The sequence below is a fragment of the Tenrec ecaudatus genome, chromosome 2, assembly GCF_050624435.1.
Source record: "Tenrec ecaudatus isolate mTenEca1 chromosome 2, mTenEca1.hap1, whole genome shotgun sequence".
Taxonomy (NCBI): domain Eukaryota; kingdom Metazoa; phylum Chordata; class Mammalia; order Afrosoricida; family Tenrecidae; genus Tenrec; species Tenrec ecaudatus.
This window is the reverse complement of record NC_134531.1, coordinates 224,006,352-225,159,784: the sequence shown is the minus strand read 5'-3', so window position 1 is coordinate 225,159,784 and position 1,153,433 is coordinate 224,006,352. Positions and strand designations below refer to the sequence as shown.

General features: G+C 45.1%; 5 protein-coding genes, 2 non-coding genes and 6 pseudogenes across 9 annotated transcripts; 5 read left to right on the top strand and 8 right to left on the bottom strand.

Moving 5' to 3' along the window:
• Positions 1–73,940: 73,940 nt before the first annotated feature.
• KRTAP11-1 (keratin associated protein 11-1) lies at positions 73,941–74,486 on the bottom strand. Its single transcript, XM_075542925.1, has one exon. The coding sequence runs from the start codon at positions 74,484–74,486 to the stop codon at positions 73,941–73,943; it is 546 nt and encodes a 181-aa protein (XP_075399040.1).
• Positions 74,487–234,344: 159,858 nt separating this feature from the next.
• Positions 234,345–242,581, bottom strand: LOC142440526 (creatine kinase U-type, mitochondrial pseudogene; annotated as a pseudogene).
• A 4,156-nt stretch (positions 242,582–246,737) lies between these two features.
• On the bottom strand, positions 246,738–246,983 carry LOC142441357 (keratin-associated protein 19-7-like). Of its 2 annotated transcripts, XM_075543383.1 has the most exons (2): positions 246,863–246,983; positions 246,738–246,802 (listed from the first exon to the last, which is right to left on the bottom strand). In XM_075543383.1, exons 1-2 carry the CDS (start codon positions 246,981–246,983, stop codon positions 246,738–246,740), a joined length of 186 nt encoding a protein of 61 aa, XP_075399498.1. The 2 variants fall into 2 exon arrangements, with proteins under 2 accessions (XP_075399498.1, XP_075399497.1); XM_075543382.1 differs by having other exon boundaries at positions 246,738–246,983.
• A 21,803-nt stretch (positions 246,984–268,786) lies between these two features.
• LOC142440525 (peroxiredoxin-like 2A pseudogene) lies at positions 268,787–269,443 on the bottom strand (annotated as a pseudogene).
• A 50,811-nt stretch (positions 269,444–320,254) lies between these two features.
• On the bottom strand, positions 320,255–784,888 carry TIAM1 (TIAM Rac1 associated GEF 1). The gene is made up of 30 exons (XM_075542381.1): positions 784,752–784,888; positions 682,515–682,566; positions 623,974–624,050; positions 555,852–555,987; positions 481,593–481,754; positions 468,685–469,658; positions 452,231–452,678; positions 447,230–447,402; positions 434,208–434,432; positions 431,954–432,139; positions 424,141–424,287; positions 421,108–421,182; positions 417,264–417,434; positions 410,604–410,708; positions 403,128–403,209; positions 394,697–394,783; positions 388,025–388,249; positions 371,382–371,485; positions 353,452–353,631; positions 351,715–351,783; positions 351,313–351,438; positions 344,655–344,763; positions 341,437–341,616; positions 341,231–341,349; positions 334,806–334,914; positions 330,786–330,844; positions 329,696–329,798; positions 327,402–327,489; positions 325,357–325,529; positions 320,255–321,712 (listed from the first exon to the last, which is right to left on the bottom strand). The coding sequence occupies exons 6-30, from the start codon at positions 469,645–469,647 to the stop codon at positions 321,243–321,245; spliced, it is 4,776 nt and encodes a 1,591-aa protein (XP_075398496.1). The 5' UTR covers positions 469,648–469,658; positions 481,593–481,754; positions 555,852–555,987; positions 623,974–624,050; positions 682,515–682,566; positions 784,752–784,888; the 3' UTR covers positions 320,255–321,242.
• Positions 342,291–342,411, top strand: LOC142441568 (small nucleolar RNA SNORA61). Its single transcript, XR_012782937.1, has one exon. It is a non-coding gene; the product is annotated as a small nucleolar RNA SNORA61 (small nucleolar RNA).
• Positions 692,609–692,898, top strand: LOC142440524 (cyclin-dependent kinase 2-associated protein 1 pseudogene; annotated as a pseudogene).
• Positions 784,889–855,002: 70,114 nt separating the features above from the next.
• LOC142440523 (bifunctional methylenetetrahydrofolate dehydrogenase/cyclohydrolase, mitochondrial pseudogene) lies at positions 855,003–864,245 on the top strand (annotated as a pseudogene).
• Positions 864,246–933,547: 69,302 nt separating this feature from the next.
• SOD1 (superoxide dismutase 1) lies at positions 933,548–940,813 on the top strand. Its single transcript, XM_075542380.1, has 5 exons — positions 933,548–933,705; positions 936,631–936,724; positions 938,668–938,737; positions 939,551–939,668; positions 940,619–940,813. Exons 1-5 carry the CDS (start codon positions 933,634–933,636, stop codon positions 940,724–940,726), a joined length of 462 nt encoding a protein of 153 aa, XP_075398495.1. The 5' UTR covers positions 933,548–933,633; the 3' UTR covers positions 940,727–940,813.
• A 1,952-nt stretch (positions 940,814–942,765) lies between these two features.
• On the bottom strand, positions 942,766–1,010,597 carry SCAF4 (SR-related CTD associated factor 4). Of its 2 annotated transcripts, none has more exons than XM_075542377.1 (20): positions 1,010,142–1,010,597; positions 988,844–988,927; positions 988,569–988,613; positions 983,191–983,352; positions 982,200–982,335; positions 981,670–981,809; positions 980,859–981,035; positions 976,080–976,300; positions 975,685–975,790; positions 974,241–974,408; positions 973,727–973,812; positions 972,655–972,845; positions 970,554–970,654; positions 970,046–970,159; positions 968,040–968,196; positions 964,385–964,542; positions 961,674–961,839; positions 961,507–961,593; positions 961,159–961,284; positions 942,766–944,049 (listed from the first exon to the last, which is right to left on the bottom strand). In XM_075542377.1, the coding sequence occupies exons 1-20, from the start codon at positions 1,010,169–1,010,171 to the stop codon at positions 943,118–943,120; spliced, it is 3,387 nt and encodes a 1,128-aa protein (XP_075398492.1). In that variant the 5' UTR covers positions 1,010,172–1,010,597; the 3' UTR covers positions 942,766–943,117. The 2 variants fall into 2 exon arrangements, with proteins under 2 accessions (XP_075398492.1, XP_075398494.1); XM_075542379.1 differs by having other exon boundaries at positions 973,739–973,812.
• A 55,267-nt stretch (positions 1,010,598–1,065,864) lies between these two features.
• LOC142440522 (ubiquitin carboxyl-terminal hydrolase isozyme L5 pseudogene) lies at positions 1,065,865–1,066,707 on the bottom strand (annotated as a pseudogene).
• Positions 1,066,708–1,077,492: 10,785 nt separating this feature from the next.
• LOC142441356 (small ribosomal subunit protein eS8 pseudogene) lies at positions 1,077,493–1,078,113 on the top strand (annotated as a pseudogene).
• Positions 1,078,114–1,109,584: 31,471 nt separating this feature from the next.
• LOC142441759 (U1 spliceosomal RNA) lies at positions 1,109,585–1,109,748 on the bottom strand. The gene has a single exon (XR_012783106.1). It is a non-coding gene; the product is annotated as a U1 spliceosomal RNA (small nuclear RNA).
• Between the last annotated feature and the right edge of the window lie 43,685 nt (positions 1,109,749–1,153,433).

The following is a 1,153,433-nucleotide window of genomic DNA, read 5'->3' as shown; positions in this document are numbered from 1 at the left end:
TTTTTTGGAAACTACACATATTACAGACATTAAGACAAAGGGATCCCAAATTTATTGTCTGGATACAACTTTTAAAAGTTTATTTTTTTAAATTACCTTTAAACATTTAACTCAGTTAACAAAGAATGTTTGCCTAGATCGTTGCTCCCTTTAAAATAACTAACTATATGAGATTCAGCATAACAATTATAACTCTAAAGTACAGTTGAGAACTTTTATGAGCTATGAGTCTCATTCAACAGTGAAAAAAAACACAGCAAAATCATGAGAATGGTGATGAGATGTGAAGTATACAATCATTGTCAACAAACTGTACATAAAATATTATCCAAAGGATATATGCTTTGTTATGTATATTTTCACTCCCCAAAATAAATTTTAAAACATCCACGGAGTGCAGTTCTCTTCTGAAGCACTCGTGAGGTCATCGTGAGTCAGAATATCGAACAGATTCAATGTCAACCGGTAGAAAAAACTTAACTATGAGGATGGACTCTTCCAAGGATTTTGCAAGTTTTAATTTACTTAATTTTCAAAACCATCTTCAGATGTGGGTATCATGATTTTTATAAGATTACAGAAGTTAGCCATTTTAATTAATTAAATTGCCCAAGACCATACGGTTAATAATCAACAGAGTCAAGATCAAACCCATGCTATCCAACGCGAAAGCCCATGACTTTAACTCTTTGGCTCTACTGCCTTGTCTATGTCATTAATACTTTAAAGGACGTCAACTTATAAAGAGTGTCTCAGCTACATAATTCATTATGTCATTGTCTTGAAGAACATATCATTCAGGAAAGGCTAGTTTTTGGTGTTATAACAAACAGTCCCAGAAGTTCAATGCTTTGAAAGATCAAAAGTATATTGAATGCTTGCACTACACACCCCTCGCAGATGGGTGGGCTCCTTGGAAATACGTCATTCTCTTTCAAAGACTTGGTTCACAGAGCTTTCTTTATTTGAAATATCCCTGACGGGGGAGACACTGTGGTGAGCTACATGCTAGCTCCTCCACCACATACCATGCATCATTTTCTTGAACTCTTACCTAAAGCAAAGTTGCACAGCCAACTCCGTATTGAAAGAAGTGCAACACCACCATGGACCTTGAAGGAAGGAATCCCCAATGTGACAGAACAGCCTCTACAAACTCCATCAAAATTGAATAATTCTTACATGGGCTAAAGAGATTCCAACAAATTTTATTTTGATAACACAATGCTTAGATAAAATGAAACCAGAAATGAAAAGGATCTTTAGAACTCTTTGTCATACAATTTAGTACAATTTTGATAATAAATGGTTTTACATATATAGGCTTCTATGGAATATTTATGAAGTTCATTCAGCATTAATCTGTACGTTTTTATAGTTTACTCAACAGTTATATCTTTCCTTCTTCTTCTTTCCCCCTAATTACACACACACACACACACCACGCACAAAGCTAATTGTCATCAAGTCAATCCCAACTCATGGATACCCTCTGTGTATGAGAATTCAACTCTGCTCCATAGGTCTTTCAGTAACTGATTTTCAGAAGTAGACCCCCTGGCTTTTCTTCCAACTCTGGATGGACTTGAACTAGCCTTGGACTTGACAACTGGTAGTATTAACCATTTTCACCCTCCAGAAATTCTCTAAGTCTCCCTAGCCACTTCGCAATTTAATTAAGAAAAATATTGTCATAAGCAGTGTTTTTAAAAACCTCCCTCAATGCAAATTGATTTTAGAGGAAAAGAAAAAAAAGAATAACGCCAAAGTTTATTTGATTTATTTGAAAATGTATATTCTCTTTAAAGGAATGAGAAAATGACCCACCCAGGAAGAAAATTCCCAATTGGCACATTACGTGGATATTTATTGAGCATTTTTATCAATAAGAGTCTCTTCTTGTTGTTGGGTGCTGTCAAGTGGGTTCCAACCCATAGCAACCCTTTGTGCAACAGAACCAATCACTGCCACTCAGGACGTACCATCTTCACAATTGTCATGCTGGGGTCATGGTTTCACCCGTGTGCCGAGCCCGCTCCTGGACAATCGACCTCTTTTTCACTGGTCCGCTTTACTAAGCATGGTGTTCTGTTCAGGGAAGAGTCTCACACAGTATGTCCAAAGCATGTGAGGGGAAGTCTTTCCACTATCATCTCTAAGGAGACTTCTAGCTATATTTCTTCTATGACAGATGTTTCTTCTCATGACTGGCAATAGATTTTTCCTTACTTTCCCCAACACCATAATTCAAATGCATCACTTTTCTTCAGTCTTCGTATTGTAAATATATTCAGTTTTCATGAGCATATCGGATTATTGACAAGACCCTGGCTTTGGTTAGGCACATTTTAGTCCTCAAAGTGACAGAGCAGTCTTAAGAGCTCTTCAACATTGTAAAGAGGACTTGAGAGGGAGATCCTCCTGAATCAATATGTCCTCTGATTTCCTGACTGCTCCTTCCATTAGCATTGATTGTGAATCCAAGTGAAATTAAATATTTGACAGCTTCAGGTTTTTCAACATTTACCATGATGTTGTCTAGTGGTTTAAGTGTAAGAAATTTGCGCTTTCTTTACATTGAGTTAGGAGGCCTAGAGGTAGAGTTGGGTTATTTATTGAATTACTCACCATAAGGTCAGCTGTTGGCACCCACCATGGGAGAACGATGAGTCTTTCTATTCCGGTAAAGAATTACATCTTGGAAACCCACAGGGGTAATTGTACTATAGCCTATAAGGTGGCTAGGAATTGGAATTGACAGATGGCAGTAAGCTTGGCAGTTTTGTTTTTGTTTTACACAGAGTGACGGCTGCATTGACCTTTGCCAGTAGTAAGTGCTTCAAATCCTCCTTGACTTTGTCAAGCAAGATTTTGTTATCTGCATATCACACATTGTTAATAAACCTTCCCCTACTATTCATGAGGTTCTTAGTGACTAATCCCTCAGAATTGAGCAATCTATGCCTCCTTCGTAGCATAGTCTTACTCTAGTGCATTTGAAATACTGGTGGCATAGCTTCCTGCATCACAGCAACATGTCAGCCACCACAGTACAGCACACTGACAGACGGCGGTGCTAGAGTCTTGGATGACCCAAATAGATACACGATTAACTATTTAACAAGAGATGGACGGCTCAAACCAGTCAGAGGTATCTCAGGAGAAAGCTCTAGTGATTGCTCCCAAAATGTCACAGCTTTGAAAACCAGGTGGAAGGCAGTTATACACTGTAACACATGAGGTCAACAGAGTCAAAACCAACTCTGACAGAAACTTCTGTATTTGTCAACATGGCTTACACATTTTTTTAGTCCCTTAGCTTTACCTACAGTTAGAAAACCAAAAGAGAACAACACCCACAGTACATCTGAAACAACTCGGGAACTCTTTCAAGCCTGCAGCTGCATTATTGAAAGATTCTAAGGGCAAAATACTGACTGATACAGGAAGCATCAAACGAAGATGCAAAGACTACACAGAGTCACTGCACCAAAGAACTGATTAACATCCTACCATTTCAGGGGGTAGCAAATGAACAACAGACAGTGGTGCTAAAGGAAGACATTAAAGCTGCATTGAAAGCATTAGACAAAAACAAAGCTCCAGGAATTGATGGAATACACATTGAAATATTTCAATAGACGGATAAGTACTGGAATCACTTCCTTGTCTATAACAGGAAATTTGAAAGACATCTACTTGGCCAACTGACAGGACGCAATCCAAATCTGTACCCCTTTCAAAGGAAGGTGACCTAACAGAATGTTTATACAGAACAATAGCATCATTCTCAACTGCAAGTAAAATCTTGCTGAAGATCATCCAACCACAGTAGCAACTGTACTTTGTCAGGAAGTTGCTAGGGGTTCAGGCTGGATTCAGGCTGGATTCTTTATTCATTGAACAAGGAATATCATTGCTGATGTCAGATAGACCTTGGCTCAAAGCAGAGAATATCAGAAAGATGTTTTCTTGTGTTTTGTTGACTATACTAAGTCATTAGATTGGGTGGACCAAAAAATCGATTAACAGCCTTGAGAAAAACGAAATCCAAAAACACTACATTGTACCCCTAAGGAATTTGTACACGGATCAAGAGGCAGTTGTTGGACTAGAAAAGGGGAGCGTTGCATGGTTGAACATCAGGGAATGTGTGTGTCATGGTTGCGTCTTCTCATCATATTTACTTCATCTGTATGCTGAGCCAATAATTACGGAAAACAGATTATATGAAGAAGACTGTGGCATCAAGATTAGAGGAGGGGTTTGTGATAGTTAAGGTTTATTGTGCCAACCTGGCCAATGAACACATGTGGATTTAATTGAAGGGCGGACAGATAAATGGCTTGGTGAGCCTAGCCTTTCTTCTCCTTTGCACTCTGATGATCAGACCAGTGTATGGTTGCCTTAGCTGGTTCTCTGTCTCAACTTGCAAGCTGCACTACCTGTGGGACACCTAACTTGTGGACTGTGTCATTGTAGTTTGAGGTTCCTTCAAGACCTGCTGCACCAGGCTACTGAAGTATGCATCGCTTGAGTGGGGACTGTCAGACCCTGTCATCTGGTGACTGTTGGTGACCTGCCTTAGTGTTTGTGGCCTGTGGCCAGATTGCCTGAATTGCTCTACAGAAGATTCAGCTGTCTGCCCTCAAGACTTGAAGGGCAGCCAGTGTATTAGCTGTCTCACAGAAGTGAGTTGCACTGAGCCATTTGTACTGCTCTATAGACTAATTAGCTGTGTATTTTGTATGTTGTATATATATTATCTATATAGATAAAATCATCAGTTTCCTGGTTTTTTTTCTCCAAAGAGCCATGTCTAACATAGGGTTATTAGCAAGCTTTGATAAGAAGATGACACAGGCTTGCTTGCTGAAAGTGAGAATGTATTTAACACTTGCTGATGAAGCTCTAAGATTGCAACCTCTGGTAGTTACATAATCTGTTGTTGATTTGAGACTTAAGAGTGAAGGGGTGGAGTTTAGCCTGTCAATCAGGTCACAGCTTGATGACCTCATTTGGAGGCACTAAGGAGATCACTGGAGGTGGAACACAGGCTCACTCTCTGAGACTCTGCCTGAGAAGACACATAGTGCTATGCTGGAGCCCTGGAGCTGAAGGAGCCACGTGGAGACCCCTGACAGTGCTGAGGCTTCCACTGCCACTGGATCCACAAGACTTTCCACCCACTGGTCTGTGATCTTCCTGCATTCGGCACCATTGTCTGTGTTTCCTGAGTCTGAAGAGGAATTTATAGACTGGTATCAGACATATGGGCTAATATCGGACTTATGGACTTGATCTGAACTCGGCTGGGATATTTTCTCAATATTCTATTGCTCTTGTATATAAAGCTCTTTCTTAGACACATATGAGTGTCTATGAATTTGTTTATTTAGCCTACCCAGAATAACAAACAGCCTTCAGCATGGATTACAAATCAATATAAAGAATACTTAAACCTTCACAACTTGACCAATAAGTAATATCATGAGAAACTGAGAAAAGACTGAAGTCAAGGATTTTTTTTTCTTGCTTGGATCCACAACCAATTCTCCTGGGAGAAGCTTTCAAGAGATAAGAAGATGCCTTGCATTGGGTGAATCCACTGTACCGAACCTCCTTAGTATGTTGAAAAAGTAAAACTATTTCCATGAGATCTAAGATGCTCCTGACTCAAGCCATGGTATTTTCAATTGCCTCATAGGCATGTGAAAGTTGGAGAGTGAATAAGGAAGACTGAAAAGTCAAAATCAATGTGTTTGAATTGTGGGGCTGGTGAAGAATATTGAAAGTGCCTTGGCTTTCAAAAGGACAAAGAAGTTTGTCTTGGAAGAACAGAGTGTTCCTTAGTGTTAAGGATGGTAAGGATGTTCCTAAGGACAGTGTTCCTTAGAGCTAAGGATGGCAAGACTTTGTCTTACATCCTTTGGACATATTGGCAGGAGAGGCCAGTCCCTAGAGAAGACATCATGCTTGGTAAAGTGAAGGGGCGGAGAAAAAGAGGAAGGCCCTTGGCAAGATGAATTGACACAGTGGCTGCAATAATGGGCTCAAGAATAGGAACAATTATGAAGATTGTACTGGACCAGGCGGTGTTTTGTTCTGGTGTGAAAAGTGCCACTATGGGTCAGAACCAAGTTGATGAGATCAAACAACAACATTGTCATCAGCCTAGAAAGATCATTATCTCAGTACTTTCCACGTGTGCTGATTCAAATGATCAAATTGCTCAGCTGAGCCTGCCTCTAGTAGCTACCTGTCCTCAGCATTGGCCCCACGTGCTCCCAAATATTTCAACAGTGTCCACATACTTAAAATCCTGTGATTTCTGCCCTTATGGGAGTCTATATTCCTGCCCTTGTACTAGGTACATTTTTCATTTTCCTGTTTGTTATAATTTATTATTTTTAAAGAAATAATGTTTTTCTATCAAAGGAATTTAGAGCGGGAGTAGGAGTTACGTGTCTGTGTTCAGTCTGTCATTTTGATACAATACCCCTTTCAGGGTAATTTTCACTGTATTATGCTACCTCCCCCAAAATCCATTTATAAGCATGTTTCCTGAAATTAAATGCTGACAGGAATTCTTTATAACTGTTCTTGTGAGTACTATGGAGTCACTACAAATTACACTTATGAAAATATTTAATGTGAGCAAAATGCTAACACTGTAATAACTAATTGACAATATAAAAATTCTATGTGGGGATTTTTTTAAACATAATAATGAATGATATCCTCCAAGTAATAGGAAATATAAATGAGGCCAAAACTTGATATATCCCCTCCGCAGGAGATTAAGAGAAAAAGAGACAGACAGATAAACTCATGGGACTGTGGAAGTCATGGCAGGCTTCATAGAGGGAACTGACTGCGACCTACATGAACTGATTTTTAAATAGAAGGAAGACAGGGTCTTTTGGTGGTGCAAGCAGTGAAGGGCTCTACCACTAGCCAAAAGGTTGCTGGTTCAAATCCACCCCAAGAGGTGGATTTGTTTGGAGAGACATAGCTGGTCATCTGTTTCTGAGAAGTCACACTATTGGAAAGCCGGTAAAACTCCAGCGGTATTCTTCATGGGAGGGGTCCTAGAACCAACTCAACAGCAGCTAAAAGCAGTAGCAAGGAGGGGCCCAAGAGAAATCAGCAAAAGAATTCCAGACGAAGGAGTCGATGTTGGAAAGGAAGAAGAGAAGTGTGCCCAGTATACAATTTGAGCTTTGAGACTGTTATCACAGTGCCTCGCACACACAAGGGGGCACCATGGTGATTGGTGGATCAATGATGACTGATTTGAACCCAGCAGCTGCCTGTGGGAGTAGGACAGGTCAGTCGGCTTCTGTAAAGATCACCACCTTGGAAACCCTATGGGGCAGTTCTGCTCTGTCTTAGAGATTTGCTATGTTGGAATTGACTCAGTGCCTATAAATTTGGTTTCAGTTTGGCACTTAGAAGGGCTCAGTGGACAGTTTTTGATACATAATGAATTGATGCTAATTGACCAATTTACAAAGTCATAATTTTTTCAGAACACAATTAATATTGTAGCATTTGTGTTGCAGGAACACATGCAAAGCCAATCCTGCCTGAGCAAGATGGAGGAGTCATGCCAAAGTCCATGTCAATCTCTGTTGCCTTATTCAGACAGATTCACTGTCACAGGCACTGCTCAGGGGGCCAGGCCACTGGGCAGCCTCCATTTTGAAAGTCCATTACATGAGCCGTCTAAGTTTGAAGGCACTCCCTCCTCTCTGCCTCATTATCATCACAGGACTAACACAGAGGGAGGACAACAGAGGATACTAAGAACTGGTGACCCTCAAAGAGCAACTTATAAAATTTTATTAAATAATGAAAACTTAGGGTTAACAGTAGCCTGAGCCACAGTTGATCATGGACATTGGGCCAGCCAGAATTTCATTTGAGGGCTAAGAGTGGGGGCCTGACTCTCCAGCAGCTAGCTAAACAACAAAATAATACTAAATATCTGTAATTTAACTCAGAGACATTTGGGAAGGAGTCTCTGGGTGGCCCAAACAGTTAAATGCTTGGCTTCCAACTGTAAAGTTGATGGCTCAACCTCAAGAAAAATGCCTCTGTGTTAGGCAGGCTTCTCTAGAGCAGTGGTTTTCAACCTGTGGGCTACAACCCCTTTGGGAGTAGAACAATCCTTTCACGGGGGTCACCCAATTCATAACAGTAGCATAATTACAGTTATAAAAGGCAATAAAAATAATTTTATGATTGGGGAGTCACCACAACACGAGGAACTGTATAAAGGGTCATGGCATTAGGAAGGTTGGAGACCACTGCTCTAGGAAAATGAAACCAGAACACATGATTTTATAGAGAGAGAGCAGATATAGATGTAGATAGATAGGTTTATAAAGCGAGGAGTATAACAGCTAATTAAGTCCACACAGCAGTACAGAGAGTTAAGTTCAACTCACTTCTGTGGAATAGTTAATATACTGGAAGTCCTTCAACTCAAATGGGCTGCTGGGTCCAAAGTCAAGGAAGCATTCAGCAGAGTCCTCCCTGGGGCAAAGCAAACAGCATCTGCCAACAGGCATCAAGCAGCAGGGTGGGTCTCCAACAGTCAGTAACTCAAAGCTTAACAAAGCAGGTCCGAATGGAATACCAAATGCAAGCAATTCAAGGCAACAGGAGCCACCAGCCTCAATCTCAAATGATAAAAGCACCAGCAGCATGCTTATATCAAAGCAGCCTTCAGAGCCTCAAGCGCTAGCAACAAAATCCATGGGCTGGGCTGGCACACAGGTAGTGTAGCTCACAGGTCGAGGCAAAGAACTAGCTACAGCAGCAGCACTAATGCTCCAGCATGCTACGCACCAGAGAGTAAGAGAGAGGGAGGCGGGCCTTGCAGAGCCATTTATCTCTTTGCCCTCCAATCAAACTGTGACTTGATTCATCCCACACATTCCTATTGGCCAGGTTGGCACAATAAACCTATCACATTTGGTAGTTGGTTTCTGAAAGATCACAGCCACTTGAAAAGTCCTACACAGCTCATTTCTACTCTGAAATGCACGGGGTCAGCATGAATCAGCAGCAAGTGTTTTTTCTTTTATGCTTTAAAGACTTTATTCCATCTGTCAGAGAAGAGATAATTCTAGAACAAGTATCCTTTTCCTCTTTCCTCGTACTTTACTCGATTCCTCTCTCTGATAAGTGAGGACCGACCATGGCAAGGATTTAAGCGTGCACCGAGAGGTGTCGTGCTGGCTTTGTCTCATCAAGAATCTATGCATGTTTTCATATATGAATCAATAATGTTCTCATTGGTTAATATACAACAGCAATATCGCAATTCTTATCATCCAGAATTTTTCCTATACCAGATTTAATGTGCTCTATAAAATTGAAGTTTAACAGTAAAATATTATTGGAGAAAACATCAAAACCATCAGGGAACAATCAGAGTTTATCTAAGGAATCGATGGAACATAAAAATCCTTCGTCTTATAAAATCATTAAATATTTTCATTTTTTATAGTCCACAAATACTAATTCAGAACACTTTATGTAGAAGACACTTTCCTAGCCACTACTGGCAATATAATGATTGAAAACACATAGTAGCAGCCTTCCAGAAAGTGAAGGGAGATTTAGGAGGAGAAGGAGATGGATAACATTACCCTGATTACCAAATGACATTTTAAAATAAACTCATTGCATTGGATTGAGAATTAGGTGGATAGGAGTTGACTTGGAGATCTGAAATTCATGGAAAGGATTTGAAAAGAAATGCCATCAAATCAACTCCAAGCCACACACCCTCAGTGACCTTGTGTACAACAGAGTGAAACACTGGATGGTGCGTGCCAACCTCAGAATTGTCCCTATGCCTGAGCCCATTGATGCAGACACTGTGTCCGTCCATCTCCTTGAGGGCCTTTCCCCACTTCTCGGCCCCTCCACTTTACTAAGCATGATGTCCTTCTCCAGGGACTCGCCTCTCCTGAAAATATGCCCAAGTCTTACTATCCTTGCCTCCAAGGGGCAGTCTGACCTTCCTTCATCTACCATGATTGGTTTGTTCTTGATGATGATAACCACAATAAAAAATAAGACTTTTTTAAAAGCACTACTTCAATAAGACAGAGAAGAAAGTACAAATGTTGAGTCAGATCATGAACACTGAAAAGCTTTGTTTTTTAAGTAACGTGAATACTTGGGTGTATGAGCCCATAAAGAAACGAAATAGTAATAAGGCAAGAAAACCAAGCTGCCTTCCCAGGACTGAGAATTCTCGACGCCATTAGATAATAACACATCTGAACTAGTCTCAGGCACATTGCCCAGATGTTTTCAAACATGGGATATTTTCAGTTTCTTTCCTGAGCACTCTTATATAGCACATACAGTAAATAGAAATATTCCTACACAAAGAGTCTGACCATTTGGATTAATATTTCAAAGCCCTTTGTGGTATCATCTAAGAGCCCATTAGATCCAGATTGTTCCCCTAAGTAAGGCAGTGAAGACTTCTTAATATCACTGCGTTATTATCTAGGAAGAAAGAGGTACAAGTAAAAAAAGCTAAGATTGTGATTGTGAGTCAAGAAGTACTTACTAATGAAGATCAAGAACAACAGCCTTCAGTGTGAATTGCAGCCCAATAGAAAGAAAACGAAAATCCTATAATAGGCTCAATAAGCAGCATCATGATAAAGGGGGAAAATATTGGAGCTGTCAAAAATTTCATTGGATTCCCAATCAGCACAATCAAGAAATCGAATTGCATATTGCACTGGACAAGTCTCTTAGCACCTCTGTTAAAGTGTTCAAAAGCAAAGATGGCACTTGGAGGACTAAGGGAGCCTGGTTTAAGCCATGGTACTTCTGATAGGCTCACTTGCATGTAAAAGCTGAAGAATAAATAGGCAAGATCAAAAAAGAATGGATGCCTGTGAATTATAGTTTGGGTGAATAATATTGAATATATTTTCCAAAAGCGCAAACAAATCTACCTGGGAAGCAGCACAGCCAGAACGCTCCCCAGAAGCAAAACTAGAGATAGACGCCTTGTCTCACTTATTTTATACATATAATAAGAATGGACCAATCCCTGACAAAGGACATCATGCTCAGTATGTAGAAAAACTAAACTCATTGCCATCAAGTCAGATCAGATTCATAGCAGCCCCACTGAGCAGGACAAACTACGACTGAAGGTTTCTAGGGCTCTAGTCTAAACCTTTATAAAAGCAAACTTCCTTGTCTTTCTTTTGTGGTACTGCAAGTGGATTCGAACCACCTACCTTTGTGTTGCCAGCCCAATGCTTAAACTAGTGCACAACTAGCATCTCAGTGAAACAGAGCATCTATTTAAGAAAAGAACATCAACAGAATAGATTGGCACAGTGGCTGCAACAATGGGCTCAAGCACAATGATGGTGAAGCTGTCAGGGGACCAAGCTGAGTTTTGTTCTCTTACGTGGGATGACCATGAGTTAGAACCAACTAAGTGAAAGCACACAGCATCATAGAAAAAGAGCATGGACTATATTGGGAACTTTCAGAAGAATGATCAATCTTGTTCTGGAAGAAATACAGGTACAATGCCCCTGGAGGGAAAAATCACAAGATTTGTCTCACTTACTTTGGACAAGAAGCCTTACTGGCATAGTGGTTGCACATTCAGTTGTGCTCTGCAGAGGCCATATTCCAAAACCACCGACCACTCTGTAGGAGGAAGACAGAGGCGCCTTTCTACTCCTGGAAACAGTGGAGCCTCAGACTCACAGGGGCAGCTCTACTCTGTCCTATAGGGACCCTATGAGTCACTATTGGCTTGATAGCAGGACAATTTTTGTTTTGTTTTTCACTCTGATATGTTATCAAGAGGGATAAATCCCTGGAATCATGCTTGGTATATGGTCAGCAACAAAGAGGAAGACCTTTAATGAGCTGCATTGACACAGTAACTGCAACCATGGGCTCAAACAGCAGCAATTAATTGTAAAGATGGAGCGAGAAGGGATGATGTTTTAATTCAGTTATACGTAGAGTCACCATGAGTCAGAAGCAACTAGATGGTGCCTAAAATGAACAATAAAAATGACAATTAAAAGTAAGACAACTAATTATTATCTAATCAAGTCAAGTTCACAGCACCCCCTATAGGCTATGTCCTATATGATATCTTAGGCTATAAATCTTTATGGAAATTGATAGATTTCACGTTTGCTCACATAGTGGCTCATGGTTTCAAACTGTCAATCTTGTGGTTAGCAGCCCAACAATTATCCCACAACACCACCAGAGCTCTATATGATTAAGGCCTATAAGATATAATTTCTAATAATTATATGGACTGTTTATTCTGGACCCAAATATCTTCCACCGCACTTAGGACAGGAGTACAGCTTCCACACATATAAGAAAGAACACTCATCCCCTGGAAGACTAGCTTACCAATCTTATAATTAGTACCTATAACAACAACAATAAAATTAATATTTATTGAATATTTAATATGTCTCAGACTCTTCAAAGTATTTTATATGCAGTTTTCCTAATCATTACAAAATTCCCATAGTCATGGACTGTTATCCCCACATTACAGCTGAAGATACTAAGACACAGAGACGTCAAGTAACCTGTCAAAGGTGATGTAGCTCACATGTGTTAGAAGCAGTGATTAAATCCAGATATCTGATGGAAATATAAGACTCGGTGCGAGAATAAACATGGATCCAATAAAATGATGTTTTAGAACAAAATCAAAGCTCATACTGGAATTGGATCGCATGAATGTCTAAGGGCTTGGCTATGGTGGTTCGATTGCCCTTTTTAGAGTAAACAGTGGTTCATGTAGGAAAAGATAATGTGATAGTTATATAATTTGTGTCAACTGGAGGCATAAAAGTGAAGGGGTGGGCTATGATAATTAGGTACTTTGGTGCCAACATGGCTCTGACAGGAATGTGTGGGTGAAGTTTAGCTGGACAATTGGGCCATGGCTTGATTGTAGAGCACCCAAGATAAATGATCCTCAGAGGCTGGCTTCTTTCTCTTTCTCCATGGAAGTGGGCCACATTTTCTCTATGCTGTCCCCTTGCACACAGAGCCGCCCTGAGATCTGTAGGACTCCCAGAGATGCTTCCACCGCCACTGGATCCACAAGACCTTGCCTCCACTGGCCTGTGATCTCCCTGCATTTTGCATCATTGCATGTGGACTAGTATCATACTTAGGGGCTAATATCGGACTAATGGACTTGATCTGGACTGGGCTGGGATGTCTTCTTTTCTTTTCTTTCCTTTAATCCTTTTGTTAGGAGCTCTTACAGATATCATAACATTTCAAAGTTCAATCACATCGAGTCGTGCTGTAAAATAAACAATCCGTTTCCAAACATTTACTTTCCTGGGATGTTTTCTTCATACACAATTTCTCTCTGATCTAAAGTTCTTTCTTATACGTGTGAGTGTCTCTGCATGTTTCTCTACTCAACCCGGCCCAACGCAGATGGTGCTTTGTCGGTTCCCTAAGGTTGGGTTTTAGTGACAAAGCAAGGAGACAGCAGTGGCAAGAGATGCCGAGCTACCCCTCACAGCCTAATTAAAATGATTAGGACTAGGTTTTACATAAAACTTGAATATCTGATTAGCATATGGGAAAGAGGAAGATGGACCTGTTCCATTGTGTAGATTTGGAGTCAAAGCAAACTGCCAAGTCAGCTTCAGAATATAGCAATATCATTCATGGCACAAGAGAACTTTGCTCCACAAAGTTTCCAATGGCACATTTTTTTTTGGAAGTAGATTTCATAGCCTTTCATCACAGTTGTCTCTGGGTGGATTAGAACTTCCAAACTATGATTAGCTGTCAAGTGCACTCAATGTTTACACTGCCCAGGGACTGTTTAATAGTAGAAGTACTCATTCACTAATATGAGCTACTCATAATGTCAGAAAATCATCAGAAAGATAAACACACCACTCTCAAGAGAGCAATTTGACACTATCTAGAAAAATTATATGTGCATTTATTTTAGACTTGGAAATTTCTCTCTAAATATCTATCCTGACAAAGCAGTGACCAAAATTAGAAATGACAGATGCAGAAATCTATCCATTACACCCCTATTTATAAAAGTAAGAAGCTGCAAACAGCTAACGTGTCAATCAAAAAGAATCAGGTTGAAAAAGTATCGCACACTCAAACAATATGGTAGTTGCTGGCTGCCATCAAGTGGGCTTCAGCTCATGGAAATATTTTGTATAAGAGAAAGATATGTGACTGGTCCCTGCAATTATTGTTATGTTTCACTCTTTCAGCACCAGGTTATTTTCTACCATGAATCTGTTGTTGAAACTATGTGTTTTCAATAATAAAAGGCATTTTAATGAAATAAAAAGCTCTTTTGAAATATAAATCTGATGCCAGCGGTGACTGATGTTGCAGTTGGCGGGATGAGTCTGTTTCTTCAGGTCTGCACATCTGGATAGGCCTTACCAGACATCAGCACACACTGAAGGTTGCCTAGCAGCTTTTCACTGACCCCCAGAGGCATAAAAGATAGGGGAGGATGATCTATACTATTGTTGCAGCCATAATGTCGCACCATCTCCTGGAGCATTTCTGTTTCCATTGGCCATCTACTTTACCATTGAGCCCTGCTGGTGTGGTAGGGGGTGTGTTACACTGCTAACCACAACGCCAGCAATTTGAAACCACCAGCTAATCCTCTAGAGCAGTAGTTCTCAACCTTCATCATACCATGACACTTTCATACAGTACCTCATATGGTGGTCACCCACAACCATAAAATTATTTTAGTTGATACTTCATAACTGTCATTTTCCACTATTATGAATGGGGCCACCAATGTGAAAGGGTCGTTTGACCCCCAAAAGGGTTGTGACCCACAGGTTGTGAACCACTGCTCTAGAGAAAGATGAGGCTTTCTACTCCCACAAAGAGCTACAATCTCACAAACCAACAGGGGCAATTCTACTCTGTCCTAACTGGTCATCATGAGTTGGAATCGACTCAACGGTAGTAGTAAGTTTGGCCTATGTTTCTACTTTACCATGATATTTGTTTTTGTTTTTTTTCTACAATGAAGTCTTTTTCTCAAAGAAAGTGACCCAACAGAATGCTCAAACTATAGAACAATATCAATGATTTCACACACAAGTAACATTTTACTTAAGATTATTCAGAATGGTTACAGCAGCACATTGACAGGGGATTCCGAAGCGTATGTGGAATGCGGAATATCATTGCTGACGTCAGATGGACCTTGGCTCAAAGCAGACAATACCAGAAAGATGTTTACTTGTGTTTCATTGACGAAGCAAAGGCATTCAACCGTGTGGATCATAAGATACTAGGAGGGTAGGGAGAAGGTGGGAGGATAAGGGAGAGAAAGGGGGAACCGGTTGCAATGATCAATGTATCACACTCCCCACCCTAGGGAGACGAATATCAGAAACGTGGGTGAAGGGCGATATTAGGTGGTATAAAGTATGAAAATAACAATTTTTAATAATTTATCAGGGGCTCATGGAGGCAGGAGATGGGAGAAGGGAGGGTAAAAAGAGGACCTGATACCAAGGGCTCAAGTAGAAAGAAAATGCTTTGAAAATAATAAAGCACAATATTAATGTAAATATTAATGCAACATGTGCACAAAGGTGATTGATGTGTGGATTCTTATAATAAATGTAAGTCCTCAAAACAATAATTTTTTAATCTGAAAAAATTTAATATGATGTCCTATAAACCTTCACCTAATTTGCAGTTAAGGTTTTTTAAAAAAGAAACTGAATAACTTTGAGAAGAATGGGAATTCCTGAACACATCATTGTGCTCATTCAAACCGAACAAGGGAATAATGTATGGTTTAAAGCCAAGAAAGGTCTGCATCGGGCCTCACCATACTTGTTCAATCTGTGTGCTGAGAAAACCATCAGGGAAGCTGAAGTGTATGAAGAAGCGCGCAGCATCAGGATTGCAGGCAGCTTATTAACAACCTATTGTGTGAGGATGACACAAACCTGCTTGCTAGGGTTCTACATGGTTTGGCAGATAAGACCTATTAATCTTCCATGATGAGATCTACCTTAAGGGTAGGGCCTGCTTCCAATATAAAGTGGGCACTGTGAAAGTGTGCTTGCTTTCTGTTGGGTCTAGATCCTGCATCTGACTTGTTGATGTCTGATTCTCTGTACTTGAACACACAACAGTCTGCTGTATTGCTTGATGCACTTGGAAGGTGTCAGCATCTACCTATCACCCTTAGGCTCACTAGCCTCTGTAGCCATAAGCCTGCGAACTCACCTGACTAATCTTGGAGTTCATAAAGCTCTGAAGCTACACGAATCAGGAGAAGTTAGAGGTTTAGAACTATGTCCAAGACCTGTGAAAAAGACCATCAGTTCCCACTGTTGCCCAAGCAAGGAATGGAGGTTCATGACCAATAGCTAACAGAATGGACATTAAAAAAAAACACCTTGCCCAACTCTGACACTGTGTAAGCCATGTCCTTATTACACACACACACACACACACACACACAAGCTTCACTGGTTTTGTTTTTCCAGATAGTCCAACCTAAGACATGTTTCATAAATTTCAAAACATAATTTGTTGTCATCATCTATTTATAATGAAAGAAAATATTCTTATATTCTTGTAATTTAGTGAGTTCTAAAATCTAATGAGTAAAATTTCACCTTCATTGCACATTCAGGTCCTGAGGATAAAAATATGAAGGTTAAAGTTTCATATCAAAGCTATCATAAAATGAATTATGGCATAACTTAGACAATAATTTTCTGATAATTTTTATCATATTGAATTAGATATAAATTACCCAAAGTCAAACATTGTAAACATTTGAACCCTAAAAGTGAAAGTTCAGCTAATAGGTAATTTTTTATAATAGATTTTATAATTCAAATAGGAAAATAGTAAATTAAATGAAACACTTTATTAGATAGATTTTTAAAATAGTCTTTATAATGTGAAGAGTTAACAAAGAACAAAAATAGACCTTGGAAGATTCCTTACTGTTTTTTCTCTTTAATAATAGAATTACAGTATATACAACTATACTACGCTATCACTGGACAATAACTGTGAATCCTTGCAATGACACCATAAGAATAAAACTGGAAATAATTCATGCCTTTCATAGGACAGAGGATTTGAAAACAAAATTAGGTGCAGAAAGGTTAATGAACTTTTAAACCATTGTATCAGATTTTTAAAAATAAAGAAGAAATAACATTTGCCTTCGAATATTTGAATAGTTATTATAATTACTTCCACACAATAGAATTAGAAATAATTGCAGGCAACTACAGGAAAATGTATAGACTCTGTTATCTGAGAGTAGACAGTATGGGACTAAAGGAGAGCATAGTAACTTCTCATATATTGATAAGATTTACATAATTGTTAAGTGGTGTGAGACAGGGAAGTGACACTTCCTCACAAGCAAGGCCCCTCACAACTCAGATGTTGTGATTCTATAACCTGTGTTTCTTTTACAGCTCAATGTAAAACCAAAGCAATATATACAAGGGAAATCTGGTGGCAATTTTATGCAATCCTCTTTTGTACGGTGTGTATGTAGCCATACAAAATAAAAATGAAATAATTATTTGGAACTAACAGAAAGGGGAGAAGAGAGAAAGAGAAAGAGAGAGAGAGAGAGAGACTGCAAAAAAAAAAGTCTTCTCACTAACTTAAGATAGGAAAAGTTAAATTCTCTCTCTCTCTCTCATACACACACACACACACACACAATACCCTTTCATGAGGCATATGTGGAGAACTTGTGCACTTTCACAGCTTTAAAGCATCAGCTACCGTTCCCATACTGATTTTAAAATATGAGCCACTACAAGTAGATAGAAAATGTCTGGAAATGATGATGGAAATATGTGTACAAATGTGCTTGATACAATTAACGTATGGATTGTTATAAGAGCTGTAAGAGCCCCCAATAAAATGATTTGTTTTTGAAGAAAAGAGAAAAAAAATAAAAGTTGACCTACTGAACTGTAGATGGAGAACAATTGTCTCCTATGACTCTTTTTGTTTTCCTTAAAAGGAAATAAACTTTCGTTTCTTGTGAAGGGCAAGAAAAAAGACAGCTAGCCCTCAATTCACTCTGGTGACTGGGAGAAAAACCTAAGCAAGTGCTATAAAGTGAGTGTAGCAGTCTGGGTCCTTTAGAGAAACAAATCCCCAGAAACTCATGTATAAGAGGGAGTTTTATATAAAGGGTAAGTGCACATCAAGAAAACATCCCAACCCAGTGCTGCCCAACCCCACAAGTCCAACATTAACCTATATGTCCGACACCAATCCACAAAGTCCTCCTCCATCTCACAAAACAGACGCAATGATGCCGACTGCAGGAGGAAAGATGAGTCAGTGAATGGCTAGGGTCTTCACACGGCTGCTCCAGCACCCAGGGCTGCATTGGGGTAGGTTCCTATGGCTTCTACTCATGTCTTTCAGGAAGTGAGCCTTGCCAGCTGAAGCAGGGGACTGGCTAAGGTAGCTACACCCTGGTCCGACCATCACAAAGCAAGTGACCCAAGATTAGAAAGGCGAGGCTCACCGAGCCATTTATGCCTCTGTCCTTCAATTAAGTCCACATGTGTTTATCAGCCAGGTTGGCACAATAAACTATCTCAGTGAACTTTGTTTCCCAAAAAAATACCTCTCTGCCTTTAGTACCTCCGAAGGTGGCCTATTGTGTAATTAAGGTCTTTGAAGATTTTATCACTCAGCAGGAGGTCACCCTGGGGAAGAGTGGGCATTAATCCAGTCTGAGCAGTGTCCATGTAGAAGAAAAGAAATACGAACTGAAGGAGGGAAGGTTATGTGAAGATGGAGTTGTACTGCAGTCGTAGTTCAAAGAAGCCTAGACCTACCAGAAGCCAGGGGAGATAAGAAAGGGTCTCCTCTCTAGAGCCTTTGAAGAGAGCATGTTCTTGTGATTAGGTGGCATCAAGGCAGTGCCAACTCATAATGGCCATATAGACTAAACACTGCCCTGCCCTGTGCCATCCTTGCTACTGTTATTTTCAGTCAATTGTTGCGGTCACTGTGTCAGTCCATCTCATTGTCTTCTTTTTCACTGAACCTTTACTTGACCAAGCATGGCCTTTTCTAAGAGCTGTTTTTCCATAATAACATGTACCAAGTCTCTCCCTCCTCACTTCTAAGGAGCAGTCTAGCTGTATCTTCCAAGAAAAATGTGTTTGCTGTTCCAGCAGTCCAGGGAAAGACTATAGCCCAGCTGGTAAATTGAATGAAAATAGTTAGCTTTTGTGAGAACTGTGAGAAGATAAATATTTGTTGTTACCAAACATCCACTTTGTGATGCTTTGTTATAGCATCTATTAAAAACTAACACAGAAAGTGAAGCTTATTACCATCTATGATGTCTTTTAGAGCACACATATATTCCTCCCTGTGTTAGGGTTTTCTAGAGAAACAAAACCAGGACACTTATAATTTTTATATATATTTAAGAGGATAGATATATACAGCATGAAGTAATATAACAGCTAATTAGTCCACACAGCAGTACAGAGGGCTCATTTCAGCTCACTTCCATGGAGTGGTTAATATACTGGAAGTCCTTCAACTCACAAGGGATACTGGGTCCAAGGTCAAGGAAGCAGACAGCTGAGTCTTCTGTAGAGCAATACAAGGAGTCTGTCCACAGGCAGCAAACAGCAGGGCAGGTCAACAACATTCAGCCAGATAACAGGATCTGACAGTCCCAGGCTCAAGTGATGTATACACCAGCAGTGTGGTGACGCAGGTCTCAAAGGAACCTCAAGCTCTAGCAACACGATCCATGGGCTGGGTTCCCACAAGCAGTGTAGCTCACAAATTGAGGCAGAGAACTAGCAGCCACATGCTGGTCTGATCACCAGAGAGCAGGAGAGACACAGGCAGGGCTTGCTGAAACATTTATCAATTGCCCTCCAATCAAGCTGTGACCTTATTAATCCCACATGTTCCTATTGGCCAGGTTAGCAGCGTGCGGTCTTCGCCTGCCTTTGGTGTTGTGGCTGTGGCACTAGCTTCATTTGGGATTTTTTAGAAAGAAACTATCCAAAATCTCTAGGTGGTGTACATGGTAATGTCCTCTGCTGCTAACCAGGGGTGGTATTCAAACCAGTAAACCACCACTTCAGTGTTCTAGTGACGACTTGAAGCATAAAACAGATATGCTGAATGGTAGTTTATTATTTCATACAGTTAACACTTAAAACCCTAAACACTTACAAATGTGGTGAAAAGAAATATACAAAACCAAATTTGAAGAGTTTTAAAATATTAATGAAAAATTATTCAATACTACCCGAGAAGAAATAACAACACCATTGTTTAAGATATCGACATATTACTTCTTGGTTGGTGTCCTCACTTGCAATGTTCTTCCTTACATTGGGCTGTAATCTGTACTGAAGGTTGCAATCTTTGATCTTCGTTACAGAGTGCTTCAATTCCTCTTCATTTTCAGCAAGCAAGGTCCTGTGGCAGGGGCCAGACCCAATCCAGGGATGCACATGGCAGCCATCACGGGCTGTGACTTAGCCTTGATCATCCCTTCACTGTAGGAGGACAAGTCCGTTCCTGTAGGAAGGCCCATTAGACAATAGTCTAGAACCAGGCTACTTCTCTTCTGTGGGCATATTATGTTCATCTTTGAGAAACGCCTTTCTGCTTCCGTTGAACTTACAGCCATGGTTCTGACAATATTCCTAGGTTTTGAACACTTTCAGAAATTGGGTTATTCACTCGACATGTCTGTGGGAATTCAGGGCATAGCACAAAGCTGAAAGGAATGACAGCCTGTCACCCTCTGTTTGTTTAGAACTTTTTCTCTTTGCTTTATCCGTTTGTTTACTGAAGTAACAAACACAAGGGACTAAAAATGTTCTATTTCATCAGAAATATAACTAGCTTTCTGAAATGAATAAATAAATATTGGAAGCCTAGTTCTGTGTAATTTTTTACATCTATGGACAGAATGGACATTACTAAGGGCTCTTCACACACCTGCTGCTAACCAAAAAGTACCAGAAGTGCTCCGTGAAAAGGCTGGTCGTTTATTTTAGAAAACCCACATTTTGCAGCACAGTGCTACTCCTATATGCAAAGTCCCCTGGAGTCTGCATTGACCAGATAACACCTGGTTTATCCAGAGGCAAGTGAGTAAGCAATATTTGCCAATTACATTTCATATTTGGGATAATATATATTCCTAATTATTTTTGTTTGAGACACCATCTATGTTAAAGCTATATTTTTTTAACTTGGTTCTAAATAATGTGGTGAGCAAAGGAGATATTATCAATTATTTGCAGCCAAAAATTCCACACATTTTACCCAAATGATAGGACTAGGTCGCCTTTGAGGAAATCCTCGCTGAGGATTTCCTTGCACTAAAGGTAGGAGAGAACAAAGAAATTACCTGGAGCCAAACTCCGCCATTTGGTTGTATGGGAATTTTCATACAGGGAAATCCAAGGATGGCTAGGCTGGCGAGGAAGACTGACTCCGAAAAAAATAGAAGGAACTGCAGCCAAGGACTGATGCAACCCTCAGCCCAAGTGCCCACATGCCCTTGCTCCTGCGTGCTCGATGAGTAGGGCCCAGGTCTGGGAGTAGGTTTGAGAGTGCTCAAAGCCTTGGTCACGAGCCTAGCACCTCTGTAAGAAGACACTACTTCAAGGCAGACCCAAGGGTCTCTGCAGCTACTAGCAGGATTGTAGCCATCCCGGGGCATGCAGGACTTACCCTACACATACGCCGAGCTATCCCATGCTGGCATGGATAGTTAGCATGTTTATTTGAAAAGCAACATTCAAAGAAGCATAAAGAGAGGAAATATATGTGCCAATTGAAAAAATTAGGAACACGAACAATGAATTCTTAACCAAAGTATAGTTCATTTCATTCTTCGTATTATAATTTATATTACAGAAAAATACATATAAAGCTGTTGCCTAAACTTCAGGGAGAAATGTTTATTGCAAATTTAACTATAAATAATTAAGTGAGCCATACTAGTCTTCAAGACTCTTGTTGAGATTGTACCACAGAATAAAAATAAAAATGGTTTCAATGCCAAAGATCAGATTTTTTTTTAATTGTTTTATTCGGGGCTCATACAATTCCCATCACAATCCATACATACATCCATTGTGTCAAGCATATGCATATTTGTTGCCATCATCATTCTCAAAACATTTGCCTTCTACTTGAGCCCTTAATATCAGCTGCTCATTTCCCCCCTCTCTCCCCATTCCCTCCTACCTCAGGAACCCTTCATAATTCATAAATTATTATTATTTTGTCATATGTTACACTTTCCGATATCTCCCCCTGCCTTCTTCTCTGATTTTTTTAATGAACAGGAAAACAGTTCACTCAAGAAGATATATCAAAGTATTTTTCAAATAATTTATAGAAGAATAAAAGGAAAATGCATATCTGTGAACTCAATAAAATTAAATGAGAATACTGAGAAGTAAAAGATGAAAATCTGATTTATTAGCAAATTCAGATAGAAAGCTTTAAGAAGATACAAATTTTAGTGAAACATTTCCACATAATATAATAAAAATTGCAAAAGGTGCATTGGTATAATTTATACCTTTATGACATTAAATGAAGAACAAAATTAACAATGTAGAAAATTAAGGATATAGTATTAAAGATAAGCTTGAGAAATCTGTTTCACAATGCTGAGGTTTAAAAAAATTGATGAAAAATACTAAGAAACCTGATGTATATTCATATGTACATATATACATATCAGGTTTCCTACCATTCTTCATCCTTTTTTATATGTGCATATACATATGCATATATATGCATATATAAACTCTTATATAAACATAATATATACAGAAATGTATGTGTGTGTGTATATATATACCTGTGTGTGTGTTTGTGTGTGTGGTGTAGGAACTGGAATGTGAGTACCCAGCATTTCCAAAGGAAAACCCAGAATAAATTTTAAAATGGAAATATTTCTTGAACAAAAAAATATATGTAGGCTAAAGAAAAAATTTTGACTAATGAAAAAGGCCAAATGAAATATCTCAGTGACATTGATTCAAATTCTATTATCAGTATAGGACAAAATACAACTGTCACTATATGTTTCTGAGACCTTAGCTATGTTTCCTGTAGTGTGAGCGGCAGATTTGAACTGGTAACCCCACAGTTAGCAGCCCAACATGTAACCCACTACACTGTAGCTAATCTTAATTCAAAATATATCATCTCCTGTGATAAGCATCACCTAGAGGACAGATCTTGCTTGCTAAAAATGAAGAGGACTTGAAGCTCTTTTTAAGCAAAGTCAAAGACTACAAAGGTTACCTGAACAAAAGATCCTCACAATTAACCTGACAACAATTTCAGAATAAATGGAGAAGAAATCAAAGTTATCAATGATTTCGTTTCACTTGGATCAACTATCAACATTAATGGTAGTAGCAGTGAAGAAATCAAACCATGTAATGCATTGGACAGATATGCTTCAAAGACTTCTTTAAATTTTTTACAAAGCAAAGCTGTCACTTTGATTACTAACGGTACCTGGCTTACATGGCCAATTGCTATGATATCTATTTTTATTCTTCTTAGCCCATTTTGATGACTTCATGCTTTCTTATGTGCAGACTGTGTACATTCCATGCTCATTCTCAATGGATACTTTTAGCTACTGTTCCCCTAATTTTGAAACATGCTAAATTAGCAAATGAAGATAGTAAAAGCTTCCCTTCATCCATGTCCCTAAGATCTGCTCTGTGGAAACTCTTCTTTGGTCGACTTATTAGTGTCTCTCAATCTGAGGGCTCAGCTTCTGGTCCCACATCAGACAGTTCTCTGCTTTGCGTAAGGCTGTCAGTGGTTAACTTTTCAGAAATGGGCCACATTTCCCTTCCTCCCGTCTTAGCCCGAGAGCTCTGCTGCGACCTGTAGCCCATGGGTGCCTCTGGGTTTGACATCCTGGTGGAATTGCTTCCAGCATCACAGCAGCACACAAGCCACCACGTTACAACTCACTGACCGTTGAGTGTTGAATATAAAAAAATGAAGAATAATTGATGTCTTTAAATTATGGTGTAAGCTAAGAACATAGAATATGCCATGGACTGCCAGAAGACTAAACAAATCATCATAGATGATGTACAGGTGTAATGCTCCTGAGAAGCGAGGATAGCAAAACTTCCTTTCACGTTCTTTGAGCATGTCATCCGGCGAAACAGTGACCAGAAAGGCACTTCATGCTTGGTAACGCAGAGGGTCAGCAAAAGAGGAAGATGCCAACGGGATGGATTGACCCAGTAGCCGCAACAATAGATTCACACATAAGAACTATTGTGAGGAGGGGGCAGGATCTGTTGTCTGTTGAATTAGAATGAGTGAGCGCCAACCAGATGGCAATGAGCAACTACAACAGTGGTAGGAACAGGGACAAGTGAGAAATGTGACTGAAAACACAACACATGGAGAGCTATGTATGTAACAATTGAAGGCACTCCCAACCTCGTGAAGTCTCGCAGTCAAGCAGCTGACAACCAGCCATGAACTGAAAAGATTCCAAAGACATTGCAAGGTTCCCATGAAAACGTGTCTGTAACTTAGTGACGGTGATTATCTTCTAACGATTTCAAACCAAGTCTGGGCGTAAATAGGCTTTCACCTTCTGCCTGAGGCTCCCAGTCAGCAATCTGTGCTGCAGCAGTCACGTTAGGGAAAATCAGCAACTTAAAGACAAAACACTAAACTTTTCTTTGGCTTCAAAGGCATCAATGATTTCCACCTGTACTATATCATGAGGTCTTTTAGTTCAATAATTAAAAGTGAGATCATTCAGAAAATATAGAGGTATTTGGGAAAATTATAATTTAAGAGAGAGATTTAAAGATAAGCCAGGAGACGATGATTCCTAAATAAAACAAGTAGAAAAAAAAAGAAAGATCTCTGAGTGGAAAAATAGTTACTGAAAAAGCAAACACTATTGTAAAACTTAGAGTGGGATTTTCCCATGTACTAGAGTGAAAAATTAGGGAGCCTTGGTAGCATTGTTGCTATGCATTGGGCTGTGACCCACAAGGTCAGCAGTTTGAAACCACCCGTTTCTTCCAGTAACACAGACAGGGTTTTCTACTCCCATAAAGGGTTACAGTCTTACACTGTTGGCATGAGAAGTATGAGCATGCCGTCACACCTTGTGCCACAACCCAGGAGTTGTCATCCTACAAAGTTTGATCACACACTCGATCGAGTGGCTTTTGTTTTTTATTCCAGTGTAAATTTTTCTTCCCTGTAATTCTCCATGAGCTGTTGGATTGAATTCTACTGGAAAGACCACAATTCTGGATAAACCGAAGTGAGGAGAGGTCGTCACCACCATTCCTACTATTGGTTTTAATGTGGAAATAGTAGAATACAAGAACATTTGTTTCATAGTATGGGGTGTTTGTGGTCAAGTTAAAATTAGGCTTCTCCAACAAAGCCCACATGGAAGAAGCACACCAGCCTGTGGGATAACAAGGTGTTGAAGGGATCAGGTATCACACTACAAAGAACACAAAATCATATCATTGTGTGCTCACCTTCCCGACACAATTGCTGAAGACAAATGGGTGCATAAGCAAATGTGGTGAAGAAGCTGATGCTGCCTGGCTATCAAGAGATATAGCATCTCGGGACTTAAAGGCTTGAAGGTAAACAAGCGGATATCCAGCTAAGAAGCAACACATCCTACATTGAAGAAGTACACTAGCCTGTGTGATCATGAGGTGTCAAAGGGACCAGGTATCAGGCATCAAAGAACAAAAACTCATATCATTGTGAATGAGGGGGAGTGTGGAGTAGGCAACCAAAGTCCATCTGTAGGCAACTGGACATCCCCTTAAAGAAGGGTCTCAGGGAGGAGACAAACCAGTCAGGGTATAGTGTAGCAATGATGAAACGTATAACTTTCCTCTAGTTCTTAAATGCTACCTAAACACCACCACCACCCCCACCACCCCCACCATCACCACTATCATGATCCCAATTCTACCTTACAAATCTGGCTAGACCAGAGGATGTATACAGGTACAGATAGGAACTGGAAACACAGGGAATCCAAGACAGATGACCCCTTCAGAACCAGTGGTGAGAGTGGCAATACCTGGAGGGTGGTTGGAAGGTTGGGTAGAAAGGGGGAACCGATTACAAGGATCTATATATAACCTCCTCCCTAGGGGGATAGACAACAGAAAAATGAGTGAAGGGAGACATCGGACAGTGTAATATATGATAAAATAATAATAATTTATGAATTATGAAGTGTTCATGAAGGAGGGGGGAGCGTAAACGGAGGGGGAAAATGAGGAGCTGATATCAAGGGCTCGAGTAGAAAGCAAATGTTTTGAGAATGATGATGACAACATATGTACAAATGTGCTTGACAAAATGGATGGATGTATAGATGGTGTGAAGAATTGTATGAGCCCCAAATAAAATGATTTTAAAAAAAAGAAGAACACCTGGCTGTACTTCTGTGAAAGCTGATTTATTCATTCTTCTGGCACACCATGGTATAGTCAATATCACAAACATCATAATTCAAATGCTGCATACATGAAATATTATATAAGCTTATATTCGAAAAATAAAACTAGAATAGCCGTATACTACATTAATTAAAGATATTTCAGTGTGATAGATAGGTTTATTGTGCCAACCTGGCCAATAGGAACATGTGGGATTAATAAGGTCACAGTTTGATTGGAAGGCAACAAGATAAATGGCTCAGCAAGGCCTTCCCCTCTCTTGCTCTCTGGTCTTTAGCTAGTTCTCTGTCTCAACTGATGAGCTACACTACCTGTGGGAAAACCAACCATGAACTGTGTTGCTAGAGATGAGTTTCCTTTGAGACCTGCTTCACCATGCTGCTTGTATGTACATTGCTTGAGCTTGAGGCTGGCAGATCCTGTCATCTTGCATTGCTTGCGTTCAATATCCTATCTGGGCCTGCTTCACTAAGCTCCTGAGCTGCTGACTGTTGGTGACCTGACCTGTTGTTTGCTGCCTGCTACTGGACTGCCTGAATTGCTTTAGGGAAGACTCAGCTGTCTGCTTCCTTGACCTTGGACCCAGCAGCTACCCCTGCCTTCCAGTACATTAATTTTCCATGAAAGTGAGTTTAACTGAGCCCTCTGTACTGCTGCATTAGTTGTTATATTCCTTCGTGCTGTATCTATCTGACAATAGATAGATAGATAGATAGATATTTACATAATCATAAGTGTCCTGGTTTTGTTTCCTTAGAGAAACCTGTCTAGCATAGCCATTAACTTCAAAAGAAATCATCTAAAATACTTAATGATCATTTTTTCTGGGAGAACAGAACCAGGAATGAGAAAGATTAAGAAATAGGATATTTTTTGTTATAGTAGAAGTATTATGCAATTGTTTAGCCTAATGTTTTAACTAGATCTAATGTGTTAATTGTTTCTAGGATGTTTGTTATATATATATAACATATATTTATGTATGCTATATAAATATATACATATAAATATATATGTTTATAAAGTGGCACCTTAGCATCTCTATTTATATTCTGAATAAAGACACTTACCATAATTAATTTAGCGGGCTCACATTTCACTGCCTGTTTATAATCAAGTAGCTTATTTCACATAGAATCCAGTTATTTGTGCAAAGAGAAGACAGATCTTTTCTCATCTCAGAAGTTTTGAGACCATCATAATAGTCTCATTCCTTGTGTCAGTGATTGATTAAGTCATGGCCATATAATTTAATGCGGCCAATGGGACTGATGAAGAAATAAACGGAAGGTTTGGGCAAAGATTTTTCTCAATATTATAAAATGTATGGGAAGAAACACTCCGACTTTTCTCTGAATGTAGTTGGCTTCACGCCCGCAGCCCCCTGGTGACTCTGAGAGAAGGCGCTATTGCTGCCATCCTACGGGAGACAAAGTAGAAGGCTGGAAATGAAGTAAGTCTCTAAAGATGTCCTCGGGCTGCTGAACTTACTGGCTTGAGCTCTGCTCTACCTCCAGGCTACTATTATGTTTAAGCTTCCTCTAGAAGTCTTTTCTATCAAATTTCAGTTAAGTTCTTCTTATAGTGGCCTCTGTAATTATCCCCAATTATTCAGGGCAATTTCTTGCAGGAAGATTGTACATGCTCTTCATTTTGAACGCAAATCTTGCCGGGTAACTAGACGTAGGAAATTCAGGAAACATGATGGATCATTGCAAGACAGAAGCTGCAGACAGCAGTACTTAGAGACGTGAAGTAGAAAAGACTTAAATCCTAGCTGGATATTGTTTCATTGTTGGTAACAGTGGTCAGTGTAAGACATGAAAAATATAATAATTTATAAATTATTAAGGGTTCATGAGGGAGGCATGGAGGTTGAGGGATGAGGGAAATGAGCTGATACCAAGGGCTCAAGTAGAAAGAAAATGTTTCAGAATGATTATGGCAACATAAGTACAAAGGTGCTTGACAAAATGGATCTATGCTTGGATTGTGATAAAAGCTGTAAGAGCTCCCAATGAAATGATTTGGGAAATAAAGAAGAAAAAGAAGGCATATGTTTAGGAACAGAGCTAAATAAAAAATATCATTAAATTACAAATCCAAAAGGAAAAAAAGTTTCAATGAAAAAAATATGTTGTTTCCTCTTTCCCAACTGCTGTGATCATAGAAACATTAAGATAGACTGTCAATCTGGTCTCTCAATGACTTTGATGAGCAGGCCTCTCGTCTCTCCCATAATGCACTTGGCTGTCTCCCTCAAAGGGACAGGTGGTCCTCCTGACAAGAACAAGGGCTTCTCATTCTCTTTGAAACCCAGAACTGCCTAAAGCCAGGCACAGGCGCCTCTTCAGCAAATGTTTACTGAATGGAGTCCATTCCCCTGAATTCCCTTGGTACTGTTTAGGAAGCATTTTCTCAGCTTTAGCACAACCAGTCATGCCACCTGGTTCCACCGGTTGAGCAGCAAGTCCCACTTCCTCAGCAGAGCAAACATCCAGAATGCTCTTAGAAAAACTGAGAATGTTCAGCCTTTGTCTCGTGTACTTTGGACATGTTACCAAGAGAGACCAGTCATAAGAAAAGGACATCAGTTTTGGTAAGTAGAGGATCAGGGACAAAGAGAAAGGCCTTCAAGGAGATAGACTGACCCAGTGGCTACAATGGTCTCAAACATAACAGCAAATGTGAAAAGGGCATAGGACTAAACAGTATTTCTTGTACCTAATTTGCTATGAGCTGGAACTGACTTTAAAGCACCTAACAATAACATAAAAGAAAACACTCCTTGTGCACATTACTTCAGATGGCCTCTTTTAAACATTTAGCAAATATTTTCTTTTTGTATGTATTGTTAAAGGATAAAGATCTAGGTGGTAATATGCAGTAAAGCTAGTACATTTTCACTGCTCTTTATACCAACCAAGGCACCCTAGTGGCACAGTGTTTAAAGCACTCAGCTGCTAACATAAAGCTATTTTCCCACCAGCTGCTCCATGGGAGAAACATGAAGCCATCTGTGCCTTGAATAGTTACAGTCTCAGAAACCCTATGGAGTGCTTCTACCATGTCCTACAGGGTTGCTATGAGTTGGAATTGACTAGAAGGTGGTGGGTTTATATAACAATAACAATGAACAACTTTGCAAACACTGAAATTTTGCTTTAAAAAATTATAACGCTTTACTTCTTTTTCAACTGGAAACTAAGACATAAGCAGGAAAAGAGTTCCCTTTTTCCTCTCCTAGAACATGCACTATCATGTACACTATTGTGGGAAAAAGAAACTTCCAACAGGGTTTAGTCCAGACTGATGAGAACGGTCACCAATAACAATGGACAGAAGTGCCAAGAAATAATGTGCACAGTGTACTCAAAGACATGGATTTCAGAAAATCAGCCGTATTATTATTATCTAAAGCTTGTTCTATTCTTTATGTGAACACATTACACAAGTTACTTTATTAAAAGCTTCCTCTTATAAGTCTTAAAGTGCTTTCTAAAGGAAGCATGTATTTTATAATAATTCAACAGGTTGCTCTTAATTATAAGAGTTGATCATTCTATTTTGCCCTCTAGAGCTGTTTTTTAAGCACTGTCACCATTTGCTAACAGTTTTCACCTATTAACTTCATCTTTCCAGAAAGGACATTTCTAATGATCTTTCTCTGCCCTTTCTTAGAAGTTCGGTGGTTTTTTCTTTCCCTTAACAATTTTGCTGTCAAGTCAATTCTGACATATGTACAGTAGAATTAAATGTTAATGTCCACTGTCATCCTCACAAGTGCCACCAAGCTCAATAATATTTTCATTATGTCTCAGGATCTCCTACTCTCATTGACTCTGCTTCACCCAATATGATGTTCTTCTCTAATTATTGATCTCTCCGATGACATACCCAAAGTAAATAAGTTGGACTATGTGTGGTCAATAAAAGGTTTATTTAGTAATTTTTCAGACCAGAAAATTTTTCTTCACACTTAGTTAGGAAATTCTACTGAAACCTGCCCACCATCAGTTACTTCCTAGTATTTGACATACTAGTTGTTGTTATTGTTGTTGTTAGATGCTCTTTAGTCAGGTCCGACCCAAAGAGACCCTGTGCACAGCAGAAAGACTACCCAGTCCTGCACCATCCTCACAATTGTTCCTATGCAGCCGCTGGGTCAATACATTTTGTTGAGTGCCTTTCTCTTTTATGCCATCCCTCCACTGTACCACCCCTCCACTGTACCACCCCTCCACTGTACCCCCCTCCACTGTACCAGCCCTCCACTGTACCCCCCTCCACTGTACCCCCCTCCACTGTACCAGCCCTCCACTGTACACCTTCCACTGTACCACCCCTCCACTGTACCAGCCCTCCACTGTACCACCCCTCCACTGTACCACCCCTCCACTGTACCACCCCTCCACTGTGCCCCCCTCCACTGTACCACCCCTCCACTGTACCACCCCTCCACTGTGCCACCCCTCCACTGTACCACCCCTCCACTGTGCCACCCCTCCACTGTACCAGCCTCCACTGTACCACCCCTCCACTGTACCAGCCCTCCACTGTACCAGCCCTCCACTGTACCACCCCTCCACTGTACCACCCCTCCACTGTACCCCCCTCCACTGTACCACCCCTCCACTGTACCACCCCTCCACTGTGCCACCCCTCCACTGTACCCCCTCCACTGTACCAGCCATCCACTGTACCACCCCTCCACTGTACCACCCCTCCACTGTGCCACCCCTCCACTGTACCAGCCTCCACTGTACCACCCCTCCACTGTACCAGCCTCCACTGTACCACTCCTCCACTGTACCCCCCTCCACTGTACCACCCCTCCACTGTACCACCCTCCACTGTACCACCCCTCCACTGTACCAGCCCTCCACTGTACCACCCCTCCACTGTACCAGCCCTCCACTGTACCCCCCTCCACTGTACCACCCCTCCACTGTACCACCCCTCCACTGTACCAGCCCTCCACTGTACCCCCCTCCACTGTACCACCCCTCCACTGTACCACCCCTCCACTGTACCACCCCTCCACTGTACCACCCCTCCACTGTACCACCCCTCCACTGTACCCCCCTCCACTGTACCCCCCTCCACTGTACCCCCCTCCACTGTACCCCCCTCCACTGTACCACCCTCCACTGTACCCCCCTCCACTGTGCCCCCCTCCACTGTACCACCCTCCACTGTACCACCCCTCCACTGTACCACCCTCCACTGTACCACCCTCCACTGTGCCCCCCTCCACTGTGCCCCCCTCCACTGTACCACCCTCCACTGTACCAAGCATGATGTCTTTCTCCAGGGACTGTTCTTTTCTGACAACATGTCCAACTACGTAATATGAAGTCTCGCTGTCCTTGCCTATAAGGAGTACTCTAGCCATATTTTTTTCAAGACAGATTTGTTTGTCCTTTTGGCAGTCAGTGCAACTTAAAATATTCTTCACCAGCACCACAATTCAAGCACATCGATTCTTATTCAGTCTTCCTTATTCAGCATCTAGCTTCCACATACATATGAAGCCATTGAAAACACTATCACTTGGGTTAATTACACTTCCGTCCTCCAAGTAACATCCTTGCTTTTCAATATTCTGAAGAGTCCTGCATAGCAGACTTAGTCAATACAGCATGTCTTTTCTCTTGACTGCTGCTTCCATGAGCATTTATCGTGATGTTACCTATTGGTTCAGTTGTGAGGATTTGGGGTTTCTTTACTTGTAACCCATACTGAAGGCTACACTCCTTGCTTTTCATCAGCAAATGCTTCAAGTCCTCACTTTCAGCAAGCAAAGTTCTGTCTAATGTGTAATGCAGGTTGTTCATAAGCCTTCTTCAATCCAGATAGGATGCCCTGTTCTTCTTCATATAATCCATTTCCCTGAGGATTTGCTCAGCATTACAGATTGAATAAGTATGGAAAAGAGTTGCAACCATATCACACACCTTTCTTGAGTTTAACCATGCAATAATATTCTCTTGCTCTGTTCTCACAAATGCCTCTTGGTTGATGTGCAAGTTCCTTATGAGCACAATAAATTCCCAATCTTCTCATGGAGATCCATAGTTTGTTATGAGATGCACAGTGAAATGCCTTGGCATAGTCAGTAAAACACAAGTAAGCATCACTCTGATATTCTCTGTTTTCAACCAGGATCCATGTGGCATCAACAATGACATCCCTTCTTTCTAGACCTCTTCTCAATCCTGCCTGCCTGACCTCTGGTAGCTCCCTTTCAATGTAAGATTGCACGTGTTGTTGTAAATACGTAAATAAGTTGGATTATGTGTGGTCAATAAAAGGTTTATTTAGTAATTATTCAGACCAGAAAATTGTATTTGTGTATCAATTCAGCAAAATTTTATTTCTGTATCAATGATACCCCCTAGTGACAACATTCACCCCACTAGACAATCAAAAATTGATAGAGGCTTGCTGTACCTTTTACTATATGCTGTCAAATCAGTTCCCAGTGATTGAAACCCAAAGTGCAAAATATCAGTCTTGTGCCAACCTCACAACCGTGATGTTTGAGAACATTTTGCCTCCACTCTGTCAAGCCATCTTATTGAGGCTGACCCTCTACTTTAACAAGCATGATGTCCTTTTCCAGGGACTGATATGCTCTGATAACATGCTCAAAATGCATGAGATGAAATCTCACTAACCTCATTTCTGGGGATCATTCTGAATGTATTCTTCTAAGAGAGATTAGTTTGCTCTTAAGGCAGCCCAGTGTACTTTCAATCTTCTTGTCCGACACCATCATTCAAATGCAGCCATTCTTCTCTAGACTTCTTTATTGAGTGCTCAGCTTCCCCATCCTATGAGATCATTGAAAGTACCATGGCTTGCGTCGATTGTCATTGTACCTTAGTCCTCAACATGGCATCCTTGCGCCTTAAACTTTATTTGTTAAACGTTTTATTTTTTAAATATTTTTCTTCCTTTGTACTCTTTTGGGCTCTTAGTTTTCAGGGCATCCACTATTCTTTCGAGATGTTCTTTAGGTTCAAGTAGGATATAATGTAGGTCACTTTTTGCTCTCATGAACTTCTTTTTGTTTCTTCAGCTTTAACCTGAATTTACTTATAAGCAAGTAATGGTCTTTTCTACAATTGGCCCTTAGGTTTGTTTGGGATGATGTTACTGAGCTTCTCGATCATCTCTTGTGTAGCATGTTCGTTAAGATTAACATGCATTCAAACCAAAAGCCAAACTCACTGCCATTGGGTCAATCCCAGCTCCTAGCACCCCACACCAATACAGTTAGACAGATTCTAACTCTGCCTGTGTATTTCCAAAACGTGCCATTATTTATGCTTCCACAAAGTTATTTTCAATGAAGAAATCATTGTTCACACAATTCCAAGAAATTTGGAATACGATTACCTAACCAACTATCTGGGAGAGATCCATATTTGTGCCCTCCCAAAGAAACGTGATCACTTGTTGGGGAGGTAATATGGTCTGAAACCCCCACAGTGAAATGAACCAAGAAGGGAGCATGCCAGAACAGCAGCTGGAGCAAGGCAGAGTTTTGAAGCCCCTGGGGAGCCCCGAAGGCAGCGCTCCAGGCCAGAAGGTGCAGTTCCTGGACAGTCGTGAAGGACAGCAAACACTCAGGAGTTTTGTATTTTCCTTCTATTTTATGTTTTCCTTTCCTTTTTCTTCTTGTTTCTTCTCCTTTTTAAACAATCTTCCTTTCTTTTTCTTTTTTTTTTGTCAGTTTGGGCTATGCCATAGTCGGTGTGCCTACCTATATAGGATAGGCATGGGAGGCATGCCCGAGGAGAGAGCAGTGGGGCACCAATGGTCCTGGGGAGACCTGAGGGGTGAAGGTAGTTGGGGAAGGGGGCGATGAGCAGGCTGCACCATGGACAGGGAACAACTGGGGTGTTGAAGTCAATAACAGCAAGGAGATAGGGATCCAGGAGGGGGGCAAGTCGGAGCAAGAGCAAACTAGCTAAGAGGAAGCACCAGAGGCAGAAATAAGGGGAAAGTGATGGTGGAGCAGGAGGAAGGTAAAAGGAAACAGTGGAAAGACCTAAAAATCAAAGCAATGGATAGAGGTATAAACATAGGGTTGTGGATATGTGAATACATTAATCCACAAAAATAAATGTATTGGCCTATGTACATCTATTTATACAGCAATATACAGAGCAGGGGTTGGACTTCGGGCCTCTGTTCATACCCTCCCTCAATTCAAGAAAACATTGTTTTAACCAATCGGCAGTCTGAGATGTTCACCCTTCCGACACAATTGCTGAAGACAAAACAGCTGCATTAACTAATGGGTGAACATGGCGGATGGTGCCCAGCTATTAAAAATATTGCATCTGGGGTTTTAAAGGCTTGAAGTTACACAAGCCGCCATTCAGCAGAGAAGCAACAAGTCCCCATGGCAGAAGCACACCGCTGGTGTGAGCATGAGGGGTCATAGGGACCAGGTAATAGGCATCAACAGACACATAACAAACAAAAACATTTTTTAGATGAGGATGTGGGAGCAGATATCCAAAGCCCATCTGCAGACAATGGAGCAATCTCCCTACAAAGGGACCACAGGGAAGGGATGAGTCACCAGGGTGCAGTAAAGCATCAATGAAACACACTATATTCCTCTGGTTCCTTGAGTCTTCCTCACCCCTCACTACCATGACCCCAGTGCTGCTTCTCAATTCAGACTAGACTGGAATTTGTACACAGGTATAGATAAGAGATGGGGACTCACAACACAGAGATTCTAGGATCAGGAATGGGAATAGTGATACCAGAAGGGTAGGGGCAAGAGGGAGAGAAGAAGGGAGAAATGGGGATGATCAAGCATTCAATAAAAACTACTATTTGGATGTTAAAAAGAACGTGATCTAACTGAATGCAGAAATTGTTGTATAGTGTGGTAAGTATCACACACGGTATCATTTTACTGGAGATAATTTTAAAATAGTTACAGCAGCCACTGACAAGGAAATACCCCAAATGCAAGCCAGATTCAGAGGAGCATATAGAATAAGGAATTTTACCGTTGATGTCAAATGGGCATCGGACAAAAGCAGGAAAAAACAGAAAAATGTTTGCAAAGACATTCAAACGTGTGGATCATAACAAATCATGAATAATATTGTGAAGAATGGAAAATCCTAAACACCTAATTGTGCTCATGTGAAACCTGTGCATAGCTCAAGAGATAGTCATCATAATAAAGACTACTGATGGGATAAAATGAGGGAAGGTATTATCAACGTTGGCTCCTTTCACCATATTTATTCCTTCTATATGCTGAGGCAATAATCTATGAAACTGGGCTACATGAAAGAGAATGCAGGATCAGAACTGGAAGAAGACTCATGAACTATCTGAATATGCAAAGGTTACAACCTTGCTTGTTGAAAGTTATAAATATTTGAAACACTGATGAAAATTATAAAAACTACAGCCTACGGATTGCTTATACTTCAGACATAATGAAAAACATAGAAAATATTGAAATTGCCAAGGTTTTCATTTTGCTATGATCCATAATCATTGTCCATAGAAGCAGCAGTTAGGCAATCAAAGGATGTATTGGACAAATCTGCTGCCAAAATGCTCCGTAAGGTTTTAAAAAGCAAAGACGTCACTTTGAGGATTACGGTGTACCTGACCCAGCCGAGGGGAATGCTGGAAAATAAATAAGGAAGGCTTTAGAGGAATCAATTCATGCAAAATAGTGTTGATTATGAATATTAAATACAGAACAAACTTCCAGAAGAATATTTATGTTGGAAGAAGCACAGGCAGAATGTTCCTTAGAAGCAATGATGATGAGACTTAAAGTCACGTATTTTGGTCATACAGTAGTAGAAAGCAGTCTTTGGGGAAGGCAATTACGCTTGGTAAAGTAAAAAGTCAGTAGAGAATGGAAGATGCTCAGCAAGAATTGTCACATTGGCTGCACAATGGGCCCAAACATGGTAATCCTTGCAAGAGTGTTGCAGGACTGGGGAAAGTTTAATTCTGCTCTACGCAGGATCCTAATGAGACAGAAGAGACTCGGCAGCACCTAACAATATATGACAACCATTACCCTATGATAACTTCAATGAAGGATAAGGACCTAATGGTATTTGATTATGAAATCACAATCATGCTGAAAGAAAATTAATTTAGACAGGAGTTTATAATTAGGAAGACCTGTGACCCCACTGTTTTAACAAGTGTGAGATAATAAGGATCTAGGGACCAGGAAGAAATATTGATGAGAAAGAAACAATGTATTTTAATCAATGTGTACCAGAACAGCCCAAACTTTATTGTCATATCTTTTTAAATCATTTCCCATTCTGAATTATGTACCCACATTAATTGTACTCATGTATTACTAAAATTACATCTTATGTATTATGTAAAATGTACATAATGTAAAATTATGCAAACTGAATTATGTTTGCTCATGCTTAGCCATTTAGCATTATTTTCTAGGTGACTTGGTTGTTATGCATTACAATATGTTCCCCAAAAGTATTGTTAAAATTCTGATCCATGTACCTATGAATATGACCTCGAATAGAAATAGGAGTTCTTATTTGATATGTTACCTAGGTCAAAGCAGAGTGGAGTGGGCCTTAAACCTAATAATTTCTGAGTTGTAGAAAGAGTGGAAGAGACACAGAGACACACCCAGGTGGAAGATGCCATGAAAAGGCAGACATGCCCGGCAGATGCTTCTAAAAGCGCAGGCGCACCATGGACAGCCAACTGCTGGACGCTGCCATAGATGAAAAGGGCGTTCTTCTGCAGCGGTTCTCAACCTCTGGGTCACAACCCCTTTGGGGGTCGAACGACCCTTTCACAGGGGTCGCCAGCTTCATAACTGTAGCAAAATGACAGTGATGAAGTAGCAACAAAAATAATTGAATGGTTGAGGGGGTCACCAACACATGGGGAATTGTATTAAAGGGTCGCAACATGAGGGAGGTTGAGGACCACTGTATCTAGGGCCACGCCTCTAACTCAGATGTCTAGTCTCCTGAGCTGTGAGGAAATAAATTTCTACTCTTTAAAAATGCCTGTCTGTGACATGCCACCCATGCTTAGCCATGTTTACCCCAAAAAGATAACTAACAACAACTTGTAACTTGATCTTTGCGTCAAGTAGAATTTAGCCTACATGTGACCTATGAAAATTATTCTAGGGTTGAAATTAGTTGAAAATACACACACACACACACACACACACAAACACTATTTGAGTGAATCATCTAAACACATTGGACTCAAAAATTTCGAGACCACATATATTTAGCGATATTATGAGAAAGGGTTATTGGCGTGGTAGAACTGGGGAGAAAATAGGGCTAAGAATGAACCCCTTGTCTCTTGAAAGACAGATTTTTAAGAAATAACTATTTATAATATGGAAATTGAATGCAGGGTTTTAGAACTATCCACGGTGAGGATCGCTTTTGATAGCATAGAAGGTCACATTTTAACAACAACAACAAAAATCCGTATTTAATGTGCAGTTGGACACATGGATTTATAGAGTGTGTTTAGCAGGATATTAGTTCTTCAAGATATGCTAAGGAAAAATAACCTCTGGGATACCTTCCAAATTACATTCCACTCTTAACAGCATCACCGTGTACATTAGCATATTAAAGGTCAAGCTAAATCCTACAGTAAAGACACCAGCTTAACTTTCATTCACCTGGCATTTTTCAAATTAATTTCACTTGGAATTTGGGGCGGTTGTGTAGAGGAAGTAGGAAGAGTTATTTCATTTTGATCCATAGAACCAGTGCTCTTTATTACATTGCTCTAACAAGTTAAACAAGCGCAGCCTCTTGAAAAAAGAAAAATAAATTTGGGGGATATTTGTTTTGCTTTAGAGCAAGTGGCACCCTGAATTCTTTCATTCAACTGTGTGACACGATTTGCCACCATGTCAGCTTAACTGGAATTCTTAATTTTTTTCCAGAAACACAAAAGTATGCAAGGAATCTGATTTTTCTTTTAAAGTCAAACAAACTCCCAGCCATCCAGCCAATGCCGATCCACAGTGACCTGATACGGCAGAGGAGAGCTGCCCCTGTGGACCTGTGAGGGTGTTTCTCTTTACAGGGATGGTGGCAGTTGTAGTCTTTCTCCAGGGGAGCAACTGGTGGGTTCAAACTTCTTACCTTGGGGACCGGACACCAACTCATGACCACTGTGCTGCCAGGGTGCCTCTTTTTATTTATATTTCTTAAAAGGAGCAGGAAAATATGCTAAAATTTCAAATATATAATTGATAAAAATAAGTTTATCTTTCAAATTATCAGACAACTTATGCTCTGGGTAAATAACTATTGGATCCCTGGTACTGAAGCACAACAAGAAATAAGTTAATATCACAGAAAGCTAGATCTCATCGTCTAGGAAAGGAGATTATGAGACCCAGCCTCTGCTGGGTGAGCAGCAGAAAGTGCTGCGGCAAGTAGTTGCCAGAGTAGACGTCTTCCAAAGACAAAGCCCTAGACTCCAAACACGAAGCTTTCAAACATAAACTCATCCAATGAGAGAGAATCCCAAAGATGAGACAGGTATATATTCATCTATACTTAAGCACCTGGAATAGGCTCTATCATGCAAGTAAGTTCTATACTGAGTATAGCACACGAACCTCTGGTTCTTGGACTTTCAGCCAATAGCTACCCTATCATGTAACTGCTAACCTTTGGGTCTCATTAGCAGCCTGCTATCTGACCTGCTGACCTTGGGTTTATTCACCTCCCCAAGCACAAGCCTGAGCTGTTAGCCTTAGATTCAGTTGACTGTAGCTACAAGCCTGTGGCCTTCCTGTCAATCTTGGGCCCATTGACTCCCCAAACTATTCGGGCAGCCTACAGGTTAACACTGACCAATGACCTTGGAACCTACCTGGACCCAGACTCGACCACTTCCACAACTGTATGAGTCATTTCTTTATGTGCTTCTCTATGGGGATATACAAATAAAAGACCACTGGCTTTGATTCTCCAGAGAACCCAGCCTGAGATCATTTGCTTTCATGCATTTATGATTTGCATCATTCTTCTGCCTATGGACAGGGAGAGGGCAGTAGTTGTACTTCAGAGGGGCTCCCACAAACTTTTAAGACAATCATCACTACTCAATGGAGTAAGATATAAAGGAACATTGTTTTTGTGAATTGAGTTATGCCAATTGATACAAAATCTCTTGAAAATGTGGTCCTGAACCCCCAGGCCCAGAAATTTATTCCCTCCAAGTATTTAGTTATGGCTAAGAAGTTTTCCTAACTTTGCACACTGTGTTCTCTAGCTATATTCATGGGTGTATTTGCAGCCTCATAAATGCAAATGTGGAAACGTCGTCGTTGTAGTTGTTAGTTGCCCGGGGGTCTATACCTAATCAAAATGACCATATATAAAACACAACAAAACCCTTCCCTCCTGCATCATCCTCACACTCATTCCTACATGTAACTCCATTGTTGCAGCGATTGTGTCAATCCATCTTGTTGAAACCTTCTTCATTTTCAAAGACCTACTTGACCAAGCATGATGTCCTTCTCCAAGGTCTGGTTCCTCTTGATACGGACATGAAGAAAATGCATGAGAGGAAGTCTCTTCATTCTTACTGTTAAGGAATATTCTGCCTGTATTTCTTCCAACATAGATTGCTTCATTATTCTGGAAATCAATGGCATATTTAGTATTCTTTTTTTTTGAAGTTTTATTTTTATTACTTTATGCATTTAGTTTTTGTGTGTATGTGGTTACATAACTCATTTTATTTTTTTCTGTTATATATTTTATTTATTTTTATTTTTGTTGTTGTTGTTTTAAACGTTTTATTAGGGGCTCATACAACTCTTATCACAGTCCATACATATACATACATCAATTGCATAAAGCACATCTGCACATTCTCTGCCCCAATCATTCTCCCTTCTTTCTTTCTTCTTTTTTTCCTTTTCTTTTTTTACATTTTATTAGGGACTCATACAACTCTTATCACAATCCATACGTATACATACATCAATTGTATAAAGCACATCCATACATTCCCCGCCCCAATCATTCTCAAGGCATTTGCTCTCCGCTTAAGCCCTCTGCATCAGGTCCTCTTTTTTTCCCCCTCCCTCCCAGCTCCCCCTTCCCTCATGTGGGTATATTTAGTATTCTTTGTGAAAACTACAATTCAAAGAAATCAGTTACCGATCTTCTCATGCATTGTTTAGCTTTCACTCGCATTAAGGTGGTTGAAAATACCATGTCATGGAGAAATATCCTCTGTCAAATATATATATATTTGTGGGTATATTGTTGTTAGATGCCATTCAGTTGGTCCCACCCATAGCACCACAGAACGAATCACTGCCCAGTCTCTAGTCATCCTCACCATTGTTCCTATGCTTGAACCCATTGCTGCAGCCACCGTGTCATGCTATCTCATTGAGGGCATTCCTTTTTTTCGCTGCTCCTCTACTTTATCTTTCTCCAGTTGGTTAGCCAACTGATTGGAAAAGATCCATAGTTGTACCCATTCTAAATAAAGGTGACCCAATAGAATGCTCACATTATAGAACAACATCATTGATATCACACGTAAGTAAAATTTTGCTGATGATCATCCAACTAACGTTGCAGCAGTACATTGACAGGGAGCTGCCAGAGGTTCGTGCCTCATTCAGAAGAGAATGTGAAACAAGGGATATCATTGATGATGGCAAATAGAACTTGGGTGAAAGCAGAGAATATCAGAAAGAATGTGTGACTACAATCCCACTCTCATTCCCACACGCATTCATCCTGCATGTCTATCCATGCCTCCACTCATAGATTATTGTTATTTTTTATTGTCTATTTAATACCATTAACTTGTGTGGCTTTCAACTCTTATACTCTTTCATTGTCTTCCTTTGACTTCAAAAAAAATTTCGCTAACATTACTCTTACTGTATATTGCTTTCTCCTTCACCCAAGTTAGTACATGTCTATAGTCTACTTAGAAATTTAATCTTTCTTCCCCTTCTACCCATGGTAAACCATCAAGAAATACTACTTTTTTGCATGAAAACATTTCTTCAACTTTCTTAAATAATGGCCCCATACAATATTTGTCCTTTTGGCAACTCCTGGACAGTCTTGAAGGCCAGCGAACAGACGCAGGGATTTTGTGTATTTCTTCTCTCTTGTTATTTTATTTTATTTTTTATTTTAAAAACTATTTGTCCTTTTGTGATTAATTTGTTATATTCAGCATAATGTACTCTGGGTTCATATATATTATAAGGTGTTTCATAGATTCGTCACTCTTCTTAAACATTGTAGAGGATTCTATTGTGCGTATGTACCGTAGTTTGTTTGTCCATTCTGCCATTAAGGGTGTTTCCATCTTTTCCTACTGTGAACGTGGTAATGCTGCAACGAACATGGGTGTGCATGTATCTATTTGTGTCTGGTCTAGAATACTCACCTAATAAAGGGATTGCTTGATAATATGATACTTATATTTATACTTCCACAGGAAGTATCATACTTTTTTCCACAGTGGTTGTACCATTTTACAATCCTACCAGCAATACATGAGGATTCCAGTCTCTCCAAACCACCACCAGCACTTGCTCACCATGTTGCATGGGTTTCTTTTTAACTCTACTGTTAATACTGGGGTGATGTGATATCTCATTATGATTTTTAAAACAACTCTAAAATGGATAATGCACATGAACATTTTCTATGTGTTTGATGGGTGCTTGAATGGCTTCGTTGGTAAAAATCTGCCATTATTCTCTTCCCATTTTAAAGTTTTCCTTTAGTTATTAAAGTGTTGGAATTTTCTAAAAATTTTAGAAATTAGTCTCTTGTTCAGTATGTCATTGTCCGAACTTTCTAACCCAGTCTATGGGTTCTCCTTTTACTCTTTTGCATGCTATCAGTTATGCATGATAGCGTATTTGTGCCATGTATTATGGACCCTAAATTTGTCTCTATTTTTTTCATGATGATTTTTTATAGTTTTAGGTGGTTCATTTAGGTCTTTTATACAACCTCAGTTTGTTTATGTATATGGTGTGAGATATTGTTCCCGTTTCATTTTCCTGCAATAGATATCCACTTTTGAGAACACCACTTGTAAAAACAGAGTGTCTCTTCTACATTAAATGATTTCTGACATTGGTGGATGGATTTACTGTTAGGTTCTCAGTTCCGTTCTACTTCTGTCATTGTGCCACTACCAAACTGTTTTGACTACTGTGCAAACTGATTGACTTTGATATCAGGAAAGGGGTACAGGCACTTGACTAGTCCCAGAAGTATGTCTGCAGACTTTCCAGGTTGTTCGGGGGGGGGGGGGGGGGCAGAGTGCCAACCTGGCAGTATGCATTTTACTGGTCTGAAGTGGAAGAAGCAAGCACATGCCTACAGTGTGGGGCTATAGTGTCCCTGGAACCGGATCCATATTGTTATTTCTCTGATACCAGGTACAGCAGGGGCTGTTCAGAGTAGGGTGAGGGTGAGGGCTGCCACACTCCTGGTCACTGGGAAGGTATGAAGAAAAAAGGGGCGGATGGCACTTTTCTGCTTGCCAGTCACCACTGAGTGTCCTGGGAAAGTGGACTCACGTAACAGGTCACTTCCCCAACAAACACTACTTGCAAAAGTTCATGATGACCACCCTGTGTTTGGCCATTGGTAGTTCATCCATTCTGCCTGTCTCCTCCCTTACCATTTTTGTTCAGTTTCTCCTCCTAGTTGATCTACTTTTCTATCCTTTCCTCTGAGCACAGGCTTCCAGGTTTTTCATCCAATCTGTTTCATTTGGTCTCTTGTGTCTTGCTGTCAAGGGTATGGGTAGTCTGTCTGCCTAGACAGCCATTTTGTCAAAAGTTATGCTAGTAATCTGTTCTTCAATCCCATGTTCAAATTATATCCCTGTAATTTTTTTTTCATATGTCCCCATCCCTAGTGGTGCTGTGGGTAAGTAGTTGGGCTTGTAACTGCAAGGTTGCTGGTTCAAATCCTCTACCACTCCACAGGAGAAAGGTGAGGCTGCCTACTCCCATAAAGGTACCAGTGTCAGGAACCCTATATAGAGTTACCAACAGTCAGAATCAACTCAATGGCATTTGTTTTATTATTATTAATAATATTACAGTATTTTGTGTTGACTAACTGTGCATTTATTTCTCTACAATATTGGATGCTTCAGAAGAGGGAAGTCTTTTCAAATTATTTTCAGACACCCAATAAATATTATTTGGATGGATGAGCGATTAACTACACAGTCTTTGTAGTTCTCCCTTATTTTAAATGAGTAATGGCATCCCAAAGTTACCGGCAACTCCCTCTGTCAATATGTTTCCAGAGTTCAGCTTATGCCCCTCTGCTGAGGGAGATATGCAAAGTGAAGGAAGAAAATGAAGCCATCAAATAGGATATAAAAGGAGGAGAGGAGTGTAGGAGGAGAATCTAATCATAATTCTAAACCATCCATTTTATCCATGACCTTGAAAAGACCAGTTTCAGCAGCTTTGAAAAATCACTCCCTTGCTAGGTTCTGTTCAGAAATGAGTTCTCAGGAGGGGAAAAAAAAGAATCACAAAACTATTCTCAAATGTCAAAGGTTTTCGAGTGATTTGCAATCAGTTTACTCGGCATTCGAATGTCACATCTCACTTTGAAAGGACCAAACAACTCGTCAGAATCTTACATGGCTCAGTCAGCTCTATTTTTTCGTGAAAGTATTTTGCCTTTTCGATTACCATGGTACCAGAGATACGGGAAGAGTTCCATGGAGAGTCACTCATATACAACACGGTTGAGACATGTTCATTTAGGAGCACATGTGGAACACTGGAACTTGGCAGCTTAATGTTGAATCAGAGAAGACCTTGATCAGCCAGCCTGCCTGACCCTTCAGATTATTGCAGTCAGTAGATAAAATAACTTAATGATCCATCACAATTATGCTGCTTTGGCTCTGCATGAATTGTATGCTTATTTCTATTTTTTTAAGATGCATGTGACTGTCTTAAACCTTTTACTCTTAAATTAAAGAAAGAGTGGAATACATCTTCTGAACTCTCTCTGCCTCACCTGGCATTTCTCCTAACCAGTTTTTATCAAGATGCCTTTCACAGAAATATTGTACCAATGATGCCCCGAGATAAATATCACACACCTACCTACACAGAGAGAGAGAGAACGAATGAGACAGAGAGAGAGAGAGAGAGAAATGCACACACACACACACACACATATATATATATATATATATATATATATATATATATATATACACACTTTTGAAGTTATTTAGTGGTTCCATCATGTAGTATGTTACTTTAGACACCATTCACCCTTTCTCTATATTCTGACCCCCACGATTATATCTTTAACCTCCTCATATGCACATGAAAGCTGGACAATGAATAAAAACAGCAAAGAGAACTAATGTATTTAATTACAAAGGGTTAACTGCCACAAAAACAGAATTTCACTGGGCGGAGCATTCGTAGTATGCATTTTTCCATTTAGGAAAGCATCCAGCAACTCGCTCTGAGTTAGTGCACACAGGACATTGCCTGGAAAGGTTCTCTCTGGTCACAATGAATTTTTTTTGTAAATGCATTTTCACTGGAACCTTATTTTTTGTTTCTCTTATTTGTGATGGCCTGTTGAAGGGAATAGCCTAAAGCTGTGAACTTTGGTTTTCCTGCTCAGAGAACTGCCACAGAATCTGTTGTGATGCTGAACACACCTTGCAAAGACAGTGCTAGGAGAAAAATCCTCAATTGTACAAGTGGTTTTCTCTTTTAAAAATACCGTATATACTCGTGTATAAGCTGAAAAGCTGGGGTTCGGCTTATACACGGGTCAGTGGTACCCCAGCGAGGTATAACATCTCGCTGGGCCCCCCCAGAGATAACAGGATGAGCGCCAGTTATCTCCCAGGTGATTGCCATTTCTCCCCTGTTCATTAAAAGCCCCGCTGACACTGCAGGGCTTTAAATGTTTGTTTACTCACATCTAACCAATCAGAGCTGTCCTATGACATGGACAGCTCCAATTCGCAGAAGCACCCATAGTGATTCACTTACACCAGCAGCTGAACTGGTAAGGATGGGTCTGTGGCTGTGCTCCCTCGCTCCCCTCTGGTCTCTGTGCTAATTCACATCCTGCATCCCCCACCCGTATGGACTCCTCCCCCTCCTCCTGGCTAACACGTCACAGGGGTGGGGGAACATTACCATGAAATTCTTTTTCAAAATCTGGTTTTTTATCCTATTAGAAATGGATACTCTTGAACCGAAACAAAAAATGCCGGTCATATGAGGCTGGTTTCAAAATGAAGGTTGTGTCAAGAGAAGAAGAGAGCAATAATAGTATTGCAAGTAGGGAATTCTTGTTGATGAAAAGCAAGTGAAGTGGCAAAAAAATGAAGGCTGACTTGGAACAGATTCCAAAAGCTAACAAAGCTCGTCGTGGTTTAATGTCTTTTTATGGGGCTCTAGAGAGTGAATTGCATAAATGGGTTATGGAGTGTCGTCAAAATGGTTACTGCGTAACACACATGAGAATCCACATACATACTCTACAAATGGCTAAGGATGACAAATATAAAGCACCAAGCATTGAAAACTGTGCTGTGTCAGCAGGGTGGTGTACCCGCTTCATGAATAGGTTTGGCCTACTATGTTTGAGACAAAGAAGAAAGATTTCCCAGAAATTGCCACAAGACCTTGAAGAAAAAATTATGTCATTCCAGTCATTTGTTATAAAACAAAGAAGGATTTATAATTATGACCTGGCAGATATTGGGAATATGGATGAAACTGCCATGACTTTTGATCTTCCAAGCAACAGAACTGTGGCAAGTTTAGGAGAAAAAAACATTTCTCTCAAAACCACAGGAAATGAAAAAAGAACCACTTTACAGTTGTTCTATATGTTTGGCTAATGGAACTAAGTTGCGTCCTGTCATTATTTTTAAAAGAAAGACCTTGCCTAAAAATATCAATTTCCCACCAAGAATTACTGTGCATGCACATGTTAAAGGCTGGATGGATGAAGACGGAAAAATAGTTGGAAGAAATTTGGAACCGAAGGCCAGGAGCAGCCTTAAAGAAAAAGCCATCGTTACTTGTTTGGGATATGTTCAGAGCCCACCTATTGGATGGCATAAAAAAATTGGCAAAATCTAGTAAAGTTACTTTAGCCATTATTCCAGGTGGGCTTACATCTGTACTGCAGCCTCTGGATGTATCTTTGAATAAGCCTTTTAAAGACTGTGTGCGATGGATGTGGCATGAATGGATGTCATCTGGTCAAGCCCGACTAACAAAAGGAGGAAATCTCATGAAGCCTGACATAGAGTTAATAGCAAAGTGGGTTTGAGATGCATGGGAAGACGTTCCAGAAGACATGGTGTGACGTGCCTTCCAGAAATGTAGTATTAGTAATGCTGTGGATGGCAGTGAAGACTGCACTTTGTATGAAAAATGACAGCAGTGATGGTGATGACGGCGATCTCAGTGAGGACAGCCTCTATGATGACCTCACACCAGCTGAAGCTCTGCATTGGGATACGGATGATAGTGAGGAATCCAATTTTGAAGGATTTTAACTCTTTACATTTTAGCTTGGTTGCTGATTGAGCTCAGGGAATAGTACTCTTAAGGGATCATTGTTGATACCTTATTGTTTTTGTTGAACCTATTTTCCACTTACTGCGCTGGTTTACTAATGTTAAATGACTTGTCCTTTTATTTATGTTTTTATTTTAAATAAATATTTAAATTCATTACCCCACTGATGTCTCATTTTTTAGTAATTTTATTTTCATTTGTTTTGATTACTGAAACTCACCCATAGCTTTTGCGTTTTCCACCCTAGGCTTATACTTGAGTCAATCAGTTTTTCTGGTTTCCCAGGTAATAATTAGGTACCTCGGCTTATACTCGGGATGGCTTATATTCGAGCATATATGGTAGGTGAAATGTCAATTGATGACAATCCTCATTCTGGACCTCCATCAACTTCCTGAACAGATGAAAATGTTGCGTAGTGCATTTGGAGTTCATGCCATCAGGTCAGACTGTTAATCAAGCTTTCTATTTAGAGGTTCTGAAAAGATTGTGTAACAGTGTATGACAAAAAGGCCTGGTTTGTGGCAGATGGGGACTGGTTTTGCCACCACAATAATGTGCCTGCTCATACAACCATCTCAGTGCGCCAGTTTTTTGTGGAAAAAACAGCATGTCTCGCTTGTCCTATGTAACTCACTCACCTGATTTCACTCCATGTGACTCCTATTTGTTTCCACGAATGCAGAGGGACACGAAAAGACAGTAATTTGATGACATAGAAGAGGTGAAGAAGAAAATACAAACAGAGAGATGGTGTCAATTATGCAAACAGATGAGTTTGAAACAATGTTTTCTAGAATGGAATCACTGATTTGACTAATATATTAAGTGTAATGGAGAATACTTTGAAGGTGATAAGGTTACTTTGTAAAAAAATTTAAATAAATTGCTTTGAAAAAATTCTGGTCTTTTTTTAGTGCCCCTTCATATAATGCTGATGTATTGAGTATATCATGAGCAGCCAAAATGAACAAATCTATCTAGGAAGAAAACAGAATGCTACTTGGAAGCAAGGATGGTGATGATGAGACATCATATCATGTATTTTGGTCGTATTATCAGGTGGGACAATTCTCTGGAGAAGTACAATGGATAGTATAAGACACAAATGAACAATAATAATATCTAATTGATCAAGGTCTCACAAGGGTGGGAGGGTGGAGGAGGGAGGGGAAAAACAGAGGAGCTGATACCAAGGGCTGAAGTAGAAAGAAATTGTTTTGGAAATTTTGATAGCAAGATATGTATGAGTGTGCTTGATATCATGGAATGATGGATTGTTATAATAAAATGATTTCTTTTAAAAGGAAGACCCTTTAATGAGATGGATTTACACAGGGGTTACAACAACGGCCTCAAATATAGCAACAATTATAAGAATGGCAGTGTCACAATGAGGTAGAATTCATTCAATAAGTATGAAGATTATGACAACTGTGTGGTAGAGTACAATTAGACTCTATGGAGTTTTCAAAACTGTTCCCTTCCAAAAGCACATCACCAAATCCTTCTTCCTAGATACCCCTAAGTGGATTTAAACTCCCATTAAAAAACAAACAAACAGTCAAATGCTTAGCAATTTGTGCAACTCAAGATGTCATTCATCCAACCCTTTCAGAAAGCAAAATTAATATAAATAACTTTCACAGATGGCTTATACAAACATTCTACAATCAATCCTTCACATCCTACCATTCCACAGTCACATTAGAAACCACACCAAACCATACTTGAAGCTCACAGAAACACAAGATGAAAGGGGTCTATGTCTTTGAATCACATCTTAGAGAAAGGCTTTCTACCAAATTAGGACATCCACTGATATAGTTAGTTTATTGTGCCAGCCTGGCCGATACACACAAGTGGGATTAATTGAAGGGCAGAGAGAAAAATGGCTCGGTGAGCCTCGCCTTTCTTGTCTCTCACTCTTAAGTCATGGGACCAGTGTGCAGCTGCCTTGCTTGTTCTGTGCCTCAATTTACAGGGTATGCTACCTGTGGGACGCCTAACCTGTGGACTGTGTCACTGTAAGTTGAGGTCCCTTTAAGACCACGTAATTGGAATTTACATCTCTAGAGCTGGGGACTGACAGTTGGTGATCTGGCTGACTGTTGGAGACCTGCCTTGTTGTTTGCTGTCTGTGCTGGGATAGCCTAGCTCTCCCTCTCTACAGAGGACTACCTGACGGCCCTCAAGACTTGAAGGACTGCTAGTGTCTCACAACTCTCTCACGGGAGTGAGTTGCACTGAGCCATTTGTACTCCTTTATAATTTAACTGTTCATTTCTTATATTATATACCTATCTGTTTATAATTTAACTGCTCATTTCTTGTATTAAATATCTATCTATATGAATATAATTTAACAGTTCATTTCTTGTGTTATATGTCTATCTTTATAAATATATATATATATATATATATATATATTTATCAGCAATCTGGTTTTATCTCTCTAGAGAACCCTGTGTAATACATCCACTCTCGGGGTGCAACATCAGGAGGAAATAAACTCCCTTTCTTTTAAACTTCTGAGACAACATCGCATACCTTGCATAGTAAAAATCACTACCTAGATTAGTAATTGAAGCAAACATTATTACATCCATTTTAAGCAAGAACAGTCAATAACTCAGGGATGGGGGGGGGGGGGAAATGCCTTAATGTCAAAGTAACAGAACGCAAGTCAACCACAGATCTTTGATTCTTGGTTCTATGGTCTTTCCAAGACACTGCTGACTCTTTTCCTGTACTTCTGGGTCCTGGAAAATCATTGAATATGTTTTTCAGACAAGATACAGGCTTTTCTTTTTTAAAATGAGAGATAGATACAAATCTCACTGCTTTCATCAAGACTGGAATTACCTCCAAGATATTGGCCTTTAATTGTTCTTCAAACCTGGAACTGAACGCATTACCATGGCTCAACTTTCAGCAAATAATCAAGAAACTTAAGTGATCACATACTTTGGACATGTTAACAGGACAGACTAGTCCCTGGAAAAGAAAATCATACTTTAGTAAAGAGGTTGTTGTTTGTTGTTAGGTACTATCAAGTCAATTCCCTCTCATAGTAACTTTATGTGCATTCAACAAAATAAACACTGCCCAGTTCTCACAATTATTCTTATTTTTGAGCACATCAATGCTGCTACTGTGTCAATCCATCTTGTTGAAGGCCTTCTTCTTTTTCTATGCCACACTTCCAAGCATGAGGTCCTTCTCCAGGAAATGGTCCCTACTGACATGTCTAAAATGCATGAAGAGAAGTCTTGCCATCCTTGCCTCTAAGGAGAATTCTGGCTGTACTTCTTCCAAGTCAGATCTGTTTATTCTTTTGGCAGTTCATTGTACTTTCTTTCTTTTTTTTTTATAAGAGAGAGTTTTATGTAAAGGGTAAGTGTACATGAAAAAGCATCCCAACCCAATCCAATCCAAGCCCATAAGTCCAACATTATCCCATATGTCCGACACTGGTATACAAAGTCTTCCTCAATCTCACAGAACACATGCAATGATGCTAAATGCAGGAGGAAAGTCAAATAAGTGAATGTGTAAGCATCTTAGTGCTGGCAGGGGTCTCCACATGGCTGCTCCATCACATAGGGCTGCATCAGGGTAGGTCCATGTGGCTTCTCCTCAGGGGTGTATTATTCTCCAGTACCACATCAAATGGATCGATTTTTCTTCTGTCTGCCTTATTCAATGTCCAACTTTCATGTACATATGAAGAATTGAAAATACCATGGTTTTCTACTCAAGTACTCCCTCAATGTAAGAACACTTTGTTCTAATAACCTGGAATTGCATGATGCTCACCTTCATGACATGATCACTGAAGACAAAATGGGTACGTAAGCAAATGTAATAAAGAAAGCTGATGGTTCCCAGCTATCAAAAGATATAGCATCTGGGGGTCTTAAAGGCTTAAAGATAAAAAAGCTGAGAAGCAACAAAGCCCACATGGAAGAAGCACACCAGCCTCTGTGATCATGAGGTATCAATGGGATCAGGTATCGGGCATCAAAGACCCAGAACAAAAGAATCCTATCATTGTAAATGAGGGGGAGTATGGAGTGGAAACCCAAAGCCCATCTGTAGACAATTGGACATCCCATTGCAGAAGGGTCAGAAAGAGATGAAAAGCCAGTCAGGGTGTAGTATAGCACCGACAAAACATAAATTTTTCTCTAGTTCTTTAATACTTACACACACACACACATACCACTGTCACAATACCAATTCTACCTTACAAATCTGGCTAGACAAATGCATATTCACTGGTACAGATAAGAGTTGGATCACAGGGAATCCAGGACAGATAAACAACTCAGAATGAATAATGAGAGTATAAATACCAGGAGGGGAAGGAGGTGTGGGGAGAAAGGGAAAACTGATCACAATGATCTGCATATAACCCCTGCATGGGGGACAAACAACAGAAAAGTGAGTGAAGGGAAACATCAGTTAATGTAAGACACGAAAAATAATAACAATATATGAAGTATCAAAGGTGAGGGAAAGAGGGAGGGTAGAGGAGGGAGGGAAAAATGAGGAACTGATACCAAGGGCTCAAGTAGAAAGAAACTATTTTGAAAATGATTATGTCAACAAATGTACAAATGTGCTTGACACAATAAATGGATGTATGGATTGTGATAAGAGCTGTATCAAACCCCAATAAAATGTTGTTGTCTTTTTAAAGAAAAGACAATCCCATGCTTGGGTCAGGTGTACCTTAGTCCTCAAACTAATATCCTTTCCCTCCCCCACTCTAAAAAAATCTTGTGCAGTAAATTTACCTGATGCAATATGTTTATTCTTTTGACTGCTGTTTCTTTTAGCATTGATTGTGAAACCAAGCAAGAAAAATCCTTGACGACTTCAACCTTCTCTCCAAGTATCATGATCGTGCCTACTGGTCAAGTTGTAAGGATTTGGGTCTTCTATAAATTGAACTGCAATCCATTCTAAAGGCAGAAAGCCTTGACCCTCATCAGCAAGTGCTTCAAGTCCTCCCCACTTGTAGCAAGCAAGGTTGTATCATCTGCATATGGCAGGTTGTTAAGAAGTCGTCCTCAGCTCATGTTGTCTTTCTTCTTCATATAATCTAGCTTCCCTTGTGATTTTCTCCACCTGCAGACTAAGTATGGTGAGAGTGTGCAGCACTAATGTACACCTTTCCTAACTATAAACCATGCGGCATTCCTTTGTTCTGCTCTACAACAGCCTCTTGATTCACACACAGGTTCTACATGAGTGCAATGTAGTTTTCTAGGATTCCCACTCTTCTCAAAACTATCAGTTGACTGTTCATCAGTAAACAAGTGGCCTAGTTTGAGCTGCTGATATTAAGCTTCTCTGTTGTGTCTTCCCTCAGATATAGTCAATGTGATTTCTATGTATTCTATCTGAGGATGTCCAAGTGTATTTTCACTTCTGAAATCATTCAAAAAAAGATATTGCTATGAAAAATTAGTTTTGCAAATTAAAAAAATATTTTACTGGTGGCTCTTATAGCTCTTATCACAATCCATACATATATCCATTGTGTCAAACACATCTGTACATATGTTGTCATCAACTCTTTCAAAACATTTTCTTTCAACTTGAGGCCTTGGTATTCGCTCCTCATTTTTCCTCTCCCTCCCCCACTCTCCCTCCCCTATGTCCCCTTGATAATTTGCAAATTATTCTTTTTTTTTCATGTCTTATACTGACTGCTCTCTCATTTTACCCACTTTTGGGTTGTCTGTCCCTGGGGAGTGGGAGCCAATCATTGATTATTGTGTTTGATTACCCTTTACTCCTCCTTTTCCCTTCCCCACCTAGTATCTCTGCTCACCTTATTAGTCCTGAGGGATTTGGCTGTTATAGATTTCCTGTGTTGCAAGCTCTTATATGTACCTGTATATATGCTCTGGTCTAGCCAAATTTTTAAGATTGACTTGGGACTTGGGGTCGTGATAATTGGGGGGGGGGGAGGCATTGAAGAACTAAAGGAAGGTTTGTGTGTTTCGTGTCATACTGCATCCTGACTCGCTCATCTCTTCCTTGTGGCCCTTCTGACCGGGGGTGTGCAATTGAGTATTGGTGGGCTTTGGGTCTGTACTCTGCCCTTCCCTTCATTCCCATTGATATGATTTTGTTTTGGGTCTTTGATACCTGATACCATGACCACCACATGATGACACAGACTTGCGTGCTTCTTCAATGCTTCTCAGCTAGATTGTTGCTTGTTTATCTTCAAACCTTTAAGACCCCAAACACTATGTCTTTGATACCCAGTCATCATCAGCTTTCTTAATCACATTTGCTAATGAACCCATTGTGTCTTCAGCGACATGTCAGGGAAGGTGAACATCACAGGGTGTTCTTGAGTAGAATAAAGTGTTATTGCATTGAGGGAGTACTTGAGTGGAGGTCCAATATCCACCTGCTGCTGTAATACTTTACAGATGAATATATACATAGATCTATTCCCCTATCATTACATTTAAATGCATTTACATATATACATTCCTGTATTTATACCTCTATAAATGTCCTTAGCCTCCCAGTTCTTTCCTCTATTTCCTTTTACTTTCCTCCTGTCCCACTATCGTGTTCTGCCTTCATGTGGGTTTTGGAAATTCCTATCGGCTACACTGCCCTTGATCGAACCCACCACCCACCCCTGCCCAAGCATCCTATGCCCTCTTGCCATCAATTTTAGATCACTTATTCTTCCTTTGTCCCTAGATTTGTTGGCACCTCCTCCTTTTCTCCCACTGCCCCCTCTATCATGTCCCCCTGGAACCATCAGTCCCATTGTTCTCTCCTCCAGTTTGTTTATCCCGCCTATCTTGTCCAGATAGACATGCATATAAAATAATATGTGCCCAAAAATAGCAAAGCAAAATATAACAAAAAAGACAAAAATAAATCAACAACAGCTAATATAACAACAAAAATACCAGCAAAAAAAAAAAAAACAACTCTCAAATAGTTCCAGGTCTGTCTGTTAAGCTTGATGAATGTCTTTCAGTCGAGTCTACTGGGGTGCCACTCCCTGGCCCCAAAGTCCACTTTAAATATTCCTCGGGGACGTTGTTGCTTAGCTCCCCTTGTTGCTCTGCTGTATGCCCTTAGTGTTTCGCGCAAGTGTGGTGTGGCCGGATCGGGTACATCCTTCACCTTGTCCCAGTGCTGTTTCCCTTAGTGCTGCAGGAGGGAGTCACGCCATGTCTCGTGCTGGAGCCAGCCGTGTGATCCTCTCTGTGTATTGGTTGCTCTGAGCCAAAATATTGTCCTCAAAGCTTGGTGGTCTGGAGTATGTTCCACTCTCTCTTCTTCCCTCTTTGTTTGCTCCTCTGGAGTGGGGAGGGGGGGTGCCCACGTAGTTGGGATTGGAGGTTGGCCCCATAGACCTCTCTATTGTTTCCCTGTTCCATGCATGTATGTTGCATTCATATCTTGGCACACCAGGTTGAAGTCTGTTCCCTCTCTCTTGCTCCTGTGGAGATATAAAAAATGCCTGTTCCCCTGATACACATGTCGTTTTGTTATTGTTGCTTTCCCCTCCTTTTCATTTGGTTGCCATATGTACCTCTGGGTTGGGTTTAGCACCCCCTTTAGTGCCTGGACCTCACCCCAGGAATATATGTATATAGTACCTTTTCCCATTTGCCCCTTTTAGCTTTTTTTTTTTTTTTGCTTACCTCAGTGGGCTTATGTTGTATTTGTCCTTTTGTGCTTGGCTTACTTGGCTTAGCATAATTTTCTCCAGTTCTTCCCATGTGGTGGTGTATTTTATGTGTTCACTGCTTTTTAGAGATGCATGGAACTCCATTGTATGTACATATCACAATTTTTAATCCATTCATCCGTTGATGGAATTTTGGGTTGTGATTGTGAACTGCACTGTGATGAACATTGGAGCACTGATGTCTGGCTGTGGATTGTCTCTTGTCTCTTCTGGGTATATGCCCAGTAGGGGGATTGCTGAGTCATATGGTAGCTCAATTTCCATCTGTTTTAGATATCACCAAATGGATTTCCATAACGGCTGTACAAACCTACAGGTTCTCCAGCAGTGGATGAGACTTCCTATGTCTCCACAGCCCCTCCAACACTTGTTGGTTTCTGATTTTTTTAATTAGCCTGTCTTTGAGCGTGGCAGGTGGTATCTCATAGTTGTTTTAATTTGCACTTCTCTTATGGCTAAGTATCAGGAACATTTTCTCATGTTTTTATTGGCCATTTGGATTTCTGCCCTTGTGTAACTTCTGTTCACATCCTTTTCCCACCTCTTCAGTGGGCAACTGATTTTTTTCTTGTTGGAAGTTAGCAGAGTATTGTAGAGTTTAGTAATAAGGCCTTTGTCTGATGTGTCATTGCTAAAGATCTTTTCCCAGTCCATGGTCTCTCTTATTACTCTCTTGGCAAATTCTTTGGATGTATGCAAGTGTTTTATCTTCAGTGTATCCTACTTGTCAAATTGTTCCTCCTCTGTGTCTGTGTCCATACCTATTTCCAATACTTATGTATGCCCTGAGTCAAAGTTCTCAGGTTTGTCCCAGTTCCCTCATTGATGGCCCTAATAATTTGGGGTTTTACCTCAAAGTCTGTGATCCACCTTGAGTTTATTCTTGTGCATGGACTGAGGTAAGGGTCTTACTTCATTTTTCTCCAGGTAGATATCCATTTTTTCCAGCACCACTTGTTAAAGAGGACATCCGCTTCCCATTTGCTATTTTGAGGGCCCTTATCAAAAATCAGTTGTCTGTATGCTGATCATGTTATTTCAGAGTTTTTCGTCCTTTTTCCATTGGTCTGAGTATATATCACTATACCAATACCGTGCGGTTCTGACCACTGTGGTTGTATAATATTTGCTAAAGTCAGTGAAAGCAAACCCTCGCACTGTGTCTTTCTTGAGGAGTTCTCTGCTAATTCTGGGCTTCTTCTCTCTTCATATGAAGTTAGTAATCAGTTTTTCCAAGTTTTTGAAGAAAGATGATGGTATTTGTATAGGGACAACATTGAATTTATATCGTGCCTTGGGCAGAACTGACATCTTTACTATATTGAGTCTTCCAATGAAGCATGGGATATCCTTCCATTTGTTTAGATCATCCTTTGTATCTTTTAATAGTGTTCTGCAGTTTTCCTCATATAAATCTTTTGGTTTTTTAGACAGGTATAGCCCTAGATATTTCAATTTCTGCCTGGCTATTGTGAAGGGTACTACCTTTTTCATCCCTTCTTCCATGGTCTTGTCTGATGTATATAGCAGTCCAATAGACTTCTGTCTGTTGATCTTGGATCCTGTCATTCTGCCATATTTCTCTATCACTTCTAGCACTTCCCTTGTGGAGCTTTTGGGATTTTCTGTATATAAAATCATATCATCAGCGAATAATGAGAGTTTCACCTCTTCCTTTCCCAGATGAATACTTTTGAGGTCTTTTCTTTACCTTACACTGTTAGCTAGGACCTCCAGTACAATGTTAAATAGGAGTGGGGACAGGGGTCATCTTGTCTGGTCCCCCTTTTCAGAGGAATTGTTTTTGTCTTTTCTCCATTGACTACCACATTGGCTACTGGTTTTTCAAATATAGCTTATATTATGTTGAGGAATTTTCTGTCCATTCCTATCTTCCTGGGTGTCTTAAACAAGAATTGGTATTAAATATTGTCAAATGCTTATTCCGCATCTATTGATATTATCATGTAGTTCTTATAATTTTTCATTTCAGATCAATAATAATACTGATCTTTCATATGTTGAACCATCCCTGATTCCCTGGTATGAATCCCACTTGATCATGTGATTTATTTATTTTATATACTTCTGTATTCAGTTGGTCAGTATTTTGTTAAGGATTTTTACACCAATGTTCATTAGGAAAATTGGTCTGTAGTTCTCATTTCTTGTGGGATCCTTGCCTGGTTTAGGTATCAGAATTATACTAGATTCGTAGAAAGAGTTTGGGACTTTGCCATCTTTTTCTATGTTCTGGAAGAGTTTGTGTAGGATTGGTGTCGGTTCTTCCCTGAATGCTTGTTAAAATTCTCTTGTGAAACCATTTTGTCTCGGGGATCTTTTTGTTGGTATTCCCCTCATAATTAAAAAGAACTAACATTTAGCAGCATTAATTTTTTCTATTGTGTTCTTATTTCCCTCTCCTGAATCTCATCCCTGATTTTTATTATTTCTTTTTTGTTGTTGCTATTATTATGATTGTCCTGTTGACTCTGCTCTAATTGCTGTAAATGTTGTGCCAGCCTGTCAATCGTAAGTCTATCTTCCTTTTTCATGTGTGCATGTATTGCTATGAAACTTCCTCTGATAACTGCCTTTGCTGTGCCCATAAATTTTGATACATCATGTTCTCACTATCATTGGTTTCTAGAAATTTCCTAATTTCATCTCTGATCTGGGACAGTATACACTCCTTTGGCTATAGAGAGTTATTTATCCTCTAATTGTTTGCCCTTTTTTTTCATCATCCTTTTGTTGATTTCCAGTCTTATGGTGCAGTGGTCAGAGAGATAGGTCTGTGTGATATAAATGTGCTTAAATTCATGCAGATTTGACTTGTGTCCGAGCATGTGGTCTATCTTTGAATATGTGTCATGTAAGCTTGAAAATTATGTGAAATATTTTATATTTGGGTGGAGAGCCCTGGTAGTATCTATCAGGTCAAATCGCCTAATTATAGTGTTTAGATCTGTAGCCTCCTTGTTGAGTTTCTTTCCCTGTGGTGTAATGAAGTCATCCACTCTAACTGTTGAGCCTGTGATTTCTTTTTTCATTTTTTGGAGTGTTTGGTTGATGAATTCCATCGGTATCTTGTTTGGTGAGTATATGTTTAATATGTTCACTAGTTCTTGATCTGCTGTTTCCTTGAGTATTATATAGTTCCACCTTATCTTTTGTTATGGTTTGCACTTTGGGATCAATTTCATCCAAGATTAGGATTATAACCCCTGCTTTTTTTGCATTGCTATTTACTTGGTATGTTTTTTCCCACCCTTTGATTTTCAGCCAATTTTTACCTATAATCCTGAGATGTGTTTGCTGTAGGCAGTTGATCGAGGGGTTGTGTTTTCTAAGCCAGTCTGCTAGCCCCTGCCTTCTAAGGTCTGCATTCATTACACTGAGATTCAGGGTTATTATATCTATCTGTGGACTATGTGGTGTCATTTTATATTGTGTGTTTTCCTACCTCCATTTCTTATCTATGGGGTGTGTGTGTGTGTGTGTGTGTGTGTGTGTGTGTGTGTGTGTGTGTTTTGGAGGGGGGGTTCATTCTTGCCTTCTTTCCATCATTGAGTTAATATTATCTTGAGGGCTGTTTTCCCTTTGTTGGTCTATGGGTGGATTTGTTCTATGTGGTGGTCTCTTTATGCTTGGTAAATGTTGTCCTGCCCATACTGGATCAGCTAGGATCTTTTGTAGTGCTGGATTTCTTTTAACATATTCTTTGAGCTTTTCCTTCTCAGGAAAGGCTCTCATTTCTCCATCAACCTTGATAGATAATTTGTCTGGAATAGTGTATTCTTGGGTTTGTGCTATTTTCCTTCAATTTTCAGAATATGTTGTTCCACTCTCTCTTCTTCTTCAGTGACCACTGATAGGTCTGAGTATATTATTATCTGCTTTTTTAAAATGTGACTGCTTGTTTTTCCCTAGTTGCTCTCATGATTTTCCTCAAAGTTGGATAGTTTAATAATTATATGCATTGGTGACTTCTTGGGATTCAGTCTAGCTGTTGTTCTTTTGACCTCCTGAATGTTTGCCTGGTATTCATTCATTAAGCTGGGGTAGTTTTTGTCCAAGAATTTCCTCACTATTTTTGCCATTGATTTCTTTTGGTGTTTTCCTCTCTAGTAACCCAATTATTTAGATGTTGTTTCTCTTAACAGTGTCAGACACAGCTCTAAATTTTTCTTCAGCTTCACTGATGAACTTATATGACCCCCCCCCCCACACACACACACACACATTTATTAATGTCTGCTTCACTGTCTTTTAGGTCACTGGTGAGGTTCTCTGCCCCCTCCACTCCATTGAGAAGTCTGTGAACTTGCTACTAGTTTTTGTTATCTAGTCCCTTATCACTTGAATTTTCCTTTAGTATGTGGACTTTATGTCCTCTATTATTTCATCCTTTTTCTCTATTGCCTCCTTCATATCCTGTATGACTCTAAGCAGCATTCTGAAGATTTCTTTTGGTGAGAAGTCAATGTCTGCCTTTTCTATGACTGTAGTAAGGTCCAGGCCATTCTCTGACATTGGGATATTATTCTCTTTTCTTGTTGAAGCTGTGGAAACAGCTTACTGATTTTTTGTAGATTTATTAGAACTTGTTGCCATTTTCCTGGGAGTCACAGAGCCCTGCATTCTCTCTCTGGGTGTTTGGTACTGGCGCGCCTGCAGGCTACCAAAGCAAACTGCCTTGAGGTATCGTGTTTCACCTTTGTTCCACTGGGTTTTCCCTTTCACCCTAGCCTATGTGTAATGCTCTAGCTACCCTCAGGCCTCTGCAGGGGTTATGTGCAGCTGTGCGCATTGGGGTCTGAAGGAAAGTGTTGGCTCTAGTGTGGGGACGTGTAGTTGGGGAATGGAGATGGGGTGAAAGTTGAGTGGTCTGTTCCCAGTTAGGGGCACGTCAGGAAGGAGGCGGGTGGGGAGGAGGACCCTTCTGTTCGCCCACAGTCCCACTTTCAGAGCACAGAGGTCAGGAGGGATTGTGCAGGTAAAAGGAAGAAGGGAGAATGGTAGTCTCCCAATGGGCAGTTGGAAATTCCATGCGCTTGCGTCCCCAAATCAAAGCTGCACTAGTCTTGCTGGACACCTGGCAGGCCTAGAACATTGCAAAAGGGGTACAAGCCTGGAGCACCACAAAAGGGGAAGCTGGTGGGCCTGTGTCCTCAAAAATCTGCAGGAAGTCCAGGCAATGGTGTTGAAGTCAGCTTCTGGTTCATAGAAAAGCTCTGGGCTGTTGCAGGAATCGACTGACAGCCTTAAAACCCCTACTCAGCCCCCAAATCTCCCTGCTCAACAATCTCTATGGAGCTCCGGGCTTGAGCTACCAACCTGGTTCAAATCCTAAACTTAATCAGTTTTGCAAAATTTTATCATGTGATCCCCAGCTTCATTTCTATCACCAAGTTCATATTTTCCAACCACTGTGCCTTCCTCTTTGTTTCCAACTTGTGCATTCCAATCACAAATTACTATCATTGCATCTCAATGGCATAGTTGATCGATTTTTATTTAAATTATTGATAGAATTTTTCAATTTCTTCATCACTAGCTTTTATGGTTGGTCCATGAAGTTGAATAATAGTTGTATTGACTGGATTTGAATTCCCTTGAGTGTTGGTAGATATAATCCCACCATATACATCATTGAACTTCAACATAGATCGTAAAATGTCTTTTTGAATGATGAATAAAGCCTCATCCCTCTTAATTATCATCCCCAACAGAGTAAACATATATATATTTATTCAAAATAGCCAATACCTGTTCATTTCAGCTCACTAGTGCCTCGCCTCGAATGTCAGTTTTTATGCATTCCATTTCATTTTTTACAACCTCCAATTTTCCTAGTTTAATACTGTATACTTTTCAAGTTCTAATTATTAAATTGATGTTTGAGCTGTGTTTTGTTTTGTTTTGTTTTTCATTTAAATCATGAAACATCAGCAAGTGAAGGTTCCAAAGGCTGTGCTCTACCCATGTCATTATGGTCAACTCTATTTTGGGAAGGCAGCTCTTCCTTCATCATATTTTCAGTGCATTCATAAGTGAGGAACTCATCTTCTGGCACTTTCTCCAATAATGTTCTGCTTTTTTTCATGAGGTTTTCTGTATCTGACAATGTTTCTATTCTCTCCATAAGATTTTCCCTGGCTAATTTCTCAGAAATGGACAGCTCATTCCTTCTTTCTAATCTGTTCTTAATCTGGAAGCTCTGCCAAAACCTGTTCACTTTCATTAACCTTGCTGGCCTTTGAAATACCAGTGTCATAGCTTCAAATTACAGCAGTAGACAAACCACCACAATAGGACAAACTGACAGACAAGTTGTGATGGTGATGTGGAGGGAGAGCAAAAAGAACTTCAAGGAAATGGATTGACACAGTAGAGATTCAAATATAACCATTTAAATGAGGGTGAAGAAGCAGGCAGTGTTTTGTTCTAAGTAGGGGTTCTATGAGTTGAAACTGACTTAACAACACTAACAACAACAATGAACAATAAAAATAGGGAGGGACACATTCTGTAGCCAAATCAACTATATTAGATGATAGTCATAGCATTTGTCAAAGGATAAGATTGACAAGTCAGAAGGGAAAGAAAAGAAGGCAAAATAGAACACATGGAGGAAGTTGGAGGAGTCTGTTACATTGTGGAGCTTGAATCACTGTCCTGAAACAAAATGTTTATGAATTGTTGGATACACAACCAATTTTCTCTGTAAAATTTCACTCATATCACAATAAAGTATTCAAAAATACATTCCAAACTCTTCCCAGAATCATCTGCAGAAATAGAAGGGCCAGTGAATGAATATCTTGGCAAGAACTGCCAGAGAGGTTGAATTTTTCCCTCATTTTAATCAAATCAATTTGAACATGAACATGATTTTTAATCCTAAGATTTACAACTGTAGCTTCTGTCCAGGGGATAAGATTTAGGGTAAAGTTGCTTGGCTTACTAGGGAATTAAATTTTCATATTTCATCCGTTACTTTGGATAAGGAAGAATGCACAGACTATTGAACACATCATTTCCTAGCTGACGATATCCGTACTGTCAGCAATCTTTTATCTTTTATAAATGTGTAGTCACATGAGCCAGTGAGAAAATACAGGAATATAGATCAAAACTGTAGCTGAGTTTAGTGATGCAGTTGGATGAATATTTCCATTTTTTCCTTTTAAGATGCATGTGAATGTCTTGAGTTTCTTACTGTCTTGAGCTTTCTTCGGGAGAGTTCTGAGAAAATATAATTATAAACACAGTGTTTCTGACATTTAAAATAATTGCTGTTAGCTGATAGCTTCAGGCCCTGACTTGCATTGGACTGGGTTGGGATGCTTTCTTGATATAAATTTCCATCTTATAAATACATCTGCATCACTGTTTATGTTTGTCTAGACAACCCAGCTTAACACACTCAGTGATTGCAAGATGGTGATATCATTAATGAGGAAACAAAATCAGAACTAATAAGAAATCTTAGTGAAAGAATCAAACATTTTAGAGAAATAATATTCCTTCCCATTATACCATTGATATGTCCCTAATTTTATCATTGTTTATAATATGATGTGTGCAAAATAAATCATATGGTATTTAATAGACTCCAATAAAACCAATTTGAGTTGTTTGAATGTTATTCTAAGACATCTTTCTGGAAATATCCACCAAGAAATTAACTATAGGAAGATGAAGTTCATGAAAGGTTTAAGAGACAGAGATGCTAATAAAGTTATCTGACTTGTAAAAGCTAACACGCCGTCCTTCAAATATGAATATGCTGGGGTCTAGCAAGTGAATCTTGTCATTATTAAGTGGTGTCAAGTTGATTCTGACTCATAGAGACCCTATTTACAGTAGAAATAAATCTGCCTAGTCATATGCCATTCTCAAAACTGTCCCATGTTTGAACCCATCAATACAATCACTGTGTCAATCTGTCGTATCAAAGGTCTTTCTCTTTTTTGCTGCCTCACTACTTTACAAGCATGATGTCCTTTTGTAGGGAATGATCTCTCCTGACACGTTTCCAAAGCTGGTGAGTTGAAGTTGCACTATCTTTGCCTCTAATGCAGTATTGTGACTGTACTTCTCCTAAAAGAGATTTGTTTGTTATTTTGATAGTCCATGAAGTTTTCAATAATCTTGGGCGCATTCTAATTCAAATTCATAGGTTCTTGTTACGTCTTCTTTATTCAATAACCGTCTTTCACACACATATAAAGGTGATTGAAAAGTACCAAAGCTTGGATAAGGCCCACCTTATTCCTCAAAGTAATAGCCTTGCTTTTCAACACACACACCCCAAAACAAACTAAAAAAACATGATTCATCCTTTCACAATCTACAAGAAATACACTTTAAACATAAGTACACAAACAAACTAAAAATAAAGGAATAAAAATTCTATGTAACCTATAAATTAAAAAAAATAGTTGTAGCTATACTTAGATAAAATAGACTTCAAATCAAAATCTGTTCAAAGGAGTAAAAATTGTAGGGAACTTCAACACATCACTTTCAATTACAGTCAATGCACCTAAAAAGAATATTACTAAAGACATTGAGACACACCTATATAAAACCATACACCAATTAGACCTAATGGACATACACCATCTAAATACAGATTCTTCCCCAGGGAATATGAATAATCTTTAAGAATAGTTCATATGCTGAGACAGAAAACAACTCTCAAAAAGTTTTAAAATATTGAAATCAAACAAAGCACAGTAAAATTAGAACTCAACATCAGAAAAAGAAGGGGGAAGTGTGGAAACTAAATAAACACTACTACAAAGGAATTTTGACAAAGCTATTGGGTCACAGAATAAATTAAAATTGAAATTTAAAAATTCGTTAGAAATAAAATGAATACCCTATCTATCCAACCATTTGGTACACAATAAAAGCAGTACTCCTCTGAACGGAGTTTGTAGCAATAAGTGCCTACATTTAAAAACAAAAGAGTTCCCTATTCCTCAGTTTAGATTGCCAACTTGAAAAATTAGAAAAGAAGTCAAAGGGTACAGTAAGAAGATGAAATAGTAAAGAAAAGTTAGGATTCAAAGAGGACATGAAATGAGAAATGTCATTGCTGACATCAGACAAATCTTGGCTGAAAGCAGAGAATATCAGAAAGAGGTTTACTTGTGTTTAATGGACTATTTAAGGGTATTCAATTGTGTGGATTATAACAAACTACAGAAAACAATGTGAAGAATGGGAATTTCTTAACACTGTACATGGACTGTGTTCACGCATAGCTGTACATGGACTAAGAAGCCATTGTTCAAAGAGAGTGAAGGGATATGGCCTGGTTTAAAATCAAGAAAAGATAGTTTCTTTGAGATAGTTAAGGTTTATTGTGCCAACCTGGCCAATGAACACATGTGGGGTTAATTGAAGGACAGAGAGATAAATGGATCAGTGAACCTCACCCTTCTTGTTCTCGGTTATCTTGCTCTCTGATGGTTGGACCAGGATGCAGCTGTCTTAGTTCCCTGCTTCCGCTGGCAAGGCTCACTTCCTGCAAGACATCCCTGTGAAGAAGCCACATGGACCTACCCCGGAGCATCCCTGGGTGCTGGAACAGCCGTGTGGAGACCCTGCCAGCGCTGAGATGTTTAGATGCTCACTGATTCAGCTTTCTTTGTGCAGTCATCAGATTAAGGACTTTGTAGATAATGCTGGACTTGTGGGCTTGGACAGCACAGGGTTGGGATGCTTTCTTAATGTACACTTACCCTTAAATAAAAAAATTTAAAAATATATACACACACATAGTTTCTGTGTATTTGCTTCCCTAGTTTACCCAGAATAACACAGGCAGGGTTGTATCTTTTCTTATATTTATTCAATCTGTAAACAGAGCAAGTAGTCTAAGAAAGAACATAATATCAAGATTGGAGGAAGGCTACTTAATAGCCTGCCATGTGCAACAACACATCTTGCTTGCTGTAAGTGAAGATTTGAAGCATTTCTGATGTATATCAAAGACTGCAACCTTCAGTACGGATTGCAACTCAAGGTAAAGAAAACCCAGTTCTTCACAACGGAATCAATAAACCCCATCATGATAAATGGAGAAAAGGTTGAAGTTGTTGAAGCTTTCATCTTGCTTGGATTCACAATCATTGCCCTGGAAGCATCTGTTATGAAATCAAACAGCATATTTTTTTTTGGAAAATGTCCTGACCAAGCCCTCTTTAAAGTGATGAATAATAAGGATGTCACTTTAAGGTCTAAGGTATAACTGACCCAACCATGGTATTTTCTATTACCTCATATGCATGTGAAAATTAAATGCATAAGGGCGATGTTTGGGACGAATATTGAAAGTACCATGGATTATCAGAAGAACAAAGAAATATGTCTAAGAAAGAACTATGCCAGAATGCTCTTTAGAAGTAAGGATGATGACATGGGGAACAACCACCAGAGAGTTCTCACCAAGAGAGAAGTTGGAAGGCAGAAAAACAACTTGACAGCTAAGTACACCAAACTTGCTTAAAATCAGAGATCAGCACCACCACTGATTGTTACTGACTCCCCTTCATCTTTAACCAGTAGCCCGAGCTGCTTCTGCGCACTCCCCCTCCCCTGACAAAGCTGATCCTTCCCTGTCCCTGTTTCAACCCACCCAGCCAAACCTCTTGCCTTGCTGGCCTGTAGTGCTTGATGTGGATAACAGAGCCTGGGGGCAGCTTGGTATAGACATACCCACTGCACAGGCAACACTTTTCCCTATTAATTTTTTTCTTATTTCCTCTTCTCCGGCACGTTTCCCCCAACATGTACCCCTCTGCCCAGTTAAGTGGCTATATGCACATACCCATCCTGTCAACAAGAAACTCCATATGCATTGCAGCCTTATTATTTACTTTTAGGTTTTTGTATTTTTGTTTTATTGTACTTTATTCAATTGTTCTACTTTACTCATTGCCTCTCATTTGCTCTTGCTATGCTACCCCACTCCCCTGCAGATAAATGTGCCTCCCATGCAGATTCAACAAGCCACAGCCAACCAAACCTGGGTTTTGTTTACTTCTTTAAGCCAAGCTTTTTACCCCTTTCCCCTGAAGGCACAGACCTACCGACATTCATGCTTCCATAACAACAGCTCTCAGATACACACACAAGCCACACCCCAATATTTTCTTCCTCCTCTTCTCTGTCATGATGGCTTGCTAGGCTGCCATCCACATGGTCAGCAGTTCTAAACCACCAGCAGCTCCTTAAAAAAGAAGACTGGGCTTTTTGCTCCTGTGAACACTTGAAGTCTCTGAAATCCAGTGCTCACTATCAGTCAGCATTGACTCGATGGCAGGGAGTTTGCTTTGAGTTTATTCTCTGCCCATATAAGTTTTTCCTTCCTTCCTGTCTCTCTTTTCCTTCCCTCTCTCACTTCTTTCTTTTTCTCATTTCTTCTTTAATTCTTCTTCTTTCAGTACATATACATACATTCTCTTCTGGTTTGACTACTTGCTTACAATTTTCACCTGCCCTACCCATGATCCCTTTCTGCTCTCTCTCCTTTTCCTAGTGAAATAGACTTCCATAATAACTATTAAGTTGCATTACCTCACTTAAAATGAATTTTACCATTATTTTTACCAGTTCTATTGACATATATTTCATAAATTATTCAATTCAATTGTTCAAGCATAATGGGCTTTGGGCGTCTACTTAAATCTTATCTCAGTATAAGAATAGTTTGTTCAATGTGGCTCTGTATGATACTCAACTTCCCAATGTGATTGCTGAAGACAAAATGGTTGCATAAGCAAATGTGATGAAAAAAGGTGATGGTGCCCATATATTAAAATATATAACATCTGGGAACTTAAAGGCTTGAAGTTAAAAAGCAGCCATATAGCAGGGAAGCAACCAAGGAAGAAGCACACCAGCCTGTATGATCATGAGGTGTGAATGGGGATAGGTATCAGAAGTTCAAAAACAAGCAATCAAATCAATTCAAAGGAGCATAGACAAAGTGGAAACCCCAAACCCACCTGTAAGATAATTGGACAGTTCCTCACAGAAGGGCCACGTGGAAAGGATTATAAATCTAGGGAGTAGTATAGCACAGGTGAAACACATAACTATCCTCTAGTTCTTTAATATTTCTTCCCTTTATTATTATAGTCTTTGTTTTACCTCATTAATCTCGCTAGATTTGTATATGTTCATTTGCATAATTAAGAGTATATGATGAATGACAGCCAAGATAGATAACCCTTCATAAACAGTAACAGGAATAATGATTCCCTGGGGGTATGGGGAGAGCTGGGGGAAGAGAGGAGGAAGGGGGAGCTGATAACAATAATGACTGTATAACCCAACTCAAGGGTAACAAATAACAAACTTGCAGGTGAATTAATATTTTGTATGGTGTAAGATATGATAGTCAGGGTTCCTGGGGCGTAGAGTGGGGGAAAAAGAGGATAGAGTGGAACTGATATCAAAGAGTTCAAGAAGAAAGAAAATGTTTTGAAACTGATGGTGATAACAATTGTAAAATTATCCTTAATCTGGCTGAACTGTGGATTGTTATAATATCGGTAACAGCCTCCAATAAAGTGATCATTAATAAAAATAAATAAAATAATTTTAAAAACAGTTTTACAATAACCCACACAACAAATTTTAGAATATTTTCTTCTGTCTTGTATTAATTAGGGGTTTTTGCATATTTTTATTTTAAATTCTAGAGCCATAAGGATTATAAATGAGAAAATAAAGGCAAATTTGAAGGACCTACTGCAGAGCATACAGGGACAACTAAATATAATAAACAATGGACATACAGTAGCAGACCAAACAGTAAAACACTTTTGCACATCATAAAACTTCATCAAAAGAATAAAATGAGAACCCATGGACTGGAGAAAAATGTCTTTATCAACAGCACAATGAAAAAGGGGCTAATTACTAAAATCTATAGAATTCTACAACACCTCCATAAGGAAAAAACCAAATAATTCAATTAAAAAGTAGACAAAAGGCATGAACAGAAAGCTCACCAAAAATGACACTCAAATGACTAAGAAACACATAAAATAATGCCCATGAACACTCTGGATTTATATCAAGAAATTCAAAACAAAATAATAATAAGATATCATAATAACTCCCATGGCAATAACCCAATGCAAAAAAAAATAGAAAACACCAAAAGTTGCAAAGGATGCTGAGAGATTGGAACACTGCTGGTGGTTTTGTAAACATCTACAACCAGTGTGGAATGTGATGTGGTGCTTCCTAAAACTACCAAGAATGGCAATCCCATATGGCCCAGCCATACCTCTGCTGGGGACATACTCCAAAGAAGTAAAAGACAAAAAAAGAAAGAGAGATGTACCATCTCCCTTGTCTTCTGCAGCACAGTTTACAATAGCAAGAAGCTGGAAACAGCCTAAATGTCCCTTGGTAGAAGAACAGATATAGAAACTCTACTACCTACACACAGCGCGATACTATGCATCCCTAAAGCAGTTCATGACATTGATGGACCTGAAGCCATTATGCTGAACAAAGTGGTTCAGTTACAAAAGGAAAATTACTGTATGAAACCTCTGTTATAAGGATAAACACCAAGACAAAAGCACGCTTCCGTTCTCTGATAATCTAATTCAGTCTCCCAAGCAAGTCATGAGCTTGCATAGTGCTTAGGAATTATGTGTCATCATCGTGTCAACAGAGGTGGCACCCCAGGTGGGGTCAATTTCACAGGTTTCAGGGAGAGGGAGAAGAGCAAACCATTCTTACTGTTTATAATCATCTTGAATCAACAGACACTCCAATACGGGTGCTGAGTGAATCTTTGGAAATTCAAGTCAAGAGGTGTGAGGGGACATGTTTATTTCAGAGAAGGGCTTTTCATTTCTGTTGGTGGAGAAACCAAGTGGAATAGCCTTCCATTGAGAACAAAGCTTAGCCTTCCTTACGTAGATAGATCCCCAAGGGGAAAATACACCTCTGTTATGTTCTTAGTTGGGCACTATTGATCCAGTTTCTATTCAGTCCCTGGTGACCCAGGCCATGTGCTAGAGAGAACTGGGACTTAACACTGTTCTTTCAAGGTGCACAACACCCTTCAGGCCACACCAGATCTGACTTGGAAATCCCTCAACGGAAACGACTTCACCTTAAACACACCTGCAGCAGATTTTTTTTTTTGACCCAGTAAATTTGTTCTAGTCCTTAATTTATTTTGTTTTATCTTCAATTGAAAATTTTCTGTTTTATTTGTAAGTGTTGTTGGGTGGTTTTGTTTTTCGCTTTTTTGGTATGTTTTTCTGTCTATGAAATCCAGGACAGGTAAATCTATAGAGACTGGAACTGGATGAATCGGCAAGGGAGGATGGGGGGAAATGGGAACCTAATACTAATGAGCACAGCAAAGAAGAATATGTTCTAAAATTGATTGTGGTGGTGGTTGCAAAATTCTTTTTTTTAAATCACTTTATAGGGGCTCATACAACTCTTATCTCAATCCATGTATGCATCAATTGTGTAAAGCACATTTGTACATTCATTACCCTCATCAGTCTCAAAACATTTGCTCTCCACTTAAGCCCCTGGTATCAACTCATTTTCCTCCTCCCTCTCTGCTCCCCTCTCCCTCATGAATCCTTGATAATTTATAAATTATTATTTTGTCATATCTTGCACTGTCTGACGTCAAACTTCACACACGTTTCTGTTGTCCGTCCCCCAGGGAGGAGGTTATATGAGGATCCCTGTAATCAGTTCCCCCTTTCTAGAAATTTTTTTAATATAATTGAACTATTGAATTGTATGACATGTGAATTTACATGTCAATAAATCTATTTTTTTTAATGAGGATGGCAAGACTTGATCTCACACACTTTGGATGTGTTATCGGGAGACTAGTTCCTGGAAAAAGAGGCCCTGAGCATCGATTATGGATTCAAGCAAGATGAAATCCTTAACAACTTCAATCTTCCCCACTGATCATGAAGTTGTCTACTGATCCAGTTTTGAGAATTAGTCTAACAGATTAGTGAAAAATAGGAAGACCCTCACGGAGACACATTGACACCGTGGTTCCAACACTGATCTCAAGCATGCAATTGTGAGAAGGTGCGGGACCAGTCAGTGCTTCTTTCTGTTGCGCACAAGCTCGCTATGATTTGGAATGGACTCAAACTTGAAAACAAGCACACTGTGCTTTGGTGGTTAGCAGGGAGGGGTGTGTGTGGGAAGTACACTTGACACAGTAGAGACCAGTTACATTTGATTGTGGGAGAAGTCACGCTGAGTGTGGATATAGTGGAAACACTACCAAAGTAAAAATGTGTCTGAGTACATACGAATGAGTACAGGTAAATTGGTACGTGGGTAGGTACAGATGTGTACAAAAGTAAGGACAGGTAAAAATATTCATGAACTTGATGATGACAACAAATGCACAAATGTGCTTGACACAATGGATGAACGGATGGATTGTGATGAGTTGTAACGAGCCCCCCAATAAAATGATTTTTATAAGGGAAAAAATATTCATAAACTATTGTCCTATCTGAGTCGATTCCAGATCATAGAGAGCCTACCAGTGAGAGTAGAACTACCCTCGTGGGTTTCTAAGACTGTAAATCGTTATGGAAGTAGAAAGCCTCACCTATCACCCAGGGAGCTCCTGGTGGGTTCAAATAGCTGATCTTGTGGTTAACAGTCCAACACTTAGCCCATTAAGCCACGGAGGATCCTTCAACTGTAGGACAGAATAGAATGGCTCCTTGGGGTTGCTGAGACGGCAGTCCTTATGGAAGTAGACAGACTCTTTTTTCCCTTGGAGCAGCTGGTGGATTTGAATCACCCAGGAACTCTGGCAAATGATATCGTCAAAGCTAATGTCATTTCAAGGAGCTCTAGTGGCTCTTTTGGTGAAGTGCTGTTCTGCTAAACTCTAGGTTAGCAGTTAAAATCTGTTAGTCTCTCCATGGGACAAAGATGAGGCAGTCTGCTTCTGTAGAGATTCAGGAACGCTAATGAACAGTTAATGCCCCTCCCTGTTCGCTCACCATGAGTTGGAATTATCCAACGGCAGTAAAAAGAAGGAATTCCATTTTAAAATGAAATGGCTGGAAGCCTCAGCAGAGACATGAGTTTATTCCTGCAAAGCAAAGACATGGATGTTGCTTCCAATTCATAGATGGATCTAACCAAAGCTAAGTGACAGAATGCATGAGCCAAAGACCTTTAGAGTGAGAGGTTAGGCTGCTTCCCACAGCTATCGGGCATTGGATACAAGCTGCCTTTCTAGAGGTTGGCCAAGAAAGAAAAGAAATCATTGCTACCCTAAGTTTTACGACCGAATGAAAACTTGGAAACTTTACAGAGTAGTGAGGCACGGAATGGGGAGCATTTTCAAAGTTTTGAAACAGGAAAGCTCTGTAAGTAAGAAAGACCAATTTCCCCAAGCAGAGATTCAAGCAAGGAAATAGCTCAGCAGAGCGACTACAATTTCCGTGAGTGTTCTCGCCGCCACAATAAATAGCCCAAGCAAAAGTTTATTCACATCTGCCCAGCTTATACAGGAATCTAAATTCTACATTACTCAACAAATGTTAGAGAAATTCAATACACTAGAGCTGGTTAACATCTTAGCAAATAAATAAAATAAAAAAGAAAAGCGTCTCTCTCCAATTTTGAAATAAGAACTCATATATCTGAATCGTTAAAAACAAAAACATTTTAAAATGTCCACCAAATAACTTTCTTTTTCCCTCATGGAAATTTCTGAAAAATGAATGCTTTTTCAAGTCATATAGGAAGTATTTAAACTAAACAATAAATGAGGCATATGTACAACAGCTTTGAAGGATCCATATATTGTTCCCTGAGTGGTTTTGTTTTGTTTTGTTTTAAAATAATTCAGAGCTTTTCTGAAAACAACGTCTTTGAGTTTTTAAAAGAGAGGGAGATGGTAGAATTAATATATAATAAACTCCATGTATTTGCTTAATAAGATATTAGTGTGAGTGAAATATATTAGCATTCCTTTGGTTAGAGGACACTTTATTCTAAGAATCAAGTCAACAATAGAAAAACTGATCATATTACAATCATATGTAAAACATCTATACATTTTGCCTCTCTGGGGGTAAAAAAAAGTTAAAATACCTGTAAAATAAGAAAACCACTTTGCCTTGATGACAGGGACTGATGACAACATTCTCAGCGAGGCCCTAAGCACCTCCTGATATGAGGAAGACACCCATTTCTCATGTCACTGCACCACAAATGTTTCCATTTTCTGTAAAAACCTCCCACTTCTATTTCTCCCTGAGCAACTCTCAAAGGACATAGCGGTGTGTTCCTAGACAAAACAGAGGATAAGGCAGATGCAAACCAATTTTCAGCCAGTTCTCACTTTATAAAATGGGAAAATGAGCACGTCCCCCAAGGCCCAGAGAGTTTGCTCTCTCAGCTACTCGGTTCCCTGTGGAAGACAAGCACACAGTAAGGCTCTGGGTGCCAAAATAAACCAACATGTGTTTTACATCTGTTTTATGTCCTTTCTGAATGGACTGACTCAAACATGGAAGTTTTACTTTTTCAGAGAGTCCCTGGGCTGGGCAAACAGTTAGCATGTTTGACTGCTAACCCAGACTGGAGATCTGAGTTCAAGCAGAGGCATATCAGAAGAAAGGCCTGGTAATCTACTTTTGAAAGTGACGCCCAGTGGCCCCTAGTGGACAGTCCTGAAAACAGCCTGGAGCACAGTTCTGCTCTCACACACACGAGTTAGGGCTGCCGTGAGTCAGGGTTGACTTGGCCGTCAGTTGCTGGTTACTGATGTTTATTGAGAGCAGTGGTTCCCTATGCGGGCAGGGCTGCACAGAGACAGTGGGGAGATGGGGCACGGGATCAATCCAAGAGGGCTGCAAAGCAGATACCTACATTTGACCCAGACTGTGGGGCATAGCACGAAAGTGCTTCATTGGTGGGATGCTTGAGTGATGTCTTTCTGAAACAGGAGTGGTAGGCCCAATGAGTTTGGGAACCTATGGTTTAGAGGTTGTTTGGGGGTCTACTGATCTACCAGAGGGTGTGAAAGGAGTATAAAAGGACTCTCAAACCATGGATACCCATGTTCCCACTCTTCCTTCTCGCTCTGCACCCAGAATCTTTGTGGGGGAATATTCTGTACAGGTTTCCACCATGGTCATGTGCTGAAGTAACAATGGGTCCCACTGCTCCCTTCAGGGTCCAACTCCCCCAACGTCTTGGTTCCACAAAATAACTTTCTTTCTCCCTCAGTGAAATTGCAGTGTGAACCCATGATAATTGGAAAAATTAGAGGACAAGTCACTCCCACAAACCCCACACTCCAGGCTTCACCAGAGCGCCGAAAACAATCTCTGAAGGGGGAAAGTAATTGATGAACACTTGCTCAGTCATGAGCACACCAAATCTGTTCTCGGTGCTCAGAAAATAAAACTAGACCCTGGCTGGCAAAGACAGATTCTTAGACAGCAAAAACCTGGGCAAATAAAGAACTCTACTGAGACAACCATTTGCAATGCCAACTAGTGCAAGTTTATTGAGACATATACAGTGTGTGTGTGTGTGTGTTTTCGCAGACACCAAAACAGAAGCCAGAAGACACCGCAGCAAGATGAAAACACTTCAAAACCATCAGAGACTTGCGTGGGAATACTCCATGACTGGAAATAGCCAGAGGCACACACAGCACCAGCGAACAACACTTAAAACAGGCTTTGCGCTGGCAGAAAAAGTCTTAGGTTGCCAAAGATAATGGAAGGATTGCTAACAGCCAGAAATCAAGCAGCTGGGAGAGGGGTCAGCAGGCAGCATGCTAGAAGATCCTGGGAACAGAGCCGACCGGTCATGGATTCTTGATTCGCCCATGGCTGCTGCATTCTCAGTAAGTTCTCCGGCAGGTGGACACGAAGGACCTCTGGTATCCCCTGGAGGTCCCACAGGCTGGTTGACATATATTGGAGATTCCTCCCACTGGATGGCACACACTGGAAACTCCTATGACAGGTTGGCACCCAGTGGAGATGCCCACTGATTGGCACCCAGTGGAGACTCCACCCACAGGGTGGCAGACACCAGAGATGCCTCCCAGGGGCTTACAGCCACTGGAGACAAAGGTGAGTGGTCGGTTGCAAGGAGTTGAGCAAGGGCTGGAGACACAGGTTACTGGACGAGAGCAAGTCGCCTGATTAGAGCTAACGATGCAAGGCGTTGCCTGGTAACAAGTCGACTGGCAAGCAGTGGGCTCAAAGGTCTCCTGACAGTGATCCAGGAGCCAGGAGCCAGTCTGGAAGGTACTGGGCAAATAGATGCCACTCAAGCAGTCAGCGTCTTCCATCGCAGCCATGGCAGCTAGGTCCCTCTGGGCCGTGCGTGAGCCTCCAGTTGGTCTAGAAGCCAAGTTCATTGTCGAGCAGTTGTAGGACATGGTGCCAGATAAATGAGTGTCTTGCTGGAATGAGCTCTGAGCTGTGAGTGTCAGTTTAGATTTCATCGCTTTTATACATATCCTAGCTGGTGGGTGGGACTGCCTCTCTGCTCACCTGACTTGTGTGGCTCAGACAGCATGCCTCAGAACCTCTTGTGAATCTACAGTTTAATTGCCTATTGTGAAGCCCTTACCCTCATAAAGGAAGTTTAGTAGTTTGGTAACTAAACTATAAGTCTTCTGTACTGACCTTATTGGCAGGATTAAGAAGGTTAGTTTAGAGCTTCAAAGCTATTGGTCATCCCAGCCAAACTTCACTCCTCATTCATCTTGCTTGGATACACTGAGTGTCCGTCTGAGGGCAACACCAAACACGCCCCCCTACTACCACCACATACTCTCTCCCTTCTCAGGAGGACAATGGATACGCCCTCACTCTACTGAGTTTGTGTTGACATTTAACCCATTTTAAACATAACTTCACCAGTTTTGAAGTCTTTCACAACTAATGGGGCTTCTAATAAGGTAGGGTACGTCTGAGTACGCTTGAAGATGACAGTGACAAAAAATATGTCAGGTAAAAGGACACAGAGACTGTGAATGGGCTCTGAAAATTTAATCAATTAGTGGAAGCAAAGATGTCCACAAAGGGGGTAGAGGGCAGTGAGACCCACTCTTTATACTCAAGCAACAAAGGAAATTAGAAGCTAATTAAGTGAGACTGCATTTGCAGCCATGTGCCTTTCTAAATAATTTGGATGAACATTATTCCTAAAAATTTTTAATCTAATAACAATGGAGAAGAGTGACTCCTGCGTCTCATTAATATTCCAGGAAAAACCATATCTAATTTCTTGAATTATTATGATGTTAATTCAAACAGAGTAGTTTCTCCCAAGATGTTCAATATATTCAAAGGATATTTATGTTCACAGATTTGTATAGATTGCTTGCTGACAAACGAAAGCGTCAATGTCATTGTCTTCATCGGGGATAAAGGTGGGATAGGGTGTGAGAAGCAGGCACTTAATCAATGTTGATCATGAATAAATAGCAGACAAGTGTGCTATAATATTTAATAGTACCTTTATTCTTGGGAATGACATTGTTAGGATATTATTTCCTTTCTATCGTCTCACAACAGTATGGGCGAGTCTGAATGCACAAATTGTCTCCTCTTTTTGGTCTACGTGCACACAAGTTAATCAACCCTTTCAATTTGGGCAAAAATATTCACCACAACATTCCTTAAATGATCAATAACATGTGTACTTAAAAGTGGCTATAAGAGATGACTTGTTTTACAAACTGATCTGTATGGAAAATGAAGGTGGGGGCAATAATGGATTTTTCAGATATTCAAGAGGTACAGGTAGACTGCATTTTCAATATTCACAAAGCAAATTACTTCATAGTACTCATATTAGAACTCATCAAAAGTCCCTTTGCTTCATTCATGGCCATTGTTTCCACTGAAGTCATGTTGGGAGCATCCAGGTCTCTAATTGGAAGCTAATAACACCCCAAAAAGCTGGGCTATGAGCTGGATTGAGTCCCAGAGACCAGGCCTCAATATCCGGTGTCTTTCTCAATAGCTAGAACCATGTTCTCAGGTAGAAGGTAAAATAAAAGAAGTGACTCTTTTCCTCAGAGTTGCTGCTGTGCTCTTCTCACCACAGAGAATGTCCCAGTCAGTACTACACTGTCAGCGTCCCCACCACATGGGCTGGTTGTTTGCTTGAAAGTAATTAGTAGTTTAACGGCTTCTACAGGCTGAAGATTGGTAGGCTTAATCATGTAAGTACCAAAAAAAGAAATGAAGTCAGTAATAAAATTGTACAGGAGAACCTTTTGATACCCTGCATTGAGTTGGAGCCTTTACAACCACCAGCTTGCTGATTCCTTTCAGCAACCATATGGGATGGGATGGGATGGGTAACGTGTGACCTGGAGGAATGGATGTGCAGAGAGGTTCAGTGGCTCATTATGATCACACAGTTTATATCTAGGGGCTTCAAAACCATCACAAGAAAATGGAGTTATAAGATAATGGAATTTTTCCATAAACATTTTGAAGACTTCTTGTATTTAACTACATTGACATTGAGATTATACATATATATACATATACACATGTATATGTGCATATATTCCATGAGATATAAATTCTCTGTGGCAATATATAAAAATGTAAGATGCCTTGAAAGTTCTTGGATAGTACAAACAATTAATGTTCTTGCCATTAACCAAGAGGTTGGAGGCTCACATGCACCCACAGGCGTGTCACAAGAAGGTCCTAGAAACTCATTTCTGAAAAATCAGCCGTTGAACACCCTATGGCGCACTGCTCTAGTATCCTGCTCCAGCACACATGGCATTGCCATGAGTCAAGCCAACTCAACAGCAACTGGTTACGGTGACTTAAAGAAGGACAAAAACTATACCAAAAAGAAAAGGAAAACATGTGAAAGAAGTAACCAATTCCTCACAAGTGGTATATAAAATACATAGTTTTCATCTCTCTTCCAGGTTCAAGTGACTAAAAAAAGAAAAGTATAAATACAACAGTAGCATCGCAACATTTCATTTGTTTTGTTTTAAAATTCTGTATACGGAAAGTTTTTACATCATTAAAATAAAATGCAAGGAAATACCAAGAAAACAGAGACTAGAGCTATCAGTGGTGTGAAACTGCAATTTAAAATCACAATGAATTCTAAGGTAATGCATACCATTAGTCAGTAGAATAGTGAATTGCCTTTTCGGGTGTAGGTAGCCAGCCTAAAAAGCATAATTCACAAACTCTGAAATCATATTATTATGAGATTTCATAAATAGTCTGCTTCTAGTCATAAGTAAATAGCATCTTGTTAGTAATGGAACATAAGGGGTCTATTCAGCAGATTTGGTGTTTAGGTCTTTTAAATAGATCTGACTTACACCTTACTGCCGCACACAACCTCTTTAAAGTATTGAAGAGTGAGGAAGTCATCTTGAGGACCAAGTTACACCTGGCCCAACCCATGGTATTTTCAGTCATTCACATGCTTGTGAAAATTGGTAAGAAATAAGGAAGAACGGATGGATTTGAATGATGGTGTTGGAGAAGAATATTGAAAGTACCATGGATTTCTAAAAGAACTAACAAACCTGTCTTGGAAAAGCTACAACCAAAATGCTCCTTAATAGGAAGAAAGGTGAGATTTTGTCAGCTGAACATTGGAAATGCTGTGGAGGAAGACTCTGGAAAAGAACATCATGCTTGATAAAGTGGAAGGTCAGCAAAAAAGGGCAATGCCATCTTTGAAATGAGTTGACTCACTAGCTGCAAGATTGAGCTCAACCATAAAAGCAATTGTGAGGGTACTGCAGGAGTGAGCAGTGTTTTGTTCTGTTGTAGGTAGCATTGTTATGAGTCAGAACTGACTCAGCAGCACCTAACAGCTACAATACCTTACAAGATTCAACTAAAGCAAAGAAGGCTGCTGAGAAAGTGTGACCTAATTCCAATTCTATGAATTTGTAAGATGATATCAATAAATCACCCTTTCATTATTATGGAAGAAAAAAATCCACCAACCAGAAAGCTACCACTACATAGTAATGCACACATTAAATCCAACTCGGCTGAAAAGGTTTATGAAGATTATCCTCATGACTGCAAGAGTGTGAAGTGAAGGGAGAGTATGATGAGAAGCTGAGAAGATTAAAGAACTACTACCTGTTATCTTCATCACAGGATAATTTGTTCTCATCTGTATAGCACAATCTAACCCTTACACGATAATTATCACAGAATGGAAATGATTCATTATTTCACTCAAACCTGAATCGAAGCCATCACTGAAAAGCCCAAGCATATGAGAGGAAAATGAATTAGGCGTGCGTGAGAAGCTCAAGATTTGATATTTTTCATTGCAATGTCAGCAATGATGTTGACCAATTGCAGTTCAAAGAAAATTACTTACCAAATGGAAAAATTGTGAACTTGATGGAAAATGAATAAATTCAAAATGAGATTATGTTACCTTTGTTTCCAGGATGCTGACACTCTCCAGTCAGAGCTATGAGTTGTCTCTTAAGAAATATAAAGAGAAAATTCAAAAGTTTAAGTGCAGAACATAATGGTTATTTTAAAGATTAAATTTGTTCTTGGTTGAGTTACTCTACTTTTTGCTTTTTAACTTGACATAGACCTCTGGATTGAACCTCCAGAATTCGTGTTAACCAAAGGATGGGTGATTTGCACTGCAAAACTGAACTGAGTTTCATTCTCCAAACTGCTTTTGGAAAGCATCAATCATATTAAGGGCTGAACCCTATGGCGGGAGGGAACAGTAAAGAAAGCAGAGGTGAAAGAAGCAGGCAACGACCGGGGGGGAAAAGCTGCTGCTTTTTGAGCTTGAAAATAGTGATCGCCAGCTACACAACCTGCAAAAATAATAAACCCTTTGAGGATAATAATAATAATATTAACTGAGAAATTCTACCCTAAATCACACCCCTTCCCTCTCGCAACCCTCGCTGATGCCTGTTTTCAAATCTATGTATTTTCTTCATATTGTGAAAGAAATCCTGGTGGTGTAGTGGTTCCACAAAGGGCTGTGATCTGCATGGTCAGCAGTTTGAAACCCACCAGCAGCTCTGAGGGAGAAAGACTGGGCTTTCTACTTCCTAATCAGTTACAGTCTCAGAAACCCACATGGGTCGCTATGTCTCAGCATTGGTGCCATGGCAGTGAGTTTGGCTTTTTGGCCTTTATCATGGCTCAAAATCAAGGGGCTATCAACCAATGTGAGAATCCCTGGTTGGGGCAAATCGTTAAATCATTGGACTGTGAACCAAAAGGCATCTCTGGTTATCTACTTCCAAAAAATAAGCCATCGAAATCACTGCTCTACCCTGACACAGATGGCTGGGAGTGCCTTGAGTCAGAATGTACCCTATGGCACCGGCTACCAACAGTAGTGGGGAGAACCTCAAGGATTTGGGGCCATAACAAACTCAACATGGGGGAAACCCCTATGGAGTTGGGATATGCTCCAATCTCTGCCTCCCAAGCATCAAGCGAATCTAATTGTGATCACACATGAGAATGTGTCTGCACAGGGTCTGCTATGAATTCAAATGTGTCCTTGAACCCAATCTGTGTGTTGGAATTGTAATGTAACCAATCAGATGAGGTCATGCCATGTAAGTTCAGTCCTAAATTTAATCACTTGTGAAAAAGACCAGAGGGTCACAGAGGTAAACAAGCAGATACATAGAAGACAGGTGTCTGATAATGATGGAGGCAGATGAATTTATAAACTGAGAAATTTCAGGAATTGCCTGCTACTAGAAACTGAAATCGATGAAAAAGAAAAGGCTTACCCCAGGAATCACACCCTGAATGTGAACTTCAAGTCTTGTAAATGGAGAGAGAAAATAAATTTCTGGGTTTTTATTTTATTTTATTGGGGGCTCTTACAGCTCTTATCACAATCTATACATTTATCCATTGTGTCAAGCACATGTGTACATATGTTGCTATCATTTTTTCAAAGCATTTTTTTCTACTTGAACCCTAGGTATCGGCTTCTCATATCTTTTCCTCCCTTCCCCACCTCCCTTCTTCCCCCATGAGCCCTATTTCCTTTTACTTGCCTCCTGTCCCACTATCATGTGCTGCCTTTGTTCCGGTTTTGGCAATTCCTCTCAGCTACATTGCCCTTGATCAAGTCCCCCCCCCAAGAATCCTATGCCCTACTCACCAGTGGACTTGACTGGAAAACACTCATAAGGTCAACGGACAGACCTGGAACTGTCTGAGAACTTTTCCTTTTCGCTGTTGGCTTTTTATTTATTTTGTTTGTTTTAGTTGTTGCTGTTTTGCTTTTGTGTTGGGTTTTTTTGCGGTTATATTTTGCTTTGATTTGTTTTTGCGCATATTATTGTCCCTGCATGTCCATCTGGACAAAATGGGTGAGATAAACAATCCATAGAGAAAGATGGGGCTGATGGCTCCTGGTGTCATGGGAAAGGTGGAGGTAGGGGAAGGAAAGGGGTGGTCAATAACCCCGGGGATAAGGGAAGGACAAGTCATCCAGAGTTTTTTCAAGCCACCCATTTGTGGCATTTGTATTCACAGCAGCATTATCAAATTAACATAGGCACCTGACAAAGAAGCTTCCGTGTTATTCATGCCATTCGAGGTGTATCATTCTTCCCCAGTTCAGATTTATCCAGACCTGCTAAATACCCAGCATTGTGCTAGGGCTATGTAGGAAATGGGAAACATATAGGTTTGGTCATCAGCCAACTAAGTCCTTTCAATACCTTTCTTGGTCTTATCAGCCTTCCTGATGGTCACATTAGTCTACCAGCAAGTTAGTGGAGTTCCTGGATGGTGTCACTGATTAAGTACTTGTCTGCTAACTGGAAAATTCACAGTTAAAGTCCACCCAGGAAAAGAATAATGATCTATTTCTGAAAATCTCTATGGAACACAATTCTAGTTTGACACATACCATGAGGCATAATTGACTTTATAGCAGCTGGTATTTCAGATTGGTAATTAGACTGTCACATTGAAAGGGTCTTAAAGTCCTATAGGCAATTTTCCTCATCTAACTGATGAGATTCCAAGTCCAGAGAGAGTCTCCCAAATATATTGGGAATTGCTGTGCACTACTTAAAAACCATCTCATCCTACTTCTTACTGCCACATACTTTCCTGCACAGACAACGCAGGGTTCATGTTGGTGCAACCAGATAGCGCTCCCAGTGCTTTAAGGTCCCTCGCATGTATCTTCATTTTCATCCTGAGTTTTTGATTCTGCCATTGGTTCTTCGTGGCAAGGGGAGCAATTTGAACTTGCTCTGATCGGCACAGCCTAGAAATGGAGCCTTGCCTAAACTACAGGGGATGCAAATTAATGGGTATGATTTTTATTTTTTCACCTTTCATCCTACAGTGGAAAATTCTGACTCATTTCATAAAGTTTTATTGAATCCTACAAGTTGCTTTTAATAATAACTAATGTGCTACCTTGTCCTATAGTGGCTGCTCTTGTGTTTCTGTTTCACCTCTGGGGTTACATTCTCTGGGATAATATTACCAAACAAATCATCTCGGATTGTCTCCACTCAATCTCTCAACTCACAGCAACCCTATAGGACAGAGTAGAATGGCCCTGAGTTTCCAAGACTGTTTATAAGAGTAAAAAGCCCAGTCTTCTGACAAGCTGCTGGTGGTTTTGAACTGTGGACTTTTCAGATTGCAGTCCAACGTATAGCCACGATGCCACCAAGGCTCCTTCAGACTCTGCCTTGGGGAAGAATCTGAAATGGAGACACTAGTTTCCAAATACTCTCCACCAGAAATTATAGGTAGTCCTTTTAATCCTTGTTGCTGGGGGGTACAATTAATGTGCCTGATTGCTAAACCAAAGTTTGGCAGCTCATATCTACCAAAAGAAACCTCAGAAGAAAGGGCTGGCAATTTACTTCCAAAAACATCAATCTTTAAAAATCCTATGGAGTAAGTACTATTCTACACTGACACACATTGAGGTCACCATGAATCAGACTCAAGTTGGCAGCAACTCGTTTGGTTTATTCAGATCCGAGCTTAATCAGTGAGCTTTGGGTTTGTTTCTTTTAATCATACCACATTTTCTTAGTCCCTAAAGATATATGTGTGTCTTTGCTCATGCAATCTAATGCAAAACCTCTATAGACACTGAGCACTAAACAAGAAATAGTTAGACTTTTTATGTCAGTTCTGAAATGACCAGATAAGAAACTACAAAAGCTCTTAAACATACTTGTTGTTGGGCCATTGAGTCGGCTCCAACCCATACTATGCACAACAGACCGAAACACTGCCCAGTCCTGCGCCATCCAAGAAAGTGCTCCTATGCCTGAGTCCATCGATGTATCCACTGTGTCCATACAGCTTGTTGAGGGACTTCCTTTGTTTGCCACCCTACACTTTACCAAACATGGTGTCCTTCTCCAGGGACTGGTCTCTCTTGACAGTGTTCAACGTATGTAAGAAAAAGTCTTGCCATTCTTGCCTCTAAGGAGCACTCTGGCCTTACTTCTTCCAATATAGATCACTTTGTCCTTTTAGCAGTCCATGGTATTTTCAATATTCTTCTCCAGCACCACAATGCAAATTCATTGATACTTCTATGGTCTTCCTTATTTGATGCCCAACTCTCACATGCATGTGATGCAATGGAGACAACTTGGGTCAGGCGCCCCTTAGTCCTCAAAGTAACGTCCTTGCTCTTCAAGACTCTGCAGAAGTCTTGTGCAGCATTAAACATACTTAGATTGTAGACATTTTAAATTTCTTACAAGTAAGAAGGATGGTATCGTGCATTGGATGCCAATCTGTAAAGTCAGCAGTTTGAAATCACTAGCCCTCCTAGAAAGATGAATCTTTCTGCCCCAGTACATATTTATAGCCCTAGAAATTCAAAGGGCAATTCTATTATGTCCAATAAGGGCACTATACGTGGGAACCAAGTTGATAGCTGGGCGTTTCCGGTGGACCCTACTGGGGTGTTTCCCGAACCTGGATGGACCAGTCCTTAAGAGTTTAGACTCCAAACATTAAAGAGTTGGAAGAACTTTATTACTGTCAGCACAAAATCATAGCGTGTTCCAAAATAAAAGTACAGTTTTTTCCTCAAAGGGAGAAGGGCACTGGCTCTGGTGTAGAAGATAATCTTAGGTAGGAACTGACACTTTCTAGTTTTAGTAGTCATATATTTATATTTATATAGAGATTAATAAAATATGAGTATGACATTCAAGCTAAAATATTATGAATATTGTTACACAGAATGAGCCTTGAACAAGTTTAAATATTTTTATTGTATTAAGTAGAAAGGTAAAAAATTGCTTGCTACTTAAAGTTTTTTGTTTAAAAAACGAGCTCATGTAATTAAAAGTATTAATTAAATAATGTTGAAGATGATATGAACATATGGCAAAAGTTGTCAGAATGAAAACCATAGCAATAGTTAATGAATATTTAAATGACTGAATAATTTAATAAGTGACTTAATACATAATTAACTATTTTAAGTGGTCTAATCAATATTTAAATAAGTTAAACTTATTTTCATTCAGGGAATTGTGACTACTTAACAATATTCCCTCAACAGACATACTTAACAATATTCCCTCAACAGACATATATACTTCCAAATATCCTGCTCCCTGTCCCAGTTATCAGGTACTTCACAACAAACTATCTCCAAAGTTTAGTGGCATAAAACATCCATTTATTATCCCCAGGGACTCTGTGACTCATGAATTTGGACAGAACAACAGGATCGGTTTGCCTGGGTCCCAGAGTGTCTAGAGGTGACAGGGCTGCAGGGGGCTGGAATTGCAGTATCTGAAGGTTCGTTCATCTGCATGCCTGGCAATCTCACCTTTCTGCTGAAATACCTACCTGTGAGGCCAGAACGCTCTTCACAACCTTGTGGTCAGTTCCAGGACTGAGAATCCTGAAAGGGACATAGAGAAGCAGAAACTGTACCAGTTACTCTAACCTAAGTTCAAAGGTCACACATTATCACTTTTCTCCCATGCTACGTATCAAGCCAATCACAAAGGTCCACTCCATCCCACAACACCAGTGAAGTCCATTACCAGTTGACTATGACTCATAACTGCCCAAGAGGACAAAGTAAACGCTCCCTTTGGGTCTTTCTAGACTTTAATCTTTATGAGAGCAGCTAGTGGGTTCAAACCACTGGCCTTGTGATTAGCAACTCGATGTGCAACCCATTATACCACCTGGGTAAAATTGACTCCACTTCTTGGTGGGTGAGCAGTAAGGTAAAGGGTAAGAATTCTTATCCTAACCATACAGCGAACATGGTTCAGTACTTGAGTCCCTGTCCACAGTTATCTAGGATCTTAAGTTATGAAGTAAACCTATAGTCAACAATTGTTTGTTTTTGTTTTGTTTTTTTTAACAATTATTTTTACTAAAGAATCAAAAGGGGTTGAACTGACCTTCAGGAAGGAAATAAGATAGAACAGTTAAATAATTTTATCATCCACTTCATTCTTTAACTTTAATATCATTGCTCCTCTATTGACATTAACCCAGGAGCCAACTTTCTGTCCTTACCTAGAAAGCTACAGCTTTTGGACAGGCATTATTCCGAGACATCTACAAAAATATGAGGATAAATCAAAAAGTATTGCTACAAGGGTTCCAGTTCATGGATGTTAATATTTATTCCACAAAACGATGGTTAACCGTGTCTCTGTGATCGGTGGGTGGCTGCAGACAAGCTCTCCTGGGAATATACTTGTCTCAGTCTCATTCGGGAGCTTTCGAAACCAAGGTCCAATCCAAACTAACTTTTGAGGGCATCTTCAAGGCCTGCAAAATTCCAGACAGAGGCCAGCCGAGAACATTTTGGTGACTGCATTATGTCATTCCTAATGAGTGATCTTGATGGCTTTTTCGTGAAGAACACAGAACAATCATGGTGGTTCGTGGGAAGAAGTTTAAAGAAAAGGTAAAACTTCATTGCTAAGAAAAAGTCACAAGATTTATACCAAGGTTTTTTTAGTTTGTTTGTTTGTTGGTTTTTGGTTTTTTTCCATGACAACACTGCAACTGTTCATTCTGTGATGACAGCAATGGCTGTGCTATGAGAGTGTCACTGGGAAATCTTACTCCCTCCACCCTACAGTCCTTCTTGCTCCCAAAACTTAAATAACATTTAGAGGGAACATGATTTAAGACTAGTAAAGATGTCACACTCCCATTTTGTTGTGGTAAAAATTGAAACAGAATTCCTCAGAGGACGTTTATAAAGATGGAAGAACGCCTTGGAAAGTGTATTGACCTAGATAGAAGCTTTGTCCAGAAACAAAAGCTTCACATGTTTCTCTTTTGGTTCAATAAATGTCTTTCTGTTTTAGTAGTAGTAAAAGCACTCAAACATTTGTGTCACCCAGGGACCACCTAAATAGAAAGAGCTGAATGGAGTGACTGATTTGCTATATAAAAGATTCTATGATATATAATTGAAAAATAATGGTTGCTCCATATTTGGCACTAGCACCGAATCTGGGAGCGTATCAGAAGCCTAACACAGTCTTCTTATTAACAGAAATCAATATATAATAAAACAAATGAAATTAAAAGAATATAATATGGTTTACAGCTTCAGAAATAATTGACTTTTGATGAAATGGGTACCAAAATATGTGTTTCTCTGACTAAATTTCCCACCAGATGGGAACTCAAGAATCTCTAGTCCAACTATTGGAAACTAATCAAGGAGGATGTCATTTTTGCACAAAGAGGCCCGCAGGGCATCTGACAAATCAAACAGATGTTTTCATTGTCTACTAGGCAGATATTTTGGTAAGATTTGATGAACAGATCATCCAAACTTTGAACTAAACTCTTCCTATAGAACTGGGATATTCATTTGTTTTTCCAATTTGCTTTGCATTCTAGGGGGAAGGAAGGGGAGGGGGACCGAGTAGGTGTCATAAGAACACCAATTTGATTTCCATGTGAATTTAATTTCCACTCCAGTTTATACATCAGCACCTTTGAAGTTCAACTAAACAGTCTAGCCATCCAGACTCTGCTACACCTGAGTGAAGTAGCAGTCAAAAGCTTCAGCATGCAAAGCAGAGGGCCAGACTCACATCCTGAGTCTGTCCTGAAAGGGCAAGTATTATTCCAACCTGGGCTGTCAATCCACTCCCTAACAGATCAAACCATCTGAACTGTGATTGATATATGAGTGCATGTTTCACAGATAGACCATTACTAACATTATCTAAGGAAGCCCATTTTTCTCAAGATCTTTCAACAAAATTCTTGCTTTAGTCAAATGGTGTAAGTGGTAGAGGCTGGGTTGAGTACATGACCTCTATCAAAAGGAGGCTCTATTTTTTTTAACAATTTATTGGGGCTCATACAATTCTTATCACAGTTCATACATATACATACATCAATTGTATAAAGCACATCTGTACAGTCTTTGCCTTAATCATTTTTTTCTCTTTTCTTTTTTTACATTTTATTAGGGACTCATACAACTCTTATCACCATCCATACATATACATACATCAATTGTATAAAGCACATCCATACATTCCCTGCCCCAATCATTCTCAAGGCATTTGCTCTCCACTTAAGCCCCTTGCATCAGGTCCTCTTTTTTTTTTCCCCTCCCTCCCCTTTCCCCACTCCCTCATGTGCCCTTGGTAATTTATACATGGTTATTTTGTCATATCTTGCCCGATCCGGAGTCTCCCTTCCCCCCTTCTCTGCTGTCCCTCTCCCAGGGAAGAGGTCACATGTGGATCCTTGTAATCAGTTCCCCCTTTCCAACCCACTCACCCTACACTCTCCCAGCATCATCCCTCACACCCTTGGTCCTGAAGGTATCATCCACCCTGGATTCCCTGTACCTCCAGCCCTCATATGTACCAGTGTACAGCCTCTACCCTATCCAGCCCTGCAAGGTAGAATTCGGATCATGGCAGTTGGGAGGAGGAAGCATCCAGGATCTGGGGGAAAGCTGTGTTCTTCATCGGTACTACCTCACACCCTAATTAACCCATCTCCTCTCCTAAACCCCTCTGTGAGGGGATCTCCATTGGCCAACACTTGGGCCTTGGGTCTCCACTCTGCACTTGCCCCGTCATTTAATATGGTATATATATACATATATACACATACATATATACATATACACATGTATACACATACATACACACACTTACAACTTTTTTTTGCATGATGCCTTATACCTGGTCCCTTGGCACCTCATGATCGCACTGGCCGGTGTGCTTCTTCCATGTGGGCTTTTATGCTTCTGAGCTAGATGGCCACTTGTTCACCTTCAAGCCTTTAAGACCCCAGACACTATCTCTTTTGATAGCTGGGCACCATCAGCTTTCTTCACCACATTTGCTTATGCACCCATTTGTCTTCAGCGATCCTATCATGGAGGTGTGCAGTCAATGATATGATTTTTTGTTCTTTGATGCCTGGTAACTGATCCATTTGGGACCACTTGATCACACAGGCTGGTGTGTTCTTCCATGTGGACTTTGTTGCTTCTGAGCTTGATGGCCGCTTGTTTATCTTCAAGCCTTTAAGACCCCAGTCACTATCTCTTTTGATAGCCGGGCACCATCAGCTTTCTTCACCACATTTACTTGTTCACCTACTTTGGCTCCAGCCGTTGTGTTGGGAGAGTGAGCATCAGAGAGTTCCAATTTAATAAAAGAAGGTATTCATGCATTGAGGGAGTGTTTGAGTAGAGGCCCAAGGTCCTTCTGCCACCTTAATAATTAACCTATAAATATAGACACATAGATCTATTTCCCCATCCTCCTATATATATTTGCATGTACATGTCTTTGTCTAGACCTCCATGAATGCCCTTTGACTCCTAGCTCTTTCCTCCATCTCCCTTGACTTTCCTCCTGCCCTACTACCATGCTTCGTCGCCACCTGGGCTAGAGTATACCTCTTCTCTAAGCAACCTTACCCTTGATCATTTTCCACCAGGCCTGCCACTCCCCCTTCTCTACCATTTGGGGTCCCATGTTTTTCCCTTGTCCCTGGGTTTGTTAACACCATTTCCTTACTCCCCCTCCCCCCCAACCCAAGTCCCCCCGGAACTGTCGGTCCCGTTGTTTTTCCTCCAGATAGTTCATCCAGCCTGTCCTATTCAGACAGACCTGTGGAGACACTAACATGCACAAAAACAAGACAAAGGAAAACAAAGCAACAGTATACAACCAGGCAACAAAACAACAAAAACAAACCACTGACAAAGAACAGAACAAAACAGTTCACAAGAGAAAAGCTTGTAGTTAGTTCAGGGATCGTTCGCTGGCCCTTAGGAGCGTTTTCCAGTCCAGTCTGTTGGGGCACCACGCCCTGGCCCCAAAGTCCACTTTCAGCATTCCCTGGGGACCTTGCCACTCCATTCCCTTGCTGTTCTGCTGCACTCCCCCAGTGATTTGCCTCGGTGTGGTGGGATCAGGTCAGGTGCAATTCCCACACTGTGTCTCCGGTGCTGTCCCCTGTATCGCTCTTAGTCACTGATTGGCATCATTTCTCATAGTGGGGCCAGCCATGTTGTTCTCTCTGTGGACTGGCTGCTCTACTCAGGAACATCATCATCACGGCCTGGTGGTCCAGGCTGTGTTCCACTCTCTCCTCCTGCCCCTTCATCTGCTCCCGTGTGCTCTGATCAGATATGGTCATCTCCCAGGGCTGCAGAGTCAATGTGTCCTTTGGAACAAATTCTTTTTTGGGGAGGGGCAGGAATCCACTTAATTTATGGTTCTGGGGCCAGCCTCCCAGACCTCTCCACTGGTTCCCTACTCCACACCGGGATATTGCATTCACACCTTGCCTCTATTTTTTAAATGGTATTTGGGGCTGCCATTAAGTCATCTCCAATGAACTGTTTCCATCTTCCAAATCTGTAGTATGCTCAAATCCAATATTACAGCCACTGTGTATTTAAATGGTTTCCAATTTGGGGGGGTGGGTCATCTGCTAGCACAATATCAGACAGTGTCTATAGTGATCCACAAGGTTTTCAGGGAATAGTTTTCAAAGGTAGATTACCAGGTCTTTCTTTCTGGTCTATCTTTGTCTGGAAAATTCACTAAAATCTGTTATTTAAAATATCTGCTGTATTTTAAGTAAAAGTATTATTGTTTCTAGTGCACAGCCACCCCATTACAACTAACTGACAAATAATGTATATTGGTATATATCTAAATATTATACTGCATTGAATGCAATTATTGTTTGCATCTCCCACTGAGTTTTCTACTGTGACATATGTTCAATGTTTTCCAATTTAGTTATTGATGTCACATGTCAGACATCAGCAAACATTTCCCTAAGAGTAATCTAGTAACCACCCATCTATAGACAAACATAGATGTTAAATACCAAAAATAAATTATCAAATTGTAGCCAGTGGGTATACACACACACACACACATATACTTTAATTTCAGATTTATTTTAACTAAGGCATAATTTAGCTATTTCATCAGAACAGTAATTGCTCATTGCAAAATAGCTCTACAAATAGTTCTCCATTTAGCTTCCTCACTTATTAATTCCTCTCACTTCTTAAGACATCAAATTAAGGGTATGTGTCAAAAGTTCCAGGAGTTCTCTCCCCAGATTTCCCACTGACTCATTGCCTGACCTCCGACAGCTCCTGAAACTCCCTGGACCTGTTTCATGGTCGTCTGTAAAACAAGGATAATGAGACGTGCCCCACCCAGGAGGAGCTGCAAGAATGAGTGATGGTTTTGAAAAGTGCTTTGTGATTCACACATAAAAGGCACTACAAGAAAGGAGCATTATAGGCAGTTTTAATCCCAACTATTTTTAAGTAAGGAAAGATGAATATTCTAAACTTCCAAGAGAGATTAAAGCAGCCTGATGTTCTAGAGAACTTCTAAAACTAAGGTGAGAGATTGCTGATTTAAATGCTTTAGCCCTTTTTCAGGAACCAGAAATGCCTTTTATGGATAGTGCAGTAAGGTCAAAGCTGAGGAAGACATGAACGGTTGACCCTGGACTCTGGCAATAAGACAGTTTGTGCCTTTCAAAGTATCCCCTGGAAACTGGCTCCAGTAATTTCTAGATAAATATTCTCACTAAGTCTCAGCATTCTAATCAAATCCGTGTGTTGACCCTACATTTCTTAAAGATGTAATGTTAATTTGCATGTCTTGGGGGTAAGCTAATTAAAGGCTAATTTTATTAGGCTTGTTCTCACACGGCTCTTACACTGTCAACTCCAGCCCCACGCACAACAGAACAAATGCTCCCCAGTCCTCTGCCACCCCTCTGACAGGTTGCATATCAGTCCATGGTGATTCATAGGGTAATTGTGAGTCATTGGCTACTTTTTTCAGAGATAGATCGCAAGGCTTTCCTCCTAGTCCATCTTACTGTGGAAGCTCCATTGAAACCTGTTGAGAATCTTGGCACTTACATTCACTGGGACTAAAACCCAGGTCCTCCACATAGAAGATGAGAATCCTACCAAGGAACTGCCTCTGTTCTCTTACACAGCTGTTGTTAGGGTGGTTCCGACGCAGGTTGTTACAGTTGTTATGCACCATCGAGTCAGTTCTGTCACAGACCAACCCTTTGGACAACAGAACAAAACACTGCCTGGTCCTGTGACATCCTCACAATTGTTCCTGTGTTTGAGTCCATTGTTGCAGCCACTGTGTTGATCCATCTTGTCCAAGGCAATCCTCTTTGTTTGGTGCCCCATAAGTTCACCAAGAACAATGTCCTTTTCTGGGGACTGCTATCTCCCGACAACATGTACAAAACACATAAGATGAAGTCTTACCATCCTTATCGCTATGTTGATTGTTTGCTCATCCAACTCATAGTGACCCTATGTACAACATAGGGACCCTACATACAAGTATGTACAACCCTATGACATACTGCACAGTCCTGAAACATCCACACAATTGTTGCCATGTTTTAGCCCATTCTGTAGGCACTACATCAATTCATCTCTTCGGGGGTTTTTTGCCTTTTCAATGACCCTCATGATGTTCTTCACTAGAAAGCATTGAAACTGAGAAGCCTAACATTAAATTAGACAGAGAGAGCAATGGTGAGCTATCTGTGGTAGCTATATAATCTGTTGTCAATTTGAGGACTAAGAGTGTAGGGGTGGAGTCTAGCCTGTCAATCATTGTACAGACAATGAGGCCTCTGCGTGGGCATGGCTTTCTCCTGAGGATTTGGGGAACTCCAGTATTCCTCCTTGGAGACAGGAGACAGTCTCTCTCGGTTGACTTCCTGCGAGACATCCCTGAGGAGAAGCCACATGGACCTACCCTGATGCAGCCAGAGCCCTGAGAGCTGGAGAAGCCATGTGGAGACCCCTGCCAGCACTAGATGCTTACAACGCCACTGGATCCACAAGACCTCCCACCCACTGGCCTGTGATCTTCCTGAATTCAGCATCATTGTATTGTGAGTCAGAAAAGGACTTCATACATTGGGATCAGACATATGGACTATATCAGACTTATGGACTTGATCTGAACTGGACTGGGATGTTTTCTCAATATTTAATTGCTCTTATACATAAAGCTATTTCCTATACACAATACATGTGTTTATAAATTTGCTTCTCTAGTCTAACCAGACTAACACACTATCTACATTCTTCTTTGAATTTTCTGTGATCATTTTTGGAAGAAGTGGTAGGTAAATAAAATATGACTTATAAAGTTACAATGTTTGACCAATTAATAATTTATTTTAGATGCATTGTACTTATTTTCACCTTTAAATTGTAACAGCACAGTGAATAAGTACAATTTTTCCTGTTATCATCTTTTGGATTTCCATATTAAAAAACCCTGGGTACCCTTGGCACTGAAAATATCAGAACAATAATTAAAATAACACTCACCCTCTTCCAATTAAGAGAGTAACTTAAGTGCTGTAATGAATGGTGAATGTCAATGGCTTTAATATAAAGAGTGGGTCTACAAATTAGCAAGCAAAACTGGAAAAAAAATTAACACTTAAAAAAATCAATGATTCTAGTGATAAGACTATTTAAACCAACCATGATCAATAGACTCAAGATGAGTTCACAATAACCTTGTCATATTCCATTAGTGAGTTTAAATTAAGTTAGCAAAACCTTTGGCTATCTAAATTATCTAATAGTTTAATATGATCATATAGTTGACTTATGGAAGCTGGACTTTACCCCTTACCTAGCTGTGTGACCTTAGGTAGACATTATTCACTGGGATCCCTTTATCGTCCACAAAAAATGAGAATAATAATAGGAGTTGCTAAACTTAATAAGCCTTAACTAAGAACCTGCACTATACAGATGACTCAGTCTTGCTTGCTGAGCATGAGGAGCACATAAAGCACTTGATGATGAAGGTTAAGGATTACAGCCTTCAGTGCAAATTGGAACTCAATATAAATAAGGAATACCAAATTCCTCACAACTGGACTAATGGACAACATCACAATCAATGGAAAAGAGATTGGAGTTGTCAAGGATTTCATCTTGCTTGGATTCAATGTTCATGGACATTTTAAACATCAAGATACCAATACACATGTTTCTTTTTTTCCCAACAGTATTATGGTAACATAAATTACACATCATACAAGTCAATAGTTCAAGCATTCAATAATATCAAAAGGACTTGTGCAAGCATTACCACATCAGTTTTAGAACAGCTGCCCGCCCCATGGTTAAATTGCCTTTAAAATGAGTAGTACAATCACAATCAATTCTAGTGCTCCCTCCCCCCTCCTGCCTTCATTGCTAACTCCCTAAATCCAGTTTCCCTCCCTATCACCCACCCCCAAACCAACATCCTTAATAAACCCTTGAATTAGTTATTATCACTATGCCTCACTCCTCCTGTGCTTCACAAACTGGGAAACCAAAGAAAAACAATAAAAAACAAAATGAAAATAAGACGGTACTGATAAAATAATATCCTTATTATTAATATAAAGCCAAAAATACAAATAAAGAGTAGGAAATAAAATATCCCATCAACATTCAAAAAACCAGGGAAGAAATTTCTGTCATGGAACAAGTAAGAGATACTTTCACACAGAACAAATTTAGGTTGGATCTATAGAGGAGATCAACTGGCCAAGCATTGAGTCAATGCAGCATAATCAAGATTACCATGATCTCTGCCTGATAGTAAGGCTGTTGGAGACCCTGGCCTGAGACGAGAGGGTCTCTACCAGGGACTCAGTCTGACTAGATACTCTGTAGATGGGTGTGGGGCTCCCATTGTTCTCCATAGCCTTCTACAACATGGGTGTTCATAATTTTAGCTCTAGTACTTTCCTCTTCGCCATACTCGAGTTTTGTAATTGTCGTATTGGGATCACACAAGCTGGCGGGCCTGTTCCATGTGGGCTTAGTTGACTCCTCATTTAGATGGCTGCTTGTTTGGATACAAGCTTCAGGACGCTCCACACTATTTTGATTGATAGTTGGCCACTATCTACTTTCTTCACCATCCTTTGCTGTAACACCCTTATTGTCAGTGCTCACTTCGTGAAGGTGAGTATCAAGCAGGGCCATGTTATCAGAACTAATTGTCCTTGAATTGGGGCCAGAATTAAGTAGGAGCCCAAACTCCATCTGCTTCTCCGTGGGGTTTGCACATCTCAGATTTACTTTGATGGCCGTAATATGACAAAATCATAACCCCGTAAGACCAACTGCATCAATAGCAGCCATAAGCCAACCAGCAAACATACAAACAGAGCACACACAGACAAAGAAAAGAAAAAAGCTACAAGCAGGAAAGCCAAAACCCATATCACAAAAAAAGTAAAGCATTGTCAATCACTCCCCTGGGGTGTAAGTCAATTGCACTATTATCATCCATTTTCCCCAGGACCCAGCCCTCAAGATCCTGTCAGTATGAGGAAACTTTATCAGTACGGTTCCACCTTGAGCTGCAACTCATGAATTTTTGCCCTACACCATTCAGTCTCCCATTCGATTGGTCTCTGTTGACCTGAGGTACGGGGATTGATGTCAAGCGGGATCTTCCAGGATCAATTCTTCAAAGAGCAGATCCTTGCTCAACAGATCAGAACCTGTTGTGCGGCTCAGTGTGGACATCGTGGTACAGCATGTCTGGTGATTCTGGGTCCCTTTCCCTTGACCACCACCAAGCTGGGGGTGCCACCCCCACCCCAAGGTCCAATCACTGCCACTTCCACAGTCCTAGGGCAGCCACTCTCTGCTTCCTCTCCCATCCAAATAACCAGTCCTCAGTCCAAGGGTGCATGCACCCTCGAGGCAAGTTCAGTTCATTCAGTGGGGCCTCTATGTTAAGTCCTTCTCGTGTAGCCCCTGAATTATGACATGCTGCCTGAAAGGTCAGCTTCTATGATCATCATGGTGCTTAGTCCATGGTGTGGTTCACCAAAGGTTGGATAGAAACATATTTGTGTGTCTACCAAGGAACATAAGATCTGGCCCATTGTCCCCTAGGCTCCCTAAACTTAGTATGTAGCCTCCTTTTCCCCTGTGAGGTTAGTTCTCCCCAGTAACCCACCATACTCACCAACAGAAGTAGCAGCACCTCCTCCACAATGTAGATGGTCCCCTCTCCCGGTCTTGCTTGAACTTCTGGAAAGCTTCTCCTTCTATCTCTGTGGGGGCTCATTAATATTCCTCAATCTTGTTTTGATATTGTATAGCCTCAAGTAGATAATCATCTCCCAGGCAATGTGGTGGACTCCTTCTTCACGAAAGGACATATTTCAATGGGTCAATCTGCTGCATAAGAACTCTTTAAAGTGTTCACAAGCAAGGTTGTCATTTCAAGGACTAAGGTGCATCTGACCTAAGGCATGATATTTGATATTTTCAATCGCCTCATATGAAAGCTGAACACTGAAGGAGGACAATAGAAGAAGAGGGTCAGTGGAAAAGAAAAATACCCTCTCTCTCTCTCTCTCTCTCTCTCTCTCTCTCTCTCTCTCTCTCTATATATATATATATATATATATATATATATATATATATATATATATATATATATATATATATATTCTCTCTATATATATATATATATATATATTCTATATATATATATTCTCTCTATATATATATATATTCTATATATATATATTCTCTCTATATATATATATTCTATATATATATATTCTCTCTATATATATACATATATATATTCACACAGAGACTGCAACAATGGGCTCAAGTATAGGAATGATCAAGAGGATGGCACAGGACTGGGTCATTAGTAGTGATGCCGAATTGGGTTGCTGTAGTTTTCCATTGACTTTAGTCACAGGACATGGTAGTATCTAAGACATCTCCTCGATTCCAGACCTATTCTTCTTTACCTCTATTATGTACCCCTTAATCCAATTCCCCTTAGTAATAAGAATCAATCACACCTACCCATACTTTAACCACTTTCTTCACTTGTTGACCAGAAGTATAAGCAGCCAAAAATGGCGAAGGGCTCCTTTTACTTATACTTTAAAGAAATCAGTGCTTTGTTTCCAGTTATGAAATTTTTCCCTTTGGAACAAAGATCTCCAAACAAAAAGAACATAGAGTTGGTGGAATAAGAAGCAAAAAATGTTGGGAGTGGGTGATTCGGAGTAATAGTGAGTGGTGTCTTTCCCTTTTCCCCACTTTGGGGAATGCAGGCTATTTGAGAAACACTGATGTAAAGCATCTACAGCTTTCTGAAGAGCATTCTCCAGCCCTGATCAAAGTTTTATCACCCAGTTGGCAATGTGTGTCTTTAGAAGGCCATCCCATCCTTCTATCAAGCCTGCTCTTTCAGGAAGATAGAGAACATGTGGTAAGACCAGTAAATTTCATGAGCAATGAATTCCATTGCCACACTTAATTTGCTGTGAGTCCTTTCATCTGAGACAATGCTTTATGAAATACCATGACAATGGATGAGGAATTCTATAAATCCATAGATGGTAGTTTTGGCAAATCCACGGTTATAGTAAATGTCAACTACAAGACGAACAGACTGTCCTTTCCATGATAGAAATGGTTTGATGCAATTAACCTGTTCCTGATTGCTAACTGATTTCTCAGAGAAATGGTTCCATATTGGGAACTCAGGTGCTGGCAGACGGGGCACTCAGCAATGGCAATTACCAAGTCAGCCATGGAGAGTGGAAATCCATGTGATTGAACCCATGCATAATCCCCATACATGCCACCGTGGCCGCTTTGTTCAGAGTGCTCATCCTCTCTATTTGATGGTTAAAACCTTCCTCTGCTGATGTCACCCTGGATGAACACCCACACTAGAAACAAGTACTCTTCACTTCTTTGAGCCATTCAGAGAAATTAATCCACATATATCTACTTCACACCTCCTTTTAACTAACTTTCCAATTATGCTCATCCTTGACCATTCAACCAAACCGCTAGCCACAGCCCATGAGTCAGTCAGTATACACTGGCATATCTCACCATTTCTCCAGCCAAGCAAAACGGACAACCAGGTGCACTGTTGAAGGTTCTGACCAAGGGAGGATACCTCTTCACCATATACCGCTCTGTGGAGAACGTTCTAACTTGTAACCAAAAACAAAACAAAAAATCTCACTTCCATCTGTACTTCAATTATTTTTAATGTCAGAAAACATCTATTTTCTCACTTCCAGGTAAATTGAGGATGTTTATACATTCATAAAAGAAGCCCTAGTGGCACCATGATTAATGCTTTTGGCTGCTAAACATAAGGTCAAGAGTTAAACTCACTAGCTGTCTCATGGGAGAACGACATGGCACTTTGCTTTTAGAAAGATTACAGCCTTAAAAACCTTTTGGGACAGTTCTTCTCTGTCATGTCAGTCACTGAGAATCTAAATCAACTTGACAGCTGTGGGGTTGGGTTTGGTTGGTATACTTTCAGGTATACTTTTTCCTCCTATTTTGTTGTTAATATAATTTATTTCTACTATTCTTTGTCAACATCTAGTAGACATTTTTGAACTAAACACAAATGATTTTACTGCTATAATCACCATAACCTCTTAGATGTCATTCTATTTTTCCATGGTACATTCATCATTAGTCATTTTTAATAAACGTACCATTCTAAATTTGGGCTTTTCTTTCACTTTTCCCCTCCTAATCCCTCCTGGTTTAGGAAGCATACGTTATGAGTGGCGTACTTTTCAGCCCATTGTTGTTGTCAGGTGCCATCATGTCAGTGCTACCAGGACCACCTCATAGTGACCTTATGAACAACAGGGGAAAACACTGCCCAGTCCCAGGCCTTACTCACAACTATTCTTATGTTTGAGCCCGTTGTTGCAGCCACTGTTTCACTCCATCTCATCAAGGGCTTTCCTCATTTTCACGGACCCTCTAATTTACTAGGCCGGATGTCTGTCTCCAGGGACTGGTCACTCCTGACAGCATGCCCATGAGAGGCGATCTTGACATTCATAGCTCTAGTGACATTCTGATGCACTTCTTCCAAGACAGATTTGCTGATCCTTTTGGCAGTCCAGGGCACTTTCGATATTTTTTGCCAGCACCATCATGCAAATGTGCTGATTCTTTTCCGGCTTCCTTATTCAATGTCCAACTTTCATGTGCATATGAAGCCATTGAGACTACCTTGGCTTGGGTCAAGCACATCTCAATACTCAAAGCAACTTCCTTGCTTTTCAAGCAGCTAAAGAGGCCTGTGCAGCAGATTTACCCAAGGCAATGTGCTATCTGATCTCTTCACTGCTACTTCCAGTAGCATTGATTATGAATTGAAGGAAGACGAAATCATTAGTTTCTCAGGTGAAAGAAAAGTCAATCAGGTATAAAAATCTAAGGATAAACCATAATTTTACCTCAAAATCCTGTAAGACTTGATTAATTTTTTTCTTGTAATGATTTCAGAGGAACATGCAGTCTTAGTCTTATTCAAAACACAATGGTCCCTTTTCCAATACATTTCCAAGATCTGTGAACCATATCGTCTTGTTTTGTTTTGTTTTTAGGGTGAATTTTATCTCTTTAATATCTTCCTCTGAATTCTAGGAAAACTTCTCAAATTTGTCTGTCATGTGTGATTTATTGCTTTCGGTAACAATTTTTGGCCATTTCAATCTCTTACTGCAGATTTTAGTCCTTCTCCTACAGGTCTTAAATCAGGTATTACATTTTACCAATACTCATCCGTCAGTTTGTCCCGCGGTGATGCTGGAAGCTATGCCACTGGAATAAACACTAGAAGGACAAGGTTTCCTTGGAGCTTCCCAACTAGGACAGACCAGGGGGAAAGACCTGGCAATCTCACTTCCAAGAATTACTCAATGAAAACCCTAGCATTTAAACTAGCATACCGTCCAATATAGTGCTGCAAGAGGAGCTCCACAGGTTAGAAGACAATGTAGTACAATAACAATGGACTAGAGCAAATGGATTATCATAAATGGGACACAAGATTAGCAAACTTCTGTTCTATTGTACACGAGTCTGTCATGATTTGGAGTCCACTCAAGGCAGCCAAGAACAGCAACCTTACATTTTAGTTACTGCTCAACTTTTCCTTACCTCTTTTTCATTGTCAATTAGGTAAGGGTTGACATTTCACATCATCAGCTCTGTATTCAATAGTTTAAACCAATCATCAAACCACCAATAATTTATCCCTCACCCATTCTCTGATTTCTCTTCTACTTGTGGACTGCCATCTTCCGTTCCATCCAAGTTAATACCCACCAGCAATCTAGCCCATTTTGTTATCTTCCCTCATGCCTCCGTTGGCAAATTCCAAGGTCTGTTCCCTCTAGAGTGACAGTCTTTAACTTGGATTTTTTTTTTCCACTTATAGGAGTCTCCTGAAATAGTGGACCTTTTGTAATTAGCTAATTTTACTCATCACAATATTCTCCAAATCTATCCATGCCATGAGGTACTTCATAATTTTGACCTTGTTCTTTATTGATGCTTCCAGTCTTCTACTGATGTGAATTTTGATTGTTTCCACTTCTTGCTATTGTGAACAGTGCTGCACTGAACATGAGTGTGCATTCATCTCTGTCTCTCAGTTACCAAAACCAAACCAAACCTACTGCCAGGGAGTTGATTCTAAAATGTAGCGACCCTGTGTGAGGTTTCCGGAATACAGGAGCAGACACCTTTCTCCCAAGGAGTAGTTAGTGGGTTTGACCCACTGATCTTGTGATTAGCAGTCCGGTGGTTACCCAAGCACGTGGGCTCCATATTTTCTAGAATTGTACTGTAAGCAATAGGAGAGTATTTAACGTTTCCCTTTATTTTTGGAAGGTACTTCTTTTAGAAATGAAACTCAGCTTCAGTGCATTTTCTTTTTTTTAAATCATTTTATTGGGGGCTCATACAACTTACCACAATCCATACTTGCATCAATTATGTAAAGCACATTTGTACATTTGTTGCCCTCAACATTCTCAAAACATTTGCTCGCCACTTAAGCCCCTGGCATCAGCTCCTCATTTTCCCCCTCCCTCCCTGCACACTCCTCCCACATGAACCCTTGATAATAAATTATTATTTTGTCATATCTTACACTGTTTGACGTCTCCCGTCACCCACTTTTCTGTTGGCCATCCCCCAGGGAGGAGGTTATATGTAGATCCTTGTAATTGGTTCCCCCTTTCCAACCTACCCTCCCGCCAGGTATCGCCACTCTTACCACTGGTCCTGAAGGGATCATCCGCCCTGGATTCCCTGTGTTTCCAGTTCCTATCTGTACTGTGTACATCCTCTGGTCTACCCAGATTTGTAAGGTAGAATTGGGATCATGATAGTGAGCGGGGAGCAAGCACTTAGGAACTACAGGAAAGTTGTATGTTTCATCGTTGCTACATCGCACCTTGACTGGCTCGTCTTCTCCCCACGACCCTTCTGTGAGGGGATGTCCAGTTGCCTACAGATGGACTTTGGGCCCCCACTCCATACTCACCCTCATTCACAACGATATGATTTTTGGTTCTTTGATGCCTGATACCTGATCCCATCAACACCTCGTGATCACACAGGCTGGTGTGCTTCTTCCACGTGGGCTTTGTTGCTTCTGAGCTAGATGGCTGCTTGCTTATCTTCAAGCCTTTAAGATCCCAGATGCTATATCTTTTGATAGCCGGGCACCATCAGCTTTCTTCACCACATTTGCTTATCTACCCATTTGTCTTCAGCGATCATGTCGGGAAGGTGAGCACACAATGATATATTTTTTTGTTCTTTGATGCCTGATAACTGATCCCTTCATTGCCTCATAATAACACAGGCTGGTGTATTTTCTTTGATACCATATTGTGGTTTTTGGTTGTGGTTCATCTAAATTTAATGGGGAAAATCGTATTCTCCTAAGATTCATGCCCTGTCTTTTGGACTTTTTTACTTAAAGGAAAACATCCAGATTTGAAGTGGAAAGGTTAGTTGCTATGCATTACATATCCACTTGGATATTTTAGAGGCTGAGAAATGGAGAATGGGAATGCTTGGAAGAGCCAGCCAAAACTCTATTGTTCCCTCTGCTGAGGCCACCCTGCAGCCTTTGCTTGTGTTCAGTTTAACCATAATGCCAGATTCACGGAAAACATTGCCCCATTTCTCCAACCAGTCATTTTTCACAGCATGAAAAAGACTACATGTTTACAAAAATCTCACCTCCCTGGTACCCTGCCTCCCCGAAAATAAGACAGTGTTTTATATTAATTTTTGCTCCCCAAAATGCGCTGGGTCTTATTTCCAGGGGATATCTTATTTTTCCATGAAGAAGAATACGATACACATTTATTGTTTAGTTTTATTAAAAGAGACCTCGCACTTCCTGTCTGCTCTGGCTTTTCTGTGGCCAACAGTGAGCTATGTGGTGGCACCCACCACTACAGTCCAGAGTCCAGAATGATGGTAGCTTTGGGGGCCTTATTTTCGGGGGGGTCTTATTTGGGGGGATGCCTTATATTTCAGAGAGGCAAAACTAAGTAGGTCTTATTTTTAGGGAATGTCTTACTTTTGGGAAAACGAGTAGTTTTTGCTTGGTGTGAGGTCTATATCAACCGCAACACTTTTACAACTCATTAATAAGATACCCGATGAGGTACCTTTTCTATGATCCACAAAGGAGCCATGGTGGTGCAGTGGGTAAAGTTCTTGGGTAAGAACTGAAAGGCTAGTGGTTCAAACCCATCAGCTTCTCTGTGGAAGAAAGATGTGGAATCTTCTCTATAAAGATATATTGCCTTGGAAACTCTGCTTTATTCTGTAAGCTCACTGAGTCGGAATCTACTGAATGGCAGTAAGTTTGGTTTAAGGATTTATGGTCCACAACAAGAGGGCTCAGCTGAATCACTCTGTGGTATCTTGGAAGGTCAGGGAGCTGCTGCTGTAAAGACAGCAGCTATTGAAATGCCTATGGTGCACAGTAGGACTCTGAGACATGAATAGTCAACTTGAGACTGCATGAGCCCAGTAATGACTGGTTTGCTGTTGTTTAATGATTTTGTGTTTTGTGGGGGAAGTGGGACAGATGGTCTGAAGTGACCCACAATGTTCACTACACCCCTCCATTAAACATTACTGAAATATCTCTCAGTGTTTTGGGAAGTCCTTGTTTTGCCTTACTTCATTTTGACAGAATTGGCAAGAAAATATTCACTATATCCAACTTTTCTAATAGTAATTTCAAGTGATGGTGTCTACTTCTTGATATACTTGTACCTCCTCAATTACTTTTATGGGGCTCTAAGGCCAAAGTCAAGTATTATAGAAATTATCTCCATCATTGTTATCTGGAAGACAGGATATAAGTATTTTAAAACTAAGCAATCGTAATGAGATAAAAATTCCTAGTTTTCCCAAATGGCTTAGTCATGATGAGCGAAAAGTACTGTGGGAAAGAGCACCTTGAGCTATTTTATTCTTGCTAAGTCTCAGATGTTAGTTCTGTCATTGTGGTGAGCCATTTCATTCAGTCTGCTTTTAGCCCAATTTTCTGGTGAGAAACCTCAAACTGTAAACTGGCCTCATTACAGCAAAGAGCTATGAAACTTTCCAGTCTCTTGTGAAATTAGATGATTTGTGAGTAGCACAACCCCTACAAGATTTCTCAGTGTTGTTGATGTACTTCTTCCGCGGTAACTTTACTCAATTGAGTGTCTGGTGCATGCTAATGTTACTCTAGGAGAGAGAAAAATAAAAACAACACCATGAGAAGGGTGGTTATTATTATGAAAGAATAATCAATTTATGGGCATGCATGTGCATTGTGTTCCATATGACACTGTAAAAAAAATAAAGATGAAATAAGCATCTTTCTTAAAGTCCAAAATCTTAAAATCTATGCAGTATGAGTTTTCCCATGATATGTGGGATGAAAAGGAATTATTATTATTTAGCACCACATTTCAAATGGTTTTTAAGAGTGAGAAGTATTTCCTGGTAGTTTTCTATCCCTATTAAGTAACCATGTGATCTGATACATCAATGGAGAATAGAGCAAATATAACACCCAAAAAAATAATAATCACTTCTAAATTTCTACAAGTCTGTGAGCTGACAGAGGAGTACATAGCAAAATATAGGAAATTGATGCCACCAAGTTCCAGCTTTGGGAAGGAGAGCCTCACTGTCCTGGCCTATTCTGACTGTCCTGTGCCCAAGAACAATCTGCACAAGAGAATGGTCGACACAATCTCTTTGGCCTTTCACTCTTATGCCTCAAACAGAATAAAGTTCATGTGTCTGAAGGGTCTCTTATAACCAGCTCTGACCATCTGAGAGGCAAGGTGAATGCTATTATGATATTGTACATCACCAGTTTAACCATGGTTAATGATACCACCTTGGAGCAGTTAAAATAACATGATGTAACAAACCACCCCAAAATATAATGACTTAAAATAATGCGCCTTTGCTTCACTTAAGAGGCCAGTTGGTTCGGCTAGATTCAGCAAAGAAGTTTTTCTGGCTTCATCAGTTATGGTACTTACATACTCTGTGGTCAATTTGAGACTTAAGAGTGAAGGGGTGGCGCTCGGCCTGCCAATCAGGTCTCAGCTTGATGATCTCATTTGGACTGGATGCTCTGGAATCAAATTCTGTCCCCCACCTTAGGTTTGGGAGCTTAATTGTTGCCTGGAGCCCTGCTGGTTCTACACTGGTGAGCAGCTTGAAGTCACCAGACACTCCAGTGAGGGAAAGACTAGGCTCGCTGCTCCTGTGAAACGCTGCAGTCCTGGAAACCATCAGGGCAGGTTACAGGCTGTCCTACAGGGTCACTATGAGTCGACATTGTCTCCAGGGCAGTGGCTTTGGTTTTGATTTTGGAGTCGTTGCATAAATTTGGCTGAAATCAAAACTTTGTTCTGAAAATTTTAATCTGAATCACATATTTCAGGTTTTTTGAGTAGTTGAATTATAATTGAAGTCTATTTCCCACTTCCACCAGCTGAAACAGAAAGCCCAAGTTGCTTGGGATAGTATCTATATACACACACATACACACAAACATGTCAAATGATTAGTGTTAATGCTTTTCCAATAAATTCAGAAGTAAATGTTCTTGATCATTGGTGTAAACTATGTGCATTAGTCTGGGTAAACTAGAGAAACAAATTCATAGACACAATCATATGTGTATAAGGTAGAACTTTATATAAAAGAGCAGTTGAATATTGAGAAAACATCCCAGCCCAGTCCAGATCAAGTCCACTAATCTGATATTGACCCATATGTCGAATACCAATCTATAAAGTTCTCTTCAGATTCAGGAAACAAATGCAATGATGCGGAATGCAGGAAGATCGCAGGCCAGTGGGTTCGGTTACGATAGAAGCATCTCAGTGCTGGCAGGGGTCTCCATGTGGCTGTGTCAGGGTAGGTCCATGTGGCTTCTCCTCAGGGATATCTCACAGGAAGTGAGCAGACAGAGTCTCTCTGGACTCCAAGGAGGAAATACAGGAATTCCCAGAATTCTCAGGAGAAAGCCATTCCCACATAGAGGCCTCATTGGCTAGGTCTTGATTGACAGGCCAGGCTCCACCCCTTCACTCGTAATCCTCCCAGATTGATACCAGACTATGTAACTGTGCCACTATGTATATTCTTCTGTAAACTCTTCATGTAACCATTTGACTTGAATTTTGATGAGATGGAATTCTCATCACATTTGGTAGAGCCACACCTGTGGAGCTATTTAAATGACAACTAATTGGACCGTGTGCAGTCCACCCTTTTCCCGAGCCCACGTTCAGAACAGAAAAGTGAGGGGAATGGCAGTCGCTTCTAGCCCAGAGAACTTTGAATAACACAGTTCTATCAAAGCAGCAGAATTACACCCTCTTCAGGCTCAATTAATTTCTGGCTGGTTGTTCATAAAGTTTCTCTCCTCTTCCTTGATACATTTGTCTCTTGGTCTAGCCAGGAGAGGGTGGAACATTTTCTCTAAGAAATCGCTGCAAGACCAATTTTAACTCTCATTTTTCTTTTTGAGACTGAAGTATGGAAGCAGACCATACAACACAAATCCAAGCACAGGGTGATAAGAGCCCTGACAGTAGCAGGCACCCTTTTATCCAATCTCCCTTATCACCTGGGCTGTTTAAGGAGGCTGGTAGGAACTGAGATGCTTTCAGGAACCAGAGAAGATAACACAGTCTCCTCATCCACAGAAAATCCCCCACAGTGTTAGGAACATAGTCTCTTTCAGTGATTCTAAATTCAGTAAAACTCTACATGTATCTGTCCTTTGTACAACGGAGGCGTCCCCTGCCTTCCCTCATTTCTCATTCCTCGCTGTGGCATGGAATGAGAAAGATTATGACAGGCACTCTTTGTAACAGAAGGGTCTATTTCTTTCCAGATCTAATGCCGGTTCCATTTGAAAAAGCATTCACATGAAAGATGAGGAAACATCACCATTAGAAAATTGTGGGAAAGTGTCAAGAAATTTTTATAAGCAATGTTCAGTCTCTCTTCCTACTCTCGAAAAACAACCAATGTTTGTTAACTAATAACAAAAATGTACCACATTAACTAAAATAGCAAATATGATTTTCCATCTTTTCCTCTCACTGTCAAAACACCCCTGAAAGTGATCTATATCTTCTTTCAATACCCTCTCCTGCCTGCTCCTGCATTAAACTTCTCAATTCTGGCTTCTGCCTCAGTGATATTACTGAAATTGTTCTCTTGAAGGTCAACAGCGAGTGTTTTATTTCTTTTTACTTGTTCTATCATAAAATACAATCTCTGGCTGGCACAAGTGATTAAGTACACAACTGCTAACCAAGAAGCTGGCAGCTGGATCCCACCCAAGACACCCACCCCAGAGAAAGGTCCAGTAGCCGGCTTCCAAAAGGTCACAGCCTTGAAAACCTAACGGGATGCAGTTCCACCATGGAACACAGGGGGTCGCCAGGGCAGAACTGACTCCACTACGACTGGTAGTTTTCAGGGGGGGGCTTATTGTAAAGTATAACCGAAATGCGAGTGAAGGGAGGCAATGGACAGTGTAAGATAAGAAAAAAATCATGTACTTGATCAAGGATACACGAAAGGAAGGAGGGGAAAAAAGAGGTACTTATACCAAGGACTTAAGTAAAAAATGCTTTGGAAATGCAGATGGCAACCTGTACACAAATATGCTGGATACAATTGATGTATGGAATGTCATAAGAGCTGTAAGAGCCCCCAATGAAATGATCCCCCCCAAAGTCATAACACGCAGTGATCATAGGGATGGGACAGGGTTGGGTACTTTTTCCTTCCTTTGTTCACTCGAACTGTTTTGGGGGGCAAATTCCACAGCAGCTAATTACAAATACAGAAATGGAGTAAGACAAAAACATTCCGCTCCATTAACGATTGCAAAGAACACTTACGTAACCATCTCCCAGGACAAAAACAAAACAAAATCATTGTCAGTGTCCCGGGGCACTCTTCCACACCTCCTTCCTCTTCCCGAAGACTGCCTATGCTTGAACTGCACTTGGACAGACCTGTGTGTCTGCCTCGTTCTGGGATGGGGGACATGCTGGATTTATGCACTGAGCTGCTGGCCACAAAGTCGGCACTCTGAAACCCCCAGGTGCTCTGTGGGAGAAAGAGGCGGCTGTCTGCTCCAATAAAGTTACAGTCTCAGAAATCCACAGGGGCAGTTCTACCCTGTCCTATTAAAAAAAAAAATCAAACTCGCCATCATCGAGTCAATGCTGACTCATAGCAAGCCCCTGTGGGCTTCTGGGACTGCAACTTTTGGTGAAAGTAGAAAGCCCAGGCTTTCCCCCACATTCTGCCCTAAAGGGTGGCTATAGGTTAGCATTTACTTGATCGCCCTGAGTTGCAGCAGTACATTCATTCAATTGCATTGTTGTATGGATATTTGTATGGTTACATATTCTCTCTCTTTCTTGAGGGACTCAGGGCCTGTTCCTTTTCTTTTTTTTAATGTTAACAGTTTTACCGACGTATAACTCATCTATCATACAACTCAAAGTATTAGTCATATGTTTTTTAATTGTGCAACCATCACTACAACCAAATTTAGAGCTTTTTCTTGTACTCCTTCCTATTGTTCTTCATTTCCCTTCAACCTCCCCTAGCAGAACCCTAAGAAACTATTAATCCAGTTATTGACTCTGTAGATCCACTGCTTCTGCATTCCATATAACGAAAACCATATGAAACAATAAAACAGAAAAACTTCAACCAAAAAGAAAGCAGAAAATATTAAAAACTAGAATAAATTTAAACTGGGTCAAAAGGGAAAGCAAATTATAAGGTATTAAATTTTAACCTGACTACATCAGCATTAATCTACTTCCCAATGCACTGTCTGATAGCTGGGCTGTTCACATATTGGTCTGTGGTCAGAGGGGATTCACCAAAGACCTAATCCAGATGGGATTTTATGTGATTTTATGCATAAATTTAAAAATAACTCTTAAACATTGTAATGCATAGGCTAAACTATAGAACATTATGCTTAGCAAATTCAGTTGATCTTACAAAGGTAAATATTTATTATCAAAATTGTTATAAGGAAAAAGCAAAGAAGAAGGAGCATGTTTATACACCAATAGACAAGACTTTGATGTCTACAAGGTGGCCAAGGATGGGGTCAGGAACAGAGAGTAGGGAAGGATGAGGGGGGCAGTGTTACAAAAAATGGAATGCATAACAGGATATTGTTGTTGATTTCATTTCTTTAACTGCATAATATATATAGTATGCCTCTTTAAAAACAAAACAAAAATCCCTCCAGATTCCTTATCCCTCAGACCAGAGCAGTGATTTGAGTGGCAGAGAGAGAGAAAAAGAGAGAGAGAGAGAAAGTAACATTAAAATGGACTTGAAGTCTTTAGTGATAAACAAGTTCAACTCATAAGTAAATAAATAATCCGCGTAGGGATGCTACAAATAGGTGTGGGACTCTTACTGTCATCTGTAACCTTCTGCCAACTGGGTACTCAGAATTTAAACTCTACTCCTATTTCCTCCACTGGTCTTGCATTTTATTATTTGCAATCCTTGAATAACACAGGCTGGTGTACTTCTTCTGTGTGGACTGAGCTATCACCTCAGTATATGGTGCTATTTTAAGACAAGCCTTTAAGACCCTCGAGCCGATTCTTTCTGATAACTGGGCACCATCTGATTTCTTCACTACACTTTTCCAAAGCACCCATATCTTCAGTGAGGCCAAGTAGCAAATAGGACCACATCATAATAACTAATTATTCATATATTTGAGCTATGATCAGGGCTACGTGATCCATAAATATATGTATGTCTGCTAGATAACTAGGAAAAAATATCAAAATTGTCGATTATAATATATTAATGCTGCAAGTGGTAACAAGAAGAAGAAGAAGACGGCCATCAAAGAGATGGATTGACACCGTGGCTGCAGCAAAGACTCAAAGATAACAATGGTGAGGAAGGCACGGGACCAGGCAGTGCTTTGTTCTGCTGTCCATCGGGTTTCTATGGGTCAGAACCGAACTGACAGCACCTAATAAGAACAGCACAGCAACAGTAGGCTCAAAAATAGTGAGGATTTTGAGGATGGCGCTGCAGGGTTTCATTCCGTTGTACACAGAAGTCACTGTGGTTCAGAACTGACTTGATGGTGCCTAACAACAACGAAACCAAGTTCACTGCCATTGAGTCAATGCCAACGACAGGGCAGGGCAGAACTGCCCCTGTGGGTTTCTGAGACTATAACTATTTAGGGGAGTCGAAAGTCTTTCTCCCTCGGTGTGGCTGGTGGTTTTGAACAGCTAACCTTGTGACTTGTAGCCCAAAGTGTAACCATTTTGGCACCAGGGCTCTGATCCAAAACGTAAAGGCAAACTTAAAGCAAGCTAGATAATAAAAGACGTTCTCTTCAAGGAGAAGTATGATAGAAATAACCACTAACATCTCAGTCAGAAAAACAAAACAGAAGGCAGTGTTTAAAGATATAAGATCATCTATAACCAGCCAAAATATTCTTCAAAATCACTGACACAACACCATTTTTAGAGTAATGAAACTAAGAAAATTCATCCATTGAGGATTTTTTTAATGTTTCATTTTCAAGGAAGGAATGGAAATGACGGGAAGTGGTCAACAGCACCCCCAGAGAATAATAGCATCCCTGGCTTTGGTTTTGACCCCAATTCCTCATCAAGACGGGGTCACTGTGGAGTGGGGATCAGGAGGCGTGCATACTCTAAAGGAGCAGCATAGGCTGCCGAAGGTAGAAAAGAGGAACAACAGCCAAGGATTGCCGTGGATCAGTGGGACGAAATGGACTCCAGAAACAAAGACCCGGCTATGCTGGTGGTGAGGTAGGGAATTATTCTAGAAGCAGTTCAAATCGTAGGAAATGGAAGGACTATTCCATACAAGATGGTGTTGGCATAACGGACAAGACACTTGGAAGAGGAAGATTGTTTTCTTATCTCCCATTTTCATAACACCTAAATAAATCCAGATGGCTTAAAATTTAAATGGTTATAAAAATGGCAAGGCATTTGCAATATTGGTGTATAGTTTAGCATTCAATCCCAGAAGTACCTGAGCAATGGGAGGCCAATTTTAGGAGTTATGTTCCATGCTTGTAAATGCTGGAAAATGTGAGCTTGATAAGGAAATAGCAAATTTATGTCCTAGTTTGAACAATTTGGTTTAAGGGCGATGCTATACATTTCTTGTTTGCCCTACCTAATACTGTCCTCAGGTCTACCATAAGACTTCTGTAAATATTATATTGATCAATTCAACATAAATGCTATATTTCTTCCTAGAAGACAAGGAAAAGTACTTACATGAAGTGCCCATTCAGAAAAAGTATGCTATTTGTCAAACTTTTCACCTTCCATCTGTTCTCAATATTATTTCATTGCAAATGAGGATTAGCTTAGCAACGTATCTGCATTTTACATTAGATAGCATAAGAAGAATATAAAAAGTTTGTTTTCAATATTCTGTATTAGACACCTATTCTGTAGACCTTAATGTGCATAGACCTTAATGTGCATATGTTAGAAGCTGTTATCACTTAAACTATTTCCTATAAATGGCAGGATCAATTAGAGTTACGGTATCACATACTTGAGCAGCATGTGTTTTTATAAATATTTCTAATAGAATTCTCACTCAAAAAAGGAAAAGTCCCAAAGCAAATACATTATTAGCTCACAATTTGCTGTTACTGGCTTCAGAAGTCCTGAGCCGTGGGTACACACACAGGACTCCCCATTTTGCCTTCTGCTTGGGTTTAGGTTTACAATCCAGAAGACTAGAAGGCAGGTGACTAAATCTAATCATTGTATTTTTAGACTCTAAAATACCATCATAACCAGAGTCTTTCACCTTTTGGAAGTGTTGTTATTTTTATTAGTAGTCCAGAACTCATGGCAACCACATACACAAACAAAAACCCAAAGCACTGCCTGGGCCATCTCCATGTCGACTGAGGATTAGAACCGGGTGCTCCGTGGAGATCACATTCGCTGTGTTTCTGGCGCGGATTGTCGGGCCTTTCCTCCATCTTGTCTCGAAGCTCACTGACAAAGGATTGGTGACTGTGCATGAGATGTCAGGAACTGAACCTAGGTCTCCCTCACAGGAAGTAAGAATTCTACCAGTTTCCTTTAGATTCCACGTGCAGTTTTCAATAGCTGATTTTTTTGGAGATAGATCTCTAGCAGAGTTTTCACTGGGTGAACTCAACCTCCTACCTTCAGGCCACAGGAGCTAGTATTCCCCGTTTGCACCACTCGTGGTTCCTGCCTAGAGCTGGGAGACCATTACTCTGCCTCACTGAAGTGAAAGCAGACTGGCCCAGAATCGCCAAACATATCTGAAAGGACCACTCACTTAAAATAGCACCCCACACCTTTGCCACTTTGCCAACATTTTCTGAATTTTGCTATGATTGCTGGGGTGAGAGGAAATATCGTTGTTGTTTGGATTTGTCTCTCTGGTCGCTCATCAAATGCTCACTGCCATTGAGTGGATTCTGACTCGTACAGATCCTATGGGCCAGAGGCGGAGTCGAACTGGACCTGACGGTTTCCAAGACAGTAAATCTGAACTGGAGGAGAAAGCCTCATCTTTCTCCCCACTAATGGTTCGGATTAATAGCATATCTCCTTGTGTTTGGGGCCATCTGAATGTGTCTATCCATAGCCTCTGCCCATTCTTAATTGTATTGTTTTCTTTGTGCTATTGAAGTGCTGAAGCTTTTTACCACTTTTAGAGATGATCTGTCATTGCAAAATACTCTTTTCATGCAGATGCTCGTTTGACTCTTTAGGAGAAGTTTTTGATGTGCTTACGTTTTAATTTGTAAAAGTTCCCCTTTGCCTAACTTATCTTCTGTTACCTGTGCATCAAACTATGTTTGGTAGTCTAATTATTCCACAAATTAGGGTCTCTACCTTGCCCCTAGAGTGGGGGAAACCCCATAGACTATGACCTTTAGTAACCCTTCAATCCTGGAGTTGAATTCACCCCCTGGCTGAACTTTCAGCCAAACAATAAATAGACCTAAAACGTGAGTAATAATACAAGGCAAGTAGGAATTCCTTTAACAGTGGTTCTCAACCTTCTTAATGCCGTGACCCTTTAATACCATTCCTCATGTTGTGGTGAGTCCCCCCACCATAAAATTATTTTCATTGGTACTTCATAACTGTAATTTTGCTACTGTTAGGAATCAGGCAACCAGAGTGAAAGGGTCATTAAGCCCCCAAAGGGGTCGCGACCCACAGGTTGAGAACCGCTGCCTCCGCACCATCAGCTGTGAGAGAGCTAAAGGATAGGCTTTGCCCTGAGAGAGAGCTCAGAAGACAGGAATGAAGAGCAAAGAGGAGGAACGGCGAGAGCAAACACGGGGCGGGGGGGGGGGGTGCCTTTACACTGCCATCCATGTCATGAAATAAAACATGCATGAACGTAAAATCAAGTTGCTCTGTAAGCTCAACTCTCTCTCCAGTCACAATACAAAGTAAAACAATCAAACAGCTATCCCCCTGTACATGGCAATAAGTAGAGATTCATTCAAGTTGACATGCCTTTCTTATAAAATCCAACTGGGAGATAAACATGTTTGCAAGGAGGATGGCAAATCGGGCGTGTGTTCAATTTCTGCCCAGGTCGCCTTCCTTTCCGAGCACTGGTGGCAGAGTGGCTGAGTCAGCTGCCAACTCCAGGTCAGCAACTTAAAGCCGCACACTGCCCCTGCGGGAGGAGGACGAGGCGTGCTACTCCTGTAAAGAGTTGGGCTTGGAAACCCACGGGGGCAGTTCTCCCGAGATCTACACGGTCACTATGAGTCAGAATTGATTTGTTGACAGGGAGGTATTTTACTGGTGTTGTTACTTCTTCATTTCTAATAACACTCGAGATGTGAAAAAGTCAATACATACAATTTGGATGTTTTCCTTCTATCAGATATGAGAAGGCATCAAAAGCTCATTAAAAATAAAGTGAAAAGATAATGGAATTTTCCCATGAAATTTCTGAAGCTCTCTCATATGAATGTATGAAATGTCAGAAGAATATATTCATTACACAAATGGTCTCAGGAAATTAGACAACATTGAAAAACTAATATATTTGCTGCCCAAATTCAAGAGCTATTTTGACTATGCCAAAAAGCAAGGAGCCCTGGTGATGGAATGAGTTCTGTTGGGCTGTTAACTGCAAGGTTCATGGTTTGAAACCACCAGCAGCTACACGGGAGTTGTGCTCTCAGAAACTCACGGGCATTCTTCTCAGAGCGCTGTGCGTCAGAATGGGCCCCATGGCAGCAAGCATTACGCTGAAAGTAGAGTCTTCATGGAGCGACAGTTAAGAACTCGTCTGTTTGATTGCAGATCACACCCACTGAGCAGCTCCCAGGAAGAAAGACCTGTCCACCAACTCCCACAAAGATGACAGCCCGGGAAACCCTGTGAGGATCTTCCACTCTGTTATGTGGGGCCGCTGGGAGTCCAACATCGATTCAACGGAATCAGACAGAAACAGCACACATGCCTAAAGGAAAGAGGATAAGAAAGAGAGCATATATATATATAAAACAAACTACTAACAGAACACTAGGTGCATTTTAGAAGGAGCCAAGCCTGTGAAGCCATTTACAATCAGTGGCGGATGCGGAGGTTGGTGATTGCAACGTGCACAGCAGGTCATGGCAGACAAGGCCTGGTGAGCAGAATCCGTAATGATTAGAGTCACGGACACGCGACATAGCAGGCAGTTCTGCTCTTTAACAGAGGGTCTGCGTGAATCAGAGCCTGACGAGGCGAGAGCTAGTGGCAAGAACAAGGCTCAATTTATAGGCCTTGAAATGAAACTAAGTCTATTACATAACTTAATTAATAAAAAAGACACATAATTAATATTTAGTTTCAAAACACCAGATACTCCTATTTTGTCTTCATGCTCTTAGTCTTTTACTTTCTCGCCTGATAGTGGAGATGTAATGCCCTGAAATCAGCTTCTGACTTTACTAGAGAATATCAGTTGTATAAAGTTGGAGACGTTTTGACATTTTGGGGGCAGTTGGTCTTATTTGAAGTGCTCCAGCACTCTGTACACCAGCAGCATGAGCCCCATACCTGAACAAAGGTAGGGAAAGCAGATTAAATTTTCTGACCTCTGAAGGTTTCCAAAGGGCAAATTCCATGAGCTGAATCTCCAGCTGGTCTGGGGTTGAGGGGATCCTCCCAGGGAGCTGGGGGAGGAGGGGCTGTGGGGAGTGGAGCCAATGAAGGTCTGTGGAGGAGTAAGGAGGCAGCACTGTCATGTTGGCTGCCCACGGGCACTATGCTGGCCAAGGACAGGAGAGCACCTGTCCCAACAAGAGTGTGTTGGTTGCCATAACACTATCAGGCTTTGAGGCAAAACACTTCCTCCATCTCAGGAACAAGAATGTAATTTTACCTGCTGGCCTGCCTCTCTCAGAAGAGGCCAGGTTATTAAACCAAAGCAATGCACTTGACTGATGTGATAGACCTCCACTAACACGCCTTGCTACACAGATGAAGAACTTTAAATGCACCACAGAGAGCCTCTTTCCTGAAGCATAAGGTGGCATGACATAACTTTTAAAAAACAAACTCAAGGAGGAAATGCTAACGGCATCCCTCAACTTAAAAGATTATGTGTAGCTATTGGCCACTCCCCCAGGAACACTGCATGTACGGCACCGTCCCTCGTAGTTCAATAGCTAGGCTTAGTTTGTTCACTAGGTGCCAGGTACAGTTTTAACTAATTTAAGTCTTACAGCAACCAAATGAGGTGAGTCCTACTATCAAGGACATGTAAGTCTTCCATAATTGCCTCAGTGAGGAGTGGCAGAGTTGGGATAAAGTCTACACAATCTGTCTGGTGTCCACACCTGTTGTTAGCTACCATTGAGTCGGCCCTCAACTCATGGCAGCCACACATGCAACTGATTTCGACACAGGTGGACCTTACAGTGTTTCTGAGACGGGAAATCTTTATGGGAACAGACAACCTCATCTGTATCCTGAGGAGGAGTTGATAGGTTTGGTTGTCTGACCCACAACACCACTGGGGCTTCATAACACCTGGAAAGAAAACAAGGCTTTAATGGTTCAGAAGAATATCAGATGCTCCTCCAAAGCGAAGATCGCTGAGCCTACCAAGGAAGTATTGGGTATGTCTTCTGAACCATCCCTTAGCATTTAAAGAAGGGAACTAGGCCCCATAAGAAAACACCTCACCGGTCCAGGTAGTAAGCAGGGGCCAGACCAAATCCAGGGGTACATATGGTAGCCAACTAAAAAGGAGGGAGGGGAAGAAAGGGGGGGAGAGATGTGTGGTGGGGAATAGGGCACTAACACACCAAATGGTAGGGTATCGTTTTTGTCTCCATAGGGAAAGAGGAACTACACTTAATCCAGTGTTCTGGGATGCAAATGCAGTGTGGGGGCAAGGAGTGGGGAGTCAGTGGAGGGGCCTGAGGGCTCGGCCCCATACCAGCTACGTGGACAACAGCCCCTTCTCCCAGAAGAATTTACTTTAGAGGACAGCACTGAAGCTGCAGCTAGGGGAGAGGGACAAGTAATGAAGGGAGTAAATGAATAGGGAGGAAGAGAGAATGGAGTACAGTCTGGCCCACCAGGCCAGGAGGATGATATCCCCTCTCTGAATAGCCAATGCACAGAGTGGACCATATGGCTGATCCCACTATGAGACACGCTGTCCCTCACTGGCCCATTGCACTACAGAGGACAACACTGGAGACTCAGTGTCGGGACTGGCCTGGACTGACCCTGCGACACAGAGGCAAAACACTAAAGGCCTGCAGCAGAGCAACGGGGGGGGGGGGGGGGGGCGGGGGAGCAGAGCAGGGAGCTCCAGAGGGACTGCAAAGGACAGACTCTGGGGCCAGAACATGGTACCCCCATCGGACTTGACTGGAGGACATGCCTAGAGTTCAAAAATCAGACCTTGATCCATTAACAGGTTTTTCTTTCTTTTTAAATTTTTTTTCTTTTTCTGTTTTTTGCGTTTTCTTTTAATTAATGTATTCATTTACGGGTCATTGGTTTTCTTTTTTGTTGTCATTGCTGTGTTTGCATTCATTACCTGTCATGCTCTGCCTTGTTTTTGGTGCATAGCAATATCTCTACAGATATATGTAGATAAGATACAACAAAACAACAACAACTATCCACTGACAAAGAACAAAGCAAAACACAACAAGAAAGAAAAGCTTGTAGTTAGTTCAAGGATCGTTTGTTGGCCTTTAGGAGTGTTTTCAGGTCCAGTCTGTTGGGGCACCACGCCCTGGCCCCAAAGTCCACCGTCAGCATCCCCTGGGGACCTTGCCACTCCATTCCCTTGCTGTTCCGCTGCACTCCCCCAGTGCTTTGCCTCAGTGTGGTGGGATCAGGTCTGGTGCAATTGCCACACTCTATCTCTGGTGCTGTCCTCCGCAGGGCCATGGATCAGTGAGGGACATCATGTCTCATAGTGGGGCTGGCCATGTGGTCCTCTCTGTGGACTGGTTGCTCTAATTGGAGTCATCGTCCTCAAGGCCTGGTGGGCCAGGATGTGCTCCACTCTCTCCAACTCCCCTTCATCTGTTCCTGTGTGCTCCGATCACATATGTCCCTCTCCCAGAGCTGCAGATTCAATGCCTCTTTTAAAATAAATTCTTCTGGGGGTAGGGGTAGGCATCCACTTAGCATTTGGTACTGGGGCCAGCCACCTAGTCCTCTCCACTGGTTGCCTACTCTGCACCAGAATGTTGCATTCACACCTGGGGGCACTAGGTTGAAGTCTGGTCCCTCTTTCCCTGTGGATATATAAACAATGCCCGCCCCTTGAGTGGGTTAGTGCCCTGTGCCCCCGCTAGCCATTTCTTCCTTATTTTCATCCTTTTAATTTCCTTTCCACACCTCCTTTCCAGTTTTCTACCATGTGCATCCCTGCATTTGATCTGGTCCCTGCCATTCTACACGGTCCTCACCCCCAAGAATGTTTGTATACAGTAGCGTTTTCCCTGTGCCCCTTTTTGCATTTTTTTAATGCGTACCTCAGCAGGCTGATGTTGCACTTGTCCTTTTGTGCCTGAATTACTTCACTTAGCATGATTTCCTCCAGTTCTTCCCATGCAGCGATATGCTTCATATGTTCATCACTGCTGTTTAGTGATGCATAGTACTCCATTGTATGTATATACCACAGCTTTTTAATCCAATCGTCAGTTGATGGAAATGTGGGATGCTTCCAGCTTCTTGCAATTGTGAACTGTGCCACAATGAACATTGGAGCACAGATGTCTGGTATTGGTTTGTTCCTTGCCTCTTTTGGGTATATACCTAGAAGGGGGATTGCAGGGTCATATGGTAACTCAATTTCCATCTGTTTTAGATACCACCAGATAGATTTCCATAGTGGTCGTACATACTTACAAGTCCACCAGCAGTTGAGAGTTCCTGTCTCTCCAGAGCTCCTCCAACACTTGTTGCTTTCTGATTTTTTGAATTGGGCTACCTTTGAGGGTGTTAGGTGGTACCTCATTGTTGTCTTAATTTGTATTTCTCTTATGGCTAAAGATCGGGAACATTTTCTCATATGTTTGTTGGCCATTCAGATTTCTGCCCCTGTGAAACTTCTGTTCAGGTCCTTTGCCCACTTCTGAAGTGGGCAATTAGTTTTTCGCTTTTTGAAAGCTAGCAGAGTATTATAGATCTTCATAATAAGGCCTTTGTCTGATGTGTCATTGCTAAAGATGTTTTTCCAGTCCGTGAACTCTCTTATTGCTCTCTTGGTGAATTGTTTCGATGTACACAGGTGTTTTATCTTCAGTATATCCCATTTGTCGATTTGTGCCTCCTCTGTGTTTGTGTCCTTCCCTATTTCTGATAGCCTGTGTATTCCCTGCGCCAAAGTTCTCAAGTTGGTCCCAATTCCCTCACTGATGGCCCTAATAGTTTGGGGTTTAACTTCAAGGTCTGTGATCCACCTAGAATTTATTCTTGTGCATGGAGTGAGTTAAGGGTCTTGCTACATTTTTCTGCAGGAAAATATCCATTTTTTCCAGCTTGTTAAAGAGGGCATCTGCTTCCCATTTGATATTTTTGGGGCCCTTATCAAAGATCACTTGTCTGTTTGCTGATGATTTTATTTCTGGGTTTTCAGTTCTTTTCCATTGGTCTGAGTATCTGTCACTGTACCAATACCAGGTGGTTTTGAGTACTGTGGCTGTATAGTATGTGCCAAAGTCAGGTAAAGCAAGCCCTCCCACAGTGTCCTTCTTCTTGAGGAGTTCTCTGCTAATTCTCAGCTTCTTCCCTCTCCATATGAAGTTGGTAATCAGTTTTTCCATTTCTTTGAAGAAAGATGAGGGTAATTGTATCGGGTTGATTAAACTTATATAGTGCCTTTGGCAGAACTGACATCTTGACTATATTGAGTCTTCCAATCTACGAGCATGGGATATTCTTCCATTTGTTGAGGTCGCTCTTGGTTTCTTGTAATAGTGTTCTGTAGTTTTCCCTATATAGATCTTTTGTTTTTTTAGTCAGGTGCATCCGTAGATATTTCAATTTGTGTTTGGCTATTGTGAAGGGTACCACCTTTTTAATCTCTTCTTCTGTGGTCTTATTTGATGTGTATAGCAGTCCGATGGACTTCTGTCTGTTGATCTTGTATCCTGCCACTCTGCCAAACTCCTCTATTGGTTCCAGTACTCCCCTTGTGGAACTTTTGGGATTTTTCCATATATAAAATCATATCATCTCCAAATAACGATAGTTTCACCTCTTCCTTCCCCAGACGAATACCTTTGACTCTCTTCTTTGCCTTATGCTGTTAGCTAAAACCTCCAGCACGATATTAAATAAGATTGGGGACAAGGGGCATCCTTGTTTGGTCCCCTTTTTCAGTGGGATTGTGTTAGTCTTTTCTCCATTGACTACCACGTTGGCTGTTGGTTTTTCATATATGGCTTGTATTGTCTTGAGGAACTTTCCTTCCATTGCTATCTTCTCAATAGTCTTATACAGGAATTGGTGTTCGATGTTGTCAAATGCTTTTTCTGCATCTATTGATATTATCATGCGGTTCTTATAGTTTTTCATGTCAATGTGACAAATAATACTAATGGTCTTTCGTATGTTGAACCATCCCTGTATCCATGGTATGAATGCCACTTGGTCATGGTGAATTATTTGTTTTATATACTTTTGTATTCTGTTGGCTAATATTTGTTAAGGATTTTTGCATCAATGTTCATTATGGGTATTGGTCTGTAGTTCTTGATTCTTGTGGGATCCTTTCCCTGTTATGGTATCAGAGTTATACTAGCTTCATAGAAGGAATTCGGGAGTTTGCCATCTTTTTTTTTTTTTTTTTTGGTTGTTCTGAAAGAGTTTGTGTTAGTTCTTCCCTTAATGCTTGGTAGAATTCTCCAGGGAAGCCATCTGGTCCAGGGTTTTTGTTGTTGTTGTTGTTGGTAATCCCTTGACAACCTTTTCTATTTCTTCTATTGCTATGTGTCTGTTGAGATTCTTGATGTCCACGGAGGATAGTCTGGGGAGGGATTGTTTTTCCGAGAATTTGTCCATGTCTTCCAAATTGTTGAATTCCTTGGAGTACAATCCTTTGTAGTACTGTGTAACTATCCTTTTGATTTAATTAGGGTCTGTTGTAATGTTCCCTCTTTCATCCCTTATTCTTGCTATTCAAATTTGTTCCCTCCGTTCTTTGGTTAGGTTTGCCAGTGGTCTATCATTTCTGTTTATTCTTACAAAGAACCAACTTTTAGCAGTATTAATTTTTTCATAGTTTTCTTATTTTCCTTGTCCTAATCTCAAAGAACACATAGGGGTGCTCAGCTTCTAGGGACAAAGAGTTCCTGTCACCTTCTCAGACTCAATCAGATGTATTCAGGTTTGTGTTCCTTGTCTGCAAAAATAGACAATCAGCAGTCCCCTTTAAGGAAATGTGCTAGCTCACACCATCGTACCAGGGTGAGGATGAGACCCACAAGGTGACAAGGGCACACAGTTAAGGAGGCAAGCCCATGAAAGTCCTGCAAGGGATGTAAGCAGTGCCTCCTTAAGGGTTGTGCCCCAGGTGCCTAGCTTTCATGAGTCATACAAGTACAAGCTCAGTCCTTGCACCTGACTCCTCAGATGTACATCCTAGACATATGACTCATCTTGGCCCAGGCCTGATATTAGTGGTGTGAGCTAGTATATTCCTACCTGTACTTATATATTATTTAAAGATAAGGAAGGCAATTTTGAAGGCATCTGATTAAGTCTAGATGGGTGGCAAGAAATCTTTACCCCTAGAAACTGAGCACCTTCACATGTTGTGCCAAACTGCCATGGGTTTAATTGTTGCATCTTTATACTGACGGCCAAAGAAGGCTCTCCCTCCTTGGGCAACCCTGCGCAGGTCCTGGGCTGCACTTGCTCAGTATGAATGTGTGGTCTTGAACTTCCTCATTCCTCTGGGCTCTTTCCTTTCTCCTGATGATCATTTTAATCAGCTTCTCAGGCAAATTACACAAATAATGAGACCCAATTCAAATTATATCTCCAAACCCTAAATTGATGATCCTTTTATTTTAGAGTGCATATGATTCATCAAAAGAGTCTCTTAAAAACAGCTAGTTCAACTCCTCTTATCGTGTTCTAGTAAATGTAAGGTTGAGCCAAAGGTCCATTGTGCTGACACCCTTGTTTTCTATGTTGCCTCTTTGTTTGTTTTTTAACAAAGACAATATGATTCTGCTTCTTTAGCCTATACTTAAAAGTAGCGCTGCTTCAGGACTGGGTTTTTACTGGATTCCTTTAGTGAGCTCTCCCAGATTCCCTCCCTTGCTTCTCTGCTCCTGAACTCCTTTCTGCAAGTCACTCCCATTTAATTTCTCCACTGGTCTTTACATTTGAGGAATTCTTTTTTATTTTTTCTCTTCACTCAGGTTCCAATCTATAGCCAATGATCATTTTTTCCAAATCTATATGTAATCACTTCCAATATATGTCCATGAATCACTTTCCAGAATACTTAAAAAAAAAACTGCCACCGAGTCAATGCTGACTCATACTGACCCTCTGTGGGTTTCCAAGGCTGAAACTGTTGATATAATGCCCAGGCTTTCTCTGAAGTGGTTTTGAACTGCCAACCATGTGGGTCACAGCCCAACATGGAACCTCTAAACCACCCAAATACTTGGTAGCCATTAATTCCTGACAACTGGACCCTAAGTGCAATCATCACCCATCTGTCAGTGGAGGTTTAGATGTGGCTAGGATGCTGAACAAGATTCAGTGGTGCTTTCAGACTAAGGCAAACTACAGGGAAAGACCTGGCTCTCTGCTTGTAAAAAAATGAGCAATGAAAATCATAGACACCCTAATAGTCCAATCTACATTGGAGCATAAGGATATCATGGGACTGGCCTGTGTTTTATTCCTTTGTGAATGTGGCTGCCGTGAGTCTGGGCAACCAGACAATAGCTCACAACAATAACAACCATAAAATTGAACCATAGCAGAAGGTACAAAACACAGCTGACCTTTGAAACAGAATCAGAGTAAGAAAAATGATGAGAAATGAAAAGCAAATTCTGCAACTATTTTCAGATGACTCTCTCTCTTTAAATATAAGAGGCACTGTTATTTCTTTAGGAGCTATGGTAGCCTAGTGGTTACGAGTTGGGCTGCTAGCCAGAAGGTCAGCAGTTCGAAATCACCAGCAGCTCTACAGGAGAAAGAAGAGGCTTTCTAGTCCCATAAGGAGTTGCAGTCTTAGAAACCCACAGGAGGCAGTTCTACCCTATCTTATATGGTCACTATGAGTCAGCATTGAATCGAAGGCAGTGAGTTTGGTCATTTCTTTAAAAAGAAAATTGGCCAGTGACGTCCCTCACTGACCCATAGCCCTACAGAGGATAACACTGGAGACACAGTGTGGGAATTGCTCCCGATCTGGCCCCACTACACCAAGGGAAAACACTAAGGGGGTGCAACAGAACAGCAAGAGGAGCAGTGCAAGGGGAAGTCCCGAGGGAATACCAAAAATAGACTTTGGGGCCAAGGCTTGGCGTCCCAACAGACTCCACAGGAAAATACTCCTAAAGGTCAACAAGCAGACCTTGAACTATTTAAAGGATTTTCTTTTTCTTTTTTTGTCTTTTATTTTTTTGGTGGTGGTGGTGGTAATGTTTTGTTTTGTTTTGTTGTTTGTTCTGGGCTGTCTTGTTTTGTTCATATTATTATCTCTGCAGGTCTATCTAAATAAGATATCATTGTGTGCACCTCCCCGAAACGATCGCTGAAGACAAATGGGTGCATAAGCAAATGTGGTGAAGAAAGCTGATGGTGCCCGGTTATCAAAAGATATAGCATCTGAGATCTCAAAGGCTTGAAGGTAAACAAGTGGCCATTTAGCTGAGAAGCAACAAAGCCCACATGGAAGAAGCACACCAGCCTGTGTGATAACAAGGTATTGAAGGGATCAGGTATCAGGCATCAAAGAACAAAAAATCATATCATTGTGAATGAGGGGGCGTGTGGTGTGGGGAAGCAAAGCCCATCTGTAGACAACTATACATCCCCTTACAGAAGGGTTTTGGGGAGGAGAAAAGCCAGTCAAGGTGCAGTGTAGCAACGATGAGACATATTACATGATCCCAATTCTACCTTACAAATCTGGCTAGACAGAGGATGTACACTGGTACAGATAGGAATAGGAAACATAGGGAATCCAGGGCTTATGATCCCCTCAGGACCAGTGGCGAACATGGTGATACCGGGAGGGTGGAGGGAGTGGAAGGGGTAACCAATCACAAGGATCTACATACAACCCCCTCCCTGGGGGACGGTAAACAGAAAAGTGTGTGAAGGGAGAGGTTGGAGAGTGTAAGACATGATAAAATAATAATAATTTATAAATAACAAAGGCTCACGAGGAAGGGGGTTGGGGAGGGAGGGGGAAAATGAGGAGCCGTTACCAAGGGCTCAAATAGAAAGCAAATGTTTTGAAAATGATGATGGCAATAACTGTACAAATGTGCTTGACACAATGGATGGATGGATGGTGATAAGAGTTGTGCGAGCCCCCGATAAAACAATTTTTTTTAATCAGTCAGGTTGCTGAGATCATAGAAATCTCAGAGGGATTAAGCATACCTGTGCCTCGGGATGAGTCCAATCAACTCAGATGCCTCAGGGGCTCCCCAGGGCAACCTAAAAGAGCTAGACGTCCTTGGCTTCAAGACCATCGACCACCATGTAAAACAATAGCCATTGCCAACAATGACGAACACACCAAGCTCCACCCCACCCAGAAGTACAGGCTCCTCTCTCGCCATCAGTGTGCACTGACTACGGTGCTTCCAAGAGAACATTTTCCCCCAGAGAGTTCTCGAAGCGTGTGCTTCCAGTTTGACCACAAACTATTGGTGTTTTGTCCAGCAGGCTTTAAATCAAACATCCAGCCCAAATGTACATATCCTGCTTGAAATTCCTGAATTAACAATTATCTTAATTGCACAGTTCAGTTTGTCTTTTAATAAAATGATAGTCTACAGACTTCATATTCCCTGTCCTGTTGAGCAGTCTTATCACCTTGGCCCACGGCATCCTGTGTACAATACTTTTTCTTCAAATGAAACCATTCTATACAAAAATTTAAATATATAAAAGCAAGAATCATTATTTTAGGCGATTGTGTTTTATCAGATTGAGGAAGAGTATTTACAGTGCTCTGATAAGGAAAATCAGAAGCAAATGCCAAAAGAAGCAAAAAACATTTCTGATTAAAAAGCATAAGTTATTAAGATGTAGCTTGCGATAAAATTGAGTATATGTATCAAGAGGTTTTCTCACAGCGGTTATATTTTCCCAATTCAATCAATGTTCATTCCAGATAAGGACAGAGATCGTATTTCAAAGATATTTTAAGGACTACATTGAAAAATACCTGAAGACTCCAACTGCAGCTCAATTTAACAAGTAATTTTCAAGGATATCAATATTTTATAGATCCGAGATAGTAACAGGGGACAAAAACCTCGGTTCGATAGACACAGCGTGACCATAGACCAACTCATAACCCAGGGTTACGTTTTCTACCAGCACTTGTGTCCAATGTGCGATATGATTTGCCACCCTAAATGGTCTCATCCATCATCTTTCATTCCACATGTATCCAGGGAGCTAGTCTGAAGGAAAACTAAAAATTATGGCATTTCCTCTTTTCTCGTTCTTTGTCAGAGATCCTTAAAGGGCCCTGTTAGCTCACGGAATACGCACAGCGTTGCTGCTAACTGAAAGATTGGGATGCACCAGCCGTCCCACAGAAGAACAATGCAGCTGTTTGCTTCCATAAGAACTGCAGTCTCAGAAACCCTCAGGAGCAGTTCTCTGTCCTACAGGGTGGCTGTGAGTCCATGTCGGTGGGAAGGTGGTGAGTTTGGGATGGAAATGTCTTAGTGAGCTGAATGTAACCGCTTGGCTACTGGAAATGAGGATTGTTACAACAGGGAGGCAAAGAAGGAGGACTGGGTTAAGATCAGGCTTTTGAGAGCCAAAGCAGGGTTTTCCAGCCAGTTCTCAAAAGCCATGTTCTATGTAGATGAAAAGCGTTCCTGAATTTGTTTAGCACATTAAGGGTACTCCTGTCATAAGACTTTGCTCCTATCTGCCCAGAAACGCTTCTCTCACCTGAGAGACAGCCTGCTCCAGCCTCTGCTGCTGTCGGATAGGAATGAGTACAGGCTAAGGAAGTGAACTGCCTGGTCCTTTCCTTCTGGCCCTGGTGGAATATGAGGAGATGAGAAGAGATACCTGCAAGACATACTTGCCCTCTAGGGAAGGGTTTCTTAGCATGATTTCAGTTGATGTTGACATTCTTGTTGGCAAGGGTAGGGTGGGGTGGCTATTTTGTGCCTTTGTATTGATATTTTTGCAGAAAATTGTCTCAATTTAAACAGAACTCCCAGATCCTAATCTTTCATTTTAAACCCACTGTCTTCCATGTCTACCCCATGTGTTTCTTCCTGTACAAGACCCAAGTCTTCACACTTTCTTCTGAATAGTGTCCTCTCAGGTCTCCCATGACCAGCAATACACTTGATAGCTCAATTCGGAGAGAAAAGACCAATGCCCCTGAGAGCCCCGTCACTCAGGATTGCATAGCTTTAAGAATACTTAATATTGTGTGACTGAAAATGCCGTAGTTAATTAGTCTGTCATCATAGAAACATAAGGAGGGTGGCTTTAGCAAACAGAAATCCATTTTTTTCTCAGTTTAAAAGGCTATAAAGCTGAATATAGGGGCATTGGCTCAAGGGAAAGGTTGTTTCTCAGCCTGCTCTGAGCACAAAGTTTTGTTTCATCTTCTCTAAACCAGTGTTCCTCGGTCCTGCTCCAATCTCAGTGGGGGATCTATCTGTCCCCTTGTCTGTGCTTGTCTATGTACCTAGTCTGCTCTCTGAATTTGACTCATTGAACACTAATGAAAGAAGACCTGGTGAGCTGTGAAATGACATTACAAATATCATACATGAAGAACATAAAGGGTCTTTAAAAAGACAGGAAAGAAATTATCAAAGTAGATGTCAGAAGAGACTAAAATTTGCCCTCCATCATAGAATCACTAAGGCAAATGGAAGAAATGGTAAAAGAAAATAACTGAACATAAAATTTCAAAGGGCAACTTGAAACGACAATGTAAAGTATAAAAATGACATGTGTAAAAACCTAGAGTTAAAAAAAGCCAACTGAAAGGAAGAACACACTGAGCATATCTTAAACTGAAAGAACTGAAGAAAAAGTCCAACCTCATCTTTCAATACTGAAAGATTCTATGGAGTAAATATTGAATGCTGCAGGAAGAATCAGAAAGAAAAAAACAACAGACGGGGTCACTGGTATATAAATATATAAAGAACTAGTCAACATTCAACTATTCAAGAGATGGCGTATAATCAAGAACCAATGCTTTGGGACTCTACTTAAATATCCCCTCAAAACAAGAACACTTTGTTCTAATCATGTGACACTGAGCAATGCCCACTACCCCGATACAATCGCTCAAGACAAACTGGGCGCATAAGCAAAGGTGGTGAAGAAAGCAGATGATGCCCGGCTATTAAAAGTGTGAAGCCAATCAAACAGCCATGTAGCAGAGAAAAAACAAAGTGCACAAGAAAGAAGCACACCAGCCTGTGTGATCATGAGGTGTTCACAGGAATAGGCATCAGAAGTTCAAAACCAAACAATCTCATCAAGGTGAAGGAGAGGGCTAAAAGTAGAAACCCAGAGTCCATCCGGGAAAAACTGGACATTCCTAAACAGAGGCGCTTGCATGGAAGAGAAGATACTACCAGGGGGCAGATTAGCACCAGTGAAACATGCAACACTCCTCTAGTTCTGTAATCCTTCCACCCCCCACTGTTATGCTCTCATTCAAATCCTGTTAGACCGGTATGCACACACCTGTACAGATAACAGCTTTCAATATACAGAGTTCAGGATAGACAACTCCCTTAGAAACAGTAATGGGAGTAACAATTCCACAAGGACATGGGAAGAGAAGTGGGAAGAAGGGGGTGGGGGTAGATAGAAATGATGATGGAATAGCTCCCCCTCAAGAGGGACAAATACAAGGATAGTAGATGAAGGGATAGTGTGGGCAGTGTAAGATATGTATAAATAATAATAATACATAGTGCATAAAGGGTTCCCAGGGGTGATAGGTAAGAGAGGTGATATCAAAGGGCTCAAGAAGAAAGATAATGTTTTGGAATTGCTGATGCCAACACTTGTACATGTCTGCTTGATATAATGAATGAATGGATTAAATGTTATATATGAGACCTCAATGAAATGAATTGTTAACTTCAAAAAAAAAAGAACCGAGGTTTCAGAGGGAGGAGTTCAAGGTACATTGAAAGCATTCACCAAAAACAAGGCTCCAGAATGGATATAAATCCTGAATATAAATTGGAATGTTTCAACAATCCGATGAAACACTGGAAACACTTACTGATCTATGCCAGAAAATTTGGAAGACAGCTACTTGGCTAACTGAATGGAAGAGACTGATATTTGTTCCCATTCCAATAATATCATCACGTATAATTTCTAACCAAATGAACTTAGGGCGATCTGCTTGCAAAAAAATATTCACTGACAAACATAGGGCCTACTGAGGACGGAAGACAACCTCCATTTAAACTCTGGTCATCCCAGACTTCTTCCAGCTCCCTTCTCAAAGGTGGGTCCTGGTTCCTCATTGAAAGCTTACTGTGTGCCATTAGTTATTTGAGAACCCCAGGCATTCTATCTTCAAGTTTACATTTCAAAATTATGTGCCCTGCATTCATCCAGTTCAACTTCAAAAATATCACCCTGGGGTTTTTGTAAGCAAGTTCAAAGCTATGCATAATGATTTGTACATTTGTACTTTCCCTTGTGAAATGCTGAGATAATCACCTAGGAAGCTGAGGCGAGCTCATAAGCTTCGATATTCAGTAGTTAGCATTAGCAGTCATGACTGGTCATATATTACATTCCAAATGAATCCAGTAGAGGCTTAGGTGTCAGGGAGCCAATGTCCTGGCGTGCCAGATAAAATGACTATTCCACAACTTGATCAATCAGGCAGTGTCCGTATGTCTGGGGAGTGAGCTGTGCTGAAAGGAACCCAAGCAGATCATTCCATTTCCTCACATTCATAACTTCTAATGCTTCCCTTCTCCCCAACGCTCTGGACCTCACACCCCTGCACGCAGTCCTAAAGACAAGATACCTTTTCTCACCCACGGACCTAGTGCCTTTGTTTACCAACTTGGGCACATGTCAACTGGGCTATATCTTATTATTTTTAGAATTAATTCTAAATTTAGTACAGTAACAATAACTTGACATTTAGATTTAAGAGAAATTATCTAAACTGGGCAGCAGATTCTTTCTAATATCCTAGATAAATACGGTACTAAATAATCTTAATGATTTAATTAAAAAAACAAGCATCTTTTCTCATATGATTGATCCTATTTCTAAATGAGTTGTTAAATAATTTTAATAAATGATTTAATAAAAGAGTAAATGCTTTTCTGATATGAGGTCCTTACTCTGTACCTACTGTTTCTACTTATGCAAATAAGCAAAGCTCCGTTCCTTGGTTTCCTATTTCACAGTTGGCTAGAAGCCTTAGGAAATGGAGAGAAAGGGATAAAAACTGAAAGAAGCAGGCATACTTGGAATAACAGAGTCTGGCATCAAGGGAGAAGAGAAAACTAAAATAAGAAACTGTGAGAATCAAAAGCTACTCAGTATGTCTTTTGGGGTAAAAACAAATAATATTCTTCAAGAGCTGTGATGGCACAACATATTATATAATGCCAAATGATTTCTGTTTCCAATGAGAGCCTATATAAAACATCTATTCAAAACGGGAACAGCGGAAAAAGCCTACTGTCCAACAGTGGAAACATCATCATATAAAGTATAAATTTTCCCTTGAAGTAATATACTAGGGTCTTTTAAAGGTATGATCAAATAATGTTGTCATACCATGATGAAAGTATTCTAAAGAAAAGGTAAAATTATGTCTTCTACGTGCTGTTCAGCTGGCTAGCAAATTTACTAGATTTAGAAGGATTTCTATCAAGATGGTTAAAATTAAAATGTACATTGCTTGTGATAGTTAGGTTTTGTGCCAAATTGGCTGCATCTGTAAGAAGACATAGGAGGAGTGCAACCTGTCACTCAGGTACAGCCCGATGCTGTCTCTCTGGGGTGTGACTTATTTGATAGCCAAAAAGAGATGCGTTGAAGAACTTGCTCTCTTTCTTGCTGGTATAGATCCTGAATTCTTGTGTCCACCTCTGATGTGTTGAACTTGGGTCTGGGGAGGTTTCAGCTGTCTGATATTACATCAGATCTGCCAATCCACCTTCGCATCCATTAGTTGTTACTTCCTGCTTCCTGGTTCCTCAGCCAACTTCTGTGTGAGTCAGGAAGGGCCTCCAACTGAGCATGTGGCCCACACGCGTGCCTGATCCCACCTTCTTTCTCGATGTCAATTACTTGTTTATACATCTATAAGTATTACAGGTTTTGCTTCTCTAGAGAAACCAGCCAAGAATAATCCTTAGAGGAATATACTTCAATTTTGTAGAAAACGCAATATGTGAAATGGTTGTTTTTCAAGATGCAAGATAAATAATACTGTCCCAGGAAACTGACCAACCACAAAGTGCTTTGGGATCATTTTCTTAGCTTTATTGTTAAATAATCAATGTTTTAATCATAAGTAGAGTGATTAGGTACAGCTTTGAAAGTCACAGCAAATATGGCCTACCCGTTCTAAAGACTTTAGGAAAACTTGAGAATAAAGCCAATAATAAACCTTTCAACCAAAGATGTGAATCAGAAACACAATGGTTCACGCAATGTGGAGAAGTTGAAAGCTGATGCCAGCATTTATACTCACAATTGTATGATGTTTGTGCATAAAATTTATCCCCTCGAGTGTCCTTTTGAGCTCTATGATGCCAGACACCACACAGACAACCCCATGTGAGGAGAAAAACATCCCACTGCCATCAAATCAACTCAGACTCATAGCGACCCTTTACGGAGTTTCTGAAGCTGCAGATCTTCACAGGAGCAGGTAACTGCACTTTCTTCTTCAGAGCACTTTGAAAGGCTATCTTGTGGCTAGCCATCCAATGCTTAGCCTAGTGCCCCGAGAGCTCCTCCACTTGGGGAAGCTCATCAAAATATAGAACGTGGATGGGTCCTCCCACCTCTGTTACTTCTTTTGTGGTCAGTTGCCATCCATGCATCTCTGAATCATTGCTACCTCATGTAAAACAGAAGGAAACACTGCATGGCCCTGTACTGGCTTCATGACCACTGGAAGGTTTGGGTCAGTATTTGTGACTATTGTGTCAGTTCATCTCCTTGAAGGCTTCCCTCAGCTTCACTCATCCTCTCCTTTGCCAAACATGAAATCCCTTCTGTGCAACTGGTCTTCGCTGATAAAATGCCCAAAGAAAGAGAGACAAAGGCTCATCGCCCTCCCTTCTAAAGCACACTCTAATTGCATTTTAAGTCTGATTTGTTCTTTCTTCTGCCAGTCAGCAAAATAGTCCACATCCCTCACTAATACCACATTTCAAGCGCATCAATTAATTGTCTACGTTTCTGTCTGCTCTCTGCATTCTAATGTGGGAACTGAAAGGGCAATACTGCTGTGTCAAGTGCACCTTGGTGATACAGGTGATATACTTGCCTTTTAAAAAGAGCTCTAGAGGTCGTTTTCAGCATTTGTCCGTGTAAGATATCACTGGACCTCTTAGGTACTGTTTTCATGGACATTGATTGTCTGATATGCTCTTTGGTAATTGGAAGTACCATGGGCTGCCAGAAGAACAAACACATCTGTCTTGGAGGAAGGGCAGTCAGAAGACTTCTTAGAAGTAAGTATGTCCAGACTTTATCTTACCTACTGTGGACATGTTGTCAGGAGAGACCAGTCACAGTGAGAAGCGAAAGACCTTCGACCAGATGAACTGGCACATTGACTGCTGCAATGAGTGTGAGCATAACAGTGATCGTGAGGATGGCAGTGTTTCCTTCCATTGTGCAAGGGATTGCTTGCACTTGAGCTAATTCAAAGGAAATATCAACAACGTTAATTTACTACCTTTTTCAATAATATCACTGATAATGTATCACATATTTAGTATCACATATTTAGTATCACATATTAGTATCACATATTTTAACAGAAAATATCTGCTGCCCTTGTATTTAATATTGCTTCAAATTTATAGATTAATTTGAAGATCATCACCAGCCTTATGATAATAATAATACCAATTATCCATGAACAAGGGCCTTGAGTGTTACAAATACTTTGTGCACAACTTCTCGCCTAATGGTTGGTGGTTCTGAATCACCCAACACTTCCTGAAAGAAGTGGCAATAATTATAGCTAAAATACACCCTGTGGAGGGACAGTATCCCATAGCGCACAGCGAGTCAGTAGCAGCTCCAAGCCAACAGGTTTGGTTTTGGGTTTTGTTTGTTTGATTGATATTCATGAGTATGGATTTTTATTCCAGTTATTTTTATCTTCCTTTTTGCCTTTCTATATATTTTTGTCATATGTCTGTATAGTTTTAATAATTATTACGTAAGGATTGTCACGAATTATAAGCAACATTGCAAAGAATGGCAAGCACAGAGCACTTCGTGTGCTCATGCAAAGCCCATACATAGACCAGGAAGCAGACTGTTGAGCAGACCTTTGGTTGAAATTAAGGGAAGATGGTGTTACCTCTTACATTGGGTCTGTGCCACGAGGTGAGGAGCCTAATTAATACCCACTCCACGTGTAGCACAAAAAGGAACAGCTGCTTTAATTTGAGATTGGCCAACAGAACATACTTCCACAAGTAAGGTTGTTTGGTGAGTGCTCAAATTAATCCAATTTCCAAGTGATTTTATACTAATTTCTTTATCTTTTACTAATTTCTTCTAACAATATTAATCTTATGTTATATAGAGGTATACTAATAATTATTAAGATAAATGACAGGCTACAAAAATCCATAAGGCATTTTAAGTACATTAAATAATAGCGAGTACATAAAAGAATTCAATATTTCATAATCTTTGCATCTGATCGCTTTGCATCTAACCACTCCTAATCAATCTTATACAATGACCAACAGAGCTGGAAGAGTTCAATCCAATGCTCAGCAGGACTCAAATAATAATATTCTAAACTCTTTGAACCCTGGAAAATAGTCAAAACATACTGTCATAAATTTATAATAAAATTGATTATACTTAAGCATGGTTGATTAAAATTAAAATTACTCACAAGATTTACTCATGAGTAAACCTTACTCGCACATCTTGCTGAGAATTCATTCTCTGTCAGACTTGTGTCCCTTTCCCATACTTACTCAGTCTGGAGGAAGACTCATTAAAGGCCTGCAATATGCAGACGGCACAACCTTACTTGCTGAAAACAAAGAGCACTTGCAGGACTTAATAAGGAAGATCAAAGATTACGGTCTTCAACATAGATTACCACTCAAAGTAAAGAAAGGAAAATTCATCACCTTTGTGACAATAAACAGCATCATGATCAACAGAGAAAAAAATTAAAATTGTCAAATATTTCATTTTTCTTGTATCCACAAACAAAGTCCATGGAAACACAGTCAAGAAATCAAGCAATGCACTGCACCGGGAAAATCTGCTGCACAGACCTCTTTAAAGTGTTAAACAAGTGAGCGTGTCGCTTTGACAACCAAGGTGCACTGACCTATGCCATGATATTTTCAATTGTCTCATATGAAAGCAAACACTGGATAATGAATAAAGAAGAGCAGAGAATTGGTGCATTTTGATTATGGTGTTGGGGATAAAGGGTAAATGGACTGCCAAACCTCTCTAGGAAATCGTACAGCCAGAATGCCCCACAGAATCAAGAAGGTTGAGATTTTGTCTCATGTACTTTGGATACAATCACGAAGAACCCATCTACGGAAAAGGACCTCATTTTTGGCAAAGTCAAGGATCAATGAAAAAGAGGAATACCCTGAACAATGTAGATTGGCTGGAACACTGGTCTCAAGCACAACAACCATTGTGAAGCTAGTATGGGCCTGGTAGTGTTTCATTCTGTTTTCCATACGAGAGTCGCTATAGCTTACCTGAATATAACACATGCTTAATATTGTTAGGAGAAATTAGTATAAAAATCACTTGGAAATTGGATTAATTTGGGCACCCACCAAACAGCCTTCATCGCTGAAGTATGTTGTTGGTCAATCTACTATTAAAACCGTTTTTTCTCTTTTTCTATTCCTCTTGGAGTGGCTATTAATTAGGCTCATTTCCCCATGGGACAATGACACAATAGTCTCACTAAAAGCACTGGAAACACTCACTCATCTATGGTGGGAAATTTACAAGACCACTACATGGCCAATTGACTGGAAGAGATCCATATTTATGCCCATTCCAAATAAAGGTGACCCAACAGAATGTTCAAACTATAGAACAATATCATTGATATCACATACAAGTAAAATTTTGCTGAAGATCACCCAACAAGTTGCAGCAACCCTTTGACAGAAAGTTGGCAGAAGTTCAGGCCAGATTCAGAAGAGGACATAACCACTGTATGGAGTGTATCCAAGTGCAAATCCTTCTGAGTGCAAATAGCGTCATCTTTCTCCCACAGAGCAGCTGCGGCAGTGAGTTTAACCTCTGACCATATAGTTAGCAGTGAGCACTGACCTAACAATGACACCCGGGCTCCAGCTACCGCAAGGCAGCCTCAAAAGCTTCCTCTACTGCACCCTGTTAGCCATAGTTGCTGTTGATGTTTTGTAGTGAAATTTCTCCAGACCATATTTTTTTACAAGTCCTTTTTTTATAGTCCCTATATGACACAAATGGCTCTAACCCATAAGGTTGGAAGTTCAAACCCACACAGGGACACCCTGGAAGAATGGCCTGGTGACCTGCTTCTGGAAATATTAAAGGCAAGGAAATTATCTAGAGCTCTGCTCTGTGACACCCGGGTCACCTTGAGTTGGAATCAACCCAAGAGCATCTGCTTTAGTGTGGGTATGCTTTGTCCCTTGAACTTGACACAGTACTTGGCATATAGCAAACCTCCAAACCCAGTGCTACTGAATCAACCCTGCCTCGAAGCAACCCCATAGAGGTTATACATCTTTCTCCCACAGAACGATTGCTGGGTTTGAACCTCTGACCTTAACAGTTAGTAGCCCGACGCTTACCCAATAGTGCTAACAGGGCTCATTAGCATATAATAGGCTCCCAATATTTGCTCAATATATTAATAAATAAATGAAGATATATAAATTGGCTGCATCGTTGTCCTGAGACTGAAATTACAATTTTATCATTTGTATGGACAGATATTTTTAACTTTTCCTAATACCAGACTCTCCATCCTGACCAATCTGATACTCTCATCACCTTGCCACTCGTATGGAATGATTCTGTCATTCCGTCACCGTTATTGGAAAAGGGCACTGCTTCTGGAGACTGCTGGTGGCATCAAGTCAGAGATTAGATGACAACTATTTTCTTGGCTTTAGGAACATCCATTATCCCAGGCTTGCTATGGCTGTCTAAACATTTACACTCAATTGGTGGTGTGTGCTCACCCATTTCGTGTTGAATTCGTGAGTGTAGAAGAAAAAGAACATCGCTTTTAAAAATCTTCATCCTTCCTGGAGGTGAGAAGTTTGTCTCTGTCACAGATGTGAGATGGTGTGAAATCAAAATGAGACCTTTAAGATTTCTATTCTATGAGTCAAATAGCATTTCCACAGTATTTTACCTCAGAGAACACAATCTCAAACTTTTTATAAGTAAGTTTCTTGGAATTTTTTGTTTTGTTTTGTTTCTTCCAAAATGCAATTTGGTTCACTCTGATGCCTGAACCAAATGAGGTCCTGGTGTAGGGAAGGTGTGTTTTATTTGTTTGTAGTTTCTAATGGAGGTGTGGTCTGTTGACCACACACTGACCAATCTCCCCAAGTCACTTGGTCCTATTGGGTGGTTTCACATGACACTATTTGCATACTGAACAAAACAACCCTTGCAAAGTGCATAAAATTGACGAATCCCGGGGCAGATTGCAGACCAACCAATTATTTTTGGCAGAATACAAACGCAAGGCCAGAAAGGCCATGTGCAAAGAGAGAGAAGCCCATCACACCACCCGGCCCTAATTGGTGAGTATCCATTATCTTCATGTAGAGGGCTAGGTCAAAAATGCATTGCCACTAATTTCCCAATTCATTCATGCACAGGTTTATTCCAAATGAAATGTGTATAAAACTGTCTTCGCCATCGATAGATGACGGCAGACAAGTTGCCTCAGTAGCACACATGTTTTGATCTTCCATTCATACCACACATCCAATGAAACCAGGGTTTCTAAGAACATATGATGGGTCAGTTAAATTTGAGGCAGACCCTTCAGCTCAGAAGGTGTGCTGACAGCACTTGGGGCCGCCAGAGGTTTGGTAGCTTTTCTTAAAGGACCCAGGACAATCATGGGAACTGTGAGGAAGCTCTCAGAAGCTGAGAAACTGTACTGATGAGGAAAATGACGCACAAATTGGATGTGGGTGATTTTTCCATCGATGTACTTGCTTGTTCTTTGAGGGGAGCAGAGGCTGTCCTCATCTACACCTCTGGCCTTGTCCTTTGGGCTCCTTTGTCTCCATAACTCAAAGAACATTTAAAATGAACACAGAATGAGTCCTCTGGGGCAGTGGTTCTCAGCCTTCCTCATGCCTCGACCCTGTTCTTCATGTTGTGGTGAGCCCCAACCATAAACTTATTTTCGTTGCAATACTTCATAACTGTAATTTTGCAACTGTCATGAATTGGACAACTCCTGTGAAAGGGTGGTTCAACTACCAAAGGGGTCATGACCCACAGGTTAAGAACCCTGCTCTAAGGTGTCCAAATTACCCTTTTGATGTTGGATAAGTCAAAAGTCCAGAAATCCTCAGGGAGTGGTGAGAGAGGTGGAAACACCAATGTCAGGTGTGTATGGACCTAGCATCACATTTTGATATCTTTGTTTAATCAGGATTCTATTCTGTAGCAATATTATTTTTATTCACCCTCAAATGAATATATGATCAGTATTCGTTTTCTTCGTAGATGAATATTTGCCCTGTTACTTGTTATGGAGACAATCGGTCAGAATTATTTTCATGTTATGGAATGTATCCATTAGGATACATGTGGCTTCTGGAGTAAAACTGAAAAAATTTAAGGATATTATTCAGATAATGGTGATTTCATTTGTTTGTGAAAATATACATGTATGGCTCTGAAATCATTTCTAAATTGTTGTGAGGTACAGGATTGTCTCTTCCATCTCAAAAGCCTGCCGATCCCTGGGCTCGATGGTTGATGTGTGGTGACTTGAGTGAAGTAGAAGGTGGGAGTCCACAAGAGGGAGAGGAGACATGGAAGAGCCAGTGAGGGGTAAATCATTGGAGGTTTTGATGAGTAGTTTACGCTGTTGAGTAAAAGTTGGTGATATGAAATTTACAGTAAGAAAATTATTCAAAACCACACACACACAAAAAAGGACAAAGGTTCAATGCTATTTTCTTTTATTTAATTGCAAGTGCAACATTTCTCTCGGCTCTAAAGAAATTTCCAGTTGATTCCATTTAGCACCTCTTTGGCCAAGAGGAGGCTCTCCTCTCAAAAACTGCTTCCTCGCCCAGTCAGAACAAGTCTTTCATCCACTATTCTCAGAGATGTAGAGTGGGTCGATGGGAAGTCCATGTTCTGGTGTTACATCACATCCAAGCCTACTTCTGATAGATGACCAACATTTCTCCATCCTTTTCTCACTGTGAAGAATCCATTCTTTCTACTCGATTGGATATTTTCTTCCATCCTTACACAGAATGTGCCATAATGGAGAGTGGAGGAACAAAGATTATGTCTTACACTAAGGTCAATATCATTTTTGTTGCCTGGATTTTTAATTAATTTTTTATTATATAAGGGTATGTCTAAAATTTTTCTGCTAAGGTTCCATGCACAGTTGTATTACATAAAGCATGTTTACGCTTGTCTCTGTGGTTGGCAGCAGACCCTTGTTTTGGTCTCCTTAGGTCTCCTTCAAGAAGAAGGTCTGATCAAACAAAGAAATAGCTTCCAAGGAGATCTGCTGGGCATTTCAATGCAAGGAACAGAGGTCAGCTCCTCAGAACTTAAGGCTACTGCTTTTTTGAGATTCTGAGAGGATCAATTTTGAGGGCACAGGGAAACCTTGGGATCTTCTTCTGAAGCATTTTTAAGAACTTTGAAAGCTTTATTGGTGAGAACAAAAGGTTAGAAAAGTTTCATCAAGGGTTGCCTTTTCCATCATGACAATGCAAGGTTCACTTTTCAAGGGTAGCAAGAACTAGCCTACAAAAATTTGGGAATCTGGGAAACAGTATCGCATGACCCTAAAACCCCTGATTGTATCCCTCCAAGCTTCTTTATATTCCTCAAACTCAAAGACCATTTACATGAAATTCAAGTTGGGTCCCTTTAGAATGCCTAAACTGCCCATTTTGATGTCATGTGAATCACAAGCATGCAGAATTCTTTAGGAAATATTTAGAGAGATGGAAACACCACTGGAGAAGTTTATAGACCCAGATGAAAGATATATCAAGAAACAATCCCTTCACATTTTGATTTTTTTGCTTAATTAAAACAAACAACAATGAAAATGTAGTGCCAACAAGTCAATGTCCACTCATCATGAACCTGTAGGACAAGGTAGAACTGCCCCTGTGAGATTCTGAAACTGTAACTCTTTATAAAATTAGAAGGTCCAAAAAAACAAATAGAAGGTCCCGTCTTTCTCCTGCTTAATAAAGGTTTCTATGAATTCGTAGCAATCAGTTTTAACATGTCATATAAACAAACTAGGCATATTATAAGGAATTTAAAATAAAAATTATTTTTTTCTTTTTGATCTCTTCCAAACTCTTGTTCCTCTCTTCAGAACTTTTAAATCCTTCCAAATATATTATGCAGGTTAACATAGTTATATGTCTATGTGCTTTAAATGTTTCTTCTTGGCATATTTTTTTCATAAATACAGCATGCATTTTAACAACAAAAACCACTGCTGTCGAGCTGACTATAATTCATGCGAGTCAGAGTAGAATTGCATCTCCACAGGTGTTTCAACGACTGGTTTTTCAAAAATAGATGACTAGTTTCTTCAAGTTGCCTCTGCATGAACTTCAACCATCAACCTTGCAGTTAGCAGTCTCTAGTTCATTAACTGTCTGCACCACCCAGCATACACATAAGGAGCATGAAAAAATACAAATGTAGACTCTAAAGAAGACTCAAACCTGTAAACTTACCAACAAGAACCAGAAACAGCCTTGACATACTTCAGAAACCCGAGTCTCCTCCTAAATGACAGTCCTCTTCCAGCCCCTCAAACGTACTCTGAGTTCTTTGTAAATCATCTCTATGGTGATTAGATTCATTCATAAGTATTTTGGCCATCTGGGAGAATGGCATTTTTCATGAACTTGAAGTCAGGTTTGGCCAGGTGACATTTTCTGGCAAGTGGAATATATCAAAACTTCTGGATGGAAGTTTGCAATGCCACTCTGTGTGTGTGGCCACATTCTCTTTAGCTGCCTGCCCCTGGATCCTTAGATAAAAACAACAGGAATGTGGAGGAAAATGAAACAGTTATTTCACAACCCTAGAATGTTGGGATTGTTGGTCTCAGCAACACCACAGACCTGCCTTGACTATGACTACACTACCAGGGCTCTTAATCACTTAATATAATTGAATAAACAAAACACTCATCCAAAAGAGTCCCTGTCTTGTATAAATATTTAACATGTAGTTGACTGCTTATCAAAAGGTTGAAGGTTCGAATCCACCCTAAAATGTCTTGGAAAAGAGACCTAGAGACCAACCTTTGAAAAAATCAGCAGTTGGTAACCCTGTGGGACACAGTTCTACTCTGACACACATAGCAGCATCCCCATGAGTCAGAATCAACTCAACCACAACTGGTTCAACCTGAAGAAAGTGCAAACTCTGCTCTGCTCCGTCTTCTTCCCCATAGAACAGCACTGGATAAGGACCACATGAATCAGTGCAGACATGGCGATTCATCTCACCACTGATGAGGGTCATTCTGCCCCCCACCAAAAAACCCTGACAGTTTCATAGGCCCCAGTGGAGTATAAAGGAGAAAGTGCGATGGCTAAGCAGTGGGAAGGTACTTGGGAGTCAGTATGGGAGTGTTTTAAGTTCTTCCTCAAGTAGAGGGCTCTAGGGAAAGTCCATGTGACCCAATAGGCATGAACTGGAGACCTCAGGCCATGGAAAGCAGACATGTGAAAGAGCATGGAGGCCAGGGCAACTTAAAAGTCGCCTGCAATATCCTTCAGAGACTGCAGTGGTCTGGGTGGTCCTAGTCTGCTGTGAGGAGAGTAGCGTTCCCTCCTGAGACCTCCAGTAAAGTCACTGTAATGGCCCACGACCCAAACTGAAAGATCACTTACAGGATCTTCACCAGGAGCCACGCCCCCTATTGTCTTTACCGAAATACACACACACACACACACACACACACACACGGTGAATAGACTGCTGTGGCCTTTCAGGACTGCAATTTAAAAGCTAATCATGATGTCACTGTTTCGTTGTTGTTGTCATTTTCAAGGCTATATCACATTCACTACATGAATATACCATTTCATCACTGATGGAAACTCACCTGGGCAGTTCTACCCTGTCCTACAGTTGGAACTGATTGGATGGTAATGAGTTTTTTGAGCAGAGATAATCTTTATGGGTGCAGGTATAAGTCCCTTTAACCATTCAAAACTGCATGAAAAAGCAGTTCACCAATTCAAAATCCAGACACCTGACAACTCTGTCCATTTAGGGCTTAGCCACAAAGCAAATCCATGTAAAAAAAAAGATACCACAGCTCATTAATACTTTTCTGCATCCCAATTCTATTCATCTTTTGTTGATGAGCCCACTACAAATCAGGACTCACGCATGAAAGCAGTGAGCAAGGTGGGAAAGATAAGTGACAACTGCAAAGAAGATCAAAGACCATACAAGCAGATAAGCACAGGGACACCTTGACTGATGTCTGCAAGGACAAATTGCCTTTACGAATCAATAGGTCCTGAGGCATTCCTGTGTTTCATCAGAGCCTGGGAACAGCTGCACCTTTTAATGTCCTTGCAACCTCAGGAAAAGATAGAGCAGGCTCCATCTGGTCTATGTCAGGAGGAAAGTGAGCATACAATAAATTTTTAAGGACTTCTTGATAGGAAATTTGGGAAGATTATGGGTAATGCAAACCACGATTAATATAATTGATATCATTAAACTGTGTGCCAAAAAAGTGTTGAATTGGAAAGTGTTGTTTTATATATATATTACAACAAAAAAATATTTTATGATTTCTATTCAAGGGGTTATACTTTATTAAATCCTTCATGGTTTAACCAGTAACATCTTTCTAAGTCTGAAAACCAGGCACTTTGTAACTTGCATCTCTTAATCTGTTACATGCCACGCGCTACATGCATATTCTTCTGCCTCAAAGAGAAATTGTTGTTACTATTAAACCAAAAAACCCACTGTTGGCCAGTTGAGTCCAACTCATGACAGCCCTCTATAGGGCTTCCAAGGGCTTATAAATCTTTACAGGAGTTGACAGTCTCATCTTTCTCCTTCAGAGGAGCTGGGAGTTTGAACCACTGATTTTGTGCAACACTTGACTGAAAGTGCAGTTGTTTTTAAGTCAACTTCAACAGATGGTGACCTTTGAATGCCAGAGGATGAAAGATTGGCAGTTCCGCGTAATTCTCATAGTCACCGGTGAGTTCAAACCCATTATGATGCTCATGGTGCCCATCTCTCTCACCAAGAATCTCCCTCCCCCTTGCTGGCTCTAAATAGCCAAATGTGATTCTTTCTACCTTTGACAGATTACCTCCTCGTGACATATGCAAAGCAAGCAAGTAGGACAATGTTCTACTGAGATCCATAACATTTCCCTGGGCCCCTTTCTAAAGTAGACAAGCAGCCCTTTCCACCTAGTCTGTCTTTATGGGGAGGCGCCACTGAAATCTGTCCACGTAAATACTGATGGCATAACTGCCCGCGTTATAGCAACACAAAGCCACCACTGTGTGACACAGTGACAGATGGGTGATAGCAAAAAGAAGTGTCATTATCCTGGCTTATTTCACAGCTGTGAAATGGAGACTTAAGCAACTTTCTCCAAGACCAACATCTGGTACCTGCTTGATCATGATGCAAACTCTTTTCTCTCTGACTCCATAATCATTGTCCATTATAATCTATAATCTATGTCCATTATACTTCATGGCTTTATTTACCTGAGTCCCCTTTCTAGGGCTTACTAAAATGACAACATTTTCTTCCCCTATATTTTCTAAAATGAATAGTCAAGAGTTATTATGTGCTAGCCATGTGCTACATTTATATATTTGCATTAAGGAATAATTAGATGCCTAGGTCGCAGCAGTGTTTACTTGGCACTTACCATACGCCCTGGTGCTCTGTGGAGGGGCCCAGGGAGAAGTCTTTTAGCTAGCTGTGCTTCCCTCTCCAGGTTCCTGAGTTCAGAGACTACAGGGAGAGAGGGGTGGCGTGCTCCACACTAGAACTCCTGTGGGTCAACCTGGCCTAAGAATGAGAAAGGGGTTCCTGTCCAATTTCAACACAGAAATGGAGCTGTATCCCACTGGAATAATTTCTCCCCAAATGAAAAGACTTCTCAGTTCTATCCTAGAAAAGTAATTTGGGGGCAGGGGGGGAGGAAAAAGTGGTGAAAAGGAGAGCTTTGGGGTATAATCCACAGTCCCTTTTGGGAGGAGCAAACCAGGCCAGACTTCTAGAAGCACAGAAAGACCCACACAGACTTTCATCATGACAGGACCAGACTAGTACAGAACCAAAGCACCCATCAGCTCTACTCTGTCCCACCGAGTTGCTATGACACAGAATCCACTCAATGGCACTGGGAGAGTAATGGGGTGGATCAGGCCATCGGTAAAATATAAGAGCTCCCCAACCATCTTGACCACCGGTGGTGATGAATTCCAACTCATGGTGACCCCAAGGTTGTCAGAACACAACTATATCCCTCACAGGACAATTGTGCCCCATCGCGTTTTCAGTGGCTGGTTTTTCCAGGATGCCTCTGGGTAGACGTAATCCTCCAACCACCAGGTGATCAGCTGAGCATGCTAACCATTCACACCACACAGAGACAAAAGCTGCCCAGGGGCTTCTAAAAGGGCAGCCATAGTTAAGAGCATTGATGCAGTCAATGATGAAATAACACATTATCAGCATGAAGAAATATATATGCAACCACATTTGATCTGGCTATTCAACCCCTTTCCCTTATTAAAATGGCTTAATGGTAGACAGATTTGGGTGGCAATTAAATAGTGTTCACAATGACCATGAGGCGAGATTACTAATACACCTGGTTAATTGTATATCAAGCCAACTTGTCAAAATAGAATTATGTGCTATGGAAAATCATACTGGGGGCATGAGGGGGCTTCCAAAAGTTCCCGGGAAAGTCCAATACCATTTAAACCCATTGAAAGTTATTTATTTGAAGTGCTGGAGAAAAGTATCTGGGCCAGATCTCATTAGATATAAGCAAAAAATGTGATCGATAAGGCAAATTCAAAATTCAATCAATTATTTTTTTTTCTAAATTGGTTACACTAGCTCTCTATTCTCGACGATTATACCAAGAATCAACCCATTAACAGGAATTAAGAACTGTCATTCTGGATAGTAGCTAAATCCTTTTTATGGAAAAATATTTTCTCCGAAGTTATGTTGGGCTTTTTGATAGCTGATCTGAAGTTTGAAGGGTGTCTGTGAACCCCATAACCCTGCAGGGAAGAAACCTGGGCCCCCTGTAAGAAAAGCAGCTGTGGCATCAGAGGGCCTCTGCTGACCTTCCAAACCTACCACCTACTTGTGAAGAGCCATCCAGACTTTGATTCAGCTCTCTGAGTCTCAGTCAGGTTGTGTTTCAAAAGGAGAAAATGACAGCATTGTAAACAGATTAAACAAGACAAGCGGACTTCCAGCAAGATGGTGACAGAGTAATACATACCAGAGGGACTCTGCAGAAATCAGCCCAGCAGACCAACTACGAGGGAAATTCCATCCTGCCGGGTCCCAGGGGAAGCATCACAAAGATAAGTAGCACAGATCCAGGAGGAGCTGTGGGCTTTTGGCTTACCACTGTGGACATTAGTTAAAGCTTAACCTGAGTCCCACTACAGTCTCGGCCAGAGCTGGGTTTCTTTGGCCAGCCCAAGGCCTTACTTCAACACAACCAAGCTTTCCACTCCTTCTGGGCAGGGTTTAAACCCCTCCAGCCCCATGATCAGGCAATGGGGGTTCAACTGTATCATTACTTTAGTTTCTCTCATTTTTCTCTTTCTCCCCCACAGTGTCGACGGGCTCATTTTTTTTGTTTGTGTTTTTCTCTTCCCTTTCCTATCACACCCCTGCCGACCTCCAGGCCATTCCCCTTAGCCTCGGGCAACTATGACTACCTTCTACCCAGCTGGGGGAGCTCCACCCTCTACAGCTTAACACAAGGCTGGGGAAAGCCCATCCACCTTCCGCTGGGGCAAATCCTGCCTGCCTGCTCTCTGCAGCTTAACACATGGCGGGGGAAATCTCGACCACCTCCCACCACAAGGAAACTCCCACTTACCCTCCAAGGGTGCTGGGGTAATTCCTGTATGCCATTAGAGCGATTTCATTTGGCTGGGGAAACCTCAGTCCACCTTCAACAGAGATCCGTGTGGCTGGGGGAGCTCCAGCCCTTTGTTTTGGGTTCCACATGGCTGAGGGAACCTCCTCCTGCCTGTCATAGTGCCGCACATGGCCTAAGGCAGCTCCGCCAACACTCTCCAGACACTCCACGCTGCTGCAGGGACCTCTGCCCAACCTCCACAGAGATCTAGCTAACTACAGAAAGTCCACCCACCATCTGCAGTGCTGTCCACCAAAGCAGTCGCACCCACCTAGCTTCTGCAGCACTCCTATTGAGGTAGACACCCCAGCACAGCCTCTGTGGGGCGCCAACCTGCTGTGGGCCACACCACCACGGTTTCCTGTGAGATCATCCACTGCAGTGCTATCCTGGCAGGTCCACAACCACTGAACCAACATCCCCGAAGAGAAACATCCAATTCACCCTCCAAATAATAGAATCTTGGTTGACTGGGAAGACAGTGAAGCCACAGGAGGACAAAAAGACAACCTAATCCCATAGTAAAATGTGCTGCGGGCAGTTTGAAGAACAGATATGTAGGAATGTGGTGCTGGTGAAGAATATTGAAAGCAAGTGGACTGCCAAAAGCACAAGTAAGTTTGTCTTGAAAAAAGTACCACCATAGTGCTCCTTAAAGACATGACTATCAGAACACCATGCTACAAACTTTGGACATGGCAGGAGAGACCAGTCAGTCCCTGGAGAAGGAAATTGTGTTCGGTAAAGAAGATGGATGACCAAATAAAGAGGAGGTCCCTAAAGGAGATGGAATGACACGGTGGCTGCAGCAATGGGCTCAAGCACAGGAACAGTTTTGAGGATGGTGCAGAACCGGGAAGTGTTTCGTGTTTTTGTGTATAGGGTCACTATGAGTGGGAACCCACTGGATGGCACCTAAGAACAATTAAATGTCTAAAGGACATAGTACTCCAATGTACCTCTCAACCTCTGGCATTCAGCTAAGATTGGTGGGTCAGTAAATCCAGATCCTTAAATTAAGTGACCAGAAGCACCCTTCTCAGAGAGCCAGACTCCTGAATGAGATCATTCAGCTTTACTTGTTCCATGGGTTGGGAATTCCATCACTCTATTCCATGCTTTGGATCCTGGTTCTACTGTGATTCTTCTCCAATGTCGTAGCTGTCATCTGGATCCAGGAGGTTCACTCCATGGCGATCTCAGGTCCAGCAGATATGCTCCACTCCTCGCTCTTGCTGGTGATGAGATTTCTTCTCCTGCTTCTCAGAGGGTTCATTTTATACACAGCAGGATGGCACTCAGGGAATCCTGTTCACAACTACTCACAAGTGGATCCTATCAATATCTTCCCCTACTTTCTTCTCAGACCCAAGCAGGGAAAGATCATTTGTTGGGAGTTAGAGACTTTGGTTAGAAAAGCCACTATAAATAATTCACTGCCCCAGCAGAGAAGTTTACTCAACCCAAATGAAAAATGAAGTTCTGATACATGTTAGTACATAGATGAATCTTAAAAACATGATGCTAAGAGGTATAAGTCAATCACCAAAGGACAAACATTGCCTTATCTCATCTAAATGAAATATTTAGAAAAAGTAAAGGTGTAGTGTGTTAGTACAGGTAGACTAGAGAAACAAATTCATAGAGATACATATGTGTATAAGAAAGAAGTTTATATAAAAGAGCAATTGAATATTGAGAATACATCCCATCCCAGTCCAGATCAAGTCCATAAGCCCAATATTAACCCATATGTCCAATACAAATCTATAATTTCCTCTTCAGATTCACAAAATACATACAATGATGCAGAAGGATCACAGGCCAGTGGATTGGAAGTCTTGTGGGTCCAGTGGTGTTGTAAGCATATCAGTGCTAGCAGGGATTTGTACATGGCTTCTCCAGTACCAGAGGTTTGGTTGTATCAGGGTAGGTCCATGTAGTGCCACATGTCTTGTCAGAAGAGCGTCTCTCAGGGAGTGAGTCTCACCAGTAGTGAGAGTACGTCTCCCGCCACCAAGTAGGAAAATACAGGAGTTCTGAGACTTCTCAGGAGAAGGCCATGTCCACACAGAGGCCTCATTGACTATGACTCGATTGATAGACTAGACTCCACCCTTTCACTCAATCCTCTCACGTTCCAAATTGACACCAGATTATGTAACTACCACATGCAGATACCAGTTTTATTGATCAACACGGAAAGGGAAAAGAGTAAGAGGGAATTATTGTTTGAGAAGCAGTGGGTTTGTTGCATACTATGATTTATGTAATTGATAGCACTACATTGTATACATGAAATATCTTGGCTTGACAAATGTTGTGTTGTATATATCTTTACCAAAAAAATTTAATATTGCAATCGCTCTGGATACCACTCAACTGAAAGCCAGGGTCTGGGAGATAGCTGTTGTTTTGTGTCATTGGTCTAAGACAGTGGTTCTCAAGCTTCCTAATGCCATGACCCTTTAAAACAGTTCCTCATGTTGTGGTGACCCCCTCCCCCAACCATAAAGTTATTTACGTTCTTACTTCATAACTGTAATTTTCCTCCTGTTATGAATCAGGTGACTCCAAAAAGTAGTGGCCCACACGTTGATAACCGCTGGCCTAAGATGTAAGCCATAGCCTTCAGAAAAAAGACAAGGGCCGTTATTCAAGAAATAGTGTTGACCCCTCCAATCAAGTCAGCTCTAAGGCAAAAATATTGGAGCAATGATTGGCATATTCTTGGATCTTGTAAACTCAATTGCTTGAATTTATATGAAATTAGATGAACGGGTCTTTTCCTATAGAACTAGGTAACTGAGCATAAAAAACACTTGCTCTTTCACAAATTTTCTTCCTAACCATGACCAAATGACTCAAAAAGACTACACAAAAGAAAGACAAGCAATTCCATTGAGGACCAGTCTCATAAAAAGATGAGACCAAAGCAAAATAACACCAGCTCAGACGTTCATCTTCTTGCACGGAGGTCAGCAAATAAATGCAAATAAAATCCCATGATCATAAATAGCATTTTAATTTAGAGTTCTGTTTAGCAAACCTCTTTCATGTCTTTGGGGATAACTTATAATAATAGTGTTTCGCTGAGGCGCTTTCACAAAATTATATGAAATGAAAAATCCTGTAGAACAGATGTGTTCACAAGTCCCTGTCCACACAGCACTCGACCTGCTTAATGAGAACACTGGTGTGCTTCAGAATTGGTACTTTCTACTGTTACCGCATTATTACATTGCAGTCTCCGGAGGAAAGGAAGTTGCATAGGAGGAGAGTGAGACAATTGGCACAAGTAGGGGTCAGGGATAGAACATTTCCAATGCAGACACCTCAGCACGGTGCAGAGCAAGAGAAAGGAAGACACGTGTTACCAGGGAAGTGCAGGCAGCAAACCCAGGACACAGAAACAGAGCTCTTAGTTTATTTTGATCTAAATCAAGCAACTAAACACCACCTCTGTGCTCTGTTTAACAGGTTCCATTTAAATATAATTAGAATGGAGCAAAAACTATTTGCATCTCCCCCAAATTCATTGAAATTAGATGTTACCAGCATTCAGAAGCTGTCCCTTCACCCAACTCAAGCCTTGTCTCAGGGGAACCCTAAGACCGCTTAGCTTGTCCTCAAAAGTGGTGGAGGAAATGATATTTGACTCCCACAGGTAGGTTTCAATAGCAAGGATTGTTTGACTATCTTTGGAAAAACTGAGTATTGTTCTTCACACATTAAGTTCAATTAGAACTTCACTTTCTATTTTAAAAGAGTGCAAATTCCACAGAACTCTTTTCACCTTAAAACCACAAAGCAAGCAAGGTCATCACGTGAAAAATATGGTTCTTTTAAAGACCACCCCGTTCTGTCATTCATCACATTGTGGTGGTTTTCTCTGACGCTGGAAGCTATGCCACCGGTATCTCAAATACCAGTAGAGTCATCCCTGGGGCACAGGTTTCAGCAGAACTTTCAGACCAAGGCAAACAAGCAAGAAATTCTGGATATTTATTTCCAAAAGTTAGACAATGAAAAGCCTGTGGGTCACAACAGAATGTTATTCAATATGGTCCAGGAAGATTAGCTTCCTCATCTTGCAGGTTGGAAGGCAATATAATAACAGTACCAATGAATTAAAACATGTCAAATACTAGGAAGATGGGTCAGGACTGGATGTGGTAGTTACATAATCTGGTGTCTGGGACTTGACAGGATTAAGAGTAAAGGGGTGGAATCTAGTCTGCGAATTGGGTCATAGCCAATGAGACCTCTGTGTGGGCATGCCCTTCTCCTGAGGATTCTGGGAACTCCTGTATTTTCCTCCTTGGAGGCAGGAAATGTACTCTCACTACTGACAAGGCTCACTCCTTAAGAGATGCTCTTCTGACAAGACACATGGCACAATGTCCTGGGAGCTGGAGAAGCCACATGGACCTACCCTGATGCAAGCAGACCTCTGGGACTGGAGAAGCCACGTACAGACCCCTACCAGCGCTGAGAAGCTTACAAGCTTTTACAATGCTTGCAATTCTTTCTTATTCACATATGAGTCTCTATGAATTTTTTTCTCTGGTCTACCCAGACTAACACACTGGGCAATGTTTCATCTGATGTTCACAAAGTTGCTGTGAGCTGGAGCTGACTGGACAGCAATGAAAAACAATTTTAAGGAAACAAAGTACTTAATTAAAAAGAGTAGCATGGGGGGATAGTAAAAATAAACATTAACTTGAACAATATTAGTAGTTTAAAAGAGATCATTGAAAGGATGAAATTCCAATTTATTCTTCAATATTAACTACAGTTAAGAGATGATGTATACATAGGATGTGTTCTCAGGAGCAACCAGTTCCTGCTGAAGGACATCACGCTTGGTAAAGTAGTGGGGCAGTGAAAGAGAGGAAGGCCCTCGGTGAGCTGGATTGACACAGAGACTGCAGCCATGGGTTCAACCACAGGAATGGCTGTGAGGATGGCACACTATCGGCTAGTGTTCGTTGTGCAAAGGGACACTATGGGGTACAACCTACCCAATGGCACCTAACAGCAACAAGAATTAACAAGAATGTCAAAATGTGTAGGAAATAATATGCATCCTTCTAAAGAAGCTATCACAAACATTCTTAGAAATAATTTTATTTGGGGCTCTTACAGCTTTTATAACAATACATACATGCATACATTGTATCAAGCACATCCGTACATATGCTGCCATCATCATTTTAAAACCATTTTCTTTCTACTTGAACCCTTGGTATCAGCTCATTTCCCCTTCCCCCATCCTACCTCCCTCATGAACCCTTGATAATTTGTAAATTATTCTTTTTTTCATGTCTTACATTTGTGTGGGGAGGTCAGATGCTTAGACATCCTCCCTGAAGACAGTCAGTCACCAGGGAGTGGGCCCCGCTCCCTGCTGTTAAGGACCATGGACAGGCCTGCAGTCATCTATTTGGTTCCTGTAGGTGGGGTTTACACCCTCCTGATGATGGTTCCTATGGAGATCCAGAGAACAGGTCAAAGCTAAGCTGTCATCCTAAAGCTAGGCTCCGCCCATCTTGTCGCATGTATATCCCCAAACCCTCCTCTTCCTATTGTGTGTATGGGCCTATACCACTCCCTCTCATTGCTGTGTAACATAGTGCAACCCCTTCCTGTGACATATGTCTTTGCCTGTAATTAGTGGGTTTGCATGCCCCCAAAGGTATATAGGCCTGGGTGAGCATTAGAGGTCTCTCTCACTCTGACTCTCTCAGCTCCCCCTCTCCTCTCCCATCCGCTGTTCCCTTTCCATTTGCCCTCCTTCCCTTCCCCCTCTCCACGTGGACCATCAAGTGGGGCTGAGGTGAGCAATGCTACCATGAAATGTGTCTGACTCCATTATTGTAATATCTCTTTTATCTCTCATTCTCTCAATGATTTTAATATAATATTTATATATCTCAACCGTACAATTGTGCTTACTGAACCCGTGATTAGTGGTGGGGGGCTGCCACCCCCAACTCACACCACATACATTGACTGCTGTCTCCCTTCACCACCTTTTAACAAACACTTTTAACTTGAGCAGTTAATTTTGGGGGAAGGGTTAAGTTGTGCATCAAAACTAGTAATAAAAAAACATACTTCTCATTAGAAAAATTGCAAAACAAATATTTTCATGAACTCTATCCCCTAAGACAGTTCTGAGGTGATGCTGACTCTACATATTTTAGTTTAAATTAAAATGAATGTACACATTTTCACATAATTCAAAAACCTTCTGTTACACAAGTAGTAATCTTCCAGCTCTTATTGGACATAAAATAAAGAGAAAATTTTTTATCTTAATTTGCTGATGCAGCCATAGGAGTACAGGTTTAATTTGTCTTTTCCACTCACTTTATTAAAAGAGATTAACAACCATATTGTACTTTTGCAGTTTATAATGCATACATATTACCTCATTTAATCTGTCCCACAAGTTTCTGAGGCTATTAATGCTACCCCTACTTTGCAGTAAAGTAATGGAATTCCAGAGCGATTAAAGAATTTTTAAAATGTTAATCAACTCAAAACTAGTGTGGTCGTTTAGGGAATAATCATAGAGAAAAAAATAAAACAGAATAAAAGACATATTGGGGGACCAGGGTATGGAGAATTGGCAACTGGAAAATGAAACAAAAACAAGCACAAACAATATCTTAAAAGATTTACTGGCCGTGTTAGACCAGATTGACTAGAGAAACAAATCCTTTGACATTCATATGTGTATAACAAAGCGTTTTCTATCAGGAAATAATTATATATCAAGAAACCACCCCAGCCAAGTCCAACTCAAGTCCTTTTGTCCCATACTAGTCCATAAATCCTCTTCAGACTCACACAGTGTGGTACTTAAAACTGTTGGCAATTTGAGACTTAAGAATTTAGCTTGTCAATCAGGTGGCACTTTGATGATCTCATTTGGAGGTGCTAAGGAGATAAACAGCTCATTAGAGGTGGGACACATGTTCACTTCCTGTAAGACATTGCTGTTGACAAGATGCCTGGAGCTATGCTAGAGCTCTGGAGCCGGAGGAGCCACGTGGAAACCCCTGCCAGTGCTGAGATGCTTACAACACCACTGGATCCATAAGACCTTCCACCTACTGGCCTGTGATCTTACTGTATGTGGCATCAATGCATGTGTCCCATGAGTCTGAAAAGGACGTTAGAGATTGGTATTAGATATATGGGCTAATATTGAACTCATGGACTTGATCTAGTCTGGGCTGGGATGTTTTCTCAATATTCAACTGCTCTTGTACATAAAGCACTTTCTTATACACATGAGTATGTCTATGAATCTGTTTCTCTAGTCTACCCAGACTACCACACACAGCCACATGCAATGATGCAGAATGCAGGAAGATCACTCATGTAGATCCAAGGTTGGTGGGAACATGGCAAGGCTCCAGAAGCTCTCAGGATGCCCAGCAAACAGGAAAGTGAAGTGAGAGAGTGAGGAGGAGGTTTGCAGAATCCTCCTTTTAACAAGGTCATGCCCCCTTGGAGATAGCATCAATCAAGCTGTGACGTGATTGACAGGTCTGACTAGCCAGGAGTATCTAGTTGACATAAAATCATTTAACTAAAAAATACTTCCCTAATTTCACTAAAGACAAGAAGATGTTCATCTAAGCTGTTCAACAAACCCAATAGCAGACAGATCCCAAAAAGAAAATCACCAAGGTGTTTCATAATCAAACTTTCCAAAAGCAAAGACAGAGAAAGAATCCTGAGAGAAACTCATGAAAAACAAAATGTTACTTACAAAGGAGAATCAATGGGACTCAGAGCACTGAGATCTCAGCAAAAAAAACCATGCAGGCAAAAAAGCAATGGGATGACATCTATAAAACCATGAAATTAAAATTTTTCAGCCAAGAATTATATTTCCAACAAAATTATCTCCCCCAAACAATAACAAAAATAGAATATTTCCATATGTAATAAGCAGAATGTAATAAACAAAAGTAAGGGAATTTCTAAAAACCATATCAACATGATAAGAAATAAAAGGAGTCCCTCAGAGAGAAAACCAACATCAGACATTAACCTGAGATGAAGTCATATGACAGCATCCGTCCCAGCTCAATAAAGAATTCTCAAAAACAAAAATTTTTTAACACCATGTGGTAGTTAAATGTTGTTACATCGACTTGAAGATGCATGGAAGTGCGGAGGTGGACTCCAGCCTGTCAGCCAGGTCACAATCCGAGGGTGCTTCCTGGAGGGTGTGGCCTTCTCATGAGGAGGGCCCGGGGAGCCTCCTCTCACTCTGGCACTCTGGTTTCCTGCTTTCTGGGACTCTATCACTGACCTTGAGTGTTTCCACCGACCTTGACTCCACAAGACTCTACACCCATAGGTCTGTGGTCTTCCTGTATTCTGCATCATTAGCTGGGGCTGCATGAATCTGAAGAGGGACTTGTGGACTAATATTGGACACATAGACTTGAGTTGGACTGGGCTAGATATAAAGCTCTTTTTTATACATATATGAGCACCATTGGATTTTTGTCGCTAGGCAATCTGGCTGAACGCAATACATGACTGAAAACAGGGAAGGAGAAATGTTCTCTAGTGCTGCTTTAACAAAAATACTCCAAGTTGAATGTTTTTACAAGCATACATTTATTTTTTTTCACCCTGTAAGAGGAAAAAAACTCCATTTTATCTCTCTGTGGCCTCACAGTTTAGGAGGAAGGGTTGTGTCTCCTTTGAGTAGTCTCATCATTCCTGGACGATCTCCATTGATCTTGTCATCAATTTTCCATTGTTCCTAAGAGGTTCTCAGCACAGGAGCCTGGCCCTCAGAGTCACACTCTTCTCAAGGATTTTCTTTCTGGGTAGTAATAAGGCTCTCTGCTCTCTTATCTCCCCTTTTATATCATCATCAAGAGAAGTTTTTGCTGGCCAGATGTTTGACTTATCAGAGCACATCATGGGGAGGGGGGAGAGGGGTGAACTGCCAAATTATAGCACTGCATAACTGCCAAATCACTGAGACTTGTGGCCTAGTCAAGTTGGCATGGATTTGGAGGTGACAGAATTCAATTCTTGATAGATATCAATCTAAAATGATAACTTTAAAACAAAAAAGGGATTCAATAGTGTAGTTATAGAACTTCCGTATGAAGAGCAAGTCAAGGTAATATCAAGAAATCAAAGACTGCTTCAAACTTAGATAAAGGTAACCACAAAAAAATTAACAACCCTATGCATCAAAATAAAAACAAGAAAATCAAAAAGACTCAGTAAATACAAAATAAACAACAAAAGAAATGAATGAAATCCAGAAACAAAAAGAACCAAGAGAAAATTAAAAGGAACAACAACAAGTTGGAAGAAATTGAAAGATTCAGCAACATAGCAGGACATAAGATTAATATGCAAAAATCAACCAGGTTGCTATATACTAAGAAGAGTGCTCTGAAAAGAAATCAAGAAAACAATACTACTTATACCATTTACAATAGCCAGACAAAAGATGAAGTACTTAGCAATAAGTCTAACCAGAGAAAAAAGACATACAGAGAAAACTACATAATATTACTAGAAATGAACAAACCCACATACATGGAAGAATAATCCGTTCATGGATAAGGTTTAATATTGTGAAAATATCAATACCAATCAATGCAATCCATAAATGCATTGCAATTCTGGTCCAGAAGCCAAGTTCATTTTTTAAAGAAATGGAAAAATTAATTACTGACATTATATGAAGAGGGAAGAGACCCAGCATAAGCAAAGAACTTTTTGAGAAGAAGAACAAATTAGCATGTCTTGTAATTCCTAACTTCAAAAACCTATTACTCAGCCATCATAGATGAAGCATCCTAGTACTGGTCCAATGATAGACACATAGGCTAATGGAACAGAATAGAGAATCCAGGAAAAATTCATCCACCTTCAGAAAAACTGATCTTCAACAAAGGGTCAAAAAGATTAAATGAGAAAGAGATAGCCTCTTTAACAAATGAAACCAATTGTCCTGGCAAAGTTGAATCTCCATCAGCAGAAGAATGAAACAGGGCCCATACCTCACCTCATGCACAAAAACAAACTCCAGAAAGATCCAAGACCTAAAGGTAAGCCTCAGAGCTATAAATATTGTTATGAGAAAATAAGGCATTCACAGACTACCAGGCATAGCCAAGGAAACACATAGTGGAAGATAAATTGGGTGACTGAGACCTAAAAATAACACACTTACACACATCAGTAGATTTCACACACAAAAAAAATAGAGAACCCACACACTGAGAAAAAATTGTTAGCAGTGACACAGTGGAGAAGGGACTAACCTCTAAAATCTATAGAAAATAGCAAGATCTCAATAATAAAAAGACAAATAAATTTTTAAATGATTAAATAACATGAACAGACATTTCACCAAGGATGACATTCAAATGATGAACAAACATGAGGAAATGCTTGTGATTGCCAGCCATTTGGGAAAAGCAAACCAAAGCAAAGGTGAGATGCCACCATACTTCAACAATGACAGCCAAGTCTTAAAAATCAGAAAACAACAAATACTGGAGAAATTGTGGAGAGATTGGAAACTTCATACCCTGTTGATTCGACTGTGAATATGTACAAGCACTGTGGAATACAATATGGTAACAATATGGAATCACATCAAATAACTGGTAATATAAATGCCATATGATCCAGCAATCACTCTGCAAACAATTTATATATATTTATACACATATGTGTATATATACATATATGAATGATGGGGGCTGGAGCAGAGACCCAAACCTCATCTGTAGACAATAGGGCATCCTCTCACGGAAGGGTCACACGGAAGGGTTGAATCAACCAGGGCGCTGTGCATCTTGCCATCGTTCCTGACTCCTTTCAAGGTTTTCAGTAGGATGTTGTGTGGATGACATGAAGATGGCCGTAGAAAGACCTATACAATGAATTCAGCACTGTCAGAAATGTCCCAATTTTCCTGCCTCCCTGCATTTTGCCTGCCTCCTTTGTAAATCCTGATTAGAAAGCCTACCTTCTTCCTTTTGCGTATGAGTAGAGACTGGATGTGCCAACCAAAATGAGGACAAGAAAGAGTCTTATTTTAACATATTGATAATCAAAGTCTGAGGATTTTTGTTTAACAAAGTTGAATAAGGAAGACTGAAGGAGAACTGATGCGTTTGAACTGTGGAGCTGGAGAAGAATATTGAAAGTTCCACGGACTGCTCAAAGGACAGACAGATCTGTATTGGAGGAAGGATGGCCAGAGTGCTCCTAAGAGGCAAGGATGACCAGACTTTGTCTTACATACTTTGAACATGTTGTCAGTGAAGGCCAGTCCCTGGAGAAGAACGTCATGTTTGGTAAAAGTAGGAGCAGCGAAAACGAGAAAGGCCCTCAAAAAGATAGGTTGGTACAGAGGCAGCAACAAGGGCCTCAGGCACAGCAACGATGGAGAGGACAGTTCAGGACCTGGTAGCAGTTTGCTTTGTTGTGAGTAAGGTCACTATCAGTCAGAACTGACTTGATGGCCCCTTGATGAACTTTTGTGGCCCCAGTCACTACTCACCTAAGTAAGATGTACGAAAGTGTCGTTGTAAACTATGTTATGCCAATTGACCTTGATGTTCCCTGAGACTATGGTCCTGCACCTCCAGTTCCCATGACTCATTCTTCAAAGTGTTTGATTATGTCTAGGAATTTTTCATAACTTTGCATTGTCTATATTCCATCACATGGAACCTGAGAAATTTTTAGTCTTTATAGGAACAGATCACCAGACCTTTCTCCTGTGGTGGTGTTAGCTGAGTTTGAACCACCAGACTTTCAGCTGCTAGTCAAGAACTTAGCCTTTCGCAGGAAGAGGAATCGAATTTTTTTAAATGCTCATAGCCAATGATATTGTTAGGTAGCTTATCCTAGGGAATTGGGAAGTCCATTTATGCATGCCCAGGAGAGCCAGCAAAAGACAAAAGCTGGATTTTCCCGCCGGTGGGCTCGGATGGGCGTTACACCTGGAGCAGCCCACCTGGGCCGGGTGATTGCAATTCAGCCAATGGGATCACCACACCTCCCCCGGGAACCCTTGAAAAGGCAGGGACCTGAAGGGAGAGGGGCTCTTGGTCTCTTGGTCTTGTCTTGCTTGGGTGGTCCTGGTCCTCTTCGTGGGAGGGGAGAGATCCTTGCGTGACCTGGAGCAGTCTCTGCCAGGCCGCATGATCAAAGGAATCCTATGGGTGCCGTGTAAAACCTGATGCTTCTTTGAACTTTCATTAAATTCACTTGGATCATGAGCCCGGCTTCGGCGTGAAATCTTTCTCGCGTGGAGCCAAGAACCGAGGCTGAGATTTAGGCTGGAGAGAGAAACCTAACTATATGACCATTCAATGTTTTGCTTTACTTTAATAGAGTAAAACAATATTAACAGAACTTATTATTTGTTTTAATTTATGCTTTAATTTCTGAAATAAACTATTTGATTCTGGTGTTTTATTCATGTTAATCAAAGCCGTGTTGAGCTGCTAACTACAAGGTCACCAGTTCAAAACCACCAGCCACTCTGCAGGAGAAAGATTAGACTTTCAAATCTTGTAAAGACCTAGAGTCTCAGAAACCCACAGGGGCAAGTCTAGCCTGCCCTATAGAGTCACTATACGCCAGAATTGATTTGATGGCAATGAGCTTGGGTTGATCAAGTAAGGATTAGACTCTTAAGCACAAAGTCAGTGGTTCAAAGCCACCAGACACTTGGAACCAAAAAGATGAGGCTATTTGTTCTCATAAAAATACATAGTCTTAAAAGCCCTATACAGGGTCACTATGAGTCGGAATCGACTTAAGAGTTGTAGGTTTGGTTGGGAGGCTTAATTTGCAACTATCTTGATTAGAATTTTTGAATCTATATTCTTCAACGTAGTTTGGCCTGTAGTTTCTTTTTCCTGATGTAGGAATTGTTCAGTTTTGAGCTGAGGGTTAAAATCGCCAAAGATTAACCACGCTGGCCAGTACGTCCCGTAAACGTGCAGAGGACTCGGTGGTGAGCTTGTGTGCCTCTAGGAGTCTGTTAGCTCAACTCAGAGCAGAAACTAGGAACCAGAGAGGTGCCGACTCCTATAATAAGCTGTTGCAAATTGTAACTGGGAGATTGACTAAGAGAGCATTCAGCAAATAGCTTTACTATTTTCTCCAGTGCTATTCAAACCCATTTTGTGCAGCTCAGTCTCTCTTTGTCACAATAAATCGTTCCTGACTCCTGACAAAAGCTTGCATAGGCCCACGGGAAGTCTATGGTAATTAAGTGCTCTCCATTCACTTTCACTCTAAAGTGTAGTTCCCTTTCAGTCCCGAGAATGCAACATCTGTGACAAGGCCAAACTCCAAATGTCACATAGAGGTGCAGGAGGAAAGAGCTTCTCCCTGACTTCCCAGCTCTAAGTTCTAAGGGCCCCTGCTTGGAACAGAGGAAGGAAGCAGTGGTGAGGAGATAGGAAAGCAGCCACTTGCCAGGCACCCATGTGATCTGGCCTTGATTTGGGGAGAAATCACACACCCTAGCAGATCCTTCAAGAGACGCTTTGTGGCTTCTTTGGATACCATTTCTGAGTTGCCCATCCCTTGCTTGCCATTCCCTTAGCGAGGGAAACTTTCTCATTTTCTGGATTCCTCCTTCAGCCCGGGATCTCTCCTGGCACAGCTCCAAGCCTTCTTGCTGATGTCTTCTTACTCCTCCTGAAACCCCTCTGGGCAGGATACAAAACACCCTACCCTATTCCTCTACATGTGGTATAGTCTGGCACCAAATGACAGGAATGTCTGACCCACCATCATAGGGAGAATATCAGACCCCATAAACAGCCGTGTCCCCCACAGCCACTAACTCCCACCCCCCGCAGAGTTTTTAATAAGAATATGTCATACACTTCAGCAATAATGGCTCAGGCTTGGCAACAATCTCCTTAATGTCCTCTCTCTCACCCTAAGAAAGACGTACCCCTTTATGCTGTGAGGTAAGGGAAGAAGCAAAAAATAAAACCGTCTTCAGTCTCCCCGTTTGCTCAGGCTCTCTGACCTCTCTCACTCAGGGGAGTAGGTAGTCAGCCAAGGGTCACGAAAAAGCATTTTGCCTGCTTCCTTTGCAAGTCCAGATGAGAAGGACCAACTTCTCACTTTGGAAGATGAGTGTAGATAAGACTTCATATCTGTCTCAACCAAAACAAGAAAGAGTCTGACATACCAAGTGTGTGCACTTTTGTTTAACAAAATTGTCTTCAAGGTTGAAAAGTTGGTGTGAGAATTATCTTTTTTTTAAGATCATTTTATTGGGGGGCTCTTACAGCTCTTATCAATTGTATGAAGCATATTTGTACATATGTTGCCATAATTATTTTCTATACATTTACTTTCCATTTGAGCCCGTGGTATCAGCTCCTCTTTTTACCCTCACTCCCCCTCTCCCATTCTCATGGCCCCTTGATAAATTATAAATTATTATTAATTTCATATTTTATACCGACTGCTGTCTCCATTCCCCCGTGGTTCTTCCCCACTCCTCTCCCACCTTCCCCCTACCACCTGGCATCGCTGCCCTCATTTCTGTCCCAGAAGGGTTTATCCAACTTAAATTTTGTGTGTCCTGAGCTCTTATCTGTACCTGTGTACATGCTCTGGCCTAGTCTGTAGAGAAAGACAGGATTGGGGTCCTAATAGTGTGGCTTGAGGACGCCTCAAGAAATCAGAGGAATATTGTGTTTCATCAGTGTTATACTTCCCCCTGATTGACTCATCCCTTACTGGTGACCCTTCTATGTCTACAGATGGGTTTGGGGTCTCTTCTTTGACCCCACTCATTCTCAACAGTATGTTTTTTGTTTATTTGGACTATTTGTTTTGGGTCTTCCAATGCCTGATACCTGATCCCAGCGACACTTCATGATCACACAGGCTGGTGTGCTTCTTTCTTGTGGACTTGTTCCTTTTTTTTTTTTTTCTAGTTGGCTGCTTGCTTAATTTCAAGCCTTTAAGATCCCAGGCACTATATCTTTGGATAGCAGGGCACCATCAGCTTTCTTCACCACATTTACTTGTGCACCCATTTTGCCTTTAGTGTGCTGGGAAAGTGAGCAACACAGAATACCAGGTTATTAGAACAAAGATTCTTGTGTTGAGGAAGAGTTTTAGCAGAGGCCCAAAGTCTGTTAATATATTGTCACATAAATATATGTACCTATGCCAATACCTCAATTTTTCTAAAGTAATATATTTACATAAGTGCATGCCTATGTTTATACCTCTATTCAGAGCTTCCTAGATCTTCTATTCTAGCTTCCTAGATCTTTCCTCTGTTTGCTTTTACCTTTCCCACCATCACACTTGCCCTTCTGCCTCTCAGTAATGCCTCTCAGCCAGATTGCTGTATCTTTAACCCAAACCATTTATCTACAGTAATAGTCTTTCAAATAAATATTTCCAGATTTCTAATAAGGCTTTCAAGTTAGACATAATGAATAATTCCATAAAATATCTTTGACCATAAGTGTACTAATACACAGATATCCATCTTTCCCATAAAAAGAACTTAAAACTTTTATTGAACTTCATTCCTAAAAATATATACCCTGCACAATGGTTTAAATATAAAACACCTACTCTGTGCAAGCTGTGCAAGTTTTGAAACACACCATAGTTCTACCAGACATGAGATTGAGGCACACACAAACACCAATAACACTCAGACGGGAAAGTAGAGAAAACTGAGTTTGCACTGACACAGCAAAGGGGCTTACTCTGATAAGCAAAATGAGATCAGCTCCAAAAGGTGTCCAATGGGGACAATGGACTCAGACTTGGATTGGAGGCTTCCGGTGTCCAAGGCGGCACCTCACAGCAGAAGTGCAAGTTGCGCCACTAGCAGATGTGCAATGGTCATCACTGTCATGAAAGCCTCATCTGTGGAAGAGTATGGGGACAAGTACATAGCCCACTGGATGGAGGAAGGAGGGAGAGGTTGGATGCAAAAGCCTCTAGTGTTGTTGTCATTGGGCGCTATTGGTTAGTTCTGACTCATAGAAACCCTGTTCACAACAAAATGAAACACTGTCCAGTCTTGGGCCATTTGGGAGTTGAAAATTCAACATCTTGCTGGACTTGCTCCAGTTGGTTTTTCAAAGCTCAATTCAGACTTTTACAGGCAGCATGAGGTGGCCTTCCCCATTCTCCAAGAGGACTCTGCAAACTTCATTACGGAAAGTGCTTCCTTGCCTACCTCTGCTACTCAAATAGAAGCTCCCTGAAGGAGGGCACTCTGCCTTAGAAACTGCTGGGGCCCTGCTAGCTAGTTCAGGACCTAGAAAAGAAGAGACAATCAATAAATGTTAGAGGCCTGACTGAATCCTACCTCGTCTGGCTGGCTTGTAAATGACAGGGATTCAATCTGAGCCAACAGGAATACAGGATTAGTGGCAACAAACTAATTTTGGCTCCTAGTCACTGGGGACATTAACACTTAATGAATAGCTTGTTCTGAGCCGGATTTCTTGCAAGGTCAGTGCGTCTCACCTCCTATGACTGGTATTCTGGACTCCTGCTGACAAGCTTCAGGTTAAGTGAAGCACACAAAGAAAAGAATCCGAGGAATTTACAATGCAGAGTTTACAAAGAGAAACACAGAACTCACAATAATATGGGTGGTTGGGAAAAGCGCCATCATAGAAGCAGCATATGCTTTGGAGGAGGTGGACCTGGGATCCTATCTTGATTCGATCATTTAGTAGCTAATTGGCCTTGAGTACATTATTTAACTAATTTTCTCATCTTTACATTTGGGATATTAATAGCTGTTGCCTCACATGGTTATTATAAAAATAAGAAATTTGATTAGAGTAAAGTACTTAGGAATAGGCCTGATATATACAAGTCCCTGGTAAGTAGTTGGTGTGATAGAAATTATCATGAAGCATAAACAAAATCAGCCAAATGAAGGTCGGACATGATGGTGGGGCAAGAGGAAAGTAAAGGGAAACAGAGGAAAAAACTAGGAGGCAAAAGACACTTATAGAGGTCTAAATACAGGCATGTACATATGTAAATATATTTATATATAATGATAGGGACATAGATTTGTGATACCTTCCCGACACGAACGCTGAAGACAAAATGAGTGCATAGCAAATGTGGTAAGAAAGCTGATGGTGCCCGGCTATTAGAAGATATAGAATCTGGGGTCTTAAAGGCTTGATGTTGAACAAGCAGCCATCTACCTGGGAAGCAACAAAGCCCACATGGAAGAAGCATACCAGCTTGTGTGATCATGTTGTGTCGATGGGGTCAGGTATCAGGTATCAGAGGACCCAAAACAAACAGTCATATAGATGCAAACTAGGGGGGACAAAGTGGAAACCCAAAGCCCATTTGTAAATGATTTGACATTCCCTCACAGAAGTGTCACAAGGAAAGGACGAGCTAGCCAGGGTGCAGTATAGCACTGACAGAACGTACAACATTCCTCTAGTTCTTTAATTCTTCTCCCCCCCACTATCATGATACCAGTCCTACCTTACAAATCCAGCTAGACCAGAGCGTGTACACTGGAACAGATAAGAGCGCTCAACACAGAATCCAGGACAGACAAACCCCTCAGGAACAATAATGGGAGTAGCAATACCATCAGGACAGGGGAAGATGGGGAGAGAAAAGGGGAATGATCGCCCCCCCCCACTCCCCATGCACACACCCAGGTTGACAAACAACAAAAAAAATGAGTAGGAAGAAAGCAGATGGTGTAAAATATGAAAATAATAATAATTTATTAAGGGTTCATGAGCATGGGAGGGTGGAAGAGGGAGGGGGAAAACGAGGAGCTGATACCAAGGGCTCAAGTAGAAAGAAAATGTTTTGAAAAGGATGATGGCAATGTATGTACAAATATGCTTGACACAAGGGATCTATGGATTGTTATAAGAGCTGTAAGAGCCCCAAATAAACTTATTTTTTAAAGCTTGCAGAAGAATATAAACAAAATCACATGTGAACATACAACATATAGTTGTCATTAGCTCTCATCCTGGCTCTATGGCAACCACATACCCAATGGAAGAAAATACTCCTGCTCCGGCACCATCAGGACCACTGTAGACTGGACCAATGCGATCGATCTGGTTTTCATTAACTTGTTTTTAGAAGTAAATCATCAGATCTTTCTTCCTAGACCATCTTTGTCTGGAAGCTCTCCTGAAGCTTGCAGCACAGCAACAAACCTCTGCTTAACGACAAGTGGTGGCGGACAAGGTGAGAGGTATGGACCAGGAATTACAGCCAGGTCTTCCACACGGAAATGGGGAAACATTTACCACTGAGTCGCAATGCTTCCACAGAGAAGGCATCTGTCCATTCAGGGAAGATGTGGAGCAGTTTGAACAGGAATTCTTTCTCTGTCTGCCTGATCCTATTTCTCTCCTAGCTGAATTAAACTCATTTTCACCAATTGTTTTCTGATCTTGGACACCGCGATTCAAGGTAAGGTAGTTCAACACTCTTTCGTGTTCTTCTATATCAGAGCTGCATGGATTTCTAAGCTATACCCATGGTTTTTATTTATAGAATACCCGGAAGAGGCCACGAAGAGACATTATTCGCATTTTCATTATTGTTATTTTTTTACAAGTCCACCATCATTTAATAAATACAGGCAGAATTTGTCTGAGTTTCTGCCAGCCTCTTTTGAGTTACTTTTATGGGTAATTGCATTCACAGAGTGAAAGATAAACTATTCAACCAACACATTTAAATTTAACCTTGAATTATTTACCTCAGGATAGAGTGTTAAAAAAATAATAATTAATTTTCTAAAAGGAAATTCTTTGTAAAAGTTTGTGTAGGGAGGAAATTGGTTTTTCTCACTCGCCTCATCTCATATTTATCAGCATTTAAAATGGTCATTCTGGAAACTAAATGATCACTTCAGCATGTTTTTCAAACAAGCCTAGAGAACCCAGTGCTTTGATGTTTGCCTAAAAGCTGAGGTCATGGTGAAACCTTAATCTCATTTTTCTCTTCTTTTCTAGGCTTCTGTCCTTGCCTTTGATCCACCCTGCATAAAGCTATTGGCAAATGTATCACCGATTTTGATCTTATAAACTGTACATGAATTCACACACCCTCATATTTGTCTCATAATAGAGAGGACAACCTGTAAACGATGACACAGCCATGACTCAGGAGTTTGAAGTTCTCCCAACAACTACCTCACCTTTTTATCTAGGGCTTCAGCCAAAGTTCCCCTGGGAAGGCTTTCAAAAACTGGGGGTCACTAGGAAAACAAGGATCTGTCCCCAGCCCCACCAAGTGTTGGCAGACTATACCCATGGATAATCCCAACTATGGGCCAAGGGGGAAATCAAGGGATGAAGTTGTTTACCACTGTACATATAGGATAGTCCAGCAGCCTGGGGTAGCAGAAAGAGCACAGGACAGGGAGGTTATCAAGTGATGTGAGAAACCGGGTAACACTGGGCTATTTGATTCTTTGAGGCCACTGTTTTGCTACTGTTGTTGCTGCTGTCATTTTGACCCCCAACTCATAAGAACCTCAGGCACAATAGGAGGAGACTTTTGTCATCCAAAACGTTTTCACTGACTGCGTTTCAGAAGTAGATCACAGGCCTTTATTCCTAGTCTGGAAATTACACTGAAACTTGCTCAACATCACTGGGACGCAAAACACACAAGGCTCCGGGAACAGACAGGGGAACCTGCACATGAGGTGCATTGGCCAGGTATGAAGCCCATGTCTCCCACATGGAAGGGAGGAATTTGACCACAGGACCACAGCTGCCTTCAGGCCTCCACCTAAAAAAAAACCAAGAAAACACTACCATCAAGGTAATTCCAACTCATAATGACCCTATAGGACTGGACAGAACCACCCCTGAGTTTCTGAGATTGAACCTCTTTAAGGGAGTAGAAAGTTCTGTCTTTCTCCCGCAGAGTGGCTGGCTGGTGGTTTTGAACTGCTGACCTCTCAGTTAGCAACTCAACTCATAACCATTTTGCCACCAGGCCTCATCCACCTATTCATCTCTACTTGCAAAGGTATGAGAAAATAAGTCTTAAATGTCTAGGATTCAGTTGATTTCCATCCTTGAGCTCTGACTCTATCTAGAATAATCAAGGTCCACATGAAGCCCCTCCATGAAGACTCCCAACAATGAGGACAGGCAGTCTGGACCCGGCCACCTGTCTCTGTACCACACTCCAGCTGGACATGCTTTCATATTTTTAAAAGTGTGAAAGAACTTTAGAGAATAATAAAATTTCACGGCACCTGAAGATTATGTGCAATTCAATTGCCAGTCTATAAATACGGATTATTTAAATGCAGCCACATTGGCTTATTCCACATTGTCTATGAGTACTTTTGCCTGCAACAGCGGAGTTGAGTTGGTTCACCTACAAGGCCTCAGATGTTTACTCCAGGCCCTTGACTGTCATGGAGATGACAGTGCCTAGGAAAGAAGAGAATGTCTGTGTCCCCGTGCACTCCCAAAAACCATAGTAAAATAAATAAACAAGCAAGAATTCCCACCCAGTCAATTCCAATTCTTCATGAGCTGGTTTTGCATGGGCTATTTCCAAATTAGCATAGATACTTCTGCCACCTACTACAAATTAAAATAGTCCAAGACCCTCAGGGACAGAAGGGGGTCTCTTTGGGCCCTCCAAAAGACTGAAGTTAGGTGCAGAGTGGACATGGACGAAAGGAAAATAAGACTAGGAAAGCTCCCTCTTCGAATCTCTTTAAATTTCTGGTAAACCAGAGAGATTAAGCCAGCTCATCTAAATCTGAGATGTTCTCTATTTCCTCTCTACTGGTATTCCTTTTCGGGCCTCATTGTTTGCCGATTGAGAGTCATGATGAAAGTAAATGAGAAGTCAACTTTGGGAAATCCATTTAGAGGTAGCAGAGATTTCTGCATCAGGGAACTTAAACGTTTAGTGGCTATTGCCTTTCCACCTCCAGATGCCTCATTCCAAAAATGTGTCTTTGGAACATGTAAGCCAAGAAGACACTCATACTTGTGAATTAAATTACAACCCATAATAACCATTAGAGTGTAAGCTTCCTGATGAAACTGTAATTAAATAGATAATCCCTCAAGGAAGAGATGTAGGCCAGCCTCGGCACTCCTCCAAGAGCCTGGTGCAGAGTAAGATGCCGTAAGCATTTATTGCATAAACGTTTTATTTGTTTGGAGGGTTTGCTGTGGGGTTTCATATTAAAATTGTGTTCTAATCCATACAGAATTCTGGGTATTCAGTGCATTTTAATATTTTTACAGTAAGTTAAACAAGAATTTGCATGCACCTATCACTATGCAAAACCCAAGAAATTCTACATGCACAGATGAACCATAACAGATACACTGTCTGTCCCTAAAGACTGATCCAGAGAGTTGTAGCACGTTGTCCCAAACAATATTTACTCACTCGGTGAGAGATTGCAATGAAAAGTGAACACTGTGAAAGCCATTCCCCAAAATGACAAGTAAGTATCACCCATTTGTAAATATGCATCAAGCAAACAGAAAATCCCTAGAGAAGCAACCCAGAGAGCTTTTAACTGTTGAATTTGGGTGAACAAATAGGTGTCAGAGAAGCCCAAGAATATGTCTCTAAAGTAATGGAAAAGGTATTTTTTTGGCTACCCTCTATCATAAGTTATACTTTCCTTCTAAGGCCAGGAATATTGATAAGAATTCAGAGACAGCTGCAGCAGAAATGTCTGCAGGTGGCATTAGCAGAGCCGATCACAAGATGACTCATAAGCATGTGAACGGGAGCTATTAAATAGAGAAGACGAATGAAGAGTCGATGCCAGTGAACTATGGCGCTGTGGGTTTATGAAGTATGGTGCTGGAGAAGGAAGTGTCATGGATTGCCCAATGAACAAGCAGATCTGTCTTAGAAGAAGCACCTCCAGAAAGAATGATGAGACTTTGGACGCATCATCAGGCGAAGCCAGTCCCTGAAGAAGGATGCCATGCTTCATAAAGTAGAAGGGCAGCAAAAACGAAGGCCCTCGACAACATGGAGGGACACAATGGCTGACAACATGGACTCAGACATAAGGATCTGAGGATGGTGCAGGACCACGGCACTTCATTCTGTCGTACGGAGGCACTGTGAGTCGGAACCACCTGGACAACATCCAAAACAACAATGTCACAATGAGAAACTGGAGAAAGGCTGCACCATTATCATGTGTGTAGGGTATGCATTCACCACTAAAAGCATAAAGCAACAGAATGGAAGCATGGTGGCCAAAGACCTCTGGACCTCAGAGATTGAACTGTGGTAGCTGACACAAAGTCTCATTCCTAAGATAAATTATTAAAAAGAAACACTAGGCCAAATGGGTTTTATTAACCTTTGTAGTCAAGGCTCCAGGCTCTGTGCTGTTCCACGGATCTTGATTTGATGCAATGGAAACCAACTCGTTACTTTCAGGTGCGAGACCATTCGACAGAAGGATTTATGTTAGCTTATAGGATACATGCAAAGACCTGGCACAGAAACTGAGCTGGAGGAGAAGAAGGAAAGGATAGAATTACAGCCAAAATCATAACCGAGGTGGACTCTCAGTAGCAGCCCACTGTGGCCCATTATGTACGCCCGGAGGACAGGGACCACTGCCACTGGATACTGGAAGCCCTGTCCCCCACGAGGTGAGTCCTCTTTCCAGGTCAGAGTCCAAGGCGCGGGTACACTGAGCCTTGGACAAGTGCCCATTGCACTGCTGTGGCGCTGGGAAGGGAACACCCGGAAATGTTTGCCATTTGCTATACAGTCACTGACTCATGGCGACCCCCTGTGTGTGTCACAGTGCAACTGTGTTTTATATGGCCCTTCAACGTCTGGGCTCTTCAAATTAGATCCTCAGAACTTTCTTCCAAGGCACCTATAAGTGAACTTGAACTTCCAACTTTTTCTTTAGCAGTCAACCGTATTTAAATTTGCACACTCTTGGGGACTCTTTTGGAAATATTTTTACTGGGAATCTGAGTCCTGATTCCTAAAATCTTGAATTTTCCACTAATTAAGGATGATATTCAGAAGCTGGATACATATTTGGATGCTGTTCCCTTTTCTTTAAAAATTTCGCAGAATTAACACAGCTTTCATAATTATACAGAGAGGAAATAAATGATATTCAATGAGATAATTTGAGATACTCTCTACCATGACTGCCCTAGAACCAAATGCACCCACCGTACAAGCATATAGCACATGGCCTCATTTTCAGAACTTCCAGAATGTAGACTGATGCTGGGGAAAGAGGAAGTTGATGTCAACTCCTGCTGTTCACTTTCTTTCCATGGTCACTATGATTTAGGCGGTCTAGTCCCGTTGACTCGTGGCATTCGGGTAACTTAGGAGGGCAGTGGAGGACAGAGCATGAGGGTCTGCTTGCCCTCAGGCCTGCGGAAAGGGCTAAGTGTCTCTGCCAACCCCAAGAGCAAAGCCAAGGTGAGAGATGTGGGGAGCTGTAGTAGTTAGAGGATTTTATGTCAACTTGAAGCTGTATGAAAGTGAAGGGGTGAAATCCCTGTCAATCAGAGCACAGCCTAATGGCACTTCCTTGGGGTGTGGTCATCTCATGAAGTAGACCCTGGGGACCTCCTTCTCTCTCTCTCCTTGTCCCACCTTCCCGCTTGCTGGGACACTGATGTTGACACTGAAAGTTACTGGTGCCCTGCCGTGTTTCCCCCAACCTGGGATCCACATAACTCTGCACCCAGTGGCCTGTTATCTCCCTGCATTATGCATCATTGTATGTGGCTGTGTGAATGTAAAGAGAGACTTATGTACTGGTCTGGGACTTATGAATGAGTTGTACTGGACTGGGACACTTTCTTGATATATAATTACTTCTTAATATAAAGCTCTTCTGGTACATCTATGGGTGACACTGGATTTGTTTCTCTGGTCAACCCGGCCTACATCATTGCATGTGACTGGGTGGGTCTGAACAGGGAAATAGGAACTAGTATTGGACTGATGGACTTGAGTCAGACTGAGATGGGATGCTTTCTTGATATAATTCTTTCCTCTTCTTTTTTACACTATACTCATAGCTATGTGGTTTATTAGGGCAAACGGGGTTAAAATTCAGTATCAGGATCAACTTGGAAATACCAAGGACAACTCAGGACTTGGTTCTTGAATCAGGACAGCCTCTTCTCAGTCATGTAACCTATAGATAGGCAGACCTCTTTCTCAGACTTTGGCCCTTGCTCTTGGTCCTCACTCTTAGCCTGGCCCTTGCCCAGGCAAGAGTTACAAAGCTCTTGTTGTTCTTAACAAATCATTTTATTAGGGGCTCTTTTAGCTCTTATAACAATCCATACATCAGTGTTATCAAGTGAAATGCGTTTATACATATGTTTCCATCATCATTTTCAAAAGGTCTTTCTTATACATATATGAGTATCACTGGATTTGTTTCCGTCATCAACCCAGCCTAACACAGAAATTTTCAGTTTCAACTCCACAGCAACAGGGACAAGTCCTTAACTAAGAATGAGGCCATCAGAGACCTCCATAGCAGCAGTATTTTCTGGTCCACTGCTACCTGGACCATGTGGGGAAGGCTAATCCGTAGCACCCTAGTCGGCAGTACAACAATGGCTTACCGCTGGCATAAGGCTCCAGACTCAGGCTACCCTTTCACAGAGGAGCACTGGTGGCCCCAGGAGACATCCAAATCTACAGCCATTAGTTCCTAATTGCTTATCTTTGATAGCACAAAAGAAACTCAGACTGCATTCCTACCTGGCTTTAGAGGAGGAAAACTTTATTTATTCAACTGCTTAGCTGGGTTATAAAGTCCTCACAATAAATGTTATAGGTAAGTTTCTGCCGTAATTATTTTTTTTCACTTGTCTGAAAAAAGTTAGGAGGCGGTGCCAGCTTTAGGAAAGACATAAGCTCATCTAAACAGTACACATTGCAGAATAGTAAGTACCTCTACTGTATTAATTCTAAAAATCATCTAAAACTATGTATAAATCTTTGGTAAGAGAATTATTCCCTAGTGATTATAATCATAAACATTTGTCAGATCTAAGGAAAGGAGGTAGTCCCTGTCACCAAAGGGAAAATAAAAGTTGTAAATTCCCAATCCATTTAAATATATGTATATTTAAATCGATTCTAACTCACAGTGAGTTCCTGTGTGACAGAGTAGAATTCTGTCCCCTATGGTTTTCAGTGGTTGATTGTTCAAAAGTAGATTCCCAAGCTTTTCTCCAAAGTGCTCCTCCAGATAGATTTTAACCTCCCACTTGGCTTGCAGGCACGTGCATTGACTGTGTGCACTATCCAGGGACTCCAGTCCTCCTAGCAGAGACATGTCACCAAAAGGCTGGATAGAATCTTACACTGGGCCAAGTCTTAACTGACACTCTTGGCAGCCTCAAACCAACAGGGCACAGACACACGGGAGCTAGTGAGGCAGTTGATGTGCTGAATCCAGAGGAGACCGTATCCGCTCAGCCCAGTCATGAGGAACAGTCTGGGCACCCTGCCCGAGAAGCCAAGCACGCCCAATCAACATTTCTCAAGCTTGGCAGAGGCGTCCTCTGTCATTAGGCATTACCATCTAATAAATAATAAAGGAGTCCCATTGTAAAGCACTTTGCAAATGGTGGGTACGTATCATCAATTATAATGGGACTCTCAGTTTTCCCAACATTTCAGCAGCAGGTTACGGATAGGTAACTTCAGCATAAGAAACCACCAATGTGTGAAGAGCTGAGCATAAAATGTTTCCAATACCTGCCCGGGCTGGAAAGCATCCCAGGAGAGATGACAAGATGACAGAGCTATGGAAATGATTCCTGGGAGTTCCCTGGAAGAGCCAAACATTGCCAGGTAAAGACATTCCATTTCCTTACAGATTATTTAGAACAGAAACCCCATTTAGAGATCTACGAAGGGATTCACCAGTGTCTTCAGAGCCCCTAGAAGAAATTGAGAAGTATTTAAATTGACAAACGAACAGCTCCTATTGCTACCTGCCTTCATACTCACAGTTAACATTAAAAAGAAGACTTCAATGAGGATGTCGCCTTCCGGTTGGGATGCCCTGACAATTGCATAAGACATCGCAATGCCTCCCTGTGTTCCTTTTCTTCCTTCCTTTCCTCTGTTGTGTAAACCATTGTCCTTGAAGTAATTGTGACGTGTTGCAGAAACTTCTACTTGATTTTATGTAAAATTTGCATTAACTGAATCAGCCAGTTTTCATTGATCACTCCATTTTTTTAATATCTATGAGAAAAGAGTACATGGCACAGATAGCTTATAGTTTCCTCCTGTTCTTGACATTGTAGGTGTGTTTAGACTGAGTCCTCTTCTCCATGATGAACGCCAGGAGTCCTCAATGTCTGCAAGTTCTGTTGGATTACCTATGGAACAAACCTGGTCATGGTAGCAAGTAGCTTTATTGCAGTGTGAAACAGCTCCAATCTGGGGTCCTGTACATGGACAATATAACCTTGATAGTTACAATTTTCTCAACAATTGATTAGAAATAATGCAAGCAGCGGTTAAAGCAAACTTTTCCTTTGGTGCTTGAGAGTCCCAACTTCCGACATTGTATGAGCACCGTGGAAAGTGGTATAGTGCTTGCTAAAAAAATTGGGGGGGGGGGGGAATCCATATGACTCAGTAATCCCTCTACTTATGTCTCCTCAAGAAAGAAGAAACACAGCATGAATAGATATATGCACATCCATGTTCACCCCAGCACTAGTCACAGTAGCAGGATGGGAGCAACCTAAATGCCCATGGGTGGATAAATGGAGACACTAACTTGATACAAACGCACAATAGAATACTGTGAAGTGTCAAAGAGTAACAATGAGCCTTTGAAACACCTCATGACATGGACCAACCTGAAGGATATTATGCTGAGTGAGAGTCATCAATCACAAAAAGGCTATTATTGCATGATGTCACTATTATTTTTTTTATTAAGAAAAGATGTTGACGCTAAAAGAAACAGACTTTGAGGATAAGTAGGGCTGAGAGGGGAGGGAGGGAGGGGAAGCCACATACTGGACAGGAGACAGGTGTCAACTTGAGTGAAGGAGAAGACAGTAGTCAACAAGGGGAATATGGGCAAACAGTCACGGAAACTGTTGAAGTTTACGGGGATAAGCAGGGAGATTTAATGAGTTGTTGAATGCAAAATTGATGCCTGCTCTGTAAACTGCCACCTAATTCACAGTACAAAATATACATATTAATCGCTACTTTAGATGAAGGCTAATAATTTAAATACTATTTCAAAGAAGAACTTTTTAAATCCTTGAAGCTATACCAAGTATACTCAAGAACTTTCAAGGTCCCCGTTGACATTAGAGTCAACAGCTTTACCCAATAGTCACTGAAAGAAGAGGGGAAAAAACACATCACATTTTTCACACACACACACAAATATATGCATATATATACATATATATATCAATATATTTAGAACACTTGAGAGTGTCCTCTTTTGAATATAAGGCCGTTTTTATTTTGTTTCAGTATTTTAAGTAATGATTTGAATTTCATACATTGCCTAAAACACAAATAAATGATGCAGAGATACTTAAAGAAATGTGATGCCGTTTTCCAGAGTCTGGCTTCACCTGGTAACACATCCAAGTACATGAGATCAAATCTCTCCAGCATCACATCTAAGTAGCATTCTGCTGTATTTCTTCCAAGACAGAAGTGTTTGTTCTTCTAGCAATTTCAGCATTGCTAAGAAACACCATAATTCAAAAGGATCTATTCTTTTTCTTCAGCCTTCCTTATTCATTGTCCAGTTTTCATGTGCATTTGAGGCAATTGAAAATACCACGGCTTCAACAAAGCTCACACGGAAGAAGGACACCAGTCTGTGTGATCACAAGGTGTCAAAGGGATCAGGGATCAGGCATCAAAGAACAAAGCATCATATTGTTGTGAATGAGAGGCAGTGCAGATTGGGATCCAAAACTCATCTGTAGGCAAATGGACATTCCCTTACAGAAGGGTCACGGGGAGGAGATAAGCCAGTCAGAGTGCAGTGTAGCACTGATGAAACATACAGCTTTCCTCTAATTCTTAAATACTTCCTCTGCCCCTACCCCTACCACACATCCACTATCATGATCCCAATTCTACCTTACAAATCTGGCTAGACCAGAGGATGTACACTGTACACATAGGAACTGGAAACACAGGGAATCCCGGACAGATGATCCATTCAGAACCAGTGGCAAGAGTGGCAATACCAGGAGGGTGGAGGGAGGGTGAGGTAGAAAGGGGGAACTGATTACAAGAATATACAGATAACCTCCTTCCTGGGGGACAGACAACAGAAAGGTGGGTGAAGGGAGCCATCAGACAGTGTAAGATATTTCAAAATAATAATGTATAAATTATCAAGGGTTCATGAGGAAGGGGGAATCAGGGAGGGAGGGGAAAAATGAGGAGCTGATACAAAGGGCTCAAGTAGAAAGCAAATGTTTTGAGAATGATGATGGCAACATATGTACAAATGTGCTTGACACCCCATGGATGCATGTCTGGATTGTGATAAGAGTTGTACAAGCCTCCAATAAAATGATTTTTAAAAAGAAAGAAAATACCACAGCTTCAGTCAGGCACACCTTAGTCTTCAAAGTAGAACCTTGTTCTTCAACACATGAAGAGGTCTTATACAACAGACTTACCCAAAGCAGTGCGTTGTTTGAACTCTCGGTGATGCTTCCATGAGCACCGATTGTGGTTCCAAGCAGAACGAAATCCTCAACAACTTCTGTCTTGGCATTGTTTCTCAAGAGGTGTGTGTTGGTCCACTCGTGAAGAGCCTGATCTTCTTTACGTTGAGTTCTAATCCATACTTAAGGTTGGAACCCTTGATGTTCATCAGCAAGTGCTTCAGCAAGCAAGGTTGTGTCAGCTGCATCTCCCAGTTTTTAATAAGCCTTCCTCCAATACTGATGCCAAGTTCTTCGTGGAGTCCAGTTTCTCGAATTATTCGCTCAGCACACAGATTAAGCATATTTGGTGAAAGGAGACAGCCCTTACACAGAGCTGTCCTGAGATTGAGCCAGGCAGTGTTCCCTTGTTCTGTTCATGTGACAACTTGTTGGTCCATGGACAAGCTCTGCATGAGCACAATGAAGTATTCTGGAGTTCCCATTCTTCTCAACTTACCCATTGTTTGTTCTGATCCACACACTCAGTGCCTACAGGACAAACAACACCGGGGACATACATATGCATGGTAAAAAGCAATGATATGACATCAAAAGGGCAACATGTGGCCAGGGATAAAGCTCAGAAGGTAGGAATGTGTGGACGAGAAATACACATGGAGAAAGTAAACACAAGAAGGCAGGAGGAAACTGCTATTGCATTGTGAGGGCTACAGTCAATATCCAGGCACGTGTAGAAATTATTGAATGGAAACCGGTTTACTTTGTAAGCTTTCATTCACATCACAATTTTTTCTTTTTAATTTAAATCATTTTAGTGGAGGCTCTTACAGATATTATAACATCACAATTTTAAAGTTTTTTAAATACTTTCACCATAGTCTATAACATATGTGTACTATCATGTTTTCAAATTTTCCTAGTATTAAAGACTAATTTTTTCCACTCAGCATACTTTTTTTGTTGTCTTCCAATTCTTTATGAAAACTTTAAAATAAAATGAAATAACTCATTTGGATTTGGACTGTAAAAATTTTTTATATTCCCAAGGAACATCAGTGTGCCCTAGAGTTATCATTTTATACGTAGGAATGCTCACAATTCCAAAATAATTAAAAAGAGATATTAATTAATCATTAAATGAGACAGTTCTATGAGTACTGTAACACAGAAATTCAACCATCAGTCTGAGTATTAACACATACATTTTCTAGCTGGTACTCTGGGAAACATTACCCAGGGAAGCGTTCTCACTGCCATCAAGTCAGATCCAAGTCACTGCCGCCTTACTGGGCAGTGGAACGGCTCCCGTAGGTTTCTGAGCCGGTAACGCTTTGTGGGAAGAGAAGCCTCGTCTTTGTCCTTCAGTGTGGCCAGTGGTTTCTAACTGCTGATCGTAGGGTTACCAGCCAAATGTGTAAACCACTGCGCTACCAGGAAGCTACCAACGGAATATGATCAGCTTTTAAATACACTTGGGAAAATACTTTCTGAATTAAGTATTCCTTTTTATTTATTCTAATTGTTTTCCGCTCAGCTTCTCCTTTACTCAGTGGAGACAGGCCTATGGTCTCGACAGTTCAACGTGAAGAAGATCTCACACTGTAAGCCGTGAGCACGCTGGTCAAGCCAACCCCCAGAGAAAGCGCACAGAGCCAGCCAGGCAAAGGCAGCGCACCTCCACCGTTCCTGCTCTCCCTTCTTCTGCTCTTTGTCCTGCACAGACTTTCCCTTGCAGAAACCTGGAGCAATCAGTTAGGAGAGAAGTAACAATCATCCCCCTCTCTTATTCTGTGGCCTCAATCTCTTTTTATTCTTAAAGCTGAAATAGAAGTGCCATTTGGAGTCCCTTTTTTTAAAGTGTGTCATCCATAAGAACCTACCGGAAAATGCTGGGGAAACGGCCTCCCTGTAATATAGCAATCAGAATGCTCCTTAAACACAGGAATGTGGGTGTTCAATACTCAACTCAAGCAATAGAGAAAAATGAGGCTGGGCCACATCATGTAAAGTGGAAGTGCAATCTAGGATTTCAAAAGGAACTGAGCTTCATTTACATGGCTGAGCCCAAACCCTCCACCACATCTAGTTCTTACTTTCGCCCTATAACAGACAGGATTTTTTTCCCTAACAACATGAAATCCAAAAATGATGGTTTTGCATATCTATCCCATGGGAAGAATTATCCTAGAAGATAAAAAATACTTCTCGCAAGAGACTTAAAACTGTAATTGGAACAATGGGTCAAATGCCCAAAGTTAAGCACCCCAGGCTGCTAAGGGCCCAAAGGAAAGGCGATCACTGCTGTCTGCAGATGAGAACCCGTGTCACCCTAGAGCAGGACTCCTCCTGGGGAACGGCAAAGTGTGCGTGCGAATCCCCTCGGCTTAATGAGATGGCACGGCCCATCCAGCTCAGACTGCCAAGCACAGAGGCAGCGGCTCTGGAAGCCACACGTTCAACTTTGATGCCAACTAAAAACATGTGTTTGCCTCTGCTTCCTCTCATTAATACTTAAAAAAAATTTTTTTAATCTGCCATTAAGTGGATTCTGACTCATTGCGACCCTGTAGGACAGAGTATTGCTCCTTGGGGTTCCAAGAGTGGATTGCTTACAGCAGAAAACTGCCTTGTCTTTGTCCTTGGGAGAGGCTGGTGAGTCCTTTCTGCTTGTCACCAAATGCTTCGCCACTGTGCCACCAGGGTTCCTCAGTAAAACTCTGAAAGTGTAATGCTAAGCATGTAGAAAGTTTCAGGAGGAGGAAGGCCTGAAGGCTGCCAATATCCTGCCCAATTTTTCCCTCTGTTGGCAAGTCTTCTGAAAAGAAGCCCTTAAGCGCTTGGGTGCACTGATGGGTGGCAGAATGATAAAAGAGTAATAAAGTAGGGAGGTTACTTTCTGCTTTAGGATTTAGATGACTTGGCTCCAGGCAGCTCTGACACAGATCTGAGTAGAAACAAGCCAGACCCTTCGAGGTGGTGCACATGGAGGAGGGTGAAGGGTGCACCGCAAAGCAGAATACCTCGAATATCTATTTGGATGGGAGAAAAGATTCATACTATGAACTATTACTGCTCCATGAAGAGAAATGAGGCCCAGATGCTGCTACAACATGGATGAACCTTGAGAACATTATGCTGAGAAGCAAGTTAATCACAGAAGGATGAAAATTGTATGAGCTCATTAAATCCCAGCAGGCAGTTCTACTCTGACCTAGAGAGTTCACTATGAGTCAGAATTGACTGTGGGAGAAAGGAGGGTCAGTCTGCTCCTGTCAAGATTACAGCCTTGGGAACCCTTGAGGGCAGTTCTGCTCTGCCCCATGTTGCTATGAATTGCTGTGAGTCATAAAAGACTCAGCAGCAGAGTTTGGATTTTTGGTTTACCAGGGTGAGGAGATGAAGAAAGATGAAATTATTCACTCAGGTAAGGACTTAAATCCTCAGCAACCCCAACAGGCAACACTGCTTTGTCTTAGAGTATCACCATATGTCAGAAATGACCCGATAGTAGGGAGATGGCAGGAGAGAAAGAAACGGGGGAGTCATTGCTCAGGAAACATTGAGTTTCTAATTGTGGTAACAGGGAAACTGGCAATGGGGCAAATAATTTGACACTTATTGCGCAGCATAATTGATAGGACTGGTGTACATGTAAAAATCGTTCAATTGGCAAAGGTTGTGTCATCTCTATATTTACAAAACAAAAAAAAACTATTGCTGCCAAAGGAGAGAAATCCCAGGGGTCAAAGCTGCAATGATCCAAGCAACAAAATAAATAAAAAATGTTAGATTGTAATCCAAAGTCATAAATCAATACTTATGAGTTCACACATGTAAATTTGAATAAACAAGTAAAAAGACTGGGAGAATAGACAAATCGCCCATGCAAAGTCATTCTGAATGATGCATATGCACACCCTCTCGAGAAGGGAAGCATAGCTCCCTCTCTGTGAGGATGGGCTGTGTGGACTGACTTCCTTGCAAAGAAGCAAGTGTGGGAAAGAGAACAAAGTACCTTTACAGAAAAACCTGGCATCCACACTTCAGCCAGGTGACCCAGGTCAACACCAACAATGATAAGCCTTGTTGATAGCTTGTACCCTCGATACAAGGTGATGACAATGATATTCTGTCGCTTTCCCCCCAAAACCTATTGCCCCAGTGGAACCATGAGGAAAATATCACAGAAAACCACATTGAAAGACATTCTACAACCCACCTGTCCACTGCTTCTCAAAACTGTCACAGCCCAGAGGAGCCTACGGAGTAGTGTGGTGTCCTGGAGGGATCCTGGAGAAGAACAAAGACATTAGAGAAACACCAAGGTAATTTACATAAAATATGGGCTTTGGGTAATAATATCTCAATAGTGGGTCATTCCTTTTGACAAGTGGGCGGCACTAATATAAGATGTGAGCAGTAAGGGAACTGGATATGGTATGTGAAAAATAACCAATTTTTCTGTAAATCTAGAACTACTCTAATTTTTTTAATTTAAGAAATGATTCAAAATCAGGAGAGAGGGGAAAAGGAGGATGCTCTTTATGGGACACTGGCTTGCAAAGGGCGATGGTAAAATGTGGGAGTTAGTAAGGGTGATGGGTGAACATAATACTGCTGAGCTGTTCGGGTGGAGATTGTTGATATGTCAAATGACTTGTCATATACGCATATGTTGATGCTGCTGGGAGTGGTGGTGGTGGTGGCCATTCCATCAATTCCAAATCTTGGCACTCTTGTATGTGCAGAGAACTGTGATCCAGGGGGGTTTCGAGGGTGAGATCTTTTGGAAGTCAAATGTTTAATCATTTGTGCTACATATCTATATTAACCTAAATAAAAATTCTTACTTTAAAAAACAACTATTATTATATCCTTGTGGTAGGGATGAGGTAGTAGTGCAAAATTTCTCCATCTCAGGACTATTGACATTTTCTTAGAGGGGAAGGGCTGCCCTATGTGTTATAAGATGTTTAACAACATCCCTGGCCCCTACCCACAAGACCCTAGTAGAACCACACCCTCCAAGTTCTGGACAACTCAATATGTCTCCTGGCTTTGTGAGCTGACCATGGTCAGAGGGGGGAAAGGGTCCAAATCGCCTCTATGCAGACCACTGACCTCATCTAAGAGAGAGAGGCCATACAACCATAGGCTTATCTCTGCCACTTACAAGCAGTGTGCCCTCAGGCGATGACTTCCCCTTATTAAAATGAGGATAACTGTCTCAACTTCGTAGTTAGCTGTGAAGATCAAAACACAAAGTTTTAAGGACAGTATCAGCACATAAAAAATTAAATACAGAATATTTTTGTTATTGTTATAATCTTTCATCAATTCTGCACACTGAGAAAAATTCATAATATCCTACCAGCCAACATGTGGAACCCTGGAGTTAAAGTCCAGACCTTCAAATACTTATTGGTGGGGTCAGCTCAGGAAAGCATGTGATGTGTGTTCACAGCTTGTCCCACATATCTCCATATGATCCCGAAGCTTTGTGACCAACTTATTGGACAGCTCCCTTTAATGGAGTTCAGGCTTTGATTTTCTCCAATCACTTGCTGTTCTAGAGCCCACCCCCATTTCATGATGGCAACTCCGATAGATAATGGGGTCTTGGGGTCGGTTTCAATAGTAAGATGAGCCTTCTTGTAAAATGATTCCAACAGACGTTGACTCACCAGCCCGGTATAAGCACTACCCACAAGTCCATTTCCCAGCACAAGCTTGGTCTTTGCTGTGGGAAATGGAGAAGGAGCCCACTCCCGCTCTCCCCTCGCTGGCTCCCAGTTTCTCTGATCCTTCAGTGAAAGAGGCAAATTCTCACATCTGCGATGCTAGTGACTTCTGATGGACACATACATGTGCACATGGTGGGTCTTTCTTTGGAGACCCTGGTGCTCCTTGGGAGCAAGATGAGGCTTTCTACTCCCCACCAAAGCTACAGTCTTAGAAACCCATAAAGGAAGTTCTACCCTGTCCTATAGCGTGCCCATGAATTGGGATCAGCTCAGTGGCAGCAAATGACTATAAGAAACCAAGGAGCTCTGTTGGCACCGTGATGAAGCCCCAAATCCTAACCAAAAGCTTGGTAGTTTGAATCTATTGTTGGCGCCAAGCAAGAAAGATGTGACAGTATGCTCTGCAAGGAGTACAGCTTTGAGAACACAGCAAGGCAGTGTTACGCTGCCCTATAGGGTTCCTATGAGTCAAATAGGGCCATAAAGGACAATTTGTGTCTTACTGTGAACAAGGTATTAGGGAACAATCCAGGGTTTCCCAATTTCAGCACTAGTGACATTTTCCTGAAAAGGGGAAAGGGAATGTGTGGCATTTAATAAATCATTTGTCAATTTGAGGATTAAAAGTGTAGGGGTGGAGTCTAGCCTGTCACTCAGATCATAGCCAATGAGGCCTCTGTGTGGGCATGGCCTTCTCCTGAGAATTCCAGGAGATCCTCCTTTTCTCCTGAGAATTCTAGGAAATCTTGGTTTTCCTCCTTTGAGGCTGAAGACTTCTTTCTCTCAGCTCACTCCCCTGGAGACTCACTACTGACAAGGCTGACTTCCTGTGAGACATCCCTGAGATAGCCACATGGACCTATCTTGATGCAGCCCTGGGGGCTGAAGAAGCCACGTGGAGACCCCTGCCAGTGCTGAGATGCTTACAATGCTACTGGATTCACAAGACTTCCCACCCACTGGCCTGTGATCTTCCTGTCATTGTATGTGTTTCAGAAGTCTGAAGAGTGCTTTATAGATTGGTATCGGACATATGGGCTAATACTGGACTTATGGATTTAATCTGGACTGGGCTGGAACGTTTTCTCAATATTCCATAACTCTTGTATGTAAACCTTTTTCCTATACACATTTGAGTTTCTATGGATTTGTTTCTCTAGTCTACCCGGACTAACACAGAAGGTTAATCTCTGCATTGCTGGACACTTAGCAGCATCGCTTATGTGGATGAGGTGCTCCCCTCATAGCCTTTAATCAACCTGCCTCCGGCCTTTTGATTAACAGTCAAGCAATTGTTCACCTAAGGCAGTGGTTCTCAACCTTCCTAATGGCACAACCCTTTAACACAGTTCCTCGTGTTGTGGTGACCCTCAACCATAAAATGATTTTCATTGCTACTTCATAACTGTAATTTTGCTACTGTTACAAATCAGATGACCAGTGTGAAAGGGTTGTTCGACCCCCAAATGGATTGTAACCCACAGGTGGAAAACCACTGAACTAAAGGGACTTGCAAGAAAGGCCTGACGATCTACTTATGAAGCAACAGGCATTGAAAACCCTCTGGACCTCTGTGGTCATGAGGTATCGATGGGATCAAGTATCAGGCATCAAAGACCCAGAACAAAAAAATCACATCAATGCTAATGAGGGGGGAGTGCAGAGTGGAGATCCAAAGCCCATCTGTAGTCAATTGGACATTCCCTCACAGAAGGGTCACAAGGAAGAGACAGACCAGTCAGGGTGCAGTATAGCACTGATGAAACATACAATGTTTTTCTAGTTCTTTAATGCTTCCTTCTTTCCACCACCCCCACCCCTGCCCCCACTATCATGACCTCAAATCAATCTTACAAATCTGGCTTGACCAGAGCAATTACATGGTACAGATAAGAGCTGGAAACACACTGAATCCAGGACAGATAAGCTCCGCAGAACCAATATTGAGAGTGGCAATATCAGGACGGTTGGGGGGAGGTGGAGAGAAAGGGGGAACTGATCACAATGATCTACATATAACCCCCTCCCAGAGGGATGGACAACAGAAAAGTGAGCCAAGGGAGACATCAACTGGTGTAAGACATGAAAAAAATAATGTGTTAGACAGGATTCATTAGAGAGACAAAATCAGATGACTAATAATTATATATATACATAATTATATATATGCAGATAGATGGATAATACAAGAAATTAAATTAACAGTTAAATTATATACAGATAGATAGATATGTAATACAAGAAATGAACAGTTAAATTATGTACAGATAGATAGACATATATAATACAAGAAGTAAGCAGTTAAATTACAAAGCAGTACAAATGGCTCAGTGCAACTCACTCCCATGAGAGAGTTGTGAGACACTGGCAGTCCTTCAAGCCTTGAGGGCTGCCAGATAGTCCTCTGTAGAGAGATTCTGGCTATCCCAGCATAGGCAGCAAACAGCAAGGCAGGTCACCAACAGTCAGCCAGGTCACCAGCAGTTAATCCCCAGCTCAAGAAATGTAAATTCCAATTGTGTGGCGAAGCAGGCCTTGAAGGAACCTCAAATTACAGTGACATGGTCCACAGGTTAGGTGTCCCACAGGTAGTGTAGCTTGCAAATTGAGGCACAGAACAAGCAATGCAGCGCACACTGGTCCGATGATCAAAGAGCGAGAGACAAGAAAGGCAAGGCTCGCAGAGCCATTTTTCCCACCGCCCTTTAATTAATCCCACATGTGTTTATCGGCCAGGCTGGCAAAATAAACTAATTGCCTCAAATAATAATTTATAAATTATTAAGAGCTCATGATGGAGGGGGAAAATGAGTACCTGATACTAAGGGCTCAAGTAGAAAGAAAATGTTTTGAAAATGATCATGACAATAAATGTACAAATGTGCTTGACACAATGACTGGCTGGATGACTTGTGATAAGAGGTCTATATGCTCCCAATAAAACAATTTTTAAATGATTTTTTTAAATGTAAGAGCCTGAATAAAATAAATAATTTTTCAAAGAATACCCTCTGGAGAACAGTTCTACTCTGACACACATGGGCTCACCATGCGTCAGAGTTGTTGGAAGATAACTTGCTATGTTATAAATGGTATCGTTCTTGACAGTGTGAGGTGTTTGACCAGATAGAGGGCACGTGCCAGGAGACATGGTAAAAGATAAGCAGAACTAGTCTTAGAGAAATAAGGCAAGATTATTAGGAAGAGAACCCTTAGTGGAAATATTCTGCCACACACAAGCATCAAGGAGATGTTCTAGCTGTGAGGTCTTACAGAGACAAGAGACAGCGCGTGAGACCTTTAATTAACAGAGTTAATGAGGGAGGTAAAGTTTGTAGGGAACAAGAAATCAAAGGAAATGAGGTGAAAGGGATTTGGGATAGCCAAATAAAGAAAGGTTAGAGGTGGCCCCTTGCCTAAAGCCAGAGAATTAGCTAACTTAAAAGGTATAGAGACCATGAGAGCTTCTATTAAAGAAAGGAAGAGAAAATTAGGTTTAATACAGACCCATTAAAAAACTACAACTGAGTTTTGGCGAGGAAAGGGTTAAACCTCTCTGGTGCCACAGCCTCTGCTTCTGCTGCTGGAACAGGCAGAGAAAGGAACAGCAGAAAGAGTCCCTCAGGGAGAGAGAGAGTTCATATTTCAGGTAGAACAACGGAAAGAGAACAAAGGGTGTTCTCGGTTATTTAAGTCCTCTGGGCATCTACAATTTTTTTTTAGACATAATGAATAGGGCACATCTTTCTGGTTGGTGTGGGTAACTCCAGTAGGCTGGGACACCAGCTTTGGGTGGGAAGAGGCAGAGTAAGCCTTGTAAACAGAGGAAATGCCTGCCACTGGCCTTAGTAACCTTGCCACCAGACCCCGGAGTTGCCAGGACCCAGTGGTGCTTAGTGTCCTGGAATAACACAAGGAAGAAAAGATCAGGGTGACTCACAGGAATGAGAGGCGTGTGGCTGTCACAAGGACACTGTACGTGAGCTTGGGACTGACCAAAGTAAGTGGCTCTGAAATGGGCAACCCAGAGTCAGGTTCACATCCGAAAAGGAGAGAAAGAAACCCTTGCCTCCTAGTTTAGCTTTCCCGTCACCAGGACCAATAAGGGCAGTCCTCTTAGCCCTCATTTATAGATGCTTGCCCTCCAGGTCTCCTCTCTCCTCTTTAAAGGGCTCCAGCATCTTGGGTGGCTCACCTTTACATCTTGACATTTGAATCCTTCTCCACTCTCAGCATCAGGAGATCGGAACACATTCCAAAATGCCGAGATCTAACCTAGTAAAAGAAGGGAGGGTATTCTAAGACACACACACGCACACACACACAACAAAAGAGATCTGGTGGCTTGGCGACTAAGCAGTCCGCTGCTCACAGAAAGGTTGGTGGGTGAAACCCATCCAGCGGCTCCTCAGGAGGAAGTCTTAGCAGCCGACTCCCATACAGATTAACATAGGGTTGCCATTCCTTGGGAATGGCCTCAACAGCAGCCAACAACAATAAAGGAACAGTCATTTTATTATTATCATTTAATTATTGAATAGACAGGGGAGTAAACGAATGGCAGAGGATTGTGACATTACCTATGCGGGAGAAAAATTAGAAAGGAATCTGAACCAGAGAGAGTTGGCTTCAGTCCTCTTGTCTTTCAATGAAAAGGGAATCAAGTCCTGAACTTCCCAAGAGAGTCCAACAAAACCCCCTGAACTTCCATGTAGAGACCACTACTAAACCCCAAACCAAATTCATTGCTATCAAGTGGAGTCCAGCTCCAAGTGAGCCTACAGGACCGTGTAGCACTGCTTCATAGGGTTACGTAGGCTGTCGATGTCATAGGGACAGGTAACCACAGACCATATTTGCTCCCTCCAGTGGTGGGTTTGAACCACTGCCTGTAACCAAACACTGGACCACTACTCCATCAAGGCTCAATTCTACCTTACCATCAGTTATGAGATATAATGAAAATGTTAGGGGGAATCAAGAAATACCCACACTTAAACATCAGCATCAATTGTAGGGGTTTTCAGTACTTTAGAAATGGGAAAATGTGCACAGATTAAAAAGAATCAGGAAACATTCTTATACATTGGCTCCTAAGACTAGGGGGGAAAAATAAACCTTGAAAAATCCTTCTGCTGATCCCAAGCCTTCAAAGCAGGCCCCCACATTCCCAGCCAGATCCCCGAAAGCTGGGCTCTTTTTTAAAGTTAGCTTCCTTTTGTTTTCAGCGACATTCCCTTATGGAAGCAAGTGATAACTTACAACAGGTCTAAAAAGTGAGAATGGACACACAATTTGCATAAAAAATGGAACTTTAATGAAGACAAATGAATCTCCTCAGTGAAATGAACTGCTACTAATCCCACCCCCACCCCCCCCCACCTTACTCTGCTTTTAGCTGGGGTTTTTTGGGGGGTGAAATAATCAAAATAAAAAACAGGGAAGAAGCATGAGTGCACTTAGAAAGCACCCTACCCTTGTGCATTTTATCCCTAGATTGCAGTAAGCGCATCCATCTCGTTAAATACCTTAGGCAAATATACTAAGTTTCTTATGTGCAGAACCAGCTCTTATAAGAATTACGTAGTAGGGTGTTCCCAACTACAGAATAGCGTCTAATTGGGTTTTGTAAAGCTACATAGTGACAACTCTCCATGAGGACACAGGTTGGGATTCGTGTGAGCTCAGGCTTTAGAGTCAGCTAGAAGAAGGTCTTGAACTATAGCTCCAACTCTCATGATTGACAAGTATGAAGACAGTGAATTCCTGTTGCCCAGAACTCCCATTGCAGACTCCGCCCTTATTCATCACACGGGGATAAAGAGTTCCTATATATTAGATTCCGGATTGAAGGCCGTAATGTGTGCAGCACACTGCACGGCTCCAGGTACTTAGTAGACTTTCAATTGACACAAACCTTGGGGGGCGGGGGGTGGGATATGATAGAGAGTCAAAATCAGTGATCATTCTAAAGTGAACTTCAATTGTAGGTAAACTGTTTCAGGTTGGGACTTTCATGGGTAATGAGAAAAAAGCACTGCTTTTATTTAACAAACAAGCGGTGCCCTTGACGGGTACAGATGAGCAAGGAAGAGTTCTGTTTCCTGGAGGCTGTACCATTGTGTGGTGGAGCGCGGAGCAGGAAAAAGCGCAAAGCCCCCAGCGTGGCCCAGGCTCTAACAGAGGCAGTATGCAAGGTAGGGACAGTGGAAAATAGATGAGTCCCAGGGAACATTGATGAATGCTCCATAGAGAAGGAGAGCCTGGAGTAGGTGTTACCAGTGAGTCTGGGGGGAGTCTGGAATTCAAGTCAGTTGCCATATTGTGCAAAAAGGAAGCAAAAAAGATCTGCCTGTCAACCAGGGGATTCAGAGTGAGAAAAGTAATTGCCACCAATCATTTCCAACCCAGTGCAGCATCACCACTGCCTACAACGTTCTCAGTGGCCGGATTTTAGAAGGAGATCACCAGGTCTTTCTTCCAAGGTGTCGCTGTTGTTCGTTATTAGGTGCCAGTGTGTTGTGACCCTGTGTACCGCAGAATGAAACACTGCCTGGTCCTGTGCCACCCTTACAATTGTTCTTACTCTTGAGCCAAAATTGTTGCAGCCACTGCGTCAGTCCATCCTTCCTCTCCTTCTCTGCCTCTCCTTTTTACCAAGCATTATGTTCTTCTCCAGAGACATCACTCCTGACATGTCCAAGGCATGTGAGACAAAGTCACTCTTTCTGCCTCTGCCCTCTGGTTACACTTCTTGCAAGAGAGATTTGTATGTCATGTTAGCAGTCCATGGAGCTTTCAATCTTCTTCACCAGCACAATAATTCAAATGTATCCATTCATCTTAGGTCTTCCTTGTTCAATATCCAACTTTCACATGCTGTGTTAGGCCAGGTTGACTAGAGAAACAAATCCAATGACACTCATATGTGTGTAAGAGAGAATTTTATATCAAAGAGCAATTGTACATTGAGAAAACATCCCAGCCCAGTCAAGATCAAATCTGTAAGTCCAATATTAGCCCATACAGCTGATACTAGTCCATGAATTCCTCTTTAGACTCATGGAGCACATGCAATGATGCGGACTTCAGGAAGATCACAGGCCAGTGGTGGATCCAGTGGTGGTGAGAGGTATCTCAGCCCTGGTGCAGGGCTCCACAGGGCTCCTCCTCTGGCTGCGATCAGCTTGGCTCCATGTGACTTGTCAACAGGAATGTGTAGCAGAGAAGAGAGTGTGTCCCGTCTCCAGGGAGGAAGACAGTAGTTCCCAGAATCCTCATGAGGGGGCCATGCCCACAGGGAGGCATCAATCAGCCTGTACTCCACCTGATTGACAGCCTGTACTCCACCCCTATAACCCATTTAACAAGTTGACATGAAATTATGTAACTATCATACATGCATACTAGGCAATTGAAAATACCATGACTTGAGGTTCTCAAACAGCTTTACTATCAGATAGAGATCATTAAAATCATGATTATACTGGTTCAAACTGGATAGTTGGGTCAGTTGACCTCACTCTTGACCCACCCTGAAATTGAACTATGTGCAAATATTTCTTGCTTGCTCCATGACAAAAATCTCCTCCTTGGCCATTCACTGTGGTCTTTTCTCTATTACAGACTATTTGCATTTTATCTCTGTATTATTATTATTATTTTATCCTTACCACTGTATTTTGTTTTTTATTGTTTCTATTGAGTTTTCTAGTTTGTGAAGCTCTCAAGAAGTAGATACATAAGATAAAAATTGTTGCAAGAAGGAGAAACAGCCCAAATATCCATCAACAGACAAGCGGATTAAAAAACTCTGGTACATACATACAGTGGAGGACGACACATCCCAGAAAAGCAGTGATGAACACATGAAGCACATTGTAGCATGGGAAGAATTGGAGGAAATTATGCTAAGTGAAGTAAGCCAAGCACAAACGGACAAGTACTACATGACTCGCTGAGGTAAGCTTAAAAAATTCAAAAGGGGCATAGGGAAGAAGCTACAGTATGCATACATCCCTGGGTGAGGTCCAGGTAATATGATAGGGGCCAGACTAAACTCAGGGATACATATGGTAGCCTATTAAAAAGTAGGGGAGAAAAAAGGTAAGTGTAGCCAGGGAAAGAGGGCACTAACCCACACAGGGGGAGGGTGCTGGTTGTATCTCCACAGGGAAAGAGGGACCAGACGTGAACACAGAGGCCGAAGACAAGAATGCAACACACTGACATGAAGGAGGGAAGCAATAGAGAGGCCTGAGGGGCCAACCCCATTACCAACTAAGTGGACAGCACCACCCTCCCCGCCAAGAAGAATTCACTTCGGAGGACAGCACTGAAGCTACAGCTCTAGGAGAGGGACTGGTCTAATCAGAGTACACAGGAGCCAATGACAGGGCAAAGGGGGAAAATAAAGAAAGAAGCACATCCTGGCTCACCAAGCCCTAAGGACAATGTTCCTGCTCAGAACAGCAATGCACAGAGACAAGCCCAGGGCTGGCTTCACCATGGCACAGTGTTCCTCATTGACCCATAGCACCATTGGGGACAACACTAGAGACACACGGCGGGAATTGTGCCTGCCATGAGCTCACTACGCCAAAGCCAGCCTCTGGAGGCATGCAGCAAAGTAGCGGGGTGTGCAGAGCAGTGAAGTCCCTAGGAATAGATGTGGTGCCAGGGCATGGCAACCATCCGACTCAACTGGAAAGCACTCATGAAGGACAACAAATAGACCCTGTGTGTGTATGTGTTGTTGGTGATGTAGCTGGTGTCTTACTTTCTATTGTTGCTTCATTGTACTCAGTTTTGTGATATACCTAGCATGTATGCCTGGAAGGGATAGACAGGATAAAGAAGCCAGACGAGAGAGCAACAGGATGACAGTTCCAGGAAGACATGGGAGTGTGTGTGTGGGGGGGGGGGGGTAGGGGGGGAGGAAGTGGGTGTTAACAAACCCAGGGACAAGGAAATAACCAGTGATCCAAAATCAGTGTCAAGGGTGGTGTAAGAAGTCTGGCAGGGCTGGATCAAGGGCAATGTAACCTAGAGGAATTCCTAAAACCCAAATGAAGACTGAACATGATAGTGGGACAAGAGGAAAGTACAAAGAAATAGAGGAAAGAACTAGGAGGCAAATATAAATATATTTATATACAGATGTAAATATATTTATATACAACGAGGGGGAAATAGATCTATGTACATATATTTATAGGTTTAGTATTAAGAAAACAGATGGACAATGGGCCCCTGCTCAAGTACTCCCTCAACACAAGAACACTTTGTTCTAACAATTCGGCAGTTTGAGATGCTCACCTTCCTGGCATGATCGCTGAAGACAATAGGTGCACAAGCAAATGTGGTGAAGAAAGCCGATGGTGCCTGGCTACCAAAAGATATAGCATCTGAAGTCTTAAAGGCCTGAAGATAAACAAACAGCCATCTAGCTGAGAAACAACAAAACCAACATGGAAGAAGTGCACCTGCCTGTCCCGACTTGACCACTGAGGACAAAGTGGGTGCATAAGCAAAAGTGGTGAAGAAAGCTGATGGGGCCTGGCTGTCAAAAGATAGCGCATCTGGGGTCTTAAAGGCTTGAAGATAAACAAGCGGCCATCTAGCTAAGAAACAACAAAGCCCACATGGAAGAAGAACACAAGCCTACCGCGACACCATTGCTGAAGACAAAGCAGGTGCATAAGCAAATGCAGTGAAGAAAGCTGATGGTGCCTGGCTGTCAAAAGATATAGAATCTGGGGTCCTATAGTCTGGAAGATAAACAAGGGGCCATCTAACTGAGAAACAACAAAGCCCACATGGAAGAAGTACACCAGCCTGTGAGATCACAAGGAGTCAAAGGGATCAGGGATCAGACATCAAAGACAAAAAAAAAATTATAGCATTGTGAATGAGGGGGAGAGCGGAGTGGGTACCCAGGGCCCATCTGTGGGAAATTGGACATCCCCTTGCAGAAGGGCTGCGGGGAGGAGACGAGTCAGTCAGGGCTCAGTGTAGCTATGATGAAATATACAATTTTCCTCTAGTTCTTGTATGCTTCCTCCCCCAACTATCATGTTCCCAATTATAATTTACATATCTGGCTGGACCGGAGGATGTACACTGGTACAAATAGTAACTGGGAATCCAGGGAATCCAGGAAAGATGAACCCCTCAGGACCAGTGGTGAGGGTGGTGATACCAGGAGGATTGAGGGAAGGTGAGGGAGAAAAGGGGAACAGATTACAAGGTCTACATATAACCTCCTTCCTGTGGGATGGACAGTGGAGAAGTGGGTGAGGGGAGACATCAGATGGTGTAAGATATGACAAAATAATAATAATTTATAAATTATCAAAGGTTCACGGGGGAGGGGGTGGGGAAAATGAGGAGTAGATACCAAGGGCTCAAGTAGAAAGCAGGTGTTTTGAGAATGATGATGGCAACATATGTACAAATGTGCTTGACACAATTGATGTATGTGTGGATTGTGATAAGAGTTGTATGAGCCCCTAATAAAACGATTTAAAAAACTGTTGCAAGGGTTTATGGGGGTGAGAGGGAGGGTAGGAGAAAGGAAGAGTGAGGGTTTGGGGGGACTAACAATATATGTGGGAGGGGGAGAGAGCGTTGTAACTGATGATGATTATACAACTCATTTTAAAAGAGATTTAACCATGGTGGTGTGAGGGGGTATTCTAAAATTGATTGTAGTGATGATTGTACAACCCTTATTGATATGATGGAAACATTGAATTCCGCGATATATGGATTAAGTGCCAATAAAACTGTTTGAACTAAAAAAAAATTAAAGAAAGACAAAATAAAAAGAAAATACCATTACTTGGGTCAGGCATACCTTAGTCCTCAAAATAACATCCTTGTTTTTCAAAAATTGATAGCAGTCTTCTACAGCAGATTTATCCCATACCTCTTTTGATCTCTTGATTGCTGCTTTCACAAGCATTGATCGTGGTCTAAGCAAGGCAATAGCCTTCTTTTTTCCCCACAATTATCATGTTACCTATTGCTCCAATTGTGAGGATTTTTATCTTCTTTACATTGAGTTGTAATTCGTACTGAAGGCTGCAATCCTGGATCTTCATCAGCAAGTGCTTCAAGTTCTCCTCCTTGACAGCAAACAAGGTTGTATCAGGTTGTTAATAAGCCTTCATCCAATCTTCATACCCCATTCGTCTTCATATAATCCAGCTTCTCTGATTATTTTCTCAGCGTGCAGATTGAATAAATACTGTGAGAAGGTAGAAATTAGTTTGTCCTCAGGAACTACCAAAAGTCATCATATGGAAGACCCTCAGAGTCACAGAAACTTGACCTCTTTTGTGAAATGAATTAAAAAATGAGTCATGTGCATTTGAAAAGGATGTGAATTTTTTTTTCCATTTGGATGGGAAAACACTATAAATATCTATCGGGTCCAGTCACCTAATTGTAGTGTTAGTTCTGTGGCCTCCTTTTTGAGCTTCTTTCCCAGTGATCTATCTTTCTCTTATACAGTGTATTAAAGGTACCTATTATGATTGTTGAGTCTGTGATTTCTTTTTGCGTCTTTTGAATAGTTTGTTTGGCAAATTTTGCAGGTCTCTCATTAGGCACGTGTAAATTTATTATGCTCACTGGTTTCTGGTCTACTGATCCTTTGAGCATTATATAATGCCCATCTTTATCTTTTGTTATGGTTTGCACTTCGAGGTCAATTTTGTCAGAGATTACGGCTGCAACCACTGCTTTTATTAAGTTGCTGTTTGCCTGGTATATTTTACACCATTCTTTTATTCCTAGTATATTTTTTGTCTGCAATAATGTGATGGGTTGTTGCCTATGCCAGTCTGCTAACCTTTGTCTCTTAGTGGGTGAGTTCAGGCCGTTTACATTCAGAGTTATTACCACCATCTGTGGATTCATTGCTGTTATCTCATAACTTTTGTGCTGGATGACTTCCTATCTCCCTTCATATCAGTGCAAAGTGTTTATGTAGGGGCTTCATTGTCTTCTTTTCTCTCTGAGGCAATGTTATCTTGGTGGTTGTTTTCAGCATGTTGACTTCTGGATGGAGTTGCATTATGTGGCAGTCTCCTGCTTGTGCTTAGTGGATATTGGACTCCTGGCCCCAGTGATTCGGCAAGGATTCCCCACAGGGTTGGGTGTCTTATGGCATATTCTTTGAGTGTTTCCTTTACTAGGCAGACTCTTACCACACAGTGAATCTTAATGGATAGTGGAGGATTCTTCGGTTGAATTTTTTTTTTCTTTCAGCTTTCAGAGCATACCGCAACAGAGAACAATATTGGGGACAACCCCCCACATTGTGGCGAACCAAGAAAGGAACATAACGGATTAGCAAAGGGAGCAAAGCAAAGCCACAAGTCCCCTCAGGAGCCCTCAAAATAGATTTCAGGGTAGGAGGGGCAGTTTCAGGTACTCCCCCGACCCGACTGGTGGGGGATAGTCATAAAAGTCAGCAAAGGGACCTTGAATTATGTATGCTTGTTTGGGGTTTTTGCTAGTTCCTCCCCCCCTTTTTGTTCAATCTTTGTTTTCTTTTCTTTCTTTTTTTGTTTCTGTTATTGTTGTTTTGCTTACCTATATAAATAGGCATGAGAAGCAAGCTCAAGGAAAAAGCAATGGGACTGACAGTTTGGGAGGGATTGTGGGGAGGAGGAAGCGGGGGAAGGGAGCAGTGAGCCAACTAGGCTGCTAGACAGGGGAACAAGAAGGTTTTTAAAATCAACAAGGAGGAGGACATAGAGATCCTGGGGGTGTTGGAGCAAGAGCAATCTAGCTCAGAAGAATTAGTAAGAGGCGGAAGAAGAGCAAGCATGATGGTGGGACAAGAGGAAGGTAAAAGGAAACAGAGAAAAGATCTAAGAAGCAAAGCTATGGATAAAGGTATGAACATAGGTGTGTACATATATAAATATATTAATTAATAAAAATAAAGATATTAGACTATGTACATATACAGTATATACTCGAGTATCAGCCAACCAGAATATAAGCTGAGGCACCTCATTTTACCACAAAAACCTGGGAAAACGTATGGACTCAAGTATAAGCCTAGGGTGGGAAATGCAGGAGCTACTGGTAAATTTCAAGATAAAAATATATACCAATAAAATTACATTAATTGAGGCATCAGTAGGTTAAATGTTTTTGAATATTTATTTCAAAGAAAAACAGAGAACTAATTCTGTAAGTGGAAAAAGGGTCAACAAAAACAATATGGTATCAACAACAACTATACACAATGTGTTACTGCATGTGCTGCATTACTACACACGCCGCCTTCCCTCGTGTAGACAACACAGCTTGTATAGTTTGAGGCCTAATGCAGGCTGATGATATCCCAGAATGTGATGACATAGACCAACCTGTGTTAGGGCTCATCACATACAAGCTGCATTATGTATGCCCTGTGTTACTGCGTGCGCTCCATTACTGCGTATGCAGCGCTGCCACATGTGTAGGGGAAGTGCTAATGCAGCGCATGCAGTAGCGCAGTGCGTACACAAGTGCAGCGTGTATATTATGAGCCCTAACACAGGCTGCTCTATGCACGCATTGTCAGCACTGGGTCCAGATAGGGGTTAATGAGAAAGTAAAAATATAAAATATATCAGACTAAGTACTGTAAATAATCATACTGTATATCCAAGGCCAGGGACATACCTGTACTTGTATACAGCAATGCTTGGGCGGAGCAAGGGGGCGTGACCAAGCATGGGTAAGACTGTAAAGGTTATGTCATTGGTCACAGGCCTGGAGAAGAGCAGGAGAAGAAGAGTGGCCACATCTGCCATTCATTTGACAAGGATGCTGTGCGTCCCAGGTACCAGCACACAGAAGCAGGCAGGTTCATGGCCAATACGGCACGGAAGCACAGAAGCTGTTGGCATGCAGGAGAAACGAAGAGTGGTGATATCAGCAGTCATCAGAGAACCACACAAGCTTCAGGCACCCACGGATGGGCAGGAGAGACCGGAGAACACGCACACTGTACTGGAAAACAGGTAAGTGGGAACCCTCGCTCTAGTATATGCCGAGGGGGACTTTTCAGCATAAAAAAATGTGGTGCTGGAAAACTTGGCTTATACACAAGTATATATATGGTAGTTATATGGTAAAACATTGAGGTGATGGGTGAACTTTGGGCCTCTTCTCAAACCCTCCCTTGATGCAAGAACACTTTGTGCTAACAACCTGGCATTCTGTGATGCTCTCCCTCCTGGCATGATTGCTGATGACAAAATAGGTACACAAGCAAATGTGGTGAAGAAAGCTGATGGTGCCAGCTATGAAAAGCTATAGCATCTGGGTCTTAAAGGTTTGAAGTTAAACAGGGGACCATGTAGCAGAGAAGCAAGAAGCGCCCATGGTAGAAGCACATCAGCCTGTGCAATCATGAGGTGTCAACGGGATCAGATAACAGGCATCATAAGATTCAATATACTGGTGAGAAGGAGGAGGGTTGGAACAGAGACCCTAAACCCATCGATAGTCAATGGGACATGCCCTCACAGAAGGCTCACAAGGAAAGGATGAGTCAACCAAGGCTCTGCAGAGCACTGATCAAACACACAATATTCTTCTAGTTCCTTGAGGCTTCCTCACACCCCACTATCATGACCCCGCTATCATGACTGCCTTTCAGTTCTGGCTAGGGTGGAGCATGTACACTGGTACAGATAACTCACAACACATGGAATCCAGGTCAGATCAACCCCTCAAGAACAGAAATGGGAGTAGCAATACTAGGTGGATCAGGGGGAGGTGGGGAGTAGGGGAGGAATGGGGAACCGATCACAATGATAGACACAGAACCACACCACACCACACACACACACACGAGGAGGATAAACCATAGAAACCATGGGGGAAGGGAGACAACGGCTGGTGTAAAATATGAAAACAATTTATAATTTATCAATGAGTCATGAGGGAAGGCAGGGGGGAAGGGAGGAATAAAAGAGGAGCTGGTACCAAGGGCTCAAATAGAAAGTAAATATTTAGAAAATAATGATGGCAACATAGGTAAAAATATGCTTGATACAATTGATATATGGCTTGTTATAAGAGCTGTAAGAGCCCCCAATAAAATGATCATTTAATTTAAAAATTATCTCCTGCCCCCCAATCCATCAACTATTTAGAAAATATATATTTTTCAATGTCTATAGCCCTTTCGTTTTTGAAAATCAGTTGCCATTGAGTCAACTCCAACTTATAGTATAAGAATAAGATATTTAGTGGCTTATTTGGGGGGAAGTAGATTGATCATCAAACATTCTTCAGAAGCAATTCTATGTAAACTTTAACCTCCAGACTTCTGGTTTACTGCTGAGCATATTTCAACTCCGTACACCATGCAGAGACTCCCTATCCTATCTGTATACCTTCCATAGAATCAGGAGAGAGCAACATGCCTGGGCTTCTTCCCAGAGTCTCTTGCAAATTTCAAATCAACTTTTCGACTACTCAGCTTCCTGTTCTACTGTCTCCGGATTCCACTTCCTGTAGCCTCTCTGTTTTTTATTATGTTTGTTGGCTCTCCTTGTATTGAGATCTAATTCTAGATGGTTCTTCCCCTACCCACCCACACCAAAAAACAAAAAACCATCCATCCCAGAAAGGCTTTGGAAACTCTCATAGCAATTAAATTTAGGAAAACTCACTGCCATTGAGTCAATTCTGACTCATGGTGACCCAATAGGACAGGGTACAACTGGACCTGAGAGTTTCTGAGACTTTTAACTCTTTATGGGAACAGAAAGCCTCATCTTTCTGCAGCAGAGTGGCTGGTGATTTTAAATTGCTGACTGTGAGGATAGTAAGTAGTCTGAGACATAACTAAGTTTAGTAAAAGGACCTTTTACTGCAGGAGGTCATCAGTGGGTTGCAATAGACAGGTGTCTTACCTGTTGGGAAACGGTAATTTCTGTCTACAGAGCCATGATGACCTTCTAATGTCATTGTAAATGACAGTCTAGGATCAAATTCATGCTCCAGGATAGAATGAATGAGACCAGTATAGGAGAAAGATGCCTGGAATTGCCATCATTACATTGCTATTGGAGACCCATGGGTGGCTCAAATAGTTCATGTGCTCAGCTGCTAACTGAAGGGTTGGGGGTTCAAGTCCCCCCAGCAATGCCTTGGTAGAAAGGCCTGGAAATCCACCTCTGAAGAATCAGCCTTTGAAAACCATATGACACACAGCTCTCCTCTGACACACGTGGAGGTACCATGAGTGAAAATCCATGCCAGGGCAACTAATAGACTGGTTCAAGTCACCACAGGAAGGACAGAGAGAAGACCCCTAGATAGACTGTGGGGATGAAACAAAGCCATGCACCTATGAGGGAAGGAGAGGGGTTGTCGAAGTTAACCCTCTACAGGAAATGTTAGAAAGACCCGCTCAGAAGATTTGGGAAGCACTGACTTCCTCAGGCCAGTCCCTGGGTGATACAAATGGTTAAGTGTTAAACTAGTAGCTCAGAGCTTAACAGTTTGAATCCACCCAGAGGCATCTTAGAAAGACTGCCTTGCAAGCTACATCAAGGTCACAGCCTTGAAAGCAGTTCTACTCAGCACCTGTGGGGTCACCACGTTGATGGCACCGGTCGGAAATGACTTGACAGCAACTAACACCACCCATGACCACCGCACTTCTTGCTCGAATATTTCTCTGCCTGCGTTGGTTGTTCTTTTCAAACTACAGATCATCCCTTGGCACAGGAATGAGCAAGCTCAGCGGCATGCCCGTTTTTCCACTTGATAGTCGCCCCTAGTGAGACTGATTCATGTAAAAGTTGTCTGCTCATTACAGGTGACACCTTGTGACTTGGCTGTCCTTTCTTGTCAACAGGGGCCCCTAGGAAGCCCAAGAATATTCCTTTCCTGCCTGACTAAAATTTGCTGGCAGAGGCTAAGGTTGCTGATGGTTTGTGCTCACCTTCCCACAGCTTCACCCCAGAGTTCTGGTCTCCAAGTTGCAGAGGGAGGAAGGGAAGGCACAGCACCTGCGTCATCTCCTCCGACACAAGCAGTCACCAGGTGTTGCATCAGGCAGTGCCCTCCCTGGAGGACTTCTGTTCCAGAACGATCCTCAAGCTGTTCACCTTTGGATCTCACTTGGCAAATGTCCTAAAACCAAATGACTTTGGGATAATATTTTGCTCAAGGTTTAGGTCAGGCCTTCCAACCAGTTCATTCTAGTTAAACTCCCTCCTGGGAAGTTGTATTTCTCCCTGCTGAGAATTTTCAATCTACATTTTAACAAGATCCTTTATATATACATAAAAATCACATAGGCCCTGAATAAGTACCACCTGGGACTCTGTAAGAATCACCTGGGAATCTTCTAAAAATGTTATTCAGATTCAGTATATCTGGGGTGAAAGTGAAATTCTCCAACAGGAAGTTGAACCATGAAGGACCAGTTCACAGATTTGGTTTAGTCAGTAACTCAGGCTTGTTGTTCTCTCCTCAAATAATTGTGAGGGGGAAGAGCAATTTTCAATTTAAGAGCCCCAGGCAAATAATTTGAGGCTAATTAAAAGTAATTTCACTTAAATAGAGGTGATATTCCTATAGTAAAATGCATCTCTTCTGACTGTAAAATCTTATAAAAATTACATGCAAGAGACTGATACTATCAAGCAACAGTGGACAAGCATTTGGTTTTTATCTTGGTTACCTAGTGTTGACATAAAAGAAATAGCACAAATTGATGACTTTAACAAACAGAAATTCTCTCACAATTAGGAAGCCAGAAGTCCCAATCCACAGTGCCAGCTCCAGAGGAAGGCCTTCTGTCTCTGTTGGCTCAGAGGAAAGGTCCCTATCTCCTTTCTACAACTACAGGCCTAGTATTACAGAGCTCCACATGCGTTAGCATCAATTTTCCCCTGGGTCCAGGGGATTCTCAGCACAGAGAGCCAGAATCCAAAGGACATGCTCTGCTCTCTTTGTTGGTGGTCCTGCGGTGCTCCTTCTCTGCTCCTTTTTCTCACCTTCGACATCTTGTAATATAACAGTTGGTACAGACCACGTGGAAGGGAAACTTCTTGTGCAAATTAGATCACATCATGGGGAATGATTACATCATTCCATTGCCACCAAGTCACATCATTACATAATGCTAAACCACTGAGAATCATGGCCCAATCAAGTTGATACTTTGGTGGCATATAATTGAATCCGTGACAGCTTCACCCTAGATTTTTCAAGGAAGATAAATTGCCTGCAATACATTCCAATGAGTTTTGCCCGAAAGCACAAGCCAAAGCGCTTACAGAGCAAAAACTTGATGTTCTTGGCCCATCCTCATTAACCAATATGCTCTTGGAATGTAAATAATTTATGTCAAGTGCAAGATTAGAATTTTCTTTTCAAGTATCTGAAATAATAGTGTGATAGCTTCTAATAAATAAACTCAGTTGTGTTTTAGCTCTTAAACATAAAAGAAAGGGATATTACGGTAGAAAGAAAAATCTATCTATTCCAAAGCTAATTATTTTAATTCATAACGTGTTACCTACTAACTGTATGTGTCTGAAATAGGGAGAGATTATAACTTTTATAGACTGCTGGTGGGCTTCCAAATATGTGCAACCACTGAGGAAAGTGATGTGGTGCTACTAAACAAATGGGACTGAAATATCATACAACTCAGCAATTCCTCTGCCAGGAATATACTTCAGAGAAGTAAGAGACAAAGGTGTGCTCTCACACATTCACTGCAGGACAAATCACAACATCAAGAGGCTAAAAACAGCTTTAGAAGGATAGTTAAAGAAATTATGGTACACACACACAATGAAATATGATACATCCCTACAAAACAGCCATGAAAACATGAAACTCCTCATAAGATGGATGGACCTGGAAACAGTTATCCTGAGTGATGTCCATCAATCACAAAAGGACAAATATTGTATGAGTCCACTACTATAAAGACCAAGGCCAGTTTCTGCTCGCAGATTGTGTAATCTTATAATCCAATAACCTCTCAAGCATGGAGGTAGAGAGCCTGCCTAGTGGCCATGAATCATATATGTACATATTAAAAGCCACTTTGACAAGGAGACCTCACCTCATCCGGGGTCAGTTTCTTGAGATGTGGGGGGAGGGAGAAGACTATTTACTTGCTGCCATACAATATTGTGCAACATTTGATCCCCCGAAATCAACAGATATTCCTACAGGAATGATCAGTGAACCTTACTAGAAATTCAAGACAATATGTGGAGTGGTGGGTGACAGGGATGGGAATATATGACTCAGCAGATAGCTGCACTTCTGTTGGCAGGTAAACTGAATGGAGCAACCTCCTGTTTGAGGGGGAGGGAGACGCTTAACAATCGTGATACAGCACTCCAGGGGAGAATATCCTCAGTGCTATGTTCCTAATTGGACACTTTTAACCCAGTTTCTATATGGCCTTTGGTGACCCAGATGATGTGCTATAGACAACTGGGACTTCAGACTGTCCTTTGGAGGCACAAAACATCCTTTATAGGCTATACCAAAAGGATTCGATGTGAGAACCTTACTAAGCACGCTGGGTTTTACTTCAAACTCACCGGTAACAGATAGAAGGAATTGACATACTCCCTTGGACTGAAGGTTGACATGCCCTAATGTGAGAGGAAGCGGGAGATGGCTATCGCAAGTTTATGGAATTCATGATCACTGGACTTTCGTTTGGACCTCTTGCTTTGAAGGTTGTCCAATTAACTACCAGAACTACCACATACTTACTATTTTATTGTTCCCCTTGCTTTCTTATGATACATATATATTAGTCTAGTAGGTATGATTCTGCCTTTATGAGTGAGTGTTACTTAAAATTTTGCTTAATCACCAACTCCCATTGTTTGTGTAATGCCCACTTAAGAGTTTAATCTATACAAATCAACAATTCATGTATTGTGGCATGTACAATGTAAATGTATGCTTTCCTTTTTTCAACAGTGTTTTAAATTCTATACCATTCGTTAAAGTAATGACACTATCAATTGAGTTGCCTTACACCCCAGGGGGATGATTTATTATGTTCTCTATCATAAAATGATGTGGATACATTTAAAGAGAACCTGACACATATATAATCATAATCTATGAATAGATTTCAGGCTCACATTTAATCTAGCCCCAATCTAAGAACAATTGGTTCTATGTAATGAGCCTACATCACCCTTATGAAAAGATCACTGAAGATATGGGTGCTATAGGAAAATGTGGTGAAGAAACTAGATGGCCATCAAAAAGAATAAATAGAATCTGGAATTTAAAAACTTGTCTTAAAACAAGCAGTTTCAAGTAAGGTGTCAACTAAGTCCACATGGATGAAGCTCACAAACCTGGGTGATCCAAGAATTGTGAGTAATAAGATTCCAAATCGGAAAGAGAGAATGGTATCAGAGCTTAAATTCTGAACGCATTGTTTGCAGAAGACTAAAGATGACAGTGGACACCCAAAAATCCATTCTTGGGCTCTAAATGTGGATTATGCGTCCAGTGACTCCCTCTGGACATAGCCCAGGCGTGCAACTCGCCCTGCTATCGACAGATAGCGTGGACATTCAATTACGGCAGACATAGTTACCGTATGTACTCAAGTAGAAGCCGACCAGAATATCAGCTGAGGCACCTAATTTTACCACAAAAACTGCATTAAAATGACTGAAAAACTCAGCTTATACACGAGTATATACGGTAGGTTAAACGAATGCATTATCACTTGATCTCCCTTTTGATTCATTTTAAAGTTGTTTCAATTTTTAATAATTTCTTCTTGATTGAGATTTTGCTGTTTTGTCCAGTTATTGCTGTTGGGTTCTGTTTGCTTGCTTCCCATTCATAGTTTGCATGATTTTCTTGATATGAAATCCAGGATAAGAAGATCTAGAGACAGTAACTGGATTCATAATTATGTAGTGGCTTGGAAGGGAAGGTTAGGAGAGAATGGGGGGAAGGCAAAGCCAACAACGAATATGAGAAGAAAATGTTCTGAAATTGATTGTGCTGATGATTTCACAACTCTTCTTAATATGATTGAACTGTATTTAATATATTCAATTATATTGTATGATATGTGAAGTATACGCCAATACTCAAAACTATTTTTTAAACAGTTGTATACTACTACTAAGATGATAGCCTCTGTTTTAAGTGATTTTATGAGCTCACTGAATCTACAAATTTACTTTAACATATTTAGTATAGGCATTATGATTGCCATGCCCCCTCAAGGAGCCCTGGTGGTGCTGTGAGTTAGGTGTTGGATGACTGCCTGCAAAGTCAGCATTTCAAACTCACCAGTTATACTGTGGAAGAAAGATAGCCTATTTAATCTCTTTACATCCTTTAAGCAACCTATACAATCAGAATCAACATAGTATCAGTGATTTAAGTTTTGTTTTCCAATGACAATGAGCCCTGGTGGTACAGTGATTAAAGTGCTCAACTGCTAACTAAATGTTTGGTGGTTCCAACCAACCAGTCTCACTGTGGAAGAAAGATGTGGCAGCTTACTTCCTTAAAGACTCACAGCCTAGGAAGCTCTATGGGGCATTTCTACTCTACCCTGTGTAATTGGTATGAGTCACAATCGACATGGCATATGGGATTTTTTGTTTGTTTATTTGTTTCAAAGATACTGAAACAAGAACACAAAGAAATGACATGTCTTGTCCAAGACCACACAACTCATTTAGTGGGTAGCAGAATCTGGCTTCTCTTCTTTCCAATTTTAACATCAATGTTCTTACTCACTACGCTGTTGTGTTGTTATTGTTGTTGGGTACCATCAAGCCAGTTTCGATTCATAATGTGCCCTTTGAACAGCAGAATATAACCCTATCCCATCTTCACATTGCTGTGTTTGAGTGCATGGTTGCAGCCACTGTGTCAATCCATCTCATTGAGAATCTCTTTCTCATTTACCATCTACTATCTCATCTACCATGCACAATGTCCTTCTCTAGTGAATGGTCTGAAAATATGTCCAAAGTACGTGAGATGCACTCTCCATCCTAAGGCAAATCCTGGCTATACTTTTTCTAAGATAGATTTGTTTATACTTCTGGCAATCCATAGTTTAGTCAGGTCTTTTCCAACATCATAATTCAAATGCATCAATTCTTCTTTGGCCTTCCTTATTCATGGTCCAGGTTTAATATGTATTTGAGGTGATTGAAAACACCCTGAGTTGGGTCAACTGCACTTTAGTTCTCAAGATGATTTATAACAAAGAGGTTTTGTGCAGCAGATCTGTCCGATGCACTGTTATGCAACTCCAAAAATGTCACATAGGTTTAAAAAATGTAAATGTCTCAGCATGCTTGGATAAATACTTTTGTTTTATTTGATTTTGATAGCTTGAGGGATGTAGTATGCTTGCTATTTTCTTGGTAGATAATTGATTTCTAGAGCCCTGGTGGTGTAATTATTAGGCTTTGGGCTGTGATCTGAGTGGTCAGCACTCCAAACCACCAACAGCTCTGCAGGAGAAAGACTAGGCTTTCTACTCCTGGGAACAGTTACAGTCTCAGAAGCCCACAGGGGGAGTTGCCATGAGTCAGAATTGACTTTATGGCAGTGAGTTTGGTTTTTCTGGTTTAGGTGCTTTAAAAGATTTCAAAACAACCAACAACACCAACAAAAAAACACCTCTTGATATCAAGTCAATTCCAACTCAGGGCAACTCCACAAGGTACAGAGTAGAACTCTCCATGGGTTGTAAAATTTATCAAATAAGATCTTCAGGTCTTTTTCAGTGCTGTCACTCGGAGGGTTCCAACTATAAATGACCGACAAAGAGCTTTATTTATTTATTTAGGTTTGAAGGAAAGTTTGCACAGCAAATTAGTGTTCCCTCCAACAATTTATACATATTTTGTCTCCTGAATTAGTTGCAAAACCCTCAGCATGACAGCACTCTTTCCATTTCTTCTGTGGGTTCCCTGTTTCAGTTTGTCTCTATTGTCTGCGTCTTCCAGCTTCCTGGGCTTTGTTTTGGGCAATTGTTAATCTTTTGGCCTTGTGTGATTAATTGTTTGAGGACTACTTTCCTCATGAGTGTTATTGTTTACTTTATAGATTCATTATTTGGCTGAAAGGTCATTCCCAGGCTTGAAAGTTATTTAAGAACCAAGCTCTCTCCCAGTCTCTACCAAACCAATAAATCTTCTCTAAACGCCTGGTAGCATCTAATGCAGCTCCAATGCATCTAATGTAACTCTTTCCTATCCATATTTTTAGAAGGAGACTGAAATTCAGTTAATAAAGAGAAATCATGTGGAACTCCCCCCACACCAACACCATGTGTGGTAAGAGCACGGGCACACAGGTACCTGAATTCAGGTCCTAAATACCACTAATTAACCTTGGGTTAATCTAAGTAGTTATATTGCTTCTAAAAAGAGAAGCTTAAAACAGATGATTGGGAGGTTCCTTAAGCTTTTTCTCTGATTCTAAATTGAGTTACTTGCCAAGGGTCAAATGGTTTTTATAAACAATTAAACAGAAAAAGCGGGAGATAAGGGTAGTCAAGTGTAACTCCTAGAAAGCTGTCGAATAGGAGAACTACATCATCCTTTGAATGGCAGCAAAATTCTGCTAATTCCTTCTATCTCTTCCAAGGACTTGGAAGGAAGCAATCAGAAAGTCAAACCTTTGCTTGCTCTTCATGTGAATTAAAGAACCTTCAGGGGATGTGGAGTGAAGCTTCATGTGAATTAAAGAACCTTCGGGGTACATTGCACATTGTGCAAAAGGAAGTTTGGGGGCATCTGAAGTTGGATCACTTCATTCCTGTGCACAGAAAAGTACATGATAAATGAATTCTATGCAGAACCAGTGAAAAGTTGAGGGTCTATAAAACTACAAAAACATAGTTGTGTAAAAATGAAAAGAGAACTAACTAGCATATTGGGATAAGTAAAGATTCTTTAAGCCTACTGTCTGCGCTTTTGTGATAGTGAAAAATCAATATTCTTCCCCTCCCCCAAGACATCATCTCCTCCCTCCGCTCACCCCCCCCAACAACAAGATATTATACCCTTGCCTGTGCTACACCAGATGAAACTAAAAGCTAATTGCCACTGGGCTCCTATTCTATGAACACATTAGGAAGTAGGAATAGATGGTCCATTTATGAGGAGTTCAACGCTGTAAACCTTGTGAATAGTAGTGGAAGATTGTTTAATATAATGTTCCTCATGTTGAAAACTAGTGAGAATATGACGAGGAAAGAACTGCTTCCTCGAAGTGGAGCTTACCTTAAGAATGTGGACAGAGCAAAGCTCTGAGGACCTTCATTTGCTGAAGGGCACGACTCAAAATGAGAAGAAACACCTGGAAACATTCACTGGGCATGAATATAGGAAGTATGAACCTAGGATTGTCAAAACTATGGAGTACATAAAGATCAATATGTTGGGCATTAGTGAGTTGAAGTGAACTGGTTTGGGCTAATGTGAGTTGGACAATCATATGGTTTCCTATGCTGAGAATGGCAAATTCAAGAGCATTATATTCATCATCAAGAAGTATGTTGTAAGATCTATCCTTAAGCACAAGGCTATGAGTGATAGGATAGGATATATATGCCTGCAGGAAATACAAATTAATACAACTGCTATGACAATTTAAACACCAATCACTAAATATAGTGATGAAGAAACTGAAGAATTCTACCAGCATCTTCATTCTGAAATTGATCAAATATGTAATAAAGATGCATTAATAATTACTGGTGATTAGAATGGTAGAGTTGAGAACTTCCAGGGAAGATGGCGATGGAGTGACACATACCAGAGGGACTCCGCAGAATTCAGCCCAGGAGAGATCCTTAGAGGGAAATTCAATGCTGCTGGAATGCAGGAGGAGCATCATAAAGATTAGTAGGTACAGACCACAGGGTTTTGAGGGACTGGGGGCTTTTGACTTACCTCAGTGGAGGCCGGCTAGGGCATGACCTTGGCCCCACCATTGTCTCTGTCAGAGCCAGAACCATTTGGAGGCCTAGGGGGGCTTGGTCTCAACACAGCTACAGCCTGCTGCCACCTGCCTCAGGGCAAGGACTGGACCCTTGCAGGTCTACAGGCAGGGATGGGGTTAAGCTATATTGTTGCTTTGTTTCCATCTCTTCTCTGTAACCCCCTACACACAGTCTTGGAGAGCTGGGCAGGGGCTTTTTCTCAACACAGTCACACTTTTCCCCTGCCACATCAGGGAAAGGACTAAACACTTGCAGCTCCGTGGGCAGGAATTGGGACTCAACTACATTGTTGCTTTTGTTGTGCTCTCTTCACTATATCCCCACACAGTCCCAGTGTGCTCACTTTTTTCCCTCATCTTTGTCTCTTTCCTCTTCACTCACACTCCACTGCTGACCTCCAGACCACTCCCCTTAGCCTAGGGCATTTACCCTTGTGCCAGACCCAGTTAGGTGAGCTCTACCCTATGTAGCTAGCTTGAGATGGGGAAAGCCCTGCTGACCTCCACCAGGAGATACTCTGCCCAACTTTTCCTGGGAATTCCTGCCTGTGTGCCAGGGGGCCTAAGGCAGCTCCGCCTACATTTGTCAACATTCCAAGCTGCTTCAGGAACTTCTGCCCAAGCTCCACAATACCAAAGCAGGCAACCCACCAGCCTTCTGGGGCACTCCCCTGAGAGGGAAGCCAGAGGAGGATAAAGTAATAGGTTAATATCATAGTGAAATAAGCTGTAGGCAGTTCGAAGAAGCAGTCCTACAAGTATCCCAGAGAGAGCCAGTGCTCTTCAACTCCCTGGAAAATGGCATCTGGCTCCTCTAAAAGAACACAATGCAAACAGCTATCAACCCCAATGACCTCAATGAAAAAACAGGAGAAACAAAAGGCAATGGCAGATGATGTCCCTAACATAACGACAAGCATAAAAGAAGCAGACATTGAACTGCCACAGAAAGAAATTTTCAGAATGCTGCCTGGAGTCATACAGGATATGAGGGAAACAATACAGAAAAAGGATGAAATGATAGAAGAGATGAAGGCCTAACAGCAAAGGGAAATACAGTGATTTAGGGAGGAGATAACAAAAACCAGTAGCAGAAACACGGATGTCAAGAATCAACTGGAGGAAGCAGTGAACGACAGCAGTGACTTAGAGGACAACCAGGCATACTTGAAGAAACGTGAACAAAAATCTAATAAGATCATCAGAGAAGCTGAAGAAAATCTAAGATCTATGTTTGATGCTATGAAGCAGAACAACATTCGAATTATTGGCTTACCAAAGGAAGACACAACAAAGAAGTCATCTGCAACAATAGTGAGAGAATTCTTGGAGGAAAATTTCCCCAGCTTAATGAATGAAAACCAGGCAACCATTCAGGAGGCTGAAAGAACACCAGCTAGACTGAATCCCAAGAAATCACCAAGACATATAATAGATAAATTATACAACTTTGAAGAAAAGGAGAAAATAATCAGAGCAGCTAGGGGAAAACAAGCAATTACATATAAAGGTTCCCAAATAAGAATATGCTCAGGCGTGTCAGGAGAAACTATGAAGAAAAGGAGAGAGTGGAGTAATATATTCTAAAAATTTATGGAAAACAATGCAAACCGAAGAATATTCTACCCAACCAAATTATGAATCAAGATATATGGAGAAGGAAGAGTCTTCCCAGACAAAGAAAAATTCATAGAATACGTTAGAACAAACCCAGACATACAAAAGACCCTTGCCGACCCTGTATGGGCAGAAGATAAAACTCACCAAGCATAAAAAAGAGACCGCCACATAGAACAATCTCACCCAGAGGACAACAAAGAGAAAAAAGCCCCAAGATAGCATTGGCTTAAGGATGGAAAGAAATCAAGAATGATACACACACACATGCACAACAGACTAATGAGAAAGGAAAGTAGGAAAACACCCAACACAAAAGGTATAATATGACATCAGAGAGTCTGGGTATGGAGATAATAACCCTGAATATCAATGGCCTGAACTCAGGTATTAAAACCTGAGACTAGCAGACTGGCTTAAAAAACATAATCCATCAATATGCTGCTACAGGAGACATATTGGAAGGCTACCAAAAAAATAGGCTGAGAATCAAAGGCTGGAGAAAGGCATACCAAGCAAATAACAATTCAGAAAAAGCAGGGTTTGCAATCCTAATCTCGGGTAAATTGACCACAAAGTGCAAACCATAAAGAGATAAGGAGGAAAACTATATAATGTTCAAGGGAATAATAGACAAAGAAACACTAAGCATTGTAAACATATATTCACAGAATGAGAGACCTACTGAATACATCAATCAAACACTCCAAAAGATGAAAAAAGAAATCACAGCCGCAAAAATTATAGTGGGTGACTTCAACACAACTCTCTCTGAGAAAGATAGATCACAGGAGAAGAAACTCAACAAGGAGGCTAGAGATCTAAATAGTACAATTAGGCAATTTGACCTGATAGATATTTACAGAGCTTATCATCCAAATTAAAAAAAATTCACATTCTTTTCAAGACCACAGGGCACATATTCGAAGAGAGACCACATGCTGGGGCATAAGGCAAATGTACATAAATTTAAAAACATTGATATCATACAGACCTCTCTCTATGACCACCGTGCATTAAGGTTGGAAATCAACAAAAGGAAGACGAAGAAAACAAGAGCAAACAATTGAAGGATGAATAACTCTCTACTGGAAAAGGAGTGTGTACTGGCACAGATCAGAGACGAAATTAGGAAATTTCTAGAAACCTATGAGAATGAGCACACGATGTACCAAAACTTATGGGACTCAGCAAAGGCAGTCATCAGAGGAAGTTTCATAGCAATACATGCACACCTGAGAACGGAAGAGAGACTTATGATTGATGCACTAACAAAATTGACAACAACAAGAGCAGAGTCAGTAGGACAATCCCACTTATAGCAAAAGAAAAGAAATTATAAAAATCATGCCTGAGATTCAGGAGACGGAAAATAAGAAAACTAAGGAAAAATTTAATGCTGTTAAAAGGTGGTTCTTTGAAAGGATAAACAGAATCAACAGACCACTGAGAAACCTAACCAGAGAACGGAGGGAACAAATCTCAATAGAAAGAATAAGGGGTGAAAGAGAGGACATTACAACAGACCTTAATGAAATCAAATGGATAATTACACAGTACTACGAAGGATTGTACTCCAATGAATTCAAAAATTTGGAAGACATGGACAAATTCTTGGAAAAACAAAGCCTCCCTAGATTATCCTTGATGGGCATCAAGAATCTCAGCAGACCCATAGCAATAGAAGAAATAGACAAGGTTATCAAGGGATTACCAACAAAAAAATGCCCAGGACAAGATGTCTTCACTGGAGAACTCTACCAAACATTTAGGGAAGAACTAACACCAATGCTACACAAACTCTTCCAGACATAGAAAAAGATGTCAAACTCCAAAATTCCTTCTATGAAGCTAGTATAATTCTGATACCAAAACCAGACAAGGATCCCACAAGAATTGAGAACTACAAACCAATATCTCTAATGAACATTGATGCAAAAATCCTTAACAAAATAATATCCAAGAGAACATAAAAGTATATAAAACAAATAATTATAATTCACCATGACCAAGTGGAATTCATACCAGGGATGCAGGGATGGTTCAACATACGAAAGACCATTAGTATTATTTGTCACATTGACATGAAAAACTTTAAGAAGCACATGATAATATAGATAGATGCATAAAACACATTCAACAACATCCAACACCAATGCCTATTTAATACACTTGAGAAGATAGGAATGAAAGGAAGATTCCTCAAGACAATACAAGCTCTATATGAAAAGCCAACAGACAATGTGGTAGTCAATGGAGAAAAGATTAACACAATCCCACTGAAAAGGGGGACCAGACAAGGATGCCGCTTGTCCCCACTCTTATTTAATATTGTGCTGGAGCTTTTAGCTAACAGCATAAGGCAAAGAACAGACATCAAAGGTATTCATCAGGGAAAGGAAGAGGTGAAACGATCGTTATTTGCAGATGACATGATTTTATATATGGAAAATCCCAAAAGTTCTACAAGGGGAGTACTGGAAGCAATAGAGGCATTTGACAGAGTGGCAGGACATAAGATCGACAAACAGAAGTCCATCAGACTGTTATACACATCAGATAAGACCACAGAAGAGATTAAAAAGGTGGTACCCTTCACAATAACCAAGTACAAAATGAAATATCTAGGGATATACCTGACTAAATGAACAAAGGATCTATACGGGGAAAACTACAGAACACTATTACAAGAAACCAAGAGCGACCTCAACAAATGGAAGAATTTCTCATTCTCGTGGATTGGCAGACTCAATATAGTCAAGATGTCAGTTCTGCCAAAGGCAATATATAAATTTAATGCAATCCTGATACAATTACCCTCATCTTTCTTCAAAGAAATGGAAAAACTGATTACCAACATCATATGGAGAGGGAAGAAGGCAAGAATTAGCAGAGAACTCAAGAAGAAGGGCACAGTGGGAGGACTTGCTTTACCTGACTTTAGCACATACTATAAAACCACAGTTGTCGAAACCACATAGTAATAGTAAAATGACAGATACTCAGACCAATGGAAAAGAACTGGAAACCCAGAAATAAAATCATCATCATACAGACAACTAATCTGATAACAGCCCAAAAAATATCCAATGGGAAGCAGATGCCCTCTTTAACAAGTGGTGCTAGAAAAATGGATATTTACCTGCAGAAAAATGAAACAAGACCCTTTCTCACTCCATGCACAAGAATAAACTCAAGGTGGATCACAGACCTTGAAGGTAAACCCCAAACTATTAAGGTCATCAGTGAGGGAATTGGGAACAACTTGAGAACTTTGGTGCAGGGAATACACAGGCTATCAGAAATAGGGAAGGACACAAACACAGAGGGGGCACAAATTGACAAATGAGATATACTGAAGATAAAACACCTGTGTACATCGAAACAATTCACCAAGAGAATAATAAGAGAGTTCACGGACTGGGAAAACACCTTTCACAATGACACATCAGACAAAGTCCTTATTACTAAAATCTACAATACTCTGCTAGCTTCCAAAAAGAAAAAAAACTAAATGCCCATTTGAGAGAGGTGAGCAAAGGACCTGAACAGAAGTTTCACAAGGGCAGAAATCCGAATGTCCACAACATATGAGAAAATGTTCCTGATCTTTAGCTATAAGAGAAATGCAAATTAAAACAACAATGAGGTACCACCTAACACGCTCAAAGGTAGCCTGATTCATAAAATCAGAAAGCAACAAGTGTTGGAGGGGCTGTGGGGAGACAGGAACTCTCATCCACTGCTGGTGGACCTGTAAGTATGTACAGCTACTGTGGAAACCAATCTGGTGATATCTAAAACAGATAGAAATTGAGCTACCATACTACCCAGCAATCCCCCTACAGGGCATATACCCAGAAGAGGCAAGAAACAAACCAAGGCCAGACATCTGTGCTCCAATGTTCATTGCAGCACAGATCACTATTGCAAGGAGTTGGAAACAACCCAAATTTCCATCAGCTGATGAGTGTATCAAAAAGCTGTTGTGAACACATACAATTGAGTACTATGCATCGCTAAAAAGCAGTGATCAACGCATGAAGCACATCGCTGCATAGGAAGAACTGGAGAAAATCATGTTAAGCCAAGTAAGTCAAGCACAGAAGGACAAGTACAACATGAGTCCCCTGAGTTAAGCTTTTTTTAAAAAATGCAAAAGGGGCATAGGGAAAAAGCTACTGTATACAAACATTCCTGGGATGAGAATCAGGTAATATGGCAGAGACCAGACCAAATACAGGGATACACATGGTAGACAACTAAAAAGGAGGTGGAGAAAGGATAAATAAAAATAATAATTAAAAAGAAATGGGTAGCGGGACACAGAGCACTAACCCACCCAAGGGAAGAATATTATTTATCTCTCCACAGGGAAAGAGAGACCAGACTTCAACCCAGTGCTCCAAGATGTGAATACAACATGCCGGCATGGAGTAGGGAACCAGTGGAGAGGTCTGGGTGGCTGGCCCCAATCCCAAATACTAAGTGGACACCTGCCCCTGCCCTAAGAAGAATTTATTTCAAAAGACAGCATTGAATCTGCAGCTCTGGGAGAGGGTCATATATGATCAGAGCACACAGGAGCAGATGAAGGGGGAAGAGGAGAGAGTGGAGCACATCCTCACCCACCAGGCCTTGAGAACAATGTTCCCTATTAGAGCAGCCAGTCCACAGACAGGAACACATAGACAGCCCCACTATGATACATGATACCTGTCACACACCCATAACCCCAAAGGGGACAATACCGGAGACAGTGTGGGAAATGTACCAAATCTGATTCTGCCACACCGAGGCAAAACATTAAGGAGGTGCAACAGAACAGCAAGGGAATGGAGCGGCGTGGTCCCCAGGGAATGCTGAAGGTGGACTTTGGGGCCAGGGCATGGTGCCCCAACAGACTGGACTGGAAAACACTCCTAAAGGCCAACAAACCATCTTTGAACTAACTACAAGCTTTTCTTTCTTGTGTTTTATTTTGGTGTTTTTTTTGTCATTGTTTTGTTGCTGTTGTTGTTTTGTTGTATATTGTTGCTTGGATTTGACTGTCTTGGTTTTGTGCATGTTATTATCTCCGCAGGTCTGTCTAAATAAGATAGACTGGATGAGCAATCTGGCGGAGAAAACAACGGGACCGACAGTTCCGGGGGGCCATGGGATAGGGGGATGTGGGAGGAAAGGTAGTGGTGTTAACAAACCCAGGGACAAGGTAACAAGTTATCCAAATTGGTTATGAGGAGGGTGTGGAAGCCCTCGTAGGGCATGATCAAGGGTAATGTAACCAAGAGGAATTGCTGAAACCCTGGTGGGGACTGAGCATGATAGTGGGACAGGCGGAAAATCAAGGGAAATAGAGGAAAGAGCTGGGAGGCAAAGGACATTTATAGAGGTCTAGATAAAGACATGTACATATGCAAATATATTTATACATGAGGATGGGGAAATAGATCTATGTGCCTATATTTATAGGTTTAGCATTAGGTAGCAGAAGGACATTGGGCCTCCACTCAAGTACTCCCTCAATGCAAGAATACTTTCTTCTATTAAATTGGCAGTCTATGATGCTCACCTTCCCGACACAACCGCTAATGACAAAGCAGGTGAACAACTAAATGTGGTGAAGAAAGCTCATGGTGCCTGACTATCAACAGATATAGTGTCTGGGGTCTTAAAGGCTTGAAGGTGAACAAGCGGCCATCTAGCTCAGAAGCAACAAAGCCCACATGGAAGAAGCACACCAGCCTGTGCAATCACGTGGTGTTGAAGGGATCAAGTATCAGGCATCATCAAAACAAAAAAATCTTATGGACTAGAGTCAGACTTATGGACTTGAGTGATGCCTTCTTGATATATAATTAGTTGTTGATATAAAGCTCTTTCTTAGACACAGATGAGGGTCACTGCATTTGTTTATCTAGATAACCTAGCCTAACATACTTGGAGCATTTTTCTTCCTTTTTAAATGTGGATCCTTTCAGACGATTTTGTCCACAATAAGCCGGTCTGTCTATATTAAATATTTGATTTGACAATTAACCACCTCCTCAATAATGTTTTTCAGCATTTCAGGAAAATCACTTACAGCGCATATATCAGCACACATTTCGCTTTGCACTTTAATATTATGTAAATTTTCTCTCACTTTTAGATGATTGAACCAGCCACTACTTGCAACTAATGCATCATCACAATCACCTTAACTTGCTGTTTTTCAATAATTGAAAGGGCTTCAAATCTTTTCTTCCACTGAAGTAAGAGTAATAGGCATAATATGTCGATTTTGATCACCCGACCAAATTACCAATAGCCTTTCTATCTCCACAATTACATCCTGTTATTGCTTAGTAAGAATTGCAACTTTCACTGGGAAAGTTCACATACTCCATTATTCTCAGTTGAGCCATTAATGTTTTCTAACCATTGACAGCCTGCCGCCTAATGTCCCTCCGGGGACCCAACAGCTTTTCACCTCTTTCCAATTGCTTTACTTCCACTTCATTTTCAGTTGTGATGGTGTTTCCTTTGATGCATCACCAACACGTGCATCATATATACACTTCAGAGGCATAGTTATAATAGCAAATAAAAGAAAAATTAAGGCAAATACTAATTTACTCACTCAACACTTTGGTAACGGCAACGTGTTCCAGCTTACAAGGCAAGCAGTGTCCTCCTTCCTCCATCAACAAACCCACGAAGACACCCAATGTGTCCATGAGCATCACAAAGCCATGCCTGCTTTCATTTATACAAACCGTTGCGGGTTTTCTTTTATTAATCGCTTGTTTGTTTGTTTCTTGAAAAGTTTATTTACAGAGCCCACACTGAAGATGCTGCAGCTACCTAGGGCATGGTCTTTTCTTTTTTTTAAATTTTTATTTTATTTTGTTGGGGGCTCTTACAACTCTGATCACAATCCATACATATATCCATTTTGTCAACACATCTGTACATAGATTGTCATCCTCTTTTTCAAAACATTTTCTTTCTATTTTCTTAATTGTTTTATTAGGGGCTTATACAACTCTTATCACAATCCATACATACATCAACTGTGTAAAGCACATCTTTACATTCATTGCCCTCATCATTCTCAAAACATTTGCTCTCCACTTAAGCCCCTGGCCTCAGGTCTTCATTTTTTCCCCTCTCTCCTCACTCCCACCTCCCTCATGAACACTTAAAAATTTATAAATTATTATTTTGTCATATCTTGGCCTGTCCGAACTATCCCTTCACCCACTTTTCTGCTGTCTGTCCCCCAGGGAGGAGGTCACATGTAGATCCTTGTAATCGGTTCCTCCTTTCCAACCCACTCTCCCTCTACCCAGTATCACCACTCACACCACTGGTCCTGAAGGGTTCATCTGCCCTGGATTCCCTGTGTTTCCAGTTCCTATCTGTACCAGTGTACACCCTCTGGTCTAGCCAGACTTGCAAGGTAGAATTTGGATCATGGTAGTGGGGGGGGATGGGGGGGCAGAGGAAGCATTTAGGAACTAGAGGAAAGTTGTATTTTTCATCGTTGCTACATCGCACCCTGACTCGCTCGTCTCCTCCCCGAGACCCCTCTGCAAGGGGATCTCCAGTGGCCTACAAACGGGCTTTGTGTCTCCACTCCTCACTCCCCCCTCATTCGCTATGGTAAGATATTTTGTTCTGATGATGCCTGATATCTTCGGCACCTTGGGCTTTGCGGTAGTTCATTCCTAAGTATCAGTTACCCATAAGTCGGACTTCTTAGCTTAGAGATTTGTTGTATAAGAAGATGGGAGGTATATGTGACCTCCTCCCTGGGGGAGGGACGGCAGAGAAGGGGGGGAAGTGAGACTCTGGAGAGGGCAAGATATGACAAAATAACAATGTATAAATTACCAAGGGCACATGAGGGATTGGGGAGCGGAGAGGGAGGGGGAAAAAAAAGAGGACCTGATGCAAAGGGCTTAAGTGGAGAGCAAATGCTTTGAGAATGATTGGGGTGGGGAATGTATGGATGTGCTTTATACAATTGATGTATGTATATGTATGGATTGTGATAAGAGTTGTATGAGTCCCTAATAAAATGTAAAAAAAGAAAAGGGAAAAGAAAGAAAATGATTAGGGCAAAGAATGTACAGATGTGCTTTATACAATTGATGTATGTATATGTATGGACTGTGATAAGAGTTGTATGAGCCCCTAATAAATTGTTTTAAAAAAAAAGAAGATGGGAGTCAAGTTCCGTCTAGGCTGAAGGTGAGAAGAGAGTAACGCTCAGAGGAAAGCTGGAACGGACACTTGTGGTTTACTAGAAACAGGAGCCCAGATCCTGAGTAATCTTAAAAGCAGGAATCCTGAGCAGTGTCAAATTCTTGAAGCTGACAATGGACTTCCCTTAGAATATTGGATTGATTTGAGCATATTCCTTTTTCAACCTCATCGTAACTTAACTAATATTCCAAGCACAAAATGACCTGGATGGCTTCTAGGTTACAGTTAGAAAGGAGAAGAACCAGGAATCCCCAGTCTAGAGCTGTAGTGGGGGGGTCCAGGTTGCTCAGCCTTAGCACTATTAACCTTGCGTTGGATTCGTCATTGCTCCCGGAGGCTGCCCTGTGCATTGGAGGACATTTACCAGCATCCCTAACCTCCACTATGCCAGAACACCCACAACTTGTGATGATCAAAAATGGCCCCAGGTAGTGCCAACTCTCTCCTGGAAGGCAAAGTCACTCCCAGGTGAGAACCATTGGAGAAGATTGAAGAGAGTAACAATGGCTAGCGGTGGTTCTCAACCTTCCTAATGCTGCGACCCTTTAAAACAGTTCCTCGTGTTGTGGTGACCCCTCAAACATCAAATTATTTTGGTTGCTACTTCATAACTGTAATTTCGCTACTGTTATGGATCGGGCAACCCTTGTGAAAGGGTCGCTCAACTCCCAAAGGGGTCGGGACCCCAGGTTGAGAACCGCTATACTAAAGAAACTGTACTAATCTCAAGGAAACTGAAACTGAAAAGAGAAATAAAGAAAGCCAATAGAACATGTGTCTCCTTAGACACGTTAGTCATGTTAATCAAGCTGAAAGAATCTGGAGATGATTGAGATTCAAAGCATTATCATTAATTGTTCGAATAAGTATTTTGTCAAGTACTCTCCAGATGCCCATTGTTTCTTTGAATTTTATTCTTTAAATACTCATCATGTCTCCCTCCTGCACTGTCAGTTCTCTTCTTCAGTTAAGAATTGGAATAGGAATTTCATATATATATCTGTCAAAGTTTAATCAGCTGATTACTGGATTGAAGATGAATGACTGTTAGTTTCTAAAGACAGCAGATCAATCAACACAATTGTGCACACCTGATAAAGGGTCCAGAAGCCATTCCTCATTCCAGGAAGCTGTGGTCTTCCAGAGCTTCACCACATCAATAGATGAGCTCTCCTATTATCGAGTCCATTAACTGATGCCTTACACCCCGAGTGAATCGTACCAGCTAATTGAAGTGAGGCACTCACTGCATCACCAATGCCTCACTCTGTGTGGCGCATTCACATCATGAGCAGAGTACCTAGGAATCTGAAACTTCCAAATAAGCACGTATATCATGCGTGCACACACATCCGTATTCTACAAAGGGTGGTGGTGGTGCGATGATAACACACTCAGTTACTGATGAAAGGGCCAGAGGTTCCTAACTACTGTATAAGAGAATGGACCTGACCTTCTGCGCCCTCCAAGATGACCAAAAACCCACAGCCATGAAGCCAATTCTAGGCTGGGCATCATGAAAGCACCACACTGCACCTCTTTCTTCCATGGACCTGCTGCTGGGTTCAATCTGCTGACCCCTGGGCACCAGGGCTGCTGCTTGCAAATATCACGGCCTGGGAAACATTTCTACTCTAGCCTATAGGGTAGTTGTGAGTTGGAATTTACCCGAATGCACACAACAACAATCCCTGCTCTAAACTTTCCCTGTCCTGCTATATTCAGGATATGTGAAAAAATTAGGGCTACAATAATATCTCCATTCAACACCTTGCTTCTCAAAGATGCTTACAATGCCAAATTCCCATGTTCCCCTATACAGGCAGTCACATCAGAACCCAGAAGCCTCGGGAATTCTGACAAGACCCAGAGGAATTTCAGGTGTAAACCAAGATCATGTTGATAGGTTAGCTCTGACAGCTCTGAAACTACCTTTTCTTTCCTCCCACCAGAACATAGTTTCTGCTTCTTCTTGTAGACTCCAGAAGCTGGTATAAAATATGCTTTTAAAATGTACTTTCTCTCTTTATATCATTTAAATGTCCATGGCATTGGGAATATGCTTTATTTGAGAGAGTAGGAGAAAAATAACTTAGGGAGATGTACAATTTTCTCCCGGGGGTCCAGTTCCACTTTCCAAATCCTCAAGTTCCTGAATTAGCATATTTAACAAAGATGAGCCACACCTTCCACGTGGATTATTTTCCAGAGATGCATGTATAGGTTTATAAATATATTATGAAGAATCTTCCCAGAGTAATGATGAATAAAATAGAACTGAAAATGGGATCGCAGATAGTCTAAAAGAGGAGAAACTAATCGATAGCATCAGTGAAGTGTTGTTGGTGGCTGTCAGATTGATCCAACGCCTTGTGGCCTCATATCTGCAGAACTGCTCCATAGGATTTGCAAGGGCACCTAACAAAAATAGTTCACACAAATGCGTGGAACATACCATCAACGCCAAAAAGATGAACAAAGGGTGTTAGAAGAAATACAACGAGAATGTTCTTAGAAGCCATGATGGTGAAACAAAAACTCACTCACTTTGGAACATCAACAAGGAAAGCCAATCACCTGAAGGGGGCATCGTGTTTGGTAGAGGGTCAGTGGAAAAAGAGAAACCTTCAATAGGATGGATGGCAATGGTAGTAAAGACGGGACAGGACTGGGCAATGCTCTAACACAAAGCTTCCATGAACCAGAGCCAAATCAATAGCAACTGACAACAATTCATCCCTCTTCAGAAAATATCTGTTAGCAGCCAGCCCAGGGGATTTGTAAAGGGTCTACATTTTTTAAAATGCTTGTTCCATAGTACAATTGGACAGTGTAACAGCTTTTAAACAAAACCACCCAATATTCCCTCATCATGAATGCCAAATCACGCTTTTCCAGGTTTATTTTTTTCTCTATTTACATTTTATTTAAATGTTCTTGATATTTCCTTTTGATGTGTGAGCTCCGCTGTGTGTTTCCCCAGCTCAGTCCGTGACAGGGCGGGAGCTAATGGAAAGCAGATGGTTGTTATAACACATTTGTAAGAGTGAGCTAGAATATTCCTGTGCTAGAGTCCGTCTATCCCTTGCCAGCTGCGCCCTGTCTTCTGTGTGCCCAAGCAGATCAAACATTTTGTCAGGAACCGCATGATTCACAACAGTATTGACTTTATCTTGGGGTAGAAGATTTTCTTTCTCCTGTCCCTGTGACAGCATAAATGTGTACTGTCAAATTATATATTTTGTTTCTAAAGAGATGTTCTTTCTTTTTTATTTTTTCTATTTTCATAGCAATGGGCCAATTTAACTCAGCAGTGTCTAAGGAATGACTATTCAAGAAATCTAGGACTAACAAAACAGATTCTGATGCTTATGGGGGTGTGCAGAGCAGGGGCTGGAGAGCAGGGAGAGGATGTGATGCCATTGGCTGGGGGTAAACAGGGGCTAAATGTGGGTGGGAATGAAATAGTTTCTACAAGAGGGAGAAGAGAAACCAAAGGGGCAGGGTGGGGGAAATAATTTGGTAGTTTCATAAGTAGTTTAAATTGTTGAATACTGTGTTAGTCTGGGTACATTAGAGAAACAAATCGACAGATAAGGAGTATTATATAAAGGGTAAGTATACATTATAAAAGCATCCCAACCCAGTGCTGTCCAAACCCATAAGTCCAACATTAGCCAATTAGTCCAACACTGATTTACAAAGTCCTCCTCAATCTCACAAAACACACGCAATGACGCCGACTACAAGAGGAAAGCTGAGTCAGTGAGTGTGTAAACATCTCAGCCCTGGCAGGGGTCTCCACACAGCTGCTCCAGCACCCAGGGCTGCATCAGGGTAGGTCCATGCAGCTTCTCCTCAGGGATGTCTCACAGGAAGTGAGCCCTGCCATCCGAAGCAGGGAACTGGCTAAGGCAGCTGCACCCTGCTCTGATCATCAGAAAGCAAGAAACCCAAGAACCAGAAAAGCGAGATGCCCTGAGCCATTTATCTCTCCACCCTTCCATTAATCCCACATGTGTTTATCAGCCAGGTTGGCACAATAAACCTTAACTATCTCAAATACAAAATGATCTTCTGAAATATATACCCCCACTGATACCACAATAAAAAATAATAATACTTTTTTTAAAAGAAGAAGAAATTTGGAACTGAGGAAATGGCATGGCTGCCTTTTCTGACCTCCTCTGTTTACGCAAAGGGGAAAGAACAGCAGGCATGCCTCTCCCCTCCAGTCTTCCTTACCCTGCCTGATGCCAACCCTCCCTCCCATGCACTGTACTTCTCTGCTGGGTTCAATGAGTCATCGCAGAGGCCACACACAATTCACAGACAGTATTCGCAATGATAGGATTTATTAGGAAAGTCAGCAAGTTACCAAACATTAAGGATACAGTTGTTCCACAAAGCCTCTTCTCTCAAGCACATTGTCAAGTATGGCCCTTTCTGGTCTAGCACATCAGCTCTAGACCAGGTTGTCCCTTGGCTTCTGCCTTGTTTCACTCTGCCGCACAGTCCCGGTGCTGCTCCTCTGCTCTGACTCACGGTCTTGGGCATGTGGCCTCTGCTGCCTCTGCCACTTCAGGAACTGTGTTAATTCTGGTAGACTAGAGAAACAAATTCATAGACACTCATGTGTATAAGAAATAACTTTATCCAAAGAGTAATTGTGCATTAAGAAAACATCCCAGCCCAGATCAAGTCCATAAGTCCCATATTATTCCATATGTCTAATATCAATCTATGAAGTCCTCTTCAGATTCATGAAACACATGCAATGACACCAGATGCAGGAAGATTACAGGCCAGTGGGTGGAAAGTCTTGTGGATCCAGTGCGGTTGTAAGCATCTCAGCCCTGGCAGGGGTCTCCAAGTGGCTTCTCAGGCTCCAGAGCTCTAGTGTAGCTCCATGTGTCTGGTCAGGTGCAATATTTCCCAGGGAGTGAGCCTGTGTCCCGCCTCCAGCGAGCTATTTATCTCCTTAGCGCCTCCAAATGAGGTCATCAAGCTGCAACCTGATTGGCAGGCTAACCTCCAGGCCTTCACCCTTAAGTCTCTCTCAAACTGACAACAGATTATGTAACTACCACAGGGACCTCACAGACACACTCCACTGGTGGCTCTCTTTCTTGCTGTTCACAGGATGCTCTCTCTTTCTGCTCATTTATATACTCAGTGAAATGGCAAAGCAGACCAATATCCTCTAGTGTTTCACACACCCCATCTGCCCAGCTCCACCCCATTGTCTGATGGAAATTACAAAGACATGAAAAGAAGAGCCATACAAAATAATTACACTATACCACAGGCACATGGAACTCAATGTTCTTAATCAGTTTGATTTGGAGACCAATGTCTGATTCTTTTTTGTTACTGTGTCTCCTCTTTTTTGATACTGTGTCATAAAATTTGGTGACTATCAGATGACTTAAAATCATATTTGTAATCAGCAAGCAAAATGTTGGAAAGCCTCACTGCATATCATGCATTTTCAGAAGGCCTTTTAAGAATATATCTTGTTATTGTTAGCTGCTGTCAAGCCAGCTCCAGCTCCTATGTATGACAGAAAGAAATGCTGCCAAGGCGTGGGTTCTCTACAAAGATCTGTCATATGTTTGACCCTTTTGCTGTGGCTCTGTCCATCCATCCCACTGAATGTTTCATTGATTGGCCTCTGTTTGGCAAAACATATCTTTTCCTAACAATTGGCCTTTCCTGAGGATGTGTCCAAAGTAAAAAAATATATAGAGACAAGCAGAAGCTTTCTTAAATATTAACTAACAGTGCTTAATAAGATCATTTAAAATTCTAAGTAGAACAAATGAAATACATTTTTTTAATCTTTCACACAATCATTGTTATATGTTATCATGCAAACTTGCGGCTTTTATGAAACCCACAGATAACCATCAGAAAATGTTCCCTGTGGTACCCGCACCACCTATAACTGTGAATGTTCAAATCACACTTAACATCTGGTCATATGTTAGCTTGCATTTCAAAATTTTGTTTCCATGGCAACATTTTACACTATTAAGACTTACTTAAAATAGCCCCTCTGAGTCTTTGTTTCTTGATCTGCAGTAATCAAAGAGTTGGACTGTCTGGAGTCCATTTAATTCCTTTATTATTCTTATTAACCTGTGATGTTTATTATCCTATAATCTCATTGTTGTTCTTCTTTATTTAAAAGTTCACTTATATCTCTTCAGCAAGAATGAATGTAGGCTGCTAGGGTCATGAATCATACCTTATCTGCTTTGTGTCTCCTAAGTCTGGTGTTATAGTGGGTTATGTGTTAGACTGATAACCACAAGGTCAGCCATTCAAACTCATCAGCCACACCATGGGAAAAAGATGAAGCATTCTATTCCTGCAAAACTTTACAGCCTCAGAAACTCAAATGGTCAGTTCTACTCTGCGGTTTGTGAGGTTGGTCAGGACTTTACAGTGTTTCATTGTGTTGTCGCTATGGGTCGGAACCAAGTTGATGGTACCTAGCAACATTCTGTCCTATAGGGTCCCTATGAACCCGAGTTGACTCAATGGCAATGAGTTTGGTTTGGTGCTGTCCTCCTTGTCTCTGCTAAGGTCAGCGCTAGCTTCTGGGAAATGTAATTCAACCATACAGTGAACATGCTTCATCACGAAGCACACAAGTTAATTCAACAGAACTCGTTTTTTGTGGTAGAACTTTCTCGATGAAGGAAGCTATGTGCTAATTTACATTCTGATACCAGCTCCTTATGACACTGTCACAAGTCCATCTGGGAAGAGCAGGGAGTTCTTTGAACAGCATTTTCCTGTGAAGACGTACAAAGAAATAGTAGCTGGTTTTTGGCAAACTGTCATCTATAGCTATTTATCCACTAGTTATTTTTCTTGGTAGTTGCTTACAAGTTGGGCCCCTTCATGAAGAATTCATGTATTGCCAAATATAATATTATCCAGTTTAATGGTATCCTCATTATTAGTAGTATGTTAGAGTTCATTGTTAGGCGATTGTGCAGTGTCTTCCAATCCAAAGGGTCATCTTCCAGTGTTACATTGGACAATAAGCTGTGTGATCTCTTGGGCTTTCATTGACTAATTGTCAATTGGAGATCACCAGGCCTTTTGTTTTTTATCTTCCTTTGTCTTGAAGCTAACCTAAAATCCATCCTCCATTGGAGAACTTGCTAGTATCTGAAATACTGGTGGCATAGCTTTCAGCATCATAAGAACAAAAAAGCCACCACATTTTGACAATCTAACAGATGGATGATGACCCATTCAGTTGTTGTTGTTGTTGCTGTTAGGTGCAGTTGAGTTGGTTCCAACCCATAGTGATCCGACGTACAACAGAGTAAAATAGCACCTGGTCTAGTGTCATCCCACAATTGTTCTTATATTTGAGCCCACGGTTGCAGCCACTGTGTCCATCCTTCTTGTCAAGGGTCTGCATCTTTGTTATTGACCCTGTCCTTTACCAAGAATGGTGTCCTTCTTCAGTGACTGCCCTCTCCTGATAACATGGCCAAAGTACATGAGAAGAAGTCTTCCCATCCTTGCCTCTGAGGAGCTTTCTGAAGATATTTCTTTCAAGACAGACTTGTTTGTTCTTTTAGCAGTCTGTGGCACTTTCAATATTCTTCACATGCACTATAATTTAAATGCATCAATTCTTCTTAGCTCTTCCTTATTCCGTGTCCAACTTTCACATGCATATGAGGTGTTTTAAAATACCATGGCTTGAGTCAGGTACTCATTCACTTAATAACCATCAATTTAACACTGTACAATGAAATGTGTAAGAGCTGGAATTCGACAGGACTGCACAAGTTTCCCTCTAATAGGTTGCAGTCTTAACCACATCTTTATCCTTTTTTTTAGTAGAAAATACTTGACTTTTCATTCTTTGATAGGTTTTCACCTTACACAGAATCCACGTATCACAGGTTTTACTGTATTCATTTCCCAGGGCTGCCACACAAAGAACCATAAACTGGGTTCTTAAAAAGACAAATGTATTGTTTCAGTGCTGGAGGCTACAGTCTAAATTTAAGGTGTGCACAGGGACATACTTCTTCCAAAGTCTCTGATGAAATATTCTTCCTGTATCTTTGAGTTTTGGGAAGCCACAGGTTTTCTTTGGTTTGTGGCTCTATGGCTCTAATCTCTGTCTCTGCTGTCACACCAAATTGTTCCCTATGTGCTTCACTGTCTTTGCTCTTTTTACAAGAATATCAGTTGTGTAAGATTAGGGTCCACCCTACTCTAGTATGACTTCTTGTAAACTAGTAACATCTGTAAAAAAATATTGACAGTTCCATGAACTACCAAAAGAACACATAAATATGTCATGAGAGAAGTATAGCCAGAATTCTCCTTCCAAGGCAAGGATGGTGAAACGTCATCTCACCAACTTTGAACATGTTACCAGGAGAGACTAATCCCTGAAGAAGGACATTATTTGGTGATGTGGAGGGGCAGTGAAAACGAGGAAGGCTCTCGACCAGAAGGATCCATAGTGTGGCTGCAACAATGGACTTATGTAAATATAAGAACAATTTTGAGCATGGTGTTCTAACAGGCAGTGTTTGCTTCTATTGTATAGTCACCATGAGTTGTAACTGACTCAATGTCACCTAACAAGAACAACAACAATTAAATCTTCAATGTCCCTATAGCCAAATAAATTCTCAATTCCAAGGACCGAACTCAAACATATCTTTCTGGTGGGCACAATCAAACCATCACAAGCATCCACAATGATACAAATAACTGAGAGTTACTTTAGGAGGAATGAAGACACAGACTTACATGTGTGCAGTCTATTAAGCAACATTACATATTTGGAAGTGACTGAGCTCAGTTACATATTTTTAAGAAATTTTCAAATAAAACTTCATGGAAACCTGAAGGAAGATAAGAATCCATCTAACAAGGAAAGGAATTCTTTGGAAATTCCTACCTTGAGGTGGTGATAGAATTTTGAATAATGAAGTTGAGTTTATACTGTATAAAAGCATAAATTCTAAAGTGCTCACTTTGTAGAAAGGTATTGATTCCAGTGGGATCCCTAACTCCAGATTGAGTCATTTTGAGTTCGGCTTCCATCCATGTTCTTTCTGACCATTAACCAGCAATGTTCTTAGGCATACTCTATTTGAGAATAGAGTAAAACTCCAGAACCAGCCCACAGAAGGGTGGCCTTGCCCTCAGGAACTTATCTGACTTGCCCTTAGTAATTTTCAGAAGTGTCACCTGGAAGTCGGGGTGCCTATGAATATGGCTTAGGGCTGAATGGTCATGAATCATACCCTGACCACCAAGGACCAGGTGTGGTGGAGTGAAATTTCTTAAGACAGTTCTTCTATGTCTTTTTAAATCCCACCAAATGAATGGGTGGGACTATGCAAATAAGGGATATGTAACACTAATAGAGGGCACTAGTCAGCTTTAATTGCCACTACCCAAGCTGTTTTAGACAGAAGAGAGACAGACAAATAAGGAGGAAGAGCCACCAGCAGAACATGTTTGGAATCCCTGTCTGAAACAGTGGAGGCGATACCATGGCGAGACCAGAGGCAGAGCAAGAAGACCAAAGGACAGAGCAGAGGAGCAGCACCGGGCCGAGGAGGCTGTAAGGCAGAGCAGCGAGCTGTGTTCCTGGCCCATGGAGGTGAAGGACAAGTGTCCCAGTGGCTGAGGACCAAAGAAAGACTTGATCTGTGGCTGAGGAGGTGTTGCTGTGGACCAGTAATTGTACTTTTAGTGTTTTCTGATCCTGTCTTGTGGAATCTGTGAACTTCCCTAAAATAAACTCCTTTACTTGTGAGTGGTTTCTGTGAGTTCGGTGTGGCATTGCATCAGATGATCAAATCCAGCAAGATGTAGAGTGCTGTGGGAAGAAGGGTTAGTGTCAGAATAGGGTAAACCTCTGCCTCGTGGTAATAGTCCTTTGGCTAATTAGGAATTGGTTCTCTTTCTCCCTTGTATACCCAGACAAGGGGACCCAAGACCAATCCTGTAAACTTTTCCTCTCTGCGTATCCCAATCTTGGTCCTTTCTCTGCTTCTGTAGGCCTGCCTATGACCATTACTCTTCACTCATCATCTATCAGGTTTTTGTGATGGTTTTTTCTGTTTTTCTATCATCTCTGTAAGGACAGATCAGGAATGGGCAACATTTCTTTCTGTTGTTTGTAGGGTCATATGAGTCTAGTCAGATGGAACCTAACAGCAACAACACAACAGAATTAGTCCCATGGCTATGAATCCTTGGCACACCAATTCAGCCTCACACTGATGGTTTCCCTAATCCACATGATTTATTTTTGTCTTGTTGTGTCTTGGGTAAGACGTAATAAAGGAGCTTATATGAAATATGTGTGAATTTGGGCTCTCTTTTCCTCTAAAACTGGGTCAAAGAAAAGGAGAAAACCCGAGAAATCAAGGAAGTTTTAGCATGTTTAGGCAAGCCTTCTTCATTGTTTGGCATTGGCTAGTCACTTGACCACTGTATAATTCCATTTCCTCAACTGTTAAATAAATAATAATGTTTTTGAGTATGAATCTCATTGGGTGAGAATCAAATAGCTTGCTTCAAGTTAACTCTTACTGTTATTGGATTTGTCACATTATTTGCCACATTATTATTATGGAAGGTTAAATTTGCATTAGGTTTTTGAGGGTCTAACCCTTTTGATTTTATTCAGTAGAAAATAAAGAACGACTATAGATTTCAAAGCACTAAAGGGGAGAGGGGAGAGAAAAATGGACTGGAGTCAGAAATGCGATGGCTGCTAGAGTTAAAGACAAAAGGAGAGCGGACAGCCAGTGAAGGCAACAGAAGGCTCTAGCTGAGAGACAGGAAGAGAACCACCTGAAAACAGGACATGGAGTCGAAGCTGGGGACAAAGAAGGTTTCAGGAAAAGAGGCCATCAACTGGGGCAACTGTAGTCAGACGAAGGATGGTTCCTTGAAAAAGAAGTACTTGAATTTGAGAATCATGAGGTCATTCACAATGACTTTTGAGAGGAATTCTTTAGAGTGATCAAAACAGAAGTTATATTGACTGCAAGCAATAGATAAGGGGATAAATGATGAGGAAGCAGACGTACTGAGTATAAGGCAGTCTCATTTCTTCAGGTGAGGCACCAGAGTTCGATTTCCAGCCAACACACCTCCCACACAGCCATCTCTAGCCTGTCAGTGGAAGCTTGCATGTTGCTACAATGCTAAACTGGAAGAAAGACCTGGTGATCTTCTCTTAATAGTCAACCAATGTCAACCTTGTGGACCACGTAATTCAGTTCCAGTGTGCAAGTGTTACCATGGGTGGAGAACCAACTTGCCAGTAACTACCAATAAAAACAACTCATTTTTGAGTATTTACTTTCTGTGAGTGTGTGTCTCTGGTTCAATGGGCCATTTAATTAACAGACAACACCTTAGCAGAATACAGGTCCTTCTGAGGCACCTTAGAAAGAACACCTTAGAAATGAGAATAGCTTGACTTAATCTTAATTGCTTAGAGCACATCATCATGAAAGACCAATTTCTAGAAAATGATACAATTTTTGGAAAAATTGAGCAAAAATGAGGGGAAACCCTCCACAGAACTTATTGACAAGGTAGCTGCAATAGTGATCTCAAGCTTGCCAACAATTGTGAGGATGCTTCAGGGCCAGGTGATCTTTCCTTCTGTTATACAAAAAGTCACTATACGCTAGAATTAACTTGGCTATGACTACTAACAATGTCACCTACTAACAGGAGCTTACTTCCTTAAAGATGGATCATTAAAAAAATTAGTCTGAAGGACTAATTAGGCCAAAGAACTACACAAACCTCACAAGCCACAAACCTAAAACCAGAAGAATTAGATAGTGCCCAGCTACCAAACGTAACCCTCAGAAAGGGATCACATTAGAAGGTCCTGAATAGATGGAAAGAAAAATGTGGAACAAAACTCAAAATCCTAAAAAAGATAGAGCTTATTGGCTGACTAGAGATTGGTAAAACCCCTGAGAATATTGCCTTTAGCCACGCTTCAGGTCTGGAAGTGAACTCACCCCACGGTTCAATTTCCAGCAAAACAATAGACAGATCTATAAGGTGAAAGCTAACACTAGGGAGGTACACAGTCTTGAGCAACCAACCATATAAGATCAAAAGGACAGCACTTGCCCAAGGACAAGTTCAGAAGGCAGGAAGAGCTAGGAAAGAAGAGGAACAGAGATAGGAAACTCGGGGAAGAAGTGGGATGAGGGTATGTTACATTGCAGGGATTGTAATCTATAACATGAAACAAAATTTATACTCTGTTGAACCGAGTGAGCCAGTCTACAGAGAAACATTATGATACCAGTTTTCAGGAAGAAGCTGATCTAAGAAATGGAGCAAAGTTGATTAGGGTAATTAGATTCTAGTCCCAATGTCTGAGGAGCAACTGTATTACTCACGTGCTGACACTTTGACCTTTTCAACATTTCCTTGTATTCCATGAGCCAACACACTCACAGTCTGCTCTAAAATAATCTGACTTAGGTGTCTTGTTCAAAATAGCCTAAAATAGGAATATACACTGTAGTGAGGCTTATGTTGTATGTTGATGTATGTTGATGAACACTGGAACAATGATTGGTGATGAGAATATGGTTGGTATTCTTGAAATGAAAATGAAATGATAGGAAATGCTTTTTCCTGTGAATCTACAAGAAAGATGATGGCTGCAGACATGGATGCAGTGGTATGAATTTCACTCTACAGCTCAAGTGTGCAATAAATATAAATTGTCTTCTGTAATTCAATCTAATTTCTGCTACATACCCTCATTCTGCTATGCTAAGTGGAATCAATTGGCTCCCATTTGATTCCTGTTCTTATTGCCAACCTTTCCTCGATAACCTTTGAGTTATTTCGGAGTACTGAAACATCACCGGAATCCCTGGGTGGTGCATAGGTCACACTCTAATATAAACCAAAAGATTAGCAGTTCAAATGTACCCAGAGGTGCTTCCAAAGAAAAACGTGGTGATCTCCCTAGGAAAAATCAGCCATTGGAAACCCTGTAGAGCACAGTGCCACGCTGACACACACAGTGTGTGTGTGTATCACTCAGGTGTGACACACATAAATCAGAATGGGCTCCATGGCAACTGGTTTATAAAAACAAGTGACCGTAGTGGTACGGTAGTTACATAACCATTTGTCACTTTGAGGATTAAGAATGTAGGCATGGGGTCTAGCCTGTCAATCAAACCATAGTCAATGAAACCTCTGTACGGGCCTGGCCTTCTTCTGAGAATTTTGGGAAATCTGGTATTTCCTCCTTGGAGGCAGGAGAGACTCTCACTCACTACTTCACTCCCTGGGACACATTGCAGCTGACAAATCACATGGAAAGACCCTAGTGCCCTGAGCTGGACTAGCCACATGGACACAACCAGACCTCTGAAGCTGGAGAAGCCACAGAGAGACCCCTGCCAGCACTGAGATGCTTACTACACCACTGAACCCAAATACGTTCTACCCACTGACTTGTGATAGTCCTGCATTTGACTTCATTGCATGTGTTTTGTAAGGCTGAAGAGGACGTTATAGATTGGTATTGGACACATGGGCTAATATCAGCCTTATGGCCTTGTACTGAACTGGGTTGGGGTGTTTTCTTAATGTACAGTTGCTCTTGTATATAGCCCTCTTCCTTATACATATACGTGTGTCCATGGATTTGTTTCTCTACTCTACCCAGACTAACACGGGTAGTGAGACGCACACCTGGACTTTGGTCCATTAAGGTTTCACTAAGATATGTGCGTTCCTGCACTCACGTTGCCATCAAGTCTGGTGGCTCTCTCTGCTATTTCCATATCATACCAGTGATATTCATTCTGTTGGCACTGTGCCATGACAGGGGGTATAGTGATCTCTGCCAGGCCAAGGACCCATTTGCTCATGACCCTGCAGTTCTACTGATACACAAGAGTCTATGCTCTCACCACCAGCCCCAAAAGCTTCTGGTTTGGAGAAAAGTTTGAGTGGGATGAGGATGGAATCCTTCTCTTTTCATGTTTCTCCTAAACACTGTGCCTATTCTCAACTCCCTTCTGTCCTCAAAGAGCTCAGACTCTTCTTAACCAAAGCCAGCAAGGCCCACTCTGTCCCTTCCTCCCACTGAGTCCATGAGTATGGGCTAAGGGATGGCTTTGGAAGGGAATTGAAAGGGGAAAGGATTGGGTGATGGGGTGACTTATGTTCATCTCTCCAAAATATTACAAGACTCATACAATTTTAGAAACGAGAAAAGAGAGAAACTGTGAGTGGGTCTGTATTTCTTCTCAGCAAAATAAGAACTAAGCTTCTGGGGAAGGAAAAGAAACGCTGAGGGTTGAGAGCTGACTCTGAGGAATAGGAAGCAGCAGGGACATCCAAGAGGTTCCGACACTTTGAACTGATCCTCAACACTTCTGCCCTCTTCCTCAAATGCCTCTGCAATTTCTTGGCAGCACCTTGGAATGAAATGAGAAAGAGTTCGTAGAGAAGGATCCAGAGATGGAGGTGAAGGTAGAAATGGCCAAAGGTTAAGGGGCCAGGACTTGCTAAGATGTTGCTGGGAAACTTGTACCAACTGAGCCTAAGAAGAGGAGAAAAGGAGTCAAAAAGGGCTAAGAACGTGGATAATGAGGAGCAATTCTTGGACCAGATGTTCCAATAAGGAAGAAGAGCCGGTCCATCAGAATGTGGATTTAAGGAGTTTGGGGGAAAGGGGGAGGGAGGTGTCTGAAATTCCAGAACTTTTTCATTTATGAATCATTTTTCAGGGGTATTATGTTACAGCTCTTATAGCAATCCATGCATCTATTGTATCGAGAACATTTGTACAAATGTCGCCATCATTCTCAAAACATTTTCTTTCTACTTGAGCCCTTGGTATCAGCTCCTCTCCCACACACCCCACTTGTGAACCCTTGATAAATTATATATTGTTGTTGTTTTCATATTTTACACCATCCACTATCTCCCTTCACCCTGGAATTCCAGATTTAACCAACCTCTAGCTATACTGAGATCCAGATCTGATCTAAAACCATCCTAAGCCAAACTCCCTCTTCCCCAAGGATCTGACCTTCCTATTGGTCAGAAACTCTCTGAAAAGAGGTAGGGCCCAGAATCCTTCAAGGGACATGGCCAAGGATGTACCTAATTCAAAGTTTCCAAAATGCTAGAAAGACCAAGACTAAGAACTTTCACAGCGCTATGAGACAAACACAGTTAAAGTGGCAATTTAAAAGTCATGTTGTAAATCAATCTGTAGGCTTTAAAGATCTGCTGCGTGGGGCGGGTCGACAGTTCCAGATTAGGCTTTTCATGTGCATGTCCAGGATGGCTTTCTATTCCCTCTCCTCTGTAGGCAGGATAAATCTCATCACTGGTTTTTATGTTTAAAGTGTTTCTATTTACCGAGAATAACACCTTCCCCTGAGAGACGTTGTTCCGAGGATTAAAATCCGTAATGTATTTTTAAAGCTTGTGAATGGCAATCATCATTATTTTCCCATCTCTGTGAAAGAGTATTGTTGTGCATTTCTAGAGAAAGTTGTTGTTTCCAAGGGCTTTCCTGTCATTAGCTGGCCAGTGTACTTGACCTTCCTATAGGATAAGACTGTGAATTGTACTTTTCAAGTGACAAATGCAAACAGCAGGCAGGTCCCCCACAGAGCTGCTATTTGAGACACAAGAGATCACAGCTTCCTTTATTCAGGCAAATCAGTTTCTAATCCTGCTTTATAAAATCTTATCTCCCCCTTTCCATGCTGTTGTTACTCTCTTCAATTGTGTCTCCCTATTAAGGTCCTCAAAACACAAAGTCAATCACCATCACTGTGACTGAGTTATATTTGCTTCTTGGGAATTGTGCTAATCTTCCAGAGTCTCTCGGTCTTCTTTCCTAAAATCTAAGGCCCTGGGTGGCTACTGGCTGATTATGCACCAAGCATGTGAGCAAATAAAAAAGGATTACAAGTGTGATCCCCAGCCAGGAGAGAGAAAACTTTTTTTGAACTAGATTGGTGAGCAGTATAATAAGCGTCTCCCTAGGACTTTTGTTTCCTACGTAAAGGAAACATTTCTGTTGGAAGAGAAAACCTGAAATCCCCTAGGGCACTAGGGGAAATCTGGCTTCAAAAGAAATGGACAAGAATAAGCAGATACTGTGCTGCGATAACTCAATTAAGGATTTCAACAGAAGTTGCCCAATATCTCAACAATGAGTGATTTCGCTGAATTAACTCAACTCTGAGCCAAAGCCCTGACACTGGAGTGCCAAATATGACCCAGGTTTACTCTGTACATTTTAAGTCAGAAACTGAAAAATAACTCGATTTCATTTCATTGTTGGCAGTTGTTTCCATCTTAGAGTCTGCTTCCTTTGAAGTGGCTGCTGCTTTGTCCCATTAAGTAATCATAAACCATGCTCATAAAGGACAGTAATGGTGCTCTAAATTTGTCTTCATGTTCATTTTAAAATCTGAGACTTAGGAAGGTTAAGTGATGTCTGAAGCAGAGCTCATGGCAGGACCCACAATCCTAGGCTACAGCGTTAGTCGGGTAGAATGGGAAAGCAAATCCAGGGAGACACATATATGTATTAGAAAGAGCTTTATACAAAAGAGCAATTGTATATTCAGAAAACATCTCAGTCCAGTCCAGATCAAGTCCATAAGTCTGATGCTAGCCCATATATCTGATACCAGTCTATACATTCCTCTTCAAACTAGCGCAGCACATGCAACAATGCCGAATGCAGGAAGATCACAGGCCAGTGGGTGGAAAATCTTTTGGATCCAGTGACAGTGGAAGCATCTTAGGGCTGGCATGGGTCTCCATGTGGCTCCTCCAGCTCCAGGGCTCTTGTTCCATCACCATAGCTTCAGGTGGTTTGTCAAAAGGAATATCTCACAGGGAGAGTGTATGTTCCACCTCGAGGGAGGAAGACGGGAGAGTTCCAAGAATCCTCAGGAGAAGGTCATGCCCACACTGAGGCACCACTGGCTATGACCTGATTGACAGGCTAGATTCCACCCCTCAGCTCAAATTGACAGGAGATAATGTAACTGCCACACCATAGTATTTTCAATCACCCCTTATACATGTAGGAGCTGTGCTGGCACAGTGGTTGCACTTAGAGCTGTTAACTGCAAGGTCAGTAATTCAAACCCACCAACCCACTTCTCAGGAGAAAGATGAGGCTCTCCACAGTCTCAGTTCTACTCTGTCCTCATACAATCACTATGAGTCAGGATCGTGAGTTTGTTTCATGCACATGTGAAAACTGGACATTGAGTAAGGAGGACCACAGAAATACTGATGCACTAGAATTATGATGATTAAAAGCATCACGAACTGCCAAAAGAACAAACAAATCTGTCTTAGAAGAAGTACAGTCAGAATGTTCCTGAGAAGCAAGGAAGGCGAGATTCCATCACATGTACTTTGTATGTATTATCAAGAGAGACCAGTCCCTGGAAAAGGACACTAACCTTGGTAAAGTAGAGGGCCAGAAAAAAAAAATACAAAGAACCTGGACAATGGGTTGACACAGTGGCTACACCAAGGGGCTTAAATACAACAACAGTGAGTTTAAACAATAGTGGGCGTAAATATAAGAATAGCCCAGGACCAGGCAGTGTTTCGTGTTGCTGTACATAGGGTCACTGTGAGTCAGAATCAACTCTCAACATCACCTAACAGCAACAGAGATGGGAAGGTGCCTCCTCATCTCTGACCCGATGCTTCCTCAGCCTCTTGTCCAGACCACAGGACAAGCTAGGGTCCGTCTCCCTGCGACAATTGTGTGAAGCCTTGAATAGCAACACAGAAGCTGCTATGGGCTGCTGTCCACTCGGTCCTCTGGTCTCGTGGTGCATCTGTGCACAGTGGAACAGACTGCTGCCCAGGCCTGTGCCATCCCTGTGCTCCACTGTAGATCCGGCTGTTATGATCCACGGGGTTTTATTGGCTGTTTTTCAGAAGCAGATCGCCAGATCTTTCTTCTTTGTCTGTCTTAGTCTATAAACTCAGTTGAAACCTTTCCAGCAACATACAAGTCCCTACTGACAGAAAGGTGGAGTCTATGCCTGAGGTGCATGGCCAGTAATTGAACCTGGGCTTTCCACATGGTGAGCAAGAATTCTACCATGAAAATACTAATGCCCATGTCTCCCCAGGTGCTACAAATGGTTACCATGTGCTTGGCTTCTAATTGAAAGATTAGTGGCTCAAGGCCATCCGGAGGCACTACAGAGCAGCCATTGAAAACCCGCTAAAGCCGAAGCTAGTCCCCGAAAGCCCTACAGGTACAGATCTCCTCTGACACACATGAGGTCACCATGCGTCAGAACAGGAGAGCTAGTCACTGATCCCAGGGTGAGAGACACTTGTTTAACAAAGCACCTCTGTGGTCCAGTGTTCGTTGTGCCTGCTGGGGCTAAGCAGATGACGGACGGGGTAAGAATAGTCGTGCTGCCTCCTCTTATGAGAAGACCTTTTACTGCAATGAAATGAGCCGACTCCCCTTGGCTCAAGCAATGACCATGACCCCACAGCCTGCACTAACCCTCCCCCGGGCCTTCAGAAGAGGCCATCACATTTGCAATCAACATGATTTCTGGATGAGCAGCCTGTCTGCTCGACTTGAATCATCCCTCCAAGTGGAAAGAGAAGCAACGAGCAGAGAAAAAAGGCCCAGCTGATGACGAGAGTCTAAATCAAGCAATCACCATAATCTTCCTCTAACATCCTCATCCTAAGGAGCTTCCATCAGTTTGGGGCTCCCTCAGGGAAGGAACTGCCGACAAGGTGGCCCAGCTTCACTACAATGCATTTTCATTTAAATAGGAGTGCAGGCACCTACTTTCTTTCTTCTAGGCCCACACTAGAGATATTTTTGAAACTAGAAAAAGCCTCTAAGATTTATTCTGAGGCTGGTAGTGGGGACGGGGGTTGGAGGAACTAGGTCTAGTACTTTATAATTTCTACTACAGGTGTTCTGTACAAAAGTGCAAAAGAGAAGCAAAAAGTGCCCATGTATTTGATGCGCAATCTGCCTGTTATCGATTGGATTTAAGTTATTCTATTGCTCATTTTCTTTCAAAGAGCAGTCGTGTGAAAATGGGAAATTGTCAGCTATTCTAAGAATCATGTAATCATAATTATCAATTTTAATTCCTCTTGCAAATGCTTGCAACCACAGTGAAGTGATTTATTATCAAGCCCATCTGGTGGGGGGAGAGCACTTAATTGTGTGCACTTGAATGTATTTGCATATTCTCAGAGAGCTTTATAATTTTCCTTCCTGATAAGGCACTTCGAAAGAAACCAGACACTGTCAATCTAAAAATGTATTGTTCTTACATGTCTCCCGATATGACGGTTAATTGCTATCGTATTCTAAGGTGGCTCAGGATTAAAGGTAACCTGGGTTTTTATAAAATAAACGTGGCACAAAGGTAAGATTTCAAAAATGTTGGTCTCAGTGTCCAAAATTTGATGATATTCACATCCCCACTCTGTAGGATATTGTTCTGTGATTGCTGGTGTGGCTATTGAATCGAAGGCACTTGTTTGCTCCGTATTTTATTCCCTTTAAAATAGAACATTCTGAAAGCTCATCTCCTTTCTGCTTCTTTAAGGAGCCAAGACGCTACAAAGGAGAAAGCAGGTGCTGTTTTAGGGTACAAAAGAGGGCCCAAACTCAAATATAATTTAAAGAGAACGTTTATTAAGTCTTAAATAAGAAAAGACAGAACTAAGATACAGACACATCATCCAGATGAGAAAGACCATTAGCCCCAGGTCATAATGGACCTGGGGGTCTGCAGAGACCTGGAGACTTGAAAAGGGCATGGGAGGGCAAAGGAAACAGTCACAAAAGCATGATCGGGGGCAGATCAATACATCACAAATATAGGGAGCACTACTGAAGTTAGAATGGGACCATGATTGAGACACATCCATTAAGTTAGACAGAAGAGCTTACGTGATTGGCCCAGGACCTTCCAATCAAGGTAGTCAGGATGACTCATTACCATGGGACCCTACCACCTGAATTCTATTAAAAGTACATCCAAGCAAGTCCCTGATGGTTATACTGCTTCTCCCAGGCCAGCAAGGGGAGTGACAGTGATCAGACTCTAATGCACTCTGCCTAAGGGCAATGGCTGCTGGAAAGAGGTCAGGAGGAACTCAATAGAGGCTAAATGTATGTGGACCCTCAGGAAAGGATTTTGGGTTTCCACTGTGAACTATGGACTTCTTCAAATGCAGTGCACAGAAATCTAACCTATAAAACAATGCTCAGAGCACTCTCTCATCTGATTAGATATTAAATAATTGGATCATTTGATGTAATAGATTAAAATCACATTTGTTTAAAATGTGGGGCATTACCCTGGTTATGGCTTTCTGAATATGTCTCACACTTATCCTCTGCTACTTCCATGAACATAGATTGTGGATCCAGTCAGTTTCCTGATTTTAAACCACACAGTAAGCCCTCGTTCTATTGGCACAGTGGCCTCTTGGTCCATGTACGGATTCCACATGAGCACAATGTAGTGCTCAGGAATTCACATTCTTCTCAAGACCATTCATAGTTTGCTATGATCCACACAGTCAAGTGCCTTGGCCTAGTCAATAAAACACAAGTAAGCATCTTTCTGGTATTCTCTGCTGTCCGCCAAGATCCACCTGACATCAGCAATGATATCCTTTGTTCCACATCCTCTTCTGAATCTGGCCTGAACCTCTGGCAGTTCTGTCAGTGTACTGTTGCAACCATGGTATGTGAGGCTAAGTCTTGCCCTACTTGCTTCCAAGAAGTGTTCTAGTTATACTTCTTCCAAGGGAGATTTGTTTGTTCTTCTGGCAATTAGCTCATCAAATTATTCTTTGTCTTTGGTCCAAAATTGATCCAACATGCAATCAAGATGCATTTATAATTACTGGCAATTAGAATGCAAAAGTTGGAAACAAAGAAGAACCATAGTTGGTGAGAGACATGAAGCTGGAGATTGCATGATTGAATTCTGCAAGATCAATGACTACTTCATTGCAAATACCTTTTTTAACCACACAAAAGGTGACTATACACATAGACTTCTCCAGATGCAATACACAGAAATCAAATGGACTATATTAGTGAAAGGAGATGATGGAGAAGCTCAACATCAGTTGAAGTTGGGCCAGGGATTTACTGTGGACAGCTCAAATATAAGTCCAGGTTGAAGCTGAAGAAAATTAAAATAAGCTCATAAGAGCCAAAATATGACCTTCAGTCTATCTCACCTGAATTTCAAGAACATCTCCAGAACAGATTTGCTGCATTGAATACTAAGGACAGACGGCCTGCTGAACTGTGGGAAAACATCAAGAACATCATTCATGAAGAACTCAAAGGGCCATTCAAAAGACAGCGGGGGAGAAACTACCCAAGTGGCTGCTGGAAGGGATTCTGAAACTTTCTCTTCATCCTAGAGTAGCTAAGGCAAATGGAAGAAATGATGATGTCAAAGAGCTAAATAGAAAATTTCAAAGGGCAGCTTGAGAAGACAAGGGAACATATTTTAATGAAATGTGCAAAGACCTAGAGTTAGAAAACCAAAAAAGGAAGAGCACCCTTTGCATATCTTAAACTGAAAGAACTCAAGAAAAATTTCAATATTGAAAGATCCTATGGACAAAACATTGAATGATGGAGCAAGTCCCAAGAGAGGATGGAAAGAACACACAGAGTACGTGTACCAAAAATAACCAGTCGACATTCAACAACTTGAGGAAGTAGCATATAATGGGGTACTCAACCCCACCCCCGCTCAAAAAACTTGCGCTGGGTGGAGCAGAGCTTTTGTAATAGCATGCATTTTTCCTGCTAGGTGAGCACTGAGCAATTCTTTCTGAGTTAGTGCACCCAGTGGTGTCGCCTGGGAAGGTTCTTTCTGGTCACAGTGAATTTTCTTGTAAAAACAGTTTTGCTTGAACCTTGTATTTGTGATGGCTGATTTAAGAGAACACCATGCAGCTGTGAAAGTTTGTATCCTGCTGGGGAAAAATGACACACACAGAAACTGTTCTGATGTGGAGCACAACTTACAAGGACAGCATTATAGGGCGGGGGGGGGGGAACCCAATTGTACTCAAGTTTTCTCGTTTCAAACAGGTGAAATATAGATTGATGACAAACCTCATTCTGGACATCCAATCAACTTCCCAAATGGATGAAAATGTTGACTCACAGTACACTTGGAGTTCATTCCACCAGGTCAGACTGTTAATCAAGCTATTTAGAGGTTCTAAAAAGCCTGTGTAACAATGTGTGACAAAAACTCCTGATTTGTGGCAGATGGGGAACTGGTTTTGCCACCACGACAACACACCGGCTCACGCAGCCATCTCAGTGCGCCACTTTTTGTATCCCAAACGCTCGTTCCACACGAACTCCCGGCCACGATCCTGGATCAGCTGCTCCACGGCTTTGAGGCCTCAGCAGAATCTTTCAAACACGCTCTTCATGTTGCTCCTTTCTCCATGGAGACGACCCGTGTGTGATCCTCTTCATTCCCCCAGATCACACGGCTCTGCTCATTGTTGTGCCCGCATCCGCGAGCATCTGGCCAGCCTCGAGCCATTCCTGCTGCAGTCAGCAAAGGGACATGGCCTTATCAGACAGAAAGTGGTCATCAGGGCGCTGCTGCTGCTGCTCAGCCTCGGTCACCTCCCTGAGCCCATAGTAACATCCAGGCAGATCACCCTGGTGGCCACTCAGTGCGTCACTGTCCACTTCTCACCGAGTGCAGGCTGGAGGCTAAGTTCTAGGATCCTTTGACTGGTTCTGACTCTCAAGGACAAGATGTACCTCTCATCAAAGTAGCCAGAACGATTCTTGCTGGCATCCAGGTCTGTAGGGTGCTTCATCATTCCGGGGGTCATATCCATTGTATCATTCTTGAATTACAGGGTCAAACAGCTCAGCAAATATCTCATAGACCTCCTCATCTCCAGCCACCATGCCCACAGTCTTGATGAAGAGGTGGCCAGAGTTGTCCACTCCAGTCTGGATACACTGAGCCGGCGTCCAAACAGCGGGGGTAGTCTTGTCGCAGAGCCGGGTATAGACAGACCGCTGGGGTCAAGTGACCGGCCATGCGGTCATTGTGTTTTCCCAGGTCTGGGTACTCGGCTCTCAGAGGCTAGAACCTCCATCATTCATTGGCAGCTTGCACAAGTTCAGGGCAAAGAAGAAACCCAGCGGCTACAGATACAGCTCCGGCCAAAGCCATGAACTTGAGGCCTGGGCAGGCAGACAGCAGACAGAAGGGACTAACCATGACCGGAAGCTCAGACAACTGGGGTTCCTGGAGCAGCTGCAGGCGCAGGGCAGGGACAGGGAGGAAGGGTGCAGCCTGGTCCGAGGCTGAACCCGAAACAGGGACTGGAGTGAAAGCTGTAGCCGCTGTAGTGGGAGCGGTACCAAGTGGACTTTGATCTTTTACTTCTCTTTGACGTCTTTCCCAGGCTCAGACCTGATTGCTGCTCCACTCGACATAAACATACTGTCCTTTGATATACCTGTGCTACCAAGTTGAACTGTTGCATAGGGTTTTCTTAACTGTAATCCTTACTGAAACATATTGTCAGACCTTTTTAAATAGGTGTTGGGCCTGGGCCAGACCATGCAGCCGCTTCCCCCAGCTCTCCTGAAAGACAGCCTGCTGGACTGTGTGGCCCCTTCCCCCAGCCTCTTAAGGCCAGAGCTGGACTGTGCAGTCCCTGCCTCCAGCATTCCAGGGAGCTTATCTCTCAGCTGGGTCTGTCAGCCCCTTCCCTGAGTGGTCCAGGAGGATTTACTCACAGACCACATCCTAACTCAGACCCTGCAACTGCAGCACCAGAAGACCTTCCCCCTTGTCAGCACATGTGTCCTTGGCTCAAGCCCTATATATGTCCCACTGCCTCCCTGCCAGGTGCGACTTCCCTGACCTAACTAGTTGGGTCTCAGAACTGCCTGGGGGCTCAAGAAGGCACCTTCCCTTTCTCTACTTTCCCTTCCCTCCCGGGAGTTCTTTCCCCGCCTCAATAAAATCTTTCTCAACTTCACATTCCGGACTAAATTCTATCTCTGTTCCAAGCCTTTGTCTCCAACTTCTCAATAGGGCCACTGAGTAGATCCAAGTCTCTAATGGTTAGCTTGAGCATCAAGTGCAAACTACTTGTACCAAACAGGGACCTTTTACTATATCTCTAAGGTCTCTTTAAAAGTCTAAGTTCAAAAAATAAGAAGAAGGCATCATTTAAGCTTTTGGAAATATAAACAACTCTCTATGTTTATAAGATAAAAACAATTTTAAATTTAATGCTTGTTTCAAGCCTGTATAGATACAGACACATTTTTTAACAGGGATATCCATTTGATTCTTGAAATGCCAAGAAGACAGTTTATACCATCCTAACCTGGCATCGAAAAATATTTGTAGCCATAAAGCTTTACATACGTTATGTAAAGTGGAAAAAGTTCTTTCTTATTCTTTCTGGTTTGACATTGTATTCAGACCTTGGACCGAACTCTTAAATTTTAAAAGAAGGATTTCTTTTCATTTGTCTCCAGACCTCTGAGATATGGAAAAACAGTCTTTCTGGTTGAGGAAAAAACTGTGGGAAAGAGCACCAGGGCCCTCCGTTCTGCGCACACAGAGCCATCTGGCTGAGCGTTCACTGAGGGCGAAAGAGAACAAGCCCATGCATCCGTTGCCATTCAGAGCAACCACGAAGACGGAAGCAGCGCAGGTCTTTGAACTACTCTATTAGAGAGAGCTGTCTGATTTGAATAAGCCTGACACATGAGTGACAAAAAGTCTTTCACTAGATTAAGCCACTGACATTCGAGCATGTGAGGCTTTGTGCTGCTATAACATCGTTCAGCCTCAGAAAACCTACGTAGGGTGAGTCTGAGTTGACATCAACTTGACGACGGTGAATCTGGGGTTTTGCTGCTGCTGCTGTTACAATAGCATAATCTAGTTATCCTGTCTATGGTAGTTACATAATCTGGTGTCAATTTGGGACTGGAGAGGATTAAGAGTGAAAGGGTGGAGTCTAGTCTGTCCATTGGTTCCTAGCCAATGAAGCTTCTGTGTGGGCATGCCTTCTCCTGAGAATTCTGGGGATTCCTGGATTTCCTCCTTGGGGACAGGAGAGACTTTCTTTTGGCTCACTTCTTTGGAGACTCTCTACTGACAAGGCTGACTTCCTGCAACACATCCCTGAGGAGAAGCCACATGGACCTACCCTGATGCATCCAGACCTACAGAAGCCCATGGAGATTCCTGACAGTGCTGAGATGCTTACAATGCCCCTGAATCTACAAGACTTTCCACCCACTAGCCTGTGATCTTCCTGCGTTTGGCACCATTGCATGTGTTTCTTGAGTCTGAAGAGGAGTTTATAGATTGGTATTGGACATATGGGCTAATATTGGACTTATGGACTCGATCTGGACTGGGCTGGGATGTTTTCTCAATATTCAGCTCCTCTTGTATATAAACCTCTTTCTTATACACATATGAGGCTCCCTGGATTTGTTTCTCTAGAGATAAATAATTTCTTCTGTTAAAATTTAAGAGTTCAGACTAACACACTGACTAATGCAAAAGCACTATTCTAAATCATAAACGCAATTGTTACTTGATCTAAAATCAAACAAGATTCAACTGTTTCTCCACATATTTTCTAAAACATAAGTGAGACATAATAGAGCAGTTAGGAAAAAGCTACCTTTACATAATGTGATAGTTAAGACTTTGTGTCAACTTGGAGAGGCCACAATTCTCATTGGGTTGGTAGTTAAGACAAAGTAACCCCCTAAGAGGTGCTCTAACACAATGTAATAACTTCCATAAGGGTCTTGCAAAGCACGGCCAATCAATTGTAGGAGGATTAGGGAGGGGTGCTGCATCCCCAGATCTCAACCTTGATCCAATCAGTGGAATGGAAGTTTCCTTGGGCCTGCTTCCAATATGTGGATGCTGTCGACAAACTTACTTGTGTTTTTACTAGGTCTGGTATTTTAATTTATTACAGACATTTCTCAGCTTTCATCTGCTGGTTCTTTGGACTTGAGCCAAGAGTTTACTGTATTGCCTGGCTACTCTGAAGTCATCAGCAACTTGCCATGTACCTGACAATTTTGAAGACATTAGTCTCTACTGACAAAATCTTGTCATCTTCGTCCAAATCTTGGGTTCACCAGCCCCAGCATCTATTAAAGTCAGCAAAAGCCTCCAGTCTAACACCTGACTTGGAACTAGAACACTTTTACAACTATGTGAGCCATTTTCTTGATATTAGCCTCCCATTATAAATATATATATATGTATATCTATTATATACACACAAATATAAGCTTCACTGGTTTTATCCTCTAGATAATCCAGCCTGTGACACATAGATTCATCATTGATGCTGTGTATACTGGTTGCTCAGAGTTTATTGTGACTCATAGTGATTCCATGTGTATCACATTACAGCTGTCCTTCACAGGTTTTTCATCAGTGGATTAAAAAAAAGAAGAAGATCACCAGGCCTTTCTTCCAAAGTGCATCTGAGTAGATTCAAACTATCAATCTGTTGATTAGCAGCTGAGGACTTAACCATTTTCATTTTCATGATCCAAGGACTTCATTTTATAAATAAACAATAATAAATAAGTAAACAACAAATAAATCAGGGGCATATGCAAAATGCATAGTGTTTTTTCGACTGCTTCTAAACACTCGCAAGTAGGTTATTACCCACGTTTTAATGAAAAACTATTAATCTGCAAGCAATCCTGACAAAAAGGTCCTAAGTGGTCAGAACTTGATCATAACCCAGCTTGTTGGCTGTACAGCATCAGTACTAATTTGGGTTCCAGCAACTAAACCAGGTGCCATCTAGTCCATGCCAACTTAAAGCAACCCCATGTGCTGAAGCGTAAGACAGTGCATGCATGGTTGCATGGCTATGATCCTCCAAAGTAGATTCCCAGAAGCATCGCTCGGTGGGTTTGATTCTGATACCCTTTCAGTTCATAGTTAAACACTTTGCTATTTGCACCAGTCCATGACTCCATCAGCAAGAACAGATATTTTTAAAGGTCACTGACCCAGAGCTCTGCAGGGGACAGCACTGGAGATGCAGTGTGCGAACTGTGTCTGGTCTGACCCACCACACCCACGCTGGGGTGAAACGAAGAGAATGCAACAGAGCGGCATGGGGAGCAAAGAAAGGAAGTCCCCGAAGAATCCCCCAAACACAGGAGGAAAGTCAAGGGAAATAGAGGAAAGAGCTGGGAGGCAAAGGGCATTTATAGAGGTCTAGATAAAGACATGTACATATGCAAATACATATATGAGGTTGGGGAAATAGATGTATGTGCTATATTTATAGGTTTAGTAATTAAGGTGGCAGAAGGACATTGGGCCTCCACTCAAGTGCTCCCTCAATGGAAGAATACTTTCTTCTACTAAATTGGCGTTCTATGATGCTCACCGTCCCAACACAACCGCTGAAGACAAAGCGGGTGAACAAGAAAATGTGGAGAAGAAAGCTGAATATGCCCAGCTACCAAAAGATATAGCATCTGGGGTCTTAAAGGCTTGAAGATAAACAAGCAACCATCTAACTCAGAAGCAGCAAAGCCCACATGGAAGAACATACCAGCCTGTGTGATCACATTGTTCTGAAGGGATCAGTTATCATGCATCAAAGAACAAAAAAATCATATCATTGGGTGCACACCTCCAGGATATGATCACTGAAGACAATTGGGTGTATACGCAAATGTGGTGAAAAAAGCTGATGGTGCCCAGCTATCAAAAGAGATAGCACCTGGGATCTTAAAGGCTTGAAGGTAAACAAGCGGCCATCTGGCTCAGAAGCAATAAAGCCCACATGGAAGAAGCACACCAGCCTGTGCGATCATGAGGTGTCGAAGGGATCAGGTATAAGGCATCATCAGAACGACAACAACAAAAAATCTTACCATAGTGAATGAAGGGACAAGTGCAGAGTGGAGACCCAAAGCCCATTTGTCCACCACTGGTGATCCCCTTGCAGAGGGATCTAGGGGAGGAGATGAGTCAGTCAGGGTGTGATGTAGTACCGATGAAGAATACAGCTGTCCTCCAGTTCCTAAATGCTTCCTCCCCCCCCCCCCAACTCCCATGATCCGAATTCTACCTTGCAAGTCTGGATAGAGCAGAGGATGTACACTGGTGCAGCTAGGAGCTGGAGGCACAGGGAATCCAGGGCGGATGATACCTTCAGGACCAGGGGTGTGAGGGGCAATACTGGGAGGGTAGAGGGTGAGTGGGTTGGAAAGAGGGAACCGATTACAAGGATCTACGAGTGACCTCTCCCTGGGGGACGGACAACAGAAAAGGAGGTGAAGGGAGACATTGGACAGGGCAAGATATGACAAAATGATGATTTATAAATTATCAAGAGTTCATGAGGGAGGGGGAGTGGGGAGGGAGGGGAAAAAAGAGGACCTGGTGCAAAGGGCTTAAATGGAGAGCAAATGCTTTGAAAATGATGAGGGCAAAGAAAGAATGTACAGATGTGCTTTACAAAATTGATGTATGTATGGATTGTGATAAGAGTTGTATGAGTCCCTAATAAAATGATTTAAAAAGAATCCCCAAAACAAAGGGCAGGGTTTGGCACTTCATCAGACTCAATCATAAAACATACATAAGGGTCAGCAAACAGACCTGGGACTATTTGTAGGCCCTGGTGGTTCTTCTTCTTCTTCTTCCATGTCTATCTATATAAGATAGGCCAAATAAACAAGGAGAAAACAATGAGACCAATGGTTGGGGGGACGGGGAGGACGGAGTAAGGAGTGGAGAGCTAACAAACAAGAGACCTAAAATTGATGGCGAGGAGGATGTAGCATGCCTGGTGGGGTTTGATCAAGTGCAATATAGCCAAGGTGAAATACTGAGACCCGAATAAAGGTTGAACATGATAATGGGACAGAAGGAAAGAAAAAGGAAATAGAGGAAAGAATTAGGAGGTAAAAGGCATTTATAGAGGTATAAATACAGGTGTGTACGTAGGTAAATATATTAATATATAGCAGAGGGGATAGAGATCTATGTACATATATTTATAGGCTGAGTATTAAGGTAGCATACAGATATTGGGTCTCTACTCAAATCTTCCTTCAATGCAAGAATGATTTATTCTAATAACCTGACATTCTATGATGCTCACCTTCCCGACACAATCACTGAAGTCAAAATCGGAGCATAAGCAAATGTGATGAAGAAAACTGATGGTGCCTGGGTATTACAAGATGTAGCATCTGGGATCTAAAAGGTTTGAAGTTAAACAAGCAGCCACCTAACAGGGAAGCATCATATGGAAGATGCACACCAGCCTGTGTGCTCAAGAGATGTCAATGGGATCAGATATCAGGGATCAGAAGAGCCAAAACAAACAATTATATTGATGTGGACAAGGGGAGTCAGAGTGGAGGCCCAAAGCTCATCTATAGACAATTGGACAGCCCCTCACAGAAGGGTCACAAGGAAGGGATGAGCCAGCTAGGGATCAGTATAGCACAGATGAAACACACATTTCTCTAGTTATTTAATGCTGCCTCTCTGCACCCACCCTCCTCCCCCCACTATCAGAAGCCAATTCTACCTTGCAAATTTTGCTATACCAGAGCTTGAACACTGGTACAGATAAGAGCTCTCAACACACGGAATCCAGGACAGATAACCCCTCAGGAACAATAATGGGAGTAGCAATACCATGAGGGTAAGGAGAAGGTGGGGAGAGAAGGGGGAGAAAGGGGGAAGTGATCAACACATAACCCCACCCCCAGAGGGGGATGAACAACAGAAACGTGGGTGAAATGAGACAGCAGACAGTGTAAAATATGAAAATAATAATTTATCATTTATCTAGGGGTTACAAAGGTGGGAGGGTGGGAAAAAAGAGGGGCTGATACCATAGACTCAAATAGAAAGAGAATGTTTTGAAAATTATATGGCAACATATATACAAATGTGTTTGATACAATTGATGTGTGAAGTGTTAAAAACTGTTCAATGATTTATTTTTTAAAATAATGAATGAATAAACAACAAAATAATAATAAAACTTTAGACCTCAAATCTTGGGTTATGATGTGGAGTCTCATCCTTTGCTGGGGCATCTGAGTGGCTCTTGAGGTCTTCCTTCCAGTGTGAAGTGAGCTTGTCATTCTATTTAACTGGCGAGATAGGAATAGAAGTACATTTTTTTGCTAGCCTTGAAAGTATAGCTTATCTTAGGTAAGATAAATCTCAGCAAACATTCCCGGGGCATTGGATTTAGAGAGAGGTTCATGGGTGGTATATTTCTTCTGTCAAATAGAAGATCATAGTCTGTAGTGGCATCATAAAAGCAACTACTGGGCCAAGATTTGCTCTTATTGCCATGTTTATAGCCCTCGTGAGTAGCTTCCTATTACTAAGTCATGGTTTTTCCATGTGCATTGTCAGACCTACTCCAGACGATGAGAAATGCTTGATATCAACATAGATTTTCTTAAATCCCTGATCAGCTATCCAAAACTCATTGGGCATGCTATTGCAACACTGAAGGCTCTCTTTGAAAATCATTAATTTTGCCTAACTAAAAAATATTTTTTAGAAACACAAAGGACATTAACCTTATGTCTTCACTTACCTAACGGAAAGCCTCTTTAACAGAACAGAAAAATGAATTGAAGGAAAGGTGAATTTCTTTCAAATAGGTATATTTTTCACACTCACAGAATAATTTTTTACCTGATCTACCAAAAAATAATTTAGCCTACTATATAATTTTCAAAAACTATCCTCAAGCAATCTTAGACATGAAATCACATATTAAGATCTATCTATATTTACCTAGTTTTCTTTTCTCTGCTAGTAATACCCATCTCTACTAATATCGTCAACAGAATGTGATGACTCTTTTCATAGCAAGCACATTCAGTGCTCACTGAGCAGACACACATGCTATTCGGGCTAAAGAGAAGGTAGATAATCAAGGTAAGCTAGTTTCCTAGCTAAGCTTCTTCACTTGATTTGCTTTGAGATTACAGTTTAATACTCTTTAGATCTTGTTCCTTCTGGTACGGTTACTTCTGTGATTTAAGACAACAATAAAGTATGGGTACCTCCCCCAAATTGGGGCATATGTACATTAGGAATGACTTCCTGCTCTGGTTATCTAGTGCTGCTATAACAGAAAGACAAGTGGGCGGCTTGAACAAACGGAAGTGCATTTTCTCATAATTCAGGAGTCTAAAACTCAAAATCTCTTTCTCTCTTGCTGTCCCCTCTGGGGAAGGCGTTGTCTTTCCAGCTTCTGTTCCTAGGTTCCTTGGACCTCATGTGGTGCATCTGTTGACGCATGTTTGCTTGCTCAATCTGCTCTCATATTGCAAAGGAGATTGATTGGAAATGCCCACAGACACACTAATACTGCCATGCTAACATAACCAAGGAACCCCATTCTGTATTGGGACGGTAACTTCAGGTACAAATCTCAACTATTTAACTCATGGAAACCCAATAGGACAGAGTAGAATTGCCCAAAGCCGATTTCCAAGGCTGTCATCTTTATGGAAGCAGAAGAGCTGGTGGGTTCAAACCACCAGCATGTCAGTCACTGAGCAGCACTATACCTCCAGTGCTCCTTAAGCACAGGTATGGAGATTGAGATCTGCAATGCATGTGTGGGGGGGCACACAATTAAATCCCTAAGACTCCACTAATTCTCTCCTACATTTTGAACAGGAGTTCACCATCTGCTTCTCAATGTGCACTCCTATTATAGAGTGCCAGATTTTCAGTTGCTTCACACTAGAAGCTATGTATTAGACATTTGAAACCCACATATGTCCTAGAAAGTTTTTTTATGTGTAGGAGAAAGTTTTATATCAAAGAGCAATTGTATATTGAGAAAGCATCCAAGCCAAGTCCATAAGTATGATATTAGCCCATATGTCTGATACTAGTCCATAAATTCCTCTTCATACTCACATAGCACATGCAATGATGCCAAATGCAGGATGATCACAGGCTGGTGAATGTAAAGTCTTGTGGATCCAATGCTGTGGAAGTATCTCAGCGCTGGCTCTTCTGGCTCTCTGATTGGCTCCTCAACAGGAAGGTGTAGCAAAGAGAGCTTAGGTTCTGCCTCCAATAGGTTATTTATCTCCTTTGCGCCTCCAAAGAGGTCATCAAGCTGTGACCTGATTGGCAGGCTAACCTCTAGCACTTTGCTCTTAATACCTTCAAGTTGACAGGAGATAGTGTAACCACTACACTGTCCAAAGTATGTGAAATGAAGTCTCACCATCCTTGCCTCTAAGGCCTGAAATTAGGTTGTCAGTAGTGTTGATGTGGATTCCAAAGGGTAATCTGTCCTATGCCTCGGTCCCAAATGATAGTGACAGCTGGCCATCCTGGAGGTCAATTGGCTTATGCATCACTCCAAATCTCTCCCTTGGTCTTTACCTGGATCTCTGAAAGTGGTTTGCTTTTTTTAAAGACACATGGTAGGTACTAAAAAAATGTTTAGTAAACAATCTGAATTGTCTGTTCCTAGCTGACTCTTCAAATCTCTGAGAATGCATCAACTCAATTCATCAATTAAGTTGAAATGTAGCACGTACATAGAAAAATAAACAAAATATAAATTAACAGTCTAGTGTCTTATAACACAGAAAACACCATTAACCACCCCAAGGTCTAGGAATGGGAAATTACCAGCATTTCAGAAACCCCCTCAGATTCCCTCCCAAATATTAGCTTCCTCAAGATAGCCACTGCTCTGGCTTATACCCCTATAATCTAGTTTTCCCATTCTAGAAGCCTCAGTAAATGGGATCTGTGTTTAATGGTTCTTTCACTCAATACGAGTTTATCCAGGCTGTTGCATGTAACTCTAATTTGGTCATTGTCTTGGCCATGTAGTATTCTCCTGTAAGAATGCACTGTGATTTATACATTTAGTCCATGTTTTGATAGACATTGGGTTATCTCTAACCTTAGCTATTACTAAGTACGCTGCTTATTCTTACGTGCATGTATCGGGGTCCATGTGCACACGCCTCGGTTTTACATGGTGCACAGATCTTTTCCCATCCAGTGGCTTGCCTAAAGAGCAAGGGGAAAAAATGTCAACCTATGTGTCTTGACAAATGGCAAGACATTCTGTCCTAACCTGCACACAGGAAAATGTAGAGAATGGCTCGATTTGAACAAACATGCCTGGCTCTGCTTCAGCGTGCTCCCAACATCCTGTCCTGCTCCACATTTGTTAGAATGGCAGATAAATTCTTGGGAGTGAAAACTTTAGTTTTACATTACATACTTTCACTAGAGATGGAAGGTTGTGACTTATTTATAACTGTGCATTCAGGAGATTTTAATATTACTGGCCCTGCCCAATAAGATTCAAATATAGCACTGTTAAGGGGTTTTATGTTGTTGTTGCTTTTTCAGATCAACAAACAAACAAAAATTATACCCAAAGGAAAAGATGTTCAATTAGACTGGGCAAGCGTGTGTGTGTGTGTGTGTGTGTGTGTGTACGAAGTGGAGCAAGCAGAGATGGAGAGGTGTGGAAGAGAACCATGATCCCCAAATTAGGAAGAGGTTTGTGGTAGTCACCTAATCTGGCATCAATTTAAGGATTAAGAGTGTAGGGGTGGAGTCTAGGCTGTCCATCTGGAGATAGCCAATGAGATTTCTCTGTGGGCATGGCCTTCTCCTGAGAATTCTGGGAAATCTTGTACTTCCTTCTTAGAGGCGGAAGACCTCTCTCTCTCTCTCTCTCTCTCTCTCTCTCTCTCTCTCTCTCTCTCTCTCTCTCTCTCTCTCTCTCTCTGCTACTTCATGGGAGACATTGGAGACAACAAGCCACATGGATGCAATTAGACCTCTGAAGCCAGAGAAGCCACAGAGCCCTGCCAGCGCTGAGATGCTTACAATGCTTCCAAAGACTTTCTACTCACTGGCTTGTCATTGTCCTGCATTTGGCTTCATTGCATGTGTTTTGTGAGTCTGAAGAGGAATTTATAGATTGACATGGACATGTGGACTAATATGGGACTATGGCCTTGATCTGGACAGGGCTGGGATGTTTTATCCATGTTCAATTGCTCTTATATATAGACCCCTCCCTTATACACATAGGTGTGTCCATGGATTTGTTTCTCTAGTGTACCAAGACTAACACAAGTAATTATTGGACAGACTAAACTGATTCTATCTTATAAATCCCATGCACGACTAACTTTATAATCCTTAAGTCTTCTTTGCCTCACGTGGGCCAGGAATTGACATGGGCACAAAATCATACATCAATGAAAGGACAATCACAACCCCTGCCCTGTGGGTCTTGGATCCAAGAAATGAATCAGTGGAAAGAAAACCAAGTTTACTATACCATTAAAATATGTTTATTAAAATATAAGAGTTGGTAACAAAATGGTAAATTTGGAAGGAAGAAAGGGATGAGCAGCTTGATTTGTGAGCTAGCTTCCAGATCATCTTCTGAGAAAGGCTCCCCTTGCTTCTGGTATGTGGCTACAGCTGGGTCTTGATGTAGATTGTAGAACTCCTGTAGCAATTTCTGTAGGTCTATTGGACTTGCCAAACTAGGTAAAGAGGATAAAGCGTTTTGACAGTAGAACGAAATCAGGATGATACAAGGAGTTTCATGACTCAAAGAATGAACTCATGCTTAGTAGAAGCCAGAGAATCCATATCCTCCGCAGTAAGATGGGCGGCAGGAGCCATATCCGTAGCCTCCATAGGCAGAGCCAGAGCCAAATCCATAACCTCCAAAGAAGGGTCCATAGCCATAGCCTCTGTAGCCACAGCCATAGCCCAGCCTGTTGAAGAGGCCGTAGCCACAGCCATGGCCCAGACCACCGAAGCCTCCAAGGCCGTAGCCCAGGCCTCCGTAGTAGCTGCCGTAGTAGCTCATGGTGTCAGGTTCTACAGATTTGTTGCCAATATCAAGGCAAGTTTCCAGTGGATGACTGTCACCAACTCCCTTGGGCTTCTATATACCCTCAGCGATGGGTGGGGCAAACCACACAGACTTACACAATTCTGATTGCACATATTAAATTACCTGGAAAAATCTCATGCATCCTATTAGGCAAAACTTCAGGACAATTCTTGACACTCATTAAAGTGGTTTTTCTTTTGATTTCTGCACAGCTTTGATTCCACAGGGTGATTATCCTGGCTTCAAAGCCCTCTTACTTTGGCCCTCATAGTTGAAGCTCTATAATCACGCATCATAGTGTCAATCACCTCCAATTTCCTCAGTTGAAATTGTTCTTTCTGTACAGCCTCTCCGCAGCATCTTTGATTCTTGATTTTAGCCATTTAACAAATATTTATTACCTACCTACTGTATCCCAAGGAGCCCTGGTGACACAATGATTAAGCACTTGGCTGCTAATTTAAGGGCAGTGGTTTGAACCCACCAGTACCTTTGGGGGAGAAAGATCTGTCAATCCTCTCCTGTAAAGATGACAGCCTTGGAAATCCTATGGATCCGTTGACTCTTCTCATATAGAGTTGCTCTTGGAATTTACTTGAGGGTCCATGATAACAAGGATCCCCAGACAGCATGCCTGATGTCAGAGATACAATTATAAATAGGAACTATGCTTCCCTACTGTTGGGGGGACAGGGGAGGGTGGGGGAAACTGAGTGCAGCCATGCCAGCTGGATAAAATTTTCTGCTCTTATAAGAGTGTCTAAATAAAATTCCCTTGCAATGCCCAAGGTCTTTCAATGCCCAAGGTCTTTCAAAAATAGATCTTTCCCTTAGTAAGGCAAAAATCTAATTCCAATAACACTCTTTTGATATTTACGATTTCAGCATGCATGTGAGTTTTATCATTTTCTATGATATATCGTGCCAAATCCTTTGTCAGGGTAGTTATTTGCTGATGTTTTGGGACGCATAAAGGAGGTGTTAAGTCATAGAATCAACTTCAGACAGTAGGTGTCACCTTTCTTAACGTCCCCATAGTCTACTGCCTCATTGCAGCATTTAAGCTCTTGCTGCTCCTTAGTCCAGACCCCGCATCTTGTAGAATTGAATATAGCAATAGCATTTGTTATTGTATTAACAGAATAGGGTCTGTTGTGATGTAATATCAAACAATTCCCATGATTTTTGTGCTTCTACACAAATAAAATTACTTTTCCCTTAAAAAAAACTTTGCTTCCCATAACCCCTTCCATTTTTGTTGTTCAAGGTAATAAATGAACTTACATGTACTTCATAAATTAAACAAAATGGAGTCAACAAGACCAAGTTTTGTTTGTAAGAAGAAAGGAAATAAAACCAATAATAAAGGATTGTTTCCTTACTACATCTCGCTCTACTCCACTAGTTCTAACTACATTTGTTTCCCTTTATTAAATGCTTATATAGGAAATATCACTGGAAGAATAGGTTGCAAGAGATTGCCTTGCACAGTAACATTCTGTTATTCACCATCTTTCTTGAGCTTTTAAGTGGAAGCGTCCTTCAAAGAGATTAACATTTGGGTATCCACCCCCACCCACCTGGCCACACAGCCTGATAGTGAGACAGGAAATCTGTCTTACTGCATTTCTAACATGATCAACAAGTGAAGTAGGGGTTGTTGAACAAAGTCTGGGGTTCCATCCTTCTATTCTCTAAGCTAACTAACTGTGCTGTGCTAGTATTATGTTCATGAAAAGTTGAAGTATCAAACTAAAATGAAATGCGACATTTGCTTTTAAAGCAATAAAGTCGGCTAAAGTAGTCATGATTAGAGATTGAAATCGTTGCTACTTGGCCTTCTTCATCAAGGCCAATTTCCAAAAGAGAAATGATAGAAATATTTTATAGACTATTAAAAATAACTTCAGGTAGTTGTTGCTATTAGTTTCTGCCAGATTGGCTCCGACCCAAAATGATGTATGTTTAACAGGACAAAACGGGCCTGGTCCTGCAACATTTTCATGATTGCTGGCATATTTGAATCCACTATTACAGGTGTCATCTCGACCTATCTCACTGAAGGTTGTCTTTGTTTTAGCGGACCCTTTATTTGACAAAATATGATGTCTTTTTTTTATGATTGGTATTTCCTGCTCATGTAACCATAGGAGGCAAAGCCAAGTCTTGCTATCTTCTTTTCTATGGAAATTCTGGTCTTATTTCCTCTAAGACTGATATTTCCACTACTTATCTGTCATTTTGTCATCCTGTGGTGGGTTGTGTGTTGCTGTGTTGCTGGAAGCTATGTCATTAGTATTTCAAATTCCAGTATGGTCACCCAAAATGAACAGGTTTCAGCAGAGCTTCCAGACTAAGAACAGCCTATGAAGAAGGCCTAGGCTGCCCACTTCAGAGAAATGAGCTGCTGGAAATCTCATAATGGTAGGGGAACATTCACAGATACAAAAAGCCTAATAAATAAAAGCAGCTTATCCCACCTGAATGTTGAAAACATATCAAAAGCAAATTAGAGATATTGAGCGCTGATGAGCTACAAGGTGACATCAAGAGCATTCCACATGGGTTCAGTACTGCGGTGGGAACTGACACCTGGCCGGTGATGTGTTCTTGCCTTAGAGAGTAATCCCACCCTGCATCTGTGGAACCCTACATGAAGCTGATCAAGCCTCAGTTATCTCCTTACTTATCACTCTATTTCTTCTTTCTTTATTCGCTCACCCTTTTAACTTTCCCACAGCAGTCAGTCTCAAGGAGCTCAGGTTTGTGTTGGGTTTTTTCTCTCTCTCTTTCTTCTTCCCCCCCCCCTTTTTTTCTTTTTCCCTCTTTATCCTCTTCTCTCCCTCTCTTTCCTATCAGACAAAACTACTGGCTTCCAGGTCACTACCCTGCACCTAGGGCAAATCAGCCCAATTAGCAGGGGGAACTCCAAACTGGCCTCTGTGAAAGTGCGGTTCACCACACGAGGCAGCTGTGACAGCCATCTATAGTGTGCTTCGCTACTAAGGAAACCTCCGTCGAACCTCTAAGGTGATCTCATCAACTGGAGGAATTCCACCCAGCACCACAGGTCCCTGCATTAAAAAGGCACACCAACCTGCCATTGTAGGCCAGGGTCTAAACCACTCTGGCCCCACATTCAAGCATCAGGAATCAGCTATCTCTTTATTCTTTATTTCCTCATTCTCTCTCTCTTCCCTCTTTACCATCACAGCCAATCTTAGTGAATGTGCTTGAGTTTTCCCCCCTCCTTTCTATTTCCTTCTCTGTTCTCTTCGCTTCTCTCTCTGCTTGTATGATTCTCTCTTCTCCCTGTCTTTCCTTTCACATGCCACTGCTGGTTCCCAGAACACTACTCTCTGCCTAGGGAAGCTCTGCCCACCCAGTGGGGAGAGCTACAGGTTGCCCCCTAAGACAGTGCTGCACACAGCACGACACAGGCTCAGCTATCTCTTTACCTATTTTCTTTACTTTTCTCTCTTTTGCTTTCTTTTTTCTTCTTTTTATTTCTTTCTTTCTGTTCTTCTTTCACATTTTCTTCTTTTCTCCTGTTCTAGCTCTTCTCTCTTTCCTGCCACAGTCTCAGCAGATTCCGTTCTCCTTGGTCTTTTCTCTTTTTTTCTTTTCTTTTTAATTTTTTTACTGTTTTCACTTTTGTTTATTTTGTGTATTGTAGTTGTTTGTGTGAGAGTGGGTGTTTGTTTGCTTGACAATGTTGCTCCAGTCTTTGTTTTCTTCTTTCTCTCTCTTTCCTCTCCTTTCTCTTTTTCCTGTCACAAGCCACTAGTGGCCTCCAGGCCACTCCCCTCAACCTAGGGCAATTCTGAAGGCTCAACTGGGGGAGCTCCCACCAACATTTATTGGCTTTGCAAGCAGTTTTGAAAATCACGCCGGTCCTCTTCCATACACCAAGCAGCAGGGAGTGATCCCCTAAATCCCAAGTCTCTACAAGTGACTTGGGGAGATGTCTGGCCACCACTGCTGGGGCTCCATGCTACTATGAGAACATCCACCCAACCTCCAAGGCGAGCTCTCTGTCTATAGCAATTCCCCCTGCCCGCTACAGAGCTCTACACGAAGGAGGGTGCACCCACACAACCTGCGTGGCACTCCAGTTCAGAGGGAAACACCACAGGCCACCCGAGGTTTTCCAAGCACCGTAAGGCATACTTAGAGATCAGCCAGTGAAGCGATGCCATCGTGGACCCACAGCAACCCGACCAGTGTCACATGAGAAGAATATCCAACTCACATTCCAAATAACGGAATACTGGACAACTAAGATGAGAATGAAACCACAGGAATATATAGCAATAGCCTGACCCATCAGTACAGCTACCAGCAGATAGTTCATAGAAGCACTCATACAAGTCCCCCAAGAGAGAGCCCAGTGCTCTTTGACTCTAGAAGATGGCTCAGGGCTCCTCTAAAACAACACGTAAACAGCAACCAGTACTAACAGGTTCAACAAAAATTCAGGAGAAACAGAAGACAATGCAGGACGAAGTCGTGAACCTAAAGATGGGCATAGAAGAAGCAGACATTGGCCTGCCACAAAAAGAACTTTTCAGAATGCTGGTTGTAGTCATAAAGGATATGAGGGAAGCGATGCAGAAAAAAAGATGAAATGTTAAAGGAGATAAAGGCAACACACCAAAGAGAAATACAAAGTTGAGGGATGAAATAATAAAATCCAGTGGCAAATTGACAGACCTTGCCAACAGACTTGAGGAGGCAGAGAATCACACCAGTGACCTAGAGGATAACCAATCAGACTTCAGCACACAAGAAAGCAGTCAAATAATACAATCAAAGAAGCTGAAGAAAACTTGAGAGCCATATCTGATGCTATGAAGAGGCACAATATTCGAATAATTGGACTACCTGGAAAAGACACAACAAAGAAGTCAACAGTGAAAATAGCAAGGGAATTCTTAGAGGAAAACTTCCCCAGCTTAATAAATAAAAATCAGGCAACCATACAAGAGGCTGAAAGAACCGGCCAGACTGAAACCCAAGAAGTCACCAAGACACATAATTGTCAAATTATCCAACTATGAGGAAAGTAGAAGATCATAAAAGCAGTTAGGAAAAAGCAAACAATCACGTATAAAGGTACCCCAACAAGAGTATGTTCAGATTTCTCAGCGGAAACGGTGAAGAAGAGGAGGGAATGGAGTAACATAAAATTTAAGGAAAAAAAAAAAAACACAAACCCAAGAATACTTTACCCAGCCAAATTATCTATCAAAATAGATGGAGAAGTAAGAGTCTTCCCAGACAAGGACAACCTCCAAGAATACAAAAAAAGAAACCCAGACCTACAAAAGATCCTTACTGATCCAGTATGGGCAGAAGATCAACACTCACCAAGGACAAATATGAGACCATCACATAGAAAAACTCCACCCATAGGGCAACAAAGATAAAACAGCCCCCAGGATAGCACTGGCTCAATAGTGGGAAGAAGGCAAACATAAACCACACACACAACACAAGAGGATAAGATAGGTTGATAGGAAAATATCCAACACAAAAGGTACAAGATGACATCACAGAGTCCACAGATGAATGTAATAACATGAAATATCATTGGCCTGCACTCAGGCATTAAAAGGCAGAGGCTAACAGACTGGCTCAGAAAACATTACCCATCGATCTGCTGCCTCCAGGAGACACATCTCAAGCTTGAAGACAAAAAGAAGGATGATAATTAAAGGCTGGAGAAAAAAAATACCAAGCAAATGGCAATGCAAAAAGAGCAGGGGTAGTGATCTTAATATCAGAACAAATTGACCTCAACATACAGGCCATTACAAGAGACAAGGAGGGGCACTATATAATGCTCAAGGAAACAGTAGAACAATAACCAGTGAGCGTAATAAACATATATGTGCCTAACAAGAGACCTGCGAAATTTGTAAATCAAACACTTCAAAAGATGAAAAAACAAATGAGAGACTCAACAATTAAAGTTAGTGACTTCAATATACCACTCTCTAAAAAGACAGATCACTGAGAAAGAAACCCAACAAGGAGGCAATTGGACAACTTGACTTGATAGATATTATCAGAGATTTCCACCCACATGCAAAGAATCCACATTCTTTTAAAGCCCACGTGGCATATATTTCAAAATAGACCACATACTGGGACACAAGTTGAACTTGAGTAAATTCAAGCACATGGAGATCATACAGACATTTCTCTCTGATCACTGTGCCATACGTCTGGAAAATAACAGAACAGTGAAGAAAACAACAATTTTTAATTGAAAAACGAGTGCATATTGACCTAGATAAGAGATGGAATCAGGAAATTTCTAGAAACCAATGAGAATGAAAATATGATGTACCAAAACCTATGGAATACAGCAAAGGAATTTATCAAAGGAAGGCTAATAGCAATAAATGCACACATTTAAAAAGAAGAGAGACTCGTGGATGATATGCTGGCACAAAACGTACACCAATTAGAGCAGAGTCAGCAGAACAACCCTATAAATAGCAAGAGGATAGATAAATAAAAATCAGATCTGAGATACAGAAGAGGGAAAACAAGAAATCTATGGGGGGAAAATGAATGCCGCTAAAAGTTCGTTCTTTGGAAGAATTAACAGAATTGATAGACCACAGGCAAACCTAACCAAAGAAAGGAAGGAACAAACGACATTTGCAAGGATGAGGGGTGAAACTGTGGACATTACAAGGGACCCTAATAAAAGAGTTGTATGAGTCCCTAATAAAATGTAAAAAAAAGAAAAGAGGAGAAAAAAATGATTAGGGCAAAGACTGTACAGATGTGCTTTATACAATTGATGTATGTATATGTATGAACTGTGATAAGAATTGTATGAGCCCCTAATAAATTGTTAAAATTTAAAAAAATCAAAATAATTACATAGTACTATGAAGGTCCATACTTTAACGAATTCAAAATGTTGGAAGGCATGGACAAATATTTGGAAACACAATCCCTCCATAGACTATCCCAGATGGATGTCAAGAACCTCAATAGACCCATAGCAATGGAAGAAATAGACAATGTAATCAAGGGATTACCAACAAAAAATTCCCCCGAGCCAGATGGCTTCACAGGAGAAGTCTACCAAGCATTCAGGGAAAAACTGACACCAATCCTACACAAACTTGTCCAGAACATAGAAAAAGACAGAAAACTCCCAAACTCTTTCTATGAAGCTAGTATAACTCTGATAACTAAAGCAGGCAAAGATCCCACAAGAATCGAGAAGTACAGAACAATATCACTAAAAACATTGATGTAAAAGTCCTTAACAAAATACTGGCCAATAGAATACAAAAGCATATTTTTTAAAATTTCACTGTGACCAAGTGGGATTCATACAGGGATGCAGGGATGACTCAACATACAAAAGACCATCTAGCATTATTCGCTCCATTGGCAGGAAAATGATAAGAACCACATAATATCAATAGATGAGGAAAAGCATTCGACAATATCCAACACTGATTCCTGTTTAAGACACCCAAGAAGCTGGGAATAAAAGGAAAATTCCTCAATATTATACAAACCATATATGAAAACCAACAGCCAACGTGGTAGTTAATGGAGAAAAGACAAAAACAATTCCACTGAAAAAGGGGACCAGACAAGGATGTCCCTTGTCCCCACTCCTATTTAACATCGTACGGGAGGTCCTAGCTAACAACATAAGACAATGAAAATATATTAAAGATATTCATCTGGGGAAGGAAGAGGCAAAATTATCATTATCCTCAGACAATATGATTCTATACAGTGAAGATCCCCTAAACTCCACAAATGGAGTGTTGGAAGCAATAGAGGAATATGGCATAGTGGCAAGACACAAAATCAACAAACAGAAGTCTATTCGACTGCTCTACATATCAGACAAGAACACAGAAGAGACGATTAAAAAGGTAGTACCCTTTACAATAGCCAAGCACAAATTGATATACCTAGATATTTACCTGACTTAAAAATTGGAAGATTTGTATGAGGAAAATTATAAAACACTACTACAAGGAAACAAGAGTGACCTCAACAAATGGAAGAATATCCCAAACGTGTGGATTGGAAGACTCAATATAGTAAAGATATCAGTTCTGCCCAAGGCACTATATAAGTTCACTGCTATCCCGATAAGAATACTACCATCCTTCTTCAAAGAATTGGAAAAACTGATGACCAACCGTATACGGAGGGGGAAGAAGCCCAGAATTTTAGCAGAGAACTCCTTAAGAAGGACACAGTGAGAGGGCTTGCTCTACCTGACTTTAGCACGTACTATACAGCCACAGTAGTCAAAACATTGTTGTACTGGTATAACGACAGATATTTAGACCAATGGAAAAGAGCTGAAGACCCAGAAATAAAAACATCAGCATACAGGCAATTGATCTTTGATAAGGGCCCCAAAAATATCAAATGAGAAGGAGATGTCATCTTCAATAAATGGTGCTTGAAAAAATGGATAGCTACCTGCAGAAAAATGAAGTAAGACCCTTACCTCACTCCATGCACAAGAATAAACTCAAGGTGGATCACAGACCTTGAGCTAAAACCCCAAACAATTAGAGTCATTAATGAGGGAATTGGGACAAACCTGAGAACCTTGGCAAAGGGAATATATAGGCTACAAAATAGGGAAGGATACAAATACAGGGGAGTCTCAAATAGATAAGTGGGATATACTGAAGATAAGATACCTGTGTACATCAAAAGAATGTACATCCTCTGGTCTAGCTATATTTGTAAGGTAGAATTGGGATCGTGATAGTGGGGGAGGGGGGAAACATTTAAGAACTAGAGGAAATTTATGTTTCATCATCGCTACCCTGCATCCTGACTGGTTCATCTCCTCCCCACAACTCTCCAGTAAGAGGTGTCTGGTTGGCTACCAATGGGCTTTGAGTCTCCACTTTGCACTCACCCACATTTTCAATTATATGATTTTTTGTTCCTTGATGCTTGGTACCTGATCCCTTCGACACCTCGTGGTCACACAGGCTGGTGTGTTTTGTCCATGTGGGCTTTGTTGCTTCTGAGCTAGATGGCCACTTGTTTATCTTTGAGCCTTTAAGACCCCAGATGATATATCTTTTCATAGCTAGGCAACATCAGCTTTCTTCACCACATTTGCTTATGCATACATTTGCCTTCAGTGATCATATCGGGAAGGTGGGCACCCACTGATAAATGATTTTTAGTTCTTTGATGTCTAATAACTGGTCCCTTCTCCACCTAATGGTCAGCCAAGCTGGTGTGCTTCTTCCATGTTGGCTTTGATGCTTCTCAACTAGATGGCCACTTGTTTATCTTCAAGCCTTTAAGACCCCAGACGCTATATCTTTTGATAGCCAGGCATCATCAGCTTTCTTCACCACATTTGCTATGCACACATTTTTCTTCAGCAATCGTGTCTAGAAGGTGTGCGTCTTTCTGGTTTTTAATGGATAGTTGTTTTTTTTTAGTATACTGTCAACCAGTCCTGTCTTTCACAGTGTTTCTCAGTAGACTAGAACTTCCAATCTTTTAGTTAGCAGCCAGACTGTCAATCATTTGCACAAACTAGAGGCTCCTGGGAAGTTCAGATCTGTGTGAATTGTGCCGAGAAATTATTATCCATTTTTGTTTGACAACATCATCCTCTCAAGCAGAGCGGACCTATATGGTCACCAGCACTTTGAAAGGAAGATACTTGTAAATGAGTCTACTTGGGAATTTTATGTCTACATAAAGACTGAGATGTACTCTTCTTTTCTTGTTCTCACACTGCAAGTCATGCTATGTGTGCTATTCTGGGTTGACTATAGAAACACTCATATGTGTGTAAGAGAGAGCTTTATATCATAGAGCAATTGCATATTGAGAAAACACCCCAACTTCAGTCCATAAGTCCGATATTATCCCATAGGTATGATACTAGTCCTCTTTAGATTCATGCAGCACATGCAATGATGCCGAATGCAGGAAGATGACAGGCCAGTGGGTGGAAAGTCTTATGGATCCAAAGAAGGTAGAAGCATCTCAATGCTGGCATGGGTCTCATTGTGGCTCCTCCATCTCCAGGGCTTTGACTGCCATCAGTGTGGCCCCATGTGGCTTATCAATAGGAATGTGAAGCAAAGAGAGAGTGAGCCATGCCTCCTGGGAGGAAGAGAGGAAGTTCTCAGAATCCTCATGAGAAGGCCACACCCACATGGAGGCATCAATCAGTCTGTGACCTGATAAACAGGCTAGACTTCACCCCTACACTTATTTATCAAGTTGACATGAAATTGTGTAACTACCACACTATGTTTTAGCACATAAAAGCATAACCTGAATACTGGTTATATGGAATTCCATGGTTACACCCCTACACTACACGGTCAGAGGATAGTTTCATGGGTTCTCACAAAATACAACTTTCATGTGTGTGTCTTCAACCTGGTCACCAAAGAGGAAGCTGCTCTTCTAATTAAAGGGAGTTCAAGCACTTCTCCTATTGCCTCAGCAACCAGGACTCCAATTATTGCAGGAAAAGAAATGCTGAAGATAAAATATGACCGCAGATTCTGTGGCCACAGATTCTGGGTTAGCAAGACCCAGAGCTTCAGTCTTTGATGACAGACAGCCTTTCCTTTGAAATCAGTTGACAAAGACATAGCCACTGATTAGAATGGCATTTAAGCACAGAAATAGTCTTTGAAGTAATGAAAGATGTCTCAATGCCAGAGCCAGCTGGTATAAAGGAAAAGACCCAACCAAGAAAACAGTGGAGACAAATGGTGAGAATCATTATTAACATTGATTATGGCCCTTTGGAGGATTCTACCACTGCAGCTGAGAAGAGATGTGCAGATGGAGTTTCTGTGTGTGTGTGTGTGTGTGTGTGTGTGTGTGTGTGTGTGTGAAGGGTAATAATCTTAGGATATGTAGTCAGTGTATTTTCAGTGTGTGTGTGTGTGTGTGTGTGTGAAGGGTAATAATCTTAGGATATCTAGTCAGTGTATTTTCTGTGTGTGTGTGTGTGTGTGTGTGTGTGTGTGTGTGAAGGGTAATAATCTTAGGATATCTAGTCAGTGTGTTTTCATTCTTGGGAATCCCTGCCTGAAAGCAGGCTGGGTTCTCTGAGAAGCAGACTTGGGAAAGGGGTTTGGAATGCAGGGTGCTTATTAGGGAATGCTCTTCCGACTGGCACTGAGGGAAGGGCTGGAAGGACGCAGAGTTGAGCAGCAAAAGAAGCAGGACCGTGATACCATCAGTGGTCCTTCAGAAGGTTGCCAGCAGGTACTGAAGTAGGGAACCCCTTCCCTTTGTGCTCCCATAGAGCTGCTGCCTCCTGGGAGGTGCAAAGGGGTCACACATTTGGCCACTAACTGAAGGGTAGAGGTTTGAGTGCAACCAGGGGTGTCTTGAAAGAAAGGCTTGGCAATCCACTTTAACCCCTTCTGGAACACAGTCCTACTCTGACACGGTCCTGCTTTGCCATGAGTCAGATGGACTCCAGGACAACCGGTTAGGCTCCCATACGGGTCAGCCATTGTGTGTGGCCACCTGAGAAGCAGCAGGACTGGGGGGAGGCAGCTTGTAACTTAAGGAGCTGACCCTAAAGGCTGTGTGCTGACCCTGGAGACAATGCGCACCATGTCATGCTTTGTCACCCAGGACCTTCTAGAGATGCTGCCCTGACCAGATTCTAAGACCTCCAATGTGCCCTGGGATGTCTTTACACTGACTGAATCTATACCTGTGGGGTTTTGCTGGACCACTGAAGGCAGCTATGACCACGAACGAGATCCACTGGAAATGTCTAGGCAGTCATGTCCCTCTCCCTTCTACCACCAAGGAAGATCCCTAATGGAGTGTAGTTACAGCACTCGGCCACTCCCTAGGAGAAAGATGTGGCAGTCTGCTTTGGGGAACAGTCATGCCCTTGGAAACCCTATGAGACAATTCTACTCTGCCCTAAACAGTCACTGTGAGATGGAAGTGATTTAACTGCAGTGGGTTTTCTGTGAGTTCTCTCTGAGAATCAAAAAATAAATAAAGCCTGTCTCAGGACTTGGACTTGGGGTATAAATGTGTGGGATAATGTCACATGCATTCTACACTGCCATCTGAGATGAAGCTCAGTTTGCAATGATCGTCATCATAGTTCATCCTTCATTGGCCATCCAGACACCCACAGAAGATGAGACCATGCAACAGGGGTGCAGTGAAGCAGTGACTGAGTGAAGTTCAGCCCTGCTGACACCAAGATTTTGGTCTTGATACAGATTTTGGAGGTTTTGTCTCCAGAATATGAGAGAATAAAGTCATGTTGTCTTGAATTACCAAGTTTGTGCTCATTTGTTATGAGTCTCTTAGCAAAAAATTCATATCTATATGAATTCAGATCCTAAATTTCCTTCCACTGAAGCTGATCTGTGGATACTCAGCATGAAAGCCCTCACAAAGCATATAAAAGACATGTCCATGTAGTAGTCACAAAAATAAATACAATTTTATTGAATGAATTCTCTATGAAGACATTGTTCTAAGGGATTGTGCCCACTTATGTCCCTTGTAGGAAATAAAACAGTGCATTGCATTGAATAAATCTTCTGTGTAAAATTCATTTACAGGATTAAAAAGCAAGGATATTACATTGAGAAGGTGCTCCTGACCCAAACCAGGGTATTTTCAATTGCCTCATATGCATGTGAGAGTTAGACACTGAATAAGGAAGACGAAGAATAATCAATGCATTTCAATTATGGTGCTGGAGAAGATCATTTAAATTACCATGGACTTCCAAAAGAATAAACAAATCTGTCTTGGAAGAAGTACAGCCATGTGGTAGTTACATAATCTGTTGTCAACTTGAGACTTAAGAGTGAAGGGGAGGAGTTTAACCTGTCAATCAGGTCACAGCTTGATGACATCATTTGGAGGCACTAAGGAAATAAATAGCTCACTGGAGGCTGGACAGACACACTCTCTGCTTGGTATTCCTGATGGCAAGACACATGGGGTTATGCTAAAGCCCTGGCACTGGAGAAGTACGTGGAGACCCCTCCCAGCGCTGAGATACTTTCACTGCCACTGGACCACAAGACTTCCCACCCACTGGCCTGCAATCTTCCTGCACTTGGCGTCATTGCTTGTGTTGCATAAATCTGAAGAGGAACTTACAGACTAGTATTGAACATATGAGCTAATCCTGAACTTATGGGCTTGATCTGGACTGGGCTGGGATGTTTTCTTAATATACAATTGCTCTTTCATATAAAGATCTTTCTTAAACACATATGAGTGTCTATGAGTTTTTTTCTCTAATCAACTTGGGCTAACACAAGGCAGAATGTTGTACTTAAAAGCAAGGATGGCGAGACTTCATCTCATGTGCTTTGGAAATGTTCTCAGAAGAGATCAGTCCCTGGAGAAGGACACCATGCTTGGTAGCGTAGAGTTTCAGTGACAAAGAGGAAAGCCCTCAGTACGATGCATTGACAGAGTGGCTGCAATAATGGGCTTAAACAGAGTAATTGTGAGGATGGCATGGGATCCAGCAGTGTTTCGTTCTGTTGACCTCGGGTCACGATGAGTCGGCACCTAACAACAGCTGCATACTCCTTCTATAATCCGAGTAAAAATTATCACCTCATTCTTTGGAAGGGAAAACAGAGAAGTAATTAGGTGAAGGGGGAAGTTGTCAATGAGGAGACCAGGAAGTGTAAGAATGGCTGTACATATTAAATAAATCACTGTTTAAAATGCGTGTAAACCAGCATCTGGCAGGGGAAAAGCACCAGTAGAAGAAAGAATTACTTTCACCATTGTCATCAGAATCACCATGGTTACTGTTCTGTTCCCTCATCACAAAGACTTCCTCAAATTTCTCTGAGTTTTATAAAGCCAAGATGCTACGGAGGCCACTTTCTGGATATTCTCCAAATTAAATGCCACCTGGAAATGTCTTTCTTCAAAAGCTTTCTGCTGTGAGGTAGGAGGGATGTGATGTTCTTCTTAGCTTAAGAAAGAAACAAAGATGACCCTCCAGTCTGAGACGTGCTCTTAAACCTCTCCTGAATTGTCCCTGCTCTCCATAGCTTATTCCCAGCTCCCAGTCCAAACGCTTCCAGTCGGCATCAACTCAACTCAAGGGACTCTTTTACCACTCTCGATAGGTTTTACCTTTCTCTCTTTATGTGCTGTAACCTAGGTTTATTCAACACACACTGTTGTTGTTGTTGTTTGTTGTTGTTGGCCAATGTCAACTCAGCCCCTAACTCATGACAACACCATGCACAGTGGAACAGAGTGGCCCCATCCTGTGCCATCCCCCGAATGTGCTGCAGATCAGACCACTGTGATCCAAAGGGTTTGGGCTGAGTTGGGGAAGTAGAGAGTGGGGCCTTTTTTCTGAGTCCCTTTAATCTGGAAGCTTCGCTGCAACTTGTTCAGCATCAGAGCCACACTGTTGCCTTGACTGACAGATGGCTGGAAGCTGCACCAGTGGTCCACAGGACAGGAAATCAAGCCAGGAACGCCCACAGAACAAAACCAACAATGCCTCCTACTCAAAAAACACCAAACTGAAACCCCCACTCACTGCCAGCGGCCACTGGCCCCTGAGGGAGATACTAGAGGGCAGTGTGGAACCGCTCCCTGCAGTTTAAAGGCCCTACATCTTTACAGACACAGAAAGCTTCGTCTTTCTTCCAGAGAAATTGGGGCTTCAAACTGCTGACCTTGTGGTGAGTAGCCCAACCCGTACACCAATACTCCAGCAGGGCTCCTTTGAAAGCACACAGTAGGCACCAAGTAGTGTCTCGATTGAAAGTCGCGGTCAAGCTTTCTCTTCAATCTACTCACTCCTTGCCGAAAACAGAGTAGTTCTCAAAAGATGTCCACGTTCTTTTCATTGTTTTTTGTCTTTGACATCCACCCAGAAGAAATGGAGGCATGGTCTTGAAATTAACTTTTCTGGACTGTGTTTTAGATGACACCAGAATCATTTTCTAGCTGATGCTATTAATTATTTTTTCTTTCTGGGGACTGCCACGGCCCTGTTGCTAGTCTTCCTATCCCGGCAGGAGCTGCCCAGAAATACATGCATTAGTGATCGCACATATGTCCTGAAGACTGCCTAATCTCGTTAGCTGCTTCAGCCCTGATTAAATTCAATGTGAACTTTGGTCTTGGACGAGGGGAGAGCACTCTGTGAGTGTGTGGGGCTGCAACTTGACTGGCTGTGATCAGAGATGGGACGTTGCTGTGGTGAGCTAGGCTGCCACATCAAAGAGGCCCTGGTGATCTTCTCCTCTGACATTGGCAACCGCGAAGGAGTCACAGCCAGGGATGGGCCTGGCTTGCTGTAAAGAGGCAGTGGGCACGTCCATTTGGACCTACATTATATACTAACAGAGCATCTGTACTCTGAGAATTGGGGAGTGAATAGCCTGTGTTTCCTGAACATCTGTTATCTGTCTGGTCACAACACTGCACACGGCGTAATCTGTCTCATCCAAGTTATAAGAACACAGTGAATACATTCTAGTTGTGGTTTTAATTCAAGGAAAATAAGGCTCGGGAGTGAATAATGGCCAAGACCCCACACAGAAGCAGAGTGGGGAGCTGATGGCAGGAACGTAACTGACAAATTAAGCCACGGTGAGCACGATTGCTCAGCGCATCTGGCCAAGCAGCCAGTGAGGATAAATGTGCTAAACAACGAACCAGCGTTGGCACCGCAGTTTAGTCTTCTGGGAGCATTGAGGCTTCAGTGGTCCAATTCTCACCTCTTCATGGCAGGAAAGCTGGCTTTGATGCCCAGTCAACGCATTTCGTGTGCAGCCATCAGCCCTGTGACTGGGCGCTGGTGACGCTGAACAGGTTTCAGCAAGAGCTCCCAGGCTGGCCTGGTCTAGGGACAAAAGCCTGGTACCTCCTGCTCCTGACAGTCTGTTAATCAAAGGGCGATGACGACAAGCTGCGTGTCGTCATGGAGATAGTACAGGACCCAGCAACATGTTGTTCCTTAGTCCATGGACAGGAGTTCTGGGCTGAATTGACAGCTAACAAGAAGCAAATTTGGAAATGCCCAGTGGTCCAGCTGACATGGATGTGTTATCCGTGGGAGAATCTGATAACCATCAGCAAGAGGATTAGAATGTCCTCCCATGTCAGTAATCACCGAGTCCTTAGGACAAAGGAAGCCAATAGTATGGCAGCCTAGAATTCTTCGGGGTCTGAGACATGGGTATGGTCAAAATGTTGGTGGTCAGGAAACATAGGGCAGCGAAGAGGGCATGATGGAGTCCTGGCTGGACCAGAAGGGAGTGGGGACACACTGAGACCCTATGGTCTAAGGAAAGAGGTTAAAGATGGCATGAGGAGACAGAAAAGAATATCAGAAGTACTGAAGATACAGCTGAGGGGCTACAGAGACCCATTTCAGAGCTAACAGTAGTGCAGGCAGAGCCGGGCATGTGCATTCTCTAACAAGCTCTCTCTCGCCAGAAGCTGTCGCAGTGGGATGAGCTGATAAACCAATTCATGTTAAGGAGTTAACTGCTGATAGGCTTGCTGGGATATACTGCCAGGGTTATCTGTACACAAACAGGGGACTCTTCTCAGACAACGCGAAGGCGCTTGAAAGATCAAGGACTCTTCAGTGATAGAATGGCAGTCACTATTAGCCAGCTACTTTGGGTGGCGAGAGCCAGCATTTCCGGGTGCGGAGGTCCTTCATGCTTCCCTCAGCCCTTGCTGCACGGATATCTGTCTATTCTGCCTTAGAAGACATTCACTCTACCTGAAGCTTGTCTCTTGGATTTTTTTTTTTTCAAGAAAATAGCACTGGGGTCTCTCATTGGAGGTCCTCCGCCAAAGTGCAATCGTTTCTGGGAACTTTCCCTACTTTCCTCCACCGCCTCACCTGCCCTCCCTCTTTCTCCCTCTGCTCCAGACACCTTGGTCTCTTTGCAGGTTCTAGAACATGCCGCGTCCTTGTGCATGTTCATCCCACTTCCCGCAGCCTTTCATGAGACCAGCTTGCTCAGTTCTCTGCTTAGACGTCACCAGCCGTAAGGTCTTCATTAATGTTCCTCATTTTACCCTTCAGGTGGTGTAGTAGATAGGCGTTTGGCTGCAAGCTGCAAGGTTAGCTGTTCCAAACCACCAGCTTGTCCGAAGGAGAAAGACTGGGCTTTCTACTCCTGTAAACAGTTACATTCTCAGAAACTCACAGGTAGAGTTCTACTCTGTCCAAGAGGGTAACTATGAGTCAGCGTCAACTCAAAGGCAGAAAGTTTGGTTTTCTTGGTGTTTTGTTTGTCCATTGCAATGTCTACACAGAAATCACAAAGTCGTGATTAAAGGGTTTATTAAGGAATGTAACAAATTTTAATGCCAGTGAGAATGCTCAGGGTTGAATTGGTTATCAGGATTTGGGTTAGGATTAGCACTTTAGTGGTTACCAGAGGTTGAAGGTAGGAGGAAGGGGCATACTTGTTGAGAGAGCACTGAGTCCTGTTAGGAGCCCTGGTGGTGTAGTGATTACGCATTGGGCTATGATCTGCATGGTTGGCAGTTAGAAACCAGCAGCAGCTCCTCAGGAGAAAGACTGGGCTTACTTCTCCCATCAACAGTGACAGTCTCAGTCTCAGAAACCCATGGTGGGGACACGCAGCATCAGCATTATCTCGATGGCAGTGTGTTTGGGTTAAGGATTTGTTAATAGTGAGGTAACAATGTAGAAGTGGATAGTGCTGTGGATAGTTATAACATGAATAATTTAATTTTAGATGGAATAAGTTTTAAATTAATGAATGTTTTATTATCTATATTCTAGACACACAAAAAAGGAGGATTTTCTCTTTTTAAAGCTTGTGTGTGAGGAGGCAGGAGGGAATTTGTGGTTTCCTCTGGGTTTTACTCTACTGCTAAGATGATACTGGGTTCTAGACCCTCAGGGCCTCCGTCAAGCATCACAAGCCAAGGAAGGCCAAGAATTTCAGGCAAGCAGCACAAGGTAGAAGTGAGGCATGGAACAGATTCTCCCTCAGAACCGTCCAGAAGAAATGAGCCTGGCCCAAACCTTGATTTCAGACTTCCAGCCTCAAAACGGGGAGAGAATAATGCCTGTTGTTGTAAGTCACCTCGTCTGTGATCATCTGTGAGAGAAATCCTGCCAAGCAAAGACAATAATCGTATTTATACCGTCTCTTCTTTTTCCATCTCAATGTGTCCTTCCTCTTTAACACCTGTGCCTCTAAAACTAAAATTGCCCTGCACTGTTGGAGTTGAGCCAGCGGAGACACAAAGCTTAAACCTCTGAATATTTTGAGCCAACCCAATCAGGCTAAAAATCTTCTTTCTTCAAAAGAACAATAAACCATTCTAAAAATCCTCACAGCTTTTCTTGTTATTATTAGAGGTTGTCTAGTCAGTTCTAACTCACAGAGACCCAACAGAAAGAAACACTGCTCACCCTGAACCAGGCAATAGCCTTGCTGAGTGTGAGCCCATTGTTACAGTCACTTTATCAATCCATCTCAGTCCCCTTTTTAATTGAACTTCACCTTTACCAAGCATTATGTCCTTCCCCAGGGACTGGTCCCTCCTGATAATGTGTCTGAAGGATATGTGATAATGTTTTGCCACTCTTGCTTATGATAAATTGGTGGGAAGTCACTTCTACACCCCACTGTGAGATTAGAATTTTTTCTTACTCTACTTTCCCCAAAGAATATCTGGTAATGTAATGGTTCAAGTGCTCAGGTGGTAATCAAAAGATCAGAAGTGGGAAGTCACCAGTTGCCCCATGGAATAAACATGTAGCAGTCTGCTGCCATAGTGATCAGCAACCTTAGGAACCTTATGGGGAAAGTTCTACACTGTCTTTAGAGCATTGCTGAGTCAGAATTCGCTACATGGCAGTGGTATTTGGTTTGGTTTGGGCCCTTCATTGAGGTAGTGAGTTTATTGTGTCAACCTGGCCGATAAACACATGTGGGGTTAATTGAAGTGCGGAGAGATAAATGGCTCAGTGAGCCTAACCTTTCTAGTTCTTGGATTTCTTACTTTGTGATGGTCAGACCAAGGTGCAGCTGCCTTAGTCAGTTCCCTGCTTCAGCTGGCAAGGCTCGCCTCCTGAGACATCTCCAAGGAGAAGCCGCATGGATCTACTCCAATGCAGCCCTGGGTGCTGGAGCAACCATGTGGAGACCCCTGCCAGTGCTGAGATGCTTACACATTCACTGATTCAGCTTTCCACCTGCAGTCAGTGTCACAGTGAGATGGAGGAGGACTTTGTGGATTGGTGTCAGACACATGGGTTAATGTTGGACTTGTGGGCTTGGGCAGCACTGGATTGGGATGTTTTCTTGATGTGCACTTAACCTTTATATAAAACTCTCTTATACATGAGTTTCTGTGGATTTGTTTGTACCCAGACTAACACATTCATCAAGGATGCAAACCTTGCTGAAAGTAAAATGGCCACAAAGAATAGGTAGAGACGTTATATATCTCAACAAACCCTCCCTGCCTTCACAGCACACTCAATGAAGACTATGTAGCTATCACTATTTCCTCAAAGTAACATCTTGGTGAATCTGGAAACTCCCAAGGCACTGGTCTTTTCTACAGGGGGCTTACCTCTTCATTCCAGAAGTACATGTGTAAAAATATCTGTGTGTTTTTGTTGAATGAAGGTTTACAAACTTCGGGTTCTTCTGGTCCTTGAACCCCACTCAACATCCTGCATGGTTTCATCTCCCCTTAGGTGTGAGGGCAGAGGCAGTGCTTAAGAGCCCCTCAGCAACAGACAGAGCTTGTCCACTTTACAGAAAAGTCGTGTTCTTAGTTAAAATGATATGATTTGTTGCATTTTGCCCGGAAGCAGATTCAAACATTCTTAAGAAGCTATAAGAGGAAAACTTGTTCCATTTAAACAAATAACAAGGACTTCAGTAAGAATGAATTGGGCTCCCAGTTTTCAGAAGGTTATGGGTGGCAGCAAAAGCCCAAAATATATTTGCAGGGTCCCCACATGGCTTCACCCTCCAGTGAATCCCCTCTGGCCATTGTCCAGGGATGCGAATTGGCTTGCCATCAGACAGCGCGCACTGGAAAATGGGTTGTTGCAGTAGTTCGGTTAAATTTAACACTTTGTCATTTGATCTCCCTCTTGACTCATTTTAAAGTTGTTCTGGATTTTAATATTTTCGGAGTGATTTTTTTCTTCTTGGTTGAGGTTTTCCTTGGCTTTATTTTGATATTGTTTTGGAGGGGGTTATTTTGTTGTGTAAGTTTTTGTGTGTATGAATCCAGGACAGGTAGCTCTATAAAGCTTGTAACTGGCTAGGTTACTCAGGGGCATGGCGGAAATGAGGAATAAATAACAATGAGTACAAAAAGAAGAGAATGTTCAAAATTATGGTAAGGATTGCATAACTCTTTTTAATATGAATGACTGTGGGGGGAGGTCAGATGCTTACAGACATCCTCCCTGAAGGCAATTGCTGCCAGACTGCTGTCTCGCCCCACCACAGGGGTGGGCCTGCTCCCTGCTACTGGGGACAATGGACTGTTTCTTCCTGACGCTTGCAACCATTAGCTCAGTTCCTGTACATGGGGCTTACACCCTACTGCTAATGGTTCTTATGGTGATCCAGCTGCCATCTTGACTCTAGGATCCACCCATCTTGCCACATGTGTACCCCCAATCTCCCTCCTCTTCCTGTTGCATGGATCCCCCTAGGTCACCCCCTTCCACTACTGTATTACCTATAGCACAACCCCTTCCTGTGATGTATGTCTTCACCTATAATTAGGGGTCTTGCATGTCCCCAGAGAATATAAAAGCCTTGGTTACCATTAAAGATCCTCTTGCTCACTCTCCACGTGGACCACCAAGATGGGGCTGAGGTGAGCATGCTACCATGAATTGTGTCTGACTCCATTTCTTTCAATATTTCTCTTCTATTTCTCATGCTCTCTATAACTTTATTATAATCTTTACTTAGTATCGCTGTACAATTGCGCCTACTAGACGCGTAATGATGTGTTAGGGGCTGGCTTCCCCTGGCAAGTGACCTATTGAATTATATATGTGAATAATATATCAATAAAACTTTTAAAAATCATTTTATTGGGGGTTCATACAGTTCTTATCACAATCCATACATACATTCATTATGTCAAACACATATGTACATCTGTTGCCATCATCACTTTCTTTCTTTCTTTCTTACCATTGTAAGTGGTTTTATTGTTTTATCAGAAAAACTTGTGATCCTAAAAGGCATGATTCTGGTGTGTGATTTTATTAAACACAGATGGAGATCATTTCTTCTACAACTATAACCTCTGAAGTTAAAAATGGAAACAGTGAAAAAATTAATTTTACTTTATAATCTGTCTTTATCAAACTATATTGAAGCACATTAATTTTATTATGAGTGTGTTATATATTAAGTCAGTAATATAAAACACAAGCCAAAAACTATATTCTGATTTCGAATTAACTGCACCCAGACACAATGTGCTCTGTAATGCACAGTCAGCTTTTTAAGCCTCATATTTTTCAGGTTGTCGCTGAAGTAATCCTCACCCGTTTCTTAGAGTTTTATCAGTCTTATGTTGGGAGCCATTTTTGCCTTTGGGGGCCTAAACAGAGTAGACCTGTAAAATACATTGAGAGTCCACCCTGGGAATAAGGTACAGATACTTTTCTAGCTCCTCAGGAACATGAGCTCCTACGAACACAGCAAGGGCCCCAATTATCCCTGAGCTGATCAGTTTTCCTGTGGGGCTAAGGTCTGTGGTTTGACTTTCCTAGCAGCTTCCAGAACAGAAAGTGGGTTTACTTGGTCTCCAAACTCCTTCTCTCGGTGCTCAAGAAGAATGCCCTGTTTTCCCGATCCCACCACAAAAACTCCTCCGAGGACAGAGCCTTCACCTTCCAGGTTTTCAGAGAAGCCTCCGTTCCGAGCCCGGAAGAAGTTGTACCAGACACCCAAATGGACAATTCCCATAAACATCATCTTCTGCCTTTCGGACCGTAATTTTTTTTGTTTTCATCCAGAAAGAATTCTCCTTTGAAATACGGCTGGAAGTCCTTCACTTCAGTCCTGACGTGCTCCTTCACCACTGCGTAGAGGGGGACACCCAGCTCATCCAACCTGGGCTTCAGAGAGGGCGGGTCTGCGGCCTCCTCTCGACAGAGGAAACAGCCCATCCGGCACACAGCCATGGTCACAGCTCAGTTCTTTTCCCAGAGCTCCTTTGCTTTGAAAGTCCTAGGTTCCTTCCCCAGCGTTTTCAGCTTTATGGCCCCAAAGCACTCCAGCGATGACTCTTGCGGCTGGGACAGAAAGAGGTCTGTGTTGACCAGGAGCAGGGCCACGGCTGCAGCCCCGCAGAGCCCCACCACCAATGGACCACACTCCCATGCTGAAGAAACCTGGATCCTGTAGGCAGCAGCCCACCACGCCGTAGCGCACACCACGTGCCTCGCCAGGTACCCGGAGCCGCAGTCACTACAGGTACGGCCGACCCGCCTGCTGGAGCCTGGACCTGGGCTGAGGACAAAAGAGTCCCACGCCAGGGGCACAATGGATGGACCCCACGCCTTTGCAGCCTCATCATTTTCTTTCTTTATTTCCTGTTTTGTTTTTATTCCTTTTACTGGGGCTCATGCAACTCTTTTTTTAAATCATTTTATTAGTGGTTCATACAACTCTATCACAATCCATATATACATCAATTGTGTAAAGCACATTTGAACATTCATTGCCCTCATCATTCTCAAAACATTTGCTCTCCACTTAAGCCCCTGGCATCAGCTCCTCATTTTTCCCTTCCCTCCATGCTCCCCCCTCCCTCATGAACCCTTGATAATTTATAAATTATTATTTTGTCATATCTTGCCCTGTCCGATGTCTCCCATTCACCCACTTTTCTGTTGTCCATCCCCCTGGAAGGAGGTCACATGTAGATCCTTGTAATCGGTTCCCCCTTCCCAATCCACCTTCCCTCTACCCTCCCAGTATTGCCACTCACACCATTGGTCCTGAAGGGATCATCTGTCCTGGATTCCCTGTGTTTCCAGTTCCTATCTGTACCAGTGTACATCCTCTGGTGTAGCCAGACTTGCAAGGAAGAATTGGGATCATGATAGTGTGTGTGTGTGTGGGAGGGGGAGGAAGCATTTAGGAACTAGAGGAAAGTTGTATTTTTCTTTTTTTTTTTTAATTTTAACAATTTATTAGGGGCTCATACAATTCTTATCACAGTTCATACATATACATACATCAATTGTATAAAGCACATCTGTACAGTCTTTGCCCTAATCATTTTTTTCTCCTCTTTTCTTTTTTTACATTTTATTAGGGACTCATACAACTCTTATCACCATCCATACATATACATACATCAATTGTATAAAGCACATCCATACATTCCCTGCCCCAATCATTCTCAAGGCATTTGCTCTCCACTTAAGCCCCTTGCATCAGGTCCTCTTTTTTTCCCCCTCCCTCCCCTTTCCCCCCTCCCTCATATGCCCTTGGTAATTTATACCTCGTTATTTTGTCATATCTTGCGCTATCCGGAGTCTCCCTTCCCCCCTTCTCTGCTGTCCCTCTCCCAGGGAAGAGGTCACATGTGGATCCTTGTAATCAGTTCCCCCTTTCCAACCCACTCACCCTACACTCTCCCAGCATCGTCCCTCACACCCTTGGTCCTGAAGGTATCATCCACCCTGGATTCCCTGTACCTCCAGCCCTCATATGTACCAGTGTACAGCCTCTGTCCTATCCAGGCCTGCAAGGTAGAATTCGGATCATGGTAGTTAGGGGGAGGAAGCATCCAGGATCTGGGGGAAAGCTGTGTTCTTCATTGGTACTACCTCGCACCCTAATTAACCCATCTCCTCTCCTAAACGCCTCTATGAGGGGATCTCCATTGGCCGACACTTGGGCCTTGGGTCTCCACTCTGCACTTCCCCCTTCATTTAATATGGTATATATATACATATATATACACATACGTACACACACTTATATCGTTGTTTTTTTTTTTGCATGATGCCTTATACCTGGTCCCTTGGCACCATTGTTGCTACATCACACCCTGTTGGGCACATCTCCTCTCTGAGACTCTTCTGCAAGGGGATCTCGTGGCCTACAAATGGGCTTTGGGTCTCTACTCTATATCCCCCCGCCCCCCCCTCTCACTCACTATGATAAGATTTTTCTCTTCTGATGATTCTTGATACCTGATCCCTTCAACACCTTGTGATTGCACAGGCTGATGTGCTTCTTCCATGTGGGCTTTGTTGCTTCTGAGCTAGATGGCCATTTGTTTACCTTCAAGCCTTTAAGATGCCAGACGCTATATCTTTTGATAACCAGGCACCATCAGCTTTCTTGGCCACATTTTCTATGCACCCATTTGTCTTCAGCGATAGTATCAGGGAAGTGAGCACACAATGATATGATCTTTTGTTCTTTGATGCCTGATAATTGATCCCTTTGACACCTCATGATCACCCAGGCTGGTGTGCTTCTTCCATGTGGGCTTTGTTGATTCTCAGCTAGATGGCCGCTTGTTTACCTTCAAGCATTTAAAACCCCAGATACTATATCTTTTGATAGTTGGGAACCATCAGCTTTCTTCACCACATTTGCTTATTCACCTGCTTTGTCTTCAGTGGTTGTGTCAGGAAGGTGAGAATCATAGAATGCCAATTTAATAGAAGAAAGTATTCTTGCATTAAGGGAGTGCTTGAGTGGAGGCCCAATGTCCTTCTGCTACCTTAATACTAAACCTATAAATGTATGCACATAGATGTATTTCCCCATCCTCATATATAAATATATTTGCATATGTACATGTCTTTATCTAGACCTCTATAAAAGCCCTTTGCCTCCCAGCTCTTTCCTCTGTTTCCCTTTACTTTCCTCCTGTCCCACTATCATGTTCAGTCCCTATCAGGGTTTCAGCAATTCCTCTTTGTTACCTTACCTTTGATCATGCCCTACCAGGCCTCCCACCCCCTCCTCACCACCAATTTGGATAACATCTTGTTCCCTTGTCCCTGAGTTTCTTAACACCACTACCTTTTCCCCTACCTCCCTTGCTCCCAAGACCCCCAGAACTGTCGGTCGCGTTGTTTTCTCCTCCAGATTGTTCATCCAGTCTATCTTACTTAGACCTGCAGAGATAATAACATGCATAAAAACAAAACAAAGCAAAATGAAGCAACAATATACAACAAAACAACAATGACAAAAAAATAAAACAACACAAGAAAGAAAAGCTTGTAGTTAGTTCAAGGATCCTTTGTTGGCCTTTAGGAGTGTTTTCCAGTCCAGTCTGTTGGGGCACCATGCCCTGGTCCTAAAGTCTACCTTAAGCATTCCCTGGGGATGTAGCCGCTCCATTCCCTTGCTGTTCTGTTGAACCCTGTTAGTGTTTTGTCTCAGTGTGGCGGAATCATATTGGGTGCATTTCCCACACTGTGTCTCCAGTATTGTCCTCTGGAGAGCTATGGGACAGTGAGGGGCGTCATGTCTCATAGTGGGGCTAACCATGTGGTTCTCTCTGTGGACTGGCTACTCTAATTGGGATCATCGTCCTCAAGGCCTGGTGGGCCAGGATGTGTTCGACACTCTCCTCCTCCCCCTTCATCAGCACCTGTGTACTCTCATCAGATCTGTCCCGCTACTGGAGCTGCAGATTCAATGCCGTCTTTTGAAATAAATTCTTCTGGGGGAAGGGTCAGGTGTCCACTTAGTATTTGGGATTGGGGCCAGCCCCCCAGTCCTCTCCACTGGTTCCCTACTCCACGCCGGCACGTTGCATTCACATCTTGGAGCACTGGGTTGAAGCCTGGTCCCTCTTTCCATGTGGAGATATAAGCAATACCCTCCCTTGGGTGGGCCAGTGCCGTGTGCCCCCGCTACCCATTTCTTTTTTATTATATGTTTTTTCCTTTCCCCACCTCCTTTTTAGTTGTCTACCATATGTTTCCCTGTATTTGGTCTGGTCAATGCCATACGACATGGTCCTCACCCCAAGAATGTTTGTATACAATAGTTTTTTCCCTATGCCCCGTTTGCATTTCTTTAAAGCTTACCTCAGCCGACTCATATTGTACTTTTCCTCTTCTCCTTGGCTTACCTCGCTTAGCATGATTTCCTCCAGTTCTTCCCATGCAGCAATATGCTTCATACGTTCATCACTGCTTTTTAGAGATGCATAGTCCTCCATTGTATGTATGTACCACAGTTTTTTAATCCAATCGTCAGTTGAGGGAAATTTGGGTTGCTTCCAACTCCTTGCAATCGTGAACTGTACATTGGAATGAACATTGGAGCACAGATGTCTGGCCTTGGTTTGTTTCTTGCCTCTTCTGGGTATATGTGCAGTAGGGGGATTGCTGGGTCATATGGTAACTCAATTTCCATCTGTTTCAGATATCACCAGATCAATTTCCATAGTGGTCATACATACTTACAGGTCCACCAGCAGTGGATGAGAGTTCCTGTCTCCCCACAGCCCCTCCAACATTTGTTGCTTTCTGATTTTTTGAATTGGGCTACCTTTCAGGGTGCAAGATGGTACCTCATTGTTGTTTTAATTTGCATTTCTCTTATGACTAAAGATCGGGAACATTCTCTCATGTTTTTGTTGGCCATTCAGATTTCTGCCCCTGTGAAACTTCTGTTCAGGTCCTTTGCTTACTTCCTCGGTGGGCAATTAGTTTTTTTTCTTTTTGAAAGCTAGCAGAGTATTGTAGATTTTAGTAGTAAGGCCTTTGTCAGATGTGTCATTGAAAAAGGTGTTTTCTCAGTCTGTGGCCTCTCTTATTACTTTCTTGGTGAAGTCTTTTGATGTACACAAGTGTTTTATCTTCAGTAGATCCCATTTGTCAATTTGTGCCTCCTCTGTGTTTGTGTCCTTCCCTATTTCTGATAGCCTGTGTATTCCCTGTGCCAAAGTTCTCAAGTTGGTCCCAATTCCCTCATTGATGGCCCTAGTAGTTTGGGGTTTAACTTCAAGTCTGTGATGCACCTTGAGTTTATTCTTGTGCATACAGTGAGAAAGGGTCTTACTTCATTTTTCTGCAGGTAAATATCCATTTTTTTCCCAGCACCACTTGTTAAAGAGTGCATCTGCTTCCCATTTGATATTTTGGGGGGCCTTATCAAAGATCAGTTGTCTGTATGCTGATAATTTTATTTCTGGGTTTTCAGTTCTTTTCCATTGGTCTGAGTATCTGTCATTGTACCAATACCAGGTGGTTTTGAGAACTGTGGCTGTATAGTATGTGCTAAAGTCAGGTAAAGCAAGCCCTCCCACGGTGTCCTTCTTCTTGAGGAGTCCTCTGCTAATTCTGGGCTTCTTCCCTCTCCATATGAAGTTGGTAATCAGTTTTTCCATTTCTTTGAAGAAAGATGATGGTAATTGTATCAGGATTGCATTAAGGTTATGTAGTGCCTTTGGCAGAACTGACATCTTGACTATATTGAGTCGTCCAGTCCACAAGCATGAGATATCCTTCCATTTGTTGAGGTTGCTCTTGGTTTCTTGTAATAGTGTTCTGTAGTTTTCCCCGTATCGATCTTTTGTTCTTTTAGTCAGGTGTGTCTCTAGATATTTCAATTTGTGTTTGGCTATTGTGAAGGGTACCACCTTTTTGATCTCTTCTTCTGTGGTCTTATGTGATGTGCATAACAGTCCGATGGATTTTTGTTTATTCGTCTTGTAGCCTGCCACTCTGCCAAACTCCTCTATTGCTTCCAGTACTCCCCTTGTGGAACTGATGGTGGTTTCAAACTGCCAACTTTGTGAGAGTAACCACTATACCACCAGCACTCCTGGAGCAAGAGAACACAATAAAAATAGATGGAACCCCTAGATCGTGGTGATGACTGAACAACAAAAGAAACATAATGAATGTCACTGAATTATATGTATAGCAAATATTGAGATGCCAAATGCTATAACATTTACATATATATGTTTGCCCCCCACAAATTGTCAGTTTGTCATGCTGCGGTGGCTTGTGTGGTGCTGTGATGTTGGAAGCTGTGTCACTGGTATTTCAAATGCTAGCAGGGCCACCAAGTGTTAACCAGTTTCAGTAGTTTCCAGACTAAAAATAGACTATAAAAATGAATATTAAAAATCAAATTAATAGAAAGAGAGCATTGTCAGAGAGACCAGGGCTGAAGAGGAGTCATCAGGTCAGCAGGTGCTCAAAATATGACTGAGGAAGAGGTGCCTTCTCAAAGTAGAGTTGACCACAATAACACAGATGAAATAAAGGCTGTGGACATTATTTGCAGGCCATACAAAGTGATCAGTTCAAAAACTGACTGCTGGATTTGGTCAAACGCTTAATTGACTCACCCAAGATGTGATAGCTAGAACTGCTCTTTGGTGAGGTGTGTGAGGTTAGTTGACATCAATGATTTTTGTGGGTCTTATCCAGTCCAAAGGCCGATGTTCCGCACCATGATCTAAACCATATACCTTCTCTCTCTGATAGTTATATTTGTGTTAACTAAGCTGGGTCAAAACCTAGTGGTTTGGCTGTCAAGGTCTAATAATCTCCTATGATATTACAGAACACAGTGTAATCAACTCCATAATAGGATCTGCTAGGAGCAATCAATCAGTTATAAGATTAGGGTGAAGTGCAACACCTTATTCAAACCACAGCACTGTCATGATGGGAAGGAAGTTTCCTTGAGGGTGTGGTGTGATTCCTCGATGAGCAGACCCTGTGTGGAAGCTCACTTGCTTTGGGGGTTAAGTCTGGCTCCTGCATCTGGCTCATTGATCTTCGGTTCTTTGGACTTGAGCCAATGGCTTGCCATAATGCCTGTGACCCCAGGAGGTATTGGTGGGCTGCCCTCTGACCTGGTATCCTTGGATTCGTTCAGCATGGTAGGAACAACTTCCTCGATCTCTGCAGGCCATGGTGCTCCTGCCAGTACTGGGTTCATCCAGTCCCTAAGCTGTGGCAGTCAGGAGAAGCCTCCAGTATAATATCTGACCTACTGGACTGGACTTATCCACATCTACAACTATGTGGTTTTATATATATACTAGTATTGCTCCTCTAAAGAACCCAGCCTAACAGACTCTCCAAATATCCTTATACAGCTTGGTTGACTTTTCATCTTCTTGCTTCATCAGTGCATAATTCACATATAGTACAAAGTACACAGTACACAAGAGTATAGTACATTCGTTTTAACAAATGAACACACCTACGTATATTATAATACCCTTATCAAGATAGAGAATATTTTCATCAGTCCAGACATTTTTCGTATGTCCCTTCTCAGCCAGTCTCCACCCCTAAACAACCATTATCCTGATTTCAATAATGATAGATTACTTTGATGTGACTTAGGCTCCCATATAAATGGAATTAAGTAGTGTGTATTCTTTGGATTCTGGTTTCAATCACTCATTTTCATGTTTTCACCTACATTATGACATGTAACAATTATTTGTTGTATTTTATTGAATTTTATAAATATGCCACTTTTTATTTATCCAGTCACCTAGTGGGTACTTGAATTATTTTCTCTTTTTCACTTTTGCTATTATGAATAAAGCTTCTATGAACTCTCACACACAAATCTTTTTTTAACATATATTTTGTCAAATTATTGGATACTGTGTTAGATTTGACTCGCATTATTAGAAACTGGCAAACCATTTCCCAGAGTGGTGCTACTGATCCTTTTAAGCGGAAATACCCTTCTTGGTCATCTCACATCTTCCCGCGAGGACTGGTTTTAATACCAAGTCTAGGTTCTAAGTCCTTCAGGCAAAGGCTGCTTTACAACCACACGGCCCTTTCTCTATTAAGACATCCAGACTTCAGAAATTAAAGTGCTGTGGTTTTCAGACTGTAGATTCTAATACGAATCTCAAAAGTCTATTTTAGAGCTCAAATTTCGGTTCAGGGTTCACACTATTTTGTTTGTTTGTTTGTTTGTTTGTTTGGGCCGTCCCTTCACCAACAATCCAAAGCTTACAGCTTAGTAAAAGCAACATGAAAGGAATGAAAAGAAAAAGAAATGCAACAGCTGCAAAGTCAAAAGAGTAAAGAGAAGGAGAAATACAAAAGGTAATGTCTGAAGGGGAGTGGACCTAGTTTTACCTAAGTCTTTGTCCATTGGAATTATCAACTTGGGTCTTTGTCCATTGGAATAATCAAGATGTTTGGTCTGGGACTCGAGGCCTCACTGAGGATTTATGCGGGATAGTGGGGGCTAGCCAGACTAGAAGAGACTCCTCTGGAGGGTCAACATGAAGTCGTCTTAGGAAGCCTGATTTAGACCATCATGTAACCCTGAAGAAGGAGAATCCGAGAGCATACTGCTTAATGAGAACGTCTGTTCTCGAGAAATCCTCACGTGCCTTAGGGCATGAGAGCTTTGCCTTGGGTGCTCTCCTGGACCTGGCCAGTAATAACTCAGTGGTTGTAAGTGGACCAGCATCTTCATGAGTGCTGTGAGTGGCTTCCGTGAATTACCATACCCAAAGTAGGAGCCACAGGGCCAGAAAGGGGAGGGCAGCCTGAGAGTTAGTGGGAAACTAGCCCTCAACTGTCACAAGCAGATCAGATAACTAAATATTGTGTGGCCTCTACAACCTTGTTGCTGGTGTCTGCCTCCCTGGCAGTCTGAAGGAGAGTTGTCCTGTGTGCTCTGTGCTCATTTATGACGGTGAACTAGAATCAGAGAGTGCTACAGGGGTGGCTGACAATAAGGATGGAGAAATGGGAATGTGAGAATTGGCTCAATCTCCACATTGGGGCTTACGTTCATAACGATCCTTACTAGGCAATATTTTTAAAATACTATCCTTCCATTTCAGGTGTGGTAGTGGTTCCCCGTTGTGTTGCTAACCACAAGGTCTACAGCTTGAAACCACCAGCAGCTCCATGGGAGAATTTTCTACTCCTGTAAAGAGTTACGATCTCAGAAACCCACGGGGGGTGGGGGGGTTGCCTACTTTGTCCTGTACAGTTGCTCTGATTTGACATTGATTCAATGGCAGTGAGTCTGGTTTGGTTATTCAAGTTTAAGGAGCCATTGTGGTGCAGTCAAGTAAGCATTGGACTAAGAGCTGAAAGGTTGATGGTTCAAACCCACGAGCTCTTCCAGTGTGCTCTTCCATCTCAAACCCCTGAGGAGCAGTCCTCCTGGTCCTAAAAGGTCAATGTGAGTCAGAGTGGACTCAATGGCTGGGGTCCTGTTCAAGTTTATTCTACAGATCTGATGAAAAGCAATGGCCACCGCATGTTATAAGCTGACTGGAATTGGGGATATTTTATTTGCCACAGCAAAAGAAGGAGAGACTCAATCGATCTTTTACTCTGTGTTGTTTTTGTCAGGTGCCATCAAGTGGAGTCCGACCCATAGAAGGAAACACTTCATGGTCCTGCGCCATCCTCACGATTGGCCCTATGCCTGAGCCCATTGCTGCAGCCACAGTGTCAATGGTCACATCAAGGGCCTTCCTCTTTTGGCCACCCCTCCGCTTTGCCAATCATGATGTCCTTCCCCAGGGACTAGTCTCTCCTGACAATATGTCCAAATTTTGTTAGATGAAGTCTTGCCATCCTTGCTTCTAAGGAGCACTCTGACCTTACTTCTTCCCAGACCGATCTGCTTGTCCTTTAAGCAGTTCATGGTACTCTCAATGTTCTTCTATTCAAATACATCCATTTTTCTATGGTCTTCCTTATTCAAAACTCAAATAAATGCCTTATTACTCCATGACTCCCACTCTTTGTGCGTTTCCATAACCTGATGTTAGGAGAAGCCCTGAATATCGCTGTGTGTATATGTATGTGTATGTTGTGCCTTGTCTATAGATTACATCTTTCAGGTTGCAAAGCTAGTAAGCTAAAAATTTTATATAAATGACAAACTTTTCCTTTAAGAAAAAAAGCCTAAAAATATATATATAGTCATGTGTTACAGAAGTTCACAAGGAACCAGGCCTCCCAATGCCCACACCCTTCTGTATTCCCCACAACTGCTGTCTGTGCAGGCTGTGGCTTGCTTTGTAAACTCTAGAAGACAGCAGAGGTGTACAATGACTGCTGATGCCAACCTTCAGAGTTAGGGCAAACTTCTCGGGTTAAAGCTACAGTCGTCTACAAAACTGCACTCACACCAGCCACAAGCTCAAGGCTCCCAAGCCACACTCACTGATGAGCACCTGGTTACAAATTTAAAGGATTCCATTCCCTCCACAGATGTAATACTTCATTCAGAGTCCCACCAAACCCTAGGGCAATGCTAGACCTACAGTTATAGTGTGATATAGGATACAAAAAGAAGGAAGGTGGCGGTGGGGGGGGGGGGGGAGCAGACAGGAGATCTGAGATAGTCCCAGAGGCAAAGATCCTGAAGGACACATCAGGTTCCCAGCATGCAGATGAGTGACAACATGCAAAATATTGCCAAACAGGAAAGCTCACGTAAGCTGTGGCATCCAGAGTTTTTATTGTGGTGTAAATGACATAGGCATGACTGGTTGAACTATGAGCCACATAATTGAACATCATCTTCACCGCACCACCCTACTCCCTGGAGCTAAGGTTGATATCACATGACCCAAATCTCCAACCCTCGAATCACATGATCGCTTTCTGGCAGGGACAGTGCTTATCCAGAGTCATCTCATGAGCTTGAGTCACCTTGTTAGTCCAAACTATCAGGTGGGTCTAAGAGAGCCACTGTGACTACCAAAGCCATGGCAATCTGTAGAGACTGTTTCTAAATGTAGCCAGCCAACTGTGTGACTGACCCTTTATAAACACTGCAGTGCAGAAGCACTGACCCTATTCTGAGTCCATGCTCTTTTTTTTTTTTTTCCTTTTGAGCTTAGACCCAGCCACTCTGCTTCCTTGCTCTCCAGAGCCCTAAGCAGCTATGGAAGACATGTAGCTATCCTGCTAGTAACCTAAGGGGGAGATGCTAACTGGAGAAAAAGTAGGGCACTGAGCAGAACAAAGACGCCCACTCAGTAGTGAGAACCAAATCTCCAGACGTACAGTCGAACTCAAGCCATTCTAACAGGGCACCAGGCACGAGTGTGAGAACACGATCGGGAATGTCCATTCCCAGTGGACGTCACATACAAAAGAGGCAAGCTGTCCCTGCAGTGCCCTTTCTGGCCCACAGAAGAGTAAGCAAATAAAAACTGCTGTTATTTTGAGGCACCAAATTACAGGAGTGTTTGCTATATGCCAACAGATGTCATCCCATGGGGAATGCCTCTTGATCTGTTGGCAAAGGAAGCGAAGTTTTCCACCAGGTATGTAGGTGGTTCTGGAAGATATGGCAGCATCAAACATACATGGACAACTGTAACTCCAAAGGCCCATACTCTGAAGGATGATGGCGATGTGAAATCCCCTCAGTGGGCAGAAATCCAAGGAGGAACAGATGGTCAAAGAGAAAGCTATCCATTGATTTATGGGTTGGACTGGAGGGGCAAGGACTTAACAGGAGCATGATTAGGGAAAATGATGACAAAATCCATCTGGAGAAAAGGTGTATAGATGAACCTATCTCAATGGGCACAGTATGACATTGTGTGGATTCCAGGAGAATATGTGCTAAGCAGCAATCCCAGGAGAGTGAGGTCCTAATAATCAGGTGTGCAACATGACCTTGTCTAGTGATGCCCATTTGGCGCTTCTCCCAATCGGCCCAGCCCTTGACCCAGAGCCGTATTCACTAGTCATGATGATTGATCCCCATAATTAAGGGAATTAAAGTTTTCTACTACCTAATGGGACAAGAAGTTTGTCTGGAACAAAGCATATCTTTGGAGCTCCTCTGACCCTGTGATAAAATAAAATGTAAACAACCTCATCCTGGTAGGACTTCTAAAGGCAGAGACCCTTTGAGGATAAGGGCTAGGTCATCTTGTTTGGTAAAAGCCACACCCAGAATGAGTAGAAGTCAAGGAAATGTGAACATGAGTTGTACTCATCTGCCGGGTTAGAGAGAAAAAGGACTGCAGGAATGGTAGTTTCTTACTTTAATATATATCATGTATACTCGAGTATAAGCTGAGTTTTTCCAGCACATTTTTTTAAATTAAATACTTTTATTGGGGGCTCTTACATCTCTTATCACAATCCATACATTCATCCAGTGTGTCAAGCACATTTGCACATATGCTGCCACCATCATTTTCAAAGCATCTTCTTCCCATGTGAGGTCCTGATATCAGCTCCCCATGTCTTCCCCCTCCCTCGCCTGCCCGTCCTCCCTCGCGAACCCTTGATAAGCTACAGATTATTATTTTCATATCTTACATCATCCTCCATCACCCCTTACCCACTTTTCCATTGTTCGTCCCCCTGCGAGGGGGTTATAGGTTGATCCTTGTGAACGATTCCCCCTTTCTTGCCCACCTCTGAGCAATTCATTAGAAACTTTCCGTGAGGGCCCCAATCAATGATAGTTACAGTGTCATTTCTTAACCCCTTTCCATGCAGCCCCTGACATTCGAGCCATTTGAGCCTGTCAGTAATGACATGCCGGTAACTCACTACTTTATACGTTTCCATATCTCCTCTCCCCTCCACAGAAGTGGAGTTTTCATATTATGCAAATGCTTCACCCATTATCATACAAAAGCCATCGTTGGTTTCGTTATTCCATGCATGAGAGCTAACCGCTAATCAGCTAGGGCAGGCGCCCACACAAAAAGGCACGGGTTCAAAACCCCGAGTGAAATTAAACTCTCTGCCTTCCTCATCAGGATGTCTGGCTGTTTCCTCAACTCTCAGAGCACAGCATGAGCTTCCCTCCTTTCTTCTGGGCGTACTGGCTGAAAAGAAACCCACCTATCTCCTTTGCCAGTGGAAACTTAAACAAACAGCCCCCGCCTTCCAGGTGTCATCAATCTGGGAAAAGAAATATGATTAAGATTGGATGGATTCTTCATTTCTTTCTTGTCCATCTTTCTCCAAACATGATTGCATCCTTTTAAAGGGAATCCATCAGCTTTACTATGCAAAAACATAAATGCACAGCCCTTTCTCCAGGTGACAAATGCACCTGCATCCCAAACACGATTCCCATCTTCTTGGGACTCCTTGGGACCAGCTTTCTCTGCAGTGAAAATGTGTTTATCTGCCCTAATTTTGTTATAAACTTTTAGTAAGGAGAAAATTTTTTTAGTTAGAATGACCAAATGAAATTTGTCACACATGAGATTCCTCTTCTCCCCCTTCTGTTTTCAACAGTGAAGATTCTAAAACACTGCTAGCAATCTCAGTTAACTTGTTTGGTTTTGAACCAGTAAAACTACTAGCTAGATAGCCTTCATTGTTAGGTAAATGTTGGCTCTCAGCTCTCAGGGAATCTAGAGAGCTAACATGTAAATTTTGGTGCCCAGCACTCAGAGAATTGAGAGAGCTAACTAATTGTGAGAACTGCTTACCACACTCGGGATGATTTGAAAGACTGAAAAAAAATCTTAATAAATGTGTTCAGCTGTTCTTGAAGTAACTTACCAGACATTTTTCATCTAAGTCTACCAAAAAGGTTACAGGCTCAATTAAGCCATATTGCCCTTCAGGCTTTATACACTACAGGATTTTACAATCTTGCAGTATTCTGATCTGGTTAACTTCTCTCATCCCCTGCATGCTGGCTTTAGGGGAAGTTAATGGGTGGGTCACAGGCCCTCCTGGATGCCCTAAAGAAATAGCCCCATATCCAGAGTTGAAAAACCTTTCCCCTCCAATTTCTAATTCCATGTGGGGGCGCTGTTGTTTTCCCACAACAGCACACCAAAAGACCCCTTAATTTAAAGGGTGGTCAGACTTCTCAAGTGCTCTTTCCTGACAGGTATTCATTTTAACTTTAGAAATGCAAGGAAGCAAAAGTTGGCTTAAGCAATCTGCCTTCTTTATAAACCATGGTATATCAGACTTTATCACTGCCTTCACTGGTTCATAATCCTGATCAATAATTCCAGCAACAATCTGAACACTTTGAGAATTTAGGTCGGACTTTCCTAATAAACATCCCATAGTTCTTTTAGGTAGTGGATCCCAATTACCGCTCTTAATTTCTGATTTAATCACAGCTTTGGGCTTTTCCTCACAACTCCCAACAACTCCAGTATCCATTTGAATGCCTTGAGTACTTAGGTTAAATCTTCCTGATGAAAACTGTATTGCTCTTTCAATAAGAGGCTCCTGCTTTTTAGAATCAAACAGTTGTGAGGGCTTCTGAGCCTTTACTTGGTTAGTCAAACTTACAGCAGCGAGAACAGAGGCTGGGCTTTCCCAAGTTTGGTTAGGTCTGGTCTCCTGCGGTGAGGCTGGGTGATACCTGCAATTTCTCTCTAAGGTTTTCCTTGCTCTGGTAAGCAGACACCTTGCCTTCCATGCTCTGCTGAGTGGGGTCTGTATCAAGCTCCATTCTCTATTTCCCTGCCGGGATGCATTTACTAATGACAATCTCTTACTGTTGAATCTTGAGTGACATCAATTTATCCAATGCATTCCCTTTCTACAGCAGGTGCAAAGTCTGGATAGTTTCGAATCCAAACTCGGTGGCCCTGGCCCATGCTCTGGCGCAGGCCACAGCTTGCTCTACGCAGCCAGGCTGATTTGCCTGGGCTGTCTCCACACACTTTGAAGATGACATGTCATCCACAACTACTTTCTCCTTGGTTTGGTGTAATTTGTCAAGGGAGCTGTCATGAGGTTGGCCTTGTACTCCTCTGTCTCTACATTCCTGCATATTCTAAAATAATCTAACAGCATGTCCTGTTCCCTATAGGGAACACTGTGAATTCCTTGTGGGTGTTTCCCATAATGCTGCCTGTCTATAACTCTAATGGGATAAGCCACTCGAAATTCTAAACCTGCTTCCTGGGCTAAGTTCTGCTCCACCCGTGAAAGCAAAGGTGCCTTCCTACTCCCTGCCTCTTTGCTTCTCGATTCCCAAACCTCACCTTCTATGTTAAATCTCTCCACTTGCTTTTCTTTGGATCTAATCTCATCTTTCCCTCCAGCACTGATTTGCTTGATTGGATTGTAATTCCCTAGCTACACTCTGATGGTGGCACAGATGCTTCTAGTCTGATTCAGACTAGTGTGATTCAGACTTCGTTTTCTCAGCTGTTTAAAATGTTCTCATCTCCCTGACACTCATTCTGCCTGCTTCTCACCTGGTTTTAAGTCTGCCTAGCTTAGAGGCTTCTCACTGCTCTGCTGGTCTTGTTCCTCTGCTCTCAGCCTGCAGAGGCTCCAACACTGCTTTCATCTGCACCCATAGGACCCAGGTCTCCATGGATATGCTCTGTCCTTCCCTGTGGGCCTTTCTTTAGTTCATGGCTACCATATCCCAGATCTCCATATCAAAGGTTCCTGACTCCAGAGAAGAAGGATTAAATTTCTTTACCAATTGAAGAAACTCATTCATTCTCTTATTCGTTACCCCTACATTTTGTTTCTTCAAGAGGTGGCAAAGCATGGTACCATACTGTGTATGCTCACTCTTTGCTGATCCATAGCTCACTCAGACTCAAAAACACACTTAAAAAATAAGCTCAAAAATGTTTTTCCCAATTCACCCTCTCTGTCTGATGAGGGCACACAATTGTTACACGGGTTATAACTCAAAAGAGTTCTTATCCTACGAGGCCACATGTGATGGGTGTTATTTACAGAGGGTGGGGGGGGGCGGGAAGAGGGCCCCCAACAAATCATCGCTAGTCTGGTAGATGCAATTGTATGGCGATAATAAGTAAAGGTTATAGTGAAATCATAAAGAGCATGAGGGCTAGAAAAGAGATTGAAGTAATGGAGCCAGACACAATTCATAGTAGTATGCTCAACTCAGCCCTGCTTGGAGAGCCTGAGTGAGAACAGGAGAGAGCCAGCCAACCAGAGTTCCCATTTATTGCTCACCAAGTGTTACCTCTACTGAGAGGGGTGTGATTACATCACAGGAAGGGGCAGTAGAATTGGCATACAAGCAATAGGAGAGGGACATACAATGGGCATTGGTGTGACAGGAAGAGGATGAGCTAGGGGTGTACACATGATAGGAAGGAGAGGGAGTAGGGGTATACATGTGAAAAGAATGGGCGAACCCTAGATTCATGATGGCCGCCGAACCCTGGTCACCCTTGGGTGGGCTTGACCTCTCTGGGGTTTCTTAGAAGGAAACAGTTCACTACTATCCTTACCAGAAGGTAGTGGGTCCTACTTGTGGGATAAACAGTGGTGACTGCTTACTCTAGATGACTGATAACCCTTAGGGAGAATAACCCCTGACCTACTTCTGTTGACCTCCAAGTGTAGAGTCATTTGCCACATGTAGCAAGCAGCTAAGTTTGGCATATATTTGGGGGAGACAACTTGGGAGAAATCTTTCTGTTTCCCACGCTCCTGGTATCTCTACACTCGTTGTTGGCCCTGGGGCAGTTATCTATCCTGGATTCCCTGTGTTTCGGGCTCTTATCTGTAGCAGTCTGCATGTTCTGATCTAATCTGATTTGTGAGGTAGAATCGTGGTCATGATAGTGGGGGGAAGGAAGCACCAAAAATCTAGGGTTGTATGTTTCATCAGTGCTATACTGTACCCTGACTGGCTCATTTCTTCCCTGTGACCTCTCTATGGGGGGATGTCCAATTGTCTACAGATGGGCATTGGGTCTCCACTCAATGTCCCCCGACCTTCCCCCCCATTCACCTTGGGTATGATTTTGTTCTGGATCTTAGATGCCTGGTACCTGATCTCATCAACACCTCATGACGACACAGGCTGTTGTCAGCATATTTTGTGTGTATATGTGTGTGTGTGTGTGTTAGCACATTTTTGTGTTGAAAAAGCCCCCCAGTTTTTTGTAGTAAAATTAAGTGCCTTGGCTTATACGCAAGTATATACAGTAAATATATTTACACATATACAGCTATTAACTTTTTTTTCCTTTTATTCCTACTTCTCCTATTTCCCTAGTATCTAACCTAAAAAGTGTCCATTGTGGTTAGGCGGGTATTAGTGCGTTTCAGTTCCGAAAAGCATGACACACAATAAAGGTGAAATAACATCCCCCAGAGATGGATTAAGTGACGAATAGGACTTCCTATCTTTTGTGAGGTGAGTCACTGTATGTTGCTTCAGGGATGGTTCCATCATGAAACCAGGGACTATGGGGAGACAGAGGCATTGTGGGTGAGTGAGATTGTACAGGAGTTGTAGAGAGATTAAGGAAAGCTGATGTGTCTGTATTTGGCTGTAGTCTTGTAATGGGGGTTACCATGGATGATGGTCAAGACTACTATCCCTCTGAGATGGATTAAGTGACAAATAGGACTTCATATCCTCTTTTTGAGGTGAGTCATCGTGTTTATGCTGTTAACTTGTTAAACAACAAGTGAAACAAGAATTAAGGAGGGGTTTGCAAATATCAGGAGCCCCCCTGTCATAACGAATTACACATCAGACCATGAACCACAAGGTCAACAATTCAAACTCACCAGCTGCTCCACAGGAGAAAGGTTAAACTTTCTCCTCCCATAAAGAGTTACAGCCTCGGAGCCCCAAAGGGCCAGTTCTAACCTGTCCTATAGGGTCACTATGAATCAGGATCAACTCAATGGTAGTGAGTTTGGTTTAGTTTGTGAGTGTGAATTTCAAGCTGACAGGTGGCAGACTGTGTTGGCTTTAAATGTGTGTGTGAACTTGTTTGAACTGGGATTCTGATTCCCTTTCAAGGGAAACTTGACCGCACTGTAGAAGGCAAACATGAAGAACAGCCTTCATTCTCTGAGGCCTTCCTGGTTCGATGAAATGAGATAGGTGCAAAAGGCTGGCAGCTCTCAGTTCATCCTTGCTCTCCCTCCACTGCATTGACTCTTCTTCTTGACCATCTGCCTGCTAACCCCCATTACAAGACTACAGTCAAATGCAGATACATCCGTTTTCCTTAAACAATCTACATCTCCCGCAATGCCTCTGTCTCCCCATGTTCCCTGTAAGCACGACTTGTCCATTTGCACTAGTGCTTCAGAAGGTCTGGCTTGTGACATGCTTCTGGTTCTCCAATTCCTCCTTTCAGACCTTTGTCTTCCGAGGTTTTCCCATCATTTTACAAGACCTTTTGCCTACAATGAGTCTCTTATTCCATAACACTCTTAATGGTTCTTCTTCCTCTACTGTGGCCCAACTTATAGGGGATAGTACAGTTTAACACATAAAAAACATGCTAACATTCTCAGCATAGACCATACGGCATTAATATGTTCAACGGTTCTCACTTCTGGTCTCCCCCTTTTTTTTAACTCATTTGTTCATTTAGAAAATATTTGCTTAATGTTCATGCTGTTTTAAGAGACCAGCCTTAAGATAGAAGTCGTGGAGTAAAGATCATCAGGCTCGAGAGCTCTGACCACAGAGTGAACATGTCCAGGAGAAGTTCCCGTTCAATGTGAAGAGCTTTCTGACCACTGACCTAGAAACAGAATGGAGTCTTCGGGCGGTGCCAACTGTGAATGAGCTTGGCTGACGCCTGAAAGACTGGCGTTCAAGTGTGTTGAGGTGTTTCAAAGGGAAGGCCTAGCAGTCTACTTCTGAAAAGTCAACCACTGAAGTCCACATGGGCATCGTTCTACTCTGACACACCTGAGGTGCCCACGCTTCGGAAGCTGCTCGGTGGTATGTTATCAGGAGGGATCAGTCCCTGGAGAGGAGCGTTATGCTTGGCAAAGGGTCAGTGGGGGGAAAAAGGAGATTCCCCGCCTCCCACCTCAACAGGATGAATGGACACAATGGCTGCACCAATGAGCTCAAAGAAGAACGGTGGAGATGGCGCAGGACAGGGCTCTGTTTCCTTCTGGTGTGCATAGATAGGGTCCTTGGCGTGAGAACAGACATGACAGCACCTTCACGTTGACCACATACTCACTCGCTGCCATCGAGTCTAGGCTGACTCTTAGCAACCCACGGTGGGTTTCCAAGAATCTAACCATTGACGGGAGGAGAAACCCAGTCTTTCTCCAGAGAAACCGCTGGTGGATTCGAACTGCCAACCATGCAGATCGCAGCCCAGCAAGTAACCACTCCATCACCAGAGCACCAGGCGATTTTCACAGGGTATCTTATCATACTCCCAAAAGTCTGAGTGTGTAAATTGTATTCACCCCACCCATTGTGCAAATAAAGGCACTTAGATTCAGCCAAGTTGTGAGCTGTCGGAATCTCTCAGCAGAAGAGACTGAAATCTGTCAGACGCCAAAGCCCATGTTTTCCCTTCTTGTGCCACAGCGCATCAAGTTTCAGGGCTATTGTAGCAGAATTAACAAGATGCCTGCCAAGATCCACAGAAGGCACAGTTTGCAATTTCTCAGCTATAATCTTTTTTAAAAAGCATATTTTCATTTTTTCTTATGTTAGCTCTTTATTCTAAAACTCACTACCATAAATTCTGACACACAGCAACCTGTATAGGTCTGAGACTAAAAATCTTTACCGGAGCAGATAGCCTCAACTTCCTCCCACAGAGCAGCGGGTGATTTTGAACTGTCAAACTCTTGGCTAGAAGTTCAACGCTTACCCAAAAGCACCACCAGGGCTCCTTAGGTTTCTTAGTAACTATATGAAAATGGAAACCTTATATCACTTACTGGATGTTTTGAGTGTTCCAATCATTGCAATGTACTTTGCAAACATTCTCCTTTGAGATTCACAATAACCTTACAAACAGGGATCTCATTTAATGGGGAATATGTGGTTGTTAGGTGCCATCGATTGATTCTGACTCATAGTGACCCTATGCACAATGGAAGGAAACACTGCCGAGTTTGTAGATGAGGACAATGACAATCAGAGAAGTTCAGGCATTTTCCTGAGTCAATCAGCACGAGTAAGAGGCAAAGCTGGTGTGGTAGTTACATAATTTCATGTCAACTTGATAAATAAGTATAGGGGTGGAGTCTAGCCTGTCAATCAGGTGACAGCCTGATGATGCCTCCCTGTAGGCATGGCCTTCTCATGAGGAGTCTGGGAGCTTCCCTCTCTCTTGACTCTGCCATCAGCAGAGGCAGGCCTCTCTCTCTCTCTCTCTCTCTCTCTCTCTCTCTCTCTCTCTCTCTCTCTCTCTCTCTCTCTCGGCTTCACTTTCCTGCTGTTGAGACACTTGGAGAGCCAGAGGGGCCATGTGAAGACTCGCACCAGCACTGGATGCTTCCTCCCATCACTGGGTCCACACGACTCCCGCTCCCCATCCCCGCCAGCCTGTGATCTTCCTGCATTTGGCATCATTGCAAGTGGCTATGTGAGTCTGAAGAGGAATTTATGGGCTAGTATTAGACAGATGGGCTAATATTGGGCTTATGGACTTGATCTGGACTGGGCTGAGATGTTTTCTCAGCATACAATTGTTCTTTGGTATAAAGCGCTCTCTCTGATACACACATGCGTGTCCTTGAATTTGGTTCTCTCATCAACCTGGCCTAACACAGCTAGAGTTCAAATTCCATCCGAGAATGTAATGTGGGCATCTCTTCTCCATGCTCTGGGCATATTCTCATTTGGGCTGGGCTGGTGGATCTTACTGGTCATGTTTTCAAGATTACCTGTGCTTCTTCTAAGCCATCCCAAGATTGCTTTGTTCTCTTTTATCCCCTGGATGTCTCCCTAAAAGCACTGCGAGTTTATTTCTTTGCCAGTTTCTACTTATGCCCATTTTTAAATTAGAAAGCCTTGCTCCATCAAGTCATTTTGATATGAGGCATTGGTTGAACAAATGAAAAGAAATATTTCAGAATACTTGAATCGCAACAAATGACACACTGTTGCCGCGCATTGGATTTAGGTGTAGGGAGGCATTCCTTTGCCTTTGCCCAATCAAGCACTCATAAGCAGAACGCTGTGCTGACAGCTCTTGACTCACACCCAGAGAGCGTTCCGTTCTGCCTGGAAACTACAGCGGGCTGCTGCCGCAGACGACGTGTAAGACAACCAGGTATATAAATTGCCTCGTCTACAATCAAGGGAGAGATGATTGTATCCTTGTAATGTGAGTCTCAGGAGACCCATGGGCTTGCTGTTATTTGTACAAGTTACCAACATCAGATCAGTGTGAACACAGAAAAAAAATAAAATAAAATGGATGGGAAGAAATTGTTTTCATCTCATTACAGGGAAAGGCAGAGTACCTATGAGTCATACACAAAGAGAAACTCAGAGTGAGAGAGAAGGGTTTAATAGGTGCCAGCAACTTTACATATCTACCCAAACCCCACGATATTGTTATTTGCATATCATAAGGGAAAGAACTTGGGGCAGAGAATTACCCATGTGCCCAAATCCCTCCAACTAAAACCTGAACTTCTTCCCTCCATATTGCATTGACTCTGTGTACATGATGCAAATTTTGCTGAAAAACTGGGGAAAAAATTCCCAAATCCCAAAATGTCTATGCTATCATTTGCCTTCTTAAGCTTCAGAATAAAGTCATGAATCGCGAGAGGCGCCGGAGCCATCTGCTCATTGCCCCTCTCCTCCTGCATTTCGGCCCCACTTTACGTGCACCCTGGTTTTAAGCTTTGACAAAATGTATTCAGGTTTGAAATGTTTCAGGAAAGAGAATCGGAAAAGAAATTTTCCCCTCTCTCTTTCCAAACACTAGAGAGATTATAGCTGCCTGCAGATGATTCTGGCTGTCCAAAATTCATCTTTCTTTGGGCAACAACCCTTTCACTTGCCTTGGAAGAATCAGCCTCCCTCTGACTGATGGCTTGGAAAGAAGTGTCATTACTAATGTTCTCTGAGCTACTCCCCTTCCTCCTACAGGTACTCCGCAGAGCAGTGGTTCTCAACTTTCCTAATGCCACATTCCTCATGTTGTGGTGACCCCCAACCATAACATTTTTGTTGCTACTTCATAACTGTAATTTTGCTACTGTTATGAATCATCATGTAAATATCCGATATGCAGGATATATTTTCATTGTTATAAATTGAACATAATTAAAGCATTAGGATTAATCACAAAAACACTATGCAATTATATATTGTGAGATATTTGTTTCTGATTACAAATAAATGAAATTTTGTGTTCAAGCATGGTGTAGCTTGGGTAACTATTCACATCAACCACGGCAGAATATAAAAAGACCAATCAGCATCCAGATTAAGTTCCCATGGAACAGATTTTTTTTTTGGCAGTTGTTGATGATTTCACAGTACATGATTTTACATTTACCCAGTAATTATAATTCAAGAAGTGTCATTTTACCTCTAATACTGCGCTTTCAACACAGTATCTGCTTTTAACAGAATAGCTGCTTTCCATACAGCAGCTGCTTCCTACACAGGAGCTGCTCTCACGCATGTACATTATGGCACCCTGTCACATATACCTGTATTTGTATGGGATGTATGTGATGGGATGTATGTGATGATATCTGCATGTGGGTGGATCCACCTGGAGATGGATAAAGGAGCAGTTTCTCAGTTCCTAAGACCATCATAAACATGTGTTTTCCAATGGTCTTAGGCAACCACTGTGAAGGGTTGTTCGACCCCCAAAGGGGTCGCAACCCACAGGTTGAGAACCACTGCCATAGAGTTCCCTAACGAAGTGGGTGGAGGACCACCGACATGTATGATTCCACAGTTATGGATGTTAGGTGTCTGAAATCAGTGTGTTCACCTTGTTCATTTCCTCTGAGATGCTCAGAGAGGATCAGCCCCCCTGCTTCTCTCCCAGGTAGGTTCCGGTAGCTCCAGACATCCCCTGGTTTATATCTGAGTCACATTTCTCCTCTTTTATATGAATGAGATTAGCGCCAACCCTACTCCAGTATGACCTCATATTAACTGATCACATCTTCAGATTATTTCCCCCCAAAAAATCACCTTTCACAGATGTGAGGGTTAGGGCTCAAACATACCTTTTTGGAAAGACACATTTCAACACATAACACCTTCTTTGGCCTTATTAGCTCGGGTCAGTTTCTGCTGCCAACAAAACACGAGTAGCTGAACTGATCCGCCATCCCAGCCATAACCGCATGCGCAAAGCCCCACTCACATTCTCCGGCCACTGCTCTTAGCAAACTTGTGACGTTGTGTTTCAGAGGTCCCTTTTCCTGTGACTCCTGTGACTCCTTCCACATGTGCTTGCTTGCTATGGGATGTGCACCTCTGTGCCCAATTTTCCATTATCGGCTACCACCTCTAAGAGGGCAATGACTGCCAGAGCAGCAACGGAGTCAAGTCCAAATCATGGAGGTGCGACACCCGCGGGGGGAGGGGGGGACCATACAGATTTCACAGGCTGGTTTTTCAGAAGGCGGGGCTTTAGTCCCATCCTCTGCAAGGCTGTGACTCCAGATACAATCCGCCTAACCATCCTCATTAACATAGAAAAGGGAGGATTTACAATTAAAGCAACAGCTCACTGCTGCAGCCTCCATTCCAATTCCTAGCAGCACCATAGGACAAATATCCTAAAACGGAGGATAATTATGTTAGATCACAAAATGGAGAGCAACTGAATAAAGGACTGAGACTCGAGACCTAACCAAGCTTACACCTATCTGGGGGAGATTCGATTCAATCTATGACGGGTTCCCACACCTGCCATTTAACATAGCAACAGCAGGTGTTTCTATATCCCCTGAGCAGTGTCCTACAGAGCCTTTTGCCCCAATAGAGCGCTTTCACAATGTATGGCATCTCACACTGAGAGAGAATCTCTGCATCCATTCCTAATAACCTCCTGTTGAATACTCTAGCCAAGGACCTGACCGTTCCAGCTCTGTCATGCCATCTACTTCCGAACTGTGCATAGAAGGGTTCATGGGGTTTCTTTCAAAATATTAGAAAGAAAGTCTATTAAATCAACAAACAAAAGCTATTCTTTGCCCTTTCGTGGCTACTAGGAGCAGGCTCAACTGAAGATCCTGGAGATGATAAATCCCTGAGACTGGAAAAAATAAAAATAAATCAAAGCCCCTGGGCTTGGCAGCCACTGGCATGTTCTTGTGTGTTGGTTTCATCTTGGCCCCTCGCGGCTCAGTGGGAGCACACTGCTGCCATCCCCGCCAGCCTGATGGGTCCTTGTGTGCTCTATCAGAGACTTGTTAACCAGGGACAAAGGAGAAATTGTCTATTATTATCTGTCTCATTGAATCTGCAGGTGAATAAAGGACTAGAGACAGTTGTGTGTCCTCAGGGGCTTCCAATTAAAAGGGATTTTGACTGTAACCATGTCTTTTTTGGGGGTGGGGGGGTAACCATGTCTTAAGCTCCCAGCTTTCTCAGCAAAATCCCTTTGGCTCTATCTCAGAAGGAGAGCCACCGCAGTAGTCTATAAATACCAGTCACATTTTGAGAAAGACTCCAATCAGGCAGCCAAAATTGCAGTTGCAGAATCAGTTCACCGTACAGGCAAACCTCAGAGATCTTGCGGGTCGCTCCCCAGCTCACCACAGTGATGTTAGCCTCACAATGAAGTGAGTCCCACAAAGTACTTTGTTTCCCCTTGCATATAAAAGTCATGTTTCCACTATGCTATCAGTCTATTCAGCCTGCAATAGCTGTAGGAGGCAGTTTGAAAGACTGTGAGAATGACCAAACTGGACCACAGAGACTCGAAGGGAGCCCAGGCTGTTGGGAAAACGGCGCTTGCAGACCTGCTTCACCCAGCGTGACAGCAAAGCTTCTGGGAAGTGCAATGCTCACTGCCATCAACTCGATGCCAACCCAAAACAGTCCCATAGGGCAGGGCAGGGCAGAACTGTCCTTGTGGGTTTCCGAGACTGTAACTTTGCAAGATGAGCAAGCCCCATCTTTCTCCCGGGGTGCAATACAGCAAAGTGCACTAAGACAAGGTATGCCTGAAGTTCAGGGCCTGGCCTGGGACACCCCAGAAGCCCACTGCTCTCCGGTGTTCACAGGGTCCTCCTGGAAAACTCTTCGAACCCTCCCTTCTGCTCAGATAAGTCCTCTTTGTCTTTTGAGGTGCAACTCATTCCACTCCTCCCCGGGAGGTTGTATGCTCCATCAGTTTCTGAGACCATCCCTCTCCTGAGAGCTGCTTTTCTGCTGAAGCCCCAAGTCTCCAGATGCCCTTAGCCCTGGCCAGAGCCATGCTGACCTCTTGGGGGAGCCCAAGTCTACATGCCTCCCCTCTCAGCGCACTGCCATCAAGTCCATTCCGTCCCATAGGGACCCATTAAGACAGATAGAACTGTCCCTTTGGGGGTTCCAGGACTGTAACTCTTTTTTTATTATTTAATTTTATTTTTTAAACTATTTTATTAGGGGCTCATACAATTCATCACAATCCATACATCCATCCATTGTGTCAAGCACATTTGGACATTTGTTGCCATCATCATTCTCAAAATATTTTTCTTTCTACTTAAGCCCTTGGTATCAGCTCCTCACTTTTTCTCCTGTCTCCCTGCCCCCTTGCCATGAACCCTTGATAATTTATTTAAAATTTTTTTCATGTCTTACACTGTCCGATGTCTCCCTTCACCCACCAGGGCTGTAACACTTTACAGGAGTAGAAAGCCTCATCTTTCTTCCACAAAGCATTTGGTAATTTCAAACTGGTGACCTTGATGTTAGCAGCCCAACACACACAGCCTACACCACCAGGGCTCCCCCTTGCCCCTGGTTAAGGCTCAAAGCAAGTCACCAGTTACCATGGAATCAACTCAACTCCTAACAACTACAAGTGTGTCAGAGTAGGAGGGTGTTCGATGGTCTTTTCACTGGGTGGCTTCGTGGAAGAGGACTCGCAGCCTCTTTCATGAGACAATTCTGGGTAGACTCAAACCTCCAACCTTTCCGTTAGCTGCTGAGCATGTTAACCTTTTGTATCGCCGGGAACTTGGTAAGGTCCTGGGAGATCATAAAGCACAAGAGTACAATGAGGGCAGTAGTGAGTGGTTCACTGGTAGGATTCCTGATTTCCATGGGGGAGACTTAGGTTCAAGTCCCAGCCAGTGCATTTCATGCATAACCAGCACCCCGCTATCCGTGGAGGAGGGATGTTGCTGAACATATTTCAGTATAGCTTCCAGAGCAAGACAGACTAGGAAGAAATGATTGGCCATCTGCTTTCAGGTGCCAGCCACTGGAAGCCCTGTGGATTACAGTGGTCTCATCCACAGACAGTTATAATCAAAGGCTAAGCAGTACTTCGTTCCATTGTCCACAGGGCTGTCTCCATAGCAGCTAGCAGCAATAACAAGTCACAACTGGACCATGAAGCTGCCAGGGCAATTTTTAGGGAGAGGAATAAGGATACATAAATCAGGACTGCCATGAGATCAGCTTGTACACAGTGATCTACACACACACACATGTGCATACACACGCATGCACATACCTATGTACACAGTAACAGCCCAACCACCAATAACAGCTCTATCTTCTGGAAGCTTTAATTATCTATTTCCTTCTCTTGATTGGGGAGAAAGATGGGACTTTCGACTCCCATTCAGCGTTACAGCCTCAGAAACCCCCAGGGGCAGTTCCACCCTGTCTTACAGGGCAGCGATGAGTCAGCATTGACACTACGACAATGGGTTTGGATCGGTTCCTGTTGTTCTCCTGGTGAACGACTCCTTCTTTGGTCTCCAGTGTCAATGGAAGACTGGGTGAGAGCATGCTTGTTGACACTGTTGGGCACAGGACCGTCGGGGCCGCCAGAAGCCATCACAGAACAGCAGCAAACATGAGACTGGGACCCGTGCAAAGGGAGCTGAGCTGAGAGTGCTGGGAATGGGGCCACCCCCTGAGTCTGCGATGCCCTGAGCCTGTCAGTTAAAAGACATAAATGGGCCTTATTATGTCATTACTATTGTTATTAATTCAAGGAGACATCCTTGCACGTACAGCTGAAAAAAATTCTGGACTCAATGCAACACAGACCCACCCCCTCCCACCAAGAACCACAACACCAAGACCTTCTGTGAGAATAACCTTAAAGTCAGTATTCCTGTGGGTAATAATGCCTAGCATTTGGTGGTCTCAAAAAGCAAGACTGGAAAAAGGGGGTGAGAGAACAGATCAAAACACACTCATTTCATCTGGGGGGGGCCAGCTTTCTGTCTTCCCCACCCCACTGGTTGCTAGCGAATTGCAGATCTTTCCGTTGAAAGTTGATTATTCAACCTCATTCCTATCCACAGCTCTATTGATGCCTCCAGACTGCGGGGGAATGATGTGCAAAATGATAGCTAGGTTGACATGACAAAGAGAAGCAGAAGGGACTGAACATCACATTAACTAGGTAAGGTTGTTGCTTCCTGTACCTTCTAGAAGCCATAGTCAATCCACAAGCCTCTTCCCCTGAGGAAGACCCTCTCCTGGCTGAAAGGAAAGATCTAAATGCTGCTTACAGCTTGTACACGTATGTACTTTGTAGTTGGCAGGATGCTTTCCTTCCAAGCCCAGCTCACGTGCAGGCCATGCCACCCTTAGGGCTTGGCTGCTCACTGATAGGCTTGAGCCCACCAGCCTTTCTGCAGGAGAAAGATGTCACAAAGAGCAGATAGACTCTATCCTATAAGGCAGGGCCGGGGTGTGTGAGGCCCAAGAAGTCAATACCAACTAACAGCAAATGAAAATGATGATGGCAACATATGTACAAATGTGTGGATGGATGGATTGTGATGAAAGCTACAAGAGTCCTCAATAAAAAAGAATATTTTTTAAAAAAGAGGTTTTGATTCTTCGGAGTTTGGAGAGACAGATGCCAGACATACCAAACAGAATCTCTGATGTGGTGGAACAATATGAAATTGTTCACTACAGATTAGTAAGCAGAAGGAAGCCTGTGCTTACCTTGTGTATTTGGCAACTTTGCACTGTTGACCAGGCATCTGAAATGGAGTTCTACTACTGACCCCCTCTGCCCCCAGGCCAAGCACAGTGCCTAAATACAGCATCTGAACTGGGTTCGCTCAGCCTCCCAACCTCCCCCTGCTCCAACCTGCTGCATGCCTGAAGCTGAAGTGAGAGCGTTTCCTTTCATAATTAGAGGCATATTTGTAAAACATTAAGGAGCCCTGGTGGTGTAGGGATTACTCATTGGGCTGCAGTCAGCATGGTCAGCAGTTCAAAGCTACCAGTAGCTCCTCAGCAGAAAGACTGGGTTTTCTGCTCCCATCAACAGTTCCAGTCTCAGAAACCCACACGGATCACGATGAATCAGTCAGTATTGACTCTATGGCCATGAGGTTTGTTTGGTTAGGGTTTGTGTTTTTCAAAACATTCTTAGAACCTAGTGAGATACCCCAAACCAAAATTAAACCCACCGCCATCAAGTCCATTCCAGGTTCATAGCAGGGTTTCCGACAGCCTCATCTCCCTCCTGAAGAGACACTAGTGAGTTTGGATTGTGCTTTGCAGTTATCAGCCCAAGGCCTAACCCACAGCACCATCGGGGCTCCTGAGGAAGAAGACCCTCATGCAGTGACTTCCTCCTGTGAAGGAAGTCAGCCGTCTACATTTGCACCCACAGCCCACTCGTTTCCCACCAGCCTCCGTTTCATGCCTCCCACTTGCCCAACATTACACCCTTCCAAAAGAGCATATTTCAATGCAAGAGATGAGTCAAATAATGAATTACATTACCAACTACATCAGCCATAATCCACCTGACAATGCTCTCGGCTGACAGCAAGTTTGTTCATAACCCTTGTCTACGTTCAAAGGGATTCACCAAAGGGTTAATCCACGTAGAGACCCTGTGCATGGATGTGGGGCTTTCACTGTTATCCACGGTCTTCTGGTGACCTGGGGCTCACAGATTAAGCTCCGACCATTCCCACGGGCTTTTCAGAAGACGATCACCAGGCCCTTTTTCCTCTTACACAGCAAGCATTGAGGGGAACATCCGAGTACGCTAACTTCATTCTGATGGGAGAATGTGTGCATTCTGATTAGTAGATGCCTTGCCCTGTGGATTCTTAAATATGTTGAACATTATCCCTGCCTACAAAGAGAATTACTAGGTTGAAGAGTACAAGAATATTCAACTTTGCTGGACAGTACCAAATATCTTCCTAATAACCATCCAGCCATGAATTATAACTCCTATTTTCCCCTAGCCTTATCAACTCTTGGTATTATACAACGTTATTGTTAAAATTATTTTGTTAAACTGATGGTATAAATTATTATCTCACTGGGGTTTTAATTTGCATGCCCTAATTACTAGCTGAAGTCCCTGGGCGGTGTAAACAGTTGACACTCAGCTGCTCCCTCAAAGGTCGGAGCTGGGGTGCATTCAAAAGCACCTTGCAATGAAAGTCCTGGTGATTTTGTTCTGAAAAAATTTTTTAAAGCCACTGAAAATTCTACAGAGAAAAATCCTACTCTAACATACATGAAGTTGCCATGAATCTGGATTGACTCCGGGGCAATTGGGCAATCTTTCTCAGAATTTGTTGTTGCATATCTTCAAATTGATTCCGACCCATAGTGACTCTAGATGGCATAGAATTGTCTGCCCCAGAGAGTTCCCTAGATGGAAATCTTTACAGTAGTAGTCAAGTTTCTTCCTTGTGAAAGGGAGCATTAAACCACTGCACCACCAAGGCTCCTTTGTCAGATGCATGCAGTGTAAATAGTTATTCCTGGACACACTATCTTTTCATTATGCTCATGATGTTTTCCATTTAACAGCATTTTCAAACCTTAATGCGGCCCTCATGATGGAATACACAAAAATCAAACTGACTATGTCTGTGGGAAGAGATGACAAAGAATCTCAATATCATCAAGCAAAACAGGGCCAGACACCAACTGTGGAACAAACCATCAATTGCTAATATGCAAGTTCAAGTTGAACCTGAAGAAAATTAAAGCAAGTTGATGAGAGCCAAAATACCACTTTGCGTCTATACCAGTTGAATTCAGAAACCATTTCATAAAGAGGTTTGAAGCATGAACTCTAATGACTGAAGATCAGAAGAGCTGTGGGCCAGCATCAAGGACATCACACAGGGAGGAAGTGAAATCATCAAAAAGACCAGAAAGAAACATAAAACTCGAATGGAGGCCAGAAGAAACTCCTAAGCTTCATCTTGAACTTGGAGAAGTTAGGAAATGATGAAGTAAAAGAACTGGACAAAGAATTTCAAAGGACAGTTCAAGAAGACAAAATAAAATATTATAATGAAATGTGCAGAACCTGGAGGTAGTCTAAAAGAGAAGAACGCTCAATATTTCTCAAGCTAAAAGCACTGAAGAAAACCACTCATGCCTTAATTCACAATATTGAAGTATTCTATAAACAAAATAGTAAACAATGGCAACATAATCAAAAGAAGATAGGAGGAATACACAGTCACTGTGACAAAAAGAATTGGTGGACGTTCAACCGTTTCAAAAGTTAGCATAGGACCAAGAGCTGATAGTACTAGAGGAAGAAGTCCAAGCTGCATGGAAAGCATTAGCCAAAAACAAGGCTCCAGGAATTGATGGAATACCAATTGAAATGTTTCAACAAGCTGATGAAGCACTGGAAACATTCATTGATATTAAGAAATTTGGAAGACAGCTCCTTGGCCGTCTGACAGGAAGAGTCCTATATTTGTACTCATTCAAAAAAAGCTGACCTCACAGACTACACAAAATATAGAACAGTATTATTGATATCGCAAGCAAGTAAAATTTTGCTGAAGATCATCCAACAACAGTTGCAGCAGGACATTGAACCAAAGGTTCCGGTCAGATTCAGAAGAGGAGGTGGAACAAAAGATATCACTGCTTATGTCAGATGATCCTTGGCTGAAAACAGAGTACCAAAAAGATAATGTCTGTTTATGTTTTATGGACGATTCAAGTATATTTGACTGTGTGAATCACAAAAACTATGAATAGTTTTTAATGAATGGAATCTTCGCACTCATGTGAAACCTGTATGCAAATTAGTAGGCAGTCCTTTGAACAGAACCTTGGTATACAAGCAGCAAAGGTGTGTGCCAGATGGTATTCTTCCACCCTTGTCATTCAATCTGTATACCTGGGCAAGTAATCTGAGAAACTGTGCTATCTGAGGAAGGATGTCATCACAATTGGAAAGAAGTCTCATTAACAGCCCTCCATATGCAGATGTTACAACCTTGCTTCCTGAAAGCAAAGAGGACTTGGAGCAGTGACTGATGATGATAAAAACTATCCATTTCGGTGTGGATTACAACCCAATACAAAGAAAACCGAAATCCTTACAACTGCACCAAGAGACACTGCAATCAATGCAATCAATAAAGAAAGGGTTGGAATTAACAAGAGCATCGTTTTCCTTGGATCCCCAATCAATCAATGCTCATTGGAGTAGAGGTATAGAAATAATACTACGTAACATTGCATTGAATAAATAGCCTGGTTGCTCCTTAGAAGCAAGAATGACAAGACTTTGGGCATGCTATCAGGAGGGACCGGTCCCTGGAAAAGGGCATTGTGCTTAGCAAGCTGGAGGATTGGAGAAAAAGAGGAAGGCCCTCAATGGGATGGATTGGCACAGTGAAGAATCGACTCAAATGTGGAAACAGCTGTGAGCATGGCGCAGATGCTCTTAGGGAAGAAAGAGAATATGACTCCAAGGTCACGAACATGCATTTTGTAGACGGCAGTCCTCAAAGTGTGGCCCCCAGAAGGAGCAGGACACTGCTGGAACTTGCTGGAAATGCGATCCGTGGGTCCCAGGCCCAAACCACCTGCTTGGGCTTCTTGGAGCTGCTATAAGAGAAATAGGCCGCGTGGGCGGCTTAAAGAACAGAAATATATTTGCTCACAGATTTGGGCCCTGAAATTTTGTCTCAGGACCTCAACCTTGTTGGTGATTCCTTCCTTGTAGGTAGTCCCAGGTGTCCCTTGTTCCTGACTTGTGTATAGAAGATTCCTCGTACAGCATCCGTCTCCCCTCTGTGCATGTGTGTGTGTAACACTGTGTCTGTGGTGTTCTTTCCATCACACAAAAGTGATCAGATTTAGAACCCATGTCCTCCTGTTAAGCAGCCCTGAGAGAGCTGTCAGGTAAGCAGTGAACTGCTAACCTCAAGGCCGGCACTCCAAACCTGCTCCTGGCAAGACGTGTCATCTCAGAAACCCCATACAGGGTCCAGGTCCTTAACCGTGAGTTCGGGGTGGTGTTCAGCGAGAACTTCATTAACAAAGAAATCTGAGTTAGGAGTTAAGATCCCAATCCATATTGTGAGGGAACACAAAATAACCCATAACCATTTCCAAACCCAAAATTCTGGAGAGGTGGCCAGGAAGCCATTTGAACCAGCCCTGCAAGTAATTCTGAGATCTGTTGCCACGTGAGAGCCCATGATGCCCACACTCCACGGGATGATGGGGAAAGGCCGTTCAAAAGGCAGCGTTCATCTGGGATACTGTTGTAGAGAAAAACATCCTAAGAATTGATGAGAAATACAGTCATGACGGTAAAAGGCAATCAACTTGAGATATTTACCACAAAAATATATTAGTTCGAAAATTTCATTTAAAAATATATTAAAAATAAGTTTCCCTTTTTGCATTTCCCCTGGAAGAACAAGGGGAGACGCGTTTTCCCTTCCGGTGGAAGTAGAGACAGAATGGAAGGTAAGGTCTGCTCCCTGGGCCTCATGTAAATCAGATTGAGTTCTTCTGTGAAGGCAGACTGCAGTGCAGAGAACCGGAGTGACAGCTAACTGTGATTGTGGTCACTGTGCTGGCAATGAAGACTCCAGGTAGCTTTCGTCAATCGCTAGAGTTACTTCCACGTCTGGTACAGGTCTTGTTACTGTGGTGCATCAGATCTTCACACTTCCTCCCTCATTCCGGTGATAATTAAGTTCCGGTGATAGTTGGCTGGGTCAGGACTCCCAGTTGCTTGGCAGTTGAGGCCTCCTCCATGATGGGACCCAACATACTGTCATGACCCAACGAGGGGTCTGCTGAGAGAAGGCAGGCGGTTGTGGGGACGATAAAGTGGCGTGCAGCTCCTTACCTGGGTCCCAGCCCGGATGGGGTTCCCTGGGGGTGTGGCCTACTTAATATAGAAGTAGATGCCCTAGAGAACTTCTTTATTCTTGCTGGCCTGGACTCTGCACCTGGCTTAAAGGCTTCTGATTCTTTGGGTTTGAGCCAATGTCACCATATTGCCTGCCAACCATGGGCGCCCTCAGAGCCAACCTTGGCTTCATCTAACTCTGCATCCACACGCCATGATCATCCTGCTGCATCTCTTGCCTCCTGGTTCATCGACCCCAGCAGCTACACAAGTCAGGAAAAGACTCCAGCTTAACGTCTGACCCACAGATTTGAACCGGACTGGGTTTACTTGTTTCTACAACTGTGTGGGCCACTTTCTTGGTAAAAATTTCTTTCTTTCTATATAAGGGGGCACCAAGGGGGTGGGGGGGAGACAAGCTCTGCCAGGCAGAGCTTCAGTAGTACGTGTTTTTTACAGAAGGTGAGCACTGAGCGGCTTGCTCTGAGTTAGTGTACCCAACGGCATCGTCTGGGATCTGATCACCATGATTTTTTTCATAAAAGCAGTTTCTCTCAAAAGTCACTTTTGTCATGACCGATTTAAGAGAACAGCGTGAGGCTATGAACTTTGGTTTCCTGCTCGGGAGAAATGCCTCGGAAACCGTTGTGATGTTGAACACAGGTTACAAGGACATTGCTGTGGGAAAACTCAAGTGGCCGAGTGGTTTCCTCGTTTCCAAAGGTGAAATGTTGATTGATGACAAAACTGGTTCTGGACGTCCATCAACTTCCCAAACAGAGGAAAGTGTCAACTTGTCATGCATTTGAAATTATTTCCACCAGGTCAGACTGTTAATCAAGCTTTAAATTTAGAGGTTCTGAAAGACAGTCTAACAGTGTGAGACCAAAAAGGCCTGATTTATGGCAGCCAAGGGACTGGTTTTGCCACCATGGCAATGCACCTGCTCACACAGCCCTCTCAATGCAACAGTTTTTGGCAAAAAATAGCATGCCTCTCTTACCCCGTGCACCTTACTCACCTGACCTCACTCCAAGCAACTTCTTCTTGTTCCTGGGGATGAAGATTGACATGAAAGGGCAGTGATTTGGTGAAGCAAAAGAGGTGAAGAAAAAAATGAGGGAGGTGCTGCCAGCCATCCAAATAGATGAGTTTGAAAAATGTTTCCAAGAATGGAATCTCAGATTTGACAAATATATGAAGTGCAATGGAAACTACGTTGAAGGTGATAGGTTGTTTTGTAAAAAATAATAATAAATTAAATACATAGCTTTGGGAAAAAGTTCTGTTTTGAGAGGTGGGTACCCCCACATATAAACATTGCAAAGTTTGGTACTCTAAAGAACCCAGCTTAACACAACATCCAAACTGCAAACTGTTGCCTAGGGAACAAATTCACAACCAGCATGAAGATGTCTCAGAATCACCTCATTAGCATTTATAACAATCTGATCAGTGAGTAACGAAAACCCAAGCTAAACCCACTCTCCTTAAGTTGATTGAATTCTCAGTGGCCCGATACAACAGACTGGAGCTTCTCCTGTGGGTTTCTGAGACTGTCTCTCTTTACGGGAACAGAACCCTCCCTCTTTCTAAGGAGCAGCTGGTGGATATGAACCACGGACCTTGTGGTTAGCAACCCAGTGTTTGACCCAAGTGCCACCAGGGTCCTAAAAGTGAATGACTTAAGAATAATAGCCTGGCTGCACGTCTCCATGGGAACCGGCACACACATCCCCTGGGATCTCATTCCAAGGCAGGCTCGGTCAGCAGATTCCAGCTCTTAGGCCCCATTCTGCATTGCGAATACGCTGCAAGATGATGCTGGAAGCACTGCTGTTCAGCCATAGCACTTTGGCTAGAGTCCCCATGAGGGCTGAGAGGTGTGGGTTCCAGCAGGCCATTAGCGGGTGTGTTGGTTTATCCCTCCTCTTCCCCACACCAGCCATGACTGTTGCCGATGGTCTGTCTATAGTCCAGCCATCAGAGGTGACTCAAAAGTGTGGCCTGCAAAATACTACCCCAAAGGTCCTCATCCCAAACTATATGAGCTTCCTGGAGCAGCTGTAACAACATACCACAAACTGGGTAGCTTACAAGAAGAGAATGTAATTGTCTCACAGTTCTGGAACCTGAGACTGAATTGGGCACACAGGCAGGACCATGCCCTCCGTGTCTGCTCTACAGGGAGACCCTCTCTTGTCTCTCCCAGCTTCTGGCAGTCTCTGGCATTCCTTGGCTTGTAGCTGCATCTTAACCTGGTCATCCTTCCTCTGTCTGTCTCCGGGGTTTCTTCTCTTTTCTAAAAACAGCACTCAGAGTAGGTGAAACCCACTGCCATCACATCAATCCTGGTTCCTACCAACCCAGCAGAGGGTTGCTGAGATGATGCAGCTGGTGGGTTGAAATCCTGACCTCGGGATGGGCAGCCTACCCTCTAACCCACTGCACCACCAAGTCTCCTTCAGGCTAGAATAGGTCCCAGCCTGGCCTCATGCGAACTTCAGGGATGACCTCTGCAAAGAATCTATTTCTGTGTCTTAGTGACCCAGGGCCTTCAGCAAATCCCTCTAGAGGACCAATTCAATCCTTAACATAGAATCAGCCTAAACGCTACTTGTATGTGGTGTTGGCCTTTCCACCTGGTGGAAAATACTGCACGTGTCAGACCCCAGGCCAGCACCTTTCACAAAGGTGGCACCTCCTCTTGCTCACGGGTCCTGCTAGAGCAGGGAGGCAGCTGCGGTCTAAAATGCAGAGCTACAAGCCAAGCCAAGGGGGTGAGGATTGCTTGGGGTATAGCTGTGCCAAACCTGACCGGGAAATGTTGACTAATCCGCTCTTCCACACAATGTCATCGTGTGAGGGCTCGGTTTACCCCATTTTTGAGACGAGAACCCGGGGCATAAGGAATGTTAAAGGCTTGCCCCTGGTCCCGGGGAGTAAGCGGCAGAATGGGGAGCTGAACCAGAGACTGGGCTTCCTCCACTTTATGAACGCGCGTTCCTTTAGTCCCATTCTTGTCCAAATAAAGGCTGACAACCCCCGGTCAGATCAACACACCGGCAGCAGTTCTAAACCACCAGCCACTTGTGGGGCGAATGATGAGGCTCTCCGCTCCCAAACCTATTTACAGCTTCGGAACCCCACCGGGCAGCTCTATGCTGCCGTGCGGAGGCACTGTGCGTTGGAACCGACTGAATGGCAGGGAGTGTCGTTTGGCTTTATTGTTTTTATTGTTGGAGTGCCGTGTCCTTCCGCTGGACGCTATGACTCGGAACCAAGTCAGTGGCAACTAACAACATCTCTGGGTCAATGGTGGTTCCATGGCAGAATCTGCGCCTTGTGCGCAGGAGACTGGATTCCATCGCCGGCCTGTGACCCTCCTGTGCCGGCACTACCTGTCAGTGGGAGTCCTGCACAGGTTTCAGCAATTTCCAGAAGCAGACGCACTAGGAAGAAAGGCCTGGCAATCTGCCTGTGAACATGAAATCCCTGTGGAAACAGGCACCCTGTTGGCACTGTGGGAAGGGCCAGATGGCCTGATCGGTGATTCAAACCCCCCAGCTGTTCAGTGGGAGAGAAGAGGCTACCAACTCCTACGAGAGCTACAGCCTCAGAAACCCTGTCACAGGGTCGCCACGTCAGAAATGACCAAAGGGCAGTGGGTTTGGTTTGGGTTGGTGTCAGGATCGCTGCGTGAGCAAGCCAAAGGAATGAGTGGGATTTCATTCTGTGTGTTTAGGGGTCACCCAGAGCCAAGTGGCAGCTAACAACAACAACAACATAGTTTCTATTGACTGTTCTCACTCACCACCACCCACGGTGACCCTCCAGCACAGGGCAGCTGCCCGGGGAGTTTTGGAGAGCAGAAGGCTTCACAGGACAGGAAAGCCCATCTCCTCCTGCAAAAACGCTGGCTTGGGGTTTCCAGCTGTTGACCTTGCCGATCGCAGCCCACCACGCACCGGGGGTTCATTATGATTAAGTAATTTGAGACATCTGGACTTGCAGCACATTTGTCTCACTCCAACACGGACACAGGGACATGCGGGCCTTGTCTCTTGAGCTTCAGAATTCCTCTGAATTAAAAATTATATATATTCAGACTTTTTTTTTTTTTTTGCCTAACCAATTAAATTTGCTTTTGAGCATGAATGTCCCAGTGACCAGCCATGGCTGGGCGCTGCCCCCTCGGAGCACAGTCAGAACACGGGAAAGGGAACAAGAGGTGAAACCTGGGTGGAAGCTAAGGATATATATTTTTTTTCCTTTTCTTCCAATGATTCATTGGTGATTAGCTAAAAGGGAGGCGGGTGGGGGTCAGGGAAGAAACAGTAAAGATGAAATTTCCTTTAGTTACCTGACAAAATAATTTCTTCTTGGAAACCTTCCTGTAGAAAATGGCTGTCTAAAGTCTCCCGTGTCGAACATCTAAACATTCACCAGGCTTGGAGTTTTTCTGAACAATGTGCAGCTCGCTCTGAAAGGGGGTGACTGTGGGGACAGGGGCAGAGAAGGTGGGCGACTGGTCAGCTGCTTGTCTAGAGATGCGGGGAAAATCCATGTTCATCCTGAAGAGCTGTGAGGGGAAGGTGAACTCCCTTAGCCGCTTTGTCCATGTACTGGGGGAGTTTGCGATGAGGGCAAATAGTATTGAACATACTATTAAAAAAAAAAAACTCATGGAAATAGAAAGCCCCATCTTTCCACAAGGAGCTGTTGGTAGTTTTAAACTGCTGACCTGAAGGTTGAAATCCAAACACATAATGCCTACGCCCCCAGGGCTCCCCTTGAGCCGGCAGGGGACGGAAAATGGGCCAAACAGATCCATGCTGCTTCCTTTCCCAGGTCTGACGCCAGCTGATTGAAATAATGGGGAGCAGGGATTTGAAAAGGGAGCGAGGAGGGCCAGGGAGGAAGAAAGAATAAGAGTTGACTGTTTTTTTTTTTTGGTCAGATAAATGTTTCTTGAGTCTGCAAGAAAAACAAACAAACTGCACAGCCACCGAGTTGATTCCGACTCTCAGCGACCCTATAAGGGCAGAAGAGAACTATCCCTGAGGGATTCTGAGACCCGGGCCCCGTCTTTCTCCAGTGGAGCTGCTGGTTGTCCCTGAGCTTGGACATGAACCCAAGGCTGCATGGAAATGTGTGGTAGCCGCATGAGCCATTCCTTGTGAACGAGCGCCCTCGTGCGGTCATATGAAGGAAATGCAAGGACCGTCTCGTCGTAGTCCGATTTAAACCTCAAGTGATGGGTGCGTAGCGAACTGGGAAAATCATTGCACGCAAAAGTTTAGTTAAAAGGCCATCTTGCACTCGAAAACTCGATACAAAGTCGGTTTTCTTCTGGGTGATGAGAGCTGGCAAAATCCAGCGAGAACCTCGTGGTCCTCCTCCAAGGACATTCACTCTCACTGCCATCTGCTGCCGCCCCGAAATTACCAAACTGCGGATTAAAGTGTGGGGAGGCGACGTTGGCAAGAACATGACTTCGGGTCAGAGACCACTGCTACTACTCCAAAGCGTCAGGAGAGGTGGCTGAGGCCAACAGGACTTCATTCGGACCCAGGTACACCAGGATTTATGCGGAGATCTTGGCGACTGGACCCAGAGTTCCCATCTATACAATGAATGCAGTCACCCCTCCCTCCCCCGGGCCGTGTGTGAGATTTGGAAAGAGCTCTTGCAGCACCATGATGAGGTTCTCTCTCTCTCCCTCCCTCCCTCCCTCGTAGTTCACACCCGTGTGGTCTGGACAGACCCGTCACCTTCCCCGGGCTATATCTTCAGTGCTGTGCTCTGTATTCAATTCTTCTGGGGAGGGAGGTTGACACAGCTTGCTTTGGGCCCGGCCCTGTCATCCTCTCTGTTAGTTCACTGCTTCATGCCAGTATGCTGCCCTCAAAGCTGGGATAGGGTCTGGACCCTCCCTCCTTTCCTGTGGAGACATAAACAATACCCTCCCCATGACACTGATAATTTTTTTAACAACTAAACTGAAAGCAATCTTCAAAGCAGGGTTGAAATCTGGTTTGAACCAGTTCGGCCCCCCTGCTGAGCATCTACGTTTCCACTCCAGGTGTACACAACCAGAATCTACATGTTCACAAGACCCCCATTTGATGAATCACCTGGGATCTTGTGAACCTGCGGGTTCTGATTTATGGTCATAGGAGTCCTCAAACTATGGCCCATGAGCCACATGAGGCCCACCGAGGACATTTATCTGGACCGTCGGGTGTTTTTGCCCCGTTTGTTTTTACTTTAAAATAAGGTATGTGTAGTGTGCATAGGAATTGGTTCATAGTTTTGTTTTGTTTTTAACTACAGTCCCTCCAATGGGTCTGAGGGACGGTGAACTGGCCCCCTGTTTAAAAAGTTTGAGGACCCCTGGTCTAGGATCTGGAGTGGAAATGCGAATGCTCCACCGGGAGTTGAACTGGAATGAACTAATTCTGCTTAAAAGAACCCAGTGTGAACTACTTTGGACATGTGTGCTGTTTTCTGGAGTATCCAGTGGCTGCATACTGTGAAAGGAGCCCTGCCATTGCCCTGCTAACCTCAAGGTCACGAGTTGGAAACCACCAGCCATTAGGAGGGAGAAAGAGGGGACTTTGTGCTCCTGTAAAGAAGTACAGTCTCGGGGACCCACAGGGGCAGTTCTGCCCTGTCCTGTTGGGTCATGACGATCAAAATTGACTCGGCGGCAGTGAGTTTGTTTTGGTTTGAGTTTGATATTCTGTGGGAGGAGCGCCGGTGGCATAGTGGGTTAGGCTCAGACTGCTAAACACAAGGTCAGTGGTTTGAAACCACCAGCCCATCAACAGGCCAAAGCTGAGACTATTTGTTACAAAGATTTACAGCTAGTCAGAGCAAGATGGTGACATACGGGAGGAACTCTGCTGAGACCAGTGCAGAGGGGCCCTGGAGGGGGCTATCCTACACTTCCAGACTGTAGGGTTCATAAAGACTGCATAAAGAGGGAGCATGGCTCCCCCCAAGGGCCACACCAAAAGGGCTGGCCATGGAAGCCCGCCTGAACGCACTGGGCCCAACCTCAAAACTACCTGTACTTTTGGACTTAGCACTGAAATTCCCTGATGGGAGTGGATTCAAAGGATGTCCCAGCTCAAGACTGTGGAAATGGCCGTTTCTGACCTTGGGTGGGGCCCTTGGCTTAGTGGATGGCCAATGAAAAGAGACCCAGAACCACCGTATAAATTTAGTACCTTGTGGCAGTTACATAATCTTCTACCAACTTGAGCGAATGGGGTGGAGTCTAGCCTGTCAATCAGGTCATAGCCAACAGTGCTTTTGTTTAGGCACGGTCTTCTCCTGAGGATTCTGGGAACTTCTGCTGTTCCCACTGGAGGCGGGACACACACGCTCTCTGCTTCGCATTCTGTGGACAAGCACATGGAGCTATGCTGATGGCAGCCAGAGCCCTGGAGCTGGAGGAGCCACATCAGCCGCACCAGCACTGAGATGCTTTCATCAGACTTTTCACCTACTGGCCGGCCTGTGATCTTCCTGCTTTGGGAGTCAATGCTGCATGAGTCTGAAAAAGAATTTATGGTCTAGTATTAGGCTTATGGGCTGATATTGAACTTATGGACTTGATCTGGACTGGGTCAGTATGTTTTCTCAATATACACTTACTTTTGGATGTAAAGCTCTCTTACACACATATGAGCATCTCTGGATTTGTTTCTTTGGTCAACCCAGACTAACACATACCTCAGTGCTCCCCTTGCATGAATATAACAGGTTTAATCTCATAGGCAAGGATATGCCTTTGAAAGAAATGGTACAGGGAATTTTCCCCTTGCTCCACTGCGCATGCTCAATGTGAACAGAGCTCAATCAATTAAGAAATCAAACTGTACAAAGCAACAACTCATGGATTTCAGGTAGAACTTGGATTATACTCCATAAACTCCTCAGTAACAGTACCTCACCTGTAGGAGGTATCGGCTGATCAAGGTGTTTACTGATGGGTGACCGATTAGTCCCCTGTGCCTCTGTGTCTTTGCAGACCAAAACATTGCAAAATGACTGTTATTTGTGACCTTGCTGCTGAAAACATTGAGAGATAACTCAGTTATTTACGATCTCTTTAAGATTCTATTGAATCTTGCATATCCGTGATTGTCTTAGAACATAGTGCTTTTATTATTCAAATGCTAAGAAAGTGTGACTAGTTAAGTAACATTTGCATAGATAAGAGTTTAAGACTGTTTTTTAAGTTCCTTGATGTTTGTTTTGTACTGTAACCAATCCCTTGTAAGAAGAGTATAAAAACCAAGCTTTGAATATACTCAGGACTTCAGTCCATCAGACTGTTGTCCTCCTGATCCCATGCTTTGTGCATGTCTCTTTCTTTTCCTTGCATCCGCACGCCTCATTTCAGATGCAGCTTGATGTGGCACAGCTGGTCTAATCACCTGCACTCACCCTCCATACTACTGGATAAACCTGAGAAATGTGCTACACCCCGGGTGGTGGTCCCCAAAAGAAGCCCCCACAATCATGAAGGGGTTTCCAAAGAGCGACCTGTCTAAATGCATGGAGGGTGCTAGAAGCCGGGCTAGAAGCCTCCTTGACAGACAGTGTGCAGCCCAGCGGTGCCTGCAGTCTGGAGAGCAGGGGAAGCTCGAGCAACGGGATGGAGCGAGGTAAACGGATTCCCGTTGCATTTTAGAGAGAGATGGCGCAGTGGGTGATGGGTTGGGTGCAGATTAGAAAGAGACCTGAGCAAGCCACGAGGATGCGGTGCCATTTCCAAGAAGAAGCCCACGGAGGAAGGGAAAGAAGACAAGGTGAGGGTGGTGAGTTCAATTTGGGAAAGATTGAGTTTGAAGATCTGGTAAGTGTGCAGTTGAAGAAAGTTTTCAGATTGGCAGGCCTGGTAAGAGTGTTGCCCCTTAGTGACTTGGTAGCCTGTGTGTTGCACCTAGGGGGTGGGGGTTGGGGCAGGGGAATCCCTTGTCATTGGGTTGGTTCTGACTGTTACAGAGTCAAACGTCTCCCTTGGGTTTTCCGGACTGCGATCCTTAGAGACGCCCATCTCCAGGCCTTTCCATCATGGTACCGCTGACAGGGTTCAAACCCCAAACCTTTAGGATAGTCGTCAAGCGCAAACCATGGGCGTGGGCTACCCCGGGGCCTGGTGTATCCAGCGACTGCTTCTCACGCTGCCCGCCCCACCACCTGCCTCCCAGCTGGCTCAGGCTGTGACCCTGGGGCCCTGAGTGGCCAGTTCCTCCCCGCCCCTCAGTCACCCCATGTGTGTGAGTCTGGCACCAGCCACTTCCTGCCTTGCGCCTCGGTTCTTCACCTGTCAAGGGGAAACCTGTTGGCCACCATCCACTTGGACTCCCTGCACCCTCACGTTAGAGCAGGCGGCTGGTTTTTCCGCAGGTCATGGCCAGGCCTTTTCAACCAAGGCATCTCTGAATGGACGAGAACCAGAAACCCCTAGGTGGGCAGGCGGGCATGTTGGCCGTTGGCACCACCCTCTGTACAACTTGTGTCAATTCTTACTCCCGGTGGCCTTCTAGGACAGAGCAGAACTGCTCCGCGGGGTTTCCCAGGCTGTAATCTATACAGGAACCGACTGCGACACCTTCCTCCCACGGAGCGGCTAGCGTTCAAACGGCAAACTTCCCCCGTGGCCGCAAAGGGCTTAGCAAGGTTAGGAAAGAGGGCCTGTAAGCGTCCTCCCTGCCACGCTTCTCTGGTGGAGACATTTCGCTCGCCCATCACAAGGGAGCAGCAGAGAGGCGTCCCCGGAAGGACCAGTCAATGGAAGCTGCCCTCTGCCAGCCGGGTACCTCAGGGATGCTGAGACCAGGAGGCAAACGCCGCCTCCTCCTCGCTCGGAAAAATCGTTCCATCAACAGCACCGGCAGCCAACTCGGCATCTGAGAGTTTGTGAAGGCCCTCCACATTCCCAGAAGCTAAACCATGAATGTGGGACTGGGTCCTGCTGAGCGCTCACTCCCTCTCAGCCCGCCCAGCAAACTCAAGGTCAATTAGGGTCAACTCCCGCCCAGGTGGACCCTGCCCAAGAACACCCTGGGACGATGCCGCTGCTGTCCAGCAGGGGGAAGCGGTGTGCACTGGCGCTTCTGCAACTTTGTTCTGTTATTGCCCTCATTTTAACTGGGATAAACCCACACCAGAAGAAACAAAAAACCGCCGGGAACATTTAGAGACTAGAACATGCAGTTTGTTCCTCTACAAAGAAGCGGAACAGCGTCTTGAGCTGGTAATTTTAGCATCCAGGTGCTGTTATTTCAGCCACTACATGTTTGGGTTTTTTTTTTTGGGGGGGGGGGTTGTTTTGTTTTTTTCTGGCTTGGAGATATTTGAGCTTGTCAATCTGTCGCACCGGGTGGTCTCTGGTACCTGGTCATTAGCACTTAAGAAAACTCGCACCGTGGTGCACGTCACTTTCTCTGAGGCCTTTTCTCTCACCTCTAAGGTAAGAATGCACCCTGTGACTGGACTGCTATCAAACCCACCAGCTGCTCTACGGGAGAAAGATGACTTGGGGCCTCGGAAGCTGCCACATCCTATTGGGTCGCTATGAACCGACTGACTCCCATGACAGCCAGTGTGCTTTTGGTTTGGTTTGGGGATAAAGCCATCCGTCCTAGTCATCTCCCAGAAATTTTTGAGAGTTGAAACAAATATACCAAGTGTTCTGAAAATTATAAAACAAATGCAAGAATCAGGTGTCCTATGTTGGAAGGACTGAAAGTTCCCCTTTGTACATCCCCCACACGGTGGGGTGAACATAGGGCTGCTAACCCTGAAGTCCACCGTTCAAACCCACCAGCAGCTCTATTAGAGAAAGACGAGGCTGTCTGCTCCATTAAAGACATACAGCCTCTACTCTGACCACAGGGTGCCTATTGAGTCGGAATTGACTCGATGGCAGGGAGGGTTTTTATTGGTGGTATTGGTCATTTACTTATAATTATTTTCAGGGTGCTATATTGTAAATATACAGTTGTAGTTATAAAAGCCAAAAGCATACCTGACCCCAAAGTCTAAAATCACAGAAGTTGAGTCTCTTGATTTGTCAGAACCCGTGATATGGCCGCTCAAAGACCTTACTCGTAAGCATTGGAAAGCCTTCACATTCATTATATTGGACACCAGTGTGCACGGGCAAACTTCATTTCATTGTGCTTCGCTTAATTGCACCACAGATCATAGTTTTTGTTTCGGTTTGGTCTGGTTTTCACCGTTTGATGTTTTCTGGTGACTCCGCCAGGAGCATGCCTGTGGTGCTACTGTTCCAACAGTCACGTGCGCCCACTTTGTGTGTGGAGGTCAACTTTGGTAGCTCTCAAAGTATTTCAAATGTCTTCACAATGCACACGTAGACATTCAGAAGAGAATGGAAACTTAACCTGTACATGCACTGAGCTAGACAATGCCTAATTCTGCACTCTCAGTGGGCCCCTAAGGCAGGGCTGGACACACAGTGAGGCTCCGCATGGGCCCTCTGTCCACTCACTGTCTTGGAAGTTCCCGGGGCTAAGGGAGGACTGTGATTTCCTGAGCGAACAGAGTAGCTTCAGGAGCAGGGTGGGTGCTCCACCTCTGCCTGCTGGACAAAGACGATTGACCTAGACCAGCATCTAACTAGTCACTTTGACAACTGGATATGAGGATAAAACATCAACCTCACTGCCATCGAGTCGATTCCAATTCACAGGGACCATCCAGCGCACAGTGGAACTTCCAAAACGGGGACTCTGTGGAAGCAGAAAGCCTCGTCTGTCTTGCATGGAGCAGCTGGTAATTTTGAACGGCTGATTTTGTGATTAGCTGCTCAACCCCTAACCATTGGGCCACCAGGGCTTCTGAGGATACCAGTGTGGAATCTTTCCTCCCTTCTATAGCCCACGGGTAGCCACCAGCCCTGTCAGTTGATGTTTGCATGTTGCTAGCATGCTGAATAGGTTTCAGTTCCAGACTTCTGAAAACTAGCCTTTGAAAACCATGTGGGTCAAAAAGATCCAATCGTCCAACGGATCCTGGGGTGGTACAAGACCGTCATGACCCACTACCATCAAGTCGATGCTGACTCAGAGACTCTAGACTCTAGGTTCTCAACCTGTGAGTCAAGACCCCTTCGAGGATCGATCGACCCTTTCACAGAGGTTGCCTAAGACCATCAGAAAACACAGATTTCCGATGGCCTTAGGAATCCAGACACTGCTCCTCTATCTGTCTCCAGGTGGGTCCACCCACATACGAGTACCTGGCATGATGACATCATTGCACCAACCCCATCACATACATCCCATACAAACACAGGTGTAGGTGACAGGTGATAGGGTTGGCGCCATAATGTACTTATGCAGACCAGTCACACATGTGTAGAGAGCAACTACTGGGTAGAAAGCAGCTACTCTGAGATAAGCAGATACTGTGTTGAAAGCAGCAGTTTTGGAAGTAAAATGACACTCATGAATTCTGATTACTGGGAAAATGTAAAATCATGTACTGTCAAATCATCAACTACTGCAGAAAAAAACATCTGTACCATGGGAACTTAATCTGGATGCTTTCATTATGTTCAATTTGTAACAATAAAAATACATCCTGCATGTCAGATATTTACATGACAATTCATGACAGTAGCAAAATGACAGTGATGGAGTAGCAATGAAAACAAGTCTATGGCTGAGGGTCACCACAACACGAGGAACTGTACTAAAGGGTCGCTGCCTTAGGAAGGTTGAGAACCACTGCCCTAAAGGAACCCTATAGGTCAAAGTAGAACTGCCTCTGTGGTTAATAGAAAGCCGCGTCTTTCTCCAGAGGAGCAGCTTGTGGTTTTGAACTGCCGATGTGCCGTTAGCAGCCCAATGTGCAACCACTACGCCACCAGGGACTCTCCGGGTCACTGCGCAGCCACAACTAATAGCAACCGCCTGGAGAAGAGGGGTGGAGGGAGCACCTGGTCTCCCAGGAGCACACTATGTTAGTGGCTGAGGATTCTGAGAGGGGTGAGGCCTCCCTGAATTCTGAAGTCCCCCATCTTCCTATGAAGGTGCCTGCCACAGGGAGTCATGCCCCAGGACAGGTTTTCGGCACGAGGAAAAGCAGAGCTGGGCTGCAAATCCAGGTGGAGCTTGGGCATCAACAAGGCGAGAAGGGCTGTTCTCTACTGCTCGCCAAGCCGCCTCCTCAAACCCACCAACCCAGGGCAGGGAATAAGGGAAGGAGAGGGAAGGATGTGGGGCAGGGGCTCGGACTATTCCAGCAACCCACAGGACCCAGGGTGGCAGTGGGGATGGGGGCTGAGCCTGCAGAGGTGCCCCAGGTGGGCAAACCTCAGAGCACTGGAGCAAAGTGAAACACTAGCAAGCCTGCCACACAACCTCAAAGAGACTTCTGGCTGAGACAATGGTCCTCTCTGCAGGAACTTCTAAGGATGAATGAACCTCAAAAACCCACCCCAATCCCTTCACGGAGTCACATGGGGTCCCCAAAATGTGCATGCTGTGTATGCCTTCTAACATTTGAGCTGGGACCAGATAGACAAGAGAACCAAATCCAGAGGCTCTCATAGGTGTGTAAGAGGAACTTTACATCAAAGAGCAATTGTACATTAAGAAAACATCCCAGTCCAAGTTCATAAATCTGCTATTAGCCCATATATCCATTACCAGTCTATAAAGTCTTTTTCAGACTCATGCAACACATGCAATGATGCTGAATGCAGGAAGAACACAGGCAAGAGGGTAGAAAGTCATGGGATCCAGTGGGGGTAGAAGCATCTTAGTGCTGGTGTGAGTCTCCACATGGCTCCTCCAGCTCCAAGGCTCTGACTCCATCAGCGTAGCTCCATGTAGCTTGTCAGCAGCAATGTCTCACAGGGAGTGTGTAACCGGTGTGGGTGGTGGTGACAAGGATGAAGTGAGAATATGGACTGAACTCTGGAGGCTGGACTTATGCTCATGGTGTGTGTGTGAGGGGGAGGGGGAGAACAGTGTGTGATGATGGTTTCTGTACATTTGATTTTACACTCAAGACTTCTGTAACAGAATAGCAATTAGACCAGAAGCAAGCAGCTTAATTCTCACTTACACTGGAGTGTAAATTATTTGAATACTTTCATCAAGGAAGTGTCAGCTGATTTCCCAAGAGAGGTGCATGGAGCAGAGAAAGCAGCATTTTTGTGGTGCAAAATTGGTGGCACAATGCCTACACGTTTTTATATATATTTACAATGTATTTATGTATTATATGTTTATGTATGATTAAATGTATATAAAAGATACACAAAGCATATAGTTACATATTACATATATTAGATATAATGCATTATATATTGATTATATATAATTATTATACATTATATCATTGCATAATATATGTATAAATATATAGGATTGTATAATATATAATACACACACAAAGTATATATGTGTAATTTGCCATCGAGTCAATTCCAACTCATAGCTCTATACATGGTCTCTGAGGCCGTGAACCTTTACAGGTGCAGATAGCTCTGTCTTTCTTCTGAGGACCAGCTGGTGGGTTTGAACCACTGCCCTCGCGGTGACTTATAACACACATAAGCTGTTTCCAAAACACAAAGACTGTTTCCAAAGGTTGATACTTCACAAACTTTAAGCTTTCTCGTGTGCATGTGTGTACATGTGTGCACATACCTTTTGAAAGATACGCACTTGAGATTTCCCACGTCGGAGGCACTGAGTTTCTGCTCAGGTTGGTGGAGGATTTGGGAATGGGTTAAGGGCGACGGCTCAATAACATGAGCATAATTATTGGCGCTATACAGGTGAAGACTGTTGCTATGTCAAGTTTTTGTTGTGGAAAATGGAAATTAAAAAATGGAATTTCCCCACAAATGTTTTGACGCCTCGTTGAACTGAAAATCAGTACGTATGTATGCATACACAAAGAGATCAAGAAAGAAGGATGTTCAACATCGAGGTGTGGAGACTGCCAAATCAATGCACCTCACACTTGAACATGCATGTGAATCCCCCTGGAGTCGCGTTAAATGATGGGTTTGGGCTAAGTGCTTTGAGGGGGTGGGGCCCAAGATTCTAGCCCTCAGTGATGCTGCAGGTCCATTCAAACTGTGAGCGAAAAGGCACTGTTATGTGTTGGGTTACTAACCTCAAGGTCACCCATTTGAAACCAGCCACTCTGCAGGAGAAAGACAAGTCTACTCCTGTTGAGAGTGAGTCTCAGAAACCAACAGGGGCCGTTCTACCCGGTCCTACAGGGTCGCTATCAGTCGCATTGACTCGATGGCAGCGAGTTTGGGTTTTTAAACCTCAACCGAAGTACCGGGATAGTGCCAACAGTAGACCCACTCAGCTCCAAAGAACACCAGTTCAAGTCCCCCTCAAAACAAAGGCCAGGTTTCTGCTTGTGAAAGCAGCCACTGAAAACCCGCGGGGTGCAGTTCCAGCCCAAACCCGAGGGCGCCATGAGCTGTAGCCCATCACCACCACCTGTTGGCTGGGGCGCACGGACCGCCCCACCTCTTCTGGCCAGAAGCGGAGCAGCAGCTTTTCAGCGGCGGGTCTTGAGTGGTTGCGGTCAACTTCACCGAGTGAGCTTTAAAGATCAGGAACTCAGGCAGGAAAAGGGCGACCAGCCAGGAACCCGTTTACCTTCTTTTATGAGTCTGTGGAGACTCCGGCAGCGTGTTCCAGGACAAAGTGTGGAAACACATCGTGGACTCCGGGTTCACCATGCTCTCCTCACCCCAGTATCTTCCTAGGCCATCTTCAGTGTGCTCCCACGGGCAGGTGCCAGAAAACTCAGCAAGACACTGAGCCCTGTATCACAGACTCCTCATTCTGGCATTTGTTCTTCACGTCCACTGCCCGTCTGTCGGCTGGTTGCCTCGTGTTGCCGTGATGCTGTCATCTCTGCCACCAGTATCTCAAGCACCCGCAGGGTTGCCATGGTGGACAGGTTTCCATGGAGCTTCCAGGCTCAGGCAGGCTAGCAAGAAGGCCTGGCCATCTGCTTCCCCAAATCAGCCAATGAAAACCCTCTGGGACACAACACTGTCCAACTCCCTTGCTTTAGACCCATCACCAGGAAGGGCCACTTGCTGGAGGACATGTTTGGGCCAGTGAGGGCACCCCTCCATGAAGGGGACTGGCTCCCGCCCTGCAGGAAGTATGGACAGACCACTCCGGCAACCACGAAGATGGTGCAAGGCCAACGCGGTGGTCTAGTCTCCCATGATCACGGTGATGCTCTGTGTTAGGGAACTCACCCAGAGGGTTTCCTGGTGGTATTCATTATGCACACAGTTTGCCAGGCTGTTTTTCCTGGAGTCTCTGGGTAGCTTTGATCTACCAACCTTGATATTTGCATCTAATAGCAAACCACTGGCATCCACCAGATGGCAACTAACTCGGCTTGTTTTACCTAAGGCCTGGAGTAGTAGGATCGTGAGTACTATGGGTTACGTATTGGGCTGCTAACCACAAGGTCGGTGGTTCAAACCCACCAGTTGCTCCGTGGGAAGAAGATGAGGCTGTCAGCTCCCATAGCCTCAGAGACTCTTTATAGCAGTGGTTCTCGACCTTCCTAATGCCACAACCTTTTAATACAGTTCCTCGTGTTGTGGTGACCACCTCAACCAAAAGATTATTTTCATTGCACTTCATAACTGTCATTTTGCTATTGTTATGAATCGGTGACCCCTGTGAAATGGTTGTTTGACCCCCCCCCCAAAAGGGGTTGCAACCCACAGGTTGAGAACTGCTGCTTTATACGGTCATGGTGAGTGAGAATCAACTCCATGGCCAAGGTTTGGGTTTAGGGTGCGTGTCTGCCTATCGGTCCATCCATCCATCTCCAGATTGGCAGACTGGCGTTGGGAACAGCAGGACTATCTTTGTGTTAGATCTCAAGATTCATCAAGACTTCTCCCACGATGGCTGGGTCCTTGTCAAAAACAGGATCCCCGCCCTTCCCCACCATGTGCTCTTTCCTACCAACCCCCCAGATGGATTCTCCCACCATTTAAAAAGGCACAGGACCATCCACACACGTCTCAATAGTTTTATTGTTTGTTTGACAGGCATTTACAACGTTCCATTCATAGACCTAAAAACATAAAAATAGACCTTCTTTCAGCTTATAAAAGAAATATATAAGAACTTTGGACATAGACACATCATGACCTTATGTACAAGAGACAAAATGGCACCCTCTCCAAGCACCAGACTTTCCAGTATTTTCAAACCAGCCCACTGCGCTGGGACCTGTAAGATGCGATGTTAGAAGCCTTAGTTTCCGTTCTCCATCCAGGACACAATCGAACCGGGATGATATGGAACAATGCAGTGATAACAAAGGGTATAGAAACCATTCTAAAGCTTTTAGGAAAACCAGAAGATATAGCAAAAATTTAATAGAATAAAACTTTCAAAAGATCAAGCTCTAAAGCCCCAGAGACCCGACGGGGGAGGGAGAAGGGGTAGAGGGAAGCAGGTGGAAGCAAGCGGGAGCACAAGAGCATGATGTTCTGAACTCTCTCGTCTGGAAATATAAAGTCCTTAACTGATTGTTATCAAATATAATTCCTAAAACTACTATAAAATCCAGGTCTTTAAAGTTCCTACTGATGTGTCAAACACCAAATAGATTTTTTTCCCCAAAAAGAAAAGTTTTCATAGGAGTTAAACCCTTCTTAGGAAGTGGACATGTGGAATGGGGGAGAAAGGGAAAAAAGAAAAAACGCTACAAGCCATTTTAAGAAAAAAAATGTTTAAGTAATTTTTTTTAAAAAAAGAATGAAAAGTGCTAGAATTTGCTTTTGTTCTGCCCTAATTGGAAATCAGTTTTGAGTGTTAAGTGTTTTGGGATGTTTACCCTGTTCGGTTGGCATGAAGAAAAGTGTTAAACACAAGTGATGTCTCTCAAGGGGCTGTTTTACAAAAAGGTTTGGTTTGGGCTCAGGGGAGGTGGTGGGTCAGCTATGGATGAAGATGCAGCTTTAATGGAAAGGAAACAAAATAAAAAAAAACCCCAATGATCGTCATGACAACCCCACAAGGAGGCTCCCTCCCCTTGCCATGGGCAACAGACACACACCACCCCACCCACTGGGTGTCCTGTTCCGTTCAACCAAATTCCCATCTCAACTATAGAGTCAGATGCTTAACAAAAAAATTTCTTCTTGGGAAAAAAAAAAAGTACACCCTAAACATGAGTTTCTTGTTGGCCTTTCATATATAAATATAAAATCACCATGCCTCACTCTCTCTGTAAAAGATTAAATCTTCATCTTCCCCGCCCCCACCCGCCTAACGCAGGAGCTACAGGAACACTAAAATGCTCACCTGTTTGTGCCCTGTATATCAGGTAAAATACAAAAAAATAGGAGGTTTTATTTCCCTTTCTATTTTTCAAGTCACAAATTTGGATCTCTTTGCAGAGTTTGGCATCTTTATAATTCTATGCAAAACTAGAGCTTCCGACACTGACACGGAATACGACCAGCCATAGACCAAAACAGAAAGAAAAACAAACCAAAAACAAGCCTCATGAAAACATAAGTCCCCACCCTCTCTTCACACATCCCTAAGATACACAGACATTTTAAGAGGGGAAGGAGTGGGACACTGCCTGCCGGGCAGTGGTTTCGTTTAGTTGCGCGAGTGAAAGGGGTGTGTGTGTGGAGGTGGGGGGTGTCGTCCCCCGACTGGGAGATGATTCGGGTTGGTTGAGGATATAGCGATCAGGTTGTATGCTCTGTACTGCCCCTTGAACTCATCCGCCGCGCCGACTCCAAGGGCTAGGGGAGTTAAGGGCGATTTGCTTTTCAGTGCTAGCAAATCTTTCTCTGCGCCCCCCCCCCACACCCCCTTTTCTTTTGAATTCTTCGGGCCCTGACCCATCGAGAATAAATATACGCCCTTAGCAATGTACACAGGGTAAGGCTCGGGCTTATTTCGCATTTGCAACTATTCTCTCTGATGCCGCTGTTGGAAAGGACCCAGTCGGGGGCTCCATGGCTTCAGAACACGGTGGGCGCGGACGCGTGTGCAGGAGCGCGCGCTGGGGGAGCCTCCGGGCGGCGCAGGAGCGGGCGCTGGACTATCTACAGGCCTCCCCGGGGGCGGGGGCCGGGGCCGGGGCGGGCAGTCATATCTCGGTGTTCAGTTTCCTGGAGGGCGCAAAGTCTTCCCGCCGGACCCAGATGACCTCCTCGCTCGTGCTCTCGAGGCCCCCGTTTATGCCCGACAGCGCGGCTTGCTTCTTGAGCTGGGTCATGCGGGACGCGTGCGAGTCCAGGGCTTTGCGGCCTCGCTCCCGCTGCCCGAGGGAGGCGGCCTGCAGCCGCTGCTGCAGGTCGGTGTCCACGGAGGCCCCCTGGGCCGACTCGCAGAACTCGTCCTCGTCACTCAGGATGTCCGTCTCCTTGACATCCTCCTGCTCCTCGTACTGAGCGAGGTCAAACTGTTCCTCGACCCAGCGGTCAGTGTCCCCGCCACCGGGCGGCTGCTGGGACTCCCGCTCGGGGCTGCTGGCGAGGACGGCATCAGAATCAATGGTAAACCTGTTTCGGGCCAGGCGCCGCCTCCTCCTCCCAAGAGACTTGCTTGGGGCGGACACTGCACACACACACAAAAATATAAAAATAAACCCCCACATGCTTTACGTGAGATGGAAATCCAGCAAATCAACTTGCAAGAGGACACTAAAGGCTAAAGGGGATGTTTCACGCCTCGATCACATTCCTGGGGGTGGGGCGGGGGTGGGGTTCCCGATTTCGAAGTCTGTGGGGCGACAGTCTTTGCTCTGCACAGATGCCTGGGCTTAGTGGATGCTATGCCAATGGGCTGGATGGGGAGGAGGCAAGGGGGTACGGGGGGGGGGGGGGGCGCATGAGAAGTTGGTGATTGAGAGAAAATGAGGACCCAACTCCTCTGAAAGAACCTTCCAGTGCTGTCCCTTGGACATCTAGGGTCAGGTCACAGACTCCTGGTCCTCCTGGCAGACCCGTCTCCCGGGGGGCAGTTAGTAAGTTGGCATGCTCAACTCTGACTTAGGGGTTTCTTTAGCTGTGAGAGGCATTTTAAAAGAGGTGGGTGGGCTTCTCCGATTTCACTCGCTTTGCCAAAATCCACCATGATGTATCTAACAGGCAAAGGCACGAGTTCAAGTTCAGTCACTCTCTGGGAAATGCAATGCAACAGTTCTTAAGGATTTGCAGTTAAATTATGGCAGGACGGCCCCTCGGAGAGGAAGGCTGGGGACAGGGCCCCTCAGAGGTGTCACACCTGTGCAAGGTGCCCTGCCACCTCCCTGACTGTGTCCCACATGAACAGCATGGCTAAGCCAACGTGAGCCTGGTGCCCTCCTTCCCTTGGCTGTGCTCCGGGTGCCTCTGCCGCCTCTTCAGCACAGCAGGACCAGTGAGTGACTCACAGGAGGAATAAAAAGCCAGACTCTTGGTCAGCCAAGTGCTGTGCAAAGTGACTAAGAGTGAAGAAGAATCAATACGGCAGTGAGCTCATTCCTTCCTTCTATTGCCCTCTAGGACGCCAAAACTGTTCAAAGTAAATGAAAAATACAAGTGGGCCAAGCAAACAAACACATCCAACACACACAGACGATCCTACAGTGCAGCTGCGGCTTCACCTACATGGGTGACTGGAGGTGACATGAGAGACAAGGAAGGAAAGAGTCCAAACGAACAACCCAGTCTGAAACTGCTTTCCTACAGCCTAGCCCAAGGACCGGGAAATAGCTTCAGAGAAGCTAGAAGTAATATAAAGGTTCTTGCTTGCTGTCGCACAACCCTGGACTTCAAATGCAAGGGGCACACGCGCTCTAACCTGGCCTTCGTTAAAGTTTCCTCTGCCTGAGAGACCGCTGTGCTCCTATCAGCAATCCAGAACATTCTGCCACCTCAGCGTGTAAAACAAATGGGTGCCACTCTGCTTTGAGGAAAGCAATGAAAGCCACGTCAAAGAAAAGAATGGAGCAATGATGGGGAGGAGGGTACCCCCTACTCCGTTGGGAAGAAAGCAAGCCTTCCTGTCTAGATCACAGGGGAGCTGACGTCCTCTCTCCAGCCTCTACTTAGAATGAGCTCACGTCCACGCTGGGCTGTTGAAAATGCACATGAATGGTGAAGTATTGGGGATGAAGTGTGCTGATGCCTGCTGCTTTGAAACATGTGGGAAAGAAGGATGGGTGGATGGATGGTGGATAGTCATGTGGCCATGAAAACAGAGGAAAAAATATTGAAGAATCAAGGTGAGGGGGGTGGATGTTTACCGTATAATTCCTCCAGTTGTTCTGTGTGCCTGAAATGTTTTGTATAAAAACACTGGGACAGAAATAGATGCAAACTATGTTGCATCCTTGGTAGATGCTCAGTCCTTTGAGACAAGAAGTGAGCCACGTGAGCCGGCATTACTAACCGATCCAAACAGATCCACATGGTGTCCATAACCATGCCAAGTGACCCAGGCTAGCTCTCAGTATTCTAAAGGACGGGGCAGAACCCAGCCAGTCTGAAGGGGTTCTCCTATTCTCCTGCGGAGACAAGCACTGGTTTGACTTTTCCCAGTGGTCCTTGTTCCGACACACTGGCTAGGGCTCACCCAATGCACTTGAATACCATTTTTAACATCATCTAACAAGAAACCCTGGTGACATTGAGGGATTTTTTTTACAAATGCTTTTCGAGAAAAAGAATAAACATGATCATCAGCCAGAGATGAGCCATCAGGCAGAAAATCCTTCCACCAGCCAAACCTCTCAAACCATTCTCATGCTATCCTGGAGGGTGTACGTTATGGGTTGGTTCGGTTCTCCTTCGTCTGAGCGTCCAAAGGAGTCTTGGCAGGAAAACCTTACCCAACAGAGCAACATGCCTCATTCCAGAGAAAATGCAGCTCTGAATTTGAGTTCGGTGATTGGTGACTGAGCACTAGTCACTGACAGGCTGGGTTCCTGGAAACTGGGGCAGACACATATATTCCCAGTCCCGGGGAAAAACGCGCCCGCTAGCAGAGGGAGCAGGGGAATGAATCCCGAGGGGAAATCCTCTAGTGGGAGCTACAAGAGGGTCCAAAAACACCGTTCCTGTCTGTGGACTCCGAGAGGAAGCGTGGGCCAGGAGGCATGGGAGTCTCTGCCTGTCCCCAGAGAACCGGTCCAGCAGAACAGCCTGCCTTTACCTTGCTCAGTTCCCGTAAATGCTGAGCGATGGAGTGGAGAGCAGGTTGAAGATCCCCAGCGCCCCCATCTTTAATGAAATCCATGGAGCTTAAAAGAATGCAAGAATCCCTTGCCAATGCTACTGTTAGATTACAGCTAGAGGGGGAAAACCCCACTTTTCACATTCCATCTACATCCCCTCCAGCACTGTGAAGAATGTGCAGGAAAAATGATTGGGACAAAACCTTTTTTTTTTTTTTTGGTGAATGCAAAGTAAGCTTCATTTGTTGCCCCCCCTTCTGCAAACCCCCAGGGTGCCTCTTTGAGAAAGGCGCTACAGAGATGCTGGCACCTCGTGGTGTATGAGTGCTTGAGTAATATGAAAACAGCCTTCTTGCTCGAAATATTTCCCATTTCCTCGTTGCTTGCAGGGTGACCTTCTAGCCCCACCTATCCTGAGCGATGCGTCCGACAAGAGTGTGCACTGTGTGCGGGGTCACCCTGACTCCTTTGCCAGTATCGACCCCAGGCTGGCTCGAATTAGCAGAGAGACACACAGCGGCGCTGTGGGTGCCGGATGGACGGGCCCCTTGACGGACGCCCCAACCCCTAGGTCCTTACTGAGAAGGGCCCTGCTGTGCTTCTGGGGAAGGAAGCCACCTTGTCCTTGGAGCATCAGGCTGTGACCTCCATGAAACACGACATACTGCTTCTTGCTACACAAAGCTGGCCGTCATGCAAAGCGGCAACTCATGGCACAGGCAGGCTGGGGTGCCCCTCTGGAAAGAGGGTGCCCCTGCTTCCTGGCGTGGCGCATGAGAGAGGAGCTTACCAGCCACAGGGATGAGGGCAGCACAGGGCAGGCTTGAAGGGAGGGCAGGAGGAGTCACCACAGGACAGATCCCCAGGGAGTCAACAGGACCAGAGACAAAGGCAAGGACCCTCGCACCAAGAGAAACCCCTATCTCAACGTGAGCCCCCACAAGGCCACACCTACGCCTTGCTCAGCGAGGCCAGACTCACTGAGCGCCCTACAGCGGAGTGGGGGTGACGGGAATCTTGAACGTCTGAATCCCCACAGTACCTGCCCTGCTCATGGCTGGCCTGGCCCCCTTCAGCGCACACAATCGCTTCCCTCCAAAAGGGACGTATTGCTGGGACGAGGGAAGGCTTTCGGTTTTCAGCAGCTGTCTCCGATGCTTATCACGCAGGATAGAATGCACGGCCTTGAGGAAATCCTTCCGGCTCTCGGGGGAGCTGTGAAAAGAAGGCCCATATGTGTGAGCCCCTCCTACTGTTCTCAGATGCAGGAACACACACACACACACACACACACACACACACACAACCCCTCCTAGGTGGTCAGCCTTCAGAACTCCCAATTCTACATTGACAGATGGGTGTTTTCCCAGTAGGGAATGGAGTACACATACCCCCCCCCCCTTGGTGATGCTCAACTAGTAGGAAGGAGTTGGTAACTTGAACCCACCTAGAGGGACCTTGGAAGATAGGCCTGGCCATCTGCACCCAACAGGTCCACCCTGGGGACCCTATGAAGGGGCAGTTCTACTCTGGACACCCGGGGCCTCAACCGTCAGGACCAACTGAATGGTAACTCATGGCCACCACTGTCCACAAATGAACAGTCAGTGGACTTGGAGGCGGCCAGTGGCAGAGGCTTTCATTCGGAAACGGCGATGAGGACAATGGACCACAAGAACTGCAGGTGGTTCTGCCGAGCTCCCCGGGACTGGTGCTCCCACCTCCTCAGCTTCCTCTCGAGATGGACTCCTATTAAAAACGAGCTCCGCCCCAGAGACACATTCCACTGCACAGCTGTTAAAACTACATGGACAAGATCTGAGAGATCTCCCCATGTGCTCATTTCTCTGGCAAAAAAGGGCCTTCCAGGCGAGGGCTCACAGGGGCATCGGCAGCTCCATGGGAGAATGACCATCTCCGTGTCAGAGCCCAGTTTGATTCCTGACCAACAATCCTCATGCCCAACCACCACCCACGGGCTTGTGTTTCTAACCCTGCCAAACGGGTTTCAGCAGAGCTTCTGCCTAAGACTAGGAAGAAAGACCTGGTGATCTGCCAGGGAAGGAAACCCTGTGGATCACCACAACCCTCTTGTGCAGGGCTTGGTTTGGATGTCCCATATTTGATAGCAACTAACGGCAACAAAAGTAAGAGTTCCTTTTTCTGTTTCGTCCTCAGTATTTCTACCCAGGTGGGTTTCAGCGCTCTCGGGTTGCTTTAGGCTGCTGTAACAAAAATAACCTAAGTGGGTGGCTTTTGACAAACAGAAAATGTTCTTCTCACAGTTCAGGCCGAAAGCCTGAATCCGGGGCACTAGCTCAAGGGCAAGGACCTCTCTGGGCTGTCACTGGGAGGAGCGCGCTCTCAATGCCTGCAGCTCAGCTCCTTGGTGATCTCCGCAGGCCATCCATCTTCCCCCACTTGTGCTGCCCATCTCTCTGCCCCTGCTGCTGTCTCTGTAACTCAAGTGAGGAGGCCTCACCCATGGAATGAAGAAACCCTATTCCCGACGGGGACTGCATCCAAAGAGAGGGGTTCAGACTCTTAACACAAGCCGGTACAGACTGGGGTGCATGGTGTCACATCCTCACAGAGCCACAAGGAGAAAGCAGTATGAGTCCGGCTTCCGCCATGGGACCCTGAGTGACCCTGTGCAACTGAAGCCAACCCCCATGCCGCTGTCCCCAGGGAGTGGCCTCTCTGATGAGAGGGATTCCTGTAAGACCTGCGCACACACTCTCTCGCCTCCGCCCACCTGACTCTGTTCTGGACCCGGCTGGGAAGCACACATCCAAACAAGCACGTGCTGGGCACAGCCTTCTGCACTTAGCAAGTGGGAAGACAGTTCACTTATGTCTGTTCCCCGCGTGTGAGCATTCACATGTTCTTTCAGGAGAGGTAGTTCATTGCCCAAGTTACGGTCCCTATCTGACTCCAACTATCCTGACTTCTCCAGGGTCTGTTGCTTCATGAAGACACAGCCAGATCGCCATGGTAGCCAGGAAGGCAGAAGCTGGCTACATCAGACCAGAAGGGTGAGGAAGGCCCTAGCTGGGCGTCCTTCTTCCCTCAGCCCTGCAGACTCACCTGCAGCACAGGTGGAAGACCCGCTCCGGCCTCCCTTCCGACTCGGACTTGACATGGACGATCTCGCACACGGCATGTGCTTCTGCATCTGGGAGCAGGGAAACAAGCGGGTGGTTAAGTGCACGTGAGTCTGTGTTTGCACAGAAACATTCCCCACCCCCTGCTCAGGAGCAGACCCTGCATGCAGCAAGAGACCAGCCACGGGTCTCACTACCACCACACGCTGAAGGGGCAGTGGAAGCAAAGAACACCCGGAGCACTTCAAACTGCTGAAAATCGCCAAGATGGTCTCAGCGGGGAGCCGGTGTCATCCCATTGCTTGTAGAAATGACCCTCTGGGCAGCTAAACTGGCTGGAGTCTTTCCCTCGTGTGGTTAGTAGGTTGGGCACCCCGTGGTGGACAGACTTGGGACCATGGTGTCCATGCCAAATCCAGCAGGCCAGTGAGGCCAAGAGGCAGGTCCAAGCTGGTCTGTGGGGAGCCTCGCGCCCAAGCTCTGAGGCCAAGTGCCCTCCCTGTGCCTGGCCACGTCCTGAACCTCCCCTTCTCCTGTCCTCTCAAGCTGTGGCCAAATGAGCAGGCCAAGAAGGCAAGCAAGTTACTAAGCAATTTCTAGGCCCCTCAGAGCCTGGGAACCCATTTCTTTTCCAGTCATGAATTCGGTGCCTGTAAAAGGAGCAATTCACCGCCCACCAGGAGGTCTCACTCGGACACAACAGTTCAGAGCTCTGGTCACAATCCCTCCCTGTTCTCTCCCTGGGCCCACATGACTCCACCCACGGGGACCCATTTATAGAAAGATTCCTCGGATTTCCCCCAGAAAGATAAGAATCCCCAAATCCCACTTTCCCATTCTTAAATCTGCTGCGATTGTATTTCAGAAGAAGTGGGGAATGACTACCCATCAAGATAAGCTGTTATTCTTGAAGGTTTTAAAACTTGATTTAAATGGAAACATACACAGGGTGGGGGTAGAGGGTGGGACTGAACATCACAACACAGAGAGAGCTCTGCTTTCTAGCTGGGGAGTCTTTTTATATGTTTAGCCCTCAAAGAAGGCAAAGTCCTGGCTTAGAAGTCAATGGTTTGGTTACAGGATTTGGGTTTTCTTGCTGATGAGCCAGGCACCAGGAAACATGAGCACTAGCTAAGAAGTCAAAAAGAGGCAATGCTAGTAGTTCAGTTAAAATGTAGTTAAAGGCTTGCATACCCATCTCTAGTCGTGCAACTTACACTCACCGCTATCTACTCAATGCTGACTTATAGGACCTTGTAACACAGAGTGGAACCCATGCTGGGAGCTTCAGAGACTGTGACGCTTAGTAGGAGTTGAGAGCCGCAGCTTCTCTCCCAAGGAGCAGCTGGTAGTTTTGAACTACTGGCTGCGTGGATGGCAATCCAACGCATAACCACCCTGCCACCAAATGGGTTCCTGGCGGGAGCCTCAAAAAAAGCCCTTGTCTGCGTCTGTCCCTACTGCTGGGTCTACCTGGTGTGAAGGAAAATGCACTGAGCTACACTTTAATGGGCAGCCCTGGAGGTGGAGTGTTTATCCTGTCTGCTGCTAAGTGCAAGGTCAACAGTTTGAAACCGCCAGCTGGTCCTTGGGAGAAAGAGGAAGCTTTCTACTCCTGTAAAGAATTACAGCCTCAGACACTCACAGGGGCAGTTCCACCCCGTCCTGTAAGGCCACTAAGAGTCGGCATCAACTTGATGGCAGCGAGTTTGGTTTGGTTTTCTTGAGGACAAATGCTTATTCGATTTAAAAAATTTTCTTTTTGGTGTGCCTGCTAGTCTTACTGGGTCTCCCACTTAAAGGGTCAGAAAGTGGCTTAAAGGGTCAGAAAGTGGCTTACAGGAGCTTTGTTTCCTTATGGCCTCGGGGATTCTTTCCAGAATTAGAAGATGCAGTACTATTAAAATGTACCGTATATACTCAAGTATAAGCCAACCCGAAGATCAGCTGAGCCACTTCATTTTACCACAAAAACTGCATTAAAAGTGTGCTGAAAAACTCGGCTTAAATACGAGTATATACAGTAAATTACTGGAAGATAATCCATACCAATAGCACACCTCTCCCACAGAGCAGTGACCATTACAACCATCTGTCTGGTTCGTGACTGTCCAACCACTGACACCGGTACAGAATGGCTAGGCAAATACACCGGAATGGGAAGGTCCAGGGAAAGAAAGCTGTGAGCGTAGAAAGGATGGGAGACGGAAGCACCTGGGTGTAGACAGACAGTTCCCACATTCGTCAGCGATGTGTATAGCACCGGCCAGAGTTTACCTGCACTCGCCAAAGCTCGGACCTGCAGAGCCTCAGTGGGGATCATGTGCCGAAATCGGAAGGGGTCCCAGTCCTCATAAATGGAAAGCCTGTGAGATCCTACCTGCAGGAGAGAAGGAACCGGTTGCCTAAGAACACACTGCTCTACCCAAGGCCAGGCCCCCTTGGCTGACCCGCACCCTGCATTCCCAGTGCCAGCCTAAGGAACCTCCACCCTACAAGCTCCTTGACTGTGGGGGGAGGTCAGATGCTCACAGGCATCCTCCCAGTTGCCAGACTGCAGTGGGCACACTCCCTGCTATTAAGGACAATGGATGCCAGCAGTCATCTATTTGGTTCCCTACTGATAATGGTTCCTATGGAGACCCAGGGAATAGGTCAAAGTTAAGCTGCCATCCTAAACCTAGGATCCGCCCATCTTGTTACATATATGCCTCCAATCCCTCCTCTTCCTATTGCATGTATGTCCCTAGGTCACCCCCTCTCATTACTGTATTACCTATAAGACAACCCCTTCCTACCTGTAATGAGGGGCTTGCATGTTCCCAAAGAATATAAAAGCCTTGGTCAACATTAAAGATTCTCTCTCTCCCTCCACGTGGACCACCAAGTGAGGCTGAGGTGAGCATGCTACCATGAATTGTGTCTGACTCCATTTATTTCAATACTTCTCTTCTATCTCTCATGCTCTCCATAACTTTACTATGATCTTTACTTATTATCGCTGTACAATTGCGCCTACCGGACCCATAATGATGTGTTAGGGGCTGGCTTCCCCTGACACTTGACTGGCAGAAGGTGGGAGGTCACTAGGTGACTTTTAGGTGAGGGTGGGTTGGTAAGTGTGCTGCCCAAACACAGGGGAGATAGAAGAAAATGGATCCCATCTCCAGAACAGGGCCGAGGGTTCCAGGCTTTGGTAGGCCCCAGAGCCATCCATTCCCACTCAAACAGGGGCTGGCCGGAAGGCCGCAGGGTAGGAGTCTTCAGAGGGACCAAGATTATAGAAATGAGTGTGTCCGACTAAGGCGGATGCTAAAGGCGGAATGAGCGGTATTTTCGGACCATGGGGTGAAATAAGAAGTCTTACAAGTTTCTTCTTCTGCTTGGAGCCATCCTTGTACACAAGGACCACCGCGGTTTTAAAGACTGGGGAAGCAAAAAGAAGAACAGTTAGACACCTAGGGTTCCCCCCTCACATCAGTAGCTCACAGTCATAATTAAGACAGTTACTAAGTGGGCATCGAGATCCCGTACACTCACTGCACCAGCGAAAACCTAGTCTCCCGAGGCAAAATATTCCAGGTGCAATATCAAAACTAGCTTTCTACCAAAAGTGGAAGAATCTCCTTGGCCCTGGAATTCTAGTTTGAATTGCATGTCGCCTCCCCCCACCCAAATATTATGGACATGTACATGTGTATCTATGTTATGATCCTAACCCCTGCCCCCAGGGATGTGCTCCTGCCTGGAGACAGAGTTTCCACTGTTATGTTGTGAGGTGGGTCCTAAACCCAATCACCTATTTGTTATAAACAGAGCAGGTGAGATGCGCTCACATACTAAGGAAAATGGATGTCATGTAAGGAGTGTCTACAACCCAGAGACCCGAGGAGCATCCAGGCTTCTGACAAAAAGGGAATCAAAACAGTCAAGACCACGAGGTGGACTTTTCAGTCTCCTGAACTGACAGAAAATGAGCTCTTGTTCTCTGAGGCCACCCACGGGTGGCATGTTCCTCTCAGCGGATCTAGGAGACTAAGGGAGCACCATTTCAAGTTTCAAGCTGGGTGCTAAAACCCAGCCAATAAATAAAAACATAAAATGCCAATTTTATCACTTCTTGGTCTTTTGCCTAAGATCAAGTGGAAAAAAACACTAGAGAAATAATTTCACGGCTTTAAAGTGATTCACGTTGTATAAACTAATTATTTACACACACATAATAATTTGTATAAACTATAGTTTAGGCACACACAACTTGTTCACAATTCTGGAAATATAATTCCAACTTTTTACTTAAACAAAAATCAGCTTTTGACAATAAAATGCAGTATCACTGCCTCATAGACTGAATCACAGTAAGCTCTTCATGAGCAAGGAATAGATCGCTTCATTTGGGGGCAATACAAGGCAAAACCATGTGTGACTCTCAAAGAAAAGCCAGCAAAAGCCTGGAAGTAATAGGAGGGTGACTCCGCCTGTGCTTGGTTCCGTGTCTGTTATCTTCGCACACGGATGCCCTGCCCAGGTGTGGCCCGGCATCTGAACCAGAGGGAGACAGGGACGAGGCACAGCCCAGTGTTCTAGACAGAGGCCCTCAGAGGAAACTGCTTCAGGAACTTCTCAGACCCTCTGGAAAGCAGCCAAAAGCACAGTCAAACCCACGGAAGCCGGAACCTGTGCGTGGTGGACACCTGCCAGGGAAAAATGCCTCAGTTCTCTAGAGCCACTATAACAAACACCACCAGTGGGTAGGTGGCTTTACACAAAGGGAATTGTATCTTCTCAGTGTAGGAGGCCGGAAGCCTGATTTCAAGGGGCTGGCTCTGGGGGAAAGGCTTTCTGTGTGCGCTCTGGGGGAAGGTGCAATCACCCCTCTATGTCACATAAGGGACTCGCTGAGAAGCAAGCATGAAGAAGTTCCCCAAGCTCCTCAGCAAGAAGCTGCAAATCAAGTGCCATGATGGTAACCTCAAAAAGGAAATACTAGCAGCACCCCAATACTCCATCACAGAGCACTGCACTCTCACAAGTTCCCGCCCACTTGCTGTGTGCTGTTTAGTGTATGAAACGGCACCAACCTCCGCACGCAGTGGCTCCTTGGAAATACTAGGAAAACATTTTTGTAATCAGTTTGAAAATAAAAATTAGGTATTAAGAAGGCACAGAGGTCTCTCAGTGAAAGCTGAGCGACCTAATGAAGAAGCCAGTGTACCTCTGCACGACACACTGCGATGGGCACCCCGCCACGTGATATCCCATTTTGCAACGCCGGCCTCAAGAGAAGGACCGGAGCGTGCTGCATTGCTCGACCGCTGACCGAGAAGTCGGCCGCTGAGACCCTCCAGCTGCTCGAGGGGAAACATATGTGGCGGTCACATTCCATAAAGATGACAACCTTGGATCACGTAGGACAGGGACCTTTTCCTTTTCCCCACCAAGGGCCATTTGGGTGTTTATCATTGATGAGCCTGGTAAAATTAGCACCTTAAAAATTATCCTGCTATCGATTTGATCAGCCATGTAATAACTCTCTCCTAATGTGATGGCTGGGACTGCTTCCCTCTGGTGATTGTACGACGTTAGCTGACGGTTTCTCAGACCATGTAAGGCCCCGCCCAGGTGGGCATTCCCCACCCCTGCTCTAGAACACAGGCACCCAACTAATACTTGGCCTACCGCTTCCTTTCGGGGGGGGGGGGGGGGGAATTCAACAGCCCCCTGGCAATTCGAAACATGAGCACTGTATCTTATAATCCAGTGGGTCTCAACCTTCCAAATGCTGTGACCCTCAGTTAATACAGTTCCTCATGCTGTGGTGACCCCCAACTATAAAATTATTTTTGTTGGTACTTCATAACTGTAATTTTGCTACTGTTATGAATCGTAATGTAAATATCTGATATGCAGGATGTATTAGGCAACCCCTGTGAAAGGGTCGCTCAGCCCCGAAAGGGGTCGCGACTCAGAGATTCAGAGTCACTACTATAATCTTATCTTAACACAGGATAAATGTACGCATCTGCTTTTTCAGTCCCCTGGGATTGTTCCAGCGCCCCCTAAGGGCAGACCACCAAAATGGGCAATACTGCTGTACGAGGTAGTTCTACCCTGGCCTTGAGGTCCCTCTGCGTCAGCAGTCACTCAAGGGCATGGGGTTCTTCGCCAGAGTCCAGAAAAATAAGGGACTGGAAAATGCTGCGGATTCCCTTTTTACTCATTCTCCTGAATCATCTAAAGGATTCTGGGTCAGCAATCAACACAGAACCACCGTGTGGCCTGCTGCCGGATGTAGATACAAGCACCCTGCAGTGAGAGCAGTTGGCTCCCTACTTAGGCCCCACGCTCCTCTCTCTCTCAAGAAAGGCTGCAGCACAGCCACGTGCAGTTGCTAATTTCAGCAGCTCCATACATCTGAACTGGCTTATTAAAGACTAAATCATGGGTGACGTCTCTGCTTTCACTAATAATAGTAACAACTGCATGGAGCGGCAAGCACCCACACTTCTCCAAGAATTGGCAAGTCTCAGAACACTGAAAAGAACACAGGTACACACCTCTCCACAGAAACTACTGCCATGCTAAAACGCCCCCAAATCAAAAACCAAACGCACTGCCATCTAGCGGGTTCCAATGCACAGCGACCCCGTAGGACAGGGCAGAACTAGCCTGTGGGTTTCCGAGACTGTGACTCTGTACAGGAATATAAGCCGTGCCTTTCCCCTGCCGCGCCTGGTGGTTCTGCGCTGCTGACACTGCAGCTAGTGGCCCAACCCATAACCCCCTATGCCGCGAGGGCTCAAAATACCCAGCACTCCATTTTATATATGTCTGGCTGTGTATAGATACATACACGAGCACATGTGTATGTATATATGTGCATATATGTATAGATATATATAATTCAAAATACCCCCATAGCCATTATATATATTTCTTATTCTCATGCAATATACGCCCCGACTCAACGGCGGCTCGCTGTGCTTCTTAGATGGCTCAGCTGGGAATCTGTGCTCTGCATCTGGCACACAATAGCAGTACAGACAGAATAAAGGATCGGGCAAATAGCAACAGTGTTGTCCTAATTTTTCCTTGACTAATTATCAACCTATTAATGTGGGAGTATATGCAGAATAGCATCAATTTTTTAAAATCAACCCCCTTCTCTGCCTGTGTGGTTTACACCTGGGAGAGAAGTGGGCCTGGGGCTGGTGGGACCCATTGTAGGTATGAACTGGAAGGTTTCCCATAGTATGAATAGTGAGGTGGTGATGACAAGCGCAGGAAGACCAATTGCGAGAACTCTAATTAACCTGAGAATGTCTGGGGAAAGAAATGCTCTTGCTTGGGAAAACGAGTCCACTTCCCCCGCTCTCCTGCTACATACCAAACGCTGCCAGCTCCGGCTCCTTCTTCCACTTCCCCAGCGAGGCCGGCGGGTTCAGCCAGATCACGGTGGTGTGCAGAAGCAGGTCCCCCATGCTCAGATCTGCGACCTGAAAGGCAGGGATGCACAGCCTTCCTTACTGGGCGGTATTTGAAACACACAGATGTTCATGTTGTTTTGTCCGTGGTGTCCCAGGGAAGCACTGTCCCAGGGCCATTTTGTCCCTCATGTCACTCTACCTGAATCTCAAAAACAAAATGGACAAGAGGGTACAGAGCATGCCTCCAAAGCTCACCCACAGTCAACCTGTGAAAACGGCGCTATAAAACCGGGGACGTTACATGCTGAGAGGCGGTGTCCCCAGGATGCTGATGACAGAGACCCACTCACAGACGCGCAGACCCTGCCAATAACTCTGTCTCCGTGGAGCTGGGTTCTTCTGGGAAGCAGAGGGCTCTGTGATTGCTGCTTTCTTCTACTCGCTCTAAGAGCACTTGGCTTTGCTGTGAGGGAAGATCCAGGCAGATGAGCGGTTTGAAGAATCCTCACCAACGCTGGGCAGTCTGCACACTGGAGCCTCCAGAGACCAAGAGGGCCAAGTCACCTATCCCAGGTGGTCATCACAGGCAAGCCCACAACAGGCACGTCATCTTCTCCTCTCCCTTCAGGGTCTTGGGGATGAGTTGGCCCAGAGATTCCTTGGCAATTCGATGTTTATTCCTCACAATCCCGCCTCCCTCTCGCTGTGCATCCCACTGGCCCACTTGCCAGCTAGCATAGAGCTGACTCCAACTCATGGTCATGCCTCACGTGCGTGAAGAGGCCACCTCTGCTCCACAGCATTTTCCAAGGCTTGGGCTTAGGCATCCAGACCAGGCACCTCTGGGTGGGCTCAAGCCTCCAACCTTCCGGTTAATGGTTAAGCATGCTCACCATGTGAACCCCCAAAGGATTTCTGGACTACTTCTAGCAAAGTTTCAGGCTCCTGCCCACAATGAAGAAACACCCAACCACCTAATCTGGGATGATGTGGCCTTGAACCTGGTCTCTGTGTCAAAGGTGGGGGGACAAGACATCCTCACAATAACCGGAGCCGAGAGTCTATCCCCTTGGTAGGGTGTCCTCTCTCCTGCAGTACCTATCCACGCCTCTCTCTCACGTCTCACTGAGCCCATGGACGCCAAGCCCTGATCCCTTTTGAAGACCTGAAGCTGAACACTCCACAGGCAAATTGTTCCAGTTGGCGGTGCCGTTTATGATCTATCTGCCTGGGCTTCCAGCAGCGACCGCAGCCCTCCAGCAAACACAGTGCCGCTGTCACTGCTGCTCCTGAGCCTCTGGATGGTGGAGGTGTGGTTCCATCACTGCTGACAGACGGTAACTCCACCCGTCCCTTCACTGGGATCTTGATCACAAGAGCACCAGCATTCAGTACTCCCCTGGACTAGTCGAAGGGAAGCCTAATGGCAGGGTGTCAGATGTGCCAGGGGCAGTTTCAGCCCAACCAGCAGCTCTGGGGGTAAAAGACCAGGTAGTCTGCTTCTGGAAAGAATCCAGCCCACCAAACCCTACGCAGCAGTTCCTATGCCGTCACATGGAGTCGCTGTGAGTCAGAAATCTAGGCGACACCACCCAACAATGAAAGGGTAAAATTGTTTTCTTTTAAATTAGTGGTTCTCAACCTTCCTAATGCTGTGACCCTTTAATACAGTTCCTCATATTGTGGTGACACCGCCCCCCAACCATAAAATTATTTTTGTTGCTATTTCATAACTGTAATTTTGCTACTCTTATGAATCAGGCCACATCTGTGAGAGGGTCGTTCGACTCCCAAGGGGGTCACGACCCACAGGTTGAGAACCACTGTTTTAAACAGTCCTACATATTGACTCAGTGGCACTAAGTTTAGTCCTGGTGGTTTAGTGGTTATTTGTTAATCTGCAAGGTGAGATGTTCGAAACTACCAGCAGCTACTTTGGGGAGGGGGAGAAAGACGGGGAGTTCTACTCCCGTAAACAATTAATCTCGAAAAATCACAGGGGCAGTTCTATAGGGTCACATGAGTCAACATCAACTCGATGGCAGGTGGCAGTGGGCCTGGTATTACTTTGCTAGTGCACTGCTCACCAAAGGTCAGTGGTATGAACCTACCAGACACCCCACAGAAGAAAAGACCTGGCAATCCGCTCCCGTCGAGATGGACACTTAGGGAACGCAACTGGGTCCGTCGTTCTCCTCTGTCCTACAGGGTCATGACGACTCAGCATGAACTCAAAGGCACACACAGTCCACAATGACCCCATGGTAGTATCAGCTGAGAAAATGAAGCTTTGTTTCTATGACTTTCTCGCCTTTCTCTCTCTCTCTCTCTCTCTCTCTCTCTCTCTCTCTCTCTCTCTCTCTCTCACACACACACACACACACACACACACCCAGAAACGGATTCTCTCACAGTCAGGAGGCTAGACATCAAGAAGCTGGCACTGAGCCGTGTGGTCCATGCTCTCTTGTAGTTCCTGGGGGTCAGTAGCACTCTTCGGTGCTCTTGACTCCCAGGTGCACTGTGCTATTACCTACCACCTGCCTTTGCAGGGCCTTCTCCTTTGGGTGTGCTCACAGGATCCCCTTTGTATAGCAACAGTCAATGGACTGAGGGCATACCCTAATACAGCATCTTAACCTCACCTTAACTAATTACACCTGCAAAGACCACGTTTCACGTAAGGCTGCATCTAACAGCTCTGGGTAGACAAGAATTTGAGGTGGGGGTAGCACATGGCTGACACCCTATTGACTTTGGGCTTGGCCAAGTGCCATGGGCCAGGGCTCCGCACACAGCTGCCAGTGTGTGTGGTCTTTCTCACCAGTGTATGAGTTACCATCCAGTCACCTCTCTCATGCGACCCCAGGAGGGTCAGAGTGAGCCCGTGCCCCATCGTGTTTATGAAGGTCGACATGTTTGGATGCAGATTGCCAGACCTTTCTTCCAAGGCACTTCCGGGAGAACCCAAACCTCCACCAAGCCTGGGCACAGGACCCACTTTCTCTGAGGCTTTCATATTTGGAGACTCAAAATCGTGTCATCCTTTCCAGTTGAGAGACCATTCTCATAAGAGAAGAAAGGTATTTCCCCTCCTTTTCATGCAAAATGCATTGCCTTACGCCTCTGGTCCTCATTTGGGGCTAATTTCCTTTTGGGTTCTTCACCTATTTAAACATACACGTGCATGGCTCTCTTTGGATTTTTCCCCAAGCCTTCATTTTTCCAGGCTGCAGGCTTGCCGGTACTGACACAGCACTTCGGTGCTCTCTCTCGGCACTCGGTCATGTACCCCTCCTTCCGCTTTTGTACATTTCCTCTCTCAATCTCCACTGATGAGGGCACCCTGTGGCCAGCACTCTCTCCCTGTGCCCTGCTGGGAAGATTTCTGATGGATTGTCAGAACTGGGCTTCAGGGCGCATTGGTCCCGAGGAACTTGATGAAACCGTGTTGCCTTTTCTAGTCCCTGACTTTTGAATCACAGTCACCCCCCCCACACACCCCCCTAAATTATTTGAAACATTACCCAGAGTACCTTCCCATTTTGTGCAGGATTATTTGCTCCTAACATCATTAAAATCTAGAAATCAATACACCACCTAAATGGCAAGGTGCAGGTTTTGTGATTCCATAAACTCTACTTCTGTAGAAATGAAATAAAAAGTAACTCAGGAAAATAAAAGAAAATCTTGTAAATTAATAAATAGAGCCATAAATGGAACTGAACAATAGGACTAGATTCATTATGGTCCAGCCACACAGTGAAACATTCCACCATAATTAAACGGATTCTTTTTTGAATAATTTAAAATGATTCTTTTTGAATAACGTTTAATTATATAATATATGAAGTCCTTGTGGAATATTAAGTATATATATATATACAATTAGGCATAAGAGTACTATGAAAATATAACTAAGCTTTGTATGCATGTCATTCTATAAGGCAAGATGGACACCCAAATATGAATGGTAATTTATGTGTTGCAATGAGGCAGTGTTTCTTCTCACCTTTCCTGAATTTTTGCCATTTTTGTATAATAAACACAAAAAAATTTAATCATTTTTTTAAATTATAAAAGTTTAAAAGAAAATCAGAACGAAATCCTAGAGGTCGACGATGGTGACAACTGTTTGCTCTCAGGCCTAACCAAGAGTTTGGCAGCTTGACGCTACCTAGCAGCAATGCTTCTGAAAGACATGGAAATTTAGCTTCCATTCAGATCAAAACCAAACCCATCGCCATCAAGTAGATTCCAATGCACAGAGACCACGGAGGCTGGGGTAGAACTGCCCCTTACTGTTTCCTGGGCTGCAGAGCTGTACAGAGCAGGCTGCCCCGCCTCTCTGTGACAGAGCGGCTGTGGGTTTGAACCATCCTTCTTGTTAGCCGTCGAGGACTTTAACTGCCGCATCACCAACAGTTCTGAGAAAGAACATTCTCATGCTCTGATTTCGATGTTCCTATCCATGAAGATTAACCCCCTATGGAGCAGTTCTACTTCTGCAACACACTGGGGACACTGCGAGTCAGAATCCACTTGACGGCCAGTGTTGTCTTTTCTGGAGAGGGTTTCATTGGAGAGATCCCACGAGCTCCCAGGTAGGCTGAGAAAGAGCATTTCCATGCTGAGTTGGGTGTTGGAGAGCAATGGAAAGACTGCGCTCTCAGGGGAGGCCATGCATCTTCCAGCCCACGCATCCTCTTCTGCTTCCTCGCAGCGCTTTCTACAACGCAGGTGCAGGCGTCCCCACCCCCACCCCCTGCTTTTTCTAGGCCACAATAGGCCGTTTCACGTTTACAAAAGACCCACATTTGCTCCTATTTTCTCTAACCAAAGAGGATTTTTGCTGCTTTTACAAAAAAGGGCAAAAAAGCAAAATGAGCACCCACACGTGGAAGCGAGAGAGAGAACCCCCCAGTCCCTCCCCACAGAACGCCACCCAGCACCTCTGCAAGGTGCCACCTCATACTTGAACTGCTTCTGTGAACGCTCTGGGTGGGGGTCATTTTGGCTCACGTGTGTAAACTGGTATGGCTTGGCAGGTTGTTTTTGAAGGGGCCTGCGAATGCCTTTTAAAAAGATTTCCCCCGTATGAATCAATGGCGATGCCTCGTCACTTTGCACGGTTTGGGCTTACAACGGATTTCATGAAAACTTACAGAAAGCAGAGGAGCCCGTACCCGGTGCCCACCGCCACTGAGTCCACATCAGACAAGGGGGAACTTCCCCGCGAGGGTGTCAAGCCTGTAATCTGTCCAGAAGCAGATGGCCACAGCTCTCTCCTTTGAAGAAGCCGGTCATTCTGAACAGCTGACATTTCAATAAGCAGCCTGGCGCTGAACCACGACACCCACCAGGGTTCTTGTCGGTACCCGAAACACGTAAATTTCTGTCCTGTCTGCTAGCAACGTAATCGCCTTCCTGCTCTGCCCTGGGAAGCCCAGTAATGTCTCCTTGGAAACCCTCTCAGCATTCCTGGATCTCCTGTCCGTGCAGCCTGTGCGCTTCCTTGGACCCATTAAAAATATCTCCTGCTCCCCTCCTACCTTCCAAGCGAAGCAAAACCTTGACCAAGAGCTCATTTTCTGTCTACATCGATGTACGAGCCATGATTTTACCTCTTTGAAAACTGGCCTTTAATGCTCAAAAAGCCTGTTTTGCTCCAGGGTGGTCGTAAACACAAACCTGGATAATCGGCCTCTGTGCCTCCTCTCATCTAGACTAAACAATGGCGCCTCGCCCGCCTCCTTGTCTGGAACCCTCCTTCCAAGGGGCAGCAGGGCTGGGGGTTCTCTTCGCTCCCTCTGCGGCCTTCCTCGTGTAAAATGTGGAAAGCAAAAACGAACACAAAAGTCCCAGTGCACCAGAGGACAGAGGCTGCGATGAACATCATTAGGTACAAAGTCCTTCTGACTCATCTCGGCACTTTCGGTTATTTCCATCCTTCGCTCAAGCTCAACTTACGCAGCTCACCTAAATCCTTCCCAGTGTGTCTGTCCTGTCACTGTCTCGAAGTAGTTGGTTTCGGTGGATTAAAAAAAAAAGATTCATAATAACTTGAAATGTCTATGCATTGTACTAAGCACCTACTAAGTGCCAGCCATCGTCCGATGGCTTCAAGTGGTTCTTAGACTGCAGTGGCAGCCACCCAGATGATGATGGCAGACGTTCAGTCCCACAGTTATGGCCGAGGGAAATGGGAGATGCCGCCACCCCCAGGCGACCAGCGAGGCAAGCACCAGGAGCCTGCTTGCTCTAAAACACAGAAGCTCCACCAACAAATACAGAGTTGGTATCACCCTCTTACCATCAGTAGCATGCTAAAAAACAAAACACAGGGTTGCCACCCCGCAACCCCCACCCAAAAGACGGTCCTTACCTCCTTTTTCTGCCCCGTCTGCTCAGCAATCAGCTGGTCGAACACGGCACCTAACTCTTCGTGGATCTTCTGCATCTCGTTGATGTGGCTGGCAACCTTGTTCATGGTCTTGATGGCCACTGGAAGGAAACGGGCGCGAAGGAAGCGGTGACGTTAGGCTCGCAGGCCGGACCAGGATGGGGGCGCTCCCGGCAGCCCGGGCTCACCGTCCAGGTGGTAATGCTCCTCGCTCTCGGCGTCCGTCAGGGCAAACAGCTCCTTGAGCAGCAGTGGGTACTTGAGGATCCTCTGGATGGGCTTGATGAGGTAAGACTCCAGCGTGGACGAGTGCTGCTGCCGCGGGTTCTGGGCATCCAGGAACGCCTTGAAGGCCGTGTCCGTCTTGGCTGGAACCGTTTCAAGGCAGAGCGTCAGCGGGAACACCCAAATCACTCCCTTCACCCAACGGGACCCGTTTCTCCCAAGCGGCTTCTTTACAGGGGCGGGGGAGGAAGGGGCTGGCTCTGGGTTTATTTTGCAGGGGCAGAGGTCACGGGGATGGAAATAACTGTACAGAACCTGTCGATTCTACAACCCTGGCTTTTCTGGGCTGCTGTGGCTTCCCTACTCTTTCGAGCATCGCTCCCGGCCGGTAGAGCCCCCACCCCAAGTCCTCGAGACGGAGGACGTGACGGTGGCCATAGCACGAGCGTGGTTCGCAGCGCCTGGTCTGGATCAGCGAACTCGAACACGTGTCTTCTGGTGTTCTCAAAAGGTTCCCGGCTGCCTCATGCACATCGGGCCATTAGAAGGAAGTGGGTCAGACCTACTGTTTCCAGGGATACTTTTGAAAGCCTTATAATATTTTTCAGGTGCAAAAAAATAACGAGATTGAATTAAGAAAAAATCTACTGGGGCAGGCTTTAATCTAATAAAATGAGTTAAAAATGCAAATGACTCAGGATCATAACGGGTACAGAATGTGACTGTGCCAGAATGTGTTCTGATACTGCTTTAACGATCTCGGAACAATCAGTCACCAAAGCGGTAAAAACCACCACACTCAAGAAAGCCAGGTCTAACCCTCCAGTTCCCTTTCCCATCGGATCAAAACACTGGTCTGGGTGGTCGTAAAAGGAGGAAAAGAAACATTGAAGCCTGCCCCTCAGTGCTCTTGGAGCCTGGGCTAGTTTCAGACAGGGTAAAAAGGAAAAAAAAAAAAAGAAAGCCAGGTCTAAACACACTACAGTCCTCTGGTTCCTCGAGGCTTCCTCAGTCCCCCCTACCATGACCCCAGTGCTGCTCCCAGTTCAGACTAGACCGGAACACGAACATGGGTATAGAGAGGAATGGGAGCTCAGGACACACAATCCAGGAACAGGAGCAGGAGTGGTGACACCAGAAGGGTAGAGGAAGAGGAGGAGAGGAAGGGAACCGATTGCAGTGATTGACACATCACCATACACCCTCTCCAGGGGGAAGACCAACAGAAAACATGGGGGCGGGGAGACAGCGGTCGGTGTGCGAGATGAAAATATTAACAATGTACAGTCTATCAGGGGCTCATGGGGGTGGGTGGGGAGGAAGTGGGGAGGAAAGAGGAGCTGATTCCAAGGGCTCAATAGAAAGCAAATGTCTAGAAAACAATGAAGGCAACATATGTGCAAACATGCCTGATTCAATTGATGTATGGATTATGATAAGAGTTGTACGAGCCCCCAATAAAATGATTGAAAAAAGCAAGCAAGCCAGGTCCGTGTCAGACACGGGGACAAGGAAAACTACGCGCCCTTCTGCACAGCGCTGGGAGGAACAGGAGGCCTGCCCTGCCGCACAGTCCCCACCACGAAGCCCGTCGCTGGCTGTCGGAGGTAGCTCGGCTGTCATGAAGTGGGCTCTGACGCATGGCGGCCCCGTGCGTTTCACAGGAGAATGTGCTCTGCGGGGAGTGCAATGGCTGATTGCTCAAGAACTGATCACCAGGCCTTTCTTCTGAGGCGCCCCGTGGCGAACTCAAAACGACCCACCTTTGCAGTTAGCAACGAGTGCGAACTCACTGAAACGGCCCAGTGACTTCACATTTTCTACTGAAAAAGCATCCACCAAGCCCACTGCCACTGAGTCGATTTCAACTGAGAAGAGACCCTAAGGGCAGAGAAGAGCTGCCTCACAAGGCTGTCAGTCTTCCCAGAGGCAGACTGCTCATCTTTCTCCCGTGCCTGGCTGGTGGGTCAGAGCCACGGGCACTTAGTCCCTGCCGCTGATTTTAAAGAAACGCAAGCAATTCTCTTTGGCGCCAAATGTGAATTGGTACACATGGAATTGGTACATTATGTGGACATGGGGGGGGCACGATTGACAGCTCTTTACATGGGGCGTGTGGGGAGACATCAAGTCACCCTGACTCATGGTGCCACTGTCAGATTCGAACTGGCCCCGTGGGTTTCTGACGCTGTCAATCTTTCCAGGAGCTCGAGGTGACTAGTGGAGGCGAACTGCGGACCGCATGGCTCACAGCCCAGTGTGTAACCACTATGCCACCAAGCCCCCCTTATAAAGCAGCCGCATGTAAAGTGTTGAGAAAAGGCAGGGCGCTTTCCAGAAACCCCCCCAAAATCAAACTTCCTACGGACTCGACTAGTTACCAAGGAAATGTGACTTTAATTCCTTCGCTGAAAAACCTACACAAGCCGCAACACCTGCATAGGGCTATGGCAGAAACCTGCAGCTCCATCGGCGGTGGAACATGTGCTAGACCTGAAGAGACAAGGCCACCCCCACCCAGTCCAGGCTCTCGAAGGGACGACCACACCTGCCCTTGGGAGCACCGCTCCTGCCCGGATGCTCTCAGAGAAGCGCATCGTGTTCTTAGGACACCGAAGAAAAGCAGACCGCACACAGAGAGAGAGTCTACTCCAGCCCGTGGGAGAGAGACATGACTGTCACGGGAGTCACTGCCATGAACAATGCCTGGGAGTGGAGACTGTCATCAGCCCCCTAGGAACAAACTGGGCGAAGCGGGGCGGGCAATGCACAGAAAGGCACCCGCCGCTGCGCTGGGTCGGTTATTACTGAAGGGCAGGCGGAGTAACAGGGCAAGTTCCTCAACTCCTGCGTTTGATGCTAACTGCGAAATAACCTGTCAACTTTGATCAAAAACATTGTAGCTGAGTCATACGTCCATGACAGGAAAACAGCCCGAACCACTCATTCAGAATCCGTGCCCAGAGGCATAACTTGCCAGAATTTGAATCTGGCACAAAATCCCAGACGTGAATGTATTTTGTTTCTCAGTGCCAGGTCCCATCTCGGTGGTTTCTCTGAACCTCTTCTCTGCCGCACCAATGACTCTGTCCCAAAGCCCGCCAACCACGGTGAGCTGCCTAAGTGAGACCCGCCAGTTACCATGTCCCCACCCAGAGGGGCCGGGGCCCTGCGGCCTTACCCTTCACCAGAACCTTGGGGACCTTGGTGTGGCTGGCGCAGAAGGCACTGTAGAGCTTGAAGCGGTCGGCGTAATACAGGAAGGATCCCCCGAGAGAGAACAGCACTTTCTGGATGGGATGAGAAAGAGCAGAGTTAGCTCATTTTTGTGGTTATGGACCAATTGCAGCAAGCTGCAAGCAGGGAGCTTAGCCCGCCCCCGATCCTCCGCACAGGTCAGCCTCATTCTCGCTTGTGGGGGTCCGTCTGTGCCCGCGGATGCTCCTGTGACCCCTCTGAGAAGGCGTGCGGCTGACAGGCCTTTGCAGGGGATGTCCAAGCTGGTCTTCTCGGTGCTTACAGTGGAGGCAGCACGGATGTGCCAAGGCTTGCACCTTTTAATGAGCTATCTGGAGATGCTTCTTATGGGGTTGAGAGAATAACTCTCCAGGGCATTTGGGGAAAGGCGGAAAGCTCTTGAATGCTCTCGATTAGGTTCTGTGGGGAGGTGGAAGAGGCAAATGTAATAACACGGGGAACAGCCAATCAGTTGCTCAGGACAATCAGGGCCTCAGGACAACCTGCCTGTGTCCGCGTACAGTTGTGGCCCTGGGGCTTTCAATGGACGCTTCCTCAGAGGTAGACCCCAGGGCTCTGTGCCATGGTGCCGCCGGGTAGACTAGAACCTCTAACAGCCTGGTAGGATGTTGAGGGATGGTAACTGTTTACAGCCGCCAGACACTCCAGGGAATGCTCCCTGTGCCCAAATGAAAGAAACAGAAGTATGTTTCCCCAACCACTAGACCTCCATCCCCATTTCTCTTCTAACAGGGGTCATATAAGAATATGTGCATTACAAAAAATATATATAAGCATTATTTTAAAGAAAGAGACATGTTCCACTCTGGGCATTAGGTGCTGTCTCACTAACTCTGCTGCCCCATCTGACTGACTAACATGAAATGGAGAGTCTTTCCCTGCTATGCCATTGGTGTGCCTGACGTATTCTATTACACACACACACACACACACACACACACACACACACGAAACAGGCCCCAGGGAAATCTCTTCTGTAGACTTCTTCTGCTCAAGAGAGATACTCCTTTTGCATACCGTATATACTTGTGTATAAGCTGAGTTTTTCAGCACGCTTTTAATGCAGTTTTTGTGGTAAAATTAGGTCCCATGGCTGATATTCAGTTCGGCTTATCCTCGAGCACATACAGAACTTAAAATTAAAAGCAAAGTCCTAAGCACGGAAATAAAATTTAGAATATAAGTGATAGATTGGATTCCCGATTTATATAATGAACAACTGAGTCTGTACTGACGCACAGCCTCACCTCAAAATGTTTTAGACCCTATTTGAGACCATACTGTGAGGGGCAGGACGGTGTCCTCCGAGTGGTATGTGAACACTCATAAGCATTTAGGTATGCCAGGGCATAGCTCTACATATGTGTTCACGTGTACCGCTCGCACATCCATGAAGAGAAGAGCAAACTTCCTGGCCATCATGAACTACTTTGAGGGAAAGAGCCGCTGGGTCTCACGGTGCAGGACCACATTCTTAGCGTCTGTTGGCATGACATCGTCCACAAAGACAATATTCTACCTCCTCGTCAGCGAGTAGCAACTGGGCTCCTAAAAGCTTCTGAGCGACCACCCACGATGGAGCTAGTCTCTCCCTGTCCGGAACACAGGAGAGTGAAGACCCCTGATGGACATGGAACAATTCGTTGAAAGGAATAAAGGGCCCACAATCCCAGCCTCAGCGGCTCTGAGACCAGAAGAACGAGATGGTGCCCAGCTATCACTGCCAACTGCTCAGACGAGGATCACAACAGGCATCCTGGATCACGTGGGAGAAAAATGTGGAACGAAAACCAATCAGAAAGATCAGGCTGCTGGCCTATTTAATTTCACTAAAGAAACTAGAGCAGTGGTTCTCAAGCTTCCTAATGCCGCGGCCCTTTCATACAGTTCCTCCAACAGAAAAGTGGGTGAAGGGAGACGTTGGACAGTGTGAGACATAACAAAATAATAATAATTTATAAATTATCAAGGGTTCATGAGGGAGGGGGGAAATGAGGAGCTGATACCAAGGGCTCAAGCAGAAAGCAAATGTTTTGAGAATGATGACGGCTACAAATGTACAAATGTGCTTGGCACAATGGATGGATGTATGGATTGTGATGAGCTGTATGAGCCCCCAATAAAATGATTAGGAAAAAAAGGAGGTACTTCCCTAACAATTGCCTATTGAGTGTAATGTTAAGTCCTTGCTTTAGATAGTCTTTGTTTTATCATAAATAAATGTAGACTTCTAATGTGAAGTCTCATGTTCCTCACGTGGTGGTGACCCCCTCAAGCATAACATTCTTTTTGTTGTTACTTCATCACTGTCATTTTGCTACTGTTACCATTTGGGCAACCCCTGTGAAAGGGTCATTCGACCCCCAAAGGAGTCATGACCCCCAGATTGGACTAGAGGAACTCTGAGAGATGGCCCTTAGTCAGCTTCAAACACCTCATGCCTCTCTTACGGCTCAACGCTCAGGCCAACCACAGCCCTATAAAGTGCCCAGGGACACAGACCCTAGAACAAGCAGTCCTACTAGCTCCACGGGCAGCACGTGCCCAGGGATGGAGCTCACAGGCAGGAGGGATCGGAATGACGGACGAATGGAAACAGGAAACACAGAAGGAAGTGGGAAGTAACGTGGTGAGGAGAGCAGTCATGTCACCAACCAACCTGTGTCTGCACTGCGGCATAGAAAACCAATGTGCTCCACGTACTTTCACCCAAATCACAAGACGTTCCTCAGGGAGAACAGGACTGCCACGTGACGACGCACGGACAAGCCGAGAATGTCCAGGGCGGCCAGAAGCTGGAAGAGGAAAGAGAGGCTCTTTCCCCAGAACTGAGAGAGCCTAGCCCTGCGGACACTGACTTGGCCCAGCTGGCCTCCAGACCGCGAGGCACTAACTTGTGCCGTTTCAGCTGCCCGGTCCGCAGTGTGTTGTTAAAGCAGCTGTCAGAAGCTCACACATCTTCCCTTATGCCTCTATGTCCCCAAGTCCAACCAGCTTAGAAGGTTCCCCACAGAAGCAGCCCGACCCTCAGAGTCACGCTCGGCAATGAAACGAGGAAGTGGTTGAAGAAGAACCTCTTCTTGTACCCTCACTGTACTCACCCCCAAGTCATTCATTTGTTCGGTTCATCCGTACTGAGCGGCTGCTGCTAGGGTCCTCGAGTCTATCTGACTCAGCATGGGCCTGAACCACCAACCTCCCGTTACAGCAAGTATCTAACTGTGGTGACACCAGGGATCCTTACGCCAGCATCACACACTAACACGACAGCTACACTAGCATCACGAACTAACTCTATGTCTACACTAGCATTACATACGAACACGACTCACTAACAGCTTCACTAACATTATATACTAAAATCTACACTAGCATTACATCTACACTAGCACTACGCACAAACGCACCTACACTAGCCCTGCACCTATAGCAGCACCATACACTAATATCTACACTAGCATTGCACCTATAGCAGCATCATACACTAATACCTACACTAGCACGGCACCTATAGCAGCACCATACACTAATATCTACACTAGCCCCGCACCTATAGCAGCACCATACACTAATATCTACACTAGCCCCGCACCTATAGCAGCATCATACACTAATATCTACACTAGCCCCGCACCTATAGCAGCACCATACACTAATATCTATACTAGCCCTGCACCTATAGCAGCATCATACACTAATATCTACACTAGCCCCGCACCTATAGCAGCATCATACACTAATATCTACACTGGCCCTGCACCTATAGCAGCATCATACACTAATATCTATACTAGCCCTGCACCTACAGTAGCACTATACACTAATATCTACACTAGCCCCGCACCTATAGCAGCATCATACACTAATATCTACACTAGCCCTGCACCTATAGCAGCATCATACACTAATATCTACACTAGCCCTGCACCTACAGTAGCATTACACTAAGTAGCAGTACACACTCACACTACAGCTACACATTACCACACACACTAACAGCTTCACTAACACTACATACTCATACTAACATCTACACTAGCATTGCACACGAGCATGACACCTACACTAATACTACTAACACTAACATTTACACTAGCATTACACCAACATTACCCCTACAGTAAGTAGCAGTACACACTAACACCACATACTCATAAGCATCCACACCAGCATTACACACACTAATACTACACATCAGCACGAGCATCTACACTAACAGTACACACTACCACTGCACACACACACTAACCTCACACGCTAACATTACATCCACCAGCATCAGAAGTGAATCCAACTTCATAAAGCCCAAGGAGAACTGCTTTTCTGCAAAAGAAGTTCAGGGCAGAAAGTACAAAAGGACTCCCTCACTAAACGTTGCTAGAGAAACCGGGGTGGCCGAATGACCCCAAAGGGGGCGTTGCTTTGTTTATCATCCCACATACAAACTCAACTCAAAATAAATCACAGTCTCCATGAAAATCACAAAACTACAAAGCAGCTAGGAGAAAACATAAAATCTGTATGACCCTGACACAGCCAAAGATGTCATAGCTGTCACACCAAACTCCAAATACAGGAAGTAATCACAGAATGTTGCCTTGTGCCTCCTGGAACGTAATCGCTGCCTGCTCTCTGAAGGACACTATTAAAAGAACGAGAAGAGCAGCCACAGAGGGGAGACGTTTTACAAGTCATCCAAGTCAAGAACTGGTATCTAGATTATACAAAGAAATGTAAAAATGCAGTGATAAGGAAGTAAATGGACAAAAATATTGAACAGAGACTTCACCAAGGATGACATACAGAAGACAAAGAAGCACCTAAGAAGGTGTGCGTCATCCCACGACAATAGGTAAGTAAAGCTGAGACCACAACGACACCCTGACATGCCTGGTAGAATGGCCACAAGTGAACAGAGTGGCCATCAACCGTGGGAGGATGAGGAGGACTGCGGGGGAATGTACAATGACACGCCCCTCTGGAAAAGCCTGGCAAGGCTTAAAGTACTAAGCACACACCCGGCTGTGATGCAACCACCCCACCCCAAGGTAGGTGCCCGAGAGAAATGAAAGTGCGCACCAGTGCTCGAGGCGGCTCCACTTGCCAGAGCAAAACCACCAACACAAAAGCCTGGAAACAGCCCAAATGCCCATCAAAGGTGGAGGAATAAACAGAGGGATGCGTCCCTACAGTGGAACCCTATTCCAACCGTTTAGGGAAAAATATGTTTATAGAACTATCAAAGTACACTGCAACATGGATGGGTCTCAGAGTACTTATGGTGAGTTAAATAGATAGATCCTTTTCAAAGGGACCTGCTGTATGATGCCGCTATGCACAGTTCCAGGAAACGCACAATCCTCTAACGTGACATGATGGTGTGGGACTGCAGGTGGGAGGCAGGAGCTGGGAGGACGGGAGAGAGAGTACCCAGAAAGGAACAAGAGAAAACGCATGGGGGTAGATGGTTAGAATCATTTTCTTGACTGTAGTGGTTTCACTGGAGTATTAAACCAGAAACCAAACTCAGTCATTGAGTCGATTACAATGCATAGCACTCTGGTGGTGTAATGGTGAGGCATTGGGCTGCTAATCACAAGGTCAGGAGTTCAAGACCACCAGCCACTCCATGGAAGAAAGATGAGGCTTTCTACTTCCATAAAGAGTCACTGTCTCAGAACCCTGTTCTACCTTGTCCTATAGGCTCACTGAGTTCTAGGAGTATACATAGGTCAAAATTTATTGGACTAAAATTGTACATTGTAGACATGTGCCCGTTGTTTCCACAAATCGATTCTTTCCGTTCCTTTTGTATACGAGAGGCTGTAAGCCCTGGCCGTTGCAACGAATGAGGGAGCTGCGCTGCTGGGGCGTGCAGCACAGGTCACCTCTGCAGTGAAGGAAGCCAGCCCAGGAGGAGGCAGCAAGCTGCACACGGCCCAACGAAGGCATTAGCCATGCACCCTCCCCTACAGTGGAAGGAAGGACACTGTGTTCTGGAAGCTGTCTTCCCCCTGGATAATGACCAGCACTCCCATTAAGCAAGCTTTCCTAGAACAGGAAAAATTAATATGGTTACTGGGAGACGTGGGGTGCTATGCTCATTTGCTAAAAGCAAAGGCACGAACAACTCACAGGACAAGGTTTCTGCACTTTCCGAAGCAAACAAATGCTCCACTTTAAGGCAAGTCGGTGACATTGATTTTAGTTCCAGCCGGACAAACGTGACCCGGTTAGTGCCCTTCTTGGGGGCCCTTTAGGCTCCTACCAGGGCAAGCCTAAGCTCAAGAACTCACCCAGGAGTGCATAGTGCCACCTGGGGAGTGTTAGCAGGGCACTCAACTTGACCCACAGGACAACCTACCCATGACATTAAAAAAAAAAAATCGACTCCAACTCATGGCAACACCATTTTCCATGGTTGGGTTCTTAGACGGTGATCAGCAGGCTGTTATTCTGAGGCTCCTCTGGCTGGACTCGAACCTCCAACCTTCCAGGTCACGGAGGAACACACTACACTTGCTGGCATTCCCAGTAGAGCCTTAGGAGGTGGCTCTGTGCTCTTTGAGGGTGGGACTTACCTTAAACTGATCAACTCTCTCCAGCTTTTCCAAGTCAGGTACCAGCCGCACCCCATCTTCCAGAGTTTTGAGGAATTCCACTTGAAACTCTACCATTTCAGTTAGATTGCCAAAGAGCACATCAAGCTGGAAAGGGAAAAAGAACTTCACCCACCCCGTCTTTCACTGGGGTGTGGAAGAGTTCTCTGTATCTGATGGCCAACTTTCCCCACAACCTTCCAATGATCCCACCACCAGAGGGTGGGGCAGCTCCGCGACCTCCTCATCTGCCAGACAATCGGGTGACCCACCCAATGATCACAGTTGCTGGCCAGGCCAGGCCTCAGCACTGAGGGTGCTCCCCACCCCTCCCTGGCTGATCAGCCACAGGACCCTCCCCAGGTCCAGTCCACTTCACCATACCTCATCCTGGGTGAGAAACGTTTCTTTTTGAAGAGGTTTCAGGTATCTCTCCATCAGACAGTTTAAGTCCTAAAGGTTGAGAGAAAATTGCATGAGCACAACTAAAAAAATAAATCAGACCAAATTCACTGTCGTGGAGTCTGTTTCAACTCAGAGAAGCCCTACAGGACAGGGAAACCTTAACCCTGCGCACTTCTGAGACTGTACGAGGAGTCCTGGAGGCGTACTGGCTACACACTGGGCTGCTAACTGCAAGGTCAGTGGTTCAAAACCAGCAGGTGCTTCTTGGGAGAAAGACAGTACTTTCGACTCCTGTAAAGAGTTACAGTCTCAGAAACCCACAGGGGCAGTTCTACCCTGTCCTGTAGGATCACTAGGAGTTGGCATCGACTCGATGGGACTGAGTTTGGAGGTTTGGGTTTGGTAAATTATTACGGGAGTAGCAAGTTTCATTTTTCTCCAGAAGGAGCAGCTGGTGGTTTCAAACTGCTGACCTTTCAGTTAGCAGCCCAATTCAAGAGCCACTACACTGCCAGAGCTCCCAAAGAGTACAACTAAAAGCCTATCAAGAAAAACCAAGGTTAGGTTAAATGACAACATCAGTCTTGGGAGTCCTTGAAGTCCATTGGAGTGGGGGGAAAAAAACCACCATTTCTATAATCTCAGAGAGTAAAAATTTTAGGCTTTGCAATTTGTATCGTCTCTGGCCGCTACACAACTCTGCTGATGCAATAAAGCAACTGAATGAATGAGTGTGGTTGTGTGCCGATAAAACTTTATTTACAAATACAGGCAGCAGGCCGGGGTTAGGCCAACCGGCATACTTTACTATTCTTTGACATAAAGAGCAAAACAGCTCGTTAAAAACAAATTGCACCCTTTTAACATGTTTTCTTTAATGAAATGCCAGAGGAAGTGATGGTACAAAGAAAGCAGACGTAATGACCCTCTGCCTAGACTCCAAGTAGATTATAAAGACAACGCCCTCATTTGTCCATCCGTTTTTCAGTAAGCCGAATTCACTTTTGGTATCAGCTCAACAGCATAATTAGAAAGATCACAGGGCAAAGTGCCATCCTTTCCTTTGTCAATAATTCCGTTATAGTGACATAATTTCTTAGTGCAGAATGCAGAATCTAAGAGACCCGGTGGCCATCCAGAAGATTCTGTCTCGTGGGGACTCCGCGTGCATCCGAGCGGACCTGTGATCCAGACGATCTTCAAGGGCGGATGTTTTGTAGCAGATCACCAGATCTTTCTTCTGAGGCGCCTTCTGGGAGGATGCCACCTCTCATCTTTTGGGGAGCAGCTTAGTGTGTTCACCACTGGCATCACCCAGAAAACACACTTACTCTTGGCGACCCTCCGGGACAGATTGGAACTGCCCATGTGGGCTTCCGGGGCTATAAATCTTGACGCAAACCGAAAGCCTCATCTTTCTCCCATGGAGTGGCTGAAAAATTCAACCTGCTGACCCTGTGGTGAGCAGCCCCAAGGGTAACCCACTGGACCACCAGGGCTCCATTGGCATCGCCCAGGGAGACGCCTAAACCAGGCATTTGAACATGCGGAATAAAAGCCAAATCCATGGGAAAGACCAAGAAAGTCTCCACTCCATGGCTGACTTCGTGGCTAGCCACGGTTTTAATAAAAACACGTGAACGCACAAACGAGGCCCCTAGAGGAAAGCAGGCCCCACGGGGAGGGAAGAAGGTGGGCAGGCCGAGCAAGCCGTACCTTCACGTAGGTGCGCTCCGTCTCCAGGAGCTCGCAGATGACCTTGCGGAGCTTGTCGGCGTCGGTGAGCTGTCGCATGGCTGCCAGCTGCGGGCCGGTGGGGTCCTGAGGAGATGGGCTCTGGTCCGAGGGGTTCATCTCGTGCAGGCTGCGGCAGAAGGCGGCCACCTGGTCTGGACTCTGCAGAGCACGGGTGAAAAGGCAAAATGGAAACATTTAGTCCTCATTAGGGCCTCATCTCAATCAACACCTGTCTCTCCTGAATGGGCTCTTCCTGCTTCCAGCTTAATGAGCTGCCACATCACACATTTCCCCAAATGCTTCACACACTGGCTGCTCTTTCAATGCTCAAAACAACCATGATACCAATACCAGTACCAAGGGCTGTCAAGTCAACCCCAACCATAGCAACCCCGGGGGTGAGAAAAACTGAGCTCCACAGGGTTGTCAATCACTGAATTTCAAAAGCCGACAGCCAGGTCTTTCTTCCCAGGCACCTCGTGTTGGACTCCAACTTCCAATCTTTCCACAGGTGCTCAACTGCACTGCCCCGGGACTCGTCAGAATAGCGGTTCATGTTTACCCAGCAGAGTGCCAGGTACTGCTCTCATGCATGTAACCCCAAGCCCAGGTGAGTAAAGGCAGTGAACAGGTAAGAAAGCAGGGACCAAGAGAACGTAGGTCATTCTTCCAGGATTACACGGCTCCTCGGGAAGTAGCCGCGCTGGGAATTGGATCGGGCAGAGTGGCTTCAAGGCCCAGATTCTTTACCAGAACAAAACTTTTCTGATAGAGATGGAGACACTGGAAAATGAATGCATTTGACCCAAAGTGCATGGCTTATCCATGAGCGGACCCTCAATTCAGTGCACCGCCAACTGCACTTTGCAGTCTCGGAGACCACTTTACAAGGTGAGGTTCTTCCAGGCGCGGCTAATAATTGCTAACGAGGTATCTTGGTAGACAAAGGTATACCTTCATACACTTCATACCTTCAAGTTTCCTATTGGGTCGGAAACATAGATGAAGTCTTGATGCATGCTACCATACGGACAAGTGTTAAAAACAGTATGCTGAGTGAAATATTTGAGACAAAAAGGGCAATTACATATTGTATTATTCTACATAAGCTATCGAGTCTAGGCAAAAGCAGAAAAACCAACGTTTATTGGCAGTTGCCAGGATCCGTGGGAGGGAAAATGGGGAGGTGAGTGTAACCTCCCAAACCAACCCACCACAACTGAGTCCATTCTGATGCACAGTAATCCTACAGGGCAGAATAGAACACTCCACACAGTTTCTGAGATCAAAATCCTGATGGGAACAGATAGCCTCGTCTTTGTCCTATGGAGCAGCTAGTGGGTTAGAACTGCCGACCTTGTGGTTAGCAGCCCAACACTTAACCATTTGGAAAGGGAGAGTTGTGTTGACCATAACAACTGGGTGACTATATTTAATGCCACTTAATTGTACATAGTAAACATGGCTGAAGTGGCCCATGTCTCTTATAAACACTCTACAATAAAAATGGCATCACCTTAAGAACACAGCTTTCCCCCAGAACCTGGATGCTTCCTCCCCCCAACTACCATGATCCGAATTCTACCTTGCAGGACTGGATAGGGCAGAGATTGTACACTGGTGCAGACAGGAGCTGGAGGCACAGGGAATCCAGGGTGGATGATACCTTCAGGACCAAGGGTGTGAGGAGCGATGCTGGGAGAGTGGAGGGTGAGTGGGTTGGAAAGGGGGAACTGATTACAAGGATCCACATGTGACCTCTTCCCTGGGAGAGGGACAGCAGAGAAGGAGGGAAGGGAGACTCCGGATAGGGCAAGATATGACAAAATAACGATGTATAAATTACCAAGGGCACATGAGGGAGGGGGAGGGGGGAGGGAGGGGAAAAAAAAAGAGGACCTGATGCAAGGGGCTTAAGTGGAGAGCAAATGCCTTGAGAATGATTGGGGCAGGGAATGTATGGATGTGCTTTATACAATTGATGTATGTATATGTATGGATGGTGATAAGAGTTGTATGAGTCCCTAATAAAATGTAAAAAAAGAAAAGAGGAGAAAAAAATGATTAGGGCAAAGACTGTACAGATGTGCTTTATACAATTGATGTATGTATATGTATGAACTGTGATAAGAATTGTATCAGGCCCAATAAATTGTTTTAAAAAAATGGCATCACCAATTAAGAAACTCCAAAAATACAAAAAAGCATCCATCGCTTCATCCTTCCCAAAGGCAGGAGTAAGGGAAGCTGAGCACTGAACTAGGTCTCAATGGTAGTGTTCACTCTACCTGAGCTTTCCCAAGGATGGCTCTGAAGAAGACCAGAACCCAGCCCAGGCCAGCCACTGTCCAGAAGGTCCTGAATCATAGCGACCGTCCACTGGGAAGTGCACTGCTCCTTAGGGGTTCTGAGACCATGACTATGTACAGGAGCAGACGATTCCCCCCCCCCCCACCCCTCACCCCCACCCCTCCACACACACCTCTTTCCACTGCAGAGGAAATGGTGGGTTTGAATCTCTAAGCTTGGCTTAAGCAGCCTGGAGCTGAAGTGACTGAGCCATAGAAAAGCTAGAAACTTTTTTGTTACCATTTTAAAATTTAGGATTCTAGGATCCCAAATTCCAACGTTTCAAGTTAAGCAAGACAGTTCTCCAAATGTCGGCTGCCTAGAAACAACCAACCAAACAGAAAAACACCAGCAGACTTCTCCAGAGTAGCTGCACCTGGGAGCTTCCAACTATCCCAATTCCCGGCGCTCAGCCACGCAAATCCAAAGGACATCCATCTCCGTGGCGATGTGTGGGGGAGGTCAGGGCTTTCTTACACAAGGGGTTGAAGTCAGAATCGACTCCGGAGTGGTGAGTTTGCTTTTTATTTATGTATTTTAAATGAACCAGTCTCTTCCATTTCACCCCTGGCTGAGAATTTGAATTTCTACCACCAGATACATGGGATCAGAATCTACACTTTTACAAGATCCCCCCTATGCAGCTTTGTGTATGCACGAGAGTCACCCGGGGCTCTGTGCGAATCCCTGGGGTTCCTGTGAAGACGTACTCCCTGACTCAGTATATCCGAGGTAGCATGGACGTTCAGCAGGTGGTCAAATGAGAACGGACCTCTTTGAGAACCTGGCTTTTTCAAGCTTGTCATCCAGTTGCTCCCATGGCTTCCTTGGAGCACAAACTCTAGCTTGTTGCCAGGAGGAAGGACTGGCCGCCCTGTACCGCCCCTCAGGCACGGTTCTGTTGTCGCAGCCACTGTGTCCGTCCGTCCGTCCTGTTTCACGGACCCTCCACTTTACCAAGCACGAGGTTTTGTTCCAGGGGCTGGTTTCTCCTGACATGTCCAAAGGACATGAGGAAAAGTCTCAACATGCTTACTTTTAAGGAGCACTGTGGCTGTACTTCCTTCACACCCGGGTTGTGGGTTATTTTTCGGCCGTCTGGCGTACTTTCAAGTTCTTCTGTCACACCGTGGTTCAGAGGCATCCATTCTTTTCCAGGCTTCCTTAGTCACCGTCGCGCGTTCACATGCGCATGAGGCAAAGGACAGCGCTGAGGCTTGGGACAGGTACACGCTAGCCCTCCACACGGCGGCTTTGCCCTTTAAACACTTGAAGCAGGCCTTGTGCGCAGAGAGGCCCGATGCACGATGTCGTTGGGTTTCTTGCCTGAGGCTTCATGAGCGTGGACTACAGTCCAAGCAAAATGCACTCCTTGACCACTGCACCCCGTGCTCGATGTATCGGGATGTCTGTTGATCCAGTGGTGAGGATTTGGGTCATCATTTACCTTGAGCTATAATCCATACTGAAGGCTATAGTCCTTATTTCGATGAGTAAATATTTCAAGTCCTCTTAGTTTTTTGCAAGCGAGTTTTTTGCAAGTTTTTTGTGTGTTCTGCATAGCACAGGTTGTGCGGGAGCCTTCCTCCCGTCCCGAGGTCCCCTGATGTTCGGAGCTGTTTTTTCCGTACTTCTCTCCCCTCCTTTTATTGTCTAGTTCAACTCAAGATGCAACAAGCGTTTCCCATAAGTATGTGTGCAAGCAGACTTCTACCATCCACCTGTCCTGGAGGAAAATGAGGAATACCCTCCCCAAAACTGTGCTTGGTTTACAGGGGATGACTTCAAGAGTTACCGGGTATGACTGCTTTAGAGGGTGGTCTTGGCTGGAATCTTAATGAAAGCAAATTGTCACATATTTCTTCTACGTATGGCTGGGCAAGCTCGTGCTGCCAATCATTCTGTTAGTAGGTGACTGTGCAGCAAAAGCCAAAACCAGGTGCTGTCCACAAATCAACTTTTAAACACAGAGAAAGACCACTGCCTCATATTTCCATGGCTTTTTCTTGCAGGGCTTCAACCCAGTTCTTCTCAATTCAATCACAGTAAATGACGCCAAAACAGAATAAGCCAAATTTGTAAAGTGTAGGTATACTGGAACAATAATTAACAGGGAAAATTGCAGATTGATGCCCTGCTAGAAATTTAATCTCCCTCTTAGAAAACGAGAGCAGTGTGCATATTACATAACACCCTAACCTCTCGTTGGCAACAGCACTGCCCTGATCAGAGATGACAGCCGACCTCGCCAGTTTGTGCTCCGCTCTTCAGAGCCCTGGCGATCATCCAGTCCCCCACACGAGGCGCCTTTCAGGGCTCACTGTCCCTCTCCCAACTCCCCCATTCCAGGGCTTTGACGAATAACACATTTTCCTGTTCTGGTTACTGCTTCACTTCACCTAAATTTAAAAAATTTATTTCTGAATTCATGGCAACAACCATAACTGAACCGGCCTGAAGTCTTGTTTCCTCTTTCCTGCCCCGAAAAGGAAAAACTAAATCAAACAAACAAAAAACAACCCAAGGCCACTGCCACCGAGTCAATTACGACTCACAGTGGCCCTCCATGGGGTGTCGGGGAGGATACATCTGTATGGGAGCAGACAGCCTCATCTTTCTCCCAAGGAGTGACTGGCGGATTTAAACAGCCAACCTCCTGGTAAGCAGCCCAATGTGTAAGCCTCACCACCAGGGGTCCTTTCTGAAATGGAAAGAGTAATCAAATCACAGCACAAAGTTATGGAAATCAACCCGAAAGGGGTAGATTAGCAGTAGTATCGCGACAAAAGAGAATACAACCAGGATCCTAGTCTGCTTAGGCGTTACACTAATTCTCTTATACCGCTTACCTTAGTGCATTCATTGCTACAACCAGGATCCTAGTCTGCTTAGGCGTTACACTAATTCTCTTACACCGCTTACCTTAGTGCATTCATTGCTACAACCAGGATCCTAGTCTGCTTAGGCGTTACACTAATTCTCTTATACCGCTTACCTTAGTGCATTCATTGCTACAACCAGGATCCTAGTCTGCTTAGGCGTTACACTAATTCTCTTATACCGCTTACCTTAGTGCATTCATTGCTACAACCAGGATCCTAGTCTGCTTAGGCGTTACACTAATTCTCTTATACCGCTTACCTTAGTGCATTCATTGCTACAACCAGGATCCTAGTCTGCTTAGGCGTTACACTAATTCTCTTATACCGCTTACCTTAGTGCATTCATTGCTACAACCAGGATCCTAGTCTGCTTAGGCGTTACACTAATTCTCTTATACCGCTTACCTTAGTGCATTCATTGCTACAACCAGGATCCTAGTCTGCTTAGGCGTTACACTAATTCTCTTATACCGCTTACCTTAGTGCATTCATTGCTACAACCAGGATCCTAGTCTGCTTAGGCGTTACACTAATTCTCTTATACCGCTTACCTTAGTGCATTCATTGCTACTGCCAAACCTCGTCTGACAGGCCAGAAAGTAGCAATCACTTACAGGAGCTCTCGCAGGTTCTATTTGGAAGTGTCTCTCTCCGACCCTGAACTCATTCACAAGGAATGTTCCGCCAAGTGACCTCCTGGAGAGGCGAACGGTACGGTGTGTGATTTATAATTCAGTAAACCTATTTATAAAGGAAAAACTCCTTGGATTTTTGTGAAAGGAGTTTCAGTAGAAATAAATGGAATAGTCGCCCCACCCAAAATCATCCTTTGAAACTGTGTGCATGCCCTTTACAGGGTCCAGTGATAACTGTAAATGTCAACTGGACTATAATATAGTCATGCTGGAGGCCGGAATTGGGAATCCTCCCCCAAAGGAAAATTCCACAGACAGAGCATGCGGACACCTGTCAATAACAACTGCCTACTCTGGACCTTCTGCAGTACTCTCCTGTGCTGCTTTGATTAGGCCCCCGGCAAAGATACCTAACACAACGCGTGGATGACTGGTACCTTCATTTACAGAGTTTTTCTAATGTCCCAAATATAACCACAGCCCTTCATGCCAACACCGATCGTATCAGCGTGACTATACATGGTAAATAGACCATCCTCACGGTCCCCTCAGCGGTTCCGAAAACCTCCCTCTATCTGCATTATTCAGATGAGTTGCCCAAACAACAACCAGTGTAATAACCTCAGACACAGAAACAAATCAAACTGCAAAAGACACGTCCCTGCGCATCCACAATGGATAGTCCATCATTCTCAGCTACCTCTGGACATAATAATGGAGGGTGAGTACGGGATAGTTTCGGGGTTTTCGGTCTCTTTTTCCCCACCTTAAATACCTTGAGGTTTCCATTTTTAAGCGTGTCAGTCAGGTTCCTGATTTAGACCGTATAAAGTTCACCAGCTCCAAGGTCTGGCACCCTAGGTTTTAAGCAAGCCCTTGGGAAAACTTAGATCAGCGGGTGTGGGCTAGGGCGACTCAAAATACAGCTGTCCACTGCTCAACCGTCTCCCTCAACAGTCCAGGTTACTTCCCACCTCTCTCCCGTCTCAACCATCACTGCATCCTAGCAAAATCCTGGGTTATTTTAGGAAATGCCATTAACAGCCCAGGAATCATGCAGAATCCCCCTGGGTCATCTCCTGACAGTTCAGAGCTCTAGGCATCCCTTCCTTAGGAGGCACGTTCCTACACAGGTGGATTGATTTAGTCAGGGGGTCTCTCAGGGGGTCTCTGAGGTTTCCACTGCCCTCCTGGACTGATTCAAGGTGTAAGAGCTCAGGCTGTCATAAGGGATCAGTCCAAATGAACCTGTGGTCAAATGAACCAAGTTCAGATGAACACCTTCAATTATGCCATTTAATCTGAATACTTCTAAAGACAGAATTCTGAATTCTGAAGCATGCAAGTACTACTGTCAAAGGCTCTTAACATTTTTGTTCCGGGAGGAGGAGGGAGGGAGAAAAAAAATATATAGGCATCTCCTGACACCATCAAGTTTGAGGATTTTGGCTTTGTTAAACTCTCTCCCCTAAAATACAGTAATAATAATAATTTGAAGGACGTATAGACTACCTCTAGTCCCTGGATGGTACAAATAATTATTATACTTGATGGCTTACTGAAAAGCCAGCGGTTCGAGCCCAGCTGAGGCACCATGAAAGTATTGGGGGTACAAATGAGACCCTAGTGTGTAGTGAAAACTACAAACCAATAGCCTTCTAAAAAGGGGTGCATGGGATTTCAGCTCTAATACAGAAGGTCTAGTGATCTACTTCCGAAACATCAGCCACTGAACCAAACCCCTTGAGGGCAGAGTTCTACTCGGACATACAGGGAGCTCCCAGGAGGCCAAGGGACTTTTGTTGCATTTTGCAAACTGTCCCTAAGGTAGAGATTTTCTTACGGTGGCCAAGCTGTGAAATCCTCTCTCTCCTTAGTGTGAGCAACCTTCACCACGCAGTTCCCTGACTAACTGCTATAGGCCAGGAGGGGCTGCAGCACTCTCCTGCTTCATGGCTGACAGAAGGGGGCCTCTAGCCATTCAGACACCACACCGTGTAGCCGGAAGTGCCCGGAAAGGTGGACTCTCAGCACACTTCCAAAGCCGTGCTCCCTGGGACTGTTGCTGTTGCCACAGTCCAGTTGGTCCCATAAACACGGTGACGTTGACTGAATGGGAGGAAACGCTGCCCGGCCGGTCCGACAGAATGGCATACCGTGAAGGGATGCAGACGGGACCACTGTTAGCTACATGGGTTTCACTGGCTGCTTTGTTGGTAGAAGGGGCTCAGGTCTGTCTTCCTAGTCCACCTTGGTCCTAAAGCTGCAGGAGCAGGTGGTGGTGGCACATGAGATGCGCCAGCAGGGAATCGAACTGCGGTCTCCATGAGAATCCTACGACTGAATCCAGCAGTGGGACAAACAGCTAAGCCTCATGGGAACAAGAGGCCAGCTGAGGAGTCTCCAATGGGGAAGGAGAAAGCTGGCTCCACTTGGGGGCTGCAATCAGTCACCCTGGAAACCGAGAAGCACTGGAGGGCATCTGAGAACTGCCCTCTGGAAACTGTTACAAAGAGCAGCACAAAGCTTTCCCCAGCCAGGACTGAGAATTGGCCAGCCTACGGGGCAGGCGGGTGAGGAGCGGGAGAAATGGGTCGCTTCCATGGAGGTCAGCGGGAAGCTCGGTGTTTAGAGTGTCCCTTTCTTCCTGCACAAGATGAAAAGAAAGTACAAAGGGGGGGGGGGGGGATGGGCGCATCGGCTACTCAAGCGGACCAGCTGCTGAAGCGCTTCCTGTTATGCAAGCACTAAAGGCCTTTTTCATAGTGTGATTTCCAACGCCATCCGTGGAGCCTGCCTGATTGAACACGTCCCACAGGTTTAGAGTGACCTAAATGCACGCCTCTATTTAAGCCTTTTGGGAGTCAACTACCAAAGCCGTGCACGACATCATTTCAGAGGCGGATAGGTGCACCTCCTCAGCACTGACCTTACACCAGGGTGCCAACACCTTTTCAGCAACCTTCCCAGAAGAAATGGCCCAGAAGCACCAAGGCTCATCAGACGTGCTGACGCTCAAGTTGGGTCAAATGACCAAAAATGAACATATGATCCATGCATGCTCATTAATAGCATCAACACTTCAGGGTGTCATTTCATTTTGTCAAACTGTTCTTGCCACAAATTCACTGGGTTTTCGGTTTTGTGTTTTAAACTTTTCACCGTGATTTAGGTTCACAGAGCCGATCACCATTTGCTAGAGGGCCTGAACTGTGCACGATGTCCACTGGCTGATGTTCAGCTGTGAAGACACTCCCCACCAAGCCGATGTATACTTCCCCATGATCTTCTCAACAAAGCATGCATTAAAAAAAAGAGAAAATCAGACTCAGGACTTTATCCCAAGGAGGCCGGCAGAAGCCCCTCCTTCCAGGCTGCGGGTTGAACGTTCAGATTCGACCCAAGCAGAAACAGCCCAGCACACTCAAAAGCTTTGAGCACCGAAAGGAAAAACTGAAACATCACATAGTAAAAGGGCACACATCCTGCACCACGTCACTCTGCCTCTTCCCACCGAAAGGAGAGACCAGTGATGCGATGCAAACTCTTCTCCACACCACGTACTGACCTCTCAAAGCTATCGCCGGCAGATGAAATCAGAGAAAAGACTGAAATAAGGACCAGCCCAATTATGACCTCTTGGTTCAAAAACAAATTCCCTGGAAAGTCGTAACATGCACATGGCTAGCAAAACAGAATTCACATGGCAAACATGCTCACCAGATTCAGGGTCCGATACAGAGAGCCACCGGACCTGTCATCATTTGCGATCCTGGACTTGCGCTTGAATTTCCACAGGGCAGACATCATCGGGAATACGGTCTCATGGTAACTCTCCCACCTGACATGGTCGGCACACACATACACACACACAAGTTTCTTAAAATACTCCCCGAGCAGCCAAAGCCTCCCAGTCGGGAGAGAGCATCCTCCCGCAGACAGCCTGTGCCGGCTCTGCCCTGAAAACCTACGGGCGCGGCTGGGTGGGGAGAAGGCAGTGAGGCGCCGAGACAGCACCGGGGACCAGAGCTCAGGCTTTGGCTGCACCTGGCTGAACTGCAAAAGTCCCAACAGGAAAGAAAGCAGAGAGGAAGCTGCCCCCACCCCGCTCTGGGATGTGAGTGGCTCAGCCCGCAGACCTAGACCAGCTGACTGGCCAGTGCCCGCTCTTCCCAGGACGATTCAACCCAGAACCCAAACCTGCCAGGCTCCCACAACTCTGAAGACCCCAGCTCGCCGCCGACTTGCAGGTTAGTTAGTTTATGTTGGCACGGATTTCTGCTAACGCTTTGTTACAAAAGCAGATTATTTCTTTCAGAGACAATAACAATGTTGAGGGAAAACAAATTCCCCAAGTCTTCCTGCAGAATGGAAATGTTCTGGAAAACAAAATCACAGCTGCTGGGGTGCAGGACACAGACTGTCCGGCGCTAATTAGCATGTATTTCCAGACACAAGAGTTTTTGATGAGAAGCAGAGGAAACCAGTAGCCAGTGGTGACAGGCTCTTTGGAGGTTGTCACCCACAGTCCCCAGAGGAAGGAGGTGGCTCACAAAGAGAAAGGCCGCCAGACTGCCCCTGCAGTGTGTGGGTCCCACCCCCGCCCACCGGGGTGTGACATTCCAGGGGCCCCAGGACTCCAGGACAAGCTGGGAATTATGCACTTGCTCAGCCCTGAAAGGCTGTGTGCAGCCCCAAAATGGCTACTTAACAAAGCCGAAAACTGCCTGTGACTCCGGGATGCATTCTCTTCGGCCTTCCTGATAGCCTCTAAAAAGCTTCATTTAGAACAGCAAAAATGTGAAAGGAAAAAAAAATGAAACAACCTACACATATTCTGCTGGAATTTTTTTAAATTATGCTATCAGCTGTTGATGCTCCCACCCCCGGCCTGGCCATTCCGGACAGGCAGATGAATGCAGCTTTCCATGTGTGCAGGGTCTTGTAGCTGAAAGAATTAACTTTCAGTTTATGCTCGAGAACATTCCATATGGATACAGGAGATATAAAAAACATAACTGGGACCAAGCGGCTAAAAGGGACTTCTTATTCCTACTTTAAACCACAGTAAGAGAAAGATACTCAGAGATTTGAAGTATAGGAAAATAGCTAAGATGCTAATTACTAAGACTCTAATTAACCTAGCGCACCATGAATGAATTAGCTCCTTTTCCTTGTGTGGAAACTGACTGGGAAGCAAATGGCTTAACAATATTTAATAAGCAGTAAAACCACGTGCTTTCCAGTCAGTTTCAATTCATGGCAACCCCACCAATTTCAGAGAGCAGACCTCAGTTCCAGGGGGGATTCCCATGGCTGATGGCCAGGCCTTTCTTCTGAGGTGGCAATGGGCAGATCAGAGAGCAAACTTATGGTTGTAAAATTAACTGTGAGCAACGCCCCAAACGGAAACCGAACCAGTTGTCACTGAGTTGATTCTGACTCATGATGGGTGTGCCAGGGCAGCACCGTGATCCACAGGGCTGTCAATGCCAGTTGTTCAGATGGCCAGACCTTTCTTCAGATGCATCGCTGGGTGGACTTGAACCTCCAACCTCCAGTCAAGAGTATTAACCATTTTCACTGCCCATCCCACTGAAATGCACTGTTGTACAGTTGAATCCCACTCATGGGAACCCAGGGACTCCAATACAAGTCCTTAAACACCTGGTCCAGGGCCATCTGACACAGCAGTTGACAACACAAGGCCTAGTGTGTATTCTGTTTTGCCACCAAAGAGCTGTGTGGTCTTGAACCTGGCCAGTTCCTCATCTACAAAAGAAGGGAAAGGGGCGTGTCTCGCTCCCAGAGAGCATGTCCTAAGGCGATTAGTGAGTGTGAAACAATGGTAAACATAGTAAACTAGGTCAATATTACCCAGCCTCCAACCACTGTTTACTCCATTACAGGTCTGAAAGGCGCGGCCTTCAAATCGCCTACCTGAGAAAGTCCATTAACTGGAGGCCCTTTCAGTGGAGTGATCTGGATTGAACAATAACACATTTCAGATATAGAACATAAAATCTGCATCACGGCCAAATATGGCAGTCATTCCGGGTACAGAATTACACCAACTAACAGCTGCTGTTGCTTCGATTCTGACTCACAGCAACCCCAGGGAGCACAGCGGGGAACTGCTCCCTCCACAGGCTGTCCAGTGGCTGCGAGTTTTCACAAGGAAATTGTCACGCTTCTGTTTTTCTGGAGCGCTTCTCGGTAGATTCGAACTGCTACACTGGGATGGTTAGGGATTATGTCAACAGGATACTCCTGGCTGTGGGGGGAGTCAAACCTGTCCATCAAGTGGTAAACTGATGGCACCTCCTTGGGGGGTGTGACCTTTTTAAAAAATCATTTTATTAGGGGCTCATACAACTCCTATCACAATCCATACATACATCAATTGTGTAAAGCACATTTGTACACACGTTGATCTCATCATTCTCAAAACATTTGCTCTCCACCCAAGCCCCTGGCATCAGATCCTCATTTTTGCCCCTGCCTGGCCACTCCCCGCTCCCTTATGAACACTTGATAATTTATAAATTATTATTTTTTCATATTATTTTGTCATGTCCCATGTCTCCCTTCACCCACTTTTCTGTTGTCTGTCCCCCAGGGAGGAGGTCACATGTAGATCCTTGAAATCGGTTCCCCCTTTCCAACCCACCTTCCCTCTCCCCTCCCAGTATCACCACTCACACCACTGGTCCTGAGGGGATCATCCGCTCTGGATTCCCTGTGTTTCCAGTTCCCACCTGTACCAGTGTACAAGACTTGCAAGGTAGGATTCAGAGCATGACAGGGAGGTGGGGGGCAAGCATTTAGGAACTAGAGGAAAGTTGTATTTTTCATCGTTGCTTCATCACACTGTGTCTGGCTCATCTCCTCCCCAAGACCCTTCTGTAAGGAGATGTCCAGTGGCCTACAAATGAGATTTTTTGTTCTGATGATGCCTGATCCCTGATCCATTTGACACCTTGTGATCGCACAGGCTGGTATACTTCTTCCATGTGGCCTTTGTTGCTTCTGAGCTAGATGGTTCATTTGTTTACCTTGAGACCCCAGACGCTATATCTCTGATAGCCAGGCACCATCAGCTTTCTTCACCACATTTGCTTATGCACCCATTTGTCTTCAGCGGTCGTATCAGGGAGGTGAGCACACAATGACATTATTTTTTTTTGTTCTTTAATGCCTGGTCACTGATCCCTTCAGCACCTTGTGGTCACACAGGCTGGTGTGCTTCCTCCATGTGGGCTTTATTGCTTCTAAGCCAGATGGCCACTTGTTTCCCTTCAAGCCTTTAAGACCCTAGATGCTATATCTTTTGATAGCTGGGCACCATCAGCTTTCTTCACCACATTTGGTTGTTCACCCTCTTTGTCTTCAGTGGTTGTGTCGGGAAGGTGAGCATCATAGAATGCCAATTTAATTTAAGAAATTATTCTTGCATTGAGGGGGTACTTGAGTGGAGACACAATGTCCTTCTGCTACCTTAATACCAAACCTATAAATATATGCACATAGATCTATTTCCCCATCCTCAGGTATAAATATATTTGCATATGAACATGTCTTTATCTAGACCTCTATAAATGCCCCTTGCCTCCCAGCTCTTTCCTCTATTTCCTTTAACTTCCCTCCTGCCCCACTATCGTTCTCAGTCCCCACCAGGGTTTCAGCAATTCCTCTTAGTTACATTACCCTTGATCATGCTCTACCAGGCCTCCCACACCATCCGCACCACCGATTTGGATCGCTTGTTGTTCCCTTGGCCCTGGGTTAACACCACTACCTTTCCCTCCACCTCCCCTTCTCCCATGGCCCAGTGGAACTATCAGTCCATTATGATCCAGTCTATCTTATTTAGACAGACCTGCAGAGATAATAACCAAGATAGAGCACAACCAAGCAACAATATACAACAAAACAACAACAAACCAATGACAGAAAAAAACCCCAAACAAAACAAGAAAGAAAAGCTTGTAGTTAGTTCAAAGGTGTGTGACCTTTTGTGTAAGGGCGAAATCCACAGAGCCATGACCTCTTTGTCCCTTTGCCTCTCTGCTTGCTAGAGCTCTGGGCCTGCCCCCAGAGGTGGTTCCATGCAGCCAGCCGACCCTCAGAGCTGTGGGCATGCTGCAGTGTTTCCCAGGACCTTGGATTCCGGTGACTCTACACTCACCAGCTCGTGACTCCCTGTTTCCCACTGCACCTTTCGGTGTCAGGAGCCTGCAGCTCAGTGAATCTGAAGAGGGCCTGACTTGCATCGGACCTATGGGCTTGAAATGGACTGGACAGGAGTGTCTCCTTGATATGCGGTTACTTCTTACCTATATGTTGCTGGGTTTGCTTCTGTAAACAATCCAGCCTAACACGTAACTTTTAGTTAGTGCTCGGATGCTTACCCATTTATGCCACTCAGGGACTCCACAGAATCATGCCACCTCAAAACCCCATTGCCTTCAGGTGGATTTGTATTCAGTCACCCTATACAGGGTTCCCGAAGCTCTAAATCTATACAGGAACAGACAGCCTCAACTTTCTCCCACGAGACAGCTGGTGGATATGAACTGCCCACCATATGGCTAGCAGTCCAGCACTTAACCAACAGCACCACCAGGGCTCCTTACAGAATTACACAGTGCCTCCTATATCCCATCTATCCCTCACTGCCATCAGATTGATGACGACTCATAGTAATCCTATAGGATTGCCCCTGTGGGTTTCTTGACACGAGCAATTTACAGGTGTAGAAAGACCCATCTTTCCTCCCACAAAGCAGCTAGCAGTTTTGAACTGCTGACCTTGCAGTTAGCAGCCCAACTTGTAACCACTGTGCCACCACAGCTCCTAGACAATCCAGCAGCAATGAACATATACCACTGGGTCAGATGCGGTCCACTGAATGAACTGAAAGTTTACCAGATACCCACGCAATCTAGTCATCATTAATTTGGGAGGAAACCATACCATCGCCTGTCCCTAACCTGGACCTTCCCTACTTCAGGGCTGTCAATGACGTTTCAGGGTTTTCTTCCCAAGGGAAGGGACCATGAAGTCAGAGAGACACACCGGATCAATCAACAAAGCCCCGGGGGCCTGTTCCTTCCTTCGTGATAACCTAGTGTTATAAACGCCATGTAGGACCGCGCGATGATACCATGGAAACGGAAACCATCTCTCTCAAAACCAACAAGGTGACGAGGACACAGCCCTGTCGCAATGAGGTGAAGATGATCTAAGTTAGAAAGTATTCAGAAATAAATGTTTTGGACACGAGAAAAATAGTTTCCTTCAAACCAAATTTGAGATGGAGGAATAACATTTTTTTAACAAATAATCCATATTTTCTACAACAGAATAATTAATGAATTTTCTTAACCCTGTCATGATGCTATTGATTTTTGCCCTGAATTTTTTGGTTCAAAGCATGTCTTTTCATTAATGGAAGACACCTGAATCGTGGAGCATTTCTGAAATTCTGTGAGGATATAGGGACTATGTCTTCTACATGTATGGGACACAAATGTCCTTCTGGACTCAGGGGATAGAATTATGTGGGGCACGTGCATCTCTCTGGACTCGGGTAAAGTTACCTGGGATATACTTATTACGCTGGACTCGGGTTAGATTATATAGGTGATATATATATATATATATACATATATATATATATCCCTCTCCCCTCAGGGGGAGTTGGTAGCATTAACGTGTGTCCCCCTGTGCTCTGCGTCACCCTTCGGCAGGGTCATACAAATTAAGGTACCTGAAATGCTCAATTCAGGAATGTGGAATCATTATAAGCAAAGCATTTTCCAAATAATGCAGAAAAGCCTGGAACCACTTAAAAACCTTACCTTCTAGTAAACAAAGCCAAAAGAGACAAATGTAATTTGTGTAAAATCATGCCTCCCAGGATGCATCACCTCATATACGTAATATGACACAAACCAATTTCTTCCCTCTCTACACCAGGGGGCTTCAAAAGGGTGGCAGGAAAACTCCATTGCCTTTTAATTCCATGTCCCTGTGGGCTTTTTGAAGCCCTTGCTGCCCATATTGTAGATCAGGAAGGCAAGGTCTGTTTCTCGTGAGGGCGACGGAGCCCCTCCTCTACAGTAGTGGGCAAGCAATCATAGAAGAGGGGCGTGAATTAAAAGCAACTACTCGGTGGGTTTGGGTTGGTTTCTTGACTTTAAATGAAACATGTGTTTCCATTCATCTGCTCTGTAATTAAAAATCAACAACATAAAGTCCTTTAATCTAGATATTAAAATTGCTTTCAAATATTAAATGTTGTACCGTGCCCAACTTAAAAAGACATGGAGGGTGACAATCATATGGTGGTGAAAGAGATTCTGAAAGCCATCCAACCCGATATACCCCAGAGAATCCTACAGAAAAGCGCATGCACACCGCCCAGAAAGAAGACACGTGGAAACGCAAGCTTCAGTCATCGCCATTCAGATGGGAAGAGGATGTTGCATGAGCAGTGGGCTTTCCCCATAGTTATAATACTTGAAAAATCAGTTCAAAGACAAAAACGTTCTTCCCTTTTTAAATATGGATAGTGGTCTTTTCTTTCTTTATCTTTAGATTACTATTGCTTTATCTTTACCACTTTAGCTTGTTTTTGTTCGTTATTGCTTCTGTTCGGGCTACCAGTTTGTGAAGCCCAAAGGGGCTGGATGCACAGAGACAATAACTGGGGCAAGGGCTTGCAGGGGATGTTGGGGGCACTGGGGAATGAAGGAGGCTCCTGAGGGGATTGGGGGAGTACACAATGAAGGCAGGAGAGGGAGGTACACTAGCACTGAATGTGATTTTAACTCATTTTAAAGGCAATTTAATCATGGGGGTAAAGAAAGAGAAAATGTTTTCAAATTGATCACGGTAATGATAAGACAGCTCTTCTTGATATGGCCGAATGATTGAATTGTATGATGTGTGGATTACATGCCAATAAAACTGTAAAATAAACAAGCAAAAATCCCCAGTTGTTTTCACATAGGTTCTGACTCATAGTGACCCTGCGAGTTACTGGGTAGAAGTCTATTCCTAACAGCGATTTTAAGGGTGTCAGACCTTTTCTCCAGAGTGCCCCTCAGTGGGTTCAAACTGCCAACCTTCCAGTTAGTCGCCTTACACTTAAGCTGGTACTGCTCACCCATCCAATGACCCAATCGTGTGGAGGAATGTGGAAGTCATCCTGATTTTTGCAGGCAAGAAAAACAATGATATAGCTTAAAGTTATGCACGTGATCCCATCAATAACTAGTAAGTGCCAAAACAACTTTATTACAGCAAGCTAGATGATCAAGATAAATCAGCCAACATTATAAAAAAGATTAAGGGAGGTGTGGTTTTGGACTTTAGTGGAATAATAGTGCGTTTTAAACTGAGGCGTGTTTCTGAAGACTGGTATAAGCCAGGCGCACGGCCGTGGGATTCTTTATGAAGAAGAACCAGAGCATGAGGGATTATGGGAGATGGCTTTAAGGCCTTGCACCAAAGATTCCAAGAAAGAGTATGTTCACAGTGCTCAAATGACGGAGGGACAATCTTCTCAGACAAAGAGAGAGATGGTTTTCTCTCCCTTTAATGTAAAAGATGCTCACGTTTGACAAGTTGAATGCCGAATCATGCAAAAGTATCTCATTACAGAACCTGTAAATAGCAAGACGTTATAGCTGACTCAACCACAAACATTTTGGGTGCTGTCTCATAGGTGCAAATGAATTGCTAAGGAGGAAACAGGATGGAATTACAGCATCCACCGGGAACTCCAGCGGCAGCAGAAATTAAAGGGAAAGGGCTTTGATTCATTACAAGTGATTTCTACCATATACTCTCACATGTGAGCTTGTTACCCGGGCTGGCATTCGGATGTCACATGCTGCTGTTTAGCAGCCTCGCAGACTCAGAAGCACTCCGTCCCTTGGGGAGGCTTCGACCTGCAAAGGCTGCAAAGGCGCCGTGTCAGCTGCGATTCTGCGGTGGTCCGCGCACATGGGATGTGCAAATGAAATCCTCTCACCTTGCTGCTGTGGTCAGTCTCATCGGAGGACTCCAGGTCTGGCCCGTCGGTCTCCTCGGCTGCAGTCTCGGCGCTACTGCCCTGCTCACTGCACAGACTGTGGCCTGCGAAATGGAAGGCCAAGGAAATGTGGGTCAACATGCAAAGCAGTTGCCAAAGCCACACCTGTGCAGGGAAGGAGCGGTGTGGGCTCTGAGCTGATGGCGTGGGGAGGAGGTCGTTCGACTCCAAGCACTCGTGCTTCAGGATCATGGCTCAATCAGTGGCTGCTCGTTTTTGTTGTTGTCGCTGCTACCGCACTATGACTGTTTTATTAGGAATATTGTGCTTCAAAATCCAATATGACAACAACAGAGTGACTGCAAATACTCCCCATCTGCCAAACGCGGTCACATCAATGTTCACCAATCTGGCAAAGCATGAACATCTTATAAAACCCACTCTTGGCACTAGGCTCTAGGCAAAAGCACAGGCAACTCTGACGACCAAAAGTGCACCTCCACATTTCCAAACAACAGACCCAGCCCAGCTTGAGCACCCTGCCCTGGAGGAGCCGTTGGTTGCAGTGGTCAAGCCTTTAGGAGGAGCACTGGCACTGGGAGTCCATCCGTCGGGCAGCTGAAAGGGACGTCCTCAAACTCTCATGCACTACGGGTCGAGTGATGTCCCCAGATTTATAACCATCTGGGGCCTCTGGATATGACCTGATTTGGAAATAGGATCCATGAAGATGTCATTAGTTCAGGAATATCGGATTGAGGGTTGTCTGCATCCAATGACTAGCGTGCCAGGATTACAGAAAGGGGGAGGAGCTGTGGACCCAGGGAGACCCACAGGGACCGTGGCCACTGTAATTGATGCAGCGGCTGAGAGTACAGTTATGCTGCCACGAATCTGAACACATCAGGGGCCACCAGGCAGTCAGCAGGACAGAGGAAAGAGTCGCTCTCCCAGAGCCTTCGAGGGAGCATAACCCTGGCAGCCCCAGATGTCAGACTTCTGGGCTCCAGAGCTGTGAGAAATTAATTTCTGTTGTCGTAAACCACCAAATTTATGGTAATTTGTTACAGCAGCCACAGGATACCAATAAAGCATGATTCTCTCAAAGAGCTACACTCTCCATCAAAAGTGACGTACAACAACTAAAATAAAAAGTACACAGGAAGGGAAGGTTTCCTAATACTGCTTCATGCTGGTCCTGGTCCCCAGACTCCAACCCCAACGGTATTCAGTCACTGTGAAGGCAGTGTAAAGACACCTTCTTTCCTTGCACATACCTTTCCACTATTCCCACTCTCTTCTACTGATGAGGACGTGTGTCCTATGCTCCATTCACCTTCCTTTGTGGCGGGGAGGCAGAGCGGACGTATGCCCCCACCTCTCTTTTGAATTAGAATTAGCAGTATACGGGGATTCCTGCCATTGTTACCCTCTTTTCCTACGCCCCGTTCATTCTGTCTCGCTAACATTTTCTTCGAAGGTTTATCAGCCAAGGTATTTTGGAAGTTGAGGGGCCAGAATTTTTAGAAATGAGAATCATAGCCACCAAAACTAAACACCCCTGGATAAGAAAAAAAAAATGAAGAAACAGAAGACACTGACTTAGTTCAGGCAAAGACATTTCCCAATGTTGAAGCTATCAATATGGAATTACATTTAAACAGAGACATTCAAAAACAAGGAATGGTAAGATTTACCACACAAAGACAGTGACAAATTCCCTAAAAGAATTCCACTTTGATTCCCAATTAGCAATTCACTAAAGGAATTAAACTGCATAAAAAGAAACATAGGCCTACAAGACCTGGCATACAAGATAAAATGGTAATACAGAATTTGATGTACACGTAGGCTGCGTCTTACCAGATAAAACAAGTCCCTGCCTTCAAAAATGGAGTCATTTCAGGGTTAAAAAAATACACATGCAATGAAAACAAAGGAGATAACAAGGATGGAGTGATTATATTTTAAATGTTGTTAGATGATCTCTTTATTTTCTGAAAAGAAAATAGACTAACTGTGGACTCTGTACAGTACAAATATAGATTATGAATTCTGATAAAGGAGAGCAGATTTTTTCACTTCAATTCAGAAAAGGACAGGAGAGGGAAGGGGGAGAAACGTAAGACAATCCCCAAAATTAAAATAAGATCACAGACGCAAGTGAAAGTACATGCTTCTATTAATAAATGGAGCTAGACTAAACATCGTGCTCTATTTTTACACAAACCATGCATGTGCTATATAGCTTTCCTATGTATAGTATGCACGCTTTATATCTGTGCCTTATTTACCTGAGGAAAAGCACGGCACTAAAACTTTACATTTAGATGGAAAAGAAAACAATGTAAGACAGAACTCCAGAAGCAGCCCTAGGCATAAAGTCAAGGGAGTCTAAAGGAATAGAAAAAGTATAGTGGGCAGGCACAAGGAAGGCGAAGCAGCTCCGCAAACGTCTGCCCAGAGAGGGGCACACAGGCACACAGAGCATGGGAAAAGGCCACCCCGTGGGGACGAGATTCAGCTCTCCAGGACAAAACGCCAGCTCTACGGACAAGCACACGATTAGAGAGAGGACTTAAAGATGTATCTCTTATTATCAAGCTAGGTAGGGATACGTGGTGTGTAAATGTCAATAACTAGCAAGCTTGATTGATGAGTATACTTCAAATTCTTTTCAAGACTCAATGAAGAGATGTTCTTCCCTGGGATCAAACCACCTGTGAACACGGGGCCATTAAGGCAACATTATTCAGGTTGGGCAAATATCAAAAGATTTATATTCAGAGAGGCTACACAGGCAGCATTTCTTAGAACTAAATTTGTTCTCAAGAGCCAAAGGCCAATAATACCAATGGCAGTTTTAGAGGAGAAAAACAGACGGGGTACTTTCTGCACCATGTATCAAAACTTACTTAAAGTGTCAGAAATCTAAAGCAGTTCAGTAGTAGAAGAAGACAAGCTAAGAGATCAGAAAACCCAGAAGCACTCGCCCCCCCTAATCCCCCACCCAGTACCAGGAATGGAAGCCCATAGGGCAGGGGTCCTCAAACTACGGCCCGTGGGCCACATGTGGCCCACCGAGGCCGTTTATCCAGCCCTCCTGGTGTTTTTGCCACTGCTGCCTGTCCTGCTTAGCAGCTGACTCATCCAGCATGCATAGGAATGTATTGTTCAGAGTTTTTTAAAACTATAGTGCGGCCCTCCAACGGTCTGAGGGACAGTGAACTAGCCCCCTGTTTAAAAAGTTTGAGGACCCCTGCCGTAGGAGATCCAGAGAAAGGAAAGGGCTATGTGGTAGGTGTAGCTAATGTAATAGATTATCCATTCGAAAACACCTAAAAGTCAGTTCTCACATCATTTCGAAACTCAATACCAAGTAAAGTAGAAAACAGAACGCACATAGTCAAAACCATACTTTCTTAAAGAAGAAGATATAATATTTGTTATCTCCAGGGAGAGAAGTATTTCTTAAACAAGATCCAAAAAGAACAAGCCACAGAAGATTGGAAGTTACATTTGACCAAAACGAACAACTTTTACCCATCCAAAGTCACCATAAAAGCAGAAAGATAGATCAACGAATGAGGAAAAATGTATATCCAACACATATCCCTAGTAAAATATTAACACCAAGAATCTGAAAGAAATCCTACATATGAATAACTCTATGTGCATATTGGAAACTCACACGGGCGATTCTGCTCTAGAATTGACCCAGGGCAGCGAGTGAACTGAGTCTTGGTCTGCTGCTGTGCTCATGGAGCCCTGGTGGAATAGTGGTTAGGAGTTGGACTGCTGGCCAAAAGGTTGGCAGTTCTAAACCACCAGCTGCTCCTCAGGAGGAAGACAAGGTTTTCTACTCCTGTTAAGAATTACAGTCTTGGGGGGGAGGGAAAGGAAAAAGAAGGGCTTATATCAAGGGCTCAAGTAGAAAATGTTCTGGAAATGATGAAGGCAATGTGTATAAATATGTGTGATCCATTTGATGTATGGAATGTTACAAGAGCCCCCCCCCCAAAGTAATTTTTTTTTAAGTACAGTCTTAGGAGCCCGTAGCGGCCATTCTAACCTTTCCTACAGGGCAACTATGAGCTGACGTGGACTGGATGGCAGAGAGTGTATGTGCTTAGGAAGGAGCTAGGCAGCAAAAGACATTTATAGAGGTATAGACATAGGAATGTAAACATTAATATATAACAATAGGGATCTAGGTCTATGTACATATATTTCTAGGTTAAGTATCAAGGTAGCAGATGGACATTGGGCCTCCCTACTTGAGTCCTGACTCAATGCAAGAACACTTTATTCTAATAACCTGGCATTCTGTGATGCTCACCTTTCCAACATGACCACAGAAGACAAAATAGGTGCATAAGATAATGTGGTGAAGACAGCTGATGGTGCCTGGCTATTCCAAAATAGAGCATGTGGGGTCTTAAAGGCTTGAAGTTAAACAAGCAGCCATCTAGCAGGGAAGCAACAAAGCCCACATGGAAGATGCACACCAGCCTGTGTGATCATGAGGTGTCAATGGGATCAGTTATCAAGCATCATCAGAAGACCCATAACAACCATACCTATGCAAATGAGGGTGTTGAGTGGAGACCCAAAGCCCATCTGTAGACAATTGAACATGCCCTCACAGAAGGGTCACAGGGAAGGGACAAGGCAGCCAGGGTGCAGTATAGCATTGACAAAACATACAACATTCCTCTACTATAATGCTTCCTCCCCCCCCCCAATATCATCACCCCAGTTCTACCTTACGAATCTGGATAGACTGGAGCATGTACACTGGTACAGATAAGAGCTTTCAACACACAGAATTCAGGACAGATAACCCCCTCAGGTTCAATAATGGGAGTAGGGACACCATAAGAGTAAGGGGAAAGTGGGGAGAAAGGGAGAACTGATCACAATGATCTACATATAAATCTATCCCTCTGGGGGATCAACAACAGAAATGTGGGTGAAGGGAGACAACAGTACAAGATATGAAAATAATAATTTGTAATTTATCTCGGGGTCACGAGGGTGAGAGGGAGGGAAAACAGAGGAGCTGATACTAAGGGGTCAAGTAGAAAGAAAATGCTTTGAAAATGATGATGGTAGCATGTACAAATGTGCTTGATGCAACTCATGCATGGATTGTTATAAGAACTGTAAGCACCCCCAGTAAAATGATTTATTAAAATGAAAATAAATAATAGTCTGTCTTTTTTTATTCCTACCTCATCTTGCCATGCTTTGCACCCTTGAGCAGAGGTAAAATCAACAAAATGAGGGAAAGAGAAAAGGTAATATAACTGGTGGTAGATGGCTTACAAAGATGATTGAAGGCAGTCCTCCCAGGACACTGGGCTACCCTCAAGACTTGCTTTAACCCTAAGCAGGTGAGAGGGGTGACAGATGCTCTATGGGTTTTGAACCAACGCCTCCAGAGTCCTTGAAGCTCCTCAACTCATCCTCTAGTGTCCCTGAACCAAATACGAGGAAGCCCCAAGCTAGTCTTCTGGAGGATGAGAGAACCTACGGAGCAAAAGGACCGTCCCAACAAACCACAAACATATCAGTGAGGTCATCTTCAGATCATCCAGCCTCAATCAAGCTTCCAGGTGATATGACCACATGGGTGGCCCCATGTAAACAGAAAACCACCCCGCTGAGCCTAGTCCAAATGGTTTTATCCACAGAACAGTCAGCAAAAAAAAAAAAAAAAAATCATGTGTGTGTGTGGAGGGGGGGCCAGCGATAAACCAACCAAACCCACTGCCATTGAGGGGGTTCTGACTCCCAGCAACCCTACAGGGCAGGGAAGAAGTGCCCCTGTGCATTTCTGAGAGCGCAAACCTTTACAGGGGTACAAAGCCTCATCTGCCACCCGCAGAGCAGCTGGGGATTTCAAACTGCTGACCTCATGATAACAGTCCAACAGGAAACCCACCAAACCACCAGGGCTCCACAAGCACAGCAAAACCCAACATGCAGTCCACTCACTGCCATCCAGGCCACTCTGACCCGCAGCAGCCCTGCCACGCGGAGTCAAGCTGCCCTGTGGGTTTCTGAGACGGCGAACCTTTACAAGAGTAGAAAGCGTCTTCTTGTTCCCATGGAGCAGCTGGTGGTTTCAAACCGCTGAACTTATGATCAGGTGCCCAACATGGAACCCACGACACCACCAGGCCTTCCATACCCACACTAGGAGGCTGTCATCATGAAACACATCAAAGAGAGGAGCTGTCAGCAGTGCTTGCCAAGAGCTGAGGGCAGCAACTCCAAGCGGGGCAAGCCTGCTCTGGCTCCCACTCTGCAAGGTGGTCTCAGGACTCCCCGTTTCAGAGGCACATGCAGCAACATTCTCAAGTGGGCTTGTTTGCTCCACACTTTCCCCGGGTTTTTCTTCTCCTGGCTGTCCCTGTCCTCACTTGCACTCTGCTAACGGTCAGAGGAGCAGCACTGGCGGCGCCATGGTAATGTCCTGGGCTGCGCGCTGCACGGTACTCAATTCAAAACCCCCAGCCGCCCCACTGGAGAAAGACGGGGCTTTCTACTCCTGGAAATAGTTGCAGTCTCAGAAACTGACAGGCGCAGTCCAGTTCTGCTCTGCCCTGGGGCGTCACTAAGGTTTGGCATGGACTTGACGGCAGTGAGACAGTGTGGTTTGGGGGCTCATCGTCAGAGCGAAGATGGGCAGCAGGACTGAATCCAAAGAGAGACCGACATGGAAAATACAGACCTGCAGAACAGGACCGGACATCTAGGTGGACTCCAAAGTTGCTATAAATAAAAGTCGCTGAGGTAGAAGCGTGGGGTCACCCCTTTACAAGAGGTCCTTCCCCTGATTTTCACACTAATCGTGTTTCTGGAGACTTCCAAACCTTCTCAACTAGCATCTCCATTAGAGGCCTGGGCAGGGCTGAGCTTATGGGCATTAATGCAACTGTACATTGACCTCAGGGAGGGTAAGCCCAGGCCCTTTGACCTCATTGGCACACCAATTTAAAAGAGAAAGGGGGAGGGGGGGAGTAAAGCAAACTTCCTTGCCTTCACAGTTATATTAAGCCACCACCATCAAGTCGATTCCGACTCATGGCAACCCTGTCGGTCAGAGTGGAACTGGTCCTTTGGGTTTCTGACACTGCAAATATTAACAGGAGCAGACAGCCTGATTTGTCTTCCTTGGAATGGCTGGTAGGTTTGAACTACTGACCTTGTGGTTATAAAAAAACAAAAACACTGAATCATAAAGAACAGAGGCTCTTACTCTGAGAAGCAACATTCTAGTCTTACTTGGGGTTTTCGACTGGGTCCTCTAGTACAGCCAGCAGAACCCAGCGCAGGGCCTCCAGCAGCAGCCTGTGGTATGTGACTGTGAGCATCACACACACAGTTTGGTCTGCACAAACGGCTGCCAATTGAATCAACAAACAGAGTGTGTACTGCCTGGGGTCTGAGAGGCAGCAGGGAGAGCCTGAGGGGCAGGACCATATGTATTTGTGGGAAGATCAATCTGGGTACTTCCTCTTTCTCTGGGGCCCCTCCCTGAGGCCTGATGGGCTGGGCTCTGTCTTCAGAACCTAGCTCCCAGAGGATCACCACTGAAGGTCAGGGAGAATTACAGCCTTCCATTTCTCCCATGGTGGCTTAGTGTGCTAGGCTGCTCACTGCAAGGTCAGCAGTTTCAACCCACCAGCTACTCCTCGGGAGAAAGAGGATTTCTATTCCCATACAGACTTACAGTCTCGGGAACCCACAGGGGCGGTTCTACCGTGTGCTATATCCCTGTGAGTTAGGGCGTTGGGTTTCTGGGTTTTGGTAGACAGCAGGCTCAGTCCAGGCTTGGCGCTCACAACCCCTCCCTCTCTGAACTGAAATGCATTAGATTTCAAACCTAGCTCAGAAGGCTTCCTTTCTGGTTACAAGAAAAGGCTGTTTGATCTACTTCATGAAGCAGGGGCATCTGCTCACCATGGGCTTCGATCTTGCATGCCTTGTCGGGAAGATGTGCTTAAGGTATACCGCAAGGTGCTGAACGCTGAACACTCAACATCGGCCCTAATTGTCCTTCACTGGCCATGGGCCTGGAGTTACCCACCGGCATTCTCCAGCTCACCTGCAGAGAGCATGTTCTGCAAAGTAGACTCGACGCCAGCTCACTGAGCAGTGGCACATTCCGCGTGCTCAGACTGAGAGCTGCACATGGACTTAAACACGCCACCTGCTGTGCCCCAACCACCCACGGGGCGTTCGGGGAAAGACAAGGGGAGCGGGGTGCACCAGGAAGTGACACAGGTCTGAACCCAGAGCCAAAGATGAGTTTGGAAGCCTTGGAAAGACACCAGTAGAATTTTTTTTAAATGAAGTTATCCAAAAGTCATTTCTGACATTGCCATTTGAGTTGGCTTAGAAATGTGCTTCGCGAGTTTTTAGAGTTGATTTTTCAGAGGGAGGTTGTCAGGCCCTGCTCCTGAGAGCCCTCTGGGTAAGCGCCAACCCCCAGTCTTCTGGTGAGCAGCTGCGTGGTGTACTAAACATGTATCTGCAGCAACACCCCTCCCCCTGAAGTCCCAGGATTCTCACAACTGACATAAACCCTGGAGGTGCTGCACAATTACTGGTCAAGATAGCTTTCAGTCAATGGTTGTCATGACAATGAGAATGTTTACTCTCAGTTGGGGAAACAGCATTCAGAATAAGCAATGGCTTGTTTTCCCTTCTTCCAAAAAAAAAAGAAGGGGGGGATGCCCTAAGAGTACTTACATTAAAATTCTCCCATAAATATTCAATAAAATTTCTTTTCTAAAAAATTACGTTAGACATAGATGTCCTTTCCTACTTTGATGTTTACTGCATTTATTTCCCCTGGTCTATTTTCTAATCACTAAGCCAGTGTTTCTCAAAGGGGGTTATCCTGCACCCCAACAGAACCTGGCAATGTCTGCTGTGATTTTTGTTGGCCTACCTTGAGGTGTGGGTTTTACTGCCTGTAATAAAGAGTCATGGTGGTGTAGTGAGTTATGCACTGGTCTGCTAACCACAAAGTCAGCAGTTCAAACTCACCAGCTGAACCACAGGAGAACGATGAGGCTCTCTACTTCTATAAATAGTTACAATCTCTGAAACCCAGACAGTACTATTCTAACCAATTCTCTCCTACAGGGTCGCTGCGAGTCAGAAATGACTCGATGGCAGTGAGCTTGACTTTTTGGAATACATCATGAGCCCTGGTGTCTCAACAGTTAAGCACCGGGCTGCTAAGAGAAAAGCCAGAGGTTCAAACTTACCTAGCAACTCGGGGGTTGAAAGACCTGGCAGTCTGTCTGCCTCACAATGACACCCACACAGACCGTTCCATGCTGTCCCAGAGGGTCACGATGAGTCTAGGACCTCCAACAACAGCAGTGAGTCAAGATCAGAGACACCCCTAACCACCAATGCACAGGAAGGACCCCTCACAGCAGAGAAGTGCCTGGCCGAAAACATAATCAACAGGGTCCCTGCTAAAAGCTCCTGCCCTAGGCTGAGATGGGCATTCAAAAGGAACTGAGCCAGAGGAGAAAAGACGCTTTCTAGCGTCATACACAAGGTTTTGCCACTTCCTGCCCCGCTTCCTCGTTGCTGCAAGAATCCTCCGTCAGTGACGCTGAGAGGCCTATCCTCATTGAGCTGAGCAGCCTGCCTCCATGTTCCCCTCCCGACAGGCACACGACGAGTGTGCGACCCTCAGAGCAGTGCCAGTAAGATTTCTGCAAGGCTGATAGGGGCAGGAGAGGGGGTCACAGAACAGGCTGCGGGGGCACCTCTTTGTCCAGATGTCAACGCACTAGCCCGCTAACCATACTGCCTCTGGTCAGAAACGGAGGACTCGGGATACACGCCAAGCCCACCTAACAGGGTTCATGAGAAAAACCGCAGCAAAGCGGGCCACAAAATGCTACCCACAGCGCAGCTGTGGGAGGTTAGCATGGCAGCACGGCTCTCCAATCATCTTCTCAGTTCTTACCGCCGCCACCCTCAAAGCCACGCTCCCGGCCAAGCAGGCTGACCAGAGCAAACCTACAGGACAGGGCAGAACTGCCCGTCAGTCGGAGACTGCAACTCTTCACAGGAGAGCCCCTCCTTCCTCCTGAGGAGTGGCTGGTGCTTTCAAACTGCTGGCTTTATGGTTAGTGAGTGCCCCAAAGGCATTACCCACGACACCACCAGAGCTCATTTCTAACCCAGACAGAAGAGAAGGTGGCTCAACCTAAAGTCCTAAGGCAGTAGATCCCACCCCCCCCATACTAGTTGCACATTGGAAACAAACCAGGGATGTAAGGAGCCACAACAGATGCACCCTCTGGCCCTACTCCAAACCAGGTGACTGTGACGGATGATCAACCAAAGCCAAAACCCAGAGCTGTCAAGTCGATGCCAACTCACAGCAGACCCTCCGAGACACAGCAGAACTGCTCCTCGCGGTGTCCGAGGCTGCCAATCTCTACAAAGCACACTGTGTCTCATCTCTCTCCCCAGCAGCAGCTGGTGGATTTGAACAGCCAACCTTCCAGCTTGCTGTCCATGTTTAACCCATTGTGCCACCAGGGTCCCCAGACATCTAAAAAGGGCTATTTCAGCATCACAGAAACAGAAAATCGTAGAAAAATGGAATTCGCGTCAGCTTTTCCATTTGGTCCAGGAAAATTCTGCAAGTACAGCGTAATGCACAGATTTCATTCTCAGACAAGTTCACCTGCAGTGGATTAAGTGGAGAGGGCAGAATAAGCAGCCTCGGGTTACAAGGAGAAGATGTTCAGGCCTCCATACGAGGCCCGTTTGGGGTTTTACCATTCATGAGCACTGATGCAGCACTAGTCTAAACTCTCTACCATGTAAACCAACACTGCGCCAGCGGCCTTCAGGTTGGATGACACTCACAGCGACCCTGTGTGTGTCCAACAGAACTGTGCTGCGCAGATCTGTTCCAGTGGCTGGGACCTTTTGAAAGTAGATTGATCGCCAGGCCTTTGTTCAGAGTTTCCTCCAGGTAGATTCGAACTGCTCATCTTTGGGTTTGTAGTGGAGCACTCAGCCTCCCGTGCCACGCAGAGAGTCTGCGGTTTACATTCTGTCGTTAGGCCCCGGGTGACTTTGTGACAGAAGAGCCCTGCCCCACAGGGCTGTCTAGGTTCCAATCTTTCTGACAGGGAGCAGCGCCATGGGTTTGAACTGACAACCTTATGATTAGCAGCCCATCACTAAGCAATTACGCCTTCTCCATTACAGATGCAACTAATCAAGTGTTCGCGAAACCCAAGTAAGACAGGTTTACACACAGAAACAAAAACCTCCGACCATCGAGTCCAGCGTGCGCGGCTGTAGCTGGTAGGGGTCATGCAGGCGGTCCTGACTCAGACCGAAACACTGCCCAGTCTTGGATCATCCTCACCAAAAGTCGTGCTTTGTTCAAGCCCCCTGTCGCAGGCACTGTGTCGATCCATCTCCCTCGCTGTGGCCCTTCCTCTTTTCACCTAGCACGGATGCCCTTTGCCAGGGATTGGTCCCTCCTGATAACGTGCCCAAGGTACGTGATACAACGTCAGGCCATGCTGTCTTCTAAGGAGCACTCTGGCAGTACTCTTAGACTTTAAATCTCTCTGGGAGCAGACAGCCTCGGCTTTCTCCCATGAAGAAGCTGGTGGTTAGGTTAGAACTGCCCACTCTGTGGTTAGCAGTCCAACACCTAACCCACAATTGATAGACGCTTAGAGGTTATGCATTCTGCTCAAGATCACGGTGCTGATGAAATAAAAATAGGGCGCTGTCTCCAGGGAAGGTAAACCTACTCTTAGCAGTGCGATGCTTCCACGGAGAGGAAAATACTGCGCGTGTGGAAATAATCCGGCGTCACATTTCTGGCAAGACCTCACGAGGACCTCCGAGGCAGAGAGGGCTCAGACGGCGCTCAGCTGGGGCTGCTCGCGGCGCAGCCATCAGCCCGGCCGGATCGTGGGAGCCCTGGGGTCCCACACTCCTTCTCTGTCTTCGAGTCAATCCCGAGTAGGCTGACCCTACACGACAGGGCAGAACTGCCCCTGAGGACTCCAGGCTGTCACTCTTGACGGTGGCAGACAGCCTCTTCTTCCACCCCCAAGGCCCCGCGAGGCCCTCAATAAGGCGACCAAACATCCTGAAGGGCCATCCTGAGTCCCTGCCTCCAAGCTCACACCTGCCACGTCAGGGCGTTTCTTATCTTTAGCTACTTCTAAACTGAGACCAAGGCTGTGGTCCAGACGCCTTGTTGTAGTTAAAAAAAAAAAAACTTTACTGTTGTCTATTTTAACAGCAGCTGTCTCTGCCCCGGATTGAGCAAATCGTTCAGGTTATTCTGCGCTGCTTCCTTCCCTCCCCTTTCATCTCACACTTTAGACAGGAGCCGGGAGAGGAAGCCTCCAGAAGGCACAGAGGCTGAGGCCCAGCCCGCCCGCCCGCCGGTGCTGTCGGCGCACAGTGTGGGGGGCTTCCGCTGGAATTTGCTCATTTGGCTGCCAATGTAGAAGCCTGTCAAGAAAACCAACACGAGGGATTTACTTGCATGCTTCCTTCTCACACCAGATCGACTGCCAGGCACGAGGTCAGCTTTGTTCCGAATGACTGTGGCCACTGCGGCGCACTCGTGTCCTCGCAGGGGGCTCCAGGCTGTGATCCACGGGAAGCCGACTGCCGTGCCGGCTGTCTCTGGGTGGGCTCGAACCGCCAACCCTTCAGCCAGTAGCAGAGCACATCTAACCACCCGTGCCCCCGAGGGCTGTGATAAACCAACAAGGACCCACAATGTACGTTTGAGGGCAGAACTGTGACAGCCCCGCCTGCGTCCGCTCAGCACCATGCTCAGCGCCCGCATGCAGCGGAGGTTTCCAAACGCCAGTTCCACGTGAGGACCGCTCCTCTGTCACGGTGCAGGGATGCCCAGAGGACGGTCCCCACACTGCCGTCTCATGAGCTGCACACTATGGCGGGCGCGAACGGGGCAGCTTAGTCTTCAAAGGGGACTCGTCAGAACAGGATGTAAAAGGTCACTGGCTCACTTAAAATGCCATCGCCTGAAGACAGGATGGTAAAGGGCATATACAAAAGACATGTAAATTTTGTAAAACAGAGACACATATGACACATGTACAAAGCTGAAGGGGCTATATAAAAAGTTTGTGGAGAATGGAATTTTCCCACAAACTTTTTGAAATCTTTGTACATTCTTAAATAAGCTGTAAAAAAAACTGTAAGAGAGAATGTGTGTGTATGTGTGCCTGTGTGTACTCATGAAGGGGCTTTGGGCAGTTCATGGGAGAAAAAATTCCATAATCCTTCTATTCTATTTTTTCAATGAACTTTCTGAAACCTACTCTAATGTACAGGTGTGTACACAATGTATTCTAAAAGAAGGAATTGATATACAAAGCATCCACAATAACTGTAAGTTCCAGGGGCGGGGGTGGGGAGGGTTTACATGAATCCTCACCGCCACTCCTGGAAGTTCGCTCCCTCCCTCCTCCCCTCCCTGCCATCGAGCTGACTCCAAACAGGGGACACAGCAGCAGCAGGGAGATCAGGCAGCATACACCGTGGGTAAGTCTGCTAGAGAGCAGAGACGTCGCTTCGAGGACTTGGTGCACCTACCCGAGCTTTGGTCTTTTCAGCTGCCTCACTATGCATGTGAAAGTTGGGTTTTGAATAAGGAAGACCAGAGAAGAATCGATGTATTTGAATGAAGATTTTGGCAAAAATAATATTGGCAGTACCAAGGACCGCCAGAAGAACAAACACTGTCTGGAAGGGAAGTACAGCCAGCTGCTCCTTCGACGCGAGGATGCTGAGACTCCGTGTCACGTTACCAGGAGGGGCCGGTCCCTGGAAAAGGACCCCATGCTCGGTAATGTCTCCACATTACCACATTACCGAGGGTCGGCAAACAAGAGGAAGACCCTCAGGAGGAGGATGGACACGGTGGCTGCAAGCAGGGCCTCCAGCATAACCAGAGTTGTGCAGATAGAGTAGGATCAGGCGGCAGCGTTCGCTCTGGGCACGTGGAGTCCTGAGTAGAACGGACTGGACAGCATGTGCTTGTACAACAACAGCAGCCTCAATTCCAGGGCAGACTTCTCATCATGCACATGGAGAACCAGGTTCAATTCCCAGTCAGTCCCTCACATGTCTCCACCACCTATCTGCCAGCAGAGGATTGCATGTCACTCTGGCATTGAGTAGGTTTGGGCACAGCTTCCAGACTAAGGTACAAAAGTAAAGTCTTGGCAGTCTACTTCCAAAACTGAGTCAATGACAACCCTGTGAATCACACCTGTCTATGCAACAGCTCAGGACCAGGCAGCATGTCAGCCCATTGTGCCTGGGGTCATTGTCGTAGTTACATAATCTGTTGTCAATTTGAGACTTAAGAGTGGAGGGGGTGGAGTTTAGCCTGTCAATCAGGTCGCAGCATGATGACCTCACCTGGACGCGCTAAGGAGATAAATAGGTTGCTGGAGGCAGGACACAGGTTCACTCCCTGCGAGACATTACTGATGATGAGGCAGATGTAGCTACACGGATGCAGCCAGAGCCCTGGGAGCTGGAGGAGCCATGTGGAGTCCCCTGCCACCACCGAGATGCTTCTACCACCACTGGATCCACAAGACTTTGTACCCACTGTCCTGTGATCTTCCTGCATTTGGCATCATTGCATGTCTGCTTGAGTCTAAAGAGGAATTTATGGACCGGTATTGGGTCTATGGGCTAATATTGGACTTATGGACTTGATCTAGGTTGGGATGTTTTTTTGATCTAGGTTGGGACTAGGTTGGGATGTTTTTTTAATGTACAATTACTCTTATATAAAGCTCTTTCCTATACAAACATGAGTTTCTCTAAATTTGTCTCTCTAGTCAACCCAGAAGAACACAGTCACCATACGCTGGGATAACTCAACAGTAGCCAACCACCACCACGATCTTCCAGAGGGTACATTGTAAGCAAGCTCAGTCAGACTTTATCAAAGCGATCAGCAAACTATAAAGGGGCAGGTAGGAAACATGTTCAGCTTTGCCAAGAGAGCTCTGCCAGCTCTGCCACTGTAGGAGAAGCGCAGCACCAGACCATAAACGAGAATGTGGCCATGTGCCAATAAAGCTTTGTTTACAAGAAGAGGCCATGCGATGTGTGTCCAGCTGTGCATCGTAATCAGCCAACGGCTCCCTGCCTTCAGACGATGCACCAAGAACCAAAGCAAAGAAAAGCGAACACATGCTGAAGTTTCTAGTCCGTACATTCAGGTCTGGGAACAAAAGCCCTTAAAATCAACTAACCTGGCACCCAGTGCTTCCCCCTAAGCCACGATGAAACACTGCAATCCCTTGATGGAGTTTTAAGGATCCAGCCTGACCCCTTGTGGTCACATCCAACATCGGTCGTCATGGTGAAAATCCCCTTTTATTTAAGGTACAGAATTCACCCGCCACATCTTTAATGGATTTGGCAAGGGTGCCAGAAGAAAGGTCACCAGCCAAGAGGGTGTTATATAAGTCTACAAACATATTGCACAGCTCAACTTGCTGAATTTTCCCAGGAAACAAGAGCCTAAGAATGAACCATAACAAGTCTCGAAAGCTCCTCAGGAAGTCAAGTTTCAGAGGTGTTTTTGAAAAACCACGACAGAGCAAGAACACCAGAAATACCCGCACTCAAACTCTAAAGCCGGGGACATTTAACTGTTAACTGTGAACCCAAGTCTTACAGAGGGAAACCACTTCCCAAACACCGACTAACATATGATTAAATCAACCCAAACGCTACAACCGAGGCCGTGGAGAAATCTGAGCTGCCAATCAGTGCAGGTGACTAGTACCCACTCTCCCTTGCTGAATGAGATAACGATCACGGACACACAACCCCTGTCCCAGGAAACAAACGCAGAAGACCGACACGCAAGCGGGAAGAATTGTGTCACGCTATTATGGCCCACGTGAAAGCATGCTTGCAGGGCCCTGGGCAGAGTGCAGAGGGCGCCAGGTCTGTGGTGTCCCAGGAAGGTTTCTTAGGGCAGGTAGCATTGAGGGTGCTCCCTTCAGAATGACTTCAAAGAGGTGGGGGTTGGCGGGGGGGGGGGGGCATAAACAGGAAGAGCAACAGATGGGATCAGGCAGGGGGTTCTACTGCTGGGCTCCTGTTCAGACCTGAGGTGGGAGAGGCCAGGAGACAAGTAACGGGCCAAGAGCTCTGGGCATGCGGCCACTCTGGGCATCCTGACCCCGGTCCTCTCCCACATGTAGGGAAAGCAGGCGTGGTGGTTTGGGGAAGGCGACGTGGAAGGCAGGGGTGGGGATCAGAATCCGGGCCTCTGCTATGACTCCCTGTGCTGTGGGCACCGCTTTCCAAAATCAAGATGTCCAATAGCAGCCGCATTCTAACGCGTCTCAGGTGTGGCAGCTCAATTTCTGGAAAAGCAGTCCTTCAGAGACAAGACTGGCTCCCTAGTCCTGTGAGATTCCGGTGGGAGGGGAGGTGCACACTCACCTTAGACCCATCTCACACCACCAGGCACCCCTGCGCCGGCCACCCCAACACAGAAGCGCATTAACCCGCGGCCCCCGCAGCGCGCACGGCCATACCTGGGTTGCTGGTGAGGAAGGCCAGGGGGCTCTCGCTGCGGTCCGAGGAGCCGTCCAGGCGGTGGGGCGGGCTCTCCAGCAGCTCGGTGGCCCCGTCCGGTTCCGGGAAGGTCCTCACCAGGAGGCCCAGGGAGGGCTGCGCCAGGAACTCCTTGAGCACAGATGAAGTGAGGCTGCCAGCAGCTCGGCTATTGATCTCGAGAATCTCATCTCCCGCTCTCAGGCCTGCCAACGCAAGAGCAAGACAAAATCCCACCCTCGAATCAGAGCGCAGCGCCTCGGGTACACATGCACCTCCTCTCTGGCCCGGCCTGCCAGCCCTGCCCCCCCCACCCCCGTGCTGCAGGTGACAAGGTGCCCCCACCCCCGGTTTCAGCAGGCTCCAGACTCGAGTCTTACAGCAGCCTCGCCCGGTCCTGAACACAGCATCCAACGGCGCCTTCCTCCTTTCACGGCTGGGCTTTGAAGCATCTGGTGGTTTCTCACCACACATGCTAAGCCCATCTATCCTCCTACGGTTTTGAGGAGGACAAGAAGGAGCGGCACTCCGACTGCTGCCACCGGCATGTTTCATTCACGCTCATCCACGTACAGTGCCTTCGGCCACATGGCACCGCCTAGCGACTCCCGGTCATGTGTGCAGGAATGACACGAGCTTCCTCCTGCCATGGGCCACAGGAGGACGCTCAGCTGATTCCATGCACAGTTACTGGCCGCAGTTTGCAGCAACAAACGCTCTCATCTCTGGCCCTTTGTTCCACTCCATCCGGGCCCAAGGTCCCCAAAGGCTGGCCTGCCATTTGCAAGGCGGGCTGGGGGAGCTGCCACAGCATGTGAGCTAAGGAAATAACCACACACCAGCCCAGCCTAGCGGGACAAAAGGTTGTCGAGGGTCCTGTGGGGCTGTTCAAATTGGTGTGAGTGGATGTTCCAACAGTCTGAGAAAGGGAGAAGTCAGGGGAAAGCACAAACGGAAATAAATTATCCTTTCACTTAAGAAAGGCGCCTCAACTTTGGTGAGTCACACACCCCAGCCACCCTCTCCTGGCCTTTCTGAACTAATTTAAAATCAATTTTCTTTCACAGTAGATTCCAAGAAACATTATGGGTGGGAAAGGGATGGAAGAAAAATAAGAATGTTTTTCTCTAAAACACGAAAAGGAAATTATCAAGTTCTGGAAAGTTGAGCATTCCATTTTTAGGTCTAGGTTCTGAACAATAGAACATTCTAAAGTGAAAACACAAAATATCCACATTGGAAAAGCAGGCTTGGTTTTGTTCTTAATTCTCCCTCTGGGAGACAATTTTTTGGTTATCTAGTCCACTGCCATTGAGTCCATTTCAATGCAGAGTGACCCAGGAGTAGGGGGAGTAATAGAGGAGCCCTGGTGACAGCGTAGTTACACGTCAGGCTAACCGCAAGGTCAGCAGGTTGAAACCACCAGCAACTCCAAGGAAGCAAAGGGAGGCTTTCTGCGCCTGTGAAGAGCTACAGACTTGGAAACTCACAGGGGCAGTTCGACCCTGTCTGATAGGGTGGCTATGAGTCAGAATCGACTTGATGGTAGTCAGTCTGGAGTTTGCTACAATATAAGGATGGTGTTCTGATGTCATTGAGTGATAAGCACTGGGCTACCAACCAAAAGGTCAGCTGTTCACAACCACCCCAGGAGCTCCATGGGAGAAAGATGAGGCTCCCTGTTCCAGTAAAGATCTAGCCTGAGAAACACCTCGAGAGCCCGCCATGAGTTGGAATCAACTCAGTAACAGAGGGCTTAATATGTGGACAAACAGCAAAGGAAAAAAAAAAAAAAGAATCTTTCAAACTAAAAACAACTCATATCTTTTAAAAAGAATTCCACGGCTTACTATTAACCAGGGAAAGGAGGAGTGAGGGTGGGAGAGGAAGCATGGGTTGAACAGAGGCCCCAAAAGGCATGTCTGTGGCCCAGACTTGGAAATGTGACTGTGTTTGGGAAAAGGGGGCTGGCAGATACCACTAAAGATCAGGTCATCCTTGACTACCTGGGAGGGGTCTACAGCTCGGTGCAGTGTCCTTAGGCGAGAAGCAGAGAGAAGGTCGCCCAGGAGAGGAGAGGGCCAAGTAAAGACGGAGGCAAGGAGGGGATCACGCAGGCTTAAGGCAAGGGACACCTGGACGGGGTAAAGAAGGGCTTCCTCCTCCTGGCGCCTGTGGAAGGGCCTGGTGCCCCCAGCACCTTGGATTTCACTTCGAACCTCCAGGACCGGGAGAGAATCCATGCCTGTTTTCAGCCACCCGGTCTGTGGTCCTTGGTTACAGCAGCGATAGGAAACAGTGCAGAGGAGAGCTCAGTTAGCGACTCTCAGTTTCGATAAGTGGGAGGGAGGCAGCGGCCCAGCGACGGAGAACAAAGTCCCTCTCACAACCAGGGTCTTCCTGTCTCAGCCTCACCACGGTTTCAGGCTGAACCCCGTCTCCCAGAAGTGAGGGGTTGAAGTCCTGGGCCCTGTGTTTGTGAGCGTGCCCCTGTAGGGGCACAGCGTTTGTATACTTGGGTTTCTGTTTTTCTGCTTTAGATCTTATGCGACATTAAACACGTCATACTGGAATAGGGTGGGTCATAATCCTAATGCACTTCACAAAAGAGGAGACACGTGAAAAACAGAAAGCATCACATAAAAGAGGAAGCAATACAACCTGCCACATGATTTTCTAATGAAAAGAAAAGGTTAAGTCTGGAATGTAAAGGAACCAAGCCAAACAAAAATCCCTAACTCGCTGCCATCAAGCCAACGACGACTCACAGTGACCCTATAGGACAGGGTAGAACTGGCCGGGTGAGTTTCTAAGACTCTGTTTACCCAGCAAGGCCCTGGTGGTTTCAAAGTGCTGCCCTGGCACTGAGCCCAAAGTGTTACCACTACACCACCAGAGCTTCCCAATCAGTTAAAAGAAAGCATCAATCACATGGCTTTACCTTTGCAAAAGCCCCCAAACACAGGTAAAGTTAGGTTGTAGAAGGGATGATCAGTTTTCATGCACTCTGTACAGGACACTGTGTTTTCACCTACAATCCACCAATTTCAGTAGTAGGTGTTGTTACACACCAATTTATAAAATTAAGCAACATAGAGAGTGGAAGGCAAGTTGACGGCACAGAGAAATGGATTTGCAGTTACAATCATCCGATCAAGTTTCCACAAAGAACACACTCACCGGGAGGTCAAGGATTTAGCTCTAGCAAATCTAGGGTTGCACATGACTTTCTTGCCTTGGCTGTCCTATGCGGCCAGTGGGCAGAACCCTTAGATGACTGCAGAGAAAATGCCTGATCGCGACTGGACTGCACCGGACTGGACAGTGTTCCCTCTGGAGCCACAGAACGTGACCTTAAGTGGAAAGAGGGTCTTTGCCCAGGTGATCAGTTCAGATGGCATCATTCTGGATAGGTTTAATCCAAAGAGTGGTGTCTTAGTAAGAAAAGAAAGGGATGTTGGACACAACTCCCCAGGCGCACAGCGACAGAAGTCATGGGACAATGGAAGGAGCAAGTGGCGCGCTGCGGCTACAAGCCAAGGACTTCAAGGAAAACCACAAGTGAGGAGGAAGGCATTTAGCAGCTTCTCCCTGGAGCCTTCGGATTGGCCAGCGTCTCCATTTCCACCGCCTAGGCTCCAGAAATGGGAGACCACACACTTCAGTTGCTCTAATCCATCTGGTTTGTGGGCTTTGGTTACGACCGTCCTGGAAACTCACACGCCAGCCTCAGATGTCTCTGAGACCAAGACAGGCAACCCCAAATTAAAGAGAGAACACAGTCAGGTTCGAAACGCTGATTCCACAAGTGTAGCCACGGGAGATTCAATGAGAGGGGGGCCTCCATGTGGACAGGGCCAGGGGAAGGTAGAACCAAGGGGTGGTCCCCCGGCTCATGGCAGGCCAAAAAGCTCCAGGTGGTGAACAAAAACATAAATACATGAACATCAAGCTTGGGCTGGATGAATGCCAATCGATTATTTGGATTCAACGAACAGCTGGAGGTTCAAGTCCACCAGGAGGTGCTTTGGAAAAGAGCCTTGGTGATCGACGTCTGCAAGTCCAGCCATCAGAAAGCCCTGCAGAGCACAGTCTACTCATACGTCATGGGGCTGCCAGGGGCTGGAGCCTACACAACAGCAGCCAGGGTCACTGGGCACTGGTGGCCATGTTAATATGTGGCCACATTCACTGTATGGCTCTCCAAGCCAGTTTTCGTAACTCCCACCAAATGCCTCAGTGGAAGTATGCAAATAAGGTGTAGAGGCTCCTAACTCGGAGCCAAGAAGAGCCATTTCAGAAGAAGGCACTGAGAGCCTGTGATTAGCAGAAGGAAGTACATCTGGCCCTCCGTCCCGCATGGACAGGTGACAAAGGCCACAGCAGTACCTCAGGGGCCATAGCAGAGGCCATGTGACAAAGAGGCAGGCTTCCCAGCCCACAGACCAGATAAGCTGAGAGCTTTGGGCAGGAGGCTGGCTTGCAGTGTGGAGTGCCCTATGGGCATGTATTAATGCTAAAAGAGCTTTTTAGGACTTGCCCAAGCAATGCAGAGCCCACGGGATGGCTGGGCAACTGAAGCCAAGGACCAGACGGAGGTGTGCCTGCCAGAATGGCTGAGCTCAGGTGATCCTATGGACAAAAGAACTGTATCCTTGATCTTGTCACCTGTGGACTTCCAAAATAAATGCCCCATGAGTGTGAGTATTGTCTGAGTTCTGTGTGGCTATCGCAGTGGATTATCAAACCCAGCTGAGAAACAGAGGGTTATGGGAGGGCCAGTTGGTGTCAGGATAAAGAAGAACGTCGGAGGGTGGAGGCATTCCTGACCTCCACCACACAGGAATCAACCCTCGGGAGGATGAGGGGTTGAATTCCCCTTTCCCTTTGTGTAGCCAGAAGAAGCCAGATGTGGACCCCACACCACTTCCCCTACTACTGTTCTAGGGGTCCTCAAACTATGGCCCGCGGGCCACATGAGGCTTGCCAAGGACATTTATCCAGCCTGCTGGGTGTTGTTGCCCAATTGGATTTTTTTACTTCAAAATAAGATATGTGAAGTATGTATAAGAATTTGTTCATAGTTTAAAAAAACAAACAAACTATAGTCCGGCCCTCCAGCGGTCTGAGGGACAGTGAACTGGCCCCTTGTTTAAAAGTTTGAGGACCCCTGGACTAGACAGCTCCTGGTTGTAACACATTCTGGTCATTTTCAGAGGGGCACTGGGACCCTGACCAAGCCCAGAGGGCAATGGTCAGAGGGCTTCTTCTATTAAAGGAGCAAATGCAAACATGCATAGACATGTTGAACCTGAAAAACTGAGCAGAGAAAACACACATGTCAAAGGCAGGCTATACAGAACAGGGCCCGTGGACAGAAGCTGAAGGAGAACAGTGATGCTAGAATCAGAGATGCCCCTACGGCCCACGGTGAGCGCCGGTGCCAGGGACTGCTTTCAACTGGAGCTAAGAAAATATCCCCACACCCTTTCTTGATACTGTCTTCTACATGTCGGGCACTGGAATGGCCTTTGGGACACCAGGGGGACATGGTGGACACCATTCCTGCGCCTGTAGGGGGAAGTTCTATGAGTTAAGTGGGCTCTTTGTGTTCATCTAATTCTAGGGTTCTCAGAGTCTCACAATGAAGGCAGGAAGTGACTGAAACAGTGACAGCGGATTCCCCCACCCCCGTGCACACTCATTTGCTGAGAGAGATCAAGATCCGTCTCTGGGCTTGAAAGGGAATAAACCCTGTCGCCTCTATCCCCTGCACAGAGACAGCTCAGGGAGTGTGCCACACTCTGGCCTCTGGGCTGCCTTTGGCCAAGCAAGCCTGGCGAAGGTCTCCTGACATGACGGCCCACAGGGTGCAATACTGTGGCTTTGCTTCCCCTCTGTTATTGCTAAGCTAACTCTGCTAAGCTAACAGTACTGGGCGACGTAACCGCCGGAACCTCACACTGTGGCCTGATTTGGAAAGAGGGCTTTTGCAGCAGTCATTACATTAAGGGGAAATGACAGTAGGGTTAGGGATGCGCTCTCAGTGCATAGACAGGCTACGTGGGGAGAGGAGTGAAGAGCCAGGCTTCCCCAAGCATCTCAGACTGCATTAGTCTGAGGTCCCTGCAGGGTCGAGGGAGACAGGTCAGGCGTAGCAGAGACCAGCTCTTTAATGGGCACCAGAGGGCTGGATCCTGAACACTGGGGTTCTCAACGTCCACAGAGATTCACTCATGAGTAGACGCGGCAGAGCACGTGTCTGGAAGAAGCTCGGCAGACTCTGGCGATGGCTGTGTCAGCTTTGACCAGAGTGGACAAAGCACAAAGGGGTCTTCCCCAACGCTTACTCCAGGAAGACCTCCAGGATCTCCATATTGTCCTAGAAGGCAGGGAAGGGTCACCACCCATGATGGGAATTCCCCACCAGCTCCACAGAGATGTGCTCTAATCAGATTTAATCGGTGTTAGATCAGCTCCGGGCTGTGGCGTTTCTTGCTCACCTGAATCTGTTGGATAAAATCCACAGAGTTTCCAGTGTCTTTCCACATTTCATCATCTTCACACATCAACCTTTGAGCCCACCTTGCTCATTCACCCAGAGCAGCCCCCACGGGAGAATGTACAAGAAACAGAGTTATTCATCGATTTACCGTTCTTTGAAGCTAGACCAGTTTCCTTCACACTGTTCACGTAGAGCCTGCGAACACCGTCTTCTTCCACGGAAGACAGGGAAAACCCTGGGGAGCACAAGCAGAGGAGACAGGATGAGCGGACGCCTTCTGAGTGTGCCGCGCACAACAGGAAGTACGGCCCGCTGTCTGTGAGCTGGGTACGGTTATGTTTGGGGTTCTCCTTTGAAGCGATTGTTCTCCCTTGTTTGGTTTGTTTAGAAAGCACAAACGTCTATCTTTAGATCACTCCAAAAGAAGCAACTCCTTACGAAAACAAACACGATGGGGGGCAGCTACCTTCATCATCCCTGTGGACGCACATGGAAGAAAATGACTTTGCTTCCTCTGGCCACTTGGTGAATGCTATCATCTTCTCCACAGCCCAGGCAGGAAGATGGGGCCCCTAGCCTTCTTTTCCGTCAACTTACGGCCCACAATCTGTTATAATTGCATGGTGCGTGTGCTGCTCTATGGATGCTGCTTTACTTTGAAAAGAAAACCTGCGGCCAGAAAGAGTAGCTCCTCACTTCCCAAGCCCGTTTCGCTGATAATGAGCCCTCCGCTCTACTCTCAGGTCCTGAGAGTCGCCCACATGTATCCAGGCTACAAGAGTTCAAAGGCTACCCATCTGTCACCCCGGAGGGCAAAGCAAGGAGCAGAAGTACCAAGTGGAGTAGGGAGTGTGGTGCCCCTATCCGTGTGGCTACAAGCCCTGCCCACCTCCATGCCTAGACCCTCCCCTATAAAAGTCTTTCCCAATCAACCAACCAAAAGTTATCACCTAGCCTATTTTCCTGATGCATGAAAGAACCTCAGAAGTTGCCACTCACTGCCATGGAGCCCATTCTGATTCATGGTGACCCTACAGGACAGGGTAGAACTGCCCCTGTGGGTTTCTGACACTGCCACTCTTTACCGGAGTAGAGACAACCATTGATGGGAGTAAAAAGCCCAGTCTGCCTTCCTCTGAGAGGCTGGTGGTTTTGGACTGCTCACATGGCAATTAGCGGCCCAACACGTAACCACCCCACCACCAGGGCTCCTCAGTAGACTACTCCTAACAGGGACTGGGAATGAATGCAATAGTAAAGATCTGACTTCATTTCAGTTCTGGGAGGAAAATAATTCCCTAACACAGTCTGCTTGTTGCTGAGGGCAGAAGAACAGTAGGATTTTGGATGGATGGTTGGATGGATGGATGGATGGATGGCTGGATGGATTGATGGATGGACGGACGGACGGTAAGATCACAGAAGGTAGACAGGAAGGATTCCCATAACAGGGAATCACTGAGCTTCCAGGCCACGTTACAAGGAGCATGATGTGTTTGCTGCTGCTCTTGCTTAGTTCACGGGACCAGGAAACAGACAACCACGCGGAGGCACAACTGCCAGCTGCCACCGCCCACGACACTGCCTTCAGCCCGTGCGGCAGGGAGGTGCACAGGCTCCCTGCAACGCCCCACGACTTCATTCTTTGCTCCTGTTCTGAATGTCAGTGAGGGTGAGCAGTCTTTCCACAAAGGGCACTTTCCAGACCAAGATTCTAGAGGCTCCGCTCACAGGAAAACGTGTTCCCACAAGTAGAGACACGGCCCTCACACAGGTGAATTTACCAGCATTTCAGGGGTGGGGGGCTTTTCTTCTTTCTTTAATCTGTTATAAAACACTTAAGACACGCAGTCAGGGCTGTGTCCATCAGAAAGAATGGCCAGGGGAGGGCAGGAAGGGGGAGAATGAGGAGCAGACAGCAAGGGCTCAAGTAGAAAGAAAATTTTGAGAATGATGATGGCAAAAAATGTACAATGTGCTTGACACAATGTATGGATGGATGGATTGTGATAAGAATTGTACCAGCCCCCAATAAAATGATTTTTTTTAATGGCCAGGAGTTACCAAAACACAGGCATCACCTTTGGGGACTGGTCCCAGTCCATAATGCACTGAGTCCGAGGGCAAAGTGGAGGAGGGGCGATGGGCTGCGGGAGTCGTCCTACGCCAAAGTCAAGGAGGGGGCTCCCTTCCCCTCGTCGTGTTGTTTAGTTTGGGTTTTGTTGATGCTCCTTAATAATCAACGTGCATGAGAAATCAAGTGTTGGGAGGATGCGGAGCCTCCGGAGCCTGCTCCACTGCTGGTGCGAACAGAAAACGGTGCAGCCACCACGGGAAACAAGTTGGCAGAGCTTCAAAAAGTAAACAGTTACCTGAAGACCCAGCAATCCCACTCAAAAGAATATTCCCAAGAAGACTTCAAAGCAGGGATGCAAAGAGATGCTTCCTTACCAATGTTCACTGTAGCTTAATTCCCAAGGCCCAGCAACGGATGCGGGATGAGCACAATGTGATACATACAGAGGGCTTCCAGAAGTTCATGGAACCGTGGAAGCTAATGAAAAGATAATCATATCTTTCCACAAACTTCTAGAAGCCCCTCTTACATACGATGGCTTATTATTTAGCCATGAAGAGAAATGGATTTCTGACACATGGTAGGATCTGTATGAAACCCCTGTGCTCAGCAAAGTCAGAAAAGCTCAAAGGATAAAAAATGTGGTAGAATTCCCCTTACATCAAATATTGAGGTTGGGAAACGCCTGACCAACGTTTATCAGTGGTTAGTTAGCAGGGGAAGAGGGAGGGGGGCAATGGGAAGGTATTGCTGGGTTTTTTGTTACTGTTGCTTTGATTTGCTTTTTTTTATTGTGGGGGCAGGGGGATAGGAGAGGGGGTGGGGTGGTGGTTAGGAAGGGAGAAATGAAGGGAGGGAGAGGCCGCCCTCCAGCCTAACGTCGTCTAACTCAGGGTGTAAGGAAGTGATGCTGAAGCCTGTGCTGGGCTAGTGGGAGCCAAGTCTGATTTCAAGGCTAGAGGGAAAGCAGATCGGAGAAGGGACGGTGGCAACGGGCTCCAGCTTGGAAAATGGAAGCCAAGCATGGACATGAGTTGTGGTCAACACTCACACAGGAGGCCACCCATCCAAAGTTCAAGCAGACACCGGCTGCTATGAGTGTGCAGCCAGCCAGCTCCCGCACCCACACACTGCTGCGCTCAACGATGGGCTCTTAGGGTCTTCAGGGGGCAGCTTCCATTTCAAGCTGTTAATTGGCACATGGGGCGGGGGGAGAAGAAACACACACAGAAAACTATATAAATATATCCAACATCGCCAAATACAAAGAACACACCCTGCAGCTGGGATGTGCACGTGCTCAGTGAAGAACACAATGATTTTAACAGTTCATTTGAAAAGTCAGAATGCTTTGTGGAAAAGGTTCCTTGAAGTAGGAAAAACAATGTTCTAATGCCCAGCAAACAAATCTAATGCAGGACACAATGCCTGCCAATGGGGAACAGTAAATGCTAGACTGTTCTTCCATCACATCTAGCCACTCCTTCCAGGTCCCCACTCCTGGGGGCCAGTCAGGAACCTCTCAGAGCCTAAGCAGGACCTGGGGGCAAGTGTGCCAGAGTCAGATGCCGAAGTCCTCCCTCTCCGTCCTGTCCTCATCCTCTGCCCCGAGTGGCCATTCCATCTCCAGTCACTCACTGGCTTCCAGGTTGGACTTAAGTTTGGCCAAGGAGGTGATTAGACAGTTCGGCTTCTTTTAAAAAAAAAAAGGGGGGGTGTATGTGTATGTTTATTCAGTCTTTTGGTAGTTACATATTCTGATGTCAACTTGAGACTTAAGAGTGACGGGGTAGAGTTTAGCCTGTCAATGAGGTCCCAGCTTGATGACCTCTAAGGGGGATAATTAGCTCACTGGAGGTGGGACATACGCTCACTCCCTGTGAGACATCCCTGTCGAGAAGACACATGGAGCTATGCTAGAGCCCAGGAGCTAAACGAGCCTCGTGGAGGACCCTGCCAGCGTTGAGATGCTTCCACTGCCACTGGATCCACAAGAATTTCACACAATGGTTTATGATCGTCCTGCATTCAGCGTCACTGCATGTGTTTCGTGAATCTGAAGAGGAATTTACACATTGGTATCAGAAATATGGGCTGATATCAGACTTATGGACTTGATCTGGAGTGGGCTGGGATGCTTTCTCTATATTCAATTGCTGTCTATAAATATTTTTCTTATACACATGAGTGTCTCCCTGGATTTGTTTCTCTAGTCTACCTGGGCTAACACAGGTCTGAATCCAACATGTCCACTCCACCAAAAGACTTCCTGTTACAAAGATGGGGAAGTACTGTAAGTACCAATCAGGAAAAAAAGGATCATGAGGATGACGGTGGTGATGAAAACTAACAGGAGAAATCAAGACCCAACTCATACAATCAGAATCGGGCTCAGTCTAACACTCATGGTCAAAAAGAAGCCAGGGAAATAACAGACCCGGGTCCAGAAGACAGAGGAACTCCAGCCAAGGGCAGACAATCCAATGTGACCAAAGACACAAACACATCAGCAGCAGTCAGAGAAGGGGTCGGGGGGATGCTCATTAACATATGGTTGCTGCAACAATGCATTCTTCCACTCTCTTGAGTTGAAGCATGGCAATCTTGAGTTGAAGCATGGCAATCTTGAGTTGAAGCATGGGAATCTTGAGTTGAAGCATGGGAATCTTGAGTTGAAGCATGGCAATCATGCTTCAAACTCAAAAGTCACTGCCATTGAGTTGATTCTGACTCACAGTGACCCTGTAAGACAGGACAGAACTATCCCTTGAGTTTCTGAGACTGTAACTCTTCACGGGAGTAGAACATCTCATCTCACTCCCACAGAGGCAGCTGGAGGTTTCAAACTCCTGACCTTGCTGTAGCAGCCCACCACAGCTGCTGTTCTAACACATTCTTCCCCTCTATGGAGCCAAGCTCAGTGTCCACGTCACTACTTACTACAGTAAGGTCAAAGAACTACTGTGAAGGGGCGGGGGGGACTGGAACCTTAAAATCCTATTCTTTCCCCTAGCGTGTTTACAGAAGACCTTTGGGTTTGCATCACCCTGTGAGTACAAGTGAGTGGGAGTGTGTTTGTGTTGTGTACTAACGACCTGGGCACATACTGAACTCCGTGCACACCAGGGGAGCTACATGTGAGAAATGTGCCAGCGACAGGTTTGTGGTGGTGCAGGGAAGTTCTGTGGAGCTGATTTCGAATCACAGAGGCCCCATCGTGACTGAGTAGAAAGGTCCAGAAGGTTTTCTAGGAGTGGACCCTCAAGCCTGTCTCCCGCTGAGCCACGGGGTGGGCTTGAACCACCAGCCTTTCCGTTAGCAGCTGAAGTTCTTAACCATTGGGCCACCGGGGCTCCTTAGGACTAGATCTAAATAGGCTGCCTTTAGAATATTTGGTGGCTCTTAAAGGCAACCAGGTCTCTCAGGATTAGAGGACTCTTCAGCCTCTTTGATTAACAGGCTGCTGAGTGCCTATGCCAACGTGAAATGCAGCCTGTGCCTGGAGACCTTTCACGGCGAGCTGACCCTGTCGCCATACCCCAGCCTGGAAGGTGGTGCTTTACAAATGCAGTGGTGGCTCACAACAGATGGGAGGTTACAAACCGAAGGAGACCAGCACCTTCTCCTTCACATCACAAAGCTTGTTCTAGGTTGCGGCTTGGCGGCCCATAACACCCCCAGTTTTGCCCTCATAAAAGGCATTTTGTAAAGGTCAGGTGTATTTCATATACCTAAAGTGATTTGCAGTGGTTTCAGTGAGCAAACCCCGCGCTGTTAATGGAGTCCAGCAGTTTTATACCCGCTTGCTATTTCTGAGTCTAAAAAAAATCCACTCACTCTAAGAACCGGATCCCAAGAGCTTCCGAATTCAACCTTCTCCCATAGTCGGTTGGTGTCGGCTCTGGGTCATGGTGCCCCTTGTGTGTCAGAGTGTAACTAGGCTCCAGAGGGTTTTCAATGGCTGATTTTGTGGGAAGCACATTTCCGAATGTGTGTTCTTCCAAGATGCCCCTGGGTGGTCTTGAACTTCTGACCTTTTGGGTAGCTTTCAAGTGAGCTACTCATTTGCTCCTCCAGGAGCTTCTTCCAGGGGAAGATCCAGACTCTTATTTATACCACTGCTACCAATTAGGGCTTTAATGACTGAGGCCATGCTTCTGCCACAGACTAGAGCTGCTCAGAAACATGCAGGCCCTCCATCCAAAGCATCCTTCTGGCTTTAGGACGCCCTTCGTTTCAAGGTCAAGAAGCAGACAGCACGAAGGGGAAATTCAAAACCGGGTTCTCTGTGTTAGACACAGTACTGCAGCAAGCACAGGGAGATGAAGGGGCTTGCCTGTAGGCAGGGCTGCTGAAGGCAGCTGACGGCCCGCTAGACTGAAGAATTACACAGGCCGCAAAGCCCAAAGACTCCACTCAGAGAAATCTAAAGTCGGCACGGGCAGGGTCCTCCGTGCCTGTTTCCCCACTACTTCTAGTTCTTAGTATGACCAGACTTCTCGGCCCCACTGCAGGTCCTGCGGCCATGTGACCTGCTCTGGCCAATGAGAGGGGAGTGAGCTAGCACCTCCGGTGCCACCGGCTCCCTTCTTCTCCGCCAGAGGGCGCGCCACGCTCTAGTGACACACAGAGGGAACCCAAAGGAAGGTCTCTAGGAAGCCCACGATCTCGCTTTCATGGTGCTGCTACCACGGAAGCAGCAAGGACATGGGCTCACACGTGGCATTGGAGAAGTGTCTCCTCTCTCTGTCTCTTGCTCTCTCTGTGTCTCTGTCAGACTGGGGGTGGCATGGGGCAGGACCATTGTCTCAGCTCTGTAGTCCCCCCCAAAACTAAAGGCACTACCATGCAGCCATGTCAACTCATACCGACCCCACAGACAGGGCAGAGCTGTCCCCAGGAGTCTCCAAGGCTGTGACTCTTTATGGGAGTAGAAAGCCTCTCGGTCAGTGGTTTCAAATGGCTGACCTTGCCGTTTGCAGCCCGGGGCGTAATCACAGTGCCACCCGGGCTCCTCTGTAGCCCCGGCATTTCCCAGTTCCTTGGTGATCTCCACATGGCATCTCTCCCACCCTCCTTCGTGCTAGCTCGTCTCAGCCGACTCTGTTCCTTTTATGTCTCCAAACAGGCGAGGCTGAAGACACAGCCTACACTGCAGTGGCCTCCCTAACACAAGCAAGAAAACACTATTTCCAAACAGGGTTATGTCCACAGGTGGCACAGTCGCATTCCAACACAACGGGATCCGTGGCAAGCCCCAATGGATACATTCAAAGGGTGAGGAGCACGTTTCACAATTTGGAGCCATTGCACTGTGGGGCTCTGTTACCTTAGCTCAGCCTCCGCTCACCTGGAGGATACCACAGCGCATGGGCTTCGCCGCTTTCTGTCACTCCGGCACATTCTATTACTGTCTGGGTCCTCCGTGTAACGAGGAGGAGACTAGTTTTGTACACAGGATAAAGATCATAGTTTTGTACACAGGATAAAGAGCATAGGTTTAACTGTGCCAGGATGCAGGCGCCCCGTCCATCACAACGATGGAGTATAACAAGCCTCTGAAACTCTGCTTACAAGACTGCTTCTTGGCTGCTACCTGGGAACTTAAATTTTGAGAGGGTTGCAGTCACCCTAACTGATGAGGTGGCCTCACAGGGCCCAAACAATGGATGCAAACCAAGGGCTTCATGCTGACCACCGGCGACCTTGCTGGGAGCCTGGGATGTGGGCATCTGCTAAGCTGACAGAGGGTGCCTGTCTATATGACCAGCCTCACATAGAAACCTGGGGCACGGAGTCTCCAGGTGCTGCCCCAGCTCACTGTTGGAGGCGCTGCACACGTCCTACGGGACTCCACAGGTTTCCTCCGCCTTTGCTGGCTCAGCTCTGTGTCCCTCTTGTGATGACGCATGATGGCCCTTAGCACTACCCGGTGTGGGGCGGCATCTTCCAAAGCTTCCCAGAGAAGGGATCCACTCTACAGCAATAAGTTTGTTTTGTTTTAATTTACTGATTGGTTTTGATTGATTAGGGGTGGTGGTGAGAGACAATGAGTCCCTCTAATGAATTAGCAATTCTGGGGATGGTTATAGGGACCCCAGACCAAACTCTAAGACCAGTTCCATGGGAATGATTTTGAATTGGGGGTGGGTGAGGCGAGCACACATGCTTGGGGGAGAGGGGTGTTGGAGAATAATTGCTTCGTTACTGTGTTACAAGGTCATGTATAGTGATCTACCCCCGACACATAGACTCTCTTTCTGTGTCAGCAAAACACCCATCTCTAAAGCTATGAAATTAAAGGCCGAACTCCCATGTACCCAGGGCAAGCATCTCCCTGTTCCTAATTTGGCTGCTCAGCAGGGGCGCAGGAGCCAGATGTGTTATCTGTTCTAAAGAGGCCCCAGAGACATTTTATTGAATTGTAAATAAGTGCATGTTTACATAGGAATTGCTTTGACTAGAAACACAAACACCAGAGAGGAGAGAAAAATAAACCTACCATAATTATCAGCCGCCGTGTCTGACTTCTCAATCTGGATGTTCTGTGTGACTTTTGGACAAATTTCAATTTCTTTGTACAGCTGAAAATGACAAAGAGGAGTCTAATTAGGAATTCATTAGCAGTAGCAGAATGGCAATGGCCATGGGCTTGAAAATCTCTGTTTTCACAATTGGCACATTGGTGCAAACCTTCTCGGCAGCCGGTCCCTCGCTATAACTGAACTCAGAAAAACAGAAACTCGGAACCCACAGCCCAAACGGAGCTTCAGTGCCGATGCACGAGTAATTCCTTGACACGACTACCTAGATGTCTTTTCCCTGTTTACCTTGCTTCCTCTCCTGGAAAAAGATACTACAGTACAGCTATCCCCATCGCTGGGCAAAAAGTGAGTGACTAAACTTCGAAAGAGATGATGCCGATCTTGACATGGAGGTCACGGAAACAGGGGACATCTCTGGACATCAATAGTTCCTGTTCACACATCAGAAAAGAAAGATAGTAGCACAGTAGCTAAAAAAATTGGAGGAGGGGGGAATCTCGCTACCACTGAGTCAATTCTAACTCACTATGACCCCGCAGGGCAGAAGAGAGCGACGAATGGTGGGGAACCGAGAGAATAGTGGCTGATGCGTTCCACCTGCTGACCTTGCCAGCAGTCCGGCCCCCTTAGCACAAGTGGAGATACGCGAAGGCACGGGATTAGACAAGTTCTGTACGCGGGGAAAGACAAAGCTTTCTAGGCCCATAACAATTAAGGCCTCAGAAACTCACAGGGGCAGTTCTGCCCAGTCCTATGGGTTCACTATGAGTTGACATGGACCCAATGGCAGTGAGTTTGGTTTGGGGTTCCCTAGAAACCCCAGACAGCCTAGAAAAGCCAAGACAATAGGCTAATTGCAGTTCACATATAAGAACTGATATTGTTTAAACTGGGCTGCTAACTGCCACTTAGCAACAGCCAGCTCTATGAGAGAAAGACAAGGCTTCCTACTCCCATGAAGAGGTAAAGTCTCTTGGCATAATAAAAAAATTAATAACAATGAGGATAAGGACGGAGGAAATGTCCTAGAATTGACTGGGGTGATGACTGTACAATTCTTTTCTATATGACTGAATTATTGAATTGGACGACATGTGGATGAAGTACTCATAAAACTGTTTAAAGAAAGAGAGAGAGAGAGAGAGAATCTCAGAAACCCACAGGGGCAGTTCTACCTTGTCCTATAGGGTGGCTATGAGTCAGCATCAACTCGATAGATAGCAGTGAGCTTGGAGTGGTTGATTATTTAAGTTAATTGAACTGCATTTTTTCCTATGTCTGGACCAGTCAGAGTCCAGACAAAAATTTAAGAAGTGTACCATGTGTCCTTGTCCTTGTCACGCTAATACTAAGAGACCATTGCACTCTTCCCAGAGGAAGAGAATAGACCAGAGGGGGCCTTCTTCCCCAAGGTCGTCAAGTCAGAAGGAACAGAGGTCAGGTCCCAGCGGCCCCAGAGCCACCAGCTGCTTTGATGCAGTCTGCGTCAAAGGCTCACTGGACTTGGGCAGGCGTTTGAGGGCTGTGAGAAGTGGGCCTGACTGCCAAGGATGAGGGAGCCTGGAAGACAGTACCCTGCTATGGGGGGCCGGCAGGGGCAGTGTATCAGGGGCAGGGTTGGGAGTGTCAGCCCCACAGTTAGGGCCCTCAGGGACTCACGACTATAATGGATGTTAAATGCAGTACTCGAAGGGCATTAACTGAATGTCATTCGTGTCCATACTGAGGGAATTTCATGTATACATTCCCAAATGAGAGGAAATCAGCAATACTGATTTTTGACAGAAGTATGGTTCGCCCCCAAAGTAACAAAAATAAGGCAAAAATAAGGTGACCAGATTTTAACATTGGCAAAGCAGGACACCAGCGGGATACCATTGATAAAACTCATATCCAGGCGAAATAGCCACATGGCAGCCCAGAACCGTATACCCCAGCTTGTCGTGCATTCTTTCCAAAAATGGGGGCTTTTTTTAAACGCCGCGGGGCGCGGGACAAATTGTTAAAAATCGGGACTGTCCCACTAAAAGTGGGACGTCTGGTCACCTTAAAATACAACGAAGTATAGGATGGACCACTTGAGGCCACGGAAAGTTCGAAAACGTCCTGGGAGCCTGGCTTGTCTTTCGTCCAAACTGTCCCCTAGGTGGCAGTATATCACTGTTGGTTCTAATGACATCCCCAAAGTTCCAAGTGTCTTTGCAGAGAGCCAGGCCTTGTGAATGATCCTTCCTATTAATAATGCTTCTTACTTGTCCTCAGCATCTGTGTGGCAGTTGTCCTGCCTCTTCAGTGTGAGACCCTAAAGGTCCTGGCCTGGGGCTGGTCAGCCCAACCCCGAGTGTCATAAAAAGCACTACTTAAAATCTATAGAATGCTTCTAAAAACGTCTGTGGCTTAAGACATCATTATGATGTTTCTGGTGACAACATTTTTTATATAGCAAATTGGGTTCCAATTAAACGATTTCTACACAAACTGTTGAGCAACACAGCTGCACTTTTAATAATGCGTCAACCTTCTCTAATTGCATTCTGGTGGCTCTGTTAAGGCAGCTATTTAGTGTAATCGCAATATCCAAAATGAGAAAATTTGAAATTTAATCGTTTTATTTTTTTCCAACTTTTTATTGTGACTTTGGGTCGGGGTTTACATCTTCCCTTACTTTTACATTGCATTTGCACATCCCCCTTGCATGTGTCCTTTAGTTACTTAAGCTGATGACAGTGCACCTTTGTTCCTTTAGGGTCTGACACTTTGAAGAGGCATGAAGGCCATGAAGTAAGCTGCTTACTCAGGCACTTCAGTTCTCACAAAACCCCAACCCCTTCTTACCCAATCTGGTCGGACTGGTTAGTGGGCGTCACAGGCAGCTCTTGCCTCACTGCCTTCGGACCTGCCCTCCCGGTTCTCGCTGTAGGCCATGTGACCATGGCCCACGGAGCAGCTGAGTGAGTCTTACGCAGGAGCCAGGATGTCCTTCCTTTCTTGGGGTTTCCCATCATCATGACTAAACTGCTCATCCCCTTTCTTCTGCACCCCCAAATGGGCCCCCTCCCCCTCCCTCTACACCACACCTTATCCAGCACATGCTGGCAGCCCTGTCTGTCTGCCAGGTTATCATACTGGGCTCCAGTGTTGCTATGAGGAAAGGGGCCGCCAGTATTTCTCGGGACCTAGCAGAGTAGCTCAGACTAAGAAGAACAGCCTGGCGATCGACTTCTGGAAATGAGCCGATGAAAACCGTGCAAATGACACGGCGCACTGTTTACTGAGCAACTGGAAGGTGAGCTCTCGAGGTTGGGAGGCACGCAAAACTCACAACTACAAGGGCTACAGCAATGGGCTCGGCAGAGCGACGGTGCAGGGCCTGGTAACATGTTATTCTGTTGCACATGGGGTCACACACACACACCCGCCCCCATTAAGTCGGGACGTCTCCATGACAACTAACAACAAAACGTAAACCCAAACTCAAAGTCACTGCCATCAGGTGGATCCTTACTCACAGGCAATGCTACAAAGGGTTTCTGAGAGTGATCTTCACCGGAGCAGACAGGCTCATTTGGTGGGTTTGAATGGCTGTCCTTGATGTGACCTGTCCAATGCTGGCCGAATGGTGTCCCCAAGGCTCCTTAAAAACAGCATGGCCACGGAGTCAGTTCCGACTCAGAGCAACCCTACAGGGCAAGGCAGACTGCCCTGTGGGCTTCTGAGACTGTAACTCTTCATGGGAGTAGAAAGCCTCATTTTTCTCCTAAGGAGCAGATGGCAGTTTCCAACAGCTGACCTTGCAGGTAGCAACCCAATATGTAAGTAACCCCTGCGCCATCAGTGCCTCTAACAACAATGACAACAACAACATAGCACCCAGTTGTTGTTCGAACACCAAGGTAGGTGCTGCTCTAAAGGTATTTGGGAGTTATCATCACATCTACAATGAATTGACAATAACTATGTGGGACGCCATCCCACGGCTTCCTCAACAAGGATTCTGCTTCAGTCCTGCAGTATCAACTCCCACCTGAAGCTTCCTCCTGCTGGCCTGCCAAGTGGCTGTGGGACTTGCCAGCCAGGAGCCAATTACTAAAAACAAACCTCCTTACGCAGGGGCTTCAAAAAGTTCCTGGGAAAATGCTAGCGTCCTTTTCTCGTTCCAGTTTGTTTTCATTCTGTTTTCCCACTAAGTGTTTGAAACACGCGCCCATGCCGCTGCTGTCAGCCTGATTTTGATTCATAACAATCCTCGAGGACAGAGTACAACTACCCATCATGGAGTCTCCAACGCCGGAGTTTTTATGGAAAAAAACCCAAAACAGCCAAAACTTGCTCCAACACAGCAGCTAGTAGGTTCGAACCCCCGACTTTGCAGTTAGCATCCAAGTACTTAACTGCTGTGCCACAAGGGACACATCACACAGGGGGAGAGAGGGAGGGTTTAAAAAAAAAAAAAAGAAAAATTCCATTATCTTTTAAATTCTACTTTTTCCATATTGTTTTCAAGTCCCCTCATTATTATAGTTGTGTGTGATTTATTTTTAACCCTCGCCCCTTGGGGGCCCAGACTGATCCAGCCTGGAACACTTTTCTCTTAAGGAGTTCTGTGGCTCACTCCTCACTGGCTCCAGCTCCAGCTCCTGCTCCCTGTTGGGACATCCCAGCTGAGAGGGCAGCTCCCCACTGCACCGCATGCTCTTAGCATCCCGGTACCTCACCCGCTCCTGTGCTTTCACATCTGCCTGCTCAAACTCGAGAGTAAGTGCCACAGGAGCAGAGATCTCTGGATGGACCCCCAGTGTCTCAAATACTTACAGTGATACCAGCGACTGAATAAAATACTTGTTGAATGAATGAATGAGTAAATTCATTGGTGCGTCTGCAAACTCTTTATTTTCCCATCACTTCAAAAGCTAAAAACCAGGTAGCATTTACATCAATACTTAAGCACCTGGATAGGGGACTACTCAACTGACAGTCATAAGTATAAGAACAATGAGCCTCACACTAAAAAATTAGTTCTGCCCTCCCCCTGCCCAGAAATAATTTTTTTAAAATCTAGTGTGCACTTTTGCTAATAACTACTAGTCTCACTACTAAAGAACATTTGACACACACAAGAAAGCAGAGAATAAGCTATTTGGGGACAGTCAGATATGAAAGAGTCATCTATAGAACAACTGCTGAAACGCCTGTGCGTGCCCTTGGTCCTTAAAGACAAGGTGAAGGTGATGGAGGAAAACCTACTAACCACGTTTGGTGTGATGTTGTTCAGTAAGGACAATAAAGGCACAATCGGCAAACTCTCTAAAGCAACCAGGAATGCAGTGCTGAGAAGACCCCCAGGCATGGAATGACACTGCTGTTGGGTTGGTTCCAAACCACACCTATGTCTGCCATAAAAACTAGCCAAACTCACTGCCATGATGAAATCAGTTTCAATTCAGAGACCCTGTGGGTTCCTGAGCCTGTAAATGTTTACGAGAGTAGAAAGCCTCATCTTTCTCCCCCACAGTGACTGATGGTTTTGAACTGGTGACCTTGTGGTTAGCAGCCCATGCATTGTCACCCACTACACCACCAGGTTTCTGCGTTATGTAGAATAGGACAAAACACCGCCAGGTCCTGCAGCACCTTCATAACCACTGGCTTGTTTGAGCCCATCTCTGTTTAGATTCTCTTTAAAAAGCAGTTGTAATATGTATAGAGTGATCGTAGAGACAACAGACAAAGCTTGGCACACCTTAGTCACCTCTGTTGGGTGATGCCACAAGTCTTAATAGTGAGTCAACACAATTTCAAAAGACAATGTTTCAAGCACCGAGTGTGCATAATATATGGGTGTGTGGCAACTGGTGATGAGCCCTGAGCCTGAGTATTTGTAGGATTCATTAACCTGAGATGTAAAACATAGGATCTACTAGTGATTCCACTATCCCCAGTACAGAAGGCTCCTCTCTAATGTGAGGAAAGGACTGGTCCATTGGTTGCCCGCCCCCCACTCTGCACAGGGGGCTGGGTTTTTCCTGTGCCCAGGAGGAAGCGAACGCATCAGCCGCTCTGTATCAAAGACACCCTCTCTACTTCAACCCTGACGAAGTGACAGCTGGAAATGGACCTGCCAACGCGGTCTTCCCTCCGCTGCAGACCATGGTGAGGGTTACAAAGCACCCACACCTTATATTTAATTAAAAACACTTAGAGGGGCTTGGGAGGCGACCTTTTAAGACGATAAAAAATGTCCTAACGCACTGTGCTGGTGGTGTGGATAAGATAAACAAGCTCGTGTATGCAAATGCATCAACACTCAGCATGTCCCTGGGAGTGCCTGTTAGAACTGCGTGTGCAGTCCAGCTCAACAGAGTGCCTGGGACACCACGTCCAACGCCCCCGGGCACCGTGCTTCTTGTGCCTCTGCAAAAAGACGGAATTTGGCTTTGAATGTCCACTTCCGCTTCTTGTGGTAAATTCACAAAGTGAGCTCACACTGTTCTCGTTCACATATTCATGGTTCGCTGCCACTGTCGCCTCCTGAGGGATGGATGAGTCAGTGCAGAGAGCAGTAAGCTCCAGTACAGAAGTGCCTCACACCCAAAATACTCCTGGGCCTGAAAAAGGCACCGCTCGGTTAACGAGAAAGCAATCTTCCACCGTGGTATGATATTGCCACTGCTGTCCGACGCCATCAAGTAAGCCCAACTCCCTGGCCTGTTATAAACATTGGCCAGTCCACTGCCCAGCCCTGGGCCATCTCGATGGTCAGTACCTTATTAAGGTAACAACCCTTACTGAGCATCTACTGCGTCAACCAGGCTCTCTAGTCTCTGTCAAAACCCTACACAATCAGCAGCAGCTCCTGTGTCCCCTCCACGCCACCGGACCACATAATTAGTGGGCTGCAGAGTCTCTCTCAGCTCAGATCTGTAACAGAATCCCTCTCCTATAATGCACAAATGTCCCCGGGAACCTATCTAAGTGCCATCAGACGGAACGGGATGGATAACGAGCTGGCAGCTCTGTCACCCAACAGGATGGGCACCGTCAGTTTCCAGGTACAGGTAGGAGTCACACAGAATTGGAGTTAGTGCCTTTTTTCCACCCCCTGACAACGGCCCGCTGATCTTTGAGTCCCCAGTGTAAAAGAAGAGGCTGTCAAGAGCAGCCATGAAAACGAAGAACGATTCCGAGACTTCCACTCGAGAGTTTAGCTCCGGATTTCAATCTTTCATGAGCTCCAGGCACTGCTTGTTTGGGAGCAGGGTGGCACCTCCTCTCTGCAGAAACGCCATGGTGCCAAGGGAGGGCCTCGCCACAAACCGTAGCGCTAGTTTATTTTCGAGTGTGTTCCACTACACCAGTCACCATTAGCCTGAGTACACACATAATTTAAAAGTCACCTCCCACAGAACATACACGACAACAGTCATAAACGTTACCAGCTCATAAATGTCCTCTTCGGGCTTTGGAACGTACTGGTGCATTCGGTTTCCGATGAGAAATTTCAGACGCAGGTAATGAGCAGCGTGATCCAGCTGATGTGCCTGGGACCAGACAGAAAAGACAAGGCGTGTTCAGTAGGACACAGGAGGGAGCGGTTAGTTCTCCACTACACCTGACCTCGCAGGCCCCAGAGCCATGGGAGCCCAGTTCCTAGAGGCGGGTGCTAGCTACAAGAACAATGGAGCTGCGGTTCCTGTCCATCTTAAAAGGTGTTCATCGAACACGCAACTTTGGCAGCTCCTTGGACAAGCACCCGGGTGGCAGCTTCCCTCCTGCTTATCGGATTCTCCGTGCACGCTCAACGTGGTTTTGGCAACATGAGGCAGTAAGGCAAAAAACAAACAAACAACCATTTCACACCTACAGAGACGATCAGAGAAGAAACACAACAAGAATGTGTGTGCAATGGGAGGACGGATGGAAAACGAGCTGCTCTCGGGCAAAGTTTATTTTTGAACCATATGGGGCAGCGGGGCAGCCGTTCACAGTTCATTTGCGAGGGAGTCGCTGTGAAGTCAACATTTGGATTTCGGGATTATTTATATCCTCCCTGAGTGGGACTCCCCGGGGGCAGGGCACACGGGCGTGTGGCCAGCTCTGGAGACTCACTGAGTAGCTTGCCCAAAGAAAACAACTCGAGGAAGACTTCAGGAGTGAACTCTCCAGGGCTCCCCCTTTGTTCTAGGATGGGTCAACAGATCTTTATTTTCTGTTCCTGCCCAGGAAGCCATCTTCAAATGGATGCTGAGGGCCAGCAGTAGTGGTAGCGCAGCTGGCTCCCTGCTGCTCTGGACGCAGGTGGAGAAGCGCCCACAGAAAGAGCCATCTCGCGCCCTTCCAACGCTGCGTGCCAAAGCTGAATGCATTGCTTGGTAGCAAGTGCTCCCACCTGGCCGTTTCATAAAGCAGAGGTGAGAACTGAAATGCCAATAGATAAGATGAGGATGACGCCTGTCCTGAATGTGCTTCCAGAAGAGCCCAGAGTAGGGGGCGGGAATGAGTGGGAACAGAGGCAACTTGAGCTGACAACGACAGAATCTGAATGACGGGCACACAGCGGCTCATCACACCATTCTCTCCGGTGCCTATGTGTGTCAAATTTCTCCCCAGATCAGAATAAAAATCTGTGCACACACAAGCTCTACTGAGGACCATCAGTTGACAATAAAACTTATTTTTTACCCGGATCAGTGCCCTTTTCGCTTATTCTGCGTGTGTGTGTGTAAAACACATATACAAGGGATTTCAAAAAGTTCGTGGAAAAGTTCAATGATATTTGAATTGCATTTTCCCAAGAACTTCTCGAAGGCCCTTCATATACATATGCATTTCCAAAGCCAAATTACGGAGATTCCAAGAATTGTTGCAATAGCATTTACTCAACCATATCTAGCAAACCCACGTCTATGCCAGCGCTACGTGAAGCACCGCAGGTAGAGACATTAGTGAAGACGGCTGGGCAGTGGCCGGGAGAGAGAGAGAGAGAATGTGTGTGGGGGACGACGACGGGTGGGCAGACGATGGGAGCAGAACAGTGGTGTCTTTGATTTGTAAAAGCTACACATACATGTCAGAAATCCCTACAGTATCTGGCATGACTACAAAAGCACATGTCCAGAAGGTGGAAATGAGTTTGCTGGGAACATGCAGCTGAATGCTAAAGAAGCTTCCGGTCAGGGCTCAAGACCCCACCACCTGTGCCCGCCTCTGCAACGGGAGAGCAGAAAGCCCGCTGTGTTAAACACAGGCGCCATTCAGCCAACACATCCCGGTGTGCCCAGCCTTGTCCTCTGTGTGTGTCTTTGTCTGGATCCAGATGCTCACTGCCTGCCCAGTCCAGGACGGCCAGTCAAACTGATCATCGGCAAGCTTGGCGAAGTTGTTAGGTGAGCTTCCTGTTACCAATCGAAAAGCCCCTGAGGCCAACCAAACATAGCTCTTAGGGTGGCATGGTCGGCAAGGGCACTTTCCCTTCACAGAGGAAGAGGCTACAAGCGCGTCCCACCTACCCAGGTCCTCACCGAAATCTTTAATTAGAAGCAAAAAGCTTTGGTTCACCATCTGTTTCCAAATGAGGCGGAAGGGAAAAAGCAGTGAACTTGCATGAGGTCTTCGTAACAGGAACAAATCTGCTTGGAAGCCTTGCATCGTCGTTAAGAAACACGCGGTGACCACTCCTAAAGAGGCTGCCGCTTAAACGGGTCCTCTTAGCTAATCAGACCCAAGGAGCAACCTCACCTATGGAGATTCCGGTTCCTAAACGTCAGCGTACGAGACAGACAGCCCACAGCCAAGAACCATGAGGGTGAGGTGGCCCTGACGGGCAGGGATAGTGGAAATTCTCACCATCCCTTAGAAGCTATCGGGCTGATAGCACGTTTATCTAAGGACAGAAAATGATAAACAACCGCTAACCCAACAATCGGGTTATCTCATCTAAAAGTGTTTAGCACAGACGGGAAAACATACAAATGATGAATATATCAATGTATTCAGGGTGATTCTTGCCACTTCCACTCAAAAACCAAAGTCAAACTCACCGCCATCGAGTACATTCTGACTCACAGCGACCCTATAGGACAGGGTTGAATTGCTCCTTTGCGTTTCCCTGACAGTAACTTTGTACAGGCATAGAAAGCCCCCTGTCTTTCTCCTGAGGTGTGTCTTGTGGTTTCGAATTGCTGCATTTTCCACTTCTTGGCATAGAGATTACACAGTAGGCTGCTCACTGCAAGGTTAGCAGTTTGAAGACAACAGCCATTCTGCCAGAGAAAGACTGGGCTTTCTACTCCCATGACCAGTTAGAGTCTCAAAAACCCACAGGTGCAGTTCTACCCTGTCCTACAGCGTCGTGTGAGTCGGCTTCAACTCAATGGCAGTGACTGTGAAGTCACTTATAATGATGTCTAGATGATTTTAAAAAATAAAAATAACCACATGCTTCAATAGGAGGCATCATTTTCTGGCTGGTACCCTGGGATTTCTTGGTCTGGTCAGTAATAGCTACCCTAACAAGGGAATATTGTATCAATGTACACATGTGTCTATCAGTCTGGTCCAGGCTTTTCAGTTAGGGAACCTCATTAGTCATGGTGAGTCCCACAGAGCGAACATCCTAATTCACTTAATCAGATGATCAAAACTTTGAAGAAGAATTGTGTGTTACTCGTGTATCTGTAAATAAATATCACAACAAGTCAAACAACTAGGCGTGTTCACAATACACCTTTGTGCAAGAAGGAGTCCCAGTATAAATGAGCGCTTCAGTGTAGTAGCTCTCAGTGTTCCTGCTTGCTTTAGCCTTCTGACGCCTTCAAGAGAAAATTTCCTAACTCATGAGGAATTCAGTTGGGGGGGGGGGGAAATCAACCCATTAAGTGGTACAAATTTGTTTTCCGATGTACATTTAATTATATTACTTAATTTGATTCATTTGGAAGCAATACAGGCACAAATGATACCCTAAGATAAATATTATTGCAGGACAATTTTTCGTTCAGTCGGAATACATTTTTAAAATTCACATCATATTGTGACTGTTTGAAAGAACGAAACGACAAAGGACAATGAAGATCTCAGCAAACAGCTCGAGCTAATTGCAATGGAACTTAATGCCGTGGGTTCTTGCAACCCCTCCTCCTTCCGGTTCCATTTCCGCTCAGAATCCCTTGCTTCAGTGGGACTTCTCCAGGAAATACACAAGCAGCAGTCACTGCGGACAGCACCGCATGCTACACGCAGGCACACGCCACGCTTCCAAAGGGGATTCTCGACGATAGTGTCCCTCTCACTCCAATGGCTTTTTAAAAATGCCAATAAGAAACCAAGTGTCTAAAGCAACAGGCAGACACAGAGAAAACATAAGACAGATGTCACAATCACATAAGATTCATGTCGCTGAGTATGAAGGAATCAATGTTTTGCGGTGATTTTGATCAGCGATATATTCAGAACCCACAGGCCAACACGTCAGCCCGCTGCCTTCAGCGAGCATCATCTTGGGCGCCTTTACAACATAACTATACATGAACTGCAGCTCTCAAAGCATGTACTGTACCAGAGCTTGACTGGTGCTCAGAGGACAGATAGCAAACGATGGGAAATGATGTGGAGCAGAGAGACTACCACAGAGAATGAGCTAAATGCAAGAGACAGAAGAAACTGATTATTAAATATTAGAGAAAGCACCCACCAACAGTGCTGAGAATGACAATAACGAAATAACAGACATTTTTACAACCACCTCAGTTTCCAATGACTCCTTCAAAAAACACACCCCCCTAAACTATTCGTCATTATATCAGATCGTTAATAGCAATGTGGTGCTGTTTCCCCATTATCTCTTTACCTCTAAAGAATAAAATTGGCTCCACTAATTACAATAAAGTGTTTTCCAGAGAAGGGCCGAGCCTGAGCTGTGCACCTGGCGCTGAGCACACTCTGTAATTTATCCGACACGGGTGTTTTTCCAGAGGCTACCCACCTCTTGGAGTGTGCACAAACTCACCGGCGGGGCCTGTATGCCACATGATGGATGGACGTTGTTAGTATTTTGATGCCACTGTTGGGGGGGGGGAAATCGCAAATCCAGGGAGCAGTGGGCAAGACCACCTTTTATGGTGAGGGAAGAGATCTGGACCCTAGTGAGCCCACCAAACACACTTCCAGGGAGAGAAATAAACACGTCCTGGGGGAATAGGTCCATCTCTTTGCCTAGACATGGTTTCTAAGTAGCAATGACCACATTATTCCTAATTTGCTGAGTTTCTACCCAAGGAAACGATTAAAAAGTACCTGCGATTGGGCCAATTACTCCATTCTCCATTTACGGGCCAATTTTCCAGCTGTCAATTGTTATTGGGAAAATGTGGCCTTGCATTCAATTTCTGACCGAGAGTTTGGAAAGGTGGTGGGCACAGGGGCCTAAGAGCAATGGAAAGACCTTCGGGGGGTTGGCTTCTACAGAAAGGCCGGAGAGCTCTCCTTTCCACACCTTCAGCTGCAGTTCTGAGAATAGCTCCCACAGCTCTGCAGAATATTAATGGGCCTCCCAAGAATCGTGCTCGGCTATAAATAAAGGAATGCAGAAATCCTCAATAGGCCAATTTGGTTCGGTAATTAAAATGAAAAATTGTGAGCAAAAATACCATTATCTCCCCAAAAGGAGAACTCCCACAACACAAAGGCCTGGAAGGCATGTGAGGTTCGTATCACTTGTTTGAGACACCCACACGTGGGCTCCGTTCATCTCTGCCCTTAACCAAGTGGCCCTTATGCTATCCCTCCACAAAAGACCATCGAAAAGGGTGGTTTTACCAGACCCTCATTTCCCCCATTCAGATGCGGAGCTGTATTTTGTTTCTCTGGGAAGGCCCTCGTGACTTATTTAAGTAGAAGCAAAAAATTGCTGATTGTGGTGTAATAAAACCGAGGCATTTGCCAGGTTAGTAAGGTCTGCTAAAAGTTCTTCAGTAGATCTGGAAGGCACTGTGTTGAATGAGGAGGTCTGAAATGTCATCTTATCCATCTAGCTTCCTCTAAGAATATGTTCTAAGTTCTTCCAACCCTTACAAAGAAGCCTTCCTGGCCCCCAACAGTTCTCCAGATGGTCCCCAGGGCAATTCCACAGTGGAACAAGCCAAGTGTGGCCTCTCCAGACTTGGGGTTCAATCTCGCCTTTGCCTCTGGACTCTGCCGTGACCTCAGGCAACAATGAAAACTCCCCGAGCTTCACTTTTCCATCTGTAGAATTCTGTGGTCTCAGCTCTGCCTCCATGTGCCTGGAAGTCTGACACTAGGATCGGCTGCATGAAAACACGCAGAGGCGTGCAGCAGAGGCTCCGGCTCTCTTCTCTCCCCCTCCCTTCTCCTTTCTTCACTCAAGGCCACGTATCGGGCCACCCTTTCCAGGGAGAAAACGAAGTCGTGTTCGCCTTGGGAAAGAGCAAGATGTTTGTGACGGTGAAAGTGGCTCAAGATGCAGCAGAGAAAGTGAGTGAGCACCATCACCTCTCCTAAAAGAAGAGAGGCTAAGGACACGTTCCGGGGAAGAGTGCTTCCCATGGCGTGGGCTGACTTCGAGTTTCCCTCTCGGCCCTAAGTAAAGGGACCCAATATAGCACTCCGTGGTTAAGAAGCAGGCTGTGGGTCATTCTGAATTGTGCATGTGTAAGCATAAAACGTCAGGATGGGCAAGCAAACCGTTTACAGGGGTTCTTTCCAGGGTAAAGTATGGATGGGCCTACTTGTTTGACATTCTTCTCTCAATTTATTTGGGGGCAAATATATAGGTAACCAAACATTTTCTGTTTTGTTCAGGCAGGACCTGAATTTTCAAGAATGTTTGTACGAGCCTATCCAGTACATACACAGAAAGAAGCTACTTCAAACAATGTCTCTTCTTACAAAGGCACAGAATTGTACCACACTCATTACGCATACCATCACAAGGGACGCCGGTGCTTTCTAAAATGGAATGCCCCCACCCACCCCCAGCGCCGGGGCTCTGAGTTCCCATGTTCACCTTGGGAGAGTCACCCACCCGACCAGGCAGTTTTCAGGAAACCAGCTCAGCCCAGCCCCCAGCAACCTCATACCTTGCAGATCAGCTCCAGGGTGTCCCGGGCGGTATCCCCGGGCCGGACCACCGTTAGGGCGGGCTGATTATTTGGCAGACAGAACCAGGAGGGCGTGAAATACTCATGGACCCAAATGTCGCAGTCAGGATTGTGCTGGTGGACGCTCGGCAAGACGACTTCTTTCTCCCTCTGCGATGAGAAATAAAGCCCAGACAGAGCAATGGTCAGGTTACGCTGAGCTCAGTGTCCCAAGACTGTGCTGAAACCAGGTGCCACCAAGGTGATGCCAACTCATGCCAACCCCCCTGTTTTGGAGCACCACTGGGCTCCGGGAGATTTTCAATGGCTGATTTGTTTGTTTGTTTGTTCCAGAAGTATACAGCCAGGACTTTCTTCCACAGCACCACTGGGTGAACTTGAACTTGAACCCTTCTAATTAACATTCAAGAGCATTAATCACTTGGCCCACCCAGGGACTCCAGGTTGCACAGAGAATATAGGTTCTAATGAGAAGGTTTCAGGGCAGAAGTGGTGGGGATAATGAGAGTGTTGGAGAATGTGGGGAACTATTGAGAAAGGCGTTTAGGGACGGCGGTTGTAATGACTTCCATCAGCAATCAGGGAGGACATGTGTCTGGCCGCAAGGTAAGGTCCGGTATAAATTACTGGGAAGTAAAATTAAGAGGAAGAGGCTATCCATTCAGTTCTGCATCCATGCTATTCTCTGTTCCACACACGCAGTTCCGTTTTGCAGCTAAGAAGTCCAATAGCCAGTGTATCTCTATTGCAAAGGCAACAATAAGGCCCTACGGAGATTTAGGCAAGAAAGGTATGGCACTGCTTATATGCTTACTTAGAAGGGAAGGAGGCCTAGTGGCGTGGTGGCTTAAGCGCTGGTCGGCTGCCAACCACACAGTTGCTGGTTTGGACTCACCAACCACCCTGTGCAAGAAGACATGGTCATGTGCTTCCTTAAAATGAGAGCTCGGGAAGCTACCAGGGGAAGCCTGGAAGCCCCACTGCGGTGGCTCTAGTCTGTCCTCCAGGGTGCCCAGGAGTCAGAATCGTCAGGACAGCGGTGGGTGCGGCTTTGGCTCTTTACAAGGCAGCACCAGGTTTGGGCCCTCATTTGGTCCTGCGCCCAACTCCGGGAGACAGGCAGCTCTGTTTCCAGGACCGGTCTCACAGCACAGTGGAGCACAGGCATGAGGCTTAGGTTGCTGCCCTGCGTCTCTCCGTCCCTTCGTACCTTAGGCATTTTAAGAGATGGCAAAGAGGCTGCTGCCTTTCCTTGACCCCGTGCTGATGGTTGTCAGGGAGGCCATCAGGCTAAGGAACTGAGGGAAAGACGAGCCTTTGGTCCTAACTCGGCAGCGGGAGCAAGCGCAGCAAGCTCTACATCTGACGCAGAAAACACTCCGAGGATTGATGAAATGGGGAGAGCCCGCTGGGGTCAACCTAGACTTGCACTCCGTTTCAGCCGTTTGAACCTCATATTGATGCTCAAGATGTGCCTCGTCCTACAGCCTCGGTTACTGGCTTTTCACCAGGTCACTGGTAGGTAAACACCTCTCTGCAGATTCGCAATCACAAGACTGGTATCAACCGATTACACGCGGGAAACAACTGCAAACAAAGGCTCCTTGGTGGCAGCCTAATAACTTCCTAACATAAAGAAATGCATCCTATCATAGGGGGAAGATGGGGCCAAAGACCACCAACCGCAGTTTCAGCCCTGCCTTTGAACTACGTTGCTTTCACAGACAAGTTGGACCCCGGGGAGGGAATTGTCAAAAAGCAATCAACTTGTCTAAATCCCATTAACGGTAATTGGAATCTCCCGACTCCATCCCCAAGTGCCACATTAAACAGGTGCCCCTCAGCACTGGATCAGCAGCTCAAGCGCAGCATCAAAACGGCTCTGTGAGAACAAGGCACTCCAGCCAGCGGGTGGGAGAAACGGGGACTCTTGCGTGAGGAATGGGAAAAGGCACAGATCCAATGGGGGAACTCTGAGCAATTTCTGGTTTTGTGTGGTGTAGTGGTTTTGAGTTAGACTCCTAACCCCATGACCAGTGGTTCGAGACCACCAGCCGATCCTCAGGAGCAAGGGGGGCTTTCTACAGTCTCAGAAACTCACAGGGGCAGTTCTACCCTGTGCTATGCGATTGCTGTGAGTTGGCATAGACTCCATGGCAGTGCGTTTGGTTGGGGTTTGGTTGGGTGTGTTGCCTGGAAAAGACACCCCACATTATTATTGTTGTTGGCTTGGGTTGACAATCCTAGAGTGCCTTGTAATAGCAACACACAAGCCTCCATGGGTGGACAGGCGGTGACTGAGTATGGAGTGCAAACCCAGGTCTCCTATGAGGAAGGTGAGGCTGCTACCATGGACGCCTCCCCCCCCCCAGCCCCACCCCACTTCCCCTAGCCCAACACTAACAGCTTATAAATAATGGTACAGGCGTCCCTGTATGGCACAAATAGGTCCACATTTGGCTACGAATCTGAAGGCTGGTGGTTCAAAGCTACACAGGGGCATCTGAAGTCAGGCCTGGTGGTCTGCTTCTGGAGGGTCCCATGCATTGATTCGACTCTGAGTCAACATGACGGCGAACATTTGTTGCTGTTATTGTAATCCCTGCTTATGAGTGGGGGAATGCAGGCTGTGTTAACCAACCGCAGACATGACTCTGGGGACATGAAAAGAGCACGCCTGACTTGCACACAGGTACAGTCATTGCATTTCATCAAAGATGGAGATGCTCCAAGAGAATGCCAAGGACAGGTATTTCCGAGTATGAATCTATGACTCATTTGGGTAAAAATGAGAGAAAACACCTTCCCAAGGCCACTGTTCTTCCTGCTGTGGCCTCAACACCCACTGCATTCTTGGCTTCCGAGCTGTGTGTCCGTCTCTAGGGTGGCTTGGCCATTGCAGAACAACCAAAATGGCTTGGTTGCCTGGCATCCAAGCACTGAACTCTGGAATGTTGATCCTGTGTCCAAGCTATTGAGGACCACACCAAGGTCAGCCCTCCAACACGAAGGGCCACACCGGGATCTGTATTTGGGTCTCTGCAACTAGAGAGGCTCATTCAGTTAGAAGCTGAAAAACCATGCCAAGAAAAAAAAAAATATTCTTGATGCATTGCCAGTCTGAGCATTGGAGAAAACCACAGTCGATCCAACTGCAAGACTGAACCAAGTTGGTGAATCTATATAATTGAATACTTGACTTGGGAGTCAAATGCCTTTTATTTATAAGAGCATACTATCAGTACAGTGCTTTCCAATTAGTGGGAGAAAAATAGCATGTGTGGGCAGAGCAGGAAGGCAGGAAGATCACACCTCTTGGGAATGGAAGCTGGGTATGCAAGGAATTGGGGATGGCCTCAAACACCCTCCTCCTCAGAACCCCAACTTCCTCTTATGTTCTACTTGGAAACTTGCACACACAAAAGGCTGACACTGAAATTGTTGTGTGAGCAGGAGAACTAAACTTAACACGATCTCCTGCTAGACTATTGCAGAAATATCACCCTTTTATTCTATTTTAAACAATGTATGTGATTTTTTTTGTTATACCTCCATAAAAAATGTTTGTATCTCACATCAAGGGTGATTTGTTTAATTTTGTGTAAATAAGCTAAATTATCTAATTAATCTATTGTTAGAAGAAGCATTGCTACAAACTAAAGTATCATTCCCTCAAAAAAAAAAACAAAAACAACAATGTCCTGTCCTTTGGGCCCTCAGTACTGGGTCTCCTTCATTTTAATGTTGAAGTAACCACTTCACCTGTCTAGGGTGATGCTGCCCCTGCGGTGCAGTTAGTAAAGGGACATGCGCTTATGTGTACCTTGCCCTCTGGAAGAGTGTCATCGAAAATTCCCTCCAAAGATTTCTTCACGGAGTCAGCTCCCTCGCCAAACACCTGCAGACACAAAAGTCTCACCATTACCCACAAAAGCAAGAGATCTCATCAAGAACAGAGAGTGGAGATGGGACAGGAGAGGGACAAGGAGATTGACAACACAGTCACAGTCAGGAAACATAGCAGGAGCTTTCCCATCGTGTCAAATTCTAAAGCTGCAAGGAAGCAACATGTATGTCCTGCTACCTCGATCATGTCCTACAGCCTTTAGCATGCCCCTCCTCCCCAAAAAGCTCCGCTATGACAGCTGGGCCACTTGTCTGAAGCAAGAAAATACATGAGAAAAAGCAGTGAATAGAACTCATTCACAATGAAAAATAAATGCAACACCCTTTATAGTTCCTGTTAAATGGGTATTTTTTGAGTCGGATCTAAGAATATTTGTGTGTGTATATGTATATATATGTATATGTATATATATATAGCTTTGCATGTATATTATAGCACATATGTGATGGGAAGGCGCCCTGGTGGTGTAGTGGGTTACGAGGCTCCACAGAAGGAGCTGTCTGCTCCTGCCAGGAGCTACAGTCTCAGAATCCCATAGGGGCAGTTGACCCATGACCCACAGAATCCCGATGCGTCGGAATCAACTCCACGTCAGTGTGCAGGTGACGGCACACATGTCTATGTTTACACCATCAAACAGCCAAGTTCTTCTCTATTAAGAACTTCAGAGTTTGTTCATTCTTTGAAATTCAATTACCCCAGTTAGCTTGAAGATGTGACTAGACTGATACGAGGGCGTCGAAAGTGCTCACTGGTCCAAAAGCAAGCACGCGGGGATGGCGAGTTTTATGCAGTGGGTCTGGAATGAGCAGACACTGCTGTCAAGATCTGCACAAGGAAAAGTCTATTCTCCGCGGCAAATGCAATATACAGAAACAGACTATTTGTGTCAGAGCTCTAAGTTGACAGATTATTTTTGATTATGGTGTGTTTGAGGTTAATCAAGAAAAATATTTGATTCTTACTTTGTGAGAAAATTCTAACAAGTGTTTTCTAACACTGTCTCAGCGTGTGATTTAGTAAACATAAAACTACGATGTTGGTTAAAAGCTTATCTTGGATGCATTGATATCTGGTCATATATTTCGATAGCAATAAGCCGTAACATGACCTGCTGCCAGTGCAACAGAGCCACATCACCCAAGGATGGTGACTGCAACTCCTGATGCGCGTTTGCAGGGCAACTGAGTCCTCTGTAAGGACAGAGGGTGGTTCCTGCCACCCGCCGCCATCACCTCCCCAGCAGGGAGGAACCTGGGGGCTCACGCCTTCCTCATGCAGCTCTCGTCAATGGCCATCAAATCTCTGGTGTGATTTTGCTGAGAAAACATTGCTTTTCCTCCAGTTTCTTCCTCAGAGTTACACAGGAACAAAGCCTGTGGCGGCAAACTAGATGTTCTGCTTTCCCCGAAGACCCCAGAACAAACAGCATCACGGCCCACTCTCAGGCTCTCCGTTCATTTCCTCTTCGGGTCCCCTGCAGGCTCCCGGGAAGCTAGACACATGCCCTGTTCCAGTGAGGAGCACGCTGCCCAGCCACAGGCGCTTCCTATACCAATGCTGTTTCTTTAGAAAACGCTCCTTTCTTGGGCAAACTAATTGTCAGAAGACACAGGGCAAAATAGGGAGGGATTCCTCGGTGGAACCCACCAGCCAGCTAGCTTCCCAGCTGGTATAAACCAAACAAATTAAACCAAAAATCCCCATTGCTGCCAGAATCGAGGATGGCCAGACTTCAGCCACATACTTTGACTGTGTTATCCAGAGAGACCAGTCCCTGGAAAAGGACATCGTGCTTGGTAAAGCAGAGAGGCAGCTCCTCAAGGGCACAGATCGGCCCAAAAGCTGAAATGAAGGGGCTCAAACAGAACCATTGTGAGGATGCAGCATTTCCTTCTGCTGTCCCCAGGGTCGAGGGGAGTCGGAACCAACTCTGTGACTCCTAACGGTAGCACTGCCTTCAAGTGGATTCCGACCCATGACGAGCAACCACGGATGCCAGAGCAGCACTGTGCTCCACCTGCTTTTCTTGCCTGCTGTGTCTCTGGAAGCAGATCACCAGGCTGCCTTCCACGCCGCACTGGCTGAGTTCCAACAGCCAGCCATTAGGTTGGCAGACCTCTGAGTCAAACCGGCAGTTCAGTCTTGACCTCCAAAATACTCACTGGCCTGTACCCAGGGATTAAACAAACTCCTTCCTCCTCAAACGCAAGTAGCCCTGTTCCTTCATCCCTTACAACATGAGTAAGGGTTCTGGAGCCATTCAAGGGGAAGAGTGACAATAACAAAGGACAGTGAGGCCACCATTGTGCAACACCAGCAGGACAGGGAACCTGGAGTGTCACGAACAGGAGAGCACAGGGCCACAACGTAGGCGGCTGGGGGCTGGGTACTACACCATTCTGGTGATGCTGTTGGTGCTGCACTGGGAGTCCCTCTACGCCCGTCTAAGACCGTCTGAGGCCACCATGGTAAGTGAGCCCTTTCAAGTGTCCTCAGTCCTGTCAGCACAGGGTCTGGGACTTACCCACTGACGATCAACACCGAAGAGCTCAGGGCAAAGAGACCATCAGACGTCCCCGGGGGCTGCCTTTGATCCCAAGCCAGAAGCAGCTTAACGGACTCTGCGCTTAGATGCTCAGCTGGTTTTATCATCAAGCCTTGCTCCTTGAAGACTCGGGAGCAAGGGTGCCCTTTCGGGAGGTCTGTAATTAAGGAAGGAGTGGAAAGGATGCAGGAGGTGGAGGGCTGCAGGCTGGTGACAGACTAAGAGCGGAGTTTCATGTTATGGATATGCACTGCCTATCAAACCCATCCAGCACAACATACTTCTTTGTGTGAACCAGTCGATTCTAGGTAATGCTAAGCTCACTCACCCACCCACTGCCAAAGGGAGGTGGGGGGGCAGCCGATGGACCACGCTTGATTCCCATCCCCTCTGGTACCTACCTGGTTGATGCTCGGGCGTCCCTGCTTCTTTTTGGAGGTAGTGTCCAGACCCCAAAGAGAAGAAAACCTGCTCCTTCGTTTGCTTGCTGATCTGGACATGGCCTGGGTACGCCTTCTCACTCCACTCTCCCCTGTGCGCGCTGCCACCTGACAACAGCGAGAAGGCGCGTCAGCAAGGAGAGCGGCTCCAGACACCCACTTGCTCCTCAAGCCCCTGCAGGCCCCACCCTGCTAAGTGTCCCGCACCATCTCCCCAGCCCATGCTGGCCTCACAACCCACAGCGTCCTTTCCAGGTTTGCTTATACTGGACACTAGAGGGCCTGCGTGGATTCAAAGTGGCCAGCTCAATCATTTTACAGCACTTCCAAACAACTGTACTTGGCATTCAATAGGAACATAAAAACGAATCCGAAAAGAATAAGATGCATAAAGTTGTAGCACAATGTACATGTTATTTCCAAGAGCTAAATGTACTTCCTGTGAGTGGAGGTGCGGGTGGAGGGGGCCTCCAGCAGCAAGCTAAACCCCCCAGGTTGCACGCCCTGTTTTGGATGAGATTCTCCTCCAAATGCCACAGGGCAGCGAGCCTGTGCATTTGGATGAAAACGTTGCCGTGTCAGCAAAAACCAGGAAAACAACAGGTGTGGGTTCCTGTGACTCGATACTGAGCCTGAAACTACCAGTTTCTTACGTTTAGTTTTCTCAGAATTACATATAATCGCTTTCCTTACTGGGCCATCTGCTAGTTAGCTAGGCCCTAAGATCCATTCTCTCGTCTTCCCCAATCAACAAAACCCCAAAAGTAGGAGAAAGCGTGTGCACACAGACGCACACGTACAGGTTACTGTTGGGTTTGTGCCAATGCACAATGGCTCAGGTGCTGCAGGGCAGAACTCTGCTCCATGGGATTTACAATGGTCATGGCCTCTCAGAAGCAGATTGCCAGGCCTTTCTTCTGAGGCACTGGCAGGTGGACTCTAACCACCAAGCTTCCAGTGGAATGTTTAACTGTGTGCACCACCGTGGGGCCCACCCAAATGTGGGTGAGCACAGGGCACCCCAAAGTTGACTTCCCATCCTTTGCAGCAGGGCTTTGTAAGTTAGTTTCTGGTTGGTGGGATGCAAGGGGAAGGGGCTCGCAACCTTTAGCAATTGCTCTTTAGAGAAGAGGGAGGGTGTCTGGACAGAAGCATTCTTAAGGGTGGTGGAGCAATAAGATAGAAGGGGACTGGGTCCCCAATGTTAGAAAAGTTGCTTCACGGTCCCAGCAGGTTCGTAAGTTTAGGTGAAAGGAAAATAAAATTGGCATTCTGGCTTAAAACAGAGGGGTGAAAGAGCTAAACATTGCAGAGATAGCTGCCAGGTACTGACAGCTGGGGGCGGGGTGGTACAGTGTGGAACTGTCACCATCTTGCATGCTGGGGACCCAACGTCATTCCCAGCACAGCAACCACCCATCTGTCAGGGGAGCACTGTATTGTTAAAGTGCTGAACAGGTGTCAGTGGAGCTGCGAGGCAGGCTAGAAAGAAAGGCTTGGAAATCCACGCTCCAGACTCAGTCAAGGGCACCACGAACCCACAAAGTAGGATGAACGCTCTCCATCCTGCTTTGGTGAGTAGCAACTCAAGTCTCACAAGCTCGCGAGCAACCATTTAAGGTGCAGCAACCAGGCTCTTCTCTCCTCATCCCGGGCACAGAGGAGTAAAGAACATCAATCATGCATGGAAATGAGTATTAGTCCACAATACTAATGGACCCCGAATGAACCGCTAATCTACTTGAGTGTCCATGAACTAGACGTGCCTGGTGACCACTGTAACCCCAAACCCTAAACACCCTGCCAGCGAGTCAATTCCTATTCAGAGTGACCCTACAGGACAGTGTACAACTGCCCCCACTGGAGCCTGAGACTGCATCTTCTCTGTCTCCCTCAGAGTGGCTGACGGTTTTTCACTGCTGACCATTAGCAGCCCAATGTTTAATTACACCATCGCCAGGGAAGAAAATCGGAACCAAAATATCCCCAAAAGAGCAGGCTCACAGGTGGAAATCCTGAACCTCAGACTCTTGGTCACCTTTCCAAACTGGAACTGAACTCACTCCCTTGGCTCAACTTCCAACCGAACAACAGATGGGTTGCATACAGTTTGCAATAACAATAAGAACAGCAAGCCATCTGAGGTCCAAGGGCAGCCTGCCCCCGAGACAACGCTCCGGAGGCAGGAAAGGGTTCGGAAAGGGCGAAAGCAATGAGAAGTGCAGGGAAGAACTAGGACGCTTCATGTCCTGACACAAAACGGGCGTGAATCTCTTCAGGGAAAACGATTTCCTCTGTAAACCTTTACTCAAATGGCAATAAAAGCTTTTCTGAAGGCACCCCGGGCAACCCTCTGCACCACACCAGTCTGACCAGCACCCAGCACCCCACTCCGGACAGGGTTTCAGTCCACTGTACTTGGGGTCGCCGTGGATTCGGGCCTGGTGGGCAGCAGCGACAGACAAGCACAACCACCACGTACAGACAGACGCCTGACAGGGCGTCACTGCTCAGTTGGATGCCGGCTCCCCATGCAGTCCCTTCCTCAGAGAAAAGGTGCAGCCCTGAACTGTACCCTACAGCCTCTCGGCAAAGTCCTTGGAGCTGATGGACGCCTCGAGGGCCAGCCACAGGCTCTCCTGTCACACTAGGGGGTGGCGGGAGGTACCAGACCTGAAGCCTCTCTGCCTGCTCTTCATTGCCGGTAAACGTCCTAGAACTGCATGTCATAGATTCCCACACAACTCGCTCGCTCTGTGACAGAAGTCAAATGGCAGGCAGTCCAGGGGCTGAGCCGCAGTTGGGGGACAGAAGGGCGCCCAGCAGGCAGCATGCTGGTTAGAAGGCATGCCTCGTTAGGGTTTCCAGTATTGACAGTGTAAGCAACACAGGGCCATGAGGAGGTGGGCCAAGGCCCCCCACACTTACATTAGGAACAGGAACTAAGCAGCTTCTTTTCAGTACTTGGTAGGGGTTTGGGAGAAGGATTTGGGGTCCCAGATGAAAACAGTCAGATGTGCACCCCAAGAAGCTTGGTATTTTCTCAACTTAGCAACTAAGAGCATCCCAAGCAGGGCAAAGAAGAAGGTAGCGCACAAGACGTAGCATCACAAAGTCCAAGGCCATCGTGAAGATGTGCCCATGCTCTGCGTTTCCATCGCTTGTGAAGGGAAGGGGCCAGGAAGGCTGCAGAGGAATGTGGTACAACATGCCGACATGTACACCCTTGAGGGGCTGGATCAATATCAAGTTGAGCATATCATCATAAACTGAGGCTGAGAGCCACGGAATAAATAATTCTGGATTGTAACCTCCTGGCACCTTACGGGGTGCTAATGAAAAGGTCAGCAGTCCTCCACATGGAAGGTGCCAGATTTCTATCACGCAACCACCTAGCAACAAAACCAAACCCCAAGCCCGGTGCCACTGAGTTCCAACTCAGCCCCCTGTGGGTCAGAGCAAACTGCCCTCCAGTTTCCAAGTCTGTAGTCGCCACAGAAGCACCCTGCTACTCCTTTCTCCCACGGAGCAGCTTGTGGGTGTGAACCACTGGGCCAACGGGCTCGTGAGCCACGCAGAGACAGCTAGCTAAATACATTTGTATCTATATGTATTGGTGGGGGGCGTCAGCAAGTTCACAGGAAAATTCTTGATATCTTTTCATTTCATTTTACCTTGAGCGTTCTGAAGCACTCTCAAGGACACCTCTGTTCAAGCTTTAACATCCGTGCTTACAGTGTGGCTCTGAATGCTTCCTGGTTTTCTCTCTCTTGTGCATAGGGAGAGGTCCGGGTGGTATCGTGTGTGCACAATTAGGGCTGCTAATCATCGAAACCACCCGGTTCAAAACCACCAACCACTCCTCGGAAGAGAGACACGGCTTTCTACTCCCATCAAAGGAAGGGCAGCTTCAGAAACGCACAGGGGCAGGACTACCCAGTCCTACGGGGTCGCTATGAGTTGGAATTGATGATGGCAGTGAGTTTGAGGGGTTTTTTGGCACAAGAATTCTTGTTCTTACAGGCAGGAATTCTGTGCTGTTCACCGCGGCAGCCCTAACCACTAAGACATGCCTGGCGCATGCCGAACAGACTCACATGTGCGTGTTGAGTAACTCACTGCCCAAAGCAAAAGCCCCATCCTACATACCATGGTTTCAGTACGGACCCCATAATCCTTCCAGTAATTAAACAGCAACGCGTTCGTGCCCAATTAACAGACTCCCAAAATGGAACACTCCAGGAGCCACGGACTATTCAGTTACCAGCTGACCAGAGTTGAATCTGCTCCACAAAGGGCCAGTGGATTCAAATTCTTACAGTAACTGCTCTCAACGCCCCGGGGATTGCTAAACGTGAGGGTAACTGCTAGCCCCAAACAGCCCAGGAGTTCCGAAGAAAGGCTGGCAGCGGGACAGACGGGACAAGAGCTTGGGACTTTCCGGAGGAGCATCTCTGCCCAGACAATGCTCCCTTTGTGAGGGAACCTGATGCCTCTAGCATTCTGCTCATCTGTGCAAACAAGAACAATGATAACCTTCTTTCACAGAGGACAGCGGGGACCCTTCGGTTAATTACCACAAATCACCCAGCATTACGGGAAGCTCTCTTAGTGAACAGCACTTAAACCGGACTCAAATCTCCTCCCCTTAGCCTGTCACCCTCACGCCTCCGCCCCTTACCACCCCCCGAAAAGAAAGGGGGGGGGGGGTAATTCTGCACAAAGGCTAAATTGAGGAATGTTTCGACCCCAAGTTGGCAGGAAAAATTGTCCTGGGGTCAAATGACAAGGAGTGGAGGGAGGCAAAAATAAGCATTCACTCATGAGACAGTCAACCCTACCCGGGGTCCTCCACAGTGTTGCCGGCAGCCGCAGGCAGGGCGCCACGCAGCGCTCTCCTAACCTTGCTCTGCCTGAAGGAAACCCCCTGGGAAAAGCCCACTTTCCCAGGACCCACAGCCAGCTCCGGCTCACTGAGGTGCTCACAAGGAGGACAACAAAGCAGAGGGTTGAAGGTTTGGAACTCAATATTTCTTCTCTCAAATTCTGAACCAAAAATCTGAGAGTTGCTAACTCCCCACAACCACCTATCTTAAGCTGGTTAGATCTCCCCCCGACCCCTGTATTTTTAATTCGTGTTTGTATTTTCTTCCGATGAGGCCTTTAGGACAATTTAACCGTGTACACACTGTCTCACCCTTTACAATCATCCAATGGTAAACAGTACATTATTAACAGATGTGACCTATTCAACTATGTTGTTATTCTATTAATAAGGGTTAGTTAGGATTCAGGAATAGACTCTTAGATGCTTAGCATATAGTTTAGCTGCCACTCCCCCCCCGCCCCCCTCCGCCCCAGGATCAAAGTGACAGTAGCAATGTGAAAGGCTGGAAGGGAGAGGCCGGCAGAATGGCAGAAAGAACAGCAAGTTGGTAGCACAACTTCACAGATGAACCACTGCCACCAAGTGCACATGTGCAAACTGTTGCAACAGTAGTTCTCCGGCTGTGTGTACAGTCACCCACATAAACAAATAAAAGTTGGTTAGATGTTAATAACACCTCACAAAAGCAAATGCAGCTCGCAGAATATTGAGACAGGACAGAGAAGAAGGAGAAGAAAGCAGTTGGCTTCCTGTCCCTTTCTAGGAGGTGACAGCGCTGATGGATGTGAAGCAAACTGTTAAAACACGGCCATTCCCAGTGTAGAGCAAAAATAATTCTCTCCAAGATCAATCAGAAGAGCAGGGAGCTGCTTGGTGTCACTACCGAGGCTGAACCATTGGCACTGCAACTGCCCCCTAATAAAAACACCCCTTCAATTTATGGCATGGTTACATTGATGGTGGTGGTGGGAGGGGGGGTGTTATCTCTGATTTGTGCAGAATTGGCAAATGGAGATGTGGATAGGTTAAAAATAGGTGTTGGTGTCTCAGAGCCACAAACTGAAACCACTTGCTTGGTTTATTCACCCTCCTGCTCTGCCCAACCAGTCCTGAAAAGGGGGTTGCTTAATAGCTATATAGAGAGATGGTAGTCAGGGAGACCAAGAGCTGAGCTGTAATTAACAGAACAAATCAGGATGCCCGTTTTAATAACTCCAGAAATTGGCTTAAGACTTCTTTAAAAATGTAAATCTACCCCTAATTATCTGAATGATGACGCCAATCTATTTATAAAAAAATACAAACGCCTCTGACTGAATTACAGCCCTGAATTCAATTGAAGGGTACAGCTGACAAAGCAAGACAAGAGCGGCACAGCTAAGGTTTTCCAAAGCCATTTCTGGATCCTGAACCTTAACATTTAATTCCACAGCCACTGTATGAAGGTGCAGTAGGTGGGTGTTGACTTGAAGAGGCTGAAACCATACGATTTCTAAGAAGAAAGAAGTTAAAAGTACATAAAGCCATTGGCAAATTAGCAAGTACAGGAAATTACAGACTGCAGTCACACAACGCAACTGTACGATCTGTACTGTGGGGTCAGCCGGAAATGCCCCTCCTGAAGTTGGAAGTCTGTCAGGCTGGTGAATCTCAGAAGTTCTTTATCTTCTTCCTCTAATGTATCAGGTATTTCTGATTAGCAAAGACGGTAGTGCTCGCTGGTCACTGGAGTCCTTGGTCGGAGCAAACTATTAATGCATTTGGCTGCTAACCAAAAGACTGGAGGTTTAAGTCCACCCAGAGGTCTGGAGATCTACTTCGGAAAGTCCAGCCACTGACAAGTCTACGGAGCACAGTTCTATGACAACACCCCCACAGCTCACATGAGTCAGAGTTGACTCAAGGGCGTGCGTGCGTGTGTGTGTGTGCGTGCATGCGTGCCGGTCATTAAAATAATGACATTGGGTAAATCTCTTGCACAAGACCTCTTTAAAGTGTTGAAAAGCAACGATGTTACCTTGAGGACTAAGGTGTGCCTGACCCAAGCCATGATATTTTCAATCACCTCCTATGGATGTGAAAGTTGGACATTAAATAGAGAGGACCAAAGAAGAATCAATGCATGTAAATTAAGGTGTTGGCAAAGAATATTGAAAGTACCGTGGACTGCCCCCAAAAAAACAAACAGATCTGTTTTGGAAGCACAGCCAGAATGGTCCAGAATGGGAAGACTTCGGCAAGTCATCAGGAGAGACCAGTCCCTGGAGAAGGACCTAGTGCTTGGTGTAGCAGAGGGGCAGCGAAGAAGAGAAAGACCCCCAACCGCTGGAGTGGCTGCACCAGTGGGCGCAAACAGGAGCACACGTGTGAGGATCGCTCCAGGCGGGGCAGTGCTCCATTCTGTGGTACATGGGGTCACTATGAGTCAGAACCTACCTGCCACCACCTAGCAACCCATCATGATAAAGTGACACTAGAGCAAGCTAAGTCTAAAGAGATTTGTGTGCAGTGTAGGATGCATGTTCATATAACGGAGCTATAGATCATGAAACGTGTCCGTATGAGCTCTCCGCCCCACCCATTTTCCTATGGCTAACATGAAATATACATATCTGCACCAAAGGCAGTATGCCGATTAAAGATACTGAGAGCTATCCATCACCGAACATCACCGAAGCTTCCGTATCCTTCCCATTCTCTTGGCACACTCATTGAGGCCCTGCATCAAGGAGAGGCTGGTGTAATGTATTACAAAATCGGTTGGAGCAACGTTGTGCATCTGCTGCAAAGGGTGGTAGAGCCAGAAACCCGCCCGCCATGGAAATGGAGTGAAAGAGGCATGTCCAGATCAACGTATCCCCAAACACCATCGGTGCTTCTACTCACCAGCGCATGGAAAGATGACACGGAGAAGATTCCAAGGCGACCCATGGCTACTTTTGTCGGTCGACTTGCAAAAGCAAGTAGCCTCTTGGGGTTCGGCAGCTCCCCTCCTTGGAGGCTGGCTAAATAACAGCGGTACCGAAATAGGTCCATCTGGAACTGCTCCAGATTTTGCTCCCAAACAAAGATCTACAGGGGCAGACATTGGAAAGAGAGGGGGGGGGGAGCCACAGGTGAGAAAGGGGCAAAGAAAGCTGAACAACTTTATGCAACACAAGCCTTACGAGTGAGTGTTTCGTAAAGGTGCTGATTGGCGAACAGAAGGAGTGGCTGCCCGAGCTTCTTACATACAGAGCGCACAGGCAGTACCATTTTCAGAGCTTTTCTTCCCCCTCTCACCGCAGTGCCCTGAATTCAGAGATCAATAGAAAGTACATTGATTGTGGCTCAGCACCTTTCTACTATATGTTTTATGCTGGTTTGCCTGACGGGTCCACCAGCTCTGAGCTCAGGACCACAAACCAAGGCGGAAGAAGTGAAAAACGTCAGCAAGTGCAGATGAACGACATGCTGTCTGAGGAGGTGGCTCACAGGTGGACCAGGGAAGCAGCAAAGTGAGCCTCCGTGAGGCAGGTAGACTGTGGGGAAGAGGGGTGTGGTGCAGAGCACACACCTGGGGAGCAGGAAACACTAGATGGTGGGGAATCAAATCGCAGAGCCCCTAACACAGCTCCTCTTTTCATTCTTAAATGAGAAGAGAATGCCTCCTTCCTGAGGCGGATGTGATATTTAAATAAGAGGAGGCAAGGAGAGGGCTTAGTACAGGAGTCGGCAAGACATGACGGCTCGGGGGTACTGTATGTTGAAAATGACACAGATCATGAGTAATGATGGAGAACTAGCATTTTGCGTGGACTTAAACTCCTGTGTCAGGTAAACCAATACGCACACTGCAGCAACTACGCGAAGGAGGTGGGAACAACCCAAGCGGTCATCAGTAGAGTGATGGAGAAGCAAAACTGGGACTTAAGACTCACTGCCATCCAGCCCATGCTGACTCACAGCGACCCGACAGGACAGGGTAGAACTGCCGCGGGAGTTCCCAAGACTAACTGTTTACGGGAGTAGCGAGCCCGGTCTTTTTCCCGTGCAGTGGCCGGTGGTTTCGAGGTGCTGCCCTTTCGAAGAGCAGCACCCCCCCCACGTAACCCTTACAGCTGCAGGGTTTCATGAGACAACACACGATGGAATACTAAAGGCGGGTGGACAACGGGGACGAAGCTTCAGAACGCTATGTGGTGTGAAAGCGGCCAGACACAAAAATAAAAATGTTGTGTGACCCCACTTATGTAAAATATCCAAAATAAGCGAACTCATGCGGACAAAAAGCAGATGAGCGGTCAACATGGGGGGGGGGGGAGAAGAGAGAGCTAATGTTATAGGGAGACAGAGCTTCTTTATGGGGCTAACAAAAAGCTCCCAAAACACAGAGTGAGTATGTTTGCACAGCATTTAGATTTAGTGAATGCCACAGAATTAAAGACTTGAAAAGGTTAACATCAAAAAGGATTATTCTATGGCTGTCGAGTTTTAAAACGTCCGAAACAGGGAAAGCGCCGTGGCAGAGCACACGCTGTTCCAACACAGCTGACAGTTGCAATGAGATAAATGACGTTTACTCAATAAAAAAATAAAAAGCAAAAAAACAAAAACCAAAATGACGTTTACTCACATATTTGCTTTCGAAACATTAGCCTGACGTACCGACAGCTATCACTGATCTGTACACAATGAACTCTTCCCTTTTTCGCAGGCCCCCACATAGAGCAGCCACCCTCGGGTTGCTGCCTTTAACCACCACCCCGCCTTCACTAAGGGGTCGGGAAGGCACTGCCACCACCCTAGTCCAGGTCCACGTGAAGCTTGGTGCTGTGGGCAATGCAATGGCAGACTTCTGAGATGAAGCACGCTGCAGCCCGGAGCTGGAGGGCTCCCCTGTTGGCTTTCTGTCTTTCAGGCAACGTGAATATTGTTCCCTTTAGCTCATAACAAGCAACTGCGAACAATGGGTAAAGAAAACTGACAGTCACAATAAAGACTTGAGCTGTGATGATGACAGGCTGACAAGGAGATAACTGGGGGGAACTGAGGGGCGGGGGCACGATGGGAGCTGGTGCTGCTTCAAAGGCTGCAAGGCAGCAAGAAAAACTTGAAAGACCGAACCATTGTACCGGGGTCTGGAAGCAGAATAGCTTACCTGATCCAAAATAGTTTTCTTCTTCTTCGAATCGGTGACCGCAGACAGCTGCATCTCGCCCATCTTCTTCATCTTTTCGTCCATGTCAATCTTCTGCTCCAGCTTTTTTATCTCGGACTTGAGCAGCCGGAGCGTGTCTTCTTTGTGGTGATGCCTGGCCACGGCGGCTGCGCAGGCAGAGTGGATGGCAGTGATCCAGTTCTCCAGCTCCGTCTGGCTGGTGGTCTGCACCGGGAGGGGGAGGAGGAACAGCCACCTCTTAGGAAGGTAACAGAGCCCGAACTCAGATTTCCAGAGACACACCACGAGAGTCGAGGGGGCAGGTAAACACACCCAATGGAGGAGGTCGGCCTCTCTGACCTCCGTTCTCAGAAAAACTGATCAAAAATTCCTCTAAGGTGAGACACATCCCCTGGACAGCCCCCCCCCGACATACACACACACGGGAACAAAGCCATCATATTTGTTCCAACGTATTCACGGGACTGCTTGCACATGGGAAAAAACACACACAGGCAGCTCCACGTCTGGTCACGAGGTCGTGCTGGGTCCACGGTGGGTCACAAATGCATGAGTGGAGCTAGAGGTCAGTGCTGGCTATTATGGGTTGAACTGTGCGTCAACGACAGATATGTCGACGTCCCAAGCCTGGTATGTGTGCATGTAAACTCTTCTAGAAATAAGAGCCTTTGAAGATGAGCCCAGGGAGCACAAGGCCATACTATGGACTGAGGTGGGCCCTAATCCGCCGCGACTGAGGTCTTCAAGGAGGGAGAAGACACATACGCAGAGGGAGACGACACCTCTAGTGGATTTCACTGTGGCGCCGCGGAACGTGTGCAGGACTCTTCGCTGCTGTACCTGCAGTTCTATTTGGAAACAGCTTTGCTGTGAGCTCAGTGAGGTCCTAACAAAACCTAAGCAAACTCACTTTGGAATCAGCCGATCCCAACAGAGAGATCCTGTGTGAAGAGCAGAGCCGGCCCTGTGCCTTTCCTAGGCGGGATATCTTGATGGGAGCAGAAAAGCTCATCGTTCTCCTACTGAGCGCCAAGTAGATTCAAACTTCTGACCTTGTGGTTAGCAGTCTAACTCACACCTACTATGCCACCAAGTATCCCTGAGGTCATATCAAACCCCCCAAACCTAACTTACTGCCATTGAGTGGGTGACGACTCATAACAAACCTACACAACAGAGTAGAACTGCCCCGCAGGTTCTGAGAGGCTGTTTATGGGAGTAGAAGTCTCATCTTTTTCCTGAGGACTAGCCAGTCAGCCTAGTAGCTCACAGCCCAAAGCATAACCACTATGCCCCAGGGCTCCCTGAGGCCCTATCAATATAGGGTAAATCCTACGCCGAATCACGGAGGAGTTATAAAAAGACCAGAGTAGCCAGAAGTTCAGCCACAGGGGAAGACAACTACCAACTGAGGATCCCCTAGGCTGAGACCCCAATTTGGACGTTCCCTGGTTTGTAATGCAGCAGTTTGTTGTTCTGTGGAAGATTCTGGGTCTTTCATCAGCACTACAACTGCCAAGAGTGGCGTGTTCCCCAGGGGCTTTAAAACAAGGCTGGGCCACGCCCACTGAGGCGCACTGACGCTTAAAGGGGGATTGCCACTTGAAAGCATGCTCCTGAGAGGTGGCGATCAGGATATATTTGTGAGGAGGTGGACCCTGTGTAACGACTTCTGATAATTGAACTCAGTCAACGCATTTTCTACAAGCAAGGGAGCACCGGGAATTAACCCATCTCCGCTTAAGTCCGATCGTGCAGCTACTTCACGGGATCACGGCCCCTGGGTCCTCTGCAGCACAGTGCTATGCAGATCCACATCAGTCTGAACTGACACAGCGGCGACCGATGGTCCTTGTTTTCCACCCCTTACTGCAGCCTAATCCTGACTGATGAACCAGCCAAGTACAAAATGCATTTTTAAAGGAGGTGGTGCTTTTTAAATGAGCATTTAGGTGCAATCAACTTTAACTCCACCATCAGACATGGTCCCTACTTATCACAATAGCCTTTGGCTTGTCTCAGTTACTGAAAGGGGTGCCACATCCTTCCTTCCCTCCAAACTCAGCCCAGGGCAACACACTCCCCCCAGCTGGGCCAACTGAGGCTTGCTTCCCATTGGAGAAGGAGCGATGAAGGCAGCTGATGCTAGCCAGTCGTGACGTTCAACATGCCTGGAAAGGTGTACACTTCACTCTGCCAAAGTAGCTCTCCTGGAACTTGGGGGATCCGACAGATAGGAAGGGGGCTGGAAATCAAGCTCCTAACCCCAGATAAACATAAATAGAAATGTGTGATCCTGGCTTTAAGAAATATGTAGCCATCAGCCCACCTGCCCATTAGGTACAGCAGGCTCTCCAAACTCTTTGAGAACCTGTCAGCGCTCTGACGGCAATTCCATTAGAGGGAAGGGGTGCCCCGCTGTCCTGTCTAAATAAAGCAGCAGTCCCTGCCACTCTCTTATCATTAAACCAAATCCATTTCTAAGAAGCACAAGTCACTAAATGAGCTTTTCCACAAAGTCTGTCCTTTTCAGTGGCAAACACTGCGCTGTGTGTGGACAGAGGGTGGGCGGGCGGGCCAGCCGGCTGCTTTAAACAGCTAGTTAAGTGCAGAAAACACGAGAAACATTTGATGACAGTTTATAGGCCTAACAGCTGAAAGCAGATCAGAGCAAACCACTAACTCGATGTGTTGTTTTCCTCTGTCTGTGGTCTCCCCAGGATTTCCAGTCCTAAACCACTAATACCACATCACCTTCTAAAGCCACCCACTGGCATTGAGTAGATTCCAACTCATCCTAAGATTATATAGGGTGGGTCTCTGGGACTTTGGAAATCTTCATGGGAGCAGGCAGCCTTGTCTTTCTCCTGGGCCTTCTTAAACCAGGCATGTTAGTCAGGTTTGCTAAAGGGCTTCTGCACCAGAATCCAAAAACACACACGCACACACACACACACGCATACGCACGCACGTGGGTGCGGCAGTGGCTCCGGTAGCAATAGTGGTTATGCGTTAGACTGCGGTCTGCAAGGTCAGCAGTTTGAAAATACCAGCAGCTCCATAGGAGAAAGAAGAGGCTTTATCCTTCCATAGAGAGTAACAGGCTAGAAAACTTACAGGGGCTGTTACCCTATTCAATAGCTTGTTACAAATCAGCAGACTTTGGAGTTTCTGTGTGTGTGTGTATGTGTGTGTGTGTGTGTGTGTGTGTGTGTAAATATATATATAAACATCCCACTGCCACCAAGTCAATCCCAATGCCTATTAACTCTAAATAGAGTTTCTCCAAACCAAAGCAAACTCAATGCCATCGAGTCTATTTCATTTCATAGCAACCCTATAGGACAGGGTAGAGCTGCTCCGGGACTGTAATTCTATTTTTTTTTCAGAACTTTTGATTTTATTTTTGAAAAGAATCAATTTACATCTACTGGAATTTTTCTTTCTGTAGAGCCTTCGCATAGCTGATATCTACTTAGTAAGGATCAGTAGCTATATCCAGGTCTGAGGAAATAGTAAGTTGTTTTATAATTAATGTTCCAGTCAAGGTGATATTAGAAAAGATTTTCCCTTTGATGCTAAAATCTGAAAATATATAATATCTGTTCAACTATAGAAAACATTTTCTTTCACTTAGCAGACTACAGTGTTAACATTTTCTGTTGTTGAAAAAACATGAGCACATGAGGTAGAATGAAATTCTACTTAACCTATAATTAATCGCCTTACCTTAGTTTAGAGACTGTAATTCTTTATGGATGGAGAAAACCCTATCTTTTACCCATGGAGCGTCTGGTGATTTCGAATTGCTGATCTTGAAGTTAGTAGCCCAATGTCTAATCATGAATGCCACCAGGGCTCCTGGTAAATAGGACTCAGAGGCGTTACATCATTACAAGAATAAACAGCCTCATTTTTCTCCTGCAGAGCTGCTGGTGAGTTTGAACCACCAACCTTGTGGCTATCAGCCCAATGGCCAGTCAAGAAGGAAAGCAGGAAGAACACCCAAAGGTGCTCTTTTGACTTCCTCATCATGCCTCCCCTCCCAGGCTCCTTGTAAGGAAGCTATAAAAATGTTAGGGCCTTCGAGAAGCTCAAAAAGAAAAGATGGAATTTAACAACGTGGACTTGCCCACGAACTTGCTGAAGACCCTTTTTCTGTATGACGGTCCCTGAGGGGCTACGCAACATTCTTGCCAGCAGAGCAGTATGGCCAGGTTTTGTGTTTCGTTTTGCTTCCTAAAGGCATTTGCACCGCATCCCTCTAAGGGCAGAGCTAAGATGAAACTCAAGGCTTCATTATGTATTTAAATAAATCCAGCTTCAATTCTCCCGGCTGAATGGAGGCCACTGTTTGATTTCACATAATCAATGGTTCACGTGAGTGGCAGGGAAAGTGAGAAATTCACTCGCCAGAGGAGGGGTGCCGGAGTGAGGAAACTGAGTGGTAAGTTCGCCCAGTTTTATGTAAGCATCAGAATCTTTGTAAAATAGGTCAAATCTCTCTTTTTTGCTTTTCCGCTTTCATTTCCGAAGAACAGAAAAAGGAAGAGGATGGAAAGAGTGAGCTGCTTTTCGAAAGCCGGAGGGGACGAAGTATCAGGTCCAGGAAGTCTTTTCTTTCTCAGTTGCTTTTGCATTTTCATATTTTAGACTTTTGTTTCTATCAGCATCCGCCTGGATTAGGATAACATTTTTAATATCCGTAGAGAGAACTAGCCTGGATTAGGATAACATTTTCAATATCCGTAGAGAGAACTAGCTTGGATTAGGATAACATTTTTAATATCCGTAGTAGAACTAGCCTGGATTAGGATAACATTTGTAATATCCGTAGAGAGAACTAGCTTGGATTAGGATAACATTTGTAATATCCGCAGAGAGAACTAGCATGGATTAGGATAACATTTGTAATATCCGTAGAGAGAACTAGCCTGGATTAGGATAACATTTGTAATATCCGTAGAGAGAACTAGCCTGGATTAGGATAACATTTTCAATATCTGTAGAGAGAACTAGCCTGGATTAGGATAACATTTGTAATATCCGTAGAGAGAACTAGCCTGGATTAGGATAACATTTGTAATATCCGCAGAGAGAACTAGCATGGATTAGGATAACATTTTCAATATCCGTAGAGAGAACTAGCCTGGATTAGGATAACATTTGTAATATCCGTAGAGAGAACTAGCCTGGATTAGGATAACATTTGTAATATCCGTAGAGAGAACTAGCCTGGATTAGGATAACATTTGTAATATCCGTAGAGAGAACTAGCCTGGATTAGGATAACATTTTCAATATCCGTAGAGAGAACTAGCCTGGATTAGGATAACATTTGTAATATCCGTAGAGAGAACTAGCCTGGATTAGGATAACATTTGTAATATCCGCAGAGAGAACTAGCATGGATTAGGATAACATTTTTAATATCTGCAGAGAGAACTAGCCTGGATTAGGATAACATTTGTAATATCCGTAGTAGAACTAGCCTGGATTAGGATAACATTTTCAATATCCGTAGAGAGAACTAGCTTGGATTAGGATAACATTTTTAATATCTGCAGAGAGAACTAGCCTGGATTAGGATAACATTTTTAATATCCATAGAGAGAACTAGCCTGGATTAGGATAACATTTGTAATATCCGTAGTAGAACTAGCCTGGATTAGGATAACATTTGTAATATCCGTAGAGAGAACTAGCCTGGATTAGGATAACATTTTTACTATCCGCAGAGAGAACTAGCCTGGATTAGGATAACATTTTTAATATCCGCAGTAGAACTAGCCTGGATTAGGATAACATTTGTAATATCCGTAGAGAGAACTAGCCTGGATTAGGATAACATTTTTAATATCCGTAGAGAGAACTAGCCTGGATTAGGATAACATTTTTAATATCCGCAGAGAGAACTATCCTGGATTAGGATAACATTTGTAATATGCGTAGAGAGAACTAGCCTGGATTAGGATAACATTTTTAATATCCATAGAGAAAACCAGGTAAGCATCTCCCTCCTATTCATGAGCATCTGAACCCCTCCTCTAGCAATGATCTTGGCATCTGCAGCCCTCCTCTAGCAATGACCTTGGCACCTGCAGCCCTCCTTTAGCAATGACCTTGCCATCTGAACCCCTCCTCTAGCAATGTGGCATCTGCAGCCCTCCCCCAGGAGAAAAAAGGAGGGCTCCCAATGCCAGGAGGCCACAGAAGACAGGGGCTAGGACAAGCAGCGCAAAAGGACAATAAATTGAAGCCCAACCAAGGAAGGGCCGGCAAAGCCAAGTAGCTCCAGGGGGAGGAAACAACAACAAAAACTAATATTAACTGGACGCTGGGTCACCCCAGGCAGTGGGCCCCATGACAGTCCACAGCCAGGCTGCGGTTTGGAATCTCACACTTCTATTGGATCAGAGTCAAGGATAAGCAGACGTTCGATGAAAGACCAAGACTACAGCAATCCGTCAATGCATAAATCAGGGGTGGGAGCGGAAATAAGAAATAAAAAATAATATATGATGCAAAAGAAAACTTTCTGTAAACCTATAGATCCTCAGAGGAACAGGGGCATCAAGATATCAGGTTGAAGCACAGATGGAAATGAACTCAGAAGGAATACAGCGGAATGAGGAAGAAATGCTTCCCAAACCCAAACTCTAAACTGCTAAACTAGTCCTCAGGGGAAAAAAGCGGAGTTAAGACACTCTCCAAGACGTACCAGTTTGGAGGAAGTTTCTAGGGGATTCTCTCATGACAATGAAGGAGTGTACAGAGACACAGGAAGACATGACTTCCCCGGGCACCCCCAGGAAGCTAGTGAAGTCTGAGGCCAGAGCAGCAACCAGACTGGCCGGGGAGTGGCCCGACTTGGGAGGGGCAGGCACCACAAAGCACAGTACAGATCATCTAGGAAACACACTAGAGGTTTAGAACACATCTCTTCTCTTTTTAAAAATAAATGTAGCCAATATTTATCGAGCACTTAGTAGGCACTCGACATGTTATGTACATGATGACATTTATTCCTTATTGCAACAAGAGAGTAGATCCTCTGGTTCTCTCTCTTTTAAAAAACAAAGTCTTTTATCATAGGGTATTGTTATTGTTAGTTGGCTCGGACTCACGGTGAACTCAGCCCAGCAGAACAAAATCCGGTCTAGGCCTGAGCCATCATGGCCCAGCCCTTGGCAAGCCCACCATGTATTTGGAGTGCCTTCCAATCTGGGGTTCATCTGTCTGCCCTATGGGACAGTGCTCATGGTCGGAAACAGATTTCCAGGTCTTGACACGCCTTGTCTGGTTTTGCCTGGGTGACCCTGCTGTTATCTGCAAACATGGTGGGAGGGCTTCTACCACCACAGCCACATGCAAGTTTGACCAACTAGCCACTCACACTCATACAAAGGCTCCTCTGAGTTCTAAGAACACTTTTGGGGAAGGAAAGGCAGCCTGACCTCCAATCCCTGAGATAATATTTCCTACACTACTGTAGATATGTAGCTGCGTGTAATTTTCTATCTGATTAAGAGTCATTTAAAAACTGCCTGGGAGCCAGGTTCCCACGGCATTAAGTATAGAAATAAAAGTTAAATATTAGGATAAAACTCAAAACCAGTGAAACTGCAAATCTTCACTGGAGAAGACGGGCTCATCTTTCTCCTGGGAAGTAGCTGCTAGGTTTGAACCAGCAACCTTGTGACAGAGCAGCACAACACGCAATCTACAACGCCACGAGATTAAGCTCTAAGGAATTGTATGTGGCATTATGCCATGATGGCTGCATGAAGGCCAACCCGAAAACTGCTCTGTGAGCGGCTGGCACTCTCCCAGCCTTCAAAGTTGGAGAATCGAACTCTAAGTCAGACGGCTTCGATGCAGAGGCGATGGGCTCTCTTGCAGGCCTGGTACTTCTTCTTCATAAGCCGCTTTAGCATTCAGGCTTATTTTCCCTCCACCCACTCAGACTCTCCCCTGCCCATACACCCTTTTCTAATTTGACAGGAACGATAACAGTCTTTCCCATGGATTGACCTGGGAGTAGCTGAGTAATCTTGTCAAACGAGCAGTATTCAAACTCCAGCGACTGGGGGTATTGAATTGGGCCCTGGGGCCGGAGCAACTTACACATTATTTCCATAATCATGGCTGATCTCCCTTGCTTTAACTTCCCCCTGCACACACCAGTCCCTTTCAAATGTCAGCCCCTCTAGAGTGATGGGAACTATAGGAAGGGGAAGGCAGGAAAATGGTCTCATGGATCCCAAACCACAGTAATTTCCTCTGAAAGGGTTCCTCTTGTGTTCTTTCCCACATAAAGTAGCTTTAAAAGGCCCGCTCTGACAAAAGGACAGAGGTTTGCATGAATGAGGTTCTATATCGCCACAAAAGAGCTTATTCAGCGTGACCTATGGGGTATGTGGATTCTACTGGCAATTTCATGGCCATAAGGCCCTTTCGAAAGCAAGTCAAACAAGAGTGTGCAAGTTAAAGAGCAGGAAAGCAGCTCACTGTCATGAAGTCCATCCCAAACCACCAGGGAACTACAGGATGGGAGGCTTGCTCCTGGACAGTGGCTGCTCGGTTTGAACTACTGACTTTATGGTTTGCAGCCAACTCATAACCCAGCACACCACCTAGCTCTGAAGTAAAAGAGAAGGCGTCCTGAAACCATCTTAATTGTGTAGTAAGGACAAAAATGACTATAAGGGATTTGTGACTTAAAGACATTCCTAGTGAGTGGATAGATTGTAAGGTCAAGAAAAAGTTAGCCACCATTCACTGCAGGTCCTGACATGTGCCTGTTTGTTTGTTTTTTAATGAGGGCAAACAGTATTAGTGAGAAGCCCAAGTGCACACCCAGACTGTAACAGACTTTGGAGACTGGAAGGCCTGGGTTTGGATCTTGTTCCCAACTCTTGGTAACTGTCCTACCAATGAGACTTGGTGTCCCATTGCGAATGTTTCTAAATCTCAGCCTCTCCAAATGGGGAACATAATCCGTATTGACAGGGTTCTGTGTGGAGATACAGCCCACCTCACTGGCAGCTTAGAATTAAACTGGTCTCACGGTGCACGCACTTTCAGAGTCCTGGCTCACAAGACGGGCCATTGAAAGACATCTGCAGGCATAACAACGTGACTATCAGGTACGATCGCTGTTGCTGTGAGGATAGTAAGGAATTTGCTCACTTGCAAGATTTCCATTAAATAAAAAGGTTTTCCAGATGCAAAAAAGAAACACCAAAGTTTTACGGCATATAAAATAATTGTCACAAGAAAAAATTGTCATGACCACGAAGCATGGTAGTTTTTACAAAGGAAGCACTCGCAGTATTGGGCCACAACCGCAAAAGTCAGTGATTCAAAAGGCTTCCTTCTTCTTGAAGAGTTACAGTCTTGGAAGTTCCTCCCTGCCCTATAGGGTCACTATGTGTTTCAATGGACTTGATGGAAATGAGCCTTTTAGTTTTTCCACACAGTAAGCTAGTATACTAAAATTAAAATTTTCAGTGCATCAAAGGACACCCTTAAAAAGAAGTAAGAGCAAACCAAAGTCATGGGGAGAAAGAAAGATAAGTACAACACACTAAGAGATGGTTCACAAAGTAGGTAAAGAAATGACACAAACCACTAAGAAAAGACAGGCAGTTCAATGGAAAAGCTGGCAGGAGAGGGAAATACATTCACCAAAGAAGATCACAAAGTCGTCACTCAGCACATGAAAATGTGCTTGGTTGCATCCTAAGAGCTTCTATCCATCCATCCATCCATCCATCCATCCATCCATCCATCCATCCATCCAACCATCCACCCATCCAAGTCTGATAATACCAAGTGATGGCAAGGATGAGAAACAGCTGGAATTCTCCTAAGCAGCTAATGGAAGCATAAATGACTTTAATCATTTGGGGGCACGGCACTAACTCCATACTAAACTGGAACATGCATCTATCCCACGAGCCAACAATTCCTCTCCGAAGTATATGCCCAATAGAAATATGAGTGAGCAGATTCTGAGAACAGGTACAACAGAACTCGTTATAACATGGCTGTTACAGATCCAAATATAGGAAGACGCCACATGTAAGAAATGGCAAAGCCATCATGCGTGCCAGGTAAGCATGCCTAGCTCACCTGACACCTGTGATCACTCTCACAAGTAGTCACCAACCATCCCGGTAAGTGCGTCAACAGAAGGGGCAAAGTAAAGACCACCCCCACCCCACCCCAAAAAGGCCCCTTAATCCCTAAAAGAAAAGAGAACAATGACAAAAGTAATCAAAATCAGCTTTTTTTCAGAAAGCAAGTTAAGTCTTACAACACTCCAAAGGACAGTCTTTGTTACAGAACATCACCTCTCGGTATAAACAGCCAGCTTTACAGCACTCTCACTTGCCCGATTCCTTTCCCGGTCTTCCGGGCTCAACCAACAATGAAAATCAGCAGCCTTGCAGCCCGGAGGGAGGCAGAACAGGTGAAGACTTCAATACAACGCCACCTTGGAGAGCTGCATTCTCATGACTGTTGTCCTAACAGCCCAGTGGCAGCTCCATTCACAGGACCGACTACTACTTAAGTGCACAGATTTCACTGGCTACACATGAGAAGGAATCCAGAGTTTATAGAATTCATTTCAGGAGGGAGCGAAATGAACAACAGTCAAGGGCAACAGTAAACTACAGGGAGGGACAGGAATCTGATTCCAATAGTTGTCACGGTATATTATTTAATATATAAAAACTTAAATATACTGAGATATTTAAAAACTAGGAAGGTATAGCCCATTCATGGGAAAAGAAGTGGTCAGTAGAAAGTGTCCATGAGAAAGCCGAGACGTTGGATTTAGGGGGTCAAAAATTGCAACCCACAGCAATCTACTCAATTCTGACTTGGAGTGACTCCAATGGACGCCATGGAAGAGCCTCCTCAAGTTTCCATGGCTACAGATCTTGAAGGAAGCAGACAGCCACATCTTTCCTGTGGCGCAGCTGGTGAGTTCAAACTCCAGACTTTGGTTCACAGCACAGAGCTTGAACTACTGTACACCAGTGCTCCTACTTACTAGACAAGCTAAAAGAGCTCAAGGAAACCCTGTTTAAAGAAGTAAAGGGAAATGTGAGGATTATGTCTCACCAAATAGGGATTTTTCAATCAGAAAGATCGAAATAACAACAATAAAATGCAAATTATAGGCTGAAATATGTAATCCTTGATGATGAATTCATTTAAGGGGCTGAACAGGAGATATAAACTGATGTGGGGATGGTGGTGGAACAAACAGCCCAATTAAAATAGTTCCATTGAGATTTATAAGTTTGAGGAATAGAAAGAAAACAAGGATGAAAATTGAGCAATGTCTCACAGATGTACGGGACACACCAGCAAGCATAGCAACATAAGCATAATGGGAGTTCCCAAGGATTAGAAAGCAAGGTGAGCAGAAAGAATTTTCTTAAAATTATCTCCCAATCTTCCAGATGTATAAAAACACACGTCCAAGAAATCCAATGAACTCTGGTAGAACACACTCAGGTAGATACACACTCAGACACCCAGCATAATCATCCTGTCAAAAGGCAAAGGGAGAACTTTGAGATCAAGACAAAGCTACTAACTACAGCGAAGAGAACATAATAAGATGAACAGTTAATTTCGTATCAGAAACCATGCAGATCAGATGGCAGCGGAAAGACATTTTCAAAGTGCTGAAAGAAACAGAGTGTAAGGCAAGAATTCTATGCCTAGCCTTCAAAATAAAAGAAAATATAAGACAGATAAACAAAGCGTCCTGATTGAGATAACAAAACACTTGTACAAGGTTATCCTAGTCAACCAGCAGGCTGCCTGTGTGTGAAAACAGTGGGGAGTACCTGCTAAGGTACAGAACTGTAGTTCTTGTTCTAGCTGGCAACTGACAAATTTACTTACTCTCTGATTATTCATTGAATTGCACATTTTGGGGGGTACTCTGCTTTATGTCTGTTTTATATCACAGTGTGTGTGTCCTTATACAAACAAAAATTTATGACCTTATTATATACCTTACTCTAATTGGTGGACTAGAAATAACTTTATTGAATCGAGTTTCTGGCATGAGCTTCTACACTGTTTCTTCTTCCAAGCCTTTCTTCATCCATTTGAAACCATGGCTCATCCCTGATATTCCTGAACTCTTCACTCTCAGGCCTTACCACATTCCAAAAACCTGTTTCTCTGCCTGTCTCCTCTATTACCTGTGCATACAATTAAAGGTAGGAAGCATTTCAGAATCTTCTCAGTATTCTCAACATCACCGTGCATTAACACATGTTGTGTTCTTGTTGATGTTGACTCTCAAGTCAGCTCCAACCCTTACGCACAACAGAACAAAAGGCCGCCCAGTCAAGAGTGATCCTCACAATCTGTCCTGTGCCTGAGCCCATTGTTGAAGCCACTGTGTCAGTCCATCTCCTCGAGAGCCTTCCTCTTTTCCACTGTCCCATCACTTTACCAAGCACGATGCTCTTCTCCAAGGACTCTCCTGACTCCACGGCCTAAGTATGTAAGGCAAAGTCCTGCCATCCTTGCCTCTATGGAGCGCTCTGGCTGTACTTCTTCCAAGAAAGCTCTGTTTCTCCTTTTAGGTAGAAACTTCATACTTTTACACAAAGTCCATGGTACTTTGGATGTTCTTGTCGAGCACAATGCAATGTTTTGATTTGTCTTCATTCTTCCTTATTCAATGTCCATCTTTCACAGGCATAACATAGCAAGAATGAAGTACAAGTCTGAGAATTCAGCAAACTTGGAAGCAAGTTTCTCAAATACAACGGACACCCTTTCCCCCCAGATCAAATTCCCAAACCCTCTGGATGGGAGCTCTCTTTCAGAGAATTCAGTATGGGTAAATGACAAAATATACCACAAAAGGGGCAGGGGGAAAGGTGGGATAGTCAGGTAGGGAGGAATATCTCTGGTTCAGAGGTTGGCAATGTCCCACCATCAAGGTTGCAACAAACCTGAAAGAGGAAGGCATCGCCCAGGGAATTGCTGAGGCAGAAGACAAAGTCCTTCTTGGGGTGCTCAGGGACAGCCTGCACGATGCTGTTCTCCACCCAGACGGCGTGCTTGGGGATGCTGTTGTGGTCTATCCCAGACCTGCCGTCACTCTCGTAGAAGAAGAGCGTGCACCCTGTGGAAACAGAAACAGACCCGCATGAGCGTGTGGTGCCTGTGGAACAGAGAGCATGCAGCGAAATCAACCGCTGTGTCTTGTCAACAAGAAGAGAGTGGAAACCCGGAAGAAGAGCGCAGAAAGTCACCCTCGAACTCAAACCTGGGCAAGGTGGAGACTAGCAAACCAGGTCCCCCAAACCTACACCTCTAACCTTCACCTGAATGGAATCTGTATGCCCTTTGGTTGTCCATGGAGACACCCCAGAGACTAACTCTAAAGGAGACTATTTTGAAAATACACATGAAATTTAGCCACAGATGAACGGGTGAACAGAGGTGGCTGCACACACAATGGAGGCTCCCGCAGCTGAAAGGAGAAATGGGGTTGTGACTCATGCCAACCCATGGGTGAATCTCGAAAATATGCTGAATATAACACAGTAGACACAGAAAGACAAATATTGCATGATCTCACTTAGATGAAACCAGAAAGAAAAATATAAGGTTAATCGTGGCAGGAGGGAGAAGGGGACGGGGGTTCTGTTTGGTAAGCACTGAGTTTACATTAAGGGGATTGGAATTATTTTGCAAAGGGTGGGCAACGAGGGCAGCACAACAGGCCAGCAGGTCAGCAGTGCCTTCCAGCAGGAAACAGAAGGACCATTACGCATGGCCGATGCTGCCGTGTGTAGATGTCCACAGTTTTGCAAAGGAATTTCCCTCATTTGAAAGGTGATTTGAAAAACTCTCAACGCACCGGACCCCAGGTGCTCTGCATTTTCTGACTCAATATCCAAGAGTAGTAGCTCGAGTCAGCGCGTGTCCTGCTTCTGAGTGGCAGGGACAGAGCTCTGCCAATGTCACTCTATCATAGGAGCCTGGCGGATGAAGCAAAGGACTTGGCGGCTCCTTGTTGCAGGCCCGGATCCTGACAGATGGTGTCACTCAGATCTGGGTCACCATCGAACCTGCAGGTGTGCTGCCCGCAGTGTGCGCCTGAGCTGTGCTCCCTGAGCTCGCACGCCGACTTCCTGTGTCACGGATTCTCTAAAGGAACCACAGAAACAAACCCAAAAAATCCCCTCTGCTAGGTCTCGAGCAAGAGAAGAAAAATCACATAAGTATTTTTCTTCTCAGTCCCTAACACAGCTGTCCTCAAACTTAGTGTGGCTAAGAAAAACTTTGTGAAGACTGTTTGCGGATTCAGCCCTCTCGGAGGTTCTGATTCAGCATGTGTGTGGTCGACCCAGGAATCCACGCAGTTGCCTGGTACCTCAGGTGGCTGTGATGCACGTGGGCTTCCCAGCAGGCCTTAAGAACCCAGTGGAGAAGGCTGAATAATGTGGGCAGGGGAGGGGCAGTGATGGTGGCCCAGCATGAATGGCGTGAACATCACTGAATTATCTGAGGGGGCTTCAAACACTTGGGACGAAAAATGGAATTCAGGGAGGATGACGTTTAGTCACCCCTTGTGCCTGGAAAAATTGTTCAGCTAGCAAATGTTTCGGTATAAATATTTTAACACATAGCATGGAAATAGTTTAACACACAAATAGTTTTAAAATAGCATGGAATGAAATCTCTCTCAGAAAAAAGAAAATGAACGAATGAAGGCAGGCAGGAAGGAGAGAGACAGGGATGGACAGATGATGGTTCGAGAGGCAGGCAGGGTCTTAGAGTTAAACAAACAGCAAGACAACATGAATGGATAGAAAGGTATGGCATGACAGGCTGCAATGTCCCTGTGCATCTGGAGGAGGCTGCGAGGCAGGGGAGGAAGGAGCCCGGTCTCTCATCTCAACCACCTCAAGAGCAGAGCAGTGGACATGACCCAGGACTCCTCAGACAGCACTGCCAGCACCTCCCAGCTCAGCCAAGGCAGGGGACAGGAGAGGAAGGGCACTAGCAGTCCTCCAAAGGTACGTCCTCAGCTCACGCCGAAAGGGGGAAATGTTAGAGATCTACACTAGCTGCACTGGTCACAGGGCGCAGGGATGGCTGCTTTGCACGCACAGACGGGCGTGCTCTGTGGCAGTCGACTGCCCCCAATACGCATTCACACTTTCTTCAACAGAAAGAGCACTCCCTGCTCAGCAGTGCCCAAGGCCACCCCGGAGGACAGCAATCACCCCTGCCTCCCTGGCAGCTAGATTTGACCCATTTCTGGCCAATGGAATGTAAGGAGCAGAGATTCATGAAACTCTCAGGTTGACCTTCAATGTAAAGGGATAAGGTCTCTGCTTCTCAGACTTCCTGCCCCTGCTAGCCAGAATCTTGACGTGGGGGTGAGTCTTTTTGACTATACACCAAACCATTTGCCAACGAGTGGGCCCTGACTCACGCGTGTCAGAACAGAATCGTGTTCCATAGAGTTTCCCGTGGCTGTTTGTTTTTTGTTTTTCAGAAGTAAAGTGGCAGTCCTTTCTCAAACCATTAGTCCTCTCAGTTACCAACCCAGTGCTTGACCATAGGTGTCACCTGAACCACACGGTTGCTTACCTGTGGTTGGTGGGCAGGAGGGAAATAAAGCTCTACCTTGCCTCGGGCACAGTCAGTGAGAGTCCCTCTGACAGAGAGCAAAGTCAATATGCCGGTTGACACACTCCTTTCCTGATTGGCCAACCACTGGAGCAGCAGCCGGCACCTGAGGCTTGGGCCTGAGCATGCCCCCGCTGGTTCTGGGCACGTCACTGAGCAGACCTCCAGGCTGCTCTGGGCCCTGGGATTGGAAGCCCCCACTCTAGCCAGCTTTATCCCCCTCGGCTGGCAAGCCCAGGCTTCCTCCTCCAGTGCCCTTCCTCTCCTCCTCCTAGTCAGTCTCATCTCTTCTGCCAGGACCCAGCCCTGCCTGAAACCTACCTTGTGACCAAAATCAAGCCTGCTTAAGATACAGTTTTCTTTGTTAGAAAACATAGAACTTACAAACATATCATCATCTTGACACCACAAAAACCAAACAAAACAAAGTACAGGGGAGAAAAGTCTGTTATTCTCCAGTTTCGTTGTTCCATGAACTTCCTGAAACCCCCTTGCACATACGCAGGCTTTAAAATGGCAATGAAGAGCAATGGCTAGTGATGACACCAGAAAACAGTGATATGCGTACACAGGTATGTGTCTATACACACACAAGTCTGCCAAGCATGAGGGTGCAACAGTGACTGGCTTTTTGACAAGTATATGATGACCCGTCCCAGTGACTGTTCACCTACCTCCACCTCACGGTGATGCGTGTGTCACAATACAACCACGCTCCGTAGGGTGTCAACGCCTGGTGTTATGGACTGAACTGTGACCTCCAAATATATGTCTTCTAATGCCTGGCCCTGTGCCTATGATCCTTCGCCAAGGACTGGTCCTTCCTGATAACGTGTCCCAAGTATGTGAGACCATGTCCCTGGGAGAGGACATCCGCCTGGTACAGGAGGAGGGCATGAAAGAGAGGACGCACCTCAATGACTGACTGAGTGGCTGCCACAAGGGGCTCAGGCATAAGACATAACAGCAGTGGTCAGAATGGCTCAGACCAGGCAGGCCTTCATTCTGTTGTCCACCCTGCCGCTTTGAGCTAGAATGAACTCTGACCCCACCTAACAATAACAACAACAAATACAAGGGGGAGGGGTAGCATCTATCCCAGAAGTCGGCAGGATTCGTGTAGGGTAGAACTTGAGCTCATCTCTTTGGAGATATAAAAGAGACTCAGCAAGGAACGCTAAGAAGCACAGGTGGGGGACCAGAGATGGCAAGCCACCTGAAGCTCAACCAGAAGCAGGTGCTCGAGAAAGACTAAGCACTCCCCGAAAGCCAGCACCTCAGTTTGGACCCGTAGCCTGCTACACTGTGAGAGAGTCTCTTTGTTTGGCAAAGCCACCCACGTTTGGTCTTCCTGTTACAGCAGCTCGAGAGACCCCAGCCGGTGTTCTTTCAGGAGATGAGGGGGTCTTTCTGCCAAAGCCCTCTGGGTGAGCTAAACCCCACCCTTTGCATTGGCAGCAGAGCAAGTTAACTGCTTGCAGGGTGTCTTGTATCCTATAGGAGACGCTCCCTTTTGCACCTAAAAATAGCAATTTCTTTGGATTCAAGATAATGTCCTTTCAAAAGTCACTTTCAGTGGTACCTTACTAACTTAAAAGGATGGACAGAAGGACAGACCGATAGAGAGATAGACAGAGAGAGATGCACTGCCATCAAAGTCGATTTCCACTAATAGAGACCCTATAGCACAGGGTAGAAGTGCCTCTTTGGATTTCCAAGACCGTAAGGCCACCAACAGCTGTTGGTGGCTTTGAACTACTGACCTTGTGGTCAGCAGCCCAAGATGTAACACACTGCATCACACCCCAGGGCTTCTGGATAGATTTATAGGCAGGCAGGCAGTGTAGTGGTTACGTGTTGGGTTGCGATGCACACGGTCAGCAGTTCAAAACCACCAGCCGCTCTGAAGGAGAAAGATGAGTCTGTCTGCTTCCATAAAGATTGACACTCACAGTGAATCAGAATCGACTCAATGGCAGTACGTTTGGATTTTAGCCTCAAAGCTGTCATCACAACCAGTTGTACGAATAAGGCAACTAGACAATGGACAGGTCCCTACGTTCACTACTAACCAAAGGACTGAAGGCCTAATCACATCCGAGGCACCCCAGAAATAAGGCCTGGGGATCCGGGTCCCAAGAAAACCCTCCTGAGCAGCTGACACATGGGCCTGTCACGGGTTGGCAGCAATTCCACAGCAGTAAGTACTGTGGGTACTGGTGCTTTAGTTCCAGGGCATCTGTGCACCCACAGCTCAGGTTAGTGTCCGGTCCTGTCCCTGCTCTCTCCAGCCCCACCCCCCTTACCTTTCAGGGACACCCAGTAGTGCTTCCACTTCCTCCGCGTGGCCGACTCCACCTTTTTGTTCTTCTTGTGCACCAGGAAATTCTTGACGGCCAGGGCGCCGGCCTTGCGCACGGTGCCCTGCGCGGCCGAGAGCAGGACGTCCGACTGGCCCGGCGAGCTCAGAGTGCCGCTGCTCTGCTCGTCGCTGTGCGCGGACCCCGCCTCCTCCAGGCTCTCGCTGTGCGTGGTGCTCATCTCCAGCTCCCGCCGGAAGTTCTCGTACACCCCCTGCCGAGCCGCATCGCCAGTGGAGCTGCTGCCGCTGTCGCTGCCCACGAAGGCCCGGCCGGCGGGGGGCGAGTAGCTCGAGTTGGTGGCATTGGAGCGCCTGGAGAGCAGGTCCGTGTCGGTGGTGGCCCCTTCGATTCCGCTGTCGGCAAACTCGCTGCCCTCGCCCGTGTTAACATCCTGGGGAGGAAACAAAGGCAGGCATCATGTCGGGGAGGGGAGGGGAGGGACCCTGTGCTCCTGCAGGCCCAGCGAGGGGCACAGAGCTGCTGGTCGCCCTGCATGAAGCAACGAGGCCGCCTCACGCGGGCGACCTGCGCGGCACCAGCTCATCGGCAGAGCTACTGGGTGAGCAAGCCCATGCCAGCACGGCTGTGGCCAGTGCACAATGCCCACAAATGTACAAGGCACTCGGGCCGCGTCAAAGGCCTCGCCATCAGTCTGACTTAGCTAATTAACCAACGGGCAGGTCGGCGACTGCGAGGCTCCCACGGTGGTCCGCAGTCTCACCCTCATCAGCTGCTGCGGAACTCGGGGGCAATCCTACAGGCTGCACAGCAAGGCAGAGGTTTCGCTCCCTAACAAGGTCGGTACAGCGGAAGCCTCTGTTGTACACATTCTCTTTTAAATAAAGGGCCTGCTTAGTTAGGAGTCTCCGATACAACACGCTGGCCACTGGAAAGATGGCCAGTGGGTGCCCCACCCACTCACCCAGCAAGGGCTCATGTCTCAGGAGCCAGCAAGGGCCCGCATGCCCTCATCCTGGAAAACAAGCAGCCTCTCACTCTGCATTGTACTAAACCAAGCCCGTGGGGCCCAGGCTCCACAGCAGGCTCTCCGATTACCTTGCCCTTTCAAAGCAGGGATGCAAGGAGCCTGCCGTAAGCTACCTGCTGCCCCTGGGCCAAGGGACAGCGTGGGGCACTGCCAAGAGGCTAGGGTATCAATTCGCAGATGAAAAACACTTGGAAAGTCCCTGCTCTCGAGGTGAACATTTCCGGGACAGACAGGTCTGTTCTTAAACCAGACCCGTCACTGCTCTGAAGTGCTACAGGCATGTCCCTAAACAATAATTAAACTGATTGGTAATCAAGAGAGGATGCTGACAGCAGGACTAGGCACAGCGGCCCAGCAGTCCCAAATGAGGCCCTACATTCCTTGCCTCACACGAGGAAACAGGCTGTGTGTCTGACACAGGAAAGACAGCAGAGTGATATGGGGTTTACACTCCTGCTTTTGTTTCTGGTTTTCTGAGCCTTCCGTCCGACAGCTATCGACAGTTTGAAAAGTCACGGGGAATTCTGATTTACCACACCAGTACAATGCCTTCATGGCCTTGCCAAGAGTCTAAGTGGCAGAAGGGACCAAGCCTCCAGCAAAGTGCCCCAGGTAGCAGCCCCAGGCAGGGACCGTGCCCACCTCTCCATGAATTTCGCCTGGAGAACTCTAAGGGAGAGCCATCAAGTTCATATGCATACATAGGAGCAGAGTTCGCTTCTTAAGACCAACTCGATGGAGTTTAGATCGTCACAAATCAGAGGGTTTAAGAAAACTAAATAAAACCCATTCTCTCAACTCCAACTCATGCACCCCTGTGTGAGTCAAAGAGCTGTGCTCCGGCGGGCTCTCGTCGGCTTGTTATTCAGGAGATTGCCAGGACTTTCCTCCAAGGTGCGCCGGGTGGACTCAACCTCCAGCTTTGAAGTTAGCAAGAGAGCACATTCACCGCGCCATCGAGGGGTGTGAAAGCACTTCGAGAAGGGCAAAGACCACGCAGATGTAGCTCTTAGAAGGACCTCCTCATCACCTGGCCACCTGCTCTGCCCTATTCGCCGGCACAAGTGGTCACAAAGGACGCAGAGAGGCCAGAGGAACGTCGTCCACACAAGCAGGAGAATGCTCCGATACACCCACATTTCTCCCTGGCAGGGCACTGACCACGTGCTCCTCTCTGGATGTCCGATTACAACGGCAGGAGGTGAAAGCCACCAAACACTGATTTGATTACTTGCAACCCTGAGTTATAAGAGAGGAGGACTTGGTGGAATTTCCTGAGTTGGGACTTGTTTTCCTAAGCCTCCAGTCCTGTTCTGGAAGGAGGTGAAGGAAGAAAAGAAGGCATCGTTCTCTTCAAAAATGCAGAAGCAAGAAGCACCTAGACTTACAGAAGGCTAGAGTAAGGCGCAAAACAAGGCCCCCAATTTCCGTGGAGTCAGTGATGACCCATGAAGGTCCCACGTGGGTCGGAACCAGACTGTGCTCTGTGAGGTTTCCAGTGGTCAAGTCTGCAGAAGTGGATCACCAGACCTTTCTCTGGGTGGACTTGAACCTCCAACCTTTCAGTTAACAGCCACCTGCACCACTCTTTGCACCAACCAGGGAACTCCAAAACTGCGAGCATCTTGTAATTCCCAAGGCACTAGCACAGGAAGGAACCTCGCAAAGCCATCTACTAGATCAGCGGCTCTCAACCTGTGGGTTACAACCCCTTTGGGGGTCGAATGGCCCTTTCACGGGGGTCGCCCAATTCGTAACAGTAACAAAATGACAGTGATGAAGTAGCAACAAAAATAGTTTTATGGTTGGGGAGTCACCACCATATGAGGAACCGTATTAAAGGGTGGCGGCATTCGGAAGGTTGAGAACCACTGTGCTAGAGTAATAGATGGAAGACACTGAGGCTAAGAAAGTCAGAACGCTGTCTGGTGGCACCCCCAAGATTGGGACCCATGATCCCGTGTACCTACAGCACTAGAATAAGGAGCCCTAGTGGCGCTGTCGGGTACGAGTTGGACTGCAACCGAAAGACAGGTGGTTCAAACTCATCAGCCGCTCCTCAGGAAAAAGAGAGGCTGTCTGCCCCTGTACAGATCCAGCAAACCTGGGTCACCCTCTATAGGGCCAGCACTAGACTATTCATACTCCATGTCACGCCTTCTCCTTTGTTGACATGGGCCCTCCTGGTGGTCCCAGGAAAGGCTAGGTGACTATTCACCCATTTGCTTGCCCACCAAACAGCTAGAAGCTGCCCATGGAAGGAAAGGGGAGGAGAAGATTTAAGAGGAGAGCAGAGGAAAGAGAAGCAGAAGCCCAACAGGCTCGTTCCCAGGGGCACAATCTCTCCATCTGCGACACTTCCACCACCAGTCATCTCTGTACGGACCGCCCTTGCGGCTCTCTTCAAATACTCACCTCATTGTAAAACATAAACATCTGCTCATGCCAACTCAGGTGGAGACCTTGCCAGGGCCCGGGCTGTGTGTGCTCGGCTCTGCAACAGCCAGTGGACAGAGGAAAGAGGGACCGCTTCAGGTCAGAGACCTGGGGGCCCAGCAGAGTGCACGCTCTGGGTCACACTGCTGGAGAATGCTCTCCCATCTGTGACCTAAGCAGAGACTCCGCCTTGTCCCACCAGTGGTTTATCAGGCTCACGTCCATGGCCCTGCGGTGACATGTAGCCCAGCCCATAGGAAACAGATGCTGGCTGTCACAACCCAGCCCCTATGTAGTCATGAGGTTTGGGGGTGTCCTGAATACCCAGAAGCCCAGGTCCCGCAGCACCGGCTCAGGGCTCTAGCATCATAAGTGATGTCCCAGACAGGCAGTCCTCCTCACCTGACTTCTCAGTGGGAGGCCCCACACCCTACAAGCATGCCAGCAAGTCCTAGCTACGGTGTGGGGAAAGACTCAGTCTTTCATTGGAGTCCATGCCATCCAGATGCCCAGGGACCCAGGGAGGGACCCACTGTCAATGTGACTTCTGAAAAAAATCCACCACCGAAGACCAAGAGCACAGCTAGACTCGGGCTTCCCGTGGGGTTCGCCACAAATGGAAGTCCGTGACAATGGTGCTGCTGAATGCAGGTTTCTCGGCTTACCCTAGAAAACCACAGGGGGTTCCTGCTGATGCTGATGCAGAGGCTCTGGGGCCCTCTTTGAAAGGCACCACTCCCCTGCCTGCAAGGCACACCCACATGCCCATCATTCTCGGATGCCAGGGACGTGCACCACCCTAATGTGGTTTCCAACTTCCCCTCACTAAGATGCCGTAGCGCCTGCTTGCCATCTCTCTGAAGGACTCCTCCTCCTGTCCACCTGTGTCTCAAAGACACGTCACACCTGAGAAATCCAATTCTCCCCACACTCAGAAGCACCTGAGGAACCTGCCACTCACCTCCCCACCCCCAGAATGCAGAGCTAGGCACCAGGGAATGCTGTCCAGGAGCCTCAGCTGCCTTTGGTGTTAATACAAGACATGTTCCTTCCAGCTGGTCCAGAACCTCAGCATCTCACCGGCCCGAAGAGCCTTAGCCAAACAATGAATGGCAATCACAGAAGTCCGAGGAGATCAAGGGAAATCACAGATGGTGCCTGAGCTAGACTAAAGAGAACTCCCAGTGAAGTTCATAGACCAGATAGGTAGCAGCCTTCAACATAGCTCGTCTCACGTTCAGAAACACTCTACTTCCCTGGCTCCCCGTGTAAGCCACGTTCATTGTTGGAGTGACCATAGGTACCATCACAGGAGGAGGTTCCAACCCACAGCGACCCTAAGAACAACAAAATGAAACCCTGCATCCCCCACAATCATTTCACTCCACTGTTGCAGCCACTGAGTCAATCCATCTCCTTGAGGATCTTCCTCTTGTCCTATGCCCCTCCATTTCACAAGGACTGGTCTCTCCTGATGACATGCCCAAAGTATGTAAGCCACAACAATTAGGTTGGGGTAGCAGGCGGTGCTACCAAGCGAATCCCAAATCATGGCAACCCTGTGTGTGTCAGCACAGAACTTCCTCATGGGGTTTTCGGGGACTGATTTTCCAGAAGTAGCTCACCAGGCTTTTCTTCGGAGATGCCTCTGGGCTGGTGCAGCCTCCACCCTCTCTTGGTTGGAGGCTGAGGAAATTTAACCACTAGCACAGGGGACTCTCAAAGGCTGCTCCCCCGAGGTAAATCCTCCCCAGCCGATTTCCAACTCATATTCATCAGATTCTACTACGTCGACAATTTCCTAAAATGAATGTACACAGCTTCCTATTAGAGACGCTTAAGTGGCCCCAAAATAGTCAGCAGCTGCCAGGCATGAGCGTGCATAGCCGTTTTAGCTGGGCAGCAATGCTCAGATGAGCGTCCATCTACAACAGGGTTGGAAACAAACTCCAAGTGTGTTCTCACACCCAGGAAGCAGGAGGATCGCTGCCCCGAGTGTGGGCTGGCCGATATCCTGAAGGTAGGCTTGAGTTGTTTCGACAGGGTGTTGCCCGCAATTTTGTAAAGGTGACCTGTCACAAAGCACAATGGCCCCATGGGATCCAGTGGCCATAAGAAGTGATAAACCAAACCTCAAACATATTCACTGCCATCCAGTCAAATCCAACTCACGGCAACCCTAAAGGACAGGGTAGAATGTCCCGTGAGTTTCCAAGACTGTAATTCTTTCTAAGACTAGAAAGCCTCGTCTTTCTCCCTCAGAGTAGCTGATGGTTTCACACTGCTGACCTTGCGGTTAGCAGCCCAATGAGTAACCACGATGCCAAAAGGGCTCACTGTGAAGTTGTAAGGTGAATACAATTAAAAACTATTTAGTTGGTCACTTGGTTTAATTTCCCTGATGGGTGGAGCTTAGCTTCCATATTCCTGTGCCGGAAACTGAGCATAGCAAAGAAGAGTTTGCTGAATGTCGAACTGGGGTGAGGGCATTCTGAAGCCTCGATCAGAGCAGTCTCAGCTTTGATAAATTCTAAAATGTCCCTCCCTTTGGTTTTTCACCTTCTTCTTAACTCCAAAGGCTTAAGTACTGCACCACCACACACAAGTCCTTCATATACAAATCGGTCTTTGGTTCTCTGACCTCCCTGGCTAATCTCAGTACCCACAAAGGCCAACCTTGGGTTGATTCTGACTGGAGGTAGGCCCCATGTGTTAGAGTGAGCTGCTGCCCAAGGGTTTCTTGGCTGTAATCTCTAAGAAGGAGATTGCCAGGGCTTTATTCCGCCACTGTGTGTGTGTGTGTGTGTCAAATGTTTTGCATTACCCAGGAACCCCCCCCACCCGCAGTTTGATTGGCATATAATTGATATATTGCATAATTCAATGGTTCACTCACATTAAGAAGAGTTATACAATAAACCCTACAATCAGTTTTAGAACATTTTCTTCATTTTTCTACTCATCGTTATTAGCTCCCCATTTTCCCCTAACTTCCCCTGCCATAGCCCCCAAAGAACCATTAATCCAGTTACTGTCTCTATAGGTTTGCCTATCTTGGACTTCATATCTAGAAACACATTAAAAACAAACTAAAAAGAATGACAAAGTAAAGCAGAGGAAAGTCTCACTTAAAAAAATAAAGCAGATAATAGAAAATGTTAAAAACTAGAAAAAATTAAATTGGCTCATAAAGAAAATCAAATTAAAAAAAGAAAGAAAATCAAATGATAGGGTGCTAAATTTTAACCTAGCTGCATCTGCAACAATCCACTGCCTGATGCATTCTGCATATTAGCAAGGCTATTTATTCACAACCCTGGTCCATGGTCACAGGGGATTCACCAGGGGGTTTAAGCCACGTGTATTTCCCCTTCACTGCTTTAAAAAACTGAAATGGCTTTAAAATGCCACCCGGGACCTTTAATCTGAGAACTCACTGTCATTCGGTCGATTCCAACTCATAGTGACCACGTACGGCAGGGCAGAAGTGCCCTTGGGTTTCCGAGACTGTAAATCTGTAGAGGAATAGAGAGCCTCATATTCCTTCTGAGGAGCAGCTGGCATTCTCAAACTGGCTACTTATGGTTAGCAACCTCATGTGTCAGGAAGGACAGAATCTATTCCAAACAAGTCCCTTAACCAACTTGCGCTCAGCACCCTCAACCCAAGGAGGACAGCCACAGCAGGCCCTTGATCAGATACTTTGCAAGCCTCTCGTGGGACTGGCTGGAGGAACACAGGAGATGTGTCTAGAACGGTGTGGTACACACTCACTGCTCAAGAAAACCACGAATGATAGCTACTGCCATCTCCATTCTCAGCCTTGGTTGCATGTCTGGAAAAGTGGTTGCCTAGGAGCTTCCGGCTCCACCGTGGAATATTGTAGCTGAGGAACTTGGGGTCTCGTAGCCAGGCAGACCAAGGCTGGTGTGCGTGAGAAAGAAGTATCTTTCAATCATTTTCACATTAACAAAGCAAGATGAAAACGGCTTGAAGTACTCCTCTCTTCTCAACTCCCACCCACCCCAGGCACTCAAATTTGCTCTTCTCTGACCATTTAAAAGCAGAAGCAACAAACCAATTTGATTTCCTGCCTCAAAAAAAGGGAAGAAAGCTGTTAACAACCTCACCCCCACTGCCCCATAAGTTCACAATTAATGGGCAATGCTAACAATAACTACCACATCGGATTTACTAAGAATGTAGCCCAGGGCTGGTTTCTTGTTATTTTAAAGCAAGGGGCTGTGCTCAGATAGACAGCACTTTATGGAATTTTTAACCCATAAACATTTAATGTCTACCTCGGGGCCTTCCACTCTTGTGACCCCCTATATACAATACAGCGCCCCTTGGGGTCTTTCTAGAAATCACTTCTACTCTTCGTCTTTCTTTACCAAGGCAAAATTTCCCTTCCCTTTTCAGCTTCCAACGCCCATTCCCTTTTCTCTAATGATCCCCGATGGGACTGACTCACCATCCCTCTCGATTCACAACCACCGGAAGTGAAGTCCTGACTGTTGCCAAAAAAGGGGCACCGAAGAATGTTGGCAAAAGCTTAAAATACTGCAGCAGGTTATTCTTGATTGGAGAGTGTGAGAAGCCTCATGTAAGTGAATCACCTCCCCTCCTTTTGTCTGTTTTCCAATGTATGTGTTCCAAAGCTTAGAGTCATCTTCCGCTCCCCCTTGTTAAACCTACCCAGACAAAGACAACAGTGGCTGTTTAATCCACTCCAACCCGTGGCAGCCCACGTCTGTCAAGGTGGAACTGAGCGCAACAGTGGTCGGGGCCTTTGTCTCCTCTCTCTGGACGTAGCTCGTCAGACTTCTGGATGCACTCAGCCTGCCCATCTTTTGGTGAGCAACCAACCGTTGCCATCACTCTGGGACTCCTTCCCCTCCTGCCTCACCCCATGAGCTGTCAAATGCCCAGTTCCGTTTCTTCTCTTCCTGGTACCACTTCCCTGATTCAGTCATTTCCCTCGCTCTGAACCATCTTCTTCCACTCATCCACCCCTCACACCATGGCTTGGTGACTTTCCAAGAGCACCATCCAGGGCTCCTGAGATGCCAGTCCCAGGGCCCCTACAACATGCCAACAGTAGTGCTGCAGCTCTGGACATGCCTTACCCAAAGAGTTCCCTGCTGCACACTATCTTTTTTGCTTCCAAGAATAAGTATCCTTGGAGGTTCAGGATCAAGTCTCTCCTTCTTCCCATTCTCTCCCCTCCTCCAATCGCCATGCCAACCTCTCTGCCTTCCACTTTCCCTCAAACACACAGGACATGCTGCTACTTACCCTGTAACTCAGAACCTCACTTCTTCATCTCTTCCACAAGTTCCACTGAAGCCCAGGGTTGGACAATCCAACCACTATACTCGCCACTGCCATCCACAACCGGCCTCTGCCCAATCTGCCTCTCCTTGCTCTTTTTGCTTCCACAACCTCCAATGTATGTATTACACTGTTTTCCACACACAAGCCCATTTCTGCCCAGCTCAGGGATCTTTTCTGCTTGGTGGGTTGCAGTACCAAGAATAAGAACAGGCATGTGGAAGGCATTCTGTTGAACTAACCGCTGTTCGCTCTCCACTGCCACCTCCCACAAGAAGAGTTTCTCACGGTGTGCACTGTGGCTGGCTTTCGAGGCAAAGGATATTAAGCATGCAGGTTGCACTCAAATGAAGCTATGCTAGGGGAAAATGAGGCTAGTTATAAAACTTGGGTTTGCAACCTTCAAACATCCCAGTGTTAATATGACTTGTGAATGAATGCCAACAGACTTGCCGAGTTCATTGTCCTGTTATTGTTGTTTTCTTTCTCTAACTCTTTCAATGAAACAGAAGCTAAGAGAGAATATTAAGCTACCTTGTGGCTCAAACTGAAGAGGGTGGTCTACAGCAAAGAGGGCTCGAGAGCAAAGTGAAAAGCTCATCCGGCGTCTGGAGAAGGCCAACACCAGGGACACATTTAAAAGGATCTTCGCGCTTTCTCCAAAGGCGCTCAGCTCTAATCCCCAGTTCTTCTTCCTATTAGGATGTGCCAGAGAACCCAGGACAATAATTTCCCCTCTTCAGGTACAAAATTAAGAATATGGCTGTCAAAGTTAACTGAACTTTCCCAACTATACATAGTCACATCAATGGAAGGGGCTCCAACGGGGCCTGGGGCCAGTCCCTGCAATGGAGAGAGGCCGGCTTGGCTGCATTCAGCCATCAGGATGCATTTTGTGGAAATGCCTCCTATGGGAAACAAAGCAGCGCGATCGTGACACAGCACTCTGTCGCTGCCCACGCATGGAAGCATGCACTGCAATACGGTAAACAAATTTTATTAGTACCTAGGGAGAGTTCACATTAAAATAATCATAGATGGTACAAGACACACACAAGCCAGTGCCACGGGCATTCGTTACGACTATCAAGACCTATGAATTATGCGCAATCAATCTGTGCACAAGAGACGGGAGACGCATGTGTGGGTGTGTGGGAAGCTCTGTGTGGTTCTAGTCCACGACATCCCATTCCCTGACTGGGATTTCTCCACGCAGAAGAAGCTTATTAAGCGCATAGATGTACACGCACCCAGGTTTTGTCCAGATGTTATGCGGCACGTGATTGTAATTTCAGTTTAAAGTTACTAATGGGAACATGTAGCTAAGAAGTTTATTGCTGTTAGTTAAAAAAAAGAAGTATATTTAGTTTGCAATGTGATACATTTAAAGGTATAATTCCCCCACCCCCCAAAAAAGAAGCAGCAACTCTCTCACGCCAGAAATATTTTAAGAGAATATTAGGGCTCCAAGACAGAGCCTGGCATCTGCTGAGATAAACCATCTCTCCACCCACTTTTCTATCACCTCCCCAATGACCATGGCCAAGGACATGGACAGGATCTGCTTCAAAAGGAATATCTCCTGGTTTTCCTAGATGTCAGCAAGCAAGATCGAGACGAGCATGAAAACAGGGCATCAAACCGGAGATGAAGAGCCAGGGAGGTGATGGTGCCATCTTATTGCTTTGCGATGGGTTTCACGGGAAAACACTGTGCTCCATGAAGCACTAAACGAGGGCTCTTTACCAGACTCCTCGGGGTGAGCTCTGGGGAATCTCCGTACCCGCTGAAGGCATATGCACAATGGACAGTAATGTCTACTCTTTATTTCATCCATTTCACAATGGAGTCTGTCACCAAGGGGTCAGAACCACTTAGTTTGTTGATACTATAGCTCAGGACACATGTTTGTTTATTCCTCAGCCATTTAACCAAGCTGCGGAAGAAAATATACTTTTGAGAACTCAGCACAACACTTCTTGAGATGCAGGATACTCCTCTCATGACACGGCCCCTCTTGTCTTGCTAAATGAACCAACTCTTCTATTTCACGTCCCCTCCCCCAAGCCCGTCAAGTCCATCCCAGCACGTGTCACCCAGCTCTCTCCCTTCAGCTCTGGCAGCAAGTGCCTGCAGGCTCCACCGAGCCAGTGGACAGGGCCCAAAGCTGCTCAGCTCTCTCTCACTCCATGGGTTGGCAAGTCGGCGAGTCCAGTTTTGTCAAGTGCCCAGGGCGCCCCACTTGTCAGAAAGCCTCCCACCCAAAGGCATTCAGCACTCTTTCTCCATGGGGTGGCGGGGAGCTGTACCATCGCTGCCTCACCCTGTGAACCGGCAAGTCCACGGCACCATATCGCACTGGTCACCTGGTTCTGCTGCCGTCTTTCCTCCACCATGATTTCTCTCCATCCCCTCTCTGCCCCCATGGGTCTGGGAGGTTCTTAGCACAGGGACCCTAGTTCCCAAAGACATACTCCACTCCTGGTTTGTTTCTTTTCCTATTGGTAGTAAGGTTCCCCTCTTTCTACCTCTAGGATGGTTCATTTTCAATCTAGAGGGACAGGAAAACTGACCAAGCTCCTCCTCTGCGTTCCATTTGTTTGCATGGTCTCACCCCACAGGGGCTTCATGCACCTTATTTGGATTAACAGAAAGCTACCCGATCCCCTTGATAAGGTATAAGCCCCTTGTTGTTAAGTGACGCTGGGTAAATTCCAACGCATAGTGTCCCTATGCAGAACAGAACCAAACACGGTCTGGTCCTGCGTCACCCTCACAATTGTTCCTTCATGTTTGAGCCCATTGTTGCAGCCACGGTGTCCATCCTCACTGAGGGTCTGCCTCTGCTTTACCAGGCATGATGGCCTCCCCAACGACAGGTCTTTCCTGATCAAGTGATGGAAGGACTGAAAGGGAGTCACCCTATCCTCACCTCTAAGGAACATTCTGGACGCCCTCTTTTGCGTGGCGGCCACAAACACCATGGCCAGCAGGCCATGCTAATGGCCCACGGCACTGCACTATCAACGAGAGAACGCTCGGAAAGCAGGCCCTTCCAGGGTTCGTCTTGTTTCTCTCTCTCAGCAGCCACTGTTGGAGGCTACAGTCCTGGGCAGCTATTAGATTCTTTCAGTCAACAATTCTTCTGCACAATAATTGATGGTTCTGATTTTAAATTCTGCAGATACTTGAGCCGAAGCCTGTTTGTGTGTGAGAAGGTCACGTGGTACTGGGGGTGTGCTCTCAGAAGAAAGGCGCCCAGTCAGGGAGTCAGAGACCTGGATTTCGACGCAATTCTGACACCGTGCCACCTAATCCCATGAACCTGTTCCTTCCTCCACAAATAGCAGGGGTATGCAGAGAGACCGTCTGTGAGAGTCTTGCCATGCTAGAGAGGTGGCGGTCCTACATCATGCTGACAGGAATCCCAGACCGTAGCCTGCAAGACCCAGAGCTCAGCTTGGCAGCTCTACTTCACCTTGTGCCTACCCCAGACCACGGGGAGAGGGGTTTCTGGGAATGCTGATGTGGAACACCACCCAGGCCAACCTACAAGCTAATGGAGAGCACCACAGCCCAGCTACGGGCTCCGAGGGGCCAAGTTCAAAACCACAGTCTTCCATCTCCCAAGAGGGAGGGGGACGCTCTCCTCACAAGCTACTCCCAAAGGGTCTGAGCCACGTGAAATGCAGAGCCTGGCTGGAGACACGGGCGCTCCATCAAACAGCAGTGCTCTCCACCTCTAACTCGCCTGGGGAACAACGCAGAGACACAGGTGTGCTGACCGCCATAACCATGCTCTACCTGAGCATCTCACACCTGAGCCCCCTTCATGCCTTGGGCCGCCCACACTTTGGTCTAGCTGGAGTTAGCATGGAGACCTCTCTAGGCAAAAAGAGCTCCCAAACCAGCGGTCGACCACTGGTGGCTGTCAGTGAGTTCTGATTCCTATCGGCCCCCAGTGGGTCAGAACAGAACTATGCCCCATGGGGTTGCAGTGCCTCAGTTTCCAGAGGTAGTGAACCAGGCCTTTATTCCAAGGCGCGTCTGGATTTGAACCTTCAAACGTTCCATTGGGAGCCAGGCGTGTTAGCCGTGAGCACCACTCAGGGACTCTAGTAACAGAGTCAGAGCTCGCAACGCAGGCCTGTTGAGGTCCAGAACAACCAGGCTGCCCCTTCTCTCTCGGTGGAGCTTAGGAAGCCGAGACTATAAAGCTCAAGGCAAATAAAAACTAGCCTGACGTGGATCAAATCCAAGGGGCAACTCATTACCTATCTCTTCAGAAATTACTGCAGCCTGGTGGTGCAGTAGTTAGCGCACTTGGCTGCTCAACCCAAGGTCAGGGTTTCAAACTACCATGTCCCCAGCAGGAGACAGGCGTGACAGTGGGCTTCCATACAGATTTACAGAGCAGAGAAAATCCAGGGGCCAGTTCTCCACTGTCCTGTCCAATTACAACGGACTCTGTCGTGTGGCTTCGGTCTGGCGTGCTACGGAAACTCTGCTTCAGGTAGTAATGAGTCCAACCCCAAACCAGACTCAATGCCACCAAGTTGACCCCAATTCAGAGACCTTGTGTGTAATGTCCCCCAACCTGTGTGACAAAGTAGCAATGCACATACACCTAACGTACACGCGTGAACGCATCCCAGGGCACTTCATGCAGCCCAGGTGCCGTGGCCCCCAGGAAGCCGAACTGCCACGCCTGTTGCCATGGAGTCCATGCTGATTGTGGTGGCTCTTGTGTTCCGAGCAGAATGGCTCCATCAGGTGTTCTTGGCTGTGACCTTTTGGGGGCTGGATCACCAGGCCTTTCTTCTGCAGTTTCAAACCACCTTTTGATTAACCACGGAGCTCAAATTCCAACATATGAACCCCAGGCAACTTCAGCTTTCAGGAATACAACCAAGGCTGACCAAATACAAAAACAGGAAGAATGATCAAAAACTCCTTTTTGGTTCCATTTCAAATCAAATCAAGTGTTCGCCCATTATTTCAAATAAAAGAGATCTCTTCCTGGCTTAGTGGTCATATTCTTGGGCCAAGCGTCCATCTACCAGGAACTCTTTCCTGGCGACTCCTTCCAAGTGCTGACCGGCCCCAGACAGACTCGGCTACATATCCCCAGGGCAGAGGAGGAGACAACCGGATGATCCCAGTTAGCTGCAGGGGTCCAAAACTCTCACCCAAAAGCCAAGTTATTTTCAAGGAAGTTTCGACACCCACTGCCTCTGAAAATATACTACTTGGGACATAACAGGCTGTGGAGAAACGCGTTGGATGAACATGCCAAACAAAGATGAGGAAGTGGGGGTGGAGGGTTGTACATCGTTCTGGGGTGTGTTTCAAGTCATTAAAGATCCTCAGTCAACAGAGAGAGTCAGTGTGAAAAGGACTCCACAGAAACACTCCCAGACACACGATCCCCCTTGGCTTCTCTGAGTGACCAGGGCTCAGGCTGGCAGCATGCCCGGAGACAGCAAGATGGAGCAACTTGCCCAAGGTCACCCAAACCAGGTTGCAAATGCACTTCATGTGATTCTGCGTCCACCACGCTTTGAATTCCATTAAAGCTGCCCAAGAAGTGACTGTACGAGGCACCACACTAGATGATCTCACTTCCATATATCAGCAATGCTAAGAAGGCGACTGGCCAAAGAATGGACATCTTATGTAACAGGCACACGTGAGAGCTCTCCATGCAGGGGGCTTGTACAGAGGCGATCACTTTGCCACTACCACAGGTTCGTGGGCCTTCTCCCCCATGGAAGGGGCATAAGGGGAAACAAAGGACAGGCTGACCCCAGTGTTGAGCACACAGAGGCAGACAGGGAAGCAGAATACAGTCAAACCTACCTTAGAATATGTGCTATCTGATGACTACTCCAGGTAGACCGAACGTCCAATGCTCCTTTCTAAGAGTCAAGCACAGACCACCTCTCGGCAGCAGGCTTTGCAATGCCTTCCAGATAGAGCCCTGGGTGCTCTCCAGGTGACCGTCTCACTGGCTACCTAACCCACCTGTGAAGCTGCCAAAGGGGACCGCTCCAGGGTAGGCAGAGGGGTGCGGGGGTCATTCTGCCGCCCAAGCTCGCTCCAGGAAAGGCAGACACTCAGTGCACATGGAGGCAAGCTTCACACTCTCATCCCCACAAACCTCCAACACAGATTTGACCTTTGCTTCTACCATGTAGGATGCAGGCACAAACGCTACGCTCGCCTGCGCCCAAGCCCACTCTATCGTCACTCAGGAGCGTGAGATGACATCCGGGACCATACACTCCCTGAGTGCGTAACCACTGCATATGCGACACTGTGCTCCATGCCAGCCCTTCCATTCCCTGGTCTCAAATAACCTGTTGTTCCCACTTTGCAGAGGGCGGGCTGAGATGGGTTGAAAAACTTTACGTGTCTCGCTCAAAGTTCCAGGGCATAAAGAGTGAAGCTGGGATTCAAATCAGGACTGCCTAGTTCTGGCACCATCAGCAAAAGCTGCCCTTGAGCAAGCACGGAGCCTGCTGCCAATTTGCTGTGCCCCCACCCCCACCCCACCCACATGCACACTCCCACCCCGGATTGTTCTGCCATCTGCACATTATATTTAGATCTCCATCAAACGGCTCACAAAGGAGCAGGGCCACGGGCCACGGCCCCTTCTCCTAAGGGTGAGGTCAGAGTACACCTGCTTCTCTTCTAAGCCCACCCGGGGCAACAGCATCTCTTTTAGGACAAATGGGCACAATCTGGGTTTCTAACTAACTAGAAGCACCATTACAGGGACCACCCTCAACACAAATTGAGATGGCCTTTCTGCGAACGGAAGGATATTTTATTGCCCGCTAATTATAATTAATTACCAATGAAAGTAACAGGTCTCCCTCCTCCCACTGGTCAGACATTTCTGTCAATGAACTCTTTTGAAAATGTTTGCATAGCGACTCTCTTGTGCCCTAGAGCCCTAAAGAGGCTGGCTGAGCATCGCAGCCCCATTGTTTGGGGTGGGGGGTTTGCACCAGGTCAAACAGCCTGTGGACTGGAGTCGGAGCTGTAGCCCACCCAGGGTACTCCACTACACCTCCCTCTTGGGCCGAGGCTAGCCAGCCGGGCAAGGGACAGGAAACTGAAGTGGCTCCCGGTAAGGCTGCCAACTGCCAACAGAGGTGGACAAGTGACCCCCCCCCCCAGCCTACTTAAGAACGCCTCCTCTCCTCCCCGCCAACTTCTTCCCATTTGCTACCCTCAAGGACCAAATTCCCAGAAACCCCAGCCTGCCATGCCCACTCTGGCCACTGGCAGGACCCAGGCTAGACTGGAAGTGCCTGGGCGATCGAGGAATTGTTCAAAAACCGAGTGGTAGAGGCAATTTTCCCATCTGAGCTTATCAGCTAGATTCCCACGCTGAGCACCCACCCCCCACCACCTTCTTATAATCCCCACCCCTTATCCACAGCAATATAAGGTGGGGTGGGGGTGGGGGCTTGAAGACAGACACATGCTCAGAGAAGCAGAGCCCGCTGCCTCAGCCAGCAGGCAAACACGTTAAACCCTACTGAAAAGATGCAAGTCGTCCGAGAGCCGAATCAAGCACTGAGAAAGCCCATCTCCAAAACACCGAACCCGGTCCCCAGCCCTTTACCTGAGTAGTTTTTGCTCTTCTGCCTTGCATGCTGTTGCTATGGCTAATTTGTGGGTTGGTGGCACCTTCCGAAAGGCAATGGGATTTCCGACAAGGAAGTGTGTTGTAATTACTGTACGGAGCCGTCTCCTCAGCAGCAGCTGGTGGCATCTTATGGTTTGCAAGATCTGGAATATCAGACACCAAATTCCGGCAGTAGCCTGTAAGTTTGCTCCTCGGCCCCCCGTTTGCCGTCACCCCGGAGTTTTTCTGAGCATACAAGTCACCCAGGGAGTTGGCACGCTGACAGGCACTGAGCTGCCGCGGGCTCCCCACGGCTTCCATCCCCCGAGCCTCCTCGCAGTCCTTCTCCTCGGCGGAACCCAAGATCTCTTCGTTGCTTGTTAAATGTTCTTGGCTCAGATCAGAGAGCGAGAATTCCAGGCTGTCCTCCCGCCAGATGTCTGCAGATTTGGAGCGTTTCTTCTTAAAGCTTGCCGTCTCCATGAAAGTGGGCCCGTTGGATGTATAGGGATGCTGCCTCCTGCCACCCGCAGCCAAATATGAAGCGTCATCCCCGTAGAGCCGGCTCTCCTCCGAGTCTGGCATGCTCTGCACGGAGGCTGCGGTGAGGACGATGCTGCTGTCGACGCTGGGAGTGACGGAGGAGTCCGTGTAGGAGACGGGGCGCAAGCCCATATCCACGCGGTCCACCCAGATCGGGCTCCCGAAGTCCTCTAGGGTGCCCTCTTGGGAGAAGGGCTCCAGGCCATTTTCGGCCAGGGACTGGGGGATGCTGGGGGTGCTGCTGGAGCGGTTGCTGACTTCGGAGCCCCTGTCGATCACCTTCCCCGAGGAGGCATGCCGTGTGCGCCGCGTCTTGTGTGAGAGGCGCAGGGAGCGGGACGTGTGCTTGCGCCCCAGGCTGGCGTGCTTTTCTCCATAAAACTCATGCGCGATGTTTTGGCTTTCTGCGTTTCCCATGGTTTTATGGTCTGTCACAAAGAGAGGAGAGGGGGTAAAAGAAAGTTAATCGGGGCAGTAAAAAGGTCAGAAAATGTGCATGAACTCGGTCTGGAGGGGCCAGGAAATGAAAGGCGCATGTGTGTGGTGGGGAGGGGTGTGTATACCAGGGATGTGGCACCGCACCATCCTACAGGCACCTGGCAGGTACGTGATTCCCACGCTATGGCAGGCGGGAAGCGAGTCATATGCTTAGGCTGCCACGGGGTTTTAAATCAGCAGAAATAAGATCATCAGAGAATGGGGTTTGACCCAGGAGGCAGAAAGGGCAGCAGTGTGTGTGGGGGGCTGGAAAACCTGAAGCCCTCTGCTTCCTTCTGAAAGGCTGTTATCAATCCCACAATTAAAAACTCTCTAAGTGCACACCAAGATGCTGGCCAAAGGAGGGATTTCTGTGTTGTTAGCTGACCTGCTATTGGTCCCTGGCTGGGAGCAACACTGCAAGGGCGCTTCACAAATTTTGGGGGGAATTCCATGCCTCGTGTCACTACTTTCTGAAGCCCCTTGGGCAGACCAGAGGAGTGGAATGCTGTGATCCCGAGGCTTTGCTGCCTGATATTTGGGACTGGGTGGCCAGGCCTCTCCTCGCCTGGAAGCTCGACTCTCATGTGCTCATCACCACAGCAAGACCTGACCCCTCCGCACACAGACGAGGGCAGACTGTGCATGAGGCGCTTCGGTCTGCTGCAGGGAAGGAAGGAAGTCTGCCACTGCCGTCACACGTACACTGAAGACAAAACACGGACTCCGTTGCCTTCAAATCCATTCCAACTCACAGTATCCCTAGAGTTTAACAGCCCATTGGGTTCCCAAGGCCATAATCCTTACGGACGCAGACAGTCACATCTTTATCCAAGAGCGGCGGCTCAGTTTGTCCTACGGACCTTTCGTGTAGCAGGTGAGCCCTGCTCCACTGTGTCGCCGGGCTCCTTCATGCACACGCTAAACCCACTGCCACTGAGTCGATTCTGACCCCAGGAGGCAGAGCAGAACTGCTCTTATAGGCGTCCAAGAGTAAACCTTTACAGGAGCAGACAGCCTCCTCTTTCTACCCTGGAGCAGACGGAGGTAGAAACCACTGACCTTGAGGCAGGCAGCCCAACGCTCAGCCACTGCCCCATGAGGGCTCCTTGCATGCATATACCATACAGTTAAACAACCCAAAGTCACTGCCGACTCCTAGCAACCCCGGAAGGTAAGCCCGCAGTAAGTTTCAGATACTTGTAATTCTTTACGGGAGTTGAGAGCCCTGTCTTTCTCCCACAGATTGGCAGGTGGTTTTGAACTGCTGACCTTGCAGTTAGCAGCCAAATGAGTAACCACTACTGCACCCCTCGGAATTGTATTTGAGGTCCTCCCTCCCCACAAAAAAAACAAAATTCCAGCTCAGAGGTGATTTGGCCATTTTTCTTCCCTCCAGTACGCCTTTGTATTAGTAGCGAATATATTTCAAAGCAGTATGTTCCTATTCCATTAGACTGCATGCACTTCCGAAGTCGACCGAAAATAGAAAAACACAAGATGGAAAATGAACTTACCCTTTCCAGCAAACCAAAAGGAAATGCCTTTTATTTTACCTTTCATTTCAAGCAGTCTAATTATCCTGTTTTTTTGGGCTTTTAAGGGGTGGGAGGGGAGGCTGAGGAGAGATGGGCAGAGAGAAACAGAAATCTACCCCCCCCCCTTATTTATTCTGCCTTTAGGGGTTGCCTGGGTCCCTCAAGAAGAAAGCCATTTCTGGCCGCCCCTCACTGTCCTGTTACCCCCCTGTGGGACACAGGAAGGTCTTCACAGCTGGACAGCCACGCCTCTCCTTAGCATAGCCTCCTGACTCCACAATGACCCACTTCAGCCTGCATCAGGATGATTCAAACACAAACAAAGCCAAACTCACTGCCATGAAGTCGATTCGAACTCAGATCCACCCTACATGACAGGGCAGAAATGTCCCTGTGAGTTTCTGAGCCTTTCACTCTACAGGAGTGGAGCGACTGGTGGTTTCGAACTGCTGATCCTACAGTTGGCAGCTCAACGTGTAACCACAAAGAAAACAACTGCACATGGGTACAAGAAGCCCAACCCACTGATCTTGCCATAGAGAAAATGGAGGACAAGAACCAGAAGCTGGGCCGATTCTCTGGGCTCATTCTTTACACAGGGACTCATTCGTTCAGGAAAACAAAGGGGACATTGACCATGGGTTGGGCACTCTCCTACAAGTCTGAGAGACAGCAGCCCTGACTTGACAGGCGCCCTGATCTCCTCAGGGAAGGCACCCAAAAAGCTACCATGTGGAAGGTATTGGGCCCCATAGAGGGAAGCAAACCTCTGCCCTGACGCTGCCGCGCGGTGGCCCCTGGTACAGAGTAGAACTGCTCCATTGGGTTTCCGTGGCTGTGTCACTCGTGGAAGCCTGTCACGAGGTTTTTGGTTTTTTTCTGGATTGGCTTGAACCACCAACCTTCAGGTAAGGGGAAAAACAATGCACTGCCATCGAGTCAAGTCCCACTCATCTTTACCCTACCTATAGGACAGGGAGGAACTGCCCCTGTGGGTCTCTGCGACAATTCCTGCTGCCTGTGTGGGTAGCAGGCTGATATCTAACTCACCACACGAGTACGCAAGCACAAACGCTTTACACCACGCCAGGGACCCTATGGGACAGAGTAGGACTGTCCTCATAGCGTTTCCCAAGATGTCACCCCACAGGAAGCAGACTGCCACATCTTTCTCCCACAAAGTCGACTGAGAATTACCCACAGAGCCTCCTGGGAACCTCTGGAGATCTTCCAGGGAGTAAAACTACTTAAATTCTGTGAAGAGCCGAAAACTCCCTGGAATACAGTCTAGCTTCCCATGGATCTATGAAGTCCCTGGGGGTCACGAACAGTGAAGCATGAAACTACCAACCAGAAAGTTGTCAGCCACAGAGAGGCACCCCGCAAGAAAGGGCCAGTGGCCTGATTCTGAAAGGGCACCACCGTGAAAGCCCCCGGAGCACAGTTTGCCTGCATCAAACGTGGTTGCCAGGAGTGGAAACAGACGAGCCAGCAACTGGTGTCTGTGGTTTGGTTTTCACGTTGATCTAAGAATCGTTCTACAAGCCCACTCTTCAGTTGAAAAACACCACTTCTGTTTCACAAGCACATTGTTCCTGAAGTGAAATCTATGCCAGGAGAACCCTGAACACGCACGCACTACATGTGAAGTTATTCCCACCCAGTCACCCAGCTCAGGACTGATCCTCAGAGGGGAAATTCCCAAGAAACACAAGTTCCTTCTTAGTACTTGCAAATATATTTCAAAGCAGTATGTTCACACTTCTGTAGGGTCTTCAAGAAGCAAGGGACAAGGTTTTTTAACAAGTGTGTCAGAGAAGACTTGTGCTAAAGAGGACTTTCACTGCTTTGGGAAGGGGGAGTGATGTTGATTTTTTTTTTTTTTGTCCTGGGGCATCTCTGGGCCGACTCAAGCCACCAACCTCTCAGCAGCAGGGAGCTTTCTCTTGGACACCCACAAGGACAGTTCTACCCTGTTCTCTGGGGCTGCTGTGAGCTGGCATTGACTGGATGGAAGCAGTGAGGGGACTCCTAATTCAATATTGGTAAGATGCAAAGGTCCCTTCTGGCCTGAACATCTGTGTCATGTACAGCCCTAAGGATGGCCATGCAAAATGTAACTGAGGTCAAATACATAGAAAACTTGCCATTGTAACCCACTGTAAGTCTGTAATTCAGGGACACTTGTTTTAATAAACATGTGAACAACCGTCACCACTACCATTTCCAAAAGTTCACTGAAATTCAGCATCTTTTTAGCAACAATGCTAAAACTGCTTAAAACAAAAAGTATACCAACAACCATAAGCATTTTAGTTTAAGAGCAATGGTCATGACAAGAATAGTTGAAATTTCTGATTTCGTAAATGTAAATTAAGATACTAGAAGTCTCCTCTAGATACCTATGGAGTTCCTTGGTGACACAAAGGGGGAAACATCCAGCCACCAAGCAAAAGGTTGGAGGTTTGAAGCCACCTACAGGCACCTCAGGAGAAAGGCCTGTGTGTGCTTCCACAAGACGATGCGACATTTAACAGGTGAAAGAATGTAAAACCCAGTAAAGTGCAGTTCTCTTCTGTAACGTACCAGGCCATCAGGAGTCGGGAATGAGGGTATGACCGGGGGGAGCAGGGTATCTTTGTGTCTGTGCTTCTAGCCAACAAATGACAAAATATCTAGAACGACTCTAAGCCACAGTCACACTATTAAGAATTCTATGAGTTTACATTTAAAGGGCAAAAGAATGGTAGTGAAATAAATCGAGGGTAAGAAACACACAAACTTGGTGCTAAGGTTTACCCTCCTCTAGCACATATCGATGAGAAAGAAGTCTGCAAATATGTATCAGCAGGCGTATCTTCAGCAACACATTTCTGGGCAGGCTTATTCTCTGCCAGCAGAAGAGCTCATTGAGTTAAAAGCCTCGGGAAGGGGTTCCTGAAGGAAATAGCCCCAACCTTTAAGAATTACAGGATGCCAGCATCAGGCTGACAAGTCAGTCGTATTAATAGCATTTTTAGTAGTACGGTTCTGTTCAGCCAGCCAAGGTCGGGAACACGCCACTTTCATCTTCAGGACTAGAATCCTGTGATGCCTGTCACATCGCCTAACTCCTACCAAGAGAACTCTCCAGGGCTGAGCGAAGCAGAGGGAGCAATAAGTTTAGAGCCGTGAAACTGAAGAGAAGTTAAATTTCTGGGGAGCTGTGGAAACACCCATTACATTTTAGGGTTTTCCAGAAAAATTACTGAGAACAAGGAGGCCCATATGAGATCAGTGGGGGGTTCTGCAATGAAACCACAAACACCACCACCAAACCCACAGCCTTGCAGTGAGTTCCGAGTCAGAGCTCCCTGTGTAGGACTCGGAGAGGGGCAAGCAGAAAGGCTGCCTTTGCCCTCATGGGTGCCTGGTGGGCCACCCTTGCAGTCAGCAGCCAATGCTTAACTCACAGCATCACCAGTCCGTCAGTTGGACGTCACACATGACTTGTTAACTTGCTGAGATATTAACTTTTCTCTTGATTCCTCTCTTCCCACCCCCCGCACCCCCCACTTTATGAACGGGCATCACAAAGTTCATGGGCAGTGGGATGGTTCATGGTGGGGATGGTGGCAGGGTTGGATCAAAGAATGGGATTTTTTCATAAACATTTGAAGTTCCTTGTATGTCCTAGGAGGGAGCACCTTGTACACCTGGTGATGTGGTGGTTTCGCATTGGGCTGCCATCCGCATGATTGGCAGTTCGAAACCATCAGCAGCTCATTGGAAGAAAGACTGGGCTTTCTAGACCAGTAAACAGTTACAGTCTCGGAAACGCACAGGGGGTTGCTATGAGTCAGCATTAACTCCGTGGCTGTGAGTTTGGGGTTCTTGTGGTACCTCTCATTAGCCCTGGTGAGGTAGTGGTTGGTTATGCCTTGTGCTGTTAACCACAAGGTCTGAAATTCAAAACCACCAGGTGCTCCTGAGAGAAAGACGGGGCTTTCTACTCCCCGAGGCAGTTCTACCCTGACCTGCGGGTAGGTCAGGCATCAAATCAAAGGCAGCGAGTTTGGTTTCAAGCGGGATTGGGTCTCTCCCAGTCTTGCATCCAGCGGAGCTGTGGCACAGCCAGCCAAACCTACAAAGCACACACTTCCTTCTGGCCCGAGGAACTAGTAAGAGTTGTCTCTGGAAAGCAAAAATGCGGGGGGCTCTTTGAGACAATAGAGTTGGAAAATAAAATTTCCTACGTTTATATGTAAATCCATACTTGACCTGGGCTCACCCCCTCAGGCAAACCAACCCAACATAAGTTAGCAAAAGGTTTGCATGAAAAAAAAAACATAACATAAACCCTAGTTTGAAAGAAAAAAATAAAGCCCAGTCCACTGCCCAGGTTAACCCCTGACTGGTGTATATGCGAAGAAGCTCAGAGCCACTTAGCATAGGTTTCGACACCTGAACTGATGTCCCAGAATCCACCCACCACAAGTGAGTCAAGAGTTGCAATCTTAACCAGTTAAATTAAAACAACAAGAGAGATCAACCTCCTCCTAGAAGATCCAAAAATCTCACAGCACGACAGCCATTGTGCCAAAGAAGCATTGTACAAGAGGCGTGAAAGATGACCAACTTCACAGGGAACACACCATCAAGAGATAACCACCCCAGGATGACGTGCACACTGGAATGTTCACCGGCTTTAAGAGCCACTATTGTCACTGTGCTCCATGTGGTGAGGACAGACATGCTGACACGAATGAAATATGGAAATTGCCGGCCACGTCTGTGCAAGATCATTGCGAGCCTCGATTAAGATTGTACATGAGCAGAGAAAGAGAGCTAAACAAAAGGATACACGTGGCATCCTCCCGCTGATAAGCATTAATACATTTTTAGAGAAGTGCTTGTTAGTGGTTACCAAGCACAGTGGGGGTATTGCTTAGAGCACACTGGGCTCCTGTAATGAGTGATGTAAATTTCTGGAAGGGAATCCTGGTGATGGTCACACAAGAAGATGATTCCGATTAATGTCACTGAATCGTACATTTTTTTTTAAATATTGAGGGCAAAATTTTTGTCATATATATTTGTTCTATATTTACAACACACATACAAAAAAAATAAAACTAGTATGATCCAAGAAAAAATAGGTAGAGGACCTGATGCAAAGGGCTTAAGTGGAGAGCAAATGCTTTGAAAATGATGAGGGCAATGAATGTACAGATGTGCTTTACACACTGATATGTGTGTGGATTGTGATAAGAGTTGTATGAATCCCTAGTAAAATGTTTTTTAAAAATGGGAAAGAAATAAAAAATAGGTAAATTGTATGTTTACATCATGCTGACAATACATTTTGAATGAGAAAACATCCCAGCTAATGGAAGTGCAGGGCCAGAAGAAAACAAAACAAAACTCCTCCTGTGACTTAGCCAGCACGCATGGGGCTGTTAGGCCACTGCAAGGTCGGGGACTTGGCCCACTCTACTCCCGTTAGGAATTACAGTCCTGGAAACCCAAGGGGCAGTTCTACTCGAGGGAAGTGACTTTGAACCTCAGATTGTTCAGAAAGGGGTTAAAAGGTAGAAGGAAAGAAAAAGACATCCAGGAAATTGGCAATTTCCTCGCACCCTAGAGAGTAAGGAAGTTATATCAATGCATTTATGGATTGGGAAATCTAGCTCCCCAGACACAGGCACACACTCTAGCAGTATTCCCAAAGGGCAGTGCGCCGCACCCTTCAGCTGAAGGGCAAGATTGTTCTCGAGATCACAGCCCGGCCTTGGGGGTCAGCCTCCCGGGACCAGATAAACCAGCAGACGGGCAACCCTACTCCTGGAGCCCTGTGGAGTATAACTCTTCTTACCCACTTGCGAGGTACACATCCAAGATCCTGCCTTGAACTCTCAAAATTCATTGTCATGAAGTTGATTCCGGCTCATGGTGACCTTATAGGGCAGGGTGGCTCTGCCCTCCTCAGTTTCTAAGGATATAACCATTTATTGGAGTAAAAAGTCTAGTCTTTCTCTGGGGAAGTTGCTGGAGGTTTCGAACTGCTGATCTTGTAATTAATAGCCCAATTCACAACCACTATGGCACCAGATACTACCTTGCATACTCAAAGCGAGGATGAATCGAAGCACTTGCTGATGAAGATCCAGGAATGCAGCTTCAGTATGGATTACATCTCAATATAAAGAAGACTCAAATCCTCACAACTGGACCAAAAGGTGACATCACGATAGAGGGAGAAAAGAATGAAGTTGTCGAGGATTCTGTCTTTCTTGGATCCACAATCAGTGCTCACGGGAGCAGCAGTAAAAAGATCAAAAGGTATATTCATAGCATTAGGTATATCTGATGTGCAAGAGCTCTTTTAGGCTATGGAAGAGCAAGAATGTTTCTTTGAGCACTAAGGTGCACCTGACCCAAGGCGTGGTATTCTCCATTGCACCACATGCATGTGACCTTGGACTCTGAATAAGACCCTATGAATCAATGCATTTGAATTGTGGTGCTGGAGAAGACTATTGAAAGTACCACTGATATATGTGTGTGTGTGTGTGTATATGTATATATATATGTGTGTGTGTGTGTGTGTGTGTGTGTATACCATAGTGAATGAAGGAGGAAGTGCAGAGTGGAGACCCGAGGCCCATTTATTGGTCACTGGAGATCCCCTCATAGAGGGGTTTAGGAGAAGAGATGGGTCAGTCAGGGTGTGATGTAGTACCGATGAAGAACACAGCTTTCCCCCAGATCCTGGATGCTTCCTCCCCCCAACTACCATGATCCGAATTCTACCTTGCAGGACTGGATAGGGCAGAAGTTGTACACTGGTGCATATGGGAGCTGGAGCACAGGGAATCCAGGGTGGATGATACCTTCAGGACCAGGGGTGTGAGGGGCGATGCTAGGAGAGTGGAGGGTAAGTGGGTTGGAAAGAGGTAACTGATTACAGGGATCCCCATGTGACCTCCTCCCTGGGAGATAGACGGCAGAGAAGGGGGGGGAAGGGAGTCTCCGGATTGGGCAAGATATGACAAAATAACAATCTATAAATTATCAAGGAATCATGAGGGAGGGGGGAGCAGGTAGGGAGGGGGAAAAAAAGAGGACCTGATGCAAAGGGCTTAAGTGGAGAGCAAATGCTTTGAAAATGATTAGGGAAAAGAATGTACGGATATGCTTTATACAATTGATGTATGTATATGTAGGGATTGTGATAAGAGTTGTATGAGCCCCTAATAAAATATAAAAAAATTGGGATAAACAAACAAACAAAAAAGAAAGTACCACTGACTGCTGAAAGGGCAAACAAGTCTGTCTTGGAAGAAGTCAGAGTGCTCCTTAGAGGTAAGGATGCCAAGACTTCATCTTACATACGTTGTACAGATTGTCAGGAGAGACCAGTCTCTGGAGAAGGACACCAAGTTTGGTAAAGTAGAGGGGTGGTGAAAAGAGGAAGGGAATCAGTGAGATGGACTGACTCAGTGGCTGCGTCAATGGGCTCAGGCACAGGAACAGTTGTGAAAATGGCACAGGACCGTGCGGCGTTCTGTTGTCTGTAGGCTCACAGTGGGTCGTAGCCGACTTGATGGCACCGAAAAACGTCAACAACACACTACCAAAGCCCTCCCCCAGCCCCCCACTACCATGATCCCAATCCTACCTTGCAAATCTGGCTAGACCAGAGGATGTACACTGGTACAGATAGGAACTGGAAACACAGGGAATCCAGGGTGGATGATCCCTTCAGGACCAGTGGTGAGAGTAGCGATACTGGGAGGGGAGAGGCAGGGTGGGTTGGAAAGGGGGAACTGATTACAAGGATCTACATGTGACCTCCTCCCTGGGGGATGGACAACAGAAAAGGGGGTGAAGGGAGATGTCAGACAGGGCAAGATATGACAAAATAATGATTTATAAATTATCAAGGGTTTATAAGGGAGGGGGAGGGTGGAGGGAGGAGAAAAAATGAGGAGCTGATGCCAGGGGCTTAAGTGGAGAGCAAATGTTTTGAGAATGATGAGTGCAATGAATGTACAAATGTGTTGTACACAATTGATGTATGTATGGATTGTGATAAGTGTTGTATGAGCCCCTAATAAAACTATTTTATTTAAAGCAGAGAACACCAGGAAAAAGAAAAATAAACAGTACCAAAGCTCCTCTCAAGTCGATGAAAATTTCATTAAGTAAAAACAATTTTTTTTTAAAGTAACTATTCTGGATCATTCAAAAGCACTAGCAGCTCCATGGTAGAAAGACTGGGTTTTCTTCTCCGGTAAAGAATTAGTCTCGGAAACCCACAGCCAGCACTGATACAGTGGCAGTGAATTGGGTTTTTTATTTTGGATAAAGTGAACAATGGGTCACTTTTCCAAAATTAGTGCTCTTTCAGATTATCTAAATTTTCTACACTAAACATATAACTTGTTACATGGAAAAAATAAGATTAAACCATGTCAGCAAGTTCTTGTTGCTGGTCTGTGTGCGCTCAACCCCTGTCAATTATGAACCTTGAAGCAAACCTGTAGAGGCCCTCACATGACTAGAAAGTCACTGTGGCAAGCACGTGTTTACGAAGCAGAAGGTCTGCCATGAAAACCCTGAACTGTGCCCACGGGGGAGGATGCCTGGCCCAGTGGGCATTCCAGTGCACTGATGGGAGGCACTGTCGGGTTTCTGCATGTCTTGGTTTTGGTCCTTGACGAAACCAATGGCTATCAAGTCACTCCTGCCCCAGGGGGCTTCCTCGGCTGCAATCTGAACAGAAGCAGCTCTTCAGGATGTGGTTTCTATGGAGCAGCTGGCAGATTTTGAACTGCCTGCCTTTAAATGAGTAGCCAAGGGCACACTGTGCCCCAATATACTGTCGACAGCACACCCCTCCCCAATGGCTTAAGAAAGTGCCTAAGAAAAATGCTACCTAGATTGGATTTAATCTAAGTTCCAAATGGAGGCACCGTGGTGCCCAGTGGTTATGTGTTGGGCTGCCATTCATGAGGTGAGCAGTTTGAAGCCGCCGGGTGCTCCTTGGGAGGAGGACGGGGGTCTTCACTCCCATAGAGTTCAGCCTCAGAGACGCAAAGAGGCAGCTCTACCCCGTCCTACAGGGTCGCTAGGAGTCGGCAATGACTCCGCGGCAGTGAGTTTGGCTTTTGGTTTAAGTTCCAGTGCACTTTGCTTGGCCTTCTCACAGTATGACTGTGCATGGTTATTTATACGGTGATACTCTCGTCTTATTTTGGACAGACCCACTCCCCACGTAATTAGAATCTCCCTAAGGCAAAGGACGCTGTCTTAGTCACCATTGTACTTGGAAGCTCCCTACAGCTCTACTCAGTAGGAAAAGACATCGTTGGAATCACCTTAGGAAGCTCACTTTGATGATATAAAACATGAGATCCTATTGGTGGATCCAAAACAATCCAATTCATAGCCTTGGTAACCAGATTCTGAAATTCAACCATAATGCATTTAACGATGTATATAAACTATAATAATTAATAATACATCTTTTTACTCCCCAAAGTATTTAAAAACATATTCAAATAAACATAATGATCACCCTTCCAGGACTTGGAAACAGACCTCCAAACGGCAGGAGAAAGGATGAAATGTATTTATTCCAAAGTTAAATTTGAAGCGAAAATCACAAGACAACAGATTGCAAATTTAAAATTAGCTTCCAGTGGGAGGTCTTGGTTTCAAGCCTGTTCCTTCTCTACTGGAGGCTGAGCTCAAATACGGAGGGGGAGCCTGGGAGGGAGCTCAGATTAAACAGACAAAGTTCTGAAAGTTTCGGCTGAATCTTTACAAACCAATGAAAACCACTTTTGCTATGATACACACACACCCCTCACACACAAGGCGAAACACCAAAAGTTTTGCAACAAATAAAGCATGATCTTTGATTCAGCAAAGATTATTTTCATGGTGTTTATTTTGGCTTTTTAAAGATTACCCAAAGCAGAAACAAAATATATCATTGCTTTGAAGTATGTGTCTAAAACCCGGTTTGCCTGTTTCAAACATAATCCAATATAAAGATGCTGAAGCTCAGGGATCAATCTAAAAGATCCAGAGGGCAATTCACAGGGGAAGAAGAGATTTCATAGGTACCTGCATTTTCTTTTTTTCTTTAGTCTTTAACACTAATGCATTTGAATTGTGGAAAGGGCGTAACCTTAATCCTAAAGAGCGGTTCCAAATTCTTTTTCCCACGAGCTACATCAGTTCCACACAGGGGTGCGGACTGTAATAAAGTATATCATCTGTCTCTTCCCTTTGGAAACTTTGTCAGGGATGCACGTGTGCACCTACACAGGTGCAAATACACAGACAGGAACCTACCTTAAAAGGCAACAGTGGTCCCCAGCCCAACTTGCCCCAAGAGCACTGTGGCATTGAGATACTGAGATTGGCAAGGGTGCTGGGGAGCGGGGAGCCTAGCAGCGCCTGCCCCTTAGGGTCACCATCACGGTCTCATCGGCGTCTGCAAGAAGGAGTCCAAACCTGCAGAGGACAAAAAAGAGGGAGAGAGCAAACGGTCAGCCATTCTGTGACCAACGGGTATTTTCATGTGCTCTCCAGCCCCCGCTTCAGGTGAAACAGCCCCACTGACCACCGCCTGACACCATCGGATGGGCCGTCTCGTGTGCCACAGCAGAGCTGCACTCTGCGGGCTTCTCCACGGCTGGTCTTTCAGAAGAAGGCTTTTCTTCCCAGGCCCCTCTGGGTGGACTTGAACATCCAACCATTCCGTCAGCAGCTGCATGGTTTTAACCATTTGCCCCACCCAAATGCTCGGGCAGTGACATGCCAGCCCCTCCTTCAAGGAATGCAACAAGAAAACAGCATGCGTCCTGACCCGACAAGGCCAGGCTAGAACTGCCCCGGTGGGTTCCCTAGACTGTCACTCTTTGCAGCAGTAGAAAGCCCACCTTCCTCCCGGGGAGCAGCTGGTGGCATTAAACCACCAACCTTACAGATTGCAGCCCAAGGAGTCACCATTACACCACCACGGCTCCTCTAAACCAAGTCCATACATAACATCCACCCTGGGTACCAGATAGCTCTGCAGGTGAGGTGATTTTAGCCATTTTAATATATTGCTGTAGACTCCAGCATTGGATAATAGAATCAGGTGGTTCCCGCGGTTCCTTCTAACTCACCAAAGTTCTCAAAAAAACAGAAAAAAAAAAAGGATGCAAACGAGGCTCAGTTACTATCAAAGCAGAGCTAGATTTCTAACAGATGTTGAAGACAATGCTGGAGGGGGTGGGGAGAACAGCAATATAAAAGATCAAACTAAATATAGAAAACTCCTGATTACAATGGATGGATGGATGGATGGATGGATGGATGGATGGATGGATGGATGGATGGATGGTGGAAAGAGTTGTACGAGCCCCCAATAAAATGATCAAAAAAAGAGAAACCTCCTGATCATATACCTATTTTCTTAAACTGGCATCAAAAGACACTATCCAAAATTTAACCATAGAAAACCGATTTTCTCTCTCTCTCTCTCTCTCTCTCTCTCTCTCTCTCTCTCTCTCTCTCTCTCTCGGGGGCGGGGGCTAGAAAAAAAAAAGAAAACCGATTCAGCAGGACCGTATTGGTAAGAAGGGCAGGGGGGAAAAGAAATAAAGAAAAGCCTAACTTTTTTTTTTTAATCATTTTACTGGGGGCTTGTAGAGCTCTTATCACAATCCATCCATCCATCCATCCATCCATCGTGTTGAGCACATTTGTACATGTACTGCCATCATCATTCTCATAACATTTGCTTTCTACTTGAGCGCTTGAAAAACCTAACTTCTGACGAGAAATTACCAAAATTAAGGCACGAGAAGGCAGCATGGTGGTGCTGTGGATGGGCTGCTGGCCACAGGCTGACAGTTCAAACCCAGCAGTCACTCCGAGGGAGAATGATGAGGCTGTCAGTGAGCCCCCATAAAGATTCAGCTGGGCAACCCTATAGGAGGTCCCTATGCGCCAGAACCAATTCCCAGGATATAGGCGTGAGGAAGGAGAACAGCTGGAAGGATCCCTCAGGGTGGCTCCAGCTTATGGCTCTCCAAATGGATGTTTCTCTTGCCATGGCTGGTGGTTTCAGCAAGGTAGGAATTTGAGATGTCAAATGCTTTGAACAGGGACCCGGAGGAAAGCACGACTCTTGTGGAAGAGGACCACAGACAGGCAGTCAATAAATAAATATGTGCACTCGGTACCAAACGAAGTCACAATCCTCCTTCCTCTTGCAAAGGGTGCTATTTAACCGTGAAGTTCGTGACTAACACTCGCAGGGAACAGAGCACGCGTTCCCAGAAGCACCCCATTATTACCCCACAAGACGTGCCCTTTCCACAATCCCCCCATTGCCCGCCTGTCTGCTCCCCTTTCCTCCACACCCCCTCCAACGGCTCTCCGCAAATGTTCAGTTTTTCAAAGCGGTTCCTGAATTGCTTAGGAACTGGCAGAAATTAATAAGCACCAACCCATTTATATTGAAATGGACTCATTTGCCGTGCCAGCTGCCAATAATTTGCATGGCTGGGTTCTCGCCGGCAAATGGAGCCTGCAGGCAACTGTCCTTCCACCTGCAAAAAGAGGCTGAGCATGCATTTTACGCTTAAAAAAAAAATAGCACACGTTCTTTCTACCAAAACTGTCTGTCGGATGTGCGGTTTATTTCCCGAGAAGATAAAAACTGTAAGGAAAGGCAGGTGAAAGTTGTAGACTATTCGTTAGGAAACATACAGAAAAACAACCCAGCCTGTGCGGTATCTTTGCTTTTTCTGGTTTGGGTGGAGGTGTGGGGGAGAGGCACCCTGACCTGGCTATGGAACTGTCTCCTGCTGTGCAGCCGTGAAAAGCTCTCGTCCGTTTTCCTGTGATCATCAGACACAGTGAGGTTGAAAAGGGCCAAGAGGGGCTCCTGCCTGCAGCCGGTGAGGGTCACCGGGCCTGGTGACTGTAAGCCAGGGCAACTGAGCATCTACCACCACTGAGCGTGGAGGCAGCATGTAGCCCAGTGCTGGGAGCTCCACCCAAGCCTTACCTTTGCCACCTACTAGCGGGATGCTGGGGTAAGCTCTAAATACTAGTTTGCCCATCTGCAAATGGAAATAATCGTTGCTTTCCCACTGGGTTGCTATAAGAATTAAAGGAGGTATTCAATGTTATACAATAAAAGCCCCGATTATAACATTCCATACATCAATTGTGTCAAGCATGTTTGTCCTTACGTGGCCATCATCATTTTCTAGACATTTGCTTTCTATTTGAGCCCTTGGTATCAGCCCCTCTTCCTACCCTCATGACCCCTTGATAAAATATACATTATTATTGTTTTCATGTCCTATACCGACTGCTGTCTCCCATCACCTGCATTTCTGTTGTTCATCTGCCTGGGGGAGGGGGGAGAAGTTATGCATCCATCATTGTGATTGGTTCCCCTTTTCTCCCCCCCACTTTCTGCCTATCCTCCTGGTATCACTACTCTCATTTCTGTTCCGGAGAGGTTTATCTGACCTGGATTCCACTTATTGTGAGCTCTTATTTCTACCAGTGTACATGCTCCGGTCTGGCCAGAACTGAAGAGTGGGGCTGTGGTCATGATAGTAGGGCGTGAAGAAGCCTCAAAGAATCAGAGGAATATTGTGTGTTTCATCGGTGCTATACTGCGCCCTGGTTGACTCATTCCTTCCTTGTGACCCTTCTGTGAGGGGATATCCTATTGCCCACAGATGGGTTTTGGGTCTCTGCTCCAACCTCCCTCATTTTCAACAATGTGTATAAATATAAACATGTATATAAACATACATATAAATATGCATACATATAGAAATAAATATATTGTTTTGGGGTAAAACAACAACAAAAGTAAAGGCCCCAAGTGGTTTAAACGGCTAAACCACTCATCTGATAGCTAAAAAGTTCGAGGTTCAAATCCACCCAGAGGCCAATCAGAAGAAAGTCTGATCTCCATGAGAAAAGGCAGCCACTGAAAGCCCCAGAGGGCACAGTTCTACTCTGACACATGAGGTGGTACTGAATGGCCGGCAGCTGGTTCTATCTACCCAATTAGTTTAGTGCCCAGCCCATTGTTACCTTCCAATAAACGTTTGCTACTATTTCCATTATGTGCCGTCAGGAGCCATAGAGTCTGCTGGGGAAGGGTCACTACGTGGAGGCTTCTTAAACCAACACCATCTTCAGCCATATCCCGTCATTGAAACTGGGTCTGTGTTATCGAATCCCCAAACCAAACTCACTGCCATTGAGCCCATGTCAAATCATAGCGACCCTGCAGGACAGGGCAGAACAGCCTCTGTAAGTGTCCGAGACGGTAACGGTTTACAGGACCAGAAAGCCCTGTCTTTCTCCAGAGGAATGGTTAGTGGTTTCAAACTATGGACCTTATAGATCAGACTAATCACTAGCCAGTTCCTAGGGTTCCTAGTTGGCAAGAAGAAAGAAAGAAACCGAAAGGAAGGAAGGAAGGAAGGAAGGAAGGAAGGAAGGAAGGAAGGAAGGAAGGAAGGAAGGAAGGAAGGAAGGAACCTTACTGATAACTCTCACTAACTTTCTTACTAGAAACGCCACCCTCATGCCCAGGAATGACCCAGCTGTGGCAGAACGTTCCACAAGTGGAGTTACTTACCAGTGCGACTGACAAATGCCAATGTTATCTAGCTCTTTACCATCAGAGTAAATTTCTATGGTTTGTAAATTTTTAATGTATTGACATGCACACTGCCACAGATAAGAGCCCCCAACACAGGTAATGCAGGACAGATAAACCCCTCAATGAGACTAGAGATACCAGGAGGATTGGGGGAAGGTACAGGGAGAGACGGGGAATCGATCACAAGGATCAACATTTAACCCCCTCCCAGGGGAACAAACAACAGAAAAGTAGGTGAAGGATGACAGAGGATGATGCAAGATAAGAAAATAACAATCTACAACCTGTCAAGGGTTCATGAGGGAAGAGGGTGTGGGAGGGAGGAGGAAAAGGTGAGAAGCTGATATCAAGAGCTCAAGTTGAAAGTAAATGGTTTGAGAATGGTGATGGCAGCATATGTACAAATGTGCTCGACACACTGGATGAATGTATGGATTGTGATGGGAGATGTAAGAGACCCCAATAAAAGAATTTAATATAAAAAAGTATCTGTAAGTTTATATGTAATGTTTTCCACACCCAAAGACAAAGATCAGTTATAAACATTTTAAAAACAAAACATAGGGTATTCCACTTAGGTCAGAAGAGACTTATAATGGGGTAGTCAGAATGGAACTCGGTCATAAATCAAGGACATGTCTGCAAAGGTGGTTGTATATGAAAAAAAATCAGAACAAACATGCAATACTATAAAATCTAAAATGTTAAGTAATTTTGTGAAATCTTGCTCTGGTTATCATGGCCCAGGTACCTTAAATGGAGCCAAAAGGTCAGCAGTTCAAAACCATCAGCTGCTGTGCAGGAATAAAGATGAGATTTTCTGCTCCAGTAAAGATGTACAGCCTTGGAAACGTACAGGGCAGTTCTACTGTGTCCTATGGGGTCACTTTCAGTAGGAATCGACTCAATGACAGTAAGTTTGGCTTGGACTGGAAGGCCACAGATAGTCCCTGATTAGTAAATTAATGTGAGCCTAAATTACTCTGAGCCTAAATTACTCTGAGCCTAAATTACTCTGAGCCTAAAACTGAGGGAAAGGTCTTTTGATCAAAATGCTAAAACGAGCTGGAACCCTAATTATAGACGGAATAAAATCAAAAGGATTTAGATTTTCGTGTTCACACTCAGACCCAAACCAGTGTCAGGTAGGTGCGTATTGGGAGGGTGGCTAGTTACGATGGAACTCGGCTTTGGGAATTTCTCAGCGATTCTGAAAGAAAAGTTAAAGAGAACATTTTGTTTAGTGATTTTAAGCCCCATCTAACTCAGAGAGACATTCAAGGACACATCATCTAAGACAATGAAGTCCAAGTGGAGGAGAAAATAAGACCCACGCACAGCATCCTGAGCTGACACCTGGCTCCATTTAAAGGGAAGCGCGGAAGAGCCCATTCAGATGGGGGAAACTGCGCAGTTGTAAAATTCCCAACACCCAAATCAAGTGTTGGGAAGAGTAAGCGTTCTTCATACAAAGATGAAACAAGAATGTCCACTAGAGATGTTTCCCGTCTCAATAACTGATTTTAAAAGAAAATGTTCAATTCCGCCACGGTGGTTTGACAACAGGAATGATACAGCTGAAGGGGGGAGAGACTGCTTCCTCCAGACGTTCTCCATGAACAAAGCTTGCTGTCCACTGCGTGCTGGATCACGGCTGCAGCTCGCCAGGAGGCCCTCTGGCTGGGGCCCGCGTGGAGCTGGGCCAGGTTATGGCATGGCCACACCCTTGGCGCTGGCAAGGGCCCAATCCACCGGGGGCGTGCTTGTCAGGCTGCAACAAGGATCTGTGTACCAGGAAGGGTGCCCCCGCTTCTCTCTCAAGTAAGCCACCTGCCCCCTGGCACCCTGGCCAGGACGTGAAGTCTCCGTGGAACCTCCGTCCATCTGGGGGAGCAGGGGGGCTGAGTGCTCCACATTTTCTCCTCCAGGAAGCATCTGTGGAAATGGTTTCAGACCATTCTTCAAGGCACATATAAACAAGCACCCAAGCCAGGCAGATGACATAAAAAGCCCCATGTGTTCCCAACCCAATGCCGTAGTTTTGCACAACCGGACCTCCGAGAACATGCAAATGGATCCCAAGGTAACCAACATTTTGAGGAAACTTACTCTCAGGACCAAAACGTTAAGCCAGCTAGCTCTATGTTGGGAACGATCTCCTAAAATAATAAATTTAAGAGCAATGCGTCTTTGGTAATAGTTAACCAACAGGTTCAGCTGGGGCAGCCATCACGTACCCTCCACCACACACACACACACACACACACACACTGTCTTGCCCAATAACTAATATTTTCTACCCAATCCAGACAGATCCATCCTTTGTGGAAGGCTTGTTCTCAGGTTGGCACTGAGATAATGGCTTTGGGCCAAAATAGTCTTTTTTAGGCTTCTTTAAGTTCTTAATGTTTATCATTTTACAACTACACCTGCACACCCCCATCTAGCAACTGCCACTGTGCTCCAACTTCAATGTTGCCCCACTGTCGGAGGAAACCGCCCTCCTGGCTTCTTCCACGGGCGGCCCTGCCTTACTGACAGATTGATTGATTGAGTTCTTTGTTTTTTACTGGGGGCTTGTACAACTCTTTTCACAATCCATCCATCCATCCAACGTGTTGAGCACATTTGTACATATGTTGTCATCATCGTGCTCAAAACACTTTCTTTCTACTTGAGCCCTTAGCATCAGCTCCTCATTTTTCGCCTCCATCCCTCACCCTTTCTTTCTTTCTTCCTTTATTTATTTATAAGTTATTACTATTTTGTCATGTCTTACACTGGCCGATATCTCCCTTCACCCACTTTTCTGTTACTGACAGATTTAATGGCCATTTCGAGATGGAGCAAAATACCCCCAAGCATATCGTCACCATCTCTGCAAGGAGTCGTGCTACTGAACAGGAGGATTTGGCCCACTGTTCCCAGAACAATGACTGAGTGATCAGACGGATGACACAGTCTCTGCCTCCTATAGGCTGTGAGTTAGTTTATTGTGCCAACCTGGCTGATAAACACATGTGGGGTTAATTGAAGGGCAGAGGGATAAATGGCTCAGTAAGCCTTGCCTTTTGAGTTCTTGGGTCTCTTGCTTTTGATGGTCAGACCAGGGTAAAGCTGCCTTAGCAGTTCCCTCCTTCAGCTTGCAAGGCTGACTGCAAGACATCCCCAAGGAGAAGCCATATGGAACTACCCCAATGCAGCCCTGGGTGCTGGAGCAGCCGTGTGGCGACCCCTGCCGGTGCTGAGATGTTTACATGCTCACTGATTTGGCTTTCCTCCTGCAGTCGGCATCATTGCATGTGTTTTGTGAGATGGAGGTCTTTGTGGATTGGTGTTGGACAAATGGTGAATGTTGGACTCGTGGGCTTGGGCAGCACTGGGTTTGGATATTTTCTTGATGCACACTTAACCTATATATAAAAGTCTCTCTTATACATTAGTTTCTGTGCATTTGTTTCTCTAAAGTACCCAGACTAACACAGGCTCCATTCCCTATGAGCCGCACCCCCAAAAAGCATTCCCATGGCCCAGAAAGAGACTCAAGAATCTGATCCCAGAGGTAAAGGGGATCCTCGCTGCCATCCAGTCAACACTGGTCCATAGTAACTCCCATGGGTTTCCAAGACTGTAACTGTTCACAGGAGTAGAAAGCCCAGTCTTCCTTGAGAGGAGTTGCTGGTGGTTTTGAACTGCCAAATGAGGACCACAGCCCAATGTGCAACCACCATGAAACCAGGGGGTCCTCTAAAGCAATTGTTCTCAACCTTTGGGTCATGACCCCTTGGGGGGGGTGTCAAACGACCCTTTCACGGGGTCACCCAATTCCTAACAGTAGCAAAATGACAGTGATAAAGTAGCAATGAAAATAATTTTATGGTTGGGGGGTCACCACAACATGGGTAACTGTATTAAAGGGTTGCAGCATCAGGAAAGTGGAGAACCACTGCTCTGAAGGGAAGTACATGTAATTAATCTCTGGAGCTCAAATCTGTCCTCCTAGTCACCACCACCCCCACCCGGCCCCCGAGCTTCACAGGGCATGGCCAGTGAGAGAACTAGGATCTGGGTCTCTTGAGAAGAAAGCAAGAGCGGAAGGTGCTCTTTGGAAAGTGTCTTCACACCTGCAATCCTGAGATGGCACCGGAGAATAATGGCACAAAGCACAGCAGTCATTTGAAGACACTTTTCAAAACCATTTTTTAAGAGACTTCCAGAGAAAAGCACTTGATCAGACAAGACATCTCCCCAAATGCAGCCACCTAAGTCTCCAGCCTCAAGGCCAACCTGTCTCCTATTCCCTTAGGCTGTAGGCCATTCACCAACAGGCCCTGGTGCAACAGGTAGAAGCCACAGGTGCTGAGAACCAGGGCAGGGCTAAAGGGGGCCCCTCTCCCAAGACTGCAGAACAAAGTCCCAAGAAGGGATTTTCTCTTTGACTTCTCCCCATGCCGGAGCTCTGAGCTATAATGGCGGGATTCCGGGCAAAGAGTGTTCTTTGTAAAGCGCCTGGGTGCGCAGTCAAGAGGAGACACGCCATGGGAGGGGACTCAGGCTCAGCTGCCGGTCCCTACTTCCAAGACCTTCCCCAAACTCACCTGTAGGGACTGAATTACATGTGCACGCATGCCCATCCCCAAGCAAGAGCTGGCATCTTACCCTACATGGCTTTGACTGTGACCTCGTTTTGGATTATTTTTCTGTTATGTAAAGAAGGCCCTATCATAAAGAGGAACTAATAACAAAGGGCTCAAGAAGAAAGACAATGTTTTGAAACTGTTGATGGCAACATTTGTAAACGTCCGCTTACCACAATGGATGTACGGATGGTTATCATGCATTTAAGAGCGCCCTATAAAATGATTTATTAGAATAAAAATTATAAGACCACATCAGTGTAGGCTGTGCCTTAAATCCATCACTTTTGAGAAATGAAAAAGCACATTCGACACAAAAGGGAAGGCAGAGTAGTCTACAAGCCCAGGAATGCCACGGTGGCCCGGCTGGAGAAGGGGAGGAGGATTACAGCCCAGAGCTGGCAGAGAGCCATCTTATCCCTCCCGGGCTGGACTCCACGGGGCAGCCCCCACACTGTGGGAGGACACCGCTGGTGGAATTCACCCGTTTGTGGTCTTTCTGTGACAGCAGCACTCAGACACCCCCCGAGTGGCCCTAAAGTGCCACCTGCTCTTCCCATGAGGGTCTCTCGGAACCCCTCGAGCCATGCTCCTCTCGCTCCATCCCCCCACCCCCATGACCACCACCTGCCCTCCCACCACCCGAATCAAGAAGGAAGTCTTCCAGCCAAAACCCCAGCCCGGGGGAGCAGGGGCCTTACTTTGTCAGGATGAAGCACAGCCCAGCAGGGGCCAGACTGGCCCAGACTGATGCACCATGGCTGTCTGGCTTTACCACCCAACAAGCGACAGGCCCTGACAGGGCGCTGCCTTCCCACACAGAGTGGGAGGGCCACTGGGTGGATCAGGAACGGGAATCACCCACTCCCAGGGCGAAGCCACATAGCCAGGTGGCCAGTGTGGCAAGCAGGCCTGCTGACAAAGAGGGCTGGGGCGGCTGGGTATAGAGACCAGAGAAGAGATTGCGAAATATGCTGAGAATGGCACTGGGCCTGGCTCACCAAAGCCATTCCGGCACCGTGTGAGGCGCAAGGACTAACCCAGACTAGGCGACTGCTCGCTGGGAGCAGCTGCTTGCTTCTCCTCGGCTGTGTGGCCGAGAAGCCATGTCTGCTGCTATCTGGGGCCAGAAGGACGTGGGCGGGGCGGAAGGCTCCTTCGTTCCTCCCCAGTGTGAGTCTTTCGGCTGCCATCAAGTGAATTCTAACTGGGGGCGACCTCATGGGTGTCCGGGGAGGGCTCCTCAGGGGTTCAATGGCCGAGTGTTTTCCGATGGCAATCACCACACCTTTCTTCCCAGGCACCTCTGGGGAGACCCAAATCGCCCCTCTCCCAGTTTGCAGCTAGCTGTGATACCGCTGAGCACACCCAGGGACAACATACAGTCACAGCTAGAACAAGTGACGAGGGGGAGACTGCAGTCACCCGGTAATAAGAAGGCCCATGTGAGGGCAGTGGCATTGGAGATGGAAAAGAGAGTACAGGAATGCTAAGTATGAGCCCGTGTATCAAAATCCTGGAGCAACTGTGAGACTTGGAAAATGTAACCTAAGAAGTAAAATTGCCGTGATGATCCTGGGTAATGCCAGTGCTAGGGGGTATTCTTAAGATCACAGCCTTGATACGGGTTTCGGTGGTAAAAGATCATGCACAGGAAAGCATCGTGAATAAAATCTTTCGATGCATTAAAGAATCTTATCCTACAAAGTCTGTCTATCTATCTATTTATTTTTGAAAACCCCTTCCAAGGGTTTTCAAAACTGGAGAGTTGGGGATAAGGAGTCACCCTTTCTTTAAAAAGAAATTAAACCGAGACTCAAATCTGAGGGCATGAGTAGAGGTGCCCTAGTTAAGAGTTGCGCACACTGTCGGTACAGTGGCTTCCACGCTGAGCTGGTCAGCACAAAGTGGGCCATTCAAACTCACCAGCTTCTCCACGGGAGAAAGATGTGGCTGCCTGCTCCCCGGAAGATCGAGTCTCAGAAGCCCAGAGGGCAGTTCCACATGTCCTATCGGGTTGCTACGACTCAGAATCAACTGGATGGAAGTGGATGGGGCAGAGTGGCGAAGGGAAAGCTTCCCAGGGTGCCAGGTAACCTCAGAGCATTTGGGTACTTTGCCCAAAGTGCCCCCAACTCTCTCATTTTAAATAAAAATACTTTTTAAAACAACGACCATTTTTAAGCTTTGTGTTTCGCTTCAAAGTCACTTGTAGCTATAAATAGGATCACTCACACGCATAATGTGTGGTCCATTAAAATGTTCTGTGATTTGGATGTTGTGCAAATACAATATTACACAAGGATAAGTCAAAAAACACTGCCACCTAGATTTCAGTTCATACGTGCATGAATTAGCTCCAAAGAAAATGGGTTTCCACATGACTCTGTGACCAGTGATCCGCTTGTCTGAGTCTCATTCGAGCGCATTAAAATAAACGATCCAAACAGCGACTCTGGAGAAGATCTGCTGGACCAGTTAAGTTCAAAACAGAGAGGTCAGCTCAGAGGTCATGGTGACTGTTGAGATTCCAAAGGAGACACAAGGCATCCACGGAGGCTGGTCTATGAAGAAGTTTCCAGAAAATTGAACACTGCACTGGTGAGAATAAGGCCAAACTGTTACACGGTGGAATTTGTTTTCAACACAACCATGCACCTGCTCGTTTTTCAAGGCAGCAAGGGCGGGGCTCTGAGAGTTCTATTGGGAAACCTTCCCACGCCCACCCTGCAGTCCTGATCTCACCCCTGCGGGCTGCTGCTCGCCTGACTCAAGGATCAGTTCTGATGAACACCACCTGAGTCCCTTAAGAAACCAAACTGCCCTTCTGATGTGGTGGATAGTACACGGGATTCTCTGAGGGAGGCTAAGACAGGTGAAAACGCTGTCTTCAGAAGGGGCACATAAATCTAGATGGCGGATATATATATATAAAAGAACAATAGCACCACGGCTTCATTTTTTGGCTGGTAAAGGTTTGACTTTGTTGCAATACTTTTTGGGGGGAGGCTTACCATCATATGTAATATGTTGTCAGATTCCATGGAGCGGTTCGAAGTCACAGTAGAAGGAAACATCGCCTGGTCCTGTGCCATCCTCACAATTGCTCCCATGTTTAACCAATCCATCTTGTCGAGGGTCTTACTCTTTCTCCTTGACCCTCCACTTGACCAGGTATAACAGCCTTGTCCTGGAACTAGTCTCACCTGATAGCACGTCCGAAGAATATGAGACAAAGTCTCACCATCCTTACTTCTAAGAAGCATTCTATCTGTATTTCTTCCAAGACAGATTTGTTGGTTCTTTGTGTTCTCCAATAGTCTTTGCCAGCACCGTAATTCAAATGCAAGGTCTATATGTTTGTACATATTCAATATGCATATACACTCGTACACTGTGCCCAAGCTGTTTGCACCTGCAGTTGGCTGTGCCAATAACTCCACAATCATTTCTTGAAGAAAGGTCATGGAGACTAACGATGATCCCAAGGTCTGACTTTTCTAAAATATTATCCCGCTCAAACAACCCTGGCATCAACCACCACTGCTCGCTGTCGAGTGCCTGCTACACTGCAGGGTCCTGCAATCGGCTGCAATGTCTCGGAACTCGTGAACTGTTAAGGAGATAGCACATGGAGTCCTGGGTGTCCGTCAGTCCCAAATCCCAAGGGAAGATAGCCACCTGGAGGATCCTCCCTGTCCATCAGGCTTCCGTAGCTGGTTAAATCAGCTCAGATGACAGGCTGCAGCTCCAGTCCCAAGAACCAAAGTTCAGACAGAGGCTGGCTACATGCAGGAACCAAGACAAGGAAGCAAAATGTCCTGAAGTCCAAGCAGGGCGCGCGCGCGCGCGCACACACACACACACACACACACACACACACACACGGCTTTGACAGGGTGTGGTTTTTGCCTTTGGAGACCATAGGAAATGGAGGGTGGGGGCTTGAGTCACACCTTCTTGTAAAGGGAAGGCTCAAACTCTATCTTGCCCTAATTCCAACTCATCAGCACAACAGGCCACTCCCTCCCAAATGAAGTGCCCTCACAGGTGGAGGCTGCCGTTTTGAATACATCACCAATGGGAACACTAGAGCTAGAAGAGCCAGGTCCTTGTGAGGTGCCACCGAGCCAGTGCTGAGTCACAGCAAAGTTATGCAAAACAGAAGGAAACGCTGCTTGGTCCTGCTCCATCCTCAGTTAGTCGCCTCCTCCACCCACTGCTGCAGGCGCAGCGTCCGCCCAGCTCACGGAAGGTCTTCCTCTTTTCTGCTGCCCCTCCACTTTATCAAACATGATGTCCTTCTCCAGGGACCTGTCTCTCCTGACATGTCCAGTGTCTGTAATGAAGTCTCGCCATCCTGGCCTCCAAGGAGCATGAGGGTTTCTTCCAAGACAGATGAGCTGGTCCCTTTAGCAGCCCATGGTCCTTTCGATGTTCTTCTCCAGCTCCACAAGTCAAACGCATGGATCCTTCTTCGATCTTCTTTATCCAATGTCGAACTCTCACAAGCACGTGAGGTGACTGAAAATGCCACAGCTGGGTCAGGTGTACCTTAACCCTCCAAGTTAACATCTTTGTTGTTCAATCCTCTCCATCTTGTGCAGATTTACCTAAAGTACCTCAATTTTGATCTGTTGACTGCCGCCATATTAGGGTCAAATAACTCACTAACTACCTCACAGGCTTCTTAATCAATGTTTGGCCACTGGCCCTCTTCACAAGTATTAACTTCCCGCTTTAAGCATTGTACTGTAAGCGTAGCCATGAAAATGTGTATGTTGCTCATTCCCAACAACCCAGTACTGAGGAGTCTCTGGAGCATGACCTTTTTTTTTTTTTTAAACGTTTTATTAGGGGCTCATACAACTCTTATCACAATCCATACATATACATACATCAATTGTATAAAGCACATCCATACATTCCCTGCCCCAATCATTCTCAAAGCATTTGCTCTCCACTTAAGCCCTTTGCATCAGGTCCTCTTTTTTTTTCCCTCCCTACCCGCTCCCCCCTCCCTCATGTGCCCTTGGTAATTTATACATCGTTATTTTGTCATATCTTGCCCTATCCGGAGTCTCCCTTCCCCCCCTTCTCTGCCGTCTATCTCCCAGGGAGGAGGTCACATGTGGATCCTTGTAATCAGTTCCCCCTTTCCAACCCACTCACCCTCCACTCTCCCAGCATCGTCCCTCACACCCTTGGTCCTGAAGGTATCATCCACCCTGGATTCCCTGTACCTCCAGCCCTCATATGTACCAGTGTACAACCTCTGCCCTATCCAGTCCTGCAAGGTAGAATTCGGATCATGGTAGTTGGGAGGAAGCATCCAGGATCTGGGGGAAAGCTGTGTTCTTCATCGGTACTACCTCGTACCCTGACTGACCCATCTCCTCTCCTAAACGCCTCTATGAGGGGATCTCCAGTGGCCAACACTTGGGCCTTGGGTCTCCACTCTGCACTTCCCCCTTCATTCAATATGGTATATATATATATAATATATATACACACACGCACACATACATATATTCTTTTTTTTTTTGCATGATGCCTTATACCTGGTCCCTTGGGCACCTCGTGATCGCACTGGCTGGTGTGCTTCTTCTAAGTGGGCTTTTTTGCTTCTGAGCTAGATGGCTGCTTGTTCACCTTCAAGCCTTTAGGACCCCAGACACTATCTCTTTTGATAGCCGGGCACCATCCGCTTTCTTCGCCACGTTTGCTTATGGAGCATGATCTTTGATGTGAGGAATCTTCATGCCGGTTGGAACTTAGAGCATGTGCATTCATTAACTGTAGTACAGTCCAGGGTAAGTCAGAGAAGTGCAGTAATGTACACTAGCTTGCAAGGTCAAGTATCTCTCTCTTCATTCAATGAGGCTCTACTCAACTCAGCACTAGCCATCCAGACTAGGACAAATGGGTATCAGCTACAAGCTTGTGAGACCACACACCTCCATGCTCTTCAGACTAGCTGGATCCTTCTCTCCCCTGCCCCTATGGGCAAGGTCATGCCTGCAGGCTCAGGAGTCCACCAACTCCATAACTTTACATCAGTCAGCCCTTCCCTCTCTCCTCTCGACTACATCCTCTGTGGACCAAGTCAATGGGTACCAATGGAACATGACCAAACTCTGCCCATCTCTTCTTTGCTGTAGCTCTGGTCACTGGCATCCCTGGCTTTCTGCTTGCTGGCTCCCTTTAACTCACAGTACTGAAACTGGGCTTTCTCCAATAGACACTAACTTTTCCAAATGTTGATGCATGGCAACCTGCACAAAATTCACAAAGCTAACCCGTCTTTGTTGTTTTTGCTGTTCCTGCAAGTCTTTCTTTCCAGGTCAATCTCTCCCCCTTGACAGTCTCTAAGTGGGGCTCGGGTTTTCACCCAAGTCCCCAAGTCTACCTAAGTTTAAAACAAAACCCTGTCCCTTCCAGAGAATTCCTAACTCTCCGCCTTATAGCAAATCCAATCAAGTATCAGCTGGGGAAGTAGCAGTTACTGGGCCTTGGAGGGTACCCCCTGCTTGAGGGGGCTACAATGGAAACGGACCTAGAATCACTGGGTATTCAGTGCCTCGATAATTCCCCTCCCCCACTCCCACCACACGACATGATGGGTTTTGATCTGTTGGGTAAGGGAACTGCTCATGGAAGAAGTGGTCCAGGAAGTTTTCCCCTGGCACCAGGCCTCATACTTAGGGTAGCCAGGACTCCACAGAGTGGGAGATCAAACTGTGAGGGCAACAACTCATGGGCCCAAGTGGACCTGTACTCGCATCGACTCCGCATACTGGCAGTGTCTGGAGTGCTCTGTCATTGGGAAAATGGATGTCATCAGTGCAGTTGCCTATGATTGACAACATTGTCCTTTTTTGTTTAGAAGGGTTTTTGTTCTCCTGCCTATAGTTTGTTTTGTGTTTTGCTTTTTTTTCTCTTGGTCTGTTAGATTGATTATTTGCTGGTTGGTTTGCTGCTGGTGCTAATGTAGTGGGTCACATGGGGGTTCAGTTTTGCTATAAGATGACCACCAAAGTAAACCTCAATCATGCACATTTCACGGGTAAGCAGATAGTTTCTGGGCACCTGCTTAACTCTAGCCCCAAAACAAGAACAGTTCTGATAACATGCCCGGCTTACTTTCATGATACTTGCCTTCATGAAATGATCACTTAAGATCAGGATGCTACAGCAAAGTGTGGTGAAGAGAGAAGATGGTGCCCCGCTATCACTGGAACAGTGTCTGGGATCTTAAAGACTTGTATTCAAACAAGCAGCCATCTAAGCGGGGAGTAAACTAAGTCCACATGGAAGAAACACATCAGCTTGTGTGAGTCAAAGATGACAAATACAAAATTCAAATATGATGCAAGGAAAAGTATCAGAACTTAAATTGTGAACACCCAATTTGTGGAAGGCTGTGGAGGGCAGTGGGAACCAAAAGCCCACCTGCAGGGTCTCTAATCAGATTAAGCCTCTGGCAGATCCCCCTAGTCACAGGCAAAGATCTACAACAGCCTTCCTATCAAACATAGATCATTGTAATCCTGATTAGGCTGGATCAAACTTGATAATTGGCTGATTGACCTCCCTCTAGAACCAACCTGAATTTGTTTTAGGTGTAAGAATCTCTTGCTTGATCCTGGCTGGCTTTTAAAAAAAATCATTTTAATGGGGGCTCATACAATTCTTATCACTATCCATACATCCATCCATGTGTCAAGCGCATAGGTACATTTGTTGCCATCATTCTCAAAGCATTTGCCTTCCATTGGAGCCCCTGGCTGGCTTTTTTATATTGATGGAGGTCTTTTCTTTCCTGATCACTGTGGTATTTTTATCTTTATATTGCTATTGGTTTGCCCTGACCACTTCGTTTTTGTTCTTTATTATTCTGTTGGTTTTGGCTATTTATGAACCACAGAAGGAGTGGATGCACAGAGATAATAACTGACACAAGAATTTGTAGAGGATGTAGGGAGAGTGGGGGAGATGGGGAGGGCGAGGTGATTTTGGAGTAAACCGTGAAGGCAGGAGGGGGAGGAAGCACTGGAACAGAATGTGATTATACAGTTCAGTTCATTTTAAAGGTGACTGAGACACAGAGGGGGGGTGTTCTGAAATTGACTGTGGTTAAAACGTACAATTCTTCTTGGCAGGATTGAACGATTGAATTGTATGATGTGGATTATGTGTCAATACAACTGGGGGGGGTAGTAGTTTCACTTCTCTTGTTCATTTTTTTTCTTTTACAAAGCCCCAGGTTTCCAGTGAGTTTGAAACCACTGCAATGAATCCCACTTCTGACACCAGCTGTTGATGTTATTTATATATACATGACATGGGGGTGGTACATGATGTCTAACTTTATTTACAAGGTGGAAGGAAGAAAATCACATTATCATCAGTTCTCCAAGGCTGATTCCTATGACAATTTCTTCCTGGAAAAAGGAGAAATGACATAGTGATGATATCACCTCACCTCCTCTAATGTCGTAGGAGGAAGGGTAACCATAGTCCCCATCAGCAATACCAAAGGTCAATTTCTGTGTGGCTCAGATGCAACATGCCTTACCCGCTTACCTTCCTCCCAATTCTGACATCAATTGTCCTTCCTTGTACAGATCTGTACTGTTCAACCAGTTCAAAAACTCATTACAATGGCCACACAGAACTCACAGACAATGATCACGGTTATGTGGTTAATTAAGGAAGGTAACAGGTTTAGCAAGGCTTATTAAGGAAGGAAGGAAACATAATTTTCAATTTTTAATATCTCTTAAATTGGGGCATATCTTATAATTGCAGTGTTTGTAAGGCACCTTTCTTTGTTGTTACCATTTCTGTTTTATGTGAGACAGAAAAGAATGGTGCCTATTACCATGAATGAGAATTCCTGGTGGCACAGTGGGCTATCCGTTGTACTGCTAATCACAAGGTCAGCAGTTCAAAACCACTCCTCAGGAGAAAGATTAGGCTTTCTGCTCGAGTAAAGATGCACAGTCTTGGAAACCTGCTCTGTCCTAGTGGCTTGCTGTGAGTTGGAATCAAGCTGAGAGCAACGGGCTTTGAGAATGGCGTGGATTACAGCTCATTCAGTGGAGCGCATCAGAAGGGATTTTAAAATGAACTTGTACTTATGACTACTTAAAATAGTGTGAGCTATGCTTGGATGAAGAAAAGTTTCTACATACGGAATTTGACGGACTGTTGTCCACTCAACTCAACTTAACCCAGACTTATCGAGCATGTGTCTCCTCTACGATAGGACTTCAAGAAGTTTGTGGGGAGGGGAAATTCCCATGATCATTTTTCTGTGAATTTCCCAGTTTTTCATGAACTGGATGAATGTTTGAAGCCCCCTGGCATGGATGTTTTCAAAAATGTGGGACACCAAAACAAAGTACCTCTGGCTAGATACCATTACATTAAAACGTAAATCATAGGTGAGCCTCCGTAATTCTCTAGGCTCATGGGACATGCACTTTGCTCTTTGGGATCAAGGTTACTATTTTAAATAAGATAATAAATCATAAGTAAAATGCACTCGGGAAGCATAGGTAAGCACACCCAAGTTCCACTTCACACAAATGTGCCTTGTAAAAGCAAGCACCTTTCTATGTGTCTGCAGCAGCAGAAGTCTGTAGCTGTGTTAATACCGATGCTCTGGGTGAGAGTGTGACTTGGAAGGGCGAAGGGACACACAGAAGGGAGAAAAAACACAGACTAACAAGGAGACCACAGGCAATTCAACACTACCCCCTCTGTAAATTTAACTGGGGAAGCGGCTATCTTCTATAATCCGAAAAGAACGCAATGTGTCTTCTTTGAAAACCACCAGCATCATATGAGAAGTACCATAAGATTCTCTCTGCTACACGGTCCGTTTTATTTTAAGCATGTGGCCCAATTAAGGCGAGATGAATGAACAACCAGTCCTCACTTTAACGGCTAGCTAGTGTGTAATTTTTCATGGCTAAACAAACAACTAACATTTATCCTAATGAAATTACAGACTGGGGTGGGGGACAGAGAGGGGAGAGAGAGAGAGAGTGAGTGAGAGAGAGACAGAGAGAGCTAGAGAAGAGGGAGAGAAAGAGAAGCACCCAGGAATTGTCTCATACTGGGCTTTAAAAAGTAGAAGAGGAATTTTTAAAAGATACATACAAGCTATATGCCCCACCCTGAAGTCCTACGAGGGTCATGAGCAGATTTCAACATAAAGACAGTTCCTGGGAAGTGGAGAACATTCTGGAAACAGTGAGACATCAAAGTCCCCAAGCAGACAACTGATATATATAAAATCATAAAGGAAATGTTTCTTGTATGACAACAACGAGCTTAAAGAGTTTGACATTCGTGCCAAGTATTACCCATGAGACCACACACAAAGCATGTGAAACAGACACTAGGCCAGCCTTCGAAGAATGAATGAGTACACGCTTGCCCTGTGTACTAGTATACTGATTTATGGGCATACCCACTTGATAAAATATGTTTAAATATGCTCATTCAAAACCATAAGTGTATGCAATCTTAATGTGTAAACTTCATACAGAAGCTACTGTTCAAAGAACTCCCATGCTATTGTCTTAAGACTGTGGTATTGAAGAACAAAAAAATCAAATCATTGTGAATGAGGGGGAGTGCAACCTGGGGACCCAAGACCCATCTGTAGGCAACTGGACATCCCCTTACAGAAGGGTCACCGGGAGGAGATGAGTCAGTCAGTGCGCAGTGCAGCAACGATGAAACATACTATTTCCTTCTAGTTCCTAAATGCTTCCTCCACCCCACCCCCACTCCCACTATCATGATCCCAGTTCTACCTTACAAATCTGGCTAGACCAGAGGATGTCCACTGGTACAGATAGGAACTGGAAACACAGGGAATCCAGGACAGATGATCCCCTCAGTTACCAGTGCTGAGAGTGGCGATAAGGAGAGCATGGAGGGAGGGTGGGGAGGAAAGGGGGAACCGATTACAAGGATCTACATATAGCCTCCTCCCTGGGAGATAGACAGCAGAAACATGGGTGAAGGGAGACCTCAGACAGTACAAGATATGACAAAATGATTTATAAATTATCAAGGAGGGGGAGCAGGGAGCCAAGGGCTTATGTGGAAAGCAAATGCTTTGAGAATGATGAGGGCAACGAATGTACAAATGTACTTTATACAATGGACGTATGTATGGATTGTGATAAGAGTTGTATGAGCCCCCAATAAAATGATTTTTTTTAAGACTGTGGTATAGGAACCACTTCTATGATGCTGGACGGTATGCTGAGAGTATTTCAAATACCGGCTACTCGTGATGGACAGGTTGCAGTTGAGTTTCCAAACTAGGAAGCAAGGTCTGACCATCTACTTTTAAAAATGAGCTAATGAAAACCTCTGGTTAACCTTAGCTAGAATCCTAGACAGTGTATTTCTGGGAAATGAGCCCCTTAGGTTGGGTGACACTCAAACTGCACAGTGGCCGTAACAGTGAAGCTGCAGAACCAGGCAACAGCTCATTCTGTTATACCTGGGGTCACTGTGAGTCAAAGACAACGAAACACCACCACCACCACCAGCTCAAATAAATTATGCAATTACAAACATCCACAAAAATGTAAGTGCCTAAGACAGACAAAAAGAAAAACTCTGAAATGTCCTCTATAGACCTTACTAGATCCACCCTGCACATCCATCTGAAGTCTAAGACTAGGGCAGGACTTGTGAACCTTTCCCCACAGGTGTCCTTTTTGCTAAGAAACATGCAAGACAGGTAAACACTGCCAGGAGCACCTCAGAGTCACTACGAGTTTGACTGATTTTTGGTGGCTGTGTGTTCAGAAACCTTTTACTGTGGCTAAATTTTCTACCCCCTCCCCCCTCTCCACTCTACTTCCACCCCCCAATGACACACCCTTTAAGAAATTTTGCTCCAGAGCACAAAAGGCCAACCTAGAAACCTTAGAAAACAAGGAAAGGCAGACAGTGGAAAATGATGGTACCCACTCCATCTTCCCAGACTGCTATCTCTATTGCTCCACCTGTTCTCACCTAAGCTTCTAAAGACAAGGCTTACAGGTGCAAGTCCCAAGAGAGGATGCTGGGGGAGCAGAAAGTATTGTCTAGATGGGAAAACTGCACGAAACAAAGCCCACTACCTCAACATCCAATTTAATCATGGCCTTTTGTTACACATGGAACTCTGTCCCTTAAAGGACTCTGATGCAGCTCTAACCCCGTTATGCCAATAGTCCCTGTCACCTGCTTTTCAAAATAAGATCTGTAAGGATGTTGTCAGTGAGGTGAATACGAGGTCAGAGTGCAGTAACCAAAACCAAGCTCCCCGTCAGAGTCGATGCTGACTCACAGCAGCCTTCTAGGATAAGGGAGAGCTGCCCCGTGAGTTTCCGAGACGGTGACTCTCTATGGGAGAAGGAAACCTCGTCTTTCACCTGCAGAGCACCTAAGTGGTTTTGAACTACTGACCTGACAACTAGCAGCCCAATGACTAACCACTCTGCCACCAGGATGAATCCTAATTCCATATGACTAGCGGCCTCATGAAGGAGATGTTTCAAAGGACAAGACAGACTTTTATTCTTATGAAAACAAAGCCATTAGCAACAGAGATTAAGGGCTCAAGTAGAAGGCAAATGCTTTGAGAATGGTGATGGCAACAAATGTTTATATGTTGTTGACACAATGGATGTATGTATGGATTGTGATAAAAATTGTATGAGCCCCCAATAAAATGATTTAAAAAGAAAACAAAGCCATTGCTGTTAAGTTGATTGTGATCCATGGCGAGTCGTATGTTGCAGAATGGAACTGCATGCCACGAGGTTTTCATAGCTATGACGTTTCAGATGTCCACCAACAGACCTTTCTTGGAAGGCAACTCTGGGTGGTGTTAAACCACCCACAAATGGTGAAGTAGCCCAGCTTTAGATCATTTGCACCATCCAGAACTCCTTAGCTCTCAATCTGCCCCCCCTCCCCCAAAACTTAACCCTCTGCCAACAGTCGATTGAGACACCCAGTGACTCTCTAGGTTTCCAAGAATAAATCTTCCACAGAAACAGACTGCCACATCTACCTCTTACAAAGTAGCTGGTGTGTTCGAACCATCAACCTTCTGGTCCGCAGCCCAGCACTTTGAACACTAGTCCACAATGGACGGACATAACCTGACCCTTAAGAATTTGGTCTCTGGCCTTGATTCCAGAGATAAGCTCCTAAAGACTGAGAAGGCGCTCAGTCATCTGAACGGCTCTGATGGGGTCCCTGGGGCCACACTGGAGGGCTTATGCTAATAAAGTATGAGGGCTGACTAGACAGACAGGCAGAGTGACTGATATCATCCCTTGGACCACAGGGCGCGGGGGTGGGGCCAAACCCCTAGGACAGAGTCCAGCTACTCAAGACCAGGCAAGAGCAGTCAGGGGGGCTCAAACTGCCCACCTTGCAGCAAATAGCCCAACACTTCACCCACAATGCCACCACAACTCCTGAAGCTGCGGAAAGGTTCCATTTTCAGACATGGGAGCCCCCTGTTTGAACTCTCCCAGACCTTACTCCTTTTTGCCATAGTAAACAACAGTGCCCCCATACGCATAGTGCTTTCCTGGGCCTGTGGGTCATTCTTTTCTTGAATTCCAGTCAGTCAGTAGGAGCCAAGAAGTCAGAGGGGAGAGGAACTTACAGACCCCTGAGTTCATGGTTGGATGGAACAAAGGGACTATCCAACTTTGTAGTCAGAGGTGAGGAACGCCCAAAGGGCCTTCTAGCAGATGCAGACTTCTTACATTGTGGGAAACCCGAGTGCCCAGCAGGTCAGAATGAGGGCATAGTGGGGACTCCCACAGATGTGGCTGGCATCCAAGACCTTCAGATGTGTCAGCCTGGGCACTGTGCTCCTGAACTGGAGCTCGCCCCTAACTGGGGTCTGGAGTCAGAATAAGAAGTACTGTACGTGCAGACAGGAACAGAATTAATTGGCAGCTGATGTGGGAAGTAGACTAGGTTGGATTTGATCGCCTTTACAATACTTTCCCCCTCTAGCAAATATGCCCATTTCCTTCCACACTCTGCGCTCCCCAAATCCTGGTCTTCAGCACAAGGCGCCCTTCTCTGCCTCCTGCTGCACACGTCCCATACTTCAAAGGTATGCACCGTTTAGGACCCAAACATTTCTGAGGCCTCCCAGCCTCACTTACAAAAGTAACAGGGCCCAGACTCACGCAGAATGAGCCTTCATCTGCCCCCACGCCCACCTTCCAGATTCTGTGGCACCTCCATGGACCAGTGTTTCCCATCTGTGAACTGGGAATAGCATCTACCTTGCAGATTTATCGGACTCCTGGTGGCTCCGTGGGTTAAATGTTGTGGGCTGCTACCCACAAGGTGGGTGATTCAAACCCAGCAGCTGACTGGAGGGAGAAAGATGAGGCTGCTCTGTCTTCTGGAACGACTGACAGCCTGGGAAACCCTGGAGCACACTTCCACTCTGCCCTCCCTCGGCACCAAAATGGACTCCGTGTCGCTGGGTCTGGTGTGGGGGTTTCCAGGTTTGTGCCAGGGACTCAGTAAGGCTATGTAGATGACATATGGTCCCTGGACATTTTGGGGGGGGCGGGGGGGCATGATGGCTGTTAAATTCTTTCTTTCCTCCTTCTCTTTGCCGCTCTCCCTTAATACTCTCCCCCCAGATCCTATTGCTTCTTGCATAGCTATCATGACCTTATCCACCCATTTCTAAACAACCCCCTTGCACCCAGCTTGCATCTCTAGGCAGCTAACGTCTTCAAAGACTTGTGGCCCTTGTCACCATCAACAAGGAAAACGGTATCAGAACATTTGTGCAGGGCGGCGCATGTGCGTGTGCACACCCCACCCAGACGATGGTACTGCCAGCTCCTGGTTCTTGAGCACTCAGCTCCTTACCCTCTCGGCACCCACTCTCTTCCCCAGACAACGGAAGTCTGGGCACAGAGGTGCCCCCATGACAACACTTCTGCTCTCGCCTGAGATCTGAAGGCACCAGGCTCCGCCCCCTCAGAGCCAAGGCATCAGGCAGGGCAGGGTGGAGGTGGGGGGTGGTCCCCAGCAAGTCCTCAGTTCGGATGCAGCTGGGCTAGAAGTTGGCCTTGAAAGCCCAGCGGCAAGGAGGAGGGTCAGGATGACTGAGCGCACCCTCCCACACCCCACACATGACTAAGCCATCCCACTGGGGACGCGGTGCCTCCCAGCTAGTTAGAAGTGACAAGGCAACACTTAAACCCAACCAAACCCCGAGAAGCATCAAAAATCCCTCACAGCTTCCCCGAGCCTCCTCGTGCCTCTGTCTGGCAACGTTCGCTTCCAGAGAAAAACAAGCTGAAAACGCTGCTTCGGGAGCCCTTCCGAGCACTGCTTTCCCGGGGCAGAAGGCTCTCGAGCTGTCCAGAGCCTGACCCATGAACATGCAGCAGGCTTGGTAGGCATTCATTTGGGGGCATAGTGGTCACTTGTTTACTGGAAGCAAACCAGTTCATTTCTCTCTGGCTTCAGGTCTTCCTTACTACAATTCCCTACCTGGGAAGTGTTAAGGAGCACTGGTGGGCTGCGAGCCGTTCTGTGGGAGAAAGAGGAGCCTCTATTCCCTCACAGAGTCACCGTCTCGGAAGCCCAGAGTCACAATTGACTCAACGCCTGGGAATCTTTTGAGTTTGGAGGAAGTGCTTGGTGGCACTGTCAGCACTGGGCTACTAACTGCAAGGTCAGCAGTTCAAAACCACCGACTGCTCCCAGGGTGATAGAGGAGGCTATGTGATCCCATAAAGATGTGCTGTTTTGGAAACTCTATGCAGGGCCCCTATGAATAAAACAATGACTCAATGGCAGTGAGTTTGGGTTTGGGGCGAGGCTTTCTACTCCTGTGCCGAGTTCCAGTCTCAGAAACACCCAGGGGCAGCTCTACTCTGTCCTGCCGGGTAGCCCTGAGTCATAGCTGACTCTACGACGGTGCGTTTGGCGGTTGCTGTTGCCCTTTAAGGCTGGGATCTCACTGGACAGGTGGAGAGCAGTAGTAGAAAGAGGAAACGGCTATCCTGTAGACGGTCAATGTACAGACTGGCTTTCCCAGGAGTCCCTGAGTGAGAGGGACAAATGGTGAACTTGCTCAGCCGCTAACCAAAAGGCTGGAAGTTGCAGTCCACCCAGAGTTCCCTCAGAAGAAAGGCCTGGTGATCTTCTTCCCAAAATTGAGCCAATGAAAACTCTGTGGAGCACAGTGCTTCTCCAACACACTTGGGGTCACCATGAGCCAGAAAATCAAGCCTGCAGCAACCGGTTTATTTCTTCAGTAATGATTTTCCACTCAGAATAGCACCCGTGAGGGGGATTAATCAAGTGGAGTCACTAAATAGAGCTGGTGATCAAAATAACATCAGCCTTCTGGTTCTGCCGATGCTTCGCACACTGGAGCACAGCGAAGCGGGGACTGTGTGTGGCCCGGACTAATGTTGGCACCAGGGTGCCAGTTCTGAAACCACCTGTTTTGTTCTGTTTCTCTCACTCCGTCCCCACACTCACAGGAACAGCCCGCCATCTGCGCTGCACCGCCAGCTCGGCTCGGCTCTTCACAAAGGTAAATCAGACCAGAACGGAATTTGACATCTAAATCGCTCCCTTCCAGCGAGTGCTTTCAGACTGCCAGTGCAACCCAACCCAACCCAACCAACTCCAAAGTGTGCGGAGCACCTTCTCTGGGAAGAGAAGATGGGAGACTGCACGGGGGGGCCATTCAGCCGAGGACGGCGTGAGACCACAAGGTCAGTCCTAAAGATCTGCAGGATGAGGAGGGAGGGGTGAGAAAATGGTCCCCAAAGTCTTCCAATTACAAGCTGGTATTACACAAAGAACTCAGAGTGCCCGGGAAGGGCAGGGTGCGATTTAAGCACTTTCTTGATCCCCAAAGTATGCCCAACATTTTCCACCACAGCCAAAAAGGACAGACCACCCCAGTGTCCATCAACAGATAAACAGGTAACCAAAATTTGGCAGGTATATACCCTGGAGGATCATTTGGTCAGGCAGGTTCGCCTATGTGCCCCAGCATGATGCATAGTGAAATCAGCTACCCACAAAAGGCCAAAGATTACATGATTTCCTCCCTATCAAAAACTCCAAACTCAGTGCCATCAAGTCGATGCTGACCCTAGAGGGCAGCATACAACTATCGCTTTGGGTTTCCGAAATTGTAACTCTGTCCAGGAGCAGAAAGCCTCATCTTTCTCCCAATGAGTAACAGGTAGATTCAAACTGCCAACCTTGCAGTTAGCAGCCCAACTCATAAACCCACTACACCATCAGGGCTCCTTGAAATAGCCACTAGATTAGGCCAAAGAGGCTATTTGGTGGTTGCCAGATGTGTGTGGTAGGTGGAAAGGAAGATGTATTGCGTAAGGAGCAGTGGCCTCCGTTAATTTTAATAAACAGATGCTGTGTGTGACTATGGTCACACAACAGGACAAGTGTAATTAATGTCACTGCATTGTACACATAAAAATGGCAGGCTTGACACACATTTTCTTATAGCCCACTGCCTTCAAGTCATTCGACTCATATCAGCCCTAGTTAGGGTTTCCAAGATGTAAATCTTCGTGAGAACTATTGGTGTATTTGAACCATCAATCCCTGGTTAGCAGTCCAGTCAATGCTTGTCCCATATCGCTGCCACCAGGCTTCCCAAGCTTTGTTGTAATCGTACACACTGTAGCACATTTTCAAAGTGCACTGATGCAGTGAACAGTCTTCTCAAATTGTTACAAGCTGTTAACAGAACGGAGACCAAAATAGATTCACTTTCACTTACACAATAGGTTAAAATGGCAATTTAACTTCACTAAGGTTTTTGGTTGTTCTTTTTAAGCTGAATTTTATGATTACATAACAGAAAAAAAAATTTTTTTCATTATCATTTTGGTGTTTTAGTTAACCAAGTTGTCTAGATCAGAACACTGTAGAACTTAAGAAAGGAAATATTTACATTCTGGAAGGGCTCATATGGGGTATTTGAAAGTAATTGTTCTACAATAAAAATCATAAGCTATTGGGGTCATGATGATCCAAAACATAATGAACATAAGCCACTGTTACTGAATAATAGGATACTTGAAAAACATATTGAAATGACAGATGTTTGGCATATATACATTAGGGGGCTTCAAAAAGTTCATGGCAAAATGACATTTAAAAGAGAATGGAATTTTTCCATAACTTTTTGAATACCCCTGTGTCTCTAACACAAGGAGCATAAATAAATAAAATACACATCCATAAGATTTTATTTAAGAGCTCTTTAAAAGTATGCTAGTCACTTCCATTAGCAACACTCATAAAATTTTATTTTAATTAAAGAACTGGTGATTTCCAAATTTAAACTACTTACATTTGAAATGAATGGATTTTATCCTAAAAGTTACAGAGGATTTCTCCTAAATAAGCCACTATCTTAGGACAGGGAAAATGATATATTTTGGGATTAAAAACCAAAACAAAACAAAAAAAACCTCCATCCCATTACTGAATCATCCCCATGATAAAGAGACAAAGTCTAGGTGTTGAGATGTGTGTCTCGTCCAAATCTGTCCTTTAGGGGGAAAAAATGTGTCTTATGGTCACGGAGAGCCCCAGGGCCTCTAACTTATAATTGAAGGTTGGGCTGGTCTCCATTAACTGGACTTAAAAGCTGTTCCCAGAGAGCCCCTCTGCTACAACCCCAGGCGCAGGCTATTAGGCAGATTACAGGGCGCACTCGGGGAATGCATGTCTTCTCTCTCACACTGCACGCTGTGTGTTAAAAGAATGGTTCAGGAACCATTAAAAAGAATAAAAAGAACCATCCCACCTCATGCAAATGGCTGCTGTTAGATACCCTGGAATTTGTTTCAGCTCAACCAGACCCCCAGGTGGAGACATAGTTTCTAGGGTGTGATTTTTAAGGCAGCAGACAGCCAGGTCTTTCTCCCTCAAAGAGGCTGGATGCAAACCATCAATCTTTCCACTAGCAGTAGAGAGTTGACAGATAATAACACGTACTCTTGGCAGGTGATTAAGAACCTGGAGAGCATTTCCATACGCATCTGCTCGTGTGACCACCACAACCGCCTTTCTGAGTGACCAGGAGATGTGTGTCTCTCTTACACTGGCTTCTAGGTAAAGTGTGAATGCCAACTGAATCGAAAGCGAGCCGGGGATTGGCTGTCTTGGAAATATCAGGTCCACCTCCTTCAAAATGGGCTGGTGCTCACTCCTACACAGTTTTCCAGTGTTTGGTAAAATGCTCCAGTGTTTGGCACAAACAAGGGGAGTGTCCAAAAGTCCATGGGGATGGAGTGGGGGATGAGAAGAAAAGATAATGGAACACTTCCACAGACTTTTTAAAGTCCCCTTGTATGCTACACATGCCATTATCTTTTACCTTCATTTTTCCATCAAGTTTATGTCACTCCTCCCCCTTACATAGTTGTATGAATTCTGTAGAAACATAGAAAACATTTATAGATGTTCTACAAGATACATATTCTATGGTCAAGGTTGAGAAATCTATGTTGTATCTACTTTTTAGAAAGTCAATATTTTCTATCTTTCTTAATCTGGGGCTTTATTGGGTAAACTACTAAAGATGTATGGTAAACTTGGTGTGTTTCATGAGTTAAGACTGCAGGCGATCACCATACATGCAATACGCTCATTTATGTAACCACAGGTTCAATCTCCTTGCAGAATAACGAGCTAAGGCGTGTGACATAGTCTTTGTCACTCCCACCAAATGCCCTGCAGATTGAATGCGTTTCCTCTTTTTCTGATCACACACACACACACACACACACACACACACACACAGTGGCCCTTCAAGTCAGTCTCTAACTCCCATCAAATGAGCTTGCCCAATATAAGTCTGGGAAGAAGGTGAGAGAAGATACTGACAGGATTCTCCTGTGAATAATTGTGAACATGATTCCCTGCAGTGCCATCCGGTTACGTATAAAAGGGGGTCTATGAGAAACAAGAGGGCTCTCATGCCCAGCAAGAGCCAGGAGTGAACCCATCCTCTGGGCCCAAGATCCCAGTGCAGCAAACCTCCTGGATCTAGATGACAGCTCTACCATCAGAGGAGCAGGAGCAGCATCTAGATTAAGTGCATGGAACAGAGCGATGGACCTCCCAAACCACAGTGCAAGTTGAGTGTCTTTGTGCAGGAGGCTGGCTTGTGGAGTGGGGCACCTCTGGGCACTTAATTGGGGAAGTTAAACTTGCTGACCCATGGAAGTAGAGCTGAGTGCCTGTGGGTTAAGGACTACTGGAGTGGGATGCCTCTGGGAGTTTACTTAATCCAGGGAGCTGAGTTTGCTGACCTGTGAAGCTTGAGCTGTAAGCCTTCGGGTTAGGTTTACAGCAGAACGATGTGTCCCTGTGGGCATTTACAATCAGACCTGAAACTTTGTATTAGGTCCTAGTAAACAACTATCTTGAGCATTTATCACTGTCATTATAATTTACTTTCCTTAATAAGTCCTCTAATCATGAATTTTTGTCTCTAAGTTTCTGTAGTCATTGCAATGGATATTAGAAACCAGAAAGGTGAAATCGAGGACACTAAGGCTATATATACTGGATAAAAGGGGGGGTGTGATGAGAGGATTGAAAGACTCAGTTGTGGGAGACTGTAACAGGATTAATTGTGATGGTGAGAGCTTGGAACTCTTCACCAGCACTAGGTCAGTTTTGTCCTCTTGCTGGGTACAAAATGAACCATCTCAGAAGCAGCAATCTCAAGAAAGAAGAGCCAGGAGAAAATGGATCCATTTGTCCCCAAGATTCCTGTACACTGAACTTTCTCAATACGCAGACAGAAACCATGATGCTGCAGAAGCAGCAGCAGAACCCAAAGGCAGAGCACTAAACAGGGTGGTGACCCACGGGAGTAAGGAAAGGTGAGGCCTTCAGGGGCAGTGGGTTCACGTGCAGGGTGGATGTTTCCAGGCATTTAATCTGGGGGGCCAGGGGGCTAGGTTTGCGGACCAATGGAGCTTGAGCTGAGGCTTATGGCAGAGTGGTGTGCCCTTTGGGCATTTATTGTAAGTACTAACTTAGCTTTATAACACTGCTGAGCACAGCAGAGGGCAGGAACTGTATGACTGAGAGGCTAAGGACCAGAGAGAGGTCTGCTTGCAGGATGGCTGGGAAGAGGCTGTCCTGACTGGAAAACTGAGCATTTCTGATCCTTAATTGCAACCTGTTAACTTCCCATCACTGTGAATACTGTGTGAGTTCCGTGTAACCACTGCAATGAATGATTGAACCCAAAAGAGATGCAGCGAGTATACAGAGAGGGATGGTCCGTGTCAGAATTAGAAAGCTGGTTATAGAATGAAGGCATGACTGACCTCCACCCCATTGGAATTAGCCTCGGCAGATGTTGAGTTTGATTCTCCTTACCCTTGTGACGTTGGGGAAAGTCCATTGCCACACCCTTTTCACGAGGCATTTACTTAATTTGCAGGGGCCCTGGTGGCCTCATGGGTGTGTACTGGGGGCTTTGATCCTTAAGGTTAGCCTCTTTGAGATGGAGCTTTCTACTTCCATGAAGCACTACAGTCTCTGAATCTCCCGGGGGCAGTTCCACCCTGTATTATCGGATGACTATGAGTCGGCATAGACTCGATGGCAGTGAAGTTTGGTGTCCGGTTTTATTTAACTTGTGGTTACAAATCTCACTATCTTCACTTCCGCTATACCCTCAAAGATTACTTTCTCTTTCCAATTTTCCTTTGCCATATCTTCCACTGCCCATCTGTTAGTTTGTCACACTGCAGCTGCTGGTGTGTTGCGTGATGCTGGAAGCTCTGTCACCAATGTGTTAATAACTGGCAGGATCGTCCATGTTTGACAAGGGGCAGTGGTACTTCCACACTGACATGGACTAGGAGGGAGCGAAATGCTTCCAAAAATCAGCCAGTGAAAGCCTTTTGGATCACCACCTAGAGGCCCAACGGTAAGTCTACGAGGCTGGAAGGTCCTTGCTACCCAACAGCCTCAACAATCAACAAAAACATGCCAATGACACAGAGACAGCACAGAACTAGGCCTGTTAGATATCAAGCCCGACCATGTAAATGAAATGGTGGGGCCATTTCATTCTGTTATAAGGTCACCATGGGTCAAGGCTGACTCAATCTACACAGCAATGAAATCAGGTTACTCGGAAAATGAGGAAAAGCACACTGACTCACCCGACATCTTCCTGGCTCTTACCTGCCCACCTCTTACTCACTGGTCATGGATCAGACCTATTCCAAGGGGCGTGGGTATGTGTGCGCATGCACGTGCGTATGCAATACCGGAATACATTCTTTCGAAAAAGTTTAAAAACAAAATGGCATATGAAGTCCTTTTCCACAAGGTCTGGTATAAGTGAGTCCGAATAGTAACCCTGTCACGGCTTTAAATCAATAGCTGGAATGTGGCCATGTATACTGGTTTCACAGGTGATTTTCCACAATAATACACAGTTCTGGAGCTTGATATGCCTCAATAGCAGTTTCCTTTCACTAATTACAAGCAAAAACAACCACAAACTAAAATTCCTAATATGTGATTTGCTTTGTGTATTTACTTTTCAAACACCAAATCCACTGCCAAGTCAGTTCTAACTCATAACAAACCTACAGAAGAGAGTAGAACAACCCTACAGGACAGAGTAGAACAACCCTATAGGAGAGAGTAGAACAACCCTATAGGAGAGAGTAGAACAACCCTATAGGAGAGAGTAGAACAACCGTACAGGAGAGAGTAGAACAACCCTACAGGAGAGAGTAGAACAACCCTATAGGAGAGAGTAGAACAACCCTACAGGAGAGAGTAGAACAACCCTGTAGTAGAGAGTAGAACAACCCTACAGGAGAGAGCAGAACAACCCTGCAGGAGAGAGACCAACCCTATAGGAGAGAGTAGAACAACCCTACAGGAGAGAGTAGAACGACCCTATAGGAGAGAGTAGAACAACCCTACAGGAGAGAGTAGAACAACCCTACAGGAGAGAGTAGACCAACCCTACAGGAGAGAGTAGGAGAACCCATAGGAGAGAGTAGGAGAACCCCGCAAGGTTTCTAAAACATTATGTCTTTACAGAAACAGAGACCTAGTCATTCTCCTTCACAGAAGCTGATGGCTTTGAACCTCTCACCTTTGGGCTATCACCTCAGTACATAACCCACTAGGACTCCTTTTGCAAGAGCACCCTAAAACCCTTTTAAGACACAAGGCTGAATTGTTGAAAAATAATTTCTAACATGGTATACGTATCTACTTCTTTAAAGGCTTTAGACTATCCTCTGAGATTAAATTAATAAGAATTCTTCCCTGGTTCTTGGGTTGTCACAGAGTAAAACTGGCCGGGTATGCACGCCGGGTATGCCACCCCTTCTGTGGCTTTTCTGAGAATGTAATGCCTGCTGACATTGGCCCTGTCTGCAGTGGATGAAATACTAAACCTGTCAACGTGATGGCTTGTCGGGACTTGTGCTGTTTGTTTGTTACGTAGGTTCAATTTATAATGGGAACTTGTCAGCTGCGTTTTGTTTGAACATGACACAAGGGGGAAAATGCTCAAGGGTTAATTGTTACTCTCCAAATGAAATCTGAAACGGATCAGGAAGGGGTCTTGAGCAATGATGAAAGCCGCTCAACAGCTTCTGTCAGATAAGGGCTGTTTCCCAGACAAGAGGGAGTTTCAAGCCCAACTGCATGGCTTTGCCACTAAGGGGTGGGGACTCCGAGAGGGCCGCTCAGACTGGGGTGATGGTTCCAGGCAGAGTCAGGTGGGAATCTCAATTAAACTAAGGAATAGCTGGGTGGTACAAAAAGTTAAGCATGGGGATTAGTAGCCAAGAAGTTGTCGGTTCAAACCCACCCAGAGGCTCCCAGAAGACAGGCCTGGCAGTCTGCTTCCAAAAGTCATGGCCTGGAATACCCCACCCCACCCCCAGAGCACAGTTCCACTCTGCCCACAAGTCAGGGTGGCTCGGCCATGGACAACACCAAAAGTACTTCCTACCGAAAAGGCCATGGGCAGCACTTCACCCATCTGGGCCTCCGTCCACCGGTGAGTAAAATGGGAGCGATGAGGGTAAGTGACAGAAGGATCACACAGAAGAAGCCACTGGAAACTCCAAGTAAACTGCCCGAGTCGCAAATGTGACGCCAAGTCAGCAGTCCAGAATGAGAAGGGGAAAAAATGTAATAAAACAAACCAACGGGGCATTTAATTAGATATAAATGTTTATCACTCATTCTGATCCCCAGATCCCTGCACTAGTCTTTCTTTGTATGGAATCTACGGGCCTGGACTAGAATGACAGTCAGAGATACACAGCGTTCTACTTCAAAGACAACCTAGGGGTGAAGAAGGGAAACGGGACATAGTATACACATGACCTAGTCTAAGTTTGTATAGGCTTTTGTTTTTTACAAAAATCGTTACCTGGAATTCAAACTCGCAAGAGGCTATTTTTTTTTTCCTATACAAGTAACCACTGCTGATCAAAGATGACAGGGAGCAGAGATTTAAGAATCTTGTAGAGAAAACCCACCACAGCGACACTGTACCCAGAAGATATCGATTCTCAAAGGGCACACCTTTAAGTGATCAAAAACTAAATGCCAGCCAGCTTAAAGAAAGAGGTTCCAGGAGCAACAGGAGTCTGTGGTAAAACTGATGCCCCAAAACTAGCACCCTATGACCAGGCCTCTTTGTGTCACCCACCATCAACAACACAAAGTGGTCGGATCATATCATCTCTAGTCTGGGTGAACTCTGCTCTGAGATCCCTCATCAGACAGACCCTGCCACGTCCACGCATAACCAGGCTGATCTTCTGTGAGTCGTGATTTGGGCGGCACCTGGCATTTCCCACCCGGGAGAAAGGACTGCTGCACCCACTCTGTGGCACAGACAGACTGGCCTCATCACTGGCCAAGGGGGATGTGAACCACAAGCCCCAGCCTAGGCCCCGGGGACACTCTCTGCGCCAACTTTGTAAAGTTAGTTTGCTACCCACCCAAACCCCCTGCCATCAAGTTGATTCTGGCTCACGGAGCTGTTACATGGGGTTTCCAAGGCCCCAAGTCTACATGAGATGGCCTCATCTTCCTCCCTTGGAGCAGTCGGGAGGGGGGGGGGGCAGGTTGAGCTACCGACCTAGCAGCTACCTGTTCAAGCTTATTTGACAGTGCCACCAGAACAAAGAACTATAAAAATCCTGGGGCTCAATTATTCATTCATCCCTGATTTCATTGCTCTCAAGTCGATTCAGACTCACAGCGACCCTCTGGGGCCCAGCAGAACTGCCCCTGTGGGTTCCTAAGACTGTGTTCTGTACACAGCAGACAGCCTCCTCTTTTTCCCTCCGAGAGGCTGGTGGGATGAAACCACGATGTGCTTAGCCAATGTGCCACGAGAGTTCCTTCATTCATCTCTAGACTTGCTGATTATGCACCCCACAACCACACTAGTGATGGATCGGAAGACAATCGAGACTGTAAAGCATAAAAATGAAACTGAGAGGGGAACAATGCTCAAATTGCTCAAAATACAGTATACTGTGTTGCCCACCTCTGCTTTCCAAGAGGGAGTATTATATACACAGGGAATAAAAACATTATTATTCAGCATATAATTGAGATGTCAAATATAGTTCCTAAGTGACCCGCAATGCTATCCACAGGCCATTTGCATTCACTTCTGAATATTCTGAGTGACGTTACCGTGCTGTATTACACAGCAACACTGCGTTCAGAATGATTTAGAATTATTACAACAAAAAAAAGACTAGACCCTTGAAACACTCCTAGGGTGCTACCACCAAGAAAACACGGGAAAGCAATGATAGAGTAAACATACATGTAAACTACCTCTAGGACTTGTTTACCAAGGAAATGAAACATGGAGCATTGGCCCAGCGGGTAGTGCCCCAAGGAGAAATAACTCCGTCTGGCTACGAGAGCTACAGATATGGTCATATATTTCCCCCGAAAGCAAAGAGAAAGCTTTTTCAAGTCTCCCAGTAACTCCAAGGTATCCTAGAGGTTTCCTAAGTTCGTGTTACTGTTGCTAGGTGCCATCAAATTGGTTCCAACTCATAGTGACTTTTTGTAGAACAGAAAGAAACACTGCCTGGTCCATGCCATCTTCTTAATTGTTTTGCTTGAGCCCACGGTTGCAGCCACAATGTCAATCATCTCCCTGAGGTTCTTCCTCTCGTTTGCTGTCCCTCTACTTTACCAACCTTCTCCAGGGACTGGTCTCTCCCAACATGTTCAAAGTATGGACGGTGAGTCTCGCCATCCTTGCCTAAGTTAGTAGCAGAGGTATAATATTGTCCGCTCCCATAATCAAGGAAACCTAATGCATAAGAAGATCAGACCTTTGAGACGTACGGGGTTGTGATCAGCTGGATTTCGGGTGATCACCAGGTCTCTCTTCCTACTCCATCCAAATCCAGAAGCTCCACTGAAATGTACTCAGCCTCATAGGCACAACCAAGCCTCCTGTACCAGATGGGTGGTGGGTGAATCAAAGCCGAGTCTTCCACATGGAAAAGTGAGAATTCTACCACTCAACCACCAGTATAAGAGGTATACGAAATTAATAAATTGGAGGGGAGGAAAATGAAAGGAAGAGGAAATATATAGTAATAAAAGCTGAGGGTCCAAAGGGTATTGGGATAGACCAACTACATCCTAGGTATCAGAGTCATGTTTTAGATAAACGTCCAGAGGGTTCAGAAAGAAGGGAAAATGACAACAGGAAACATGAAAGGAAGTGGAATAAACGATGGTAGATTGAGGGGTCATAATGGATGGGTGGAATCAGAATGTGTATGGACGTGCTTAGCATAAAACTGATTGGCTCTGTAAACCTTCACCTAATTCACAGTAAACATTCACAGTATAAAGTTTTAGAAACAGAAAATAAATAAATCCCTGTCTTCCTGTCTGAGAAGCAGAAGGGAGGATCTGTTTCTAGGAAAACTCTCTGGCAAGCCTCAAAACGGTGGCCCCATGGTTCACATGTCACTCAACCATTCAGGGATGACTACTTACATTCAGAAAGACAGACAGAACTCTGTGTCGTGCTACTGACTCCTTACAGACAGTGCCTAGGGGTTACCGAGAGTGAACAAGCTTGGCTGCTAAGCAAATGATTGAAGGTTCAAGTCCACTCAAAGGCAGCTTGGAAGAAAAGCCTGGTGAGCTTATTTTTTTTAAATGCCCTTGAAACCCCTATGGAATACTATGTAACTATTAAGAACAATCATGAGTCCATGAGACTTATTCTGATATGGATCTAGAGGACATATTGCTAAGTGAAACAAATCAATCGCATGAGGACTAATATTCTAAGACCCCACCATTTTCCTAAGAAGATACAACTGCTGTCTGTGTGCTGACACCCATGTTCATCTGTGGTTACCGCCAGCTGGGGAAGGGCAGTGCCAACATCACAGGTGCTTGCTTCTGGTGGTGATGGGAGAAAGCACAGAATGGCAAATGATGCCACTCAGAAGTACACAAGGGAAAGGGAGGTTTGCACTAAAGATTACAACACAGATGCATATAATTTGGCCACAACACCAGCAACGACCAAAAAACTTGTATAAAGTCACAAAAGAATGTTCCTGAGCATATAAGCACAAGCAGGTACCTATTCCGCGCACACACAGAAGTATCGGTAGGTCGTCTGTGCACACACCTTAACGCTGCAGATCCTTCTCAGACACCCTGTGAGACTGCGTTTCTGGGTCTGAAAGGCTTAGGACCTTCGTCTCCTGGGACAACTCGGTCCACTGGCATAATACAGTCCTATAGGGAGGTTTGAGGCGGAGGAATGGCAGTGGGTTTTTGGTTTTGGTTAACAAATACTAAAAACGAGGATGCTTCCAACAATTGGAGGGAGAACCATGGTCTTTTCTCTCCCTTTTCCCACAGACTTTCTGAAACCCTTCCTAAGCACAACTCTAAATGTTTACATGGGTACATGGGTCCACACTTTCTCAACATCCATCTGTAAGAAACTGCCTAATATGCAAAGCAGAGTGTCAACGATTTTTAGGGAGGGGACTGACAGTAAACCACACAGAAAAAAGGAAAGAGCATTTGGTTCTACAGCTAAGGAGGCCGGGGAGATGGTGCAGATGAGGATGGAGGACGCGAGAGAGTGGCGGGTGGATCAGGAAGCAGGGAGAGGAGAAGCGAGCCTGGTTCTCAGCCTCTTCTCTTCCTTGAAGGACCACGAGGAAGAGATGAAGACGGTTCCTCGGGCACCTCCTAGAGCACCCCGCATGAGGCAACACCCTCTGCTGACAGCCAACAGCCCCCTACATGGGGGACACCCTGTGTTACCAACAGCAGTCTACTTGAGGGGACACCCTCTGTTACTCACCAACAGCACCCCACACGGCAAGACACCCGCTGTTCCCCCCAATACCCTACATGGGGGGACACCCTCTGTTACTCACCAACAGCACCCCACACAGGGCAACACCCTCTGTTCCCCAACACAAGCGCCTCACACAGGGGATACCTTCCTTTCCCCCCACACACATCTCTCAGAGAGGCAAGCTTCCTATCTCCCTGGAAATCTTATCAATGCCCAGTTGAGCAGAGAAAGAACAAAAATGGCATGACAACATTTCCAATTTTGGGTTTTGAACATGACTGGACTGCTCCCCAGACGCTGCATAATTTTTCTAAGAATGTGCCTGAAGGCTCAGAGGCTACCTTTCCTCCCCAGTTCACAAATGAGCTCCACCGGCCTCGCTGCTTGCTCTCGAAAGCCTTCATAAAAATGTCCATGATTATCGCACTCTGATAGAATCAAGAAGTACTTTTCGGAAGCCTGGCAACAGGAACAGGGAGGGAGTGCTGCAGGGACATGGGCACGGCTTGGTGTGGGACATGTCACCACCCAGTGTGCGTGCTTGTGTGTGTGTGTGTGTGTGTGTGTAGGGGAGGGTGGGGATTCTCAAAGGAGGGTGGGTGCTAATCGGGAACAGCGTACAGGCTCAGCTTACAACAACAGTATTATAAAAGCGTGGGGGCACCACCTTGAAGGGGCTTCCACAAACCACAACTCGGAATGATTTGGCATGACAATAATTAGTTCCTGCAGACTCATGGTGACACCGTGTGCGGCAGCGTGGACCCTGCTCCAAAGGGTTTCCAATCGCTGTTTTTTTCTGAAGTAGGTTGCCAGGACTTTGTTCCAAAGCACCTATGGGTGACTCCCACCTCTAACCTTTCAGTTAGCAACCCAGCACGTTGTACTACCCAGAGACAAAAAAGAAAACAGGAGATTATAACACATGCCCCCCCACGAGGGGAGGGAGACCCTCTGTCATCAGGCAATTTTGACTCATGGCGATCCAATGGGATAGAGTAGAACTGCCCCTGTGGACTTCTGAGACGGTAACTTTTTACACGAGCAGAAAGCCTCATCTTTCTCCCTTGGAGTGGCTGGTGGTTTCAAACTGCTGACCTCCTGGTTAGCAGCCCAACTCATAGCCACTATACCAGCCACCAGGGTTCCCATTGGGGAAGGGGTAGAGAGAGAGACCAGGAGTCCTTGGGGTGTCAATAAATAAAGGAAGTTGGATGAGAATTACGTTAAGTACATAATTTCTATGTATCTCCACACAAAGCATCTGTCAGTAGTAAAAGAGGCAAAGAGTAACTTTACAATGGAGAAGGCCGACGGGCACCATCGTACTCAAGGGATAAAGGCGAGTGAGTGTAAGCATAAATGGGGCAAGTCAAACTTGGGGGTTCCCTGAGAACACAGGAAGTCCTGTAATTGGTGAGAGAGACAGACCACACAGGCAGCCTCCGACAAGCCCACACAGGTGGCTCTGTTGCTCTTCACAGTGCTCCAGGGAAAGGACAAGGTCGTGAGAGGCAAAGAAAGACTAAGGAGCTGTTCCTATGGGAAGGATTCTAACATGACAGAACCGGATGTGTGCTTATCACTTGGATACTATGTCAGAGAGGACACCATCATTCCTGTGTCCTTACCAACTGACCAGCCTTGAATGGGGCTGGGAACAGACCCAAACCTGTTAACTAACATCAAATCAGTTCTGAATCCCAGCAACCTGAGCACAGAGTGGAACTGCCCCGGCCGGCGTTCCACGCTGCAGTCGTATGGAAGCTGGCTGCGCCCTCTTTCACTCCACGAGCCTTTTGGTTAGTGGGCAGCACTTAACCATTTGGCTACTGGGGCTTCTTGGGGTTCCCTGGGGTAGACGGTTGCTCTGCTCAGTGCCTCTGAGTCAACCCCAACTGACAGTGATCCTATAGGACAGAGAGCTGCCCCTGTACGTGTTGAGCCTGTCAATCTGATAGGAGTTGAAAGCTTTGCTCTTCTCCTGAAACCACCTTCTCCCTGGTTTCAAACTAACCTTGCATTTATTAGCAGCCCAACATGAAATCCACTATGACAGTATAATGTATCATTATCTTGATCCTTTTATGATGGATGCGGGCACTGGTACTTCGTTGGTACAATTCTTATTTTCCCAGCAGGAGGCCCAGTGTCAGTGTAACTGTGCACAGCCCGCACCTGCCTGTCCAGGGAGCCTTACAAGTTGTGGGGCTGGACAGGAGCTAGTGGCGCTTCCAGACTGAGACAGACTAGTGAAAGCGGTCTGGTGATCTCCTCTAGAAAAAGCCGTCCAGGAAAGCGTGTATCACAGCGATCCAATCTACAGCAAACCACGGGGATGGCTCAGAACTGCACTGTTCCTTTCTGCCCCGTGGTGTTGTGATTACCAGGGACTGCCTCGAAGGGCAAAGCCCTCAGCCGTTGTGTAGAAGTGTATCCTTGTTTGAGGCATTACATGCCACTATCCGTGCTGCCGGCAAAAATCACGCCCCGATGGGTTGGAAACAGTAAGGTTCCTAGTGCTATGCGGCCAACTTCTCTCCAAGTGTGTGACTATTTCCAAGTAAACAGACAACTTTGCACCTGGTAGCCTCTTTATTCTGTTACATACACTTTTTACATTAAATATGAGAATTAATGACATAACGTATATGATTGTAAGTTTCAGATCAAAATACAAACCCTCTGCCAGTTGACTCGAGTCTGAGTCATTGTGACCCTGCAGGATAGAGTGAGACTGCTCCTGGGGATTTCTGAGCTGGCAAACCTGTAGGGAACCAAACCGCCACATGTCCCTCCCCGGGAGAGGCTGGCGATGTCAAATGGCTGGGGTGTTGGATTAACGGCTCAGCATTTCACTCCCAGCACCACTGGGCCACCTTTCTTTCCTGCGAGGACGCAAAACCTCCTAAGCTCCCTGCGACGATGCGGACTTCCAGTCAGTGGGTGTGTGCCGTTCAAGGCTCGGCTTTCTCTCTCCTGCCCAGTCACTCCTGTGACTGCTGTCCACACTCCATGGACCCATCAAGCCCACTTCCCTCAGCCAAGGGCTCCCACCATCTAGAGCGCCTCCCAGACAGAGCGGACACACTCCGCATCACTGTGGAGTTTTCCCATTTCTAAGTCATCATGCACCAACACTAAGGAAGACTGGAGAAGCAGCCATGCCCGGGAATTACGGTGCTGCTGACGAACACTGGAACACTGGACGTTCCACGGACTGACAAAAGGGCAAACAAGTGTGTCTCGGGAGAGGTGCAGCCAGAATGCTCCCTCGAAGCAAGGATGGAGAGTCTGTATCCCACGCGCTTTGGGTATGTGATGAGGAGACTGGTAAAGGCCATCATGCGTGGTAAAGTAGAGGGGCAGCGAGAAAGAGGAAGGCCCTCAACCAGATGGACTGACAACACCGCAGCTGCGAGGAGGAGCGCAACCAGAAGGACGTGTGAGGATGCACCTAATGTCCCTTCTTGAGTGCTGACTCGACAGCACCTAGCAACAAAGGCGGCAGTCACCAGGATGAGGAGTTTGAACCCAACCTGCCAATCATAAGAGTCACTCTGTTATAGTCCTGAGTCCACGGATTCTCAACTTGAGCTCCCAGATGGGCAAACCACTAATGCACTCAGCCGTCAATCAAAAGGCCGGTGATCTGAGTCTACCTGAGATGCCTGAAAACAAGGGCCTGGCATTCTACTTCTGAAAGCAGCTGATGAACCCCAGTGAGCCCAGCCCTACGCCGACACTCACAGGGCCGCCAGGAGTCTGAGTTCCTAGTTGGGTACTCTCAACGTAACAATCTTGGTCAGCTGGTTTGATAGGCCAGAGAAGAGGGAATGGACAAATATTAAAAAGCAAATACCCGTAAAGCCTCACAATTCTGAGCCATATGCACCTTGATAATCTCTCCTTCAGTAATCTGACCACAATACAATGACTTAATTGTATATGTGTGTATCGGTAGGAGGACAGAAAAAAAAATCTGGCTTTAAATTAATATATGCTTAACTTACTCTGAGATTGACAGTGGTAAAAGTAGGAAATGTTTTCAATTCCTCCAGTATCACTGTAGCGATGAGCCTTGGTGTTTAGAGGGGGAAATCTTCATTCTGGAAAGTGTACAAGCGCAAGCGGACCGTCGGTGGCAGAAAGCGGGGCTGGAGTTCTCCCGGAAAGTCTAGACGGTGAATCCTCCGGCGGCAGAGCAGGAAGACAGTGTCTCCTATCACTGAAAAGCTATCAACCGGAAAAGCAAACTCTGCCATCAAGTCGATTCTGACTCATGGCTTCCTTCCAGGGCACGGTAAGCCTGTTCCTGCGGGTTCTGTGACTAACTCTTTCCGGCAGTAGACAGGCCCATCTTTCCTCCATGGAGAGGCTGTGGGGCTAAGGTACTCACTTGGCAATTAGCACCCCAATGTGTAACCCAGCATGCCACCGGGGTTCCTTGTGCAAAGGTATGACCGATGCTACAGTCACGGCAAAGCAAGGTACAACGTTAACTTGATACAATGTTCGGAGTGAGCAGAGACCAATAGCAGAGACCATTTGGAAACCTTAGAATGTGTTCGTAATGAAAATGGATCAGACATGACCAGAAGTGGATCCTGGACCATGGAGCAGGTTGTAAACACAGCATCAGGCAGAGAAGACAAGATATCACTTTAAAATTCAATGGGATATCGACCCAAATACTTTTGGCCACTTTCCAAACCTGCACTAACCAGAGCCAGGTACCTCCAAGCACGGTCTCAGGTGGTCAGTTTGAGAGGTAGAGAACCAGCCCTTTTCTTCAAAGAGACCTATGGGAAGGTCTGAACCTTCACCTTTCAGTTAGTGACTGAGTGATTTAATCATGCCCATCACTCAGGAATCCCACTGACATTGGCCCTGAAATACTGCAGGCCTGCCGAGTGCCCTTCTTTGACAGAGGCAGAGCTCGGGGAGACTCAGAGAGTCTGGGGTAAGTGGAGGAATCACCATATGGGGAAAGAAAGAGTAACCCCCAATCCGAACCACGGCTAACCCCCGTGGGCCTGGAGCAGCATGAAATAGGAAACGGCGGGTTTAACAAGCACCTGAAATTTGGGGTCACATATGACAAAAGTCAGTGAAAACCGGTAAACCCAAACTAGCTGCCATCAGTTGACTCTGATGCACGACAGCCTGTGTATGTCAGAGCAGAATTTTGTTCTGGGGGTGTTCAATAGTGAGTGGGAAGAAAATTCAATAGTTTTTTAATTCCCCCACCAAGGTGCCTCTATCTCCAACCTATTGGTAGCAGCCCAGCATGTTAGTCATGTGCACCCAGGGACTGCTAGGCGGCAGCCTACCGAGGCAAAAACTGCATCAATTCTGGGAACTTTTGTGAAAATCTTGAGTGCTTCCAAATACACCAAGAATTATTTCAAAGACATCTTAGAAATTGTTCCTCATGAAAGTGAAATTAATTCCACAACACTCTATCCTGGCTTATCAGATTCCTGAAAACCCAGATCTACTACTAGCTGCCTTTCAGAATGAGAAGTCCAACACCCCAATTAGTATCACTTCCCTACCTCCCTACCATGTTCAACCAATCGCATGGCATCCAAATGACAAGGAATACAAATTAGAAAAGTGTTCTCATGATAGTCACTGAAATCCCAAAAGAAAGGTGGAATAATGCTAGAACTGAGGAGGAGGAAGAGGGCAATCACCATATGGGGAAATGGCAATACCCATTAAGGAAAAATATTCCCTTCTTCCGCGAAGTAACATTAGTATTTCTATATACTGTTTACACGTAGCTTGCATGACTAGAGTAATGTGATCCTTTGACCAAGGACTGCAATCCATCTTAAGAGAAAACGCAGGCTCAACTTGTCTTAACACAGTCCACAACACCTGCATGGGTTTGACAGGGCTCTCCTTGGTATGTACATAATGGTCTGCCAATAAGCTTCTTCTAGAACAAAGAGGAAAAGTTACGCCCCCTGCCCCGGCTTCTTCACTCTCAGGAAATGTTTCCTGAAATGTCACATCAATACAACCAGAAGAAGAAAATATTACTAACTTAGGGGAATCAGCATCCCCAAAGGGAGGGTGGAGGCTCTGGATTAGACTGCCAGCTTCCTAAAAAGGGGATTCACTCTACTTTGGGAATGGTTCACATTACTAAGAAATTGTTTTCTATGCTAGACCCACCCAGTGAAAGTTAGAGCTTAAAACATTCCAGTCAAATCAGTGTCATTGCCACCTCCCCAGATTAAAAACTAAAAGAATGAGATCAACAAAAACCCATTGGGTTTTGATACAGCAGCAATGAGAACCTGACAGGGGCCCGTGGGGGACCATACCATTTATAATCACAATAGCATCTAAGAGAAAAATATGCCTAGGAATACATTTTAGGAGACTTGTGAAAAATTTAGACGAGGAAAATTACAAACTGTTGTTGGAAAAGATTAAAGACAACTTAATAAATGTTAAGATGTTCCATGTTCATAGATCAGAAGACATAAGAGAATGAAGATGTCATACTACCCAACGCAGACCTGATCCAAACTCCAACACTCACCTCTACAGAAATAATAAAAACAATTCCTGGCTTTACATGGAAAGGCAGAGGCCCCCAAATAACTAAGACAATATTGAAGTCGAAGAACAAAATAGAACTTACAGTCAGCCTATGAATCAAAGCAGTCTGGCACTGGTATATAAATAAGACAATACATCAAAGGGATAGAATTTAGAGTCCAGACAGAAACTCAGGCATACAGGAGCAACTGGTTTTCTATAAAGGTGTTAGTAGACAGAGAAAGAAGAGTCTCTGGGAAAATCGGATTTCCACCTGCAGAAAAATTAAACAAGGTATCTGCTTCACACCATTCACAAAAAGAAATTTAAAAGGAATTAAAAACGGTGTAAACTGAAACCATGAAGTTCTTTTCAGAAAACGATGGTTTAAGTCTGCGGAGCCGAGCTTCGACAAGGACCATCTGCTACAATAAGAAAAGCACAAACACCCAAGTAATGGAAGCCCATAAACGGCAAAGGTGTTCGTAGATCCACAGACTTTATCAAGAACGCGAAGCTGCGCTATTGGCTGGGAGAGCATGCGCAGAAATCATGCATGCAATTGGAATCTAATATCTAAAACAGGTATGCCGCTGTAACAAAAAGACAGCTCAATCAAAGGGGGCAAAATAATTGAATAGACACTTTTATCTCAGAAGACCTCCAAACACGTAAACATCACTAACCATGAGAGGCACACATCAAAACCACGAAGAGCTCCCATTCCACTCGCACTTAGAAAACGAAGAGCTTCGAAAACAAACATCAAAAGTAGCAAAGTTGGCATGGTTATGAGGAAACGGAAGCCTGTGCTACTGGCTGGGGGGAATGAAAAATACTATAGCCATTGTAGGAAACAAAGTGGCGGTTCTTCAAAGAGCTGAAAATAGAGATACCTGTATGAGCCAGCCATTCCACTGCTAGGGACAGAGCCAGTGGACTTGGAAGCGGACACAGCGCACGCCGCAGGAGGGCTCAACAGTCACCAGGTGAAAGCCATCTGCACACTCATCAGCAGACAAATGGATAAGCAGCATGTGGCATTAATGGCAATGGAATACTACTCAGCCAGGAAAAGAAATGAAGTCTTGGTGCATCATCCAATCTGAGTGGAAACTCTAGGGCGTTCGGTGGCATGGATGCAGTCAATCACAAGGGCAAATACTCTATAGAATACTTGTAGGACAAGAAGAAGCAAATATACAAAGAGCAGTTTATCCGTGGTAGCCAGAGGCAAGAGGGAGGGGGTTTAATCATTTATGGAGTTCGGCATTTTGTTTAACGTGATGGAAAACTGATTAATTTGGGGTAAGGTTGCACAGCCCTTAGTGTAATTGCTGTCAATAAGTTGTTCATCTGTAAAATGGTGAATGGGGAAAGTTGTGCTGTGATCGATATGTTTCCTGGGACTAAAAGAGCAGCTGCTGAGATGACTTATCATGTAGGACTAAACACCTCACACGATTTGGTTCCTTAGCAGAAGTCTAAGCTATGGTTGCACAGGATCGCTGAGTGCATCAGCTTAATACTGCGCTCGGCGTTTCCGATCTATGTCCTGCTGTGTGGCAGAGTGCCCCGGGTATTAAGAGCTTGCACCATGCTACTCAAGATGCGAGACCAGCAAAAGTGAATGGTGCCTGGCTACCATTACCCGCTGCTTGGGAAAGGCTCACAGTATACGGTCCTCGACAAAGGCGGGGGGGGGGGGGGGGAGAGAATGTAGAGAACTCAGAATCATAAGAGACTAGACTTGCGGGTAATATAGAGACTAGTGGAATGCCCCCACCAACACCCAAGGCTAGAGCCCTTATCTCCTTTCCTGTCAGGACCTGAACTCACCTCTCCTGTTAGATAGACTAACCAACCACTTAAGACCCTAAGGGCAGTTTTTCCCCAAGAACAGAGATTAGGAAAAGACATGGAATGAAAACAAGAAACATAGGAAGGAAGTGAGATAACCGATGATAGCAATGGATGCGTTGAAACAAAATGTATATGAGCTGTTGAATGAGCTGCTGGAAACCTGAACCTACTTCACAATAAAGCTATTTTTTAAAAGAAGAAGAGGTGTCTGTATGTAATCACACTGACAACGGCACTCGAAAGAAAACTTAAAGGGCGCAGCTAGCTAATGAGAGAGGAGCAACTCGGGAAAGGAGGCTGAGGACGGTGGCACCAACTGAAGGAGGCAGGCAGCGTCACTGAACTGCCCGTGGAGTCACAGTTGAACCGCATTATGCCGTGCTGTGCATACGCGTCCTCAACATCAACGAGACTCGGGGGTGGGGGTGGGGGGTTGGAATCACTCCAAATTATGCCCAGCAAGATCCTCAGGGACTCAGGGTACAGATTTTTGGTCCACACAGCAGTGGGAAGATGGTTACCAACATTCTTTATCCAAGTCAGTGAATCAAACCTTAAAGATTAGACTGGATTGTGCGTCCCTCGACATCCTAAACCCTCCATAGTTTTTATGATGTTGCAGTCATGAACCTGCACCAGTGTGAGGTGGCTGCTGAACCTAGTCATAGATTGCATCCTAGACGCAGATGCAAGAAAGGGGAAACGCCACATGGAGGCAGATACAAGCACCCCGGGACTGAGAGCTGGTTCTTTGGGTTTTCACAAAACACTTGACCTGATTAACTAGCTAATAACCAAAAATCCCATGTGTGAGATGTAGAGTTTTAAATAATTTCTGTTAAGAAACATATACCCTTTTAAAAGAAAGAATGAAAAAAAATAAAAGAAAGAATGTTGAGCCTTATCAGTATAAAAACCAAAACCAGTTGCTGTCAACTCGACTCCCATGAGTCAGGGAGGCGCCATGAATAGAGCTGTGTTTCCAAAGGATTTTCAATGTCTGTGACCTGAAGTGGTTCACCAGGGTTTTCTTCCAAGGCACCTCTGAATGGACTTCAACCCACTAAACACCGGGTTAATGTTCGAGCACTGCAGTGCATCCGTGGTGTCCCTGGAGTCCACGGATAGTAACAGGGTCACTTTACAAATGAGCAAACTGAAGCTTGAAGAGGTTAAGTGACTATGTCCCAGTCCTTAGAATAAGTGAGTAAAACACTAAGCCTGGGTGTGCCTGATCCTCAGTAGGAGGGAGCTTCAAAAAATCCCCATTACCTTTAAATTCCAGTTTTTACAAGTCTTTTGAAGGCCCCCTTATAAATGCCCTTTCGCTTCAGAATTCTGACAATTACTAGCCATTGCATTCCTTCCCAAGGGAAGATTTTCTTAGCTAGGGAGAAGTGAGGGAAAGAAACACAGAATATGAAAATATTATGTAACAAGGAAGGATAAAGAGGGCAGCACAAGATATGGAAGAAGTTGGGGCCACTTTTAATGGCCTTCAATCAACCTTGAGGGTGATGTCTCAGCCATGCACTTAAACCCTCACCACACAAGAACCTTAAATCACTGCCGCTCATCACCAGTCCACGGCAAACAACCGCCAAAGCTCGCATGCATAGAGCTCGGTCTCAAATATTAGCATTTCATAACACAGCAAGCTCAATCTTAAATTCTGCTTCTAACGCCGTAAGCATGGAGGCGGTACAGGCATTCACACATACAGTATCTTTTCAAGAATTTGAATACATTTGAGGCAAAGACGTTTACTTTGGCTATGTTTGGCAGTCCTAGAAATTCAGGACTTTGAGCGCCACACCCATGTCATTAAGTCAATTCCGACTCACAGCGACCCCACAGGGCACAGAACACTGCCCCGGTGGGTTTCCCAGACTGTCCATTTTCAGGAGCTTAGAAAGCCTCATCTTGCTCCCAAGGACTCCAACCCTAGCCTATACCAGCAGAGCGTAGAACCCACTACAGCACCAGGGCTGCCCCTAAGATCCACGGTACAGATACAAAGGGTATTTCTGAGAAATAATAAAAACTCCAGGCATATTACTTGGAGCTTTGTGGTTTTGTTTTTCTTAGGCTCCATTTACTTTAATAACAGTTCCTGGCACTTAAGTTTCCATAGTACTCCCGGCCTTGAAGGACACGCCCATCGGGGGTTCCAAACAGTCGACATGTGCACCATTTGCTGGTGAACAGAATGTTGGTTGACAGATTGATCTTTTCACGTCATTGGGACGTGTGGGGGCAAAATAATTTATTCAATGAATATTGAGTTACATAATCTAGGTTCAAAAAAAAGATTAAACAGATGCTGTTAAAACAAAAGCAGACTATGCCCCAGAGAGCTCATTTGCTTGGTTCCGCAAGCAAAACTGACAGCTTAACAGGTTCAGAGACATTCTAAGGCCAAGGTTCTCAACCAGTGGGTCAAGACCCCTTTGGGGGTCAAACAACCCTTTGGGGGTCCCCTTAGACCATTGGAAAATATCTATTTCTGATGATCTTAGAAACCGAGACACTGTTCCTCTATCTGTCTCCAAGCAGGTCCACCCACATATACATACGCCCATATAGCAGTTCCCAGCGTGAAAACTGTTACCCATGCTACACCATGCTTCATGATAAAATTTCATTTATTTGTCATTAGGAATAAATATTCCACAATATTTAATTACATATTGTTTTTGTGATTCATCACTATGCTTTAATTATGTTCAATTTGTAACAATGAAAATACATCGTGCATATCAGATATTTACATGACAATTCATAACAGTAGCAAAATGACAGTTATGAAATAGCAACAAAAATAATTTTATGGTTGGGGGGTCACTACAACATGAGGAACTGTATGGAAGGGTCACGATATTAGGAAGGTTGAGAGCCACTGTTCTAAGGGGAAACAAGACGTCTATGTGACATGCAAACCTTACAACTACGAACAATGGTAGAATTTATGCGGTCCATTGGATAGAGGCAGGTGGTTTAATCTGTCTAACAATCCTGCTGATTCCGACTCACAGTGCCCCCATGTGTCACAGAGTAGAACTGCTCCGCGGGCTTGCGTTCTGGGATGCCATCTGAATGGAGGCACGTCACCAGGCCTTGTCTTCGGTGGAACCAGAGGATGGGCTCAAATCACCAGCCTTGACGTTAACACCCAACACTTCTGGGCCTTCCCGCAAATCCTAGGAGATGGAAATCCTTACTGTCGGCCCTTTTACAGATGGAGAAACTGAGGGTGTTGCCTAAGGTGGGTAAGGGGCTGAGATCTAGGGAGTAGACTGATCCTTAACTGGGGGAGGGAAAACCAAAATCCATCCTGCCATCGAGTCATTTCTCAATCACCTATTGCCACTGTGTCGATTCTGACTCGCAGCACCTTACAGAACAGAGGAGAACTGGCCCCTGTGGGTTTCTGAGCCCAGCGATCTTTACAGAGGTAGAAGGCCTATTTCTCCGGTGGACTGGCTGCCAGAGTCAAACTGCTGACCGGTTCAAGCACGCCAACACGTAAGCAGGTCTGCTCCAGCAGGGCTCGAAGGAAGTAAAGGGAGATGGGAATTCGAGTTTGAATATTAAGCAAAATCACGAGGCTCTGTAAGAGTCGGGTCGACGTTTACTGACACAGAGGGGTCCAGAGAAGAGCTGTGGGTGAGTGATGGGTTGGAGTAGATTGAAGACGATAGGAGCTTTGGTGGCACAGTGCTTAAAATGCTCACTTGCTCACCAAAAGGTTGACATTTGGAAGCTACCAGTCACCTACCAGGAAAAGGGTGAGGCTGCCTGAGGCTGTGAAGACTGACCGTCTGGGAACCCTACACAGCAGCTCCACTCCATCCCATCGGGATACTGTGCTAGGAACCGCCTCACTGGCAACAGGTGCATTCATTTGGGAATTTGGGGCAGGAGAAGGGCAACGTCAGTAGGACTCACAGACTCTGAGCCTACTGAGAAAAAAGTCACGAGGCGCCCGGTAACATCACCCAGCCCCCCCACCATCACAGAGTGGCTGGTGGATTCACACTGCTGACCTGCTCAGCAGCCCAATAGGTGACCACCATGTTGTCAGGGCTCCTCATGCAGACCCACAGCCACCCTATTTCCTGACAGGGTAAATTTGGGGGGGAGCTGACAGCCTCCCCTTTCTTCTACATGTGTTTTGAGAGGGTCCGATAAGCAGGTTGGAATAAAACACTACCCTACATGGTCCTGGGTGGCGCAGACCATTAAGCACTAAACTACCAGCCCAAAGGCTGGCTGCACTTCAGACGTGCCTGGGCAGACAGACCTGGTGACCTGCTTCCTAATGGTTCCAGCCTTGAAAACTCTAGGGAGCCAGGGGTCAGGATCACCTCAAGGGCAGCGAGCAAGAACCCGATGGAAACGACAAGGAGCCATTTGCACTGTGAAAGCTTGGGCTTTTAAATGGTAAGGGTCACACAAACATCAGGCTTTAGCACATTTTTATTTCCCCTCCCTGGGCGGGGGCGGGGGGGTGGGGGTTTGGGAAGGACTTCAAGGTCCTCTGCACCTCCTGAAATTTGACACAAATGCATGTGCCAGACATGTTGTCATTTGTCTTAGCAGAGGTTCCATGGCTCCCACCAGCTTTTTAAATAATGAGACAGACACACAGACACACACACAATTCATTCATTCATTTCCTGAGTCTGGCAACAAAACCACCCAACGCGTCTCTTGCCTGTGGTTTTCATATAAATAAACTGAAACAGGCCCTGGTAGGGACTCACTCCTAGTTAAATGGCCAGGTCAGTTATACCACAAAGCCAAGAGCAGCCAATGGGGCCTGTGAATAGCATCCACTCAGGATTTCTAGAAGCAGAGGGTCCACTGTGCCTGCCCAGGTCTAGAAGGGCGGTGGGTCCCTAACATTCTAGACAGTGTCCTAAAGCCATGACGTGATGGTTGTGAACTCTGCAAACCTGATGGTGTCACTGTCCGTACCTCCCTGTGGTTCTTCCCTCCCGCAGAGAACCTGACAGATTCTGCAAATGGTCTTTTGCTTCATCATTGCTTGCTCCTAATTCACAGCCAAATGATCTCAATGAAAGATCCAGACGCATTCAGACAATGGTGAAATGGAGGCATCCTCGGATTTTTTTAAGGGGGTAAAATTGCGGTTTTTCACAAAGGATAGTATTTTGTGGGTGGCCATCAGAGAAGCAGTGGGATTGTGTTGGTTCCGTGGTGGACTCCTCACCTTCTACATGGGAAACTCTCAGCACCTCATGCTCAGCCACCACCCATCTGTTAATGGAGGCTTGAGTAGTGTTCTACCTGCAGAGGAACCAACTTCAGTGGAACTTCCAGACCATGACGAGCTAGGAAGAAAGGCATGGAGAGCTACTTCCGAGAATCAGCCAGCGAAAGCCCGTGCGTCAGAGTGACCCAGCCTACAACTGGCCATGGGGACGGCACAGATCAGGCGGCTTGTCATTCCACTGCACACATGGCGCGCCATTAAAATACAAAAGTGACATGTTTCCCCTTAATCCATAGCTAGGACCTAGTGCCCTCACTGAAAACCAATGGTTTCTTCAGGCTGATCAGACCAACGGTGTAAAAGCAATTATTTCTGAACGAGGAGAGGATTAAGTTAGATGGAAGGCGGGTCCCATGTTCGGCAGGCTGGGTGCTTCCTCCCACAGCCGTGGCACATTCCTGGCCTCTCCATCTCCTCTAGAGGTGCAGTCACTTAACTTGAGTAGTGGGTTCAAATGAGTGATCTAGGCCTGCCTGCCTCACCTGCTCTCTCGGGCATCTTCGAGCTCCCTGCTGAGGGGTAACTGTGCTGCCCTGTGGGCCATGCCCAGAGCGTTTTCAATGGCTGTCATCTCTAAAGGAGGAGTCACAGTGGCAGCTGGGGAGATTCCCAGCCGCTCGCCAAACTGGTCAGCAGTTTGAGTACTCTGCCCCACAGGGTCTCTATGATGAGGTTTGCTTTTGGAATGAAGCAGACAGACAAATCTCACCTACAGAGCTGCTGAGTTTGAATCACCAACCTTTCCATTAGCCACTGAGTGCTTAATCAGTGCATCACCAGGGCTCCTTCTGCGGAGCTGGAAAACCAAAGTCCCTGACAAGTCCAATCCTTTGGGACAGACTGGAACTCACCTGGTGGGTTTCTGAGACAGTAAGTCTTTATGGGAGTAAAAAGCCTCCTCTTTGTCCCACAGGGTGGCTGGTGGTTTTGAACCGCTGACTTTGCAGTCCGTAGTCTAACTTCTAATTACTCCACCACCAGGACTCCTTGTGAGTCCTTCATTATCCAAGAGCCCCAAACCAAGGTGCTGGTCCCTACTAAGAATTCCCACTACAACTGTGACCAGCAAACCTGCCCCTTTAGTCAGGGTTCATCCAATAAACCTGTTGGTACCTGGCTGGGCGAAACAAATAAAAGAGTTGTGTATATAAATCCCGTTGACATTATGGTGTCATTATCTCAACAAGGTTGCTTGAAAGAAGAAATCTGGACTCAGGTCTGTTTCCTCATCCAGAGCATTTCCCTCTGGTCTTATTACAAGACAGCTACCTAAGGTGGAATCCAAAATTGCCGTGTCTCCGTGGTCACACAGTTGGCCTCAGTTTCCACTCACCTAGCTTGGCATCATTGTATCAGCATACAGTCCCTTCTCTACCCCCGCCCCACCAGGCTCCTGTTTCTGTGGTCCTGCATGATAAAAGCTCTCGTGACAATACAAGGAAATCATCCAAAGGATGAATGAATGCATGATCATATATGTACAAAAGCATCTTCATGACAGATAATGTTTAACGGTTACCAGGAGGCAAGGAAAGGACAGTTATAGTGTAGGGGCCACTGAGTTTCTGTTTGGCATGGTGAGAAACTTCTGGAAGTGGAAAGTGGTAACAGTTGCATAGTACGGTGAACATGAATGATGTCACTGAGTCACATACTTTAAAACAGTTATATAACATATGTTTTTTCGCAATAAAATTTAACAAAAAGCGGTTCAGTTGTGTTCACATTATAATTCCAAACATAATTAGTCAAGAAAACAATGATATTAGAAAATAAAAAGAGCTGGCTTTGACCAACGAATGCATGGACTAGAGTCCTCTGAGGAAATGCTAAGTTTCCTGAGCAGTACAAATGGTTGACCCTCAACTACACACCTCTCAAAAACCCGAACTCACTGACGCCACGTCGATTCTGACTCCTGGAGGCCCTGTAGGAGAGGGGAGATCTGCTCCTGTGGGTTTCTGAGTCTGTAGGCTTTTCTTTCTCTCACAGAACGACTGGTGGTTTTGAACTGCTGACCTTGTGCTTAGCAGTCTAAAGTGTAGCCACTACCACACCAGGGCCCCTCACTCCAAAATAGCATTTCCCACTCACCCAGAGGCATCACAATAGAAAGGGCTGGCTGAAGATCTGCTCTGTAAAGACCACAGCCAAGAAAACCCATTGGAGTGGTTGTACCCCAACACATGGGTACACCAGGAGTCAGAATCTGGCTCCTAATGAGAATGCCAGTGATGTCAATAACATGTGCAGTCAATGCCCTCTGAGTGTCTAATATAAGTCAGAGGGAAACTGGTAGTGTAATGGTTAGCACTCAGCTGCTAGTTGAAAGGTTAGTGGCTTGAATGACCCTCTGTTAGTCTGGGTCCATTAGAGAAACAAATCCACAGAAACTCATATGTATAAAAGAAAGTTTTATATAAAGGCTAAGTGCACATCAAGAAAACATCCCAACCCAGTGCTGCCCAAGTCCACAAGTCCAACATTAGCCCATATGTCCAACAGCAATATACAAAGTCCTCCTCCATCCCACAAAACACACTCTATGATGCCAATTGTAGGAGGAAAGCCGAATCAGTGAATGTATAAGCATCTCAGCGCTGACAGGAGTCTCCACACGGCTGCTCCAGCACCCAGGGCTGCATCGGGGTAGGTCCATGTGATTTCTCCTCGGGGATGTCTTGGAGGAAGTGAGCCTTGCCAGCTGAAGCAGGTAAGTGGCTGAGGCAGCTGCACCCTGGTCCGACCATCAGAAAGCAAAAGACCTGAGAACTAGAAAGGCGAGGCTCACTGAGCCATTTATCTCTCCACCCTTCAATTAATCCCACATGTGTTTATGGGCCAGGCTGGCACAATAAACTTTAACTCTCTCAGGCCCAATGGATCTCCAGGGCAAAGACCTGGCCATCTGGGTCAGCAAAGATGAAGCCAAGAAAATTCAGCAGAGCAGTTCTACTCAGATCAATCCAATGGCACCCAACAGGCACCCTCGCCTTAGGTTAGACGCTCGTGGTGGAGGGGTTGAACCCTCCTGACAATTCTCTACAAAGAAGATACATATCTGGACAACACAGAGCATCTCCGGGCTGTCTCAGAACTCTAGAACAGCATCTCCAGAATCCAGACTCTATTCCACTCGAAAAGTCGGTTTCTTTGCACATCAGTTTGTGTTCCCCACCATTCCTGTCCCCCTACTCACCCCCACGCAGGGCCTGCCTTCACCATTTATCTGAAGGGCCAACCTCGAGGAGCAAACCTGCTACATTTCTCACTATATCTCAGCGACAGTCAAGACATCCCCTCCCATGGAGGGAGTTAAAATGTCAGCAAACTGTCCACCTATTAATAACACAAATATACCAGCTCCTAGTCCAGTTTATTGTTCTGTTCTTTTTTAAAAAAAAAAAACTGCTAGAATCGATGCAATCTGTTGTTGTTGTTGTTCGGGGCCATGCAATGTGCTGCTACTCTACAAACCAGAGTACAACTGCCCTTGGGGTTTCTGGGACTTCATCTCTACCAGAGCAGACCACCGCCAGCTCTGAGTCCCGCTCCTAACGCAGTCTTTAAATCGAATTTGTTTATAAGTCACAACAGCTTGGTATGGTTTATAGCTCATGCCTGTCAGTCCACTGCTTGCCTTGGTCTGTAGTGTGCGCCTTTCTGTGTATAAGAAACAGAAGATTAAAAACACACTTCCAGACACACGAGCACATCTGCAAGGTAATGCTCGGTGAAGCCGGAGGGCAGCGATACGGAGGAGGGCCTCCAGGACACGGATCAACGGGGGCTGCATCGATGGGCTCAGCAGAGGAACAAGTGTGAGGAAGCTGTGGGGCCGTGCCGCATCTCGTACTGCGGGCACAGAGGGTCGCTCTGGGTTGGAGCTGACTCAATGGCGCCTAACCACCACCACAATGATCTTGTGTAACATATAATGAGGTCTGGTGGCATGGCAGGCAGCACTGCCCTTCTTATCATGAAACCACCGCATATACCTCAAAACGGTCATAAACTAGGCTTCCTGGGGCTGGTCTGGAACCACAGGTAAATGGACCTTAAGTGGGGCAGTTGCAACATGTGGGCTGCCCTCGTGGACAATCTACAAGCAAGTCCCTAGCCTTGCAGCTTCCTTCCCATGCCCGGGGATGGGCTCGATAATGCACTTCCCACCAGGTAAGGCTGGGGAAGCCTTTGAAAGGCTGGATGAAAGGCATCCGGGAACTGCAGGATGCTTGTCACCGTACCAGGCCCACAGGCGCTCTCCCTCTGGGCGCTCTGCAGTGGTGATTAAACAAGACTGCCCTGCACCCCTTCCCTACCTCCCAGTGCTGCGAGCCTTAATTACTGTGCGCTCCAGGTTAGACGCTCCCTAGACGAAATGAGCACCAGATGTGAACGTTGCTATTACGCTGGTTCGCTCACATCTGTGGACATCCTGGCCACACGCTGCTTCAGGGGGGCGAACGCCAGCAGACCGCCAAGACACACAGGTCTGCATTTCCAAAAGGCTCGGAGACCTGCCAGATGTGTTCATGCCATGATGTCGAAGGAGCCCTGGTGGCACACTGGTTAAGCACTCTGCTGCTAACCCAAAGGTGGGAGGTTTGACCCCACCAGCTGCTCCACGGGCAAGAGATGTGACTGCGGCTCCCAAAGGGTTTACAGCCTTGGAAACCGCGCGGGGGCTGGTTCTACTCCTCCGGAAGGGGTCGCTTTGAGTTGGAATTGATTTGACGGCAACAGGGCTGGATCCAATTAGAAGGTCAACCATGCAACAAGTGGCTCGCTTTTCTCAAGATTAGAAGTCGGAGCCAAAAAGGGAAGGGTGCTGTGTGAGGTGGTGCTGGGTCCGATCGCAGCTTCAGAAAGGGCTCGAGGAGGCAAAGCCCAGCCACGTGTGGGGAGGAGGGTTTGTCAGCTTTGCAATGGAATGGAACCGTGTGCAACAGAGCGGCCCAAATGAAGGACACGCACTTCCCAGGAACCCCTGAGTCCATTCCACTGCTCATCGGGGAACTAGGCCTGTCCTGCGGAAGGCTGGTTTCTCACCAGCTCAGAAGGAAGAGGGCTGTGTTGGACATAAAAAGGATGTGTTCTGCTCTGCAAATCTTCACCTAAATCACAAGTTAAAAAATAAACACAAACGTGTCTGTTTACAGAAGTTGGAAGAACTCCTTAGCACAGACCAACAGCAGCAATGGGTGCTGGGCAGTGGGTGCAATACAAAAGCCAGGCACTGTGATTCTTGGGCACAACTGTCCACAGAAGTGGACAATGGGCTGCTTCACTGATACACAACCCCACAGGAAGAGGAATCCCACCCACTAAACCCTAAATCAGATCACGGTGCCCCTCAAGCCACAGTCCTCAAAGCGTCCCATCTCCTCTCACCCAAAGTCCACATCAATCCTCCGACTCCCATCAAGGGTTCCATGCTCACCCTCCAATGTGGCAGGCACAGCCCTCTTGTCCACTACCTAGCCCACTCCCTCTCTGCTGCCAGATGGGCTCACGTCCCCAACTCCCTGCCATTTCTGCTTCAATGTTACCTAATCTCCTATTCGGAAATTCAAGATCACACCACTGCCTAAGCTCCCCTCCTTACCTGCTTCACTGTTTTCCATTAAAAATATTGTGTTCCAGCATGGGGGTGTGGGTGGGGGGGTATGGGAGAGTTGCCATCACAGTGACCCATGCACAATGGAAAGTAATAGTGCCCCAGCACCATGATTCATCTCAGACTGGACCACTATGTCCCAGAGGGTCTTCATGGCTGATTTCAGAAGCAGGGCACCAGGACTTTCTCCCTGGTCCATCTAAATCTAAACGCTCCAAGGAAACTGGTTCAGTCCCCTGACAACATGCCAAACCTCCATGGAATGGACAGTTGGTAGCTACACACAAGGTGCACCGGCTGGTAATGAAGCCCAGCTCTCCCACGTGGAAGGGGGGAATTCCACCACTGAATCACCGTCGCTCTCACCACCTGCCAGCCTGTTACTGTCCGCGCTCAAGAAAGCTCACTCTATGAAGGCAGGCTATCTTCCCGATCTTGCTCTCTGCTGCACCTTCAGGAGCTGAGGCCGAGCCTGCTGCAAAGTAGGCACTCGGGAAGTACATGCTGAATTAATAAATAATGGCTACTGAGGCTGCAAGGCAACCAGCAAGGAGAAACACGAAGGCAAGTTTCCAAAAAATTTCCAAAATGGCTCTCTTCCATGCTCATGTGACCCACACCCCTAGGCCGCTGCAAACTCCTCGGGAGAAGGGTGGCAGGAAAAGGGTAGCAGCGAACAAGTACCAGTGGCCCTTCGCAGGGCACCATCACAGAAGAGAGAAAACAGGGACCTGAAGTCACTGCTTCCATGGGTGTGTTGGTGAGGGTTTCCCTTGCTCTCCACACACCAGCCCCCCACCACCACACCTCCAGCTCAGCGAGCAGTACGGCTCAGACCCTGAAGAGCAGCAGGGACCCCGAAACGCTGTGCTACATCCACACCTGTGCAGAGGGTTCGCCACCATGCCTCCTTACCTTTGGCTTCTCTAGCTAACGGGTTTGAGTCTTTGTTTTACGTTTCAGACAATCTTTGCTAATCTAAAATTAGCGATTCTGAAAAGTACATATCATTTGTATTAATTACATCCCAACATTGTGCAGCAATTACCCCTATTTCTAAACATTCCATCACCTCCAACAAATAAAGTCCCCATTAAGGACTAACTTTAGCTTGGCACCTTGTGGCTTCTAATCTGCTTTGTTTCTGTTTGGATTAGTGTATTCTGATATTTCATAAAAATGGAACCATACAATATTTTTCCCTATTTTGATTTGCTTACTTCATTCAGCATGTTTTTAGGATCCGTCCGTGTTGTAGCATGTACCTGGACTTAAAAAAATAATAATAATTCCTCCTTCCCTTCATTATTCTACTTTATGGCTGAGTAGTATTTCCATTGTATGGATATCATCTGTTGATGGACACTGGGCTATTTCTATCTTTTGATTATTGTGAATAATGTAGTAATGAAACTTGCTATACAAGTGGTTTATGTGTTCGTAACAAATTCTTCATGTTAAAGCAGTAATCTGCTACCCAAAAGGTTAGTGGACAAGATTTAACCGGGGCTGGCCCAAAGGAAGAACTTGATCTACTTCTAACAATCAACCATTAAAAACCCCATGGAGGAAGCATGGTCCAAGGGTCCTCTCCCAAGAGCAAAGACCTGAGAAACCAAGTAAAACAGAAACATGCAATAACCTTGGAACCCTGGGCACAAACAGACAGATGAAAGATTAGAATGAATAACAATTAAGAAGAGAAACTGAATGAAAGCATCAGTATCGAGATCACGTTTACCTTGATGGCCAACCCAGTGTGCGTGGCCGCACTGAGAGGAAGCGAGCAGTGTTCCCAGGTGACGAGCACAGAATTTCCAACAGATATGGTGTGTAGCCAAACTTGCAGTTAAGCAAGGCATCATCTGTGACATGATGAACAGGAGATCCTAGCACCTTCGTCCAATGTCCACCAACTGAAATGTCACACATTCTACATCCAGACAGGCCAACGGTAGATGCACTGAGATCCCGTGAGGCCAGCCACCAGCTGAAACACCCACTTGTGTAAGCACAAAGGATAGGGTGGATCTCGTCCACTTGGCTAGCAATGTCTCACATCAACTAGGAAGACATCCTGCCCTGAGCCCCAGCAGATGCACCAACTGCCAGCAGCAACTCAGAAGAACTTCACAGTATCACAGAGAGTTGTGGAGGCTCTCTGACAACCCAACACTTGTCACCCACTATCAGGGAAAGCAATTGTCCCCAACTGCCACTCAATGGGGTAAGGGAAGGCATACACACCTAATCAAAGATAATTTGCATGTGAGTGCGACCTACATACTCACTGCTGTCTTTGTTATTGATGGGTGTCATCATGTCCACTCCAAATCACTATGTCCCGATGTACACAGAACAGAAACTGCCCACTCATGGACCAGCCTCACGACTGCTGTTACATATGAGCCCACTGTTGCATACACTTGGCCAATACCTCTCATTAGGGTCGTTGCCCTGTTTGCTGACCCCTACGTTTACCAAGCGTGAAGCCTTTCTCCAGACACCAGTCTCTAATGAAAGCATGTCCAAGGCACAGGAGACTATCACTTCTAAGGAGCATCGGGTTGTACCCCACCCATTCACACAGGTGAATCACATCTAATCAACTGACACCACCAAAGCCACACATAGGCCAGTATCACAAAACAACAAAAATTATAATACTACAAAGAAAGAACATTCTAAGAAACCAGGGAGGAAATAATGCTTCAGCTACATTTAAAAAAATAAAGATCAGAACAACACATTCATGCACTCAATAAACAAGTATGTTTAAAAATCTTAATATCTCACAGAGTGGCAAATCATATAGAGAACCAGGATGTGATCATACAAACCTGTGGGGAAAATAAAGGACAGAAAATCTTCCTCAAAACTACCTAATAAAAAAATTAAAAGACTGAGACTCCACAAAGTGATCAAGGAAAACTTAAACAAAACCCTAGAAGAGTCAGGAAAACAACTTAAGAGCAAAATGACAAAATAAACAGACAACTAGAAACCATAGAAAACCAATGAGAAATCCAGAAAAGTAGTAAAAATAAATATCAGAAATAGATAACCCAATGGAAGGACACAGGAATAGAACTGAATCAAGGAAAGAAAGGGTCTACACAATAGAGTGTGATCTTAATTTGCTTAAGGAACTGTAAGAAAGGCATAAAGAAGGCCTAAGCGTTATGTGGCACATCGTCAACAGGACTCATTTACCCAAAAATAGAAATTCCAGAAGAGAAGCAAGGGAAGAAAACTTGGAGAGAATTTGTAAAGATATATTGGCAACAAACTCCTCAACATCATGAAAGACAAGAGATTTCCGTCTCTAATCCCAAACAGAACAGACTCAAAAAGACACATCATAATTGAACTTTCCAAAACCAAATAGAAAAAACCTTGAGAGCAGCAGGTGCATAACACACCTGACAGACAAGGAGGCATCAATAGGGTTACACACTGCATTCCTTAAAAACCCGTGCAAGAAGGGAGCCCAGGGGGTGAACGACATGAGATCCAACGAGAAAAGAATAGCCGATAAAGAATCATACACCCATCAAAACGGCACCTCACAAACAATGACAAACAGAAAGCAACAGATTAACAGACATTTACAAAAGTTGTAAAAGTTAGAGAAGCGTTAGAAGAAATGTTTGGACAGAGATTGAAAGACATAAAAAAAAAACTTCACATAAAGATATATGACAGATCATCCAGGCACACATCCAGCTAAAGATTCTGCAAAAGTGAAATCAACTTGCAAAAATCTTAACAAGGAATTGTAGATGTTAAATTGCAAATAAAGAAACCAGCCAAACAAAAAGGCGGAATAAATGGTGCAGCTAGAAACTTCCATGTGGAGAGGAAGTTAGAGTAATATGAAGATCTAACATGCTCTCTAAAACTTATTAGATTTCAGGTTAACCCTATGAAAATTATAAATGTACTCCCCAAAACTAAGAAGGAAATAAAGATTGGGTAAATGCAGAAACAGCAACTCAAGATCCATAAAGAAAATCCATAAACAAAAAGAACTCAGTACAGAAAATCAAATAGAGCAAAGAAAATATTTACACACACACACACACACACCCCAAAAAGCACAATGTAATGACAGCAGTGAATTCATACCTATCAGTCATCACACTGAATACAAATGGACTAAATGCACCAGTGAAGAGACAAAGAGTTCCAAAAGGGAATAAAACATGACCCACTAATGGTGCCTACAACAGACACATTTTCCACATAAAAACAAAAGAAAGAAAGTGTTTTGGATATGATGATGGCAACATATGTACAAATGTGCTTGATACAACTGATTTATGGATTGTTATAGGAGCTGTAAGATATCCAAGAAAATTATCTGTTAAAATTTAAAAAAACTTTTAAATAGGTTAAAAATGAAAATATGGAAAAAAGTACATCAAGCAAACAGTACCCAAATGTGACCAGGAGAAAAATAATAATCTCTGATAATATAGATCTTAACTAAAAATCCATTAGAAGAGACAAAGCTTGACATTATATAATGATTGAACATTCAAGTCACCAAGAGGACATAATAACACCCAATAACAGAGATCTAAAATACATAAAACAAACTCAAACAGCACCAAAAATAGACAAGTCATGAGACTATAAAGAACAACCAAAGAAAAGAACACCTCAGTTCTGACTCAGAGTGGCCCTATAGGGCTGCCTGTCTCTGTGGGTTTCCAAGGTGGTGAATCATTCTCGAGCAAAGAGAGCCACATGCTTGTCCCATGGAACAGATGGTGGGTTTGAACTACTGACTTCATGGTTGGCACCCCAACATGTAACCAACTACACCACCATGGCTCCTCCAAAACAAACAACTATATTGATTCACACGAGGGGTTTTGGAGTGGAGACCCACAGTCCATCTGTAGACAATTGGATTTCCCTGACAAAAGGGTTATAAGGAAGGGATGATTCAACCAAGGTGCAGTATAACCATCAAACACACATCATTCCTCTAGTTCCTGAATACTTCCTCCCCAACCCCCCCATGACCCAGTTCTACCTTACAAATAGGGCTAGACCGGAGAACACACATGAGTACAGATAAGAGCTCTCAACACAGGGAATTCAGGACAGATAAGCCCCTCAGGGACAGCAGTGGTAGTCATGATACCATGAGGGTAGGGGGAGTGACCAGGAAGGGGGAGTGACCAGGAAGGGGGAAGGGTGAGAAAGGCCGGAACCCATCACAAGGTTGGATATACAGCACTTTTGCCAAGGGGATGGATAACAGAAATGTGGGTGAAGGGAGACAACACACAGTTTAAGATGCAAAATAATAATAATAACCTTATATAATTGATCAAGGATTCACAAGGGTGGGAATGGGGGGCGGGCAGGAGTGGGGAGAGGAGCTTATACCAAGGGCTCAAGTAGAGAATGTTTTGGAAATGATAATGCAATATACGTGTGCAAATATGCTTGATACAATTGATGTATGGAATGTCATCAGAGCTGAAGAGCCCCCAATAAAATTATTCTTTTAAAAACCAGAAGCTTACTGCCAGTGGAGTCTATTCTGACTGATGGAGATCCCACAGGGCGTGGCAGACCTGTCCCCTGGGTTTCTGGGACAGTTGCCTTTAATGGTCAAAGAAAGCCCTTTCTTTCTCCCAGGGAGTGGCTGGTGGTTTCAAACGCTGACCTTGGGGTTAACAGCCCAACTCATAACTTCTTGGTCACCTGGGAAAATGTTAACACTTTTTCAAAGATGGGTACAGCAAATACAAAGAAACTCAAGGAAAGTGAGAAATATGTAAAAAAGGGCAATCAACAAACGTAATCCCAGGGACCATGGAAGCCCATTCAATGGAGAAGGAACGGCCTCTCGAAGAAATGGTTAGATATTTGCCTGCAAAACTGGATATCCGTTTGCAGAAACGGAATCGGGATCCAGACCGCATACCGTGCACAAAACGAACTCAAAGTGGATCAGAGACCTAAGCAGTAAAGCCCAGACAATGACGTTCCTGGGAGGTGACAGAGGAACAAACCCTAGTCTGGGGGCATCAACAGCCTGTCAAACACGATTAAAGCTGCAAGAAAACGGAAGATAAAGTGGATCACTGGGACCTCCCACCAACCATGGTTCCGCTCATCAGACTACAAAAGGAACCTACATCCTGAGGAGGCGGAATCTTTGGCAAGGACATATCTGACTAGGGTCTAATCTCTAAAATATACGGAAAACTTCAACAACTCAGCAACAACAGACACAAGCCAATTTTAAAAATAGGCAAAGAACATGAACAGACACTTCAACAAAGGAGACATCCAGACAGCCAACAAGAACAAGACAAATACTTGCCATCCGTAACCATTAGAGAGACGCAAATCAGAACTACAATGAAATACCATTCCACCCCTGCCAAAATGGCCATCATCATCCAAAAAAGGGAAATGGGGAAGGTCCCAGACAGAAAATAACAAATGTTCCTGAGGTTGGAGGTGACTGGGACTTTTAGACACTGGAGTGCAAACACGGTGGACAATGGCATGGTGCTTCCTTGGGAAGTTGGATGTAGGGATCCCAACTGGTGCAGGAGTCCCACTTCAAGGAATACACCTGGGACATTCAGACCAGTGGCACCAACAGACACGTCCACACCTATGCTCACTGCAGTGCTACCCCCAAGAGCAAAAAGATAGAAAGTACTTACCAACGGGTAAGTACTGGAGATCGAAAACGATAAAGAATAATGAGGAGTTGGCAGAACATGAATTTGGAGGACATTACAATAAGTAAAAGAAGTTCATCACAAAAGGACAAAAATCGATAAAACTAAATACATACAAAGCAACCATCGTTGACAGTCAGTCAAAAAGAGAGGGGCCAGAAATCTCCAACCTGACTGTCATCCAGGCAATGCTGGCTCATGGTGACCCTCTAGGAAAGGGTGAAACTGTCCCATGCGTTTCTGAGACTAACTCTCCATGGGGGTAAAAAGAGCGGTCTTCCCACCAAGGACCAGTTTGGTGGTCTCAAACTGCTGACCTTACAGTTAGCTGACGCATACATTACCAGGAACGGGGGGAGTGGAAATCACTCTCTAGACCGTAGACACTTGTTATTCTTGGTGATGGGAAAGGCAACAGCAAATCTACGTGGTGGCGTCTGTGCACGTTGGTGAAGGTAAATGGGGAAGGTAAAAGAGCAAGCCATCAACTGTGACCCATGAGATGACACGGAGGGGAAGGGAAGCCAGACGGATGCCAGACGGATGGGAACCTAATTCCATGTGTACACTTCCACAGAAAACACAGTAACATATTTTGTAGGGGGAAAAAAAAGAAAACTCTGAAACAAAATTCCACCCTGACACATGCGTTGAAAATGACTTGACAGCATCTCCGGTCCTCCACCCCCCATCCCCATGCCCGCTCTGAAGAGGGGAAGGAAAATGCTCAGTAAGAAATGTAAAAAGAATGATCCTAGTGGGCAGCAGACATAAGAGACTTATTACCTTCTTCGAAAAGGCTTCAAATTTGAAAAATTAAATTTGGCAAAGAAATCTACTTTAGTTTTACGGAAATATGAATCCATTTCTAATACTACGGGTTTGTTTTTGATGTCCCAAGTACTTCAAATAGATTTATAACCTCTGAAACAAAACACGTCTTGAGTGTTCTCTTTGGTCCCTATTAATAAAATTTGCCTGGGAAACTTTCCCTTCTGATCCACCATCATATGAAGCCTACTGTTTCCACTTGGCACCACTACCCATGGTTTCTGTGATAGACCCACCTAATTCATTATTATCAGTAATTGAATCCGAGTAACTGCTTGCCAAGTGCAAGACATAACAACTCAAAACCCAAACCCACTGGTCTTGATTTGATCCTAAAGGATGGGGACTCCAGAGACAGTAAAGATCAAAAGGCTCCACGAGCTTTCTCTTGGATGTGATTTTAACAGAAGCCAATCACCAGGCTTCCCTTCCATGGCACCTCTGAATGGGTTTCAGTAGCCAACATTTAAATTGGTATTTAGGGGCAAACTGTTTGCACCACCCAAGAGACATAAGGTCTGAGGACAACATGCCGCAGAAGCTAAAGTGGTGGAAACGAAAATAACTGATGGGTGGGTGCATTTGAAGCATCCATGCAACTACCGTGCTGATAAGGTTTTCAAACAAAAAGTCTATGATGCGAGACACAAACACAAGCATTAGAAAAATAAGCATCCATTCTACCAACTAGGCACCTAAACCTAGTATGAATAATGAAACAAGCAACAAGAACAAGTTTTAAAAAACAGAAATACTTCAATCTGAATTCAGATCAACGCATTTCCTGTAAAGGGGGAACCTCACAAATAAAACCCAAACTGTAGAGACAGACTGCTCAAATATGCCAGCCAAAGTCAAGCTCACACTGAACATTAGGAGAGTTCATGTCCAAGGGCCCAGAAGTGTTATGAAACATGATCTACCAAAAGAAGGTAACACTGGTGACTTCGTGGTGAAATTCTAGACTTCCATGAAGAAGACTTAGGCTCGATTCCCAGCGAGGCACCTCGTGTGCAGCCCACCTGTCTCTCCATGGGAGGCTTGCATGTTGCTCCAATACCGAGTAGGTCAGAGTGGGACTTTCCTGCTAGGACAGACTAGGGAGAAAGACCTGGCACTCTGCTTCCAGTAGTCAGCTGATGGAAACCCTGTGGGTCACAACCACGCACAGATGGCACAGCGCCCATCGGTGCTTTCTTTCACTGTGCGTAGGGTCAAGGAGCCCTGATGGCATCATGGTGATGCACTAAGCTGCTAACTACAAGGTCAGCAGTTTGAAACCACCAGATATTTCACAAGAGAAAGACAGGGTTTTCTACTCCTGGAAAGAGTTACAATCTCCAAAAAAGAGTTACAATCTCTGAAACCCACAGGGACAGTTCTAATCGGTCCTATATTGTCACTATGAATCGGAAAAGCATAAGACACGAGGGTCACCCTCAGCCTAGTCAACAGCAGCTAAGAGCAACAATGTAGCAAAAGAAGCCATTGCTCAACCATTTCTAAAGCCCAAATGTATTCCTACATGACTCCTCAGGGCAGGGATGCCGGACCGTACCCTACCAGCTTTAAACATCAAATAAGCCCAAGAGGCATTTCAGAAGGCTTTCCAGTTCATCATGCATCTGGCGCTGTGAAGGTGAATTCCCTGAACCCGGCACTGGCCGCATTCAAAGTATTCCTGGCACCCGAGGCCACTCTCACTCGGGAGTCTGCAGGGAGCAGGAGCGCCACGGCAGCCGGGGAGGGGGGGGGGAGAAGAATGGGGGTCACAGACTGAGGCTCTCCTGACTCCACTTACAGAACAGGGAGGCGGGCTTCCAGGGTTGGCGGCACTCGACATGCTTGTGTGGGAGTGGGAGACATTTAACACACAGGTCTGCTCTGTGCCACACCAGGCAGTGGGAAACAACCTGTAATCCGTGCGTCCACTGGATCCAGTCACTGAGGGAAAACAAAGATGTGCTTTCACGTTCCTTTCGTCCTGTGAGCAACAAATTAGTATGCTTCCCCTTTTTCTTTAATGTCCTGACTGCTGGAAATTACTTCCAGATCCACTCTCTTTAGTTTTCATTTCCATCTCCATGAAACCTCCTCCGCCTGGGTAACAAGAGGAGATGATGGTGAAGCAGCAGTGGGGAAGAAGAAGATGAGATGGGAGGGGAGGAGAATAAAGACAGAACAAGATAACGTGCTAGATAGAACACAAAATAAACACACTCTGGCCAGAGGAACCGCTGTGGTCAAGGCTTGTGTACCGTGGACATGTCAGGAGGGACCAGTCCCTGGCGAAGGGCATCATGCTTGGTAAAGTGAGGAGGCAGCGACAAAGAGGAACAACTGTCTCCAACCTAGAACAACTGGGCGGATGGTGCAGGGCGGGGCTGTGTTTTGTTCCCTGTGAGGGAGAGGTAACTAACAAGAACACACATACTAGAAAGAGATCGAGTAGAAAACACTGCGTCTGTAAGGCCCACATGGCAGGCTTTACCTATTGGCTAGGGAGCTCCCGGGCATCCATCAGAAGGACACTGATAAAAGCATTTGTTCTCTGGCTCCTGGGGTGAAGTGCCATGGAGGAGTCAACACTGTGTCCCCTGACTCCTAGCCAATGCTCTTTCCGCTGCGTATTCTACTGACTAAGGATTAGCCAGCCAATAGTCAGTGTGCTTAGACACATGTGGCCCTAAGTTACTGTAATTACCTTCGCTTACTTTCTTTTAAAAAGACAGACCAACAAAAACCATCACCCACCAAGAGAGAAATATCACCAACTGACTGTTCCCACATACACACCCCACCCCCAGGGGACAATGCCTAATGTAACTTCTCCAACCGGGAGACCAAAACCACCCAGAGGAAACTTTGAAACAACCCCCAAGAAACTGAGTAATAAAATAACAACTAAAACTCATGGAGTTAATAACAATTAAAAACACCCACCAATGACTTAAAAAAAAAAAGGTCTGTTGAGATCAGACCCTTTCTAAAGGGGACAGACAATAAAGTACTGAGAAAGATGACATGGAAAGCGAGAAGTCCACATGGTGTTTTGGCTCTGAGATTTCAGGCAAAAAAAGATTCTGTAAATTCTCCCAGCAGGGTAAAGTCAGAAAGGAGTGCAGAGGCGCCTGGGCACTAGGTCCTGGCAGAGTGTAAACAGGCTGCCAGGTGTCCATCCACCTGGGTCTTTCACTGCCCTCTGTCTCTGCTTCTTAGGTGTAAGTTGTGAATCACAAGACCTCAATGGACTATTATGAAACTCCTCCCCACCCCCACCCCCATCCCCACCCCCGAAAAAGAAACAAGACAACTCATTGCCATCAAGTGGCCAGGACGGGGTAGAACTGCCCCTGTGGGTTTCCAAGACTATAACTCTTTGTGGAGGAGACTGTTAACACCGGTTGAATGGTTAAAATGGTGCCAGGCAGAGAGAAGATGCTCAGAGAGCCACAGAAATGAATCGCATTAATGCAGGTCTTGTTCCAACCTAAGGTCCTGGCGCTTCAAGGCCAAGTTGACACAGTTCATCTGAACTTTCCCTGCTGTTGTCCTAGCCTCCCCACTATGCACTCCTTAGAGACTAGGGGTGCAATGGCCATGCCCAGCGCACTGACCCGAGCAGGACTCGTGGCTGCCTGATGGGAAGCCATGGTGATGCAATCAGCCAACACTCTCAGCTGCCAACCAGAGTTGGCAGAATCTACTCCAAGGTGCCTCAGAAGAAAGGTCTGGTGATCTAACATCAGGGGGTAGAAAATCAACCATTAGGAGCACAGTGCAACACGCAGAGTTCTGCCTGACACACACACAGGTCACCAGGAATTAGAATCCTCTCAATAGCCAACGGGTTCCAAAGGAAAGGAGGTGTTGACAAGAATGAATGTTTACCCCAGCCTCCAACCATAAATAGGAAACATAATGACTAGATGTCACTGTTTTGCTTGAATGTATTACCTTCATGTGGCTTGATGAGACTTCTGTGAACACAGTAGAAAATAGATCAATAATGGCAGTAGTCACTACCCAGAGGCCAGAGCGGGAAAAGCTCCGAGCAGCCCTCGGCTTTCCGCTCGCAGTGCACTCCATGCTGGTTTGTGCGTGGGTGCTGCTAATCACCGCCAGGCTTGCCGGGAAAGCTGAAACCATTAAGAAACATTTGATTTCACATCCTCTGCACCTGGGCCTTTTCATGAAGAAGGGGTTCGCCTGCCCCTACTCACTCCCCATCGGATTGGGCACTGCGCTCAGGCAGGACCTCAGTGCCTGCTTCCCATCAAATGCTTCAGTCCTCATCACCCAGGCTGATGCTGCCTGGACAGCAGAGAGCCCCGTGAAGAAGACCTCCTGCTAGCTCTAGAATTCATGCGTCTTCAAACTGCGGCCCGCCAAGGACATTTATCTGGCCCGCCGGGTGTTTTTGCCCGTTTTTTTGTTTTGTTTTTTCACTTCAAAATAAGATATGTGCAGTGGCCATAGGAATTAGTTCATAGCTTTTTTTTTTTAAATCCATGGTCTGGCCCTCCAATGGGTCTGAGGGACAGTGAACTGGCCCCCTGTTTAAAAAGTTTGTGGACCCCTGCTCTAGATTATGCTGGGGCAGGTGGCAACCAAGTGGTGTGCAATTAACTGCTAGCCTGATGTTTGGAGCTTCCAACCCACTCAGCAGTGCCGCCAAGAAGAGGCCTGGCGATTTGCTTCGATGAAGACGCCGACATCCGAATCACAGAAAACTCTCTGTGGGCAGGTCTGCCCAGTCACACATGGATCACCACGAATCGGGAGCAACTGGACAGCAAAGTTCACTTGAGATTCTGTTGTTCAGCTGAGCCACAAAGGGAAGCCAGCCTCTGGAAGAGATGCCCACCCCCACCCCCACCACCTCCGACCACAGTTATCTACAGTTCCGTGGCTCCCTTCACCACCCCCACCTCCATCCCCACCCCAAACTCCATCCATTCCTATTCCATAATAAAACTGAGCTCCACCGGGCATCAATTAGGAGCTGAGAGAAAAGGCTGTGCTTGGAGCACCTGGCTGCTCTCCAAACTAAACACACTATGTAAACCCGATTCCACGGCGGCTCGGCCTGCAAGCACGCCGGGGCGCCCGACTTTGCTAGATTTAAGCCTTCGTTTACTCACTGTCAGGAGGGTATTCCCCAGTTAGCTGCTCCTCCAACGGAGCCTGGTGCAACCATCCCCACCACCACCCCGACCTGGGCAACCAAATGTGACATCCAAAGAGCCCCTGGGTGGGCAATGTGTCCCTGCCATGCCGGTGTGTATGCCCGGTGGGCAGGAGAGGGGCAAGCAGCGAAGGGCTCTAGCAGGTCCCAGCACCAGGTCCTGGGCGGCACATGCCTAGGACATAACAGTCAAAGAAAGTCCTCGGGCCTTTCTTAGGCACTGTCTCATCAATTCCAATTCCAAACTCCCAGCAGCCCCAAGGGTGCAGAGGAGAACTTCACTCAGCAGGATTTTCAAGGCTGGGAGTCTCAAAAGCAGATACCCAGGCCTTAGTCCCCAGTCACCTCTGGGTGGGTTTGAACACCCTCCTCAACCAGAAGTTTCCCAACAAAGGCCAAACAATTTCCCCTTCCTGGGGATATTCAAGGAACTGGCAGGAATGAGGACCAAGCACTGCAGGGTAGGTATGCCTCTCAGCACGCTAATGCTCACGGTGAAGGCAGAGAGCTTGTCCAAGACGCTTACGGAAAAGCCAGGACCATAAAACACACTGCAATGTGCTGTTTGCCCAGTGCCTCAATCACATACCATTCTATTTCACAAAACACTGTGTCCACATACAGTGAATTATATGCCCATCTCTCTACATAGCCATGGATTTCCATGTCTATACACATGCGTACACATCAGGAGCCCTGGTGGCTTAGTTGTTGGGCATTGGTCCACAGTTCCTAACCACCAGCTACTCTGCAGGAAAAGGACAGGGCTTTCTACTCTCATAAACAGCTACAGTCTTGGAAGCCCACAGGGGCAATTCTACCCTGTTGTGTAGACTCGCTATGAATCAGCATTGGACTCATGGCAGTGAGTTTCCTTTTGGGGGAAGACAGATGCATAGATAGCTAGATAACTAGTAAGATTCAATAGATGATAGATACATGATTGATAGATAGAGAGCAAGAGATAGAGATATCACACACACACACAATTATGGATTACTCCAGGATTTCAGAATTCTAGAGATCTAGAGATAACATGAACACTAGCTATCATCATCTAAACCAGTGTTTCCCAAAGTGGGCAAAACTGCCCCCTGGGGAGGCACTGGAGGGACTGGGGGATGCGGGCATGCTACACTTTGTCCTGGATGTTGACCTATGGTACAAAAGTTTTTGATGGCCAAGGGGGCACTGAGTAAACTTATTTTTCCCTGCAAATGGAGCAATGGCCAAAATATATTTGGGAACCTATGGCATAAACTAATAATCAGTTGTGCTTTATTGGTTCCAGCTCCAGGGACCCCCGTGTGCTCCCCACGGCTCTTGGGGCTGATTCCTTAGAAACAAACAGACAGACATGCTTCCAAGGTGCCCCTGACTGAGCCAGAACCTTCAACCTCCAGTTAGCAGTCAAGCCCTTGAAACACCGGCATCATCCAGAGACCCGTCAGAACACCCCCACTTGTATCCAGAACTGAAGGCCAACACCAGATTGCAATGACCATAAACCTGGCAGCCAGATGAAGTGGACGTCAACACCAACATCCCCACTTGCCAAAGTTGTGATTTTGGTCAAGTCAGTTTGGGTTCAGTAACTGGGCATGGTGGTAAGAATGTACACATCATTGTGAGGCTCAGTAGATGTTGTGGGAGGAAGCACTTAGCTGCAGGCCAGCCCCATGGCCGAAGGCCACTCCTTGTGTGTCAGTCTTTATCAGCCCTGTTTCCACACCCTACAAGGGAGGCACACCCAGGAGGCAAAGAGGAAGGGGTCTCTGGGGCTGGTCTGGCGGCAGAAGAGAGATGCCCTTTCAAACTCACAATTTCTGGGAATGACAGAGATGCTTGACATGTTTCACCTACCATCCGCATGAAAATCGCTAAACCGCTTCCCAACTATTGGAAAGGAATTCCACATTATTCACCACATAAATTTGCCTAAATCCCCTATGGGGGCAAGATGTGGGAGCCACTGAGCCCAAAGCCAAGAGATGAGACATCCACCCTATGATTCAACCTGAACAGCTGCAGGGTGAGAACAAGAGTGGGGCTCGCAAGACACATAGGCTTGCCCTTTGGTGTTTGTTTCTGAGTTTTGCTCATTAACCCCATGATTTACTTCCCTTCTATCGCAGAACTCAGAAACATCCCTAACACCTTTCTGGACAGCTATGACCAGGTTTGAATGCATCCAAAAAGAGTCACTAGCCACTTCTAGGCAGCCTAGGATTTAATCTGCACCCTCAAAGATGTACGACCATGCTGGGGGGAGGGCAGAGCCAGAAGGTCCTGGTTGTTGTTGTTAAAGACACCATCCTGATAAGTAGGACAAAGCGGTCCAGAGCATTCCGCCACTGGAAGCCCTACGGAGCACAGTTCAACTCCAGCACTTGGGGTCATCGGGAGTCAGGGTGAACTCAATGGCAACTGGCTGCTCAACGTGGGACCCCGCCTTGCGGGGAGGCAGCCACTCCAACCGAGAGTGCACTGGGAGGCCAGCTACATTGTGTGAGGTTCAGAGGGCAAGTGGGGGCTGGGCTGCAGCAGCAGCAGGTGCTCCACAGGTTCATCACCCATCATCGGTGCAGGGGACGGTGGGGTGGGGGGCGGGGATGGCAGCCAGTGACAGGGTGGGACTGCTCCCTTGGGTTTGCAAGGCTGCAGTCATCTTTTGGAAGCAGGTTCTCCAGCTTGTCTTTGTGGTGCCTCAGCTGTCACGCATTTACCACGTGTCCCAGCCAGGGACTCCTGCGGAGCATATAAACTCCAAAAACCACCTCACTGCCGGTGAGTCCATTCTGACTCCAAGTGACCCTCAAGGACGGGGTCACACGGTCCCTGTGGATTTCCCAAAGTGTGGCTTTATGGGAACAGAAAGCCTCATCTTTGTCACTCGGAGAGGCTTGCTGACCTAGTGGTTAGCAGCCCACCAGAGCTCCTAAAGGGGGTATTGAAAACAAAACAGAACTCAACTGCCACTGAGACAAAGCAGACACGCAGTGACCCTACAGGACAGGGTAGAACTAACTACCCTGCGGGTTTCTGAAGCAAGTCTTTATAGGAGTCAAAAGGCCCGTCTTCATCCTGCAAAGCTGCTGTTGTTTCGACCTGCTGATCTTACAGCCCAGCGAGTACCCAGAGCCAGGGCTCGGAGGTGGCTCTGGGTGAGTGACAAGCAGAGCCAGACCAGGTGAGGTAAGCAGAGAAAGGGGGGTCTCTGCAGACAGGCGGAGCCAGGCGTGGCCAAGGCTGTCTCTGAAATCAGGCAGAGGAGCAACAGGTAAGACTGGATGGGCAGGATGGGCCAGGAGGGCCTGGAATGCTAGGTGGGGAATCAGAAAGTACAGGAATCTGCCACCTGTCTGAGAAAGCCGCTGTGAGTCCAGCTCTCCAGTCATCCAGCACTCTTTCAAAACTCAGGAGCAGCCAGCAATGGACTGCTACTGTATGCATGTTCAATGCTGTAACAGTATGTCAGCGACAGAATTTCCCCCCTTGCATTCTGGGAGCCCGGTTTTCATTCCTGGCCCATGTGCCTCGTGCCCATCCACACCCACCCACCCATCTGCCAGTGGAGCCGTGTTTGTTGCTGTGAAGTCGAACAGGTTTCGCTGTGGCTTCTGGAGCTAAGATGAAAGAGGAAGGAAGGCCTGGTCATCTATGTCCAAGTATCTGTGACTGAAATCCCCTAGAGATCACAACAGTCTAATCGCGAGGAAGGCTCAGGGCCAGGCAGCATTTAGTTCCACTGTGCACAGAGTCACCACAAATTGAGGCGCAATCTACAGCAAGTCAAAAGATCAACACGTCACCTACGCAGAAGGTTCGACTGGGTTGCTTCACAAGAGGAAGGCTAACCCGGAAAAAGTGGCAGTAACTTTAGATAGCCAAAGAGGGTCTTTGGACCAAAGTCTGTCTACTCTCACAATCAAGTCCACGGGGGCTGATGTCACATTTTACAGAGGGGAAATGCTACGCACGTAGCTCTTGGTGCCGGACAAGCAGACGGACGGGCGGCCCCGCCAGTCCATGATTCTCTCAGTGACAGTGACCCAGGCCCCTCCTCCAGGGGAGCGGCTTCAGAAAGACCTCCCTCGATGTGCCTGCAGCGCTGAGGCCCATGGGAAATGCTGCACTCCTGTGCAAGGCAGGCTCGCCCTCTCCTAAGGGCAGCATGATCTCACGCCCACTGCCTCTAAACAAGCTCCAACAGGCATTCCCACCCAGTCCAAGTCGACTCCTCTTCCCCTGCCCGCTGTTCACATGAAGTCAGCTGTGGGGGAGGCGAAGAGAACGCTGGGAGAAGCAGGTAGGAAGAGGACCCGGTGAAGTGTCCGTGACATGATAATCTGAGAACCAATGACTCAGGAGGTGAAGAACTCTCCCATGGTTCACGAGACGCAGACCCAGTGCACCAGGCCCCTGGCTCAGAGGGCGCCACCCACCACACCCTCCGCTTCAAGCCCAGGACAAAGGCTGGTTCGTCCCTGGTAACCAGCAAGGCGCCTGAGCAGAAGGCTTCCCGGGAAGCCAATGCCAAAGCCACAGAGAGCAAGGAGGGAAAATCAGCAAGCCCTGTGCTTATCAAACCAACAGTCATTTGTGATCAGCACCCGTGGTCCAGAGTAGGCAGAGGCTTGGGCATAGATTCTCAGACCCAGGAGGGCTCTCGGAGCTTACAGCCATTCCCCAGCCTTTTGCAAACACTGCACTTACCCCATCCCACTCAGAGGACGCTTTCGTAAGATCTCGTAATAAGCCATTCGCAGGGGCTGTTCGCATCCTAGGTTGAGAAAGGCGCAGTCAGAGCTTCCCTTCCAAAGAGGTGGGCCTCAGTCCACAGGCGCTCTACCTATAAAAGCAGACAAGGAAAACAATGAGTCTCTCTCTCTCTCTCTCTCTCTCTCTCTCTCTCTCTCTCTCTCTCTCTCTCTCTCTCACACACACACACACACACACACACACACACACACACACACACACACACACACACACAAGCTTCAAAGAGTTTGTAGGAAAAGTTCTATTACCCCTCAATTCCACGACCTTTTTGTAGGAAAAGTTCTATTACCCCTCAATTCCACGACCTTTTTGAAGCCCCCTAGAAGTTGCAAGTTCAACCGCAGAAACATTGTATTACATTGTAAATACTCAATTGCTAATTGCAATTTAAAAAAACAACAATTAGCATTTAAATCACTGCAGGAGCATTTACCAATCCCTTACTGCACTACAAGAAGAACCCTGGGGGAGGAGTGGTCACAAGTGCACGGCAGATAACCCAAAGGTCAGCCATTGGAACCCCCCAGCCTTTCTGGGGGCAAAAGGTGCGGCAGCCTCATAAGCACTCAGGGGCAGTCCTACTCTGTCCTGCTGGGCACTGTGAATGGAGCCAACTCAACAATGCGTCTGGATCTTCCAGAGCAGGTGGGCTTTCAATGCCCATTGCCTCTGAGGCGATTTCATCAAGTTCAGCCCAGGTAGGCAGGATCAAGCCAGGCTACACAGAGCTGACTCTCAAAGAAGGCTGACGTTTCAGAAGCAGATGACCAGGCCTTTCTTCCGAGGGGCTTCTGAGTACATTTGAACCTCCAATTTTTGGGTTCAATGACCGCATGGACAAACATTCAAGCACGGCCTTGTCGATAGCACTGAGCCGTCAGTGGTCAGCAAAGCCCCTAACGGCTGGAATTCACGGAGCTCACACACTAGAACATCGGATTCCACAGAACCACATGAAGGCAAGCTCTTTCAAGCCCACACCCATGGGTGAAGCAAAGACAACTTTCCCAACAAGATGCTCTCTCCTCAAAGGCTTTCCTGGTTGATCCACCTCATACACATATTTGTGTCCACACAACGGCATCAAAGTAACAAACGGGAGGAATGCGGCTGCAAAACACTTGTGAAAACTCCTCCTCCTCCTTGTTCTTCATTCTCAAAACAGGCCCAGCCAGAACAGAACAACACTGTCAGGGCTGTATCTCAGAGCACCGGGTCACAGCACACACAACAGGCAGCTGGTGGGCCGCTAACCGCACACCTGACAGCGGTTCTCCACTGCCTGGGCACCACAGCGCAGAAGCAGCCTCTTCCCGGCTCAGCCCCTGGTGACACTCAATGCATAAGCAACTGTAACTAATTATGCCACATGGCTATCATCTCAGCTGACAGAGCCCGGGGGGGTGGGGGGGGGCAGGATATGGCTTGGAGTTGGGCAGCTTCAGTACTGCTCCACGATGCCTGTGTGGAAGAACATTAATCGGCCCACCTCTTCCACCCCGAGCTTTTCTATTTTTCCATTCTTGGATGCGAAGTCAACCACAACATAGTGTGGCCCATTGTTGTTGCTGCTGTTGTGAGCGGTCTGTGAGTCAGCCCTTGGGCTCACGGCGGCTCTGTACACAGCAAAGCAAAATGCAGTCCAGCCATGCATCACATCCCCCCCATCACTGGCTGACAAGCGTTTCACAGTTTTCGTTGCTTTCTCAGAAGCACCCCCACAAAGTCTCTGTTCATAGTCCATCTTAATCAGGAAGCTCCGCTGAAACCTGCTCAGCATCACAGCAACACACAAGGCTCTGCTGACAGGGCCGCCAGCCAGGAATGGAGGAAGCGAGAACTCTACCACCACCATGCCTTCCCCCAAGCAGCAGAGGGACTCTGGCCTCTGGACATGCAATCCGGGGGGCAACAGAAATGCTGGCAGTTAGTCAGCATCCATCGCTTGTCTAAGTCAAACTGCTGAGTACCTAAATTTAACAGGTGCTGCCTGCTTCTGAGCAGCCCCAATAACTTACCTCCAAGTCCCTTTCCATGTCTTGTAGCCACCTCATTTCTGCCCTAAGAGGTAACATAAGAACAGCCAGGAGGGGGGCCCTCAAGACTAAGAGATGAATGAGAAGCCAAATCTCCAAGTGGGAGGCAAAGGTGGACTCTGCAGTCAGCTTAGCAGCAACCAACTGGGATAAGAAGATGGAAATATAGGAAGTGATCCTTGCGGCCCCCACAACAAAACCCACTGCCATCAGTCCGTGCTGACTCAGAGAGACCTGATGGGACAGGTAGAAAGCCTGTCTTTCTCCTGCAGTAATGAAGAGAAAACAAACTGACCAAAGAGGAAGTGGTCTTTATGTTTTCTATTGCGAGGACCGTCCAGATTGCTGGGCGGAAATGTGAGCTTTAAGAACAGAGATCTAACAAGAGTGGATTACGAGGAAACACACTGAATGCAGTAGGTCTCTTGTGCCAAGTTATGTATGATGTTCACGCTGAACTGTCACATCGGCCCCCAAAGCACGCTGTCAATGTTTCCACCTTACCGGTGGGGAAATGTAAGCCCAGAACTAACACAACTCTTCCAAGGCCACACAGCTAAAAGTGGCAGAGCAGGAATTCAAGTCTAAATAGTTCTGAACTGCGAAGTTCTTGCTCTTAGACTGTCACACAGCGCTCAGAGAGAGAAAACTATGAAATGCCGGGAGTCTCATGCATTAAAAATAAACCAAAATGAAATGTTCCTCCTCAGTCATTATAGGCAATTTGCTCAACCTTGGTAAAAGCAAGTCCATATTGTCAAGTGGGTTGAAAACACCTCCAATTCGCACAATTACTAGTAAGTCTTATGCAAATTCCAGTTCCATGTTTCCAAACCAATTTCACAGGGTGTGCCCCAGTGAATACACAAAGCCCAGCTTGGAGCAATTCAAGCCAATCTGTTTGATGCAAGACAAGGTATGTTTCCATAAAACCAAAAAGAATTATCCATGTCAAGGGCACATAAAAATAAATGCATAATGCCTCCCTCCTGGAAGAGATGGAGCCTATCTTCAAAGGCTTTTTAAAAATCTTTCTGACAAGAGTTCCACAGCACAGAATGTTTAAAATGCATGTAAATGCAAGAAAAGGTAGTGCTTGTTTATGCTTCAGTTACAATGCAAGCAACTAGAGCCACACCGGTTATTTACTAGCGGAGGGGGAAAGGCCCCAAGGGGGGGCGGGGGCGGGGAATTGCCAGGCATTATAACTTCTCTTATACCTAGTAAAATTAACCATTTCAGAGGCATGGAACATGGACTACCCACCGACATCTTCAGCCTCTCAGGAGCTCCAGGGGTGGTGTGGGATGGGCACTGAACAGCTAACTGCAAGGTCAGCAGATCAAACCCACCTGCTTCTTCTTGTGAGAAAGATGAAGTTGACTGTGCTCAAAAGGAGCAGTTCTCAACCTGGGGTCGAATGACCCCTGTCACAGGGGTCACCCGATTCATAACAGTAGCAAAATGACAGTTATGAAGTAGCAACGAAAATAAGTTTATAGTTGGGGGTGGGGGAATCACCACACATGAGGAATGATATTAAAGGGTCGCGGGGTTAGGAAAGTTGAGAACCACTGGTTTAGAGCCTGGAAAACCCTGGGGAGCAGTGTAATGTGCCCTGAGGGGTCGCTGTGAATTGGAACTAATTCAGAGGCAGTGGGTTTGCTTTTCTTGTTTCTTGGAACAATTCTGTCCCAGGTGTCATATGTAGTACCACCTGGTAAGGCTAAAGAAACATGCCTCACCCCACTAGCGTCCACTTGGGACATATGTTCCCCACATCACTGTAACAAAATCCATAGGCAGTACCACAAAAAAAATTCTTACCCTTGAATTCTGCACGTTTTCCATTCCTGAAAATGCACAGTATCAACAAAAAGTTCAAAGCAGAAAATAATTTGGTCATGAAAGGGGTAAAGCCTATTTCAAGTATCCACAGGATGTCCTCCACAGTCCAATTGACAATGTCAAGCACATAAACCAAACACCACCCCAGTGCACCAGCCATTCCCCTTTGCCTGGCGCAGGATCCTTGTTCCGTAAAACTCAGGGCACACGGCCCCTGAGTCAGTCCCTCCAGCACTATCACGAGCTGGAACTTAGAGGTTTTCCATATGGAGCGAGTGGCTGATGGGGAGTCAGCATCACACCTGCTGTGTCCCTTCCTGGGTGCACAGTGAGCTCAAGCATCTCACTCTGGGGTGTCACAGAACTGGATCAAGAAACAGATCTCTTATCTGACTAAAATTAAAAGTGATTTCCTTTTACTTCTGTATCCTGAACATCAGGCAAACCAGAGGGTCGAAGCAAATGGAATCAATTTCTGGTCATGACCGGCAGACCCCTCTGCCCCTGCCCAACATTGTTAAATAAGATGATGGCACACAAAATCAGGCCGCCCTGCCACCGCATTTCAAAACATCAACAAACTCCAAACTTACAGCCTTCGGATCGATGCCAACTCACAGAGACCCCAAAGGGCAGGGTACCACTGCCCCCAGGGTTTCTGCCCCAAGATTGTAACTCTTTACAGGAATAAAAAGCCTCGTCTTTCTCAAGAGGGGTGACTGGTACTTTTGAACTCAGCAGCACTGTGCGTAAACCACGACGCCACCAGCACTCCTAGGGCCCCGGATTAAAAAATCAGCTCCTAAGTTACTCCTAGGCAGGCCTGAGAGATGTACTGATGTAAAATAAGCACACGCTCGGCTCAACACACAGGTAAGCCCTAGGGTGTTGCAATGGTTAAAGACTGAACCACCAAACCGAGAAGCTGGTGGGTCAAACCCGCCAAGAGGCATCTTATCAAAACAGCCTGGCAATCTGGAAGGCCTGGAAGACCCTCTGGCACCGGTGCTACTCTGACACACGTGGAACTGACATCAATCGGAATGACTTGTCAGGAATAAAAACAACACAGGAGCACACACGCACAAGCACACACACACCACCACCACCACCACCACCCATAATGGTCAAGCGGATTCTGAATCATAGCAGTTCTGTCACACCGAGCAGAACTAGAACTGCCCCGTATGGTTTCCACAACTGTGCTCTTTACGGAAGAAAAGTGCCTCAATCTTTCTCCCTCCAGGGGCTGCTGGGATCAAACTGCGGAAGCCACTTAGCAGCGGAGTGCCTAACCACTGTGCCAGGAGAGCGGCTCCTTAAAACAGCATGGAAGAGCCACGCAGTTCATTGCCTTTGCTTCTTGGCCTCGAAAAATACCACAACTTTCTCATTTTTCCCCCATGATTAAATAAAACACAAAAAGTTTGGATTGGCATGGCATTACTAAAACTATTAAGCATATATTTATACATGAGATATGCAAAATGGGTAAAAATTAGACCCAAAGCCTTAATCTGCTGGCAGCTTAAGTCCTTGTAGGCAGCAAAAAGTCACACATGCCAAATGAACGGCCACTGTCACTTGGTACAGTAAGCCAGCTGGGTTTCCGCAGCGAGCCCATGCAGAGCAGAACTAAATGCTCCGCCAGGCTGGGCACCCCCTCCCAACAGTAGGCATAGATCAAAATAAGGTTTGCCAGAAACGGGATCGTTGGCCAAGGGAGGCATATTAAATGTCTTTTGTCATGATCTCAGCCCTACCCCCTCCTGCCTCCACTCCATCAAAACTAACGTATGTACCCAGATCTGAAGAAGGCAAACCAGCTGCCCCCAAGGGCTAGCATTTTCCAACAAGTTGCAAATAAATCAGGTGCAGCACTGAACTACCTCAATCACGCACAGAATTGGTGATACTTCTGATGCCGCTCAATCCAGAACTCTGATCAGGTCCAATGACAACAAATCAAATCATGCTCACTGCCGTGGACTAGATCACAACTCACAGGACAGACAGGCTAGAGCTGCCCCTGTAGCTTCCAAGCTGAAACTCCTGAAGCTTCTATTTTCACCCCCCACCCCCCGCGGTCCAATGCCACCATTTAAAAGGCTGTTCCTTGGGAACTTTTTCTTTTCTTTCTTTCTTAAAGACAAATAACAGGGATCATTGATTCCGGAGTCTTTCCCAGCCCTCGTTCCCATCCACCTTGCCCTGTAATTACTGGTCTCACAGCGGGACATTCGGACACAGGGCGCATTTTGGGTGGTAGCCACCTTGCCCTCCCCACGTCCCCGCCCCCGAAAGGAGGGTTTAGGTCGGTAACAGAAGGTAAAAACGAAGAGAAGCGCTACCAAAACGCAAAATCCTTGATTTACCCAAGAACCAGAAGAAACTTCGGGGTCCTCCGGAGGCTCAGCGGAGAAGGTTCTGCGCCCTGGGCGCAGTGGAGAGATGCCGGTCTGGACTTCTGGCTAATTCTGGGCCCGGGGCTCCTCCGGGACACTCAGAGCCCCTGCTCCCGGGATCTTAGGCTCTGGGAGCAGAGAGAGCCGCTCCGTCTGCGCAGCGCGCCCGGCTTCCCCAACCTCCGCACACAAAGAGGCTTAAAGACCCAGCTCACCAGCTCTGGGCCAGGCGCACTTGTCTCTCCGCTCCTCTCCCTTCACGCATCGCTCAAACTTCCAGTGACCGAAAGGAGGAAGCAGCAAGCAGCCTTCCCTCGACTTCGGGCAGAACTGGTGGGTGTAGCTTGTGAAGTTTCGCCCTATGATGAATCTGGTCGTTTGGGTGTGTAGGAGAAGGTTTGCAGCTCGTCCCCGCCCACCTCGCCTCCTCTCCGCCCCTTCTCCAGTTCTGCTCTCCCCAGCCAGCTGTCAGTCAGCGTCCCAGCGCCTGGCCTCCCACACACAAGGAGGGAAATTCACGTCTAACATTTTTACACATCAACTGGGTTACCCCGACATGCCCATAAATTCCCGTCCAAAAGAAAAATTTTGACACCACATGGCAAGAAAGCCATGTGCCTTTCCAGGATCTAGAAAGCTAAAATCCATAAACACTCACTCCTTCTCCCAACCGCCACGCACAAAAGAGGCAAAAATTGGGCATCTTAACAAGTGCGGAGCTAAGTCCTAGAGATCTGTTTTTCTTAAGAGCTGAAGTACAGAAAAATAGAAGGCAAACGTTCAACAAGCTGTCGTTTCTTGAAGTTTATTTCAAAATATTTTATTAGATACACCAAAATATATTTTTAAATCCTATCAATGACTTTTCAGTATTAAACATTAAAAATTACCAGCAGCGTTGAAACTACCTCTAAAGCTCCTGCCTGCCCCACTCCTGCCCGCCCAGAAGACACTCTGGGTAATGCCCCCTGGAGTTATCAGGTCTGTGGTACACAGGGTGGCTAAGGGGGCACCTCCTCCTGCAAGTCCCTGGGGAGTGTAGACAGCTAATGTGCTCAGCTACCAAGCAAAAGGCTAGCAGTCGGAGTCCCTATCCCTCCTCCACAAATATCTTGGAAGAAAAGTCTGGCAGCAGAATTCCAGTATCTCTTCCCACAGACATGGGCTGCCCGCAGTCAGATATGACTCCATGCCAACTGGAGTCCACCCCACCCGGAAATAAAACTGAGGGATATTTGATTTCCCGTGGGTGGTTTCCATATCACGGTTGGAAGACACTGTAAAAGAAACGTGCGAACTTGAACGGGGCTTGGCGGGAAGCAGTAAAGTGTGCACTGCTGTGCTGGGCTCTACTGCTGCAGGCCCCACACGCAAGTTTCAGTCCGAGAAACTTCCGATGGCCAACCTGATACCAAAGGAAGCCTGGGGCGGCTGGTGAACGAAAAAGAAAGAAGTTGCCACATCTGGAGCGACAAGTGAGGGGCCGCATCTGGCACGGTTGCAGCATTGAGGGGTGAAATTGGTAGATTAAGAAGACATTATTCATTTTACACGGTAACAGCTGTGCTAAGCCAGGGAGACTGACCCACACTTCAAGGGGCTTTCCCCAGAGACACGGTGACAAGAATAGAAACAGCACATCCAAGAAAGAAACCAAAATTACTCAACTGCCGACCTGAGCAACAAGCTGGACGCAGTTCTCGGAAAGGGGCGCTTTCAGGACAATAATGACCAGAATAAACACAGTGGAACCTCGCTGATGCCGTGAAAATTGACTCTGGCGCGTGCGTGCCCAAGAGCCAAAGCAGTTGCTGCGATGCGGATCCACACCCAGGGAAACTCATATCAGAGAAAACTGCTTTCAATGGTTGATTGTTTGGGAAGTAGACTGCCAGCCTTTCTTCCAAGGTGCCTCTCGAAAACCAAGCCAAACTCGCTGCCACCACAAGGATTGCAACTCATAGGGACCCTGGCGGCCAGGGTGAACTGTCCCCGGGAATTTCAGAGACCTTAGATTTTATGGGAGCAGAAACCCTCAGCGTAGCTGGTGGGTTCAAACCACAGACCTTGTGGTCAGCAACTCAGTGTGTAGCCCACTGCGCCACCAGGGCTCCTGTCAAGATGTTTATGGATGAACTCAAACCTACAACAGTTCCGTTAACAGCTAAGCATATTAACTATTCATACCACCACAGGATTCGTGTGTGTGTGTGTGTGTGTGTGTGTGTGTGTGTGTGTGTGTAGTGAGGTGGAGATGGGCAGAGAGAAAAAGAAAGAGCTAATGGCTGGTCCACCTTTGCCTGAAAGGCTAGCCTAAGTAGCAATAGAGAAATGTTTGATAAACAAATGTTTCATGAGCAAAAGGTGTCCACGAAAAGAAGGCATCTTCCGTGGCAAAAGAAAGAGATCGAGTGCTAGTGCAGGAGTATCCTGAAGAAGAGCTGATTGTGCCCCCAAGAACATGGGGCAATGTCTGGAGACATTTCCAGTTGTCACAAGCAGAGGGTGCTACCACCATCCATCCAGTTGGTAGAGGTTCAGGATGCTGCTAACCATCACACAGTACAGAGAGTAGTCCCTGGACCTTGCCCCACCACATGGAATTGATGATGCAGTCTCAAATGCCAACGTCAGCAAAGCCTTGGGCTAGAGGTTTCACTGTCAGCTGCCCATTAATTCATCCCATCACCATGACAAAGACTCTCTCCTGGGGGTTTAAACAAAGTAGTGTACCATGTTTGTGTTAGTCTGTGTAGACTAAAGAAACAAATCCAGGGAGACTCATATGTGTGTAAGAGAGTTTTATCTAAAGGAAAATTGTACATAAAGAAAGCATCCCAGCCCAGTCCAGTCCAAGCCCATAAATCCGCTATTCGCCCATATGTCCGATACTAAACTATAAAGTCCTCTTCAGACTCACAAAACACATGCAATGATGCCGAATGCAGGGCAATCATAGGACAGTGGGTAGAAAGTCTTTGGATCCAGTGGCGTTGTAAGCATCTCAGCACCAGCAGGGGTCTCTCTACATGGCTTCTCCAGCTTCAGAGGTCTGGTTCCATCAGGGTAGGTCCATGTGGCTTCTCCAGCTCAGGGCACTAGGATAGTTCCTGCCTCCAAGGAGGAAATACCCGAGTTCCCAGAATTCTCAGGAAAAGACCAAGCCCACACACCAGTCTCATTGGTTTTATCTTCGGATCGACAGGCTAGCGTCCACCCCTACACTCAAATCCTCAAATTGACACCAGATTAGGTAACTACCACGATGTTTCTACTTCTTTCGCGTATTTTCTGTTGCGCGATACTTGGTGGTTGAGCCCCACCCATCTTTGTGGGCTCAGAAGGAAGTGGAAGCGGGTCTCAGAAGCAGTAAAGCAGCCCAGGGTTTGGGGTGCAGTTCTAGGGTCCGTAAACTCCCGACACTGCTGATGGGTTTGGATGCAAATCATGCAGAAAGTGTGGGGGAGAAGCTGGCGGTAGCACCATCCCAGGAGGGAGTCCAGATGCACAGAGGGAGGGAAACATGGAAGAAACATGGCGGGCTGAGCCCAACCACATCCCCGAGCCCTCCACGCTACCAGGAGTGGAAACACAGCTGAGAACAGGGTGCTTCAACTCACTAAAGCGGTTCCCAAAGAAAGGCAGGGAGCGTTCCATGGCAAGAGAAGGCCTGCCTATCACCAAGACCATCTGGCAGACCTTTCTACTTGCTTCCCTGGCTCCTCAGTATCTAGGGCGGGTCTCTTTTAACGCTCAAGTATCACATACATTCCATTTCTTCTGATTGATTTCACATCTGTTTGGGGCAGAAGACGGGTTTTCCCCATGCCTTTTCTCTTTCAGTGTGATTCACAAGTGGGGGAAGGGGCCAATGGTATTGCTCACCTTAAATCCCCAACCTGTAGCTGGTGCTTCACATAGCAAATTGGATCGAACTGAATCAGGCCCTATCTTCTTCCCTATAATTCACTCTAAGCATCTGCATGGCAAAGATACAACACTGGTAATAACTGAAAGGTTAGGAGTGCAAACCCACGCGGAGATGATTCGGGAAAGAACCTGGTAATCTGTTCCCAAAAAAGGTAACAGCCATAAAAGTCTCATGAAACACAGGTCTTCTCTCCACGGTCGCCAGGCGTCAGAAAGGACCGAATAGCAGCGGGCGGTGTTTGCTACAGTGACACTGGAGAAAGTGGGAAGACTTCTTGAGCCCTTTCTCAAAGGCAACTTAAGGCATGTCAGCCTCAAGCTCCATCTCCCAACCATTCTCTCTGTACTCAGCCTCGCCTGTCTGTCAGTGGAGGCCTGTGGGCACTACAAGGCAAAGGGAAAGTCAGTGGAGCTCTCAGACAATATGCTGGAGGTGGGGCAGGATGGGGCGGGGCGGGAGGGCAATGTGCTCCCCAAATTCAGCCAATGAAACTGTCTGGGTCACAGTGATCCTTCTGTGAGTGATCCTGAGGTTGGCGTAGGGTGTGGCTACGTTTCTGCATGGGTTCCCCCTGAGGTGAGGGCCCACTTGACAGCAGTTAACCTATTGGTTTGGGGGAAACGCCACTGGCTGCCTTGAGTTTGGGAGTCTAAAACTACTTATGGGTGTGTGAGCCCCAGTCAGGTTCACTCGGTAGCTGGCCCCTCATAAAGACCACTCACCACCCACCCAACGTCAGAACCGGGGAGACACCAAGCAATAGCTCATGCCTCATAGGCAAGCATCTCTTCTGGCATGAGAAGATGTTTCCCTCCGGAAGGACTGCCCCCTCCCCTACTGAGCAAGAATGCAGCTTTGCAGGCCCCTGCTCAAAAGAGTACTAGACAAAGAGGTAGTAGAGAAAGCACTCTATCCCTCATTCTAATTGCCTGCTCATTAAAATGTGGCTTTAAAAACCACTTGTTTTGCTTTGAGGAGTCCTGGTGACTTGGTGGATTATGACAAGTTGAGCTGCTAACCACAAGATCATCAGTTTGAAACCACCAGCTGCTCCACAGGAGAAAGAGGAGATTTCTGCTTTGTAAAAATTACAGTCTTGGAAACCCACAGGGACAGTTCTACCCTGTCCCATAGAGCTATTAGGAGTCAGAGTGGACTGCATGGCGAGGAGCAGTTGAGTTGTGCTCTTTTAAATCCACATAATGCATTAAGAAAGAAGTCCCTGGGAAGTACACACTCTAACTGAAAGGTTGGAAGTCTATTCAGAGGTGCCTCAGAAGAAAGGCCTGGTGATCCACCTCTGAAAAATATCAGCCCCTGAACACCCTGTGGAGCACAGTCTACTTTGACATGCACGAGCTCCTCCTGGGTCAGAGTTAATTTGCCAGCAATTGCTAAGAAAAGAAGAAGATATGAAAGCATTAATGAGTTTGTGCTTCCATTAAGCAGGCCCTCTGTGTGTCCTTTTGCCAGGCCGAATATCAAACCCACCCCCCACCCCCCCAGAGCCAGGGCACCATGGCTCAGCGGGAGGCACTGGAACACTCCCTGAGCCCTACACCTTATAAATCCAGGATGTGCTAACATCATACATTAATGATGACAATAGCCCCACCTCACTGTCCATATCAAAGATAGCCCAGAACAAGCCCCGCCCCACCAGCAGAAGCTTTCCAGTCCAGCCATGTCCCTGGAAGAAGGGGTACATTTTCCGTCTCTGCAACCACACATAAAGAGTCCCTCTCTCTTCGGGGGCTTGAGCCCGGAGTCGCTCCAAGGGGACTGAAGGTGTGCACGAACGTAGAGTTTTCTGCACCAAAGGAACGCACCCAGAAGAGGAGGTCAGTTGTCTTTTGTGTTTAACCCTTTCCGGAGCTGAGACTCAACCTGGGACAATAAATAATAAATGCTACGAGTTACAAAAATAATCACACACTACTTCACACCCAAAGATTTATCCGAAAACGATTTTAAGAACTGCAAATCATGAAACTCTTAAAAGGCATTTTTGCTGGTAATGGATATTTGGGCAAAGGCTAGTGGCTAAACTGGCATGAGAGGACTATAAACAAGGAACTAACAGATAAACATACATTAGAAAACAGCATTGGGTATGTGGAAGAAAGGTTACAAAGGGTTATATCCACCCTCATCCACTTTTGTCTGCTGAATTTATACTCAGAGGCTACAGAACAATGGAGAGTTTAAAATAAGCTTAGTTCCCCCCTAAAGAGTTTAACTCTGTTTTTTATCTTGCTTTTATTAGATCTACAAGAGTTGACTTTTGAAATTCCTTTTAGGTTGCGTCCTCAGTGTAATGCCTGCCCTCCTGAAGCAAGTATCTCCGGGTTTGAATAACTTCATGCATGAGAGGATGGGTAGTGCACTCGATGGCTGATAGGTTGGAAATTTCAGGCATCCAGAAGCACCTCAGAAGAAAGGCCTGGAGGGAGATCCACTTGCTCTAGATTATTCAACTGTGAAGCAGGTCATCTAACTTCATGCGGTTGCTTCCCCTGCCACCAAATAGGGCCTGTCACGAGAATGACCCCTGACCGAGCTCCGGACAGTGGATATTGCTTTTTTTTTTCCAGTGGATGTTGTTAGACGCCATCTCACATGGTCTACTCTGATACCCAGGGTGCGGCTGGGCTCCATGGTAACAAGCGTTTTGGTTTTTCGCCATGCAAAGGGGCTCCCTTCAGCTGTGTTGACCAGGCCTGCAAATTTGATGGCAATACTTGGAACACACCTCCACTTCTCCAGCGGACACTGGGAAGGACGGAAAGCTCCCAGGTACAAGTGCTCGCACCAATCTGCGTCACCTAGCAACAGGGTACCTACCGGCAGCAAGGCTGAGAAGAGGGCGTTCATCATGCCAAGTTAGGTGAAGCCCAACAGGGGTGTTAATTAACACAGCCAAATTATCTGAATCCAAATAAAAAGACGATTTCCTCACATAATTGCTACTCCAAATACAGAGGCCTGCTAGCCTGCTAATCCTAAGTGTCCTGTGGAAATGCAGAAGCCCCCTCCCTGCCGCCTGCCTTAAATACATTTTGCAGTTGACTACCTACTGATTGCCCAAATCAATTTTTTATATTTGCAGCTGATGAAAGGTCTAAATATGTACCATACCACCTACTGCCATTCTTGCTGGTCTGAGATTCTGCTCGGGAATACTGCCACCTTCTCAGAGACCCTGCTTCAAACCTAAACCAGGCCCACCTTCTCACCGAGAGAAAAACAAGGCTCACTCTTTCAGGTAGCGTCTTAAGAAGGGTAGACCATCATTCAATGGGATAAATCACTACATCAAATTAAACCCTGCACCAACACAACAGAGTGATTTCTGCCATCTATCTATCTATCTGAAAATTGAATACCTAACAAATAAGCAGGGCGCTTCCTAAATATATCTCTCTGTCAAAAAGAGACAGGGCAAACTCTGCTGCTCTTTTGGTAGGCTGTCGTCCTAAGAGCGCAACTCATGAGCTGCCCATTGGTATCTGAGTCGAGCCATGCCCCACAGGGTTTTCAGCAGAGAATGTTCCCAAAAAAAGATCACCAGGTGCCTCTGGTTGGACTTGAACTGCCAACCTTGTGGTTATAGCACTGAATCCTTTGCTACGCGTGCTACCCAGAAAATGCCCGGATGATCACCTGCAGAGTACATCGGTCCCCATGGGCTGGAAATTTACTTACATAAACTGCAGGGGGTCAGTTTCTTCCACGCTCATATGATGGTTTTCAATTTTATCTTCGCTGGCCTCCTCGCTCTGTCTCCCAGGGATATGTTGCCATGATTTTAAAGCTCCCCTTGCTTCCACTGGCCCAAATGAGAGGTGCTGGCAGAACAACTCTTGATCTGGCAAGCCAAAGTCAAGAGTTTCAAAACTCGGGGGTGACCCACATTCTTGCAACTCAAGCCAGATTTGTAGCTGTAGTCCACTCGAAGGCGGAAGGGAAAAGGGAGTCCGTGCAAGCGGAGGATAACGGTAACAAAGAAGGCAGAGGGAAAGTCTGTGAACCCTTCCCACGCGCTGACGATGGACCATATGGGGCCAGATGCTGGCTCGCCCCCACGTAGTGTGGGGCTGTGGATGCCTCACACAAATAGGGGGGGGGGGGGAAGCAGCTGGGTTTTCCCGGGGGTGGGATCCTGCAGACACCTCTTAGCATGGCAGCAGTAAACAATGATAATTATTATTGGCAATAAAAGTACAATAAAGCTGAATAACTTAAGAAAGATAAGAAGTTCTCTCTCTAACTTAAGAAAGGCAAGACTTTCTTGCCTTCCCTCCCAAGAATGTGTAGCCAAGATAGCCTTGTAATGCTCAGTGGATCCCCTTGAAGGAACTCTGGTAGCACAAAGGGTAAGCCCTTGGCTGTAAACCAAAAGGTTGGTGGTTCAAACCTACCCAACAGCTGCTCAGCAGAAAGAACTGATGATCTGTTTCCAGTCAAGCAAACCTTCTGGGCAGTTCTCCTCTATCCTATGTGGTCACGATGAGTAAAATCAACTCAACATACCTACCACCCACCACCACCAAGCCCCTGGTCTCACCTGGTCACAGTAGAAGATAGAACACAGAGTGTGAAGACCTGACCCAAGTCCAGGCTCATGAACAAGCAACTGAATAACTCAGAGCAAGCCTCTTCGTCTTCCCCTTTAGTGAAACAGGACACACAAGCACAAATCTCTACAATTGACTTGAGGCGTGTGGATTCACTGGACAGCCACCCAACCTTTCCCCTGGGCTGCACGCACTAGCCACACACAGAGCACATTCCATCAAGAACTAAAGCAAGCGCATATCTCCCGTGATGTTTGGGGTTCTAATGCCTTCATGTGGCTCTGTGGGCCATGTATTTGAAGTGCAGTTGAGACCGGAGTCACGTGTTGGGCAAGAGAGACCTTTTCCGTGACCACAGGACCAAGGAGGGGCCTTAAAAGACTTAAGCCCTCCCCAAAGAGCCTCTGCTGTGAGACAGAGAGCAGCCCACCCTCAAGAAGGGCGACACATGAGCACTGCATGGTAATCAACTTAATAGTATTTGTTTCCATTAGTCATGGGTGGGGATCATTTTAATTTTATATTAAGACAAACTGATAGCTCTCGTTTCACTCTTTCTAGATTAAAGATATGGGGGAGTGGGAGTGGGGTGAAGTTGGATAGGAAGGACACACAGCCCTGGGATCCCATGGTGACGTGAAAAGGCCCACACCTGTAGCGAGGACCACCTGACATTTTTCGGCTTCTCTTGTAATGAGAGGTGTATGCGCCATTAGAATCAGACAGGTAGATAGCAGGCTACCAATGAGTTGAATCCCAGCTCAGGTGACAAACCAACCAACTGTGCCTGGTCCTGGTTCTGTGTCACCCTCACAATGACGAGCAGTTCAAGTTCATTGTTGCAGCCATTGTGCCAACCCATCTCACGGAGGAGGACCTGTCCCCTCCTGCTGGTGTGTCCGAAGGCAGCGAATCAGACAAGGTTGAGTTCATAATGTCTTCTTTTGTGGTTCCTGAGGTATTCACAAGCTAATTCTCAGAAGTAGATCACCGGGCCTCTTCGTCTGACTTAGTCTGGCAGCTCCCCTGAAACTTGTCCACCATGAGTGACCTTGCTGGTATTTGAGATGCTGAGAGCCAGCATCACAGCAACACACAAGCCACCACAGTATGAAAAAGTAAAGGTGCATGGTGGTAGCAATTAAAATTACGGGATGACTAGACGGTAATACTCAGGGGAACACGCTCAGGGGAATCCATTTGCTTTGCCTTCCCTGGACCTGGTCTTTGGACTTTATCGCCTCGGAGAACACCTGGTGCCGTTTTTCCAAATGCAAATAAAACTTCAACATGCAAAGATGAAGCAGGGGGTTAGTAATCACACATTAACCTGAGGGTAAAAGAACTAAGTCAGTCCCTTGCTTGGACTCTTATAGTGCTTTAGCCAGGCACCCAGATCCACTGAGGCAACCAGAGCTGCTGTGTTCTACCACACAATTATGATCTCCTTTAAAAAAAATCCATAAAATCAGCACTAAGTGCCGTCTACGCAAATCTAATTTCAGGGCCCAACATAGTACAAAGGACACATGCAAATAAAAATAGCCCGTACTAAGCCCATCGAAAACTAATAAGCAAATCATAATCAGTGGGTTCATGAGAAATCTCTTGGCTCCACACCAGCTAGGCAACCAAGTGGCTCTGAGACTTGGCGTGGAAGGACGCAGTCAAACCGGGCCGACAGACCATCTGAATCAGCCGCAGCCAGCACCCTCCCAAACAAATTACAGTGGCAGCCTTGGCAAGACCCTGGGGGAAGCCTGGTGGAGACATCAGGCAGATTTGGACATGCCCAAAGGGTCATTCAGGCTCCCTTGTCAAAGGCAAGGACTCACTCACCCAGTCAGGGAAGTCCTAGCCCTGAGAACCACACCAGAAATCCAAGCCTGTTGCGATCCAATTGTTTCTCACGCATGACAACCCCACACGTTGCAGAGTGCCACCGCTGCACAGGATTGTCTCTGCTGGCGTCGTTCTGGAGGCAAATCACCAGGTCTTTCATCCCTTGGAGCCGGCAGGTGGCTTTTGAATCCTACTGGTTTGGTCAGTAGCCAGAGCAAAACTATTTATGCCACCAGGAACCAAGTCTAAGTTTGGGCATGTTATCACGTGGGATCAGTTCTTGGGGAAAGACATCATGCTTGGTCAGTGAAAAAGAAGAAGACTTTGAACAAAATGCATTGCCATCTTGGAGGTTCAAGTTCACCCAGTTCACAAGAACCCAGTTCAGGTTCACAAGAGAGAAGTGCTGGTCTGCTTCCAAACTACCAGCCCCTGAAAACAAACACCCTGGATAACAGAAAGCGAACTTCCAACTAGATGGTGGGCTAGACAGACATGCTACCCAGACCCTGTACGGCACAGACAGGTGAGACCAAATGAACCAAATACAAATGATTGGAACCCTGGAACCCTGGAGGGTGCTGGCGAGAGACGTGCACCGACTGACAACTAGGAGAAGCTAAATAAAAACAGTAAGAGGGAGTTGAAATTAATTGTCCACTAGGCTGATGCACTGCAGCAAGCCTGACCTCTTGCAAACAGCACTGTGTCTAGACAGCGGCCTTTTACAAGAGCAGCTGCAATGCGAAGGTAGCATTCTCCGCCTTTGCTCGCCACATCCTGCTGGTGACCAAGTGTATCTAGCTAGCCCCACTCTCACCCACTCAGGATCAGGCTCTGGGTGCATCACCTCCACATCTGGAGATATCAAAACTCCTCCTCACCAGACCAGCAGAACACATATGTAGCCGTACCTGGCTAGGCAAGAACTCATTCCCACAACCAGCTGCCCTCTGGGACCTAAAGAATTCTTTCTGGCAACAAGCAACCTCACCTCAGGCCTCATCGCCGTGCACAGATTACTTCTGGATGAAGTGCCCGGACCGCAGTCAACCTATAGCCGGGAGGAACTCCAGCTACGATCAGTGTGCCATCCCTCCCAGCCGACCCTTGCTGAGCAGGCAGAGGGTGGCCTGGAACATTTTCCTCTCCAGTCGATGTTTACTTTTTGTTTGCTTCCCCCCCTCTTTCCTTTTCCTTATTTCCCTTTTTCTCTTGGCTTTCCATTTTCATTTCTTTCTAATTTTAGCCATTCCCGTTTTTGTCTTAGTTTCTTTCACTATTTTCCTTTTCCATTTTGCTGTTGTAATTTTATTCCTCTTCATCCACCCTTTTTTGATTTCCTTTCCTTTTTTTCTTTTTAGTTATTAAATGGTTTTTTTCCTTGCCTGCTTACTCCTGCATGTTTGTTTTTTGGGCTTGTTTGTTTGAAGTATTTCTTTTATAGTTGCTTTTGTGTTTTGTTTTGTCATTCCCCACCCCTTGTCCAACAGACAAAACAACAACTGTGCCCACCCAAGCCAGGCATATGCAGACCTCTTGAAGTCACACCTACTGGGCAAGGGCCACAACTCTCTCCTGTACGACCTGATTATCAGCCAAAACAGGCCTCGGCTATGTTACACTGACAGCAAACAGAGAATGTCACACGCTCACATGCTCTATTACGCCCACCAGGAGTCAGGTAGTGAAAGAATAAAGTCTTATTCATCACACAATCATCACTGAAATACAGCAACACTACAATGTTTCTGAGACGACAGACAATTTGAGCCCACACAAAGAAACAAGACGGAGTGGCTCAAACTAGTGATCAATATATGGGACTAGAAGACCCCTGGGGAAGAAAAGGCATTAGAACTACCTGAAAGTAATTCAAAAGAATGGCATTTAGGCCCTGTCAACTGATTGTGGGATAGATCAAGAAAGCTGTAGACCAAGGCAAGGGGGGAAAAATCTTTAGAATCATTCAGGAAAGCACTACAAGAATTGACAAATTAAATGAAAGTTTATAAACCATACAAAATAGCAACTAGAAATCCAAAAGATTAATAGTAAAGTTTCAGAAATAGGCAATGAACTAAATAGCAATGAAGGAGAACTGAAGCCATGAGAGGCCAAACTAATAAGCTGGAAGACAAATATTTTAATACTATTCTGCTAGAGAAACAATCAAAAGAGAGAAAATACAATGGAAAGAAAATGCTCAAAGGGTTGTTGGAAGAAACGTCTCTAACATGATGAAAGAGCAGCCCCTAAAACAAAGTCACCACAATACGTCAAAGTCAAACATTCCAAAACCAGACAAGGAAAGAATTCTGAGAGCAGCTCAGAGAAAATGAAAAGCTACCTATAAAGGGGAACCGATAGGACAGCTGTGGTGTCTCAGCAGAAACCATGCAGTCAAGAAGGAAACGGGATAGCATAACTCTTGAAAGCAAAAATTGTCAACCAAGAATCATACAGCCAACAAAATTGTCTCTGAAACCTGATGGTGAAATTAGGATATTTCCAAATACACAAAAATTAACTTTTAAAAAACAAGCCCAACCTTACAAGAAATGATAAGGGCAGTTCTTTGGTTAGAGAATCAACAACCTGAGGTTAGCATACATCAGTCTCCATAACTCCGAGCCAGAAGACCTCGATGATGCCCATCTGCCACTATCGAGTACTCTGAAAGTATCACATTAGAAGGCCTTGCACAGAGTTGGAGAAGAATGTGGACCAGAATTCAAAATCACAAAGGAGACCAGGTCAGATGGAGAATGGTGGGATCTCCTAAACGATGACCCTTCGTCACCCTTCAGATCTGAAACCAAAGTGACCATCATGTTAGAGTAATAAGCTATTTAAGATCAGAAGGGCAGCAGTCATCCAAAGATAAAGCTCAGAGGGTAAGAAAGCAGGAGGAATGGAAACAGAAAACACTGGGATGGATGGAGTAAGCAATGGTACATTGAAGGGATGCAATGAATGCACTGAAACAAAAGAAGTATGAAGTGTTGAATGTAAAACACGTGATTTGCTCTGTACACCTTCACCTAATTCTCAATAGCTTAGAAAGAAAACAGTGTACAATTCTTTAACACATATGGGTTTTCAATGAGTCAGAGTCAACCCCACAGCATCTGACTCCTGGCAAATGTCTACGGATGTTACAAAACATCACCATTTTCTCCCTACTTACTCAAGTGCATGTAGCTTTTTAAAACATTCACTGCTAAAAACAAAATTGATCAACACTTTAATATGTATGCACTGGCCAAGTCTTTTTTTTATTTTTTATGGCCAAGTCTTTAAACGTCCATCTTCACCCTGTCACATCTCCACGATCTCTATCAGATTCCCATAGAACCATTCCCCTGATTATAAGAGACGGAGCGGGGCGGTCTAACCCATCTAATTAAATCTTTCACAATTGTAAAGATAAAAACAAGGCATGCCTTGTCACGTCAGGGGGTGTTCACAGTGCACCAGGTGTCACAGCTAGGTGCAAAGTCTTTTGCGTGGACCTGCTTCCATGAACCCATCCCAACCGCAAATTCAACGCTGCCCAACAACCAGACAGGTCTGGCTTAAGCCCATAGTCTGAGAGCAGGGCGTGCAAATCAAACTCAAACTACACTTTGAAAATACCGAATGGCATCTACTTTAACAGACCACACGAGTGAGGGTGTCTGATGGGAGTAGAGTTTATTTCAGCAAGGTCAAGGCATTCGGGAGTGCCAGGCAGTCTGGCGTAGACACCTGGGTCTGCTAGGTAGTCCTTTTCCAATCCCAGGTCTATTAATCTTGCCAAAGCCTCAGTCCCTCATCTGCAAAGTGAAGCTAATCATCACGGGGCTAAGAGATCAAAATGTTGACAATGACGAGACAAGGCATTAACTGAGTGCGCAGACTGTGAAAACCAATGGGTTTAGGAGCTGCGAGATCATTTTTGGACTTCCTCCTCCCAAGTCAATAGATAAAAGTAAAAACCAACCCTGTCTTCAACAAGCTAGCTCTGACTCACGGCAACTGCAGGTGGCAGAATAGAAGTAAATCACTGGGCCCTGCATCAGAGGCGCCTCTGGGTGGACACAAAGGACCAGCCTTTTGGCTAGGGCTTAACCAGCCCCGTCACTAAGGGACTCCTAAGGTGTTACTGCCCCCAATTTACAGACCAAGAAACCGAAGCAAAGAGAGATTCAAGTGACCAACCCAAAGCCGTCCAACAAGTCAGAGGCAGGACGGCATTTCTAACGGAGTCCCTCTCAGGCCCGGAGTTGCTCTCCTTTACCATGTTGCTGATTTGGGGTTACAGCTTTATCGTGATCATCGACCGCAACATTATATTTGTTTTCATTATTATTTTCATCAACCTTAATCCCATTATTCATAGATTCTGGGTTCACAGAAATCACAGGGCTGAACCTAATTCCCAAAAGTCAAGCTTACTCATTGATTATCTTACCTGCCTCTCAAGGCCAAATGTAGCAGACAAACAACATATTTTAGGGTTTGTCATGAAACTCCTGGAAGCTAATCATCATTAGGTCTGAGAAAGATGACGGAACAAATCTTCTAACATGCGTAAATCAAATTGGGCAATGAAGGTGCATAATTCATGTATTAGAAATTCCTAAGTGTATTCACTGGTGTCCCTTTCACAGAACCAGGGTCTCTTGTAAGAGGCAAGCTTAAGATTGGAACAAAAACAAGTGATCATTAAATTGCTCTCTTTACAGTATTGTCGTAGATTGAGTTCTCTAGAGGACCAAACATAGCGAAGAGTGTGTGTGTGTGTGTGTGTGTGTGTGTGTGTGTGTGTGTGTGTAAATACATAGAGATATTTATTTCAAAGGAATGGCTCCCACAGCTATGGAGGCAGGCAAGGTCCAAATTCATGAGTCAGGCATCAGGCCAGGGACTCACGTGGCTGTAAGGGCTGACAAACCCAAACCAGGAGATCAGAGGCAGGTGTTGGCTCACCTGCTGCAGGAGTTAGTGAATCCCATTATCGGAAGGTGAAATGGAAGGCTGCTAGCTCATGTCCCAAGAAACAGAAGTCAGAGGACAAGTTAGTTGCAGGATCGGGAGAGAACGTTTTACCAGGACATCTATATTGGAAGCACAGCACAAGCTCAAGGAAAGTGACTGGCTTTCAAAGGATCCACTTTTCAATTGATTGGTTGCTCTTATCAGATCACAAAAGGAAGATGATTATATGACATTTTTAAAAAACAATCACTCCAATGCCTTCCAAACCACTAAGTCATAGCCAATCCATGTTGATGCACAACACGAACCATCGCCAAGAGCCTTCACCAAGCACTAATGTTGTTAGTCCACAATCTAAAGAAATGCATCATGAGCAGGATTTTTCTCGAAGTTCAGCCAGCATGCCCTCTCCCAGACATCCCAGTAAAACATGGCAGTGACTCATGGGATGACACACTGTTCCTGGCACAGGTGCCTAGAGTTACACATGCCTACTGGCGTGGGGTGGGCTCAGGCAAGCAGACTGACAAACACTACCCCAGATCACCTGGAAGACCAGAACCCAGCCCTCCCCTCACTCTCAGCTGTCTGGCTTCTGAGAAAAGGCATTTCTCAACCTCAGATCGCAACGCTGCCAGTGTGCCAAGCCGAGTCTCCTCGATGTGAGCTCTGACCACAATAAGCCAACTCTGGCTTTTACTTTTCTCAGCTATACTAGATTCGCACACCTTGCTTCGGGCTCGGGAGTATGATTCAGACTTCTCCTCACCCCTCCCAAAACCCTGCACTCTGGGCGCCTTTGTTCTTTTTCTGGCCACAGATGAACTCAGTTCATTAAAGGGCAGCTGTAATCCCCTCCACACACAACTTTCCATTGGCAAAAATTAGTCACGTCGGCTGGGTCTGAGGTCAGCCACCTCCTACAGGAACACCCACCAGACACCCCAACAAAAAAGCAATGGTAACTGCTAATGAACTGCCGTGTCCACAGGCTGGGAGACACACACTGGCACATACGCGGATCCTATTGACTCATTCCATTTCAATAACCAAAACCAATATGCTTGGCCTTTGGCATAACATGGACGGGTTTTTGTTTTCATATGGACATGCTGCCAACGCACTTTATTTGCTCCTGTGGGGACTTGCCCTGAATATTTGTACTGCTTTAAACTTCAGGTCTTGGTTCAATGTCACCTTCTCAGTAAGAACCCCACCACCTCCCTCTCTTGCTCCTCCCCAGGCTTTTCCCTATAGCCCACTTCCTTGCTTTATTTTTTTCTCCTTTACACATATAGCAAATACTTCCCTGATTGACTGTTTTCTTAGTTAGTGCCCCACCCCATGCCCCAGAATATAAGGTCTGCAGGAGCAGTGGATCAGGGCCTTGCACCCCCAAATGCACCAGGAAAGTCCAAAGGAGCGCTTTGCGCACGGGAGACCAGTTAAACTAGTTGTCATCGAGTCTGGTCAATTCTGACTCATGCTGACTTGGTGTGCGTCAGCGTGCAACTGGGTGCCATGGTTTTCAGTGGCTGATCTTTGAGACACAGGTGACCACGCCTTCCTTCTGGGGACACTTAGTTGCGCCCACACTTTGGGTAGCAGCCCATTGAGTAACCCGCTCCATCACCTGGGCTCCGGTGAGTATGATGGACTCACAACACTATTTGTTGACTAAAGGGAACCTTGGTGTTCATTGACTCCCACTGATAGCCCAGGATCAGAAGCATGATCGAAACCATCCAGACCTGAAACTTCTCCTGTAACCACAGAAACAAAGCTCTCTGTCACTTCCCTCTGAACCTCCAAAGAGAAAAAGAGGGAACCAGGGGAGCGGTGAACATGTATTCTAGTAAGACACAAATACTTGAGAGGTTCTTGGCTTGCACTAACAATTTCAAACCAGTCTATACTATGTCACTGAAATGCATCAGGCTGTTTACAACGGGGGAAAGATTAACCCAAACCCCTTCATAAGGCAGTGTCACAAACTACCATCAGATCACTACTGCCTGCCTTTCCAGACCACTGCCATCAAGTTGATGAGACCCTACAGGACTGGGTGGAACTGCCCCTGTGAGTTTCTGAGAATGTAGCTCTTTAAAGAAATAGAAAGCTCTGTTGTTCCCTGGGGAGCGGATGGTGGTCTCAAACTGCTGACCCTGCAGATTTCAGCCCAATGCATAACCACTGCACCACCAGGGTTCCTATCGTTCCAGGCTACTCTCTCATATCCAACCCAAGAGACCTTCGGCTGGTCCTCATCCCTGACACCTCATCATCTTCTTGGGCCTGAGGTCTATCATTCCATTCTCTCTCTATCGGCATAACCTCTTTCTTTCTCTCTTTCTTTCTTTCTTTCTTTCTCTTTCTTTCTTTCTTTCAAGCTTGTTTGGCAAAAGCACCAACAAACCCTACTATCTGCCTAGTTCACAGTTACACCCAGACATTAACTATGACTAGAAAGGGGGGGGGGGGGAGAAGGGGACAAGCAAGCCAATTGGTCTCATTTCAAATTCATTACCACTAACATCAAGTGATTGAGGGTGGGAGGTGGGAGGCACAGTGGTGTTCCGAAGTAGGATTCTTGCCTTCCATGTGGAAGACCCACGTTAATTTCCCAGCCAATGCACCTCATGTGCAGCTAAAGTGAGTCTGTCGGTGGAGGCTACCTTGTTCCTATGACACTGAGCAGGTTTAGGAAAGAAAGGTCTGGTGATCTACTTCCATATACCAGACAGTGAACACCCATGGGTCACAGCAGTGTGGTCTGCCACTGACTGTGCAGGATGGGGCAGGACTCAACAGCATGGTGTTTGTGTGTACGGGTTGCCATGGGTTGTGGGCCAACTTACCAGCAGCTAACTGTCATAAATTTAGTATACTCTTATCACAATTCTATCCAGCCATTTTACCTCATCGTGAAGTTCAGATCTTAATCCCCCAAATTTCAGTAACTTCTCTCCCATCTATTTCAATCACTTGATAACCTTTTGTCCTCTTTGCTTGAGGACTATCAAGGTTTGCAAGACTGTATTTTCACAGGCAAGCACCTATCTGCACCCGCGTGCTCTGCCTTTCTGCCTGTTGACAGATGAACTACCCCTGCTCCCAACTACAGCCATTCCTCTCCCTGGAACTGCGTCGTACCCCTCTCTGACTCAAGGACAACGTTCCAGCCAGTTCCCCTTCTCTTTGCCTCCACATCAACGCACTGACCAGCTGTGACAGACCATTCCTGTGAACGTGAGGGAAACGTTAGATACATAATTATTTCCCTCTTCTCCTTAGAAAGCACCGAGAGCCATCTCTACTGGCAGCGTGCCACTCTTCTTTCCCCATTCTCCCTTAGACCTGCCCCCGTGAGCTTTCGGTGCCTTGATAAGTCCTTCCCACGGTCACTAACAACCTCTACATCAGTAACTCAGTGCCTCGTCTCATCCCTCATCACAGTTGTCCCTAGAGTGCTAGTGGCATTTGACATCATTGAGTACGCGCTCTACAGTGGTCAACTTCCTTCACTTGGCTCCCACGATGCCAGGACTCTCCTAGCTTTCCTTCTGCTTCAAGCATTGGCTGACTGGATCTTCCTTTGTGCCCTGATTTCTTAATGTTGGAAAGCCCCAGAGCTTGCTCCCTGGCCGTCTTCTTGTTTCCATCTACACTCAGCCCATCAGCGTGAGAGAAAGGCAGATGCACTGTCCAAGTCCCCTTCTAAGGGAGGACTTCCTGCCAAGCTGTGGAGGATGGCTGTCAGTAGTGGCCAACTGAGAGTGCATGCAGGGTCTGCTCCAGCTGCAGAGAGCACTTCCCAGAGGCCCACGTCCGGGGACTGCGTAGCAGGGAAAGACGACAGGTATGGCAGCCTACTGGGGACAAGGCTGATAAGCAATATTAGCTCCAGAACTTTCCCCACCAGGTTGGTTGGGGTTTCAATTTGACTTCTCCCTCTGCCCATCTGTTGCCTTTCACAGATGCAGAGTCTCTAATAAACACATTCCACACACAAGACATCTCCTGTCTGTTTCCAGAAACACCAACCTGCAGGCCTCGGCGATTCCATCCAGTTTCAGGACATTGAGTGCCATCACATGCTAATAACTCCTCATTCCCATCTCGAGCCCAGCCGTTCCCGCCCAGGTGCCTCGCTCAGCTACCCAACTGTGTCCTCGGACGCTCACATCTGAATGTCCACCAGGCAGTTTTCCCATCTCCTCCCAGTTCTTCAGACCAAAATCCTTCAAGCCGTGTTTGCTATCCTTCCCTACACACAATCCATCAAATCAGTCAGAAATTCTGATGAGTCTAGTTTTAAGACATACGCAAACCTAACTCTCTTATCATCTCCACTACGCCACCATTCTCTCACTACAGGTAAATCCTCTCACCGTGAAATCCTCCAACATGTCTCCCTGTTTCTACAGTGGTCCTTGCCTTCATCCCTCAGGCGCCAGGTCCTTCTGAAGGTGGATCAGATCACTCCTTGCTGACCCCAGGATTCAAAGTGGAGCGACTCGCAGGACTCTGTACGGCCTGTGTCCTCCTAACCCGGATACCCCCTCAGGCCCTGTCTCCCGCACCTTCTCTCCTCGTGCATGTCACTCCAGCCACATGGAGCCTCTTTGCTACTTACCAAAAGTTCTAGACACATTTGCCTTTCTGGACTATTCCAAGCATGCAATGAGTTCATTCCCTTTACATTTTTTTCAGTCTTTGTACAAATGCCACCTTCGCAAAATGGGCACTTGTATTAGTCTGGGTACTTTAGAGAAACAGATCCACAGAAACTCATATATAAGAGAGAATTTTATATAAAGGTTAAGTGCGCATCAAGAAAACATCCCAAACCAATGCTGCCCAAGCCCAAGCTACCCATATGTCCAACACCAATCCACAAAGTCCTCCTCCATCTCACAAAACAGACGCAACGATGCGGACTCCAGGAGGAAAGCCAAGTCAACGGGCATTCCTAGCAACCCAACAGGGCCAGGTGGACTGCCTGTCCCTGCACATTTCTGAGAGTGCGCCTCGTTCCGGGAACAGAAAATACTGTCTTTCTCCTGTGGGGTAGCCGGCGATTTTCAAAGAGGTTAACGGCACGACATGTAACCACTACACCACTGGGCTGAAATTGGGTCAAACACGTTCTCAACTAAAAATGATGACTTAAGAGCTCCACTCCTCAGGCTATATCCCCAGATGACGCACGCGTGTACGCTCAGGAATACGCCTTACAAAGTGAATTGAATTGCTAATGGACACCGAGTGGCGCCAATGGCCCGTCAGCCATAGTCCAGGTACGTTCCACGCTCTCCATACAGTGGGACTGTGTCAGGAAGAAAGAGGACAAATCAAAGCTACACTCCGGACAACGACATCTCACCCAAAGTGAGAGTGAGCGCACCACCGGGTTGCAGACAGACCAGGGAATGACTGCTACACAAAGAATCACCCTTTTCTCCTAAGTTTCAAAGGCAAGCAACGCGGAGCTACCATGCAGAGGGTGATCCCGAGTGAAGAAAAGCAAAGCCATGCTCCCGCCCAGGACGGGGACTATTCATCTCTTCAGGAAGCAGAGCGGTGGTGGGAACCGAGGCCAGGAAGGTGTGCATGCAGATTGGTGCACTTTTCTGGAGGGGCGGCCTGTGGCACAATTTAAGAAGGGTTAGGAAAACCACACTGAAAGCTATTTCCCACTGAACACGAATACCATTCCAAATAAGATCACCTTTTTCATGGTAGGCTGCGGCTATCAAGTTCGGTATAAATATCACTACTTCCTTAAAGCTGAAGGACTGAAAAATAAAGCAGCAGTTTGGAGGGTTGTTTTGGGTTTTTTTCTGCCGTTTGCAGATTGTAATCTTAGAGAGCTTCCAAAAGAAAGCTCTTTGGTTTTGAAGAAACCCCGTGCTTGAGGGCGGCAGCGGAAGTGCCTCTGAACCACACAACATGCGCTGCAGCCACAGAAAGCAAGCCTCTTCCGGTGAGGGTTCTGAGCAGCTCGCTCAGCTGTGAGAGGACGTCCACGAGACAAGGTGCAGAGGACGCTTGTGCAGAGGCCGCCCTGTAGCGTGGTCCCCAGACGGCTACCGTTAGTTGGCCCCAGCTCACGGTGCTCCCTGGCCCCGGGCCATTCTCCCGAGTTGTCATGTGTGCACCATGTGGAGCCACTGTGTCAGACCAGCTCTCTGAGGCAGGCATCCCCTCACATTCGCAACCCCTCCCTCATGACACGCGAGGGCCCGCTTACAAGGACTGTCCTGGTGGCGGGTGCGAAGTCGACAGAGTGTCTCTTGGAATGACAGTCTGGTTGGATACCCCCTTCTCACTTCTCACCTATCTTACACTCTGATCTTTCCACTTACGATAATCATTAAAAAACCTACTTTAAAAGCTTTGACGTCAAATTTAGGACACACATATTTTAAGTGAGCCCCAAGCCCACCCCTCTCCGAATTTCTCCTTGTGACTGGGAGAGGAGAAAGAAAAGAAAAGCCAGAGGCCACGGTGGTGGGCCATTGATCTGCACCCGGGCTCCAGTGGTCTCCTCGCACCCCTGTCAGCTTGGAACTGGTGTGTGAGCAGCCCACCGTCCAGCCAGAGCTGCGGCTTTGGGCTTCGGGACTGCTAGGAGGCAGCAGGCCACTTCCCTGCAGACCCACTGTTTGTACAGTTGGCGGGGGGTGGGGGGGGGGTGGATGTTCCGAGTGGATGAGTGTTTCCATGGAACCAAAGTGATTGGAGTGGGGTGGGACCCCTCTTAGCTATAAACTCTGACCCAGAGTCAGCTGTGTCTGTGGTTTTAATGGTGCAAACCAACCTGCCAGCCTGAGCCTGGTGGGCGAGCGGGCACCTGCAGGGGAGCAAGCAGCCCCACAGGACCCGGGAGCCTGTGGAGCCCTGTGGTTGCAATTTTGCATACAACTGATTTTTACATAACGACCTGTTCTGACAAATCTACCAGGCTGACAAGTGAGGGGTGGGTATATTTATTCTCAGACTGATTAGCCTATTCTTCTGGCACTCCGTGGTAGAATTAATATTCTTGGCCAACACCATAATTTAAATGCAGCCAGTCTTTTTCTGTCCTTTCCCCTGCGCAGCTTTTGCAGGCATTAAAAACAAAGCACCTCACTGCCACTGAGTCGATTCCAACTCACGACATATGAAGCTTTTAAACCGATCACGACTCAGGTCAACAATAGTTTAGCACTCTATTTGTAGCAGCATCCTCTGCTTTCTAGCTAAGAGATTACTTTAAAGAGGCCTTTTGTGGCAGATTTGCCTAATGCAATACAGCTTGGTGACCTGTGTTGCTATTATCTTGGTAATAAAGTATGCAAAGTTCAGAATACAGTTTTACAGAAACGTTAGAGTGCATTCACATTCCATGGTGAGCTTCCCAATTCTCTCCAGTTCCAGGGAAGGATTAGGGAGCTCAGCACAGTGTCGTTTTCCATTTCTATGGACCACAAAATGAAATAAGTATCCCAGGTAGAGTAAATTAGTGAAGCCAAGAGCTCATTGAAAATACAATTGCTTGAAGAAAGCTCTCTCACATTTCTCAAACTAAAATTGAGACCAAATGAGATGCCCTTCAGAGCCTCTGCTGAGTACTAGGGCTTGTTCTTCGGCCTCTGCAGAGAGGGTGGAGGAATGATCTCCGGGGGCTTTGCAGAAGGGAGTACAGAGGATAAGTGTGGGATTGGAAAAGCACCAGGACAATAGGCACGCAGAGAGTAAAGTGGAGCTCCCTTACAGGCACTGGTGCTAAGAGTTCTGCCTTCCATGATCAGCAATTCCAGCAGCTGCCGGGGATCTCTGCGTGTTGCACAAGGCTAATCAACATGGGTAGAGATTCAAGTCCTCCTAGAGGTTACTTCGAAGAAAGGATTGACTGGCAATCTAGTTCCAAAAGTTCAGCCACTGAAAACCAAACGGAACACTACTGCAACCCATGTGGGGGCACCAGGCATCAGGGCCATCGCAACCGCAACGGCCACAAGGGAGGCCAGTAACCATGGGCAGACAGATGGACGGGCAGTCTGAGAGGGCGTGGTGGCAGGCACAGCGGAGTGGGGGTGGACTGACAGAGGAATGCAGGCATTGGCCAGGCTCACCATGCCACATTTGCTGGGTCAGGGGACAGTCCGGGGGGGGGGGGGGGGGTGAGCAAACCATTTCTATAAAGGACCAGATGGCTGATGTTTTACATTTGATGGCAATAGAGTTTCTTATGATTACTCAACTTTGCCACCAGCCACAAACAATACACAAATGAATGACTCTGTTGCAATAAAACTTTATTCATAACCCTCATATTTGCATTTCACAAAGTTCTCATGTCACTAATTATTATATTTGTTTGATCCCTCTGACAGTCCCTAAACTAAACTAAACTATTGTTTAAAACAACTTACCATAGTGAATGAGCGGGCGAGTGAGGAGTGGAGACCCAAAACCCAATTGTAGGCCACTGGACATCCCCTTACAGAAGGGTCTTGGGGAGGAGACGAGACAGTCAGGGTGAGACGTAGCAATGATCAAAAATGCAACTTTCCTCTAGTTCCTAAATGCTTCCTCCACCCCCACCCTCCCAGCCCACTGTCATGATCCGAATCCTACCTTGCAAGCCTGACTAGACCAGAGGAGGTACACTGGTACAGATGAAAACTGGAAACACAGGGAAGTCCGGCCGGACGATTCCCTCAGGACCAGTGAAGTGAGTGGCGATACTGGGAGGGCATAGGGAGGGTGGGATGGAAAGGGGGAACCTATTTCAAGGACCTGCATTTGACCTCCTCCCTGGGGAACATACAACAGAAAAGTGGGGGAAGGGAGACGTGGGACAGAGCAAGATATGACAAAATAATTTATAAATTATCAGGGGTTCAGGAGGGAGGGGGAAGCTGGGATGGAGGGGAAAAAATGAGGACCTGATTCCAGGGGCTTGAGTGAAAAGCAAAAGTTTTGAGGATGATGAGGGCAACGAATGTACAAATGTGCTTTACACAATTGATGTATATATGGATCGAGATGGGTGGTGTATGAGTCCCTAATAAAATGATTTTTTTTAAAGTGGGGGAAAGTGGGAAGATACTATTATATTTTAATTCATTTTTTCTACACTTTAAAAAAATCCCCTCATATTATACTTAACCTTAAAGAATACATTGTTTAATGGTATTTTAAAAATATTATATGCCATCTATGTAAAAAAAGAAAATGTTTTGAAACCAACTGTGGTAACAATTGTACAACACTGTTTTATGTGACTGATGGAATGTTATGATATATGTAAGAGCTCCCAATAAAATATATTTTTTAAAGTGTTCCTTCAACTTTACAGGCATTAAGAAGCTCGGATGGGGGGGCCGGATTTGGCCAGCAGACAGTAGTTTGAGGATCCCCCCCCCCTTAATATTGTTACGCTGCACTCAAGAGAACACTAAGAGAAGAGGGTTCCTCAATATAACACACACACCCTCCACACACATACATACTCACACACATGTACCTTTTTCTTCCCTGTGGTTTCTATGTACTCCTCTTCTGCCTGTGAAACACACGGCTCCCTTCGGGTCTCTGCTGTGTACCCGTCTCATCCACTGAGCTATCAGCTCCCTGTCCCGGAGCTTTCTCAATATCTAGCACCTGTTCTAGCTCCTGGAATGAAACCATGTTCTGGAGAGGTATAGCAGTGATACTCATACATATAAGAAACAATTCTCTGTCAATAAGTGATTCTATATCAAAAACGAGGTCCAGCCCAGGGCAGCTCAAGTCCATGGACAGATGCTTGCCGAAGGCCTGCAGACTAACACAGCTGCCAGCAGATTGGGAAGCAGGAAGGTCCCAGGCTGGTGGATACAGATTCCAGTGGACTCAAGGTCGGCAGGAACACAGCAAGGCACCGAGAGCTCCCAGGGTCAGCAGGCTGCATGGATGTCCAAGCCCAGAGCCAGACTCACAATCCAGGCCAGCAGGCAGGTGAAGAGGGACAAGAGCGAGACCAGTTCTCCACAGCGTCTCTCACAAACAGGCCATTCCAACAAGGAGACATTAGGTTGGGACCTAATTGATAGGTTGGACTCCACCTCTACCTTCACATAAGTGCAAGCTCACACACACACACACACACACAACCTAAAAATCAGACCCCTCAACCACAGAATTCCAATGTCAAACGGTGACTTTGGGGGTCATCCATGAGACCTGCTCCAACTAAGACCTCCCACTGCCTGATGTCATAGCCCTGGGTGTTAGCTTTGGGGATGGTTAGTAAAAGTCATGGAAGGGAACTGTAGGTATTTCTCTGAGGCTGGGATTGCCCCTGAGCCAAGTGCAACTCTTAGTTGATCCCATTAAAAAGGAGACATATTAGACACCTGGGGAGTGAGATCCGAAAGCAATGAAAGCCAATGAAGAAGCTGATGGGCTTCAGTCATGAGATGATATGGGACGGAAGAGAGGACTATAAGGCCTGATATCAAAAGGGCAGGACACCGCAGTTACCTGATTCTTGTCACGGTCCTGTGAAGCCAAGTGCCCTGCCAAGCCCACTGTGAGTCACAGCAACTCCCCGGGCCGGAGGAGAACTGTCCCAATGCAGGAGACTGTAAGCCGTGACAGGAGCAGACAGCCCATCTTTCTCCCACAGAGCGGCTGTGGGTTTGAATCTCTGACCTTGCGGTTAGTACCCTGACACCTAACTCACAGTGAAACCAAGGCTCCTTGGAGCTGAGACTAACTTATGTAATTCAGAAATGGAAGGAAGTCCATCCCTCCCTCTGCCAGCAGGGGATGATGACGATGGCAGTCACCCTTGGCTAATGACCTTGAGAATCAATGCTTCAGGAGCACACTACAGGCACCGCCCATTCCCCTCCCATCCTTCTACCAGCCAAACTTCAACACAGAGCTCAGTGTCAACCTCTGACTAGCGATGCGTAGCCATACCTGGTCCTTTTCTTCTACTGTCTCTGCCTCTCCCAGGAAGATGTACAGAGCTTGTGAAAACAGGATGCTGGGGACAATTTAAAAGTTAACATATGGAACTCTTGAATAAAAATGTACCAGGATTCATATCTGTGTACAAACACCAAGGACCACACAAGAATCTGTAAGGAACTGATTCGTGACCAGTCGGTTCGGATAGAGGATGACTCCAGGAACATCGCGATCATCCAAGGTGGGCAAGGGTCTTAGGGGCAAGGAGAACCGGAAGAGAAGGAAAAGTGCCCAGTGTAAAGGGACCTGCCGGTATTGGGGGGCTCCGAACACTGACGCACAGAGCCCGAAGCTCAAATAGTGCCAGCATAGCTTTTCCGCGTCTACATCTGCCACGATCTCTGCTTGGTTGGAGACTGCGTTCCCTAATCTGCAGAATGGAACAAGAAGTCCAAAATAGCACCGTATGCTGAGTAAAATGCACCAGCCATCCTCCATTTTAATGGCATGTATGTATCTTTTTCCTCTGGGAAGAAATCTCTATAGCAACAAAACTTGAATACCTAGGTATTAGACCCAAATTTATCACCCTATAGTTTGACAAGAATGGCGGTGTTTGTTCTTCCTGAAGGCACAGCAGCTCATTAAGAGCAGTCACAAAGACCGGAGGGCCTGCCCCATTCTGCCTGGGGGAGGGAAGGGGCTCCACTGAGGGTCCACTTGTTCGCCAACAAAGGCAGACATGACCCGTTCTGTTTCTTCAGCTCTTTGCAATTCTCATCATTTATCACATGAGAGCTAACGATCTGCTCCTTGTTTACACTTTTTAGGGATTGAATTGTATTTCCAAAAAAAAAGATATACTGAGGTCCTAACCTCTAGTACCCACAACAGAGATCTTGTTTGCAAATAAGGACTTTTTCAAGGTGTTGTTAAATAGTTAGCATGGGGCCATGCTAGAGTGGACTACGGGGACCCTGACCCAGTATGACTGGTGTCCTTATATAAAGAAGAGGCAGGACAGACAGAGGGAAGGTGGTCCAGGACAGCTGAAGGCTGAGAATTGGAGGTACATGGACAAACTCAGGAATGCTCAGAATTACCATGAACCACCATAAACTGGAGGATACCTGGAAGAATCTTCCCCTAGAGCAATGGTTCTCCACCTTCCTAATGCCTCGACCCTTTCGTACAGTTCCTCATGTTGTGGTGACCCCAACCTGAAAATTGTTTTTGTTGATACTTCATAACTGTCATTTTGCTACTGTTAAGAATCGTCAGGTAAATATCTGATATGCAGGATGTATGTTCATTGTTACAAATTGAACATAATTAAAGCATAGTGATTCATCAACAAAAACAATATATAATTATATATTGTGAAATAGTTATTTCTAACAACAAATAAATGAAATGTTGTCTGGAAGCATGGTGTAGCATGGGTAACAGTCTTCATACTGGGTACACATATGTGGACGTATCTGCATGTGGGCGGAACCACCTGGAGACAATAGAGGAGCCATGTCTCCGTTCCTAAGACCATTGGAAATGTGTTTTCTAGTGGTCTTAGGTGACGCCTGTGAAAGGGTCGTTCAACCCCCCACCCCCCACAAAGGGGTCATGACCCACAGATTGAGAACCACTGCCCTAGAGACTTAAAGAGAGTGCATGGTTCTGCTACACCTTGATCCCAGACTTCTAGAGTGTTTGGGATCCCTGCGGCTCCACAGAAGAAAGGTGTGGCCATTGGCTTCCACAAAGACTCAGCACCTTCGAAACTCCATGGTTCTACACGGCCCTGTGGGGTCTTGTGGTTTCTCCTCCTCCAGCATTGTGAGAGAATCGTTTCTGTCAAGTTTGCATTATTTCGTTCCAGCAGCATTGTTTACATGTTCATCTTGAGGAGCTGTGATTTCCAGCCTCCTCGTTATTATAGTATTGTAACTCCACATCACAGTACTTGGAGTCTGCTCATTAACTTCATTTCAATGGTCATTATTCTTCTCCAGACCGCTTCATGGGCAGCAACATGAAGCAAAGTCTGGAGCCGAGGAAGTGCCAATGAGTCATGTCCCGAATCCCAAGAATAACCCAAGTGCCGATCATCACAAGAGATTCATCGCAGTACTGTCAGAAACCCGATGCAAAGCTTCATAGTAAACAAATTAATTTTGAAAGTTTCTGAGTTCAAATTCTGTTATTTACATTATGTTAAAAGCTCTTTAGCCAACATGATGGCAAGTTAACAGAAGACATTCACTTTAACTAAAGGGAAGACTCTGTAAACCTGACCTTCATAACGGCATATTTTTTTCATTCTTTAGAAGACGTGTAGCCAGAAGCAAGGAGGGGAAGAATTAGTATTCGTCTCATGCACTCGGCGTGTTACCAGGAGAGAAGAGTCCCTAGAGAAAGAAAGCCCCTTGGTAAAATGGAGGGGCAACAAAAAAAGAAGACCACCCAACACAGGATGGACTGACCCGTGGCTGCGGTCATGGACTCATATGCAGCAATTGTGAGGATGGCCCGGGACCGGGCAGTGTTTGGGTCCCTTATACCCAGGACTGTGCGTGCCAGAACCAACATGATGACACCTAACAACAGCGATGCTTCATTTCTATATCATGGACCGCCAGAGCCAACAAGTCCGTCCTAGAAGAAATACAGCCAGAATGTTCCCCAGTAGAAAAAACGGTGAAACGTGAACTTGTGTACTCGAGACACATCATCACAAGAGAATAATGGCCAGACAAGGCCAACATGCTGGGTAAGGTCAGAAAAAACGAGCAAAGGCCTCCAGGAGACAGACTGACCCCGCAGCCACGACCATGGACCCAGGCAAAGGGACCATCGTGAGGCTGACCCTCCAGTCTGAAACGTGAAGGTCATCCCAAGGCGGACTGATTCCAAGACCACCAAATGCGACAATCGAGTGTGTCCTTGATCCTTTAAAATGACCTTCAATATACAAGTCTCGGTCTTTGAAAAAGGCCTTCAATGTTTGCAAAGAATGGGTCTTTAGCTTCCCACATCGCCTGTTCTAAACCAAAGACAAGTATCTAGACTTTCATATATTATAAAATATAAAGACATTACATTAGTAGAATTTTGAGCAAAACTTCAGCAATGCAATTAGCAAAAGCCAGGAAAAGGGAAATGCTAGAAAAGACAGGTGTTCGGCAGGTGAAAACCAAACCCAGGGCCGGCAAGTGCATTCCGATTCACGGCAGCCTTGTACAGGGTTCCCCAGCTACCTCGCTCTCTGGGAGCAGGCAGCCTCGTTTTTCTCTGAAGGAACAACTAGTGTGTTTGATCTGCCGAGTTTGTGGTCAGCAGCACTACCAGGTCTCCTTAAATGAACACAAGAGGGCGGTGGGGCGGATGATGGACAGGAAAAGAGGGTAGAACATGTTCTATAGATTATTAGTGATTTAAGGTATATATCAGGAGTTCTTAGGCAGTCCATAAGACTTGCACTCAACTATGACCGAAGGTTGTCGGTTCCAATCCACCCACAGCTCCTTGGAAGAAACCCACAGGGATCTGTGTTCTGAAAGGTCTACTTTGCACACAATACACGGAATCGTCAGGAGGCAGGATCCACCCGATGGCAGCACGGTTTTATGGTGCTGGGAACATACACATCACTCAGTTGCAATTCGCAGGCATATCTGGCTCGGGATTCAAAAAGATAAGTGGATAAAAATGAGGTGACAGGAAGGTAAAATTTTTTAATTGAGTGGATATTTGATAATACCAAGGAATTATAGTTCACATGGCTTTTTGTGTTATCTTTCAAAGACACGGGAGGTGATGTTTACAGACGTAAGGATCTGCTTCGAACAGTGCAACACAGGGAGTGGGATACCATGTAGATGAAGAGACTGGTGACGCTTCAGTCATTATAGAAGGGAGGTCATGGGCACTAGGGGGATGTTTGGGGGTTCACTACGCTACTTTGAATTTGCTCGTGTTTGCAACCGTCCACAATAGAAAGAGGTTTTAAAAACAACTGAAGACTGTATTTTAAGAAAGACTGCGGTCTACGTGCCCAGAAAATGCCTCCCGGGGGCCTGGGGGTTTTGTGTGTGGCCTGCAGACATGTTTGGTTTGGACTGTGGGGTATTTACAGAAATGTGATTTTCCCCCACTTTTCGATCCAACATTTCAAAATAAGGAGACAGCCTATAAAAATTAGGATTTCCGACTTCTCTTAAAAAAAAAACTAGGAAGATCTTGCAACACTGGGTCATGGCAATAAGCCCTGGAGTCTGAGCGAGTCCCACCCACATATCTAGGCTCCCGGGTCCTGTGGACATTGAAATGTGTCCCTCCACCACGGCTGCCCCTCACAAACCTGGAGGCGCCTTCAGAGCGGTTGCCTGAGCACCAGCGGGAGGGCCAAGGTCCCCAGAATTACCACGCTCCATCAGGCCAAACTGCCCGAGTTCTGTTTGCTGACCAGCAACCACAAGTTCCTGAGGACAACTTCGATAGGAACTTTCGTTGACACGGCACCAAGCAGTGATTGGAAACATCTGGGTCCTCAGCATGCTGCAGAAATAAACCCTGGAGTTCTTGTCCTTCATTTGGCCCAAGAACCTCTGGGCAGCTCTGCTGATTTCCTTTATGATCCAGGCCACAGAGCTGGCTCCTGCCTTGCTTCATAGACTCCCAGAAGGCGAAGGCGGGACGGGGCTTCCAGTGCCGACGTCTCCCTCATTTTAAAGACAAGAGTCCAGCCAAGGGAGGCTGGGGAATTCATCCAAGCCATCTTTTCCCCAGGGGTCACTGGAGGAAGGGATAGGGATGGACTGTAATGTGGGGCAGGGTCCTGATCCTTAGCCCCACCCAGAGTGCCTGGAAGACAACAGATTCCTTTTCCTGGCCAGACAATGGAATAAGAGCAATATCACTAGAAAAAGGCTTTGATAAGTGGAGAGCAAATGCTTTGAGAATGATTGGGGCAGGGAATGTGCGGATGTGCTTTATACAATGTATGGATTGTGATAAGAGTTGTATGAGCCCCTAATAAAATGTAAAAAAAGAAAAGGAAAAAAAAGAAAATGATTAGGGCAAAGAATGTATGGATGTGCTTTATACAATTGATGTATGTATATGTATGGATTGTGATAAGAGTTGTATGAGCCCCTAATAAAATGTTTTTAAAAAAAGAAAAGAAAAAGGCTTTGAATCCCAAATAGAACCAACGGTGAAACTACTTGCGTTTTGATGTTCCTGTCTAATGGACCCTGGTGGAGTACTGGGTTACATGATGGGCTGCTAGTCACAAGGTCAGTAGTTCTAACCCACACACTGCTCCATAGGAGAAAGGTGAGGCTTTCTACTCCTGTGAAGATTTACAGCCTTGAAAAATCCATGGTGGCAGGTCTACTCTGTCAGATAGGGTCCCTAGGAGGTGCAATCAAGTCGACGTCAGTAAGTTTTGTAAACTATGTAGAATGGTGTCACTGGGTGATAAAAAGCTGGTAAGCTTGAGTCCACCCAGAGGGGCTTTAGGAAAGAGGCCAGGTGATAGAATTCCAAAAGATGAGCCACTGAAAATCCCACAGTCACAGTGCAACCCTGCCACACATGGGGCTGGCTTCCCGGCCTCAGGACCGGCTCAACAGCACTTGAAGTTTTCTCCTATGCAGAACGAGTGTCTACAAGGTCTTGTGGGACCGGATCAATGTTCCTCTTCACGGCACCAACTGCCCTTTCAGCAGATACTACAATAGACAAAGCTGGGGCTGGGAAGCCCTAACGCCTAAGCTTCTCAGGTTCCTTCAGACTGCAGGTGTTCTCAAACTTTTTAAACACGGGTCCAGTTCACTGTCCCTCGGGCCCCTTGGAGGGCTGGACTATAGTTTGGTTTTTTTTTAACTATGAACAAATTTCTATGCACACTGCACATATCTTATTTTGAAGTGAAAAAAAAACGGGGCAAAAACACCTGGCGGGCTGGATAAATGTCCTCAGTGGGCCGCACGTGGCCCGCAGGCCATAGTTTGAGGACGCCTGCTTCAGAGCCTAGATGTTCCATAGCGGCTCTCAGACCCCTGTGACTCCTGGACCCGGCTTCCCAAGGCTTCGTCAAAGGATGCTCTCAGAGTCACACTGTGATCACTGCATGTTCACATGCTGCCTCTGTACCTACAGAGCCGTCCTTAGGAGCGTACCCAGTTAACAACAGTGAAGTCCTGAAGTGTACTCCATTCAACTGCAGACAAGTAAAACTAAGACAGATTAAAACAACCCTGGGGCACTAGATGAGACCTAGCAATGGACTACAAGCCAAACTCCCAGCTACACACTAGGGAACTCTCATTAGCCTCTAGTCAAACCACAGAGGCCAACACATATGCCCCGTAACATTCAACATGCAGAAAGGAAGTGCCATGGCTGACCTGTGTCCATGCAAAATATTTCTCACCAAGGTAGCTGCAAGGGATGCGACAGGGAAGAGAAGGGGCTTAAGCAATTAGGTGGATGAAAATGCCACAAGCCAAGACAGAGGAGTGCTTTCCTGGTAAGAATGTACCAAACATGTCCAGAGTGCCCGACACGGCAGAGCAGGGAGGATGCAGAGGGAAAGCGGCTGCAAATCCTGAAGAAGCACAAAGAGAAACAGGATCATTCCTGAGTGTCAAAAGAGAGCAGTGGAGGTGAGAGGAACAGTAAGCTCATCGGGGGAGATATCCAGTTTGATTACTGACTCGACAGCCGACGAGACCAGGAATGAGTAAATTCAAGGGCAAGATCAGACTTAGGCTTTTCCCTACATGAGATCATCTGCCCTCTTCACAGTAATATCCCCTGCAGTGGCCCTACCTCCCAGGCAGTTGCTGACCTCTCCCTCCCATCGCCAGCCCCAAGCCATGCTCATGGAAGCAACAGCTCCCTGTGGGGGCTGCCTGTCTGCTCACTCATGCTTACCCCGGACATGGAAAGCCCCTCCACGCCCATCATCGCGGCAAATGGACTCTTGAGTCCTCATCTCCTGATCCCTACCTAGCACCTGAAATGACTAGCCATGACCTACCTTTGGAAAGGTTCCTTCATTTGAAGTTGGTACTAGGTACAGAAGAACCTTAAGATCTTCCACCCCAATTTAATTACCAGAGCCCTGGCACTGGTAAGGACAACATAGCACTGAGTATACAATCAACCCCTTGTCAATGGCAGGGCTGGTACTTTCAGGGGAGGGGGTGGCTTCCACAAATCAGACCCTGGGTCTTGGTGAGATGAGAAGAAGATGGGAAATTAATTCCGGTAGAGAACACACCAATGTCGGCCTTCGGTTTCCCTCCTACGGCTTATACGATTGATTTCTTCTCAAAGGTCCCTTGGCTCCTGTTCTCCTTCCCACCTGTCCGTCTAGGTACAGACAACATTCCCATGCACACATGGCAATGCCTCCTGCAGTGTTCTTCTTTACAACACGGGCTCCAACCAGAGAGCACTGTTAGCCTCCCACACATTCCACTCCACATTCCAGACCCCCCAAATCTGACCAAAAAACAGTTGCCACCTTGTCACAGACTCCATGGACTCTCACGCATGGCAACCAGGTATGTCTGAGCAGAACTAGGCTCCGTGGGTTCTCAGGGGCTGTTTTTTTCCACAAGTAAATTACCAGGGCTTTATTCTCAAGTGTCTCTTTCTAGGTGGCCTTCAATCTCTAACCTTTCAAGCATGTTAACCTTTTGAACCCCCCAGGAACTGCCAGCATCTGATATACCCCCTATATGGCTCTGAATCTCAGGGCAGAATGAAGAGATGGACAGGAGCAGGAGGGCCGTGGATACTGAAACTGCCTAAGGCATTGTGACCCATGCTCTATGTATTCCGCCCCATCAGAGCACTCTGTCAAGGGGCCACTGAGCAGGAAGAAAGCATATGGCTCTTAGCAGGGAGACAAATTTCCCTGCAATCACATGGGATAAGAACTGGGCCCCAGAATTTATGTATTTAACTTCTAGGACCAAAACCACACCAGCCACCTGGTTGTTTTGGAATACATTTATAAAACAAATTCTCATTATTTCTGTTAAGTTAATAGAAATCAAAGAAAATTATATCATTTCAATGATTAAAAATTAAGCTTGCTGTTGGTTTCAATGTTAAGAGGGGAGTCAAGGGAAACTTAAAAAGATGTACCTGGGTCTGGGTAGAAAGCCTGGCTTGAGGACACCACAGCTGTATTTTATTGTCAATGGCATGTTCAGATAAACATTGGACTGCTAACTCAAGGTCAATGGTTCAAAACCACCAGCTGCTCCATGGGAAAAATATGAAACTATGTACTCATTGAAACTCTCACAAACTCTAGGTAGGGTCACTATGAGTCAGAATCAACTAGATGACTGTGGGATTTTGGTGGGTTTGAATTCTTAAGTTTTTACAATTCTCTTTCTGTTTTCTGCACATTTTCCCACTTTTGAACTTTCAATTTTAGTCTTTATTTTTTATTATACTTCTTCATTAGAAATAATATTCTCTACCCCAATATGATCACTGAAGACAAAATGGGTGCATAAGCAAAAGTGGTAAAAAAAAGCTGATGGTGCCTGGCTATCAAAAGATATAGCATCTGCTGGAGTCTTAAAGGCTTGAAGGTAAACAAGCAGCCATCTAGCTCGGAAGCAGCAAAGCCCACGTGTAAGAAGCATACAAACCAGTGTGATCACGAGGTGTCAAAGGGATGAAGTATAAGACATCAAAGAACCAAAAAATCATATCATTGTGAATGAGGGGGAGTGTGGAGTGAGGACCCAAAGCCTATCTGTAGGCAACTAGGTATTCCCTTTACAGAAGGGTTGCAGGGAGAAGATGAGCCAGTCAGGGTACAATGTAGCAACAATGAAACATACAACTTTCCTCTAGTTCCTAAATGCTTCCTCCTGGTCCCCACACCCACCCTCACTATCATGATCCCAACTCTACCTTACAAATCTGGCTAGATCAGAGGATGTACACTAGTACAGGTAGGAACTGGAGACACAGGGAATGCAGGACAGATGATCGCTTCAAGACTCGAGATGAGAGTAGTGAAACCGGGAGGGTAAAGGGAGGCTGGGGTAGAAAGGGGGAATGGATTACAGGGATCTACATATAACCTCCTCCCTGGGGGGCAGACAACAGAAAAGTGGGTGAAAGGAGACGTCGGACAGTGTAAGATATGACAAAATAATAATTTATAAATTATTAAGGGTTCATGAGGGAAGCGGGTAGCAGGGAGGGAGGGGAAAAATGAGGAGTTGATGCCAGGGGCTTAAGTGGAGAGCAAATGTTTTGAGAATGATGAGGTAATGAATGCACAAATGTGCTTTATCCAATGGATGTATGCATAGATTGTGATAAGAATTGTATGAGCCCCCAATAAAATTAGTTTTAAAAATAATATTCTAAGGAGCAGACAATTTGTGGTTGGCTTTAGCTAACTTTTAGATAAATAAAATATTAGGAAGCTATTCTTTAATGAAGAAAATGTGGCTTTAAATTACCATCAAAATATTAGCACTTTATAATCATCTATAGTCAAGTACTTGAGGTACTTTTTGTATGAACGCATACATTTCCGCATGTGTGCATATCACCATATCTGAATGTTCCATAATGAAGAATAAGAAGCATGGGAAAAACAACAAAGTATTAGCAGGACTGCCTCTTAATGTTAGGTCCTTGGGCCATGATTTTCCCCTTTCTATTTTTCTGATCTTTCCAACTTTCCCCAATAATCATTCATTCACATAGTAATGAATAAGTTATTATTATTTTATCCTTTTACACCAAGACTTAGGTTTCTACAATGTGTGCATATATCTTTATCATAAAATGCCAAATAAGGGGGGGAAGGGAGACTCCGGACAGGGCAAGATATGACAAAATAACAATCTATAAATTATCGAGGGTTCATGAGGGAGGGGATAAAAAAAGAGGACCTGATGCAAAGGGCTTAAGTGGAGAGCAAATGCTTTGAAAATGACGAGGGCAAAGAATGTACAGATGTGCTTTATACAATTGATGTATGTATATGTATGGATTGTGATAAGAGTTGTATGAGCCCCTAATAAAATGTAATAAATAAATAAAATTTTAAAGTGCCAAATAAACCCCACATGTCCACCAAAAATATACCACATAGTAAAAAAAAAAAAGGGGGGGGGGTTTAACTTGGCTTCTTTCTAAATTAAATTTTTACTAACAGCAAAAAAAACATAAAAGTCCTTTTACATCAATATTGCTATGCATATCCTTCAAGTGTCTTCCGTTTTAGAACAGTGTTGACCATCTGTCTCACACATTTTAACGCCATATTGTCTATCCTTTGTTTGCTTGTTTGTTTGTTTGTTTTCTTTTCCGTTTCAAGGTCTGCTTTCCATATCATGCCGCACATGCGCACCTGCACGCATGCTGTAGACACGCAGAGCCATGCTCCCTCCCCGTTCTAGACAGGTATCCCCATCTCAAACAGCCTCCCACTTTGCCCAGGAAAAGCTGTGTCACATTTAACGCCAACTCCTGATTCCACACACTAAGGAAGGCACACATGAGCAGAGGCATGTTTGCCATACGTTTCCCTGGCTGTGTTTTGCCCAGGCCACCATCAAAAGTAGGTAATGTTCCACCTAACATGCAGGCAGAGGGAGGGCGGGAGGGGGCAAGGGGGGCAGCCACAGGAGGGATTTCAGAGTGATGGAGCCGCAGGGGGGGAATGTGAAGTGCTCTTGCTAACTGGTGCCTGACTGGGCCTCAACCCCGAGGCCAGCTCCTATGCACAAAGGAATGAGGTGCTGCGCCCTCTGGCCCCTGCCTCATGATCGGGTGTACTTGAAGTCATTGCACTCCATGGGGTTTGCATGGAGATCACCAGGCCTCTCTTCCTGACCCATATTAGTTCAGACATCACACTAACTGGTGGGCTACGAACCAGGCTCCCTATCTGGAAGGCAGGAATTCTGCTGAACCGCCAATGCCCCTCAAAACGTGAAACAGGCCTCCAGCAAGAGAGCAAGAAGGTTTTCCATAGCCATTGCCTGGAGGGCCGGTCATGGAGAAACAATTTCTGTCCAAACAGATGTGCACACCTTGCACACAGCAGCTTCATTTGTAGATCAACATAGGATGGTTAAGCACTTGGCTACCGGCTGAAAGGAAGGCAGTTTGAAGCGACCTGAGAGGACAGAGGAGCGTACTGAAGCATCCACGGACTTCCGTCAGTCCTAGCAGACCAATCTCGCCTCAGCTGTCGCAGTAAATGCACCACGCTAAGGCAGGCCATCAGCAGGAGAATTATCAGCAAGGGGCGTTCTAGCGGCACAGTGGTTTCGTATTGGGCTGCTAACCCCACAGTCATCAGTTCAAAACCACCAGCTGCCCCACTGGAGAAACATGAGGCTTCCCTATTCCCATAAAGAGTTATGGTCTCGGAAACCCCCAGGGGCAGCTCTACGCTGTCCTCAAAGTCTGCTATGAGTCAGAATTGACCCAAGGGCAGCAACTTCTTGTTGTTTCCTCAATGTCAGCTTCGACCCATGGCAACGGTTCCTTGTACCATTTCGGTTTGTTCCTCTGCCTCCTCCACTTTCTCCTTAGAATACTAGTCACTTTTTTAAAAACTCATTTTATTGGGACTCTTACAGCTCTTATCACAATCTATCCATGCAGCCATGCATTATGTCAAGCACATTTGTTGCCATCATCATTTTCAAAACAGTTTCTTTCTACTGGAGCCTTTGGTATCAGCTCCTCAATTTTTTCCCCTCCCTCATAAACCCTTTACAATTTATAAATTGGTTTTTTTGTTTGCTTGTTTTTATGTCTTACACCAACCACTATCTATCTCCCTTCATCCACTTTTCTGTTGTTCATCCCCCCAGGGGGAGAGGGGTAATATGTTGATCATTGTGATCGGTTCCCCTTTTCGACCTCCACCTTCCCCTTACCCTCCTGGTATCACTGCTCTCATTATTGGTACTGAGGGGTTTATCTGTCCTGGAGTCCCTGTGTTTCAAGCTCTTATCTGTACCCGTGTACATGTTCTGGTTCAGAAGGATTTTCAAGGTGGAACTGAGGTCATGATAGTGGGGGAGTTGGGGAGGAAGAATTAATAAGAACTAGAGGAAAGTTGTAAGTTTTGTTGGTACTATCTTTACCCTGACTGCCTTGTCTCTTCCTTGTGACCCTTCGTCAGGGAATGTCTAATTGTCTACAGATGGGCTTTGGGTCTCCACTCCGCCCTCCTCTTCATTCATATTGATATAATTTTTGTCCTGGGTCTCTGATGCCTGATACCTGATCCCATCGAAACCTCATAATCACACAGGCTGGTGTGCTTCTTCCATGTGGGCTTTGTTGCTTCCCAGTGACATGGCCACTTGTTTATTGTTCAGTCTTTAAGACCCCAGGCACTATAACTTTTGATAGCTGTCACCATCCGCCTTCTTCACATTTGCTTATGCACCCATTTGTCTTCAGTGCTCATGTCAGGAAGGTGAGCATCACAGAATGTCAGGTTATTGAAACAAAGTGTTCTTGTGTTGAGGGAGCACTTGAGTGGAAGCCCAATGTCCATCTGCTACCTTAATAATTTACATAGAAATATATATATACAAAAATCTACTTCCCTATAGTTACATATGACTATATTTACATATGTACATGCCTGTATTTAGACCTCTATAAATACCCTTTGCCTCGAGTTCTTTCCTTTTTCTTCCCTCTTGCCCCACTATCACGTTTGACCTTCATCCCACTTTCATTAATTCCTCTTGGCTATGTTCCACTTGATCAAACCCCACCAGGCATCCTATGCCCTCCTTGCCATCGATTTTAGATCAGTTGTTGTTCTCTTGTCTCTGGGTTTGTTGGCTTCCCATTTCCTTTCCCCCACTTCCTGCTCTCCTGTGTCCCTGGAACCATGGATCCCATTGTATTCTTTCCAGGATTGTTTATCCTGCCTAACTTATATAGATAAACAAGCAAAAAGAATAATAAAAATAAAACAAACATAAAAGCAAAACAGAACAACAATAAAACAAACCAACAAAAGACAAAAGGAGAAAATTCTATCACGAAAATGGCTCACACAGCTGTTGAGATTGTAAGACCAAGGCTAGGCAGGGTCCACGTCCCTGCATCAGGTGTTAGGCCAGAAACTTCCATTGACTCGCACAGCTGTCGGGCTGAACCCAAGATCAACAGGAAAATCAGGTCAGTGGCTGCAGAAGCTAATGAATTCAAGGTCAGCAGGTCAGGTGGCAAGCCACCCAAAACTCCCAGGATCAGCAGGCAATATGGCAGAGCTGCTGTCTCGGGTTCAAAGAACCAGAAGCTGATGAACCCAATTCAGGATCCAGACCCAGCTAAAAAGTAAGCAAGCTTTCCCACAGCATCTACTTATATTGGAGACAGGCCACACCCCGAATAAAACTCCCTTTCAGTCTTTCAGTTGATTGTATCAAGGATGTGATCTGAAAAGAGTGTTGCATCCCACCTTAATCTTCTTTCAGTTGATTGGCTGTGATAACACTGTGTTAGGTCAGGTCATGGGGGATCAGTAGGTGCTAGCCGTCAACCTCCTAAGACTCCAGGATAGGCAAGGTGACACAAAACCTAACTATCCCAACAATCATTAGGGGCCGTAGTTCAATAGATCATTTTTACACCATCTTTCTAGCAAGGGTCTTGTAACGCCCACCAAATTGACGTCCATAGGTGTTTGCAGTGCATCAAGGGGATTGGACAGCTTGCTAATCGTGTCGATAAACTGCAAAGCACCTTTGTGGGGATGACACCATGCAATGAGGTAGACAGAACCCTAACAAAGGGAATGGCTAGTTTTGACGTTCACTAGACTTATAAGGGGGCTAATTGCGGAGCATAAGGGGACCCCACTAACACCAACAGAGAAGAGCTAGGAATAGAATTAATCCTTGGAGTCCTGCAATGAGAGCCTTCTATTCCAAGGACACAGAGAGAGTGGTGACCCTGGACACAGTGAGGAGGGGCAGAGAAATGGCAACCGGAGCAGGCTACATGAAGGGCAAGGAGAACCAGGAGTCTGGCTTGAGATGAAGTAATGGACTTCCCAGCCCACAGAGCAAAGCCGTTACAGTGGGGTGCCTCTGGGGCCTTGGCAGTGCTAGGTTCACCAACCCACAGGGAGAGCTGAATCCCTTATGACAGGAGGTTTACTGGCACAGTGGGTGCCTCCGGGCACTTACAGGTGGAGCTAAAGGGCATCGCAACACTGGCCCTGAAGGGCAAAGCCAGGCCTTTAAAACAAATCATGCTTAAAAAAAAAATCATGCTAAGAAGCCAGTCATGAAAGATGATGTAGTCCATGATTCCGTTTATATGAAAACATAAACATCCTGAACAGGCAAATCCACACACCCATGGGGCTGGAAGACTCGGCGCTTATCAGCACACTGTGCATCCACCAGAACCACAAGGAACAAGGGAACCACTGCCACAGATCGCAGATGCCCGAAAGGAAGCTGGGGTGCAGTGACGGGCAGGGATCAGATATTTTTCACAAATTACAACTATACAGCCAACACACAAAAACCTCTAATCTTATCATTTCCAAATCTTAGCTTCCAAACTTCTCTGCTTCTCACAAAAGTTAAAGAAAATAAAAAAATCTTTGGTCTGCTTTTTTTTCTCCCTAAATACTGAATCACTCATTCGTACTGTTTTCAGAAAGGGCAGCTAACCAGAGGGGTACAGCACACTGTCTGAAGCACCCCACACTTTTTCCATTTACAATCCAGAAGACAAATGTAGGAGAAAGAGACTGTCAGTCATTTGGTGATATTGAAAATGATATAATAAAAATCAATGTCTCTGTTACCCCAAAACAAAACAAAGCAACAACAACCAAAAAAACCATACCAAATAAACTTAAAATGTAATAAATGGTCAAGATCCAAAATAATTTTAAATAGCTCCCATGAAATAGGATTGGTCCAAGATTTATGCGTTTGTGTCATCGATATGGAAAATTCTTTGCACATTGGTGGACTATTATTATGTAAGTAACCCACTTGCCTTGCACTACATTCAGACCAGCTTCACTTGCGACGATTTCCCAGTTTCCAGAGTCAACATGTAGCATGGAAAAAGCAGTGCTGTCTCTAAGGTCGGGCTGCCAATCATCAGAACAATCTGGGGCAATGGACAAGTTTCATGACCCAACAACAGCTGCTGCTCTATCTGTTGGGACCTGCTGTTTAGAAATTATCATATGCAATTGAACACCTAAGGAGCGATGCAAATTGATAAAAAAAAGCTAAGTAGAGCATGTGAAGACATTTGCTGGTGGACAACCATACCCTTGTAACTCACTCTGGTCCCTCCTACCTCACTGTGAACGCAGAGGTGTCCCGTGGCTGGCACAGGGTTGGGCACCCAGCGCCTTAGCACTGAATGATGCACTCAGCCAGGGTAGTCAAGGAAGAAGAAGCATATGAAGATGGCTTTGGATTAAATTAATTAAGTGAAATTAGCCAATCAACTTGAGTGAAACTAATCAAATAATCATATCTCTGAATGCAAAAAAATTTTTGCAGAGTTGATGAAGACAGGCATATAAATTTCAAAAACCTTTCCCTAACGTCCTTGAATTCATTTTATTTTAAATATTTTTAAGAGGCAAGAAGAGAGCTATGTAAATTGGAAAAAATCTGTTTTTCAAAGTTTCTTGAAGATTTTCTTTTCTTTCTTAATATATATGTTTCATTTTATACTTCAGGAAGTCAAATTTGAGTTTATTCTAACTTATACACGAAAGTCAGCACACATCTTTAAGGTCACATCCGATAAGCAGGACGAGAGTGTTGGGCAGACCCCCAAGAAGGCACCATAAACCCAAACCCATGGCCACTGAATCCATTCCAACTCACAGAGACCCTGCTGAGGGTGTCCGAGACTGCAAGCCTTCACGGGAACAGATAGCTGCCTCTTGATACCACTAGCAAGCAAGTAGCAGTGCCACTGAAAGCATAGAAACCCACTTTAAGTGGACCGTGCAAACCGCGTCAAATCTTCACGACGGTCACTACTTTTCAGTGTGCACTCAACACACATTAGCAGGACACCAAACTCATGGTTCCATGGATCACTGAGAATAGGCAAAGTCACTTAACAGACACAGCGCGGTTGCAGGAATATTGCTGGAGACAGTAAACAAAGACAAAAGTGTCTCTCCGGGAGGCAGGAGCACGGGCACGGGGCTGCTTGGGGTTGGATCCCACCCCAGTAGCTGGCTAGATTAGCAGCAGGACTTAGAGTAGGCTACTTATAGTTCTTTGCCTCGATTTCCTAATCTCGAAAATGGGGGTGACAACTATATCCACAGCACAAAGTCAGCACGAGGACCTGATGCAGCTGTAAGACCAAGGGCTGGAAAGCTGCAAGCACTGCAGAAGGGGCTGGGCTGAGGGCGGGGGAGCTTCCTGCTCTGCTTCTGAAAACCAGCCAGGGGATCCTATGGAGCTCTACTCCCATGCAAGCCACGGGGTCACTTGCTTTATATACGTGTGTTCCCTCTCCTTGTAACTAAACACAAAGGCAAGGTAAAGGGAAGGGGGGGCATTGGGGGCGGGGGGGGGGAGAGCAGAGTCAGCATTAGCATCAACTCCCACAGAAGCCTTCAGCAGGAGCTGAGCAAACTCTTCCTTTAAGGAGCCAGGTAATAAATGCAAGGGAGCTTCAAACGTTTGGGGGGGACACGCTATTCTACGATCTTTCATTCTATTTTTCCATGAACTTTGGGACATCCCCGCATATTTCGGTCTTTGATGCTGTACGGTCTCTCTTCGGCAGCTCCTCACCTTTGTCCTTGAAGCATCAGGTCAAAGAAGACACACACACGGAAGCCTTACTTCAGCCCACCAGTACTAGGCACCGCACTGACGTTCCAATTTCATATAATAGTCATGGGCCTCGGAAAATCAATTCTCTTTTGCATTAGTTTTTCAGCCATTTAAAAAGTACAGTCCAATGAACAGACAGTTGACCAAAGATGACATCCAAGTGGCCAACAAACATATGAAGAAATGGTCACGGTCACTAGCCATCTGGAAGATGCCAATCCGAACAGTGATGAGATACCACCTTACAATGACAATGACCACCCCCGCCCAGCCTTAAACAAACAAACAAACAAAAAGAAAATAACAACTGCAGGGGAGTGGAGAGGCTGGCATCCTCGTGCACTGCTGGTGGGACCGTAACTATGTGCAACCACTGTGGACGGTGACACCTCGGACAACTGGGAATGGAAATTCCATATGCTCCAGCAACCCCTGTGCTGGGCACCTACACCCTAAAAAAGAACGAGCCATAACATGTGGTTCACAACAGCCAAGAGATGAAACTAACCTCAGTACTCATCAGCAGAAGGAAGGACAATGAAACTCTGGTACACACACACACACACACACACACACACACACACCATGGAATACTATGCAGCACTGAAAAATGGTGTGGAACCCAGGAAACACCTCCTGTCAAGCCGAGGGGAGTGAATCGACCACCAAAGGATGAATACACTATGAGACCAATGTTATAAGGGGGGAAATATTAAAAACCAAGATAAAGATCTTCATAGGAAAGGGAAGACTGTGCAGACTGCCAGGGGTAGGAAGTAGGGAGGGAAGGTAGAGCAGTGGGCTAGACCATAATGGATATTAACTGGCGGGTAATGGAGTATGCATGAGGGAGAAGGGAAATCAAGGAGAGGGGGGCGGGGAAACTACTGGGGACTTGAATCATTTCATGCGACCAGTACAAAGTAGGTGATCCGAAATGAAACCCCACCCAATTTACAATTTTCAAAATTGGAATAAATAAATAGATAAATAAATAAATATGCACAGTCCCTTCTTAGCTCCAAAACCCCCCAAAGAAACGCACATTTGACTCACAGCCACACGACAGGTCAGAGTAAGGGCACTCCTGGCGGCATCTGAGACTATGAATGTGAGTTGGAACAGGCAGCTTCATCTTTCTCCTAAAGAGCAGCTAGCGAGTTTACACCGCCAAGGTCGCCGTTGGCGGCCCGACACCAAATGCAATGCTCACTCACGCCTTTACAGCTAGGTCAAAACCACCAAATTCACCGCCTCCGGTCGATGCTGTCTCCTAGCGACCCTGCAGGACAGGGTAGAACTGCCCCTGTGGGTTTCCGAGACTGTAATTCTTTATAGGAGCAGAAAGCCCCATCTTTCTCCAGTGGTTTTGAACGGCTGACCTTGCAGTTAGTAGCCCAACATGTAACCCCTGTGCCACCAAGTCTGCTTTGCACTCCTTTTCTCAGGTCAAGGGCTGAGAAAAGCAGCAGCAGTAACAGCAATCAGATTAAATCCTGGGACCCTAGCCCGCCCGCCCCCGCAGCAAACAGCAGACAGACGAACACTGCCCACCTTGGGTCTCATGTCCATGGGGATGGACTGGCCAGCTGGGTCCCCCAAGTGCCTGGCCTTGGGTCTGCCGTTTAATCTCTCATTTTCAATCTTTGCAGAGCGATTTTACACAATATATGATGAACTGTCTAACCTACTTAGTGAGAACAAGCTCCAATTTATCTATTTTAGCACCAGCGTGCCTCTATTTAAATCAATTGCTAGAGTACACATTTATAAGCACAAATGCTAGGCTGCCCCTCCGAGTCACAGCCCCTTTTCTGCTCTCCACCACGTGTGGTGACACATGGTGGCCAACGTGACAAGCTTATTTCCTTAAATCCAAGAGTCAGGGGTCTTTTCAGCCGAGAGAGGGAACGCTGGAACATACCACGTTTCTTGCATAAGATTTCTCATTTTAAATGAGGGCAAAGAATGTACAGATGTGCTTTATGCAATTGATGTATGTAAATGTATGGATTGTGATTAGAGTTGTATGAGCCCCTAATTTTTAAAAAAAGGAAAAAATATTAGAAAAAAATTAATAAAGGGATCTCCATAGTCTTATAAAAAGGATTCTCTAGCGAACACAGAGACTTCCTAAAGCGAGAGAGAGAGAGAGAGAGAGAGAGAGAGAGAGAGAGAGAGAGAGAGAGAGAGAACGAACTGGAGAGGGAGCCCTGTTTGCAGAAGTTGTACCTGACTGTCCCTAATAACCACCTCTGGACATGTTGCTGTGGGTCTCCAGCTGTCCCTCAACCCGTGGTAGCCCTGTCCACAGTGGGAAGAAACGCCGCTCAGCCTTGCACATCTCGGTGACCAAGCAAGCGTTGGACCTCTGTGATGCATAGGATGCTCACGGTCTGGATGTCCAATAGCCCTTTGCCAGGCCTTTCTCCCTAATCCGTTTCAGTCTGGAAGCTCTACTGAATCTGTGCAGCATCAGAACAAGACAGAAGCCTCCGCTGACAGACAGGTGGAAACTGTGTGAGAGGGGCACTGGCCAGCAGCTGAGTTCGACTGAGTCTCTTGCCTGGAAGGGGAGAAGTCTACTCCTGAAGCACCTGGCTTTCTGGATATAATGTTTTCCATGTAAATGGAATAATTAATGACATAAAAACAAGGCATTTCTTTAACACTCTCTAAGTCACCTGGAGCAAAAAACTTAAAAGCTGAAGGTTCTTGGCTTCGCAAGTTTCCCAAAAGCATTTTTGAGGTCCTAGCTAATAAGTAATTTGTAAAACCTTAATATTACTATTGATACTCCAAGTGGCAAAGTTTTCATCAATACGAGAGAATGTCACAACTCCGCTCAAAAACAAAACAATAGCCTGCAGGGTGGGGATGGTGGGGTTATATGTGGAAATTATTTCAATTTAAATTGTATACCTCGGTTTTGACCTTTTGGGGGGGGGGTCTTGAAACCAGCTCTTCTCATGAAAGCCCCCTTCAAAGACCAAATGAAGAGCATGCAGGTGTCTCCACAATCACAGATGCTCTGAGCATTCAGAATGCTCTCAAAGCCAAACTCCTGCCACCAATTCGGTGCTGTCTCCTAGCAACCCTGCAGAACAGGACAGAGCTGCCCCTCTGGTTTTCCAAGCCTGTACCTCTTTACAGGTGTAGAAAGCCAGATTTTGCTCCCTTGGAGCAGCTGTTGAGCTCAAACTGCTGACCGTTATGGCTAGCAGTCTAACTTGTAACTCACTACACTACCAAGACTCCTTTTAAGAGCATTCGCGGGGCTATCCCCAAAAGGTAAATCATTGGATCGGCTCAGAAGAGAACTGGGACCCCCTACAACGAAAGACTGAGTCAGATTTCCATCAAAACTGCACAGAGTCATTGGCAAAGCTTGGGAGAGGAGAAAGGGAAAGAAGGGAGGAGGCAGACAAGTATCATAACTGTATCCATTTCTGTTTGATACAGTGCCCAGAGCCTTCTACATGATGTCTCTCTCTGTCAAGGCACACCAACAACCAGCAGTCCAGCTGTGACACGCTGCAGCCTTGGGCCAACCATCCACAGCGGGCTGCTCTCCCTGGGCTTTCTCCACGTTCACAGTGATGGTTGCAGCTTCCTCAAGAGCACAACCAGGCCAAAGCTCAAAGATTACCAGCAAGAACTCTAATACATAGATCATGATGAGATTTTATACATAATTTGATTGATAGACAGTGTGTGTGTGTGTGTGTGTGTGTGTGTGTTAGTTGACCTTGGTTTTGTTTACCTTGTTTAAACACAGAAAGTGAGAAACCAGAAGGCATCAGGGTGGCATCTCTGACATCGGGGTCCCTAGGAAGAAAGGCCTGGCGATCAACTTTCTAAGGCAATCAGCCTTTGAAAAGTTTATGGAACACCCTCCTACTGCAACGATACACTCGGAGCCACCTTGCGTTAGAGTCAAACTAATTATTCTGGTTTTTGACGTCTAGCTAACAGGTGGACAGTAAAAACCCACCCAGTGGTTCAGAATGAAGGCTCCCCACTATCTGCTTCCTGAAGGTCACCACCAAGAAACCCCAGGGAGCACGGCTCGACTATGCCCACATGGGGGCGCCAAGAGTCAGGATCAACTCAGTGATGATAACAAACGCACTACCTCCTCACTAGCCTAATACTCTCCCCTCCCTTCCAACAGCACCCTCCACTTCCCGGGAGATGACGCTCCTAGAGCCCAAAGCACTCATTTCCAACAGGACAAAACACGTGGCACAAGGAATCTCCACCAGCAGAATGCTCCAGAGAATTCCAGGATCAACCTGGAGGTCAGTTATTCAAGAAGACGCCCAGGGTAGCTGTCTTGTAAAGCTGACAATGCGTGTCTGAATGTCAGGTATCATAAAAAGTCACTTAAGCAGCAATTTTAATGGAAACAGAACCAGCCCTGGGAATGCCTTACATCTTTCCCTGTCGTTACCACTGACTGTTATAATATATAATAACCATCTGTCCTGCATTTTCCAAGAGAGCTCTAATTTCATGGATTCTATTACATCAAATTAATAAATACACTGTACTGGGTGATTTTTAAAAAAGATTTTCTTCTCGTTAATATTTTCCAAATGTTACACAATTGAACATGTCTGTCTGTTGCAATCAGAAAAGTAAAATAAACTATGCTACAATATATATAGGAGAGGGGGACTCTAAAGCTCACGGAAAAATGGAACTGAAAGATAATGGATTTTTTCCATGCCTTTTTTGAAGGCTCCTCGTGTGTGTACACGCACGCAAGCACACATATACACCCTGCTGGCCAGAACCCATGAGCAGATACAGAGCTCAAATCGATGATCACTCGGGCTGCCGGGGGTTGAGAACCCACTAAAGTGAAGCCTCTCTCAAATTCATGGCCATCGAGGCCATTCGGAGTCATAACCACCCTACAGGACAGGGTGAAACTGCCCCTGTGTGTTTCCCAGAGGCTCACTCTTCACGGGAGCAGAACACCTCACCTGTCTCCTGTGCTTGGGAATTGGCGGCCATGTGGTTAGCAGGCCAGCACAGCGAGTGTGTTGGCAGCAACGAGCCCAGGGATGCCTGAGGCTCCCAGAAGGTGAGAGAGACAAGAAAGGAGCACCTTCAAGACCCTTTTGAGGGCACACGGACTGGTTGCCAAACACTCACTGTGGACGTCCAGCCTCGGCCACCCTGCTCCTGGCACCGTGTTAAGCAGCCCCAGGAAACCAGGAAAAAGCAACTGCGTTCAGAAGATCAAGCAACCCTCGTCCGCAGCTGGTGGGAAGGCAAAATGGCGCAGCCACGATGCAAGAGCTGACCAGTTCTTCAAAGAGCTGGGCACTGGAATGACCATACGGCCCGGTGGTACCAATACTGTGCAAATGCGCAACAGAACTGAACAAGCAGAAACCTGGACATCACATTCTTTGCACAACAGTCAGAGGTGAGAACAACCTAGATGTCCACAGGAAGACGAATGAACAAGCCGAATTCATACAGTGGAACGCTAGTGGGTCGGAAAGGGACAAGTCACAGCATGGATGAACCAAGAAGACGTCACACTTACTGAAGTCAGTCTATCGCCAAAAGATAAAAACTGCATGACCTAGATCACACAGACAGGCACACAGAGAGCAGATGAGTGGCTGCCCTGGGTAACCACTGGGTGTGGGAAAAAGATTTCTCCCAAGTCAGTCTCCCCCAAATGTATGTTAGACTTAGGACACGCTTGCAGCTAATGGTAAATGACTGTCCAGTTACCTCCTGGTAGGCAGACAGTTGCCAGACTACTGTCTGGGCCCACCACAGGTAGGCCCCACTCCCTGCTGTTAAGGACAATAGGCTACTTCTACCTAAAGGCTTGCGGCCATCAGTTTGGTCCCTACAGGGTGGATTTACACCCTACTGATAATGGGTGTATATAGGGAGCCAGAGAACAGGTCAAACTTGCTCAGTGACATCCAAAGTAAGGCCGCCACCATGAATCTAGGGTCCGCCCATCATGTCATATGTATACCTTTATTCCCTCCTCTTCCAATAGCGTATGGACTTCTAGATCACCCACCCCCTCCCATTACTGTATTACCTATAGCACAACCCTTTCCTGTGACGTATGTCATCACCTGTAATTAGGGGGCTTCCCCAGAGAATATAAAAGCCTTGGTTAGCAATAAATCTCTCTCTCCCATGAAATGTGTCTGGCTCCATTATTTCAATCTCTCTTCTATCTCTCATGCTTTCTATGACTTTACTATAATCTTTACTTATTCTTGCTGGACAATTGTGCCTACCGGACCTGTGATGATGTGTTAGGGGCTGGTCATTCCCCTGACAACTGGATAGCTCTGGGTGTACTGGTTACATGCTTGGCTATGATCCACAGGTCAGCAGTTCAAAACCATTAGCCACTCCGCAGGAGAAGGATGATGCTTTCTACAGTTCTACCCTGTCCAACAGGGTCCTTATGAGTCGGCATCAACTCAGGAGCAGTGAGTTTGTTTGGGTTTGGTTTATGGATAGGGAGGGAAGGGGAAGGGGGAGGTATTTCCTGAGGGGCACTGAGTTTATGTGAATGGTAGTGCAATCATTTGAAAAATAACAGGGTAATGACTTTACTACATAAAGAGTCAATGTCACTGAATGATATACAGATCTTTGGAAAGTTCATGGAAAATATGTACTATGAAGAATCTATGCAGGAAAAAAATCTATGCAGGGATTTCAACTTTTTTTGAACACCCAAATAAGCTCATCCTAGCTTCTGCAACACGTCTAAGGAGAATCTAGTGTGAGCCACTGGGAAAGGTAAGTCCTAAGTTTGGGAAGAGTCCCTATCAGAGCAACATGACTCGGGCTGAAAATGTAGCTAAACCCATTATCAAATTGATGGGGAGGCCTGAGTAGGAAAAGAGAGAAATGATTCTTTACAAGTTTACAGGGACAATGCCCCAAGGAAACCAGCAGTTTACAAGTGGAGAACTGGCTTAAAGAAGGGATGAGACCATGTTGAAGATGAAGCCTGCAGAGGTAGACCATCCACCTCAGTCTGCAAGGAAAACATCAGTCTTCGTGGTGCCCGTATTGAAGATGATCCAGGAGGAACATCAGTAACACCGCCACCACCAGACATCGCAACTGTTTGTGCTCACACAACTGACTGGAAAATTAAAGCTGAACACCTTTCTGCTCGATGGGTGTCAAAACTGCTGAGCCCAGATCAGCTGCAGACAGGCATTTCCATGGAAGGGGGACCAAGCTCTTGAAAAACTCTTCAAAGAATTGTACCAGGAGATGAAGAAGCCTGCCGTTACCAGAGTGACCCTGAAGACCAACCACGACTCTGCACAGGGAGAAGTGGTGCTGTCACGGCAGACGTGGACGGGTCGAGAGCAAACATCAGCAACAGCCTTTTGGGATACCCAAGGCATTTTGCTTGATCACTCTCTGGAGAGCCTAAGAACATTGTTAACACCTACTTAATACGAAAGCACTTTGAAAAGTTGGATCAAGTTTTAGCAAAATAAAACACTTCACCAGAGAATGAGCTGTTTTGATGGGAAACTAGCAGCCATCCTGACAGTCCTGATTTGGCTCCTTCTGGTGGCACAGCGGGTTACACCCTGAGTTGCTAATCCCAGGATCAGCAGTTCAAAACCACCAGCTGCTCCATGAGAGAAAGATGAGGCTTTGTACTCCAGGAGAGATTTACCGTCTCCAAAATCCACAGGGGCAATCCTACTCTTGTCTTTCATGGTCATTAACTCGATGGCAGTGAGTTTTCAGGATTCTTTTGTTTTTCAACTTCTTTTTGTCTCTTACTCTTTTAAAATAAAGTCTTTAAAGAGCAACTATTTTTCTTCAGTTGCTAATATGAACAAGACAAAACAAAAAAGACTGCATTGACATTGTTACGTTCCCAGGACTTTCCGTTCTTTAGGGATGGGCTAAAGTGACCGACATCATTGCTTATAACAGGGTCGTGAACTATACTGAACTTATGCTGGGAAATCAAGTTCATCATTTTAGTTTTGTCTGTTAATTCCATTTTCCACAACCTTTTTGAAGTTCCCACCCTCACCGCCAGATACACGTCCACTTGCATGACTTGGCTCCGAGCACAAGAGCGGATATTGAGGCTTATGATGACCAGCGCTGCCTGGCACCAGGCAGCCCTCCCCTCCACCCCTCACCCACAAGTACCAGTTCCATCCTTTATGGTCTGGTGTGATCGTCATTCGTGTCCCCAAGATGGACACATTATTTTCAAATCTGTAAGGCTGGGCTCTCTGGAGCTACTTCTCCACGGGGTCCCATCTCCTAGGGAACTAACCGCAGGTCGCTGCCTGCCCCACACAGACGCCATCCACCGAGACTGGTAAGAAGAGCCCAACACGATTGGCCTCTGCACAGAGTGGAAATGACGAGCCAAGACTTCAGAGGCCGGGGTCACCCACACACAGCAAACCAGCAGGCATGCCGAGGAGGCAAAAAGGAGGGCCTCGCCTGCTTTTTCCATGACATGAGAACTTCTCTTCAAGCCAACTAAGAAAACAATCCGTGTGGCTGGATTTCTCTCCAAAGAGGGTCCGAAAAGGTACTAGACGGGAGAGTAAACATTGACTGAGACATCTATCTTGGGGCGGGGACAGATGAAATCCCTGGGCTGCCAACAGAAAATCTCTGTTAGACAAATATAGACGGCTAGGAGGAGGGGTTGAGATGTATGGGGCTCATTAGCAACTATCGAAGAAAGCAGACAGGCAGTCCCGGGGTTACAAATGCCTGACTCAGGGACAACTCCTCCATGCCTGTGTTAGTTCGGGTTGACTAGAGAACAAAGCCAGGGACACTCCAGTATGCATAACAAAGAGCTTTACATCAAAGAGTCATTGTATATTAAGAAAACATTCCATCCAGGAACAGGAATGGGAACAGCGATACCAGAAGGGTAGGGAAAAGATTGGGAGAGGAGGGGAGGAAGGGGAACCAATCGCAATGATCGGCACATAACCACCCCCCCCCCCCCCACACACACACACCTCCAGGGGAACGAACAGCAGAAACCATAGGGGAAGGGAGACAGTGGTCAGTATAAGATATGAAAATAATAATAATTTATAAATTTTTCAAGGCATCACAGGGGCCAGGGAGGGGAGCTGATACCAAGGGCTCAATAGAAAGTAAATGTCTAGAAAAGAATGATGGCAACTTATGTACAAATATGCTTGATACCATTGATGGATGGATTGTTATAAGAGTTGTAAGAGCCCCCAATAAAATGACCTTTTAATAAATAAAACATCCCAACCCAGTCGAGGTAAAGTCCATAAGTTCAATATTAGCCCATAGCTCCGGTACTAATAAATTCCTCTTCAGACTCACACAACACATGCAATGATGCCGAATGTAGGAAGATCACAGACCAGCGGGTGGACACTCTTGTGAACCCAGTGGTGGTGGAAGCATCTCAGCACTGGTGTGGGCCTCCACATGGCCTGTCCAGCTCCAGGGCTCTGGCTCTATCAGCATAGCTCCATGTGGCTTGTCAACAGGAATATCAAGCAGGGAGAGAGTGTGTCCCACCTCCAAGGAGGAATACAGGAGTTCCCAGAATCCTCAGGAGAAGGCCAGGCCACAGAGGCACTATTGACTATTACCTGATTGACAGGCTTCATTCAAGTTGACAGGAGATTATGTAACTGCCACAATGCCCTTTAATGTGACTGAAAATCTGTCCTCACTTTGAAACCTCTGAACCGGCCCCACTCATTCGTTCACTCACTCACTCCCCGCCATCGAATCAATTCTGACTGTCACCCTGTAGGACGGGATAGAACTGCCCCTGTAAGTTTCTGAGGCTGTCACACTCTAGGGAATAGGTTCTCTCATTTTTATCCAGCAGAGCAACTGGTGGTTTCAAACTGCTGACTTTGTGATTAGTAAGCCAACGCACAACTACTGCGCCACCAGGGTTCCCAAACAAATGCCTAATCACAAACTGTTCACCACCCTCCCAATCCCTGATGCATGCAACGTTCCTGAGGGGACTTCCAAAAGTGCACGGGGAAAATGGAATCAAAAGATAACGGATGTTCCCTCTCCCCACCCCTTATAAAACAGGGAAGGCTTCTAAGTCTTTTCCTGAGCTTTGTCTTGTACTAGAAATGGGGCTCAGTAAGACTCTTCTGTGTCTGAAAAACACACACTCCCGGTTTGCACAAGGTCTGGATGACCTTGGGGGCCCAAACCATGTGCAGGGTCCACACGGAGGTGAAACCTTCCTCTCATGCAGAGTACAGGGCTCTCATTTTTGGTCTGGTCTTGCTTCTGTATGGTTTTCTAGGTATGAAATCTAGGATGGTGGGACGAGAGACGGTGACTGTGCTGGTGGTTTCTTTGGGATGTGGCAGGGAGGGGGGGACAGGGAGCTGCAGGCAATCAGCACAAGAAAGAAGAGAATGTTCTAAGATGTGGAGATGACTGGACAACTCTTTGCAACATGACTCAACTACTGAATTGTAGGGCGTCTGCATTACATGCCGATAAAACTGATCAAGGGATTTCCTTTGGATCCCAGGAGCTGTCAGCACCCAGGTGGGACACAGCAGGCGAGGGAGGGTGGGAACAGAGAGGCATCCATGGAAGAGCCCTTGGGCAGCCCAGCCGAGAGTGCTGCCGACTGCTCACAGGCCATGGGGAGAGGCCAGGCTCTCGGAGGGGACATCGTGTTTGTAAACGCGAGGGGCCGAGAAAATGAAAGACGCTCATGAGGTGGATGGACAGGACAGCCCTAACAATGGGCCCAAATAACCGGGCGGCGGGTGTGATGCAGGGTCTGGCTGTGCTGTTCGTAAAATGCAATATCCCCGGAACTCGGAGCTGACAGATGACAAATGACAGCAGGAGCCTAAAAAGAGGTGGGAGGTGGGCACGCGAATAGGTGGGTTGTTGTACACAGTTAGATTTTAAATTCCAAAAGAACATGCCTTATTCCCCCTTTATTGACTGTGGAATTGATTGGAACATAGGCTAATAGAGGTCCCCGCGATGCTAAACTAAATTATAGGAAGCCCTGTAATTACAGCTAACAGTTAATTATTATATGATGGGAATTGTAATCAAAGTCGACACACTGATGTAATGTTATTTTCCATCTTTTCTTTAAAATAAAGCCTCTTCACAGTAGTCAAGAGCCTAATTGTGGGTCACGTGATGCCCCTTCCTATCCTGCTGAAATAAAATGCAAACGCCTCACATGAGCCTGCGCAGGGAACTCTGTGACTTGCCCGTCTCTGCCTCTCCTGTCCCTTCCTCCTCCTTCCTGCCTTGCTCACACTTGCTGTCTTGCAATTCTCCGATACTGCAAACTCCCTCCTCTGAGTCCTGGCAACTGCAGTTCCCGCTGCCTGGCACACCCTTCCCCTCCCTCTCCCTGCACCCCCAAGGCTGCGGGTCCCCAGAATCACACTCCCAGGGTGCCCTACCTCAAACAGGCACAGCCATGACCTCCACACAACCACCTTCTTTGTGGCTGCTGTCAGCTGCCAACACGCCAGGCCCTGACCCGTGGAACCCCGCCACAGCTAAATGAAGTACGGCCGGGAATGAGCCGGTCCTGTGGCTGCTGTGGTCCTGAGCCACACGGTTTCCACTTTACAGAGGACAAAACCTGACGCAGAAGAGTTGGCCTGGCCAAAGACATACCTACAGTAACTGTCATATTCCCCGGCAGGTCCTTTGACATCTCAAAAGGTATCGGGAAGGGCCTGTGCTTTCAGTTATTGGCGTTCTGCCTTCTTTCCTTGATTCTCCTTCTTCCACTTTTGTTCTCTTTTTTGGGAAAAAAAAATCTAGCCAAGTAAACACTAGACCTCCCCCCAAAAAGAGTTTGTCAGGTTCGCTTCAGGTCACCTTTCTTTTTTTTCCATCCAGAACTATGAAATGCACCCAGAAAGTCACACTTCATTTTCTTTCCAAATGAATCACAAATCACATTGCCCGTTCCATCTCTTATAGACTAGATCAAGGGCGCGATATTTTGCCACTTGTGAAACCATCCAAACAAAAGCCAAAATCCACGGCCATCAGTTCTGACTCCTGGTGACCCTCACGGACAGAGGAGAGTGCCACAGAGAGCTCGAGGCAGACGGCCTTGCCTCGACTTTCTCCTTCCGAGGGCCTGATGGGCTGGAACCACGGACGTTTGGGTCAGCACTCAGCCAGTGTATCATGCACACGCACCGGGCTCTTTAATTGGCTTCACTAAGTTAAAAATATTCCCTAGAGTTGGTTTGCGATCATTACTCCTACAAGGGAACTTCGGAATTTGGTGGGTAAATTCCGTTTTCTTTTAATCTCACCATGTTTCGGCATCGCCCCTCCCTTCCAGACATTTTGTTCACTGTCTGAACACATTAGCCTTTCCTCCCTAACACACACTGCAGGTCGCGGGGCGGTGTCTCTACAGCATGGCCATCACACGACCCAAGCTGCTCTTGGTTTAGCTCGCACACCATCCGCCCACAGCCAGAAACGAGATGACGGGACAAAGGCTCCGTGTAACCTCACTCCGGACACAGTTTACAGCCATCCTTCCTGGCTCGGTGCCACATCGTATGTTCTGAATCTGTTGGGGGGAAGGCTTGCCCATCAAAGGGAGCTCTGTGTGAGACAAACCTCTCTATACAGAAAGAGGGCCTTTCATTGCCTTCCAAAAGTCAGAGTGTGAAGATGCTGGGGCTGCTTTGGGCCAGGGACAGCGGCAGGGCAGAAGGTGAAGGCCAGAGGGCAGGGGAGCTCAGAGCGGCTGAGGCACCAGGTTTCAACACTGGCAATTCACCAAGGACCAAGGAGCGCAGCCGTTTTGCCTGCTCAGGGAGAGAGGGACCAGTACCATGGAAGTCCTGATAAACATCTAAGCAGGCTTCAGCCCGCCTCTGTGTGAGAATCGCCTCAGAGCACCTCCCACTGCAGCAGCCAGTTCACTGCTCCCCTGAGACCTCTCCCCCCAATCCCCCCACCCCCGGCAGGCAGCGGGGACCCAGGCCCAGGCCCGCCGGCAGGAAGTGCCTCATCTCAGCAAGCCCACTCATGCTCCCTTAGAGCAAACCTTCCTCATGCCGTGACCCTTTAATACAGTTCCTCATGCTGTGGTGACCCCCAACCATGAAATCATTTGTTGCTATTTTATTTTGCTGTTTATTTTTCCTATGTATTTCATTTTGCCACTGTTATGAATCAGGCGACTCCTGTGAAGGGTCATTCGATACCGCCAGGTTGGGAACCGCTGCTCTCGAGCCATAGTTGAAAGGGGGCTGAAACGACTGCATAAATTCACTCCCTTGACCTCATCAAGGAAACACCTGTTCGGGGGGCGGCATGGAAAAAAAATTTAAACAACCTTAACTTTTTATGCCCTTCTTAGGAGAAAGAGAAGGCTTACTATTCCCATAAAGTGGCACAGTCTTGGAAACTCACAGCCGGAGGCAGTTCTACCCCATCCCAGAGACTCTCTATGGGTCAAAGACAGTGAGTTGGTTTTTGGACTGAATAAGCAGCCATGCTCACAGTGGGATAAGCCAGGTCAGTTGTTCCAACTTACCAGTTGCTCCAAGAAACAGAGATGGAGGCGACAGGTCATCTTGTTCCCACAAGGAATCAGTCTTAGAAATCCTAGATAGGGTCACTTTGAGTCTGAATTGACTTGATGGCTGTGGGCTTGGGGTTTCTTACTTGCTTTTTGGACTGAATAACAGGAAGAGTCATGAGGAAGCTGGGGGACATCTCACCAATTTTTCCCAAACAACGGCAATGGTTCGTGGCAATGAGGCACATGTGAAGTTCAGAGCTTGAGTCTCGGAAACCCACAGGGGCTGTCCAACCCTGTCCTGCAGGCCCGCCACGAGACAGATGGGCCGCATGGCAGGGCGCTGGGTTGGGGAGTGGCGCGGCGCCTTAAAGCCCAGTGCTGTCTACAGAAAGGTCTGTGATGCAAACCCATCTGGGGCTCCACAGGAGGAGGACCCGGCCATCTGCGCCAATACAGATGACAGCAGGAGAAAGCTTGGGGGTGGGGGTGGGGGGGGTGGATCTACTCAGTCCTATAGGGTCACTATGAGTCAGGATCAACTTAACAGCAATAACTTTTATTTTTTCAATACGAAAAGTAACATAGTAGACGGAAGTCGGCCACGACGTCTTGACTCTCCCTCACAATCCAAATGCGTAATGAGCCACAGTGGTTTCAAGGCGGGCACCACTGTCCCCCTCCTGGGTCAGAACCTTACCACACTCACAGCAAAGTCCCTGGGTCTGGAGTCTGCACCACTGGACGACGGAGCAGTAACATGCTGGAACCCTCCGCAGTAACATGAGGTACCAGCCGTTTATGGTACCAGGTATGTGCCATAAAAGACCCGCAATGTGTTCTGTGAAACAGGGCATCCTACGATTCGGTCATTTTGTGACTAGCGCATTAATATCTTACAGGAGTCTGCTTTTGGCTGTCCTCCGGGCTGTGGCTTCTGCTGGAGACCAGCGGCACAGTGCTGACAGCAGCAGGGCTGAGAGGGCATGGGTGAGGGTGGAGGGAGCAGAAAGGAAGAGAGCAGGGAGAGCGTGCCCCACCTCTGGGTCCATCTGCCTAAACAGCATGAGCAGCCTGGACCCTCTGCAGCCTCCCTCACTCCACCTGTCCATGAGACAAAGCCCCAGAACCTGCGCCCAGAGCCATGTCCTCTGCCTCACCTGCCTGTGCCCAGAGCCATGTCCTCTGCCTCACCTGCCTGCGCCCCGACTCAGGCCCAGGCCTGTAAGTGGCTGGGTTTGGGGTCTTGAAAACCATTCCAAAAACTCACTGTCATTGAGTTGATTCTGATGCTTGGGGAGAAAAAAAAAAAAGTAGAGTTGCTTTACCGCTTTAAAAAAAAAATCTAAAGTGACTACGGCTGTATATGTGATTGAACATTGCCCAAATGGACATGAAGCCACGTATATCTGCATTTACGACTGGGGGTGGGCAGTCTAATGCATCATAGGTGACATAAAGCAATGAGGTTGGTTGTATTTTACTGTGACCTGGAAAAGCAAGTGCTCTCTGTAAAATTTCATCAAGAATACCCTGATATTCTTTGCACTACTTAAAACAGTAATGAATGCTCAAGAAAATAAACCAATGTTTATGTTAACTAAATTAAACAATTGCATGCAAGATACTGTGGTATCAAATCCTGAGGCAAATAAAGGAAAGTAAACTGCTTCCTTTGGCTCAGAGAATGAATATTTGGATCCAACGAGAGGGCAGGGAATACATTTCCTCCCCTCTAAAAGAACATGCCCCCAGAGTTGCTGTTTCTCACAGGACAGACTGCAGGATGTAGAGGCTTAGGTCTCTAGGTAGACATTATATCCCAGGAGACATATAAACCATAGCCATTACCAAGAGATAATATCTGAAACTGCCCAAGTTCAAATTCAGAATGACATTTGGAGTTATTAAAACCCATTAAGATTTTTAACTCTGAGTTCATAGAAGCAAAACGAGCAACTCCTTATCGAAGTAGGAATACCTTTCCCAGAGTCATCAAAGCCAAAGATGCCAGCTCATAAACATCTCTTACCAACGTTGGGTTAGCCCATAACTCGAATAAAGCCGACTTAACATTGGCCCCAAAATTGGCCCTTTTCTAAGAATGTTGACGTTTAATTGATTCCTAACAGTTCTTGAGAGGGACCGAGTGCATACACACACACATACACACACAATTAAAAAATTAGTGTGCTTGTTTACTCTGCAGTCCTCTTAGAAGAGGAGGAACCCCCTAAATTTTTGCCTAACAGGAAGGACATGTATAAGTCACGGGGTAGTAGCACACACCAGAGCACACACCCCCAGAGACAGGAACAGCTGTGTATTTTCGTCACTCATGTAGCCCAAATGCCTAAAAAAATCACCTTTGATCTTTTATCTAATTGCACCCTCTCAACAGATGTGATATATATATATTTTTATAAATCTTTTAAAATTGTGCTCTTATAGCTCTTATAAAAATCCATACATTTATTATATCAAGCAATTGTGTACACATGTTTGCCACCATTTTTTATCTCCCCCCCCTTTTTAAATCATTTTATTGGGGAGCTCTTACAAACCTTATAATAATCCATCATTCAATGGTATTAAGCACACTTTGTACATATGTTGCTATCATCGTTTCCAAAACATTTTCTTTCTACTTGAGCCCTTGGTATCAGGCCTTCTTTTTCCCCATCCCTCCCCCACTCTCCTACCCTTGTGAACTCTTGATAATTAAGAAATTATAATTTTCATATCATACACAGTCTGCTGTCTTCCTTCACATGCTTCTGTTGTTCATCCCCAGGGAGGGGGGTGGGTGGGAATTCTACATCAATCATTATACATCTATCAGATCCCCCCTGTCTCCCCTCTCCCCATGCCGTCCCCTACCCTCATGGTATCAGTACTCCCATTATTGTTCCTGAGGAGTTTACCTGCCCTGGATTCCATGTACTGAGAGCTCTTATCTGGACCAGTGTACATGCTCTGGTGCAGCGGCATGTGTAAAGGAGAACTGCAGTCATGTTGGGGGGAGGGGGAGAGCACTAAAGAACTAAAGAAACGTTGTGTGGTTTTTTGGGTGTGATACTGCACCCTGGCTGACTTGTCCCTTCTCTGTGAAAATTCTGTGAGGGGATGTCCAATTGTCTAAAAATGGGCTTTGGATCTCCACTCTGATCTCCCTCATTTGTTTTGATATGATTGTTTGTTTTGGGTCTTCTGATACCTGATCCTGTAGACACCTCCTGATCACACAAGCTGGTGTGCTTCTTCCATGTGGGCTTTGTTCCTTCCCTGCTTTGTGGCTGTTTGCTTAACTTCAAGCCTTTAAGAACCCAGACACTATATCTTCTAATAGCCGGGCATCATCCAGTTGCTATGTTTATGCCCATTTCACAGATGTGGAAAGTGAGATTCATAGACCTTGGTTACCAAGAAGACGTAGTGGATCAATGAGGCTTCAGGTTTTCCCTGCCCTCTTGTTCCTTTTTAGCCTGTTACTCGGTGACTCTAACCATAGTAGAGATGCTTTGCTATAAAACTGAAAATATGCTTTTCAATTGTTTAAAGTCGAATCTGAGAATACATCAGGTACTACTCAGTAAGTGCATGTAGATGAAGATAAAATCTAAATGCATTCATTTAAATCAAAAGCATGAATTAAAGTGAGTTTTCATTAAGTGTTGACTGGTGACATCATCTTTCCAATTAATCTAGTCCCCAGTCAGCATCTGAACCTATCAAACAGACTGCAGCACTCTGACCCACTTCATCTGGACCAGTGCCTAGACCTGAGATTCCCACTGGGAAAAGGGGGTGGCCAAGACAAGGCCAAATCCGAATGGGCCCAAGCAATCCAGAGCCAAGTATCAACAATGGGGAATTGTCTCTCTATTGGGAGATGGCAGCCAGGCCAATCATTGCCTCCCACCAACTCCGCCTTCTCAGAGAGCCTGCTGGGACAAGCCTGAGGCCACCCAACGTCCATATGATCTCTGCCTCCCAGCCCCAGCTGGAGGTCGGGGATGGGCACAGAGTTCCAAGTGAGAGGATCTTGAGTCTTACTTTTAAACGTGGAATTGGGGCATTGGCAGGCTAAGAGTATTAAGGAAAGAGTAGGCCGTGTGCCAAACGGAAGCAAGGTGGACACCATGGTGGCCAAGTGGGAACTCTGAGGCTCTAATAAGCCCCAGATCAAGAGAGGACACCAGTCTTGCCTTTCTCGGTATCCCCTTCTTTCAGAAGCATCCAGCTCACATGAGCTCCTGTGAGGGGACTTCTTTCCATTTCCTTATGGCCCAGTGATGCCAAAGACACGGTGCTGCCCCCTATCACTCCGAGTAGAAAGTAGGAGGGAAATGGTCCAGCACTCAACCACTTACCTACAGGTTAGTGCTCACATCAACCCAGAAGCCTGGCCACCTGCTTCTGAAAGTCAGGACATGGAAACGCTGGGTAGCACCTCTGTGCGGCACGCACAGGGCCCCCATCCATCAGGATCAATTCAACGGCAACAAACAGTCATGAAATTGGAAAATGTGATTGAGTTGGCATCCCATCAGTGCCAGAGAAGACGCCACAGCATCACTGACAACGTTAAGAGGTCACAATCACAGACCCCCTAATAGGCCCGGAGAAGCCCAACTCCAAAGGCAGACATGAGTCAGAAGAACTACAAGGATTCCAGGTACAACCAGTCAAGTTTAAAAACAAACTTTTTAAAAGATTTCACTTCCATGCTACAGCATAAAAGCAAAAGAATTTCCCACTGCTTTTTTGAGGAAGAAAATCTACAGAGCTCTCCTACTGTTAGATGTCTATTCAGACAGAGCCAGCCTGACTCATGATGATTCAAAATTACACCATCATTTATCGTGAGTTAAGCCTTATTAATTTCAAATATACATGGCAGGCAAACAGATGCCTGGTTAAATGTTTAAGGAAGTAGAGCTCTCAAATGAGGCACAGTCTCGAAATGCTGGAGGCAGAAGGAGAGCGAGTCCTTATGCTTACAGGAGGTACCTGGGTGGTCCAGAGGGCTGTTGGGTAAGCACGGGACTGCTAGCCACAAGGTTGGAGATTCAATCCCACCAGTCGCACTGTGGGAGAAAGATGAGACGGTCAGTTCCTGTAATGATTCACAGCCCTGGAAGCTCTGTATAAGGTCAACGTGAGACAGAACAAACTCAATGGCAGTGAAGTTAACAATGGGTTGGTGGGTCAAAACCACTCAGCAGTCCCACAGAAGCAAGGCCTGGCAATCTGCTGCTGTAAAGACTCCAGTCTGAATGCCCTGTGGTACTTCCGTCCACTTAGGGATGTTAAGAGTGAAGGAATAAATCAAACAAACAAACAAAAGAGTGAAGGGGTGGAGTCTAGCCTGTCAATCAGATCACAGTTTCATGCCTCCTTGTGGCATTCTCATGAAGACTCTGGGAACTTCCTCAGCTGGATGGACTTGATCTTTGCTTCACCTTCCTGTGGAGGACACACTCAGAGAGCTGGAGGTCCCACGTGGAGACCCACATCAGTATTGAGATGCTTCCATTGTCACTGGATCCACAAGACTTTCACCCACAGCCTGTGATTTTCCTGCATTCGGCATCATTGCATGTGTTGCGTGCATCTGAAGAGGAATTTATGGACTGGTATCAGATGTATAGGCTAATATGAAACTTATGGACTTGATCTGGACTGGGTTGGGATGTTTTCTCAATATACAATTGCTCTTTAACACAAAGCTCTGTCATCTGCATAAATGGCTATCTCACTGCATTTGTCTCTCTAGTCTACTACCCAGCCTAACAAACATCCTGTGGGGGCTTTCACACAGGCTCACCAGGCATTAGAATCAGGTTGACAGAGATGGGTCTTTGGGGTCATGCTTAAAGCATCTTGCTGGATACAGAAGGGGGAAAACAAGTAGAGGAAAACTCCCAAAGTGAATTAAACATCCCTTCAGAGTACTGGTTACACACTGAGCTATACTAACCACAAGGTCAGTAGTTCAAAACCACCAGTAGCTCCATGGGAGAAAGCTGAGGCGTTCTACTCCTGTAAAGAGTTACAATGTGGAAAACCCGCTGTCCTCTCCTATAGTGTCACTGAGAGTCAGAATCAACTCGGTGACCATGAGTATGAGAGAGAGATAGAGAGAGAGAGAGAAAGAGAGAGGCTTTCCAATAATTCCTAGTTTAGGCAAGAAGACAAGCATCCCACAAATAGTTCCAATCTGGGGCAAAATGTGACAGAGGCTAATTGGGAGTCTTAGCTATGTGTCATAGGATTACAGAGGAAGGGACAATTAATCAACAGTGAGCTAGGAAACAACGCTTTACCCCCAACTCGGCACCGGGCTGTCATTGTAGAAATAAATCCACTTTCACAGTTATCGTGAAACTGCAACCCTGATCTTTGTGTCCTATCAGTCCAAGCCTTTGACTGATGAATCTAAATCCCTCCCTTGTCCAGGGAAAGCATCTGTTTATCATTCCCTCCCAGGGCTCTTAACATGACACAATGACCTTGAATTCTCCTCTCTATCCAGACTAGAATGTCCTCCCTCAGAACACAACAAAAATAAAGATAACAGGCTCACCCCCTCCCCCCAAAAAAGTCCAAGAACATAATTGATAAAAACCAAATTGCTGGGATTCGACTCCGTCTCCTGGCTGCCGGGTTTCATGTCCCATCAACTGATGGCTGGGTTCAGAGCTCTCAAGAGCTAGCAATGCTCTGCGAAAACCAGGTCCATAAAGTATTAATCACAGCCTGTGTCAGCGGTCCTCCTGCCCTTCACAATCAGCAACCAAATTATAAACAAAGAGTGACTGCCAGCAGTTCTCCGTTTCACCCAGATCCGCATCCTTTGACAATGGCCCCCAAAGCCTGCATAGACAACGCTGCACACACAAGGCCCAACTCCACGGGGCGCTCAATGGCTACCGTCTTCTAAGAGTCCAAGAGAGTCAGCTTTCCTCAGCCTAACCTCCTGCCAGCAATGGGGCACCGGTGGGGCAGGGGCAGAATCCATTCCCAGCCAAGAGACTTCATGCACAGCCACTGCCCAGTGGTGGACTACACGCTGCTAGGATGCAGAATGGGAGCGCTGGTGACATAGTGGTTATGTGTTGGGCTTCTAGCCTCAAGGTCGGCATTTCAAACCCACCACCCACTCCTCAATCCACTAGACTTTCTACTCCAGTAAAGAGTTACAGTCTCAGAAATACCAGAGACAGTTTACTCTGATCCAGTGGCTCTCTATGAGTTGAAATGGACACAGTAGCAATGAGTTTTTTATGATCTACAGCAGGTTTCAGTGGAACTTCTAGGTTAAGGCAGGAGAGAGTAGAAAGAAAAGCCTGGTGATCTACATCTGAAGATGAGGCCGTGAAAATCCAATGGATCACAGCTGCTCCCGGTGGAACCATGCTGGCGAAGGCCAGCACAGGGCACCATTTCCTTCTGCTCTGCCTGGGGTTGCCACGGGTCAGGGACAGTAAACAGCCCCACAAGGGACCAGCTCCCACCTGAAGTCCTTGCTGTGCCATGCCACCGACAGGCGCCCCCACACAATGCGGATGGAGGTTCTGAAGAGACACCAAGAAGAGCAAGCACGTGGCGGCAGCATTTCTCATCCACTCCTGCCTTCCCCAAACTGAGCCTTGTCCTAGGAAAGTCTACAGAAGTGCGCTACTGTGGAATTAAAAACCCCAGAAGCACCCCCAGCTAGTGGCAGTCGCCCTATATTCTTATCCACGATGCACAAACATGCTGCCCCCCTCCTTGTTTATACGTAGAGATCGTATCCAACTTCTCCAGAGAAGGCTCTCATGACACCCCACCCCACCCAATCTCTGGGAGCAAGAGCGAGACCCCCCAGCACACAGGGTTCCCACCCCGACACCTCAAGAAACGGTGATGTTTATGGCTCTAGAAACTTGCCGGTCACACACGGGAAGGCTGGTGCACGATTTTTCAAGCCGGCTTCACAAATGATTCCAGCGTGTGCACGTGCAAGTGTCCTGATTATAAAACTGCTAAAATCCCCCCCGGTGGTTTAATATTATGATGATTCCTCTCAGCACCCCCAGAAAGTCTCTCACCCGGGTTTTCAGAGCAGTTTATTAATTTACACACCTCCGTGGGGCTCCCAGCTGGTGAGACCCAAACACAGAAAAGTGTCTTGGCCAAAATCCCAACAACTTGTAAATAAACACAGCCCTCAAGTAAGGTGCAGGTCTTCCATCTCCAGGCCCAAAATCCCAACAACTTGTAAATAAACACAGCCCTCAAGCAAGGTGCAGGTCTCCCATCTCCAGGCCCAAGAGAGGGATTCTTGCTGCCACACTGTAAAGGAGGGAGCGGGTGGAGATGGCTGTCGGTCTCCTAATCAGAGGCCCAGGTTTTCTGAGCTCCGATTTTCAAATAAGTCCCTCACACCTACAGTCATGATGTTGAAGGAATCAGTGGATGCCTGACCTGCCCAGAGCAGTGGTTCTCAACGTTCCTACTGCCCCATCCCTTTCCTACAGTTCCTCATGCTGTGGTGACCGTCAAACATAAAATCATTTCCGTGCTACTTCCTCACTGGGAAAGGTGCTCTGTGGGCGAAAGCTGAAGTGGTCTGCTGAAAAGAGACGGGGCCCCAGGAACCCAACGGAGGCGCACGATGAGTTACAACCGACACACGGGCAGTGCGTTTAGTATTGTCTTCTGATGCTTAGCCTGTTAAAGATGTACAGTATATTGCTAGAACTTACTTCCCAAACACCAGAATATTCTCAGAGCACATAACGAGACACACACCAAACCCATCGCTGCCGAGTTGATGCCCACTCCTGGTGAGCCCACAAGCACGGCGTAAAACCATTCGTGGGGCTGTCTCTCTGTCGTTCTGCGTGCACTCAAATCGCCAACCGCTAGTTACACGGACTGTCTGTGCCGCCCAGGGGACTCTTTGAAAGCACACAGTTATGCCCTTTACGTTGGTTATGTCGAGCAGGCTTTGATTTCAGTCGTTTGTACATCCGTGGCCCAAACCAAGCATCGAACGCTTCCCAGGGCGCATCTCCGACTGAACCATCAGCCACTGAGCGCCGATGGGGCACGGCTCTCCCGTGACGCGCACAGGTCGCCTAGGTCGGCGTGGACTCAGCCGCGAGGCAGGCGGTGTGGTTCGTCCGCGTGCTTTGGTCACAGGCAGAGAGAAAAGGAGAAGACGTGAGCCTTTACCAAGCTCACATGGGACTCTAAGCTCACTGGCCGCCAACTGCAACATCTGGCCAGTGAGAGGGAAAGCCTGGACGGTGAAAGCTAGGGAGCCCCGCACAGCCTTGAATTATCTTCCCATAAATAAAGAGTTCAAACGAGGGGCTCTCGTTCCTGAGTCAGCTAAAAAGAGTCAAAAGCAGAACCCGCCAACACTGAGCTTTGAAACACTCTTCCTGTTTATAGAGCGCAAATCCCCCAAACGCAGAGGAATTAGACTTTAATGAAAGTCTCTTCGATCACGCTGTTGCCCAACGGTACTGTGGCCAAACTAGCTTAACCCTTCACAGAACACAGATGTTTTTTTCCGGGGACCAATCCAATTGTCCTTAGCTGGCTTTTGTTTTCATCCTCTGATCATTTGAAGGATGATGGGGGGGGGGGGTGCCCCGTGATAAGTCTTGGAAACCCAGAGGGGCTGTTCTAGCCTGTCCCATAGGGTCACTGTGAGTCAAAATCGACTAGATGGTAGTGATTGCTTTGTTTGCTGGCTTGCTTGGATTTCTGGCCAATGCACCTCATAGACAGCTTCCCCCCCTATCAGCCAGTGGAGGACGTATGTGTTGCTATGCTGCTAACCAGGAGTCCTGGGAGCACAGTGGGTTATGTACTGGGCTGGTAACCACAGGTCAGCAGTTCAAACCCACCAGCTGCTTCAAGAGAGAAAGATGAGTGCCTGCGCCTATACAGATGTATAGCCTTGGCAGCCTGTAGGAGCAGTTCTACCCTGCCCTATAGGGTCACAATGAGTCGCCTAGCAGGGGCTTGATGGTGGTGAGAGAGAGAGAGAGAGAGAGAGAGAGAGAGAGAGAGAGAGAGAGAGAGAGAGAGAGAGAGAGAGAAAGTAGAATGAGTGATGCTAAACAGGTTCCAGCAGTTTTTGACTAAGATGGACTAGGAAGAAAGGCCTAGAGATCTATTTCCAAAAACCAGGCAATGAAACCCTGGACAACGGACTGTGAGTCTGCTGCTGGACCAGGCAGCATTCTGTTGCTATGCATCGGCCGGCCATGCGGTGGGCCACTCCGGGACAATTAACAACCACAAAGGCTTCCTTCACTCTGTGACAAGGGGCCACTGGTTCTGCAGCTGTAGTCCAGCAGCAGCCTCTCCCGGGAGCTCGGGAGTGCAAACGGCAGGTCGGTGGGCTGCAGAACCACCGATTCCGAGAGAAGCTCTGAGCTAGAGGCAGGTATATCTCTCAAGCCTTCCAGGTGACTCAGCCACAGGCTCCAAATGAAGCCCCACAGCTCTTGGCCACCCCCACTACTTGTGCCATCTAAAGGCCCCTTAGGCCTCCCCAGAAGGGGGCACCCTAACGATCCCTTCTCCCGCACCTTGGTCCACGTCCATCACCTCCCGCACAAATGGCAGAAACACAAGCTTTCTCTTGTCTTGTCTGGAAATTGTTGGAAATTGGGCTGGCTCAAGAGCATGCCCGCCCTACGCTCTGCCTACTACTCCTACATCACTCCAGGTTGGCATCCCGCTGTCCCGTATGCCACTCTGTACCTGGCTCCCTGGGATTCCAATGCTCATCATGAGGCCCGCTGCCTCCACTCCTGGCCACCGCGGTGCTCCCATTTTCCACTGGACTGTGCCCCATGGCCCGCCCCGGCCTGGCCCACACAGCCCCTCAGCTATGCCACTCCCCCTGCAGCCCCCTCTCCTCAGGGGCTCTCAGCTTTCTCCGGCCTGCAGGAAGTACTGGTCCTCTCCTGGCCTTCCTCTTTAGCGGGAGAGACCAGCTGGCTTCCTTTGGCTAAAAGCTAACAGCCTGGTCCCAGGCGAGGAGAGCCAGGTGAGGGGGCGAAGAGTTGAGGACACGTTTATTTTCTTTCCAAAGCAGGATTTACAAAGGCTGGCGATTCCTGTGAGAGAGGAAGAGGGCTCCAAGATTGCTCCCGCACTTGCACAAGACAGCCAGAGAATAAAAGAACATCCTGTCCCGGGGGTGGACGCAAACAGTCATTAGAGCCGGTGGCAAGTGTGAGTGGGTGAGTGAGTGAGTGGGTGAGTGAGTGAGTGAGTGGTGGGTGGGTGGGTGAGTGAGTGAGTGAGTGGTGGGTGGGTGAGTGAGTGAGTGAGTGAGTGAGTGAGTGAGTGAGTGAGTGAGTGCATACTGTGTAAGAGAGACAGAGAAAGGCAGGACTGATGGTGTAGGTGTGTGTATGTGGTGTATGTGAGAGAGAGACAGAGACAGGCAGAATTGAAGGTGAAGGAGTACTTGAGAGGGTGACTGAAGGTGTAAAAATGTATGTGAGACAAAGACAGACAGAAATAGGACTGAGGGTGTAGGAATATGTGAGACAGGCAGGCAGGACTGAAGTGTAGGGGTGTGTGTGCGTGTGTGTATGTGTGTGTCAGAGACAGTTCCGAATGAGTGTGTGTGTGTGTCTCACACAGAGGCAGAGACAGAGAATGCATCAGCCAATCAAAATGCACCGAGGTCCCCACGTCAGCGGCAGCTTGCTGAGTCTGACAGCACTAGAGCAAGCATCTTAGCATCCTCGTGCAGCTGTGAGAGCAGCACACGTGGGTGCCCGTGAGGAAGAAGACCTGTGCTTCCTCCTTGTTCTAGGGGGGCCCTGTGGCCGCTCTGTCTCCCTCCTCTAAGGTCTTCTCTGAGATCCTCGCACTGCTCCACCTGGCCTCTGGCGTCCGAGGCTGTGCCTCCTGCTCTCACTGCCTCACCTGCTCTTCTTATCTCAGAAGTGACTGGCTCAGAGCACACCATGCATTACCACCATCCCCTTCACACAACAAAGCAACCCCTCTTCCCAAATGGAATTACATCCACAGGTATAAATGCTAGGATTCCGGCGCATATTGAGGTGGGGGTGGGTGCGGGGTGGGGAGGATAAAGCAATCCAAAGCATGAATGGCCATGGCTCCAGTTCAATAAAACTTTATTTACAAAAACAGGTAAGGGTTTAGGTATGGTCCATTGGCTGGCCATTGTGATCAGCTACTGATACCAAGTATAAAGCACATTTGCAAGGACAGATGGGGTTCAATGGTAGAGTATTGCCTTCCGTGTGGAAGACCCAAGTTCAATCCCTAGCAGTCAGTTGCCTGTCGGTGAAGGCCATCGCTAGGATACTAAGGACATTTCGGCAGAGCTCTCCGACCAAGATGGACTGGGAAGAAAGACCTAGCAACCAACTTCAGAACGCCGGCTGAAAGCACCCCCACAGTCCGATCCCACTGTGCAGGGGCCACCATGGCGGAGGGGCTGACTCAGGAGCAGCCAACACAACGGCGCACTGGGCAGCACCAAGAATTATGTATCATCGGCATTTGTGAACAACAGAATTGTACGCAAATGATGCGCACATTACGCCAGGTGGTCTGACTTAGCTTCATCATTTCTGCGTGTTATACGTCTATAGGAGATCGATTTGAGCATGGTTATTTGTAAAATAAAACAGAGGACAATATTACAGTGCTCCTTTTTCAGAAACCTTTGTTTCTGATGGAAAGAACTTCCTCTGTACACTGATGTGGGCCTTCCTGGCTCCGATCCCCGGTCCTACACAGTCCATTGTAGACACCCCTCTCCACCCTCCCCTCACCCAGAAGGGAGCATTATAAAACGTGCTGTTTCTTTAAAAAAAAATGAAAGAAACTTTTAAAGAATGATGATGACGAGGTACAGCATGATGAACATGATTAATTTCCATGAATTGCACATATTTTTTTAGAAAGGAGACATGGTAAATATTTCCTTAAATATGTCCGCATTTACCATTATATAAAAATGAGCTCAATTTTTTTAAGCACTGAGATGTACTTTCTAGTACTTTCTAGCTTGCCACATACACCGGTGTGACCCGAGCTTTGGGGAAGGCCAAGGCAAAGGGCAGGCAAACACAAACAGGTCAGGCCCAGGCTCCTCTCGGATGGGGCGCCCTTTCCGGCTGAGCGACAGCTTCGATCTGAGCACCCAGCCGGCACGCAGCAACAACTGGGGTGACATCACCCCGAGTTCAGAATCAGAAAACCCAGAGCACAACCATGGGCCGGAGGTAGGGGGCAGGGGGATGGAAGCCACATCCTTCCAAGTGCACGGCGCGACTGCAAGCGTGGAGCTGGGCAGATGGCAACGGTGGAAAAAGAGAGGTGTGATGTGGCTCCTGGCCACTGCCCTGCCTCCCTCCTCAGAGCAAAGCCCTCCTGAGCCCGGGAGTTTGTCCCCCAGAGCACAAGGAAGAACACGCGGGGGCTCTCGGGAAAGCTTTGGCATGGCTCAGACAGGCAGCCCTACTTTCTTTGTAACATGAGGACACATCGTCCAAGGGCCCGCTGTAAGGCCCCCGTCTTTACATGGTTTCCAGAGCAGCCAGGGCCGTCGCTAATATCCATAAGAGGAGCATAAATCTACGGCATATGTATAGACGGCCCCTTCAGATGGTTTTCATCAGACTTAAAAGAGAAGCCGTCCTTTTTCCTGCTCCAGTCTCCCCGTGAAGAATCCCCAAGGTCGAGGAAGTTCTCAGAATGAGTCAACCACAGACGGGAAACTCTTACAAGCAAGGCCAAGTGCAGGAGCCCGTGGCAGATGGAGGTGGGGCAAGGGTCCTTCCTCTGCGTCCAATGTGCCCTCAATGAGACCTCCACCGCCTCCTCCTCGTCTCGCTTCAACCCGATGGCTTCCAGAACCAGAACATAAGACAACCCCAGCGCCAGGAATCTATACCCACCAGAGCAACTCGAGCCAGCCAGGGACAGGTGTCCGCGAGTTTGGAACTGGACCGCAGGAAGGAGAAGCTCTCTCTTCTCTTGTCACGGGTGCAGATGGACAGGATCTGAGGATCGTTTCCTCAGCAGGCAAGGACCCAGGAAAGAGGAACTGGGAAAGGTCACGTCTAAACGAATCCATCAACACCACAGGGAGGGATCCCAAAGCACACAGGCGGACACAACCGCCCCCTGGAGGAGGCGGAGAGAACAGTTACTGCAATGGCCCACTGCTCTGCAGGCAGATGGGGAATGTCCTTTTAGGCGCTTCCAAAAGCAAAGCGCCCTCCAAATTAGCCCTTCAAATAAAACCAATGGCGGAGCCCCAGTCTGGAAGGTCTTCTCGCCTGTAGGTCTCCCCAGAGACGCCTCTACGAAGCACAGAGTCCGAGGCGGGACATGCTATCCTGCTCACCAGTAGAAACCAGGTGCAGTGGAGTGACCTCTGGCTCATGGCGACCTGCTGGGCATGACAGTGGGATCTACTCTCCCAGGGGCTTTTCCAGGAGACCATCAGTGTCGTTCTGTATCGCGGAAAGACTCTCCGTTTTCATCGCCTGCTCATCAATTCAAGCTGTGTGTTGGGATCAACTTGATGACCAGGATATGAAAGCAGTGGAGCCAGTGGTGGCGCTGAGGGAAAGCCGCGGTGGCAGAGCACAGTAAGCACAGGGCACCTACCCAAACAGTGGGAGGTTTCCAGCCCCCACATGCTAAGAGGGAGGAAGACGAGGTCCCTGTTCCATTGAGATTACCCTGTCCCCTAGGGTCGAGATGGTTCCGGTTTTGCTTGGTCCGCAGGAGACCCAGGTTTCGTCCCCAGCAGGGACACCTCTCGCACTGCTGGGCCGCTGTCTGTGTTTCCGTGACGTTGAGCAGGGGTCATCAGAGGGGTCATGGGGAAAGTCCTGGCAATTGTGGGCTTTTTTTTTAATCCATCAAGGAAACCCTAGGGAGCATAATGGTTTGACCCTGCAGGGGTCACCATGAGTCGGAGGTCAACTTGAGGGCAGCTTGCGATGACAACACGCTACCCTTTCAAAAGCCCACCACCAGGAATTTTCCTGTCCCGCATAGTCCCTTCACCCAGGTGAAACTTCCTTCCTTAGAGCTTTGGTCCCACCCTACCTGCCTTCCCCAGACACAAAGGATCCTCCCCCCACCGCCGGGGCCACACTCCTAACTTTTACATACCCCACAGGGTCTGCACCAAATGCCGTGCCCCCCAGTAGGCAATCTTTAACCCCTCCACAGAAGTGATGGTTCCTACTCCAGGCTTCTAACCCTCTAGCTTCCACTTCACTTGACACATAGTGAAGCCTGGCTCCACTGCCTTCACGTCCTGGTCATCAAGTTGATCCCAACACACAGTGACAGCATCCAAGAGCGAAGCCGAACTCACTGCCCTCGGCCGATGCCAACTCACAGTGACCCTACTGCATACAGTGGAGCTGCCCCTGTGGGTTTCCAAGACTGCACCTCTACGGGAGCAGAAAACCTCCTCTTTCCCTCAAAATGCAGTGGGTTGTTTCAAACTGCTGACCTTGCTGTGCCCAGCGCAACATGTAACCCTCCACCACCTGTGACAACATAAGGCAGAGTAAAATCTTCACGGAAGCAAGCTGTCACAATTTTCGCCCTCATATTCGTTTAAACAGCCAGCTTTGTGTTTCACAGCGGAGCGGTATAACGCCCGTACCACCAGGACGCCGTGGGAAAGTTTAAGCTATTATGACTCATGGTCCTGTCTCTCCCTTCTTAGCAAACTGAGAGCCCCTTAAGGACCATGATCAGCAGCCACCAATACTCACCGGTTGAAACCCATGACTCCCTGAGACTATCACCCTGACACTCTGGAAACTGATCTGAAACTATTCCCTGAGGGCACCTTTTAGGACCCTGGCAGAATCCCAGTCAACATCAAGAGGGCTACTGAATAAGGAGACTCTATAGAAAACAAAACAACTAGTCCCATCTGGCTGGGACCAAGCAGTCAGCATTTACGCTAAGGCAAAGATGAGGCACCAGGAGGGCAGGGAAACTAGAGTCCTGGAGATGGAACAACCAGACACAATGAAAGTAACTGTGGACCGACCCATTGTAAAAAGAAAAAAGCGACAAATGTCACTGGGCCATATGTGTGAACATGTGAAATGCGAACCTAACCTGTGTATTCCTTCACCAAAAACGCAATTAAAAAATAAAACCACCAATCCCTCCCCAGCTACCAGGGCACACAATCAGCACCCGCACATGGAAGCAGAAATGAAGAGTTTTCTTCTTTACGGTGGGCACAAGCAGACAGTACAAGTACACTCAGCCTCACCTTGGGACCTGGCTGGAGTGTTTGCCTCGGGCACTCCAGAGCCATCCATCACCCTTGTGGGCTTTCCACAGCCATGTTCTCATTCCATCTAAAGCCCAGACCCCAGAACCTTCTGTAGTCTGTGAGACCTAATTATTTCCCAGAAAGCCAAGGTAAACTCAGACTTATTTCATACACAGAGCTGGCCCAAAACAGTTCCTCATTGGAGATTTTAAGTCTACACACAGCGGCACCGCCCCACGGCTTGAACTGCAGAGATCTGAGACGCGGGAAGTAAAGGGGAGAACCGGATACTCCTTAAACTGTGGCTGCTCCCTACCCTCGGTCACATTTACACTGGACAGCACCAGGCAAGACGCTACTCTGGGAACGGAGTCAACACCAGTCACAGAGACAAAAGACCTCAAGATGCCATCACAGGCAGGGAGAGAGAGCTCAGGCCACCGGGGACTGCAGAGAACACGTGTGTACATTCCAGAACACTGACCACCCTGCCTTGGGGTGGGATGGGGGTGGGGGGATGGACTCCCAGCAAGGGTATTAGAGAGGACAGACTCGTGGTTGTTTTCAACAGGTGAGCAGGGAGCCATCTCAGTGACTGAAAGACACGAGAACCCACATCTGAGGGTGTCTCGGGGACACCACGTGCTGTCCAGGAGAAGTAGGCTCTGGGTAGAGAGCACAGCAAGGACACAGCATCAGTAGCCAACGAGTCGCAGCACGGGTGGAGGGAACAGGAGACCGACCGAGGGTCTAATGGGGGTGAGGAGCAAGCAGCTCAAACCTCCTGTGAGTAAGCAGAGTGGCTTTTAGGTTGAGGGACTTGCCAAGCCACAGGCAGGTTGTGAGCTGAGTGACACTGCCTGTCCTGAAAGGTACACTGGTTGCAGTGTTTAGAAGAAATGGTGGGAGGGGGCAATTAGTTGGTGAGGGCACTCATTGGGGGAGAAGGTTCAGCAGTATCCAATGCAGACTAGTCAGGGATGTCTACCATGCCTCCGCTCCAGCATATCTATCTCCCCCCCCCCTCTCTCTCTCTCACACACACACACACACACACACACAGCACTCCACTCAGATGAAAGGCAGCCGCTTCTCAGGCCAGCCCCATGGAAGCTATGAGCAGAAAACTAAGCAGTACGTTTGGCTCAGCTTGAAACACACGGCGTTAGAAGGATGGCCTGGGAGGAGAGGAAACAAAGATGGCCTTCTCTAGGGGACCCCCAGGAAACACACACGCTGCCGCACAAGAAAGGCGCCCCACAGCACGGAGGTGCAGTCTGTGCATACACCCTGCCCTCCCAACAGCCCCGGGGCTGCAGCCTCTCAGAACCAGTGCTTTTTACAGTGCAGCTGAGGGAAGGAAAGCGGACAAGGTCACACATGCAGGTGGCTTTGAAGCCCAGCTGTGTCGTGGGCCTCTCGGCTCCCCCCACCCCACCCCCCCCCCCCGAGTGGGCTATTCTGGGAAGCGGAGGCCGAGGCCAACAGCAAGCACTGTTCTCTGTTGCCCCAACACTCGGACAACCCGTAACTGGAGCGGGGCACACAGAACTGACCAGCATCCCCAGGCACCCGCACAGGAGCCTCCACCCTGGAAACAGCAGTCTTTCCCTGGTCTGAGATGCTGGATAAGTGACTGAAATCCTTTAGTTCTTGTTCTGTTAAAAAAACAAACAACAAAAAAAACAGAACGCCCAACCTGCTGGTGTGGTGCAGTTAGCTCCACAGTTTTGAGTGGAATCTTTATGACACCAGATCACCAGGCCTTTCTACTGCGGCACCTCTGAGTGGGTTCACCTGCCAACCTATAAGCTATATCCAGTGCAAACCATGCGCACCACCCAGAGCTCTCCCCTTATACACAATGGAAACTGAAGGAGGTCCCCCATGAAAAGCGCCACTACAATGAAGGCAAGCTAGTCTCTTGACAAGGAGCCCTGGGGTGCGGTTGTGGAGCACTTGGCTGCCAGCCCAAAGCCCAGCAGTCAGAACCCACAAAGTGCCCACAGCAGACAGACATGGCAGCTGTCTTCTCTCAAGATCGACAGCCTTAGCAGCCCCATGGGACAGAGCCGCTCTGCCTACAGGGTCTCTGTGTGTCAGAATCCACTCGACAGCAATGGTTTAGGGGTTTGCTTTGATTTTTCATACTTGGGGTGATTATTGTGAGGCTGGCAGTGCCATTTTAAACAGGTTCCAAGTCGAGTTGCAACAGAGAAAATATCTCCACCTCCTCCTCCTCCACCACCACCACACCCCTGGGACTACATGGCCCCCGTCTGCCCAAGATCTTGACCCTTCAGGGTCAGAACCCTAGTCTCACGTGCACATGAACCAAGACGAGTATGTTCAGACAGTGCCGTGGCAACGCTTCAAACACTGTGTAGACTGTGAGTCAACCCTAGCGTGTGTGACAAGTCTTTTCAATGGCCCTTATCTTTGAACCAAGTAATTTGTATCACGTCATTTTAAACATTTAATGGTGTACGCAAAGGAGCGCTCATATGCCCACATGTAGGACAACTAAATGGGGAAGAAACAGCTCAGTAAACTATAAGGCAGCTTCATAGGAGAGCGGTGGTGCTGGGAAGCTGCAGTCACATCAGACTCGGGCATGTGGGGACACCAAGCCGAGTGGGGTCCATCCATTTTCCTCCACGGGGTTTCCAGTTTGTGACCAGGTAAGATCCAAAGTCAAATCTCCTAGCTCCTGTCCTGACCTTTTTCCAGGTCCAACAGAATGCAACAGGGGACATGTAACACCTGTGGAGAAATCAAGAGCTGAAGCCACTGCTCCCAAGAAAGGTCAAAAAGTCTAACCAAATTCAGCTAGACTAATAGGTACGTCGATCCATAACATGGTGGTCATCCCACAAACCTCTCTTTCCAAAAGAGAACCTGTCAGAAGTTTGGTAGCTGCTATGAATGATATCTAGAACCTAAAAACCAAACTCCCTGCCATTGAGTCGATTCTGACTCATAGCAAACCCTAAGTCAGGGTAGAACTGCCCCCGCGAGTTTCTGAGACTGTAATTCATGTGTGTGTGTGTGTGTGTGTGTGTGTGTGTGTGTGTGTGTGTTGGGGCTGGGGGTCAGCCCTGTGTGTGGGGAAACCTCTGTGGAAGTGTGTACACACTTATAAAGAGAGAACTTTATATCAAAGAGTAATTGTATATTAAGAAAACAGCCCAGCCTAGTTCAGATCAAGTCCATAAGTCCGACATCGTCCCATATGTTGATACTAGTCCGTAAAGTCCAGGTCAAGTCCATAAGTCCAATATTAGCCCTTATATCCGATAGTATTCCATAAATTCCTCTTTAGACGCACACAGCCATGCAATGACGCTGAATGCAGGAAGATCACAGGCCAGTGGGTGGAAGGTCTAGTGGATTCAGTGGTGGTGTAAGCATCCCAGCACTGGAGTAGGTCTCCATGTGGCTCCTCCACTCCAGGGATCTCTGGCTCTATCAGTGTAGCTCCATGTGGCTTATCAACAAGAAAGAGAAGGTAATTCTTTATGGGAGTAGGAAGCCTGTCTTTCTCCCATGGAGTGACTGATAGTTTCAAACTGCTGACCTTTTAGTTAGCAGCTCCATGCGTAACCAGTACGCCACCTCAAAGCTTGACAGATATCTAAATCTTGGGTGCAAAAAGAAGTCAAGTTTGGCAGGTCAAGCAGGTTGTAAACAGTTTCCTACAGGTCAAACCTTCTCAGACTTACAAGTCAACCAGCAATCTTGGTGAGATCTAGATTCTGACTTTGACTCTCTGACAAGCTCCCAGGTAACGATACAAAACCAGTTTCAGGGGCATCTCTTTGACACTTTGTGGGAAACAGAAGGATTTCTCCCAAGTTGTCCCCCACCAAATATATGCCAAACTTAGCTGCTTGCAAATGATTATACACTTGGAGGTCATCAGGAGTAGGTCAGAGTTATTCTCCCTAAGGGTTATCAGCCATATAGACAAAGCAGATAGCACTGTTTATCCCACAACAAATGGGGCCCACTCCCTTCTGATAAGAATAGTAGTTGTCTGTTTCCTTGTAGGAGACCTCAGAGAGGTCAAACACACCCAAGGATGACCAAGGTTAGGCTGCCATCATGAATCTAGGGTCCGCCCATCTTGTCACATGTATACCCCTAGACCTTCCCATTCCTATAGGAACACCCCTAGCTCATCACCTTCCTGTCATGCTTACGCCTATCATACATTCCCTTCCTATGATGTGTATGCCTATTGTACTGCCCCTTCCTGTGATATGTGCTTACCTGTAATCATGTCCCCCTAATGAGATATAACCCTTGGTGAGCAATAACGTGGAGGCTCCCTCCTGCTCTCACGACTGCACCCTCCCACCAGGACCACCAAGTGAGGCTGAGGTGAGCATGCTACTGTGAATTGTGTCTGACTCCATTATTCCGATCTCTCCTCTACCTCCCATGCTCTCTATGACTTTACTATAATCTTTACTTATTATCGCTGTACAATTGCACCTACTGGACCTGTGATGGTTTGTTGGGGACTCTCTTCTCCCCACAACGCTGTGAGTAGCCAGGGTAGAAATGAAACTCCACACCACACACAAGACACCGCTTTTATGGCCTTGAGACTCCAAAGGGCCATGCTTTTCTAGTAGAACCAAATTCACCAGCACAGGCTAAGAAATGGTATCTATTTTACAAAATCACATAAGCCTTAACAAAAACAGCAAAATGTGAACCCATTTATTCTGAACATATCCTCCATTGAGGCCTGTACATGCCCCCATCCAGTTTTTATTGTGAACTGGGTGGAAGTTTACAGAGCAGATAAGTTTTTCATCCAACAATGCATACACATTTTGTTTCATATCATTGATTGCAATTCCCACAATCTCTTATCCTACTTCCTCCAGATGTCTATTGTCTCCATAAAGGACCCATTCCTTCTGATCTTTGTTGTTGGGTAAATGCTGCCCAAACCAGTAAGTTATGATTCATTCTGGCTAAGTTAGAAAATGTGCATATTTGAATATGACAGTACATAAAAATATATGCTATAGCTGTATTACAGCTGGGTCAGCGGGTTAGTTGCTTGACTGTAGGGAAAACAGAAAACTACCATCTTTTGAGCAAAACTGAGATCAGGCGGGTTCTTCCTGTAGGAAACCCATGTGTTTCAGAGGGCTGTGCATCAGATTTCGAGAGCGCCCCCTCCCATACAGAGATCCAGTCTCAAAGAAACACGGGCCAGTTCTGCCCTATCCTACAGGTCACCATGAGTCAGTAATGCTCAATGGCAGTGGGTTGGGGTTGGGGTTGGGGTTGAGGTTGGGATTGGGTTTGGTTGAGTTTGGTTTGGTTTGGTTTGGTTTGGTTTGGTTTGGTTTGGTTTGGTTTGGTTTGGAGATCCTTCATTCTGAGGCACCTTGTCAGGGGAAGCCAGCCCCTAACACACCATTATGGGTCCAGTAGGTGCAATTGTACAGCGATAAGTAAAGATCATAGTAAAGTTATAGAGAGTATGAGAGATAGAAGAGAAATATTGAAATAAATGGAGTCAGACACAATTCATGGTAGCATGCTCACCTCAGCCCCGCTTGGTGGTCCACGTGGAGGGAGAGAGAGAATCTTTAATGCTGACCAAGGCTTTTATATTCTTTGGGAACATGCAAGCCCCCTAATTACAGGTGAAGACATACGTCACAGGAAGGGGTTGTGCTATAGGTAATGCAGTAATGGGAGGGGGTGATCTAGGGATATCCACGCAATGGGAATAGGAGGGATTGGGGGTACACATGTAGCAAAACAGGCGGATCCTAGATACAGGATGGCAGCCTAACTTTGGATGTCAGAGCCGGTTTGGCCTGCTCCCTGGCTCAACTGATAGAGACCATTATTGGTGGGGTGTGAACACCTAGAGGAACCAAGCTAATGGTCCCAGGCCCCCACCCCATCTGGCAGCGACTGCCTTCAGGGAAGATCCCTGTAAGCATCTGACCTCCCCCCATGGCACCTCTGTGTTTTCAAACCTTCAACCAATCCTTTTTGCACGACTCAAGGTCCCATCGTTGTTTCAAGGGAATATTAAATATAATTTAAAACTCAGAAATCAATGAAATTTGTCATTTTATTCAAAACCACCCATATCCCTTGCTCCAGCGTAACATGGCGAAAGTCCAAACACTCTGCTTTTGCAAGGAGTGCCGAACAAACCCTGGAGCCAGCGCAGGCCTGCCCCACAGAGTTTCCAAGGCTGTGATCCTGCTCCACCCTCCTCCACCTGCAGAGCGGCCAGCTTTTCAGTCAGCGGCCCAGCACCTGAGCAGAGGGGAGTGGCGCCTGGGGGGGGGGGGCTTCTTTCTTCCCAGCACCTGAGGGGGGGGGAAGGGGGGTTCCCCTCCAGGCTTCTTTCTTCCCAGTATCCGGAAACACCAGAAACCACACCCACTGCTGTCTAGTCTCTTCCGATTCAAAGCAACCTGTAGCAGGTTTCCAAGACTACATTTTCACAGAAGCCGAAAACCTCTTCTCTCTCCCCCTGAGCATCTAGTGGGTTCAAGTTGCTGGCTTTGCGGTTAGCAGTCCAACATATCACCCCCTTCACAAACAGGGCTCCTTCACTAGGATCAGAGGCCACAAAATAAAGTTACCATTCTTCGGGCAGGGGGGTGGGGAAGGCCCTTCTTTTAAAAAATGGAGGGTGAGATCTTTGCAATAGAAAACTGTCCCTAAAGACTGTAGAAAGGAATGGTGTCTTCAGGAGACTTTGCAGAAAATGAGCTGCTAACTCAGCCAGGATCACTTCTGCCCAGTCCTCAAACAACTCATCAGCCCTCTCCTTTCATTGCAGATGTGATTAGCAAGCCCTGCATCAGAGGGTGGGTGGGTATCTATGATGATAGCTATTAAGTGATTCCCTGGAGGCACAAAGCACACCTTCCACCAGTTGTTACAGGCTGCAAAGTCAATTTAATAAAGATGAAAAACAAGTCCTTGAGTCTACTCAGTGACCCCATGCAGGGTTTCGAGACTGTAAATCTTTATGGCACGGACATCTTTCTCTAGTGAAGAAGCTGGTGGGTTTGAACTGCTGGCCTTGAAGTTAGTGGTCCAACGCTTTATGACGGGAACTCCTTTGATGAAGGAGGACTCATCTTCAAGGACAAAGAAATGAATGTTTCAAATAGACTAGCCCCCCAGCAGTTAAGACACGGCTTTGCATCTCTAGTCCAGCAGCAGCACACCAGACCTAAGCTGGATTTGAGGAAAGCTTGAGTTGATGTTATAGGTTGAATCGTGTTCCTTCCTGTCTCAAAATATCTGTTTTAATCATAAAACAACTAGGTTTTCTCATTTAAAATAAAATTCCTGGGTTTCGTTTGTTTTTCTTTTTGATATCCAACAAACTTGACTTCTAATTATTTTACATTGCTAAAAGCCTTTCCGTTAGTCTCCAGGATAAAATCCAAATGCCTCAGCACGAGCCGGCCACTGGCTGTGCCAGCTCAGCGCATCCCTGCCCGTGACAGAATAACAGCAATAATAAAGACATAATGACAATAATAATTGAGGTTCCCCAGAAGCTCACAGCCCTGTGATTGCTCTGTACTTTTCCATGAGTGGTCCCCTTGGCCTGAAATGCCCTCCGGCCCCCCCTCACCCACCTGAACCACCACCACCGAGAGAGTGACTCCAACTTGACTCCCCATGGCATGGCTAACATCACCCTCATCTCCACCCCAGGGACTTGTCGGCATCCTCCACATACACAGAGCTCTCAAGAAACCACCCCACTCACTCCTGCCACCAGTAGACCATGCCAACTTACAGCAACCCTACAGGACAGGGGAGAACTGGCGCTGTGGGTTTCTTTACGGGAGGAGAACGCCTTGTCTTTCTCCCAGAGTGGTTGCTGCTGACCTTGTGGGTAGCAGCCTAACCCACAACCACTGTGCCACCCATGTCCCTTTACTAAACTATACTGGTAGTTATATTTGTATGTGTCTAGCCCTCCAACGTTTAAAGCAAAAGACTGTTGCCATTCAGTCAACACCAACAGATCGCAATGTCATGTGAGCCAGAGAAATGCGTGGCTTTCCATGGCTGGTGTGCCTCTGGGTAAACCTAACCCTCCAATACTTTGGTGAGGAGCCAAGCACTTAATCATCTGTACCACTCAAGGACTCTTCTCTAGCCAACCAAACCAAACTCACTGTCACTGAGTTGATGGCAGCTCACAGCAACCCTATGGGACAGGGTAGAACTGCCCCTGTGGGTCTCTGAGATACTAACTCTTCTCGGGAGTAGAGAGCCTCATCTTTCTCTAGCTGGGGAGCATGTTATAATTCAGACTGCTGTGTCTCACCCCACCTTGATTCTGGGAGGCCTAACAACGTGCCTTGCTAGCAAGTGCCCGCACGATGCTGGTGGGGCGGATCTGTGGACCACACAGCGAGACCACCTGTGCTACACCAGGGGGTCCTCAGATGAGGACTATGTACTTTCTGTTGTTTGTTTTTAATAAGTTGTTTTATTGGGTGCTCTTACAGCTCTAATCACAAGCCATACGTCAAATGTGTCAAGAACATTTGTACATAGTATGTTGCCATCATCATGTTCAAAACATTTTCTTTCTACTTGAGCCCTGGGTATCAGCTCCTCTTTTTTCCCCTTCCCCACTGCCCACTCTCGTGAACCCTTGATAAATTATCGTTTTCATATCTTATACCGTCTGCTGCCTCCATTCACCCATGTTTCTGTTGTTCATTCCCCACCCCCCGGGGGGTGTTAAAACATTGATCCCTGTGATCGGTTCTCCCTTTCTCCACATTCCCTTCCCTCTTCCCCTACCCTCATGGTATTGCTACTCCCATTACTATTCCTGGGGGCTTATCTGTCCTGGAGACCATGATCCATACCATGCTCTGATCCATACCAGTGTACTGTACTCCGGTCTAACAGGGTTTGTGAGACATAACTAGAGTCGTGATGGGGAGGCAGGGGAAGTGTGGCATCGAAGAACTAGAGGAATGTTGTATGTGCCATACTGCACTCACTCTGGCTGACTTGCCTATCCTTTCCCTGAGACACTTCTGTGAGATGTCCAATTGTCTACCGATGGGCTTTGGGTCTCCACTATGACCCCACTCGATCCCAGATGTATGATTATTGTGGGTCTTCTGATACCTGATCCTGTCTACACCTCATGATCACACAGGCTGGTATGCTTCTTTGATGTGGACTTTGTTGCTTTTTCAGCTAGATGGCCGCTTGTTTAACTTCAAGCCTTTAAGACCCCCGATGCTGTATCTTGTAATAGCCGGGCATCATCACCACATTAGCTTATGTACCCATTTTGTCATCAGTGAGCACGTCGGGAAGGTGAGCATCACAGAATGCCGAATTATTAGAACAAAGTGTTCTTGTGTTGAGGGAGAACTCGAGTAGAGGTCAAATGTCCATCTGCTTCCTTAATACTTAACACACAAATATATGTACATAGGCCTATATACCTATTATTATATTTACATATGTACATGCCTATGTTTGTACCTCTATAAATGTCCTTTGCCTCCTAGTTCTTTCCTCTATTTCCTCTTACTTTCCTCCTCCCACTATCATTCAACCTTCATGTTCAGCTCTCTGTACTTCCTCTTGGCTATATTGCCCTTGATTAAGCCCCATCTGGCACTCTACACCCTCCTTGCTGTCGATTTTAGATCGCTAGTTGTTCCCTTGTACCTGGGTTTGTTGGCTGCCCCACCCTTTCCCCAGCTCCTTCTCTCCCCTGTCCATCCAGAACCAGTGATCTGTTGTTTTCTCCTTGGGATTGTTTATCTTGCCTTTCTTATACAGAGAGACATGAAAAGAAGGAAGAAGGGGTAGCCCCTATGAATAGCTCCACATCTGTCTTCTGGCCCTTGTGTATGTTTTCCGATCCAGTCTGATGAGGGGCCGAATGCTACCTTCCAAATCTGAAGTCTATTTTTGGGATTCCTCAGGGACTTTGTTGCTTTGATCCCCTTGCTGCTCTGCTGTTTTCTTCATGTTTCACCCTGGTTGGGGGAGAGGAGGTGTCTCCACAGTGTCTCCAGAGCTGTGTCCCCTGCTGTCTCGTGGTGGGGCCGGCCCCACGGTCCTCTCTGTACCTTGGCCGCTCTCAGCAGGAGTGTCGGAGCACTATGTTGTACTCACCTCTTCATCCCGAGACAGTAACTGCTTAAGGATAGATTTATGTACAAGTTGTGCACATATCACTTCACCTACAAACACAACCCTGCCCACTAGAATACAGCACAGCACAATGTGCCCATTACACGGACACTCAGGTGAGTTCCTCGATCATTTTGTGAAATCCGGAAACCTCCATAAGGACTGGCGTCACTGCTCAAAACCTTAAGATTCCGTTTCCTTTTTGAGCATGCTCTTGGTAAAAGAATTCCCATCTTATGCCAACTCTCTCGGTTGCCCCCCCACCCACCCACCCAACAGAGTGGGGGCATGGGCGTGAACTAGAAATCAGAGGAGATGGGCAAAGATCTCACTTTCATGAAAGGCCCAAATTGAAACCCAAACTCACTGCCATCACGTCAATTCTGACGCATAGCGACCCTGTAGGACAGGGTAGACCTGCTCCTGTGAATTTTGGAGACTAACTCTTCACAATAGAAAGCCTCATCTTTCTACCTCGGAGCAGCTGGTAGTTTCAAACTACTGAACTTACGGTTAGCAACCCAATGTGTAACCACTACACCACCTTGGCTCTTACTAGGAAATACCCAGAATAGGCAAATGCTAGTGACTAAGGTCTACTAGGAATTGTCAAGGGCGGGAGAGAGGGACAAAGGGGAAGCCACTCTGTGGGAGGCACTGCGTTTGTGTTTATAATGATGGACATATGGGCAAGACATATTGTTGATGGTTGTACAAGGTGGTCTATGTAATTAGTGTCACTGGATTACATCATAATCTGAGATTAGATTGAATTAGATTTATTTCACTAAATAATCTGGAATTAGAAAATGGTAGGTTACATAGATGTTTTCGAGTTTTGAAAATCATAAATGACAGATGCACAGAGAAGACTGGCTGTTCTTTTGCTCCCAACTTTCAATATTGACAGTCTATACGTCACTTTCCCAACTGTCCTTCTATCCTCAATCCGTCCCTCTTCTTTTTCCTACGTAATAATGTCGGACCGGCAGCATTTAACCCATCATCATGCGATCTCAAGGTCTGCGAATTACGTATCTGGCAGAAGTGACCATTCACTTCCCAGACACACACCCCTGCAAGGTTGAGGGAATGGCAGAGCAATGATAAAAATGGCGGCCCTTGGGACCCAGAAAAGAGAGGCGACAACTCAATGGGAAAATTGAGGTTGACGGCAAATCAACATAGGAGTGGTTTCGATTCCTCATGGTCCCTGATGTTTAGTGCCAATGTCACCATTAATGGTGGGACGACGGCTGCACATGACGCTCACCAGTAATGTCAGTGAACTGCATGCACACATGAAGAAGATGGAAAGAGCAGAAAGTTTTGCGTCCTGTATCTTAACCACAATTCAAAGATAGAGAGGAAATTGTTTCATTTGACAATGCTGGGAAGATAGCCCATGACTCACTATCTGGAAGGGCAGGGTACAGAGAATGGTTTTAACAGAGAGGTGTTCCAGTAAACCGCGGGCCAGCAGCATCAGGGCATTTGTCCTCTCGTGGAGAATGTAGTGTGCGGTGCAAGAGAAGAATGGAAAGGACCTTGGGGGGGCGGGGGGGCGGTCAGACTGTGTACGGTCTTAGGTGCCATGCCACAAAGCTTGGCTTGGTCAGGGAGCTGCAAATTATGCCAAGATGTTGGAAAGAGGACTTTGGGCTCTGGGAAGGAGGGGATGAAGAGTGCTGGGGAAGACACACTTTTGCCGTTCTCGTTGTTGTAGGTAGGTGCCGCCAAGTTCACGGTGAGCCCGCCACAGCCCTATGCGATGGGTAGAGCTGCCTCATGGAGTCCTCAAGACTGTAATCTTCATGGAGGGGCCCTGGTAGCAATATTGGGCTTCACACGAAGCTGCGAACCTCAAGGTCAGTGGTTTGAACCCACCAGTCGCTCTGCAGGGAAAAGGTGTCTGGGAGGAGTTAACATCTTGGAAACCCACAGGAGCTGTCCTACTCTGTCCTATGAGGTTACTACGAGTGGGAACTGAATCAATGGCAGAGAGTGCTTTGGGAAGTTTTACGGGAGCAGATTGCCAGGTCTTTCTCCCGCAGAGCTGCTGGTTGGGTTCAAACAGACAGCATTCAGCCAGGAGCTGAGAGCTGCACCGCTGCCCCACCAGGACTCCCTACTCTGCATCCCTGGAGAGAAGTGTCAAATGCCAGTGAAGGAGGCACGAACCAACATTAACCGTGGATGGGTATCTCTTTAGCCAACATGGAGGGAAAGGTCTATTTGTCTTTGTTTGTCCCATCTCGCCTCGTTTCGGAAACATACGGTAAACCATAAAAGCATTCAGTGCTGGGGAAATTGAGGTCGAGGCCTCTTCAGAATGGGGAGTCGAGCAAATTTCCCTAGATTTGCTCCTGTCCTTGAAAAGGTGAGAGACAAGGCGCATCGCCAGGATGAACAATGTTATTTATAGGTTTAGGTGTCTTCAGGGACTTTGCAGGAGAACTAAGATTACCTCGCTCTTTAAGAGCCAACGTCTTCTGAAGTGTGCCTTTCATCCCAAATGAACAACATTCAGCTGATTAGATTGAACCAACTAGGCATAAGGAGAATAAGGACAAATACATCAGTTATGTCATTTGCTAATACAAGGTCTGGAAACAGACCAAGTCATTTGATTTATACTTCAACTGCAATTAGGCTGGACATGCGATACTTTTAGTCAAAAGATGGGGCACTGCATACCAAGCGCTAGAAACTGAAGCTTTTCTTTTCAGATGTGTGACGATGACGCAGCCAGTGGAGGGAAACAGTGAGAGGGGATGGGGCCTGCATGGTGGAGGGTAGCGGCTGAAATGAGGCTGTAGAGGGGAGCGGCGCACGGCCGCAACTTCCTAGTGGGACCAGGAGCGCCGGATGGGGTCCACCTGCCCCAACGGACGGTCTGATAAGGGCTGCAGTCGATGGAAACTGGTCTGTCCTGCAGGCAGTCCTGCAGGTAGTCCTGCTCTGTCCTGCAGGCAGTCCGGCTCTGTCCTGCGGGTAGTCCCGCTCTGTCCTGAAGGCAGTCCTGCTCTGTCCTGTGGGTAGTCCTGCTCTGTCCTGCTGGTGGTCCTACTCTGTCCTGCAGGCAGTCCTGCTCTGTCCTGCGGGTAGTCCTGCTCTGTCCTTCAGGTAGTCCTGCTCTGTCCTGCGGGTAGTCCTGCTCTGTCCTGAAGGCAGTCCTGCTCTGTCCTGCAGGTAGTCCTGCTCTGTCCTGCTGGTGGTCCTGCTCTGTCCTGCGGGTAGTCCTGCTCTGTCCTGCGGGTGGTCCTGCTCTGTCCTGAAGGCAGTCCTGCTCTGTCCTGAAGGCAGTCCTGCTCTGTCCTGAAGGCAGTCCTGCTCTGTCCTGCAGGTAGTCCTGCTCTGTCCTGCTGGTGGTCCTGCTCTGTCCTGCAGGTAGTCCTGCTCTGTCCTGCAGGCAGTCCTGCTCTGTCCTGCGGGTAGTCCTGCTCTGTCCTGTGGGCAGTCCTGCTCTGTCCTGCAGGTAGTCCTGCTCTGTCCTGCGGGTAGTCCTGCTCTGTCCTGTGGGCAGTCCTGCTCTGTCCTGCGGGTAGTCCTGCTCTGTCCTGCAGGTAGTCCTGCTCTGTCCTGCAGGTAGTCCTGCTCTGTCCTGCAGGTAGTCCTGCTCTGTCCTGCAGGCAGTCCTGCTATGTCCTGAAGGCAGTCCTGCTCTGTCCTGCAGGCAGTCCTGCTATGTCCTGAAGGCAGTCCTGCTCTGTCCTGCGGGTAGTCCTGCAGGCAGTCCTGCTCTGTCCTGCGGGTAGTCCTGCTCTGTCCGAAGGCAGTCCTGCTCTGTCTTGCAGGCAGTCCTGCTATGTCCTGTTGGTAGTCCTGCTCTGTCCTGTTGGTAGTCTTGCTCTGTCCTTCAGGCAGTCCTGCTCTGTCCTGCGGGTAGTCCTGCTCAGTCCTGCAGGCAGTCCTGCTATGTCCTGTTGGTAGTCCTGCTCTGTCCTGTTGGTAGTCTTGCTCTGTCCTTCCGGCAGTCCTGCTCTGTCCTGTGGGTAGTCCTGCTCTGTCCTGCAGGCAGTCCTGCTCTGTCCTGCTGGGTTATCGTCGGTCTAAAATGACTCAATAGCATTGGATTTTGGGTTTGCTTCAGAAACTCCTCCATCTTCAAGATCCTCCTCTCTGTAGCCTGCCCTCCTTGTCTGTCGTAAGAAAACTTTGCCACTCTGTCCTCTGCTGTCCCATACAGCTTCATTTCTTTCACTGTATCAGACTGAGATGGGATAGCAATCTTCTTCTGGAAAGTCGCCAGGGCAAAGCTCGTACATCACACAGCAGCGCATGTCCGAGGGAATGTTTGAAGGCGTGCCTCCTCCAGTGGGCAAGGAATCGAAATACAGAGAGGCTGCAGCAATGAGCTCCTACCCGCCAGCGATGGAGAAGATAGTGCAGGCCGGACCGAGCAAAAGCAAGGTTGCAGTCCACCATGCGGGGAATGTCAGACTCACCAGGGGCCACTCGCCAGCAGCTCGTCCCCCTGTGGCTGAAGTCACAGATTCATTCCTCTCACTCACTGCATTTAGCAGCCTCCACGATTAGCTGCGGCCCTCAGGGGCAGTCCCAAACCAAGACAGTGCCATCGAACTGACCCAAACTCACAGCGACCCTATAGGGCAGTGGTTCTCAGCCTTCCTCATGTCGCGACCCTTTCAGACATCCTCGTGTTGTGGTGACCCCAACCATAACACTATTTTCATTGCTACTTCATCACTGTCATTTTGCTACTGTTATGAATCATAATGTAAATATCTGATATGCAGGATGCATTTTCATTGTTACAAATTGTACATAATTAAAGGATAGTGATTCATCACAAAAACAATATGTCATTATATTGTGAGATATTTCTAATGACAAATAAATGAAACGTTGTCTTGAAGCATGGTGTAGCATGGGTAACAGTCTTCATGGACATATCTGCATGTGGGCATATCTGCATGTGGGCGGATCTGCCTGGAGATGGATAAAGGAGCAGTGTCTCAGTGTTTTCCGGTGGTTTTATGCGACCCCTGTGAAATGGTTGTTCTGCCACCAAGGGGGCCACGACCCACAGCTTGAGAATCACTGCTATAGGGTTTCTGAGGCTGTACCACTTTATAGGGGCAAACAGCCTCATCTTTCTCCCACAGAGCAGCTGGTGGATTTGAACCATGGACCTTGCAGTTAGCAATCTAAAGCTCACCCAGCAGTGTCAGTTGGGACAGTCCTTGGCATTCAGCAGGTACTTCACGAATGCTCATTTGTTTCCTTTCAACATGAAAACAAACTCAAGATGCTTACATTTCTCTGATCTCAAAAATAACCCATTTCCACTAAAAAAATATGGAAAGATACACAAATATAGAGGAAAAGAAGTAAGCCATTTGCATCCAGTGGTTTTTGTACTGATATCCCAAGATCTAAATGCCATCCAAGTCCTTAAAACTGATCTATGTGATCATAAATCGGTATTTCATTATTTACTTAACCATTTCTGGTGTGGATATGGTTAGGTTTCCAATAGCTTCAAATGACATTTATAGGGATAGAACTTACTGCCATGGAGTCGATTCTAACTCACAATGACCCTATAGAACAGACTAGAATTGCCCCTGCGGGTTCCTGAGACAATAGCTCTTCATAGGAATAGAGCCTCCTCCTCTTTCTCCCTCAGAGCAGCTTGTGTTGTCAAACTGTTTTGCCTTGTAGTTAGCAGCCCAGTGCATACCCCGCGAGGCCACCAGTGCTCCATCACTGTCTACATCTAGGATTGCCTTCTTAGGACATAGGAATGGAGCCCTGTCCTTCTCGCTTCTCTGATGACCATTTCTTCCCCAGCTGAGAAGGGCCGGTCTAAGTTGCTTCTTTAATCATTTGATGACATAGTCATTGAGGGCTACAAACTAAGTTTCAATTAGCATGTAAACCATGGAAGAGGTCACCAGCTAGTGTCCAGGGAGAAGTGCTGTGCTGGATCGGTGAGTCTGTCTGTTCTGGGTCACAGAGCAGAGGTTGCCTTCTACATGACCAGCAGCAACTGGATAGGCTGGCACCACGTCTAAAATTGGACTTGACTCTAAAGAAAGCCAGGGTCACCTTCCTTTGACTTCACGAGAAGAATTCTTCTAAATTTGCCTGACTGGTAAATACCCTATGAAACTAAAAGAACCCACAGTCGACCACTCACTAATACTTAAAGCTTCCTGCTCGATCTGAGCATGCTGGACACTTTGAGCGGCAAGGGAGGGACACTGCTGACTTTGCCCTAGCCTCAAAGAAGCCGAAAGGACCACAGAACACACAATGATCATGAAAGGGCGCGAAAGGATCTTCTGGGCTGTGTAATCTATGTGCCAGGGAGGGAAGGAAAGGGAGCAGCGAGGGAGGGACACACAGCGAGGGAGAAAGAGCCCTCTCCCCGCAACCACACAGCTCTGTTTGAGAACCCTGGAGCACCCTGCTTATGACTGCCAGCCTGCGGCGCAACCCTGTGCAGCTCCTTAAATCCCCCGTGCCTCAGTTTCCCCATGTGGTAAAACAGGGTCCACATAATCCTGGCTCTATTGTTGTCGAAATGGGTGAATCAGACAAAACACAGGGCTTCTGCAGTAGGTGTTCGGTGAATGTTAGTTGTCTGGGTTGACACCTGGACTGTATCTATGAAAAAGCATCTACCAGTCTGTGTCTTCTTTGCCAGTAGCTTAGCCGCTATATTTATCATTTAATTTTCTCTTACACTTGAAAGCTGCTCAAACCCTATATCTCAAGCAGGTCCAAACAGACCCTCTGCCTGTCCTTGAGGCTGTCGTTGCTGATTGGCGCGGAGTAGGCCATGCACAGCAGAAGGAGCCGCTGCCCAGAGCCCTGCACCACCTACTGGGACATGAGTGAGCTCGACTCCACTGCCGTCGAGTGTGCGGTCTGTGTGGTTCCCACCTGGGACTCAGCGTCCAGCTCTGAAGCAGGCAGGGCTCTGCCGTGATCCACGGGGTTTTCCCTGGCCATTTCCCAGAAGCAGATCTCCACGCCTTTCCTCCTGGTCTCTCTTCTATATTCCACTCGATGGGTGATGGCCCTGCTAGCAGGTGAAGTCGCAGCAGTGCAGCACCCGCTCACGGCACCGCAATTGCACCAACTGGCCTTCACAGAGCTAAGGAAAAGCACTCACCCCACTGCCAACCCCATGCGTTCTACGCCATGGCACAAAACAGACCCCAAATCTTGGCCTTTAAAAAAGTCATTAAGTGAATGACCAAGTCCCCAGCAAATGGTATCTGAATTGGCTTGACCCCAGATCAGTGGTTCTAAACAGAAGAAATGAGGAAAACTACCATGAAGATAGGCCTCGCCATCCAATGGGCTAAAAGGGGGGAATGAAATCACAAACCCACCACTGCAGTTAGCTTTGAGGGAAGCCAAGTGTTTCTGTCTCCTGCGCTTCCTAATTTGGCCCCCAGGGTCCCACCATGGAACAGGCACCGTAAGGTAGGGTCCAGGTGGGCTCCAAAAGAGCACAGTCACAGCAGGATAAGGGAAGGGTGCCTGGGAAGAGTAACCTTCCCGTCCAAGCAACTCTTCCCCAAGGATCAAAGTTTCCAAAGGTCCTCGTATGGTGGACCCATGACATACTGGGACTGAAAGACACTTAGCAATCCGATAATTACGTAATCCAAGTTGCCCCAAGCACGCCTTACATCCGAGTCCCCTGGGGACATGCATGTAGCTGCGGTGCTAGGAGCTGTACCACCAATATTTCAGTAGGGTGAACCATGGTGGGTGGGTTTCAGCAGTGTCCAGACTGAGGGGGACTAGAAAGGAAGGCCTGGCAATCTACATCCAAAAGCAGACCACGGAAGACAACGAACATCCACTATAGTGCTAGAAGACGAGCCCCTAAATTAGAAGGCACAGCAGTGGACTCGGCTACATTAACAAGCACGAAGACGGCACAGGCAACATTTCATCCTTCTGTAAGCCGAAGCCAGCCACGACCCACAGCAGACTGCCCAGGGTCCCACCCCAAACATGTGATATAGGAATCAGGAAGCCGGGCCCTGGAGTTCTGCGGCTTAACAAGCGCATTCAAGTGTTGGAAGGAAGACAGAGCAAGGGAAGAGAAGCGCTCTCTCGAACAGGCCCCATCGGTCATGGAAAGAGCCAGGAATCTGAGTGCCCCACGACTGTTCAAGTGTGGTCTGGCACTGTGAATGAACGAATGTCTTAATAGACTAAACTCAAGTGTATCTCAATAAACACCTGTTACCCCCGCCGGAAAAGAACTTTTCACTACTTTGGAAAAAACTGAAGCAAGAGACTAAGAACTGCTTCTGGTCACTTGGAATAATTAAACCCTCTAGGACTGGACAGGAAATAGTGAAAAGACAACTCGGGGTCAGCTCCCCAGATGTTACAAAACAAAGGCAAGTCAGAGAGACCATCTTTCTCCATAAGACCATCTCCCTAGAGAGACAAAGATGGTCCACGGCCCTAATCATGTCTAAAGCCTAGAGCCCAGCCTACGGAACATTCTGCCACACTCGGCAAACTTCTCTTTCATTCCATTTTTCCATGAGCTTTCTGAAGCCCTGTAAATGTCTGCATTGATGATGACAGGCTTTAATAAGGGAGGTAACAAGCTGTAACCCCAGGGCTGAGGAAAGCTCAGTGCTGAAATGTTTCTCAGGACAGGTTACAAAGTGTTTTCTATTCTGCTAGTAGCATGCCACCCACTCTGCTGCAAGCTGCAACCCAAAGGCCTTCAGCTCAAGTTCTGTGGGTCACCAAACCCAGCTCCCTGGATTAAGTGCCCAGAAGCACTCCACTGCAGTAAGCATCCTCAGCCCGGAGGCACTCAGCTCCACTCCACGGATCAGCAAACTCACTTCCCCTATTAAGTGCCTAGAGGCACGCACCTCACTCCACAAACCAACCTCCTGCCCAAAAGCATTCAATGTGACTTGTTCCATGGGTCTGAGAGACCATCACTCTGCTCCGTGCTCTGACTCCTGGCTCTGCTTCTGCTCCCCGGATGTCATCTGGATCCAGGAGGATCACTACCTAGGGATCTTGGAGAACCCACTCTACTCCTGGCTCTTGCTGATGAAATGCCACCTCCAGCCTCTCAGAGGGCTCATTTTCCACACAGCAGGATGCCACTTCAGGAACTCTTGTTCGCAATTACTCACAGGTGACTCCTATCAGCATCTTTCCTCACCTTCTTAGCAAACCCATGCAGGGAAAGGTCGTTTGGTGGGCATTGGAGACTTTGGCTAAAAGACCATGTTAAATAATTCACTGCCCCTGCAGCCCACTCATATATCCTCAGTGGTTTAATTCATTGCCTTTGGGGAAAAACATCAGGAAGTTTTGTTTTGTTTTGACATGCTTTGTTAACTCATCATTCACCAGCTACCACCCCGTGGGTATTCACCTAAATTGAAAGAAAAAAAACATAGGTTGACATAAAAACCTATTCAATAATATTTGTAGCGCTTTATGGACAGCTACCAAGCATTTTAAGAAACCAAGAGGGTTTCCCGTAAAGCCCAAACCATTGCGACTGAGTCCATTTCGATCTAACTAGCCCACAGGGTTTCTAGGGCGGTCATCTTCAGGAAAGCAGGCTGTCACACATCTTTCTCCCACGGAGCAGGTGCTGTGTTTGAACTGCCAACCTCCAGTTAGTGGCCAAGTGTCTTAACCACGGCAACACCAGAATTCTGGCTTCTTCAACAAGTGAATGGATAAGCAACCGCTGGTATGACAACTCAAAAGAAATACCTAGAGAAGCTATAAAGCTATGAAAGACAACTTTAAGTGCACGGTGCTGAGGTTAAAAAAATGTTTTAAAAAGCTACATGCACACTATATGAATCCAATTACACAACAATCAAGAAAAGGTAAAACAATAGAGACAGTCAAAAGATCAAAGTTGCTACAGGTTTAGGGACGGGAGTGAATAATGATGAACAGGTCTACTTTTGGGTACAGCCCAGGTGGCATAATGGCTATGCATTTGGCTACTTACCACAAGGTCAGCTGTTCAAAACCACCAGCCTATCCATGGGAGAATGACAAGGCTTGCCGCTCCTCTAAAGAATTAGTCTCAGAAACCCACACGGGCAGGTCTAACTTGCCCAAAAGGGAGGCTGTGAGTACAAATCGACTCGATGGCAGTGAGTTTGTTGGCTTTAACTGTACAAAGGAGTCCATACGTGGCACAAGTGAGGTGACCAGAAGTCCCGCTTTTCAACAGTTTTTCCCGCATCCCGCGGTGTTTTTAAAAAACTCCCGATATTTTGAAAGAATGCACGACAAGCTAGGGTATTCGGTTTTCGGCTGCCATGTGGCTTTTTCGCCAGGATATGAGTTTTATCAATGGTGTTCCGCTGGTGTCCCGCTTTACCAATGTTACAATCTGGTCACCTTACTGACAAGGGGTGTGCGCTGGGCTAGTTCAAACCCACACGAAGAAGCCTCAGCAGCAATGCCTGGTGATCTGCTTCCAAAAGGTCACAGCCTTAAAACATTCTGGAGCATACAATTCAACTCCACGGGCAACTAACAGCAACATTTACATCGTCTAGTAATAGTGGACGCAGGACAGCATGCATGTGTGGAAATGGAACTGCAAACACAAGGAGCGAACCCTAATGTAAACCAAGAAATGTTGTTAATAACAATGTGTCGATATTGGCTCATCACTTGCACTAATAACACTCATGCAAAATGTTAACTGCATGCAGGGGTCTCTGGCAGTGAGTGTAAATGGCAAATACACTTGGCTGCTAACTGAATGCTGGCAATTCGAATCCACAGGAAGATGCCTTGGAAGAAAGGCCTGGTGGTCGACTTCTGAAATGTTAGTCGCAGAAAACCCACGGAGCACCATTCTACTCTGACACACTGAGTCGCCATGAATCCAGTTAAGAAAACTCTCATTGCCAACCAGTGACTGGTACTGCTGTATGGAGAAGGGCTACACGGGAACTCTGCGCTTTCTGCATATTTTTTCTGTCAACCTAAAATGGCTTTTAAAAAGTAAGTGTATTTTAAAAATTAGCCATGCAGATTTAAATGCTGATGCCCTTCAGTGACCTCTCCTGCCCTGAGGCTCCCTCTGCAAAGGCCCCATATTGCCAGTCTGCCTGCTGCCAGCCTCACTGACCCTTGAGACCAAAATATATTGCCCCCTGTAAGCAACCCCACCTGTCCTCCCCACACCACCAGCAGGGGAATAAAGTCCTGGATAACGTACTCTCATAGTCTACAGGTTATAAATCGCCTGCAACTTCTGAAGCTTTATCGCTCATGTGCTTCCAAAGGAAGTGTGTTTTCAAAAACCACATTGTATAACCTTGGTTTTCACCGTCAGCCCCAAACTATCCTGGTGTTCCAAGTCTTCCGCCTCCAGCAGCTCAGCCAGCAGCAGTGGCAGAGTTCATGGGTAGAAATCCTGCTTCCTAATCAGGAAGCCAGGGTTTGGTTCCCAAACAGTGCACCTCACACGTCACATGTCTCCATGGAGATTGCAGGGCTGCTATGACACTGCAGCACTGCTCCTTAGACACAAGGATGGCCAGACTTCCCCATGTCCTTGGGACAAGTCACCAGGAGAGACCAGTCCCTGCGAAGGACAGCATGCTGCGTGAAGCAGGGGCAGTGAAAGTGAGGAAGGCCCTCAAGGAGATAGACTGACACGGTGCCTGCAACAATGGGCTCGACGGTGTGGACCGGCCATGTTTCCTTCCATGGCACACAGGGTCGCTGCGAGTCAGGACCAACCCACCGGCTTCTGATGACCCACCAGGGACACCCAACTAAGACACACTAAGGAGGAAGGCGTGGCTCTCTACTTCTGAAAATCAGCCCTCGGCAGCCCCACGGCTGGGGACCTACTCGCAGACAATCACTAACAGCAAGAATAAGCTAAAAGCAGCTCCGTCTCTCGCAAATCGCTAAAACCTGGACTTTGCGATGCTTTCTACCCAACACAAAACCGGACCCGGCATGTAATATAAAAGATCTGCCAGAGTGGGCTTACAAGCAAGCCACTCAGACCCGGTACCATCAGCTGGGTCTCACGGTGCAGAGCCTCCCAGAGGTGCAGCCTCGACCAACCGTTGGCTCTCCACGTTGTCAAGTCCAGCCAAGAGGATCGGAGTTGATGAGATTTCGCGAAGTAGACATTTTCATGAACATCAAGCCATCCCTCCTTAGCGCCAAGCCCCGGGACCTGGGTTTAAATGATCGGCATTAGAGCGGAAATTAAAAACCAGCCGTCATCTCACAGTTGCCCCACAGCCTGAAGTGAAGGCACTGCGCACCGGCTCTGCAGCTTTCCTGGGGCAGCCAGGGGCGCACGGGCCGGCCAATGTCAATGCTAGGAAAACAGCCCGTCCGGAAGGGCTCTTGTCGAGTTCAAAATAAGCAAGTAAATTAACACCGTGAGGTACTAAGCGTGCCACCGGGGTCTCAGCACAAGCGGTCTTGTTGACCGATTTCCATGCTTGTGCCCTGGGAGTTCGTAAGGGGTGGGGGTGGGGGGGAAATCCAAGACCAAGACTAATTGCCGCAATAGTGAGTTCATACTCCACAAAACACTGGCAAGAAACATGTCATCATGAGGAGAATGAGAAGGGGCATTGATCAGGGCCTCAGACAAAGGATACAGTATCCAGATACACTGGGGTGGAGGTTGGTCAAGTCCATGCCAACCCACGGGGACTACAGGTGTGCACGGTAGAAATGCTCACAGATGTGAAGCTGCCCTGCATGCTGGACATGGCCCGGGAGGACAGTTAAACAGACGCGGGCCTTTCACCAGGGTATCGGGTGATGACCATCATCATGCACATTCCAAAGGCCATGTGTGACCTTTCCAGCAAGACTGCCACATCTGTCACCCGGGGTCTCTCTAAAACCACCAGCCTTTCCCACAGTCAACCTACCTGTTGCCAAACATGAGTGGATTCTGAGTAATACTGATGCACAGAACTGCTTATAAGTTTCCAAGGCTGGTCTCTGTGGAAACCGAATGCCAAGTTCTCCCTCGGGGCAGTTGGTGGGTTTCAAACACCAACCTTTGCGTTAGTGGCCATGTGCTCAACCATTGCTCCAGTAGGCCAGCATTTAGCCATTTCAGCTACCCAAGGCCAAACTCGCTGCCCTCAAGTTAATTCTGACTCATAGCAACCCAATCAACTCAGGCCTGCTATTAAATTTTTATCAGCCCCCCTTCCGCCCTGCCCGTGCCACCCCCCCACCACCACACACACAAAGCAGCAGCCCTTCCTAAGGAAGTGAGGGAATACAAAAATAGTAAGTAAACAGTACCATTTCCACGGGAAATGTCACCTCACATATGCGGTGCCACGTCAAATGTCACTGGCAGCTAGGTCAGAAGCAGCGTACAGGATGGTGCATCTGAACTCAGAGCAAGGCCCCAGGGCTTGGTGTCTTCCTGCCTGAGGAGAAGGGCAGGGACCCATTATCACCGTGCCTCTCCTGGCACCCTGTCAGGCCATGGGGGAGTCACTGCATTCACGCAGGACTTCTGGAATATTCTCTAACCACAACTCTATTATAGTACAATTCTCGGGATTTTTTTTTCAGTCATTTTATTGGGGGCTCATACAACTCTTATCAATCCATACATACATAATCCTTGGGATTTTAAGAGACACGAGCCTAAAGTATTAAGCACAGAGCTACTAAACAAAAGGCCAGTGGCTTAAATCTACACAGAAAGGCATGACAACCTATCTCTCCCCTCCAAAAACTAAACCATCACAAAGCCTATGAAGCTCAGTTCTATTTAACACCCAGTCACCCACCATGAGTCAGAATCCACATAATAGCTGTGACAGGCCGCGCTGACTAGAGAAACAAATTCAGGGACACTCATGTAGGTGTAAGAAAGAGTTTTACATCACAAAGTAATTATGTACCAAGCTAACGTCCCAGCCCAGTTCCGGATCGAGTCCATAAGTCCGGTGCTAGCTCCTAAGTCCAATACCAGTCTATAAATTCCTCTTCAGACTCACCCAGCCCCATGCAATGAGGCAGAATGCAGAAAGAACACCGGCCAGTGGGTACAAGAAGTCTTGTGGCTCCACTGACGGTGACTGCATCACGGGGCTCACAGGTGTCACGTGGCTCCAGCAGCTCTCCAAGTGACTCAAAGCAGGAAAGCGAAGGCACGGGGTGGCGGTGGGAGTGGGTGAGGGGTTCCCAGGACACTCCTTATGAGAAGGCCAAGGCCACAAGGAGGCATTATCAGGCTGTGATGTGATTGACAAGCTAGACTCTACTCCCTGTGTATTCAAGTTGACACGAAACTCTGTAACTACCCCAATAGCAACAGGTTTCCTTGAGTTTTTTAGAGGGTTTTCCTCCCACCAGGTTTTGTTTTGGTTTTTTGGTTGGCTTGGTTTTCCCCTGGTTTTGCTAAAGGGGAAGCAGTGCACACTCCAAAGACTTCCTCATAGAGGTGGAAATTTTGTGGGAAGTGATATAATACATGTCATGAGGTGTTTGTTAAGCTTCCCTTACTCTCTCAAAGATGCTGACAATTACAATTAAAATAGAATCAGACTTTTAACGAATGCCTAGGATTATGACCGGCACCACTAACACTTCCTCAGTGACAGAGGCCTCAGACGCCCACACTTGGGCAACAGCCTGAGTCCACTATCATCCTAGGAGTCCTGGGACAACCCCAGGCCTTGCAACCGGCAGAGGAGGCCACCATCTCAGAAAGATGTTTACGTGTGTTTCATTGACTATGGAAAGGCATTATACTGGGTGGACCACAACAAACTATGGGTAACCTTGAGAAGAATGGCATTACAGAACACTTCCTTGTGCACGTGAGCAGCTTGCACATGGGACAAGAGACAGATGTGAGGCCAGAACAAGGGTATGATGCATGGTTTCACATCAGGAAAGGTGTACATGAGGGTGGCATTTTCTCCCCATATTTCTTCAATCTAGATGCTGAGCAAATCATCAGAGAAGCTGAATTACATGAAGAAGAGTGCGGCATCAGGACTGGAGGAAAGTTTATGATTAACAATCTGAGGTACGCAGATGACACAACCCCACTTGCTGAAAGCGATGAGGAGGAATTAAAGCCCTTGCTGATGAAGACCAAGGATTGTATCCTTCAGTATGGCTTATGACCCAATGTAAGGACAACTGAAATCCTCATAGCTGGACCAAGAGGAGATGATCATGATCAATGGAGAGAAGGTTGAAGTTGTCAAGGACTCTGCCTTACTAGAATCTGCAATCAATGCTCATGGAAGCAGCAGTCAAGCGATCAAAAGACGTACTGCATTGGGTAAATGTGCAGCACAAGACCTCTTTAGAGTACTGAAGAGCAAGGATGTTATTTTGAGGATGAAGGTGGTCCTGACCCAAGCCATGGTCCTCTCCACTGTATCACATGCATATAAAAACTGGACCTTGAATAAGGAAGACCGTAGAACAACTAATGCATTTGAATTGTGATGCTGAAAAGGAATATCGAAAGTACCATGAACCCTTAAGAGGGCAAATCCAAACCAACCCCCCAAAAATATACAAAACCATCTGTATTGGAAGAAGTAAGACCAGAGTGTTCCTTAGAGGGAAGATGGCAGCACTCGTCTTACATGCTCTGGACATATTGCCAGGAGAGTCCGTAGAGAAGGGCATCCTGTTTGGTAAAGTGGAGGGGTGGCAAAGAAGAGGAAGGCCATAAGGAGATGGGTTGACACAGCGGCTACCCCAATGGGCTGGGGCATAGAAACAATGATGCAGATGGCACAGGACCATGTAGTGTTTTGCTGTCATGCATCGGGTTGTAATGGTTAGGCATTGATCTGTGATCACCATGGTCACCAGTTTGAAACCACCAGCAGCTCCAAGGGAGAAAGACTGGCTCTCTACTTGTGTAAACAGCTACAGTCTCAGAAACTCACAGGGGTGGCTACGGTCAGCAATGACTCGATGGCAGGCAGTTGTCAGGGTGGCTAAGGTGCCTACCGTCTACCATAAGGATGTGGAGTAAGACTTTTCAAGACCTTCACCTGCTGGTGGGGCACAATTCAAAAGGAGAAGAAACCGCTGGAATATCTATTGGTAACTAGAGTGTGGATTATACGAAGTATGAATCCAAGAAAATTGGAAGTCCTCAAAAAGCAAACAGAATACATCAACATCGATATCCTAGCTGTAGTGGGCAGAAAGGGACTGGCAATGGCCAATATAAATCAGATAAATGGGCTGCCAGGCTGGAATAACAGAGTGAAGAGAGATGACATTACCTTCGTCAACAAAAAGAACTTGTCAATATGCGCCCGTCTATAAGGAAAGCGAGTTAATAAGACTTTTCAAATTTACACATCAATTACTAATGCCAAAGATGAAGGTATTGAAGATTTTTACCACCCACTGCAGTTGAAAATTGATCAAGTGTGCAATTAGGATGCACTGATAATGACTGGCGATTAGATAAAAGAGATGAGTTAGTAGCTGGAAAATACAGCTTTGGTGGCAAAAATGACACTGGTGGTCACATGACCACCAGAATTTTGTAAGACCAATGACTTATTTGCTAAAAATACCTTTGTCAACATACCGAAAGGGTGCTCAGTGGGTTAAGCATTTAGCTGCTAACAGGGTGTTTGGTGGTTTGATCCTACCAGCTTTTTAGCAGAACAGACGAGGCAGTCTGCTTCTGTAAAGATTCACAGCCTCCGAACCCAACCAGAGCGGTTCTACTCTGACCTACAGGGTAGCTGTAAGCTTAATACCTGAGAGCCCATGGGTATTAAGGGAAATGATTCACACAGTCTTTGCAAGGTGAAATCCACCGGAATCAAATCAACACCACCTTTGGATGGAGAAGTTCATATCATTGGTCAGATAGTCCTCAAATTGGCAGAAACGCAGTATTATCCTAAGCCACTGACTTCAATATCATGAGCCAGGGACTGACTATGGAACAGACTATCAATTACCCATGGGCAAGTTCAAGGTGAAGCTGAAAAAAAAAATTCAAAGTCATCCATGAGAGCCATGAGAGACAAAGCACAACCTTGAGTATGTCCCATCTGGATTTAAGAGACTCCACTGACTTAATTAATGTTCTATAATTTATCTCCAGGATCTAATATCGGTTGCAATGGCTACCCGGAAACTCAGAAGAAGAAAAAAAATGTCTTGATTAAAGGGTTTGTTTTTAAAAGAAGTTAACAAGTTGCAATGCCAGTGAGAATGCTCTGGGTAGCTATTTACCAGGACAGGTTCAAAGTTTCAGGTCTGCTAATAAATGCCCAAGGGGGCGGACCACTCTGCTGTAAGCCTAACCTGAAGGCATTCACCCAAAGGTCCTCGGGTTAGCAAACCCAGCTCCCTGAATGAAGACCCAGGAGCCTCCCACTCCAGGAAGCCTCAGCTCAAGGGCACCCAGCTCTACTGGCATGGGTCAGCAAGCCCAGCTTCCTGAAGCAAATGCCCAGAGGCACACTGCTCCAATAAGCCTCTGTTCAAAGGCCCTCAAGAGGACCCCAGTGGAGTCGTGGTTGTGCGTTGGACGGCTAACCTCAAGGTTGCAGTTTGAAACCACCAGTTGCTCTGAGGGAAAGACAGGGGTTTCTACTCCCATAATCAGCTCCAGTCTTGGAAACTCACGGGAGCAGTTCGACCCTTTCCTGTAGGATCACTATGAATCAGCGGAATCAGTGGAAATGGCAGTGAGAAAGGCACTTACTTGGCTCCACTTCTGTGGGTCAACAAGTCCAACTTCCCCACTGAAGGACCCAACAGCCACCGGCTCCACAAGCCAATAAAAGGACTCAACTTGCTCTGTGGGTTGGGACGTCATCCCTGTGTTCCACGCGCTGACTCCTGGTTCTGCTGCAGCTCCTCTGATGGTATAGCTGTCGTTGCATCCAAGCGATTCACTGCGTAGGGATGTTGGGTCCAGAGCATGTGCTACCCTCCTGGCTCTTGCTAGTAATGAAGTCCTTCCCCCGGCTTCTCAGAGGGCTCATGTTATACCCAGCAAGATGGCACTGCAATCCTGTTTGCAAGCACTCCCATGTGAATCCTATCAGGATCTTCTCCTACCATCTTACCATGAAGGGAAAGGTTGTTTGGGGGAAGTTAGACGTTAGCTAGAAGAGCCGCATTAAATAACACACTGCCTCTGCAGAAACCATCTCAGAAACAGGGGTGTGACATATTGAGGACCAATGGTTGAAGATCAGACAAGTTATGGGATGGCATCAAGGCAATCAAGCACAAAGAAAGGAAAAGATCATTAAGACAGGGATGAAAACACAGATCAAAGTTGACACCAGAAGAGACTTGAAAACCCCTACAGTGAACAGAGGAGACGAGGACATAAGAGAGTCCGAAGGGCAGCCCAAGGAGACCAAGTATTAACATGGAATGGCAGAACCTGGAGTTATGACCCTCAAAGGCTGCGCATGTCTCAAGCTGAAAGGATTCTGCAGGCAAAATACTGAACAACGAGCACAAGAAGCATCTAAATAAAATGAAAGCTTACCAAGAGTTAGCTGGCAGACAACCATTTCAGAAACATGCCATCCATAAATGACGGTACCGAAAACTAGTGATACTAGGACATTGGTAAAATTCAAATAAAATCGCAAGGCTCCAGAAATAAATGAATATCGATGGAGATGTTTCAACAGACAGACAGAATACTGGAAATGGTCAACGGTCTTTGTAAGAAATTCGGAAGACAGCTATCTGGCCACCCGACTCAAGAAGATCCAAACTCAGTCATACCTATGCCTGAGAAAGATGACCCAACACAAGGTCATGGTTCTGATCACATGCACCTCAAATCTCACGGAATATAACTTAAAAACTATTGCAGCGGTACATCAGTGAGGAACTACCAGAAATTCAAGACAGATTCAGAACATGAAACAAGAGATAGTGTTACTAACATCCAATGGGGCTTGGATGAAAGCAGAGAATATCAGCAAGGTGTTTCCTTTGGTGTTAGCGATTATACAAAGGCATTCAACTGCGCACGTCCTGACAAACTATGGATAGCATTGCAAAGAATGGAAGTCAAAGAACACTTCTGGTTGCTCAGGCAGACCCTCCTCTAAGTAGCCCCAAGACGGTCCTTCCATCAGAACACTGCCTGGTTTAAAGCCAGGAACGGTGTGAGTCAGGTCGCATCCTTTCACGAAACTTATTCAATCTGTATGCTGATCGACCGATCCACAACACTGGACTCTATGCAGAGGCATGGAGGAAGGCACATTAAGAACCTGTGTCACGGAGATGACACACCTTGCTCAGTGAGAGTGAGGCAGACTTGAGCACCGATTGATGAAGGTCAAAGGCGGCCGCCTCCTGTGTGGATCACAGCTCAGCATCAAGGAAACAAACCCTCTCAACAGGACCAAGAAGCAACAACACGGCAGAGAGAAGATTGAAGCTGTCGACAACTGCATTTCCTTAGGGCCACCTCAAGCCACAGTCAAGACATCAAAGGGCACATTGCATTGGCTCCATGTGCGGCAGAAGACTTTTAATTACAGTGTTACAAAGATGTCACCGTAAATACTAAGGCGCCTGACCCAGGCCATGGTGTTTTCAATCACCACACCTACATGGGAAAGCTGGACCATGAATCAGAAGGACTGAGGAAGAATTGAGCCATTTAAATTGGTGGTGGTGAAAATGACTGATTATACTATAGCTGTCCCACCCCCCCAAAAAAAATGACCAAACTCTGCCTTGGAGGGAGTATACTCTGAAAGCGCTGCTCAGAAACGGAGATGGTGCGAGTTTACAAGTACTCTCACATGTTATCAGGAGGGACCAGTCTCTACAGAAGATCAGGCTGGATAAAGCAGAGGCTCAAAAGAGGAACCCAATGAGACGGCTGGACACGGTGGCTGCAATAATAAAGACTCAACCTTTCCTAAGGAATCAGTAACAATCCCGTGACCAGTGCCCGTATAAGAAGAGAAAGGGTGGGAAGGAGGGAGGGCAGGAGACGGTGGGTGTGCAGGGGGCTCTGAGTTCCCCTTGATGGTCATGGGATCATTTGGAAAAGATGGTGACTGTTTCTCAACATGCTGGCTATACCGAACATGACTGGATCGTACGTGTCAGAAGTGTTGGATTGGCAAATGTCTTGTGACCTATATTTAAAACACAGTAAAGTGAGTCCGTTGTTTTTTAAGGGAGCGAGAGAAAAGACCAACAGACAGAGGAAGGCCAGGCGAAGATGGGAGCAGAGATGAGAATGAGGCCTTGACTAGCCGAGGAACACCAAGGAGTCAGTCCCACCACCACCAGAGGCTGATCCTGCGCCTCCCCACCAGCCCCTCCATCCCCGCAGAGGCCCTGAAGGAGCGGGGCCCTGCTGGCATCTTGAGTGTGGACTTCTAGCCTCCAGAACTGTGAGAGAAGACAGTGTTGCTGAATCAAGGCACCCAGCCGTGGAACTTCAGTTACAGCTGCCCTCGTCAACTGACACTGCTGTTCCGTAGAGAGGCAAGGCCAAGAAACGTCTCCTCCCTGTTTCCTGAAGAAAGCAGGCGCAAGGAAGCCAGGGTGTCTCCCCCTTTCACCCTGCTGTTAGAATGGGTCACTGTCTTGTGGGTGTTCGGCCTCAGCCTTGAAGGAGCTTCCCAAGGCTGGGTGAGGTGCTGAGCAGACGGAGGGTGCTCAAAGGCCCTGAGAAAGACCAAGGTGGGCCTGCTATAGACAAGATGGCAGCTCCCACTGAGAGCCCGTGAGAACATTCCTTGCGGGCATGCATCGTCATTAAACAGCACCTCCTCCATCCAAAAGCAATTCGGCCAATACATCAAACCGAGACTTTCTGGGGAAAGTATTTGCACAAGATGGATATGATTCAGGTCCCACGTTTCAGGACAGGCCTGGTCATGTGCAGGACCACAGAGTGATTTGTGGATCTCGTGCGAGTATAACTCAGGCAGAAAGCAGCAGGCTTGCCCATCAGGGCCATAGGCACACTGGAGCTGGACATCAATCACGCTGGGCACTGAGGGACAGGTGACTTCAATGACTGGGCTGATTAACAGCCCTGCTCAACTTTGTCCACCACACCTACCTCATGAATTGTTTAATTCAGACGATTCACCAACATGATTCAAAGCCACCACAAAACCGTACTGTGTGCTCTGCATCGGAACGGACTCCCCAAACTCCCTGTCAATTCTGACCCACGGTGGCCCTCTAGGACACAGTCGACCTGCCCCTGTGGATTTCTGAGACGGGAAATCATGACAGGGGCAGAAAGCCTCATCTTTGTCCTCCAGAACACATTTCTGTTAGCAGCCCCTGTGCCAGCTGGGCTCCCACTGACTCAACGGCAGTGGGTTATCTGGACGCATAGAGGAGTTAGGTGAATATATGCCGGGCGAGGTCACACATTTCAGCTGACCTTCCAGGGGATCATGAAGCCAGGGCCTAAGCCCTCAACCAAAGGGACCAGAGCTTCGGGAGTTCAGAAAAAGGTGAAGCCATGGACACTCACAAAGGATGATGGTGGGGACATCCATGTGGGGCAGGCAAGTGATCAACCCACATGGCAGGAATGGAGCAGGAAGTCCTCTGCTAACAAGGAAAGGAGTGGACAATAAGGCTGAAACCAGACTCGATACCAGAACGTCTGGGTGTGCACATAGGCACCTGTGTGTGCGTGCAGGAGCCTATATGGAGACAGAAAGGCCTACAAAGCAGTGCTCAGGAACACGGACTGCAAAGGGCATTTCAAGACAAACTTGAGTGAAGTCATCCGGCGACAGCGTGCTGAGTTGCGGTGATGCTGGGGGCTGTGCCATTGGTACTTCACATGTCAGTGGGGTTAGCCATGGGCGACCACTCTCAACAAACTTCCGGACACTTCTTCAGACCAGGAGGAAATGTCTAGCAACCTACTTCGGAAAATGAGTCAATGAAAACTTAGGGGTCACCACGGATCATGCCCGACTCTTGATTCGGACGAGCCATCGGTCGGGTTCACTCCTGCAGGAGGCCCTCGTGGACAGAGGAAGCAGAGGTCCCTCCAGGGCGAGGGAGATGGATTGGCACCGTAGCTGCAATGATGGGCAATCAGGATGACACAGGGTCAGGCGACCCATTCCCGAGGTACACAAGCCCACTAGGAACCAGAGATGAGTCAGCCAAGGCTCTAAGTAAAAGGCTGATGAAAACCACGGAGAAGAGAGGTCAGTGCTAATACACAGGCTGACAACCCAGGAGGTGGGTGACTGGCGGCAACACTAACAGATATCAGGAAGGGGAACATGACCAGTTTCAGTTTCCCGCTAGACTCCCTGTGGAGTAAGCACCCTAGGGTAAGCCCCATTGGCCTACAACCTTACAGCATCCCCTCCTGTTGTGTTGGCCGGGCAAGGACTTCATTTTCACCAGCAGAACAGAGCAGAGATGACATGACATCACCCCTTGGACTAAGTTACATCATCTGGCAAAGTGAGAGGGGGCACACATCATTATGGGAGGCTCCATCTCAGAGGACTGGAACGAGAAAGACACCCCAAATGGCTGTGAAGAAGCAAATGGGCATGCTGGAAACGGCCTATGGGGAGCACTTGCAAAAACTTTTTTTTAATGTTTTTTAAACCGCATTGCCTTCAAGTCCATCGCCACTCAGTGTGACCCCATAACGTTACAAAGGAAGGTGTGAAGAAGCCCAGCTGGCCATCGTGGAGAGAGGTGGGGTAGGGGCTGGGGTTCAAGCCACAAGCAGTAATAGGAGATAGAAGAGATGGAGGGACCCTAGGGAGGAGCTCACACGTTCTCCCCAATGTCCTCCCAGGAGCTCTGTAGATTCTCTGCTGACACAGGGCAAGCACTCGGAGCCCAGAAGCCAGCGGTACAGCAAGGGGCTGCCACCTGCCACCTTGCGGAGAGGACCAGTTTCCTCGGGCCTCACGCCAAACCCACCTGCCACTCAGGGCACGGGGCCTTTGCCGGGCGAATGGGAGCACACTGCAGGAAGCTTCTCTTGGAGAGGAGCTGAAAAGGATTGAAATGTTCTCATAGTTTATGTCTGTATGTATGTATGCATGCATGCATACATGTATGTATGTATATGTATACACAGACACACACACATACATATAAACTTCAAAGAAGTAAGACAATTTTGAACATTTTGCTCTGGAATGTTTTACATGATGGGTATAACATACCCTGTGCCCATAGGCCAGAGTCAATCGCCAGTCTCGCCTCACCTCACCTCACCCTGCCCTGCGTGATTCATTCGCTGGAAAACCCCAAGCATCTGATAAAGTCGGCCAAGAATGCTTTCGTGTACGTGTCTACAAGAAAAGGGCCTCTTCTTAAACAGCATCACAGTTTTGCTACTTGTCTTTTTAACCTTCACCAATACTGCCACATTCATTTAAACAGCCTCAACTTTGCAGATCTGTCCATCTGGCAGTCCGTCTGTCCGTCCGTCCATCTATCCATCTCCCTCTTTCACAGTTGTGCTGTTGAAATTCAGATCCAAGCAAGATGTGCGTGCTGCGTTTGGGTGGGTTTTTGCGTCTCTATGTCGATGGGGTCTACCCTGGTCCTGCAGTGTTCTTCCTCTTCACTGGTTTTAAGACCCCTTTTCAATTAATTAAATGACCATATAATTTATAATACTCGTCCTCTCTCCCTTCTTTAGACTTCTCTAATTTTCTCCAGGATAATATGTGTGTGTTTGTTTTAATTCTTTTAAGAGAGCAAATCCTTGAAGAGTCGGGACGCTGGCGTGTTATGTTCAGCCCCCACAGAGCTCTGCTGTTCACCACATCCGCCTGCCCGTTCACTTGCTGCTCTACCATTAACCATGACTGCTGAATGACAAGGGCCCTGGTGGCACAGCGGCCATGAGTTGGGCTGTTCGAAACCACCAGTCGTGCTTTGAGGGAAAGATGAGGCTTTTTACTCCCATAGAGAGTAACGGTCTTAGAAACTAACCGGGCATTTCTAATCTGTCCTATCAGTCACTATGAGTTGGCATCTATTCAATAGCAGTGAGTTTGCCTCTAGGGTTTGGGCTTTACCTCTGTTGTCTGAATAAGATGACAGTGCAGATGATGGTGATGGGGGCAACAGTGGTGACAGTAATGAAGACAGCATTGACTGGACAGTCACTTTACGTGCTAATGTCTTCTCAAGACCTGCTCTCTGATTTTTTAAATAACTCAATGGGGGCTCATGCAACTCTTATCACAATCCATACTACACCCAGTGTATGCCAAGCACATTTGTTGCCCTCATCATTCCCAAAACTTTTGCTTTCTACTTGAGCCCTCGGTATCACCTCATTACCCCCCCTCCCTCCTGAACCCCTGATGAGTTATAAATTAATATTATGTTCCCCCTTTCTACCTCACCTTCCCTCCGCCCTCTGCTCTCTTGATTTTAACGTACCCTTAAAGAATTGGTACAGAGAAATTTTCACTTGTTTTCATTTTAGAAGGGCAGCATGGAGGGATGAGGATTTTTTTAATATATAAATGACTTCATTGGTGACTCTTCCAGCTTTTATAACAATCCATACATCCACTCTATCAAGCACATTTGTACATATGTGGCCATCATCCTTTTCAAGACATTTTCTTTCTACTTGAGTCCTTGGTATCGGCTCTTCTTTTTTCCCTCCCTACCCACCCCCACCATGAATCCTTGAAAATTTAAAAAATATTATTATTTTCATATCTTACACTGTCTGCTGTCTCCCTTCACCCATGTTTCTGTTGTTTGTCCCACTGGAGAAGTGGGTTATACATCATAGATCTTTGCAATCGGATTCCCCAGGAATGAAGATGTTACATAAATGACAAAAGAAAAAAAATTTATGAGGAAATAGAATGAAGAAACAATGGAATTTTTCCATGCTGTGTCACCTTGACCTAAACACATAGCTTAAAAAAACAGAGTAAAGTAAAATCAGTTTGACCATTGAGATGAAAAGTACATCACACTCATAATCCATATATTTAGTAGCATTTTATCATTGCAAAGCACTTTTTTGTTTCCTGTTTTGCTGCTGCTGAAAATGTACACTGCAAAACGTACACCGATTCAACAGGGTCTGCATGTACAATCCAGCGCCAATGCTGATCTTCTTCAAGTAGTCAATGACTCACATCCTTTTTCAGAATTGCTCCTTCTCTATAAACATGACCTTCCTCCCAGCGCTGTTCTCATAGACAGATAGTTCTTTAAGAACACTACTTAAGGCAAACATTCTTCATTAGTTAAACTACCCTAAGGAGCCCTGGTAGTTTTTAGCATTGCACCCAAAACAACAAGGCCAATGGTTCAAACCAACCAGCCACTCGGTAGGAGAAAGATGAGGCTGCCAGCACCGTCAGAGATTGACAGCCTCGTAAGCCCTATGTAGGTCTCTCTGGGTTAGAACAGACTTAATGGCAGTGGGGTTTGTTTGGGGGGTTATGGAACTCAAGTACAGAGTGACTTACACATTAGGCCGCTACCCTCAAGGCAGGCAGTTCAAACCACTGTCTGTCCCCTGAAAGAGTTGCAGGCTCGGAAACCTTATTTCAGGTTGCAATGAGTTGGAATCATTTGAAGAGCGGTGGGATTGGGAGTGTTTGGTCTGAAGATGACTGAATATCTGTGCAATAGCCTCAAGTGTTCATCAGCCCTCTGTGTCTCCAGAAAGGCCAGATTCTATGAGAATCTGAAAGTCTGTCCTGAATCCCCTCGTCTCCCGCTCCATGACCAAGATCCTTGCCAAGAATTCAGAGCACCTTGTTACATATTAGCAAAGCATGACCCCAACTACCAGATAAGCTGACAAAGCAAGCTGGGTAAAATGTGAACAGCAGAATCATGGTGACAAATAGGTGAGGATTCCACCAGATGGGCAGTTCAGCGGGGCAACTTTACCCCCAAGGGGACCCTGGGTGACACTGGGGATATGTTGATGGGCACAGTTGGGGCCGTGTGATTGGAGTGTTTTTTTGTGTTGTTTTTGGAAGACATTTTAAAATCATAGCTTTATTGACATATCTTACACAATCCAGTATAGCCATTTACATACAATTCTGTTGCCCAGTGCCCTGAGAGGGGTTACATAATCATCAGTGCCATCAGCTCCCTACTCCCCCCTCCCATCTTCCTCTACCCTCAGGGAACCGTTACTCCAGCTAACTGCTTCCGAATGGGTATCTATTAACATTCCCGTACTGAACCTTTTACATATACAAGTGAGCATACGTGAATCTAACATGATTAATGAGGTAAAACAATACCTTGCTAGTAAGGGAAAGAAATATTGAGTAAGTAGAGGATATTTATATGGTTGATCAGTGCTATACTGAACCCTAGATTTTTTTTAAAGTCATTTTATGAGGGATGGAGTATTTGTTTTGAACCCAGCTTCTTTCCAGTCCTGCAGCAGTTAATGCCCAGAGAAGGCTCGATCTCAGATATTCTGCCGCCAAGCACTGGTGACAAGCATCCACAGCAGCCACCACCTCTGAGAAGTACCCGGATCTGCAGCATGGGGGCAAGGAGCTCCTAAACCCAAGGAGCAGTGAGTAATGGTCTCTCCCAGTCATTGAACTGTTGTTGGGGGGGAGTTCTGGTCTCCCACTCTTAAAGGAGCCAAAAGAAGCCTCGAGGGGCCGTCAGGAATCAGTGGCACATGCGGGATCTGAGACTGGATGGTGCTCCCCGTTCTTCCTCTTCTTCTCCTGGTGATGACTTCTCCCTGGGCTCAGACTTGCTGCTGTCACAATGGTGAGACTCACAGGGAGATGGGTTGTGACAAAGAGGCTGCCTGGCCTGTTCTAGGCCAACCTGACACCTGGTCAGGGGGGACCTGACAGGCACCTGGTCTAATCAAGTCTGGCTCATGAGTAGAAAGGTGCTTAATGAGATTCTGAAGGAATGGTGTTTTGTTTTAGAAGTAGATTGGCAGGCCTTTCTTCTGAGGTGCCCTGAGGTCGACTCACACCCTCAACCTTTCAGTTAGCAGCTGAGCTGTTGTGACAAATACTAGTCTAATTCTCTTAGGGCCTGGGACTAAAGCTCTCCCGCCATCGAGATGATGCCGACTCACAGTGACCCTTTATGGTAGAACTGCCCCTGTGGGGTTCCAAGACTGAAACTCTTTACAGGAGTAGAAAGCCCTGTCTGTCTCCCTCGGAGCTAGCTGATGGTTTCAAACTGCTGACCTTGCAGACTGCAGCCCAATGCATATCCACTGTGTCACCATGGACCTGGTAATAAGAAGTCTGCCTTGTCTCTCCATGACAAACCTGAGGCTGGTCAGGTTGGAGGGAAACCCTCAGTCCTAGCTCTTCTTTCATTCTTTCTACCTGAAGAATAAGGAGCAGGGCAGCTAAGAAGAAGCCGTCATTTGGGCCCCGATTCAGACAGGATTCAGAAGATAATTCAGATATTATCGGGTCTTAAGAGGTCCCCTGCCTGCCCAAACTGAAGTTTCATACTTCAAAGATAGATTGTTAATTACACATTATGATCCCAATTATATCCGAGTGCTTTATAAAGCAGGATCTCTGCTGAACAATTTTATCGTTTTAATTCTTTTCTTCCATCATTTTTAATAACTACGCTCTGGGTTTTATTGCATTAAGCTACAATTAAGAAAGAAAAGTCCTCTATATTTTAAATCCATTTAAATTTTCACTCTTGTCTCTTTTTAACTTAAAGAATTCCTCTGCTATCTGTAATGATGCAGCACACAATGTAGACAAAAGAAATAACTTAGCTAAAATGAACTGAATTCTATTTAGGCAGAAAAAAATGCCTGCCAACTTACTTGTCGCATGAGGTCTTCCTTTAAGGATAGCGAAACCCAGGTTCTGAGAGGGCAAAGGGAAACACACGAGAGAGGTGGGCATGGGGACAGCAGTGGGTCAATGGGAGAAGGCCTGACTTCATTGTGGGAGATCCAGGTTGTATTTCCGGCCAATGCACCCACCCCATGTTTATCAGTGGAGCACTGGGTGTTGCTATGATGCTGAACAGGTTACAGCTGTGTCTCCAGATTAAGTGGTCCACAGGCACCATGAAGATGGCGGCTCATGGCCACGCAGCACTGCGCCACTCAACAGTGGCTAACGATAAACATCCAATCATCAACCTCATTGGAAGTCACCGTCCACACAGATTACAGCCTAGGAAACCCATGGGCAGTTCTGTCCAGTCACAAGGGGGCCCTCTGAGTCTAAAATTCTTTCAAGAGCAACCAACTTCCACTATTAACCAGTAAAATGACTCCACGGTCCTGTGCAAACCTACCCTTGCTGGATGGCATTTGCTTTCCAGTAGTGAGACAATGTATCTATCATGAGCAAGAGTAAAAGGTCTTAATACTGGACCACCAGCACACAGGCTGTGGCTGAGCAATATTTATCTGGCTGGTGAGGCATATTTTTGTGTGATCGATATGCGAATGACTGCCTTCTTTCCCTGAGTATCCTATAATCGATGGGTAAGCAAACTGTTTGGTAAAGAGCTTAGCAGCAAATATTTGAGGCTTTGTGGGCCAGCCACAGGGTCCCTGCTGTGACCACTCCACATCGTCGTTGCGGTACAGAAGTAGTCCTAGACCAGCGACCTGTAGGTCGCAATCCCTTTGGGAGTCAAACGACCCTTCCAGAGGGGTCTCCCATTCATAACAGTAGCAAGATGACAGTTATGAAGTAGCCACGAAAGTAATTTCATGGTGGAGGGGGGGCGGTCACCACAACATGAGGAACTGTGAAAGGGTTACGGCATGAGGAAGGTTTAGACCACTGTCCTAGACAAAGATGAGACAAGAGATGTAGTGTATGCAACTCAAACTTTACTTCCGTGGGCCCTGTCTTAGTTGTCAAGGAGCTTCAGTGGTATTGGGCAGCTAACGCCAAGGTACGCAGTTCAGACCACGGGAGAAAGACGAGGTTGCCTGCTCCCCTCCAGACTGATACTCCCAAAACCCCACAGAGGAAGTCCTGCCCTGTACGGTCACGATGAGTCAGTGGCAGGGAGTGTTTGGTGCCCGTCTCAGAGCACTAGGACGCAGGGGTAGAGGAGAAGCCTGCACAGGAAGCAAGAAAGCTGCAGAAATAAGCAGAGAGCCAGCAGGCTTGAAATGGGATAAACAGAGACTATGGCAACCGCCCATCCTCCACACTGAGGAGGGAGCTCCTAAGAGCAAAAGCGCGTCTGTCTGCTAGGAAAAGAGTCATTTCTCAACCATGTTTGTTTTAAGGTGCAAGGGTTTCCCCCAACAGAAGCCCCTTCCATGCTATCCCGGGGCTGCTCCCTAACCTGGAGGTCCATTTCTGGTTGTTGCTGCTGCTGCTGCTAGTTGCCATGGAAATGGCTCTGACGCTCATCAAAGCGCTACCGAAGGAAACGCCGTCCAGTTGGGCACCGTCTTCATGACCGCAAAAATGACAGAGCTGGTTGCTATGGCGATTATGACAACCCACCGCACCGAGAATCTTTCCTTTCCTCCGCCCTCTGTTGACCAAGCATGCTGTCCAGACACTTCTAGAGATTGGTCTTGCCTGGTGGCACATCCAAAGTACACAACATGGCTTCTCACCAACCAGGAGCATCCCATCTTTATTTCTACTAAGATAAAAATTGGAACTGGAGCTCATCCCAGGTGCTTCGAAAACTGCCTGATCTGGTGGCACCCTTTTGACTGCACTTCAGAGAAGGAGCCAGCCAGGCCAGGGTTGCAGCCGGTGGTCACTGAGCACAAAGAGTAACTGGTCCACCAGGGAATGCACCCACCCAGCAACACAGAAACCACCCAGGAACCACTCCCAGTCCTGAATGGCCAGGGAGGGCTCCGGGTGCCTGGAACAGCAGAGGTCCTCCCCTGTGCCCTCCCTCTGACCTCCTCCACGCACACGCTGCACATCCTGTTCATCAGCAGTCCTCTCGGCTCTCCTGCAAAGAGGAGTCAGCACCCAGCTGCTGCCCTTCCCTCAGTCTCCCTGATTCTGCCCTTAACCCTACCCAAGATTATTCTCATGCTCAAGTCTGATCATGCCCACCCTCGGCTCAAAAGCCTCTCTCTAGTGGACCCCAGAGTCCTGGCTCTAAGAGGAATTCAAGGCACTAGGCAATCTGAACCCTAATTCTCATTACCTGCCTAATCACCCCGCAGCCCACCCCCATCATTCAGTCAAGGTGTGTCCTCAGACAAACCAGGTATACCTAACTCGGGACCCATCACTGCTCTCCCCCTAACCAGGAAGACTCCTCCCCTGGAGCGCCTCACCGCTGGCTCCCTCGCCTCCTTTGAGTTTCTGCTTAAACTTTGCTTCAGGGGGCTCTCCCAGATCACAACCCTGCCCTCCTTCAGAGCCCCTGGGTGGTGTAAATGGTTGTGCACTCGGCGGCGAACAAAAAGGTTCTAGGTTCAAGTCCATCCAGAGGCACCGTGGAAGAAAAGCCTGGCAGCCTACTTCCAAAAAAGCATTGGAAATGTCTGGAAGCACAGGACGACTCTGTCTACTGCAGGGAGGCACCATGAGTCAGTAAAGTCCACAGAAAAGGTGGCATCTTATTACCCTCCTACACCCCCACCCCCACCCCAGGTCTCCCTGGTGCCCTCCTTGTGTTACGTTTTCTCCACAGCACCCAGCAGCATCTGGCAGACTGCACATGTCGCATGGTCATTCATTTGCTTATGGCCTGATTTTGCAGATGCTAGAATGCCAAGAACAGACACAGGCAGAGTAGGTATGCAAGGCACATTGATGGAATACACTGATGCCTTCATGCCTGTCTGCTCTGGAGGATCTAAGGCTATACCTGCACTGCACCACCACCACCACCACCACCACCACCACCACCACCACCACCACCACCACCACCACACACACACACACACACACACACACACACACACACACACTTTTTCATCTCTTATTTTCCTTCAGTTTAATTTATTCTGGTCTCTCCCTTTGCCGTTCTACATCACTCCTATACTTATCCACCGCATCCCTGTTCACATCATTCCCTCCGTCCGTCCACTGCTATCTAGAAACATCTACGCAGAAGAATTTAGATACATATTTTTAATTCCACTTCTATAAACTCCTCAATTCACCATAAGATACGCTATTAACTTAAGAGTTGACAGTGATGTTAAAAAAGAAGAGATCTCACTGGCCACCTGTGGAGAATGAAAGATCACTGCATAAGAAAGCATCCAGGCATGGCTGCTGCCTCTCCTGCACACACTGTGACCTGAGTCAAATAAAAGGAGGGAAAGAAAAACAATCGCCCTGAAGTGCTTCTGGACAGAAATTCAGGAGGGGTTGAGAGCAGCATCAGGGAGACCTTCTTGTGGCTCCTAACAAAATAACTCAACCCGTGGGTGGTGCAGACATTCCTGGATGCCCACTGAAAGGTAGGAGGCTGTGAGCCCACCCAGAAGGGTCAGAGAAGAAATGACTGGCAGTCCGATTCAGAAAAGACACTCATGGAAAACCCCTCAATTGTACCCTTTCATCACCCACATGTCCGGAAATGAACTCACCCAGTGGCTGAGTTTTCAAAGAAACATTAGACGTGTCTATATGGAAAATCTAAGTGATATAGAGATACACACACCTTATCATAATCAACCAGTTGAAATTTAAAAGCAGAGCATTTACCCCAAAGTTCAGAATCGTTAGGAAAGAGGGAGAAAAGGAAACAGGAAAATGCAGAGAGGAAGCGGGATAAGCAATGCTACGCTACAGAGACCGCAATCGGTGACATGAAACAAAATGGGTATTAATCAGTGCATGTAAACAGCACTGAAGCTCCAGCTCAGGGATCAGCTCAAACAGGATCTAATGAAGGGAGAGGAAGAGAGTGGAGCACATCCTGGCCCACCAAGCCCTGAGGATGATCTTCCTGCTCAGAGCAGCCAATGCACAGGGAGGACATAGGGCCGGCCCCACTACGAGACACGATGTCCTCACTGACCCACAGACATACGGAAGACAACACGGGAGGCACAGGTCGGGAATTGTGCCCGATCTTAGCCCACCACACGGAGGTAAAATACTAAGGGCGTGCAACAGAACAGCAAGGGGAGCAGAGCAATGAAGTCCCCAGGGAGTACCAAAAATAGAGAGGGACCAGGGCATGGCACCCCATCAGACTCAACTGGAAAACATTCCTAAAAGTCAACAAACAGACCCTGAACTATTTATAGGCTTTTATTTTATTTATTTTATTGTCGTTGATTATTTTGTTGTTATTGTTATTGTTTTCTTTTGTTGCTTGGTTTTGCTGTCTTGTTTTGTGCATATTATTATCTCTGCAGGTCATCTAGATAAGAAAGACAGGATAGACAATCCAGAGGAGCAAACAACTGGACTTATGGGCGGGGGAGCGGGGTAGACAAGGGAGAAGGGGAGAGGGGGAAGAAGGAACTAAAAAGTGACCTAAAATCAATGAAGAGCAAGCAGGGTGTAGGAGGCCTGGTAGAGCTTGATCAAGGGCAATGTAACCAGAGGAATTACTGAAACCCAAATGGAGGCTGAGCACGATAGTGGAACAAGAAGAAAGTAAAAGGAAATAGAGGAAGGAACTAGGAAGCAAAGGGCATTTATAGAGGTCTAAATACAGGCATGTACCTATGTAAATAAAGTTAATTATATATGACAATGGGGAAATAGATCTATGTACACATATTTATAGGCTTAGTATTAAGGTAGCAGATGGACATTAGACCTCTACTCAAGTACTCTCTCAACACAAGAACACTTTGCTCTAATAATCCAGCATTCTGCGATGCTCACCTTCCCAAGGCAAAATGTGTGCATAAGCAAATGTGGTGAAGAAAGCTGATGGTGCCCAGGTATCAAAAGATATAGTATCTGGGATCTTAAAGACTTGAAGACAAACAAGCGGCCATCTAGCTCAGAAACAACAAAGCCCACATGGAAGAAGCACACCAGTCTGTGTGATCACAAGGTATTGAAGGGATCAGATATCAGCCATCAAAGAACAAAAACTCATATCACTGTGAATGAGGGGGAGTGTGGAATGGAGGCTCAAAGCCCACCTGGAGGTAATTAGACATCCCCTTACAGAAGGGTCTCGGGGAGGAGACAAGTCAGTCAGAGTGCAGTATAGCACCGATGAAACACACTACTTTTCTCTAGTTCATTAATGCTTCCTCCCCCAACCCACCCCACTATCATGACCCCAATTCTACCTTACAAATCCAGCTAGATCAGAGCATGTTCATGAGTACAGATAAGAGCTGGAAACAGAGGGAATCCAGGACAGATAAACCCCTCAGGGCCAATAATGAGAGTAGCCATACAAGGAGGGGAAGGGGAAGGTGGGGGTAGAAAGAGAGAAACAATCGAAATGATCTGCATGTAACCCCCTCGCAGTGGGATGGACAACAGAAAAGTGGGTAAAGAAAGACATCAGTCAGTGTAAGACAATTATGACAAAATCATAATTTAAAAATTATAAAGGGATCATGAGGGAGGGAGGGAGGATGGGGGAAGGAGATGGAAAAATAAAGAGCTGATTCCAAGGACTCAAGTAGAAAGAAGATGTTTTGAGAATGATGATGGCAACAAATGTACAGATGTGCGTGACACCATGGATGGAGGCATGGAAAGGAGCTGTGTGAGCCCCCGATAAAATGATTTATTAAAAATAAAAAAAGCTTTTAAAACTGGGAGACCTTCTCTGTAAACCATCACCCAACGCACAACAGAAAGTTTTAAAATCACCAACCATAAATACCAATAAAATGGAAAACTCTTGATCCACTGAAGCAATCACCAGACTTCAAATTCCATGGGCTCCTAACTATTCAGTGAACTCAAACAAAGAACCGTTGCTAACCAGGAAGTCAGCACGCACAAAAGAAAGTTGCAGGGAACACAGCTGTGGTCTGGCTTACAGGGAGCCCCTGGGGGTCAGCATGAGTCAAGAGGGACATGACGGCAACTGTTTCTGGTAATGAAATCACGGCAGGAGCCAATGGCCCCCAGTGGCTGCCAAAGGGTGCTGGACCAAGCTGACAGGAAATGGAATGGTGGGTGGGCCAGCCTGACCACACCTGTCAACATCGCATTTCAGAAAGTGAGAGGTGCCACCAGATGGAAGTCGGATCACCCACCAGCTCCGAGTTACTTCTGCCGGAACCTGGGAGCCTGAATCCAATCTAAGCTTTCCTGGAAACACACATGATACATGGCACCCCGGGGGAGCCAGCAACAAAATCCAGATGGCGTGGAACTCCGCCGGACAAATGGCCCGGCGCCTCGGACAAACAAATTCCAAGAGTGAGCGCGGGCAGAATGCAAGCCCTGACACCCCCCAAAGGAAGAAACGTAAGAGGCTTGTCAACCAGATGCAAATTGTAGACTTTGCTGAGAGTCTCTGATTATCCAGAGATATTTTTAACCAGCTGTCAAAAAATATTTATAAGACAATCAATGGAATTTGAACATGAATATTCAGTTACATTAAGATGTAAATAAGTGTTCTTGTTTTTTTAATGTGTGTTGACAGTTAAAAAAAATATTTTATTGCAAATTTGGAGAAAACTTGCCTAGTAAATTAGTTTCTCATTTAACAATTGCTCTCCCTATCAAGGGTCAGGTCCTACAGCACAGCTCTCTTCCAAACACATGTGTTCAAACATGTCTCGATCAGCAGGTGGCTGCAGGCAAGTGCTCGCAGTGATCCGCTTCTCACTCTTATGGGGGGCCTTCAACAAAATAACAAAAGGGGGGTACGTTTTGTATCATAGAGAAAAAACTCTATTTTGTGATGCGACCTATTATCAATTTTTTAACAAAACTCAAATGGACATCTCAAACCATTGAAGCTCCTCAGTAAGTCGCTGGGACCGCTGCCGTTCCTCATGCAACGGGTTTGGGATGGAGCAAGGCTGTGAGACCATCAAGCTCAACCATGAAGAAACTGACGGAAGTCCAGAAATGCTTGAAAGACAGCCATGATTCCCTCTGGTGTGAGAGCTACTGACGTGGGATCTCACAGAGTTGAGCATTTTCAAATGTATGCAAACAACTTGGCTTCGGCAAGCTTTCAGCTGAATGGTATCTGCTTTTGCAGCCTCCAAAATTGTCCTGGAGCACCCATACACACAAGCGGGATGTGTGTGTGTGTGTGTGTGTTTGTGTGTGTGTGTGTGAGTGTGTGTGTGTGAGTGTGAGTGTGTGTGAGTGTGTGTGTGTGTGAGTGTGAGTGTGTGTGTGTGAGTGTGTGTGAGTGTGAGTGTGTGTGTGAGTGTGAGTGTGTGTGTGTGAGTGTGTGTGTGTGAGTGTGTGTGTGAGTGTGTGTGTGTGTGAGTGTGAGTGTGAGTGTGTGTGTGAGTGTGTGTGTGTGTGAGTGTGTGTGTGAGTGTGAGTGTGTGTGAGTGTGTGTGTGAGTGTGTGTGTGTGAGTGTGTGTGTGAGTGTGTGTGTGAGTGTGTGTGTGTGTGTGTGAGTGTGTGTGTGTATGTGAGTGTGTGAGTGTGTGTGTGTATGTGTGTATGTGTGTATGTGTGTGTGTGAGTGTGTGTGTGAGAGTGTGTGTGTGAGTGTGTGTGTGTGTGTGTGTGAGTGTGTGTGTGAGTGTGTGTGTGAGTGTGTGTGTGTGTGTGTGTGAGTGTGTGTGTGTGTGAGTGTGTGTGTGAGTGTGTGTGTGTGAGTGTGTGTGTGTGAGTGTGTGTGTGAGTGTGTGTGTGTGTGTGAGTGTGAGTGTGTGTGTGTGTGTGTGTGTGAGTGTGTGTGTGTGTGTGTGTTCGCGATTGTTTAAAGGAGCACAGTATTCGAGGGTGGCATTGTTCATCTTATCAGCCCCCCTGACTTTGGACTAAAAGGTGGGTGACCTCTGGGAGGGCGTTGAGTTCCAAGTTTAAAGGGCAGTTTCTAGTCTCTGGCACTCCAGTCGATCTGGTCTTTGATAGGAATTCTGAGTTTTGTTCTCCCTTTTTATCCCATTCCATCTGGGACCATGTGGTTCTTGTCTCAAAACAGGTGAGGCCGTAGTACAGGGGGACTCGTAGCTCTGCAGATTCGCTTCTTCTTTGAATCTTTGGTTTCTTCTCTCTCTCCTCTGTTCCACACTTGCAGAGATGAACAGTATGTTTCTCTGATGGTCACTCACAAGCTTCCAAGACCCCAGGTGCAATTCACCAAACTAAGAGGTATGACTTACTGTTTACATTGGTATTGGTCATCTTGTCAATACTTAATAAAGTATTGTTAGGTATTCTTATCTTGTAGAGAAGAGCCCTGGTGGTGTAGTGGGTTTGCACTGGGCTTCAATCCACATGGTTGGCAGTTCTAAACCCCCAGACGCTCTGCAGGAAAGAGACTGGGCTCTACTCCCATAAGCAGTTAGCAGTCTCAGAAACCCACACAGGGTTTGCTATGAGTCAGCATTGACTCAATGGCAGTGAATCTTGAGTTATAGAGCGACGCAAAATAGTTATAAATTAATCCGATCTTTTAAAAACCCAAATATTACTCTTCAAACAAAGATACAAATGGCTTTGGCCAATTTGATCCTGTTTTCTGTGGAAGTCACGGCCTTATATGCCCATGAGTGAGGTGATGAAGAGAGCATCAACTCTAACAAGTCAACTGCAATCAGAGTAGATCCCGACTCACAGCGCCCCGGAGGGCAGAGCAGAACTGCCCCTGTGGGATTCTGGGAAAGGAACACTTGGCGGGACTAGACATCCTCGTCTTTCTCCCCAGAGCAGCTGGGGTTAACGTGTAACCCGAGATACCAATAGGGCTTCTGAAGATTAGAAGGTTCTGAAAATCTGCAAATACAAGAGGGCTGCAAAAAGCTCATGGAAGATCAGTTATTCTCTCATTTCATTTTTCAACAAACTCTTTGAAGCCCCTTGTAGAGGCGCAGACTTGGGACTTCATGAGCTCTGTCGCAAATGAAAAACAACATGTATGCAATGCCATAAAAGATGCTCCAAACCCAAGACAAGGTGCTCGATGACCATGCAAACTGCTCACCGTTGTTGAGGACAGCCTTCTGACGGGGGCAGCTCCTGGAGCACAGCCACACCTGAGAATTAAAGAAACAAAAAAACAGCTTTTCAGTGGCTGCGGCTTCCGAGCTTTCACAAAGCCCTTTATACCGTACAGGAAAAAGAAACACGCCAACTACAAGACTGTAAGGACCAAGACGCCAGCTGACAGCAGAGAAGAGGAACCAGGGAGAGAGAAGCAGTGGGTCTGGGCAACCCAGGGCTGCAGAATAAGGTAAAGCGTCCCACAGGGAGTCAACCCCCAGGGACATCACACTAATGTGGACTTTTTTTTTTTAATTTTAACAATTTATTAGGGGCTCATACAATTCTTATCACAGTTCATACATATACATACATCAATTGTATAAAGCACATCTGTACAGTCCCTGCCCTAATCATTTTTTTCTCCTCTTTTCTTTTTTTACATTTTATTAGGGACTCAAACAACTCTTATCACCATCCATACATATACATACATCAATTGTATAAAGCACATCCATACATTCCCTGCCCCAATCATTCTCAAAGCATTTGCTCTCCACTTAAGCCCCTTGCATCAGGTCCTCTTTTTTTTTTAATGCGGACTTCTAATGACAACATGAACTCCAGAGCCACCAACGCAGGTCAAAGGCGGCGCAGAGTTCTACTAAAGGAGGCACACCCAACAAAAGAAAACCAAACTGCCTGCCATCGAGTCGTTGATAACTCAAAGTGACCCCCTTGGGCTTCTCAGATTGTAACTGCTTCCAGAAATAGAAAGCAGTCTTTCTCCTGACAAGCGGATGGTGGTTTTGAACTGCCAACTATGAAGATCGCAGCCCAACACATAACCACTATACCACCAGGCCTCCTTCCACAAAAGGAAACAACATAAATTGGGCATGATCAAAAAAGTTTTGCATGTTTTAAAGGTCATCTTTAAAAGAGTAAAAAAGATAATTCACAGAATATTTACAACTCATATGTACATATATACATATACATTTGTGTATGAAACTTGTATCCAGAATACACTTGATGCAAAGCATTTAAAAATCAACCAACTTTCAAAAGGAAAATTGATCCAAGTTAAAAGGTAGACAAGGGCTTTGATAGCTCTTTCTCTAAAGAAGATACACAAACTACCAACAAGCACGTGAAGAGATGATCCACATCACCAGCCACCAAGGAAATGCAAGTCAAGACCGCTTCACACATCGAGGATGGCTAGACTCAAAACAACGGAGAACAAGTGGTGTGGGGACAGGAACCCTGATACACTGTTGACAGGAAGGTCAAATGGCACAGACACTCTGGAAAAAGTCTAGCAGGTCCTTAAAAAATTAAACTAAAGACTTAGTCTCTGACTCGCCAATTTTAGTCTCAGGAATAGAAGTAAAAGAGGTAAAAATATAGGTCCATAAAAACTCTGGACACTAGTGTTCAAAGCCACAATATCCACATGGGCCAAAATACCAGGAACAACCCAAATGTCCACCAACTAACGTATGGCATGGAGGTAAAATGTGGTATGTTGTGACTCGGGAACATCATTTGGCAATGAAAAATGATAAACACCTTTTACACGCTACAACATGGATGATTCCTGGAAATGTGATATCCACTAAAGGAAACCAGTCACAAAACCCCACATTTTAGATGTTTTTCTATTTATATGAAATTTCCAGAATAGGCAGATCCTTAGAGACAGAAAGATCAATCAATGCCTACCTAGAGTCTGGGAGAACAAGGGGGAATAAAAACCCATATCCACAGTCACCAAGTTGATCCCAATGCAGAGTGGCCCTACATTGAGTCTGTGAGGCTGTAAAACTCTATGGGGGCAAGCAGCCTCTCATCTGTCGCCTGTACAGCGGCCAATGGGCTTGAACTCCTGACATTCCGAGAGCTCACCAGGGCTCCTAAGAAGCACAGGGAATAGGAACGACTGCTAACGAGAACAGAGTTGTCTTTAAGTGATGATGGAAATGTGCTCGAGTTGACTGTGGCAATGATTGTGCAATTCTGTAAACATATGCAAAGTCATTGAATTGTATGCCTTTCATTGAATTGTATGCCTTAAACGAGAGAATTGTATGGCGTGTAGATTATATCTACCAAAGCTATTACCAAAAAAAGAAAGGTAAGAGACAACAATCGTTTAAAAATACTTTCAGTGGCAAAGTTGTATAATTTTAAAACCTTACTTATTTGCTCAGCGGGGTAACAAAATTAAGACCAGTGAGTAGCTATGAACGCAGATTTCAGGCTTGTTCCCAAGGAAAAAAACAGCTGCCATCTATTGTGCTCCAAATCATGGTGATGCTGTATGTGTCAGAGTGGAACTGTATCCTGAAGCCAACTCCCATGCCTTTCTTCCAGAGCACCTAGGGGTGAGATGGACGCTCCAACCTTCGGATTTACCCATGTCATTGTCTAGGGACTCCTGTTAAGAAAGCAGAGCTCACGCACAACCAACCCACAAGGGGGCGCCAGCGCTACTCCTGGGTTCCAGGCACTGGGTGGTGTAGGAGCAAAGGTGTTTAATAATCCCAGACAATTCCAAGGTCTATGCTGGGTAGGCAGCTTGACAAAACCCTAGGAGGAAAGGCCTGTCAACCTGCATCTGTAAAGATTTCAGCCTAAGAAACCCTTGGGCCAGCCCTCCTCTCCTAACAGTTCTACGCTACCCAACAACAGTCACAACACAGGGTCGCCTTCCGAGTCAGAATCCACTTGAGAACACACAACAGAAACCTGCTGGGTAAGAAGAACTCAGCTGTACAGAAAAGGCCTTAGACTGAGTATCAGCAGGATCCAGACCTCCCAGCCCCAAGGTAAGAGGTCTCAGTTCCACCCACTGCCCGACTGCCTCTCAGTTTCTCACTTTGTGTTGCAAAACCTAGAAATGGCCCCTTCTATACATCAAACGTCCACAGGATGAAGGAAATCTAAGCTTTGAGAAGAACACTGTGTGAGGAACAACTTATATACAGTCCCTTGACAATGAGGCAGACCGGTGCTACCTTATCGAGCATAGCGAAGGCTCTCAGTAGCATTAAAGAAAGGCATAGAAATAAAACAGAACTAAAAAGCTGGATTGGAAAGCAGCTGGCACAAACACAGGAAGCACTAAATCCTTAACAGGATTACAGAACCTCCACAACACAAACTAGGCAATTACCCATAGTACCCGGTACCAGGGGTGCCTTTCAGAATAACCAAGCTGCCTCCATTTTGCTCTCAAAAGCACCACCTACTGGATAGACATTATATAAGACTGTAGGACCACTCTCACTGCCATTAAGTCCATTCTAAGTCATAGCAACCCTACAGGACAAAGTTGAATTGACCCCTTGTGGGTTTCTTTGTCCTGTGTCACCACTCTCCTCCATCACCTTGTGGAAGGCACCCCCACTGTCTTCTTGGAGCCCCTGGCTGAGAGCAGGAAGGAGAGAAGGCACTGAACCTGAAATCCTGGTTTCCATACAGCCCTCAACTGAAGGGGGTGGGGAGGGGAGCACAATCTTATTTTATGTATTTATTTTATATTATTAAACTCTTTTATTTCATTCTTCTCCTGCTCCCCCCCCCCGCCCCAGACTATTATGTTTCTTAAGAGCTAATCCAGACACCACACCAGTCCATAGTTCAATCACAACGAGCAGAATTGCACGATTGCTATATCATTACCAGTTTCAAAACATTTTCTTCCTTCTTGCACTCCCTGGTGCCCCCCCCCCCCGAACCCCATATCATCCAGGAGTCCTTGTTCCAGGTGTTGTCTTCATCAGTTTGTCTACCTGCCTGGGTTTCATGAGAGCTCAGCGTTACGCTACGCATTATCATGCATCTCTGAATCCATGAAAAGCCAAATTTACACATAGCTCAATATTGTCTCAAAGGTAGACTAAAAGTTGTGCAAGAGAATAGCAGAAACAGCCCTCTTCTGTGTGTCAGGAGAGGACACGTGTCGAAGCATGAGGAGCAGACACAGAGCTCCCGGCAGGAGAGAGTTGGGAGCGGTGGTGGTTGGACAACAGGAAGAACATACTTCGTGTCGCTGAGCTGTACCTGTGAAGATGGCTGAAAAGCCAACCGTGGTGAAGCACTTGGCTTGGTTCTTCTATCCATCATCATATCCCTCTAATGCCTGAATCTTTAATTTCAGGGGGAAACTTTTTGTTTTCATTCTTTACTTTCATAGTTTTCAATATATATTAATATATACATTTAATTAAATGTTATGAAAACGTCCCACTCGGCGTTAAATAACTCCCACCAAATGCCTGGATGGACGCGGAAGTATTTAAAGGAGGTGCAGAGAACTCTGAGCTGGGGATTAGTCACTCTGTGGGATACAGGAGGGCCATCTCAGAAAGAGGAAGACAGAGAATCCCAAGGCCACCAAGACAGAGCCGCTGCCAGTGGAGCACGCGGGAGATCCATGCCTGGAGCAGAGGCGGCAGCACCACAACCGTGAGAGAGAGCGGAGCAGCAGCACTAGACCAGCAGACCGAGCTGTGGACGGAAGACTGGCATGCAGAGTGGGGTGTCCCTTGGGCATTTATCAGACCTATGGGGTCCCTAGGAGGTGGCATCAACTCGATGGCAGAGTAAGGGAGCTTTGTGACACTTGCCTGCGCGAGGCAGAGGCCAGCACCCAGAGAGAGACTTGCCTGACTGCATAGCTGAGAACGGTTATCTTGATCATGCTTCCTGAGCCCGACCATGGGTGGCCTGCTAACTGCCCCATAAACTCCATAATCATGAGTATGATCTATGACTTCTGTGCAGCCTTTGCAATAGATTACTGCAGAAGTATATGTTTCAAAGGCAGCAGAGGGGTAGAGCGGGCATGCAAGGAACATTTGGTGTCAGGTGAGATACAGGGCAGAGGACTGAGGCACCTCTGCCTCCTAGGAATAATCGTCTGGGCTGGCGTGGACTTGTGTTCTCCGTCCCTCATGTGTGGTCAGAGCAAGTCAAACCACACCATTTCCTCAGCAACCTGTGTGTGACACGTATGCTGTGCTGCTGCTCCGTGCCACTGAGTTGGTTCCAAACCATACCGACCCTTCATGCAGCAGAATGGAACGCGGACCATTCCTACACCACCCTCACAATTGTTACGTTTCAGCCCGCTGCCGCAGCCACTTAGTACCTAAATATTAGCCACATCTCTATCAGGTGGGGGGAGGTGTGCCATAGCCGATTGACCCAGTGGCAGCAACCATGGGGCTCAAACAGAACAATGGTAAGGATGGCACAGGACTGGGCGATGTTTCACAAGGTCACTATGAGTCGGAACTGACTCACCGGCACCTAACAAAAGCAGGTGGTAGACACCCAGGTTAGCAGGAAGTGCAGGAACACTGCCTGCCTACCCACACCCTCCCCTCACTGTGGGAGCTGGGGCTAAAGGTGGGCCTGCCACCCTCCTCCCCACCCACTGCCCACTCCCCGAGTGGAGGCAGCTGGCATTGTGTGTTCCGAAATCGCTCCGCACAACAATCACTGCCAGCTCCTAGCACTCAGCTGACATTTACAAAGCTCAGCAGGTGCTCAGATGTGATGTACCCGCAATGGCAGGAGCCACTCAGAGCTGCGGGGAAATCTCATCCTGTGGCTCTGAACAGCTCTGGGCCGCTGGAGCAAGGGAGAGTGTTGAAGCAGCAACCAGGGAGAGGGAACATCCAGGGTTACCAGGAGAGCAGAGCTGGCCCTGCAGCAAAGTGCCCACACAGCACAAAAAGCCCAGAACTTGTCCAGGGAAGAGATCTGACCGGGAGGCCTTGAGCCTCAACCAGGACTGCAAACGTGTGACCTGCCCTCCCTGGGCTAGCTTGTTCCTTTGCAGACAGAGCCGACAGCCTAGGTGAGCACAGGTTAAATGCTCAGCCTTTCTAACCCACCCTGAGACCACAGGGGACAGCCGGGGACCTGCTTCTCACAGGTCACGCACAGCCTTGAAACCTCATATAGACTGTAGGGCTATCCTGCACACGTGAGTCAGAATCGATGCGAGGGCAACTGACAAACACCTTCAGCATGCACCCACAGGTCTGTTGTGAGAGGAGGCGAAAAAAGTTGTGTGATCCAAGGATTATAAATAATAAAGTCCAAGATGGAGGAAGGGAACTGCATGAAAGCTTAAATTCTGAGCACCCAGTTGGCAGAGGGCTGTGGATGGCAGGGAAGGCCCTCTGATGGTTGACGGTGGGCGTGCACAGCCGCGCTATCACACAGACAGCACTGGGAAGTGGAATAATGTGGCTATGTTTTAGTGAAATGTGTTCTAATTTGTCTTTCTGCTTTCTTTTCCATTGAGGTTTTCCTCTCATTTATTTTGTTATAGGTTGTTGGAAGTGGGCCAAGTTCTGCAAGCTTTTCTCTGCTTGAAATCCAAGATAGGTAAATGTATAAGAGACGGTAACTGGGTTGCTAGTTTCTTAGGGTTACAGCAGGGGAGGATGGAGGAAATAGGGAGCTAATAATATGCAGCACAATGAAGAAAATATTTTAAAATTGCTTGTGTGGTGACTGCACACTCTTTTAAATATGTTGCAACACTTGTATTGCATGGCATGCGAATCATTTGTCAATAAAACTGGGGAGAAATGTGAGTAGGCAAAAACAAATGTCGGCAGAAAACAATGGGCAGTAACCCCAGAGAGTTGATGCCAACAAGGGGTGACAAGGCTTCAGAGAGACTGCACTGGCAGGAGCCAGAGACGCTGACCACGGGGCCACTCACTGTCGTCTTCCTGGCCACTGGGCAGCTCGGATCAGGGCCAGGGGCACTGGAGATCCTGAGCTCCTGGTAAGGGGGATGGAAAAACCCAGGAACGGGGAGGAGTGAACAACATAAGGAACTTTTTGAGTGCCCCTGAGCTGCATCGGTGAGGATGGATAAAGTGCCAAGAGTTTTTGTTAGCAATTAATTTATTTTTTAAATTTTAAAGATTTTTAAAAGAAAAAAAGGCTGGCACAGGAGCCAGACAGCCTGTCACTTGTCCTTGGCATTTACTAACTGAGTGACCTTCAGCAAGCTGTATGACCCTCTGTGCCTAAGTTTCGTCAACAAGAAACTAAGCACAGCCATAGTCTCTGATTTGTTAACATAGAGTTCTGGTAGCGCTGTTAGTTAAGCTCTGGGCAACTCACCAAAAGGTTGGCTGTTTGAATCCACCAGCCTCTCTGTGGGAGAAAGATGAAGCTGTCTGCTCCTATAACGATGTATAATTTTGAAAATAGTACAGAATCAGCTCAATGACAGTATGTTTTTGCATTTTTAAAATACTGTTCATTACCAAACTAACAAATAGATCGGCTCACACAAAGTTCTTCAGATATGCTATATGACAGAGTCAAACCCATTTACCAGTGTATCATACTATGGTGGCTTCATTTTGCTATGATGCTGAGAGTTATGTTTCCAGTGTTTCAATTACCAGCAGGGACGCCTATGGTGTTAGGAGAACTTCCGAGATGCAGGCAGCCTGACAATCTCCTTCCGAAAATTAGCCCAGGTAGAAGAGAAGACTGGCAGCACAGTGCGGGAAGGTCAGTCCCTTAATTTAGAGGAAGGCACTCCAAGTGCACGGCACGGCACACTTAGCAAAGGTCCTGAGCACACCAGTGGCTGGGACGATGGCACAGGGCCCAGCAATGCTTTGTTTCTGTTGTACGTGACTCCACGCTGACGCAACCACAACTAACCCAGCACACAGCGATTAACTCAGCGAGGACTGCCTGGTGTGGCTGCCCAGCATACTGCAGCCAGCTTCCAAGCAGGCCTCTGTGCTCTGAAGACCAGCCCAGGCTCCACAACAGGAACAAAGGCCTGGCAACCTGTTTCCAAAAATCACCCAATGAGAACTCTGTGGATTACAACACTTTGACCCGCCCATCAATCACAGAGTTGGCTCAGGCCTGGGCAGCTTTATGTTCCCTTGTGTGTTGAGGGGAGAGAAAGAAGGTTTGCCCATAGCTGGGGGCCAACTAGCCATCAGCCAACAGCAAGGCCACTCTCGCTGCCAGAGGCGGTGTCTGAATCCCTTGGAAGAGAGACTGCACAAGCTATCTTTCTATCGATGCCTTTGGGAATAAAGATAAATATCCCAAACAATGCCTGGACCGGCTGCCGAAGGCTTGCTTAAGCAGCCTTTTCCTTCTCCAGACAAATGATAAAACATCAGCGCTTCTGAATAGGCCTCATCTTCAATTAAGCCGTTTATGTTGGAAAGCACTTTTGGCGGGGCGGACCAAGTATTTGCCACTGTCCTCTGACTTGGAGCTCTCAAGGTTGGCAGGACGATTTATTTTTTGTTGATTAAACAAAACACCAACAGAAAGGGCCTAAAAATTGATTAGCCACTTAAAGCCAGCGATTCTCTACAATGAAATCCGCACTATTAACTGTGCCAGAGTCATAAAAAGACCTGCTCGCTTTACTGCTGGCTTGGGGATTTACACCACCAGTGTCTGTGCCGACGGCAAGATGCAGTGAGGGCTGGATTACGCAGACTTGGCTTTTGCTAGTACAGAAGGAAGAGACACGAGGAGCAGCCCGGGCCCTCGCAGGCTGTCCCGCTCTGCTGATTCTCAGAGGGGAGACGTGGGCTGAGCAAGGACGCTGCTGCCGCTCACCCTGCGAGCACTGGTCCTTTCGTAAATTACCGCTCGCCCCTCGGGGCCACGGTGTGGGGCGGACCACCGCCATAAATGCCCAGCTCCTTCATCGTTCCTGCTCCTTCTCCCAGGGGATGACTGTTCAGACAGGCAGCCAACCAATCAGACGACGGGACTCGGTGCACGCAGGGGCACAGGAGGCTGGCACCAGATCGGAGGGAAGTTGCTCCTAATTGCCACCACAAGGTGAGCACCACGCAGGACTGTAATCAATTCACTCACAGTCACCACAGCCCCGGGTGGCAGACACTTCCTGGAGGTCAGAGCGTGGATGTTGCTGGCGGCGGTCCATTTTCAGACCTCATGGTACATAATTGTCCATCACTGACCCATTCTCCGGCCCGCTGGGGCTGGAGCATGTTGCCAAGCAACCAGCTGGCTCTAGCTCCCTTCTGAGGGCCAGGAAGGCAACAACTAAGTTGTCAACTAGTGAGCACTAAGCATGAAAGACAGGCCCCCATGAAAACAGGGCACCGGCTTTCCTCAAAGCATGCCACCCCCGGGTCTCTTCATAACGTGGATGGGTACTCCCACACTTGCCACGCAGCAACGGGCTGGGCCATCGGAGGTCGGGTGGATGGAACTGCCCTTGGGTAGCTCAATTTGGCAACTCATAAAGTTCAAAGAGGTTTCAAGTGCTTCAAAGCGGTTTCCGCCTGCCTCTGAAACAGAGGAAATCTATTTATTCCTCCCCGGGGTATCCACAATGGGGCTTCGCATCTGAAGAGCACCATCAGCCACACACCATTTGCTTAGTCCTCCCTGGCATTGCTTGCATGACGAGATGGCCAGGGGAGACCCCTGCACGATCCTGCCGTTGCCTGACCAAGACTCATCTGGGTGTTGCTGTTGCGTTTCGGGTGGGCACCGAGAACTGATCTGGGGGTTCCCTTGCTGAGGCCTACACCCTCCCTGATCTCTTTCCAATGCTTCGAGCCCCAGCGAGTAGAATTCAATTGATCGTGTCCTAGTTGGAGATCAGGAATGCCAGAGGGCACCATGAAGACAGAGGAGTAGGAACTGCCAAGCGCCTGAAAGTAGCTTATTCAAGGTGGGAGAGTAAAGGCAGGACGCCTGGCATCCGGGAGCAAGCCGCCGGTGCTGCGCATCGCATGGAATATAACAACTCTGAGCGTCAAGGTAGCAGGGAGCTGGAACAGCAAGGCACACTGGAAAACACAACGGCCCTCTTTGTGTCCTCAGAAGGGCCCAGGCAGGGTCTGCACACCCTCTGTGGGAATTCCTGAACCCCCACCCAGGCAGGCAATGCAGGCAAGTAGCTAATGAAGCTCATTAAGGAAGGAAAAAAATGTTAGTAAAAATTATGCGGTGAGGAACTTGAACACGCACATGCCCGCTGCTGCCCTCAACACAGCCTGGAGTGTCCATTCTCCTTCAACCAGCATGGCGGCGTCCACGCAGTACGGCCAGCTGCTGAGTGACTGCGGGCCACCGCCCCTCGGGTATACCCCGGGCACTGGGGACAGCACGTACTCGGAGCTGCTGCAGCTGGCAGTCATCGAAGAGCTGGGGAAGGAGATCAGCCACCTGCGTGGGAGCGAAGAGCCACGGAGAGGCTGAAACAAGGCATTCACATCAGGGGACTGGTCCGAGAGTGCCTGGCCCAGACGGAGCGGAATGCTGGCGCCCTGGATGCCTTCAGGTGTCCCATCTTCTCCCAAGATGAGCCGTGACAGCGTGTCACCCCCTTTCCTTTGTTGTCAAAGTGCCAGCTCTTCTTGTCCTTGCCCCTCCAGGTTTCCCTGCCGTGGCTCACTAGGTTGTGAACCTGCCTGCTCCTGAGTTGAAAGAAGACTTCGCAGGTAGTTAGGATTATTTGCGTTTTCAGTAGTTAAGCACTACCCAGGGGTTTCTATCTCTGTTTCGTTTTGATTTTTGGTGAGACTTTTAAAACATTGATTTAAAAACTGAAAGTGACTGACTGATCTGATGGCAAACTCTAGCGTGGCCCCAAGATCCCAGGGTCTCAGAGTACTCTTTTCCTTTGAAGATCTTTGTGTTCCCCAGATCATCCTGCGTCCCCTTTCATAAACTCACAACAACCTCCAGGGTTTTGTCTGATTTCTCACCACCATTGACCGTGCACACCTGCTCCGTAGACACACCCAGTTGAGCAACCTAAGTAGGTCCCGCTTTACGGAAATTTTTCAGCCTTTGCATGCCTTTTAGTGCTTTGAAGTCAATTTTTTAACAGTGCACAAGTTATAAATACAGAAGAAGGAGGAACTGACCAAACCGAACAAGAACAACCCTGAAATTTTTCATATCCAGGCTGTGTGTAGATTTCAGTTTCCTGTGCATTGATTCCCCCTCCCCCAAAAAAAATCAGGGAGAGAAGGCCTCCCAAACTGTTTGCATCTTTGTATGTATTCTTTACTTGATGTCATAAAGGTATGTTTCACTAAAAAACGTTATGAGGCGCAGGGAGGCTCAAGTTTGAACTCCTGGTGCTCCTGGTCAGGTGTGAGTGTGTCTGCAGGTAGAACTTGCTAGCAACCACAATGAATTACACCTGGGATCGTTAAGTAATGACTTATAAACCCAAACCAATTGTCTGCATTAGCTCCCAGTAAAATTATTTTGAAAATTAAAAAATTGGATGACAGGAAATTTGATACAATTGGATGACATGACAATTGATACATGACACTTATGCCATGTTCTAAACTTGGAAAAGAAATACAGGTGCCGCTTTAGACCGGGTTGCATTTGTAGAGCAGTGGTTCTGTGCCTGACTCTGTGCCAGGCGTTAAACACCAAGAGCTAAGAGACTCCATCCCAGTCCCAGATTAGCTGACAGTTTAGGGGACCACGGAGTGCATGGTGGCCACCCTGCAGAGCTGGTGTGAGTTTCTCAACTCCTTGCCACTCCGCCTTCTCTCCCGGAGGAAACCACCGGATCATTGGTGATGTCCTGGGAGGTGTCTCAGCAACGTGGATTTCCCCCTCGCTCGGTGTCAGAGGAAAGTTGGTGTTCAGACGAATCCTGCAGAACAGCTCATCTTCTCCAGACCATTTGTCCAGATTTTCAAATAGAGTCAGCAAGTCTCCTTCCCTCTCTCCAAGTTTATGACACTTAAAAGACCACCAAAATCATGCCCCCCCCAAAAAAAAAAGTGTGAACGCACACTGCTAAAAGTCCAGGCACACAGTGAAAAGAAATGATTCAACCCCTTACGTATACTCAGGGAAATTGAGTCCGCACCAAGAGACACCCAAGAGGGAGCTGAGCTGGCGAGAGTTGTCGTCTCAAAGGAAAGAAAGCCGTAACACACGCACAAAAGAGGGACGCAGGGGTACCAAATGAAATACAGACACACCAAAGACTACATTAATTAGCAAGAGCCAACTGCTAAATTAGATCTTTAGGCTCCCGGCAACACGCTGGAGAGAAGAATATTATTTCAACAGGGACATACTGAAGCACCTCCGAAGGAAATGATGGGCCCGCTGGGAACAGGCAATTCCCAAGGCAAAGCAACAGGAACACTGGCAGGAGCCCTGGGAGCTGTTACCGGAAGGCCGAGACAGCAGCACAGCACACGAGGGTGTGCACATCTGGGCACCAAGCACTTCAATTTGGACTCAATAAAGCCACGATCGGGCTGCAGGTCCCTTGGTGGTGCAAATGGTTTGCACATGCAGGCCAACCTAAAGGTCATTGGTTTGAACCTATTCGGCAGTGCCAGGGTAGAGAGGGCTGTCGATCTGCTTCAGGAAAGATTACAGACAGGAAAAACTCTACAGGAGCAGAGCAGTTCTGCTCCATAAACAAAGGGCTGGCACTGGTCAGAATCAGCTCAAGAGTTAAGGCTTCGACTGCATTTCTGGTGTTTTGATTTGCTTTGCCTTTTTGTGTGTTTGGAGTTGTATGAGCGTTACTAAAATAAGGCGCTACAAAGTTGAATTCTAGCTACTACCTCGGGCTTAGTCTCCCAGCCCTGGTGTCACAGCGGTTACTCATGGCGCTAGAACTGTAAGGTCAGCAGTTCAGAACCACCAGCAACTCCTGGGGAGAAGCGGAGGCTTACCAACTCCATAAAGAGTTAGTCTCAGGAGCCCACAGAGGCAGTTCTCCTCTATCCTACAAGGTCCCTGTGACTCGGAATCAACATGATGGCAATGAGTGGGTTTCTGTTCTGTTGTGTTTTTAGTCTCCGTTCAACGCAACTCAAAGAAAGGTGTCTCTTCTCTCCAGACAAAATGAGGGACCAGGACTACAGGAATTTAAAAGAATATAAACAAATGCTACTACTTGTAAGGATAAATAGATAAACAATATATAAACCATAGAAATCATGGTTGGATAAAACTGTGTATGTGTGGGTGTATGTGTGGATGGATGGATGGATGGATGGATGGATGGATGGATGGATGGATGGATGGATGGATGGATGGATGGATGGGTGGGTGGGTGGATGGATGGATGGATGGGTGGATGGATGGATGGATGGATGGATGGATGGATGGATGGGTGGGTGGGTGGATGGATGGATGGATGGATGGATGGATGGATGGGTGGATGGATGGATGGATGGATGGATGGATGGATGGGTGGATGGATGGATGGATGGATGGATGGGTGGATGGATGGATGGATGGATGGATGGATGGGTGGATGGATGGATGGATGGATGGATGGATGGATGGATGGGTGGGTGGATGGATGGATGGATGGATGGATGGGTGGATGGATGGATGGATGGATGGATGGATGGATGGGTGGATGGATGGATGGATGGATGGATGGATGGATGGATGGATGGATGGATGGATGGGTGGATGGATGGATGGATGGATGGATGGATGGATGGATGGGTGGATGGATGGATGGATGGGTGGATGGGTGGATGGATGGATGGATGGATGGATGGATGGGTGGATGGATGGATGGATGGATGGGTGGATGGATGGATGGATGGATGGATGGGTGGATGGATGGATGGATGGGAGACAGGGATGTACCAGAGTGAGACTGCACAGGTGTTTATTGAGTTGGTTCCTTTTTTTGTGTGTCTTCAGGAATTCTGTGAACCAACTGGCATCATGGGAGTAGCCTGGACTAGCCCATGAAATGCCACTGACATCAGGGAGGTGAATCCTAGAAACAGAGCTTCCCCTCTCCCCTAAAGCAGTTCGCCAGCACAGCACTGATGGAAGAGAGCCAGGAAGAGGAGGTGGAGGAAGACGATGGACGTGCACAATTCTCTGGATGGGCCAGGCACTTACACTATTACCCGAGTTTGAAAAGTGATTCCCATCATTGCCTGTATAATCGGAACCTCTACTCAGTTCCGGCATCATCACCGCTGTCGGGGACATTGAGCGCTCCCCATCCTGCTGCACCTCCCTCCCTCCGGAGTCCCTGGGTGATGCAAACCATTACACTCAGCTGAGAGCCAAAAGCCTGGAGGTTCAAGTCCACTCAGAGGCCCCTCGGAAGAAAAGCCTGGCAATCTACTTCTGAAAGCCCCAAGGGGTACAGGGGCCCTCCAATATTCCTGGGGTCCCCAAGAGTCAGAAATGATGCTGCGGCATCTGGGTTGACCTGAGATACAGTGTGGCCCTTGTGCATGTTACTGGTTCCACTAAACGGTCAGCTCCTTTAAGCAGGCACATAATCCCCACTCGATGGATGCACAGTGAATCCAGGCAGCAGACGCCACTGCAAGGCAGAAAGAAGCGCCTCAACAGAAGAGGGGTGGGAGAAGAAAAGCGCTAGACACAAGGCCCACGCTTACTCGATCCTAGTCGTACGTGGGAGCAGGGAGGTTTTCGAGCACTTAAGCCCACTTTCCCTCAGGTGGTGGTGTCCCATTCAGACAGTTTACCTGCATTTGTCACAAAACAGGGCCGTGTGTCACTGACCCGCTTTGTGTCATTCCCTATAATACAGTGGCATCCACGATTGCCGTGAATGGCCAGCTTCAATAACGAGCTAAACATATTGTCCTGGATGTAGCTGAGAACGCTCAGGGAGCATGCCGACACACCCTCGCCTTCCAGTGCATTGCCCACTAAAGTGCCGGCCTTTCTCCTCCTCCTGTGCCCACGCTATTAAATAAAGACAGCAGCCGGGGAACAGGGGAGGGAGGGTGGAGGGAGGGAGGGGAACTATCACAGCATCTATTGGCTACTTTGAGACCTACTATTTCTTACCAGGGACACCTTGGGTATTATATTTGGTGAACCCACTGCTGGTATGCTGGCAGCAGCTCAAGTCCACAAAGAGGCACTTCGGAAGAAAGGCCTAGTGATCTGAGTTGGAAAATCAGCCACTGAAAGCCTGGTAGAGCCCACCCAGTGCCATGAATCGGAACCGGTCATTGGTCTTTCCCACAAGAGGTGCAGGTTTTCCTCCACTCCTGGAAAGAAATGTACACCAGGAACCAAGTAGGCGTCTCAGCATCCTGACCTGCCCAGCAACACCCCAACCCCAGTGTTTGCTGGGTGTGATAGGTAGGTTTTCATGGTACCAACATGGCAACTGTAAGAAGATATGGGTGAGGTTTAGCCTGTCAATCAGGACGAAGCCTGATGACCTCCCTTGGAGGTGTATCACAGAGATATATGACTCTCTAGAGACAGCTCTCTCTCTCTCTCTCTCTCTCTCTCTCTCTCTCTCTCTCTCTCTCTCTCTCTCTGCCTTGACCTTCCTGCTTGCTGGCCACCCTGAGAGCTGCTGCTGCCCTGTGATGTTCTCCACCAACTTGGCATCCACACGACTTGGCACGCAGCGGCTGTGGTGTTGCTGCGTTCTGCATCAATGCATGTGGCTGTGTGAGTCTCAAGAGAGACTTGTGAACTAGTATCGGACTTATGAACTTGATTGAGTTGGGCTGGGCTGGGATGCTTTCTTGGTTTGTGATTACTTCTTGACATAAAGCTCGTTGTTTCACATATATAAGTGTCACTGGATTTGTTTCTCTAGTCCACCCAGCCTAACACAGTGGGATAGGAAGAAGATACTGAGGACACATGGCCCAGGTACATCTCTTCTGGAAGTTCACCATCTTCAGCGCACATCCTCTTGGCTCTGAGAAGTCCGCCCCACTCCTGGGGTGGGCCAGCCCTGGAGGTCTTGGGGGGGGGGGGGGCAATTTGCAAGGTCATTTGGCCCTCACCTCCTAGCTGTGTTCTCCAACCAGCTTTCTGTGGAAGAAGGCTGATACTTGGACCACCATTTGTCTAATTCTGTGTTAGATCCATCAACTGCCTCCAAATACTGTGAGGGCAAACAGGCGATTAATTATCACCCTTCAAACCCCATGCTGCGGTGACCTTCATGGGCATTCTCACAGCACCCCCCAGCTATCCACCAGCACAGAGGCAGCGTGGTGGGGGGTGGAGAGGACTGTGTCTCTGGGCTGGAGGCCAGGCCCTTGGCAGCACACCCTCCACACTCCATAAAAGCCCCGCTCGGCCTTTCCATTCCAAGAGGTCACAGACACCATAACGAGAACAGGGGACCTGTGTTGGGTACAGGTTTCATTGCGGTGGAAGAGAAAGCCCAGGCAGTTACCGTGTTGTTGGTGTTGTTGTTGTTGTTGTTGTTAGGTGCCATGGAGTCAGCTCTAACCCACAGTCACCCTGTGCACAACAGAACAGTATGTTCAAAGCATGTAAGGAGTCTTTCTGTCGTAGCCTCTAGGGAGCACTCTGGCCTCCCTTCTTCCAGTACAGATCTGTCTATCTTTTTAGCAGTCCATGGAATGTCCAATATTCTTCTCCAGCTCCACAATTCAAATGCATCCATTCTCCTACGGTCATCTTTACTACTATGAAAAGCTAATAAAAGTGATGATAAGTGTCTTCTTCCCAAACAGTGCCCAGCCACCCACTAAACCGGCCAACAGGAAAAGGTCCCCAAGGAACCCCAAAAATGGACTTCAGGGGCAGGGCTTGGCACCTCATCAGACTTGATCGGGAAAATATTCATAAGGGTCAACAGACAGACATGGAACTACTTATAGGCTTTCTTTTCTTGTCTTTTTTTCATGTCTATCTATATAAGATAGGCAAGATAAACAATCCCAAGGAGAAAACAATGAGACCAGTGGTTCCAGGGAGAGAGGGGAAGGTGGGAGGCACCAAACCCAGGACAAGGGAACAACACATGATCTAAAATCGGTGGCAAGAAGGGCATAGAATGCCTGGTGGGGTTTAATCAAGTGCAATGTAGCCGAGAGGAACTACTGAGCGCCGAATGAAGGTCAAACATGATAGTGGGACAAGAGGAAAGTAAAAGGAAACAGAGGAAAGAACTAGGAGGCAAAGGACATTTATCGAGATATAAATACAAGTACGTACATGTGTAAATATATTTTTATATAAAACGATAGGAATATAGGTCTATGTACATATATTTAAATGTTAAGAATCAAGGAACCAAATGGACACTGACCCTCTACTAAAGTCCTCCCTCAATGCAAGAACACTGTTCTTAAAACCTAGCATTCTGTGATGCTCACATTCTTGACAAGATCACTTGAGACAAAATAGGTGCATAAGCAAATGTGAAGAAAGCTGATGGTGCCCAGCTATTAAAAGATACAGTATCTAGACCAGGGGTGCTCACACTTTTCCAGCATGCGAGCTACTTATAAAATGATCAAGTCAAAATGATCTACCATCTACAAAAATGCAAACATATTTATCTTTAGTGATTTATTACATTTACTCATAAATGCACTGAGAATTCTTTATATGTACAATGTATGTTTATGTACCTTGCATAACCACGAGTTCATATTGCACAACACAACACAATTAACTATGTACATTTTTTGTCATGACCTGAGTTTACTCTGATGACTTGCACTGAATGGAATGAGCCAAGGATCAATAGTCCGGAACGGACAGTAGCTGCTGACAGCCAGCCTCAAACACTTCCAAATGATCGTCAGTCATGGTAGAACGGTACTTGGACTTAATAATGTTTATATGGGAAAATGCTGATTCACAGAACTAAGTAGAGCTGAATAATGCAGTCAAGGAGGTAGCACATTTTCTCATGTTTGGGTACTTTCCCTCTGCAAGTAAGTTTCAGAACTGTGCATGCACTCTGAACTTCAGCTGAATATCGGCTTGTAGTGTCAAAAATCTCCTATTCTCTATGAAAGTGATACGTTTTTGTCTTCTTACTTGGTTCAGCTCCCCCACTCATTTTAAAACCCTTTATGTTTAAGAGAAAAAAACTAAAGTCTAAAAATTGGCAATAAGTTAGCTTATCAGTTTTGCTGCATTTAGCTCAGTTGTTTGCACATGCGTTTGACACCTAATATTGTATCTGATTGGCTGCACTGTAAATCAATTAAGTGACGGGATTGATGATAGGCTACGTCTATTTTTTAATGCCACGTGATCTACCTGCACTACATTTGTGATCGACTAATAGATGGCAATCGACGTATTATGCACCCCTAGTCTGGAGTCTTAATGGCTTGAAGACAAACAAGCGGCCATCTAGCAGAGAGGCAACAAAGCCCACATGGAAGAAGCACACCAGCCTGTGTGGTCAGGAGGTGTTGACAGAAAACAAACAATCATATTGATGTGAACAAGGGGGGTCTGAGTGGAGACCCAAAGCCCATCTGTAGCCAATTGGACATCCTCTCACAGAAGGGTCACAAGGAAGGGATGAGCCAGTCAGGGCTCATCAGAAATGTGTGTGAAGGGAGATAGCAGACGGTGTATGATATGAAAATAACAATTATTTATAAATTTTCAAGGATTCATGAGGATGGGAGGGTGGGGATGGGAGGAAAATAAATGAAGAGCTGATACCAAGGGCTCAAGTAGAAAGAAAATGTTTTTAAAAGGATGATGGCAACCTTATGCACAAATGTGCTTGACACGATGGATGGATGGATGGATGGATGGATGGATGGATGGATGGATGGATGGATGGATGGATGGATGGATGGATAGATGGATGGATGGATGGATGGATGGATGGATGGTCATAAGAGCTGTACAAGGCCACAATAAAATGATTTCCCAAAAGTATCCCCAATACAATGGTTTATTTTTAAAATGTTTTAAGAAAAAAAAATATCACTGAAAACTGGGTAGATGCCCAGCTCTACCCTGACACACATGTGTTGCCATGAGCTGGAGCTGGTCATCAGTCCTCCTTCCAGAGGCACACGCTGCCCTCCCCTGGTGCATGGAAGGAACCAGGCACAGAGCTGCGTGCACAATGCCTGGGGCCCAGACACTCCAATCAGTTGTCACTATGGGAGAAAAAGGACGTGTGGATTTATCACTTCCTATCTCCTCCTCTCCCTCACTGCTCGCCTTTCCTTGTCCTGCCGACCATCTAACCATGCTGCTGATAGCCAGCATCACTGAACGGCCATGGAGGGGGAGCCTGTGGAGGTGGGTGGCTTCCCATCCAAATGAGAGAACACAAGAATATCACTGTGGGGTCTGGTTGCCTTGCCTTACCTTACCTTACCTACTTTCTCTTTCAGGGAAGAGCTAGGTACACCTGATATCAAATCTAACCTAGATCCAAGTGAACTTCAACACGCAGGCCAAAATCCACTCCCCGGTGTTTGTGCAGGCTGGGGACACTGAGTAGTAACGCGACTGCATACCCCGCAGTTGAGTAGACGCGAGAGGAGACAATTTGCTGCCCAAAAAGAAAGAAAAAGAAATCGACCTTTAAAAGAACAAGTCTGGAACAAGGCTAGCAGCCACGGCGGCATAGTGGTTATGTGTCGGGCAAGAGGTTTTATGTAGACCCCCAAGGTCTACAGTTTGAAACAACCCATAGCTCCTGGGGAGAAAGATGAGGTTATCCAAAAGGAGTTACCATCTCAGAAACCCAGAGGGTCACTGTGAATCAGAATCAACTCAATGGCAGTGAGTCTTTGTCAGAGAACAGGAGGAGAACACAAAGTGAAGGCATACCCAAAATAAAGGGGGCAGTCATTAAGAAACCAGCTCTATGTTACAGGGATTTTGGCATCTAAAGGGCGCTCTGGCAGTGCTATTACATAAGGATCTGATGGCTAACCAAAGCAATGGTGGTTCCAACCACCAGGCATTCTGAGGGGAAGGGTGAGGCTACGTGCTCCCACACAGAACTCCTATCAGATCAGGTCACTGTGAGTGCTAGTCAACTGATGACAGTAGGCTGAGTTTGGTTTGACCATATGAAGGAGCCCTGGTAGTGCAGCCAGTTAAGCATCAGACTAGGAACCGCAAGGTCATAATTTGGAATGCACCAGGCAATCTGCAGGAGAGGAATGAGGCTGCCTGTTCCGGTGCAGATGTACAGTGTCCTCCGTCCGACAGGGTGGCTAGGAGACAGAGTGGACTCTAGGACACTGGGTTTGGGGTTTGACCATCTGCAAGCTCCTTGAGAGGTTCAAGTAGTCTTCACACTTGGCTACAAACTGAAGGCTGGTGGTGCAAACCCAGCAGTGCTGCCAAAGAAAGGCCTGGTGATTCGCTTCTGGGAAACCACGGCCATTGAACATCTGATAGGACAGTCCTACTGGACAGAAGCACCAGGGCTTGCTATGCGTCAGAATCAACCGGTGGCAGGGTGTTGGGTTTCGCTGACAATCCGGAGAAGCAGAGGAACAAGGCCCTGAGAAGTCTCAAAACAAAGTCCAAGGAATTCAGACGTGAGAAAGGGTGAAAAGAGAAATATTTGGAAGCAATCTCAGGCCAACTAAGATGAGGGCTCCTAGGGCTCTTGGACAAATGGGGTGAAGTCACTAAAGGAAGATTTCAATGTCATTTGATATTGGAGATGCGCCCCACCCCAATGGAGAGTGACAGCTCTGTAATAACACTTTGGTCATCAGAAGTCTGCAAGGACAGACAGAGGCCCGCCAGTCAGGGGTGTGGCCAAATGAGCTCTAGCATTCAGAAGAAACCTAACTTGGGGGCCTATCATTGGCCTTCTTGGCTTAGCAATCAAATCCAAGCCAGGTTCCAAGGACCCAAATCAATACCGCTTACTGAGCTACACACCCTGGCTAGAAGTTCGGCCTTGCACCTGACCCTGAAGGCCTGCCTTCTACTCACCTGAGCTAATCAACCCTGCACTAGAAACCTGGGCAGGACTCACTTTGCGCTCCTGTGTAGTGCCGGTTGGTTTTGATTCTGTTTGGGAATGGCTTTGGGTGGGAGGTGGGAGGGGGCATGCGTGCCCGCAGGCAGGGATCACATAAGCACAACAGAAGGTTGATGCCACACACAAGCTGACATACAGGGAACACACCCACCTACCAGCCCATGTGCATCTGGCAGAGTTAATTTCAGACACCAGAAATGTCCCCCATCTGAGGCCTAGACCAACCATTTGTCTCTAATAGGAGACCCTGAGTGGTGCGATGGCTAACACCCTTGGCTGCTGACAAAGGGTTGGCAGTTCAGATCTGCCCAGAGGTGATTCAGAAGACAAGCCTGGTGATCTACATCCCCCCCACAAATAAGTTACTAAACCCCCCTATGAAGAAGGGATGTCCTCTGGTATACCCACAGGCTCACCTTCAGTAGGTGACCAACTCAACAGCAACTTGTTGCTTTATTTTACAACAAAGAGGCACACCATTACAGAATAAAATAATGTGCACACCATGTCTGGAGCAGCTGCCATGGTGAGCTCTGCACCTAGGTAACCGATGGCCCTCACCATCACACTGAACAAGATGGGGTTGTACCTGCCCGGAGCTGTCGCAGTCGGCTGTCATCCAGCAGATGCCGACACACGCTGGCCCCGTGTGTACACCACACAACGGCTCCCTTGGGGTCTTCAAAGCTGTGACCTTTGGGTAGCAGACAGCTTATCCTGTTTTCCAAGGTGCCTGGTGGCGGATTGAAACCACCGGTCTTTTGGCAAATAGTCGAGTAGTTACTCTTTTGTGACGATTCAGTTGACAAGGAAATAGAAGCTCAAGGATGAAGTGACCAGCCCAAGGTCATAGTCTTGGACAAGGACTAGTGGCATCACATGGCTCCTTCTCCTCGGTTTCAGAGAGGCGTTTAATACAAGCACACGTCAGCAGCCGACCCAAGGCCCCAAAGCAAACAGCACTGTAGACACCGCGCCCCGGGCTGTGGTCAAACACCGCCCCCCTTGTGTGTTTCATGAAAAGCCACACCCACACAGCACCACCCGCCTCAACGCAAATGGCTCCGTGTGTAAATGGCAGAGTAGCACTTGTGCCAAGATGGTGGAGCGGGTTTATTTTAATCCCCGTGTTAAGACAGCCGGCACTAGGTTGAGGCTGAGAAATGCTCCTTCTAATTAAAACTTTATTTCCAAACACATGTCCCAGTTTCAACATGGTGAGACTTTTGTTTCTTGCGCTGTGGCTTTCTCAGAGTCGGAAGCAGCTGCTCCCCAAGTCTCCTCCCTTCATCGAAGGCAGCCAGGGCGCCCTGCGGGGCAGAGACGGGTGGTGGGTTACACCTGGGCAGCAGCTCTGAGGCCCGCGGAGCCCTCCGCAGAGATGGGTGGAGGGAAGCAAGAACCTGGGGAGGCTACTGGGCAGGTGGCTGGGATTCTGAGAGGCCAGGAGCAGCCAGGCAAACCCACACGCTGGACCGTATGGCAACGGAACTACTGAGGAGAACGGAGGTAGCCTTAGAATGAGAGAGCAGGCCAGAGAATGAAAGAGCTTTGATCACTGAGGGAGCCCAGGTGGCATATAGTGGTCATTGGCTGGGCAGCTAAAACCAAGGCCAGCAGTTCAAAATCACCAGTTCCTCCACTGGAGAAAGATATGGGTTGTGGCAGTCAAGTAATCTCCGGTCAACCTGCGTGGGGGTGGAGTCTAGCATGCTTGATGACCTATTTGGAGGCGCTAAGGCGATAACTGGAGGCCAGATGCATGCTCTGCTTTGTCTTCCTACTGACAAGACACATGGAGCTACCCTAGAGTCCTGGAGTTGGAGGAGCCATGTGGAGACCCCTGCCAGCGCTGAGATGTTTCCACTGCCACTGGATCCACAAGACTTTCCACCCACTGGTCTGTGATCTTCCTGCACTCAGCATCACTGCACATATGCTACATGAGTCTGAAGAGGAATCTGACAAATGGTCTAATATCGAACTTATGGACTTGATCTGAACTGGGTTGGAATGTTTTCTTAATATGTAATTACTCTTTATACAAAGCTCTATCTTATACACACGAGTCTCTGGATTTGTTTCTTTAGTCAACCCAGACTAACACATGGGTCTTTCTACTCCCATAAAAAGTTACAGTCTTGGAAACCCACAAGGACAGTTTGATCCTGTCCTCCAGGGGGGCTGTGGGCAGGATGGGCTCGGTGGCAGTGAGTTTGGTGTCTGGTCTGGATCATGATGGAGGAGCTTGCTGGTACTTGCAGGTAAGCATTGGACTGCTAACTGCAGGTCAGTGCTTCAAATCCACCAGGGGCTCTGAGAGGAAGGGGTGAGGCTGTCTGCTCCTATCAAGACGCAAAGACTCGGAAACCGTATGTAGAATCACTAGGAATCAGAATGGACTCAAAGCCAGGAGGTTTGGTGGGTTCAGGTCACTGCTGGAAAAGAAAGGAGCCTGAAAGTGCTCTGAGCCTGCCACATTCCTGGTGGTGCAAAGGACTAAACCATGGTTGGAGGTCTGAGGCCATCCAGAAGCACCTCAGAAGAAAGGCCTGGCAATCTACTTCCAATAACCCACCACTGACAATTCTGTGGGGCACAGGTTCTACTCTGAGCATCTGGGAGGGCCAGGAGTCCAAATCAACTGGTCATGAGACGGACAAGAGGCTGCCGGCAGGGAGGAAGGCCACACCAGCCATAACAGTGGGCCTTGAAGGAAATGCCGAATATGGGACAAGAATGCATCGAGAATGAAGAACGAATGAGGGGCACCAGGCTGCTTTCCCAGAAGCAAGTCCCCTGCGTTCACGAGTAGCCCCCAGGCACCAGGTGTTCCGCAGGCTCGGCCGGCCATTGGATCTCCCCGTCTCGTTTCTTCTGGTGGAGAATCCGAGTGTTGGCAGGCTGGCTAGGGACTCACAGGGCTGTGGCATCAAGAGGTTAGCATTCACTGGGGTGTTTCCTAGGGCCCCGGAAAATGCACAGGAGCCTGGCTGGAGCCGTGGGTTAAGTGCTGGGCTGCTGTGACAGTTGAGTTTGTGCCGACCTGGCTGATAAACACACGCGGGGTTAATTGAAGGGTGGTGAGATAAGTGGCTCCGCGAGGCTTTCTTGGTCTCGGGTCTCTTGTTCCCTGATGTCAGACCAGTGTGCAGCTGCCTTAGTTCATTCTTTGCCTCAGCTGGCAAGACTGACTTCCTGAGATACATCCCTGAGGAGAAGCCGCATGTACCTACCCTGATGTAGCCTGGGTGCTGGAGCAGCCGTGTGGAGACCCTGCCAGCGCTGAGATGCTTACATGCTCATTGATTCAGCTTCCCTCCTGCAGTCGGCATCATTGTGTGTGTTTTGAGTTTGAGGACTTTGTGGATAGGTGTAGCACATATGGGCTTGGGCTGGGCTGGGTTGGGATGCTTTCTTAATGTACACTTACCTTTTATATAAAACTCTCTCTTATATACATATGGGTTTCTGTGGGTGTGTTTCTCTAGTCCACCCAGACTAACACAGCTGCTAACCGAAAAGGTCGGCAGAGTAGGAAGGACCGTCACAGGTGGGCAAAAGGAGGCCCCTGCTCCTGTAAAGATCACAGCCTTGCAAACCCTGGAGCGGTTCCATGCTGCCCTGCTGGCTCTAGGAGTCCGGATCCACGCGGTGGTTATAAACGTACCGAGCAATCCCAAAGGAAAGGAAACACATACACGTCGCGTTCCTGTTGCCTACGAGTGTGAGCATGGGGGGAGGGGGGGGAGGAATGCCTCACTGCCACCGCGTCAAATCATAGCAAAGAGGAGACCTGCCCCTATGGGTTCCCAAGGCTGTGAAGCTTGATGGTGGCACACAGCCTCATCTTTCCCCCATGGAACAACTGCCAGGTTCGAACGGCTGACCTGGGGGTAGCAGCCCCAACGCAATACCCACTATGCCACCAGCCAGAGAAACCAAGAGGTTAACTCTGGGATTGAGCCAAATTTAGACTTGTTGTTTCACACGCATATTGAATGGGCTTCGTGACAACGGGCAACCACGACCACAAAGGCCGCGCTAGCTCTGCTGACCTTGAGAAGCCCCCCTGCATCAGTGACCCCAACACAGCGCCCCAGAGCCGACCCTGCACCACAGAGCACGCTTCCCCCAGATCCAACAGCAGCCGCCAACGGCTACAATGGCTACCGGGTACTAGCCAGGTACCCTATCGTGGACAGAGCACCGTCTCGGGTGGGATTGTGTCCACCAGAAATGGTACGCTGAAGTCTCATCCCCTAGTCCTTGTGAATGCGGGCCTGTCTGGAAGCAGGGCTCCTGCGGGGGTCATGCGAGTGTAAGGTGTGTCCCTGAAGAGCGGAGAAGCAACCCAGGGAAACAGAAGCGGACAAGGGGGCCATATTGCAGCCACAAGCCAACGAGTGCCTGGGACTCTCTGCCCTGGTAGGGGGAAGAGAGGCGACCTCCCCTACAGCCCTGCAGGCTTTCAACTTGTGGCCTCCAAACTGTGAGGCAAGACATTTCTGTTGTTTTAGGCACCCAAGTTGTTGTACTTGGGAAAAAGATGAGGCTTTCTACTGCCCCAGAGTCACAGGCTGGCTTGGAAACCTACAGGGCAATTCTACCCCGCCCTACAGGGTCGCTATGAGTCAGGGTCCACTCGATGGCCATGGGGTTGGGTTGTTATTTATGGAGGTTTTTGTTTTGTTTTGTTTTGTTTTCACTGTATTTTGTTATGGCATTCCCCAGGTCACTAGTTCAAGTTCTGTTGACCTCCTTGCTCCTCTTGTATTCATTCCAACTCAAGCCAGCCCAATAGGGCAGAGGAGAATGCCCCTGCGGGTTTCCAGGGCTGTGAGTACTTCTCCATGGAAATGTAACTCATCCCGAGAAGTCTCGTCTCTCTCCCCAGGAGCAGTTGGTGGCTCAGAACTGCCGACCTTGTGGTGAGCAGCCCACTGCATAAACCACTACGCTCTCAGTCCTCGGACCACTCCTGAGGAATAGGTGCCACGACCTCTCCATGCTGGAGATGAAGAAATGGAGGCCCAGCATGGCCGAGTCCCCCGCGCCCCACCACGAGGTCCCTGAGCCTGACTCAGCCTGTCCCCTTGGCTGTGTCCCGCCCCCTACAGAGAGTTCTCAGCACTCTGCGCCCGTGGGTCTGGCGCATCGTCATTAGCTCGGCAAGGAGCATGTTCAGGTCCAAGAATAAACTGCGTGTCAACAAGTAGCAATCAGCAGCACGCCCCGTACCTCCACCGCTAGATGAATCACGACTGGAAATGACTCTCGCCCACCAGAAGCGGGGAGCTGTGTGGGGAGAGGCAGCGGCTGGTACTGCTGACAACGTGCTTGCCTTCAGGACAGGGGGACTCCAGGGTGCCCAGCTATGGAGACCCAGCATTCTCATCTCTGGATCATCCTACAAGAGCGGCACCTACCCTCTGGCAGCTGCCCAGGGTCCCTGGCACACTCCTCAGTGCCCCCGGGTCCAGGTGGGCATGCTCAGAACCACAAACAAGCAGGACAAACCATCTTCTCGCAGACCAGCCCCTTTTGGTGTCAGAACAGGAGGGGTGGAGGGAACGTCCAAGGCAGTGGTGAGAGATTTATTAACCACCTCGTTTATCATGGACAGATGCTTAGGTCCTGAGGGGCTCCTTTGGGCTCAGTGGGGTTTGTTTAACCGCCTGCTGTCACATTGGACCACCCCTCAATGACAGCCCTTCAGTCAGCCACTTCAGTGAGCTCAGCCTCAGGACGTCTGCCCAGGGTTTCCTGCTTCTCTGGGGAGGGAATGGGCTGGCACCAATGCAGAGTATGAGAAAGTTAGTCTGCTTTAACCTGAATACTATAAAAATAATATCATTTAAGATATGTTGGCATCTAAATAAAGGCAAGTACTATGTAAATGTATTTATATATGAGTATGGGGAAATAGATCTATGTACATATATTTATAGGTTTAATACAAAGGTAGCAGATGGATGTTGGGCCTCCACTCAAGTACTTCCTCAATGCAAGAATACTTTGTTCTATTAAACTGGCATTCCATGATGTTCACCTTCCATACACAATCGCTATAAGACAAAGCGGGTGAATAAGTAAATGTAGTGAAGAAAACTGCTGGTGTCTGGCTATCAAAAGATATAGCGTCTGGGGTTTTAAAGGCTCGAAGGTAAACAAGCGGCCATCTAGCTCAGAAGCAACAAAGCCCACACGGAAGAAGCACACCAGTCTACATGATCACGAGGTGCCAAAAGGATCATGTATGAGGCATCAAAGAACAAAAAATCATATCAATATGTGCTCACCTCCCTGATATGATTGCTGAAGACAAACGGGTGCATAAGCAAATGTGGTGAAGAAAGCTAATGGCGCCCAACTATCAAAAGATATAGTGTCTGGGGTCTTAAAGGCTTGAAGGCAAACAAGTGACCATCTAGCTCAGAAGCAAAAGCCCACATGGAATCATGAGGTGTGGAAGGGATCATGTATCAGGCATCATTAGAACAAAAAATCGTATCATTGTGAATAAGAGGGAGTACGGAGTGGAGACCCAAAGCCCATCTGTTGTCAATTGGACATCCTCTTACAGAGGGTGGCAGGGAGGAAACGAGCCAGTCAGGGTGCAATGTAGCAATGATGAAACATACAACTTTCCTCTAGTTTCTAAATGTTTCCTCCTCCCCCTCCCCACTATCATGATCCCAACTCTACCTTACAAATCTGGCCAGACCAGAGGATGTACATTGGTACAGATAGGAACTGGTAACGCAGGGAATCCAGGGTGGATGATACCTTCAGGACCAGTGGTGAGAGTGGCAATACCGGGAAGGTAGAGAAAGGGTGGGTTGAAAAAGGGGAACCGATGACAAGGATCTACATGTGACCTCCTCCCTGGGGGACAGACAACAGAAAAATGGGTGAGGGGAGACATCGGACAGCGTAATATATGACAAAATAATAATTTATAAATGATCAAGGGTTCATGAGGGAGCATGAAGCGGGGAGGGAGGGGTAAAAATGAGGAGCTGATGCCAGGGGCTTAGGTGGAGAGCAAATGTTTAAAGAACGATGAGGGCAATGAACGTACAAATGTGCTTCACACAATTGATATAGGTATGGATTGTGATAAGAGTTGTATGAGCCCCTAATAAAATGATTTTTAAAAGATTATGTTGGTAATCCAAAATGTAATAGCCCTCCCCCCCTCCCTTGTATTAAAAAATTCCTTTTAAGCTTCATCAGCAAGCATGTTCTAACTTGGGAAGTCCATTGGCCAGGATGAGGCCTCTGGGAATGGTGGTCTAGTAACCTCTAGAGCCGGGGTTCTCAACCTGTGGGTTGTGGCCCCTTTGGGGGTCGAACGATGCTTTCACAGGGGAAGCCTAAGACCATTGGGAAACACGTATTTCCATTGGTCTTAGGAACTGAGACACTGCTCCTCTATCTGTCTCTAGGTTCCACCCACATGCAGATATGCCCACATACAATAAGTACCTGGCGTGAAGACTGTTACCAATGCTATACCATGCGTCAAGACAAAATTTCATTTGTTTTTAATTATAAATAAATATTTCACAATATATGATTACATATTGTTGTGATAAATGTCTATGCTTTAATTATGTTCAATTTGTAACAATGAAAATACATCCTGCATATCAGATAGTTACATTACAATTCATAACAGTAGCAAAATTAGAGTTATGAAGTAGCAACAAAAATAATTTTATGGTTGGGGGTCACCACCACATGAAGAACTAACTGTCTTAAAAGGTCAAGGCATTAGGAAGGTTGAGAACCACTGCTCTAGAGTGATGTGATCTTTGCAAAACCTGCTTCTCTGTCACAGAGTTTTGGGTATTTAACTTGCTTGATTTTCACTGGATTTCAAAACAGTTGGGAGGTAGCAAACCCCACTGTTTCTTTGTCTGGTGCTTACAAATTGACGTGGCCTCTGTATTTGGCTGAAACAGTGATGGGCAATCACAGACCCCTGTTTTCGCGGCAGCACATAAGAGTTAAAGCACTACACTGACCTGCTAACACCTGGGAGCCCATGTGTATTGGACAAGGCTGTTTTACTAACCAAGAGTCACTGGGTGGCACAAACAGTTAAGCACTGTTAGCTCAAGAGTTGGTTGTTCAGAGCCCTTGGAAGAAAGGTCTGGGGTTACCTTCAGAAAGACCACAACCCTGAAACCCCTGTGGAGCAGTCCTATTTGTGCACACAGGGGACCACACTGCAAGCACCAGGGCGGGCGGGATCCTTAGCGGGGCTCATCCTGGTCGGCCCATGATAAATCCTGAGTGCTCTGGGCTCATGGTTCTCAACCTAGGGGGACTTGCCTCAGGGGACATGTGATAATATTCCAGGACTTCTTTGTCACATTGCCACTGGCCTCTACTGGGATGCTGCTTAGCACCCTGCTGTGCACAGGACAGCCCCTCCTCAGAAAGTATGTGCCTCCCCCCCAGGTCCACAGCGCCAGGTGTGGACTTCCTGTTTCCCCCCTGGCAGGGGTGGGGCAAGAGTTGGGAGGCTGTGCTGTAAGAAGAGCAATGTCTAGCAAGAGACCTTTAATGCTGGGCACTAGGTGGAGAGGGCTCCCAACAGCCCTCTTCCTCTCCCCACTTCACAGCCTGGGAAACTGAGGCACATACAGTTGCCACCCCCATACCACTCAGAGGAGGAGCTAGATTTAAATCCTATTGGTCTGATCCCCAGAGTGTCCTAGCCGGGGCTGGGGGACTTCCAAAAGGCTTTAGGAAAAATTCCATGAGCTTTGCATTCTTCTTTTTATCATGAACGTTTTGAAGCCCCTTCTGCAAGATGCTCACGTTGAACTGGGGTGGGGGTGGGGAAGGGGGAATGCAAGAGGGAAAGGAGGAAGAGAAGAAAGAGAGGAGGGAAGAGAGATGTCAGAGACGACGGCAAAAAAGACAGCTCGATAGTTGGCCCCAGTCTGTGCATCCGTGGAGCCAGGAGAAACTCTAGATTTCTTTTGTGTATCTCTGTACAAACTCCATACTGAAAATGCCTTCCACCATCAGGAGGGGAAAAATGAGCTGAGAAAACGAGCCGACGAGCAGACATGTCAGACACAGAGCAGTAAGAAGAGCCTCACGGAGAGAGGTCAGCCTCCCACGGGCAGGCGTGGACTGGCACCTCAGGTCACTCACACCGGACACCACCCCCCTTCCGACAGGGCCTCTGGAGTCATCCCAGAGGCCAGGCTAGAGCGTGTCTGCCAGGGGACAGCCTGTCAGCTCCTCAGCTGTCTCCCAGGAAGCCCCCAAGGTCGCCCCACCACCTCCGCCCCTCCCTCACCTGTGCTCTGCTCCCCTGCCCCCAGTGCTGAAGACAACTTCCAGAAACAGCCATTAAAAGGTTCTCCCGGCGGCCTAATGAACTGGTGGTGGAAGTGAAGGGAAACAGAGGAGTCTTTGATGCGGAGTCGAATGGGAACGTTTGCTTCAGAGAGAGAATTCTTCAACACACTGGAAAGTTTCTTGTCTCCGTCCCCACACCTGCACAGAAAGTGCACGGCACTCTCACTTTGGAGTCTGGTTCCACAAACAAGTACAGGCTGCTGCTGCTGCTGCTAATTCCTACTCACAGCACCCCCTGTGGCAGGAGACAACTGATGCTGGAGGCTTTCTTGGCAGTCATCTCTAAAAGACAGGTCACAGGTCTTCCTGCAGAGCCACGAGGTAGGTTTGAACCACCAACCTTTCAGTTAGCAGCCGAGCACTGAGCTGTAGCACCACCCCTACCCTGTGCAGAGGAAGCCAATACCAATGACACCTTGTGATCATCGTCATTACTGTCTCACCCCCATCACCGTGACTCAGGGGTCATCATGAGCCCCCTCTCTGATGACCGACCTCCCCCTTGTGTTAAGTGACTTCCAAACAGTAAAAACCTACAGTCCTGCAGAGAGGCTCAAGGTTGAGGAAGAATGCATAACCTTGAAGATCCTAGTAAATAGGGCAGCCATGAACGAGCAAACGTGACCCTTGGGGAAGATGAGGAATGAAGACACAGCGTCTGAGCCAGAGACAGCTCCGGACAGAGGAGAAAACCGGGAAGGAAACACTGGAAACCCAGGTGCTGGTGAGGATTTGGGGAAACGGGAACCCTCATCTACTGCAGAGGGGGGGACTGGGGGAGGCAGTAAATGACACAACCACCATAGAAAACACTCTGGCAATTGCTCCGAGAGTGACACCCAGGACACAGCTCAGAAGGCACCAGAGGACGAGGAAGAAGTCGCAGAGCGTCTTTACCTGTGGGGGTTACACTCCATGTCACGGATTTAAAAAGAAATGGCGAGGAAAGGGTTAAACAGAGGATTACTCTATAATCCAAGCCTTCCGATTCTGGGTGTGGGCCAGAAGAGGGGACGACAGAACACCAGCACACACCTGGACATCGTGTTCACCGCAGCGCTCTGAGCGGAGTCGAAGGGTGAGAGAAGGGGTGGATGAGCGAAAGGCGGGACGTCCACACAGTGGACTGGGAGGAAGCCAGAGCGAGAAGAGGAACGCAGTCTGCTGAGCGCTGCACTCCGAAAGCAAGCCGAGGGGAGTCAGGCGACGGTCACAACGACACCACGTCCGTGACACACTTGAAACGGACAAGCGTGGAGAGACCTTAGCTTCCTAGTGCTTGCCAGAAGCAGGGGACGGGGAGGGGGAAGGGGGATTTATTGAGGAGGGGACCCGGAGCTCTAGGTAAAGGTGGAAAAAATCTGCGAACGGATGACACTGATGGCTGAACATGATCAACATAATTCAAGTCATTGAATGGTACCTGCCCAAAGTATTAAAATAGCAAATGATTAGCTGCCTGTATCTTTACCGTGAGTTTTTTAAAAACTCAGAACTTGAGGCCCCATCAGGTCTAGACTTATTGTTTAGAGAAATAATAATAAAACCCTAATTGCCCCCACCACCACCACCACCCTTGGGCAGCTCCCTTCTTGCCTGCAGACAGACGCTCATTGTTCAAGTTCCCCTCTCAGGCCACGGTGGATTCGCGGGCTGGACTGCAAGCCAGAATGAGCACTCCATCCCCCTTGCTGTGACTGAAGTCAGGGGCCACGTAGCCACGCTGCCATCGACAGGACAGGGAGAGATGTTGCCGGGCAGCTCAGGGACGCCTTTCAGTGCAGATGAAGAGAGATGCCCTCAAAGAAATGCCATTCCAGCCATGCTGCCATCCCAGCGGTGACCCTGACCACTGTGAAGACACAAGCCCAAGGACTAGCAAAGTCCCTGAGAAGAGGGGAGCAGAAACCAAGAGAGAGAGGCGGGACTTCTGACGCCATCACCGCAGAATGTGAACACACCCTGGAATTCGCATGTGCGGAAACCAGGGTCTTTGAGCGGAGTACAAATCGTGGTGAGCCGCGTAGAACTGTGCTCTGCGGGGTTTTCAAGGACGGGCTTTTCCAAAGAAGTTTGCCAGGCCTTTCTTCTGAGGCGCCTCTGGGTGGACTTGAACCTCCAGATCTTTCCGTCAGCAGTCAAGTCCATTCACCTTTGTAACAATCAGGGGACTCCGTACTTAGCCCTAAAATCATGGGAGGTTCTTTTTTATTTGGGTCTTTTCTTTCCAGCAATTAAACCATCCTGGCAGAAAACTTCCAGCAAGACGCATTACTAAGTCTGGAGTTTCGCAAAGACCTTAAGCAGAAAGAGTAAGTATCGGGCCATGTGGATTGGATCCCCAAAGAGGCAGTGGGAGGATGGGGGCCAGAACCTTCCATGACAACTTTCTGTCAATTACTGATCTGTTTCCCAACTCTCCCTCCTCCACAGCCTGATGTCACTTTCCCCAACAGAAAGTTAAGCAGCTGATATTGAGTCAGACATATTCTTCTGCATGCAAAACAGAAAAAGAAAATGCTCCGTGGCCACCCCAGAGGAGCAAAGAAAGCCAGACGCCACCCATCTAAAGCATGCCTCTCTTCGCTGTAGCAGTTCATCGGACAAACCCCATGCTGCACAGATGACTGACTCCCGGTGACCCCCAGGGACAGAGCAGAATTGCCCAGGAGGTTCCTAACGTTATGGACAATTATTGTTACATCTTTTCATTCCATTTTCCCACAAAGTTTTTGAAGTCCCCTCTTAAAGCCGAACAGAAGCTGACTGCCTCGCCCTTCTCCCTGAGGAGCGCTTAACCACTGCGTCACCGCGGCTCTTCCCAACTGCAAGAACGCATCCCCAATGGAGGCACCGCATAAAGTGATGGCTCTATAAGGCTGGAGAAAAGAGAAATTTCCAAAACGATTTCTTTAAGGAATTGAGGTTGATGGGCGGGGGGGGGGGGGGGGGGGGGGAGTGTCACAAGTGTTAATTAGCAGTCAGTCCCCAAAAAGCACCTTGTTAAAGAGATGAATTCCTGTCACCCTCAGAAAACAGACATACAGCACATGAAAACACTCCTGTACTGTGGGCCTGCATGCTGGTTTTTCAAGAAGTAGCTTCTAGAGACTCAGACTCACTGCCGCTAGGCCGATGGCGACTGGTGAGCAACCCTGTAGGGCAGAGTGGAACAGGGTTTGCACCTTGCCAGTAGCAGCACACCCCTAACCCAAATCCACAAGATGACATAAACATTAGAAAGACTGTCTTTGGGTAAACAAGCGGCCATCTAGCTCAGAAGCAACAAAGCCCACATGGAAGAAGTACACCAGCCTGTGCGATCACGAGGTATCGAAGGGATCAGGTATCAGGCATCATTAGAACAAAAAATCTTACCATAGTGAATGAGGGGGGAAGTGCAGAGTGGAGACCCAAAGCCCATTTGTCGGCCACTGGAGATCCCCTTGCAGAGGGTTCTAGGGGAGGAGACAAGCCAGTCAAGGTGCGCTGCGATGTAGCAACGATGAAAAATACAACTTTCCTCTAGTTCCCAAATGTTTCCCCCACTCTCCCCCACACACACACACTATCATGATGAGAATTCTACCTTGCAAGTCTGGGTAGACCAGAGGATGTACACTGGTACAGATAGGAACTGGAAACACAGGGAATCCAGGGCAGATGTTCCCTTCAGGACCAATGGTGTGCACGGAGACACTGGGAGGGTAGAGGGAGAGTGGGTTGGAAAGAGGGAACCAATTACAAGGATCTACATGTGACCTCCTCCCTGGGGGTGGGACAACAGAAAAGTGGGTGAAGGGAGACGTCGGACAGTGTAAAATATGACAAAATAATAATTTATAAATTATCAAGGGTTCATGAGGAAGGGGGAAGGGGGAGGGAGGGGAAAAAATAAGGACCTGATGCCAGGGGTTTAAGTAGAAAGCAAATGCTTGGAGAATGATGAGGGCAATGAATGTACAGATTTGCTTTACACAATTGATGTATGTATGGATTGTGATAAGAGTTGTATGAGCCCCTAATAAAATGTTTATAAAAAAATGAAGTCTATATACATTATGTTAGTCTGGGTAGACTAGAGAAACAAATTCATAAGTACGCATATGTATATAAGAGAGAGTTTTATTTAAAAATAAATTAATTAAATTAAATTAAAAAACAGTGACTTTGTGTGTGTGGAAATATTACTGATAAAAGCCCTTCCATCACATTCCAAGGCTGCGTGGAGAGTGTCTAGCCTACTTGGGAGGAGAGCAGCTATGAGAAGGAAGTCCACCCACACATCAATGACTTAAAGCAGATAGGAAATGCTAGAGGGCTCGAAGACAGTGGTTCTGAACCTTCCTAATGCCACAACCCTTTAATGCAGTTCCTCACGTTGTGGTGACTCCCCCCACCATAAAATTATTTTCGTTGCTACTTCATAACTGTAATTTTGCTACTGTTATGAATCAGGCGACCCCTGTGAAAGGATCACTTGACCCCCAAAGGGGTCATTACCCACAGGAACAGACCTGCTGCTCGAAGAGAAGAAGGAATCTGACTGCAATGAGAGCGTTAGGAAAGGCTTCACTTGAGAGCTGGTGGCACCGTTGGGTCCACGCATGGGGGAAGGCATCCGGCCGACAGACAGGAGGGGCTGACATTTCCAGAGAGTAAGAATAGCATACGCAAAGGCAAAGAAACAAAACTTCAGGAAGCATCCTGTGCACGGTGCTTCGTATCAAGTTGGGCTGGCAAGCACACAAACGAACTATGGGTGTAGAAACAGAGTTGGCAAGACATGGCAGGATTGGACACCTGGACAAGCTGCTTTGGTTTGAGAAGCAATGGGGAAAGAGAGGGCCGAGGAGCCAGCTTGGCAGGGGTGGGCTGAGCTGGCCAGTGGGAGCCCGCCTGGAGGCCTCCACACTAATTGGGTCCAGAGCACCACACACACAGACTCCGAGCCAATCACAGTGCTGGCACAGCAGGGACAGAAAACCCAGGGTGCTCAGTCCTTTCCTAGGAACTACAACCCAAGAGGGCAGGGTCAACTGCGGAGGGTGGAGAATCCAAAGGCTGGAATCTTTGCCAGAGCAGACAGCCTCACCTTTCTCCTGAGGAGTAGCCGGTAGATTTGAACAGCCAAACCTTCAGTAAGCCTGAAGCTCAACTCCTTGTACCCCTTGGACTTCTAGGCACCACAAAGGCACTCCACAAATATATGTAGAACTCAATTCTGTGGCTTAGAGGATTGCATCTTGTGTTGCTAACCATAAGGACAGCAGTTGAAACCCCCAGCCACTCCTTGGGAAGGAAAATGAAGCTTTCTACTCCTGAAAAGAGTTGGAAACCCACCAGGACAACTGTACCTGTCCAATAGGGTCAGTGTGCATCAGAGCTGGCTCAGTGGCAGTGAGTTTGGTTTTTAAGTCAGGCAGGGTAAGGTCAAATTGTTCTGTAGCCTTAATTGGTTCCTAACACATTGCTGCTGGGTGTCATAATCTTGGTTCTGGCTCACAGTCATCCTGTGCACAACAGAAAGAAACACTACCGGTCCTGCGCCGTCCTCGGAGCCGTTGCTATGCTTCAGTCGGTGCTGTAGCCAGGCGTCAACCCATCTCTCCAAAGGCCTTTTCCGCTGACCCTTTCCTTTATCGAGCATGATGTCCTTCTCTGGGGATTTGCTTCCCAGGATCACATGAGACGAGATCTCGTCATCCTTCCCTTAAAGAAGCCTTCGAAGTGTGTCCTTCAAACACTCCTCTTGCCTCTCCCTGTGTACACACGCTTCAGTCCAAGGATCCTGGGGAGCCCTTCCTTCTTTCCAACCCAATAAACAATGTTCTCCATCCTGTGGCTACCACGAGGAAAGTGCAGAAGAGCAAGAAACACTCCAACAAGGTCAGAGCGGGAAAGAGCGAGATTTCAAACAGGACGCCCTACCTGTGGGATGGGGCCCTGCAGCGGCACTCACAGTGCTCAGCCAGTTGGAAACCAGCCAGAGGAGTGCGGGGAAACCCTCTTCACAGAGCACAGCCATGGAAGACAGTGTGGAGCACAGTTCTGTTCTGACACACGGACTCACCAGTCTGTTCTGACACACGGGCTCACCAGGAGACAGAGCAACTCGCAACAGCAACTCGCTTGGTCTGGGGTGGATCTGCCTCGCGCACACACATCACACACACAAACACACATGCACAGTCATTCTACTGTGACACACAAAGGGTTGCCATGAGTCAGATTCAACTCCACAGCAACAAGCTGGGTTGAGTTCGTTCCAATCTGTAACAGTACACACAAAACTAGCATTAGTTACCCTAAGAGGGGAGCAGGAAAGGTGGGGAAAGGCCCCGAACCAAGGCAGGTTTCTCAGCCTGGCACCCTGGAATCCCACCTTGTCTCCCCCAAAAAGCACCAAACTCACTGTCTGGTGTCGAGCCAATTCTGACTCAGAGTGACCCGGTATGACACAGCAGAACTGCCTCTTAGGGTTTTCAAGATTTTAAATCTTTATGGAAATAGCCTCATCATTCTCCCTTGGAACAGCTGGTGGGTTTGAACCATGGACCTCTTGGTTAGCAGTACAGTACCTAGCCCACTATACCACCAGATCTCCTTATCTACCACATCTAGTGAGCTCTTTTTAAATCTGCCTTCCAACCGTACGTGATCCTAAGCACTGTTCCCAGAATCTCTGAAGGCTTCTGCTTCTTTGCCTTCTGATAAGGCTACACCTGCCCTCTGAACATGCCTGTCTCCTCATTCCTTCCACACATCCTGGAGGACCCATTTCCAATGCCACCCAGTGTGCGTTTTCATGATAAACTCCCAGGTCCTTGGAGCTTTGAACCTGGTGAATGGATTGGCTATTCCAAAACATAAACAAACAGAATTTCCTTTGGAGGAAAAAAACATTAAGGGGAGAAAAAAAATAGCGCCAGCAGATGGTTCAGTGCAGCGCCGAGAAACACAGGCACGGAACTACTGCCACCTGGCAGAGTGCTGCCCAGATGCGACCCCGTGGGGCCCTGGACTTGGAGAGTTGCCTGGGTAGACGGAGCTGGCTCCAGACAAGTAGAGCTGGAGGCTTGGAAAAGTGGGTTCTATCAAGTTTCAGCCTAAATTGGACAGAAATTTCTCTTAAAATAAATGTTATTTATTTACAATGGACCATTCCCCATGGCCCTGTCCCCCAGGCTGATGTTGGCTCCTTTTAAGATTTCATTACCCCACTGGCCTGTGTGTCCTCCGTCTGATGTGACCGGCCACAGCACGCTAACCCCTGGTGAAACAGCTCCGGGCAGTGGGAGAAACGTGTCCATCCGCTGCCACAACAGAGCCAGACAGGAACCGCGGCCCCCCAATCCCCCCAGCCACCTTCCTAGGCCATCCCCTCCCCCTGGAGGTAATGGAAAACAAGCTGCTCAAATGAAGACACTCCTGGGACGATGCAATGTTTTTAAATGTGTGACATAGTGGTTCTGCATTCGGCTGAGAACCACAAGGTCAGCAGTTTGAACCCACCAGGCTCTGTGCGGTAGAAAGATGGGGCTTTCTACTCCCGTAAAGAGTTACAGTCTCGGAAGCAGTTGCCACCGATCAGAATGGACTCCATTGCAACAGGCTGGGGGTGGCAGTTTGTCTCTTGCTTCATTTGTTTGTTAGACTGCCGTCTGTCTGTATGTCTGAAGATGATCGTGTATGCGTCCAGTATTGGGCAATTCAACATGGGTAGTGTGACCAGTTGAGACTCACCTCGGTGAGACTTCCTGGGAAATTAGCACATGAAGTAGCAAGCACCCCTTCAGCTATAAGTCTGCATCGACCCCTTGCCCAGCCTCTGGTGACCACTGATACATGCTGTCTGCAGGCGCTGGCCTATTCTAGATGCTTCCCCACCAGTGGGGTCGTAAGTGACATTTGCTTTGTGTCTGAGTCATTTCACTGAACCTCCTGTCTCTGAGGTTCATCCGTGCCGCAGTACACATCAGGACTTCATTTCTCTTCATTACAGCAAGGTAATGCTCCGTCGAGGAACGTACCACCTTCCAAAGAAAAACTGAACAACGCCCACTGTGTGTCGTGCAGCAGACAAGGCCCTGGGCAGAGCAGGGGAGGCGCTCCTAGCCTATTGGAGTGGGCAGGATGCGCTCAGCGCCTCCCTTTCCCTGGGCCATCCGGAGCGCCTAGTAGGCCCTATCCCGCCTAGTAGGCCCTGGCCCGTGTGGATGAAAGGCCTTGGCAGAGACAGGCAGCTGCCAAGATGGAAAGACAGCATTTGGACAGAACCTCTACTTATCCCCGCCCAGCCCCCTTCTAGAGACAGCATGTGACCGGAGTGGCGGCTTCCTCGCTGCTGTGGAGTTAATGCCATCCCAGACACCCTATGAGACAGGGCGGAGCAGCCCCCTTCGAGTTTCTAAGACAGTAACTGTAGATGGGAGTAGAAAGCTACGTCTTTCTCCTGCAGACAGGCTGCTGGTTTCAAACTGGCGACCTTGCGGGTTAAAGTCCAACGCGTAACCACTATGCCACCCTCAGGAAATGAGATCAAGTGAAATTTTAAAAGCTGAACAGCGCCTACAGACTCTGGGTGGTCCATTAGGTAGCTAGCAAAAAGGGGAGAGGTTCGAGCCCACCAAGAGGCACGCTGGAAGAGAGGCCTTCTGATCCAGCCCCAGCGACTCGGCCAAAGAAAACCCTACAGAGCATGGTTGGTTCTACTCTGACATGCCCAGGGCTGTCCAGCGTCAACTCCAGTTAACGGCGACTAATGCTTCTGACACAGTGTCTGCAGGGCTGCCCACTGGCCAGCCAGGCCTTATTTCTCCTCCACTGACACGACGTTCAAGACAGAGCCCTGGTGGTGTGGTGGGTGCTAACCATGAGTTCAAACCCACCAGCAGCTCTATAGGAGCAAGTGGCCCGAGTGTGAGCCCTCCCCCTGGCCTCTAGTCCATCACTCTAAAACTGGTGTTCTCCCTGGGATCTGCGAAAGCCATGGAGTAAACTTACCCAGAGCAAAAAGTACCTGGGGCGTGTGGTGCCAACAGGCTGAATGCCCAGGCACCCAAAGGACTCAGCTGGCTGAAGGCTCACAAAGTAGAGGGCACTGCCTTGGCTGTTGTTTCTATTTCCCCCTCCATCTTCCCACCATAGTATCCACGTGCATCTAGCCACTCTGAGGGCTCACGAGTAGTTTCCAGGGTCAAGGAATTCAACGGCAGAATGAATGAGTACGTTTGACAAACCAGCCCGTCGGCAGAAAGGGAGCAGAGCAGAGACCTTGGGTCTCACTATCCTCGCCAAGAAGCCAGGAATGTATGACAACAGGGATCCCACCGGCACGGACACTGCTCACACCTCGGGCAGCACAGACCCGAGAGTCAGGTTCCCACCAGAGCAAAGGGGAGAATTTGAGGCTGAGATCAGGGGTCAGGAGACAGGAGCAAGGGTCTGGAAACTGCCTGAAGCTGCTTTCTGCCCGGATCATCTGTCTTCAGGTTCCTGGTTCACCGTGGAGGACACCCTTCCATGCCTCTCAGCGACTCCCAGTACACTCGGAGGCCAAGTAGCTCGAGACTGCTAACCGGTGGTGGGGCTCCCCAGCTCTGGCTGCCAGCCACTTCTCTGCTTAGGAGCACCTCCCTCAGAGGGCGGGCAGAGGAAGTGGAAGGGAAGGCAAGCAGTCAAGCAAAAAATCCTCACATTCAAAACTTTGTGCTTGAATTAGGATGATGAATTTGCTTTGGCAGGAAGCTCGTGAAAAATAAATTTTTAAGTACACACACCGGGTAAGGTTGCTTCAAAAATTCATAAGCAAATGGAATTAAAAGATAATGTCATTTCTCTCACGCCGCCCCCCCCCACAGCTTTTAAAGGCCGTGTGTGTATGTGTGTGTGTGTGTGTGTGTGTGTGTGTGTGTGTGTGTGTGTGTGTGTGAGAGAGAGAGAGAGAGAGAGAGAGAGAGAGAGAGAGAGAGAGAGAGAGAGAGAGAGAGAGAGAGAGAAGATGGTGCCATCCGCGTTCCTAACAGATCCAGGCAGGGTTAAGCATACGGTTTCAGATTCTGCATCCATCTCAGGCTTCCTCTAATTGTCGCTGATTCCTCCGGTTCACCAATCCTATTTCCATTTCCAGTGATTGGTCCCTCCTGGTCCCACATCCATCCAGATTTGTGTATTCTTCTGGCAGTCTGTGGATATTCCATCCACTCCCCCAACACCATGAGTCCAGTGCATGCGTTCTTCTTGCGTCTTGGTTTTCACTGTCTACTTTTCACGTGCATATAAACCCAAAGAAAACCTTCACTGCCACGAGTCGATGCTGATTCAGAGTGGCCCGAAAGACAGGATCGAACTGCCCTCTTGAGTTTCTCAGACTATACCTCTTCACAGGATTACAAAGCCCCGTCTTTCTCCCCACATGCATGTGAGGGGAGTAAAAACCCCACGGCTTGGGTCAGGAGCATCCTGACCATCACAGTGACATCTGTGAGGTGGAAGAGGTCTGTCACCCAGGGCAGAGCGCAGCTCGATTCCCTGCCTGCAGCGTCTGTGGACACTTACGGCTGATGGAAGAAGCAGCACGATATCGACTGTGAACAAGTTCCATTTCTGTCCACTGACCATCCTGTTGTGTATCCGTACTGGTAGCCCAGGAGTGTTAGAACCGGAGGACTTTGAGGCTGGATCCCAGTGCAGTTCCCTCCTTGTTCTAGAGGCGAGAAGCCTGGACACTGAGAATGGCCCCAGAGGACAAGACCAGGTCCTGCTCATGGGTCACCAGTCTGCTGACCCCACCCGGGTACCCCTTACAGGTACAGAATAAGGCCTGCTCACCACGCAGGAGCAAACCCCTGCAAGCCGAGTAATTTAAAGGACAAAATGACCATCCCCAGAGGCCTTGCAGGCTGAGGTTCACCTTGACAAGGACGGATACATCCTCATCAGTGCAATTAGAGAGGAGAGAGCTTACCTAAGCCTCAACTCTACCAAGAAACCTAGTCTTTAGGTTCAAAATAAAGGCTGTACCCAACTCACGCTTAGCGACTACCTGTGCTCCGACGTTCCCTGAAGCACCTGCCGGCCCCATCAGAGATGCCCAGCTAGCTCTGGGACCAGGAGGAGGCTGTGACGACGCTGAGTGTGCACAAACCCCCTGCGTGAGCGTCGCCCTAAAAGGATCGATCCGGCCCTGCCCGAGAGAAGCCAAGATGTGCTGCGCACGGCGCAAACGTGAAGGCGGTCCCAGCCCTGTCTGCAGCATCAAGGGGCCCGGGTCGTAAGGTCTCACTGATGGAAGATCCAAGACTGCAGCCTTCGGTATGGATGACAACCCAACGGATCCACAACCTGTGCCCCGAGGCAGCAGTCAGAGCGTCAGAGGGGAAGCTGCTGCGCGCGACCTCCGTCTAGCGTTCAAGAGCGAAGAGCGCACTCTGAAGAGTAAGGTGGGCCAGACCCAACCACCTCTCACGCATGCGAAAGCCGGGCAGCGCAGAAAGCATTATCTGTTGCGGTCACATTGAAAGACAGACAGCGTGTGCTCTAAACAGAGTCCCACGATGTGTGGCTGCAGACCACTTGGGTCCAAGCACAACTCTGATGATGAGTCGCTACAAAACAACTGGGTCCAAGCACAAGCTCCACCAACTCGAAGCGAGCGTACAGGACAGAGCAGAGCTACCGCTCTGCGTTTCTGAGACTGTAACTCTTTACAGAAGCAGAAAGCCGGATTTGAGTTTTCAGATCACAGCTGAACACACAACCACCAGGCCATCGGGGGCTCCTTCAAAGCCAGGCTAGATCATCCTGAGCAAGCAAGACACTTACCCACTCAGTCTCCTTGTCTGCCCAGGGAGACCAGCATGGTCATCAGGACGGAATGAAAGACCTCAAGCAAAGCCGCACCAGTTGTCGTCTAGCCAACTCCGACTCAGGATCCCCGAGGGCCCCGCCGGGTTTGCGATGGCTGATTCTCTGGAAGCCTATCACCAGCTCTGCCTTCTACAGTGCCTCTGGGTGGGCTCCAGCCTCCTACCTTCCTGTCAGCAGCGAAGCACAGGACCCCCTCGCACCACCGGGCGAGCTCAGCTATGCATGGAGACATGATCCTCAGCGCGGCTGATTACAGAGAGTCCCACCCAGTCTAGTAAATGTGAAAAGAGCCCAAGGAAGTTTTAAAACCTGACAAATGAAGTCCTTTAGGAGCGCAGCAATGTCTTCAGGTGCTGGAGGACACTGAAAGTACCCTGGGCTGCTAAGAGGAGAAACAGATCTGAATTGGACGGAAGAAGCAAGGGCAGAGTGCTCCTGAGAGGCAAAGATGACCAAACGTCATCGTACCTACTTTGCACCTAGTGTCAGCAGAGCCCAGCCCCTGGAGAGGACTGCATGCTTGGTAAACTGGAGGGGCGGCGGAAAAAGAGGAAGGCGCGGCAAGATGGACAGACACAGTGGCGGCGGTGGACGCAGGCATGAGAACCACTGGGAGGAGGGTGCGGGACCCAAGGGGGTCGCTATGGGTCGGCTCGGTGGCATCTTCCAGCAACAACCACAGGAAAACAGAGACAATAAAGGAGTTTGTGTCTGTGTGTGTGTATGTCTCTGTGTGTGTGTGTGTCATCTTTGGAAGCCAGACTTAGGAGAATGCTTGACCAAAAAGATGATCATCTCATCAGGTCCCATTTGGAGCCAGGAGCGTTACTCAGCACCCAGTTAGTGTAGACACTGTAGCAAATCATGAAAAAAAAAGAAAAAGAAGAAATCAGTGAGTCAGCATTACCTTGTTAGGCGCTTCAATTTCTGGAATTGTTTTAGCTGGAGAAATCTTTAGATGTTACTATTCCGACATCTTTTAAGATATGATGTGCAAAACAGGAAATGACTGGTTGGTCTGAGATCCCACATTTACTGGGAGACAGAAGTAGCACTCTAGCTCGAAGACTAACTGCTAGTCCGCCGTCCCCCTCCATGCACCCACAGTCCAGCTGCTCTTCACAGCCAGTGTCCACCAGCTCCCGGCTACTCATTCCACTCTCCTTTCCACTCCTCCATAGCACTCCGTTCTCCCTCCTCTCTTTCTTGCACACACACACACACACACACACACACACACACACATCACAGTTTGTATTTCATTCTACCACTCTTTCCCTTAGCCCCTTTACAGGCACTCAGCTAAGCTCACAGAAACCCCGTGTGTCTCCGAGTAGAATCTGCTCCATAGGGTTTTCAGTGCTGACACTTCAGAAGAACATCACCAGTCCTTTCTTCCGTGGGTCCTCTGGGAGGACCTGAACCTCTACCCTTTAGGTTAGTAGCTGAACAGCACCACCCACATTCATAGATAAGGGTTTTTCTTTTCTTTTTTTTTTTTTACTGAACTAGTATTTACTGAGCAGCCTTGGTGGTGTAGTGGATTGGGCTGCTAATGGCAAGGTCAGCAGTTCAAAACCACCAGTTGTTCTTTTGGAGAAAGACAAGGCGTTCTACTCCTGGGTAGAGTTGCCGTCTCAGAAACACCCAGGGGCAGTTCCACCCTGTCCCCTTGGGTTGCTATGAGTTGGAATCAACTCGTCATTGAGGTTTTTCTGGATTATTATTATTTTGTTTGGTTTGTGTTTTTTTAGTATTTTTACTAAGTACCAACTAAAACTTGTTACCAAGTACCATGCTAAAACTTGTGCAATCCTGGGGTACAATCATTGGAGTGATCATGTCTACCTGGGTCCCAATCTTCCTCAAGCCTAGAGTGCAGGCAGCTGGGATGGTTCCCACACTCACTGTAGGCCCAGCCCACAAAGGACCCTATAAGGCCCAGACAGGACATTCTGGGAGAGGTGCGCTGTCATCGGGGCCTTGAGGCCGAGCATGAAGGCTAACGAGGGTGAGCAAGGGAAAGAAGGACCCCCACTTCCTGCAAACGCTGGCTTTGAGCATAGCTGGAAAGAGAGAGGAAGAGAGGCGGACACGAAGCAGGCCTTCGCCATCAATCCACTGTCACAGCGGCCACCTGGGGAAGCGGAATGTCAGGGAAAGCCGACTGGTATTCTTCCCTCTCTTCCCTTGGGGTGAAGACGGGGATAATGGAGAAATAAAGAGCAGGTCTTCCTCTCCATGTTTCTAACCACTGACCACGTATGCATGCCCCTGGTGGTGCCAACGGTGAGCAGCTCTTGGCGGCTACCTGAAGGCTGCCACCAGGAGTAGGCGTCGATTCAGCTGCCATTGGTGGGTGAGGGCAGGAGTGGTCCTGTGCCGGAATTCTGCACTCCATGGAGGAGGCCCGGGTTCAAATCCCGGCCACTGCCCCTCAGGCGGGGCTTGTGTGTTGCTGTGATGGGGTACAGATTTCGGTCGTCTCCAGACTTCCAGGCTAGGAAGAAAGGCCTGGTAGTCTATATCCAAAACTCAGCCAATGAAGAAAAAAATCTATGCACCACGGCAGCTGATCTCATTGTATGTGGGGTTTCCACAAGTTAGGGGCAGCACCGCACACACACACGCTCCCTACTGTCCAGGCTTGCTGTCCTGTCTCCATTTGCATGTCTTTACATAAGAGAAATGGGTCCCTTAAAGCACCTCAGAGTTGGAAGGATCAGTGTGTGAAAATTCCCGTGGATGTTCAGCCCCCCACCCCCCCCCAGGCTGTGATAAGGTACCACAGACTGGGTGACTTCATGTGACAGCAACAGGCTCTCACCCTTCTGCAGACGAGCAGTTCAAACCCCAGGGGTCAGCGGGCCCTACTGCAGTGGCTCTCAACTTGTGGGTCACAACCCCTTTGGGGGTTGAAGACCCTTTCACAGGGGTTGCCTGAGTCATGAGAGTAGCAAAATTACAGTGATGAAGTAGCAACAAAAATAACTGTATGGTTGGAGGTCCCCACAACACGAGGAATGGTATGAAAGGGTCGAGGCATCAGGAAGGTGGAGGACCGCTGCTCTCCAGGCTCTGAAGAAAGATGCTCTGCTTCCCTTCAACTCCAGGTCATTCCTGGGCAACTGCCATCACTCTTGTCTCTGCCCGCAGCTTCATGTGGCTACTTTCTCTCTCTCTCTCTCTCTCTCTCTCTCTCTCTCTCTCTCTCTCTCTCTCTCTCTCTCTCTCTCTCTCTCTCCCCCCCCCCATGTGTGTGTGTGTCTTTTCTCTCACACAGTAAACAACTGAAATAGGACTTCACCCTACTACACTATGGCATCGCAAGAAACTTAGCTGATAAACCAAACCCGTTGCCAAGTTGATCACAATTCCTAGTGACCTGCAGGACAGAACTGTCCCACGGGGTTCCCACACGTTTAGTCTTTCAACACTGGCGTACATCTTCCTCCTACAGAGTGGCTAGGAGGTTCAAGCCTTTGTAGTAACTTCCTCAAAGGCCCTATTTCCAAACTAGGTCACGTTCCCTAGTACGGGTGAGAATGAGGGTGGCAGCCCTTGGCCCTGTCTTTCGGAGGCTCCCCGTGCAGCGGCTAACACAGTTCCTGCAAACAAAGCCCAAGAGCAGGCCCAGGCTGTCTTTCTAGCAGGGCCGCTGGCACACCACTGGCCCTGCGGGGGAAGGCACGTGGCAGGAGGTTGGTCAACCTGGCAGTAGGTAAATGCTAGCAACTCACCCTGTCCTCTAGTGCACTGCACAAAGCACCCCTCCCACACGTCTAGTGGCACCTCCTGAGTTGAGAAGCACCTAAGAGGGATGTGTCTTCAACCAGAGTCACCTGAGCGACTCCTGACGCCTGGTGGGGAGTTGAGTACATCTGTGCCTGGGAATGGAGGGGACAGAGAGGATTATGGGGGTGCAGAGACCCACCACCTATCATGCCTCAGTGCTGCCACTATGCCCAACCGTTTGAGATAAGGGGTGGAAATCTACTTTTCCCGCTTGGGGTACCTGAGCCTCTCAGGCGTCATCTCTCAGTTGGTGGAGAATACTGGGAAGCCCTCTGACCCTGGTGCCGGGGAGCCAAGCCAGTGCTCCGGGAGGCTCCCAAGGCCCCTGAAGCCTCAGGCTACATGAGTGCTAAGTCACCTGCCTGGCCCCACCCCCACCCCACCCCCAAGTGTTCCAGCACCCATCCCTGTGCCTCCACACCGCTGTCAACACAAACACCCACTCCCAAGCAGGAGTAAAAATAGCCAGCCGTTCCCAAGCAATACTTCATCCCCTCCCCAGGCAGGGGGCTGGGGAAGGGGCGCCTCCCCCATTCCCCAGAGGCCAGGTGGCAGGAGAGCAGGGGGAGGTGAGGAGAGAAGGTGGACCTGGCAGAGGAAGGCTTAAAAGTGGGGCTGCCCAGCCAGGCAGGCAGCTGGCGGTCACTGCACACACCACCCTGCAGTGACAGTCCTCTCTGCCAGCAGCTTCTCGGGTGCTTGACAAGCCCAAGAACCGCTGAGATGACTCTGCTGCTGACTTCTGTCTTGACGCCCAGCCCCAGACTCGGTGTTTATTTATTAAAAGCAGGCTATCCGTGCCCAGGCAGGGCCGACACGGACACGAAAGCTGACACGCACACAACCGGCCTGACCGCAGGCCACAGCGCTGGGCCCCCAGTGTACACGCTGCAAAGCCAGCTGCCATCAAGTTGATCCTGACTTGTGGGGACGCTGTGGTGGAGCACAGCTGTGCCTTCTAATCCCATATCAAACCCAAGCCGCGCCGTTTCATGGCTGCTGAAGGGCTGGTTCGATGCAAACACTTACATTGAAACGGTTTATACAGAGTCTCAAAGCTATCACAGGTTTGGCTTTTTTACGTTTGTATTTGAGAAGCAGAGTGGCAGAGGGGTTACTGGCACAGATGCAGGAACCAGAGCACCGGGTTCCAATCCCTGCCCCACCAGTCGGACCACGTGATCCCTGCAAGGCCTCCGTTTCTCCCAGCTGAGGACGACACTGGGTGTAAAACTGGTGAGCTCCGTGGTTGGAGTTCACGTCCTTGTGGGAGGCCTGGGTTCGACTCCTCAACAATCTGCCTCATGTGTAGACGTTCCTCGTCTGTCCATAGCCCCTGGCGTGCCGCTGTGATGGGGAAGAGGTTACGCAGGGCTTTCCGACCAGAGAGAACCAGGGAAGAAAGGTCTAGAGCTCTACTGCCGAAAATCAGCAGCCTAGTGCTAACAAGAGTGAAGATAGATAGGTCAGGGACCAGGTAGGTACTCACTAACAATCGCTACAACAAAATGCCCATGCAAATATGCATGCGCATACACTAGCACCTGTGAAATCCAGAGCCTGCGTAAGGCGAAACACCTGTCAGAGAAGGAAAGCTCAAATCCAGGACTCTGAGGACAAGAAACCCTGAGGGCATAGTGATTAAGCACGGGCAAATGACTTGGTTCAAGGACTTGAGCATGTGAGGAGGAGAGACTAGTCTCTAGAGGACGACACCATGCTTGGTAAAAGAGGAGGGGCGGGCAGCAAAGAGGAAGATCCTCAATAAAATGGACCGATACAGTGACTGCAATGATGGACTCAAACCTGAGAGCATGAGGACGGCGCAGGAACGGGCAGTGCTCTATTCTGTCTTCCTGACGGTCACTATGAGTTGGAACTAACCTGATGGCACCTAACAACAACAACACTATTCAAAAAGGTCAATAGCTTACACTCACCGGCTGGTCTGAGGGAGAAAGGAGAGCAGTCTGCTTCCAGAGAGACGGGCTGCCTCGGAACCCTGGAGGGGCAGGTCACTCTGTCCTGCAGGGTTGCTATGAGTTAGAATCAAGTCAAGGGCAATGGTTAATAGAAAGTGATAAACGGTGGGAAACTGGTGAGACCAGGAAAAACAGGATGGTCCTGCCCCTCAGAAGTTACACTATACCTACAGTAGGGAATGAGCTGTGAAAATCAAATGAGGTGGTTCCCCAGCGGGTGCCACCATTATGGCTCCCACAATACAGTGATGAGCGGAGAGGGTACCACTAACGCAGCATGGAGTAGGCGTCCAGAAATGCGCCCCTTGACACTCAAGGAGATTCAGAAAGTTGCCATTAAGGAAACAGGTACACCAGATGTGCACACAGAGATGAGGTTCAAGAAAGCTGTCCAGGCCAGAGACATAGGGAATAACCCTGTGATGTCTGAGGTTGGTGTCAGCTTCCCTGGGCCAGGATTCTCCATGGTTTAGTAGTTAAGTCTTAGTAAGCCCAATGAGAAGATCTCCTCAGGGAGGTGGCTTGCTTCCAATAGAAGTGGATGCTGTGGGAAAGCTTGCGTGCTTGTTGCTGAATATGCATCCTGCATCTGGTTTGTCATCTGCCCTCCAGTTCTTTGAACATGAGTTGGTGATCTGCCGCATTGGCTGCTGATCAGTCCAATGCCTCCCACTTACCTGATGATCTTGAATTCATTCACCTTTGCAACCAGAAGCCTGCTGTGTTAGGCTGGGTTGACTAGAGAAACTAATCCAGTGACACTCATATATTTGTAACAAAAAGCTTTATATCAAATATTATATATATATATATAAAACAGCCTAGCCCAGTCCAACTCAAATCTCTAAGTCTGATACTAGTCTCCAAGTGCCTCTTCAGACTCACGCAGCTACATGCAATGATGCAGAATGCAGCAAGATCACAGGCCTTTGGGGTGCAAAGTCTGCATTTCCAGGGCTCTGGCCACCACCAGGGTCAGCTACAGGAAGATAAAGTTAGGTGGGGGAAGGTGTCCCAGGGCCCTCCCACAAGATGGCACCATTGGCTGTGACCTGAATGACTGGTTAAAGTACCACCCCTACACCTTTATATATCTTCATGTTGACATGAAATCATGTAACTACCACATCTGCCATCTGATATGTCAATCATGCACTCGTCAAGCCCTGCAGCCACAACAAGCTTCCTGCCTGACATCTGACCAATGGACTTAGAACTTGCCCGCCTCTATAACTGTGATGCAAACGTGTGTGTGTTCTACCTGATTTGCTTCTCAAAAAAAAAAACAGCAGCCTAAGACAGTCCCAGATTATAGCAGCCCTATGGTGATGTAGAAGACGTCATGAGGTTGAAGACTTACCAAGCACTATACATATGTCCCTGCTATTACTTTCAAATACCTCCAGCCAATGAAGATGAACACTGACCACTGACTGTCAAATACAACTCAACAACAACTCACTGCCATAGGGTGGGTTCTGTCTCACGCAACCCTAGAGAGCAGACTAGAACTGCCCCTGTGAGGTTCTGAGACTGTAACTCCTCACAGGAGTAAAAAGCCTCCTCTTTCCCCCTCAGATGATCAGGTACCGCTACAAAACTGTCACCCACACTCAAAAAATACATATACCAAATGAGGTCATCTCTGTGATAGTGTCACTTTTCATTAGCCACAATAGTTAACTCTACAGTCACCACAAATAATGAATTACCAAATCGTTATGAAGGAGCCCTGGTAGAACTCCTGGGAGGAGCCCTGGTGGTGCAATAGTTACATGTTTGGATAAGAACCACAAGGTCAGCAGTTCAAAACCACTAGCAGCTCCAAGGGAGAAAGCCAAGATTCTCTACTCCCAAAAGAGTTACAGAACCTCGCCTGAGTGAGATCCTGGCTGATCCAGGAGTTTTCCTTTAGCGGATCTTCAAGCCTTCCAGCAAGATAAGGGATAAGCCAGATTTATCCCGAGTGGAGAAACGTGACAGGTCAAAACTGAAGGCAACTGATGCTGAAGAAGAAAATACCCTCCCCTGGAAGGCAGCTCTCTGACAGGTGAAAGAATGTGCTCCAACATCACAACATGGAGGTGTCCTCCCAGGAGCAAATCCCAACACTGCTCGAGTGCTGGCATGGTACTTTGGGCTTCGTTTTGCAAACCTACGTGTTTGTAGAAATTTTAGGACTCTCCTGGGGTCTCCTCTCCTCTCTGGCTAAGAGGACCGAGATGGCCAATGGTCCACATCTTTGTTTGAAAACATCCCGTTGGTGTGTAAAGCCCACATGGCCGACGCTATCAATGATCTGACATTGAAGACCTTCATGGGTGTGGTTCTTGCCTCCCCCACAGGCTAAGCCACTTTTAACCCTCTCCAAGGCGTGCCTCCATTACTCAAGTCTTCATGTCATTGCATGCTTTTCCTGCTTCTAAGAACTTATTTTCATTACTAATGTAACAATAATAATCATTTTAAAAAGAGAGAGAGTGTTACAGTCTCGGACTCTCACAGGGGCGGTTCTACCCTGCCCTACAGGGTCTCTATGGGTCTGAATTGAGTCAATGGTGATGAGTTTGGTTTGGGGAGTTTGCGTAGAGCGATGGTCAAGTGCTCGGCTGGGAATGGAAAGGGAATGCCTCACCAGGAGAAAGATGCCCATTTCCATGCAGAGTTACAGCCGTGGGCACCCTGAAGGGCCACCCCATGATGCCCTGGAACGACACAGTGAGGTGGAATCAACCCAATGACAATGGATCTGAACCTCAGTTAGTTACTAAGAGAAACACAGGTCTGGCTTTCTGTGAGGCCTGGTCACACGTTTTCGTCAAACGACCGATACGCTATGTTGTTGTTGGCGGTCCTTTAAGTTGGTCCCTGATTCAAGGCAACCTCCGCACAATGGAAGGACATGTTACCCAGTCCTGTGCCATCCCGGTGAGCAGACACAGACTGGGCCAACCCACAACAAGAAAACCCAAACACACTGCCCTCGAGTCCATGCCGGCTCATGGCTTACTGTGACCCTTGGGGCATGGTAGAACTGCCCTGTGGGTTTCTGAGACAGTAATTCTCAGCGGTTATGGAAAGCCTCAATGATGCGTACCGTTTCCATTGGCCCGTTTTGGGTAGTTGATCTCTGGGCCTTTCTTCCTAGTGCATCTTAATCTGAAAACTCAGATGAAACCGGTTCAACGTCGTCACAACGCACAAACCTCCACTGAGAAATGGGAGCTGTGGCCCAAACTGAATCCAACTCTCCGGCAGGAAAGGCAAGGGTGCTGTCACTGAGCCGTCACAGTGCTCAGGCGATACATGGCCTTGCTATACATGTGTCTGTTCAAAGGCACACCATTCAAGGTGAATTGTGGATTCATGAAGACTGAACTCAGAGGTAACAGCACTACAGCTTACTCCTGAACCAAGTTTATCTAGCAAGTGCACTTTCTCGTTAAGGTGTCTCAGCCCTCCTGAGCTCAGGAGCCCAGCTCGTCAGCATGATGCCTGCGGGGGCCATTTCCAACAGCAACATCCCTCTCTTCATTAGCTAGTGCTGCTAATAACCAGAAACATCACAAGTGGATCACCTTAACAAACACAAATTTGATTCTCTCCCAGTTTAAGAGGCTAGAAGTCTGCGTTCAGGGGACTATTACAGAAGGCTTTCAGCTCAGGGGGAATGCCCTTCTCAGCAGTCTTCCTTAGGACCTAAGAGTTTCTCAGTGCAGGACTCGACATCCAGAAAGCAAGCACCTTCTGCTTCCATCTCTTTCTTGGTGTTAGGAGGTCTGTGTGTGTGTGTGTCTGTCTGTCTCTCTCTCTCTCTCTCCTCCCTCTTCTCTTAGCTCTTGTAAGATCGAGGTGGCGCAGAGCACACCCCGATGAAACAAACCCCCCCTTACATTGGAGCAGAGCTGTGAACTGAGTGTTCAGCCCACCCTACTCCCTTCCAACTGATTTTGCTGATCGCCCCAGATCACAGCATGGGAAATGATACTGCATCATTACATAACTGCCAAATGACTGATGCCAAGTCAACACATACTTTGAGGAAGGTCGTGGTGCAATCCAGGACACTCACCCAAAAAGCTCAAAAAGTGCAAAAACCACATCCCTTCTTCATGGGCCATCCAAAGGACCTGAATTGGCAGCCGAGAGCTGAAAGAAGACAGCTGAGTGCCGCCTCACTCACCTCAGGTGGGAAAAGTAGTCTAGGCAATTTCTATCACAAAGGGGCACCGGTACTGAATGCAGAGGGACAAATCAATTTCAGCAAGTGAGTGAATTCCCAAATAGAGATCCTGTGAATGATGAAGACTGAGTGAATCCATACGGCACTAAAGTGTTGGCGCTTGCCTGCCTATCAAAAGGTTAGCAGTCCACACCCACTGAGGCGGACTGGGAAAGAAAGTGCTGGAGATGGCTACCTTAGTGATCACAGCCAGGAAGGCCCCCTGAGCAACACCTGTATTGTGGAGCGCCTGGGGCCACCAAGAGTCAGAAGGTATTGGACAGTGAGGGGTTTGGCTCTGGTTTCCCTTTTATGTCCAGGGAGCACAGAGTACAAGCTACCACAGGATCTGATCAATTATAACAGTGCTCGGTCATCAGGGTGTCTTTCTCAATTGTACATGCGACATCACTAAAAACTCTAGGGCAAGTCTTACTCCAGGGGGGTGGATGACATGCACCCCAAAAATTCAAGGAAGAAGTTAACAGAATGGGAAAATTTAATAATATAAAGGAAATACTCCAAAATTACAAACCCTCAAACATATGTAGGTGCTAAGCAAAGGAAAAGGATTTTTCAAGAAAGTGAAATCTGAGGTTTCACTTGAAAAGTCACTCGTTGCCAAGGACAATGGGATAACATTTCAATTCCACTAGAAAAGCTAAAATAAAGAAGTAAGAAGAACAGAAAACAACAAATGCTGGCACGCATGTGAGGAAGTTAAACTCTTCCTGATTGGCAGCAGAAATGCAAAATGCAAGGACTAAATCTGAGGGAAAACCTCAAGTCCTCCCTTTCTCTTTTCCAAAGTTTATCTCACACACACACCATTTCACTGCCATCGCGTGGACTCGGTGACCTAGAGTAGCACGGCCGTCCCCTTGTCTGCGGCTCTAAGTCTTCACGGGAGCACAGAGCCTCACCCTCAGAGTGGCTGAGGAGTTTGAACTGCTGGCCTTGCTGTCGCTAATGGCCCAAAGGGGAACGTGCTGCATCCCCATGGTAGTGTCTAGGTCTAAGACAATAGTCTATAAATGCAGGGAAACTAGAATCTCCTAGCACAGCTCTTCTCAACCTATGGGTCACGACCCCTTTGGGGGTCAAATGACCCTTTCACGTGGGTCGCCTGATTCATAACTAGCAAAATTATAGCTATGAAGTAGCAACGAAAATAATTTTATGTTTGGAGGTCACCACAACATGAGGGGCTGTATGAAAGGGTTGTGGCGTTAGGAAGGTTGAGAGCCACTGTCCTCGAACAAAACACCATCTGAACATAGACATTCCCAGAGGGCTAACAGCGCTCTGCGAAAAAAGCCAGTAGATTTTGACATTCACACTCTCTAAACACTATTCTATCTCTTTGAAATCCATCTTCTTGTAACAAATTATTCTCTTTGTTTTTTCAGCATTCGACAAATCTTTACTGAACACGCCCTTTTGCTAGAAACCCTGGACATATGCATGTGGAGAAATCCGATGGCATGTACATTTCCCTAAGCACAGATAGTAGACATGTATGTAACAATAGTGAACTCGTGTGTCAACGCAGAACGGGTTCCACAGGCAAAATCTTAACACACATTCACCATGTGATACATATACATGTACGTGGGATTAGTTTTTTATAAGCTAGACTAATTATTTTATGCCTCTTTTACATATGAGGAACTGAGGTTGAGACAGTACCTGCCCAATGTGAGATTTAAGTGCCAACGACTGAGCGTTATGGCCGAATCCGCGAGGCTCTGCCGATTTACTGGAGCTCACGAGCTCAGTGACCCATGGTTCACTAGGAAGCAAACCTTCTTTTCGGTGCTATACCATCTTGCAAAACACAACCCCTAAATCACCACACAGTCCTCCAGGGGAGTGCTCCCCAAAGTGCTCCCACCCTTCAGGACTAGTTGCTGCTAGTCATCCCAGCCCACCCCTCACCCCCATGCCAGTGGGCAGTGTATTCCTATTATCAAAACATGCTGTTTCTAAACCAGAACACACCTTTACCTGGAGAATGGAATTCTGGATTTGTTTTCGAGGAATCCCTAACCTAGGACCTGCCGAGGGGTTATATAATTCATAATTCATCCAGGACTGCTTACAAACGCAACGCGCTCAGCCTGTGTTCCCAAAGGATGGCAAATGAGGGACATTTCTAGGGGATCAACTTCCTCCCGAGAATTTCAAATTTAACCACATCCTCCACACCCTCAATTCCTTCCACTTCTTAAGAGCTGAAATTAAAAACAGACTCGGCTGCCCACAGAAACAAATACATTCAAAACAAAAACTCTTTCAAATCCAGGGTTATGGCAAGTGCAGACTACATAGGCCGGAAAGGCAATCCATCCAACCAAACTGGTTGAAGTAGACAGAGCTTGCAAATTCTAGGGGCCTGTGTCTAGGGTTCCCAAGTGGGTCCCCAGATCTTCCTGGTCCAGGAAGACAGCTGTTGAAGATGTCCAGTTACACGGTACTAAGTAAAAACCCCTTTCAGGTGAACTTTGATACAACCACAGTCCTCCAACCCAGCAAGCTTCAGGAGTGCAGGTTCAGGGAATGTTCTCCGCATGCGTGGCTGAACTGTGGGTTCCGAGGCTGTAACTCTTTAGAGGAGTAGAAAGCCCTGTATTTCTCCCTGGGAGCTGACACTGGTTTTGAACTGCTGATCTTGCAGTTAGCAGGCCAACGTGTTGATACCATGCCACCAGTGGATCCTAAACCTAATCACTACTGGGTTCTAAAAAAACCAGAACAGGCATCAACACACACACTCACACGCAGGTATGGATGATGGAAGACAGGGGCCGTGTGAGTCATTTCTTCATGCCAAGGAATACAGACATGCCTGGAACTGCCAGCAAGGAAGAAACCAACGTATCCAGATCCTGATGGGGACTTGCAGCCACCCAAAGTGTGAGACAACAAATGTCTGCTCCCTCCCGCCATTCATGTGCGGAGTTTGTTACAGCAGTGCCACAAAACTAAGACACGCCACCACTACCACACTAACAAGAAGTTTTAGGGAAACTGGTACATGGATCAGGCTTTGGGGTTTTGTTTTCCTTTCTTTTGGCTTCTGATTTTTCATGAGCGAGTGCGCACCTGTGGTTTTAAACACCAGAAGAAAAGAAATGTGATTGTCCCAGCACAAGCCAACTCTTTTAAGACCCACTGCCACGGGGTTAATGGAATTCCCACAGTACTGACCTTCCCCACTTGTATCAATGTGAATAATCAAGTGCAAATCTAATTCCTTCTCTGGGTTTCCGTTTACAAAAGTCATTCCTTTCAGACAGCTGCAGCAAGAACGCCAGCCAAAAGCACTTCCCGGCAGTCCAGCCAGCGCTGTAGGCTGCATACAAACAGAAGGGAGCACAGCGCCACCGAGGTGGTGGGGGACCGGGAAGCCCCCGGCTGGGGAAACGGAGGCTGATTCTATGATCGGGCAAGCTTTCTTGGTTGTGTTTTTTCACTTTGTGAAACCACTCCCCAGATCACTGTTTCCTTAAGATGGAGACACACCTGCTCCAAGTGGTGCTGTGATAACACATCAAGAACGTAAGCACTTAGTCTGTGGTGAAAATACATAAACGGAGCATTGCCCGGTGCACAGTCTGCACAGGTAGAGGGAAGTAACGGGACACTTGGGCTGTTTCTACCTTTGGGTTACTGTGAATAATGTGGAAAGGAACATGGACGTACAAGTGTCTGTTGGGAGAACTTGCCCTTAACTTTAAGAGGGGGTCTATACCTAGAAATTATGGAACCTTGGGAGAGTAGTGGTTATTTGTTGGGCTGTGATCTGAAAGGTCGGCAATTCAAAACCACCAACTACTCCATGGGAGAAAGACAGGGCTTTCTACTCCTGTAAAGAGTAACAGTCTCTGAAACCCACCAGGGCGGTTGCCCCCTGTCCTACAGGGTCGCTGTGAGTCGGCTTCAACTCGATGGCAGAGTGTGGTGTTTTCTTACACCTAGAACTGGAATCGTTGGGGTGTTTGGTGGCTTTATGTTTCTTGTAGAGGAAAAGTCCAACTGTTTCCCACAGTGTCTGCATCATTTTCCATCCCCAAGAGCAATGAATTAGGGTTCTGCTTTCTCCATATACTTTTTTTTTAATCATACAGTCATCCTGGTGGGGTGTCGCTGTGGTCTGTTCGTTGTGGCTTTGCTCTGGTGGTGCCGCAGTGAGGTTTTGTGCTGATAACCAAGGTCAAAGGTGCCAACCGAACAGCAGCTGCCGGAGAGGGAGGGTGCTTTCTGCTCTCGTAAAGATGAACCGTCTCCTCCCTAAACTGATGGTGATGATGTAGCTACCAAAAAACCTCACTGACATGGAGTCAATGCTGACTCCTAGTGCCCACCCCCACTCCCATGGGTTTCCAAGACTGTCACTGTTTGGGGGAGTAGAAAGTCAGTCTTTCTCCTGCAGCGCTGCTAACGGTTTCGATCTGCCGACCTCGTGGACTGCAGCTCAATGCATAAGCACTACACCGCCAGGGCTCTGGCGAGGAAGCAGACACAGCTCTTCTTAAAGGTGACTTGACATTAGTGTACGGTTTGTGTATTTTATGTCAAGAAAAGTACTAAGCAAAAATGAAAGAAAGCAAACTTGACCAGTGGTAACCATGGGTGAAGGAGACAGGGTTTTTGCTGAGAGGGCATTGAGTGTATGTTAATGGTGGTGGAATAATTTGGAAAAGGATATCAAAAGTGGTTGCTTAAGAGTATAATCAATAGCACTGACCTTGTGTATTGTGTATATTTTTCCCACAGGTAAATAATAATAATTACCCTAGTAATGAGTGCAGTGAAGAAGAAAACGTACTAAAATTGATCGTGGTACCAAGTGCATAACTCTTGACATGACTGAGCTACTGAATTGGATGATGTGTGGAAGGCGTGATGAGGAAACGGGGGTGGGGGAAGGATTGCAATTACTATCAATGTCAAACAAAATGCACATAGATTGCTGAATAGGCAACTAAGATGCTCTGTCAACTTTCACCCAGATGACAAAAATGTTCAAAACTTGATTTTTTCTTTTTTAAAGATCTGCAGTCTCGGAACCGCTGCATCGAGGTGCCGTGAGTCAGAGTGAACTTGGCGGTGGTGGGTCGGGTAGGTTAATGGCTACAAGGGCATGAAGCACATCCTCATGTACAGCTGGCTACATCTTTCTAAAGAAGAGCTAGAATGCTCCGTTTATTTTTAAGCTCACCCAACATTCCCACACTATCTACCCAAAAACTCCTCGCTCTATAATCCTTAATGAGGTTGCTTTTCTCTGTAATGGTCAGATACTTAGAAATGACAAGAAACTTAACTGAATATTCAGGCAGAATTCTTTTTTTTTTTTTCCAGAAGTCTTCATTTAAGTAGAAAAAGGTTTTGCTAGCATTTTTCTTACAGGTTATATTCCAGATCTAGAAAATCTCATGCCTGATTACTGATACGCTGTGTGACCTGGCGCAAATCACGTGGTTTTCACATCACAGCGAATGATGTGACACCCAGAGGCTTGTGAGTGGAGCATTTTAAAGAATCATGGAGACATACAATTGACTATCATCCAGCTATAGGGAGAAATTGTGATATGAGCTATGGAATAAAAGAACTTCAATGAAATTATGCTGACTGAAATATACCAGACACAAAAGAAGAAATATTATACAATCCCACTTTTATGAGTTATCTAGAATAAGCAAAGGCTTAGAAGACACAAAAAGTGGATTTCAGGTTACCAGAGGTTGGGGGAAGGGAGAAGGGGGTGTAATTACTTAGTAGGCACACAGTCCTATTTAGGGAGACAAAAATTCTTAAATCTAGTGAGGATGCTTGTACAACATTTAAATGTCAGTAATGTCACTGAGATATACACTGAGGAATGGTTGAGTGGGAAATGGTTTTACATTCTGTACATGAGGTGGCTTCCAAAAGTTCACAGGAAAACAGATTTTAAAAGTAGGGGAAATTTTCCACCAACTTTTTGAACACTTGGAGAGAGATGCGCCTTTCTACTCCTGTATAGAGGGACAGCATTGGAGAGTGAGGCAGTTCTACCCTGTCCTGTTGGGTCAGAATTGACGCACACGGCATGAGTTAGTTTGGGGATAACAGACTGTCAGACACCATGCCAGATTGCAAGGACATTATCCATCATGTCCCCATGTTACATGGCTAAATACCCGTGGCTTCTATGCCCAAGCAGTCTTCAGTGCTGAGGCTCAGGCTCCTGGATTCTATGGTCCTTGTAGAGGATTGCCATCTGTCCTCTGAGCCCTAGCGTGCACCAGGTCAGCACGCACCAGCTAATCTACTGGCTCCAAAGCAAACACACTTGGCAAACTGTTACAGTAAAAATTACAACCCAGAGAGCTCTGTTGGACAGCCCTACTTTATCCATGGGTCACTATGAGTCTGAACCCACTCCAGAGTAGATGATGATAACCACAAACAGGAAGTGTACACAGCATGTGAAAGGGCCGCTTCTTTTCAACTCAGTTGGCTTTTGCCAATAGATGTATCCAAATGGGATAACTCCCAATAGCACATCAATAGCGGGAAATGAAAGATGACTATGAAATATCTCAATCCATTTTAATAACCAGTTCTATTAGGCTGAAACACAAAAACAGTGACGTGTGTGTGCGCATGTTAAGTGATTCAGATCACACTGTTATAGAAGTGAGTAAGTTGAATGCAGTTTAAGTGTCTGGGTCAGATGTAAGCTAAAGGCTTCTCCTGACTCATGCCGTAGTGGGGGCTGATGAATAGGATACAGAAAGATGAAGTAGGAATAAGACAGGTTGGTGGATGGAGAGCCAAATGAATCCAAGGTAGGCAGTTCACTCATGACTCCTGGGACCAACAGGCGATAAATCAAATCCAGGATGCAGATTAAGCAGTAAAAGGGAGCTAACTTCTACACACTGTCAATCTATACCAAGAGTAGGCCACACCCTGAATGAAACCCTCCTCAATTGTAGCAAGACTGACCAGATGAAGGAGGTAGAACTCTGCCCTGCATGTAAATGCTGAACACTGAATGAGGAAAACCCAAGAAGAATCAATACATTTGAATTGTGGTACTGGAGAAGAGTATTCAAAGAACCATGGACTGCTAAAAGAACATGGATATCTGTCTTGGAAGAAGGATGGCCAGAGTGCTCCTAAGAAGAAAAGATGACCAGACTTTGTCTTGCACACATTGGCCATGGTGCCAGGAGAGGCTACAGTCCCTGGAGAAGGACATCATGCTCGGTAAAGTAAAGGGGCAGCAAAAGAGGAAGGTGACCGACACAGTGGCTGAAACAAGGAGGTCAGGCAGGGGGACAAATCTAAGGTGCAGGACCAGTGGTGTTTCCTTCTGTTAGGCATCAGGTAACACCTCTACCCTAGACTTCCCACAATTACCTGGTTGGTCCACAGAAGATCCCTTCATGGAGTGGACCACACTATGTTAGCTCATGGGAGATTCTCATGGGAGAATCTTGGCTTACCTAAATTGACATAAAATCTAACTATTACACCAATCACAATTATATTTTACCAATCAACCAACCCAAAGTTGGCAAATCAGTTCCAACCTGGAGCGACCCCTACAGGGCAGAGAAGGGATGTTCCTTAGGGTTTATAAGCCTATAAATCTTTACGGGAACAGACAGCCTCAACTTTCTCCAACAGAGTGGCTTGTGGTTTCGAACCTTCCAACTGTTCAATTAGCAGTTGTGGTGCAGTGAATTACGAGGGGGGTAACCCCCAAAAAATAAATAAATAAACTTCGCAAGGTGGAGCCTTTGTAGTACACCTTTTTCCCACGCGGTGCGCATAAAGGAGCGCCCTCTGTATGAATGCACCCAGTGGCATCACCTGGGAATGTTCTCTCTGGTCACAGTGAATTTTTTTCATAAAAGCCGTTTCCCACAAACCTCATTTTTTGGGATGGCAATTTAAGAAAACAGCATGCGCCTGTGAAATTTTGATGACTGCTCAGGAAAAATGTCACAGGAACTGTTGAGATGTTCAACACAGCTTACAAGGACAGCACTATGGGAAAAACTCAAGTGTATGAATGGTTGTCTCGTTTCCAAAAAGATGAACTGTCGATTGATGAGAACTCTCATTCTGAACATCCATCAATTTCCCAAATGGACAAATATGTCAACAAAAGAAAACATTTGTAAAGTGCCTTCTTAGAATTGCAATCAACCCCTCCCCCGAAAAGAATTTGTTCCAAAGGACGACATTGACTCTGCAGCCCCGGGAGATGAACATATCTGATCAGAGCACATGGGAGAAGATGAAGGGGCAGGAGGAGAGAGTGGAGCACAGCCTGGCCCACCAAGGCCATGATGATGATGTTCCTGAGTAGAGCAGCCAGTCCACAGAGAGAACAACATGGCTGGCCCTACTATGAGAAATGATGCCACTCGGTGACTAAGGGCGATACAGGGGACAGCACCGGAGACACAGTGTGGGAATTGAACCTGACCTGATCCCACCACACGGAGGCAAATCACTGGGGGAGTGCAGCGGAACAGCAAGGGAATGGAGTGGCAAGGTCCCCAGGAAATGCTGAAAGTGGACTTTGGGGCCAGGGCGTGGTGCCCCAACAGACTGGACTGGAAAACGCTCCTAAGGGCCAGCAAACGATCCCTGAACTAACTACAAGCTTTTCTCTTGTGAACTGTTTTGTTCTGTTCTTTGTCAGTGATTTGTTTTTGTTGTTTTGTTGTCTGGTTGTATACTGTTGCTTTGTTTTCCTCTGTCTTGTTTTCCTGCATGTTAGTGTCTCCACAGGTCTGTCTGAATAGGACAGGCTGGATGAACTATCTGGAGTAAAAATGGGACCGACAGTTCCGGGGGACTTGGGGTGGGGGGGTACGGGGGGGTAAGGAAGTGGTGTTAACAAACCCAGGGACAAGGGAAAAACATGGGACCCCAAATGGTAGAGAAGGGGGAGTGGCAGGCCTGGTGGGAAATGATCAAGGGTAAGGTTGCTTAGAGAAGAGGTATACTCTAGCCCAGGTGGCGACGAAGCATGGTAGTAGGGCAGGAGGAAAGTCAAGGGAGATGGAGGAAAGAGCTAGGAGTCAAAGGGCATTCATGGAGGTCTAGACAAAGACATGTACATGCAAACATATATAGGAGGATGGGGAAATAGATCTATGTGTCTATATTTATAGGTCAAGTATTAAGGTGGCGGAAGGACCTTGGGCCTCTACTCAAACACTCCCTCAATGCATGAATACCTTCTTTTATTAAATTGGAACTCTATGATGCTCACTCTCCCGACACAACGGCTGGAGCCAAAGTGGGTGAACAAGTAAATGTGGTGAAGAAAGCTGATGGTGCCCGGCTATCAAAAGAGATAGTGACTGGGGTCTTAAAGGCTTGAACATAAACAAGCGGCCATCTAGCTCAGAAGCAACAAAGTCCACATGGAAGAACACACCAGCCTGTGTGATCAAGTGGTCCCAAAGGGATCAGTTACCAGGCACCAAAGAACAAAAAATCATATCATTGACTGCACACCTCCATGATAGGATCGCTGAAGACAAATGGGTGCATAAGCAAATGTGGTGAAGAAAGCTGATGGTGCCCGGCTATCAAAAGAGATAGTGTCTGGGGTCTTAAAGGCTTGAAGGTGAACAAGCGGCCATGTAGCTCAGAAGCAAAAAAGCCCACATGGAAGAAGCACACCGGCCAGTGCGATCACGAGGTGCCAAGGGACCAGGTATAAGGCATCATGCAAAAAAAAGATGTAAGCGTGTGTATGTATGTGTATATATGTGTATATGTATATACGTATGTGTATATATGTATATATACACCATATTAAATGAAGGGGGAAGTGCAGAGTGGAGACCCAAGGCCCAAGTGTTGGCCAATGGAGATACCCTCATAGAGGGGTTTAGGAGAGGAGATGGGTTAATTAGGGTGTGAGGTAGTACCGATGAAGAACACAGCTTTCCCCCAGATCCTGGATGCTTCCTTCCCCCAACTACCATGATCCGAATTCTACCTTGCAGGCCTGGATAGGACAGAGGCTGTACACTGGTACATATGAGGGCTGGAGGTACAGGGAATCCAGGGTGGATGATACCTTCAGGACCAAGGGTGTGAGGGACGATGCTGGGAGAGTGGAGGGTGAGTGGGTTGGAAAGGGGGAACTGATTACAAGGATCCACATGTGACCTCTTCCCTGGGAGAGGGACAGCAGAGAAGGGGGGAAGGGAGACTCCGGATAGGGCAAGATATGACAAAATACGATGTATAAATTACCAAGGGCACATGAGGGAGGGGGGAAAGGGGAGGGAGGGGGGGGGAAAGAGGACCTGATGCAAGGGGCTTAAGTGGAGAGCAAATGCCTTGAGAATGATTGGGGCAAGGAATGTATGGATGTGCTTTATACAATTGATGTATGTATATGTATGGATGGTGATAAGAGTTGTATGAGTCCCTAATAAAATGTAAAAAAAGAAAAGAGAAAAAATGATTAGGGCAAAGACTGTACAGATATGCTTTATACAATTGATGTATGTATATGTATGAACTGTGATAAGAATTGTATGAGCCCCAATAAATTGTTAAAAAAAAAAAAGAATTGCAATCAAAATAAATTATTGTTATTTTTAGATCATTTTATTGGGGACTCTTACAACACTTGTGACACCCATACATCCATTGTAACTGACATATTAATACATATATTCCATCATTCTTTTCTAGATATCTACTTTTCATTAAGCCCTTGGGATCAGCTTTTTTTTTCCCCTACCTCATCCCCTGCCCCCACTCCACCAAACCTCATGGGCCCTTGATAGATTATAGATTGCTAATTATTTTCAAGTCTCACACCAGCCGCTGTCTCCCTTCCCCTCTGGTTTCTGTTGTTCTTAACCCCTGGATGGGAGTGTGTGGTTATGTGCCATTCATTGTGATTGATACTCCCCGCCCTCCTCACCTCTGCCCCTCTTACCCCTACCCTTTTGTTATCTCTATTCCCATTCCCGTGTCTGGGTTCCATGTGTTGTGAGTTTTACCTCTTGCCTATACCTATGTACATGCCCCCGTCTAGTCTAGAGTGGGAAGTGGTACTGGGGTCATGATAGTGGGGGGTGAGGAGGCCTCAAGTGATCAGAGGTATATTGCGTGATCCGATAGTGCTCTACTGCACGCTGATTGACTCATCTGCTCCCTGGGACCCCTCTGAGGGGGGATGCTTCATTGTCCACAGATGGGCTTTGGGTCTCCACTCCAACCCACCTCCATTCTCACCAATGCACTTTTGTTAGTTTACTGTTTCTTGTGAATCTGCTGATGCCCATTGCCCAGTCTCGATGACACCTCATGATCACACCAGCAGTGTGCTTCTTCCATGTGGGCTGGTTGCTTCACTGTGGGATGGCCGCTAGTTTAACTTAAGCCTTTAGACCCCAGACACTATGTCTTTTAGTAGCCAGAGACATGGTGTTATTCTTATGACCCCAAAAGCAAACATCAATGAAACTGTCATCACCTCACCCAAAAAGAAGCTCATCAAGTGAAATCAAAGATCAAGGCAATGCTCATTTGTTGTTTTGAGTTTTTTAAATATGAAGGGGATAATGCACTTGGAGTTAGGTGCACCAGATCAGACTGTTAATCAGGCTTTCTATTTAGAGGTTCTGAAAAGATAGCATAACAGTGTGTGACCAAAAAGGCCTGATTTGTGGCAGAAGGGGGACTGGTTTTGCCACAACATTGCATCTATTCCCACAGCTGTCTCTGTGCAAAACATTTTTTTTTTAAAAATACACCTGCTCCCACAGTTGTCTTTGGGCAAAACAAAAACAAAAACAGCATGCCTCTTGCCCCACACACCTTCACCTGTGCAACTTCTTTGTGAATGCAGAGACATAAAAGGACAGCGATCTGACAGAGATGAAGAAGAAAAATGAGAGAGGTGCTATCAGCCACCCAAACAGATGAGTTTGAAAAAAATGTTTCCAAGAATGGAATTGCAGATTTGACAAATGTATTAAGTGTAATGGAGAGTACTTTGGAGGTGGATAAGGTTGTTTTACCCCAAAAAAAAAAATTAATACATAGCTGTGAAAAACTTCCAGTTTGGGGGCAGTACTTGATTCAGCTCTTCTTTGTAACACCCACCAAATAACTGGGTGAAATCATGCAACTCAGGCAAATGGGATTCTCCATGATCACTTGTGCCATCTTACTGAGCTTTAACTGAGCCCTCTCAGAAGAAGGTAGGAGAAATCTCACTGATATCATTTTAGAGCCAGAAGCAGAGCATGTCCTTGAGACCCCGAGATTCCTGCATGCTGAGCCTCCTCAATCCTAGAGACAGAGCTGTGATACCGGAGAAGAGACAGAGAGGAATCTGTGACACTGGAGAAGCAGCAGGAGCAGAGGCAAGAGTATAAGACAAAGAAGCAGGCTTCCCAGCCCAGAGAGAAAGCTGAATGCCCTCCTGCAGAGGGGGGCACCTCCTGGCACTGGATGAGGAGAGCTAGGTGTGCTGAGCTAGAGCTAGGGGCAAGGACCTTTGGCTGAGGCTTGTTGGCAGAGCAGCATGGCCTTGTGGACATTTTTCAGCATGGGCACAAGAGCCCTGTTGCACTGACCAAACAGGATAGTGGCCAAGCAGCCATGTGGTCGAGAGGCTGAGGCCCAGAGAAAATCATGCCTACAGACCCAGCTGAGACGAGGCTCTCCTGACCAGAAGAACTCTGCATTGAGCATTTCTGATCCTGAATTGTACCTGCTCACTTGTCTAATGTGAGTATTGTTCTGTGTGACCACTGCGATGAATTGCCGAATCCAGCTGAGAAGTAGTAGGAGAGAGTCCTGTGGGAGGGATGGTTGCGGTCAACACTGGTAAAAAGGATGGAGGGTAGAGGCGGGCCTGACCCCTCCACAGAACAACTCACCTGGGGCGATGTCCTGTGATTCTCCTTCCCCCTTGTGAAGTCAGAGGAGGTCAGAACCCACCCCCAGACCATCTTACAGCAGCCCGGTGCTTAACCCACTGCGCCACCTGGGTGCCTTAAACCACAAGTCAACTTTTCATTTTCTGAACCCAGTCGTTAAAAACAGCTGACAGAGCGCCTAGGGTCTCAGCAAGGCAAGTTTGTTTTAACTATAACCACGAAAAATCTATCCTTTAAATTTAGGAAGAGTGGGTGTAATTCTCTGTGCAGCTGAAACGTGGACGGACACTAACACACTCAGTCACTCAGTGCCCCAGCGCTGCTGGTCTAAGTAACTTCCTCATGCCACCCAACACCATGGCTCTCAGGCAACAGTAACTCTGCAAAACAAGTCTCTGGTAACTTTTCACACCCCGCTGATGGTGCCTGCAACAAAGTATCTGCTAGAGTCCTTTTTCCGTCGCAAACAGTATCTGAAGCACAGAGATAGAAAGGGGCCTCGGAAACTTCAGTAAGTGCAGTTTTCACTAGATGCAGTTTAATGCACTGAATAGTTACAGTTAACTCAAATACTGTTTTTTGTTTGTTTTTTAAGATCATTTTATTAGGGGCTCTGTACAGCTCCTATAACAATCCATATATCAATTGTATCAAGCATATTTGTACATACGTTACCATCACTATTCTCTAAACATTTACTTTTTATTTGAGCCCTTGGTATCAGCTCTTCCCACCCCCACCCCACCCACCCCACCCCCCGCCCCTGAAATGCTGTTTTGAAGAGAGGTCTGAAAGAGCACCTTGCATTTATGTAAGCATCAGCCTTCTTCATCTGAAGATGACCCATGGACCACCCAGTTAAGGCCTCTTTAAGGTAAGAAGCCTGGGCTTTCAAAGTGAACAAGGAAGACTTTTTTGTGGAACCAAACCAAAAAAACTCACTACCAGCTAGCCAATTCTGCCTCATAGCTACTGGACGGCATGGTAAAACTTCCCCTGTGGGCTTCTAAGACTGTAAATCTTTACAGGCATAGAAAGCCTTATCTCTCTCCCTCCAATGGCCTGGTGAGTTCACAATGCTGATCTTGTGGCTAGCAGCCCAAAGCATAACCCACTGTGCCAGCACAGCTCCTTATTCTTTCAGAACAGTAGCACAAATAACAGAAAGATGCCTGAACAATCCTAACACAGAAGCCCTTCTCTGGTTGGTCATGTGCACGCTCTCCAACCTGAGGCAGGTCTCGTAGTCTCAGAACACCAGTTCGCTCACACATAATGTAGAGAGAGTAATACAACCTCTGCCTACCTTAGTCCTGGAGACTCAAAATCAAATGCACACAGGGCCCCTTGCCCTGCTCTAAGATTTTAACTGACGAACCGGTGACTGATCCCAGCATCCCAGTGATCACAGTCCCAAGTCACAGATGAGGCACAGAGTTCTCCAAAGTCACCAACGCTAACCCAGGCGGTTTGATGCTGTAGTCCATGTTGTGACCCCTACATCAATATCGTTTCTACTTTCTACATGAAGAAGGACACTGTGGTGAAAGAAGATTAATAAATGCTTCACATCAACTTTGAACACAACTTGCTTTGAGCCTGGCCTACCTGCCTTCATCACCTGGCGCTTCCTTCATGTTATGTTCTAACGCCTGTTGGCAGAGGGGCTACACACCCAGACCAGTGGGTACTTAAAGTGAAAAGCCACCAAGCAGGAACCCGTCTGGGTCCTCTAAGCAGCAGACTGGGGCAGGAAGGAGAAAAACCAAATGACCAGGAAAGACTGACCATAGAAAGCAGACAGACAGTATGGCCCAAGGAGGTAAACAAGCCAATCCCCTCTGCCTACTCCCTCTGACACATGACGGAGAGTTCTGGCCCGGCTTATCGATGGCCATTTTGTCTGTTGTCAGGGGCTCCGTGAGCTGAGTCATTTGGCAAATAATTAACCTAAATTTTCTAAACTGCCAAAAAAAGAAATCATGATAACTAAAAAAGAAATTGAAGCTGTCGATTGGTTAATTCTACTTAGAATGACAATCAACATGCAGGGCAGCTGCAGTCAGGAAATCACACAGTGTTTGTTGCACTGGGGAGACCTACTGTAAAAGGCCCCTTTAGAGTCATAGCAAAGACATCACTTTGACAAGGTGGCTGACTCATGCCCTTGTCTTTTCCATTGTCTCATGTACAAGCTGGACAAAGGGAAAGCAAGACAACAGAAGGGATGCTTTTGATTTGCTGGCAAAGAATGTCAGACATTCCCCAGAATAGGAGAACATTACACATACCCTAGAGTAGCAGAATGCATGAATCAGTCTTAGGAGGATAAAACCAGGATGTTCTTCAGAAGCAAGGACACCTTGTTATCAGGGCAGACCAATCGCCAGAAAAGGACATCATGCTGCTTCACCACTGAGCCACAGGCAGTCCTGAAGGCGGAGGGTCAGCCTGCCCTAAGGGAGCCCTCAGTGACATGTGCTGGCATGGCAGCTGAAACCATGCACTCTACAAGATGTCAGCCATGGTGAAGGTGGCTCAGGAGCGGGCATCACGGGTGGCATGAGTCCCAGCCCACTGGATGGCAACAAACAATAACCACCCTTTGAAGACATCTGAATAAAAAGAGAATTGTTTAGCAAATCACCGGAAGAGGAAATCCCACAAGCAAAGTCCGGAGATGTCCTGCTATTCTAAGACAATATCATAATGTTCTTCCAGCTCTCTCACAGACCCACCACGCTTGACCGAAGAGAAAGCTTCCAATGTTGGAGTCACTTAGATCCTCTGGTGCCCTGGGTATATGATGAATCTGGAAATCTGAAAAGCTTGTCTTTGATGCTTGGATTGTAGGACAAGCCTCCAAAAACTCCCAAAGCTGTCCGGTGGGAGTCCAGAACAGAGCGCCCATTTAACACACTCCTGACCCTGGGTAGCCATCCAGGGAAAAGCTGAGATGTAAAAACTGTGCACTGATAGAACAAACAAGCATAGAGTGGACTCAGCCCCCGGCGACACCATGTGTTACAGTAGAACAAACGCTCAGCAGGGATTTCTCAGCTGTACCTGTTACGGAAGCAAGTCACCAGGCCTCACTTCCACGCCTAGGCCAGGCGAGCTCAAAAGGACAGACATTAGGTTAGCAGCCGCCCATGATAACCGTTCTGGCAACCCGGACTCCTTGAGGCCTCCCTGAAATCTCTACAGTCCCACCCTGTGGGAACGCAGCCACCGGCTTCCTTCCTTTGCCTTCATCAGGACCCCCTAGACACCTCATGGGCTACAGGCGGCATTCTCTAGGTTTCAAGGTTGGAAGCTGTCCAGTCCCTCAGAGAAAGAGCTGCTGACCTGCTTCCATACAGATTCCAACCAAGGAAACCCCATGGGGTCGTTCTACTCGGAGCTCACTGGACTGGAAGGCACCCAACAACCACCCCACCCGCAAGGTATTAGGCCCCCTAAGGAAGACCTGCGACAGTAAAAAGACAATGTTTGACTGCTGCTCAACTTTGCAGAATGCCTGCTCCAGATTTAGAAGAGAAGGTGAAAAGTTCTACCCTAATGCCAGGTCTGTCATTGGGGTGGCCGGCCGAGTGGCTGTCATGATGGGAGGTGTGCCCTTGCTAGAAGATACGCCATCAGTGTCTCAAATTCCGATGGGTCCACCTTGGTGGGTAGGTCTCAGTGGAGCTTTCAGACTAAAACAGACTAGGAAGAAAGGCCTGGTAACCAATTTCTAAAATTAACCACTAGAATCCCCGGAAATGAGCACCATTTGACTGTCATGATCAGGAAACTGTATCAGGAGACAGATAAAGTAACCAGGAGGGGACTCTCCTCAATAAGTACACCCAAGAATGACTGCAGGCAGAGGTAATGTCACCTGCAATCTCTGACTTAAGTTACAAACACTGAGTGCTGGTAAGTTCAAGATCAAGAGCAGGATGAAGAGAATTGCCAAAGGCAGGGCCATCTAACAAACAGGTATTGTCACCAATTCACCAATTGCCTGAATCATTAAACTCCAGCTTTAACTTCTGGGCTAGGTTGAGACTTCCAGAGTACAAAAGGAACTGGCCTCACCCATTTGCCAGTCCTCTCAGCCTCCTCCCCACCCCTACCCCCACCTACCTCTGCACCTACCTCTGCACCATAAACAGCTCTCCCACCCTGCACTTAACCTCGAGCCTTCCTTAAAACAGAGGGAGATCTTAGAGGTCACCTACACCAACCCAATCCTGGAATCTTCTCAAAGCTGCGCACCTCCCAGGCCCCACCCTTGGAAGCAACTTATGGTCAAAAGTCCTCCAAAGGTCAAGTTTTGTGAACAAGCCCACCATTACCCTTCAGAAATAAATTCTCCTCAGAGATTTAATCCATGTGAATTTCGCCCCCCACCCTTTTTTTTCTAACTGGAACAACTTTTAAATGGGTCAAAGGGAGAACAAATAGCTTTGCCATCATGCATTGAAAAATGAATTATGGCAGACAGAGTTGGGTTAAAATTTAACACTTTATCACCTGATCGCCCTTTTGACCCATTTTAATTTTGTTCTAGTTTTTAATATAGTATATTGAATTTTTTTGTTTTATTTTGTTGTTGTGATTGCTTTTGTTTATTTTTCTGTTATGGATGTCTTTCTATATCTGAAACCCGAACTAGATGAATCTACAGTAACTGGGTTAATGATTTCTTGAGGGAATAGCAGGGGGAGTTGGGGGGTGGGGGGGTGAACTAATAAAAATGAGTACAACAGAGTTCTAAATTGATTGAGTTCTAAAATTGATTATAGTAATGATTTTACACCTCTTCTTGATATGATTGAACTACTGAATTATATGATATGTAGAATATGTGCCAATAAAACTATTTTTAAAAAGAAAAAGAAAAAACTCTCCCAAAGGAAATGTGCCTTTAGCTCTGCAGACACAGGGTAGAACTCCACGTTTACTGAGTCCAACAGTGTGTTGTCAGACCACTGCTGATGCAAAAGTGGCACCGGGTTTACATATCTGAGATGGGAAGGCCCAAACAGTGGTGATTCAAAGCTCTCTCGCTTCTGGACACAGTTGGAGGCAGACGAGACCTGTAACAGAGAAATGGACTAGGGAGAGTAGAGACTAATGTGGAATGGAGGTGGGCTGAAGGAAGCTATTTATCCCAAAATGTCAATGAAGATATATCTACATACAAATATGACCTCCACTTGAAATATGTCTCAAGATAAAAAAATCTAGCGGCACTCATTCCTCATAACCCTTTAGGAAGTAAGAAGAATATAAATTATAAAAGTTGAACCCCTCTTTTATCCTTCAGGAGCCCTGGTAGTACAGGGTTTACATGCTGGGCTACCAATGGAAAGGTCAGCGGTTCAAACCCACCTGCCACTCCTCAGAAGAAAAATGTGACCGTCTGCTCCCATAAAGATTTACAGCCTTGGAAATCCCAGGGGAAGTTCTACTCTGTCCCACAGTCCTCCCCTCTGTCCTAACTGAGCTGAAAGTGACTGGAGACCATTTGGATCTGCTTGGGCTCTTTCAAGCAGGTATCCACTGTCCCATCACTGTGACCATGGAGTCAGGAAACCTAGCCTCAAAAGCTTTCCGTTGTTTGGGGGCTGGGAAAAGAAAACCAAGACAGATAAAACGGGGTAATTTCAGACTCCTTTGAGTTCTAAGGACAGGATTTCAGAGAGGGGAGAGGAGTGGTACAGTCACCAGCTGTCTCATTCCTTCATTTGACTCAGAGTCAGTACAGGAAGTCAGGAAGGAAACCTATTATCGTTGAGTGGATTCTGATTCAGACTGATGCTACGCCGGGTTTCCAAGGCTGCCGGTCTTTTGGAGAACAGTCATCCTCATCCTTCTGCCTCTGAGCAGCAGGTGGTGTGAGCCCCTGAACTTGAGGTTGGCAGTCCAACATTTCCCCAGCAGCACCATGAGGATGCCAGAGCAGGAAGGAAGCCGTCAACAAAAATAGTCTCTTCTTGATCTTTAGTGAATCTTCTTTATCAGCAAACTCCTGTCAGGGAGTTTAAGACCTTGCAGGTCAAGGCTACCTGTTTCAGTTCAAGCCTAAGGGGACAACTTAGATCACCGATCCAACATGACTCTCCTCCCTAAATGAGTTCCTCCTGGTAATGCCTCCTCAGATGCCAGAGTGACCCACACCAAAGAGACGTGTTTGTAGACCAATGTCCCTGGTGCCATCATCCCTCCCGCAGCTCAGAGTTACTTGCCATTTTGGATTAAGTATGGATGTCCCGCTGCATTTGTAAATCCCCTGCAAGTGTTTATTGGAATTAACACATCACAAAGCAAGAGGGTAACTTGGCATTCACACAACCATGTCATGAGGCTTAATAGTGAACCTAAAGCTCCCTGTCTTGGCTTGCACTAGAAAGATTCTTCCAGCGCATGTCTACTTTCAACACTACCTCCCAGGCACCTCATCTGGTAGGGTCTCCCTAAACACACATTGAACATATTTGGAATATCACCTACAGATATTTCAGGGATGGTTATAGATACGAGTTGCTGTTAAGTTGGCTCCACAACAGTACATGGCCTGGTTCTGTACCACCTTCGTGGATGTTGTCCACCGGTACAGCTCAATGCATAGGTTGAGCAACTTCCAACCTAGGGGACTCCTCGTCTTCCAGCACTGCACCACACAGCCTTCTGTTGTGCTCCTAAGCTCTCCACTGGCTGACTTTCCCAAGTAGCACTTAGTCCGGATGCACTGAAAGCTATCCACCATCGCAACATGCAAGACACCACAGTCCCACACACACTGGAAGCTCCCAGAGAGACATGGTCCCGAGCCTCCCTAACTCTTCAGAGGAAGCATGGCCAAGACCTATGGAACAATGAGAGAATACATGTTGTGTTAAACGTCTGCTGTTACAGGATTCGTCCAAGATAGAGGTAGTGGGTGCTTCTCCAGCCAAGTTCGCTACAGTGTCTCATTTAATCCTATGACCTCCATACTTCAGATAAGGTCATTGAGGCTGACAAATCAAGTACTTGTCCAATATTGTCACTTCAACACACACACACACACACACCTGTTCTTCACCCTCCATGTTATCCTGTCTCTTACCACAAGCCCGTAATTTGACACAAACCAGCCACTGGAAGCCAGCTCAAGTTACTGACAAGCAATTCTGTGATTCATAAACCTCAAACTAACAAGCACCACCACCTGTCGGTCAGTGTATCGCATTGTGGTGGCTTGCATGTTGCTAGGAAACCAAAAGGCAGGCCACTGGCATTTATAACAGCAGCATCACTCAGGGTGGGCAGGTTTCAGAGGGGCTTCAGGCTGCGAGCCTAGGGAGAAAGGCCTGAAAATCTAATCTACAATTTAGTCAGAGAAAACCTGATGGATCTTAAAAGAACATTGTTTAACACAGTGCTAGACACAATCGCAGCGGCAATGATGAAGTATAGCAACCACCATGCAGATGGGGGAGGGCAGGGCAGTGTTTCCTTCTGTTATACTAAAAGTGGTGATGCTATTGTATGATACTCACCTTCCTGTCACAATTGCTGAAGACAAAATAGGTGCCGACGCAAATGTGAAGAAAGCTGAATGTGCCAGGCTATTAAAAAATAGACCGCCGGGGTCTTAAAGGCTTGTAGTCAACCAAGCGGCCACCTAGCAGGGAAGTAACAAAGCCCACATGAAAGAAGCATATCAGCCAGTGTGATCATGAGGTGTCAGGTGTTAGGAAAAGGTATCAGAAGTTCAAAAACAAGCAACCAGATCGTTGTGAAGAGGCATGGATGTAGTAAAGACCCAAAACCCATCTGTAAGATAATTGGACAGTTCCACACAGAAGGAATGATAAATCCAGGATGCGATATAGCACTGATGAAACACACAACTGTCCTCTAGATCTTTAATATTGCCTCCACTTTCTATTAGGGTTTGTATTCATTTTACCTCATTAATCATGTTAGACTTTTGTATGTTCATCTGTATAATTAAGATCATTCTATACATGAAAGCCAAGATAGATAAACCTTCAGAAATATTAACAGGAGTAATGATTCCCTGAGGAGATGGGAAGGGAGGTGGGATGGGCAGAGGGAGCTGATAGCATTGATTATATAACCCTACTAGAGGGAAGTGAGCAACAGAACTGTATGTGAATGGATATACTGGATGGTAAGATGCGGCCAAAAATAAAGAAGGGTTTGTGGGTGGGGTGGGGAGGCAGGGGGGAATAAAGGGGAGCTGACATCAAAGAGTACAAGACGTAAGAAAATGTTTTGAAACTGACTGTGGTAGCAATCGTACAATACTGCTTGAAGTGATTGAACTATGGGATGTTCTGATATCTGTAAGAGCTCCCAATAAGATTATTAAAATAAACCAATAAATAAAGGTGTCCGTGAGTTGAAGCAAATGTGACAGCAAACGCAAGGGAAAGCAGGCCCACCAAGGTGGGTGGTTCTATCACCTACTTGGGAGGCAGAGAGACTAATACCATAACCTCCCTGGGGGGGTTACACACAGAGAAGACAGACACTGTCTCAACAGACTGAGCGGTCAGCTGCCCTGCCAGCTGGCTGGCCACACTTCCAGTCCCCAGAGCCAGCTTCCAAGGACAAAGCCAATAGAAGGTCCACAGGCAAAATGTAAGTGAGCTGGCAGTGTGTTTAGAGGAAGAGAGCCTTATAAACACAGAATACAGTAGGACTTGTTTATTCCTGAGTAACATAATTTAGGAATTTAAAAATATATGCACTTAATGGTTAGGAACATTAAAAGAAGGAACACGAAATGTGGTTAAGTCATCTTGGCCCCAAGTCAATCACAGCGCCCCTGACTTACACCCCACAGAGCACAGAGCAGGACTAATTTCTCTCCAGATGGCAGCTTGTACTTTTCCAGGCAAACCAAGCACCTCCCCGGACCTCACCTTTCTGCATACAGCTCTTTGTGCTTCCCCAATGCTCCTGTACACAGTGGGGCTCTACTACATCTCAAAATGCATTGCTGCCTACGGATTCAATTAGCAGACCGTGTTTATCACCTACTTGGCTATTTGGAATATCTCAAGTAAAAGCAAGCTTCTATTGAGTCCACAGGGGCTCTACCCAGGGCCTCGCCCAATCAGGCCCCTGAAGGAACACTGTGTGCCCAGCCCAGTGGGCCTGGCCCCTGTCCAAGGCGGCTGTGGGTGAGCCAGCCACTAGGCACCTCCAAGTGAGGGCCTTCAGGCCCTGAGAACTGCCTTAGTGAGAGGAGCCTATACACGGGCAGAGGAGGAGGAGGAGGAGGAGGAGGAGGAGGAGGAGGAGGAGGAGGAGGTGGAGGTGGTGGAAGAGAGGCAGTCTAAAATAAAAGGTCAAGCAACACTCAGTAAAGCAAGAATAAAATGGTAAAAGAAGCCACTGGGCACAGAACTCTGAGGACTTCTCCACATGACATGGTGCCCCACAAGTATTAATCCCGGTATCCGTGTGTGGCCTTCTTTGGAAATAGTCTTTTGTGCAGACATGCTCAAGTCAAGAGAGTGAGGGTGGACCCGAATCCAACGAGTGGTGTCTTAGAAGAGGAGGAGCAACACAGGATGAATGCCGTGTGAAAACGGAGGTAGAGATTGAAGTAATTCAACCACAGGGCAAGAAACATCAATAATTGCTGGCAACTACCAACAGTACAAGAAAGGCACAGAACCAATTCTCCCCGGAACCTTCAAAGAGGACATGGTTACCATGGATTCAATTGTGTCCATGTAAACGCATGCTAACTTGTCAAAAACAGGTTATTTGGCAGTCCTGTGCTGATGTAACGAGGTAGTTATGTAATGCCACAATCATCCTCGATGATATGATCTGATGTGATCATCCCATCAGCTGTAAGAGCATTAGGGTGAGCTAGAATACCTTTACTCAGGTCACAGCTTTGATCCGTGTATGGGAGTTTCCCTGGAGAGTGGCCCGAATAAGGTTTTTAATCTTACGAGAGATAAAACAAGGTAGAAGCAAGCAGAAAGAGATTCCTACCAAGAATAAACAGCCTGGGTTCCTACGCTGACCACATTCTAGACCCAGGGTAGATTGATGCCAAGATTCATGGAGATTTCCAAGAAATACTGTGCCCTCAGATGCTCACGGAAGACAGGGAACTTCCCCCAGAGCAGAGTGAGAAAGGGGAACTCGTCTTCTATAGCTGACACCCTGAACGAAGTCTTCTAGCCTCCTAACCAAAGAGTCAGTGTGTTTGCTACAGTCAACTGCTTGTGGCATTTCTGCCATAGCAGCATAGCTAAGCAGATGTGGTACACGAGAGCGGACCGCGGCTCTAACAAATCCCCACACGGTGGGAGTGGTCTGGAAGTGGGTAAGGCAGAGGCTGAAGACAGCTAGGGCTCACAGTGGGTGGCATTGATCCTCTGTGTCCTTGTTGCTAATTGTTCACCAAGGAAATTATTGTTACACCCATTATTTTCCCATCACTTTAAAATGAAACCAAAGCTTAGTATGATAGGTCTATTGTGCCAACCTGGCCAATAGGAACAGGTAGGATTAATCATGTCGCAGTTTGATTGGAGGGCAAAGAGATAAATGACTTTTCAAGGCCCGCCCCCCTCTGTCTTGCTCTCTGGTGATTGGAGCATTCTGGAGGTGCTGCTGCTTTAGTTATTTCTCTGCCTCAACCTGTGAGCTACACTACCTGTGGGCCAAGCCAAACTGTGGCCTGTATCACTGGAGCTTAAGTCTCCTTCAAGGCCTGCTTCGCCATGCTGCTGGTGTGTACATCGCTTGAGCTTGAGGATGGTGGATTCTGTCACCTTGCATTGCTTGGCTTTCAATAACCCATCCAGGCCTGCTTCGCTAAGCTACTGATGTTGTTGACCCGCCCTGCTGTTTGTTGCCTGTGGGCAGACTTTGCTTGCCTTGCCCAAGGAAGGACTCTGCTGTCTGCTTCCCTGACCCTGGACCCAGCAGCCCACCTGGGTTGAAGGACTTCCAGTATATTAACTGTTCAATGGAAGTGAGTTGAACTGAATGGTCTGCACTGCTGTGTAGACTAATTATCTATAATATTCCTTCTGTAATATTCCTGTGTGTATGTGTGTAATCATGTAGGTAGATGGATAGATAGAAGGTAGATAGAAGATAGATAGATAGATAGATAGATAGATAGATAGATAGATAGATAGAATCATAAGTGTCCTTGTTTTGTTTCTCTAGAGAACCCTGTCATACTTAGTAAACTGATTCTTCAAAAATCTATCAACTGTGTGAATCTGGTCAAGTTCTGTGATGAGAAGACGCTCTAAAGGCCATGGAGTCTGGACCTGGATCAATGCTGGAGCCTCCAGGAGCTTTGAGACACCAAGTCCCTGTAGCTAGCAATCCAAAGCTGTCCACGAAGGCTGTTCTCTCCCAGGCCTTTTTCTCCTGCCCATTGCTGGGACCTCTCAGAGCTCTCCCACTCTCTCCGCCCTTAAGAGAACAAGCCAGCAGCCTATTGTTTTCAGCACGTTACAGGAAGTAAGGTTCTGCCCAAGACATCCACTGGGGAGGATGCACATGTCTTATTCTGTCATTGAGTGAGCAGTGAACTGAAGGCCTAAAGGTGCCAGCACCCACACTCGGGGCAGGAGTGACCACATTCTAACAGTGACCTGCCCTTAGGACAGAAGGAGACACACACGCAGGTTAAACGCAGAGTGTGGGCATCCATCAAAGAAGGAATCAAAGGCTTGCTGAAGACAGTGGTTGTTATGGACTGAATTGCATCCCCTAAGAGGCAAGTATGTGCAAGTCCTAACTTTTGTGAATCATGTGTTGTTTGGGTGTTTACCCCCATAGGATATTTTTTTGTTCTGCTGGGGGCTGGCGCAGGGTGCAAAGTTCGGAGGAGCGGCCGGCCCCCATGGTTTTATTAATTAAGTCAATGCACAGGTTATTTCTAATAATAATCCTGTTTCAGTGATGTCTTATAAAAATGTTAGAGGAGGTGAAAGAGTTAGCCTACTGCTAAAGTACTAGAAATATAACTTAAGATTTCACTTAGGGAAAACCTGCATTAAGCCAGGTTGTCAACAGAAACAAATTCAATGACACTCATTTTAAAAGGGGTTTTATATCAAGAAAATATTAAGAAGGCATCCTAGCCCAGTCAAATCCAAGTCCCTAAGTCTGCTGCCAAGCTAGGGTTGGTCCTCTTCAGAGCCACACAGCTACAGGCTGATGATGCAGAAAGGTGAACCAGAAGGAGGAAGATCCCAGGCCCGTGGAGGCAGACTCCTGTGGGTCCTAAGTCAGTGGACACAAGGCTGGGAGCCTTCAGCTCTCAGGGTCAGGCGACCCAAGTGGGGCGCCCAGCAAGCAGGAAGGCAAAGGTACAGTTTTTCTCATGCATAAGAAGGCCACACCCCCAGGGGGTATTACCTGATTAACCACCTGATTAACAGGTTGAACTCTGCCCCTCAGCAGGCAGGAATGTCTAGTTGACATCATATCAGACAACCAAAAAAATCCACAACGTGGCGGCCTCCTCCATCACACAAAATTCCTTTTCAGCTTCACCAGTCAGGATGGTTTTCTCACTCAGGAAGGCGGTAATCAAGGCCAGCATCTAGGCAGCCAGGCTCAAAGCATCCCAGCCAAGCAATGGAGCATGAGGCTTCAGGGGATGGTATGCTAATCCCTGGAGAAATGTGGGTATAAATCATTGTTTCCTGTGATCACTGCAGACCTGCTTTTTGTCATACCGGTTGGGGGTTATAACTTGCTTGAGTTTCAAAGCAGTTTGGGGGTAGCAAACCCCACTGTTTGCTTCTGTCTCTCACTAGTTTCTCAAATCAACCTGGTCTGTTTGGGGCTGAAACAGTGACAGACAGTCCCAGACCTTTGTCCCTGGCAACAAAAGAACAGTAGAAAGGTCACATGGGGGAAGGGGAAGAAGGGTGGGGATTATCACCTACCACCAGGAACAACGCCCAGTGCTGCCCTGCTGGGCGGAAGGGACACACATCTTTCTTTGAAGAGTGCCTGCTGAGGTCAAACTGCCGACTACATTTACTTAGCAGCCTAGCGCTTGAGCCACAGAGCCACCAGAGCGCCTTTAAGAGTAAACCAAACCAAGACCAAATCCACTGCCATGGAGTCAATTCGGACTCCTGGAGACGCTGGATAAGGTTTCCCAGGCTGCAGAGTCTCTGTGAGAGCGAGCGAACCCGTCTTTCTGCTGAGGAGCAGCTGGTGGGTTTTTGGCTGGAATTTTGTGGTTCACTCCCCACACTCCTGAAAGAAGAGACCAGAAGAGGAGGAAAGCAGCACAAAGCACAATGTGCCATTATGGTGCCAGGTCTATTCAAAGCATTTATAGGTGGTAACACCTCCCGGCAGCCTGGGAGGCAGTTAGCTACTATTATTATCCTCGTGTGACAGGTAAAGAGACTGAGGCACAAAGCAAGGTAATAATTGCTTCTAAGTGGCTAAGCAGGTAAGGCAAATACAGAGTCTAGCTGTCAGTTACTGGCCAGAGCCAGGTGTCAGCGAGAGCCTGTGGTGACTGGAGACTTGGGATGTGATTTAAATGCAAGGGGCTAAAAGAGAGTGAATTGTAAAGGCTGCTGACCCCTGGAACCTACATGTGTTCAAAGTCTTACCCAGTTCCCTTCAGCCCCCAAACAACTGCCCTGTTGGCAGTTGTCAATCTATGACCACCTTTGGGTCAGGTAAAGTGGGCAGTGCTAAAGTGACAAAAGGTGCCGGGGAAAGGGTGGTCAGGGGACAAATGCCATGCCAAGACACCTTGGCTTCAATAAACAGAGAAACTCTGGGTTCTAAGCCAGAGTGACTTGGGACAAGCATGTTTAAGAGGGACAGCTGACCTCCGTGCAGAAGCAGCAGGGGGAGTGGAAGAGTGAGGTTGAAATAAAGAGGGAGAGGGGCAGAAACCAGCATGAGTTCAGGAGAGAGAAGCTGGGAGGGCCTGAGCCATAGAAGCAATGTAGGACTGAGACAAGGGAAGTGACAGGGCAGGGGAGACATGAAGATGGAGAACATTATGCTATTTTTTTAATAAAAAAGGGACAAAAACAAGAATGCATATATTTCTTTATATAAACTAAACTACAAGAGCTTGTCAAAACCCAAGGGAAGTACTTGCTCAAAGGCAGAGAGAGCATGGGGTCACCTGGGATGGGGAACATCAAGGCTTCCTGTGTATTCTACAGGTTTCATCTGCAAACTGGGTCAAGGTATAACTTAGGCCGAAGAATGACCTGAAGAAATAAAAGGAAATGTTTAGGAAGTAAACCACCCAAATGGCAAATCTCAGAAGCAAAGCAGTGACGGAAGAAAGTCAAAGACCAAAAATAAATAAATAAATAAAAGATTTCGGTACCCAAAAAAAATGTGATTCCAGTACAAAAAATGCATCTATGCTGTTAGAAATCAAGAATGGAGTCACGGGTGGAGGGCAGATCAGCCAGGGTCCTCCAGAGAAACAGGCAGGTATGTGTGTACGCACACACACACACACACACACACAGTGACGTCGGTGGGAGCTACGACTCAAAAGGACCACTAGGTCTCCCACGTTTCCACTGTAACAGTCGTGCCGCTTCTCTATTCGTGAAAGCTATTTCAGTGTCCCGTCTCGGGTAGTTTCTGCCTACACAAGTTTCAGCCTCTGCAGACTTTATACACACACAAATACACCCAGGCCTACACGGCACTTGACCCGCGCCCATGAATGCTCGATCAGGTTTCTGGGGTTGTCTACCTTGCTGGAAGGAGACGGTGTTATCTTTCGCCCACGGAGTGGTTACTGGTGCCGATGCCAACCTGTGGTTAGCAGGCAAATCCATACCCAGCAAGCAGCACCGCCAGGGCTCCAGCCACAGGCTTCACAATCTTGGTGGAGAAATCCCATTCTTCCAGGAATTTTCTGAAGCCCCCTATGTGTGTTGGATAGGCCATACTCATACGCGGAAGCTGTAACAAGCTCACGGGGAAAATGGGGTGAAAGGATCACAGCATGTTTCTGTGAACGTTTGAAAGCCCCCCTGTATATACAGTGAGATTCAATTCAAGGAATGGGCTCATATGATAGTAGGGGCTGGCATGGGCACTCAGGACAATGACTTTGTTAGTCTTGAATCAGAAACTTTATTTCTCCTGGAAACCTCAGTTCTGGTTCTATACTTTCAACGAATAGAAGGATGTCCACCCACAGTATCTGTACTTAAAGTGAATTGATGACCAGTGTTAAGATCCACTACAAAGGACATCCCCAGCAACTAGACTAGCCTAGTGTCTGTCCATACACTTGGGCACCCCACCGGGGCAAATGGAATTTAACCATCACAAAAGGCATTTTCTGGGCATTTTCCAAGGCTCTGCTGTTTCTCCAAGTGAGTGCCAGTCACACAAGAGTGCTCACTTTACCAGAACTGACCAAGCTGTGCAAGTACAATAATGATCGTTCATTATGCATGCTACATTTCCATCTTTTTATCATTATTTTCTTCAATTTTTAAATCATTTGGGGGGCTCTTACAGATATTATAACAATCCATAAATCCATTATATCAAGTAAACTTATACATATGTTGCCATCATTTTCAAAGCATCATTAATTTACTTTTTTAATTTCCATCTTTTTAAACAAATGTACACATGCACCACTTTTGGTGAAGACTTGGTTCTCTTCAAAATAGCACCTTTGACATCGGTTGGTGGTCTGATATCGATAATTCCTACCAAGCAAAGACAGACAATGCTGCCACCTGGCAAGCCCCGTGCCATGCAGTCCTGTAGAACAGAGCCCACCAAAGGCGCTTTAGAGGGAAAGAGAGTGCTAACCTTTTTTCCAAGAGAAACAGGAATGTAACTCTGTTGTGCTCACTGTGCTTAGTGCTGCAGAGACCAGAGCTGCAGGCAGTGGGAGGGAGCCCTGGGAACACGTGTATGCTTCCCTCACTGAAACCAAACACCAGAAATGGATTTTCCAGGCAAAGGGGTGCGAGGAGGGGGCCTGCAGCACCTCCTACCTCATCACTGCCACCCCTCTCCTTCCTGGCACCTACCTTGCCCTCATAAGAGAAACCCTATTTAAATAAGTGTTGGCCCGGTCAAAGGGGTCCCCTAAATAGGAAACCTAGGCGGCCTCACAGAACTGGCTGTAAAGTCAAGGTCACAGGGCCGAGTGGTCCCTAGACATCTGGAGTCTGCTGTATGTCAGCTCACACACCCTTAAACACCACTGGCCTCCAAACGCACCGCATCTATAAAACCTCCCAACAGGAAATCTCGCCCATTCTCAGTCTAGCCGACATAAATACCTGTGCCCGAGGCTCTAACTGAGGGGGCTGCCATACAGGAGAGGGAAACGGAGAGTGGGTCATTCTTCCACCAACAGTTTGCCCAGTCTAGTGTGGCCAGGCGCCCCCTACAGATCAGTGGTCTCGGAAAGCCAAAGGGGCAGTTCTCTCTTCTACGGGGTCACTATCATCTGAAGTCATTTAGAAGGATGCTTGGTAAATTCAAATCAAGAGGGGAAAAAATAATGAAGAGCTGATATCAAGGGCTCAAGTAGAAAGCAAATGTTTTGAGAATGATAATAGCAACAGATGTACAAATGTGCTTGACATAATGGATGGATGGATGGATTGTGAAAAGAGCTGTCTGAACTCCCAATAGAATGATTTTTAAAAACACATGATAACAATAATACAATTGATCAAGGATTCACAAGGGTGGGAGAGGGAGGGAAAAAAAGAGGAGCTGATACCAAGGACTCAAGTAGAAAGAAAATGTTTTGGAAATGTTGACAGAAAAATGCATTTAAGTGTGCTTAATACAACTGTATGATGGACTGTCATAAGATTTATAAAAGCCACCCAATAAAATGATTAATAACAATAAACTCAAATCAATAGCTATGGTGTCATACATCCTATATCCTGGAAATTTACCCAGAGGAAAAAAACATTTTTTAAAAAGTTCAAATGTGTAAGTATGTACGACCACTATGGAAATCAATCTGGCAATATCTAAAACAGATGGAAATCAAGTTACCATTCAACCCAGCAATCTTCCTACTGGGCATATACCCAGAAGAGGCAAGAAATAAACCAAGGTCAGACATCTGTGCTCCAATGTTCATTGCATTCACAATTGCAAGGAGTTGGAAGCAACCCAAATTTCCATCAACTGACAACTGGATTAAAAAACTGTGGTATATACATACAATGGAGTACTACGCATCGCTAAAAAGCAGTGATGAACGCATGAAGCACATCGCTGCATGAGAAAAACTGGAGGAAATGATGCTAAGCAAAGTAAATCAAGCACAAATGGGCAAGTACAACATGAGTCCACTGAGGTAAGCTTTAAATATATATATATATATATATATATATATATATATATATATATATGCATGCAAAAGGGGCATAGGGAAAAAGCTACTGAATACAAACATTCCTGGGGTGAAAACCAGGTAATAGGGCAAGGACTAGATCAAATACAGGGATACACATGGTAGACAACTAAAAAGGAGGTGGGGAAAGGAAAAAATATATTATAATAATAATAAAGAAATGGGTAGCAGGGCACAGGGCACTAGCCCACCCAAGGGGAGTGTATGGTTTATATCTCCACAGGGAAAGAGGGACCAGACTTCAACCCAGTGCTCCAAGATGTGAAAGCAACATGCTGGTGTGGAGTAGGGAACCAGTGGAAAGGTCTGGGGGGCTGGCCCCAGTCCCAAATACTAAGTGGGCGCCTGCCATCTAGCTCAGAAGCAACAAAGCCCACATGGAAGAAGCACACCAGCCTGTATGTTCACCAGGTGCAGAAGGAATCGGTTGTCAGGCATCAAAGAACAAAAAATCATATCCTTGTGTGCTCACCTCCCTGATACGATCACTAATGACAAATGGGTACATAAGCAAATGTGGCAAAGAAAGCGGATGGTGTCCAGCTATCAAAAGATATAGCATCTGGGGTCTTAAAAGCTTGAAGGTAAACAAGCAGCCATTTAGCTCAGAAGCAACAAAGCCCACATGGAAGAAGCACACCAGCCTGTGCGATCACGAGGTGTCGAAGGGATCAGGTATCAGGCATCATCAGAACCAAAAAATCTTACCATAGTGAATGGGGGGGGGGGGGGGCGGTGCGGAGTGGAGACCCAAAGCCCATTTGTCAGCCACTGGAGATCCCCTTGTAGAAGGGTTTCAGGGAGGAGATGAGCCAGTCAGGGTGCGATGTAGCAACAATATAGCAATATATAACTTTCCTCTAGTTCCTAAATGCTTCCTGCCTCCCACTATCATGATCCCAATCCTACCTTGCAAGTCTGGCTAGACCAGAGGATGTACACTGGAACAGATAGGAACTGGAAACAAAGGGAATCCAGGGTGGATGATCCCTTCAGGACCAGTGGTGTGAGTGGCGATACTGGGAGTGTAGAGGGAGAATGGGTTGGAAAGGGAGAGTCGATTACAAGGATCTACATGTGACCTCCTCCCTGGGGGACGGACAACAGAAAAGTGGGTGAAGGGAGACGTTGGATAGGGAAAGATATGACAAAATAATAATTTATAAATGATCAAGGGTTCATAAGGGAGGGGTTGTTGGGCAGGGAGGGGAATAAATAAGGACCTGATGCCAGGGGCTTAAGTGGAAAGCAAATGTTTTGAGAATGATGAGGGCAATGAATGTACAGATGTGCTTTACAAAATTGATGTATATATGGATTGTGATAAGAGTTGTATGAGCCCCTAATAAAACAATAAATAAATATTTCAAAAGTTCAAAATACTGTTAAAATAGTGGCTGAGAAAGAAGACAACATAAATATCTATTGCAGGAGGGAGGTTAAATGGATAAGGGCCCTGGTAGCGCGGTGAGTAAAGCACTCAACTGCTAACCAAAAGGGCTGTAGTTCAAACTCGTCAGTCAACTGTCCTAAGGATGTACAAGCTGGGAAAGCCTATGGGCAGTTCCACTCTGTCCCACAGGGTTGCTCTGAGTCAGAATTAAGTTGACCCACAAAGCCTGGCTAAGTAACTGACCCACTCCTCGGGCTACTGTAAGTAGCAACCCCGGCTACGTGGCTGTGTTAGATACACAAATGATGCAAGGTGACATGAAAAGAAACAAAATGCAGAGTTGTATCCGTGCAAGTGGTACAGAGATGGAGAAGGAATATTAAAATTACAGAGGAAAGAGAACAGAGAAAGCCAAACGCAATGTGTTTCTATGGCAGCAATGTAGGAAAATGTCTCCTTTTTAGTATGCTATTGTTCTTATAGTAGCAATGTAACTAATAAAATTATGCATTTCTTTTTTAAAGTGTCAGTCGGTCCTAGGGCAGCACAGGATCCCTTTCCCCAGCCCCATCTGCTGCTCCCCGCCAAGGAAACAGGAAACAGACTGAGCATGGCAAGCTGAGCAGAGACTCTCACCTGAACTCAATCAGCAACTGGGCATCTTCCCTAAGACCATGCGGCTCCAGTGCTTTCTCTGTGGCCATGGCTGCAGGGGCTCTGGGGCCCTCCTCTGGGACACCCACCCCTCCAAGAAGAGTCCCCTCATCCTTCTCACTTTTTGCTAACATGGGGTTCTCTTGAACAATAACCAGAGTTGAGCCCCTCTCACTAAGACCGAATGTGTGACAGAGCAGAGCTGTGCCCCGTGTTTTTCGTGGTATTTCAAAGGAGATAGCCAGGCTTTCCTCTGAGAGACCTGCCCCACCCAAGAACTCTCTTATGGCCAGAGTGTATCCTTCTTTCAGTTAGAAAACTCAGCCTCTCACTATGACTACCTGCCCCTCAACCCTTACTACCCCCCTTCTCCTTTATTAGGGATGTGATCACAGGTAACTGGCCATTTTAACACTAGTAGAGATCCAAGAGAGTCCCTAGGTAGGACAAGACTCAAGCATTTGGCAGCTAACCATAAGGCTTGAGGGTTAAAATCTTCCCAAGTGGTACTGTAAAATAAAGGCTTAGCAAGCTACTTTTAAAATATCAGTCATGGAAAACTCACTCCATGGCACAGTTCAAATCTGACACACATGGGGCCACCATGAATTAGAATTAATTCAATGACCAATGTATTATTTCTCTGATTTTCAAAAACAAATTGCCATGGCCTTTCTTCTTAGTCCTGAAGACCTCCAAATGGTCTTGAATTCTCAACCTGTTGAAACCTAGCAGCCAAGCACATAACTGTACCACAGGACAGGGATTTTATTCCTAGCAAAGTCAAAAATCCATCTCTGAACCTTACAGCATCTATAGGCCTGATGCAACACTCATAGTATTAAATTATTCTACTTGGCACGTGTCCTAACCGAGCCCTCCATTTCAGCCCTCCACAAAATAACGTTTCCAAGCTTGGAAAACTGTACCTTGGTGTGGCAGTTACATAATCTACTGTCAACCTGAGGAAGGGGTGGTGTCTATCTAGCCTTGCAATAAGGTCATAGCCAATGAAAACTTCTCTGCCAGCATGGGTTTTGGAAACACAGGATTCTGGGAACTCCTGTCTTCCTCCCTGGAAGCGGGACACACACTCTCTCTGCTACACATTCCTGTTGACAAGCCATATGGAGCTACACTGATGGAGCCAGAGCCCTGGAGCTGAGGAGCCACATGGAGACCCACGCCAGCACTGAGATGCTTCCAATGCCACTGGATCCATAGGACTTTCCACCCTCTTGCCTGTGATCTTCCTGCATTTGGCATCATTGCATGTGTTGCATGAGTCTGAAGGGGAATTTATAGACTGGTATTGAACATATAAGCTAATATGAGATGTATGGACTTGATCTGGCCTAGGGTGGATGTTTTCTTAACATACAATTACTCTTTATATAAAGCTCTTTCTTATACACGTATGAAGGTCTCTGGATCTGTTTCTCTAGTCAATCCAGACTAACACACTTGGTGTTCCATTGAAAGATTTCAATGGTTTTCCATATTAGGAAATTTCAAAGTTTGGTTCCCTTAACAACTTCAACATGATATCCTTATGCCTTTGGAACCAGTCTTCTGCAGTCCCTGTAACCAGCATGGCAGTCTTGGCTATAGGTGCTGCAATAAAGAGAATGTATGGGCACTCAGTGGCCAAGTCAAATTGCTAGGAGAACCATAAAATCACTTTCCTAAACGGAATGAACTCAGAACGGCTGCATTATAGACTCTGTGAACATTTGTTGTAGTTGTTATTGTTGTTGTTGTTAGGTGCTGTTTAGTTCATTCTGACTCATAGCAACGATGCATACAAAACAAAACCAATGCCCTGTCCTTGCATCCTCACAGTGATTGCTAAGTTCGAAACCACTGTTGCTGCCGCTGGGTCCTATCGGTCCATCATGATCCTCTCTCAAAGGTTTTCATTGGCCAGTTTTCCAGATCTTGATGGCCAGGTTCTTCCTCTTAGTCTGTCCCTAGTCTGAATGCACCTTGAACGCTCATCCCCCATGGAGGAGCCTGGTGGTATCTGAGATAATCCCACATCACAGAAATACGCAAGCCACCAAAGTACAGCAGACTGGAGCTATGGCTTATGGCAATAAAAATTCAGAGGCCGTCTATAAGGAGTGATTTTAGCGCTCTCATGCAAGTAGATTTAAGTTAAGTGGTCCTGATTCTTAAAAATTGATTGCTAATTGGAATTTCTAAAATCTCAGGCAAAAAGATTCCAGGTTCTTCCCCCACTCCCACCCCCAACATTCTTCATGTGTACAAATGCAGTGATATCTGTTATGTTGAACATACTGCTCAACCATTATTAATACGTTTCATTTCCAAAATTACCCATCATCCTCCATAGAAGCTCAGTGGCTCTTAAGCAGAGAAGAAGTCAGATTCTTAATTCCAACGAGCAACTGCTACAACGTCCACTTGGTTTTTAAACTATCTCCAAAACAATCCCAGAAGATGGTCATTTGGACGTTTACTCCTCAATGGAGCTGAAATCTGGCAACAGGCTCCCACAATCCCTTTTCATTAAAGCAATTAAAACTGTTTGACACAATTGGTGAGCACTCACTAGGCCAAGGTTACAGGCAGATCCAATCCTCAAATAAAAGCAATGGACTGTGAGGAGTGGGGAGGCGGCGTATGAAAATAAAAACAGGGTGGATTTTTTTTTCCTATTTTTAAATAATTAGATGGATAAATTGTTTAGTTAAATGAAAAGCCATCCCTATGAGATTTTGATATTTTCAACAATATGGAATGTGTAAAGCTCAACTGATATAATTATTGAGTTGAAATGATAATTTCTAATCACACAGATTTCCAGGTGAGATAATTATTCTAACTCCCGTGACATTTTCCTAAACTGCCACAGGGGACCCTCTTTTCCTTTCTACTCTTTTCCGTGCTCAGGAAACTGGTGGAGAAGACCACCCACTGTAATCACCACCCAGCAACATTTCTCCTCCGTAATATCCATCTTAGCAAAACTCGGGGGCAATGAGGCTCATCTCATGAGAGAGTTGTTAACAATATCTGAAGTTATTAACCGGCAGAGTTTTCGCAAGCACAAAGAATCTCAAAATGCCTAAAATGACTCTACAGTACTTTAAGCTTTCTATCCTGAAACGGAAAGATGCGTTATGAAAGAATTCGAGGTAAAAGAAAGGCTCCCAAAAACCTAGAGAACAGGAGATCCTCTCCTGGGGAGAGATTTAAATAAGTGACCTGTATTTCAGTTCATTTGATTAGGATTTAAATACATGACCAGTAAATGTCTTCATTTCCAAGGGGCGCTGTGTCGACATCAGCGGGTGGCTTTACATAACAGACATGTAGTTTCTCACAGTTCTAGAAGCTAAAAGACCAAATCAGGTTCTCAGCTTTGTCGGTCCCTTCATTGTATACAGACTTGAGTGTTCCTTGATGTCTTCATATAGAATTTATCTTTTATGCTTGTCAATTCTGCTCTTTTTTATAACTCAGAAGTGATGATTTCTAGGATCCAACCCTACACTGATATACTCTCAACGGATTGGGTCCACTGTGGATGGGGCTCACGTTATAGAAGGTGATTTCATGACATCAGATTTTATTATGGAAAGTGATTACATTACATTATATTCCAACAAAGGTTTGAGAGGGACACAATGTAATCCATATTGATTTGAACGCCAAGTTTCTCAACCTCTCAGCACTATTGATTTTCAAGGTCAAATATGGTGGGGGCGGGGAGCTGATAGCAAAGGCTCAAACAGAAAGTAAATGTTTAGAAAATGATGATGGCAACATATGTACAAATATGCTTGAAACAGCTGATGTATTGTAGTTTTTGATATTTATCAGTATAGCCTGCAGTCTTCTTGGTTTCAGCAGGCACGGTTGGGTGTTATCTGCATATGCAGGTTGTCAGTGTTCCTCCAGTAAAAAACATAGAGGTGAAATTAATAATAATCTATAATTTATCAAGGGGTCACAAGATGGGAGAGGGGGTTGGGTAAAAAGAGGAACCGATACCAAGAGCTCAAACAGAAGTAATTGTTTAGAAAATAATGATGGCAGCATATGTACAAATACGCCTAATACAATTGATACATGGATTGTTATAAGAGCTGTAAGAGCCCCCAATAAAACGATCTTAAAATTCTGTGTGTGTGTGTGTGTGTGTGTGTGTGTATATAGAGAGAGAGAGAATTCTTCCAATTTAATAATTAAAAGACAAATAGCCCAATTAAAATGGACCAGGACTTCAATAGGCATTCTTACTAAATGGATTCATGACATCAATAAACCCACAGCCATGGAATCAAGTCTAACCCACAACAGCCTCCACACAGGTTTCCTAACCTGTCCATCGTTAAGGGAGCAGACAGCTTCAACCTTCTCCGGAGGAACCACTGGTGGGTTTGAACCGCCAACTCTCCACTGAGCAGTCCAAGGCTCACCCAACAGCACGACCTCATCAAGAAACTGTCAGCATCAATAGCAACAAGGGAAATGTAAAGCAAAAGCACAATTAGATACCATTTCATACCCCCAGGAAGGTCATAATAAAAAGACAGATACTGACCAGTGTTGGCAAGAATATGGGGAACAGGGAACCCCTCTACACTGCTGTGGGACATAGAGCAAAGTGGTGCAGCTACTTCGATAAACAGTCCAATAGTTTTTTTTCTTTTTATTTTTCAGTGCCATAATTTTTCAAAGGGTGAAACAGAGAGATCCACAAGTTCATTCCTACAAACAGAAGAAAACTGTAAACATATATCCATATTTTTAATTAGACAGAAATGCCCACAGCAGCATTATTCCTAGCAGCCCAAAAGGGGAAGCAACTCCAAAGCCCATCAGCAGATGCCTCCATAAATGAAGCGCGGCATGACATTACAAAGGAACATTGATCAGACACCAAGAGGAATGTACATGCTAGAACTTGGATGGACCTTGAAATCAGCAGGCGAAGAAGCCTGTCTCAAAAGACCACAGGTGGTGTGATTTCATTTCTATGAAATGTCCACAATAGGCCAATCTACAGAAAGGAGATTTGTGGTTTCCAGGAGGAGAATAACTGCTAACGGGTACAGGGCTTTCTTTTACGGGTGATGAAAACCTAAAGTTGATCGTGGTGATGCAAAACTGCAGACATGTAAGAAATCAGTGAATTGTATGTACATTTTTAAGAGCTGAATTGTATGAGAAGTGAATTATATCATATTTTAAAGCTGTTATGAAAACAAGCTATCATCAAGGCAGAGAAGATTTAATAGGCTCACAGAACAGAGTGTAAACGTTGCCAACCCTCGTAGTGCCAGAGATGGGGGCGTAATGAGGAAGCAAGTGGAGGGGAAAGAGATTGAGATTCTGATATGCTCATCTTACAAAAAGGGCATTAAAAGTCACTGGCATCAGTTAATGAAATTAAATTTGAGGTCTATGTAACTAATGTCAAGATTCAAGGGAAATCAATAGCAGAACCACAAATATAATTATCAAAAATCTGAAGAATGAAGGAGCTAAGAAGTGGGCCAAATTGTCATTAATCATAACAGCCAATAAAGAGAATTATATATACATGGGGGCTTCAAAAAGTTTGTAGGGAGTCTGCAGGAGAAAACAACGGGACCAATAGTTCCAGGGGGACATGGGAGAGGGGAAGGCGGGGGAAAGGAGGTGGTGTTGACCAACCCAGGACAGGGGAGCAACAAGTGATGCAAAATTAGTGGCCAGGAGGGCGTGAGAGGCCGGGTAGGGATTCAACAAGGGCAATGTAACCGAGAGAAATTACTGAAACCCTAATGAAGGCTGAGCATGGTAGTGGGACAAGAGGAAAGTGAAAGGAAAGAACTAGGAGACAAAGGGTAGTTATAGAGGTCTAAATACAGGCATGTACATATGTAAATATATTTATATAGGATGGTGGGAGAATAGATCTATGTGCATATATTTACAGGTGTAGTATTAAGGTAGCAGATGGACATTGGACCTCCACTCGAGCACTTACTCAATGCAAAAACACGTTCTATTAAATTGGCATTCCATGATACACACCTGCCCGACACAATCCCTGAAGACAAATGTGAGCATAAGCAAATGTAGTGAAGAAAGCTGATGGTGCCCGGCTATCAAAAGATATAGCATCTGGGGTCTTAAAGGCTTGAAGATAAAACAAGCGGCCATCTAGCTCAGAAGCAACAAAGCTCACATGGACAAAGCACACCAGCTTGTGTGACCATGAGGTGTCAAAGGGATCAGGTCTCAGGCATCAAAGAACAAAAAGTTATATTATTGTAAATGAGGGTGAGTGGAGAGTGGAGACTCAAAGCCCATCTGTAGACAATGGGACACCCCCTTACTGAAGGGTTGTGGGGAGGAGATGAACCAGTCAGGGTGCAGGGTAGCAACGATGAAACATAGAACTTTCCTCTAGTTCTTTAATGCTCCCCCCCCTCCCACTATCATGATCCCAATTCTACCTTACAAATCTGGCTAGACCAGAGGATGTACACGGGTACAGATAGGAACTGGAAACACAGGGAATCCAGGACAGATGATCCCTTCAGGATCAGTGGTGAGAGTGGCAATACCAGGAGGGTGGAGGAAAGGTGGAGTAGAAAGGGGGAACCGATTACAAGAATCTACATATAGCCTCCTCCCTGGGGGATGGACAACAGAAAAGTGGGTGAAGGGAGATATCAGACAGTGTAAGATATGACAAAATAATAATTTATGAATTAAGAAAGGTTTTGAGGGAGGGGGAGAGGGAGGGAGGGAAGAAAATTAGGAGCTGATATTAGGGCTCAAGTAGAAAGCAAATGTTTTGAGAATGATGATGGCAACAAGTGTGCTTGACACAATGGACAGATGTATGGGTTGTGATAAGGATTGTACGAGTCCCCAGGAAAATTATTTTTTTTAAGTTTGTGGGGAAATTCCATTATCTTTATATTCAATTTTCTCCATAAAATTTCTGACTCAAAACCTAACTCACTGCCAAAGACTTTATTCTGACTCATAGCAACGGGGTAGGACCGGCAGAACGGCTCCTGTGAATTTCAAAGACTGCAAGTCTTTACAGGAATAGAAAGTTTTATCATTTTCCACGGAGCAGCTGGTGGTTTCCAACTACTGATTTCGTCGTTAGCAACCCATGCGTAACCTCTACTCCATCAGAGCTTCAAACTTTGCATGCCTACTTCGAAGGCTGCTTGAAGTGCAGATTGTTCAGAGAACAACAACAAATCCAGGTTGCTGTTAGTGGGATTGCAGGATGGTGTATATAATAGTTTTTGGTGTGTACTTAAAACCTTTGGTGCCCCCATTGTCACTCTTTGCCTTACTCATAGTTTGCTGAAGTCCCTGTATTGGGCTGGTTCTCGAGAGAAGCACAACCAGTGACACTTTATATACATAAAGAAACAGATCAAGAAAGAAAGTGCCTCACACAGTCTTAGCGGCAGGGAAAATCCAACACGGTTCAAGTTCATGTGTCACACATTAAGCTGGGGGTTCTTCCCAACTTGCATACCTGCTGGAGCTGAGGAACCAGCTGGTGGGTGCAGCCGCAGGTGAAGGCAAGGTCGGCATGCAGATGGCAGTCGCTAATGCTTCCCAGGGTTCACAGGCAACGTGGCAGGGCGCTGCCTCAAGTTCACAGAACCAACAGTCAAATAAACTAGACACAGGATTCAGACCAACAAGAAATGAGTTAACTTCCCCAAAACTTCAACTGATGAATGATGTAGGTCACACTCCCAAAGAAGCACCTTGAAGCCTGTGTCCTGAGTGAGGGGTTGCCCCAATCTTCCCGCCACTGCTTGGCTGCTCACACAGATCCCATCCTGTAGTTGACTACATTATGTTAGATTGCATCGTGAGGGAGACCTCAACTGCCAAACTATTGTAAATCCTTGCCCAGCCAAGTTGAAAGAAAATCAAATATCACGTTCCCATTGATTTTATCTTGCCTTTCCCTTCATCCAAATTAATGTATGTTCACTCGTTAGCTATTGACTCACCCGGCTGTACTCTCTCGTTCTGGTAACCATCAGAAAATGTTTGTTTTGGTGTGGAAATCTTTCCTTGCACTTTTACAATAGCTCTTAGTTCAAACTGCAACCTTTAGGTTAATAGCCAAGTAAGTGCAAGCCATTTGTACCACGCAGGGAGCCTTCTCAGCACCGGAGTGCAGTGGGGCTTACATCCCCAAGCACCAGACAGAGTGTCATTTAAAACCCAATCAGGGTAGAAATGATGCCTGGTCCTTAAGATTCCAGGCTGCCAAACTAGGGCACTTTTAAGAATGTCAAAAGGGTAGAATTCTCCATCATGCCAGAGAGCAGGGGTACCCCGGAGGGTCCTGCACCACCCCAGGAGCTCAGGGCCACCACAAGTGGAAAGCAGCCCTTTGGTCATCAAAGGCCAGGGGCCTCCATTACAGTCATGAAAACAAAACGCTCAGAACTTGTCCTCTCTGCTCCCACCGCTCCTGGTGTGAAGAGATGGAATACGTATTACCCCCACAAGTTGATTCAGACACATCCTTAAGTTAAAAATATATATATATGCAGAGGCTCCAAAAGGTTTACAGGGGACAAATCCATGATGCTTTCATTGCATTCCTACACTAACTTTTTGAAGCCCCCTCCTATAAGACAGTCACAGCTTCATCCTGAACGAGCCAGACTCCTACCAACCCTGTGGGACAAAGCAGAACTGCGGCCGCATAGGGCTTCCATGGCTGGAACTTTTCTCCTGCAGAGAAGCTAGTGAGTTTGAACCCCCAATCTTTTGGTAAGGAGCCCAGAGGCACCTGGGAAGAAAGGCTTGGAGATCTACTTCCAGAATTTCCAGCACTGATCATCTGACAGATGCAAGCTTGGCAAGTCAGAACGGATGCCACGGCAAGTGTTTATGCTCACAGACATGGCAGCTAGAAGCAGCAATGAGAAGGAAAGCCCCTTCCACAGCACCCCCTGGCCCGAGAAGATCTGCTGACCTGTCCCTCTCCTTCAAACGTGTCCTGCTCCCAGGCTCACCTGAGGGCTTTCTGACCTGAGGTTCTCTGAGGCTCACTCTCTCCTTTGAAAGCAGGCAGCCAGAAGGAAGGCTCAGGACACAGTGGGGTGGGCGCAGCCTAGTAATGGTTGGAGGCAGGCCCCTTCCGATAAATGTTCTTGTCTCTCCATAGCCATGGGGAACTGCTTTTTAGGTTTGTTTGTTTTTTTAAGGAAATACAACTGATTATCCAATGAAAATTATTATCCATTGCCTAACATCCCACCAGAGACCACCAGCTTACCATACAGGTTCCGAATCTCCTGGTCTTTGATAAACTCATGCTCTATAAAGGAAAAGGGTGATGTAGTCGGTTACTCGTTGGGTTGCGACCTATAGGGTCAGCGGTTAGAAACCACCAGCAGTTCCCTCGGGGAAAAGATGGGGTTTTCTACTCCTGTAAAGAGTTACAATCTTGGAAACTCACAGCAGCAGTTCTACCCTGTCCTGTGGGATCACTATGAGCGGGCATCAAACGGAGAGCAGTGAATTCGGTTTGGGTTATAAACGCAAATATACTAGAATTAAAAATGCAGGTGCTGCTGTTGTTGAACACTCTCTTTCCCCATTTACTATCCCTACTTCATGAATTCAGACTGGCCCTAACCAGGAACTATGGGTACCTTTCACCCCATACTAGTATACCTCACTTTGCTAGGTTCTGATATTCCAGAATGCCTGCTCCCAAGTTCAACTGTATTCCAACCACACCCAAGTTCCCCTTTGTAGAGGAGAAGCCCTCCTGACTAGGCCAAGACTCAAAGGGCCTTGGCCCATTCTCCAATTGAGGAAGCACTCAGCTGCAAGACCCCTTTCTCCCAGAGCGCTCCTTGCTGAATCATCACCCCATGTCCAGCACCCATTGAAAGGACACAATTGATGGGTGGCTCTCAGAGCCTGCCCATCTTGTTCTACTCCAATACGCCCGTTAGGCACTCTTCCTCCGCCGGTTCAATGACTGGAGCCCCCAATGGCCCTCCTTCAGCAGTACAAGATCTCTATTCTGCCTCAGCCCAGCTGAAGGAGGGGCCTCTTTACCTAGTGAAACAGATTCCAGTTCTTCCCAAGGAATCCCACACAGAGCTCTGAGTCCCCACATGCATGGTCTAAGCATCATAACCCCTTAACGAGGCCCTTGGAGACCAGACTAACAGGAGAAGTCTTATGCTAGCTGGGTGTGGAAGAAGGTGCCGGAATTGGGAAGGGGATGGAAAGGGCAAGCCCTGCCTCACTATTCATATCTTTGCCTTTTTACACTAAAGCACTGTTTGCTTTCCCAAGCAGCCTGTTCCTTGCCGAGTACTGCCTTACTTCTGAGTGCCTCTGTTATTTAAAAGCAAAAAAAAAAAAAAAAACCTTTGAAAATAAATGATTTTAAAAAAATATTTTTTTAAGAAAAAGAAAAGTGATTTTAAAAAAATAAGTTAGACGGTCTATAATGATGCCAGGTTAAAAAAACAAACAGAAAACTAGAGTTACTATGTTCCTAAAACTGAGTGAGGAATGCAGAATATTAAAGTTGGGAATTGAAAAAAAAAACTTTTCCAATCTGATGATTTTTCTGCGGTTGTCCTGAGACGGGGAAGACATGAAAAGAAGCTGTGTGCCACACTCAGAAACACACATGTGCTGAATTTAGAGAGGAGCATGCACAGAGAGGTGTGTGTGCACAGATGTGTGGTCGCCAGCTGCCAGGGAGTCCATTTCAACTCAGTCCATGGCCACTCCCGGCAGCCGTATGTGTCCGAGCAGAGCGGTACTGAACGGGGTCTGAGCTGCACCAAGATCAGCCGGAAGCCCCTTTCCAGGCTCTCCTGGGTGGGTGCAGACTGTGCCAAATCCTTAACCTTTGGGTTGCGTTTGTACGTGTGTGGCTTCCTCACTGCCACTGAGTCGATGGCAGCACACAGCAATCCTCCAACGGCCGAGTAAAATTGTCCCTGCGAGGTTCCGATACTGTCACTATGTGCAGGAGTAGAAAGCCCCATCTTTCACTTGGAGCAGCTGGTGGTCTCAAACTGCTAGCCTGGTAGTTAGCAGACCAACGTGGAACCCCTGTGCAGTCAGCACTCCAGCTATACACACAGGGAGCTTCAAAAAGCTGGTGGGGAAATTCCGTTATCTTTTCATTCCATTTTTTCATAAACGTTTTGAAGTACTCTCAAAAAAGGGTGCAAAAGTGTGTGTGTGTGTGTGTGTGTGTGTGTGTGTGTTCTGTATGCACATTGTTGCCTCAAATGCATGGCCACCCTAATGCACAACAGAGCCCAGTCAAGTGCCATCTATTAGGGATGGGATTCATGCAACTCATAGTTTCATTGGCTGATTTTCAAAAGTAGAGAGAAGGACCTTTCTTCCATTTGTGTATTCCTGTACAAGGAACTGTTTTTATATGGCCTTTAATATGGTCTCTCTCACCATGTTCTTGGGGCCATGCAACTAAGGTGCTAAGTTGTGGGAGTGGGACCACGAAAACAAGATTTATGGAAATTGAACAAGGGATTGATTAGTTTTGCCATCCCACAGGGTCAAGCGGAGGGGCCACGGAGAAGAGGAAGGCCCCTCAGTGACACAGTGCCTACAAAAATGGGCTCAAGCACAGGAACAATTGTGAAGATGGCACAGGACCAGACAGTGTTTCGTTCTGTGTGGTTAATACAAAACAAGACACAATAGCACCTAACTAACAACAACAGGCTTAAAGCATAAAATACAGAGCAGAACTGGGTCCTCACTACCACCAAGAAATAAGAGCTAGCCATAGAATACCTCCTTTGAACCTGGGGTCCCTTCACTGAGAACTTCCTAGACCCAAGAGACAGAAAAAGGTGTAATGTCAGAGATGGAGAAAGACAGTGAGACACAGCAGCAGGAGAAGCAGGAGACCAACAAGAGATGGTGTGATGAGCTTCCTAGTCCACAGAGCGAGAAATGAGCCCCTCTGGGCAGAAGGCTTGCTAGCAGAGTGGGGTGCCGCTCGGTCTTATCAATGGAGCTAATGGACGGGGCAACACTCAGACACGCAAGGTGGAAACCAGGCTAGCCCAAAAGACACAAGAACGCCCAGCGCTCAAGAGCCAAAAAGAAGCCTGCCTGTGGGCACAGCCGAGAAGTCATCCTGCCTGAAGAACTGTATCCTGAGCTATTCCTGATGCTATTTGCGACCTGTTATATCGCTAGTGAACCCCATTACCGTGAGTACAGTCTGTGAATTCTGTGTGGCCGTTGGGTGGCCCAGGGTCCCTATGAGTGGAACTGACTCAAGGACACCTGATAGCAACAGCAGCCGAGGGCAGAGAGCCCTGGGAGGAACGTGGTGCCAATTATCACTAGGATGGAAAGGAGATGTTTGTCCTCTGTCTCACAGAAATCAGTCTTGGACTGATACTGATGATGATTGTTGTCACCCCCTCACGAAGCTCCCTCAAACCCACTGCCAGAAACTTGATTCTGACTCATAGTGACCCGATACATGGTTTCTGGGGCTGTCGATCTTTTTTTTTTTTTTAAATCTACAAATTCAACTGCATTTTACTTCTTTGTACGTAAGTAAATGGGATCTGTCAGAATTAATGTCAGATTTCTTGACATTCCCCTTTCTTTATAGGACTGTAGTTGCTTTTATATGTTTTTTTTTCAATCATGTTATTGGGGGTTCACATAACTCTTATCACAATCCATACATGCATTCATTGTGTCAAGCACATTTGTACATTTGTTGCCATCATCATTCTCAAAACATTCGCATTCTACTTAAGCCCTTGGTATCGGCTCCTCGTTTTTTTTTTTTATTCCCTCCCTTCCCCACTCCCTCTCTCATGACCTCTTGATAATTTATAAATTTTTTTTTCAGGTCTTACACTGACCTATGTCTCCCTTCCCTCACTTTTCTGTTGTCCATCCCCCTGGGAGGGGATTAAATGTAGATCATTGTGATCAACTCCCCTTTTATCCCCCCACCTTCCACCTACCCTCCTAGTATCACTACTCTCAACATTGGTCCTGAGGAGCTTATCTGTCCTGGATTCCCTGTGTTTCCAGCTCTTATCTGTACCCGTGTACATGCTCTGGTCTAACTAGATTTGTAAGGTAGAATTGGGGGGAAGCATTAAAGAACTAGAGGAAAGTTGTATGTTTCATCAGTGCTATACTGCACTATGACTGGCTCATCTCTTCCTTGTGACCCTTCTGAAAGGAGATGTTCAATTGTCCACAGATGGACTTTGGGTCTCCACTCCACACTCCCCCTCATTCACATTGATATGATTTTTTTGTTCTGGGTCTTAGATGCCTGATACCTGATCCCATTAAAACCTCCTGATCACACAAGCTGGTGTGCTTCTTCCATTTGGGTCTTGTTTTTTTCTCAACTAGATAGCCGCTTGTTTATCTTCAAGCCTTTAAGACTCCTGATGTTATATCTTTTGATAGCTGGGCACCATCAGCATTCTTCACCACATTTGCTTATGCACCCATTTTGTCTTCAGTGACTGTTAGAAAGGTAAGTATCACAGAATGCCAGGTTATTAGAACACAGTATTCTTGTGTTGTGAGAGTACTTGAGTAGAGGTCCAATACCTTAATATTTAACATATAAAAATAAATGTACATAGATCTATTCCCTCCTCGTTATATATAAATAAATTTACATGTGTACATGCTTGTATTTAGACCTGTATATATGCCCATTTGCCTCCTAGTTCTTGCCTCTATTTCCTTTTACTTTCCTCTTGTCCCACTATCATGTTCGGTCTTCATTCGGGTTTCAGTAATTCTTCTCGGTTACATTTCCCTTTATCAAGTAGGGCTGAAAATCTCTTGAGTAGATTGCCTCATAGACAGCACAAGGGTTCCTTGAAGTTAGAGAAGGAGGGGGGCCTCCACCACATCATGCTCACATGTATGTATGATGAAAATATGTGCATATAGGAGCCCTGGTGGCTAAGTGGGTTCTGTGCTGGGTTGCTAACCACAAGGCCACCAGTGGAAAACCACCAGGCCCAGAAGGAGAAAGAGGAGGCTTTCTACTCTCAAAAAGAATTACCCTCTCGGAAACACAGGGGGAGTTGGAATTGGCTAGAGGGCAAATGGGTTTCATTGTCCATCCTGGGTGAACCAGTGTTTCAGATACAGGAGTGAAGTGAAAAGAATGATCTTTCTCAATCACCACCTGAACTTGTGGCATGAATCTATACATTCCCCACTGGAGCCAAGGTCACTTCCGGGATTCCTCTCCCTACAAGGACGTACAGGCAAGGCTGGATGGTGACGCCATGCTCACCATGTCTGCATTCCTTACTGGGGAATCCAGCTCGGACTACCACATCTACTACAACGTGGTCTTGTGACAGTGAACTTTCACTGAAACATTGCTTCTTCAGAAAGGAATGTACAATGCTACCATACATCCCTATCCAGCCCCCAGCAAAGCTCTCAAGGAGGAGGAATTCCTGGCCTGCAGCTTCAGAGGTGACTGCATTTCAGTCAGCTCTCAAGACTAATCCAGGCCCCTGGGGGGAAGGGACGGGGTCAGAGCAGCTTTTACTTTCTGGTTTGCAGAGGGCGGGAGCAGAGGGGGGGAGCAGAGGGGATGGGGGAGATAAGACTGCAGAGAAGGAGAAAAGGCTTTGTCCTAGCTCTTTGGATGAGCATTAGAATGAAGTTAAATTGTCTACTAATGAGATTTCCAAACCACGTGCTTCCTTTTAAATCTAGGTCCCCAACTGAGTGGCTCTCCAGACAACAGCAGGGGGGAAAGCTGCCTTCAGCATCCCTTGGAGGCAGAGAATTCCCAGCAGGAGGGTTGGGAAGATCAGAATCAGTTCTAGGAATGGAACTGTAAAACAAGTTATCACACGTATGAATTGATAGCAATAATCTTACCAGCCCCTTTCCACCTCAAGTGACCTAGGCAGGCCTAGGGGACCAGCTGGGTACTAGGGGCGTTCCCTGGGGGCTTCTGAATGAACAGACTGCAAGTCCCTCCTTGCCTGCCAGCGTTTCTGAGCCTGCTTGTTTTGGCTGGTGGAAAGGCCTCTGGAGTCCACATTCTGAGGATGTGTGGTTGGACCCAGCTCAATAATTTGCCCCAACAGGCAAAAAGGTATTAAAGCAGCAAGCAGGGTTTTGTTATTTTTTCTCAATGATATCCCTCAACAAGCCTGAGTTGCCTTTTTAAAAAAATATTTATCTGATTATGATTAGGTTTTTTGTTTTGTTGTTTTTCTTTCTATATAAAATTGGCTTCTCTCTTTGCCTAAAGAAAATTACAGGGCAGAGCGGATAGAGCAAAAGAAAACCAAGTCAAAACACATTGACAGCATTTTGACGAGACTGAATGAAATCAATTCTCCTTTCTGCCTTCAACAGCCTCCTCCTGAAGCAGGCTTCTTCTATATTCAAAGATAATGACTTAGCAGCACAGATGTTTATCATTCAACAGCACCCTCCCTGGCAGAGCTTTTTGCCACGAGGTACTGGCAGACATGTTCTGGAACAAACATTTGCCACACTTTTGCTACAAGACCCAATACAGGTGTCACTTTTGCTACCAAGGTGTCTGTCAGCTTCTCCAGACTGAGAGGTGACTCCCTCTCAGGCCTCTAGGTAGCTCTTCCTTCAAACCTCCCTCCAAGTGAGTGCCAATCATTTTGCCCCAAAGCCACTATTTCACCATTGGGCTGCTAACCTAAAGCTCAGAGGTTCAAACCACCAAGCGGTCTGCAGAAGACAGATGCTGTTGTCTGCGCATGTCAAGATTTCACCTGGGAAACCCTCATTTGGAGTCATTATGAGTCAGAATGGGCTCGAAGCAGTGGTTTGGTTTGGCTTCTGGTCCTCAGACCAAAGTGGCTTTGAGGAAGAAGCAACTAAAGTTTACTTCAAATACACAAAAAGAAGCTGCAAGCTAAGTATAATCAAGGCTTTGGCCAGGTAAAACAACAGCGCCATGGTGGCTTAGTGTGTTACACACTGGGCAAGGCCAACAGTTCAAGAACAGCAGCTTCCTCTTAAGGAGCAAGATAAAACATTATACTCCTATGAGGATTCAGTCTCAGAGACCTATAGGGGCAGTCCTAAACGGTCCTACAGGGTTACTACGAGTGGGCAGTGACTGGCTGGCACTGAGTTTGAAAGGTAAAGCAAGTCCTACTTGAGACTAAAAGCCACGCTGCCTTTTACAGTAAAATGGGAGCTGACAACGCGCAAAAAGTGGAAAGGAGAAAACAGGCTGTCCCCTGTAGGGAAACATTATTTCAGTGTTTCCTATTTGGCAATCGCTGGGCTAAGCAGTTCACGTGTAACCGCTTGTTGAAAACCCACGGTCCCCCAGAGGAACCCACTCATCCCATTGCACAGACGCAGCAACTGAGACGCGGGGGAAATCGTGTTAAGCAGTTCCGCCAAGACCGCTGAGCTCTTGACACTGAACAGATCCGCCTGACCTCAGTGCCAGGCTCTCTCGGACTGGGCTCCAGCGCATAGGACAGAAAGGATGGGTAACCCGATCCCGGCCACTCTGTACGAGAAGGTACCATCGAAACACGCACGGATCTGACAGTGTCCCCCAGGGCTTGCATGCGTCCTTCCAAAGTTGCCAACCGGGGGAAAGGCAGGCTCTGGGTTAGCCTGGGCTGGCCCTGGTCCAAAACCGGGAGGATTTGGCAGGGAGGAATAAGACTGAGCGGGCCGGGGTCTCCAACAGCCGCCAGCCTGCGCTGGGGAGTCTCCAGGTGCCCGGACCGAGCAGCTATTTGCGGCCAGCAGAGACCACTTGCAGAGGGGAGGTCTCACAGTCTCTTGCCTGCAGCATCTCTCCGCGCGGTGGCCGGGGGAGGGGGCGTCGTCACCTGACAGCGCACCAACTTGGCCCAGCATGAAGGGGCCCATGGCAGAGGTGCCAAGGCCGGAGGAGAGCGGCGCTCCCCTCTTACCCAATGGTGAGGTCTGTAAACAAAAGCGGGCCCCACGCGGGCCCCCCACCGGGCTGCGAGCGGCCCCGCGCAGCAGCATCCGAGCGCCCGAGCTGGCCGAAGGGCGAGGCGGGGGGCGGAGAGGACGCGGGGATCCCAGCCGCCCGGACAAGTCATTGTCTGCCCAAGATTCCGCTTTCTATGCCCTCTCTGGCCAGCCCCCCGCCAGCGCTGCCGACGACGCCCCCTCCCCGCGGCTTTCCACGCCTAGCCCAGGGCTGCGAGCGCAGCACAGCTCACCCAGGCGAGCGCCCAGCTTCCCGGCAAGCCCAGGCCCAGGGCGCTCAAGTCAGCGACGGGGACCCGCACAGCCACGCGCGCGCACGGGCATCCTCCCCGAAGTTGATAAAAATCCGCCGACAAATACAAAGTGCCGCCGCGGAGGGGCTGCGCCGACCTCCTGCCGCCGGGAGGACCGAGCGCCACAGCCCGGCCACTGTCACTCCCACCCGGCGCGGGCACCTGGCTCCAGGGTCTCGCCTCCCCGCAGGTCGCTCCTCCTAGGAGCAGGGGATGCCTAGGGGTCGCTCCGCTGTCCCCCACCTCCCGAGTTTGTCAGCGCGAAACAATACGAGTCCTGCCGATAGCGGGAGCTAGGACCCGCCGGAGCGCGGAGTGCCGGAGACCCGGGTCAGAACGTGCCCGTCACGGGCAGCGTGGCTCCGGGCATCCTCGCCGCCGTCCCTCGGGGCGGCTGCCACCCGGAGGCCCGCGCCCTCGGGCCCTTATACTCACCCCAAGGTTCGTCCTGGAGGTGTGGAGGGTGCCGGGGACAATGCAGGGTGCTAGGGCCTCGGGCTGCGGGCGCCAGGCGTTCGCGGCGCTGCAGAGCTGCGCGCCCGACGGCGGCGGCGCTGCTCTGCGGGGCAGCTGGGCCCGCTCGCCTTCTGCCAATGGGAGCTGTCAGAGCGCCTTCGCCGGCGGCCTCGGGGGCGGGGCCTCAGGCGCCCGTGGGAAACCGAGTCCCGATTGGCTATTCGGACAATCGCTCCGCCTCCGACGGGCCAATCCGACGCAGCGCGTACAGGAGCGGGGCGTTCGGAGTTGGGCTGGAGAGTGACAACAGGCGCACGCTGGGTACCGGCGCTACACGCCGGCCTGGGCGCGCGGGTGCAGGGGTGTGGGCGCCGCGCGCTCCAGGGACGCCTTCCCACGAGGCTCCGGCAGCGCGGCCTGCGAATGTCGTGGGGAGAGACACCGGGGACGCGGCGGACTGGGGGACAACGAGAGAGTTCTAAACAAAGCAGCCCTGGGCGGGCAGAGCGGCCTCCACCTCCTCCGCCAATAGGCGGGCGAAGCTGTCAGTCAGCCTGCTTAGGTGGAGGTAGCCAATGACGTACAGGGAAGGGGCTCGAGTTGGCGCGCGCGGGCGGGCATCGGTGGGATTGGTTGGAGGTAAAGGATTTTCCTGCCACCTAGGACGAAGGAAGGGGGAACGGGACGGGGGAGGGGAAGAGCCAAAAAACGTAATACCTGCAACACGTGATCTGGCTCGGAAGGCTTGTGGCTGGCTCGAGTGGAGACGGGAACTTTTTTACGATTCCTTCCCCGCGGGGGCTGCAAGATGTAGGACACTAGTGCCAGGTTCCCAGGTAGGGCACGGTGGCCTCAGCCGACTCCCTGAGAATCTGAAACTCACGGGGTTGACTCACCTTGCCCAGCGAATGAACTTGTCATCCGAGCTTTAGGTTCAGATCTCCTATTGATCTGTGGCTCAGGCAAAGTTCACACAGCCCTCTGTTCTACTCAGTTATCCGGGAACGATATTAGCAGTGTGGCTTTGGCACGAGCCTGAACGTTGACAAAAGCTCTTTCCCAAACGGAGTTAGTGCTTCCCTATCTTGGAAGCTTTAAGCTTAACCCTTAAGGAAAAGGCTAGAGCAAGTATTCAGTAAACCAGGGTAGGGTAATGTTAAAAAAGAAACAAACGGCCTAGCTCTTAGAGGGGAAGCCTAAACCGGATATCTTCCCCTTCTGTCCATCTATTCTTGTCAACCGGATCATCTCTTCCAGATTCGCACTGCCCTCTGGGTCTCTCACCCGGACCACATCAAAGGCCTCCCATGGTCTTTCTACCCCAGGCCTTGCTTTCTGAAATGTTTTTCCCTTTGCAGATTCACCCTTCAAACAAACAGCTCAGTTTGCTCTCTCACTTCTAGGTATCTTCCTTCTAACCCAAATACCTTCATACATCTCCCTCACCACCACCAAGCGCCCCCCTTTCCTTCACGCTAATTACTGCCTACACTTCTAAGGAAGGAGCCTTGGTGCAGTATTGGGTTACCAATGGGCTGCTAACCACAAGTTCAGCAGTTCAAAACCACCAGTTGCTCCGCAGGAGAAAGGAGGCTTCACCTACAGTAGAGTTACAGTCTCAGAAACCCACAGAGGCAATACTCACCTGTCTCACATTCTCCACCATTGAAGTTTATTCTCTCTGCCCCATAAAGTTCTCTTCTGTACTTCAGAGTTATTGTTGTCAACTTTATCAGATATGGATAATCCTTTAAAAGAGTAAAATGCTCAAGGCTGACATTTTTTCTTAATTGAGCTGCACTTGTTTTGGTTATAGATGATAACCAAAACATGGAGAGTTTCCATTCAGATAGAAGATTAGGATAAGAGATTCAAGGTGTTCTGCCAGTAAGTCTGGTTTCCATAGGAATTGGATGTTCTGTTCCACATTGTTCCTCTTTTGTAAGAAGGAGCAATTTCTTAACCCATTACCACCATCTCTTTAGAAAGGAAATGGGTATCCATAAACATACATTCAGGAAAATAAGAAGAGTTTTCCTTGCCTAAGAAGGAGCCCTGAGGGCATTGTGGTCATGCATTGGGCTGCTAACTTCAAAGCCAGCAGTTCTAAACCACCAGCTGCTCCATGGGTAAAGACGAAGCTTTCTACTCCCATAAAGAATTACAGTCTCAGAAAACCACAGGGGCAGTTACCCCATGCCCTATAAGGTCACTATGACTTGGCATCGACTTGATGGCACTGAGTTTGGTTTTGCTTTTGGAAATTCAGGAGAACTTTTAGCTATGAGTAAGGTGAGCACAGACCCTGAAACCAGGCTGTCGGCTTTCAAATCATAGTCTTAAACGGTATAGCTGTCACCTTGCACACATGACATCAGAGCTCTGAGCCTGACCGTGCACACTGCACAGGTCGGGATAAGAATGAAAAGAGTTGTGCAAGTGATGTGCTCAGGAGGATACGTGGCATGTGGTTGTTGTTCATTGCCATCAAGTTAATTGCAGTGTCAAATAGGGCCCAACGTTGCCCACACCTGCACCATCTCCTTGGTAATTGGTAGGTTTGACTCGTTGAGGCTGCTATGTGACTCTGCAGTGCTTAGGGTCGCTATGAGTCAGAACCAACTCAACTGTGCATAACAGTAACATGAGCCATCGTTTCCTCATCTCTGACTAAGTATAATGCTTTATAAATGAGATCGTGCTTAGCCAACCACTCAAAAAGGGCATCTAGCCAAACCAAGGGACCCTATGTGTGTCTGAGGAGAACTGCACCCCACAGAAGTTTCAATGGTCGATTTTTTTTCAAAGTAGATCACCAGGCCTTTCTTCCAAGGTACCTCTGGGTGGACTTCCAAGCTTCCAGCAACCAGCTGAGCCTATGACGCTTTTACGCCAGCCATGGACTGCAGTGGATACACAGGAGACCACGCTCACTCTGAGCCCTCCTGACGCATACAGGTCTGCACAGAGCTTCTCAGAATCTGCTCAGGGCTGCTGGCGGAGGGTTCCCTCCCACAATGACGGGGCTACACCTGGAGCCAACAGGAGTCAGCTGATCTTCCTTCGGGTGAATTTCTTGACCTCAAACCTGAGAAACTACTGCAGGTGTCTGTGTTATAGCTTATCTCTGCTCCACACTGTGTGGAAGCCTCACACCAAGGCAAAGACAATGGGGCATTTTGATTTTTTGTTAAAGTGATTGCCATGTGGCAGATCGTTCACGTGTCTTAACTCCTGAGGACACTGTTGACATCTAGAGACAACGGGTTTGTCATGATAGAGAAAGGAGCATGAAGGGTGTAGGGCAGGAGAGGGACAGAAATTAAATTTCTAGCACAGGACCCAAGATCAAACATAAATTACCATTTTCTTCCTCACCACTTATTCAAAGGCTCACTGAATACAATCATAGGTGCATTCAAATTTAAATTCAGAGGACTAAGGGTCAGGGTCAGCTAATGTCTAACCTGATGACCTAGGAGGTCTGAATGACCTATCCTGAATTCCCTCACATGATCCATTACTCCAGTCTTGTGCGGATGACTCAATCCACCGCCTCACCTGATCCATTCCACTGGTCATTGTCAAGGACAGTTAATGGTTTAGATGACCCATCCCAAATAGCCTCACATGACCCATTGCATAGGTCATGTCCAGGTAACCTCCACTAACACCTGTCCCACATGATAATGAGGTGCACAAACCCTGGATCATGGGACCAATGATCTGAATACAGGAATAAGGACCAATCAGGATGCAAGAACAAGGGCCCGTGGAAAAGCAGGATAGGGGGTGAGGTGAGCCAGTAAGGTACTGCCAACCAACCACTATAAAATCCAGTCATAGCCCTAGGCATCGTCAGCTTCTTCAAATTGTGAGGTGACCCTCTTGGTAATTGAAGCATACTCTGCTTATTAAATCTTTGATTCACTGACGGTGTTGTCGGACTGTCTTGTCTTGCTTGTGTGTCTTGCTCCCTCTGTTGTGATAGCAAACCACTCAGAAGAAACTTGCTAGATGTTCTCTGAGGAAGAAAACCCTGGCCACATGAACTGTCAACACATAACACTAAGCTTGTGGAAAGGATCACAAACCTTATGATTGGGGCAGATCAATAATCACAGTTACAGGTGGGACTACAGAAGTGAGAACAAGGCCATGGTTGAGACATGTACCTTATGTTAGAGGAGCCCACAGGTTGGTCCAAGGCCTTCCAACCAAAGTATTCTGGGTTTGACCATGTATCAGTGACCCCAAGAGAGCAATCTCCATCAAGAACACACCCAGGTGAGCCAGGAAGAGAGACTGCTCCTCCTGGGCTGGCTGGGGAGGGGAGGAAGCAAGCCACCTTCAAATGCACTCTGCCTGGGGAGAAGACCATTCACATCCTTAGTCAATGGTCCGAAGGGATTCAGTGCAGGGGTTGGCCTTTCACTGTCATCCGCAGCCTTCTGCAAACAGGGAGCGCACATTTTAACCTCGAATACACAACTTACTACAGACATTAGCTTAACTTGGGCTTTTTTACTGTGCTGGGGTTGGGGTGGGGGGCAAGTGTGAAGGGTGGCATCATGGTTACACATTGGGTTGTGCTATCAAAGAGCAGCAGTTGTTGGCAATCACCTGCAGCTCCTAGGGAGAAAGGCTGGGCTTTCTACTCTCCCACTTACTCTCCATTCAGATGTGGACATCGCCCCCTCTTCAATGTCCATTCACACCAACTCAGAGAAAGGCAGGGCTCTCTGCTCTCCTAAACTGTTACAGTCTTGGAGACCCACTTACTCTCCATTCATATGTTGACATCCTTCCTCTTCCTTGCCCCATTCACACCAGCTCAGAGAGACTTGGTAGGCTAGTCAGAAGCAAAGATCCCATCCTGAATCAAATCTTGTCTCTGTCCCTTCCAAGCTGCGAGACCTGTGGGAAATCACTTACCATCTCTGAGCTTCAGTATCTTCCTCTGTAAAATGAGGATCATAATAGGGTACTTCTCCTAGGTGTGTGAGGATTAAATGAGGTGGCAATGAAGGTAACAAAAGATCGAGGCACAGTGGCTCCCAGATGGCGGTGAGTTTGGGGTTGGAGTAGATGGCCCAATGGAAGGTGAGAAATGTTTACAAGATTCATTGAGAGCCCACCACCATGTTGGTTGGGGGAGGATTTATGACCTTAAGGCCCTGATGTCCCACTTTGCACCAAGGGCAAATTCCTGGGCGGGGGATTTGTAATCTCAGTTTAACAACCCTTTGCCTGAGGGTGAAGTTTTTTGCATTGCTTATTTATGGTCTGAATGAACTCAAAGGAGGCTGACTTTAAATCAAGACTCAAAGCGGAGTTCGGGCTCCCACTGCTTTGCCTTCTAATAGCCAAGTGCTTCGAATTGAAGCTCAAATACATTATTTAAGGACAGATGTTCCAAGCGGGATAAATTAGGGTCCAGGGGAAAAATGGACTGAAGAGAGCAGAACAGCTCTGGCTGTGATAAATAAACCCTTCAGTTATGGAGAAGGGACAGAGGAAGCCTCCATGGGCAAACTCACACATCAAGGTCAAAGAGAAGAGGCCAAGCAAAGCGGACCACATTCCACTAAAGGAACTTGACTGGCCTGCATTTCATTTTCTGTGTTTTCACTGAAGTGGCAGTTTGTGGAGAAACTCTCCCCCTTGGCTGAGAACAGGCTCTGAGCAACGGGCAGCACTTCTGCAGAGCTGGCAGGGACTATGGGTTGGGTTATTTCAGAAATTTCCAGACAAGGGGACAAGCAAATAACCCCACAGGAAAATAAATTAAAAATACTCACAGTGTGTTTGGAGGGAAACTGCTAGGGATAGAAATATACACACACAATCCATCAATTACCCAGAGACCCCCTTGGGTTTCCCAAAGAAGATCAATTTAGTATAATTCTTTCTATCTCTGCTCACTCCAGGTTCATTATTAATTCATCTCCATGAGAAAAAATAAGAGCTTCCCTTATGAGAACAAGCTACACCACCTGGGCAAGGTGTGATGACACAGACCCCCCCCCCCAACCAGGACAGGTGCGGCAACTCCACCTGCCTCATCCCAGAAAAGGACATGCATTCTCTAGTCTATACTCTAGATGTGCCATGTCGCCCCACTCCTCACAAAATGCTCTGGAAAAGGTTGGAGGATAGCCAGGCTGCCTCAGCAAAAGTAGGCTGAGAGATGCTGCTCTCCCCAGGAATGCTAACTGGTACAGTAGACGCACAGAAAACAATCTCGCTGCTCGGAACACAGGAACTCGCTCCATCCGTGCATTGATATCACCCCCTGCTTCCCTGCCCCATTCACACTGCCTCTGGGAGAGACTTTGTAGGCTAGTGGTCAGAAGCAAAGATTCCATCCTGCATCAAGTCTCATCTCTGTCCCTTCCAGGCTGTGTGACCTTGGGCAAGTCACTTAACATCTCTGGTCTTCTGTCCAATGAGGATCGGAAAAGGCCACTCTCAGTTGTGTTAGAATTAAATGAGGTAACGTGGTAAAGACCATACAAGAGTACTTGGCATACAAGACGGTGGTAGTTATATTATTGTCAAGTTGAGAGGATTATGAGTGAAGGAGTGGAGTCTAGTCTGTCAATCAGATCATGCCCAATGAGGCTTCTGTGAGGGCATGACCTTCTGAGAATTCTGGGAAATCTGGTACTTCCTCCTTGGAGGCAGGAGACACTTCTCTCTCTGCCACTCCCTGGGAGACATTGCAGCTGACAAGACACATGGACCCACCCTGATGCAGCCCTGGGTACTGGAGAAACCATGCAGAACCCTGCCAGCGCTGAGATACTTGCAATACCACTGGCTCCAAAGACTTTATACCCACTGGCCTATGATTTTCTACATTCAGCATCATTGCATGTGTTTCATGAGTCTGAAGAGGACTTTATGGATTGCTATCGGACATATGGGCTAATGTCAGACTTATGGACTTGATGTGGACTGGGCTGGGATGTTTTCTCAATGTTCAATTGCTCTTGTATATAAATCTCTTCCTTATACACATGTGTGTCCATGGATTTGTTTCTCTAGTCCACCCAGACTAACCTGAAGACATCCCTGCTAAGTGTTACAGAAGCTTTGCATCCCTAACTCCACTGCAAAAAGTCAAGCTTGCTTTGAAAAAGGTTACAGGGTACCTCTCCCTAAATAACCAAAAAGCCTCATACATTCAGCACGTTCATCTTCTCATTGGGTCTACACCAGCACCTTCCCCAAATAACAACCAAGAATGAATCCTTTTCTTCTTCTCCTAGATCCGTTTCTGCCTTGGCCATCTACCTACCAGGTTGACTCCTTGTAACCTGGTAAGGCAGCAGTTCTCAACCTGTGGGTTGTGAGCCCTTTGGGGGGTTGAACGACCCTTGCACAGGGGTCACCCAATTCATAACAGTAGCAAAATTACAGTGATGAAGTAGCAATGAAAATAATGTTATGGTTGGGGGTCACCACCACATGAGGAACTGTCTGAAAGGGTGTTAGCATTAGGAAGGTTGAGGACCACTGTGGTAAAGGGTTCCTGAGGACTGTACATGCATATGGGAGCAGGTAGCCCCAGCTCCTGGTGGGTTAGCTGAGCAGCTCCACCCTACCCTACAGCACCTAAAGGCTCCCTACCATCTAGACAGGGATGGCCCCGCTGGAAATCTCTGAACTCCCTGCTAGCAAGTCAGTGCTGACTCATAGCGAGCCCTGTGGGTTTCAGAGACTTGAACTGTTTACAGGAGTAGAAAGCCCAGTCTTTCTCTTGAGTAGCTACTAGTGGTTTTGAACTGCCAAATATGCGATGCCAGCCCAATGTGTAACCACTACACCACCAGAGCACCTACACAGCAGGAAATCTAGGAAGCAGTCTTATTTTTTTTAACTTTCCACTGTGAGTTAGGTGGCCATGTACAGATGAGATCATCAAGGTGGGGGGCAGTTTTGATATACCCACACCTTGTTGTTATGTGCCATTGAGCTGGCCACCCCATGATCAAACCACTGTTGTCCAGGGGACTTTCAGTGGCTGGTTTTCAGAAACGGGTCCCCAGGCCTTTCTTCCGAGTCTGCCGTTAGCCTGGAAGCTCAGACCAGAAGCTCAGCAGCCCTAGAAGTGAAACTGCCTCTCCTGCACGGAAGGGCTTGAGCCACCATTACCCCAGCTCGATGGACCTGTACCCTTTAAAATGTGTGTGCACCTAGAACCTCAGCATGTGACATGATTGGAAAGTCAGGTCTTTGTCATTCTGGAGCTGAATGGGCACTAATCCGAACACAAAGAGAAAAGAGAGGCATCGGCAGAGAGAAGGCCCTGTGACCACAGAGGCAGCCGCTGGAGCCATGCTGCCCCAGACCAAGTAACACCCAGGATTGCCAGCAACCAGCAGAGACCAAGAGACAGGCTTGGAGCAGACTCTCCCTGAGCCCTCAAGAGGAATGACTCCTGCTGACACCTTGGTGTTGGACTTCCGGCCTCCTGAGCTGGGAGAGAGCACACGCCTGTCTGTTGTTTCAGCCACCACCACCCCCCCCCCCCCCCCCGCCCTGTGATGCTTTGTGAAGATGGCCCTAGGAAACGGATGCAGTGAGGAATGTGCCTAATTAGAGCTAGGGATTGATGTCCCAGGCATGGAAAACTGAGGTTCTGTACAGCACACTGCCCTGGGGCTGTGGGCTAAGGAGGAGCACAGGTGGAGAAGCCCAGCGCCAGGCTGCAGAGGAGGCCGACGGGAGGTCGGGAGAGGCCAGGCCAGCTGCGCTGAGCTTGCTCTGGGCAGGAGCAGGCCACCAGAGTGGACCGCTTGGTTGCAACCCGGGATGTTACTCAGTCCCAAGAGAAGCAGGAGAAAGGAGGAAAGGAGGACTGCCTGCATAGTGGGAGCAGCGCCTCAAAAATTGGGAAAGGGGAAAGGATGGGACCTGGACAACATGATACCTCTAATGTCACAGAGCTGCACTGGTGCAGGTGGGGGCATGGCAAGCCTTTTGTTACCTACATATCTATTACACACACACACAGAACCAGTGGCAGTTTCTGTGTGTGTGAGTGAGTGTGTGTGTGTGTGTGTGTGTGTGTGTGTGAGAGAGAGAGAGAGAGAGAGAGAAAGAACTTGCACCCACCAGTACAGCATGCCTTCCCCACTATAAAGCTAAGTAGTAGGAGCCAGCAGCCTGGCCCTCTCTCACCTTGGTCCAGTCAGTGTCCTTTGTTGAACAAATGTTTGCTCAATTCAGTTCTTTGGTCACTGAAAAAGGAAAGGAAACCCAAAGGCATGATGGGAGTTCTAAATGTTTCTCCGGAAAGCCTGTGCGTGAGACGTGGTAATGGTTACTGAGCTCTCGCCTGACTTGGAGAAGGTCCCCAGGGAGGGGGCTGGAGTGCTTGCTGGGGACCTGGGAGGAGGCCCCTCTGCTTGGGAGACGAGCTCTCGCCTGGAGCTCTCCAGGGAGCGTGCAGAATGTCATGTCTGAGAGCGCCGTCTATAAATGCCCTTCAACAGCAGCAGCATTCATTCTCGCAGCATTTACGTTAATGTAGCCTTTTTATTCTGCCAGAACAAGGCTGTCTTTTCCCCTTTGGACTCATGGTATGTAGGAAGCAGCCTTCCAGGACCTTGGAGCCCTTGTTAGTGCAAATGATTTTTCATGTATAGGTCAGATAAAAATATTCTGGTATATGAACTGGTAGCTAAAAATATATTGTTTTTAAAATATATATTGTCAATCAATAAACATTTAGGATATTACTAATGTTTTTAAAAACACAGCTTTCCCCCAGATCTTCCTCCCCCCAACTACCATGATCCGAATTCTACCTTGCAGGACTGGATAGGGCAGAGGTTGTACACTGGTGTATATGGGAGCTGGAGGCACAGGGAATCCAGGGTGGATGATACCTTCAGGACCAGGGGTGTGAGGGGCGATGCTGGGAGAGTGGAGGGTGAGTGGGTTGGAAAGGATGAACTGATTACAAGGATCCACATGTGACCTCCTCCCTGGGAGATGGACGGCAGAGAAGGGGGGGAAGGGAGACTCCGGATAGGGAAAGGTATGACAAATAACAATCTGTGGATTATCAAGGGCTCATGAGGGGGGGGGCGGGGAGGGAGGGAAAAAAAAGAGAACATGATGCAGACGGCTTAAGTGGAGAGCAAATGCTTTGAGAGTGATTAGGGCAAAGAATGTATGGATGTGCTTTATACAATTGATGTATGTATATGTGTGGATTGTGATAAGAGTTGTATGAACCCCTAATAAAATGTTTTAAATAAATAAATAGCAAAAAGCTGTTCTTACCAATCACAAAAAAACTCAGTTATTATCTAAGCTAATAAAGATTATTTTCTAAAGAAAAGAATATATATATATATATATATATATATATATATATATATATATATATATATATATATATATATATATATATATTATAAGGCACAGGTACCCAAATATTTCCCCTACATATTTGGTTGTTTGTTTCATTTTAAAAACATATTTATGTAGGAATACACAAGGTCAGCAGCTATTTGTTCCCCATCTGCCACCCCAAGAAAATTCCTGATGGGAAATGAAGAACGGGGCCGTCGTTCATTTTCAGTAGCCAGTAATCCTTCCCGTTCAAAGCACAAGAAAACAAATAGCATTGCATTATGTAATACACACCAGCTCCAGTCCTGAAGAGAGGGATGTGTATAAAACAGACCAGCAGGTGCTTCGTGGAAGCAGGTCATGTGGAACCAAATATCTGGACAAAGGACAGCACGCTTACTTTGATTATCTGATGAAGATCATTTTTAAAACTGAATATTTCATAGGCAACTTTTCTTCCTACTTGACTCTCAACTAGAGTCATTTCCCATAGTTGATGCAAAAAACAACCACAAGTGGAGTGGTTTAAAGCAGCATGAATAGAAACCTTCCCCTAATTCACCATGAAACGTTAAAGAAGAAGAAGAAGAGAGCACCTCAATAGATTTCAGGCTGGGAGGGGCAGTCCCCGGAAGCCCTCCGGACCAGTGGGGAGGTAGTCCTACAGGTCAGCATACAGACCTGGGATTATGTATGCTTCTGCATTTTGTTTTGTTGGGGGAGGGTTGCTAGAATTTTCTTCTCTCTCTCTCTTTTTTTTTCCTTTTTATTCAATCTTTTGTTTTCTTTTTCCTTTGTCTCTGGTATTGTTTTGCCTACTACTATTAGACAGCCTGGGAAACAAGCCCAGGAGAAAGCAACCAGATGGAAGGTTCCAGGGGGACCTGGGGGAAGGAGGAGGTGAGCAAATAACACCATAGACAGGGGACAACGAGGGAACTAAAAGCAACAGTGAGGAGGATGTAGAGATCCTGATGGGGTTGGAGCAACAGCAATCTAGCTGAGAGGAGTTACTAAGAGTCAGAAGAAGGGCGAGCATCATGGTGGGGCAGGAGGAAGGTAAAAGGAAACAGGAATGATCTAGGAAGCAAAGCTATGGGTAGAGGTATAAACATGCATAGATATATTAATTCATAAAAAGGAGGTCTATATACATTGTGTTAGTCTGGGTAGACTAGAGAAACAAATTCATAAGTATGCATATGTATATAAGAGAGAGTTTTATTTAATGGATAATTGAACATTGAGAATATATCCCAGCCCAGTCCAGATCAAGTCCATAAGTCTGATATTAGCCCATATATCCGACAGCAATCTGTAAAGTCCTCTTCAGAGTCACGAAACACATGCAATGATGACAAATTTAGAAGATCACAGGCCATTGGGTAGAAAGTGTTTGGATCCAGTGGCACTGGAAACATCTCAGTGCTGGCAGGGGTCTCTGCATGGCTGCATCAGAGTGGGTCCATGTGTCTTGTCAGCTGCTGTCTCCCATGGTGTGAGCAGAGTCTCCCACCTCCAAGGAGGAAAATTCAGCAATTCCCAGAATCCTTAGGGAAAGGCCATGTCCCAGAGAGATCTCATTGGCCATATCCTGATTAGCAGCCTAGACTCCACCCCTACATTCTTTTTTTTTTTTTGCAGTCCCAAGGGGCCATTTCAGCCTACATTCTTTTTTTAAAAAACATTTTATTAGGGGCTCATACAACTCTTATCACAATCCATACATATACATACATCAATTGTATAAAGCACATCTGTACATTCTTTGCCCTAATCATTTTCTTTTCTTTTTTTAATATTTTATTAGGGGCTCATACAACTCTTATCACAATCCACACATATACATACATCAATTGTATAAAGCACATCCATACGTTCTTTGCCCTAATCACTCTCAAAGCATTTGCTCTCCACTTAAGCCCACCGGATCAGGTTCTCTTTTTTTCCCCCCTCCCTCCCCGCTCCCCCACCCCTACATTCTTAATCCTCAAATTGACAATAGATTATGTAACTACCACATACTTATATTCATTTGGCAATACATTGAGGAAGTGGATGGACTTTGGGCCTCTGCTCAAGCCCTACCTCAACACAAGGATACTTTGTTCTAACAACCAGGAATTCTGTGATGCTCACTGCTATAGTTTATTGTGCCAGCCTGGCCGATAAACACAAGTGGGATTAACTGAAGGGCAGAGGGATAAATGGCTCGGTGAGCCTCACCTTGGTTGTTCTGTGCCTCAGTTTAAAGGGGTACACTACCTGTGGGATGCCTAGCCTGTGGACTGTGTCGCTGTAAGTTGAGGTCCCTTTAAGCCCACACAATTGGAATGTTCATCTCTGGAGCTGGGGACCGACAGTTGATGACAGTTGGGGACCTGCCTTGCTGTTTGCTGTCTGGATATATATAGCCCAGCTCTCTCTACAGAAGGGGACTGGCAACTGATGGCTCTCAAGCCTTAAAGGACTGCCAGTGTCTCACTGCTTTATAATTTAACTGTTAATTTCTTGTATTATCTATCTGTATATAATTTATTGGTTCATTTCTTGTATTATATATCTATCTTTAAACTATATATTCATATATAATTACTAGCAATCTGGTTTGTCTCTCTAGAGAACCCTGTCCAACACATTTTGGTTCCAGGAGTGCTTCTAGAGAAATAAACTATAGCACTCACCCTCCCTGCACAATCACTGAAGACAAAATGGGTGCACAAGCAAATGTAGTAAAGAAAGCTGATGGTGCCAGGCTATCAAAAGATACAACATCTGGGTCTTAAAGTCTTTAAGTTAAACAAGCAGCCATCTAGCAGAGAAGCAACAAGCCCATATGGAAGAAGCACACCAACCTGTGGGATCATGAGGTGTTGACGGAATCAGGTAACAGCCACCAGAAGACCCAAAACAACAACAAAACAAAAAACATATTGTTGAGAATGAGGTGGGTCAGAGCAGAGACCCAAAACCCATCTGTAGATAATAGGACATCCCCTCACAGAAGGGTCACAAGAACGGATGAGTCAACCAGGGCAAGGTATAGCACCAATGAAACACACAATGAAAGCCTCTTTGAGGCCTTCTCGTCCCACAAATCATGACTCTGTGCTGCTTTCCGGGCTGGCTAGACTGGAGCATGTACACTGGCACAGAAAAGAGCTCATCACACATGGAATCCAGGTCAGAGAAATCCCTCAGGAACAGAAATGGGAGTATCGATACCAGGAGGGGAGGGATAAGGTGTGGGGAGGAGAGGAGGATGGGGGAACCAAACCAATTGCAATGATTGACACATAATTCCACCCCATAATCACCTCAGGCACAGGCCTCATTCTTAGTCTCCTGGCCCTTCCATCTTCAAAGCCAGTAATGACTCGTGGAGTCTTTACACGGTGCATGTCTCTGGCCCTGACTCCCTTCTGCGGCTCCCGTTCTTCCACAAGGACCCGTGTGATTACACTGAGCCCACTGGGATAGTCAGTCCTGCAGTTACAACTGAAGAGAAGCCTCTGGCTTGACAACTGTTCCATTGACTTGGAACTTGTCAGCCTCTACCACTATGTGAGCCATCTCCTTGGGAGTAATTTCTCTGTGTGTAACTAAGGGGGTGATTAACATACAACTTTTGGTGTCAACACCTGTGGAGGGAATGGAGGCAAGTAGGTATGTTAGGCTGGGTTGACTAGAGAAACAAATCCAGAGACGCTCAAAAATGTGGGGGAACAGAGCTTTGTATCAAGCAGTAATTATATATCAAGAAAACATCCCAGCCCAGTCCAACTCAAATCCACAAGTTTGTTAGCAGTCCATAAGTCCCTCTGCAGACTAACTCACAGTCACAAGCAATGATGCAGAGTTCCGGAATATCACAGGTTGGTGGGTGCAGAGTCGAGCAGATCCAATGGCGCATCACAGGGCTCTGGCAGCTATCAGGGTCAGCCAGCATGCAGGTGAAGGCAAAGAGAGACCAGGAGGTCCCCAGGGCCTTCCTTATGAGAAGGTCCTGCTCACAAGGAGGCACCATCAGGCCATAACCTGACAAGTTGAATTCTACCCCTACACTTTTATGTAACTTCAAGTTGATATGAAATTATGTAGCTACCATAGCAGGACTGGGCAAAAGGAAAGTCTGGTTGTAGTTCAGTCTCAGCAAAGACTTAACAGGTGCATTCTTGGGCTCATTCTTTGACTCACGACTCCTTCCATCTGAACAGGCAGCAATGACCAAGGAAGTGACCAATGGTAGCTCATTGGACACAGGCTGTCCCTGAGAAAGGGCTGTCCCTTGAGGTGATGCAGGTATCTTGAGCCAACACGTTTCCAAGAGAGGACCACAACTGAGCGCTGTTGGTGGACTCCCTTCCTAGCAGCTGGTGGGTAGGGAAGGGATTCTCCAGTCTTCCAGGGGAAGTCAGAATCCACATCACCCTCCGCTAACTTGGACAACCAACCGCATCGCTCAGTAAAAGGGTGTACTTGGCCAGCCTGGAGGAAGCATGAGGTTAGGGTTTGCTTTTCAGAGCTTGCTTCCTTTCTTGCCTGCGCCTTAGGGATATCGACACTCAATCACCTTATTTGCACGTGAACGCTGAACAATGAACAAGGCAGAAGAACTGGTACTTCCAAACTGTGCTGCAGGGGTAGAATATTGCATATGCCGTGAGCTATCAGAGAAATGGACAGTCTTTGAAGAATTGCATACCACCAGAATGGTCCTTAGAAACAAGAGTGGCAAGACTTTGACTTGCTCACTTTGGACATGTCATCAGGAGAGACCAATCGCTAGAAAAGAACATCATGCTTGGTAGAGTTGGGGTCATGAGGAAATGAGAGAGACCCCCCCCCCAGTGGAAAGACTAATAAAGATGGCCCAGGACCAGACAGTATCTTGTTCTGTTAGAGGTAAGGCCATGGGACCAATTCAACAGCAACTAATTACCCTAAAAGCACTAATGAGATTGAGAAGTAGACTTCCACCTGAATCAAGTTCATGGCTCTGTTTTGATTTGGCCCCCAGTATTTCAAAATACTTGAGACTTCGTTGTCAGAATTTTTTAAATTGGGAGACTTGCCGCAAAATCGAGGTTTCTGATTCCCTTGAAATATCAGAAGGTATGACCACTCAGCCTGGCTCATTCGGGCCACAGTCATCAGACATGACACAAGTCCCCCAGTGTGCAAGGATTTCTGCTGGCACTCTCACTCTTGTGAACCTTTTATGCAGGCAACCCTAGGTGTTAAATAACATTCAGCAATTTGAACTTCTTACTACACTGTCCTTTGTTTTTATGTCAACAAATTAGACAGCCTTTTACTCGACAAAAAAATGAACTATTCTCTCAGTTACAAAAACTCTGATGCGTACTGATTATGAATTTGAAAAAAAGAGAAAAGAAATCAAAACCAACTTAATATACCTCACCCAGTACAATCACTGTTAATTGATGTTGGTGGCTATTTCTAAGACTTCATTCCTGAGGAAGCCTTGATGGGTGACATTGTTGACATGTCACAGAGTAATTGCATGTTTGTTATAGATTGAGGTCCCCTTAACACGAAAAAACCCTAAGAAATGTCACTTTGAAATCATTAGCTATTTTTTGCTAAAGAGCACCGTGTCTGCACATCCCAGCTAGTCCAGTTTTGTCACAAATGGGACTTTTGCTACATTCCTTGCTGATTTGTGTTACCGTAGGACTTACTCTGGATCTTAACATATTGGAGCACACAAGCCAATCTCAGACAAGTAAAGATGCTGTCAGAAGGCATCTGATACCAATAAAAAAAATACCCAAATAAAGGACAGGCACATGAAGATGTATCTACAAGCCAGCACACACCTGGGCTACCAGATTGGGGGAGACAAAAATACATCTTGCCCTGATCCAAGGATTGATTGTAAATAATTAAATCTGGAGGAGGGAATGGTAGCAGAGCACAAATTCTGAGTACCTGTTTTGGAGAAGGCTCTGGCAGGGTCCACACGTGGGGGCGGGGGGGTAAGGAATCTTGCTCTAGAAACTTCAGAGGGCGCATGACCACTAAGACTTGACTTCTATCCTTCAGAATTGTTAGTAAACGCTACCCTGCTTATAGCATCTTGTTACAGCCTCCCACGGTGATTAATACCTTCACCTTTTTCCTTGTTAACAGAACATAGATTACACTCAAGGAATAATATGCACAACCTAGTATATTCCCAGGGGATATCATGCATGAGCTGGACCTGTTTTTTCTATTGATATTTCTTCTGTTCACATTGCAACCGCATTAGCCAAGTGACAACGTCTCATTCTGTAAGGGAAATTTGCTGGGGTGCACTTGAAAGAGACCCCTTGTTTCCTGATAGAAAGGGACGGGTGAAAGACAGAGAGTTGCTGGCACCGCCTTTCCCATGTTGTCCTGCTACTGCAGCCATCGTGAAGCGATAAGATGGCCAATAAATGGATGAAAACCCAACCATTAAAGGTGAGTGGAAACTAGATTAAGACCCTGGACAACACAATTACTCACCTATACCATCCCCAGAAACGCCAACGTCTAGTTTTTTGGCAGGGACACACGCAGAAATGTGTCATTCAAACCTCGTTTGGTTTTAATTTCTTCAAGGGGCAGTCAAGAACATTCTTTTTATAAAAATAATTTTATTGGGGGCTCATACAAGTCTTGTCACAATCCATTGTCTTGACATCCATTGTGTCATGCACATTAGCACATTTGCTGACATCATCATTCTCAAAACATTTGCTTTCTACTTGAGCCCTTGATACCAGCTCCTCATTTTGCCCTCCCTCCCTGCCCCACCTCCCTCATAAACCCTTGATAATTTATAAATTATTATATTTAAATATATAAATTATTTATATTTCATGTCTTACACTACTCAACATCTCCCTTCACCCACTTTTCTGTTGTCCATCCCCCAGGGAGGAGGTTATATGTAGATCCTTGTGATTGGTGCCCCCTTTCTACCCATCCTTTCCTCCACCCTCCTGGAATCACCACTCTCAGCACTGGTCATGAAGTGATCATCTGTCCTGGAGTCCCTGTGTTTCCAGTTCCTATCTGTACCAATGTACATCCTTTGGTTTAGCTGGATTTGTAAGGTAGAATTGGGATCATGATAGTGGGGGAGAGGAAGCATTTAAGAATTAGAGGAAAGTTGTATATTTCATCATTGCTACACTGCACCCTGCCTGGCTCTTCTCCTCCCCCTGTAAGGGGATGTCCAGTTGTCTACAGATAGGCTTTGTGTCCCTACTCCACACTCCCCCTTATTTACAACAAGGTGATATTTTGTTCTTTGTTGCCTGATACCTGATCCCTTCAACACCTCGTGATCACACAGGCTGGTGCATTTCTTCCATATGGGCTTTTTTGCTTCTGAGCTAGATGGCCACTTGCTTATCTTCAAGCCCTTAAGACTCCAGATGTTATATCTTTTGATAGCCAGACACCATCAACTTTCTTCACCACATTTGCTTATGCACTCATTTTGTCTTCAGTGGTCATGTCAGGAAGGTGGGCATCATGGAATTCCAATTTAATAGAACAAAGTGTTCTTACATTGAGGGAGTACTTGAGGAAAGGCCCAATGTCTATCTACCTTAATGCTAAACCTATAAATATATGCACATATATCTATTTCCCCATGATCATATATAAATATATGTACATGTGTACATGCCTCTATAAATGCCCTTTGCCTCCTAGTTCTTTCCTCTATTTCCTTTTACTTTATTTCCTCTTGTTCCACTATCATGCTCAACCTTCATTTGGGTTTCAGTAATTCCTCTCAGTTACATTATCCTTGACAGAGCCCTACCAGGCTTCTTACACCTGCCTCACCACTGATTTTGGATCATTTGTTGTTCCCTTGTCCCTGGGTTTGTTAACACCACTTCCTTTGCCCCACTTCCCCTTCTCCCATGTCTGCCTGGAACCGTAGGTCCCATTATTTTCTCTTTATGGTTGTTTATCCAGCCTATCTTTTTTTCTTTTTGTTTTACTTTTTTAAAAAGTCATTTAATTAGGGGTTCATACAACTCTTATCCTCATAATCCATGCAAACATCAATTGTGTAAAGCACATTTGTACATTCATTGCCTTCATCATTCTCAAAACATTTGATCTCCACTTAAGCCCCTGGCATCAGCTCCTCATTTCCCCCCTCCCTGTCCATTCCTCCCTCCCTTATAAACCCTTGATAATTTATAGATTATTATTTTGTCCAGCCTATCTTATCTAGATAGACATGCAGAGATAATAGTATGCACAAAGAAAGAGCAAAACAAAACAACAAAAGAAAACAAGACAACAACAACAAACCAATGACAAAAAATTAGAAAAGCCTGTAAATAGTTTAAGGTCTGTTGACTTTTAGGAGTATTTTCTGGTCGAGTCTGATGAGGTGCCATACCCTTTTGTATTTAACACAGCAAGAGAAAGAAAAAAGATCACGCTTTACAATTTAGAAAAAGCACTTTGTTGGTTAATAAGAATTCCCTCAATAGTTGTCCACTCGTGTTGACAGTGTTCTATTAAATGCGCCTTTTCACCCAAAGCACATTTAGCATACGCTTCCTTGTTTCTTTGAAGTAAGGCCGTCTTGTAATTTAGCAAATGGAAGACTTCCTTCTGCTCATTTATATATATATATATATACTTTTTGGTGGTGTTATAAGTAACCAAACACCTCCATCCACCGTTTCTGCATGTACAGCTCAATGGACACTGGCCCCACATCTCACATGATCACCATTCTTACTGTCTGCACCCACAGTGTTTACTAGAAATGGTAGAAAGGCCAATGAATGGAACATCTGGAGTGAAGGCCCACATTACCTCTTAGTTACTTCACTTCCCTGAGCTTTCATTGCAAGGAACCCTGGTGGTGTCATGGTTACACATTGGGCTGTTATCCGCCAGGTCAGCAGTTTGAAACCACCAACATCTCTTAGTGAGAAATGTAGGGTGGTCTTCTCCCATAATGAGTTAGTCTTGAAAACTCACAGGGGGCATTTCTACCCTGTCCTGTAGGGTCACGATGGGTCAGCACTGACCCCATGGCAGTGAGTTTTGTGTTTCTAGTGAAACCACTTCCCCACCTATCTCTGTGTCCAGCCCACTACCCAGAGGTCTCTGCAACCTTCTCCCCACCCATGGGCTGAGCAGTCTTGTTTGCGCTTCATCACCCCGATGGGCACACTGCACACACTGGCTGACCAGTGACCAAACATAGTTCCTCTTTATCAACAAATCTGAATAAAGACCCAGACAGAGCGTGTCCTGTCGTGTGCTGTAGTCCACTGGTGTGTGTGGCTATCAAGTAGAGACTGTCATCTATCCCAGGGGCACAACTGTGAGTAATCAGACAATAGCAGGGTGTGGAAGGAAGCATGAGAGAGGGTCAGATAGAGAGACAGACACCTATCACAGGGGAGTAGGTTAGGGGAGGGAGGGAATAAAGAGGAGGTGATAGCAAAGGGCTCAAATAGAAAGAAAATGTTTTGAAAAGAATGATGGCAACATCTGTACAAGTTCCCTTGATATAATTGATTTGTGGATTGTAGCAATACCTGTAAGAGCCCCAATCAAGTGAATAACAATAATAATAATAAAAAGGATGGATGGCTATGTCTCCCTCTGAGAGGCAAAAGGACCACATCCCACCCAGCCCACCAGCTTCTAGATTCCGGAGTTTCTATTGTCCTTTGTGTGAGTCATCCTCCGTCCTTGCTGTGGACCTCTTTCATCTTTGTGCTCACTCATTGGACTAGTTAATCCTTTCATCAAAAATCCTTGACCAGCTCAGTGTCTCACAGAAGAGTTAAGTAAACAACAAGAATAAAAAACACCCCCTTGCCGATTCTAACCCATAGCGACCCTATAGGACAGAACCGAACTGCTCTGGAGCGTTTCTGAGACTCGGTGTTTCCAGAGCAGCGAGCCTCCTCTTCCTCCCTTGGAGCAACTAGTAAGGTTGAATCACAGACCTCTCAGTTAGCAACCCCACACCTAACCTTAGAGCACCCCAGGGCTGCCAGAATAGAGCCAATTAACTTCAATTCAACCAAAAATGTGCCTCCTTCAGTGAGCCTCTGTAGTGGCTCATTGGCACAAAAACAATCAACAAAGACCTTCCTCCCAGTACTTATCATGGGCTCAGTGTGAGGCCAAGGTATGAGGGTGGTCAAGGGGAAAGAGACCACCATGGTTTTCCTCACTGTCAGATGAAGAGGTTCCACTCCTCATTCTCGCGCTCTGCTGTGATTGGCTGCAGTTGAGTTGGCCCCAAATTACAGCAATGACACACAGTACAGAGTGAAACACGTCCTGGTCCTGCCCAATTGGTTGTGAGTTGGACCATTGTGAGCCACTGAGGTTTCATTGGCTATTTTTTGAAAGTAGATCACCAAGCCTTTCTTCCTATTCTGTTTTGATCTAGAAGTTCTGTTGGAATGTCTTCACTGACAGATGAGAGGAAAGTTTGAGTGAGGTGCATTGGCCAGAATTGAGCCTAGGCCTCCCACAAAGAAGATGAGAATCCTACCACAAATTCTATGTGATCTGCTAAAGCCCGTTCGTTACCTTCAGGCCCACCACCACCGCAAGTAGGCCTGGCCAATGGCAACACACTCCATTGCAGGACCATTGATCCAGGGTGGGCTAATAAGTTAGGAGTCATCACCTGGTGGGATCCTCCTAAATCTCTCTTCCAGTTTTGTGACAGGACTCATGGGGACATGGATCATTCTCTGAGTTGAAACCTGGCTCTTTGGGCCAAGATGTCAAAAAGAACTAAAGATACAAAAAGAGTATCATCTTTTTAAAGCTGGGTTGGAGCAAAGATGCTGTGTCCCTGGGTAGAGAAGAAAGGGCTAAAAGGGAAAAGAGAAGAAAGAGCAGGGAAGGTAAAAGGTGGTGTGGAAAAGAAGGGACTATGTGGCAGGGGCTGGAAGAGGGGGTGGGGTGATGGAGAGAGAGAGAGTCAGAAAAGGTACCAGAAAAAGCACCAGCATGGCCCTTCTCTCCGGGGCATCCAGAGGCAGGGTCAGCTGCAAAATTTGAAAGGCATAGAACTAACTGGAGGAGCCCTGGTCGTGTCGTGGGTTCCAAGTGGGGCTGCTGGCTTTAGCTGGAATGCACCCACCAACCTCCCTAAGGGAGAAAGACGGGGCTGTCTGCTGCAGGAAAGATTTACAGCAGCAGTTCTCACCCTGGGGGTCGCGACCCCTTTGGATGTCGACCCTTTTGGATGTCGAACGACCCTTTCACAGGGTCACCCAATTCAGAACAGTAGCAAAATGACAGTGATGAAGTAGCAAGGAAAATTATTTTATGGTTTGGGGGTCACTACATGAGGAACTGGATGAAAGCGCTGCAGCATTAGGAAGGTTGAGAACCACTGATTGATTTACAGCCTCAGAAACCTAGAGTGGCGCCCTCCCCTGTCCTATCCGGGTGCTAGGTGTCAACATGGACTCCATGCAGTGACTACAAAATACAAATGCCTCCGTCCAAAACGTCTTAGTATTTCAATATGGCATCAAACCAAACATGAGGCCAGCCCTGTCTCCAGGGCCAGGCAAGCTGAATCAGAATATTCTAAAGGTGCTGGATAGATCTCAGGTGCTCCAAGGACAACGGTCCCTTTAGTCCCTGAGCTGGGATGCAGGGAACATGCCTCCTCTCCTTCTTGAAGACTCACACTGTACACAGAAAGTTCAAGAGCAGTTGTTGGACCAGCACTTGTGTAACTCACTCAGTTCATTAGATTCTCACTCGCAGAGACCTTATGGATCAGCATAGAGTAGAAATGCCCCCACTGGGTTTCCAAGGCTGGAGATCTCTATGGGAGCAAAATGCCTCATCTTCCTCCAGATAAGTGGCTGGTAGTTTTGAACCGCTGACCTTGCAGTTAATGACTCAACTCATCCCATTATGCACTCTAAAAAACAAAACCAAACCCACCTCACCGCCGTGGAGTCGATGCTAACTCCTAGAACCTGCTGTGGGTTGCCAAGAATGTAAATTTCCACGGGAGTCGAAAGCCCAAGGGTGGTTGAGACCGCAACTGGCAGCTCAATGCTTAAGCACGACACCTCCCACTAGGACGCGCTAAAACTTGTGGCGCTTCATGTAAGCCAGCGTTTTTCAAATTTATTTGACCCTGAACATTTTTTTAAAAACCCAGTTCTCTAAGTGAGCCCCAACAGGCACATTTTGCAAAGTATACCAAGTGTTGTTGATTTTGAGGCTCCAGGAGACTTGAGCGGAACCCTGGTGGTGCCAGGTTAGCCGCTCAGCTGAGCTGCTGAGCAACCAGCTCCCAGGGAGGAGGGGAGGGAACACAGGTGGCACTGGCAGAAGCCCTCTGAGGCAACTCTGCTCTCTCCCTGGGGTCCCAGGAGCCAGAACTGTCTCAACGGGTGAGGGTTCAGGGGCTACCAGGGGAGTTCTGCATGGCACCAATAGTTAAGGAGCTTGACTTCTAACTGGAAGGTTTAAGGTTCAAGTTCACCCCAGAGGTACCTTAGAAGAAAGGGCTGGTGATCCACTTTCAAAGGATCACTCATTGAAAACCCTGCGTAGCCCAGTTCTACTCTGATACATGTGAAAAAGCAACAAGTTGTCTTCTGTGGAACAGGAGGGGCTGTAAGCAAGCCTCAACACCAGCCCTTCCTGCCTGGGGAGAGTCCGCTCTGCTTGGCCTTGGTTGGCCTAGCAATCTCTTGTGCTGGACTGGCCAATGGAGGAGATGAGGCAGGGAGAGAGTGGGAAGGGAGGCTGTGGTTGGAAATTCCGGTGGGGTTCCGAAAGAAGATACATCAACTGTCTTAAACGCCAACGGCCTTTGTTTTATTTGCAAAATGTTACCTTTTAAAAAACTAATTTCTAACCTCCCCAGAAAAATCTAAAAGGGCGCTTTGATACCTTGTGTAGGATCCAGATCCCTTGGTGATTGTGAATAGATACAATGTCTCTAGAACCTTGGCAGCTGAGATAGCTGTATCCAAAGTGGATGTTTGTATTCAGGGAGGATTTGTGTTCAGAACTATTTGTATTTAACCTCCTACAATTGGGAACAAGGGATTCTTCAAATGTCAGCTGACAGCCCTGGGAAAGATAAGCTCCTGATCAACCTTACTGAGAAGAACAAGTTTAATGCTGGAGAGAACCAAGTTATAGTCTTTTGGTTTCTCATCAAGGATAGGGTAGAGAGTGAGACGTTTTGAGTAGAGACCCAGGGTTGAAGCTCATTTTCATCCCTCTGAATGTTTATTAACATACTAGGTATGTTAATAAATTCTTATATTTGTTTTCTCATGTTTATAATGGGAGCAATAATAGTAATCATTCTTCTCAAGATCCTATAAAGTGCATAGCCACAATTGGATGAAAAGACAAGAACAGACAGATGTTGGAGACAGAAGTTTCCCAGTCCTTACCAAGTGTGTTAGTCTGGGTTGACTAGAGAAACAAATCCAGAGACACTCATGTTTGTGTAAGAGAGAGCTTTACATCAATGAGCAATTATATATTGAGAAAACATTCCAGCCCAGTCCAGATCAAGTCCATAAGTCCGATATTAGCCCATATATCTGATACTAGTCCATAAATTTTTCTACATACTCACGTAGCCACTCACAGTGATGCCGAAGGCAGGAAGATCACAGCCCACAGGCCGGTGGGAGAAAAGTCTTATGGATCCATTGGTGGTAGAAGCATCTCAACACTGGCATGAGTTTCCATGTGGCTTCTTATGCTCTCTCAGTGCCTCCTCCACAGGAAGGTGAAGCAGAGAGAGAGAGTGGCCCACCTCCAGGGAGAAAGAGAGGAAATTCACAGAATCCTCATGAGAAGGACATACCAACAAGGAGGGACTATCCATCTGTGACCTGATTGACAGGCTAGACTCCACTCCTTCAATCATAATATCCTCAAGTTGACCCAGGATTATGTAACTACCACTCCAGGGAAGGGTAAAAGGGAAGAAGTGTATTTGCCTTTGCTGCAGTTCTATCCTGGAAGGTAGTGGAGCATATAGGGAGCAAAGTTGTAAAAACTGCTTGGATATAACCAAACGCCTTGAGGGAACAAGTCCCAGGGGCTGCAGGATCAAGACCACAGTCTTGCAGGACATAGAGGGCAATTGCCATAACATTGTTGATAAGGGCAATGATGCGTTATATCCCACCTTGGTGAGTACCAGCTGTGGGGCCTGATACCTGATCCCTTTGACACCTCGTGATCACACAGCCTGCTGGGCTTCTTCCATGTGGGCTTTGTTGCTTCTGAGCTAGCTGGCTGTTTGTTTACCTTCAAGCCTGTAAGACCCCAGATGTTATAACTTTTGATAGCCAGGCACCAACATATCAATGTGAATGAAGGGGAATACGGAGTGGGGACGCAAATCCCATCTGTAGGCAACTGGACATCCCCTTACAGAAGGGTCTCAGGAAGTTGATGAGCCATTCAGGGTGCAGGGTAGCAACGATGACACCTACAACTTTCCTCTAGTTCCTAAATGCTCCTACCCCCACCACCATCATGATCCCAATTCTACCTTGACCAGAGAATGCACACAGGTACAGATAGGAACCAGAAACACAGGGAATCCAGGGCGGATGTTCCTTACAGGATCATTGGTGAGGGTGGCGATACTGGGATGGTGGAGGGAGGGTGGGATGGAAAGGGGGAACTGATTACAAGGATCTACATATAACCTCCTCCCTAGGGGACAGACAACAGAAAAGTGGGTAAAGGGAGACATCGGACAGTACAAGACATGACAAAATAATAATTTTTAAATTATCTAGGGTTCATGAGGGAGTGGGGAGTGGGGAGGGGGAAAATGAGGAGCTGATACCAGGGGCTTAAGTTTAGAGCAAATGTTTTGAGAATTATGAGGGCAATGAATGTACAAATGTGCTTTATACAATTGATGTATGTATGGATTGTGATAAGAGTTGTATGAGCCCCTAATAAAAGTATTGGGGGGGGAGAAAGCTTCAGGAATAGCCATGTAAGGTGAAACTAGTGGGTTCTCCCTGTCAGGTGCAAAGAATGATGAAAATCAAGGGGAATGGAAATATTTTTCCCCATGGACTGATATACTACACAAACATCAACCTGTACAATCCTGAGACCAGAAGACCCCTGAGACCAGAAGAAGACAGACAACAGAAAAGTGGGTGAAGGGTGATATTGGTCAGTGTAAGACATGAAAAAAATTTAAAAATAAATTATCAAGGGTTCATGAGGGAGTGAGGGTGGAAAGTTGCTGATACCAAGGGCTCAAGTAGAAAGAAAATGCTTTGAAAATGATGATGGCAACAAATGAACAAATGTGTTGACACATGGATTATGTTTGGATTGTGATAAGAGCTGTAGGAGCCCCCAATAAAATGATTTAAAGAAACTAAATCAATCAAAAATATTTGAGGAAGAAAAATTTAGATCGTCAAACTATTGAGGGAAATTGCTGTGAAGTCTTACATTTTCAGCATTCTAACTTGCCCTCACACCTTCTTTTTAATTTCCACTCTTCTCAACTTCTGTTCCGGCTTCACAGTATCCAACTTGTAGTCTCTGCATAGACGCCCGTATCAACAAGACCAAAAAGGGCCATCTCGCTGCCATCTCTGTACCAGACTCTACGTCACAGTGGCTGACCCTACAGGACAGAGAAGCACTGCCTCTTTGGTGTTCACACCTTTACATCTTTCAAAGGCGACAGAGTGGCTGATGGGCTGAAACCACTGACCTTATGATTGGCAGCTCAGTGGGTAACCAACTGGCCCCCATGGGTCTATACACCGCTTTTCTTGGAAGTCACAGAGTACCAAGTCCTTTTTGAAATATTTCTTACTTTTTTTTTTGTCGTTGTGATTTGTTCCCCCTTTTTCCCCCACCTTCCCCTTACCCTCCTGGTATCGCTACTCTCATTATTGGTCCCGAGGGGTTTATCTGTCCTGGATTCCCTGTGTTGTAGAGTCTTATCTATACCAGTGTATATGCTCTGGTCTAGCCAGATTTGTAAGGTAGAATTGAGGTCATGATGGGGGGGTGGGTGGGGAGGGTCCCATTACTTCCTCAAATTATGCAGTAAACCTTTCAGAATACATTTTTTTTTACATTTTATTAGGGGCTCATACAACTCATCACAATCCATACATATACATACATCAATTGTATAAAGCACATCCGTACATTCTTTGCCCTAATCATTTTCAAAGCATTTGCTCTCCACTTAAGCCCTTTACATCAGGTCCTCTTTTTTTTCCCCTCCCTTCCCGCTCCCCCCTCCCTCATGAGCCCTTGATATTTTATAGATTGTTATTTTGTTCAGAATACATTTTAATCTATAGAACTTACCAGACAATTCATGTTAAATGTTTCAGAGGTGAGATTGACTCCAAGCTTCTTTATCAGAAAAATTCTAAGTTTTCTTTTAAGCATTTTCTGTGCTCAGGTGGAGAAGTGGTGCCATCTGATACCAAGACTGGAAATGCTTGTTTGAACTCAGCAGACGAGGGGGGGGGGGGGGGCGGAGGGGCGGGGGGGCGGGGTCGTGTCAGAACACTTGATTGTGTATTGTACCAAACTTACCACCTGTAAATTGATTTCGACTTATAGCATCCCTATAAGACAGAATGGCCCATAGGCTTAGCAGTCAAACACGTAACCCGCTATGCCACCAGGAGTCCTTATTTATTGTACAAAAAAAGCCCCAAACAACCCCTCATTGCCATCAAGTTGATTCCAACTCAGAGGACTGAGTAGAACTGGCCCTGTGGCTTTCCAAGACTGTAACTCTTTACAGATGTAGAAAGCCTCATCTTTCACCTGTGGAGCGGCTGGGGGATTCAAACGGCTGACCTTATGCAGACCTCACCCTGCCACCAAGGCTCATCAGTTATTGTACAGCACTCTTATTTCTGGCTTCTTTTTATTTTTTTTATTTTTTTTTCTTCTTTTACATTTTATTAGGGACTCCAACAACTCTTACCACAATCCATACATATACATACATCAATTGTACAAAGCACACCCATACACTCCCTGTCCCAATCACTCTCAAGGCATTTGCTCTTCACCTAAGCCCCTTGCATCAGGTCCTCCTTTTTTTCCCCCCCTCCCTCCCTTTTCCCCCCTCCCTCATATGCCCTTGGTAATTTATACCTCGTTATTTTGTCATATCTTGCCCTATTCGGGGTCTCCCTTCCCCCCTTCTCTGCTGTCCCTCTCCCAGGGAAGAGGTCACATGTGGCTCCTTGTAATCAGTTCCCCCTTTCCAACCCACTCACCCTCCACTCTCCCAGCATCGTCCCTCACGCCCTTGGTCCTGGAGGTATCATCCACCCTGGATTCCCTGTATCTCCAACCCTCATATGTACCAGTGTTCAGCCTCTGTCCTATCCAGCCCTGCGAGGTAGAATTCGGATCATGGTAGTTGGGGGGAGGAAGCATCCAGGATCTGGGGGAAATCTGGCTTCTTTTTAATGTAATAAATTGGAACTGCCTGCTCGTCAGTTCCTAATAAAGGTGAAGTGATACTTGAGGACAATTCCAAGTTCATGCAATTTGTCCTGTTCAAGTATATCTTTGGATCAAAGTACACCATATGTAGTATAACTTGACCTAAATATTTAGTACAACATTACCTACTTTAAATAAAGCCAACATAGACTTCCTCTAAATCAGGCTCATTAACGCCACATTAACATACTGGAATTCTGATTTTTTATGGGTGAGCAGAGTGAACAGTGGTGTCAGGCATATGGTCCTGCAGGGGCACTGGATTATTTAATGAGGCTCTTCTAGCTGAAGTCTCTAAATCCCACCAAACGCCTTTTCCCTTCATGAGTCCTGTAAAGAAGCTGGGGGAAGGTACTGATAATGTTTAACTGTGAGTAACTGTAAACAGGATTCCCTGAGTGACACCCTGCTGTGTATAAAATGAGCCCTCTGGGGAGCAGGAGGAGGGATCTCATTACCAGCCTGAGCTCCTCCTCTGAACCCAAGATCCCTGTGCAGTGAACCCCCTGGATCCAGATGAGCTACAACCTCAGAAGAGCAGCAGCAGAACCAGGAGCCCGTGCATGGAACAGAGGGATGGCCTTCCAACCCATAGAGCAAGGTGGTAGCTTTTGGCAGCAGGCTGGCTTGCAGAGTGGTTTGCCTCTGGGTGCTTCACTGGGGAGGCTGGACTTGCTGACCCATGGGTGTGGCGCTAAGTGCCTTTGGGCTGAGGCTTACTGGAGCCCAGTGTCTCTGGGACCTTCATTCAGGGAGCTGGACTGGTAGACTCAGGGTGTGTCAGCTGAATCTAGCGCCTCAGGTTAAGATCTACAGCAGAGGGGCTTACAGCTTTGGGCGTTTATGAGCAGACCTGAAACATTGTAACACATCCTGGTAAACAATTACCCTGAGCAGTTCCCATTGGCATTATAACTTGTTAACTTCCTTAATCATGAATTGTGTCTGTGAGTTTTTGTGTACCTGTTTCAATGGATATTAGAACGCAAAGAAAAAAAAAAACATGAATTAAGTCAGCTCAGTTCTGCATCTAAAAAACTAGTGCTGATGGGGGGTGGGGATGGGTGGGATGCCATCTTTAGAATCAGCAGGTTAAATGTATCCAGAAACAAATCTAACATTTGGGGCATCAAAAATGTATGCTGGCCAGTGATAGGTACAGGCACCTTGGTAGTGGTTGATAGGGATACTGACAACGGATGCATTATTCTCAAAGTGTCTGTAACCGGTTATTCATGAAGTCTCTGGGTGAGTACAGGAGCCTTGGTAGTACCACTGGGTAAGCATTACTGCTAATTCTAAGGTTCGAGGTTCAAGACCCACCAGCCACTCTGGGGGAGAAAGATAAGGCTTTCTGCTGCCATAAAGATTTTCAGCCTCAGAAACCATATACTGAGTCATCATGAGTAGGAATTGACTGGACGGCTGTGGATTTGTGTTCAGGATGGTGAATCGGCCAAGCGCTCGACTAGGAGCCAAAAGGTTGGTGGTTCAAGTGCACCCAGAAACACGCTGGAGGACGGGCCTGGCAATCGCTCTGAAAGGTCCCAGCCTAGAGACTCTTCGGAGCAGTTCTGGGCGCACACGGGTCACCCAGCAGGCAGCATCGTCTCCATGGCAACTAACAAGAGCACGTGCGTTGGTGGCGTGGTAATGAAATGTTGATGTTTGCTTCTTCCAGGCAGATGTACTTTCAACCTTCACCACAGAGAAGATGCGATGTAAGCTGTTGAAAAGGCCCCCACCCTGCCCCGAACTGTGGATCCATTCTCACAATCTAATGGATTGATAGGAGATAGTTTTTTTTAAAGATGAGAGATAATAAGAAAAAGCCCGTAGCTGTGAACACTCGGCTCAGTCACCAGAGAGGGGTAGGAGCTGGGGAGGTAGACATTGCGTGGGAATAAATAGCTGCGGTCTCATAGCAACATCCAGCTGAAAGGCGCTCGGGGCGAAGGAAAGAAGCTCTCACGTTAGAAACCAGCAGCTACAAGAAGGTATCATCCACCAGGTTACTAGTGGCTCATTACCGCTGATTAAGTCATTGCACCCCGTGGAATGGAGACTCCAGCACGCAGCTGGCTTCCTGGGGAATGTAGAGAGGATTGCTGGTTGCCCTGGCTAGGCCAAGCATTACAGCGGGCTCCCAGGTCACACCCGAGCCCCCCACAGCTTCGTAAGCCTGCAGCCTAGGGGTCTACTGTAGCTCTGGGCAACCCCTTGTGGTCTTGGCAGATATTGTCTTCTTTTCACACAAAAACTGAGCTCTGTCAAGTGAACGCCAATTCAAAGCAACCCTATTGGCTAGGATAGAACTGCCCCTGTAGGCAAAGTCTCGTCTTTCTCCCAAGGAGCGGCTGCTGGTTTCGATCTGCTGACCATGCAGTTAGCAACCCAATGTGTGGCCGCTGCACCACCAGAGCTCCTCACTCGGCTCAGACACATATGTATTGTATTGAGGTGCACCCCCAGAGGGGGTTCGATGGCTGTGTTTAGATTTTTTTTTTCCAGAAGTCGATCACCAGGGTTTTCTTTCAATGGACCTCAGTCTTGGTGGGCTTGAAGCTGTGGCGAACAGCCAAGTGCGCTGACTGCCTGGACCATCCAGGGACTAGACAACAGCTTCTCATTCAAAACTCGGTGTTTGGGGGCACCCGCGTGGCCTGGGGTAACTGCGGGTGATCTCTCCACCTGGCACTGTGTAACAAGCAGGGCCAGTTTTCGATCAAAATAAAGGATGCAGGTGAGGGTCAGTGCGCTTGCGCAGACTGATGCAAGACGGCAGACAGTGCAGAACTGAATATCCGTAAGCCGAAAGGATGTGGCTTGCTAGCTGGAGATCCAGGGTAGGCCAGAGACTCCGGTGCAAGTTGGAGATCTGAGCCGGCTGGAGCCCAGACCGAGGCTAGAGACCCATGAGGAGGCTGAAGATCCGAGCAAGCCAGAGATCTGGAACAGCCAGAGACCCATGAGCAGGCAGGAGATTGGAAGCAAGCCTGAGAGCGAGCAGAGCTCTTGCTCTCTCTTGGCTGCGGATAGCAAACTGAGTCCGTTTCTGAGGGCATCCTCAGTCAATGGCAGCAAGGTGATCAAACTGCCCACCCTCGCATCCCCTTCCAACCCCAAACATCACAATCACAGTCCTGAGGGTACAGGAAGAGGGTGGGGGAGCTGATAGAATGGGTGACCGTATAACCCACTCAAAGGAAGTGAACAAAATAATTGTATGAGAAAGGGACAGTGGATGTTGTAAGCCAGAAGCATCGAACTGGCGGCCCGCGGGCCGCATGGGGCCCCAGAGGTAATTTTTATGGCCCACAATGCTCTGAAATAAAATGAAAATAGAAAAAATTGTGATGGAAAAATAGCGCTTAGGGGAGAGCGAGGCAATTCCATACACGCAAGTCCCTTGTTACATTTTATTTCAGAGCATCATGGGACACAAAAAATTACCTTGGGGGTGCATGCGCCCATGGGCCACCAGTTTGACACCCCTGGTGTAAGCTATGGCAAAACATAAACAAACAAGGGTTCCTGGGGGGGGGGGAGGGAATAAAGGGGAGCTGATATCAAGGAGTGCAAGAAGAAAGGAAGTTTTGAAACTGTGGTATCAATTGTACAGTACTGCTTGATATGATTGAACCATGAAATGTTAAGACGTCTGTGAGAGCTCCCAATAAAAAAAAAAACCAGCAAAAATCCTGGTGTGTTCTTTCACATTCTGAGTGCTGGTCGCTGTGTAGCAAACAGCAGTAATAACAGCAGTGGCAGGAGCAAGGGGAGCCACGATGCTGACCCCTCCCCCAGCGCACACACACACACACACACACACACACACACACTTCCACAGAGGTTTCCCCACACCCAGGGCTGAGGCACTCACTGAGGTGGTTTGAAGGTTTTCTTCTCTATTTTAAAATGGTATAAAGCAAAATCATTTATTTTGGTATTATCCAGAGACCTGCTGCCCCATGGCCGCCAAGACTGAAAAAAACAAAACAAAAACCCCAAACCCACTGCCATCCAATTGACTCTGACTCATAGTACCCTGATCTTTACAAATAGCCTCATCTTTTGTCCTTGGAGCAGCTTCTGGGTTTGAACTGCCAACTTTGCAGTTAACTAGCAAGTCAATGCTTGACTCATGAAATGACCAGACTATTCCATGGTGTCCAAATCATTGCCATCAAATCTATTCTGACTTATAATGGACCTATAGGACGGACTAGAACTGCCCCGACGGGTCCCCAAGACTGAAGATCTTCTCAGAAAGCCTCATCTTTCTCCCTTGGGGTGGCTGGTGGTTTCGAATCGTTGACCTGGCAGTTAGCAGCCTAATGTGTAACCCACTAGAACCTACAAAAGCCCAAAGAGCCTAGCAAACCACAGCCCTTCCTTTGGGTCCCTTCTCTTTTGTCTTTAAAGCAAATGTTGCATTTGACACCACGATCTATCCTTGTCTGTGTTCATAAGAAATTAGTGTCTCCCCACCACTGAAGGCACATCGGCTCCCTAGGAAGTGGTGACAGGCACATTCTCAGGCTCCCATAGCTTCAGTGAAGTGGCCCAGTCAGATGTGAGGAGACCACGGTCCCGTCCTTGCTGCCGTTTTGTTCCAGGGAGGCCTGGGCCAGGAACCCAACTTCCCAGCACTGATTTACCCATTCCGACTAGTAGGTGGCTGACTTCCAGATCCTGTCTCATGCTACGGCAGTTGTCCACTGAGAGTCATGGCGTCTCCAGGGATGTCAGGAAAGAGCTGTGCTCCGTGGGATTGTCAATGGCTGACATTTGTTTCTGAAGAAAGTCACCAGCCCTTTATTCTGAGACACCTCTGGGTGACTCACTCCTCCCGTGTTTTGGTTAGTCGCTAAGCGCTTGCACCAGGACTGATCTTACAACCTGCCATCTGTGCCACCTTTGTTGTGGACTGCAAGGGCAGGAAGGTGACCACAATGACCCACGTGTCCATCAACAGATGCATGGACACTCCAGATGGGTAGTATGTGCAGGGGAATACTATTTAGCCGAATAGAAGAAATTAAGTCCTGATGCATCCTCCTCCCGGAAAGAGCCTGGAAAACCCTTATGCTGAGTGAAGTGCTAAAGCCAGACACAAAGCAGACAAATACTGCACGAATCCACTTACACCAGGACCTGGAATAGGCCGGTGCTTAGAGACCAGCGTTATTAGTGGTGGGTTTGAACGGCCAGGACAGGTGGGGTGGGGCACTGAGATCAAATGTGGGATGATGACCAACTTTTAGAAGTGAATAATGTTGACGACCGCCACATACACACACAATGACCACTTTTGAAACTCTTTGTTCAACATAGCTGTGTTCTCTCAGGACCGCCTATCTGAAACTTTCCTGTAGAACCCCCATGAGTTTTGGGGGAGCAGCTTCAGGAAAGGAGTCCCTCAATAGGAAGTCAGTGGTGTTAAAAAAAAAAAGATCCAGGAGTTTATCATTGGAATGGCAAATCCACGAGGAGGCCTCCAGAAGCCATCTGCTCTGTTCTCATCTGCGCAGGGCAGCAGTGGTTACCACCTGGCACCCTCCACAGGCTGCCAGCTCCTGCCCAGCATCGACAACCCCGAATGCTAGGAGGGCCTCTGATTGGGCACTCGGAGCCATCAGCGCTACCTTGCCTAATTAAGATTGGAAACCGACTGGACAGGGTAGAATAATGGATGAAATCTGACTTATGGAATTTAATCAGGATAAATGTGAAGGCTGGCCCACAGGTTCAGAATATCAAGTGCACCAAACCAACTGATGTTGTGAAAAAGACCTCGAATGTTCTGTGTTCCACAGTCTCAAATCTTGGCCAACAGGGTGACTTGGCAGGTCCCCTCATGCTAGCAGTTGTGGGGTTTGTTGAATAAAGTAGACTAAGCCAAGAAACAGAAGAAAACTAACAGTTGGGTGGAGTCGATGGTACCGCAGAGAAGAACTGTGGGCCATTGTATTTTCAAGGCTGTGACCTCTGGGAAGCTGGGCACCAGAGCTTTCTTTTCTTTTTTTTAGGGTATTCTCTGCTTTCAGCCAAGATCTATCTTTTTTTGTTTTTTGTTTTTTTAAACATTTTATTAGGGGCTCATACAACTCTTATCACAATCCATACATATACATACATCAATTGTATAAAGCACATCCGTACATTCTTTGCCCTAATCATTTTCAAAGCATCTGCTCTCCACCCAACACCTTTGCATCAGGTCCTCTTTTTTTCCCCTCCCTCCCTGCTCCCCCCTTCCTCATGAGCCCTTGTTATTTTGTCATATCTTGCCCTATCCGGAGTCTCCCTTCCCCCCCTTATCTGCCGTCCATCTCCCAGGGAGGAGATCACATGTGGATCCTTGTAATCAGTTCCCCCTTTCCAACCCACTCACCGTCTACTCTCCCAGTATCGCCCCTCCAGAGCTTTCTTCTGAGGGACTTCTGGTGCCACCTCTCAGGACACCTGTGTGCTGACCGCCTGCACCACCCAGGAATTCTAGCCCACCCAAGAGAAAGAAAGTCCCCAACTGTCCTCTCGTCAGGCCACAGCAGTGTCTTTAGCATGACTTTGATATCAGGAAAGAAGCCAGCAAGTTGCAAAGAGAAGTACAGAATCCAATTGGATGAGTGGTGGCCCTGAGAGACAGGGAGGGCATGGGAGGCAGAGCCTGAAGAGCTACGTAAAGACGACCACGACCTTAGTGCAGAACTCCAACCACACGGGTCAGGAGGTAAAATGAAATGAGTGTGAATCACTCGCAGGAATGGAAGTGCCACTTGGCTAGGCACTGAGATGTCTTAAAATAGCTAAGAGAAAGGCTACCAAGCAAACTCCAAAACAAACAAACAAGAAGAATATTGTGGACAGTGTCCCTAGGGATTCCCAGTGAAATTGGGGGAGTGGGGAAGGAGAGCGATGGGAAGCCCGAACACAGGGGTGTAATCTAATCAGATTGAGGGGTGGACCTGGGGTCTCCCATGAGCAGACTATAAAAAAGATTCACTAAATTTTCCAGACATTGCGGAAGACTTTTTGGGAATACACACAGCCCAGATTTCCATCTCAGCCAAATCTCTGTCTCATGTGAAATACGATTGCCCTTGAATAGGTAATGTAATTCTTTGGGGGAAATGTTCTTTCTTCCTTCCTTTCTTTAAAACCACAGCAAGTATTTATTGAAGCGAAGTTTGCATGCAGAAATGTGTGCATACCTGTATTCCTTCCCAGCACAGTCATAACAAAAACACCACAAGGCATGGCTTTAAAGGCGAGACCCATATTTTCCCACAGATCAGAAAGCGGCGGGGTGGGATGGGGGGATAAGCTGGAGTCTGAATTCACTGTGTGGTTCTAACAGGGCCTTTTCTCATCTATACCAGCTTTTTTTTTTAACCCAGCTTTTAACAGGCAGTGGTCTTGGGGTTCCTGGTTTTGTAGACTCATCTGTCGGCATCATCTTCAAATCTTGTCTGTCTTCCCCCAGCATGTTCTCTTGGGTCTCTGTGTCTATACTGTTCTGTGTAACTTGGAAGTGATTAGGTTGAGAGCCCACCCTACGCTTATTAGGGCCCCTCATTAACATAAAAGGTACACACTCTTCCCAAATAGGATTTCCTTCACAGGTTAGGATTCGGATACCTAATTTTGTGTGTGTGTGTGGGGGGAGGGGGGCGGATACAACTCAATCTATAACAATACCAAAATGCACAGCTTAAAGAAGTTTCACATATTGCCCAAGCCCACAAGTCCAACATTAGCCCATGTGTCTGACACCACTCCACAAAGTCCTCCTCCATCTCACAGAACACATGCACTGAGGCCGACTACAGGAGGAAAGTTGAATCAGCGAGGGTGTAAGCATCTCAGCGCTGACAGGGGTCTCCATGTGGCTGCTGCAGTACCCAGGGCTGCATCAGGGTAGGTCCATGTGGCTTCTCTTCAGGGACGTCTTGCAGGGAGTAAGCCTTGCCAGCTGAAGCAGGAAACTGGCTAAGGCAGCTGTACCCTGATCCAACCATCAGAAATCAAGAGACCTGAGAACTAGAAAAGCGAGGCTCACCGAGCCATTTCTCTCTCTGCCCTTCAATTTACCCCACATGTGTTTATTGGCCAGGTTGGCACAACAAACCTTAACTATCTCACATACTGAGTGCACCAATGGATCCAACACCAGGATCAGGAAACAGGAGACCAGAAACCCCTTACGCTCCCCTGCAGTCACAACCTGTCCTCATCCATGCTGACTTCTAATGGCGTACACGTGTTGATTTTGTTTTTGGATAAAAGGAATCGTACGTGTGCACTTTTATGAGCTCCCTCCACATGGTGGTATGTAGTTCAAGGAGTGTTCCATCACGTGACTACTCTGCCCATTGTTTATCCATTGTTGGTGGGAGTTTGTGTCATTTCCACTGGGAGGCTCTTAGGAGAAGCAGTGTTGCTTGTACCTTCTAGCTGGTGTCTTTTGGCGAACGTCGCACACAGTTCTGTGGTGTTCACACTGAGAGATGGAACAGCTAGGTTGTAGGGATGCTCTGTAACTCAGCAAAATAACTCAGAGGACTAGGCTACACACTTCAGAGGACTAGCCGCTGAAAACCTTATGCATCGCACCAATTCCAGTCACATTTCCAGAAAGCATTCGACTGAAAAGACAGAGGTAACGTCACGAAATAGAAAATAATCATACGTTTCTTGTTATGGTCATAAAAGGCTTCCGTATTCATTGAGATGATCTGTGCACACAAAGCTCTGGAAGGCTGTCATTTTTCAAGAGATGCGGCAGAGTGGAGCCTCAGAGTAGCCTTTGTTGCTGTTAATATCCACCAGTCAGTCCGAACTCCTGGCGACCCCATGCGTAGAACAGAGCAGAACCTGGCCCGGCCCTGCGCCGGCTTCCCAGCTGCTGCCAGGCTTAGCCCCTTGCTGCAGCCCCGTGTCCATCCATCTCCTAGAGGGACTTCTTCCTTCTCACCCATCCTCTCCCAACCACGATGCAAAAGTCTGGGGACTGGTCTCTCCCGATAAATCCAAAGTGTGCGAGAGGAACAGGCAGGGGACAGCCCACGGCTAATGATGCATACAGCATACCAATATAAAGAAGGGGGAAAAGCAGGGGGGATGGAGGCATGGGGTGGGGGGAACAGGGTACTAATCCACCATGGGGAGGGAACTGTTTATGTCTCCACAGGAAGGGGAGAGAGGGATCAGACCTCAACCTGATGCGCCAAACCTTGAGGGCAACACACCGGCATGAAGCAGGGAACTGACAGACGTCTGAGGGAGCTGGGCCGGGCCCTATCCCAGTTACATCGGCCCCACTCCCCAGAAGAATGCGCTACAGAGGACAGCACTGTGGATACAGCCTGGGGACAGTGGTGGTCTTCTCAGACCACAGGGGAGCAAACTAAGAGGGAGAGAGAGAGAACAGCATCCTGGTCCTCAAAGCCCCCAACGTGGATATTCCTGCTTTGAGCAGCCAATGCACAGAAAGGACCATAAGGTCGGCCCCACCACGAGACTCGATGTCCCCTTACTGACCCACAGCGCTATGAGGGGAGGAGAGGGGGAACCACTGGAGACACAGTGTGGGAATTGTGCCTGGTCGGACCCCTCAACAACAGGGTGTAACATGAAGGGAGCACAACAAGGGGAGCAAAGCAACAAAGTGCCCAAGGAATTCGGAAAGTAGACTTCAGACTGAGGGGGTGAATGCATGGGCAGAGCTTGGCACTGCATCAGACTGGATGGGAAAATACTCATAAGGGTCAGCAGACAGACCTGGAACTATTCATAGGCTTCTCTCTCTCTCTTTCTTTTTTTTAATCAATGATCTTATTTTATTCTTGATTCATATAAATCATATCCTCTGCCTTTTTTTCTTTCTTATGTCTATATAAGATAGGCAGGATAAACAATCCTGAGGAGAAAACAATGGGACTGACAGTTGGGGGGGGTACAGGTGAGAGGAGGAGGTGGGGGAAAGGGAGAGGGGAGCCAAAAAACCCAGGGACAAGGGAACAAGAGATCTAAAATCAATGGCAAGGAGGGAATTGAGCACCTGGTGGGTTTCGATCAAACGCAATGTAGCCAAGAGGAAGTACAGAGAGCTTAATGAAGGTGGAATATGATAATAGGACAGGAGGAGTGTGAAAGGAAATAGAGGAAATATAAATGTATTTGTATATGACGATGGGGAGATAGATGTATGTGCATGTATTTATAGGTTTAGTATTAAGGCAGCAAATGGACATTGGGCCTCCACTCAAGTACTCCCTCAATGCAAGAACACTTTGTTATATTAAATTGGCATTCATGATGCTCACCTTTCCAACATGATCAATGAAGACAAATGTGTGCAAAAGCAAATATGGTGAAGAAAGCTGATGGTGCCCGGATATCAAAAGATATAGCATCTGGGGTCTCTTTATGCTTTGTTTTGTTGTTTTTTAAATCATTTTATTGGGTGCTCATATAACTCTTATCACAATTCATACATCCATCCATTGTGTCAAGCACATTTGTACATTTCTTGCCATCATCATTCTCAAAACATTTGCTTTCTGCTTGAGCCCTTGGTATCAGCTCCTCATTTTCCCCTTCCCTCCCTGCTCCCCCTCCCTCATGAACCCTTAATAATTTATAAATTATTATTTTGTCATATCTTACCCACATGTCTGTTGTCCATCCCAGGAGTAGGTTATATGTAGATCCTTGTAATTGGTTCCCTCTTTCTACCCCACCCTCCCTGCACCCTCCTGGTATCACCACTCTCAGCACTGGTCCCGCAGGGATCATCTCTCCTGGATTTCCTGTGTTTCCAGTTCCCATCTGTACCACTGTACATCCTCTGGTCTAGCCAGATTTGTAAGGTAGAATTGGGATCATGATAGTCGGGGAGGTGGAAGCATTTAAGAACTAGAGGAAAGTTGTATGTTTCATCATTGCTACACTGCACCCTGCCTGGCTTGTCTCCTCTCCATGACCCTTCTGTAAGGGATGGCCAGTTGCCTACAGATGGGCTTTGGGTCCCCAATTTTGCACTCCCCCTCATTCTCAATGATATGATTTTTTTGTTCTTTGCTGCCTGATACCTGATCCCATCAACACCTCATGTTCACACAGGCTGGTGTGCTTCCTCGATGCAGGCTTTGTTGTTTCTCAGTTAGATGGCCATATGTTTATCTTACAGCCTATAGGACCCCTGACTCTATATCTTTTGATAGCTGGGCACCATCAGCTTTCTTCACCACATTTGCTAATGCACCCACTTTGTCTTCAGCAATTGTGTCAGGAAGGTGAGCATCATGGAGTGCCAGTTTAATAGAACAAAGCACTTTCGCATTGAGGGAGTACTTGAGTAGAGTGACTGGGGTCTCAAAGGCTTGAAGGTAAACAAGCAGCCATCTAGCTTAGAAGCAACAAAGTCCATATGGAAGAAGCACACCAGCCTGTGTGAACATGAGGTGTCGATTGGATCAGATACCAGGCATCAAAGAACAAAAAATCATTTCATTGTGAATGAAGGGGAGTGCAGCCTGGGGACCCAAGACCCATCTGTAGTCAACTGGCCATCCCCTTACACAAGGGTCACGGGGAGGAGATGAGCCAGGCAGGGTGCAGTATAGCAACAACTTTTCTCTAGTTCTTAAATGCTTCCTCCCCCGGCCCCCCCCACCAGCTATCATGATCCCAATTCTACCTTACAAATCTGGCTAGACCAGAGGATGCACACTGGTACAGATAGGAACTGGAAACACAGGGAATCCAGGAGAGATGATCCCTTCAGGACCACTGATGAGAATGGCAATACTGGAAGGGTAGAGGAAAGGTGTGGTAAAAGGGGGGAACCAAATACAAGGATCTACATATAACCTCTTCCTGGGAGTTGGACAGCAGAAAAGTGGGTGAAAGGAGATGTTGGACAGTGTAAGACATGACAAAATAATAATTTATAAATTATTAAGGGTTCATGAGGGAGGGGGTGGCAGGGAGGAAGGAGAAAAACTGAGGAGCTGATACTAAGCCTAAAGTAGAAAGCAAATGTTTTGAGAATGATGATGGCAAGAAATGTACAAAAGTGCTTGACACAATGGATGTATATATGGATTGTGATAAGAGTTGTACAAGCCCCAATAAAATGATTAAAATAGTAATAATTTTAAAAAGAGGTGTACAAGCCCCAATAAAATTATATATATATATGCCAAACTAAGCAAATGTGGTGATGAAAGCTGATGGTGCCTGGCTATTAAAAGATATAGCATCTGGGGTCTTAAAGTCTAAGCAGCCATCTAGCAGGGAAGCAACAAAGCCCACATGGAAGAAGCACACCAGCCTGTGTGATGACGAGGTGGTGGTGGGATCAGGTATCAGATAATCAAAACCAAATAATTATATTGATGTGAAGAAGAGGGGTCAGAGTGGAGACCCAAGGCCCATCTGTTGATAATTGGACATTCCTGCACAGTAGGGACACACATAAGGGACGTTTCAATCAGGGTGCAGTATAGCACCAATGAGACACACAATATTACTGTAGTTCTGTAATGCTTCCTCCCCGACTATCATGGCACCAGCTCTGCCTCACAAATCCTGCTAGTCCAGCATATGTACATTTGTACAGATAAGAGCGTTCAACACACTGAATGCAGGAGAGAGAAACCCCTCAAAAACAGAAATGGGAATAATGACTCCATGAGGGTATAGGAAGAGAGTGCGCAGAAGGAGGCTAAGGAGAACTGATAGCAATGATGGATGTATACGGCCCCTCAAGGGGGACAAATAACAGAAATATGATGAAGGGATACATTGGGTGGTGTGAAATATGAAAAGAATATATATATGTATATAATTTATTAAGTGTTCACAAGGGTGGTAGGATGGTGGGGGCGATAAAGAGGAACTGATACAAAGGGCTTAAGTATAAAAATATTCTGGAAATGATGGCAAAATGAAATAGAGGAAAGAACTAGGAGGCAAAGGACATTTATAGAGGTCTAAATGCAGTCATGTACATATGTAAATATATTTATTTATAATGATAGGGAAATAGATCTATGTACTTTTATCTATATGTTAAGAATTAAGGGAGCAGATGGACATTGGACCTAGACTCAAGTACTCCCTCAACACAAGAACACTTTGTTCTAACAATCCGACATTCTGTGATGCTTATCTTCCTGACATGATTGCTGAAGACAAAATGGGAGCATAAGCAAATGTGGTTAAGAAAGCTGATGGTGCCCAGTTATCAACAGATATAGCATCTGGGGTCTTAAAGGCTTGAAGGTAAACAAGTGGCCATCTAGCTAAGAAGCAACAAAACCCACATGGAAGATGCACACCAGCCTGTGTTTTCATAAGGTTTCAATGGGATCCGGTATTAGGCATCTAAGACCCAGAATAAATCCATACCAATGTGAATGGGTGGGGTGGGGTGGGGGTGCAGAGTAGAAACCCAAAGCCCATCTGTAGGCAATTGGATATCCCCTTACAGAAAGGTCACAAGGAAGAGACAAGCCAGTCAGGGTGCAGTATAGCACCGATGAAATATACAACTTTCCTCTAGTTCTTTAATGCTTCCTCCTCCCAACCCCACTTGCCCAGGCTATCATGACTTCAATTGTATCTTACAAATTGGACTAGACCGGAATATGCACACTGGTACAGATAAGAGCTGGAAACACAGGGAATCCAGGAATAGATTAAAGCCCTCAGGACCAGCAATGAGAATAGAGATATCCGGAGGATAAGGGGAAGGTGTGGGGAGGGGAGGAAGGGGGAATCAATCACAAGTATCAACATATAACCCCCTCTTGGGGGGATGAGCAACAGAAAAGTGGGTGAAGGATGACAGAGGAAGATGTAAGATATGAAAATAATAATCTATAACTTATCAAGGAGGGAGGGCGGGGGAAGACGGGAGCAGGAAAAATGAGGAGCTGATATCAAGGGCTCAAGTAAAAAGAAAATGCTTTGAGATGATGATGGCAATATATGTACAAATTTGCTTGACACAATGGAAGAATACATGGATTGTGATAAGAGATGTAAGAGCCCCCAATAAAAGTATTTAATTAAAAAAATAGAGAAAATGATGGCAACATCTATACAAGTTCACCCGATATATTGATTTGTGGATTATTATAATATCTATAAGAGCCCACAATAAAATTATGTATATATGAGATAAACTCACTGAAAATGTTCACAGTTGATGGATTCTAAGTAGTTATTCCATACAAGGAGACTATTTTGACTCCAGAAAAATAAAGTGGCTCAAAGGGGTTTTAAAGATAGAGAAGAGAGAGACATAGAAGATCACCCATTGGCTAATCTTCATGAGACTAGACCCTGGCTTCTCCTGTGTACTGAGATACACTGAGACCAGGGTCCTGCTGGACTGGTTGTTAATAACTGGTCTTCTTCCCCCCCTGCATCCAAGAGATTTATGAAGTTTCCATTGGGATGTAATGGCTTGTTGAGTGTTCTTTTCTAGCACGGATGACATTTACACTGCTATACAGAAGTTTCTGGAAGGCTTTTATAGTGAATATTCTTATGGGCTTTGTGGATAAGAAAATCTTAAAAGCAGAGCAAGATGTCTAGTATTCATTTCCCTCCCCAATTTATTTTTGAGCATTGTTTAAATTCTTTGAGGGGGAAACAGGATGTCAAGTTAAAATACATTTTAGGCTGCTGTTGTGAGGTGGACAAGCATCCGTCGTGTCCCTCCCCCATTAACCACCACCTTAGGCACCCCAGAACCAAGCCCTTCCAGGTGCTGCACTGTGCTCACAATTGTTCTGAGGTTCGAGCCGCTGTTGCAGCCATTGTGTCCATCTGTCTGGGCTCAGGCCTTCTTTTCTGTTGCCCCTCTACTTTCCCAAGCATGTCCTTCCAGCTCCTAGACAACCAAAGTGCCGCCAGGGCGCTCCTGAGGGGCAGGGGTGGGAGACGTGCCTCATGTACTTTGGACATGGTGTCAGGAAAGACCAGTCCCTGGAGAAGGACATCCTGCTTGGTAACGTAACAAGGCAGTGAAAGCGAACAAATCTTTCAAAGATGCACCAGTGGACAAGTGTGAGGCTAGTGTAGGACTGGGCAGTGTTTTGTTCCGTTGTATATGGAGTGGCTGTGGGTCAGAACTGAACGGAAGGCCCCTAACAACACAACAGGACCGCCCCTTGGAGTTGACAAGACTGTAAGTCATCACAGGTGCCGGCCAGCTAACTGTTCTGGAATGGCTGGTGGGGTTGAACCATTGATCTTTCAGTTAGCAGTTCAAGCTCGCCACCTAATGGAGACCCGTTGGACTGCGATCCGAAACCAGCAGTTTGAATCCACAGGCAGCTCCGCGGGATAAAGAGGAGGCTTCCTACTGTTGTAATCCCATACAGTCTTGGAAACTCACGGCAGCCCTACCCGACCTAGAGGGGCGCTTTGAGTCAGATTTGAGTCGATGGCGGGGAGTTTGCGGGCACCCTGGCTCCTAATTACAGAATGTAGAAACAAAGGGCTCTTCACAAAACGATGATTGCCGCGGGGCAGTTGGTCACCATTGCAAGCAGAACTACAGAAGTAGGAGGGTGGGATGGGGGTGGGGGGAGGGAGGAAGCCGCTCCGGGATGCGGACAGCATCGCCAGTTAGAAAAGCTTATAGGTTTGGTACTGGGGCCCTTGGTGGTAGTAGTGGGGTTGACTCTTGACTTGGGGCCCTGGCATCTCACCACGGCCCCTCCCGGGCTGGTAGAGAAGGGGCTGTAAAGTACTTTTAAACACACTCTGCCTGAAGGCAAAGCTTTTGACTGTGCCGGGTAATGGTCGGAAAGAATTCAGATGGAAGCTGGATGTACCTCAAGACTGAAAAAACCACTTGTGCTAAACTGCAGCCTTCAGCAAACCTAAGTGCTGAGGATGTAAACTTCCATACAAAATATGCCTGGGGAAGTTTTGTTTCTTAGATCAGAAAATCCATTCTAGTAACTTTATAAATTTAGTTAAAAATGCTTACGGGGATTAAACTAAATTTATAAATGGCAGTGGTTGTTTAGGTACTTAAGTTTGCTCAATTGTAGGGTTGATAAAAAATGTACACATAAGCCCCTTTGAAATGGATAGTTAAAACTTACTAGATTTATAATTGAACTGAACTGAAAAGAAAACTTAGGAGTAGATACCAAAGGTAAAAGGAGGTAGTGGTAATGGTTACAAGTGGGGCTGTTGATCTTAAGGTCAGCAATTCGAAATCACTAGCTGCCCGTTGGGAGAAAAACAAGGCTTTCTACACCCGTAAAGAGTTACAGTCTCGGATCTGTAGACAATAGGACATCCCCTCACAGAAGGGTCACAAGAAAGGGATGAGTCAATTGGGATGCAGTATAGCACTGATGAAACACACAATATTTTTCTGGTTCTTTGAGGCTTCCTCACCCCCAACTATCATGACCACAGTCCTGCCTTTCACTTTGGGATAGACCGGAGCATGTACACTGGTACAGATAAGAAGTCAGGACAGACAGAATCCAGGTCAGATAAACCCCTCAAGAACAGAAATGGGAGTAGCAATACCAGGAGGGTAGGGAAAAGTTGGGATGAGGATGGGAGGAAAGGGGAACCAATCAAAATTATTGATGCATAACACCCCCCCAAGGGGGATGAACAACAGAAACATGGGTGATGGAGACAGTGGGCAATGTAAGATATGAAAGCAATAATAATTTATAATTTATCAAGGAGCAATGAAGGGAAGGGAGGGAAAAAGGGGGTGATACCAAGGGCTCAAATAGAAAGTAAATGTTTAGAACATGATGATGACAACATATGTACAAATATACTTGATTCAATTGATGTATGGAATGTTGTAAGAGCTGTAGGAGCCCCCAATACAATGATTAAAAGTAAATAAAGAGTTACGGTCTAAGAAACCCACAGTGGCAGTTCTACCCCCTCCTATAGAGTTGCCATGGGTCGGAATCGCCTTGATAGCCGTGAGTTTGGCGCTTAGGGGAGGGGTAAGAGAGTGGAGCAAAGGGGACTCATTGCTTAGGGGATAGGGAGTTTCAGTGGTGGTAGAACCATTTATGAATGAATAGTAGTGAAGGTTATACAACATGATGAATGTAATCTATGCCTCTGAATTGCACATGCAAAAACCGATGAGTTGGCACATTTATTGTTGGATATATAGTTCAGTACATTTTTAAAATAATAGAAGTTCTAAGAGTGGTTCTCATACTGGTGCTCATATTTACCTTCTCACCAATTTTTCCTACCCAAGCTCTGGTCAGTAGTTTGAAGGGTTTTCTTAAAGAAACTAAACTGCTCCAGAGAAAAAGCCTATAGCTACTGACATTGAGCATACTCAAACACAAGTAAACACATATTTGGCAGGTTCACTGGCTATTACTGATTAGGATACAGTTTGGTCTCAAGTCAAAGAATCCAACAGCAGCTTAACTAAACATAGGCTTGTGGGATAAACAATCTGGAGGAGAAAACAACTGGACTGATGGTTCCAGGGGGACATGGGAGAGGGGAAGGTTGGGGAAAGGAAGTGGGTGTTAACAAACTCAGGGACAACGGAACAACAAGTGATACAAAATCGATGGCGAGGAGGGTGTAGGAGATCTGGTAGGGCTTGATGAAGGGCAATGTAACTGAGAGGAATTTCTGAAACCTAAATGAAGGCTGAACATGATAGTGGGACAAGAGGAAAGTAAAAAGGAAATAGAGGAAAGGACTAGGAGGCATAGGGCATTTATAGAGGTCTAAATACAGGCATGTACACATGTAAATATATTTATATATGACAATGGGGAAATAGATCTATGTGCATATATTTATAGGTTTAGTATTAAGGTAGCAGGTGGGCATTGGGTCTCTACTCAAGTACTCCATCAATGCAAGGAACACTCTGTTCTAATAACCCAGCATTCTGTGATGCTCACCTTCCCGACTTGATTGCTGAAGACAAATGGGTGCATATGCAAACGTGGTGAAGAAAGCTGATGGTGCCCAGCTATCAAGAGAGATAGCATCTGGGGTCTTAAAGGCTTGAAGATAAACAAGTGGCCATCTAGCTCAGAAGCAACAAAGCCCACATGGAAGAAGAACAGGAGCCTGTGTGATTATGAGGTGTTGATGGGATCAGTTATCAGACATCAAAGAACAAAAAATCATATCATTGTGAATGAGGGGGAGTGTAGAGTGGAGACCTAAAGCCCATCTGTAGGAAATTGGACATCCCCTTACAGAAGGGTCGCAGGGAAGAGATGAGCCAGTCAGGGTGCAGTGTAGCAAAGATGAAACATACAAATTTCCTCTAGTTCTTAAAAGTTTCCTTCCCCCCACTATCATGATCCCAATTCTACCTTACAAATCTGGTTAGACCAGAGGATGTACACTGGTACAGATAGGAACTGGAAACACAGGGGATCCAGGACAGATTAAACCCTCAGGACCAATAATGAGAGTAGTAATACCAGGAGGGTAAGGGGAGTTGGGGTAGAAAGGGGGAACCGATCACAAGGATGTACATATTACGCCCTCCCCAGGGGATGGACAACAGAAAAGTGGGTGAAGGGAGATGTCAGACAGTGTAAAACATGACAAAATAATAGTTCATAAATTATCAAGGATTTGTGAGAGAGAGGGGTAGGGAGGGAGGGGAGAAAATTAAGAGCTGATATCAGGACCCAAGTAGAAAGCAAATGTTTTGAGAATGAGGATGGCAACAAATGTACAAATGTGCTTGACATAATGGATGGATGGATTGTGATAAGAGTCGGACGAACCCCCAATAAAACGAATTTTAAAAAGAAAAAAATAAATATAGGCTTATTTAACAATGAAACCAAAAGTAGGATGAGACTGACTTTAGTTCAGTCATTCAACAGCGTCAGGGAGCATTCTCCTCCTCCTCCTCCTCCTCCTTTTTCTCCTCAAACTGTGGTCCTCAAACTGATCCAGACATCGAGAACTCATGGCCATCAAGTTGACTTTGACTCACAGTGACCCCATAGGACAGGTGGAACTGGCCCTGTGGGTTTCTGAGACTGCAGCTCTTTATGGGAGTAGAAAATCCTGCCTTTCTCCCTCAGAGTGTCTGGTGGTTTCAAACTGCTGACCTTTCAGTTAGCAGCCCGAAGTGTAACCACTACGCCACCAGGGCTCCTCAACCTGATAGAGGAGCTGAAAGAGTCCACAATCCTATAAATCTAACATAATTTAAGATTTAGTTTGTTAAAACTCCAAATGTAACAGTCCCCCGCCCTTGCAGTGAACATTCTTAAGCTCCAGCAGTAGAGCTATTCCAGCTCAGAACGGTGAGATGACCACGGCCATTAGTCTCCAGGCAGGAAGCAGGCCCCATTCAGAGGCCCCAGGGGACCGTGGTCTGATAAGGATACACACCAGGTGTGGAAACATCCCCCCAATTTAGATAAAAAATGAGACTTTAGGGGAGGTAGTCTTTTCCACCCACCAGACATTTAGGTTGTAGATAATGTCCCATGATCATTGTAAAACCTGCTTTTTGTCATTGTTTAAAGTATCAATTTTATCTTGTGATCATTGCAAAACCTAATTGCTTCCTGTAATCACGGTGAAACCTGCTTTGTCACATGGTTTAAGGCAGTGGTTCTCAACCTTCCTAATACAGTTCCTCATGTTGTGGTGATCCCCCACCATAAAAGTATTTTTGTTGCTACTTCATAACTATAATTTTGCTACTGTTACGAATTGGGTGACCCCTGTGAAAAGGTGGTTTGACCGCCAAAGGAGTTGGGACCCCACAGGTTGAGAACCACTGGTTTAAAGTATGTAATTTGCTTGATTTCCACAGGATTTTGGAGGAAGTTTGGAGGTGGCAAATTCTGCTATTTCTTTCTGACTTGTGCTTCCACATAAACAGTTTCTTGAATTAGCCTGGTCTCTCTGTCTTTGGCTAAAATGGTGACAGGCAGTCCCCGACTCTTGTTTCCCAGCCTCAAAACTTATTAGACTGCTCAAGATGATTAAGGGTCCCAGAGAGCTCTGGGTGATGTGAACTATGCCTATTGATATTGGCTGTGTAAAATAAGATGGAAAATATGATAAAGCGCACAATGCTTCTGGGCTCACTCAGATGCTGTCGGGCTAAAAATGCCGGCACAAGGCACACAGCTTCTGGAAGCCCCGTTGCAATCTTCCACCCCAGCACTGGATGGCAGATGCTGTGGCTTACAGTGGGAACCCTGCACCCATCCTGAGGCTCCAGTGAGATTCAGCCTCCACCGAGAAAGGTGAACACTTCGCCCTCAGAGTGGGTGAGAAAGCACACTGGTGGGACGCCACTGGACAGTCCAGGATAGATCAATCTTGCTTCTTGGGACATGCCTGGGTGAACCCGGGCTGAAAATTAGGGTCGCAGGGTTTGACTCAGGTGGTGGGAGGTCCTTGAACCAATCCTGTAAGCTTATCTATCTGTAATAGTGTACTTAACTCCAATCTTGGTCCCTTTCCCAATTTTGTCGTCCCATCTTCCACGGAGATGAACTGATTTTGTGATGAATTTCCTTTGTTTTCCATGCTTGATACTTTAGCCGCTATCCTGGGAAACCCTGGTGGTCTCTGCTGATGGTCTCCCTTATCCATCCGGATGGCTGGTTTTTGGCATTGCCCTGTTTCATTAAGGCTTAATAAAGGGGTCCCAATAAAACACATTTGATTGCAGGTCATTTTTTTTTCTATAACAATGCACTCATGAGCGAGTGAGAGTGAAAAGAGGATATAATGTCTTATTGCATTATAATGTATTGTGGTTCAAATAGTTTTGACTTCATAGACCCCAAAGGGCTTGGGTCCCCTAGGTGTCCACATCCTGCACCTTGAGAATTACTATTTTCTTATTGTCCAGAGCAGTCCTATGGACCCATATGTTGCTGTCAAATTTGAAAGCCAAGACCCAGACAAAGAGGGTGAGGAATGATCTCAGAGGAAACAGAGAAAATATAGGAAGTACAAAAAAAGTTAGAATTCAAAATCAAAAGAAGAGGACAATACCGCATCCACGAAGAAATAGCGGCGCACTATTTAAATTGTGTAGCGTGAGAAGCGGGGTTCTGGTTAAGCAATGGATTATATGAGGCAGTTGATTAGAGCTAGGATGAGAAACAAAATAATACTAAGGTTATGTAAGGCACAAAGCATCCCAATCATGTATGCTGCCAAAAGAGAGACATCAAAGGGATAAAAAAAATCAAGGAAATAACACCCTCCCTCCCCCACTGCCCAAAGCCCCAGGATTGAGAAAGGTAAAAGCCTCACAATTAAGCGCCTGCTACTGAGACTTAGCAGGAAGAATGAAGAGCCCAAGGCTTGTCACGGAGACCTTTTAGAATGCTGCAGACAAAGCAAGTCCCCAAAGCACAGAAAGACACAGAGAGACAAAGAGAGAGATCACATACCAATGAACAAAAGTGAGGATCAGGACAAAATCCCAAAAGCTAAAGACAATAAAGCAGTCTCTTCAGCACGATGAAAGAAATATCTTAACCTAGTCTGAATACAGAGTCGAGCTATCAAGTAGAATAGGAATTTGCTGCCTGGAGAACCGGTTCGCCAGTGTTCACCCACATCCCAACAACAAATGAAACAAAAAATAGACCAGGAACCACATGTGAGCATGGACTAAGGCCGCTTCTCTAAGGTCCACGTATCCAACATATGACATGCACTCTTTTGCCAGGAAGTACGGGACGGCGTGCTCCATTCTAGAGCCAGAAGGAAAAGAGGAGGAGCCAAGGAGGCCATGCTGCCCCCCAGTATAGTTGGACAGCTAGAACGAGTGACCAAGTAGTCGGAGAGGAAGAACAGTCTGAATGTCCCCTAGAAACCACGCTGGAGAAACTGTTTAGCTTACTTCACACACATCATCAAGAGAGAGTAGAAAAGGGTATCATGTGGGTCAAGTGGAGGTCCCATTAACAGGAACCTAACCCTTCCTGCGATAGATTGACAAGGTGGCTTTCACAATGGGCCAAAGTGTGCCAAGGATGTGAGGGTGGGGCAGGACCAGACAGTGCTTTGTTATGTTAGCTCCCAAGTCATGGTGAATCAGAATGGACTCATGGCATCGGGAAGCAGCCATAGACTTGAAGTTCTGCTACTGTTGCTAGGCACAGTTGAGGTGATTCTGACCTGAGATCTCAGGGGACAGAATAGAACTGCCCCATGGAGTTGAATTGCTTGTGATCCTTGGGGAAGCAGATCAGTATGTCTGTCTCCCAGATAGTTGCTAAGTAGATTCAAACCAACAACCGGCTGATTGCTTAGCCATTGTACCACCTGCATTTCCGAGTTGAAGTCATTCCAAACACCTGTGGCCACTGAGTTGCTTCTGACCTTGTATAGGATTTCTGAGGCTGTAAAGCTGCATAGGAGCAGACAGCCTCCTCCTTCTCCCTCAGAGCAGCTGGTGGGTTTGAACTGCCACCCTTGTGGTTAACAGTCCAATGCTTAAACTGGAAGTCCCACCAAAGCTCCTTAATTGAAATGAAAAAGCAGACAAAACTCATGTATAGGGGTAAAAGCCTTTGTGTCGATTCTGACCCTGAGGGACACTGTGGAACAGAGTGGAACAGCTCCACAGGGTTTGCACGGCTGGACATCTGTACAAAGCAGGCCACCTCCTCTTTCTTCCGTGGGGCAGCCCAAAGAGTAACTCCCTGACCCACGAGGGCTCCAGTCTGCGAGAACAGAGATCCTTACTGACTGGGGTGAAGGTCATGTTCTAAATCTTGATCAGGGTGTTGTTACAAGAGTGTGGACATAGGTAAAACTAGTGAGTTGTACATTTAAGATTAGTGCAGTTTACTGAATGAAAGGTATGCCTCATTAAAAAGCACAGTCAGAACCCTTGGTGGGGGAGGGGGAGGTCTGGGGTAAGGAACCCCCCCCAGGTGCAAGATCCCCAGGATGCAACAGAGGACGTCAGGGGTGGGCGCTGTGCAGTGGGCTGAAGGAACAACCATTGCCAACCCAAGAGCCTCGGTTGCAAGCAAGACATGTAACAAAACCTATGTACTTGCCTTGTGGAAAATCCTATTTAGAGAGAGGCATTTTCTATCCGAGTTGGAGAATTTGGCAAAGATTCGTGATAATGATATACAAAATTAAGGACTCTTTTTTAGATACAAGTTAAGCTGTTGTAACCAGGTCACTCAAAAGTACAGAGGTTTAAATGAGTTAGGATTGTAGAACTCAGCGTCAAGAGGGTGGCCTCAACGGACATAACACCTCTGAGATACACTCTAATATGAATAAACAAAAATCGAACAAAACAATACCAACCAAAAATACAGAGAACTTTGGAAACCAGAGCAGGTCCAGCCTGCATCATAAGGGTGAAACTACTGGCAAAGTGTTCACTGTTCGGATCAGATTTTTTTTTAACATTTTATTAGGGGCGCATACAACTCTTAACACAATCCATACACATACATACATCAATTGTATAAAGCACATCCGTACATTCTTTGCCCTAATCATTTTCAAAGCATTTGCTCTCCACTTAAGCCCTTTGCATCAGGTCCTCTTTTTTCCCCCTCCCTCCCCATTCTCCCCTCCCTAATTTATAGATTATTATTTTGTCATATCTTGTCGGGTTAAGATTTATGCTTTGATCTTCTATGCTCCTCCCTCCCAAGCACTCACTCTGCTTAGTGACCCCGTCCTCCCTTCCCTCAGTGTCAGAGAGGGGAGTTCTCCAGAGGCTGATTTCTTATGTAGTCTCACAAATGAATCTTGGACTCCCGCTGTCATCCATCACGTTGTGTAAACCGAAGTTTTACAATTTAGGCTCTGATACTGATCTCTCCTTTGACATCGGATTATATGGATTTCAGTCCTTCGGTGCCTGATGATGGTGGTGTGCTTCTTCCGTGTGGACCTAGTTGACATCTCACTTAGATGGCTGCTTGTTTGGAGACAAGCCGTTAAGACCCAGATGCTATTTTATCTGATAGCCAGGCACCATCTAAGTCTTCACCACATTTTGCTATAGCACCCGTATCTTCTGTGTTCCCTTCCTGAGGGCGAGCCTTGGGCAGGCCCATGATGTAAGAATGAATTGTTCTTAAGTTGGAGCTAGGATTTAGTTCCAGCCCCACCCCATTCCTGGATCTATGCTTTTCTGTATTTTTAATTTTTAAAATAATTTTGCTGAAACTTGGGAGTTAATATATATGTCATATTCACAGTTCAATCACATCAAACAGAATTGTGCAGTTTAAAGCTTTTTAAAATTAAATTAAAAATTTTCAATTAAAAGATCATTTATTGGGGCTCTTACAACTCATAACAATCCATACATCAATTGTATCAAGCATATTTGTACATATGTTGCCATCATTATTTTCTAAACACTTAATTTCTATTTGAGCCCTTGTATCAGCTCCTCTTTTTTCCCTCCCTACTCCCTCCCACCTGAAGCTCTTTCTTAGATGTATATGAATGTCCCTGGATTTGTTTCTTCAGACAACCTTTTAACACAATTGGTTTATCCAAATTCATCGTATAGATTATTGGGAAGACACTAGGAAGGAAATGAGGGTCATGGCAAGATGGTAAATGATCACTTTATATACTCAGAGCCCCATAGATGACGACCAAAGTGATGAATAACAGAGCCGCTGTGTCTGAAGCATTTATAGATGAAATGATATGATTGCTCAGATCCAGTGTTGGGGAGAAGGCAGGGCAGGGAAAGATCAAAACAAAATCGGCCATTGTCATTGGTCATTTTGGGAGTTAAGTGGTAGGTGCATAAGGTTTGTGATTGTCCTTTATGCTTCTGTGTACATTTAAACTTTTCCATTATATAATTTTAAATTAAAAAATTTTTAAAAGAAAGATGAAAGTTTGAAGAGAGGCTCAGGTACAAAGAGATGTGGGGCAGAGACACAGTGTGGGAATTGTGGTGGGGCAGAGACATAGTGTGGGAATTGTGCCCGATGTGAGCCTGCCACACTGAGGCAAAACACTAAGGGGGTGTAACAGCACAGCAAGGGAATGGAGAGTGAGGTCCCCAGGGAATGCTGAAGGTGGACTTTGGGGCCAGGGCATGGTACTCCAACAGACTGGACTGGAAAACACTCCTAAAGGCCAACAAACAATCCTTGAACTAACTGCAAGCTTTTCTTTCTTGTTGTGTTTTGTTTAGTGTTGTCATTGGCTTATTGTTGTTGATTTGTTGTATATTGTTGCTTGGTTGTGCTATTTCTTATTTTTGTGCATGTTATTATCTCCACAGGTTTGTCCAAATAAGATAGGCTGGATGAAAAATCTGGAGAAGAAAACAACGGGACCGACAGTTCCCGGGGGACATGAGAGAGGGGGAGGTGGAGGGAAAAATAGTGGTGGTAACAAACCCCGGGACAAGGGAACAACAAGTGATCCAAATCAGTGGTGAGAGGAGGGTGTAGGAGGCCTGATAGGGTGTGATCAAGGGCAATGTAACTGAGAGGAATTACTGAAACCAAATGAAGGCTGAGCGTGATAGTGGAACAAGAGGAAAGTCCAAGGAAATAGAGGAAAGAACTAGGAGGCAAATGGACATTTATATAGGTCTAAATAAAAGCATGTACATATGTAAAGATATTTATATACGAGGGTGGGGAAATAGACCTATATGCATATATTTAATAGGTTTAGTATTAAGGTATTTCCTCCTTGGAGGCAGAAGACACTTCTCTCTCTTGGTTTACTCCCTGGGAGACATTGCAGCTGACAAGACACGTGGAACTGCGCTAGTGCCCTGAGCTGGAGAAGCCACATGGACCTACCGTGATGCAACCAGACCCCTGAGAAGTCACATGGAGACCTCTGCCAGCGCTGAGATGCTTACAACGCCACCAGATCCAAAGACTTTCTACCCACTGGCCTGTGATCGTCCTGCATTCGGCATCATTGCATGTGTTGCAAGAATCTGAAGAGGACTTTATAGATCAGTATCGGGCATATAGGCTAATATTGTACTTATTGACTTGGACTGGACTAGGTTGGGAGACTTTCTTTTTAAAAATTTTTTTGGGGGGAGACTTTCTTAATGTACAATTACCCTTTATATAAAACTCTCTTTTATACACGTTTGCGTTCCTATAGATTTGTTTCTCTAGTCCACCCAGCCTGACACAGGCTGCGAATCCTTGGTCATCATTATGGCCTCTCAGGCTGATTCATTTGGTCTTTTCTTATCTTTGTCCTGTTTAAGACTTAATAAAGAGGTGGTTCTAAAATATATTTGAATTTGAGGTCACTTACCCCCAAAACCAACAGTATAAAAATGGTTTGTTGTCTATCTGTAATTCAAATTTAACAGGGCTCTTGCATTTTATTTGGCAACACAGTTTTTATTACACGTTTATCGGCACTTCTTACATATATCATGCAATTCAATAGTTGAGTCATATCAAGAAAAGTTGTATAATCATTCCTACAGTCGATTCTAGAACATTTTCTTTTTTGCAAACCAACAGCCTTATATTATCGAGTGCTAAACTCGTGATGTGAAAGCATAAAAACCAAGGAAGAAACCAGACATTTGCCAATACAAATTCAGTAGATCAGATGGTGGCAAAACTCTTAAACTCAGCACGCCAGGCCGCTAGTGAGCCTGGGCAAGCAGGCCCGAGCGGGTCATCCCTCAGACAGCTCCTTATGGACCCAGCTTGGTTCTTCTTCTCCAATGTCTTCTCTGGAAGTTGTACCTGATTTTATTACCAGTTTTCATTTGGATCCACTGGGAGAATGGGCTGTTTCTGCTTCTGTTTCTTGTCCTGGAATCTCTTGATCGTGAAAGTCTTATGAGATGACATTGTGAAGTTGGGAAACCACCATGTGGAGACCCCTGCCAGAGCTGAGATGCTTCCACTGCCACAAGATCCACAAGACTTTCCACCCACTGGCCTGTGATCTTCCTGCATTCGGCATCATTGCATGTATAGCATGAGTCTGAAGAGGAAATTACAGATTGGTATCGGACATAGGGGCTAATATTGGATTTATGGACTTGATTTGGACTGGGCTGGGATGTTTTCTCAATATTCAATTGCTCTTTTATATAAAGCTTTTTCTTATACACATAGGAGTGTCTATGAATTTGTTTCTCTCGTCTACCTGGACTAATACAACAGAGAGAGGGGAACGAAGTCTAGAACATTTTCTTTCTTGTATTCATCATTAGTGTAATTTTTATTATTTTAACTGTGGCAAAAGTATACACCACAAATTATTTCCAACACCTTCTACATGGATATTTAAATGCCATTGATTATACTCTTATCGATGTAAATGCAATACTGTCTAAGCAAAAACTCTTACTCCTTCACTCATGGTAGCCACTGGTCAACTTTGGAGTCTTTTCTTTTCTTAGTAGTATACTTGATATAAAAATACACTTCCAGTTGTATGTACATCATCACAGTCAGTTCTAGTGCTCCCTCCCAGCTACTGCTCTCGCATGCCCCTCACCCTCCCACGCCCTGCCCCCGATAAACAATTGCATCCGTTCTTGTCTCTATCCATGTTGAAGTATGTACATATTTTTAAAAAAATAACATTCCTCTCTTGCTAGAACTGACAACATGAGAGATAAAGGTGGAGGAAAGGGAAATCAGGGTAAAATCCCACTTGAAGTAAATTTTCTGTGGAGAGATGATGGAGTTGGTGAACATAAAATCATCAGTAAGAACAAGGCTGGGGCTGATTATGGAACAGACCATTAATTTTTCATTTACAAGTTCAAGTTGAAGCTGAAAAAACTAGAAGTACCCGAGAACCAAAGGTCGATCTTGAGTATATCCCACTTCAAGGATTTGATGCATTGAGCGCTAATGCACGAAGGCCAGATTAATTGTAGGATGATATCAAGAGCATCATACACATAGAGAGGTCTGCAAGGCCGGCCCCAATCCCCACTATGTGGACACCCCCTACACCCCCCCCAGAAGAATTCACTTCAAAGGACAGCACTGAAACTACAGCTCAGGCAGAGGGGCGCGTCTGATCAGAACACACAGGGGCAAACAAAGAGGGAAGGAGAAAGAGTGGAACATATCCTGGCCCACCAAGTCCCGATGATGTTCCTGCTCAGAGCAGCCAATACACAGAGAAGACCATAGGGCCAGCCCCACTACAAGACACAACATCCTTCACTGACCCATAGTGCTATGGGGGACAACACTGGAGACACAGGGTGGGAATTGTGCTCGATCTGACCCCAGCACACTGGGGCAGAACACTAAGTGCATGCAACGGAGCAGCAAGGGCAAAGGGAGCAAACCAATGAAGTCCCCGGGAAATACCAAAAATAGACTTTGGGATCAGGGCATGGCACCCCATCAGACTCCACTGGAAAACACTCCTAAAGGTCAACAAACAAACCTAGAACTATTTATAGGCTTTTCTTTTTCTGTCATTGCTTTTTGTGTGTGTGGTTTTGTTTTCCTTTGTTGCTTTGTTTTGCTATGTCTTGTTTTTGTGCTTATTATTTGCTGTCTCTGCATTTCTATGTAGATAAGATAGGTGGTGTAAACAATCTAGAGGAGAAAACAACCGGGCCAATGCTTCCAGGGGGACATGGGAGAGGGAGAAGTTGGGGAAAGGAAGGAGGGTGTCAACCAACCCAAGGACAAGGGAACAAGTGATCTAAAATCGATGGCGAGGAGGGTGTAGGAAGCCTGGTAGGCTTGATCAAAGGCAGTGTAACCAAGAGGAACTACTGAAATCCAAATGAAGGCCAAACAAGATAGTGAGACAAGAGGAAAGTAAAAGGAAATAGCGGGAAGAACTAGGAGTAAACGGGCATTTATAGAGGTCTCAATACAGGTATGTACATAGGTAAATATATTTATATATAATGATAGGGAAATAGATCTATATACATATATGTATATGTTAAGTATTAAGGTAGCAGACGGACATTGGGCTTCTACTCAAGTACTCTCTCAACGCAAGAACTTTTTGTTCTAATAACCTGGCATTTCATGATACTCACCTTCTAGATACTATCTCTGAAGACAAAATGGTTGCATAAGCAAATGTAGTGAAGGAAGCTGATGGTGCACATCTATTAGAAGATATAGCATCTAGGGTCTTAAAGGCTTGAAGATAAACAAATGGCCATCTAGCTGAGAAGCAACAAAGTCCACATGGAAGCACACCAGCCTGTGTGATCATGAGGTGTCAGTGGGAGCAGGTGTCAGGCATCACAGATCCAAAACAAAAATCATACCAATGTGAATGAGGGGTAGTGTGGAGTGGAGACCCAAAGCCCAGCTGTAGACAATTGGACATCCCCTTACAGAAGGGTCACAAAGAAGAAACAAGCCAGTCAGGGTGCAGTATAGCACTGGTGAAACACACAACTTTCCTCTAATTCTTTAATGCTTACTCCCCCACACTATCATGACCCCAGTTTTACCTCACAAATCTGGCTAGACCAGAGCATGTACACCAGTACAGATAAGAGCTGGAAACACATGGAATCCAGGACAGATAAATCCCTCAGGACCAATAATGAGAGTAGTGATACCAGGAGGAGGAGGGGAAGATGGGAGGGGAAAGGAGGAACCTATCACAATGATCTACATATAACCCCCTCCCAGGAGGAAAAAAATGAGGAGCTGATACCAAGGGCTCAAGTAGAAAGAAAACTGTTTCAAAATGATGATGGCAACATATGTACAAGTATGCTTGACACAATGGATGGATGGATGGATGGATGGATGGATGGATGGATGGATGAATTGTGATAAGAGCTGTACGAGCCCCCAATAAAATGATAAAAAAGAGCGTCATACAAGAATTTGTTTTTGTTCTTAGATTTTTCATGTCTGAAATCCAGGATAAGTAAATCTCTAGGGACAGTAACTGGCCGAGTGGCTCCTTTGTGGCAGGAAAGATGGGAGGGAGAGGGGAGCTAATACTGAGGAGCACACGAAAGAAGACAATGGTCTACAACTGACTGTGGTGGTGACTGTACAGCTTTTCTTGAGATGACTGAACTCTTGGATTGTCTGATATGCGAATTATATACCAATAAGACGGTTCCTTTGTGAATTAAAGTAAGAGGTCTGCTCACAAGGACTCTTTAGAGTACTAAAAAGCAACAATTTAAAATAAACTAAAAAGGACCGATTCTACTTTGAGGACAAAGGTGTTCCTGACCCTGGCATTCTCCGTTGCCTCACATGCAGATGAAAGTTGGACATTGAATAGGAAGACGGAAGAAGAATTGATGCACTGGAGTTGTGGAGCTGGAGAAGAATATTGAAAGAACCGTGGACTGCTAAAGGACAAACAGATCTGTCTTGGAAGTATGGCCAGAGTGCTCCTTAGAGGCTGGGAGGGCAAGGCTTGGGACATGTTGTCGGGAGAGACCAGTCTCTGGAGAAGGACATCATGTTTGGTAAAGTGGAGGGGCAGCACAAAGAGGAAGCCTTTCGGCAAGGTGGGTTGACCCAGTGCCTGCACTGTGGGCTCAAGCGTGGGACTGGTGGTGAGGATGGCACAGGACCGCGCGGGGCGAGGATGGCACAGGACCGCGCGGGGTGAGGATGGCACAGGACCGCGCGGGGCGAGGATGGCACAGGACCGCGTGGGGCTGGGTTCTGCTGTGCTCAGGTGCCACCATGAGTCGGAAACGAACTGCTGGCACCTAACAACAAAATGGTTTAAAACAAACCCTGTCCTGATAAGCACACAGCTTTAGGTTTGATGACACACGTTCTTTTGTTTTGAAATGAACTTGTATGCAACAAAAGAACCCAACTCCACTTCTGATTAACTTTCCCTCCTGTTGCAGCCACTCAGACCAATGTTTGCATCTGATGGGGAGGGGGCTGGAGGGTTTTTAAGGCGGTGACCCTTCTGTCTTTTAAAAAAGTTAAACTTTATACACATTTTCCTCTTTTTGTTTGTGGAATATAATACTTATAAAGAAAAATATATTCTATGCACTTGCACAGCCCGTGCATTAGATCTAATCAGTAACAGTAATCATTTTTGTACATGGGTGTGAGGTAAAGATCTTGGTTCATCCTTTTGCAGGAAGGGATCCAATTTTTCCAGCACTATTTATTAAAAAGCCTATCTCTTCTCCATTTAACCTGTTTTAGTCCTTTATCAACCATCAGATGTCTGTTGACATATGGTTGTATATCTGGGTTCTCAATTCTAATCCTCCAGTCTTCATGTCTATCACACTAACACTGAGCTGTTTTGATTACCATCACTATATTGTATTATCTGAGAGTGAAAGTCCTCCTACTTTTTTTTTTTAATAGTGCTTTGCTTATCTGGTATTTCTGTCTTTTCCATATAAAGTTGATGATTAGTATTCCCATTTCTTTGAAGAATTGTTGCTGGGATTTGCATCAGAGTTGAATTGAATTTATATACAAAGCACATCTTTTAAACTTGCTTTGTTGTTGATGCTCATAACATACACAGCAAAAACAAAAACAAAACACCAATCCAACCACCTCTACCCGTACCACTTACTGACTTTAACTACATCCTTCAAGTTGTACAACTATTCCCAACTCCTTTTCTGAGCTAGGCCTCCTCCTTAACGTAAACTCATTGCTCGCTAAGGTGCCTACTAATCCTTTAAGCGTGAATGCCAGTACGATCCCAGATAGTTCTTGCGACAACAGCTCTAAGAGTCCCCAATAAAATGATTTTTTAAAGATATGAAAGCAATTGTATTGGACAGGGTTCTCTAGAGAGACAAACCAGATTTCTAGTAATTATATATATAAATATATTTATATAGATATATAATTCAAGAAATAAACTGTTAAATTATATACAGATAGATAATACAAGAAATTAACAGTTAAATTATAAAGCAGTGAGACACTAGCAGTCCTTTAAGGCTTGAGAGCCACCAGCTGCCAGTCCCCTTCTGTAGAGAGAGCTGGGCTATACATACCCAGGCAGCAAACAGCAAGGCAGGTCCCCAACTGTCATCAACTGTCAGTCCCCAGCTCCAGAGATGAACATTCCAATCATGTGGGCTTAAAGGGACCTCAACTTACAGCAACACAGTCCACAGGCTAGGCATCCCAGAGGTAGTGTACCCCTTTAAACTGAGGCACAGAACAACCAAGGTGAGGCTCACCGAGCCATTTATCCCTCTGCCCTTCGGTTAATCCTACTTGTGTTTATCGGCCAGGCTGGCACAATAAACTATAGCAACAATAATCATTTACAATTCATCAAGGGGTCATGAGGGTGGGAGGGTACAGGAAGGAGGGAAAAAAGAGTAGCTCAAATAGAAAGTAAATGTTTAGAAAAATCATGATAGCAACATATGTACAAATATGCTTTATACAATTGATGTATGGGTTGTTATATGAGCTGTATGAGCCCCCAATAAAATGGTCTTTTTAAAAACTAAACTAAAATAAAAAGAGCAAAATGTGCCGGGCAGACAGTTTCTACTGGTTAAGCTAAATTATCCACCACTTGTCTGTCAGTTTGTCGCACTTCAGTGGCTTTATATATGACTGGTTTTGTAAATGCCAACACGGTCACCCAAAGTGAACAGGTCGGTGGAACTTCTAGACTAAGAACAGACAACGACGAAGGACATGGCTCTCCACTTCGAAGGAGGGAGCCTCTGAAAACCTTATGCACAGCCTCACAACACTGCCAGACACCGGAAAGCTAAAGAATGGAAGCAGAGCATTGTGGGAGATAGTGCCGGAGGACAGGACCTTCAGGTCCAAGGGCATTCAAAATATACCTAGAAGCTGGCTTATATGAAGAAGAATGTGACATCAGGGTCAGAATAAGGCTTATTAGCGACCTGTGATGTGCAGATGACCCGGCCTCACTTGCTGAAAGTGAAAAGGGCTCGAAGCACTTGCTGGTAAAGGTCAAGGACTTCAGTGTGGATTACAACTCAGTGAAGACCACAGTCCTCACAACTGCACCCATGGGTCCATCGGGATCAATGGAGAAAAGTTTGAAGTTGTCAGAAATGTGCTCAGGCACAGCAACGATTGTCAGGGTGGTGCAGGACTGTGCAGTGTTTCATTCTGTTGTGTATAGGGTCACTTTGATTCAGAACGGAAGCAAAGGCATCTATGAACAACAACAAACTAAACTACTGTTTGATGTTAAGATGATTCCAGGGAAGATTTTTTTTTTTTTTTTTGTTTAGGGTTGTCAGATTATTTCAGGGAAATCATTCCAGCCACTATGGTTACAGAAAGTCTGTATTATGTGAAAGCTAGAATTTTTATTTCACATTTCCTCCTCTTGATCATGATTTTCCTATAGACCAGTGGTTCTCAACCACGACCCTTTAATATAGTTCCTCATGTTGTGGTGACCCCCCAACCATAAAATTATTTTCTTTGCTACATCATAACTGCAATTTTGCTACTGCTATGAATTGGGCGAACCCTGTGAAAGGATTGTTTGACCCCCAAAGGGGTCACAACCCACAGATTGAGAACCACTGCTGTAGACTATGGGATCAAATGTTCAGTAATGGTAACCAGGAACCAGCCAGTTCTGGTCTCATGGCACAGGGTACATTTTGTTTTCTTTCTTGTTTTTTGTTTTTTATTAGGGGCTCATACAACTTTTATCACAGTCCATACATACATCAGTTGTGTAAAGCACATTTGTACATTCATTGCCCTCATCATTCTCAAAACACTTGCTTTCCACTTAAGCCCCTGGCATCAGGTCCTCATTTATTCCCTCCCTCCCCGTTACCCCTCCCTCATGAATCCTTGATAATTTATAAATTATTATTTTGTCATATCTTGCCCTGTCCGGTGTCTCCCTTCACCCACTTTTCTGTTGTCTGTCCCCCAGGGAGAAGGTCACATGCAGATCCTTGTAATCGGTTCCCCTTTCCAACCCATCCTCCCAGTAGCACCACTTACACCACTGGTCCTGAAGGGATCATCCATCCTGGATTCCCTGTGCCTCCAGTTCCTATCTGTACCAGTGTACATCCTCTGGTCAAGGTAGAATTGGGATCATGATAGTGGGGGGTGGGCATTTGTTAATGCAGACAAATAGTTACGGGTGTTCATTTCTTCTTATTATTCCTGATTCTCCTTCCTCTGATATTCCAAGAAAATAGATATCAATTGTCACATTACATATATTTGGAGGAAGACAATTCAATTTACAGCATTGAATACAAGAAGGAAACAAATGCTTCTTTCTACATGAAGTTGATGCCATCTAACAATTGATAATTTTTAAGTTAATTTCCAAAGAGCAGTGACTTCTTTTCAAGAGCATGTACACAGTGAATGGGAGTGTCCAAACTCATCTTATTGTATCCACTGTGTTAGACTGGATAGACTAGAAGAACAAATCCAGGGAAAACCATATATGGACAGGGAAGAGCTTTATATCAAAGAGTAATTATATATTAAGAAAACAGCCCAGTCCAGATCAAGTCCATAAGTCCTATATTATCCCATGAATTCCTCTTCAGACTCACACAGTACATGTAATGATGATGAATGCAGGAAGATCACAGGCCGGAGGGTGGAAAGTCCTGTGGGTCCAGTGGCGGTGGAAGCTCCAGGGCTCTGGCTGCCATCAGTGTGGCTCTATGTGACTGTCAACAGGAATGTATAGCAGAGAGTTCCCAGAATCCTTATGAGAAGGTCACGCCCACAAGGAGGGATCAGGCTGTGACCTGATGGACAGGCTAGACTCCACGCCTTATTCTTATTTATCAAGTTGACATGAAATGGTGTAAGTACCACATCCACACATTTTGTATTGAGTTACCTGGGCCTGTGAGAGAGGCCACACACCTAGTTAATGATACAACTGAGATTAGAACCAGGGATTCTGCCTCCTTTTCCAGATCGCATCTGCAAACAAGGGTGCTGGGTGCACGCTGCTGTTGGGGGACCCCTTTCTCATTATACTTGAGGAAGATACACAGTCCAGGGGGCACCAGTCACTACAAAGTCCAATGCAAATGGAACCCCTGGAGTTGTGAAGAGGAACTTTGAGTTACGTATTGAGCTGCTAACCACAAGGTCATCAATTCGGATCCACCAGCTGCTCCACATGAGAGCGATGAGGCTGCCTACTCCTCTAAAGATTTTTAAGTCTTGGAAACCCAAAGGGGTAGTTAGCTCTCCTCTGTCCTATAGGGTCGCCGTCACTCAAAATCAACTCAATGACAGTGCGTTTGTTTGGTTTTGGGAGCTGTGCAGTGGCCCTGAGCCCAAATATAGCATTCAAGCCATTCAGCAGCCACCCAGAAAGCATCATTCTACGAGCACAGTTTTTGAGAGTCTGACCCAGATTGGCGGGGGCGAGGTTGGTGGTGGTGAAGTGGGAGACTTCCAGAACATTGCTTCCCCCTCTGCAGTCAAGTGACCATCCATGTAGAGACCAACCTTGGATCCTGGCCTCAGTAACTCTGCTCTGGGGTCTCATTCCACAAATGGAGGTTCTGGGAAGGGAGGAGGCACACGCCCCTTAGTGAGTGCTTGGCCAACACGTTCACGCAGCTCGCCAAAGCGAAGTCCCCCAGCTGCCCGGATGCCATTTTCCACGATGTAGTCAACTGCTTCTTTCCTACTCTCGAATCTGCTTTGGGGGAACTGAACACAGTAGTCAGCTGTTGCCATGGGTTACATGAATTCAGAGCTGGGGGTGGAACCTAAGCAGACCTTCAATATCAGGCCTCAAGTGGGAAGCAAAGGAAGTGCTGTAACACCTTAGAAGGACACAGACACATCACGCATCAGCAGCAAACTGGATGGTGGCCGCCTGGAGCCTCAACTTGTTAGCAGCTGCTAAAAATACTTTCTCTGCATGGGGCTTGTAAGTCATTGGCAAATACCCCGAGAAACACGAATGAATATCAGTATCTTTAGACCTGTGCTGTGCACTATTGTAGCCACTGGCCACGTGTGGAAATGTGCACGAGCCGAACTGAGCTGTGCCCTCAGTTCAAAATACACATCGATAGAAACAACTGGAAGCCCCAGATCCATTCGCAGGGTCCACACACGGATTAGCCTCTGCCGAATCCCCTCCAATCACCGTTGAGGGATGTGAGTCGCCCTGGAGCCCGAGAGGAGAGGGTTGTAAAATTGCTTGTGGTGGACGTAGTTAGGTGGAAATGTAATATTTTATCATTTGATCTCCCTTTCGACCCATTTTAAAGCTGTTTCATTTTTGTTTTTTTAAGTGAAGGGGAAATACACATGGATTAAGCCCCTGTGAGTCCCCTCTGACCATGGGCCAGGGATGCGACTGGCTTTGCTGACATGCAGAATGCATGGGAAAGTGGGTTGTTGCAGGCGCCGTTAGGTTAAAATTTAGCACCGATCATTTTAAGTTCCTTATGATCCGTCTAAATTGGTTCTAGTTTTTAATATTTTCTGCCTTCTTTTCTTTTGAGACTTCTTCGGTTTCACTTTGTTATTCTTGGTGGTTAGTTTGTTTTTCGATGTTTTTCTGTATATGAGATCCAGGACAGATACATCTACAGAGACAGGGGTACAGCAGGAGAGGTTGGGGGAAAGGGGAGCTAATGATGGTGAGTTCAAGCATGAAGAACATGTTCTAAAATTGACTGTGTTGCTGATTGTACGACTCTTCCTGATGTGGCTGACTACTGACGTGCATGATATGTGAATTGTGTGTCAAGAAAACTGTTGGAAAAAAACAGTATGAGCGGATGTAAAAAACGCATGCATATTTTTATATTGATGTTATATTATAACCAGTAAATTAGTCTTTATTCTATATCGCGTTATATTGGGGGCTATATGTTGTTACCAGCTGTCTTCAAGCCGGCTCCCACTCGTGGCAGCCCCGTGCACGACAGAACCAAACCTTGTCCATAGGCTTCCTGGGACACACTCACTCCACAAGGGAGAACAGGCTCAGGGAGAGGAAGAGGAGACCTCGGCGTTGATCAAACTCTTCCCTCAGACTAGGGTGCCCTCCCCCCTCCCCCCACTCAGACTCAGCCAGTTCCCTGCAAAGAGCCCCCCCCCCCCCCTCCATCCATCCCTCCACACCTCTCTTTCTTCCTTGAAAGGCAGAACCTAAAACGACGTCGGTACAATAGCATCACACCCTCCCACCCCGCAGCCTCCCCAGGCTCCGCTTAGGCTAACGAATACCTTCCGGTCCCGACTAGATGGTGAAGTGTCGTTTCTGAACACTTGACACAATCACTTCTAAAAGGCGAGACCTTCCTTCCTTTTCGCGACGCTGAGTTACCCTCGTGTCTCATTCTCTCCGCACCTGCGCACAGCCCTCCTAGGGAGCACACCCGAAGACCAAACCGAGTGCGTCAGAGGCGAACTCGGTGCCGTGGGCTTGCAGTGGCTTCTTCCTCTCTTTTTTTTAAACTCCACTGTGATTTGGGTGTGAAAGTTTATAGACCCAACTGGATTTCATCCAATAAGTCACACACCTCTTGCTTTGCGACATTGACGGAAACCCCCACGCTTAGCAGTCCCTAGCCCACTGCCTGTGTCCTGTTTCCATCCTCCTTCGTCCCTATCCTACCCCGCCTTCTGAACTCGCTCCCTGGCAAATGATGCCCTTGGATCTTATTCTAAGGAGCGCACCCCTCCGTGGTGTTACTGCTCCCCTCACTGGAAGGGCAGCTTTTTCTAAGCCAATCACCAGACCTTTCTTACAAGGTGCATCTAGATGAATGGGAACTTCCAGTCTTCCTGTTAGCGGACACTTTATTTTATTTTTTTATATAATAGTTTTATGAACATTTCTTACACAATCCATTATATCCATTCACATTCAATTTCTGTTGTTCACTCCCACCGAGTGAGGTTATACAATCATCATTGCTATCAGCTCCCCATTCCATCCCTTCCTTCCCCACTCCCTTCCCACACCCTCAGGGAACCATTACTCCTGTAACTATTTCTGAAGGGCTATCTCTCTTGACTTTCATGAGCCCCATAATCTTAAATATACAAATGACCATATGCACATCTAACTTGATCAATGAGGTAAAAGAGGTAATAACCATAATAGTAAGGGGAGGAAATATTTATGAACCAGAGGATAGTTGTGTGGTTCATCAGTACCAAACCTACCCTGCACTTATCCATTCTGTGTAGCTTCTGAGAGGGACCGGGCAATACTTTCACTGTGGGTTCCCCAGGGACTCCTTCACATGCAGCTGGTGGACCTTCTCTGACTCAAGGTGGCTTCATGCAATGCAGAACGAAATCTTCCAGGTTCTGCTCGGTGCCCAGGATGGCTAATGGTCCACGGGTTTCCATTGGCTGACTTTTGGAAGTTGATCGCCAGGCCTTTCTTCCTAGTTCATCTTAGTATGGAAGCTCTGCTGAAATCTGTTCAGCATCATAGCAACACACAAGCCTCTACTGACAGAGAGGTGGTGGCTGCCCGGGAGGTGCCTTGACCAGGACTTGAACCCGGGTCTCCCACATTGAAGGTGAGAGTTCTACCGCTGCGAGCATTCTGCCGCTGCCCTGACCTTAGGGCTTCCATCACGGTTCTGTGTCGCTCCAGCAGAATCACGTAAAGTGACTTGCAGTTGGGGAAGCTTCGTAAGAACAAACATGTTCTAGGTTCTCCAGCTCTTTTGCTATGAAATAGAGGCTCGGTCTCGGCACAGACACGGTGTGAGTAGCCCATACCATGCCCGTCCTGTGTCTGGAGACTGGTGGAGGTATGGGTGTGTTCACACACCGGTATGCATGTAATGAGGTCGTGAGCAGCCATGTGGGTAGGCAGATGGCTGGCCGAGGGCGGGAGTCTGATTTCTATCCAGCTACTCTCTCGACACCTGCAGGTTTCTAGGTATGAGACCAGTGAGAACAGGCTTAGAAAAGGCGGGTTAACAAAATGACACTGAATTTAAACAGTGGCGCTTGAGGTGCCTGCAGAAAAAGAGGGAAAGGGGCATTTCAACGTTCACCAACATGGAAACAATCGTTGGCTCTATGAGGCCTCCCCACTATTGAACCCCCTCTGAGAGGTGCCTGAGACACAGGAGAGAGTCAAAGGGCAAAACCCGCACTGGGAGAGAAATACAGACTATGCTGTGTACTTCTACTGTTGTAACTGTGATTGTTGTCTGTCTGTTCTTTTTTCCAAGTAGACCTGTGTTTTCATCACCTAGGGTTGCCATGACAAAAATGCCACAAATTGAGTAAAGTCCCCGAACATATTTTCTCACAGTTCTGGAGGCTAGATATTGGCATTCGAGACTCAGTCGAGTTGTTTCTCTCTCTCTGCTCAAAGGGAAAGGCCTTCCAGTCTTTTCCAGCTTCTGCAAGCCTCTGGTGAGCCTGGATTTGGCTTGTGGAGGAATGCGATCTCCTCCGGTGTGTGTCTGTTCTCTTTTATAAATCATCACTCAGAAGGACAGACCCTCCCTACCCTGACATGACACTGTTAACTTCAGTGATAACATCAAAAAGAGCCCTAAGGTGTCCTGGACCCAAGCCATGGTATTGTCTTTTTTTACACTTAATTTTTTTTTAATAAATCATTTCATTGGGGACTCTTACAGCTCTTTTAACAATCCACATCAATTGTATCAAGCACATTTGTACACGTGTTGCCATCATCCTTTTCAAAATATTTTCTTTCTACTTGAGTCCTTGGTATTAGCTCCTCTTTTTCCCCTTCCTACCCTCATGACCCCTTGATAAATTATAATTATTATTTTCATGTCTTACACCATCTGCTGTCTCCATTCACCCACATTTCTGTTGTATGTTCCCCCTTTCTCTCCCTTCTCCCCGACCTTCTCCCTACCCTCATGGTGTCAATACTCCCATTATTGTTCCTGAGGGGTTTATCTGTCCTGGATCCCGTGTGTCAAGAGCTCTTTGCTGTACCACTGTTACATGCTCAAGTCTAGTCACATTTGTAAGGTAGAACTGGGGTCATGATAGTGGGGAGGGTGGGGAGAGAAAGCATTAAAGAACTAGAGGAATGTTGTGTGTTTTGTCGGTGCTATACTGCACCCTGGCTGACTTGTTCCTTCCTTGTGACCCTTCTTTGAGGGGATGTCCAATTGTCTACAGGTGGACTTTGGGTCTCTGCTCCAACCCCCCACAATATTTTCAATCACCTCATATGCAAGTGAAAGTTGGACCTTGAATAAAGGAGACGCCAGAAGAATTGATGCATTTGGATTATGACGTTGGTGATGAATCATGAAAGGACCACAGACTGAAGGAACAAACAAATCTGTCTTAAAGTAGTACAGCCAGGATGGTCCTTATAAGTGAGGCTAGTGAGACTTAGTCTCGTGTACTCAGTCATGTTGTCAGGTGGGATCAGCCCCTGAAGAAGAAGGACACCATGCTTGGTAAAGTGAAGGGTCACTGAAATAGGGGAAGGCTCCCAAAGAGGTGGGCTGACATAGAGGCGCCAACAGTGAGTTCCACCCTAAGCAGCACTGTGAGGACCCTGCAGCGGCAGGCAGTGTTTCTGTCTGCTGCAAAGTCACTTTGAATCACAACAGACTCGATGGCACCTAACAACCCAACAAAGGAGAACTCTGTTACCCTAAACAGGCTACCCCACCATCGCTTCAACATTTCGGGCTCCAACCTGTCTGTGGGGGGACGCAATTAAATTCACGACCATCTAATACATGAGTAACTCCCCCTTCCCCCCATCCAACTCGGCAAGAATGACACTTCCTATTTCCTGAAAACTTAACATTTTGATGAATACAGATGGAAATCCCATGACAGCACATCAATGATTCAGGAAGTCCGGGCTAAAATTGTCTGAAAATGTTTACAGCTAGGATGGTGGAATCGGTCCTGCTCATCTTTGAGAAAATGTGGAGACAGGAAGGACAGCTGAAAGGTTAGAATAGGACAAAGTTGGTCTCGGTTTCAGTTACAGGGTGAGCCCATTTGTAGATTGCTCAAATGCCCAACACAGCCTGGCTGCAGCAGCAAAGAAAGCAGGGCAGCAAGTGCCACCAGGCAGGACAGGGCTGCCTTACAAGACAAGAGGAGGGACCGGCTTTGGGGAGAGACATACATTGACTTCTGGGATTCTCTGAACAGGCAACTTATTGGTTGTGAGGTAGTCCTAGGGATGTTTGTACATATTTATGTTTACTTATGTGTATATTATTATATATACATATGTATATTATAGATACATAGCATGTATGCATATTTATATTTCAGGAACCTTTCTGTATGTGTGTTATCTGATGTAATTTAAAGGTTTCCAGAAAAAGGTTTGTCCCAGTTTTCAAAACAAGAAAAGATAAAATAAATGGTGACTTTCAGAAATGATGAACTAGGAAGCTTAATTGTCCTTGGAAAAAAAAGTCACGAATCAGCTATTAAAGTAACAGTCTGAGCACTTGGAAAAGAGTGCAGTGTTAAAATGGATTGTGCAACCCATCTTCGCAGGACTGACTTATAGAGTTGTATGATATGTGAGTTATATGCCCATAAGACTATGGAAATAAAACAAAATAAGAAGAGGGGAAAAAAGAGAAAGAGAAAGTCGTGATGCCAGGAGATTAGCATGAGCTCATTTCAAATAAGTCGTACCCAAAGCATTGTGGTGCTGTTTGTGCTTTTTTGTTTTGGATAAATTTTTACTGTGGATTCAGTGTGTGTGTGTGTGTGTGTGTGTGTGTGTGTGTGTGTGTGTGTGTGTGTGGTCATTACTGTTTCACATAGAGTTATTAGATTAGAGGAGAATTTGGATGGTGAAAATAATTAAGTGCTCAACTATTAGCCCCAAAATTGACAGTTCGAGTCCATCCAAAGATGTTTCCAAAGACAGGCCGGACAATCTACTTCCAGATGTACACAGCCTCGGGACCCTGGGGCACAGGTTCTGCTCTGATTCACACGGGTAACAGTTGGTCAGAAAATATTGCTGCTATACTGTTGATGTCGTCTAGAAGTACTCAACTGTAATTTCAAGTTACACTACACTACACTAGCCCCTCCTTAAAAGACAGCCGACGCTATCTGTAGAGTCAGAACTGACAGTGGTTTGGGCTTTTGGTCTGACAGCTTTGGGGGTAAGGGTGATGCAATAGCACAATTCCCACCTTCCAGGCAGGAGAGTCGGGTTTGATTCCAACCCAATGTACTTGAAGTGCAGCCGCCACTGGCTGGTCATGGAGGTTTCCATGTTGCTATGATGCTTTGTGTATCAGGGTTGTAGCCTCTCATTATACGTCTTCAAGATGAGAAGACTGAGACATCCGGATTGGAGGAAGGCTGATTAACATAATCTTGCTCGATGAACGTGAGGAGGACTTGAAACACTTGCTGGTGAGGATCAAGGACTGCAGCCTTCAGTGTGGATGACAGCTCAATAGAATGGAAATAAAAATCCTCACAACTGGACCAATAGGTAACATCATGATAAACGGAGAAAAGATGGAAAGGATTTCATCTGTTTGGATTCACAATCAATGCTTGTGGAAGCAACAGCCAGGAAATCAAACGACACATCGCTCTGGGTGAAATCTGCTACACAAGACCTGTTTCATGGGTTGAAAACCAAGAATGTTATGTTGAGGACTGAGTTATGCCTGACCCAAGCCAGGGTATTTGTGATTGGCCCGTATGCAGGTGTAAGTTGGATATTGAATAAGGAAGACCGAATAACAGTCAATGCATTTGAGTTATGGTGTTGGTGAAGAATCTCGAAAGTACCATGGAGAACAAACAGATCTCTCTTGGAAGAAGTACAGCCAGAATGATCCTTAGAAGGAAGGACACATATTTTGGACAAGTTTTCACAAGAGCCGACCACTGGATAAGGACATCATGCTTGGTAAAGTACTGGGGCTGTGTTAGTCTGGGTTGGCTAGAGAAACAAACCTAGGACACTCATATATATGTAACAGAATGCTGTATATCAAAGAGTAATTGTATATTAAGAAAAAATCCCAGCCCAGTCCAGTTCAAGTCCATAAGTCTGATAATAGCCCATATGTCTGATACCAGTGTATAAATTATTCTTCAGACACAGCCATGCAAGGACACCGGATGCGGGAAGCTCACAGGCCAGTGGGTGGAAGTCTTATGGATCCAGTGGCAGTAAGTCTCCACATGGTTCTTCCAGCTCCAGGGGCTTGTCAGCAGGAAGATGAAGCAAAGAGAACATGTGTCCCACCTCCAAGGAGGAAGACAAGAGTTCCCAGAATCCTCAGGAAAAGACTATGCCCACACAGACGTGTCATTGGCTATTACCTGATTGACAGGCTACACTCCACCCCTTTGCAAGTTGACAGGATATTATGTAACTACCATAGAGACATTGAAAAAGAGGAAGACCTTCATTAAGATGGATTGACCCTCTTTTTTTAAAAAAAAACAACAGTTTATTGGGGGCTCATACAACTCTTTTTTTTTTTTAATCATTTTATTCAGGAGGGAAGGAGGCGTAGAAAAGGGGAACTGATCTTGGGGATCTACATGTAACCTCCTCTCTGGGGGATGGGCAATAGGAAAGTGGGTGAAGGGAGACGCCGGACAGTGTAAGATAAGATAAAATAATAATTTATAAATTATGAAGGGTTCATGAGAGAGGGGGAATGGGGAGGGAAGGGGAGGGGAAAAAAGGAAAATGAGCTGATTCCAGGAACCCAAGCAGAAGGCAAATTTTGAGAATGATGAGGGCAACGAATGTATAAGGGTGCTTTACTCAATTGATGTATATATGGATTGTGATAAGAGTTGTACGAGCCCCAATAAAATGATTTTAAAAATCACTTTATTGGGTGCTTGCACAGCTCTTATCACAATCCAAACATACATCCATTGTGTCAAGCACATTTGTGTATTTCTTGCCATTATGATTCTCAAAACATTTGCTTTCTAATTGAGCCCTTGGTATCAGCTCATTTTTCCCCTCCTCCCCGCTCCACCCTCCCTATGAACCCTTGATAATTTATAAATTATTTTGTCATATCTTACATTGTCCGATGTTTCCCTTCACCCACTTTTCTGTTGTCCATGCCCCAGGGAGGAGGTTAAAAGTAGATCCTTGTAATCGCTTCTCCCTTCCCACCACACCCTAACCTCCACCCTCCCGGTATTGCCACTCTCACCACTGGTCCTGAAGGGATCATTTGTCCTGGAGTCCCTGTGTTTCCAGTTCCTATCTGTACCTGTGTATATCCTTTGGTCTAGCCAGAGTTGTAAGGTCGAATTGGGATCATGATAGTGGGGGTTGGTGGTGGTGAAACATTAAAGAACTAGAGGAAAGTTGTATGTTTCTTCGTTGCTGCACTGCACCTTGCATGGCTCATCTCCTCCCCGCAACCCTTCTGTATGGGGATGTCCAGTTACATACACATGGGCTTTAGGTCCCCACTCCACACTCCCCTCATTCACAATGATAAGATTTTTTGTTCTTTGATACCGGAGACCTCATCCCTTCAACACCTCATGGTCACACAGGCTGGTGTGCTTCTTCCTTGTGGGCTTTGTAGCTTCTGAGCTAGATGGATGCTTGTTTACCTTCAGGCCTTTAAGACTCCAGACGCTATATCGTTTTATAGCCAGTCTCCATCAGTTTTCTTCACCATATTTGCTTATGCACCTGCTTTGTCTTCAGCATTTGTGTCGGGAAGGTGAGCATCATGCCAGTTTAATAGAACAAAGTATTCTTGCACTGAGGGAGTACTGAGTGGAGGCCCAATGTCCATTTGCTACCTTAATACTGAACCTATAAATATATGCACATAGATCTATTTCCCCATCTGCATATATAAATATATTTACATATGTACATGCCTTTATTTAGGCCTCTATAAATGCCCTTTGCCTCCTAGCTCTTTCCTCTATTTTCTTTGACTTTCCTCTTGTCCCACTATCATGCTCAGCCTTCATTTGGGTTTCGGTAATTCCTTTTGGTTACATTGCCCTTGATCACACCCTACCAGGCCTTCTACACCCTCCTCACCACCGATTTGGAGTACTTGTTGTTCCCTTATCCCTGGGTTTGTCAACATCCCCCACCTTCTCCTCTCCCATGTCCCCCCAGGACTATCATTCCCATTGTTTTCTCCTCCAGATGTTCATCCAGCATATCTTATTTAGATAGATCTGTGGAGATGATAATAACATGCACAAAAATGAGACAGAGCAAAGCCAACAACAAAAAGCCAGTGACAAAAAAAAAAGAGAGAAAAGCCTATAGTTAGTTCAAGGACTGTTTCTTGGCCTTTAGGAATGTTTTCTGGTCAAGTCTGATGGGGTGCCAAGCCCTGACCCCAAAGTCTATTTTGGTATTCCCCGGGGACTTTGTTGCTCTGTTCCTCTTGCTGTTCTGTTGCACCCCCTCGGTGTTTTGCCTCGGTGTGGTGGGATCAGATCAGGCGCAATTCCCACACTGTCTCCAGTGTCGTCCCCTGTAGGGCTATGGGTCAGTGAAGGATGCTGTGTCTCATAGTGGGGCCGGCCATGTGGTCCTCTCTGTGGATTGGCTGCTCTGAGTGGGAATATCGTTCTCAAGGCTTAGTGGGCCAGGATGTGCTCCACTCTCTCTTCCTCCCCCTCATTTGCTCCTGTGTGCTTTAGCATAGTTTTGACCCGCTTGAAGAAACCTTAGTGCATTTTCTCTTTCCTGCACAACTTTATTGGATGCACCCATGGAATCGACCACCTTTCCTAGCGCCTCGAGCATCAGTAGCCTCTGCTGCTTGGTTGGCTTCCTGTTTTAGAGTGAGGAGCGCGGGCTCTCTTTCAGCAGGACCTCCAAAGTTCATATCACTCTTCATTGCGTTTGTTCCGTACTTGCTGATTTGTCCATGAAGCACCAGATGTTACTTTTTCTTGCCCTCAATTCAAAGGGTCATTGAAAAAATTTTTCTCATCCTTTTCTTGTCAGACTGGTGTGAAGCAATCTGGTGGGGAAATGGGATATTTGGTGCAGTCTTCACTGACACATCAACTGCAAACCTGAAACCTGAACTGACATGGGCCTGAGAAATTAGCCGTGCTCTGCAAGCCTCAGGGTGACTGAAACCCCTACGCAAACAGTGGCCGAGCGGGAGCGGGACATTTCTCACCTGTTGGGGGTTTCTACCCTTGTAAAGAGTTTCAGTCTTGGAAACACACAGAGAGGGTGCTGCCTTGTCCTTGACCAGTGGTTCTCAACCTGTGGGTCTCGACCCCTTTGGGGGTCAAACAACCCTTTCACAGGGGTGGCAAAAGTACAGTTATGAAGTAGCAATGAAAATAATTTTATGGTTAGGGGTCACCACAACATGAGGAACTGTATTAAAGGGTCATGGCATTGGGAAGGTTGAGAACCACTGCTCTAGACAGTTGCTATGAATCAGAATTAATTGGATGGTAGTGAATTTGGATTTTGTTTGGCCTTGCCCAATCCTCTTTACTCTAGTGCTACACATACACACACGCACACACGCACACACGCACACACGCACGCACGCACGCACACACGAGATAGTTGAATACATGTGGGGTAGAGAGATAAGTGGCGGTGAGCCTCACCTTTCGAGTTCTCAGGTCTCTTGCTTTATGATGGTCAGACCAGGGTGCAGCTGCCTTAGCCAGTTCCCTGCTTCAGCTTGCAAGGCTCACTTCTGGCAAAGCATCCCTGAGGAGAAGCCACATAGACCTACCCTGATGCAAGCTGGGTGCTGGAGCAGCCGTGTGGAGACCCCTGCCAGCACTGAGATGCTTACATGCTCACTGATTCAGCTTTCCTCCTTCAGTCAACATCATTGCGTCTGTTCCGTGAGATGGAGGAGGACTTTGTAGATTGGTGTCAGACGTATGGGCTAATGTTGGACTTATGGGCTTGGACAGCACTGGGTTGGGATGCTTCCTCTTTTTAAAAATCATTTTATTAGGGGCTCATACAACTCTTTTCACAATCCATACACACATCAATTGTGTAAAGCACATTTGTACATTCATTGCCCTCATCATTCTCAAAACATTTGCTTTCCATGGGATGCTTTCTTAATGTGCAATTACCCTTTATATAAAACTGTCAGACATGTCAGTTTCTGTGGATTTGTTTCCCTAGATTTACACACAGACACACACACCCTGAGCCTCTCATCGTCTCTCTTTTGGGTGGTGAGCAAGTGCATTTTATCGTAGTTAGAGGAAAAGTCTTTGGAGAAAATTAGTGTCACCTTCCACAGTTTATGTACATTGCGTTTGAGACACTTGTTGCACTTCCCTCAAGGTGACAATACTCTGTCCACTCACCCCCCTCTCCCGGTCCCCAGTTTCCATTTGCCCATCAAAATTAGTGAAGCTAATTTTGGGAAAGAGAATTACAGCCAAGACAAGTCCTGACTTTAATGATATAATCCAGAGAGCATCTTCTGGGCCAGTTAAAATCAAGGCAAGTCAGTTCTGAAGATGAAGGCAAATTTTGGGGGACCCAAAGATGTAATCTTTCTTGATAGATTTTCCTCAAAGGGCACAGAATGACCAATTGGGCTTATTCAGAGAGAAGTTTTAAGAAAACTGAAAACTGTACTGGTCAGAAACTGGCCAGGAAAGTTGCACCAAGGAGCATTTTTGCATCGTTCTGCTCATCGTTCAAGGGCACCGAGACTGCCCCACACAGCAAGCGCGCAGGAAAGGAGGTCTTACGACACTGGGTCTGTTCCGCAGCTGCCCACGGCTGTCAGACAGATCCAGACTCATAGTGATCCTGGGGGACCGAGTAGCACTGCCCCATCAGGTTTCCAAGGCTGTAATATTTTTTTAATAAATCATTATATTGGGGCTCATATAACTGTTATCACAATCCATACATATATCAATTGAGTAAAGCACCCTTATACATTCGTTGCCCTCATCATTCTCAAAATTCGCCTTCCACTTAGGTTCCTGGAATCAGCTCATTTTCCTTTTTTCCCTCCCCCTCCCTCCCTGCTACCCCCTCCCTCATGAACTCCAAGGCTGTACTATTTACAGACACAAACGGCTTCATTTTTCTCCCAGGAGCGGTCATGGGTTTGAACCAGTGATTTTGCAGTTAGTGGCCCAATGCTTACCCTATTCTTCACCCGTGCAGAACCAAGACTCGTGCTAACATCTTGGGATCAAGGAAATGAAATTCAAAACAAGTGAATCAATGAGAGCGAGATAGTAAGGCTGAGACCCGAGAACCTTCCAATATAAACCCAAAGAAACGCACACCGTATAGGACTGCTGAGGGGCTGTCAGTCTTTATGGGAGCAGATAGACTCATCTTTCTCCCTGCGAGTGGCTGGTGGCTTTGAACCGTTGATCTTGTGGTTAGCAGTGCAAAGCTTACCTGACAGCTAACTGTACCAGGAAATTCTCTCAAATGCAGTCAGTGTGGTGAATTGCAAGACATCTGTGAGGTGATCTCGCCACCTGCTGGTCACTTAGCACTAAGTCTGTGGCTATTGAGACGATTTTTTTTCTGGCTCAATATGAGAGGAAACGATTAATATTTTCCTTGTAAATTTGTACAGCCAAGGTTTCCTAGCTCTCGTATGCTCAGCAGGCACTGTTAATATTATCAGCAATTGTAACACACAAGATGGGTTCGAATCTCCACCGTGACATATATTTGCCCTTATAGGCTATTAGGGAAAACACAAAATGCTTGCCTTTCCAGGACAGTGTGGGGTTGAAAGAAAGGGGATTTGGACTTGGCCTTCTGAGTTTTCACCCCGACTAATCACTAACGGGGCAGCCAGGGGGCATCTACTTTATCCATCTAAGCCTCGGTTTCCTCCGCTGGAAAAAATAAAGAAGTACAAACACGGGCTTCCAAAGGGGTTTGCCTGCTCCTGGGAGAAGCTCCTGGCTGGTGCAGATGGCAACGTGTGCATTCACTCACCAAAAGGCTGCTGATCCGAGTCCCCTCAGCGGCACCTCAAAAGAAAGGCCTGGCAATTGACTTCCCAAAAAATCAACTGTTGAAACCCTGTGGAGCCCAGTCTTGCTCAGACACGGCTGCCACAAGTCTGAGTTGATTTGATGACAAGGTGGCGTTACTCCTAGAGTGGTCAGTTCCTGGAGACCTCCTAAAGTGTTGCAAGGCACTTGTATTGTTTTAAAGAAACATCCCTTGTTCACTTGTCTAAAAGTGACCTGCCTGAGAACTAGGGGCTTGCTGGCTGCCTGGCTGCCAGTGCCCCGTCCTCCTGCAGAATCAGAGTTCTACTTGGCCTACTGTCTCTCTTTCCGAAGTGCTCTGTCTTCTCTCACCTCCCCGCCCCGAGGAAAGGACACCTGTGCCACACAAAGGAGCAAGTGGATGCAGGCACGAGAGGGCTTCACAAAGCTCACGGGAAAATGGGAGGGAAAGATCACGGATGTGCTGGGAATGGGCCTAGCAAATGATGTTCACCCGGGCTCCTCCCCTCAGCCCTGGCCACAGTAATTATTGGTCTCCCATGACAAAATAGTCATTTATAAATTATCAAGGGCTCAGGAGGGAGGGGGTGCGGAGGGAGGTGAAAATGAGGAGCTGATACCAAGGGCTCAAGTAGAAAGCAAACCTTCTGAGAATGATGATGACAACAAATGTACAAATGTGCTTGACCCCCAAGGGATGGGTGGATGGATTGTGATCAGCGTTGTATGAGCCCCCAATAAAGTGATTTTAAAGAAGTATTCTTGGTCTCCGTCTCTTGAAGTGTGTCATTTCCAGGATGTCATGTAAATGGACTCATAGGAGAGCAGGCATCGCTACAAAATCATAGAAACCTCGATTAATCAGAAACATCAATGTGTCGTCTCTCAACATAGCCACCTCTGCATTGGTCTGAAGATGTACTTCCACGGCCCGACTTCTTCCTTGAAGACTCTGAGCTCTCTGAAACACGGTAACAGATGCCGTGTGCTTGAGGGGCTCAAGTCACGTTCTTTTCAATGTTGGTTGAGTACGGGGGACACCAAGGAGTCTGAAGGGGAAGATCAAGGTGGTAGGCGGATGCGAGCTCAGTCTTTGACATCCCGGAAGAGGGGCCAATAGAGTCGTGATGGAAACAAATTCCTTGAGCCATTTTCTGAGCCCTTTACTTACTAACGCGATTTTCAACTTCCTTCATTTCCCCTTCCTTCCTTCCTTCCTTCCTTCCTTCCTTCCTTCCTTCCTTCCTTCCTTCCTTCCTTCCTTCCTTCCTATGTCATGTTTCCCAATTAGTTTTCTCTCAATCAGTCACCAGAGCAAACTTGTTCTTCACAAACAGAATTCCAGGTCCAGGCAATCAGAGTCTCTGACACCTCTGCGTCTATGCATTCGCAGGTGGGAGGAGAGACTGGAACCAGGTTCTTTCTATCATGCACACGCGATACCACATCTTCTTCATGCACTATCCAGCGTCCAGACAAATGGAGTGACTTGCAGCGGGGCCGCGTCCATAAGAAAGTTCCAGACGGGAAGATCCTGTCCTTGGCCATTTTCCATTTCATTTCCTCCACATGCAGTTTCAGCAGGAAGCCCTCCATCTGAAACACCGTGGCTCAGCTTTAGCGACTCCTTAATTTCCTGAAAACTTCTGAGCCTCTTGGCGGGGCTCCTTCTAGCTGCCTGGCTGCTGATGATCGCACCATGGCTCCCTCTACCTGTTTGCATGTGAACTGAAGCGGCTGTCAATTCTGGAAGGAACTCTCCCAGCAGACCAAGCAGGAAGTGCGGCAGGAGATGCCCAGGGGTGGCAACGGGCAACACACCTGAGTGGGGACCTGGTGGGCAGGGACCCCGCCAGTCACTCCCACGCCTCAGCAAAACCAGGGCCGCCGCAGACGTGGGAATGAGCGGTGAAAGGACATTGCAGCCAGCTTCGATGTCACAAGAAGGGCTGTTGGATTTAATCAAGAAACTGAACGGCCACGACAGTGCCGGGTGGGCTCCTTGTTCAGCTGCCTCTTCCAGAACTCGTCGACCAGCAGAGGGTCTAAGGCTGTTTCTTCAGACAAGGATGCCTCAGTGACTTCTGCGTAATCAACGTGGGCCAGGGGTGTTTGGACCAGTATCCCAGGTTACCTGCTACCCACGGTGAGCTGTGGGAAATAATTAAGCCAACAGGAATTCCGACCCCAGGGAAGAGTGTGCTTGTGGCCGGAAGGTCAAAGAACGCTGGCTGGCCCATGGCAAGGTTAGCGTACACTGACGGGGCCAAGTGCGCCCCTCAGGTGATGCCACTGTCACGGTCTCTCATTGCACCCCCACAAAGAGCCAGAATTCTTGGAGATATTGTGGGGTCTGCGCAGGCCTTCCGAAGCTGATCACAGCAGAAATGACCAAGGCTGGAGCAGCTCTCATTGATGTGGACTAAATCGAGTCCAAGAACCCATTACTGCCAGACCTAGTTTGGTTGGAGGTGGATTTCGAAGGAGTTAGGAAGAAAGCCAGGTGCAGTACTCCGGATGCAGGGGGCACGGCCCCAGGACGGCGGCGATGCTAATGGAGAATACTTTCACTGCTGCCAAAAAGCCGCTAAGGCCCGACGAGCAGGAAGTGACGTGGACCGAGTGTGGCGTAGCCTCCAATTAACTGTAGCTTCTGTGTCACCAACCAGAAGCCAGCTCACGAGGCAAAAGAGGCCGATAGAAAATGCAACGTTCTTTATGGATTGTGCTGCTATGGCGTGCAACGATGCTTCGCATTCATTGAGAGCTTCAGTGGCGGACGTTTGCACAGATCTCCACAGCACCTGACAGGGGAGCGTTGCAGGGTCATGCTGGGTCTTAGGACCGAGACAAGAGCAGCAGTGAGTTGAGTGATTAACGCGGGGGGCGGGGCATCGTCTCATTGAGAAGGGGCAGTTCACGCTGCCCAGCCAGTTCAGTAGCCAACACTGGCCTTCTCTGGCACGGCATTTCCAAAGTGCCATGCCAACCCTAGCTAGTACTTCAGGTTTCCCACCCGCTGAGTTCAACTGGTCAAGCCAAAGGGGAAATAAACTGTTAGAGAAAATTGGGAAAAGATGAAAAGGGAAGAAATGATAGTCACTGGATAGTTTTGAAAAGTACCCTGATGTGTACAGCGATAACTACTGACTACAATGGAATTGGGTGGGAAAGAAGGAGCGCTCCCTGCCGGTCGCATCCCTACGCTGTCCGACCGTGGGTTAACAGTTTGTCATTTGGAACATGCTTAAGGTTGTTCTCTCTGTTACAGCTCTTGTTTTAGGCACGGTACTGTCCGGTGATGGCTCCCATTTTAGCTTTCCAGAGCTTCCTCTTTTATACATTATTCATGTGTCTTTGGCTTTTGCTGTATTTCTAAATTTTATTGTTCAATTTTTGTACTACTTGTGCTAGGCTGGGTTGACTAGAGAACCAAATCCAGGGGCACTCAGATATATGTGTAGGAAATAGCTTTATATCAAGAAGTGATTATATATCGAGGACACAGCCCAGCCCAGCCCAACTCGAGTCCATAAGTCTGATACTAGTCCATAAGTCCTTCTTCAGCCTCGCACAGCCACATGAAATGATGCAGAATGCCGGGAGATCGCAGGCCGCTGTGTGCAAAGGTCTGTGAATCTGAGGTGGGTGGAAAACATGGCAGGATGCCACAACTCTCAGTGTGACCAGCAGCAGGAAGTTGAAGGCAGAGAGACAGGAGAGAGAGAGAGAGAGAGAAAGAGAGAGAGAGAGAGGTCTCTAGAGAGTTGTATAGCTCAGTCACACCTCTAAGAGGGGTTATCAAGCTATGACCTGATTGACAGGCTAAACTCCACCCACATCTTCTTACAGGTGCCTTGTTTGCTTGAAAACTATCACACTAATAAAGGGTGTCTTGAAACCTTTAAAAAAACATTTTTATTGGAAAGTTATTTACATATCATATAATTCTATAGTTGAAACCTGTTTTTGAAAACAAACTGATACAGCATTGGGCTTGAGAATCATTAGGCAGCTGTGTCTTAACTGTGCAACTTATCTTTCCACCAGAGAATGGTCAGTAGCTGCCTGCTTTTCTCCAATCTACCCGTTGGCCTACCTGAAAGGTTTTTAAGAGCTGAGTTAATAATTTAATTTAACCAGGATAAAAAACCAACTTCTTCTGAATAAGCACCCTTGATTATCTTACATCCCTTGAGAAAAACCTATCCAGTTGATCCCTTTGTGATCTCAAAAAAACCAAAAACCAACCATCCTTCTCTTCTGAGCTGGTTTCTCTGCTTTGAATTTAACTGGCCCAGCAGATGCCTTCAGAAAACACTGGTATTATTCACATACAATTCAGCCATTCAACCCCATCATGAGGAGCTGTAGAGTCATCACCACAATCAGTTTTGGAACATCTTCTTCATTCTTGTACTTGTCGCTATTAGCTCCCCATCTTCCTCCCACCTTCCCTGCCAGACCCCCAAGGAACCACTGATCCAGTTACTGTCTCTAGAGATTTACCTATCTTGGATTTAGTATACAGAAAAACATAATAAAACAAACATATGAAACCTAACAAGAATAACAAAGTAAAACAGATAAGCATCTCAATCGAAAAGTAAACAGAAAATATTAAGAACAGAACAAATTTAAATGGATCATAAAAGAGATCAAATGACATGGTGCTACATTATAACCTAATTGCATCTACAAAATTGGGTCTTTTCTTGAAAGCACACTAATAGGACTTAATACGAGCCCTGGTGGGGTAGTGGGTTACATACGCCCTGGACTGCTAACTGCAAAGTCAGCAGTTCAAAACCACCTGCTGCTTGTCTGGAGAAAGATGAGGCTCTCCTCCCATAAAGAGTTAGGGTCTTGGAAACCCACAGGAGGGGTTCTCCTTAGTCTAGAGAGTCCGATGGGGGTAAGTTGGTGTTTGAACAGGACTAGATAATTGTATGTCTGAGAGTTGCAGCCATCCACGAGGGCAAAGCAGATCTGAAACCATTTTGTTTGGAATAAAACTGTGGTTGGAAACTTTAGTAACAATATGTTTGAATTTATAAAACAACATGCAATACGTCTAATGTATACTCTGTGTGACTTGTTGATACTGGACTTTTTTTTTAACATAACACAGTGGGCTTGAGACTCACCCATATTGTTATACATGTCAACAGTTTGTTCTTTCTATTGCTGTAGTTTCCCAGGAAACAGAAACCTTCAAACACAAAGACAGAGAAAATTGATGATGAACTCTGCATCGTTCGGATCAAATGTAATTAAACATACAAATATGTTATCTTAAAAATTATCCAATCTTATTAAAATATGTATTTCCAGTGAAATCAATTGTGCTATTGATTGTGTGTGGTAGTTACATAATATGGTGTCAACTTGTGAAGGGGTGGAGCTTAGCCTGTCAAGTAGGTCACAGCTTGATGACCTCATTTAGAGGCATGAGGGAAATAAATAGCTGCCTGGAAGGCAGATACACTCTTGCTCTCTGCTGCATCTTCCTGCTGACGAGACACATGGAACTATGTTGATGAGGCTAGAGCCCTGGAGCTGGAGGAGCCACGTGGAGACCCACACCAGCGCTGAGATGCTTCCACCACCACTGGATCCACAAGACTATCCACCCACTGGCCTGTGATCTTCCTGCATTCAGCTTCATTGCCTGTGTTCAGTGAGTCTGGAGAGGACTTTATAGATTGGTATCAAACATATGGGTTAATATCAGACTTATGGACTTGATCTGGACTGGGTTGGGATGTTTTCTTAATGTACAATTGCTGTTTGATATAAAGTTCTCTTTTTTTCCCCTCCCCTAAAGTTCTCTTTTATACACATGAGTGTCTCTAGATTTGTTTCTCTCATCAACCCAGACTAACGCACTAAGTCTCATGTTTTATCATTTGTTTGGGTTCTTTGGATCAGTTGTGTGTTTTTGGTCATCATAATGGTAACTTCAACCTAAAGAAAGACTATTTTAACCTCATAATCCCCCCTCCCCCGAGAAGAATTTATTTCAGAGGACGGTACTGAAGCTGCAGCTCTGGGGGAGGGACATGTCTGATCAGAGCACACAGGAGCAGATGAAGGGGGAGGAGGAGAGAGTGAAGCACATCCTGTCCCACCAGGCCTTGAAGACCATGTTCCCGCTCAGAGCAGCCAGTCCACAGAGAAGACCAAATGGCCGGCCCCATTATGAGGCACGACGTTCCTCACTGACTCATAGCCCTACAGGGGCCAAGACCGGAGACACAATGTGGGAATTGCTCCCGATCTGATCCTGCCACACCAAGGCAAAACACTAAGGGGGTGCAACAGAACAGCAAGGGAATGGAGCAGTGAGGCCCCCAGGGAATGCTGAAGGTGGACTTTGGAGCCAGGGCTTGGTGCCCCAACAGACTGGACTGGAAAACAAACAGTCCTTTAACCAACAACAGCTTTTCTTTCTTGTAAAACAACAACAACAACTCATAATCCAGGAACCTGGGCACTGAAAATATTTATTTCTATGTTGTGATAGGTTTTTTTGTGCCAACATGGCTCCTGTAGGAACAAGTGGGTGGAGTTTAGCCTGTCAATCAGGTCGCAGCTTGACTGGGGAGTCACTGAGATAACTGGCTCTCTAGAGGCCAGCTTCCCTCTCTCTCTGCTTTCCCTTCCTGTTGACAAGCCATGTGGAGCCACACCTGTGAGAGCCCTGAAGATGCTTCCACTGTCATTGGATCCACAAGACTTTGTATCTACTGGCCTATGATCTTCCTGTATTTTGCAGACTTATGGGCTAATATCAGACTTATGGACTTGATCTGGACTGGGCTGGGATGTTTTCTCAATATACAATTACTCTTTGTTATAAAGTTCTCTTTTACACACATATGAGTCACTGAATTTGTTTCTCTAGTCAACCCAACCTAACATATATGTGTATATGATTTTGTTTCAGAGAAATGATAAGTGATTTTTTAAAAAGATCTTCAAATGTATATTAGGACACATTTTGTAGGAGGTGTGGGCTAGAAACAGGAATGGAGGGAGAAAAAGGACTGGTGCACAATTTCAGACCAGAAGAGTGTGTTCTTCCTTTTGTAAATAGATAAGAAAACCCAGTGCCGTCAAGTCTATTATGACTCAAGGGGACCCTCTATAACAGTGGTTCTCAACCCTTGGGTCCTGACCCCTAATGGGGGGTCAAATGACCCTTGCACAGGGGTCACCTAAGACCATCAGAAAAAACATTATGATTTACATTATGATTCGTAACAATTAGTAAAATTACAGTTATGAGATATCAACAAAAATAACTTTATGGTTGGGGCATCACCACAACATGAGGAACTGTGTTAAGGGTCGAGGCATTAGGGAGGTTGGGAAGCACTGCTCTGTAGGGTTTCTGAGTCTATCGATATGGAAGCAGACCGCCTTATCTTTATTCTGCGGAAGTGCTGGGAGGTCTGGACCACCGATCTTGTACTTAGCAGCTCAGTGTCCAACCCACAGCACCACCAGGGCTCCTTGAATGGTTAACAATGGTTGTCAAATCATTGGGGTATTAGGCTCCACCAGAACAACGAAAGAGTCAACTAGGAGATGTATTTGAATATGTCAATATCTACAGTATAGGAAAAATTACATCCTTTGTAAATTCTTAAGCATATAGGATGAGAATTTGTTTAACATTAAAACGAAAGGCAAAACTATAAAGAGAGTGATTTAGAGGTTTCCAGGGAATCTGCCAGGAGAGAGGGGTGAACAGAAGGAGCGCAGGGCCTCGTGGGGGCAGTGGAACTATCCCAAATGATGGAGGACACATGATCATGGTGGACACATGATCGTATACATTTGTTAAAACTCATTAAACAAGAACATCAACCACAAAAACAAACACACTGCCATTGAGTATTCTGATTCCTTGTGACTTTGTTTCTGAGGCTGCAAATCTTTGGGGGAGCGAGAGCCTCTCTCCTGTGGAGAAGCTGCAGGGTTTGAACTGCTGACCTGGAAGAGTAACGATCCAACGCTCCAAATCCATAGGACCGTACAAAGCAAAGAATGAGCCCAAGCGTAAACCAGGGCCTGGAATGAATAGTAACCTATCAACATAGGATTCTTGTGTAGGCAGAGGTCAGGTGTGGCCCCCCACACCTTTTATTTGGTAACCAAAATCTGACTCACTGGATTAAGCAAAAAGATGTATTCGCGTAGTCATTGAAAGGCGGGGTGGCTGGCCTGGGGGATTATCTAGGACCTGCAGTTCCCGCCAGCTGTCTTGGCTCTGCAGGGTGGCTTCACATTTAGGTGGAGCCTGTCCCCCATGGTAGCATGAGGGGTGCCTGTAGCCTTGCATCCTCGTGTAGAGAGGGATTCCTTGCAAATGGTTAAGACTCCCACCCACAGGTGCCTCAGAAGAAAGTCCTGGCGATCTTCCTTGTAATGTCACAGCTTTGAAACCCCCCGGGGGAGCACAGTCCTCCTTTGCACACACACAGTCGCCCTCGGCAATGACTTACAGCGGGGCAGCCAGTTCCCTCTCCCAAACGTTTCCGTGAAATGACAAGAGTTGGGTCTTCACCTTGGAAAGTGGTGCTGTGTTTCCTCCATGCTGCGCATAGAAATACTAGCTGGCCCAGAAGTCCTTTGCCTCATCTGTGCCTCACAGAACTGAGGAGCAGGGCAGGAGCACACCACGCCCAGCAGCAGGAAGACTGAACTGCCCAGGGTGGGGGATGATGGATGGGTGCACTGTGGTGCAACCACCGAGGGGCTGTGAGGTGGAGCTAAGAGTCAGGAGGAAACCGTGAAACGCCTCAGGGCCCGGAGGAGATTGGAGGACTGGGCTGCTGAGTGAAGTTAGTCAAACACAAAAGGACAACACTATTGGGGTTTAAAAAAAAATCAAGAGAAGGATTTTATACCAAAAGAAACAAACTTTCATGGTTAGCAGACCTGGGAGGAGAAGGGAGGAAAGGGGAAATGAGTTCAAGGGAAGACTTGTTTGAACTTGGTGAAGGGGAAGACGTTGCCTACAAAGGGGAGGTGGAGAGAAAGGGAGGGCAGGGGAGCTGGGGGCAGGGTTCAGTTGCTGTTGTAGAAAACACAAATGCTGATCTGATGTATGTGTGTGTGTGTGTGTGTGTGTAATTTGGGTCTTACTGGCTTGAACTGAGGTTTGTGTGTGTAAATTGAGTCTTACTGGCTTGCACTGAGGGAGGTGTGTGTGTGTGTGTGTGTGTGTGTGTGTGTGTGTGTGTGAATTGGGTCTTCCCGGCTTGCACTGAGCCCTCATGGTACAATGGCCATGCATTGGACTGCTCTCTGAAAGGCTGGCAGTTTGAGTGCTCCGCGGGAGAAAGACGGGACTCTCTACTCCTGTAAGTTGTTCGGGTCGGGGGGAGCTCATAGGGACTGTTCTACCCTGCCCTGTAGACCACTAGTGAGTTTGGTTTGGGGTTTTTATGACCTGAATTGATTCACGTGCCCACACAGGCTGAGGCCAGGGGACAGGAATGCTATGTGTCAAAGAGGCCGGAGAGCTTGTTTTTGTCCTTGTTTGCACAGCTGTAAGTGAAGTGCGTGGCACCGGCTACCTGGCGCCGGAGTTAGCACTTGAATTTGCTATGCAGTGCTGTAACATTTGGCATGGTGGCAGGGCCCTGGAAGAGCTGGGCTCCCCGGCTTCGTGGCTAAGGGGTGAGCAGGCAGTGCCAGTCAGGTTGAGCTGTGAGGGAGCTGGGTTAAGGCCCAGTAAGTCTTGGTGCACAGGGCACACCCTAACTGCACTTTCTCACCATCCTGGGCGGGGCAGAGACCTTACCTGGCTGCAGGTCTGCAGGTGAGGTGAGGGTGAGAAGCTGAATTGAGCAACTGGGCTGGCAAGGTGGAGACGGGAGTGAAGGAAAGGGCGGGGGGTGGGGGTGGGGGTACATCAGGAGTTTAGAACTGAGAGGCAGGAAAGAACTGCCTGGGGCCTGAGCATGCAAAAGAGCAAAGGGTGCTGAACTTTGGCTGATATCCAGGCCTTCTGAGTATCAGGCCCAGAATTCTAAGACAGGCTCCATTGGGGGGTGAGGGTGAGGGGGTGTGATGTTGGGACAGCGCCTGCTCTGGGGAAGGAAGCCTGACTGCCAGCGTTCACTCCAGCAGGGCAGAGTCAGAATGAACAGAGGTGAGGTTTGGAAACCAGTTGTCTTAAGAAGTTTGCACAAGTGATTCCGGTGCGACACTAGGAAGAAACCCCACAGAAGCTCTTCTTGGTGACACTGGGTCCGAAGGCACTCTTTGGCCCACGCCTCTCCCCCAGGAAGACTATCCCTTTAAAGACATGGTCATTTAGGAACCCCTGGTTCCTGTGCTCAGCGACTGATGGAAAGGTTGGAGGTTGGAGTCCACTCGGAGGTGCCTCAGAAGAAAGGCTTGGAACCAGCACGGTTCTGCTCTGACATGCAGAGGGGTAGGCATGGGTCCGAGTCAACGCCAAGGTGGGACAGATTGCTTCTGTTTGTTTTCAGTTGAACATCTGTGGTGTTGTTAAGGATTGAGTTATGTTCTCCCAGAATGTGCCTTGTAAAGTCTAACCCCTATACATGTAGTTGGGGGAGACCAAATGGTGTAGGGGGCTACAAGTTGGGCAGCTAATTGCAAGGCCAGTGGTTCAAAGCCAGCAGCTTCTCCAATGGCACCATCTTGGAAGTGGATCCTTCAGCCCAAGTCAAGCCTCCAGATGACCTCGGCTGTGCCAGGACCTGACTCAGAACTGGCCAACTAGCGCAAATGTAACACGAACACCACCTTAAAGAACTTAAAGATGCACATTTATTGATTTAAAAGTCCCAATCAGGGCCTAGTCATGTCAGCAGCCTCTGGTGTTCCTTGGTGTCTTGCTTGGACATGAGCCTGATATGGTCCCTGCTTTCCCTTGTAGATGTGTTTCTGGATCTGCCTATGCTGTTCTTTACTTAACTCAGAGTGATTACATTTAGAACCATCCTACATTGGTATGACCTCAACTGATTCGTTATTATTTTACATTAGATTGCCTTAGGGAATGTGATCACCTTCCAACAGATTGATTGAATGCCTGTGGATGTAATGTAACCATGTTCCAATAGGGTTAGGACTCCAACACTCATTTGGGGGGATATAATTCAGTAAGTCAATCCATAACACCAGATGAGCCACTTTCCAAATCCTGAGTCAGAAAACTCATGCATGATGATCTGTAGTTATTGCTACATTAAGCCACTACGTTAAGTATAGGTTGATGCACTAGCTGCGCAAACTCACTGCCATCGGGTTGATTTCAACTCAGAGCGACCCTACAGGACAAAGTAGAACTGCTCCTTTGGGGTTTCAGAAGCTGTACATCGTTGAGGGAGCCGACAGCCTCATCTTTCTCCCTTGGAGCACCTGGTGGGCTCGAACTACTGACACTGAGTGTAGCAGCCCAACTTGCAACCCACTGCACTATTAAAGCTCCTGCAGCCATAAGCCATTCATCCAGAGACAGTGTCCACCATGGCTTTATTCCTTAAACTACCTTTCTAGAGGCTAAACGATGACACTACTGAATCATGATGGTCATGTCTGAGGGTCACAGCTGACATGCTCCGCTTTTCTTATTTGGCCATCTTAGCGTCTGTTGCTGCTGGTGTAGGTGCCGTTGTGTTGCTTCTGACTCACAGTCACCCTGTGCACAACAGAAGGAAACAGTCTGCTCCTGCGCCATCCTCACCACTGTTACGTTGGAGCCCCTTGTTCCGGGCACTGTGTCCTTCCATCACGTTGGAGACACCCATCTTTTTCACTGCCCTTCTATTTTACCAAGCATGATGTCCTTTTCCAGGGACTGGTCTCTCCTGGTAACATGTCCCAGGGACAAGGGAACAACAAGGGATCCAAATTGGTGGTGAGGTGGGTGTGGCAGGCCTGGTAGGGAATGATCAAGGGTAAGGTAAAGAAGAGGTATAGCTGAAACCCAGGTGGGGATGGAGCATGATAGTGGGACAGGAGGAAAGTCAAGGGAAATACAGGAAAGAGCTAGGAGGCAAAGAGCATTTATAGAGGTCTAGACAAAGGCATGTACATATGCAAATATATATATGAGGATGGGGAAATAGGTCTATGTGCCTATATTTATAGGTTTAGTATTAAGGTGGCAGAAGGACCTTGGGCCTCTACTAAAGCACTCCCTCAATGCATGAATACTTTCTTCTATTTAATTGGCATTCTATGATGCTCACCCTCCTGACACAACCGCTGAAGCCAAAGCAGGTGAACAAGCCAACGTGGTGAAGAAAGCTGATGGTGCCCGGCTATCAAAAGCTATAGCATCTGGGGTCTTAAAGGCTTAAAGATAAACAAGAGGCCATCTAGCTCAGAAGCAACAAAGCCCACAGGGAAGAACACACTAGCCTGTGTGATCACGTGGTTCTGAAGGGATCAGTTATCAGGCATCAAAGAACAAAAAATCATATCATTGGGTGCACACCTCCATGATACGATCACTGAGGACAAACGGTATATAAGCAAATGTGGCAAAGAAAGCTGATGGTGCCAGGCTATCAAAAAAGAAAGTGTCTGGGGTCTTAAAGGCTTGAAGGTAAACAAGCGGCCATCTAGCTCAGAAGCAACAAAGCCCACATGGAAGAACACCAGCCTGTGCAATCACGAGGTATCAAAGGGATCAGGTATAAGGCAACATCAGAAAAAAAAAAAACTTACCATAGTGAATGAAGGGGGAATTGCAGAGTGGAGACTCAAAGCCCATTTGTCGGCCACTGGAGATTCCCTTGCAGAGGGGTCTAAGGGAGGAGATGAGTCAGTCAGGGTACAATGTAGCAGCGATGAAGAATACAGCTTTCCTCCAGTCCCTAAATGCTTTCTCCCCCCCCCCCCCCACTATCATGATCTGAATTCTACCTTGCATGTCTGGCTAAACCAGAGGATGTACACTGGTGCAGATAGGAGCTGGAGGCACAGGGAATCCAGGGTGGATGATACCTTCAGGACCAGGGGTGTGAGAGGCGATACTGGGAGGGTTGAGAGTAAGTGGGTTGGAAAGAGGGAACCAATTACAAGGATCTACATGTGACCTCCTCCCTAGGGGACAGACAACAGAAAAAGGGGTGAAGGGAGATGTCGGACAGGGCAAGATATGACAAAATAATAATTTATAAATCATCAGCGGGGAGGGAGGGAAAAATAAAGAGGACCTGATGCAAAGGGCTTAAGTGGAGAGCAAATGCTTTGAAAATGATGAGGGAAAAGAATGTACAGATGTGCTTTACAAAATTGATGTATGTATGTATTGTGATAAGAGTTGTATGAGCCCCTAATAAAATGTTTTAAAAAATATAGTAACAGCAAACAAATGATTAGCAGGGGCCCTATTAGGGGCATGATTTAGAACATAATGGGGTTTTGGAACTAGGAGGTGGTTGCTGTGTTGTTCCAGTGGTGACTTTTGATTTTTTACGGCCACGGTTTTTAGCACTTTGACATTTTGCTTAACTACTCCCAATTCATTAATATAGAAGCAACACTCTTTTCCTAGAAACATACACATACCTTTTTTGTTAGCTGTTAACAGATCCAATGCACGATGGTTCTGAGGGGTTACCTGTGCCAGGGGTGTAAGTTACTGCTTCGAGGAGGTGAGAGACTTTGAGGGGGAGTCTATGACCAGCTGGAGTTGTTTGTTAAAGTTTTGTGTTTGGAGTATGTTGTGCCCTATTGAGTGAGTGTGCAGACATGGGCATGCGGTTACATGAACATAAATGAGCGAGTTTGTACCAATCAGTGTGAGTGGGCACATGGGCGTGTGAGTGTGTGCAGGCATGCGCATGGCATGAAAATGAATGTTGTATGAATAGTGACTATAGGAGTGTGAGGATATGAGTGTGAGAGCGAGTTTTTGTTGTAGTGAACACAGGAGTGTAAGAATGAGCCGGTGTATTAACAGTTATATTATGTTAATTTTAGGTAGAGAAACGCTGCTTTCATCCTGATTTGTGAAGTAACGGACTAGCTGTGGTGATGACTTTGGCTTGGCTTTTATGATAACTTGTGTATTCTGTGAGCAGGCTTTGTTCAGGGATTGTTTCCTGAGCTGTGAATTGCTACATGTATGTGTCTGAGACTAGGGAGGGGTTGGGTGGAACAGAATTGAGTAAGAAGTTAGGTAGAAGTTTCAGTAAAGCATAAGGTGGTAGGGCCCACCGTCTGAGTGGAGTGATGGTCACGGTGTGGGTTAGGAGTTACTTTCACCCGAGTCAATGATGCCAATTGGGGTCTCTGAGGACTTTGGTTGCTCTGGGAGTCGTCAGGATGATGATGTGTTTTTTTTTTTTTACTTGGGTTGCAGAGGTCAGGGATGGAGATTTTTCAACAACAGTCTTCTGGGTTGATTACAGGTAGGTCGGGTTGTGCAAGATCAGGGGCAGGTAGACATCTATCTGCTTGTTCTCAGAGAAAAGTTTTTAAGAGAAAGATATAGGTAATTAGTGGTGGTAGTGTGACTGGTAAGGTATGGCTGATTAAATTAGTCCTTCCATACATCACCTTGAAGGGGCTTACGAAAGAGGGAGAGCTAGGAGTGGCAGGGATGCAAGTTAGGGCTAGTGGAAGCAGGTCTATTTATGACTGGTATAGTTTTAGAGATAGTTTAGACAGATGAACTGTTATAATTTCCATTCATCTTTTTAACTTTTCCAGTGGACTGAGGCCTGTACGGGCTATGTAAGCGCCACTTAATGTCTAGTGCGAATGACACTGGTGTGATTTGAGACACAAAGCCTAGGTTGTAGGAGCTGAGGAAGAGCAGGGGCCCTGTATGCAGGAAGGATGGACTTGGTGCATCAGATCTTCGGCGTGGTTGGCGGGGAGAGCTAGTCACTTACTGTGTATAACGGGGGACACTTTAGTTGTCAGGAATCTTCTTTAGCTAAGTGGAGTGCTCGAGTGAGAGCAATGAGCTCTGCTTTCTGAGAAGTGGTTCCGTCTGGGAGACATGCAGCTTCCCAGACCGGATCAAGTGAAACTACAGTATAGGCGGCTCGTCGCTGTCCCTGGGTGTCCACGACAGAACTGTTACCAACAATCAAAGTTAGACCTGGATCAGGATAGGGCTGATTTGAACGTTTAGGTCAAGGTAGTGTTAGTTCTTCAATCACTTGCGGGCAGGAGTCATTGCTAGGTTCTGGCGAGTCTAGGAGCTGAGGACAGAGAGATGCTGGGGTTAGAGAGGGAGCCTGGCGCAGGGTCATGTTAGGGTTTTCAATAAACATGAGGTGGATTTCTTGTAGGCGGTTGGGAGACAGTAAAGACAGGACTGGGTGTGAGAGAAGGTTCTGCAGTTTGTGGGTAGATAACGTCTGGATAGGCTCTCTTAGTGTTCCTCTGAGAGCTTCTTTAGTAAGGGCGGCTGCTGCCACCAGGCCGGAGGCACGGCTGCCAGCCTGACTGTCATATCCAACTGTTTGGACAGATAAGCTACTGGGGAGTGGGTGGCCCCAGGGGTGGAGTCAGGACTACAGCTGCTGTGCCCTGCCTTCTATCCGTGTAGAGAAAGAAAGGTTTACTGGGGTTTGGTAAATGTAAAGACGGAGCTGGAGGAAAGTCTGTTGGAGTTTGTTAAAAGGTTGCTTTGATTAATTGGGGAGAGTCTAGAGGGCTGGCAGGGGTGACTGGTTTGAGTTAGTGACCTTGTCTGATTTGCTGCTTCCTTGTGTTCCAGGGGGAACCATCAGCTTGATGTCCTTCACATTTTTTCAATGAATAGGAAAATTGCATTAACTACGTATCTGCAAAGGGTTAAAGGTCTGCTGGGAGTTGCCTTTTTTGGAAGAAATTGGGGTTTTAATGTTTGAAAATTGTACATAGCTAAGGAAGCAAAGTATTCGTTGAAGTTGGTGGGATTGTAAAGAAAGCGTTCGGAAAAGTGGGTAGGATTAGGGGGGATGCGGGACAGAAGGGTGCAAGGGTTAGGGACTACGGGGTGAATGGCGACTACGGCTTCATTGAAAAGACATAAATTTTTCACTAAGCGATAGGAACCATCTGCTTTCTTAACAGGCGAGATAGGGGTGCTGCAGGGAGAATAGACAGCCGGGTATAAGAAACTGATTGGCAAGGAGGCGTTGAATGATAGGTTTTAGGCCTTTTCGATGGGTGAGCGAAATTGGAAACTGGGGACGGGATGGGAAGGTGGAGGGGTCTTTAAGGCGGATAAGGACAGGCTGATGATGCTAGGGAAGGTGGGCTGGGAAGTGTTTTATACTTTCAGGTTTGCCCAGTGCGACAGCAGAGTCCAAGAGGGTGTGGGAGGGGGAGTGGTGACGGAAAGTGTTAACAAAAAGGGAGTTGGGGAAGGAGAGGTGGGTAGCAGACGGTTTTACTGAAAGCTGACTCCTAGATTAGGAATCAAATCTCTACCTAGTAGCAGCGCAGGGCATGAAGGCATTACTAAAAGGGAGTGGGAAAGAGGGGAGCCCCAAGAACAAAGAGGAAGTTATTAGGGGTTTTGAAAGTTTGCCGTCTATTCCCATAACCCTGACCCGGGAAGGAGAGGTGCAATTCCCGCTCATTCCCCAAAAAGGCCACCCGCCTACCTGCTGCCTTGCTCATCACTCTGGGCTCGGTGGAGGGGTCACTGGGGTCGCAGAGTAGTCAGTCACTAGTCTCAGCAGTGCCAATGGTGGTCGGGGTTCGGAGGGACAGTCTCTCCCAGGCTAGGCCTGAGAGAAAGTCGCTTCTCCGGTAGCCCTGCTGACCGCACACCGGGCAGGGCTTGCCGGGTGCTCGGGGCTGCGGGCAGTGTCTAGCCCAGCGCCTTTCCTGGCCACACTTGAAGCCAGGTCTGGGCAGCAGGCAGCGAGAACCGTTCTCTCTGGCCCTCTTCTGACCAGTGAACAAGGCTTGGGTTTGCAAATTAGCTTTCTGGCGAGCCAAGGATTTGTGCGCAGCTTCTGCCTATTACTCTCGGGCATTAAAAACTTTAAATGCCATGTTTACCAGGTCACTGATTGGGGTCTGAGGGCCATCCTCAGCCTTTTAGTTTAAATATCATAGTAAGTGCGGTCCTTAGCCTGAGTCAGATATCGGAACTCTTTGATAAAGGTGGTAGAGTCCTGTGAGAAAACACCCAGTCGCTTTTTTACAGACTGCGCTGGTGGGGCTTGGGGGGCTGTGGGTGGAGCTTGGGGAGGGCTGCGGGTGTTGACGCAGAGGAGGCTGAGCAGGGAAGGAGCCAGAAAGGGGGGGAGAGAGAGACTCCAGGGAGTCCGGTGGTCTGGCTCCAGGGAGGGGTGGGCTGTCAGAGGCGCTGTGGCCTCAGCCTTTGGGAGTTGAGGGGATAGCAGCGGAGGGAGGCGATGGTGAGGGGCACCCAGAATATGGGGGAGACTTTACTAGGGGCACAGACAAGGAGACAGGGGGCTCGGAGAAAGACATGGGGTCTGATTAAGAGAGTGTGTTTGGCTAAGAGACCTTGAGCAGGGTGACAGGTAGTAGAGAGGGACGGGAGCGAAGAGAGAAAAAGACCTGGACATAAGGGACTTCAGACCACTGTGAGTTCGCTGACAACAATCGTTGAGGTCCCGGAGGATGTTAAAATTAAAAGTGCTATTTTCTGGCCAGCACAACTCATTGTCCAATTGGTATTGAGGCCAACCTTAGTTACAAAAAAAGACCAGGCGTTTGGGGTGGAGCTCAGGAGCCAAACCCAATTCAGTAAGGTTGTCCAAACGCAGGGGGCTCCCCATGGTGTCTCAAACTTCAGGGGGTACGGGCAGAGAAGGGTGGCCCCTTGTCCTGCACCCGTCAGCCAGGAAGCGGCCCAATAACCCTGAGAGGTGTCCTATCAGAGTTAGGGACCCAGGGGAGAGTCCTGGACTCTGGAACAGGAAGGTTCCCTGGCACAGGCCTGCGGCTTTGTCCAGCACACAGGGACCTTGGATCAGTGAGAAACACAACAGGGGTTGAGGAGGGGGAGGGGCCTGGCTTGTATGTCCTGTAAAATGGAGGTTGGTTAGAGCCTTTTTTCAGGGTGAGAGGAAGGGGTGGGGAGTAGATTTTAGAGAAGGCCCTGCGGAGCTGCAGACCCAGAGCACACAAATCAGTAAAAAGGGTTCAGAAATAACTGATGTACCTTAGTCCAGTCTGAAGGCACCATGAGTGCCCGGCCCAGTGCCAGGAGTCCTGTTAGTGACAGAAATCCCAGAAAGTAAACACAGAGATAAAGGCAAAGGGCTGGGGCCACATGAGGTAAGACAGATGCAAGAAACTGTCCTGATCAGAGTGGAGACCCAAGGCCCAAGTGTCGGCCAATGGAGATCCCCTCATAGAGGGGTTTAGGAGAGGAGATGGGTTAATTAGGGTGCGAGGTAGTACCGATGAAGAACACAGCTTTCTCCCAGATCCTGGATGCTTCCTCCCCCCAACTACCATGATCCGAATTCTACCTTGCAGGACTGGATAGGGCAGAGGCTGTACACTGGTACATATGAGGGCTGGAGGCACAGGGAATCCAGGGTGGATGATACCTTCAGGACCAAGGGTGTGAGGGGCGATGCTGGGAGAGTGGAGGGTGAGTGGGTTGGAAGGGGGGAACTGATTACAAGGATCCACATGTGACCTCTTCCCTGGGAGAGGGACAGCAGAGAAGGGGGGAAGGGAGATTCCGGATAGGGCAAGATATGACAAAATAACGAGGTATAAATTACCAAGGGCACATGAGGGAGGGGGGAAAGGGGAGGGAGGGGAAAAAAAAAAGAGGACCTGATGCAAGGGGCTTAAGTGGAGAGCAAATGCTTTGAGAATGATTGGGGCAGGGAATGTATGGATGTGCTTTATATAATTGATGTATGTATATGTATGGATGGTGATAAGAGTTGTATGGATCCCTAATAAAATGTAAAAAAAGAAAAGAGGAGAAAAAAATGATTAGGGCAGGGACTGTACAGATGTGCTTTATACAATTGATGTATGTATATGTATGAACTGTGATAAGAAATGTATGAGCCCCTAATAAATTGTTAAAATTAAAAAAAATTTTTTAAAAAGATTTAAAAAAAAGAAAATGATTAGGGCAAAGAATGTACAGATGTGTTTTATACAATTGATGTATGTATATGTATGGATTGTGATAAGAGTTGTATGAGTCCCTAATAAAATGTTTTTTAATAAAATAAAAAAAAGAAAAGAAAAGAAACTGTCCTGATCATTGCACCCTTTTGGGGGAAAGGCAGTTATTTCCAGCTCCTCTTAGTGAGTTTGCTGGTCCTCAGTGTCCAGAAAAAAAACCAAAACAAGACAAATGAGACAGAACGAACATACAGAGAGATACTGACCAGAAATCACCTGTCCAGGTGGGCTTCCAGAAGTTCAAGAGGCGAGGAGGGGTGCCTACGTCCTAGCCAAAGCAGGGCTAGGATTGCACGGCGCCCCTTACCCCCTACCTCTCCCGGGCTTCGGCTCCAACTGTAAAGACGCACTAAGGCACAGGACAAGTGAGGTAAACTGAGGCATTGGGAGACGGACAAAGATAGCTGACAGGACAAAGGGAGCAGAAACAGAAATAGCTTTATCAGCCGGAGCTCCCGGGGAAAACCCCACGGTCTAGTATTCCAGGGGAATCGCGGCCCTGTTTGGGGGCCCGGAGTTTTAAAGGGAAGCAGGGAGAGAGGGAAGTCCTTGCTACAGGGGAAGGTTGATGGCACAGGATGCAGTTTTTCAGCTCTGGAAGGCAGGCTGACTGGTTCTCAAGGAGCCAGGCATTCCAGGCATCGTGGTCTCCTCATTTCTGTGGGGCAGCTGCTGACCTCCGGGGACATGCAGGGAAGCGGGCCCTGGCCTGCTTTAGCTTAGTCCATACACGTGTATAGTCTCAAAGTGTCTGAACTATGATAAAAAATAAATATACTTTCAAATAGACAGAAATAAAAATGGATTCCATGCCTGCTGTGGATACAATTATGGAATTGTGCAGTAAAACACAGGAGTGGGCTTTGTTGGCTGTCTTTAAGGACGGTAGAGTCTATGGACATGTCAAAAGTCTCTGGCTGGCACAGAGGATTAAGCGCACAACTATTAGCCATAGGTGGGTGATTTGAACTTGCTCAAAAGTGACTTGGCACCAGGATGCAGTAAAGCATCGATGAAACACACTATATTCCTCTGGTTCCTTGAGGCTCCTCAGTCCCCACTACCATGACCCCAGTGCTGCTTCTCAATTCAGACTAGACTGGAGCATGGACACAGGTAGAGATAAGAGATGGTGCCCACGACACATGGAATCCAGGAACAGGAGTGGGAATAGTGATACCAGAGGGTAGGGGGAAGGGGAGGAGAGGAAGGGAGAAAGGGGGAACTGATCGCAATAATCGACATATAACCGTACCCCCCTCTACAGGGGGAAGAACAACAGCAACCATGTGGGAAGGGAAATAGCGGTCAGTGTGAGAGATGAAAATCATAACAATGTGCAACCTACCAGGGGGTTATGAGGTGGGGTGGGGAGGGAGCGGGGGGCAGGGTGGGAAGAGGAGCTGATACCAAGGGCTCAATAGAAAGTAAATGTCTAGAAAAGAATGATGGCAACTTATGTACAAACATGCCTGATCCAATCGATTATGGACTGTGATAAGAGTTGTACAAACCCCCAACAAAATGATTTTTAAAAATAAAATAAACAACAGGGAATAAAGAAAAGATAAAAGTTTTTAAAAAGGGGTGGGGGGCCTTGGGAGGCCTGTGACCAGCTTCCCCAAGTCACGGTCTTGAAAACCAGGACAGCAGGTCTACGCAGTACACCTGAGGCTGCTGAGTCAGCACGCACCTGGCCACAACAAACGCCAAGCAACAGGCACGCCAAAACGTGTACCGGTCTCTATGGCATTCCCAACTCAAAGGAAGTCAGGCTTCTGTGAGAAGCACCAAGCTCTAGATTTTTGGTGGGAAATGTATGCAAGGAGCCAGTGATCAAAGACCTCTTGGTATTATGCCCTAAAATGTTTTTTTAAAACACTCAGGAATAATCCAAAGATGCTCCCATGGGCCCAAATTGAGACAGTAAGAGCTTCAAAAAGATTAGTGATTGCAACTGATTAAAAACCAGCACTCGTTACAACAGAAAGAGAAGTCTACGTCCAGAATAACACATTCCTTCACTCTGTCCTTTGACAGTTGGTCTGTGAAGGGCAGTCACTGAGTCTGGCCTGGCCTGGCCTGTCCTGTCAGAGGGACCAGGGGAGCCTGGACCCTGCACGGGGTAAACAGTTCATGTGTTTGACCGGCAACCAAAAGTTGGAGGTTCCAGTTTCCTCAGAGGTGCCTTAGAAGAAAGGCCCAGAGATCCAGTCCCCAAACCGCAGTCATTGAAATCTCTATGGCGTCTAGTTCTACTCTGACACCAGAGCGTTGGAATCAATTGGATGGCAACTGCCGGGTCCCCTGGGTCTGACACAGTGCCTCCCAGGTTTCTCGCTCATGGACACTCCCCACCCCCACACCTTCCCAAGTTTGCCAAAGCCTTTCCTGTGGATCGGAGGCCAGGCCACCTTCTTCATTCAAACTTACCCATCAGGAGAATACTCGAAGTGCTCCCAACCCTGGTCACAAGTCCCCTCCCCTGCGGGTATACTTGTCTGTGATTTCTTTGTCTCTGGGCTATCCTCAAGGTAGCCTGGCAGCTCCACTTCCCGATCAAGCCTGTTATCTGAAAGCAAGTTTCAGCTCCGTTATCTCACCATCAGCAACTAGTTAGCTAAATAGAGTCAAGTGATGAGATAAAGCTGTGCTTTGCAGCTAGAGGGACCGAGTAACATAGGATCAACTAATACTCGGAAGTCGCCATTTTGCATACTCTAAGGACCATATTTTCAGAAGAATATGGAAAATCACCATACCAAACAGAATGGGTTGATGTTCAACCACTTATTTGGGGAGGTAGCATGTGATCAAGAACTGATGACCTTGAAGGAAGAAGGCCAAGCCGCACGAAAGGAACTGGTGAAAATCAAGGTTCCAGGGATTGAAGGAACATCAATTGAGATGTTGTCAAGTGAGGCCTGGTGCTCACTCATCTATCTCCAAAAATTGACCAGGCCCCCCAACGGGAAGAGATTGCATTGTGTGCATTTGAAAGAAAGATGATACAACAGAATGGGGAAATGTGTTAGACTGGGTTGACTAGAGAAATAAATCCAGGGAGACTCGTGTGTAAGAGAGAGCATTATATATAAGAGCAATTGAATACTGAAAAAGCAGCCCAGCCCAGTCCAGGTCAAGTCCATAAATCTGATATTAGCCCATCTGTCCGCTACCAGAGCACATGCAACGATGCCGAAGCAGGAAGAAATATCACAGGCCAGTGGGTTGAAAGTCTTGTGGATCCAGTGTTGGTGGGAACCTCTCATTGCAGGCGTGGTTCTCCACGTGGATTCTTCAGCTCCAGGGCTCTGGTTCTATCTCCATGTGGCTTGTCAACAGGAATGCCTCACAAGGAATGATGTGTCTGGCTTCCAGTGAGCTATTTATCTCTGTCAAGCCTCCAAATGAGGTCATCGAGCTGAGACCTGATGGATAGGCCAGACTCCACCCCTTCCTCAAGTTGACGGACATGGGACTGCCACAGGAATTATAGGAATTATAGGAATTACTATCACAGAGAAGTAAAATCCTGAAGATAATTAAAAATAGTTGTACCAGTATATCTACAGGGAATGAAAACTCCAAACTAGACTCAGAAAAGGGCATGGAATGAGAGATATCATTGTTGATATCAGATGGATCTTGGCTGAAAGCAGAGAATTCCAGAAAAATGTTTATCTCTTATTGACTCCGCAGAGGCACTTGGATGATAACCAACTATGAATGATATTGTAAAGGAAGGAAATTCCATATTATTTAACTATATTCACGTGGAATATGTACATAGACCGAGAGGAAGCTGTTTGACTAGAGCAAGGGTGTAATATCAGGAAAGGTGTCCACTAGGGTTGTATCATGCCACCAAACTTGGAAAGGCGATTCTTTCTACTCCTGTTAGGGCTGGTCTCAGAAACCCACAGGGCAGTTCTAGGCTGGTCTATAGGTTTGCTGTAAGTTAGAGTACTCAATGGCAGTGATTAACAAAAAAAATCATTCTGCATATTGAGCAAATAATCCAGACTGAGCAACTGGATTAAATGAAGAAAAGTACAGGCCTGGAATAAGGCGCATTAACAACCTGTGGTATGCAGGTGATGCAGCTTCGCTTGCTGAAAGTCAAGGAGACTTGAAGTGCCTGTTGAGGATCAAAGATGACAGCCTTCAGTATGAACCATCACCATGGGAACCTGGGATATAGTCTATTAATACGGCCCTTCTACCCATAATTCCTTATGCGATATAAACCTGGACTATATACCTGTGATTATAGTCCCATTTTTGAGGGCATTCTGAACTGTATTAATGGTCGGGAACAGGGCAGGATTCAGACCCCACCTTAGTAGAAGGTGTGACCAAGCCACACCCCCTTTCCTTGGGAGCACCTGTGTTGTCGATCGGATCCCTGGAGCTGGTTCTGCCTCTTCATAGCACCATGAACAACAGAACGAGCCCCTTCCCGTTGCTGTTCCATGCTAACGGTTGTCATGTGTGAGCCCACTGGTGCAGCCACTGTGTCAGCCATCTCCTTGAGGGCCGTCCCCCTGTTCTCTGCCCCTCTGCTTTACAAAGCATGATGTCCTTCTCCAGGGACTGGTCTCTTGTGACAACATGTCCAAAGTCTTGCCATCCTTGCCTTTAAGGAGCCTTGTGGCTTTACTTTGGAGAGGCATTCCTTCCTCAGTCATATTTGGACCCGAAGAGCTCATCTTCTGGCACCGTCTCTGCCAGGGTGCTGCTTCTATTCCCTAGGCCTTGAGGGTCTGACAATGTGTCCAAGCTGTGCATAAGTTTATCGGGGCCTAATTGCTGCAAAGTGGACAGTGACTCCTTCCTCCCTGTCTGCTCTTTCCATCGAAACCAGTTCACTTAGGATGACCCAGGAGGTAGTTGGAATACCAGTGACATCATTTCCAGCAACACAGCATGACAAACTGACAAAGACCACTTTATTAAAGGGTGTGGCTTAAGGCACTGTCCTTCATTTCTCTGGGGGTTTGGTCAGCTAAAAGGCAAACCACACCTCAGTCAAAGCCATTCCTCAGTGTATAAGAACGTCCGGGACACAGAGGAATGCCAGGACCATTGGAAGAGCAGGTCCAAGACCTCTGTCTGAGTGACCGAGGCCCCCAGGATCACGTACATCATAGACTGGCTTAGAGTCTCAGAGGAGCAGTGCTGAGACTATGAAACTGTGAGACAGGAGGGCTGGCTTTCTGGCCTATGGAAAATGAAGCTTTCCACTGCCAGGCTAGCTCCCTGGCCCATGGAGGCAAAGGCCAGGGGACTACGTCGTGGCTGAGAGGCTGAGGACCGCAGAGAGTTGGCGGCTGGCTGAGGAGAGGTGTTGCTGTGGACCAATGACTGCGTCCTCACTGTTTGCTGATCCTGACTTGTGGTAGGTACCTCTTAACGTCCCTATTAACGTCCTTAACTGTGAGTATTGGCTGTGAGTTCTTCGTGGCCATTTCAATGAATCGTCACACCCAGCAGAGAAGTGGAGTGCTTTGGGAAGGGCGGTTGGTTGGTGTCACTCTAAGCTTGTTGTTTGGATGAGTATTACTGCCTGTCCTCAGAAAACCTGCTTTCTGTCTATTCTTGGCCTGCGGTCCCGAGGGCAGTCTATGGATATCCCACCCCGCTCTCACTGATGGAGTGGAGGCAAGAGAAAGGCAAGAGGAAGAGTGAGAAGGCTGAGGATACGAATGTACAGGGACTGTCAGAAGAAACAGCCAGAGTGCTCCTTTGAAAGGAGCGTATCAGTACTTATCTCACAGACTTGGGTCTAGTAACAAGAGGGACCGGTCCCTGGAGAAGGACATCATGTTTGCCAAAGCAGAAGGTCAACGACCAATAAGACCCTTAACAGACGGGCCCTTGGCCGCAACAAGGGCTTCAGCGCAGAAACCGCTGTGAGACGGTAGAGACCCGGTCCGTGTCGGGCTGTGCTGCACGCTGGTCGGAGCAGACCGCGCGCACGAGGCACGGTGGGCCCACTGAGACTAGGAATGGGAATGCTATGTTAGGAAGGTCTGGCCGCTAACTAGACAGCGTGACGGGGTTTGTTGTCCGATAGTTAAGGTAAAGTTAGGTCTAAAGGTTGAAGGTTTTTCCCTTGGCATGCTGAGCTCCTGCGGTGTAGAGGAAACAAGGACAGGAAGAAATGACATGGACCTGGGAGGACCAACGGGTGATGGAGAGGTGGTAGGATAAGTGGGTGAGAGGACTGTGGGCGTCGGAATTTGAGAGTAGAGCCGGAAACACTGGGAGCTGGTCAGCATGATGAGAGGTACCGAACTACAACAGCGAGCAGGTGGCTACAGGGAGCGTCAACTGATGGCAGAGCCCCCCATCGCAAAGAATCACTGGGAATATTTTCAAATTAAACTCTAAAAGATTATAAAAATTTACAAACAAAACTGAAGAAACAGTACTGACACAAAGGGAACGCTAGACAGAGCACAGATGAAAAGAACTGAAAACAGGGAGACAGACACATGCACTCAGTTACCGCAGCACACTCACCGGAACCAAAAGATGGCAACACCCCATGTGTTCGTCACGGAAGAACATATAACTACATGTGGTCCATGCACACAGGTGATCCCTGAAAGCATCATGCTGAAGTTAGTCACAGATGCGCAAATATTATGAGACTCCGCTTATTAACATTATCTGCAATACACATTTTTTTTAAAAAAGAAGAAGGATGGAGTGTGGAGGCTTGTCTGACTCCTGCCTCGCGGCAACAGAGAAACCGGAAGAGGTCAGATATTTCCATTTCCCTTGCCTCTAACTGAACAACCATGTTCTAAGTATCATTACTAGCACGGGAACTAGATACACTGACCGTCCTCGTGTGTTGAAACATGAGGTATCTTCTTACTAAAAGTGGTTAACCTGAATCTAAGCATGGCTTTAGAACTGAATTCCAGGGGACAGGAAATCGAGGGATGGAACAAGTCAACTGGCCCCTGAGGAAGCACCGAGTGAAATCCAGGTTGGGGCACATTCTGCCCCCACACTGGCTGGGTCTCCCCAATAAGACACTGTCATGAAGCAAAGGAAAGTCAGGGAATTGTTTGACATTAAAACAGACTAGAGATATATATCAACTTGTCTGGATTCTGACTCAAACCATTTTTAGAACGATTAGGGAAATTAGGCTTCGTGTTAGATGACATTGTGAAATTGCTATGAAATCTAGGATAGGTAAGTCTTTAGAGACAATAGTGGATGAATGGTTCCCTGAGAGGGGAGGCTGGGGAAGAAGGGGCGTGTGGAATATAGAAAGATTTTCCCCAGGCTGTCTCCCCGCAATGCCAAACGTAGGATGCTGATTGCTAGCAGCACTGAGGTCGGCTGCTGGAGGTATTCTGGAGGCATCAGCCATCTAGAGCAATCAGACTCTATTGTCTGTCCCACCTTAGGTGGGGCTCACACCCTGCTGTTTAGGATACTGGGTTGTTTCCTTGAAGGAGAGCCCAGAAACAAAGTTAAGCCAGCTCAAGTTTAGGGTGCCATCTTGTCACATGTGTACCCCTACTCCTTCCCCTACCTATTGAGTTTACACCCGTAAATTGTTCCCCTCCCATTGCAAGTATTGCCTATGGTACAACCACTTCCTGTGACTTATGTGGTTACCTGTGATGGTGGGGGGGGGGGGTTTGCATACCGCTAATTATATATAAGCTTTGGTTAGAAATATATTCCTCATCCTCCTCTTGCTCTCTGCAAGGACCTGGCTACTGAGATCATGGCCATCCAGGAGGTGAACATGCTGCCATAAAATGTGTCTTACTCCTTTATTTTATCTTCTCTTCTATCTCTCCTATCTTCTATGACTTTACTATGGTCTTTATATATTATCATCATGCAGTTGCTCCTATGGACCCTGTGATATTGTTAGAGGCTGATTTACTCTAACAGGGGAGCTAATACCAATGAATGCAAGAATGAAGAAAGGTTCTAAAACTGATGGGGTGATGATTGTACAACTCTTCTTGATGTGAGTGAACTACCGAATTACATGATATGTGAATTATGTGCCAATTAAACTGTTGAAATAAAAATAAGTAAAGACACATTGGGATTAAAAAAAAAAGAAATTGCTAAGTTTCTTTATATAAGAGAAGAATCGTGGTTATGGAAAACTCATCATCTGGGGTTCTTTGTCATTTGCGTTCCAATGGTTCAACCACTTACTGTGTACAAAGCAAAACATGATGCAAGAAATACCACAAGGTTACTAACTTTAAACCTCTATGACTAGTGTCCAGGGGTCCCTTAAAGTGGCCTGGGAGCTTCTCTGAGGACCCCCTGGGTGATGCAGGTGCTCGGCCTCTCATGGAGCAATGGGAGGGTTGAGTTACCCAGAGGTGCCTCCAAAGAAAGGCCTGGCGATCCACTTCTGGAAAGTCAGCCATCGAAGACCCTTTGGAGCACAGGGCTCCGCCGACACACGTGAGGTTAGCAGGAGTAAGAAATGTTTTGACCACAACGAGGGAAAAAACCCTTTTCTGAACACTTGAACTTTTTTCATATTTAAAAATTAAAAGGGGGCCGACTGCCTTCATTCCTGGAACTGAACCCAGCCCCGGAGTCACCTTGCAGTCAAATGACAGACAGATCTATAAAGTCACCCATAACATTCATGAGACACACACGCCTCAGTAAAACGAGCCCGCATTTGCCCAGAGAGAAGGGTCCACCAGCAGGAAGGGGCCGGAAAGAAGGACAAAAAGAACTAGGGTCCCACTGGGCCTCTACTCAAGTGCTCCTTCAGTGCAAGAACACTTTGATCTAATAACCCAGCATTCTGTGATGCTCACCTTCCTGATAGGATCGCGGAAGACAAATGGGTGCACAAGCAAATGTGGCGAAGAAAGCTGATGGTGCCCAGCTATCAATAGATATAGCGTCTGGGGTCATAAAGGCTTGAAGATAAACAAGTGGCCATCTAGCTCAGAAGCGACAAAGCCCACATGGAAGAAGCACACCAGCCTGTGTGATCACGAGGTGTCGATGGGATCATGTATCAGGCATCAAAGACCCAGAACAAAAAATCATATTGCTGTGAATGAGGGGGAGTGCAGGGTGGAGACCCAAAGTCCATCTGTAGACAATTGGACATCCCTTTACAGAAGGGTCACAAGGAGGAGACGAACCAGTCAGGGTGCAGTATAGCATCAATGAAACATTACAACTTTCCTCTAGTTCCTAAATGCTTCCTCCCCCCACACTCCCACTATCATGCTCCCAATTCTACCTTACAAATCCAGCTAGACAAGAGGATGCACACGGGTACAGCTAAGAACTGGAAACACAGGGAATCCAGGATAGATAAACCCCTCAGGACCAATAATGAGAGTAGCAATATCAGTGGGGGGAGGGAAAGGTGGGGGGAGGAAGGGAGAACTGATCACAATGATCTACATATAACCCCCTCCCTGAGGAATGTACAACACAAAAGTGGGTGAAGGGAGATATGGGTCAGCGTAAGACATGAAAAAATGGTAATAATCTATAAATTATCAAGGGTGAGGGAGGGAGGGGAAACAATGAGAAGCTGATACCAAGGGCTCAAATAGAAAGACAATGGGAAAAAAAGAAGAAAACATTTTTAAAAACCCAAACCCCCAAAAATAGAAAGACAATGTTTTGAAAATGATGATGGCAACAAATGTATAAATGTGCTTGACACATGGATGTATGAATGGATTGTGATAAGAGCTGTAGGAGTCCGCTATAAAATGATTTTTAAAAACATGGACAGCTGCCCCTCCTCCCAGAAGAATTTACTTCAGAGGACAGCACTGAAGCTCAGGGAGAGAGACATGTCTGATCAGAGCACACAGGAGGAAATGAAAGGGGAGGAAGAGAGAGTGGAGTACCACCAAACCCTGAGGATGCGATATCCTTGTTCAGAGCAACCAGTGCACAGAGAGGACCATATGGCCGGCCCCCACTATGAGACATGACATCCCTCACTGACCCACAACCCTGTGGGGGACAACGCCTGATCTGACCCCACACCAAGGCAAAACACTACGGGTGAGCAACAGAACAGCAAGGGAAGCAGAGCAAGGAAGTCCCCAGGGAATACCAAAAATAGACTTTGGGGCCAGGGTGTGACATCCCATCAGACTCAACCGGAAAACACTCCTAAAGGTCAACAAACAGACATGCAACTAGTTACAGTTTTTTCTCTCTTTTTTTTGTCATTGGTTTTATTGTTGTTGTTGTTGTTTTGTTTTGCTCTGTCTTATCTTTGTGCATATTATTATCTGCAGGTCTATCTAGATAAGATAGGTGGGATAAACAATCTGGTATCAGGCATCAAAGAATAAAATATCATATCATTGTGAATGAGGGGGAGCGTGGAGTAGGGACCCAAAGCCCATCTGTAGGCAAATGGACATCCCTTTACAGAAGGGTCTCAGGAAGATGAGCCAGTCAGGGTGCAGTGTAGCAACAATGAAACATACAACTTTCCTCTAGTTCTTTAATGCTTCATCCCTCCCACTATCATGATCCCAATTCTACCTTACGAATCCGGCTAGACCAGAGGATGTACACTGGTACAGATAGGAACTGGGAACACAGGGAATCCAGGACAGATGAACCCCTCAGGACCAGTTCTGAGAGTGGTGATACCAGGAGGTTGGAGGGAAGGTGGGTTAGAAAGGGGGAACCGATTACAAGGATCTACATACAAGCCCTCCCTGGGGGATGGACAACAGAAAAGTGGGTGAAGGGAGATGTTAGACAGTGTACGACATGAAAAAATAATAAAAATTTATAAATTATCAAAAGTTCATGAGGGGTGGGGCAGGGAGGGAGAGGAAAAAATGAGGAGCTGATACCAAGGGCTCAAGTAGAAAGCAAATGTTTTGAGCATGATGATGGTAACAAAAGTACAAATGTGCTTGACATGATGGATGGATGTAAGGATTGTGGTAAGAATCATATGAGCCCCCAATAAAATGATTAAAAAAACAAAAAAAACAGAACTGGGGTCCCAATCTAACAAGTGGGAGAAGTGCTGACACTGAGGTGGGGATACTGTGAAGGATATTGTGAAACAAAATGCATATAAATTGTTGAGTGGAAAACAAATTTTGCTCCACTCAAAACACAGTGAAACAACAAGAACGGGGTTAAGAGGGGCTTGGGGGGTCTCCTGAGAGGAAAGAGTTTGAGGGTTTCAGGAATCATTTCAGGTTGAAATGTCACATCCAAACCGAAATTGATGGGTCCCCTTGTGCCTTAGATATTCGACCATGCGTCAAGCCTGCCTCTGACGTCATTGAAACAACATGACGAGCAGTGGTGGAGAGAAATTCTGAGCCCCGGAACCACAGAGGTGGGCAGGAACTTCTTGGTGCTGCATGTGGATACAGCCCTTGCCTTGATGTCTGCTTTGCATATGGAGATCTAGGCGGGGGACCAGAAGCTGAGAGTTCTAGTGCTGAAGCGGCCCGAGTGTTCTTTCTTGCCAGTGGAGCCTGAGCTTTCTTATTCTAAAATGGGATGTGCATCAATGCAAGCTTGCATGGATTTGCTAACCATGCGCAGGGTGCCAACACTGGATTAATGCTGGGGTGAATCGCCTGAGGAACTTCCTTTCTATCAGGAAAGACGGGCCACTACAAACACCCTGACAAACCAGGCACAGGGCAGGGCTGTGAAAAACCAAAACCAAACCCACTGCCATCAAGTTAATTCTGACTTTATAGCAACTCTGCAGGACAGAGTAGCATGCCCCTGTGGGTTTCTGAGACTGTAAATCTTTACAGGAGTAGAAAACCTTAGCAGTTTCTCAAGGAGCAGCTGGTGGTTTCGAACCACTGACCTTATGGTTAGCAGAACAAAGCATGACCCACTACAGAGCCTGGAGCTCCTCATGGACATGAAGAAGGTCTAAATCAAGCACCAAGCAAACACAAAGGAAGTCAAGTTTCCACTTGAAGGAGCAGGAATGGCTTCATGGCAGACCTGGTGCTAAAGAGCAGTAAACTCTCTCATAAGGCAGAAGAAAGGGAGCAACAACTGCCCACTGGGATTAAGAGAATGAGAGCTGTGAGCCAGAGCAGAGTGCGGTTAGGAGGGCGTGGGAGGGGTGGCAGATGAGAAACTCAGGGCTGGATTATGTTGAACTTGGAAGGGCGTTCCTAGGAATTTCACTTGCTCTGGTGCCCAAGCTTGTCAACATTTGAGAGTTATGTTAGACAGGGTTCTCTCGAAAAAACAAAACCAGGACACTAATGATTTACATAGATATATATAACATAAGAAATAAACAGTTAATTAATCTGTAAAGCAGTACAAATGGCTCAGTGCAACTCACTTCTGTGAGACAGCGAATACACTTCAAGTCTTGAGGGCCGCCGGGTGCAAGTCACGGAAGCAGACAGCTGAGTCCTCTGTAGAGCAATTCAGGCAATCCGGCCACAGGCAGCAAACAGCAAGGCAGGTCACCAACAGCCAGCCAGATGACAGGGTCTGACAGTCCCCAGCTCAAGCGATGTATACTCCAGTAACGTGGCGAAGCAGGTCTTGAAGGAACCTCAAGCTACAGCGACACAGTGCACAGGTTAAGTGTCCCACCGGTAGTGTAGCTTGCAAATTGAGGCAGAGAACAAGCTAAGGCAGCCACACACTAGTCTGATCATCAGAGTGAGAGACAAGCAAGGTGAGGCTCACAGAACCATTTATCTCTCCACCCTTAAGTAATCCCACATGTGTTCATTGGCCAGGTTGGCACAGTAAACCTACCGAACACAAGAGTCAAGTATGGCCATGCCATGGAAGGAAAAGGCAGGCGAAGAGCTGTCCCAGATTCTAAGGGAGTAGAGAGTCTTGAGTTCAGCAACGAGTGCTGGTGAGTTATGCACTTACCTGCTAACTACAAGGCCAGTGGTTCAAACCCACTAGTTGCTCTGAGTGAGAATATGTAAATTCTCAGAAACTCAGAGTGGGAGCTCTCTGTGCTATAAAGTTGCTATGTGTCAGCAGTGGGCTGGATAAGGTGTCCTGATGGTATTGTAGACACTGGACTGCTAACTACAAGGTCAGTTCTAGGAGAGAAAGACGGGGTTTTCCGTCTGCTCCCATAAAGACTTATAGCCTCTGGGTGGTGGTGGGTGGAATATATATATATAATTTTATGTTTATAGCTTTATTTTTTTTTATTTACAGTCTCAGAAACCCTGTATAGGAACAAAAACATAGCATCAGGAGGAAGATTTATTAACAACCTGCCCAATGCAGACGATAATATCTTGCTTGCTGAAAGTGAGGCTGACTTGCAGTACCTGTGGAAGAAAATCAACGGCTACAGCCTTTAGAATGGATTAAAATTCAATTGTAAAGAAAAGCAAAATCCTCATTACTGGACAAATAGACAATATCATGATAAACAAGAAAGGATTAGAGTTATGAACAATTTCATTTTACTGGATCCACAATCAATGCTCATGCGAGCAGCAGGCAGAACAATGATTTACTTTGGGTACATCTGCTGTACAGGACCTCTTTAGAGTGTTAATGAGCAAGGACATCACTTGAGGACTAAGGTGTGTTTGACAGTTTGGTGGTTTCAATTGTCTCCCATGCATATGAAAGCTAGACAATAAATAAGGAGGACCGGAAGAATTGACACATTTGAATCATGGTGCTGGTGAAGAGGTACTGAAAGTATCACGGACGCCAGAAGAACAACCAGTGTGTCCTGGAAGAAGTACAGCAGAGTGCTCCTTAGAAGCCAGGAGGGGAATGCAGCTTCCCGTCGCATATACTTCGGTCATGCTGTCAGGGGAGATCAGTCCCTGAAAAGAACGTCATGGTTGATAAAGCTGAAGGTCAGCGAAAATGAAGACCCTTGATAAGTTGGATTGACACCGTGGCAGCAGTAATAGGCATGACAACTGTGAGGCAGGCACAGGACCAGCGGTATGTGACTCCGCTGTGCACAGTGAATCTGTGAGTCAGAACTGACGTGAAGGTACTAATGACAACATGAGTCAGGAATCCACTCCACGACAGTGGGTTTGGTTTTGCTAGTTGAGCGCTAGGCTGCTAACCAAAAGGTTGGTGGTTCAAACTCACACAGCAGTTCACAGAAGAACGACATGGTGGCGGATTTGCTTCTGTCAAGACTTGCCAAAACCAAACTCAGCCACCCAGTCAATTCTGACTCACAGAGAGTCTAGAAGACAGTGTAGAACTGCCTTCTGAGTTTCTGAGACCATAGGAGAGAAGAAAGTCTCATCTTTGTCCTGAGGAGCAGCTGGTGGTTGCACACTGCTGGCCTAGGAGTTAGCAGACCAATACGTAACCCACTTCACCACCAGAGTTCCTGTATCAAGATTACAGCCCAGAAAGTCCTGTGGGGCAGATCTACTCTGTCCCATGGGACTTCTATGAGTCAAAATAGACTCAATGGCACGTAACAACAATCAATAAAGACATTGATCAACCTGAGATCGAGTTTATTATCGGGACCCGCTGGCACATATGAACACGGGCAATATCTTCCCAAACTCACTGCTGTCAAGTCACAATCCGACCGGACAGGAGGGACTAGAACTGCCACATTTCTAACATGCTAAGTCTTTATGGGAAAAGACGCCGCATCTTTTTTCCACAGAGTGGCTGGTGGATTCCAACTGCCTGCCTTTTGCTTAGCAGCCAAGTATTCAACCGCTGCACAGCCAGAGCCTCCTTCTGGACAGGACATTTGGGGATAATGTGTTAATATAAACTCTTTGGATTTATTTCCCTGTGATCATGAAAAAGAATGTCTGTTTTCAGAAAATGTATTCCGATTTGTGTAAGTGTGAGAATATATATCCGTCTCAATGGTTCAGAGGGAAAGTCTTTCTGGACACACACGCACACTCATATGAGGGGGTTTCAGCAAGTTCATGGAAGAGTTCCATTATATTTCCATTCCAATTTGCCACCAACATTCTAAAGACCCCTCATATATATGTATACACATACACACTCAGAGAAAGTGTGCATATGGACAGGCAAGAAACTTAACAATTGGTGAGTCTCGATGAAGCACATACAGAAGGTCATCACCCTATTCTTACGACTTTTCTGTAGGTTTGACTTTTTCTCCAACTATAAAGCTATTTTTTTCTTTTACTTTAAGCCCACCCTCTAGAGTGTGGTTTTCAACCTTCCTCAGGCCGCGACCCTTTCATGCAGTTGCTCATGTGGTGGTGACCCCCAATCATAACATTATTTTCATTGCTATTTCATAACTGTAATTTTGCTACTGTTATGAGTCATAAAGTAAATATCTGATAGGCAGGATGTATTTTCATTGTTACAAATCAAACTAATTAAAGCATAGTGGTTAATCATTAAAAACAATATGTAATTACCGTGTATACTCGAAAATAAGCCAACCCGAGTATAAGCCGAGGCACCTAATTATTACCTGGGAAACCAGAAAAACTGATTGACTCGAGTAGAAGCCTAGGGTGGAAAATGCAGACGGCTATTGGTGAGTTTCAATAATCAAAACAAATGAAAATAAAATTACTAAAAATTGAGACATCAGTGGGGTAATGTATTTAAATATTTATTTTAAATAAAAAACATAAATAAAAGGACAAGTCATTTAACATTAGTAAACCAGCACAGTAAGTAGAAAAGAGGTTCAACAAAAACAATAAGGTATCAACAATGATACCTTAAGAGCACTATTCCCTGAGCTCAATCAGCAACCAAGCTAAAATGTAAAGAGTTAAAATGCTTCAAAACTGGATTCCTCATCATCAGCCATATCCCAGTGAAGAGCTTCAGCTGGTGTGAGGTCATCATAGACGCTGTCCTCACTGAGATCGCCGTCATCACCATCACTGCTGTCATTTTCATACAAAGTGCAGTCTTCACTGCCATCCATAGCATTACTAATACTACATTTCTGGAAGGCATGTTGCACCATGTCTTCTGGAATGTCTTCCCATGCATCTCGAACCCACTTTGCTATTAACTCTATGTCAGGCTTCATGAGATTTCCTCCTTTTGTTCGTCGGGCTTGACCAGATGACATCCATTCATGCCACTGACCTGTGTATAAGCTGAACCCTAGTTTTTCAGCACATTTTTTGTGCTAAAAAACTCGGCTTATACATGAGTATATAGGGTGTATATTGTGAAAGATTTCTTTCTAATGACAGAGAAATGAAATTGTGTCTTGAAGCATGGTGTCGAATGGGTAACAGTCTTCACACTGGTACTCGTAGGTGGGCGTATCTGCGTGTGGGCGGACCTGCCTGGAGACGGATAGAGGAGCGGTGTCTCCGTTCCTAAGATCATCAGAAATATGTGTTTTCCAATGGTCTTAGGCAACCCCTTTGAAAGGGTCATTCAACCCATAAAGGGGTCTCGACGCACAGGTTGAGAACCGATGCTCTAGAGGCAGCTATTACAAGTGCTTCAGTTAACTTTATTTCTAATTGCACCCAAGGCTTTGTTAATTTTAGCTAATGTGTGACAGAAATTCATTTTCATCTGTGACATCAGTGGTGTTCAAGAAGCAGCTAACCGCAATATCTGCAGTGTGAATTCTCTAATAATTCATGTGGACCCTGCCAGGTAGAGTTGAATCATTATTTTGAGTGATATTAGATATAAACTTTTAAAAGTTGCATTTGGAATCCCTCTAATTGATCATGAAAAGTCCAGCATTATATTGACAAAAGGAAAAAGAGAATTCTTAGATTTTTTCAAATATACTCTTTAATTACTTATTTTTGTTTTGTGGCTCTTAACACTGTACACAACAGAACATGCACCGATTTTACAATGTCGCTGGTATAATTCGGTGGCCATGATTACCTTCTTCAAGGCTTCCTCTCTCATTAGCATAAGTTCACCACTTGCTAAGGTGCATTTCTAACCTTTCAAGTTGTGGTTATCACTTTGATTCATGCCGGTTGTCACTGAAGACAAAGTGGGTGCATAAGAAAATGTGGTGAAGAAAGTTGACGGTGCCCAGCTATCAACAGATATACCATCTGGGGTCTTAAAGACTTGAAGAAAAACAAGAGGCCATCCAGCTGAGAAGCAACAGGGCCCACATGGAAGACCACCAGCCTGTGCGATCATGAGGTGTCAATAGGATCAGGTATCAAAAACCCAGAACAAAAAATCATATCATTGTGAATGAGAGGGAGTGTAGAGTGGAGACCCAAAGTCCATCTGTAGGCAATTGGACATCTGCTTACACAAGGGTCATGGGGAGATGGCAAGCCAGTCAGGGTGCAGTGTAGCAACGATGAAACATATAACTTTCCTCTAGTTCTTTAACGCTTCCTCCCCCCATCCTCCCACTGTCATGACCCCAATTCTACCTTACAAATCTGGCTAGACCAGAGCATATACATAGGTACAGATAAGAGCTGGAAATACAGGGAATCCAGGACAGATAAACCCCTCAGGATCAATATTGAGAGTACCATACCAGGAGGGTAAGAGGAAGGTGGGGGGCAAAAGGGGGAACCGATCACAATGATCTACATATAAACCCTTCCCATGGGGATGAACAACAGAAAAGTGGGTGAAGGGAGATATCGCTCAGTGCAAGACATGAAAAAATAATAATAATTTACAAATGATCAAGGGTTCATGAGGGAGGGAGAGTGGGGGAGGGAAGGGAAAAATGAGAAGCTGATACTTAAAGCTCAAGTAGAAAGAAGTTTTGAAACTGATGATGGCAACAAATGTACAATTATGCTTGACACAATGGCTGTATGAATGGATTGTGATAAGAGCTGTATGAGCCTCCAATCAAATGATTAAAACGAAGAAAGAAAAAGCTTTATGTACAAGAGTAGTTGAATATTAAGGAAAATATCCCAGCCAAGTCCAGATCCAGTCCATAAGTCCAATATTAGCCCATATGTCTGATACCAATCTCTAACGTCCTCTTCAGATTCATGCAACACATGCAATGACTCCGAATGCAGGAAGATCACAGGCCAGTGGATGGGAAGTCTTCTGGATCCAGTGGCAGTGGAAGCTTCTCAGCGCTGACAGGGCTCTCTACATGGTTCCTTCAACTCCCAGGGCACTAGTGTTCTATGTGTCTTGTCAGCTGCAATGTCTCCCAGGGAGTGAGTTGAGAGAGAGAATGTCTTCTGCTTCCAGGGAGGAAACACAGGAGTTCCCAGAATCCTCACGGGAAGGCCATGCCCACACAGAAGCCTCATTGGCTTTGACCTGATTGATAGACTCAACTCCACTCCTTCACTCTTAATTCTCTCAAGTCCCAAATTGACACCAAATTATGTCACTACCACAGTAGGATTATTAGGGAAGTTAGGAGCCTTGGTGGCATAGTGATTATAAGTTGGGCTTCTAACCCCAAGGTCAGTGATTCAAAACCATTAGATGTTCCTTCGATAAAGACAGAGCTTTCTACTCCCATAAAGAGTCATGGTCTTGGAAACCCACAGGGACAGGTCCAAACCTCTCAACAAATTCAGACTGATCCAAGCTGATGTTTCTGCACCATCATCGCACATGGGCTTTAATAGCCATTCCCATACACATTCTCCAGGCTTCTGTCTGTGCACACCAGAACAGCCCAGCAGTTCCTTAGGAGAGCACACCTCTTGCTGGATCACCATCGAGACCGCACCTTTGAGAACTCACTGTGACAGTATGACACATGTACACCCAGTAATGGGTGCTAAGGGGTGTTCCAGGAACTTGTCACAATATTTTGTAAGACATTTGCCTCGGACACTGTACACCAGGTACCATACAGTTTCTACAGCTGGGCTAATCTCAGTGTGCTGGAGGGGACGATGGTCTTACACAACCAGCAGAGTCTCACTGCCCACCGGCACGTCCTCTATCGGTGGTGCTACTTTGGGTATGATCTTTGTCACCTCTTGCCATGGATTGACAGTGTCCTCCTTGCTAACGATCTTGCTGTTAGACACCATCAAGTTGTGCACGATGTACAACACAAAGAAACATCACCTGGTTCCGTGCCGTCTTTCCAATTGTCCTTATGCTTGAGGCCATTGTTGCAGCCACTGAGTCAGTTCATATTACTAAGCCCCTTACTCTACTTTACCAAGCACAGAATCTCCAACCTGAAAAAACCAAAAAGGAACACAAAAATGAAATCAATAAAACCTAAAGCTCACGCCTATAGAGCTCAGGTTTCCTTTGCACACCTGGGATCACCTTGAGTGGGAGTCGAGTGCCCGGCTGCTAAGGACAATGGCTGACTAGAGCTAATGCAACATGGAGCAAACATTGGCACAGGGGGACAGCGTAAGATCAGGCAAGGGAAGAGACACACATAGTGGCAACTCCCAGTTGTCCTCTCTCTTGGATCCAGGGACACTTGCTCTTCATGGCAATAGTGAATGACAAAACACAAGGAGCACTGCCAACCAGGGGTGCTTCTCTGAGCCTTGGTGTCAGTGCACTCTTGCACCCGGGTCTCACATATGTGGTTGACTGTCCAAATGGCTGACCTCAATCTCTAGTCTCTCCAGAGCATGGGTTGGCAAAGGTTTGCGATGGAATGCCAATCTTGTCCCTCACAACAATTTACAAATGATTCGAGAGCCATAAATACATTTTCACAAACAAATGAAATCACCATGATCTGAATAATAGCCTGTAATTTTTTTCAACTTTATTTCAGAGTTGCATATTCAAACCGCATATGGCTCCAGAGCCGCAGCTTGCCGCCAGTCAGCTGGCTCCAGAGCACAGGTTCCCTACCTTATCTGGCTTACCACCCCCTTTTCTCAGTGCCCCTCCAGCAATTAAAAACTTTTGTTTTTAAAAATTACAGCCTTCCCCCCACCCCACTAACATGATCCGAATTCTCCCTTGCATGTCTGGCTAGACCAGAGGATGTACACTGGTACAGATAGGAACTGGAAACACAGGGTATCCAGGGCGGATGATCCCTTCAGGACCAGTGGTGTGAGTGGCGATACTGGGAGCGTAGAGGGAGAGTGGGTTGGAAAGGGGAAATCAATTACAAGGATCTACATGTGACCTCCTCCCTGGGGGACGGACAACAGAGAAGTGGGTGAAGGGAGATGTCAGTCAGGGCAAGATATGACAAAATAATAATTTATAAAATATCAAGGATTCATGAGGGAGGGGGGAGCAGGGAGGGAGGGAGCGAGAAAAACGAGATCATGCCAGGGGCTTAGGTGGAGAGCAAATGTTTTGAGAATGATGAGAGCAATGAATGTACAAATGTGCTTTACACAATTGGTGTATGTATGTACTGTGATAAGAATTGTATGAACCCCTAATAAAACTTATTAAAAAAAACTACAGCCCACACTCCAGGATAATGTGTAGGTATCTGCTTTTGCAGCCTGTCTCCACCCCTCTTTCCCTCTCTCCCTCCCAGATCCCTGGTGGCATGGTGATTACACATTGGGCTACCAACTGCAAGGTCAGCAGTTCAAAAACCACCAGCTGTTCTGAAGTAGAAAGAGGAGGCTTTCTACTCCATAAAGACTTCCGAGTTCGTCTCAGAAATCTCCAAGGGCAGTTCTACCCTGTCCTATAGTGCTGCTATGATTTGGAATCTACTTGCTTGGCATGAGTTTGGTTTTGGGTTTGGGATCATTCCACTGCCCTCCAGGGGGCAGTACCACCATCCCCCCCCACCCCCCCACCCCCGCCCTGAAAAACAGCTTTGGGAAACAGCTGCAGAGACGGAGCTAACCTCTAACGCTGTGTGACCCAAAGCCCCACCGTGGCCGGGGCCCAGGGAACACAAACACAGCCTGCAGGCAATATTTCAAGGGCTGAGATATCACCCCCAGGAGAGAAGGGCAAGGGCCACACCGCTGGGCAAAGTCAAATTCTGTGCCGCACGCCTTGCCTTTTCTTTGTCATACAATGGGGGTGGCCTGCCTGTGCAACCAAACTTAGCGACAGCTGGTTTGCATTCAGAGCCCAGGAGGCTCGGGTTACTGGAGCTTGCGTCCCGGATTTCCCTCTAATCGTCAGTGTGGAAGAAGACAGCCGTGGTTTGGTCTGTCTCTGCGTGTTGCAGTGGGAATCCCTAGGTGGCGCTGATTTTCAGTTTGGGTGGCAAGTAATTCCAAGAAGAAAAGGCCCATGGAGCTTTCTTCTATTAGATTACATTTCCCAGTGAGGTCGCATTACAATACGGATAGGCTTGCGAGTTGTGAAACCGAAACCGGTGAAAGCTCCCCCTCTTTATTCTCTTTGTGTTGGGTAGTAGGCTGCTGTTGCAATTGGGAAAATAATCTACCACCCAAAGAGCAAAGTTCAAGAGGCTGGGGCCCAGGCGGACTATTTAGGGAAGGGGGAGGGGACAGGGGCCGCAGGAAGACAAAAAGACAAAGGCAAGGGAAGGCACCACGTCAAAGGCTATTTCTCCCAAAGGCCCCGTTTCTACCCCAAACAACAAGCCAACAGAGTCAGCATGGCGGCGGAGGGTGGGGCGAGGGGCATAAGCCCCTCACTCGCTCGGACAAACTGGGCTGTCTTCATCCTTCTCTTCTTTCTGGTTCCCCAAGGCCACCCTGCCGTTGTCCTTTTCATGAGTTCAGATTTCAGTTCCCCTCCAGTGGGAACCTGGGGCCCAAAGCCACGGTTCTATTTCTTGCTACGATGAAAATAAGCTATTTAAGTCCCGAGCCCAAAATTTGGTGTGGCTATGAGCTCTCTTCTCTTTTTTTTTTTGGATGACATGCAGCAGAGTAGAATCGCCTCCATAGAATGTTCTAGACTGTAATCTTTATGGGGTCACGGGGCAGATCTCCAAGTCTTTTCTCTTGTGGAGCCGCTGGGTGTGTTCAAACCACTGACCTTTTGGTTAGCAGCCAAGTCCTTAACCTTTGTGCCATTGGCAGAGGTGGAGAGGGAAAGGGAAGGTTTCATTTAGGCAAAAGAGTAAGATAAATTATCAGTTGTCTGAACATGTGGTCTCTCACTTTGGATTCTACCTAATAGAAATTGCCTTCAGCTTTAGGGAAATGAGGTGTTTACAAGAATTATCTCAAACATGGCAATAACGGGGAGGATGGCCCATGAGCAGGCAGTCTTTTGTTCAGTTTTAGGGTACAAACACCCCACCCCCCATAAAACAACTCAGGGCCATCAAGCTGATGTCTACTCATAGTGACCCCAAACACAGTAGAACTGCCCTTGTGAGTTTTCGAAACTGTAACTCTTTGCAGTAGAAAGCCTCTGCTTGGGCTTGATCAAGGGAAGAATTGAAGAATTGCTGAAACTGCAATGAAGGCTGAGCATGATAGTGGGACAAGAGGAAAGTAAAAGGAAATAGAGGAAAGAACTAGGAGGCAAAAGGTATTTATACAGGTGTGTACATATGCAAATATATTTTTATATAACAATAGGGATATGGATCTATGTATATATATTTATATGTTAGGTATTAGGGTAGCAGACGGACATTGGGCCTCTACTTAAGTACTCCCTCAATGCAAGAACACTTTGTTCTAATAACCCAGCATTCGTGATGCTTATCTTCCCAACATGATTGTTGAATAAAAAATGAGTGCATGAGCAAATGTGATGAAGAAAGCTGATGGTGCCTGGCTATCAAAAGATATAGCATCTGGGGGCTTAAAGACTTGAAGATAAACAAGCATCCATCTAGCTGACAAGCAACCAAGCCCACATAGAAGAAGCACACCAGCCTGTGTGATCATGAGGTGTCGGGATCAAGCATCAAAGACCCAGAACAAAAAATCCTATCATTGTGAATGAGGGGGTGTGCAGAGTGGAGACCCAAAGCCCATCTGTAGACAATTGGACATCCCCTTACAGAAGGGTAAGGTGCAATAATGCACTGCCAAAGCATACAACTTTCCTCTATTTCTTTTTTTTTTAAACAATTTATTAGGGGATCATACAACTCTTATCACAGTCCATACATATACATACATCAATTGTATAAAGCACATCTGTACATTCTTTGCCCTAATCATTTTCTTTTTTTCTCCTCTTTTCTTTTATTTTATTAAAAACATTTTATTAGGGGCTCATACAACTCTTATCACAATCCATACATATACATACATCAATTGTATAAAACACATCTGTACATTCTTTGCCCTAATCATTTTTTTTTTAATCTTTTAAAAAAATTTTTTTTAAATTTTAACAATTTATTAGGGGCTCATACAATTCTTATCACAGTTCATACATATACATACATCAATTGTATAAAGTACATCTGTACAGTCCCTGCCCTAATCATTTTTTTCTCCTCTTTTCTTTTTTTACATTTTATTAGGGACCCATACAACTCTTATCACCATCCATACATATACATACATCAATTGTATAAAGCACATCCATACATTCCCTGCCCCAATCATTCTCAAAGCATTTGCTCTCCACTTAAGCCCTTTGCATCAGGTCCTCTTTTTTTTCCCCTCCCTCCCCGCTCCCCCCTCCTCTATTTCTTTAATGCTTCCTACCCCAACTATCAGGAACCCAATTCTACCTTACACCCAGTTAGACTAGAGTAGGTACATGGGTACAGCTAAGAGTTGGAAACACAGGGAGTCCAGAACAGATAAACCCCCGCAGGACCAATAATGAGAGTAGTGATACCAGGAAGGGAAGGGAAACGTGGGGGGAGAACGGGAGAACTGACCACAAGGATTTACATGTAACCCCCTCCCAGGGGGACGGACAACAGAAAAGTGGGTGAAGAGAGATATCAGTTGGTATAAGACATGACAAAATAATAAAAATTTATAAAGTATCCAGGGTTCACAAGGGAGGGAGGGGGAAAATGAGGAGCTGATACCAAGGGCTCAAGTAGAAAGCAAATGTTTTGAGAATGATGATGGCAACAAATGTACCAATGTGCTTGACACAACGGAAGGATGTATGGATTGCGATGAGAGTTGTATGAGTCCCCAACAAAATGATTAAAAGGAAATAAAGGAAGAAAGAAGGGAAGAGGAAAGCCGCTGCTTTCTCCTGCAGGTGTGCTCCTGAGGTGACTCCCGCTAACCTTGTCATTATCAGCCCAACAGGTGACACACTACACCCCAGGGCTCCTTGAGGGTACAAAAGAGACACGCATTCCCAATCTCAAATGTGATTTTTAAAAGCAGACAGGCCAAACACACTTCCATGGGGTTGATTCTGACCCATGGCACTCCTCTAGAACAAACAGGATGGCAATGCTGCCGTTGGTTTCCAAGACTGCAACTCGATGGGGGCAGAAAGCCTCGTCTTTATTCCTAGGAGCAGCTGGTGATTTTCAACTGCTGACTTCTGGGTCAGTAGCCTAACTCATAAGTACTTCACCGCCCCAAACAAAACAAACGCATTGCTTTGCGTGATGTTGAGTCGTGGCAACCCGATAGGGCGCTGTAGAGCTGCTCCTGTGAGTTTCTGAGACTGGAACTCTTTATGGGAGTAGACCGTCCTGTTTATCTCCTGAGGAGCAGTGGTGACTTCAAACTGCTGACCCTGTGGATCACAGCCCAACTCCTAACCACCACACCACCAGGGCTTCCTCAATACAATTTAAAGGGAACCAGTATTAAGTCTTCAACAGGCCGCAGATAAAGACATAACATCTGGCTGAGGGCGACTGTTAGCCCAAGGCATCTGAGGATCTACAGGGTTGAAAGAAGACCACACAGAACACTGCCGCAACCTCACGGCTGGTGGCCGACCAGTGCTTCCTCTCACTTACAGGTGGGACCGTGGCTGGAATAGGGTTAGGGTGTAAGATAGAAGAGTTTACAGGGGTGGTGCAGGGGTGGAGAATGCCTCTGTTCTTGGCTTCGCACAAAAAATAATGTATGCCAAAGCCTGGTTTGTGATCCAGTGGGTTTTCATAAAGGATAGAAGACGTTTCAGGCTTTACACTTAGCTGAACGCAGGCAGCCTCAGACACTGCACACCCACACGTGGAAGCCTGGGGACCTAAGCATGGCCCAGTAGAAAGCAGAGGAGCAGACGGAGAGGACGGTAGTCTCCAGGTTCTGGATTTTTAGGGCCTTCTGCTGGGAGGTGTGGTCAATGGTACTGGTTGACCCAATTAGCTGAATTAAGCCCAGCTGGCCTAGTTTGGTTTGGGGCCCACCCAGGCATACTGGCTCAGGAGACTGAATTGACGCCTGCCCTTTAGCCTGAATTGGCTTCCAACCTTCTGTAGGGGGCCCCTAGGCATGGAGAGGAACAACCCCCTATCTTGCTACCTAACTTGCTACCAGTGCAGTCAGGGCAAGAACTCACAGGACAAGGTTCAAGACTATTCCAACCCCAGGACTGACATCTGCATCCGGGACACACCCAGAAAAGCCCCTAAGCGAAGCTGGCCTTCCTGGGGTGTGTCCTTGATGGAGCGCTCCATCCAATGCACTCTACCAGAGACAAAAACTGGCCACAGCCCTGGTTAATGGACAGAGGGAATTCAATGGAGGCGTCACCCACTGGGGGCTCTGAAAATGAATTTTAGATTTTCACTGTCACCCTTAGCCTTCTCCAAATAGAGTGCTCAGAACTTAAGGTCCAACACAGTAGTTCTTGAGTCAAAAAGACTCCAGAGACTTCTTCCTAGATTAGACCCTCACTCGGCGACATGTAATTTTCCTCATAATGGAGTGACAAAGAGGGGACTCCAGCATCCGAGAGAGAAACCCTGAAGAGCAGGCATGTGGAAGGATTGAAGGAGCCCTGGCGGTGCAGCCATCCAGCACACAGATGCTCACTGAAAAGGCAGCAATTTGAAGCCTTTGAGAGCAAAAGATGTGGCAATCTGCTTCTGTAGAAATGCCAGCCTCAAACCCAACGGCGCGGCTCTACTCTGTCATTCAGCATCGCTGTGAGTCAGAGTTACGGAGGGAAGCAGGTTTGGTTTGTAACATTAAAAAAATAAATAAAAATGGAAACCTCACTGCCATCAAGTTGATTCTGACTCCTGGTGACCCTATAGGCGAGGGTCGTGCTGCCCCTGCGCACTTCTGAGACTGTCACTCCTTATGGGAGCAGAAAACCCGTCTTTCTCCCTAGAAGTGGCTGGTAGATTCGAATGGTTGAGCTTTGCAGGCCAATGCAACCCCCTTCCCCCCATTCCCGCAGGTTCATAACACGCTGTGGGCGAGCAGACCAACACCAGTGCAGGGCCAGGCAGTGGCTCATTCTGTTGGGCACCTGGTTACCACGGGCTGGAGCCAAGTTAACGGCACCTAACAACGACATGGATTACATTTTGCCTCCTTCTCCCCTAAACTCTGTGTTGGAATCCTAACGCTTGTGCATGAAGAAGAGGAGTCCTGGTGGTGTCCCGCGGGGTAGCTCATTGGACTACAAATGGCAAGGTCAGAGGTTCAAAGCCACCAGGTGCTCCTGGGAAGACAGTCACAGCTTTCTCCTGCCAGGAAACCTGCCAAGGGCAATTCTACCCTGTCCTGCAGGGGCTAGAGGAGTCAGAATCCACTCCACTGCAATAAGTTTGAGTTTGGTTTTTGTTTTGTTTTGAGTGCCTGAGGACTGAAGGACGCTTCCTTTGTTATGCTAATGAGGTCCAGTAGCATAGAGTGTATGCTAAACTTAATCTTGTGGGGAGCCAGCAGCTACACCAGTGGTTCTCAACCTTCCTCATGCCACGACCCTTTCATATCGTTCCTCATGTTGTAGTGACCCCCAACCATAAAATTATTTTTGTTGCTACTTCATCACTGTCATTTTGCTACTGTTATGAATCGTCCTGTAAACACCTGGTAGGCAGGATGTATTCTCATTGTTACAAATTGAGCATAATGAAAGCAGAGTGATTCATCACAAAAACAATATATAATTATACATTGTGAAATATTTATTTCTAATGACAAATAAATGAAATTTTGTCTTGATGCATGGGGTGGCATGGGTAACAGTCTTCATGCTTGGTACTCATCGGTGGGCGTATCTACATGTGGGCCGACCCGCCTGGAAAGGATAGAGTGGTGTCTCCGATCCTAAGACCATCAGAAATAGGTGTTTTCTGATGGTCTTAGGTGACCCCTGTGAAAGAGTTGTTCAACCCATAAAGGGGTCTCGACCCACAGGTTGAGAACCGCTGATCTACAGAGATTAAAAACACACACGCACCAGGCAGACATGGGGATGGCCAAGGAAACAAGGTCAGCCAGCTGCAGCTACAGAAGCTAAGAGACAAAGAGCATCCTGGGAGCCAACAGAGAGAGAAAGCCTTCCTCCAGGAGCTGGCACTTTGAACTTGCCTTCCTAGGAGCCCTGCTGGTGCAGTGGCTCCCCATTGGGCTGTGATCCCGCAGGCAGCAGTTCGAAACCCCCAGCAGCTCTGTGGGAGAAAGTTGGAACCAAGCGCAGGGGGTTGCTGAGTCAGCGTTGACTCCATGGGATGGCAGCCAGAGCCTCCTGAGAGGAGCCCTGCTAGTGTTGTGGGTCCTCATGTCTGGGCCGGGTCTGGACTGGGCAGCCCCCGGCTCCTCTCCAGCTCCTCGGGAAGATGAAACCTCACAGCCTCCATTCCCAGCCTCCCGGGAAGATGGATGACCTAGTGAATTATGCAACTCCTGCCCCAACACCCCAAAGAGCTTATCTTTGTGTAACCCCTTCCCCAGCACCCCAGGAAGCAACTTATCTTCTCAGGCCGGTTTGTGTAGCCCCTTTCCCAGCACTCCAGAGAGGTTTGTGAACAAGATGACTTCCCACAGGCCGCATCCTGACTCAAGGCCCTGCAGCTGCAAGCAATAAAAAAATCTCCCTTCCTTCTGGCAGTGTATACCTCCTCAGCTCGAGCCCTATATATCTCCCACCGCCTCACTGACAAGCTGCGACTTCCCTGACCTAACTAGTTGGGTCTCGGAACCGCCTGGGGCTGGGGCCACGTCCCTTTCTCTGCTCTCCCTTCCCTCTCGGGGAGTTCTTTCCCTGCCTTAATAAAATCTTTCTCAAGTTCACATTCCTGGCTAAATTCTATCTCTGTTCTGCGCCTCCGTCTCCAACCTCTTACCTCATTAGGCTGCTAAGCGCAAGGTCAGCAGTTTAAAACCACCAGCCACTCCAAGGGAGTACGCCGGGGTTTTCTACCCCGTAAAGAGTGACAGCCTCAGAAACCCACCGGGACAGTTCTACCCCATCCTCTAGGGCTGCTAGGAGCTAAGTGACTATGGATGGCAATAGTCAGCGAGCCTCCCGAATGGAGCCCTGGTGGTGCAGTGCTACACGCTGGGCTTCCACCCACCCGAGGTCAGTGTCTGAACCTATCAGTCAGTCCTCAGGAAGATGAGCTCTAGTCTCAGAGACCCCACAGGTAGCTCTGCTCTGTCCTATAGAGTTGCTAGGAGTTGGTGTTTGGTGTAGCCTCTTGAGCAGTGAGTAAGTAAATTGCTGTTTGCTGACGCCACCCACTCGTGGTGCTTGTGTTACGGCAGCACTAGCAAAGACAGCGTGCAGCCCGAGGCAACTACTCAATCAGCCTGTGCTTCCTGAGGACAGCCTCATCTGAGAATCCCCAGCCCTCCCGTCCAGGACTGCCACGCAGGTTAACTGCAAGGATACATGCAGAGCATCGGCAGAGTCAGGCATGCGGCAAGACTAAAGAGGCACACCGTTTTGAGACCACCCAGAAAAACTGCTGCGTGTGGTGAGGCAGTATCTTCAGTCATCAGGTCCCCCTGTGGCCGCAGATCTCAGAAAGAGGAAATTAATACTTGTACTTCCTTGAGGGCTTTGTTCCAACAGATTCCTGCTTGTCAAGGACAAACAGCATTACCTCATGAAGCGGTTACACAACTGGTTATATAACCTTGCAAGGGGAAGGGAATGTCTGTGGAAGGCTGAGATTTATCAGAATCGTCTGTAACCTTTAAAACACCTGGCCACCCCTCATCCACATGGAAGCAACCAGCATAACAGCAGGGCAGGTGCTTGGCCAGGTCTGGAGGGATCTGATTCCCAGCTCCTGGTCAAGAGATACTGAAATTAAAAGGCGAGAGTTACTCCATCCTGCCTGGGGAGGTAAGAGATCAGAATTCTAATCCAGGAGAGGCAGCCTAGGGAAAATGCTTTCCCTGACTACTCTGAGTGTGCTGTGTGGACCAACAGCATCCAAGACCCCGGGAGCTTGTGGGGAATGCAGACTTTCAGCCCTGCCCAGACCTGCTGGTCAGATCCTGCATCACTGACAAGGTCTCTAGGTTGGCTCCATGCATATTAAATATGAACAGCGTGGATTTAACATCTCTGTGCCTTTCTCTTCTAAGGGAGGGGTCAAAGTGGCGTTTAAACTAATTTGGAAATAAATATAATTCTCCATCTCTTTAAACAGTAACAGAGGGAACACATAATCTTGTTGTTGTTAGCAGCTATTGAGTCTCTTAACCTCAACCACCAAAGTCGCCGTGGAATGAAATGCTGCCCTGCCGTCCTGCACCATCACCATTCTTGGTTCTGGATGCGTGGGGTTTTCATTAGATGATTGTTCAGTGGTAGTTTGCCAGGCCTTTCTTCCTAGTGCATCTTAGTCTGCAACAGTGTTTCCCAAAGTGGGGGATACCAACCCTTGGGGACACTGGAATGGTACAAAAACAGATGTTGTTGTTCTTAGGTGCCATTGAGTTGACAAGAGGACAAAACACCACGCAGTCATGTACCATTCTCACAATGGTTCTTCTTCTTTGTAATAAATCATCTCAGTGGGGCCTCTTACATAGATTATAACAACCATACATCCACCATCTCAAGCAGACATGTACAGTTATTGTCATCAACAATTTCTAAACATTATCTTTCTTCTTGAGCCCTTTGATAGCAGCTTCTCTCTGTTCTTTCCTCCTCCACCCTGCCACCTCCAAGAACCCTTATTATGTATTGTTATTACTATTGATACATATCTTACACAGCCCCTTCTATCCCTTCATCTACTGTCCTAGTATTCTCCCCTTGGTTTTTTTGGGGGGGGGTATTCTGCTGTCATTGCTGTACAGTCCCCCTTCCCTCCCCTATTCCACCCCACATCCCCTCCCCTCTCCTCTGGAATCATTGCTCGCATTACTGTTTCTGAGGGGGTTTGTCTTTCCTGAATTCTGCATATTGAAGCTCTCATCTCAGCCACTGTCTGCACGCCAGTCTAGCAGGAATTGCAAGATTGGACTGAGGTAACACTAGTGGGGGGAGGAAGGATTAAGGAACTAGAGGGGTGTTGAGTATTTCATCGGTGCTAAACTGCCTGCCCCCTGGATGCATTTTCTCCTCCATGCAGCCCCTCTGCGCAGGGACATCTAATGATCCACAGATGGGCTCTGGGTCTCTAGCTTGACCCCTCTCCATCACCTCGATGAGGTTGTTTATTTTTGGAATTCTGATGCCTGTTCCAGAAGACACCTCCTGATCACACAGGCTGGTGTGCTTCTTCTGTGTGGTCTTTATTGCTTCCCTGCTAGAATGCTGCTTGTTTGGCTTCAGGCTTTTAAAAGACCCCAGACACTTTATCTTTTAATAGCCGGGAACCATCAGCTTTCTTTACCACATTTGTTCACGCACCCAGTTTGTCTTCAGCGATGCCACATTATTATAACAAAGTGTTCTTGTGTTGAGGGAGTGTTTTAGGAGAGGCCCAGAGTCTGCGCGTTTCCTCAATGTATTGCCATTAAACACACACACACACACACACACACAGCTCAATACCCCTATTGTTAAGCATTAAATATTTACATGTATTCACCTCTATATTTGTACCTCTATAAATAGTTTTGCTTCCTAGTTCTTTCCTCTATTTCCTTTTACCTCCTCCTGTCCCACTATCATGTTCACCCTCATCTGCCTCTCAGTAATTCCTCCGGCTACATTAAGGCTATTCCACCACTACCAGGATTTGTACATCCCATCGCCATTGATTTTAGGTCCCTAGTTGGTCCCCCATCTATGACCTTGTTTTCTTGCTGCTCCTCTTCCCCCAACGCCCCCCACCCCCAGCCTGAATCGTCAGTTCTGTTGCTTTCTCCTCGGGCTTGCTTCTCATGCCTCTGTTACATAAATAGACAAAACTCACAATTGTTCTTATGTTTGAGCCCATTGTTGCAGCCATTGTGTCAATCCATCTTGTCGAGGGTCTCTCTCTTTTATCACTGCTCCACTACTTTACCAAGCATGGTGTCCTCCGGGGACTGGTCTCGCCTGATAACATGCCCAAAGTGTATAAGATGAATTCTCCCCATCCTTGCCTCTAAGGAGCATTCTGGCTGTACTTCTTCCAGACAGATCTGCCTGTTCTTTTGGCAGTCCATGGTACTTTCAATATTCTTTGCCAGCCCCATAATTCAAATGCATTGATTCTTCTTTGGTCTTCCTTAGTCGGTGTCCAACTTTTATTTATTCATTCCTTACTTTATTGGGGGCTCTTACATCTCTTATCACAATCCATACATTCATCCATTGTGTCAAGCACATTTGCACATAGGCCGCCATCATCATTTTCAAAGCACTCTCTTCCCACTTGAGCCTCTGCTATCAGCTCCCCATTTCAATCTATGCTCCATTTATCATGATGTTACCTGTCGGTTGAGTTGTGTGGATTTAGGTTTTCTTTACACAGAGTCAATCCACACTGAAGGCTGAAAGCTTTGGTCTTCATCAGCAAGTGCTTCAAGTCCCCCTCGCTTTTAGCAAGCAAGATTGTGTCATCGGCATATCGCAGGCTGTTATTACGCCTTCTTCCAATTCTGATTCTACTTTTCTTCATGCAATGCAGTTGCTCTGATTGTTTGCTCAACATATAGATTGAACACATCCCGTGAGAAGGAACCCTGAAGCCCAGCTTTCCTGATTTTGAACCATGCGGCATGCCCTTGCTCTCTTCCCACAACTGCTTCCTGATCCATGCAGAGGTTCTTCATGAGCACACTGAGGGGTTCTAGCATTCCCATTCTTCTCAAGGTCATCCATAGTTTGTTATGGTCCACACAGTTGAATGCCTTGGCATAGTCAATGAAACACAAGTAAACATCTTTCTGATATTCTCTGCTTTGAGCCAAGCTCCATCAGACATCAGCAATGCTATCTCTTGTTCCACATCATCTTCTGAATCTGGCCTGAACCTCTGGAAGCTCCCCATAAATGTATTACTACAAATGTTTTTGATCTTCAGTAAAATTTCACTGGCATGTGATATTAAAAATATTGTTCTATAATTTGAGCATTCTGTTGGGCTGTTTCCTTGGAATGGGTACAAATATGGATCTATTCTAGTCAGTTGCCTAAGAAGTGCTCTTCCAAATTTCCTAGCATAGACCAGTAAGTGCTTCCAGGGCCTTATCAGCTTGCTGAAACATTTCAGTTCCTGGAGCCTTGTTTTGGCTAATGCAGTCAGTGCAGGTTGGACTTCTTCCTTTTGGCTCACACACTACCTCCTGAAATGGTGGGATGTTGATCAGTTCTTTATGGTTCAGTGATTCTGTGTAGTCTTTCCATTTTCTTCTGATGTTTCTTCCATCATTCTGTATTTTGTCAAGTTCAGGCTGAAGTTCGGATTGAAGCTGACGAACATTAAAACAAGTTCACGAGAGCCAAAATACAACAGTGAGTATAACCCACCTAAATTCCAAGAATATCTCAAGAAAAAATTTCACACATTGAACACTAATGACAGGTCTGAAGAGATGTGGGATGACATCAAGACCACCATTCATGAAGAAAGCAAAAGGACATTACAAAGCCAGGAAAGAAAGAAAAGATCAAAGTGGATGTCAGAAGAGACTCTGAAATGTGCTCTTAAGTGCAGAGCAGCTGAGGTAAATAAAGCCGTGATGACATCAAAGAGCCGGGCAGACATTTTCAAAGGGCAACTTGAGAAGACAAAGTAAAATATTATAACAAAATATGCAAAGACCTAAAGTTAGAAAGCCAAAAAGGAAGAACATGTTCTATATAATATAAACTGAAAAACCCAAATAAATGAATTCAAGCCTCAAGTTACAATATTGATCGACTCAGCGGGCAAAAGCAGATACCTACACATTGTAATGGATTATGGGCTACTGTACAAAAGTTTTTAATTGCCAGAGTGATGCTAAATCATTGGGGTTTTTTTTCCTAAAAAGGGGGTGGTAGGCTATCTAGGTTGGGTACCTATGGTCTAGACGCTCTGGAAGCTGAAACCTGTCCAGCATCAGAACAACAAGCAAACATCTACGCACCGAAGGGTGTTGGCGGTGCATGAGGTGCAATGGCTGGGAATGGAAACCACATCTCCTCCATGGATGTCGACTACTGAACAACTGTCTGAAACACGTATTCAAGTTCAAGACAAATTCAACAGAACTCAGAGCAAAGAGTGGAAAGTAAAAGCCTCTTTCTACCTCATCTCTGTAGTGCTCCCCTCCTGCCAGCCACCTGGTCTCCCTTCCTAGTGGGCAAACCCCACTCTCTAGGGCTTGCATTCAGCCTTGGTTTGGGAGTGGGAGGTGCAACTCTCCCTTTTCTAGAACCTAAAGAAGCCTGATGGGTTTAAGATCAAAAGCATGGCCCAACCCCTTGTTAGAAAGTCTTATGGGGATACAGTTACACTTCTTTTTGGAATGCCAGGCAACTCAGACTTGTCACTTTTACCTCTGACTTTTGGCTTCAGCTGAAATTCCAAACCAGGATTCTGACAACCTTCCAAAGCTGAATGTCTGTGCTGAAGGCTGTGGGCTTCACACTCCTTTCATAGCCGGCCCTTTCTCTTCAGGAGGAATGTGACACCCGTGAGACAAGACTTCTTTTATGTAAGGCCCTTCTGACCCAATATGCTCTAATCCCAGCATACTGGAACTCCACGTGTCCCCGATTAGCTAACTGACCATCGTTCTCTAGTTTTAAAGATCTGGGTGTCTTTGCCAAACTTACAATCTGAGGTTCTCATTTATCATCTCAATTAATGAACAGAAAATCCCATTATCATGTTTGCTGCTTATTCCTATGCGACAAATATACTCTCTGTAGGAAAACGTGCAGTTGAATAATCCCAGCACCCTACCATTTGTTTTGATGTCAAATAATTTATAAATCAAATATTTACTTAGAATTTACCATGTACCTGGTATATGCTGGAAAAATAGTAATAATGAGGAATAAGACAAAAAAACAAGCAAATATACTAAACTCACAGCCATCGACTCAATGCCAATGTATAAAAAAACAGAACTGCCCTGCGGGTTTCCTGGAATGCAACTCTTTATGGGGGTAGAAAGCCTTATATTTTGGTAGTTTCAACCTGACCTTGAAGTTGGCAGGCTAACACTTGACCCACTATGCCACCAAAAGGCACCCCTGTGTCTTTCAGCTATTGTTAACTCTGGAGGCCCAAACAAACAAACAAACAAACAAACAAGCTACCTGAGATGGGGGCAAGGAAGGAATAAAAATGAGGAGCTGATACCAAGGGCTTAAGCAGAAAGCAAATGTTTTGAGAATGATGATGGCAACCAGTGTACAAATGTGCTTGACACAATGAATGGATGTATGGATTGTGATAAGAGCTGTATGAGCCCCCAATAAAACGACTTTCTAAAAAGAAATACAAACCACACTCAAGTAGAAATAAATTGTTTTGGAAATATTGATGGCAACATTATGTATAAGTGTGCTTAATACTATAGAATGATGGACTATTATAAGATTTGTAAGAACCCCCAATAAAATGACAAATTAAAAACAAACAAACAAACAAAAAGCTACCTGAGAGCTGAAAACCTTACTTTGTGTTCAGAGCTGAGTTTGATATCTTAGGATAAAATTCAGCTTAGTAGTTAGTATTTTTAACAGGGAAGCATTTTCCATAACATTGAATATAGCTCGAACTGGCGCAAAGATGAACAAGACACCCTTTGAAGAAATGCACTCAGAGTCCCCCGAGAAACAAAGGTGGTGTCGCCTTGCTTCCCTTGGAAGAGTGACCAGCACAGGCCATCCACCGGGAGGGGAGATCCTGCTTGGAAGCAGGCAGGCACAAATGAAGCCACCCCTTCATGAGAGGGACCGGCATGCGAGCCAAGACAAGGGACTCAAACAGAACTATGGTCATGCAGACGATGCTGGATGGGCAACAGCCCGTCTGTGTTTCCATGAAGTCACCACGAGTCAGTGCCGGCTTGATGGCAACAACAAACTTAAAATATTTTTGAAAAGTTGATGCCCTCCAGGAACATGGTAAATACGCATAGTACAAAAGGAACAGAGATAAGCAAATCTCTCTTCCTTTATCTTCCCACCCTCCTCTCCATCTCCAATTCCCTCCCCCAGAGTTGTTGGCACGGGTAGTTTAGGCTTGTGGCCTTCATGAGGTTCCTGGCCAGCTCTCCTTTCTTAGTCCTAACCTAAGTGTTCAGATGAGAGTGCTCTGACTTGCTGGAAGAAGGAGAAAAAGTGTCCCCCAAATGGCTTTGAGTTCACACATTCGACTAGTTGTGTGGGACCAGCCTCTCCATAACCAAATGAGTCCAAGGCCCACTTGTGTAATTGAGGGGTAAATTAAAGAGACATCAAACAAGATTAAGCGTGCAAGGGCTCCCCTCTCCATGATGACTGGAACCAGCATGAGTGAGTCATTGAAGGGAATAAATTAAGAGACAGAAAAAGTTTTGGGGTGCTCATCTCCACCATGAATTCAGCCATGTCCATGCAGAGACACAGAGAGAGAGAGAGAGAGAGAGAGACAGACAGACAGAGAAAGAGAGAGACAGAGATGTAATCTCAGGAGTGTTTGGGCCGGGTCTGGACCATGCAGCCACTTCCCCCAGCTCTCCTGAAAGATACCCTGCTGGACTGTGTGGCCCCTTCCCCCACCTCTCAAGGTCAGAACTGGACTGTGTAGTTCCTGCCTCCAACATTCCAAGGAGCTAATCTCTCCAGGCCTGGTCTATATAGCCCCTTCTCTCAGCATTCCAGGAAGCAGGTCTGCAAAAAACAAGATGATTTACTCACAGATTATTTCCTGACTCAGACCCTGCAACTGCAGCATCAGAAAGCCTCCTTCCCCTTCTCAGTACACACGTCCTTGGCTCAAGCCCTATATATGTCCCGCTGCCTTACTGCCAGGCGCGACTTCCCTGACCTAACTCATTGGGTCACGGAACCTGCCCAGGAGTTCAAGATGCTCCTGCCCTTTCTCTCCTCTCCCCTCCCCCCTGGGAGTTCTTTCCCTCAATAAATCTTTCTCAACTTCACATGCCTGGCTGCATTCTACCTCTGCTCTGCACCTCCATTTTCCACCTCTCATGGAGTTTATAAAATCTCAGCACGCAGGCTGCAGTAAGCACACATATGCATCAGGAAGGGGTTGTACAAGAGGCATACACATAATAGGAGGGGGACCAACTAGGGGTGTCACGAAGTAGGGAGGGGTTGTACTAGAGGCATACATGTGACAGGAAAGCACATACGTCACAAGATTGGCAGGATCTATATGGCAACCTAACATTGGTCATCCCTGAGTTGGGTTGGCCTTAGGTGTCTTTGAGGCTTCTCTAAGGGAACAATTCATTATCCTTATCAGAAGGAATGGGTCCTACTTAGGGTGGGACAGACAATAGGGTCTGATTGCTTTTGATGGCAGAGAACCTGCAGCCAGAAAGCCTTCCAGCAGTTGGCCTTCAAGTTTATAAAGTAGCAGCCACGTGCTTGCAAGTAGCACCTTAAAATTGGCACTATGAGGGGGGGACATTAAGGGAAATAATTTTTACTTAAGAGAATGTGAGTGTGATGCATCTCCAACCCACAGGTGTCAATGTTCCCTCCATGGGGTCCCTGGCCCCCGGACTCCTTACTGTGTGAATGTTGAGAGTTTGTCCACGTTTACTCTCTTCCCAGGTCTGTTTCCCACAATGAGCCTCTTGTGGTAGTGAAGACAGTAAGACTTCCTGGGTACTTATTGATGGTCAGATAGCGAGGCAGTTGTTTGGAACATATCAGTGAGCAAAGCAGATAAAAAATGCTTATCCTCATGAGAGCTTAGATCCTTATAAAGGAGGAGAGAGTTAAACATCCACATGATAAGCACATCATAGGGATTAGCAACTCTTCCCTCTGGGCATGGAAAGCAGGAGTGCCTGCTGTGAAAACGAGGGCAGAAAGTATCCTCTTCCCTCACTGTTCCTAATTACAAATCACACAACGTCCTCAGTCCTCTGCAATTCCAGGGCCTTGGGACCACCATTTACTTCATTTGAATAGGATCCTGGGAGCATGTACCCATGAAACGTCTGTCAGTTTGTTGGACTGTGGTGGCTTGTATGCTGCTATGAGGCTGGAAGTCATCTCACCAGCATTTCAAATACCAGTAAGGTCATCCATGGGGAACAGATTTCATTGTAGTTTCCAGACTAAGGGAGACTCAGAAGAAAGGCCTGACAGTCTTCTTCCATATGTTAGCCAATAAGAATTCCGTGGATCACAGCAGAATATCGTCCAATATAGTGCTGGCACGTGAGCCCTCTCAGTTGGAAGGCCCTCAAACTGAAGTGGTTGCAACAGTGGGCTCATGATGATGGTGCCATGCATTTGCACATGGGGTCACCATGAACTGGAGTTAACCCAACAGCAACTGACGACAAAAACATGAATGCCTTTCCTGCTTGATTCAACAAAAATAAAACCAATTCCATGATACAGGAATTCCAGTGAATTACCAGTATTACAGCTTACAACAGTGCTCTGCACCACCGGTTCCAGACAAGGAGTCATCCTTGATTTCGTGTAAGACATCTCACAGCCAGTGGGCTGGGACCCCAGAGACGAAGGGAGAAAGAGGGCCCTTTGGACTCCAGGAGCCATCTTTTGTTGGTGTGAATCAGGACAAAAGCGTTCACCTCTTTCACTATCCTTAATTGCAAACTAAATGGCCCTGTGTTGACAACAAGAGAGCGTCAGGCCGGACAGGCAGTCAGTCTGCTGGAAATAACCATTTGTTACCCATTTAACAAAAGGAAAAGAGTGTTTTGCCTTTCCATAAATTTATATCGAGTTAGACTCACTCACATACTTTCATACACAGCTCTCTTCGAAGGGTACCATTCAATATGGTACCATTCAATATGGTACACTCCTCACCTATCAACAGTTAGCTTCCAAAGACCAGGTTGTTACCTGAAAATCAGTGTTATGCAAAAATGGAGGATGAACACATCGGATCATAAAATGGAGGGTGGTTACATCATGATGTAATGCTGAATTACATCATGATATAACTTCCCAAACCACTGTGAATCCTAGCTCAACCAAGATGACATAGAATTTTAACCACCACAGCTGATGCTACTCTCATCTCGCACCTTGGCATTCATTGCTGTCAGATGTACGCTGTTAATGCACAAAATGACCAGATACAATATTTTTAAACTATTATTGTGTGTTAGGTTGGGTTCTCCAGAGGAGCAAAATCAGTGACGCTTGTATGTGTTGTATGTAGAAAGAGATTTTGATCGAGCAGTGGCTTACAGTTGTAGAAATAGGTAATGATCCATCAGGCCTCTCCTGACTTGTGGAAGCTGATGAACAGGAAGCAGGATGATGAAGCAGACAGCGGGGGCACAGGCTGGTGGATGCAGAGGCCCCACGTCAGCTGCATGAATCCACTGTTGGTGGTCTGCTGGTGGCTCCTGGGATCGGCAGGTGATGCGATGGAAGATAGGGGGACCACACTCCAGATCCAGCTCTGGTAGAAGACCAAGGACCCAAAAGGAGTTCACTCTGCTCGGTCTCTCACTCTTACACAAAAAGGCTTATGACACCAAGAAGGTGTCATCAGACTACAGCACAGTTGATAGGCTGAGCACCACCCGTCCCCTTACCTGGAAGTGGCTAGTTGACAGAATTCCTCACCACCACATCCTGTCAATGGGAAGCGTTGGATAATGAGGTAGTAGGTGGGTGAGGCGTAGTGGTAGACTGATGGAGCAATGCAACTCTCATGTTCTGTGCAGAAGAACAAGGTTCAATCCCCAGGTGATGCACTTCCTGTGCAGAGAGACCTCTTGCCTGCAGTGGACGTGTTTATGCTGCTGAGCGAGTTTCAGTGGAGCTTCCAGACGGAGAGGGCACCACGATGATCTACTTCAGAAAGTCAGATCCACAACTGATTGAGTAGATGGCAAAAGGCCAGGCAGCACTTGGCTCCCGTATGTATGGGGTAACCAGGTGACAGGGGCTAACTAGATGCCAGCTACCAGGAAAGCACAGAACACTCAGAATACGTGTGTGTCGAAAACTTGTAAGCGTCGCCTCATCTTCTTAGGCGCTCCTCATTCTCCCATTACAGCCACAGCACAGACTCCTAACACTGAGAAGCCAATACACCTTCATTGTGGATACACAATTTCATGCAATCTGTTGTTTTACGATTACGTAAAAGATTAATTTCCATTCAACTGAGAGAACAAAAACAGGGCAGGGAGGGAGGTTGTGGAGAACATGGGCCTAAAAGAATAAGCACTTTAAGAGTCCTAACTGGATTACATTCTAAATCATAAATAAATAAATAAGGCCAGCAGTGCGACAGGGCTAGGCCAAACAAAACGCCCAAAACAATGTGTGGACTTACGCAGTTACTCAATAAATAAAATGGGCTTCTTTGCATGCATAAGCAAAGAAGTGGCAATTAAATCATGACATTTTATTTTTGATGTTTCAAAACAGTAGATTCAAAACTCTGGTGTTCAAAGTATTAGACATCAGACACTCCGAAATCAAGGGATGGATCGGTGTCAGAGCCTAAGTTGTGTGAGAATGCGGTCTGCAGGCTATGGGTGACAGTGGAGCCCAAGATTTACGTGTGGGAACCCATAGGAAGCAAGCCTCTGGGGAATGCTCTATGCACAATTGAGGGGTGGGAGGAAAGGGGCTACTAAACAGAGCGCATTGGAGAGACGAGTGTAGATCAAAGGCATAAACCGGACTTGAACAGTTAACACTGTCAGTTGATTCCCCCTGTGATGAGTACTGGAGCTGATGTGGTCTTCAACATTCTCGGTATTTTTGTTCATTCATATCAGGGCGTATCTCACAGGTGTTATGTCATCGGAGGGCACTCTCTCCAAGTGGTGCTATATGTTTTTCGGTGTATGAAACTCAGGACTGATGAACCTATAGGGACAGCAAGCAGAATTAGGGTTTGGGGGCAGCGGGGTACAGCGGTGGCAGGGGGCGGTGGTGTAAAAAGCAAACGATGTAAGGAGTCCAGGAAGAAAAAGAAGGTTTGGAAACAGACTGTAGTAGCAATGGTATAGTCTGCTTGATGTGATTAAACTGTGGAAATATATATATATATATATATATATATATATATATATATATATATATATACTCCCAATGAATTAAAAACAAAACATTTTTGTTGTAAAAGACTGCTGTTGCGGTTGCTGCATCACGAGCCGGTACGTGGCCTTGCTCGCGCGGCTTGCTCACTCGCTTCGTGCCTGCCTGACCTGGCACTCCCTGTCTGCACTTTTCTCCTCTCTCTGCAAGAACAGTGCATTCTGGGGACCCAGGCCTAGCCCACTGGCTGCTCCTGGTGCTGCTCCCAGAGGGACTGGAAAGGTGCAGCCCGCCCACCACCTAGAAAGAAATCCCTGAGTCCCCACCAGAGATCCTCGTGCTCCCCCACCTATCCCCGTCCCTGTCCCAGTGCGGCCCGCTTCTGTAGAGCGGCACCATGGGAGGGACCATGTCTGTACTGAGTTTTGTGTTGAAGACAGTACAGATGTGTCTGAAAAATCCAAACTGAATGTTGGAAGTGATCCTCTTACATATTTCAATGGAATTTATCCTTTTTTCAGTTATTGATTCAAATGATTTCCAGCATCAAAGAACAGAACAGATCAATCTTAGGCTGTTTCTGAAAAGGAGACTTTAACCAACCATGACGAAGGTTTATAAAAGCAAGAGCAAAGCGGATTTGGCTTAGTATGGACTTCCGCGGTGATTCAGATGAAGATCAGTCCAATTTAGACCCGGGATGATGAGCAACATGAGGAAGTTGTGTTGATTTCCCACCGGAAATCAACGGAATGTGAGACAGCGAGGAGGGAAAGACGCCCCATCTCCAGTTAAGAAATGCTGTTGTCGCAGAGGTTTGGGGGAAGGAAAAGAAATCTCTCTTCAAGATTTCATAGTTGAAAGAATTCCCGAATTGATAGCTCTACAGGCAGATGCTGCTTTTGCTTTCTTAAACCCATTTTCAAACTGTTTGATTTTTAAAACGTCCCACTTAGGGTCAATATGTACCATCGGAAGGCAGATAATTTGAAGTCAGCTCAGGCTGACTTTGCATATTTCTCATACTTCCAAGAAAACCTTGAGGTCTTAAGCAATTGATACACCAGTTGGAATAAGCAGAACATTTCAGCAGACTCTCCGTGACTCCTAGCATAGATCTGGCGTGACAGAAAGCTCTCAGCTTAGGGAAAACTCACTGCCAGTGAGTCGGTTCCAACAGCTGGGGCCATAGGACAGTGAGAAGTGGCCCCTGTGGGTTCTGAGACCAGATTTTTCTTTCTTTCTTTTTGGTTTTATTAATTTTTTGTTTTTTTGGTCTTCAAACAACACGCAATTATTACCTCAAAGTTCATTGGGTCAAGAATCTGGCTCAGGAGGTTTTGCTGGATCCGTGTGGCTCAGAGTCTTGAATAACATTGCGGTCAAACGGTCCGCTGGGGTTTGGTCTCATCTGAAGGCTTGATTGGCTGGTAACACATTCAATCATTGTAGCGCTTTATTAGGAGGTGGGCAGGTTACCACAAGTCAGGATTGTAAACAGCGCGGACGCAGTCACTGGTCTACAGCTACACCTGTCCTCAGCCAGCCGCCACATCTCAGTGGCCCTCAGCCTCTCAGCCACCACGTAGACCCATGGCCTTTGCCCCCATGGGCCAGGGAGCTAGCCTGTCGCTCTACCTCAGGAGATGGTAACTCTTTATGGGAGTAGAAACCGTCATTTAAAAAAATTATTATTCAAACAAGCTTCATTTGTGTTTATTTAACTTTCCGGCTCTGTGCTTGTGCCTTCAACACTTCCCAACGATGTTCTGCTGCTCCCTCAGGAAAGCCGCCTGAGCCTGCTCGGACGCACTTAGCGCACAGGGACGCACCGTAAGCCCTGCAGACATGTTTTTTGGTTTTGGACGACCTCATGAGAACTTTGGTCTCACAGCACGGACCCCTCGAAGTCTGCCGGGCACACGCCACATGCAGATTTTGGCACGTGTATACAAGTACTTCTTTGTATACAGGTAAGCAATTCTTTCCCCAGGGGTTCGGGACCGCCTAGTTTTGTTAGCGGCTGTATTGTAGGACAGCCTCCGCCGGGAGGTCAGATGCTGAGCCATTTTGCATGGCTCCACAAGGTGTCCCCGGGAGAGGAGCTTCATTTTTGATCTCCCACAGAGTGAGTGACTGGGGTTTCACACTACTGACCTTCAGGTGAGCAGGTCAAGGTGTAACCACAAAGTCACCGGGGCTCCTGCAGCTTAGGGAAAGACAGCTCAGTTCTAGATTTTGGAACTTGGGCTCCACGTGGCTTTGGAAACTGGTATGCCACGGTTCCTCTGCTGTGTCTTCAGGATTGTCCCACTAAAGCTCTCTTTTTCAAGAAATCTGCTTGCCATGATTCTCTGTGAGTGATCACTCGTCAGTGTTCCAAATGTGTCTTAGCTGAACGAATGAACGCCTTAGTTTAAACGGGGTTTTCATTTGTGATCCGAGAACATTTATTGCGCTACTGAATGTTGAAATCCGTAACATGAACTGAATGCTGCAGCGGCTGCCCTCTTGGTTTAGTTTTAGGACTTAGTCCCTCGCGGAATCCATGCCTGAATCTGTGGTAGACAATGCTTAGGCGTCTCACCCCACCAGCGGCATTTCCTTTTAGCCTTGGCACTCCAGTCCCACTTTCTCTTGCGCTTGGCAGGGGTCGCCCGATTCAGAGCAATAGCAAAATGAGTTATGAGGTAGCAACGAAAATAATTTTCTGGTTGGGGGTCACTACAAAATGTGGAGCTGTATTCACTGATCTCGTGAGTCCTTCATTTTACAGAGAGAGACAGATCTACACTCAACCCTCGATCATATGGCCAGTAGAAGTGGTCTCTTTTCACTGTAACATGTGCACATGAATAATAAATTACTGAATGAGCATCTTCCCTCCTTGCAGATTGCAACCCAACACCTAACCACTGCACCACCAGGGCACCTCAGCAGCCTCCCTCCTGAAACACATTTTGTCATAATTACACCTCTCTGGAAATTTGAACATACCGTTTGCTCTTTGAAAAATTCATTGTATCAACAATATTTCTTGAACGTTTTCATCTTAAAAAACAAATGCAAACAACAAGGACATTCTATACCTACTCTCCAACCCACTTATTAAGCACCACTTTCACCCTGTTGAACGGGTTTAACTGGTTTCTCTTGGTAAAATTGGATTGGACTTCTCCTTTCAAACAGTTCAGAATCTCTATGCCTCTGCAAATGAAGATCTTCACAAGAAGACAGCCATATCCCCCACTCCATGTACAGTTACTGCAAATGGAACAGGAGCTCTGCTGATTCAAACCCTTGCTCATTGTCCAGAGTAAGGGAAAGATCCCTTCTAAGCTTAAGGTGCTTCTAAACCCTGCTGTCCTGTATGTCACTGAGAGGTTAACTCAAATGCACCTGTGTCCCCCCAGATCAGAAGGAAAACAGGAATTCTGATTAAGTGGCATCTGGAGGGGGAAAAAAGTTATTTTATGAGTATGAGAAAATGAAAATTATTCTAGAGGCCTCATGTACTTAGTGTTTTGTCTGAATCAAGACATATTTTAGTTGCTTTAGTCATGCTGAACACGTAGAATTAGAATAATCAGATAAGAACAAATGATAAGATGTCCTGTTGGATTTTAAAACACGTGTCATGGTATGGTTGCAAAGATGCTGGCTCTGAAGTTAGAAGACCCAGGTTCACATCTGGGTTTAACCATTTCTCAACTATGACCTTCCGGCTGCCTATGAGTACACAGTGAAATAAAAGGATGTGAAAGAGAGTCCTGGGCTTTGACTCTGGGCGCCACAGAAAAGTCACACATGCGAAGGAGAAGCTAGCAGGAGATGAGAAGGTGTACAGGAACTGAAACTCTGTTGCCATTGAGCCGATTCCACCTTATGGACGCTCCAGCTGGGAAAATTCCATTCTATTTTTATTCTGTTTTCCATGGACTTCTGGAGACTCTCTTGTGTGTGTCGGAGTAGACCAGTGAACCACTGGGTTGTATTGTACGGTTACCGGCCCAACCTCGACAAGAAGACGGTGGGCGTCTTACCTTACTGCCCTGGTCAGTTACCCTGGAGCCCTGGGGCTGTAATGGATGACGAGTCGGGCTGCTAACCATGGGGTTGGCGGTTCAAATGTGTCAGCCACTCCTCAAGAGAAAGACACGGCTGTCGGCTTCTGTAGGTTGAAAGAGAAGATCCATTTCAACTTTCCTACCTGAGATTCCTAATAGACAACCCAAATTAGCCATGTCCAAAATGGAGCTCCTGATCTTTTCTCTCAAACCTGCTCTACCCACAGTCTTCCTGACCATCCTATCCTATTCAAAAGCAACCCATCCATTGGACCCAAACCTAGAGCCGTTCTAGATGCTTCTCTTTTGACACTCGATGTCCTAAGTATCCTATTGTCTTCAAGATATACCCACACCGGATGATGTTCACCATCTTCACTGCCACTCCTCTGGTCCATTCCGCCGTCATCTCTCGGCAGGATGGTTTCCACAGCTGCCTAACTGCTCTCTCTCATTTCCTTGCCCTCCTCCACTTTATTCTCCACACGGCAGCCAGAATGTCCCATGCCTGCTCGCCTCTCTCTCTGAGCAAAAAAACCAAAGTCCTTGGAGAGAGGCTTCTCAGGCCTCAGCCCCTGGCTGTCTCCCTTACCTTACTGATATGCAGGGACCGAGAAGCTGGATTACAGGAAGAAGAATGCGGCAGCAGGCTTGGAGGAAGGCTACTACTCCTGCGACCTGCAGGCGACACAGCCTTGCTCGCTGAAAGTGAGGAGCACTTGAAGCACTTGCTGAAGAAGATGAAGCACTGCAGCCTCTCAGCGTAAAGAAGACCCAGATCCTCACAACAGGTGACATCATGATAAGCGGAGAAAAGCTTGAAGTTGTCAAGGATCTTTGTCTTTCTTGGCTCCACAATCAATGTCCATGGAAACAAGAGTCAAAAGATCAAAAGACGCATTGTGTTCGGTACATCTGCTGCACAAGGCCTCTTTCGAACGCTGAAAACCAGGAGAGTTACTTTGAGGAGTAAAGTGCACGGACTCATGCGGCGAGCATTTGCAATGGCCTCGTACGTACGTGAAAGTTGGACCCTGAGTGAGGATGACGGAAGAAGAATCAATTCATTTAAATGTGGTGCTAGGGAAGGATATTGAAAGGATTGCCAACTGTCGAAAGAACTAACAACTCTGTCTTGGAAGCAGTGAAGAAAGTAAGAATGCTCCTAAGAGGCAAGGATGGGGAGACTTTGCATCACACACTTTGGTCGTGTTGTCAGGAGAGACCAGTTCCTGGAGAAGGACACCTTACTTGGTAAACTGGAGGGGCCGTGAAAGAGGACGTCCCTCAAGGAGATGGACTGACACTCCCTCAAGGAGTGGCTGCAACAATGGACTCAAGCAGAGAAACAACTGGGAAGGATGGCCCAGGAGCTGGGTCGGAACTGACTTCATGGTACCCAACAACAACAATAACATCAACATTCAGGGACAGGGGGGTTATGTTAAGAGGAAAAAGAAAATAGTTAAGTTATGAACCCAGGGGTTGAGTGGAGTGGAGGAGGTTGAGACATGGGTGAAATGAGTCTTTTGTCTGCGAGTTTGTTGTCTTCTAGGCTGGATGTTAGCATCTCTGACCAGAAAGAAGTATTGGCCAAGAACTTTCAAAAGCATTTAACACAGGAGCTCTAAGAGACCAAGTATGGAGTGACATGAGGTTCAGGAAGCAACGTGTGACGGGGGCTGGGGGAGGCTAGTCTCATGGACTGTGCATGAAACCCAGCCATGCCCTGGGACCTAAAGTCAGAGGCAGCATCCTGGACATGGCCCGAGTGTCCTCTCTTGGGATGGGAAGTGGTGGAGGTGAGACTTCGCCAGGTGGTTTTGTGGATAACAGAAGGAACAAGAAGCAAAAGTAGAAGAGGAACAATGAGTCAGACATATATCAACTGAAGGCTGCAGCTGACATTCTGGTTTGTGGGCACCTGTGAGTGTTCACTTTGGGCGTGTCAGCTATGGGACCTCTCCACGAGAAGAAGGACTGACGGGGGTTGTGCCACGAGGAACATGCAACCTTCCTTTTGTGTGTTGCTACAGACTGGTGGGCTCATTGGGATTACTTGGGGATAATGCTGGATATTTATAATGAAGTGCTGTTTTGAAACCATTAAATCATTGCTTTTTTTTGTTTCCCTCGTAAATCACGTTCCCTGGAAGTATCCTTCATCCAAATTTAAGCCACAAACCTTTTGTCCCCGGAAAAGAGAGTTTGTGTACCAGTAGAACAAAGAAGTAATTTTCTTGACTCCGCAGCATAAGGTGACCACACATTCCTGTTTGCTTATGGCTGTTGATTATGTTTTACTCATGTTTCTGGCATTATTACTAAGATCAGTCAATACTCCCTCAAAAGTGGAAAAGAAGTATAATTATTCTACCTTAGAATCTAGTAGTTCTTGTGGTAGTTACATAATCTGATATCAATTTGAGGATTCAGAGTGAAGGGGTGGAGTCTAGCCTGTTGATTAGGTGGGCAACTTGATGACCTCATTTGGAGGCTCTAAGGAAGTAAATAGCTCCCTGGAGTCCCCGGATACATGCTCACTCCCTGTGAGACATCCCTGTGGAGAAGACACATGGAGAGAGGCTGATGGAGCCAGACCTCTGGAGCTGGAGGAGCTAGGTGGAGACCCCTACCAACGCTGAGATGCTTACAACGCCACTGAGTCAACAAAACTTCCCACCCCCTGGCCTGTGATCTTCCTGCATTCAGTATCATTGCATCTGTCTATTTGGGTTTCCTCTAGCTACAAATCTTTATGAGAGCAGAAAGCCTGATCCTTCTCCCACTGAGCAGCTGGCAGGTTTGAACTGCTGACCTTGCGGTTAGCAGCCCAACACATAATCTACTAAGCCACCAGGGCTCCCAGGCCCGCCATTAGACGTTTATTATTCTAATATGCCATGTGAGTAGAGTATAAGGACAGTTTAATAGGTAGCACATGGCATATATTAACATATATAATCGATTTAGCAGTTCTTATAGCCCACATGGCATAAAGAATTATTAACAAAATTATTAAATATTCATCTCTCGATCACAGCATTGTTCACGTCTGCCTACTAATAAGTCAAATGAAAAGCTATATTTTTCCTTTTCTTCTAAAAGTGCCACACAAAACCCCTGATGCCATGATAAAATGTTTACAGAATTTCTTTCTCCAAAATAGCTTTAGGATTCGGTTATCTACTTGCATTAGCTACTCGTATGCGCAGAGGAGAGCTAGCTAATCCACTTCTTAGAATGGCTCCAATTTTGTTTTCCAGTTATTGGGATATGTCTAAATACAGAAGTGTGTGCATCTCTGTACTTAGCTGCTCGGTGTGTCGTTTAGTTATGACGTTCATAATTGTAATATGAATTTTATCATTCTGATTTTTCTGTAATTCATACGAACCACATGATGTATCAGGAGGACCTTGGAGCAAAGGGCTCAAGGACTGTGCGGTAAGCCCTTTGGGATGTGTGACCACGACGAAAAGAAAACTACACAGATCTGTCGAGGATGCTGACCTTGGGTCACCGAAGAAATGATGATTTCGGAGAGTGGAGGGTGAGTGGGTTGGAAAGGGGGAACTGATTACAAGGATCCACATGTGACCTCTTCCCTGGGAGAGGGACAGCAGAGAAGGGGGGAAGGGAGACTCCGGATAGGGCAAGATATGACAAAATAACAATGTATAAATTACCAAGGGCACATGAGGGAGGGGGGAAAGGGGAGGGAGGGGGAAAAAAAAGAGGACCTGATGCAAGGGGCTTAAGTGGAGAGCAAATGCTTTGAGAATGATTGGGGCAGGGAATGTATGGATGTGCTTTATATAATTGATGTATGTATATGTATGGATTGTGATAAGAGTTGTATGAGTCCCTAATAAAATGTAAAAAAAGAAAAAAAAAGAAATGATGATTTCAACCAAGAGAAAGATAGGATATAGAGGAAAGATAGGGGAATAAAGTATGGGCACGGAGAACAAAAAAATTATATAGATGTGAATGTGGGGGAGGGCGGAGTGGAGAACCAAAGTCCACCTGTAGACAGCTGTAGACAGCTGGACATCCCCCTACAGAAGGGTCACAAGGAACGGATGGGCCAGTCAGGGTGCGGTATAGCACCGACGATACATATAACTTTTTCTATAGTTCTTTAATGTTTCCTTCCCCCCACTATCATGACCCCAATTCCACCTTACAAATCGGGCTAGAACAGAGCATGTACATGGGTACAGAGATGAGCTGGAAACACAGAGAATCCAGGACAGATAAACCCCTGAGGACCAATAATGAGAGTAGCCATACCAGGAGGGGAAGGGGAAGGGGGGGTAGTAAGGGAGAACCAATCACCACGGTCAACATACAACCCCCTCCCAGGGGGACAGACAACAGAAAAGTGGGTGAAGGGAGACAGAGGTCGGTGTAAGACATGAAAAAAAGGATAAATTATCAAGGGTTTGTGAGGGAGGGAGGGGGGGAAACGAGGGGCAAATGAGGAGCTGATTCCAAGGGCTCAAGTAGAAAGAGAATATTTTGAGGATGATGATGGCAACAAAGGTACAAATGTGCTTGACACAATGGATGGATGTATAGATTATGATAAGAGTTGTACAAGCCCCAATAAAAAGATTTTTTAAAAGTATGGGAAGGGAGGAGGAAGACGAGTGTAGGGAAAAGAATGGAAACACGGGGCTAAAACTTCTGTGTGCCTCCTAATTCACTTCTTAGCCACGGAAGCTCCTCAAAGTTGCGAACGGCACAGCATTGCACTCCCACACGTTACAGAATCAAGCTGCTCACTAAGGTTTTCTTGGCTGTGGAAGACGGTGTTGACTCCCTAACTTTCCCTTTCCCCCACACCCTCATGGGAAGGAACTGTATCCAGCTGAATACACACTGGTGGCACAGCCCAGGCCCTGAAAGTGGGCTCAGGACTGTTTGGGCAGGAAATCCAGGGACCTATGGGCTTGATCTGGACTGGGCTGTGACTTTTAATATTCAACTGCTCTTGTATAAAAAAATTCTTTCTTATACACATATGGATGTTTATGAAATTTGTTTCTCTAGTCTATCCAGATGAACATACATTTTGTCTCCCAGGGGACATCTGACAATGGGGACGTTTATGGTTGTTGTAACTCAGAGAGGGCTGCTACTGGTATCTAATTGGCAAAGGCCAGGTGTGTTAGTCTGGGTTGACTAGAGAAACACACTCAGAGACACTCATATGTGCAAAAGAAAGAACTTTAGATACAAGAGCAATTGACTATTGAGAAAACCTCCCAGCCTAGTCTAGGTCAAGTCCTTAAGTCTGAGATTAGCCCATATGTCCGACACCAATGTATACATTCTTCTTCAAACTCATGAAACACAAGCAATGACACCAAATGCAAGATCACAGGCCAGTGGGTGGAAAGTCTTGTGGATCCAGTGCTGGTGTAAGCATCTCAGTGCTGGCAGGGGTCTCTAAATGGCTCCTCCATCTCCAGGGCTCTAATATAGCTCTGTGTGTCTTGTCATCAGGAAAACCAAGCAGTGTGTGTGTGTGTGTGTGTGTGTGTGTGTGTGTGTCCTCCCTCCAGCGAGCTATTTATCTCCATAGTGCTTCCGAATGAGGTCAAGCAGCAACCTGACGGAAAGGCTAAACGCCACCCCTTCACTCTTAATAGTCTCAAGTTGGCACCAGATTTTGCAACTACCACACCAACGATGCTGTTAAGAAGCTTACAAGGCACAAGACAGCTCAAGGAATTACCTAGACTAAAATGGCAGTAGCTTGATGCTGAGATACCATGCATAAGATTAAAAAATATATAAATATATATATATTTACACACACATACACACATCTATATCTACAAACATAGGAGATACAAGTGGTTAAGTGTTGGATTACTAGGCAAAATGCTGGTGGTTCAAACTCAATCTGCTTCCAAAGGTCACCATCTGGAAAGTCCTACGGAATAGTCCACAGATGAGAACTGAATCTATGGCAACTCACAACAATAATCTTGTCCTAAACGAGGAATGCAAGTTCTGGGTAGGAACACCTTTGTGGCTCTATAGACTCTTTCCCCCAGGGGGGATGGATGCTGTCTGAGGAGGGCCAGTGTAGGGTTTGGGTGTTACGCTGGGATTTGAGAGAGACAATAGCACTCCTCTATGTATAATATAGAAATGTGTATCAAGCAATTGCCCACACAGCTGCGGAGCAGCAGGCTCACTTGGGCTCAAATCTGTGGGTCAGATGCCAAGCTTAAAGCCCTTCCAGCTCACATGGCTGCGGATGCTGGGGAGCCAGGGAGCTGGAAGACAAACCAGGAGGCAGGGAAATGAAGCAGGATGTGGGAAGACCACAGACCAGTTAAGTCAAGTGGATCCAATATTGGTAGGCAACAGAGCAGGCCTGTGACAGCTCTAAGGGCTGGCAGGTCAAACGGCAGCTGCTGGCCCAAGTCCAAGATGCCCCAGATGCAGGACCCAGGCCAGCAGGAAGAAGAAGAGGGAGAGCTAGTTCTCTACAATATCTATTTGTAGATATGAAGTATGCCACATCCCCAAAGAGGCCTCATCAGGCTATGACCTGCGTCTTACGGAGGATACCTCTCTCAAACTACTGAGGATCCTGGCTGGACCAAGTTGACACAAAACCTAACTGAAGTGTGGGCCCAGGGACTGAGATTCTTTTCCAGGTTTAACGGTGGGACTAGAATGAACCTCAGAGGTCCTCTAATCCTGCCACATAGATGGCTGAATCCCATACAAGGACTGTGTGGGCTTCTTGAAAAAACAGGAAATTCCCAGATTACAAATGAGTGTATCTTTATGTTAAATTTGTAGATGAATCGGGCCAGGTACATATTTTAGTGCTAAAGGAGTCCTAATGGTGCACTGGTTAAACACTCAGGTACTAACCTAAAGATTCAGCAATTTCAACCCTCAGCAGCTCTGAGGGAGAAAGATGGGCCCGTCTGTTTCCACTGAGAATTCAGCTTTGGATATCATACGAGGACATCCTACTCTGTCCTATAAGGTCCCTAGGAGTTGGAATTGACCGGATGCAGTGGGTTTGGCTTGGTTTTGGTTTAGCGCAAGGGAAGTACTGTACCCAAAGTAGTTAAAGTATTCAACTGCTAACAGTAATAGGGACTTGTGCTATTGCCAGAGGACCAACTCCTGTCCCAAAGCCGTTTTCATATCATAGGCTGCTTTGGCAGCAAGTTCTTGCATCAAACTGTAATTTGCATCTGACTTTCTGAACCCCAAAGCAACTTCAGTCTTGGGCAAAGGCCACTTGGCAAGTATTTGAAAGTTTATATAATGGCCTAGCATATTCTAGTTATCTGCTACAAAAATGCTAAAGCTTCAACACACAAAACGACAAGCAGGTACACTTCCTAGAGGATAATAAAATATGTGGAACATGGGTCTCTGGTAGAGGAGACATTGTAGTATAAAGTTCTGCATTACTGAATAAGTATATGAAAATGTAACTTAGTTGGGGCTTGTCTCACCCTGGGCTTATGTATAAGGATCCAGTATTCTTCAAAACAAAATCCTCCCCACCAAGCATCAGGGGGAAGCTTGGAATCTACTGAAGAAGGTGATGTGGTAGGATTGCACGTAGCCATTTCAACAGGCATCCACCTAAAGGGTGACCTCTTTTCCTGTAGGGTCCCTTCTTGGCTCTGCGACTTTAAAATCCTGAGCACCAAGTTTACAGACACCTGAGAGCCCTGTGGATGTAGTGGTGGTGAGTTGGGCTGCGGTCCCCACAAGGTCAGCAATTCACTGTTTTAGCTTCTCTTAGTGGTAGCAGGTACCTCCAAAGCCAATTGCTACATCTTTCTCCCATAGAACTGGCTGCTGGGTTTGTACTGTGGAACACCTTAACCAGGGGGTCTCTCTCAGCAAACAGTTACTTACCTGGGACCCTGTGCTGAGCACCTCACAGACCTTGCTTGATGGAAGACTGATGCCAGGACACAGGGAATGCAGATGTTGAAAGAAGACCAGGACTTTCTCTCCGAGCCGACAAAGACTGGCACGTGAATTCAGAAGTCTAGCCCCCTACACAGTGAAAAGAAGCTATTTCTGTTTGTTCCCCGTGTTCTGTGATAGCAGCACTGGGTAACTAAGGCACCATATACACCTTATTTTTACAGTTCCACACACTGAAATCCACGCTTACACCCCTGGGAAGGGAAAGGCTGTTTTATTCCGTGGTTTTGTTTCCTGGGCATTTGGCTGCTACGGCACAGGGGTGATCTGCGACCCGTAAGGGCACGATTCCCCGCGCCTCTACTAAGCCCCGCCCAGGTCGGTCCGGGCGCTTGCGTGGAAACGCCCCTGGAGGGCGGCCCGTGCGCGCGCACCGATTGGTTTACGGCCAGGGTGGGCGGGGCTTCAGGACTGGCCTATAAAAGCCCGGCGCGGTGGGTAATTTCGGTTTCCCCTGCGTGTCTTCTGCTGCGTGTTCCGCTTCGGCCCGTGTCGCGCTCCCTTCGCGTCCTCGCAGCCCAGACGCACATCATGGCGACCAAGGCCGTGTGCGTGCTCAAAGGCGACGGCCCAGTGCAGGGCACCATCCACTTCGAACAGAAGGCAAGGACGAGGGCCGAGGCCCGCGGCCGGGCCGCGCCGGCGTGCGACGCACCTGCGCCCGCGAGCGGCCCGGAGGCGCGGCAGGCCGCCCTCGCCACGCCCCCGCTGCCGGGCGGCGCGGTGCCTCTGCCCGCGGCGGCGCGTCGCCGGGGCCGCCACCGGGCGCGGTTTCCAAGTGCTGAGTCACCGGGCGCGCCCGGGCCGCGGGGCTGGGCCTGGGCGAGGGCGCGGGGGAGGGCGAGTACCGGGAAGGAGAGGCCCCGGCCGCGACGTCGCCTCGAGCTCTGCAGGCCCGCCTGGGGACTCGCGTGCGCCGAGGGGTTGTGGCCTTTCCCGGCGCAGTTGTTTTCTCGGTCGTGTGGGTCGCACGGACGCTTGATGCGCAGGCTGGTGTTTGGGGCCCGAGAAGCGGCGTCGTGTTGTCGCCGTCGCATCCGTTCCCCGCTGGGTCAGATGTCTTCAGGTGTGGCCCGCGGGTGCTCAGTCATCCGGGAGCTCGTTCTTGCTCAGCCCTCGAGCTAGCGGTGCTTTTTATATTTTTAAAAGGTTGTAAAAAAAAAACAAAAACCCCAAAGCAATTTTCGACAGACAGCCGCTGACCCTTGAGAGAAAAGTTGGCAGACCGGTGCCTGTCCTAGATCGCGGTCCGCCACTACGGCAAAGCAGATGTTTTTGACCTAGGGCGTTTCCTCCGCCGGAGCCCCCGAAGTAAGGTCACCTGTTGGGGTTTTTCTAGAATCGTGATGCTGAGCCCCGGATGCAAGTACACTCCTCCCTCCGGGGAGCGCAGGCAAAAATAACGGCTACCGGAGCCCCCACCCCCCAGCCCAATTATACTCATCCCCTCGGGGTTACATTCTGAGCATCTCTGTTTTCACAAAAAGTTTCCAAGGTGACTCCTGTGCGCCCAGGAGTGGAAACAATTACCATTCTGGTTAGAGGTTGGTGGGTAGGAGGTGGGGGGGGGGGCTTGATTGGGGTGCTTCCATCACATCAAGCATGGTAAGTAACAAAACTTGAACATTCCGGAGTCTTTGTAAACTGCCCCTGGAATAATTGCTCTACCAATAGGCAGGTTGCCGGGATGGTCAAAGATAAACTTCTGAGCAAATCTGAGAAACAAAATCGTCAGAAACGTTCATTTATCAAGAATATTGCAAAATAATAGTGCTAGTGAATTACTTGGGAATAATACTGCCCCCTGAACGTGGCGCAGTTCTCAAAACTCCCAGCATCAGTTGATTCCTACTCATAGTGACTGGGTAGGACAGAGTCGAGCTAGCTCTTTTCTTTTTCCTCCACAGAGCAGCTGGTGGTTTGGGGCTGGGGCTGCCGACTTCTTGTTAGTAGCCCTACTCTGACCCTCCACGCCACCAGGTTCCTTTGGGTGAGGTTACCACCTGGCAAAAAGTACTGTGCCTGGCTCAGCCCAGGAGATTTTGTAATATATGAATGAGATTTAAAATATGTAAAGTAGTTCACAGAAGTGTGACAAGATGGGAGCAGTAATCAGGTTGATCAGGAGATGTAGATCTATGCAGTTAGTGCACAGGAGAATTTAAATTCTGAGAGAGCGTTTCTATCCTCATGTTAATTTTTCCTCTAAATGGTTGCCAAATTTTCCAGGAAAGTTCCTTTAGTGGCGACTGCAGTTTTGCTGTGTTTTCCGTTGTCAGACCGCCCTTCCCTCCTCTTAATACACCAGGGAATCAGAGAAGCCTCCGAGGCACCGTTTTTCCTGGCCCTCTGAGAAATGACTTAGACCATGACCAATGGAGGCAGGTCTCAGTCCAAATTCCCGAGGTCCCCAGGACACTTGCTCCCTGGGTGGCCTGTGGAGGAGGCCTGGTGGGGTATGGGGTAGTTCTCCCACTACTTGGTTTGGCATGTACATTTTGGACTAGTTGATCAACCTTAAAATAACAAAAATTTCCCCCCAAAGTGCAAATTCCTAGGTGGTTGATCTTCCCATACTGAGTCTTCCATGTTGCTGGGCGACAGCGTGCTGAGCAGTTGACAGGCTCCCTTCTGCTTCCCTGAAGTAGTCTTGGGTGGTGTAGTGGGTTCCAAGCTGTGAGGGCAGAAGTTTGAAACCATTGACCACTTGAGAGGACGAGGCTTTCTACTCATCAGTCAGTCACACAGCCCCGACAATCCATAGGGGGCAGTTCTACTCTGTCCAGAGGTCACTGTGATGGCAGTTTAGTTTCTGGTTTTGAAGACGCCCTGCTGGCGTCTTCAGGTGTTAGACTGCCAACTGAAAACCCACCAGCTGCTCAGGGAGCGAGAGGAGGTACTCGGCTTCTAGAAAGAGCTGCAGCCTCCGCTTAAGGAGCAGCCCTCTGCCCTGTTGGGTGGCTATGAGCCCAATTTGCCTCTACGGGTGTGAGGTAACACTATTTGCCCAATGGAAAGTTAGATCTTCAGGACTAAGGCCTCTGACTCTTTAAGAACAAACTGCTGAAAACAGATCGTTCCCACCCACCCATGAATACCTGTATCATGTAGGCCCTGTGTGTCACTGTCACTCCCTCCTGGGGTTCTTTTACCTGCTGTAATATTTTGCCCTGTCTTTTTGGTCTCAGTGATTAAAGTGGAAAGGTCTTGGGGTTTCGAGGCCTGAGGAGGCTCTAGAAAATGGTTTCTACGGTTAGTCCTAAATCAGGCCCCACTCTGCGGTCGACTCCATGGCAGTGAGTTTTAGATTTTGGTTTGCCGCTGCTTTGTGTATGGTGATTGTGTTTAGTCATGGAACCTACCCCCGGAGCCGGCTGCCTGAGCAGCATCTCCCTTGTAAACAGTCTCACTGCCGGAAAGTGGTGGGCCTGCTGCTCAGGTCCACGCTCGATCCGTTTTGTGAGTGGTGGAAAGAACCCAGTTTTAGATTGTGCAACAGCTCTTTCTCTTCTCTTCTCTTGAATAAAGGGAAATGAGCAGGTGGTGGTCTCAGGCCGCATCACGGGGCTGACAGAGGGACTGCATGGATTCCATGTTCACCAGTTTGGAGATAACACACAAGGTGAGCATTGTGCCAGCGTTAAAATTGGTAACATGGAAAACAAAATTGTCAAGTTAAAATGATGACTCAGATCAATTCCGGCTTGATGCTCACATGTAGACAGTTTTCATACTACCATGATTTTGGCTTGATGATGATGTAAGAGTCTCAGGTGTTTTTTTAGAAAACGAAAAGAAAGCTCAGGAGGGTAGAGGGAAGGTGGGGGTAGAAAGGGGGAACAGATTACAAGGATCTACATATAACTTCCCCCCTGGGGGACAGACAGCGGAGAAGTGGGTGAAGGGAGACATCGGATGGTGTACGATATGATAAAATAATAATAATTTATAAATTATCAAGGGTTTATGGGGGAGGAGAGAGAGTGGAGCAGGGAGGGAGGGGAAAATGAGCTGATACAAAGGGCTTAAGTAGAAAGCAAATGGTTTGAGAATGATGAGGGAAACAAATGTACAAAAGTGCTCGACATGCATGTATAGATTGTGATAAGAGTTGTACGAGCTCCCAATAAAATGATTAAGAAGAAAAGATTGGCTACTCTATGATTCTATGTAGTGAGTCCATGAGGAGCCCTGGTGACATAGTGGAGAACACTGGACCCCCTACCTGCTCCATGGGCCAAAGATGAGGCTTCCTTATTCCCATAACCACAGGGACACATCCTTCTAGGGTCGCTGTGAGTAGCCATTGACCGGACAGTGAGAAGTGCACACATCTGGGTATGGGCTGTGCTCCTTAAGTCGATCTGACTCATCAACCCTTTTGGACAGAGGGAACTGCTGTTGTACTTCCTTGTGTGCTTGCTGAGACTGCCCCCTTTTGCCTACGGAGTGGCTGGTGGGGTTGACCTGCTGCTGGTCTTTTGGTGAGCAGTCGAGTGCTTAACCACGGTGCCATCAGGGGTCACTTTGTGAAGCACAAAATCTGCATCACGTCATGTCCCCTAGCACAGGCTCTGTTGTGGACCAAAAGTAGATTACAAACTGATGACTGAAAAGTTCTTGGGGCTTTGGAATAAGTTTCCTGTCCTTAATTTGGGATTAGAAGCAAGTTAAAGTGCATTCAGTGGTCATTTGCTGTATTTGAGTAATAATCTGAATTTACTGTTCACAGGCTGTTTAATGATAATTTGATTTACTTAGCTTAGGCCATCGTATTATTGTTCCAAATTGTGATTTAGTGACCAGATGTGATTTTAGTAACTGTTAAAATTCCCCAAGTTTTCTTAGTTTTTGGTCTCTGGCTTTGGAGGATGATTGTGGTCCAACTTTCCTACTGTGCCACTTCCTGTAACCGACTTGTCCTGTAACCAGGACTTGCAGATTCTGCTGGCTAGAAGGATGTACACACTGGGAATTTTCCATGGGCTGCTGAGTTAAGAAAGCCATGTCATGAAGAAAGCCTGGCACTGTTGGCAGTTATGTCCCGCGAATGGCATCCCTGCACACAGGAGTGCCCTATAAACCTCACCGTCTGTTGTTCCAGGCAGCGACCTTGGCTCTCAGACAAGCTGCTGTGTTAGGTGGTGCATGCACCCAGTAAAGGCCACACCATCGGCAGTGTGGTGATCGGGAGATTAGAAGTTTCGCGAAGGTACACTGCCCTCTCTAAAAGCACCATCATTGGCCTTCCTCTTAGTCGAAAACGCAAAGTGGGTAGCACATTCGTGTTGTTAGAGACGCTTTACCAGGGTGATGTACTAGTGAGACCTCACTTTTCTCTCCACCCTGCCCTCTGAGGTCCCACTGGAAGTTATCAAGTTAAAGGGGATCTTTTCTCCATATGTAGTTTTAGTAGTGATCAGGGATTGTTGTTTCCCCCCGCAAATGTTCATGGAACTTTAAAGATTATGTAAAGGTATCTTTAAAATTCTGGTTTGTAATTGAGCTATTTCTCTCAACCCCCATCCCCACCCCCCCCCCCTTTGTGTGTATGTGTATAAATAGGCTGTATCAGTGCTGGTCCTCACTTTAATCCTCTTTCCAAAAAACATGGTGGGCCAAAGGATGCAGAAAGGTGAGTAACAAAATGTTTGACTCATACCGAAATCTGTTTTCTGGGAGGGGGTGGCTGGGGGTGGGCCATCTATCTGTGTACACCACTTAACAACTGCATGCTAAGTTGAATGGTCATTCTTGAATTTGTTCTTCTCAAGTACTGATGACTTACTAGGCGAAGGAGTTCACAGATGGGAATACTTGAAGCGATTCAGTGTTGTAGCATTTATTGAATACAGAACTAATACAAATGCCAAAGGGAACCAATACAGGCAACACCAGTAACAGTACTACCAATCATTAGGTTACGTAACCCACCGTGAAACAGGAGTAGCTTCTATAGGTAAAACTTGCTATGGAAGACTAGGTGAGACTCCATTGCATGCCCCCGTGTCCTGTGAGCCTTTCAGGAAGACTCGAAAGATGAGGATTCGTTTATACTAGGCCTTAGGGGTGGAGCGCTCTTCGCTATACCCATAACTAACAGACATAGCTGACCGTTACCCTTTGACCCTGTCTCTAAAATGAGGGATGGGCCTCTTCCCGGCCCCCACTGTTTTTGAAGAGCTGTATGTATCCAGGCACTTGTTTTCAATTTTTATTTGATTTGTTTCCAAAATCTGCCAATTCAGAAAGATGGGCCTTCCAGGGTGCAACAGGGACTTTTTTTCTCTCGTAATATTTCAATGCTAATTTTTCATTAAAATTGATTCTGAAGATGTATCTCAGTCCACCCCAATGTAACTAAAGCCATCCTTTTTTACATCAGCTGTGAGCCATCTTAAGAGTTGACGCGAGCCCTAACCTCTCTGAGATGCTTTCTCCCTGTCAGGCATGTTGGAGACCTGGGCAATGTGACTGCAGGCAAAGACGGTGTGGCTGACGTGCTTATTGAAGACACCCTGATCTCGCTCTCAGGAGCCCATTCCATCATTGGCCGCACCATGGTGGTACGTATGCATTTAATGGGGTTGTGCCCAAAATGGCTTCTAGGGTTCAGGTATCTTGTAATTTTGTGACAATTATTCCTGATTTCTAAAGATTCATATAAATCGCAACTTTAGTTCAGAGTAGGAAATAATTTAGTTTGTTGGGGGACTGTAGTGAAAATGGGTCAGTTAGTTAAAAACACTTGTTTGCTAGGATGCAGTAATGAAGCAGTATGTTATACAAAGAGGCTTAAAGTTGTGGACCGTGAAAAGATTGTGGAATCTTACCACACAAGTTTTGAAGCTCCTTCAAATTTGATCCTATTAGTTCTGAATTGGAAAGTCTCTTTCAGGTTTTAAAACTGGCAGATTTTCTTGCTAGGACTAGATTTCCCTCGTAGTGAAAGCCCGAGATGGACCTGAACTGCACTCATTCAAGTTTAAGTTTTCATGTCCGAAGGCTGTTTCATGCAAAACTACCAGTAGTGGCTGCCCTTTGTTGAACCCTGGAGATGGGTAATACCCAGAAGTCACTTCTAACCGACCCCGACCTCATTGTTTTTCCATTTTGGGGAAGCAGAAAAATCATAGATTGGAGGGGGGGGGGTTTTGAAGAATGCTGAAATTTTCATTCCTTAAATAGTATAATTTTAGGATTAACTTTTATTTATAGGTCTTACTATTTTTTTTTCTTCCAAAGAAATTTACACTCTGAGATTACTGTATCCTGGAGGGGGATATGGTGGCCTGCAACAACATCTCCTGTTAATTTAGGTCTTTTAGGATAGATTTACACCATCAAGAAAAAGCTTTAAGTAACAGTTTCTAAGGAACTGGTAGGATTATTGTAATGTGCTACTTTTGTCACTAAAGTAATACTAAGTGGTTCTTACAGGTCTTTTGGATATTGTTGGGAAGTGGTGGTCATTTCTTGATAGTCCACAGTTACATGTTCTTAAATTTTCTTAAAGGTCCATGAAAAAGAGGATGACTTGGGCCAAGGTGGAAATGAAGAAAGTACAAAGACGGGAAATGCTGGAAGTCGTTTGGCTTGTGGTGTAATTGGGATCTCCCAATAAACATTCCCTCAGACATGGTCTGAGTCCTATCTTGCTAGCTATAGAAATTGAACCTGACAAACATTAAACACTGTACTCTTAAAAAAATTGACTTGTGTGCCTTTGTTTTTAATGGCTTTAAGTACCTGGAATAAGGAATGATTAAAACTTGTTTCAATGATCATTATTTTGTCAAATTTAGTCACATATGGGTTAGCTATCTGAATTTCTTTGGTTCTCAGGTCTGGCACTGTATTTTGAACCTTTCAAAGAATCAAAGTTGAAATTAAAAATTCCCTCCTATACTCACTTACTTGGACTAGCTTTAGCATGGTAACAAGCTTCCACAGCTGTTTCTGAAGTGTTTCTAATGAGATCATCAATATGTCACAAGACACTAACCGGTCTTTTAGCTAACATGGAACCTGACCGATTTGATCTTAGAAATAAAGTTTTCCCTGTTAAATTTTAGCAAAATTAAGGTGGTTTTCCCCTTAAAAAAAATGCCGTGTAAATAAAAGCCTCTTGGTTTGTACTGTAAAAGGCAAGTTCTAACCTTGTCTTAGTTAAGAATAGTAATTCACCTACCTGCCAAACAAAATGGCACAGTCCACTTTTTAAGATGTGTCCATTGTATTTACACTGAAAGTAGAGGTTGGCAACATTTTCAGATCAGTCCTTCACAGAACTGTGCTGTGACATGGGTCTAGAGAAAATGCTCAAGGGTTCTGACCACTTAAGACATGTTTGAGGCTTCACATACCTCAGTATGAGTACATACCTGTGTAATCTCACATCTGTTCACAGCTATTTGTTCAGCTGGGAAATGCAGAATTTTGTTTGTTATTAGTCAGGAGTAAGCTATAACCCTGATGGCTAATATATATATGTGCATTATCAAAATGTATATAATTCGAGAGGAAAACGTAACTGGGAAAGCATAATTTGTAGTACTGTCAAAAATTTAAATTGGTGGTAAAGAATAGTTAAAATTAAAGTGGTTAAAACGACCAATGTGGGAACGGTATTAAAATGGTATCGGACACTTTCACTAATGCACCACTTGTTACCATGTAAAGCCGCACTACGAGGACTCGCCTGTGACACTCTAAGAAGGCCTTTCAATGGGGGTGAGGGTGTCTCGGGACTGCTCTAAGTGGAGACAGCTGCTGCCTGTCCCTTCAGTCTGTACACCAGATGGGTTCTTGCTGGATTAAAAGCTCAAGCCTCGAAGCAGCTTGACCTGCGCGGAGGTCGCCTCAGCAGTAAAAGCTGGCCTCAGGCTCACCCTCAGGCTCTGTCTGCAGTTCCCACTGCCCACAATTTAATCATGCCATTTAATTTTAAGGCCATAAAATTAGAAGTTTCTTGGCACTGGGTAAGCAGTTCTGACAGCTTTTCTGTGCTGAAAGGCTTGGGATGTATTTCTGTAAGCATTATTGGATCACCTGTAAGTCCCCCCCCCCCCTAATCGTTAACCCAACAATTTTAGCAAAGTATTTTTTTAAAAGTTCAGGCTACTTCTGCCATGTAGGGGAGTTAATAAAAGAGGCAACAGGCAAGGCTCATTGCAAAGGGTTGCACTGAAGTCCTTAAATACACGACAGAAGCTTTGAGTTGTGAATGTTAACCAACCTTCATTTCTTTCAACTTAAAAAAAAGGATGTTTAAAAAGCCCCAGTCTTCTAAGTAAATAATGCCCAGATAATCCGTTTACAGTACATTGTAACCATAGGATCCAGCTTCCCTTCACCCTGGAAAAATTTCTGTACAAATCAGGACATTTACCACAAACTCAGTGGGGGCAGGGGTGGGAGCTCACCTATAATGAATGAACTGAAATTCAAACACAACAAGGAACTTTTCAGTTAACATTAAAACCACCATCATTTTACCCTTTGAATGAAATGTTGAAATTCAAAAGTATTACAAATGAGAGTATAAAGATGTCTATTTTCATCTTAGTCTAATTTAGACTTTAAGTATTAACAGCCAAACTTTGATGTTGAACAATCTTATTCCACCTGAATGCAGTGTAGGAAGAATAGCACACATTAAAGTTTGTTACGAAAATAGAGTTTATTAAAAACATCCCTATGGTTTTGAGGAGCTTTCACCATTACCTTGTCTTAAATTAAAAAAAAAATAGCACTTCTAATTACGGTTTGTAAACTTTTTAAAGTCAAAACTTTAAAAAAGTTACAGCAAAAGGGTAATATTTATTCATATTTTCAGGTTTTTTTTGTTATTTTGTGGCTATTTTTAAATAGAAGGGAAGCAATCAAATTGCTTACAACTCCCCACCAACTACTGCAGGGCTGTGATAGAGCAGGAGCAAATATAATACAGCATCTGTACACCTCGCGCTACGCTCCAGCAAGTGTCACTGTCACATTTTGGTAAGTCCCAGCCTCAGCGAGGAGCCTCTGCTGCTGAGCCCGAATCCTTTTCAGGTTCAACCGACGAGGTAGCCTCAGCAGGTGACTCTTCGGGAGGTTTGACTGGTGCCTCGGCCTCTCCCTTAAGTTCTGAAACGGTGTCTACATTTCCCACTTGGCTAATGGGAGGTTCAGTGGTTTTGTTACCACCTGCCCTGTCTGTCACCTCAGGCTTGTCCTTTCCTCGGTTTTCCTCTTTCTCTCTACGCGACTCTCTATCTCTAGAATCTCTCTCTCGGTCTCGATGCCCACTAGAACGTCTATTTCTCTCTTCCAAGTCTCTGTGCCTGTCTCGGTCAGGGCTTCTCCTTCCCCAATCTCTCCTTTCACGATTGCTATTCTCTCTCTCCTCATTACGGTTCCCATACCGTTCCCGGTCATTTTCCACCCTATTTCCAAAAGCTCTTCTTCCAAACCTTTCTTGATCTCTACCTGAATTGAACTGTTGCCTATTATCGTTTCTAAACGGCTGTGGTGGCTGCTGCGAGGGCGGCTGCTGCTGGGATGGCGGTGGTGGTTGTGGTGGTGGCTGCTGCTGGGGCTGCTGCTGCTGCTGCTGCGGGGGTGGCTGCTGCCTTCCATCTCTGTCTTCCGGCCCCCCTGGGCCTGGGCCTGGACCCCCAAGCCCTGGCATTCCCCCAGGCCTAACAAAGGGGCCATGAGGTGGAAAGGGACCTTTCATTCCGTGAGGTGGAGGCATCCCAAAGCCCCCTGGTCCTGGTGGTGGGCCTCTGTGCATCATATGTGGGGGCATAGGGCGCGGCGGCATCAAAGGAAATCGCTGGAGATGGGGGGGAGGCATTCCTGGAGGGCGCTGGAGCGGGATCAGGCCTGGGCGGGCACCAAGAAGACCAGTAGACGGTGCTTGAAGCCCAATCACAGGGCCAGGTGCAACTCCTTGCGTGCCTAAAAGGCAAGGACAGCATACTATGTAAGTAACACACAAGAAAGCATTCTACCTCTGCTACCACTTTGTGAAGCAGTCGTGTCTTCAAGCTGCAGGATCAACCTTAATGGAAGGGGGTGGGGGGCGCACGCGAATGACACGTTTGGGACAGTTTACAGACATTTAAACTTTTATTATAGGTCAAAATATGCCAGAAAAGTTAATTGCACTATGTCAATCTTAAAACACACAGGCCACAATCTCCTGTAGCCACCACTCATTTTTCATCACTCAAAACACTTAAAAAGCATTTGAGAAAAACAATGTGCTTAAGTCTCCACCAGATAAACCCTTGTTGTAGCTATCCAAGCCAAATGAATATTTTCATGAGCATGCTCAACAAAATTCTACACTTTGGTTCTAAATCTTCATTGTACTTTAAGACTATGGTGGAGAAAGGAGGTCATGGAAGCAGAAAAATTCAATGCTACTCTCAGTCTGTATTAAGGCCGTCATGTAGTTACTATGCACTAAGGATCGTTTAAACATGAAAAACAAAAATAACCAGACACTGAGTCAACCCTGACTCGGCAACCCAAAGGACGGGATGGATGTCCCTGTGGGTTTCCTAGACGGTTATCGAAGTAGAAAGTCTCTTCGAGCAGCGAGTGGTTTCAAACTGCAGACCTGGTGGTTAGCAACCCAACACATAACCCACACACCCCACTTTACAACGTTAATGCCTACAAATAAAGGTCCTTACAACATTCCCAACTCCTTTTAAAGTTCCCTTTCAAAGTACAGCCTAATGTGAACCTTGCTAAGCCCAAAGGACCACCGAACGTCAGTCAGTCATCCCGCCAGTCCCCTTCATTCTACTGATGGGTGGTGAGACAGGACACGGTGTCACCTGCAAGTAAAGCAGTCTCACTGGCTTTATTTTTTCATCTTCCTGAGGGTTTGCTCACACGGTACTGTAAGAGTTTGACAAGTCGAACAGTCCATTTGTAATGACGGGAAAGAATAAGGAATTTGTTTTTGGTTTCTCATTTGTTACAGGAAGGTACCACAGGATCTCTAGAAGTTGTGCTCTGGCAATTTAAAGTGTTCTAGATACTGTCAGAACATGATGCACACGGGATGGGTTGGGAATCAAGAGAAATGCCTGTGACACAGCTGGAAAGTGATCCTTTTAGTCTTTTTGCCCTGACTGTGATTTTATGTACAGTTTGTAACAACGTTCTCCCACTCATGCAGTGAACTGATGAGTCTTACATGTTCCTGGGATACCTCTGTTTTCGGTATAAATACTGAACACAAAACAACAAAACTCCACTACCATCGAGTCAATTACTGTGCACGGTGACCTTCTAGGGCAGTGCAGAACTGCCCGTGAGGTTTCTGAGACCACATCTTTACGGGAGTAGGAGTTTCATCTTCCTTCTAAGGCAGTGGTTCTCAATCTGTGGGTCATGACCCCTTGGGGGTGGTATCAAATGACCCTTTCACAGGGGTCACCCAATTCACAACAATAGCAAAATTACAGTTATGAAGTAGTAACAAAAATAATTTTATGGTTGGGGGGTCACCACAACATGAGGAACTGTAAAGGGTCACGGCATTAGGAATGTTGAGAACCACTGTTCTAAGGGATAGCTAGTGGTTTTGAACTGCTAACCTTGTGGTTACCAGGCCAACTCACAATCCATTCTGCTACCAGGGCTCCTTGTATATGAATGATAAAAAAGCATTTGTACTACAATTTTGCAACATAAGCATAAGGTCCAATACTATTCTGTCAACCACTAAAAATTATATATCTGACAACATGTTCACCATTTTATGACTCTTTTAAACAGACTCGCCACCTTTACAAATGCTTATAAAGATATATGGGAAAGTAGTTTTACTCAGGAATTAACAGTAGATACGTGCATCAGAGAAAGGGCATATAAAATGGTGATAGTACCTGTCACTGGTTAAGATTCGAGAGAAAATGCCTTGTTACATAATTTAAGTGTTCAAATAATTATTCTACACACTATCTATTCAGATGATAGCCTAACACTAAATATTTACATTAGCAGAAACAAACACATTCCTGGTAATTTGTACCTTATTGCAAATTATCCCACTACCCACCACAGTTGAAAGTAAGTACTCTGGAGCTGGAAAAAAACATTAATACACCGTGCTGCCATGAGTCAGATGTGAAGTCGAAAATGAATTGTGAAGAGGATAGGTGAAGCAAAGAGCATCACCCTTTAGCCGCTTGTTAGGAAAATCCCAGCGAACCTCATCTTACAGATGAAACTAAAATTCAGTGGCAGACCGAACACATTCTTCGGTATCACCGAGTGGACATTCGAGTGTTAGCCATACACTGGTAACCAAAAGGCACCCACGCTGTGACTCCCCTTTTGAGTGTTAACACCTGTGGACTTCAACTCAGTAAAGCTCGTTCCTGTCTAGACATGTCTCTTATAATAGAAGTATTATATGGAACCACCTTTAAAAAATCCAGCTTGACCTTTCAACCAACTTAGTAGAAAAGACGTTTTTTAAGGGGTTAAACTGGTCAAAGCTTACTTGCTATGGAGTTGGCGAGGTGTATCCCAGGATGCAGAGGCCAAATGCCACATTCCTAACACTAGAGGGATTGGGGAAGGCTTGTTAGAGGGAGTTTCCAAGTTTCATCACAAAGTTCAGTTCAGATGAGTCCTGTAGAGGCAATGGGAATCAACTCCTGACAAACTGGCCCTTTCACCTCAACCACCGGGTGGCCCTGCTCAGCAGTGAGCAAGGACAATTGTTTTTTCCTAATGAATATAAACGTCGGTCTCTAGGGAATATGGCTAAGCTCTAGACAGCATGCGTTTGAGGAGTATCTAGACTGATTTAATATCTACTTAAATCTCTTATAAGGCACGTTAAAATGTGTTGACTAACTCACTTATTCTTTAGAACATATGGGTATTTGTTTTGTTTTTTAAAAAACATTTTATTAGGGGCTCATACAACTCTTATCACAATCCATGCATATACATACATCAATTGTATAAAGCATATCTGTACATTCTTTGCCCTAATCATTTTCTTTCTTTTTTACATTTTATTAGGGGCTCATACAACTTATCTCAATCCACACATATACATACATCAATTGTATAAAGCACATGCAAACATTCTTTGCCCTAATCATTCTCAAAGCATTTGCTCTCCACTTAAGCCCTCTGCATCAGGTCCTCTTTTTTTCCCCTCCCTCCCAGCTCCCCCTCCCTCATGAGCCCTTGATAATCCGCAGATTGTTATTTTGTCATATCTTGCCCTATCCGGAGTCTCCTTTCCCCCCCTTCTCTGCCGTCCATCTCCCAGGGAGGAGGTCACATGTGGACCCTTTTAGTCAGTTCCCCCTTTCCCATATGGTTATTTGTATTTGAATATTTAGCGTAAAATATTATGCACTCACATTTCTTCCATTTTCTAATAAAGCTAAAAAAAATCACATCAAGCTGTTTTTCCTTTTTATAAACTCAACTTTTAAGGGCCAACAAAACTTACACGGCACTCTCAAACAATATTCCTAGTCCCAAACAGCATCCTTCATGAAATATTAACATTATGGATGTTGGTATTTTTAAATTTTTATTGGGGCTCTTTTAACAATCCATACGTCCATTGTATCAAGCACATTTGTACACGTCACCATTATTCTTTTCAAAGCATTTTCTTTCTACTTGAGCCCTTGTTATCAGCTCATTTTCCCCCTCCCTCTCCCCGGGCTTCCTTTTTGTTTCTTGTTTACCAATGAATGGGCTTCAAATGTTCATGGAATACATTTTATCTATTTTTACTTATAAATTTTATTCTTTCCCATAAACATTTTGAAGCCCTTTCCTAATATTTTCTAAGAATTTCTTATATTAACCATATATTTCTTTTGTAAGAATTTAAAATGCAGGGAGGGAGGGGAAAATGAGCTGATATCAAGGGCTCAAGTAGAAAATGTTTTGAGAATGATGGCAACAAATGTACAAATGTGCTTGACAACAACGGGTGGATGGTGAAGAGTTGTATAACCCCCCAATAAAAATGATTTTAAAAAAAGGAATTTAAAATGTGCCAGGTGGCAAAAGTCCCTGCAGAAGCAAAGCTATGTGTAGATCACTGAAATTTGTAATGGGCTGTCTAGGTAAAAATGGCATCCAAAGTATCCATCTCATGCACAAGTTTTCCAGTGTTGCCAATTTAAAAACTTCACAAATATATTGGCCCTCCGCGTCCTACCTTAGGAACTCTAATATACTGGGGTTACAGAAAGATATTAAGCAGTTCTTTCCTTCCGGCAGGGCACAGCACAAGCAAGTAGGGCCACACCAAGGTAAATACTGTTAACTGTGGTATGAGGGAATCTGAGTGGGAGTCAGTCATAGGGGAGCTCTGAACTGGGTCTCAAAGGAAAGGTAAATGCCAGCAGGCGGAAGAACATTGTTGTCAAGGGAGCAGCAGCTTTGAAAAAGGCTTAAAATGGGGTGAAGCAACAAACTGTTGAGATGTGGTTTATATGGCTGATTAGGTGGACCCGGGCAACTTGGGGGCCTTATTTGACCGAAGAAGGAATCTGGACTATGAAGTGCTAAGAAAAGGCACTGAGGAGCTTTTAGCAAGATGATCCTACTTTTGTTTTTCAAAGACTGTTTTGGCAAGCTGCATACAGGGAAGGAAGAAAACACTGGGGAGTAATTAGTTCTTATCCAGGAACTGGGACAGAGCTGAGACCCCACCTAGCAGAGGTGATAAAGGGGCAGGACCGAAGGGTGAAGAGTGGGGAACGTAGATTTTCCTTTGAATGTCTGAGTTGATGGAAGCATCATTCAAGACCAGAACTTGGGAAGAGAAGCAAGTTTTGGGGGAAGAGGACAAGTTTCCAAAGCACTGCAGCATGATGGGGGGACCTAAATTACACATGGTGGAGATGTACTGAAGGATCTGTGTATCCGGAGCTCAGGAATCACGCTTGGGTGTTCCAATGAACCCCGATAGCTCCACAGGAGAAAAACCTGATGGCCATCAGCTCCCATAAAATCATAGCCCAGGCAGCTTTCCTTCATCACATGAGCTTGCTAGGAGTTCACAGAGTGGAACCAACAGCACCTAGTACTTATATTGGGAGAAGTGATATTAACAATGTCAACTCAAACCAACCCCATCATCAAGTTGATTCTAACTCATACTCTATGTAGTTTCTTAGCCTGTAAGTCTTTATGGGAGCAGATAGCTATTTTCATCTCCCCCACAGAGTAGATACCCCAAATTATGTGAAATGAATAAACAGTTAAAGGGGAGGAAGGGGCAGGATGGGGAGGTTGACAACATGATTGGAATACAGCCCAAACCATGAAATCTTTGGAGAAAAGGGATACAAATGGTACATTAATAAGTAGGGCAAGGACCAGAGAAATGTAGTCAGAAAGACAATAGAAAACAGGTTTGATTTCAGTTAACTATGGGAGTGACCAAGTGCATTGGTTAGTTGAAGATTTCATAGAGAACATGGCAAATTATGTGCGACTTTTTAAGAAATGGGTTTGCTACAACAAAAAAGGGAGAGAGGAAAGTAGAGGCAGAAGTAACAAGAATCACCTTGATTTTTATTTGTACTCCGATGATCTTCGCTTCCACTCTACCATGACCCGTCTCCAGGATGCCCTGGATCTTTCATTACTTCAGATTTCTCAATTTCACACACCCCACTTTTGGATGCCCTCTTCCCAAGTCATACTCTCTGGGACTCCTTTCCCAGACCCCCTCCAATCTCAATAGGATCATGGCTCCAATGTCTTTCATGTCGTCACCTCCCTCATGATCTGATTTGAAGCCTGGTTCTCCCTTAGCCAATTCACCTGGAAAAACCCCCAACAGTGGTGTAAAACACAACCAGGCTACCTAGTATGTTCCTAAACCAGGTTAGGCATTGCTGCTTCTGCCCCTCACCCCACTATTCTTTCTGCCTCATTTTAAATGGAGATCAGAAGGCTACAGAGGGCTTTTTGACGGAAGATCTGGAGAGTGAATGCTCCCAAATCACCCACTGCAAATACTATGGAACAGTTCTACTCTGACACACATGGTGCTTGCCATCAGTTGGCATCTACTTGGACGGCAACTGTTTCATAACCCAGCAAATCAACATTTTCTTAGTTAACTTTAATTCTTGCACCCAGCCATTTATTTCACATGTTCATGGTTCTTCCCTAAACCTCTGTTCACTCTTACCTGGTTACTATTATTTTAAATAGTTTTATTAGGGACTCATACAACTCTTATCACAATCCATACATACATAAATTCCATAAAGCACATTTGTACATTCATTGCCCTCATCGTTCTCAAAACATTTGCTCTCCATGGTTATTTTGTTTTGTAGTAACTTTATTGAGAGCATCCGTGCAGCTTACTACTCTATTTAAAGTGCACATCGTTTTGGGCATGCTCAAACTTGTGAACCATTATCATCACAACCTTTTTCATCATCCCAGATACCTGTATCCTTCAGCTGTTGCCAACCTGGGAAACCATGTAATCATGTACTTGCCTATTATGAACACAGCACACAACAGAGGCTGGCTTCTTAAGACTTTTTACACATTCATCTGTGTTGTACTTCACGTGTTTTTATTAGCAAATAATCCATTACATGGAGTGGCACCTTTCACCTCCCTACGTATCACCCAGTCTACCAGTTTACCGGCATCCGTGTCTACTTACTTTCTCCTTCTGTCTGGTCATCTGTGCTTTCCATTTGAACCAGGGCTCCCATTCGCTCATGTACACAACAGTAGCAATTTAGCAAATACCTCTGCGCTTTACTGAACCAACATTTTCTAATGGGGCTTCTATGTAATAAAAAGCTGTCATCCTTCTTTAAAAGCAAAAATAAAAATCTCTTTATTCTGCATCTTTTAGCAGTTGCCCAATTTTCCTAAGCTCAGTTAGACGTCCCAACTCACTTCCAATTTTTCCTGATTCTGGGTAGTTAGGCATTTGCACCCACTATTCCAATGAAATCATTTCCCGCGGGGTCACCAGGAGCCTTCATTGTTAACTTCAACAGCAGCCTCAGCACTCTTCCCTGGAGCATGAATAGTACCCAACAGGTGATGTCTCCTTCCTTTCCAGAAGCCCTTTCCCCGGCTACTAGAATACCACCCTGTATGTACCTGGCTATGCCTTCTTACCCTCCTTTGCTGAGCGAGAGTATAATGGAATAAGGTTACTTGACATTAGCTCAGTCTTTGTGACCTTGTCTAAGTTCATCTTTGCTTGTTTTCTCTGTCTATAAAATGGAAGTAACTTTGCCTGTCTCACAGGGCTGAAAGGCTTATTACATAATATATGTGTTTGAAAGATTAATGGCACATGGGAATACTCTTGGTATCACACACAACTGCTAAATGTCCAAGTATCTCAGGGCTCAGCCTCCTCGACTTCTCAATGTACCCCCTATTCCTAGGTACTCTCAGACTCCAGTCAGTGGTTCTTTCTGCTAATAGCCCCATAATTTACATTTTTAAACCTTACTTACCTATTGTTTACTTGACACCAACAGCTAGATATGATGGTCAAATTAACCAAAAACATTTTAATGTACTAGCTTCCCCTCCATCTGAACACAGGACTGGCAGGTGCACTTCACCAGATGCCACAGGCCCAAGCCTGAAGCCAGTGCAAGTCTTCCTTGACTCCCTTCTTTCCCACTGCATGTGTCAGAAAACAATTTTGAAAGCTCGACTTTCAAAATACGTTCAGAATCTAACCACTCTATCACCTCTACTGTATTACCCTTAATGTGAGCTGTTCACTCAATCTGCATCTAAGGCATAACCCCCCCCACCCCCGCCCTTAACTCCTATAACCTACTTATTGACAGCACACAGGACTCTGAAAATAAGACACTCAAATTCCTCCATCATTCTCATTGCATCCAGTACCTGGTCCATCCCAACCTGCTTTAAACCCATCTCCTCCCTCACTCTTCCTATGCTCATTTGTTCCCATTCTTCTTATTCACTCTTCCTTCTGTTAGAAATACTTTTCCTTTCTTCTGCATTCACCTGGCTTACTCCATCCCTTATTCAGCTTCCTCTGAATGTTATCTTCTGGCCATCCCTTGTAATACACCCAGTCTTTAAATTTAAAATGTAAAATTATGTATCGATTTGCTTATTTTCCAAATCCCTCTTAGAATGTAAGCCCCAGGAAAACTAGCATTGTCTTAATCCATTCCACTTTCCCTGGTACCCAAACAGGAGCCGGGCACCCAGTCAGCACTGAGTTGAGTACATGTGGACTTTGAATGAGTGGTGCTGGCACCAGTGAACACCAATTCATCAGGACGGATATTTCTCAGAAGGTTCTCCAACAGTGGTGGTTCCCCACTGCAAATCCAGCAGGACCTTTTACGAAAGGTTGCAGTTTTCTTTCAACATTTCGTTCCAGTCCTCAATAGTTTTATTTTTATTTATTCCTCAGAAAATGCATGACACTAGCCTTTTACATAAATATACCGCTCATATCCCACACCCCTGGCCCCTGCCCCAAGGTCCCTAGTGTTTTCTTTAGAAAATTGGAATCAGAGTACAACCACCAGTTGTACTTCCTTTGCCTACATTAATCTGTTAATTACATGTAGCACATACGCATTTGAAAAGATTCCTATGTGATTTGTATCATAGGCACATGGTGTTCTGGGTACTGGGAAAAAAAGCAGTTAGTTTTCAAAAATGAGAGGAAAGTGCATTTCAGATCGCATCCTACATAAAGATTACATGCTCATAATGCTAGCAAGAGATCTTATGAGGAATCTGAACTTTCAACAATGGACATATACTGAGATGTGTATGTTTTTAGCATATAGGGTATATAGTTTTGATAAAACCAAATACATGGCAATCAAAATTAAAAAAACAAAATCAATCTGAGACCAACTAGTATCTCCTAAAATGACTCCCCTGAGGCCCTCCCCGCAATAATATACAAAAATCTTCCTACTGTTGCCAGTCAATCTATTCAGACTCACAGGTACACATGACATAATTGAGCCATAAAGTGGTTCTTGGTCGGAATTTTTCCAGAAGCAGATCTCCAGGTCTCTCTTCAGTGGAGTCACTATGTGGGTTCAAAACAACCTTTTGCTTAGCACAAGTACTTAAGCAGTTGTACCACCAGGTGTCTTAATTTCCTGAAGGCTTTATATTTGATTTTTAAAATTTTAGTTTGAGTGCTGATATTTCTTCAATACAAGAGGCAAATATAGCAGCTATTCTTTAGAGTTCAGAATACTGTGATGCTTCAAAGTTTGTAATAAAAGCCAGCTTTCTGTCAGGTTGTCTGTAGTGCATGTTATTTTCAATGTCAGCTAGAAAACAATTCTTACCTGAAAATATGCATAGCAGTAGCTTCTATCTACCAAAGCCAAAGGAGGGCTTCTCCCCCTCCAACTTAAACAAGTGATTACCTTCCTCAAGCTCAAAAAGGTTTACATTTAATGATGCTAGAGTTCAGCAGCAACTTAGGAAGTGTCAGCCTGTCGAGCGATGCAGACAATGTGATAAGCCATTCTCAAGTTTTTTGCACAAGCCCTTCCCAAAGTACTTTACCATCTGAGAAAGTACACAGTGAATTTATGTACAAACACACCCAAGACAAACATGTTGCATCTTGTTATTTAGAATTATCCCCTTATATTGAAGGCACCATGATGCATTCTTGGACACAAACACTTTCCTAGTATAAATACAGTCAACAAGCTTCTTCCCAACCCCCTTCACTCCTGAAAAAATTGAAAAGATGGTATATTTCTAGTTTATAATCTAATGTACATAAACATATTAAAGTTCACAGTAAGAAAAAAACCCCCACAAAAACATCTTAAAAACTAACCACAAAACAACAAACATTAGGTGTTAACAGCAATTAAAAACTCTAATCTTTAAATGTTATTGACACTAATAGATTGGTGCTCTAATGTTTTAATTGAAATGTTCTCTTAAAAATGTCTACAGATAAGTGGAGAGCAAATGCCTTGAGAATGATTGGGGCAGGGAATGCATGGATGTGCTTTATACAATTGATGTATGTATAAGTATGGATTGTGATAAGAGTTGTATGGGTCCCTAATAAAATGTAAAAAAAGAAAAGAGGAGAAAAAAATGATTAGGGCAAAGACTGTACAGATATGCTTTATACAATTGATGGATGTATATGTATGAACTGTGATAAGAATTGTATGAGCCCCAATAAATTGTTTAAAAAAAATGTCTACAGAAAAACTAAATTCTAGACAAGAGACCAGGGAAATCCAAAGCTAAGTGAAACCACCACAAAAACAACTTTATAGTATTTATAGTACTTAAATTGAGGTAGCACAGTCGATAAAAATTGTTTGGTTGCTAATCAAAAGGTTGGTGGTTTGAACCCATCAGTTGCTCTTAGGAAAAAGAGGTGGCAGCCTGCTTTTCTAAAGACTTACAGTGTCTTGGAAACCCCACGTGGCAGTTCTATATGGTTGCTATGAGTCGAAATTGAGTTAATATGCAGTAAAATTTTAAAAACTGAAGTTGTTGATCAATGTATTACTATTCTAGGCAGTTTTAAGAGTTACTGCATAAAAGTAAACGTATCTGCGTATGTATACAGGTCCACCACAAACCGCCTTTGTCCATATAATTTCTGGTGTCCAAGTACAGGCTCATCACCTTCCCTGCCTACTGGGGTGATTCAGGAAACATACCTGTGTCTCAGGCCTGAAGCACACCATACCAAGGGTTATAGCAATCCAACCTGGAGGCCACCAATTTGAGATTTTCTTTAAACCCACCGGCAACCATAAAAAGAGCAATTACATGGAAAGCAACCACACAAGTAATCTACTCTTATTTTTCAAACGAACTATCATTCACAGTACTATGACAAACAGAGGGAGAAGTCTGTGAACATCAATCATGAAAAATGTACTTGGCAGGGGAAGAGGCTTCAATTCTCCATAAAAGGAATGAGTCCAACTTGGAAGAGTTTATCCTTGGAAAGATATTTTGGATATACTGGTAACACAGTAGAGATAGGTAAAACAAACAAACATTTTCTTTTGTGTATGATTTTTTTATTGTTTGGAACACCAAAGTAACCCAAGTTTCACATTTACAACGAATTTTTTAATTAAAAGAAAAGCGCTATACATCATATTAGAGGGTACATATTATACAAAAGTTGGGGGAAAAAATAAACCACAGACACTTTTACAGTAAAAAGAATGAGCTAACTGTTTTTCTCACATTCCTTCTCTCCTTACTGGACTGTGTAATGTTGTCCTTAATTTTACCGAACCCACCAGTGTTCTAGTACCTGAATGTGTTGTACTAAGAACTTGAGCAAAGGTTGCAGATTTAAAAATCAAATGATATTAAAACTTGTTTACAGATTAAAAAAAATCAAATGATGTTGAATTATTATTGTGCATCAAATAATTTTTTTCATGTTGAGATATCAGCATTAAAACTACCGAAAGCTCTAAGAGGGAGGTTTCATTCTCTCCACGTTCAGAAGCGTGGGCTGAGCCTGACTGCAGATATAGTAGTCACTACTCCAGCACTAGCACCCTCGACTAAGTCTGATCTCACAGAAAATTATTCAAATCAAACCATTCCTTAAGGCCACTGCCTCCCCTACAGCATTTTGAAGATCTATTGCATACTTGCATCTGCTGATTCAATTAAGGGTCAATGGTACCTGTCAGTGAATGAAAATCATTTGAATTAACAGGAAGACTATAGATACTAAATTATGTGATGTAAACATACCACTGTGAAGATCAGGCTTTCTCAGCACACCAACTGAGGTGGATTGTGTATGTGTGAATTGAAGATTGGGGATATTTTGAAAATCTCTAAAGGCAACTATTATCAAGACACATGTCTCAAAAATCTGCCTCTGTCAACACAAACAGTTAAAATGCATCAGAGCTTCAGTAATTTTAGGATGGTAAAATATAAACATTTTTCCTATATATTCTCAATATCTCTGCCATTTCTTACCTGTAACATACACCCACCACTCAGTGGGTGTCTGTCCTATGTCAGGCACCCGTGTATGTTAACCCATTGAATCAACACAACACTTTAGTGTGTCATTTTTATTTCCCTTTCTACAGATGAGGAAAAAAACACCTGAGGTGTGATATTTTTTCTAAGCTACAAAGAGTTTCTGGTGTATAGCACAGCGCCTTATTGTCATAAGCAAAAACATCAGAGCACCAAAAGGAAATGTGAACGCGATCTTAACTTCAGCACTGCCACTGGTTAACCTAACCTCATTTACAGATTTAGCTTTACCTCAACCTAATTACGAAGCTTTACAACAGGAGGAATACTGTTATCTGATTACTACAATTCTTATCAAAATGGTGGAACTGTGATTAGGGTCCTTTGGATCAATTCTCTTTTATTTGCAGCAACATTTAAAAAATCGCCCCTGTCCTCCAATAAATCAGTTCTTAAGAAATATTCCTTTTGTTTCCCACTAAACGAATATCATCCTCAGGATGACAGAAACCGGTGCATTTTCAGTTAAGAATATAGCTTTTATTAAGACAGTTTTCATCGTAATCTGGTCAAACCTTACTCTTTTTTCAAACTGGTTAATATTATGAAGCTAATCAGAGGTGAAACAGAAACACCTTACACTGCGAACCACTTAGCCTCTACCTTCACACAACTCCTATTCCTGTGGAAAAACCCAGAGAGATGTAGGTGGGTGGTGATAAAAGCTGAAAAGATTCTAGGTTTGATTCTTTTTCTAGCAGTGCTTGGTTTAAAACAATGTTTGTTTCAGACTTACCAAAACTTTTGATGTGTTTCAGAGCAGTTTTAAACACAGGCTTCAATACAACCAACGGGGACAGCTTAGTCTTTAAGATTATTTGAAAGCAGTGGTTCTTAACTATTGAAGATTGTAAAACATTCTCATTCAAAAACTCATCCAAGTATATATTATGTGGCCGGCCTTTTTCTAGCTCAGAAACATGCACAAACAAATGCAATCAAGTGATCTCATTAATACTCGTGACTCCTCAAGGAGGAAATTCTATTTTAAAGGGAATTCATAAAGCGGTGCATGGGTGGGATAATGCAGTCAAGGAGTTGAGCCATCATCTTATTACAGGTAAGCAACATAAAACAGATCCAAAGATGTTTGGTCTCCAGGCTCCTAGTCCAATGCTCCTTCTACTACATGATTTCTGTTAGGAGGCAGAACTCTCCAGAGCAACTTTCTCATTAAAATAGACAATTTCCATTTTTATGACAACTACTGTTATATTACTAGTGAACAATTTTTAATCTCAAATTCTGTTTTACCTTTACCCATTCTGTGTACTAAAGAAAATAAAAATTATTTTACCATCAGCCTAAGCTTCGTCTTAGAGAGGGCAGGAGACAGCATGCCATTTAAAAACAGACAGATTTTTATTATAAATATAATACACACAGAGTAAAACTGTCCAATAGTGCTGAGGTACAAAGGGAAAAGTAAAAATTCTTGACCAAAAATAAATATCCATAGTCCTAAATTCCAGAGGTAACCAATATCTCCTCCCCAAGATAATCAAATCTTAAAAATATCCATGGGCTCACATAAACAGTTTAATACTAAGGAAATAGGAGGTCGCCATTAAGACAATCAAGTATAGATTATAATTGGCAATTTCACTTCAAATGAATTTGTTTATTTAAAAGATAGTCTACTACTCTAACCAGTACGTAATTCTAGCAAGCAAGGGTTAAGGGTATTAAGTCCCCTCCCTTTAAGATGTAAACAGTCTAAATGACTGATTTAGATTTAAGAGGTGATTCTCCTGAAAGATGTGTAAGAACACCAGGTAAAGCAGGAGAACACTGAGGAGTCAGGGGAAAAACATTCACCCAGGCTGTGTACCGCCCCTAGGGAACAAAGCCATCTCACTGCCATGGCTATCCCACAAAGAAGGCAGCCAGTGGCCCCGGGATGGGGAAGGAGTCCTAAGTTATGTCAATCATAAACTTTGTCCCAATTGCTTTTTAGTGATTATTTTAATCATTTATCTATTTCTAGTTAAAATATGCAAATCTAGAGTTTTATTAGAGATGGACAAGCAAACATGACTATCTTTGAAACTTGTCTCTTGGGCTACTCTCTTGGTAAAGACCAAGGGAAGAAACAAGGGTAAGTCAAAAGGCACTGCTCCAAACCAGTAGAAACCTTTATAAAGCAAAACCATCAAAACATGAAGCTATTGTTTCTCCATATAGCTCACCAGAAGACCTAGTGGTGTGGTGGTTTAAGAGCTGGGCTGTTAACCATTAGGTCAGTGAGATCAAAAGCACCAGCTACATGGAAGGAGATGAGGCTGGCTGCTTCTATAAAGATTCAGAATCTTGGAAAACCTCGGGTGAGGTTGCACACAGTTTTACGAGGTGGCGGCGACCAGATAGAATCAACCTCATGACAGTAGTTTGGGTTTTGGGGTTTTAAACCTTTCCCTAAACAGTCTGTGCTCCATCCTGGCCCATCAGGTCGTGAGGACGATGTTCCCAATTAAAGCAGCCAGTCGACAGAGAGGACCACATGGCCGGCCCCACTATGAGACATGGAGCCCCTCACTGACCCATGGCCCTATAGGGGACAACACCAGAGACACAGAGTGGGAAGTGCACCCGATCTGATCCTGCCAGACCAAGGCAAAACATTAAGGGGTGCAACAGAACAGCAAGGGAATGGAGTGGCCGCCCCAGGGAATGCTGAAGGTGGACTTTGGGGCCAGGGCATGGTGCCCCAACATACTGGACTGGAAAGCACTCCTAAAGGCCAACAAACAGTCCTTTAACTAACTATAAGCCTCTCGTTCTTGTGCTTTGTTTGTCATTGTTTTGTTGTATATTGTTGCTTGGTTTTGCTCTGTCTTGTTATTATCTCTGCAGGTCTATCTAAATAAGATAGGCTGGATGAACAATCTGGAGAAGAAAACAATGGGACCGACAGTTCCAGGGGGACATGGGAGGAGGAGATGAGGGGAAAAGATAGTGGTGTTAACAAACCCAGGGACAAGAGAACAGTGATCCAAATTGGTGGTGAGGAGGGTTTGAGAGACCTGATTGGGCACGATCAAAGGTAATGTAACCAAGAGGAATTGCTGAAATCCTGGTGGGGACTGAGCATGCTGGTGAGACAGGAGGAAAGTAAAAGGAAATAGAGGAAAGAGCTGGGAGGCAAAGGGAATTTATAGAGGTCTACACAAATACATTTACATATGCAAATACATTAATATATGTAGATAGGGAAACAGATCTATGAGCATATGTTTATAGGTTTAGTATTAAGGTATCAGAAGGACATTGGGTCTCCACTCAAGTACTCCCTCAATGCAAAAATACTTTCTTCTATTAAATTGGCATTCTATGATGCTCACCTTCCCGACAACTGCTGGAGACAAAGAGGGTGAACAACCAAATGTGGTGAAGAAAGCTGATGATGCCCAACTATCAAAAGATATAGCGTCTGGGGTCTCAAAGGCTTGAAGATAAACAAGCAGCCATCTGGCTCAGAAGCAACAAAGTCAACATGGAAGAAGCACACCAGCCTGTGCGATCACAAGGTGTCGAAGGGATCAGGTATCATGCATCATCAGAACAAAAAAAATCTTACCATAGTGAATGAGGGGAGGGGGAGTGTGAAGTGGTGACCCAAAGCCCATTTGTAGGCCACTGAACATCCCCTTACAGAAGGGTCTTGGGGAGGAGACAAGCCAGTAAGGGTACGATGTAGCAATGATGGAAAAATACATCTTTCCTCTAGTTCCTAAATGCTTCTTCCCTGTCCCCCACTATCATGATTCAAATCCTACCTTGCAAGTCTGGCTAGACCAGAGGATGGACACTGGTACAGATGGGAACTGGAAACACAGGGAATCCAGGGTGGATGATCCCTTCAGGATCAGTGGTGTGAGTGGCGATACTGGGAGGGAATAGGGAGGGTGGGCTGGAAAGGGGGAACCGATTTTAAGGATCTACATGTGACCTCCTCCCTGGGGGGACAGACAACAGAAAAGTGGGTGAAGGGAGATATCAGACAGGGCAAGATATGACAAAACAATAATTTACAAATTGTTAAGGGTTCATGAGGGAGGGGAAAAAATGAGAACCTGATGCCAGGGGTTTAAGTGGAGAGCAAATGTTTTGAGAATGATGAGGGCAATTCATTAATGTACAGATGTGCTTTACACAATGGATGCATGTGTGGATTGTGATAAGAGTTGTAGGAGCCCCTAATAAAATGATTTTTTTAAAAGTCTGTGCTCTTTGATCTATACTAAGTCAAAATGGCATCCTTAAGAGCTCAGATCATGTTTTTCCTCAAAGTTCTTTGAGTTTGGGAAGCAAAAAGAAGTCTGAAGGGGCAAAACTCAGGGATGAAGGATGGATAGGGAAAGATTTCCCAACAAAAATTCTTGTAGGACAGCCCTTATAACCCTGGAAGATGAAGCAGGGCTGTCAGGACAGAAAACATTCCTTTATACAACTTTGCAAATCTTTCCCTCAGCAATACATTTTTAAAGTATCCTACAACTTTGCCCAATAAATCCCCCATGATTGTCCTGTGTTCTTGAGAAAAATCTATCAAGAACCCCTTTGAGAATACAAAAAACCCCTTATAATGTGCTATGCTGACCTCTCTGCCTTGACCTTAACGGTCTAGCAATCACCAGAAGTTAACTATTCTCTTTTTGAAGGAACCCTCAAGGAAACTAGGACAAGGATATTTCTGAAGGAATTTGTCTGCAGCCACGCACTAATCACAGGACATGTTTGAAAAGTCTTATTTGGAATAAGCCAGTGCATGTATGAACTAGAGTCCTAATAGCACTACTTTTTGACTCACCCTTTCTTTTTTAGGAGTAAGATGTTACTCAAAAGAAAAAAATTAGCCTGAGAGAATGAACACATTATCAGAACAAGCACTGTTTAAAAAGAAAAAAACAAAACGTCCTAACTTATGAAAAGAAAAACAAAAACAGATTAATGATAAAAAAATCAACTTACCAAGAAGCGAAACAGGCTGGGTTACCGGCGGCGTGGGCAGACTCGTGGGAGCAGCAGGTGGCACCGCAGAGCCATACATTTTCACACTGTCACCAGTCTCGGCACTTCCTCTAGCCCCAGACACCACTGTTGGAATGGGATTTCCAATAGGTAAGACTTTTGTAGTGTCTTCATTTATACCAGCGATAGTAGCTAAGGAATATAATCACATCAACATGTGAAGCTGAATAATTAATTGCCTCCTTGGCATGGTAGGCATTCCTTTGGCAGACTATTGTCTCTAGAACTGGTTTACGCTCCCTTCTACAACCAAGAGGACAGGTGAACACAAAGGGTAAGTATGCTTACAGTTTGGGATGCTGATTGGTGGAGTGTGAGGAGGAGGAATGGATACTGGTGGTGTTATAGGAGGTGGGGGTCCAGGAGGAAGAAAACCTACAAGAAAAACAATTCCAATTTATGCTGTGCCACTTCATTTTGGGTTCGAGAAGAGTGTCTTCTCAGACGTAACATACCTGGTGGTAAATGCATTGGGTTGAATCCTGGGCGCAAGAACGGCGGTGGTGGAGGTGGAGGAGGAACACCAGGACCAAAGCCTGGAGGGGGGATTCCCAAAGGAGGTGTGAAAGTAGGTGGCTGGAGTGCACCAACTACAGGAGGACCTGGCTGATGGGGTGGGACCTACAGAGAAAGAAACATGAGACCACACATCCACCACCTCCACGCGCACAGTGAGCGATACAATGTCCTACAGCTAAAAAAGAAGTTCTTGCCCCCCTAAAATTATGATCGCGCAAATTAGATAATAGCTAGTAATCACCGGTACACACCACACTCAGAAGTCAAAATTTTTACTTTCTACTTTATGATAGCACATTCATTTCTAAGTTACCATCCTGTATTGCTGGCTGAGGAGCCTTGGTAACGTAGCGGTTACATGTTGGGCTGCTAACACCAAGGTAACCAGTTCAAAACCAATAGCTGCCCCATCAGAAAAAGACAAGGTTTTTTACTTCTCTCAAGAGATACAGTTTCGGGGTCTTAAAGGCTTGAAGATAAACAAGCGGCCATCTAGCTCAGAAGCAACAAAGCCCACATGGAAGAAGCACACCAGCCTGTGCGATCACGAGGCGTCCAAGGGATCAGTTATCAGGCATCAAAGAACAAAAAATCATATCATTGTGTGCTCACCTCCCTGATACAATTGCTGAAGACAAATGTGTGCATAAGCAAAAGTAGTGAAGAAAGCTGATGGTGCCCGTCTATCAAAAGATATAGAGTTTGGGGTCTTACAGGCTTGAAGGTAAACAAGTGGCCATCTAGCTCAGAAGCAACAAAGCCCACCAGCCTGTGCGCAATCACGAGGTGTTGAAGGGATCAGGTACCAGGCATCATCAGAAAAAAAATCGTATCATTGTGAATGGGGGGGGGGAGTGCAGAGCTGTGACCCAAAGGCCATTTGTAGGCCATTGGACATCCCCTTACAGAAGGGTTTCAGAGAGGAGACGAGCCTGTCAGGGTGCGATATAGTCACGATGAAACATACAACTTTCCTCTAGTTCCTAAATGCTTCCCTCCACCTACCCACTATCATGATCCCAATTCTACTTTACAAATCTGGCTAGACCAGAGGATGTACACTGGTACAGACAGGAGCTGGAAACACAGGGAATCCTGGGCGGATGATCCCTTCAGGACCAGTGATGTGAGTGGCGATAGCGGGAGGGTGGGTTGGAAAGGGGGAACCAATAACAAGGATCTGCATGTGACCTCCTCCCTGGGGAACGGACAACAGAAAAGTGGGTGAAGGGAGATGTCGGACAGGGAAAGATATGGCCAAACAATAATTTATAAATTATCAAGGGTTCATGAGGGAAAGGGGGTGGGGAGGAAAGGGGAAAATGAGGACCTGATGCCAGTGGTTTAGGTAGAGACCAAATGTTTTGAGAATGATGAGGGCAATGAATGTACAAATGTGCTTTACACAATTGATGTATGTATGGATTGTGATAAGAGCGGTATGAGTCCCTAATAAAACAATTAATTAAAAAATAGTTATAGTTTCAGAAACCCGCAGAAGCAGTCTTACCTTGTGCTATAGGTTCACTAAGAGCTGGAATCAGCTCAATGGCAGTCAGTTTGAATTTTGTATATTGGTGTCTGACAGAATGGAGAAAAAGCAAACCTCACACAATTACTGGAATGAGAGGTAAACAATCCCAAGAGTAACGTCAAGAGGAATTTTGCACATTAACATATAGGAAATTAAAAGTCCAAAGGGGAGGTGATTTGCCCAAAGCCACACCGATGAATATACACAATGGAATTGATAAACAAACTCAGTTCTGTCAGAACCCAGATCCTTTTCTTAATAACAGGTTGGTTGGCTACACGACACACACTCTTAAGAATGTGCCATCAGGTTAAATAACATTCAACTTATTAACCAGATTTCGTTAAGAAAAAATAAGAAATTATGTGGAACCAGTCAAATTCCGGATTAAGCAGCTCTCCTTCCCTCAAAGCTAAAACAGAAACAACAAAACAACCAACCAACCAAGCTCACTGTCACTGAGTTGATTCCGACTCACAGTGACTCCAAAGCACAGAGTGGAACTGAACTGTCCCTGAGCGTTTCCAAGAAGCAGCTGGTGAGTTTGAGCTGCTGACCCCCTGGTTAGCAGGAAACGATGCCACCTTCCCTCAAAGCTGTTTCCTGTGAGTACATATCCAGATTACTTCAGAGCTTTAAGGTCCCTGAAGGATAAATGCCCGATAAGAAAAAAAAAAGCAGAATACATGTAACTCTTAGTTTCTTTTTAAAAAAAATTTATTTAAGGTCGTGAGTGAGTGAAACAGTGAGTGAGTGAAATAGTGAGAGTGAGATAATGAGTGAGTGAGACAGTGAGTGAGTGAAATAGTGAGAGTGAGATAATGAGTGAGTGAGACAGTGAGTGAGTGAGACAGTCACTCTTAGTAGTTTCATGTTGGATATATTACAAGGTAAGACATGTTGAATAATACATATAGAAGTATGACAATAGTTTATTGTTTATATTAACACTTAAAAATGTGTTGACTTTATAAACAATAGACCTGGATGTACAAAAAATTTAGAATGTGTATGAACTCGTATCTCTAGAGACATTTGTAATCAACCTTTTAAATAAGGTTTAGCAATCTGTCTTTCAGACACAAGTGTAAACAATTGCTACAAGCGTCTCACCTGCGGAGGAGGTACTGTTATAGGTGCAGGGACAGGAATCGGAGGGACAGGTACAGGCAAAGCTTTAGGTATGGGTGATACTGGTTCTGTGTGTGAGGTTTCTGCACCTCCATTTTGAGCAACTTCATTTTCAGGCTTCTTGGGAATTCCTTTCCAATCTGTGAGAGATAATGAAATTGAACAATACAAGTTTACAATTTTCATTGAATAACTCCAGACCTAGATAGGGTTTTTAACATGTTAATTATAGGCAAAGCCTAGCAATCTATTGAAGTTAGTAATTCCTACAATTAATGAAATTAAACAGTAAAAACAGTATAAAACAATGCTTTTTATATATACCAACATTCTAAGCACTTTACATAGGAAGGGCATCCACAACTTGTCTAGGTCACACACCTAGAAAGTGGCAAGATTATAAGTCAACTCACTTGATTCTAGACTTTATGCAATTACTGTATATACTTGTGTATAAGCCGAGTTTTTCAGCACAAAAAATGTGTTGAAAAACTGGGGTTCGGTTTCACAGGTCAGTGGTACCCCAGCGAGGTGTAACATCTTGCTGGACCCCCATCCCTCCCCCCGAGGTAATGGGATGAGCACCCGTTATCTCATGGGGACTGACGTTTCTCCACTGTTCATTCAAAGCCCTGCTGACACTGCAGGGCTTTGAATGTTTGTTTACTCACATCTAACCAATCAGAGCCGTCCTATGACATGGACGGCTCCAATACGCAGAAGCACCCGTAGTGATTCACTTATGCTGGCAGATGAACTGGTAAGGATGTGTCTGTGTCTGTGCTCTGTCTCTCCCCTCTGGTCTCGGTGTTAATTCACATCCTGCATCTCCTGCCCGCACAGACTCTCCCGCCCCCCTCATCCAACACATGGGGGGGGGGGTGTTTTACCATGAAAGTACTTTTTCAAAGTCTTGTCTCTTAAAATTTTATTTATTTTGTCAAAGTCTTGTTTTTTTTAATCCTATTAGAAATGGATACTCTTGAACCAAAACAAAAACGCCGGTCATATGAGGCTGGTTTCAAAATGAAGGTTTTGTCAAGGGCAGAAGAGAGCAATAACAGTATTGCAAGTAAGGAATTCTGTGTTGATGAAAAGCAAGTGAGGGAGTGGGGGAAATAAAGGCTGATTTGTAAGATTTCAAAAGTTAAAAAAGCTCATCATGGTTTAACGTCTTTTTATGGGGCTCTAGAGAGTGAATTGCATAAATGGGTTATGGAGTGTTGTCAAAATGGTTACTGCGTGACACGCATGAGAATCCTCCTATGTGCTCTACAAATGGCTAAGGCTGACAAATATAAAAGCACCATGCATTGAAAAATGTGCTGCATCAGCAGGATGGTGTACCCGCTTCATGAGTAGGTTTGGCCTACTATGTTTGAGACAAAGAACAAAGATTTCCTAGAAATTGCCACAAGACCTTGAAGAAAAAATTATGTCATTCCAGTCATTTATTATAAAACAAAGAAGGATTTATAACTATGACTTGGCAGATATTGGGAATATGGATGAAACTGCCATGACTTTTGATCTTCCAAGCAACAGAACTGTGGCAAATTTAGGAGAAAAAACATTTTTCTCAAAACCACGGGAAATGGAAAAAAAAACCAACAACACTTTATAGCTGTTCTATCGGGTTTGGCTAATGGAACTAAGCTGCACCCTGTCATTATTTTTAAAAGAAAGACCTTGCCTAAAAAGATCAATTTCCCACCAAGAATTACTGTGCATGCACATGTTAAAGGCTGGATGGATCTTAGATGGAACAATAACATGGCTGGAAGAAATTTGGAACCGACGACCAGGAGCAGCCATACAGAAAAAGCCATCATTATTTGTTTGGGATATGTTCAGAGCCCACCTATCTGATGACATTAAAAAATTTGTAAAATCTAGTGAAGTTACTTTAGCCGTTATTCCAGGTGGGCTTACATCTTTACTGCAGCCTCGGGATATATCTTTGAATAAGCATTTTAAAGACCGTGTGCGAAGGAGGTGGCATGAATGGATGTCATCTGGTCAAGCCCGACTAACAAAAGGAGGAAATCTCATGAAGCCTGACATGGAGTTAATAGCAAAGTGGGTTCGAGACGCATGGGAAGACATTCCAGAAGACATGGCGCGACGTGCCTTCCAGAAATGTAGTATTAGTAATGCTATGGATGGCAGTGAAGGCGATCTCTGTGACGACAGCGTCTATGATAACCTCACACCACCTGAAGCTCTGCATTGGGATATAGATGATGATGAGGAATCCAGTTTTGAAGGATGTTAACTCTTTACATTTTAGCTTGGTTGCTGATTGAGCTCAGGGACTAGTACTCTTAAAGTATCACTGTTGATACCTTGTTGTTTTTGTTGAACCTCTTTTCCATTTACTGTGCTGGTTTACTGTTAAATGACGTCCTTTTATTTAAAATAATATTGAAATACATTACTCCACTGATGTTTCAATTTTTTAGTAATTTTATTTTCATTTGTTTTGATTATTGAAACTCACCAATAACTTCTGCATTTTCCATCCTAGGCTTATACTCCAGTCAATCAGTTTTTCTGGTTTCCCAGGTAACCATTGGGTACCTCGGCTTATACTCGGGTCGGCTTATATTCGAGTGTATACAGTAATTACAACAGTATAATACTTTAAGTATTAAAACAATCACATCAACAAAGATAATGAAGCACCCTGTATCTCTGAATAAACAGTCCTCATTATTAAAAATAGTAGAGAGGAACTCTCGTATAACCATCAACCTATTTCTACATATAAGAAGCCAAGCCATCTTTTCCCTCTGCCAGCTGAGGCCTTATTCTATTACAGACACTCCTCTGCTCTCTACCTAACCTTTTCAATAACCCTCCACTAGGATCTCAAGCTCCCAGGAACTTGGGAGAGCGAGGCTGGAAATTCCACTGCCCTACTTGTACCTGGGTCAGGTTTTCATAATGCCTTGACCTCCTGTGTGCCTAATATAGATGCCCAGTTTTAACTGCACATGAAGATTCTTATGAGGACAAGAGGTGTGCAAACAGTACTGAATTGTTTCACCAGCTCTTTGCGTTCAAACCACCTGTCTTGTTTGAAACTACCCTCAAAGTTCATTCTTATTTTGCCATACTATTCAATGCTGCTCTTCATTCTGGCCACCTGACCGCAAGTCATGCCTATAAATGCTTTCATTACTCCCACTTTAGTCACACTGTCAATCTAGCATTTCTCTTACCTACACCAACAAATACCTGGACCGCCCTGTCTTACATGCTTACTTGTCCATTGTTCCTCAGGATATTTAAATGTGCTCAAAGAAATTATGATGAAGCACTGGATTAGAACATAACACCAATGGCATTCCATTTAAGAGTCATATGGTATATATTTTTTTTTTCACAGGGAAACGCCTAATTGATACTATAATTAATAATTTTTTTGTGTGTTTGCAACTTTTCCGTTACCTATTAAGTTGTCTAAAGGCAAAAACCAGGCTTGTCTTACTCACTACTGTATCCTCCATTTGTAATGGATATGGTACACAGTAAGTATTTGAACTAATTCCAAACGCACTTTCTAATGAAGAGATTGATCACACGAATCACCAAATAAAGAAGTGAATGTTAAGGAAACAGAATACTACCTTACCTGGGTTAAGCGTGTCACTGTCTAGCATTCCTCCTTCACAAAAACCTTCCAGCTCCTCAGGTTTGACTTTGTCCCATGGAATATATGTAACACCAAGTTCTACATCCCAATACTGCTTATAATCTGCCTTTATTCCTTTGTTTAAGGCCCAGGCAATCTAATTCACAAAAGAATATGAAATGGAAAAAGAAGTCATAAGTCTTCATAGTTAACTACTCTCATTATTCTAATCTCACACACCTCTCACCCCAAAAACTTGGGGTCCCTTTTGAAAGGCTGTATCTTTTTAATTTTTAAATCACTTTATTGGGGGTTTGTACAACTCTTATCACAACCCATACATATACCATTGTGTCAAGCACATTGGTACATTTGTTGCCATCATCATTCTCAAAACATTTGCTTTCTACCTGAGCTCTTGGTATCAGCTTCTCATTTTTTCCCCTTCCTCCCCACCCTTGCTAATTTATAAATTATTATGTCTTACACTGTCCAACATTTCCCTTCACTCACTTTTCTGTTGTCCATCCCCCAGGGAGGGGATTATATGTAGATTCTTGTAATCCACTCCCTCTTTCCTCCACCCTCCCAGTATTGCCACTCTCACCACTGGTCCTGAAGGGTTCACCCGTCCTGGATTCCCTGTGTTTCCAGTTCCTCTCTGTACCAGTGTACAACCTCTCGTCTAGCTGATTTGTAAGGTAGAATTGGGATCATGATAGCAGGGGGTGGGGGTGGGTGGGAGGAAAGAAGCATTTAAGAACTAGAGTATTAAGCCTTTGGGAGCCCGATCTAGGCATAGGACTAGGATTCTTACAAGCTGTGTAACACTGAGGCAAGATGAACTTTATCTAACAATTTCTTTGAAAAAGTTCAAGTGTTTTCTAGAGGAATAATACCCATCCACTTGTATCCTTACTTCCATGTTTAGTGACTGTTATCCAGTTAATTGTACTATCAGATGGCAAACTTTAAGAATACAGTAAGGAAAATCAAATTATTTTTGAATGACAAAACAATTAAAAGGAATTATATTTAAAGTAACAATGTATTTTTGGCCAACCTATCTACATTTACAACCCCCCCCCCCCCCCCACCACCACCAAGAAAAAGCTGCCATTCCTCTAACGGTAAAAATTTTATGGTTTGCAGAAGGCTATGGAAATCCAAAATGCTTTTGCGGGTTTCTCCTCATGGATTAAACCTCTGATAAATCCCCTCTGACCACAGATAAGGGATAGTTTTAGAGTCAGACAGGGAGTACAGTAAAGTCGATTTTGGCAGATGTAGTTAGGTTAAAATGCAATACACATTATCTGATCTCCCTGTAGGCCTCCTTTAATGCTGTTTCCGTTTTTAATATTGTCTTCTTTCTCTCTGACAGAGGTTTTTCTGTGTTTTGTCTAGTAACTGCTGTTGGGTTTCATTTTTGCTTGCTTGCTTCCTGTTGTGTGTGAAATCCAGGATAGGTATATCTGCAGAGGCTGTACCTGGATGGATAGCTCCTTACGGGATGGGGAAATGGAGAGCTAACAATGTGAGTATGAGAATAAAAGGTCTGAAATAGATTGTGGTGATAAGTGCATAAATCTTACTATGATGACTAAAATTCTATATATGAAGCATACGCCAATGAAACTATTAAAAACAAGAAAAACATTATAATTCCCAACTCCCAGGGAACGAACAACAGCAGCATGGGTGAAGGGTGACAACAGATGGCATAACACATGAAAATAAAAATAATGTGTCATGGTTTCATGAGGGTGGGAAAAAAGAATAGTTGATACCAAAGGTTCAATGAGAAAGAAAATGTTTTGATAAGGATGATGGCAATATGTACAAATGTGATTGATACAACTGATGAATGGATCAGTTGTAAAAGCAGTAAAAGTCCCCAATAAAATGACATATTAAAAATAAAATCAGGAAAAAAAACATTAGAATTCTTTAGGTAAGAATTACGTTATACTTTTAAGAACTGAATTATAGGTATAAAGCTGTACCTTTATGGATTTCTGGTTCACTTTATAGTTTCCTCGGCTCAGTTTCTGCAGGGCTCGATAAGCATCATGCCGATGAACCATGACAATATAGGCACAACCGCGGGGAGGAATCATCTGACCCAGAGACAATGGAAAGAATTACAAAATATGACAAGGACAACAGTAAAAAGCAGTGAGATAGAACATAAGCTACCATTTCCAAAAACTGATTCCCAAAACCCTTGTTCAGCTTCCTACAACCTGAGATGAATTTCATTTACTATAATAAAGAACACTGGCAACAAGTTTGATCTCAAATGTACTAATTAATCAACTCAGATCATTATGCAAAGCTTATTATGTATAAACTACAAGAAAAATAACTTGGCCAATTAAGGTAATAGCTTAATTTTAGCCACATCTATAAACCTGGAAAAATTGCAACTTAGGTTTGAGGTTCTTAAACTCCTTAAAATGACATCAATCTCCTATTTCTATTGTCATTAAAGTATTTAGTAAAATAACTCACATTAATTGACTCAATCGGACCAAACTCTTCCAAGAGACTGGCAACATCCTGCTGAGTTGTCCTTTTGTCCAGCTGTCCCACCCAGAGGGTAGTACTACAAACTTAAAATGAGAATCACAAATAAATTCACATTGACAATTAGCACCACTGTACCTTATGGGGGTAAAAAAAAAACCCCACACATTTAAATAACAAATCCTAGAAACTTAAAACATTCTAGAAAACTTGAGGCTATACTTTTGAAAAGTAACCAGGATATGGAAAGGTTGGAAAAAAGGTGGGACATGGGACGACCAAGCATTGTGATTACTAATCAATTTAGTGCTTTTGTTCACTACTAGTGGACTTCAAAAGGTTCTTAGAAAAATGTAACTGAAAGGACCAAAAACATTTAATAAGAGACAGTCTTTTCAACAAATAGTGCTGGCACACTTAATAAAAAAAGGACCTATACCTCGGCTTCATGTACAAAAATGAACTCAAGATGAATCAAAGGCATAAATTCCAGAGTTATAAAGCTCACCAATGAGAAAGCATGGACAAACATAAGGGTCCTAATGCAGGGCATACACATACTATCAAACATAACACAGAAACTAAACACCAAAAAAGGGCATTCAAAAGGCAAACATGAAAAAGTGCTCACAATCACTAGGCATCCAGGATATGCAAATGAAAACAAAGATATCACCTTATATCCCTAACAGTCCAATTAAAACAAAACAAAAACACAGTAACTGCTGGGGAAGGTGCTGAGAATGGAAGAATACATAATGCCGCTGGCAGGTCTGTGAACATGCACAACTACTGGGAAAAGTGGGATGGCACTAACCTCGGATAACTTTGAACAACCATGCCATAGGAATTAGAAATACCTCTTCTGGGTGTATAACCCAATGAAGAGTAACACCAACCAACACAGACACTCCCTAGGCTCCCTATGAAGAACTCCATGTTCATCACAGCACTGTGTTCACAACAGCAAGAAGTTGGGGGCAGCCTGAGAACCCAATAGTTAAAGAATGGATAGAGAAACTTAGGGACATGCACACAATGGAATACCATGAATCACTAACACGCAATGATGAAACCACACAGCATCTCCTGACATGGATAGAACTGGTGAGCAATAAGCTGAGTGAAGTCAGTCAATAAAAAGACATGGTCTCATAGTCTGTGAGACCATGAATATAAAGATAAAAACCAAGACAAAGACCTGTAAATCAAAGGAAACACTGTAGAGGTTCCCAAGGGAGGGAGAACAAAGGGGAAAGACAAACTCATGAACTAGAAGGTTGACAGGTATTGATTTGGGTGAGAGGGAGGATAGAGGTCCAAGAGAGAGAAGAAAAATCAGGGGTGGGTAAAATAGAATACAGGGAGTGGGAGTGTTTGATGAGCACTGTATTGCTTAATGCAGAGTTCATGGTCTGAAAGGTAAACATACTACCCAACCTAATTCATAATTAAAATTCATTTACACACAATCACACAACTGTATGAAAATAAAAATAAAGTCGATGCAATATCCCCACAAAACTTTTTGAAGTCCTCATATATGTAATAGTTCCTTCTCCAATTCCTGGGTATTTTCTTTTTTTATAATTTTTAATTTTATGTTTTCCAGAGTGAGGTTTTAGTCTTATTATGAATTAACTTCTTAATAAATTAATGATATACCAACAATATGTTGAGGACACCTTATTAAATTAATATTACACATTGATGAACTTCAGGAGATAATATAAACTATGTCTTCTACAAATTTCAAATTGATAAACAATATAATTCTGTCAAACAAGTAAAAAAACAAACATTTCTACTACATACAGAAGAGCTAAGTAATGGTTTTTTTACTATACATATAAGATCCGAGACTGTACCACTGATAACTGGTTTGATTCACTCGCTACTGCTACTTCTCAAAACTAGTTTAATATACAAACACCAAGGCTATGTACACGAATGCAAAAACAAGCTATGATTAAACACTCTTTAGAATAAAAATCGATGTTGCTACAACATTTCATTTATGACTTATAAGATATTTTAAACTCCGGACACAAAATGTAACATAGGAGGTTTGTGGAAGGTTAATTACCACTTGCAGTTTCGGGTTTGATTTGAGGAAGGCCTTTTTGTCTGCGCTCCCTCTCTTTTTCTCGATCTCGTCTTTCTTGGGACCGAGATCGAGGAGAGTGTCGCCGTCTATCCCTGGATCTTGATCGAGAACGCCGATGCCGAGATCTTCGCGATCGAGAACTAGACCTAGATCGTCTTCTCTTTGGTGATCTGAAAGTTTCACAGGCCGGGAGAAGAGACAGTGTGGGGAGAGGAAACAAAAAAATGTTTCTTATATGTATTAATTTGAGTAAGAAAACATACCATGGTTATATTTATAATAGCAAGGAATTGATTAAAGAACTTTTTAACAGGTCCAGTTAGAAAGCACACACAGAACCCAAACCAGATAAATAAGACTCTTCAGTTTTCCAAAGTACCTGTCATCTTCAGTTTCTTTGCTACAATACTGAATCCTATTACATACGCACAATGCAAAAAGCCTTTATCACTGAAATACCTTCTACTGTGATTGATCTTAGTAAAATATTTCCAGCAGTAAAAAAACACTCCAGAATGTAATCTAATCATATATGACACGATCTTTCCACATTTTTTTCAGGTTGGAAAAGCTGTGGAGAACTTTGGGTACGTAGTTCTTGTAATTCGACATTGTACACACAGGCATTGGAGCAACTCAACGGGCAAAAATGTGGGTCAGATGATCAGGTGACCACAGGGTGACTCATCTGTTTGAATACCAGACTCTACTCCACACATAGGGACACCGGCATCAATCGCCATTTTATTAAGAGGCTGTAAATGTGAAATTAACCAAACACAATTTTAGCCTCTGTTTTCTTAGCCACACTCACACAACGCCGTCGGCTCGATTCCAAATCATAGTGATGCAACGGGTGAGAGTAGAATTGTTCCAAGGTTTCTGAGGCTGTAACTCTTTATGGAAGTAAAAAGCCTGATCTTTCTCCTACGAGCAGTTGGTGGGTTTAAAGAGCCGGTCTTGCAGTTGGCAGCTCAATGAGTAACCTATGAGGCTACCAGGAGCTCCATCCTAAACCACAGAGGGCTGGAAAGCATTTCCTATAAATTACCTGGATGCTGACCTAGATCTTGATTTTCTGTTATCAGACACATGGCGCTTAACTTCTTGAATACAAGGTTGTTCTACTTCCATTTCCTAAAACAATAAATAAATAAAAGTATAAACTACAAGCAAGCAAAAAAGCTGAATCTAACAAGTGCTAAATTAAAAGTCTCTTATATCAAAGCAGTTTTCTTTAGTAAGGACCAAATTATTGATTTACTAATAATTGGCTATCACTAAAAAGACTTTTATATGGTTTACAAGATTAATCTGGAGGTTTCTATTTCAACAAGCCACCTCAACAGTAAAGCAATATAGACTCATCTCACGTCTCACGGAAGTCTACAGAAGTGGGCAGTAATGGTACACCCACTTCCCAGATGGAAAACTTGGAGTACAGAGGATTCGGTACACGCTCAACGTGTCATTCTTCAATTTAAAACTGAAGATCACAAGCAAATAGCATGTTTTCAAACACACAAGGCAACAACAAAGCTACCATTCTCGGCGTGTAGTTTTACCTGTGGATGTGCCTTCTGTGTAAGCGGTTCGCTCTGTGCCTGAAAAGAAGCTGGGAACGGCTGCTGCACTGGTGGTGTTGGAGGAATCACAGGCTGAGCCATAGGAGGAAAAGGAGGTGTAGGAAGAAGTCCAAATCCTGGCATCTGTCCATTAGGGGGCAGTGGAACCTTTCATTGTTAAAGTATATGAACAACTTTTTTTTAATCATTTTATTAGGGGCTCATACAACTCTTATCACAATCCATACATACATCAATTGTATAAAGCACATCTGTACATTCATTGCCCTCATCATTCTCAAAACATTTGCTCTCCACTTAAGCCCCTGGCATCGGGTCCTCATTCCCCCCCCCCTCATGAGCCCTTGATAATTTGTAAATTATTGTTTTGTCATCTTGCCCTGTCTGACGTCTCCCTTCACCCATTTTTCTGCTTTCCATCCCCCAGGGAGGAGGTCACATGTACATCCTTGTAATCAGTTCCCTCTTTCCAACCTACTCTCCCTCTACCCTCCCAGTATCGCCACTCACACCACTGGTCCTGAAGGGATCATCCGCCCTGCAGTCCCTGTGTTTCCAGTTCCTATCTGAACCCATGTACATCCTCTGGTCTAGCCAGACTTGCAAGGTAGAATTCGGGTCATGATTGGGGAAGAGGGTGGGGAGGGAAGGGTCGGAGGAAGCATTTAGGAACTAGAGGAAAGTAGTATTTTTCATCAGTGTTACATTGCACCTTGACTGACTTGTCTTCTCCCCTAGACCCCTCTGCAAGTGGATTTCCAGTGGCTGGCAAATGGGCTTTGGGTCTCCACTCCACACTCCGCCCCCCTTCATTCACTATTTTTTTGTTTTGATGATGCCTTATACCTAATCCCTTCATCTGTCAGTACTTTTCTGTGAGATAATGGGAAAGGTAGTGCAATCAGAAAAAATCTCTTAAAGCTCTAATCCTAGAAGGACCACATAAGTGTCTGTTTACTTAGGATGCCCTCTAAACCATGCTATCACTCAACATCTTTCCCCAACATAGCTATGTAACAGACTGGTTTCCTAAAGAAAAACATTATCACTTTCTAAACTCTTTTAACTAAACTCACTCCCCCTACCATCAAGTCAATTCCAATGCATAGCAACCTTACAGCACAGGGTAGATAGAACTGGCCCAGTGGGTTTCTGAGACTGTTACTCTTCACAGGTATAGAACCTTGTCTTGCATCATTCAATTAAAGTACCTATTACTAAAATATAAAGCCTCAATGGGATTTAGCACTTGTTTTTATATAGCACAAAACTACCCCCTTCAGTGTATGCTCCAACAGTTTTTATTGGAGTTACAGAATTACCTAAGTAGTTCCTAAAAGGAAATCTCACTGGTCTGTGAAGTGCACATACTGTAGCAAATACATCCTGAGTTATTAAAACTCTGAAGGAAAAACATCTGTACCTGATGGTGCACCGGATCTTGTATTCCCATCATTCGGGGCTGAAACGGATCCATATTTTGATGTTGTGTATATGCTGGCGGTTGCATACCATCGCCAGGAAATCCACTAAAATAAAATAAAACACCTTTTAAAATAGATTATAACATAGAAACACAAAGAATGGCGTTCATGAACAGCAGTCTGCATATTACTAAAGTGTAATTTGTCCAAATATTCATCAATATAATTAGCCTTATCCAAACATATAAATAAATGTTGGTTCACTCATTTGGGAGAAAACATAAATCACTACCTCATTTTATAAAACAATAACTACAAATGAACAGATTATGTGGCAAGGTATCCCTTTTTTCCAACAATGATCCACGGAGCCGTTTTTTAGAAAGAAACGTACAATGGGGTCTGTGGAGGAGGAGAAGCTGCGGGGGCAGCGGCTGTGGGGGCAGCGGCAGCGGGAGGCACGACAGGAGGCACGACAGGAGGCCCGACAGGTGGCCCAGTGGCTGTGGTGGGAGCAGCAGTGGAGGTGGTAGCAGTAGGGACAGCAGTGTCTTCTTTCTTTGATTCTTCTACAGCTTCGGGCTCATCATCATAATCAAATCTATCAAGCAGCTTCTGGAATAGGCATATCAATATTCTACTTTAATTTATTGAATAACAAAACTACAGATGTTTACCATCAATATGTAATTTACCACATTCCTACAAACAACAGTCTATTCCACATGCCCCTTGGGGGTCACAATTCATAGCCATCGGCAATTTGACACAAATATGAAAGGCTCCAAAAATTCATGGAAAATGGAAATTGTCCACATACTTTCTGAAGTCTCCTTATGGTTTGTTCGGTTTTCCCTCCTCAACTAACTGTTAAGTGCAGTGTTTCACTTATTACTATTTCTACATGCTTATCTCATAGTCAATTTAGCAACAGAAATACTGTACTAGACTAAAATGAATTTTGGGACTTGACATACAATGAAATGGGTATACATTTTGAATCTGCTGCAAAAAGCCCAAAGGGATTTCTTTTATTCAGTTACTATGAATGTGTACAGAGGCATACGCATGTGCTTGCTCCAGGTAAAAAAGAAACGTCTCAAAGAATGGCATCAGGAAGGGGCAGGAAGCGGGACCACCTGTGCATTAACTTCTTTTTGAAAAATCTAGGGTTTTCTTAAAACTTACACGTTTTTAAATACCATAGACTTCCATTAAAAAAAGAAAAAAAAGATTCTGTAAGCCAAATGGTTGTTTTTAAGGAACCAAAGAAACCCAAACTCACTGCAATCAAGTCCATTCAGACTGTAAGTTTTTATGGCCATAGAAAGCCTTTCCTTTGTCCTGTGGAGTGGCTGGTGGGTTTGAACAGCCACTTAAAAATAAGGTCGCCCTTATTCACAGAGAAAGATAGCATCTTGAACACCCATGTCGTATTGGGAGATCACACCAACCATTTCATAGCACTCTTCAAGGTACTTTCCACTTTTCACACGTAAGGAAACGGAGGCGCATGTGACTGAAACATAATCAAACTTGTACACCTGTCCATGTAAGAAGAATGTGGGTAAAAGGCCTTTTGGATTTCTGAGCTCTCAGCCTTTCCCCTCCAATATGCAGCCTTTCTCTCATGCTTCCTCTGTTGTGCTCATGGAGTTCAAACTCAAATTCTTACATGGGTTTTGTGATTTTCTGCTAGGAGTTCTCCTATTTTACTAAACAGCCAAATTCTTAATTAGGAAAGGCAGTTTTTTTTTTTCTCTGAACAAGACTCACATATAATGCTGAACTATGTACGAGCCCCCAATAAAATGATTTTAAAAAGACTGAACTAAGTGTAAACAGAGTTTGGGGACAGTAAAACAAACACCCACATTGGTGTTTTCACTTTCTTTTCTATACCAATGAGTTTACTTAATCCTCATGGTAACCATAAAACATAGGTACTATTATGATTATTTTATGGTGGGGCAAACAAATATCAAGTAACGAGAGGCAGCATGAAAACAAAAACTATGATCTTTGCAATTTGCCACAAACAGGCACATTCTTTAAAGATTTTAGGATGTAAACCCATTATTTTAAAAAATGACACAATCAATTAAAAAAATCATCCAGCATCTTAAAAAAACCCCAACCATTTCCTTGTTATGAAACTGAGGCCTGATGAAACAGCTACAATAAATAACTGGTTCCCAACAACAAACTGAAAATAGATTTTTCTCACCAAAGGAAAAACAGAATTCCAGCTCCTAAACCCAACATAACTGAGAAGAAGCATTTGCCCTACTCAAGATAAAGCACTGAAGAATTAAAATTCAAATTAAGAACATAAGGATGACCACCAGCTCAGCTGAGCATTTTTGGTCACTAATTCATTAAGAAAATAAACAGGTAAATATTTAGAAAAGGGAAAGTAAAATTTGGAGGCTACCTAGAAAAATCTAGAAGCATTAACTAGAAAACTTAAGCGTTTAATACTGTAACCATTAACAAGATAAAATAAAAAATGAAAATCACGAGTTTCCCTCTATGGCCCTGGCAGTGCAGTGAGTGATGTGCTGGACTGCTAATGGAAAGGACAGAAACCCACCAGCTGCTTTGCAGATAAAGATGAGGCAGGCTGCTTCCATAAAGACTTCCAGCCTTGGAAATCCTATGGAGCAGTTCTATTCTGTCCTAGAGGGTCAGAATCGACCCCATGGCAGAGGGTTTATAGTTTCTTTAACCAAATGAAAAGTATTATCAAACATTAAACAATAATGATTAAATATTTAAGACGAAAATAGCACCAGAGAAAGTATAAGAGATATGTGATGGAGGAGATGTAAATGAATGGAGGAAGCCCAAAATACATACTAAAGTTCATCTCAAAATGTAAACCTATCAACATTCAAAGTTAAGGAGAAACATGTCACAATAACATGTAGTGAGTGCATAAATGATAAGTGATTTAGGATGCAGTAATGGCTTCATGAGGGAGGGGGGAGTGGGGAGGGAGGGGAAAATGTGGAGCTGATGCCAGGGGCTTACATGGAGAGCAAATGTTTTGAGAATGATGAGGGTAAGGGATGCACAAATGTGCTTTATACAATTGATGTATGTATGTATGGATTGTGATAAGAGTTGTATGAGCCTCCAATGAAATGATTAAAAACAAAACAAAAAACTTTGATTAAACCCCAAACAGAAAACAAACAAAAATACCGAAACCTATTGTCACTGAGTTGATTCAGACTGAAAGAGATCATATAGGACAGATTAAAACTGCTCTATAAGGTTTCCAAGGCTATAAACCTTTACAAAAGCACACTGCCATTATCTTTCTCACGTAGAGCCAACTGGTGGCTTCATACTGCCAAATGTTGGGATAGTGTCAAGTGCTTTAACCACGGTGCCACCAGGGCTCCTATACAAAATACAAAGACTTAACTATCTTGTACCATATTCTAAGTTAAAATCTAGATGAACTGGGGTGACAAAAATGAAAATAAAAATATTAAACTACCAGAAAACATACAATTCTTTAAGAGCTATTTTGTCCTAAATTCAATTAGAGGACTAATTTGACTATACATGTTTACTTCTGCATTGCAAAATACTCTATATATGTTTGAGAAAAAGATAACTTATGAGAAAAATTGAGCAGATTGTAATTTCTATTATGAAATCCATTCTGTGAATTACAAAACAACAAAATGGGCAGACATTAAATTCACGAGAAACGCACCAATTACAAAAGGGATACAATTTCTCAATTAGATAAAATTTTGCACCTAAGCGTACTAAAGGTAAGACAGTAAAACCAAAACACTACCCTCACCCACAATGGCATAAGACTGCAGGTGAGATTAAAAAATGAGTAGACATTTCTGGTGGATAATCTGACAGTCCTGTCCTCTTTCTCTAAGGCTGAATACACTGCCCTTGGAAAGAGAGAGAATTAAACATATACATAGAAATGAGAGCTTACTTTTCAGCCTGGCAGTTAATTAAAAGAAATCTACCCTGTAGAAAACCCACACAATGTGTGTAAGGTGTAGCTCATGCCAACTTCAGCCTTCGTTGCACTCATGAGAAATGATCGACAAGTTCAAGGTCTACCAGCATGGGATGGTTGAAAATAGAGGATTTTTATTCTACCTTTGCCATACACTTGTCCACGTGCCGGCTTAAGTGGATGACTGCAGTATAATCTTATTTGAAAAATTATTATGTAGAAAATATACAGTAGATCCCACTTTTATTTAAGGGAGCTAGGTGCATGTGATACGGTTTTCCACAAAATTCTTATAGGAATGCCCATGAAGAATGGATAGATGCCTTGTTGTGATGGGGAACGTTTTTCTCAGTACAATTTTTCTGGCCTTTGATTCACCAATACAGTTTTTGGTTGTTTTTTTTTTAAATGCCTTCATAACATGTCCCCCTGGAACCTCTGTGTCCTTGAGAAAAATCAAGATTATCCTATCCCTTTGGAATTCATTGCAAAAATCAATTCTCCATAACATTCTAAGCTGATTGACTTCTCTACCTTGAATCTAACTGACACAGCAGACTGCTCATAAATTTTTGTTCTAATTGAACCCTACTTTTGAAGGCATCCTCACAAGACTAAGCCAAATGCATCAGTGACAGAAGTTTTCTGTAACCATTCACTGGGTGCAGACACATGTTTAAGCAGGTTCTGTTTGGAATATTCAGGCATGTGTGAACTGAAACTCTGCAAGCAATACAAATTTGACCAAATAGACAAGACATAAAATAGTGAAGAGTGGGACGATTTTGTTTAAATTTCAAAAGAAAATTCTGAGCTGTTCACATTCAACACACCTGTATCCTTAGTGGCAGCCTCTTAAATATGTCTAAAGGAACCCTCAAAGCTCAACAGATCAGCTGGAAGACAATGAGCTTGCCCAAATTTACATATTAAGTATATAGGAATTCAGGTGAATTTCTTTCCTTGCCTTTATTTCTGATCATTTTTGGCAAGGAACATGTATTAAATCCATAACCGGAAAAACAGATCAATGTTTCAGTTGTAAGGGAGGAGTTCCTCCAAACCACAGAACAATCAAATGAACAATCCACAGGCAAACTACAGAAGGCGTAACTTCCATCATCCAAACTGAGTGAAATAAACAGTGGGGTGGGTGGTGTGAGATATGCGTACCTTGTCAAATGCAGTTTTTTGTTCAGGTGGGGGGAAAGCAGCTTTTTGTTCAGGTGGCTGTGTAGGAGCTGTCTTTAACTGAGCTGTGATAGCTTGAACCTGAGCCATCACAGCATTGTCAATGGCGGGAGATTGTGGTTTTGGAGGTTGCTGAAAAGTCTGAAGGATCTGCTGAAGCTTAAAGAATGATAAACCACACAACAAAGTATAATCATAGTATCAAAAGTTAATTTAAGAAAAAACAAACAAAGAAAAATCCTTGCACGTGATTCTAAATGGCAATAGGTACAGAGTAAACCGGAGGGGGGGGGGGATTTCCACTTTTTACTAATGGTTAAGTTTATTGTGAATGAAGAGAGATTAAGGATATAATGTATGTGTTAAAAGGTTAAAAACGTCTGCTGTAACCCCAGTAATATAACCTGTTGGTGACGGAGATGAGAAGGTATAAGGAATTGTGAATAAGGCCAATATAAGTTTTCCCGAAAAATGAAAAAAATATCCCCAGTTCAAATAATTTTGGGGGGAGCAAAAAAATCAGGCATGCTAGAAATGTGAACAACACTAGTAGCAATTCTGAAGTTTTCTCTAAGAAGTGTTGCTGTTTACAAGTCCCCTTGATTTTCCCCTCCAATTTCCTTTAGTCAATATGGATATTCAATTACCTCCCTGGTGAAAGCACAGTAAAGAAGTAGACCTAGTTTCTCCTTTGAATGTTCAAATTAGAAATGGAAAACTTGAAAACTTCATTCATACTGAATGACAGAATCTAAACCCTGAACACAATCCAGTCCTTGGGTAGGTAGTTTACCTGCTGCCCTTGAGTCGTCTGAAATAGTTGGGCCACAGCAGCAAACGCATCCGAGCTGGGCAACTGTGGCACAGCTGGTATGGAGTTTGTAGTGACTTGTGGGGGTTCAGAAGAAACTTTTACAGGAGGTGGAGGTGAACCTTTAAAAGAGAAAGGGCCAGGGAACACTAAGGTTAAGAAAATTAGTTAATCTATGAATGTCTCCTCAATCCAATAAGCTTTTTCACGAAAGTAAAATTCCATTTAGTTTAGAATATTGTATAAAATACCTGGTTTAGATCATATAATATATAAACTGCGGTATTGAAGAACTAAATACATATAATACTATATGGTATAAAATTTACATTTTAGTATGCCCAGAAGCACATTTTTATTAAAACAATGATGAAAAAATAAATCATAGCTTCCAAGCTGTAAAAAGTTTTCTCCTTTTGGAAAAATTATAGAAATATAGACAAACTCAAAAGTTGTCATGTTTAAAAATAAGTTCTTATAGTACCCAGGTGCAAAGATAGACTGGATCCTACCTTCATTATTAGTGACATTTTCTGCTACTGGAGCGGCATTACTGGTTCCTGCTGCCATGTCCAAAAGAGGTTGAATAATTTCAATTTTAAATACTCCATTTTTTTGCCAAAGATTTAGTACTCGAACTATTTTACTCTGTAATGTGTGAGAAAACAATATAATAAATACTAGTAGATATAATTTATTGTGTCTTTTAAAGAGAAAAGCTCTCTACGCTAACAATTCCATTGTTAAGAAGGCATTTTCTAAAGAAATGAAACAAAATCCATCATCAGAATTATCATCTGATTAAACCACTGTAAACAGTCTTTCTTTAGTGCTGTGTCCTGTCCTAAAGGAACAGAGGAGTATGAATGTGAAAGAACGAACAGAGTAAATGATAAAAATTTTAGATGTTTTCAATAATTTTCATTAGTTACAATGCAATCAGTGACAAAAAAGATTTGTTATTCATCAATATAACTTATCACTAAAGGAGTTACCTTTCAAGTGTACATTTTAACCACAACTATGAGTCCCTTCCAGGTAAATAAGCATAGAATCTATTACACTAAAAATTACGTTATTTATTTTAAATGTTTCTAAGATCTCACTATTCTACGTTTGACGGTATATTTTCATCATCTATCAGAATGAAGTTACTATGTTTAATGTTTTTTCTACCTTTTTCTGCCATATATATATTAAGCACTGCAATCTGATTACTAGTATCATTTGTACCCTATCATCTCCGTGTGCGTGCTGAAAAATGCATCGACTACTGGTCCTTTCTTCCTGAAATAGGCAACAATCTGAGATGGAGTTTTTTCTATTGTAAAATTTCTCTATGAAATGACTAGCTACAGAAAAATACTGGGTTGTGTTAAAGTTCACGACAAAGATATTACTTATTACTACCTCCAACATCTAATATACGACAAACTTAAATATATAACAATAAACACAAATCCAATGAGATTTCAAATTTTAACTTAAAATTACTAAATATACCTTATCTTCAGATGGACAAAGGTATAAATATTGGAATGTAGCAGTTATGTTTTTTGAGAATCTTGGCCCAAAAACATCTTTATCAGTTCCAAACTGATGACGAGACTGTCTCACAATTGAGTCAATTACATATAATCCTGGAACTTTGTATTCCGGTTTACACTGTGAAGATCAAGACATAAAAATCAAGAAAACCAAAACCACTATCTGACATTTATGTAACGTTTTAAAGACACAAACTTTTCCATTATCTTTTAATCTCATTTTTATACAATTTAAAGTTTCCTTTTATTCATATATACAAAGAAATATAAATTTAGACAACAGATATGTATGTGAGAGTCCTGGTAGTGAAGTGGGTTACGAGTTGGGGTACTAACCCCACAAAGTCAGCAATCTGAAACCATCAGTCATTTTGAGGAAGAAAGATGAAACTTTTTATTTACTCCTGCCAATAGTCAGAGTCTCTGAAACCCATAGGGGCAGTTCTACTCTGTCCAACAGGGATGTTCTGAGTCAGAATTGACCTGATGACAAGAAGCGAGTAAATCAGCAAAGTGGTCGAATTTCCCATAAACTCTATGCAGAACCATGATGGGTATCTTGGACTGTTAAATATTTTATTCTCTTCTTATCCCTTTACCTCCCCACATACAATTTCTAAGAGTTAACAGTACTTTATAAATCTATTCAATATAGAGGACCTTCCAATTCATCCTATCAAAAAGATCAAGTTATAACAGGTCCATTTTACCAGAAGACCCAAAACAAATGACTAAATCTATGTGAACAAGGGGGGCTGAAGTGAAGCCCCAAAGCCCATCTGTAAACAATTGGACATCTCACAGAAGAGTGACAAGGAAAGTATGAACCAGCCAGGGTGCAGTATAGCACTGATGAAATTTAACATTCCTCTAGTTCTTTAATACCCACCACCCACTCCCCCGATCATGACCCCAGTTCTACCTTACAAATCCGGGTACACTGGAGCATGTACTCTGGGACAGATAAAGAGTTTTCAACATAGGAAATCCAAGACAGATAAACCACCCAAGAACAGTAATGGGAGTAGCAATACCATGATGGTAGGGGAAAGGTGTGTGTGTGTGTGTGTGGGGGGGGTGATGAAAGGGGGAGAATCACAAGGATCGACATATCTCCCTCTCCCCCCACCCCGGGGGATAAACAGAAACGTGAGCGAAGGGAGACTGTGGATAGTTTAAGATATGAAAACAATAATTATTTATAATTTATCAAGGGTTCACAAGGGTGGAAGGGAAGGGAAAAGAGGAGCTGATACCAAGTGCTCAAGTAGAACAAAAATGTTTTGGAAATGATGGCAACTATATGGATTTATCATTTTATTGGGGGTTCATACAACTCTTATCACAAGTCATACATATATCAATTGTATAAAGTACATCAGTATATTTGTTACCCCCATCATTCTTAAAAACATTTGCCTTCCACTTGAGCCCCTGGTATCAGCTCGTTTTCCCCCCTCCCTCCCCACCTTCTTCCTCATGAACCATTGATAATTTATAAATTCTCATTTTGTCATGTCTGACGTCTCCCTTCACCCACTTTTCTGTTGTCCATCCCCAAGGGAGGAGGTTATATGTAGAACCTTATAATCGGTTCCCCTCTCTACCCCACCCTCCCGGTGTCGCCATTCTCACCACTAGTGCTGAAGGGATCATCAGTCCTGGATTCCGTGTTTCCATTCCTATCTGTACCAGTGTACATTCTCTGGTCTAGCCAGATTTGTAAGGTAGAATTGGGATCATGATAGTGGGGGGAGGAAGCATTTAGGAACTAAAGGAAAGTTGTATGTTTCATTGTTGCTACATTGAACCCTGACTGGCTCATCTCCTCCCTGTGATCCTTCTTTAAGGGATGTCCAGTTGCCTACAGATGGGTTTTGGGTTCCTACTCTGCACAGCCCCTCATTCACAATAATATGATTTTTTGTTCTTTGATGCCTGATAGCTAGCTCATCCATTCGACACCCCGTGGTCACACAGGCTGGTGTGCTTCTTCCATGTGGGCTTTGTTACTTCTCAGCTAGATGGCCGCTTGTTTACCTTCAAGCCTTTAAGACCACAGACACTCTTATCTTTTGTTAACAGGTACCATCAGCTTTCTTCACCACTTTTGCTTATGCACCCACTGTCTACAGCAATTTTGTCGGGAATGTGAGCACCATGGAATGCTAGTTTAATAGAACAAAGTGTTCTTGTATTGAGGGAGTATGTGAGTGGAGGCCCAATGTCCATCTGCTACCTTAATGCTAAACCTATAAATATATGCACATAAATCTATTTCCCCATCCTCATATGTATATTTACATATGTTCATGCCTGTATTCAGACCTCTATAAATGCCCCTTGCCTCTTAGCTCTTTCTTCTATTTCCTTTGACTTTCCTCTTGTTCCACTATCATGCTCAGCCTTTATTTAGGTTACATTACTGTATGGATTGTTTTAAGAGCTATAAGAACCCCCAATAAAATGATTTATTTTTTTAAAAATGTCCATTTTAGTTCTATTCAGGAAGCACACTCAGTACTTGAGAAACAAAACTAAAAGGAGGTCATTTTTGGCCTAACAAAACTGAACAAAATAAACAACAAAGCAGGACTTATTTTAAAATCTTTGATTTACAATTCAGGAAAGTAGAAAACAGTTGTACAAATCAGATTATGAAGTTACTGAAATTGTACCCAAAACCCCGCTGAATTGATGTTTTTACTGTGTATAATCCTACCAAAATATAATTTAGAAAGACAGTAGCAGCAATAAGCCACCTTTTGATCCAACAATTCCACACCTAAAAATGTATCCTAAAGATGCATTTATTTTTTCCACTCACAACTGTAGCCAATGAAGTACTGGGTTTATTAAGTGAAAACAAACACAAAACCAGAAATATCTATACATCCAATTGGCTGAATCACATTAATAGTCATGCAATACAACATTTTGCAAAAACTTATAAATTCATTGGAAAAAGTGGGCATATCCCAAGTTTTATGAACATACCCAACCGAAAACTCAGTCATCTAATCAATTTAGACTCAAAGAGGTCCTATAGGGCAGGGTAGATCTCCATAGGGCTTCCAAAGGGGGGGAAGGGTTGTTTGTAAATCTCACCCCCATCCCTCAAACTATGAGTTTCTACTAAAGCAGCTATCTCAATTTTCTTCCTAATGCTGATCTTTTGGTTAGCAGCCCAATGTGCAACTCATTCTGTTGCCAGAACTACTTATATTAAAAAAACAAAACAAAACCTCATTGTCACTGAGTCAATTCTGACTTAGAATGACCCAAAGCACAGAGCAGAATTGCTCTCGTTGGTTTCTGATTCTATAAATCCTTTTTACAGAATCCTTTCCCACAGAGCAGCTGGTGGGTTTGCACCACCAACCTTACGGCTAGCAGTCCAACATGTAACCCACTTCGTCACCACAATGTTCTTTAGATACTTGCACATAGATAAAATTTTATAATGTGAAGGTGGTGGCATATAGGCAACTTAAACTTTTCCCCACTTCACTTTCACTATCATAAAAATATCAAGTGGTTATTTCTTGCTTATTAGAGCCTTTTCTTTCTATCCCTAAGCCAGTATTCAAAGGCCATGGATTAGAAACATTTCCACCCACATTTACTGCTGCATCCCATCAAGTTTATTTCTGCACATAACAATCCTATAGGATAGAGGAGAATTGTCCGTTAGGGTTTTGAAAGCTATAATCTTTATGGAAGCAGATTGCCACATCTTTCTCCCATTGAGTGGCTGGTAGATCTCTACCAGTAAGCAGGTGAGTGCTTTAACCACTGGGACACAATAGTCCTCAAGTATATATCAGCATATGCTATCTGGCACAATGCCTGGTTAGAAGGACAAGATGTATCCATCTTGGTTCTTAGTCCTTTAATGAGAATCACTCACTGCCACCAAGCCAATGACTGCTAGTGACCCCGTGAGTTTCTGAGACAGATGTGCTAATTAAACAGCTATAAAAATATACAGCTGTGAACTGTGTAGAAAATTTTTATAAGTTTAATTTTGATGGGGACCTAACATAAACTCAGTGCCTGGCTCAAAGTAAATAATCAATGGTATTTCAATATAATTTGTTGTATTAAAAACTTATTAATAAAATTTCTAGTGACTAGTTTTTTTACTTTTATATCATTTTATTGGGGGCCCTCACAGCTCTTCTAACAGTCCATATATCAACTGTATCAAGCACATTTGTACATGTTACCATCATCATTTTCAAAATATTTTCTTACTACCTCAGCCCTTGCTATCAGGTCCTCCTTCCCTTCTTTCTCTCTCCCCCCACACCCCACAATAACATCCACTTCACCCATGTTTCTGTTGCCTGCCAACCCCCCAAAGGGGGGTATATGCTGATCCTTGAGATAGGTTCCTCCTTTCTCCCCTCACCTTCCCCCTACTCTCATGGTATCGCTACTCCCATGACTGTTTCTGGGGGGTGTATATGTCCTGTATTCCTGTGTTGAGAGCTCTTATCCGTACCAGTGAACTTGCATTGGTCTAGCCAGATTTGTGAGGTAAAAGTGGGGCCATAAGGGGGTGGATGGGTAGGGGACATTAAAGAACTAGAGGAACATTGTGTATTTTGTCAGTGCTGTATCAAACCCTGGCTGATTCGTCCCATCCTTGTGACCCTTCTGTGAGGGAATGTCCAATTGTCTACAGATGGGCTTTGGGTCTCCACACTGACCCCCCTCATTCACAAAAGTATCACTGTTTTGGGTAGCCTAACACCTGATCCTGTCGACACCTGCTGATCACACAGGCTGGTGTGCTACTTCCATGTGGGTTTTGTTACTCCCCTGCTAGATGGCTGCTTCTTTAACTTCAGGCGTGTAAGATCCCACATGCTCTATCTTCTAATTGCCAGGCACCATCTGCTTTATTCACCACATTGGCTTATGTACCCATTTTGTCTTCAGCGAGTATGTGGGGAAGGTGAGCATCATAGAATGCAAGGTTATTAGAACAAAGTGTTCTTGAGAGAGTACTTGAATAGAGGCCCAATGTCTGTCTGCTACCTTAATACTTAATCTATAAATATATGTACATATGCCTATATCCCTAAAGTGATATATTAATATATTTATATGTACATGTCTATATTTAGACCTCTATAAATGTCCTTTGCCTTCTAGTTCTTTCCTCTATTTTGCTTTACTTTCCTCCTGTCCCACTATCATGTTCGACTTTAACTCTCAGTGACTATTTTTCTTCTACACTGGCTTTAGGAGCAAATTATAATCTATGAAGTGAATTGAAAATATTGACCATATATTAAACGATACAACAATGAAAAGATAATTTACCTTTTTGATGAACTTTTCTACTATTTGAACTACATGCTTATAAAGCTGAAAAAGAATTAAGAGATATTATTGTACAATTGAAATATTTTTACATTTCCTGTAACTAGAAAAAAAAAGCAGTGTACTGTTATAGACAATATAATACAAGAAGGACTGGCCACAGGATTTGGAACTTAAGCTTGTTAGCACTCTTTAATTTAGCCTTGAATTAATTCACAAAATAAATCCTCATTCTAAAAATCATTCCAAACAAAAGACATTTATTTTGTACTTACCTTAATAGCTTTAATAGCAGCTTTAGTGATGAGAATCATCTTGGCTCGAGAGATGGGAGGTTTCATATCCATAAGGGAAAAGAGCTTAAAAAAACAAAACAAGGAAAAAATGTTTGCATTACAGAAAATGTAGAAAGAAAAAATTCAAGCAATATTAGGAAATGTTCTTGTCAATAACTTTTCCCTCAACCAATTTTTACAAAATTAGGGGCAAATGCCAAGATCTAAAAACTCATTTGCAATGCAATCAACTAAGAGAGAAACAAACTTTTGGAACGAACAGCTTTAAGCAGTTTGGTCACTAGGTAAAACCAAGAGCTGTAGCTAGCTGTATTACTATCTGTATCGCCACTTGGTTCATTCTAGTGTTTCCCAGTCTGGACAATTCCCCCTAGGGGGAGCTACAACGATGCAATGGGGCCACAAAAGCAGGTGCTACCCTTTATCCAATTATAGACTATAGGACACCTTTTAAATTGTGGGGGTGCTAAATAAAATTATTTCTCCTGAAAAGGAGTGGTAGGGTCAAAAGAGTTTGGGATCCTATGATTTAGAGAAACACATTTATAAGAGTAAACCAAAAGAACTAAGCTGCCATTGAGTCAAACAGTGACTCTATGGGATAAGGTATAACTTTCTCTGTGGGTTTCCAAAATTCTCTTTACAAGAGTAGAAAGTCTTGTCTTTCGTAATGCTGTCGTGTGGTTAGCAGCCAAACATATGACCACTATGTAGGGCTTCATTATATATTGGAGTAGACAAAAATATAAAATGCCATTGACAGCAATAATTTTGTCCTGAATAATAACCACCACCTATATTTAAAATGTTAACCCTAATGGAACCCTAGTGGCATACTAGGTTATATACTGCACCATTAAACAAAAGACCAGCAGTTCAAAACTACTAGCCGCTAGGAAGAAAATAAGATTTATGCTCTGGCTAAGATTTACAGCCTCGAAAACCATATATAGAGTTGCTATGAGCTGGAATCTGCATCAAGTTTCAGCTAATGAGCTGGAATCAGTGGGTAATGGTTAAAACACAAGAGTTCCAAAGGAAAAAAAATGAGGTTCTTTAAATAAGGTTACTACATCTTCACTTTATTTATGAACAATAACAAAAATCTCCTTGCGAATGTTCCGTATTTAAAACACTTAGAAAGATCAATTTTTGATTACTTTTCAAGTTATTAAAGTTAAGAAACTAAGGAAATACTGAAGCTCAAACCCTAAACAATATCAATACTGTATGGTTTATGAATACCTAAGTATATATTTATAAAGGGCATATTCTATTTTTAAGTTACAAATTTTCCTGACAGTTTAACCTTAAGCAGAAAAAGAGATCTGAGCAACAAAGAAAACTACTTGACCACTGAAAAATTACAATATTTTCAAAAGAACTATTCCCAAGCTAATACTCATTTAATACAATTAACCTTTTTATTGATCACTCCAATTTCTTCTCATTCCACAAAAATACAATTGAACACAAAAGGCTGGTATTATAAATTATAATTTATTTGTAAAATTAAAGTACTGACAATGCCATAAACAGCATAACCACAATTCAGGCAAAGGAGCAGTAAGAGAAACTTCGAGATCTCCAATCAGTGTTAAGGACACCATTACAGTTCATGAAGAATTGAGAGCCTGCTATGTACTGGGCAGCACTGACTTAGGTGGTTCATTACACTATTTCATTAAAGACATTTAACAAGTTTGTCCCAAGTGTTCTAATGAAGTTTTACCTGTTTTAGATGATGTCCAGGTAATGGATTGGAACTATAATTTGCCAATATTAAGAAACTCAAAATCCTTAATAGCAGTGCTGCTTGCTAATTAGATGTTGAAAACATTAACTCTGATTGGAGGATACAGAAAAGAACAGGCCGGTGCACCTGAGCCCCTGTATATATTGTATGGGTTCAGGGATAACAATGAAAGAATGAATTCAATCTGGAATGCTTGCTGAATCTCCAAAATACCTGGGTAGTGCAAACAGTTAATGTGGTTGGCTGTTAATGGAAAGGTTAGAGATTTGAGATTCAGAGGCATTTTGAAGAAAAGCCTGGTAATCTGTTACTGAAAAATCAGCTACCGAAAACTATACATGGAATTGTCCTGGACCAGAAGCAACCTGACAGCAACTTTAAAAAACTATCCAGGGAGAAAGTTCAGATAGAATTTGAAATGTAGACTGGAAGCAGACTATCAAGGTCCAGCCTAGAAAATTAAAAGCCAGCATCAAATTCATGCAAAAGGGTGCACTGAGCAGCTTACAAGGGAGAGAACCAAGAGCACAGACATAGTCAAGTATGTTCTACAGAACCACAGAAACCTCTGCTAAAGAAGCCTTCAACTGTTGATTGATCCACATCTATAGTCATACACATCTGAAGGTAGGGTTTCCTTTTCTCCAACCCTTCCCTGAAAAATGCTGATCTCTTTTACATACCAAAGCAACACCTGGAGTTTGGGCATTTTTGAGGCCCTCAAATCAAATCATGCTCTTTACATAGTCTGAAAGAGGAGGATCAGGACTGAGGAATCCATGGGATCAAGGTTTCCCAAGAACTCTCAGGGCAGCCCTTGCTGACCTAAAAGAATAAACAGGCACACTGATGTGATGGATACAATTGCTAGGTTCAACTTTCTTGGCTTTTATCTCATGAATGCCATTTTCAATTTTCTTAAAATGTGTTAACGAGCCCACCATTATCCTGTGTCTGTGTCCTTTCAAGAGTGCCTCTTTGAAATCTCCCCATAAGTCACCATCATCTTCTGAGAAGACCCCTCTGTCTTGAATTTAATTGGTTCAGCATTTCAACCTCGTAGAAATCAGTTTTGATAAAGCCACGGCCAGTGTAATGCGAAAAGAACTGGTCTGCAACCATCCCACTGACAGAAGGCATGCTTAAACACATTTGGCTTGTAATTAATCTGTGCATGGAATAAATTGGAATCCTAATAGCAATACTTTTGACATACTGCTATGTGTGCATTAAATTTTAACTAGATGGTGATTTATGTTAATTGCCATCAAGTAATCTCTGATTCTTGGTCACCTCAAGAATAGAATAAAATGCTACCCATCTTTTATCATGTTCCTGGTCACTGGCATGCTTCAGCCCATAGTTGTGGCCACTGAACGACTTCCAACTGGTGGCCATAATTGTTAGCGCCATTTAGAGGACATTTTTCTGCAATCCACAGCTTTCCGTGGCAGACTTTAGAAAGTAGATAAGCAGATCTTTATTCCCTGGCTTAGTATGAAAGCTTTCTTGGTGCCTGTCCACCATGAGTGACACTGTTATTTGAAATACAGGTGGCGAAGCTTCCAGCATCAGTGACCCAATTCACCACAGTATGTCAAACTGACTGAAAGATGGTGGTGAAGGTAATATATTAACATCTAATTTGGAAGGGATTTTTCAATGAAAAAAACACATGGCACAGAGTAAAGGCTATATGCCCAGCTAAACAAGTTGGAGGCCATGTACACTATTTTAATATTAATGTTTTGATGTTTAAATGGTCCTTCAATTTATTAATGAAGGTGTTGACTTAGGAAAATAAATTGTCAGCATAAGTTTGATGGTCAAAACAAGAGTTTTGGGTAGAAAGGGGGAACCAATCACAAGGATCTACATATAATCCCCTCCCTGGGCGCAGAAAAGTGCGTGAAGGGAGACATCAGTGTAAGACATAACAAAATAATAACCTATAAATTATCAAGGGTTTTTGAAGCAGGAGGCGGGGAAGAAGGGGAAAAATGTGGAGTTAACACCAAGGGCTCAAGTAGAAAGAAAATATTTTGATGATGATAACAAATGTGTTTGACACAATTGCTGTATGTATGTATTGTGTTAAGAGTTGTATGAGCCCCCAATAAAAATATTTTTTAAAAAACACGAGTTTTATAGTAATCAAATGTCAATTTAACAAGACTTGGCCTGTGACGCCTTTCCTGCTCGTTAGTTCATGTGACTTAATACACCACTCTTGTCAGTCTGTTATATTTGGTTAATAACCTAGAGCAAACCAACTACATCATGTAGGGGCCCTAACAGTTTGAACACAGGTTCAACAATCAAACTGAGAAATCCTGACCCTACCACTCAGTAGTTGTAATATAGTCTTTCCCTCATCTGTAAAATGAAATACATAATCAATCACTCACTGCCATTGAGTCAGCTCCAACACATAGTGATCCTATAGGACAGGTTAGAACTGTCCCTGTGGGTTTTCATGACTCCTAACTGTAGTAGTAGACTCCATCGTTCTCCTGAAAATAGGAATGGCCTTTAAGGAATTTAAAAAAATTTAATAAATCATTTTACTGGGGGCTCTTAGTTTATACCACACACGTTGTATTAAGCACATTTGTACATTATGTTGCCATCATTTTCAAAACATGTTCTGCTTGAGCCGTTGGTATCAGCTTCCCCCCCGCCCCCCACCACTCTCGTAAACCAGACCTTTCGTAAATTATTTTCATCTTAAACCATCCACTGTCTCCCTTTGCACACATTTCTGTGTTTGTTCCCCTGGGTTAGGGGGTCAAGTTGTACATTGATCAATGTAATCAGTTCTCATTTTCTCCCCCTCTCCCCACCTTCATGGTATTACTACTCCCATTACTGTTCCTGAGGGGTTATCTTGGATTCCCTGTGTGGAGCACTCTTATTTGTTCCTGTACATGCTCTGGTCTAACCGTATTTGTAAGGTAGTACTGGGGTCATGATAAAAGGGGGGGAGGAGCATTAAAAAACTAGAGCAGTGGTTCTCAACCTTCAGTTTCTCATGTTGAGGTGACCCCCCCCACCATAATTTTCATTGTGACTTCATAATTATAATTTTGCTGCTGTGAAAGGGTCATTTGACTACCAAAGGGGTGATGACCCACAGGTTGAGAAACACTGAACTAGAGGAATGTTGTGTTCCATTGGTGCCGTGCTGCACCCTGGCTGTCTTGTTCTTTCTTTGTGATTCTTCTGTAACGGGATGTCCATTTGTCTACAGATAGGCTTTGGGTCAACAGTCTGATCTGGGTCACTTGCATCAGTATATTTGTTTGTTTTGGGTAGTTTGGTACCTGATACCTGATCCCATCGACACCTCGTTCTCGTTATCACACAGGCTGGTGTGCTTCTTCAGAAAAATTTAAGAATAATTAACATAAAACGCAGCATTTAGAATTGAGTAAATACTATACACAATTTCAACAAAAAATAAAGAACCCTGGAGACAATCTACAGTACTGTTTTTCAAACTACCGTTATTTGTTGACACACATTAGTAGGCAGTAAAACTAAGCAAATGGGTAGTAACAAAACTTTGATTTAGTGGAATACAATAAAAAGTGTATCATTATTTTACACAGTAAGGCTAAGTACTGTGTTGTAAATCTCAGTTTTGTGTATTTACAGGAGCACTCAAGACTCATATAAAATGCAACTCTTGTTGTGTAGGCCGAAACTGACCTTTTAGTGACATGCAGTCATCTCCAAACCATTAATGCACTTCACATGGACATGACAATGCAACTTAATTATAATGAAATGTTTTTAGGTGCCCTCTAGTTGGTTGTGACCCATAATGACCCTATGCACAACAGAACAAAACGCTGCTCGTCCTGCACCATCCTCACAATGGTCTTCTCATGCTTGAGGTCACTGTTGCACCCAGCATCACTCCATCTCCTTGAAGGCCTTCCTCTTAGCCACTCTCCCTCTCCTTTACCAAACTGGATGTCCCTCTCCAAGGACTGGGCTCTTCTGATAGTATGTATGTAAGAGGAAATCTCACCATCCTTTTCTTCAAGGAGCACTCTGGCCCTATTTCTTCCAAGAAAAATTTGTCTGTCCTTTTGGCAGTCCATGGTACTTCCAAGTCTTCTCTAACACCACAACTCAAATGCATTGATCCTTCTTCATTCATTGTCCAACTTTCACATGCATATGAGGCAACTGAAAATACCATGGCTTGGGTCAGGCACACCTTAGTCCCCAAAGTATTACCTTTGCTTTTCAATACTAATACTACTCAATGGAATCTAGTAGTGGGGGGGGGGGGGGTGGAGAGAATCAGACATGGTATTCCAGAAAGTCAGAAACATCTAGTTGTAAATCTGGGTCTGGCCATGTAGGTTGACTCGGGGCAAATTACTTAACCTTCCCCTAAGCCAGTGGCTCATGTATAAAGGATATCCTGGTATGTTCACTTTTAGGTGGCAATTTAAGTATGGAAGAATTGAGTCTGTACACGAAATGACAGGCATTATCACCTGGCATAGGATTCAGCACTCCTTCTGCTTACATGGCAATTTTCTAGCAAGTAACCTAAGCTTAATAAACTTCTAAACTCATCAACTCCAATGGTTACCAGTCGGTCTTCTTTGTACTGACCCCAAATCTGCCCTCTGATACCTCTTCCTTCCCCCCTTTGAAGCACAGAACAGTGATCTGTTTCATATAACTTCTAATATTTGCCCTTCGTTTATCTTCTATTAGCCAAATGATAGTTTCTAGATCTGATTAGTTTGGTCTTGATACATACATTTCTTTAAAGTATGATACCCCATTTTGTAGACAGAGCCTAACATATTTGCTTTCACAGAACTATTGAATTGGATTTTGTATCAGCTTCCTATTGCTGATGTAATGCATTTATACAAACACAGTAGCTTAAAGTACAAATTTTTTATCTTTCAATTTTGGAGAGTATAAGTCTCCACAAGGGTTCAACATCAAGGTGCAGGTAGGACTGCACTTGTGGATGACCTAGGTAAATGCACCCTTCACACTACATGCCTGGGGCTCATAGCCCCTTCCTTCCTCCATCTCCAAGGCTAGCAGCACATCTTCTCTGACCTCTGCTACCCATATCACATACCTTCTAAGAATCCCTTCAGTTACATTAGTACCACCTTGGATAAATCAATCTAGTAAAACTCATAACATACCCATCGGCAAATATAGCACCCAAGGTCACATATACAGGGTCTAAGAAATAGGACATGGGCATCTTTTGGAAGGCTGTTAATCCACCTACCACAATTTCATTGCCTTAACACAAATAAGCACTTCAATCAATGTTAATCCACAACTACAATGAACTAAAGTATGCTGAGAATTTTTAGAAATCTCTATAAAAAAGATCTTTATGACAGCTTTCCTTTTAAACCAGCTTTAATTGCTGACCATACTTTTTATCTATTGATGGAAAATTTGAAAACCACCATTTGATGTGGCAACTATTCCAACCAGTTTGTAAATTTCATAAACCCGCTATTTATGGCCACCAAGTTAAAGATTACTTGAAACAGAATCTACTTGAATCCACTTCTCCATTCCTGATTTAGTCAGGATTGCAACTACCATATATACTCGTGTATAAGCTGAGTTTTTCAGCATAAAAAATGTGCTGAAAAAGTGGGGTTCGGCTCATACACATGTCAGTGGCATGAATGGATGTCATCTGGTCAAGCCCGACGAACAAAAGGAGGAAATCTCATGAAGCCTGACATAGCGTTAATAGCAAAGTTGGTTCGAGATGCATGGGAAGACATTCCAGAAGACATGGTGCGACGTGCCTTCCAGAAATGTAGTATTAGTAATGCTATGGATGGCAGTGAAGACTGCGCTTTGTATAAAAATGACAGCAGTGATGGTGATGACCGCGATCTCAGTAAGGACAGAGTCTATGATGACCTCACACCAGCTGAAGCTCTGCATTGGGATACGGATGATAAGGAATCCAGTTTTGAAGGATTTTAACTCTTTACATTTTAGCTTGGTTGCTGATTGAGCTCAGGGAATAGTACTCTTAAGTTATCATTGATACTTTGTTTTTGTTGAACCTCTTTTCTACTTACTGTGCTGTTTACTAATGTTAAATGACTTGTCCTTTTATTTAAAATAAATATTTAAATACATTACCCCACTGATGTCTCAGTTTTTAGTAATTTTATTTTCATTTGTTTTGATGATTGAAACTCACCAATAGCTTCTGCATTTTCCACCCTAGGCTTATACTTGAGTCAATCATTTTTTCTGGTTTCCCAGGTAATAATTAGGTACCTAAGCTTATACTTGGGTCGGCTTATATTCGAGTATATATGGTATTCTGAATTTTATTATTTGTAACCTTCACTAGGCATTTTAGTCTGTTGTAAATAGTTTCTGAACTCTGCTCTGGCTCCTCCGAAACAAAACCACCCAAACGTACTGCCATTGAGTCAGTTTGACTCAAAGGACAAGGTAGAACTGCCTCTAAGGGTTTCTGAAACTAAATTTTCACAGAAGGAGAAAAGCCTCATCTTTTCTCCCAAAAAACAACTAGTCAGTTCTGAACTGCATAATTATGGCTAGCAGTCCAAAGAGTAACCCACTATAGTAACAGAGTGCATTACTATTGATTAGCAATGTATAGAAACTCACAAAATTCAATCGGGAGAGATCTAAGCTACTGGCATACAAATTCTATAATGTTTTTTCCTGCATTTTGAAATCTATATGAAAAGAATCAGAAGAGCCCCTAATAAAACGTTTAAAAAAACAAAATAAAAAAAAGAAAAGAATCAGAAGGCCACATACTAACTAGTCGAATGATGTCTTAAACCTAAGTCTCAAGCAAGTACTTCTTTCCAGAATTACCCTCAATGGGATGGGATTCTACTTTTCAATTCACTGTATCAGATACACTAAGGTCTATTTGTAGCATAAGCACACATTATAAAAGACATTAAATTTCTTAAAATTAGGGGAAATATTTTAAAATTCTTTCTTGCAATGTTTTATCTAACTTCACTCTTAAGACAAATCTCCATAATACAATGTTCCTAAAACAAAAAAGCATGGGATAGCTTAGCCTATTATCTAGCATCTTATTGTACTCTTTCTAATACACCTAATTCCCCAAAGATTTGTATGGGACAATACTTTATTACTGGGTAATCTGATTGGAGGAGGGAAGTGGTGCAAAGGCAAGACAAGCCACAAGAACTCCTATGCTATTCTGAAAGCAGAGTATCCACGAATTAATAATAGACAGTGAAACATGAAAAAATACTGAGGAAAGCAACTCAACCAACAAAGAAAATGTCAATGGTTATTATATATCAAAAAATCTGTTCAGCTTTACCAGTAATCAATGTGCACATTAAAATATGACTGATGAAACCTAATTGGTACCCCTTCACTTACTTTCAGTGGTTTAGAAAACACACCAATTGAACAATTTCTACACTTTATATAATATGGCAGAATTGATTGTATTTAAATTGCACAAACATTCTCACTGCTTTTCTGGTTCATCCCAACTGCCCTTACACTTCCTATCTTACTTCATGTTGCTGTTGTTCTTTAAAAAGGAAAAAGTTGATGGAATTAAAAAATAATAATTCAAGCTTTGATCTGTACCAGTGTGCACGCTCTGGTCCAGCCAGATTTGTAAAGTGAAAATTGGGATCATAAGAGTGGGGGATTGGAAGCATTAAGAATTAGAGAAAAGTTGTATGTTTCATCGGTGCTATTCTGCATTCTGACTGGCTTATCTCCTCCCTGCGATCCTTCTGTAAGGGGATGTCCAGTTGCTTACAGATGGGCTTTGGGTCTCCACTCCACACTCTGTCATTTATACACAGTGAATCCAGACAGAGAGAAGGTGGGGGAACCAATCACAAGGATCTACATATAGCTCCCTCCCTGGAGGACGAACAGAAAGTAAAGGGAAACATCGGAGTGAACACATGACAAAATAATAATTTATAAATTATCAAGGGTTCGTGAGGAAGGGAGGTAGGGAAGGAGATCAAAAATGAGGAGCTGATACCAAGGGCTCAAGTAAAAAGAAAATGTTTGGAGAATGATGGTAAGAAATGTACAAATGTGCTTGACACAATGGATGTATGGATTGTGATAAAAGTTGTAAGAGCCCCCAATAAAATGACTAAATAAATAATCCAAGCATTCCATTTCCTCCTACTTTTCCCCAGTTCCTCCAGTTGCATAGCTGCTCCCTAATGTTGAAGACGTAGGCACTCTGCAATAGACTAGGGAAGTGGAACAGAAGCATTAAAGCATGTCATTAGGCCACTAATTGGTGATTTCCAATTCCATAGGGAAATTTAAAAACCAGTAACTTTTTAAAGAAAATTTGTCCAACAAAATATTTACATTGTTATGACTTTAAAAATCAGAACATAAATTCATATTACTATAAAGACTTTGTAGTCAAATTTTAAAACAACTGTTAAGGGATAAAGACCAAAAGGAAACTAAAATGGGAATGGCATCTGACTGATGAGATTTTTATTTTCAATGAAAATTTATTTCATTTGAGCAGAAAATTTGGCAATCTGCTTTCGTATAGATTGCTGCGATTCGGTACTTTTGAATGCAAAAGGACCCCATTAAAGAGTAAAACTGCTCCTAGTTTCAAGACAGTAATATTTACAGATCAGCAAGTCTTGGACCCACAGAATGGGTCTGGTTCACAGCTGAGTGCTTAATCATTGTGCCAACAGAGCTCTTTCATAAAGATCACAGCCATAAAAGGTGCATGAGGGTGATTCTACTGTGCCATGGAGGGTCTGTGTGAGTTGACTTGGCCTCTAACAATGATCTGAATTAATTTAGAAACGAAAAGGGAAACTTTTGCTTTTGCCTCAGTTTGATGCAAAAATGCATCTTTCTCCAACCTTGGAATATAAACTTAAATAATATGATTTCACATAATCATCAAGTGACTTCTCTATAAATACCATATTTACTGTGCTTAGTTACTTGTAAATCTGATAAAACATTTCAAAAACAATAAAACACTTTAAAAACAATTTTTTAACTTATAAAACCTATTACCAAAAAACAGTAAACAAAGAAGACCTTATACCAAAATTCAAACAATTATTGTTGGACATTAAAATTTTCAATTATCAATACAATTATCAATAAATTATCAATTTATTCCCATGTAAGTTCCATTTACTTGTCATAGAATTTTATAAGGATTTATCCTTACAAAAGTTAAAAAAAAATCAAATCATTTAAAACCAGAACATTTAATTGTATCACTACCTTCCTTAAAAGTAGGTATTAAGACAGGACAGGTCTGTCATTACAGTTAAGATGAAGCCAATATATAAAGCTTTTTAAAAGTCAGGGAAAAAAAAGAATGGTACTGCTTTGTCTTAAACCTTATAAACACACAAACAGTTCATTTGCTTCTTTGTAAATGCTTCTCCAGATTTTAAATGACTTCAAACCAGGTCTTTTTACAAAGCTTCCAAAGTTCAATAGGTTAAAAAATTTCCTTCTTCTTAAATTTACCATATTACTCTCTCCCACAAAGTTAACATCTCTCCCAATTCCAGGCTTTAGAGTACCTTTTTCCCCCTCTTTACAGCAAGGGTCCTCAAACTTTTTAAATAGGGGGCCCCAGTTCACCGTCTCTCAGACCCGTTGGAGGGCCGGACTACAGCTTAAAAAAAAAACAAAAACTATGAAAAAATTCCTATGCACACTGCACATATCTTATTTTGAAAACACAGCACGGGACAAAAACACTTGGCAGGCCGAATAAATGTCCTTGGCAGGCCGCATGTGGCCCGCAGGCCGTAGTTTGAGGACCCCTGCTTTAGGGTATCATTTTTAACAAACCTATACTACTACTATTAATCAAAAAACAATTTTTGGATTACTTATATTTCCATGTGCATCCAAAAAACAAAGTATGTTCTAAAACAGTGTGGTGGCGATTGTACAACTCTTAATAGGACTGAACTACTGAATATAAGTTTGGAGGTTATATCCCACTAAAACTCTTTTTAAAAAACCCTACCATACTGTTAAATGTTTTCAGTAAATAGCATCAGAGTTCAACTTCACCTGCATTTTCCCTGTGTTTTAATTTATCAGCCTGCCCTGATTGTTACCACTTGCTGCTGGCATAAGCATTTTGAATGACTTACCCTATAAAGTACATCCTCATTCATTCTTCACGTACTGTTCACTTCTAGAACCAAGGGCACTCCCCTCACCAGTTTTTTAAACTCACTCAGTTCCAGCTTACCATAGAGCAAGTCATCTTCCATTCCTTACCACCATTTTTGTTCACTGAATTCCAGTAGGTTCACCAACAAGGTCCTTCCCTTTCACTTGCTTAATACGGTGATTCTTGGGAGCTGCCAGATGTTAATCCATGCCATTGGTGTATTTTTATGTTATAATATGCTCATTGCCATCGCATCAATGCTGACTCATAGCGACCCCCATGGTTTTAACTGCTTACAGGAGTAGAAAGCCGAGTCCTCCCAGAGGTGCTTGTGGTTTGGAATTGCCAACCACGCTGATCAGAGTGTGCGTAACCATAACACTAACCACTACATGTCACCAGGCTTCTATACTAACATAGACGCCAGATTTTAAAATGTTATGCCTCACAAGTAAATGTTATACCCCCTACAAGTTGGTTACAAAATATTTTGTGTGAATTATTTCCCCCCTAGACTTCAAGAGGAAATAAAAATGTTGAGCATATCTACCATGTTTCTCCAAATGACTTAAAAACTTATTTTCATTAACTATTACTTCTATGGTAAACACCTGACTTTGGACAATTCACACTTTTCCTGCTTTATAACCTTAAAAATGTTAAGAATATGAAGACATAAAACAGCTAACATATTAGCTGGTCTCTCTGGTTGATATTTAATGAGCAAATATAGGAATCTTTCCCTTAAAACTTCTTTTCCTCATTGGTTTACTTGTTAAAAGAGTAGGTAAAAACTAAAGATATCCTGTGAACAAATTTAGGAATCAAGATCAACAATTTCTAAAAAAAAAAACCCACTTTGTAGCCATTAGTCAACTTGACAGAAAATCAGATCAAGCATTAAAAAAATGAAATTTTGTGTATTTACTTAACAGTTTTAAATTAAGATTTACTCACCTATCAACATATACAACCACTTTTCTATCCCCAAGTTAGTGGAAAATATTTTTTCTTCTTTACACAGGCCTTACTGTGCTATAAAACACTTTAAAAATGTGTAATTCAGTGGTATTTAGTACATTCAGATATACTGCCACCATGTCAATTTAGTTTTGTAAAAGTCTAATCATGTGTTCCCATTCTTCTCCATCTGTCCCTCTAATCCAGCATCTACTTTGTCTCTATAGATTTGGCTTTTGGGAACATTTCACATTTTAAGAGCCCTAGAAAATTTACCTCAATACTTATTGTTGAATCAGTCCCCACACATAGTGATCCTATGTACAACAGAACGAAACACTACCTAGTCCTGCACTCTTAATAGACAATGTTTTAACAAGGCCTGTTAAGATATTTGCACATAGCTCCAACTGAACCCCAAACTAAACCATCCTTTGTCCTTCAACATCTCTTAAACTAGTTAACTCATTGCCATTGAAGTTTAAAGACCGTTTGAGAATAAAGGTTTAAAGGCACAGTAAATATCCACATTGTATATTTTTTAGCAGTTAATTTTTCTTCGGTTAAAGCTTAGCATTGGTGTACAATGTCAAGAGGAAAAAATGTAGAATCCTTAACTAAAGTGCCATGGATACGTTGGAGATACTGAAGCAGCTTATAGAGTACTGGGCTGGTCAACAGCAGAGCTGTTTCAATGCTATACTTAAGAGTGGGTCAAAAGATGCAGTCCAACCAACGCAGGCAATCACTAGCTAGTCAACTGTCCCTAAATACAAAAAACACCACACACACAAAAAAAAAACTGTCTGAAGGCTACATGTTAAAGCATTGGTGTAGGGCTTGTTGATTCAAACTCACAGTAACCCTAAAGACCACAGTAGTCGGGGATTTCCAAGCCAGATGACATTTTCTTCTTAGGGAACAGCTGATGGGTTCAAATAGCCAACTTCTGGGTTGGTATCTGAGCAACTCACCACCGAAGCACCAGTTCCTTCATATTTGCATTATTTACCATTTGATGTGCAATTCCGTTTACATGGAAATACATTCAGATATCTTCATTACATGATTACATGAAGAACATACAACATGTTTGCTACATTCCTCCCATCCCACCCCTGGAATGAAGTCTGAAACACATAAACAGCCAGGAATAACCTTGAATAAATGTATGGTGAAACCTAAGCCTTAGAATTTAAGATCCAGCAAGAAAAATTATGAAGAGCACTACAAACCACCAAAATGTTAGGCAACAGACATATACACAGAATTTCAAGTGTTCATCAAATATAATAGAAGGTATTTGAATTTTCTGGTGAAGATATTTTAAAGAGATTTTTTTCAACTGAAGAGATACCTGAAAGTCGCTGGACTCAACATTGAAAAAAGACACAGAATGTGAATTCTAGAATTTATTGTGAAATTGGATTTTTAAATCAAGCTCTTCCAAAACACCCATGTGTAAGCCTTTTGCTATTTGTTTCTGTTAATAAAATCCACTCCAATTGAGTAGATTCTGAATCACAGTGAGCTTTGATTGATAAATCTGGCTATAGCTGTCTGCTAAACAAAACACGATGATCAATTTGACAGTCATTGACAAATCTTCAAGTTAAGAATTGAAAAGAAATTGGAATATTCTTATTATGGCAGAATATATACATCTTTCTTTTACAATTGGCAATTTAAAGTTACCAATCCCCCCTCCCCACTAGTTATTTTATTGTCAACAGCACATGTACTTTGCACATATGCACAATGTAAACTTATAGAAAGAATGTAAAGTGCGTAGCACTGTCATTAGTTGCTGTGGAGTTGGCTGAGTCATGGTGAGCTCATATAACACAATAAAATGCTGCCTAGTGTTGCACCAGCTCCCCAATTGTGTGCTTAGGTTTCTATTTCACGTTTCATTTTAAAATTATTTCTGAAAATCTTATGTAGTTTGTTTCATACACACACTCTCTTTCTCGCTCTCCCCACACTCCACTGGATGTTAAAAATGTCAGATACCCCTGGCCCTATGGTCATATCTTCAATCCGAGATTACCAATTCAATACATTTCTATCAAATACCACCAGTCATCCAAACACAAATTTAACCTCCCCTTTCCACTTTTTAAGTCAAAAATAAGGTTTCTGAATAACTCGGCTCTTAACTGTTCCTGTCGATAGTCACTGGATTACTAAGTTTTCTACTATGAACCTACTTGGATTTTTTCATAAAACTTGTATGAACTTGAGTGGATCAGGGTACCACTGGGAGCAGAAAGGAGACTCCACAACTGCCTCTCTGCTCTGACAACCCTGCCAGAGAGCCATTGGCTGAACTGATTGATTCTTCAGCAGTACTTACCAGTAACCAAACCCAAAAAACCCACTGTCATTGAGTCAATTTCAACTCAAGGGCAGAACTGCTCTTGTAGGTTTCTGAGACTTTAACTCTAAATACGCCACCAGGGCTCCTTGGATGTTTTCACAGGCACCAATAAAGAGCTCTAAATATAAAACAATGAAATGTCATCTATAAATCATGCCAAAATTCAAGAGAACAAGGGCAAACAGGGTACCAAAATCTAAAGTGCTCAAGTCCCTTGCATATAAAATGGCTTAAAAAAATAAAAATGGCTTATAATCTACACACACCTTTTAAAATAACCTCATATTTTTAAATAACCTCAACTTTACTTATAACACCTAATACCATAATAAAATCACTTTGTTTTCACCTCTCAGCTACTTTTTTATACACCAATTTCTCTATGTGGGGTTAGTTGAACCCTGATGGATAGCCCACATATAAGAAAGAGTGCTGTCTAATAAACATGGTGATAGTTAAAAATCATTAAAATCCATTGCTGACCCCAGTGTTGCTACAGAATGCTGAGGAAGCAAGCTATATCCCACTCACCATAAATAAAGCCAGACCTCTACTGCTGTTGGAGATGAACAAATGAGTCAAAGTCAAGAAAAGAGTGGAATGGCTAACTTCTAATATCCTAAGCCCTGGAATAAAAGCATACCATGGTAAAATGAGGCAAGAGAAACCTCCATTTTTTACTTCACTTCTTGAGCTGGTCTTCTACATCTCTTCTACACAGTAACAACTTTGTTTCAACCTTGGTCTATTTCTTTAGATAGACCTCTTAGAGATGGGAATGATCAAAACTAACAGCAAAAGATTAATGTCACAGATTAAGATTTAGATTCTAAAGACAGTTACACCTAGTAATCAGTAAGTAAAATATAGTCATAAAGAATGTATCCAAGTGGTAGTATAGGAAAGGGCAGCGAGACCCAACTGAGATGTGGCATCCAATTCTTCCTTCAGGAAAGCAGGGGTTCAAGACTGACATTTCAACTGAGTAAGTGCACCAAAGCCAATCCAAGCTTCATTTTGGTCTAATTTTAAAGATACAAACAATATGAAAGCACTAATTTTTCTTGGATTCAAAATATCATCTATCCACCCCCATCTAAGGTTCGTTTATTCCAGATGTCTGAAACTGGTTTGAGAACCCTGAAATCTCTCAGTCCCTTTTAGTGATGCATAAAGTCAAAACTGTTTCCTGATTAATATGAATCTAAAAAAATTTTTGTCCCTTAAAACCTAGTTCCACACAAGTGTACAGCAATTTTTCCAGAGGTGACCCAATATGTGTTACAAGTTTGAATGAACCAGTTGAGTATCCAGCTTTCATTAAATGAAAGTTTAAAGGAGAGCTGCAAAAACATTGCCATTCTTCTATTTTTCAGTTTTGAATGTTATTTTTCACAAAAATGTTATATAATGGGATTATTTTTAAAAATAAATACGGATATGTCTTTGTTTCTAATATGGTAGACACCAATAGATGTGACCAATAGACATGTAAGTTCTCTGTGGTTCTTTATCTTTTTTGGGGGTGGGTGTGGGGATGGGGGAGGCAGACCAATCCAGGTTTATTGTCCAGACAGCATCAGCAGGTACAGCTACAGGCTTTGCTGCAGCACAAACACATTCACAAGGCATCATCAAGCTGCACAGCGACCAACAGCCCCCGTTCTTATAAAGTATAATGGAATCCACGATCAAAAAGGATTGAGAACAGTCATCCTAAAGAAACTTTTCAGACATGTACACCAAGAAACATGTCAGAGAAAGTTCACTAGAGTCTGACAGCTAAAAATTAGAAGCTTAAATGTTCAACTAAGAAACTATATACATTACACAGTAGTTAAAAAAAATCAAATTTTAACATGTGGTATTAAAAATGTTGGAGCATAAAGAAAAAAAGCACACATACTACTTATGTATACCAAAACACAGAACATCAGATGTTTGTTTTATTTTCTCTGCATTTTTTGTACTTTAAATGTCTTAATGTGTAGATGCTGCAAAGAAATGGAGTTAAATATTTTTTCTTAAAATTTATTAAAGACTAAAAATGCAATCAACAGGCTTTAAAAACATCCAATTTAAAACCTTTATTAGTTGAACAAAACTTTTACAAAGTATCAAAATCTTCATATTGAGTAGTATACTATATACAACACAATTGAGTATAGACCTTAATTGACCACTGAGTTCATTTTTCACCTTTTAATAATGCTGGTCATAAAAGTTCTCCAAATATTGTAGAATAAGTACCTAATTCACGCTTCTTATTTTCCTCTCCAGCTGTATCTTATTTTGACTTTCTTTTTACTTGGAATTCTTATGTCACTTTCCACTTACCCACAATGTGCTCCAAGCTACCCGTTACAGCTTTCAACTGTACCTTTCTTCCTACCTCATCATTCTCATGCCCAAGCCTCACCTTTAGCTGCCGGAAGGGAACGTAGGGTCTGAATACTATTAACTGAGACTTCCTATATACTTTCTAACCATACTACCACAAATTGATTCTCTTCATCTTTGAACCACTACCTCAACCCGTTTTTAAAAAAAGGTCTCTAAAGACTTCTGACTTGCTACCTATAATTTATCTCCAATCACCATTGAATCCTAACTTCAGATTTGACCCCCTCAAACATTTGTGGTCTTTAAAAAAAATAGCCTCCGGTCACTCCCTAGGTATTATATAAGGTTTTAGGTAGCAATTAAATGGGAGAAAGCCACATTCAAATCCCAACTCTGCCATTAGCTAGCAGTATGCCCTAGGGGGAATTATTTAGCTTCTTTCAGTTTTTTTCCCTCTATAAAGTGGAAGTGTTTGCAGGAAATACCTATGGTTCCCCGTGAGTGTGCGTACACATACCTGGTACACCACAGGTGCTTATTAGCATTACTATCTTTCCTCATTCCTATTCGCTCCAGGGCACATCCAAGGATGACCCTCAGGTGCCTTCCTCTATTCTCTACTTTCAAATTTGAGCTCTGGGTTGGCCAACTAGCTAGCAAAATTTCCACAAGATTGTTCCACCACATAACTCAAAGGCAACCTTTGTTCAAAAACCAAACCATTGTCTTCTCCACTAAATGTGTTTTTTTTAATAACTGTTTGACTTGTGCTAGTGTCATTACAATCTCCCACGAATTAGAACATGGGTACCAATTAGCTTAATAAAACCCATTAGATGTCAAACAACATGAATTCTAAAATCTGAATTCACTTAAATAAAATCACCCTCCTGCCCTGAATCAATTTTGACACACAGTGACTCGATACAGAATTCAGCTTTGTAAATCTTGAGAGCAGATAACCTATCTTTCAGCCATAGAACGGCTGGTGGGTTTGATCCACCCAGCTTGTGAATAGCAAGCAGTTCAGCACTCAATAAACAGTGCTAGGCCTCAAATTGTTTTAACATCCCTACTTTCCAATAGTTTTTCCTTCGGTTTCTGTTTAACTGGTTCCGACTCAAGGTGTGTGTTTTTCCAGTTAGAAGTGTCCGCCACTGGGTTTCATGGTTGTAACTTTTTGGTAGCAGATTCCCAGGATTGCCCTCTGAAGTGTTTTGGAGTGGGTTTGAGCTGTCCCCTTTCTGGGTTAGTAGTCCAGTACTTAACAGCTAAACTTAGTCATTTCTCAGCGCTGCTGCCCATTGATTACGGTTTCCTATGCCTTCTGAAATCTTAAACTGGTATCTTATCTTCCCAAATTTTCACTTGTCCCATGGCCATACCACAGTATTCCATAAAGGCTCTCAAAGAAAACGGTCCATCACATATTAAATTATTTGCCTAAAATTAATGTTCCCTATATTACATTAAACACTGAGGGAGACGGGGCAGCAACCCTCTCTCATCTCACAGTATTCAGAAGACTTGAAGCTCAGTAGGCACTTAAATATTTGTTAAATGAAGATTTAAGGGATTCAAGGTTACAAGAGAAGGAATCAATCAGTGACATTTCATAAATGAAGAGAAACTATTCAGATGCTATACAAAGTATGCAAGCACAAAATGAATTTTAAAGTCAAACTAATTTCTCCAGGAAAGTTTCCCTTTAGCAGAAGAGGACTGGAACTGGCAACACGCATCTAATATACAATCGCAGTTCCTAAAATGCTCGGGACAGAAATGAAGACTTGAGGTAAATGAGCAAGGATAAGAAAATTTACACTGTGCACATTTATAAGGTTAATAGACCTCATCTCCCCCTTTCAGGTAGTCAAAACCATTCCTAATTTTGCTTTGAATCCCACCCTATTGAACACACTTATCCAGGATTACCATAAAATACTTTGATTACTAAAGTGTTTGACCCCAACTTTCATGTCTACCTCAGAATTCTGATCTTAAGAATACACTAAAAATCCTCTTTGTTCGTGAAAAAATTACCATTAAAATTAGTCTATAGTTAGTTTCATCCTTGGAGGGAAATGCAGTACTCGAAATCACTTAAAAACTAATCTTGGTGTAATCAACCATTTCCTGAGCACTTTGGAGCTGAGAGGCAAGAGAACAGAAAACTCTCAATCCTCATCGAGATAATATTCCAATGAATTTTACCTTCAGGAAACAAAGTCAGCTTCCAGCCTTAACCACCTGGAGATACCTACATATTCTACAGCTATTTTTGATTAGGAAATATTTTCCTACTTCAAAAAATCCTCACTACAAAACTTGGCAAGGCACTTTTCCATACTAGTTGCAATTACTTCAATTAAGACATTTCATGTACCTATCATTTGACAAGTCTCTTCTAGCATAATTTTTTTTGGAAAAGCAAAGGTCGTTAAGTGTGGAGTAACTGGCAGGTCCCATGCCACGGCACTGCAAGTGAACTGGAAAGCCATCGCACCATAATTACGTGAGGAGTGAGGCTACAAAGTCTTGTGAGATGAAGTGTCTAATGCCACATCAGGAAATCTCGAATGATTTGTTTTCTCAAAACTGGTGTATCTTTAGCACTCGAGAAAGGGGAGTCCAACTGTACACAAAGCAATAGTCTATCCCTTGTAACTGCAGTGGTCAAGTCCCCTCTCACCCACTCGGCTCCCCAAGCTGATTCTGAGAAATACATGTGTGGGTTCTTCACTCCAAGCCCTGCACGTACAAACAGAAAGCTGTAAGCCAAGGCGGCAGGCAGCTTAGTGCTCCGGCTTTGGAAGGTTTTCACATGTAAATGTTCCCGCAGAAGGGAACCTAGGCTTAGCCACCGCGGGAGGGAGTTCCAAGGGAGGGGGGGGAAACCGACTTTCTAGCAGACTAAGGGCGGGGCAAAGACTCTGCTTTCCCCATTCAACTTTTTAAGGTGTCACGTTGGGGCCTTGGAGGCCACGGGTTATATTCGCGACTCGACATAAGTGACCATCATCACCACCACCCTCCGTTTATTAAATATCTCTTTCCCTAAGTGCGGGCGCCCCCGAGGAGGGGGGTGAATACCCTCCCTCTCCAACGCCTCCTCGGCCCAGGATCAGAGTCCAGGAGCGCCGCGGCCGAGCGACAGGAAAGCTGCGGCCGCCGCGCCACCAGCCCCGCGACCAGCAGATGCTCCCGCTCCCCCGCCCCCAATCCCGCACCCCTGCCCGCCCGCGCTTCTTTCTTAGCCCCGTGCAGGCTTCCGGCACCGCGAAGCCAGTAAACGGGGCTGGGAGCGAGCGCGCCTGGAATTGAAAGGGGGCGAAGTTAGAGAGACTGAAGCTGACTGGGGCGAAGGGGGGGGGGCGAACGGCAAGTCTCAGGTCGCCGCCCCGGGGGCGGGGGGTGGGGGAGGGGTCTGGGTCAGTTCCCGTGGCCGCCGCGACCTCTGCCAGGCCACAGGCCGCTCCACGAAGGCCCCGCCACCCCGGAACCGGGGCAGGAAGCGTCCCCACCCCGAGCAATGCATTAAACCTCCGGCGGCGGGAGAAACAACACTCTGGCTCCCGCGGCAGGCCGGGCAGCCCCTGCCCCGAGCACCCCTCACCTCCTGGTTGAAGGCGTTGACGGCGTCCATGTTCGCGTTGCGGCGGCGGCTGCTCCGGGCCCGCCGGTCATAGACCTTGCTCCGCGGCGGAGCGGGGCCGGAGAACCGGCCGGGCCTGGAGGACGGGGGAAGGCGACAAGGGGCGAAGCCAGAGGCCGGGGCAGGAAGAGGCTACGGTCGAGGCAGCGCGGTAGACGGCCCTGGTAGCGGCGGAGGAGCAGCGGGCCCTTCTCAGTCCCGTTCAGAGGATGAAGAAAAAGAAGCGGCGGCGACGGCACTGGGCTCCAACATGTCCGTTTGGTGGTGGCGGCTGCGCTCTACGTCTCGCTGACACGGCCCCCCGCGCCCTCACGCACTGCCTCACACTGGCCCGGCCGGCGAGCGGGCGGGCCTCCCTCTCCCTTTCGCCAGCGGGATGGCGGCAGCGGCCCGAACCCACGCCGCGCGGAGCACCCTGGGACAGCTCGGGCCTCCCAGCGCTTCCGGTGGCCGGCACTCGCCCCGCCCCGCCAACGTTGGCTCCTCCCCCGCCCCGCCCCACTCCGCTCCGCCGTGCGGCGCCGCGGCGCGCCGCGCTGCAGGCCACTAGCACGTGACAGCGGGAGGCTGGGCTCTTTCGCGCCCGCGGTGCTTTGGGCCCGGCTGCTCCACCTGGCAGCAAGATCTAGCCGACCGTGCGAAGCGCGCGGGAACCCGGGACCGGGAGCTGGCCCCGATCGAGCCTGCACACAATCGCGTCCCCGCCCGACACTGGTCAGGCCGGGGTTCGTTTTCGTTGTCCTTCTGCCCAAGCAGGTCCAACACCGGGGCACCGGAGCGAGCATGGAGGAATTCACCGTGGCATGGAACGGAAGGAGCAAGGTTTCCCTTCAGCCCTCTCGGCTGAATGCTTTGCTGGAAAAAGCCATTCTGCACATGCTGCCTCGTTTCTGCTTCATTGACACTGTTTAATTCTGCTCGACCTGATGCCCAAAGAAAGACTTGCAGGCGCTGGATAGTCATCCACGCAGACCTGGAGGAACCACTATGCAGAGAAGGGACTTCTGCCTAGGAAGTAATGCATTCCCTTCACCTTACCTTTGATACCCCAAACTGTGTGTTTCCTTTTGGGGGGGAACCCTTTGCCATGATTTACTTTGTTTGCGTACCGACTGCCTGCCCGGCACTGTGCCAGGGGTTGGGGATGTGCAAAGAAAGGACTTTTCCGTCTGTAGACAACTCCGTTTAGTGGGGGGAAACTGACAAGTGTACAGAGGGCTACCACTATGTACAGGATAAGGGGTGGGCGGAGGCTCTGGAGAACCAAAAAGAAAGCTAATCTAGACGCCCAGCTACACTTCCAGAGAAAGTGGCCCCTGCATCACACGAGGAGGGAGAAAAAGCAAGAGAAGATACCCCCGCCTGAGCCTGAGGAATACTTCGGAGTCCTGTCCTGCTGAGGGATGACCCGCCAGACATTAGAGAGTGAAGGGTACTATGACCCAGACCAGGTCTTTATGCACCTTCTGGTGCCCTTCCAAGGAGTTTGGATATTGCCCTCAAGGCAGCTGAGAGCTGCTGAAAAATTGTAAAAAGAAGGCAGTTTCTTTCAGAATAGCATTCATACAGAGACCAGATTGGAGGAGCAGCAACAGTGAGGTCAGGGACAAGAGTAGCCCTAGCCTGAGAGTTTGCTGAGGGCTCAAAGTGGTGGCGATGAAAAAGAGAGGCAAGCTCAGGTATTTAGAAAGTCGATGGATGTGGATGGGACATAATCATTAGTGCAAAGGATGAGAAGGGCCTAGGGTCCTGGCTGGATGTATTGGATGTACACTTCAATTTAGGGGACATATGATGTGGCTGTAGTTTGAGTGAAAGCCAAGTAAAGAGTAACACTCATTTGGTTTATGTGCTGGGAGCTGTATGGCATGCTATTCTTTTGTTTCCTCTAATCTCTACTACAACAGACTTATGTATTCTTTGTGCCTCATTTTGTATTGAGAAACCGAGTCTCAGTTCCTTGAACTAACTTGCCCAAGGTCATACAGCCCTGTGACTTCCATCTGTTGTCTGTGGCAATTGAGCTGCTCCTGAAACGAGTGAGTGAGCATGTCTAGGAGGCCGTTGGGTAAACAAGTGTGGAGTGTGGAGGCAGGAGAGAGTTGAGTAGAGATAGAGATCTGGGAGTCATTCGGGCACAGTTGTGGAAAAAGACAAGGGAAAAAGGAAGTAAAAACCTGGGAAGGCAGGTGTGTTGTAAAGCAGGGATGGGGAATCCCTTTTTCTGTCAAGGGTCATTGGGTCTTTATAACATCATTCCAGGGTGTACTGGTGAAGCATTCAATTAACTCACCAGAGTATGATGGCTGGAACTCTACTATTTGGTGAAGTGTGATATTAGCTGGGATTGATGATTCCAAAGGCTTTACATGGCCTGAGGGCCAGATGTTCCCCCACACCTGTTGTCAATGGTAAGAAAATAGAAAACTCCTGAGAAGCTGTCTGCACTGTCCAGCAAGATGAAGATTGAAAAGTACCCAAGGGATTCAGCATCTATGAGTTTATGGGCCATGTAAGCATAAGTCTGGTTCTCAACCTGCCTAATGCTGCCACCCTTAATACAGCTCCTCATGTTGTGGTGACCCCAACCATAAAATTATTTTTGTTGCTACTTCATAACTACTTTTGCTACTGTTATGAATCGGGTGACCCCTGTAAAAGGGTCATTTGATCCCCAGGTTAAGAACCACTGGCATAAGTGTCAGGGCTAGAAAAGGGGAAAGTGGACCATAGACATTTTATAGAACTTGTCTATGAAAGCAAGTTGTAAGACCAGAAGTTATAGGATGACGGAAAAGTGCTTATTTGGTTCTTTCTTTTTTATAAATCATATTTTGGGGCTCATACAACTCTTACATAAACCATATATACATCAATTGCGTAAAGCACATTTGTACATTCCTTGCCCTCATCATTCTCAAAACATTTGTTCTCCACCTAAGCCCCTGGCATCAGCTCCTCATTTCCCCCTCCTCTCTCCCCACTTCCCCCTCCCTCATGAATCCTTGATAATTTATAAATTATTATTTTGTCATATCTTACACTGCCCGACATCTCCCTTCACCTACTTTTCTGTTGTCCATCCCCCAGGGAGAAGTTTATATGTAGATCCCTGTAATCGGTTCCCTCTTTCCAACCCACCCTCCCTCCATGCTTGGTTCTTTCTTATGAAAGAAGCATAATCTTGGTTGAATCACCAAGAGTAACACCCCAAATTTTATTTTCTCTTTTCATACTTTCTTTCATACCACTCACTGCCTCTTTTACCTTCCTGCTGGACTGTGGTTTGCAAACTGGTCTTGCTTCTCTAAATTGTCATCCAGAACACCACTGACAATGTGTGAGACTCAAAAGGCAGGTCTAAGCAGACTTTTCTCTTTATAAGCAATGCTGGTGGCGCTGTGGATTGGACACGGAGCTGCCTATTCTTTGTCTCTCTAATTCTGTCCAGGATCACCACACCATGATTCTAGTTTCATTTCCCCCTAGGCCTCTCCCTCAGTTTGCTAAATTCTGCTGTTAAAGGAATACGGCAAGTGGTGTCCTTAAAGAAAAAAATATTTTCTCAAGTCGGCTAGAAGTCTGTGTTGAGGGCACCTACTGTAAAGACGGTTGGTTATGGGAGAAGACTCATCTCTTCCCACGCCAGTAACCCTGTGTTCCTTGGCTTCTCGTAACTGCTTCCTCAGGCATGTGCCTTCCCCAGTCTGTACTTGCCTCTGTGTATTCTAATCTTCCCTTGTAACTCAGAAGTGATTGGGGTTAGAACAATACCCATGCTACTGTGTCCTCATTAATGCAACAAGGAAAACCCTATTCCCAGATGGGATTAGCTACACAGGTACATAGTTTGTGGGGGACACAGTTCGATCCAGAAAGTCCCTTCTCTCTGCTGGGCACATCTCAAGTCCCGTCATTCCCTGAACACATCTAGGAATTGGCATCACTGTGGCCTCGCCCTCTGCTTCTTGACATAGGCCTCTTCATCATCGTGGAGGTGATGCTCAGACTTCACATTCTCTCAGTCAGTCAGTCATTGAGCGCTGACTTTGACCCAGGGACTGTGCTAAAAAATGTCCTCATTTCCCACCCTGCCAGACTTGACATCTCCGGCTGTAGTTTTAATTTAATAAATCTTTTTATTGGGGGCTCATACAACTCTTATCACAATCCATACATACATCAACTGAGTAAAGCATCCTTATACATTCGTTGCCCTTGTCATTCTCAAAATTCGCCTTCCACTTGAGTTCCTGGAATCAGCTCGGTTTCCTTTTTTTCCCTCCCCCTCCCTCTCCACTCCCCCGGTAGAGCCCTTCTCACCTGTGTCTTAGTTACCTGGTTGCTTTAAGAAATACCTCAAGTGAGTGGCGTTCACAAACAGAATTAACTCTCACAGGTTTAGGAAGCTGGACGTCTACCTTCGAGGCACCAGCTCTAGAGCAATTCTCTGTTATCAATCTTCCACAGGATCTGTGGGACTTCAGCATAGAAGTGCCAGGTCCAAAGGACAGCTCTTCTTTCGTGGTGTTAGTAGGTCCCTTTCTCCTTTTATCTCTTGTAAGATAAAAAGTGATGCAGGCTACATCCCATGGGAATCATGATGGTGACCTGAGTTTAGGGTGTTGCTTCACCCTCATAATCTTATATTGGCTCAGAACTGTGACCAAAGTCAGGGTGTTAGATCCAACTCTAATCCTTTTAGAACGAATCGATCCCATCATGGGGTTAAGACCCTTGGATGTGACGTAGATGATGGATTTTGGAGGTTATTTTCAGAATGGAATATTTGATTTTGTGTTGACAGTGCTTGGAATGCCTTTTAAAGTCATTGTTTGGGGAGATCTTGTTATCTGCGTGTCTCTGGGTGCCTTTGCCCTCCTGGAGAAGCACTGTCTACCTCCTTGAGCATATCTGGCTGCCATGTGTGCAGCTCCTGCTGGCCGCCCCTCTCTTTCTCAAGGCAGCTGAGTTACATGTGCCAATAGGAAGTTTTTGGCAAGTGACAAAACCTCATGAGGACCTTTAAGTGAACCGTAAAACAGTAGGAAAGTGTCCTATTAAAAAGGTTGGCTGGTACTGTACTTTTTTTTTCTTTTTAAAAACTTAATCGAACTAAAATAAACACGGTCTTTGTGTGTCCAAAAAAATTAATCATTTTATGGGGGCTCTTAAAAATTATATAACAATGCATCATTCAATTGTTTTATTTTATTTTTTAACTTTATTTTTAAACGTTTTATTAAGGTTAATGCAACTCTTATCACAATCCATACATACATCAGTTGTGTAAAGCACATCTGTACATTCATTGCCCTCATCATTTTCAAAACATTTACTCTCCACTTAAGTCCTTGGCTTCAGGTCCTCTTTTTTTTCCCCGCCCTCCCCCCTCCCTCATGAGCCCTTGATAATTTATAAATTATTATTTTGTCAAATCTTGGCCTGTCCAACCTCTCCCTTCACCCACTTTTCTGTTGTCCGTCCCCCAGGGAGGAAGTCACATGTAGATCCTTGTAATCAGTTCCCTCTTTCCAACCTACTCTCCCTTTACCCTCCCAGTATTGCCACTCACACCACTGGTCCTGAAGGTATATCCGCCCTGGATTCCTTGTGCCTCCAGCTCCTATCTGCACCAGTGTACATCCCCTGGACTAGCCAGACTTGCAAGGTAGAAGTCAGATCATGAGAGTGGGGGAGTGGGGGGAGGAAGCATTTAGGAACTAGAGGAAAGCTGTATTCTTCATCGGTGCTACATCGTACCCTGACTGACTCATCTCCTCCCTTAGACCCCTCTGCAAGGGGATGTCCAGTGGCCGACAAATGGGCTTTGGAACTCCACTCTGCACTTCACCCTTCATTCACTGCATCATCAATCGTATTGAGCACACTTAGTACTGTACATTTTTTAAAACATTTTATTAAGGGCTCATACAACTCTTATCACAATCCATGAATATACATACATCAATTGCATAAAGCACATCTGTATATTCTTTGCCCTAATCATTTTCTTTTTTTTTTTTTTAATTTTAACAATTTATTGGGGCTCATACAATTCTTTTCACAGTTCATATATATACATACATCAATTGTATAAAGCACATCTGTACAGTCTTTGCCCTAATCATTTTTTTCTCTTTTCTTCTTTTATATTTTATTAGGGACTCATACAACTCTTACCACAATCCACACATATACATACATCAACTGTATAAAGCACATCCATACATTCCCTGCCCCAATCATTCTCAAGGCATTTGCTCTCCACTTAAGCCCCTTGCATCAGGTCCTCTTTTTTTTCCCCTCCTCCCTCCCCCTTCCCCCCTCCCTCATATGCCCTTGGTAATTTATACATCGTTGTTTTGTCATATCTTGCCCTATCCGGAGTCTCCCTTCCCCCCTTCTCTGCTGTCCCTCTCCCAGGGAAGAGGTCACATGTGGATCCTTGTAATCAGTTCCCCCTTTCCAACCCACTCGCCCTCCACTCTCCCAGCATCGTCCCTCACACCTTGGTCCTGAAGGTAAGCCCTAATCATTTTCAAAGCATTTGCTCTCCACTTAAGTACTGAACATTTCTATCAAAAATCCTGTAGAAGAATCTTTTCTCCAAAAGTGGAAAATGCAGAACAGAATTTCAAATGTTCAAGGAATCCAGATGTTCAATCTTTTAACCTGAGATAAAAATATTCCCTGAAGTCTTCTTAAAACCAAACCATTAAAAAAAAAAAAACCAAACCATTTTTGTTGTCATTAGGTGCTGTCGAATAGGTTCTAGCTCATATCAACTCTCTAGAACAGGATGGAGTTGCCCGAGGATTCTCGAAGACTGTGACTCTTCATGGTAGTAGAAAGTCCCAGCTTTCTCCCGAGGAGTCCCTGGCGGTCTCAAACTGCTGACCATGCTGATCAAGAACGAAACACTGCCCAGCCCTGGACCATCTTCACAATTGTTCTTATGCTTGAGCCCATCGTTGAAGCCATTATGTCAATCTGTCTTGTCAAGGGCCTGAGAAGCTCTGCCCGACAACTCTCCCCTTGGTTTTGGGCAGCCCCATTCTTTTAGTTCAAATGAACGACAACCCCTTGGCTCTAGTAGCCCCCATTTTTTACCCCTTGGGCATGGCAACCTGATTTCATTGTCTTTGAGCCATTGACCTGGCCTCATTCCTCAACAGTCATGTTCCAGAACAACGTTAGGGAAGATCTGATTCTTTGAAACCTATGAAGCTGTGGTCCAGTCCTTGGAAACCTGAGGTCATGATTTCACCCTTTGAGGCCAAGGCGACTCTGCTTCCCAGCCTCCTTGTCTCTTCAGCTTCTGCTTCCTGGTACCTTGGCCTCTAGGGCATTCGTGTCTCTTGGGCCAGCAGATCTGTGCCCTTCTCAGGCAAGGGTTGCAAAGCTGTTTAGGTCTACCAGTAAGTGAGGCACTCCACTAACGAGTCTGCCTGAAGGCACTTAGCCTTCATTCTCCTGCTACAGCCACTTCATCTCTGCCTTCCCTGCAGTTACCACTCTCCTCACAGTCTTCAGAACCCTCATCAGAATCCTCTTTGGTGTTCATAATTCCATCACTCTTCAACTCACTGTCCTCAATTCCAGCTCATAGAGAACTTCCAAGGCTGTAGAACTTTACAGGAGCAGAAAGCCCATCTTTCTCCCTCAGCCGAGCTGACCTTGCAGGTCACAGCCCAACACTTAACCCCCCCCCCCCACTCAGACTCACTCACTCACTGCCATGGAATCGATACCAACCCATAGCAACCCTGTAGGACAGGGTAGAACTACCCATGGGTTTCTGAAGACTATAATTCTTTATGGGAGTACTACGTCCCATCTTTCTCTTAGAGAGCAGCTGGCAGTTTTGAACTGCTGACCTTGCAGATCACAACCCAACTCATAACCATTATCTAACCCCACACCATCTTTAAACTCTTCCAACCTCTACCCATTACCTAATTCTAAAACAGCTTCCATGTTTTAAGGAAATATTAGAGTAGCATCCCATTCTTCTGATACCAAATTCTGTGTTAATTACTTAGTATTACCTTTAACAAACAGAAAGTTGTTTCCTCACAGCTTAAGAGGTTAGAAGTCCAGATTCAGGGCACCAGTTGTAGGGGAAATGTCCTCTCTGTGTCAGCTCTCGGGGAAGGTCCTATCTCCCTTTAGCATCTGTAGGCACAATGTTCCCTGGAGATTTCCATGTATCTAATATTCTCCTGGGGATAGGCGGTTCTCGGTGCAGGGTGCCTTGGTCCAAAAGGCACAATCTCCTCTTAGCTCTTCTTTCTTGATGATTGAAGTTTCCTCTTGTCTGCTTGGTTGTGTGATCTCATTTTATGTATTGTGTTAGTCTGGGTAGACTGGAGAAATAAATCCATGGACACATACATGTGTATAAGAAACAGATTTATATACAGGAACAATTGAACCCTGAGAAAACATCCCAGCCCAGTCCAGATCAAGTCCATAAGTCCAATATTAGTCCATATGTCCAATACCAATCTATAAAGTCCTCTTCAGACTCACGAAACACATGCAACGATGCTGAATGTAGATCACAGGCCAGTGGGTAGAAAGTCTTTGGATCTAGTGGCATTGAAAGCATCTCAGCGCTGGCAGGAGTTTCTGCATGGCTCTGCACACAGGGCTGCATCAAGGTGGGTCCATGTGTCTTATCAGCTGCTCTGTCTCCCAGGGTGCTCCCAGGGAGCAGAGAGTCTCCCATCTCCAAGGAGGAAATACCAGCGTTCCCAGAATTCTCAGGAAAAGTTCATGCCCACAGAGAAGCCTCATTGGCTATGATCCGATTGACAGACTAGACTCCACCCCTTCACTCATAATCCTCTCAAACTGACAATTATGTAACCACCACAGACCACCCCTTGTCAATTCGACACTTTCACACAACTCTGTAACCATATTTTCAAACAATAATAAAATCATATCCATACCTAACAGGATAAAACTAAAATGCATACAATTCAACATGGGCCACCCTCATTTAAACATAACATTTTATAAATAAATAAAACACAAATACCCTATGCCTAACAATTGCAGTTAAGTAACACCTACACCTTGATCCTATAATCCTATGAATATATTCCCCCGCCTATGAAAATGTATAAGCCAACCCCTTCATAACTTTATCCCCCCAATTTCTATCCAAGTTCTATATTGCCCACTAACATTAACCCAGTGCTCTGAGGAGACGATCATATTTTTCGATGTGAAGAATCTTCATTCCAGTTGGAACCTTGTGAAATAAGCAAAGTCAAACCAGGACAGGCCATCCATGGAGTCAACAGCAATAAGCACCAGTCACAGTCTCAAAAATCTTCTCTTCATCTGGTCGGGTTCTGGTCAACTCAGTGTGGGCTGCCTCTCTTAGCCTCACCAGGGTGCCCGTTGGTTCCCTTGCCTTTAGACCATGGGCCCATCACAAATTCTTAACAACCCTAGCCCTCTTGTGCTAGGTCATGAACTTCAGACCAGTCAACCCGCTTTCATCTTCTCCTGTAGTGCCTGTAAACCAGGTCCCCGGGGTGGCAGTAGCCAGACTCAACCCCTCTCTTTATTGCTGCATTTCTCCCACTTCCATTCAACAAGTAGATCCAGGTGGTCACGTAGCAAGCATCTCAGCCTGCCCATAGGCTCCCTTTAACCTTCAGTCCCAGAGAAGAGTTTTCTTCATGGCTCCAGATGTTTTCCAGCTTCTGACAAAAACCTTACAAATCTGGCTAGACCAGAGGATGTACACTGGTACAGGTAGGAACTGGAAATTCAGGGAATCCAGGGCGGACGATCCTTTCAGGACCAGTGGTGAGAGTGGCGATACGGGAGGGTGGAGTTGGAAAGGCAGAACCGATTACAAGGATCTACATATAACCTCCTCCCTGGGGGACAGACAACAGAAAAGTGGGTGAAGGGAGACGTCAGACAGTGGAAGATATGACAAATGTAGAAGATCACAGGCCAGTGGGTTGAAAGTCTTTGGATCCAATTATATAACTACCACATATCTCAAAAGAGATTGAGTCAAGATACAACATAATCCTATAGATTATTCCTGCCTCATTAATGTAACAGTCACTAATCCTGTCTCCTTAACGTTATAAAAGTTAAAAGTGCTATTTATAGCACATAAGATAATTATATGAGATCACAAAGTGGAGGGTTATTACATAATGTGAACAATCTTGAGCTAGCCAAGTTGACCTATATCTTAGACAATTCAATCTATAACAGCCCCTATGTTGAAAATTGACTGTGTATATTTGGATCAGTTTCTGTACTCTATTTTGTTCCATCCACCCATATACGGTAAATATCACCGTCTCAATGTCTTAAGCAATTAAAACTACGTCTTAAAATTAGTGTGTTGTTACATGCCATGAAATCAGTTCTGACTCATTGCAATGAAACTCTGCCCAGGACACTGCCCAGCCCTACACCATCCTCCTAATTGTTCTGATGTTTGAGCCCATGGTTGCAGCCACTCCGTCTATCCAGTTGAAGATCTTTCTCTTTGTCGCTGCCCCTCCACTTTACCAGTCCTTCTCCAGGAACTGGTCTCTCCTGATAATGTGTCTAAAGTACATTGCACAAAGTCTTACCATCCATGTTGCTAAGGAGCATCTTGGCTATACTTCTTCCAAGAGAGTTCTTCTGTTCTTTTGGCAGTGCTTGGTACTTTCATATTTTCCACCAGCCCCATCATTCAAATGCATTGATTTTTCTTCGGTCTTCTTTATGCAATGTTCAACTTTTACATGCAAATGAGGCAATTGAAAAGACCATAGTTTGGATCAGACCTACATTAGTCCTCAAAATAGCATCCTTGCTTTTCAATTTTCTAAAGAGATATTGGGCCACTGTTTTACCTAATGCAAAGAGTCGTTTATCTCTTGACTACTGCTTCCATGAGCATGGATTGTGGATCCAAGATGAAATTTGTGACAACTTCAATCTTTTTCCCCATTGATCATGATGCTTCCTATTGGTCTAGGCGTAAGGATTTTTGTTTTCTTTACATTGAGTTGCAATCCACTCTGAAGGTGGCAATCTTTTTTTGTAAATCATTTTATTGGAAGGCTCATACAAGTCTTATGACAATCCATCATTCAATGTATTGAGCACACGAAGTCGACAATCTTTGATCTTCATCAGTAAACATGTCAAGTTCTTCTCACTCAGCAAAAAGGTTGTGTCATCTGCATATCACAGGATATTAATAAGCCTTCTTCTGATCCTTCTACTGTGATCTTCTTTATATAATCCAGCTTTGCTGATGATTTGCTCAACATACAGGACACAACCCTGATGTACACCTTTCCTGATTTTAAACCATACAGTATTCCTCTGTTCTCTTTCCACAACTGTTTCTTGATTCATGGACAGGTTATACAGGAACACAGTGAAGTGTTCTGGAATTCCTGTTTTTCTTCAAAGTTATCCATAGATTTTTATGATCCATGCAGTGAAATGTAAGTTCTTCAAAAGCTCTTTAAATTTGTTTTATTATTCTAGGATCTTTTGATTCTTATGTAAACTTTTAAATAAACTTGTTCAGTTTTTTAAAAAGTAAAAACAAACAAACAAAACCCTGATGGGATGTTGATTAGGTTTGCTTAGAATATTTTGGGAAAATCCATATCTTAACTATCCTGAGTCTTCAAATCAAGGAATGTGAGAATATTTTCATTTTTTAAGTCTTTGATTTTTCTCAGTGACATTTGATGAAACTGCAATATGTCTTGTACTGATTTTAAGTACATCCCCAAAGAATGCCTGCTTTGGGTGCTATTTTAAACAATATTGTTTTTTAGTTTCATTTTCCATTTGTTTGTCCATAGTATAAAAAAACTCACTCCCATCAAGTCAATTCTGACTCATAGCAGCCCTATAAGATAGGGTAGATCTGCTCCTGTGGGTTTTGGAGATGGCAACTCTTTACAGGAGTAGAAAAACCTCATCTTTCTCCCATATTTATAGATAGTGGTCAATGGTATATTGACCTTGTATTATGAAATATCACATATTCTGCCCTTTTTAGTTCTCGAAGTTTTGTTTATTTTGAAGTTCTTATTTAAAATATATACTCCTTAGGGTTTTCTTTGTGCATGCTTATGTCTTCTGAGAATAAAGACAGTTCCCACCCACTGACTCATGATACATACCTTTTATTTATTTTTCTTTTCTTATTGTCCTCCAGGATCATATTGAGTTGATATAGTGATAGTGCACAACCTTATGTCTGATCGTAGGGGCAAAGCATCGTGTCTTTCAATATATATACAAATGTGCTTGAGACAATGGATGTATATAGGGATTGTGATAAGAGTTGTATGAACCAACAATAAAATGATTTTGAAAGAAAATAATAAAAATTAAAAATGAATAAAGCAAACAGATTTGATAAACAATTAAAATTGCTTTAAAATTCATTTCCATTATTCTACGATCATTGTATTTCTATATAAACTTCAGAACCAACATGTCTATTGCAAAACAAAACAAAAAGCCTGTTAGATTTTGATTGAGTTTTCATTGAATATTTGTATTGACTTGGGGAATATTCTTTTGAGTTAGTCAAATATTTTTAGTATTTAATTTCTGGTATTAACTCTTACCGGTAGTTCCTTTTTTTTTAGTAACTTGTCTAAGTTTTGCAATATGCATACTGAAGTTTTCAGTCTTTAAAAAAAATAAATACAGTGTCATCTTTACAATATTGTGCTTCTATTCCCCACCCCCACCCACTTCCAGCCTTGTGCTTATTGTTTTCCTGAATTTTATTTCTGTGTATGCTGTTCAAGTCCATAATGCATTACTCCAGTGTTTGCTTTTGACGATATCATTTTCTTGGAGGGATTTTAAAAACAAGCAAAAAGCCTTTGGTATTTCCCCACCTGTTTCGCATTTGCAGTGCTCTTTATTAATTTGTGTCGATCTATGTTGCCATTTCCTGTCGGTTCCCTTCTCCCTGAAGTTCCTTTGATGTTTATTTTATTGCGTGTGTCCTGTCAGTGGGCTCTCTCTGAATTTCCCTTTCAGGAAAAAACATCTATAATTTTACCTTCATTTTTGAAAGTGGGGGTACTGTTGTTTGGTTCTATTGAGTTGGTTTTGACTCATGGCGGACTGATGTACAACATAATTAAATACCACCAGTCTGGCATCACAATTGTTGCTATGTTTGAGCCCATGTTTGCAGCCACAGTCTCAAGCCATCTTGCTGAGGAGCTGCCTCTTTTAGGTTGATCCTGTGAAGTACCCAGCCTGTTGTCCTCCCCAGGCACTGGCCCCTGCTGAATATATGTCCAAAGTACGTAATCTGGAGCCATGCCATTCTGTTCCCAAAGAGTCTCTTTTTTTTGTTATTTGTGATGAACTTGTTTGTCACTAAAGCAGCACTTCTCAACCTGTGGGTCTCTACTCCTTTGGGGTCACCTGATTCAGAACAGTAGCAAAATTACAGTTTTAAAGTAGCAAATAATTTTATGGTTGGGGTCACCACAACATGAGGAACTGTATTAAAGGGTCATGGCATTAGGAAGGTTGAGAACCACTGTGCTAAAAATTCACAGTCTATTTCAATTTTTCTTCCTTTCTCTCTTAAAGGATTATTTAGATTTGCAGGATAAGGAATCTAGGGGGATTTTTTTATTTGTTTGTTTTTTAAAGAAACATACTATGTATGTACTCTACACCCAACTCAACCCACTAAATCAACAATAATGTCCTGTTAAATCTTTCTTTTCTTTCTTCAAAGGCAGATCAGTCCATTCTTCTGACAGCCTGTGGCATATATAATATCCTTTGCCAGCATCATAACTTAAAGGTATTGATTCTTCTCTCTTCCTTTTACTTTGCCAAATTCTGCATGCATATGAGGCCATAGAAAATGCCACGGCTTGGGCAGGCACTCTGCCATTGGTGTTCAAAGTGACATCTTTTCTTTTTAACATTTTAAAGAGATCTTTTGCAGCACATTTGCCCAATGCAATGTTCCATTTGATTTCTTGACTGCTGCTTCCAAGATATTGATTGTAGATCCAAGTTAAATGAAATCCTCCCACCTTTTCTCCACTTATCATGAAGCTGTCTACTGGTCCAGCTACAAGGATTTTTGTTTTCTTAGTTGGGCTGTAATCCATCCTGAAGACTGCAGTCTTTGATCTTCATCAGTAAGTGCTCCTAGTCCTCCTTACTCTCAGCAAGCAAGCTTGTATCCACTGCACCTCGAGTTAATAAGTTTGCCTCCAATCTTGCTGCTGCGTTCTTTTACAGAGTCCAGAGTCTCCGATCATTTGCTCAGCATACAGATGGAATAAGCGTGGTGAAAGGACACAGCCCGACACACACCTTTGTCAGTGGCTGTAGGAGCACCATTTTCAGGATCTGGAACCATCTGTTTCTAATCAGTAGGTAGAAGGAGGGCCCCGAATCATGCTTCCACTCTGATTTACTGGAAGATATACTTGCAGAGGAAACAACAACCTGCAGCCACTTTGCTATAGGAACATGATCTCTATAGCAAAATGATCCTCAGAATCCCTACATAAGTAAACCAAACCCATTGTCACTGACTCAACCTCAACTCACAGCCACCCTGCAAAACAGTGTAGAACTGCTCCATAGCGTTTCCAAGGCTGTTAGATCCTGGGAGTGGTGCAGGGGGTTCTATGTGCAGTGGGTTGCTACCGTAAAGTCAGCAGTTCCAAACCGCCTGCTTCCCCTGGGGGAGGAAGTTGAGGCTTTCTGCCCTCCTATAGATTTACAGCCTCGGAAACCCACTGGGGCAGTCCTACTCTGTCTTGGCAGATCATTATTAGTTGAAAATGGTGTGCTGCAGTGAGTTTGGTTTGGTAGGATTCTATGTTGGCAACTTTTCATTCCCATTTCAAGTCTTTAGATGTCTTATTCCTATATTTTCTGTATTGTATGTTTCTCCTGAGAAATATTTGTTTACTCATATTTATTCCTCGGTAAATCATCTTACCATAGTACAGTAGTGAAAGGTAGTTGTTTCCTCTGCAAGTATATATAGCGTCTGGGATCTTAAAGTCTTGAAGTTAAACAAGCAGCCATCTAGCAGAGAAGCAACAAGCCCTTATGCAAGAAGCACACCAGCCTGTGCGATCATGAGGTGTCAATGGGATCAAGTAACAGGCATCAGAAGACCTCAAACAAACAAACATATTGTTGAGAATGAGAGGAGTTGGAGCAGAGACCCCAAACCAAACTATAAGCAATGGGACATCCCCTCATGGAAGGGTCACAAGGAAGGGATGAGTCAACCAGGGTCCGGTACAGCACCAATGAAACACACAATATTCCTCTGGTTTCTTGAGGCTTCCTCATGCCCCACTATCAGGACCCCACTCTGCCTTTCACTGCAGGCTAGACCAGAGCATGTACACAGGTACAGATAAGAGCTCATGACACACAAAATCCAGGTGAGATAAACTCTCCAGGAACAGAAATGGGAGTAGTGATACCAGGAAGAGAGTGGGGAGAGGAGGTGAGAAGAAAATGTGGAGGAAGGGAAACAGTGGTCAGGGTATACTATGAAAATAATAATTTATAATATATCAGGGGGTCACTAGTGGGGGCGGGGAAGGAGCTGATACCAAGGTCTCTAATAGTAAATGATGGCAACATTTGTACAAATATGCTTGACACAATTGAAATATGCGTTGTTATAAGAGCTGTAAGAGCCCCAATAAAGTGATCTTTTTAAAAAATCATTTTATTAGGGGCTCATACAACTCTTATGCCAATCCATATATACATCAACTGTGTAAAGCACATTTTTACATTCATTGCCCTCGCCATTCTCAAAACATCTGCTCTTCACCCAAGCCCCTGGCCTGAGCTCCTAATTTTTCCCCTTCCCTCCCTGCTCCCCCTTACCTCATGAACTCTTGATAATTTACAAATAATTATTTTGTCATATCTTGTACTGTCTGACGTCTCCCTTCACCCACTTTTCTGTTGTCCATCCCCAAGGGAGGAGGTTATATGTAACTCCTTGTAATTGGTCCCCCCTTTGCAACCGACCCTCCCTCTATCCTCCCAGGATCGCCACTCACACCACTGGTCCTTAAGGGATCATCCGCCCTGGAGTCCCTGTGTTTCCAGTTCCCACCTGCATCAGTGTACCTCCCCTGGTCTAGTCAGGCTTGCAAGGTAGGATTCGGATCATGACAGTGGGAGGGGGGGGGGAAGCATTTAGGAGCTAGAGGAAAGTTGTATTTCTTATCGTTGTTACGTCGCACCCTGACTGTCCCGTCTCCTCCCTAAGAACCTTCTGTAAGGGGATGTCCAGTGGCCTACAAATGGGCTTTGGGTCTCTACTCCGCACTTCCCCGCTCATTCACTATGGTAAGATTTTTGTTGTGATGATGTCTGATACCCGATCACTTCGACAGCTTGTGATCCCACAGGCTTGTGTGCTTCTTCCATGTGGGCTTTGTTGCTTCTGAGCTAGATGGCCACTTGTTTACCTTCAAGCCTTTAAGACCCCAAACGCTATATCTTTTGATAGCCGGGCACCATCAGGTTTCTTCACCACATTTGCTTTTGCACCCATTTGTCTTTAGCGATCACATCAGGGAGGTGAGCACAAAATGATAAGGTTTTTTTGTTTTTTGATGCCTGGTAACTTATCCCTTCATCACCTTGTGGTCACACAGGCTGGTGTGCTTCTTCTATGTGGGCTTTATTACTTCTGAGCCAGATGGCCACTTGTTTACCTTCAAGCCTTTACGACCCCAGATGCTATATCTTTTGATAGCTGGGCACCATCAGCTTTCTTCACCACATTTAGTTGTTCACCCACTTTGTCTTCGGCGGTTGTGTCGGGAATGTGAGCATCATAGAATGCCAATTTAATAGAAGAAAGTATTCTTGAATTGAGGGAGTACTTGAGTGGAGGCCCAATGTCATTCTGCTACCTTAATACTAACCTTATGAATATATGCACATAGATCTATTTCCCCATCCTCATGTATAAATATATTTGCATATGTACATGTCCTTATCTAGACCTCCATAAATGCCCTCTGCCTCCCAGCTCTCTCTTCTATTTCCTTTGACTTCCTTCCTGTCCCACTCTCATGCTCAGTCCCCACCAGAGTTTCAGCAATTCCTCTTAGTTACATTACTCTTGATCATGCCCAACCAGGCCTCTTACACCCTTCTCACCACAGATTTGGATCGCTTATTGTTCCCTTGTCCCTGGGTTTCTTAACACCACTACGTTTCTCCCCACCTCCCTGTCTCCCATGTCCCCACGGAACTATCGGTCCCATTGTTTTCTCCTCCAATTGTTCATCCAGCCTATCTTATTTAGACAGACCTCCGGAGATAGTAACATGCATGAAAACAAGACAGAGCACAGCCAAGCAACAATATATAACAAAACAACAACAAACCAATGACAAGAACAAAACAAAACATAACAAGAAAGAAAAACTTGTAGTTGTTTAAGGATTGTTTGTTGGCCTTTAGGAGTGTTTTCCAGTCCAGTCTGTTGGGGCACCATGCCCTGGCTCCAAAGTCCACCTTCAGCATTCCCTGGGGACCTCGCCACTCCATTCCCTTGCTGTTCTGTTGCACCCCCTTAATGTTTTGCCTCCGTGTGGTGGATCTGATCGGGTGCAATTCCCTCACTGTCTCTGGTGTTGTCACCTGTAGGGCTATGGGTCAGTGAAGGACGTCGTGTCTCATAGTGGGGCCGGCCATGTGGTCCTCTCTGTCAACTGGCTGTTCTAATTGGGAACATCGACCTCCTGGCCTGGTGGGCCATGATGTGCTCCACTCTCTCCTCCTCCCCCTTCATCTGCTCCCGTGTGCTCCGATCAGATATGTCCCTCTTCCAGAGCTGTAGATTTAGTACTGTTCTTTGATATAAATTCTTCTGAGGGGAGGGGCATAGTAGTTGGCGTTGGGGCTGGCCCCCCAGACCTCTCCACTGGTTCCCTACTCCACGCCGGCATGTTGCATTCACATCTTGGAGCATCAGCTTGAAGTCTGGTCTCTCTTTCCCTGTGGAGACACAAACAATACCCTCCCCTTGGGTGGGTCAGTACGCCGTGCCCCTTCTACCCTTTTCTTTATTATTATTATTTCCTTTCCCCACCTCCTTTTTTTAGTTGTCTACCATGTCTATCCCTTTATTTGGTCTGGTCCCTGTCATATTACCTGGTCCTCACCCCAGGAATATTTGTATACTGTAGCTTTTTCCCTATGCCCCACTTGCCCCCCCACCTTTTTAAAATAAAGCTTACCTCAGCAGCCTTTCAAGTCTTTCTATTTTTAAGTCAATGCTATCTTTAGGTCTGTTTTCTCTTTTTTGCCCTCTGGGTGAGGTTGTTCTATGTGGTGGTCTCTTATTTATGCTTGGTGAGTGTTGTTCTTCTGCCCATACTGGATCAGCAAGGATCTTTTGTAGGGCTGGGTTTCTTCTAATGTATTCTTTGAGTTTTTCCTTGTCTGGGAAGACTCTTACTTCTCCATCTATCTTGATTGATAATTTGGCTGGGTGGAGTATTCTTGGGATTGCATTGTTTTCCTTCAATTTTTTGAATATGTTACTCCACTCTCTCCTCTTCTTCATAGCTTCTGCTGATAAATCTGAGCATATTCTTATTTGGGAAACTTTATATGTGATTGCTTGTTTTTCTCTATCTGCTCTCATGATTTTATCCTTTTCCTCAAAGTTGGATAATTTAACTATTATGTGCCTTGGTGATTTCTTGGGAATTAGTCTACCTGGTGTTCTTTCAGCTTCCTGAATGGTTGCATTGTTTTTGTTCACTAAGCTGGGGAAGCTTTCCTCCAAGAATTCTCTCACTATTGTTGCAGATGACTTCTTTGTGTGTCTTCCTCCGCTAAGCCAATAATTCTAATGTTGTTCCGCTTCATAGCATCAGACATAGCTCTTAAATTTTCTTCAGCTTCTCTGATGATCTTATTAGATTTTTGTTCACGTTTGTTAACGTCTGCTTGGCTGTCCTCTGTCACTGATGCGGTTCTCTGATTCCTCCAGTCACTTCTTGAGGTCTGTGTGTGTGCTACTGGTTTTTGTTATCTCCTCCCAAAGCTCCTGTATTTCTTTTTGATTTATGGTTTTTACCTCTTCTATTATTTCATCCTTTTTCTGTATTGTTTCTCTCATGTCCTATCTGACTCCAAGTAGCATTCTGAAAATTTCTTTCTGTGGCAGCTCAAAATTTCTTTCTGTGGCAGCTTTCTCTGTGCATGTCATTATGTTCAAGACATCTTCTGGCGTTGCCTTTTGTTTCTCCCGTTTTTTTCGTTGAGGTCATTGGGGCTGATGGGTCTTTGTGTTGCATTGTTTTAGGTGAGTCAGGTGCCATTTTCCTGGGAGTCAAAGAGCACTGGCTCTCTCTGGGAGACTTGGAGGAATGCTTCTTCAAGCTGCCTATAGCTTATTTCACTATGGAATTAACCTACCAATTTATCCTCCTGTGGCTTCCCTCTCAGCGGAGTGACCCAGAAGGGCTGCCTGCTTTGGTGTTGTGGAGGTTGGACAGAAGTGCCTGAAGCAGCTTGGAGCGTTGAGGAGTGTAGGCCAAGCTGCCTTATGCCCCCAGGCACACAGGCAGGAATTGCCTAGTAAGAAGTTGAGCAGAGTATCCCCTGGTGGGAGTCAGCAGGGCTTTTCCCAGCCTACCTAGCTACACAGGGTGGAGATCACCTAGCTGGGTGTGGTGCAGGTATAAATGCCCTAGGCTAAGGGGAGTGGTCTGGAGGTTAGCAGTAGAATGTGAGAGACCAAGAAAGAGTCAAAGAGGAGACAAAAAAGTTAAAAAGCAAGCCAGTTGAGCCTGAGGATTTTGTTTTTTAAATCTCCCTGGCCAACTAGAGTATACTCAAATGTAATTGTCTCTCACAGTCACTGGGCAGTAGCTTCTTGTTGTTTAAAGCTACTGCTTGCTATAGTGGGTCTTTGTTATGCTAAAAGCCGCCAGGCCCTGCAGCTGAGTTCTGGCATTCCTTAGCTAGGTTGCTTCTTATGCTGATTTATGTTAAGGGTCTCCGCCTATGTGCTCCTTGGAGCTGAGCAACCAGACTTGGGTTTGAGATTTAAACCAATAATATATATTTCACCCTCTCTTTTTGCTTGTAATGTGCTCCAATTTGGGGGCTGTCAGGCTGGCCCCCAGAGGGGGAGATCCAGCTTATTAGGGGAGTTGCTTACTTCCCGGCCAATTGGAACTAAATTTTCTCCCTGGTCTCCCAACTTTCCGCTTATTTTCTCCCACACCACGATCGTCCTAAGGTAATACTATATTTTTTCTATTACTCTAAATTACGGCTACCCACCAGCACTCCCCTGGCCGTGGGCTCAAGGCAGCCAACCACGCGGAGAGCTCCAGAGTGAGGTTCCCTCGTGTCTGGGATTCTGTCCCCTGTCAGGCATCTGCCTGCAGAAATCGCTAGTCCCGGCAAGGGAACAGCCGGTGCCTGTGGTCTCGTCAAAGCTAGAGTGCTTTAAAGCATTCTTGGTTTGCTTTGTGAGTGGAAATCCCACACAAAAAGGGGTTCAGGAGAAACCCTGGTACCCTAGTTCTAATTTTAGGGCTGCACCTCCCATTTCCTTCGCCTTACCTCCCAATTTTCTGGTCTGGCAGCAGGAGCTCTGGAGGATGAGTCCTATCTGGTCGCCATTTTCTCTCAGATTTTTTGTTCTTTGATGTTCTTTGATAACTGATCCCTTCAGCACCTCATGATCACTTAGGTTGGTGTGCTTCTTCCATGTGGACTTTGTTGCTTCTGAGCTAGATGGACACTTGTTTATCTTCAAGCCTTTAAGACCCCAGACGCTATATCTTCTGGTAGCCAGGCACCATCAGCTTTCTTCACCACATTTGCTTATGCACCGTTTAGTCTTCAGCAATTGTGTTGGGAAGGTGAGCATCATAGAATGTCAATTTAATAGAACAAAGTATTCTTGCAATGAGGGAATACTTGAGTGGAGGCCCAATGTCCATCTGCTACCTTAATACTAAACTTATACTTATATGCACCTAGGTCTATTTCCACATCCTCATATATAAATATATTTACATATATACATGCCTTTATTTAGACCTCTATAAATGCCCCTTACCTCCTAGCTCTTTCCTCTATTTCCTTTTACCTTCTTGTGCCACTATCATGCTCAGTCTTCATTAGGGTTTCAGTAATTCCTCTCGGTTACATTACCCTTGATCACGCCCTACCAGGCCTCCTATATCCTCCTCACCACCGATTTGGATCACTTGTTGTTCCCTTGTCCCTGGGTTTGTTAACACCACTACTTTTCTCTCCACCTCTTCCTCTCCCATGTCCCCCTGGAACTGTGGTTCCCGTTGTTTTCTCCTCTAGATTGTTCACATCCAGCCTATCTTATTTAGACAGACCTATGGAGATAACAGCAGGTACAAAAACAAGACAGAGCAATATCAAGCAACAATATACAACAAAATAACAACAACAACTAACCAATGCCAAAAAGCAAAATAAAACACAACAAGAAAGAAAAGCTTGTAGTTAGTTTAAGGACTGTTTGTTGGCCTTTAGGAGTGTTTTCCAGTCCAGTCTATTGGGGCACCATGCCCTGGCCCCAAAGTCCACCTTCGGCATTCCCTGGGGACCTCACCGCTCCATTCCCTTGCTGTCCTGTTGCACCCCCTTAGTGTTTTGCCTCGGTGTGGTAGGAGTCTCCAGTGTTGTCCCCTGTAGGGCTATGGGTCACTGAGGGACATCATGTCTCATAGTGGGGCTGGCCATGTGGTCTTCTAAAATGATCTTTAAAAAAATAGAAGAAGTGCTGATGGTGTAATGGGTTGTGAGTTGGGGCCACCAGCTGCTTTGTGGGAGTAAAGTGAAGCTTTGGACTCCCATAAAGAGTTACAACCTTGGAAACCCATGGGGCCAGTTCTACCCACTTGTATACGGTCAGTATGAGTCATAATCAACTTGATGGTAGTGAATTTGATTTCATTGGGAAGGTGACTTTGACCTTGGAAGATAACCTTTGGAGAGAGTAGTTGGAGTGACTTGATCTGGGACTTCCAGGCCATAAGGAAGGATCTGTGCTGGCGAGTGGAAGCGAGTCAGACAAGAAAAGGAGGCTGATAAGCACCTACCTTCAGGAGGCATAATATAGCCTATTAGATAGGACTGACCAACAAAAACTTGGAACACTAAGGCTCAGGGAGCTTGCTGGTTGAGGAAGGGAGAGTGGCATGCCCTCTCTGCGACACAGCAGCTCCACATTGGGAAACTTCCCAGACCTTCCCTGTGCATCTCCTCCTGAGGATGATCCTGATTTAGATCCTTTTACTTTGGTAAGACTTGGGGTTGTGCATAAAGTGTCTTCCATGAGCTGTCCAAATAACTCAAGGACATTAACAGGCCCAAGGATGGTGTCCTCTCCCCTTGTAGGTCTAACCTAGCCCTGGTGACCAAGGTCGGAGAGGAAGGGGGTCATATAGATGGCTGATGTCAGAAAAGAGGCTAAAGCAGGGAAGTGGGGAAATGTTGGACCTGCACCTGCTAGGAATCAATTTTATGTTGATTCACATCCATGAAGCTTTTGCATGCCCACCAAGGGCAGGCTCTTTCCTCCCGTCTTTTCAAGCAAGCAGACCTTTTTTTTTTTTTTTTTAATTAAAAGTTTTACTTTTCCTTGTCACTTCCTGGTTGTAAGAAAATTGCTATAGCTTCAGTCATCACATCTATTTTAAGGACTGAGTCATAGCTTAGTTGGTATCGGCTGAGTCCGTTCTTTTAGAAAGCAAGTGTTCTAGATGTTTCTCCACACAGTTCTCCTTAAGTTGGCACTAGCCAGAAAGGAGACTGGGTGAACAGCGACCTCCTCTGGCAACACAAGGGAAAAGAATCCAACCTCACCTCAGCTATCATGGGACCTTATTCTGACACCAGCCTTTGCTCCTACAGCACTCTACCTATCTGCTGGGTTTGATAATCCTTTGCAAGGGCCACACAGAATTTACGACGGTGTGTGCTTATTAGGGAAGTTCACAGGCTACCACAAGCCAGGATCAGTAAACAGTAGGGACAGTCATCAATTCACAGAAGCACCTCTCCTCAGTCAGCAGCCCAGTCTTCTCTGGTCCTCAGCTTCCCTCTGTTCTATGGGTCAGGGAGCCCGCCCATTCCTCTGCCTCACAGGCTTATAGCTTCAGCTTTCTCCACTACTCTGTCTCCTGGTCTCCTTGCCTCGACCTCTGGTCTCAGTGTAGCATGTTCTTGGCTGCCTCCAGTCTTGGCTTCTGCCACTTCACATGGGGATCTCAAACACACTACACTGGTGGCTCTTCTTCCTTGATGCTCCTGGGAATTCTCCCTCTTCCTGCTTTGGAGATGCCTCATTTTTTTTTTTTTTACATTTTATTAGGGGCTCGTACAACTCTTATCACAATCCATACATATACATACATCAATTGTATAAAGCACATCTATACATTCCCTGCCCCAATCATTCTCAAAGCATTTGCTCTCCACTTAAGCCCTTTGCATCAGGTCCTCTTTTTTTTCCCCCTCCCTCCCCGCTCCCCCCTCCCTCATGTGCCCTTGGTAATTTATACATCGTTATTTTTGTCATATCTTGCCCTATCCGGAGTCTCCCTTCCCCCCCTTCCCTGCTGTCCCTCTCCCAGGAAGGAAGGAGGTCACATGTGGGTCCTTGTAATCAGTTCCCCCTTTCCAACCCACTCACCCTCCACTCTCCCAGCATCGCCCCTCACACCCTTGGTCCTGAAGGTATCATCCACCCTAGATTCCCTGTGCCTCCAGCCCTCATATGTACCAGTGTACAACCTCTGTCCTATCAGCCCTGCAAGGTAGAATTCGGATGATGGTAGTTTGGGGGAGGAAGCATCCAGGATCTGGGGGAAAGCTGTGTTCTTCATCGGTACTACCTCGCACCCTAATTGACCCATCTCCTCTCCTGAACCCCTCTGTGAGGGGATCTCCATTGGATGCCTCATTCTTATACTTATCCCTCCCATCTGCGTTTCACAGACTCTATTTGCATGGTTCCACCAAATCAGGTGGTGGGAGTTTCTGATGGGAAAACCATATGCTCATAGCCAAACCAATGAAAGAAAAACTGATTCCCAAGGGCCACGGCAGAAGGGCTCAACATGGAAGCCCACCTGGATGAACTGGGCCCTACCTCAAAACCCCCAGTGCCCATGCACTTAGGACTGAAATACCCCAATGGGAGAGGATGGCCACCCCAAGACTGTGGAAATGGCAGCTGTTGAACCTTGGGTGGGACCCCTGGTTTAGTGGGAATCCAATGAAAGGAGACCCAGAACCACAATATATTTAGTACCTCAATTGTCTCCTTGCATTATTAGGAAAGGTTTTATTCTGAGAGGCAAGGCTCTGCCCTTGTAAGAATTGATACAGGACAATTTCCCCTATCACCAACTCCCATGCTCAAAGTAAACAGAGCTCAATGAATTGTGAAGTTAGTCTGTACAAAGCAACAACTCATGGGTTGCAGTTCACAGCAGACTATACTCACAGAAACTCCTCACATCAACAGTACCTTAAATCTATGTCAATGGATAAATTATTGGTGTTATCAATGCAACTGCCTTATACCCTGAGGGGATTATTGACAATATTTTTTGGTTCTTTTGTTGTTGATTGTATTTTTTGCTGCTGCTGTTGTTGTTGGTTTTTGTCATACTATGACTGCCAAAGTAAGCCAGAATTGTTCATAACCCAGGGACAACCAGATGGATTCTGGACTCCCATATAATTCTAGTCCCAATGCAAGAATAGTTAGTTCTTATAACATTGTCTGGCTCCATACTCGCCTTCATGAAGAGATCACTGAAGATAAGGGTGCTACAGCAAGTGGCAGAGAAAGCAGATGGTGCCTGGCTATCAACTGGAATAGTGTCTGGGATCTTAAAGGTGTGTATCCAAACAAGTAGCCATCTAAGTAAGGTGTCAACTAAGTTCACTTGGAAGAAGCACACCAGCTTGTGTGATCCAAAGATACTAACAAAATCCAAATATGATTAAGGGAAAAGTATTGGATCTTAAATTGTGAGCACCCAATTTGTAGAAGGATATGCAGGACAGTGAGAACACAAAATTCATCTGCAGAGTAGCTAGTCAGACTATGCCACCAGTAAGGAACGTGAACAGGCTTACTGGGATTATTGAGATGATTTTAAACTTGATTATGGTGGATTGAACCACAGTATAATATGATATTGGTCAGCTGACCTCCCTCTTCATCCAACCTGAACTGGCTCTAGGCTCCAATATGTCTCAATTGTTCTATGACAGAAATTTCTTCTCTGGTTTTTAAAATATTGTAAGTGTTCTTTTCTTTTTTACTCTTTATAGTCATCTTTATACTATTATTATTGTTTTATTATTTCTGTTTCACTTTGCCTTTTATGGCTTCTGTTAGGTTTCCCAGTTTCTGAAGCACAGAAGGAGTTGGATGCAGAGAGGCGGTAACAGATGCAATAGTTTATTAGGAAGAAGGGGGGGTGAGTTGGGGAGTGATCAATGAATGCAGGGGAGCATTAGAACTGATTTTGATGATGTATACACAACTCTGTTTATTTTATTTTTTATGTTTCTATGTCTAGTTATCTTGGTTTTTTAAAATATATTTTTATCATTATTTGAAATCATTTTATTAGGGGCTCATACAACTCTTATCACAATCTATATAGACATCAATTGTGTAAAGCACATCTGTACATTCATTGCCCTCATCATTCTCAAAACATTTGCTCTCCACTTAAACCCTTGGCATCAGGTCCTCATTTTTCCCCTCCCTTCCTGTTCCCCCCTCCCTCATGAGACCTTGATGATTTATAAATTATTATTTTGTCATATCTTGCCCTGTCCGAAGTCTCCCTTCACCCACTTCTCTGTTGTCTGTCCTCCAGGGAGGAGGTCATATGTAGATCCTTGTAATCAGTTCCCTCTTTCCAACCCACTCTCCCTCTACGTTCCCAGTATCGCCACTCACACCATTGGTTCTGAAGGGTATCATCCGCCCTGGATTCCCTGTGTTTCCAGTTCCTATCTGTACCAGTGTACATCCTCTGGTCTAGGTAGAATCCTCTGCAAGGTAGAATTCAGATCATGATAGTGTGGAGGTGGAAGGGAGGAAGCATTTAGGAACTAGAGGAAAGTAGTATTTTTCATCGTTGCTACATTGCACCTTGACTGGCTCATCTCCTCTCCTAGACTCCTCTGCAAGGGGATTCCAGTGGCCGACAAATGGGCTTTGGGTCTCCAGTCTGCACTGCCTCCCCCCATTCAGGATGGTAAGATTTTTTTGTTCTGATGATGTCTTATACCTGATCCCTTCGACACCTCATGATCGCACAGGCCGGTGTGCTTTTTCCATGTTGGCTTTGTTGCTTCTGAGCTAGATGGCAGCTTGTTCATCTTCAAGCCTTTAAGACCCCAGAAGCTATACCTTATGATAGCCGGGCACCATCAGCTTTCTTCACCACATTTGCTTATGCACCCACTTGTCTTCAGTGATTGTATCATGGAAGTGTGTACCCAATGATATGATTTTTTTTTTGTTCTTTGATGTCTGATAACTGATCCCTTCAGCACCCCGTGATCACACAGGCTGGTGTGTACTTCCATGTGGGCTTTGTTGCTTCTGAGTTGGATGGCCGCTTGTTTACCCTCAAGCTTTTAAGACCCCAGGCGCTATATCTTTTGATAGCCAGGCACCATCAGCTTTCTTCACCACATTTGCTTATTCACCCACTTTGTCTTCAGTGGTTGTGTCAGGAAGGTGAGTGTCATAGAATGCCAATTTAAAAGAAGAAAGTATTCTTGCATTGATGGAGTACTTGAGTGGAGGCTCAATGTCATTCTGCTACCTTAATACTAAACCTATAAATATAGGCACATAGATGTATTTCCCATCCTCATGTATAAATATATTTGCATATGTACATGTCTTTATCTAGACCTCTATAAATGCCCTTTGCCTCCCAGCTCTTTCCTCTATTTCCCTTGACTTTCCTCCTGTGCCACTATCATGCTCAGTCCCCACCTGAGTTTCAGCAATACCTCTTCATTACATTACCCTTGATCATGCCCTACCAGACCTCTCACACCCATCTCACCACCAATTTGGATCACTTGTTGTTCCCTTGTCCCTGGTTTTGTTAACACCTTTCCCCCAAGTCTCCCTATCCAATGTCCCCCTGGAACTGCCGGTCCCATTGTTTTCTCCCTGATTGTTCATCCAGCTATTTTATTTAGACAGACCTGCGGAGATAATAACATGCACAAAAACAAGACAGAGCAAAATCAAACAATATACAACAAAACAACAACAGACCTCTGACAGAGAGCAAAACAAAACACAACAAGAAAGAAAAGCTTGTAGTTAGTTCAAAGATCGTTTGTTGACCTTTAGGAGTGTTTTCCAGTCCTATCTGTTGGGGTACCACATCATGGCCCCAAAGCCCACCTTCAGCATTCCCTGGGAACCTTGCCCCTCCATTCCCTTGCTGTTCCGCTGCACTCCCCCAATGCTTTGCCTCGGTGTGGCTGGATCAGGTCGGGCGCCATTCCCACACTGTGTCTCCAGCGCTTTCCCCTCAGGGCCATGGGTCAGTGAGGGGCGTCATGTGTCATAGTTGGGCTGGCCATGTGGTTTTCTCTGTGGATTGGCCACTCTAATTGGGGTCATCGTCATTAAGACCTGGTAGGCCAGGATGTCCTCCACTCTCTCCTACTCCCTCTTCATCTGCTCCCGTGTGCTCCGATCAGATATGTCCCTCCCCCAGAGCTGCAGATTCAATGCTGTCCTTTGAAATAAATTCTTCTGGGGGGAGGGACAAACATCCACTTAGTATTTGGTATTGGGGCCAAACCCTCAGACCTCTTCTCTAGTTCCCTACTCCATGCTGGAATGTTGCATTCCCACCTTGGGACACTGGGTTGAAGTCTGGTCCCTCTTTCCCTGTGGAGAGATAAATAATACCCCTCTCCTTGGGTGGGTTAGTGCCCCGTGCCCCCACTACCCATTTCTTCCTTATTTTCATCATTTTTTCCACTTTCCCCACCCCCTCCCCAGTTGTCTACCATATACTTTCCTGCATTTGATCTGGGCCCTGCCATACTACATGGTCCTCACCCCAGGAATGTTTGTACACAGTAGCTTTTTCCCTAGGCCCCATTTGCATTTTTTAAAAACACTTACCTCAGCCGACTAAGTTGTACTTTTCCTTTTGTGCTTGACTTACTTCGTGTAGAATGATTTCCTCCAGTTCTTCCCATGCAGCAATGTGCTTCATATGTTCATCACTGCTTTTGAGCGATGCATAGTACTGTATTGTATGTATATACCACAGTTTTTTAATCCAATCGTCAGTTGATGGAAATTTGGGTGGCTTCCAACTCCTTGCAATTGTGAACTGTGCCGCAATGAACACTGAAGCACAGATGTCTGGTCTTGGTTTGTTTCTTGCCTCTTCTGGGCAAGTCCCTCCAACATTTGTGGCTTTCTAATTTTTTGAATTGGGCTACCTTTGAGGGTATTAGGTGGTACCTCATTGTTGTTTTAATTTGCATTTCTCTTATGGCTAAAGATCGGGAACATTTTCTCATATGTTTGTTGGCCATTCAGATTTCTGTCCCTGTGAAACTCCTGTTCAAGTCCTTTGCCCACATCTCAAGTAGGCAAATAGTTTTTTTCTTTTTGAAAGCTAGCAGAGTATTGTAGATTTTAGTAATAAGGCCTTTGTCTGATGTGTCATTGCTAAAGATGTTTTCCCAGTCTGTGGACTCTCTTATTACTCTCTTGGTGAATTCTTTAGATGTACACAAGTGTTTCATCTTCAGTAGATCCCATTTGTCAATTTGTGCCTCCTCTGTGTTTGTGTCCTTCCCTATTTCTGATAGCCTGTGTATTCCCTGTGCCAAAGTTATCAAGTTGGTCCCAATGCCCTCATTGATGGCCCTAATGGTTTGGGGTTTAACTTCAAGGTCTGTGATCCACCTTGAGTTTATTCTTGTGCATGGAGTGAGAAAAGGGTCGTGCTTCATTTTTCAGCAGGTAAATATCCACCTTTTCCAGCACCACTTGTTAAAGAGGGCATCTGCTTCCCATTTTATATTTTTGGGGCCCTTATAAAAGATCAGTTTTCTGTATGCTGATGATTTGATTTCTGGGTTTTCAGTTCTTTTCCATTGGTCTGAATATCTGTCATTATACCAATACCATGCAGTTTTGACAACTGTGGCTCTATAGTATGTGCTAAAGTCAGGTAGAAAAAGCCCTCCCACTGTGTCCTTCTTCTTGAGGAGTTCTCTGCTAATTCTGGGCTTCTTCCCTTTCCATATGAAGTTGGTAATCAGTTTTTCCATTTCTTTGAAGAAAGATGAGGGTAATTGTATCGGAATTGCATTAAACTTATATAGTGCCTTTGGCAGAACTGACATCTTGATTATATTGAGTCTTCTAATCCACAAGCATGGAATATTCTTCCATTTGTTGAGGTTGCTCTTGGTTTCTTATAATAGTGTTCTATAGTTTCCCCCACATAGATCTTTCAGTCAGGTATATCCCTACATATTTCAATTTGTATTTGGCTATTGTGAAGGGTACCACCTTTTTGATCTCCTCTTCTGTGGTCTTATCTGATGTGTATAACTGTCCAATGGACTTCTCTTTGTTGATCTTGTATCCTGCCACTCTGCCAAACTCCTCTATTGCTTCCAGTACTCCCCTTGTGGAGCATTTGGGATTTTCCATATATAAAATCATATCATCTGCAAATAATGATAGTTTCACCTCTTCCTTCTCCAGATGAACACTTTGATGTCTCTTCTTTGCCTTATGCTGTTAGCTAAAACCTCAAGCACGATATTAAATAGGAGTGAGGACAAGGGGCATCCTTGTCTGGTCCCCTTTTTCAGTTGGATTGTGTTAGTCTTTTCTCCATTGCCCCCCACATTGGCTGTTGGTTTTATATATATTATGATGTTGTTCTTATAGTTTTTCATGTCAATGTGATGAATAATACTAATGGTCTTTCATATGTTGAACCATCCCTGCATCTCTGGTATGAATCCCACTTGGTCATGGTGAATTATTCATTTTATATACTTTTGTATTCTGTTGGCTAGTATTTTGTTAGGGATTTTTGCATCAATCTTCATTAGGGATATTGGTCTATAATTCTTGATTCTTGTGGGATCCTTGCCCAGTATAGGTATCAGAGTTGTACTAGCTTCTTAGAGGGAATTTGGGAGTTTGCCATCTTTTTCTATGTTCTGTAAGAGTTTGTGTGTAGGATTGGTGTTAGTTCTTCCCTCAATGCTTGGTAGAATTCTCCAGTGACACCATCTGGTCCAGGGGATTTTTTTGTTGGTAATCCTTCGATAACCATGTCTATTTCTTCTATTGCTAGGGGTCTGTTGAGCTTCTTGATGTCCATCAGGGTTAGTCTAGGGAGGGATTGTTTTTCCAAGAATTTGTCCATGTCTCTTAAATTGTTGAATTCATTGGCATACAGTCTTTCATAGTATTGTGTAAATATCCTTTTGATTTCTATAGGCTTGTTGTAATGTTCCCTCTTTCATCCCTATTCTTGCTATTGAAATTTGTTCCCTCCTTTCTTTGGTTAGGTTTGCCAGTGGTCTGTCGATTCTATTTATCCTTTCAAAGAACCAACTTTCAGCCCCATTATTTTTTTCCCATAGTTTTCTTATTTTCCTTCACCTGAATCTCAACCCTGATTTTTATTATTTCTTTTCTTTTTCTACTAGTAGAACTGTCTTGCTCACTCTGCTCTAGTTATTGTAGATTTTGTTTGCCAGCATATCAGTCACCCGTCTCTCTTCCTTTTTCAGGTGTGCGTGTATTGCTATGAAACTTCCTCTGATAACTGCCTTTGCTGTGTCCTATAAGTTTTGGTACGTCGTGTGCTCATTCTCATTGGTTTCTAGAAATTTCCTAATTTCATCTCTGATCTGTGCCAGTACACACTCTTTTGCAGTAGACAGTTAATCATCCTCCAATTGTTTGCTCTTGTTTTCTTCGTCTTCCTTTAGTGATTTCCAGCCTATGACACAGTGGTCAGAGAGAGAGGTCTGTATGATATCAATGTGCTTAAATTTATGTAGATTCACCCTATGTCCCAGCATGTGGTGTATCTTTGAATATGTGCCATGTGGACTTGAGAAGAATGTTAATTTTTTGTATTTGGATGAAAATCTCTGTAAACATCTATTAGATCAAATTGTCTGATTGTAGTGTTTAGATCTCTAGCCTCCTTATTGAGTTTCCTTTCTTGTGATCTATCTTTCTCAGAGAGTGGTGTATTCAGGTCACTGACAATAATTGTTGAGGCTGTGATTTCTGTTTTTATCTTTTGGAGTGTTTGGTTGACATATTCAGTGGGTCTCTCACTTGGGGAATATATGTTTAAAATGCTTAGTGGTTCCTTGTCTACCATTCCCTTGAGCATTATACTGTATACTTCCTCATCTGTTTTTATGGTTTGCACTTTGAGGTCAATTTTACCCGAGATAAGGATTGCAACCCCTGCTTTTTTTTTGAATTGCTGCTTGCTTGGTATGCCTTTATCCAGCCTTTGATTCTCAGCCTGTTTTTGTCTGTATCCTTGAGATGTGTCTCCTGTAGGTAGCAGATTGATGGATTGTGTTTTCTAAACCAGTCTGCTAGTTTCAGTGTTTTAATGCCTGTGTTCAGACCATTGATATTCAGGGTTATTATCTCCATCTGCGCACTCTGTGATGTCATCTTATACCGTTTGTGTTGGGTGTTTTCCTACTTTCCATTTTCATTAGTTTGTTGAGCATGTGTGTGTGTATCATTTTTGACTTCTTTCCATCCTTAAGTCTATGCTATCTTGGGGTCTGTTTTCTCTTTCTTGCCCTCTGGGTGAGGTTGTTCTATGTGACAATCTCTTATTTATGCTTGGTGGGTGTTGTTCTTCTGCCCATACTGGGTCAGCAAGGATATTTTGTAGGACTGGGTTTCTTCTAATGTATTCTTTAAGTTTTTTCTTGTCCGGGAAGGCTCTTACATCTCCATCTATCTTGATCGGTAATTTGGCTGGGTGGAGTATTCTTGGGTTTGCGTTGTTTTCCTTCAATTTTTGGAATATATTAATCCACTCTCTCCTCTTCTTCATAGTTTCTGCTGATAGGTCTGAGCATATTTTATTTGGGAACCTTTATATGTGATTGCTTGTTTTTCCTTAGCTGCTCTCTTGATTTTCTCCTTTTCCTGTATCATTTCATCCTTTTTCTGTATTGTTTCCCTCACATCCTGTATGACTTCAAGTAGCATTCTGAAAATTTCTTTCTGTGGCACTCAATGCCTGTTTCTTCTATGCATGTAATTATGTTCAGGACATCTTCTGCCACAGCCTTTTGTTTCTCCTGTTTTTTTTCATTGAGGTCGTTGGCACTGAGCAGTTTGCTTTGTGTTGTTTTAGAGGAGCCAGGTGCCATTTTCCAGGGAGTCAAAGAGCACTGGCTCTTTCTGGGAGACTTGTAGGAATGCTTCTTAGAACTGCCTACAGCTAATTTCACTATGGAATTAACCTACCACTTTATCCTCCTATGGCTTCCCTCTCAGAGATGTGCCCCAGAAGGCTGGTGGATTGCGTGTTTTGTTGTGGCGGAGGTTGGACAGAGGTTCCTACAGCAGCTTGGCACGTTGACTCTGAGTGTTGGTTGTGCTGCCTTAGGCCCCCAGGCACACAAGCAGGAAATCCCCAGCCAGAAGTTGGGCAGAGTATCCCCTGTTGGAGGTCAGAAGGGCTTTCCCCAGTCTTGGGCTAGCTGCACAAGGTAGAGTTCACCTAGCTGGGTGTGTAGGAGGTATAAATGCATTAGTCTAAGGGGAGTGGTCTGGAGGCCAGCAGTGGAGTGTGAGAGACAGGAAAGAGACAAAGATGAGAAAATAATTTAAAAACCTGTTGAGACTTCAAGGATATAGAGAAGAAAGGGAAACAAAAATAACAATGTAGCTAAGTCCTGATCCCTGCCCTGGAGCTGCAAGGATTTAGTCCCTGCTCTGGGGCATGGAGACAAACTGTGGCTGTGTTGTGTTAACCCTTGTGGGCTCCAAATGGTCCTGCTCCATATTTTGTTTTAATATGATCTGTTAGACAACAACTGCACTGCACTTATCTCAAGTTTAGCTCCCTCAGTGGAATTGCTTTGCACAGGACCTCTGTCTTTACAGATCTTCTTAGATAATTTGTCTGGAAAGCTTATTTTTTATTAAAGAATCATTTTAATGGGGGCTCTTACAGAACTTACAACAATCCGTATATCCACTGTATCAAGCACATTTGTGCATATGTTGCCATCATTCTTAAAAAAATTTTTTTTTCTCCTTGAGAATTTCGTATCAACTCCTCATTTTTTCCTCCCTCTTTACCTCCTTCCCAAACCCTAGATAATTTATAAATTATTATTATATTCATATCTTACACTGACTACTGGCTCACTTCACCCACTTTTCTGTTGTTCATTCCTGTTGGTGAGTGGTGGTGGTTATCCATTGATCATTGTGATTGCTTCACCGTTTCTCCCCCCACCTTCTTCCTGCCCTCATGGTATCGCCACTCCCAATATTGTTCCTGAGGGGTTTATCTGTCCTGCATTCTCTGTGCCGAGAGCTCTTATTTGTACCAGTGTACATGCTCTGGTCTAGATGGATTTGTAAAATAGCCTTGGGATCATGATAGTTGGGGTGGGGAGAGAAAGCATTAAAGAACTAGAAGGATGTATGTTTTGTAGGTCCTACACTGCACCCTGACTGGTTTGTCCCTTCTTTGTGACCCTTCTGTGAGGGGATGTCCAATTGTCTACAGATGGGTTTTGGGTCTTTTTGCCATCCCCCACCACCTCGTTCACAACAATATGATTGTTTCTTCTGGGTCTTGTAATGCCTGATATCTTATACCATGGACACCTCATGATCACACAGACACATGCTTCTACCATATGTCTCTTGTTGCTTCCCTGCTAGATGGCCACATGTTTGGCTTCAAGCCTTTAAGACCCCAACTGCTATATCTTTTGATAGCTGGCACATCAGCTTTCTTCACAACATTTGCTTATGCACCCATTTTCTGTATAGATCATGTAGGGAAGGTGAGAATCACAGAATGCCAGGTTATTAGAACAAAGTGTTCTTGCATTGAGGGGGTACTTGAGTAGAGGCCTAATATCCATATACTACCTTATTATTTAACATATAATATATATACATAAAACGACACCCTATTGTTATGTAAATATATTTACATATATATGCCTGTGTGTATACCTCTATAAATGTCCTTTAGATCTTAGTTCTTTGCTCTATTTCCTTTTACTAGGAAAGTTTCTTAAAAATACATATCCTCCCATTCTCCTGTGATACTTGCCTCTCTAAGAATTTGTCTTCATTAGCCATAATTCCTATCATCCTATTATGCAGTGACATTGCTTCATCAATCTTTGGTATATGTTACCATTCAGATTGACATATTTTGTCCTTGTTATCTATGACATTTTCATCGACATCCTTTGTGAGGTGACAATATTGCCATATCAGTCTGGATAAGATTAAATACCTGACTTTTTGCTCCATTCATCAGGAACACCTATAAAACCTCCCTCTGGTTCTCCTCCCCTCAAAATAGCATTTCAAATATTTTTTTATTTATAGCTACTTAGGTTCTCTGGATATTCTACTGCTGTGAAGAGTTACAGTCTTGAAAAACCACAGGAGCAGTTCTATTCTGCCCTATAGCATTGCTATGAGTCAGAATTGACTCTATGACAATGAGTTTAATTGGACAATCAACTCAGTAAAGAGATATTAGTACTGAAAGGAGCCATGGTGGCGCAGTGTGGGGCTGCTCACTACAAGATGAGCAGTTTGAAACTATCAGCTGCTCCGTGGGAGAGAGATGAGGCTTTTTACTCCTGTAAGGAGTTACTGTCTGAAATGCACAGATAGGGCTGCTATGAGTCAGCATTGACTCGAGGGCAGCGAGTGTTTTTGAGTTTTTTAAAGGACAGTAGCTGCCTCAATTCCTGCCTGCATTCTGATTGATGGAGATCATTTTTGAGCTTTAAGAAAAATTAATTGATTTTATTTCTGTTGTTAGTGTACCTGGCAGAACGTATGCCTTACAATACTAAGTAAGAATCTTTCCTTATACCTAACTTCAATTGGAGTCATAATAAAATTTTATCCAACAAAATTCTGCTTGTTTCGGGTTACTAATACATTTTATCAGATTTAAAGCATGTCCTTTCCTAGTTCACCACCATGAACGGATGCTTGTGTATATCTGTTATATTTATTTATGTGTTATATTTACATATAAACAGATACATATACACAAGACCTCTTCAAAATGTTGAAAAGCAAGTATATCATTTTGAGGATTAAGGAGCTCCTGACTCAAATCGTGGTATTTTCAACCACCTCTTATGCATGTAACTGTTGGATATTGAATAAGGAAGACTGAAGAAGAATTGATTCATTTGAATTATGGTGCTGGTGAAGAATACTGAAAATACTGTGGGCTGCCAAAAAGACAAAAGTACTACTACTAGAATTCTCCTTGGGGGAGAAAATGAGACTTTGACTCATGTACTTTGGACATGTTGTCAGGAGAGACCAGTCCCTGGAGAAGGACAGTGTGATTGGTAAAGTGGAGGGGCAGTATTGGAGGCCCTTGACAAAATGGATTATCTTAGTGTTTGTAAAGGTGAGCTCTAACATGACAGTGATTGTTGTGATAGCTCAGGACCAGATGGTGTTTCCTTCTGCTGTGCATATGTCAATAACAACAACATATGTATATGTGAGGGAGTTTTAAACATTTATAGAAAATTTGAATTAAAAGGTAATGGGATTTCCCACAAACTTTTTGAAGCCCTAGTGTGTGTCTGTATATATAGATATGTATGTGCACCCATCCATATATTAGTGTCTTACTGAATCTATGAATAAAGTAGGGAGGCGTCTTATCTTTTCTTATGCTTGGTATAGTGGAATTATTTCTTTAGTGTAGTGGAATTATTATTTTTCTAAAGGTCTTAGAATCTATCAGAAAAACTCTGTAAATGAATTCCTATCTTAAAATAAAATTAAAAAGCTCACTGCTATTGATTTGATGCATTTCCCCCTTAAGTCTGTGACCCTTCTCTCTGAATTAAAAACATATATTTGTTTAATGTTATTATTTTTCTATTTATTTATGGAATATAACACATTCCAAAAAATTCATAGTCTTGTATATGCACAGCTCATCACATCAAAACAGTGACACTATTCCAGTTACTCCTCCAGCCCCAGTGTGGTTCACCTTCCTCTTCTTTCTCCCTTCTTTTTTATTTGCCTTCTTACTTCTTTCTCTCTCCTTTCTCCCTCTTCCCACCACCCCTAGCCTCATCCTAGTCTTCAAATCTTTTCCTTTGGTGGGAAACCTTTCCCCACCTTTCCTTTTATAATAATAGTGTCATGAAATATTTATCTATGAGATTGATTTACTTTGCTGAGCATAATGTCCTCAAATTTTGTCCATCTCAAGAGGTATTGGCAGATTTGTCCTTGTTTTTTAAGGATGCATAACAATATGTTGTGTGTATGAACCAGAGTTTGTTTATCCATTCTCTGCTGATGGGGATTTTGATTGTTTCCATCCTTTTGGTATTATATGGATTTCTGTGATAAACATAGGGGTGCACTTATCTATTCATATTTTGTTTTTTATTTTAGTTTATATACCAAGTAGAGAGATTGCAGTGTCATAAGGTATCTGTAATTGCATTTGTTTAACGAAGTGCCATACTGTTTTTCGTAGTGGGTGTGCAATTCAGCTACCCCACCAGCACTGTATGAACATTCCAATCTCTCCAAAGCCTCTTGAGCATTTACTATTTTCTTTTAAAAACTTTTTCTAAGCGTGCCAGTGTGAGGTGGTATCTTATAATTGTGATAGTTAAATAATCTGGTGTCAATTTGAGAGGATTATGAGTGAAGGGGTGGAGTCTGATCTGTCAATCAGTATATAACCAATGACATCTCTGTGGGAGCATGTCCTTCTGCTGAGAATTCTGGGAACTCCTGTATTTCCTCCTTGGGGACCTTAGACACCTCTCTATGCTCACTCCATGAGAGAGGCTCTTCTGACAAGACACATGGTGCTACACTCTGGGAGCTGGAGAAGCCACATGAGCCTACTCTGATGCAATAAGACCTCTGGAGCCAGAGAAGTCACATAGAGACCTCTGCCAGCACTGAGAGGTTTCCACAACTACTGGACCCACAAAACATTCAACCCATTGGCCTGTGATCCTCCTTCCTTTGTCATATTTACATGTATTTTGTGAGTCTGATGAAGACTTTATAGACTGGCATCGAACATATGGGCTAATATTGGACTTATGTACTTGATCTGGACTGCGTTGAGATGTTTTTCAATATCCAATTGCTCTTGTATATAAGCCTCTTTCTTATACATAGATAAGTGTCTCTATGAATTTGTTCCTCTAGTCTACCTAGAGTAACACAATTGTTTTCTCTTTTACCCAATGTACTTGAAAATGTTTTTATATGATTGAAGTTTACCTGGTTGTCAGCTTTAGTAAATTTTCTATTCATGTCTCATTTCCATTTTGGTTTGGATATTTCTGTTTTTCTTCTTGAGGTGGTGTGGTTTTCCATAGATTAAAAAAAATTAAACCTTTATGTAATGTATCATTGCCAAATGCTTTTTCCCTAATCTGTGCATTTTCTTTTTACTCTTTTGATGCACATTAATGTCATCTCTGTTAGTCTTGGTAGACCAATGAAACAAATCCAGAGACACTCATGTGTGTGTAAGAGAGAGTTTTGTACAAAGAATAATTGTTTATTAAGAGAACATCCGGGAGGAGACCAAGATGGTGACCAGATAGGTAGCATGCCCAGAGCTCTGTGGATATAGGTGATGGGGGAGAGTTGGGGACCATGTAGGGGTATCAAGGCTGTCAGTTGTTCTTCTAGACAGCTCAGCACTTTTCTGAGCCAGTAGCTGACCACTATCATGGTCTCAGGTCCACAAGCTGCATCTTTGCTGTGCTCAGGGAGCCTGGTCTGCTTTGACCTGGTGCCACAGGCTACCCAGGCCCTGCTTTGTCACTCTGTGCAGACCCACCAGCCAGTGCCCCCGCCCCTGCTCCCCAGAGATGACCACCCACCTGGGAGCTCCTCACAGCCCTGCCAGACAGCCCTTCTCCCACAAGAGGCTAACGCCTTGGTGCCATAGGACAGCCAGGTGTAAGGCAGAGTTTTCTGTCCTACCTTGGCATTCCATGCAGATCCCCCATCCAGACCCCCTCACCCCAGTGGTCCCTGCCCCATCTCTGAGCTCCCTACAGACCTGCCAGCCAGACTCCCACCCCCCACACAGAGGTTCCCACTCTGGCACGAAGTTCTGAGTCTTCCAACTCTCCAACACAAGTTGGGCAGAAGCTTGTGCAGCTACAGCATAGGGACCCAAGCTTTTGGTTTTTTCTACTGCAATCTGCTTTCTCCCTAAACAACCCTCCCCCTGCGCTCTGAGCAGTGGATCTGCATGTGAACAGAAATATCGGCCTTCCTTCCCACCTGCCTACCTGTGGGAAGTGCTCCTAACCAGGAACAGATTACCCAATCCTCAACCCATCCCCTTTACTCAGGCCAACACTCGCCTAGACACCACAACTGCACAACTGCAAGCATCCCCTATGGAGTCCTGAGGGTAGTTGGAGCACAAAGCGTAGGCCAAGGTGAGAGAGAAACCCCAGTAGGGTAAAGGTGAAACACAACCCTCAAGGCAGTTACCTGCAGACACACCAGAGAGAGAGCCCAGGGCTCTGAGACACCTGGGAAAATGGCACCTTGTTCCAAAAATCAACAAAAAACCCCTAGCAAGATTCTTCAATAGCTTCAACAAGAAAAGAGAAACAAGATCCAACATCAGAGGATGACCTAGACCTAACGGCATTCATAGAAGAGGCATGTTGACCTCCCACAGAAAGAAATCTTCAGAATGCTGCTTAGAGTCATACAAGACATGAGGAAAGCATTACAGAAAAAGGATGACATGATAGAGGAGATACGGGCCATGCACCAAAGGGAAATACAAGAGGTAAGGAGTGAGATAACAAAAACTAATAGCAAACTCATGGACTTCGTCCAGCAAATGGAGGAGGCAAGAACTACACCGGTGACCTAGAGGACTTGCAAGCAGAAATTAATAAATGTGAGAAAAAGTGTAACAGGTCCATTAGAGAAGCTGAAGAAAATCTCAGCACTTTGTCTGATGGTATGAGAAGGAAAAACATCAGAATAATTGGATTACTGGAGGAAAACACATCATGGAAATAAGCATCAAAAATAGTGATGGAATGCTTGGAGGAAAACTTCCCTAGCTTTATGAATGAAAACCAGTCAGCCACCCAGGAGGCTGAAAGAACACCAGCTAGACTGAATCCCAAGAAGAAGTCACCAAGCCATATAGTTGTTAAACTATCCAACTTTGAGGAAAAGGAGGAAATTATGAGAGCAGCTAGGAAAAAACAGGTAATCACATATAAAGGCAAGCAGATAAGAATATGCTCAGACTTATCAGCGGACACTATGAATAAGAGGAAAGAGTGGAGCAACATATTCTGAAAATTGCAGGCAAATAATGCAAACCCAAGGATATTCTATCCAACTAGGTTGATGGAAAAGCGAGAGTCTTCCCAGACAAGGTAAAAAAATCAAAGAATATGCTAAAATGAACCCAGCATTACAAAAGATCCTTGCTGACCCAGTATGGGCAGATCAACACTCACCAGGCACATAGAAGAGACTGCCAAAAAGAAAGAAAAAAAGACTGCCACATAGAACAATTCCACATGAGACCATAAAAGAGAAAACAGCACCCAAGATAACATTGACTCAACGATGGAAAGAAGGCAAGAATGTACCACAAACACACACATGTACAACCCACAAAGAAGAAATGGAGGTAGGAAAACAGCCAACACAAGAGGGATAAAATGACACCACAGAGTCCATAGGTAGATGTAATAACCCCGAATATCAATGGAATGAACTCAGGCTTTAAGAGACGGAGACTAAAAGATTGGCTTAGAAAATACAGCCCCTCAATCTGCTGCTCACTGGAGACACATCTCAAGAATACAGATAAAAATAGGCTAAGAATCAAAGGCTGGATAAAAACATACCAAGCATATAGTAATGCAGAAAAAGAAGGAGTTGCGATCCTAATCTCAGATAAAGCTGATCTCCGAGTGCAAACCATACAAAGTAATAAGGAGGGGCACTATATAGTGCTCAAGGCAACTGTAGACCAAGAACCTGTAAGCATTCTAAACATTTACTCGCCAAACAAGCAATCATCAGAATATATCAATTAAACACTCCAAAGGATGAAAAAAGAAACCACAGCCTCAACAATTATAGTAGGTGACTTCAACACACTACTCTCTGAGAAAGACAGATCCATGGGAAAGAAACTCAACAAGGAGGCTAACGATTGAAACACTACAATTACACAATTTGACCTGATAGATATTTACAGAGTTCTCCACCCCAATAAAAAAATACTTCATTTTCAAGCCCACATGGCACATATTCGAAGATAGACCACATGCTGGGACATAAGTCAAATCAGCTTACATTTAAGCACATTGATATCATACTGACCACTTTGCCATAAGGCTCGAAATCAACAAAAGGAAGATGAAGAAAACAAGGACAAACAATTGGAGGATGGATGAATAACTCTCTATTGAAAAAGGCCCAGATCAGAAAGGAAATTAGAAAACTTCTAGAAATCAACGAGATAAAAACATGTTGTACCAAAACTTATGGTACAACAAAGGCAGTCTTCAGAGAAAGTTTCATAGCAATACATGCACACATGAAAAAAGGAAATGAGACTCATGATTGATATGCTGGCACAAAATTTGCAGCAACTACAGCAAAGTCAACAAGACAATCCAATTAATAGCAAAAGGAAAGAAATAATAAAAATAGGGCTGATATTTCGGAGAAGGAAAATAAGAACTATGGAAAATTTAATACTGATAAAAGTTGGTTCTTCAAAAGGATAAACAGAATTGACAGACCACTGAAAAACTTAACTAAAGAAAAGAACAAATTTCAATAGGAAGGATGAGGAATGAAAGAGGGGACATTATAAAGGACCGTAATAAAATCAAAATGATAATTGCACAGTATTACGAAAGCCTGTACTCCAAAAAATTCAACAACTTGGAAGATGGAAGAATTCTTGGAAAAGCAATCCCTCCCTAGACTATCCCTGATGGATGTCAAGAACCTCAACAGACCCATAGTTATAGAAGATATAGACAAGGTTCTCAAGGGATTACCAACAAAAAAAAATCCCCTGGACCCGATGGCTTCACTGCATAATTCTACCAGGCATTCAGGGAAGAACTGACACCAAACATACAAACTCTTCCAGAACATAGAAAAGGATGGCAAACTCCTGAACTCTTTCTATGACTCTAGTATAACTCTGATACCAAAACCAGGCAAGGATCCCACAAGAATCGAGAACTACAGACCAATATCCCCAATGAACATTTATGCAAAAATCTTTAACAAATTATTGGCCAACAGAATACAAAAGTATATAAAGCAAATAATTCACCATGATCAAGTGGGATTCATACCAGGGATTCAGGGATGGTTCAACATATGAAAGACCATTAGTATTATTGTCACATTGAAATGAAAAATCATAAGAACCACATGATAATATCGATAGATGTGGAAAAAAACGCTCGACAACATCCAACACCAATTCCTGTTTAAGACACTCAAGAAAATAGGAATGGAAGGAAAATTCCTCCTTATAATACAAGCTGTATATGAAAAACCAACAGCCAAAGTGGTAGTCAGTGGGGAAAAGACAAGATCAATCCTTCTGAAAAAAAGGGGACTAGAGAAGGATGTCCTTTGTCCACACTCCTATTTAACATTATGCTGAAGGTCCTAGTTAACAGCATAAGGCAAAGAAAAGACATCAAAGGTATTTGTCTGAGGAAGGAAGATGTGAAGCTATCGTTATTTTCAGATGATAGGATTTTATATGTGCAAAATCTCAAAAGCTCCACAAGAGGAGTACTGGAAGCAATAGAGAAATATGGCAGAGTGGCAGGATATAAGATCAATAAACAGAAGTCTATCAGACTACTATACACATGGGACAAGGCTGCAGAATAGGGGATCAAAAAGGTGGTACCCTTCATAATAGCTAAGCACAAATTGAAATATCTAGGGATATATCTGACTAAAAAAATATAAGATCTTTATGAGGAAAACTACAGAACACTATTAAAAGAAACCAAGAGTGACCTCAACAAATGGCAGAATATCCCATGCTCATGGATTGGAAGACTCAATATAGTAAAGATGTCAGTTCTGCCCAAGGGCACTATAGAAGTATAATGCTATCCTGATACAAAAACCATCATCTTTCTTCAAAGAATTGGAAAAACTGATGACCAACTTGATATGGGCAGGGAAGAAATCCAGAATTAGCAAAGAAATCCTCAAGAAGAAGGACAATGTTGGGAGGGCTGGCTTCACCCAACTTAAGCACCTACTATACAGCCACAGTGGTCAAAACAATGTGGTATTGGTATAATGATAGATATTCATACCAATGGAAAAGGATTAAAAACCAAGAAATAAAATAACCGGCATACAGACAAGCGATCTTTGATAAGGACCCCCAAATATCAAATGGGAAGCAGATGCCTTCTTCAATACATGGTGCCGGAAAACTGGATATATATCTGCAGAAAATGAAGCAAGACCCTCACCTCACTCCATGCACAAGAATAAACTCAAGGTGAATCACAGACCTACAGGTAAAACCCCAAACTATTAGGATTATCAACAAGGGAATTGGAACAAATCTGAGAACTTTGACTCAGGTGATTACATAGGCTATCAGAAACAGGGAAGGACACAACACAGAGGAGGCAAAAATGGATACGTGGGATATATTAAAGCTAAAACATTTGTGTACATCGAAAGAATTCCCCAAGAGAGTAATAAGAGAGACCACAGAATGGGAAAACATTTTTAGCAATGATACACCCAACAAAGGCCTTGTTAATAAAGTCTGTAGTACTCTGCTTACTTACAACAAGGGGGAAAAAATTGTCCACTGAGAAGGTAGAAAAAGGACCTGAACAGAAGTTTCTCAAGGTCAGAAATCCAAATGGCCAATAAATATATGAGAAAATGTTCCAGATCCTGAGCCATAAGAGAAATGTAAATTAAAACAATTATGAGATACTACCTAACACCTCAAAGATAGCCCAATTAAAAAAATCACAGAGTAACAAGTGTTGGAGGGGCTGTGCAGAGATAGGAACTCTTGTCCACTGCTGGTGGACCTGTAGGTATATACAACCATTATGGAAATCAATTTGGCGTTATCTAAAACAGGTAGAAATTGAGCGACCATACAACCCAGCAATCCCCTTACTGGGTATATATCCAGAAGAGATAAGAAACAAACTATGGCCAGATATCTGGGCTCCAATGTTCAGTGAGGCACAGTTCACAATTGCAAGGAGTTGGAAGCAATCCAAATTTCCATCAACAGATGAATAGATTAAGAATCTGTGGTACATAGATACAATGGAGCATTATGCATCCCTAAAAAGTGGTGATGAATGCAAGAAGCATATCTCCGCATTGGAAGAACTGGAGGAAATTATGTTAAGTGAAGTAAGGCAAGCACAAAAGGACAAGTACAACATGAGTCCGCTGAAGTAAGCTTAAAAAAATGTAAAAGGGACATAAGGAAAAAGCTACTGTATACTAACATTCCTAGGGTGAGGTCCAGGTAATATGGCAGGGGCTAGACTAAATCCAGGGATACATATAGTAGCCAATTAAAAAGGATGGGGGGGAAAAAGAGACATGGGTAGAGGGGGAAGAGGGCATGAACCCACCCAAGGGGAGGGTGTTGTTTATATCTCCACAGGGAAAGAGGGACCAGACTTCAACCCAGTGCTCTAAGATGAGAACGTAATACACTGGCATGAAGCAGGGAACCAATAGAGAGGCCTGCGGGGTTGGCCCCATTACCACTTAAGTAGACAGCCCCCTACCCTCAGAAGAATTCATTTCAGAGGACAGCACTGAAGCTATAGCTCACGTAGAGGGACGTGTCTGATCAGAGCACACAGGAGAAAATTAAGGGGGAGGGAAAAAGAGTGAAGTTCATCCTAGCCCACCAAGCCCTGAGTATATTTCTGCTCAGAGCAGCCAATGTACAGACAGGACCATAGGGCTGGCCCCACCATGAGACATGATATCCCTCACTGACCCATAGTACTACAGGGAACAAAACTGGAGACACAGTGTGGGAATTGTGCCTGATCTGACCCCACCACACCGAGTTGAAACACTAAGGGTGTACAACAGAACAGCAAGGGAAGCAGAACAATGAAGTCTTCAGGGAATACCAAAAATCGACTGCGGGTTCAGGGCGTGGTGCCCCATCAGACTCAACTGGAAAACACTTGTAAAAGTCAACAAATAGACCTTGAACTATTTATAGGCTTTTCTTTAGTTGTTGTAGTTATTGTTTTATTTTCTATTGCTGATTTGTTTTGCTCAGTCTTGTGTTTATGCATATTATTATCTCTGCATGTCTATTTAGATAATATAGGCAGGATTAACAAGTTGGAGGAGAAAACAACGGGATGACAGTTCCAGGGGGACTAGGGGGAGGAAAAGATGGGGGAAAGGAAGTGTGTGTTAACAAACTCAGGGACAAGGCAACAACAAGTGACTGAAAATTGATGGCAAGGAGGGTCTAGGAGGTCTGGTAGGGCTTGATCAAGGACAATGTAACTGAGAGGAATTACTGAAACCCAAATGAAGGCTGAACATGATAGTGGGACAAGAGGAAAGTAAAAGGAAGTAGAGGAAAGAACTAGGAGGCAAAGGGCATTTATAGTGATCTAAATACAGACATGTACATATGTAAATATATTTATATATGATGATGTGGAAATAGACCTATGTACATATATTTATAGGTTTAGTATTAAGGAAGCAGATGGACATTGGGCCTCTATTAAAGTACTCTCTCATCATAAGAACACTTTGTTCTAATAATCCGGCATTCTGAGATGCTCACCTTCCCTACAGGATAGCTGAAGACAAAATGGGTACATAAGCACATGTGGTGAAGAAAGCTGATGGTGTCTGGCTATAAAAAGATATAACATCTGGGGTCTTAAAGGCTTGGAGATAAACAAGCGGCCATCTAACTGAGAAGCAACAAAGCCCACCTGGAAGAAGCACATCAGCCTGTGTGATTGTGAGGTATCGACGGGATCCGATATCAGGCATCAAAGACCAATAACAAAATATCATGTAAATATGAATGGGGGTGGGGTGGGGAGTGCAGAGTGGAGGCCCAAAGCCAATCTGTAGGCAATTCAACATCTTCTTACAGAATGGTAGCGGGAAGAAAACAGACCAGTCAGGGTGCAGTATAGCACCGATGAAACATACACCTTTCCTCTGGTTCTTTAATGCTTCCTCACCCCCTATCTTGACCCCAGTTCTACCTTACAAATCTGGCTAGACCAGAGCATGTACATGGGTACAGATAAGAACTGGAAATGCAGGACAGATAAACGACTCAGGGCCAATATTGAGAGTAGCCAGGAGGGTAAGGGTAAAGTAAGGGGAGAAAGGGGGAACTAATCCCAATGACCTACCTATAACCCCCTCCCAGGGGGATTGCCAGCAGATAGAGAGCTAAAGGGAGACATTGGATAGTGCAAGGCATGGAAAAATAATAATAATTTATAAATTATCAAGAGTTCATGAAGGAGGAAGGGTGGGGAGGGAGGGGGGAAAATGAGCTGATAGCAAGGGCTCAAGTAGAAAGCAAATGTTTTGAAAATCATGATGGCAACAAATGTACAAATATGCTTGACATAATGGATGTATGCATGGATTGTGATAAGAGTTGTACGAGTCCTCAATAAAATTATTAAAAAAAAGAAAATATCCCAGCCCTGTTCAGGTCAAGTCCATAAGTCCAATATTATCCCATATGTCCAATACTAGTCTATAAATTCCTCTTCAGATGCACATAACCTGTTCAATGATGCTGAATAAAGATCACAGACCCGTGGGTCGAAAAATCTTGTGGATTCAGTGGTGGTGGAAGCATCTCCAGGGCTCTGGTTACCATCAGCATGACTCCACGAGGCTTGTCATCAGGAATGTGAAGCAGAGAGCATGTGTCCCGCCTCCAGGGAGTAGGAAGTTCCCAGATCCTCATGAGAAGGCCATGCCCACAAAGAGGGATCAAGCAAGCTGTGACCTGATTGACATCCTAGACTCCACTCCTTCATTATGTTAGCAAGCTGGCATAAAATCGTGTAACTACCACATCATAATTTTAGAAGGTCCCAGTGCTCTGTTTAATCTTCTGTGGTGTGGACATGTTGCATTATGTTTAGTAGTATAGTTATACCTTGTGTTAGGGTCCATAAGTTTGTCTGTTTTTTTCTCTCCTATTGATGGTTTCTATGGTTCTAGTGTTAATATTTAGGTCTTTAAACTATCTTGAGTTTGTTTTTGTGCATGATATCTGCTTCATTCTTTTGCAGGTGAAGATCCAATTTACCCAGCACTATTTATTGAAAAGGCCACCTCTTTCTCACTTAATGAATTTTAATTTTTTATCAAAAATCAGATGTCTGTAGGTGTTTCATTGTATTTCTGGATTCTCTGTCCTAAGTTAGTGATCTCCTTATTTATCATTTGCCAATACCAAGCTGCTTTGATAATTGTGGCTGTATAATAGGATTTGAAATCAAGAAGTGAAAGGCATTCTACTTCTCTTTCTTAGTAGTGTTTTGTTTATCCTGAATTTTTTAAAAAATAGTTTTATTGGCACTTCCTCCACACACCATGCAATTCAATAGTTCAACTATGTCAAAAAGAGTTGTACAATAATGTCATTACCACAATAAATTTTAGAACACTTTATTTTTTCCTAAACTCATTGTTATTCATATAATTTTCCCCCAATTGTGGCAAAAATATACACAACAAAACATACACTAATTGAACAACTTTTCCATGTTTGTATTCAGTGACCACTATACTCTTCATGTTGTATGACCATTAATGTTATCCCTCTCCAAATTGTCCCACCACTTTAAAGTGAGCTCAAAGCCCCTTAAGTAGAAATCCTTCCTCCTTCACCCGTAGTTAACTGAAGTCACATTTGCTTTCATTCTCGTTTAATAGATTTCTTGATATAATATACATATATCATCCACTTCCACAGTTAAACTGCTTCTAAAAAGAACTGTATCCCCTAAGTTTTGGCCCTTTTCATGTAAAGTTGGTAATTAGTTTCCATTTCTTTGAAAAAATTCTGCTAGAACTTGATCAGAATTGCATTGAATTTATAGAGTGTTTTTGGTAAAACTGAACCGTTGTCTTGCTATCCATGAACCATAATCATTCTTGCCTTTAAATAAGTCTCTTTTGGTTTCTTGTTGAAGTGCTCCTAGTTTCCCTTGAATGAATCTTTTGTTTATCTCATTAGATTTATTCCCAAGTGTTTCATCTTTTTGAGAGCTACTGTAAATGATATTGTCCTTTAATTTCCTTTTTTGGAGTCCTCTTCTTTAACATGAAAGACCCAATTGATTTTTGTATGTTGATCTTGTACTCTGCTACATTGCTCAAATTTTCAATTAGTTCCAGAAAGTTTTTAATTGGATCTTTGGAATTTTCTATATATAGGAGTATGTCATCTGCAAGTAAAGAAGGTTCTGTTTCTTCTTTTCCCCTCTACCCTACTTTAGCAAGTTGGAAATTTCATTTTTTTTCCAGCCTTTTTGCCTTTCTACAATCTGCGGTACAGTAAAGCTATTAAATTCTCCTCTGAATGCCATCTTGGCATATATGACAGGTTTTATCCCATGTGGCTTTTCTTGTTATTCAGCTATAAACCATTTATAATTTCTGTCTTTATTTCTTTTTAAAGCTAAGGGGTATTTAGTCAAGTGTTGGAAATATGTAAGGGGAACAGTTTTTGTTGGATATACTTCTGTTGTGATTTTCTAATGTAATTTTGTTATAGTTAGTGAATGCGCACTACCTGAGTTTTACTTTTGGGGATCTGTCATGATTTCTTTTGTGGCCTATATTTGGAAAATCTTACGAGCATTTGAGAAGATTGTGTTTTGTCTGTTGGTTAGAAAGATTATTTCTCCTTTCGCTGGGAGCTTCTGTATTGCCAACGCGAGCAAGTGCCCAGAGAGCTCCATACCCACTGATGCCCAGAAACAACATAATAAATAATAAAAGAAATTCCATCTTGGCATAGCTCTAAAAGCCAACCCCTTTAGAGTGCTTCCCATGCAAAGGGACTTACCGTATATACTCGTGTATAAGCCGTATATACTCGTGTATACTGGGGTTCAGCTTATACACGGGTCAGTGGTACTCCAGCAAGGTGTAACATCTCACGGGGGCCCTCCAGAGGTAACAGGACGAGCACCCGTTATTTCATGGGTGATTGCCGTTTCTCCGCTGTTCATTCAAAGTCCCGCGGACAGTGCAGGGCTTTGAATGTTTGTTTACTCACATCTAACCAATCAGAGCAGTCCTATGACGTGGACGGCTCCAATTCGCAGAAGCACCCATAGTGATTCACTTACACCAGCACCTGAACTGGTAAGGATATGTCTGTGGCTGCACTCCATCTCTCCTCTCTAGTCTCTATGTTAATTCACATCCTGCATCCCAACCCGCACGGACTCCCCCCCTCCTCCCAGCTAACACATGGCGGGGGGCATTAACATGAAAGTTCTTTTTCAAAGTCTTGTTTTTTTATCCTATTAGAAATGGATACTCTTGAACCAAAACAAAAACGCCGGTCATGAGGCTGGTTTCAAAATGAAGGTTGTGTCAAGAGCAGAAGAGAGCAATAACAGTATTGCAAGTAAGGAATTCTGTGTCATAAAAAGCAAGTGAGGGAGTGGCAGAAAATGAAGGTTGACTTAGAACAGATTCCAAAAGCTAAAAAACTCGTTGTGGTTTAATGTCTTTTTATGGGGCTCTAGAGAGTGAATTGCATAAATGGGTTATGGAGTGTCGTCAAAATAGTTACTGCGTAACACGCATGGGAATCTGCATACGTGCTGTACAAATAGCTAAGGATGACAACTATAAAGAACCAGGCATTGAAAAAATTGCTGCATCAGCAGGATGGTGTACCCGCTTCATGAATAGGCTTGGCCTATGTTTAAAACAAAGAAAAAAGATTTCCCAGAAATTGTCACAAGACCTTGAAGAAAAAATTACTGTATGTCATTCTAGTAATTTATTATAAAACAAAGAAGGATTTATAATTATACCCTGGCAGATATTAGGAATATGGATGAAACTGCCATGACTTTTGATCTTCCAAGCAACAGAACTGTGGCATGTATAGGAGAAAAAAAGATTTTTCTCAAAACCACAGGAAATGGAAAAAACAACCACCACTTTACAGTTGTTCTATCATGTTTGGCTAATGGAACTAAGCTGCATCCTGTCATTATTTTTAAAAGAAAGACCTTGCCTAAAAGGATCAATTTCCCACCAAGAATCACTGTGTGCACACATGTTAAAGGCTTGATGGATGAAGATGGAACAAAAAAATGGTTGGAAGAAATTTGGAACTGACAACCAGGAGCAGCCTTAAAGAAAAAGCCATCGTTATTTGTTTGGGATATGTTCAGAGCCCACCTATCGGATGACATAAAAACAATTGGCAGAATCTAGTAAAGTTATGGCACTTTAGCCATTATTCCAGGTGGACTTACATCTGTACGGCAGCCTCTGGATGTATTTTTGAATAAGCCTTTTAAAGATCATGTGCAAAGGATGCGGCATAAATGGATGTCATCTGGTCAAGCCCGACGAACAAAAGGAGGAAATCTCATGAAGCCTGACATAGAGTTAATAGCAAAGTGGGTTCGAGACGCATGGGAAGACATTCCAGAAGACATGGTGAAACATGCCTTCCAGAAATGTAGTATTAGTAATGCTATGGATGGCAGTGAAGACTGCGCTTTGTATGAAAATGATAGCAGTGATGGTGATGACGGCGATCTCAGTGAGGACAGCGTCTATGATGACCTCACACCAGCTGAAGCTCTGCATTGGGATACAGATGATGCTGAGGAATCCAGTTTTGAAGGATTTTAACTCTTTACATTTTAGCTTGGTTGCTGATTGAGCTCAGGGAATACTACTCTTAAGGTATCACTGTTGACACCTTATTGTTTTTGTTGAACCTTTTTTCCACTTACTGTGCTGGTTTGCTAATGTTAAATGACTTGTTGTCCTTTTATTTATGTTTTTTATTTAAAATAAATATTGAAATACATTACTCCACTAATGTCTCAATTTTTAGTAATTTTATTTTCATTTGTTTTGATTATTGAAACTTACCAATAGCTTCTGCATTTTCCATCCTAGGCTTATACTTGAGCCAATTAGTTTTTCTGGTTTCCCAGATAATAATTAGGTACCTTGGCTTACACTCAGGTTGGCTTATATTTGAGTATATACGGTAGGTTAGGAAAAGTAGTGGTTGAAGCCAAATAGCCATGCTCTGTCATTAGAAGCGTGTGTCTGGGTCCAGCTGATCAAGAGTCACAAGAAAGTCACAGCCTTGGGTCATGTTGTACTTTAGTCCTCAAGGTAATAACTTTGCCCTTTAATACTTGAAAGACTTTTTTGCATAATATTTATCCAATGCAATCTGCCATTTGATTTTTTAAAAATGCATTATAATTTGGGTGAAGTCTCACAGACAGAGAACATTGCCTTTTCATTCAATAATCCACACATATTTTCATTCATGAAAATGATTGTAATCCTTACAGTATAACAACACTCAATTGACTCATTCTGTAAAATGGGTAGATGACACTTATGTCCTGGTTATGTTAAGTATTGAATGATAGGATGTGTGAAAAGCACCCTGTTCAGTGCCGAATACAATACAGACATGAAAACAAGTTGTGTTTGTCATTACTAATATATACAACTTCTTTTTAATAGCTTTTAACCAGTAAATGGGGTAACCAAGAAGAAAGTATAATGGAGAAGATGGCCAACACTTTATTCACTTGCTCAATAAATAATAAAGAAATGTCTACTATAAGCCAAATTTTAGGAAGACCAGGTCTTTGGTCCAGGGATTAGGAAGCTATAGTCGATGGAGAAGACAAACAATAAGCAAGTCCTTTGCAACACTAACATAAGTGACACCCTCTGGCTCTTTGAAGTTTCAGGGTCAATAAACAGCCACCCCTTCGCTTCTCCACTTCTCTGCAAAATCATCACCAGGTAAGCAACTGGTCCAAAGGACTATGGACCACAGGAACCACAGTTTGTATGCCTCAGAGACCAGGAGAACTAGATGGAATCCAGCTACCAAGACTGACTCCTCTGAATGGGATCACAGCAGAGGGTCCTGGACACAATTGGATAAAAGTGTAAAACAAAAAATCAAATTCATACACGCAAAAAAGACCACATTTAATTGGTCTGACAGAGACTTCAGGAACTCTCAAGAGTATGGCTCTAAGACACCCTTCTGACCTAGAACTAGAGCCATTCCATTCCCAGAGACCATCTTTCCATTGTGTCCTGGTTACGTTGCTCCTTCCTCCCTATCCCCTGCTGCCTTGTGAGCTTTATCCCTGGGCAAATGCTGCCTTTTGGCCACATATGGTTGATTATCTGTTGCTTAATTTCTTGAGTTTTGCTTCCATATGCTTGGATTTGGATTTAGCAAAATGAAATTTTTGACAACTTCAATCTATTACTCATCGGTCAAGTTGGGGGGATTTTTGTTTTCTCTATGTTGAAGTGTAATCCATGCTACTTTTCATCCATAAGAGCTTTAAGTATATTCACTTTCAATAAGTAAAGTTGAGTCATTTACTTGTTATACATTGTTAATGAGCCTTCTTCCAATCCTGACGTCATGTTTTTATTCATGCAGTACAAGTTCTTGGATTATTTACACAGCATACAGATCAGATAAGTATGGTGAAAGGCAATCGCAAGGAGTTGGAAACAACCCAAATTCCCATCAACAGACGAATGGATTAAAAAATTGTGGCACATACATACAATGGAGTACTATGTATCGCTAAAAAGCAGTGATGAATGCATGAAGCATATCGCCGCATGGGAAGAACTGGAGGAAATTATGCTAAGTGAAGTAAGCCAAGCATAAAAGGACAAGTATAACATGAGTCTGCTGAGGTAATTATATATACATACATATATATATGAGAACACAAAAGTAAGTGCAAAAGGGGCACAGGGAAATAGCTACTGTATACAAACACTCGAGGGGTGAGGTCCAGGTAGTATGGCAGGGGCCAGACCAAATCCAGGGGTACATATGGTAGCCAACTAAAAAGGGGGTGGAAGGAGGAAAGCAGAAAGAAAAAAAAAGATGTGTGATAGGGGAAAAAGGCACTGACCCACCCAAGGGGATGATATTGTTTGTGTCTCCACAGGGAAAGAGGGACCAAATATAAAGCCAAAGCCAAATGAATGCAGTGTGCCGGCAAGGAGTGGGGAGCCAGTAGAGGGGTCTGAGGGCTCGCCACCCCCACACCAGCCACATGGACAAATGCCCCTCACCCCAGAAGAATTTACTTGAGAGGATGCACTGATGCTGCAGCTAGGAGAGAGGGGTATGTCTGGTCAGAGCAAGTGTGAGAAAATGAAGGGGGAGGAAGAGAGAGTGGAGCACATCCTGGCCTATCAGGCCTGGAGGACGATATCCCTGCTCTGAACAGCGAATGGACAGAGTGGACAATATGGCTGATCCCACTACAAGACACACCGTCCATGATGGCCCAGGGCCCTAAGGGGGACAACACTGGAGACTCAGTGTTGGGACTGGCCCAGACTGACCCGGTGACACTGAGGCAAACCACTAAAAGCGTGTGGCAGAGCAACCGTGGGAGCAGAGCAGGCAGCCCCAGAAGGAGTACAAAGGACAGACTCTGGGGCCAGAGCATGGTACCCCATCGGACCTGACTGAAGGACACATCTAGACATAAAAAATCAGCCCTTGATCTATTTACAAGTTTTTCTTTCTTTAAAAATTTTTTCTTTTAATTTATTCTTCTATCGACAATTGGTTTCCTTTTTTGTTGTCATCGCTGTGTTCTCACTCCTCGCCTATCTTGCTATGACTTGATTTTTGGTGCATATTATTATCTCTACAGATCTATCCAGATAAGATAGACTGGATTAATAGTCTGGAGGAGAAAACAACGGCCCCAATGGTTCCAGGGGATACAGGAGAGGGGGAGAAGAGGATAAGGAGCTGGTGCTGACCAACACAGACACAGGGGAGCAAGAAGTGACCCAAAATCAATAGCAAGGAGGGTGTGAGAGGCCTGGTAGGGATTCAGCAAGGGCAAGGCAACTGAGAGAAATTACTGAAATCCAAATGAAGGCTGAGCATGATAGTGGGACAAGAGGAAAGTAAAAGGAAATTGAGGAAAGAACTAGGTGACAAAGGGTATTTAAAGAGGTCTAAAGACTGGAATGTACATATGTAAATATATTTTTATAAGAGTGTGGGGAAACAGATCTATGTGCATATATCTATAGGTTTAGTATTAAGGCAGCAGATGGACATTGGGCCTCTACTCAAGCACTTACTCAATGCAACACATTGTTCTATTAAATTGGCATTCTAGGATGCACACCTTCCCGACATGATTGCTGAAGAAAAATGTGTGCATAAGAAAATGTGGTGAAGAAAGCTGATGGTGCCCAGCTATCAAAAGATATAGCATCTGGGGTCTTAAAGGCTTGAAGATAAACAAGCGGCTATCCAGCTGAAAAGTATCAAAGCCCACATGGAATAAGCACACCAGCTTGTCTGACCATGAGGTGCTGATGGGACCAGTTATCAGACATCAAAGAACTAAAAATCGTATCAGTGGGTGCCCACCTTCCTGATACGATCATTGAAGACTAATGTGTGCATAAGCAAATGTGGGGAACAAAGCTAATGGTGCCCAGCTAGCAAAATATATCGCATCTGGGGTCTTAAATACTTGAAGATAAACAAGTGGCCATCTAGCTGAGAAGCATCAAAACCCACATGGAAGTAGCACACCCGCCTGTCTGACCACGAGGTATAGAAAGGACTAGTTATCAGACATCAAAGAACTAAAAATCATATCAGTGGGTGCCCACCTTCCTGATATGATCAATGAAGACAAACATGTACATAATCAAATGTGGTGAAGAAGGCTAATGGTGCCCAGCTATCAAAAGATATAGAGTCTGGGGTCTTGTAGGCTCAAAGATAAATAAGTGACCATCTAGTTCAAAAGCAACAAAGCCCACATGGAAGAAACGCACCTGCCTGTGTGATCATGAGCTGTCGAAGGGATCAGGTACAAGGAACAAAAAACAAAGCATCAAGGAACAAAAAAAATCACATCATTGTAAATGTGGGTGAGTGCAGAGTAGAGACTCAAAGCCCAGTGGTAGCCAATTGGACACCTCCTTAATGAAGGGTTGTGGAGAGGAGATGAGCCAATCAGGGTGCAGGGTAGCAGCAATGAAATATATAATTTTCCTCTTATTCTTAAATACTTCCTCCCCCTCCCCCACCATCATGATCCCAATGCTACCTTACAAATCCGGCTAGACCAGAGGATGTACATTGGTACAGATAGCAACTGGAAACACAGTGAATCCAGTACAGATGACTCCTTCAGGACCCGTGGTGAGAGTGGCGATGCCTGGAGGGAGGAGGGAATGTGGGGTAGAAATGGGGAAATGATTACAGGAATCTATGCATAGCATCCTCTCTGTGGGATGGACAGCAGAGAAGAGGGCAGGGGGAGATGTTGGACAGTGTAACATATGACAAAATAATAATAATTCATGAATTATGAAGGGTTCATGAGGTAGGCGGAGTGGGGAGGGAGGGGGAAAATGAGCAGTTGATATTAAGGGCTCAAGTGGAAGGCAAATGTTTTGAGAATGATGATGGTGACAAATGTACAAATGTGCTTGACACAATGGATGCATGTATGAATAGGGATAAGAATTATAAGAGCCCCCAATAAAATGATTTTAAAGAAAGTATGGTGAAAGGCTATAATCCTGATGCACCCCTTTCTGATTTAACACCATTAAAAAATCTTTATATCACTGTTATTTAATATGCCCTACATGCTCATGATGCAGGTAGGAAAATGCTTATGAATCCATACATTTGGGACTAGACTGCTGCTTTTGTGAAAAGTGAATTTTGGGGCTAGTAGAATATTGGTGAAAGTTTGTGAAAGTTTTCAAGAAAGTAATTGTAGAATTAGAAATATGTACACATCACAAAGAAAGTAATTGTAGAATTAATAATCCTATTCATTTGGTTTCCTGAGCTTTCTTTGCACTCTGGTTTTGCTTTGTTTTTCGCCTTTTCTCCTAGCGGTATTAGAATTCCATAATGAAAGGGAGACAATTGTGCTTCCTTCTGATATTTTCAATCTTATAGCTTTTTAATTTTTGTGCTTCTTCTTCAATAAGCATCTGATTTTTGGCAACCTCTGATTGGATAGCACTTAACATTTTGGTACCCTGATCTCTATCCATGGGTGCCTCCTCAGCCTCCTCACGGTAATTTTGTATTCTTTTTTCTATAACAGGTCTCACTGCGCTGATCCGCTCATCTTGAATGGATGCCCCTAAATCAGTCCTTCTCTTAACCCATCTACGTCATACGGCCTTCCATTAACAGAACATAACTGCCAAGGTGAAAAGCATCTGCTTTTGCTGATGTCTTTGCATCCAATTAAAACGTTTGCTGTCTGGTGAAACTGTGGTGGACGTGTCCAATCACATCTGAATTGCTCAGGGCCAAGCCTTTCACAGCTGCATCAAAACTTTCTAAAATTCCTTTAAACTCTGATAACGTCTCTCCTAAATGGACATCTTGGCAGGCACAGTTTAATAACACACTTACCATGGCTTGCGAGGCACCAGCATTATTAATTACCTGCTTGGCAAAAAATATTGTGTCAAGTCTGAAATCCTGAACCACAGGGCCTGCTGGTTCTTCTCCTGGATGCCATTTGCAAAGAAAAATTAATCCATGAACTGGCTTTAACTTTTCAAAAATTTCAGTCTCCAAACTCCATATTTCTTCTACTTGGGTTCCCTGACAACCGAAGCCTTTAATGATTCGGGGAAGACCCCCGGGCCACTCTCCATGCGGCACCATTCCCCGGCATTGGCCGTTATGGTCCCTACCACAGGCCACCCCGCTCCACCTCTCATTCTCAGTGGCCCCTATACCAGCTGCCGCTGGTCACAGATATCTGTAAACCACCACTGAGCTCGTCAAGTTTAAACCATTTTTAACTTTGTGTGGTAGTTACATAATCTGGAGCCAACTTGAGACTATTAAGAGTGAAGGGGTGGAGTTTATCCTGCGAATCAAGTCGCTGCTTGATGACCTCATTTGTAGGTGCTAAGGAGATAAATAGCTCACTGGAGGTGGTACATACACACTCTCTCTGAGACATTTCTGTTGACAGACACATGGAGCTACACTGAGAGAGCCAGAGCCCTGGAGTTGGAAGAGCTATGTGGAGACCCACACCAGCACTGAGATACTTCTACCACTACTGGATCCACAAGATTTCCACCCACTGGCCTATGATCTCTCTGCATTCAGCGTCATTGCATGTGTTGCGTGAGTCTGAAGAGGAATTTACAGATTGGTATTGGACATATGAACTAATATCGGATTTAGGGCCTTGATCTAGACTGGACTGGAATTTTTTTAATATGCAATTACTCTTTATATAAAGCTCTGTCTTATACGCACATGAGTGTATTAATTTGTTTCTCTAGTCAACCCAGACTAACACACCTTGTTCTATTGGAATGACCGCTTCTTGATCTATGTACAGGTTGCACATGAGCACAATGAAATGTTTCTGGAAATCCCATTCATCAAAATGCTATCCACAGTTTGTTGTGATCCGCACAGTCAAACGTCTTTGCATGGCTGCTGAAACACAGGCCAGCTGCTTTCTGGCATTCCCTGCTTTCAGCCAGGATCCACCAGACATGAGCAGTGATGCTCCTCGTCCCTTATCCTATTCAATCTCGGACTTGAATTTCTAGACGCTCCCTGTTGCTGTCTTGCTGAACCATCTGTGTGGGGGGCATGACTTTTGTTCAACCCAGTATCTTTTAAAGAAATAGTTTGGCAGTCTGAGATTCAAGATTCAGCTGTACGCCTTTAGGCTCATATGATTTCTCTGAACCTTAATCTCTTCAGCTGTAGAATGGGAATAAGGATGAACTCCTCTTAGTACCATATAGAATTGTTGTGAAGACCAGTAGACAAAGCTAATTCCCATCAGAATGTTTTTGTAAATGATTGGACTGTGAACATATCAAGTTATTTATTTATATTTTTTCTGGCCAATGTTATTGGATATTAATATATCCAATTCAAACTTCATTTTCAGTAAGATAAACTGTAACTTGAGTAGACAGCAATATACAAAGAATGACTTCATCAGACGACTTTCCATTGAGTCAGGTGTAGCTGTCTCGATTTGTATAGACACATTTATATAACGGGCTGTGCTCAAGCCTTCTTTGCAAGCAGCTTTAGGTCTTGAATGCACTTGGCAATTGTTTCCTTTTCCCACATCAGGTTATTTTATGGTATATTCTAGAAGTTTATTTTACACTCCACAGTTTGAATATAAGACTTTCGACAGACAACCCCATTATCACTCAGAGTAGAAGAGAATGCTGCACGTCTCACCAGAAATAACTTACCTCTTCTGCTTTAAGTATTCCACTTTCTCTGGTCCTGGTGTAGGTACACAAACTTAACCAACTTTCTGTTCCTCTAACCAGTTTCTTCATTTGCATTACATAAAAGGGTTGCACTTGATTATTTTATTATTGTCCAGCCTTTTATAAATATTTGTTGAGGGACAGATATTAGGCTGCTGCAAGAGGTTGCTATGAGTCAGAATTTACTTGCTGGCAGTGACTTTGGTTTGATTTTTGGTTGCCATGATACCTGGGATCCGGTCCTTGTCCTTGCATTTAGCAGGTGCATGGCCTTGGTTGACCTGCCTCACCTCTGTGTTGTCATCAAGTTGCGCATCTGTGCAGTGGTGGATGGGGCTGGCGTCTAAGGGCTTCCTTATTGTTTGATTTTTAAAATGATAGCAGAGAGGCTGTTGCGTTGTGGTGATAAACAAAGCCGAATGCCTGCTATAAATGACTGCATCTCAGCCACACAGCCAGCAGCGGAGTCTATATTTAGTTGTGCTTGGATGCGTTCCTCTTCCCTTTTTGCTTTAGAGCTTCCACTCCCGATGATTTGTTTATAACAGCCATACCCCCTATTTGGTGCATGCATGTCTGTGAGATGCAAATATGCCTTCTGATACATTTACTGTGTCTCCAGGGCCCTAACATGACAGATGGAGAGGGGACCATTGTGGAACTGGATTTTAGAGCTGGTAGACTTTGGAGGCAGGAAGTGTAAGTCAAAGGGAGAGAAAATGTAGCAAAGAGATTGAAAAGGGGAAAGAAGACTTGAATCTAAGAAGCCAGAAGGAAACACCGTGGCAGAGAAATTGAGCTAGTTTCAGAGAGCTCTGACTTGGGACTTCAAAAGTGGGTATTACATGTACTTGAAAAATGTTACTGTTGGACAATAGGTCCCATAAAAACTTACCATTTTCACTGTTGTTTACAATAACTTATTTTTGTTGTTTTTGAGAACATATGTAGCAGAACATACAGCAATGGTTTCTACGGGTACAACCCGGTGACCCTGATCACGTTCAAGTTGTGCAGGCATTCTTTCCCTCTTTTCCTGGGTTGTTTCCCCCCATTAGCAAAACCTCACAGTCCCTGAAGTTCTCTGTCTAAACTTCCCGGTGACTGTTGTCAGTTCATCTTAGCTAGATCTTTGAAGAGCACAATGCTCAAAGCAGACATTGTTTACCAGTGAAGCTGAACACTTGCTTGGTTTTAGGAAGACTTCATGGAATATTCTTGGTTTAAGCTTTAAAAATAACCCCGTGACAATTATTTATCGTCAGGGGCTTATCCTGCTCCCATGGCTTCAGAATGTCTGGATCCCATGAGAATTTGAATAGCTGTTCTGCTCTGCCCCGCCCCCCCCCCCCCCCCGGCCCTTTGGATCAAGATTCCTCACTGGAATCTTTGATCAACATGTTCAGTAATGGCAGCTGGGCACTATCCAATTCTTCTGATCGCAAGGCAAAGGAGGCGATTCACCGCACATTTTATTTCCTCTCCCCATTCCTGACTCAGAAGCCTGACTCCGTGCTGGGCTGCTTCAGGTCAGCTGCTCCAGGGAGGAGAGACGATACCATCTTCTCCTGTAAAGATTTCCACTACCTCCAAACCTCACTGTCACGAGTTGAAGCAGAACAGAACTTCCCTAGTGGGTTTCAGAGGCACTGGGGGTCGAAAGACTCATTCTTCTCCTGCAGAGTCCCTGTGGTTTTGAACTTCTGATTCTGCAGTTAGCAGTCCAACTTGAAAGCAGGGCTCCCTCTAAGATGTACAGTCTCGGAAATCCGAAGGGGCAGTGTGACTCTATTCTATAGAATCGCTATTCCAAACTCACTGGAATTGAGTTGAAGCCAACTCATAGCGACCCTAGAGGGCAGGGTAGAATGACCTCCTTGGGCTTCTGGGACTGTACATCTTTCTGGGAGTAGAAGGCCCTGTCTTTCTCTCTCTGAGAGGCTAGTAGTTTTGGACTACTGACTTTCCAGTTAGCAGCCCAAGGAGTCACCACTTTTCCCACAGGGCTCCTTTCAGTCTGGATTGACTCTATGGGAGTGGTGAGCTCCTGACTCCCCGCCTTTTTTGGTTGCTCCAAGCAAAGAAAGACAAACTTTTTGTAAGTGGATAGCTGTTTACAAGCTCCTAGGAACACTAGGCACTGTGCAATCAACTAGGAAGTAGAACAGAAGCACCAGACATGAAATTAGGCCAGTTAACTGGGATGATTCATGAAACCATCAGCCCAAACCTCCACATCAAGAAGCCAAATCCCATGAGGCACCTGGCTGTGCATAAGCAACTTTGCTGCTACTCTTTTTGTTGTTATTGTTGCTGCTATAAATATAGCCCATATTAACAATTTTAAACTGTACAACTCAGTGACTGAAGTACACTCACTTGTTTGTACAACCACTTACCATTGTCTATTGTCAAAAGGTTTTCAAGTGGTGAGCTATGTATTGGGCTGTTAACCCCAAGGTCAGCTGCTCTAGACCACCATCTGCTCCTTAGAAGAAAGGTGAGGCTTTCTACCTCTGTAAAGAGATCCAGACTCAGAAACCCACAGGGACAGTTCTACCCTATCCAACAGGGTTGTTAGGTATTGTGATCAACTCAATGATAGTGAAGATTTTTTGGGGGGGTTGGAAGCAGACCCCATATCTCCTAACCAATCATCTCCATTGCATCTAGCCATTTGTACCCATCAATAAACTTTTGTCTATAGGCATTGCATGTAAGTGGAATCACACACCATTTGGTTTGGGGGCCTGACATTTCATTGAGCATATTGTTTCTGAGGTTCATCTATGTCATAGAATATATTCGGACTTAGCTGCACCCCGTGACTAAATAATAGTCCATTGCTTGTGTACGCCAAGGAACTTGGGGTGCAGTGGGTTAAAACTGTGCTGCTAACTGAAAAGTCAGTAGTTTAAACCCAGCTGCCACTCCCGTAGAGAAAGATGAAGTAGTATGTTTTCATCAAGATTTACAATCTCATGGAGCAGGTCGACTCTGTTTCATGAGCCGGAATCCACTCGATGTGAGTGGATTCAGATTTTTGGTATGTATATGAGTCGAGATCCATTTGAGTTTAGTTATACCTCATTTCATTTTTTTAATTCACCCGTTGGTGGTTAGTGGGTTGTTTCTACCTTTTAGTTATCGTGACTAATATTGCAATAAACACGGAGTACCTGTTTGCACCCCAGCTTTTAAGCCCCTTGAGTCTAAGCCTAGGAGTGAAGTTGCTAGGTCATACGGTAATCCTCTGTTTAACTTTTTCCTTCAAGCTCAAGTTCACTGCTATTGGGTGGATGAGAACTCATAGCTACCCGATAGGACAGGGTAGACCTCCCCCTGTGGGTGTCCACAGCAGCTGCACTAGTTTACATTCTTGCTAGTAATGCACGAGGGTTTTGTTTTCTCCCCGTCCTTGCCAATACTTCTTATTTTCCATTATTCAGATGAAAACCAGCTTAGCGGGCATAAATCATTACTTTGATTTGCATTTCCCTAACAATTAGCAGTGCATTTGAATGCAAAAATCAGACTGTGTTATTCTTTGCTCAGAACGATTTAATGGATTATTTTCTCTCTGAAAAACAAATGAATCTGAAGCCTCACCTTAACCTACAAGGCCTTCCTTGGTCTTAAGTTTGGTTCGTACTTCTCATTTTCCACCACATTTGTCCTTGCTCACTGGTACTCTGAAGGCTCCTTAGCAGCTTTCGACTACAGGACTTTGTCACTTCCCTCCCCTTAGCTGGGTACACTGTCCCTTCATTCATGCCTCTGCTGCCTTGCCACCTTCTAAGTGCCTTCCGTGGCCTAAGGGACCGGGTTGTCTAGAGAAACAAATCCAGTGACACATCTATGTCTAAGAAAGAGCTTCATGTCAAGAAGTGATTGTACATCAAGAAGGCATCCCAGCCCAGTCTACCTCAAGTCCATAAGTCCCTCTTCAGACTCACATAGCTACATGTCAGTGGTGCAGAACGGTGAGGCTGGTGGGTGAAGACTCACGTGGATCCAAGGTTGGTGGAAACATGGCAGCACCCCGGCAGCTCTCAGGGTAAAGTGGCTCATATGGGGCCACCCATTGAGGCAGACAGAGTTCCAGCAGGTGGCAAGATGGAGGAGCAGGGAGAGGACACTTCCCAGAGTCCCTCACTCTTAGTTCAAAGGCCAAGCCCCCAAGGAGGTGTCTCGAGTGACAAGTTAGACTGCACTACTAGCCAGGAGTGTCTAGTTGGTGCAAACATCATCCAAGTACCACCCAGCCCTGCTAGAGGCTCTTTGCCCTTTCACCCCAATTTCATTCCCTTTGTAGCACTTACCAACATTTGACCTTCCATGAGAAATGACGTTGTTTGGTGTCGGTCTCCTCCGCTGGAGACGAGCTCCCCAAGAACATTGCTTTGTTCTCCCTGGTACTCCCAGTGCGTAGTTCAGTGCTTGGTGCATTGCTGGATGAATGGCTGACTGATAAGGGATAGACAGATAGATGGCTGAATGAAGGAATTCTAAACTTCCCGGGATGGTAAACTTTGGCACTTGCTCCTGGATTATTCAGGCTCTCCTTCTGGTGGCTTAGTCATTAGCATCTTGTTTCTATACATCTGTCTGCATCACTTTCTCCTGTGGGTAGGTTTTTGACCTACCCATAGTATCGGTAAGGGTTTTGGCTTACCATAGCAGGCATCATCCGGGCTCCAGGGGCCCTCACTTTTCAGGCAGAAACTGTAAGAAAAAGAATAGATTACTGCAAGGGCCAGCAGATTTAGGACCCAAGGGCAGGGTTTATTTTTTTTTTCTTGTAGTGAAGATGGTATTGATGGAATTAGGTCCTCACCTCTGCTGGGGGCTCCCCAGCCACAGGGAGCAGTGGCGTGCAGGTGTCTCCCTAGATTGGTAAACTTTTTAGAGGCTGAGGTGTCAACAATCTAGATGCTCCAGGATTGGATTTCAGGAATGCATGTGGTGGGACAGGCTGTTAGGCCACTAGGTGAGAATGTGGTGCCAGAGTCAAGAAGTCTGGCTCCCAGCCCTTCCTTACTGCGGTATTTAGCTGCTGTGGTGTTGACCTGACTGTGCACAGTGGAATGGAATGCTACCCAGTCCCGCACCATCCCGTTGTTTGATTGCAGAGCTGATGACGGTGGCCTATAGCGTTTTCAATGGCTTAATTTTGGAAGTAGATCCCCGGGTCTTTCTTCCTAGTTTGTCTTCATCTGGAAGTGCCACTGAAACCTGTTCGGTATCATAGCAACATGCCAGCCTCTGACAGAGGGGGATGGCTGCACAGGAGGTGAGCTGGTTAGGAATTGAATGTTGGTCTTACAATGAGAAGCTCTGGTTTCCTTGGTGTTGTGAAAATACCAAGAGTGGATGGTTCATTTTCCTATAGCTTCTCTCACTGCCATAGAGCGGATTCTGATTCCTGGCCACCCTACAGGACAGTGTAGAGCTGCCCCTGAGTTTCTGAGAATGTAATTCACTGTGGGAGTAGTGGTGTTTTGAAGGGCTGGCTGGTGTTTCTGAAGTTCGCAGCCTAACACACAAGCCCCTACGCCGCCAGGGCTCCTGTCTGCCGACAGTTTAGGAGGGTGGATGTCTGCCTTCGGACACTGACTGTAAGGGGGCACTTTTCTGCATCCACTCTTTCTCTTTGTTGGTTTGAGGCAAAGGCCCTTGTCTCTTTTCAGCTTCTATTTCTGGATTCTTTGGTTCCCTTCATGCGGTGGCAGCTATTTTTTCCCATATGTTACCCCCACGCCCCTGTGGGCTGACCTGCTCTTTGATTATCTCAGAAAGACTGGGTTAGGGCACACTCTACACTCTTATAACCTCACTAATATAACCCAAACCCTGTTTCCACATGGGATAACATTGACAGGCATAGGGAGGGGGGTTCAGATACCAAGACATATTTTTTAGGGGGACCACAAATCAACCCATAACCTAAGGCAAGAGTTCTCGTCTTACTCCGAAGTGTGACTTGTAAGAATCAACTACAGTCTGTTGTGGCTTTCTGTTCTAGGGGAGAAAACCCAAACCGAACTCACTGCCATCAAGTCACTGCTGAGTCATGGCGAGCCGATAGGACAGGCTCAAACTGCTCCTGTGAGTTTCCCGGACCACGGTTGGTTACAGGGGCAGAAAGCTCTGTTTTTCTCCCAAGGGGTGGCTGGTGGCTTCAAACTGCTTACCTCGTGATTAACTGCCTAACATGTAAAAACTACCATCCCACCACAGCTCCGTTCTAGGGGAGAAAGGGGATCCAAAATGCAATTATGATTTTGGGGGATACCTTTATAAAGCCTTAAATAGAACAAAGTCAAAGACAAATCACCAGGATGAGGGGGACCATCAACTTGAGGCCAGAATGGTGTCCACGGATTCACAGACACTTGGCCACTTAAATAGGACACGGAGAACAAAGGAAACTCCACAGAATCATGGCTGGGAGCAGGTGAGGCCAGCACAGTTGCTGCCGGGACTACAGATTGGGACAAGGACCATCACTGGGACATATCTGTTGTTACAGATTACAAAATTTTACTAGATTGGTTCATCAACAGCACCCCAATTCCCATCCAGGGCACTGCCAGGTAAGCCTTTGAGGATAAAGCTGCCCCTCCTGGGCTGGCCAGGGCAATGGTAATAATCTATTTTCAAACCCATTCTGCCTGAGGGCAAAGATTTCTACATTACTGGTTAAGGGTCAGGAAGAGCTCAGGGGAAGCTAATCGATGAGAGGACTCAACGTGGTTCTGAGACTTTCACTCCAAACCAGAGTTAGTACTCAGAATGCAAACTTCAACTCAGGGGTAGCAAAGGTCACTAGCATATGGTGGGTATGGTATGCACCCTGGACTCCAATAGCAATGGAGTGCCAACAGGCGTTTCTCTCCATCAGCTAAGAGAGACCATTCAGACATTGAAAAGGAATTGCCATACGTAGACCTATGACATGGAGAATCTTCCAAGAAGTTACTGAATCACAACGGACACCTGTATTCTTCAAGCAAAACTTACACAAGTCTGTGGAGTCTCCTTTTTCTGGACATAGTCTCCTCTAGTATAAGGGATGGCTCCCCAGTTGACAAATTGTTTATGAAATCACAGAGCACCCCCAGCATGTGTAATTCCTTTGACTTAATACACACTTATATTTTTAACAGCCTTGGGAATCTTTTATAGTGTCATTAAGAGTCAGAATCGACCTGATGGCAGTGGGTTGGGTGGCGTTTATATTTTTAACAGGTGTGAGCATGCAAACCTTTGTGTCTTTCATTGAGGTCAATGGTGTCCACGAGTCTCTTGGGAAGGTTAGCAATGTTTCTGGGTGACTGTGAGTCTCTTGATGTTCAAAGGAGTTCCACAGGAGCTGGAGGGAACACAGGGTGCCAGTGAGAGAGCCGAGATGGAGAACCCACTGAGCTCAGCTCCTCTCTTCTGATGGACAACCCTGTCACAGAGCCATTGGCTGAATGGATTCTTCAGCAGTACTTATCAGCAGCCACGCCCAAAGCCAAGTCTGCTGTTGTCCAATCGACTGCAACTCATTGCCCCCCACCTGCAGGACAGGGCAAAACCTTCCCCGTGGATCTCCGAGACTGTTAGCTCTTTATGGGAGTGGAAAGCCTCATCTTTCTCCTGAGAAGTAGTTTCTGGTTTCAAACCACAGCCCACTGAAGAACCACTATGCCCCCAGTACCCGTACCCCTCCATTCTGGCAATCCCAGGCACTTCAGAGTCGAATGTTCTCCACAGCGAGTCCACTGGCAGATTTGTCAGAAGCACATTTCCAGGCCTTTCTTAGATGGTAATGTATGTGTGTGTGGGGATGGGGGGGAGGGGCGGGGGTGGATGCTGAAACCTACAATCTCATCTGGGGCATGTCAACCATTTTTCCCACTCATGGGTCTGAACTCCTGATGGCATAGTGGTTACTCATTGAGCTGTGATCTAAAAGGTCAGCAGTTCCCAGCATGGAGTAGGGAGCCAGTGGAGAGGTCTGAGGGGTCAACCCCAATCCCAACTCTGTGGACACCTGCCCCTCCCCCCAGAAGAATTTAGTTCAGAGGACAGCACTGAAGCTGCAGCTCAGGGAGAAAGAAATGTCTGATCAGAGCACACAGGAGCAAATGAAGGGGGAGGAAGAGAGAGTGGAGCGCATCCTGGCCCACCAAGCCTTGATGACGATATTCCTGTTCTGAGCAGCCAACCCACAGAGAAGACCACATGGCTGGCCCCACTATGAGACATGACATTCCTCACTGATCCATAGCTCTACAGGGGACAACACTGGAGACTCAGTGTGGGACTTGCGCCCAATCTGATCCTACTACACCAAGGCAAAACACTAAGGGCATACAACAGAACAGCAAGGGGAACAGAGCAACGAAGTCCCCAGGGAATACAAAAAAATAGACTTTGGGTCCAGGGCTTTGCATCCTATCAGACTCGACTGGAAAACACTCCCAAAGGCCAACAAACAGTCCTTGAACTAGCTACAAGCTTTTCTTCTTTGTTGTTGTTGGTTTTGGGTTTTTTTGGTCATTGGCTTTTTCTTGTTGTTGTTTTGTTTTCTTTTGTTGCTTGGTTTTACTCTGTCTTGTTTTTGTGCATGTTGTTATCTCCGCAGGTCTGTCTAAACAAGATAGACTGGATAAATAATCTGGAGCTGAAAACAACACTACTGACAGCTACAGAGAGACATGGGAAATGGGGAGGTGTGAAAAAGGTAGTGGTGTTAACAAACCCAGGCACAAGGGAACAACAACATCCAAATTGGTGGTGAGGAGGGTGTAGGAGGCCTGGTAAGGTGTGATCAAGGGTAAAGTAACCAAAAGGAATTACTGATAGCCAAATGAAGGCTGAGCATGATAGTGGGACAAGAGGAAAGTCAAAGGAAGTAGAGGAAAGAGCTAGGAGGCAAAGGGCATTTATATAGGTCAAAATAAAGGTATGTACATATGTAAATATATTTTTATCTGAGAATGTGGAAATAGATCTATGTGCATATATGTATAGTTTTAGTATAAAGGTAGCAGATGGTCATTGGGCCTCCACTCAAGAACTCCCTCATTGCAGGAATACTTTGTTCTATTAAACTGGCATTCCATGATGCTCACCTTCCTGACACAATCACTGAAGACAAAGCAGGCACATAAGCAAATGTGGTTAAGAAAGCTGATGGTCCCCGGCTATCAAAAGATACAGCATCCTCTTTCCAGTCAGCACTGAGCGATGGACAACTCTTGGGACAACTGGCACAAGCACCACAAGACCGGGACCAAGAGAAAGCCCTACCACAACAAGCGGAAGTATGAGCTGGGCGCCCAGCTGCCAACACTAAGATCATTCCCCACGCCTCCACACAGTGCGTGTGACAGGAGTCAACAAGAAGTACAGGGCCCTGAGGCTGGATGTGGGAACTTCTCCTGGGGCTCCGAGTGTTGTACCCACAAAACAAGAATCATTGATGTTGCCTACAATTCATCCAACAATGAGCTGGTCCAGACCAAGACACTGGTGAAGAACTGCATTGTGCTCTTTGACAGCACACCATACCGCCAGGGGTGAGTCCCACCATGCACTGGCCCTGGGCCAGAAAAAGGGGGCTAAATTGACTCCTGAAGAGGAAGAGATACTAAATAAGAAGTAATCAAAGAAAATTCAGAAGAAATATGATGAATGGAAAAAGAATGCAAAAATCAGCAGTATTCTGAAGGAGCCGTTCCAGCAGGCAAGCTTCTTGCCTGTATTGCTTCAAGGCCAGGCCAGTGTGGCCGAGCAGACGGCTAGGTGCTAGAGGTGAAGGGGCTGGAGTTTTATCTGTGGAAAATCAAAGCTCGCAAAGGTAAATAAATCTTCCCACCTAGCACATATATTAAAGTTGTTTATTCTAAAAAAAAAAAAAAGAAGTATAGCATCTAGGGTCTTAAAGACTTGAAGGCAAACAAGCGGCCATCTAGGTGAGAAGCAACAAAGCCCACATGGAAGAAGTACACCAACCTGTGTGACCACGAGGTGCTAAAGGGACCAGGTATAAGGCATCAAAGAACAAAAAATTCATATCATTGTATGCTCACCTCCCTAATCCGATTGCTGAAGACAAATGGGTGCATAAGCAAATGTGGCGAAGAAAGCTGATGGTGCCAGGCTATCAAAAGATAAAGTGTCTGATGTCTTAAAGGCTTGAAGGTAAACAATTGGCCATCTAACTCAGAAGCAGCAAAGTTCAAATGGAAGAAGCACATCAGCCTGTGTGATCACGAGGTATCAGACATCAAAGAACAAAAAATTAAATCATTGTGAATGAGGAGGAGTGTAGATTGGGGACCCAAGACCCATCTGTAGGTAACTGGATATACCCTAACACAAGGGTCTCGGGGAGGAGATGAGCCAGTCAGGGTGCAGTGTAGCAATGATGAAACATACAACTTTCCTCTAGTTCCTAAATGCTTCCTCCCTGCTCCCCACCCCCACTATCATGATCCCAATTCTACCTTACAAATCTGGCTAGACCAGAGGATGTACACTGGTACAGATAGGAACTGGAAACACAGGGAATCCAGGATAGATGATCCCTTCAGGACCAGTGGTGAGAGTGGCGATACTGGGAGGGTGGGTTGGAAAGGGGTAACTGATTACAGGGGTCTACATATAACCTCCTCCCTGGGGGATGGTCAACAGAGAAGTGGGTGAGGGGAGATGTCGGACAGTGTAAGATATGACAAAATAGTTTATAAATTATCAAGGGTTCATGAGGGAGGGGAGCGGGCAAAGAGTGGGAAAATGAGGAGCTGAAGTGGAGAACAAATATTTTGCAAATGATGAGGACAACAAATGTACAGATATGCCTTACACAACTGATATATGTATGGATTGTGATAAGAGTTGTATGAGCCCCCAATAAATGATTAAAAAAATAAAAGGTCAGCAGTTCATAGCTACTGTCACTGCAGATTGGAGGAAGATGTGTTTTCTATTCCCATAGAGTCTTTTTTCAAAAATAATCATCCATAGCTTATCAAGTGGTCATGAGAGAGGGTGGCCAGGGAGGGAGGGGGATGAAATGGGGAGCTGATATCAGGGGCTTAAATGGGAAGAGAATGCTTTGAAAATGATGATGGCAGCATATGTGCAAATGTACTTGACACATTGGCTGAATGTATGGATTGTGATAAGAGATGTAAGAGCCCCCAGTAAAAGTGTTTAATAAAAACAAATAAATAAAAAGAGAGTTTATTCTCTCAAAAACTCTCAGGGGCAATCCTATCCTGTCCTATGCGGTCACTATGAGTCCTTCAACACTCCTTGTTTATTTTCCTTCCCCCTCTCTTCAAAGAGAGCCTTTTGAGATAAAATTCTGGGAAGTGTGGGGAGTAGAGAACGGTAACAACTGGAGGGTGTCGGGGTGGTAGAGGGTAGAGATTTGGGGCGGACTCTGATGCCTATTTGCAGAGAAAATGGGAATTTTGAAGCATTTGCTGGATGACTGTGAGTCTCTCGATGTTCAACATATAGATGAAGCAAATCTGTTCCTTTGAAATTAATTTTAGTTTAGATTGTGTTCTTTTGAGATGTATTAGAGCTTAATATTTTTTCTTTTTTTTTGATGTGTACATTGTAGCATGTTGAGTAGCATCCCTGATTTCTACCCACTTGATATTAGTTGTGACAACCAGTGTCTCCAGATACTGCTGAATATGCCTCGGGGCATAATTGCCACCTTTCCTGCTGAAAATCACAGTTTTTAAAGATTCTCTGTAAGAGCTTACATTCTGAGCACTAGGTTTGTGGAAGGCTACAGTTTTCAGTGGAAGTCCCAGATCCATTTTTTTAAAACTGCATTATGCACAATGGGCAGACTGCAGTCTGGCAAAGGTGGAGATTTTAGGAGACCTGCAAAACCATGACACTCACTGCCATGGAGTCGGGGTTGACTCACAGTGACCACCCCCTGTGGGTTTCTGAGGCTGGTGGTTATAGTCTTGAACTGCTGACCATGGGGATCAAAGCCCGACAAGTACCCAGGTTCTCATTAGCTATAACCCCCACTGAGTTCTTTCTGTGGACCTGTGGTGTGAAAAACTTTGTCCTCAGGGCTATAGTATTTGAGACTGAATTACTACCACTTCCCTTGCCAGCCCAGGCAAGGCAGCCTCACTCCCAGGGGCTTGCCTGATCTGTCCTTGGTGGAAATTGGGGTCTTCATCGCTCCATGGGAGAAAGACAGTCCCGGTCTAGGAGACCCACAAAGGCAGCTTTACCCTGTGCTAGAGGGTCGTTGTAAGTTGGAATCAACTGGATGACAGCGAGTGAGTGTCACGTAATCATGGGCATCACTGCCCTGGTGACAGAGACCAGAACCAATTGTTTACATTTCTTCTATCTGCAACAGTGTACGTGTCCCAATCATGGTCCTTTGCCTGCTTCTGTCCGCCCATGTGCAACTGTGATGAACAAGCGATCTCTGCTAACCCTGACTCTGTGACAGTTTCTTTGTCCTCCAGGTCCTATTTAAGCAGCCAAGTGTCTGAGAATCCTTAGACACCGTTCTGACCTTGTGAGACTCTTTAGACACCATTGTTTTGACCTTGTGGTCTCCCTCAGCCAGATGACCTGCCTTTTCTTTGTCCTGTTGGAGACTTGATGGGTGTATCTCCATAAGTTATATTTCAACTTGGAGTCTCTTTCCTTCCCTAGGAGCCATGATGACAGTGTGTTCTGCCTTAGAGTACTTGTCCCAAGGTCAGGAGTTTGAATCCACCTGCCAATCCGAGGCAGAAAGATCAGACTTTCTGATCCCGGAAAGATTTATAGTGTCAGAAACTCAAAGGGGCAGTTCTACTCTGCCCTATAGGGTGACCGTGAGTCAGAATCAACTTGAGGGCAGCGGGTAGCGGGTTCTCTCTTCTAGGATACCAGCCACCGGCCGTCCTGAGACCTAGATATTTAAATGAAAGAAGTCAGAGTGTTTCTCGTTGAATCACAGGTAAACCGTTTTGTTCAAGTTTTGTCTTTGGTACAGAAGGAACATTGGGTGAGAGAGGTCAAAAAATGTCGGTGAATTCATTTTGGGTCAGAAAATTTAAATTTGAGAGTAAGAAAGGGCCTTTTGAAATGAGAGTAAAATACCTAGTTTTTCGTACAAATTTTATTTCTCATTCCCTCTGTTCTCACGGAGGAAGGAGACACAGGAGGAGGAGGCAGGTCGGCTGCCAGGATGAGAGAGGCAGGTGGGAGGGAGTAGAATCCTGACACCAGGTGGCGGATGAAGGACCTCTTTGAACATCTCCCGCCCAGCATTGCTGGACAGCTGTGTGAGGCCAGGAGTCTGAACGTAGGGAGAGGGTGCCTGGGCATGGAGGAGATCTTGGATGTGAGCACAGTCGAATAAACAGGTGTCCTTGGGAAATTCCCTGAGCTGAGGTGTCTGGGCACAACAGATGAGGCCGCGGCCTTCCTGTAGGGGTCCTGAGCAGGCCTGCACAGGCAACAGTGACGTTCAGGAAACCTGTGCGTACTTTCTGCCTACCTCCGCAGTGGCTGTCCAGTTAGACTGTGTGGGAATCAGGGGAAAGCATCGCCGACTGACCGCAGCCAGTCAATTCTGACCCACAGTGACCCGTTAGGATGGAGTATGGAAGCCAAGGGCGACATCTGTCTCACACAGGCAGCTGGTAGATTTGAGCCAATGATTTTTTTGGAAAGCAGTCAGTGCTTGAAACACCACACCATTTGTTCAAAATTAAGTCATTTACAATTCAATGAGGATGCAAATGGTAGCTGAGAAGCACCGTTTGGGCCAATTACCTTCAATCCTGCTCCCACCCTAATATACTCATCAGCTATCCTTACTTAAGAGCAGCTCCAAACATTTACATCCCGGTTTATGGGTGCCAAGGGCCCCTTATCGTTAATTAGCTGCTACTTAAAAACAACAATTCTGCGGGGTGGATAGCGATACCCAAAACACAAACAAAGACAAGGAGGTTTTGAACATGTCTTGCTAGGGGCCAGGTCCTTTTGATAGAGCTTGAGGAATTTGAGGGTAAGTCAGGAAGGTATGCTCCCAGGGCCCCAGTTCATACATTCCCCAAATTTGTCCCAAACAAACCGTGTCTCAGCAGGTCTCTGTAGTCAGTGTTCTGTGCTGTTGTACGCAGGTCGCTGTGAGTCGGTACCCACCAATGGCACTGAACAGCTGTAGTCAGGATGGCGGTAGACAGGCCCTCTCAGTAACACACTTGTCTTAGTCTTGTCACCCCCAAACCACACTTCCATGGAATCAACCTCAATTCGTATTTGACCCATGTCGGGCTCCTGAGGCTCCCACCTTAATAGAATGTAGCTTCCTCTTTCTCCCACAGAGCAACTGGTGGGATTGCACACATAGCTCTGCCCACCGCCTAGCCCACAGCCCCACCACGCCTCCTTCAGGCTTGTTCCCAGCCAGACCACCCACTGCGCCCTTGTTAGGGTGCCTCACCAAGAGTCCAATCAACATGGGCTAGAGGGTTGGCAGGTGTGGGCTTGGGTGAAAAGAGGATGGAGGGCCACACGTGGGAAGATTAAAATTAGGTGGTGGGGGGAGGGTTGGGCAGAACACTGCGGGGAGTGGTAAGTGGTTGGACATGTTGAATCCAGAGGGGATGGACTGAAATGTAAAGCACCCACTTAATTCATGATTGAAAAATTATAAAACAAACAAAAACAACAGAACTGTGATTTCCCAGGGGATCTGCTGGGCCAATTAAATTTCAAGGCAGAGAAGTCAGCTCAGAAACGCTTGGGATCCCAAATAGGTCATCCTGATAGAGTTTTCTCAACAGACAGAGGACAATCATGGCGGCCTTTAGAAAGAGGCATTAGGAAAATGAGAAAGAAGGCATGCTGTGGGGAAGCCAGCCCCTTACACTATCACAGGCCCAGTAAGTGCACTTGTACGGTTACAGTATATATAAAGATTACAGTAAAGTCATAGAGAATAAGAGAGCCGGGAGAGAGAGTAAAATGAAGGAGTTGTAAGGTCCCTCTCTCCGGGCTAGATTTTAGCCTCGGTCCTTGGCTCCGCACAAGAAAGAATTCACGCCAAAGCCGGGCTCGTGATCCAAGTGAATTTAATGAGAGTTAAAGAAGCATCAGGTTTTACGCGGCACCCATAGGATTCCTTTGACCATGCGGCCTGGCAGAGACTGCTCAGGGTCACGCAAAGATCTCTCTCCCAAGTTTTCCTCTGAAAAAGACCCCCTCTCCCTCTCGGTTCCTGCCTTTTCAAGGATTCCCGGGGGAGGAGTGCTGAATGACCCCAGGTCGATCCCATTGGTTGAATTGCAATCACCTGGCCCAGGTGGGCTGCTCCAGGTTTAACGCCCATCCGTGCCCACCGGCGGGAAAATCCAGCTTTGTCCTATGCTGGCTCTCCTGGGCATGCGTCAATGGACATCCCAATCCCTAGGCTAAGCTACCTAACAGAGTCAGACACATTTCATAGTAGCATGCTCACCTCCTGTACAGCCATGATCTCAACAGCTAGGTCCATGCATAGCTCGGACAGAGAGGGCAGGAGAGAGAGCGATTTACTTCTAACCAACGCTTATATATCTTTGGAGGCATGCGAGCCCCATACTTACAGGTAAAGACACGCGTCACAAGAAGGGGTTGCACTATTGGTAATACAGTAATGGGAGGGGACAGTCTAGGGGTACACCCGCAATAGGAAGGGGTGGGATTGGGGGCATACATGTGATAAGATGAGTGGATCCTAGATTCAGGATAGTAGCCTAACTCTGGAAATCATTGAGCAAGTTTGACCTGTTATTCAGAGAGAATATCTCTAATCATTTGACCTCCCACCATGTGCTGGCAAGCAGCCTCTTAGGTTTGGTATATCACTGGGGGAGACAAAGCTAGGGAAAAGTCTTTTTATATCCAACAGTATGCTGGTGAGATACAGGCACAGAGAGCTTATTTACCATCATGGCAAAGGACCTGTCACAAGAGCCATCCTACCGGAATTTCATCAGGCAAACGTATCCCACCCCCCACCCCCCCACACCCCTCATCCTGCCCTCCTTCAGCCTTCTTTTGTTTCCCAAACACAAAGAACCTTGGAAAGGAAGCTGATTTGGACCATTTTGACGTAGTGGTTGTCGATGGAAGAGCCCAGAATTCTTTAATGAGTTAGAGAGATGGAAACCCCCTCGGTATACAAATTGATGGAGGCTATGGAGAGAAACAGTAGCTTCACATTTTTGTTTAATAAAGGTGTTTATGAGTTTTCAGCAATTCTTTGAGACTTCCATATGTTGGGATTCCTGTGTTGAGCTGCTTTGCTGCAAGCCATGCAGACTGTTGTTTTTAGCTGCATTGTGTCAGCTGCGTTGGGATCCCATGCACCACGGGAATGATCCCGCATCATTCTCAGGACTAGTGGTGGATTGGTTGTGATCTGGGGGTTTTCATTAGAGCTGAAACAATGGATTTAAACAGATCAATGATCATAACAACGACTTCACTAGGGAGAGCTTAGGTGCAGACAGCACTCTGACACTTATGAATATTATCAGAAGATTTACCCCGTCGTCAGGCCCCGTTATTTGTATAAATAGTATCCAGTCACTTAAAAGTTTAATCTGTACAAGTCAGCAATTCATGTCTTGTGATTCATAGCTGGCCTATACTTGTATAATTTCCTTTTTCTCAACAGTGTTTTGAATTCTATACCATGGGCTAGACTAATAACACTATCAATGCACAGTGGTTATGCATTGGCTGCTAAATGAAAGGTTAGCAGTTTGAAACCACCAGCCAACTCTGCAGGAGAAGGATGAGGCTTTCTACTCCTGTGAAGATTTGCAGGCTCATAGACTCTCAGGGCAGCTCTGCCCTGACCTACAGGGTTGTTATCAGTCAGCATTGACTTGATGTTAGTGGAAGTGATGCCCCAGGGGGGATGATTATAATGTTCTGTAACATAAAATGACTATGATGTCTCTAAGGTGAACCAGAGACATATATAAATCATAGCTGCAAGAGTGGATTTGGAGCTTGCATTTAATTCTAGCCCCAATCTAAGAACAATTCATTCTTATGACATGTCCCTGCTTGAGGTTCAACTTCATGAGGAGATCATTGAAGATACGGGTGCCATAGCAAGGTGTGGCAAAGAAACTAGATGGTGCCCGGCTGTCAGAAAAAATAGCAACTGGCGCCAACTAAGTGCACATGGAAGAAGCCTGTGATATCCAAGGATCATGAATAATAGAATCCAAATCTAAGGGAAGGAATGGCATCAGAGCTAAAAGTGTGAACAGCTGGTTTGCAGGAGGTCATGGATGACAGTGGAAGCCCACAATCCATTTGTAGGGTTCACATATGGATTAGGCCTCTGGGAAATTGCCTCCAAACCATCGTGGGGAGATGTAGATAGCCTGTTATTAAACAGAGAGCACTGTAAAGTCGATTATGGTAGCTGGGTAAAAGTGTACTTTCTTATTACTTGATCTCTCTTTTGATCCATTTTTAAAGCTGTTTCAGTTATGGAAAAAAGTGAATGGAAAATACACATGGATTAAGCCCCTGTGAGTCCCTCTGATGACGGTCTAGTGATATGAGCAGCCTTGCTGACATGCAGAATGCTTTGGAAAGTGGATCGTTGCAGGTGCACTTAAGTTAAACTTTAGCACCCCATTTTTTTCTTTTTAAAATCACTGTATTGGGGACTCATACAACTTTTATCACAATCCATCCATCCTTCCATTGTGTCAAGCACATTTGTACCTTTCTTGCCATCATCATTCTCAAAACATTTGCTTTCTACTTGAGCCCTTGGTATCGGCTCATCATTTTTCCCCTCCCTCCCTGAGCCCCACCCTCATGAGCCCTTAATAATTTATAAAGTATTATTATTTTGTCATCTCTTACACTGTCCAACGTCTCCCTTCACCCACGTTTCTGTTGTCCGCCCCCAGAGGGGAGCACCCATCATTTTATCTTCCTTATGATCCATTTAAGTTTGTTGTATTTTTAATATTTTCCGCTTCATTTTTGATTGCGGTTTTTACCTGTTTTACTTGGTTATTCTTGATAGTTTTTGTTTATTTTTATTGTTTTTCTGTATATGAAATCCAGGGTAGGTAAATCCTTAGATACAGTAATTGGAGTTATGGCAGGGGAGGTTGGTGGGGCGGGGGGAGGATGGGGAGCTAATAAGGATGAATATAAGAATGAAGAAAAAGTTCTAAAACTGATTGTGGGGATGATTGTCCAACTCTTCTTGATGTGATTGAACTACTGAATTGTGTGATATGTGAGTTCTATGTCAATAAAATTATCGGAAAAGGAAGGAAGAGAGAAAGAAGAAAGATGACCATAGAATCCATGGTGCTGCTGGTGATAGTGGCAGCAGGAGACAATCTGGCTTGAGGAGGGACCAACGAGGCAGGAGGAATGGCATTGCCTGTCACCCAGAACTGTAACACATCACTGCCCACACCCAAGGGTCCTGCCTGCTGGGTAGAGATGACAACCAAGGGGTGTATAGGAGGGCCTCTACCTCAACCAATGGCAATGGGGAGCAGCAGACACTATGGAGCTGCAGGTGGATGCCAGGCCAGGCTACTGTACCCAAGGAGCTGGGGTAGGCTATTTGTCTCCTGGAGGTAGGAGGGATGGGGAACGGCACCATGAATCACCACACTGGATGGCACCAACCCTAGTGACAGCCCTGGATCATAAAGATCGTGACAGAGCAGGGGCAATGTCGCAAGGAGTGAGAGTGGATTGGACGGCAACCGCGGAAAGATGAGCCGCTCATCGCACCTGCCTATCTTTGTCTTCACCCCTCTCCCCAGCCTTATAACATTAGCTGATAACAACATTACTTTGCGCCAGGGACTCTCCTAAGTGCTGTGCACTCTATTAACAAAGTTCCACGAGACAGAGACCATCACATGTGAGGAAACAGGCTCAGCGGGGCGAAGAAACTAGCACAGCTTCGCGAGGCCAGTAAATGGCAGAGGTAGTCCTTACAACTACAGGGCCTGATGTTAGAGTCGATGCATGTTGCTGACTTTTCCCTTCTTTCTGGTTGTACCTGTTTTCTCACTATGTCATGCTGATTCCTGGGAACTCCTCGGCCATGTGCAGCTGTTCTCTCTCACGAAAATGACCTCTCCCGCGTGTATGCCCATTAAACAGCAGGAGCATGAGACACTCCGGATAAAGAGAAAGCGGTGGGATGGTGCCATCAATAATTGGAGGAAACACTGCACAGTGAAACTCTCTGTCAGCTCTTGTTGCTGGTCCCCGGTGCTGTTGAATAGGTTCCAACTCAGTGTCCCGATGTACAGCAGACCAGAACACTGTTTGATTGTCAGATCTCCTGGGAGCAGCGCAGAGGAAAAAGACATAGACTAAATGGACGTGACCTGGGAGGCTTTACTTTGGTTAATCCAGCAAGGACCAGGTTGAGACTTGAGTCGCCAAGGCAAGCCCCTGAAAAAGGGGGGTTTGAAATTTTATAGGGATACACGAGGAAGTAAATGGAGGACATTATGAGTATGTACCAGATTCCCAAAGAGTGGTCATAATTATGCATTGCGGCAGGGTTATGATTCTTGGCCAGGGTGTGGCTTGTCCAATTCCTTGCTTCTAAACATTGCCCAAGTTGGCTAGAGGTCTTCTTTCCAGAAACTTTTTGTTCCTATGTATCCACATTATGTATTTGAGTAATGGTGTTGGTGAAGAATATGGAAATTACTATGGACGGACAAAAGAATGAGCAAATCTGTCTTGGAAGAGGGACGGCCAAAATGCCGCTTCGAAGCAAGGATGGTGAGGCTTCGTCTCACTTACTTTAGACATGCTGTCAAGAGAGACCAGTTCCTGGAGAAAGACATCCTGCTGGGTAAAAAGCAGGATATGTGAATGTTTTCAGGGCAGCTTGGTTCTTGCTCATATGCTGCTTTTTGAAAGGATTGAATGTCAACGCATTCTTTTTGGCTCAGTGACTTTGTATTCTCTGTATCCTCTTTTGGGGCTTCCTTCATCATTCAATATTTTGCATCTAGAATCTTTCAATATTGCAACTAAAGACTTGGATTTTTTCTTCAGTTCTTGCAGTGTAAGATATGGAAAGGAACAATGAGTGATTCAAAACCAGTGGCAAGGAGGGTGTGGGAGGCCTGGTAGAGAGTGATCAAGGGCAATGTAACCGAGAGGAATTACTGAGGTAAAATGAAATAGAGGAAAGACTAGGAGGCAAAGGGCATTTATAGAGGTCTAAATACAGGCATGTACATATGTAAATATGTTTCTATATGATGTTGGGGAAATAGATCTATGTTGCATATACTTAGAGGTTTAGTATTAAGGTGCTAATTAATGGACATTGGGTCTCCACTCAAGCACTCCATCAATACAAGAACATTCTGCTTTATTAAACTGACATTCCATGATGCTCACTTTCCTGACATGATCGCTGAAGACAAATGTGTGCATAAACAAGTGTGTTGAAGAAAGCTGATAGTGCCTGGCTATCAAAATATATAGTGTCTGGGGTCTTAAAGGCTTGAAGGTAAACAAGTGACCATCTAGATCAGAAGCAACATGGCCACATGGAAGAAGCACACCAGCTTGTGTGATCACGAGGAATTGAAGGGATCAGGTATCAGACATCAAAGAACAAAAAAATCATCATTGTGTGTGAGGTAGTTTATTGTGCCAACCTGGCCAATAAACACATGTGGGGTTAATTGAAGGGCGGAGAGATAAATGGCTCAATAAGCCTCGCCTTTCTAGTTCTCGGGTCTCTTGCTTTCTAATGGTCAGACCAGGGTGCAGTTGCCTTAGCCAGTTCCCTGTTTCAGCTTGCAAGGCTCACTTCCTGTAAGACATCCCCGAGGAGAAGCCACATGGACCTACACCGATGCAGCCCTGGGTGCTGTAGCTGCTATGTGGAGATCCCTGCAGCAGCACTGAGATGTTTACAAATTAACTGACTCAGCTTTCCTCCTGTAGTCGGTCTCATTGCATCTGTTTTGTGAGATGGAGGATGACTTTGTGGATTGGTGTTGGACATATGAGTTAATGTTGGACTTGTGGGCTTGGGCAGCACTGGGTTGGGATGTTTTCTTGATGTACACTTAACCTTTATTTAAAACTCTCTCTTATAGATGAGTTTCTGTGGATTTATTTCTCTAAAGTACCCAGACTAACACAGTGTACTCACCTTCCCCATATGAATGCAGAAGACAAATGTGTGCATAAGCAAGTGTTGTGAAGACTGATGGTGCCCGGCTATTGAGAGATATAGCGTCTGGGGTCTTAAAGGCTTGAAGGTAAACAAGCGACCATCTAGCCCAGAAGCAACAAAGCTCACATGGAAGAAGCATACTTGCCTGTGTGATCACGAAGTGTCGAAGGGATCAAGTAACAAGCACCAAAGAACAAAAAAAAATCATATCATCGTGAATGACTGGGAGTGCAGGGTGGGGACCCAAGGCCCATTTGTAGGCAACTGGACATCCCTTTGCATAGAGGTCATGGGGAGGAGAAGAGCCAGTCAGGGTGCAGTGTAGCAACGATGAAACACACAACTTTCTTCTAGTTCTTTAATGCTTCCTTCCCCCCACCCCCACTCTCATGATCCTAATTCTACTTTACAAACCTGACTAGACCAGAGGATGCACACTGGTGCAGATAGGAGCTAGAAACACAGGGAACACAGGACAGATGAACCCCTCAGGACCAGTGGTGAGAGTGGTGATACTGAGAGGATAAAGGGAGGGTAGTGTAGAAAGGGGAAACCGATTATAAGTATCTACATATAACCTCCTCCCTGGGGGATAGACAGCAGAAAAGTGGGTGAAAGGAGACATTGGGCAGTATAAGATATGATAAAATATTACTAATTTATAAATTATCAGGGGTTCATGAGGGAGGGGGGAAATGAGGAGCTGATACCAAGGGCTCAAGTGGAAAGCAAATGTTTTGAGAATGATGAGAGCAACAAATGTACAAATGTGCTTGACACAATGGCTGGATATATGGATTGTGGTAAGAGTTGTACCAGTCCCCAATAAAATGATTTAAATAAATTTTTAAAAAAGATATGCTGACCATGTTCTTCCCTTTTGGTTTTCTAACTGTAAGTCTTTGCACATGTCATTGTAGTATTTTACTTTGTCCTCTCAAGCTGCCCTTTGAAATTAGTTCACTCCTTCCATGTGCCTTAGCTATTCTAGGATTAAGAGCAAGTTGCAGAGTTTTCTGACATTACTTTGATCTTTTTATTGCTGAACAGCATTTCATTGCATATAGATATTACATTTTGTTTATTCATCCATTTGCTGATGGACACTTGGGTTGTTTCAGTCTTTTGACTATTGAATTACATTACAATGAACATTGATTTACAAGTATCTGTTGTAACTCCTGCTTTGAAATATTCTGGGTATATACCTAGGAGGAGAATTTCAGGGTAGTGTGGTACATCTATAATTAACTTTTTAAGGGGGCTGTCAATCTACATTAGTTCTACCATTTTGCACTCCCTTCAGCAACGAAAGAGAGTTCCAATTTTTCTCCACATCCTTGCTCATACTTGCTATTTTCCATTTTTCAGAAAATAGCAATTCTAGAGTGTATGCGGTGGTGTCTCGCTGTAGTTTTGATCTGCATTTTCCTAATGACCACTGACATTGAACATTTCTTCATGTGCTTCTTGGCCATTTGATTTTTATGGGTAAAATGTTTTTTCAAGTCCTTTGTCCATTTTGGGGTGTATTATTTGTCTGTAGGTGGGTTTTTTTTTGTATTTTAGTGATTAAACATGAAATTTGTTTTTCCAGACTTCTATACAAGACTCTAAGCAGGGTTGCTTTCATTCTCCGAGTCAGCTTTCCTGTTTCCATTCTCTCTCAGTTTTATTTTTCTCAAACAACGAAACACAAGGGGCTTCAAAAAGTACATGGAAAAATTCCACCTTGTGATTACTTCTGTGGATTTTTGTAAAAGCGGCTTAAGCGACCATTCTTCATCTTGATCCTTCCTATGCCTTCAGGAGCCTATGCCTTCAGGAGCCTATGCCTTCAGTAGCCTATGCCTTCAGGCTCACTTCCAAAAATTCAGACATGACGGTGTTTTACCAGTTAATAAGCCTTCCACTGCCTACCAAATGAAGGTCACATGACTAGCTGGGTACTCAAGCCCTCCGACAGACTTTGCTGGGTTGTCGTCCCAGTCGTTCAGCTTTAAGTCCAAACACCAAATCAAACTCACAGCCATCGAGTCGATCCCAACTATGGCAACCCCAGAGAACAGCATCGAACTGTCCCTGTGGAGGTCGAGACGGCAGTTCTTTATAGGAGTGGACAACCTCCTCTGACTCCCTCGCAGCAGCTGGTGGGTTCAAACTGCTGAACACTACTACTCTTCTGGGGTAAGAGTCTTCCAAAACCAGGTCTGGGTTTCAAGATACTCCTATGTGTAAAAAGTTTCCCCCATTTGTTTCTGCAATCTCTGTTTCTGTCCAGGGTCCATTCATATATGCTCTCCTGTGTGTGTGTGCAGCCTCGAGTCCTTGAGGAAGTCGTTCAAATGCCACTCTGTTCATGAACCAATTTCTATGCGTGGGAGTTCAAGCACGCTGACAAACCGAATAACAGGGCCAGTGCGGGTCCAATGGTGCAACCCCTGCCTTCCCGATTCTTCACCAATGCCTCTCATGGGCAACCACCGCCCCTCAGGCTCTCATATTGCTGAGATGCTGAACAGAGCAGGCTCCAGATTGAAACAGGAAGAAAGGTCTGGTGATCTTCTTCCAAAAACCATCCCATGCAAACCTTATAGATCACAACGATTTGCTCTGAAACCAACCGTGGGGGTGGGTGGCAGAGGGCCAGACAGCAGCTAGTTGTGCGGTTTATGGAGTCGCCATGGGTGAGGGCTCAATCTGATGGCTTCTAGCAACCACACAGAAATGACAGTGTTCCTCAAAATTGTTCTGAAGTGTACAATGATGGATTTCATTCAGGCAGCATTTCCACGAGGCGGACACTGTACAAACTTGACGCTTTACATCTTCTGCTTAGCCATACATTTGTCATTTCTACTTTAGGATCAGGTGGCTTTGAGTAATTACTGGTGGAAAAAGAAAGCCTCATGCAAAAAAAAAATGCATTTTGACCCACTCAATTTCGCTTTTTTGAAAAATGAGATAGTGGACTTTTTAATATGCAATTGTTGTTAATTATTTAAAAAAACCTCAACCCCAAATTCATAAACATTGTTGCTAGGTTGTGATGTGACTTTTCTTTTTTTGTTTGTTTGACATTTTAAATGATCTTTTAATTCCCTTTTCCATAAACTTAAAAAAATCATTTTATTGGGGACTCTTACAACTCTTATCCCAATCCATCCATCCATCCATCTATTGTGTGTGATCTGACATTTCTCTGCCAAGAACATGTAACAACAATTAAAGCAAGCTTTGATTTGATACTTTTATATGGTTCCGCAGAGTAACTTCAGAAGGTGGCTACGCTCACTCTGAACAGCAGAGGGCTCTTATGTACGCAGTGAAACACACTGACTGCTTTTAAAGAGCACACACACTGCTCTTGTGGCCGGGCCTACCACCAGCCAGCTTCTGTGCACCTCGCTTTCTAGGTTTGAATCTAAGCAGGTGCCCCTACTGTGCTCATGGCCGGCATGGCGCAAACCTCTCTGTTTCCTAACACAGTGAAAGGGGCAGACGAGAGGGAGACAGCAAGCATGGAAGTGTTGGAGCAACCCTAAACCCAAAGCCAAACAAACCCGTTCTGTTGAGTGGAATTCAACTCATGGCAACTTCACGGTGCTCCATAGGCTACTCAATGACTGATTTTCTGGAAGCAAATCGCCAGAACCTTCTTCCAAAGTTCCTCCGAGTGAACCTGAAACTTCAACTTTTATTTGTTTAAAAGCCAAATGTGTTAACCATTGGCACCACCCAGGGACCCCCAAACCATATACAACTGGGCAGTCTTATTGCTCATTTGTAAAACTATAGCAGCAATAACCCCTCTGAGGTTGTTGTGAAATTACTGAGCTAGGGCCCACAGGGGCTCTATGTGCTGTAATATGTGGGGCGAAGACTCATTTGTGGGCTACTGTGCATGGGACACTCTGCTCTCTGGTTTCTTCAGGCCTGGTCTCCCTTTAGAGCAGTGGTTCTCACCCTTCCTAATGCCATGACCCTTTCATACACTTCCTCATGTTGTGCTGACCCCCCAACCACAGCATTATTTTTGTGGATACTTCATAACTGTCATTTTGCTACTGTGATGAATCAGGTGACCTCTGTGAAAGGGTTGTTCAACCTCCAAAGGGGTCGCGATCTACAGGTTGAAAACCACAGCTCTAGAAGATCCTGATTTGAACCCCTCCCCATGGTCTCATGTTGCTGTTATTTGCCATCAAGTTGGATTTGACTCATGGCAACAGAAGGAAATGTTGCCAGTCCTGTGTCGTCCTCATGCGCTTTGGTATGCTTATGTTCCGTTGCAGCCAATGAGTATTTTATATGTGGGTTAACCAATGAAGATTTTATATGTGGAGCTCACTTTCCAATACTATAGTGAACAATGTTCCATTGTCATTTATTGGGCTTTCACTGGCTAATTTTTTAGAACTAGATTGCCTAGTGTTGCTTCCTAGCCTGTCTTAGTCTGGAAATCTGTCCACCATGGGGACCCTAATGGAATTTGAAATATTGGTGGCAAACTTTCTAACAACATGCAAATCACCACAGTATGACCTACTGACACACAAGTGGTGGCATTTTACGTTGTTGTTGTTAGTTGCCACCTAGTCGACTCTGACTCTGTAGACCTCTTTGGACCGCTTTTGGAGCACTGGCTTTTGGATCACTGGTCTTGTGGAAGCAGATCAGCAAGTCTGTCTTTCAAGGAGACTTCGGGTTGGTTCAAACTGCCAATATTTTGGTGAGTAGTTGAATGCTTACCTATTTGCACCACCAAGGCACTTTTGGTGTCTAATTGGCATCTAAAAATCAATAGGCTTCTGATCCACTTCTTACCTTACTCAAAAAACAAAACAAAAAAACAACCAGAAAGCAAATCCTGCCTCTACTTTCCTTATTTCAATAAATGACACCAATAACCACCTGACTTCTTAGGCCCCCAAACAAATTCTTTTGTTTTTTTATTTTAACAGTTTTCTTGACAGGTAACTCATGTTTCATACAACTCAATGGTTTAAATATATATATATATTAAAACTGTGTAATCATCGCCATAAGCAACTTTAGAACATTTTCCTCATTTTTTTCCTCATTATTATTAGTTCATTTCCCCCAACCTCCCCTGCCATAACTCAAAGAAACTATCAATTTGATTAGTGTCTTTGTAGATTTACCTATTCTGGAGCTTATGTAAAGAAAATTATACCAAATATCCCCAACTAAAACACGGAAAAACGTCAACCCAAAATGAAAACAGAAAAAAAAAAACTCAAGTAAATTAAAACATGGATTAAAAGGGAAAACAAATAGTTAGATGATAAATTTCAACCTAACTGTATCATCCAGCAAAGACTGCACAGAACACTGACAGGGAGCTGTCAGAGGTGCAGGTTGGATTCAGAAGAGACATGAACCAAGGGATATCATTGCTGATGTCTGATGGACCTTGGCTTAAATTAGAGGATACCTGGAAGATGTTTATGTGTGTGTGTGTGTGTTCTACTATGCGAAGGCCTTTGACTGTGGGGATCATAATAAGCGATGGCCAACCTTGAGAAGAATGGGAATTCCAGAACACTTCATTGTGCTCATTCAGAATTTGCATTGTCACGAGTGGCGCGATCAATAATTATTTAACACTCTTAGACATTTTCGAATGCCCAGTTTATTCACTGCAAACACACATATCAAACAATCTAAAATATTACTCAAACTACTAAGGATAAACAAATATGAGCACAGGGGCATAATAACAGCCCTTTTCACACATATCATTCTAGCATCACAGTCCCAATAAGCATTGCCTCATCGGTGTGCCCACCTGGGTAGAACTGGAGAGAGCAGGAGTTGATATCCTTGGTTCCTAGCTCTTTAAAAAGTCAGTGTCTCTACCCAGGTTTAAATGGACAGCTTGGCTGGTTCTTTGACGTCTTCACTGTCCCATTGCAGTCTTATCAGGTTTCTCCACACTTTAGGTGACTTGGCTGCAGTGGGATGTTGGTCAGGTCTCAACCAAGTCTTATCAGGGTTCCCCACACTGTTGTGGTGGCTCCTTGGATCAGCTGTTGATTCTTGGCGACGGTCCAATTTCTTGGCTGGGCCATAATGTCACACTTTATTTCTCCTTTAAAGTACAGTTTCTTGTGTTTGTTTCTTTGAGGTGGCTCCACGTCTTGCAAGGAAGTTCTGTGGTGCTCTCATCACACACGGATCAAGGGACAGTTGTTCCAACAGAACAAAGATATCCTGCATGGTTTAAAATCAGGAAAGGTGTGCAAAAGGGTTGTTTCTCTTCACTACACCTGTTCAATCTGTAGCTGAGCAAATCATCAGAGAAGCTGGCTTACATGAAGAGGACTCTGGCATCAGGGCTGGGGGAAGGATTATTAACAATCGATGACATGTGGATGACACAATCTTGCTTGCTTTAAAGTGAGGATGGTGTCGGGCTACTGTCTGGGGACTTAAAGGCTTGAAAGCAAACAAGCGGCCATCTAGCCCAGAAGCAACAAAGCCCACACGGAAGCAGCACACCAACATGGGTGCTCGTGAAGGGCAGAGGAGGCCAGGTCTCAAACAACAAAGGCGGGGTGTGGGGTGGGGAATCACATCACCGTGAATGAGGGGGAGTGCGTGATGGGGACCCAATGCCCATCTGTAGACAGCTGGACATCCCTTGCAGAGGGGTAGTGGGGAGGAGATGAGTCACTCAGGGTTCAGTGTAGCAACAATGAAACTCAAAACCTTCCTCTAGTTCTTGAACGCCTCCTCCCTCCCAATTATCATGACCCCAATTCTACCTTGTGGACCTGGTTATACCAGAGGATGTACAGCGGTGCAATAGGGATATGGAGACACAGGGAATCTAGGGCGGACGAACCCCTCAACACCCGCGGTAGGAGTGGCGACACCAGGAGGGAAGGGGGTGTAGAAAGGGAGAACCGATCTTGGAGATCTATGTGTGACCTTCTCTCTGGGAGATGGGCAATGGGAAGGTGGGTGAGGGGAGACGCCGGGCAGTGTAAGATAAGATATAATAATTATTTATAAACTATTAAGGGACCAGGGGGAAGGGGGGAGCGGGGAGGGAGGGGAAGAGGGAAAAAAAGGGAAACCGAGTTGATTCCAGGAACCCAAGTGGAAGGTGAATTTTGAGAATGATGAGTGCAACGAATGTATACGGGTGCTTTGCTCAATTGATGTATGTATGGATTGTGATAAGAGTTGTATGAGCCCCAATAAAAAGATTTATTAATTAAAAAAAAGAAAATGATTAGGGCAAAGAATGTACGGATGTGCTTTATACAATTGATGTGTGTATATGTATGGATTGTGATGAGTTGTATGAGCCCCTAATAAGATGTAAAAAAGAAGTGAGGAGGACTTGCAGCACTTGGTGATGAAGATCAAGGATTGCAGCCTTCACTATGGACAACGACTCATTGTAAAGAAAACCCAAATCCTCACAACTGGACCAAGAGGTAACATTGGGCTAAAGGGAGAAAAGGTCAAAGTTGTCAAGGATTAGGTCTTGTTTGGAACCACAATCAGTGCTCGTGGAATCATCGGCCAAGAGATTCAAAGATGTGCATCATTAGGTAATTAATTCTGCGGCACAAGAGCGCTGTAGAATATTGACAAGCAGGGATGTTACTCTGAGGACTAAAGTGTGTCTGACCCAATCCATGATATTTTCAGTTGCCTCAGATGCATGTGAAAGTTGAACATTGAATAAGGGAGACCAGAGAAGAATCGATGCATTAGAATTGTGGTCTTGGAGAAGAATATTGAATGTACCATAGACTGCAAAAAGGACAAACATCTGCCTTGGAAGAAGTGCTCCTTAGAGGCAAGGATGGCAGGACTTCATCTTACATACTTTGGCCATGGTGTCAGGAGACCAGTCCCTGGAGAAGGACACCGTATTTGGTAAAGTGGAAGGCAGTGAAAGAGAGGTAGGCCCTGAAGGAGCTAGCTAGACATCGTGTTGACAATAATGGGCACAGGCATAGGAACATTGTGAGGCTGGTGGAACTGGGCATTTTGTTCTGTTGTGCAGAGGGTTGCTGGGTACCTACCAACAACAACGACAGCCCAACGTTGCTCACTTTCCATGGCACCCTGTTTAAGGACAAGACATGTCTGGTCTGAGGGATTCAGTGGAGGCTTAGTCCACATGGGGACTTGGGGCTTTGACTGTCATCCGTAGTCTTGCAAACTGGGCACTTAGATTTTAAGCTCTGATCTTGAATGTTATTATTTACAATACTTGGATCACACTGGCTGGTATGCTTTTTCTGTGTGGACTTAGCTGACACCTCACTTAGCTGTTTTAAGACAAGTTTTTAAGACCTCAAAGGCTTTTCTTTCTGACAGCCAGCCAACATCTGATTCCACCCCATGCTTTGCTATAGTAACTCATCTTCAGTGATCCCTTCATGAGGGTATCAAGCAAGGCTGCAGCATAAGAACCGATTAAGTGTGCGCTCAAAATTCATAACTAAAGAAAAACTAAATTCTTGCTTCTGCTCCTCCAATTTATTCAATTCAAAGCAAGTCCTGCACATGTTACTTCTAAGACATATCCCGACTCTTCCTCTTTTCTCCAACCGCTGTGCTTCCACCCTAGTACAAGCCACCGTGACTGCTGCTGGATGTCTGCTAAGACCCCCGTAGTGGCTCCCCTGTTCAGCCCTCCTCCTACCTCGCCCAAAGGGTCTTCTAAAACGAAACAAATCCTGCCACCCCTGGGTTTAAGTGCCCGTTCCCAAGACGATCCTCTTTCACTGAGAATAAAAACCAAGCTCCTTTCCCTGGCTACGTAAGCCTCACAGGGTCAGGCCCTCAATGTCAGGGAGGATGCTCCGACGGATAGAACCAGTCGGATATGCCGTTGTCGGAAGCCATGCAGAGTTGTCCTCCAAGCCATGCCCAGTGGAAGGTTGCCTGTCCCCGCACCGTCCTTACCACGGGCGATGGGGTGGTCTACAAGATCTCTTTGGCTGAATTCTGGAAGCAGGTTTCCAAGTGTTTCTTCCTAGTCGGTTTCAGTCTGGAAGCTCTGCTGAGGCCTGGGCAGCATCGTCCAACAGGCAATCCTCCACACACAGATGGGTGGTGTCGATTAGAAAGGAAACCCACATCGCCCTCCTGGAAGGAATTCTACCACAGAACCAGCGACGCCCGCCCTCTCTCTCTGGATAAGGGGCTTCAAAAAGTTTGTGGAAAAATGGAATGGCAAGATAGTGGCATTTTCCCACGAATGTTTTGATGCCTCCTCCTCCTCCTCCTCCTCCTCCTCCTCCTCCTCCTCCTCCTCCTCCTCCTCCTCCTCCTCCTCTTCTTCTTCTTCTTCTTCTTCTTCTTCTTCTTCTTCTTCTTCTTCTTCTTCTTCTTCTTCTTCTTCTTCTTTCTCTCTCTCTCTCTCTCTACACCAGTGGTTCTCAACATGTGGGTCACGACCCCTTTGGGGGTCACCCGATTCATAACAGTAACAAAGTTACAGTTATGAAGTAGCAACGAAAATGATTTTATGGTGGGGGGGTCACCACAACACAAGGATCTGTATGAAAGGGTTGTGGCATTAAGAAGGTTGAGAACCACTGCTCTACACCTATATCTGATCTATCTCATGCACCCATATGTATAGACGTATGCATACATACACATAAACATATATATGTGTTTGTGTATGTATATATAAGCGCACACGTATACATCCTTTGTTATTAAGAGGTGATGTAATCTGTGTGTGTCTCAGTGTCTTCGTGAGTCAATGGAGCCACAGAAGTCCTTGCCCCATGAGACGTAGCATGGTGAGTATTGAACACATGGAAGCATCTAGAATGCAGCCAGGCACAGGGGAGCCTGCCCCATGCTGCAGCTATCCAGGCTCCCTGACGCCAGGCATTGTCACCAGCACCGTGCTGCCCCTCCTTATCGGTAATCACAGCTATTCCTCGGTCATCATTCCGGAAGGTGGTAAGGCAGCCGCCTGACTCCTACCTTTCCCACAGTGAAGTCAATCTTATTGATGCATCTTGGGCCTTGAGAAATGTGAGGCTTTCTACTCCTGCAAAGAGTCTCAGAAACCTTCACAGCCGCCAGTGCTACCCTGTCTTACAGGATCTCTGTGAGTTGGAATTGCCTCGATAGCAGAGGTTTGTTTTGTTAGGACTAGATGGTGCAAATGTATCTGGTTGCTGATGGAAAGGTTCAAGTCCACCCAGAGGTGCCTCAGAAAAAACGACCTAGCAGTCTGCTTCTGAAAACACAGCCATTGGAAACGTTTGGAGCATGGTTCTTCCCTGATCCACAGGAGAGCTCCACTGGGAGTCAGAGGCCACTGGTGGCAAACCTTATAAGCATCTCCACCAGGGAGCAAGCCAAAGGCAGGCAATAGGGTCGCCATTCAATGTGGGCATTCCCCACCCAGTTCTGCACGTTTGCAGCTCACTGTGTGGACATGTTTCCCGGATGTCCATCTGCAGGAAGCATGCCTTAAAAATCTGCCGGGCAGTTTTGCATTTCTTTAGTTTTCTGTCATGGTTTTTCTCTCTCAATGAAACACATATGCTTTTGAATAATTGAACCCAAAGTTTCCCTCTCTGCTCTAAATTCTGAGTATTTTCTTAAATGTGGGAAAATGGAACTTGATAGAAGTCAATGACATATTTTCCTGCCCCTGTCAAAAGAAAGAAAGAAGCTATTTGGATTTAAGATTTCAGTCATAAGTCCCTAATAAAACTTTTTTTTAAAAAAGAAAACATTAAAAAAAAGTGATTTTAGTTATAGATGAAAGTTGTCCAATGTTGACATTTCTGGACCTGCAGGCTGGTGGGGTGTGCAGGTCACCCTCCCCTCTGTCTCGCTCGGGGGTGGGGAGGCAGGTCTGTTAGGACATTCCTCCTTGGTGAGCCCCAAAGCAGTTTTTGAGGCCTCCTCAACACAGCACTTCAGTCAAGCCAACTCCCAGCCATTAATCAGGAGCTCTTGAGATAGAAGCAATTTGGCAAGCCTGTGGTGTTGTACTTCACACTTCTGTGGTTCCACATTTGAAGCCTGATGCTTGACTCAGGGCACCCTATTTGAAGAATATTTGTTTAGTGACACTTCATGGGGCAGCTCCACTCTCAGGAGCTGATGGAATTTGATGAGGCATTCTATCCGGTGACTGGGGACACTCCGGGCACTTCGTAGCTGGGAGTTGGGATTGCTCTTGTCCTACAGTGTGTGGGGTTTGTGGAATCCCCTCTCAACCTATCTTATTTTTTAATGTCCTATTGGTCACCCGCGTGGGTAAAAAAATCTGTTGAAAATGATCTAATCTTAGAACCAAACCTCAATGTACATTTAACAGAAGCAATGCTTTTTTCAGCTTTCATGTACCCAGAAATTTCTGTCGCAGTTATGTGATTAATACAGAATGCAAAACTCCATTGTGCCCCGTTTGGGGAGTGCTTCACCAACAGTTGCTCGCCATTTTTCAAAATCTTGTCACTGATGACAACTCTGCTCCTGGGACTTGAATGGTCAATGCCACATGTCCATTCCAGCCTGCATGTGTACTTGACCTGTTTGTTGGTGCAGATTTTAGAAGACAAGCATTGGACTATTTGTTGATATCTTCAAGTGCCGTCAAATGTGAGCATTTATACAGATGTAGGTTGGCCATCAAGGGTAGAATTCTGGCCTCCCAAGGGAGGCTTGCATGTTGCTAGGCTGCTCAATAGGTTTCCGTAGAGCTTCTAGACTATAAGAGACTCAGAATAAAGGCCTGGCAAAATACTTCCAAAATGTGAGGCCCGTGGTTCACAGTGGTCTACTCTGCAACCAATTGTGGGGAAGACGCGGGACTGGGCAGTACTGTGTCCTGTTGTGCATGGAGGTTGTCCTGAGCAGCTCACAGTAACAATACATACAGATCATAATCTGTAGATTTCCATTAAGCACAGTAGAGCAGGGAGTACAGAAATGTAGTTTATTTGTAACTCAATGGAAGGGCACAGGACCAGGCACAAGTTAGTGCCTTATACATGAGGATTCGGACCTCCAGGAGCCAATCGCTGGTCAGATGCCAGATCACAACAAAAACCACAGTACATTTTCACTGGAACCATTCTGCTTCAAGAACAGAATTACAGCATGAGGCTTGGACTGCTGCTAGAGCCCTAGTGGTGGAGTGGTTACGTGTTGCCTGTGATCCACATGGTCAGCAGTTTGAAACCACCACCAGCTCCAGGGAGAAAGACTGAGCTTTCTACTCTCTACTTTCTACTCTCGTAAACAGATTCTGGATTCTCTAAATGAGAGGAGGAAAATTCCAATGTTTGCCCACAAAACATTTTCCCATCCCGTGTGTGAGCTCCTGGTATATAGCATTTGAATGGAGGCATGTGGTTCGCCATTAGACAACACACATATACCAGACACCCACAGGTGTGGCCTTGACTAGGTTAAACGAAAAAAAAAAAATTCAGCTCTGTCCAGAATGACCTTTTCATTTTTGGGGGGGAGGGGACACGAAGCACTCCCACTTAACACAAATACACTGATGATACATAAACACACCAATGAGGAGAAATATTTTATGTGGTCTAGAGAGAAGCAGTCTAACCAGGATTGGGAAGGGAGCTTATTTTGTAATTAAATGACCACAAATTATAACTGGCCCATAAGCCTCCTGACTCCAATGGCTTCCCATCACATCACCCTCCCATCGGCCCCAAGAACCTCCATCAACTGTGCTCTAAATGCTGGGGGGAGTTGACGAAACGAAACAAAAGCGGAGGTTGCTTTTCGGAGGAATATTTTAAATCTGTGTGGGAGAGGGAAGATGTTGTAGATGGAATTGTGTGTTCCAGGAAAATGCACTGAAGCCCTGGCCTCTGAAGCTGTGGAGCGGATCTTGTTTGAAAAGGGGGTTTTCCTTGTTTTGCTGCTATTGTTACTGTTAGGTGTCATCAAGTTGGCTCCAACTCATTGCAACCAATAGAATGAAACTCTGCCAGACCCAGTACCATCCTCACAGTTGGCATCATGTTCGAGCCCACTGTTGCCCAATCCTGCCAATTCATCTCATCCAGGCCGTTCCCCTCTGCTTTACCACACATGGTGCCCTTTCCCAGGGACTAATAAGTCTTGCCATCTGTATGTCTAAGAAGCATTCTGGCTATACTTCTAATACAGCTCTGTTTGTTCTTTTGGCAACCCATTGTAATTTTAATATTCTTCACCAGCACCATAATTAAAATGCAGCAATTCTTCATTGGTCTTTTGAATTCAATGTCCACCTTTCACACACATATGAGGTGACTGAATGTACCATAGTTTGCATCAGGCACGCTGCAGTGCTTAAAGAGACATCCCTGGACTTGAATACTTTAAAGGGATCTCATGCAGCAGATTTCCCTGGTGCAATCAGAGACATGCTGGGTGGGGCTTTTTTCTAGTCTGTCTTGGGTAGCCTCTCATACATTACTTGATTTCTCGACCGTTGGTTCCATGAGCATTGACTGTGAATACAAGTAAGATGAAACCCTTGGCAACTACAACATGTCCCCCTGAATCATGATGTTGCCTACTGTTTCAGCCGTAAGGATTTACATTACATTCTGTAAATTGAATTTTAATCCATGATAAGCCTGAAATCTTAGATCTTCACCAATGAATGACTCAAATCCTCCTCACTTTCAGCAATCAAGGTTGTGTCATCTGCATTACAGGTTGTTAATAATCCTTCTTTCTATAATGATGCCACATTCTTATACATATAGCCCAACTTCTGTGATTATTTGCTCAGCATGCAAAATGAATATGGATGGTGAGAGGATACAAGCCCGAAACCTCCCTTTCTTGAGTTTAAACCATGTAGCATTCCTTTGTTCAACTCAAATGAATACCTCTTGATCCAAACTTGAGAGCCATGTCTGATGCTATGAAAAGAAACAATATTAGAATAATTGGACTACCGGAACAAGACACCACAAAGAAGTCAACAGCGAAATAGTAAGGGAATTCTTAGAGGAAAACTTCCCCAGCTTAATAAATGACAATCAGGTAACCATTCAAGAGGCTGAAAGAACACCAGCCAGATTGAATCCCAAGAAATCACCAAGACACACAATTGTCAAATTATCCAACTGTGAGGAAAAGGAGAAGATCATAAAAGGAGCTAGGGAAAAGCAAACGGTCACGCATAAAGGTACCCCAATAAGAGTATGTTCAGATCTATCAGCGGAAATGATAAAGAAGAGAAGGGAATGGAGTAACATATTCCAAAAATTGAAAGAAAACAATGCAAACCCAAGAATACTTTACCCAGCCATATTATCTATTAAGATAGATGGAGACGTAAGAGTCTTCCCAGACAGGGACAACATAAAAAGAAACCCAGCCCTACAAAAGATCCTTGCCATTCCAGTATGGGCAGAAGCTAGTATAATTTTGATACCTAAAGCGGGAAAAGATGCCACAAGAATTGAGAACTATAGACCAATATCCCTAATGAACATAGATGCCAAAATCCTTAACAAAATACTGGCCAATAGAATACAAAAGCATATTAAAAATATAATTCACCATGACCAAGTGAGATTCATATGAAGGATACAAGGATAGTTCAACATACGAAAGACCATCAGCATTATTCACCACATTGGCAGGAAAAATGATAAGAAACACATGATAATATCAATAGACACGGTAAAAAGCATTCGACAACATCCAACACGCATTGCTATTTAAGACACTTAAGAAAATAGAAATCGAAGGAAAATTCCTCAATATTATACAAGCCATATATGAAAAACCAACAGCTAATGTGGTAGTTAATGGAGAAAAGACAAAAACAATTCCACTGAAAAAGGGGACCAGACAAGGATGCTCCTTGTCCCCACTCCTACTTAACATTGTAGTGGAGGTCCTAGCTAACAGCATAAGACAAAGGAAAGATATTAAAGGTATTCATCTGGGGAAGGAAGAGGCAAAATTATCATTATTCACAGACGATATGATTCTATATATTGAAGATGCCTTAAACTCCACAAGCGGAGTGTTGGAAGTAATAGAGGAAAATGGCAGAGTGGCAGGATACAAAATCAACAAACAGAAGTCTATTGGACTGCTCTACACATCAGACAAGATCACAGAAGAGATGATTAAAAGGTAGTACCCTTTACAATAGCCAAGCACAAATTGAAATACATAGGGATATACCTGACTTAAAAAATGAAAGATTTCTATGAGGAAAATTATAAAACACTACTTCAAGAAATCAAGAGTGACCTCACCAAATGGAAGAATATTCCATGCTCATGGGTTGGCAGACTGAATATAGTAAAGATGTCAGTTCTGCCCAAGGCACTATATAAGTTCAATGCTATCTCGATACAAATACCACCATCTTTCTTCAAAGAATTGGAAAAACAGATTACCAACTTCATATGGAGAGGGAAGAATTAGCAGAAAACTCCTCGAGATGAAGGACAAAGTGGGAGGGCTTGCTCTACATGATTTTAGCACGTATTATACAGCCACATTAGTCAAAACAGTGTGGTACTGGTATAATGGCAGATATTCAGACCAATGGAAAAGAACCGAAGACTCAGAAATAAAAAGATCAGCATACAGGTAACTGATCTTTGATAAGGGCCCAAAAATATTAAATGGAAAACAGATGACATCTTCAATAAATGGTGCTGAAAAAATGGATATCTATCTGCAGAAAAATGAAGCAAGACCCTTATCTCACTCCACAAATAAGAATAAACTCAAGATGGATGACAGACCTTGAGATAAAACTCCAAATAATTAGGGCCATCAATGAGGGAATTGGGACAAACCTGAGAACCTTGGCACAGGGAATACATAGGCTATCAGAAATAGGGAAGGATACAAATACAGAGGAGTCACAAATTGACAAGTGGGATATATTGAAGATAAGACAACTGTGTATATCGAAAGAATTCACCAAGAGAGTAATAAGAGAGTCCACTGACTGGGAAAACATCTTTAGCAATGACACATCAGACAAAGGCCTTGTTACTAAAATCTACAATACTTTTCAAGCTTACAATAAGAGAAAAACTAATTGCCCACTGAGGAGGTGGACAAAGGACCTGAACAGAAGTTTCACAGAATCTGAATTCCGAATGGCCAATAAACATATGAGAAAATGTTCCCAATCATTAGCCATAAGAGAAATGCAAATCAAAACAACTATGAGATACCATCTAACACTGTCAAAGACAGCCCAATTCAAAAAATCAGAAAGCAACAAGTGTTGGAGGGGCCATGGTGAGCTAGGAACTCTCATACACTGCTGGTGGACCTGTAGGTATGTACAGCCACTATGGAAATCGATTTGGTGATTTCTAAAACAGATGGAAACTGAGTTACCATATGACCCAGCAATCCCCCTACTTGGCACATATCCAGAAGAGGCAAGAAACAAAACATGGCCAGACATCTGTGCTCCAATGTTCATCACGGCACAGTTCACAATCACAAGGAGTTGGAAACAACCCAAATTTCCATCAACAGACGATTGGATTAAAAAACTGTGGTACATACATACAATGGAGTACTATGCTTCGCTAAAAAGCAGTGATGAACACATGAAGCATATCGCCGCATGGGAAGAACTGGAGAAAATTATGCTAAGTGAAGTGAGCCAAGCACAAAAGGACAAGTATGAGTCTGCTGAGGTAAATTTATATATATATAAAAGAGAGAGAACAGAAAGGTAAGTGCAAAAGGGACACAGGGAAATAGCTACTGTATATAAACACTCCAGGGATGAGGTCCAGGTAGTATGGCAGGGGCCAGAACAAATCCAGGGGTACATATGGTAGCCAACTAAAATGGGGGTGGAGGGAGGAAAGCGGAAAGGAAAAAAAAGATGTGTGATGGGGCACTGACCCACCCAAGGGGACAGTATTGTTTGTGTCTCCACAGGGAAAGAGGGACCAGACTTAAAGCCAATGCCAGATAAAGGCAGTGTGCCGACAAGGAGTGGGGAGCCAGTAGAGGGGCCTGAGGGCTTGGGCCCCATACCAGCCACATGGACAACTGTCCCTCACCCCAGAAGAATTTATTTGAGAGGACAACACTGATGCTGCAGCTAGGGGAGAGGGACATGTCTGATCAGAGCAAATGGGAGCAAATGAAAGGGGAGGAAGTGAGAGTGGAGTACATCCTGGCCCATCAGGCCTGGAGGATGATATGCCCGCTCTGAATAGCCAATGGACAGAGTGGATAATACGAGACACGCCATCCCTTGATGGCCCAGGGCCCTAAAGGGGACAACACTGGAGACTCAGTGTTGGGACTGGCCCAGACTGACCCTGTGGCACTGAGGCAAACCACTAAAAGCGTGCAGCAGAGCAAACGTGGGAGCAGAGCAGGGAGCCCCCGACGGAGTACAAAGGACAGACTCTGGGGCCAGAGCATGGTACCCCATTGGACCTGATTGAAGGACACGCCTAGAGATAAAAAATCAGACCTTGATCTATTTACAGGCTTTTCTTTCTTAAAAATTTTTTTCTTTTAATTAATTTATTCTTCTTTGGGTAATTGGCTTCCTTTTTTTGTTGTCATCGCTGTGTTCTCACCCATCGCCTATCTTGCTATGACTTGATTTTTGGTGCACATTACTATCTCTACAGATCTATCCAGATAAGATAGACTGGATGAATAGTCTGGAGGAGAAAACAACAGGACCAATGGTTCCGGGGGGGGGGGGGCATGAGAAGGGAGAGGCGGGGGAAAGGAGGTGGTGTTGACCAACCCAGGGAGAGAGGAGCAACAAGTGATCCAAAATCAACAGCAAGGAGGGTGTGGGAGGCCTGGTAGGGATTCAGCAAGGGCAAGGTAACTGAGAGAAATTATTGAAACCCAAATGAAGGCTGAGTATGTAGGACAAGAGGAAAGTAAAAGGAAATAGAGGAAAGAACTAGGTGACAAAGGTTATTTATAGAGGCCTAAAGACTGGAATGCACATATGTAAATGTATTTTTATAAGAGTGTGGGGAAACAGATCTATGTGCATATATTTATAGGTTTAGTATTAAGGCAGCAGATGGACATTGGGCCTCTACTCAAGCACTTACTCAATGCAAGAACAGGTTGTTCTATTAAATTGGCATTCCAGGATGCACACCCTCCCGACATGATTGCTGAAGAAAAATGTGTGTATAAGCAAATGTGATGAAGAAAGATGATGGTGCCCGGCTATCAAAAGATATAGTGTCTGGGGTCTTAAAGGCTTGAAGATAAACAAGCGACTATGTAGCTGAGATGTGTCAAAGCCCACACGGAATAAGCACACCAGCCTGTCTGACCACGAGGTGCAGATGGGACCAGTTATCACACATCAAAGAACTAAAAGTCATATCAATGGGTGCTCACCTCCCTGATACGATCAATGAAGACAAACGCATGCATAAGCAAATATGGTGAAGAAAGCTGATCGTGCCCGGCTATCAAAACATATAGCGTCTGGGGTCTTAAAGGCTTGAAGATAAACAAGTGGCCATCTAGTTCAGAAGCAACAAAGCCCACATGGAATAAACACACCAGCCTGTGTGACCACAAGCTGTTGAAGGGATCAGGTATCACGCATCAAGGAACAAAAAATCATATCATTGTAAATGTGGGTGAGTGCAGAGTGGAGACTCAAAGCCCAGTGGTAGCCACCCGGACACCCCCTTAATGAAGGGTTGTGGGGAGGAGATGAGCCTGTCAGGGGACAGGGTAGCAAGGATGAAACATATAACACTCCTCAAGTTCATAAATGCTTCCTCCCCTGCACTATCATACCCCAGTTCTACCTTACAAATCTGGTTAGACCAGAGATGTACATAGGTATAGATAGCCACTGGAAACACAGGAAATCCAGGACAGATGACTCCTTCAGGACAAGTGGTGAGAGTGGTGATGCCTGGAGAGTGGAGTGTGTGGGGCAGAAAGGGGGAACTGATTACAAGAATCTACGTATAGTCTCCTCCCTGTGGGATGGACAGCAGAGAAGAAGGCAGGGGGAGATGTCAGACAGTGTAACATATGGTAAAATAATAATTTATGAATGATGAAGGGTTCATGAGGTAGGGTATAGTGGGGAGTGAGGGGGAAAATGAGCAGCAGATATTAAAGTTCAAGTAGAAGGCAAATGTTTTGAGAATGATGATGGCAATAAATGTATATATGTTCTTGACACAATGGATGGATGTATGGATTGTGATAAAAATTGGACGAGCCCCCAATAAAATGATTAAAAAAAGTGCTCGACACAATGGATGGATGTATGGATTGTGATAAGAGTTGTACGAGCCTCCAATAAAATGATAAAAAATACCTCTTGATCCATGTACTGGTTATATATATGCATAATGAAGTGTTCTGATTTGTCCATTCTTCTCAAGGTTATCTATAGTTTATAATGATCCACATAGTGTAATGTTTTTGCATAATTATTAAAACACAAGCAAAAACTTTTCCAGGATTCTTCTTTGAGCCAATATCCATCTGACATCACCACTGGTATTCCTTGTTCCATGTCCTCTGCTGAATTTCTGTTCCCTGTCAATGTTCAACAGTTGTTGGATGATCTTCAGCAAAACTTTACTTGCATGTGATATTAATAATATTTTCTTTAATTTTCATATTCTTTTGGGTTGCCTTACTTTGGAATGGGTACAAATGTGGATTTCTTTTAGCCAATTAGCCAATAGCTGTCTTCCAATTTTCCTGGTATATGAGTAAGTGCTTACTCATACTCATACTAATACTTTTATCAGTATTCCATCAATTCTTAGAGCCTATTTTTTGTTCATGCCTTCAAGGCAGCTTGAACTTCTTCCATCAGCACCATTGGTTCTTGCTCACATATTATCTCCTGAAATGGTGGAATGTTGACTAGTTTTTTTGGTACAATGACTGCGTATTCCTTCCATCCTCATTTGATGTTTCCTACATTTTTCAATATTTTAACTATAGAATCTTTCAATATTGTCACTCGTGGCTTTTTCCCCCTTCAGTTCTTGTGATAAGCTGAGCTTATCTTTTTCATTTTCTTTTTTTTTAAAGGGGAGAGAGCGAATGCAGTCCCCCACTACCACACATTATGCAGTTGAGTTTCCCACCTTTGGGGAAATATCAGGGGTCAGCACATCTGGAGTGCAATGGGTGAGCCTCGCCCTGGGCAAACCACCTTCACGATCACGGTTTCTCTCCTGCCAGGTAAGTCTATCTTTTTCATATTCTAACTCCACTTCTTTGTACATTTCATTATCATACTTCATTTTCTTGATCTGTCCTTTGAGATATTCTAATCGGTTCTTTGACTCATTATTTCTTTAACTTGCCTCAGCTACTCTATGACCAAGAGCAAGTTTCAAAGTCTCTTCTGAAATCCACCTGGATTTTTCTTCCTTTCCTGTCTTTTTACACACTGTTTCTTTTTGTACACTGTTCTTGATGTTACCCCACAGCTCCTCCGGTCTCTGTTATTAGTGTTCAATGAGTCCATTATATTTTCAAAATCTCAGCATTCACGTGGGAAGCAATCAAGTTCACATTCTGGCTTTTATGACTTGTTTTAATTTCTTCAACTTGAACCCAAACTTACATATGCAGCCTTGTTTGGGCTGCAGATATTCAGCGTCTCCATCAACTGTTCCCACAGATGTAGATAATTTCATTTCTATGTATTCTATCTGGTGAACTCCACGTGTCTAGTCACTATGTTGTTTGAAAAAGGTATTTACAATGAAGAATTCATTTCTCTTGCAAAATTCTATCTTGTGATCTCCAGATTAATTTCTATCAATAAGACCTTATTTTCAAACTACTTCCCTTGCTCTGTTTCTGAAGGTTGCCATTCTAATCAATAATTATCAACGCATATGGATTTCATCTTTGACCCAATTTCAGACTGAATAAGCTGGTAGCATTCTTCAGTTTCTTCACCACTAGCTTTAGTGGTTGGCATGTTTGAATAATAGTTGTATTAACTAGATTTCCTTGTATTGGGGTAGATATTACCCAACAGAGACAGCAATGCACTTCAAAATATATCTTGAGATATCTTTTTTGGTGATGAATGAGGTACCATCATTCCTGGCAGAGTAAATCATACAATTGTCTGATTCAAAGGCCTGTACCAGAACACGTCAGCTAATTAATGCCTAAGCTATTGATCTTTCTTTGGCACATTTCATTTTTCATGACTCCTAGTTTTCAAAGATCCATATTTGGCACATTCCAAGTTCTGATTATGGGTCAATGTTTGCAGCTGTTTCTTATCATTTTGAGTCATGCCCATCAGCAAGCGAAGTCCCAGAGCCTTAACTCCTTCCTCATCATTGTGGTAAACTGTACTTTGAGAGGGCAGCTCTTCCTCAATCATATTTTGAGTGCTTTCCAACCTGGAGTGCTCATCTGTGGCACTATATCGGACACTGTTCTGGGGATATTCATAAGCAGGTACAATTCAGTGACACTAATCACACTCACCGTGCTGTGCAAAGGTCACAACCATCTGATCCCAACGTTCCAATCGCCCTGAGTGGAAACCTGGTGCTCTCCAACGAGGATTCCCTCTTTTCCTCCGTTCTCACCCCTCATAGTCACCATTAAGCTTTGGTGTCTCTTCTTGTCTCAACTGTACATAAAACAGGATGTAATATTGTTCAGTCCTGCATCATCTTCATGATCTTGGTATACTTCAGATAAGTGGATTCATATGTTTTTCCTTTTGTGACGGACTTATTTCACTTAGCGTGCTGTTTTCAATGTTGGTGTATGTTGTAGCATCTATCAGATTTTCTTTTCTCTTTATGTGCGTATATGCCCATTTTGATTATTCATTCATCTGTTGGTGGACACCTGGGTTATTTACATTTTGAGGCTGTTGTGAACAGTGCTGCCATGAACATTGGTGTAAAAATATCTGTTTGTATTCCTACTTCAAGTCTATTGAGTCCCTGTCTGGGAGTAGAATTGGTGGTTCATATGATGCTGGTGAAAGATCTTGAATATACCCTGGACTTCCAGAAGAGTGAACTGTTGGAAGAAGGACAGATAGGAAGTTCATTAAGTGAGGAAGTTGAGACTTCATCTCACATACTTTGGGCATGTTATTCGGGGAGCCAGTCCCTGACTTCGTAAAGTAAAGCAGGTTCAGCCCAAAGAGGAAGACTCTTAACAAGATGAATCAACACACTGACTGGCAATGGGATCAGACAGAGAGACAATTTCAAGGATAGTGCATGACTGGGCAGTGTTTCATTTTTGTTCTACACAGAGTTGCTCTGAGTTTGAACTGACTCCACAGCTACCAACTGTTAACAGCATGATAACTCTTTGCTTAATTTTTCAAAGAATATCCCCCCCATTTACTCAAAAGGAAATGGAGACCCCCCCACAGGTGAAATGACTTCTCTAAGCTTTCCCAGGTAGTGGGGTGGGGGAAGCTAGACCTCTAAACCCAATCCTTAGAGGCTCAGCTGCCGATATTACCATTGTGCTCATCAATTTTACAGGAGGATTTCCCAGTCTTTTCTAACCAAAAGATATCGATATCTATCTATCTATCTATCTATCTATCTATCTATCTATCTATCTATCTATCTATCTATCTATCTATCTAGATATGTGTGTGTGTGTGTTTTAACAATGAGAAGGCATTCATTCTCCACAAAATGAGCAAAGTCTTTCTGTCTGTGTGCATGTATTTAAAAAAACAACTGCAGTAATTGGATCAGATGCTTACATGGTTTTGTGGTGTCTGCTGCCCAAGGCACACAATGCAACGAGGAGGTGAGACTCTATGCACATGTGCCTGCCATGGACTTTAGAGTGACATGGCATCAAGAAGATGCAGGCAAACTATTGAAGCAGCTAAGCAGGTAATGCTCCACTGAGCAGCCGGTCAGCAGGAAGAAGGCATGCGAGGGCAATTCAGTACTTATTGTCACGCTATGACAAAGAGGGAATGTGAGTCCTTTGGTATTTTTGTTGGTTCAAGAAAAGACACTGTGTGCGTGAGGATACACACACACACACAAAAAAAAAGAAGAAGAAAAGTGACTTTGTGTCAGCATTAGGGAAGTAAATCATTTGCCCTTAACTTGCTGTCAACCTCAAATTGTAGACAGTGTTTTTCCTTTTCCTTTTGAGGACTGCTAAGATGAGCAATTGTCCTAGTTTACCCGAGACTGAGAAGTTTCCATGGACATGGGTCTTTCTGTGATAAAACCAGGACTAATGAACTCACCAACCCGTTGCTATTGAGGTGATTCCGATTCCTGGCGACGTGGTATGTTTTGGTGTAGAACAGTGTGTCATCCGACTTTCAAAGGCTGAGATGTCTTGGAAGTAGATCTCCGGACCTTTCTTCCGAGATGCCTCTGAGTAGATTCAAACCGCCAGTCTTCCAATTTGTAGCCTAGCACTTAGCCATTTATTCTATCTGGGGACCCCAAAACCAAACCCATGACCATGAGTCCATGAGTCCATTTGGCCTGATAGCAATCCCATCAAGTAGCATAGAATTGCTTCTTAGAGTTTTGACTGTAAATCTTTATGGGAGTCAATGATCTCACCATTCTCCCACAGAAGATCTGGGAGGTTTCAGTGACACCCACCCCCTTGTGGTTAGCAACCCAACCCTTATACTGCTTAGGAACCAGGGCAGTCCTGGGATAACCAGGATAGTTTGTCAGCAAATACCACTGATAAGCACCAAACACGAGGAGAGAGACACAGAAGCTCTTAAAGCTGCCAGGAGGACTTAATACAGTCAAAGCTCTGAATTCAGACTACTAGATGCCAGAACTGGATAAAACAAACTTCTGTTCTTTAAAGTTACACACTTTGTGAGGTTTTGTTAGAGCAGCCCAAGGAAACCAAAGTTGGGTCCCTAGGGTGCCAGGGTAGGAATATTCCAAATCTCCATGGAGACACACTAACATGGTACTGGGACTCATGGCCAAGGCTGAGAACAACAATGTTTCTCAAATGGGGGTCATGTGGGTGTCTGTGGAGGTGGCGAACCAGGTTTGAGAGAGCCGGGGGTGTATATGAGCTCTCTTGGGACTCCTGTCCAGGTGGAATGGCCAATGTACTGTATGCTGTACTAGGTGGGGAGCCTCAACTGACCTGAAGCCTGGAGTCTGAACAGCTACTCAAGGCTCTCTACAGAGGAAGCTGAGAAGCAGAAAGGATGACGTTACTTTGGTGAGCTTCTGGGGAGGTGAAACTCTATATAAATCTGCCTGGCATCCAATCCATAGCCACACAGTCTCAAGAGGATGCCACTCATCTGGGAAAGATGCACTTGCAGCGAGGGAGTGAGAGTATAGCACTCCAAATGGTCCTGGGAGAGCTCTGGGATGCTAGCACTGGGGGCAGGAGAACTGGGTGTTATTCAGTCTCAAACTTACAGGCATCAAGCCAGACCACTGACTCGTGGAGACAAAAATGAAAACAAGCAGAAGAGAGATGACAGCCGGAAAGCCCGAGGATGCTCAGAAAAGTCAGGGTATTTGGAGGAAATGTAGAAGCACAGTCAGAGGATGCTGTGAGTTGTTTTCCTAGCTAAGTATAATCTCTGTTTTTACCCAACTGGCCAAACCTCAAAAGTCATGCTCTCCTAGAGGAGAGGGTGAGGACCCCAGAGATCTGATGTTGGATGGTCCATTGGAAGGATTAGGCACGATTTGTATCCTAGGGCCAGAATCAGGTTGATGATTTGTGAAAACAGAGAGAATCTTAAGTTCAGGCAGCCTCGTCATGGGTGTCAGAGGTGTGGGGTGAATCAGCGTTGGTGTTAGCTGTTGCCAAGTCAAACCCTAACTCATAGCAACTTCATGCAAGTAGAACAAAATGCGGCCTGGTCCTGTACCAAGCCCCCGGTCAATTGTATGTGGGACCATTGGAATGGGTAAGGTGATTTATTGGTGGATTCTTGAGAGAAGTCCATCACCAGATATTTCTTCCTAATCCATCTTATTCTGGAAGCTCTGCTAAAACCTGTTCAACATTGCCTTAATGTAGATTCTCTACAGAAGTAAAATCATACACATAGGTGTGCACATAAACAAAGACAAACAAACATGACCATTGAGTTGGGTTGACTCATGCTGTGAGGTGTCGTTAAGACAGTTCAGACTCATAGTGAGTCTAGGTACAAACAACAGATAAAACCACTGCTTGGTCTCGAGCCACCCTCACAGTTGCTCTTTTCTTTGAACCCATTGTTGCAGCCACTGCGTCAACACATCTTGCAGAGGTCCTTTCTCATCTTCACTGCCCCTCCACTTCACCAAGCACAATGTCCTTCTCTAGGGACTGCTCTTTCCTGATGACATATTCAAAGTAGATGAGAGGTAGTCTTGCCATTCTTGCCTCTAAAGAATATTTCATGTATCCTCTGCTTTCAGTCAAAATCCATCTGACATCAGTTGTGATGTCCCTTGTTCCATGTCCTTTCCCCTTGTCCCACGTCCTCTTCTGAATCCTGTCTGAACCTCTGTGAGTGTTCTGCTGCAACCCTTCTTGAATGATCTTCAGCAAAATTTTACTTGCAAATGATAGCAATGATATTGATTTACAATTTGTGCATTCTGTTGAGTTATCTTTCTTTGGAATGGGCATGAATATGGATCTCTTCCAGGCAGTTCGCCAACTATCTGTCTTCCAAATTTCCTGGCACTGACTTGTTGAAACATTTCCATTGGTATTCTATCAATTTCTGGAGCCTTGTTTTTGGCTAATCCCTTCAGTGCAAGTCGGAGTTCTTCCTTTAGCACCATATTCTACCCACTGAAATGATGGAATGTCAACTAGCTACTTCTTTCCATCTTCCTTGGATGCTTCCTGCATTATTCAATATTTGGCCCAAAGAACCTTTCAATATTGCAGCTTGAGGCTAGAATTTTCTCTTGATTCTTTCAGTTTAAGATATGCTGAGCATGTCCTTCCTTGTTTTTCTAAATCTAGATCTTTGCACATTTCATTATAATAGTTTCTCTTCTTGAGCTGCCCTTTGAAAATTTTAAATCAGCTCTTTTGCGTAATCATTTTTTCCCATTTGCCTTAGCTATGTTACAATTAAGGGCACATTTCAGTCTCCTCTGACATCCACTTTGATCTTTTCTTTCTTTCTTGTGTTTTTAATGCTTTTTTACTTTCTTCATGTGTGATGTATTTTGTCATCCACAGTTTCCATGGTCTTCTGTCATTGGTGTTCAAGGAATAAAATCTGTTCTTGAAATTCAAGTGGAAAAACATCATGGTCATATTTTGGCTCTCATGGACTTGTTTTAATTTTCTTCAACTTCAACCTGAACTTACATGTGAGCAGTTGATGGTCTGTTCCACAGTCAGCCCCTGGCCTGGTTTTAGCTGTTGCTATTGAGTCTCTCCACCATCTGTTCCCACAGCTATAGTTCATTAGATTTCTGTGTATTCCACCTGGAGAAGTCCATGTGTATAGTCACCTTCTATGTTGTTGGAAAAGGTATTTGATATGACTGTGTTGTTGGTCTTGCAAAATTCTATCATGTGACCTTGAGCTTCACTTCTATAACCAAGTCCATATTTTCTAACTACTGTCCCTCCCTCTTTGTTTCCAACTTTTGCATTCCAATTGCCAACAATTATCAATGCATTTTAATTGCATGCTTGATCAATTTCTGACTGAAGACATTGGTAGAATTCTTCAATTTCACCATCACTAACTTTTGTAGTTGGTGCAAAAAGTTGAATCAGAATTGTATTGACTGGATTGCCGTGTATGGGGACAGATAGCATTACAGACAGCATTCTACTTCAAGATAGCTCTAAAAATAATTTAATTTGCATATAATTCACATATCATACAATTTGATTTTTTTAATCACATTAAGAAGAGTTGTACAATCATCACCATAATTGATTCAGAACATTTTCTTCAAGTAAAAAGCTTTTTTTTTTAAAAAGATCATTTTATTGTGGGCTCTTTCAACTCATAACAATCCATACATTAATTGTATCAAGCATATTTGTGCATGTGTTGCCATAATTATATTCTAAACATTTACTTTCTATTTGAGCCCTTGGTGTCAGCTCCTCTTTTTACCCTCCCTCCCCTCCTCTTACACTATGACCCCTTGATATATTATAAATTATTATTATTATCATATCTTACACTGACCACTGCCTCCCTTCCCCCCATGATTTCTGTTGCTTGTTCCCCTCGGGTGGTAGTAGTGGTAGTTATGTATTGATCATTAAGCTCAGTTCCCCCTCCCCTACCTCCTTACCCCTACCTTCCTGATATCACTACTTCCATTTCTGTTCCTGAAGGATTTATATGATCTGGATTCTGTGTGTCATGAACTTTTATCTGTAGCAGTGTAGACTCCGGTCTAGCCAGAATTGAAAGACAGGACTGGAGTCATGATAGTGGGGGGTGAGGAAGCCTCAAGAAACAAGAGGAATATTGTGCCTTTCATCACAACTTATCCCTTCCTTGTGACCCTTCTGTGAGGGGATGTCCCATTGTCTACAGATGGGGTTTGGGTCTCTGCTCCGACCACCCTCGTTCTCAAAAATACGGGGTTTTTTTGGTTTGTTTGCTTTGGGTCTTCTATTGCCTGTTACCCAATCCCTTTGACACCTCCTGATCAAACTTTTAAGACCCCAGACACTATATCTTTTTATAGTTAAGCATCATCAGCTTTCTTCACCACATTTGCTTGTGCACCCATTTTGTCTTTAGCTATCATGCAGGGAGGGTGAGCATCACAGAATGCCAGGGTATTAGAACAAAGTGTTCATGTGTTGAAGCAGGGTTTGAGCAGAGGCTCAAAGTCCATCCACTTCCTCAATATTTTGCCATATAAATATATGTACATAGACCAATATCTCTATTTTTATGAATTAATATATTTACATATGCACACACCTATGTTTATACCTCTACTCATAGTTTTGCTTCCTAGATCTTTCCTTTGTTTCCTTTTACCTTCCTCCTGTCCCACCATCACGCTAACCCTTCTTCTGCCTCTTAGCAATTCTTCTCAGCTAGATTGCTGTTGCTCCAACCCCACCAGGATCTCTAAATCCTCCTCGTTGTTGATTCAGTTCCCTAGTTGTTCCCCTACTATGGTATTGTTTACTCACCGCTCACTTCCCCTGCTTCCTCCTCCCTCAAGTCCCTCTGGAACTGTTGGTCCTGTTGCTTTCTCTTTGGGCATAATTCCCATGCTTATATAGGTAGGCAAACAACAATGGAGACAAAACAAAAAGAAAGCAAAAGACTGAATAAAAAGAGAAAAGAATAAAAAATCTAGTGAAAACGCATACATAATTCTAGGTCTGTCTGCTGAAATTTATCACTATCCCACACCCCAGTCCTGGAGAGGGGGGGGGAATGTAAGGTAGAATTGGGATCATGATAGTTGGGGGGATGGGGACAAGCATTAAAGAACTAGAGGAAAGTTATATGTTTCATCGTTGCTACATTGCACCCTGATTGGCTCTTATCCTCCCCGTGACCCTTCTGTAAGGGAATGTCCAGTTGCCTATAGATGGGCTTTGAGTCCCCACTCCACATTCCCCTCATTCTCAATGATATGATTTTTTCTTCTTTGATGCTTGATACCTGATCCCATCGACACCTCATGATCACACAGGCTAGTGTGCTTTTTCCATATGGGCTTTGCTGATTCTCAGCTAGATGGCCTCCTGTTTATCTTCAAGCCTTTAAGACCCCAGACACTATATCTTTTGATAGCCGGAAACCATCAACTTTCTTCACCACATTTGCTTATGCACCCACTCTTTCTTCAGCAATTGTGTCAGGAAAGTGAGCATCATGGCATGCCAGTTTAATGGAACAAAATGTGCTTGCATTGAGGGAGTACTTGAGTGGAGTGCCAGAGTTTTCTAATCCATTTGTCTATTGATTGAAATTTAGATTGTTTCCAATTCTTTCTGATTCTGAAATGCGTCGCAATAAACATTGACATACAGACAACAGTTGTGGTCTATTTCTTATGCACTATTGCTTTTTATTTAATTTGTCTGTTGATGGAAATTTTGGTTGTTTCCAACTCCTTGCAATTGTGAACTGTGCTGTGATGAACATTGGAACACAAATGTCTGGCCATGGTTTGTTTCTTGTCTCTTCTGGGTATATGCCCAGTAGAGGGATTACTGGGTCATATAGTAGCTTGATTTCCATCTGTTTTAGAAATCACAAAATTGATTTCCATAATGGCTGTACATACCTATAGGTTCACCAGCAATGGACAAGAGTTCCTATCTCATCACAGCCCCTTCAACACTTGTTACTCTTTGATTTTTTGAGTTGGGCTGTCTTGGAGGGTGTTAACTGGTATAGCATAATTGTTTTCATGTGCATTTCTCTTATGGCTAAAGAGCAGGAACATTTTCCCATATGTTTATTGGCCATTCAGATCTCTGCCCTTGAGAAACTTCTGTTCAGGTCTTTTGTCCACCTCCTCAGCGAGCAATTAGTTTTTTTCTTTTGGGGAGCTACCAGAATATTGTAGATTTGAGTAATAAGTCCATTGTCTGATTTGTTATTGCTAAAGATGTTTTCCAGTCTCTCTTATTGTTCTCTTGGTGAATTCTTTTGATATACACAGGTGTTTTATCTTCAGCATGTCCCACTTGTCAATTTGTGCCTACTCTGTGTTTACGTCCTTCCTATTTCTGATAGCCTACATATTCCCTGTGCCAAAGTTCTCACATTTGTCCTAATTCCATCATTGATGGCCCAATAATTTGGGGTTTTACCTCAAGGTCTGTGATTCTCCTTGAGTTTATTCTTGTGCATGGAGTGAGATAAGGGTCTTTCTTCATTTTTCTACAGGTAGATATCCATTTATTCCAGCACTGCTTGTTGAAGAGGGCACCTGCTTCCCATTAGATAATTTTTGGGCCCTTCCCTTATAAAAGATGAGTTGTATGTATGCTGATGATTTTATTTCTGGGTTTTCAGTTCTTTTACATTGGTCTGAATATCTGTTATTACACTAATACCATGTGGTTTTGACAACTGTAGCTGTATAATATGTGCTAAAGTCAGGTAAAGCAAGCCCTCCCACTGCGTCCTTCTCCAGGACTTCTCTGCTAATTCTGGGCTTCTTCATATGAAGTTGGTAATCAGGTTTTCCAATTCTATGAAAAAATATGATGGTATTTATATTGGGATAACATTATACTTATTCAGTGTCTTGGGAAGAACTGTCATCTTTACTATATTGAGTTTTCTGATCCACGAGCATGGGATATTCTTTCATTTGTTGAGGTCACTCTTGGTTTCTTATAATAGTGTTCTGTAGTTTTCCTCATACAATTTATTTTTTAAAGTCAGGTATATCCCTAGAAATTTCAATGTGTGCTTGGCTATTGTGAAGGGTACTAGCTTTTTGATTCCCCCTTCCATGATCTTGTTCAATGTGCATAGCAGTCTGATAGACTTTTGTCTATTCATCTTACATCTTGCCACTCTGCCATATTCCTCTATCACTTCCAACACTCCCCTTGTGGAGCTTTTGGATTTTTCATATATAAAATTTTTCATATATAAAATTATATCAACTGTGAATAGTTTCACCTCTTCCCTCCCCAGATGAATACTTTGTGTCATTTCATTGCCTTATGTTGTTAGCAAGGACCGCCAGTACGATGTTAAATAAGAGTGGGGACAAGGGGCATCCTTGTCTGGTCCCCTTTTTCAGTGGGATTGTTTTAGTCTTTTCTCCATTGACTACCAGGTTAGCTGTTGGTTTCTCATATATAGCTTGGATTATATTGAGGAATATTCCTTCCATTCCTATCTTCTTGAGCATCTTAAACAGAAATTGATGTTGGATGTTGTTGAATGCCTTTTCCACATCTATCAATTTATTATATGCTTCTTCTAAGTTTTCATGTCAATGTGGTAAAATATACTAATGGCCTTTTGTTTGTTGAACCATCCCTGCATCCCTGATATGAATCCCACTTGATCATGGTGAATTATTTTTTTCATATGCTTTTGTATTCTGTTGGCCAGTATTTTGTTAAGGATTTGTGCATCAACGTTCATTATGGATATTAGTCTGTAGTTTTTTATTCTTGCATAATCCTTGCCTGCTTCAGGTATACTAGCCTCATAGAAAGAGTTAGGGAGTTTGCTGTCCTTTTCTATGTTCTGGAAGAGTTTGTGTAGGATTGGTGTCAGTTCTTCCCCGAATGCCTGGTAGAATTCTCCTGTGAAGCCATCTGCTCTGGGGGATTTTTTGTTGGTAATCCCTTGATAACCTTGTTTATTTCTTCTATTGTTATGAGTCTGTTGAGATTCTTGATATTCATCAGGGATCATCTAGGGAGGGACTGTTTTTCCAAGTATTTGTCCATGTCTTCCAAATTGCTGAATTAATTGGAGTATAGGCCTTTGTAGTACTGTGTAATTTATCCTTTTGATTTCATTAGGGTCCCTTGTAATGCCCCTTGATTCATCCCTCATCCTTGCTATTGAAATTCCTTCCTTCCTTTCTTTGATTATGTTTGCCAGTGGTCTGTCCATACTGTTGATCCTTTCAAAGAACCAACTTTTCGCAGCATTAGTTTTTCCCACAGTTTTCTTGTTTTCCCTGTCATGTATCTCCACCCTCATTTTATTATTTCTTTTCTTCTGCTATTAGTAGGATTTTCCTGTCGACTCTGCTCTAAATGCTGTAAGTTTTGTGGAGGAATTTCAATCATTAGTCTCTCTTCCTTTTTCATGTGTGCATGTTTTGCTATCAAAATTCCTTTGATAACTGCCTTTGCTGTGTCCCAAAGGTTTTGATACTTTGTATTCTCATTCTCAATGGTTTATAGAAAATTCCTAATTTCATCTCTGATCTGGGCTGGTACCCACTCCTTCTGCAATAGAGAGTTATTTACCCTCTAATTGTTTGCCCTTGTTTTCTTCTTTGTCATTTTGTTGATTTCCAGCCTTATGGTATAGTGGTTGCAGAGAGAAATCTGTATGATCTCTATGTGCTTTCATTTACATAGATTTGACTTGTGTCCCATCATGTGGTCTATTTTTGAGTAGATGCCATGTGGATGGGAAAAGAATGTGCATTTTTTTTTTTATTTGGGAGGAGAGCTCTGAAAATATCCATCAGGTCGAGTCATCTAATTGTAATGTTTAGATATGTAGCCACTTTATTAAGTTTCTTTCCCTGTGGTCTATCTTTCTCTGAGAGCGGTGTATTAAAGTCACCTTTTATAATTGTTGAGCCTATGAGCCTTGTTGAATGCATATGTATTTATTATACTCACTGGTTCTTGGTCAATTGTTCCCTTGAGCATTATATAGTGCCCCTCCTTATCTCTTGTTATGGCTTACACCAGGAGATCTATTTTGTCTGAGATTAGGATTGCAACCCCTGCTTTTTCGGAAGTACCATTTGCTTGGCGTATATTTGTCCAGCCTTTGATTCTCAGCCTATTTTTGTATGTAATCTTGAGCTGTGTCTCCTGTAGGCAGCAGATTGATGGTTGTGTTTTCTAAGCCAGTCTGCTTACCTCTGCCTTTTAATGCCTGAGTTCAGTCCATTGATATTCAGGGGTATTACATCCATCTGTGGACTCTGATTTCATCTCGTACCTTTTGTGTTGGGTGTTTTCCTATATCCCTTTCTTATCTGTGCATTGTGCGCGTGTGTGTGTCTCATTCTTGCCTTCTTTCTACTGCTGAGCCACTGCTATTTTAGTGGCTGTTTTATCTTTGTTGCCCTCTGCATGGTCTCGTTCTATGGAGCGGTTTCTTATTTGTGCTCGGTAAGTAGTGTTCTTCAGCTCATAAAGGATCTTTTTTCAGATTGGGTTTGTATTAACATATTCTTTGAGTTTTTCCTTGTCCGGGAAGACTATTACTTCTCTAGCACCTTTGATAGATAATTTGGCTGGATAGAGCATCCATGAGTTTGTGTTATTTTCCTTCTATTTTCAGAATACGTTACTCCACTCTCTTCTTCAGAGTGTCCACAGACAGGTCTGAGCCTATTTTTATTTGGGTGTGTTTATAGGTGACTGTGTTCTTTTCCCTAGCTGATCTTATGATTTTCAAGTTTTCCTCAAAGTTGGAGAGTTTAACTATTATGTGTCTTGGTGATTTCTTCTTGGCTGGTGTTCTTCTAGCTGGTGCTCTTTTGGCCTCCTGAATGGTTGCCTGGTTTGCATCCATTAAGCTGGGGACGTTTTCTTCTAAGACTTCCCTCACTATTTTTGCTGTTGTCTTTTTCATTGTGTCTTGTTCCAGTAGTCTACTTATTCTAATGTTGTTCCTATTCATAGCATTAGACATGGTTCTCAGGTTTTCTTCAGCTTCTCTGATTATCTTGTTTGACAGCCCTACCTGTTGGTTGAAGTTAGCCTGGTTATCCTCTAGGTCACTGGTGCAATTCTCTTCCTCTTCAAGTCTGTTGGCAAAGTCTTTGAATTTGCAACTGGCTTTTGTTATCTCCTCCCTTAGGTATTGTATTTCCCTTTGGTGAGTGGCTTTTATCTCCTCTATTCTTTCATCCTTTTTCTGTATTGCTTCCCTCATATCCAATATGACTTCAAGCAGCATTTATTTTGGTGGCAGGTCAACGTCTGCTTCTTCTGTGATTGCCATTAGGTTCAGGTTATCCTCTGACATCAGATTTTGTTTCTCCTGTTTTCTCATTGAGGCTGTTGAGGCAGCTTGCTGTTTATATGTTATTTTGGAGTAACTCGGTGCCTTTTTCCTGGGAGTCAGGGAATCCCGAGCTCTTTCTTTGGGAGGTTGGTATTAATGCTTCTGCAGACTGCCTTGTGTTTCACTTTTGTTCCACTGGGGTTCCCTTCTCACCCTAGCCTATCAGGAACCTGTTGTTTGGAGGGCAGGTTCGATGGCCCTCTCAGTCATCACGCTCTGAGATCAGCATGCTTTGCACTCCAGCAACCCTCAGGCCGCCACAGGGACTGTTTGCAGCTGTGAAGGGCATGGTCTGAAGGAAAGTGCTGGTGCGAGCAGGGAAGCATGCAGCTCCGAGGTTCAAGTTGGGGTGGGTGGGTGGTTTTCTGCTCCCAGCTAGAGGCACTGCCGACAGAAGGGCAGGCAGCAAATAGGGCCCAGCTTCATCTGTTAGCGGGCTGGGGGACACCAGGTAGGGCAAATCAAAAGTAGGAAGGAAAGGGCTGGTCTTGGAGGACAGATTTTGCCAATGTGCAGCAGGAGGGCCCCATGCCATTTGCATTATCAAACAGCAAGTGCATGAGCCTTTGCTGGGTAGCTGGTGCTCAGGATTCTGTGGCCAGCTGGGGTGCAGCAGTCCAAAGTAGTGTGGCAGCTAGGGCCGAACCAGTTCCTGTGACAGGTCTGGGTCCTCGGCACTTCACTGTGGGTGTAGGAGATGGAGTGGGAATCAGCTCCTGGTTCAGGGAACCACCCTGAACTGTTGTAGGAATTAACCAACAGCCACAGAACTCCTACTAGACCTCAAGACCTCCCCACTCACCAATCTCCACAGAGTTTTCAGGGTGAGCTGCTACCTGATGCCCAGAAGTCCTCTACTGGGGGCTCTTACAGCTCTTATCACCATCCATCCATTGTGTCAAACACATTTGTACATATGTTGCCATCATCATTTCCAAAATATTTTCTTTCTATTTGAACCCTTCAGCTCTTCTTCCCCCCCTCCTTCCCTCACCCTCCCACTCTTGTGAACTCTTGATATTTTATAAATTATTTTTATTTTCATATTTTACACCATCCACTGTCTCCCTTCACCCACATTTCTGTTGCTAATCCTCCTGCAGTGGGGTGGGGTTGTACATCAATCATTGCAATCAGTTCCCCTTTTCTTAACCTTCTCTCCCCCTTTCCCCCTACCCTCATGGTATTGCTACTTTCATTATTAGTACTGAGGGATTTATTTTTCCTGGATTCTGTGTGTCAAGAGTTCTTATCTGTAGCAGTGTACATGCTCTGGTCTAGGCATATTGGTAAGATAGAACTGGGGTCATGATGGGGGGGTCATTAAAGAACTAGAGGAATGCCGTGTGTTTTGTCAGTGTTATACAGCACCCTGGCTGGCTCATCCCTTCCTTGTGAACCTTCTCACAGAAATCTTTTAATGATGGAAGAACAAAGCCAGAAGAAAAACTTAAAACTCTACCAGAGAGAGATGCCACGGTAATCTCAGTGTTTATGTTACCTTTGCTGATGCTTGAACTCAGTTGTCCCTAACACCCCCCCCCCCCCCGGTCAGTGTTGCAGCAAAAACTGATGCCACAATCTTAGTCTTCCTGCCACTGCTGTCCACCCTGGGAGGATCCTCTGCAATACTGACTTCATGGCAGCACTTGCTGCTTATTTGAACTCCAGGTGGATGGTCTGGGTCCAAGGAATCTGGGTCAAAGGAGGCTGAGGAGGAAAATGTCTGTGAGGGAGGGGGGATTTAAAAAAATAATCAGAAACTAATAACGGGAGCCCCCAATATAATGGAGGCTTGGAAGTCAGAAAAGTAGAGAGTTGTCCTTTACAGGGTCCCCTCTTAGTGGCCCAACATCAACAGAGACTCTTAATCCTACAGTTCTACTTCCCACATAATGTAGAGCAACCACAATTCATAGCATTGAAAATATCCTTTCCTCTCTTCCTGAATACGATCAAACACAGTACACATCAAGTTAGGGTTTCTGTGTCATGACTATGTGTATTCTCACTTGTTCCATAATGATTGAACTTGACGTTTTGTCCACTTATGAGAAAATTTGAAAAGGTAATCAATCACCACCACTCATGCTGCTCTCAAAATTCTCTTCTCTTTTAATTACACTTTTTCCCTGTGAACTTTTTGAATTTCCCTCAGATGCAAAATAGTGGGAGAAAGATAGATGAAAATTAGTTAGAATTTCAGGATATGGGGGTTAGTCAAGAAGTACTGATACAAAATCAGAGACACCTTTATTAAACCAAAAGATATAAAAATGTCAAGTTATTGTTTCTTAGCATATCCTCCATCTAGGTCTATATGCTTCTGAAGGTGGTGTTTCCATCTCTGACCCTTCTAGAAGAATTCTGCATTCTTCGATTTACATCAAGTCAATACAGACAGTAGCTTTAGCATTCACAAGGGACTCAAATCAGTTTGAGTTTTTGGAACAAAAAAGGTGGAGGGGGTAAGGTCAGAGATATAGGGTGAATGAAGTTAGGTGGTAGAATTCTCCTAACACAGTGGTTCTCAACCTTCCTAATGCCGCTACCCTTTAATATAGTTCCTCATGTTGTGGTGACCCCCCCCCAACCATAAAATTATTTTTGTTACTACTTTATAACTGTAGTTTTGCTACTGATATGAATCGGGTGACCTCTGTGAAAGGGTCGTTCAACCCCCAAAGGGGTCGCAGCTCACAGGTTGAGAACTGCTGTTCTAGCTTCTAGCTCTTGCTACTATTGAAGAATGATAAAATAAAATGAAAAATAAAATCTCTCGACACAAATGTCCTAGTCTTTTTCTCATCAGTGCAGCTCTTAATTTTCTTGCAACTTCTCTCTAATAAGCCCTCATGATTGTCCCATGACTGTGCAAGAAAAATCTATCAAGGTTACCTCTAGCTTTGGAATCACAAAATCATTTTCCATACCCTCCTGAACTGACCTCTCTGCCTTGAACTTAACGAGCTCAGCAGAGCCCCTCAGAATTCACCATTCTTATTGTAATGTTTTTCTGTAAGGCACTCTGAAAAGAGTTACCACCTCGGGAACTCACAGGGGCAATTCTTCCCTGCTATACAGGGTTGCCACAAGTCAGCATCGATCCGATGGCAGTGAGTTTGGTTTGGTGTTTATAAGACGAAACAAGCGTGTTATGGAGAAAGCTTGTCTGCAGTTGTCTACTGATCACAGAGGCATGTTAAAACACATTTTGTTAGCAATATACCCAGGCAGGTATGAGCTGGAACCCCTACTAGTAATACTTGTTGACTCACCCTGAATCAGCAAATAGTCTAATGCCTTATTTCTTTTCTGTAACGTGTGCTACTTAGTTAGAAACAGCATACATGGTGATGCTGACAAAAGAATGACATATGCATAAAGCAAATCCAAATTCAGAGTAGGATTAGGACGTCCCGAGGCTGAAAGTCTTTGCAGAAGCCCTGCCACATCTTCTTTCCACAGAGTGAGTGGTGAGTTTGAACCACTAACCTTTTGATTAACAAAGAAGGGATTAGCCCAACACTGCCAGTGCTTTTTCTGCCTCATGAGAGGAACAAACAAACCACTGTCATCAAGTCAATTATGACTCATAGTGACCCTATACACCTGAAGAGAACGGCTCCCTAGGGGCTCCGAGACTGTAAATCTTAATGGAAACAGACAGTCTCATCTTTATCCCTCAGCCACTCAAAGGAACTTTCCTTTTAATTGACTGACTGATTACAACAAATCTCATCATGGAAGGTGATTACAATCAGTCCAGTGTCAGTTTAACCACGAGAATCATAGCCTAGACAAGTTGATACCCCGCATTAACCATGTCACCAGTAATTCTAGCTTAGGGTACCCAAAGAAGTGAAAACAGGAAGTCACACGGAAACGTGTACAACAGTGTTCAGAGCAACGCTATTCATGAGAGCCAAAATGTGGAGACAACTGTCCATCGACAAATGGATTTAACGAGGTTACTGCCATTGACTCAGTTCCAACTCGTAGCAACCCTAGAGGAGACCATAGAATTGCCCCATGTAGGTTTCCGAGATGGACTCTTTAGGGAGCAGAAAACTTCATTTGTCTCCTGTGGAGCTGTTGGTGGTTTCTAACTGCTGACCTTGAGGTTGGCAGTCCAACTTTTAACCCATGCCACCACTACAGTTTCTGTAAATAACATTGTGCCTTCTCTTCTGTGTGTGTGTGTGTGTGTGTGTGTGTTTGTGTTATGTTAGGCTGGGTTGTCTAGAGAAACAAATCAGTAACGTGCATCTATGCACAAGAAATAACTTTATATTAAGAAACAACTTTACACAAATGTTCTTGATACATTTGATGGACGTATGGATTGTGATAATAGTTGCACGAGCCCCCAATGAAATGATGAAAAAAAGAAGCAACTGTACATGAAGAAGGCACCCCAATCCAGTTCAATTCAAGTTCATAGAGCAGATGCTAGCCGAGTCCTCCTCAGACTCTCAGAACTGCAGGCCAATGACCGGAAAGGTGAAGCAGGAAACAAGGAGGTCACAGGCTGTTTGGTGAAGAGTCTTGTAGATCCATGGTCCGTGGAAGCATGGCAGGGTACCAACAGGTCTCAAGGTGAGGCGGCCCACATGGGGCCTGCCCCTGGAGGCAGACACAGAATCTCAGTGAAGAGCAAGGCAAAGTGGCAGAGAGAGGCCATTCTCAGAGTCTCCCACTCTCATACAAAAGGCCACACCCCCAAGGAGGAGTCATTAGGCTACCACTTGATGGACAGGTTAGAACCCACCCCTAGCCAGAAGTGTCTTTTTGACATAAAATCATCCAATCACCACACATACAATGGAGTCTTACCCGCTCATGTAGAAACCACATCCTAACATAGGATGAACCTTGACCTGAGCAAAATATGGCCATCGCAAAAAGGAAATCATCATATGACCTCATTTATGAAAAAGACAAACACGTAGAAACCAAAGATTTGAATGGTTGAGGGATTCCTGGTGGTACAGTGGTTAGAGTGATTGGCTGCCAAACCAACAGAAAGATCGGTGGTTCAAACTCACTAGCCACTCCATGGGAGAAAGATGTATTTAGTTTTCTTTTGCAAAGATTTACAGCCTTAGAAACCCTGTGGGATAGTTCTACGCTATTCTGTAGGGTCCACTTGTGAGTTGGAATGATACAATTTGTGGCATAACTACGAAAAATTCTTAAAGGTGGAAAACTAAGTCACAGCTGGTGATTCTAAAAGAAAAGCGTCATTATCCTTGTGGCCTCGGTGGCCACAAAGGAAACAGTAGCCTTGGCGATTTAAATAGATTTTAAAAGCACTTCGAATCCACCACCACTTCAGTTGTCTGCAAATGTTACTTTTAAAAAAGCATACTTTTTTTAACCTTTTAAATTTTATTTATTTACTTAAAGATAATTTTATTTGGGGCTCTTACAGCTCTTATGCCAATCCATACACCAATTTATCAAGCCCAAGAAAATTGTATCAAGTATATTTGTATATATGCTACCATCATATTTTCTAAATATTTACTTTCTGTTTGAGCCCTTGGCATCAGCTCCTCTCTTATCTCCCCCCTCCCTTATGAGCCATTGATGAATTATAAAGTGTTATTATTATTTTCCTACCTTATACTGAACACTGTCTCCCTTCTGCCATGGTTTTTGTCATTCCTTCTCTTGTGTGAGTGTGTGTGTGGTTGTGTGTCAATCATTGCGATCAGGTCCTCCTTTCTTCCTCCTTTCCCCTGCCAAAAAACAAAAAAGCACACTTTCAAGAGCTTTGGTGGCAAAATGTGATCCAGTAACAAAAGAGTGCGAAGTTGGAGGGAGTGGGATGAAGTTCTGGTGTACTGAGGGACTGCACTGATGCACGAATCAGAAGGTGTGGCATGGGTGAATGTAAAAGGAGGCTTCACTCTGTAAGCCTTTACCTAAGCCACAATTTAAAAAAATCTTTTAAAATCATCCTTAGTTAATCAGTGTTTAACCTTACAACTATGAAAATGGATACCTAAGTAAAATATTTTTAAATTAAAAAAAAAACACGCTACCCTATGGAACAGAGCTCTACCCCGGAACACACTGGGTACCATCTGCCGGAATTGATTAGATAGCAGCTGGTAAGGGGGTTCCTAAGACATGGGATTTTAAGTGTTAAAACTGGATGGTCTCGGCCCAAAAGAGGAGTGTAGCTGGTCACCCCCAAGGAGAACTGATTTGTGAGCAAGCTGGGGAAGGCTTCTTGGGGAGGTAGACATCTGAGTGGGTGTGAAAATCTAGAAAAATGCACAGCAGCTGAGAGCTGGGAGCAGCAAGGAGAATTCTGATTCAAACGCACAAGCAGCCACAGAGATTCCCAGAATTATTAGCTTAAATCCAGCTCTCGAAAAACCAGCATGCTTTTCGCTATCACTTGGCATGTTGCTACAAGAAGTGTGACAGAGCTAAGTGGTTCTGCAAACTAAAGTGGGAACAACTCATACACATACCTAACTCCGAGTACAGGTTAATTAGCTCATGTTTGCAGAAGGCTGAGTGTGTGCTGCACGCCCCAAAACCCAGATATTATTAGCGACTTAGCACTACCTTAAAAAAATAACAACCCACATTTCTGCCGTGCCATCAGCCCTCATTTCTTACCTATTCCTTTGAAAACGTTGGACTGCTGCAGATTTCAGTACGAACCTTCCATGTGAACAGAAGAAGCGGCAGTACCTGGCATGTGTGCACCTGTAATTGCAGACAGACCCATGGCCAGGTGTGTTCTTGGTAAACTACAGCATCCATTTTTGACCCAGTACATTTTCCCCTTATGCTTCAATAGCTGTTATATTTTCCAAGGCCCGATTCTTCTCTTGCTGACATGTTCATTTTAATATATATGGTCGTGTGTGTGTGTGTGTGTGTATATATATATATATATATATATATATATATATATATATATATATATATATATATATATATATATATAGTTATCTATACTGGGCTATCCACCACTGGGTCAGTTGGTTGTGCTGTGATGCTGGAAGTTATGCCATGGGTATGTCAAATGCCATCAAGATCACATAGGGTGAGCAGGATTCATTCAAGATAACAGATTAACAGACTAGGCAGAAGGAATGGGCTGACCACCTTTGAGGGATTAGTCACAGACAATTCTTTGAATTGTGGTGGAATATTATCTGATATAATGCCGGAAGATGAGTCTTCTAGGTTGGAAGGCTCTCAAAATATGACTGGAGAAGAACTACCTCCTAAAAGGAGGGTTGATGTTAAATCATGTGGGTCTAAAGCTTTTGAGACCTTCATTTGCTGATGGCTCACAATGAGCAGAAAGGGTGAAAAACATCCACTAATAATAGGAGCGTGGAATGTTCAAAGTATGAATCTAGCTGAAGTTGGAAGTCGTCAAAAATGAAACACTGTTCAAAGATGCATATCCTAGGAAATAGGATCTGCATAGATGGATATTGGCCATTCAGAATCTAATAATGATCTGGCCTATTATGCCAAGAATGACAACTTCAAAAAGAATGGCATTACATTAATCATCCAAAGAACATTTCAAGATCTAGTGACATCGCAGACTGCCAGAAGAACAAATAATCTGTGTTGTAATAAGCACAGACAGAATGCTGCTCAGAAGTGGGGATGAAGAGACTTCATCTCACAGACTTTGGACACATTATTAGGAGAGACTGGTCCCTGTAGAAAATTCATCATGCTTCATGAATGTGTTACTCTGGGTGGACTAGATAAACAAATTCATAGACACTCATATGTGTATAACAGAGAGCTTTATATAAAGAATACTTGTGTATATATATATATATATATATATATATATATATATATATATATAGTTTTATTAGGGGCTCATACAACTCTTATCACAGTCCATACATACATCAATTGTGTAAAGCACATTTGTACATTCATTGCCCTCATCATTCTCAAAACATTTGCTCTCCACTTAAGCCCGTGGCATCAGGTCCTCTTTTTGTCCCCTCTCTCCCTACTCTCCCCTCCCTCATGAACCCCTGATAATTTATAAATTATTATTTTGTCATATCTTGCACTCTCCGATGTCTCCCTTCACCCACTTTTCTGTTGTCTGTTCCCCAGGGAGGAGGTCACATGTAGATCCTTTTAATTAGTTCCCCGTTTCCAACCCACTCTTCTTTTACGCTCCCAGTATCACCACTCACACCACTGGTCCTGAAGGGATCATATGCCCTGGATTCCCTGTGTTTTCAGTTCTTATCTGTACCAGTGTACATTCTCTGGTCTAGCCAGACTTGCAAGGTAGAATTTGGATCATGATAGTGGGGGGCGGAGGAAGCATTTAGGAACTAGAGGAAAGTTGTATTTTTCATCGTTACTACATTGCACCCTGTCTGGCTCATCTCCTCCCTGACACCCCTCCTCACGGGGATGTCCAGTGGCCTACAAATGGGCTTTGGGTCTCCACTCTGCACTTCCCCCTTCATTCACTATGGTAAGATTTTTTGTTCTGATGATGCCTGATATCTGATCCCTTCGACACCTTTTGATTGCACCAGCTGGTGTGCTTTTTCCATGTGGGCTTTGTTGCTTCTGAGCTAGTTGGCCACTTGTTTACCTTCAAGCCTTTAAGACCCCAGACGCTATATCTTTTGATAGCTGGGCACCATCACCTTTCTTCACCACATTTGCTATGCATCTCTTTGTCTTCAGTGATCATATCATGGAGGTGAGCACACAATGATATGATTTTTTTTTTTGTTCTTTGATGCCTGATAACTGATCTCTTTGCCAGCTGTGATCACACAGGTTGGTGTTTCTTCTATGTGGGCTTTGTTGCTTCTGAGCTAGATGGCCGCTTGTTTATCTTCAAGCCTTGAAGACCCCAGATGCTATATCTTTTGATAGCCAGGCACCATCAGCTTTTAAAGAGGGTTGTTCACCCTCTTTGTCTTCAGCGGTTGTGTCAGGAAGGTGAGCATCATAGAATGGCAATTTAGTAGAAGAAAGTATTCTTGGATTGAGGGAGTACTTGAGTGGAGGCCCAATGTTCTTCTGCTACCTTAATACTAAACCTATAAATATATGCACATAGATCTATTTCCCCATCCACATATATAAATATATTTGCATATGTACATGTCTTTATCTAGACCTCTATAAATGCCCTTTGCCTCCCAGCTCTTTCCTCTGTTTCCCTTGACTTTCCTCCTGTGCCACTATCATGCTCAGTCCCCACCAGGTTTTCAGCAGTTCCTCTTGTTACACTACCCTTGATTATACCATACAGGCCTCCTACACTCACCTCATCACCAATTTGGATCACTTGTTGTTCCCTTGTCCCTGGGTTTGTTAACACCACTTCCTTTCCCCACACCTCCCCCTCTCCCATGTCCCCCCAGAACTGTCGGTCCCGTTGTTTTCTCCTCAGGATTGTTCATCCAGCCTATCTTATTAGACAAACCTGTGGAGATAATAACATGCACAAAAACAATATAGAGCAAAACCAAGCAACAACAACAAACCAATGACAAGAAAACAAACAAAACACAAGAAAGAAAAGCTTGTAGTTAGTTCAAGGATTGTTTGTTGGCCTTTAAGAGTGTTTTCCCATCCAGTGTGTTGGGGTACCACACCCTGACCCCAAAGTCCACCTTCAGCATTCCCTGGGGACCTCGCCGCTCCATTCTCTTGCTGTTCTGTTGCACCCCTTTGTGTTTTGCCTCTGTGTGGCGGGATCAGATCGGGTGCAATTCCTACACTGTGTCTCCGGTGTTGTCCCCTGTAGGGCTATGGGTCAGTGAGGGTCGTTATGTCTCATAGTGGAGCTGGCCATGTGGTCCTCTCTGTGGAGTGGCTGCTCTAATTGGGATCATCATCCTCAAAGCCTGGTGGGCCAGGATGTGCTCCACTCTCTCCTCCTCCCCCTTCATCTGCTCCTGTGTGCTCCAATCAGATATGTCCCTCTCCAGGAGCTGCAGATTCAATGCTGTCTTTTGAAATAAATTCTTCGGGGGGGAGTGGCAGGTGTTTACTTAGTATTTGGGATTGGGGCCAGCCCCCCAGACAAGAGTACTTGAATATTAAGAAAACATCCCAGCCCAGTCCAGGTCAAGTCCATAAGTCCAATATTAGCCCAGATGTCCAATACAAGTCTATAAATTCCTCTTCAGACTCATGCAACACATGCAATGACGCTGAACGCAGGAAGATTACAGGACAGTGGGTGGAACGTCTTGTGGATCCAGTGATGGTGGAAGCATTTCAGAGCTGGTGTGGGTTTCCATGTGTCTTTTCCATCTCCAGGGTTCTGGTTCCATCAGTGTAGCTCCATGTCGCTTGTCAATAGGAATGCCTCCCAGGGAGAAAGTGTATGTGACCTCCACTGAGCTATTTATCTCCGTAGAGCCTCCACAAGAGGCCATCAAGCTGCAACCTGATTGACAGGCTAAATGCCACCCCATTCACTCTTACTAGTCTCAAGTGGACAGCAGATTACGTAACTACCACACATGACCTCTTGTCAACTTGACACTTTTACACAACTCTTTAGCCATATCTAATTTTCAAACAAACAATAATAAAATCATATCTATACCTAACAGGATAAAAATAAAATGCGTACCCATACTTGGCAAGACTGCTGTAAACAAGCATTGAAAAGTCAATATAACAGAGATAAAGTCTGACTCAGCAAAGGTTTAGAAACTCAGAGAGACAGGCAACAGGAGCAGAGGCCAGCAATGTGGGCATTCACCCAGTGACAGGAGAGCTGAAATCTGAATAACAAACATTCTTGAGGATGTATAGAACTGCTATGCCTGAGATTCACAATGTGCCCAGTTTCAAACCATCAGCTACTCTGCGGGAGAAAGAGAAGTCGTTCTAATCCTGTAAAGTTTTGCAGTGTCAGAAACCCACAGTGGGAATTCCACCCTGTCTTATCAGGTTGCTTGCATCAGCATCACTCAATGGCGGTGAGTTTGGTTGTGAGTTTGGTGGGCATACAGGTTCTAAGATGTTTCCACACAGATTTTGGCGAGTGAGTCACCAAGTTCCTTAGCATATAGCCTCACTCCTCCATTGCAAACAGTGTTGACCACTTTAGCAGTTAGATTTTATGTCAACGCGCACCCGTGTGAAAGGGTAGAGGTGGAGGGCAATCTATCAATCAGGTCACAGCCTGATGATGCTTCCTTGGGGCAGTGGCCTTTTTATAAGAGAAATGCTGAGAAGTTCTCCTTGCTCTCTGCACCATTTACCTTCTTCCCCATTGAGACTGTGTCTGCCCCTAAATATGGCTGTGTCGCCTGACTGAGCCCGGGAGCAGTCATCTTGGTGTTTTCCTAGTGCACCCACCAGCCTGTGATCGCCCTGCATCCAGGGTCACCTTTCCGTGTCACCGGCCTCCACCTATGTGAGTCTGAAGAGCTAGCATCACACCCATGGACTGGAGTTGAATTGAGATGTCTTCTTGATGTAAAACTGTTCTGTAATATGAAGTTCTTTCTGAAACAATAGGAGTGCCACTGATTTTGTTCCTCTAGACCACGCAGCCCAACTCACCCATATGCATGTTATGCGGATAAAGCCCTTATGATGTGCTCTTATAAAGACTGTCTATGGAGCAGATTCAGTCTGTGACACATGGGGTTGCCATGGGTCGGACGCTACGAGGAGCTTAGCTTTGTTTGTGAACTAGTGGTTCCGTGTGGCCTGCAGACAGGGAAGTGGTGTGTAACTAGGGGCTGGGAACTATCCAAAGGGAACACCGTTCTCCTTCATATTAGTTCTTTTAGAAACCTTATTGCTCAGTTGGCTCCAACTCATGGTGACAATAGGAGGACAGGTTGACTGGTTCTGTACCATCTTCGCTCTCTTGAAGTGAGATGCCGTCCAGTCAGTTCTGACTCATAGCAACCCGATATACAACAGAAGGAAACACGGCCCAGGCCTATGCTGTTTTCACAATTCTTGTTACGAGCCCAGTGTTGCAGCCGCTCTGTCAACCAACCCACCTCATGCAGGGTCTTCTTTTTGGTTGACCTTCCATATTACCAAACATGACGTCTTTTTCCTGGGACTGGTCCCGTCTGTTTATATGTCCAAACTACAAGAGACAGAGTTTCTTATCCTCATTTCCAAGGAGCAGTTTGGCTATAGTTATTCCAAGACAGATTTGTTTATTCTGGCGGGCCATGACCTATTCAGTATTCTTCATTGACACCCTAATCAAAATGTATTGATTCTTTCCCTGGCTTCTGTATCTCATGCTCTTTGGCATGGTCAAGTCCATTGTAGTGGCCACTGTATATTTTGAGTCCCTTCTAGCTGAGGAGGCTCTAGCCCTCCTTGGGCTAGACATTCTGTTGTGATCTGTAGGATTTCATAAGCTAATTTTCAGAAGTAAATCACCAAGTTTCTCTTCTTTGCTTGTCTTAGATTAGAAGCTCCATTGAGCCCTGTCTGCCACAGGTGACCCTGGTGGTATTTGAATAACTCACAGTATAGCTTCGATGGTCATGACAATATGTAAGCCATCACAGTATGACTGAGTGACAGAGGGGTGGTGATTTTGATAAACAGCCTGCTAACTATCCAAACATCCCACACCGAGGGCATTTACAAGATGCCTTTGGAACTGCTGCTTCTGATGGAACGTGCTTGCCGTGTCCAGATAAGACTTCAGACAAGCTGCTCGCAGCCACGGGCTGCCTTGTGTAGGATGACAGGCTCTCTTGATCCGCAGTGAGGAACGGCAGTGTTGATAGTCCTTTGTTCTCTGTCCTGCATTCCTTTTTGTCCCCCTTTGTGTGAAGGACCTATGAGAAACTTGCCTTTTGCCTCATTTCACTCAACAAAATCCATTACACATTTTCCGACTGCTCATTTTAAAAGTGGCTATTTCACCTCTTGGTCTTCCTAATAGACATTTCTTCGACAATAGATGAGTGCCGTCCAGCAGAACTTCCCACAGGTGTGGCAATGTCCTTGATCTACACTACCCTACTGAGCAACCACCAGCCAAACGGTGGCTAGTGGGACTGAGGATTTTCACCCTTTGATTTCATTTTCATTTAAGTTTAAGTAACCACACAGAGCTAAAAGCTCGGTGATGAGTCAGTTCTACCTCAGGGCCTCCTACCGCCCTGTACTACAGAGCAGAGCTAGGTGTCAGATAGTTTTCTTGGCTGTGATCTTTAAGGCAGTAGATCACCAGACCTTTCTTCTGTGGCATGACTATGGTTGTTAGGGTCCATGAACTCATTAGGACGCAGAGTGAGCCTATGCACAACAGAAGGAAACACTGCTCAGTGATGCACCAGCCTCACAATTGCTCCCATGCTTGAGGCCATTGTAGCGGTGTCCATCCATCTCGTGGAGGACCTGCCTCTTTTTTGCTTTCCCTCACTTTACGAAGCATGGCATGGCTGGGCGAGTTCAAACCATCAATTTTCATGCTAGTAGACCAGCAGAAACCTTTTGGTTTGGGACCACTCAGGGACCTGGGTAGATGGAGTAGATCCCGATTCATAGTGACCTATATGGAGCTTCCCAGTCTGGAAAGCCTCTAGGAAAACCTGATCTTTTTCTCTTGGAGTGGCTTGTGGCTTCAAACTGCTGGCCTTATGGTTAGCAGCTAAATCTGTAATCCTCTCCTGATTGGGCTCCTTCACACACAGCCAGTGGCTCCCCTACGGAACAGTGCAGCTCTAAATCACGTCCATCTCTAAGATTTTCCTCCCTCGCTCCAAAAGATCGTTCTGCCCACAAGTCGATTTCAATTCAGAGCGACCCTATACTACACACTGCAAATTCCCAGTCAGCTGGCTGCTTTTCCCTTATTAGCCCCGGCACGTGCTTTGACCCATCTCTCAGCATCTGGACACCAGAGGAAGGAAGCATGAACTGAGCTCACTGTCTTGCAAGGTCTGCAGCTCACAGGCTCCTCTTCTACAGCAAGTGGGAGTCTGAGATGGGAAAGGCTTGCTGAAATGCCAGTCATGTGGGTGAGAACATTTCAGTTCCCCAGCAGGAGTGTTCACTGTTGACATTAGAGGTTTACCTGTTTACATGCATGGGGGGGGGGAGGGGTGGTGGAGGGGGGAGTGTTGGGGGGGCCCGTGGCCAGTCCCTGAAATGAAAGAGTATCTGAGCCCCAGGTGTTTGCGTGGAATGCATGTTTAAAATAAGATCATGCAAGTTATTAAAGCTATGTATGGTGCTATGAACATCTTAAAAGAAAGCACAGGGAAATCACAGTTATAGTGACATCAGCAGAGAAACATTTGAAGAGGAAAGCTGTTTTTAAACTTCCACCTGGGGGAACAGGTCAGACAATCTGGCTGTAATTGAGGAATGTTTGGCAAGGACCTTCTGTGATGAGGGAAAGGATTGACAAGGTTGGTTTGCACGCACAGGCTCCTGAGAGAACAAAGGAACAAGGGGTTTCCAGGGTGGAGAACAGAAAACTCATACTTTTTAGCAAAAGGCAAGGCAGTTATTAAGCCAGGGAAGGAGGAAGTGGTTAGGAGAAGGCTAGCATGCAGACAGTGCTCTGCCCAGGAGTGCTTCTCAGCCAGGAAGCAGAAAAGAGGGGAACTAGATGAAGCAGATGTCAGACAGAGACAATGTAAGGAAGCTGCGGCCACGTTTGGGGAAGAGCCTCTGGCTCCTCTAGCCACTCGACCATATTTATTGAGTGCCTATTATGTTCTGAGAGGGGCAAAGATGGGGCTTCGACTTCCATAAAGACCGATAGCTGGGGTGCTCACACTTTTTCAGCACGCGAGCTACTTATAAAATGGTCAGGTCAAAATGATCTACCAACTACAAAAATGCAAAAACATATTTTTATTTATCTATCACATTTATTCATAAGTGCATTGAGGATTCTTTATATGTACAATGTATGTTTATGTACCTTGCATAACCGCATGAGTCCGTATTGCACAACACAACACAATTAACGATGTACGATTTTTGTCATGACCTGAGTTTACTCTGATGACTTGCACTGAATGGAATGAGCCAGGGATGCATAGTCCGGACAGTAGTTGCTGACAGCCAGCCTCAAGCACACTTCCAAATGATCATCGGTCATGGTGGAACGGTGCTTGGACTTCATGATCTTTATGTGGGAAAAGGCTGATTCACATAAATAAGTAGAGCCGAATAATGCAGTCACGGAGGTAGCACATTGTCTCATGTTTGGGTACTTTCCCTCTGGGAGTAAGTTCCAGAACTGTTCATGCGCTCTGGATGTCAGCAGAATGTTGGCCTGTAGTGTCAAAATCGCCCATTGGGTATGAAAGTGATACGTTTTTGTCTTCTTACTTGGTCCAGTTCCCCCACTCATTTTAATACCCTTTCTTACGTTTAAGAGGAAAAAAACCAAGGTCTAAAAATTGGCGATAACTTAGCTCGTCAGTTTTGCTGCACTTAGCGCAGTTGTTGGCGCATGCCTTTTGACACCTAAGATTGCATCTGATTGGCTGCGCTGTATATCAATTAAGTGACGGAATTGATGATAGGCTTACGTCTATTTTTTTTAATGCCATGCGATCTACCCGCACGACATTTGCGATCTACTAGTAGATCGCGATTGCTGTATTGAGCACCCCTGACTTCCAGTCTCGGCACTCAGCGGGGGCCACAGCACACCCAGAGCTCACTGCACTCAGACCTCTCTCACTTCCTCTGCAACCCCGTTTGATCAACTTGATATGGCTGAGATTGAGAAATCCGATAAATCGAAATTGAAGAAGAGAAAAGTCCACTGCCTTCCAAAGAAACGATCAAACAGGAGAAGCAAGCGGGCGAATGTTAGGAGGCGGCTGTGCCAGTGCGCACCGTCCATTCCATTCCACAGGAATGGCCTGCTTCGTTTCCTTCTTGAGCTGTTGACCTTTGTGAGATGCAAAGAGGTCGGATCAAGTTTAAATGACCGTGTCTGCTGGCCCCTTTCAGATCAGGCCATCGGCCTGTCTGGCAGGCAGGCAGGGGAAGGGCTTGCAGGTTGGCGAAGGCAGGCGCTGGGTGGGGCGGCAGGGAATAAATCTAGAGAATAAAAGGGAAGCTGGTCCAGGGTATCCTGCAGGTGTAAATGCAGTTTAATTGGAGTGCCAGTTTCTTTTTTGGTTCAAAGGATTTTAATTATTGGAATGCACAATTTTAAAAATGTGCAAATAAAAAGTTTTAACACCTGAAAGAAAAAAACAAGTTACTGTCTTGGAAAGTCACAGGAAAGGTTCTACCCTGTGCCATAGAGCTGCGATGAGTTGGAATGGACTAGGTGGCAGTGGGTTTGGTTATGGAAGGAGCCCTGGTGGTGACCCCTGCTCATCACAAGGTCTATGGTGCAAACTCAGCAGCCTGCCCTTGGAAGAAAGAGGGAGTGAGCTGCTTCCATAATGAGTTCGGCTTCAGAAACTCCATGGGATTGCTATGAATTGGAATTGACTTGATGGCAGTGAGTGATTTGTGTGTGCGCGATATTGTGTGGCACAATGGTCTCTGAGTGGTCAAAAAGGTTTGCCCTCTCCTAACCCAAAGGTCAACAGTTCCAACACATCCGACCGTGTCACAGACGAAAGGCCTAGTGACGCGCTTCCATAGAGGTGATAGCCAAGGAAACCCCACAGAGCAGTTCTACTCCGACATTTATTGCATTGCCATCAAGGCAACTCTGGGGCAATAGACGTATTTTGGTTGCGCTGTTATATCAATGAGTGAGATGCCATTTCTTCCTCAAACCACTCATTACAAATAACCAGAGCCCAAAGACTTTGATAGAGAAATGTACAAAGTGCTAGGGGTACACAGCCTGCCTGGGGATGTCGGGAAGACTTCATGGGAAGGTGATATTTGAAGTAGGTCTTGAGCGATGAGGGAAGTAAGGAGGATGTGATGCCTCAGACAGAGGTAACAGATGGACTAAATCATGCAGAAGGTCAAGTCCTAAGGCCAGTGCTAGGGCTAGAACTGCGTTTTCCCTCCCACCCCTCCTAACCTCTATGTCTGTGGTTCTAATCCCACTGGGTAATGGGTTTTCTTTGTCATGTTAATGAGACAGGGTTAGGGTAAATGTGCTTTATATCCATCTTTTTTGTGATTAGATGGTTGAGTGAGGAAGCAGAGATAGGGGAAGAGAGAGACCAGGTCACATAAAGATCACTAGAAGCTCAGAAGAGAAAAGAACTTTTTCCTCCAGAATCAACAGAGAAAGAAAGCCTTTCTCTAGAACCAGCATTCTACACTTGGACATCTGACCTCTTAAACTATGAGAGAATAAGTGTCGGTTTGTTAACACCACTCACTTGTGGCCTGCCACTATAGCAGCCCTGGATAACTAAAACCGTGTCGGAGCATTGGGTTGTGGGACTGCGCATGGTGGGCACGAGGCGGGATGGATGAGAAGGGAATGGCAGGTTGGGTTTGTAAGTAGGGCAGTCACCCTAAAGAGTTTAAACTTGATCCCATAGGAAATGGAAAGTCTGGGAACTGTGGAGGGATTTTCAACAGGAGGCAATGCCTATTTACAAGTAGGAAGCTTGGATAATTAGATTTAATGTCAACTTGATGGTCCCTGTCTAGAGATAGGAGTGGAGTGTAGCCCATCAATCAGGTTACAGCCTGATGAAACCTCCTGGGAAACCTTTTTTACAAGAGAGACACTGAGAATTTCTCTCTCCCACGTGCCTCTTCAACTCCTACTTACTTGGGCTGTGTGTCTGCCCATGCAGCCTGCCAATCCTGGGAACTGTACTGCATTACTATGTTCCTGGGGACCCTGGAGCCACATGACCTTGCACCCACCTGCCTATGATCTTCCAGCTTGCTGTTTTACCTTTCTGCTTCATCCACCGGCAGCTGCATGAGTGTGAAGAGGGCTCCGGCTAGCGTGGGACTTTGAGCATGGACTTGAGTTGGAAAGCTTTATGATATAAAATTCATTCTTGGTATAAATGTCTTTTTTTATACATTTATAAGTGTCACTGGTTACGCTTCCCTATAAAGCAGCCTAACACAGAAGCCAATGAACGTCCATGAGAAAGGTGGGCTGGGTAATCAAGACTGGCAGGGGGTAAACCAGTTACCAAGCTCTTTGGGAGCCGTTCCATGGGGACAGAGAGGAGACAATAGAGTGGGAAGATATTACGAGATAGATTTAAGAGTGATAGTGAGAGGAAGAGTGGAATCATGACGCTGGGGCCTTTCTAGAGTGGTTGTGCTTGAGAGGAGGCCAACAGATGGAACTAAGGCATGGGATTGAGTATAAGGAACACGTTTGGAGGCCTGTGATGGTGAATGTTATATGTTAACACTGGAGCCTGTGATTCTCAGTTGCATGGCAGATTCTGTGTAATCACTTCACATTTTGTAGTCTGGTGTGAGCAGCCAATTCATTGAAGGAGGAGCTTCCTGGGGGTGGAGAGGGTGGCCTGCACTCATGATATAAACGGATGCTCTGGCAAAGTTGGCTCTCTTTAGATCCTACACTTTTTCTCATCGCTTGACTTCCAGTCCTTGGGATGTGAGAACGAAGCCTTCAGCCTGCTACCTGACCAGCAGATTGGGGACTTGTCACCCTTCACAATGGCATAAGCCACTTCCTTGAAGTGAATTCTTATCTACATTTATATATACTCCATTGAGTTTGTTCCTCTAGAGAGCCCAGTCTAAGACAAGGCCTTAACTTATGATCCCCCACTTCCACTCACTGCCATCAAGTCCATTCTGACCCACAGCAACCCTATTGGACATGGAAGAACTGCCATTGTGGGTTCCTGGCAGGAAATCTTTATGGGAGTAGACAACCTCAGCTTTCTCCTGCATCGTGGCTGGTGGTTTCAAACTGCTGCCCTTGCAGTTTGAGCCCAATGTGTAACCACTATGACACCAGGGCTCCAGCCACAATCCCTAACAAGCGTCAATGAATGTATAATAGACAATGGGACTGAGTGGGACCTCTGAGTTTAGGATGCATTTGAGACACAACTGCCACGGGATTCGTTCCTGTACTCTGTGCTATGTGCAGTATCTGCTACTTCGATGGGAGTTTGCACTTTTTGTAAAAATGTCTTCTCTCAAAACTCTTCATTCTACAGATAAATGCTTGGCCAAGTCAAAAAACACAGGGGTCTGATACATTTCCTAGTATACCAAAGAAGTGGTCTGATTTTCAGGAGCAGGATTAACCAGGGGGGAAAAAAAGAGAGAGGTCAAGAGAAAAGAAACAAAAGGAGAAACAGTTGACATACTCAACCAGTAATTGAAAGGCTGGTGGTTCAAGTTCTCCCAGAGAGGCCTTGGGATCGAGGCCTAGCGATCCACATCTGCTAAAGCAGCCACTGAAAACCCCATGCAGCACAGTTCTAGTCTGACGCACGTGGGGTTGCCGTGCATTGGCATTGGCTCTAGGAAATGATCCTGGTGCTGGCAGATGCACTGAGGGGTGCTTTTTATTCTTAAATTTCATTACTCCTATGTTGTGCATTCTCAGTATAGTAATGCCAGTATGAATGGCATTTCTTATGCTACATTCCTCTTTCCCTAATGCCAGAAGCAACGGCATCAGGACGATCTCTGCTTCTACTGCAAAATAGCTTCCAAGCCGGAGGAATGACGACAGTGAAGTTCTGACACTTCCGTTTTGTGTTGTTCTTGCAGGACCGAAGACCTTCCTCCTTTTCCTCCACTGTGTTCAATACTGGCTCATCATCGCTGCCACTTCCCTCTAAAATATCCCCTTGAGCACACCTTCAGCAATAGTGTAGTGGTGATTCATTCAGTGGCAGACTTCTCACCTCCGGCTCTCAGTGTGTGGTGTGATTGTTGGCCTCTGTCCTGTCCAGGCAAGTGTTACCAAGCTCCGTTAGTGCCCTGATGTCCAAGGGCACTCAGCTTTACTCATTCTGTGGGATGGAAAGCCCACTGTTAGGCCTCATGGTCTCTACTGCTTCCTCGGCTGCTTCTGTGGTTGTTACGTTTCACACGCAGCTTCATCAGGCTCCACTGGTGGCTGGCTCTTCTTTCATGATGATCATGTGAGTCTCTCTTCCTGCTTTGGAAATGGCTCACTTTTAGTGGGAGTTTACAAAACTATGGATAGAAGAGTCACCCCAAGTAATTTCATGTCACTGCAGTCAGGGAGCAAGAGCAGCCAGAACCTCACAGAGCAGCCGGAACAGGCCCTACCGGAGTCAAGAAAACATCGTCTTATGGCTGTAATTAGTGACTGTCTCCCAAATGAGTGCTAGTTACAGTCACGTAACAATGAGCTACGGCAGAATCACATGTATACCCCTCCTTCGCTCAGCGCATACCCATCTGACACCCAGTGTGCAACGGCATTAAGCTGGTTCTGGGAACAGCAGGGAGCAAATCCAGGCCAAGTCCTTGCCCCTAAGAGCAGTGGTCCAGTGGGGAGATCCCAGCTAGACTTAGAATCTGGGGTGACAAGCTAACACAACCCTATTTTGAGACACTGAAGAAGGCAGGAGGGGAATGAGAAGAGGAGAGGTCTCATGGGAGAGAGGCCATTGGGGTTGAGTCATGGGGGAGCAGACAGTCCTGGGTAGACAGCAATGGTCCAGGCTTCCCAGACAGTGACCACTCGACCAAAGAGAGGGGCTGGTTTCATGAGAGCACAGAGTACTTAAAAGGTCAAAATAAGTGTGAATGCATCGATATGACATGGATAAATCTAAAGAGATAGAGATAAAATTTACGGTTTCCTAGGGTTGGTGGATAAGGATGTTGGATAACTCAATCAATTAAGTGTTCGACTGCTAACGGAAAGGTTGAAGGTTCAAATCCACCAGGCGTCAATTCAGAAGAAAGACCTGGTGATTTGTTTCTAAAAGGTACAGCATTGAAGATCCTAGGAATATAGTTCTACTCTCCACACCTGGGTCTTCAGGAGTCTGAATCAACCAGATGGACAAGTTATTTTGTGTTTTTGTTTCTGTGTTTTTGGGAGTATTGGGGTGAGAGGTGTATGGATACATGAAGAGTGACTATGAGGTTTTAGAGATGATAGAATTTTAAAAACACCATGGTTATGATTGTACAATCTCAATATACTAAAGCCATTTCATTTTATGGTTTAAAAGGTTGAACCTTATGGTACGGAAATTATACCTCAATAAAGTTTTTCAGATAGAAGAATCTGATGAAAGCAAAATATATGAGTAAATATGAAATGATACAATGATAGGGAGTTCAGAACTTGGCAATATTAAACAATAAGCTATGAAGAAATTAAGGACATGACTAATAGGAAGATGTCAAATGAGTGTTTGCCTTTGGACAAGATTGGCCCATGGTAATGAGTGAGGGAGTCTGGACAATGGCTCTCCAGGGCACTTGATATGTGTATTCCATGTCTTCTCCTGGGCAGTGGTTTCCCAAGTGTGGTCTTTAGAAATACAATTTGTAACACTCAGCCTGATGATGTTGAGTTCTCCGTCAACGCTGGCCACAGATGCAGTCATTTGATGCCTGTATATTCCATTCAGTGCGGTCCAGGTGTATGTACAGTTACCATCTATGTTGTTGAAAAAAGTGTATTTGCTGAGAATAGTCATTGGTTTTACACAATTCTGTCACGTAATTCCCTGTGTCATATCTATCACCAAGGCCATATTTTCCAGCTACTGATCTCCCTTCTTCAGTTCCAACAAATTTGCTGGGAGAAGCACAGCCAGAGTGCTCTTTGGAAGCAAGGCTGGTAAGACTTTGTCTCACACACTGTGGACATGTTATCAGGAGAGATGAGACCCTGGAAAAGGACATCATGCTTGGTCAAGGACAGGGCTAGCGAAAAGGAGGGAGATGAGATGCATTGATACAGTGGCTTCAACAATGAGCTCAACCATGAGAACAGCAATTGTGGAGACAATTCTGGATGGGGGAGTGTTCTATTCTGTCACACAGAGCGTCACGATGAGCCAGCATCAACTTCGTGGCAGCTAGCAACAACAGGGACACGCTTCCAAATGTTAAAACAGAGGATAGGAGATGGGACCAAAGGCAGCAGGTACCTTTCTGTACAGGCTCCAGAACACAAGCGTGAGAGCTCGGTTCTGAGCGAAGGAGAGCCCAGCGATAGGGAGCCAGTGAGCCTATCTGAGTAGCGTGGAGGTGATGAGTAGCAATTGAGGAAGCGACAGGCTCCGAGTGCAGGGTGGATGGGGAGCAGGAGAGACTGCAGGCGAGGAGATCGGCTCTGAGCCCTTTCACAAAAGCCTTGCTGGTGTTAATTGCCATGGAATCAGCTCTGACGCACGGCAACTCCATGTACTACAGAATGGAATGTTGCCTGAACCTGCATCCCTTCACGAGAATGAAGCTGCTGAATCCTTGTTGCAGCCACAATGTATTTTGTAGAGGGGCCTAGCATCCGGCACTGTAGCAGACAATATCATGTTAGGACCCATAAGGTTTTCACTGGTTAAGTTTTGCAAGCAGATCACCAGCCCTCTCTGCCTCGTCTGTCTTAGTTTGGAATCTCTGAAGACACCTGCCCTCCATGGGTGGCCTTACTGATGTTTGAATTGCCAGTGGCTTAGCTTCCAACATTCTAGCTTCCTGCCAGCCACCCCAGTAACACCAAGCATCAGACACGTAGTGGACAAAGCCCTCTTAGGGAAATACCAGGGCCTGCGCATGCACGGCAGAGCAATGTGAGACCCACTGGGTAGAAAGAGCCAGCGCTTCAAACCAGGCGAGCGTGAGACTCAGGATGAAAGCTGACTGGGACGGAGAATGGTGGCGCCACAGTGAAGATAGGAAGTTCAGGAGGAGGGGCTGGAATGAAGACAAGATGAGCAGTTTAGTTCTGGACATGCATGGAGTACAAGAAACAACCTTATTACAAAATGAGGGATCTCAAGGCAGCAAATACAATCATTGGCAAATTATAGGTTCCCAGGTAATTACAGGGCATTTGCAAGGTTTTTTGGTTTGTTTCCTTTGGTACCTGGCTCCTTGAGAAGCCTGTCTCTTCTTTGCAGTTTCACCCTGCTCCCTATCAGACGTGATCTGCAGCCTTCGCTCTCACCACTTTCCCAGACACAGAAACATCAAGATGAACCTGTCTGCTTTCCGGGTGGTGGGGAGAGGGGGTGGGCAGGAGTGGTGTTGTTGTTGTTGTTGTTGTTGTTAGTCTGGGGCCCTGGTGGTGCAGTCTTGAGAGGATGCTTTACTGCTCCCTAGCTCTGAAAATTCTTCTTGAATACATCCTTTAGGTGCCTTGGCTCTCAAGTTCCAGCCCCACTGGGAATCTTACTGGGTGCAGCAGATGAGTTGCAAAGGTGAAGGGTGTCTGGAGGAAGTGACACCCCGGCTAAGGCATGAATGAATGGGAAGCATTTGGTTCAGGGCGGAAGGATGGTCAAGCGCGGGCGCGCAGGGAGAATCAACATGACTGGAGCACGAAGGTGAGAGGGAGCCTCCAGGGAGTAGGCACAGGGCACAATGTGGGAGAATGTGCACATCTTGCCAAGGTGTCGGGACTCAGGGCTTTACCCTAAGGGTAACTGAAGCTACTAAAGGTTCTTTCGATGGTGTAAGCACAGCACAATCAGCTGCTCACCCAAAAGTTAGAGGAGGTTGGAGATTTGAGTCTACCCACAAGTACCATGGAAGAAAGGCCTGGAGACCCACTTATTAAAAAGAAAATCACTGTACCCTATGGAGTACAGTTCCACTCTGACACATGGGGAAGGGGGTTCTGCTTTACGCTGGGGAACTCAAGATTGTCAGAAAGATCACAGGCTTGTGGCAGCACAGTGAATGAACCTAAGGTTGGCAGGTCGGATGGCAGGCCGTTGATGACGTCTGGGATTGGCAGACAATGTGGCAAGCCTTTGGCTCAAGGCCACAGAACCAGAAGTCACCGAGCCAGATGTCGGATCCAGACCCAGCAAAAAGCAAGCGAGCTTGCCATAGCATCTATTTATATTGGAAAAAGGCCACACACCTGAAGAAACTGCCTTTCAACTGATTTAATTAATCAAGAGTGTGATATGAGTCAGGTGTTGCGCTCTACCCGAATCCTTTGGCAACTGATTGGCTGAGACTTTACGGGAGTAGAAAGCCCCATCTTTCTCACAAGGAGCGCCTGGTTTCGAGCTACAGATCTTGTGACTCCCAGCCCAGCTCAGAATCACTACGCCACCAGCGCTCTTCAAAATAACACCCTTGCTTTTCTGCACTTCAAAGAGGTCCTTGTGCAACAGACTTACCCAGCTCAATGCATTGCTTGATTTTTTGACTGCTGCCTCCATGAGCATTGATTGCGGGTCCAAGCAAGACAAAACCCTTGAGAACTTCTACCTTTTCTCCATTGATCATGAGATTACCTACCAGGCCAGTTGTCAGGATTTGGGTTTTCTTTCCCCTGAGTTGTAATCCATACTGCAGGCTGTAATCCTTCATCTTCATCAGCAAGTGCCTCAAGTCCTCCTCACTTTCAGCAAGCAAGATGGTATCATCTGCATATCACAGATTGCTAATAAGCTTCCTCCAATCCTGATACTGTATTCTTCCTTATATAATCCAGGTTCTCTTTTATTTCCTCAGGATGCAGATTGAATAAATATGATGAGAGGATGCAGCCCTTTTGCACACCTTTCCTGATTTAAAACTATGTAGCACCCCCTTGTTCTTTTTCCATAACTGCCTCTTGATTCATGTACAGTTTCTGCAAGAGCGGAAGTGTTTTGGATTTCCCATTATTCTCAAGGTTATCCATAGTTTGTTATGGTCCACACAGTCAAATGCCTGAGCATAGTCAATAAAACACAAGTAAATATCTTTCTGGTATTCTCCACTTGCAGCTAAGATCCCTCTGACATCAGCAATGGTAACACTTGCTCCGCATCCTCTTCTGAAACCTGCCTGAACCTCTAGCAAATCCCTATCAATGCACTGCTGCAACTGTTGTTGGATGATCTTCAGCAAAATTTTAATTTCATGCAATATTGATGATATTGTTCTACAATTTGCACATGCTGTTGGGTCACCTCTCTTTGAAATGGATACAGATATGAATCTCTTTCAGTCAGTTGTTCAAGTAGCTATTTTCTTAGTTTCGTGGCATAGACAGTGCTTCATCAGCTTGGATCGAAATGTTGAAACATTCCAATTGGTATCCCATAAATTCCTGGAGCCTTGATTTTGGCTAATGCTTTCAGTGAAGCTTGAATTCCTCCTTCATGACTATTGGGCTTTTCTCATATGCTACCTCCTAAAATCACTGAACATGGATGTTCTTTTGGGTACAATGACTGTTTATTCTGTCCATCTTCTCTTGATGCTTCCGGCATCATTCAATATTTTGCCCATAAGGTCTTTCAACATTGCAATTGGAGGGTTGCATTTTCTCTTGAGTTCATTTAAAGATATGCTGTATCTATATGTATATTACAATTACATATACATGTATATATATGCCTATGCACATTTCAGTATAATATTTTACTTGGGGCACAAGTGGAAACTTTGATGTCTTTATCCAGCATTTGAGCTTTGACTCTGAAACCCCTCATAAATTTTCCTGACCATGTTGTCTATTATAAGTAGTACTAACAAACTGGCTTACCTATATTTCACAACTTAATGAAACTGTTGAAAAAATATCAAAGACACGGCTCCCCAGAGCCTCACTTCTCTCTCCATCTTTTGGTAGAGACGTTTTGCACGCTAACAATGCCGCCTCACTCGTACCAGAGGAAGCGTTGGAACTAATCAGATTTGGGAACCAATTTAGAAAACATCCTGATGATTTTGCTTCTCTACAACCACTCTTGAAACCAAATGTCATTGGCTTGGTTCTGTAGAGCAGCAACACCAGTGATGCTTATATGGCTCTCTCTCTCTCTCTGTATGTGCATATTTATGTTAAGAAAATGGTCCACACAGTTATAGAAATGGTAAAGTCCAAGTCCAGGCAAGTTTCAAGTCTGTGGGTTAGATGTTAAGCTAGAACATTCTCCTGAGTTATGAAATTGTCAGGGATGGTTAACCCAAGATGAGCGGGAAACCCACAGGCTTGTGGCTACAGAGGTGATTTCTAAAGTCAGCAATTCAGATCTGTGGCTGCAGAATCAAATTAATCTAAGGTTGGCAGATCAGATGACAAGCTACCTATTACTTCCGGGCATGGTAGGCAATGTGGCAGATTATTGTCTCAAGTCCAAAGCCCTGGAGGTCAATACACCATATGCAGGAAGAAGACACAGCAAAAATCAGGAAGCTTTCCTATAGCATCCTTATATTGGAAGCAGACCACACCCTGAGGAAATTTATTTTCTGTATATTGGCTGTGATCACCTTTTGTTAGGCCAAGTCATGAGGATTTGTCTAGGTTTTAATGGCCAAACCCCTGAGAATTCTAGCCAAGCCCAGTTGACACAAAACCTGACTATCACAGTCCATTGTTTATTTATGGGAGTAATATCAGAGACTTAGTTATCTAGGGCTGATATAACAGAAATGCCACAATGTATGCCTTTAAGAAACTTATCCTCATATAGTTTACGAGGCTAGAAGTCCAAATCCAGGATGCCAGCTGTAGGAGAAGTTTTTGTCTCTGTGAGTCCTGGGAGAAGGTCCTTGTTTCCTTCTAATAGCTGTGGGCCTACGAGATCCATGGAGGTCTCCAGATATCTTAGCATCAATCTTCCCCTGGATCTAGGAGGCTCTTTGTGCAGGGATCGCAGGGTGGGTCAAAGAATGTACTCTGCACTTGGCTCTTCTTTCTTAGTGGTAGTAGGTCCCTTTGATCTCTGTTCACTTGTTTTCTCAAAAGAGATGATTCAAGAAACGACCTAATCTTTTGGATCATCTCCTGCCTCATTAACATAAGCGCCTCTAATCCTGCCTCATTAACATAATAGAGATTAGAATTTATAGCACATATGACACATGGGATCACAAAGAGCGGGAAACGCAGGGAATCCAGGACAGATAAAACCCTCAGGGCCAATAATGAGAGTAGCCATACCAGGAGGGTAAGGGGAAGGTGGGGGAAGAGAGGGGGAATGGATCACAAAGATCTCCATATAACCCCCTTCCTGGGGCATGGACAAAAGAAAAGTGGGTGAAGGGAGATGCTGGACAGTGTAAGACATGAAAGAATAATAATAATTTACAAATTATCAAGGGTTCGTGAGGGAGGGGGCAGGGAGGAAGAAGAAAAATGAGGAGCTGATACCAGGGGCTCAAGTAGAAAGCAAATGCTTTGAGAATAATGATGGCAACAAATGTACAAATGTGCTTGACCCAATGGATGGATGTGTAGATTGTGATGAGTTGTATGAGCCCCCAATACAATGATTAAGAACGAATGGAGTTGAACTGCTCCATAGAGTTACTGAGACCTTATGAGAGCAGACATCCTAATCTTTTCTCCACGAGGCAACTTGAGGGCTTGACCCACACACCTTGTGGTCAGCGACCCCACTCTTAATCCATTGTTCCACCAGAGCTCTTTAGGAGATGTTAAAAAGCAAAATAATTTTTTAAAAAAAGAAAGAAAGAAAATAATCACAAAAAGGTTTTTAAAATTAAATGTAAGTAATTACAGATGCCATGAAAATGTATACATAAGGCTGTTCATTGCAGAAATGTTTACAGTAGCATAAAACATCAGAGGCTGGTTAATAGGTAATAGGGGATCATTAAGTAAATTGTTCTTTCATAATTAGAAAAACAGGAAAAAATTTTTTTTAATTAGAAAAACAGGTCTTACATATTTACCTACTTTGAAATTTGTGATGAAATTCTACTGACTAGGGAAGTTTATGTATTATGTTAATAATAAAAAAAAGCAGGCTATAAAACCTTGAGGTATAATCACATTTTTTCCTCTGCCCTCAGCCCACTCACAGGTAAAATTCTAAAAGATACTCTAAAATTGTCTCCAGATAGTAATATTATAGATGATTTTTGTAGTCTTATTCTTTTATACTGGTATTTTCCTAATGACTTACAATAACCATGATTAAGATTTTTATAATAAAGTAACCCTTTCTTAAAGGCAAAGAATTACTCAAATTAGTAAAAATATTGATTTATATGTATAAAAATATTGACTCATCAACTGCTAGGGGTCTGCACCTCTGTACTGCCAGCCTCCTGATCACTCAGCATCCTCCCACACACGTCTGTGGCAGATCATATTTTTACATTGTGATATAGTTCTTTATTTCATCCCTATGGGCGGAGCAGGGAACCCTGGAGGCTGCCAACTGCCAGATCAGTCGTTTGAAACCCCCAGTCGCTCGTCGGAAGAAAGACGGGACTTTCTACTCAAGTCCCATGAAGAGTTACAGTCTGGGAACTCAGAGGCAGTTTGACCTTGTCCTATAGCATCGCTATGCATCAGCATCGACCTGATGGCAGTGAGTTTGGTTTCTTTTGGATGGAGCATGTTGTCAGGTTTCACCATCAGTCTTGCTTTCATCAACGTACTGCAAACAAACCTGACAGAAGCATAGCAGAGCACAAGTTTTATATGCAATTGTGTGGCTTGGCTCACCCCCTTGTGTTCCTTTCTTCTATGACAGAGCAGCATGCCACGTATGAAATGAGAAGATATGGAGACTCAACCCAGAGGCATCTGTCACATGAACAGAGACACGGCTACCTTCAAATTTCCTGTCACCAGAGCAACAAATAAAGGTTTGGTGTCCGAAGCTTCTGACACCTTGGGGCTATTTGTTATGATAGTACAAACTCTGTCTTCCTTTTATTAATGAATTTTTATTGTGAATTATGGGGGGGCGGGGGGTTTACAGACCATCAGCTCTCCCTTCACCAGTTCAAACCACTCCTCAACATTCCTGCCCTCATATTCAGTCTCACACCCCAACTCCCACATTTCTCTTCTCTGTCTTATGGGTCTCTGTCATCCCTTCACCCAAGTCAGCACCTGCCAACCTCTAGTCCATTGTATTAGCTTCCCACACTTGTCCTCTCTCTTTTGGGAGCCTCCAAAATCTGTTCCCTTTGGTATACAACACTTTGTCTATTTTTTATCCTTATAGTAGTGGTATCATACAATATTTGTCATTTTGTGATTGACTGAGTACAGTCAACATAATGTTCTCTAGGGCCATCCATGTCATGAGGTGCTGCCTGGTTTCATCTCTGTTTTTTTCACGATGCACAGTGTCCCATTGTGCGTCTGTGTTGAAAGTTCTCAATCTGTGCTTCTACGGATGCACTTTCAGCTCTCTCCAACTTCTTGCTACTGTGAGAAGTGCTGCTATGGATATGGGAATTACACTGTCTATTAGAGGCCGTAAGTTCTCAGATGACAGGGACCAGAGCATAGCACAATAAACTATTGAATCCAGAATTTGGTTATGACCCTTCTGTTTAAAAAAAAAAAGACCCTTTTGTGACCTAAGTTCTACATCATAGAAATGTATGGGTAGGATGGTGCTGGGCAACCCTTGGCTGTTTTAAGTTGTTAACTCTGACCTTTGGTACCCTTGTGTACAAAACGATGACATGTTGCTGGTCTTGTGGCAAGTTTATGACCATTGATGAGTCTGGTCAACTATTGAGGCTCTGGGGCTCATCCATCTCATTGAGGGCTTCCCTCATTTTACTGTTCCTCTACCAAACATGACATCATTTCCTAGTGATTGAGTCTTCTGGAGACATATCCGAAGTGAGTTGGAGGAGAGTCTCCATTGGAACATTTTAGATGCCTGTAAAAGGCACAGAAGCGCCAGTGGCTCCGTGGCTAAAGCTCTAGGCTGCTGACCAAAAGAGGAGCACGTCACACTCACTAGCTCCTCTGCAAAGCCGTTGGTTCCTAGAAACACTTCCAGCTTTGGAAAGCCGGGGGTCAGTTCTACTCTGTGCTGTAGGGTCGCTATGAGTCAGAATCCATTGGTTGGCAGCAAGGGCATTTTTATGAGAAAGGGAAAAGAAAGATTTTAGAAATAAGAGGGGAGAGTGAGGGGATGGTAGAGAAGGAGAGAAATAAGATGCGCCTGCAGACACAGGGACCACAGAGCGGACAGGGAGGAGAGGCGGCTTATCGGTCAGAAGTGGAGAAGATACGCTTTTCATCTCAGCCACCACGGGCATCATTCCTGGTCTTCGAAATGATTCTGTCCTTGCTGCTTCTTCAAATGCCACTTCCACTTCATTTGCCCAGTCATAAAA

Bases quoted from the DNA above. Each gene is read 5' to 3' on its own strand.
- KRTAP11-1 (XM_075542925.1), bottom strand. From the start codon at position 74,486: ATGTCCTACAACTGCTCGACAATGAACTTGGCTTCTAGACCAACTGGA.
- SCAF4 (XM_075542377.1), bottom strand. From the start codon at position 1,010,171: ATGGACGCCGTCAACGCCTTCAACCAGGAG. The intron at 981,810-982,199 runs GTAGGATCCAGT...TCTCTTTTAAAG, and splicing joins AAATGTCACTAATAATGAAG to GTTCACCTCCACCTCCTGTA. The intron at 974,409-975,684 runs GTACAGATGTTT...TAACAATGAAAG, and splicing joins AAGATCCGGTGCACCATCAG to GTTCCACTGCCCCCTAATGG.
- SOD1 (XM_075542380.1), top strand. From the start codon at position 933,634: ATGGCGACCAAGGCCGTGTGCGTGCTCAAAGGCGACGGCCCAGTGCAG. The intron at 933,706-936,630 runs GCAAGGACGAGG...TCTTGAATAAAG, and splicing joins CCATCCACTTCGAACAGAAG to GGAAATGAGCAGGTGGTGGT. The intron at 939,669-940,618 runs GTACGTATGCAT...ATTTTCTTAAAG, and splicing joins TCATTGGCCGCACCATGGTG to GTCCATGAAAAAGAGGATGA.
- LOC142441357 (XM_075543382.1), bottom strand. From the start codon at position 246,983: ATGAGCTACTACGGCAGCTACTACGGAGGCCTGGGCTACGGCCTTGGA.
- TIAM1 (XM_075542381.1), bottom strand. From the start codon at position 469,647: ATGGGAAACGCAGAAAGCCAAAACATCGCGCATGAGTTTTATGGAGAA. The intron at 410,709-417,263 runs GTATGAGGTTGC...GTCTGGTCCCAG, and splicing joins CCCTGGAGCTGATCTGCAAG to GCACATCAGCTGGATCACGC. The intron at 344,764-351,312 runs GTAAGTCCCACC...CATCCCATCCAG, and splicing joins AGAGAGTTGATCAGTTTAAG to AAAGTGCTGTTCTCTCTCGG.